General features: G+C 39.6%; 87 protein-coding genes and 5 long non-coding RNA genes across 157 annotated transcripts; 44 read left to right on the forward strand and 48 right to left on the reverse strand.

Annotated features, from left to right (window-relative positions):
• The first annotated feature begins 24,460 nt into the window (after positions 1-24,460).
• On the forward strand, positions 24,461-25,128 carry Obp99d (Odorant-binding protein 99d). Its single transcript, XM_002055847.4, has one exon. It carries the CDS (start codon positions 24,498-24,500, stop codon positions 24,906-24,908), a length of 411 nt encoding a protein of 136 aa, XP_002055883.2. The 5' UTR covers positions 24,461-24,497; the 3' UTR covers positions 24,909-25,128.
• Obp99b (Odorant-binding protein 99b) lies at positions 24,901-25,509 on the reverse strand. Its single transcript, XM_002055848.4, has one exon. It carries the CDS (start codon positions 25,472-25,474, stop codon positions 24,986-24,988), a length of 489 nt encoding a protein of 162 aa, XP_002055884.1. The 5' UTR covers positions 25,475-25,509; the 3' UTR covers positions 24,901-24,985.
• A 2,781-nt stretch (positions 25,510-28,290) lies between these two features.
• Positions 28,291-32,391, forward strand: LOC6632217 (uncharacterized). The gene is made up of 3 exons (XM_002055849.4): positions 28,291-28,707; positions 31,334-31,609; positions 31,672-32,391. The coding sequence occupies exons 1-3, from the start codon at positions 28,693-28,695 to the stop codon at positions 32,248-32,250; spliced, it is 870 nt and encodes a 289-aa protein (XP_002055885.1). The 5' UTR covers positions 28,291-28,692; the 3' UTR covers positions 32,251-32,391.
• Positions 32,392-32,545: 154 nt separating this feature from the next.
• Positions 32,546-33,006, forward strand: LOC6632218 (uncharacterized). Its single transcript, XM_002055850.4, has 2 exons — positions 32,546-32,629; positions 32,689-33,006. The coding sequence occupies exons 1-2, from the start codon at positions 32,581-32,583 to the stop codon at positions 32,904-32,906; spliced, it is 267 nt and encodes an 88-aa protein (XP_002055886.1). The 5' UTR covers positions 32,546-32,580; the 3' UTR covers positions 32,907-33,006.
• Positions 33,007-33,272: 266 nt separating this feature from the next.
• On the forward strand, positions 33,273-34,262 carry Pcd (pterin-4a-carbinolamine dehydratase). Of its 2 annotated transcripts, XM_032432872.2 has the most exons (3): positions 33,273-33,496; positions 33,554-33,707; positions 33,912-34,262. In XM_032432872.2, the coding sequence occupies exons 1-3, from the start codon at positions 33,342-33,344 to the stop codon at positions 34,209-34,211; spliced, it is 609 nt and encodes a 202-aa protein (XP_032288763.1). In that variant the 5' UTR covers positions 33,273-33,341; the 3' UTR covers positions 34,212-34,262. The 2 variants fall into 2 exon arrangements, with proteins under 2 accessions (XP_032288763.1, XP_002055887.3); XM_002055851.4 differs by lacking the exon at positions 33,273-33,496 and having other exon boundaries at positions 33,551-33,707.
• On the reverse strand, positions 34,215-35,069 carry Naa40 (N-alpha-acetyltransferase 40). Its single transcript, XM_002055852.4, has 2 exons — positions 34,582-35,069; positions 34,215-34,525 (listed from the first exon to the last, which is right to left on the reverse strand). Exons 1-2 carry the CDS (start codon positions 34,956-34,958, stop codon positions 34,288-34,290), a joined length of 615 nt encoding a protein of 204 aa, XP_002055888.1. The 5' UTR covers positions 34,959-35,069; the 3' UTR covers positions 34,215-34,287.
• Positions 35,070-35,081: 12 nt separating this feature from the next.
• Positions 35,082-47,349, reverse strand: LOC6632223 (dehydrogenase/reductase SDR family protein 7-like). Of its 2 annotated transcripts, XM_070206797.1 has the most exons (6): positions 46,979-47,349; positions 46,775-46,918; positions 46,501-46,717; positions 46,193-46,438; positions 45,899-46,129; positions 35,082-35,100 (listed from the first exon to the last, which is right to left on the reverse strand). In XM_070206797.1, the coding sequence occupies exons 1-5, from the start codon at positions 47,207-47,209 to the stop codon at positions 45,918-45,920; spliced, it is 1,050 nt and encodes a 349-aa protein (XP_070062898.1). In that variant the 5' UTR covers positions 47,210-47,349; the 3' UTR covers positions 35,082-35,100; positions 45,899-45,917. The 2 variants fall into 2 exon arrangements, with proteins under 2 accessions (XP_070062898.1, XP_002055891.2); XM_002055855.4 differs by lacking the exon at positions 35,082-35,100 and having other exon boundaries at positions 45,627-46,129.
• LOC6632221 (uncharacterized) lies at positions 35,108-35,722 on the forward strand. 2 transcript variants are annotated; one of them, XM_002055853.4, is made up of 2 exons: positions 35,108-35,221; positions 35,310-35,722. In XM_002055853.4, the coding sequence occupies exon 2, from the start codon at positions 35,354-35,356 to the stop codon at positions 35,711-35,713; it is 360 nt and encodes a 119-aa protein (XP_002055889.1). In that variant the 5' UTR covers positions 35,108-35,221; positions 35,310-35,353; the 3' UTR covers positions 35,714-35,722. The 2 variants fall into 2 exon arrangements, with proteins under 2 accessions (XP_002055889.1, XP_015025982.1); XM_015170496.3 differs by having other exon boundaries at positions 35,109-35,221; positions 35,307-35,722.
• Positions 35,834-45,037, forward strand: Kul (Kuzbanian-like). Of its 4 annotated transcripts, XM_002055854.4 has the most exons (10): positions 35,834-35,950; positions 36,891-36,987; positions 37,093-37,185; positions 37,246-37,438; positions 37,510-37,906; positions 37,972-38,899; positions 38,972-39,225; positions 39,294-40,012; positions 40,068-40,233; positions 40,815-45,037. In XM_002055854.4, the coding sequence occupies exons 3-10, from the start codon at positions 37,104-37,106 to the stop codon at positions 42,681-42,683; spliced, it is 4,608 nt and encodes a 1,535-aa protein (XP_002055890.2). In that variant the 5' UTR covers positions 35,834-35,950; positions 36,891-36,987; positions 37,093-37,103; the 3' UTR covers positions 42,684-45,037. The 4 variants fall into 4 exon arrangements, with proteins under 4 accessions (XP_002055890.2, XP_032288760.2, XP_032288759.1 ...); XM_032432869.2 differs by lacking the exon at positions 40,815-45,037 and adding an exon at positions 40,578-40,704 and having other exon boundaries at positions 36,891-37,185; XM_032432868.2 differs by lacking the exon at positions 35,834-35,950 and adding an exon at positions 36,344-36,507 and having other exon boundaries at positions 36,891-37,185.
• Positions 47,350-47,432: 83 nt separating the features above from the next.
• On the forward strand, positions 47,433-48,446 carry CIA30 (complex I intermediate-associated protein 30). Its single transcript, XM_002055856.4, has 2 exons — positions 47,433-47,900; positions 47,961-48,446. The coding sequence occupies exons 1-2, from the start codon at positions 47,433-47,435 to the stop codon at positions 48,375-48,377; spliced, it is 885 nt and encodes a 294-aa protein (XP_002055892.1). The 3' UTR covers positions 48,378-48,446.
• Positions 48,447-49,404: 958 nt separating this feature from the next.
• On the forward strand, positions 49,405-50,943 carry Gnpnat (glucosamine 6-phosphate N-acetyltransferase). The gene is made up of 6 exons (XM_032432871.2): positions 49,405-49,561; positions 49,633-49,843; positions 49,901-50,028; positions 50,092-50,153; positions 50,213-50,426; positions 50,836-50,943. The coding sequence occupies exons 1-6, from the start codon at positions 49,547-49,549 to the stop codon at positions 50,875-50,877; spliced, it is 672 nt and encodes a 223-aa protein (XP_032288762.1). The 5' UTR covers positions 49,405-49,546; the 3' UTR covers positions 50,878-50,943.
• Wdr24 (WD repeat domain 24) lies at positions 50,550-53,981 on the reverse strand. 2 transcript variants are annotated; one of them, XM_002055858.4, is made up of 9 exons: positions 53,846-53,981; positions 53,150-53,789; positions 52,745-53,077; positions 52,603-52,684; positions 52,380-52,544; positions 51,787-52,251; positions 51,533-51,718; positions 50,963-51,468; positions 50,550-50,903 (listed from the first exon to the last, which is right to left on the reverse strand). In XM_002055858.4, the coding sequence occupies exons 1-8, from the start codon at positions 53,967-53,969 to the stop codon at positions 51,112-51,114; spliced, it is 2,352 nt and encodes a 783-aa protein (XP_002055894.1). In that variant the 5' UTR covers positions 53,970-53,981; the 3' UTR covers positions 50,550-50,903; positions 50,963-51,111. The 2 variants fall into 2 exon arrangements, with proteins under 2 accessions (XP_002055894.1, XP_015025927.1); XM_015170441.3 differs by having other exon boundaries at positions 52,603-52,687.
• Positions 53,982-54,312: 331 nt separating this feature from the next.
• IntS11 (integrator complex subunit 11) lies at positions 54,313-56,473 on the forward strand. Its single transcript, XM_002055859.4, has 3 exons — positions 54,313-54,610; positions 54,675-55,649; positions 55,708-56,473. Exons 1-3 carry the CDS (start codon positions 54,397-54,399, stop codon positions 56,310-56,312), a joined length of 1,794 nt encoding a protein of 597 aa, XP_002055895.1. The 5' UTR covers positions 54,313-54,396; the 3' UTR covers positions 56,313-56,473.
• Positions 56,474-56,582: 109 nt separating this feature from the next.
• Positions 56,583-57,646, reverse strand: ATPsyngamma (ATP synthase, gamma subunit). Its single transcript, XM_002055860.4, has one exon. It carries the CDS (start codon positions 57,644-57,646, stop codon positions 56,753-56,755), a length of 894 nt encoding a protein of 297 aa, XP_002055896.1. The 3' UTR covers positions 56,583-56,752.
• Positions 57,647-57,960: 314 nt separating this feature from the next.
• Positions 57,961-62,094, forward strand: yata (N-terminal kinase-like protein yata). Its single transcript, XM_015170497.3, has 10 exons — positions 57,961-58,390; positions 58,473-59,020; positions 59,079-59,302; positions 59,361-59,766; positions 59,827-60,469; positions 60,525-60,689; positions 60,745-60,890; positions 60,944-61,072; positions 61,141-61,543; positions 61,603-62,094. Exons 2-10 carry the CDS (start codon positions 58,640-58,642, stop codon positions 61,728-61,730), a joined length of 2,625 nt encoding a protein of 874 aa, XP_015025983.1. The 5' UTR covers positions 57,961-58,390; positions 58,473-58,639; the 3' UTR covers positions 61,731-62,094.
• Positions 62,095-77,362: 15,268 nt separating this feature from the next.
• LOC138910904 (transcription factor kayak, isoforms D/sro-like) lies at positions 77,363-88,284 on the forward strand. The gene is made up of 3 exons (XM_070207007.1): positions 77,363-77,998; positions 79,129-80,080; positions 86,932-88,284. The coding sequence occupies exons 2-3, from the start codon at positions 79,421-79,423 to the stop codon at positions 87,025-87,027; spliced, it is 756 nt and encodes a 251-aa protein (XP_070063108.1). The 5' UTR covers positions 77,363-77,998; positions 79,129-79,420; the 3' UTR covers positions 87,028-88,284.
• fig (fos intronic gene) lies at positions 84,185-85,588 on the reverse strand. Its single transcript, XM_002055863.4, has one exon. The coding sequence runs from the start codon at positions 85,361-85,363 to the stop codon at positions 84,323-84,325; it is 1,041 nt and encodes a 346-aa protein (XP_002055899.2). The 5' UTR covers positions 85,364-85,588; the 3' UTR covers positions 84,185-84,322.
• A 267-nt stretch (positions 88,285-88,551) lies between the features above and the next one.
• On the forward strand, positions 88,552-107,607 carry LOC6632814 (transcription factor kayak). 2 transcript variants are annotated; one of them, XM_002055865.4, is made up of 3 exons: positions 88,552-88,894; positions 104,979-105,357; positions 105,426-107,607. In XM_002055865.4, the coding sequence occupies exons 1-3, from the start codon at positions 88,817-88,819 to the stop codon at positions 106,682-106,684; spliced, it is 1,716 nt and encodes a 571-aa protein (XP_002055901.2). In that variant the 5' UTR covers positions 88,552-88,816; the 3' UTR covers positions 106,685-107,607. The 2 variants fall into 2 exon arrangements, with proteins under 2 accessions (XP_002055901.2, XP_032289443.1); XM_032433552.2 differs by lacking the exon at positions 88,552-88,894 and adding an exon at positions 102,596-104,047.
• A 1,661-nt stretch (positions 107,608-109,268) lies between these two features.
• On the forward strand, positions 109,269-110,515 carry sro (SDR family oxidoreductase shroud). The gene is made up of 2 exons (XM_002055866.4): positions 109,269-109,441; positions 109,514-110,515. The coding sequence occupies exons 1-2, from the start codon at positions 109,323-109,325 to the stop codon at positions 110,388-110,390; spliced, it is 996 nt and encodes a 331-aa protein (XP_002055902.1). The 5' UTR covers positions 109,269-109,322; the 3' UTR covers positions 110,391-110,515.
• Positions 110,399-114,164, reverse strand: Rnb (R and B). Its single transcript, XM_002055867.3, has 7 exons — positions 113,820-114,164; positions 113,166-113,756; positions 112,772-113,110; positions 112,508-112,714; positions 111,893-112,443; positions 111,756-111,831; positions 110,399-111,555 (listed from the first exon to the last, which is right to left on the reverse strand). Exons 1-7 carry the CDS (start codon positions 114,072-114,074, stop codon positions 110,599-110,601), a joined length of 2,976 nt encoding a protein of 991 aa, XP_002055903.1. The 5' UTR covers positions 114,075-114,164; the 3' UTR covers positions 110,399-110,598.
• A 222-nt stretch (positions 114,165-114,386) lies between these two features.
• Positions 114,387-116,158, forward strand: ATP6AP2 (ATPase H(+)-transporting accessory protein 2). The gene is made up of 3 exons (XM_002055868.4): positions 114,387-114,544; positions 114,790-115,142; positions 115,207-116,158. The coding sequence occupies exons 1-3, from the start codon at positions 114,496-114,498 to the stop codon at positions 115,768-115,770; spliced, it is 966 nt and encodes a 321-aa protein (XP_002055904.2). The 5' UTR covers positions 114,387-114,495; the 3' UTR covers positions 115,771-116,158.
• On the reverse strand, positions 115,697-118,420 carry sage (salivary gland-expressed bHLH). Its single transcript, XM_002055869.4, has 2 exons — positions 117,133-118,420; positions 115,697-117,066 (listed from the first exon to the last, which is right to left on the reverse strand). The coding sequence occupies exons 1-2, from the start codon at positions 117,792-117,794 to the stop codon at positions 116,802-116,804; spliced, it is 927 nt and encodes a 308-aa protein (XP_002055905.1). The 5' UTR covers positions 117,795-118,420; the 3' UTR covers positions 115,697-116,801.
• Positions 118,421-118,648: 228 nt separating this feature from the next.
• On the forward strand, positions 118,649-120,122 carry LOC138910905 (uncharacterized). 2 transcript variants are annotated; one of them, XR_011416100.1, is made up of 3 exons: positions 118,649-118,969; positions 119,201-119,307; positions 119,380-120,122. It is a non-coding gene; the product is annotated as an uncharacterized lncRNA (long non-coding RNA). The 2 variants fall into 2 exon arrangements; XR_011416099.1 differs by having other exon boundaries at positions 118,653-118,965.
• On the reverse strand, positions 118,978-120,797 carry TrpRS (Tryptophanyl-tRNA synthetase). Its single transcript, XM_002055870.4, has 4 exons — positions 120,493-120,797; positions 119,983-120,394; positions 119,347-119,926; positions 118,978-119,287 (listed from the first exon to the last, which is right to left on the reverse strand). Exons 1-4 carry the CDS (start codon positions 120,686-120,688, stop codon positions 119,183-119,185), a joined length of 1,293 nt encoding a protein of 430 aa, XP_002055906.1. The 5' UTR covers positions 120,689-120,797; the 3' UTR covers positions 118,978-119,182.
• A 324-nt stretch (positions 120,798-121,121) lies between these two features.
• Positions 121,122-124,382, forward strand: Vps16A (vacuolar protein sorting 16). Its single transcript, XM_002055871.4, has 9 exons — positions 121,122-121,261; positions 121,343-121,532; positions 121,587-121,857; positions 121,920-122,608; positions 122,673-122,800; positions 122,858-123,006; positions 123,068-123,351; positions 123,409-124,004; positions 124,064-124,382. The coding sequence occupies exons 1-9, from the start codon at positions 121,206-121,208 to the stop codon at positions 124,209-124,211; spliced, it is 2,511 nt and encodes an 836-aa protein (XP_002055907.1). The 5' UTR covers positions 121,122-121,205; the 3' UTR covers positions 124,212-124,382.
• Positions 124,383-125,671: 1,289 nt separating this feature from the next.
• On the reverse strand, positions 125,672-136,431 carry LOC6632823 (putative uncharacterized protein DDB_G0282129). 2 transcript variants are annotated; one of them, XM_032433592.2, is made up of 8 exons: positions 136,094-136,114; positions 135,888-136,007; positions 135,277-135,793; positions 130,570-130,833; positions 130,401-130,509; positions 130,195-130,332; positions 129,601-130,118; positions 125,672-127,595 (listed from the first exon to the last, which is right to left on the reverse strand). In XM_032433592.2, exons 3-8 carry the CDS (start codon positions 135,374-135,376, stop codon positions 127,132-127,134), a joined length of 1,593 nt encoding a protein of 530 aa, XP_032289483.1. In that variant the 5' UTR covers positions 135,377-135,793; positions 135,888-136,007; positions 136,094-136,114; the 3' UTR covers positions 125,672-127,131. The 2 variants fall into 2 exon arrangements, with proteins under 2 accessions (XP_032289483.1, XP_032289482.1); XM_032433591.2 differs by lacking the exon at positions 125,672-127,595 and having other exon boundaries at positions 127,998-130,118; positions 136,094-136,431.
• A 298-nt stretch (positions 136,432-136,729) lies between these two features.
• Positions 136,730-139,786, forward strand: ATPsynC (ATP synthase, subunit C). Its single transcript, XM_015170499.3, has 4 exons — positions 136,730-136,858; positions 137,497-137,600; positions 138,288-138,492; positions 139,194-139,786. The coding sequence occupies exons 2-4, from the start codon at positions 137,553-137,555 to the stop codon at positions 139,355-139,357; spliced, it is 417 nt and encodes a 138-aa protein (XP_015025985.1). The 5' UTR covers positions 136,730-136,858; positions 137,497-137,552; the 3' UTR covers positions 139,358-139,786.
• Positions 139,787-140,504: 718 nt separating this feature from the next.
• LOC6632826 (G patch domain-containing protein 4) lies at positions 140,505-141,599 on the forward strand. Its single transcript, XM_002055876.4, has one exon. It carries the CDS (start codon positions 140,538-140,540, stop codon positions 141,519-141,521), a length of 984 nt encoding a protein of 327 aa, XP_002055912.1. The 5' UTR covers positions 140,505-140,537; the 3' UTR covers positions 141,522-141,599.
• LOC6632827 (probable rRNA-processing protein EBP2 homolog) lies at positions 141,519-142,766 on the reverse strand. Its single transcript, XM_002055877.4, has 3 exons — positions 142,613-142,766; positions 142,469-142,552; positions 141,519-142,411 (listed from the first exon to the last, which is right to left on the reverse strand). Exons 1-3 carry the CDS (start codon positions 142,676-142,678, stop codon positions 141,638-141,640), a joined length of 924 nt encoding a protein of 307 aa, XP_002055913.1. The 5' UTR covers positions 142,679-142,766; the 3' UTR covers positions 141,519-141,637.
• Positions 142,767-143,098: 332 nt separating this feature from the next.
• On the forward strand, positions 143,099-145,424 carry Zwilch (zwilch kinetochore protein). The gene is made up of 5 exons (XM_002055878.4): positions 143,099-144,212; positions 144,278-144,351; positions 144,409-144,907; positions 144,964-145,218; positions 145,280-145,424. The coding sequence occupies exons 1-5, from the start codon at positions 143,174-143,176 to the stop codon at positions 145,345-145,347; spliced, it is 1,935 nt and encodes a 644-aa protein (XP_002055914.1). The 5' UTR covers positions 143,099-143,173; the 3' UTR covers positions 145,348-145,424.
• A 149-nt stretch (positions 145,425-145,573) lies between these two features.
• chp (leucine rich repeat containing G protein-coupled receptor chaoptin) lies at positions 145,574-153,295 on the forward strand. 2 transcript variants are annotated; one of them, XM_002055879.4, is made up of 15 exons: positions 145,574-146,080; positions 147,293-147,529; positions 147,588-148,301; positions 148,357-148,532; positions 148,730-148,864; positions 148,958-149,177; positions 149,235-149,844; positions 149,902-150,032; positions 150,312-150,568; positions 150,629-150,770; positions 150,838-151,196; positions 151,261-151,684; positions 152,048-152,289; positions 152,351-152,537; positions 152,728-153,295. In XM_002055879.4, exons 1-15 carry the CDS (start codon positions 146,078-146,080, stop codon positions 152,827-152,829), a joined length of 3,939 nt encoding a protein of 1,312 aa, XP_002055915.3. In that variant the 5' UTR covers positions 145,574-146,077; the 3' UTR covers positions 152,830-153,295. The 2 variants fall into 2 exon arrangements, with proteins under 2 accessions (XP_002055915.3, XP_032289481.1); XM_032433590.2 differs by having other exon boundaries at positions 145,580-146,080; positions 148,949-149,177.
• Positions 153,296-154,108: 813 nt separating this feature from the next.
• Positions 154,109-162,294, reverse strand: LOC6632830 (probable 2-oxoadipate dehydrogenase complex component E1 homolog). Its single transcript, XM_002055880.4, has 12 exons — positions 162,054-162,294; positions 158,969-159,098; positions 158,662-158,833; positions 158,323-158,542; positions 157,419-157,580; positions 157,258-157,331; positions 156,423-157,190; positions 155,934-156,351; positions 155,552-155,875; positions 154,888-155,076; positions 154,704-154,789; positions 154,109-154,620 (listed from the first exon to the last, which is right to left on the reverse strand). The coding sequence occupies exons 1-12, from the start codon at positions 162,184-162,186 to the stop codon at positions 154,516-154,518; spliced, it is 2,781 nt and encodes a 926-aa protein (XP_002055916.1). The 5' UTR covers positions 162,187-162,294; the 3' UTR covers positions 154,109-154,515.
• A 1,347-nt stretch (positions 162,295-163,641) lies between these two features.
• On the forward strand, positions 163,642-189,162 carry mesh (sushi domain containing 2 mesh). Of its 3 annotated transcripts, XM_002055881.4 has the most exons (16): positions 163,643-163,743; positions 164,115-164,654; positions 168,793-169,028; positions 169,103-169,290; positions 177,684-177,861; positions 178,440-178,577; positions 179,835-180,003; positions 180,073-180,667; positions 183,325-183,447; positions 183,629-183,787; positions 184,068-184,812; positions 184,916-185,334; positions 185,400-185,587; positions 185,680-185,922; positions 185,992-186,042; positions 186,121-187,018. In XM_002055881.4, the coding sequence occupies exons 2-16, from the start codon at positions 164,201-164,203 to the stop codon at positions 186,618-186,620; spliced, it is 4,386 nt and encodes a 1,461-aa protein (XP_002055917.3). In that variant the 5' UTR covers positions 163,643-163,743; positions 164,115-164,200; the 3' UTR covers positions 186,621-187,018. The 3 variants fall into 3 exon arrangements, with proteins under 3 accessions (XP_070063815.1, XP_002055917.3, XP_032289792.1); XM_032433901.2 differs by having other exon boundaries at positions 185,680-186,042; XM_070207714.1 differs by lacking the exons at positions 185,680-185,922; positions 185,992-186,042; positions 186,121-187,018 and adding an exon at positions 188,836-189,162 and having other exon boundaries at positions 163,642-163,743.
• bnk (bottleneck) lies at positions 165,532-166,616 on the reverse strand. Its single transcript, XM_002055882.4, has one exon. The coding sequence runs from the start codon at positions 166,588-166,590 to the stop codon at positions 165,700-165,702; it is 891 nt and encodes a 296-aa protein (XP_002055918.1). The 5' UTR covers positions 166,591-166,616; the 3' UTR covers positions 165,532-165,699.
• A 12,742-nt stretch (positions 189,163-201,904) lies between the features above and the next one.
• On the reverse strand, positions 201,905-261,615 carry Gycbeta100B (guanylate cyclase soluble subunit beta-1-like). 3 transcript variants are annotated; one of them, XM_070207717.1, is made up of 17 exons: positions 261,420-261,615; positions 258,884-259,045; positions 256,852-256,925; positions 239,716-239,816; positions 239,485-239,603; positions 238,365-238,514; positions 237,955-238,270; positions 237,267-237,521; positions 237,057-237,168; positions 236,798-236,963; positions 236,389-236,471; positions 235,289-235,459; positions 235,021-235,092; positions 233,983-234,148; positions 233,566-233,703; positions 228,808-228,965; positions 201,905-202,525 (listed from the first exon to the last, which is right to left on the reverse strand). In XM_070207717.1, the coding sequence occupies exons 2-17, from the start codon at positions 258,884-258,886 to the stop codon at positions 202,183-202,185; spliced, it is 2,427 nt and encodes an 808-aa protein (XP_070063818.1). In that variant the 5' UTR covers positions 258,887-259,045; positions 261,420-261,615; the 3' UTR covers positions 201,905-202,182. The 3 variants fall into 3 exon arrangements, with proteins under 3 accessions (XP_070063818.1, XP_070063817.1, XP_070063816.1); XM_070207716.1 differs by having other exon boundaries at positions 261,414-261,615; XM_070207715.1 differs by having other exon boundaries at positions 261,143-261,615.
• On the forward strand, positions 205,803-228,814 carry stops (SOCS domain-containing protein stops). Its single transcript, XM_002055885.4, has 9 exons — positions 205,803-205,879; positions 206,498-206,890; positions 207,902-208,001; positions 209,177-209,286; positions 209,343-209,446; positions 213,917-214,012; positions 223,801-223,957; positions 224,272-224,390; positions 228,352-228,814. The coding sequence occupies exons 1-9, from the start codon at positions 205,856-205,858 to the stop codon at positions 228,782-228,784; spliced, it is 1,536 nt and encodes a 511-aa protein (XP_002055921.2). The 5' UTR covers positions 205,803-205,855; the 3' UTR covers positions 228,785-228,814.
• LOC138911002 (uncharacterized) lies at positions 215,191-221,621 on the reverse strand. Its single transcript, XM_070207713.1, has 2 exons — positions 216,101-221,621; positions 215,191-216,040 (listed from the first exon to the last, which is right to left on the reverse strand). The coding sequence occupies exons 1-2, from the start codon at positions 220,887-220,889 to the stop codon at positions 215,589-215,591; spliced, it is 5,241 nt and encodes a 1,746-aa protein (XP_070063814.1). The 5' UTR covers positions 220,890-221,621; the 3' UTR covers positions 215,191-215,588.
• Positions 261,616-265,443: 3,828 nt separating the features above from the next.
• LOC6632920 (adhesion G-protein coupled receptor G6) lies at positions 265,444-268,351 on the forward strand. Its single transcript, XM_002055887.4, has 2 exons — positions 265,444-266,737; positions 266,798-268,351. Exons 1-2 carry the CDS (start codon positions 265,555-265,557, stop codon positions 267,937-267,939), a joined length of 2,325 nt encoding a protein of 774 aa, XP_002055923.2. The 5' UTR covers positions 265,444-265,554; the 3' UTR covers positions 267,940-268,351.
• A 1,402-nt stretch (positions 268,352-269,753) lies between these two features.
• Positions 269,754-270,653, reverse strand: LOC6632921 (uncharacterized). The gene is made up of 2 exons (XM_002055888.4): positions 270,501-270,653; positions 269,754-270,439 (listed from the first exon to the last, which is right to left on the reverse strand). The coding sequence occupies exons 1-2, from the start codon at positions 270,519-270,521 to the stop codon at positions 270,032-270,034; spliced, it is 429 nt and encodes a 142-aa protein (XP_002055924.1). The 5' UTR covers positions 270,522-270,653; the 3' UTR covers positions 269,754-270,031.
• A 20,615-nt stretch (positions 270,654-291,268) lies between these two features.
• On the reverse strand, positions 291,269-294,122 carry Mayo (mayo). The gene is made up of 2 exons (XM_002055889.4): positions 292,782-294,122; positions 291,269-292,726 (listed from the first exon to the last, which is right to left on the reverse strand). The coding sequence occupies exons 1-2, from the start codon at positions 294,031-294,033 to the stop codon at positions 291,537-291,539; spliced, it is 2,442 nt and encodes an 813-aa protein (XP_002055925.1). The 5' UTR covers positions 294,034-294,122; the 3' UTR covers positions 291,269-291,536.
• A 19,528-nt stretch (positions 294,123-313,650) lies between these two features.
• LOC6632923 (probable peptidoglycan muropeptide transporter SLC46) lies at positions 313,651-317,389 on the forward strand. 3 transcript variants are annotated; one of them, XM_015170501.3, is made up of 11 exons: positions 313,651-313,911; positions 314,025-314,169; positions 314,223-314,332; positions 314,397-314,547; positions 314,606-314,789; positions 315,008-315,690; positions 315,744-315,880; positions 316,129-316,318; positions 316,375-316,422; positions 317,095-317,203; positions 317,261-317,389. In XM_015170501.3, exons 2-11 carry the CDS (start codon positions 314,043-314,045, stop codon positions 317,316-317,318), a joined length of 1,797 nt encoding a protein of 598 aa, XP_015025987.1. In that variant the 5' UTR covers positions 313,651-313,911; positions 314,025-314,042; the 3' UTR covers positions 317,319-317,389. The 3 variants fall into 3 exon arrangements, with proteins under 3 accessions (XP_015025987.1, XP_002055926.1, XP_070063335.1); XM_002055890.4 differs by having other exon boundaries at positions 313,651-314,169; XM_070207234.1 differs by lacking the exons at positions 313,651-313,911; positions 314,025-314,169 and having other exon boundaries at positions 314,259-314,332; positions 314,389-314,547.
• Positions 317,390-318,005: 616 nt separating this feature from the next.
• LOC116650323 (uncharacterized) lies at positions 318,006-319,886 on the reverse strand. The gene is made up of 3 exons (XM_070207617.1): positions 319,221-319,886; positions 318,738-319,157; positions 318,006-318,536 (listed from the first exon to the last, which is right to left on the reverse strand). The coding sequence occupies exons 1-3, from the start codon at positions 319,884-319,886 to the stop codon at positions 318,006-318,008; spliced, it is 1,617 nt and encodes a 538-aa protein (XP_070063718.1).
• Positions 319,887-320,434: 548 nt separating this feature from the next.
• LOC26531200 (uncharacterized) lies at positions 320,435-322,601 on the reverse strand. The gene is made up of 2 exons (XM_015170792.3): positions 321,735-322,601; positions 320,435-321,665 (listed from the first exon to the last, which is right to left on the reverse strand). The coding sequence occupies exons 1-2, from the start codon at positions 322,068-322,070 to the stop codon at positions 320,517-320,519; spliced, it is 1,485 nt and encodes a 494-aa protein (XP_015026278.2). The 5' UTR covers positions 322,071-322,601; the 3' UTR covers positions 320,435-320,516.
• A 2,296-nt stretch (positions 322,602-324,897) lies between these two features.
• Positions 324,898-332,531, forward strand: LOC6632876 (putative uncharacterized protein DDB_G0282133). The gene is made up of 5 exons (XM_002055892.4): positions 324,898-325,293; positions 330,449-330,904; positions 330,984-331,071; positions 331,140-331,411; positions 332,005-332,531. The coding sequence occupies exons 1-4, from the start codon at positions 325,164-325,166 to the stop codon at positions 331,333-331,335; spliced, it is 870 nt and encodes a 289-aa protein (XP_002055928.1). The 5' UTR covers positions 324,898-325,163; the 3' UTR covers positions 331,336-331,411; positions 332,005-332,531.
• A 9,953-nt stretch (positions 332,532-342,484) lies between these two features.
• Sox100B lies at positions 342,485-367,136 on the reverse strand. The gene is made up of 3 exons (XM_032433616.2): positions 366,767-367,136; positions 345,265-345,411; positions 342,485-344,689 (listed from the first exon to the last, which is right to left on the reverse strand). Exons 1-3 carry the CDS (start codon positions 366,952-366,954, stop codon positions 343,375-343,377), a joined length of 1,650 nt encoding a protein of 549 aa, XP_032289507.1. The 5' UTR covers positions 366,955-367,136; the 3' UTR covers positions 342,485-343,374.
• Positions 367,137-371,192: 4,056 nt separating this feature from the next.
• On the forward strand, positions 371,193-378,998 carry dco (discs overgrown). 15 transcript variants are annotated; one of them, XM_015170504.3, is made up of 6 exons: positions 371,193-371,344; positions 372,216-372,301; positions 372,786-373,029; positions 374,756-374,930; positions 375,058-376,495; positions 377,064-378,998. In XM_015170504.3, the coding sequence occupies exons 5-6, from the start codon at positions 375,182-375,184 to the stop codon at positions 377,151-377,153; spliced, it is 1,404 nt and encodes a 467-aa protein (XP_015025990.1). In that variant the 5' UTR covers positions 371,193-371,344; positions 372,216-372,301; positions 372,786-373,029; positions 374,756-374,930; positions 375,058-375,181; the 3' UTR covers positions 377,154-378,998. The 15 variants fall into 15 exon arrangements, with proteins under 15 accessions (XP_015025990.1, XP_032289764.1, XP_015025992.1 ...); XM_032433873.2 differs by having other exon boundaries at positions 374,759-374,930; XM_070206778.1 differs by lacking the exon at positions 371,193-371,344 and adding an exon at positions 371,546-372,051.
• Positions 378,999-380,523: 1,525 nt separating this feature from the next.
• Positions 380,524-381,753, forward strand: Chchd3 (Coiled-coil-helix-coiled-coil-helix domain containing 3). Its single transcript, XM_002055895.4, has 3 exons — positions 380,524-380,628; positions 380,727-380,889; positions 381,040-381,753. The coding sequence occupies exons 2-3, from the start codon at positions 380,769-380,771 to the stop codon at positions 381,579-381,581; spliced, it is 663 nt and encodes a 220-aa protein (XP_002055931.1). The 5' UTR covers positions 380,524-380,628; positions 380,727-380,768; the 3' UTR covers positions 381,582-381,753.
• A 989-nt stretch (positions 381,754-382,742) lies between these two features.
• On the reverse strand, positions 382,743-388,108 carry Alp4 (Alkaline phosphatase 4). The gene is made up of 3 exons (XM_002055896.4): positions 387,715-388,108; positions 384,821-385,062; positions 382,743-384,238 (listed from the first exon to the last, which is right to left on the reverse strand). Exons 1-3 carry the CDS (start codon positions 387,905-387,907, stop codon positions 382,877-382,879), a joined length of 1,797 nt encoding a protein of 598 aa, XP_002055932.2. The 5' UTR covers positions 387,908-388,108; the 3' UTR covers positions 382,743-382,876.
• Positions 388,109-392,095: 3,987 nt separating this feature from the next.
• Positions 392,096-401,190, reverse strand: CanA1 (Calcineurin A1). Of its 5 annotated transcripts, none has more exons than XM_002055897.4 (13): positions 401,069-401,189; positions 400,093-400,539; positions 397,254-397,585; positions 397,058-397,169; positions 396,568-396,713; positions 396,263-396,480; positions 395,422-395,515; positions 395,051-395,176; positions 394,893-394,974; positions 393,881-393,955; positions 393,571-393,655; positions 393,413-393,510; positions 392,096-392,702 (listed from the first exon to the last, which is right to left on the reverse strand). In XM_002055897.4, the coding sequence occupies exons 2-13, from the start codon at positions 400,310-400,312 to the stop codon at positions 392,398-392,400; spliced, it is 1,893 nt and encodes a 630-aa protein (XP_002055933.2). In that variant the 5' UTR covers positions 400,313-400,539; positions 401,069-401,189; the 3' UTR covers positions 392,096-392,397. The 5 variants fall into 5 exon arrangements, 4 of the variants coding, with proteins under 4 accessions (XP_002055933.2, XP_070063216.1, XP_070063215.1 ...); XM_070207115.1 differs by having other exon boundaries at positions 400,093-400,520; positions 401,069-401,155; XM_070207114.1 differs by having other exon boundaries at positions 400,093-400,532; positions 401,069-401,155.
• Positions 401,191-433,443: 32,253 nt separating this feature from the next.
• 5-HT7 (5-hydroxytryptamine receptor 7) lies at positions 433,444-505,833 on the forward strand. The gene is made up of 4 exons (XM_015170508.3): positions 433,444-434,832; positions 457,493-457,543; positions 489,265-489,318; positions 496,400-505,833. Exon 4 carries the CDS (start codon positions 497,242-497,244, stop codon positions 498,961-498,963), a length of 1,722 nt encoding a protein of 573 aa, XP_015025994.1. The 5' UTR covers positions 433,444-434,832; positions 457,493-457,543; positions 489,265-489,318; positions 496,400-497,241; the 3' UTR covers positions 498,964-505,833.
• Positions 473,390-474,202, forward strand: LOC6632882 (coiled-coil-helix-coiled-coil-helix domain-containing protein 10, mitochondrial). The gene has a single exon (XM_002055898.4). The coding sequence runs from the start codon at positions 473,532-473,534 to the stop codon at positions 474,006-474,008; it is 477 nt and encodes a 158-aa protein (XP_002055934.1). The 5' UTR covers positions 473,390-473,531; the 3' UTR covers positions 474,009-474,202.
• A 7,134-nt stretch (positions 505,834-512,967) lies between the features above and the next one.
• On the forward strand, positions 512,968-514,107 carry Ctr1C (Copper transporter 1C). Its single transcript, XM_002055900.4, has one exon. The coding sequence runs from the start codon at positions 513,230-513,232 to the stop codon at positions 513,935-513,937; it is 708 nt and encodes a 235-aa protein (XP_002055936.1). The 5' UTR covers positions 512,968-513,229; the 3' UTR covers positions 513,938-514,107.
• A 1,613-nt stretch (positions 514,108-515,720) lies between these two features.
• LOC6633020 (uncharacterized) lies at positions 515,721-518,174 on the reverse strand. The gene is made up of 2 exons (XM_002055901.4): positions 518,157-518,174; positions 515,721-518,085 (listed from the first exon to the last, which is right to left on the reverse strand). The coding sequence occupies exon 2, from the start codon at positions 518,030-518,032 to the stop codon at positions 515,780-515,782; it is 2,253 nt and encodes a 750-aa protein (XP_002055937.1). The 5' UTR covers positions 518,033-518,085; positions 518,157-518,174; the 3' UTR covers positions 515,721-515,779.
• Positions 518,175-531,920: 13,746 nt separating this feature from the next.
• On the forward strand, positions 531,921-534,126 carry LOC138910920 (uncharacterized). Of its 4 annotated transcripts, XM_070207085.1 has the most exons (3): positions 531,921-532,825; positions 532,892-533,445; positions 533,523-534,126. In XM_070207085.1, the coding sequence occupies exons 1-3, from the start codon at positions 532,193-532,195 to the stop codon at positions 533,626-533,628; spliced, it is 1,293 nt and encodes a 430-aa protein (XP_070063186.1). In that variant the 5' UTR covers positions 531,921-532,192; the 3' UTR covers positions 533,629-534,126. The 4 variants fall into 4 exon arrangements, with proteins under 4 accessions (XP_070063186.1, XP_070063187.1, XP_070063185.1 ...); XM_070207086.1 differs by having other exon boundaries at positions 531,921-533,467; XM_070207084.1 differs by having other exon boundaries at positions 531,921-533,467; positions 533,535-534,126.
• Positions 534,127-536,635: 2,509 nt separating this feature from the next.
• Positions 536,636-538,107, reverse strand: LOC116650359 (uncharacterized). Of its 2 annotated transcripts, XR_004303327.2 has the most exons (3): positions 537,909-538,088; positions 537,715-537,852; positions 536,636-537,658 (listed from the first exon to the last, which is right to left on the reverse strand). It is a non-coding gene; the product is annotated as an uncharacterized lncRNA (long non-coding RNA). The 2 variants fall into 2 exon arrangements; XR_011416130.1 differs by having other exon boundaries at positions 537,715-538,107.
• Positions 538,108-544,200: 6,093 nt separating this feature from the next.
• Positions 544,201-572,168, forward strand: kibra (WW and C2 domain containing protein kibra). The gene is made up of 9 exons (XM_002055902.4): positions 544,201-545,219; positions 566,212-566,513; positions 567,262-568,939; positions 569,006-569,186; positions 569,255-569,654; positions 569,725-570,036; positions 570,103-570,223; positions 570,280-570,489; positions 570,552-572,168. The coding sequence occupies exons 1-9, from the start codon at positions 544,990-544,992 to the stop codon at positions 570,946-570,948; spliced, it is 3,831 nt and encodes a 1,276-aa protein (XP_002055938.1). The 5' UTR covers positions 544,201-544,989; the 3' UTR covers positions 570,949-572,168.
• A 525-nt stretch (positions 572,169-572,693) lies between these two features.
• Positions 572,694-591,624, reverse strand: LOC6633022 (putative mediator of RNA polymerase II transcription subunit 12). Of its 2 annotated transcripts, none has more exons than XM_070206723.1 (5): positions 591,315-591,624; positions 591,120-591,180; positions 574,465-575,637; positions 573,213-574,401; positions 572,694-573,113 (listed from the first exon to the last, which is right to left on the reverse strand). In XM_070206723.1, the coding sequence occupies exons 2-5, from the start codon at positions 591,126-591,128 to the stop codon at positions 573,052-573,054; spliced, it is 2,433 nt and encodes an 810-aa protein (XP_070062824.1). In that variant the 5' UTR covers positions 591,129-591,180; positions 591,315-591,624; the 3' UTR covers positions 572,694-573,051. The 2 variants fall into 2 exon arrangements, with proteins under 2 accessions (XP_070062824.1, XP_070062825.1); XM_070206724.1 differs by having other exon boundaries at positions 591,255-591,624.
• LOC138910926 (uncharacterized) lies at positions 580,628-586,002 on the reverse strand. Of its 2 annotated transcripts, none has more exons than XM_070207120.1 (2): positions 584,476-586,002; positions 580,628-584,398 (listed from the first exon to the last, which is right to left on the reverse strand). In XM_070207120.1, the coding sequence occupies exons 1-2, from the start codon at positions 585,726-585,728 to the stop codon at positions 584,293-584,295; spliced, it is 1,359 nt and encodes a 452-aa protein (XP_070063221.1). In that variant the 5' UTR covers positions 585,729-586,002; the 3' UTR covers positions 580,628-584,292. The 2 variants fall into 2 exon arrangements, with proteins under 2 accessions (XP_070063221.1, XP_070063222.1); XM_070207121.1 differs by having other exon boundaries at positions 584,454-586,001.
• A 4,353-nt stretch (positions 591,625-595,977) lies between the features above and the next one.
• On the reverse strand, positions 595,978-599,085 carry LOC6633023 (uncharacterized). Of its 2 annotated transcripts, XM_015170438.3 has the most exons (4): positions 598,933-599,085; positions 598,694-598,862; positions 597,539-597,835; positions 595,978-597,466 (listed from the first exon to the last, which is right to left on the reverse strand). In XM_015170438.3, exons 3-4 carry the CDS (start codon positions 597,666-597,668, stop codon positions 597,030-597,032), a joined length of 567 nt encoding a protein of 188 aa, XP_015025924.1. In that variant the 5' UTR covers positions 597,669-597,835; positions 598,694-598,862; positions 598,933-599,085; the 3' UTR covers positions 595,978-597,029. The 2 variants fall into 2 exon arrangements, with proteins under 2 accessions (XP_015025924.1, XP_070063488.1); XM_070207387.1 differs by having other exon boundaries at positions 598,694-598,997.
• A 3,274-nt stretch (positions 599,086-602,359) lies between these two features.
• trp (transient receptor potential) lies at positions 602,360-607,602 on the forward strand. Its single transcript, XM_002055905.4, has 14 exons — positions 602,360-602,684; positions 602,741-602,984; positions 603,041-603,183; positions 603,239-603,440; positions 603,562-603,738; positions 603,801-604,035; positions 604,096-604,394; positions 604,686-605,053; positions 605,113-605,470; positions 605,665-605,884; positions 605,964-606,129; positions 606,191-606,351; positions 606,408-606,559; positions 606,622-607,602. Exons 1-14 carry the CDS (start codon positions 602,545-602,547, stop codon positions 607,489-607,491), a joined length of 3,735 nt encoding a protein of 1,244 aa, XP_002055941.1. The 5' UTR covers positions 602,360-602,544; the 3' UTR covers positions 607,492-607,602.
• A 512-nt stretch (positions 607,603-608,114) lies between these two features.
• On the forward strand, positions 608,115-609,381 carry Capa (cardio acceleratory peptide capability). The gene is made up of 3 exons (XM_002055906.4): positions 608,115-608,260; positions 608,600-608,764; positions 608,822-609,381. The coding sequence occupies exons 1-3, from the start codon at positions 608,182-608,184 to the stop codon at positions 609,040-609,042; spliced, it is 465 nt and encodes a 154-aa protein (XP_002055942.1). The 5' UTR covers positions 608,115-608,181; the 3' UTR covers positions 609,043-609,381.
• Positions 609,382-610,672: 1,291 nt separating this feature from the next.
• LOC6633026 (uncharacterized) lies at positions 610,673-616,578 on the reverse strand. Of its 3 annotated transcripts, none has more exons than XM_070207349.1 (9): positions 616,256-616,578; positions 614,604-614,791; positions 614,335-614,543; positions 613,735-614,274; positions 613,496-613,653; positions 612,871-613,072; positions 611,678-612,807; positions 611,190-611,394; positions 610,673-611,127 (listed from the first exon to the last, which is right to left on the reverse strand). In XM_070207349.1, exons 1-9 carry the CDS (start codon positions 616,368-616,370, stop codon positions 610,791-610,793), a joined length of 3,084 nt encoding a protein of 1,027 aa, XP_070063450.1. In that variant the 5' UTR covers positions 616,371-616,578; the 3' UTR covers positions 610,673-610,790. The 3 variants fall into 3 exon arrangements, with proteins under 3 accessions (XP_070063450.1, XP_032289674.1, XP_070063448.1); XM_032433783.2 differs by having other exon boundaries at positions 613,717-614,274; XM_070207347.1 differs by having other exon boundaries at positions 613,496-613,656; positions 613,717-614,274.
• Positions 616,579-618,538: 1,960 nt separating this feature from the next.
• Positions 618,539-619,387, reverse strand: LOC6633027 (endocuticle structural glycoprotein SgAbd-9). Its single transcript, XM_002055908.4, has 3 exons — positions 619,266-619,387; positions 618,890-619,017; positions 618,539-618,825 (listed from the first exon to the last, which is right to left on the reverse strand). Exons 1-3 carry the CDS (start codon positions 619,281-619,283, stop codon positions 618,600-618,602), a joined length of 372 nt encoding a protein of 123 aa, XP_002055944.1. The 5' UTR covers positions 619,284-619,387; the 3' UTR covers positions 618,539-618,599.
• A 126-nt stretch (positions 619,388-619,513) lies between these two features.
• LOC6633028 (larval cuticle protein 65Ab1) lies at positions 619,514-620,686 on the reverse strand. The gene is made up of 3 exons (XM_002055909.4): positions 620,472-620,686; positions 620,289-620,416; positions 619,514-620,224 (listed from the first exon to the last, which is right to left on the reverse strand). Exons 1-3 carry the CDS (start codon positions 620,532-620,534, stop codon positions 619,999-620,001), a joined length of 417 nt encoding a protein of 138 aa, XP_002055945.2. The 5' UTR covers positions 620,535-620,686; the 3' UTR covers positions 619,514-619,998.
• Positions 620,687-622,492: 1,806 nt separating this feature from the next.
• Positions 622,493-623,068, forward strand: LOC6633057 (uncharacterized). The gene is made up of 2 exons (XM_002055910.1): positions 622,493-622,715; positions 622,773-623,068. The coding sequence occupies exons 1-2, from the start codon at positions 622,493-622,495 to the stop codon at positions 623,066-623,068; spliced, it is 519 nt and encodes a 172-aa protein (XP_002055946.1).
• Positions 623,069-623,116: 48 nt separating this feature from the next.
• On the reverse strand, positions 623,117-673,412 carry LOC6633058 (AAC-rich mRNA clone AAC11 protein). Of its 5 annotated transcripts, none has more exons than XM_032433810.2 (4): positions 673,248-673,411; positions 669,369-671,969; positions 644,504-645,011; positions 623,117-624,369 (listed from the first exon to the last, which is right to left on the reverse strand). In XM_032433810.2, exons 2-4 carry the CDS (start codon positions 671,108-671,110, stop codon positions 623,941-623,943), a joined length of 2,679 nt encoding a protein of 892 aa, XP_032289701.1. In that variant the 5' UTR covers positions 671,111-671,969; positions 673,248-673,411; the 3' UTR covers positions 623,117-623,940. The 5 variants fall into 5 exon arrangements, with proteins under 5 accessions (XP_032289701.1, XP_032289703.1, XP_032289702.1 ...); XM_032433812.1 differs by lacking the exons at positions 669,369-671,969; positions 673,248-673,411 and adding exons at positions 645,113-645,671; positions 651,250-651,304; XM_032433811.1 differs by lacking the exons at positions 669,369-671,969; positions 673,248-673,411 and adding exons at positions 645,104-645,671; positions 651,250-651,304.
• Positions 673,413-675,729: 2,317 nt separating this feature from the next.
• LOC6633060 (WD repeat-containing protein 44) lies at positions 675,730-683,479 on the reverse strand. 4 transcript variants are annotated; one of them, XM_002055913.4, is made up of 10 exons: positions 683,075-683,478; positions 682,753-682,984; positions 680,996-681,085; positions 680,696-680,834; positions 679,801-680,623; positions 679,541-679,741; positions 678,271-678,994; positions 677,388-678,206; positions 677,187-677,315; positions 675,730-676,643 (listed from the first exon to the last, which is right to left on the reverse strand). In XM_002055913.4, exons 1-10 carry the CDS (start codon positions 683,158-683,160, stop codon positions 676,488-676,490), a joined length of 3,399 nt encoding a protein of 1,132 aa, XP_002055949.2. In that variant the 5' UTR covers positions 683,161-683,478; the 3' UTR covers positions 675,730-676,487. The 4 variants fall into 4 exon arrangements, with proteins under 4 accessions (XP_002055949.2, XP_032289698.1, XP_032289699.1 ...); XM_032433807.2 differs by having other exon boundaries at positions 679,532-679,741; XM_032433808.2 differs by lacking the exon at positions 680,996-681,085 and having other exon boundaries at positions 679,532-679,741; positions 683,075-683,479.
• A 97-nt stretch (positions 683,480-683,576) lies between these two features.
• On the forward strand, positions 683,577-685,523 carry PolA2 (DNA polymerase alpha subunit B). Its single transcript, XM_002055915.4, has one exon. It carries the CDS (start codon positions 683,691-683,693, stop codon positions 685,491-685,493), a length of 1,803 nt encoding a protein of 600 aa, XP_002055951.1. The 5' UTR covers positions 683,577-683,690; the 3' UTR covers positions 685,494-685,523.
• Positions 685,524-686,032: 509 nt separating this feature from the next.
• Positions 686,033-689,428, reverse strand: LOC6633063 (uncharacterized). 3 transcript variants are annotated; one of them, XM_015170436.3, is made up of 6 exons: positions 689,224-689,428; positions 687,612-687,733; positions 687,402-687,539; positions 687,091-687,269; positions 686,909-687,031; positions 686,033-686,847 (listed from the first exon to the last, which is right to left on the reverse strand). In XM_015170436.3, exons 2-6 carry the CDS (start codon positions 687,615-687,617, stop codon positions 686,358-686,360), a joined length of 936 nt encoding a protein of 311 aa, XP_015025922.1. In that variant the 5' UTR covers positions 687,618-687,733; positions 689,224-689,428; the 3' UTR covers positions 686,033-686,357. The 3 variants fall into 3 exon arrangements, with proteins under 3 accessions (XP_015025922.1, XP_015025921.1, XP_002055952.1); XM_015170435.3 differs by having other exon boundaries at positions 689,384-689,402; XM_002055916.4 differs by lacking the exon at positions 689,224-689,428 and adding an exon at positions 688,783-688,904.
• An 831-nt stretch (positions 689,429-690,259) lies between these two features.
• On the reverse strand, positions 690,260-691,191 carry LOC6633064 (filamin-A). Its single transcript, XM_002055917.4, has 2 exons — positions 690,732-691,191; positions 690,260-690,671 (listed from the first exon to the last, which is right to left on the reverse strand). Exons 1-2 carry the CDS (start codon positions 691,189-691,191, stop codon positions 690,373-690,375), a joined length of 759 nt encoding a protein of 252 aa, XP_002055953.1. The 3' UTR covers positions 690,260-690,372.
• A 1,150-nt stretch (positions 691,192-692,341) lies between these two features.
• Positions 692,342-695,963, reverse strand: TTLL6B (Tubulin tyrosine ligase-like 6B). Its single transcript, XM_002055918.4, has 6 exons — positions 695,434-695,963; positions 695,083-695,379; positions 694,802-694,955; positions 694,114-694,748; positions 693,542-694,052; positions 692,342-692,813 (listed from the first exon to the last, which is right to left on the reverse strand). The coding sequence occupies exons 1-6, from the start codon at positions 695,874-695,876 to the stop codon at positions 692,703-692,705; spliced, it is 2,151 nt and encodes a 716-aa protein (XP_002055954.1). The 5' UTR covers positions 695,877-695,963; the 3' UTR covers positions 692,342-692,702.
• A 283-nt stretch (positions 695,964-696,246) lies between these two features.
• Positions 696,247-698,126, reverse strand: pll (serine/threonine-protein kinase pelle). The gene is made up of 3 exons (XM_002055919.4): positions 697,654-698,126; positions 696,958-697,593; positions 696,247-696,897 (listed from the first exon to the last, which is right to left on the reverse strand). Exons 1-3 carry the CDS (start codon positions 697,944-697,946, stop codon positions 696,369-696,371), a joined length of 1,458 nt encoding a protein of 485 aa, XP_002055955.1. The 5' UTR covers positions 697,947-698,126; the 3' UTR covers positions 696,247-696,368.
• A 223-nt stretch (positions 698,127-698,349) lies between these two features.
• Trax (Translin associated factor X) lies at positions 698,350-699,473 on the reverse strand. Its single transcript, XM_002055920.4, has 2 exons — positions 698,690-699,473; positions 698,350-698,624 (listed from the first exon to the last, which is right to left on the reverse strand). Exons 1-2 carry the CDS (start codon positions 699,385-699,387, stop codon positions 698,444-698,446), a joined length of 879 nt encoding a protein of 292 aa, XP_002055956.1. The 5' UTR covers positions 699,388-699,473; the 3' UTR covers positions 698,350-698,443.
• A 228-nt stretch (positions 699,474-699,701) lies between these two features.
• On the forward strand, positions 699,702-702,174 carry Cog2 (conserved oligomeric Golgi complex subunit 2). Its single transcript, XM_002055921.4, has 4 exons — positions 699,702-699,888; positions 699,947-701,017; positions 701,076-701,761; positions 701,823-702,174. The coding sequence occupies exons 1-4, from the start codon at positions 699,802-699,804 to the stop codon at positions 702,106-702,108; spliced, it is 2,130 nt and encodes a 709-aa protein (XP_002055957.1). The 5' UTR covers positions 699,702-699,801; the 3' UTR covers positions 702,109-702,174.
• Hibch (3-hydroxyisobutyryl-CoA hydrolase) lies at positions 702,134-704,197 on the reverse strand. 2 transcript variants are annotated; one of them, XM_002055922.4, is made up of 4 exons: positions 704,010-704,197; positions 703,053-703,946; positions 702,544-702,815; positions 702,134-702,310 (listed from the first exon to the last, which is right to left on the reverse strand). In XM_002055922.4, the coding sequence occupies exons 1-4, from the start codon at positions 704,010-704,012 to the stop codon at positions 702,304-702,306; spliced, it is 1,176 nt and encodes a 391-aa protein (XP_002055958.2). In that variant the 5' UTR covers positions 704,013-704,197; the 3' UTR covers positions 702,134-702,303. The 2 variants fall into 2 exon arrangements, with proteins under 2 accessions (XP_002055958.2, XP_015025920.1); XM_015170434.3 differs by having other exon boundaries at positions 702,134-702,815.
• A 260-nt stretch (positions 704,198-704,457) lies between these two features.
• Atg4b (Autophagy-related 4b) lies at positions 704,458-707,122 on the forward strand. Of its 2 annotated transcripts, XM_015170509.3 has the most exons (6): positions 704,458-704,667; positions 704,838-705,801; positions 705,858-706,053; positions 706,112-706,188; positions 706,247-706,728; positions 706,792-707,122. In XM_015170509.3, the coding sequence occupies exons 1-6, from the start codon at positions 704,665-704,667 to the stop codon at positions 707,089-707,091; spliced, it is 2,022 nt and encodes a 673-aa protein (XP_015025995.1). In that variant the 5' UTR covers positions 704,458-704,664; the 3' UTR covers positions 707,092-707,122. The 2 variants fall into 2 exon arrangements, with proteins under 2 accessions (XP_015025995.1, XP_002055959.3); XM_002055923.4 differs by lacking the exon at positions 704,458-704,667 and having other exon boundaries at positions 704,805-705,801.
• An 84-nt stretch (positions 707,123-707,206) lies between these two features.
• Tmtc4 (Transmembrane O-mannosyltransferase targeting cadherins 4) lies at positions 707,207-710,958 on the reverse strand. The gene is made up of 2 exons (XM_032433814.2): positions 710,866-710,958; positions 707,207-710,764 (listed from the first exon to the last, which is right to left on the reverse strand). Exon 2 carries the CDS (start codon positions 710,584-710,586, stop codon positions 708,460-708,462), a length of 2,127 nt encoding a protein of 708 aa, XP_032289705.1. The 5' UTR covers positions 710,587-710,764; positions 710,866-710,958; the 3' UTR covers positions 707,207-708,459.
• Positions 710,959-711,022: 64 nt separating this feature from the next.
• On the forward strand, positions 711,023-711,680 carry Trs33 (trafficking protein particle complex subunit Trs33). The gene is made up of 2 exons (XM_002055925.4): positions 711,023-711,163; positions 711,224-711,680. The coding sequence occupies exons 1-2, from the start codon at positions 711,095-711,097 to the stop codon at positions 711,614-711,616; spliced, it is 462 nt and encodes a 153-aa protein (XP_002055961.1). The 5' UTR covers positions 711,023-711,094; the 3' UTR covers positions 711,617-711,680.
• LOC26530677 (uncharacterized) lies at positions 711,154-712,388 on the reverse strand. Its single transcript, XM_015170769.3, has one exon. It carries the CDS (start codon positions 712,386-712,388, stop codon positions 711,681-711,683), a length of 708 nt encoding a protein of 235 aa, XP_015026255.1. The 3' UTR covers positions 711,154-711,680.
• Positions 712,389-712,756: 368 nt separating this feature from the next.
• Positions 712,757-714,376, reverse strand: LOC6633084 (zinc finger protein 2). Its single transcript, XM_002055926.4, has 2 exons — positions 713,925-714,376; positions 712,757-713,861 (listed from the first exon to the last, which is right to left on the reverse strand). Exons 1-2 carry the CDS (start codon positions 714,270-714,272, stop codon positions 712,854-712,856), a joined length of 1,356 nt encoding a protein of 451 aa, XP_002055962.2. The 5' UTR covers positions 714,273-714,376; the 3' UTR covers positions 712,757-712,853.
• Positions 714,377-714,457: 81 nt separating this feature from the next.
• On the reverse strand, positions 714,458-716,371 carry LOC6633085 (NF-kappa-B-repressing factor). The gene is made up of 5 exons (XM_002055927.4): positions 715,832-716,371; positions 715,329-715,699; positions 715,074-715,270; positions 714,854-715,015; positions 714,458-714,794 (listed from the first exon to the last, which is right to left on the reverse strand). The coding sequence occupies exons 1-5, from the start codon at positions 716,235-716,237 to the stop codon at positions 714,572-714,574; spliced, it is 1,359 nt and encodes a 452-aa protein (XP_002055963.2). The 5' UTR covers positions 716,238-716,371; the 3' UTR covers positions 714,458-714,571.
• Positions 716,372-716,395: 24 nt separating this feature from the next.
• Surf4 (Surfeit locus protein 4) lies at positions 716,396-719,634 on the forward strand. 2 transcript variants are annotated; one of them, XM_015170510.3, is made up of 5 exons: positions 716,396-716,678; positions 718,140-718,403; positions 718,489-718,899; positions 718,959-719,068; positions 719,125-719,634. In XM_015170510.3, the coding sequence occupies exons 1-4, from the start codon at positions 716,628-716,630 to the stop codon at positions 719,043-719,045; spliced, it is 813 nt and encodes a 270-aa protein (XP_015025996.1). In that variant the 5' UTR covers positions 716,396-716,627; the 3' UTR covers positions 719,046-719,068; positions 719,125-719,634. The 2 variants fall into 2 exon arrangements, with proteins under 2 accessions (XP_015025996.1, XP_002055964.1); XM_002055928.4 differs by having other exon boundaries at positions 718,959-719,634.
• An 89-nt stretch (positions 719,635-719,723) lies between these two features.
• On the forward strand, positions 719,724-720,927 carry Boh1 (Buddy of Hmr 1). Its single transcript, XM_002055929.4, has 2 exons — positions 719,724-719,829; positions 719,903-720,927. The coding sequence occupies exons 1-2, from the start codon at positions 719,809-719,811 to the stop codon at positions 720,851-720,853; spliced, it is 972 nt and encodes a 323-aa protein (XP_002055965.1). The 5' UTR covers positions 719,724-719,808; the 3' UTR covers positions 720,854-720,927.
• mRpS22 (mitochondrial ribosomal protein S22) lies at positions 720,865-722,190 on the reverse strand. Its single transcript, XM_002055930.3, has one exon. It carries the CDS (start codon positions 722,113-722,115, stop codon positions 720,925-720,927), a length of 1,191 nt encoding a protein of 396 aa, XP_002055966.1. The 5' UTR covers positions 722,116-722,190; the 3' UTR covers positions 720,865-720,924.
• A 101-nt stretch (positions 722,191-722,291) lies between these two features.
• LOC6633179 (uncharacterized) lies at positions 722,292-725,188 on the forward strand. The gene is made up of 5 exons (XM_002055931.4): positions 722,292-722,676; positions 722,741-723,014; positions 723,075-723,197; positions 723,258-723,419; positions 723,485-725,188. Exons 1-5 carry the CDS (start codon positions 722,411-722,413, stop codon positions 724,922-724,924), a joined length of 2,265 nt encoding a protein of 754 aa, XP_002055967.1. The 5' UTR covers positions 722,292-722,410; the 3' UTR covers positions 724,925-725,188.
• A 174-nt stretch (positions 725,189-725,362) lies between these two features.
• On the reverse strand, positions 725,363-727,092 carry mil (milkah). The gene is made up of 6 exons (XM_002055932.4): positions 726,898-727,092; positions 726,673-726,833; positions 726,291-726,414; positions 726,005-726,233; positions 725,637-725,716; positions 725,363-725,575 (listed from the first exon to the last, which is right to left on the reverse strand). Exons 1-6 carry the CDS (start codon positions 726,973-726,975, stop codon positions 725,381-725,383), a joined length of 867 nt encoding a protein of 288 aa, XP_002055968.1. The 5' UTR covers positions 726,976-727,092; the 3' UTR covers positions 725,363-725,380.
• A 10,554-nt stretch (positions 727,093-737,646) lies between these two features.
• On the forward strand, positions 737,647-974,854 carry LOC6633184 (lachesin). Of its 6 annotated transcripts, none has more exons than XM_015170512.3 (13): positions 737,647-738,532; positions 771,259-771,311; positions 829,019-829,636; positions 869,541-869,654; positions 877,717-877,917; positions 885,751-885,891; positions 886,282-886,413; positions 886,993-887,090; positions 896,031-896,260; positions 899,706-900,071; positions 900,806-900,864; positions 908,769-908,813; positions 909,616-912,223. In XM_015170512.3, the coding sequence occupies exons 3-13, from the start codon at positions 829,486-829,488 to the stop codon at positions 909,732-909,734; spliced, it is 1,656 nt and encodes a 551-aa protein (XP_015025998.1). In that variant the 5' UTR covers positions 737,647-738,532; positions 771,259-771,311; positions 829,019-829,485; the 3' UTR covers positions 909,735-912,223. The 6 variants fall into 6 exon arrangements, with proteins under 6 accessions (XP_015025998.1, XP_070063072.1, XP_070063073.1 ...); XM_032433610.2 differs by lacking the exon at positions 737,647-738,532 and adding an exon at positions 768,360-768,380; XM_070206971.1 differs by lacking the exons at positions 908,769-908,813; positions 909,616-912,223 and adding an exon at positions 974,718-974,854.
• Positions 780,200-781,080, forward strand: LOC6633181 (uncharacterized). 2 transcript variants are annotated; one of them, XM_015170511.3, is made up of 4 exons: positions 780,200-780,313; positions 780,376-780,555; positions 780,619-780,769; positions 780,875-781,080. In XM_015170511.3, the coding sequence occupies exons 1-4, from the start codon at positions 780,263-780,265 to the stop codon at positions 780,883-780,885; spliced, it is 393 nt and encodes a 130-aa protein (XP_015025997.1). In that variant the 5' UTR covers positions 780,200-780,262; the 3' UTR covers positions 780,886-781,080. The 2 variants fall into 2 exon arrangements, with proteins under 2 accessions (XP_015025997.1, XP_002055969.1); XM_002055933.4 differs by having other exon boundaries at positions 780,201-780,313; positions 780,619-780,812.
• LOC26530552 (uncharacterized) lies at positions 923,495-924,262 on the reverse strand. Its single transcript, XR_001449936.3, has 3 exons — positions 924,110-924,262; positions 923,874-924,041; positions 923,495-923,800 (listed from the first exon to the last, which is right to left on the reverse strand). It is a non-coding gene; the product is annotated as an uncharacterized lncRNA (long non-coding RNA).
• Ets98B (DNA-binding protein Ets98B) lies at positions 945,697-962,774 on the reverse strand. Of its 3 annotated transcripts, none has more exons than XM_032433670.2 (5): positions 950,886-950,926; positions 949,783-950,593; positions 949,515-949,675; positions 947,586-947,736; positions 945,697-947,523 (listed from the first exon to the last, which is right to left on the reverse strand). In XM_032433670.2, exons 2-5 carry the CDS (start codon positions 950,591-950,593, stop codon positions 947,138-947,140), a joined length of 1,509 nt encoding a protein of 502 aa, XP_032289561.1. In that variant the 5' UTR covers positions 950,886-950,926; the 3' UTR covers positions 945,697-947,137. The 3 variants fall into 3 exon arrangements, with proteins under 3 accessions (XP_032289561.1, XP_002055973.2, XP_032289562.1); XM_002055937.4 differs by lacking the exon at positions 950,886-950,926 and adding an exon at positions 962,103-962,774 and having other exon boundaries at positions 945,698-947,523; XM_032433671.2 differs by lacking the exon at positions 950,886-950,926 and adding an exon at positions 950,810-950,850 and having other exon boundaries at positions 945,698-947,523.
• Positions 953,942-960,097, reverse strand: LOC116650304 (uncharacterized). Of its 2 annotated transcripts, XR_011416184.1 has the most exons (3): positions 958,459-960,081; positions 954,153-958,385; positions 953,942-954,069 (listed from the first exon to the last, which is right to left on the reverse strand). It is a non-coding gene; the product is annotated as an uncharacterized lncRNA (long non-coding RNA). The 2 variants fall into 2 exon arrangements; XR_004303283.2 differs by having other exon boundaries at positions 953,942-958,385; positions 958,459-960,097.
• LOC116650315 (uncharacterized) lies at positions 968,470-969,811 on the reverse strand. The gene is made up of 3 exons (XR_004303291.2): positions 969,388-969,811; positions 969,019-969,086; positions 968,470-968,965 (listed from the first exon to the last, which is right to left on the reverse strand). It is a non-coding gene; the product is annotated as an uncharacterized lncRNA (long non-coding RNA).
• Positions 974,855-975,175: the final 321 nt, after the last annotated feature.

Genomic DNA, 975,175 nt, shown 5'->3' on the forward strand with positions numbered 1-975,175 from the left:
CATTCGTTTTTATTTCTATCTCTCTTTCTTTTTTTACCCCCCCTTGTTTTTACAAGGCAAACATTAAAGACACACAGGCGGCATGGTTTTGGGATTGGGTAACCCAATCTGCGGCTTGTCAAGCAATGGGTCATAAGGCTACATGGCAACTAATTTGGCAGGTTCCCCAGCCCCCAATACGGGTTTTTTTTTTTTTTTGGGTTTTTTGTTTTGTTTTTCCAGCACACCGACAGACAGTCAGCTAAACTAGAGAAAAAAAACATGAAAAGACAACAAATGCCATTTCAAGTAGCAAACGTGTAAAGTAGGTGGCCCAGACCTTTTGCCGCAATAAGAGACACCGCCAGAGGCGCACAGTGGTGCCAGCTTCTTGTGCATTAGTTGAAAATGTGTCAGCAGATACAATATTTCTATAGTTCAGCTGCTGGGCTTTTCAATTTGACTCACACTTCAATTCATGCGTATTTGATTAACTTCGGTGCTTATAGTCCGATCTCTATTTTATTAAATATGGCACGCAATTGTTTGAAAATACAAAAGCGCAAGACTTAACGAATGATTCAATTTGAGTAAGAAAAGAGGAAGTTATCCAAAAAGTGAATTATTCTCAATATGAGTATGCTATAGGAGAACCTACTTAACAAGTTTGGAATCTCTTGCAAGCTCTTGCAATCTTCGAGTTATGATAAGAAAAATTATATTTTAAAGTTGATATTTATAGTTTTTATTAAAGTGACAGAATTTATCGAGAAGATTAATGAGCCTCTTCTGCGTATGTTATCCTTAAATATATATTGAAAGTTTCAAATATATACATTGGCCGGGCCAACTTAGCTCATAATTTTTGTTCTTTAATAGGTTGCGAAACAAACTGTCAACTGAAGCTATCATCTGATGCTGGAGTAAAGACTGTAATGGAGAAAGTTAACACTCCAAAAAATTCATTGCATACGCATTTATTATAAACTGTTTATTATACATTATTATTATTCACTGAGCCCATTCAAAGGGTGTTATGGTTTCGTCCAAATGTATGTAAAAGGCAGAAGAAAGCATCTCCGACTTCATAAAGTATATATATTCTCGGCCAGCATCAGTAGTCGAGTCGATCTGTAATGCGTCCGTCTGTCAGTCTGTCAGAAGATTTAAAATTTTGCACGTAGGTCCTTCTAGTGTTTGTTTCCGATAGTCGATAACCTGGCCGTTTCCAGGCAATCGATAAGAATCGATATAGAAATCATATTTTTTTAGCCAATGGCTAGAGTCACTAAATTCGACATGTAGCTATTAACTAGTAGATTACTAGTATAGTGGGTATGTGTAGATCAATTATTTTTCATTTTATGGCCTTCCACCTCCTCCATAGCGCGAGCAACATTTGGTGTTGGCAGAAGAAGGTTTGGGTTATCCTCTAGTCAGGCAACCCCAACATTGGCTTTTTGCTTCCAATTTCCATAATTTGAAATGTGCTAGCCTCTACAGGCGTCATGCGAGTCTGTGACCACTGTGCGACGTCACTGAGGCTAGTTCCGTCAGCTAATAAGCAGAGAGTCCATAGTAGAGACCTGGGCCGCCTGTTGAGCAACTGGCACGATGAGAAATCAATTTTGATGCCGCCCAAGCAGACAACAGACAATGATATGGCCCAACAGGCCATCGGAAAGCAACCACAGATATGGTGCCCATATATGATTTAATACAGTAGCTGGGCTAATGGCAGTTCTCCTGCTGCTGTTCTTTGATGCACTCAGTCCCAGTTTTGTTTACACAAAATATTCATAATTTACATATTGTGGTTTTGCCTCTGTGTGTTTGTGTGTGATGTCTTTCAAATGATTTTTAACATTTGCTTTCTTATTTTGAGGTGGGATATAATCATTTATTCTTTTCATCCCAGCCGATGCCTCGCTCTGGGGCAACAATATGCTTGTACCACTAATAATTTCCGGTAGGCAACTGTACCTCAAGTACAATTTTGATTTTATTGTAGGTACTTATGCTAAATGCGCGGAGCAGGGGTGGGTTTTTTGTTTGTTTTTTTTTTTGTTTTTATTTTTTAGTTGTAATTCTCCTTAGCTCATTGTGTGCCCATCAAGGTCCTCATCGGTCGCTCGTCAAAGTCCTTCGCTGCTGTGATTTTTGAACTCTACACAAAAGTCACGTGTTGTCTCTGCGGTTGACATTGCACGAGCGCGCGCGAGTGGGATTTGGAAGAGGCGAGGGCGGGCGTGTTTTCAGGATAAGTGCGATAAATATCTAAATGCAACGCTTTGCGGGGCGTTTATGTTTATCCAACAGTCTAAATCGAAGTGTGTGTGTGTGTGTTAATTGACAACAAATCGTGGCTCGAGTGCTTTGTGCAGGACACGTGAGACAAATGTGCACTGTGTTAATTGGCACGCGCTCGGCAAGGACATGCAAATTTCAACTGTCAGATGTGATAGTGAGGCAAATGATAAACAAATTGGATTTATGAAAAGCCTTCAAATAATCACATAATAATAAAAAAGTAAGAGGTTCTTGTCATGAGCTCCCGACTAGGGGATACCCTGAACCCTCTTCCTTCAACATCAAATGCATATATATATTTTATTTTAGAAGCTATATGTCAAGTTTGGTGACTCTAGCTCTTATTATTAACCAAATAATAAAATGCTTGAAAACGGAGTAAGTTATCGATTATCGGAAATAAACTCGATCTGCGCGGGAACTAGGAGCACCTACATCTAAAATTTCAAGTCTCTAGCTCTTATAGGTTCTGAGATCCTTGCGTTCATACATACGGACGGACGGACGGACAGACAGACGGTCATGGCTAGATCGACTCGGCTTTTGATGCTGATCAAGAATATATATACTTTATGGGATTGGAGATGCTTCCTGTGCCTGTTTCATGCATTTAGATTTCGCACAAAAACAATATACCCTTATACCCATTTTTAATGGGTTCAAGCTATAAAAATTATCCTTTAGTAGAGTCATATAGAAAAGAACTTCATTTGCTGGATCACATTCAAACACAAATGTTTTCTCAATTTCAAATTATAATCAATAAAAAAATTATCTATTAGAGTATGTTTTTATATTTTTTGTATTTTGTTTAATTAGGGAAAAATTTGAAAAACAATGTTTTTTAGTGCACGTCATATGGGTTTCTCCGTATAATGTATGATAAAACATCACTTGGCTTTTTTATTACAATATTTGTAGAAATAAAAGAACATTCTTAACATACATTATCACTTGCACATCAAGAAAAGAAACACCTTCAACGGATTAGATTATTATATTACTCTTAACAAAAATAAAACAGAAGTTTAAGACTTAATTCAAACATTTGTATCAAAGGAAAGAAGAACTTGGTTCACTCCTCGGAATCCTTTTTATATAAGTTCAATTTATGATTCTTAACAAATAGATTCTGCTCAAAGGAGTGTTAGTTTATGAACCGAATTTTAATTCAAGCTCCAAATATAATATAAACTTTTTATTTGTGTCATATTACGCTCAACTTTTCTATCAACCATGATTCTTACTCAATAATATTTTCATATAATCTTAAGAATATTTAAGATTGAATTTCCGATGCGATCTTATGATCTATCAATGGGGTTTGTAAATAGTAACAGATCAAGGGAATAGTTGTAGAGTAGAACATTCTCCTTTTCACTTAAAGAGTAAATCACAAAGAGATTGCCTTTGCTCAAGTAGCAATTCGTTTTGGTTTTAAAGGAAACTTGGCAAATTAAAAGCCAAGTACTTAACATGCCACACTTGCCCGCAACCCTCTACCCCAAACACACACAAGTTCGCGGAGAAACGAAGAAAAAACTGTTTAACACTAAGGAAAAAACAAGGGAAATAATATTACAACAATATACAAAAGAGCGCACTATTGGACACTTGATAATACAAAGGCAATAACAAAAGGCGTGTAAAACGAAATATACAAAATACAATATGCAAAATAAATGCTCAAATAATAAAAAAAAATAAAAAAACAATAAAAAATAAACGAAAATAATAATAAAGAGCGGAACGCGCACAAAAATGGCAACGTAACTCAAGAGCTACTCCAAAAAAAGCAGCGAGCGAAAGAACAAAGGAGCAGCCGGGGGAATGTCGGTGGCAGGCTCACAGAGAGGAGTGTCAGAGCGAGAGAGAGAGCGAGAGCGAGTGAGAGGAAGACACGGAGCTTGGCTGAGAGCGAGAGGGAGCGAACGATTACAATGCTGTGGAGAGCAACAAACAAAGTTCGAGGAAATAAAGCAAAAAGGAAAGAAAGTACATTTTATAAAAGCAATATTAAAATAAATTGCAAGCCACCGAACCGGTCCATAAAAATAGTCAAACGAAGGCGGCGACAAACTAACCGAAAGCAAGCAGCCAGAAAGAGACGGGCATACGCACTGAGCTGGCCACTGAAGGAGTGTGAGTGAGCGCGAGCGAGTCACTGATAAAGCTTAAGTGGATAGAAATAAAATATATAAAATAAACATGCCAGAATGTGTGTATCACAAATGCTCGACTAGACGATACCCAGCAGCAATATATAACAATCTAGACCCACATTATATTACTGTTAAGCCAGCAATCGTTGGGGAGTGTCTGCCCATTGAAGGGGCAAAAGGTGTGGCACGATTTATATGTATTTGATATAAAATGACCTGTAGAATTTGTATTGTATTTTATATTATTATTATTAGCTGCATTAACTTATAAATAATATAGTTGAATCATTGATATAACATGTATTATAGTGTTCTGGTATTATAAAGCACGCTAAATCAATTACATTCAATTAGACTCAAATAACATAATAATTAAAAGATGAAAAGCTAGATTTTTAGTTTTCCATAAAAATCTTAATTTTTACATAACTTGGGTATATAATTGCCAATTGTATTTAGATAAACGCTAAGCTCATTCATATATAACTCATGTTGGGTTGTTATTTGTGTTTGGAACAAGAAATTAAATAACCAAATGAAATTTGATATTATATAATCTGAAATACAATACAATACAAGCTGTCTTAGCCGACTTACAGACAGTACGATAATAGTGTATTCTTGATGTCATCGTCTGCTGATTGCTTGACCCAGCCTTATGCTCTTCTGTCAATTGAACGTGTACAGGGTATGCAAACAATGCAAGAAATACATTTTATAGCGCAGCTTTTGTATGGGACCTGAATCGGTAGCATGATCAGCCCCTGTGACCAGGCCCGCCCTTGCCTGATTGCATGCCGCCCCCCCCCCCCTCCTCCCCCACTCCTTCCGCCCAGCAGCCACAATTGACAGGAGCACAAAATGCGAAGAGAACGAGGCAAAGAGGAAAAAAAGAAAGGATTCTCGCTGTCAGTTGTCCTTTGTGCGCTTTGTTGATCGAGTAGTTTTTGTTTTTGTTTTTGCCTCAAAGGAAATAAATGTATGCGCATTGTATTCAATATATGTATATGTGTGTGTATATACGGATATGTATGTGTTCAATTGTATATATAATTTATATATACATATACTTTTTTTTCTATAAACGCAGCTACAAATAAAGTTTTAATCAAAATGTAGTTGAGTGTTGAAGGGTTGTTCGGCAGCCCTTCAAGCGCCTCTGTGTGTGTGTGTGTGTGTGTGTGAGTGTGTGAGTGAATTGTTTCTGTCAATCAGCAGCGCCTTTTGTTGCCGCTGAAGGATACAACATGATATTGATTTCGAGTTGCGGCAAATACAATGGCTGCGCACAGCATTCCGCGGGGCAACCAATGAGAAAAGTTTCAAAGACACGAGTGCGGCGCACATGCACACACACACACACACACACGCATAAAAGCTCATGTGGCAGACACACACACACACATTCACACATCTGTCATTCCTGCTTCTTGCATAGTTTCATAATTACAAACTGCAATGGCGCAGGACACACAAAGTCCAGTGGCACACCGAGCTCTGACCACTTGGCATTGCAACGCCCTCTGCCACACACACACACACACTCACACACTCACACAACACACACACACCTAACCCTGCTTTATTTGCCTTAAAGTTTTCGCCTTGTGTGCGGCATGCGACTTGCACTGTTTGCTTCCGTTCCACTCGCAGCTGGTGGCAAATTTCATTTAAATGTGGTTGAGCGCTTGTTGGCATTGCACGCCAACGGGTGGTTCAGTGTGAGTGAGACCCCTGCCCCAGCACACCATCCCACCGCTTACTCCCCCCCTCTTCCGTGGCCAGTCTTCCAGCCCGCTGCTAAAACTCAATTAAAACGGCATTTAAATCATGCAAATTTTCAACTTTTGCTCACAAAACGTTGCCATGAAATTCTTTTCGACCCCCCGCTGCAGAGACATTCTGCAAGTTCTTGGCTTCACATTCACTTGGAATTGTTAATAATTTGTCAGGACACATTTGTCAAGGGGCTGTTACCCCTCCTACTCATTTTTTCGTTGCCGCATCGAATTGAGACAAAGGCATCGATTTAGTCCAGCTTATTCTATTCTTTTCGTTTTTAGCTTTTTCCGGTTATGTCTGCAATTTACTCACATTTTTATTCAAATTTTGTTTAATGTACAAACTGCTGTAGCAAAAAGAAATCTCTCTCCCCAATATCCTCCACCAAAAGCAAAAAAAATGGAATCGAAAAAGTATTTTAATATCGAAATTCAGCCGAAAAATTTTAAGATTTAAGTGCAACGCATACGGTTTGCATTTTCCAAAGATACCGATTAAGGAATACCCTGCAAAGCAGTAAAAACTTTTTAAGTACGTCTCGTATAGTCTATCCAACTGTCCAAATGTACTCCTTGGACTCGGGACTTGTAAGTGCTGGAAATACTTTTTTTAATACTTCTTCTTCTGATCTCAGAGACTACAAGGGCTGAGTTTGCCAATTTGATGTATAAATAGGTATACATAAACGTAAATACAAAGTTTTTCTTTAAGCCATATTGCAAAATCCTTATGTGATGAAGGTGCACGCTACGACGGGGCTTAGGGAAATTCCTCTGGCAGGTATTGACAAATTGGCGGAAGTTTGTACATTTTTTGTTTACCATCGGATTGATTCAGACTTATTTCGCTGCTCTTGGATGGAAAATGTAGTTCGAAGACCTAATTATAGAAAGTTTATTTTTCATGTTATAATTTCGCATCACAAGACTAACAGGAGCGTAGACCGTTGATGCCATTATTTTGTTCATTTTACGATGGACTCGATTATAAAGATGGCTGGTGTAAATTTACATTTACAAGGGGATTTTACAAATTATTGAATAATCAAATAATTGAATGTTCAAATTTGTAGAGCTCCTTCGGCAAGTTCAGCCAACCCTTTAATACCCCTTAGATACAGATATCATCTTCAAAAAAAATAAGAATAAAAAAAGGCAAGCGCTATCATCGAGCACATTAACGACTTTATATGAAGACGGCAACTATGCCGCAGTCACATTTGCATATTTATGTAGATTTCTTCATTTTTTTTTTCGGTTATATTCTACGCCGGAGCATTAGCATTACTGCAAAGGATAATGCGCGAACGGAAGCGCTCCCCAACCGTCTGACATGGCCCCTTAACTTGTGGCTGATGCGTTGTGGCAGTAAGCGATTTGGCATTTTTTTGCGCCCAACTGTGCGCATGTGTGTGTATTTGTTTGAGTGTGTGTGTGACTGTATCTGTGTGAGCGTGTGTGCTGCTGTGTGCATGCGTGTGCTTAAGAGCCTCGTTAACAAAGTTATTTTGTCTTTTATAACTCGACTATTCTGTTCGAGCTGTCAAACATAATTTGCCATGTGCCAAACGATTATATCAAAATATATACAAATGACATACATCGATTTGCCTGACGTCATGCGGCTTGACATACATATACACATAGTTGCCTGCCATTCCTTTTTTGCGTGTACACGTACATCCCATATCATGTTCCGGCCAAAACGTGCCGGCATTCGTGGCGTATGCGCAATATTAATAGTTAGTTCGCAGCGAACATGGCAAATTTTTGGCTTGTCATTCTGTTGCCAGCCTGCAAAACGCTATGGTAGAGACAATATATAAAGATATATATTTCATATATGTTATGGGCCACGCACAATTAATCTATTGTCGCTGGGATTAATTGAATTACCCTGCCCCGGGCAAATCCTACGCACCACAAATATCAATTACAACTGCAATTAGAGCGCACAATGCTGTAGGAAGTACCAAGTGTTCCACTTCGCATTTTAATTGAATTACAATTTCAGAAATTCAATAAAAACCAACCAGATTCCTTGGAAGAATATTTCGTAAATTATTGGGTGCAGGATGCACGGAAATTTTAGACGCCGCGCAGGCGCAGAAATCCAGCATGGAATATACCCTGCCATGGGGAAGGGGGCAGGCAGGCAGGGATAGGGGGGAATCGTACAACAACTTTTTAACACATTCGCACAATGGGCACAATGAATGCGAGTAGTTGGCCTTTGTGCTCACACAAAACGGGCCACTCGCGTGTGCATTGTTGTATATAATACTATATGGCAAGCATATCCATTGCCCCCGCAACCCCGCGGTTGGGCATATTGAAATTGCGCACATAATGCCCAAACAATTGGCAGTTTATGTGTAAAGTATACATATACAATACATAAGTTTATATATTCAAGTGATTCGCGTCGTTTGCCATTGTGCGCTCTTTGATTTCACTTTAAATCACGGGCGCAGTCGCAGTCGCTGTCGCAGTCGCAGTCGCAGGCGACGTCAGAATGGCGGACGCAACAGCTTTTGCCCCGGCAAAGCCCACTTAATTCCAGGAAATTTAGCCTTTAAATGCTGCACATAATTGTACCCTCGAGTTGTGGCCACTTGGCATTGTCAAGAGACTCCGAAACGCAGCCACACCGCAGGAAAAGACGTTTCTTTTTTTTTTTCAATTTTTGTTACCATATGAGGATTACTTCTGAACAAAATTAACTGCACGTATTTAACGGCCATGAATGTGGTTAATATGCTTGGTAAATTTACAAATATGGATTTAGTAAAACTATTTTATATAATTACCTACAAGCTGTGCGCATAGCTCTAACCGAAGCTGCGATCGTGTTGGGATTGAGACGAAACCGAAAAAGATTTTAAGCATGCAATATTTTTGTGTCTTACAGAAATGTATATTCAAAATGGCTGCCGGGCCCCTAAACTCGATTCTTTTCAACTAATTCAAATCATAGCGTTTAGTATCTTTGTAAAAATGTTTCTATTTGTATGTACATTTTCAATGTATGCAAAGTATGTGTCCAAAGAAAATATTGATTAACTATCTTGAGTTTCGGTGTGTGATTCTTGTTTCCACGCCCGTGAGCCTAGGCTTTGTTTCAGGATATGTATTTCAATGCTATTTTTTAAGTCGAAATCCTACTGAACATTTGACCTCCCGTCTTTTTGGTTCAGGTATCGTTTAGGTTGCTTGACTAACTTGCCTCGATATATAAATTAATAAAACTACCAAAAATTGTCGCAAATTTCGCTTATGGCGGAAACAAACTCGTTGCCTTAAGAAGCATAGGAAAAATAGTTATGGCCGAGTATGGTTAATATATTTTGAAAAACAAAAAGTTGTTTTTACAAGAACCTCATTTTTGAATGATTGTTCCTGTGGCAGCTATATGACTAGTGGGTCGCTCTATTCGGTTCAGACATATGCACCGGGTATAACAGAAAGAAGGACGTATATCCTTAATACTGACTCGTTCGCATAGAAAGAGACGGGCGGGCAGACGGAAAGACGAACCTAGCTATATTGACTCGGCTGTTGATCCTGATTAAGAATATATATATACTTTATGGTGTCGGAGACTGCTCCTTCTATGCGTTACACATTTCGCAGTATATTTAGAATACCCTCTGGAAGGGTATTATGCTATTTAATCAAATATACCCCATTAACAAGATCTCATAAATATTCACTTTCCACAGCTAACATTTTCGACCCTATCAAAAATATTGAAGCTTTGTCACAATTTCATTCATCAATTTCGACAAACCCCAAAATAAAATATCACAAGATAATTTTCAATTTTGCAATGAAATGTCAACAGCCCCCCCCGTCTGCCCTCAACTCAACCAATAACCAGCCTCCCTCCCCCTCGTGGACCACTTCAGCATAATTCAAAATGCCAGCAAAACATATTCTTGAGGCCAGCAAATGGGGGGAGACTCACAAACTTTGCGGACTGTGTGTGCAAAAGTATTTCAAGCGCAAATATCACACTTTGACATTGTCTGTGGGTCGGTCCCGGGTCCCTGAGGCCGGGGCCGGGGCCGGGGGTCAGGGTGCGCTTGGGGGTTGCGGTTGGGCCTGTCCTAGGCACAATTACCGTGCCATATATTGCCAATAAACATCGCGCCTCAAACCCACAACGCCCCCTTGTTTGGACGCAGCGCCGCGGGTGCAAAAACACTTTGTAATACATATTTAGCCAGGCAAGGTGAAGAGATGCGTAGACCATGGACGTAGAGGAGGGCAGAAGCGTTGCCTGCGGGTATTAGGTTGGATCTGTGGCAACAACTCGCGTGTCAAAAGGCAAGCTCAAAATGGGGGTGACTGGGCGCCGGCTGCTTGGTGACGACTGTTGACTGGTGACTGGCGACTGGTGGCTTGTGGGTGGTCGATTTGGGGGTGGGTGGGTGTATTGGTTGGCTGACTGGTTAGGCCATGTCTGTGGCTGACATTCCGCAAAACAGCAAAATACAACAAATTTCATTTGATCTGTGCGCTCGCCCAGCAAAATTTCGTCACGCAAAGTGTGTAAATAAGTTCATTATATGTGCATACATCAAATTTGATTGAGCCCCCGCCCATGAGCCTGGGCCAGGTGTGCCGCCAGTTGCAATTGGTAATTAAAATCGATGGTGATTTTGAAAAGGTAACAAGAATTTAATTCAATTGGTTTGCCAAACACAAATCAAATTTGGGAAAAAATGAAAAATCCCAACTCGTGCCCTCAAGCGGACACAAAATTTGTACAATGCGTATCCTTTATTGTGTGCTTATGCACGACTGGCAAGGATAACTGTCTGTGCCCGGGCCTGGGCAAGACAAATGGGGGTGCAAATCGTTTACACACACACAAGCACACACACACAGCCGGCACACTCATCACTGACCCAAACCCCGACTCGAGCTGTAACGGATGCATTTAATTTATTATTAGAATTATTTATGACAAACGTCGACGTCGGAGGTTTGGGTTGATAAAAAAGCCGTTATTGTTAAGTTTATTAGAGCGAACCAGCAGCAGCAATCCCACAAAAGGGGTGCCACAGTGGTTGGCATCGGCATTACACAGATGGTCACCAAGTCCACAATTGGACTTCGTACGGATTTGAAGTTGTTTTTTCGAGTATTGAACCTAATTCCTGATGGATGAGCTTACAGTGGGTGACAACAAATTAGGAAAACATTCATTTAATTTCAGAAATATGCATTTAATTTAATGTAATTCCTTTTTAATTTGATTTGTAAACTTGCATATAAAAAGATCTGCTTGTGGCTTAAACTGGGATCCGCGTTTGCGGTTGCCGTCTTACTCCAGTGAATTTTTGATTCTTCATCTACCTTCTTTAATTATTCGTACAACTGTGCTTGGTGGAACATGTATTCATGAGTTAAATCGGTTCATCTAGGTTGACCAGCCAAATAAACTTCTTTGTCCCTACTAGACGTAATTAAACCCCTTAACTAACTGTGCCTTGCACTCGTTCAGGGTCCTCTGTGATGATTATACCATCTCTTATAGAGTATACTGCTCCGAGTCTTCTGATTCTCGAACTTGCATAGAAAACACTTATTGTTCCACTGCCTAACATATTTTTAATATTTTTACTTTATTTATAATTTTTCCCAATATATTTTACACAATACATTTTTGAGTACAATTTATGCAAGCGGCTCCACTGTGGCAAGCGCATAAAGTTTCAAAGTTTGAACGGGTCGACAGCAGAAAAATGAGAAGCAGAGCAAAAATGCAGATAGAAGTCAAATGGAACTGGCACAAAAATGATCAAAAACAGCAAAAACGCATAATTCATGCATCAGCAACATGGCAAGTCCCAATGGCAAAGGACACTTGAAATAAATTGCAGTGCCCAAGCAAACAGGACAACTGACCACAATCCGAGCACAATAACAACTAGGATAGTCACAGCAACAACAACAACAACAACAACAACAACATCCACAACGGGTCAACGCACACACTTGAGCAGATAAAAGGATAACAATTGAGTAGATTTAAAATATTTTTGTAACTTGCCCAAAAAAAAAAAAACGAAACGAAACGAAACGAGACGAAAATTTGTTTTCAATACGAAAGTGAAATATGTTTTGGTGACATTAAGCCGTCGGTATCAGGATTAGAGGCAGCCGCCAGCCAGGACAATGGCCTAGTCCTGCGCTTCGCTAGCCGCTTTATGTGCGGCACGTGCTCATCATTTGCCAGCCCGTTGCGATTTCTCGCTTACACTTTTTTTATAATACCTTTGGTCATAGAATGTGCAAGGCAACGCATTTTTGGAAAACGGCTGGATCGAAAGACTTTATCATATATGGATATTGCTACTCGAATGAATGGAGGAAAATTGTCTTCTTATATGGAAAATTATGTTTTTAATCGAGCTTATATATCTTTAATCTATCCTCCTTCCTATGTTTGCAAAATCGGACCACGATATTAAATAGCTGCCATTGGAACGATCCGTCGCAAATTAAGTTTGCGAAATCATGTTTCTTTTTCTAGATATCTTAGCACAACTTGGCATTTATTAGTTTCAATATGTTCCTGAAAATTCGGTTGATAAATGATATATTTTTATGTACAATTCTCTACTATATTATATAAATCTCCATAAGAAACAATCGATCGAAAATAAAGTTTTTATATAGAAGCATTTCCAAGCCCCACAAGAGTATTTCGACTTCGGTGTTGTAGGGAACACATTTAATTTCTCTCTTTTTTAATAAGTAGCAAATTTATTTTAAACATGTGAAAATGTTGTTATCCCTGCACAGAGGGGCGAGGTTTGGAGGGCGGTTGCAGCAAAGGACGTCAATCGCATGCGAGTAAAAATTTTTAATTTGTCATTTGTTGATGTGCTTGGATCCCTCTCCCTTCCTCCCTCTCTCTCTCTCTCCCTCTCTCTCTATCTCTCTCTGTCTCTCTCTGAAGCTGACATATGCCAGCATTTGAACTGCAAGGGATTAGCGTCGTGCTGATTGTCACCTTCAAATTGAACGTCACAATTGACGAAGCCAGAATCAAGCAAGGAGCAAGTTTCTGTTCGGCTACAAACTCAAACCCAAACCCCAAGACATATTTATGCAAATTTTTCTCATTACGTTGTCGCCGGCTGCATTGTGTATTCGCTGCTGTCTTGTTGCTGTTGCTGTCTTGTTTAATTCAAAGTTATTTTCCAAGTGAAATTTAATTAAATTAAATATTCAGCACACGCTTCAGCGAAGTGCGGCCTTTCGCCTCGCTGAACATGGCTAACACTTTGCCACCTTTTGCACCCAATTTTATATCATTTTAATTAATACATATTTATGCACAAAAACCTTGCAATTTTTACACGTTTGTCGCCCAAATCAACCAATTTTTGCCAAGGCAAGCTCTAATTAAATTTTAATATTGATCAGCAGCAGCAAGTAAAATATAGAAATTCCTTGAGACAAAGTTATTCCAATAATAACTTTTTTTCGCACACAAATGCAAATGAAAAATAAATCTAGAGAAGAGAGGAAGGCAGTTTCCGAATTGAAATAAATATTCTTGTTTAATTTTGACGTGATTTTGATAGAACATTTAAAATAAAATCATAAATTTAAATGTAAGATACAAACTATATCAGACTTGAAATGCCCTCAAGCATTAAAATCATTTTAGTATTAACAAATTGACAATTGAATGAACATACACTCTGAATCTGGGATCTTTAGATGTACAAATTTTTATTAATTTTGGCCTGACATTTGACAGAAAAATAACCAGCTCGGAGTCTGCTTCGAGATAGCTTTGTATCTCTATATATAAAACTATTTGTCCTGACTGACTGACTTATTGACATATGTAATTGTTTTCGACATCTACAAGATTTTTTTTCAACAACTAACTAAACACTTATAAGGCCAATACCGTTTGCTCTAAAAATTTGCAAAATTAGAATTTCAAAAAATGCAAAATATATATAAAGTGGAACAACGCGCGATAAGTTGTTTAATTTTTAAGTAGAGCGGCGCATGGAGAGAGGCTCATAGCTCACAAAGCTGGAACTTGTACAAGTGAATGTTCCTTTTGTAATTTGTTGAAATATGAAGGCGAAGAAGTTTCTTGATAAAATTTGCCGCTTAACTTTATCAAGGAAAAACTTGAGCGCCTGTGAGCCACGATTAGAGCACCTACCAAAAGTGCCAGCTGCGGTGCAAAAGAAACCACAGAGCCACAAAATCGCAGGGTCAGAGTGGATAAGAGAGAACGAGAGAGAGAGAGAGAGTGGGAGGGGAGGGAGAGAGAAGGCGCCACAAAGCGTTTTTCAGTTTGCGCAGCAATTATGTTGCACAAAGAAAATTTTGGTTTATTTGGCATAAGGCAGATCTTTTCTTTTTTGAATACAAATTACAAAGCACACGCCGCTGCACACAAACAAACCAGGTGGCGGAGGGGCGGGAGGCAGGGGGCAGCCAGGTAAGAAGTCAGCCATTTTGTTTATGCGCTGCGCACAAAGGAAAGCAACAGCAGCAATTACAACAGCAACTACAATGAAAGCCGCCGTTAGTCAAGAGGCGCCAAGAGGAAAAGCCCAAAGCGGCATAGCCACAGGCTAAGGGGCTTATCGGGGCGGGGCGCGGTGACTGAAGTACTACCGTTCGTTTTTAGTGCAAAAATAATTGTGCTAAAATCGCAAAAGGTATTTTCTTTTTGCACCTACAGCTTCACAAAGGTAACACGCACACAATGCCCGCCAAGGCTTGAGGTGCTCAACTTTTACTCTACGAAAATTTGCCTGCTTGCCGCAAAATGCGGCACGCAATGTGTGTGGCATGTTTAAGCCAGAGAATTGCAATTTAATTGCAGTTAAATTGCAAACGATTTGGCAAACATCAGCAGAATAAACACGCACACTATAGAGAAATCAAAAGAAAAAGAAAACCAAATAAAAGAAAGCAGGCAGAGAGAAGGGCACAACCTATGACCTGAACTGCTGGCTGGTCGGCTGGCTGTTTCGCAGGCCGCTCGCTCGAGTGGAAGAAAAGGTTCGAGCAATGTATCTAAAGGATACGCAAGTGCATCTGTTTGTGTATGTGCTTGTGTGATTGTGATTGTGATTGCGATTGTGGGAAGGTTGAGCAGGTTGCACTCGAAACGCTGCTTCAGATACGAGTTTATGTCTATCTCATTATTTGTTTGCCATTTCAGAGCCAACAACGCATGAGAATGTCCTGGGGCCGCAGTTAGTGCTAGACGAATAAACGCAAATAAATAAATAGTAAAAGTGATCTACTCAGAAGTGCTCGACTAAGAGATACGCTGCAGAGAGCGCAACAACGTCTAAACATACTTCAGACTCTGCAAAATATATTATTCAATAGCTTCTGTTTCTTCGAAGGTATACAACAAATGGAATAAGTATAAAACCGTGCCAACCCTTTAGGACTTACATTCGCCAAGAAACATCAAAAACTACTGAGCCAAGTATCAATACTTTTTTGTAAATCGAATAACTTATCGAAAACAAAACACAAAGTTCTCCCCTCGTTTATGTAGCAAAGTCTTCAGCTCTTTTAACCTCAGAGACAACATTAAAGAGATAAATATCGGTATTTTTATTCATTTTCGGATAAATGAACGTAGTTATCGATGAAAAGAACAAAAACTCTATATAGCCTCTTAACAACGAGGCTAGGTATCGATATTTATCGATTTTTTGTAAATCGAAGAATTAATTAAAGAAAGGAGTCAAATTAGTTAGCGTATCATTTGGCAGAACTTAAACTCCATATTTAGTGTCTCCAGCTTTTGTAACCTTTGATATCGATCTATATCGATTTTTAATCATCGACAAAGATGTAAATTTAATCAAATGCATATTTGATAAACAAAAAGCTGCACTTCTAATTTACGCTTATTATCTCCCAGGTAGATGGACAGACAGACTTTCCTAAGGGTCTTCTGTTACTGATCAGAATATATAAATATACGGGTACTTATTAAATATATATATGCCCATTTCATGCATTTGCAAAGACAAGTATATACCCATTCATAAACATTTTCAATGAATGCAGGGTATAAAATAAAAATAAAAATGCATATCAAAATTGAATTGATAAACGCAGCGAGACAATTTAAAGATTCTCAATACGCTCAAGTGCCCATTATTATTGCTGGCCACAATTGTGTCTGTGGATCAGCGAGATAAGTATCTATTAGCATTGAGTGGGCTAATTGCAGCAGGAATAACAGCCTACAGCCTGTAGTCTGTAGTCTGTAGTTCTCAGCTTTAATCTGAAACCCTTCCCTAGGCCAGCTGGCAGATGTGGGCCTGAGGGCAGCCGCTGTTCCTTGCCGCTGTCATCACCTTGGTTATTTAATTTGGTTATTGTATTCATTGACACAAAAGCCAGGCCTGCTGTGCTCGGCAATATGTGTGTGTGTGTGTGTGTGTGTTTTATTTCGCCCTGCCAACTGCCAGAGGCCAACAGCACAAAAAACAATATGATCCCCACAAAAATATTTAGCCAAAGCTGTGCGCCAGCAATATGTTTTAGTCGAGTTTATGAATAAAATTACACCGGATTTGCAGGCACTGGCAGCAGGTCAAGAGGCGAGGTGAGGCGCGGGGGTCAGGGGCATGCGGCAGGCAGGCACATATCAACGCCAGCGAAGGATAATAAGCGTATCCACTTAGTGGTTGCCAGGAGGAGAGTGCCAAAACACGCGGTCAAATGCAAGCAAACAATGGACATGGGTGTGGGTGGGCGCAGATTGGTGTGTGTGTGTGTGTGTGTGTGTGTGTGCTGGGTGTGCGCCAAAAATCCTTTGGCTGTAATCAAGCGTAAAATAGTACAATGAATATATCTACAATATATTTATAACAATGGCCAAAACTGGCAGCAACCAGGTCGCGGCATGGGCAAAGCTGCCGATTGTCAGTTGGCAAACAAAAGGATTTTCCAGCACACGTAGGTTAATGAGTTCTACGGATAACACAGAGACAGAGACAGTGAATGAGAGTAAGCTGCAGATCGAGCGAGAGAGAGAGAGACAAAGAGAAAGAAACAGAGAGAGAGAGAGAGAGAGGGAGAGGGAGACGAGCTACGGCATGTATGTCTTGCCAACTGTCGGACCAATGCCAATGGTTCGGGTCGGTCGGGTGGCTCGGGTTGTGGGCCACACATTACGTACATGCAAAACATAAAAGTAACAAGAAGCAGGACAGGAAATAACAGGAATGCAACGAGTATGCGTGAATTGACTGCCAACGAAGAGGGTTGCCTAGAAACTTTTACATATATGTAAGGAACATAGTGTTAGTAACAAATGCCGGGCCTGGTCAAGATTTCTTGATAAACTTTTGGATCGATCGCAGCTATGTTACATAGTGGTTCCATCCGATCCGAAAGACGGACTTATGTAAAGACTAGTGCGTATAGAGAGGCGGTCAGACAGATGCGGCTATATCAACTGGGCTTTTGATGCTTATTTAGAATTCATATTAACCTTAAGGGTTCTGAAACAGCTCCTTCTATGCGTTACACATTCCGTGACACAGATATAAGATCCTCTACAAGGGTTTGATATAATTATTCACTTAAAAACTAAACTCGCAAAAAGTTAAGCTTGTACTTTACATTTTGCCAGAGTTTCCACGTCTCTTCACTGGTTTCAAGCTTAAACTCGTTGCGAATTATAAATCGTTCAGTGCGACGCAAATACAGGTAAAGTATATCACCTCATGAGCGCTTGCGCAGTTAGCTTGGTTAAATTTGCAGGGACATGTTTGTGTCCTGCTAGTAGAAACCAAATCAAATAGAGTTTAGAAATAGAAAATGCTTGCAATCAAAAGTAAAAAAAAGATACATCCATTCACCCTCAAGAGGGCCAGAAATGTGCCCAAAGAATGTAAGATAAATTTCGGGAAAGTACATTTCGTTTGAGACATCTCCGGCCCCATAAAGTACATATATTCCAGTAAATCCGTCTGCCCCTCATATAGCTGTCATAGGCATGATCGGTCTTTTCTGCTTACCTTGACAACACCCTGCATTTATTAGTTTAACTATGCGGCTTACATATGAGCCAAATCCTATCAAGATTGTACTTCTTTATAAAACTATATAGGAAGAATCGATGAAACAGTGAGTTTTTCTATTGTAAAATATTCTGTATTTAAATATATTTTCATCAGACTAAGCATTAACGAGCTTCAATATTATTGCACAAGGGTATACCAGCTTTGATGTGCCGAAGACTTTCCTACTACTCTTTTTTCTCATTTTATTATACTTTTTCTCAGTACTTGATGCAAGGATCACAATATTTATTTTGAGTGCATTTGTTTTTAAGTATTCCTTTTTGTTTCAGTGTACTTTCTTAATATTTAGCTAACGCTTAAAGCACAAACTGTTTAGCCAACCCACACGCAGCCAAAATGTCAATAAGTTGCAGACAGAATTTAGCTATCTCGCTCGGTGCCACGCCCAAAAGCAACAAACTGCTGCCCAAGTTTTGTGTCTTGTCTCTCTGGCTGTGCACTTGACATTGCGCATACGCCGTGTGGGTTAACGGGTGTGAGTGCATGTGTATATATGTGTGTGGGTGTGTGTGTGTGTGTGGGTGTGTGTGTGCGACCAGCAGTAATTGTTGCCTTTGTTTATAGAGAGATCTATAGCTAAAGATAGCAGCTAGATGCACAGATAACTATTTGTATTTGTATAAAGACTTTATTAACTCCTTTCGACCGTTAAGCGCTTTGATCTTAAAGACTTCAAGATACCCGTTTGACCTCATGCTAATTGCCGAGCGCTAATGAGCTGTGGCTGCCAACTGCCATTCGCGGCAACTAAGCGCAATTAATTAACAGAGCCCACATTCTGCGGCCGAATGAGAATAGAAAAAATTATATAAAATGTAGGCACTTCAGAGGGTCAGGCAGAGTCGGAGCGAGAGTTGGCCAAAGAAATGCAGCTTAATGCTAAATTAATTCCAATTACCACGTTGCCCGCTGCAGTCAGCAGCCAGCAGCCGGACAAGTGGACACTCGAGCCAAGCCAAGCCAAAGACCAAGCCACCCAAAGCCCACCCAAACCGCATCCTTACCAACCGCACCACAGACCTTAGTAATTTAGCCACGCTAATGCGCGGACTGTGGTCAACAAAAGCCGCCGCACGCGCCGCGTTACTTCCCACCGCCCAACCGCACCACCCTGCACTGGAGGGTGCTGGTGCGAGTCCTGTTCCAACTTCTGCGTCCTTTTGTGCAATGTTTTAATGTGAATTATTTGATATACTCATTTATTTCTTTATTTCTTTATTTTTAATTTTTTTATGGACCGCAGTTGTTTGGCTTTGTGCCTGTTCGAAAGATTCGCTAATTAATAATTAATTAAGCTTACAAATTGCCATGCACACGAAGGGCTGTGTGAGGCGGCCAACGATTCGAGTAAATACATAAGAATGTGCGGGTCAAGATACCCTCTAAACACAAAACGGTGCTCATAATTGAAAAGTACGCAAGATAAGAGTGTTGGAAAACGAGCTTTTTTATCACATAATCAAATAATGGGGTATTAAAAAAGCTCTCAGATGCGCTTATTTCTAGACAGCACTAATTTAGAGGTATAATCAAAAAAAAAGAGTATTGATTAACGATATTTATCGATATTATAATAGGACATTTATCGAATTATGGAGAAAATTATCGAATATCTGAAAAAAAGCTTGATCAAAGTATGACTTTTGGGATCAAATATTCAAACAAATGGGTAAACATTGATTGTTATCGTTTTGAAGAAGGGTTAGTGGGAAGGAGGCAGAAGTCGAAAAGTGTTGTCAAACTCCCAAGCACAAAATCTCAAAAAAATGATTAAAAAGTAAGTAGCTAAATGGGGGCAATAATTCTTGAATTATTAAATTTGAAATGCTTATAAAAAAAGTGTTGTCAAAACTTAAGACAAGCTTAATCGAAGTATGGCATATGTGAACGGCATTCCAAATTTGAGCACTCTAGCTTTTATAGTCTCAGAGTTCTTATAACTAGCCAGCTATTGAAGCTGATCAAAAACATGCGACTTTGAGAAAGATATTTTCTTTTTTTCTTTCACTTTATTATACTCTACCTATACTGGGTTTTCTAATGGGTATAGGGCATTAAGAAAGAAACGAACTTTCCACTTTAGAAAGTATTCCAAGTTTCTAGCATTTTGCAGCACTTCTTTTGCTGCCAGTTGCTGTGTGCAAAAGTTTTTTCAACTTTGCCGGGAGCAAAACTTTTGGCACAATGTGTCGTCGTTGCTTTACGCTGGCCACGCCCACTTGCAAAGGAAACGGGGGCAAGGCAGGGTTTGAGCATTGAGAGCGGTTACGGAAAAAGTTTTTACTGTCGCATTTGTTGGCAACGCAACTTGGCGCACTAAAATGCAGACACACGCGCCGCTGCACACGAACATGGCCGAGTGGAGCGAGATACTGGCAAAGATTTCCCGCTGCTTTAAACAAAATGAAATAGAAAAAAAAAAATGAAAAAGCCGCACGTGTGCACCACCCAACCACCCAACCACCCAACCAGCAGCCAGCACTTGGCTCCATTCAAAATAGAGCTGACCTTACGGCTGGCCCCTGGCCAAAACATGTGCAAAAATTCAAGTGGATGCCGTAAATTGTGAAATTTTGTATACTGTAAACTGTGTATTTTCTGAATATGCTGAAAAGCGCAAAACATTTTTTATTTAATTGCTGTGTGTGTGTGAGCGTGTGTGTGTGCGCGTTTTATTCAAGTCGAAAAGTGGTTCCATGCATCCGTTGGCCACCCAATTGAGTTTCAAAGTTGCAATTAGAGCAGCTTCAATGGGCGTCAGCCACTGACCCATTGGGGCGTGGCTCGGACACAGGAGGGGAGAGGGGGGGGTGTCCATACAATGGAAACAGTTCAGACTGAACCCCATGCCGCCCCCTTTGGCCACCTGAGAACAGAAACAATGCGCATCAAAAGAAACAACTCGCAGACCATTTAACTCCAAAGCGAATGTTTTATAGCGCAATCAAATGCAAAGTGAGTGAAATTATAAAATAACAGAGAGAGAAAATTAATAGAAGAGAATAAAAGGAAGAACGAGAAAGTGAGATGAGAGAGGGTTGGAGCGAGAGAGGGACAGCATAAAGCAGAACTTGACTGAAAATAATTTATATAGACATTAATAAAGACTTCAAAAGTGTTTAAACTAAACCGATTCGAGAAGGAAACCGAGCAACCGATATGCTAATATGATGTTAGGTCTGGTATACGAATAATAGCGGCAAACCCGTTTTGAATTTAAGATGAACTAGTTCAAATCCAACAGAGCGATTAGATAACAAACAAAACAAGTAAGAGTTTCTAGTCGGGGATACCCTGAACCCTCTTCCTTCAACATCAAATGCATATATATATTTTATTTTAGAAGCTATATGTCAAGTTTGGTGACTCTAGCTCTTATTATTTACCAAAATTGCCCAAAAAACAGGATATCGGTATCGATTTTTATCGAGCGCGGGAACTAAGAGCACCTACATCTAAAATTTCAAGTCTCTAGCTCTTATAGGTTCTGATATCCTTGCGTTCATACATACGGACGGAGGGATAGACAGACGGACATGGCTAGATCAACTCGGCTTTTGATGCTAATCAAGAATGCTTCCTTTCGCACAAATACAATATGCCCTTATACTCATTTTTAATGGGTTCAGGATATAAAAAGGAGCTTGAAAGAGGGAACAGTATAAAGCTGAAATAAAGTTTGGAACATTATCTAAAGCCAAACGACTTAAAAGCCAGAAGAGTAATAAGAAAGCTAAAGATGCAGTATTACAATCAAGGCGAACCAGTTCATCACAAAAGAGAGGCTTAATAAGTACTACGGTTGGGAGCTGTATAGGGCTTAGCCCTTAGGGCTTAGCCCTTTAAAATTTTAACTCTCTTTAACAGAGAGGACAGCTGAAATGATGAGAGAAGCAGTATGGCTAAAAGCAAAACGATTTATTAGCATTTTCTGAAAATGGTTTGAATGCTCTTTGATATTTTAGCCAGATAAGTAAGCAGATAAGTTGGCCAGTTAACTATTTATTTATTGTTTACCATATTATTAATGTTTAATAAATAGTGCATTGTGTTCTTCTAATACTGAACAATACTGTTCTGCATAATCAAGTAGTCCTGATATAGGTATCGCTCCTTGTTCTAGTTCCTCTAGTTCTTTGAACAATGTCAAAAGTTAAAACAATTTTTGTTGAGTTTTACGAAAAGACGAAGCGAACCCAAAAACCAAAGCTCGTCTGCCCAAATGCAAATGAAAAACTCAAATTGAATTCAGTTTTGCCTTTGACTATTATGTGCACGCCTAACCCCCTATAGAAAGCCCTCCCCCCCCTTCTACCCACCGTTCAATCGACGAAAAGTGTCAAGTGTTTATCGATGGGAAGCAGGCGTCCAATGGAAACGCCAGCAGGAACACGGGTGAGAAGGTGGCTGTGTATATGGTTGACGACAACGTCGATGATTTCTTTACACGACATTTAATTGAGAAATAATTGAATAGGTCGTGTGAAGTGTTTGTTTGGCGTTTAGCGGGTCTTACGTAGCGCCCGGTTCGGTAAGCCCGTCGCAATGAAATTAGCTTTGTCAAACGCGGCTGACATATGCACGGGTTGAGGTTGAATGGCGCGGAAAGATCTATTGCAGCGTGAAAACGACACAGCGAGTTGTTAATGAAGTAGTCACAGTCAACGGAGAAAGTCACCTATGCACTAAGCATCAACGCCCCTCGCCCACCCCTTCTACCACAACGTCCTTTAACCCAGCTCAGCACACAAAAAGAAATCCATGCGCAGCAGTCAAAGGCCAAAGAAACAAGTAGGAGTACTCCTGTCGGGAGTGCACGCCTAGCAGATACGCTGAGCTGCCGACAAAATTATTCTAGCTTTTCTTTTAAAGATACCAAATCGCAGGACTCTACCTAATTTTTTCCATTGAAGAGGAATCCCTAATCAAAGTTGACTATAAAAGAAGCTGGATACCTCATCGGGTGTATCCAGCCAATATAATCTTTCAACTATGCCTTAAAAAACAAATCTATAAATCGATATTTATCGCTATTATCGAAAAAATATGATTAGCTCGGACGAATCTTACTTGATCGATACATTTGACAACTTTTTGTCAGAGTTTCTTTCCTATGCCCAAATGTATTATACCCTCTGCAATTTCCAATTTATCAATAGGCACAGGGTATAAAAAAGATGTAGGAATTCACGTCTGATTGCAATGCACTCGGCACTTGGCTTAAACCACGAATTGCGCAATCAGCCACAAGCTTATAATTGCAGTTGCAATTTAGACTACTTATTGTAATTGGGGGAAACGGTAAAAGGGGTATGATGGGTATGAAAGCGTTTAGGAAGAGCAAAAACATTTAGATATTTGCAACAGAAAGATGGTGTCGCCGTTAAGGATGAAGGGAAAAGAGAATAAGCAGAAACTCATCAACATGAACAGCTGGTTCAGAATGAGGTAGAGCAGAAATGTTGCGATTGTTTGTTGTCGTAAGACTTACAATTGAGCTCTTAGCTTAGTTGAAAACCCTATTAAATACAGCTTCGGGCCAGTTAATAATAAGCTACGGCAAATAAACTTTGTGCGCGACTTAAATTCAGCTGCCGCAAAACAAAACAACGAATTAAAAATATAAAGCTTTGTCAACAAAAACAAAAGACTATGACTCCCGCACAGCCCGGCTTAAGCAAGAGAACTGTAGCGGAAAGTAACCGACTAGGAGATACACTGTTTGCTATGGCAAACATTTTTACAAATGCTCGGAGAAAAATTTTGCTTCAGCAATAAATATACGATCTTCGTATATCAAAGCCCAAAGCTCTACCTTTAATAATGGGCGTTCTTTTTTTCAGACAAGTCCTGACCTGTTACATGCACTTCCACGAAACTAATATGCCCGTTCCCTAAACATCTTCAATAGGATCAGGGTATAAAGAGTGCGATTTGCCCGAGCCGGGCTTGGATCTGGGCCTGTCCCATTACGTGCGAGGGACAGCAATTAGAATCGTGTCGAGTCGAATTCCACGAATTCTAGGTTAATGTCAATGCCAAAGCACTAATCGGAACTGGTTTTGCCTAGAGCGGGCTCATTCTATATAAATAAGAGATGCGTGTCGGCGCACATTGTGCTCCATTTTCCAAGTGGATGACAGTGAATGATAATGGAACAGTTGAAGCTGCATTTGCTGTGCTGCCTGCTAATCGGAGTTATGTGGACTGTCAGCGCAGACGGCACGTCCAATTGGCAGCTGCCTACAGTGGAGGCAGTGCAGCACAGTCTGCAAAGCTGCCAGGCGCAAGCAGCTGGCGAGGCGGCAAACACGCTGAGATGCCTGGCCAAGCAGCTGGGTCTGTGGTCGGACATCGATGGCTTCAAGGCCAAACGCATAGCCTACATGTTTGCGGAGCACCAACAGATGGAGGAGCTAATCGTGGTCATCGACTACTGCAACAATAGAGAGCAACGCAAGCAGCAGCCGGCACAGTGGGCCTATGCGGCCTACAAGTGTGCGACAGCAGGCAGATTTGGCCGATGGGTCGAGGAATACATGAATAATATCAAATAAAAAGAAAATGATTTTATTCAGTGTGCGCGAATTTATTTTGGATATTTTTCCAAGTGTTCTTCTGTTGGACTCAGCTCTTAGGCCTTGACACTGTGCTGGACCAGCTGCAGATTGGAGTGCATGAAGCAGATGCCGCCGCGATAAGCCCAGGTGCAGGCATCGCTGCCCTGCGTATTGTTGTCCGCACAGGCCACAATCTTGTGATGGGTCTCATCCGTATGATCCACATGAGCACCGCCAGACAGCTGCTCATGGATCTTGTGGACATCGAAGCCATGGGTGGCATCAAAGAAACCAAACTGCTCGAAGACGCACTTCAAGTAGCAGCGACTCTTCTCCTCGTCCGCAAATTGCCATTTAATAAACTTGGCCACATCCTCTTCGGTGGCGTGCACCTGTTCGGCGCACAAATGACGATATTTGACCAGATCCTCATGCGTCTTTACCACATAGCCAGTGACATGATGAGCATGATCATCGCCATGGTCTTCATGGCCATGATGATGATGCTCATGCTCATCGGCCAGAGACAGAGTCAAGCTCAGCAACAGTATGAAAAATTTCATGTTTGAATTTAGTTAGACGGATTGCAACTGCAATTTTTTGCTGTGCTTGCATTTCTTTTTATAGCTAACTGGGCTCGGGCGATCACCTTCTAAGGTCGCCGGCAACAAATGTGATTGACTGGCTGCATTGATTGTCTTATCGATGGGCTAAAGGTGCTAAAAAGTAATTGTCAAGGTTCAAAGTGACCAAAAACACACCTGATAATGACACATACAGACATCTCTATTCCGGTCTAGCAATAAATTTCAATGAAATACTAATTATATTTTCATTGTAAATCGTTTAAACATATAAGAATATATTGGGACAGCCTGTGAGGCCATCTGTTAGTAAATTCATATTGGCGCCATCTAGCGATATATTTATTCGAATTAGATTTAATCCAATACGAATCAAATAAACTGAAAATACCTGCTATAGCACCATCTGTTAGCAATGTTATGTTGGCGCCCTCTAACAATAAAGCTAGTGTAACAAGGCGGCATCTGGCAGTAATATAATGTTAACGGATTCTAGCGGTAGAGCTAATCGAACAGGACGCCGACTACAATTTAATGCTTTTTAGCAATATATATTAGAGTAATAAGAGCCAATAATATTCAAAGTTCAAATAGAAAACACAACCTGTGGCGCTATCTATTAAGAATATACGGTTCTTAGTTTTAAAATCAAACTCAAAGAGAAATCCTTACCGCCATCTGTCAGTCATATGTATTAGCGCCACCTAGCGACTGAGCGCTGTAATGCTTTGGCAAGTGCCGCAAAGCTGCTTGCTTTGCACAGCGTACAAAACGTATTTTAGTATTTTAAACGTTAAAAGTTTCAAACTTTCAAATTTGAAAACTGTGAAAGCTCGCTTATGCGAACATCTATGGTTGCAGTTGCATGTCTGCCGCCAAAAGAGATTTGCGTATTAAAAATATAAAAGTGGAAAAATAAGAAGAAAATTGCAAATGATTATTTTCCTAATTCTTGTACACTGTAATAGAGTAAAAGTTAAGTCCACAATTGGTCAAAAAATGTTGATAGATTTCTAGGACTTGCACGATTTATGTTAATTAACAGCTTTTTCAGTTTGCATCTACAGCTTCTTTCTCGGTAGAAAGCACTGCACACAGATAATTTGTAGTATTTATTTGGCTGGTCGATGATAACAGACACCTGGCACACAAACAACAAAAACAACAACATCATCTAATGAACTGTTACCTGCCAGATCAGGCTGCCACGGAAAGTTCAAAGACTCATTATGCCAATCAAACGGACGGCAAACGTAAAAAGGGAAAGCGAAAGTTCATGCAATAAAGAAAACGCAACAGGAGGCAAGCAACAACAACAACAACAACAACAACAACAACTGCAACACACGACTAACAACAATAAATTAACAGCAAACAAGAAATCTACAAATTGTTGATTGACCCCAAGAGCTGTCGGCATCTCCAGTCGCGTGTGCGTGGGTGGGTGGGATATACGCGCAGCTGACAGACCGACACTTATCACCTTTGCCAGTGAACGTGACTACCACAATGCCAGCCAGCTAGAAGAAATGATAGACTAAATGACACCCTATAATAAAAAACATAATTATATGAGCATAATTACTTAAACAGCTCGAAATTGATGAGCATGCATAGTTTGAACAAACACTTGCTCCAAAACAGCACACCCTACTTCGTAGCACGCACAGCTGCAGGGTATATTAATCATGCTAGCAAAGAGCAGTTGGGGCGAAGCTGTGGGGGCAATTTAATAGCTGTTTTTGGTACAAAGTGTGAGGCGTGCGGTAACTTGTAAACAACAAAGACAACAACAACAAACAACAACAACAACAACGTCAACAAAGCAAACAAAATGCCAGTTCTTAGCCATTGTAATGATGAAAGTGAAACTATTTTTGTTAAGCTCATTTGTTATGGGCTAGAATAGGGGGCGTGACCTGTCCGAGAGCCGATCAATAGCTTGTCCCCAGACCAGTCTCTCGCACTCATTATTCTAGACTTTCGCTCAGTTAACTGCATCCAATTGATTGCGATGCCAAAGCAATTAAATCAAAGCTAATGAAAAGCCAACAAAAGGCAGCAGAGAGCATGCGCAGCGAAGCGCACAACAAACTTTTAATACCCTACTAAATCAGAGATACAAAAAGCTAGTGAAATACTTTAAGAAAGGAAAGAAAAAACTGTGAAGAATATGATGCTTGGGTAATACAAATAAAATTAAAAATACATTTATATATATATAGAAGAGATATAGAAGACAGTATTTGCTCTACAAAATAAAATATTATGATTTAAAAATATGGAAATTTTAATAGAAATATATGCAGATACTCTTAATTTAAAAAAGTAACGTCCCTTTATGTATATTATATGTTATATTATTAAGAGCATGTTGACATTTTTTAGTGAATACTTTTTAATACAAATTAAAGTTGATTTGTTGTAACACATGTCAAGATAATAAAATGAATATAGCCAAAGGATATACGATCCATTTTAAAACAAGAATCCCCTTCGTACGAGTCTGACACAGAAGAGAAAAGAGAATTTCGAATAATTTTCTTTACGATATGCAGCTTAAGGATACGTCCTGCTGTGCATGGCAAACCGCATAAGTGAGCTGTCATAACCCAAAGCTGGATGCCCGTAACTAGGCCAAATTCGCAAAGAAGTTCCTGCAGCGAGCCGCCGTTAAGCGCCCATTTGCGCCAGCGGCAGCGACTGCGCAGCAGCATTTGACGTCGACGTCGCTGCCGCCGTTGAAGGTATAAAAGGTAGAAGACCGCCCAGTGCTCGCTCAAAATCCAATAAGAAACGCGCGTGCGCAGCCGCCGCCAGTGATTCCATGCTAAAGAGCTGAGCCCCGTTATAGTCTGTTGTGTCCGTGGTGTCCGTGGCAAATCGTTGCATTTAGTTTTTGCATATGCAATTTATTGCAATATAATTTATAGCAACTTGTTTTTCTCAAAGTCACAACGTGCGACGTCGCGTCGGCAGCACAAATTGCGCATTTTAAAAGTTAAAATAAATAAAAAATAAAAAAAAAAGCAACTGTCAAGAAAAAAAAAAAAACAAAAACAAAAAGAAAACCCCGAGTGCAGTTGACGATTTATGTGTTAATTTTTTGGACATTTCTTGAGGCTTCCTGCAAGGCGAATAAGCCCAGAACACAACTTTTGCATACCAAAAAGGCAAAAAGGCAAAAATCAGAGACAATGCACAACTTAAAGGTAAATGTTGACCGATTCGATCATACGCATGGGGCATACGTACTCCCATATTTGTTATAGATTCCACGCTCCACATGATTTTAGTTTTTTTTCTTCTTTTTTCTTTTTGTATATTATTTTGTGGCTCAACACTTTCACTTTTTGTGCCAGGATTAAGGTTACATTAGTGTCCATTTTATTGCCTTTGAACTGGTCTCCGATCTTTTAGCCATGACTCTGAGTGTGTGGCAGCTGTGGCCAGCTCTGGGGGCTGACTCAGCGTCTAACATGCAAAACTGGCAATGCAAGCTGGCTAAAATAAGCGAATGAGAGCGCATAGGTGGACCAACCACAAATTGTAAATCATTCATAAGTCAAAAGCAAAAACAAAACCATCAGAACACAAAGAACACCCAATTACTTAGCGTAATTCATTAGTAAATGTATTTAAATCTACCGACTACACTTTAAGCCAAAACAATAAAAACAGCTGCAAAGCAATAAATTATTTCTGAGATACATCTAAATTCTTGTATGTAATTAAATAAGTACTATGTTCTGGCCAGACAATCTTATGCTCTCCAGTGCTGATCTAACCTTATACTCTCCAGTTCTGATCCCTTGCAAGCCAAGTCTTTCAGGCAACTGAAAGACGAGCTTCGGAATTACAGGCCAGTAGCTGGATATGCTTAGTCTTAGCCAAGGCTCAAAGAAATTTGTGTCAAATTAAGATTAATACAAGTCCTAAACATTTGAGACCCTTAAGAAATAATCAATGACAATGACAAATTTCCCCTTTAAGTGTTTAAGTTAAATAAAAGACGGGATAAAAAACTAGAATATCGTAGTAGCTAACAAGCGCTTGTACAATTCTTTCTAAAGTCAACAGCAAAATAAACACAAGATTTAAATTTTCTTTGACCTACAGATTCGCCTTAAAATGCGACCTTTGCTTCATTTCCTGCTGTAGTAAATAGATGATCTAGCTTGTAAGTTTCCAGGAGTAGAATTTGTTTAATGCTCACTAGACCTTTAGGAGGGCCCCTAGGTTGGTCTGATCAAGGCCTCATCTAAAATAAAAGCAATTTGTTTACCAATAAGAAAGAACAACCTCAAATCAAACGAGTTGTACGAGGAATTTATCGAATCGTTTCATCATACCAATTTAAAGAAAAGTTCAATAAAAGAGACAGACTTCATTATAGATCAAAGATCAGCATAGCTTAGCAGCATTTCTACTTTGTGAAGTTTCTCAGTTTTCCCAATGCTCACTTTGGCACACCCACATCATAAAAAGCCGATAATCAGCTATTGGAGTCTAAGCTTTTGAGCCTAACACAGAGCCAGGGCCAAGAGCGTGTGATCTTCAAAGACGAACCGCAGCAACTTGTGCAGCAGCTAACGCTCACGTTGTTGTCTTTGTTGTAGTTGTGGTTGTTTGAAAACACGCTACAAAACTCTGACTTTTGGCACTTAGCATGGCCCAATTACGAGCATTGAAGTGCACTTACTTACTTCATCATGATGATCATGATCATTATGACGGCGATCAACATTATGATCAGCTCATGATCGGCACGAGCTGTGCAATTGTTGCTTTGCGCCGTCGTCTGTTGATTCAATTTCAAACAATTGGATTCCATTTCATAGCCGCATGAAAAGCCAAAAAGGAAAAGCGTTGAAAATTGGTCTCTGATCTTTCAATTGCTACGTTTTTTTTTTTTTGGAAAGCACCCATACATATACACAGTTACAATTCTTCTGCACAGATGCAGATAATGCACGGCAAGCAATCACGAGTCGCTGCGTGGGTGGAGAATGTGTTTTGTTGTCCATGGCCATAGCCAAAGGAAAGTCAAAGTGAAATGCTTGGAAAGCAAAGCCAATTACCAGCTTCAACTGCAAAAGTGGGGGAAGCCCAGCATAAATGTCTTTGGGTAATCTGAGCGCAGCCGGCGCGGTTTACAATTCAGAGTGTGGGGCGTGCAAATGCAAAGATCAAGATCAACGGAAACTCGGTCACAGATCATACTTCCAGTGTGGTGTGTGCTTGTGTATTCGTCACTTACAACTTCATGGGCTAGCGCATTTCCATGCCAAGTGGTCAACTCGTTTAACCGGACCTATGACAAAGCTGCCTAAGGAAAGGCTCAAAATTCCAATGCTCTAGCCCATGTCGATCGCTCGCTGGCCGTCCGGTTTGATCGGCTTCCATAGTAATCCAATTAAAGGAACAATCTACATTTCAATTCAAAACTAATGAACTGTAGTTAATTCACAACAATGGCTAACACACATGTCTATAGATTGTTGTTGTTGTTGTTTGAGCACGTTTTGAATGCAATACTTGCTTAGAGATCGAAGCGAATCGATCTCCCAATCGAAACTCTACTCTGGCATTTGAAAGTCATGTGCGCTGACGTCGAACTTGTGGTCTTCCATATAGCTTCGGCTTCCTTGTCCGTAGTTCCCAAACTTCCGTCAAAGTTTTTCGGCCAACACACCGCACAATTGTGGCCCAATGTAAACAATTTTTTGATTGATGATCGCCATGGCAATCAATTAAACAGCGTTAAATGGTCTTGGTGACAAATCATGGACTCGCTATTGATGCATATCTTAACCAAATCTCCTATTTCACTTATAGTCCAGTCTGCCGCTGCTGCTATTGCTTTTGGCCTTGTCGCTGTGCATAAGCTCCTGCCATGGTGGCCGACGTCTGCGCAAGAAGCCGAAGGTCTACAATGCACTCATCACCACGGACGACAATTTGACCTCGAGTCGCGCCTATCCGGTCATTCAACCCACCATACACGAGCCAGGCTATGCGCCATTTGGGCCCTATAACCCATTCGGCTTCTACAGTCCGCCGTTGGTAAGATTCGGACAGCCACTGGTGCCGGGTCTGCCGCCCAATGAGCGGGTGAGTTCCATGATAACTACTGGCCACAGCTATCAATAGTTATTAATGTTTACTCCACCCAGCTGCCGTACCCACTGCCCACAGCGCCGCAATATCCGCCCGTCTATACATCCTTTGATCCCAACCAGCCCAGCATTGTGCCGGCGGAACAGCCGCCACAACCGCAACCACAACCTGAGCTGGCGCCACAAACTCCAGCCCAGCCAGATGAGACAGAGCCCAAGGAGCTAAAGACCAAGGAGCAGCTGCCGCTGCCACTCAACGAACGGGGACTGCCGCCTGTTTTAATACCACTTTCATCTCAATTTAATGGACAACCCATGCATCTGCCGCCCTATCCATATCACCAGTATCCGCTGATCTATGACCAGGCGGGCTATGTGCAACAGCGCGAGAACTTTTTGCCGCCCTACGATTACTATCCCAGCCAGGGCTATCCAACGCGCCGTCCTCCAGCTGCTGCGCTGCCAATGCAAGCGGCTGAGCCGGAGGTGCAGCCCTTGCCACTGGATAGTCTCGATGCCACGCCCAGTTTTGATGATATCAAAAATGGTTCGGAGAACAAAAATAGCGATGTGCCCGATGTACCGCCGCCACCAATACCTTCCGGTCCAAAGCGCCCTAGACCAAAGGATAATTGAGGCGAGATTTTTGGCGCCGGCCCCTAACAAAATATACGCGTATTTATTACCATTTTCTTTAAGCATTTCGATTTGATGTATTTGTACGTTGTCGTTTAATAATATAATTAAATAAGCTTAGTAAGTGTTCATCAAAGATAATAAATAAATGAATAAAAAAAAAAAGTCCGCGGTGAATGAACTTGGACCATTGGGAAATGGCATAGCCGAGCTGTGGACTGCTTTCTCTGAGCTAGACCCCCGGGATTTTGATTATCTGAACAATGTGGGCCTATAAATGCAGCGCTAACAGCAGGCTATGGCACAGTTTGCAGCGAGAACCTTTGCAAAATGAAGCTGACGTTTCTCTTGCTTTTGTGCTGTTGCCTTTTCAGTTTGGGTAAGTCGACTATCTTCAATTTTATGATTAAGGGTATTTAAGAATCGTCTTCCCACTAGCCTATGGCACTGATATTGTCGCCACCAAGCCGCCATTTGTGCGCAGTCGTTATAGTCTACGATGGCGTAAGACAACCACTGCCATTCCAGAGACCACAACGGGTCGTGCCGTAGAGCTTGCTACCTCGACGGAGCATCCCAAGGTGGGCACCTCAACGGCCAGTCCCGATTATGACTACTATGGCAATGGCGAGGCTGAGAACATGGTGCATAAATAGCCTGCGTTATCCGGTTGACAATTGCAGCATATTTTTTTCATTTCAACAATATGTTATTATTTCCGAATAACAAAATAAATTATAAATATTCAAATTTAAATTCAAATTTCTTTTGTACTTCCAAGTAACTGTCACTGATAGAAGAGGAAGCAGTTAACAGTGCTCGTTAACTGATGTGAAAATGTTTGTGTTAAGCTAGATACGTAGCTTACAGGTTTTGCTTGGCAACACAAATTTTATCAAATATTTCAGTGACAGTGTGCCCATATTCCATTTAATTTACTTTTTTTTACCCATCAGCTGTAAGCGTTTAAAATTCTAGCGGTCACACTGCTATCAGCTGTGCTCTTTCGTTTCTAGCAAAATTGTAAATACTCAACCGGAGTCGTGAGCAGCGTACCTAACAGAATACAATTGGCAAACCAGTTATTTAGAATGTTATTAACAAATAAATGTGCGCACAATATGCGAGGTTTACAAACTCTTGCAAGCCTGCTTAATAAACGAAACAACTATTGCTGGTTAACGACTGCAGCAACAAAAAAATTAAGCGCGAGCCATTGGAGCGAAGGGGAGCGACGATTGTGTTGGTGAGTACAAGCTGCGATTTATGCCAAGATTTGAGAAGCTTTGATTGTGCGCAGCAGCAGCAGCAGCAACAGATATGAGAGTTCAGTTCTGTACACGACAGCAACGAGAGAAGCAGCAGCAGCGGCAGCAACTGGTGTTGGCTATTCGAGATTTTTCAGCAAACAACAACCAGTCACAGCAACCGCAAGTGCAAAAAAACCCAAAATGGTGGTAAGTGAATATCTGGTTCAATACAAACCAATTACCAAATACTGTAACAGCCCAATTCTAAAAAGCAATATCGGGGCTTTAACACGCTTATCGCTCGGGGCCACGCGAGGTCAGCAATTGGCCCCCAAGGGCAGCGAAAGCCGCAGCCACAGTCACACAATTTAACTAAATACTTGTTGCTTGAACAAATATACCCGTACACAGGCCAAGCTGACTGAACAAGAGCGCGCCGAGAAGCTGCAGCCACTGTTGGATGCAGGATGGTGCTTGGTTGAGGGACGCGATGCCATATACAAGGAATTTCTGTTTAAGGACTTCAATCAGGCTTTTAGCTTTATGACTGGTGTTGCTCTGCTGGCTGAGAAAATGAATCATCACCCTGAATGGTTCAACGTCTACAACAAATTACAGGTCACCCTGAGCACCCACGATGTTGGCGGCCTGAGCAGCCAGGATATACGCATGGCCACGTACCTGGAGACACAGGCTAAGCTTTTGCACTAAAACTTAAAACTAATTGATTAAATATATTCCGTTTGTATCGCATTTAAATAATTTGTTGTTAATAGGAAATCAAAAATTAGCCCAGCATGGACTTACTTAGTATCTGATAGTCCGCCTCTTGCAAAATATCTGGTGAGGTTTCATCCTTAGCATAGCCGAGCGCTTTGAAGAACTTTAATGAATTCTCATTATTATTTAAAACAGTGAGCATAAGCTTTTCCAGCTGCCAAATCTTGGCGCACGACTCAAGCGTTTCCATCATGAACTTGCCGAGACCCTTGCGCTGATATTCTGGTGCAATTTGTATTTCGTAGCTACAAATTAAGAGCGTCTATTAATTAAAAACGTGTTGCAAACTTCATATATTTACCAATATAACACACAGTCACCATCGTCCATGTCGAAGCGGAACATTGTGTAGGCCACGGGTTGCTTTTGTTGATTCTGGGCCACCAGGAAACGAGCCCAGTTCTTATTAAGCTCCGATTGTTTTATTTTTGGCTGCCAGCCCATTTTCAGATGTTTGTAAAATGGGCCCACATTCTGTTCAGCCAGCTTAAATGTCCATTTGAGAGTCTTGGCATCCATATCGGCCTTGGCGCGGCAATATAGTTTGAACTCCTCGCCAGAACTGGACTTGTAGCTATCGTAAATTCCTGGCAGTCTATCAAGTGGATTTTTTTCACGTGCCACTGCCTCTATTAATTTGTGCTTTGCAGCAGAGCTAAGTTCGTCCCGATTTGTCATTATTAAATATTAAACACAATTATTTTTGCTTTATATATTTATTCTAAGAGAGCGTGTGTTGCACTAAAAAGCGGGAAGGTAGTGTTGCATATCACTCAAAATGCAGCCCTGGAAATGGCAAACTATATCACACTGAAAATCTCTAAAAAAAAAAATAAAAAGTAAACAACGCAATCAGTTGGGTTATTTTCTATAATATTTCAGAATTAAAGGCTGCCAAAACAAAATAATATAAAAGTCGATTAAACAGAGGGATCTTACAGGTAAATACTGGTCAATAGAGAAATGTCTATTTTTGTACTGTGCAGCTATATCAATATTATGCTGACGTTATCATTCGCTTTTCAGCAGCCTAAACGAAACATACATATCTACTGTATAGAAACCTACACACAATGTTTAAAAAATCAAAGCCCAAAGTGGAACCACCACCCACAGCGCCAACACTAGACGAAATGCTTGCAGATATTGAAACATTCGAAATTTCCCAGCCTGCTGGCAACAACGTCAGTAGCAGCGCAGCTCTGGAACACGCACTGCTTACAGAACCCGAAAATTTGACTCTGGAAACATGGTGGCAAGTTTTTGACGAATATGATCACAAAGTGAAGAAACTAGCAGCAATGGAAGGTACACTGGATGCACAACGGGAAAAACTGTTAGCCTGTAAACTTAAGCTGGAAAAGAATGCCAAAAATCTGCGCGAGGGTATACAGAAGCAACAGACATTAATAAAGGAGGTGGTTGATTGTTGACATGAACAAGTGCTCGATAGTTTTAATTCACACAAATAGCAGTTTCATATATCGATAACCGATCCCATTACAATTGTTGACACACACATACGCAACTCATGTTATCGAGTATGTTGGTAGACAGCGCTCAGAAAGTATCGATACTTGTTACCTGCAGCCGTTTTTTATGTGGGGAGAAATAAAATAAATGTTTTTAAATTATTTGCAATAAAATGCAAGTGTTTGTTTAAATAAGAAGTGAGTGTCTTTAATAGAAAATACCATCGTACTAAGATGCGGATAATATAAGATACCAACATTTATTTTGGGCTGATGAATAAGCCAGGGAACAGGTTTAGGCCAGAAAAACTTGGCTGGCTTACCATTTACGCCACAGCGTTAATGGCAATACAACAGCGAGCGGAGGTCGATTGTTTTGCGTGTGTGTGCTTGTGTTTGTATATGTGTTTGCTTGTGTAGTTGTTTTAATATTTTGCCTATGAGTTAGCCAAATCCAATTACCAAAACGAAAAAGTGCAACAATTGTGTGCAAAAAAAAATAACCCCCTGCTTTGGCTTATTAAACTTAACGCTATGTATTTTATTTCGGGCACTAGCAACAACAGTAAGAAAATATTTACACACTCTCAGCTAATAAAATGCGCACAGCAAAGGATTATTTTCCAATTAAACGGTTGTGAATAGCGCAAAGGAATGCGATTCATTAAATAACCCAGTAGAAATGCGTCCGAAAAAAAAAACAAGCAAATAACAGTAATTTTCACGGGCACACACAAAACAGGCGCAACGTACATGTATGTATGTGATGTTTATGTTTGTATGCGTATGTGTGTGTGTGTGTGTGTGTGTGTGCGAACAAAGTGCTAATGAGATGCTGATGCTCTGCTTCCTCTTGCCAGCAGTTTGTTGCTTTTGCCATTTATGCAAAATATATAAACGTAAATTTTGAACAAAAGATGTACATACAAATTTTATTGTTTTGATCTGTTGCGAATTTCGCCAGCTAACGAACTCGCTGCAAAAGGTGAAAGCAAGATTTTTTTTTATTATTTTATTATTTGCTCAAGTTGATGCTGTGTAATATTGTGTTTGTATGAGGTCGTATTTATAAAAGTGCACTCTCTTTGTGAGCTGTTGAGGCTACCGTTATTGCAATAAGTCTCGATATTCTTTGCAGCTACGCGTGAGATGTCACATGCTATTTGTGTTGCGACTGTAACGGATTTTCCCACTTTGGCAATTCTTATTGGCAAACCAACAACTGCTGCAATAATGTAAGAAACGGGGTACTAACAAAGGTCAATCGAAGCCAGCAAACGCAGCCTAGAACTAGTTAGGTTTCCACACACAGACATACTAACACACATCTACACACACAGTTACAGCAAGCATGGGCTGGCTGCTGGCGCTCCTGGCGTTGCTCTTGGCCATCAGCGAGCTGCTAGCAATCCCAACACCACTCAAGCTACCAGGTAAGCTCCAAATTAGACTTTCTCCAGTTTCTGTTTACCTAATCTCCCCTTTGTGCTTAGGCTACACACACAAACTGACGCCATACATTAAGCACTGGGAGGCGGCGAACTTTGATCGCGCCGTGCTGCAGGCCGCGCAGCTACGCCACTTGGAACAGGCACGCGCACGTCGAAAACGGCAAGTTGAGCCCTCAAGTGGCTCACCTGTGGGACTAGCGCACACAATACGCCTGAATTTCTCTGCACATGACAGGTGCGTGCGTGGGCTGCAAGTCGAGTTCAACTGCAACACAACTTTTTACACTCACCAAATTTTGCTTACAGAGACTTTCTGCTGGTGCTGCGTCAGCAGCCAAATTCGGTGTTTGCGCATGACGTGGAAATCGAGAATACACTGGGACCCATCGATTACGATGTCTCACGCATTTACACAGGCAGCCTGGAGGACGATGAGGCTGCCCATGTGCAGGCGATACTCACAAGTGATAATCTGCTGGATGGCACCATTGAGACGCAAGCGGAGCACTATTATATAGAGCCAGCGCAGCGTTATTCACAGCAGCTCGCGGAGAGTGGCGTGCACAGCATAGTCTATAAGTTAAGCGATGTAAATATGCAGCACCAAAACTCATTTGCCACCGGCCTGTCCTCGCAGGCGCCCCTAAAGACACATTGCGCTAGTGAACGACTGAGACGCAAGCGCTGGCTGCCTGAGGAGGAGGTAAGTAGGCACTTCTAACAAGGATATATGATTTTTTCATTTTTTTTTTTTTTTGCAAACCTCAGCACGTCACAGTTCCAACTTATAACCGCAATCCGCCGCTGCCGCTGGATCTGGAGGTGCCCTACAATGATGACTTTCGTGTACTAGCCTCTGAGGAGGATCGCAGCGAGGAGGAAACTAGAAAAACCATAACAACAACAACCATGCGCAGTACAGAAAGTTTTCTGGCCACGCTGACCAAACCCACTCCCAATCGAAACATACTTGTAAATAACTATAATCCCTCCAATGTTGGCGACACCAGTCGAAGCTACAACAGCAATACCAACAGCAATAACAATAACAACGTGCGCAAACTGTACACAAAACATAAAAACATCATCGTTAGCACCTATAATCGGCCCATAGAGCCGGAGTTCGGTACACCCTATGAGGAGCCGAATGCCAATAATAGCAACAATCTGCCAAATAACTTTTTCAATGCCAATTGGACAACGCTCTCAATGAATAACAACGATCGACCGAGCCACAAGACCCACGTGGAGATCATTACCAAGAACGGCGCGACCAAGAAACCTAACATCATTGTGAATAACTACAATCCGGAGATAATTTTTGCACCCAATCCACATAACCCCAGTTTCAATAGCATGTTAATGACGAATCTTTTAAGTGGACGAGGCGATGACATCCACAACTCCCCACGCCTGCTGTACGATCGCAAGACCACATGCATGCTTTATTTGCAGGCAGATCACACGTTCTTCCAAAAGATGGGCAGCGATGAGGCATCTATTGAGGCCATCACGCGCCACGTGCAACGGGCTAATTCCATTTACCGTAATACGGATTTCAATAACGATGGAAAACCCGACAATATTACGTTTATGATCAAGCGCATTAAGGTGCACAATATGAATGCTATGAAGGATCCTAGCTATAGGTTTCCTGGCAACTATGGTGTGGAAAAATTCTTGGAATTATTTTCAGGTAAGCGTAGAGAAATCAACTTAGTTTCTTAAGAATCTCTAACTAAAATATTGTTTCATCCTTGCTCCACAGAGGAGGATTATGATGCCTTCTGTCTGGCCTACATGTTCACCTATCGCGACTTTGAGATGGGCACACTAGGTCTGGCTTGGACAGGTGATCTAAAGAATGCGGGTGGCGTTTGCGAAAAGAACGGACACTATCGTGGCTCCCTCAAGTCCTTAAACACAGGCATTGTCACGCTTCTGAATTATGGCAAACATGTGCCGCCCGCCGTTTCACATGTAACTCTGGCCCACGAGATTGGACACAATTTTGGCTCGCCGGTAAACAAATCTGAAATCTATCCATTAACATATGTAACCAGCTAATTCGCTTAATTCCCCAACGCCAGCACGATCCGGAGCAGTGCACGCCAGGCGGCGAGGATGGTAATTTTATAATGTTCGCCCGCGCCACTTCGGGCGATAAGAAGAATAACAATAAATTCAGCGCTTGCTCCCTGAAGTCGATTGAGCCCGTGCTGAATGCCAAGGCGCGTTCCATGAAGGGCTGCTTCACAGAACCACAGTCATCCATTTGCGGCAACGGCGTCGTTGAGCCCGGCGAGCAATGCGACTGTGGCTGGGAGGAGGATTGCAAGGACTCGTGCTGTTTTCCCATGTCCCGGCAACCGCATCTAGATGAAACGCCCTGTACACTGACGCCGCATGCGCGTTGTAGTCCATCTCAAGGACCCTGCTGCACCACCGATTGCAAGGTGAAATTTGGCGATAAGTGTCGCGATGATAATGGCTGCCGGGATCCCTCTTTCTGCGATGGTCGCGTGCCCCAGTGCCCCCCTTCGGTGAACAAACCCAACAAGACCATTTGCAATAAGGAGTTTGTGTGCTATATGGGCGACTGCACGGGAAGCATTTGTTTGGCCTACGGGCTGGAGTCGTGCCAATGCATACCTGGTCCGCAGGATGATCGCATCAAGTCCTGCGAGCTTTGCTGCAAACTGCCTGGAGAGGATAATCCTTGCCGCAGTTCATTTGAGTGGAACGAGGCGCCGTTCGATGTGCCCGACATGTACTCCAAGCCGGGCACACCCTGCAATGACTACAATGGGTACTTATGGCATTTAACCAATTTAAAAGTTGTCTAAAATTATATCATCTTACAGCTACTGCGATGTCTTTCAAAAATGTCGCGAGGTGGATCCGTCTGGTCCATTGGCCACATTACGCAAGTTGTTGCTATCTGAGGAGAGCATTGCCACCTTCAAGAAATGGGTGCAGCATCATTGGTACACGGTGGCTCTGGCCGCCGTTGGCGTATTTTTGTTGCTGGTATGTGAAGGGAACATGAAACTAGTTTTATCTAAAAGCCAGTTTTTACCATCTAAAATTTTAATTTGTTCAAATTCCTCATCGTTAGATGGTAAAAATTGTTGTTTTTGGACTCTCAAACTTATTATAATGATACCCTTGCAGGGGTTTTTAAAATAGGGAAGCAGGTTATAAACTGTCTTAATGAAACTGGTTCGAACCATAACATAGGAATCATCAATATTCAATTCATTTCAATTTATAGTTTCATATCGTAATTTTTTACATATCTGCAAGGGTATTTAATCTTTGGAACTCCAAAGTTAATTGTTATTTATTGTTGTAATCAAATGTTGTTTGACAAGTTAATGCGTGTGGTCACAAGTATGCTGAGGGATCAGTATGAGGCCAAGGCGCAGGCCGTGGGCGAGGGTGAGCCCAGTAACTAACCCGAAATTGTTCCCAGTAAGCTCAGACCATTGGCCATTGTTTGAAAAAGCTAATTTAAAGCACATTTAGGCTTGAATTCATGCATTTATGTCCAAATGTCCACCAGATCTTAGCTTCCACATTTCTAATAATTTCCTTTGTTCTATCTGTAGATCCTGAGCACAAAGCTACTGGCGAAACGCTCGAATCTGAAGCTTAAGTCTGTGACCATCATACACAGTGCCACCACTGAAACGGTGCGTCTGCCGGAGAACAACAATGGCGTTATTGTGCACACGGCTGTGCGGACCAAGGTGCCGTTCAAGAAAAAGGTCCGGGGCGAGCGCAGTAAAAAGTCTGGAGCCGGCTTGGCTATAGGAGCGGCAACAGCAGCAGGAATACGCAGCAGTGTCGTAACCAAAGGCGGCGGCAATGTGGAGCCAAAGAAAGCAAGCCGAATGCAAGCGTTGACTAAAAAGAAGCTGAAAGCAAATGCTACTGAGGAGGAGCCGACCAAGAAGTCCAAAAAGATGGGCAAGCACATGAAGGAAATCATTGACTATTCGCACCGCAACAACAATGTAGGCGCCGGCGATGATGCCTCAAATCTATCAACAAGCAACAATCACAGTAATACCTTTGGTAAGGTGCAAAAGTGGCTGTTGGAATCACCTATTGTGGCACAGCCGCTGTCGCACATGGAGCATAGCTCACGTGTTCGCAAGGTGATGAGCAAGTCGCAATCAACACCCGAACGACTGGTGCAGAAAACGCCTCAAAAAACTAAGTCCATGGGCAATCTATCAAATGAGAAAGTCAAGCTTCAGGTCGTCTACAAGCCACCCTTCAAGTTCTCGCTGCGACTGTCCAAGAAGCCCAAGGTGAAGACGCACGTGGTGGGCGTAAGCGCTGGCGCGCGTCCAAAGCGTGCACAGAAGGCCAACAACAACAACAACAATCGCTCCAATGGACAGGCGGCCACGACATCCAAGGGCCCGTATACAGAGCGGACCAAACGCACCGCCTTGCTGCTGTGCAACGAAGCGGAGGACGATAATCAAATACTGACGCTCAACGAGCCAAACTATGAGACTCTAAAGCTGCCCACGCGCAGCTCTGAGCACTGCTATGAGAATGTAGAGCTGCCAGGCGGCAGTGCAAGCGCTGAAGCCGGAGTCACATCCACAACCAAACCAGGTAGCAACAGCAGCAGTAGCGGCAATAGCAAATTAGCACCCAACTCCAATCGCGGCAGCTTGGAGCCTGCACCTGTCGCTCCAACGCAGCGCAGCTCTTATCGCCGCTCCAACTCGCTGTCCGCACATAATCCGTTTGCGGTGGCGCCGCGTCGTAGTAGCAGCAGCAGCAAAGCGGGCAAGCATGAGGCGCAGCCCGCCGGCGGCTCTATAAATCTAACGCGTAACTTTGGCAGCACTCAAAATCTGATCAATCTCAGTCAGAATATGGCCAAGTCCAAGAAACGCAGCAGTCTTAATCTGAAAGCAAGTGCAGCCAAAAACGGCAAAGATCCGCCTACAGCAACAGCTACAGTAGTAACAGCGGCAGCACCATCCCAACGTCGCTCCTCTTCCAATGCGAATCTGCGCAGAAATAGCAGCACCTCCAATGCGACGTCGCAGATAGCGCCGGTGCCGCCAACACGGAACACGCGTAACAGCTTCAGCAATATTCCACGAGCCAGCCTTAATGGCCAGAGTAGCGCCTCCGCAGCTGCAGGGGCGACGGCGACGTCAACGACGGCGCCCAGCTTCTCGCGACAGTCCTCTACCAGCACAACGACAACGACGTCCAGTGGTGGATCACCGCCACTGCCGCTGCCCCTGCAGCAGTCTGCCTCCACAAGCGCCATGGTCAGCCAGCGGCAAGTGACGCAGCCGGTGCGACGCAGTCTTCACAATTTCCGAGCACGCGCCTCCAATGGGACAGCTGTAACAGCTGCACCAACAACAGCAACGCTGGACAACGAGCTGCCATCGGATCTAGAGGTGGTTGTCTCCGACATTGAGAATCTGGTTAGCTAAGAGCAGCACTGTTCGTATACATTTCAAAGCAACCAAGTGAAAGTGATAAGTCCTAAAGTTAGTTATACAAATTGTCGCATAGGTTTACATGCATATATATATATCAACTTAGATTTGTATATATATATATATATATACATACATACATATATGTACTTTACACTGCCTTAAACTTGCCGTTTCTGCTGAATATGTGAATGCCACGCCCGCACACAACGAAACACCCCACACCCGAAACGACCACAAAAACCACATTATTGAAAAGAAAGTATAATTATCTTCGGATTGCCGAAGCTCAAACACCCTTGCAGGCATATGAGAGAGTGCAATACTTATATATTTCTAAGCATAGCCACACGGCAGTTAGGGTCGTCTTAAAATCTGTCTCATTGGATACCTATAGGTTTTCTTAATATGAGCATAGTAAAGGTTGTAATTGCCAAGATTGGTATGTATATACTACAATAAAACAATACGACCGATGCTTACTATAGACCTATATAGTAGTCCTATATAGTTCAAGCTTAGATAGCTCCTATGACGCCTCTATTATACAGTTGTCCGATTTGGCACGTGGCAAAAAGATGTATCCAAATTTTCCCAAGATAGCTTTTAAATTAAGAGAAAAGTTTGTATAGAAACAGACAGGAAGGCTTAATGAAGCTCTTTGCTGATACTGATCAGGAATATATACATATTTAATACAGTCTTCTATAGATTACACATTTCGTGACAAAATATTATGGTCCCTTCTGCAAGGGTGTTTTTCAAATCGCTAACAACGCTAGTGCTTACGGCTCCACTCCCACATACATATTCACTCACCCACAACTCGACCCCATAAAATGCTCACCCACCCAACACACCCAACACCACCGCCACCGCCGAAGCCCGATGCACTCACCGCACATTGTACCTTTTACATACTAATTAACTGTATTTACTGTTGTATTGTATTCGTGATCTATAAACTATAACTTGTAACTGTACTGTTTTGTCTATACCTATGTGAATTGTGTTAAGTTGTCGAACTACGATCGTGTTATATGTGACTTCCATTTTAAAAACTGTCTTAAGTTTGAAGAATACAAGATCAGCTTAAGCAAAAACTATTTTTGTAATGAAAGAAAAGTAAATACAATAGACCGATCAATAGCTAGTCTATCTATCACATCTATCACATGCCAACGAAATTCGATCGCTGTTATTGTATAGATTCCTACATAGTATTATGTTATATGTACAACTGATATCTTATTTTTATCATATTCTTAACGCTTCAAAACAACGACCACTGTCATCTATAAACTTCGACACACAGAACAACAATACAAGGTGCTATTTTAGTAAGGATTGTAAACAAAAAAAAAAAAAAACACACAAAAAGTGAAAAACTAACCTACAAAATTTTTAAAATACTCTTATAAATATTTTCCAAGAAGATCAAAAATGATTATAAGATTTGTAGTTGAGATAACAGTGTAGCCAAGTGGGGTTAGCCAGGGGAAGTTGCAAATAATATACACACATACAATTATATTAGTAACAAATATAACCAACGATAACTGTCAATAAATCAAAAGTAAAATGCATCGAAACGTAACATAGGATAAAATAGTCGCAACAGAATCAAACAAAGATCTTTAAGCAGTTTAGAAAACCCGCTCCACACTCCCGCAGTCACACCCAAACACACACACACACACACACAAACGCCTGCGCCATTCTTAGTAGAGTAGTGTATATAAGAAATCAAGTCGAAAGATAAATAGTTTTTATATGCAACAATAACAAATTAGAGAGCAATGAAGAACAAACACCTAAACGATATTCATACTATAGTCACGTAGCGTATCAGATCACAAAATAAAGCAAACGGCTTGCAAAAATTAAAGAAAATCCCCATTCCGCTAATAACTAGAGATCTTTAGTATAAGCTAATTGGATTAATCCCTAGTTATATAGTAGCATATATGTATGTAAGCAATGTGTTGGAAAATTGGCATATTTTGAATTGTGCATAGTTCTTATTTGTGAATTTGCATTTGTATGGCTGGGTACAATACTTAAAGACGGGGCGGGCCGTGCAATGAGCACTTGGGTATATTTTTATTAAATATACAACGCATATATAGATAGACATAAGCACAGCTCAAATGATCGACCCAAAAAAAGAGAGTTAACGTAAACGCGTAGGCATGTTATTAAGCAGAAAAGTAAAACGAAAAACAAGAACAAAAAAAGTACGCGACAATCGCTTTGAAATGCTTATTAAACACAACTAAAATGAATGAAAAATCGAAATTTAGTTTTAAGTTTGTCTTAAAAATAAAAAAACAAAAAGCTTGAGCGAATACCTATTGATAACTATTTAAATATGAAACTATACAAGGCGCAGATTCTTTTTTTTTTTTTATCAAAGTATCGGCAATATCATAAATTTTACCAAAAAAAAAAATATATAAAAAAAAAAACAAGAAAAAATGGCCAATGTTTATGTACTGTACATAATAACAAATGCAAAGAATTATTATCTAAGCTGAAAGTATTTTGAGCGTGAAAGAAAAAAGACTATTTAGCGCGAAAGGAACCATTTTTGTGTATTGTACATAAGAAATTTATTGATTTTAAACTATATATAATAATTTAGTCGTAAAACTGCAAAACGATTTTGAAATCTGTGTGTGTACCTCAATTGTAATTATTTTTGTTCGTGTATTTTACTTTGATAAGATATTGCACGCTCTAAACTGATTTGATAACCGACTATTTTTTTATAATTTAGCTAAATGAAATATTTCCAACCCCTCGCAGAGAACCGTACCCCGTAGTTAAATAAAGAAAGTTTTAAATGTTGTCAAAGAACGTATCAAGTATGAAAAGTATTTCTGTCGTCAATTAATAACTCGTAAATCGAAAGCCGAAAAGCAAAAACAGGCATAATTTAAGTACAATAATTCATAAATATTTTTTAAGTTGCAAACAGAGAGAGAGAGAGAGAGAGAGAGCGATTGTGTGACTCTTATGTTGTACTTAACATTAATGGTATGAATACAGTAATTATTTAATTTATTTTAAAACATTATCATTACCAAGATTATGCGAAATGTAACTAACTTTTTAACACTGCACACGCATTGCAATATTTTTATAATTTCCTCATTTTAAGCAAAATTTAAATAACAATAAAAAAAAAAAACAAAACTAAAACTTACACGAAAGCAACATATTTGTTCAATTGGCTTTTTTCTCCGCCTTTTCCAATTTTAAGGCACGTTTAGCCATGATCCAAAAATAGACGGATGGTAAGAAATGACGCAAATAGTAGGCGATCTTTGCCTGAAGATCGCTGACAATAATGTCGGGTTCCTTACGCATGATGCATTGTAAAATGAGCTCGGCCAACTTATCGGGCGACATGCCCTTGGCCGTAGTTTCATCCATTTCTGGTGAAAGAAAAGAAACACATGACTAGCTGATAATTGCATGTGAATAATATTTTTACTGACTGCCGTAGCTGCTGCCTGCTCCAGTCAAGGCGTTCATCGAGAGCTGTGTGCGTATGTAGCCAGGACTGACGCAGGAGACATACATCTTTTTATTGGCCACCTCAGCACGGAGAGAATCGGCGAACGCCTGCAGTGCATGCTTAGAGGCCGAATAGGCTGCACGTTGGGGTATCGCAAACTTTCCTTGCACAGAGCTAATGAAGCATATATGACCACTTTGACGTTTTACCATTGACGGCAAAAGCGCTGAGTGGATACAGATAACAGTTAGGTCATAAACTACATCGCAAATTGTGCATTGAGCAAACCTTTTGTCAACGCCACAGTTCCAAAGTAATTAACAAGCATGACCTTAAGATCGACATCGACAGATGTTGAGGCAACATCGGCACGCACGCTGATGCCCCCATTGTTAATCAGGATATCAACTTGGTTGTACACCGCCAAGGCGCGACTAACGAAATCTGGTATAGAGTTTAGTTCGGCCAGATCCAAGGGCAGAACAGTGGGCGGATATGCGGGATCCTGAAAGCAGCTATATATAATAAACAACGTTTTTATGGAGAACGTGTGTACTCTTACCACGTCTAACGCCAGTAGATCCGACTTTACGCGTTCCAGCTCCTGGACTCGACGAGCAGCCAAGATTACCTTACAGCCTGCTCTATAGAAGACATGTGCAAGGGACTCGCCCAGGCCAGAGCTGGCGCCCGTTATCAGAACAACCTAGAGGGTATAACCAAGTTATAATAAAGCAGTTCATAAATTTACTTAGGCTTTTTTAACCTTGCCGGGCAGCTGGTTGCGGTATTTCTGGGCGCGAAAACGTTGCCACAAGTTGATTATGGCCAGAGGCAATGCTATTGGCATTAAAATGCTACCAAGCACCCAGTAAAGTACATTCCAATCACTGCTGGGTGCGCATTTTTCTACTTCATGTAACTTCATAATAAACTCCTTCTTGCAGCACGAAGAACTTTGCACTATTGCAAACAGAAAATACAAAACAAATGCCATTCACATTTGCGGCTTGTATTGTTGTTGTAACAGCCATGCACAGCTCATATTCGTAAAATGCCATTCACACTGGAAGCTGGTTATTTCTTGTGAAGAGCATTTCGCGTGTTACCGTAACAATGTGAGTGTCAGAATGCACAGCTGATATTTGTTACGTTGAGTTTTTTGGTGGCCCGCCTCCAAATAATAATTGTTATTTTATTCTAAAAAAAAATATGTTAAAATGCAAAGCCTGTTAAGACAAAGTCATCGTCTAAGTTGCTGCCTACCGTCAGCACAAATTCACACCACAGCCGTGCATCGCACTTTTTGGGAGCGAGAAAAGAAATCAGGCTACAAAACAAAACTGCCGGAGCCCTCGAAAAAGCAGCTCATAATAGATGGATTACGAGATTTAAAAAAAGAGATCAAACTGTGGCGCCAGGAAGTTAAGGAACAGCTGGAAAGCGATCCCATACTGGTATTCCGACCCGGTGAAACGGACATTGTATTCGATTTCAAAGCGCCGGACGTACTCGATAAGTGGACGGTGACAACAGATGCAGATCATGGAGAGGGCAGAAGCAGCGCCACATTAGAGTTAAGCGCAGCGGGCGCGGGACTTTTTCACGGCGAGGTAAACTCGCAACACACCAAGGATGGCATTATCAAACGCACCGGCTATGCAAATATACGCACTAAGCGTGTACGGGTTAGTAATGCATAACAAAGCACAAGATTCGATTTTAATTATATATCTTTTGCATACCAGAAATCATTCAAGCGCGAAGCCACCTACGACTGGACGCAGTACAACATGCTGGTAATGAAGGTGCGAGGCGACGGACGCAGCTATCTTATTAATTTGCACACAGAGGGCTATTTTGATCTGATGTGGAACGATATCTATCACTATGTGCTTTATACACGCGGCGGACCGCACTGGCAAATAGCCAAAATACCCTTCTCAAAGTTCTTTCTATCATCAAAGGGTCGCGTACAGGATCGTCAGAGTGCCATACAGTTAAATTGTGTAACGCATTTTGGGTTCTCTGTGGCAGCCAAAAAGGGCATGGATGGGCCTTTCGGCTTGGAAATCGATTATGTAGGATTAGAGTATGATCCCAGCCATCGTGAAGAATTTGCCTACGAAATGTACAAAACACCCAAGTATATTGTAGCTACATAAAGAACAAATGTTCGTTAGTTGTAGAGTAGCAATACGAGCGATTTCAAAATAAATGCACGTTTGTTTTAACTGTTAGTTCTCTCTCTCTCTCGCTCGTTTTTGGTCTGCTCTCTTGAATCAGCTGTTCAAATGTTTACCATTGCTCAGCGCTCAGGGTCAGTGGTTTTTGTTGTCTGTTGAAATATACAACTGGTACTGCAATTCGCAATACGCTTTTACATTTCGAAATGCTATGCTATTGCATTACAGCCAATTAGAGCCGCGCGAGCAGCAGTGCTCGCAGTTTTCTTTCGCTCTGCTTCGCTCTTTTTAAATGCCGCCTCAGTCTCACTCTAACTCTTGTTCCTAATAGTTGTTGATAAAAACAGCGGAAAAAACTTCCGCATTGCGTGGGAGCTGTTCTAGTTTTTACCATTTATCATAAGTAAATATTTGATAAAAAAAAATGGTGAGTATTTTTAGCATTTGTGAGAAACTGCCAGTAAGAAGAAGCGTGAAGCCAGCAACAGCCGACAATGTGACCGTGTAGCGGACATTCACTCACCAGGCCAGCCCGGTGGGTGCGACCTTGAAAGGGGTTTGCTAATATAATCCTGTTCGTAGCAAAACAACAAATACAATCCCAAATCAATAACAACTTAGAACGGGTGTGCACAGGGTGCCGCACTTTAAAAACGCTTACAGACATTGTTATAACAGATGTGCCGATATAGCAGTCCGACATTAAGATTTTGCTCGTATTTTAGAGGTAGAGAAAAAGTTGTAAATGTCAAGTTCCATAAAGTTAAACTGAACTTTTTACATATGATTCCCATTGGAAGCTATAAATATTACATATAATGCAAAATACAAATATAGCTCCCACTGCAAATTTTGTCCCCCTTCTTGGCGCATTACATGCTATAGAGAATATACCCTGTACACGTGTATTTAAAAGACTACGCATTTTACCGGTTTGCGGTGACGTTTAGAAAACATGTTACCAAAGCATACAAAAAAACCAGTCCAGCAGCCAACGAAAGCGATAGCGCTGCATGAAACCAGTTACCATTCCTGTTAGCGATTTCAGTTGGTCGAACGCTTAGCTGTTGTCTGTGCTCTGACTGCGCCGCATTCTGGCTGTCAACCTTATCAACTGCTGACGTTGGCCTTTTTCGTAGACTTCGAAAATGGTGCAATATACGGTAGAAAATAATCAAATGCAATTAAATCCAACATGCTAGTTAATGCTCTCCTATTAACGTACTGATTGCAGCAGGAAACGTATCTCTACGATCCGAGCGTGTTGCTCAAGCTCGACTTTCATCGCAGCCCAGCCAAATTTCAGCCCTTCATCTCTGCTGCCAATCCAGGTGAAACGTGGCTGCAGGTGCGTCCGCTGAAGGATACGGACTATGATCGCGGATTTCTGCAGCTGCTGTCACAGCTTACGCATGTGGGCAATGTAACACGCACACAATTTCTGAGTATGCATCAATCCGTATAGATAGTGTATAGATGCTTATGATTCTCTCAATTTGCAGCACGCTTCTCGCAGATGAAGGCCAGCGGCGATTACTATGTGACAGTCATTGAGGATACGCGCAAGGGCGAGATTATTGGTGCTGCCTCGCTCATCATTGAGCGCAAGTTTATACACAATTGCTCAGTGGTAGGTTAAGGATTAATATACGTTGTCCATTAGATCAACAACTCATATCACTCATGCTTGCAGCGCGGTCGCCTAGAGGATGTGGTGGTCAATGACACCTATCGCGGCAAGCAGCTGGGCAAGCTGTAAGTTGGCCAGCACTACAAAAATATTTGTCCTTAATCTATTTGATATTTCACAACAGAATTGTGGTCACCGTGTCGCTGCTGGCCGAGCAACTGGGCTGCTATAAAATGTCGCTCGACTGCAAGGATAAACTTATCAAGTTCTATGAAACGTTGGGCTATGTGCTTGTACCCGGCAACTCCAATTCCATGACCATACGCTACGATGAGGATGCGTCGGCGTTGAAACGTAACACCACCTCCACGGCTGTCACTGGCGATGCCTGCCAAACAGTGAGCCTAGATTTTGCCTCTTGACAATTAGCCGCCAACGCTGCTCCAAAATCCAAGCTTTAGATCATCCAATCTATCTAAAGCAACTGCGCGAGGCGCAATGTAAAACCAATAACAAATGGATTTTTCGCTAAACAACAACCATTTGTTGCATTTATTAAAAAACAAAAACTGTTGCAAAAACATTTCATTGCGCTTGGCGCATGGATTTTTGGACAGCGCTGGCAGGCGGTGGTGTCTTTGTGGTGCGCTCCATAAAGACATACAATTAGTTAGTATATTTGGCTAAGGCAACCAGCATTTGGTTGTGCTCTATGTTTTTAATTCTTACAGAACTCACAATTTTATAACTTTTTCTCTCCCTTCTGCTACTGAATGTGCGGCGGCACGCCCATTTTAAATATGTAAGGTTGTTGTTATAATGCCCTTCAAGAGCACGTTCATCAAGTAGACATAATTTTCTAAAAATATAAATATCTGAAATATATACATATAAAGTAATTAAGAATTAACAATACCAACAAGATTTTATTTACAGTTTCTTTTTGAATGGTTGAGGGCGCATGTGCTTCTCGTATTTTTATATTCCCAAAACAAATGTTTTTCTAATTTTGGCATCACATTTGGACTCGCTGCCAGTCCAGTTGCTATCAGTTTAGGCATAAGCGTAGGGCTCCTCTGGGTGTCAGGAGAACGCACATAAATGACCACATTTTGGACATTTAGAGTGCTTTGCAAAGTATTGCTGCAAATGCTCGATATGGCCGCCATGGGAGCAGCCCTGACACCACGCATAGACGCCACGCACAATCAGACCACAAACACAGCACTTGGCTGACTGCATGGACTTGCATTTGTCACAGTACCAGCCCACATTGCCGCCCAACGGTCGACCACATTCACCGCAATTGGTGTGCATAACCGTCGAGTGTTGATTTAATTGGCGCACAGAGCGCACCCAGGCACGATTGATCACCTCACAGGCCTCATTCCACAGCTCATAACGATGCAGCTGATCCACATAGGTATGAAACCAGTGTTCCTATTGCGAAAGAATCAAACGTGAATTATTATTCCGAATTCGGATGCCTTATAAAGACACATACCACCACGGCATCCTCAATGGGCAGCATCTGGCGCGCCTCGCCCATAACAATGAGTATAGTCAAAGCGGTTTGCACATCGCCCACATCATTCTGCAGCATTAGCGCATCTGCCACAAATTGATGTGGCTCCCACATGGGTATGGGCGGCACATGACTGACCTTCAATATACTGGGCACATGAGGTGGCTAAAAAATGTGTTGAAAATATATATTTTATAAGTTAATATTTCTATGTAACAAATCGTCCGACTCACTGGCGACTTTTCATGTTCCGTTGCCTTCAGATCTAGCTGTGGTCGGGCCGCTTGCACATCATGATGCAGCGCCGTATCCGGAAATGCCACCGCTTTTGTTACGTCCGCGGGTCCCACATAAATGAACCCGTTGCGCAATAGCTCAAAGTTATCAAACGTAATCTCGCTAATGATTTGCGTCTCGGAGAGTATCACCGAACTAGTTGGCGGTGGATGTTGTTTTCCACCGCCGCCAAGCTCATCGCCATCCTCACTAGCCTCGGCTGCTTCATGCTGAGTCTCTTGACTATTCCCATTCAGTTCCTGACCCTGCTCGTGTGGCTGGCTCCAATCGCTAGCTACTTGTGTGGCACGACGCGAGCTCATGGGATTTTTTTGGTTGGAGAACGAGGAGCGATGCTCGAAGGGCGGCTCAAAGTGTGTAGTGCCGTAGAAAAGCTTGATGAAGTTCCACAGGGTGGTGGCCTGATGAAAAAAATGTGCATTAATATAAAAGTAGCTATTTTATACCCTTGCGGAGGTATTATATAATTCAATTATCTCTAAATTAAGAATTGTAGCAAAGAGTTTTTAATGTTCGGCACTCTTATTACATTATGTTTTCCGTATTTCCTGGAGACATCCGCATTGTGTTCGCACAGTTCGGCCAACTTCTTGCCGCTGAGCTGCAACTCCCGAGCGCAGCCAATGAAGACCTCGTGCACGCGCAGCTCCGTGGTAGTGTCGTGCGCGGGAAATTCAGTGCCTGAGGCCATGTTCTGTGAATTTTTAAGATGAAGCTATAAATGTTTAATTATTTATTTTATTTCGGACTACCGTATTCTTGAGCATAAACATGTACATCTTGGAATGGTCCAAATGAAATTGCATATTGCCAGGAACATTCGATTTGCGGCGACTTCTACGGGATTAGATTCATGAGCAGGCTATTGAAACTACAGATAACTTGATGACTTACATAAAGTTGGTGCTTTTAGTATTGGATACACCACTTGTCTTTGCCGTATATTCCTTAATTTTGTTGGCAAAGGATATATCTCCATGCCTGCCCAAGCTGGCACCCTGCGCATTCGCTTTCAGGGCCGGCCGCGTGGCATCCTTAAATGCATGCTTATAAAGCCTGGAATCCTTACTAGTGGAAAGCAAACAATGTGAATCGCTTCCCTGCCACGCAATGTCTGTGGTGACGTTCGTATGCTCATTGAAGGAGGCAAAGGGTATAAAGGGGCGACGTATATCCCACACATGCACGCTATAGTCTACGACCAGGGCACAGCTAGCTATGTGATAACTGCCGATAAGGATGAGAGTGGATTTGTCCCTTCAAAATAAATATATAAAATTCTTAATATCAATGACTTACGTGCGCTCTGGTCGCCATTTGACGCGACCAACAACAGCTATCGTATGAATGGTGTACTCTAAGCTGGCTCGTCCATCCATGTTCCACACCTTTATCTGCTTATCCCGGCTGCCAGTGGCCAACCAATTGCGTGTGGGATGCCAATCGCAGGTATAGATGGGTCCGCTGTGTGCCGTGAACTGTACCATGCATTTGTCCCACTTGCGCATATCCCAGAGCTGAACGGTGCCATTCTCCGACACGGCGGAAAACACACTTGGCGAGTGAGGTGAGAACTTGAGATCGCGCACAGATTCCGAGTTGCTAAAGTATGTGTTCACAGATGTATCGGAGCGTATGTCAAAGCACTTGATGGTGCCATCCTGTGAGCCGGAGATCAGTATATTTGGCTCCGTACTGTGAAATGTAACTGTGTGAGCAGTGCGCTCGTGCTCATGGTAGACCAGCAACTGCTTTTGTCGGCCAAACTTGGACAGATCCCAAACAGACACAACGCCATTTGTGGCAGCCGTGGCCAGTATATTGCTATCCAATGTACTCCACGCAACATCATTAGAAGAATAGCTCAGATTTTGGTTCTTACCACGCATATTGCACACCTCCGTGAAGCCATCGCTCTCTATCTCATAGACCTTAAGCACTGGAAGGAAATATTTGGATCATTTCGCATCTCAAGAGTGTGAGAGCTCTGCTTACAGCTACGCCCGGCAACTGCAATCTGATTATGATCCTTGTTTAAGGCCAGGGCATTGGCATGCCCCTCCGAGCAGATACGTAGCGATACTGTGGAAGGATCTGCATCCTCTGACGTATCCGGCATTGTGCTATAATTTAAAATCGTTTATGAAACGCGAACTCTATTTTGGCCTCTATCGCAAACAATAACATTGAAATTAACATTAGTATAAGCATAGCTGCACTGTTATTAACAGAGCTAATAACATAACTTTGCAATAAAGTAGCTTTTATAATTCGGCAAAGCCCATATTAAATATGCTGCTTACATTAAAAATTAAAAATAATTCAAATACCTATTACCTTATATTATACTATACTATTATTGTTATGAGACTTTAAACAAATCAGCTTATCACTTAGCTCCTCATCGAACGAATGCTCCACCGATGTATTTAAAATCTTCAGCAACAATGGCAACTCTGTGTTATCATCAATCGACAAAAACAGATGGCTGCTGGCTTTGACGAAATTATTGTTCCATTAACATTTTTAAAACACACACATATCAAATGCCGGATATTAAAATAACACCACTGGGAGCCGGTCAGGATGTGGGCCGCAGCTGTCTGTTACTGTCGATGGGTGGGAAAAACATAATGCTCGACTGTGGCATGCACATGGGCTACAACGATGAAAGACGCTTTCCGGATTTCTCGTACATTGTGCCGGAAGGACCCATTACGAGCCACATTGATTGTGTCATCATATCGCACTTTCATCTGGGTGAGTATCAAATAATAACCGTCAAATACCTAATGGCCTTCTGATTACCGCCATATATGTGTAGATCACTGCGGCGCTCTGCCGTATATGTCGGAGATAGTGGGCTATACGGGGCCCATATACATGACTCATCCGACCAAGGCTATAGCACCCATTCTGCTCGAGGATATGCGAAAGGTGGCCGTTGAACGGAAAGGCGAGTCAAATTTCTTTACCACACAAATGATCAAGGATTGCATGAAGAAGGTTATACCAGTAACACTGCACCAGAGCATGATGGTGGACACAGATCTAGAGATCAAGGCCTACTATGCGGGCCATGTACTGGGCGCTGCAATGTTTTGGATCAAGGTTGGCTCACAGAGTGTTGTATACACCGGTGATTATAATATGACACCGGATCGGCATTTAGGAGCGGCCTGGATTGACAAATGCCGGCCAGATTTGCTCATAACAGAGAGCACGTACGCGACAACAATACGAGATTCGAAGCGCTGCAGAGAACGAGATTTCCTAAAGAAAGTCCACGAATGTGTTTCAAAAGGTGGAAAAGTTCTGATACCCGTATTTGCACTGGGGCGAGCGCAGGAGCTTTGCATATTGTTGGAAACATATTGGGAACGCATGAACCTCAAGTATCCGATATACTTTGCACTGGGTCTGACCGAAAAGGCGAACACCTACTATAAAATGTTTATAACCTGGACAAATCAGAAAATCCGCAAGACGTTCGTGCATCGCAACATGTTCGATTTTAAACACATAAAACCATTCGATAAGGCTTATATAGACAATCCAGGTGCGATGGTTGTATTTGCCACACCTGGCATGCTGCACGCCGGACTCTCGCTGCAAATCTTCAAGAAATGGGCGCCCAACGAGAACAATATGGTAATAATGCCCGGCTATTGTGTCCAGGGCACGGTGGGTAACAAAATTCTGGGTGGTGCCAAAAAAGTCGAATTCGAGAACCGTCAGGTCGTCGAGGTCAAAATGGCCGTTGAGTACATGAGCTTTTCAGCGCATGCCGATGCCAAGGGTAATAAATTACATAAGTTGCCCAAAAGTCATAATTCAAAAACTTATATTCATTTCAGGCATTATGCAGCTCATCCAGAACTGTGAGCCAAAGCACGTAATGCTTGTGCACGGCGAGGCGGAGAAAATGAAATTCCTGCGCGCCAAAATACGAGATGAGTTCAATTTGGAAACATACATGCCAGCCAATGGTGAAACCTGTGTGATTTCCACTCCCGTCAAAATACCCGTAGATGCCTCCATTTCATTACTGAAAGCTGAGGCTCGTTCCTATAATGCCCAGCCGCCAGATCCAAAGCGCCGACGTCTCATACATGGCGTCCTCGTGATGAAGGACAATCGCATTATGCTCCAAAATCTGACGGATGCACTCAAAGAGATTGGCATCAATCGGCATGTCATGCGTTTCACGTCAAAGGTAAAAATGGATGATCCGGGGCCAAAGTTGCGAACCAGCGAAAAGCTCAAAGCGCTGTTGGAAGAGAAGCTGACCGGTTGGACGGTGACAATGCAGGAGAGCGGCATCATAACCGTTGAGAGCGTAGAAATCAATGTGGAAGAGGACGAAAAGGATCCCAAACAAAAGACTATACTGATCACCTGGACTAACCAAGATGAAGATATTGGCGCCTATATACTAAATGTGCTGCAGAATATGTGTTAGCGCCACAAAGAATAATTCAGGAAAGCAACAGCGGCCAGTTTCGACATGGCCTTAACGTGTCCGGCACGATTCCATAGATGTTAAGTAAAAAGTTTTGATTGTAATTCTGGTTTTTTGAAGACATACTAAAATACATTTCTCAACTATTTTCCAAACAATAATCAAGCGCAGTGGTCGGTGCCTGATTTCCGAAAGATAATCGAATTCTGTTTGCCATATTTTGGGTCTAATATCGAAATGGACCACTCGCGGTATGGAAAGTTAAATGTATTCGTTCCACGCTATTTATTTCGGTTTTATCTCAGATAATTATGTTTTAAATCATTTAATACGCAGCTTCTGGCGTCTTCGAATCGTAATCTTTTATAATTAGGCTTGGATGAAATCGTTGAGGCTAAAGCTGCGACTCGAACTGGAGTGTGTGTGTTCGAGGACACTGCTTATGAAAGCGCAGCGGCACCGGAGATGATTTCAATCAGCTCGCGTGTGATGACAGCCTGTCGGGTGCGGTTGAATGTGAGAGTCAGTTTCTCAATCATCTCACCAGCGTTCTTCGAGGCGTTGTCCATGGCAGTCATACGGGACGATTGCTCAGAGCAAGCGCCCTCCTTCATGGTGTAGAAGATGAGCGAGGCTAGTGAGAACTCAAGATAGCTCTTGATGACATCGCTATCAAGCGAATCGTAAACGGCCAGCTTCTCCGACTTCTCCACAGTGGCGCCACTGTAGATGGGCAATGAGGTGCACTGGTAAGAGACCACAGACTTGAATCTGTTGTACACAATCTTGCCCTCGGTGTACTCGTAGCCAGTCGACAAAACTTCATGCGCAATCTTGGAGGCATCCAGGAAGGTGGGTGGCAGACGGCCCACTTCGTTGGCCACCATTATGATGTTCTTGCCATACAGACGAGACAGAATGGCACGCGACTTGTCGCCAACGCAGAACACCATGGTGTTCGAACTCTCCTTTTGCAGTTCACCACGGATTGTACGCGCAACACCGGTGTGCACGGCACCGCAGAGACCACGATCCGATGTCACGGCAATCAGGAGCTTCTTGGGCTCAGCGGCGGCATCAGCCTGGATTTCGGTTTTCTCAAAGAATTGTTGAGCACCAACACCGTAGGGACGCGCTGCCTTTAAATCACGCTCGGCACGGGAGTATTTGGCCGCGGACACCATCTTCATTGATTGCGTAATTTTTTGGATGTTCTTCACGGATTTGAGGCGCATCGAAATATGCTTCAATGTGGCCATGCCACGTTGCTGCTGGGCCACAATGGTGGCTTCAACAGCCAATGGCAGCAAAAGCGCAGTACGTTGCATCATCATCCTGTGAGCTGTTGAAGTTCCTGCACAAGAAATTAGCACAAAATATGTATGAACGTACAGCGAAAATTCACCTGCGTGAAGTTGGCAGCGAGACGAATGTTATAACACAGGGCAGTGTTGCCAGATTAGACAACTGTCAAGTGGGCACTGTGAATGTTAGAAATCGCTGGGAATGGCAAGCGGCTAGTACTTGAATTAATTAATCAAAATTTCAAACACACCGTTCTTTCTTGTAGTTATAATTATATTTTCTTTAAGTTTATGAATATATATTTGTTTTAATCGGTACATGGAAATTAATTGGTCAATCGATTGCATATATGAAGTCAGCTGCTTAACTATTCGATTGTGCACCCCTAGTTCGCGTGTCATCACTAAAGCAACCAAAAGCAAGAGGAAGCAAAAAGCTGACGTACTCGGGAAAAGTTTAGAATTAATTAAGCAATATAATACTTATTAGGCAAAACGCTGTAGTTTATAATGTAACATAGTGCAACAACAAACGCGTTAGTCTTTAATCTTGCATTAAGCCCAATAACCAAACGATTGTAAAAAAGTATGTTGGAAAATTGTTGCTGCTGTGCATAGGAAACCGAACAACAGAAAGTAGAAGAGCAAGTGTGTTGACCAGCCAAATTGTTGATGAAATTCATATATATGTAGATAATACTTAAGTCTTAATATACGACACCCTAACAGCTGGCACACAACAAAAGGAATACAATAAATGCAAACGGCTGAAAAGTACGTAGCAGGCAGTGGTAGTGGTGGTGTTTGTGGTGGTGTACACGCATTAACGTTAACATCTCTCTATCTCTCTTGGCAGCGCCTCTCTTCTACTGCCTTAAACAATAGTCAACACAGCAACACAGACAGCAACAGCTGTGTGTGTGCGCGCGTGTGTGTACGTGCGTGTGCGGGTGTGTGTGTGTGTGTTGTCGCATTTTGTGTGTGTCCGGACGTAACAAAATATTGAGCCGTCGAGCAAAACACATGATGTGGTCGTTCTTTTCGCGCGACTCCTCCAAAGACTTTCCATATGACATTGGCGAACCCGTTGCTGGCTTTGACAATTATTCCATATGGACACTGCACAAGGCCAAGCGCAAGGGCACCCTCGAGGAGGTCTCTGTCTTTGTCTATGACATACGTAGCGGCTCCGATACGAAATGTGAGCTGGCCAAGGCGGCGCTGAAACGCCTCAAAACGTTGCGTCATCCGAGCATACTACAATATCTGGACTCACTGGAAACGGATAAAATGCTTTATGTGGCCACGGAGGCGGTGGATCCGCTGGGCACATATTTCACCAAGCTAGCCACAGACAATGTACAGAAAGGCCTCTATCTAGCCTGGGGCATATTTCAAATCACGGCAAGCCAATTAAAGTCCCTATTATTATAAGCATATATAATTCATTTCTTTATTACAGCGTGCTCTCTCCTTTCTCAATAACGATGGTAATTTGCGGCACAACAATGTTTCCGCTTGGTCGGTCTTTGTCAATGCCTCCGGCGAATGGAAGTTAGGCAGCCTGGAGTATGTCGCTGCCGCTGATGGTAATCCCTTGCCGCCTGTGAAAATACCCGTGACGCTGGAGGTATACGATGCGCCGGAGAAGAATGATCAGAGCAAGCTCAAGGCAGCCACCAAGTGGTATACACTGCATACACTTTACACATCCCTTCATAACCCATAATTTCTCTTTCCTCAGTTCCGTGGACATGTGGGGCCTCGGTTGTCTCGTTTGGGAAGCCTTTAACGGAGTGTTAAAGCAGCGCTCCAATCTCAAGGATATTGAACACATACCCAAATCGTTGCAATCGCTTTATTGTGAGCTGGTTGGCGCATCGCCTTCGAATCGACCCAATCCGGCGGATATTATTACGCGTTGTCGTAAACCAGGCGGCTTCTTTAAGAATGATTTGGTGGACACGCTGCTCTTTCTCGAAGAAATCCAGATTAAAGACAAGGCGGAAAAGAACCGTTTCTTTAGCGGCCTGACCACGCATCTGGAGAACTTTCCGGATAATGTTTGTAAACACAAAATACTTCCACAGCTGATAACCGCTTACGAATATGGAGATGCTGGCTCTGCGGTGTTGGCGCCCATGTTTAAGGTGCATTATCGTATATAAAACTTTGTTTAAGCCCAAACTAACATTTACTTTTAAACTTAGCTGGGCAAACTGTTGGATGAGCAGGAGTATCAGAAGCGCATTGTGCCCTGCGTGGTAAAGCTCTTTGCTTCGACGGATCGCGTGACCCGTTCACGTCTGTTGCAGCAATTGGATTTATTTATTGCACACCTGCAGCCACCGGTGGTCAATGATCAGATATTTCCACAAGTGGCGCATGGCTTCCTGGACACAAATGCCACAATACGCGAGCAGACGGTCAAGTCCATTATTCATTTGGCGCCCAAGCTGAACTACAACAATCTCAATGTAGAGGTGCTGCGACATTTTGCGCGTTTACAGGCGCGCGATGATCAGGGCGGCATACGCACCAATACAACAGTATGCTTGGGCAAGATTGCGCCACATCTGCATCCGCAGGTGCGTCAGCGTGTCCTTGTCTCGGCCTTTATACGTGCCATGCGTGATCCGTTTCCGCCGGCTCGTGTTGCTGGCGTACTCGCGCTCGCAGCCACACAGCAATATTTTTTGCTTAGTGAGGTGGCCAATCGTGTCTTACCATCCTTGTGTTCGCTGACTGTTGATCCAGAAAAAACAGTGCGCGATCCGGCCTTTAAAACAATACGCGGTTTTCTGGGAAAGCTGGAGAAGGTGTCCGAAGATCCCAGTCTGCGCGAGACAATGGGTAGGCTGGGAATGCGTAATAAATTGAAATGAAAATCTATAGTTTTCCATTACAGAAGCGGATGTTCATACCGCCACGCCTTCGATCGGTAATGCGGCTGCCACCTGGGCGGGCTGGGCAGTCACAGCCGTTACAGCCAAGTTCTATCGCAGTCAAAGCGATTCATCCAGACCCAGACCGCCTTTGACAGGTCGCAATCTATCAAAGCCAGCTTCGTTGGGTAAGTTTTAAGTTATATAGAAGCGGAAAAAATGTTATGTATTAATTTCTTACAGAGCAACCCTCGAGCAGCAGCCTGTCGACCACTACCAGTAGCGTTACCTCTATGACCTCCTTGGAGCATGAAAGTAACGATACGTCCGCCTCTGCCTCCGACTATGGCAACAACGATTGGGACAATGAAAACTGGGGTGAAATGGATGTAAGCTTGATATTCAAATACAAAACAGTAGTTGTATTATGTATATATTGTAGACCTCCCAGGATCCCAGCAGTCCGCTGGCAGCCAGCTCCAACAATGGTCAAATAGTGGCTGCCAATGCCCTGAGCGAAGTTCGCGACGGCTGGGACAATGAGGAATGGGGCAGTCTGGAAGAGGATCCGGTAAGCCAAAAAAAAAAAAAAAACACCGATCAGTCAGAGATAAACTCATTTTAACACGCCCTGCATAGTGCGAGGAAGAGGAGCAAGCGGAGCAGGAGCAACAGCAGCAACAGCTGGCTAGACAATCGATATCCTCAACGACATCGTCCAGCCAGCAACAGCAGCGACCTCTGCTGCCGCATCAGCACCAACAGCAACTGCAGCAGCATGAGCTGAATGATCTTATCGAGCCGCTGGCTAAACTGAATTCACACATCACCTTATCGCCATCGCGACAACAGCTGCGACCAAAGGAGCTGGCTAATCTATCGAGCAGCGCCAACACCTCACCGACAACGCCGGGCGCTTTCACCAATTGCAATAACATAAGTTCGCCAACGTCACATTTGAATAATTCGACGCATAATGCCAATTGGAACAGCGATTCCTGGGCCGATGGTGAATTTGAGCCCTTTGATGAGCCGGGCTTAGGTGGGTTTGTATTATGATAAACAGCACTACTCTTAACCCATCTCATATCTTTACTGTAGGCAACAGCAAACTGGATGAGGCGCGTAGAAAGCGCGAGGAGAAGAAGTTGCAACGTCAGCGTGAACTGGAGTCGCGAAGAGCGCAACGCGCCACGGGCCCATTAAAATTGGGCGCTAAAAAGCTTTAAAAGGATTTACAGAAGAAAAACAAAAACAGCAAAAGTGCTTGCAATTTCTGGCATTGTATATTTAATAGCTTTTATTCGCAACAAAAAAAGCCTAAAGTGTATGCATGTATATTTGTATAACTCTGTGTGTATGTGCGTCTCTCTATGTGTGTGCGAGTGTTTGTGTGTGTGCGAGTGTGCATTGAATGCCAGCTCGTCGAATAAATCTCCATTTCGATTTTTTGCCCCTAGGCGCAATTAAAATTCATACTTATATACAATTTGCACGATATTATTTAAGCATTTGTCTAAAACGTCGTTAATCTAATACATAAATGTAACACACTCCTAACTAAACGAAAACTAAACAAAAAGCAAAAACCAACCGCTAGCTAGTTAATTATTTCCAATTTATACTGCATTAAGCTAATAACTAAAGGATGTAAGAGAAAGAAAGTTTGAGGAATGATATATGTGTAGGTTCATTCAAATACTTGAACGATTTAAATGTACAACTTGAATAGATTTTAATGTATTTTCGAAATTTGTCAAGATTTGAGCCAGCAAGCAGTTCAACCCTTCATGTATTTGAGTCTAATTAAATCAAAATTTCTTTCTATAACTCTAAATGTCATAACTCCGCCTCTTCCAAATCCGTATGGTGTGCTTGTGTGTGTAAGTGTGTGTGTGTGCATGAGTGTGCAAATGATCCTTTAATTACTCGCTAAGTCATTTTCAGAATTAAAAACAATAAGAAACACAAAAACAAAACGAAACGAAACGATATTAGTATTCCAGATTTTGACTTTTTAGGAGCGCTGTAAAACCATATTTTGCTGTACGCATGCAGCAGAACTAAAAACAATTGTGAATTTTAATAAATATATATATATATATATATATTGTATTTTTATATAGTACCTAAACACAATAAAAAAATGAAGAAAAAAATATAACTGCAAGCAATTATGAAACGAAATAATTTGTAAGCTTTTTCATATAACAATTTATACGTAGTAAAAAGTGCACCTGTTATTGCCTATGTTGCTATATAGGAACAATTTACCAAAAACAAAAAAAAAACAAAAAACAACAACAACCCAAATTCAAGCAAAGACATCGTCTTTTTTTTTGGTAAATATTTTTAAATGTGAATTTTCCCACTAACAGCACCAAGCGCAAGCCATTTTTTGCATGTCAAACTTACATTAAAGAAAAAATAAAATACCTTACCTTACCTTATATATATATATAAAAGCCTGTATATACATCACATATATATATATATACATAACATATACGCCGATTTTTTCCAATACCTCAATATCAGTGTACAATTTTTCCATATATATTTTTTAAATACCCAAAAAAAAAAAAAATTCAACCAATAACCAGAAATGAAAAACTTAAATCATGAAAATAATAATGAAAAAATGTTGAATTTTGTATAACATACAGAAAATCTGATTGTTGTCGCCGCCTCATCAGTTGTATATTGCAATTTAACTAGCAAAAATGAAAGAAAAAAAAAACAGAAACGTATTGCTAATTAGTTCTAGACACCGAGTATTTGTGGCATTCATTTTAAATAATATTACTAGGAAATACAATTTTCGAGCAACATAAAAATTAGTGAATGAAATTTATTAACAAAAAACCAAAGAAAAAAAAACCAAAACAGAAACAACAAAAACAAAGAACGAAAAACTAACAAAACATGAAAATTCATTGTTTAGACAAATTTTTAAGACTGCAAAGAAATTCATTGAAAGTGGTAATGATAAAGTAAAAAAAAAAAAAAACAAAAAGAAAACAAAACAAAATTAACATTATTTAGTACTAATCATCAGTAAAAATAAATTTTGAAACATTTAACACATAAATAATGGCTGTTTTTGTAATTATTATTATTTAATAGATAATGTTTTTAAAATAAAGAAACTGTTCAAAGGTTAGGCTAATGTTGCTTTTCTAGGTTAGATTAGAATCTATTTTCTAGGTTAACTTACAGTCAATTTTCTAGGTTAGCTTAGAAATGATTTTCTATATTAGTTTAGAGTCAGCTTTCTAGTTGTCTCCCTAGGTTAGGATAGAATCGATTTTCTAGGTTAGGTAAGAGTCTATTTTCTAGGCAGGTTAGAATCGATTTTATTGGTTAGGCTAGTTTTGATTTTCTAGGTTAGGTTAAAATCGATTTTCTAGGTTAGGTTACAGTCAGTTTTTTAGGTTATGTTTGAGTAGTTTTCTAGTCGTTTTCGAGGTTAGGTTAGAGTAGATTTTCAAGGATAGAGCTTAGCCAGATTTCTAGGCTCGGTAATATTTTATTTAGGTGATTTGGAAATATATTAGAAGAGTTTGATTATTATGCGAGATATTGATTGGAATTTATTTTTCGATCTATAGTCTAGCGAGTAGAGCCGAAAAATTGAGAATATTCGCTAAATGAAAATAGAAAAAGTCTGCGCTTGAGCCGGAACAGCTTCAATATGTGCTTTGGGAAAATTCCGTAAAAGTTTTGCGCCGTTTTTAGGATCCAGGCATAAGCTGTTCTTATCTGGTAAATACATTGAAATGGGCTTACCCACGACTCAACAAAGTTCTGGAATGCGTTTCTTAATGGGTTTTTATATTTTCTATATATATATACTATATAGTAAATTGGTATGTGGCTTTGCCAGAATCAAGTGTGTTTTGTTTTTGTTTTCTTTCGTTTTTTTTTTTTTTTTTTTTTTTGGATTGGCACTTCAGTATAGTCTTTTGTTCAGACACGCCTCAATACAAATGGTCCGGCAATTCTGGAAATTGGTTTAACAACTGTTTCGCATTGTTTGCTAATTGCAACAATTAAACCAATGGCATTAACCGCTTGGTGTATTGTATTTAAATGTCTGCTTGGACAGCTGTTTTGTTAGAGCCTCAAGGACTACAAAGATAGAGCTAAAGAAGTGCTCCATAGATCACCCAGCTTGCTTCAAGATATTATCGGCATGTTCAAATGCAATTAACAAGACTAACATGTGTTTCTTAATTCCAACTAAAATTAATTACGTTTTTTTTTGTGTGTTCTTCGAATTGATCAATAAGCACGCATATTCCCATCTGGCATCCACTTCTATAAAACTGCTTTCAAATTAATCAAGCATAAAAAATAAAATCCAAGCATTTTCTGAATTGAGATTTCATTTAAAATCTAGCAAAATATCTAAAGCATACTTTTTGGGCACCTGCCGAGACTGGAAACTAACGTAGCTTCGTGCAGAACCCTTATATCACAAAATATTACCACACATCAGGCTGTAGAAAATTTAAGCCCGATCATAAGGGCGACTAGTAACTATTTTGATTCCAGATTAAGTTTATAGTCCATGTGATTCATGCAAATATGTGAGCTGGAGAGTAAAACACAAAAACGCTAGTCGGAAGTGCCCGATTAGGGGATACCCTGAACCTTCTTCTGCCAACACCAAATGTAGCTGCGAGGGAGAGGCGGTGGTTATGAAATTAAAGATACATGATCATGATGATACATGATACATGATCACTCTATTCTAGAAGAACTCTACCCATTAAAGCATACAAAATTGGTCAAAAACAGGATTTTGATATCGATATTTATCGATTGTTTGGGAATGGGGCAAGTCATTGGATCTACGTTCTAAATTTCATGTATCTAGTTCTGAGATCCTTGTGCTCAAAAAAACGAACGGACAGGCAGACGAACAAGTCTTGATCGATTCGTCTATTGATCAAGAGCATATATACTTAATAAGGTCCTTCCGTCTGTTACATAAATTTCTCCTCAACAAGCTACGAATCACCCAAATATACTCTTTCATTTCATCTTATGCATGAAATTAAGTCCGAATTTTCAAAAATTTAATAATTTAATTTATCAAAGTAAATTAGGTAAAGTAAGTTTGGGGAGCTGAGCTGTGAGGTTCCCAAGAGGGAATCTGTAAGCCCAGCTTGATTTTGTCAGGAAGAGGCGAGGAATGTTCACAATAATATATAAAGTGTGTTCCGAAATGCCAACTTTCACTTGGATATATCCCAATATTTCTGTTTTTTTTTACACATTTTTGAATCGACACAGATTATTATTATTATAAACTGAAGACCGATAATATGGGCAATTGGCAAGTGCCGTGTCCGCGGCTGAAGAGCGTCTACATAGAAACGAGTTTATTTCAATTATTACAGATCGTTTCACGCCGTCACGCCATTCGGTGGAGGCGCTCCACTTACTTATTTATAGGTACGACCAGGCCAAGCCGCAAACTGTGCTAATTTGATTGGCTGCATTTCTCACGCGCTCGTTTCGGCTGCACTTGAATTTGTTGGAGCTGCCCTTGCCATGAGTCAATCACTCACCAGCTAGCCGCACCGCGTTGCTCTTACTTGTGCGCGCAACAACAAGTTGCAGTTGGTAGACGACTAGCAAATACCCTGTGCCTGGTTGTAGCAAAAGCGGATAGCGGCTGTGCCTCTTCCTCATGTCGCGAAACCATTCTAAATGAGTTCTCAAATAAATTCTCGGCTTGCACTCCAAGCTTTTCTAACATTTTTAGGGTTTAAAGCAGCCTTCAATAACTGTGTGTATATACCAAACATTAAGGCTGTGGTCCATTGTCGAATATCTAAATTCTTAATCTAAGTAAATTCTTGAAGATGTCAAGCTTAACAATTGCGTTCTTTTTGCATATTTTCGTTAAACATCTCACAAATTAAATCTTATTGATATGCAATGTTTTAAAATCGATATTTATCGATATTGCAGTTCACAATAGTCAAGGTATAGGCGGATAGCTACAAACCAATTAAGCTAACAAACAAATAAACTTGAAATCGATATTTATCGATTATGATAAAAATCGATTCGACTATGCCTGCTTCTCCTGGTTGCTTACATTTGCACAATACCAATATACCCCAACTTAACCATTTACAATGGGTACAATGGAGCATGGAAATAGTTTCATTTAGCGAAAAAAAAAACCGAAATGTCTTTGGAGTGTATTTTTAGTTGCTGAAGTCATTGCAATCTCTGTTGTCGCTTTGTTAGGGGAAGTGCGACGGTGGAGCGGGGGAGGGGGGTGGGGAGGGTGTTGTGAGTTTGGTTGACAAGCAACAACAACAACAGCGGCAACAACAACATTTGCAATAATCACAGCATTAACAACAAATGCAGCAGAATGCATTACTCATACGCCCTGCCTAACCAGAGATCGCGTGTCTAATGTGTGCGCACCCCGCACCCTGCGCCGCCAGCTTGTCGCAATTGTAATCGTATAATTAAATGTTGGATCGTGATAAAGCTGTGCAAATATTGAGATCATTATGCTAATGCCTCAACCTAGCTGTCAGCCGCCCTCCAGCGACGGCATCTTGGCCAAATCAAATGCCACCCATTTTGCGCTTATTAAACTTGATATATTATTGTTTTTGTATTTTTTATAATTGCTGTTGTTTTATTGTTTTTTGTCACCGATGCGGCCAATTTGGCACGCAGGTGTGCGACAACAACAACAACAACAACAAGTAATAGATCTACTAAATGCACAACATTCATAAAATTCACATAATTTTCTCGCTTTAAGCGTGCGCAAAATGCATTTAATGTTTATTGTTGTTGTTGTTGTTGTTGTCGCAGCAACAATTGCAGATTTATGACAAAAACTCTAAAATACCCTGTAACAATAGCTAAGGACGCTTAAGTATGCTAGGGGACGATTGCAAACTAAATCATTCCGGTTTCAAAATCATAAAAAGAAAAACAATAATTTTTCAGAAAATTTATGTGGATGAAACTCTTTGAAAAATACTATAATAAATATAGTATTAAATATAGTATATAAAAAAAATACATAAAAAGTCGAATTTTTTCCACTTGCCGTTTTAATAAACTTTTTTCAAACATTTAAAGCTCACATTGAAGCTATGTGATACAAATTTATTTAAAACTAAAGTCAATAGACAACTATTGGTCTTTCTTATGCCCATTCCAGTATATACCTTTATTCATTTCGTATTAAAAACCTTAAGGCTCGAATTAAAGCTTTCTAGTAACATTTTTTTATAGCCATCATCAAGAAATACCTAAGGTGTTTTCCTATATCCGTAACAGTACCTACCCATATTTATTTCTTATTCAAAAGCTTAAAGCTCACATCAAAGCTCGCCCAAAAAAACTTTTATTTTCAAGCAAAAACGCTTTGTGTTCGAATTCGAGGCTAGTGATTGGCTTAAAGCTCACATTAAAGATATCTAATAAATGTTTATTCAACCTAAACGCCGCCAAGCACCTATTGTCTTTTCCCATATCCGTTACGGCAACTTCCCTTCCTTATTTAATGCTCAAAAACTTAAAGCTCGCGCGAGAGTTCGGGATTGTCGTTGGATGAACGAAAGTCTGAGCCAAAATCCATAGTAAGTATATAAAGGGTATCGCTTAGTCGCGCATTCTAGATGACTTTTCTTTATCGTTTTTGAGTTTAACTTTAGCGTCAACGTCTCGCATTCAATTCAATCAAAGCGCAACGTGCCGCTGCCTTTGGCTTAAGATTTGTTTTCGGCATCTTTTGTTGTTTTTGTTATTTTTGTTGTTGTAGCAAAATTGTTGAAAATTTCAAATTAGCTGCAGTTCACATTGTTTAATGTTTTTAATGTTCGTGTTTTACGTTTTGTGTTTGTTTTTCTTTATGTTTTTTTTTTTTGTTTTTTTTTTTTTGGGAGCGGTTCCTTAACATTTTCCAATCTTTTTGCTGCTGTTGTTAATTTCAGTTTTGTCGTTTAAGATTTGTGAATTTATTTACTTGGCTTTTGATGCTTTTGCTGACCTTGGAAATTGCTTTTGTTTTTATTGTTTTAATTGTTTTAGTACATTGTAATCTACACCTATGCCTAATAGGCAGGTAGTTCTATTTATCTACACATATATTATTTTTACGTTGTTTTCGAGATAAATGTTCAGGTCGCAAGTATATGTAATTATGTATTAAATTGTGAAATTTCCCTGATATAATGCGTAGCCATGCATCGTCGAAATATTATAAGTCTTTATAGAATAGAATTTACATTAATAAACATAACTTAAACTTAGTTTCAATTCTTCATGATTAGACATGTAATTTATTGATTAAGGCTTACATGCAGGCTGTCAAATCAGAAGATCTTAAATTATTATGTTTATTTTAGGGTTTTTATTTGTTGGAAATGCGTTTAGAGATCTAGTCGAAAAGCATCTGGCACTAAAAGCCAGAGTATTTAGTTTACAATGAACCCGAAACTCATTTAATTATATAATTTTCAGTTATTTACTCTACCTGCTGCCTAAGTTTTTCTTTAAAAGGCAACAACATTTTTTGAGTCCACTCTTGAGCTTTTGGAAAAACAGCTCAGCTGAAAAGAAATCTAAGCCCCGACCCGGCAAAGTCCAACGGCCGTTTGAATGACCTCAAGCTAACCTAACATCACAGCTTAACAGCCCTGAGACATGTTAACAAAGTTCTGTTAACTTTTTATTCGGCAAAGGGTAACATGTAATGCAGTTGTGCAAATGTATTTAACAGGCAGAAGGCAACAACTCCGACCCCTTATACATGTTCCTTTGTCTGTCCGTCAGTCCGTATGTATGTATATATGTAACGTCGATTTCAGAACCTATAATAGCTAGGACTGAAAATTTGAACCCAGGTAGGTCTTCCTAATGCTCACGCACTATGCGTTTGCTTCAGATAATCGATAACTTGCTCCGTTTCCAAGCAATCGATCGATTCTAGATCTTAAGAAGTTGATTTACCAAACTTGTCATTTCGCTTCTCAATACAGATCATTTAGCTTCAAGATAAGAGGTTCGAGCACATTTGAGGGTCCGTTTTTTATACCCTTGCAGCGAATCTATAGAGTCGATATAGCCATGTCCGTCTGTCTGCGAACAAGTCTCTCAGTTTTATGCAAATTTTGCATACGTGCCTCTTTCTTTTGCACGCAGCACGGCTGTCGGTACCGGCTGGATCGGAAAACTATATCTTTTAGCTGCCATAGGAATGATCGGTCGAAAATAAGGTTCTTGTATGAAAAACTGTTTGTTGTTTAAGATATCTTAACTATACCCTGTGGCTCTTAGATACGGGCCAAACATAATGAGCATTATGAAAAGCTTGGGCCTGTAAGGGTATTAAGTCTTCGGTGTGCCGAAGATATCATTCTTTCACATGTTTCATGTTTTTAGTTTTATTTAAGAAAAACTAAAACTTAATTAAAATATGTCTAACAAGGGAAAATGGACGGAGCGATCGAAGGAATGATGCAGCTGAAGTTAATTCTTCAGCAAATTAAAAGTTATTATCAGTTCTTGTTAATGCGACTATTCTAATAATATATTTATTTATCTCTTGCACTAGTTTTTGTTGAGCTCTATATATTATTATCAGCAAAGAAATGAAACTGATTCGTCATCTGTACATATATGTATAATGCCTACTAGATTATATATGTTTTATTAGCATACGCATTTATCCATCTGCTTGAATTACTTTGAAGCATGTCTCATCGAGGGTTTTCCCCAATAGCTCAATAGAGCAGAAGACATGTGCGGAGCATACTTATGATTTAGGCTGGGTACAAAAGTAGTTTCCGTTTTGCTTGTACAAATATGCATATGTATAATACATGTGTGTGTGTGTGTGTGTGTGTGTGTGTGTGTGGTTGGGGCTACAATAAAAAGCACACACACTTTTGCCGCTAAATGGACAAACCCCCAAAGCAAATAAGCTATATATAAATACGTGTGTACACACTTGTGTATACCTATATGTAAATAAAAAGTTTCAACCGTAATACCGCACAATGGGCCCAGCTACGTTTAGCACTCCCATCCTCCCCCGCCGCCCCCCTTTCAGTGCGCCCCCGTTCTTGACCAGAAAACAGCTTGAGCTTAAATAGAAAAGCCGCGCAAAATGCAAACCGCAACAGATAAGCTCCACAAATGCGTGTGTAGCGTATGATAATAAAGCCAACAGCGCGAGCCGAGGTCCCAAATTAGAGCTGGCCCGCTTGGTCGTGATTTCGTTCGTGACACGAAAGTCCATAATTAAGCGCAATGTGCTTAGAATATGAATGAAAAATTATAAAATTTATTTTACAAAAATCGCAAACAGATTGAGCTAGTCGAAATAATATTAACTTAACTCTAACGCTGCTGACTCTTAAACTGTAAGCCGTGGTCAGATAATATATCAATTAATCATTAGTATTTTATTTTCCCAATTGGTACATATCTGGAAGATATATTCTATATTTTATATGTCTGAATTACAATATAATTAAAATATGAAAATTCAACATTTTTAAAAATTCATTAATATTGTGCCTTTATATCGTAATAACTTTTTGATAGGAGGAAATTTGTGATCTTTTCCACTTTTTATGAGTGTCATTACTTGATGCAACCAGAGCTATATAAGCAATTATATTGTTCCGACTACTGTTGACATATCGTAAAGATAAATGTGATATACATTCTCTTTTGAGGTCTTGTGCATTTGGGACTAGAAACTATTTATCTATTAATGAATGGAAGGCGAAAATTGCAAAAAGTAAATAAAATAATTGTAAATATATACATAATATTGCAGATAATGCGTGTGTCGTGTTAGTCTGATCACAAAACATCAGACACGCGCCCATCTCTAGGCGAGGGTTTAACAAAGCCTCAGCGCTGGAGTCTCCACAGGCGATGACTCATGCAACGGCGACGCGTGGACATTGAGACGTTTGCACCAAGTGTGCCCCACGACGACTTGTGGCACGAGCGGCCCAATATTTACAACTGGCGGCTGCATGCAACAGTTTTTCAGCCGATGAATGAAAATGTGGAGCCTACTGCGGGACATGGAGGAGTCAGCTGGGCCAGCTGAATACAGGCGCAATTAGAGCGCCTGCAAACTGGTTTTGTGGCCAAGTTGTGCGGGGCTTGGCTGGGCGCACACGTGCAACATTTTATTGCAGTTGGCATTGCCAGGCGCTGCATAAAGTTCATGCCACATGCCGCCGCCGCAGCCACCCGCAGCCGAGACACGAGCCTGCGCGTGTAACTGGGTCAATTACAGGCTGCCATTGTCGCGCGACTTATAAGGCGAGATACATAAATACGTACACACACACACACACACACACACACGTGCATATCCATTTGTGTATGTGTGTGTGTGTCCGTTTTTGTGTCTGCCAAAATTGTGAAATAATAAATTCAATTTCACAAATATATGTTTAAAAGAAACTACGCAAACCAGAAGCAGCAACAGCCGCAGCAGCAACAACAGTTAATAAGTAAGAGTGCTCCGGTCGAGCATGCCCGACTTCGATATGCCCTGCACGCAACATATATATTTTCCACTATAACATATTCCTGCATAACATACGTATTTGGTATGTGTATACATATGTAATAATATATCTTTTTAGCCAATGAGGTGTCTCATTACAATATTTAAGATATGCTTAGCAAAGATTGTATAGAGCGAGAATACTTGGTGTCTCTTTATAATAGATATAGATACATACAATAAATATGCCAAGCATCGATATATATATCGATTTTGTAGCACAGCGAGAGTCAGTTTTCATATTATAAGTTTATCTATAAGGTTTCTTTTTATTATTTCCAAAACATACTCAATATGAGCATATACAGATTTTTGGTTCTATCATTAATTTATTAAACATTCTTTAATTTGTTATACAATATCCAGATTATGTTGAACAAGAACATATATACATACATATATCTGAGACATACACGTGAACAACAGCAATATACCCGTTTGCTCACACATAACCCCTGTGTACAGAGTATACAAAACGCGTTCAAAATTGATTGTGAAATTCTAGGAACTGTTGTCGCCAACTGCGCTGCCAGCGTCGCTGCCGGCGTCGCTGCCTGCTGCTGTGCCAGCGTTGCGGTAGTTAAATTTTACGCTACATTTGGGTAACCGCATCAACAACAACACAGCTGTGTGTTCGCTAAAATAAGCTGAAACGATCTGCGTATTCGCCCATTCCCCTCGCCCCCCGTTTTCGGCCACTTCTCATCAACGACTTGTCCTGCGCCTGCGCCGCCTCCTTCCAGGGCCGGCTTAACGTTTGTTGTTGTTGTTGTTGTTGTTGTTGTTATGGCGACAGCAACTGCGACGAAATTTTTATTTATGTGCAAACGCTCTTTGTATACTCTTACGTGTTGTCTAACAACTATGACGTTAAGCTTAGACAGCAATGCCCAGAGATTTGTTTTGCAAGCCAAGTTCTATTTATTTAATTGGTTCTTAAGAATAAGTTAGATAGATAGAAATTGATTTGCGGATATCATTTAAATTCTTAGAATATTAGTATGTCCAGACAAATAACATATATAAATTTAGGGCTTATTCCAAATAATTTCCAAACTTTCAATTACTATTTTTTGAGGAAGAGTATAAAAAATTCTGCCGGCAAGTTTAAAGTATAAATTTGAGTTTTATTTTGTTGTTTTATGTTTTTTCTTATTTATTTATGTTTTCACTCCATTTTTAAGGTGTGTGCAGGTTTTAATTTTTAATTTGGAAGTGCTTTATCTGCTGTCAGACCCGACTGGGTCTCTGTCTCTCCCTCCCCCTATCTCTTTCGCTCTCTATCTTTTTCGCTTTTATTCCCTGTTTCAGTCCATGGCAAAGCCTTTCTTCATCCAAAATATACATTTGTGAATTAATTTGTTTTTTGCTTAATTTACATGTATCAAGATCGTTAAAAACGAAATAAGACCAAATTACAATCGAGCAATGAAATCAGTTTAGTTTTATATCTAGATATTTTCTGGGTCACAATATTTAAAAGCCAAACATATATTTAAGAATATTTTATTACAACATGCAAAGTTTTCTCCATTCTTTATTTCAAAAAAATTTCCCTAAAAAATCGAATAAAAAAATATAGTTTTAAAGCGAATCTAACAAAATACTGCACAAAATGCATGATATTTATCCAAACATTTTCGAATAATCCAATTAATTATTTAAATTAATTAATTAAATTAATATAGAAAATGCATAAAATCGAAACATAGACGATTTTGGATCTAAAAGAGCTACTCCCAAAAGTATACTATATAAGGATGTGAAATTAAATTTTTGAAATGAAAATGGGAACAATTTGAAAATTCTTAAATTAAAATGTATACTGTAACTTTTAGCATAAGTCTTATGTATAACGATTTCTTTGATTGAATTCAAACGAGTTCTATTTAAATATCATCTGCTCATAATATATTTGCATTTGTGTACACAACTCCCGGCTTCGATTCGGCTTTTCTTATTTTGGGATCAGCCCGGTTTTCGGGGGTCTCTGTGTCTGTCTCCGAGTGTCTCTGTCAGCGTCGATTAATTACCCAAGGCCCGGGAGTTGCCGCTTTGCTGATTTCAGATTTAGCTTTACGAGCCTTTTGCGCTTGACAAGTCCGAATTGAAATATGCCTCTGATTCGGAATCGGCGACGGACACTTTCGCGCGGAGGGCATAAAAATACCAGAGCCAGAGCTCGGCTTGTTTTTATAGTTTTCTTTTTTTTATATTTCTGTATTTATACCCTAACAAAGGGTATTATAGCTTTGTCGTAGCACTTAGATAGATTTCTTGCCAAAAAAAAAAATCTCACAGTTTTAAAGCTAGTTTCATTAGACTTTGTATGTATATGTATATATTTCTATGTATATATGTATATCTATATATAAAAAAATTTATGTAAATGTTTTTTTTTTTTTTTTTATTTTTATTTTTTTATGTACGTTTACTAAATATCTTCTATAATAATTTTGTTAGTGTATTTAAGCTTCGGCATACCTTGCATTCTGTTCTTCCTTATGCGGTTTTTTTTTGTTCTTTTTTTTTTGGGCAAAAGGCATTTTGTGTTTTGCTTTGTTTAACTGGCTGATTGGAGTTTTTTGAAGAGCCTCAGATTCACACAAGTCCGCGAAAAGTTAAAAGATTTTCAAATGCTGTAGCAGAATTCAATTTGCGGGGTTATATGTACATACATACATACATACATAGGTGTGTATTTATATACACGCGCATATATACCAATTACTGTGTATGTGTGTATACTAGCTGATTTGTAGACCTAGGTCCGGTAGCACAACAAAAAGAGCGCGCGAGAGTGAGAGTGGGTGAGTGTGAGCGAGAGAGACAGAGAGAAAGAGAGAGAGAGAGAGTGATAGCAAAGTGAGTTGCGCATACTAAATTGACAGCGACATTGGCGACTACACTGACGCTGGCGTCGACGTCAACGTCGCACGCTTAATGTAGGTTAGAAATCGAAACGAAAACTAAGCAGAGCGGCTGCTCTGCCATGAGTCATGGTCACGTATACGTATACCAGTTCCGTACTCTACACGGTTTTGTAGAAATGCCCGAAAGACGTCACGCTGCTGTTGTTGTTGTTGTTGTTGCGATAAGGATGTCGAACACGTCATTCCCATGACGGTTGCAGGTCTATGCCTGTCGGCTGTAGAGTTCAATGTACAGGGCTGTGTCGCATGTATGAATGTGTGTGTGCGCGTATATGGAGGGGGGGCGACAAACCTGTTGCCGAAACCCAACAAGAAAACTATAATAAAAAGCTGCGACGCAGTTAAATGGCAACAACAAAGCAGAAATCACGCTGCGATCATAAAAACAAAACGTGCTAATAAAAATAAAAACAAAGAGACAACAACACAACATTAAGGAAACTCTCTAGAAACAACTGTACTTAAAGGAAATGTCTCTAAGTGTCTGCGCTGCAATGGAATGTCAATAACTTGTGCAGAGTGTGGAGAGCAACGGCGAAATGGGGCCAAGGCAAACGACAGCAAAAACAGCGACATGACCACGACCTCTCTCTTCCTCTTGCCGAAAGTAGTAGTGGCGCGCGTTTAAAAACGCCCGCGGCGACTTCTGTTCTTTTGCCGCCAATTGCGTGTTTGGGCTTTTTGTTTTGGTTCTGCACATTCGTCAATTATATATGTACGTGTGCTTATGTGTGTGTGTGTGTCTGTGTGTGTGGTCGCAGTAAAAGGAAAAAGCTTTTGCTTTCCTTGTGCACGATGATCGCGTCATTTCAAATAACAATTTTGTTACAGGCGTTTTTGAACGCACGAGTTTGCGCTGAGTTCAGTGTACCCGTTACCTTTAGTAGCGCGTGCGCGTTTGTCTGTGTTTCATCTTTTTGTATATGTGTATGTGCGTGTGTGTGTGTGTGTGTGTGCAAGCACAACAAATACAGATCGTACATCAAAAATGCGTTTAAATCTCGCAACGTCAATGGAAATAAATGCATTATGTATGTATGTATGTACATTATTTGTGAACCGCGACCGCTCCCTTTGCCAAAAGGAAGAAAATAAAGCAAGCGAGAACAGCGAAAACGATTTGTTGTCGCCGCCGCTCCCTTCTCGCCGATCCATTAATAAACCGAAATGCTGCATCCGCCTTTGTTGTTGTTGTTTTTGGCTTGCACGCATTATAAAAATGTCATTAACATGTCAACGGGTTGCAAAGTTCGCAATGTGCTTTTTTTGGTGCGAACTTGATATACTCTGAAAAAATATTGCGATAAATCTGATGGAGAATTAGCGATATGATGATATGTATATGTATGTAAGCATGTATGTATTGTATATTTGGCTACATCTATAGAGAAAATGAGGCGAATTCACGCAAGCATTTCCGATTCATAGAAGCAGTTGTTGTTGTTGTGGCGCATGCAAAAGTCCAGCGACAACAGCGGCGAATATTTAAAGGCCAGCCAAAAATTTAAAACAAAAACAACAAAAACTGAGCAGCGAAGGCGTCGGCAGCGACGCGACGCGACGAAGTCAATGATCGCCTCGCCGCCGCTGCTGCTGCTGTTGCTGTCATAATTAAACGCGACAAATACAAATACAATTTGAAGAAAAGAAAAAAGAGCCGCCGTCGCCGACGTCGTCGCCAGGCCAGCGCCAGCCATAAACACAACAACAACGAGAGACACAACAATAAATTCTTCAATTAACATTTTGTGCCAGGTAAAAAGAGGGAGCGAGAGCGGGCGGCATGGCGAAAATTACTGCGCGCGTGTGTGTGTGAGAGAGCAGGCATGCAAATAAAGAGAACTCGCAGATAGAGAGAGCGAGAGAGAGTGAGCGTGCCAGGATCATTTGCATTGAGGCGGCGCAAGGTGTCGTTAAACTGATTAAAATGCATTTGCATACACACACACACACACACATACACACGTAACGAATATAAGTGTAGATGTGTGCGCAACAAGAACAAAGTTGATCTTGTTGTTGCTTAAAAAGTGGGCACGTCGCGCATATTTTAGCATGTTATTGTTGTGCTTGCATAGATTCCGTAACGGCAGAAAACAAAAAATAAATAAATTTCAGCTCTTAACAGGGCGCTCGCACTTGTTGTTGCTGCTGCTGCTGCTGCTGCTGTTCTACATATTGTTTTTGTAGTTGGAGCTACAGCCGCGTGCCAGGCAGCGTTAGTCATAGGTAACGCCGGCGTCGGCGTCGGCGTCGACGTCAGCGTCTGCGTCGAGCGGCATGCAGGCTAAGTAGCCAAGAAGACGACAACGCGTTGTGAGTGATCTATGAGCCAGCAAAGCGAACGGAACGAAACGAAACGAAACGGTGCGCAGCAGCAAAGGGTCTTTCCCCAACCACCCGCCTACCCAATAAACCAATACGCAAATCGCGCGGCCAATTGGCAAATTGGCGCCACGAAAGGTGTTTGCAACATTTTGCTGGACATTGACGCGAGCGACCACCAAACGCGATTAGTCACAACAACAATTTGTTTGTTTGTTGTTGTTGTTGTTGGTGTTGGTGTTGTCTTATAGGTCTGTGCATTTTTGACAATTTTTCGCTCGCGTTTTTAGCCTGGCAGCGCAGTTTAAGCCCAGAACCCGGCCAGAGCAGAGCAGAGCCCAAAAGGCAGCCCGAATACACGAAACACGAAACGCGGCGAACTGAAACGATCGCGAGCCGACAACAAACCCGAAGCTAACATTCGTGGTCTCGCCGTCTTCGTCACAGTCGCTGTCTGTGTCCGTGTCTCGTTCGCTGTGCAAGCGAATGTGTGTGTGTGTGTGTGTGTGAGCGCTGTTTTGCCTGCTGAGCGCAGGTTTATCAAAATTCGATTTTCATTTTGTGCTTTAATACAATTTGTGCCTTGCTGCCGTGTGGAAGTGGCAGGAGATGCTAACGCATAGCAAAAAAAAACAAAAGAATAGAAGTAAAAATCTAAGTCGGAAAACAAGCAAAACGAGTGCAAGACGTGCGGCAATAAAAATAAAATCAACCAAAAGTGGAAACTTATTAAAAATAATAAACAAACTGCGTCTGCGTTTTGCCTGCTGCCTGCTGCCGCCAGCCTGAACGCCTGTTGTGCGTGCGTGTGTGTGTGTGTGAGTGTGAGTGTGTTTATAGCAAAGAATCACGTAATTTAATCCGTGCGCGCAGCGGAGGAGTCGTAAAAAGCAAATAAAAACACAAGCGTAGCAATTGAACAGCTTATGTTATCCCTAACCCCCTCGCAGCTCGAACAGCTCCTCCACATATGCTGTTAGTTGCAGTTGCAGTTGCTTCGCCTGTCGCTTGTTTGTTTGGTGTTTGTTTACGCGCCGTTTACCGCTACTCGTTTATGTTACCGTTACCACTTGCCTGACACGTGTGCGCCAGCGAGCAGGCACCGAACGGGGGCGGCGAGGCGTGGCACATAATATGCAAATCGTTCAGCAAAACCAAACGAAAAAAATGACACAAGTGTAAAATATAAAGAAACATGAAAAGATAAAAAAAAAAACAAGGCAAAAGTAAAAACAAAATAACGGACTGAATAAAAATTAATTTACATATTGCGCGCACAACTAAAAAGTTCAGATACACACACACAACATACATACATATATATGTAATTATATTTATATATGTATGCAAACAAACATATACATATAAAGTGTAGTGTAATAATAAGCGGGAGTCAAGTGAAAAGTTGAGTCACCACGACAAAACTTTTTTTTATATGTATATATTTATATTATTTATTTTTCGCTCTTCTCTGTGCAATATGCAAATAATTAATACAAGTTATTAACTAAAACATTTTAAAGTGTTTCAAAAGCTTAAAAGAAATATATAAAAAATTTCAAAAGCGGAAAAGTTAAAACTCATGTAATGTGAAAAATAAAAAACAAAATTGTATTTTTTTACAATAAAAACAAATCAAATTAATCAAATCAATTACCTTAAATTAACAATATTTCCAAAAATTGCATTATTAAAAGAAATTTATTTCGAGTTCGGGAATTTTCCTTAAGATTTCAGTATATAGCAAAATAAAAACCCTTTCGAATTTTCTTTCAGATAAAAGATACTCAAAAGGCCATTAAATATATAGAACAAATTCCATAATCCAAAAACTGACCAAAAATAGCATAAAAATTATATAAATAAAAAATAATTAAAAAAAAAAGGAATTGTTGATAAAAAAAAAAGAATTGAATATGCAAGAAAAGCACACAACAAGCTGAAAGCAGCTCACACAAAGATAAACTCAACCAAAAAAAGAACAAAACAATATAAAAAAAAAAAAGAAAAAATCACACACTTAAAAAAAAAACCTTGTGATAAACGCTGATAATTTGTTGTGTTGTTGATGATTGCCTTAAAAGCCATCAAAATGCAACACAACGGCGGCAGCAACAGCAATCTGCAGCAGCAACAACTGCAGATGCTGCACCAACAACAACAACAACAACAGCAGCATCAGCAACATCAGCAGCAACACAATTTGCGCGATAATTATGCTGTTTGGGCCAACAGCAGCAGCAGCAGCAACAGCAACAACAACAACAGCAGCAGCAGCAACAATGCGTTGCAATTGCAGCAACAACAACAGCAACGCGCTGCCATGTGGATTGCAGAAAACAATAAACAGCAGCAACAGCGCCACAGCAACAGCAACAGCAACAACAACAACAATATGACAACAGTCAATTATAATCAGCACTTGATGCAGCAGCCGCAGCAACAACAACAACAACAGCAGCAACAATACATGCAACAGGCTTACATCAGCTACACGCAACAGCAGCAACAACTAACACCAGCAACAACGGCGCCTGTCAGCAGCTGCTACTATGCAACACTGGATGTGTATCCACAACAACAACAGCAACAACAACAGCAGCAACAACAGCAGTTCGCGACGCCCGCGCAGCGCCTCATGCAGGAGCAGCAGGCGCAACGCGCACATCTCAAATACGGGCGTCTGGATCAACGGCAACAACAACAACAACAACAACAACAATGTCAAGTAAGTAAATGAACTGTGCAAAATTTAATAGAAAACAACAAGTTTGAAAAATTATATAATATTTATTTAAATTTGATTTAAATTTCGAAAACGAATCAAATTCTTAACTTAACCAAATCAGTTGCTCATAAAAATGATCTCCTCTATATATTTCTTAAATAATAGCCTGAAGTCAGGGTTGGGGCAAGTCAGATTCGAGGCACGGATTCGTGCGCTTGCAGCCCTGACTAGAACTTGGGTTGATTTGAGTAAAAACCTTCTTGACTTGCTTAGTAAACCAACAAAAAAAAATAAACAAATAATAAAAATAAATAAAAACTAACGAGAAAATTGACTTAAAAATAAAATGAAAATAATTAAATTAAAATAAGCCTGAAGTTAAAATATTTAACAAATTGCTAAATAAACTTCCATTTCTAATTTTGATGCCGCTCGAAGCGAGTCAAATAATTTTTACCTATATGAAATTATGAAAGAAAGTGAGAGTAAAATCATAAATATTAGAAGAGCGTGACGGAATGATCCTTTGTTGTTATTGTATAAAGCGATTGTTTGTTTATTTTTTAATCAAAAATATCAAACATTTTTAATACAACACGGATAGCTCAAGTGCCAAGTCTGGCTGGGTCATCAGGCCTTGTCGTTGACAACGGGATCAAAACCGGTCACGTGGTAAACGTCGGGAAACCCCGGGGCGTCGCCTCTGTCGTAGTTGGGGAAAGTCCTTAAACGATTTTCTCTTGAGCCGCCTGACTACACACCTCCCCACGAGGTCTCTGTCGGTGCAGGCGTTCGTCGTCCCGGTTGGCGAATGCTACGACATGCTCGCCATACGAAGGTCTTTGTGCAAGGCAGCTCCAGTCATCGGAAGTGTCTGAATCCGTCTTCGATTTGTCCAAGAGGCAATGCCCCAGAGCTGGTTGGCCAGTTGGCCTAAGCCTCTTGTCCAGTACAATTCCAAGGTACTTGTCGCATCTGCCTAGATGAAGGGGCAGGAGCAGGAGGCTTGCCACGCCTCAGAGTATAGTTGAGCGCCTGGCGCTTCGAGTCATCCGACTTGGTGTTTCACCTGCGTGCCCAGCTCTCAATAAGGTGAATGTATTCCTGGTACCTGCAGAGAATTATTGTTAATTATTTGTTAATTACGGCAATAACGCATATCTTTGGTGTCTGAAATTTGGGACTTCGTTTCAAATCGCCAGGCTACAAATGCTTAAGTTGTTGTCAAAGTGAATTCGAGATGAGAGAGAGAGAGGAGAGAGAGAGAGAGAGAGAGAGAGAGAGAGAGAGAGGGGAGTGAAACAGTGATATAGTCTACTAATTTGTGTTGCGTATACGCGGCGTTGACATCCTCAGCTTTGTCCATGGAAATTGATTTCTTATACCCTGTAAATGTATTTCTCTGTTTAAGAAGGAGCTGCAAACGATACATATATTATTGATCATGAGCTGAGTCTATATCCATTTGTCAAATTTGGGATACTATCATAAGCTGAATACATTGATGAATTTTCGAGATCGATAAATATTGATTTGCTGATAGCATTTATTCAAGCTTAACTTAAAAGAATATAAAGGATTGATTATTTTACTTGGAATGGGTTTCACAGATTTTTCTTATGAGAGTCCACATAGAAGTTAGAAGTTAGTCAAAAGTGAGATATACTCAAATTGAAGCTGGGGAAGGGAGAAGAAAGAAGAAGGCTGCAGCTGTCCATAGACGCATATGCTTTATAACGTATGTTATACCAATGTACAGGGTATTCAGCAGTCTGTCATTCAAGTGTATTATTTTATTTTTGTTGCTGTGTAAATGAATAAATTTGTATTTCGTTTGAGGCAAATTATGTCATGTTATATTTTGAACTAGCGCAGGGAAAGCCAAGGAAAATTTGAAGGCAAATGTCAAATGTTGCGTGTTTTCACTTTCGATTTTCATCGACAATAACAAAACTTGCCGGCCGTTGCTCGATTTTATTTATTTATTTTCTCTGTTTCTTTCTTTTTTGTGGGTGGCTTATGAAATTCCACGAAACAATTTGGGGAACTTGGCTTGGTTTGTTGAACTCTGTCAAAGGTTGAGCCTGGTGCAAGGTGCAAGGTGTTGGGAGTAGGGCCACGGGATGGCGTGTGGGCCAGGCTGCTGACTAACTGTAATTGAGTTGTTCACATTTTTGGCCAATTCGATGCGCATTTGGCAGCGGAAATTGCAAGTGCGGCCAAACGGTTCAAGAAATTGAGGCCAGCGGCACATCTGGCTGCTCTGCTGGATAAAAGTGCAACAGCAGTGAAAGATTTACACGCCTCACTGGCAATGCCAGCTCAAAGTGTTGTTGTTGCTGCTGCTGTGTCTGCTGTGGCTCGTGTGGGGATTATTTTGTGACGCGTCATGGCGCCGAATTCCAAGAAAGAGGCGCAGCATTCCGCGCTGCCAGCAACCACTTCGAGAAGTGCGAAAAATGCCAAGGCACAAAGATAAGTTAAAGGCGAAATAAAAACGCAACAGCTAGAAGTGCACTAGTTGTGACTGCCCAGCTAACAGATACCCTGTAGCTTCTTGCTCAAAATAATAAATTAGAATATGCCAAAAAATCAATATTCAAGATAGAAAATTTGATCGTAAACCTGCGGATAATGCCTTAAAATTGTAGCTGACAATCGATTCTTACTTATTGATAAATTTGATATACGCAGCTCTGCGGGACATGCTTAAAAATGTTTGCTGAGAATTTGGAATTTTTGGTTGTTCTTCTTAAAATGTATGTATTGGTTGTTCTTCTGTAAAATGAGCTATCGATAATTGGGTTTAAAATTATATATTTTTCTATGTATAAATGTTAAATTGACACTTTTACAGTCTCTTCTTCGGCGTGTCACATGCTTTAGCCGCAAATCAATATGCTCTTATAGCATTCACCAATTTGCAGGGTATTTCTTAGTAAAGAAATCAAGAAACCATCGCTGGTGCATGACGTGGACCGTTCGGCGATGTGACTGCTCCTTGCTTTGAGCACATGTTGTTCTTGTTGTTGTTTCTTCCTTTTCTCTTTTTGCTTTTGCTTAAAATATGCTGGGGATTTCCAACGGTTGCCACTCTCTTGCGCTTGCAGCAGCGCTCTCGCTCTCAGAGCTCAATTTGACGCGCTCTTTCACTCAAGCTCGCTTGCGTTCGTCAAACTCTCTCTCTCTCTCTCTCCCTCTGTCTCTCTCTCGCTCGTACTTTGAGCGCTTTTTGGCCAAGTGCGAAACTTGTTTCGAAGTCAAGTTTTAGCGCAGCGCCTGCGGCTGCTGCCTGCTCCTACGCCAGCTACCCCGCACTGCCCCCACTGCTTGTAGGGGCGGGAGGAGGTTAAGTAAGCGCATGAATTCTGGCTAAATTGCGTATGAGTCATCAGCGTAGTGTGGCGTGGCGTGTCGTAGTTGTAGCCACATTCGTTTCATTCATTTAATGCTATGCCTTTTTTCTTCTTCTTCTTTTAGCCGTATGAATGAATTTCTGTGCTGTTATCGCAGCTACTTAAAGTTGACTTTTTTTTTTTTTGCCATTATTATTGTTGTTGATAGGCCCTCAAATATTTGCATTGGCAACAACAGTCATGCATACCTCAACACTCATCGCATGCTCTATATAAGAAAGTTAAAAAACTGCATGTCATTTCGCAAAATGATTTTTGCTCTTAAGAGACAGCAGCTGCTCTGGTTCTCCACAGATTTGCAGAGTAAAGACTTTGACTATAGAGACGCATTAAACTCAGTATCTATTGTAAGTAGGCCTATAAAATTTGATATGTGAACTCTCATAAGAAATTGTTTTGAAATTTAGAACTAATCAAACCGCAGTCGGTCGTGCAGCAAAAGTATCTTTGTCTTTATAAACTCATTAAACTTTGGATATATGAAAACTGGATGTTAAGAGTTTTGTATGTTGGCTTTTTATAAATATATATGTAATCAGAGAAATAAGTAAAGATAGAAATTAATTAGCATATATAAAAAAAAAACAAGTTAAAGGCAACTGAACTGAAGCTATGCAACTTGGTTTTTGAGTTCTTAAATGAAAATTGTTTGTATTGAATTAAAAGTCGTAGCTGGCAATCAGCAAAATGAGCTTAGTAAACATTTTAATTACATCTGGTCATTTATTAATATTAAGTTAATTGCCGAAAAGAACAGAAATTTGTTACGTTGAATTTAGTAAACATAAAAGTTCTGGTTATCATGCTTGCGGCGCATCCGCTTCGTTTATAGTTTATCGGGCACCTCGAGACTGGCTAGAATGACAGTAATGTCATCGGGCTTGCCGCCAATGCCATAGTCCACATTGTTGGCCCTGGCCTTGAGCGCGAAGGGGGACTGAAAAGTGGGGCTCACTGATAGGGTCTTGGCCAGATCCACCAAACGATTGGCGGCCTGCTGCAGATACTCGGCACGAGTCTCGCCCTGCAGCGCTCGCAACTGATTGATCAGCATGCTCTCGGGCACATTGTCGAAGAGGCCGTCCGTGGCCAGCAGTACAAGATCGCCCGGCTGTAGTGGCAAATGTGTGGAGACCGCCTGTTCGGGCGAATCCCGGAGCACACAATCCATAGCCGGATGCGGCGGCACTGTTAGCTGATACGGCGTATTGAAGCAATGGAGCTGCTCATCGGAGCGATGCAGCACTCGGCCATTGCGCAGCACCAGAAATCCGCTGTCGCCCAGATTGGCCGAGTGAAGAGTGCAGTCGGGCCGGTGCAAGGTCACCAAGCAGGCGGTGCTGCTGCCGCATACATTACATGGCCGCTTATTTTTCAGCCTGTCGTAGCTATCGATGAGTAGCTGGCGCGGATTGAGACCATCGTATTCGGCCTGTTCGGCGAACTCGGAACAATGGCTCATCAGCTCTCGGGCAAAGACTCCTGCGTCTATGCCCAATTTACGCCAGCCGCCCACGCCATCGGCCACGCCCATTGTCTCAGCCTTTGGCGTGCTGCTGACAAACCAGCTATCCTCACCATAGCGGTTATCACCGATCAAACGCAACTGCAGATCGGTAAGCGGTTCCTTGGAGCTACCCTGTATGGCCTTGATCAGGCGGGGTACACCCTTTGCGCTCGCTGTGGAGCTCAGCAGGCGACACTGGGCGAATGCACAGTTCAGCACATGCGAGGTGCGATTGGAAAGGGTACGCACCGTAAAGAACATTCTATAATTTTGGGGGCGAAATTTTATAAGCAAAAAAGAGTGTTTTTCGAATCGAATTTCAAACAGGAACTTGGAATTTCGAGTTTTCGAATCTGGCATAAAATAGTTTAACAGCTATCCATCGGGCATTACGATCTGAACTTGATTCGACTTAGATCCTCAATTATTATTCGGCCATTGGTTAGGTTCTAGGCTCAGTCAAAACGAAAGTTTCTACACAGCGCGAAAAGTTGAACAAAAATTTCTTAAAATCATAAACGAAACTGGATTTTAAATTGAAACATTGAAGCTCAACTTAGAAATGAACAGTAGGCAAATATAAATAGAAGTGCACAGAATTTCGGAACAAGTAATTTTTTTTATTTACTTGAAAAGAGCATAAACAATCTCAATACAAATTCCGAACTGGGTCTCTGACAGTTGGCAAAAAAATAGGTCGAAGTATGTAAATGTATACTAAGAAATACTTGATATGCATTTTAATTTTATATATCAAGTTCTGCATTAAATTAACAATTGCAATCAATCAATCATGATTAACCTGTTCATTATCGTAACTGTTGGACTCTCAAGTTCCTTAGGTTCCATAAGTGTAACAAAGAAAATGTTTACAAGCCCAACACGTAGACAGCTTAGTCCTCAGACCTTATCAACAGGTTCTATAGTTTCTAGATTTATAATCGCACAATAAATTTAGATATTTCATTTGTTGTTCTACTGAATAATTGGCTCATTCAATAGCGTCGGCAATGCCTTCCCGGTAATGCCATTTTGCGTAATCTTATCTTCTGGGTATGCGCTGGGCCTACGACACAGTGTCAATACCTTTGGCACCTTTTCCTTTGTTTTTCATTGAGTTTCTCTATAAATCATCAGCGGAAGTGAATAGCGTATCCGTAGCGTTGCGCTTATCGCGAATGGCCTATCAGGAAGGTGGAACAGGTAAACAAATGGGTAAATGGCCAATTTATTTATAAACTCCTGATGTAAACTGTTCCAGAAATCAGCGCGCAGCTTATCAATTATATCAGGTGCGATACGAAAGATTCGCCAGAAGTTTTGCATTATTCATGTGCGGCCCTTGAGCCCAAATTTCCGGCTCTGACAATTTGTTTGGCAATCAGATATGTAAAGGATTTATCAAAAACATGCGATTATATATATACTATACACTTCCGACTTTCGTATTCGCCTTTCATGGGCGACGCTTATCACGCTTGGCGGAATTGTGGCGATGACGTTAGATGCTTGGTTTTAGCTACTGATTCCTGGAACTTGCCAGGGCTCTCGATGCCGGGCTTTTATAAATAATCGCATGGCACAAATGGGGGCAGTACACGTAACTCCCAGCGGGACCCGCATTTACAATTGCGGTACAGTTGCTACCGCATACTTTTCAGGATTGCGATTTCCATGTCTATTTTCGTTATGCAGTTCGGCCCTCAGCTCTACCGATGCGGGTGGATTGCGATAAAGTGAAGAAAAAAAAAAATATTTATATTTAACATATGTAAATTATAATCGGGTCCAAGAAATTACAAGGCGACTCGAACCAATCGCAGGCTTCGCATTAATCACGGTCCTATTTTAGATCGATATATTATTTCTGTACACTCATCAATTTACTTCTACCTTCACTGAAATTTCTCTTCTATTTATCTTTGCAGGTAAGTAAATCCAAGGGTTACTGCAAATCAATTACCGCAAATGCCTTGTGTCACATGGCCCAGTTCCAGTTCCAATTACATGGTCGCAATCGTTAAGCCCCCTTTCCCTGCTCGGATACCCCTTCCTCATATACGCCCTCCTTGCGTCAGGTTCATGTAAGTGCCTTTGATACTCTCAATGTAAACAAGGTCAGTGCGGCCTTTTGTATACCCTAAACACACACAAATTTATAAAGTGTACGCAAATATTAAGGAATTTTCGTTTTTAGGTCATATTTTAAAGCGTCGAATAACTTTAAGGTTAACCTAAATTGAGATTGCACTAAAAACGGCCATGCTCTTAAGACTGTTATACAAACTGTTATATTGTAAGCAGTAACGGAGCTAGAGTTATCATATGCTCGAAATTGTTATATAAGCGAAAAAGAAGAAAACTGTTATAATATGGTCTCAAAGCTGTTACACAATTGATTATTTATTGTCACTGTTATACAGTTAAAACTGTAGAGGAGAATCTGATATGCCATTGGTACTGTTAGTGAACTCTCCTATGGTTTTATTTTTTGGTCATATTTTATTATACAAACTGTTATACATTTAGCACCAGTGCATGCACGCACTACAGGGTATTTCGTAGTCTAGCATTAAGTTGCGACATTTTTGCTAGTTTTCCACTGTGCATGAAATTAGAAACAGAACACGTACAGTCGCATGCCCCATCGATATTTGTGTGTAAAAGCTGACATATCGTTGATAAAGTCCAAAGCTACAGTAAACAAACACCTGCCTGCCACACACCTGTAAGCAATGGGGTGGATACCGCAACATAAAACACAAAGCTAATCGAAGCGAATCAAACAGAAGCAAAACATACGAGCGACCCATTTTGGAAGCGCAGCAGATGATAAGGCCAAGTCCGAGAACGACTATGGCGGGCCACAAAGCCTGGCCATTGTGTGTGTGTGTGTGTATGTGTGTGTTGGGTACTTTACCTACATTTGTCTTTAAATATAGTTGCTTATGTCATAACCAAATTGTCTGGCGATAAGATAAAGGCTGGTCGGCAAGAAGCTGCTCAGCGAAACGTAGCCAAGAAAATTTGGGGTGTGGGCCACGTGAGCAGCGCTGCCAAAATGCAAGGCAAATGACAAACTGGGGCTAAACCCAACAGATGCACACACACACGCAAAAATGCTCACATGCGTATGCATGTGTGCGAGCCATGTTAAGCAGTGTACAAAAAAAAAAAAGCTTCAGACGCTGCGCTCAGGAAATGCCAATCGGCTGCACAAAAAAAAAACTTTAAACTCACTCAAAAACGTTCAATGCGGCGCGCAGTCTCTCTCTCTCTCTCTCCCGCTCTCTCGAGCGCTGTGGAATGCGATAAGCGCTCAAAAGCCGTTGGCGCTGCCAGCTGGCGTATAAAAGTCGTCGGCGCAACGATGACGCATTTAGTTGAAACCCGTTGGCCGTGCGAAACGCTTCGGCAAGTGCAAAATAGAGAATTTCACAACAAAGAAAAAAAAAAACTACTAAGCTAAACGCGAAAAATTTGTGTAAACATTTTTGAACATATTTTGTAAATAATACACACACGGCATGTTCGGGCGAGTGCGCGACTAATTCGCGAAAAAAAAAAACTGACAACAAGATATAAATTTGCAGCAGAGACAATAAAGCTACAGATACAGATACATTGTTAAGTGCGCGCTAGATACAAATATTCAAACAACAAGAACATCAACAACAATAAATACAAAATACAAATTTCGCCAGAAATTTGCATTCGTCATCGGCACAGACGACAACGTCGCCTGTTGCGCCTCATAAAGGCAATTGCTATCTAACCGATATCATAGAGAATATAGACATATATCCAACAAACATGACGCTGGATAACTACAATATCTTTGGCGATGAATATCCACTGTTCAACATGCCGTTGTCGCCTTTGCCCAAAGTGGTAAGCATTGGTTGCAAAAACAAAACAAAAAAAAAAAAAAAAAAAAAACAATCTCTAGACCCCAACTACAAGTTTAATAAACAGTTGTTTTGCTTATCAATCAAGTTGCAGTGGGTTGAGGGAGGCCTGAAATTTCCAGAAGTCTCGGCCAGTTGTCGTTTTGCCTTTTGCTTAAAAAACATTTATGTAAATACCATATATGAATCTATATATATATACATGTATATATATACAACATTGCATTAGCCTTATCGTCGCAAATAATATTCTTGGAAATTTGTCGTCGTATACCCTTTGATTTTATTTATTTTTCTTATTTTTATTTTTATTTTTTTTTGCGCCCCCATTATGTATCGTATTTTGTGTGATTTGCTGTTTTGCGATTGAATTTGTTTGTTTAATGATTAAATGGCAGGGTGTCGCCTTATCAGCGCAACGATTTCTATTCATTTGTTTTTTTTTCTGCGATAATAATAATTATTATTGAGTGTGGCAAGTGTAGAAATACTAGTTTTGTAGGCGTCGACCCACCTAAAATCCAGCATTTTGCGTCGCTGATAAACCACAAATATTTCAAATATTTGTACAGTTCTGACGACCTTGTTAGCGCTTCGTTAATATAGGGGGCCAAACTTATGTTTAGCAATTGTAAACCGATTTCGATAAAAAAAAAATATAATCGTTCTTTGACTAAATCTAAGCACTATTTGTTTCGATATTTGAAGTAAGTGCGGCCTCTTAAATTCTTTAACGTTTCTAAATTTGTATAAAGATTTTCTAATTTGTTTAATAATTTGTTTGATAAATTAAAATTTATCATATTACTTGTTTATTTTTTTTTTTAATATTGTCTACTTTTAATTTGACACCATTTTTTTATCGAGATATTATATTATTAGCTTGAGTTTTTTTCTGAGATGATAAATCAATACTAAAAATTAATATTTATCTGTTTGTCTCGAGCTCAATTATTTTATGCGTTATTCTATAAATATTAATATTTATTTGTTGGCTGGCTCGAGGTCCGTGTTTGTTAAAACAAACAATGAAAAACAATTTTATTCAATTCTCTTCCGATATATTTCGGTTGCACATCGGCAAACCGTCTTCAGGGCACTAACACCAAGATACAAAAAACAATTAACAATTATAATACAATAAATTAAACATTATTTCGAACATTTTACATACATTATTTTACACGTCTGCGCTTTTTGACGTGGAGATTGTTACTGAGGTTGTTTGACTGTTTAAGAGGTGTCTGTACAAGTGAGCGCAATTTTCTGTGTCTGTCTTGTAGTTTAGTCGTTTGTAGGTTGGTGTGTTAATTATGTGTAGCATTTCCAATGTGTGTCGCTTGTTATAGTGTTGTTCTTGTTGTAAGATTGTTGTTTCATCAAAATTTGGTGTGTGGTTGCTTCTTATACAATGGGTCATAAGTGCTGTTTTCTGTATATTATTTTGATGTCTTAGTTTGAAGTCCGATTTATGTTGACTAATCCTTGTTTTTAGCTTCGATTTTGTTGTACCTATGTAGACACTATTGCACTTGTTGTTGTTATCCCCGCCACATGGTATTTGGTAAACGACGTTGCTTTTTTCGATCATCGGGATTTTCGACTTTATCTTGTTGAAGAATTTTTGTAATGTATTCGTCGGTTTGTGTGCTACTTTTATATCTTGTTTGTTATAACAGTCTGAGTTTGTGAGGCGTTCTGATAGTCGTGGTACATATATTAGTGATTTGTATATTTTAGCAGGTTCTGTTGGCTTTTTTCTTTCGATTTGTCGTCTTTTTAATAATGTTTTGATTATATTTGGGGGGAAGTCATTTTTGGTCAAAAGTTCTTTGATTTCATGTTCAATTTCTTTGTGGTATATTGTGTCCGATATTTTCATCATTCTATTCATACAGCCTAGTGCTGTATTGATTATCATACTCTTTGGGTGGTTTGAATTGAAGTTGAGTATTCGTCCGGAGGCTATGGGTTTCCTATACCACTTTATTTTGAGTGTGTTGTCCATTCTGCTTACAATAGAGTCTAAAAATGGTAATTTCCCGTCCTTTTCTAATTCCATTGTAAATTTTATCTGTTTGTGGAAGGAATTCAATTCTTTTAGAATATTTTCCACGTCTGTTTTGTTCGTTATGGCAAAAAGGTCATCTACATATTTGGTCAAGAGTCTTGGTTTTATTTTTAATTTATCTGTAATCTTGTCCAACAGTTCCTCCATTAATATATCTGCGATTACTGGGGAAGCCGGTGATCCCATCGAAAGAAAAAAGCCAACAGAACCTGCTAAAATATACAAATCACTAATATATGTACCACGACTATCAGAACGCCTCACAAACTCAGACTGTTATAACAAACAAGATATAAAAGTAGCACACAAACCGACGAATACATTACAAAAATTCTTCAACAAGATAAAGTCGAAAATCCCGATGATCGAAAAAAGCAACGTCGTTTACCAAATACCATGTGGCGGGGATAACAACAACAAGTGCAATAGTGTCTACATAGGTACAACAAAATCGAAGCTAAAAACAAGGATTAGTCAACATAAATCGGACTTCAAACTAAGACATCAAAATAATATACAGAAAACAGCACTTATGACCCATTGTATAAGAAGCAACCACACACCAAATTTTGATGAAACAACAATCTTACAACAAGAACAACACTATAACAAGCGACACACATTGGAAATGCTACACATAATTAACACACCAACCTACAAACGACTAAACTACAAGACAGACACAGAAAATTGCGCTCACTTGTACAGACACCTCTTAAACAGTCAAACAACCTCAGTAACAATCTCCACGTCAAAAAGCGCAGACGTGTAAAATAATGTATGTAAAATGTTCGAAATAATGTTTAATTTATTGTATTATAATTGTTAATTGTTTTTTGTATCTTGGTGTTAGTGCCCTGAAGACGGTTTGCCGATGTGCAACCGAAATATATCGGAAGAGAATTGAATAAAATTGTTTTTCATTGTTTGTTTTAACAAACACGGACCTCGAGCCAGCCAACAAATAAATATTGAAATATGGAAAGGTCGCCAGAGCCATCAATATAAATATTAATATATATTTTGAATTGTCAGACAAGCATTCAATTCATGGACAAAATTAATTTATTTTTGTGTTTCGCAAACTTTTACATAGATTATTTTCCATTGATTTTCTCACACTTCTGCTTGTATGAAATTGATTTATAATACGTTTTTTGTTTTCTTAACAATGCTTAAGCGATTTATATTGCAGTTTTGAACAATTTTCTACGAACAATTTGTTTGTTTTTGTTTCTCGACGCATATTTAACTTATATACACATAATTGCTAAGGGAATTATATTACATGGAAAACTATTCGCCACCCTCTTAAAAGCCGAAACAAAAAAAAAAAATCACGTTGCCAACTCATGAGCAGCTATAAAAAGCAGTTTGTCCGTTAATTTATTTACCTTTTTGCAGTTTTTTTCTTTTTGGTTTTTTTTTTATTATTATTTTTTTTTTTGCATATTACGTCCATTGCATTTCACAGTCCAGTGATCGGGCGTCTGGCCGCGGCGCCGCTTGACGATATCGCAAACACGTGCGATTTTCGTGGCAATTTATCAAAGTTTGGTTGCCAACTAATTCGGGGCTTATACTTGGTATATATATATATGCATAAATATAGCCCAATCACCCTGCTGTCGCACGGACATGGCACAGGGTTCAATGCTCAGCCTGGTCTGGGCTTAAATGCGCGTAGAAAGCGAATTGGAATTGGCAGCCGTCGCATGCATGACCCCTCAACTGGCACTAACTGGCCCAAAAGGCATTCGCGTGACACTTGATACTCGCCACAAGCTCGCTTTCATAATGCATTCGCACATAAGCAGGGTCATGCTGGTATATTTATATGTATACAACTACTTCTCAAATATATATATGTATATAATTTTTGCCACAATTGGGGCGGTTCAAAGTAACATGCTTCAAGTCAAACACTTGCGACTTCTGACATATGCGACTTAAGCTCTCAAATTGTTTAATTAAAGGCGCTTAAGTACAAATGCACTGAGAAAAACATTCGACTAAATCAACAAAAAGCTTGTAATAATGCTAAAACGTTAAATTTGACAACATAATTCATTTAGCTGTTAAGTTCGAATTCAATAGCAGAGCTTACACTAAACACTAAACCATTAAATTAAACAACCTATTATCGATAACTTTCATAAGCGCTTAACCAACACTGGCTGGGCTATCATTATTATTATTGCGATAGACTGAAAGCGAAGTTTTTTACATATTTTTTCATGGAATATTCAAAAAGTATTTTGGTAATTGCAACTTTGCTTTTAAGATCGGAAAACCCCTTAATAATGAAATAATATTTGTTTCGTAAACAATTTGTGGCATACATGTTTTCCTCAATGTGATGTTTTTCGCTGAGTGTAGACCGTCTTCACAGTGTGCGAGGGAGTTACAAGGGCAGACTTCATCACTCATTTAAGTAGATGCACGTTGAAAACTCTTTCAATGAAACGAAACAAAATGAGTGTGTGCGTGTGTGTGTGTGTGCTCCCCCACAAAATGAGGGGGCAACGAGTCGAGGCGGATGGCAACAAAGAGACCAAAGACAATTTCAACTTTCTTTGGCACAAAATTTTTGAGCAAAACAAAAATAAAAAGCACTTTTAATTAACTGAATATGGCAAAAGTGCACAATGTGTGGAGGAGGGTTGGGGGCTATTCATTCGATTGTTTTCTTATGAATTTGTAAGATTTATTTATTTTGTTGGAGGGGGCACGGGACGGGCACTTTACGAGTAGTTTTCATTGGTGGCTGTGTGGGCGTCTTTGACAGTTCGTGGGCCCGATAGTAAGAAAGCGCACTTGACAAATACGTGACAGCCGGTGTCAAAAAAGTCAAAAAAAAAAAATATATAATACAAATAACTACCCATACATAATGTGCTGTTAACCAGGCTGAGCTGCGTGCAGAGCTTAAGATATATAGAGCAAATGGATTGTAAATATTTAAAAAACATTTTATACACTGTAAAATGAGAGATAATTTGTTTAAATGCGGCCTTTAGGTGAATAAGGTGAATATAAATAATTGTCAGATAGATAGAGTATTATTTATATATATCATATATAGATATTCTATACACTGTAAAATGAAAAGTATTTTGGTGAATTGCGGCAATTACATAGATATAGGTAACTATCAGATCAATATAGATATAGATATTATTATATAGGTATTATGTCTTTATAATATTAGTTGAGAACACAAATTTAAGTTCTCTTGAGCATTTAATTTATCTCACGCCGCATTTAACTATTTTTGCTTATAATTCGCAACTAGTTCTAGCACAGCTTGAGTGCAGCTGTTGCCCTGTTGCCAACTGTAGAAATGATTTCATTTTGTGGCTAACACAAGAAAGTAGGCGATTAACTGGCCAATTGTATATGTGTTTTTCTATATGTGCCTGTGTGTGTGTGTGTGTGTGCTTTTTTTTTATTATTTTCTGGCCATTAAATTGCGGCCCAGTTAATTGCAGCGTGAAGTTGAACATTGGACTAGCTCATTGAATTGCAATTCAATTTTGCGCTAATGCTTTATGTACATTTATATTTGTTTAGATGTGCAGCTTATAAAGTCTGCAAGCATTACATTGGCTACTAATTTGATCTGTCATTTACTTTTAGAGCGCAGTTGGCAACGTTCAGGACATTGGGCACATGTGTGTCCACCATCATTTCCGACCCTTTCATTTCGTTTGTAATTTGAAGCAGCAGTCAAGTGACCAGCAAGAACTACTAACAACATCAGCAACAACAGCAACAACAGCGACAACTTACCGCAAATGCACATTTTCCTTTGAGTTTTTTCTTTTTGATTTGGCCGGCGTCGCATTGTCCTTCTTGGAATTGGCCCAGCCTTTGGCTGGCGAAACGTTTGGTCTGAAAAGTGAAAACAACTTTTACTACTTAGTCTGACTGCTGACTGCCAACTGTCTGCCGAGCTAGACCCTCCTACTCGCCCTACTACCCAGTGCCCCTATCACGCTTTATTTGCCCTTGTGCAGCGTCGCCTGCATTTGCTACGTGTTGTCCTTGCGTCCTGTGTCCGCGGCGCCTCGCCGACGCGTCGTTTATTTGCCATTTCCTCGAGCTGGCAAACTTTGCCATAAATATCCCGAACTCCCCCAAAAGGCAAGCTTGTTGTTGCCGTTTTTTTTTTTTTTTTTTTATTATTATTTTCCATTGTTGTTGCTGTTGCTTTGGGTGATTGTTTTTGTAGTCGTGTCGCGACAAAATGCATTTAAATAAATTATTCCTAGACCAATGTCGCGTCATTTTATTAGCCGCTTTTCTCTACTGCGGGTATTTCCCCATTTGCCGACTGTCCTTTCTCTCTCTCTCTCTGTCTGTCCCTGTGCATGTTTTACTTTACAAATTTAATTACAAGTTAATGACACTTGAACCAGAGTGCAAACCCAATTGGCAGCCAGCAAGAGTTCCACTGAATGCTATCTATCTAAATATGAATTGACTTTATCAATGCCCACAATTGTTTGCTTATCTAAAGTCTGGGTTTTATTAAACTTTACTTTTTTTTTATCAGTTTGTGTGAATTTCTCATGAATTGCAATGAGTTCAAGTGTTACGACACTCAATGCAATGAAATTAAATAGAAAATACCAAAGACAAACAAAAAACCCTCCTTATCCATGTTGGCAATAGAGACAGAGTCTACCATTATTGTTTGCAGACCCAAGAAACTCGGCAACTATTGGTTTATAGTTCATGAAATCTGTTCCTAAGTATAAAAAATAACCTGCAATCAATCAGTCAATGCAGACATAAGCGAAATTTTGGTGAGAAACTCGGGATTCATTAGAAGTTACAGTGGAAAATTGTTGAAATATTTCAATACTCACAATAATATTTCAAATAATTACAGTAAAATACTTTGGATTCTTAAAAAAATAACTTCAATTTCACTTTCGTTTTATATTTCCATTATTCGTCTCTTAAAGTTTCCAGAAGTTCGACTTGCAGATCATAGATCATTTAGGCTAATTCACATTCCGTCTAGACTTGAGGCCTAAAGAAGATTCAAAGCAGAAAGCAGCAAAGTCTAAATCTAATAAGCAGTATTCTTTAGAGCGATCTGTTTAATCGCAGAGAAGTTTGTTAACAAAAAAAAGTAGATACTTGAAATCAAGCAACTATTATCATAAATTTATTGCTGATATTTCGTATGTTATATTCGAGTACAGTCACGACAATTAGAGAACATTTTTGTGTTATCGCAAGCACATCGCACACCTTTGGCAAACATTGATGTGAGCGTTTGTGTGTGTGTGTGAGCATAATAATACAATACAAGTATATTCATTAGGTGGGTTCAATGCACTGCTTAAAGTTAAACAAAACGACAGAACAGAAATATTTTTGTTCAGCAACACATGTAAATTTGTCAAATGAGTTGTTGTCGCTGTCGTTGTCGTTGTTGTTGTTGTTGTCGCTGACACGCCCCGTGCAGCCCCATGGCACAGGCCAAACAAAAGTCTGATTAATTTGACACTGAACTTAAAAGCCTGGCACGAAAGGAATCGCAATCGGATACCACACAAAAAAAAAAAAAAAAAAAGAAGAGAACTGAAACCCCCTTCGAGCTGAAATTTATGTAGCTGCGACCCTCGCCAGTTTCTCGCATTGACATTTTTTTGGGTGTTTGCTGCACTTTTTGGCAAATTTTTGAATTATGACTGTCCAAAAATAAAAAATAATACAGCAACAACAAAAATGTTTAATTCAATTTTCGCCAGCAGACGGACGCCGCAAAGCGCAGCAGTTCGCGTGGGCGTTCCAAAAATGGACAAACCATCAAGTGATTTTTTAATGGCAGTCGCTTGTTTTGCACAAATAATCATATATAGTACAGACACACACACACACACACACACACACACATACACACACTATGGTATGGTATATCTGGCATATGGTCAAGCGGCGTTTGCGTGCCCGAAAAAGGCCGGCAAAAAAAAAAAAAAAAAAAAACGAAAACTTGGAAGGCAACCGGCCGGGCGTTGACTCTGGGCGCGGAAGCGAGACCGGGCGCGGGAACGGGCAGCGGGAACGGGCGGCTGGCAGCGCTGGCTTGGGCTGGGCTTATCGAAAACAGCACAGGCACTCAGAGCTGCCCACTCCAGACAATTTCACTACGGCATTGCGGTCACGTTCTCCTTTCCAAACGAACGCAGAAAATACAAAAACAACAACAAAGCTCACAAAACGAATTTTAAAAGAAGAGAAGTACAATACATTTTGTTTCGCTTCTCCCTTTTTATTAATTGTTTTATTCGCAGAAAAATTGTTGCTTATGCAAAAACAGAAGTGCACAGAAAATATTATTTTAAATTATGCATGCGCTTATCGCAAAGGGAAGTGCAAACTGTACACACTCACACACACACACACACACACGCGCACATGCACTTGACAACTCTGGCCGGACTGCGCTGGCCTACTAACAGCGCACTTGAACTTGTCAACTCTATCGCTGACATTGCAACAACTTTGACTGCAGTCACGACAACAAAAACAACAACAAATAAAAACAATGCCTATTTGCACTTGAGCGCCTTTTTATTTGTATTTTGTATCGCTTTGTGGCAACTCTTTTTGCCAATTAGAAATCAAAAATTGTTGTTATTGCAAATAATGCGCATTTCTAATAAGCCGCTCGCTCGCTCTGTCGGCGAGCCTTTGTTTTAACCTTCGTCAGCCAATTGGCAGTATCTAAATGCATCTATACACAATTTAAGTTAGCGAGCCGCTTAATTTATACAATTGCACATAGAAATAAATAAATAATAGGCATTAAAAAACAACGCCACATGGCTAAAATAAGCGTTGATTTAAAGCCGAAGCTAGTTAAGTTACTCCAGACTAATAAGTTTCGACTTACAAATACCCTAGACATGGGCCTAATAAGTTTATATAACTCATTTAACAAAGTGAAATATCTGCAGCATTTTTAACTCAAAGTTCTTGAATAGTTTGAATTGTGGTAATTTTATTTCATAAAATTTATGTCAGTTACATACACTTAACATAGCCTTAACAGCGACCTAACAGTCTGGCGTTAACAGCTATGATATAACAGATCTACAAAATCTGCTAAGTCAAAGCTCGCAAAGTTGAAATTTAACAAAAAACAATTGCATTTGTCTGCCAAATTGTAATGCTCTCGCTTGTTATTTGATTTGGATTCCACTTATAAAAATTTAACATTTCCTTAACAGCGGCCTAACAGTCTGTCTGCTAATCTTCGCTATTTGCTTAACAGCTGTGACTTGTGCTCGCCACTTTTGATATAAGCAAATGAAATTGTCATCGTTTTGTGGCTGGCAAGTTGTTTGTATTCCGTTTGTATTTTGCCTTATTGCGTCATTGTCTGGCTAAAATTGGCTTAAAAATAACTCAACACGTCAGCTACTACAGAGCAACAGCAGCAGCAACAACAACAACAACAACAACAATAACAACACTTGAAGCGATGCCGTCGTTTTCTTGTGCTTTTCGCCTTCTTAACCCTCACTTCGCCGCGTATTTGTCAAATATAAACACAAACACAGTGCGAATTCGTTTAAAGTGAACTAATTAATTTCAAGGGCATCGCAACTTTCGCCTGCCAAACACACAAATCACACAGTTTTTATAATTTTATATTAATAAATAAATGTTAAATTACATTTATATAAAATATTCATATTTGTTAATGAATTCATTTGCGGTGTTTACGCGCAGCAGTGATTACTGTAGCTGCGCCCGCGCTACGTTTAGTTGAGCTACATTTGCTTATCAAATTTTTTACTATCCTACTTTGCAGTCGCTGCATTAGTCAGCATATAAAAAATACTATGCTCTGCTTAAAGATACCCTGCAGCCACTTAAACATCAATCTGTCCAATAAGAGATCAAGAGGTTTACCAAGATGCATAAGGAAAAAATCTAACGTGAAGAGTAACACAAAGAAGCGAAAAGCATAGTGTGAAGCGTATCGAGAAGGAAGCAAAAAACTAACGAAAACTTAAACGAAAACTAAGCAATAAACCAAGCGAGAAGCCTTACTAAAAGTCAAGTGAAAAGTCTTCCGATAAGTCTAGCGCGAAGAGTTACGAGTATTATAAGGAGTAGAGGAAAGAATAGCGAGAATAGTAACTAGAAGTAAAACAAAAAGCCTAACGAAAAGACAAGTGAAAAGTCTGCCGATAAATTGTGAAGAAGTGTGACGAGAAGAGCAGCAGGAACTCCAACGAGTAGAATAGCGAGAAGCGTAATGAGAAGTTTTGCAAGAAGCGAAGCAGCAATTCTTTTCGTAATAGAAAGTGAAAAGTCTTTCGATAGGTCTAGATCAACTATCGCGAGAAGCTGCGAGAAGCAGGAAGCGTAAGAGAAGTCCACCGAGAAGCTTAGCGCAAGAAAGAGTGTCGTAAGGGTATAAAGAAGCATTTAAGAAGCGCAGCAAATGTAAACCGATTGCTCTTTTCAACTTATATCTTAATTTTCTCATATGGCTTCTCATTTTGTTGCGCTTCTCACTGCCAAACTGACAGCAAGTCCTTTCATTAGCCGATTACTCGATTAGCCAATTTAACATGGGACTCGCTGCGCATGCTTTTGCTGGCTCTCCAGAGCGTAAAAGCAGTAATACGCCCTGCTCCGGCTAGCTATTGGAGGGTATTTTCGACGTCAGCTTTTTTTCATGCCCGCCTCTTGCTCGGCGAGCGCAATTGACCCCTTCGACCTGAACTTTGGGGCTGGTTGTGATAAGACTAGTTGCTCGCTGCGTCAAACGAGCTCGTTTCAATTTAGACAATTACGATAACGCGCGACGAGAGCTATATACTATATACTATATATTATTATATATTTTTAATTCAACTAAATTGGCTGATTCATCTGCAAATGGGTTCTGCGAAAAGCATCTGCGCTCATTTAATTTTCAATTTATTTGTGCCCTTTATGCAATTCCCCCTCAAAAACAAATGAGATTCCACTTTGGAAAGTGGGTTAAAACGAGAGTCGCAAATGTTTAAAAATTTATGCAAACAAAAACCACAAAAAAGCGGTTAACTTCAAAAGCTTAAGTCAACAAATACACAAAGAATAAATTTGATTGTTGCCCAGCAAATAACGAGTTGAAGGAAATGCAAAGCGATAAGTCAAAGGATCAACGCCCCACGATAATATTTATAAAAAAAAAGCAGATAAACATTAACAAATTTCACTGCGCCCCAAAATCAAAGCAAACAACAACAATAAAAATCATGCGAAGTGCGCCACAGTTGTTTTCAGTGTTGAGCAACGCAATTTGCTCGTCGGGAGTGCCCGACTATGGAATACCCTGAACCTTCTTTTACAAACCTCCCTCTATCAAATGCAGCTGGCGCAAGGATGGGCGGGTGGCTATAAAATGAAAGATATTTGATCTATATATATTATTCTATAAGCCAAATGGTAAATTTAATGTCCATTGTCAACTAGTTGCCGATTATCGTAAGAAAGCTCATACTGCGAACTGGCACTGCGAGGAGCTATCTTCTAAATTGTAAAAGTCTAGCTCTTATATATTTAGGCAACTTTGCGTTCATACGGCCGAACTCAACTATTGATGCAGATCAAAAATATGTGTAATTTATGGTGTCGGGGCTGTTACATATATTTGCACAAATACATCATGCCCTTTTAAGACATTTTCACAGGGGCTCAAGGTGTAAAAATATGCCATTTGGCAACTGTTCGTACGCAGCTCTTGAAATACAATAATTGTTATTGTTTATTGCCAGCGACAAGACACCTGCTCCCAGCCAATCTGACGGCACACGCACTTGCATTTCTTTCTTGTACTATTTGTTGTTTGTTTCTTCTTCTGGGAACTGTGACAGCTCTTGTTGCTATTTATACAAAATATATACATAAGCCATAACTCTTGCTAAATGCTCCCGGCTGACAGCCTGAAAGAGGCGTATTGATGTTATATTAGCTGATTATTTCTGACAGCACAAGCGTTTAGGCACATGTCTTTGCATGGAAATTAGAGTTGCCGTATGGCTTAAAAAAAAAAAGTGTTGCAAAGTAGCGCATCGCAGAGTTGCCACGACTAGCCGCTGTCAATTTATGTGAATACAATATTTTAATATAACATAGGGATTGTAAACAATTTGTTAAATTACTTTTTATTTTTTATAATTTTTAAAGTTTTATTTTTCCATAATTTGGGGGCTGCTTTCTTTACAAGCCAAAAATGTTATCAAACGCGCTGGCAACAGAACTTTATTTATGTTGTATAGTGTATGGCAATAGAATAAGCCGCTTTCTAACTTTAGAGACTGGGACTTAAATAGTGTGCAGGCTGCTCAAGTTAGTGCAGATACCTTTTATAGCATACAAATTATTGCTATAAATAAGCACAAATGAAATTCGCTAGAAATCAAACTAGCTGAACAAATGTTTATGGCTAAACTTATGGCAGCAACTGTTGCCGTTGGCGTGGGCTGTTGCTGTTGCTGCCTCTTCTTGCTGCTGCTGCTGCTGCTGCTGCTGTTGTTGTTGTTGTTGTTGTTGTTGTGTGGGCTGCTGCCTTAATTAAGAGCAGGCAGCGCGCGCACATTTCAAAATTTATTCGATTTGCTTAGCTGCTAAACGCTATTATTGTTGTTGTTGTTGTTGTTGTTGTTGTTGTTGCTGCTGTTGTTGTCATCGTCTAATTTACTCAGAAACACACTCAGGAGAACAACAACGCGCACACACACACACTCTCTCTGCGTGTGTATGCATTTGTATCTGAATCTCAAAGAATCGTTTCTGCCAATTTCAATTTCTTTCGCTCAGTCGCAAACGAACAACGAACCATCGAAGTTTCGAATTTTGAAATTAAGTAAAAACATTTGCTGCTGATCGCCCGAAAATAAAAACGAAATACAAATAAAACGAAAAAGAAAAGGAAAATTTTGAAAGCAAACGGAAAAACGAAAATTGCAAAGAATATAACAAAATAAATAAAATAGAAATAAAAATCAAATTGTGCTCCTTAATTGTTGTTGTCTTTTTTTCTCGCAGCCGCGTGCAATTGCCAAACGAATTTCGAAACAACGAATGAAATTAACTTAAAGAGCAGGAATTAAGCTAAGCGAAAAGAGAAATAATATAAAAATAAAAAAAGAAAAAGAAAAACACACGACGAAGATTTTTCGCTGCACGCCGCGTGCTGAAATACACATACAGTTTTTATTTATATATGTATATATATATGTATATATAAAAAAAGAAATAAAGTTTATTTAGAGGCGTGGCCCGAGTTAAGTTAATTAAACATAAATTTATGCGTGTGCAAATTGCGAGGCCCTAAGCATATATATATATATATATATATATATATATATAAAAGAAAGAGCGCAACGAAATACATATACAAATGTACACAATACATATATAGTACATGCACATGCCAAGCTATATACATATAGATATATATGTATATATATAGAGAGCTGAGCGCACAACAACAACATAATTATATAACACGCGCAATTTGGTTGCAATTAAAAACAGTTTTCTTGCCGCAGGCGGGCGTGTTTTTTTCTTGTTGTTAATTATAATTGTCACGATTATTGCAATTGTTTAAAATATATATATATGTATATATAAATATTTAAAATTTGATTTGTTAAAACGTTGTCAACACGTGCCTGTTTGTTGTTTTCATAATTTAATTTATTATGTTTGCATTGGCCAAGCTGCACGCACATTTCGAACAGTTGCGAAATTGGCAAACGCTGCTGGCGGCGCGTCTGAAGCCGCCGGAAAGCGGGTAAGAAGCAGCAGCAACGCAGCAACAATAACAACGAATCTGAAGTCCAAAACGAACGAACAAATAAATGATAAACGAAAGGCAAACGCAAAAGCCAAAAACGCGAAACGAACGAACCTAATTTTGGCGCCCCAAAACTCAAGAGCAACAACAACTACGACAACAACAACAACAACAACAACAACTATTTAATGATCAGCAAAAGCAACATTACAATTTTTAGCTTTTCCAAGAAAAGTTTGCTGTAAATATTTAATTTAACATTAATTTTCTTTAACACGCTGTTGTTAATACTCAAGTTAAGAATATCTAGCATATTGATTATATACACATAATTGTTGTTCATATATATTGTTTTACGCCAAAACGAATATTTGTAAAGCTAGTCAAAAAAAAATTACGAACTTTGCGTATACGTAATATTTGCTCACTGCGTATACTCAATAATTATTAAGCTACACACACACACACACACACACACTAGTCTATAAGCTACGCGCGTTATGATGAAAAATCTCAATGGTAGAACGCATAATGCGTGCTACCAGCCCTACTATCAGCAACAGTTGCAGCTGCAGCAGCAGCATCAGCAACAACAGCAACTGCAACAGCAACAACAGCTGTTGCAGCAGCAGCAACAATTGCAGCTGCCTTATGCGGCGCCATACAACCAGCTGCAGCAGCAGCAGTATACTCAACAGCAGTACTATCAACAACAGCTGCAACAGCAACAACAACAACAACAGCAGCAGCAGCAGCAATTGTTACGTCAGCAACAGCCCACGCTGTCGGTCTACCAGCAACAACAACATGCAAAGCAATCATATGGCCATAACAACAGCAACAACAACGCCAACATGACACAGACTGCACGCAGCAACATGCAAACAGCATCAATTGCTACTGTGAGTGCGAACGGCAACAACAGCAGCAGCAGCAGCAGCAACGCCAACGCCGCGAACAGTGCGACAGCCGCAATGGCCGCCATGTGCCAAATGCAAAGCTTTTTAAGCCAGCAGCAACAACAACAACAACAACAGCAGCAGCAGCAGCAGCAGCAACAACAACAACAATACCACAACAATTGTGCGCATATTAATTATAATCAGCAACAGCAGCAGCAGCAACAACAACTGCAACAGCAACAGTTGTCCACAGCAGCAACAACAAATGGCGATAAATTAGCATTGGATAATGCCAGCGAAATTGCAAATTTTTTGGCCAGTGAGCTTTTTATGCAGCAGGTACGATAGCTCAATAACAGGCGATAAGTTATCGATCATCACCAACGAATGGGCTCAGCATATCGAAACTTTTGTGCTCAGCGCAGTAACTGTACTAGATCTTTATATCAGTGTGACCAAAAGTACGTTGTTTACATATACGGTCACACTGCACAGCACGGTTTTTATATGATGACAACCGATCATCAATTTTCGTTATTTGACATACATATTCGGCTATCGATTTATCGATTGTTGTTATTCACTTTTGTTTCAAACTATGAACATAAGATAATTCTGAAGAAAAGGGGCTTACATGTTTGCATTGGTCATAAAAGCGTTGTCATTAGTTTTGCTTACTTCTAATATTTTGTATGTAAAGCTTATCGATAAATATCGATACTTATTTAACATGTTTATCTCTTTTAATAAGCAACAATATTTATATTTCGTCTCTTCTTCAACGTGTTTATTTTTGTGCCTGAGAATGCATTTTATGAATTGCAAGGATATTTTTGAAACTAAACAATATCGATAGCTTTCACCTAACTGTTTTCTATTCTTAAATAGAATTGGCGTCTGTATTTTATCTTCTTTAAAATTTATATTATTTAATTTGAAACTTTGTCGTCATTTGCAATTAGAATCAGGTTGATTGAGCTGTTCCGTCTTATATATTGGATGCTTGTTAAGTTGGCTGCGGCTGGCCATTTTAGGGAGGCGTAAGGCAACTTCTCTAATTCTAAATATCGATATCTATTTTATATCGAAAATGTTTTTGTAAGGTCGTTAAGTTGGCTGCGCCCCAGCATTTCAATGAATCCTAATGTGACTTTCATTTGAGAACTCATCTTTTATTTCTATTGAGAAATTGCCTGCTGAAATTATGTTTAGTTTTAAATACTAGAGTGTTAAATACTTATTGAAATATATCATTCTGTGTTTCTTGCAGCTCGTTACATTTGATGGCATGCAGAGTGCACCGACGCTGACAACGCCGACGTTGACGCCGACTACGCTGCGCACCATTGAGGAGACCATCTATGAGCTGACCACGGAGCCGCAAATTGTGCCCTTTCAGGCGGGCTTTAAGCCACCGCCGCTGACATCGCTGGGCGCCATAACGAACAACAATACAGTCACGCCCACAACGGCGGCGGCAGCGGCAGCTGCCACATTGGCGGTGGTGAATGCGAATCCGATCAATGCGAATCCGCAATTCGATTTGCTCGGCCTGAATTGCAACAGTGTGCGCGGCAGCGATACGGAGGACTCCAACGGTTCCTGGAACGATGGCCAGCTGAACGATGACCAAAGCACAACCGATACTTGTGAGTAATTATTGCTGCAGCAGCCAGATTGTGTCCTCTTACTGATTCCCAACTTTCGACAATTGCAGCTAGTGCCGCGACAGACAGCACCTCGTATCAGAATGGTGGCCACATGCTGGGCAATGGCTCCAATGGTGGTGTCAACAACTTCACCGTCGCTCTGGCGGCGGTCAACAATGCTGGACGCGCCTCTGGCCAGGCTGGCGGCAACTCAACTACCTCAAACAGTGGAACTCCGGCGCGTCGCGGCGGCGGACGTCGACCTAACAAGGCGGCCAACATGTCCCCGGAGGAGGAGGAGAAACGTCGCATACGACGTGAACGCAACAAGCTAGCGGCGGCGCGCTGTCGCAAGCGACGCGTCGATCAGACAAACGAGCTGACCGAGGAGGTCGATGCGCTGATTAAGAAGGGGGAGGACATGAAGAAGGAGATTGAGAATTTGAATGCGACCAAAAACCAGCTGGAATATGTCCTACAGGCGCATCGGCCCACCTGTCAGAAGGTGCGCAATGATCTGCTCAGTGTGGTCACATGTAATGGATTGATTGCACCGACCACGTTGCTCAGCGCCGGCAGCTGCACGGGCACAGGCAGCCAACATAGCAACAACAACAACAACAACAGCAGCAATAACAATAACAGCAACAGCAGCAACAATAACAATAACAACAGCAACAGCAATGACAGCAGCAGCGGCGGCACCATCACCGGTTTCGATGCCACACTCAATTCCACGGGGCGCAGCAATTCACCGCTGGATCTCAAGCCGGTGCTCACCGATGAGCAGCTGCTGCAGCACATCAAGAACGAACCGCAGGATGTTGGCCTCGATTCGAGCTCATCATTGGACCAGGATGGTCCGCCGCCGGCCAAACGTTGCTTTGCGCTGCCCAACATTGCCGCGCTGACCGCATCCCTGACGACACCGACCGACCCCGGTTCCTGTTCACTGAACACGCCCATAACTAGCACGGCGCCAAATATATTTGCCAATTTTGGCGGTGACCTCAACAGTCCCACATTGAATGCACTGAACAAGCTGCCCAAGGCGCGTCCCAATACGCTCAATGTCCAACAGTTGCAGCGTCCGTTTGTTGTCCAGCAATTGGGCAACGATGGCAACAAGGCGCCACCCACACAGATACAGGGCGTGCCGATACAGACACCATCGACGGGCACCTTCAATTTTGATTCGCTAATGGATGGCGGCACTGGTCTGACGCCCGTATCCGGGCCCCTGGTGCCCACCTGCTCGTCCCAGAACAAGCATCCGCTGGAACTGCCAACGCCCACAAGTGAGCCGTCCAAGCTGGTTAGCTTATAACCAGTGTAGGGTGCGTGGCGGTGGCGCGCGTCGCTAACAAAGTCAAACATTACATTTAGTTTTTAATCTGTAAACAAGCAGCATGCACCATGCAGCATGCAGCGTGCGGCATGCAACAATTTATGCATACAGATTTACGTTTACATAGCGAACGCTAATTTAGATTTATACACAATGTTTTCTCTACTTTTGTAACGTTAATTTTTGTAATTTGTAAACACGGATTTGTTGTCCGGCACCTGCCACGCCCAGTCGTGCGACGGTCTGGTGTGGCGGGCAGGCGGCTGGGCTAGAGAGTCGAGCCGGCGTAAAAGTTCTGCTACTTTATTTAATAATTGTAATTGTTTTCCCTGTTAAATGTGTAACTGCTTTTGTATTATTATCTTTATTACGTTTAATTTATCATTTGCTGTATCAATTATTAATTACTCTATATATATATATATGCTATATGATATATATATATATATCTACTTGTATTTTTGTGCAATTTTTTAAACCATTTTTTCATTTGCGTGTGTTTTCAAAAAATATACATATATATAGAAATATTTATAACAAATAATGCCTAAACATTTGCAGAAATGTTAAAAATGATTTAAGTAAAGAATTGTAGCACGTCGAGAGTGTGAAAGAAACGGATGAGATGTTGTAAATGATGGATGCGTTGTGATATTTATTATTAACAAGTTAAACAAAACAAAAATAAATTAAATTAAATGATAAACGAAACTTAAACAGAGCGTGTAATGAAAGGAACTAAGCCGGTTTTAAAATTGTACATTTAAAAAAAACAATAAATTAAATATTTCAAAATACACAAAACAAAAAAAAAAACTAAATACGTTGCCTTGATAAAGAGAAAATAGGGAAAGAGAATAAATAAATGATATAATAGTTTCAAAATGAGAGAAAAATGAGAATTTGAATAACTATACTTATACTATTTACTATTTAAGGCGCATAAAACAAAGAGAAAAAAAACAACAAAAAAAATCAAGAAAAAACCCAAATATATTTTTACTAAACGCAAAATGCGCTCTATTTTCAAATACAATTTATAAGAAATGACAAACAAAACGCAAAGCAATTATTTAATATGTAATTATGTGTATTATGCAATAAAAAAAACTATATACATATATATATATATATAAATGATGATGATGATACAACAAAACGAGCAAAGCAAATCAGGCAAAAATATTTGATATAGCCTTACGGTTTAATACGAGTAATTCCTTTGTCCTCGAAAAGTATATGAAAAACAAGCCCCTTTTTGCTTATGCAACAAATTTTAGGATCATAAAAATGCGCAAAATTTCTTAAATTCAAATTCACAAAATTGTAAACAGATATGAATTAAATGCACTTTCCAAATGGGGTAAAACAACCAAAATTGTGTAAGAGAAATAAAAATATAATACAGAACAACCTAAAAGCCCAATTTCATTCAATTTAGAGATCGATTAGCGCTTCAAGATCAGGGCACAGTTCTACCAGGCCACAGTCGGAACGGATGTGTGTGAAACGATATTGAAATCGCATAAAATTACAAAATCGCTGGCTCAGCTGGCGTTTAGATATGACAGGTAAATTAGGCTGAACCTTAAAAGTAAGTAATGTTTATAAAAAAAACTAATCTGATCTGATTTGGATTGAATTTATAGCTTGAAACAATATCAAAACTTTTTCTGGTCTAACTATTATGAAACGCGACTCTTGGACAGACGAACAGGGCTCAAATTATATATATCTTTCTCAGTAGATTGAGAATATTTAACATTATGGGATCTTACACTTTATATTTAAACAATTTTTTGCACTAAAGCTCTAGCATCTTTTGCAAGTTTATACGAGTAAAAGAATCTGTAGACTACTACGCTCAATTTTTTATATTCTCTTGCGTTTAGCCAAATTTCAAACTATTCTTGTGGTAGCTTAGATATATCATGTTCCCAGACGACCAACTCCTTAATAAAAGTTTCAAGCTGAAAAGGAAACAATGTCAAGATTATAGCTCGCCTGTTCCAGTATATATATATATATATATTTATACCTTGCTTCCATGCCAAAAACAATTTCTTGATAAAAGGTAAACATTTTCATATAGAGTACAGAGTACATAAAATAATATACGTATGTATACAATTTTTTTTGGCACCAGCCTAACACGCAGGTAAGACTCAAAAGGTGCGCGTCGCAAGCAGGCGGATCTAAGTGTGTATGTATGTGTATTGGAACACACGCACACACAAACAAATGTATACCTAAGCAGACGGCATAATGCCTGCAGATAATGCCTATATACACATATACACTCAAACAAACGTATATCCAAACATTAAAAAATTCCCATAAAAATCAAAAATATTCTAAATTTCGGATCGAATTTAAATTTTTAAACAACTTTTTTTTCAATTTAGAAAACTAAATTAATTAAGAAATATATTCATATCACAGTAATTTTCTTTAAAATGTAAGGGAGCATTTTTTTAAAGTGTACACAAGTGCACATATAGGTATATATGTATGTATGTATGTATAAGATGATTTAAAATTTCGGGTTCGCTTTGCATGTTATTTTTTATTTATTATTTTTTTGGGAGTGCGTTTCAGTTCATCGAGATCCTCTGACATGGGCAGCTGTAATCAACTGCTGCGCGCCTTGAAACGCACTCTGGGCCTGGGACGGCGTCAGCTGAGCGTGGGCCAGCGGCAAGTGGTGCTGGTGACGGGCTGTGATTCGGGCTTGGGGTAAGCAAACGTGGCATTATCAACAACTGAATATATACAAAAAAAAATATATACATTTACTTATCCGAGCAGGCACTCCCTGGCCGTCTACTGTTACCAGGCGCTCCACATGACGGTCATCTCCTGCTGCCACAATCTGGAATCGCAGGGCGCACAGCTGCTGCAGCAGATGAGCTGTGCGACTGAGCAGGAACGTATGCACACCTGGCAACTGGATTTGCTGCAGCCCGCCTCCATTGATCAGGTGCACGGCAAGCTGGGCGTGCTTTTGGCCGGCACGGATTACCAGTTAATGGCGCTGGTCAACAATGCGGGCGTCATGTGCTTTGGTGAATTTGAGTGGCAGCTGCCGGAGCAAATTGAGCAGCAGATCAATTGCAATCTGCTGGGCACCATGCGTCTGACCAGGCAGCTGTTGCCGCTGCTGCGCCAGCATCGCGCACGCATTATCAACGTGACCAGCCACTGTGGCTTCCAGGCGCTGCCTGCCCTGGCGCCCTATGCCGCCTCCAAAGCAGCGCTTCGGGTGTGGAACGATGCGCTGCGCATTGAGCTGCAGCCATATGGCATGGAGGTGGTCAACTTTGTGCCCGGTTCCTTTGTGCTGGACAGCAACATAGCCGCACGCCAGCAACAGCAGGCACAGCAAATGCTGCAGGCATTCAACGCCGAGCAATTGCAACATTATGGACGCTATTTTAGAGCATTCAATGAGTATCTGAGCATACTGGGTGGTTTCAAGAAACCCAATCAGCTGCAGGATGCAGCACTGCTTGACAAGTTCAGGGATGCGCTGACCAATGCACAGCCCGAAACGATATACATACACGAACCGTGGCGCTATAGAATCTATCGTTGGCTCTTTAAGCTTAGTCCGGCGCCGCTGACGGATTGGTTGGTGCTCAAGTTTTGTGCCATGCCCAGCTTTGAATCCACGCGGTGCAATTAAATTCTACATTTTACTATAGTATGCAGTTTATTATGATTACCATTATTGTAGTGCAGTGATATAAACTTGGCCTGGGGTTTTTAAATACATTGTGTTTGGATTTGGCACAAGCACACACACACACACACACACGCACACGCAACATACACACAGGGAGACACACATAATCACATATACAGTTGGCAGATTGGGCAGGGAACTAAATTAGCTAATAGCCAGTGCTGCGGCATCTCTCGTAGACCGCATCGTTGAGCAGCTGAAACCATTCGCTGGCATAAACCGAATCCTCGGCGGCACGAAACAGCTGCAACTTATCCTGTGCCGGCAGCGAGGCGCATAAATAATAGCTAATCGCCGTCTCTGTGAGTTCCGCGTGGTAGTTCTTCAAAGCCCACTCCAGCAAACGTTGGCAATTGTGCGCGTCGAGAAATTGTATCAAACGCTCATGCAGGAGCGCCTCCAACTCGGGTATTATGTATACGCGCGACATTTCGAAGGCTTGCAGCAGGGCGCCATAGTCCGGCATGGTCGGATGTCGGGCATGGCAACCAATCAGGTGAAGGAAGTAACGTAATCCATTGGCCGTATAATCGCGGAGTTGTATCTCGCCGTCGTGGCCCTCGCGAAAGTTGCTGTTAAGCATCTTGTTGAAGACCTCGCTGGTATCACAGAGTAGCTGCTTGTTAAAGCCAATGGTGAGCGTTGCCACCTCTCCAGCTGAATCCTTCCCAGCATCCTCAGCATCATCGTGATCGCCGGGTACCAGAAAACGCATGTCACAATGTTCATGCAATGGCGCAGTCGACGCGTTCAATTGGGCACAACAGACGTTCGTATTCGCATCCGGCTGTTCTGACTCGGGCAGCACAATGCCCAGTGTAAAGCGAGACATGGCCGTAACCGCATCCGCCGCCTCATCCGCATACAAATTGTCGCTCTTTTTGCGCAACAGCAAGTCGAAGAGCAGAGTCAATGCATTGCCATCATATAAGAACTGATAGAGCAGCCGATGGCTTTTGATGATGTACGCCACGGAAATAGCGGCACGTTGTTGTGCATTTAAATCCGCATCGCTACGCAGCAGACGCACCAGCTCCTCCTTACCGTAGTTGGATTCACCCACATTAGTAAGCGTCTCCAGGAAGGCAAAGCCATCCTTGCGCATCTGGAATTAAACACGTGAATATGAGAAGCAAGATCGAAGAATTAGCTTCGGGATTCCGAAGATTAATTAAGCTCGCATATCTTGCAGCTATATGATAAAGTGATCGGATATTTCTTTTTTTTTTGCATTGTCTGATAATATTATAATAAGGACTGTTTCCTTCTATACGTTTGAGAAGTTCGAAATTTATAGACTCATACCTCTTCCACTTTGGTCAGCTGATAAAGCTGGTGCACAACGCCATGCTTGATGATCTGGGCAAAGAACTGGCTTTCACTGTTTTAAGTAGAAGATTAATGTCGCATTCAACATATATAAGCGGGAGCACACAACTTACAGCAATATATTGGTGAGCGCATTGGCAAAATTATTATTGGCGCCAAAAAGATTAATAGCGCGTATGAGAGTATCCAGCGTTTCTGGCTTTCCCAACTCCGGCCGCTTGTTAATCATCAGGGTAATGCGGTAAATTAAATTCTCAATGACATCAATAGTGTCGCCCGCCTGATTGCGCAGCTGTGCCAGCTTGGGCGGCACATCGGAGCTCAGCTCTTCCAGATCTTCCTTGTCGGACAGGGTATCGTCAATAGTTTCGGTACCCTCGTCAATGAGCTTAAGTATGTCCATGACATTGGCGGGCTGCGCACGATTCGTGGCTATGCGAGATTCGCGTGTATCCGTATTAGTATTGCTAGCCTTGCTATCATCCTCATCGTCATCATCATCGCTGCAGGCTGGTGAATAGTTCTCATCATCATCATTAGCAAAGAGATTCGAACAAACGGGCGACATGCTGCGCGAACTGCACGGGCTGGTGGTGTTATATGATCGCGGCGAGCTGCTAGGCGATTCAAAGTCCGAATTAATTGACTCTTGGGTTTTAGAGAACTGTCATAGAATTGAATAAGCTTATTAGTGATCGAATATAGGTAAAACATATATATAGAAATACCTTGCTCAGAGTTTCAGGCGTGGCGGGATCAGTCAATTTGCGCTTCTTGCCGCCCTGAATACGTTCCTCGCGGCGTCGCCTGTGATGCTCCTCATCGCTGGTCAGATAATCATTTAGTTCACGCACCAGCATCGGCACCAGGCCCTCATACAGCAACAGCTCCATACTCAGATTGTCATATTGAAAGTTGTTCAGAATGTGAAATAACTAAAAAAATAATGTAACTCTGTAACTCTGTTTCAAATTTGTAAGGCATCAACTTACAGATGAGCGTTCGCTCTGTGAATGCGACTCTCGGATCATGGCCACCAGTTTGCGCAGAGCTCCACAGCGTCGTATTTTGGAACGGCTACAAGCATCGGCCGATAGCGTTGATATAATATTCACACAATGTCGGCACTCGCTCTCCGATAGCGGCTTGGCCATATTGACTGCCATAAGCAGCTCACAGGCGGCCACAATCGAATCCGCCGTGCTGAGCATATAAAAAGCGCACGGATCCTTGCAAAAGTTAGATAGTATCTTCAGTGCCGATGCGCGCTGCTCGCTATCCTCCTTGACAAAGTATACTATGGGTGCCAGGGAAGTGTTTCGCGAGAGTAGCTTTAAAAGAAAAGATTTTAACATATGTGATCCTTTGTGTTGCCTCAATACGCACCTCCCAGGCTCTCATGCCAATCTGCTGCGCAGAGAGTAGCATGAGGCATTTCAAGATCTCATAGGCAAGCTCAATGGCATCATGCTCCTTAGGCAGGATGTATTCGCAGTTTCGCGTTGTGTTCTTTAGCATTTGATAGTCAAAGATATCGCTGCGTACGCCTTCCAGATTGCGTGCCACCTCCTCGAAATACTTTTCACGATGCTGATTGCGCTTGAGGCCAATCAATGTGGACACTTCAATGTCCTGTGTTGATGCCTTGGGCAGCTCGTTGTTTTTCATGACCGCCACAAAGATACGCATCAGCTGTAGCAATCCGTTTGAGACCAAAAAGTGTTTATAGAACTGACTGCTGACCAACAGAAAACGACAGACGCGAAAGGCCATTATGCTGGTTTGGACCGCGCTTGTAGACTCGATGATATGGCAAATGGCAGGCGCTATGGCGCTATAGTGTACAATTAGAAACGACGAAGCCTTCTTGCTCTTGGCCAGATTGCCTAGCATTCGGCAGGCGCGACATTGGATCAATGAATTGGGTATGGTTTTCAATATAGTTATTAACGGGGCAATGACCTTACACTCTACAGCCTGTTATGGGAATCAAGAAGGCGATTTATAGAACTATCTCATAATATATATTGGCCAACTCACCTCTATGCAAGCCTGATCATCCGTACAGCAATTGCCCAATATGCTCAAAACCACTTCCATTATCTTCTCATTGAGTTTGCTAATGAGGCGAACCATTACCGGAACACCCCCAGCAGTTCGAAACAACACAATTCCATCTTTATCTTTGACCACATCTGTGCGTAGTTTTACTAGGCATTTGTATATAACAGTTTTGTCCGTTGAGGTTTTGAGGACACCCAACATGCCCTCCACCTGTTCCAAGGACCATAACATTTTAAAAACTAAACAAAAATGTGCGTTTTTTACACACTTTTTTGTTGATTTTGCAAAAACAAACGCAAAAACACGACAAAAAACGTGTGACCGTCGGTATCAAGCTGGAAAATACCAAAAAGGCATTTCAAAAATATCCCAGAAAATATCAATAGAAACTGATTTTTTATGTAGATTTAAATATTAAAGTATACAAAAGGCGAGACAAGTGCAACAAATTTGATGCAAGCCAATACAGTATTCAAATACATTCGTCCCGTTGTGACGTCACATAATTGATAACACGAATAACAGCCCTGTCCATTAGCGATGGACTTCTATCGATAGCCGCCACTTCTACTATCCATCACATGACAGTCAGAGCGTAGTAGGTTTTTCTCTGTGCAGTTGTTCGTCATATGATTAAAAGGCTGGCAGAAAAATGAAAATGTTGCAAAACGTCGTCATTTTTTCGCTATTTATTGCAGCAAGTAAGTTATTCAATATAATTATTGTGTGCAGAAAGTTTTGCCACTGTACGTTGTGCTTGAATTGTGTGAAATATAAAACTCAAACTCGCATCGATTCTCCCCCAACAAGGGTGGTGGTTGATGGGGAGCTCTTTTTTCCAACTGCTGCTGCTTGCGCAGAATCTGTGCAAAATTTTAAGTGTTTAACTACATTAAGTAGTATAGTGGGATCTTTATAAATAATAACAATATTAATTAACTTTCAGTTCATGCCGCTGGCGAGTTCACCGTATTAAACAGCCCAAAGGCGATAAGCTTCAAGGGCAATGATCCACTGAACAGTCGCTATGTCGGCGATGTTTTGTATGCTGCCATGGGCAATGCTGTCGTTGGCGACAGTGACTGGAGCGGCCTGACCATTAACGATCCCTTCAACCTGGCCAAGGGCGTAATCGCCGTGCATGTGGAGGGTCTTAGCCATGTGACGTCGGCAGGCAATGCCAAGTCCTACGAGCTGGTCGGATCCCATACTGGACAATCACTGAATGCATTGGCCGCCGAGTTGGAGGCAGCCAATGAGCCAGTCTGCGATATTAACTTTGACCAGTACGACGAGGGCGTAAGTTGCTTTTGTCTAATGTGTCCAAACCTAGCTTAATCCATCAAATCTCATTTTCCTAAAGGTGCAAGCGTTCAAGGCCTGTTTTGGTGAATTTGAGTCGCCCGCTGCCAAGCCCACCAAGCACCTGAATCCCACGTTGCACAATGCTGATAAACAGTTCCTGCAGGAAATTGGCTTCATTAATTCCGCTTCCGAGAACTTGGCGGAGATGCTCAAGCCCTCGAATGTATTGATCATTCGCCTGTCGGTCGATGGCATTGCTAAGGCGCATGGAGAGAAATCCGTTGCTGTAGATGAAGCCAACAAGCTGATCTCTGCTGCCATTGGTCGTCTTCTAGCTGCCGCCCAAAAGTCCAGCGACTCGGTGCTCTTTGTGCTATCCACAGACAAGGATGCCAACTCACGCTCAAAGCGTGACACTCTCCAAGCCGATGATACAAACCCCTTCAACTTGGCCGAATACTACAACGAAGACTATCCCGTAATTTTCAATATTATCCTATGGTTCATGGTTATCTTCGGCCTGTCGCTGCTGGCCATCTGCTATGCCATTGGAGCTATGGATCCCGGCAGGGACTCCATCATTTACCGCATGACCTCCACACGAATGAAGAAGGACAACTAAACACGTGATAGAAAAACCGCACAAATCGCTTGTTATCTCGCCTCATTTATGTTGAGCCAGCGAAGAGCTCCAGCTCCAAAACAAAATCCTGTTCTAAATTCAATTCATTAGCGGACAAATTGTGTGTATGCGTGTGTGAGCAGTGTGTAGTTGGCTTTGTGTTAACCACAAGCTATACGTATAAATAAGTATTAAAAACTTATTACTTTTAAATGCAGTTCAGTTATTCCATTATCAACTATAATAATTTGTTATATCTTTTGTGTTTTGTTGTACTTTTTAGGTTAAACAGTCGAAACAGTCATTTCTTTATTCAAACTTATGTAAATTATCAGCCGTAAAATGTTAATAATGTACCGTTAAATAAATATAACCTAAAAAGTCCAAAGTAACCGCTTTAAATGAATTTAATTATGATTTTTTTAAGGACTTGAGACACATCCGGTAATCAAATCATTTTTTGGCTTTATTTTAAAGTAAATTATTTCCAAAAATGTATAAAAAAAGAAATCACATAACATTTTTCTGAGGCTGGCTTTCGAAACTAATGCATTCTATAGTAATATAATTTATTTGTGCAGCTTTTTAGAATCCTATTCTAGATAATTGGGTTTGTTGATCCTTTCTTTAACACTATTCTGGTGGAGAAAATCATAAGCAACGTTAATGTTAATTGAAAGTGTTCCTGATCAAAGAAATGCTGAACCCATTTATATGTATTTTTTATTGATCTTTAATTGTTTGTTTTGTTTTTTTTTTTCTAAAAATCAAAGGTTTGTGAACTTAGCTTAAGATTACAATAGCCAAGCTGAACAAATAATACGGATACCCCCAATGTTGACAGGTCGCCCGTTGCATTTAGGTTTATCGAGAATAAAATTTATTTTGTCTTATACTGGAAAAACAGGTAAGATTATCCATAGTACACTGGTATGCGATATCTACAAAACCAAAAAAGGTTCGTCTATGAAAACTTTGAAATCCGAAACATTCTTTGGCAATTGCACATTGATCCTGCTGATCTACGAACACTACGTGTTCCAATGATCCTTGGAATTGGTTTCATAGTTGGGTGAACTGCTGCTGCCCCCGCTCCAAGTGCAACCATTTTGAGAGGACGTAGCCGCCGAGGCGCTGTTCTCATATTCGTAGCTGGCGGAGTGATTGTGGTGCTGGCCCTGGGCATCATACTGCAGGGAGCGGCTGCTGCACTTGAAGGAAACCAATTCCGTTTCGGGCAGAACATGATTTTCGCGCAGCATGGCCTGCAGATGATTAATATAGTTGATGGCGATGCTGTGTGTGTATGTGTAAGTTTTTTAAATATTTCCATAATATTTCTAACAATAATTGCCAACTCACCGCAGACTTTCGATTTTGGAGTACTTCTTGCCATTGGGCTTCGATATGGGCAGCTTGGAGCGCAGCAGATCAAAGGCTTTATTCATATCGCGCATGCGCGTACGCTCCCGATCACAGGCCGTGCGCCTATAGTCCTTCTCCATTTGCAAGGCCTTTTCGCGCCATGCCGGATTCTGTTCCTTGGCGATCTCCACTTCCACGGCACCGCCGCTTCCGCCACCGCTATAGGTCATATATGTGGGCGGTGGCACAGCGACCAGTTCACTGCGTTTGGGTTCAACAACGGGCGCACAGCCACCATGCCACATGGACACCGTCTGTGGTATGCTGATGCTGTACGCCGCGCTGCCCATACCGGGCGCTATCAGGCTGAGATTGTGCTGAGGATGCGGCTGCTTATCATAGCCGGATGAGAATGTGGGCGAATAGTTGAGGCTGTGCGCATGTGGGGCCGTATAGGTGAGCAGTCCGCCTCCATCCGGTGCTAGTGTATAGTTAAGACTCGCTATCGCCGCCGCCGCCGGCTGTGCGGCGCCCAGCTCAAGCAGCACCGGCTGCTCCGTGGACTCTGCATCGATACTGTATGCGCTGGGCAATGACACGGGCGTGGGTATTAGTGCTGGTGGATCGTCCGCGGCAGCGCTCAGCAATTGATCACTCATCACGCGTAAGCCGATTGCCGTTTGACGTCCGCTGGCGACAACCTGCGTCTGGCCAATGATCCCCACTTTCGATTTTTTATTCCGTATCGGGATTGTTTTTTCTTATATGTGTGTGTACATACATACATATGTAGTTGAGTTGGTCGCTGGAAGAGTTTTCAATAGAAAATCGTTTTTCCTTCGGAGCTGGCACAGCTGAGTGAATCCATCAGCTATTCATCATTGGAGCTGGTGCTCATGGCGTCAGCTAGTTGATAAAACTCTACAATTGCCGGCGATGACAAGTGCGTTTAGTACGTGTGTCAATAAAAACAAGGATCGTGATCGGGATCGTGTGTCGGCTTTTCCTTTTGTATACCTGCCTTGCAGCAGCACCAGCAACAACAATAGCACAGGTCGTTGCGGCTTAATTTCCTTCTATTGTCAGCGACAGTTGAAGATGAGCGCGTGTGCAATGTTGGAGTCGCGTTTGGCTTATGGGCAGCTGCCTTTTGGATCGCTGTCGTCGTCGTTGTCGTCGTCTCGATCGTCGCCACAACTTCAGTTTGAGTTCAGTTTTTCTTTGCAGCAGCATTCTTCGTATGCGATACACAAGCGCGCACCGTCAAACTCTGTATATAGGCTGGGCTATAGGTGTATATATATTTTCGACGCGTGTAAACACAAGTGTTTTGGGTTAATTAAAAAAAAAAAAAAAAAAATAGGAGCCCATATATACATACCTTTATGTACGTCAAATACATACATGTGTATGTATCAATAGGAAAGAGTTTGATATATGAACATATTTATATATATATATGTATATATAATAACTATATTAGTTGCAGGCGCATAGTAGGCCCGGAGACGTCATAGGCTTCAGATACACCCAACTCAGAGCTTGTAGCTGCATTCATTTTTCGCTTTATTAATATTGCATTATTATGCCCGAAACAGAAATTGAATGCGTTCAATAACTCTCAGATTACACACGGAAATTATTACATTTTTGCGCAGCTACAAGTTAAAATACTATATTATTTTAGCTGCTTAACCAGATGCTTGCCCGGTATCAGCAAGTATATAAGTTGAGCTTCCGAGTAGCCCATTTAGATTCGAAGTGTCGGCCCGATCGCCAACTCCCCCATTTGGAGTCCGAAGTTTTACGGCTATTTTACAACTAGTTAAAGTGGGTCGGTCGTTGCGTTTGAAAAATTCTAGCCGTTTATTGTTTGTTGTTTGCATTTTGTTTTTATGTGTGCTTATAAAAATAATAACACAAAATTTTGCTTGGCTTAGTAAATAAATAGCGAGCGCAACGTGAGGCTTCTGAGTGCAACAAGCTTACAGCTGTGGCAAACAAAAATCAATATAAATACATTTATTTGTGTATATTAATGCTACTTCTAACTGCCAAATTTCAGCGATCTGATCTCAAAGTATTTGTCCAGCACCTCGTCCGTAACCAACTTGCGTGCTGCCTGATGCTGCTCCACAATGGGCGTGACAGTCTGGCGGGGGGAAAAAATATGTAAGTTAGTAAATACAAGTATCATTTTTAACAGCTTACCTCAATGGCCAGCTTTTTAATCTCGCCGGTTAGCATTTCACCCTTGCCGTAGGCCACGCGCACCTCCTCCAGCTTGTCATCATCTTCGAGGAAAAACTTTAACAGCTGATAGGCCACATCGATTTCGGGTATGCCGCCCAGTTGACGATGCTCCTCCACCGTGGTGCGCCCACCCGAAAATGCATATTTATTGATTTTGTTCTTAATCTGCTTGGGCGTGTCAGTAAGAAAGACGGCAGAGTTTTGCTCGCTGGCCGACATTTTCGTTTTAGCCCCCTGCAACGCCGGAAAGAAGCTGGAGTGAATGAGCGCACACTTGGGAAAGCCGAGGCGCGGCGCCACATCACGTGTCATTCGGAAATATGGATCTTGATCGATGGCGCAGGGTATAAGACAGTGCACCTTCTTATTGCCAAAGATAAAGGGAAATGTGCTTGACAACGCCGGCGCTGCCTGAGCGGCGGGAAACCCGATTTTACCAATAATATCCGAGTCACCGAAACCAAATATGCCTTTCACCTGATTAAAGGTGACGCACTTTTGGATGCGAATTATGTTCTGGTACAAAGCAGGACATTTGCTGAAATTTCATAGATTAATTATATGATAAGTTGACGATTCTACAACTCTAATTACCCCATAAACTCCAAATTATTAAATATGAATGTTTTGTTCAAGTCAAAGCCCATTGCGACAATATCCTTGGCATTCTCCCGAGCCAATTTGATAGCCTCCTCGATTTTCAGATCTTTCCACAGGGTCTTCTCATCATCAGTCAGCTGAATGATCAATGGTACATTGAACGTTTCCTGCAGCCATTTGGTCATAATGAAAGGCACCAAGTGGCCCATATGCAAGGACCCAGAGCTCGGTCCACGACCCGTATACAAATAGAATGGTTTGCCCTGCTCATGTAGTGTAAGAATTGTGTGTAGATCGCGATGTGAAAAGAATATGCCGCGTCTAATGAAGTGATGAGCTGGCTTTCCTGTGATTTTTTCGAACCGTGCGATAAGTTCCGCATCGATTTTACTTGAGCCAAAGCGCTCTGCAACGTGTCAACCAAAATACACATGTGTATTTATTTATATACAGATAATTTCTAAGATGTGCAAATTTAAATGGCCATCAAATGGTATTGCATACTTATTAGCTTGTCGTAGTCGATGCCTGCATCGTTGCTGCTAGCCACATTCCATGGATCCACAACATCGTCCGCGTTTGTTGTTGTTGTCTCTGCACCAACTGCGTCCGTTGCCGTTTCAACAGCCTCTGCGTCTGATTTGCCATTCAAGGTGAGTGCCTCGACACCCTCAACAACCGTTTGCTTTGTGTCCGTCATTTGTTAATAAATTAATAATTTTTTAAGTCGTGTTAAGCGTTTTTTTGTAGCAAATAATACTGGCTGTCGAAATTGGCCTTTCACATGTGTAAGAGCCAGCGCTCAAGCATGCATTGGGGGCTCATACACGATACGTTTGACCGTACAGCCGTTTGTAACGATAGCTGTACCGATAGCTAGCCGAAAACATCGCCTAGTATCACTAACCAAACAACATATGTTGTGCTAGTTGGTTGGTGCTAGTATGAACAACTAAAAAATAGGCAAATAGTCATACGCCTTAAAACGATACGAATAATATTAATTTTAAATTTTCAGTAAGTTATATTGTATTTTAGCCAGTTTTAGAACCCTGCGCTGTTGAATTTTCTGTGATAAGAGTGACTCGTGACTTATTATAAGTAACAGTTACATAAATATTTTTATTCTCTAGCAAGAACAACAAGTGCAGCAAATGGAAAATGCACAACGTTTGTTTATTATTAATTTAAATTAATTGTTAAATAAATCTGTAATCATGCCGATAATGTACAATACGGGTGAGTGGTTCAATGTGCAGCCGGACTACTACAGGTAATTGTCGAAACAATCATCAAATTATGCTTTTCACCGAAGCAAATATTTTGTGTATACCTTGCACCCGAACGCCCACAGAAAAGTCGAGCTAGCAACACCAGACTGGCCAATCGATTTGGACTTGGAGTACATGCAAGTTGTGGCTGCCCCGTATGGAGGTCCTTTGGCTGCCATACGCGATGCAACCAAGTTGGTGCCCGTCAAAGGTACTTCCAGGCCGATGATTAGGATTTTTGATACCGCCGGCAATGAGATGGGTCACATATCAGTAAGCATCTAGAAAGTAGTGGGCAACGATTGGATGTTAATTATATAGTTACAGTGGAGCCATGGAAAGCTTATCTCAATGGGCTGGTCTGACACCGAAGAGCTTATATGCGTGCTGGAAAATGCCAAGGTCATTGTCTACGATATGTTTGGCAACGAAAAGGAATCGTATAGCATCGGCGGCGAGGCAAGCGTCATTAAGATTGTAGAGGCTAAGGTCTTTCAGTCCGCAGCAGGCACTGGGGTGGCCGTTATGACAACTTCCGGTCGCATCTTCCTCAAGCAGAACAGCAGTAAAACGGAGCGAAAGCTGCCTGATATACCAAGTTAGAGAATCGATTAGTTCTTAACCGAAGCCCTTTCCTTATGAGTGTGCTTTTTTTTATAGATTCCAATACGAATTGCTCATGCTGGGAGATTGTGACCGAGGGTCGCAATAGCTACTGTCTGCTGGGTCGCGACCGCGAGGTCATCAAACTTTTGCATGGCCAGACAGTGGGCACCGTAATCGCCAATTTGTTTGAGAAACCACACGATCGTATCATAAAGATATCCGTTTCGTACAACCACCAGCACCTGGCGCTGTACACTAACACAGGCCTGCTCTGGCTGGGCAGTGTCGATATGCGACAGAAGTACTGCGAGTTCGATACGGGCCGCAAGGATATGCCATTGCAAATTGAATGGATTATGAATACCCACAATGCCGACGCAGATGCTGTCGTTATTTCCTATCCCTCATATCTGCTGATTGTCAATCGGAATGCGGACAGAAGTGAATTTCCCTATGATCCCGTCATGTTTCTGGTCGCCGAAATGGATGGTGTGCGTATTATAACCCAAAGCTCACATGAAATGATTCAACGTTTACCGAAATGTGTGGAGAATATCTTTGCTGTTAATAGCCAATTGCCGGCCAGTTATTTATTCGAGGCACAGAAGAAATTTGAGGAAAAATCCTACAAATCCGATCAGTATCTAAGCCTGTGCCGATCAGACATTGAGTTAGCTGTCAACGAGTGCATCGAGGCTGCAGCATATGAGTTCTGTCCCGAAACGCAGAAGAGCCTCATGAAAGTAAATTAAAAAAATTCTTTTAATTAAACTTGTTACAAACTAATTTTTCAATATGACATTACAGGCAGCTTACTTTGGCAAGGCATTCATACCGTCTCATAATCCGGAAGAGTATATGCGCATCTTAAGAATATTGAGAGTTTTAAATACACTGCGTCACGATAAAATCGCCATGCCGCTTACTTATATACAGTAAACTATTATGTAATAATTTATTGAAATTTGGAATACTAAAGCGCATTTTTGCAGGTTCTCTCATCTTAATCCCGATGTCATTTTGAGTCGTCTAGTCTTTCGCAAGCACTATGCTGTGGCCATACAAGTGGCTAAGCATCTGAAGTTGCCCGAATCTTGGATATTAGAACATTGGGCCTATCATCAAGTTATGCATGATCAGAGTAAGCCAGTCAAATCTACTCGCCCATTCTACAATTGCTGATGGATACCCACTATTTACAGATGATAATGAGGTGGCACGCAAGATTACGGAGAAATTCAAGAATCCCTCTATTGAAGGCATTTCCTTTTGCAATATAGCGGAGAAGGCGCATCAAAATGGACGCGATGAGCTGGCTATTAAGCTGCTTGAGCTAGAGCCTCGTGCTTCATTGCAGGTCCCACTGCTTCTTAAGATGGGCAAATTTGAGCGTGCTGTGGCCAGTGCTACACAATCTGGAGATACGGAGCTGGTCACTTTTGTGCTGCTCGAAATCAAGAAGAAAATGATGCTGTCTAATTTTCATGTAAATATTACGAATTTCGTATAGTTTATAACGCTATCTCATCCGTACAATTTGCAGATGGTGATTAGACAATATCCCTTGGCTCTAAATATGTACAAGAACATTATGATGCAGTCCAGTCGCACCGCACTCTACGATATCTACAACACCGAGGACGATTACAAGTCCATTGCCGAATATAATTTTAAAAATGCTATTGAAAGCAAAGATCTTGAATCGAATCTGTCGATTATTGGCAACAGCTACGCACAGGGCAAATGCACCGTGGAGGCAAAACTGTGCGACGACACTTCACGCATGCTGAAGCTTCAGAAGACGTTGTTTAACAAGCATAATGGTGCCGTCGCTTTGAACGGACTGTCAATACATGACACAATGTTGCAGCTGCTGAATTTGGGCGAGTTGAAAGAGGTGGAAAAAATCAAGACCGAATTCAATGTACCCGATCGCAGATTCTGGTGGTTACGCATACTTTCTCTGGCCCAGAAGCTTAACTGGGTGGAGCTGGAAAATTTCTCGAAGAGAAAGAAGAGTCCCATTGGATATGAGCCCTTTGTTGAGGTTTGTCTGCAGCAGGAAAATACGCGAGAGGCTCGAAAATATATTTTACGCTGCCCGGACAAGCGCAAGGTGTACTGGTACATGCGAGCCAGGTTAGTTGTGGATTTCTATATGCTCGAAAGATTTTTATATTAAACTTCTCAATTTGCAGCTTGTACGAGGAGGCCATCGATTGCGCTTTTGAGCAACGGGATTTGCATAGCCTGTATGAGCTACAGACAAAGATGCAGTTGCTTAGAGATCAGGCGCTGCTCGAAAAGATTTGTAATTTCATAGCCATTCTTCAGGCAAGACATTGAACTAAACATTCCATAAATAATATATATGTCTATTTATTATATTAATTATTATTGTTCCATTAAATGTTGCGTGTTGCAAACTTCAGACTAAGCTAATGCTGAAGAACATATGATAACATATTCAAATGATACTCAAATATTTAACCAAATAAATTGTTGCTTTTAATTGAATATTCTTGTGAACATGGAATATCTATCATATATGTATTGCAGCGTAAAGCTATTCCAAATGCCAGGAGATTGACGCGGAGTTCGCACTTATTGGGAAAGTAACATACGCTATTTGTTGCCTACACTTAATCTATTTCAACCGAAAACGAAAAGAATGTTGCATTTTTTACAAGGACATTTTTTATTGTACATATATAGATATATATGTATGTAATTATGTATGTTTTATGTATATGTATAATAGATCACATAAAGCAAAAAGAGAATATTTTACTACTTTATTTTATTTTATTTTTTTTTGTGGATGATAATGTTAATGATGATGTCGTTTTTATGATGTAGTAAGGTTACTTGATATTAAAACCCGTCATATTTCAGGTTCCTACAACTTTAGTCCTTGTTACAATATAAGTTGATTTTTGATGGTTACACACACATACGCTTCAAATATTTTTCTACATGTACATAATTACGAGTTTTAGTAAATTACAGTACATTTAATATATATATATACATATATATATATATATGTATGTATGTATATAGTATAGTACATAGTCGTATGTATATAGGTAGAGTATGAATACACTAACTATTCATGTAGCTTGCATTTTTTTGTTGTTTTATTTTTTTCTTCATATAATTTATTATGTGTTGTATGGTTTATATTTTTCGTTAATTATAATATATATTAAATATATTTACGAACATAACAGCAGTCTTATATAAGATGAAATACATTAAAATATAGAAATAGGTATATATTTAATTTATTGTTTTCATTAGAAGGTTTGAGTTGGTTTCCAAAGTTTATTTGTTTTGCCTATTTCTATTTTGTAGCGCAAAAAGGTTTTTGTACACGCCTACAGATCGCACAGATAGAAAACTTTTTTTGAGTGCAGGATGTATTCCGACTCTGTATACCATAGCGGAAGGACGAATGTGTCTCTTAATAACTTAATTGATTGTATTAAAATCGATCTGCAAGGGTATGTTAGCTTCGGCAAGCCGAAGCATAGCTTTTTACGTTGTTTTCATTTGATTTCTTGATATAAAAGTTGATAGCTAAACTATATCGGCCGGTTAAAGCCGCATAAGCGTGTGGTCTTAAAGATAATTTATATACGTTCAGGGAGGGGGCACATTTATTATTATTTAGTAGTGTTTGTAGTCTAATTTAAGACGCTGGGCGTCTGCAAATGCGCATCAAAATTTGTTGTTTGGCGGTTGGCGGCTTTAGGTATACTAATTATTTATTAATATTATGTATATATATATATATATAATTATTTTCATATGTTTGTATAAGGTAGTGTATATATTAAAAATGTCAATTAATTTGTTCTGTTTCGTATCATGTTTTTTTTTTCTTTTCTTTCAATTTTATGCATTATTCGTACATAAGGAACCCAATTACATTTTTTTTATTGTTGGGGGCGACTAACGCGACCATATTTTGTTGTTTTGTTATGTTTTGAATAATTTCTAATTATTAATGTTAATTTTGTATGCATGCATAAAATACTTTGAATATGACTCACATCATAGAAATAGAACATACGGCTATACATATATATATATATATATAGAGATATATAATTATAAAATTTATTACATTTAAGGACGATCGTAAATTTGAATTAAGACAAGCATTAGATCAATTTCATAATCGTACAGACACACACAGAGACACGCACATGAATAGAGAACATATATAAATTAAATGTACACACATATAACTACAAATATATATATATATATATATATATATAATTTATATCATATAATACTATAACTACCATAGAGTTATTGTGGACTCTAAACGGAAACAGTTGAAGCTTTTAAGCTTCTCTTCTATTATGCTTCTTTTTTGTTGTATTCCTTCAGTTTCAATCATTTGTTTTTATTTTTTTATTTTTATATATTATTTGTAATTTGTAGCTAGCTATTTTCTTTGCTTGCATATTCGATACAATTTTTATTTTATTTTTTTTTTACTTTACACGAAGTTTTTGGCAAATTTAACTTCGTGCCTAACGAAAAATTTAGCTAATGTGCAGAAAACGATTTTGTGTGTTTCTGTTGTCAATTTGATGAATTTTTTGTATGAAAATTATATAAACCAACTATTACGTGCTAACCGAAATCGTTTGCAATCTTACATAATATAGTTTCTAGCCGCAGTAGTTGGTAAATAATTTCTAGATGTGCATGTAAATCAAAAAATTTAATTTAACTACAATAATGACTAGTTGAAGAAACAACTTCAAAAATTTATTCACTAAATTGTATGGTTAATTTTTAAATGGGGTTTTGCTTTTGTTTTCTTGTTTTTTTTTTTTTTTTAATTCTCTAATGCAGTGTTGAGAGAGAGGTTTTATATATATGTATTTATGTTTTTGTTTTTGTTCCTGCCAATCGTTATTTTTTAGACTTGGTTAAAGTTTGTGAAATGTGAAAAACTATTTGATTGTTTTCTTTTTTACATTTGTATAGAAAATTAATGTGTGTTTTCTTTGTGTTTGTTTTAAATATTATTGAACGGCTTGAAAACTTGCGTATTTGCTCTCCTAATGCTCTCCTCTCTGCCTAATCCTCTACTGCCTTATTGATAAATCCTCTTGCTCTCCTCAGACATAAAACTACTTCATCACAGCCAACTCTCTATATATGCGGTCCGATCTGTGCCCAAATTTGAACTGAACTGATCTGATCCGATCTTATCTCATCTCATCTCACACACACACACTCAATTGATTGTTTTCTTGTAGAGATTTTGATGTATATGCTCGTTCTGCAGCGCGCACATTTGGCCCACAGCAACAGCGCTAAGCATGTTGCCAGCGGTGGGATTGCCGCTGCCGCTGCCGCTGCCATTACCAACTGTGCCAATCGTTGCTGCCTCTGCCCCAATGCCAGCAGCCGTTGCGGACAGTTGGTCGCCATTGGACGCTGCACCAGATGCGTTACGGCTGGCGCGAAAATTCGACAGGAATTTCTCTTTAAAACCCAGGGAATACTTGTGCTCAATGAAGGTGTACGAGATTTGCATGGGCGTGGTCGCTGACGACGACGTTTTGCTTGTTGCTGCTGTAGCGTTTGCTGCTGTGGGCCGATTGTACTTGGCTGTTGCAGTTGCGGCTGTTGCAAGTTGCTTGCTGCTGTCGCTGCTGCTGTTGCTGTTGTTGTTGTGTGAGCAGGAGTAAGAGGTTTCTGCAATAGGTAGAGAGAAAAGGAAAAGAAGTAACGAAATCATAAAATAAAAACCAAAAGGCAACCAAATATTAAAAAAAAAAAAAAACCAACAGAAACATAATTTGTGTAAAACTTGCGAGATGATAAAAACAAAAACATATTATTGCACCAAGGTGGAAAGTATTGAAATGTGTGTTAACTTAAAAATATACACGAGAGGTCTGTGGGCAAAATGTTAAGCTAAATGCTTATTGATTAGCTAGATCTATATGTGTATATTAAAATATGTGTGTTACTATATGAAATTCATTTTGCTAGAGCTTAAACATAAATAATACTTTTGTTTTGCAGTTCTATATCATATAATACACATACATTTAGTCTGGGTCTGACAATAAAAGTGTTTGTTAGCTTGGAAAATAAATTCAAATCATTTGCAGTTTATTACAATTGAGTTGCGTGTTGTTTGCAATTGTTTCGTCTATATATTGTGTAACTTAGTCTAAATTAAATAAGGTGGAGATCAGCCGTTAATCGCTAACTTAAAATGTTGTATACAAAATCATATTGCACAATCTATACGATTCGCGTTTCCATAATACATAATACAAATATTTAAGAGACAACTTATACATGCTCTGGTCTAAAGTAAGCCAAAAATTAAAAAGCAGTCTACAAAATGTTTTTCCAATGGGTTTTGGTGAGTGACAACGCCCCCATTCCCCGCCTTTAACTCACTCAAGCGAGTGAAAATGGGGGCGTAACTTAAAGTTATAATAACTAAGAATTGAGTACATTAACTAAGCAGTGTGAACAAAGTTGTTCCTTTACAGTGTATTGTTAGAATGTTTACTGTTTTTTCTTCCTTTTTTTTTTTTTTTTTTTGTAAATGTTTTCCTTTTTTTTGTTCGTATACAAGAAGCGGCGCTTGCTTTTTAGTTTGGTAAAGCAGGCGCCCCCTCTAGCGCGCACTGGCGGCGCATCAGTAGTTTCTTGAGTATAGGCTACGTTTCGCTGTTGACAACGCCGGCGCCAACAACTTCAATGGCCGCCAGCGTGATGGTGCCCGTAGTGACAGCCGCTGCAATGGACGAGGGCATATCCTTGCCATCAACTGTGCCAGTGACAGCATTTGAGTTCAAGCTGCTGTTATTCGTTAAAGTTAACGCATCGCTAGCAACAGTTGCCGCCTCATCCGTATCCATCGGCTCGACGCTGGAAGCACTTGTTGCTGTTGCTGTGGCTACTGCTGTTGTCGACAGGCTGTTGACCATGACATGCTTTTGTTTTAAAACAGCAGCTGAGCTCTTGTGCAGCTGTTGTTGTTGTTGTTGCTGCTGCTGTTGCTGCTGTTGTTGTTGGGGTGGTGTGGGTGAGCTGCTCTTGCTGCTGCTGCTGCCAATGCTGCTGGTGGGACTGATGGGCAGCACATGTTGCTGTTGCTGTTGTTGCTGCTGTGGCGGCGACTGTATTAAATGTGTGTTAATCGTGTTTGGCTCCTGCAGCAGCAATATATTTGTCTTGGGCAACTTCTGTTGTTGCTGCTGTAGCATGTTGGTCGAAAGCGTTGCCACCAGAGCCTGCTGTTGTTGTTGCTGCTGTTGGCTGCCGGCCGTCGTGGTGAAAGTCAAGGTTTGTGTGTTCTTGGTGGGTGAGGTGGCCGGCGTTAGTATGCCTAGGTTAACCAAATTGGGCAGCGTGATTTTTGTGGGCGTGTTGCTGCTGGCAACGGCAGCTGTTGCCACGTTTGTCGCATTGCTGCCGTTTGCCTTGGAGATGTTGCTGTCAACCAATTTATGCTGCTGTGCAATATCCACGCCGTTGGCCACGTTGGTGGCTAACTTGAGTATTTTGTTAGCCGCTGCATTGGCAGCTATTAAATTGCTAACGGACTTTGTATTGCTGTTGTTGCCGCCAGCAACAGCGGCAACATTATTGTTGTTGTTGTTGTTGTGGTTGTTGTTGTTGGCTTTAATGGATACTAAACCGAGTGTGCTGCGCATTAAACTGTTGTTGCTGTTACCTGTTGCTGTTGTTGTTGTTGCTGTGGCGCTTTGCGACAGTGTGCTGACGCTCATTTGCTGCTGCTGCTGCTGCTGTTGTTGCTGCTGCGGCAGTGCTTGTTGCTGCTGCTGTGGCAAATTTGTGACAGTCACAATGTTACCATTGCTAAGCTGCTGCAACATGTTGGTGGCAGTGGCAGCATTACTAGACAAGCTATTGCTGCCCAAGCTGACAGCGCCGTGACAGCTGGTGCTAGTGCTGCTCGACATGTTGCTGCTGGAGGGACTCAGCGAGCCCAGCGACTGCGATGGTGAATTGCTGCGCTGCAACAGGCCGACATTGTTGCTGCCAGCATTGTTGCTACCGGCCAGGCTGCTGCTGTTGCTGCTGTTATTGTTCTCCGGTTTGCATCTAATCACATTTTCAGCGGTTAAAACGCTCTCCGGCTGTGTATTGTGGGTGAGCAGTGCATGGTTTTTCAGGCCTTGCGCCGTTTTATAGCTCTTGCCGCAGTGGCATTTGTAGCCCTTACGCACTCTGTGGAATTCGTATATGGGAATGGGCAAATGAGTTTTGTGTGCTTATTGTTGCTAACTTGTTTTTGGTCGCTAACCTGCCGTCCTTTTTGTGGCCGTTCTTCGAATGGTATTTAATGCCATTGACGTTCTTGTAACGCTTCTTACAGCCGGGTACGGGACATGCAAAAGGTTTTTCATTTCCAGGCGTGCCATTGCTGCCGCCACCGGAATGCCTGTAAATGTATAGCACTCATACGTTAGGTTTCGATCACATATTATTAATTTTTAATTTCCAACTCACCTGCTACCATAACGCATAATAAATTCCGAGCTGAACTCCTCGGTGGTCCAAGAATCATTGCTATCCTCCGATTCGGTGACAACCATTTCATCTTCGTCCATTTCGCTGCCTACAGAAGTGTACGTTGTTTAGGACAGTCACATATTTAAATTGAAGCGTGGGGTCTTACCTGTGGGCGTGTTGCTGCGATTTGACGATGACATGCTATAGCTATGATGCTTAATGGCCAGCTTTCGCTTGAGCTCTGCGTTGCCCGCATTGCCGCTGCTGCTGGTGTTGCTCGCGCTGTTGTTATTGTTGCTGCTGGTGGTGTTGGACAAAAAAGTGGAAGGTTCCTTGCGTGCATCATCTGAGATGAAGCGCAGCACATAGCTCAGCGGCAGAGACGGGGGCGGTGCCAGCTCCTTTTGCTCGACCACCTTAGGATCATAGTCTACAGAGGGGGAGCGAGGAAATACCATTAGCATGCTTTATATGCCTATATATATATATATATGTATTTATAATCCAATTTGGAACCCAATACGGGTGCACACAAATAACCTGCATACAAAAATCATTTCGAAATGCCATCAATTATAAATGTTGTTTTTTTCTTTCTGAGTTTGCTTTAATATACGGTTTAATTATACATTAAAACAAGTTCAATCACTTTGTAACACAGAGACGGGCGCTTGGTCAAGTTTTTTTTTTGAAGCGCAACACAAAGCTTATTTGTGGGTTGTTTAACAATTTAAAGATGATAATATTGAGTTTTTTCTTTATAAAAAGTTTAGATTTTTTGAACGTTGCTGATTTTCACGACACGCTCTCATCTCTAACATTACAGTCCGGAGAGGATGTAAGGGTAAGGGGCACGCACCAGAACCCAGCACTGGTTAAAATAACATGAATAAATAAATGTGAACGCATGTAATATTTTGTACCGACTGTCCTACTGCGCTCACGATGCGGCTGCTGACGCATTTTTATGGGGGTCTTGTGATTATGCACACATACATTATTGTTGTGCATAGGGGTGTGTGTGCAGAGCGGTGTGTGGGGCTTCACAGCCGAGCACATGTGTGTGACTATCTTATCGTGCGAACAGACGACAAGCATAAGCTCAAAGTCTGCTCAATCAGCCAGTGCATAACAGCGGCGCACAGGTGATTGGTTCACTATTCGTGTGAGTGTGTGTGTGTGCGTAACCTAACCTCCACGACAGCGTACATGAAATTACTATTTATTAAAAGCAGCCAATCACATTCGCTCTTTGCACTCGAGACACCCTGCACAGAAAATGCAATCGATTGGCGTGCAACAGGTAATCGAAATATGCTCCCCATCGTTTGCCCCCACGCCCTCCCACGCATTTACCACACACACGACGATAACACAAATTGAGTCGATAGCAATGCAATCATTGCTCGCTCGCGTTTGCCAACAAATATGAAACATATGCGACAAATTGGAAAATATATCAAAACATATGTCCGCATATAATGTAAATGGGTATGCGTATGTGCCTGTGGACTGTATTAATTAGTGTGCGTTATCAGTTGCTATTACTAAAATTATGACTACGTGCCCTGCAATTGGTGACACATTCGCAACGGACAACACACGTACCGCAAATAGAAATTTTAAATTGTCACTTAACAATTTATTGTTAAAACTTATTGTTTTTCAGCTGATGAAATCAAGGGTATGCCCCTGCTTTCGTCTACAAGCACCACCCACAAACGCATAAACGGCGTCATTTGTTGCGCTCAAATCAGTTAACAATCTTTTTTTTTTCGAATTTATTATTGTTATTGTTTTTTGCTTTTTGCTATTGTTGATAACCTTAGGCAATCGTCTAGCGGTTCTTGTTTCTCTCTCACATGCCTTGCGCTAGATGCCAACTATTCAGCTGGCAATTTGTTTATCAAATTTTCGAACACTGAACAAGTAACAGCGCATTTGTTTTTAAACAAATTTGATCTAGCTATACATACACACACAAACACATACGTATAAATATGCATCTGTATGCCGCTACAATACATTCGCATTTTAAAAACAAAATAAACATAAACAACAACGCTGCGTTATTATTCCTGTTATTCTTATTGCTTTTGCGTTGTCATCTGAGTCATTCACTTATTGCAGAATTCTTATTATTTTTATTTAGCAGATAATAATTATACACACACATACACATATCAATATGCATATATATGTACAGATGTTGTGTATTTATTTTTTTGGGCGTGCAAAGTTTTCCAGTGCACATATCGAAATTTGATAAAAAGTGCCCAAAATGTCGTTGACTGGAATAAAAAACAGAATAATGACAATCAATTGCATTAACATTCCAGACCGGCTTGGAACATGTAGAAGTATTGCAAAATATGTAACGGCATATTGCATTTCACAGCGGCACATGTTATCGATAAAATTACAGGGCGCGTGTGCCGCATCGTATTTATGTAAGCATGTTAGTGTGCTTGTCTGTGTGTGTGTGTGTGTGTGTGTGTGTCTGCACAACAGGTGCCTGGCAACTGTGCAAAGGACAAACTTGAAGGTCTTGCGGCAGCGTTGCCATAACAGCAAAAGGAACTTGCGAAAAAAATCAAATTGCCTGCCAACTCCCGTCAAGCTAAAAGAGCGCATGTATGTATTGATGGTGCGATGCGATAAGCGCGAGACAAACGTCCAACTGGGCCAAGCAAATACATATGTATATAAATATGTATATACATACATATGCATTATTGACGTAAATAGGTAAACATCTAAAGTCCTTCGAGCTGTTATCTTTCTCAAAGCTTATGGGCACATAGCATATAGATATATACATGTACATGTATGTGTAGCGTCTCTTGTTGCCAAGGGCGATGCGTGGGCGAGAACCCATTAGCCTTACCAACTTTATGTAATGCTAGCGGGCGCCCATCAACGCGCCATTTGCTGTTGACCGTTATCACAGCAGCAGCAGCAGCAGCAGCCGCATTCGCAGCAGCAACAACAGACAGCTGCTAACTTTTAGCCGTAATAATCACCCCTACATAGAGATGGGCGCGTGTAGTCTTTCCTATTCATTAAGCATATTATTTTTAAATATTTTAAATTTGTTTTTTTCATATATTAGCAAATTAATTAATTTATTTGCGTGTTACCATGAACACGTCGTGTTGAGTTGTGCGTGTTCCTGTCACGAAAGCACGATACGCGCCCATCTCTTATTTACGCACATACCGTGCATATGAAAGTATATACAAATATAAATGAAGCACAAATATACATAAGTGTGCTGGAACAGCCCCGCCACTCGCACCACCACCATAAATAACACCCCTGCGCGCACTTAACGCGCACAACCCCCTTTCCCAAAGACACCCATCGCCACACCATTGTAGCCAAGTGGCAACACTGAGCTTAATTTTATTGATTTTCCACCCCCTTGCATACACGCACAAACAAACTGACGAGGCTGCTGCTTAAGTACCTGATCTAAAATTGGACATTTTTGTTTTGAAACCCCGGCTACCTAAGTTGTGCCGCTGTTTTGTTGCTTTTCCAACACTGACATTCACCCTCCTCTATGAAAGACGTCTTTGGTTCACGTTACAGTGAAAGCTTTCTTGAGCGGACATCCAAGTAAAAATAAATAGATGATGCTTTTACAAATTTTTGGTTGTTTCAAACTATTAAAATACTTAATAAAAACAAATGTTTGAAAATTATTCTATCTAGCAGTTGTTTGGAACAAACAACTGTTCCATTAGAGGACAATTCACTGTAGTGAAATGCACGTAATCGGAGATGGGTGTATAGACCACAGCATTGACAAGAATTGATTACGCATTCCGTGTGTGGGTGCAATTGGAGCAGAGCTTTCGTAGCTGTTTGACGTTGAGATGCTTGGGCTGAGCAGGTGTTGGCACCTGCAAGAGACGCGCTCAATTCCCAAGACCAAGCCAGAGACAGGTCAAACACAAAAACACACGCACACAAAACATAAACGAGAAAAGGCGCTCACTTGCCCTTGCCGGCTGGGGTACAGATGCTGCTGCTGCTACGCTGGCGGGTTACACATACAGACACACATGCACACAAACACACACTTAAGCCAGCACATATGCAGTGTTGTTGTTTAATGGATCACCGGCTTTTTGCTTGCTTTCGTTGTTTTTGCTTGCCACGCAATTGCGTTCTCGCTCGCACTTGTATAGTTGGCCAATCTAAAGCAAGCATATACATACATATATGTATGTGAGTTTGTAACTGTGTAGAATGAATGCTGTACATGCCACGAATGGACGTTTATATGCATGTGTATGTGTGTGTGAGCGGCACAGGTAATTCAGCTTGGCTTGCCGCCTATTGTGAATGCGCTTGCTTGTCTCAATTGAAGGCGACGACGCGTACGCATTAAAACGTGCGTGCGTATTTAAGGCCTGGCCATATTGATTTTCCATGGCACACTTTGATATTATTGCACAGCAGAAATATATTTGCCAGCATTAACAAAACAATGTATGTGTTTTTCTGCTAAAATTGATTTCAGGGCTGGGCACTAAAAACGAACGAAAACAATATTTTATTTATGTACCGAAACACTGCAACGGGCATGCATTCGCACGTACACTCTCACAAATATACCTACTATTCATTCAGTATATGCACTCACACACACACACACACACTCACACGTACCAAAAGAATATGTATATACTATGTACATATAAATAAATTAAATAAACAAAACACAGATTGCCGACGACGTCGGCGGCGTCACTGACAGCGACGAGCCGCCCCGTGCATCACGCGACTAATTAATGTTGTTTGTCATCGGTATTTTGAAACACTTGCACTATATCACACAAATTTTTGTTTTTCAAATACTTGCCTATGTGTGTTCCCTCGATGTGTGATATTAAGTCGCCTAGACTTGGAAAAGTTTTAAAACAGCCATTGAATTTGCAGATGTTGATCAGAAACACGGCCATATCACTCGACGTACGACTGTGACTGCGCGTTATGTAAGTGTCACTGCTTGTTTAATGTTATGTTTCTGGCATCCAAGAACTTAACAGGCGGCTATACTGTTACTAACAGTTAAGATTGTTCAAACGAATACTGTGGGTTATGGTAAATATCGCATTCAGTTAACTATCGATATATATAATATATTCGATAGCAGCCAAAACAATTTCGCGGCGTTGTTGCAATTAAATTATCCAATCAATTAATTCCAGCAAAAATGCAATATGCAGCGTTTATCGAATTTGATTTATATTATTGATGATCCAGTCAAATGAATTGTGAAACTTTTGGTCGATTAGTATGTATTTGTGTGTATCCTCCCTGGCCGTACGCACACACACATACACACTTATGCAAAATCGCTGTTATGCAATTGAGGGCTGCAATGATACACAAAATGAAATATGAATACCTAAATATGGTATTTATGCGAGGCGTATTATTAAAAGCATTATGGTTGCTTTCATTACTTACAGCATCCTGTTTCAATTATGCTGGATTTAAAGTAGCTCAAATTATAACATAATCAAGACTACGTGACGACACCACGACGCGTGGCTGTATGCGGACCAGGGCTGGATACACATTCGATATCTAATCGATTAGGAGTCAACGAGTGGTAAGTGTTTTTACCAGGCAGGTTTGTTGTTTTTAGCAAAATAAGCTATGAAATTAATTACCTTTTTTATTTAATACACAAAATCCAAAAATTGAATCACCACTTTTTAAATTTACGCGCGCAAATTTTTCAATCGAAGATATGATATGCTCAGCTTGCTTGGATTGGATGCACCACTGTTTGTAGGATTGTGTTGACATTCAGATTTGTCATATTGGTTGCAAGTCAACAATTCTGAAATAATCTTGTTGATCCAAATTAAGTACTTTAATAATTTATAAACGAAAAGCGTAATTTCAGGGCTGATAAGAAACACCGGTATCAACTTCCAAGTTTATTTCCAATTCACCACAGAGCAGGCTTGCATTTGTAGTCGAAGCATTCTATCGCAAATAATCAGAAAATATTTAAGGTAAATATAAAAAATTTACCTTGAACCTCAACGGAACCGTGCATGGAAATGAAATCAAACGTAGAACATTTTAATATTCTTAACTTGGAAAACTGCATATATGTTATGTATGTATGTATTATGTTTCAAAATATATGGTAAATGGCAAATTGGTGTCATCTGCTGATAACCTATTATAAATTAATTAATATAATGAGTAAACCCTTAAGGTAATTTTTAAGCTTTTTCTTATTTAATGGTAACACCTCTATTTGGGTTAGCAAATATACATGTTGGTATCGATAGGTGCTCATGCGCCCGTGACTTTCCAGATGCCTTTCCAATTCACCACGGCCAAGAATTGCATGGCGACTGTAGGGTAAAGTAAAATTTCGCGTTCAATACGGTTCCACTGTTGTTAAGGGTTTGTTCGAAGTGAGTTGGACGGTAATCTTACGCTAAAAATTGAAAATGTGGAGCACCCCTGCATCGCCCGCCGCCATGCCTTCTGCTGCTGGTTAAATAATCAGTGTCGAATGAAAATGCTTGAAAATGTTTTTTAATGCACAATTCTGCTTGCAATTTAATGTGAAAAACTGTGAACAATATACAGATGAGTGAAAATAATATTTTTTCAAACGTGTTCAGTGTCGCCATCTTGCGGCACATACACACACATTCAGACAAGATGTCACACGGACGTACGAAGAGAACTGTCAGTGTGTTTTGTGTGCCGTAGTGTGGAGTGTAAATTTGTTGCGTCACTAGAAAAGTTCAACTGTTGAAGGAAATCAATGTTAGTTTAAGTAGATCCAGTGAAATGTAATTAGAATTAATTAATTACAAATGAATAGTGCGTCTATTTCTCTTGAGAACTGTGGCATTTCGAGTGGATATATAAATTTTTTCACATTACGTAACCAACAGCAACTTGCAGGCGGGCAGCGGCATTTGCAGCAGCGATTCGCAACAACTATGCATATATATATATATATATATATATATATATATATATATATATATATAAATAAATCTATATATTTACAAGACATCTACATCTATATCTTTTGCAGAGCTCCGTGCGCTTGCTTCAATTTTGTGCGAAACGCCAATTACAATTCAACTAAAAATGTTCGTGTCGACAGTCTCTCGCATTGCCCCTGTTGCCAGGACCGTGGTAAGTACAAAATGGGTAAAGTTTTTCAGTGAGATAAAAAGTTATGTGTGCTAATGTTGCTATTAATTACATAATTTTCTATAGCCGCATCGATTTTCATTGCTTGTTAAAAAAAAATTCGATGCTGCTACTGTGTGGTGACTTCGAATTCCAATGGAAAACACATACAGTTACATAAGTTGAATGTGGGAATTGAGGTTATGTGCAATTTATGGGTGCAACTATTTAATCCATGCTAACTAACTAATTTAAACAATTTAAAGTGATTTTCTATTTAATCTAATCAGATTTGACATAAATTCTTGGCGATTTAAATACTGTGTAGGAGTTGTATAACCAGTTACATTAACGTTGTTACTGCTTGTAGTTGAGGTTAGAACCGGTGAAAGCTTTCCAAGCAATTTTCTATATGCAGCATGAATTAATTATCAACTAGAAACAAAATTCAAATAAATGAGCAGCATTAATTATTGATTATTGCCGCCTTCTAAAATGTCAACAAAAGCTATAGCCAAATGGCTAAAATCCAAATTGCTTAACTCATTGCATAACTTGGCAATGGCAACGCGCAAAGCCTATAACAATAACAACAACACTTTTTTTTATCTCACATGAAAAGCAAACGAAGCACTAACGTGTGTGTTTAATTATATAATTAAACCATTTTTTATGTATATATTTTTACAGCTCCTCGCCAACTCCAAGCAATACTTGCGACCATTGAGCAGCGCCGTTATCAGCCAGAGCCAAACTTTGGCCGCTCAGAACACAACCCCCGTAGCATTACTGCCACAGATCAGGTCATTCCAGACCTCGCCAGTCACGCGTGACATTGATTCGGCTGCCAAATTCATTGGTGCTGGTGCTGCAACAGTCGGTGTCGCTGGTTCCGGTTCGTATTGGTTACCAATTGTTAAGCGTCTTGTCTGATACATTAGCATCTTACCATGATTCAATTTGTCCAATCCTGCCCAGCGGCTATATTCATCGCTTCAGTCAGTTACAATCTAGCATCTGGGGCACACACAACGAGTATCTGATTACTCTTTTTACAACGCCCCGGGAAGGTCTGAGATATGGTCAAAGCTCCCTTGTTGCTGTAACAACATACAAAAGCCGAGAGGTGATTGTGTGTCGCGGAGCTTCATTTTCTAGCCGGAAACTTGTGTAATCACAAGGCGAAAGTACCAGAAATGCTGCAGTATGGCTGTTGCCGCACCGCTTGCCGTTTGCCGCCGGCCATGTTGCATTGAAAACTTTCGTGACCAGCAATTTAAGTGCGATGTGCTTGCTGCAAACCTTGCCTGAGGTGCGCAGAACTCAATTCAGACTAATCTGTGACTGACTGGCCCAATAAAAGAGATGAGAAATGCCAACAGGCAGAGTTGGATTTTGATTCAAATCCAAATCGCTTTGTGCATATAACTCTATATAGAGCTATATGCCTATCATCCGTCGGCAATTGCCGATGCGACTTCAATATATATCAATTTGCTGTACGAATTAATTAATCTATTTTGTCTCTTTTTCTCAACATTTTTCTCGTATATATATGTGCGCTTGCTACTATGACAATGACAACCAATACAACAGGTGCTGGTATCGGAACAGTATTCGGTTCCCTCATCATTGGTTATGCCAGAAACCCATCGTTGAAACAGCAGCTGTTCTCCTATGCCATTTTGGGTTTCGCCCTGTCTGAGGCTATGGGTCTGTTCTGTCTTATGATGGCCTTCCTGCTGCTGTTCGCCTTCTAAGCGCCGCTCTACTCGTCCTTAGTTTTTCGTGCAATTGTTTGCAGTGTGTGTGTGCGTGGGCGATATTGGGATTGGATATTCCTATCTCGATGGCAAACCGCATTCTAACGGCAATCAGCGGCAGCGAGAAAGCAACGTATAGAAGAAACACATAACAACCAACAACCAACGTTCGTTTTTCGATTATTATTGATAAATGATTGATAGCCAACAACATCTTGTACTATCTAATTATAAAATAACAACAACAACCACATAATATATGTAATTTTGTTTTTAAAAAACATTCGAAACTGTAGTAGTCGCCTAAAAAAAAAAGCCTAGCAAAACATCATCGCGCAGAAAGAACACACTTTTATTTAAGTTGAAACCAAGAAGAAAAAAAAAGAAACAATACACTGCTAATAAAAAAGAAAACATTGGAAAAAAGATCAGTTAAAGAGACAAACAGAACGAAGACACGATTTAAACGAAAAGTTGAGATTGAAATTGTAAACATTAAAATTAAATTTTAATCAACGCAAGCTTCAAATTCACACAGCATTAGCCCCACACACAGAAAACGACACTTGCATCTCCGCTGCGCCTTTTCCATACAGCGAGAAGGTTGAGCCAGCTACCCAGCTCTCTCTCTCTCCCCCAATTGCCTTGACAAGAACATCCGTTGAGGTGGCGTGGGCAGCACGTGCAACTTTCTTGTTCCTCAATTGAGATCCTGAGTGTTGGCGAAGGCGTGGTGTGGTTACTTTCGTGTCGTTGTTAATTTTGAATTTATGTGGCGCGTACTGATAACGTTTCTTTAAGTTTATTGTATTTAGAACTTGTTTTTCTTTTTGTTTAAACATTTATTAATTGCCACTTAATCATTGTCATATAGTCGAATAAAGTGGGGTTTGTTCTATTGGCTAGAACAACAAAAAAATAGGTATTTGAACGATTGTGAAATAAAGGAAAAATGAATGCGTTAAAGAACTAAGAATTGTATTTTTGATTATTTTATAGTGCTAAAATAAGCAACTTCTTTTGCAAGAGTCGTACACCCTAAGATTCTACATTTGAATTTTGGCGCTTAAAGTGCATCCCTGTCCAGTCGCAAAAGCAACCCTGTGCCCACGCTGCTAACGGCTATCGATAATTTTGAAATATGTAAACGATAACTAATTAGAAATCACATTATTCAATGGATTTTGCTAAGAAAATATTAGGTAAATACGGCTGGAAAGAGGGCGATGGTTTGGGAAAGCACAATAATGGAATTGCGGCGCCACTGAAAGCCAGCTTAAAATTTGACAATGCGGGCCTGGGCGTTGATCGTGCCACAGAATTCAATGATCACTGGTGGGAGCGCTGCTTCAACGAGGCAGCATCCAACGTGAACGTGCAAGTGGAGCAGAATGGCCATGTGAGTACAGCACGCAAAGCTGGTGTAGATGCGGTGGAAATCTCTACCAAAGGGTATTCAGCACGCAAACTGAAAAGGGCCAAGGATCATCAAAGCAAGTCCGATGGTGGCGCCGTTTATGAGCACTTTCTCAAATCTGCCATGCTTACCCAAGACGGAGGCGAAGTGGCCAACGCAGAACGCATTAAAACGGAAGACATTGCTGTTACCAAAGTTCATGTGCTAACAGATGAGGAGCTATTCCAGGCGTGCGGCGGACGCACAGCACACAAGGGAGCGCGCCACGGACTCAAACTGAGCGGCAAACTGGCGCGCTTGGAGCAACAGGAGCGCGAGATGCTTGCCAAGCTGCAGGGTAAAAATAGTGCACTTCAAGGGGCTGCCGCTGCAGAGGTCGATGAATCAATCAAAATTAAAAAGAAGAAACGTAAGGACAAAGGTGTGGCATACGATAACGCTGCGCCTGAGAATGTTCCCGCTAAAATTCAGAGTGAGATGGAACCACAAGGGCTGAGTTCACCTAAAGAGTCTGCTTCCGAAAAGGTTGACAAAACAGTCAAAATTAAAAAGAAGCGCACGAAGGACAAATGCCTGGATTCTGATGAATTGGCGTCTGAGAATGTCAACCAACGATTGGATACTGAACTAGAGCTGGAACCAGCAGCAAAATCCAAAAAGCGCCAGTCGGAAATTGCCAGCACTGAAATAGAGCCGCCTGTCAAGCCGAAAAAAAAGAAAAAGAAGCACAAACAAGTGGAATAGCGTAAATAATAGCTTTTAATGTACATACAAAATGTATTTAGGTATAATAAATCTAACGGAGCCATTTTTTAAAATCTAGTTTTGGGTCAACTTATCATAAGCTAGACGATACTCGTTCACTTTCTGCCCTTTGCCTTCATGCGCCTGGATTTGCCCAGCCGCTTGTTGACAGAGGCGCCAGCTTTGACGCCGCGCTGGCGACGTGTCGACTTTTCCGACTCAAGTCCAGCTGCAGAGGACTTTGTGTTGCGTTTCAGACCCTTCTTTTTGCCACCAAACCCGAACCTTTTGTTGCGTTGCTTGCGTTTATCCGCCGACTGCTTTTGCTTGGATTCCAGCGCCTTGGCATCCTCCAGGAAGTCCAGGTTCTTTAGTTTGCCCTTGCGGAACTTTTTCAGCTTATCGAGCATCTCCTTCTTTTCGGCCTCGCGCTGCACCTTGGTTTTCTTGGCTAGCATTTTGCCCATTTTACGCTGTTCGCGTATCTGTTTAATGCGTTCTGATTTGGCCTGTCCCTGCTGTTTGGCCATTAGATTGGCGCGCACCTTTTGCATATGCTCGTCGGACTTGGCCATTTCAGCAAAATAATCATCGGGACGACGTGTCTTGATGCCAAGCTCCTGCAGTCGCTGGATTCCTTCAATCACAGCGCTCTGTGCCTGGCGATGAAAGAGCATTTCGCGCTTAAAATCATTCAGCACCGGATCCTCTTCGGGGCGCACATAGGGTATTTTGGCATTTCCTTTAAATTGATTGGCACGCTTCTGTTCGTGCTTCTCTAGCTGCACAGCCAGCTCGGGTGCCAAAGGCGCTAGACTGTTGACCATGTCCAGGCGCTCCAGCCATGGCAGTTCGAGGCGTATGGCATGTGTTTTGGCTAATAGTTTAGTCTGTAAATCGCAGCAAATATTAGAACAATGAATCTAATTAATTGAAATTTTGCTTACAATATCATTAACTTTATCGCGCTGTCCGCTGAATTCCACATTGAGGCCAGGTTTTAGTTCGCCACGCTCAAAAGCCGCTTGCAGCTGTAAAAAAAAGTTGATTCTCAGTGTGTACAAAATTGTTTAATTGTTTTATTTATATACCTCAGCATCAGAATTGTCGTCGGAATCGTATTCTGAGCCACTGTCTTGTAATTCAAAGTCGGACATGTTTAAAAATTATATTTCCAGAGCAAGACTAAATAAAAACAAAGTCAACACGTGCAAGCCGTGAAAATTGGTATCGATAATATTTAAAGCAACAGGGTGACGCGCGCTGCTAGACTATGTAGCAGTTAGCTTTTGTCTTGCAGCGTATGGTCCGATAGTTTCAATACAACACTGAAATAAACTGCGCGCACTGTTATGACGCTCAACTTAAAAATAAAAGCATCTGTTAAATTCAAACTAAGCACCTATTTATGGTGTTTTGATTTAATATAACGCGCTGTTCATAAAATAATTTTGCTTTAAAGCATATTACCAGCAGAATGAATGAAAGCATAGTCTTGATTAACAAAGTAGCGGCACTTTTCCAATGACTTTTTAATAGTCACTGTTAATAACAGTTCCGCAAAATGTTAAAATTTTGGATGCCATTTTTTTGTGCTTAGGGCGGCATTCGACTCTTATTTTTGCTCAATTTTATTTATTTGTTTGTACATTATGTCCGTTAACCTTGCGAATATTTACGCTGAGCTATTACGTAAATATGGTGATAATTATACCATCACATATAGTGCGCCGCCTAGTTATTTGACCAGATTGGTGGGCGCGCGCGAGTCAACAAATAAAATTGTTTTCTTCTACAAGGAAGATCGCAGAGGCGGCACCGCAACAACCACGCCCACCAAGCTTCTATTGAAATCGGAGCGTGGAAAAACTAATACGGACATGGATCTAACTGGGAGCCCACTGAAAGACGATTGTGTAGTGGACGCCATTGGCGATATCTCCTTGGAGCTCCGGATTGTCAACAGGAATCCCTGGAGGCAGGATGAGGAGTATCATCGCGGCGAGCTGGCCGATAAGGCGCGTGCCATTATCTGCACCGAGGCGTTTCAGCAAGGCGATGGCTTGGGCTCCGTTTGGTTTTTGTGCGATGGCAGCGACTTCGGCCACACGCTGCTGCTGCAATACGAATTTAATAAAACACACTTCTCGCGCGGCATAGTCAGCTATGCAGGCGTTATGCCATCCTACATGGTGACATCTCAGTCGCTGGTTCGACAACATGGCATGGCTGCAGCCGCACAGCTGGAGACATACATTGAGAACTGCTATCAGGTGAATCATCACATGACGCTGTGCTGCAGTTGGTCCACACCGGCGCCGCTACCGCTGCTCATCGATCTGAGTGGTTGCAATGTACTACTAAATCAATCGTTTCGCGTCGGCGATTGTGGCCCACTGACGGAAGACTTCATGAATCAGCTGCGCATTTTGGCTTACATACGTGAGGACATCGTTAGCTATCACAAGGACGAGCGGGCGGGCGTTCATCGCGACCCGGTGTACCGTTGCGGCAGTGGTATTGATATGGACGAGCTACGTGAATCCATAAACAAAACTATGACAGAGGTTTCTGGCTTCACGGATGTCTTTACGGACAATCACGCTGAGTATGACATTGAGGAGGTGGTGCAGCGCGCTAAGCAACGGAAGCTTACGGATTTAACCGATCAGTTGTGGGAGTTGCTCAAATGTATGTGTATCTATAGATCCTGCCCCACATGACTAAATGATTTATATTTTTTTGCTGTCTCATAGGTTGCTCTTCCTTTAAGGATCTGAAAATAGCCTTCAACATGCTCTTTCAATGCGCTGTGCGCTGTAATATTGTGGTGGGTGTATAGCAAGCATAATCATTGCGAACCAACTGGTAATTCTCTTATTTATAGAACGCGCCCACCAATAAAAATCGACTGGCTGAAATCATCTCGAATCTGGCCAACAGTCGCTTGGCCATGCCTTGTCTCAGCGGCGCAGAGCCTTTGGAATTGCTGTTGGAGATCGGTTTGGAAAAGGTTTACAAGGACTATGAGTTCATCTTTACGGAAAGCAAAGTATGCAGCACCAGTTTGTTAAAGAGCAGCAGCGAGTCAACGAATGCAAATTTAAATGATGGCTCCACAACGAATGATCTATCAAAGCTGCGCAAATCGCTGCACAATGCAGTGCGTGCTGATACCCCAGGTGGTGGCATGCGCAAGACCCTGCTGCACCATAGCGCTGGCAGTAAGCAACCGGGCGCCAAGTATCAAAATGGTGACGTGCCTGGTTTTAAGAATAGCAACTTTGACGAGCAGGACAGCGTGTTGAAGGTATCCAAGCTATTTCAAATACACTGCACGCTCGAGCATCTGCTGATGATACACATTCACTTAAACTTACCCAATGGTTTGTTGATTTATGAAGTTATGTCTATTATTATTACTCACATTTATATTTCACAGTTTACGCCGACGTCTGCACTCAACTGTTGAATAAGCAGCCACGCATGGTGGAGAGTATCGATGATAACTTAAGCGATGTGGTGGACATACAGCTGTCAGCGCATTATGTACGCGAGCATTTGGATGGCAAGGAGCCGCACTCACGCCAAATAACCATGAGGTCGCACAGCACATTTGGGGAACACACAACCACGTTTTACTTTAATCTGGAGAACATTTGTCCGCCTGAGCTGGCGCAGTGCTTTCAGTGCGATGGTTAGTTGCTGTGGAATCGCTTTCTTTAATGCATATTAACGAAATATTGGTCATATTACAGACAAGGAGCTGGTCAAGGAGCGAACCTATCACTGCTGGCTGTACCGCAAGATTCGCACACTTAAATGAGCATGTGCCTGTGGAATTGCTTATATTAATATTAAAACATTATGTGCGGAATTAATTTATAAATATTTGTTCACCAATTGTCGCTTAAGTTCTTACAACCTGCTTAGCGCACGGCCCGAAATCATGTCGTGTGAATTCATACAAGTTTTAATCCAGGCAGTGCAGCATTCAATTGCCTTGGTTAGCGCAAGGCTTTGAATCTTTTCTTTATCCAAATGTTCATAGTACACACCTTGCGTTCACACGATTCGCGTGTGTTTTGCTTGGCATATTCTAAACGAAAGGGCAAGCACGGCAAGGAAATGAGCATTTCCAATCAGGCGTAAAGTAATGCTATAAATCGGCCCAGGCGTGTGCCCAATGGCTGACCAGCTCTTGGGCTGGCGCCATTGAGAATAGCCACCACCCCCCAAAATGTTACAATCCAATTAGTGTCGTGCGCCACTTATCACCTGGTTGTCGTCAAATGCGCAACCCGATTGATTTTCATGTCTCAGACGTGCGTGGAACGCGCTGCGGTTCGGACGTGTTTCTGTTTGTTTGCGAGTGCAAAAACGGAATAAACATAAAGACAAACAGGCTTAAAAAAAGAGACGCACATCCTGTGCCTGGCAGACATAAAAATAAGTTATCATTTACTAATACAATTAAAAAAGGAAGCCTACTGTTTAAATTAAATTAAAATTATTCTAAATGCCAATTATCTTGTACGAATAATCCAATTAACAAAATGGTGTGTATTTGACAAGCGCGACAATATATAGAAAAAAATGGAAAGGAGGAGAACGATCTTTGAGCAGCCGCAGATTTTATACCCTTGCTGATATATGCAAAATTTGGAATATATTTTTTTACATTCACTTAAAATAAATTGTTTTAATTTATTTTAATAGCTTGAAACACAACGAGAAAGAAGGGCTATCTTCGGCACGCCGAAGATTTAATGTCCTTGCAGAGTGAACCTTTTCTTTACGCCAAGTTTGGTCAATATATCAAAGTTTTCTCCGATCCAGCCGGTTCCGACATTAGTACTGCGTATGCAAGGTTTTATTTACGATACCTTTAAAACTGAGAGACTATTTCGCATTGAAACAGACAGACATACTTAGCTATATCGACGCGGCTGTTAATACTGATCAATACCATATATACTTAATGGGGTCGGCGATGTCTCCATCTATGCGTTACACATTTCGAGACCCAATTTTAATATCCAGTGCAAGAGTAAAAAACTGTGTTTTATTAAAAGCTTAATGTTTGACCGATTGCTCCTATAGTAACTATATGATATAGCAATCATAATGTAGTCACATGTTAGGCGCAAATTTATTTGCCATATGATATATTTAAAATCAAAAAAAAAAAAAAAATCAAAAGTTACAATAATAATAAAATATTGCTTTTATGTTAGGAGTATGAAAAGGCTATCAATTAGAGAATTCTTAAAAAAGGTTATTTTATAGGAAAACAGTTTTTAGCCGATAGTTTTAATGGCAGCTATATGATACGTGTTCTCAACCGAGTGCCTCTAAAACCTATCTAAAGACAAACAAATGGCTTTAAGAGCTCAGCCTTTATCCTGCTTGGGTATATATAATTGTATAGGTACAATTTCGTGACAAGCCGTTAACATGCTCTGCATAGTTAAGCCTTTCCAAGGAATATCTCATTTAAAAAAGGGAAAAAGGACATTCAATACACTGCGCGCTAGCCTTAAAAGTGCAAGCCATTGGCTGTTGGCAAGGGTTGAATTTTACAAGTGACCACAAAAGAATAAAGGAAGAAAAAGATAAGCACGTGAAGCCCCACAGGGCCCAAAGACTTTTGGACTTCCTTGAATATGCGAATGTTGATTCGCAATAATAATACTTGAGTTGACAGTTGGCAGTCCCTCAAGTACTACGCCTAACGTGACTCCTTTTGCACCGCCTTCTCTTTTTTTTAGGGTCTCGAGTTCTTCTTTAAATTTGGCTATGCGTTTCTCACCATAACGCTTATCATAATGATCTGGATGTCCTTGGCGCGTGCCTCGCTGTTCAGTCGAGAGATGGAGGAGACCCGCTATCCGCCTTGCACATACAACGTGATGTGCACATGCTCCAAATCGTCCACAGATTTGGGCATTGTGCATTGCAAGAATGTGCCTTTTCCAGCACTGCCGCGCATGGTCAACCAATCTAAGGTAGGTGGCCAAACTTGCTAGCGAATGTTTGCAGACGTTGGACTAATCTCTCGACCAGGTTTTCATGCTGCACATGGAGAACACGGGCTTGCGCGAGATCGAGCCCTATTTTCTACAGTCCACGGGCATGTATCGGCTAAAGATTTCGGGCAATCATCTAACCGAGATACCAGATGATGCCTTTACCGGGTTGGAGCGCTCATTGTGGGAGCTCATATTGCCGCAAAACGATCTGGTCGAGATACCCTCCAAGTCATTACGTCATCTGCAAAAGCTGCGCATTCTGGATCTATCAGATAATCATATAACGACTATACATCACGATTCGTTTCGTGGCCTCGAGGAATCGCTGCAGACTCTGATTCTGGGCGAGAATTGCATTTCCATGCTCATGACGCATAGCTTCTCGGGCTTGCTAAATCTGGAGACACTAGATCTGAGCGGGAATAGTCTGTTTGAGATCGATCCGAATGTGTTTGTGGATGGCATGCCTAGGCTGACGCGTTTGTTGCTCACGGATAATATTCTGTCGGAGATACCCTACGATGCACTGGGTCCGCTAAAGAGTCTGCGCACTTTGGATATATCACACAATGTCATTTGGTCGCTGAGTGGAAATGAAACATATGATATTAAGGCTAGCACCAAACTGAATTTGGATAACCTACACTTGGAGTATAATCACATAGAAGTGCTGCCACCGAACTCCTTCAAGTATTTTGATACAGTCAATCGAACCTTTTTTGATGGAAATCCCATACATACTCTTAAGGTGGGTGCTTCAAGTTGGTCAAATCGTGTTGCATCTCAAACTCTTTACTTTACAGGACGATGCCTTCAAGCCAGCTCGCATACGTGAGATCTATATGCGATATTGTGGACTGACCAATATTTCCCCGGTGGCCTTTGATAGCCTGGTGAATAGCTTACAAATTTTGGATCTGTCTGGCAACAATTTGACCAAGCTGCATCACAAGCTCTTCAATAATTTCGATGTTTTGAAGTGAGTTGGTTGAAAAAAAGGCCACAACCTAATCCGATTGTCAGCACCCTACAATGTGGGGCTTCGTCGATGTGGGCTAAGTGTGTGACCTGCTTTCGCAGAACGTGACGAATATAGAAACGAGACAATAGAGCAATAAGCAGCTATAATAACCCAAACCAATTCACCCTTTTTCCACGTTTACCCCCCATTTACAGGGTCATTAGCATGCGTGACAATAAGATCAAAATCCCGAAGCCCACGGAAACATTTAATGCCATGCACTATACGCTGCTCAAGCTGGATCTCAGCGGTGATCGGAATGATCCAACCAATTTACAAACTTTACGCAAGTAAGTGACCCCAGCACAATAGAGCTCCTGCTCCCCACACACCCCTTTACCCGAGCAAATCGTTTTGTATTTATTTTCAAAAAGTATGACCAGAATGCGGAACATGCGCTCGCTATCCATATCGCGCATGGGCACCACATCTGTGGGTCCCGAAGACTTTAAGGACTTTGGCGTCGAACTGGAGGATCTGCAGATCACACGTGCCAGCCTCTCGGGCATACAGTCGCATGCCTTTAAGCATGTACGCGGTCTGAAGCGATTGGATTTCAGCGAGAATGGAATTTCGAACATTGAGAATGATGCATTCCATGAAGTAGGAGTATCTAAGCTGTCAGGTTTAAACAGTTTTAAATGGGATTTCTCTTTCTAGATTGGCCACTCCCTCATTTCACTAAAGATGGCGCATGGTTATTCCGGCAGCGCCTTGCCTGCCGAGGCTCTTCGACATTTGACCTCCCTACAGGAGCTGGACTTCAGCAACAATCATATTAGCAGCATGAGCGATACGAGCTTCCATTTCTTGAAAAATCTTCGTTTGCTGGAGCTGCATGACAATCGCATTGAACAGGTGCTCAAGGGCACCTTCCAGGGCGATATACACTCAAAGTTGGAGGAGATCTCGCTGCGCTTCAATCATCTTACATCCATTTCTCAGCACACATTCTTTGACTTGGAGGCGCTGCGCAAACTCCAGCTGGATGACAATAAAATTGACAAGGTGGAGCGACGCGCTTTTATGAACCTGGATGAGCTGGAGTACCTGAGCCTGCGCGGCAACAAGCTCAACAATTTGGCTGAGGAGTCCTTTCAAAACCTGCCCAAGCTGGAGATTCTGGACATGGCCTTCAACCAGCTGCCCAATTTCAATTTTGACTACTTCGATCAAGTGGGCACTTTATCTAACCTTAATGTTAATGTTAGCCACAATCAGATTAAGCAGCTAATGTCCAACTCCTCCTGGAGTGGCCGCAATGAGCATGGTAAGATGTTCTAGACATATCCGTGAGATTGATCATTTTTACTCTTTCTGCTTTTAGGCGGCATCTACCACTCGAACATCAAGATATTGGATTTATCGCACAATAACATTTCCATCATTTATCCCGGCTACTTCCGACCCGCTGAGATTTCACTGACACACTTGCATCTGGGCTATAACTCGCTTATGGTTGGTATTTGCCTAGCTACAGATCTATATGTCATATATCCATATAGATTAAACTGATTATACTGATGGACTGACGGACTGCTGGAAGTCAACGGCACAGCTCCAACAGTAAAGTCTTACAAATTTTTGCTGAATTTGAGACTTTCCTCTTGCGGTCTTTTCCCTCCATTTTTCTTGATCTTTTTCCAAATGGAAGTTTAGCTGACAGTCAGACAGAATAAACTCTTTTCTCTAGATAGCACATTATGATATTATTTATTGTTATATACAATTTTCTAGAACACCACTCGTGATGTGTTTGGGAATATGCCGCATTTGCAATGGCTGGATCTTAGCTACAATTGGATACACGAACTGGACTTTGATGCCTTTAAGAATACCAAACAATTGCAATTGGTCTATTTTGATCACAACTATTTGACTGATATACCACAGGATATTTTTAAGCCCGTGCAGAGCCTGCGTATTGTGGACTTCTCCCACAATAAGCTGCGCGGCTTGCCCGATAATTTGTTCTATAATGGCGGCATGGAAAAGTGAGTAATTCGTTAATTAACTTGAAAGTTTACCAAAGGTTTACCTCTTTTTATTTACAGGTTGGATGTCTCGCACAATATGCTCTTAAAGATACCATCTTCCTCGTTGTCCAGTTTGGCTGCTCTGACCCTGTGCGAGCTGCATTTATCCAACAATTTCATCTCCACAATACACAGCATGGATTTGTCGAATAAGTTTAGGGTTAGTTGCTTATTTTAACTTCTATTTGGACATTATGATTAGAGCTTTACCTTTTTGTATCTTTCAGTCTTTACGTTACTTGGACATTTCCTACAACTATTTGCTGCGCATCGATGACGCCGTCTTTGCCACCATGCCGAAACTGGCGGTTCTGGATCTCTCACATAATCGGGATCTCAAGGTTATGGATAAATCGTTTATGGGCCTGGAGAATTCATTAATAAAGCTCGGCCTGGAGAATGTCTCGCTAAGCACCGTGCCTGAAATACGCCTCAAGTATCTGCGTGAATTCCGTTTGGGCTACAATGAGCTTCCCTCCATACCACAGGAACTGGCGAATAATATGACTAATCTACGTATGCTGGATCTATCAAATAACGACTTGACCAATGTGCCACTGATGACCCAGTCTCTGCCACATTTGCGGTGAGTCAGTCAACACTTGCACTTGCAGTTCAGCTTATCTGACTTATGCAGCTGTATCTTATAGTCGGCTGATGCTGTCCGGTAACCCGATTACCTCGCTAAACAATAACAGCTTCGATGGCGTCAATGAGGATCTGGAAATGTTGGATATATCCAATTTCCGTTTGCATTATTTTGAGTATGGTTGCCTTGATTCGCTGCCACATCTGCGCTCCCTCAAGCTGACCGCCTACTCGCACCTGGATCACTTCAATATACCCCATTTGCTGCGACATCATCACAACATACGCGAACTGTGGATTGAGGCACCGCAGCCATTTACGCGCATCGTCAAGAAGGGCTCGGGACCCACGCAAGAAATGCAAACCGTGCAAATGGGCATGCCAACGGACCTGCTGCGTGAGATGGAGGGACATCTGCCCTCCAAACTGACCAACATAACGTTCAGTGGACCACAATTCACGAATCTTAACGATCATATACTGCGGGTGAGTCGTTCACAACTTTAACACACTTACTTCATTTCCTGCAGAGCGACAGGAAATACATTATGTAGGACCTCTGCTGCTCCTATAAAGTATAAACATACACAAATTTTGTATCAGTGTTGTCCGTCTCTCTTTTTCTCTCTGTCATATAGCTGCTCATATTTTTAGGCAAAATGAATTTATGTATGAAAAACTTTTCTATTTTCAAGTTTAGTGAACAGCTAAGAGTTTCACTATTCTCCTCATATAGGGCATTTGATAACAAGTGTGTAGAAGGACATTCTTTCTAAATGTCCTGGGCAAACTTAGACACTAAAAGCTTTATAGAAACATTTTTTAAGCCTCACTTTATTATCTGAACAGGGCATGCGCTCCCCTTACCTCTATATGCAACTGTTCAATACATCGCTGCAAGCCTTGCCCCCCAACTTCTTCAAGCATATGGGACGTGTTAGGAATATTTCCTTGGATATACGCTATAACAATCACAACTTGAAGAAAATACCAAATCCGAATACGGGCCAGGTGCCTTATCTGCCGAATAGTGTTTTTCTAACAGATCTCAAGATGTCACATACGGATCTTAACTGCGATTGCGACTTGGGGTTTGTTTATGACTGCGGGCTCTATATGAATATACTCTAAGTATCCGCTTGCTTTTCTTAGCTGGGTGGAGTTCTGGCAGCGTAAGCGACGTCAATATATATGCTCATCGCAGACCTGGACCGATACGGTTTTCCGCACCTTCATGAATTCGCCGTGCCAGGTGTACGGACGCCACAATTGTGACGATCATGACGATGATCTGCGCGAGACGCGTTGTGATAACAAAGGCGGACAGCAGCTACTTGAGGTAAGTTATGTGGATAACCTAAAGGTGATTGAACGACTGATGGACTGATTGATGACCGATGTGCTGTCCAAGCCGTGTGAAAAACGAAAGCGCGGTTTTTTAGAAAAAAATTCAATTGGCTCTAAGCTCATTTTCAAAGATGTGTTTCATCATAGCCAATGTACATTTATTCACGCTATTATTTTTACAGGCTCTGAAGTTCGATCTGGAATGCGGTTGGGATAATGCCAATTGCAGGGAAACTGCCATCGTTATAATTTCTGTTTGCTTGGCATTTGTGTTCTGGATGTGACTTCTGTACTTTGCAAATAAGACGTCCACCGACTTTTACGATATTCTAGAGCAAATCTATGGCAGGCAGGTCATATAGGTTTTGCGAAACTGAACATCTAGAAATTAAGCGTGATGAGAGACTTTTTCCTAAAAACCTGGTTTTTATGTTCTTTCAAATCCAATTCTGAATTCCTTTAAACCAATCTTTAGAGTCCTTGGTAACGCCTTATATGTAGCTAACCTCAACTCGCCCATACACACCTCTGCACTCCATTTCTGTGGCACTCATCTCAATTTATGGTAGATATTATTATATACACGTTATTTAATTTTTTTCTATATAATCCAGCTATATACTTAATCCTCCGATTTATTACTAACATAGAAATACTTAAGTTAGGTCACTTCGCTGCTTAAACAATTCCAATTGAAAGTCTGTAAAATGTTTCATAAACATAATAAATATTTACGGTAGGTTAAATGGGCTTCTATTAGTTTTTTTTTTTGATTTTCTATTTCGTTTGCTGTGCCTGTCATCTGCATAAAACCTTGTACTCTATTATGAGGTCAACAACAACAAATAATTTACACAAATGGCGGTACAGCAACAACAACAACACAGCATCAACAACAACAACAACAACAACAGCAGAAACAACAAGAAGAAACAATTAAAAACTTTTGCGCAAAGTTTCAACCTGGTTTTTTTTTAAACGATAAATTATTATATAATGCCACATTGCACTTTCTGGTACCGCCTTTTAAGGCATGGCACTTATTTTGTAATACCCTGTAATCAATAAAAAGTAACAGGAATAAGAGGATATCTACATAATCGAAAAACCGGGTCAATCGAGGCCCTGGATTGGACAACGCCAGAATATATAAAACTTGCCAATCTGACTGAGTCTTAAAGCAGGACTGAACAAATTTAGTAAATTTGCTCAATAACTTGTAAAATATAGAAAAAATTGATGGGTTGATAGAATTTTACTTTACCCTATTGAAATACGCCAGAACCAGGGTATATTATTTATGAACGTTTTTCTAAGCAAAATTATCTGAAATGTGAAAAAGCAAATTTTTTTAGAAACTATTAAAACAGGTAAATAGTCTGTGAAAATAATTGTGCTTATTGTTGTTAAATGTTCAAATAATAAAAATAAATAATAAAAACATAAACAAGTGGTGTTTTTATTATTATATTTATTTTTATTATTTTTTGTAAGAGAAGTTTTTATCTTTTATTTTTTTGTATCATTTTGATTTTTTACATTTTGACTATTACAAGAGTAAGAATTGCTCATAAATTAAAATTTATACAGCATCGAGGATTTAATACGTTTATATAAGTTATTTAGTTACTTTACAATTTGCACAATGATAGAAACTAGTTAAGTGTGGGCATAGCTTGGCTAGAACTGCGCAGCTCTCAGCGTGTGTAGCTGTTTATTTGTGTACATATAACCCAAAGGTATGAGAGTGGAAACGTGCTAAGGTTGTTTTGCAGGGGGCTAGAGGATATTCCCAAGTCAATCACTCACAGATAAGAGCATTTCGATTTGTTTTTTTTTTTTTGGTTGTTGTTGTTCTTTATTTATTTTTGGCAGTTTTATTGAGCTAAAGTACTTTCTGATATATGGACGGGCGCGGGTGAGGTGTCCGGCAAAGTGGTGGAGCCATGTCCGGCAGCGACGGCATCGCACTAAAGTTCAAATGGGGCAGCAACAATCTCATCAACTTCCCGTTTATGCACTTTGCCAATGCCCGTGGCTGGGGTGGGCGCCTCACAGCGGCCGCAATAGTGGAGCTGTGGGTTTTTTTTTATGGGGTAGGTTGAGTATGTCTGGTTGGGTGTGTTTGTGTGAGTGAGTGTGTTCGGATGTGGCTTACCTGCTTGCCAATTAAATTTTCAAAGCGTGGCCGCACAAATGTCCAGGCGCCCATGTTGCGATGCTCCTCCTGACTCCAGACGAAACCTGGGCGAGGGTTTTGGTAAAGAGAGTGGAAATGAGAGGCGTGGGGTCAGTTACAGGGTTACAAATTTATTGCCTGAAAGTTTGGGTTAGGAACTTACTCTGCACATTGCCATATTGCGCCAGCTGTGCCTGCAGTTCCTGGACCGGGAAGGGACTGAGGGACTCCAGGCGCACAATGGCCGTGTCCTGGACCTGACGATTAGCTCGTTCCTCGACCAGGTTGTAGTAGTGTTTGCCGCTGCAGATGATGACCTTGCGCACCTGTTCCGGCTGCACTGTGCTGTCACCTGGGGAATTAGAGAAGTCGGCTTGGGTCAGCTTGAGGAAGGCAGCCATTAAAAAAAAACAGGAGTGCTTTAGCTGAGAGTGGCCGAGTAGCAGATACCCTGTACCCAGTGTCGAGATGGCTTCACAAATACCTGAACTGCCGTCTATACTAACAGCCCTTTGATATACATTATGGAAAACATGTTCTTGACTTACTTCGGTATATATTGTCCGGCCTATGGTATATGATTTGAAATTGTAAGTGAATACCTGAGCCCAACGGCAATAGGGCTATAGAAGGAACTACTTTCCAAATACCAACTTTCTAGCTCTTATAGACTCTAAGAATGAGGGGTTTATAAGACCACGATGTTTATAAGACGGACATGGCTACATTAACTCGGCTATTACCTCTGAACAATAATTAATATATTCCTACTGGCTCTCCTTTCTTACACATCTTTAATGGGTACGTGGTGTAAGAAGAATACCCACCTAAAACATTGTGGAACAGCGTGCCCGGCTGGAAGTCTTCATGGGTGGAGGTGGCTGCTGGCAGACGCAACAGCGTCTTGGGCGCCACCACTACCAAGGGCTTGCGGAAATTTCTCGCCAGCTGGCGACGCAGCACATGGTAGTATTGGGCTGGCGTTGTGGGATTCACCACATGCACATTTACGCTGTCGCCATCGGGCGCTGTTTCCTTGGAATCGCTGAGCTGCAAATACCGCTCAATGCGGCAGGAGCTGTGCTCAGAGGCGGCGCCATCGTAGCCATGTGGCAGCAGCATGACCAAGGCATTCGATTCCATCCATTTACCTATGTTAGAAACGATTAGCCAAGTTCTTGGCAGCTTATGGAACTGAACTGAACTTACTCTCGCCCGAGACAATAAACGCATCGATCATGATTTGGGCGCCATTGGCAAAGTCCCCGAATTGCGCCTCCCAAATAATGAGGTTCTGGGGATTGTCTATGGCCATGCCGTACTCAAAGCCAAGCACTGCCTCCTCGGAGAGTATGCTGTGTGCCAGCTCCAGTTTGCCGCCGTTGCCGCCCTCTAAGTGGTTGAGCGGCACGTACATCTCGTTCGTCTGCTGATCCACCAGCATGGCATGACGATGTGAGAAAGTTCCACGTCCCACATCCTCGCCACTGATGCGAACATTGTGGCCCTGGTACATGAGGCTGCCAATGGCCAAGGCTTCCGCCGTGGCCCAGTCTATTTTGGCACCAGCCTCCAGTTTCTTGAGTCTGCCTTGGACAAACGTTTTCAGCAGATGTGGATGAATGTTCTGGAAAAATTTACATATATATATATATACTAAGTCTGTAATCTAAAATCGTGTTGCTTGTCTCTACTTACAAAGTCCGCGGGATATGCAACGCTCTGCTGGCCAATCCAGTGCAGTAGGCCATAGTCCAAGCCAGTGTCCCAGTAGGTGAGCTCATTGGCGGGCGCCAGCTTCAGACCCGCCCACTGCTGCTCAAAGTAGCTTGCAGGCGGCTGATAACTGGGCGCCAAAGCCAACTCCTCATTGAGATAGGCTATATAATTCTCTCGCAATTGGCTAGACTGCTCCGCGCTAAGCACACCCTGCCTGGCCAACTCAGCTGCATAGAGGTCCGGCACAGATTGACGCTGGTGAACAATTTGATAGACCAGCGGATTGGTAAAGGTGGGATCATCCAGTTCATTGTGACCCCAGCGCCGATAGCAGTTCAGATCAATAAAGATGTCCTTGTGAAATTCACGCTGATAGCGAAAGGCAAGATTGGTAATGCGCGCCAAAGCCTCTGGATCATCGCCATTGACATGGAAGACTGGCGCCTGTATAGATTTGGCCAGATCGGAGGCATACTCTGTCGAGCGTCCACGTTCGCCAGGCGTTGTAAATCCCACTTGGTTGTTGACAATGAGATGCAGGCTGCCGCCCACCTCAAAATGGGGAACATAGGCCATGTGCAGGCATTCCTGATTAATGCCCTGGCCGGCAAAGGCGGCATCACCATGGAGTATCACATTGAGCACATGCTGACCAAAAGGCTGGGCGCTGGATTCGGTGCTAAAGGCGCCATCGCCGCGACTCTGCTGCTTGGAGCGCGTCTTACCCATGGCCACAGGATTAGCTGCCTGAAATGAGGCAGTCGCCAGGAGTAATGTTTTGCAGCTAATTTGGAATTGAAGTGTCAGGACTCACCTCCAAATGCGAGGGATTGCGAACCATGCTAAAGTTGATGCTCTTGCCAAGCACTTGCAGCTGCTCGGAAACATCTGCGCAAGATGTGGGTTTGATTAAATTACGCATACGCTGCGTGTGCCCCAAGCAGACAGACCCCCACTAATAAAACTTTCACTTACGGAAGTGACTTATGACGTCCGACATGGCCTCAATGTCGTCGGCAAACTCCGATGCGCCGCTGAGTTTGCGAAAAACTTTTGCCGGCCTCATGTTCAGCAGCGCTGCCTGCAGCGGGGTCCGTCCTCGGTGGGGCATGGCCAGCACCACATGCTCAATGTTTGCTGTTCTCATCATTGTAGTTGTTGTCATCGTAGGTGAAACAAAGTTTTGGGAGAAAATCAGATTAGGGTTAAAGCAAGCGTGCGCCGATAGTTTGGCGTCAAGTTTGGCTTCTCACGAAGTTAGGGAACGGAATTGAGGATGTGGACGTATACAATCATATAACGCACACACTTATAGAAATTTTGAAACTGGTTTTATAGTTAGCTATAGATTAGTTGATATAGTTGTATATTTAAATATATTAGGCATATTATTAAGGCTACAAATCGGCTTTAAACCAAAAAATTCCAAAAACTGAAAGCGACTTCAAATTTGGTTTAAATAATCGTTGTCTGGGTCGATAAGTCAATATCTTGAAATCGATCAAAATCGATACCAACAATCCGATCCTTTTTTAAATTCAAGATGAATATGTATATTGAAGTTCCTGAAGATTTTTCAGTTTGATAGTTACACTCATTTGGATGCATACTTAACAAGATACTGAGCACTTGTGAATCTAGCTCTTATTATTTGCCAGTAATGCTGAACCAATCGATGGTCACTTTTTATCGCTTAACGATAAACTCGTCACATTTTATAAAACCAATATGCCTTTTTACCCAATTTAAAAACATGAACCACCAGGTATTAGTATTTTCCTTAAATTTAAAAACCGCTTAAAAATAACACAAAGACCCACACCCACGTTTAGCTCTGGACACATTTGACTGGGCTGCGTGTCGCTTGAACCCAACTGACCTTGAACGCTGTCGCGCAGTAGCTGCCAAAAGAATGCCAACATGGATTCGGCGCCCTCGCCGCTGTATCGCTTGACCGTCGGAAATTTGAGGGCCATGAAGTTATCCCACGCCTGTGACTTAATTAGCAACTCGGCGATTTCGAGGCGCTCCGTCGACTGCAGCTGGCGTTCGTACAAAGATTCAAAGTTCTGGGCCAGCCATTCGCGCTCCTCGGTGTTCTGTGTCGGACAGATAGAGTATGGTCATCCCAGGTTATTATTTTATTTTTTTTTGTTTTTTTTTTTTTTTTTGGTAGCTGTCTCAGCTGTTTTATGTATGAATTATATGGAGTGCTTACCTCAACGTAGGCGAACTCGGCGCTGGCGGCGTTGCTGCAGTAAACGTCGCGGAGCAGCTGCTCCAATTGGGCAACGTTCTGGGCAGATGTGGGAGCACTCAAGAGGCCAGCGGTGCGCACCGTTTGCTGTGTCTGCAGTCCATAAAATGCGGGATTTAATTCCTGCAATTCGCTGTGAGAGGACACAATACAAGGGCAGAAGCAAGCGGCATATAAATTATATGTAACTTATGGTAGGCTGTGTGCGTGCGTGTGTGTGTGTGTGTGTGTGTGGTAGGAACTTGGTTTAACTTCTCACATTATTTACCTTTGGCTGCTGGACGCTTTGATGCTGATGGGATTTACCGATGCCAATTTGTGTCCATGCTGGCGAAAGGCCTCCACCCAGCGATAGACATTGCCCTGTGCATTCCTTGCCTGCCTCACCTCCTCGGCAACTGAAAGACACATGCGTAAACAATATAAATTTTCATTCACAGTTATAAATTATTAAAAATGAGAGAAATATATACGTATGTATATGTGTGCATTGGCACCATTCTGCGGCCTTTTTGAATTTATTGGCTTTTTATTTTTATGGCATATATATTTGGGCTTAGGTTCAATGCGCGGTTTCTGCTAAGCGGGGCATATCGCTTTTCCGATGCCTTTTAAGCTCTTCTATTAATATTTATTTCTTATATATAATTCTATGATTTTTTTTGTATACTTCTATGGAGCTGGACTTGACTCCTTTTGCTTTACATTATTACTCTTCGATCAAATTCCCAAATAGAAAACGCAATTTGTTATTCTTTAACGTTTTGATGTACCTAAAATGTTCTATTAAATTCGAACTTACTTCCAATGTTCAATCTGATTGCTTATATTACAGACAGCCTTTAAAGAGCATTTAAAATTCGGTGTTTCACCGAATAAATATTTGTTTTGTAGCCACATACAAGTGAGATATGGCACTGGATGTTTTCTTATGAGGTTCCCTTTTTATGGTGTTTTTTTATTTTTGGGCTAAGCCGTTGATAGCTCGTTGCCGCTTAGGTGTTTATGTGCTAAAATGTTATCCTGCTCAAAGGATGTGTATCTGTGTGTGCGTGCCTCCCAAGTCGATTACGAGGTCCTATGCGCAGGCACAAGGGATCATTCACAGTTGAGCGCCGACTTCCTTGGAAATGCATTAAAGCTTAATTTGCTTCAAAAGTGTATGCAATTCGTTGACAATATATATTTACTTTTTTTATTTTTGTTGGTAATAAATCAATTTAGTGTGGCAGGACATGCATGTCCTGCTGCTGCTTTGTGGGTGGAAAGAAGAGCACACAATGAATGATGAATGATATTTGTGGCGAAAATATTTTTCCTCTTGGGCGTGTAAATATTATTGAACCAGCGAGCAAAGGATAATGGCGTCCTGACAGTTATATATGGAATATATACAGCGCTGGACAATACAAAAGTGCAAGCCAGTCCTTCATCCCCCAAGGGACACGGGCGTGCGAAGCTTGGGCAGAATGTGAAGGAAATCAAAAGAGTCGCCAATTGCGAAGCTGCCATTTTGATTGGGCTTTGTCAACTCAATTAAAAGGCAGAGCTCGCTGTGCCCTGCTGATGTCACACAATAAACTGGAATCAAGTCAACAAAAAATTGAGTCTTCTTGTCGAAAGTCTGGCAGGTCCGCTGGACAAGTCCTCAAAGAAAGCTGGCCAACAAAATTCCAGTTGAGTTCAGTCAAAGGCGCACCATAGTTATTGTTGGAGCCACCATTTGGTGTAGTTGTAATCTTTGCACGTACACTCGGAGAAAATACCAAGTAGGTGGAGCTCAAATCATGGTTTTTAATTAGTATCAAACAAATTTAATGACTGGAAATAACCGGGAATATCTACATACATATATGGAAATAGCCTCAAAACGAAGAAAATGGCCATAAAGATATATGAACTTAATGCTGTCAGAGATGTGTGCTATGAATTGCATATTTCAAATAAATAATACACTCTAAAAAACTGAAATTATTGATGAAGAAAATATTCTTAAAATTTTGAGATCAAATGGAATGTGTATACATGCTATTGGGAATTGGAAATTCATTTATCTGTGTGCAATGCTAGTCTGTTTTTCTTTCATACTACATACTTTACCTCTATCTCTTTCGCCCTCTTTCTCTCTCCCTCTCGCTTTGCATGTTAATAAGAACTGACGTACCTCGTGTTGATTAGCCGCACGCCCCCAGCTGCTCCTTTGTTCAGTTCGACTCTGTCAATTGTGAGGCTAGCTAAGTCCTGGCCCTGATTCCAATTCGCAATTTTTGGGCCTCTGTTTGCACGACTTTGTTATTTTCCTGTGCACACACACTGTGTGTGTGAGCGTGCGTGTCGGTGTGTATGTGTGTCTGTGTGTTGTTTTGCTGGGCACGGTATCGTTTTAATTTGTGCAGCTTTTGCACCTGAAAATCGGTTCGCCCATGGTCCAGCTATCAGCCAAGGACAAACATTGGCAAATTCATGGAAAAACTCGGAAAAATCAACTGGAAAGCCGCTTACATATTAGTTTTCCATTGAAAAATTTATGCCTTAGAAGAAACAATTTGAATATCGAATATTCGGGACTCTTCGCAAATCAGAGCTCTTATTTTCTTTCTATCTATGATTCAAGTTTTCTGCTAAAGTTTAACACCCATTTTCCAACGTAACGTTCCATTTGTTAGGTTCTTATGTGGAGCATTTTTTCATATCGAAAATTGAACTTAGGAACCATTGACCTCACATTTTACACACTTTACGTTACAGAACTTCAAAAATGAGTTAGAATGCAATCGGGTGAGAAATAAATAGTTTCATGCAACAGTTTTTCACATAGCTTAAAAGCAGACTTTAAAAAAAAAAAAAACAAAAAACAAACTGAATAAACTTGCAACAGGTTGCTGCACACATGTTCGCTGTGCGTGTGTTTGAAGCGACATCTGCAAGCGGCCAACAAGTATGAGTTGGACAGCGGCTTTTGTATTCAGTTTGTCCACAGAAATTCGCTTTCTTGTTGTTGGTGATTGCTGTTGTTATTGTTGTTGGAGAAGGGTTTGCGGCTACACTCAAAAACGCATCAATAAACAGCCAAGAATGGCAACAACAACAACAACAACAACAACATTGTGTGCGACGATTTACAGCACTTGCCACAACAATATTTCAATACATTTTATTTGGCTTTAAACGTTGCACGACTTATCAAATGTGTTTTTGCTAAAAATGATTGTTATCTCAGCAGCTGGAAGTTTTCTATGGCCAGATTATAATGGAAGTCGCAGCAATCTTTCAGCTGGGTACTGATTACACGACTAAAATTCACTTTCAGGTACAAGCGCATAAATCGTACTATATTATAATTCAAATAATACCTTCGTAGACGCGCTTAGCGACCGGTCGATAGCCCCATACGCCCTGCTTGCTGTGATAGTTGCGTTGTGGGCGTGCCTGTGCGCCCAGCACGCTGATCAATTTTCTTTCCGCGCTCGCAAAGTGTCGCAGCATTTTATTAATTTGTTATTAGTTTGTTATTTTTTGTTTTGCTTGGGATATTCCAGCAGCTGATTCCCGTTGCCAACCGCAGCCGTTCGCGTTCGACCCAGAACTGAAAATCATTCTGTTTGCTTGCTGGCGGCCGGACCCCCTTGGTTAGTTCTGTTGATAAGCACTAAATGATCAGCAAACTGTCTAGAGGCAAACGATCCGTTTCGCTCTCTTTTAGTCTCTCTCCTTCAGTCTCTCAATCACATGGTCTTTATAATGTCTGAACTGGAATTGTTTCCCTCTATTTTTGTTTTGCTTTTTTCCATCTGATTTAAGCATATACACTGCGGTCTGTGCTCTCGCCTTTAGAAATTCGTGCATTTCGTTGCATACTTTGGGCAGCATATTTATTCCAACTCTGAGATTTGACAAAAATTTAGCGATTTTCATGTTTGATGTTATTTTGCTTTTTTTTTTTACAACTTTTCCAAAACTTAGCCAATTTTTATTTGTTTTTCATTCAATGATTTTTTATTTCTTCTTTAAATGTTAATTTAATTTTGTTTATATTGAGTAAAAAACCTATTTTTAATGTTCTCTGTAAAATATCTTTTGCAACTTTTACCGTTTACTTTTAATTTAGAATTCATATAATATAGCAACTTTTATTGCTTAGCTCAAGGGATTATCTAAAACGGAATTCAGATAAATAAATGTATATATCAAAAGGCATCCCAATGTTTACAAAAATGTTGATATCCGTTTACCATATGTGTTATTATTTTGTGCTTGATATTAATTCAAAAAATATGTTTTGCTTAAAATAAAAATTTCTTCAAACTTTCGAGCTAAATTGGCTTAAAATATTTAGTACATTAATTTGGCAATTAAAGTTGATTGATTTTTTAGGATAAAATATTTTTGAATATGAATGTTTAAACAATTATGTTAATTAATTGTAACCATTTTTGCACAACCAGGCAATGAAATAGGGAAAATATTTATGAGATTTTCATCCACTGTTGAAATAAAGTACTTTAAATAAAGTTGCCGCTGATTTCATTCATAAATTGAAAGCGTTAGCGGAAATGCCGACTTTTAGCTACATAATGGCTCATTGTCTATAATTATATTAGGGGGCTACGGCTAGGCCGAGGATGGCCCGAAAGAATGATGATTAACTGTAATGGAAATGAATCACAAATCGTTATATGGCTAAAGTCAACAATAGCTGAGGACAACTGATAAGGGCAGAGAGTGTGAGAGAGAGTTTGGTGATTGGGAGAGCATTTAATAAACATAAGGCATTTGGAAACTGGGCAGCTTGCACAATAACCGAACGCAATTCGACTTGGCCAACAGAATGTGGAGCGCCGAAAAGCAGAAGAATGCGTTATCAGTGCTTGGCTTTGCCTGATAAGATAAGCACTATAGAGCATAAAAGATAACGGGGCCCAACATTTCACAATCGAAAAACGGTGACAGGTGTAGCCAGTCGACAGGTTTTGGCAACGCCCCGACTTCAGTCTTAACTGAGCGTGGCGCTTCAACGAACGTACTTATTTAGCTGTTCATAAGGTTGGTAGTGTTGGAAAGTGTGCTTTGCATAATATGGGCTAATTTGCTCCATAAAATCATTTCGATGATATCATCAAGTGAAAAACTAACAACGCCCAAGTGAAAAACTGCAAGAACCAATCAAAATATATAATTATTAGTTTAAAACGTAATTATTTAAAAAACTTTGGTAGTGCTGCAAAGTGCTTTAAGAAATATATGTGGCTATTAAGCACAAGACAACACTGATGATGTCATCAAGTGAAAAATCCATTATTTAAAAAACAATTTGCAAGTGAAAAAATAGCTCTTTAGGAAAATTTGTAAATTAAATAATTATTAGTGAAAATAATTTTTTGCATTTCTGCTTTTGTGTGCACTTCTTCTTCCAGTACGAAAACGAAACGAAAAACGAATCGAGAGACCCGACAAAAAAGAAGAAAATTAGCAAAAGGTGTTGCGCAGCGATTGTGAGAAAATGCGCTTCAAACTGTTTGTAGTGTGTGCGCTAGCCTGCGGCTTTATGGCCTATGTGTTGGCCAACGAGAATATCTCCACGGAAGTGGAAGATCAAATTATAAACACTGTCCCCGCGAACAAAGCGAACAAAATTGCCCAGGCAGCCGAATTTGTGGAAATTGTCGACCAGCCAAAAAAGGCAACGCCATCGTCGCCATCTCCGCCAGCTGCTGCCGCTTCCGACAAAAAGGTGCAAAAAGCGCCCGCAGTTACGCCCAAGCCCTCACCCACAACCAGCGCGGGCAAACTGGTGCCCGTTGTCCATGTGGCTCCCCTGGCCGCCTCCAGTCGCGGCACCGATGACATTCTCACCGTGTCTGGCCTTAAGCCGCAGCCCAAATCAGGCGCACTAGTCATGCCCTTCGACTACCTGGGCGAGCTCTACGATTTGGATTCCAGTGGCTACAATTGGGGTAAGTGTTGGTTAGCTGCCATTGCTGCTGATTCAGTTCATATTACTCATACGTCGCGTTAAACATTGTGCTAGCTATCTTATCAGCAAGCATTCGGCTTGCCCGCCTACCAATATTTGCTCGATAGCTTGTGTGCGACTCAAAGCCCCATCCGTGAACACAGGTGTCTCTCTTTTTGGGTGGCCGGTTAGAGCTCGTAACCCTCATACTATACGAGAAGCCGATAAGATATGGTCCAAGTTGCGCTCACAGTATTGGCCATAAAAACGATTGTTTTGCCTTGGCTTTCCAAACAAAACAAGTTACTGGAAATATAAATATAGAGGGAGAGAGAGAGAGAGAGAGGGGGAGGATTGAGAGGAAGGGAGAGAGAGCAAAAGGAAGGAATAGAGAGAGAGATGGAGAGAGAGAGGTAGGCAGAGTTATATATACTCATGAATAGGTGTGTTACTTTATAGTCAGGTCTCATTGTATAGTTCCAAGGGGTGATTCAGTTTACAATAACTCTGATATCTTGTAATCGGAACTGATATCATTAAAATGCACTGTTTGTATATTAATTAGTCACATGCGGTTACACATTGTGATTAAATTTGTTATATACAACACTTATTCTTCCTTTACCTATTCAGAGCTGGTGCTATGAGAGCTACTCTACAAGTTTTCTACTATACTCTACTTTTCCAATATATTAACCTATTTTCTGTACAAAAAAATTCTCTATTTCTATTATATTCTTTCTGGTCATTTCTATGAAGAAATCATATATTTATCATATAGATAACGATTATTTGATTACTTGTAGATAAATTGCAGGGTCTAGAGACATAATTTTCACTTTTTCCAAAAGAATCGACATCTTAATTTTTTTTTTGGTTTTCGTTTTTATTTATTCAAAATCTTACAATTTTATAAATTTATATGCTTATGCTTATGTTGAACAGTTAAAAGTAGTATATCCTTGGGAGCTTGCACTAGATTAAACCATCGACCGCATGGCTGTGGGTTGTGGTTGTTAATGTGGGCGTGGCGTCAATTGCATTCCTTATGCACTCATCGAGATGCGCTGCTCGTATTCGGCAATGCGTAACCGCACAGGCACCACCAGACTAAGGTCCTCCATCATGGCATGGCGCTGTGGTCGCAGCGTTACATTCGAATTCTGTCGAGCGATTGTGGCACGGGATTTCTCCATGGAGGGTTTGCGGCGCAGCGAGCTCTTGCGTTGCGCTTGGCTATTGCTGGCCGCTGTGGGCGGCTTGGCAAACTGATGTTGCGCTGCAATATAGCCGGGCGTAGGGCTGGGTGTGTTGCTTAAGCGCTTGGGCTTTGGCGGTGGCACTGGCCCATTGCTGCCACCCATGGTGGCCATGCCCTGTGGTCGGCTAGAGCGCAGCAGCGAAATGAAGCGATTGTTGTTTGCGTTTTGGTTGCGGGCAGATTCATAGGTATTGGTTAGCTTATTGAAGAAGTTGATTTTGTCGCTGACGCTGCGCGTTACCTCAACAGCAGCGGGCTGCTCCTGGCTGCCACAAAATGTGGCATTGCAATCCTCTGCCAGCTGCTGCGTAAAACGCTGCTGCATCTCTTCATTTGAGCCATTGTTCCGCTTGGACATTTCCAGCACCTTCTCACGCAATTCCATGGACCAGCGCTTCTGTGATCGATGCAGCTGTGGACGCAGCGCCTGCAACGACTGCGATTTGTTGTCCACCTCTGACGAGTTGAGGGTGAGGGCCATCTCACTAGTGTAGCGGGGCGTGGCAGGAGGCTGCTTGGCCGCTGGCAGTGGAGTGGATGTAATCGTTGGCATCTGCTGCTGTTCATCATCGATGTCCATTTCCAGCTCGCTGAAACTGGACGCTGTGTTGAGCTGCGGCATCTCGGCGGGCAGCTTGTAATTGTAGAACTGAAAGTTGAACGTGCTGATGCTCATTGCATGTGAAGTGTTGTGAACTGAATGTGCCGCACTTGACAGCGTCGCACACTTATATATGCCACACACTTTGCCACGAGTCGTGGCTACCTGCCACAGCAGCAGCTGTTTGCCTGCTTTAGGTAGTTTGTCAATGTGGTTGGCCTAAAAAGTTGCCTAGCTTTGCGACACACACACACAGATAATTGCAGAGAACTAGATTTGCTTTGCTGCACACATTCCAGGAAATTTAGGGCAAAAAACTGCTATATTTACCTTGAATTGCGATCTGCGTAGCACGCGAATTTTGCGTATTTTCCGCGCGCTGGGCAGAACAATAATAAATCAAGCACTAATCCACCCCATTCGTACCTGGCCCAGCAGCAGCTCAGCGTTAGGTTGCTACCCAAAAAGGATTAGCGGCTGCCAGAAAAACATTTTATGGCCTGTCAACTCGACACTGATTCATAAATAGATTAAAAACTGATCCATTCTGCGACAGCTGCGTTGTGAACACCTCGAACCGAAAAAATAGGTGAAAAGTGCAATCTGGTCGAAGCTTAGGTAACTGCCAGCCGACTATTAATTGAAGCCACGACTGTCATCAACAATTATCAGGCATTATACCGTACTTATATGTCATTATTGAAATGCACTTAATACTTGTCGCCTGTCAGCGCAGAGTAGAGCTTAATCGATGGAAAAATTGCTGGAACAATTGATGCTTCATTGCAAATTGATGCATTAATTGGCCACTGAATGGTTCTACTTTACAACGGGAATCTTATTATAAGGCGGACTAATGAAATATTGAACTTGCAATTAAAACGGATTTGCCGAAAAAGAATTTCAATTGTTAAAATGATAGGGTGCACGATGGGTAGAGCGAAGAGTTTTAATATTAGCAAAATAACAAATGAAGAAATATGCAATTAAATGTTGAACAGAGAAACAGAAAGGATTTGTCGGAAAATCAGCGAATGTAGAGCGAGGAGTTTTAATATTATCAATAGACAAATATAAATTTAAATATTTGGTATGAAATTAAAATTAAAATATTATAGCCCAAACATTTTTTATAGTTGTTTTTTTTAGTCCCGTCTTCTTAGTGTTGTTTATAATCAGATATTGACAATATTAGAATCTGGTGACCATTGGAGCTTCATTGATTTATTTTTGTTTCATAACTATCCTTAACTTATTATAACAAATATAATTATAAGTATTCTATATAGAAAAAATAGTTTCAGCTGAAAAGCCCGCAATTCAATAGAGATTACCCAAGTAAGCACAGTATAAATAGGCCAAGGAAATGTGAAAGCCGCAGACAGGCTGCACAATAGAGCCGCTGCTTAAATATCTGCTCTGCTGACATGCCAGACTAAGGTCTATGGCTTTTTGTGGTTGCTTTGTGTCCCCTAGAGATCATCAGCATAGCACTTAGTCGGCTTAAATTGCCTTACAAAGACAACGCCAAGAGCGGCTCAAGCAAAAAGAAATTAGAAAGAAAAATGTCTAGAACGATGGTAAAAGCAAGGATAAATAGTACAATCAGCTGTGTAATACTCTATCATTTTAAAAATAATCAATATCTCGAAAACTCAGGCCTATTTATGGCTTGATCTTCAGTAGATTCACTTTATAGGTAAGATAATCTAACGCATGGATGCATGAGCATATATGCCAGTTATCTAACTACCGTAGACGGATAGCAAATATATGAACTAATATACCCTTTTTAATTGCTGAACGAGTGAAGAGAGTAAAAGAAATAAGAGGGAAACACGAGAAACTGTAGCTGGCGAGTTGGGAAAACTGAAATGAATATTAACTGTGACCTTTAATGGCTAAGTGCAGGGTACGAGGCAGCAATTTTGTAAGTGAGTCAGCAGGAAGCGGCAAGAAGCTGAAGATAGGCACGTGGCAAGTGGCAAGAGGCATGTGGCAAAGCAGCCGTGGTGAAGATTGCAATGCAATTGCAAAGTTTTTAAGTTTATGTGCGGCGCACTGCATGCACCCGGCCTAAATTGAAAAGTGCTGCAGGGCAGCTCTGTAAGTCCGGGTAGGAGGGGAGCCGATTACGGCTCTTGCGGAATTGAATACGTAATCTCCCAGGATTAGCTGGTGAAATGTAAAATTATTATAATACCAGCTTCAGACTTGACTTAAACACTTATGCATACATATATATACGTATACTTTTTTCCTCATCATGTGCTGTAGATCCCAACAATAATGTGGCGCCACCGGACACGCCCTCAACGGCTGCTGGCGGCTATACCATCACCAGCGCCCGTCTCGCCGAGCTGCGTAGCAATTTCATGTACTGGTTCTTCGACAAGGACAATTATGGGGGACGCGGCGATTATCAGTTTGATATACACGCCTCCATGACGCAGCTGCACAAGAATCTTAACTTCCAGATGCCCTTCTACGGGTTTCGCTTCAATTATACGCGGGTAAATCCACGCTTTTGCTTAGCCAAAAATTTGGTCAAATGATATAATTAATATTTTTCTATTCCCATATTTAGCTCTCGCTCAACGGCTACTTGGAGTTCTCCGATCCGCCCGAATATCTGACTTATCCCTTGGTCTTTCCTATTAAGGACTGGCCCAATAAGCGTGATCCTTCTTTTATGGGCATCTTCTTCAGCAAGTGCCGCGTGGGTCGCATTTATCCCTCGGACCTGGACCAGCGCACGCCTGGCGTCTACTTCCGGTTAGTTCCACTTTCTTTTTTGCCTATTTGTTATTATTATTGCATTTCTTAAACACATTTTTGTAGTTTTCATTGGAATTTGCCCATTGAAAATTATTTTAATGCCAACAGGCACACATGCACGTATTGTAATGCTACGGCTATTATATTATTATATGCTCTGTTAACGAACAAAAAGGGCATATTGATTATGCGCAAGCTTTGACCTAGCGCAAAACAGACATTTTCCATTGTATCTACGTCAATAACTATAAACTCGGCTCTTATCATTCATCCGATCGCCGTGTATTTATCTACTAGAGAGTAAAAGTACAACATGTTTGGAAACATAGTGTATACGATTGGATATTCTAAGAACAGAGAATCTTAGAGTCGAGTGCTGTTGATAGTCTTATAAAAAATTGAAATAAGACTCAAGATGTGATGGCAAATAAGAGCTCATAACTATTAATACTCTTTCAATTGGTATCAAACTAAGAGTAGAGTATCTAGCAGTCGTGTATTCCCACATTCCCTTGACTTGAATTAAATACACATTGTGCGGCTCTTTTGTAAATGCTCGCTGTCCATTTCCGCTTGTACATTGTGTGTGTGTGTGTGTGTGTTTTGCATTCATATTGTATATGTGCATAAACTCATTCGTATTCAGATTCTCATTTGAATTCCGCGCTGTTATTGTTTCTGACTAGTTACTGTCATTTATTGCCACAGAATTTTTGCATTGTTTGCACAGTAGCTGCTACCTGTTCCATGGTCCGGTGTGCTGAATGTGCGCCATGCTCTGTCGCTATCTAGCCGCCATTTATTACCCACTGAGCTGTCAGTGTTGCTGATTTCAGCATTCATTTCAAAATGGCGTCGAAACAGGCAACTTTCAGTGTTGGTCAGTTCACCTAAAACATAGCTAAATACAGCTAAGTCGGCAATCAGATGCTACGATGAGTGGAGTGACTGTACAAATCATATACTGGAAGTTAAGATAAATTGAAAATCGTCTTAAATATTTTGATGTACTGCCTTGCACGATTCTCGCTTCTTTTGAAGAATTCGAAAAATGCAGATACCGTATAACTATGCAAATATGAAGCACATTACTCCGACAATCAACCTTACATTGACTACGACTCACTTTTCATCGTTTATCGCTTTGAGCTTTATTTAGACATTTCGAGATTTTATGCTAACCGGTTTCTTTAAAATGTTCGTTAATTTTTAATTCCTTGGATTTCTTATAATAACGCTACATTACAGAAATTTTAAACATAGCAACAACCTAACAGAAAAGATGTGTGTTTTTCAAGTCTGGGAATGTTTGTTGAACTGGTTTGCTTCACTTCTTCGTTTATTTCTTTCCTCGCCTTTTGCATTGCTTCTCGCTTTGTTGCTTTGCTCTTTCCGTTTTTTTAACTTTACTTCCGCTTTAACCTCTTTTGAATCGCTGCACTGCATTGGACTCTCGCTTGGTTTCTTTTTTCGCTGCTCGCCTCGCTTCTCTACTTAAGATTCGCTTGAGCTCTGACTTCTTAAATGCCTTTTGCAACACATATTTACTTTAGGTTTTCTCTTTACGCACTCGTTTGCCTTTTCCAAGCACTCTCAATTCTAGCCACAGTTGGCTTTAAGAGTTAGCTGAATTGGCAGCACTCTTGCCATCTGATCCCAGCTCGTGCCCATCACGTACGAAACAATTTCGTAATGTCGCCATGGGGTTTTTGCTAATGCTCGGTTCAGTGCTGCATTTCTGATGGGCCCGAAATCAGAGCAGCAGCTGCATGCCAATGAATCAGTATATTGGATATCCGTTGTGCCAGCTCTTTTCCCGCATTCCACATATTTTGTTCAAACTAATTTCAGAATAGGTAATTTATTTGTGAGTGTACATTATTATTTATTCGTTAACAGTTTCAACAGTCGAGTCTATAATGTCACGTCTTTCGATACGTCTATCTGTTTCTATGCAAACCAATCTGTCATTTTAAGGCATTGCATTATTGCATTGGTCAGTCATCGGATAGCACTACCTTATCATAAAGCTGTCATAGGATAGTTGGGAACGTGCTTTTTATTTCTTGAAATATCTTTATTAAATATAAGACATCTTAAATGTACGAGTCCTTACATATGAGCAAAATTAGTATCGAACAGAAATTCGTTTTTCTTTGAAGAAATGTTTTCTTTTTTAATCTCGACTAAGCTCAGCTTCACAACTCTGCTTGCAGAGCATTTAAGCTTCGGCTTGTCAAAGCTTGCCGTTCATGTTGGTTGTATGTGTGGTTGTTTGAAAAGTTTTCAACATTTTCTGTTGCTGTTTATGCAAATTAATTCTATAGCAGTTCCCGCCCACCACAAATATTCCTTCAACTTTGTGAGTTGCTAGCTTTGGATTGTAATTACCGGAAATATTACTGGCAAATATAACGTATTAATTAGCCGCCCTGTTGTCAACTGTTCAAATCCACTCACAGTCCGGGCTATGCATATATTACGAGAGGCTGCTTCTCACATATAGAATTTAAGGCCACACAAATACCACTATGTGGCTCTTAATTTATGATCGTCTCGCTCTAGATTGTTTGGGCATGTTAAACTTTCATATGCTCGTAACTAGCAGACAAAAAATGCGAATTAAAAAATAGCACATAGAGCGCATAAATAACATCAAAATTGCTGAGAGCGAGAACAAAACGGAACAAGCAATGAATGCATCTGTGTACTATAGGGTTATTCAGAGACTTTAATAAACATTTTTTAATGAAACTGATAGTTAAATGAACAGTTATTTATTATTCCTTGGATGGTTCTGATAACATAATGCCAAATAAGTATTATCAATATCGGTGTAGCGATAGTTATGTTTGTAAAATTATCAGCTATATCGATAAATTTGTTATTGGTAATTGGTATTGCGATAGGCAGGCAGCTTTATTATCAGTTTTCTTATCGATAATCATAGCACTTGACATATCGATCAATTTATTGGCAATTCATCAGCTTCCATTCATTAAAATTTATTGCTTCATTTCTTATATCTATTCAATTGCTGATGTAACTTGGAAATCGCAAATTGTATATTGTATCTCTTCATAAATACTTTTTGCTAATGCGCCCATCTCTAGCTGACATTTTTCCCACTGTTCCAACCTGTGGACCTAAGTTACTCACAGATGGGTTTGACTGTACTTGGGTCAGTTGACAAATTGGTGCGACAAAGCAATTAACGGGCTGTAAAGCGCATTTGTTGAGAGCAATTTAGTTAAAAAAACAAACACAGATACACACATACACACATCCACACACTGGGAAATAAGAGTGCGACAATGCGACTTTGACAATGGCCATGGCACAGGGAGTGCATTTCCATTTTCATTTACATTTTCACTTTCGTAGCTCTCAGTCAGCAGTGGGCAATATGTCAAAGTAGCATTGCCAATGTTCGAGTGCTGGCTTATGGTGTAGTTTTTGGCGGGCTGCGGAGTTCGCTTTGCACTCTGACATTTAATTGTCTTGGAAAAATGCCGGACAGAACTTTAATGTGTGGGCGACCGTTCGTTGGAATTTAATTTAAATAACTTTGCACAAAAGCTGATGCTAAAGCAGCAGCCGTTGCTCTAAGGGATGCTGTGTAAATTCCACTTGCCTAACAGCTTTCAATCCCACAGACACATACACACATGCAGACAGCCAACCATCCGCATTAAGAGGCGACTATCAATTTAATTATACGCTTATATAGTTAACACTGCGCTCGGGATTAGCTCAAGTGCTAAACGGTGCGGTAGGTAGAGGAGTGGGGGCAATAAGGAAACTCTGCTGGCAGCTGCATTACGCATACGCCACGTAATTCGCTTATTCATTCGAAACTTTATTTTTCCCGTTCCTGCAATGTATTCCCACTGTTGTTTCTCAAGCACTTGCAGCTTGACCATTAAATTCGTAGTGAGCACAGGTTTAATTACACACTAACACAAACACACACATACTCACACACAATCACACACACACAAATTGTTGGCAGCGTAAATAAAACAACAATAAAGTAAAGTGGACTTCAGACGGGCGAAGTCTTAATACCCTACCAAACATATGAATTAAATTTACCTTTATTATATGAATAATTAATTTATGATGATATTGTAACGGATATTACCCGGCATTGTCCCGCTTAGGTTTATTTTTGAAATTTAGCCAGAACTCTTCTACTCACTGCTGATTTACTAAGACGTCTGCATTTCATTTTAATTAGAAAAGAAAAAAAAACAAGCAAACATGTTTCCAAACGAGAAACTAAAAATATTTTGCATTCAGAAGTTCCATTCACATTTGCTTTAAGCTTAACTACCCGCCGATAAGGGTATTAATGGGGCCTCTGTTAGTAAAACTTTTCTCAAAAGTGTTTGTGAAGCGTTCAAGTATGTAAATCTGCAGCGCTGAGCGTTTAATTGTTGTTTGCCAAGGGCAACAACAAACGTGGCCGTTGCCACAATTAAAACATTATGTCAATGGGCGGGGCTACGATTTTATTTTTTCCCTCTGCTATTGTTGTATTTCGTAACCAGGCAACTTGTAGGAAATTCTTTGTAATATTTTATTGATGCTTTCGTGTTTGATTTGAATATTTTTAGACTACGTTTAAGTAGTTGCTCAAAATGGCGCTTACACTCAAGTTGATCAACTTTTGGTCAATCTGCATTTACATTTACTCTGTTGGTCTATTTTGTTGAAATGTTTCCATTTATAAGACCCGGAGCTCTGGGCCAAAAGTCGAAGGATACGCTCCTGCAGCTTGCATGCAATTTTCGCCATTTTCGCCATTTTCTTTAAGTGCGGCCATTGTTTCACTTTCATTTACACACACACACACACACAGAAAGAAAGAGAGAGATGAAATTGGGCCAAAAGCAAACGAAAAGTCAGACAGAGATGTCGACGAGAATGTTGAGCAGGGTTGGGAATTGAAGAGGAGAGCCATGGTGGGTGGTGGGGCTTTGCTTCATGCAGAACTATGGAAAAGGCATTTTAACCCAAAATGCAGACAAAACTGTGGCGGCGGCGGCGCCCGAATGTATGCAATAAAGTACATAATGGCGCAGTTCAAGAACTGGCACGCCAAATGCCAGTGGCAGGGGGCAGGACAGGACGCGGAGACGTAGGTGGGCTTGCCTGTAAGAGACGCTGACGACTGGCAAAACGAGCAGCGCGACGCGCTCTTCTCATGGTATATAGGAGCCTGGGCAAATTTCCATTACTATTGTTATACACAGTCGCTGTCTGTGTGGGTTTTTAGCTTTTTGGCTTACTTACACGTGCAGCTCGTTTGCTTTGGCCGCTGCGCGCGCACTTTTAGGCTATGTGACAATTTTCTGCCTTAAACCATCTTTGTTTTCTATTTTGGCTTGAATGTCAATTGCAGACATTTAAAGTTTCATGGCACAAGCGACAGCTGGCATGGGTAAGGGTAGGGCAGTCGTGGCGGACGCCATAAATGATAAACTATGCCAGTGCATGTGCATCCGCGTCTGTGTATGCGTGTGTTTGCAGTTGTCTCTGTGCGGTCTGAGGTTTCTACTGTGCGGCCTTTTGGCCTTTCCCCATTTTTTATGTGTATGCCCTATATATAAAATTGTCATGAAGGGTATCTAATATGCTGCAAGTTAAGTAAGGATGGATGGATAATGGAAGTTGCCTTTTTGAGATGCATACTTTATTATAAATAAAGTGCAACTAACACTTTCCATTTTTAATTTTTACTTAAAGCTGAAAAAATCTTTAAATTCAATGGATCCAAGGAAATTAATTTAAGGAATCTGAGGAAATTTTATTGCAATCGTGTGATATGATAAGGGAATCTATAGTACATTGCTTTACAAGGTCCCTCACAATTTTATTTATCGACTCATTTGTGTAAAATTCAAAGAATACAAACGTATTTGAAGGTTCCCTTCTGAAATCTCTCAGAAATTTAACTTCTATTTTGATTGAATTAAAAAAATATTTTTCGAATGCTTCATTTTATGGATATAGAGAAATAACTGCATTTAGAACACGATTAACTATGCTCATAAAATTGTAAAAATTTGGAAAGAAATATGATTTTCTGTTATCATAATTATGTTTAGGTAGGGCAGCTGCAACCTGAATATGCCTGCTTTTGAAAGAGAAACTCTTGGATTATCAAAGATAGATTTATGTTTTATTTGTTCCAAAAACACTTTTGGGTATTTTTTTGTCGGGCTTGCCATTTAAGTGGAACATGGCTTCTATTTTTACATGCTGGCAATTTTTGCGGCTGCCGTTGGCCACTTTTTTTTTTTGGCCTGTTGGTAGCTGGTTGCGCTAACAATGTGGACAGCATGTGTTTTCAGTCAGTTGAGGCCAAAATGCAATTTATTTTCGATTGCCAGCTGCTGTCAGTTATAATTTACGAGCGTCATAATTGCGTCATGTATGCGCGTGTGTGTCTGTGTCTGTGGCAGCAAATGGCCAAAAATGCGCTGCATAATACATATATAGTGTAATAGGATATATGTTAATAGGATGCATATGATGTGCATTTATTGAAATTTTAGAAATTATTTGCTCTTGTTTTGTGTTGTGAACGCGTCGAAGTGTTAATAAATAAATGTTTCGTATACGCCCCATGTGACGCTCAGCTGCACGCATGATGAATGTATGTTCATTCATGAATCTACTCCAATAAAAAAAATACAGTTTTGTTTTGTATTTGCAGCTTATGCGCTGCATATTCAGCATTCAAACTCGTGCCGAGCTGCTGCTGTTATTTGCTTTAGTTTTAACCGAGGGTATGCGGCACGGAAATCAATAAATTGTTGTTGCTTTTGTTGTTTGCTGTTGCCTGAATACAAATATCTGAAACATTCATCAATGCTGGTGCTACACATGCACAAATATTTCGCTTCGTTTGCCATAAATATTTTCAATTTCATTTAATTGCAATGCACCCCGTTTATCAGGTTTTTACTTTGTCTAGCAACAAAATGCCAACAAAATAACAGCAAATTAAAACAAAATACGCATCAAAATGTGTATCATGCATTGATAGAACTATATATTGAGCTGGAAATATAACAAATATTTTATGAAACAATTAAGCTTGGGAGCGGGCTACAAACAGTCGATATTTAATAGTATACCCTTGCACAAAATAATTATACTCTTTTTACCCAATTTTAATTAGGTCAAGGTATAATTATTTTTGGCATTCTGGGAGGAATATGTGAACTACGGCTGTGAGGGTAGCCTTAAAAGTTAATATACATAGCGATTGTTCACTGCGGGCAATAGTTTAAAGTTGACGTCTGTATTTCAAAGACTCGGCAGGGTTAACTTTTAAGAGGAGATTAAAGTAAAGTAAATATTGATATTAATTAATCGCTTTCTTCATTTTTTCTACTACTTTTTCAACTCTCCGAACATGCTTTTTACAGAGCCTTATACTTATTATAAAAAAAATAAATACAAAAAAAATTATAATTTAATAATACCCTGCTTATGTGTTCAATTTTATAGGAGAAAAACGTTTTTACATTCTGTTTGTTTTCTTTTGACATTTTTCCATAAATCTGGTATATAATTTCGTAATTTCGTAATGAAACATAAGATATTTTGGTTTCAAACAACTTTTGATCAAGCAACAATTATATATTAAAAATATAAAATTCCTTTTATATTATTTGCTAGATTAACTATTTCTAGAACTGCCCACGCTATAAGTTTTGCACAGTTGGAATTTTTCTATTGATAAACATTTCTATTTCAATACATTTTAATTGCTTGCCAAATATAAGATATCAAGGCTAAAGCAATTAGAATGCAATTTGCTTGCAATCGTAACCTCTTTAAATAGCGACAAATGCGAAAATCTATAAAGGGATTTGATTGCTACTGCTTCGGCAAAAGATTCCCATCAACTTTTTGTTACGCAATTTTGTAGCACTTTTAAATGCATGCTAAAACCGAAAATCTTGCATATGGGGAAAAAATAAAGGCGAAATCCTACTTCGTGCGGCATGTGTAATGAATAATTAAGGAAAATAAATCATACGCCATGTTGCCGCTGTCAGCATCAATGTGGGCAGCGAGTTGTAAGTGCGCACAACGGCCATAAAACACGTAAAAATACATTAAAAATTGTATTATAATATGGCCAATATGCCTTAAAAATTCGTCTTATGCGCACAGCCGTGTGCTGATTTATATGCCAAGCATCAAATCCATTTATCTTCACACCGTCAGGCCTGCCAAACCAAATATCCAAATTCAGTTGCCCAACTCCCTCCCTCCAAAGTAAATGCCCTGGCCTCGTGATTTGATTTTGCAATTTCCACATGTTGGTTTAAGATTTAACTAACAAATATATATACAAATACTTGCAGTGTGGTACGTGATCTGATGGGACGCACGGACCGCTTCGGCGTCGAGGTGCGTGAGCGCACCATGTGGGATATACGCACAGGTGTTGTCGGTGCTGATACTTTTGTGCCGAAGCACGTGGTGATCGCCACCTGGAAAAACGTGTCATTTGCCGGTGGCATTGACAATTCGCTTTTTACGGTAAGTTTTAGTTTTTAAGAACAAGTTTAAATGAAGAAAAATAACTGCTCATATAAGCTACTTAGATTCAAAATTTTATAAATAAGCACACTCGCGACGTTTTTATTTGAATTTCTCAGAAATGTTTTTTTTAAGCCGGTTAAAACTAAGCAAGTCTCAAGATATTTATATAGATTTATAGTTCCAAAACCTTAATTGTTGCTTTTATTTACTAAATTGAAATATCAACTCAACTCGTTTTCGATTTCGGTGTCAGTTTATTCTAAGGTTCACTTAAACTTACACTTTTTGGAGGTAGTTTAAAGGCAGTTAATCTCATATCTTCAATAACTGATAGCTGCAATAAACTGTTCTCAATTTCATATTCTTTCTAATATTCCACGTGTCTAAACAAACATAAATTTTATAGGTTCTTTTATAATTGATTAAACTCAATGCAACAGTTTTATATAGCATTCTTTTTGGGGCAAGACAAGAGAGATTTGAGTGACAGGAAATGGTAGAGGGACCTAGATATATATTATTATAATTCTAAGCTCTTTACTGATATTTTCTTTACCTTTTATCACCCACTGCAGACAAACACTTTCCAAATGGTCCTGGCCACCGATGAGGTCTATACTTATGCCATCTTCAACTATGCGGTTCTTAATTGGCTCTCCCACACCGAAGCGGGCGGTGATACGACGAAGGGCGAGGGCGGTGTGCCTGCATTTGTAAGTCTCTTTGAAATTTCTCTTTTCATATAGTTTTCAAACTTTACAACTTTCTGCGTGTTTTGGCTGCAGCGCGTACACGTTTTGGTCGCACTTAATTAAACATTTTGCACAATGGGAAATTCACTGACGTTTTCATACACAGCCATGCACACATATATATACACACATATACATTCGCACACACATAGTTCACGAGCTACAAACAGCGCAATTTTCATTAATGGCTGCCAAGCAACGGTAAAGTTTTCATTACGCTTCAGTTCTAAGTTCCTCAGCTGCTGTTATTGATTCAATTTTTTTTTTGAAACTGAATATTAACTATATCAAGTATTTCTGTATATAGTACAATATGAATACACACGCTTTTTCTTCATGTGTGGGCGTGCGTGGATGTGTGCGGGTGCGCAAAGGTAATTGTAAGCGCAATCGTGTTACTAAATACAAATCAATTATCAATAGCTCTATTCAATTCAAGCACACTCTGCTTGTTATAATTATTGCACACATGATACCCTATCCAAATGGCATATAGTTTTCGGAATGCGACTTGAAAGAACAAAATTAAAATTAATGAAAGCCTAAAGGCTAGCACAATAATTTATCTGAGCACACCCCTTACAGACGTATCAGAGGTATCAGATGAACGATATATTTATACAATACAAATCTTCTTTAGACAAAACAAAAAAAGCTATAAAATAATTAATCAAATTTTTTTTAATACAAAAAGCAATTTTATGTTAAAGTAAGTCGGTTCACGAAAGTACTGAACTAAGAGACTAAAAATAGACGGACAGATCGACTCAACAATATAGTTCCACATTTCATGACAGAATCTTAACTTCTCTGCCAAGGAAAAATGCTTTCATATAACATACAAAATCGAGATATATTAGAGTTGTAAGTTTTGATACAATATATTTTAGGTTTTCAATATTTGTATATAGGGCATAGCGTATTCGTAGTTTTAGAACTTTATACGCTTTGTTGTTGTTGCGTGCTTGGGCTATTGTTGACTGTAACTAACAAATTATAATTAAACGCACATTGCGAACTTTGTCTGCATAATGGCCAACAAGTTGTTGGCCAAATTGATTCACGCGCTGATGGTTTTTGGTCAAAAGTTACATAGTTGCCAACTTGTTGTGCACAGTGAAATTAATTACAATTAAATAATGTAGTTTTGTCTGATATAGTACTTATAATGAATGTGGCATCATAAATATATCGATTTGGCTTGTCTAATTTGTGCAGGTTGGTTTCAATGCTGGCAACGGCACACAGGCCTATGAATACAAGCCATACAGCCAGAATATGGTGATACGCGACTTGGCCAATCGGGGCTGGGGCAACGGTTTCCCTGGACGACATATTTTCCGCATCGATGAACAGATTTTAATTGGCTCCTGCAACAAGGATATTGGTGCGTATAATTTGCTGATTGCTTTCACTGATTTTGGTCCACTCTAATTACACATTTGTCCCCTTGCAGATGCTGCTTTGTTGCCGCTTACCTTTGCACCGGAGTCGGGCAACATGCTGGGCGGTCAGGTGGTAAACATAACTGGACCCTGCTTCGATCCGAGCATACGTGTGACCTGTCATTTCGATACGGAATCTGTGCTGGGCACCTATGTGGATCGGAATCGTGTCATATGCGTGCAGCCATTCCTCAAGGCCGAGGGCTATATACGCTTCCAGATCTCAGTGGGCACACAGCGCTTCAAGTGGCGCGGCAAGTACTTTGTGGAGACACCGGCGGCGGCCACCGAGAAGATTTTCTTTGCCACCGATGATGTGCACAAGCGTAATCCCAGCGAGATACGCATCACCTGGAATGCCTTCAATTTGACTTCCAATCTGAATGCCAATGTCATGATCTCGCTGTGGGGCTATCGCGAGACGAAAATTGAGCCACAGCTTGAGTATATCGATGTGATTGAGGCCAGCTACACCAATACGGGCAGCTATGTTATCACGCCCTCCAACTACCTTACCCGCCACAACATCAACAATGACATGCAGTTTGGCTTTCTGCAGATCAATCTCACCCAGCCGGAACAGTACTCTAATTTGGCGCTCAGTCCGTAAGTATTTCACTAAATGAAATTACCTGTCATCGGTAGAAGAAATCACTCGTTGTTGTTCCTGTGCAATTCGCACAAAATTTAGGCAATTAAAAGTTAAATGTCGGTTAAAATTATACAAACAGCTAAAATTGCCACCACAGACGGGTTTCGATCTCCAAACTTCGTAACCATTGTGTCTATTCAAAAGAGCCTTGCACTGAATGCATGAGTCAGAGTTTTTTTTTTGTTCTAAATAAAATAGAGTAGAATATTTAATAAAACACAATGGAAATGGAATTGTTTGAACTCGGTCGAACTGCATCCTTGATTTAAAGTGCCCGCTCCTCCTGCTCATACGCCCTGTGGTTCTCTTGGGCCACGGTTTATTATGTTTTAATTGACTTCAGTTGAGTCAGCTGCGCTCTGGCGCCGACCATCCACCCTACCCGAGCTGCCTCTAGTTCCGCTCTTATATTTTTATTCAATTTGCAACAGCAATTTTCAAAGTGCTGCCTGCAACTACACAGCACATTTGCTGTTGCTGCCGCTGTTGCTGCTGTTCCCGGCGCCTCGGGGACCAATCAGTTAGCATTGGCTTTCGCCCAGTTGGCCGTAGATGGCTTATTATGACACTCTGTAATTAGGAGCGACGGCTAATCAATAGCTAAGGGAAATGTGCTTTCGATGGCCACAACCAGCAGCCACTTGACTGAAATTGTTGCCCTTTCCGCGCGCGCTTTACTCATTTGCATAGCTTGTCCGCTCATAAAATCCTTTTCCTATTTGTATGCCCTGTAAACATACAATTAATATGACACTTGGGTCATTTTGGACTTCATCTAAATTAAAGTAGGCTTAAATGTTGTATTTAAATTGTGGAATTATGCCGCAGTTCTAGCCACGTTGTTTTACACAGAATGCTAAAATTTTGTATGCCCTTAGTTTTCAGATTTCAATAAAGAACATATATTTTCGGCAAATATCTTGACTATCTGATTATCAATTTCAAAACTTTCCGTCTATTTTCTTATACTTATATATTTTATATATATTTCTTACGAAGGCGTGAAGGTACCATTTTTTCTTCATATATCTTCTGTTATAAAAATATATTATTATTATTACAAATAATCCATTTTTATTTTATTAAAAGACATTTTATTCATACAAAGGCTTTAGGAATTTATATAAAATATCTTACATTTTTTCTATATATTTTATTTATTAGTTATAATGAGTATGACCCCTGTCTAAGGCAGTATAAATTATCCCAAAATTGCACCCTTGCTGTTTTTTGGAGAGAACCTTCATAACAATCTCATGTATAGTAGACTCGATTGCAATATTAAATACAGGGTATTTCTTAATCCTGCACTCTGAAGTACAGCTTCCAGACTTATTCGTGCATTACGCTTTTGTAATTATTTTGCACTTAAGCTTGAAGTATTTGCAGCAGTTAAAAGCTCATAAACTTAAGTGACGATGAAATTCTTAAAAGTGTTTGAGTTACTCGCACTGCAAGTGAATTATAGAGAATAATAGAAATAGACTCTTAAAATACCTTAAAACATATTGATGGATTACACTTGAGCAGGTACTGCCGTTAGCGCCATAGTAAATTCAATATGTTTGCTTAGGTTTTTCTTTAAAAGCCTGTTTAAATTCTGGTATGCGAATGTTAGCGAAATCGGCAGCTGAGTTGCCCGCTGGGGTTTTTTTTTAAATTCCCATATCAATTCCCATTATGATTCTGTTATGAAACGTGTAACACACAGAAGGAAACATCTTCGACTCTATACAGTATCTATATGCTTGAACAGTATAAATATACGAGTGTATATACCCATCTATCCGTTTATCTGAGTCCGTGCAAACTAGTTAGTCAGTCGTCATGAAAACTTTTTATATGTTTCTTTTGTAGACAGTAGATATATCGGAATTTTATGAGAGCCCTATATAATGTAGCACAGAAATGTTTGGTCGACATTAAGTTCTAGAATGATACAATATTTTCTTTTGCAAATATCTTGACTAAATTTCTCAGTTCCGAGATTGTTTTTGCTTCCTTTATAATCTTGGTATAAGAAACTAGTATATAATATATAGAAATTATAGTGCAAAAAAACTTTTTTATTTATTCGAATATTCCGATTAAATTTGGCCTTCGAATCCTCTTTCCTGCTAGGATATTTAGTCTTCGGCTTGCCAAAATTAAACGTTCTTTCTTATTTTTGTTGGTTTTTTCCCACTCTTGTGCTTGAGCGCTTTGGTTTATGATACCTTTGGGTGTCATTATTTTGCGCTACAGTTTCCACGGGGCACGTGGCAGCAGCCCATATATCATTTCATGTTGGATGTGTGCGTATGTGCGTGTGTATTTAATTTATATTTGAAGAGCAGCACGCGCGACTCTAAATTCGAGCTTGTCGCATAACCCATCAATTGCAAACTTGTCAATGTGATGGCTGCTAATGCCATTCTCTTGTCCAGCTCGATGGACGTGGCTGAGTCAATAATTGGCATATCGGCATGCACTTTAATTGCAATTAGCCGATGTGGCAATTTCCAGTTTGGTTGGCAATGCCTGATGTGGCCAACCTGACATATGCGTACTGTGACATGCAATATGCGTAGCTCTCGACTAATGCAAAGCTGCCTTTGTTTAATCCATATAGCATTCTCTGGTCACGACCGATACCATTGGCCTGGTACATGGCACCGCAGTGGGAGCAGAAGCATGGCAAACGTTGGCCCCGTGCTCTATGCGATAATTGGATACGCGCAGACCGATTTCTCAGGTAAGTCGAAAGCTTTAAACAATGGCAGACTCTCCAGTTACCAGTTTTCATCTGGCTGCGCCTGCATTTACATTTTCTGCTAATTAAAAGCTGGCAAATGTCAAGGGAACACCGCGCTTTTAATTAGACACAGCTCTGGCCAGGCCAAATAATCAAAATAATACAAAAATTTGTAATTCAGAAACTTTGCTGCCGACCTGCCGTTGTGCCCCTGCACCCTGGAGCAGGCGGTGCTCGACTTGGGCCGTTTCCGACCGGATCGGGAGTGTGACAAGGACTCGAATCCCAGCTGTTTGCGTCATCGTGGCGCCATCCATTGTGTGGTTAGCGGTACACCAGTGTAAGTCAACCTAATTATTTCAACCTATTATTTCATATAGTATATGTTATTGAATTAGTTCCAAGTTTAAAGATAGATACTGAGTATCATCTAGTCGCATACCTTTCTCCCTTGCTTCCATTTATTCTTTTTGTTAAATTTATTGCTTTACTCTACTTACACTTTGTGCTTATACCCTGAATGAGTAAAATGGGTATAAGGTTTTGTGCAAATATAACCTTTAACTCAGACTTATCTTATATGATATGATATTCATGTGTTTGCTTCGTCCTCTCTATAGTGCCCAGGGAGCTGAGCAGCAGTGCTGTTATGATCGCTATGGTTTCCTGATGCTGACCTATGATCAGATGTGGGGCTCCCGTCCACGTCGTATTCACAATTTAGGCAAGATGCCCTGGAACGAGGCCAGCAAGGTGCCATCCCTGTCGATGTGGTTCCATGATATGCGTCCTTTCTACTCCTGCTGCTACTGGCAGGAGGAGCAGGCCGTTGGCTGCGAAACCTATCGCTTCGAGCGTCGCCCTTCGCAGGATTGTGTGGCCTACCAGGCGCCCGGCATCGCTGGCGTTTTTGGCGATCCACATTTGATAACGTTCGATGGCAGCGCTTATACCTTCAATGGCCTCGGCGAATTCGTGCTGGCGCGCAGCACAGATCAGAGCGAACGCTTTGAGGTTCAGGGTCGCTTCCAGCAGCTGCCGCCCAATTATTATGGACAGGTGATGGCCACACAGCTGACGGCGCTGGCCATGCGCGGCAATACGACAACCACGATTGAGGTGCGTCTGCGTCCGCTGCATGCGCGCTGGCGCTATCGCCTGGACGTGCTGGCCGATGGACGTAAGGTGTACTTCGATCGGGAGAGCTTGAAATTCCAGCACTTTGACGGTGTCACTGTCTACACTCCCACATATCTTCTGAACCAGTCGCAGGTGGTGGTGCAATTCGATGCGGGCATTGGCGTGGAGGTGGTGGAAAATGAGGGCTTTATGACGGGTCGCGTGTTCCTGCCTTGGAAGTTTATTGTAAGTTTTAACATGAAGTCGTTTTTGGGTCAAGTGTCACCTAGCTGCTGTTTTACGAAGACTTTATTTACGAGCGAGCTAAACTTCTCTGGCTTTTCTGCAGAATAAAACTGCCGGTTTGTTTGGCAACTGGAGCTTTAATCCGCTGGACGACTTTACACTGCCCAACGGACAGGTGGCCTCGATTAATCTCAACGATATGCGCAGCCTGTACAACAATTTTGGCCTCAAATGGATGCTCACGGATCGCGATGTGCCCAATGTGGGCGCTGCGCTGTTTACACGCGAATTTGGACGTATGGCCAGCTACTATTCGAATGCCACATTCCAGCCGAACTTTGTGATGGATCCCGCTGACTTCCTGCCAAGCAATCGAAGCTACGATCTCGAGCGTGCCGAGGAACTGTGCGGCGAGTGCTCGCAGTGTCAATATGATTATGCCATGACCCTTAATCGAGATCTGGCGCATTTTACCAAGAACTATTATGACAGTCTGGTCAACATGCAGGCGGAGAATGCCAAGTGAGTAATTGGTTTTTTTTTTACATTCATCGAACAGCAGCTAATCCTTGGCTGCGTCCTTGCAGGCGAGTTGTCTCTTGCGGCGTGCTGCAAACACCGCGCTTTGGCCGTAAGCTCAGCTTTGACTTTATGCCCGGCGCCAAGGTGGCCTTTGAATGCAATGAGGGCTTCATTCTGGTCGGTGATCAACGACGCGAGTGTTTGTCGAATGGCCTGTGGAATCTGCCCGAATATGGTTATACGGAGTGTCTGCGTAAGTTGTGAATCCTTTTGAACCATATACCATATAAGATATCAATTCCCATTTCCTTCGACCACCTGCTGACCTTATTGTACCTCGTACAGGTGAGGTGTATTACACGCGTCGTGTCGCTTTCATTGCAATTGGCATTATCATACTGGTAATAGTCCCATTGATGCTGTGCATCGTTTGCGGCGTCTATCGCTATCGTCAGAAGCAGCTGAAGGAGGATCCACACTGGCAGATGACATTGCCACGCTCCCGTGCCGGGTCCACGCGCAATTTGCGCACTTTGAACTATGATCCCGAGGACGATAGCGATACAGATGCGAGCACGCTGAAAAAAAGTAGGTCCTACGATAAAGTATATCGCACGAACGAACCATTACCGGGCAAACCGCAAATTGATTTTCCAGCTAAGAAATGGGATCTGGATATGCAGGACGAGGATGTGACCTCATCGGAAGGTAGTGATAATAGAACTAGCACAAAACTAGCCAAGGATATTTCCTACATTAATCCAATTAACGTTGCCCACGCAACAGGTGAGAAACCCAAGCAGACCGGCCGTCGCTCCCTGCGCTCCGCCTCCGGCACCGAACTGGATCAGCACGATGGCACACCCATCGATGATGGCCATCGTCACGATGCCGAGGACGAAGATGATGATTTCGATGAGGCCGATGTCCATACGGGTCAACTGCATCCGGCTGGCTATCATCAACCGCTCTCGCCCGAGGAGGCTGACCAGCTGCATCAGCAGCAATATAGTCCCACGTTTAGCGGCGTGGATAGTCGCACCAGCGGAGCCAGCTCCATTAACTATACGCCCCAGTCTGCAGCTCAGAATCGCTTTGGGGGCGTGCCTGTGCTGCCCAATAACACGCAATACTACAATCGGCCGCCGTCGGGCGTGCCGGCAGCAACGGCCACGCCCCTGCGTGTTGCGCCCACCGGGCCACTGACGCAGGACAGCGGGCTGCCCTCCCCGCCGCCTTTAGCCACATCGCCAACGCCGTCAGTGCAGAAGTCCACAGAGGTGTAGGACTGCAACACACGAACACAGGCATACGAACATACCAACACACACACACACACAACACACACACATTCGCCTGACCTGCACAGGCTATAAAGTTCAAATTTTGTAAAACTAATTTCATTTATCGCACATATACCTAATATATCTTATAATTATTATTGTATAACTTTGTTAAACTCTGCTAATTGACCCACCTGTTGTTCATTTTGTCAACCCATGACCATTTTTTTTTGCAAATACCTCCTATTACTAAACAATTTACTCGTACTATAGAAATAGCCCAGTCCACATATTATTATTTAAATATATTTTTATATTTCATTTGTATTTTTACCAAATCCATGAATACCGCTCTTCGCATTATCACGGCTAAAACTAGTTAACAATTTGTTTGTCAATTGTAAAGTTTTTCATCATTTTATTAATAAATTACCTTGTTAATAATCATATATGCTTAATCTTTATATACTAAACACATTTTAACAACTTTCAGCGTGCTCGGATAATGCCAATTGTTACATGAAAGTTGACACTTCGTTTAAATTTTGTTTTTTTTTTTTTAAATATATTTTTAAAGTTTTGCTAGTTCGGATAAAATACCTGCATTAAAGTTAGCCAGCGAAGGTCTGTCAATTTTCTGTAATAATTTGCATAACGAGCGACGCTAAATTGCATTCCCCATTTACACTATTGAACAAATCTAAATGTGTTCAACAAAATTTTGTTTTAATTGCGTTTAATTATCAAATTTTTTAATTAAATATTTTTACTGAGTTATTCGAGCCTATTCTTTTGATATTCAAAATTCATCCGGTTAAAGGAAAGACAAATTGTTATAGCTGCTTGATAGTTCGATTAATTTATTAAGTTTTTCAATAATATTTTGAAAATTGAAAAGCAATTGAATGTACTCTTGAGAAATATGCGGTGTCTTAACTAAAATGTCTGTCTTCTTAATATTTCTATTTTATTTTTTTCTTTTAATACAAATTTCTAATAATTAAATTTTAACTAAAATATTTCTATTGTATCCTTTATTGGTGAAAATGCAGGATTAGATTGGAATCAAAAAGATATATTTGGCTCAATTTCCCTGAAAAAAAAAACTTTGCGAAAATTTAGAAAGACCTATTTAAAATATCTTTCGGTAGTCCTGTTCCGAATGAGTTCAGAAAGGTGCATTATTGAAGAATCTGTTTTTATGCATCTTAGATATACCTATATCAATATTTTCTAAGGACTCTGTATGTGACTTTAGTAGATTCCTGAACCGTACAAGTCTAAAATATAAATCGATCAAACCCCTGCTTTGATTTACTTATTTTATAAATAACATAATTACAAGAAATTTTAATAATGACAAAAACCTTAAGCATAATATAATAATAATAATAAAAATAATATTTTTTGAGTCTCAATTAAGGTTAGGGTTTCGAATCCATCGTTGAAGAATTAATATCAATTATTCTTTTTTTGTTATTGGCTGTTGTAAATTAACATTAGTAAGTGAACTAGTACATTAGGCATGGTTAGTGCATGTCTGTAGAATTTCAGCTTTACAATAGCAGCCAGTGTGTTTTAAATATAAGATACATATTCATCATTGAGAAAAAAAAGATGCTGACTCTAAACGATTTAAAATTTTGCTGCATAGTGCAATGTGCATTTGCAGTGCATAGAAATTGCTTCGAAATTTATAACGAAGCAATAAGGCCAGAGCCAAAGACATTAATCTTGAGCCAACTGTCACGTGCTCTGGTGCCCGCCCTGGACGAAGCCATGACACGCCCCATTCGCAGCATACATACACACAAAAACACACACATACCTACCAACACCGAAACTCCAACACCGCAATTGCCACGCCCACTAGCAAATGTATTGTGTGCATTACGCTGTTGTCAATCAATCTTGAGCAAATTGATGGACAAGTTGCCGTTACTTATCTATGCGTATGGGTGTGAGTCGGTTTCTGTCTGTGTGTGTGCGTGTGTTGCCTGTCATGGGTGTGGATCACTCGCAGAATGACAGTTGCGCTCAAAAGTAGGCAACTAGTTTGAATGACTCGGAATACAAATGAATGCGGCTGAATGCTTGATTAATTTATGAAATATATTATTGTTTTTGTGTTCTTGCCAAAATGGTCAAAACACATTTTGATCATTTTTATTCAATTTTCGTTCCATGACAACTGCACCTTTTGCTCACATTTTTACAGGTCACGAGGAGCATGCGGCACGTGTGGCAAGCATCTCCTTGGGCATGGTCCTCCTGATTGTCATACCCACATTGCTGTTGCTCGTCTGTGGGGCAAATTATTGGATACGTGAACGAATTGCTAGGGAGGAGGCCGAGGCAGCCGCCGCATTGCTGCCGAAACGCCCCAAGCGACCGCCGCTGGGTAATGGAAATGGGATTGTGAACGGGAGCGGGAACAGGAACGGGAACGCAAATGAGAATGTGAATGGGAACGAGGAGATTTGATTAGCACGTTAATGAGCCATATAATACAAATCGTGTGATGGGATTTATCTCTGTAGTTGTGTCAGCTGCAAACTGGATTTATAAATTGATATTTAAGATTTATGAATTAAGTAAACGTTCAGTATTTATTCTTAGTTCACTTTTTAATGTGATAAAAACTAACAATTTAAATATATATTAAAATAAATAGATTGAGTAAGGAAACTTTATTTTGAATTACTTGCTATTTGATTAAGTGAATAATTTATTTTAGCTGCTTAAGCTTTGGAAACCAGTTTTCAATTTGAATCCATTGTAGTATTCATTCGCGATACTTGTGCTTTGATCTTGCTTCCAAACTAAGTTCGCCCGAATTTTTATACCCTGAACCCATTAAAAATAGGTATAAGGCTATATTGTATTTTTTCAAAGTCCAAACGTATGTAACAGGCAGAAGGAAGCATCTCCGACCCCATAAAGTATATATATTCTTGATCAGCATCAATAGCCGAGTCGATCTAGCCATATCCTTCTGTATGTCCGTCCGAAAAAATCGATATGGATATCCTGTTTTTTGAGCAATTTTGGTAAATAACAACAGCTAGAGTCCCCAAACTTGACATATAGCTTCTAAAATAGAATATATATGTGCATTTGATGTGAGTGCTCAGGGATCCCCTAGTCGGGAGCTCCCGACTAAAACCTCTTACTTGTTTGTTTGTTCCCTTGTACTGTTTCAGTTCAGCGTTAGATTCATGAGAAGCTTAGCTTGGACATATTTATGAGCTTTTCAACATATTCCAGCTATGAGATATCAACAAAAAAAATAAAACAATTTTACGTTCAGGGTTCAATTAGATATTTTATTTATGTATAGTTTCTGGTTACATATATATGTAGGTATATATTTTATATTGTAAGGTTTAACATATTTAACATTTACACATTACATAGAGCAAGACAGAGTCAGACAGAACGAGAGATTAACTTGGGACAGTGATTTTATTTCATCTTTACTTCCTAATTTACAATAATTATATTTCTTCAACTTTCATATGATCTCCCAATCGGGTCCCAAACTCTATATAAAACACTTGCAACAAACGAACAGCTCTATTCAATCTATAGTCCACATAATTTTTGTTTCTTACAGTTCTACCTTTCAGCCGAACAGTTAAGTATTTGATAGATGCATTTTTCATATCTTTTTCTTGTATATAATTATTTATATAGTTTTCCATAGGTGTGATTATACTGTTGCTAATATTTGATATCGTGTGATTATAATGCTTCGGGCTTATAGTTGGATTACTCTTTCATACTTTCAAATGTGATGGCTTAAGATCTATAAAGCTATTTTCAGTTTTAGGTATAGTACTCGTAGAGATTTTTCTTCATAACACATAAATATGTATTTTGCCAATAGATTTATTAAATGTACATCGAATTTCACAAGCAATATAGTTAGTATTATATTTATTTTACGGTTTTTGTTGAGTTGATTTTTATTTGCTCTGGGATTTACAATCAATTTCATTGTATGTTTGGTATTTTGGTACATATTTAGCATTTCTTTGATATTTGTTGTTGGTTATCATATTATTTTATTGTAAAAGATTTCCTCTTTGGTGCATTTAAGTTTGCTAAACTTTTTCTGTTTCTGGTCAAAAGCCCTGTAGAAGTTGTGCAATGCTGTTCTGTGAATTGTGAAATCGATTCAGCGTTAAGTAACCCCCGTCTATATCATCTAATATTCTAGTGCGTCTCTCTAGGTGCTTTTTTGTATACTTAAATATGTATGTATATGTAATTTGCTTAATCAAAGTCAAAAAACATTTGTGGATTAGAATATTTGCCTTACATGTTTTCCTCATAGATATTTTTACAGTTCTTCTTCTTTATATGAGTGGCTTTTGAAAGAAATTTCTTTTTTGTATAGTTAGTTAAATATGTATGAAAAGTTTCTACATAAATTACATCTATAGTACAAAGCACAAAAAGTTCAGCCTAAGAAACCATCACAAAGTAGAAAAATAAATATTAAATCGCATCTCGTTTTATACACACTCAAGAAGCCTCGACGAATACAAATATTTAAATCATTTCTCATTTTTATACAGTTGAAACATGCACACACACACACACACACACATATATATTATATATATTTATTTTTCATTAATTACTAATTACAACGTACGAGTAGTTATATTTAGCTTGGATTCCCTTGAATTTCCGATTCCTGGAAAAAGAGAACAGAAAGAAAGATATATAAAATGCTAATAAAGTGAATTTATCTAAAAAATCAAAATTTTATTTTGTGTACAAATGGAAAGTCCATAAAGTTTTTAGATCCGCCATAAATGCGGTTGAATATAAAATCAAAGCTCAAAGACAACAACTCCGATTGTTGACTTTTGTTTTTCATTTTTTTTTTTTTTTATTTTTATTTTTGTGCTCATTAAAAATGTGTTGAGTGGGAAAAGATAAAAATGTGCTTTGCTTGTAACAATAAGCCAAAGGCATGGCCAAGGCTAGGCTGAGCCAATAGACGTATTTATGCAGTGAACCCAGTTATTAGAAGAGCTGGAGTCCAAAAATGTAGTATTTTACCTTATTTTGTTTGAATAATTTCCCCCGATCGAAGAAATAAATATACGAGAAATTTACCATTCTTTTTTTGTCGCTATTTTAGGTTTGATAACAGGTCATCTGCTAGTCAAGCATGTATATTTTTTAGGTATTGCCTTTTTTGTTGCTTTCCAAGCGCTTACAATTCAATTTTAACCCTTTACGGCCAATTACGCTGCCAGCCGAGTCAGGCCAGGCCCGGCGCGGCCAGGTCACGCCTAACCGAGCCGGGCTACCAGTGTCAATGTCAAAGTTGAAACCTGACCGCAACGTGCCAACCTTTGGTTGTATGCCTCGTTGTTTATGCCAACTGTGTGCGGCAGGATAGGCCAAAAACAAACTACAAAGGCGCAAAACAACTTTTGATTGCCAAAAAAAAAAAACAGTCCAAACGCGGCATATACCGTTATCTTTATTTGCGTCTGTTCCAGCGTCAGCAATATAAAATTAAAAATTGCAATCACGTAATATTTCACTACGCACAGTAACGACAGCTCAAAGGTCTGCCAAGAGCGCGATTATTTATAAAGTTAGCTGAAGTCTTTTATAGGGTTTTATCATTCCCTTCCTGGGCTCTCTCGTGGCTAGAAGGAATAGGGGTAAATATCAAGAGGTGTTGTTATCTTATGTGACACGGAATTCTCATAAAACCTTCTGCGTACCTTTCCTAGTATCAATTAAAAAATTAAAAACTTCTCTGCGAGTCGGTTTACGGTTCCAACCAACTCCCTGCTCTAAGGTTCGGTTCGTGGTTCAATAATTAGTTTGTTATATGTTAACAAAGCTGGTCAAAGTTAAGGGTCCGCTTTTACATGGGTTCGAACCGGTTCGGTTCAAAACGAAACATATTCTACATATTCTAAAAAAAAGCCCAATGGATTAATATTTATAAGTATATTTGAGGTATGAGGTACACTTTTGGGCACACTGGCAAAAAGAGTAAGTTCTGTAGGTTGTAATAGAATTATTTAGAAAGATTTTTATTTAGTGTGAATTGTACAGAATATTCAAACAAATGCCATTTGCTTGTTTTGTAAAGAGACAGCACTGTGCAACCGCATATTGTTATTTAACTGTCAATTCTTTTAAACATTTGGCAACGCGAAAATATAAAATATTGTTAAAATATAAGACAAGGAAATTAACAAAGTTTTATGTTCGAGTCCCATTGGGTTAAGCAACGTCAACTCCAAATAAATTCAATATAACGTAAAAAACCTTTTAGTGTCTAGATATTTAGAGAAAAATGTTGGAAAATACTTAAATGCTTAAATGCAGCAACAGCATGACAATTGCTGGGATTGAAATTCGAAGGCGATTTGGGGGCGGGTACCAAGTGGCTCTGAGTGCTGATCGTAATTGCACATGCATGTAAATGGTAAGCCGTTGACAGGCGCACACACAATCACACCCAGACAGAGAGTGACACGCTAAGCAATTTAACAATTTTACAGACAATTAAACAACAACATGCTGCTCTCCGGTCCTGGTTCGGGGTCCTTGCGGACGGCATGTGTCCTTGGGGCCGAACTGTCATTCAATTGACTGGCCCGCTCTCCACTTGGCTTAAACGTACTTGCATCTACGGCTTGGCCCGCACATAAACTATCGATTAGTTGAATGGGCAAAAATAGCAGCCAAGTGGCTTGTGGCACTTCGGGGCGGACACAGCTGGCAAGTCGCTCTAGCTCAGCCCCGTTTCAGATGCTACACTGTATAACAAATTGAATTAAAATTGTAAATATCAGAACAAACACGCTCGCGCGAACTTTATGCGGCCCACAAATCAAATGCACGAGCCGAGCCCCTGTGACTGCATGCCAAATGTTGCGCATACGCTCCGTTGGCCGCCCAAAAGTGCTGAACTGGTCTGCCAAAGCCGTAAGCTGCTGTGCATGTTTTGCAAAAATGTGGCGTTAAAAGGATAACAAAGGCTGCCCTCTATGTTGCCGTTGCTGTTGATATTGATGTTAACTTTGGGGGCGTATTGCTTTATTTTTCACAGTTTTACAATTTTTCGTTTGTCTCTTTGCTTTTGAATTTTTTTTTTTTGCTGGTGTTCTCGATTTGTGGCCCTGAAACAAAAGCCAGAGCATAGAGATAATACATTTATTTTAAATCAATAATTTTTTTTTGCAATGTGATATTGGAAATTGCTTTGGATGGTTTACGCTTGAGAATAGAATGAAATGAAATATAATAGAATGGAATATAGTTGTACGGGTGGTTAAGCCTGTGTAGCTGTTGCTTTTGTGTTCTTCTGTTAGCAAATAATAAATATAACAAATAAGCTGTGTTACTCGGCGTTGCTCTGCGTAGACTGACAAACGAAAATTATCCACTAAAAATTGGTAGATTGATGTGGTGCATATACATAAGGTACATAGGGTAGACTCTTGGTCAACACGTCGAACTGATTCAACCCAGCCAAGTCCATTTATCCGTCCGTCCTTTTTGTACTTGGCTTTATTAGTTACTAGCCAAAATAACGAACATGTTGTTTAGCATAGCATGGTTCGAGAATTATAAGCGCAAAATACACCAAGCTTGTGTGCCCCCGTTTACACGAATTAATAATGCTTAACTTTTTCGATACCGCAACACATTTTCCAAAAAGTTTGAAAAGTTTGCTTGTAAAATTCAAACCTTGTGCTTTGGTATATGCGCACTTTGGCAAGCCGTATTTTAACCTTGAACATTATATAAATATCGGATTATAAACAACTCTGTTAATTAAGAATGCAGTTCCCATACAGTGTGAGCAAAAGAAAAAAGAAGCTTAACCGCCGCAAAAAGTATTCAGCAAGCGACGTGCGTATTTATGCATGTGTAGAAGAGGAAGTTAGAAGTAAGCGCAGCTGGGCTTGGGTTCTGTCTGTGGGCAATGCTAATTAGCGCACGTATACTTTTTTTTTATATTTATTTAAAAGAAAGCCTTTATGCTTTTGTTTTATACATTTGAAGTTCATTTAAAGAAATCATCAAGTCGTCATTTGACAAATTTATTAGTTTTTTTTTTTTGGCATTCAATACAACAAATTTTCAAATAAAATATGTATTAATTCTGGGGAAATTCTCTACAGTCACAAGGGGTCTATAGCATGCTTTCGTTGGCTTCTTCTTGAACGATAAATGAGTGTGAATTCCTCTCTTAGCTGCTTTGTTCAGATGAAATATATTATTTCCAGTTTTAATTAAAATTTTAACAAACGAAAATGTGTTTGATTGCCAGTTGTTGACTTGCGTAAAGGGGAAGTCTCTTTGTCTTGGCCTCTTTTGTGTATTATATTTCAGAATAAGAAATATTTTAATATTTATTAAAATTTATTTAAGGTGAGACTGACATTCGCTCAACTGAACATTGGCGACTCTAAGCACTGAGGATATTTCAGGCAAAGGTCATTGAAATTAGTATTACTCAAAAGTAATATCGATATATCCATGATGGCTTAATATGATCTACATTTAAACAGTCAAATTGTATTGGAATGATCGTTGATGCTGGTTCAAACCCTTGACTTTTGTTATATGAGCCTTAGTAGCCAGAGGTCTGATTGATTGCTGATTGGATTTCAAACTGACATTTTAGTGTAGTTACCTTAAAACATCTTACCTTAACATCTAAACGGACCGAAATTTATTACCAAACATGTCTCATATGTGTTTTACACATTTTTTGGATATGCAAACCTCACGTGTGGAAAATGGTAGCCAATCAATATTCATTTCATTCAAGCATATTTTCACTTACGCAAACTTTTGTTTTATTTTTTTTTTTATTTTAGCGAGCAATGGAAATAAATGAAAAATAATGTATGCAAAGTCGAGCTCTTTTTTTAAGTGCCATTTCGTTTTTTACAGTGTATAGCTGGAAAGCACACCACAAGCTGGCGTAACAAATGCAAAACGCATCGAAGTTCAATTAAATATGCTAAGCTTGAACCAAATTGATTTGTTATAGGCAACATTTGGAAGCATTTCGAGTTGGCTTCACTTGCAACGACTAGCAGCAGCTGTGGCTGCAGCAAATTGTGTGGCTGTTGCAGGGGCAAAGACAGAGGCAGAGACTGCGGCCTGGCAATGTATGCAAATGAAAGGCGTCTGTTTGCCAACGCAGACAACTGACTGTCTGTCTGTCTATCTGAGGGGAGTATGGGAAGGGCTAGATGGGGCTCTTAGTTAATGTTGTTGTTAAATTGTGCATTGGTTGTGTGTGCGGGTGTGCGTGTGTTTGTGTCTGCGGGCGTTTCAACTTTAATTGAAATTAGTGCCGAGTTTTCGATTAAGTCCTGACTCGCATGTTTGAACAGGTTCAGTTTGCTGGGGAGTTGGGTGGCAGGCTGGTTGAACAAATGTTAGGTTATGTCTGCGTAAACCCTATGTTGACTGTGACCAAATTTGAGTTGCGTCAAGTTGACAATCACTTTGGGAACTTAACTTTGATGTACTTTTTACACAAGGTCGGTTCCGAGGCAAACAATTTAATGGAGCTGGGAAAAGAGTGCGGCCACTTTATGGACACAACTACTATATACATCTGGCAGGTATCATTTATTAATGCCGTAGATGAGACCATAAAACTTTTGGTTCTGCATGCTGCAAGTGGCAATAATCAAATAGCAAAAGTTTTCGCAAACTAACCGCAAGGCGCAAACTTAGCTGGAACCCTATGCGGCTATCATGGGGTTGGCAGCAGTCTCAGTAAGACCCCAGCTGCCTATTTTAACTTTTATTTGCCCAAGGTAAGCAAAAGGGTAAATGTTTGAAAAGGCTAAATAAAAAACAGAAGAGTACTTTTTTGGCATGCCGAAGCTTAAATGATCTTAAAGGCATACGACCTTACAACAATTTATTTAACTTATTTCGATTTATCAATTTCGACCGGTTCTTTCTATAAAGCTATACTATATAGTAGTGCGATGTTGCTAAGATTTAGCTTAAAAGTTGTTTATACAATATTTATGTTTTGTAGACGTCTTCTATGCGTAACACATTTCACGACAGGCTTCTAATACTCACTTCAAGGGTATACAAATAATTCAATCTAAAAAGTCACTTAAGCCCTTGGCCCTTACGAGCATTTCAATGAGTGCCAACGTGTCAGTTGTTTCTATTTAAATGCGCAACACATGTCGCAGAAGTTTGTCGCCTCTTGCAACCCTTTCATTTTTTCTTTTTTTTGTGGAGCACTCACTAATTTTGCATTACACACACGGCGTATACGTAATTTTTGCCTGACTGACACATAAGTTGTCACGCCTGAATGTCTGCCGCACCGGATGCAGCACCCGGGCACACATTATCATCATTGACATAGTCGTTGTCATCAGCATTAACGTTAGACATATTATTATCTGACTCTACTTTTTTGCCTTGTAATTTATGTTTTTTGCTCCCTAACGTTTTTTAATACCCGTCATAAGTGATTTGCCTGGGAGGATCATATTAGCTATGTGAAGTGGTTTGAAATGCTTGGGAAGAGACACAACCGATTACATAATATTTATTGCTAAGAAATATGAGATAAAAGGGATATAAGTTAAAGGGCGCATCAAATTGGGGCTTAGCTTAATTGAATTGGGGTAATGGACTTTTTTTCGAAAAAGAACTTAGAAATATTTCAAAATTTAGTAGCATGTAAAGTAAGTAGCGGGAATACCACTGCCTTGCCCGTGCCACCAGTAAAATAAATTCTCTCAAGGATCTTTGATAATGTTTTTGAAGCCGATCGAATGGTAAGGAATAAACTTTCATACAACCCTTTTTCGCTGATTAACCACTGTTGTGGGTGCAATTTTCCAAATAGCTGAAATACGTATTCATTAAGTCATCGAGCTTTATATCGAGCTTTAAAAAGGGTTTGGTGCAAATCGGACAAAAATCAAAAGTTCAGCAAAAAAGTCTTTGAATCGCAATTTTTACCGATTAAGCTTCGTTTTCGCGAAAAGTGTAAGGCACGTTTCAAATGATTTATCATACAGATCCTTGGAAATGAATTTCCAATTCCAATCCCAATTCCATCAAGGAGAATGTATGAGAATTGAGAAAGAGTTTATGTTCTATAATTTGTATAAATTTATTTACATTATTGTTATTTTTTATCAGCATATTAAGATTTTTTAGAATTTATCAATATTCCGTAATTATAGAGTCCTAGAAGAAGCTTTCATAAATTTTATTTGAATCAAATTTATTTTTCCATTTACCGACAAACCGCTCTGATTATTTTTAGATGCTCGATTAATAGCTCCAATAAAAATAATAATAATAATAAATAAAGTCTGGAACGTGGCTAAAGCTTAAAAGGTATTCCAAATCAGCTTTTTATCTGCAAGAGCATTTAAGCTTCGGCATGCCTAAAATAAATATTACCTATTTTATTCCCTCTTTCCCCCTGGCCTACTGACTTAAACGCACAACTAGCAGCAGCGGCAGCAGCAGTAGCTTTGCCTCTGACATTTTGTCGTCGGCGGCTCATCGCAATCATAATTTCCATCTTTATGAATTTTTAATGAGAAAAGCCGAACTCGAACTGGAAGAAAAAGCATTAACAGCAGCAGCAAGAGCAGAAGAAGAAGCCTGTCACTTGCAATTTCAACTAAATTTTGTATGAGGCTCAAACGCAATGGCCTTGAAAAAGGACAGGATGCGACGGCCAGGCTCAGGCTGAGGCTCAGGGTCGAGGCCCAGCCCCAGGATCAGAGTCAGTCGAGAGATGATGTTGTATTTAGTTAGGCAAATATTTATTTGATTGGTTTCGGGATTCGCATTTGTGTGTATTTGAAATGTAAGCAGCGCGAACAGAAAACCAAATTGTGCGAGAAAAAAGCACGAGAAAAAGAAATAACAAAAGGCAGTATATAAGTATAATATATATTGATGGATGCGAATTGGTGCGGAAATCCAAAGAAATCTACAAGCAGGCATCAAATGATAAATGAGTGTGGCACGATTGCAAGTGGCCCAAAGCGGCACAGGCAGGCCTAATTAAGGGCTCATTAAAGTTGCATTTCGCAGCTGGTCAAAGCGGCCTTTGAATGAATGCATGAGCGTTGAATTAGTGAATGCAATCCCTTAAATTAATTATGGCTGCAAAAGTTAATTAAAGGGCCAAACGTGGCATAAGCAAAGCACTCAGCTTTGTCTTCAATATGGAATCGAAATATAACTTGAAGAGCTTCAAATTTTAAAGAGGATACAACAAAATGAACGCCAAGACTGGCGACCTGCGGCAACATCCTGCTCAAATAAGCCGGATGTGAAGTATAAATAAAAGCTAAATAGAAGAAATGAAGAACATTTTTTAGAGAGCAGCCAGGCAGCAGCTGCTGGGTTAAGGGTTGGCTGTGGGGGCAACCGGATGCTTAGAGCAGACAGTGTGACGAAAGTATTGCTGGCATCTTTTTTTTCCATTTTATTTATTTCTACTTTTCTTTTTTAACTAAAGCCAACGAAGCATATTTAATATGGTTTCCTGTTGGACAGTCAAGATTATTTATTCCGTGTTTCCAAAAAGGGAATTGGGTGTATATTAGATTATGCAAGTTTTTTTTGCGACACCATAAAGGAAAGCCGAAACGTATTTGGAAACTGGTTATATGCAGCTTTTGTTATAGTTATTTTTATTTAATAAAGATCTTTGTGAAGACGCTCTACAAGATATAAGCAATCAGGCTTTTACATCTTTTTGATAAGAATATCGATCGTTAAACACTTTTTTTTCTTCTAATGAACCATATTTAATTATATTTTCAATTCGTTTTTTTCTCTGGAAAAAGATCGGCATGGGTAAATTATAATGTTTGAACATTTCAATGGTAAAATTTAAGCCTTGTTTGAGCAAAAGACGACCTATACCTTTTTCAATTAAGGCTTTCACCCAATCCCGCCGTCGCTTTTTTAAGCCACAAGACTTTTTCCAGGTATTTAGTATTGTTATTTAAGTGTCAACAGAGCAACTCGTAGTCGAAAACATTTATTCTTAAGCCACCCCAATTCTGTGCTCCTAAGACCTTAATTTCAATCTCTTGTGCTGCCTGCATTCGTTATGAATGCAAATGAGCTGCTGACCGTAACAGAAATGTGATTTATATAAATTATGAGAAATGTGCTTAAGAAACATTTCGTTTACCCTTTTTAATTATTATTTGCAGGCAAAAGAAATGTTATAAATAAGGCAGAAGCAAGAGAATTGCGATAACTAATCAATGCTAATCCATTTCTAACGAGGCATCGTTAGGGACACACACACCCGCACACACCCACACACGCACACACACTTGTATGGCATCATCATCAAAATGCCTTTCTACTTGCAAGTCATGAAATTGCATTGTTGTTGTTCTTGTTGTTGTTGTTGTTGCTGTTATTGTTATTGTTATTGTTGGCATTTAACGATAATGTGCGCATATCGAGGCCATAAACAGACATTGAGAGCCAATATAAAATGGTCCGCCCACAATGCACAGCCCAGAGACACTTTCCAAAACAAATCTGTATGCAAGTCTACAAGCAGCTCTCGACATATTTGTTTCTCTAGCCTTATTTGTATCTGTATCTGTATTTGTATCTGTGTTTGCGCCTGGGTCGGCTCGTGGGCGTTTAATGCGATTCGCTTTGCCTCAATGTCATATACATTAACAAAGTTTTCGGGCTGAAGATAGACTTGAGTTATATCTGGCGAGGGTCGCTGTATAATTGTTAGCAATACGTATTTTCTCTGTGGCAAATTTTCAACATTAAAAATGTGCTGTTATTGACGCTATTATGTTAAGCATATGTTGAGCGTATGTTAAGGCCCTGTTAAAGATTGTGGCCGTGCAGTTATACTTTCTTGATATCAACATTTTACGTTAGGCATATGTTAAGCAGCTGTTAACGATCCTATCCCATTTTTTTTTTAAGCAATTATTAAACGGATGTTAATGATCGTGCAGCCAATTTTTAGAGTAAGTCCTTTGTTTCTACATACTCTTTAAAAGTTATCTAGACGAAAAATAGTTCTCAATATGGTATCGGAACTTCTGAAACTACCAAGGCTTCTTACAAAAAAGAATTTAATGTTAAATTTTGATGTCAGATATAAACAGGTAAAAGCTTACTTAACAGACTCAAGGACCTTATATACTTCTAAAGGCGTGAAGCCCAACTACCTTAAGTAGTTGTGTGTGTAAGTTATTTCTCTCTTGATTATATGATATAGTGGTAATACCTTTTTTATGCAATAATGTTTTCCTGCCATTTGTAGTTCTTAGCAAATTAAATTTTTCAAGTAATAGCGATTGAAATACTAGAGGCAATAGGAAAATTATTTCTTGAAAAAACATTTTAGGATTTCTTATATTAAAGTAAAATTTTAAGGCATTATTTTTAAGCTGCCCTCGCCAATTTTCATATATTTGCTGTTTGTTCCATGGCATCCTTTCTGCTACTGCGGTTGTTTGTTTATGCCAAATATTTGATATGAAAATATGTGTTAAATTCCAAAGCTGGTGCTCTTTCTTCCCAGCGCCCAGAAAGGCCCGTTTTGTTGTGGTTCTGTTATACCTATCTGTGTATATACATATATATATATATGTTATAAAGATATATAGCAGGAGGCTGGCCAAACTTTTATAAACAAAAGCAAACAATTCGCTTGGCGCTGTTGACAATCCTTTGGCAGCCCCGCAAATGTTAGAGACGAGACTTGGGCTTGGGCTCAAGCTCGGCGTCTGCTGAAGTGCAGATATATATATGTTTAAATGTTTGCCATATTATGGCTTTTATATTGAGTTGTTTTGGACTTATCTAGTTTACTGCACAAGCAGCGAGGCTTTTGGGCAAACAGCATGAAAACTTGTACAGGATATGTGCGCTTGCTTTTATGGCCCGACAGCAAATCGTGTTTGGTTGAGTTTGCAGCGATAACACTTTAACAAATGGCGAACGTCTATGGGTGGGGCATAAAAATGATACATAATGCTAATTTTGTATAGCAGAGACATGGTTTTGATTTATGCAGTACAAATAAGCCTTGTAAATATGCCCATAAATTACGTATACGCAGCGTAATCGCTGAAGAAATGTAAATCATTTGTAAACTAACTTGTGTGGGCGTGTCCCATAGACACTAACTCCATTTTCTCTCTCCCTCTCTCTTACTCTAGCCTCTTTTGTGTGGTTACAGCAGTAAGAGCATTAACATAAATTACCTTGCACAACGATCCAGCGATGCCTGATGCCAACTTCTTCGGCCGCAATGTGGCAGCAGCAGCAGCAGTCACACACACACACACACACGCCCTTACACACGCAGATGCAGACAAGGATGCGAGCCAAGACAGCACAAATACATTGAAATGAAGTGGTTAAGTGGCCAAGTCACACACACACACACACACACACACGCAATCAGTTAGATAGTCGCTTGGCTGCTGAAGTCAAGGAGTTGCACGTAGATTTACAGTATATTTGCATCCTTTTGCATATCCTATGCATCTGAGGGCGCCACAGGACCCGTTGCGGCTGCTCCCCCACCACTGCCACCGCCACCGCCGCCACCACCACCGCCGGTACTGCCGCTCGCCGAGGATGTACGTGAGACACTGGCATGTCCCATGCCCATGACCAGCCGTTGCGTTGTGGCCGTTGGCGTTGTGGGCTGCAGCTGCGGCGAGTCGAGGCTGCCATTGCCGCTGCTGCTGGCATTTAGTGCGCTGGTGGCACGTGTCAGGAACCAGCAGTCCATCGGCGTCGGCTTGCCTTTCATGATGACCGGGCCGCGGTACTCCAGATTAAATGAATCATCCTCGTTGATCTCCTGGCACAGCAGCCTGAAAAAAGGGAAAAACATACAAAATACAAAATCAGCAATCAAAAGTTTGGTCTACATAGTCGTCTTGCTTCAAGTGTATCATTAAAGGACAGTCGCGTGCAGCTGCCTCGACAGTGCTTGGCAGAGATTTGAATTACTACCACTTCACATTCGCAGCGGATGCGCCCCAGAGATAAAGACGGAGCCCACAATTGACGGCAATTTATTGCAAGCACTTGGCTAATGTATGTCAACATATAGACGCACATACATACGTATACGTGCACCCGGGCAGCTTCTCAAGTGCTAGCCTTGGTTCGTAGATGATGGTAAATGATTTCGGAAGCATTGCATTTTCGACCGCAGCCCAAAAATAGTTTCTATCCTTGGCTGAAAATTCAAATGTTATATGGCTCTACTAGTCTGTGCCCGACTAGTAGATACCCTGAACCTAGTGTCGTGCTGCCTTTGCATCTTCCTCGCTTTGCCTAACGCTTTGGTATTCATTCATTCATGAATAACTTCTGTATTTATGCTTCGATATTAATGTTATTTTCCAATATTTATGAAATCTTGACACACAATTGAAAAGTTGAATGGCAGAAAGCAAAATATTGTGCATATGCGAGACTATGTCAACCAAATCTTGGGCCTCTATCTCTTATAAGCTCCGATATAGTTTAGAGACACAGTATTTCAATAACGCTTTTAAATTTGTATATCGATTTCTATGAAACAATTTCTTGGGTGTGTTTTTGATTAATATTAACCGGATTTCTTTTAACGTCTCTTAGTTTGACGCGTTTCCAAATACTAAGATGGATGGACATCAACATCGACTCAGTTTGTCGAGAGTCTTCTTCTTCTGTCTGTTGCACATATATGAAGATATTGTAAAAGTACCATTTTCAATAGACGAGTCTAATTAGGTGTAGAAAAAATTGTTTTGTTCCATATAAAAACAATTTGAATGGAATCAATTATTAATAAGCTTCATTCCAAGACAAATTGATTTCAATTTCTTAATGAAGCCAATAACTTTAAGAATTTAATTTTATTATTATTATTATTTTTTTTGTATTGTATCGCACTAAACATTACATTATATATTATATTGCACCGGCGGCTCACCATTTATTCTTATAATTGTAATTTTTGCTCACATTTTCAATTGCTTTGCATGCATTATAGTTATTTCCTGTCATTAATTTATGCAGATTTTTGCATTGTGTGTTTTTCCATTGAATTTATCACCCTATTTTCCATTTTCACCCCATTTTATTTTATATTTTTCTGAACAGAGCATAATATTAAATTTGTCTGGCTGCGTACGTGGCGCATGCTGCGGTCGCATTTCCGTTTCCGTTTCGTGCAGCCACAACATTTTATATAAATACGCTAGACAACAAGTGCACGCGTGTGTGTCTGTGTGTGAGTCAGTGTAGGGGTGCATTGCATCATGTACTTGATTATAGTGCTCAATAACTGATTGCATACACATTTAATTCAATTTATTTGGCAGTTTTTCACAGCTCGCCACTCGGTTTGCGTTTCGGCCACAAATTCAATGGACCGCCCTTTAAATTAATGAAGCATTCGTTTGGGGAAATCGCATTAAAATCGCAGGTAATATTTATGACTTTTACGTATTTTAATGAAGTGCACTTAATGATGCACATTGCACTCAGGCAAGAAGACGTTAAGCTCTTACCATTCGTGTACCCTTTACACATAAAATATCTGCTATGGGACATAATTAAGATATGCAAAGCTGCTACCAGTCTTAATGTATGTTAGAGACCAACAAACGATGGCATTCAGTCCATCTTTATAAGCTGATCGTACTGGAAGAGACTTTAAGAACTAGGTTAAATATTAAAAATCTTTTTACAAATTTGAAAATTGGGGTCAAAGAATCTTTTGAACCAAAATGTGTATTCATGGAACTAATTGGAGCGATTGGCTTATACTGTAAGCCAAACTATAATAGTTAACTGAATAATTTATATAATTTTTCTTTTAAATTTCCTCTTTTTATACAATTAACTACATCATGTTTAAACTGTGTACAAATTACAGAGTATATTGGAGTCTTCAAGTCGCGCATTTTTGTTCGTTTCTGCTTATTCAACTGATTAAAGGGCACCATCCACATAAAATGGGACAATCAACCACTCCGTCTTGTTCTGGCCCAAGTGAATGGGTTTAATTAATGTCTTCATTAAAATACACATTTGCACAGTGGGTAATTTTCAGAGTAAATATTATATATCTATATGTAAATACAACGCGAGCAATATGAATATTTAAGCTCCGTAATTGATATGCAAGCGTTATAGATACAGAAAAGCAAAAATAAATACTCGAATGGATGGTAAATATTTTCATATTCTTTTATGTTTAATTGCATATAATGGCCTCTCTCATATCGCTCTTGAATTATTTTCAAGACCCGCAATTCAATTATCATATGCAAATAAATAAAAGTGTGTTAAAAATTATAAAAAAATTATTAAAATGCAACGGAACTAAAGGAATTCTGTTTATAAATTATACACAACAGCTGATTTTATTTAGCACTTAAATTAATTAAAATATCTATCTATCTATCCCCAATCTAATTCACATGTGCAAATAAAAACAAAATTGAAGTAGAAAGTAAGTGAAAAAATTCTTGAAGGTTCTATAAAAGTTTAAATAAGATTGGTATTCATCGATTTGTACAAAAGATTTTCCCTTTTCGGGGCATTTTTATGTATCTATTTAATTCATCTGTGGATCAGATTTTTTTTCAATTTTTGCTGAGTTTTTGAAGTTAAGCCCCATGTGCTTTATCTGTTATTTTTTGTCATATCCCATTTTTAAAAGCCATTTATTATTTCCTTTTAATTCCATTTTTTAGCAATGAATTAGTTCGAAATGATTTTTTTTTAATTTTTACTTGTATTGTATTCATTCGATCAATAGGTATACATAAGTTTAAGCCTTATATTACATAAATATTAAAAATTATTAAATAATTTCGAACTACACTCGTAATAAAGTAAATTGTTGCTTAAAGCAAATATCAGAACGGACAGAGGCAGTGAGCAAGAGAGTGAGAGAGAGAGGTACAGAGTTCTAGAGTGTGTGAGAGACCAGTTTCTAATGGTGGGTTGCCAAGAAGAGAGCCGAATAGACTCATTGAGTGGGAGAAAGGTAAGAACAGCTGAGCGTTAGGCCTGAAATTTTACATATATTGTTTGGGGCAGCTATTCAGTTGCTTAACGGCGTTTGAACAGCGCGAATTATTGTATTGTTTGGCGCGTTCGTTCGATAATGCCTTAAAGAAGCGAGTTTTTGATACCGAATGCTACGAAGCTGCATAAGACATGTAATTTTAAGTACTATTTAAAAACTGTTCAAATTCAATTGTTAAGCACGACAAGCACAGGTACCTGTTTGCTGGCCATAAAATATTTAAGAGAACACCTAGTCGGCATTTGTAAACAATGTGATATGATAACAAGTATTAGAACTAATCGAATATGCAATTTGACTTAGTTGAATGCACGCGGATTTCCATGAATTGATTAAATGTAAATACAGCACATACTACAAATACATACATACAGTGCGAATAGTTTGTTTGTTTACAATTTTGCTTTTGTTTTTACCGTATTGTTTTTGTTTGTGTGCGTATTGTTGCCAACACGAAAAAAATCAATATGGAGAGCGCACATAGAGAGAGAGAGAGAAAGAGAGTGAGAACGCGTGCTCGCTCACATTCGCCCGCACTCTCTCTCTCTCTCTCTCTAACTGTGCTGCTCACCCTCTGTCTGTTCGCATGTGAAGTTTACCTTCCTTGTTATTTGCTTCCGTGTGCCGAACTTTGTTTAACGTATTTTTGTCTATTCAAAATTGGTTTTATTTGAATGTGAATTTCTTCTTGAATTAAATACTAATTTATTGTTGTTTTTGTTGTTATTTATCTGCCAACATGTTGTTGCAGTGGTTGTTGGCATTGCAGCAGCTCGTAAGTCAATTAAAACGGCAACTGGCTTCGGTTTGGCTGCTGTCATTGCCGCAATACTTGTACGGCTTCCGGCCATTGGTCGGGCCACGGGCGGCGACAAGCCGAGCCAGTCACCAGCGCTGCGGCAAGGCGCCGAGACGCCAACTGGTCATGGACTACATCTTCGAGTGCTTCTTCAATGACACCTTTGAGCGTATCACGCGGAACGGACTGCAGGATAGACAGTCGCGTCGCGATGTCCTCGATCACCTGAGCGCCATCATCAAGGGCTGCTCTGTGGGCCAGAATGTACAGACCGAAGAGGTCGCCAGCATGGCGGTCATTGAAGCTTTGCGTTTCCATCGACTGGCCAAGCAGGGCAACGGCAATGTGAGATTTACGTTTTACGATTTACATATTTTCATCATGGCTTTTGAGTTATTTTTGTTAATTTTCATTCAATACTTTGGGTTAGTTTGTGTGCAGCGAACTATAAAATATTTGCTTTTCGCATAATATGAGAAAAGCTGCCGCAACTGCCTGACTTTCTTGCGTCTTATGGGAGAATAATAATAAAGGTTTTCCATAAATTTATGAGTAGGGATGCTCAACGACTAAAGCGATTAAATTGATATTCTCTGAAGCATAAGGGTTTTGCGTGTTTCCATCAAGTTTGATCAAGATATCTTATGAAAAAAATGAATTCATATAGAGAACTTATCCGAGCTCTCTTTGTCACCTATTTAATATAGCTGTCCGATCTGGTCGACTATGACAATATAGACCTGACTATTTCGACTCTTCCGTCGGTAATAATCAAGAATATAGATCTGCATGGATTTTTTGGAACTAGTTTTGAACACATTCCGTAAGGGTATGCAATGTATCGAAAATAAGCCGACTTAAATATATATTTTAAAATATTTACTAAATAATTATCATTTCAAAAGCCTAATCAATCTGTTATTTACCTTGTTATCGATAAGACCCAAGCGATAATATCAGTGCTGTAAAGTAAGGTGCGCTCATCTCTATGCATCGCTTTTTGAACGGTATTTTATTAAATTTCTTTCTTATCCATCTAAAGCATTGAAAATCTATAAATTTGGCTCTAAATATAATCTATTTAGCCCATAATGAATAATCAATCATGTGATTTTGGGAGCGGGATTTGTATACACATGAATTTATGTACTTTTAAGTCCACAGACACACACACACCCATTTGAGATTAATGTTTAGCTTTTAAGTCCTGCATAATACCAAAGCAATTTGTAGCATATGCGTTTGGTCAAAATGGTTGGCATTTAATTTAAATTTAAATGCGTTTTATGCAAAATCTTTTCATTTTAAACATATGTATATATTTTTATAGAGGGAGTGTAAACGTGTCTCTTGCAGGTCTGCCTCATGGGAAAATATCACAACATTTTGTATATTGCTTTGCGCACCTGTTGGGATTGGGGTGTGCGCGATTCCGAGGTGGTTGTTCAACTGTTGGGTAAGTCAAAGGCACAAACTTAATAATTTAATACACCGACATATGTGTGTGTGAGTGTGAGTGTGTGTGGTGTGCTCTTGGGCATGGCCTTTTGTCTCGCATATTTTAATGAATTTTATGGCATCGCATCAGATTATAACCCTGCTTATATAAGCAAACGAATCTCTTTTAATCACGTGTTTGCCCTAATTGCTAGCTGAAATTACGTTAAGTTGAGGCGAAGGTGTTGCTAATGCGGCTGCTGTTGCTTGTTGCTTGTTGCTCTGTTCGTTGCTTGTTGCATCGTAAAACTTGTAAAGTGCCTTAAAGTGTTGCAGGCTATTTGGGCCATGCCTCTAGAGGCTGCGTTTGTGTGTGTGTGTTGGGTGTTGGCTCTAATTAAAATGCTGCGTAAAACTTGACAGCACGAAGACGAACGGAATTAATGGTATGCCAAAGCTTCAATGCTAAGTGTGTGTGTGTGTATGGTGCGTGTACATGTGTGTGTGTGTGTGTGTGCTGGAACCTCGTGTGTGCCTTGGCCAGCATTACAGCTTGCGTTGTTTAATATACCCTGCACCCATTAATTAGGCATAATGCTTTTATGCGAATGTATGTAATGTCTGTAAAATGTATTTGAGTGCCATATTTAAGCTTAACAAATATCTGTATATAAAGAAGGATGAAATTCCCCTTGTAGCATGTGTGTTTGTGTGCGTATGTTTTTAGAATAACAGCTCGATAGAGGGCATCTGCCAGTCGGGCACGCTCGGCTCGAGCACACCTACATGTTTTTTGTGTATAACGCGTGCAGTTTTACGCTTGCAACAGCAGCCAAAATGCTGTCAGCAGCCCTTCCACCCCGCTGCCCAGCGGCAGCCTGCTCTTAGCCCAGTTAACTAGAGACCTGCGCTTGCTTTTACAAACAATTTCAGTGTTTTTTTTGTTCTTTTTTTGGCTGCTGACATTTCAGCAAGCTTCCGTTTTCCGTTAGCTGCTGCTGTGACTTCATTTTGTGGCAGCCGCCGCACGCAGCATGCATGCTTCCAAAAAAAAAAAAAAAAACAAAATAGAAGGGAAAGCAGGCAACAAGTGCAGATGCGTAATTGGCTCTGTTTGCGGGGCTCCTTTGTTGGAGCTGCTCCTTGTGGAGTTTATGCTGTAATTGCCTCTCTCTCTCTCTCTATGCTCCACAGTGGCCATTTTCGAGTGCGAGAAGACATTCGAGCGCATTTTTTTGGGCGCACTATTTGGGCCACATGCACCGCACTTTATAGCCGGCTGGCGCAGCGATTTTCAGGATCAGGTAAGCCATATATATGCTGCATATATAGTATATACCATTTCCTTTTCGCCTGACAGCATGAAAATGTGCGCGCCATGGTATATTTTCTGAAGCATGCAACACGCAGGCAACTAATGCTGCCCGTGTGGATACCGCGTTTCGAGCAGGAGCGCCAGCTGAGGTGAGTTGACAGTGCGCCGAATTTACGGCTGCCCAGCAAAAGAAAAAGATGAAGGAAACAACTATTGGCAGTGGGCTGTAACCAACTGCACAATACGCTGCACACAGTGTAAAATCAGCTTAAATCAGTTAAAGAAGTAAAATCTCCAAGTTTCAAGCAATGGCCTTCCAATTTTCTAGGCGTGGCTAGATTTTCAGAGAACATCTGCTGTCAAAGACATAGGTTTCCATGGTTTGCACGCCCCTTAAGCGCCCACTAGGGCTTCTCATTTACTTAGTTATTTTTCAAGCTTAAACTTGGCAGCTCGGATCTCACGCCTAGCGCGACGAGCCAGTATACTCCTCTTATACACTTGCACATGGTATGAGAAACATTTTTGTAGCCATGCTCTAAATGCCGCAAGTGCTCGTAGAATGACTTTTCAAGTTGACAATGACAACAATATTTTGTTGCTTGTTATTTTACGTGTACTCGCATGTTATTTCTGTTCGGCTCGAAAGCCAGCGGCTGCTAAAAACTGTTTTCAAGTCTTGCATGCCAAACTTTTGGCAAGATGCGCCAACCTGCGCTATTTGGTCTAATTGGAAAACAACCCATAAGCCTACAGTCATGTATTCCGGTTAATAGGAAGCCGCTATAAACAATTATTCTTATTATAAATGACTATTGAAAGTTTTATAAGTACTATAGAACTTTTCCAAAATGTAAAGAGGCATCTATTTTTAAGCCTTCGCTATTTTGAGTTGCCTATTTCTAAGGCGTTTTAAGAAAGTCGCTTTTGTTTTGAGCAGCGCAAGAGAAATATATTTAACATGTGTAACGCATCTTCATAGCTATATCCGTCTGTCTGTCTGAACGCAAGGATATCAAAACCTTTAAGAGCTAGAGACATGAAGTTTGGAAAGTAGGTCCTCCTAGTGCCCGCACAGTACGCGTTTGTTTCCGATAATCGATTACCAATTAATCGATGTCGAAATCGTGTTTTTTTTCTAACAGCTTTGATAAATAATAACATCTAGAGGCACAAAACTTTTTTAGCTATTCCCACCACATAGCTAAAAATCAAGTAAAAATACCAATTTGTGTTTCATTTAAGCCACAATTTGAATGTAATTTCTACTACTGCAAATTTCATCTAGATCGGCTTAGAGACACAGAAATAATTAATGAAAAGACTAGAACCTCTTACTTGTTTTCTTCTGAAGTTTCTGCATTTTTGTTCACATTTACATGGGCAGTTGGCAGCTTTTGGTTTTTTGTTACCGCTTGAAATTAAACAATTTCTCATTTGATAACAATTGTTTTATAGCCAGTTTTAATTATTCACAAGAATATTATATATATGAATTAAAATTTAAGAGAAGTTAAGCCAAATGTTGCTATGGGATTTTCATTGCGATTTTACGAAAACTTAGGTTTTAGAACAACTTTTTGGTGCCAAAAGAAAATCGACTGCGACTTTGGGTAAATTAATTTGGTGCACGAATTAATACATCATTTTGGTATGCGGAAATTGGTGAAAAAAGACTTGGGAAATTGAGGAAAATTTAATAAATAAATCTGTCTTGCAAGTTGAACAAAAAGCGGCGCCTGTTGCTGCTGTTCTGTTGGGAAATTCGGAGTGAAAAAAACAGAGAAAATTACAAATAAAAGGATTTTAATTAAATTAATACATGCTGCATTGTTTGGGCGCAGTGCGTGTTTGTCAGCCATAATTGAGTAAAAGATGGCGACATTTTACAAGCACAAGCACAGCATACACTCACACACCCACACGCACGCACAAACACACACACACACACACACATTTGAACAATGGCCGCTGCGGCTTTCAATCTCAGACGCTTGTCGGGGCTGGGCTGCTGTTGGTGTCATGTATAATTAAGATTTTCACTTCTAACATGAGCTCAGACTCGTTCTTGCTGGCAGACTCGTTCTTGTACAAGTTTTCTTTTTTAGCTACCACAGATTTATGAACCTGTGTGTGTGTTCGCGTATGTGTATGTTTCTGCTGCGATAAGCTGCAAACCAACTGGCAGCTATGTAAACCTTTGTTATTTTGGCTTTGTTTGCCAGCACTCCGAAGGATTAAAGTCAAAAATGCGTGTAATAAGCGCACATAGCCAACACTCAAGCGCAGAGATACACACACATACATACACAAGACAAGTTGTCTGGCAAACATTAGGGCAACATTTACGATGCCCTTTCGTTGAAGCTTAAACAGTGTCTGCAGCCAAACGCCAACTCAAATGAATAAGCATTAATAGGTGGCTGTATGTGTGTATATATTTATATTTATTTATATGTGTGTGTATGCGTGCATGCTTAAAAGTAAATGCAAGCAATGTAACAATAAGCGTGCCTGTTGGGTGTTGCCAAAGTTGCACAAATCAACGCCGCAAACTAACACAAAATGTTATATGGGATGTATAGAATATATATCTAGAAACATACATAAATATAGCATGAAATATTTTATGCGTATAAAATACATATATTATATGTATTAATAGCAGCTGTTAATCAAACGCATTGTTGCCCCATAGAATTGTAAGAATAGGTATTTATAATCAGAGCTTAAAGTCAAACATATATCGGAAACTGTTTGATTTGCATGCTTACAGCTAAATTTTATGCCACAACAAATATGCTTTATTTGATAAATATATTATGAAGCACTTTCTCTTTATAGGCAGTAGACTGAGTCTACGGAAAGCAGTCTCACTGAAATCCCTTCTGACCATATTGAGCAAGTAGGAAAAGATAATCATCTGATTCTGTGAACAAGATGTCGGCTCACTGCTTGAGAGTCCAAAGCTATCTTAACTTATTTTTAACTTCGACAACAAATTGTCAGTTAAACATTTTATGGAACATATGACACGAAAAGTTTGCAAGCGTAGTTTTTAGCGGAGAAGAGACGCAAGAGTATGAGGAAAAAACTTGTTAAGTGAATTTTCACAAATCCATAACGTTATGGATAAATGTAATAATAGATAACACAATGGATTAATTATTCAATAACTAAACTTTATCGATAACACAATCGTTAACATAATCAATTAAATAAACGATTGCACAGTTTCATTTGTCAAAATTAAAATATTCTTAAATCTCAGTTTAAATGTTTCTGGCAAAATTCCACTTTGCACTTCAAAAATTCAAATTCTTGGCTACTTCTTAAATTGTGCTTACTGGCAGCAGCTTTTCTTGAGTAATTTCAGATCTTTACATGCATTTTATTTTGGTTTCATAAACTTGCTATAGGCCAACAATTTCTGAGATCTAAACTAGACTTTGTCAATTTCTGTCTAGCTGTAAATAAATTTGCACAGGACTTTACAGCTCAGGCTGTGTGGAATGGTAAATTAGCAACTGTTCAACATTGCTACGTGTGTATGTGAGCGTGTGTGTGTGTCTGCATATGTGTAAGTGTATCATCTGCATGTGCGCTGCCGTTGCCTTATTGTGTTTTAGGCTCTTATATGCCCAATTTTATGCGCACACATAAACGCCATTTACACACGCACACAGACGTGTGTGTATGGCTGAGTGTGTGTGTGTGTGTGTGTGTGTGTGTATGTCATTGTATCGCATGTGCCACAAAGCGCTTCAAGTGCATACCCTGAACATGATAATGGCTCAATGGAGCTAAACGCCTTCTAACAACGCTGCGTATACGCAGTATTAAAGCTCTGCTGTCCAGGACAGGTTCATGGCAAGTTCCAATTATCACAGTCGAAGATTAAATACCCTAAAATTATTAATCAGGTTTGTCTAATATTCATATATAAAAGCTGCGATAGTGAAAAGCATTTGCTTATATGTTGGGAACCAAGCTCATAATTGTAAGGTTTGACTACAATATTTTTAAAATTTTAAACATTTGTCCTTGATTCTCGATTTAAAGAAACAGAAACAGAAACATTTGATTCCCCATCTTTCGGATGTCAAACATTATTTGAGTTTTTGTACGAGCAACTATGCACTTTTTAAGTAAATAAATTGCAATTCTATATCAATTTTGAGCTATTGTTCTGTTCTGACCTACTTTGACATGTGAACCAGCAGCAATAAGCAGGATACGTTCAAAACCTGACCGACGTAGACTTGGTGCTGTCTTCCTACAATGCGTCGCACATTTCTTGACAAACTTCCAATACCCTCTGTCAGGGTATAAAAAAAAAACAGAACAGAAAAAATGCCCTACGTGTGACAATGGACAGCAACAGGCACAAGCGAGCTGCTTAATTGCATTGGAGCAGCTTCCAGGGAGTTGCCGAAACCAACTGCCCTCAGTCTAATGTAGTCAAGCCATTTGGTTGGCTGTTAAGGACTTTGCGGGGCTCTGAATAGTGTCTGGCCTAAAAGCAACAACTTTTTTACTTACATTTACGTGGAATTATGTGCTAACCCACTTAGCCAGTGTCATTGTCAGCCAAGTATTTAACTATACGTTTTTTGCAGATTCATTGATGTGCCCATCGAGTCCTGTGGACGATCCTCGCCGCTACGCATTGCGCTGCAGGCAAATGCGCCCGAGCTGCTGCTCATACTGCTCAGGTAAGTGTTGGGGGATGGCTAATAGGGTTAGCCTTGCAGTGCGGTACTTCAATTAGCGCAAACAATATGCATAGCGCTGCGGCACTTGGCGGTGGCAACGACGTCCGCCCTAATGTATGCAACATAAAACTCTATGCGGCGCTTAGCATAATCAAGTGGTACAACTGACAATGACACGCAGCACACCCCACCCCGCCCGCCGCACCCTTGACAGGCGTCACGCCTTCAAAAGCGCCTCTTCTGCGCGAAGCAAATATTAACATTAAATATGAAAGTCGCTGCCATAGCGAATTTGCATGACAAGGCGACGCGACACGACGCGAGGCGTCTCCATAGTGTCTCATGGCCAGCCCCAGCCAAGAAGCCTGCCACAAACTTACGAGCGTGCACTCAACGGCAGCAGCAACAACAACAGCAACTGCATTGAAATATTCATAAAATTTATATGTAAGCGCTTGCAGTTTCAACTAGTTCTCAGCCAGCTCAGACGCCGTCCTTGGTACTGGTTCTGGGCATTTGTATACCCTTGCAGAGAGTACATCATACAGCTGCCAGAGGCACGATCGGTCGAAAATAATATTGTGAACAAACAATAGAAACAACCGGTTGAATGATAAGTTATTGCATCGGAAACCTTTCTGCTATTCAAGACTTCTGGCCGCATCTGAGCAATTATCAGCTCAATTCCCCTATTCACATACTGAAAAAGACGTGAGCCATACGTCTGCAAGGGTACTTAAACTTCGGCTTGCCGCAGTTGGTCGTCTTGTTTTATATGTTGTTTTTGGGTTCTGGTTGCTGCCTTTGCGGTTGGCAATTTATTGTTTTTTAACTCGATATTGCCTGATGTGCATTTCCTATACATTGTTGCCTTGTTGTTCTCGTTGCTGTTGTGCCACGCCTCATTGCTTGTGTAGTCTTTGGCGCGGGCTCTTTCAATTTTTGATGCAGCGCCAAAAAGTATGCTTTGCATTAAAATGTGCATGTTGATTGCCAGCCAAGAAGCGTAGAGCGCAGAAACCCAAGCGATTGCAATCAAATCAGAACTAGCACAAGATATTACAATTTATGCCCTATGGCACGAAATTCAAATGCTGCCAGCAATCGCCATAAAATATTTGAAGTTGCCAGTTGAAAACGAAGCGATAAAAGCTGTAATAGTATTTGTGTAGTTGCAAGCTTTTTTGCAACCAATTAATTCTAACTGCTTGTGCAGCGAAATTCAAACACTTAGATTAGTTTTCAAATGGATTTATTTGCCGCGCAGGGCACTTATTAGAATTTATAAGTTTTAAATTGTTGCTTGGCAGCCAACTCGAATTAGTTGTGCCTAGGTTGCGATCAAAACGAAAGACTGACTGGTTATAACAATATGTAAAGCGAATCGAAACGAAACTCCAATAAGACGCTCGCCGGTTAGAGCGAAGGGCAGCAATGCAAGCAAAGCAATTCAGAAGGAGAGTGGACAGCAGCTTACAAAGAGCGCGCAAAAAAACTATTTGCTCTTAGGCTGTAATTATGATTGTTATTTTCTGCTGTTGGATGATGTCCGCAGCCGTCGGTGTTATCTCTGCTGTTACTTGACCAAACATTCTCCCCCCGTTGGAAGGCAAGGGCTTTCAACATCATCCTGTTTGGGCAGCAAACACAGCTTTCGTACAGCTCTACGTATGACTCCAGTCGCAGTTTGAAGCACAGCAACTCTGGATACCCCATCAGATCCAGAGATCAGCTCTTGCACTCTGGCGAGTGGCCACTTCAGCGGCGGTAGATTCTCATCCTTTACAAGGACAACATCGTTAATGGAGAGTCCAGGCTGAGGAGTGCGCCATTTGGAGCGCTGTTGAAGAAGCGTCAAATACTCTTCGCGCCAACGGGCCCAGAATACTTGTTGGAGATATGTGACGCGCTGAAAATAATTAAGCCGATTGAAGTTAAGCTGCCTTAGATCGGGCTCAATGTATGATGAAGATGGCGCTGTACCCAGGAAGTGTGCGGGTGTCAAGACGTCAAGATCACCTGGATGCTCTGAAAGTGGAAGTAATGGTCGAGAATTAATAATTGCCGTGATGTGGCAGACGAGCGTACGCAGCGAATCGAAATCCAAAATGGAAGAGCAAACAGATCGATAAAAGTGGTGCTTAGCAGTCTTCACAGCGGCTTCCCATAGTCCACCAAAGTGCGGAGAGCGAGGAGGGATGAACAACCATTCAATTGATTCGGTTAGGCAAAACTCGTTAACGGCCTTGACATGCTCGTCTCTCAGGAACAGGCGGTTCAGATCTGCTAGTTCGTTCTTGGCACCTACGAAGTTTGTCGCATTGTCAGACCAGATCCTTGAAGGTCGAGAGCGAGTCAGGATGAAACGTTTTAGGGCGTTTAGAAACGATGTTGTGGACAAGTCCTTTACAAGCTCTAAGTGCACCGCCTTTGTAGCGAAGCATATGAACAGACTGATATAGCATTTCACTGGTGGCCTGTTGCGCACTTCGTTCTTGTAGTAAAATGGTCCACAGTAATCAACGCCAGTGACCATAAAGGGATACGATGTATTAAGACGATCAGCTGGTAGGTCTGCCATTATATGCTCGGCCAATCGTGGCTTGGCACGAAAACAGATTATGCATTTGGCAACAATACTGGAGACTGTTTTTCGACCGCCAATGGGCCAGTACTGGAGCCGAATCGAAGACAATAAAGCGCGAGGTCCAGCGTGTAAGTTTCGTTTATGAAAGTAAACTATGATTGCTCGCGTCACAGGATGCTGACGGGGCAATATAATCGGATGTCGCGCTGAGAAGTCCAACGACGAGTTTTTCAGCCGTCCACCGATGCGAAGTAGGCCGAAGTCGTCAAGGAATGGTGCAAGAGAGGCCATTGAGCTAGACGGTTTGACATGCCTTCCTTCCTTCAATGCCTTGTAGTCATCGCTGAGAGTAGCCATTTGCACTGACCGCAGCAACCAATGTGTGCCATGATGCAAGTGGTCAACGGTTAGTTCAGCTCCTCGGATTCGATTTACAAATTTGTAAACATAAGCAAAGACCCGCTGCAGCTTGGAAAACGAATTGATGAACTTGCAACCAATCGAGAGATCCGGTTGCGCTGCAGTTCCGAGGAGTACCTTGTGTCGAAGTTCTGGTAAGGATTCGACAGGTACACAGGAGGCAGGCCACTCTTCCTTTCCCTTACTGAGAAAACTCGGACCATGGGCCCATAATGGAGACCGGAAGAGCTCACTAGGCAGCGCTCCTCGTGAAATTATATCCGCCGGGTTTAATTCGGTGGGAATATGATGCCATTCCATTCCAGTGGTGAGCTCTTGGATGGCTGCGACTCGGTTGGCAACGAAAACATTGAATTTCGAAGCATCATTGCGAATCCAAGCCAAAGTCACGGCAGAGTCTGACCAACAGTAATACCGACAGTCGAACACTTTCATTTGGCATATTTCGCTGAGAAGTTGAGCCAGTAATGCAGCTCCGCAGAGTTCCAGCTTTGGTACCGTGATGGTTTTCACAGGCGCGACACGCGATTTGGAGCATAAGAGACGCACGCTGGTGTTGCCATTGCACTTTGAGACTGTATAGACGCATGCTCCATAAGCGCTTAGGCTGGCATCACAAAATCCGTGAATCTCCACTGTACTGTCTGATGAGAGTGCTCGACGGGGATACTGGAATTGCTGAGTATACTCAAAATCAGCGCAGAAGTTGACCCAGGCTGTGCTTAAGTGTACGGGCAGGCTCTCATCCCAGTCCAGCTTTTCTCTCCAGAGATCCTGCATAAAAATTTTCGATTTTGTTATTACGGGACCAACAAGACCAAGGGGGTCGTAAAAGCGAGCAATTGCGGAGAGTATTGACCGTTTTGTCAGTCTGGAGGGCAACCTCAGTGGAGAGAAGGAGAAAAGGAAACAGTCTGAAGCGGGATCCCAAACGAGGCCTAACGTTTTCGTGATGTCACTGCCATCGTCAAACTTAAGCAGCGTTTCTCTATCCTCTTCCGGTATGTTTTGGAGTACAGATGTGTCGCTAGAACACCATTTGCGCAGCCTAAAGTTCCCCTTGGCGAGTAGTCCAGATGTTTGTTTCAATATCTCAATTGCTTCTTGAACACAGCTACCACCAGAAATGAGGTCATCCACGTAGAAATCTCTTTTAACAATGTCAGAGCCAATAGGGAAAGTTTTCTGCTCATCCATGGCCAGTTGGTGCATAGCTCGCACTGAGAGAAACGATGCTGGTTTTGTGCCGTAGGTGACGGTGTCTAATTTGTAAATCTGTATCTTCTGATGCTGAGACTCACGCCACAAGATACATTGAAAATAACTGTCTGCGGGTTCGACTCGTACGCATCGATACATTTTGCATATATCGCCTGTCAGGGCGACTGCAAATGTACGAAACCGCATCAGTATCGAAAACAGCTTCGGTTGGATGGTAGGACCTGCCATCAGTGCATCATTCAGCGAGTGTCCAGAGGTAGTAACTGCTGAGCCATCAAACACGACCCTTAGCTTGGTTGTAGTGCTATCCTCCTTCAGCACGCAGTGATGTGGCAGGTAGTACTTGCATTGGCCCAGTGCAGCTGAGGTAACAAGTGACATGTGACCCAAGTCAAGATACTCCTTGATAAATGCTGCATACTGGGGTTTCAATAGTGGATTACGGTCTAGTTTTCTTTCTAAGTTCAGGAATCGACGAACCGCCTGTTGATAGGAGTCACCCAGCGGATACATGCCTAGACGTAGCGGTAAACGAACTGAATAGTCGCCAGTCGACAGACGTTTAAAATTGGCCTGAAAGTGTGCCTCACAGTCGCGTTCCTCCTTGTTTGGTAAGGACTCAGGGTCGGTGCAGCATTCCAATTCCCAAAAACGACGGATTAATTCATCAATCTGTGTATTAGGCTGCAGATGCGAGTCAACCAGCAGATCTGGATTCTCCATTGATCTCATGGCCATGAATGATGATTTTCCAGCATGTGAGGCACCTCCCGTAGCCACCCAACCAAGGCGAGTCTTTTGCAATATCGGCAGTCCAGCAGCTAGTTTAATCTGGCCGACGCATAGCAGATCGAAGAACAGACTGGCTCCAATCAACATGTCGATTTGCTGAGATTTAAAGAATTCAGGATCAGCTAGTTGTATATTTGATGGAATGTTCCATGATGCAGGGTCAAGAGTGAAGCCAGGCTGATTATCGGTGATGGATGGTGCAATCAAGGCCGGGATGCATGTGGAGTACTCCGACACTCGAGATTTGACATTGATGTTGACCGAAAACCCATCGGACGCAAATGCTGCATCACCAATGCCAGAGACGATTGCTGTTGACTTGAATTTGCGCAGCTGGAGCTGATGAGCAAGACGAGAGGTGATGATGTGCAACTGCGACCCAGAGTCGAGCAACGCACGGCAAGGCACCAAGGAGCCAGCGCGATTTTTCACGTTGATGACGGCAGTGGCAAGCAGGACCACATCGTGCTTGAGATGCTGGGCGGTAGTGAGAGGCGAAGATAAAAGTGCCGCCAAGGTGTTTTGGGATGACGAATAAGTTTCGGTATCTTGAGCATTGTTTGGGCTAGAAGCAGCGATGTGACTGCTTGTGTTGCCAAGATGCAACAAGCTATGATGTTTGCTTCCACAAACTCTGCAAGCGCTGGAGCCGCAGACTCTCAGCTGATGTCCCCTTTGCAGGCAGTTTAGGCACAGCGCAAGCCGCTTGGCTTCGTGAAGGCGCAGCAAGGGCGATAAATTTGCGAATTGCAAACATTTATAAATAGAGTGGCCTGCGACTTCACAAAACACACAAGCACTCGTTCCATTCCTAGTCACTACAAACGTTCTTCTACTACTGTTGTTCTGGCCCACCTGGGAGCTAGGCGTGTACATTGCCGTAGCGTGATCCGCATTTTCCAGCCTTTGGCAACGCCTCTCTATGAAGGTTGTAAACCGCTCGCATGATGGTATGACGTCCAACGGCGCATCATCCTCCCAGCTAGCCTGCGTAACGCTATCTAGTTTTTGCAGCAACGTATGTACTATGACGCAACCGGCGATCTGTTCCACACTGCCCATCGATTTTAAAGCACGTAGATGAGAGTTGAGCTTATCTGAAAATTCGCGCAGCTGTGCAGTCGCGCCCTTGTCCACCTTTCTCAAACCCAAAATTTCAGAGATGTGTGCCTGAAAAATAAGACGCTTGTTATTAAAACGCTTATCAAGCAGTTCTAAAGCGGCAGCATAATTTGCGTTTGAAATTTCCAATGAGCGAATTGTATCCAGCGCTGTTCCTTTAAGGCATGACCGTAGATGCTGGAGTTTTTCAATGTTGGTCAAATACGGATCCTTGTCAATGACCGTGGTGAACAGGTTCGAGAAATCGGCCCATTCTGTGTAGCCTCCACTAAACTCCGGCAATTTAAGTTGAGGCAATCGAGAGTGGTTTGGAACAACGAAGGTAGAACGCGAGTCATCGGCTGCGGCTGAATTGAAGGTGGAACAATGCGGAATCTGCTGAACCTTGCTTCGATTTCCGCGCTCGCGTTGAAGGGACAGCCGTAGCTGCCTAATAGTTGACTCAAAACTTGTCTGAAGATCCTCATCAACGCTGGCATGATCCACCTCCAACAAACCATCACAGACTATCTCAAATTTCGCCTGCAAGTCAGATGCCATGCTTATGTAATCTTGCAGCTCGTAGTCATCAACATCGCGAAGTCGAGCGGGATCAAGTTCCGAGGACAATCTATTGAGTCGATCAGTTAAATTCTTGATCTTTATTTTAAAAACAGCAGCCTGGGTTCCAACCGCCACTTGACTAGCTGATGTCGCCTCATCATTTCCATTTGCACTTGCACCTTCATCAAACATTATGAATGTAGCGCACAACAAGGTTCACACAGCCGAACTACAATACAAGTCTGATCGCGCAAGTGTTCGTTCGAGCGAGATAGCGTATAGCGGGTTATAGCGCGCAACGATTAGCGGGGATTTGCTACGGCGTTTATGTATAACAACCAACTGTATGCAGATGCGCAAGCAAACGGCTCACCACACAGCTTTGCCCGAACTGATAACTGTCCGTTGACACGACAAGAACGAAGTACAAGAAAAAATAGAAAAAATGAAAGAAAGAAAAATCACGTCGGGGTCACCAAAATGTGTAGTTGCAAGCTTTTTTGCAACCAATTAATTCTAACTGCTTGTGCAGCGAAATTCAAACACTTAGATTAGTTTTCAAATGGATTTATTTGCCGCGCAGGGCACTTATTAGAATTTATAAGTTTTAAATTGTTGCTTGGCAGCCAACTCGAATTAGTTGTGCCTAGGTTGCGATCAAAACGAAAGACTGACTGGTTATAACAATATGTAAAGCGAATCGAAACGAAACTCCAATAAGACGCTCGCCGGTTAGAGCGAAGGGCAGCAATGCAAGCAAAGCAATTCAGAAGGAGAGTGGACAGCAGCTTACAAAGAGCGCGCAAAAAAACTATTTGCTCTTAGGCTGTAATTATGATTGTTATTTTCTGCTGTTGGATGATGTCCGCAGCCGTCGGTGTTATCTCTGCTGTTACTTGACCAAACAGTATTCTCTCAATTGCACATTCAATTCAACTAGACATTTTCAGAGCTAACATTTGAGTACAGACATAAATAAAATGTCCTGGATCTTTGGTATGTATCACATTCTTGGAGTTTAAATTGTCTAAACGCATCATGCATATGCATATTTTCCCAATTACATAGTTACATAACATTCAATTCACATGCAAAATATCGTTTAGAGTTGGATGTGTGTAAACGAATCACCAAATGATGAATGAATATGAATGAAAATAAATTCATTGTTTCGTTAGAACATACTTTACTTTGGTTAAGCAATTTGTAATATTGTAGCCTTATTCAATAAAATTATGCTATTTACACCAAATTATATATATTTAGTCCCCGTCAAGCTTACAAATATAATTTTCGACCAATTGAGTATGTTTCGAATAAATCTAATTTCCTGTGCTTGTTGAAGATTTATTTCAAGCGTTCCTAATAGAAACATAATTATTTCGATGTTTGGATTTAATTTCTCCTTTTCATATCTCTTAATGCTCCATCGCATTGTTGTATATATAATATTCTAGGTCATAAGTACATAAATAGTTTGCGCAATATATTATCAGTCTGTAGTCAAGGTAAAATTCAAGTCAGCTGTCTCAATTGCGATGGCAGGGATTGATAGGAGTGTGGGAAAATTGAAATGAGGGTTGAGTACTTCCCATTAAGTCGCCCATTGAGCTAAGTAGTTTTCTGTTGTTGTTATTGTTGTTATTGTTGTTGTTGTTGTTGCTGCTGTTGCTGTTGTTGCATCGTAGCCTTGTTACCTCTGATTTTCAATTCTCGATTGATTTCGCTGCTGATGCAGCTATAAATTGTGAATTGCTATTGCTTGCGCTCTTCATTTGTGTTTTGCTTTACGCTTTGTTACTTTTTATTTTAAATTGGCCATAAAATATGCAAATTACCGCAATTGTAGAGAATTTTTCCACGCACTTTTCCTCATATACTCATATATATTTATGTATGCGTGTGTTTATCTGTAGTAAATTATGCCAAAGACATATTGTGACTGATACAAAAATTGCGCATTCATACACTCAGAAAAAAGAGCAGAAAATGTTCTATATAAATATAGCTCATATGTTAAAAGGGTGGTAAGATTCTTGACACGTGTGCCACATATTTGAATAGCTGAACTGTTTTTATTTAAAAACTCAAATTTCGATTAATATTCCTCTGGTAGCTATTTACTTTTTAGATTTACTATATGGAAAACTGGGGTCAAGTCAGCTGAGAAATACCAAGAGAAAAAAAAAAACCTAAAGGACTCAGCTGTTAAGAATAAACAATAATTCATATTAAGTTTTTGAGGGTTAGTTTTTTTCCTAGCAAGAGTAATAACCTATTTATGATACATTTAAAAGGGCGAAAGAGTATGATGTTAATACATACTAATTGTTCAATTATTATTAATATTATATTTTGGATAATTTTTGATGTTTAATATATTCATTAATATTTTTTATTATTTTTACTTGATAATGAAGCAAATGATGTTTGACTCATCTTCAGCACAAACAAGCGTAAAATAAGCGTAAACAATTTGCATTCGAGCTTTCGTTCAGTGCTTATATAAATTGTTAAATATAAATGACGAAGCTTATCTGAGCGAAATGCAAATTGAAAAGTAGAAGAAGCGAATGAGACATTTTGAAAAACATTTTCAATTTAAAATGTGACAATGCTGATGCGGTTCAGCGTACAACATTTGCCATTCGCTGCGAGCTGCCATTGCCGCATGCCACATTTGCACTTCATTTGCAATTTACCACAGTGTGAGTGCGCTTGTGTGTGGGTGTGTGCTGGCGTGCGTGTGAGTGTGAGTGCGAGTGTGTGCACATGACACCGCGTCGACAACATGACCGCGAACCGTGTTCTGTTCATTATTTCATTTGTGCATACTGTTTATCAGCACTTCAAACATTTATTACCAGTTACCTTGCATCGCGACGGGCTGGTGCGGTCACCGGTTCGAATCCTCTACAAGCATACTTGAGCTGAACGTCGTCTACAAATTACAGTTAACCGCAGAGCATTTGCCCACCTCTTTGGCCCGACCGCAAGCTAACCAACTACGTGCCCCAGCTGCTGGCTACTGGCTACTGGCTACCGGCTGCTGGCAGCTCGTTGCACGTAGCCAAATTCGTGACAGCTTCTCATTTCATTTCAGATATGGGGCCGCACCGCAGCCACCCGATGGAGGCACCTCCGTGATAATTGCGCTGCTCGACAAACTCATCGAGAATGGACGCAATTACAGTTACGAACTGGTTCTCTGTCTCAAGATACTCCTGCGGAATGTGTCCATGATCGAAATGCCTTTTAAGGTGAGTCTCAAAGCACGAAAGTGAAATTTAAGTATGCGTTCCCAAATACAATTTCTCCTCTATTTCGCCAAGTATCTTAAAATAATATGATGTAGCATTTTTAACATTTATCATTATTAAACTAGGTTAAAGGCGAATTTAAGTCGAAAATGTTTATGAGAACATGTGCCTTTTATCCATTTGCCTGCTTGACAGAGCAAAATCGTACCAACTTCACATGCGGGGCACGAACTGTCTGTCTTTATCAGCTTGCCCAATTCCTATCCTTTTAACTTTTTGCTCACTTTTAAGCTTCCCCTCTCTACTCTTTTCAGCCCATAGTGTATGCGTCACGTCGTGAAATGTTTTTCGAGCGCTATGGACGACTCCTAATGGACAAAATCATTGGCAAGGAACAGGTCTATGGCGTGCCCACACTGCGACACTTGTGCCGGTAATTATCAACTGAGAACTGAAAGCGAACTTTGCTATCGGCTGTGCCCGCCACTGTCCACTCGTCTTTGAAGTTCTGGCTCCTCGGCTCCGTGAAAGGATGATGGTCTGACAGCTAAAGCACATGGCTACTGTTGGTTGGCAACCAAGTGAAACTTTCTTTCTTATTCAATTACTTTGGCTTAGATTTTGCTGCTACTGCTGCTTCTGCTACCTCAACGTTACCCTGACTTTCGACGGTTCTCACAGTTTGCCGCGATAAGCCCGGAAAATTTAATAAGCACAAAAGTCGAAGAAGCGATTCTCCACGGCCCGACTGGGCCTGTCTGATTGATAGACAGTTTGACAAAGCATTTTGTTGACGCTTCTGTTGCGCCTGCCAACTGTATTGTTTCTTATCTCCTGATATTGGGTATAATGGTTTTTCGCAAGCGTTGGTAACACCCAGAAGGAAATATCTCCGACGCCTTAAAGTATATAATTTCATCTAGCCTATTCCTCTGTCCAGCTACCTGCTTGTTCGTCCGTCTGTCTATGTATACCCTTTAATCTCAGAAACTTTAAAAGCTTCATACTTTAAAATTTGCAATATATGTATACGCAGGACGAGCTTGTCAATTTTGAGAGTTTATTTGTTTTTGGCATAAGTAGAGAATTTTAGTATAGTTCATTTTTGTGCTTAGACATATTTGGCTGTCCTATCTATGCCCTGAACATTAGGACAAGTTTCAAGAACTTGCTTGTATGCGTGTGTGTGTGCACGTATAAAACGTGTGTGCTGTGTGTTTCTATGTATCAAAGGAAGCTGCTGTGTACAGGGTATTTACTAGTCGAGCACTCACTTCTGAAGTTTTTTTCTTTGGCCAATGCCGTTGCTTCTTTTGTGATGTGGCTTGCCGGAAACTCGCTTGCCTTTTGTCTATTATGTCAATCTCTTGGCCTTATCGGGCTCTCGACTTTGTCGCATTTTGGGCAAAGTTGCGTTTAGGCCAACTAGCTAACAGCTGTTGGCCAAATTTAATTGAATTTCGTGCAAATTTGATTAGTACTCAGCATTTAATCGATAAGCTGTCAAGCTATTTACTAATTTAATAAGTTGGCAAAAAAGTTAGGTGTGGCCTGACGTCCGCACTCAGATCGGATTTCAGTGCGGATTGTGGCAAGAGGCACACTTTGACCCCAACTTATGTTATTTGCTTCACATGTTTGATATTTGTCAACTCACGTGTCACATAAAAATCCAACGACTTTGCCCCACACAAGCCACGTGTTCTTGTGTGTGCTTATGATACCCAGTAACAAGTGTTTGATACAAGCAGGCATTTCCCTGTGTTCAATACAAGTCTATCGGTTTCAATATCCGGGTATATATTCGTGTGCTGTATGAAGAAAATTACTCAGTAAGTCAACTATGAATTGACGGTTATTATTCGAGTTTTCTTGGGGATTTCCAAAGATTAATTAGTCACTCATTTTAACAACGTTATCCGCAGCTTAAAGTACAGATGAATCCTCTTTTAATCTTTAGCTAGAATATAATATAATTTTCCCACTGTTTTCACAGCTGTATATGATTTTTTTTGGTTTTGGCAGATGTGTATGATATAAATTTTGGGTATTTACTTTTTAAATCTAGCCAGAACATGAATTGAAAGTGCAAAGACCAAACCTGACCACAGCCTACTTTTGCTCGGCTTAGTATTTCTCTACAAATTTCAGCTATACCTTTCCAACACATTTTCTACATTATTGATATTAATTTTTCCCTTTGATATATTTTAAATAGAGTTTAAACTATGTTTATTGCGGGGTATCTTCTGATTAAGCAAACTCTACTAAAATATTTGCGTTATTTTTATCTGCTTGGTATTTACCAGTTTGCCAATGTGATTTTCCTAGGTGAATGTTTGTGCAGTGCAACCGCGCACTTGCATATCGAATGACCGCATGTGTATATATTTTCTTAAAAAATATATATGGAGGTTTATATATTATTTATATATTTATTTATTTTATGCGCATATTGCATATTGCGCAGTTGTCGTAGCATTTGCCAGTCAGATTTCAATTGCTGTGGCTGCTGCTCCCGCTTGGCTCTTGATTTATGCAATTTTCTTTAACATTTCGCTTTCATGTAAAATTTATTTTGCTTTGAAAGGCAAGCGCTTTTCAATTTGAGGCTCATTAATGTCACTCAGGCGAACCCATGCGCTGCCACAAAGCGCATTCAAGTCTTAGTCTACATGTTGCGCATACGCCGCGTATACGCTTTTTTAATACCCTTGCACAGGGTCTTATTTTAGCAGAGCCTACGAAGCAGCTCGGTCTATTCCTATGCAATGGAATCTCTCAGTAGAAAACAAATCCCTCAGAAATAACAAGGTTCGCTGTCTGTCAGCAAGAGTATTTAACATTCGCTGTCTCGCACACAGTCGTGTTCTCTTTTCTTCTATGATCGCTTAGTAGCTGGCGCTTTGGGACGCGCCTGCATTCATTGGTGGCGCCTCGTAAAGTGGTCAAAAGAAGAGGCGCACATAATTTGCAGCCCTCAATAATGTTGACAACGCAAATTAACGGCTACATAAAAAGTTGCTCCCAGTTGGCTGCGGCGGACAGCTTATGCGACAGATTAGCATATTTTAAAGCTGATGTCGCGTTTTATGGAGTCCATTTTTTGCGTTCAAGTTTTCTGAATATAACACACAGAAATTCACAATTGCCTCTCGTGTGCGCACTTTTACACACACATACAAACACACATGCGAGTATTAGCAAGTTTGCTCTGTGGCCTTCGCGAAAGCAGATTTCACTATGCCTTAAAAAGACGCTTGATTGCGCGCGAATCAAGTGGGGAAAGTGAAAAAGTGTACGGAATAAGAAAAGAACGAAGAAAAATCTACACACAATTTCCGGTACTTGAACTTCTTCTCTCGTCCGCTTTGCACGCTGTATCCTAAGGCAAAAAGAGTATATTCGTTAAAAGTAGAATGTGCCTGTCTCTCTATATTTGTCAAAGATATATTTTTTTTGTTAACATATGCAATATGCAAGGTTGTTACAAAAAACTTGGCATAAATGCCGTTCGAGAAAATGATAAATATTTGTTCGTAACGCCCTGTAAAAAAGGCCCTTCTGTAGTATATTCAGATAAAAAACATTCCATTAGCTACTGCTCGATGCTTACGAAACCAAATTTGAAATATATATTCTTATTTAACGTGCTTTTTGATCTCTCTCCATATTTCTCACGCTCCTCATAATATCGATTAATATCGATTTTGAGACTTAGTTTTCTATGCAAAATGTGAGAGGAATGTATGCTAATCTTGACATATTGGTTCTCGTATAGCATATACATATACATAACTTATTTTTTAAGGTGGAGCCTTGCACTTTTGTATATCTACACTCAAGAACACCCAGAGCAGAGAACCAGCGTGTGTGTGTGTGTTTTTATTGGGTATGTGTGTGTGTAAAGAAGGTAACTAGAAGGCTTGTGAAGTCAGCTTCTCGCTGGCTGCAGGGCATCTCCTAGTCGGGCACTACCAATTGGGCATATTGTTTCCGTTTTTGCCGAATGCCACAAAAAAATCGCATAAGCAAAGTTGTGCAAAAGTAAAGTTTATAAAAATTTTCTTACAACAAAAGTTTTAAGCACATGAACTTTGCTGAGCTTAGCTCAGTTTTGTTGTTGTTGCTGTTGTGATTCTCTACTTTTTTCTATATCAGCTTATTATGTGAAACTTAAATTAATTTATGAAATAGCTGCTAAAGATTGACAGGCAGTGGGTTGAGCTGCAAAAGGCAAAAGTGTAACTTGCTAAAAGCTGGTAGTTTCACGAGGATTTTCTGGTAATATATTTAACAAATTTAGCTGAAAGATAGTTTCTGAGCCCAAAGTAAAACACAAATATTTGTAATATTATAACCAAATTCTTTCTCTTTCCCCTCTGCTCGCTCAGTTGTCGTGTTCGGGATATACTGCGAGAACATAATCAACTGCCGAACGGCATCGATACGCTGCGCCTGCCCAAGCGACTGCAGCGCTACATAGACCTCACCGAGGAGCTGGAGGGAACGGAGCTGCAGCACCAGCAACCACAGCCGCTGCCCGAGAAGCCAATGCAGCGGCTGACAAGCGCCATGCAGCGACTGGACACCATCAGCAGCAGCGGCGCAGAGAGCGAGGATGAGAGTGAGAATCATGTGCAGCTTCTGGAGGCAGTAACCGATGCTGAGAAGGCAGCTGTCGCCGCCTTTATGGCCACTGGCGATGGCGCCATCACCGACGAGGCCAAACAAGCGGCCGTTGCCGCCTATGTGGCGGCCAACGAAGCCGGCCAAGCCCCGCAGAGTCCTCCCCACCCGCCTCGCCCACCCTCCCCAATAAGCTAACTATAAAGTTATGTTACACTCACCGATAGGTCTCCTCGCTAATGTTTATGCGACCGGGCACGCCGGTGGTTTCGGTGCGACTCGTCAGGTTGACGGTGTTGCCAAAGAGGCAATAGCGGGGCACACGATTCCCGATGACGCCGGTGACCACCTCGCCCGAATGGATGCCAATGGTGATTTGCTGTGTTGGCGTTGAAAAAAATAAAAATATTTAAGACATTATATATAGGACAAGCGAAGCTCTTTATTTTCTAATTGATTTACTGAATAAAATGTAACTTAACACCCAGCCAAAAAGCATGTGCCACGCGCAGATTACCAAGTCCAACACTTCATTGTGCTAATAAAGTTTCAGCGCAAAAAATAAAAGGAAAAAACAAAAAAGATGAGTAAAACCCTCAGCAAAAGCCAACAAAAATGGCTCAAGTTCTGCACGAAAATGTTCCAAGTTGCAAGTTCCAAGCCAAACCAAGAAAAAGTTGCCACAATTACTTTGAAAAAGTTGCACTTGCTACTGCCTTTGCCTCTGCTAGTGCTACTGCTGCTGCTGCGGTGGGCAAAACTTTGCTTTAATTAAATTTAAAACGAAATGAGCTGCGGCTGCGGCAAAGTACCAAAAACCAAAAACCCAAAAAGCAAAAGGCGACAATTCTCCGTAGGTGACGTTGCCAAAAATGGTCAGGAATGTGTAGGTGAGCAAGTAGGGCAGCATGTGTGCTTGGCTAGAGTTTCAAAGACTAACGTTTGAAAGCTACAATTGCAATAACAATGCATTGGACTGGATTTTTGGACTAGGAGTTACCCTTTACCTTATAGCTTCTTGATAGGCTTTCAAGCATATAAATGTTTTAAGCTATCGGAAATAAACCTCATGGTTTAGGTAAGATGTCTTACTGTGCTCCTTGTAGTTCACAAAATAGGAAATGATAAACCCCCATCCAACTTAAGAGTTTGATATAAGTATATGTGCAAAAAGTATCGGCAATAAGCAACCCCTTTACCCTCTAATGATTATCTACAGGGTATTAAAATAACATTACGCTGCAGTAATTACGTGTCTTAGTTTAGCCAATAGAACATGAGAGGTCACACAAGAGTGCAATGTGGGAAAAACTGTCGAAAACTTTACTCCATTCATTTGGACAGCATTGAAAAGCGAGGCCAAGCTTTTATATTTGTATTTTTAGTCCCGAACTGCAACTAGGTTGCATCCAGAAACTGAGTGGTAACTGAATCAAATCAATGCCTGGCAGACCATGTGGCAGCAAAATGCAATTTTGATAAGTGAGTTTAGCACGAAAGTGAAGTTGTTATAGTCTCCTCCTCTGCCTTTCGCTTCACTTTTCTATATCTCTCAAAATAAGTGTAAGAGTTTAGCAACAGTTGAATATTGGAAATTTTTTTCATTTATTAGCGCAGATAGTTGCATAGAAAATGATTTATCTCCAAAAAAATATTACAAACTTATCATTTAAATTAAGCGTCTTCTGTTGTCCTTTTTCATGGCATGAAAGAAGTAGCCATGTCCTTTTCTTTCCTATCTGATAGACGCAATTCTTGCACATTTTTGTAGGGTATGTTTAGAATATGCAAGTGTACATTTTTTTTTATCAATTGTAGCAATATTTATTGATTTCAAGCAGCTAGCAAACGAAAAGAAAACTTTTGGCTGGCGAAATAGCGTTGCATAATTGGCTTCATAAAATGTTTGAGCGGCGGTTGGGGGCTCTGCCTGGCATAGTATTGTGTTTCATTTTCATTGTTTTTGCAGTGCCGTTTTCCGTTTCCTTTATTTTTGTTCTCATTCTGTTTGTTATCGGCAGCTAATGAAGCGCGAAATAGCAGAGCAACATGGCCCAGAACGCTGTGGGCTTTGTTAATTGCATTTGGAACTATCTATCAAGTTGGCTCGTTGCCTGTCGGAAGGCAAACGAGTTCTGTCTGGCTGTCGTTAGAAGTTCGATTTTTTTTGGGTCTTTCTCCTATTTAGTTTGTTTTTTTTTTGATTGCCCTTGGCAGTCAGTCGTGCGAATCTGCAGGCTGCACATGCATCAAAGTCGACATGCAGCACCAGCAACAGCAGCCCCAACGTTGGTCAGCTGCTGAGCAGTACGAACCTGGTTACGTGCATCCGGCTACATAACCAAAAGCAATCACTCAAAATATGAGAAATAGTGTGGCAACCGCAGTAGTTTACTGCAGTCGTGGCATGCAACTTGAGTGCGAGATGGATGGGCATGGCTTAAGGCACAGTCAACGCCCGAAGGTGGGCGTTTTAGGGTCTTGGAAAGGGATATTTCTAGCACAAGCAACTTTTACAATAAGACCAAGCGACATGAGCTGAGCATTCGAGCAAGACTCCCAGCCCCATTCACTGTGCCTGCTTGTGTATGCAGTTATGGCATGTTGCGTGCACATACATACATGCTGCAAGTTACTGTGACAAGCCACAAGCATTGTCCACACGTACGACAATGCTGACGTCGGCGCCGGCGCCGCTGCTGTTACCGCTTGGCTGCTGTAATTGTGAAGGATGCCATCAAGTGGGCATCCCCTTGTCCTGTGTGTGCCTGCGTACAAGTATATATGTATATCCCTATATACATAGCTGTCGCATATTTTAAGCTCAAGCACTAAAAGCAAGTGTTTAAGCCCACAAAAAAAGTTGGAAACCAAAAGAAAAAACTGTTTTCCTTTCTTGGCCGCAGATTAAATACCCTTTCAGATTTACGGGCGATGCGTCATGTGCCCTTAATGCTTGGAAGTGTTTTCTTTTATACAAAAAGTTCCTATGGGAGCTACATGAAATAATCATTCCAGCTTGAATATATTTTACTAATACAAGAGTAGCAAAGTAAAGTTGAGTTGGATCTAAATATCTTGACAGGAAATTATGCTTTTCAAAGTATATATCGAAGAATTTTGTCAACAGAAGCTATATAATATAGTCATCAGATCCGGTTGACGCCAACCTATGCATTGGTTGTACTAAAATCAAGAAAGATCGTCGATGATTAACTACTCTTAGACTATTTCTTAGAAATGCTTTGTAGCTTAGCTTTACTGATTTAACTGATTCTTCCTATAGAATATGTATAAAATAGTACTCAAATTTAATACATTTTGCAGATAAGCTAGGAGAATTGTGGGGCATGTAATTGCCAAACTTCATCAAGAAGTTTCGAAAAATAAAAAATACAAGAACTTAATTTCGTATCGATAATAACTATGTGTATATGATCTAGTGGACCGATTCATCTAATTCCATAGTAATAATAAAAAAAATAAAAATGTATATCAAAACTGATCAGAGATGTCGCTAATGCCATTTTAATTTCATGCCACAATTTAAATAGACTTCGCAAAGGCAGGCCACAGCTCGACAGTCGACGGTCAAGTGGAAAAGGCTGCCAAGGTCTTTGGGAAGAGGCCTGGAGAGAAATGGGGATGGGACTGGGCTGACGGACCGACCACGTCACACAACTTGATGGCTGTCCTTTGACATGGTGTCATCAATTTGGAATTAATTCTAGCAATTTACACAATTTGCCACAACTTTTGCGCCAGCAACTTTTGCAGCATATCAGCTTTAGTTTTTTTTTTGTTTGTCTATTTTTTTGCACGCTTGTTAATATTTTACGTGCTTCTCATAAGGCAATCGGTGTGTCTGTTCTCCATTGATATTTTTGCACCATTGAAACGTTGTTGCCGCGCCGCTGCTTTAATGCAATCAGCAACAAATTGCGCGCAGCTTATTCAAGTTGCAAGTTCAGACGAATGCACAACACAAGTGTGTGGGAGGGGGGGGGGGGGGGGGGGGGCACTTTCGAATGCGTTCAGTGCGCACAATTAGAAGGCAGGCAGATGACTGCGCCCCTGCCACAAAATGCCTCCCGCAGCACTTGAAAACTTGCTTCAAGCATTCATTTCATACTGTCGCGCCTCTGGCGCAGACCAAGTGTGCAACAGACAGCGAAACTTGCAACAGCCGTACAAATAATACAAATTTGTGCAACATTTTCACAAAACTTGTTTGCATAAATTAAAAATAAGTAAGTTCTTAACGATTTTTTTTTTCTTTTTAATTTAGTTATTTTCACAAATTCGATTTTAACGAGCTTAACTGAATGAAAATTAAATCACAAGCAAGTTGATAAATTGTTACGATTTGAAATCTTGTAAACGTATTATATTTCGAACGTTTCAAGCAAAGGTTGAAATAAATGATGTAGTACTTAATAATTCATTTAAGTATTGTATCACGTTTAATTGGATAAACGATTAATTTGTTTAGAAGCAAAATAAAGTAAAGAAGAAAGCATTTCCCAACACATAATTATATGCTGAATAAGTACCATGAGCTGATTTTGATATCTGATAACAATTAGATAATTGAAACTTTTAATAGATGTGCTCCGTTTGGCATTAACAGAGGGAGTACATGACGTTTCTTGGACATACTGGGAGGTTATTAAAAAAAATCTATAAATATTGATTTACAGACACCATTTTTAGGCACAATTCGAAAATAATATGTGCTAGACACACAAAACTTGGTATCAGGGTCTTGGTTGCTCTCCCTGTTAAAAACTCATTTTCAAAACATTTTGGGGTTTACCGACTTTTGAAAATTGATTACAGAGTGGACTAGAAACTCTGAATTATTAAATTTATCATGAATTCAAAGTGAGGTATGCGAGAATGTTTGACACGCCGTGGTATCTCCCAGTCGGACACTTCCAAATAAAGTCTCTTGCTTATCTAAGTTTCTGTTCACTTACCACCGGATTGGAGCCCATTTTGACATTCTTAGCCATATCCATCATATCCAAAGCGACGCGCGCCATGCACTTGGCGTGATCCTCACAATGATCTGGCAGACCCGAGACGGCCATATACTTATCGCCCACAGTTTCCACCTGGAAATGACACAAAACACGTGTGTGAGTATATTAAAAATTGGCATTCATCCGGCTGTCAGACAAATTGACAGCTGACCTAAAAGCGGTTCTGCAAATTGTTTGACCCGGTTGAGCTAAGCTACATTTCGTGGCCGAGCGGAAAATTGTAATTAAGTGTCAGGTTGATGCGTTCGTTTTGACAGCCATTAGTGGCGCATCGAGGTAAGAGCATACAGTGAGTGTTCGTTAAAAAAATAAACATACGTTTATATATATTTATTTATGAAAAACACTTACTTTGTAGACATTCAGGTTGCGCTTGGAGTCGGTGAGCGCATCAAAGACGGTGTAGAGCTCGTTAAGCATTTTTACAATTTTCATGGCACCCTCGGGATCCGTGTTGGCTGCACAATATTGCCCGAAGCCCACAATGCCAGAGAACATCAGCGTTACGGAGTCATAGCTGTCAAAATATATATGTGCATTAAATAAATTGCGCAAATAGCTTAATGTTTGTGGCCATTGGGCGGGCACTGGGGACAAGTGTTGGGTACGTAACTTCTTGAGTCTTGTATCCATCTAACCAATTTCGTGTCTTAGACCTGAAGAATAATCTGAACACGTGCTACCAAATATCAACTAGTTTGCACGATTATCAAGTTAATGTGATTAAGCGAGACTATTTAAAATTAAACACGAATACACATAGATACACGTAACTTTGGCAGACGGAAACTGGTGTTGGTGCATGAATAGACTAATTCAATTTCGTATTAACTAGCTTGCGCAATCAACAAGAGTAGGCATGACCTTGATTTAACACGACTTAGCAGAACGCATACAATAAATGTATTTACGGTTTTTAGGAGCCAGCTGTGACGTGGCGTGTTAATTTATTAGATGTCGTGTCTAAAAATTGAAGGCTTGTGTGATTCGTGTTCACAAATATCACAATCAACAACACAAATAACGACTTACTAGATTAAACCCGACTAAGAACGAATTTACAAATTGTTCCATAAATACACATGATGTTACGCACGTTAATATTATTAATCACGATTTCAACTGAATTGAAATGAAATTTATGTTTGGTCTTTAAAGATTCGATTTTAAAGATTTCGTGTGTAATCAAACACAATTTTACATGAGCTATTACGAATTGGCATGATTATAAGCAATGATATTTCCGCTGTTTTAAAATATTCAACAAATGTGAACAGCTCATTAAATCCGAGTCATGTCCTTTTGACAAGCGTCGTGTCGAGCAGCAAAACTTCGACACGACCACAGTTCCAGTTTGTATTAGGCATCGGGGTTAGGGCTATAGCTTACCGTTTCGGAGGCACTGGACGCTGATGTCGTAGCTCATTTGCCACAGATTTGGGCAGCACCGAGTAGAGCAGCCTAACCAGGAGCGAGAGCAGCAGCAGGGGAGGCAACAATGGATAAACAAATAGAAAGAAAATGTTCGAGTAATTTTAATTTCGCGCCTGAAAGCATGCAACGATTTACGTGCTTGTTTGTTTGTTTTTTTTTTTCTTGTCGTGCGCTCACTCTAATGTGTTTCTATTTTTGTTACGCTTTACATCATTTTTCTTACCTGTCCGTTTTCTGCTTCTCACTCTCCAGATCGCGAAACGTTTGCTGTAGCTTATCCGTCAGCATTTCCAGATTTTTGGTCAGCTTGTATTCCGCCTCGAATTTCTCAGAAAGCAGCACCAAATCTCTGGCCGCATCGTGCAGCGGCACATCCGAAATGTAGAGTCCCTTCCTACAAGCAAAAGAAAAACGTCGTGTGTGAGTCGAATCGAAAAAAAAATGACGCGCATTTTATTTAACTTAAGTCTGTTTGGCTTTAGCTTGGCTTCAGCCGGAGCGCTAGCAAATAAAATAAAATATGTACCCGCCAGCAGTAAAGCTGTAGGGTGAGCTTTGAGTGTGCGCGCGTGTGCAAGTGTGTGTGTGCGTAGGGGGTCTTGCGTCAGGTGTAGCAATACATATTTACTGTCACCAATAAATTTTAGCTGGATATTTGCCATTTCTTTCAATATAAATGCACAAACAACAGGCCATAAACTGTCAGCGGCTGCTCTATAAATCAACATTTGGAAAATCAATTGCAAATTGAAATACTTTAAGAATTTTTAATTCGACCGAGATAAGGGATATTTTAAGTACACAAAACTCCGTTTGATTAACTGGAAAATATGGACATTCAAAAGCAAGGCACGTTCCATTTGAACTATGTTGTAAGGTTAAGAAGCAGCAGGTCATGAAAACGCTGCTACCATAATCAGTAATTGTAATGTATTAAGTAAACAAGTGTCTGTTAGTTTAACTTTAAATTGTCCAAAAAAAATTACGCACATTTCTTTTTCACTGAACTGGAAGGCCTTGTAATAGCAAGATATGAACTTTTTGTTGTTAATTTCAGTATTTTGTATGCTTTAAGTAAACAAATTTTTTTGTGTTTATGTCTGCAAAATATCGGCATTCAAAATTTGGATATCTTTTCAGATGGAAGTCATGAAATAGACGCTACTTAAATCAGCATGTTTTTTTGAGATTTTATTTGGTATAGGTTTTTTTTGCGCCTATCTTACATTCAACTATTTTCTGATATTTTATAAAAGGTAGTTTTAAGAAAAATCTATTAATGCGACTGTTTTCTTTTAAATATATAACTTATTATTTACTCACTTGGTTAGATCATCCAAATTCATGACGCTCGGATAGCACTGAAACAATATGCGATCTGTTTCTGGTATATACATCATTTGGCCCTAGAATATGGACAAGAAAAAAGCTGAGCAAAGTAGACGGCAAACATAACACACACACATACATATAATTATCTTAAAAAATACGTTTATGCAACATTTTGTGGCCAGCCGCATTAAATTTAATGCAATACAATTTCAGTTTGAATTTCAATGGCGGCGGCTGTGCTTAAGCGGCCATTTTGTGTATTCATTTCATTTTCTTGTGCTGTTGTTGTACTTGTGTGTGTGCTTATGACCGCATTTTGAAATCAATGCGGTTGATTGCAGACCAGAGCGTGGGGAGTGGGGCACAAACTGTTGTAGCGCCAAACCGAAACAAGACTTACCTTCAGTCTCAGAAAGCGCTGCTCGAGCCGGCTACTCATGGCGCCCTGCCTCGTCTGGAGCACATAGATGGTGTTTATGTGCGACAAAATGTTTTCAAATGTGAGCTGCAGGTGTGGTCTAATGGCCTCCACCACCTCTATCAGCGAACAGTTCTCCTCGGCCACTCTACGGCAACGGGAGAAAGGACATTTATAATGGCTAGTCGCAAATAAGACGGTACCAAACATTGGCCTGCGGTTTTTTGCACCCGTAACTCACCTGGGTATAACGCGGGATACGGCTTTGCCGGCCTGTACGATTTTCATTTGTCTATCGAACATCAGGTGGAAGGGGAACACCTTACAGAAAGTCGCTGGCGAGATGAGTGGAGCTGCAGGGGAGGATTGATGGCATGGCAAATGGGTTTCAAGCGTTTAGTCTGGCAATTAGCCAAGCGAATGGGAAAGTGCTTTTAAAGCTTTTAGTTACCTTCACAGAGAAACTCCATATCATCGCTGGCTGCCGGGTCATCCTTCTTGGCATCCACTTGCGATTTGGCGGCCACATTGATTTCACGTATCAGAAACTGTACATGGTCATAGCGTTCGATGTCATCGCTCTTGTTCTTCAGCAGGCGCAGGCACTTCTGCTCCTTGTCGCCGTCGCAGTCGAAGCTATCCTGCACAAGTGGCCCACATGGCGCGCCGCCTGTGGCCTTCGATGTGGCCGGCAACTGCTCGCCAGCTGTGGATTGGGTCATTACAATTGAAGATTAATCGCAATGGCAAAGAAGAGGTTTGCTATGTAGGGGCAACAAAAGTTCAAATAGAGCTGGGCACAAGTCGTGTTTTTTAATCGTGACACGAATATCGTGAGTATAGTCTGCCTGTAATTCAAAGCTCGTGCCTATTTGTCCATTTCTAATACCTAATGACACATTAAATCCCAATGCCCAATTGGGTACGGTTGGTAATAGGATATTTCAAACATAAGCCAGCGGCTTGCTTTGCTTTCAAATGTTTTCTGCTGACTATCGCAATAATGTTATTAACAGGATATTATCAGGCAATCGTATAGTTGCAGCAGCATATTGACCGGTCTAGTCATTAGACCCGCTGATAATAGGGCATAGAATGAGCCTAGAGCAAATTTGTTGGCCTGAATTTTGTTAGCTTACCCGGCTCGCTGGCAATTTGCTGACCATCGTTGTTGTTGTTGATGTTGTTGCTGCTGTTGTTGATGCCATTGTTGTTGTTGGCATTGTGATTGTTATTGTGCTCGGCAGTGCCTGCAACTTGAACTGGTGCAGTCGCTCCAGCAGCAGCAGCCGCATCACTTGCTGTGGCATCCGATCCGCCAGCCGTCGTCTCAGTTTCCAATTGTTGCTGTTCGCGTGCCAGGGCGCGTTCCTTCTCGGTCGCATCGATGGGCTCACCTTTGCGCTTCACGATGTCAATTTCCACCTCGACACCGTGCAGCTTCGATGCAACGGCCTGTGAAAGATAAGCGGGGTCAGCAGCAGCAGCAGTGTGGTTGGGATAGGAGCGAATGTTAACTTCTGGTTAGGTGAGTGACCACAGCGTTTACCTTGACTATGCCGATGACAATGTGCTCCAGCCCGGGCCGTTCCGAGTAATAATGCAGCAGCAGTTCGCCATCCTTTTCCGTGCAACGAAACGAGGGCGCTCGCATGCCCGGATAAAGGGTGCCCAAATGGTCATGCAGTGCGTCCAGATTCTGGTTTGTTGTTGTTGTTGTTGTTGATTTTCACATATATTTTCAATGAAAATTCAGCAAAAATTCAATTTCATTTTTCATTATGATTAAGGAATGGGGCTCAGATGGATGACGATGACGATGTCGATCAGAATGTGCACGTTGATGGTGTGGTGAAAAGTGTGGAAAATTGAAAATAAATCGAATGTGAGTGCAACAAAAGGCCATGCCAGGCCGCATGGGCACATGAGCGTGTGAGCGTGTCTGTAAGACTGTGCTTGTGTGCGTGTGTGTGTGTGTGCACTGAAGCAAAAGAATGCTTATCAATGCGACTGGATGCGAGCAGCAACTCGATGGCAACATAAAAAATGACTCGGTGCAAAATTGGCATTGGCAAATGCGCTGAGATGCAAGGTGAGTCAAGTTGTGTCGTGGTGAGGGGAGGCCAGCCGAGGTGAGGCTTTCGTATGAGACGCTGTGTGATGCATGTGAAATGAGCGTAAAATGCGAAATGTGTTTTAATTAAACGTGGGTAAGCGCTTATACAGTCGAACTACGCAATAACGAAACGAGCGATTCCTATCAATGTCTCATCTACTGGAATCCTGTCGATATATTATATTTATAATTTTGCAAAGACCAAGAGATCTTCGGCTTTTCCTAATTCGAATTGTAGGTTGATATAGACAAGGCGTATTTCAGCTCTTTACGTCGGCAGCTTACGTGCTGGCTTTGCTAGCTATTTTACCTAAAAAAATAATTAACTATATTAAGAATGTTTTCGGCTGCTTAAAAGTTAGTAAAGCTAGCTCGTAAGCTGCCGACGTTAACGTGAGTTGAACGTGAATCAGACGAAACTATTGAAAAGCATAAATATCGAGTGCTTAAACATTTCGTCTTTAAGAAATGGAATACCCCAATTCTGTTGTAAAATATATTTGTTTCTTATAGGCGAGTTCGACTGTGGTTTCAGCTATTTGCCACATTTTACCTGTAGAAAGTCACGCGGCGTTGCGCCCAGCACTTGAAGTATTTTATCATAGCCCGAATCCTGACAGAACTCAAAGAATGTCTTGCCAAACAGTTCCAATATGTCATCGGCAGGTATCTCTGTACGAGGATATATATATGTATACTTATATGTATATGTTTCGGTTCGTTTGTTATGGGACACAACTACAGTAAACCAGTTGAAGTGCTTTGTTTCTCGTCAGTTACTTACTGAGTATCTCAACAGCTGCTCCAATTAGATTGTATGTTATTTCGTCATCGTAAATTTGACGCACCAGAAATTGTCCCTCCATGCTGACCATGGCCTTTTTTCTGCACGTTGTTGTTGTTATTGTATTTGTAGGGACGGTGGAGTGTGCAGGAGGGGGAGATTGCAGCCAGCGTCACCGACAATCCGAAAGATGAAGAGCGCGAGCAGCAATAAGAAGAACAAGCAGAAGCAGAAAATACATACATTAATTTTAATTAAATTGCCTTTGTGCTTGTATTTATATGCGAGTGTGTGTGTGTCTGTGTCAGAGAGAGCGTGTGCTTGTTTATGTGTACTTTGCCCTGAAGCAGCCATAAAGCCAACTGACGCGCATATGGCACTGGCATTTATAACCGACCCGAAAGCGGTATCCAAAATCTTTAGCCAGCGTTCAGCTTCTTGTAAATGTATGTAATTTTTGTTTTCAATTTCCGCTGCCTGTTAAATTTTGCAAATTAAGATATTTTGACAGAATAAATTTAATAAAATATAATACTATTGAAGGCTGTTAAAAATTATGTCAACTTTTATCTTAACTAAATCATGTTTTTGTATTCACAATATATTTTTAAAGTATAGTACACTTTATATTGAACAGAAAGGCACGAACCAGAGCCTCTTTTCACGTATGTGAAAGAAGCTGGTTGAGAAGCTGAACCCAAGAAGGAGGAACAATTTCTTTAGGCCGTGCACCCATTATAAAAATATATAGAATGCTGTTTTTTTTAAATCTTTTTATCTTATGAAAGCGGCTCAACATTGAGATGCTTAGCAATTTATAGGAATTAATTATTACAGCTTACAGCTTATGCTTATATGCTTACAAACTAACTAAAACGAATTATTGTCACCAAAATGAATTTAAGGCTTTAAATTCAAACAATATTTTAAGCATCTTTTACATTTCATTTCACATTTTATGTGACATTTCGAATAAAGAAACAAATAATTAAAATAATCTGAAAAACTTTTATACAACTTCGAGTGTGTTTAAAGCAGCTTTGGTAAATGTTAATTCCCTAGCGGAACTTGAGTCGCATTTGCATTGAATAACAATGCGAAAGAGCGGCAAAATCAAATGGAATTCCCTTTTGTTGTTGTTGATGTCGTTTTTTTTTCTCGATGTGAACATTGTGCAAATCGACTTTATTATTTAATAGAACTTGTGGCAAGCTGTTGCCAAAACAAATTGAATACAACGTGCCAGACACAGTGCATAGCTGTATAGCAGAAACAAAGAAGCAAAAACGAAGAACAGTTGCACCCGACTGCACAATACACTGTACAGAGTGTAATTTCTGCTTGAATGAGTCCAATGGACTATACCTAATTATTATCTATAAGTCCTACAATCGTGACAAAACTGGATTTATATGATTATCCGAGAGCTATTGTACATTGCAGAAAACCAATATACTCTGTTTCACTTTGTGAATAGTGTATTAAAAACAGCGAACATCGCAGAAAAGAAACAGAAATCACATGGAAAAAAAGTAATAGAAAAGTAGATATTGTACGTGGGAAAGTTTTTCCATTTTCTTGCACCCTGGCCCCCTTTCTACCTGGCCTAACTTTTGATATTCCCGCAGCAGCAGCGCAAAACAGCTGCTGATTTGTGACGAGGGCAGGCCCGGACAGAGGCAGGGCGGCAGACTGTCAACGAGGGCGGCGGCAACACTTCATTTGTTGCTCATTCGAAATGAATTGTTGTTGCAACAAAAGCAGCTGTCAAATTGCAACTGGCGAATCATATCAACAGCTGTCGCTACAATGCAATATAAACATTTGCGTGGCAGTTAAAATAATTTTCTTGGCGGTCTATTTGGGCCAACTGGAGCATAAGAACTAGACGTGGGTGATACAAATTTATTTTTAATTTCCGGGTAACATCGGAGACGGGGCCACAGCTGCTGCTGGTGCACTTTCCGCTACTCAGTTAAAAGAATAACTTTTCGTTTCATTTAGAAGAGTGCACATTACGGATGATTATTGTACACTGTGAATATCGTACACAAAATAAAGCCCAGTAGGGCGAAAAAACTGACTGTTTATTTTTTAAAGAATACAAAAATGAATGCTCGTGCAAGCATTTTCCTTAAACATCTGATATACTTATATTTTATTTTCAGTTTAAATGTAACTACTTGTAAAGTTTGGACTGAAATATGCTAAAATTAAACTCTTGACCATAACCTTAGATGTGCTTGTTTTAGAAATAAGAAAACAGCTGAAGGCTGCCTCTGGCATAAATTCGCCTCGAGACTCACTTTGTGTGCAGCCTAATGGATTTCTTGGAAGGAATGGCTCTAGGCACGCGCGTTTAAATTGTGAGATAGAAATTTAAGGCGTATATTTAATTAAAAGCGCACATTTTGGGGCTAGCCCCAAGAGACGATTCACCAGTCTACGCCGCGTATGATTGATTTTCATTGATTTAAATTGTGTGTGTGCGCGTGTCTGTGTGCGTATGTGTGTGAGTGAGCGCGTGTTTGTGGCACCTTTAGATCGACAACTTAATTGAAAAAGTTAATGTGTGCGTGCGCGTAACAAAGCGACACACAAAGTTGCCCAATTGCAATTTTTGTTATACTTCTGCCACGCTCTCATTATCGAATCAAATTTGCGATAAATGTGTTAAGTAAAGAGAAGGTTTTTCATGTGTTGTGCCAAAAAGTAAACATTAATTTTCAACATTTAAGCTAATTTATGCTGTACAAATTAATTACACGCCACGCAATTTATCACCTTGTTATTTCCAGCTACTCTTGACATTAAGTATACGCCATGTAAGCGGAGCGTAACAAATGCAATACGACATTTAGTAGCTCTGCTGCGCTGGCTTCGCTTGCTGCTTAGCTGCTTGGCTGCTGTCTTTTAGCTGCTTACAAATTCAATTTCCGCTCTGTCCTGGCGCGAGCTTTTCCTAACGCTTTTCGCGCTCATTTGAATATTGTGCGGGTGCGGGTGGGCAGGTTGGCTCCACTAAGTGCTTTAATCTGGAAAATGGCGTTGGCCGGCAAATAATATGCAAACATTTGGCGGCTAAATAGCTGCCAGCCAATGGACTGGCCATAATGTTATGTTGTTTTTGCTATTGCGGCTGTCGAGAGCTATGCCTGCAGGCTTTGCCAAGTTGCACGTGAATTGGTTGCCAAATATGCCAATAATTTTCAGTGCACGGCCATTTGGCAATTAGATATTTGCAGTCCGGGCCAGGCTCGAGGTAGCTGGATTTTGTTTTTGACGCGCTTGCGTCTAAATATTATTGTTTAATATGCCACAAGGCAAACACGCACACGTACACCGACGCATACTCACATGACCACTTAGTGATTTTATGCGACTCGTACACGCAGCTGTGTAATATATGTGTGCGTGCTTGTGTGTGTATGTGCACACGCTCTCCCTCTCAATTTGATGGCGAGCCACTAAATCGCTTTATTATGAACTACTTGTTGGCTTTTGGCTGCTTCAGCTTTCAACTTTAAGTTGGCTTACAAAGTTTTAGCCCAAGTCGACCGCAATTGATAACAAATCAATTTGCTAATTTGATTCGCCGTTTGTGGCTTTAAACGCCCCTCTCGACGCCAACAAGCAGCCGCAACGCCCACCCCATGCACAAATGGCGAATTTTTAATGAGCTTGCGCTGCTTTGTAGATTTAATACTATAATAGCATTAAATTACGAGTTGCTTCTGCCTTCATCCATCCAGCTTTGGCTTTGGCTTATGAACTCTGGCCCACGCCCATGACAGTTACTACAAACTTGCAAGGCTCTGTAGGCGGTTCAAAACTAAAGGCGCGCGTGTGTGTCATGCGCATCCGTAGTTACACACACATACATACAGAATATAACTAGCGCATTGTTTGGGCACTTAGCGTGGCTCCTCTGCACAGCTAAATATAAAATACATTCAGATTGTCTCTGGGCTACAGCTTATGTGGGCTACTTTGGTTTTATAGTTTCATATGCAACACGAGCATAAATATCTCAATCTCTATTAAATGTCACAGCTCTTTTTAATTCAAGTCAATTGATAACTTTGCTAAGTTAGCTGCAGCAAATAAAAATACAAACACTTAACGAATTCGGGTTGAATTGAATTATAGGGTAGATAATTATAAAAATAATAATAATAATAAAAGTACAAATAAGAATATTCCTTAGAATAATAATTATAAACAAAACATATCCCATAATTCCCATATATAATTTCAATAGAATCGTATGTTCTATTTAAAGAGAGTATTTCAAATTCCTCCAAGCTCGAGTGCAGCTCTACTGCTGATTTTCGAAGTGGCAGCTGCAGCAGCGACCACCAACAACGCATGGCAGTGGCTGCAGCAAAGAAACGGAAACGAAATAAGGTTAAAAGCCACTTAAGACTTGTGCAAGTTAATGTGGCACATAACTCAAGTGAGTCACATGTTTTATTGTGGCACAAATAGAAAACCAGAAACAACGTGAAAACAGCATACACATACTCACACACACTCGCACACTCAGCAAGTGCTAAGTTGGACCATGGCCAGGGACACACCAGGCATTAGCATTGGTAATAGGAAGAGCATCCTTGTTGCCTGAAGGGACACAACCCAAGATTGGAAAACAAAGTTTAAGAGCCTGGTAATACACAAGCTGCGTAAACTGTTAAGCGTTAAGCACTGCCCACATATAAAACGATCTGGCAAATTAACATTGAAACTGCAGTCGGCGCTGAGGTTGAGCTGCAGATTCCTTTTATTTATATACCCTGTGATGTTAAAAATATAAGGAGTATTTAAATAAGATAAAAGATAAATAAAATAAGAGATAAATAGAAAGAGGGAGAGAGACAAGAGTCAAAACTGGGACTATAGATGCTGAATTAATATAGATTAAAGTTTTCATTAGTTCAAAATATTTATCACTTTTTGACTCTAACAGACAACATAATATAAAATCACTATACTAAATACCTTACTATATTGTATTGTATAGTAATGTTATTCGTATCCGCCTTAATCTGCGGCGCCGTATATGTACATTAAGCTCTCTTGATAGCGCATTGGGATGTATAAATGCCATGTATCCTTTAGGGCCAACATTGATCCTTTCTCTTAAAGAAATTTCTCAAATTGCCAAGAATGTGATCAATCAGGTATACAAGGTGTGCTCAAAAACAAAGCGCCAATTCGAGCCCAAAAGCGAACCTGCAATCATGTTTCTTCGTATGCACAGGGTAATTTCAAGTCGATAGTTCGAAATAGAAACATTCTTGTTGATTGTTATATGTATTTATGTGACTTGGGCGCTGTAATTCTCGAGGCGTGTTATTCAAAACATGGCAGCGGGAAAGTGGGGCACAGCCGGTCAGCCTTGCAGTTGCACGTACTCTGTGAACGTTGTGAAACAGCGTTTACTTCAGCTACTCTCTACCCTCTAGTCTCGTATGCGATTAGCGTTGAAATGCTGCAGAGCCAACCACACACAGACGTGATGAACGTTGTTAATGGCAAAGGAGGAGGCCAGGAGGCAGCTTGGGCGCCAACTGAGTCTCAACTTAACCCTCATCATCAGCAGCAACATGCTCATCATTGCGAATGTCATTGTCATACCCATTGGCATTGTGATTGCGATTAGCCGAGCCAAGTCAATTTAGTAGCGGCTTACCATTTTTACTGTCGCTAAGCCGCCACGGCCATGGGGCGTATGATTAACCTTTAACGCAGCTTCAAGCGTGGCAGCAGCAACAGCAGCAGCAGCAGCCCGGCCTAATCTCTCGCATAGAAAGTAAAGCAAGCACCTTCCTGGTCAGTCAAATTAATGAATTCCACTTTTATTCTGCGCTGCGGTCAGCTCATTAATAACTGTCCACATGCGTGGCAAAGGCGACTTTGTCACAGACTTTCACTCCCATTTACCTCCGGGCAAATCGAAATTTACTTGGCCCATTTGTTATGGCTGGCACTTTGTGGTCTTTCGCTCATCGATTGAGTTTCGCCCGGCTTGTCTTGTATTTTGCCCGACATTTTCTCTGTCTTGTTTTTTTTTTCTCTTGGCCTGGCCCAAAATCTTATCTACGCGCACACTGTGACATCTCGAAATTAGGACATCATTAGCAACTGTCGATAGGCGCTGATAAATGCGGCACACGGCCTTTACCAGAGTCCTGGCGCTGTCCGCCTGCGGCATGGCCTGGCAGCCCACTAAATGGTGACTGGACCAAATGATGGGCATAGCGTGGAGTTCCTAATTTACTTGTGTTTTAAAGCTGACTCAATGTGTGTGCCTTACTCGTAAGTAATGGATTCATCCTTGTTATCCATTTATTAAAAAACTTTGTATATTTTTTTTTATTTATCTGCTAAAATTTATCTGCTAGACTTCTTTTAATGTCCATAAAATCAATTCAATAAATGGCAAATAGAGAAATGCTGAGCATGCGGAACTAGAAGTTCTGTTTGGGTCTGTTGTAGTTATTGTACACTGCTTGCAACAGAAAACTTTCAAAGGAACAAGTGATAAACTAACGAATATCCTGCAATTAACTCAAAATCAAAGTGTATGTATTCCAAAAACTATAATGTGCTTAAAATATTTCGTTCGTTCGTTTGTTGCAGCCAACGCATTTGGGGGGAATTGGCTGAATGATATGATATGATATAGCTGCCATAGAGAAGATCGCGAGATATATAAAAAGGAATTGCAAGTCTGTGCTGCAAATCTTTGGAAACCCAAGGCTGTACGTAACCTTGGCTTATATAGATGAAAACAAGTTTGTTTATTTCAATGGGTACAGTGTGTAATATTGTAATAATGCGGGCAAAGGCGTTTGATTTAATGATGCCCGACGGGCAAAGGGACAATCCAAGGAATCCAAATTTCGAAGTGACGCAAGCAAGGCAGCTGCAACAAAATCAAAAACAACAACAAAAAACAAAATGTCGTAAATTGACAGTGGCACAAGGCAACACTTCCGGTCTGGCATGCCACTGCAGTTTACAAGTTTACAGTTGCAATGTCGCCGCAGGCAGTTGAATATGTGCTCCCCTTGTTGTCTTTGTATTTGTGAGTATGTGTGTGTGTGTGTGTGAGGCGGATGCAAACACTCGCCGACATGTACGCGTTGTTGTATGCAAATCAAGGAAAAAATTTCTTCGCAATGCTTCACAGTGCCGTTGGTCAATGTCATCGATTTGCATGATGACATCAGACGCAGGGGGTGAAGAAGTGGCGCGGGATAAGCAAAATTTTCTGGCAGACAAAGAGGCGTAGCTTTGATCTGAGCTGAACCTAAAGCAGTTGCAACAACTGGAGCACAGCTGCAGTTTCGATTGCGATTGCGATTGCTGCCAGGAGGCAGCTGCCACAGATTGTTGCGCGTAAGGCAGCAGCAAATTGATGTGTCCGCTGTTGCAGGCACTTGAATAAATTTAATGGCATTCAATGCTTTCTAAATTGCATGTTCGAGTATGAAAACGGACTATCTAGGCGATTTCCGCGCGATTTCGGTTGAATTTAAAGAGAGCAAAAAATAAAATAAAAGTTGATAAGTTGCGCTTCGTTGACTCGCTGCACAATTGCCATATAAATTGCATTTAAGTGTTGCCGAGCATCCCAAAGGGACTCTAGCGCGACTACACAAACGCACACCCGCAGCCAGCTGTTACACAATTCTTAAATGCAATAAATAAGAATTTTCCACTGATGCATTTATACGCCAAATACGTGGGTCACCCCTCCTGGGTACGCCCCCACAAACTTGCTGTGCAGTTGACCATACAATGAAAAAGAACGTAATTTTATAGCCCATCCACACTGCCGAAACTCGGTGCGCACAGGGCGTATGATTAATACGATAGGCATTGCGCATACACCCCATCCGCCCAGCGAACAAGCAAACCAGCATATTTAACTTATTTAATTAATATTTGTTGTCTGCCCGCAGGGGCCATGGTTTCAGAAGCTGGCCAGCGATGGGTGGGGTGGCGGCCGCCCCCTTCGTCCCAAACATTTTTGTTTGCCGTGTATCCAGTTATTAATAAGAATTAATGAAGCTTTGTGCGGTCTTAAGTTTTGGCACGAAAGTCGATAAATTTATAATTAGCATTTGGTGTGAAATGAGTTGGAAATAAGTTAAAAACAGCCTACAAAAGCTTTGCTCCAGAAATCCATCAAAAAGCGCACAGGCTTAAGGCTGTGTAAGTTTTGACTTTTATAATACCTTAGAACCTTCCGCGCCGGAATGCCCATAACGCGCCTTTTATACTGTCCTAACTGAGCTGCGTGTGCTTAACTAATTCATACTTATAATCAAATGAAAGAGTGCATTAAAAGAAAATATATTTAACAGCATATAAATACATTTTTCAATTATTATATTATACAGTGTATAAATATGATTCTATTAGTTCATAAATGTATGCCTAGTGAACTGATTCATCAACCTGTATAGACTGGTTTTGTATTGAGTTTCGCGTTAAAAACAGATCAATAACCCCTTGTAGGTAAAAATAAATCAATTGAATCGTTGAGCAAGTGTGATCAAACTAAACTATTGCAATAATTTTAATTTTACAAGGGCGATATCTACTTTAATATCGATGGACTAGTTATTACGATAAATATATAATCATTATTATTATTAAAATTATTAATATTTATTTTATTATTATTATTATTATTATTATTATTATTATTATTATTATTATTGCTTTTTTAACTATTCGTATTACTTTCGCTATTCATAATGCCTTAACCGTTATTTGGACAACTGTACCTATAACTTTCAATTAAATTTTGTTTATTTCTCCGATTTGGTGTTAATGGAGCTGACAAACAATACAAATGCCTTTAATAAACAATTCTGCTATTATTTGACTTGGATTAATGCACTCGATTTGAGTTGATCACACGAAGGGGCAACCGGTGTCGGGTAAGCCATTGAGAAGCTATAATAGGCAATGTTATGAGTCGCCCTAGTAGACTTGAGTCGCCATTTTCGCATTACGTATGCGCCGCGTGGCCAAGTTTTGAGCACACGCACGCAATGCGACGCATAATTCATAAAGCGATAAAAGTGCTGCACATAAACGCGAACTTACAAGCATAAATTGGGGCGTGGCTGAACCAGGTGGGCCAATACGCTGAATATGAAGCAATCAAACGAACAATAAATGAAGCAACCAAAAGGAAGTTGAGAAGTCGCCGCGAAAAGCCTTCCAGCCAAGGAAATGCAATCAATGCGGAAAGTAATCTCGGCGATAAGTGCGAAAACGTGTCAAATGGAGAGGCAGTTACAGCAGGAACAGGTGCGGCGCCGTAGGGGTCCCTAGTCAATATACATAGAGCTCTGAAAATATTATTGGATGCGTTCAGCTGTCAGAAACAATCGGCGACAGCTGGAAAGAAGATATGAAAATATGACAAACACAAAGGCAAAGAGTTGAAAACAAACTAGCTAAATTTTACAATACCCGCAACTGTGGAAAGGGTTGACTGCTTGTTATTCTTTCGGGTGTTATTGGTATACCCTGTAGCTTGCAAAGGACTTACAAAAAAGCATTAACAAGTGCACGAGTAAATATTGACATGCGCGCATGCGCCATTTTTTTAATAGTTTAAAATAGAGCAACATTTTCAATATTTTTATAATACAACAGGTACTTCAACAGACTGCTCGCCAGATTCATTACGATATATATTCCGATTTCAGGGGCGGGGGTCATTGTTTCATTAAAAACTGTTGTGCCCTTATAAGATTTTGGATTGGTAACACTTTGTTCAACACAGTTTACAAATGAAATAAACTTGTTTTGTGAAGTATATAATTAAAGAATGAAAAAAGACACACATTGGAACATTTTGTTTACTTGAAAATATGTAATTCAGACGTTTCAGTTGTAAAACATCTTTTCTTCGAATAAGTATTGACTATTTGATTTTTGTTTTCAGAATTTTTAGTATTCAAAAAATTTCTTTGAATAAAAATTATGTTTTAAGAATAAAAACTGTTGAGTTTTGATGATTTTTTAAGCACTAAAATTATGCAGATGTTTTTTTTTCTTTTTTCTTGCATATGTCTAATACTTTGTAGAAGAGCACATATATTTAAAACAGGGCAACAAATCGTCTACCACTCATGTCTAAAGCTTTCTAACTCGTTTGCTGGGCTTAACTTTTCATGTTGTTGTTGTTGTTTATTTGTGTAGGTTAACGACACGCACAAATATCACACACACACACACACACCCGCATACATTTAAGCATATATTTTACTCACATCGCACACCGCTGCCAACTCTTCTGTTATATTTAAAACTAGAAGAATTTTTTCAGCAAAACGAAACGGCTTTTTGACTGGGATTGAAACTTGAGACGCGCCAACGCACATTTGTTGGCGCATTAGCACACACACACACGCAAGCACACCCTCAACTCGTTACATGCCTGAGAAATGCCATTTCCGACACTCACACAGACAAACACTTGAAGAGCGACTCGAATTTCCATAATGTCTGCTATGAAAATGCGATCGATTTTCGTGTGGCAAAATGAAAAAGAAAACACCACATAATGCTGCGGGCGTATGTCTATATGCGTTTGTGCGTGTGTGGGTGTGCTGGTATGAATATCTAAAGAGTAGCAGGACCCACAAATGGTTGGCTAAAATAAAGCTCTGTAATATAAAGCTTGGACATGGGGCACGAAGCTAAAACCAGCGACTAATGGCTTCAAAAAGTAAAAAAAAATATAAATAAAATTGTTGTGCGCGGTTTTTTAAGCGGCACTTAGCAAACGGCTTTTGAATTAACATGAGTGTAGAAATGCGTATTTAATGGCAGCCAAAGGATTCAATTGTGTGTCTGTGTGTGTGTGTAGTCAAATAAAATCTGCGCCTAGTTGAGAATGACGGGGCGTGACAAGACGACGTGGCTCAGTTACCCCGTTTTGCCAGCTGCACAAGAAAATGAAGATTGATGATGCTTTAAGACTTGTCAGCAGCTGCTCTTAAAGTTAATAAGTCGCAAAAATGATTTTTTCCCTTATATACCCTAGAATAGGGCATTGTAATTATATACAAAAATATGTATATGAAACGCAGGGAAGAAGTCATCCCAGAGGTTATAGAAAATATATGTATATTTGATCAGGAGGTCGACAGCCCAGTCAATATGGTTGAAATATCCGTCTGTACATGTGCTAAACATAGCGTCGTTTAACTTCTTAGACTTTTAGAGATATCTTAAACAAATGTTTCCATCTGCTCCTTGCATAATTGTCAAACCTTACCAATATCTGAGTACTATGCTAGATTTCCATAGAAAGAATCGGTCAAATTCGGTTCCATATCATTCCTAAGTTCTATATCATATAATCCTGCTTATTATATGATACTTTTTGAAACATTTGGTTAGAAGCAAATCGTTCGCATAAAATTTCTTCTAAATCACATGACTGCAAGGGTATTCAAGCTTCGACTTGTAAGTGGTCATTAATTTTTTCTTGTTCTTTTTTCGGGTAAAATTTTCTGAAAAATTTGCATTTAATATGATGCCCCCCTCACTCACGCACACACACACACGCGCACCGTACCACTGGGCGTATGTGCAATAAGTGAAGCGTAGCGCAAATGTGTCGCTGGCAAAGCGAGGCGTGTAGCTAATCCAATGCCTTGTCAATATATCAAATTTTCCATGCCACTAGCTGCGACCCGAATGCTAACAAAGCGCTGATGACATGGCCAGGTCACAGAATTATGGCCCGGCTTGTTTGGGCTCCGATGCAAATTCTAACGCAATTGCAGACCGATAAAGACAATGTTCCCAGCTGCTAAAACGACCCAGATTCGCCCGTTTACTGCTAAAATAACAGTTTACTAAAATTAAAAATAGATTTTCTTTTACTTGTTCCTAGAAGCACTTGAACTTTTATAAGTTTCAGTCACAAATTGCAGCTATTTATGAACTCAACCAAATCCGAACTATATTTAGCTTTGTGAAATTGAGTTGAAAGCGTTTCGAAGCAAGCAGCGCACACAATGTGAGCATAATCAATCCCGGCGCAGTTACCCGCATGGCAGTTGGCTCTGCGGTCCAGCAAATGACCAAAGGCTTGTTTGGGGTGGAATGCGGGCATGGCAGTGGTGCCCATTAGCAGTGAATTTTTGGCAGTAAGCAGAGCAGCTCAGCTGAGCGAACATATTCACAGACTTACGCGCAAGCCAGTTGACTGACATACATAGACAAACAGACTGGCGGGCGGACAGACGGGCTGTGGGTGCCTGTGTTTTTTGGGCCTTGAGGCTTTGTAGCCATGCGAACACATGCAGCATGGCCTTATTGTTGTCGTGTGTGTGTGTGTAAAACATTTTATAGGCAAATCGATTTTTGTCTAAAGTGCCACAAACACGCACAACAGCAACAGCAGCAGCAGCAGCAGCAACGATAACAATAACAAGGACTTTTGCAACAATAACAATAAAGCGACATTGCGACAGCATAAAAAAGAGATGTTGCGGGTGGCAGCTGCGGGGGGTCAACTACATTTCCGGTCTGTGTATTAGCACAACAACTGCCACGCTGACCGTGGCCAACTGTGCATGTGTGCCTGCGTGCATGTGTGTGTGTGTGTGTTTGTGTCACGAGCGTTAATGTCAAGCGCTACGGCCTCAGTCGCAGTCACAGCCGCTGTGCATTGGGCACGAGCCGCTACTCAATCCTTGCGATTCTTGTGCCACATCAAAGTCAAAGTCAAGCCACAAGGCTAGAGTAAAAAGTCCGAGCAGTTTAGTGGCGAGTGCACGACTAGAAGATTCCCTTCTCCGAATAACATACAAGTCACCCAGTTTTATTTTCGCAATGATTTTCTTATATTTTATAAGGATTACCAAATTTTTACTTTACGAGAACTTTCTTGCTAAAACTTTTTTCTTTAGATCACATAGTATATACTCAATATTTGTCGATATATATTATGTATAATGTATGTGTATAATAGTGCTATTGGCTATGATAAACGAAAAGATATTTTCCATGCTTTAACCTCTGAAATCTCTAGAAGACACGCTAGAAAATCTCAATTCGCCATCCTGATAACAAAAACACACATACATATAAAAGTATATACTCTAGGCTGTAAAATCAATCTTCTCAAAAGGCTGGGAAAATGATTTTTAAACAACAACAAAACAAACGTTTTCCGCCAATTTACCACTGTTGCCAGTGGAATTTCCAAATTCATTGAAATAATGAGTACGACATTATTATTATTTTCTTATTACGAGCTTTGAAAATAAGTTTTATGCATATCGGACACAACTTAAAATTCAACAAAAAAATCATTAACATTCACTTTTCTCCGAAGGAGCTTAGATTTTGCGAAAAGTGAAAAGTTTTGCTGCTTAGCTCCTACGGTTTGGGATGTGCGTTGATCACCAATCAGTTGGTCAGTCAGGGCAAGTATTTACAATGGGTGCAGGGTATAAAAGCAAAAACAATAGCAAAATTCAAGCTCATATTTCCAAGCAGTTAAATCTGATTTCACTTTAAGCTTAATCTTCTGCTTGTTCTTCTATGCTTGGCAAATTAATGAAGCTCATTTGCAGATTGATGTGTTGCAATTATGCGGCAACAACAACAACAACAGCAATAACGATTAGAAGAAGAAGCAGCCCATAAAGCACTTAGCGCACAGATTCTGATTAAGTGCGGGCGTGCACGAGCGCCGGCTAAAATAGCCACGGTGTCTGGCTTTAAAGCTAAATAAAGCAGCTGTCAGCTTTAAAAGCAATCATCAACAAGAGGCCAAGTGACAGAAAAAGTCAGAGAGAGCGAGAGAGAAAGAGAAAGTGAGTGAAAGGAATAGAGAGGAAGAGAGACAGCTATAAACATTCATTCATTTGCGGTCAGTAGTGCGTCAATCAAGGCAAATGCCATTGCCATTCATATTGAAGGCTCAGACATAGACAGACAGACAGACAGACAGAATGACAGACAGAGAGGGGCACACAGGGGCAGACACAGACACAGTCACAGACAGACGTTATAGCGCGCACGCACGTATGCGCTGCTCCTTGTATCCTGTCAATGGTATACGCCTTTGGTCCTGTTTTCTTTTTAATGAACGCTTTGACAATGCCTTCGAGTGCAACTAAACGAGAGGCAAACGAGGACGACAACTCTTGTCTGCGACTGTTTTTTTTTTAGAGATGCGAATGTGTCACGACGTAGCTGCAAGGCATAAGATGCAAACACACATTTAATATTCGACGCGACTATTCTAATATTTTAATTTGTATTCAATTAAATTAAGGTTTTTTATAGCTTTTTACAACATATGCATGTGTCTACATCGTATATGGTCGCGCTTAGTCGTGCTTTCCTATATATTTTCTCAATACGAGTACGCATCAAATCACAATTATTAACTCGAAACATAAATTACAACTTCGCTTTAATTCACGTACATCATACAACAAATAAATACATAGGTAAATACGAAATACGAGGAGATGCAATAGCAAATTTTTATTAACATGAAATATATCGTCTTAGGTCGTGCACCTTTGTTCAAAGTGATCAAGTCCGGCCTAATAAAAATTAGATAAAAATGAGCGCAACGTTTTCGGTTGTATTTTCGTGTTGATTTTATAAGCATACATTACACGAACGCTCACAAAATGGTATCTCTTGTCAGCATAGCGCAGTATTTTATTTATTTTATTTATTTTACTTTATGGTGTTTGCGTTTTACATTTGTCAATTTATGCACGATTCCCTTTTGTTAAGCACGTCTTTTTTTTCGAGCTAGTTTTTACGTTAACTTCACTCGAACACAGACAATAGTTGACATTTTTAACAGTGCGTTGAAAAAAAGAGGCATCAGCAGGCACGACACAGTTTATAACGCTTTTTGCAACATCTTTCAATCTAAAGAAAACACGACACGTGCCCAGCTCCAATTGCAATTGCATGAGTATGTGTGTTGACTTAAGTGTGGGCGAACGTCAATGCCAATGCCTGGTCGCCTCAAGTGGCAGTATAATGAGTGTGGCTCTTGCCACTTCCAGCTGCCGCACTGACTGCCGCACTGACTGCCACAATGACTGCTGCTGCTGTTGCTGTTGCACTGATTGCCCACTGCCAATGCCAGCTGGCTGCAATGTAATTAAAGTCAAGTCATTGGCAGCCTCAATGGCAGCAGCAGCCGCTTAGGCTAGGGTCAAGTTGAGCGCATTTTTCTCGAATGCTGCGACCAGCCGCAATAAATGAGAAAAGTTGCCGTTTGCTTGTTTGTTTATTTGCTGCCTTTCATGTAGATAATTAAAAGGGGTTGCTGTACAAGTTAATGCTGCGACTGTTTTGGCAGCTGACTTGCGGTTCGGCAATCAAAAATCATAAATCTTGCTCAATTAGCTAAAGCAGCAACTGACGTCATGCACGAACGGTTGACTGGTTACCGCAGAACCCACAAGAATGGAAAGGACTAGCTAGAGAAATTAGCGCATGACTCAGGCAAGGGCAACGGCAAGGGCGAAGTCAAAGGCAGCCTCAAAAAGGAGCAAACACAGAGCTACAAACGGGCGCTTAGCAAATACACACGCAATATCAATAACTTAATTAAGATAAATGCGAATTGTATTTGGTTATAGACACACACGCACACACGCTCATTCAGCCCATTCATAAACACAGTAGGCTGTTGGGCGCTTTGGTATTGTATTTGCCGGATATCCGTTAATTCTTGCGCTGCATTCGAGCTTAGCTCAGCTCGAGACCCACAAATCGTTGTTAACATTAATGCGACGCGTGTTTAGCTTTGTTTATGTGCCTCTGACAACAAACACACAAACACACACAGTGTACACACACAGACACACGCATACGCATTCAATTAATTTATATACTCATGTGCACGTTTCGCCCATGTGAAAAATGTATAATTAGTTAATTGCTCCTCGTGTTGGCAGACAATTGAGCATAAATTTATGTTTATTTTAGTTATTAATTAAATGCGCCACATTCTTCATTTGTTCATTTCATCTAAAACTGTAACCGTTACCAGTAACCCGAGGCATAGCTCGGCAGTTGGATAGTAGATAAACATATACAAATGCCGCAACTGTTGTGCATACTTCCGGCAATTAGCCAAGGACCTGTGCATGTGCGTGTGCTTGTGTGTTTGTTTGAGTGCGTGCTTGGGTATGTTAAGGACATTAAATCAGGGACTGTGAGGTGTCGTTTAAACACATTGTTATCTATTACAGTGTGCTGATTAGATTTACTTTCCAGATAGCAGTCAGGTAGATAATAATTATAAGTATTAATTTTTTTCTATTATTGTTATTATTATTATTGTAATTATAGTTATTATTATTACCTTTTTTTGTGGATTAAGAATTTAAACCTTGAAAAAATAAATCTAAAATGTTTTTATTTCAGCTTAAAGGATATCAATATTTCTTTTAATCCCAGCTTCCCCCTTATAGTTAATCGATTCGATGTTTATTTAATTCAAGCTTCCTACTAATTCCAGCTTCGCCCTTCTAGTTAACCGATTTCTTCTAATCCCAGCTTCTTCCTTCTAGTGAATCGATTCAATGCAAATACACAATGTATGAAACTCCCTGTGGTACGTCTTCAAAAAGATATCTCCAACTCTCATATTCTTAATAATTTCATTTCAGATTGAGGCAAGCAGGAGTCAAGTGCGGAAAGTGCTTTCTTGATTAAGTTTGTTTCTGTTGTACATCTTCAGTTTAATCACCGCAGCTCTATTCATTGTAGCTAATAGCTACTGACATTTGCATCATAATCTTAATAGAAGCTCGCACTTTTCTGCCTAAACTAATAAACTTGTGCGTAATTCATTATGCTAATCAAAACTTTCAGTTGCCATTGTATCCAAGCACAAATGATGTGCAATGAAAAATGTTTGATCCCATTTTCTGGGCAAGTAGCTTAACCGTATTTCTGGCAGACACGCAATAAAAGTCGCACATTAATTTCTGAAAATATACCAAGTTCTGCCTTAGCACGACCGTACTTTTCGCATTAGGCGCCTCTAATGAGTTTTCCGAGCTGTTGCTTTGTTATGTTGTTGGCGGTACTTACTTGATCTTCTCCCATATTTCCTCGTCGAAATATTTAAGCACCAGCAACTCCAAAGCGTAGTTAACAAAGCCATACTGCAAATAAAAATAATAATAGAAATAGATGAAAAACAGTGTTTTAGTTTATGGGCACGAAAGGGCGGTTCATTATATTATTGCGCAGCAATATATTTATGCTAAATATATGATGCATATTCGAGTAGAGTATTATTATCATTGTCTGGTTTTCATTTATCTCAATTTAACTGGTGAGTGGCCAAACGCGGCGGCCCTTCAGAAATTACAGACATTTTTATGGGCACTCAAAATGAATTCATAAAAGTGCGAGCAAAATTGAATGTCGGCAACATTTTAATTACATTTGCAGGCCAAATAAGTGATAATAAAATGGAGTCCAGCTAACACTCAACCAAAAAAATAAAAATAATAAATAGCTAAGGAAAACGAAAAAGTCGTTTAAGCTCATTTTTTTTAAGGGGCCAGCTCGTTGTGAAAAATGTGAAATCAATAAGGATTGCGCATTTCATTTCTTTTAAATGTATCCCATAAGCAATCAATTTGATTTGTTATGCGAAATCAAGCACAGGCGCACACACATACACATAGACACACGCTGACACACGTAAGTAGAAACATGCCCATAGAGCACTTCAAGATGGCGCACAATCAATCGCTTCCGCCGGAAGTAATGTAAAGCAAGCAAGGAAAATACTTCAAATATATTTACATACATTACGCATACGTCTAGTGGCCCCCACCCAGCTCATGAGTTGCCTGATGAAGATGTATCTAACCGATATTTGATGTTTATTGTGTTTGTTGCGCATATATTGAAATGTTGCAGCAACAACAAAGCAATAGCAACAACAATAATATCAAACCTAAGCCAAACAAACAACAACTTGAGCCATGCAGCTGATGGAAACGTTCTTATACGTGGGCCCCAGCTCTGCGTAATTTGAAAATAGAATGGAAAAACATGCGAAGAAATGCGAAAATCGCTATCATTAAAAGTGAACGCTGCTGATATGCGTGCGCGTGTGTGGCTGTGTGTGCGTGTGTGTGTGCTGTGTGGCTGTGTGTGCGACATGTCAACACGGGAACTTTGTTTGCCTTGTCATTGAGTTGATTCGCATAGCAAGTTGAGTTCTATCATTGTCCTTGGCATTTAATTTGCCCTGCCTTTAAGATTTTTAAAGACTGTTTATTTTCGATGTTAAATATCTGAATTATATACATATATCGCTTTATCAGCATACACGAGTTATGTTTATGAAATAATTCAACTACATTCAAATCAAAATGCATAATAAAAGCAAACTCGGACCGCAGAGTTCGAAATCTAAATTAAATGCTTTTCAAACAACACTTTACTGATTATCTTTGCTTTCCTCTATCTTCATTCAGATTTATAAAATAGTGTGTCCTGGCAAATTGCCTGACCGAATGGAGGTCAAACCAAACCCAACTCCAGCTGCAAAGTTCCATTTAGATATGTTTTGTAGTTTTTTGTTATTATTCACACCGATAAAAAGCAATAATAATAAATTTACAAAGGAAACAGACAAATTAAAAATGAGTAAATGTTAATTAATATATATGTTATGAAATAATTAAATATATGCCTTTGTTATCCTGCTGCTAAATTCAAAGATTGTGGGTTTCATTTAATTTGCTTGTGCTGTTTGGAAAAGTAAAAAGAAATTTATCAGATCCATCAAAATATTATTTTAGATCAATCATTGTCATGAATATATTAATATTTATGCATCCGCTCAACTATCTCAACATGTTTTGTTCGGCCCGAACAATTTTCTATTCATTTCATTTTCATTTCTACATTTTTTTGTTAAAGCATTTGCAATTTTTGACATGAAAATTTAATTTGTCTTTTCAAGTCGAGCCATCAATTACTTATTCGCATAAACTGATGACATGCTATTTGACTTAGTTTTGGGTCTACACAACAAGGAATTAAATATATATTCAATTTAGATACTTATCCACTCTGAATACAGAATACACCAACTTACCATTTTAGCAGCCTGTGTGGTTATATTTTTGAAATGCAAAAATATTTGCTGGCGTTTTAATTCACTTGCACAAATATGTTGATCAAATGCGATTCATAACGTATTCAATATTTAATTGCAACGCATTTGAGTGAAACATTGTTTGTATGTTTGTCTAAAGATCTGCTCAATAAATATATTTTTCGAGCGAATATGTCAAAGAAATGTATTTTAGGAGCACAAAAGTTATTCGTAAACTTTAAGGTTTGCTGTAGGGCGCTCAGCTGTCACGAGTTTAGCACCAGAAATGCCACAAAGGACATGAATATTTCATGAATTTCTACATTGAAATCGGCTTAACAATGTTTTCAGCTCCGCATTTGGTTCCGTTTCGTTTCGTATTCGCTTTTAAATTTTGTTGGCCTTTGCTTTTATTTTTATTCGCCTGGTGGAGCTACTGGCCAGCCCCCTTGCATATGTTTAGGGACCACGCCTCGCTGTTTTTTGAAAGGACGAAATGCTAATCAAATATTCGAATGAGTGCAAGTGAGCTCTCAAGGAGCTCAGCTCGTAGCATTTCCCGACAACAGTTCCTACAGCAGTTGTTGTGCCATTTGCTGGCGGCTTATTGCAGCTGTTATTGCATAGTTGCATGCCACATGCAACACGTGCAACAGCCAAAGGCGCACACAGCCAACACAACTGGGTCACAACAAAGGCATGCAAGGAGCAGCCAAAATGGCAACAGCAATCGGCCCAAAGGATACAGAAGGCTGCTTAATTACACATACGCACACACATACACAAAGACGAATGAATATGTGTGTGTTAGCGAGTTTGTGTGTGGCAAGTCAAGCGTAGCACCAAATTTATGCGCGGCGCCGAGTGTGCGGCAATTAAGGCGTCGACCATTTTGAAGTCAGCAGCGCTGCAAAATGAACACTTTGGGGCATGCAACTATGCAGGATCGTTGCCATAAAGCAATAAGAAGAAGAAGCATTACTGCAGGTTTGACTGAATGAAAGGATATGCCCAGTTTGCCAAGTCAACTTTAAGACTAATGCCACTTGGGGCGGCCACAAAGTTGGAACAAGTTTTTTAAAGCTCAAAGTAAAATATCGATTTTTATCTTGTGTGTCTTTACATGTTTGTGTGTGTGTTTATGTGCCATTAGCAAGCTCGTTAAGGTGCACGCCCCTGCTATATATATATATATATATATATATCTTATATATTTATATATGTGCATACAATCTGTAGTTATTACAGCTTTATATAGAGCAGCGTCTCATTGTTTAACTTTTGCTTCTGGCCCTGCGTCACATTTGTCGCTTATCGCTGTCAACCTTTGGCTCAGTTGTTTGCTTTTAGCCGATTTGCTAACTGATTTCGGTTCTTATTGCATATTAATCAGATGAATTTAGCGCGGCAAATGAGGTCGCACTTCACCTGACAGTCAACCCCCAGACTAACAGGCAACACCATAGATCCATAGCTGCTTGCCACCCGGCTCGAGTGGCTTCCAATTCAGCGAATTTTAATTACGTGCAACATTTGACATTTTGGTAAATAGGAGGCGCCTTGGCAGCGGCAAAGTGTGAATAGGGTTCGAGTGGCATTGAGTGCTGTCAACTGTTTGTTGTGGCTTAAGCAATGGCAATTTTAAACGGGCTGGGGGCCTGCTTTATAAACGTTTTGTCAACCAAGTGCTGCACGAAAGTGCCAAGCACGCGAGTGTTATTCAACTGTAATAACTAAATGATATTTTTGCTCGTTATTTGCGCACAAATTGTCTGTCAATTTGGCACTAAACGTACAATAACTGAGTAAATGATGAGCTGGTCATTAGGCGGCCCGAAACTCATTTCATAATGAGCCAAAACCGGGGGCCAGTTGAATTGGGCAATTGTATGTTCAACTGGGCGCACATTTATCAAAACTAATGGACGTTTTACTATCCATGCAGACAAAAAGAAACAACGACAACAATAACTCGCAACAACTGTCCACAAATTGCCGCGGGCACGCAAAGCCAAATGTCTAATAAACTTTGACATATTGAGGCAAATATTTCTATACGTTTTGTTTCAACATTTCGTCCACTTGTGCTATTGTAATTTTGTTGTGAATACCAAAAACAAAAACCAAGAAAAAAACGCTAACATAAATTGTAGCACGGCTCTTGCCGCCCCTCCCAGTGGGTTGATAGAGACAATAGCGACCGAAATACGCACACCGAAATAAATTAGAGCCCTCAAAAGTATGCTTTAATATTCGTACAAGCCTGCGTTGCGCATACGTCGCATTGGCTGAGTCCTCTGGCGGGTTTCCTTATTATTTCATACTATTTTGATACATTTTTTTTGGCTTTTATTATTTAGCGCCCGACGCTGTTTGCCTTATTTATTTTTAAATATATATTTTAATCACTACGCGCCTTTGTTTTACTTTTGGCTAGTGATTTATTTGTATTGTATTTTAGATTTGACTTTCAATTCAGTTCCTTGACACGCACACATACACAATCAAAGACACTCAAAAACACACTCACACTCACAACTTTCACGTTCGTCTGTTTTTTGATAAGCGAAGCGCGCGCGAGCCTACTTTGAGTAGACTTTTGGTCAGAATGTGCGAGCGCAATGCTTAAACAGTTCGCTTGTAGCAGCCATCGACGACTGAGCAGACGCCGCTTGATGCTTGTTGTATTAAAGGACAAAGCAGCCAAGCGCTAGGACACTTGTGCGCTTTTCCCAAACTGCCACTGGCTCGCTAGCTGTGTCAGTTCCTGTCGCCTGCCAGCCGCTTGCCAGTTTGCCAGACTCACGCTCAGCTGTTGGCTAAAAAGCTGCCAAAAGCTCTCTTGCGCGCGCTCTCTATTATGTTAGCTGCAGCTACTGGCATACAGATGGCGCTATTGACACTTAAGCTGAAATCTTTATAAGACGAACATGATTTTATTTAACATGCTCATATCCTTAATTAGTATAATAGGCGTTGCTTCAGATTGTCTTAATATTGTCAAAATATTTAATTTTTTCTTACAATTAAGCAACACCAATTCATGATCGCATTTCAAATAACATATAAAATTAACCTGATCAATTTCGTTTTAAACATGCATCAATCGTTTGCCATCAAAAGTTTTATTGCACACTTTTTCAAATATGGCACAGAATAATTTAATAAAATGCTTTGCGATGTTTGTTACTACGTTTTTCACTCGGCATGATATAATTATATGGATATATTACTTTTAAGGCAGTCGCAAGAGCCTCAATGTAAAAGATACATTATAATCTGTGAGGTTCTAGGAAGCTTCTTAGAAAAAGCTATCAAATAGCTGTTGAACTGACCCACTGACTACGAAGAAAATCAAACTTCAAAACTCATAGTACATGGTTACATTAATGAGAGAGTATCTGTCAGTCACAAGCTGGGCGCCTTTCGCATTTTTATTTTTACTTGTTTTAATTTAGCTTTTATTTAACCCACGCTGAAAGGCTGCAAGTGCAGCCGCAGCGACCACAACAAAAGTCAGTTGCGATGTCTGATAAATGTCGGCATAAAGCCAACGGCAGAGCTGCCACTGACGGACGGACTATGGCGTTGACACTGATGGAACGAGCCTTGAATAGAGAGAACTGAAGCCAGGTATAGCCGGGGCATTAGCGCCCGCGGCATGCAGCAGACAATTCGAATCAAAGTCGAAAGTCGCGGCTACAAATCAAATACCCTTACTCGGCTGGTCCTACAAGAGAAAACAAAGTAGGCGATGCTTAAAAAGGCACAAAGTCACAAATTAAGAACACTCAAGCATGAAACTTCTGTCATAGAACTCACGCAACAGCTATCATACCCTACAAGTGTGCGGAAAGTGCTTAGGTAAAAAGCTGCTGGCTATTGTACGAATGAAATGGTGCGTTAGGTTTTTTCTAATCAAGTGCAGGCCGCAAAGATGCTAATCTGTGTGACGTTTAATTAACAAGCAAGAAGCTAGCGAGGAAGTTACGCTGCGAACCAAATAGTCCCTCAATTGCAGTGTAACACAAACACACACGCACACAAGCTCTCTGACAATAATGGTTTCTGACTGCGTGCCCAGCCCTTTAGAGGTTGCGCATAGAAACAAAGGACAAGTGCAGCAAGGATAATCACATCACACTTGAGTAAATAAATTCCTGAAGTGGAACCAACCAAGCATCCAGGGCACTTCACAGAGCCAAAAACTTGTAGCCAGCTGTCTAAGCGGGATGCACAGCCTAATGCTAAGGGCCAGCTAACGCCCACTCCTCGCTCCACTCCTGGTTATCAATGATATTGTTTGCCACACACAAAGGTATTATTGGGCTATGAGGCGTATAGCTGGAGTAAAATGAAAGGGAGAGAATAAAAGGATTAGGATGCATTTCAATGCAGTCCGAGTTAATGACGAACGAAGAAGCAACTGTTTATCTTATAGGGACAATGTATAGTATTAAAAAACCCTCGCATGACTAGGCATTTACTTCACCCTTTTTACACCATTAATTCAATATTTAACCAGCAGTCTGGCCAGCGGCGCAAAACGCAAATAAATTATTGATGCACAATCATATTCTTATGATTTTATTTATTTGCATTTCGACACTAATTTTTCTTCGTTCCAGTTATTTGCGCTTCAGCAGTTTTATTGCATTTGAATGCACATCTTTGCACATTTCGCTTTTTGTTTTTGCACAAATATTTGAATATTCTGCAAAATTGCACAGTCCAGTTGCAGGTATGGATCACAACAGCACAATGGACAGGACTGACTGCTTCCTGCAGTTGACCAAAATATGCGACATCTCAAATATGCAACTTGCTGCAAAGTGGCCAAAGGCAATTGTAAACCAACAAGTACAACAGCAGCAATCAAATGTATCATGAGTTTGCATTAGTTGCTGTACCAGCTTGTAAGATGGTTTAATGAGGATGACATAAAGAAAATACATTTCTTTGGGAGTGACTAGTGAAGTCAACATGTGAGAGTTGTCAGAAAAATGTATTTTAAAATTTAACTGTCTGAAATGATTGAGAATTTATATAATTTTCAGTTAAAAATAATTAATGATTAATTATTCACCGAATCGGTAAAAACGTTGAAGACGGAGTCATTCGCATAAATAGGCCTCAAATTAATCTAATCATAATTGGAAGATGGCGATTTTGTAATTGTGCTTTTCGGTTGAATAATTTCCAGCCCAAAATGTAGATGTACCATTACAATTTTGAAGATTGGACAAACCAAAGCTTGAATCTGAATTAAAAAAAATATAGAAAAAAAGATTGTGAACCCTTATTCCAAGGAGGGAGCCGTTTCAGCCCTAATATACCATACTTTAATGTATAATATATAGTCAATATTACAATTTTTTTTTTTAATCGATCAGTACTTTCAGTTCTCTACCAAGGGAAAGACCAAAAAATAAGCTACAGTAACAATGTTTTGTTGTTTATATGGTGTTTCGAAGAGCTATTTACATTGATAATTCCAAGAAAGTCGATTGAGATTGTAAGGTATTTAAAATTTGTTACCTTTGGAGGCACCTCTCTGGGATGAGATTAGCACGGAGCCTGGCGACCGCGTACAGATGCCACAGCAGGTCGTCCGTGTAGCAGCTGCTGAGAATGCTGATCTGATCTCCAATTGTGGTCCATTAATTAAATTCTAGTATTTAAAAAGTAACACGAATAAAATATCAGCTAGTTGGCACACTCGAAAACCAGACAGCGCACATGTTTCGATCAAAAACAAAACAAAATAAAAATAAAATTAAATTAATTACGAGTGCTCTTATCGGGAACGGTCGACTAGGCAATACCCTAAGCCGACCGACAAACATATTATGTCATTCGACTCCAAATATATGCACAAAACAACACACACACACAAAACTTTACTTTGTTTAAAACTTTAGAAATGCAGAATGAAATAACCGAGGGATGTGGCTAGCTCGACACAGTTCGTCGTACTGATCAAAGAGAAATACACTCGTTGGTGTTGAAGATAACTCCTCCCTATTACCACTTTTACACATAACCAAAATACCCTTTTTACCATTCAGTGGGTGCAGGGTAGAACAATAAATAAATAAAACCCTAACTGTACGATTTTTAGCTGACCTAACAGCTGCCGCATTGCTCCAATCTCGAGAGGCTTTCGAAAATATCAAGATGTTGTCGACAGTCTTCGAATCGCTGCTTATTATTCAATACGACAGACTGAACAATTGCTGCAATGCTATTTGTTTGAAGAGAGCGGATAGAACAGAAGAGGGGGCTGCAAATGTGTATTGCTTTGACGTGAAGCAGCTACCGATCGAACTTGAACTTGTGTTTTTCTTGGAAGAGTCAGCAGAAATCTCAAGTCGAAACTAATGAGAAAAATGTGGCAAATGTGCTTATAGCATACATTCATATATTTATATATTTATTTATTTATTTATGTATGTATTTATGAATGAACAAGTGAGTAATTACGTAATGCGGATAAGCGCATCTTGGCTACAAATTTATTACCTTTAATACCTCAAGTCGTGATGGGCTCTAAAGCCGAGACAACGCGACAGTCGAGCGCGGTGCTAGCTAAGGCAACAACGCGTCGGATTAACGGCTTAACTTAGCTTAAATTATGTGCCACGTTGAGCAGTGTAATTAACCAGTGGAAAATGCTTTGGCAATTTTGTCTACTCTGCGGGCTGTGGACCAGCCAGGCACATGTGCGATTTACTCCAAGCACAAACTGGAGCAGCGTGCAACAGTACCCACCGCAACAATGGCAGGCCAGGAACTATAGTAGAGTGAAAGTAGCTAGCAAAGAACAAAACATGAAGCTGCAGCCCGTGGCCCTGTGTGAGGCACAGGATTTCCAGCACAACTACGAAGTGCTGGCTGCTGATGGCCAGTCTATCTTTGAGCCACATTTGAATCATTTTGAATGCACAAGAGCTGGCGAATGGGCCACCATGCGCGATCTCTGCTTGGATGAGTATGGTCTGCCCTGGCGGCGACTATGCAACGCCACAGCCCAGTGGCAGCCACTCAATCGGCTCAATTGCCGCGCCGGCAACCAGTTGAGCCGGGAGCTCTACCAGCTGGGCACCGAGCTGCTCGTTGGGGACAGCAGCAACCGCAGCAAACCGGTTCCATTGAACCGGCTGCAATATTTATTGAGCCAGGCAAATGACCAGTTGACACCGGTTGATGTCTACAGCACGACGCGTATAATTACCAAGCTCCTGGAGCAGCAGCCAAGAAGCGCAGCAATGGGCGCAGATTTGGTCAGCATTTGCCAACAGATTATGTCTGGCGATGCGCAGGTACTGCGCCTGTCCGCTCAGTTGAATGCAACCAACTCGCTTCTGAGTCAATTTGAGGAATACATGGATGCACTGCCGCAAGAGCTGGTGCCCAGCCACAGCTGTGGTCGGGCAGCCAGTGAAGCCTTGGTATCGACTGACAAAGGCGTGGAAACACTCAACTATGCGCACTTGGGCGTGCAGGCACTGATGAGCAACAATCTGAGCGTATTTTATGTGAACCCGACATGTGCAAACATCACAGGGATTGCCATTTATTCATCAGCAGCTGAAGATCGGCAGGCATCTGGCAGCGGCTTTTGGTATCGCTTTCTTTATAAAAATAAGAACCTGGAGCAGCTGAGAGGTGAGACAAATCTGGAGACGGCCACCTACGTGCCGGAGCAGCTGTGGCGTCAGCTGAAAGAGCGCGGCGCCTCCTACGTCATACTCAAGGTCTACGCCCATGCCGGACTCTTTGTGGAGGCGGCCGAGCAGCGCAGTGGGCGACCACACAGTAAAGTACTTTCCATATCCATACCCGGACTTGAAGGTGAGTTGAACTTAGCACCAGCTCAGCTTTGGCTAGGCTTAAAATCTTTCATCCATGCAGGAGTTGGCTTACCGTCGCCTTTGCCCTTCTTGTTGCCAAGGGGCAAGACTTTTGGCGAAGGCACCCACTGCGGCTATTGGAACTATAAGAACTGGCTAAGTGATGGCGTCACCACCTGCAGCGGCAACGGCGCGGAGGAACTCAACGTGCTCTGCCAGGCACAACATTTGACGCAGTTTTCGTTTCTGATTGGTGGCAGCCACGCCCAACTGCAGCTGGAAAATGTTCAACTACAGCTGGACGTGAGCCATGAGCAGTTGCTGGACATAATCAGCTATGTGGGCTGCGGCCTATCGCTGTTTGGACTATTGTGCATCTTTTTAACCGCGGCGCTGGTCAAGAAATGGCGCACTCAGGCCTCTACCAAGGTGCTGCTGCATCTTTGTCTGGCGCTTGCCCTGCAGCTGCTGCTCTTTGTCTATCTCAGCGGTGGCGAGGACTGGTTGACTCTGGAGCGGAACTGGCACCGCTGCTTAATTTTGGGCGCTGCGCTGCAATACTCTGTGCTGGTAATCTTCAGCTGGATGCTGATCATAGCCTTCCTGCAGTTCCAGCGTTATGTTACGGTTATAGGCGTGGCCCGCCCCAATCATTATATACTCATATCAGCACTGATTGCCTGGACTCTGCCTCTGCTGCCCACCCTTTCGGTTGTGCTGCTCGACGCCAAGTCATTTAAGCCATCGGCGCATCAGTTGAAACACCATGCGACTTTCTGTTATCCCTCCGGCTATGGCCTGGCCCTGGGCGTGGTTCTGCCCATAGCCTTGGTCACCATCGCCAATGCGTTCATGATGATATGCATAATTTACAGCATACAGCGTGCGCTGAATCCTCGACGCAAGCTAATTGTCCAGCAGCTGCGCCTGTCTGTGCTGCTGTTCTTTTTGCTGGGCCTCACATGGATCTTTGGTCTGTGCAGCTACTTGCATCTGAGCATTGTATTCTCATATCTGTTTTGCCTCACGGCCACGTTTCAGGGCTTTGTTCTCTTTGTGTATTTTGTGCTTTTGAATAAGACGAATCGAAACGCCTGGCTGAATCTGATGAGTCCCAAACAGTTTAGGTTAAAAGTGCCGAAAACGGAACAACAATCGATGACCACGTCATCAAGCAACAATTCCAGAAGAATGCAATCCTAACTAAATTTAATCCATGTAATCCATTTATGCGAGTACATAATAAGCACAGGTACAATCAACGTGGCTGCTAATATGCTGACATTGCTATTAGCTACAGCAAATAACATGTGGAAATTTTTCCAACAAACTTTAACAGACGTGAGCCCTACTTATACCAGCTTGCCATTTTTGCCCTTTAACAAAATATGCTTATAAAATATGCAACTCAAGATACTAACAAGCAAACGAACCTTTACAGTTTATTTTAGGCACATCACATAATACCATAATAAATTATAATGATAATTAATACCGTATAAATATCTGCTTAAAATGTATCAAATCTACCAAGTTAGCAGATACCTGGATTCACCCAACTATACGACATAATCAATAAAAATTAAATATGGATTCAAATTCAATTGTATTCATTATTAATTGCCCTCAGCTGCTGCAACTGCAACTGTTTCATACATTCTCAATCGATATTGAAATATTTCTAGTTTCGAACATTCAGCTTTAACCAAACTAATCTACTTTCCAGAAATTTATCAAATGTTTGATAATAAAAACTAACGATAGCTTTAAGTTCAATATTTTATCAATGTCACACAACCAGCAATAAGGTTTGACAGCCACCTTTTGTTACACCGTGTTCACAAACCCATTTCCTATCAGCTTAACCGTTTCAGCTGTGAGTCAAACCGGTTTGCTGTTTGAGCAGCTCTAGGCTACTGCATGAGTAAGCCATAAAAATAAAACTGTATTTGACCTTCCCATTACAGAATAGCTAAACATTATTTAAAACCTTTTTAAATAGCTATGCTTTTATTAAAACACAAATTATTAACTGTGATGATAAAAAAATTGATAAAGGATGTGTTAATAAAAACATTCAAATCAAATAAAAATTCGCATAGCATATATAAATAAGAAATATGTCAAAAAATCTCAGCAATTGTTAAAAATTGATATAATTATGAGAGAACGAGTTTGATGTGCGGTACAGCAAAAATTTAATTATGTATATTTAAAAATTTTATATGCTTAAACGTTGTGAATCATGTGATGAAACAATCCCAATAAGAATAGAGCGGTTTAGGTGTGTCAGCCAAATGTTAAATGTCCATCTAGAAATGTGTTTGGCCATTATGAATATGTAATTAAAAGATGATTTCAAAGCAGCACCGCTTAATCTGATTAAATTCTATAGCTTTGAGCTAAAGGGCATTCAAATTGTTGCTGACACTTTAATCCCAACTACGGTTGCCTAACGGCTCTTGACCTTATACATATATCAATTTATTGCAATTCTGTGTTGGGATTGTTTTTGCCGCCTGTCCGGTTGTTGTTGTTGTTTTGGTGCGTTTTAATTTATAGCTTCTAAATTATGTAAATCATATGACAAACTTAATTTTGGTGAATGTATTTTTTGTGTATTCAACATAACATAGTTAGCGACCATTACGAGCGGTGCGTATTTTTTGTTATATTTTATACCCTTCCAGAGACTATTATAAAGTTTGTTATGAAAAGAGTAACGCATGGATAAAGACATAACAGCTAAGTCTGGACAAGCTACTCCCTCAGTTCTTCTTTCTGTTGCAGTTAGTAAATATGCCGAATCAGTGCACTATATAATATAGTTGTATGATCCAAGAATTAAAGTGGATATCTTCACGAAACTCAGCAAAGACGAGCTACACAATTCTATTCACCTGTCCACAAGGGTATTTAAACTTCGATGTGCTGAATGTAGCCATTTATTTTTGTTTTAGTTTTCCTTATCTCATTCGGCCATTTGGAGGCTGAAATTAAAAAGGTATAACTCTCAGTTATGCTTTTTTCCGACTTGTATTTGTAGGCACAAATTAGTTTGGGCTTAAATTAGAATACGGAATGCTTAGAGACTATGCTTGATGGTATTTAAATATAACGTTAAATTATATAACAACCAGTAGGATTATAACAAATTAACCTCATTTACTGGTTGCCACTGGCTGCTTATCAAGAACGGCATTCCACATGCCGCTGCCTCGAACTAATTTGAATAACAGACGATGCCGACGCCAACGCCGATGCCGGCGTCAATCAGCGAGCGCGTCATCTCACATCAGCGTCGAATCCGCAACAGCTTGAGCGGTATGTAAGAAGTTCCGGGTGCCACATCCTTGCCGTCAGGCAGGAAATTCATTGCATAGTTCTTGGGTGTTGGCGTATTTGGTGGCACCCCATAGTCCAAGCTCTGCTGTGTGGCAGCGACAGCGGGCTGCCGTTGCAATGATTGCAGCTGCACTTCCGGCTTAGCCTGCCACAGCAGCAAACGCTGCCTGTCCGCCAGCTGGAAACGCTGCAGGTGACCCTGTATGATGCGACGCAACGCCGCCATGGTGCTCACACTGGGCGCCTTATAATAATACGCCTGGCCCTGCGGCTGAACCTGTGGCAGCGACTGCTGCTGCATCTGGCGCGGCAAGTAGCCTAGATTGGCGGCGCATGCGACCCCCAGCACCGCTATCAGCTGCAAGATAAATTACAGTCCACATACAAATTGACAAATTGTTTGCCCGTTGACGACTTACACAGAGGCACGTTTTGTACATAATTTACACACACGACTGACCGTTTTTTGTGATTCACGCCAATACTCGATACTCGCTACTGAGTACTCGATGCTCGATACACACTCGCTCGCCAACTCGTTCGTTTAACAGCCACTGGACAACTGAATCCCAAATTTTCGGCTATGGCAAATCATCTCGTTTCAAGTTCACGGGCCGCCGCAAATGCATTTACATAATTTTCTAAACTGGCCAGTGCTAAGCACGATACCAACCATCTCCATCTCAACTATATCTCTATATCTGTTTCTGTCTAGAGTTGTTGTTCAGCTAGTGGCTGTCGCTTTATTTTTAAAAGTTAATTCTTTTTCTAGCGCTGCCAACGGAGCACGTGATTTATGCAAATATTCATCTCATGATCAGATTTTTGTTTTTTTGGTAGTTTTTTTTTTGCGCGCGCGTCCACTTTAACTTTAACCTGATCTGGTTTTGCCTTCATTTGATTTTTATAGCTTATACTCATCCAAAACTGTAGCGAAAAGAGTATATCTAAGTTGTGTCAATCCTATAAGGGTATTTTCAATTTGTTACCTTCAATTCTGCGAGACTCTTAAAATCTGCGGAGAAAAAGATTGAACTGTAGGTTCTTGTACCCTAATTAGCTGTTAGTAATAACTTCTTTACTTTTCTTTAATTTTGACAATAAGACTAATCTGTATTTTGCCTTTGCACTTGACCTATTTTGTACAGGGTATATTAAATTCTAACAGCTGCCTCTTACTTATGTTTATTTACTTGCCTGGCTTTATCAATCGAGTTGAGTCGATCAGCAGTGCGCGTAACCAACAAACTCGCAGCCCACGGAGATAAAACAAAGAGAAACCTACACAATCTCCACAATTTCTCAGCTGCGATTGGCAAGATAATCTGGAGGTTCTGTTTAAGCCCAGTCTTACACGTGAATCTCTTGGCGGGCTTAGACAGAGAGGCGACTTTTTGGATGTTCACGCCATTATAATTATGCAAATAACTCATAATATATCAACATTCATCATTTTTTTGACACCGCGTCTTTATGGACTGCATGTACATATTCATTTTTCAGTCATTTTCATTAACATAATATTCAGTTGCTTTCAAAAGACGTCTTGAGCTTAGCACTCCCTTTATAATCATACAAAGACATCTGTAGTTTTATATTGATTTTTAATCGCTGCCCCTTTATATTAACCCAAACAAAACGACCATTCGATGACTGATTTTAGAATTCGTTTAGCTGTCTGTCTGTGTTAAAGTTTTCAGATTTGTTTGCTTGACAACTTAACTGAAATATATTGTATTGTCCGTATTTAGCCATTTTTGGTTATAACTTGTTCAATTTGCTATTCATATGCCGAACAACAGTCAATGTATATTTATGCGTTACTAAAATGCCTGCTTAGCTATAACAGATTGAATTACTTTTAAAGTAGGCTAGTTTAACCGATCAATTAGCATGCTGAAATTTGATATTTATTCCTCTTTATGTCGTTTTAACAATGTCCGAAATATATGTGTTTGTTATATAATTCAATTGATAAATCTATCAGCATTTGAGAATCTTAATTTGTTGTAGAAATTAACTTAGTGATCAAAATACAAAATACGAGAAACCTGAAAATCTTAGTGTAATTAATTTATTATGCCACTATGAAATATTGAAGCACAACGATTTCTAAGATCACAAGACTCATGTACTATTTCATTCAAATATTTAAATTTGTTTTTGTTTTCTTCAACAAAAATATAATATTTTTTTGAGACTTCAAAGATTTTTTCAATATTGCTTATTGTTCTATTCCCAACAAAACTCTATTTTAGGGACTTGCTTTTAAAATTTCCTTGCAGTTAAATGTTATTTATAGTTGCGTTTTGTTATTCTTATTGAATCAATACAGAAGGTCAAATTTAACTTTTCAGTTTACACTCTATGTAAATATGAATTTCTGTTTGTGTAATCGGATTGTAGCATTCAATTTACATTTATTGGGTTTTCACACATCAAGCAATGCAATTATCTAATGGAATTTCTCGGAATTTTTAGCAGCCCATCATCAACCCCCCCACAAGCCCAACCTAGTTGGAAGCTGTTGTAGCAATCGGTGATTGCGGCAAAACCAAACTGCGTCTGTCTGCGCAGGGCTTCTCTCCGCTGCTGCCCCATTCAAATCATTATCATTTGTATGCGAGTGTATGGGTCGATGGGTGGCGGGAAAGGGCAAGTCGACTATCGCTGACGCAGCATCAGCATAAGGTGTTGAGAGTAGATGTTGAAAATCAGTTGGAAAACCGAAACGGAAACGGAAATGATGCGCTACGTTAGCGCCAGGCATGGCACTTAATTAAAGCACTGCATTGGAATTGGAATTGATTTAAGCGGCAGCATTACGTAATTAGAATTTACCATTCTATCCAGATCAGCTTGATTGCATTAACATTTCGATTTATATGCAAAACTGCGCGCTGCTTGTTCAAAGTGTTATGAGAACGTTTAAGCTCGCTTAATTACTATGTAAATTATTTGTGCAATGTGTGTTAGTGGATGCCCCATATTGATGACGACTCCTTCTCTGCAAGCGTACAGCATTAACTCAGGCAAATGTCATATATATTTCATATGGTACGCAGAAGGCGCATCATAATCATCGTAAAGTTGAGGTTGACTACCCACAATGCCATTTACATACCCTGTACTTTTCAAAATGAGTCGCAATGGATTTTCTCTTATGGTCCATAATGTATGTATATACTTGATGTGTATCAACAGACAAGTTGATAAACCCAAACTATACTTATGAAATATTTTCAATAGCGATCCAAAAATGGTTTGAACTAGTTACATACACAATTTTAAACTCTTATAAATTGTTTTAATTCTTCTTAAGCAGTATTTTATACAAACCTTAATGCTGAATACAGGGTATCTGCTTGCCATTTACCCTAGAGTTATCTTTTATTTTTTCTGCTCTCGCTTGTCCAGCTGGCTTTGAAAGACAATTTCTCAACCTTCCAAATGGACTGGCTGACTGTTATGTAATAAGTTTGATGGGCTTTTGAACTAAACCCAATTGAGGAGAGGCATTTCATTTTGTACGGATTTGATAAAAATGACGAGGGCGTTAAGCAAGATATGTAGCATGTACTAGCAAAAAGGATGTGAAGGTCCAAGCGAGCGGTAACAAATTTAGTTATGTCTGACAGGCTACAGGCAGTTGCAGTTGCCACGCTCATATTTTATGCATGACCAGCTCCATCTCTGGCTCAAGCTGGGCTGGGCGAATTGCTTTCCAATTGACTAAACGCAGCGCTCGGCCAAGCATTCACTCACGTGCGGACGGGTCGAACGAACAGCGGCCAACCGTTTGGGCGCGGTCAAGTGGCCATTTGCTGGGCGCGCCAAGACGCCAATGGCGTCAAACGGCGCCATGAACTGCCAGTTATCGGGGGCTGATCAAATGGATGAACGATTTTTATGTTGCAATGGCACGAATTCCGCGCCAGAAAACGAAAAAACGGAAAAAGTTTCCAAAACGACATAACTCCGCGCGGTATGATGGATAATAGCTCCGCGGGTAGATATGACGTTCCAAAACGACATAGCTCCGCGCGGTATGATGGATAATAGCTCCGCGTGGAGATATGACGTTCCAAAACGACATAACTCCCTCCGCTCGGATGGAAATAGCTCCGCGGGGAGATATGACGTTCCAAAACGACATAACTCCGCGCGGTATGATGAGTAATAGCTTCGCGGGGAGATATGACGTTCCAAAACGACATAACTCCGCGCGGTATGATGGATAATAGCTCCGCGGGGAGATATGACGTTCCAAAACGACATAACTCCGCGCGGTATGATGGATAATAGCTCCGCGAGGAGATATGACGTTCCAAAACGACATAGCTCCGCGCGGTATGATGGATAATAGCTCCGCCGGAAGATATGACGTTCCAAAACGACATAACTCCCTCCGCTCGGATGGAAATAGCTCCGCGGGGAGATATGACGTTCCAAAACGACATAACTCCGCGCGGTATGATGAGTAATAGCTTCGCGGGGAGATATGACGTTCCAAAACGACATAACTCCGCGCGGTATGATGAGTAATAGCTTCGCGGGGAGATATGACGTTCCAAAACGACATAGCTCCGCGCGGTATGATGGATAATAGCTCCGCCGGAAGATATGACGTTCCAAAACGACATAACTCCGCGCGGTATGATGAGTAATAGCTTCGCGGGGAGATATGACGTTCCAAAACGACATAACTCCGCGCGGTATGATGAGTAATAGCTTCGCGGGGAGATATGACGTTCCAAAACGACATAACTCCGCGCGGTATGATGGATAATAGCTCCGCGGGGAGATATGACGTTCCAAAACGACATAGCTCCGCGCGGTATGATGAATAATAGCTCCGCCGGAAGGTATGACGTTCCAAAACGACATAGCTGCGCGCGGTATGATGGGTAATAGCTCCGCGGGGAGATGTGACGTTCCAAAACGACATAACTCCGCGCGGTATGATGGATAATAGCTCTGCGGGGAGATATAACGTTTCAAAACGACATAACTCCGCGCGGTATGATGGGTAATAGCTCCGCGGGGAGATATGACGTTCCAAAACGACATAACTCCCTCCGCTCGGATGGAAATAGCTCCGCGGGGAGATATGACGTTCCAAAACGACATAACTCCGCGTGGTATGATGGGTAATAGCTCCGCGGGGAGATATGACGTTCCAAAACGACATAACTCCGCGTGGTATGATGGGTAATAGCTCCGTGGGGAGATATGACGTTCCAAAACGACATAACTCCAGGCGGTATGATGGGTAATAGCTCTGCGGGGAGATATAACGTTTCAAAACGACATAACTCTGCGCGGTATGATGAGTAATAGCTTCGCGGGGAGATATGACGTTCCAAAACGACATAACTCCGCGCGGTATGATGGATAATAGCTCCGCGGGGAGATATGACGTTCCAAAACGACATAGCTCCGCGCGGTATGATGGATAATAGCTCCGCCGGAAGGTATGACGTTCCAAAACGACATAGCTGCGCGCGGTATGATGGGTAATAGCTCCGCGGGGAGATATGACGTTCCAAAACGACATAACTCCCTCCGCTCGGATGGAAATAGCTCCGCGGGGAGATATGACGTTCCAAAACGACATAACTCCGCGCGGTATGATGGATAATAGCTCCGCGAGGAGATATGACGTTCCAAAACGACATAGCTCCGCGCGGTATGATGGATAATAGCTCCGCCGGAAGATATGACGTTCCAAAACGACATAACTCCCTCCGCTCGGATGGAAATAGCTCCGCGGGGAGATATGACGTTCCAAAACGACATAACTCCGCGCGGTATGATGGATAATAGCTCCGCGAGGAGATATGACGTTCCAAAACGACATAGCTCCGCGCGGTATGATGGATAATAGCTCCGCCGGAAGATATGACGTTCCAAAACGACATAACTCCCTCCGCTCGGATGGAAATAGCTCCGCGGGGAGATATGACGTTCCAAAACGACATAACTCCGCGCGGTATGATGAGTAATAGCTTCGCGGGGAGATATGACGTTCCAAAACGACATAACTCCGCGCGGTATGATGAGTAATAGCTTCGCGGGGAGATATGACGTTCCAAAACGACATAGCTCCGCGCGGTATGATGGATAATAGCTCCGCCGGAAGATATGACGTTCCAAAACGACATAACTCCGCGCGGTATGATGAGTAATAGCTTCGCGGGGAGATATGACGTTCCAAAACGACATAACTCCGCGCGGTATGATGAGTAATAGCTTCGCGGGGAGATATGACGTTCCAAAACGACATAACTCCGCGCGGTATGATGGATAATAGCTCCGCGGGGAGATATGACGTTCCAAAACGACATAGCTCCGCGCGGTATGATGAATAATAGCTCCGCCGGAAGGTATGACGTTCCAAAACGACATAGCTGCGCGCGGTATGATGGGTAATAGCTCCGCGGGGAGATGTGACGTTCCAAAACGACATAACTCCGCGCGGTATGATGGATAATAGCTCTGCGGGGAGATATAACGTTTCAAAACGACATAACTCCGCGCGGTATGATGGGTAATAGCTCCGCGGGGAGATATGACGTTCCAAAACGACATAACTCCCTCCGCTCGGATGGAAATACCTCCGCGGGGAGATATGACGTTCCAAAACGACATAACTCCGCGTGGTATGATGGGTAATAGCTCCGCGGGGAGATATGACGTTCCAAAACGACATAACTCCGCGTGGTATGATGGGTAATAGCTCCGTGGGGAGATATGACGTTCCAAAACGACATAACTCCAGGCGGTATGATGGGTAATAGCTCTGCGGGGAGATATAACGTTTCAAAACGACATAACTCTGCGCGGTATGATGAGTAATAGCTTCGCGGGGAGATATGACGTTCCAAAACGACATAACTCCGCGCGGTATGATGGATAATAGCTCCGCGGGGAGATATGACGTTCCAAAACGACATAGCTCCGCGCGGTATGATGGATAATAGCTCCGCCGGAAGGTATGACGTTCCAAAACGACATAGCTGCGCGCGGTATGATGGGTAATAGCTCCGCGGGGAGATATGACGTTCCAAAACGACATAACTCCCTCCGCTCGGATGGAAATAGCTCCGCGGGGAGATATGACGTTCCAAAACGACATAACTCCCCCCGCTCGGATGGAAATAGCTCCGCGGGGAGATATGACGTTCCAAAACGACATAACTCCGCGCGGTATGATGGATAATAGCTCCGCGAGGAGATATGACGTTCCAAAACGACATAACTCCGCGCGGTATGATGGGTAATAGCTCCGCATGGAGAAATAACGTTTCAAAACGACATAACTCCGCGCGGTATGATGAGTAATAGCTTCGCGGGGAGATATGACGTTCCTAAACGACATAACTCCGCGCGGTATGATGGATAATAGCTCCGCGGGGAGATATGACGTTGCAAAACGACATAACTCCGCGCGGTATGATGGATAATAGCTCCGCGGGGAGATATGACGTTCCAAAACGACATAACTCCAGGCGGTATGATGGGTAATAGCTCCGCATGGAGAAATAACGTTTCAAAACGACATAACTCCGCGCGGTATGATGAGTAATAGCTTCGCGGGGAGATATGACGTTCCTAAACGACATAACTCCGCGCGGTATGATGGATAATAGCTCCGCGGGGAGATATGACGTTGCAAAACGACATAACTCCGCGCGGTATGCTGGATAATAGCTCCGCCGGAAGATATGACGTTCCAAAACGACATAGCTGCGCGCGGTATGATGGGTGCTAGCTCCGCGGGGAGATATGACGTTCCTTAACGACATAACTCCGCGCGGTATGATGGGTAAAAGCTGCGCGGGGAGATATGACGTTCCAAAACGACATAACTCCCTCCGCTCGGATGGAAATAGCTCCGCGGGGAGATATGACGTTCCTAAACGACATAACTCCGCGCGGTATGACGGGTAATAGCTCCGCGGGGAGATATGACGTTCCAAAACGACATAACTCCAGGCGGTATGATGGGTAATAGCTCCGCATGGAGAAATAACGTTTCAAAACGACATAACTCCGCGCGGTATGATGAGTAATAGCTTCGCGGGGAGATATGACGTTCCAAAACGACATAGCTCCGCGCGGTATGATGGATAATAGCTCCGCGGGGAGATATGACGTTGCAAAACGACATAACTCCGCGCGGTATGATGGATAATAGCTCCGCGGGGAGATATGACGTTCCAAAACGACATAACTCCAGGCGGTATGATGGGTAATAGCTCCGCGGGGAGAAATAACGTTTCAAAACGACATAACTCCGCGCGGTATGATGAGTAATAGCTTCGCGGGGAGATATGACGTTCCAAAACGACATAGCTCCGCGCGGTATGATGGATAATAGCTCCGCGGGGAGATATGACGTTGCAAAACGACATAACTCCGCGCGGTATGATGGATAATAGCTCCGCGGGGAGATATGACGTTCCAAACCGACACAACTCCGCGTGGTGTAATGGGTAATAGCTCCGCGGGGAGATATGACGTTTTAAAACGACATAACTCCCTCCGCTCGGATGGAAATAGCTCCGCGGGGAGATATGACGTTCCAAAACGACATAACTCCGCGCGGTATGATGGGTAATAGCTCCGCGGGAAGATATGACGTTGCAAAACGACATAACTCCGCGCGGTATGATGGATAATAGCTCCGCGGGGAGATATGACGTTCCAAAACGACATAACTCCAGGCGGTATGATGGGTAATAGCTCCGCGGGGAGAAATAACGTTTCAAAACGACATAACTCCGCGCGGTATGATGAGTAATAGCTTCGCGGGGAGATATGACGTTCCAAAACGACATAGCTCCGCGCGGTATGATGGATAATAGCTCCGCGGGGAGATATGACGTTGCAAAACGACATAACTCTGCGCGGTATGATGGATAATAGCTCCGCGGGGAGATATGACGTTCCAAACCGACACAACTCCGCGCGGTATGATGGAAATAGCTCCGCGGGGAGATATGACGTTCCAAAACGACATAACTCCGCGTGTTGTGATGGGTAATAGCTCCGCGGGGAGATATGACGTTCCAAAACGACATAACTCCAGGCGGTATGATGGGTAATAGCTCCGCGGGGAGATATGACGTTCCAAAACGACATAACTCCGCGCGGTATGATGGATAATAGCTCCGCGGGGAGATATGACGTTCCAAACCGACACAACTCCGCGTGGTATGATGGGTAATAGCTCCGCGGGGAGATATGACGTTCCAAAACGACATAACTCCCTCCGCTCGGATGGAAATAGCTCCGCGGGGAGATATGACGTTCCAAAACGACATAGCTCCGCGCGGTATGATGGATAATAGCTCCGCGGGGAGATATGACGTTCCTAAACGACATAACTCCGCGCGGTATGACGGGTAATAGCTCCGCGGGGAGATATGACGTCCCAAAACGACATAACTCCAGGCGGTATGATGGGTAATAGTTCTGCGGGGAGATATAACGTTTCAAAACGACATATATCCGCGCGGTATGATGGGTAATAGCTCCGCGGGGAGATATAACGTTCCAAAACGACATAACTCCAGGCGGTATGATGGGTAATAGCTCCGCGGGGAGATATAACGTTGCAAAACGACATAACTCTGCGCGGTATGATGGATAATAGCTCCGCGGGGAGATATGACGTTCCAAACCGACACAACTCCGCGCGGTATGATGGAAATAGCTCCGCGGGGAGATATGACGTTCCAAAACGACATAACTCCCTCCGCTCGGATGGAAATAGCTCCGCGGGGAGATATGACGTTCCAAAACGACATAACTCCGCGTGGTATGATGGATAATAGCTCCGCGGGGAGATATGACGTTCCAAAACGACATAACTCCGCGTGTTGTGATGGGTAATAGCTCCGCGGGGAGATATGAGGTTCCAAAACGACATAACTCCACGCGGTATGTATGATGGGTAATAGCTCCGCGGAGAGATATGACGTTCCAAAACGACATAACTCCAGGCGGTATGATGGGTAATAGCTCCGCGGGGAGATATGACGTTCCAAAACGACATAACTCCGCGCGGTATGATGGATAATAGCTCCGCGGGGAGATATGACGTTCCAAACCGCCACAACTCCGCGTGGTGTGATGGGTAATAGCTCCGCGGGGAGATATGACGTTTCAAAACGACATAACTCCCTCCGCTCGGATGGAAATAGCTCCGCGGGGAGATATGACGTTCCAACACGACATAACTCCGCGCGGTATGATGGGTAATAGCTCCGCGGGGAGATTTGACGTTCCAAAACGACATAGCTCTGCGCGGTATGATGGATAATAGCTCCGCGGGGAGATATGACGTTCCAAAACGACATAGCTCCGCGCGGTATGATGGATAATAGCTCCGCGGGGAGATATGACGTTCCTAAACGACATAACTCCGCGCGGTATGACGGGTAATAGCTCCGCGGGGAGATATGACGTTCCAAAACGACATAGCTCCGCGCGGTATGATGGATAATAGCTCCGCGGGGAGAAATAACGTTTCAAAACGACATAACTCCGCGCGGTATGATGAGTAATAGCTTCGCGGGGAGATATGACGTTCCAAAACGACATAGCTCCGCGCGGTATGATGGATAATAGCTCCGCGGGGAGATATGACGTTGCAAAACGACATAACTCCGCGCGGTATGATGGATAATAGCTCCGCGGGGAGATATGACGTTCCAAACCGACACAACTCCGCGTGGTGTGATGGGTAAAAGCTCCGCGGGGAGATATGACGTTCCAAGCCGACACAACTCCGCGCGGTATGATGGGTAATAGCTCCGCGGGGAGATATGACGTTTCAAAACGACATAACTCCCTCCGCTCGGATGGAAATAGCTCCGCGGGGAGATATGACGTTCCAAAACGACATAACTCCGCGCGGTATGATGGGTAATAGCTCCGCGGGGAGATATGACGTTCCAAAACGACATAGCTCCGCGCGGTATGATGGATAATAGCTCCGCGGGGAGATATGACGTTCCAAAACGACATAGCTCCGCGCGGTAGGATGGATAATAGCTCCGCGGGGAGATATGACGTTCCAAAACGACATAGCTCCGCGCGGTATGATGGATAATAGCTCCGCGGGGAGATATGACGTTCCTAAACGACATAACTCCGCGCGGTATGACGGGTAATAGCTCCGCGGGGAGATATGACGTTCCAAAACGACATAGCTCCAGGCGGTATGATGGGTAATAGCTCCGCGGGGAGAAATAACGTTTCAAAACGACATAACTTCGCGCGGTATGATGAGTAATAGCTTCGCGGGGAGATATGACGTTCCAAAACGACATAGCTCCGCGCGGTATGATGGATAATAGCTCCGCGGGGAGAAATAACGTTTCAAAACGACATAACTCCGCGCGGTATGATGAGTAATAGCTTCGCGGGGAGATATGACTTTCCAAAACGACATAACTCCGCGCGGTATGATGGATAATAGCTCCGCGGGGAGATATGACGTTGCAAAACGACATAACTCCGCGCGGTATGATGGATAATAGTTCCGCGGGGAGATATGACGTTGCAAAACGACATAACTCCGCGCGGTATGATGGATAATAGCTCCGCGGGGAGATATGACGTTCCAAAACGACATAGCTCCGCGCGGTATGATGGATAATAGCTCCGCGGGGAGAAATAACGTTTCAAAACGACATAACTCCGCGCGGTATGATGAGTAATAGCTTCGCGGGGAGATATGACGTTCCAAAACGACATAGCTCCGCGCGGTATGATGGATAATAGCTCCGCGGGGAGATATGACGTTGCAAAACGACATAACTCCGCGCGGTATGATGGATAATAGCTCCGCGGGGAGATATGACGTTTCAAAACGACATAACTCCCTCCGCTCGGATGGAAATAATAGCTCCGCGGGGACATAGCTCCGCGGGTAGATATGACGTTCCAAAACGACATAACTCCGCGCGGTATGATGGGTAATAGCTCCGCGGGGAGATATGACGTTCCAAAACGACATAGCTCCGCGCGGTATGATGGATAATAGCTCCGCGGGGAGAAATAACGTTTCAAAACGACATAACTCCGCGCGGTATGATGAGTAATAGCTACGCGGGGAGATATGACGATCCAAAACGACATAACTCCAGGCGGTATGATGGGTAATAGCTCTGCGGGGAGATATGACGTTCCAAAACGACATAGCTCCGCGCGGTATGATGGATAATAGCTCCGCGGGGAGATATGACGTTCCAAAACGACATAGCTCCGCGCGGTATGATGGATAATAGCTCCGCGGGGAGATATGACGTTCCTAAACGACATAACTCCGCGCGGTATGACGGGTAATAGCTCCGCGGGGAGATATGACGTTCCAAAACGACATAACTCCAGGCGGTATGATGGGTAATAGCTCTGCGGGGAGATATAACGTTTCAAAACGACATATATCCGCGCGGTATGATGGGTAATAGCTCCGCGGGGAGATATAACGTTCCAAAACGACATAACTCCAGGCGGTATGATGGGTAATAGCTCCGCGGGGAGATATAACCTTTCAAAACGACATAACTCCGCGCGGTATGATGGATAATAGCTCCGCGGGGAGATATGACGTTGCAAAACGACATAACTCTGCGCGGTATGATGGATAATAGCTCCGCGGGGAGATATGACGTTTCAAACCGACACAACTCCGCGCGGTATGATGGAAATAGCTCCGCGGGGAGATATGACGTTCCAAAACGACATAACTCCCTCCGCTCGGATGGAAATAGCTCCGCGGGGAGATATGACGTTGCAAAACGACATAACTCCGCGCGGTATGATGGATAATACCTCCGCGGGGAGATATGACGTTCCAAACCGACACAACTCCGCGCGGTATGATGGGTAATAGGTCCGCGGGGGGGGATATGACGTTCCAAAACGACATAACTCCACGCGGTATGTATGGTGGGTAATAGCTCCGCGGAGAGATATGACGTTTTAAAACGACATAACTCCAGGCGGTATGATGGGTAATAGCTCCGCGGGGAGATATGACGTTCCAAAACGACATAACTCCAGGCGGTATGATGGGTAATAGCTCCGCGGGGAGATATGACGGTTCAAAACGACATAACTCCGCGCGGTATGATGAGTAATAGCTTCGCGGGGAGATATGACGCTGCAAAACGACATAACTCCGCGCGGTGTGATGGATAATAGCTCCGCGGGGAGATATGACGTTCCAAACCGACACAACTCCGCGCGGTATGATGGGTAATAGCTCCGCGGGGAGATATGACGTTCCAAAACGACATAACTCCACGCGGTATGTATGATGGGTAATAGCTCCGCGGAGAGATATGACGTTTTAAAACGACATAACTCCAGGCGGTATGATGGGTAATAGCTCCGCGGGGAGATATGACGTTCCAAAACGACATAACTCCAGGCGGTATGATGGGTAATAGCTCCGCGGGGAGATATGACGGTTCAAAACGACATAACTCCGCGCGGTATGATGAGTAATAGCTTCGCGGGGAGATATGACGCTGCAAAACGACATAACTCCGCGCGGTGTGATGGATAATAGCTCCGCGGGGAGATATGACGTTCCAAACCGACACAACTCCGCGCGGTATGATGGGTAATAGCTCCGCGGGGAGATATGACGTTCCAAAACGACATAACTCCAGGCGGTATGATGGGTAATAGCTCCGCGGGGAGATATGACGTTCCAAAACGTCATGGAACAAAAACAAATATACTGACATTTATTATTTTTATCAATTTATTATTTGTACGCATGACTTATTGTTTGAAAGTACCAGTCACGATTAAAGTCTATTTAAAATTGAAAATTTAAATTCCCTTAGTATTTAAGTAACGTTTATTTTAGTAGTAGTTGTAGTAAAATGTACATTTCAATAAGATTTTATTGAGTCTCATATTTTAGGATTTTTAAATATGAAATAAAATTTCAATAAAATAAAATATTATTTTTCGTCACACACTCGCATTCATCTTATGGAATACATATAGTAACATACCTGTAATGCATTAGCACAATTTACAACTTAACGATAATTGGTGTAAGTGACCTTTTCAGTATAAGTACTAATAGTAAGCTGTCAAGCAGGAGGCTTCACTGGGTTAGTTTTTAAAATTTATAATATCTAACTAGTGCAGTGGGATAGCGACGTGACATTATCAATGGCTTCTGGCAACAGTTCCCAAGTATCTATTGATTATACGAAGCATAAATGTTCAATCAATAAGAGCAGTTAGACTAAAAAAGAATAAAAACCTCCCGATCATCAGCATTAAAAGCGCCTGGTCCCGCTTTGTCAGTTTTTACTCTTTGGTAATTGCAAAGCATAAAGCATTACAAAAAAAAAAAAAACAATAATAGCACAGTGCCCTTTTAATGGGCTGCACCCTGTTACACCTGTTGTAGAGGCCAATGTTTTATTTTATTTTAATAATAAATGTATACTTTAGATAATTTTATCTAATGATCTAAAATATCGTATACAGTTGCAAACAATTTAAAAATAATTTAAAATATTTAAAAATACTGTTTTATGTGTGTGTTTTATTTCTGCAGCCTAAAAGCTCTATAGTTCCCACCGTATGAATTTAATACAATAAGCTTTAGATTTTAATGCAATATTTTTGCAATAGTAAACCGCTTTACGGTCTACTGTCCAACATGTCAATCGATAAAGTGACAAAATACTTTGTGCAAGAGCAAAAAATGCGCCTTATGCCGCAGATTTACCATTGACGTGACGACTTGTGCATAATTAATGATGCTCGCTGACAGAGTCAGGTGTGACTCTCAGGTAAGCCACGTCACTCATCAGCAGCACAAGCAGAGCTTAAGCCGCACTCTTAACAATTTCATTTTATTTGAAATTGTCATTGTCTGGCGTATTGCTAGAGTCCCGTTTCGTGAAGTCCACTCATAAGTATGCATATTTAATAAGGTTGATGCGTTTTGTGCAAGACATATATATGCAGATATACATATTAATATGTATTTCTGTGGCTGTGCCAGCATCCGTGTATAAATATGTATAGTCTATGTGCTGATATATGCAAATGTTGTTCACTCATTTTGACGCAGCTCCCAAGGGCCACGTTAATGCGGCATTTGTTGCCGCGGGCTAAAAGCACTCAGTTGGCTTTTAGCGACTCCTGACTGTCGGGTTATGCATAAATACATGAAATATGCAAATCCCGATGCAGGTTGCTTCAACGGCAATAACCTGCTCCCTATATACTATATCAAGTCCCTCATGTATTTTTCTAGCTATTCCCTTTCCTTTTTTTGTTTATTTTTCGCCCTTTTTTTTTGCAAACTTGCAGTTGGAATAAAACTCAGTACCCCGAAAAAAATTTCCCAAGTTGATGGCGCTCTTGTGTATTTGGTTTCTGTTTTAGTTTTCTCCGAACTTGTCCAGTTGAAATTGCAAAACTTTTGCTCCAGCTCGTATAATAAACTTCTTTGGTGTATATGCTTGTGTGTGCGAATCTGTTTTTGTGTGTGTGCCTGTTGCCAGCTGCGCACACCTGAACCGCTTTAAGCTCTGCTCCATTATCTTGAAAATGTCAGCATATGAATAAGTAAACATTGAAAATGAAAACAATGCGCCTTTACGCACCTTACAGTACAAATTCGCCTTTGTTCACTTAAAGAATCAAAACAATTAAAAAGAGCTACTATCACACCAATTATTGTGCACTCTAAAGATGTTCCGTTTAATTCTATGTGATTTGTTACAAAACTATACTTTAATATTGTCTACAGTCAAGATTTAGCAGAATATTAAAGTCAGTTTTATCTCACCTATCAAAATACTTGGCATGCAAAACAAATGAAAAAGAATTCTTATGATTGTTATAAAACATAAAAAATAAAAAATATAAATATATGTATATACTCAATCATAACTAAATTTTAAGAAAATATATTTTTCTTTAAATGCTGAAGTAAATTGAAAATTGATGAAAATGCCAACAAACTTGCACATCAATTCAGTTTTAAGAAAGTTATGAAAACTTAAAATCCTGACTTGATATATATTTGGTTTGATGTATATATAAACCACCCCAATATCTAATTGCGACTACGAAAAGAACATTTAAAATCCTTAATCGACAATTATATGTAAATTAACTAGGGTTTCCTTTTTTCTGTTACCAAATATAAATCATCTTGTCAAAAGTTAAATCCAGGGTATTTGATTGGTTTCCTCCGGCGCGTTTCTCAGATTTTGCTTGCAAACGTGAAACATTGCTGGAATGCCAATTATCTTGTTAGCATTTGAGCAGAACGCTATTTCTAGCTAAATCAAGCAAATACCTTATTATAGAGCTTAAAGCCAATTTATGTTTGAAAGCAATCGCAAAATGAAATTTAATTCATATGTAAAATCAAATTTAACTCACATTATTTATTTGCATCAATTGTTTGACAGTTTGAACTGCTTTGAATGCTGCCTATGCCAAATGCCACGTCATTATCAAACTAACCAGCTTAAATATAGACATCATTAAATCTGAATTGTCACGGACTGGGGCGAACTCAATCTGGTTGTCGTAATTTCCACAGTGGCGCATAAAAGTATGCTGCATAAGCGAGTCGGCAAGCTCGAGTGTAATCAAATTAATATTATGCGCGTACTTCAGCAAATAACTGTAATATGCTCTCTATGGCTCACTCGAAATTATAATACTCATGAAGTAGTCCGCTTTGAATGGTGCGGACAGACAACCGGACGGATAGGCAGACAAAAGCATGGGGTGGGCGAGTAGCTTGTTTTGTTGGGCATTGCTCTTGTTTTTGTAATAAGCAAGTATTTATCTCGCGTTGAAAACCTCATCAGGCTTAAGCACTGCGCTTAATTACCCGCAGCGCCAGAGTCCTTGAGCAGACGTCTGCCTGACTGATGTGTGCGTGTGTCTATGCGTGTGTGTGTGTACTTGCATGTGCGCGCGTGTGCTTGCCCCATATTACTTCATTTACCTACACATATGTCATCTGATGTCGTGGCTGCTGCCGTTTTACGAGTCCCACTCAAATGAAAGACACCACAGAAACCACAAATTACACGTGGCTGGGCCGTCTAGAATTAAGTTGAAAGGATATTCTTGAATGTGTCCAAAGAAAACGTAGAAATAAATTGAATAAATTATATAATAAAAACCGCAACGCTTAAAGCTTTGAATTGAAATTTGGTTAAATTAAAGTTGTTTAAATAAATAAATTAATTATAATTGTATATATTCTTAAATTAATTTTGTATTTTTATACCCGTGTAGAGGTATAATAATATTGTCATGAAATATTTGGGGCAACCAGTCTTTCAGTTTTAAGGGTATCATCCTAAAACTTCGCATATGTCTATCCTTCTTCTGCATGCAATGCATATGTCGGAACGGAACTACCAAATAGCCTGAACTTAACAGGCGTTACAAATTATTACTTATACATTTATAATTTATGAATTGGCAACGTCATAAAGTCTTCATGCTATGCTTAAAAAGGCATATCGCAAAATTGTTTTCAATCGATATTATAAAAGTCGAACCTCGTGCTGAGTATAGTACAGGAAAATAAAAAGGGTAAATTTCACGCATTCACGCAACGGTTAGACGCACGTGGCTATATCGATAAAGCTGGTCAAAGATCGCAGAATGAATGCATGTATCTGCACGATATATACTTTGTCCCATGCTTTTTCAAATACAAGCAGAAAGCTGAAAGAAAGGTGAGATGCGACCCCGTTGCCATATCCCTCGCTTTTATTAGATGCACGCTCCTTTAGTTGTCCCCAACATATTTAGAGTACTCAAGCATTGTCCAACCAGTAAGACTGCACTCGATAGGCGCGCTAGTTGGCTGCTTAGCTGTCTGAGAAGATGGCAATATTTAGGTTAAATCTACTTTACTTTCACGTTCTGCACAGTTAAGTTTAGTTTCTTATGGCATATGCTCATTGAACTACAATCTTAGCACAACATCTTCCTTATCTGCATGCGAATACATAAATAGGACATAAGCTTTACAATATTAAGCAGCACACGTGCATGTCACCCATTAATAGTACATGTTTATTTTTGGGAATAGCATTGCGTGTGTTGACGCTGACCTTTGGGCTGGCAGCTGTGCAAATAGGTGTCGCACGCGCCATTTGCGGCGATTAAAAGAGTCCCACGTCTATTTTTAGCTGAACTTGGTTCATTGCGTTTTTCAAGCCCAAACTCTCTGAAAATATTCGAAAGGTGGCTGCTGCCATCTGTCAGCACGTGTGGGTGTTAAATAAATATTTTTACGCGAATTTCTGCTGTTGACCTTAAGCATGAATCTTGCTAGCCATTTATTTTGACTGGGCCTTAGCTTGTTTTTTAATTAATTCAACATCTGCTGGCAAGCACCTTGTCTGCATTACGAGCTGCTTTAATGGCGCTTTTATGAATACGAATCTGTGAGCATATTAAAAGCGCGTCTAAAGCAATTTATGGCGATGCTAGAAGGACGATTAGATCTCAGTGCCAGGCTACAATTTGTGCAGCCACGACATACGCATATACAAACCAGAGACGATAAAGCTGTTCTCTAACCTTTGAATTGAGAGGCGGCTCAAGATGCTAAGCCCTATTCGAGCTGTTTCCTGATTTCGTTATTTGAGGCTCGCACTTCCGCTTGAGGTCCGCACAAAAGCGTTTGTCGACGCACACTGTTGGCCGTTGGCCTTCGCCACCAGCCGGCCAACGTTACGTATACGTAACGCGTTACGTTTAACGTATGGAAATGCAGGCGGGGCATCCGGACTGTCGAGAGAGCTACGCGCTTGCGTATTTTGGCATCTTAATAAATGCTCTCTCTTTGGCCAACTCTCTTAAGTGCGCTCTTTGCATAACATTTGAAATTGTAATCAGTTGATTTTGATAGCAACAGCAGGTGAAAGGCCAATCTTACGGCCAAGTGGCACATTTTCATGCGTGAGCGGGCATACCTCAGCTCCAAGCTGCAATTAAGATGGTCTGTGCCCCCGAGAGGGGTCCAGAGGCCGAAACATGAGCAGCTAGACAAAATGCTGCACATGAATGTAAAATAATTGGAAGCGTGTAATCTTAGCGGGCCCGTATTCAAATTTCAAATACGCAAATGAACTCGACCTGAACTTAAATTCCAGCATTGAAAGGCGAGCATGCATATTAAATTGGTCTAGATTTTATGGCATGCAACTATAATCAATTTGCTTGGCCTGCCATAAAAACAGGTATCAGCCGAATAATTTATATTAATTGCCCAATTAAGCAGACGCACGAGGCTTGCCATCAAATACACTGCCGTAAAAGTCAATCAAAGTGTTGGCCAGAAAGAAACATATAAATTGCACAATTAGCAAAATTAATGCGAACCGGACTCGTCGCAACCTGAGCGCAAAAGGCAAATCAAAATTTGGGGCACAACATAAAAATGGGGCATGTCGTCAAAATAACTCATACTCAACGTTCGCCATCAAAATGAAATGTAATTAGATGACAGTAAATTGGCTCGGTACAGTTTGAAAAGTTTGTTGTTTGTTGTTTGTTGCTATGTGAGCAAATTAAATTTGTTTAGCCTGCAATTCATTTGCCGAGTCGTTGACTTTTAATGCACACAACGAAGACATTGTTTTGTTGTTGACTTGTTGCCAATTTCTGCTTGACTTGGCTCCGATATTGCCTCAGTACCACCGTCGGGTTTCTTGACATTTGTTGACTCAAGAAAATGCTTTTAATAATTATCTCAGCTTACACATGACTAGAGAAGACCCGTTTTGGGTTTTTGATCTCCACCAACTGGCCATTCGAACACAAAGGATTAAAAGCGCACATTTCGTGCATTGCGCATACGCCGCATGTACACGCACTTGAGCGCTGTGGGCACTTATCATAACTAAAAGTTTGGCCAAATTGCATCAACTTTGCTTTTCATGTCACTGTTGTACACTGGATGCACACTCTTGCCACACACCAACAATAAATGAGAAACGGGAGCAAAGTGTCAAATTTTTGTGGCACACTAAAAAACCGCTACAGCTGTTTATGCTAGGCATCTCTCAGTTTCTCTCTTTACTTTACATAAATAAGAAGAGAGAAGCAGATAATAAGCAAGCGAGAGATCCGTGGCTTAAATTAAGTAGCCAACTGTATATCAAAGGAAGCACCACAATTTTTTCAATTTTGATTACATATACCCTTATTATAACAATCCTATGATCTCCTTCCGTGCAACGCATAAGTGCCTTGAAGAACTGTAACACATAGCCGCCATAAGCTAGAATATGTTAAAAAATGTTTGTTTACCTAACCATTTTAATATAACTCCAATTTGTTTAAATTTCAAATGGAGCTGTTTCACATTTATGTTTATTGAATTAAAAAGCAAACTTTTACTGTGTAAGCTGCCTGCTGCTGAGCGTTGCCGCCTCCTTTCGAGCAGCAATACTCACGCTGACTATCAATCAGCTTCGAGCGCTACATTTATCACAAAGCTAATCAAAGAGAAAGCATTCTGAACTTCAGCAACACACCAACCCCACACACGCTAGTTCTTTTTCTTAGATACAAGCGAATAAATGCTGTGCTGATTATATGAACCTCATAAATATTGAAAGACACATTCAAGAGCTTCTTCCATTATTAATTAATTTTGTTGCATAAAAGGCTTTCTGGCATACAATTTCAGTGTTAGCTTTGCGCGTCCATCTTTGTTTGCCAAAGCACTACTACCCAAGGCTTGTGATTAGCCGCATCGAACAGAAGATGCTTTTTGTCTTACTTTGATACTTGCTGCCGCTATTTCATAATATCTATATTCATCGGTATTAGTATAGGGGTAAAAATTCTGATCCCATCAAGTCAGTGTGTTCTTATAACTATAATATTCTTATAACTATTCCTTATCTGGGCATCGGCATTTGTCTCTGCAAATTTCTTTGCTGTTTTGATCCAAAGTTTGGCTTTTAAGTTTTCTATTCTTGTGTATTCAATACTTAGGTTGACATTCGTTCTGTTATGCATTAATAAATTAATAATAAGATATAGATATATATGGTATAAGAAGGTTCGTGCATGTGTCAGTTCAGCGCTAGGTTCGGTACATCTATTAATTGAATACTTCTGAGAAAAGTACTTTCACTTGGCTTTATTAAATCTATCCAAAAATCATAAGCAGTCTGCCGCCCTTTGTCATTTCACTTTTAGTCTATCAATTTTAAGAGGTAGTCATAGTGTTAGTCACCCATTCTATAAGCTTATGTATATTGTCAACGCTCTTACACATTTCTAAGGTCTCGGGTAATGATTAATAAAATAATATTTAATGAGTGATAATAAAATACTTCTAAAATACTTCTAATAAAACTTTGTTCGCTTATTAATTTAAAGCCATCTGCTTTCTAATGCTCAGATCTGGCCGAGTAGTTGGTTGAGGAGGTGGTCATCGACTGCAGTTCTGTCGTGCGTTTCTTCACATCCATTTTCATCTTTGTTGGCCAAAGTAGTCCTATCCAAGCCCTTCGATTCACCTCATCGAGCAGCACAAAATAGACGAAGAGCACGAATCCCTGAAGCGTGGCCGTAAGACAGAAGAGATAGGAGAAGGCCACGCCCGCTTGCAAGAAGGCAAAGATGCCAAAGATCCAGGATAGACCCAACAGGAAGAAGAGCAGCACAGAGAGACGAATCTGTTTGCTGACCAATTTACGCTCCGCCCGCTGAATGCTCTGACTAAGCGAATGGGAGATGCTGTAGAACACATAGACAAAGATCACCAAGTTGGCAACAGTAATGAGCGTGACAGGGAGGACGACGCCAAAGATGAGCCCGTAGCCAGAGGGATAACATATGCCCGTGTCCATGGCCAGTTGTTCTGTTGTGGGCAGATACGATTCCGGATCAATGCAGGCCACCAGCAAGGTGGGCAGCAGAGGCAAAGACCAGGCAACAAGAGCCGCTTTGAGGATGTAGTGCCTCGGCCGCTCGATGCCAATCACCGTCACATAGCGCTGGAACTGGAGGAAAGCAATTATCAGCATCCAGCAGAATAATGCCAGAATGGAGTACTGCAAAGCAGCGCCCAGGAGTACGCAGCGGGTGTTATCCCCCTGGACAACCAGCTGCTCCGAAATGTCGTCCGTGTTGATGAACACGAACAGCACCATTTGTAGCATCATTGCCATGCAAAGATGCAGCAGCACCTTCGTGGAAGCCTGACTGCGCCAGCTCTTGAACAGCGCCGCGGTCAAAAATATGCCCAGCACGCCAAACAGCGACAAGCAGCAGCCAACAATGGATATGATGTCTAGCACGCGCTCATTGATTGGGGTCACCAGCACCTCCTCGCCCAGGTCATTGCTGCGATAGCTGCCGCCCAACAGATACGAGAACTGGGTCAGATGTCGCGTTTGGCAGACGATAACCGGATCCCGTAGCATATCCGTTCCAGTGCTGGTTGTGATGCCGTCGCTCAGCCAGGTCCGATAGTTCCAATAGCCACAGCCACTGCCCGTCGATACGGCCAGCGCATCTGGTTGCCGATGATTCTCGTTGTGCAGCAGAAAGGGAAGTAATTGCGGCAAGGCCTTACCTAGAAGAAGATAATTGTATCGATATCTTATCGATTAACCGGTTAATGAATTTACCCTCAAATCCGGGTATGCTTATCGATAGCACTTTGCTGCGGGGTCGCCGACTGCGCTTCTGAGTGGCCTCCACAAAGAGACCGTCATGAGCATAGACCTTGAGTATCAGATAAGAAGCGCCACTTTGGCTTAGCTGCCGCCACAGCTGCTCCGGCACATAGGTGGCCGTCTCCAGATTTGTCTCCCTTCTCAGCTGCTCCAGATTCTCGTTTGCATATAGAAAGCGATACCAAAAGCCACTGCCAGATAAATGACGGTTCGGAGCTTCTGACGAATAAATGGCGACTCCAGTGATATTATCACAAGCGGGATTCACGTAAAGTACACTAAGATTGCTGCTTATTAGGGCATGAACACCAATATTCGCCTTGCTCAACACTTCCACGCCATTTGCAGCTGAGTCACTTGCCTCACTGGCCGCATGAACAACAACTTTGCCGCAACTCTCCCTGGGTACGAGCTGCTGCGGCAGTGCATCCATATAATCCTCGAAGCTGTTTAGCAACGAGTTGGTTGCGTTCAGTTGTGCCGATAGCTGCAATACATTCGCATCGCTAGACATGATTTCTCGACAAATGCTGATCAAATCCCCGCTCAGTGCCGCATCCTTCTCCTGCTCCATAAGCTCAACGAACACTTGACCTGCAACATGGACGTCGGCTGGCAGCAATGTTCTATCCTCCTGCCTAAACATATCTCTCATTAGGGCCGTAGTGTGACGACGCTCTTGGGCGTTGTTGGTGCGCCGTCTGCCTTCTAGAAGGTCATCATGGAGACTGTTGAGCTCCACTGTGATCGAGCGCTCTCTAAAACGTCGCATGCACACAACAGGTGCCCACTTATCAATGGGCTCCCACTGAGCGCGCATACCCTTAACTTGGCATTTTCGCGTCACGGGTAAACCATTCCGGAGCAGGCAGATATCATGCAGAGTGGCTGCCTCGCCAATCCTGGCCCGTTTCCAGGTGTTGTTATGTGGACTCTGATCGTGATTGCGTGTGATGTAGTCGTGGAGAAACACTTCCGGTTCACAGTGCAGCGCATTGCAATAGGCCAGACCCGTGATGTCCGCTCTGAATAGTTTTTCCACGCAACGCTCTACCGTACTATTGCGCCACTCCAACCTGCATAGCTGCTGTTCCTTTGGGCAATTATCCGGCGCATCGTCGTTGTCGTCGCTCTCGGCACTCTCGTTGGCTCTGCCTGCTGAGATCGCAATTGCCAACAACGTCGCGGCCAAAAGAAAATTCATAACTTATGAGTCAGCCACGTTTGGAATTAGAGGTCGGAGTAAATGTGTTGGTCACGCGTCCGTCTCTCTGCGAATATCGCGTTGGACTGTTAAGCGGAGTCACTCATTCGGCTGCGGATCACTTTTATTTTTTCTTATCAATAGTAAATTGCCGGGCGATCGCTTATCGAACTTTTTGTTGTGCTCACTCTCGAATGCTCACGAACATAACTAATTCCACAAATATCTCTGTTACTCGTTCTATTTGCGACCGATAACGCTCGGTGCGAACTTCAAAACGTATTCGACATTGCTTGTTTGATTTGTCATTAGCACCGAACCGCAAATTTAGACGGCATAATACACGAAATAATCACGTATGTTAGCTAGGGGTATTTCTATATGACGTAAAAGGTTGTTTAAGTTTAATCAAGCAATTTATTGTACACACATCAAACATTAAAACTATGACCCAGTTTTATTAATACTTTGATAAATATAGTTCATTCATTCATTTATACTATTTCAATCCATTAGGGCCGAAAAAGAAACTTTGAAATATTCCATTATATTATAGCTTCAAATTCAAAACCACACAAATTATCGCTTTGAGCCAAGCCCCAAATTCTGGATAAGATTAACTTTCGTAATTAATGTTTATTAAACGTGACTCATAGCATTACCCAAAACCTCTAGTTTTGCATGTATATATTTACATAATATATATAATATTTACATAATTTAACAAGTTTTTTTTTTTGTGGCTAGAAACATCATTTTCGAAGGTTTATATGAAAATTCCTTCGAGACGTGTTTTACACTTTTCGCAAAATCATCGCTTTATCGGTGGAAATTTCGTTTCAACGATTTTTTTGGTGAATTTTTAGCTGTATTCGATTTGCATCAAACGTATTATTTTCAGCGATCTGGAGAATTTTACAAGCAACAGTGGTAAAATGACGTAAACCGCTTGTATTAAAGTTGTTTGTTTATCGACTGCTCAGTTTGAAAATCATTTTCAAGGCTTGATTTTACAACATACGGGCAAGGGCGGGTTATACCTGATCGTATAAATATATAAATATACAGGAAAGTTAGTCTTATGAGAGTCTAAATATGATATATATATATGTCGGTTTTTTATTATAAAAAATATTAAAACAAAAGATTAAAGATGAATATATAATAGATAAAACAGTTTGACTCATGAGAGTCTAAGAATATAATATGCGAAATGAAAAAATAAATAACTTAACTTATTTTATTATTCAGGTACATTTACTTTATCTGTAACTGAAATTTATAACATGATCGTTAGCATTTTGTTAAATTAATTTTTGCATTTCGTGTGACAAGAAAATCCACTAGTTGGCATACAGGGCATGCTTAGGCTTAATTTTGTAGACGGACTCGAACACACGCTTGATAATCTTTATAGCTTCGTTTCCTGTCACGTTTTGCTCGAGGACATAAAAGCTGCGCGGGCCTGCAGCATTTTCTATTTGCGGAACTTGTTTGACTTGTTGACACGTTTTCAATTATCAGACGAATTCATATACTATCTACCATATAGAATAATATATTCCGAGTATGAATTTGATTAAGTTGCACACAATGCTCACACACTTAGTCCTGACGCCCACACAAACACACACACAAACACACACAAACACTCACAAACATACATAAGCACGCATATATAAATATATGTGTCCTGGCTTTCAATCAAAAGTGTCACATTCACATCTCGACATTTTTACTTTCTCTTTATTGCTTTATTGCTGACGCAGAGAAAGGTGCCTCGTGACAGACGTGCAGAAATAAATTACACAGTTTTGAGGCTTCAGCCACTAAAAATATGCATGGGAATGCCAAAGGTACTTAATATTTATAATAAAAAAAACCTAATATATTATTATGTATTAAAATTACAAGAGCCAAGCACAACTTTCGGGTAAATCATATTGAGAGCACAATTCATTTAAGCACAATTAAATTTAAATAAATATAATCTTAGTCTTAATAATTAAAAAGGGTTACTCACTAGCGTAATTTATTTACGAAGAGTACAAATAAATTGTAGTTATAATTATTTATTATTAAGCAGTTGCCTTGAATATACAATGAAAATTGTGAAATAATAAATCAATGCGAAGCGACCAGGCAAATGCCAATTAGTGGGCAGCAAGAATAGACGAAAATTCAGATTGCAAAGCCATCGAGTAAACAAACTTTGGTTGCGCCTCTAGATAAATAAGAGGGGCCAAGCACCGAGCCATTCGTGGATTTTGGGGGTACAAAGCAACCGACAACCAGTTGGCGAGCTAGAAGCACTCTCTGCTCATTTGAGCTGCTCAAACAAGTTAACGCCATGCGGCCAAGAAAATCACTCAACAAACCTCCGGCAGCTACAAGTTTGCGTGAGGTTGTGGGTGAGTGGGGGAGGTAGAGTTGATGGTGTTTGGACGACGGCCAAAGAAAGTAATACATTTTCCAGTGGCCTTAAACCACACAACCACAACGACAACGCAGACAACGACGACAACGTCGACATTGCTGCATTGTTGCAATGTGCCGTCTGCCAGAGTCTTGACAAGGTTAAAAGCTTTGCTAGATACCTCGGGGTAAATGTGATTAGGGTTGACTTTCACTGCGTAACTCTAGAAGTACGACCAGCCGTTATATTATACAACAAAAACAGCAAAGCGAGGGATGGAATCCAGACGAGGTGCCGCTGCCTAAAGTCGGCTAAGATTTAACTGTCATTGCCAGGCAATGATCCATATCGATATTTAAGCACATTTGAACGAATCGCAAACACAGCTAAATGCTTTATATTAAGTATACACACGCATACACACACACACACCCTCAAATACACAACCATAATATTTGCTCAATAAAAATTGGAAAAGTTGCGTTGACTTTTCAAGCATTTAAATTGCGCGTCAGCCATTAAGATGTTATAGGCTTGTGCGCAAAATGGAGAAATATGCATGAGTGTGTGCTTTTATTGAACAAAGCATGACAAAACAACACATATGCACGCAACCACACATACATACACCTGTTAGGACAAAATCTCTTCAGCCTGCTGGGCGCTGACATTCTTCAATTTGCTTGTAACCTATTTAACCGCTGTTTGCCTGATTTCGCTGGAAACCACACGTCACCAACCACACTTTTCATTTTCCCGCCCACGCCTACGTCTGCGTCTGCACCCCACCCTGCGGCAGACTTAAATTGAATTCTTTTACTAGCAACGTTTCTTTTTTCATCACTTTTTTTAAGACAACAGGTTGCTAGAATTTAATGAAATTAGGCACACGGTCATGTTCTTAGCAATAGTATCAGCTGCTTGCACAAATTTGATACATATGTTGGGCAAAAGTGTTGGGCAAAAGTAAGCAGCTCAGACAGCATTTACGCATATCTACGCATTTAAAATGTTTTCTCTTTTATCATCGAATTTCGTTGCACATGAGGATTGACCTGATGCTTAACTGAGCTCATGTTTCATTGAATATAATTTGTTTGAATTAAGCTGGGTTGCTGGATGTTAACAAGTAGGATTGACAACCCAGCCCAAAGGCGAAACATAATTCCCATTTCTGTGATCTGCAGCCATGATCTTAATATCTCTTTCTCTTGCTCCCCCTCCCTCTCGCTCATACTCTCTGTCTCTTTGTTTTGCGTAAAAGAATTCTTTTTCAAGCGCTTGCTTTTAAACTCATGCAAACGCACAGCAACTCAGACGGCTTCAGCTGGTATATCTAATTGGATTTTTGTTGACTGAAAGGCACCCTGTATATACAACGGATTATGTTCATATGGGCTGATACAATTTTTAGCTGCTTTAATTTAACACAGTTCGGCTGGCTACAGACATTATTTACGCACACGCAACGCGAACTTTGACACAGCAGCCGCAACAGGGTTAGCAGCAGGCGCCATAGGTGGCACCAAGGAGAAAGCACACATGTGGCCAGTCAGCTTGAGTGTGTATGTGTGTGTGTTTCGTTTGGTAGAGTTGAGCCAACTTTATACAGTTTAATTAAATTAAAGCGTCTGTCGTCTCTGGCTCCTGCCAACGACAGCATCTAATTTCATTTGAAAACGAAGGCCTGGCCCAGAAGTTGGCTCAGTTAGTGACATATGGTGCTGTTTGCATAAACTCTTAACTGGATTAGCTTCTATGTAATAAGTGCAGCCACAACGTTTGCATAGTCTTTTGACTGCCAGCTTTGATTTATGAGCTGCTCAACTTGCATATAATTCCAAATTTCATTCATGTTCTTTATTTCAGCACACTCCTTATTCTGTTGCTTTGAAGTAAAATAATACGTGTTATCCTTGAAATATAATTAATCATCAGAAAGAAAAACTTTTCAATTACAAATTCGTTGGCTTCATTTTCCTATCATTTTCCGCTAAGTGGGAAACAAAGCTTTTAAGAGACAAAAACTTGCCGACAGGGGGAGAGAAAAGCTGGCAAACGCTCATTAAATGCATAAGCAACATTTCTAATAAAAAAGCACTCAGTCTTAAACAGTAAATTCCACTTAAATATGCTGCAGTTGACGGTTGATAAGTCTAATCCTTATCAGTGGTATAGGGCGGAGTTGACTTTCAAATGGCTATATAAAAGTCAGCCTTCGGCAACCTTCAAGCTGTGGATTAACTTTGATGACTGCACATGCATTTTGTAGCTTGTCTAACGACGGCAAAATAGGTAAAACGAGCGACTAAAGATTCAAACGTGCGGTCACGTACACAGTTTTACAACTTGATGAGCCTACAAAGCACAAATCCTCGGACAACCCCAGCTCGAAGCACAGTGCTTCCTGGAATTGAGCGAAATATTCACTTTAAAAAAATATAAAATATAACTAGATATATAGATAAAAAAAAGAAAAAGATAAGTTGGGAATAGGTTGAGCCTTATTTAGAAATACAGTTGTTATTCATATAAAGGAAATAGACTCAGATTAAGTAAGTTAACATAAGCATTCTTGTTGACAAATAAAATTAACTTAATTTAAGAGTTCTTTCATAGGCAGTTACTACTGCACATCTCTATTTGTCCCTTTTTGGCCTACGTGATGCTGCTTTATGATGTTGTTCTTTTGCTGGCTCTACATGTTTGTTTGCATATGTTCTTCTTCTGCTTGGTATACATGTCGTATGCTTAATGTCACAGCATGCAGTATGCAACATACAAAAACCAATAACGCGACCATATAATGGCTCTTTTATCACTGCAGATGGCCAATTAAATATCAATGATGCGTTATAAATTAAATTAAGCATACGCCCTGCTGGTTGCCAGAGCATTTTTGAATTTTCAATTGTCATTTATCACAGCACGAAAGGCAATCGCAGCGGCCGTCGGCAATATGTGGCAAAAGGCAAGCACTTAATTGGCTCAAATACGAAAAGGGTTGCATGATGTTAAAATACCGAAGAGTTTTCGGGCTTCAAATTATTGCTTAACGGTTGAAAGAAGGCAAAGGAAAACCTTTCAACAGATCCTTATACCCTAATTAATAGCCCATGCTAATAGCTGAATAGTCTGCCTTTTATTTGATAAGCGACATTGCTGCTTCTGACTCAGTGCTGCTTTTATATTTTATTTACTTATGTATAGTAAGGATTCTTATGTATCCGTAGGCATTTTTAAACGTTAAAGTAACTTTCGTATGTTAAAAACAAATATATATGATTGTATATCACAAATAATTTTGTAATTTAGAGGCATTTTTGTAACTTAAAACACTTTTGTATCTTAGCAATGCTCCCGCATCCATCATATGTGGTTGTATCCTTCGTATATATTTTTGTATCTGTAAGATACCAGTTTAGATACTTATTTACCTTACCTTATGTGAAAGATAGTTTTTAATAAAGCCTGAAGACCCAACCAGGCTTGGCGAAATATCACCTAAGCCAATTGTGTTGTATGCTATTTTTAATTCAATATAATAAACGGATACAAAAAAAAGAAAGATACTTTGTCACTTAAAAATTCCTTTTTACCTTATTTATTTTTTTATGACTTAAAGATACTATTTAAGCTTATAGCTACTTTTGAACTTCATAGTTGCATTTCAATGTTACACTTAATATTTTTTTTCTTCTGCTTAAAAGTAAATTGCAGGAAGTTCCCGATTACTGGTTTACTCCGTGCAGTCGCATTATCCAAGGCCTAACTGACACCCGAAGTTTAAATTAATTTTTACAAGTCCCTGAGCAGATATGAAAAGATTAGGAGCCCAATATAATTTAAAACAAATGTTGAAGACTTTTATGCTATATATTTTTAAGAGCGCGCCGTATGCTCTTTTCGAACTTTGACTGCAGCAAACATCAAAGACCATCAAATGGCAGCAACAAGCAGCTGATGCATTTTTTATGTTCGAACATTACAAGCACATTTCATGTTGTGCGTGTGTGTATATGCATGTGTGCGAGCGGCTATTACCACTTATTTGCTTTGAATTTTACGAGCATTTAAATACAATGTAAATGAAACGAAGAATGAGCTGAAAGCAAAACCAGAAGCAAAGAGAATACTGGTGCGCAGGAGGAAACAGCTGAGAAAGAGGTTTAGGGTGCAGATTTAATGTAACAAACGTTGATTTAACAGATATATAATGCTCTCTTCATTAGTTGCAAGTACCAAGCCAGCTTCCTGACACCATGACTAATTAGAGCGCGCGTATAACTATGCTAATTAGTCAGGCTGCAATCCGCTGGAAACTTTCAGAATGAAAGGCGCTGTGCGCTCACCTCTGGCAACAAAATTTGTAATTAAATTAAATACAACTAACTCCCCACCACATCACCATATGGGGCGTGGCACAGCTCGTGCGAGCACTCATTATGCCAAATTGGCCACTTTTATTGGCCAGTTGTGTCCAGATGTCCAAATGAATGCCACAATGAGCCGCAACAAGGCATGAGAGCATGAGAGATTGGGAGATTGTTAACATGCCACTCACAGCAATTACTTAATAAAAATGTAGTACTATTTGCAAATTTATTGCAGCATACAATGTACACATGGGTTCATGGGTCAATATGGCAAACATGGCAAAACACACATACACACATCACACACAGTGGAACCCGCATCAGCTTATTCTGCACGTAGCACGCATAGCTTGCCCAGGGCAAAGTTTTCCATATTAAAGCAGCAAATAGAATTTATATGGCATGTGCAACAGCAGCCGCAGCCATAATAACAACAACAACAGGACTGCCACAGGGGCATCGCCCATGACCATGAAAATGATTTACAAAGTTAGTTGCAGATTTTACGGAGTGCACCAAAATAAATGAATATGTACAAAATAAATAAGCTAAGAGCCTGAAAAGTTTTCCATAGAAACCAAATTAAAAATAAATATCAGGTCATATTTAAATCACATAACTTGAATATTTGCTCAGATTAAAATATATTTCATAAACCTTAATTAAACCTTTGATTATTCAAACCAATCAAAAGTCAAAGATATAATATGCATATACTCTTATATTTGAATAATACATTTTTAAACATTATTAAAGCCCTTACATATGCTATATACTATGCCAAATACCAGCATAAACTGAAATATAACGACTTTGCTTGGTTCATTTCGTATGCTAATGGCAACTGGCATGAAGTATTTTTCTTTGGCAGGCAGCACTTGCAAATGTCAATCCTTTTTATCCACTGTATAGAACACATTCCGAAATGTACAACAGTTGGTTCATTAATTTTTGAGAACTGTTTTCGTCTGTTCTTGGCTTCAGCGCGAAGCTTGTAGGACCATACCTAAAAACGCAGCCAAAATCACAAAATTCCTTGGCATTCGACTTGGCTAACATATGCTGCAGATGGCTGCGCTCCAGTCAACTACTTGGCAGACACTTTTTGTTTTACTTTTATACTCTGTAAAGCTAGAATTGGCTGCATTTAACATGTGTAGTTGTGCATGAATAAATCCTTGTTCTTACCTCACTATTGCTTACTAGTCCAAAACGAGCAATATAATTGGTTACAGGGTATCTTCTGATCGAGATATTCCAATTTTCTAGATTGAATCTAAGCTCCACCATTTGCAACTTTTCCATTAAATTTTCAAAAGATTCGGACTAACTGAAACCTGAATATAGGGTATGTTCTGGTCTGGTCTTCTGTTCTTCTAACTTTTGACAGCTTACAGGGTAATTTCTAGTCTTAACTAGCAGCCATATAAATATACTTGGACTGCAATTAACTCAGAACAGGCTGCATCTCATCTTTAAGTCAAGTTAACAAGGTACTTTCAGCGTATTCTCTAGTCTGAACAATTATATTTTATTCAAACGATTTGGATTAGAGAGCATCCTGTAGTCGAGTTTTCTAATATTTTCAATCTTACTTGTTTTTATGCTATTTGTGTACTTAATTTGTGCATATTATGTATACGCCGTGCATGCCAATCTCTCTGCTTTTTTCTCTCTCTCACTTTCTCCATCTTCCCTCCTTTTCTCTTTTTTCTATTTTCCCTTTCGTTTCTTTCTATATATTGTTTCCATTTTGTCTGCCTGTAGCTGAAAACAAAAACCGCAAAAACTTGAACTTAAATTTTTTGTGCTCTGCCCTTGTGGCTGTAGTAGTCAAACATTTTTCAGGCAGCTCCAGCTGACGTTCCGCTGTTGGGTGCAGGGCGGCAGAAACGCGGGGCGTTCATTTCAGTTCAGTTGTTTGCTAATTTAACTGCATGCCACAGCAGCGAGTAAATATTGATTTTGTTGTCAGCTGTGCAAAAATGGAAGTAAAACAAGGCTGGGGTCTGAGTTGTGGTTTGAGCAGATGAATTAAGCCGCAGGCGAAGCACCTTCATCTGCAATTGCTCAGATAAATTCTGGCTAGCCACATGACGGATGGGGATTTGCGGCAGTCCAAGCTGAACAATGTAAAACCAATTCGCTTCCATTTGTGCTATGCGTCACTTGCATGCCACGCCCACACATATCATATACACACGCACAGCAAAATTGAGCTCTGCTGACACTGCGAATGACAGGACAATACAAAAGACGCAATATGCAATACGCATATACAATGCAGGTGGTTTTCGCTCGAAACCAAAACGGAAATGAAAACGGAAACGTTGAAAACTCAAACTGATTGCATTCTGCACCCACACACACACACACACACACACACACACACACACACACACACACACACACAGTCTGAAAAGCCGCTGAGCTTGGATTGCATACGTGATCCGAATAACTGGTTTTGCCTCGCCCATCGGGCTGAAACTGCCTTTAATTGCAGATAAACACTTTATAGCGCCAAGGAAGTCTCCAATCTCTGTCTTACTGCAGACAAATTTATTTTTATACAAATAAAAAAACTAACGTTAAACGCAATTGTCACAGGTCACGAAAACGTTTGCTCAGCTGTTTGGTCAATACTCAATTACCACACCTGCCACACCCAAAGCCTGCCTCGCCAAGCCAGACACAGGCCAAAGGTTAAACTGCACAAATCTGTCACCTCACGCTGACGGCTGCCTTTTGGCATTTTATTTTACTTTTTATTTGCACTCGTTTTGTGCGTCTTTTATTTATTTCTGGGCCGGGGCAAACATTAAATGTTGCGTGAAAAGCGCGTGAAAAGCAAATGAATGGCAGAAAAAATTAACTTGGGAAAAATGTTTTCTCTGCATTCGCTTTGACAACATCATTTGCACATCTCACTGAGCCGCATCAATAATTCAGTCGATAATTTAATATATCCTGTAAACAGTCGGTCTACAGCAACGGGCATATTAACTTGGTCCATATTTTGATCTTCATAAAGTGTATTCGATGTATTTATTTTTGGTTGACTTTTTAATGGGTCTTTTCCAGTGACGAATAGAGCTATAGTCCCTTGGATGCCCTGTTCAAAATAGACGTGCTTACAGAGTATCTACAATCCGAATACTCTCTACTATATCAATCTTATTTCTCGTTTTTCGTCTTTGCTTTTGCCTGATTCGGCAGAAAATTGGCTTTTAATGTTATATATCAACTTTTTTGCTTTTCCTGAAAACCTGAATAAATCAACAATTTGTTGACCAACTAGCGAAAAATTCCAATTAATTTGGAAATATTACTGTGCATTTTTTACTAGTTGCGCAAATAGATTTTTTATGCTACAAATACTTAGTAATATGCATATTCTTAGTTATGTAGGTAGTTTCAATTAACACCCTAAATTTTAAGAATTATAAGAAAAATAGATCTAAAAAGAATATTGTAAACACCTAATTTAACGAGATATATAGATACTTTATTGTAAGCTACACAGAACGATGGTTAGCTAACGCCTAAGCACACACTTCCCAACTCTGCTGTAAGCACAACAGATGCCTATCAATTCGACTGGCTACAATAAAAATGACCAAGGACATTTCACATAAAGTACTTGCCGGTAAAAGCATTCGATAGTTAAAATTTATGCAGACGGAATTTCAAGCCAGGAATTTTTACATTTTATTGAAAGTTTCGCTTATGCCTGTGACATCCACTTGACAGCTATTTGGTTACACATACGATTTGTTCGATTCGAAAATCGGGCAGTTGTCGCCCTTTTAAACTGTCAACGGTAACATTACCGAAATTCAAGGCCAGCACATTCCACTAAATAGCGCGGCGAATAGCATTGATTACAGGTCAGTTCCCCAGCTGCAAATTAAACTCTAGCTGAAAAGCGCATGTTACGTGTTTAGCATCTGAAATGCAGACGATTACCCAGTTCAATTGAAATACCGTAAAATGGCAGAGGGGTTCGTATTGAAGTAAATGAGCCGCAAAGCGAAACAACAGAATATCTAATTATGACGATTACTGGCCAGTCGTTGCCAAGGAGTAAAATTTACTAGACAAGCGACGAGAGGGCCTGTACGATGTTTCTCTAATAAGACAAGAGCACGAAAAACAAATGTAGCAGCATATATATGCCAGAGCCGTCATATCTATCGGGCTTAAATTTTTCATATTACTTATTAACTGAAATAATTTGCTATAAATATTTAAATTATTATTTTAAGCCCAGTATATGACTTAATAAAAATGCCAATACTTATTTATCGGCCGATTTCCTGATTTTTGTTCGACGCTCAGAGTCTTATGCCACGAATGCTTTGACATTTGACACTTGGCATATATTTAAACGTTCTAGCCGACTGATATTTTACACGACACAAGCTCCATTTTGACCTACTTTCATATCGAATTTTATTTAACTAAAGTCGATGGTTCTATACAAATTTCAGCTTCCGAGCCCTCACTGTTTAGGCTTTGCTTTGATCAACAAGCAGACATTCAATCAATATATTTCGATTGGAATGAATGTGACTAACCAAGGTCTGAGTTCATGAATATGTAAGGCCGGGCTCACGAAACGAACCGAACATTGCCACCCACCACGAACCATTGACAATTTGTAAAGAATCGCTTTGGGCTGTTTTCTTTTTTTTTTTGCATATTTAGATTTTCAATACTATTCAAAGCCGATTTTTTTTAACACAAGCTGTCGTGCTTTACATGTCAAGACAATTATCGAAATCTATGCCAGCTCCCTGTCACAGTCAAATCCACGTAATTTACTTTAATGACACACATTTTCAATTACTCGGAGTGCCACACAAAGACCACAAGCAAATTATCTGAGCCTTACTTAGCTTATAAACAAAGCGAAAGACCCTGCGTAATGGTTTAAAATCGAAATGGTGATAAATGCTTTTGCGGCAGCATAGACATAGAATTACATAGTCGTTTCTCAAAAACAAAAGGCTGCTGCTACAAATACCTGAAGTGTCAGAGCAATAAACAGCCATACCGCTCCCCCTCTGCCCGCCCTTACCAGCCCACTAAGCGACCGAGTCTTTGTTCAATTTGATATTGGCATTTTGTAGGACTCCTTTGTTCTAGCTTTATGCTGACTTTGGAGCTCACATAGGTCATTTTATTGTCGCTGGCAAATCTGTGTGTGCCGTGCATATACATATATTATGCTAATGCTAAAAGGCACCAAATGGGCTCCTGCGACCAGGCAAAAGGCTTATTTATTTATTTACATATCAGTGTATATAACATGAGGATGACATGGTCTAATAAAGAAATATTCTTAACTACGTTCTCCGTACGCATCTTTTAATATGCAGCAGCAGAGTTGAAAGTTCAAGCGGATTGGGACCATATTTGTGGGTCCCGTTACAGCACATATGGATATAGATATATTTCAAAAGAAAGTCAACCTTTTTGGCTCTTGCCATTTATTTCGCAATGATTAGGGCCAAAGTTAAAGACTTGAGCCTTTGTATAAAATTGCGCATCTGGTTTGACAGGCGAGTGAGACAAATTGAAACCCACCCAACTCCTCGGCTTGTTAGTGGCCGTTTGATAACAAAGCAGGATGTCGGGATAAGCCTGGGCACAGTTTGTCATTTAAAATGCAAAAAAGAATTTCTATTGAATTACTCGAACAGTGCCCGCAGCCAGTATGTTGATATTTCGACAAAATACGCATTATTCGGTTCAGTTGCAATTAAGTCAAGTGTACAGAGCATGCTCCAAACGATAGCAACAACCCCTCGGAATCCCCCAAAAAAAGTTGCAGTTAAACGGGCTCGACTAGCAGATACCCTGTAACTAGTTGTGAAAAACTTTAAATCGTAGCTGACTTGAAGCCCTGGGACAGAAGCCTATCGTAGGTGTCAAAATTATGTTTGATTCAATTGCTCAATAATTTTTTTATTTTAACTTTAAAATATGAACTAAGGCAGTCAACTTAAGACTAAAATATTAAAAGTTTCCTGATTTTTAGATTCTATCACAATATTGGGGTGCCCTTTCTGATCCGATTTAAAGCCATAGGGTATTAAAACAACACTGAACCACACATAGAGTTGTCCATCAAATCAATCGATATGCGTAGTTCGTCCACTTGATACATCCACTTCACAGTTTAAATTAATTGATTTTGCCCCACACATGCTCACACATACACTCGCACACAGTCATGTGTTTCAATTGCAATCAATCTAAAAATTGGAGAACTAAAAAGTTTGCATTCTGAGACACAGCAGCCAGAGGAGCAGACGCACTGGCCAAAAGCAAAGAGCGCAAAATGCATTTTGAGTGCTTCCATTTCCCTCGGGCACCAGCAATTGATGCAATAAATTCTATTGACATTGACTCTTGTTGCAAGTGCACACAGTTTGCAACTGCCGTGAGCACCTGCTAGAAAGCAGCAGTCAATGAAAAACTTTAAGATGTCTGGCCTTTTAAGGTGCCTTTTAAGGGCGAGTTTCAAAGAGGTGAATTGGATTTGATTAAAGTTAGCTTAGTTTTAAATGGCACTAAAAATTAATCTTACTAGCTGATGGCTGATGCCCTTGCGGCGACTACAATAGCCATCTATTTTCCCTTGCAAACTGCACTTGCGGCTGAGCTCTTAAGCCGCTTACAAGGAGCGAAAAATCTTAGCATACTTTTCAGCGCGCACAATTTTAAGCTTTTTTCATACCGTTGGGCTCCGCAACGAGTGCCCGTGTGTGAGGACCTCAACTGTTTTTGCGCTTTTTACAAAAAGTAATAAAAATAATATACATTACGAAGACAAATAAAAATAATATTATATGTATGGGGCTTTTGTCTAGGAACTTTGCACTCCAAGTAAAATCCAAAAAAATTGCGCTGCAGAATAATAACAATAACGACACGCATACTCCCACACCGGCCGCAATGTCAGCCCTAGCCCCCGCCGAAAACCGTGCGCACTACGTTGTTTAGGTGCAGCATGCTAGCTAAAAGTAAGAGTTCCCCCAGGGATAAGGTGTAAGCATTCGTTTTCCCAGATATATTGAACGTGCGTCCACAGCATGAACTCATAAATATGTATTGATTTTCCATTCGCCAATTTCTTTTCATCTTACAGCACACATACGCGAGCACACACACACACACACACACACACACACACGCATTGTAAGTGCTTTCACGTGCTGGGCCAACAGTCCGTAGCATGTGAAATTGAACGCTGCGTGAAATGGCAGACAATGGAAAATGCGACAGAATTATGATTATGAAAACTTTTTAAGCAGCAAAAACAACAACAAAAAATAAAAATAAACAAAAAAGAATACCCGCAGCAAATTGCTCCCATATGTAAATGCAAAATAAATACGTGAGACTTACCGCAATTTGTGACGCATTGCCGAGTCAGTGAACTGTATCAATGTTATTTGTAAGAGATTTATACGATTTCTTGTCAGCGATCTCTTGCTGTTTTTCCGTGGCCCCCCATAAATAGCAAATTGCAACGGAACATGCAAGCCAAATTGCAGAGGCTTAGGTGCAACAAAGCTGCAGCCGGCAGAAACCGACTGCGCAATGCTCTGTTCGTAGTGTAGTAGGAGCTTGAGTCAGTCGCAAGGATTAGTCTTGAGTATAGAGTAACAATGGCTCTTTTTTACTGATTGATTGTTTCTATTTGAACCAAATATAATAGTAAATTTAGTTGTGTTAGGAATCAAATTTAAAAAGAATTTGCAGGCATAAAATCTTAATTGATGAGTTTCAAGATAACAGGAGATCCGTTCATTTTAAAGCTTTAAACTAACTTTGTCTTATGCAGATATTCATATATATATATATGTCAGAGCGCGATTAATAGGATTTTATGTATATACAGGAACAGCTTACGCCAAAACACAATGTAGATTCTTAATATAAGAACTTAAGTTTCGCTGATAACGACAGTTTATTCATTAAATTATAATATAATTTCCATAACAAATATTTACATATAGGAAACCAAACCACATATGGTACTTTGTGCACATTTGATAGAATGTGCGTTATCAAAGCAAGACGTGTCTGCAAAACGACTTCATTAATTTAATATTCCGCGAAACAAACATTCATTTGTATACATACATATGTATAAATTGTCCTCATTCTATTATATTCGCTTACATATTATTCTACTAAATTGATACGAGTTGTGCGTGCACGCGTATGTGCAACTGGCCAAATATGTGAAAGCGCTCGTAACAAATTGGTTAAATGTGTGGAAATTTGTCAAGCTTGCAAAACAAGCTTCGCAAACTGCTGCAGACTCCTCTAGAAATAATACATAGAAAACTGTTTGTTCTAGCCGACTGACTGACTGATCAAGCTGAATTTTGGGTCTAAAGGAGGGGTCTAAAGGGGTTTTGTAAAATTTGACTTGTAAGTGGAGTCAAACATTGTGATTCAAACTCAGCAGCCATTAGCATAAGGTTAATATATATAAGCTTAATTTTGCTACAGTAAAGAAAAGATCTTTAGCTTTAATAAACATCGATTAAGAGCGAGATGATCAACATGAATTAATATAAGATTTCTAATTTTTAACTACAATTTCAGATGCATATTTTTGTGAACATAATTAAATAAGTGTATGAATATGTAAAAGTATGCGGTTAATGGGTTATATGTCTTTTACTTAGCACATGGCACCATACTCATCTTAAATTGTATAAAATTAAATGGATTCAAGCCTTAAAAAGTTATGGCTTAGTTATAGCCACAAAGGTCGAAACTCGATAAATTTAAATACGGCTGCATTGTACATTTTGATAAGTGTGTAACCAATCGTCTATTTACTATCTGATTACAGTTTCTATGATACTCAATAAATGAAGCACATGCCGACTCTCGGCTAACACCAATGCAATTAAAAGTGCACAAAACAAAAGCTGGCCGCAAAATGCAGCTGTCAATTCGGGGCTGTCAGTTGTGGGGCTTATTTCGGGCCGCAAAACGCGGCCCAGTTCAACAATTAGCGGTCTTTCCAATGCGGACACAGGCGAAAACCCAACCCGCAAACTAGAGCCAATTAAAAAAGCGGCCATTGATTCGTAGGTTGGTTTTGCGCACTGAATTGAAATTTGTAATTTCATAAAAGCGGAGCAGCTGCAGCGGCTTAAAAGGGATTAAAAACTTTCCCGGTCGCTAATGCCCATTACCTAATTGCAAAGTACTCGGCGAAAACCCTCTTCAAAAAGCAACTCTTAATTGTTTTTAATTTGCGCAAAGACAATGGCAAATTAAGATTCACAACGGCGGGCCCATAAACAGGTTTAATTATTAAAAATCTACCTTGAAGAGTATATTCACAAAAGCTAACTTTTCATAGAATTGATGTCAGAATTAATTTGCTTTTAAAACTGTGAAATCAAAATTAAACAGTTTGCGTATTTACCTCATATGTCAACAAAATGCGGCTAAACACAAAGTATGGAATAATTTTAGATCTCCTAAGTCTATCTGATACTATGCTAGGCTGCATAGCAAAATTCGAAGACCTATTTTCTTGAATGGAGATCATTTTTAAGCGCATCGTATATATAAAAATATGAGTATATAAAAAAAATCGTAAAATTCTTAGCTAATTCAATTGTTTCATTAAAACTTTGAAAAAATATGTGACAGGGTTTGAACCAACAAATGGGCAAGACCTGTGAATGATAGGGGGGGCTGATACCCACACCTGAAGGCACAAAATTACTTCGCAGCCCTCATCCTCTTTATTTTTATAGCTCTAACAGCCTTATCTGCATAATAAATCGTCAGCTTTGCCATAAAAATTAAAGAAAAACTACAAATGGGACTCGCAACGTCTTATTTAAAACACGCAACTGGAACTCGAGCTGAGCAAGGGTATTCGTATTTTAACTATTCAGCAGGTGGACAGCTATTAGTTGAACAATTCTTTGCCACTTTTTGGGCCTGTGTCCCTTTTAGCCATTTCATTCCGTAATAATTAAGGCCAACCAAGACGAGTTTAGGCACGTACTGAGCTTAAGAAATTGCTTTTTTCGACCGTTTTTTTCGACACTTGACTCGACGTCGTCCTTGTCCTTTTATTACTTTTATTTTATACCCTAATCCCATGGACAGTGGTTGAAAAGGGTATAAAGGTTTTGTGCACATATATGTAACAGCCAAAAAGAGCCATCTTCATATATAAGGATAAGTTTAAAGTATATATGCTCTTAGTCAGCATAGAAAATCGAGTCGATTCGCCTTGTCCGTTTGTGCACCTATTTAATTGGGTCCGTTTCGAAAAGGAATAGAGGCAAGCCTAATAAAATATTGTTATCGCCATCTCCTACAATTTGTATTTAATTATTATTATATTGAATTAGCATATTTCGAAAATATTTAGAGCTAGATGAACGCAACAACGAGTTGCTTAGTTCCTATATGGAATACACAGCTTCAAAATATATCACTTTTTGGATCCGTTTCTGACAAAGTAAAAGATATTTAAGCCACTCCTATAAGGAACACCATAAAACTCGCTGTCCTCACATTTATTCAGCCTTATTTTGCATTTTGACATTTTATGACCTCTACTAATAAAATCTTATATCCCAAGCAGCCAGTCGCAACTGATAATTGCCTTTGGGATTATAATCCAATCTTCACCAATTGAAGGCTCTTGACGTTCAATTATTTTTACACTGGGAACAGTGTATTGCAGAGTCGTTTGTAACCGACTGCAGCGTTCTGCTATGATATTTTTGAGCGAATTTCTCCTGCCATTTCGACTGTTTTCTGTTACAAAAGCCGTGGACAAAACGTTGGTATTTGGCTCAAAACATGCGCCTTAGATGTTGCATGTTGCGCAACAACAAGAGGGATGTCAGACAATGGTTGCATGAACTTGTTTCACATCTGAAACACATTTTTGTTGCTTAAACACCGAGCAGAGCACTTTTAAAGGCTCAACTTGACGCTGGCCCCATTTGTTAGGCGGACTTACAATAGAGAAAAGTGGCGGAAAACTTTACAATTAGCTTTTCAACAATTTGGGGCAGCATACATAGCGTATGCGTAATACGCATACAGGCATAACTCACTAACTACGGGACCTGGCAATTAATTTAGTTATGCGCCGCCGTAGATACCGCACAAGCAACGCCAAAATATTTTTATTTAGGCCACAAAATCCAAAACCCAAAACCCAAACCCACGAAACTTAAGAAAATAATTACAAAATTATTTTGGTTAACAATTTTAGCCGCAGCACAAGTGCAAATTAAAGCAGCTGGAAAAAGAGCCCTTAAAATCTGTATGCATATTTTATACCCTGCCCAGCCCCGCTCGCTAGGCTAGGGCGTCGCAGCTGCGGTTGCCGCTACTTTGGAATGTGTCGAGCTGAAAACCAACAAAACAAAAATAGTAAAAAACAAAAAGAAAAAGCTTGAAAGCTGGCATCATGCTGGCCAAAGTATGCGCGGGTAGATTGTTTAATATTTCGCATTTATGGCTAATGTAACAGAATAAAATTATAAAATCGTATTTCCATTGCTTCTTTTTCTTGCTTGGGTTTCTTTTCGCTGCTGGAAACAATACATAAATGACTTCTCGGAAAACTTTCAGCTGCTCCAACCCTGCTGCTCAGCTGCATTCCAATAAAACACGAACTTCGGAGAGATGATATTTGCAGCATATTCTTAAGTGAAATTTAAATAAAATAAAAGCATATGTTCGCAAACATTTTCTGGGAATACCTCTTTTATGTATAGCTAGCTTAGAATTATATATATATTATCCCCTAAACAATTAAATTATATGCTAAACAGTAAGTGATTAAGACAGTTAATCACGATTACTAACTTTATACCTTGTCTTTATACAGCAACTAAAAGCTTAGACAAGCTGGAATATTATATAAACATATAGGTAAACAATAAAAGTTGATATTACTGTCTTGAGTTTGCCAAAGTTGAAATACCCTTGGGATATAAAACTCCATGATATAAAGCTCCACTTTCCACGCCCACTTTCAACTCCACTTACTAATCCCAATAAGATACAGCTCCTAGTATTATTGTAATTTATATTATTTTTTTAAAAGTGTATTATAATAATTTTAGAGTCAAGAATAACAATAATAATTGTACTATTATATAATTATTATATAATATTATATAATATAATACATTATATATAATAATTTCAATCTTATATATTATAATTTCAATATAATTTTAAAAGTAGCAAAATATCCATCCTATTTTGAGACTATTTAATTTCCTGACATTTTATCAAAATATCCTGAAAGGCAGAAACGTTTTTTAGTCAAGAGCTTTGATATGTGTACTTTAGGAAACTTTACCTGTATGTATAATATAGAAGAATAAAGATAGACGAACAACTCATTGATCAGGTTATGTATTCTTTGAATACAATTTGAATACTCTTTGCCATTACAGTTAATTTATTCCAACTTGAAAGCAGCTAGAATAACGATGTGCCCATAAAATCTAATACAAATTTATCAGCAATAGTTGATTCACGTGTTTCCTACACTCAAATTGCAGTTATTTTCGCATTGCTTAAGCAATTAGAAATATAAATAAATCGTTCTGCTCGTCGTAATACTATATAATTCAGATTCTAAATATTTGATTATTTTCATTATTTAAGCTATCATGACAAACAATTTCCATTACACTGCATCGTGTGCGAGTTTGGCTGTTCACCTGCCTCTGAATAAAAGTTCCCCCATAAATGATATAAAACCAGTTTCAGTTTATATATAGTAGCACCGATTTACCGGTAGCAGCTCATTTCGTATACTCAGCTTGATCGAGCTTGTTGACGATCCAAATACGGAGCCGGTTTCGTGTCGCCTCAGTGAATTATTTCGAGGGCCGTTTTCGGAAATGGAATACGTTTAACAAGCGTAGCGAGCCCAATAATTATAGAAACCAATTAAATTAATACATACATTTGATTTATATTATAACTGAAAACTCAAAATAAAAATTGATTTAATTATTTTGCAGATGAGTGCAAAAATTAGTCAAGGTTAAAAAACAAAGATTTTAAATAATTTTGTGATGAAATAAAATAACAAATTTTTAGCAATTGTTTATTACTGGAATTGAAATAAAATTAACGCAAATATAATTCCCTTAAAGTGCTTTGCCTAAAAATCAATGGTTGAGAAAGTGTCTATATCAACGGCAGTCGATAAGCTGAAAAGTTTGCCATGGCGAGAACTATTCTACATGTTTTATATAGAGCCAGTTGTATTTATGCTCATATTTTCGCATCTGCTGTCGGGTAAGCATTCACTTTTAAATAGGAATTGCATAAAACAGTATCGAATATTGCAGGCACTGTAATGCGTAATCAGATTATATATCAGACATGCCGGGTAATATTTCATTACAATGAGACCGACTGCAGGCAGCTGGATGACAAAGATGCCAGCCATGAAGTTCATGTATGTGCATTCCAAGTAATGATACAATGCGTGAGAAATTATTTAAATGTCATTAGGTTTCCAGGCCATTGAAACGGAGATTCAATCATATGTGGCAGACATGTTTCTCATCCGGACCTTAATGGAGAGCATTGTGCCAGCCGTTTGTGGCCTATTTATTGGCTCCTGGTCGGATCATTATGGACGCAAGCCATTGCTGGTGGTCTCAATGATTGGTAGGCAAGGCTCAAGCGAAAGTCCTATCAACCTTTAAGTCCTTTAATGTTCTTGCAGGTTTCTCTGGCTCTGCGTTAATAAATACCTTAATATGTGCGCTATCCAGCAGTCGGGACATAAATCCCTGGTGGTATACGATGGCTGCAGTGCCGCACTCCCTGCTGGGCGGCATGTGTGTATTTTCTGTGGCCGCCTTTTGTTTTCTATCGGATATTACAGATATTAGAACCAGACCCTACAGGTGGGTATGAGCTCTGCACTCAGAGAAAAAGGATGGGTATTTTGTACCTAAGAAAAGTACAAATATTGCCAAAGCTTTTAGCTTATTTCAAGTGATTTTACTTTGTATCTAATTATTACAATGATGAGTTATACACAACTAAAGAGTATTGATAAAAGTAACAGAATTTTTCTAAGTATACCCTATGAAGTATTATACCTTTTCTTTTCGCCCTATAGAATGATTGCCATAGAGTTTCTGATGTTTATAGCTATCAGCAGTGGCTCCTTGTTGTCCAGTTATGTGTATGAAGCCACCAGTGCATCTATAACCCAGAGCATCTCAGCGGCCATTGTCGTATTGGCCACATTATTTATTATATGCTGTGTGCCAGAGAGTTTGCACATACGCCTGGAGAAGGATGCGGCAGAGAGTGCCGAAAGAACCGAAAAACCCGAAAAGGATGTGCCCCTTTCAGCATGCGATATGCAACTAAATACTGTGTCCATTGATTGTCCAAACGATGTTATAGATGACGAAAAAAAAGAGCACGACAAACAGATAGTTCCTATAACCATAGATACAAGGCCAAAAGCCGCAACAGACACCAAAAATATAAGTTTATTTGGACTCAAAATAAATGATGACAAGCAAGAGCGTTCGACAAATGTGCTTTACACATCCGAAAAACATTTGGACGAAAGGAACGAGACTAAGCAGCTCGATTCTGTAACCAATGAAGCGAAGCAGCAGCAGCAACAGAATGAGCCGGAGGCTGCCACAGATGCCAATAACATGGGTCTTTTCAGCTTGACCCACATCAAAGATATGTTCAGAACCTGCTGCAAGCCACGTGACAATCACGCACGCGAAATCATTTGGCTGGTGACCTTGGCCATGTTTATGGCCATGTTTGTTGTGGGTAAGTGCTATTATATGAATCAACGTGTTCATATCTAATTGCCTTCCATTTAGATGGTGCTATGACAGTCATGTATTTGTTTGTGCGCCAAAAATTCCACTGGTCCGTGCGGGAGTTCACCTTATTTGAAACTATCAGCCAAATGGTGCCCATGGTGGGCGCTCTCATTGGTATTCTTTTGCTGCGCAAGGTATGTTAAAAAGCTTGTGTAACTTGTTAGACTCTTGTAGAGGATATTATAATTTCATCACGAAATGTATAGGAGCATATGGGCATTCCAAACTGACCAATAGCGAACTTCACCGGTCGCCTAAGGCGGAATATTATATGTCTCCTATGACAACAATCTGTTTTTTTTTTTAATCTGCAGCGTGAAAATATTATTTTTTTTCCTACAAGCTAATTTTATTTACATTCATTTTATTTAAAAATTTTTAGGTTTTTGGTCTTTCTGTGGTCACCTTGGCTCTGCTCTCCCTGTTCTCGGAAATATTAAGCAATCTAACCAGAGGTTGTGCTTCTTTTCCTTGGCATATGTATTTATCAGTGGCTTTTGGGATATTTCGTTCCATTGGCGGGCCCATGTGCCGCACTATTGTCTCGAATATAGTGCCCGCCTCTGACTTGGGCAAGTATATAAACCCTTATAGATATATACCTCAAATAACATAAATTTACTTACAGGTAAAATTTTCTCCATCAAGAATGTTTTTCAATCCTTTGCGCCTTTCGGTATGTGCCTTACCTAAAAGTTTTGTCTTCAGTTTATTACACCCTTAACGCATTAAAAATGGGCAATAGGGGTATTTGTACAAATGTATGTAACAGCCATAAAAAAGCGTCTCTGTCCCCATAAAGTAAATATATTCTTTATCAGCATCAATAGCCGAGTCGGTCTAGCTATGTCTGTCTGTCCCTCCGTCCGCAAGAATCTCTGAACGTATTAAAACTAGAGACTTGAAATTTTGAATATAGTTTCAGGTAATCGATGAAAATCGTTATCGAAATTCTTTTTTTTTAGGCAAATCTCGTAAGTTATAAGAGATAGAATCACCAAAGTTGACTGCTTCCAGAATCAATCAAGAAAATACGCCTTTTTGTGTTGCCATCTTCATTCATTGTCTTGGCCAAACGCGGCATATATTAGTGATACTTGCGTTTCTTAGATAAGGTCAAAGCATGAAAAGGTTGGGTCAGGCATGGGTATTATATCTTTGGCATGCCTAAGATAGCGCTTCATTCTCATTATTACTGCTAAAGCAAAGGAGCGTTTAGCGCGATCTGCGTTTGGTGTTGGTAGAAGAGGGTTAAGGGTATCCACTAGTTGGTAACTCCCGACAAGAGCCTCTTACTTGATTTTACTTTATTATATATCTAATTTACAATATTTTCATTTTTTATCAGTCGCCGCACCGCTCTATACATTAATCTATCAGCACTCGTTGTCTGTTTTTCCGGGCCTTTTCAATTTTCTTAGCGCCGCGCTCTTTTTGGTGGCTTTTGTTGCAATCTGGTAAGTCACAATTTTAAAGTGACTTAACTTAAACTTATTAATTTTACTTGATTCCAGTTTCGTCTGGCGTTTTAAATATATGCACAAGCAACACTATGCCGAGCTATTAAAGTAAACATTCGACTAACTATAGCTGTAAATAAACTTAAACTGTTCTGAGGCTTTTATTAAAAATAAATGTGAATGAGCAAAACTGTTTTATAAAAGAATTCATTTTCGATATGTATGCTTAAAATTATATATGGTAAGCTGAACAGTCTCTAAGTACGGCGTGTTTAAAAAGGCACCAAATATGTTTTATCTTTCCCTGTGCCCAGCACAATATATGGGTATTGATAAACCTATTTGTATGGCAAATCGCAAGGCTCCACCGATTCATCAATCCTATAATTTCTAGTCGAATAAGGACCACGTATTCAAAAACTGAAATATTCCTAATCTGTTCATACTATACGAGAGCCACGCAAGAAAATCCACGCCCCATCCGACGAGCTTCATTACCAAGAGCAAGAAGTGAACGACCCCCGAAATGCTCTATACACTAGTAGGTTTCCTTAGCCAGTGGCACGTCTAACTCAACGGCCGTACAAGAAACAGGGGCTGGGCAAATGCAACACCCACACTACAATTTTCAATCTCTTTGCCTTTGAAGACTTTGATATCCACGTGCTCATACTGAAAGACACACTGATGGACAAAATAATTTAAGAATATATATTAGTTAATCACTTTTAATTGCCGTGCAAGACTTATTAAGCGTTTAAAGCTGACAATATTAATGATTTAAATACATAACTTATCCCTAAAACCTTATGTTTATATTGCGTAGACTGTTGCGACTATGGTTCCAGCGATAGTAGACCAACTCAAGCAAAAATACCGCCAGACTCGTCGATATACCACATGCGAACAATATAAAGCCCTTCTCAAAGAAATTTATGGGCAATGGATATCGGATGGGCGGCTCGTAAGGAGCCTCACTAATAATTCCAGTCTCCTGCGCCTTACGCAGACCCAGTTGCATCAGCTTTCTAGGCAGACCCGTTTCACGTATTTGTGTCACGAAGTATTTTAAAACTCTTGCGTAGGATAGGTCCAAACGCAGATGAAACCTCAAATAACGCTGAACGCCGCACAACTTATTGGGGCCCAGTTGCAGTTTGGGCTGGAGCAGCCGCCGCTGGATGAACTCCATTAGCAGCCATTTGTGTGATTGCATCACATAGGCGTAGCTGTCGTTCAGGGCTTGAACATGCTTATCCCTTGTCTCCTTATCAACAACTACAAGCCGTTCACTAAGAGCCGATGGTATGTCATCGAAAAGACTGTCCATCTGCTCGGGAAAAACCATGATAGTTAGTCCACTGGCCAAAAATGTTTCGGCATCAACAATTTCAGGCCGTGGAAAACCTGCGATAAAAGCCGTCGTCAAGGCGCTTACCAAAAGGCTGTTGAGCAAAAGATTATAGATACTCGTTGAAATATTCATAAACTTATCTGCCAAGGACATGCGGCGAAATAACCTGCTGCTTACAGATTGTCCCATGGCGAGCAGAAAAATCCTATATACCAGCACACCAAATGGCAAGCGTGGATTTGCTATTCGCTTAATCACACCTTGTACGATGGTGTAAAATACAAAGAACAGAATTAATGAATTGTTACCGTTGTAGGTTAACGTAAACTCCCGTATAGAAAACACATTATGGGGCAAGATCAGGCAGGTGCGTGTTGCCAATACTATCGGACTATACGATGCAAAACTCAAGTCCGTCACCAGATTCGCGCCAATATCAACAATTCGACCTCCCTTATGACCTTTGGCGATTGCATTCGTATAATTGCGAAATGACAACGGCATAATGTCCATAGTTCCGTTGACATGGCGCATGAATTCATCCAACAGAATACCAAGATGACCGCCAAGGGCAACAGTGCCGTCCTTGCTTTTGTACTGTCAAAAAAAAAAATTGTTTTCGGAGAGTAACAGCATAAAATTCTGTCTATCGGCACTTACAAAAAATGTATCTGGCAAATTCTGGTAAACGGCAACTACGGATCGGTATTGTCCCATATCAGCGAACTTATAATGAGCCCGTTGTTCCTCTTGGCTTACGGTCAAATTAGTTAGTCTGTATATCTTCATTTCTCTTTTCATTTCATATGACCAGATTTCAAACGTGCTTTTGTACTTATGAAGAAGTATAATATTGTAAAACTGTCTATTCCAGCACCAGGTAAAGAAGACTTCCAAGTGACCAAGAGAGGGCATTAGATTCCTTTTCAACTTGTACACAAATATAGTCATAATTGTCTTCAGACTTCTCAAGGTTTCATCCACCGTACTCAGCGTAGAATCATGCATGCCATTAAAAAAAATTATCGCTAGATTTCGATCATTGATGATATTTCGAAGCAGCCCAATTTCGGTACCAGCCACAATAACAGGTCGCTCGAAGGTTTCCATTAGACGTTGCTGCAGCGAAACGGATGTTCCATATTCGTTTGCCTGTTCCTTATTATCAGCGTATGTGATAAAGTTCTTGAATATTCCCAATCTGTCCACTTGTGAGATGATTGCAAAAAATTGGTTTTGATATTCATCTTCCACTACGGTCTTTATTTGGCCAATCACCAGGGCCGGAATGCAGCACCACCAGCAACAGAGGCTAACACACCTCATGGCTGTAGTTTATCGACTGTTTTGCTATAAAAAGGAGTTGCCCATTTTAAAGCTCTGCAATCCTTGTTGGACACAGTTATTAGACACCATTACGTTTGGCTTTTTATTTTACCCCACTGTGCCATTCAATGTTATTATACATCAAGTTTTATTGCCAATGAAACTGGCTCTCGAAATAAAACTGCAATCATTAATGCAGCTTAATAGATAAATAAACAATATTACTTCCTATTTGTATTTCTGAAGTGGATATGAAGTAAGAAAAAGGACCCTGTATTCTTTTCGACTCATCGTTCCATTGTCGGGTATAAAATATACTGGCCCGATAGTATCCCCAACAAAAAGACAAACCCATGCAAAGACGATAACTTTAAAACTGAGAGACTAGTTCGCATAGAAACAGACAGACCGACATGGCTATATCATCAGCTGTTAATGATATTCTATAATGTGGTAGGAAATTTCTCTTTCTATATGGTCCACATATCATGGTAACATTACGATACTCTCTACAAAGTCCTACTATAATCGAAAATTCTTGTTGGGTGCTAAAGGTGGGCGAGGTTTATTAAGGGCTTGGAAACGTAACATAAAAAATATATTCGACTGCATAATCTATCAAAATTACGTTTAAACTATGATTACAGTATTACGTGTCCTACAATACGCGTACAGGCACTCCAGCACCAAAGTTATCAGACTCAGAAACAAGCTGAAGCTGTAGAAAATAAAAGCTTCTCCATAGAATTTTATTTGCAGCGGCTGCCGGATGAGCGGATCGTAGGGTGCCTGACTTAGCATGCCGGCCGCCTCCGCCTGACGAAGTCCTAGTTGCGTCCACTTTTTACTAGTTAACCCCGCCTCGTGTGCTTGCATTGTAAATTGTTTCAGAGCACGCCCGAAGCACAGACCCGAACGCATATGAAACGTCAAATACCGTTGAGCACTGCACAACGCTTGTGGACCCAATCGCAGCTTGGGTTTGCGCAGGCGCCTCTGGATGAACTCCAATATTATCCATTTGTGTGTTTCCATGACATACGCATAGCTGTTGTTCAAGGAGTAAACATGACGATCCCTGGCACTCTCGTCCTCAACGATCAAACGATTACTTAACGCATGCGGTATATAGTCGAAGAGGCTCTGCAGCTGCTCGGGAAATACCATAATACGCAGTCCACTGGCCAAAAACGTTTTAGTGTCCAGAATTTCGGGTTTGCGCAAACCTGTAATTAGAGCCGTAGCCAGGGCGCTGCCAAAAAGGCTCATAACCAAAAGATTGTAGATATGCGTAAAGACCTCCATTAACTTCTCTGGGAGGCCCAGGCGACGGAATGTACGGCCTGGTATGGATTGTCCCGCAGCGAGTCGTAAACAACTAAACAGGCTCGCACCTAGAGATAAGTGTGGATTCGATATGCGCTTAATCACGACATACACAACAGTGGATAATACAATAAATGCTAATAGGGAATAGTTCTTGTCGAACGATAATGGATAGACTTCCAGAGCAATCCAACTATCGTAGGGCAACACCAAGCAGGTTTGTGTCACCCTCAACACCGGACTCTGCGGAGATACACTGAAGTTGGATAGCATGTTTGCGCCGATATCAATGCATCTATCTTGCGTACAGTCTTGTGGAACTTTCTTCATATATTCATCATATGATAGTGGCAAAATGTTCATGGAGCCGTTTATGTGGTGAATAAATGACTTTAAAAGGAGGCCAGTATCACCGCCAAGGCGCATAAGGGTGCCATTCTTTGAAGAATTGTACTGTAAATTAAAAGTAAAATGATTTAATTAAGATGTAAATGAATTATAGCACACAAATTAATCATTTACCACAAATGCATCTGGCAAACTCTGAAAAACAGCAACCAAAGATCTGTACTGTCCCATTTCTCCCTGCTTGCATAATTTCTGACTTATCGCCTTGCCTATAGACTTTACCGAAAACTGGAATATTTTCATTCTCAATTTAATTTCAAATGACCAAATCTCGTACTCGTTGTTTCGCTTCAAGACGAGCATCACATTATCGAAATTTGTATTAGAGCACCAGTGAAAGAAGGCCTCGATTAAAATAGTTGTCGAAGCCAAAATTCCATCCGTTTTGTACACAAATATGATCCACATTGATTGAAGCCCGTTCAATGTTTTTTGCGCCACGCTAAGCATAGGATCTTGAATGCCGTTAAAAAATATCACCGCCAGATTTTCTGAATTTATGATATTGTGAAGTAGCCAGCCACAATCACCGGACGCTCAAATGTTACCATTAGAGATTGCTGCAACGCTGAAGCCACTGCAAATCTTTTGCCCAGCTTCTGATTATCAAAGTATGTGATGAAATTCCTGATTGTTACCAATCGATCGACTTCTGAAATAATCGAAAGAACTATCCCATTTTCCTCTTCGGTTTCAACTATGCCCATTATTTGGCCAACCACCAGGGTCGGAATGCAGCACCACCAGCAACAGAGGCTGACACACCTCATGGTTGTAGTTTCTCGACTATTTTACTATCCGACGAAGTTGCCAATTTTAGAGCTCTGCACTTCTTGTTTGCGCAATTATTAGGCACTATTACATTGGGGCTATAACTTTACCCCATTGCGGTATTACATTTGATTATACACTAGCAAATAGCCCGTGACGTGAAATAACAAATGTAAGACCCTAAATTACCTTGACAGTATGAGCAGGGATAAAGTTAATAACAATGCCAACATAGCTCACTAATTCTATACTTTTATTAAAGCATGAAAATTATTGTTCTGTTAATTCATGGGAATCACATAGTAAGGCGATTTGTAAAAATACATACAAATATTTCTGCCCGCCAATTGCATTAGTTGATGCGTTAAATAAATTATATAACAACATCTTTGCACTCCATTTCCGCTTGTCAATTTAGATGCCAACTTTATCTTCGAGCTTACCTGTCAATTCATTTACTTACGGAATATGCCAGCACTTTCTGTATGTTTGTAGTTGTTATAATAATACATAATTTATATGACAAAACTTGGGACAGCATAACACAAAGTTCAATCTACATTTGCTATCGATTACAATTCGTTTGACTCGTTTGACGTTGGCACGTACTCAATGAATATTTGATATGCCCAAATGCCGAAAAGTTCTACGTTTGCAATTCGTGGCAATTTTAATTGATAATTGCCATATTAATATTTAATGAGTACATATTTTATGCGCCATACGATTGGCATATGACCAAATGCTGTCCGACATGTGCAAATGATAGAATTTAAGTAAATAAGCTAATTGGGAAAAACGCATTGCAGACAGAATTTGAGAGCGATAATCTTTTACAAAAATGTCAAATAAATATTCAGAAAATATTTGCAATTTACAAATGTATTAACTGGCATAACCAAAATATAATCAATAATAAGAATAATAATAATAAAGAATAATCAACGAAATATAAATAATTTAACTGAAGGACATAGGATTTATATTTTATAGTATATAGCTAAGCTGCTACAACATGTTGTTGCAACATCCCAAAGACAAATATATTTTGTTCTATAAGAGGGTAACTTAAGATTTGGCTTACAGCCTAATATCATAATCATAATTCTTTTGACTTAATTTATTAAAATACTAGTCCTGCTTAGCTAATATTAAATCTGATATTAGACTGTCTACTGGCTTTCGGTCATCTGCAAAGAAAAGCATCAATGTTTAGATGGATGATTTATGATATAAGTTGTTATCTCTTATTGTAGCAGTAGTAAAATCAGATTCATCCAAGCCGGAGGTGTAAGCTCAACAAGGTTAGTTCCGTATAACTGATTTCCTACACACAAGCCGAGGCTTTGATTTGGGTCTTCTTGCTAACAAGCAACAACAATTTTCTAATAATGGAAAAATGAACCAAGCTTTCTTAATTTTTGTATACTATTTCGAGAGCCTACATAATAAATTTTATATATCTAGCTCTTGTAAATGCCAAGCCTTGCTTAAAAATCATGTCTCAAAATCTATATTTAACGATACAATGAAAATTGAATGCATATTGACCTACTACAGAAAGATTTTTTCGGTACACTTTATTATTCTGATCAGAAATATGAACACCTTATGGAATCGACGATGATTTCTTCCGTCAGTTTAATAGATTTTTATTTTTAAGTTCACACACGTCACCTACTCCCTGCCATCCATCATTTTGGCATATCAAGTTGCACCGTTTGCTGTTTGGTCGTGAATAAACAAACAAAATCGCGTAGCTCAAACTATGAGTAAAAGTTGTTCGAGCGCAATGGTAGCTTCTAGGCATTGCTTTTGTAATTTGTCGTGTGGCACTAAAGTCGCAAACGCTTAACGCTTTTCAGAGCGCAAGTAAAGGCGACAATTTACGGGGCATGAACCCTGGACTTGCACTTGGTCTTGGTCTCGCTCTTGAACCCAATGGCATGTATGTTCGTGTAAGCGCTAAAGTTTTCTCCTGCTGCATGTGCTGCCTGCAGTTAAGTTTTACGAGACATGGGCGAGGCACGCCATATGCGTGCAGCAAACTTTAAATGCCATTGACAATAGTGTCCGGGTGGCTTCCGGTCCCTGATTGATGGTCAGTTTAATGTGCATACAGCTGGGCTGGAAAGCGCCCATTAACCCAAATGTTAAATGCATCTAGGCGTTTATGTGCCTTTAAGGCTAAGCAGTTTTGAAGACCGAAAGTGTTTCAACTTGCAATTGTTGACCAAGGTCAAGTTCAGCATTTAGCATACTCTTGGCGACGTCTGCAGCAAGTAGCGGAAGTGGCAACGTTGGCAGTAAATGAACAGTTGGCAAATCGCTTAAGCTTACGCTTACGTTACGTAGCGTAACGTTCCGTCAAACGTACGGGTCGACAGGCTCGCTCTCGCCATGAGGCTCTCTCCCTCTGGCACTCTCTTACTTCAGTTGTACGCTCTCGCCTGCTGTCGTCTATAAAAAGGCAACGCCAATGCCATAGTCAGTCAGTTAGCTGCAGACAACGCGACGTCACGGAACAGCTGCCAGCGCCATTTTGGGCTAAGCTTTTATATACTCCTCGAACGTATGCGTTCGCGTCGCCGTCTCTCACTCGCTTATTTGCTCGCGCTCGCTGTCGTTGCGTCTCATTTGTTCGCGCTTATCGGCAGTCGCTTTAAAATGCCGTCGCTGCGCTTCGCTTAGTTCATAGCATACTTTTTAGTGCAACATATCAGACAAGAATAGCAACAGCAGCTGCTACTTGCAACAGCAACAACTGAAAACATGTTTTGGATCTTACGTCGCACAGGCGCCGCCAATTTTTTCAACTCCCTCAACAACAATTGCAGCTTCAGCAAGGGCAACGGCAATGGTGGCGCCGGCGGCAATGGCAACCACAGCAACAGCACCCAGGGTAAGTTGCACGATCCAGGTAGCAATTATATGATTAGATTTCGGTAACAAGGGCTCTAATTGATTGGACTGCCTAATTAGTGTAACATGACTCAGCTGCCGATATGCTCAGCTCAACGCTCATGCTTGTAATCAAAGAAAAAAGCTGTGAGCCGTCCGGTTGCCGCATCTTGAATTCGCTAAACAAAAACTATATTGAAACGGATACGGGTTCAAATGCTAAGCGAGTTCAAAACCCAGGATGGATGTAGTATTTAGCCACGGAGCATAGTTAGCCAGTGCTATAAAGTTTCGTCTATAGCTAGATAATAATATTAATAATATAAAAATAATAATAATAATAAAATTCATTATCATAATATAATAATAATAATCTGATGCGACTGACTCAGACACATTTAATGTCTGTAAGAAAAGACAAGACTGACAGTCAGGCAGACAGATTTAGTAGGGTCGGTGCTGTCTACGACAATACAATATTTGCCATGCGCCAAACCTTAAACCGGATTAGCTTACTTAAGAACAGTGGAGCCCCAACCTGAACCATATGTGTATATACTTAAATATGTTCATACAAAATTATAATTTTTAATAAATCAAATTCTTTTAAAAATTCTCAAGCAAGAGATGTTAGGAATTCAAACGAAAGATGTTAACAACTGCACTCGCGAGCTGAAATTTAAAAAATTGGTTCAAGCCGTGAACCGAACCAACTTATTTTTGTTAGCTTACAATCTTAAAAGAACATGTTTAACTTAAAACAATTTGTATCCTCGTTCGACAAAGCAAAGTTCAAAATACCTGAATGTTTGAATGACACATTTATTGCTTATAAATCTCACGCTGTTTTTCAACAGGCTCGAAGATAAAGCCTACTTATTTTACCGACTTATTTTTCCATTAAAACTAAAGCGTAAATACAACAAAGCAAATCTAATCTGAGGTTGAAGCATAAGCTTGAACTCATAATACCTCGCACGTAACAAAACAAGTTAATTAAAATTCCCCCAATGACTTGAGAAGCACATAATAATATTCGCTAACATATGTGTGCATGCGTGTGTGTGTGGGTGTGTGTATTGTACTTAAGTACACACTTGTACCTATTGTTTGCACAAAATCTTCTGGCTCTCTGGCCATGTCGATGCCTGATGGAAAAATGCGAGTCCGTTCAGGCAAAGCAAATACGAGCCACAAAAACTCTCCTAATAATAAGCCCGTCCTTATGGTTTTACTTACACATGTGTTTGAGTGTGTGTGTGTGTGTGCATGAATTGTGAGGTAGTTGGCGTGTCACAAACGTGCCACGGATATGACTGTCGAAAAAAACACTTCAGGCATTTTTCCAAGATGCCTTTGTCTAAGCGCTAAGCCTCGCGCCATCCCAAACGCCCATAGCTCGTGATAAGGCGAGAAGTGATAGGAAGCCCGGAACGGAAACTCTGGATACGTAGATAACTTTAGATAACAATTTCAAATAGATGTGTAAAAAGAAAGAAGCGGAAGCTCTAGATAAATATTAATAACTTTTTGTTAGTAAAAATAATATGCACATACCATACACAAAAATCGAAATTATATTTATTTATATAGTTTCTAAACTTCAGTCAAGTTTCTAGATATTTTTCATTTTAATTATGAATAAATCTATTTGAATTTTAGTTTGATTTAAAATAATCAAATTAAGAGTCTTTTATAATTTCAATAATAGTTTTATATATATGAATTGTAATCGCACTTCAATTATATGAAAACTATTATTTAATATTATAATTTTAAGCACTTTATCTATATGCACAACTTAAAAAAAATTCGCATTATATAAATTGTGAGCTTGGTAGAATAATTTGAGCTGTGCATTTATCTATTCAATATGATATTCTCTTTGCATGTTAATGTTACAATTTATATGCAAATTAAAACAAAATAATAATTTATTGTTTGTTTTTACGTTTTCCGCATTCGTAATAATGCTTTAAAATTTACGTATTAATATAAGTATATCACTTTATTAAACCTTTTTAAATTACTTATTAGCTTATGCAAGTAAATATATTAAATAAATTGCGTCACCTATAAATAAACATTTTCAATTCAATTGCATATTTGTCAAGCAGAAACAGTATTTTTGCCAGAATAACATCTTAATCAAATATTTATTTATTTATTATATTTATGTGTTGTTAAATTTAAAATTGAAAACCCACTCGAATACTTGTTGTTGTATGCGAATATTGACTTATTCAACAATATTTGGGTTTATGGATGAAAATTCTGCTGCCCATTACTGAAAAAAAAAAGATTACAAATATATTTTATTTATTGCGCATTATTTCAGCCAAATGAACAACATATGTTTAACACACACACAAGCACACACAGGTCATTTATTATGCAAATGCTGGCAAACATATGTCAGCGGCATTAACCGATAATTATGACAACCATTTGTCATTGATATAAATGCCCGCCATATTCCCATTTGTACAGACATATTCGTAATGCATTCAATTTACGGCAATTGTTCAACAACAAAAGCAATTATACGCACATTTATGCCATTTATGTGTGTGCGTGTGTGTGTTTGAGCCAATTAGTACTGCGACACGCACAAAAACTTGGCAATTTTTGAAGGCCATACGACTTCTTGTTTTTATTGGCAGCTAATTTGGCAAACTTTGCCTGCAGACACCATTAGCAGAACACCATGTGAGCGGGATTGTGGATGGCGGGTGGCCCGAAGGGAATCTACTACAATCATAAATTATGTTGCAGCAGCGTTTTATTCGTATACCCTGTAACTTATGATGGGCAAGAAAGTCTCTTGAATAAAAGTAAGCAATTATTGTTTATTACTTATAAATTATTATGTTAATTATTATTATTTTTATAATTTTTTTTATTTTAATTCATTAAATTAAAATTGCATTATATCTTCAGGCAAAGCATTTTATGTATGTGCTCTATGGGGTATTTCGCAGTCAGTCCAAACGGTTCGTTAGGCGCATTTTATCTTGCTTTGCTTTTTTTGGATAATTCAAATATTTCACACAGGCGAGCAAATGATTGGGCGTTTATCGGGTGTATTAATAAAGCCGCCAGCCAAAGTTCTGGCCATGATTTATGTTTCGGTAACCCAAAAAGCTGTCAGCCGCCGGCTCATCATTTGTATCCATTTTCTGTTATAATGCGAAAGTTTCTACATACGCTTCATATTCGATTTATTTTAGATCATATGAGGCGGGAGCCGGGAGCTTTAAGGGCAACTATTTGCGTTATATTTCCATTTCACTTTTTCGATCGCTCCCTTTCTCCCGCCGCCACTTCCTTAGTTGCTTCCATTTGTGTCATAAATTTCAATCTGCGCGTAGCAAAAGGCCAGCGGCAACTGTCGCCATCACACATGCTACATAGCGTTAAATGCTTTCTCGCAAAACTTGTTGGTGCATACTTTTTAGCGCTCTGCTCACACAACGGCACACTCACACACACACACGCACACACACTCTCGAGCAATAAAAATAAGTTTTATTTGGCTTCATAGGCGAACGCGCGCTTTCACAGCTCCTCAAACAATTTTTGAATTTTTTAGCCACCCAGCTTACAGTATGTTAGCATGCGTGTGCGAGTATTGGTGTTTGCATGTCACGCTTTTTAATATTCATGCTCGCCTTTATTTACTTTATTTCGCTTTGCTAGCACAACCAAATTCTAGCAATAACAATTTGACATTTTACTTTTTCCATCGACTTCAATGAAGACTTCATTCACTCGAACTTAACTTAATCTACATATAATCACACATGCTTTCATTTATTACGGCTTAATTTCCATTTGCTAAATATATATTAAGCATATCTAAGAAAAATTACGATCTCTTTTAAATTGAACGTAGCAAAAATGTCACGGAAATCTCTAGAGAATGTGAATTCGATTGGATCCTGTTTCGGTCTAAAGCTCAAGAGATTTCATATTCAATTCACAACTTAAATAAACTTCTAATATGTGATAATGCTTAAAATATTAAAACTAAATAAAATTATTCAAACAAATAATATCGATTCACATAAATAGTCAGTCTGGGGCTTATTTATCTTAGGTTTCGGCCAATTTTAATTTAAGGTTCGAACCTTGCTCGGCTTTAGCTCATTGGCAACCTTGGTTTTATATAGTATACCTCAAGTTTACCTTAAAATTTTGAACCAGGACCGCAAACCGATCTGTCAATGAGCTCTCAAAAGCCAGTTTTCTAAATAAATGTATGCTAGGGAGCGCCATAAATATAGGTCATAAATAAAAGCTTTGTATAATTTTATAGGCAGGCTAGTATTTATTGGAAGCCTCAGTCAGCGCGCACACACACACACACAGACAAGTACACACACACATTCCGACAATGGGCACAATAAATCTCATTTTATCACTTCACCGCTCGAGGACAGGCAGAAAAACTTTTGTGCTGCCCTAGGACACAGGACACGGGACACCAGACAGAAACCTGAGCTGAGTCAAAGATCGAAACAAAGCCCGCAGGCAACACAAAGACGCACATAAATTGTCAGCTGCAGTGAAAAGAAATAAGACATTTTTTAATTTCGATGTGGCAAAAATAAAGTTTTTGTCGAGCCAAGCAGGATGGTAGGACGCATGTGTTCGAGCGGGGGCGTGTCAGGGCGTGGCTGTGCAAAGGCGCCAAAATGTATTACACAAATTTTCTGATACTAACGAAATGCTATTCTTATCGTCCTTACTTTGCTCGGTATATCCCTGAAGAGGGTGATATAATATTGGCAACAAATGTAAATAAGAAAATGTCAGCGACCACATAAAGTTATATATTCCTGATCGGTATCAACAGCCGAACCACTATTTTTATATAGCCACCAATGAAATTTCATTGACACTTACTAGTTCAACTGTGCTCCAGACTTACTATTCATATAGCTTACAAAATCATATAGCTTTAAATAAAGAAACGATGGAAATAGAAGTTTTTGAATTGAACCCTTTTTGTTTTTCAACATATCCAAGTTTAGCGTTTACAAAATGACATCAATTCACCCTGCTAAGCTAATGACTACAAGAGTATTTAGTGTTCGGCGTGCTGAAAATGAACCTAACAGCCTTTTGTTATTATTGTTGTTTTTGCACATCAGACAAATATGTGAAGAGGCCGCCACGCAAAGCTTACGGCAGGCTGAGCGCAGAGGCGGACGATACCGTGTCACTGGGCCATAAAATCGATGATCCATTCGATGAGCTAGACGACTTTGAAATGCTGGCACCTGGTGCCGCCAGCAGCAGCAGCAATGGCAATAACCATAACCACAACGGCAACGGCAACAACAACACGAACAGCAACAACATCAATGGCCATGAGGAGGCCAATGGCAATGAGAAGGGCCTGCAGCTATTGCCATGTACGAATGCCGATTGCCAGGGAAACTTTGTGGTGGAGAGCGCTTTATGTGAGCTTGGCCTGTGCCAGGCCAAAGGCAAATCATCAAAGGATCTGTCAACTTCTGCCATGTCCGCATCCAGTAAACAGATTAACGAAAGCACAATAAGCCGCCTCCACGCACTGGCCATGGCCGACGATGATGACGACTATGGTGAGTGTCCCAAATTTTGGCGATTTCACTGTTTGAGGTACTTATTAGAATAATCTGCGGGCGGGCTTTCAACTTACAGATGAATCGCTAACCTGCAATGTGTGTGATCGCTCCTTCCATTGCCATCGGCAACTGGCCTCGCATCAGCAAAAGAAGCGACACTTTGGGTAATAAACGGTGCCCGCATTTACCAGCAGCCTCATCGAACATAACCATTCTTGTTTTGTTGTTCCAGCTGCAGCGGTTGCGATAGCTTGTTCCCCTCGCTGATGCTGCTGGAGCACCACAAAGAGGAGTTCGAACATTGGAGCGACGATGAAATGGGGCGTCGCGTCTGCTGTCGTCGCAATCGCTGCGACGATGACTACTTCACGGACACCGACTCCTATATAAGCGATGCGGAGAGCGAGGATCTCGAAAGGTTGTTGTAAACATCCTAACAGCAGCAGGTGCAACCCACTGATGAGTGGCACAGCTGTTGCTATCGTTAGAAAAATGCGTGTGATGGTGCGTATTTACTAACATTTTTCACATTTTATTTTTATTATATTTTGCACACGAACAGCCATAACTTGGAACGAAGTATAAACGTTTTAGAATGTGGTGTCGACTGTATTTGCGATTTCCGAGCTAGCACGTCTTACTAAGACTGAACACGAAATATCGTTACGAAAAACAACTGAACACGAGTGCACACAACTAAGCATGGCTTATCACGACCACGCATGAAATTTCACGACTGAAATCAACTTAACAAGACTAAGCACGACTTACTTCACACGCCTGAACATCACAGAGCAGTGCTGATAACCAGTACCCAACTTAGCTGAATACGCCTTATAATGATTAATCACGACTTAGCACGAGCTATCACTACTGAACACAACTAGCCACAATTAAGTACATCTTAACAAGACTATTTTTTACTGTTCAAGTATGAACAAATGTTAAATAAGAAATAGACTTGCGTGTTTTGTGAATATATGTTACTCTCATGCCTGAGGTTAAATCTTTATCGCCTGAAATTCCTAAAGGATTTGCATTACCAAAACAAAAATAAATACTTTAAAACGAAACGAATTTCTTTTGTTGTATTGCAGTCAAAGGCAAAGCCTTTGGGAGCTGGCGTTGTGCGGCGTCGATTGTAAGGACTAAAAGCTGGGTTAAGAGCGCACCAGAAATGGCCGTGAGTATTGCGAGCAAATGTGGCCGATAATGAAAATAAATTAAAGCAGCTGACAAACGGAGTCCGCGAACAATGAGAAATGTGCCGGCAACCTCTGCAGCAGAAATTGGCAAACAAGTCGAATAAATTCTTTTCGAAACAGCATATTGTATTATTTTAAGAGTTTAACTGCAGACCTTAAGCAAATGGTCTTAAAACAAATATGTACATGATATATATATATATATATTTATGTATATGGTATGTATATCGAACAGGTAGTTGCTTGTATGCAGTGTGTTAAGATACATTTAAAAGCCCCCAAATAATGAAATCATATCATATAATGCATATGTGTCTACAAAACTGAAACTATTTATGTGCGAGTACATATGTGCATGTGTATAATATATATATAAAAAAAAAAGAAACAAACATGTATTTTTAAAAATCCCAAATAAATATGTGTAAATCGTAAAACCGAACCGCTTTTCAATTGCTATTTCTAGATTCATTAAAATGCGACGCAATTAAAGGCAAATTATAAATGCGGAGAATTCATATTTAAATTATGTTCTGCGCTGAAAAGTATGCTACGAAAAAGACGCCCGCCTAAATCAATACACAAAAGAGACACAATCAACAAGAAGAAGTGGAAGAAAATAAAGAGCATAGCAAATACTGAAGCGCCCTGCGGACATTTGTTAAATTATTCAACGGGGCGAACTGAGAGACAACTGTCCCCATCATTAAAAACTTGATTGACTTCATAAACTTATTGGTGAAGGGGACAGTTGTGGGGTAGTTCGAAATCGCTCTGAAAACTTTTTGTCACTTAAGGCTATTTCGCTATGCAAAGAAAAACTCACAAAATGAAAACGACTTGAAATGTGCGTAAAGTACGTTTCAGAGGTCACTTGAGACGTGACATTGCGCATTACGTTAAAGGATAATTATAGAACTTGATTATTAAGCCGTAAGAGCTAGGAAGCTGCAATTTTCACTGTGGTAAATTATCGGCAAACGGTTGCATGAAAGTTTGTTTTCTTACCACCCGGGCGGGATGAATAAGTAATATCCAAAATTTTAAGCACACATCTCTCCCCGGGCAAGGTCACTAGCTATGTATTCTATATTTTAAATACTATCAATTTTTAATATTTGAAAGGAACAAGCAAAACTACAGAACGCATAAATATATTTATTGGCTTTTTATCAAATTATATAAATATATACCATTTCGTGCTTATCCTGTTGTTGTCAACTCGGCAAAGGTCAATTTTAAACAATCGGATGAAAAATAAGCAAAATATTTTCTTAGTATTTTATTTCGTGTTTATACTATATATATGCAAACAAATTTCTTGTGTACGATTCGCAATGAGAGAGCATCCGTTTTCAGACGGGATTAAATGAAGCCTTTGTTCTGTTCCCTAGGAACCAAAGGACTGGCATTCGGTTCACGTAATTCATTTCCTGATTGCACAAAGGCACTGGCGACAGCCTTTTTGATTGATGCATGTAAAGTCCCTTTTAGCTGGCATGCAAATTGGCCAACGCATGAGCTGCCCGGCCTTCCCACTCGGCCCCCACTCGGAACACAAGCCATATGCGTCAGCCCAACCAAGTGTCCTGCTGCGGACAGCTCATTTGACAATTTGATAGATGCAGGGGCATAAAACACACTGCGAGTAACCAACCGGACAGGCAAAAAGACACGCGCAGCGATGTAGGGGCGACAGGGGCGAAATACATTCCCAGGACATTAAATTTTGATATGATTTTATTACGGCACTCGTAAAGGCAAACATTTTATGCGTACATCATACGCCCTGTTAGCCAGGCGACTATTTACCATTTACCATACACATAAAACCAAAAGAGCAGTCATTGGACAACCGGACGACGGTGAATTGTTTATGCGGCCACGCATCAAAAGCCGCTTTCAAAAAGCAATTCAAATGCAAATTTACATAAGCCATTAAATTTTTTGTCCATTGTGCTGCCCGTGGTCCTCTCGTCCTCGTGTTGGCCAACAGATGTTTGCCACACAGCCACAGCCTGCGCTGAGACGTTCCTCAGCTCTTCTCGTGGCAACATCCGAGTGACGCAGAGCGGCAGGTATTCTTATGATGAGGCTTGTTGCTTTTGTACTGCTGGGTAGCTCGTCCCGGACTCTTAAGCCCAACCCCTTTCAACACCAGTTTTGTAAAGATTACGGTCTTTGAATTAAGTGTTTCTATATTTTCTCTTTTAAATGCAAAGAAAAGGAATAGAATTTATATTATATTCTGTTGTAAAATATGTGACATATTACGTTCTTGAATACACTTAAATTAAATATAATTTCTCCATAATTTTGATCGGAAGTGACACAAAAAGGGGGAAAATATAAGATTTGGTTATGCACCATAGATAATTGAATTACAAGATAATTATAGATAATTGAACTATAGGAAATAGATTAATTCAAATGAGTTTTTCTCGTACTAAGGAGTTTGAATTCCTGAAAAAAAAAAAAAATTAAATTAAATACCATAATTATGAACTGTAACATTTTTTCTTCATTTTTATATTATTATTTTCTTTCCAATAGACTAACAATATTAATTTATGAATATGAATTAAATAAATATTAAATATATATGAGTTTTGTATTGTATTGTATTTGAGTTTTGTATTTTGCAAAAAAATTATGATTAATGAACTTTATGAAAAAACAAACAATATTAAAGGAAAAAAAATTGGACATCTTTACTTAATTTGTACACAGAATTATTAAATTTCGATTTGATTTTGGAACCTATAACTTGCGCGTCTTGTGCTTTAATAGATACAAAGACACCTCACAAAGAAACAAAATGAGATTAAAGTGTCTTTTGAACTAAATATTTTTTTGAACTTAATGTTTTTTCTTTATATATATTTCATGAGCACACTGTTGCGGCAATATATCTGTACCAAAACGCTTAAATAACTTTGTCCTCTCGTCAATTTTAAGGTGCCACAGGGCTGACAACTGGCTGTGGCTGCCACGTACGAGTAAAACCCATATTAAAATCGCACAAAGACTCATAAAGTCTGCTTGACAGGCAGACAGAAGCCGGCCGGGCGAATGGCGCGAAAGATATTGCATTATTAAAATGCAGGTGAGGTTAACGTAGAAAGTATGCGGCACAAATGCCAAAAGCCCGCTGACATGCTGCATGGCATTTAGGCCAATTTATTGGCCAAATTGGGGATGCCGCAAGAAGCTGCAGTCCAAACCACGTTCCGTTAGTGGCAAGTGATGCCACTGCCATTAGCTAATTAAGCGCTCAAGCTTTCTCAGCGCCGACACAAAAAAAGGAACTAAAAACGCAGACAAATGCCTTGCAAGGCAAAGAAAAACATGAGAAAAAAAACCAAGAAAAACTATGTACATAAAAATGCAAAACATCTTACACTTAACACTTGGCTCGTGTTGAGTGTATATTAAAAATGCATTGTGCAACAATTTAATAAAGTTTGGCCCAGCTTCAAGTTTACTTTACGCAAAGTTTTTGGCTTCTTGTTGGCTGCGCTTGTCGGAAATAGCTAAGAATTTGATTTTTCGAATAAATTGGCTGCTTAACTTTGTGAACTTCACTTAAAAATAGTTGCATTGCGTGTACTAAGTGAGTGCTGTATAATAACCGTATCAAAGCTATTGAAAAATAAGTATGAAAAAAGTTTAACATGTAGGAAAACAACTTTCATGTTGCATGAACACAGCCAAAATTAAATAGGCTCATATATTTAACTTAATTTCGTAAGTTTTTCTTGTATGCCTCATTGCATAGCCCACCTTAACAGAGTTATCACCCTAGCATACTTTGGCCTAACGTTAACCAACACTGCTGTCTATTAGTTCGTCTTTTGTCTTGTTTTGTAGTTAACATTCAGATAAAAGCTATGCAAATGCTAAGAACTAGCTTCAAAATAAAATTTGAAAGCAATCACTGTGGCTAATCTAAGGAAACATTATAGATAAGGCCTAATCTTATTTTTAGCATTTACCAACACATCAAAATAAACAGTCTTGTTTGGGTTTTTTAAAATATATGTATTTCTTAAAATTAAGTTGTCTCCTTTCATTGATTGCTCTGCCCGCCATATAATTGAAGCAAATGCTGTGCAAATCAATTTGCAATTTAGACCTGCTCTGAAATTCATTAAAATATTTGTATGTACATAATTAAACATTCTTTTAAGAACACTTGACGGCACTCTGATATATTACGAGTGTTTTGTATATATTTAATTTGCGTTTTAATTAAATTTTCAGCGCCCGAAGCCACAACGAGTTAATTATAAAACTGCTGACACTTGTCAACGCCGTTGTGTCAAGACAAACCACAGACTATTATGTTTATAAATGGGATTATTCTAGAAAAGATGAGTGCCAGCAGAATTCACAGTTCTCAGTAAAAATAATTGCATATGAATTACAGAATGAGAAACAGCCTGAGGCTAGCAGAATGATGGCCAACAAAGGGTAATGCAAAGGCTGATTATGTTCGCACAGCTGCTGCTGACAAGCCTTCAGTCAATCTCGCTGCGTAGGCTTTACGGGTGTATCATACGATTTCGCATCATTGCCTGTTTTGTTAACCAACTAACTGGGTAACTGAGTTACTGACAAGCTGTTCCCTGGGCTTTTGCATAGCCATTTTCTAAATATTAACATTGTCATGTTAGCAATGGTATACCCTGCAATTGTGTGCTCAAAGGGGTATTTATTTAGGTGTAGCTAAAGCTAACTTAATTTAAGTGTAGGCGGCTTATAAGAAACATATAAAACAAAATGGCAGGGCAATCCACTAGTCAGTAGAGTTTAACTTGAAGATTATCCTTGCCCAACGCCAAGCTGTCCTTACAAACTATTTAAATAGAGCTATTATGCTTCTTTTTGGCTTAGCGCAAGGGTTCAGCATCTAAAAATGTGTTTTTAATTTTGAATGAGGAGTGAATCCCAAAAATTAAATATTCTGATTAACCATATTTGCTGCTTCGAACTCCTTTAATGTCCAATTTATGCTTAAAACAGCATACATCTAAATCGATATTTATCGATATTATAGAAATGAAAGGAGATATCGACTTAATGTGATAAGCTCGCATTGCTTATGGCTTGCAAGAATATATATTTTAAATCTTTCAAGCCTTTGTAGTTTCCGATTACACAGACAGACAAAGGAACAAACCGACGGACATGGCTATATCGATCACGCACATTTGCATGCAAACCAAACACAGTGTTTTTAGCAGTTCCAAGGTATTTTATAGTACATACTACTTCGCTTTCGCTGTTACTCGTGACTGTCAAATGCAAACGTGCTTCAAAGTTGAGTCCCAGTTAAGCACAGTTGGATGAGGAGGCAGAGGCCATTACTGGCAAAAGTTACTCAATGTTCATTGATGAGCACAAGCACACACACACACATACATGCACAAGCACAGTAACGGCCACACACCCACACACGTAAAGAGTTGTGCGTGCTTTGGCGTAGTTGCTGGATAATTGAAAACATGCTGGAAAAGAAGCTGCAAAATGTCGGTCGGGAAAATCGCTTGCAACCTGCAGTTGACCAAAATGAAGTGCAGCAAAATGGAAAATTAAACCTAATGAAGGCTTTGCAAGTGATAGGCTTGCCCAGCCATGTCAATATATTTTTGTAACTAGGTTTTTCTTACAAACAAACTTTGCAGATGTTTTACGTTAATTTTGATGCTTTATTTTTAATTTGTATTTAAAGTAAGTTGTATAATTTATTTCTTGATTTGTATATATATTATATATTGAACGGGCTTAAATAAATATTTTGAATAAATCTTGTCAGGCTTTAAAATGCATTAAATATTATTTTCTTAGAAAAGCCATTTATCATCAGCTAAATTCACAATAATGTCATTGTTATTTAAAAGCTACCTTGAAGCCTTTGCCGCTTGCCTGCTCTCTGTTTATCTCATTTTGTGTTTTTTCATGATTAATTACAAATAATTTATATATTTCACTAATTAATTTGACATTTACGCGCTGTTTGTTCAGCTGACAACTGGGCCCAGCTGAAGGACACACGCGCACACACACACACAATGTCCGTGCCGCATAGTGAAAATGTGATTTTTCCGGTTACGCCTTGCTGTGGTTGCTTTTACCTCGCATGCATGCATTATTTTCCAATATGTAATTTCCTTCATCAAGGTAAACATTTTAATTAGCACACACTAATTAAAATTTCATCAGCCTGTAAAAAAACAATCATAGTTCCGATGAAATTTGTAGTTTGATTAACGTGCAATTTGTTTCATGCTAAAATTAATACACGAGTAATAATATGGAACATGTTAAAGATATAGTTAAGCAACTTGGCACACGTACATATATTTCAATTGTCACAGCCTTCGATTATTAAACACTAGTTGAAACTGTTCTGTGTATTGGATATCTGCACTCAACCGTTTTTTTTTTTACCTATTTTGCATGCTCGTGGCACTTCACTAAGCGACAGCTTCGCACATTCTGTCATATTGTGTGGCATTTGCCGCATGACAGCAAAAATTATTGACAAATAATATCAATTTGAGCCATGGCAAACCAGCCACAGACAGTATTTTATGATATGAGTCTGGATAAGCTCCATGGTTTGACGCTGACTGATGCTGATGGATGACAGTCGTAAGTTGACTAAGCTGCCAATCACCTAGCCATAAGACATTTACAGCATGTCTATCGAATTTTATATTAAATATGCAAGTGTTTCTCTAAGTATACACCATAAGCTTGTCCCATAAATATATATATATATACATATATACACATTTTTGTTGTTGTAATTTTAAGGTTCTTCTTACACAACTTTTATGACACTGCCTACGCAACTTGGTTTTTTTTTTTTTTTTTTTTGATGGTTGGTGCAAGATTAATATGATAGAAGACTGTGCATATGCTTGACGCTCAGTGTAGCATCAGCATGATAAACGCTGATGGGCGCTCATAAATTAGAACAGTTTTTCTTTTATTTAAAATTATTATTTAATGCACAAGCAGGTTACTTTAAATACGAAATGTGTTCACTCTAAAAATTTAAATACATCCGCCCTAGAGTATGCTGCAAACATTTTGCTCAATAGAAATTTCAAATATTTTCAGAGAAAGATTTTGTTGCCACTCTGACATGTAATTATGTAACTTTATTACACATTTTCCACTCATTATTACGTAATGAGCTCCGAATAGGGCCCGCTGTTGGCTCTGCAGGCATATTAAATATCATCCGGGTAGCTGCCTAAAATTGAACCGAAATTTAAATTGCGAATTTCAGCTGCTGCCTTGCCATTTGCTGTTTCTTTACTTTTTTCATAAATATCATTGGCTCGCCGTTTCCTTTTTCAGTTATATTAAAAAATGTTTATATATGTGCGTCTGAATTCTGGACTGCGCTTTGAGGTTCCAATCGAGAGCTCCCGACTAGGGGATACCCTGAAACCTCTTCTTCCAACATCAAATGCATATATATATTCTATTTTAGAAGCTATATGTCAAGTTTAATGACTCTAGCTCTAATTATTTATCAAAATTGCCCAGAAAAAAGGATATCGATATCGAATTGTATCGATTGCTTGGAAACGGAGTAAGTTATCGATTATCGGAAACAAACTCGATCTGCGCAGGCACTAGGAGCACGTACATCTTCAAGTCTCTACCTATTATAGTTTCTGAGATCCTTGCGTTCATACATACGGACAGGCGGACGGACGGACAGACGGACACGGCTAGATCGACTCGGCTATTGATGCTGATCAAGAATATATATACTTTATGGGATCGGAGATGCTTCCTTCTGCCTGTTACATACATTTGGATTTTGCACAAATACAATATACCTCTATACCCATATTTAATGGATTCAGGGTATAAAAATATATGTAACTTTATACGAATCACGAAAACTAGAGAACTATTTTTGATCATATTTTGATCGTATTTGCTTATTTACATTTATTGAACAGTCTTATCACAAAAACAGAATTTATGTAACGTACGTATTTACTTTATATTATTCTAATACAATTATCAATTTTTTGTCTGGCTCCGATTGCTGAAACGAATAAATATAAATTAAAAGGTCATTTTTCTTGCCTTTTTTAAAACACTGTTTTGGTTTATTAATGTGTCTATGCACACTCAAGAAAGGGTATACGAGAGCCAAGTTAAAGTTTAAATTTGGTCGAGACGTCGCTGTTGTGGCTTTTACATAACACTTAACTTTTCTCGCCTTATATTTTATTCAAATGTTTTTGCCGCAGATAAGTTGCTGCTGCTTGAGTGCCTGACGTTTCCCACTTGGCTGCCGTGAAAATTTGAAAGAAAAGCGAAAGCCGAGACAGAGAAAGACAGAGAGAGAGGGAGAGTGATGGAGGAGAGGAGGACAGACAGGAAGGTCTAACTAGACCGGAATGTTCAATTATCAAAGGCATCTCAACGCGCCGTCATTGGCCAAGAAAACGACTTGACAAGCAGCCCGCCTGTCCGGCAGCCGCCACTTCACGCTACTTCCAATGGAATTTGGAATTTCATGCTCCGCTATTTATGGGTCAACGAGAACGCGCAGCGCATTAAGTGTGCAGCTCCAAGTCAGCTCAATGACCATTAGGCGAATCTGCTAGTCCCAATTTGAATATATTTTCTCTTTATTTTTTTTTTCCCTGGGCAGGTGACCAGCCCAAGCTGCCGGTCAGTCTAATGAGCGGCTTAAATTCGCAGCGAGTTTTAAGTGAATTTAAACAAGTTCGGACCCTGGTTTGAAGTCAGCAATTAATTGAGTTACAAAAGCACAAGGCACACAAAATTTCATTACGCATACGACCCGGTGTTGCATGACCAGCAGAACAATAAGACGGCAAAGCGATGGCTGTAGCAACTGAAAGCCCGGCAAAGTTTGCCGTAAACGTCATTAGTTTTAATAACATTTACACAAAAGCACGAGCACACACACACACACACACACCTTACACACACACACAAAGGCTCGTTGTTGCTTGTGTTTTTGTCAGGGCATAAATTAATCCAAGCAAATCATTTGCCGCCTCGTGCCGCACTTTAATTGAGATTTAACGCCTTCTAATTGCAGCGAATAAATTGAAATATATATAAATATATGTAAATTATATAAATCAGCAGCAAGTCTTGCGGCTTATTCACATAGTCCTTAAATATGTAGCCAATTATTTGAAGGCTCTCAAATCATTTGAATAAATACTGTGAATAAATAAACAAGTGCCCGGAAATGTGTTAATTTGGCTTAGCGAACACTTTTGGCCAATTTTTGTGTATTTTCAACTTTCTAAATGTGCACAAGCATATTTATTTTTTAAATATACAATTTGTATACACTTGCCAAAAAAAAAGGCATCTTTCACTTTATATTATATATATTTTAACATATTGTAAATTTACTTTTTCAGAGAATAGTTAACACTCCTGAAGTCTTACATATATGTTGAAGGAATGCATAATGCTCAAGGAATGCTGTCCATGAGGAATATCAATTTGATCGTTTCTTCTTAAGGAACAGCTATTTTTAGCCTGTGAAATTGCATTGGATGTAAGCCTAGCCGATGTTAATCTAGCCGACCCCTCTTAGACGGGTCACAGAGTGAATGTGCATGCTTTTCCCATAATACAATATTATTATTAGGGAATTCAAGCTTCGGCATCTCTATTCAAACAGTTCATTTTGTGATTCGTTCAGTTTTACCTTCGGCCATTTTGTGTTATGGCCATTTTACCATTGGTTCGGTACGGTTTGGTCTGCTAATTCTCATTTTCATTTGTTTTCTCGCCCTGTTTGCGCTTCAATTAACAACAACTTGTTACATGCGCAAATTGCACTAAACTCTGAGTGTACAAACATAAATAACAAAAACAAATAAATAAATAAACATGGCTAAATGAAAAAAATGTAAATATATTAGCATACATACACACACATATATATATATGTATGTATGTACGTATGTATATATGCCAACATCGCGGTTGAGCTGCTGCAAAGCTGCGTAAGGTTTCCATTTTTGTTAGGCTGTGCAAAATGAAGAAACTGAAATATATAAACAGGTAAAAGGCCCATTTGGTGGGCGGGTGTTAATTTCATAGGAATTTTGAATTTATGAAACTTACAGGTGCTGTTGTGGGCACACGCACATACACAGACACGCATACGAGTTGTGTGTCTGGGAAAATATGAATACGTTGAAATTAAACAAAAAAAGGCCAGCTAAAAATGTAGTTTAAATTATTTGAAAAATATTGAATATTTTTGTATTTAATATAATTTAAATTGAAAGATATTTACATTTTATTAAAATATATTTTAAATAGGTTACCCACATTTATATACATGCAATAGCTCTTTATAATTTATATTAAATATCAATAAATATAACTAATTTTTTTATATTATTAATTGTATTAAAAAATATAACTAGGGCTCCATGACGTATGCGCAATAAACATGTTGCAATTAAATGCATATTCTTTCAATAAAAAGGAAACTTTTTGATACTATTTTCTTTTCTTTGAAATTTCTAGAGTGCTAAAACAGTTTAATTAATAAACTAACTAATTTATGTTGATAACGCTTAAGATCAGCCAACTATTGTGCTAAAAACGAATGCCCATTCGACTCACAATACGAAACAAGCATATTTCTGAATTGACGAATGAATAATAAAATATTTATGCGCATTGTCCAAATGTGAACTTAAATGAAAGCCAAGCAATCAATTCAATGATAATAATAATATTAATAATAATATTAATAATAATAATAATAATAGTAATAATAATAATAATGATAATAATAATAAGCTTGCCGCTCAACCCCCAATTTGGCTAGCGAAAATGGTAGCCAATACCATTTGTATTTCAATATCGCCCTCTCTCGCCCAACTATCATATCTTCGAACGCATTTTCCGTGGCACAATGCATACAATTTGCAAGTTGAATATTCGTAAATTTCTATATGAATATCGAGCATCGTTTGTGCAGCACCATAAGTGGCTAGTTGAAGCATTTGAATAGCTGCATCTATCGACTTGGCCATAAACGAAAATCGCAGCGATTATCTTAAATTGCACAACATGGACAAGTGAATCCACAGACAACGTCAGGACACCCTAACCTCAATATTGCCACAGACAATAAACCAATAAACGAAAGCCATGTACTGAGCCATAAAGGTCAGCCAGCAGCAGCCGAGTGTCCACAAATTAAGTAGCTTAGGGATTCACATAAGTGCCCCAAAGATGATGTTGCTGCGACAGCTGCTGCTGCTGCTGCTCATGTTGCTGATGGGAATGTAGCTCCTGCTGATGCTGCTGCTGTTGTTGTGGGGAGTCCGGCACGGCTGGCGGATAGTGTGGATAGCCAGCTGAGCCATTCTGTGCCTGCGTCGTGTAGCTCATGTGCTCGTAGTAAGCGCTGGGCGAGGCCAGGCACTCAACCGGCTGGGAACTGGCGCTGGAGCAGGCCGAGGACAGCGAGGCGGATGAGTTGAGCGGCGGCGAGTGTGCGGCAGCGGCCACTGCGCCGGCGGGCACATGCTGTTGCGTTAGTGGCAGCATTTGATCCATAAGATACTGGTCGATTTCCTTGGGATCAATGTCGACAGCCGCCGCCGCCGGCTTGCTCAAGTAATTTAGCGCTCCATTGGCGTGTGACGATGCTGCAGCAGCAGCAGCAGCTGCAGCAGCTGTAAAATTGCCATTTGCAGTTGCGGCTCCATTGTAGCCATTGTAGCTGCTGTAGCTGGCACGCTGGGCATATCCATAGCCGTTCATGTTCTCTAGAAAATCCAACTCCTGCACGGAAGCGCCCACACCCACGCCCACGCCTACACCATTTTGGCCACCATTGTAGTTGAGCTCACCCAGCGCTATGTACTCCCGGCCTGCGTCGAGCAGCACGCCGTAGTCATTGCTGCCGGGAATTGTCGCGCTGCTCGGCTCGCTCAGCTGGCGCAGCAGCAAGCTGGAATTGTGCAGCATGCCAGTTGGCTGCTTGGCAACGCCTGTATATGGCGTGGCAGGTGGTGTTAGCGATGAAAGAGAACTGGCCGTCGAGCAGGGCGAGTCCAGCATTCCGCGTTCCGTTTCGCTGCCCAAAGCCAGACCCTGCTCCAGCAGGCTGGCCGCGCAGGCGCTGTTCAGCGACTTCATGAACGCCTCATTGCTGAAGACATCAGGACTGGAGCTGCTGTGGGTGGTGCTATTGGTGGTGCTATTGTTAGGTCCTAGGCTGCCGCCAACACTGCTCGAGGAATTGTTATGCGCTTTACCGGAGCGACGCTGGGAGGCATGGCTAGTGGAACTGCGTCGCGCAGTTGAAGTGGTTGCTGCTGATGTTGCTGCGGTCGTTGCTGTTGCTGGCGTGGCAGCAACTGTTGCTGCGGTCATTGTTGCCTCAGCTTGTGGCATGATGCGCGCCTTTTTGCGCCGCGGCTGATATTTATAGTCGGGATGCTCCTGCTTGTGCGTCATGCGCAGCTTCTCCGCAAATTCCATGAATGGCTTCTTATCGCTATCCTTCAGATTTCTGCGAAGCAAAAAACAGAGAAGGGTTGAGCAAGGGGCACAGAGAGGGGAATATCGAACGCGCAATCAGCGCTTAAATTTATGGCCACTTCAGTCAAATGTTCGCTTATTTATTGGTCTACAAATTGGTCGCCAAGTGACAAGCGGTGCGGCCTTCCAATTAACTCTCAAGGCGGATGCTTTGGCGCAGCCTCTTATCAGCGCATTCCCGAGATTTTCAAACTCTTATCGCGAGCCCGCTGAACTGTGAAATTTTAATTTCAAAACCGTTTTTATTACAAACAATATGAAGACGACGCCGAAGCGGCGACTTTTTGTATCATATATATGAAAAATGTCAACTTTTATGTCAGCTGAATTGCGAATCGGAAAACTGTGAGGCCATACACTTGGCTACCTAAGGAATGGCAACTATGTTGATATGAAAATGGGTTCAGCTTTTATCGAACACAAAGAGTAATTCGAGAATTGGAAGAGTATTTGGTTGAGTATTTGGAATAAACTCTGTCCTTTTGCCTTTAGATAAATGAAGATTATTAATTGTAGCGCTTGTGCACTGACAAATTGTCTACTCACTTCCACAGTTTGCCCAGGGATTTGCTCAGCTCGGAGTTTTGCAGGTGCGGATATTGTTTGGACATGACGCGACGTGCTGCCTGGGCCCAGACCATGAACGCATTCATGGGACGCTTGATGTGCTCCTTTTTGCGATCGGAGGGTGCTCTGCAATATATAGAAGGGCAAACAAAATGAGATGAGTTTACGTGTAGGATTTTGTTTTTGCTAGTGCCAACGCCTTACGGCATTCACTTGACATTAATTACACCAGCAACGAGCAGAAACAAAAATGGCACCGCGCAAAGTGTTTCCTGTCAGCGGCCGCCGTTGGCATTGAGAAATTCGCGAATTATGTCAAACTGAAAATTGCAATTAAAACTTTTATTTGTCCGAAGCAAGAAACAGAAGCTGCGCCCGAGGCTAACAAACTTCTAGATTGCAGCCAGAACTTTATTTAGCCCGAAATAAAAAACAAGAAAATCAACAGCATCAAAAGAAACCACAGAATTGCAATGTCTGCAAGTGGCTGCTTCAGCCATTTCAACGACAGCGAATAAGAGTGCTCTAGTCGGCAACACCTGACTAGCAGACACCCTGTACCCAGCGCACAGCTGCTATTACACTCTCCTCCTTAGATACATACGCACACAGAACACAACAACGCACGCATACACACAAGCCTTCTAATTCCCCTAACCACATAATTTACGAATTTCTTGCAGAACTTTTGTGTTCATTGCCCGATTCTTATAATATTAACAGGGCATAGACGTAGCATTCTAACGTATGGATTTTGCCTAGGAAAAAAGTACTTTTCTACAATTTTTTGGTGGAAACAGAGTTAGGCATTGAACGATTGAAATATTCTTAATTTGTGTGTGCCTTAAGAGAGTCTACATACTATCTCTACATACAAGTAATCAATGTGTGTCTCTGAAATCAAAGCAGTTACCCTGCACTTAAGTGTGGACGCTAAATAGGAATATATATACTTATTGGGATCGAAAATTGATTCTTCTGTCTGTTACATACATTAACCTGTCTTACATTTTTCAGTGGAATAGGGCACAAGAAACTTCCATAGAAATGCAGTGTATACATTATAAATACTTGCAATTTGATACTTTTTAAATAGGCTTAGGGCACACAACTTTTCGATGAAAATAAATTATATATATGTATATGGCAAAAAATATTTGTAAATTGATTTAAATAGAAAGTGGTTTGACAGAAATTATTTGTTATTTTTATTATTTGTGCATATCTTGAATCGAAATTTATTGAAAATTTAAAACATATGCACAAAGGAAAATAAATTGCCATGGAATTTATTGCAGCACACGAAATGAGCAATTGGTTTTCGTATCTCCTGTTGGCATACATGACCTACATCGATTGTACAAGAAACTAAAATTTCATGTCCTCGCATGTCACAGTTAAGTTAAGATATATAAGGCTTACCACACACTCACATATACACGCACACTCTCTTGCTATCGCTATAAGTGGTTTTCCCAAATTCAAATAAAGTTGACGAGGCGTATGATAACTTCAAGGCCGTAAGAGTGCACAGGAAAAATGGGTACAAAGCCTAACTCACTTTTACTAAGCCAGGCACACATACACATGCACAAAAATATACTTATACTTATTATACCCTAACAAAAGATAATTTTATAAAAAATCAGTATGTCTTTAGCAAGAGCTTTGATAAGTTTTCTTTAATGTAATGTATTTTAATGTATTTTTTTGTTTCAAAATTTCTTTATTTATAATAAGATATCTGCCAGTCGGGCATACACAAGGGGGGGCAGCCTCATTGTGATTTAGCATGTTGGGGGAAAAAATAAAATAAATAAGCTCTCAGACACAAATTCAATCAAAGGCATGGGCATGGCAGATGGGCGTTAGATAAAGGTTGCCTCTATGCGGATTACTTATATACGCTCGTTTCATGTATATTGAATTATTTATCCTAAATAAACATAAGCCGGCAACAGATTTTACTAGCTGAGGCAATGAATTTCGATTGTCCTTGGGCACAGGTAGGTATATGTGTGTGTGTGTGTGTGGTTGACGTGTGTGTGTGGTTGACGTGTGTGTGTGCTGTAACTACACAGGTGTCAATTTGTGCCTAACAGCGTTTCTTGCCTGTTACCGTGCTTGGTTCAGCAAAATTGACTTTAATCAAAGCAATTCAATAGCTAAACAGAGCCCCAACTAGAAATTTAGCCAAAAAATAGACTTAACCAAGTGGTAAATAAACATTTATTTAGTAATAGAAAGTTGGCAACATTTCCGCCTACTTATGAAAGTGTTTACACGAAGTAAAGTTTCTGATTTCTGTAGCTAGTTAAGAAAAACAAAGCCCTTTAATTGGACTTTAGATATTGATTTATTTTGAATAGATACTGAGCTTTGATTTGACACGGTAATATTTATTTAAGCATTTATTTAAGCTTGGAATATACAAAATGTATCTCATCCCACATTTTTGAATAAATCACATTAAATAGGCGCAAATCAGCTTGAATGATTAATCACGTTTCGTTTAGATTTATCATATTGTAACTATGGTATATATAGATTTATATATATATATATCCTACACAGACAAACCCACAACCAACTCATGCATGAGAGTCGTCTATTTAAATACGACCTTGCTGCAGTTTATCCCCACCTTACCTTTGTCTTAAGCTTAAATGCATTTAATCATTTGCATTTGATTTCGTGTCTCTCAAGTTACGCACAATTTGCGCATACAAAATACCAGAAGCTTGCCGAATGGCAATTAATTAAATTCTAGGCCTTTACCTGAATACACATTTGCGGGACCTTGAAATCAGAAATTGTCAAAATTGACAAAAAGCTTTTAGCTCAAGTCTTGAGTGAATAGCATTAAATGTTGTTCGTGAAAATAGTTAATGCATAAATTTATCAAATTGTAAGAAAAGTCTGAGCTGAAGTTAAATGTATGCTTATAGTTTATATAAGTAAACTACTTTTTTAAGAGATTATCTATTAAATACTAAATTGAAAACAGCGCAAGTAACAAGTAAAAGCGCTTCCTTCCATACTTACACAAAACACACACACACAAAACCTCTTGCTGCGGCTTAGCTTCTTTCCTTAACCTCACGCTTTGGAAACTTTAACTTCGATTCGATCTTTATACAAATTTCGGTGTAAAAATACGGCATCCGATACCAAAGCCAAGGAAAATAACCAACAAAAAAAAAAGGTTGTAAAAATGTTGAAGAAATGCATAAAAAGATTCCACTAAGTGTTATATTCTAGGTCAGAGTACGCAACTAAATTGAATATATCTAGCCATTATAAGATGCAAGCTATGATGATATAATATCACTTGTTATCAATTTCATGGAAGCTTCTAGCCTTTAGCTCTTATAGAAAACGATTTCATACATACGGCCATTCTATGGGAACAATTGAAGGAACGTGAATAGAACGACTCGGCTGCAGAGGAATATATATAACTTATGGGTTCATAAAAGAAGGCATCTTCTGTCTATTGCATACATTTGCGCAAAAGCATTATACCCTTTTTACCGCAGTTCAATGGTTTTTGATTTATCTGAATTCAATTCAATTATCGGATTATAAAATAAATTCCACTAATTGTTCTCATCAATTACGTTTAATGAGCCAAGTCAATGACGTCTCTTACAGACTCGGATTCTAAGGCAGGTGGTTTCCCTTTTTCTACACAATTACTATTGTTATTATTGTGTATTTAATTGTGGGAGCATGCACTTTGGATTGTGCGAGAGTACATCGACTTGACTTGGGAGACCTGTTTTGTAAGACGTTAAAGTTCGAATGAAAAATATACTTCTTTTTTGGATAAGAAATTTAAGTGGAATATTTTTAGCATGTATAGGACACAATAGCATGGAGCTTAGCTAACAATTTGTAATAGAATATTCATATCATTTTGTAGAAGACATTCGAATCTTTTCACAAGGTGTGCCATTCACAGAAAACGACGTCCCCAATACCATAAAATATATTCTCTATTTTTAATGGAAAACTTGTTAAACTCTCTTAGCAATCGAGAGCTGTAGTCAAAAACATTTGATGGGCAATAATTGATGGACAAAAATTGATGGACAATAAAACTATAGCACAGCTGTGGCAAACTTTCTGAAAGGGTATTGAATCTTCGGCGCGCCAAAAAGATAGCTGCCTTTTTCGTGCTATTAAATATTCAAATATAAATATTTGATATTCTTTCAATATGCTCAAAATCAGCTACAAATTGACTTTGTTGTTTACTTCAAAAATAATGTCTGTTACAGAGGTGCAGCGCAAGAGCATGCATGTGTGCGTGTGTGTGTGTGTGAGTTTGTACATATGTCAGCATGTGTATGTGCCTGTGTGTGTTTAGGGTAGTGCACATCCTCTCTGCCATGCTGCTCCGCACTGCCTGGGCTTAATTACAACAACCCGAGCTCGAGTTGGAGCTTATTAAGCGATTAAAAACGCGCAGACCGGAGGCCAAATGGCGGTTCGGTTGGACAACTAGTTGCAAGTGGCAAGTGGCAAGTGGCAAGTTGCAAGCGGGAAGCTGCTTATCTGCTGTTGGTATCGTCGCGGCCCCCAACCCGTCAAAAATGACGCACAGCAAGTGTATGTATGTATGTGTATGTGTGTGTATAGTGAGCTCTCACGCTTGACAGCACGCTAATCAGAATCAAGTGATGTTCGTTTTGCAGCAAACGTTGCACAACGCCAGTTCCGAGCACTTGGCAACTCGAGCACGTCTTCATTATTTTGTTGTTGCTGTTGTCTTTATTGTTGTTGCATTTGGAGATGCGCAAATCTCATTAAGTGATATCTTCAAGTGGCCGTTCGCTGCGCGTCCTATATGAAAAATGTGCATTTTTATATTCTGAACCCATTCAATATGATTTAAAAGGGTATAATGCATTTAAGCAAATGTATGTAACAGGCGGAAGGAAGCAACTTACACTATATAATATATATATGCTTGATCAGGACGATGATAGCTTTAAAAAAAATATGTATGTAGGAGTTGGAAACAGAACTAGGAGTGGTCGAACTTACAATCAGTTAAATTAAACAGGCGAGTATAATGTTGGCATTATACTCATTTGGTAATATAAAATCACTTATCATATGCAACCCTGCTATGGATATTTAATCAACGATAGATTTATCGATAAAAATACAAGAAGGAGAAGCTTAGTTGTAAGCTAGAAGAGTCAATGAAAAGATGTGTTCGCTGTTGCTCGTTGTCTTTGAAATACATGTCGGAAAATGTACAATAATCATAAGTTTACGCTTGTTCACCAATTTCTCTAAATAAAATAATATGAACATAAAGAACTCAAGTGCTTGTGAAGGCCATCGAATGGTCATCCCTACAAATTTGGTGTCAGAAGTGGGATAGACAGAAATTGTGAAATTCGTAAATTGATTAACGAGTACAAACGTATGCAAGACTATTAATCGGAGCATAAAACGAAGCGGGTGCATGAAAATTCATTAAAATTCGTATGCCCTGGAAAAAATGGAAAAAGTCAAGAATCGTCTAGGATTAATGGCGACAGCGGCGAAGTATGCCTAGAGAGCTCTAGTAAGAGCGAGACAAACAGTCGTGTATTGCGTGACAGTGGTCGATAAGCGCAAGCGAGAAGGCGATGTTTTAAATTCTGCGTAGCAAAGGCTGGATAGCGCAAAATTTTCACTTCGTGATGAAATAAGAAGTTGCAGATCAAAGAGGCGAAGAGCGAAGAGCGCGGAATCTTTCAATAAAAGAGCGTGTGACTGGAACGTGCTTCAACACGACAACGATGATCACAGGGTGTATCAAGTTACAGATCAACAACAGAGTATGTTATTTCGTCATTATATGAAAATAATTAACTAGTTGTTGAGTAAAGAGTGTTAAATCAGTAAAAAATTTTCAAAGAATCAAATTATAACAAAGAAGAAATTAAGTGTAAGCAAACACAAAGTGAAAGTATAAGTTAAGACAGACGAATATAATAATTTAATAATTTCTAAAGTTGCTGAAAAAAAAAAACTAAAATTTGATTCATAAGAGTTTAATTACTTATACCATTAAGTTAAGTACATTGAATTGTTTATTTGTAAGATTCAATTTTAAGCATTGTGAAAAGCGAGCAACGACGATAACAAAATGAACAGAGACGAAATTTTGGCGTTAAGAGTTAACGAATTAAAAGAAAAGTTATCGGCACTTAGTTTGGTAACAACAGGTAGAAAGCAAACTTTGCAAGACCGACTTTTAGAATATTATGGGTTGCAGGTTGACGATAATGAATCTGAGTATGACGATGCTGGGTCGGCTCATACCCGTCAAAGCTCACCAATGCAGATAGTCCGAACAACGTTTACATTACGCGACATTGAAGATTCACTCTCGCAATTCAATGGGTCAAATCAACCAGCTGTTGAAAAATGGATTCATGAATTTGAAGATAACGCTTTGGCAGTGCAGTGGAACGACCTTCAGAAATTTATTTACTCAAAGCAATTACTAAAAGGTGCAGCAAAATTATTCGTGCGCAGTCAGCATGGAATTTCAGATTGGATATCTTTAAAGCAAGCGCTATTGGAAGAATTTGGGACGGTAGTTTCATCAATAGACGTCCACCGCATGTTGCGGAATAGGCGTAAGCGTCAAGGTGAAGATTATATAGAATATCTGTATAGCCTTATGGAAATTGGCGGACCTCTTAACCTGGATGACTCAAGCCTGATAGAATATTTTATTGAGGGAATACCTGACTCGAGGAGTAACAAAAGTAATCTGTATCAGGCCAAGACTCTGCAGCAACTAAAAGAACAAATCAAGGTATATGAGAAAATCCGTAGTAGTCGCCCTCAAGCGTCTAATACGGGTAGGATGCATAACGATACCGAAGAAAAGAAACCTGACTTGAATAAAGAACGAATTAAGAAATGTTTCAAATGCGGCGATCCATCACATCTAGCCAGAGAATGTAGACAGCCAATAAAATGTTACAAGTGTGCTCAACCAGGGCATAAGGCAGCTAACTGTTCAGGATCGCGTGCAGTGGAGAAGAAAGAAGGCCAAAATGCGAACACGATGATAAACAAGGCCAACAGTAGTGGAAAATGCATTTTTAAGGAGTTGTCTTGTAAGAACATATGCTTCTCTGCATTAATCGATACAGGCTGTGACCTCTGTCTGATACGCGATGATATCCTTAAAGAGCTAGGAAAAGTTGAACTGAATAATGAAAAACAGTGTCTTGTTGGTATCTGTAATAGTGAGCTAAATACACTGGGAAGCTTTGTCACTCAAGTCGAAGTTGATGGTATCTTACTGGATATAACCTTTCATGTTACGAGCAGAGACGACATCCAATACTCAGCTGTAATAGGAAACAGCGTATTGAAGCAAGCGGACTTAATAGTATCGGAAAATTTCGTAGAATTTCGACCCAAAGTGAAGGACAATGCAAACGAGAGAGTAATTGACAAGACATCAACAATAACAGAAGATACCGTCGAAAATAAGAAGCCAGACATAGAGCTTTTACAAGAATTCAAAGATGTATGTTTTTTTGCAGAAAATCAGGAGGCTGAGATCGATCTACATCACTTAGAAAAACCTGTTGCAGACGCAGTTCAAGCAATAATTAAAAACTATTCACCTGAAATGAAGAAGAAATGTCCAATTGAAATGAAAATTTTGTTAAATGATGAGCGTCCAGTTTTCGAACGCCCAAGGCGCATATCACATGCGGACAAGTCTATTGTCGATTCGCAAATCAAAACTTGGCTAGAAGAAAAGATCATACAGCCAAGTACATCGGAGTATGCATCTCCTGTTGTCCTCGTTCCGAAAAAAGATGGTACCAAAAGATTGTGCTGTGACTACAGGCGTTTAAACGAAAAGATCGCGAGGGACAATTTTCCAATGCCCTTAATAGACGATGTGATTGAGAGATTGCAGGGCCAAAGTGTGTTTACTACACTTGATCTCGCAAACGGATTTTTTCATGTTCCAATTGAGCCAAATTCGAGAAAATTTACATCATTTGTAACAAGTGCAGGGCAATATGAATTCCTGTTCGTCCCTTTTGGAATATCGAACTCCCCAGCTGTATTTTCCAGATTCATTCATGCAATTCTTGTAGATCTGGTACAGGATGGTACAGTCGTAACTTATATGGATGATCTTATAATTCCCTCCAAGGATATAGATGAAGGTATCCAAAAGTTAAAGCGCGTACTGGACAGAGCAGCAGAGTTTAACTTGCGTATTAAGTGGAGCAAGTGCCAGTTTCTCATGAAGGAAGTTGACTTTTTAGGGTACGTTATACAGGGAGGCACAATAAGACCATCTGCAAGAAAAACCCAGGCAGTTCAAAATTTTCCTATACCGCATGACCGAAAGAGTTTGCAGCGTTTTCTCGGATTAACATCGTACTTTAGGCGCTTTGTAGAAGACTATGCGCTGATAGCCAAACCGCTCTCCGATTTGTTACGGAAAGACGTGCAATTTAAAGTTGATGAAGAACAACTAGTCGCATTCAGGCAATTAAAATCAGCATTAGTTAGTACTCCAGTATTGCGATTATATAATCCGAAAGCCAAGACTGAAGTGCATACGGACGCCTCAATGAATGGTTATGGTGGTGTACTCTTGCAAAAAGACTCGGACGATCAATTGTTGCATCCAATTCAATATTTAAGTCGGAAAACAAAACCCTCAGAAGAGAAGTATCATTCTTATGAGCTTGAGGTGCTGGCTATAGTCGAGGCCTTGAAAAAGTGGCGCGTTTACTTACTTGGCATAAAATTTAAGATTGTGACCGACTGTAACGCTTTCGCTTTGACCATGAAAAAACGTGGAGATATTCCATTGAGAGTCTCGCGTTGGGCACTCTTCCTTCAAGATTTTGACTACAGTATTGAGCATCGAAATGGCAGCAAAATGAGGCATGTTGATGCTTTAAGCCGCGTATCCTGTCTTATGCTTGAAGACTCACTGCAGCACAGATTGCAGCAAGCACAAGCGAGAGATGATTGGGTCCGAGCGGTGCTAACTGTTTTGGATTGTAGCACATACGAAGATTTTTATGTTAGGCATGGTATTTTATACAAGGATCCCATCAAGGAACTTATAGTAGTACCATCGCTGATGGAAGACGAAATCATAAGAATTGCACACAAGCAAGGGCATTTCTCGGCGAAACGAACTCAAGAAGCAATCGAGAAGACATTCTATATTCCGCAGCTATCGTCAAAAGTGCCAAAAATTGTAAAAAGTTGCGTAGAATGCATAATATCTGAGAGCAAATCAGGCAAGAAAGAAGGGTTTTTGGCACCAATTGACAAAGAAGACAAGCCCTTAGGCACGTACCATGTGGATCATGTCGGTCCAATAGAACAGACAAGTAAAAACTATAACTATATTCTAGTGATAGTCGATGCGTTTTCAAAATTTGTTTGGCTCTATCCAACAAAAAATACCACCGCAGAAGGAGTTGTAGATCGACTAAGACGGCAGGCAGCAGTGTTTGGAAATCCTAAGCGCATAATATCAGATAGGGGTGCAGCTTTCGTTTCAAACCTGTTCAAGGAGTACTGTGAAACAGAAGGTATACAGCATCTTACGATAGCTACAGGAGTTCCAAGAGGAAACGGCCAGGTAGAACGTATACACAAAATCGTAATACCAATGTTGTCTAAACTATGTCGTGAAAATCCTTGTAGCTGGTATAAGCATATTGATATCGTTCAACAAACAATCAACAGTACGCCGCCAAGAAGCACTAAAGTTTCACCGTTTAGATTGTTGACTGGTGTGGAGATGAAACTTAAAAGAATATCGGACTTGCAAGAACTATTAGAAGAAGCTGCTATAGAGGAGCTAAGTAACGAAAGAGAAGAAGTTCGTAAAGAAGCGCGGCAAAATATAGCAAAAATACAGCAGGAAAACCGAAAATCTTTTAATAAACATCGCAAAAAAGAGTCCAATTATAAAATAAACGAACTTGTAGCCATTAAGAGAACACAGTATGGTACTGGTTTAAAATTGAAACCTAAATTCTTTGGTCCATATAAAATAGTAAAGATTCAAAACCATGGTAGATATGACGTAGAAAAGGTAGGCGACCACGAAGGTCCAGGGAAAACTACAACTGTAGCAGAATACATGAAAAAATGGGAGCCAAATGCTAATTTAACAGAAGAGTCGTCATTCGGGTCGAATGAAGAGTCAGGATGGCCGAGTGTAGGAGTTGGAAACAGAACTAGGAGTGGTCGAACTTACAATCAGTTAAATTAAACAGGCGAGTATAATGTTGGCATTATACTCATTTGGTAATATAAAATCACTTATCATATGCAACCCTGCTATGGATATTTAATCAACGATAGATTTATCGATAAAAATACAAGAAGGAGAAGCTTAGTTGTAAGCTAGAAGAGTCAATGAAAAGATGTGTTCGCTGTTGCTCGTTGTCTTTGAAATACATGTCGGAAAATGTACAATAATCATAAGTTTACGCTTGTTCACCAATTTCTCTAAATAAAATAATATGAACATAAAGAACTCAAGTGCTTGTGAAGGCCATCGAATGGTCATCCCTACATGTATATTATCGTTTACTTTCGATAACTGCAGCCATTTTCATATTATCGAAAAATATCGATTTTGAGAGAAAGTTGTTCGACTGCACAGGTGAAGGTTAAGAACATTTTACTCTTCAGATACTCACTTCCATTACCCCCTAAATTAAAAATACGCCATTTATTAGGGTAAAGTTAATGCCTGCAATTTCGAGATAGGTTGGATACAAATCCGGAGATATTGATGTATGCAAAGAGAAAAGGTAGCACAGGCGTGAAGTGTTTGTAATGTAGGCAGGGTATCTTCTAGTCGAGCACTTCAAACTAACGCTCTCTTACATTTTTGTTGCATTTTGCATATGCCAAAGTTGTTGTTGTTGCCGTTGCTGTTGCTACATCTTTTATCAGCAATGGTCCATTTGGCGCTTTTGTTATTAAACACACACACGCACACACACACATACATAAAAAATAAAAAATTATTCATCAGGCCCAAATATTTACAAGCGGGTTGTAAACACAAAAATTTTTACAAATTTTTTCCCATTTTTAGTTTGTAGGCGCCTGTAAAAATGTCGACTACAAATGCAGCCAATTAGCAAGCGGCAAAACGACTCACAGCGATTTTCACAAGTTCACAAATATATGAAATATATATATATATACACATATATGTATCTAACAGATACAAATGCGTGTAAACAAATTGCAGTTGACGGCGACGGCAACTGCAGCCGCGCTTGTGTTTGTTTTGGACAGGCGCTGCTCATCAATTTCCCACGCAGTCGACGCCGCTTTTTTACGACACTTTTTGTTGCTGTTGGAATATTTCACACTGCTTTTTTTTTTGGCCGCATTCAAATGCCCAACGGATGCTGTTGCCCCCGCGCCGCCCCGTTAGTTATTTGCTCTTTTTTATTTCGCTCGAAAAGAGCCGAAATAACAAAATAAAGTTGGTCAAACATTGCGGGCCCACTGATAAGCCGATAAGGCAACAGTTGCCCAGTTGCTGCTCCCCGTTCCCTCTGCCCATAACACACACACACACGCGCACACACGAGCAGCTACCGTGAGAGTTGCATGCGAGATGTGCACTTGGAGTTTGCTCAGCTTTTGTTATGACAGCGGCAACTACAGCAACAACAAACACAACAACAACACACACAACAACAAAAGTGACAACCGCAACCGCTTTCAAGGCCCTTTGTTATTGTTGTTGTTGTTTGTCATATGGAAGTGGGCTCGCATTGCTATTGACATTGAATGGCATTCTGAGAATAATGTCATCTTCTTGGGGCAGGTTGCGGAAGAAATTGCAGGCGCAACAGCTGCAGAAGCCACAGCCACTAAAAAATTCCTAAGAAATACTCAAAACAATCATTGAACCAGAAACTAAAATTTCATCAAGTTTTTCCTTTGAAATAACACGCCTAAATAGAATTCAATTGCAATGCCATCAAATTTCACGGAATACAAATAAACTTTAACAAAATAAAATTTAATAAATATTAATAAAAATAAACAATAATAATAATGATTATAATTATAAATATTAAAGCTCATGCATTACCATCTTATATAAATACAAATTGTATTAAAAAATGTTTTTTGCAAGCCAATCGAACTTTAACTAACCGTTGTGCTCTGCTCTCGAAATGATTTGAATGCCATACAATTTTACAAGTATTCAAATTTGAAAAATTTATATTGTTTCGCTTAAATGAAAACTGATATAGATGTCGTTAATATTTCAGGAAAATGTTGTTTACAGACTCAACAATTCCTATAAAATAATTAAATGTGAATATTTACAGTGCACATTCGCCACAAATAATTTGTTCACATTCTCATTCCATTTGCCAGAACTATAAAGCCAACAATCAACAAAATAAAAATATATGAAACATTCAGAAAAACATTGTTTTATTAATCTTGGACTTTATATTGCTATAAAACTGATGTTGAGGCTCAACAGATTTTATGGGCATAACCCTGTGTTGCCCGGAAAATAAAATTATTTGCGTGGATTTTGCGAATTATGTAAAACGTTTTCAATAAGATTTTTTAAAATCCGTTTAAAGTGAAAACCTTGCTCATGCAACATGTGATGAGGAGTAGGGGAATTTGTGAAAATTAATTAAAGGGCTTTCAAAATTAGTTTAAAACCTATTGGATCCTTACTTTTCATACAATAATATTCCACACAACGTTTAAAGACTCTGGACTCATGCTTATAATTTCCCGAATTTCCCACAATGTAACTACATTAAAATGTTCAGCTCCCTAGCTCTTGCGATCTGAACTGAGCTCTTATCGCCAGTCATTCAACATATTTTTAATTTAAAGATACATTTTATAGATATATATATTTTTATATTTTCTTAAGTTTGTTAATGCAAAAAGTTCCCAACACTGAAAAAGATACTTAACAATACTTTCATAAAATTAAAAAATAAATAGTTTAGTCAACATTTGTTTTAATATGAAGAAAATACTGGTCTTAAATTAATATTAGACCAGGAGCACTTAACTGGAATTAAAATTTCGTCAGCGCTTTAAAATTGAAAAGTACTTTCTTCGAGCTGCATTTTTTTTCATTCGTTTTTTCTTTGTGTTTATAAACTGACAAGCGAACCTTGAACTTTCCATATCATTAACTTGGCATCCAATATTTTCAGCCTTATACGTAATTCCAAGAGCTTTTACTTTTCATATGAAGCGCCCCGCCAGAACCCCCACCCACCAATGGGCAACCCTCTTCGCCGGCACTTGATACGCACTTCAGGGCCCGCTTTTTCGCTGCTTGTTTTTCAATTTCCAAGTCAATTTATTTTTACAGCCAGTCGTCGTCGTCGCCGCACACTCGAGCCTCAGCGAGAGGAGCCCAAGAGGATGGCATCAGGCCATCAGTGACCAGGGCAAGCATAGAGCACAGTTTTGGGCGTGCTCAGGGGTAGGGACAAGGCGATTTGGTTGGGAGGGGCCGAACGAAGGTTAAGCACTCTCGGTCTGCCACTCGCAACCACGGAATGAAGAGCGACACTTAAAGTGCCCGGGCTCAGACCGAAACCCAAGCAAACTTGTTAAATGCTCTTCTTGTTGCTGTTGTTGCTGCTATTGCTGCTGTTGTTGCTTCAATCATTTAAAGGAGTACATAGAATCGATGATAGGCGATATGGCTTGATATGTCTCTGACATTGCTTTTTGCCGTTCAAAATGTCGCCTGCAGCAGCAACAACACTAGACAACAGCAAAAGCATTTGAATTGGAAACGTTTTGAAAGTCTACAAAATATGCTGCTACTCCTAGAACACATTTGCTATTGTCCTGGCTCTAACAGTCGGACCGTAGCATATTTTGTATCTATAATGTAATAGGCTAGGCACTATGTAATAGGCGTGGTCTAACTTCCTTCCATAAGATATACGCTCGTCTTCCAACATTTCTTTTCATTCAATACTTAAAACGTAAGCCGAACTATAAGCCTACTGAAACTCTGTTTGACATATTTTTTAATTTAATACTTGATTTTAGATTTAGTTGAAACTTAAACCTTTGCCCCACTCTTTGAGAAAAATGCATTCTTGGTAAACTTCGGTGCTTATAGTCCTATCCAGATAATATTTAAAAGCAAAATTCAACTCTTGAAACCATTTTGTGGGGGTGTCTAAGAAATTAAATATTCTGGTGCTAGGTACACCAGAGAGTCAAGAGTTTAAAGTGAGAAATTGGAGAAAGCCTATAAAAATCGATTGTCTATATTAATGAATTTCGTTAAATGAATTTGTAGGATAGTGTAACATACATACATATACATGTGTTGGATAGTCAATAGGTCGGAAATGGCTTAAATTAAACTTTGCTTTGGCGCCTGAAACGCTTGGACCCTGGCTGGGGTTGGGTTAACAACCATCAAGAGCACAAGTTGAGCAGCACATGTCCGTGTCATATGAAGCTACGACGTGGCCAATATGTGATGTTGTCCCTTAACCGCACGCCCACACACACACACACATACAAACACACGCGCACTCTGCACTTTGCCCTTACCAATTGTCGATTTGTTTGGATCTGAGGACTTTTCCCTGCGAACGCAAATCTTATGCCTCACCAAATAGGCGTCCCCACTTAAATGCATATATTTTTTTGTTAAACATATTATGAAATGCTAAAAAGCAAAAAAATATAAATAAAAAAAAATATATATATATATTTATATGTAGAAGTGTAAAAAGAGCCGCTTGTCAAGTCGATATTCCACTTCATTTCCGGCTGTGTGGCAGCTGGCTTTAACTTCAAATCCTGACAATCCCTGTGCCTGTCCCTATATATATATAAAAGTGTATGTGCGCTATAGCACAACGTTTATTGCCTGATTCCAGGCATTGTCACGCACCTGTGCCTGGTCTCCGTATCTGGTACCTGGCCATAAAACCGCCAACACAGCCGCTGGCGGCCATTTTGGCAGGCGACCCACGCGGCGAATAAAAACCAAACATGACAAAGTGGTTGGGCTGGCAGAGGGTGTATATGTGTGAGGATGTGTTTGTGTGTATGTGTGTGTAGCGGTAGGTGTTTGGGAGACGTTTTGTAAATTTACTGCGACTTGCAAACAATTTGGGCACCTGCTAAGCTGCCAAAACTGCAAAGCTGGCACACTGGGGAACTGTGGCTGCCAGCGGTTCGCATGGCCAGGGTCCACTTTTTAACAAGGGTTCGGGGAGGGTTATGCAAAATCTAGTCAGACACGACGCAGGGGCTCCAAACTTTGGGCTGTCTGTTGCGGTTATGAGCACCGCAGCGAAGCTGAGCAGACAACCACAGACACCTAGAGCAACAATAGCCAGAAAATCAATATTTGTCTTGTAAGCCGCACGTGTTTCTTGGTCTAAAGTTCTTGTTCTTATTGTTGTTGCACAAATAGCCGCAGAGAGCGAGAGGAGGCAGGCAGCTGTAGGTGTATACCAGCGCCTTGTCAGCTTCACCAGGAGCAAATACACACTGAACTGAACACGGATCTTAGCACCTTCTACTACCAATTTCATCCAAAACTAAATAATTATCGGCTTTTCATTCGATGTTTATCAGCCTTAAATGAAACCTTGAAGTGCATAAAAAACAATCGAACCAAGCCAAATTTATTAACAATAATTTGTGTTGATCAAAAGAAACTTAGGAGCTTGAAAAAGGTTTCAAATATTATAATTGGATACCTCACCTTATTTTTAGCAGCATTAACTCAGGCATTCGTATAAGCTCCTAAAATTACATTAAGATCGGACTTTGAATACCGAAGTTAATCAAGAATAGTTTTTCCATATACAAAGTGGGACGTGACTTTAGAAAGAGAAGATCAAATGTTTGTTTCGTCAGCTCAGCGCTCTGTTCAGGGTATCTTCCAGTCGAGCACTTCCGACTAGAAGACACTTGTTTTATAAATATAATTTATTTCTAAAGCATCGACACGTTTATTTTCATTCGATCAAAATTCATATTTGCGCACATTCAAATTAGTAGAACGAAATTCCACGACCATAAAATATATATTGCCTAAGCCTAAAAGCTGCTTTGTTGAGAAAAAGAGATATCCTACTACTTAATATACATAAATAAACAAAGCGAATGTTATTTTTATAAGCTATAAATCGATTTTTTTTTTTAATAAACAAATGTGACGCACCAAATTTTAAACCAGCAACTGCGCTCAGAGATGTGGTAAACCAAGAGTCTAACCTAAAGGCAAGGCTATAACTAGGACTCTGAGAGAAACTAAAGCTCTTCTTTTTGCGTATAAATATCTTTATATATCCGATATATTAGATACACTTCATTTGTGTTTACGAATTCTTCTTTGTTTTGCATTCGCTAACGTTTACAGGCAGCACATTTCAAAACACAAAGCACTTGCGCTTACTCTCTCGCGAGCGCAATTGAGTTTTCAATTCTGCTTTGAGTCGCATTCTTAAACTTTCTCACAGCAACAGCTATTTTCCATTTCAACTATATTCTCGTACTATATTGGTACGAGAATCTCAGCAACATGTTAAATGGAGTTTGTGTCAATGTTGTGTGGTTTGATTTGTGTGCTGTTGGACGTGTTGTTCGCGCCCAGTTTTAGCTCTCGCACACACAAAATAACACATAAGCACACACACACACACACACACGCACAGTCAGTGCTGAGTCTCGAATATTGGTTTAGGCAAGATCCAAATGTTGTGCATGTAAATTGACTGGGCGACTAAGCGCACCCCAAAAAACTTAGTCCATGCCCGATGATATCAGTGCTGGCATGCACCCCACCTGGTGGGTAGTTGCTTTGATAACCAGCGAAGTCAGATAAGCAATAAATTATTTATAACATCGTTCCCGAAGCATATCCGAAATCGCCAACTTGCGTCTTATCTAATCGCCGTGTAAATACTTAGAGGAGCGCATTAAAAATATATATACAAGAAGTAAGAAGTAAAGCTATTCCCTCAAAAGGGGCTCAAATGTGAGTAGCTACAAATGGGGTGTATGGGGTGATATGCGAAGTGCTATACATATATAAATATATATGTATCTGTGTATATTAAAAGACACGGAAAGCGACAATAAAGTTATGCATGCAAAGACTGGGTGCTGGCAGGGGCGGGTCTGGCCAAATTGCGCCTTGATAAACGCAAGCGCCAATCGAGGAGCTCTTCAAGTGGTTGTCGCGCTTGCTGTTACTATTTTATTATCATTTTTTAACAATTTTATGCGCTCATTTTATTTTCTTGATGATTCATGCGCAAATTGAACAAATATTTTGGACACACGAATTTGCGGTTTTCGCTTTGTAGGTTATAAAAGTCGCGGTGAAGCATCTGAAGCTTTCGGGCGGCAAAGATCACATCTGAGTTTTTTAATTACGATATCATTTATTTTACCTGTTTGTCGTTTTATAGCAGTTGCATGTCAGGTTTTAGTCGAACGGAATTAAATCTTCTATTATTTTGTAATACAAAAATATGATTCTAAGTTTTCAAGATAATGGAATGAAAATCTTGTAGCTAGAACCTTTTCGTTCAACTTTGTAATGGAATGAAAGTCTTCTATAAGAATATTTGTCGAAAAGCCCACAGTCTAGCATACATTTTAGGTTCGTTGATAAGTGAATCGAATCAACTAGTGAAGAGAGAAGACACTGGTTCAATTTTTACCATGTTTAAAAATGGGTAATAAGACTACAATGCTATTTTTGCAAATGTATAGAAGAGAAGAAAACATCTGTGACCATAAAATATATATTCTTGGTCAGCATCAATAGCCGAGACGATCTTGCCATTTTCGTCCGTATGAACGCATCGATCTTAGAACCTACCTATAAGAGCCTGCAGAAATGCAATTTTGAACGTAGATCCTCTTACTTATATATGTAACTATTATATAACTTTCCCCATTCCTACGCAATCGATAAAAATCGATATCGACATTCTGTTTTTAAGAAAAATCTCTTTGGATAGTCACCGAATTTAACATATAACTTCCAGAATAGCATAAATATATCAAGTATCTTTCATTTTAGAGCTAAGATCGTAGATACTTAAGCTTTGGGATAAGAAATGCCAAGCCTTTCTAGAGTTCCATACTTAGTCATCGATTGAGGGGAATATTTTTATTTATACACAAAGTCAATTAAGATTTCCGAGAAACATTTTCGAATCTTTAAGTATTTGTACAAAAATTAAACTAAAGTAAATATTCAATATAATATATAATAATAATTTACCGCCGGATGCACTATTTAAATAAATGAAAGGCAAGGCAGTTACGCATGTGCCCCCGACCCCGCTCCCGACCTAACCTAGGCTAGTTGTAGCCATTTTAAAGCGAATTAAAGCAACAAAAATAAACTTGCGCATAAAGCGCTAGATAAACAATGTCTAGTGTGTGCAAACGTGTGTGAGATTGGGGCAGGCAAGGGTTGCTCTAGGATTAGGTGACTGGGGGCTGGGGGTGCTAGGCGCAGATAAAGGAAATAGAGTGCCCACCTAATCGCCGTGTCCTTGTGCAAACACACACGTGTTCTTGACAGCGATTGCGCTTTTGCAAGAATAAACACAACACGCTGAACGCGCGTAGCTGATAAGCAAGCAAAATCACAGTGGACACACGTTAGGGCGAACTGCCTATAAATACTTTTCAATGCGAAATCTCTGCTTTCTATAGATCGATCATACTGTTGCTGTTGCTTTATTTTAATGAAAAGCTGAGGATTCTCGAAAAGTTTTTGGATCTTAGATACAGTATCAGAAGCTTTTAAAGCAAAAACCGACAATTTTGAGCATTAACTGTAATCCCAACAAATCAACCCCACGTTTAAAGAAAATAAATATTTGACAACATATTCTAAAGGATTAAAAAAAAATAAAAACAAGCATAAGTCTTAAAAAAAATAAAAAATATAAAAAACATAAGTAAATAAATAAGTAATAAAATACATATAGATTTGAAAGAATATATAAACATTAAATAAAAAGAAAAAAAAAAACTAAACATAAGAATAGGCATAAAAACTATTATAAAAAAAATAACCAATTTCATAAAATTATAAAAAAAAAAAAACCAAAAAAGGATTAATAATAAATGCTAAGATACATATAATAAATAGAGAATATACAAATTTAAATATATGTATAAAAATCAATCATACAACAATTCGCAAAAAAAATGTATGACAAAAAAAAAAAAAAAACAAATTAAATAGAAAAAATAAGAATAATATAATATAGTTTAATATGTAAATAAAATTTCCTAAAAGTAAAAGAACAATGCGCAAAATATAAAAATAATTGATCATAAATCAATAAAATATATATGAAGCATATGCATGAGCAGTTTTCTTTTCCACCACTCTACACTTGTCTGATTTAATGTTATCCGCATTAGCGAGTGTCTACTGTGCCAGCTAATCATGTGGGCCAAACGCTAAGCAAATACTTGAGAAACTGCTGCTGCTGTGGGCTGCTGTGGCTGACCGTTACAAGGATCACAGGGATCAGGGAGAGGCCGCCGCCAGGTCTTTCTCACGGATTTGCTGTGGCGCCAACTTGTTGACAACGCGGGGGCAGCCAACAACGTTGCACTTGCCACTTGCCACATTTGCGACACAGCGCCCAAGTGACAACGTTGTCTGTCTCGTATGTTATTTTCATTGGATTTGGTTCCACACACGCACACACACACACACACACACACACGTCTACACCTGCAGCCCCACACAGGCCCAAGGCGCAGAGCCATGCCCCACACCGTGCCCTACCGCCCACCACCACCCCCATCCTCTTGTCGTCTGGCCAGCTTGTTAGCAGTTAACATCTTTATGCTAAAAACATATTTATTCGCTTTTTATGCCTGAATTGATTTGTCGTCTTCATTTTGAACGTGTTTCGCCGCACATTTATTGTGCCTGAAGTCGACAATATAGATATATAGATATAGATATATGCATATAGATATATATACATATATATAGACGAGCTACTACTATGCGTTAAAACGTGTAAATTCAGTTCTCATATTTACATATGCGAACGTATTCCCAAACGTTTCGTTTCTGCTGCTGCTTCTTTAACCTTTTTTTTTTCTTTGCGGCTCGCCGAGTTTGTTTATTCGTTTAAAAAAAAAAAATAAAAAAAGAACAAGAACAACAACCGCAAGCACATAAAATTGTGCTAATCAGCGGTGCGAAGAGCGCCACGCTTAGTCATTCATAAATACGTTGACTCCGGGCTAACTCTGTGAGGATTACCCCTGCGGATATCCAGGAAATCCTTAGTACGCTTTGTTTAAGCATTTTGCACTTGACGTTTCGCTTTTAATATGCGAAATTTATAATTGTGCAGATATCCTTAGATTTCTTGCTTGTACGCCTAAAAAGTTTATCCAACATATGTTTTTTATACACTTGTGTAGGGTATTTTAAGTTTGTCATAAACTGAGCCACGCATAGAAGGACCCCATTAGGTATATCTATTCTAGATTTTGGATGTCTACATAGGTCCGTCTTTCTGTTGCAGGCAGTAAATATGTCGACTCAGACCGGTTCGAAAAGTACGCTCTAGTATGAACAACGTTTTTCTTAACATCTTGACCAAACTCGGCAGTTAAGTTTCATTATACTACCTATATATAAGCGAAATCGTATCAATATCGGACCACTTTATCATATAGCTGCCATAGTTGTATGATAAACTTTTTTGTTTTTCAAGAAATCTAGACCAAACGAACTTTCCTATTCTCGTAAGGGTATTAAATGTTCGACGTTCCTCTTCCTTACTCTTTTTTTTTAATACTCTATGGTGATTTTAAATATTTCTCTTAGCAATAATTAAAAAATTTCTCAAATATTTTCCTTGATTTAACTATTCGAAATGCGCAAAAGATTTGCTTAAATACTTTTGCTACATTATAAGAATTAAAGTTTCAAGTCAATATCTGTAATTCATTTAAAAATATCTATAAATAATTCAAAGATAGCTCGAAGAACTATTTCTAAATATTGAATTTAATTTATATTCCCCAAAGATTATCCCAGCTATGCAACAAGCCGCCAGTCTTTAGAGTTCTAAGACTCTTTGAAGATTCTTAAAGATGAAGTGGAAATAATCAACTTTAAAAATTAAAGTGTTCAATTATTAATAAAAACCCTTTGAGGGTCTTTTGAGTGTCCTCCATTTAAAATCCATATTTAAAACTAATCACAAGGTCTTAACTTGTGTAACCTAGACAGCCCCATCCAATCTACAGGCCTTTACTGCTAATTAATGAATAATAAAAATTGAATTAAAGGCAGGTATCTAAATTACATGGATTGTCCAGATATTAGGCAGAATTTTCCGTTTTGCCCAGCTGACGTTTACGTTGAACTTACTTGGCGGATGCCTGCACCAGATTCCAGTCATAACCCTCCAGCACCTTCATCACCGCGCTGGTGATGCGCTCGTCCTCCTTGCGACCACCCTGGCCGGCGGCGCGCTTTTGCTCCGCCTTCAGTGCATAGTTGGCCAGGACTAGGGTCTCCACGGGCTTGGCGCGCTCCGCATTTGAATTGGCGCTCATAGTTTGACCGACGGCTGTTCGGCTCAATGCTCAGTCAAAGTCAGATACAGCTGCGGCTTGAGATACAGTTTCAGTTCGAGATACAGATACAGATAGATGTTACTGGCACAGATACAGATACACGGGCACCAAGGAACACTGAAAACACCCACACAGCTGGCGAGGCGACGCGACGCGGCAGACAAGCTAACTGCGACTGATCTGCGCCTGCCACCGGCGGCTGGCACTCGGCTCGGCTTGTCGGCGACGAGCGATCGGGTGAGATAAGCTCAAGACGCCGTTGGTTGGACGCTCGGTTGCTCGGCTCGGCTCGTCAGCCTGTCCAACTGTCCCACTGTCCCTCTATCTGCTCCGTCTCGAACTGGAGCTGACGATCCGCGGCGGGGGCGCGCACATAAAAATCGCGGTACGCGTGTAAACATTAACATGTTCATGTGAAATTAGGTGGCCCCAGCAACGATCCTAAAGCGGGGCCAAAGGGGACGATCGAGTGACAGTTGAAAGAAACCAGAGAAAGAAATAGACGGAACGAGGGTGAAAGAGCGCGAACGCGAGTGTGGGGCAGAGAAAATACTTATACAGCAACAGAAACAGAACCGAACAGAAATTAGTACGCACTTTACAACCACATGTGGATTTATGACACCTCGACGGAGCGGACAGAGCGGACGGAGCGGAGGCGACATCTGAAGTTGAAGAACTGGATGGCCACTTGTTGCAGCTGTATTTGATGGGCCAGCGATAAGATTGCCGAAGGCGCAGTCAAGGTGCTTGTTAAAGGATCGTTGGAAGGGATAAAGAGTGCTCCAAAGGGGCAAAGACGGGTAGCTAATGTGCTATCATCCCTTGAATAAGTATTTAGGAAGTGTTTAGTGAAAATATTAATTATCTTATTAGCGATAATACCAAGCGTCAGTTCGTCAACTATTTTATCGATTAGTTCGTCAATCATATCGTCAATGAAACAGTCAACAAGTCAGTCAAGCTGTTCGCCAATCAGTCTTTCAACCAAGCAATCAATCAATCGTTTCGTCAATTAGTCAATCAATGATATAATCACTAATATAGTCCATCAGTCAGTCCATCAATGAGTTCATCAATCAGTTCCTCAAACTCAGCTCAAACTCAGTCAAGCTGTGAGCCGATCAGTCAGTCAAGTAGTCTACGAATCGGTCAAGCAGCTAGTCAGTCTATTAGTGAATCTATGAGGAAGTCAATCAGTCAGTTAATTAATCAATCAATCAGTCATTAAATCAATCAGCCAATCGCTTAATCAATGACTTAGCCAATCAATCAGTTCGTCAAACTGTTAATTAGCCAGTCAATCAGTCTACCAATCAATCAATGAGTTATTCAATCATATAGTCATCACAATCAGCAAGCCGATCGGTGATTACATCAATCAGTTGTCAAGCATTCAGTCCTTTAGTCCATCAGTCAAGCTGTAAGTGAATCAGTCAGTAAAGCAACAATTACTCAATCAATAAGTCAGTCCCAACCGTTCGCCAATCAGTCAATCAATCGATCAATCAATACACGTGCGCAAATTAAAAAATGTCAAGACTGTAAAAATGATACAAAGTTATTAGTTCAAAACACAACTCGCGCTAGTTAGGCATGTGTTTTTATGGGCGTTTAAAGATTGACAGAGTTAAGCATTTTGTCAGAATTGGCAGATGATAATAGCTTTAGGCCAGGGGATTACGCTGCACGCATTCTTCAGAAATATTCGTTGGCTCGTCCAGTTTTCAAATAAATCTCAAAGTCTCGGCCATAGAATAGGAGATCGTAAAAAACGCCAAAAATTTCAACGTGAGGAATAGCTGTGTCGAAACTAGACGCTATTCATTTCATGGCCATAAAAAGAATCGATGCGTATTTATGTTGGGCTTTTATTTATTATTGTTTTTTTTTTTTCAAATTCTCCTGTTTTTTAACTGGATGCGACTTTTACTCGGCATTTCTTCAACCCAAGGCTTGCTGGGTTTTTTTTTTTTTACAACTTTATAATTTTTACAACTCAATTAACTTTTTTTTACTCAAACGCCGCCGGCAAACAAATAAAAAAAAAAAAACGCCGAAATGACCAAAAATTTAAACAATAAAACACGAAAATGCATAAACGAAATCATAAATACCTACTAGATACGATCGAGAGGCAGCCAAAGGCGATCCAAGACGTTCGCCAGATGAGCGTTTTATGCGATAAAAAACAAATAACAAAAATACAAAATAAAAACAAAACTGAAGTGTCATAAAGGGCATCAAAATGGAAATAATACTCGCGCACACACACACACACACACACGCGCGCGCTGTGGAAAATTGAATCGTGTCTAGCAGCTTAAAGGCCGCAGCTAACAAGTGGCCCCCAGCCTCAGGCCCGCTGCCACGCCCCCCGCGACAGTTAGTAGTTGCTCGGCGGCAAACTTCAAAAGCCGCCGACTTTGTTGATAAACAAAACGCGCACTGCAAAAATATGCAAAAAAAAAAAAAATGAACACAAAAAAAATGTGAAACTAAAAATGAAATGAAAAATCGAATTAATTAAAATTAATATTTTTTTATTTTTTGCGTTTTATAGAAAAAGCCAAAAGGCAAAATGAAAATTGTTTTTTTGCTGATTTTGTCAACGGCTTCTTCTTAATCTTCGGCGCTGCCTTTTTTTTTTTAATCAAACTGGAGCAGCGCCAAAAGGTCGCGGAAAAATGCAGCCGAGGCAGCGGCAGCGACAGCGACAGCAGCAGCGGATGCGACGACCGCTTGACAATTTTGCGACTTGGCATGAAATCAAATTATTTGATCTAAGCCGCCGCCAGGGGAGCTCGATAGGGGTGAGGGGCAGCATAAGCCGCTGCTTTGCGACTAAACGAAACCAAATGGTGCGTTCGCCGAATGGCGACGGCGACGGCGACGTCGCAGTCGCTGGCGCTGAAGTTTGCTGCGCCAATGTTAGAAATTGCAGCCCCGCAGCCGCCTTCTCTTACGCGCACTCCTCCGCTCTCGCTCTGCCCCGCAAGGCTCGCCAACAGCCGCGCGACATATGTTGCGGAAATATTTTGCGAACGAAGCGTCAGGAAATACTTAGCCTAATGCACCCATCTCGCTCGGGCACACATCTCATTTACATGCGAACAACAGGCAAGGCAAAAACAAAAAGCACAAAGCAATAACAAAACGTTCGACGCTCCGGCATTTTGTTTTATTATTTCACACCTGATGCTCGTTCGTGTTTTGACGTTCGTTTGACCATCGGCACAAACTCGGGCTGCCATTCGCCAGATCGCTAATTGCCTCGTCGTATAGCTTGTGCGTGTGTGTGTGTGTGTTTAATGTAACTATATAAGCGTGTGTGCGCTTGTGAGATTGTGTGTGTTGCTTAGCGCAGATCGCAACCGCTTTTTGTTTTGCTTTGTTTTCCTCAACCAATCGGCAGAGCTGGGGCGTGTGTTCCGTTAATTAATTATATATATATGATAAAGGCTGCCACCCTTTGCAAATATAACAGATATTCAAGATATTCAAATAACTTATAACGGACTGGCTTTCATTGAAAATTATCATATATCTTTAAGAATAATAATTAATTAATTAACTTTTTTAAATTATTAGTATAAAGAAATATCTGTAGCACAAATTAAGTCGTATTTGTCTACACAATTTTCCCGTCCTTAATTGTGTCCGTATATATGTATGTGTGAAAGTATCTACGTCAGTTAGTTATAAATGCATTTAGATGATTTCATGACATCTGGTGTGTGTATTGGCTAATGTTAGCACTCGAAAACTAACTGCTACGAAAGTGAACAAATCTATGAAACGTCGTCATTTTCGACCAACCGCCACATTTTACCGACCAGGGCCGTTAAATTTTCCATGCTGAACTTCACAATTTCCACAATTTGAAGCCAATAAAATTAACAAAACGCTCGTTTATACTCCCTATGACAGCATTCAAACCTCTCAATTCTGCCAATTATTATTTACATGAATAGCGAAACTTAATAAGCTTATATGGCCTACTAATAACGCTGTTTTAACAAGCTGTTAGAATTCGGGGTCCGTGGTGCTTAGATTTTCTGTGGCTACTTTTCATTATAAAAGCTGGCTATAATTAATGTACATATCACACAGTAATATTCATTTCCTAAAAGATATATTTAAAAAAACACGCATTTATTAATATCGTCACAAAATGGCTCACGGTTTGATTCAGTGGTGGAACCAGTAGTTCCGCAACTGTTCAAATGGTTCTCAAATGGAACTTCTGGCTGAGCCTGTTGTTGGTGTTGTTGCCGTTCCCAAGATATATTCTAGCAAATAATTTATAAAAGAAATTCAACCATTTATGTAAAATTGCAAAGAAATACAATAAAAATAAGCGCAAAATGTAAGTTGGTGTTGGATTTGTACAAATATGCAACGTGCGCGTGCTAAATTGTGAAAATTGTGCGTAACAAAAAGCCAAAGAGACTTCTGCGGCCACAGTGCCCCTAGTGGTGGCTACTTTTTTTCGTCTCGCTTTATGTGTGCTTCGTTGTCGTATACGTATAGACTTGTTGGCATGCTTGTGTTGGTGTGAAAACGCTGAAACAGTCAGGCTAGCAACGTGCTCGCTGTAGAGCCAACAATAGTGCAAGCGAGACAACCCTACAGCAGCATACGTGCATACGTGCGTCCGTGTGTGTGTCTGTGTGTGTGCGTGTGTGTGTATGAGTGCCAGGGCAAACGACTCGCTTGTATTTTTTCGTGTGTCGCCTTCGTCGTCTCCGTTAAAGTTTTTCTTTGCCTCAACGCAATCTTAACAAATTTTTAAACGTATTGTGTTTGTTTTAAACGGTTCTCATTGTCTTTATTGCCAAACATTTGCCTAAAGCCAGCGCGCTGCTAGTACTTATCTAAAGCGCCAGACGTGCGTGCCCGTACACTCGAACAAAGCGCGGCTGAGAAAAAAAAATAAAAAAAAGAAACCGAAAATCATTAAACAATACATAATTGCAAAAAAAAAAAAAAGAAAAATTGCCAAACGGCCACTATGGCCCTGGCTTGAGCCGTTAAGAAATGCATAAAACGAATTGTGTCCAATATTGCGTAAATGTGAGTGTATGTGTGTGTCTCTCTTGAAAACAAAAACAAAGAAAGTTGAAATGATTTTGCTGCCTTGTTTCCACTTATCATGACGTCGTCGTCGTCTCGAGTGTTGTTGTTGTTGTTGTTGCTCTTGTGAAATTGAAATCCAATTAAACGCAGTGCATTTTCAGCTGGCAATTTAAGCAAAAGTCAAGTGCAAGCAGCAGCAGCAGCAGCGGAGCAGTCTGGCCACACTGTGACTCCCAAATCCGCCAAGGTAGGAATCAAAAATAACTTCTCACCTCTCTCACTCGCACACAGACAGACCAGAGCCAGACAGTTAGCCGTTATAATAGTTCGGGTTGAAAAAAAAAAAAGAAAAAAAAACAACAACAAAATACAAAATACAAAAACAAAACGTATGCAGTTAAACCTTAGGTCGCCTCGTCCTCGGCAGCGAGGCCATTGACTGCAGCAGCGGAGTCAACGTTGTCGCCTTTAAAATTAATTGCATAGATTGTTTTATTAGCATGCTCCTCTTTTTTTTTCGTGAGTTGCTGACGCTTATTGGGCTGCTGTTTATACAACTGTTTGTGCCTGCTGCTTCTTCTTTCCTACGTAACCGTTGGTTGTTGCCTTTGTGGTGGTGGCGCTTGTATTCAGCGGAAGTCTTATTTGGCGCCCGCCAACGCAACGTGCCGCCGATTTGCAATTGTAATAAGGCCCCAGCAAATTAACATAGTATACTTATATACATACAGATATACATACATACATACATTTGAGTGGCATGTCTGCCGGAACTAGCAGCAAGAACAGGAACAGCAATAAGAAGCCGTCGCACTGCACTCCCACCACGATCAGCTGTTGCTCTCACAAGCACACACAACACAACAAACACCCACACATATACACACACTTAGAGCGAGTGAGAGCCTGCGACCATCTCACTTGCGCACCTGTCAAACGCAGGCAGCAACATAACTAGAACGTGCATTTAAAAAGGTAACAAAAAAGAACGGTAAACGTTACTTTTTTTTTTTTTTTTGTAAACGAAACTGACGACAGCGACATGAGCGGAGTGCTAATAAATCAGTGTAGGCAAAGAAAGCAAACAACAATTACAAGCACATATATTTATATATTTGTATGTGTGTGTGTGTGTGTGTGTGTGCGTGCATTTATAAAGCTTGACCAGTTTTGAGGTTAGAATCGGCCCAGCTTCACAGGTCAAACACACACAAACCCACACGCATACATATGTATGCATAGATAAAATCGTGTTGTTGTAGGTGCGTGTTGGACAACATCAAAAGAAAGCGCAGCAAATAGTGAGAGAAGCAGACAGAATGTAGATAACTAACTGCAAGGCAAGCGACAGCAGCCATTAAAATAGGCACAATAATAATTGTTTACTATTTGAAGAAAGCAAAACTAACAACAAGCGAAACAAAATTTTGTCATTTATTTTGTTAGCCAGCTAGAGAAAATGTTGGTTCCACTGTTGCTGTGCGCCTTTTGCCCAACTGCTTAAGATTTGTCTGTTTGCTGGGGCGCGACTCCATTTTTAATGTACATGTGTGCGTGCGAGTGTGTGCGTGTGTGTGTGTGTGTGTGTGCTTTTCACCATTGAAAGTGTCATTTAAATGGCATTTTTGTCTGTTTGTTGCTTCTTTTCTACCTACTGTTCATCTCTAATTGTTTACCTACACACACAAACACACTCACGGTTGTCTTTATGGTATCTCTGGTGACAGCAGGTTATTGTTAGGGTTTTTTTTTTGTGCTTCTCTTTTTAACCGCCTTGCAACTTTTGCGCTGATTCATCGCTTAATATTAATGCCGTCATGTGCGATGCGCTGTGTTTGTTATTTTTAGATATGTGCATACATATGTATTTACGCAGAATTGGCGCCGTAGAAATCCCGCTGATAAGATGTCAGGACGTTCAAGTCGCTGTGTTCTAGTTCTTTGTTCACATTTGTTTTTATTGATTTTAAGCTATTTATATAGTAAAGCACCGATCGAGTTCAGTCATTAGCTCAATATCTGTAAAAGATATAGTGAATTACGTGATTTATCCAACCCGCATGTGACGTCAATAAAATAATAACAATATCTGTAAGGGAAGTACACGAGCAGATATTCTAATAATAATCCAAATCCAATATGCTCGCTTAAAACTGTGCGAACAGTGTGCTACAGTCTTCGATTTTGGTTATACTGTTATACGCGGGGGTGCCACACTGTGAAGTTTCGCTTATGCCGAAAACTGCAGTGCTTTGCATTTACAGTTATCTTTGTGTTTGTGTTGCGAGACGTGAGTGACGCTCAGTTTCGTTTTGTATTCTTATCTAATTGAAACATCACACGTCGCCAGCTCACGCCGCCCGCTATCAGCCTTTTCTTTTATACACACACACACACATATACATATATATATATTTTGTTTTGCATTTTGTTGTGAGATTTACAGCTGCAGCTCAATCGATAGCTGTCACACATTTATCGATGACAGCAAAGCTGTTCACATATTCAATTATTTTGAATTATATATATAGAAAAAAAAAAACAAATAATTTGTAAATATATTTTGGAAATATATTTATTTTATATGTACGTTCTTGTGCGCGCGTGTGTGTGTGTGTGTGTGTGTGTGCGTCACTTTATCTAACTGTAATAACAACAACAGAAACGAAATGCTTAAGAAAGTTCTTTCCTTATTTTGCAGCAGCCGCAGCGCCCGCGCCTTGCTGGAAACGCCGACAACGCCTGAGCGCGCGCCTTAAATACGAAAAACAAAACACAACAGAGATAAGAGAGAAGAAGCAGCAGCAGTAGCAGCAGTAGCAACAGGAACGAGAGTGCAAGTTGTTTATTGCAAACGGACAAAAGGACAGCGCAAGGTTTTTATACAAATACATACATATGTATATTAATATAAGTATTGCTCATTGTGGATATACATATATCATAAATGAGTGAATTTCCAATGTGCAATTTTTTGTATTAAACCAATTTTCTTTTACACAGGCAACGTTGTGCGAGGCCATACGCACACGCACACGCGCACGCAAACATATTGACACACACATAGATTTATATACATATACATATATATATATATATATATATATATATAAGGACAGACACAAATATGGAACTGCGCGTTGGGAACAAATATCGGCTGGGCCGCAAAATTGGCTCCGGCTCGTTCGGCGACATCTATTTGGGCACAACAATCAATACGGGCGAGGAGGTGGCCATCAAATTGGAATGCATACGCACCAAACATCCACAGCTGCACATCGAATCGAAATTTTATAAGACAATGCAGGGCGGCATTGGTATACCCCGGATTATTTGGTGCGGCAGCGAGGGTGATTACAATGTGATGGTGATGGAGCTGCTTGGACCATCGCTGGAGGATCTGTTCAATTTTTGTTCGCGCCGCTTCTCATTGAAAACCGTGCTGCTGCTGGCGGATCAAATGATATCGCGCATCGATTATATACACTCGCGCGATTTCATACATCGCGACATCAAGCCGGACAACTTTCTGATGGGTCTCGGCAAGAAGGGCAATCTGGTGTACATAATTGATTTTGGTTTGGCCAAAAAGTTCCGGGACGCACGCTCCTTAAAGCACATAGCATATCGGGAAAACAAAAATCTGACAGGCACCGCACGCTACGCCTCGATCAATACACATCTGGGCATTGAGCAGTCGCGACGTGACGATCTGGAATCGCTTGGGTATGTGCTCATGTACTTCAACTTGGGCGCCTTGCCCTGGCAGGGACTGAAGGCGGCCAATAAGCGACAGAAATACGAGCGCATATCCGAAAAGAAACTATCCACATCGATTGTTGTTCTCTGCAAGGGCTTCCCCAGCGAATTTGTCAATTATCTGAATTTCTGCCGACAGATGCACTTTGACCAGCGTCCCGATTACTGCCATTTGCGTAAATTGTTCCGCAATCTATTCCATCGCCTTGGCTTCACCTATGACTATGTGTTCGACTGGAATTTGCTCAAGTTTGGCGGACCGCGCAATCCGCAGGCCATCCAGCAGGCGCAGGATGGCACCGATGGCCAAGGCCAGGGCCAGGATGCCGCAGCGGCAGCAGTGGCCGCCGCCGCCGCCGCCAACCATCAGCAGCAACAGCACAAGGTTAACACAGCAATGGCCACTGCCGGTGGCAGCACACAACAGATGTTGAGCAGCAATTCGGCTGCTGGACAAACGCTTGCCATGCTCGGCGGCGGCGGCATTGTCGGCGCCGGCGGCGGCGGCGGCGGTGGCAATGGCGGTGCTGGTGCGCAGCTAATTGGCAACGGTGGACTCAATATGGATGACTCAATGGCCGCCACAAATTCATCGCGACAGCCCTACGATACGCCCGAGCGACGTCCATCGATACGGATGCGCCAGGGTGGCGGCCTGCAGGCTGGCGGTGTTGTGGGTGATGTACGAAATGCTAAATAATATTTTATTGTTTAGAATGTTGTGCGACGATGCGAATTAAGCGCTGGACACACACACACACACACACACTCACACACACACACGTCCACACAGAGAACACGTACATACAGCAGATGCAGCCACACATACACACATTTAGTATATTACGCTCCATATGTATAAATATATACATATATATCTGTGTGTATATATATATATATATATTTGATGTACGCATACATAACATGTTATATGTATAGAACAGTCAGCGACCTGGTCGCTGGCAACGTGTTGCAGTAACACACACACACACAGACACACACGCACGCATACAAGCATACCCAAGCACACACACACACACACACGCAACGAGAAACAAACAGCTGCGCTTTCCTTTTGTACATTTTTGTTTGTTTTTATTATTTTTTTTTCGCTTAAATATTTGCGTTTTGCTTTGATGCTTTTTCTAATGATGATGATGATGATGATTACTATTATTATTATTATTATTATTAGTATTGTGTGGCAACGCTTATGATTAACATATGCTAAGTTTAACTTATAATTTTAGTTGATAAACAATTGCAAGTCGGCCGCAAAAAGGCGAAAGTATGCACTACTTTTAGCATCAGCTCCATCTGCAAGATACCGTTATTCGTAAACTGTAAAAGCAAAGAGACAGGATGACAAAATTGATAGGACGAAAGAGAGACAGAGAAAGAGAGAGAGAGAGAGTGTGTGTGAGACAGTGGGCGAAAGAGGGCGAGAGAGCAAGCAAGCGTGGCTCTTTAAGAAGATAACAATACGAAATAACACACTCGCACACAAAGCTCTGCACTAACACACACACACACACATGCATACACACATACATACACACACACTCACTCACTGCCTCTCTTATCCACTCGCTAGCTACTTCTGTGTGTTTTGCATTTACACTGTTGTGCGGGAACAGGATAAACAAAATATTTGGTTAAATGCATTTTTTTTTCTTCTGTTTGATTTTGTGCTCTGTGCTAACTATAAAACAACATCAGCAACAACAACAGCGACAACAGCGACAACAAATAAGAAACTTATCAACAGACTCAACTGAACAAAGGGCATACAATTTATATTAAATGAAGGGCATATAATCTAATATTTAAATATTAACAAATATTTTGAATATAAGTTGTAAGCTTGAGAGTGTAAAGGAAACAAACAAAGGACACAATATTCGCCAGTGTCCCTAACTTTTAGTCTAGAAACTTAGCATTAATCTAAACATATATATATATATATATATATGAATATATATATACAACAAATGCATATAACTAACAATTCGTAAAACAAACAAAAAGTAAGCAAAAACAAAAATGATAAGCAGAAATGAACGCGTTTTGTGCACCCCAACCACCCACATTATTAAATTTAAGTGTACAATTCATGATGAAAACATTTTGAAAGCAGCCTAGCAAGTAATTTCCCCCTTTCCCCTGCCCCGAAACCCGCGTAGCTTTAAGCAACTCTCTAATTTGTAAAGCCTCGATGTTAAACAACAGGAATTCATAATCTATAAATCTATTAATAATTCAATAACCCATTTTTGTTCTCTTTTGTTTATCATCTTTAATATAATATATGTATGTGTTCAATATTATTTGCGAGCTCTGTTTCAGTGTATTTCTCAGTAATCTAACTAAATGAAGAAAGAAACGGCAAAAATCGTGTAACTAATAACTTAATACAAATCATAATTACCCACACACACACACACACACACACACATACACACACTATATAAAAAATATGTACTTTGCATTATATATATATATATATATATTATATATTTTCAATTAGTTTGTAAAGTCGTTAAGGGGCGTGAGCTGCGAGCACGCATTAAAATTATAACGCTAGCTAATAAATTGTAGCTATAATATGAAATTTGTTTATAAGTAATACCAAACCAATAAAACAAAATAAAAACAAATGAGTAAACGCGAAAAATAACTACAATTCGAATTCTGCCCAAGTCAAGATTATGAATTATGAACATTAATGCAAGAGATAAGAACGTGCAACAACAACAAAACAAAAGTTTATCTTATGAAACGTATATGAAACACGTAAACATTAAAAATATATATGAAAAAAGAAAACAAAAACAAATCTTATGTAAAACTTTACACAACGCGCCAATATGCCGTTTATATATAGCAGTAAAAGAGATCAGAAATAAATGATTATATAAAATACGATAAATGTTTAAAGGCAGGCGAATAAAAGTGAAAAGTAACATCCGAATGTTAAATAAAAAAATGCATTACGTGATATTTCTTACAGTTTGTTTCATTTGTTTTCTTTCGTTTAGACCTTCATTTCGAGATACTTTTCATTTGCTTTCTTCTTAATTGGATCGGAAACTCGAGATTATCGCCGAGAACCTCTTTCGACTCCGGACACGCACGCCTTGTAACTTGACCAAAAACAAAAACTGACAAAAAAAAAAAAACAAAAACATATAAAGATTAGTTCTCATATAACACGATTACACAACTTAGGAACGGAACAGTCCCCTAGATAGAGTCTAATCCGCTGCGGAACCTTGGAACTAGTTCGCGAACGCAAATTAACTGAGTGTACATATGAAATTATTCGAATAACAAATAACCTTGTGTGATTTTCCTTCTAACTAGCGATTTATTAACAAACTAACAAACATGATAAAACAAATTAAACTATGAAATGAGAACAAAACTATATATATATATATATATATATATATATATATATATACATTAAATACGCTAACTGTATGACAAGTCCATACGCCATAAGGAAACAAAATACATATATATAGAACTCGTAACAAATTATAAACGAAAAGTAACAGAAAATTTTGAGCATTTTGTAAAATTTAATGTATTTGTATATTGAGAATAGAATTTTTGATCTAATTATTAGCACGCAAATCGAATATGTTAGTTACATAAACCCTATGTATATGCGATAACATTGAATATTAACAAACCACCAACAGTGATATGAGATACAAAAACAAAACAAAAAAAAAAAAACCCAAGATAAAGTTCATAATATTAATCGTACATGAATTAAACAAAAGTGTGTAAAAGCTAATGTCATAAATGGGATATCGTCAAAACTGAACGCGCAAGTCACATAAACATGAACAATAACAAAACTATGAAATACAACTAGAACAGCAACAAATTTCCATAATTCTTATAGATGTATATTATTACAACAATTACTATTGCAAATGTCTCAAGCTAGAATATTCAGCAGGCACATACCATATGTATGTATGTATGCGCGCATATCTAGTATTTCATTAGCCGAAACATACACACACACACACACACACACACATACACACACACACAAACAGTTCGATAGAATTTTAACACATTTGAACAAAGAACTCATAAAATATAATAAATTTAATAATAACACTGCGAAATTAGAAGCGAAAAGGGTAAATGAATAAATAATTAATAAGTAATCCGTAAAATTAACAAATTGCAACAACATTAGATACACTAAAAGGAGCGAATGTCATTTACTCGTAATTGTATGTAATTAATTGTCGACAAAAAAAAAAACAACAAAGAAAACAAGAAAAATGCTAAAATGAATAAATTATGATTTTGAAAACATAATAACTGGAATCTTATTTTAATTGCGTAGCTAGTTTATATTTCATTCATTCATAACAGTTTTTTTTTTTTGATAATATATTTGATTTTCTTAGGAGCCAATGTCACATTGGCGAAATAACGGAAATGCACATTTAAGTGTGGCCAGACACCATGCTCTCGGGGACAGCGACTGATACATTGAATGCATGCGATATTTTCTTCCAATAGGTGGTCAAGGCAAACGTGAGATAATCTGTTTGTGTACTTACATTGTATATACTAAATGTAATTAAAGCATTATGTTATTTATATTATCATAGTTTGATTTGAAATAAATATGTAGGCACAGCTCGTGAATCGACAGCGACAGTTGCATAAATATCGCGCATCTCTAGATGCGCAATTGCCTTGTATTGTCCATCTCAATTGTCATACATCGCTCTCTAACGCTCATCTCTAGTAGCCCAACACAAGTTTGCAAACGAAAAGGTAAAGTGATTTTAATTTGGAATTCAGTTAAAAGAATAAGCGATAGCTATATATATAAACAAAAGCACACGTTCTTAACATTATCCGCCGTCACGCAGGCGACACTACATAAGAGAGAGGTTCCTATTAGCTGCAACAACATGGGCGCAAAGCAGTCGCGTGAGCCACGTTCCGTTTCAATGGAAAATCCAACTCCTGCCGGCGTCCTCGACATATCCGACGATGTGGTGAAGCGTCTGAAGCAGGGTATCACACAGCAGGGTAAAGTATATAGTCGGACAAGTAATTGTAATTGCGCTGCCAAAGATGAGAAATCGTCGCGGCCAAGTGTTATGCAACAATTGTCAAATGACCATTTATTTATATATAAATTAAATATGTTAATTGACACAAATTTCTTATGGTTTGCAGCTCGCGAAAATGCAGCCGCTGCGGAGCTGTCAAAGCCAGCGCCAAAACCACAGGAGCCGGCCAAAAAAGCGCCCGTCAAAGACGCCTCCCCGCCATCAACGGTTCTTTACCAGAGCGCCACGCCCATTTATGTGCAGGGCGGCGGTCACACAATCAGCGCCGCTGATGTGCAGCGGCAAATGAATCAGGAACTGGTGAAGAACGATGAGCTGTGGCGGCAGCGCTTGACAAAGCTGGAAGAGAATCTAAAGAAGACGAATACCATCATGGAATCGGAGTATGCGAATGCTGTGGAGGGTGTGCACAAGCGTTTCGTGAGCACCGCAGCGGCGCACAAAACGCCGCTATGCCAGGACCTAAAGGCACAGCTGCTTGCCTGCTATCGTGCCCATCCCGGCGAGACACTCAAGTGCATTGAAGAAGTAGCCCAGTTTAAGCAGTGCGTCGATATGCATCGCATCAAGAAACTGGATAGCGAACCCGAAGCGCCCAAGGCGTCAGCTGCCGGCAAGGCGGCCGTGCCGGTTGCCAAAGCTGGTTAAAGGACTTGTTTGCCCTGTTTAACAACGTTTCCTTCTTGTTTGTTTGCTTCTGCGTCTACCACAAAAAGCCTTCAAATGATCTGTTTAAACGAGGGAGCATTCTATTAAACGCGAGGTGTCATTGTAAACGATAGTAAATTAATTTAATATATAACAAAGGTGCGTTTGTTAATTGCCTATCAGCATATCGTGAATTCGGCAAGGATTTCAAAGGAAGCTTACCCTATATAGAAGTACACGCGTTCAGGATAAAGAGGTAAGTGGGTATGTGACATTGGCTTATATTTTTACCTATTGAGATCCTTTCTGAGCACACACATAGTCGGTATTGTTCAGATTGGATTACTATAACGATGCATATTGATTATATTTCATAAAAACTATTTAAGATAACTTAGTGAATTTAATCTGAACCTTGTTTTGATCAGGTATATATACAATACTATTAATTCACTACTAATTAAGTTAATTACTGACTGACTGATTGGGTAACTGATTGACTGAGTGATTAACTAGTTGTTGGACCGATTCTCAGGCAGAACGACTGACTTGTTAGCTGGTAAAATGACTGACTCATCAACTGATTGACTGACTGACTGACGATCAGTCAGATCGATTCACTGACTGATTGAGTAACTGAAATAGTAACTGACTGACTGATTGATTGACTAACTGATAAGCGATCAAAGCACGGCTCAAAACATAAAATCTAGGAAGTTGACAATGTCCAGGTTAGTTACATATGGTGATGTATGGGAGGGAAGTGACTGGAATAGGATTTTTGAAGCATTTTCTTGTTTAGTTTTTAAAAAAGATTTCAATTACATCAATGAAGATTTATGTAGAGAATATGTAATGTTGGAAAACAGAAAAATCAAAACTTTTTTTACATAGGCATACTTCTCAGGAAAAAGTCGGGTAATACTTGCTAGAAATTTAATAATATGCTTCCTCTGGGAAAGCAATTGGCCCTGTATTAATATACAACGTTTATCATATTTGTATCAAATGTGGTAGGGCCTCCAAGAACTTTAGTTAGTTATTACAGGATAACTTTCAGTCGATCATCATCAATTCGAGTATTTTAAATGGTCCTTTTCTGTAATTGAGTGCACAGTTTTTTTTTTTTATTTAACTAATTAACTTTAATCGCTTCTGCTTTTATGTTAATCAAGTTAACTACAAAACCGTAAATACTATATAGTAAAAGACACACACACACACACACTAACAAAGTGCAAACACATGCAGTTACGTGTGTGCATATATGACATATGTAAGGAATACGTAAAGAATTAAAGCAGATGCGCGATCAGCCAAGCGGCCAGCAGCGGAAGCAGCGAGAGTCTCAGAGCGGCGGCGCTGCTTTCGGCCTTGTTGCTGCCAGCTGTCGACAGATGGCGCTTGCAGGAATCATCAAAATTCTTGGCGGGACCCATGCAGCCGGCATAGCTCATAACGTAGGCCAAATAGTTTTGCTCGAAGACGCCGCGCACCAGACTAGAACCGGGGCCGCTGGCAAAGACAATCACATCCTCGCCGCCATGCGTTTCATCCTTGAGCGCCAGCGTGGCCATGTGGCGATAGGTGGGGGATTCGGTCTGCTCCTTGGTGTACAGCTTGAGTGGCATCCACACATTGGAGCTGTTTGCCGGCTTTGTTTCATTCGCCAAATGGTCGAAGTAGCCGGGTCCATTGGCATACGTTATGGTCTCATATACCATGGGATCCTTAGGCTTGTGTGAATTGGCGGCGCCCAAAATATCAGCGCCGCGTTCCGGATAACCATTGAAGGTGACCGAATGCGAATGATCCGCTGTGACCAGAATGAGCGTCTCCTCCGAATCGGTCATCTTTAGAGCCGCTTGCACGGCCAGATCCAGTTCGTAGACCTCGTGCAGGGCAGCACGTGCATAATTCTGATGATGACCCTGATCAATGCGTCCGCCCTCCACGAGTAGCACATAGCCCGGCGACTGCTTGCCACGCTCCAGCACACCGATGGCCGTCTCGGTCATCTCCTTCAACGATGGTTCGCCCTGTTCGCGTGCTATGGAGTAGGTGATGTGATTGTTCCGAAACAAGCCCATCAAATGATCCACCTCCTCCACATCCACCTTCATCAGCTGTTCGCGTGTGTACACCAGCGCTGCGTCGGCACTGTCGTTGGCGTGCCGCTGCAGCCACTCCTTGGCCAGATTGCGCTCATCGTTACGCTTGCAGATGGTTTCGGTGCCGCCCTCGAATTGGACGGTCTGCACCTCGCTCTCGTTGAAAGCGCCCATGGGCGATAGGCCACCACCTAGCACCACGTTTAGCCTGTTGCCAGGCGCATTCTCAACCAGCTGGCGTGCAATGTCCGCATGTATGCCAATGGACTCCTGTGGCACCTCCGTGTCGCACTCCCAGTCCCGATGATAGACACGCGCAAAGGTGGCTGCGGGCGTGGCGTGCGTAATGCGTGTGGTGGTCACCACGCCAGTGCGTTTGCCTTCACGCTGTGCCCAGTCCATGATGGAGTCGAGTCGACCCTGGCTGGCGTTCAACTTGGAGCGTGTGGTGTCCATGCCAATGGCGCCATAGTCGCTCTTGACACCCGTGAATATGGCTGTAGCTGTGCCCGCCGAGTCCGGCACCTGTTTATCCACATTGTAGGTCTGTCAAAGGCAAGGAGATTGATTTCATCTAAGAACAGTTTAAACTAACTAACTGATTGATTGACAGACTAATTGAGTTACTGATTGATTGACTATCTGATTGACTGCTATTATGGCCGTTTGATTGATAGAGATCCAAAATTTCTGACAGATTGATTGATTTACTAATTGATTGATTAACTTGACTGACTGACTGATTAATTAATTGATTTTGTGACAAATTGATGATCGAACAACAAATTGATTGACTTACTGATGTACTGGTTGACAGCCGGTCAGCTGGTTGACTGACTATTGACTATTTTATTGACTGGCCGGCTGATTGATTGCTTGACAGACAGAATAATTGACCGATTGACTAGCTGTTTAACTATCAAAAGACAGACTGTTTTCACTGACTGATTGATTCTTTGACTTATTGACTAAATGTGTAATTGATTGATTGATTGAATTGAAAGCTTAGCGGAAAGTTTTTGATTTAGGCTCATTTAAAAAATCGGATTAAAAAATACAATTTGCCTTTCTAGAGGGAAATAATACTTTCTAATCTATATGATCTATGATCATCTAATTATAACATACCTTGGCCAGGCCCGTGTGGGGGAACTCATCAAAGGACAGCATTTCCTCCTCGCCATGTCCATGCTTTAGGTACTGGCCCTTGTAGATGCGTCCGGCACTGATCGTGGACAAGCCCATGCCATCGCCAATAAAGATGATAATGTTCTTGGCCTTGTGCTGATATGAGTTTTCCTTGGCGCGCTTTGCCTTTTCTATTATTTTACCCAGCTGCTTAAGGCCCACTCGCCGCCAGAATGTTGCATCTGTAATTGGAAATGAATTAGGCACGATCAGAGCTTGAGCTACCTCACTAATTCGTGACATGTCTGAGTCGTCTGTCGCTTTTGAATTATTTCTGGTGAGACCCACTTGACACTCGCTCGTACTGCCGATCATATCTGGTAACAGCCGCTGCGACTAATTAGATTTAGATTTATTTTGCCAGACGGACAACGCAAATATCTGAAAGTCGCTCGTTCTGTACACAAGGCCCATTAGAAACGTTTCAACAATTCTACAGTTCGGATGTGGCTATGTAATTCCCCCTCTAATATTTTTGCAATGCAACTATTCTATTTCTAGATGGGGATTTTACAGATATACGACTTTCCAAGTGTTCAACTCGTTTTTTTTATATTTAGAAATTTGCATTTTCATCGCAGTACCCACATATTTAATGGTATATTAATAGTATTTTTTTAAATCAATAATAATACCCTGCACAGATGCAGATGTGTTAAAGGGCCATCCTAATAAAGTTGAGCACATTTGCATACTACACTTTTGATACCAAGAGCCTATATTTGTTCTTGATTGCATCAATAAACTGGAAGATAAATACGTCTAGCGTGTTTTTTAAAATGAATTGTTTTTAATTACTTAAGATTCAGAACATCTATAGCTACAAATACTGCTGTGTGTATATGAGGCAGATTCATATTCTGAAAATTGCATTAAAAAATTTATACAGGGTATCTATAGCGTCTGCCTGCAGGCCAACGTACAGTCTCACACTTCCTATATTTATATAAATATATATATATTTGCCGATTATAACTCTTCTGGTTTAGTATGCAGTCGGCGATGTTTGCAAACACCAACCCCCTCACGCCCACGCCCATGCCTATGGCCAGACCCCCGCGGAGCGGCACTGACGCACGTTACAGTTAAACTGCGTTGACAGACTGTTAATTTGAATTGTCAATGAAATCGAAAATGGACAATTAGAGGCTTTTGCCGCGCGTATGATTGGAGGCATAATTAGCACTATTAATGTTGGAATTAGATATTGCCAGCAGTGGCAGAGTTTAACACCTGTGAGTAACTGTTAAGAAGTGCTCTAACTAATTGCTGTTTGTACAATTCAATTGGGCAATGTTTGCCATTTGGTTAACACGAACCTGTTGAATCTGTTTATATCTTAATTAAAAATTGTTGTCGACAATTGAAGCGAGATCAACTCGATTCGACTATGTTGTAGAGCTTTTAAATTCCATTATAATTGGAATATCTGGGTATTTCCAAAGGAGAGAGAAATTGCGCGAATATTTTGTTCAATTTCTTTTGTAAGATATTCTTTTATTCTTAATATTGTTTATCTGTGGCTTGATGTATATTGACATTAGCTTAAATATGATTCTAAACTGTCGTGTAGCTGAATTAAAGAGGTTTATTTTTTTTTTTTTTTTGGTATGTGACTAAAAACTGAAGCGTGTATCCGCAGCTATTTCAGCTGTATCAACAATCATTCAATTAGAATTTTTTTGTTATGTTTTTGGATAATTTGAGTTTTGAACCTGACACCAAGACTTGAAATAAAGTTTGACCTTGAAATAATATGGCAGGCATATCAATTATGTATGTATTATATGCTTACATATTTTTCTATTTTCCAGTCAAATAATTTGACGTGTTATATGAGTTTGTTAACCTGGAGATATTGTGGCTTTTTTTTGTATTTCTTATACTGTTATATGCTAAATTTCGGAATAGGTTTTTAAATAATATGAGTTTAGCGACATAAAAGCTATTATTTATATAATATACATATATTTTTATATTTGTTCAACTCTTTCACAAAATGAAAGGGGTATATTGGTTTTGTGCAAAGCCCGTCCATTTGTCTGACGCTTAAGATTTCGTTATTATCAAATAATCTTTATTTTTCTTATTACCGATGATCTTTTCGGAGATCTTGTAAGAATTTATCTGCCAATCTATCTCTCTAACCAGGTTCTAAGAATCTATAACTCTTTACATATGCAAAAGTCTATTTTAAGGTCCTTTACTGAAACGATTTTAATGTCTGTTGCACACATAATTCAAATTTTTGAACGCATAATCAAATATCTTCTTTCGAAGCTGCACTTAACACGGGGTATTTCTTTGACGAAATATTAGATAGGGCAGCATTTTAATTGCACTTAAATACAGATAAATATTAATTGACAATAATAAAAAAAAAATAATTTTTTGTTTAAATTGCTGCGCTTTTTGTTTAAGATAATCAACAAAATTGTAAATAAAATAAAAGTATAACTATTATATATATTATATATATAATACTTATATAACTTTTTTCTTTACCCATTTTTCATCCATTTTGTGCAATTGCACAATTGAGTTGTTTTGTAAGCCTAGCCTTTAAATATTGATAGATAAATTTAATATAGTAAAAACTATATTGTATATATATATCTGTTATTTGTTTTACACTCTTGGCAATATTTATTGTCATCTATTTTTTTTTTTGTGTTTCTGTAGCTGTTGCATAATTCAACTGGAGCCGCCCGAGTTGAACTAACACGTAGTAATAAAACGCTTGAACGCGCCATTCGTTCGGCTAGTTCTCTAAGTTGTGCAATATTCGCAATGTTTTTTTTTTTTTTATATAAGAGACAAATTGGCAAACGCACCTTCCAAAACGCTCTCCTTGTCCGCCACCAGCCTGAACTCTGGTCCAATGCCGCTGTCGCTGTCGCTGTCGCTGCCGCTGCCGCTGCCGCTGCCCGCGGTGCTCAGGGTTTGTATCACGGGCGGCGGCTGCACTGTGGCCGCCCAAGTGCCTGCTGCACAGACAGCGGCGAGTATCAGGAGTACAGAATGCATCTTACAGACTTAATTGAGTCAAGCTTGGGCTATGTGTATGTACAATATGTATTATTTATATCACAGTTGCGTTCAGATTCTAGCTGGCCATTAAGACTGTAGATCAGTTAAACGTAAAACGTAGTATTATTATTTTCAATTTGAAATTTTTTGAGCACGGACTTTAAAACGAGCTCGCGACTAGGTCACAATTAGCGGATTTGCAGCGACTGACGTCTCGGCATGCCCTGAAGCGCCGTTATATGGCGGTACGATAGGCCATGATCATCGGCTGTGCACGAAGCGGGCCGCACGACGATGACGACGACGACGATGTCTAGAACCGGGGGCATTACGAGAATTTTTATTTTTTTTTCACTTCTTTTTACTTTACATGCAAAATGTTTGCGTACATTTCGAATTGCAGCACAGATAAACCCATTAAAAAACAACTTGTCGTCTGTTGCTCTCACGTGCAATAAAGTTGACGTTTGGGCTCTTTATGATATTGACGATCGGCTGTTTACGACCACGGGCTAACAGCATGTGTCAATACGTTGAATTACGGCTTAAATGGCACGTGAATCGGTTGTTGTAGGCGGCTGCCCTCAGACTGATGTCCGCTGCTTATCTGAGCTCAACGACAGCTCTCGCCAGATATCGTATCTCAAGCGTGTTGCAGATGAATTTCTAGAATTGATAAAAGATTTCCAAGAGCATATGCGTATTGTTTGCATTATCCGAAAAAATAGTACAAGCAAAAGTGACTAGCAGCGGTATGAAGAAGATTAAATACTCTGGTTGGGTAAGCTTTTATTTGAATTATTATATTTAACTGATTGTTCCTATACGGTCTGGTAGATATGTGAGAAATTTGAAGATATCTTAAAATAGAGCTTACACTGTTTAACCGATTCTTCCTAGATAAAGATATAGATATAGACATAGATATAGATATAGATATAGATATAGATATAGATATAGATATAGATATAGATATAGATATAGATATAGATATAGATATAGATATAGATATAGATATAGATATAGATATAGATATAGATATAGATATAGATATAGATATAGATATAGATATAGATATAGATATAGATATAGATATAGATATAGATATAGATATAGATATAGATATAGATATAGATATAGATATAGATATAGATATAGATATAGATATAGATATAGATATAGATATAGATATAGATATAGATATAGATATAGATATAGATATAGATATAGATATAGATATAGATATAGATATAGATATAGATATAGATATAGATATAGATATAGATATAGATATAGATATAGATATAGCTATAGATATAGATATAGATATAGATATAGATATAGATATAGATATAGATATAGATATAGATATAGATCTAGATATAGATATAGATATAGATATAGATATAGATATAGATATAGATATAGATATAGATATAGATATAGATATAGATATAGATATAGATATAGATATAGATCTAGATATAGATTAGATATAGATATAGATATAGATATAGATATAGATATAGATATAGATATAGATATAGATATAGATATAGATATAGATATAGATATAGATATAGATATAGATATATAGATATAGATATAGATATAGATATAGATATAGATATAGATATAGATATAGATATCTATATAGATATAGATGGATAGATACAGGCGGATAGAAGGACAGAGGGAAATGGTTATATCGACTTTTGGCTCAACCATATACATATATGCGTTTCATGTTACTTTGGGAAGTTGTATGACCCTTTAAAAGGGTACATCAAATTGGGCAATGTTTTGTTTGTCTTTGGTTTATTTGTGATGTCTGGCCAGGTCCCGGCCTCACACAACCTCGATCAATGTCACATAGGCGCCAGCATTCAGCAGCTCTATGACTTTGCCTTCTATCTGAACAATAGAATACTTATAATATCATATTGCATGTGGGCCTCTGACTATCTTTAGCATCTTTGTAAAATTGGATCTATTGTCAGGTTTGCAAGCTCGACACTTTGCACTAATCAGGCGCGGAATCTAAGATTTGTCTCCAAGCGCACAGTCACGAATTGTAACGCTTGTGCAACTCTTTGCTGCAAAAATGTTAGTTCCAGACATCCACATTAATAAATCGCTCATTTGTCACACTCTGACGTTAGTAAAGAGTTCCTTGGGCTCTTGTTATGCACAAACTAAAGAAATTCTTTCAGTCTTATTAAAATCTTCGGAACTCAACAGTTCATATATGCGTAAAACGTCATAAATATCAACTTGTTGCTTATAAACAAACATTTTGATTATTTTTAGTTTTTCGGGAGTTTTTTGAAAGATATGTACACGTGCACAGGCAGTCTGAAGGTTAAACTTATCCCACACTTACTGCGATCTAATATTGTACTTGTACTTAAGAAATTGCTTAGTTCTTTGCGTAGTCTATGAGAGCTGTTGAATAATTTTGCAATTTACGCAATGGATTGGTCTCTAGTTAAACTGTAGCTATAAATAATTATGTTTATGGTTAAACTCAATTATTCTCAAGTATGTTTTCTTAGTTTAATTGTGTATTTATACTTTATTTATACTTTTTTTCGGTAAGGAATATCTCAAATGAAAATGGGGCTTTTCCATGAATTCATCATTGTGTGTAAACTGTCGCCTGTCTCCAAGTAGGTTTTAATACTGCAGATTTCTTAAACAGACAAAAGAGTGTGACCGCATATCGCAAATAAATGCATCTGGAAACATCAAAAGCTAAAAAAATTAGGCAAACATTTCTCTTATGATGATTTGTGGTTATGCTTAGAATATAACTTCTTAATATTCATCTTACTTCTCATATAATGAATAACATAAAATAAAATATAAATTATATCAGTGAGATTTTTCAAATAACTGATCTTTAAATAGTTAGTTAGTTAGTTTTTTTAGAGTATACTTTATTGAATTATTTAAAAACCAAACAACTCTTTGAACTAATAATAACTAATTAATGTATTAGTTGCATTATTAATTTATACTTTGCCTTTTAATATAGTTGTTAACAATGAAGTGTCAACCATTTTTTAAGATTAACAGCTACAGATAAATAGTTTCAAACATGACAACTAGTTGCATTAACAAGCCAAGTGTTATTATTTAATAAATAATAATGTGAATTAGTAATGAAATTATTTGTAACTTCAATTCATTTGTGCGATTTTTTAAAAACTAAAAAATATTATATTTGATTATTGATATTGACTATTATAATTTACTATATGAAATATTAATTAAACAAATTGTTCTGCACTAGGTCAAGTTTCGGCAGGGTGTACTGTAGTGTGCCCAAGCGTTTAGTTCACTTTTCTTTATCTGTGTAACTGCGCTTTGATTGCGCACGTTTTTAACGGGCACTGTAAAAATCGTAAAGAGTGTAAAGAACAGGTGGAATAAGAATGCAAGCAAGAAGAATAGAAACAAAAAAAAAACAGCTTCAATGCTAAATGACGTTAAGTAATGATTGCTTTGATGATTGTCGTTTGCTCTTGGTTAATTATTACAGTGCATTGTTTTATGATTTGCTTTCAGGGTTGTTGTTGCTGTTTTTTTTGTTATTTTATTTTGTTGATCTGCCACGCTTGACTTGAGCTGCTGCAGCTAACTGTTAAGCTGACAACTGTATTTGGCATTGGATTGCCCCCAACATCCACCCACACAACTCCCAACAATGCACAGTTTAAATAGCGATCAGAATGTGGTGTCTATCCGACTAGGAGATACCCTGCATCTAGGTGCCGGTACAAACATACACATAAACTCACACGCACGGCAATTGCTGCAGCTGTACTTCCTCTTCTTTTGGTCTGACACTATATACATGTAATTCCTTCAAGCCGAAGACGGTTTTCAAAACACAGTTACAGTTATCTACATACCAAGTTTGATAAATCTAGATTGTGTAATCTTCGAGTTATGTTTAAATAACCATATGCCAAAATCTATATTAATCAGTATGAATATGGGAGAAGTTGTAAAAAAAAGATTCGTTCTTGGAATCAGTATATATTTCAATTTAATATATCTAGCTCTTGTAATTTTACGTCTATCTTTTTTAGCCACTTTCAATGAGTTAAGTGTAAAATATCACTCTGGTTGTGGCCCTGCCCCTTTTTGGGGTTGCTTGTCTTGCAGTCTGTGTAAATATTTTTTGCGATATTTACTGTCAGATTTATTATTTATTCATGTCACGTATACATTTTTTGCCATGTGCGTTGAGTGTTGGGTAGTTCGTTCTAAAAATATAGAAATTCCATAAAAAATGTTTAGGGTAACAGTTTTGTGTATAAAAATCTCAACAAAACATATACAAATTTACAGAAAATATAATTAAGGTAATGGACTAGGAGTACAGAACACAGAAAAATAAAAATCAAATCAATTTAACTAAGCTGTAATCTAACTAAAATCGTTTCAATGACTCAACAATTTTCAGCAGTTCCGGCTGATTATGAGAATCTCTTCGATGTGTAACCGCTGCGCACGTTGCTGGTGGTTGCCGATCTAACGGTAGTTCGGCTTGTTTTTGTCAGGGTGGCATCACTGCTGCTGCTGCTGATATTGTTGTCCTTGGTTGTTGTGTTGTTGTTGTTGTTATTGCTAGTGGTGGTGCTGCTCCTGAGGGCTGAGATGCTGCTGCTGCTGGCGCTCATCATAATCGGACGACGCGGCGGCATTCGCTCATTGACTGCATCCAAACCCTTCGCCTCGGCAAAGGAGTGAATGTGTGAGGCTGCGGTCAGTCCTTGTAGAGCTATTGAAAAGGGGATAAAATTGTGGCTTAATAGCTTTATAGCTGTCGACAATTATATTGATAAACCAAGCTGTAAATGCTTTTCATAATAATTGTAATTCTTTCCCTTTATAACACGTTTGAACTAGAATTCCAAGTTTTTTTAAAATCATGTTCCATGTTCTATGTTCTATAATGTTCTATGTTCTATGTTCTATGTTCTATGTTCTATGTTCTATGTTCTATGTTCTATGTTCTATGTTCTATGTTCTGCTATGTTCTATGTTCTATGTTCTATGTTCTATGTTCTATGTTCTATGTTCTATGTTCTATGTTCTATGTTCTATGTTCTATGTTCTATGTTCTATGTTCTATGTTCTATGTTCTATGTTCTATGTTCTATGTTCTATGTTCTATGTTCTATGTTCTATGTTCTATGTTCTATGTTCTATGTTCTATGTTCTATGTTCTATGTTCTATGTTCTATGTTCTATGTTCTATGTTCTATGTTCTATGTTCTATGTTCTATGTTCTATGTTCTATGTTTTATGATCTATATTTTATTTGGTATGTTTTATTTCTTTTGTTATATTTGATATATTCTATTTTCAATGATCCTTTCCTAATCGGTGTTCCTTATCATATATTTTCTTAAAATATTCCATTACCTGTCTGATACGATACTCTATGTTTTGTGCTCTTAAATGCTCTTAAAACTGTTTAAAGCTTACCCTCTTTGAGTGAATCACGTCCACCAGAAAGCGCGCCCATTGGTAACGCGCCCGTGGGCGTGAGGCCCTTTAGTTGCAGCACGCTCTCCGACTCTTCCCTGCAAGGTGTACGACAGTTTAAATGCTTAGGTTGTAAATGCTTAGGAAAAGGTTCTCACCTGAGAACGGAAAATACACGTGACATTTTGCCAATGGCGCGTATTTTGTTGCGGATTATCTCCTTGCGCAGTGCCGACATGGAAGCTGCGAATTTGTAAGGCTCAATTAATTGGGAAATTATCATAAGAAATATCATCTTATTATCTATACATATATACATATATATATATATATATATATATGTTTGAACAGCAAGGCAACTCTGGTGCGAATAATGTTTAGGCAAAGCTTGGCGCCAAAGCTGATCAAAGCTGTGCAAAGCTCTCGTTAAGCTCTCAGTCGCAGCGGCGGTTTCAACACGGAGCTTACCTGGCTTATTGGGCGTATTATTGTTATTGTTATTATTCACGGTCGCCGGCACGAGCACAATTTTCTTGCGCAGCTCTGTATGTATTCCCCACCACGCCACCCGTCACCACCAGATGCCAGTAAGGGGCGTGTTTTGAGTGGGTGATTGATTGTGTTTTGTTGTATTTGTTGTTGTTGTTCAGTTTGTTATTACATATTTTGTGTACAGATAAATTTTGAAAATATTTTATATTAATATTAGACTGGTAGTTCTTTTGTGTTTTCTTATACACCTGTATAAGGGGTTTGTGTTTTGGTTGGGAATACGTAACGTTTTAATTGGTATATCTGCGACGTCTTGTCTTTATCTTATTTTTTTTTTGGCGGTGCAGACAATATATTATAAAAATTTGATTCCAAATATATGATAGCTCCATAGGAATAGATGGAACAGTTAGAATAGTTGGTTAGTTGGAAAAGTTGGTCTAGATGTATTACAAACTTTTTCTTAGCTGGGAATTTTTATAAAGAAGTTGATAAAAATAACATATCTTATGGCTTATTAACGTCGTCCAACATGTATCTAAAACTAGAAACTGAATTTACCAAGCTTTATAAAATTAAGACATTTTTGAATTTCGTTTTCTTGGGCTGTTTCAGCCAGGTTTTATGACTTTTGTTTCTATATTTCAAGGGGTAACAGATATCACAAATGTGTGTTTCAGAAAAGAGTCATGCCCAGTGAGAAGTGCCTGAATGCCTCATGCGTATTTGCAGTATAAGATTTCGTTTTTTATTCTTAATCCACGTGAACTTTAAATGTGTTTGTTTCATTAAAAAAGACAATAGTTTGTAGTTTGCCTCGTTTATGAAAGGGTATTTACACAGCGGCCCGCCGAAAATTGCTTTCTTTTAAACTATTGTTGCGCATACGACATTTATACATATACACTTATTCACATACATATATACACAGAAACACCCAGCTTATACAAGTTGAATTGTTACATTATATATATGTATATATGCATACCTTCCTCCAGCTCATCATCGGGACCCGCGACGAGCTCGTCATCCGAACAAATGTTGAGCACATTCACCAGCATTTCCGTGACCTATGGAAGTATGCTTGGAATGAAATTAATGTTTCTTGGCTTAGTTTAGGTTGTGGGGGCCTGGTCTGGGGCTCACCTTCTCGCCGACAAAGGGCAGGGACCAGGTGAAGACATCCATAAAGTTAGGCAGCCAGTAGGGATGCGGTGAGCAATTGAATTGTCTTATGTTCATCACGTTGTTCTCGTACTTGAGCACAGCTGCCTTTTGTCAAATGTTGACGATGCGTTTTGACAAAAAATTTAGTGAAAATATGAAAATGAAAACAGAAAAAGCCAAACAATATTTACGATGGGCCAGAAGATATACAAATACGATATAACAAGCGCAGCGCTATGCAGCAAAAGATTTTTGTGTAAATTTAAAAATAGCCAAAGGCAAGCGAACAAATTCAATATTCAATATACAAATGCTGCTAAATAAAGTTCATCGTATTGGCCAAGTCATACCTTGTTGTTGTAAACATCCAAATAGTTTGGCGCCGAGAAGATGGTGATCAGCGATGGAAAGCCGGTTACTTGATTCTTGCGATACATGCGATAGCTGCAAGCGAGAGAGTATGTGCGGGAACAAATTAGACAGGAAGATATCAAGGCTACAAACTAAGTTTGAATTGAACTTCTACTTTTTATTTACCACAGAAAGAACCTTAAAATAAGATGTTTTTCAATATTTGATTTTATTCAATCGTAATCAACCGAATCGTAAGTCAAAGCCTGACTGCAAAACAGGCTTAAATTGAATTCCAATTTATTTAGCATTCAGAAATTTTGGGGCGGACTTAACTTTTTATCTCCAAAACTTTTTTTTTTAATATTTTTTCTTTCTATAATTATGGTTTGCAGTACTTTGATTATAAAAAAATATAAATAATATTATATTAAAAAATAGGAAAGAATAAAAATAATTGGACATAACAAGATTTAGAATTAAATTCAATTGATCTGTCTTAAATTGTTAATAATGTGAGCATAAAAGTTGAAAACAATATCTGGATAATATTGGATACAGGAAACGAATCTTAAGGTAAAGCCTTGATCATGGCTGCAAAACTATTTTACCCTGAATTCAGTCGCCTAAAATGATTGAATCTAAGCCCTAACCAAATCAATTGATAAGATAAGGCACAAGCCGATAATTAAGGAGATGCATTGTGTTGACCCCAAGCACCGAACTTTTCTCTTGAAGTTGGAACCGAACCCTCCAAAATGAAGTTAAGGATCAACTAGAACCTTGGTCTATATTTTTTAAAATTTATTTTGTGGACTTACAGCTATAAGTGAAACTTACCCCGCATCCTGTGCCTCGTGCGCACGCACTATGGATAGAAGATTGTTCTTCTGTAGAAACTCACAGCAGGCTGAGTAGCTGAAGAAATAGGAACAGCCACGTACCGAGTTGTGCGAGAAGAACTCGTTGGTTTTCTCATTACCAAAATCCTCCAACGGATCGGACCATAGCAGATCACACATGGGCCCATAGGCGGGCGGCTCCCTGAAGCGATTCAGCTGCGGCGCACAACGAGACCAAAACAAAAATTTTGACAGACGATTGTAAACATTTCAGCTGAGACATTCGACTGCCAAATTTATTACCGTCTTGATGTCGTCGAGTGTGAAAATCTCTGGCGATAGTCCGCCGTGTATGCAGAGAAATTGCTGGTTGAGCAGCGCGGCGAGGGGCAGGCAGTCAAACGCTTCCATGCACGCATCGTAAATACTTTCCGAATATTTGATTATGCCTGCAACAAGAGGGGGAAACTGAATATGGCAACCGCAAAAGGTGGTCAAGATTTATTCATTTGCTGCGGCTTTTATAATGACATTAATAACATGCAATCGCACTGTAAATTTGTGAGTTTCAATAGGATCTCATAAATCTTAAAAAAAATTAAAGGGGTAAATAGAGTTGAAAAATTTTATTGCTTTAAAGTTATGCCTATTAGTTTAATTTATTGCTGGGTTGTTGAAGGTTAAGGTCGACTACGGTGATCATTCCTGTTTTATCTTCGCCATATTATTATTCTCTTTCTAAATTACTCAAAGCGAATTCCACATATTTCTTAGATTTTCCAATACTACTTACACTCCTGCTTAAAGGTGAAATATTCCGTTAGATGCCGGCATTCGTGATTGCCGCGCAGCAAAGTCAGCGTGTCCGGATAGTTGATCTTCAGGGACCATAGATAGAGCACACACTAGGTGGTTGGTATAGGAGGGTTGTATAAATTCTTTAACACATCTTTTAAAGACTTCGAACTCGCTGCAGTTCACTCACATACCTCTATGCTAAAGTAGCCCCTGTCCACGTAATCACCCAGGAAGAGATAACGTGTGGTCGCCGGCGGTCCGCCCACCTCGAAGAGCTTGACCAGATCGAAGAATTGGCCATGTATGTCGCCGCAGACGGTAATGGGTGCCTCAACGTCGATCATGTTCTTCTCCTCGCGCAACAGGGCGGCGCCCTCGTTGATGATGCGCAGGGCGACGCATTCCTCGACGCGGCCCTCGAGCTGAAAATGCTGACGCAGTGCATCGAAATTCGGTTTGCCCGACTTGGGATCGTCGTATACCTCGGACATGGTCAGTTTGTGTGTAGGCGGCAGGGGCACATCTAAATAGCAGAAGCGATTGAATAAATTAGTTTATATAGACATTGCGTATACGCAATGTGCAACGTCTGGGCCAAATTGTAGTCAGTCTCTGTGCTTGTGTGTGCGTATGTGCGTGTGTGCATGTGGGTTAACGAGCTGCAGCAACTTATCGCCAATATTTGGCTTGGCTGCGCGGCCAGATTTACGAGTCTCGCACATCTGCCCCCAACTGTGGCATGTGGCCAGGGTAAAATGCACATGCATTTTCTACGCTAATTACGAACATTTTGAATGAGTGAATATAAAAGTCGAAAATTGATTGGCACATACAAAAACAAACATACGCAACACACACACACATACATTCTCAGATAGTCATTATCTTTGCCGAATGTTCAAATTTTCGCGCAATATGCCAATAAAATAGCAATATATCCTATAAAGCAGATGCTCCTCATAATGACTGCTTAAATATAATTTAATTTTTATTTATTCACCCATATAACATGTTTTCATACACAAAGCAAACTTAATGATTGCATAAAAATCATAAACTCAATATTAATGAATACTCTGCTTGAAATTGGGTCAAGGTTATGAGATATGTATATAGAAATCTACTTGATTCTCATCCAAATAAAAAAATTCTAAAGTTCGCTCAAGATCTTACAGCTCATTCTTAAAAAAAAGCTGATATATGATATACTTGATTTTAGGTTAAATAGTTAACTGGGTAATAGGTTAATCTAAGTAGGAAAATATAGTTGTAAGTAGTAAGTGACAACATATATGGGAAGCTACGAGTTTGGCAACATTCATAAAAAAAAAAACATAAGATTAGTTCAGTTTGGAAGAAAAGCTTTGCAACAGTGCTGTAATTGTGTTGAAATTAAGGGGCAAATTTTGGTTGAAGGGCAATTTTTGACTAGTCTTTTCAGTTACAGTATCAATTCCTAGGCTCATAGGCTCTGTGATCAAGCTTTCTGCTAAGTATATATAAGAGAATCTAATTGGTATTAAAAGTCAAGCAAGGGTCTCGACTTCGTTTTTTCTTAAATCTAGCGTTTGTTTTTTTACCAATACTGAAGATTGTTAGACAATGCTTAAATTTATGTTCGCACAACTTGAATTCAATCTTAGTAAGAAAGATAACTCATGTTTCAGATGAAATCTTCATGTTTAAGCATTAGAAAGAAGTTTTATATCAGGTTTTAATATAATCTTCTATGCTATATTTGGTGATCCCAAGAGCTGATTTTTTACATATCTTAAAATAATAAAATACATTTTTATATATATATTTTTATTTATTTTTATATATTTTTATATGTCAAACACATGACTGTTTTACTATCAACTGCAAGCTCGTCCCACTCATGATTTTTAAATCAAATTTCTGTGAAATATTGGTAGCTAGAAGTTCCATAAAACCAAACTGAAATATTTAACAACCATAATTATTGAGTTGCACCATCAGATTGATAAAAGATCGGGATAGGAAGTAATTTTAGACTGATTAAAACACAAAAAGAAGGGTTTTTTTGTAGATTATACCAAGGAACCGAACGTTCAGGCTAATCTATGAGCTTTAAAATATGTTTCTTACAGACATAGGCAATGAAGTGCATTATCAGGCTGAAGTCTTTAAATATGTTTCTGTTAGACACTATCATCTTGGGCTTAAGATCCCCAAAGTGTATTTCTTCTATTTTTATACATTATTCATTAACCATGTAAACTGTATTATACCTAAGGCAAAAACAGTTTTTAAAATTTAAAAGCAAAACAAAGCTTGGTGTCGATTACTGCATTTATCATATCTAGAAGATAAAAGAGTCCCTTCAGCACGCGTTAACTCTTATATGTCGAGCCGATCTTTACGATACCATTTGCCATTTTCTGTGGGGACTCATAGAACTCCTTGTCTTAATTGCATTTCGAAGAATTTTTTTTTTTTTTAAACTAATTAATTTTACAATTGCTTTAAGTTTCAGTTTATTATTATTTAATTAAAGATAACCTGGAAGTTACCAGTATTGGTAGGTAAATAAACAAGTTTGAACTCGGAAGCATTTCATAAGTTTCTGCGAGACATTGGCTGACTTAAGATCTTTAAGATATTTATACACTAATATTGTTAACAAACTTTACCATAAGGCAGATTTTAGATTCGTAATTTCTTAAAGTGTGTTTCTTTTAGACTTTTAGAATCGTAATAATAGGTTTCCTTCAAGCTTTCGCTGACTTAAGTTCTTTAAAATATGTTTAATATGGAGATTATCATCTTTAAATTAAGATGACCAAATTGTGGTTCCTATAGAAGTAGATGATATATAATTTACTATGAATCATTATAAAAAGTTTTTTCTCGAAGTCTTTAAGATATATTAATGTTGGTAATGGACTGTGCAATTGGGCAGAATTAAGATCAGCTAATCTGTAAGATCATATAGGTGCGTTTCTGATTTCTCGGAATTATTGTAATAAGTTCCCAAAAATATGTATAAGCATTAGCAGTGAAATGTACCATCGACAATGCGCTCCTTGGTCTTTGTATATTGCATTTTCTGTTTGCTACCGCTCCTCGTTGTTGTTTCTGATGTTGTTGTCGCAGATGTGTTGGACGACTTTGTTGTTGCTGTTGCTGTTGATTTCGTTGTTGATGATTTGGTTGTTGCTTTGTCCGTGCTACCACTTTTGGCCAGCGACGATTTTCTCGTCAGCGAACTTCGCGTCGTTGTGGACATTTTGTTGGCCTATTTGGTTATTAGGCTTTTGTGTTTATTAACTTTTTTAATGTGTGTATTTTGGTTTCCTCTTTTTTTTCACACCGAATATTCACAAATTTAATTGATTTTTTTGATTTCACTTTCTTGAAGCTCAATTTTTTGCTTTATTTTGTGTTTTATTATTATGTTTTTTTATGAGACGAAATTTTGTTTGTGTTTTTTAGTGCTAAAAAAGTTACTGAGCGCTAAAAATTTAAAAATTTATTTGCCTTTGGCTGAGACACAAGCACAACAGACACACACAATAACACATACACCCTCATAAGTACAAGCACACACATTTAAATATACACAAACAAACATGTGGGTTAGTATATATATATACTGGGCAATAAATAAAATTTGTTGTTATTTGGTGTGTATATTTTTTATTTATTTATTTATAGCCAGGCACTATCTATACTTATACAGATAGCTACTCGACAATGTGTATTAAGATACATTCATAGTAGAATATAAATGGCTGGCAATTAATATATCAATTTTGTGCAATTATTCACAAAATTTATTAACTTTCGCCCAAATACTTTTGCATTGAACACTTGGCACAGGGCTACTTAGCAACTGAGGCGTATAAACGCGCGACACTGCATGCTAAAAAAAAAACGACGGAACGCACAGAAATATGTATGAAAACACAATTATCATAAATGAATATATAAATATATAGTATATACTATATAGTATATATATGTTTTGTGGTTTTGGTCACACTTTTGCTGATAATCCTTGTGGATACTATTTGAGGCGTTCGCGTACTGGCATTTCCACCAAGTTGGCGCGTCGTGATTTCCCTCGATACTGAACAAAACGAATTTCGAAGAAAAATTTTCGCGAAAAGTCAGCAGGCAACGAATTGCTATACAACATCAAAGACACATTAAAAACAACGATCAACTCATCGACAAACGGCGAACGGCCGCTCGGCTCTGTCTCTGCCTCAGTCGCTGCCGCTGCCCTTGACTGCGTTGCCTCTAAATAAAAATATGCTGAGAATTCTCTCAAATCTCTCTTTGGCAGCATTTTCAACTGTCTGTTTATTGGGTTAATGTGACACACAAGAGAGCTGGGCGCTGCGTTTCGAAAAAAAAAAAAAATATAATTGCTGGCCTCCATAAACAAAAGCACCTCCGATCCTCCAAACAACATCCGCTGCAAACAATCCACACACACTCTCAATGTTTTTCAACTTGACCGTGAGTCGCTGTGAGACGTCGTCGTCCTCTGTCTGTCTGCCCCGTCCAATTGTCCGGCTGTCCGTGATTTTAATATGAGTATGTGTGTGTGTTTGTGTGCACTCGGGCCAGAAATTGGGCGCCAATAGGTGGGTGTCGCTATAATTATACCATAGTCTTGACTTTGTGCGCGCCTCGTGCAAAAAAAATATATATATATATATATATCCTAAATACATACACACACATTTTATCTGCTGCTGCTTCTAGTTGATCTTTTGGAATATGCTACTTAATTGCTCGCCGGGTTAAAAGAAAGAAAGACGTGTTGAGATAGTCTAATATCATTATAATACTATTCTCTGGCTGCATTTCTCCTGGGTACTATTAAAGTCAATCCACATGACGAAAAATTTACAGAACGAAAATATTTATAATTTTTCTTCTTCCGTTTACATTTTGCCGTATTTAAATATTTATATAAACATGAAAAGCTTTCAATAATGTATTAGTATAACAAAATTCAAAACCGTTGTTGTTTTTTTTTTAATAGCTCCGAAGAATAACAAAAAAAAAAGGTTTTTCATTTTGAAACGAATCAGAGTTGGGTTATTCCATATAATTATTTTTTATATTAAAAAATTAGACTTTTTTAAAATATGAATAATATTGAAATTGATAATTACTTAAATTGAAATTTAAAGAATATATCATAAGTTATATGATATCAAATTTTAAAAAATTATATTATTTTATAAATAAATTATTGGGTCATATATGCAAATATTAGAAACGCGATATAAATATCTTATTCAAAAAAAAAAAATAATAATTGGGAATAAGTATATTAAAAATATGCTAAAAATATTTATTGATAGATATTCAATTTCTTAATCTAGTTAATTACTCTCTAAGCCTTGCTAGAACAGAAATCAGATAGAAATAAAGATGTACACAAAAAAATATAAACAAGAAAACAACTTTAAGCCTAGGGTATTTCAACGTCTGCATTATTTGATGTTTAGTTTTAGGAACAATTTCATGCAACTTTTATAAACAGCGACAGCATAAGCTGAGAAAGCGTGGCGATGTTTGAATAATAATTTTTTGTTGTTGTCGCAGTCAGACAACAACTATTTTTTGTTGGTGTTGACAGTTCTTGATGGTCAATTAATATGTGTTTATCTTAAACGAATTTCTTTCTCGCCAGCTACGAAATGTGCTGACAACGAGAGCAACTGGCACCTGCGAAGGAATCAATGGCAACTAGAGTGTGGTTAGCATTTGTGATAATGGATTTTAAGGGTCTTAGCATCCATAACAATATAACCGAAACAAAGGCAAGTCACACGACCGACGTGATATTTTACTATATAATATATAGATATTTGTATAGAAACGGAAAAGCTCCAAAGAGTGCAACGATATTTTTAAAAAATGTTTATTTTTGCCTATTTCTATTTTCTTGTGTATTGGTTTTTGTTTGGCACTGTCTACGGCTTTGTCTACACATCTGCACTTATTATGATTCGTTGTATTGTATTGGCAGAGTTGAGGGGCTTTTGTTGGATAGCTTTGGCAAGGTTCACGTTTTATATACTTATTTATAAGTATTTATTTTTATAGCCACAAAAACGTTGCCAGCATTTCTTAAACGCAATTAGAAGAAGGGGCACCCAATGTCGTTGTTCTTCTCGATGTTGCTGTTGTTTTTGTTGTTGTTGTTATTGTCGGCTGGGCACTGACCATTCGATTGGTCAACGCGGCGCACTTGAAGAATCATTTTGAAGTCATCTGCATGTGATTAATTTGAACACGCGCTAAATTGATTAGGAAAATGTTTTGTTTGGTCGGCTGCCATTTAGCTGTAGTATTCAACGATTGACCGTTTTGTTTATAATTATGTATATACATATATGTACACTCTATATGGGTCCCTGAGGCTGCTAATTATACCGTGAAAAGGATTAAAATCGGTATAATGATTTTGAAACATTGTAGTTTCTCCGACACCATATAAAAATATCGCAGACCTAGAGACTTGATATTTCGAACAAAGGTTTGTTTTAAATAATGATGAAATAAATAATCATTATGAAATAATAATAACTTTATTGTGCTCTTCTGAGAGCTCATATTTGTAATGTAGTCTCTTGAAGAGCACACACAAGTCCAGAATATTTCACTTTTTGAATGTCTAACCCATTCTTCTTAAAAATTTAAATAATGAATTTATGGTGAAATAACACTGGGCTTTGATATTTACTAAAATTTGGATGTTATATTTTTGTCTTGAATATTTCATAAAAATCGAATTAACTCTGTAGTTAATTAGGAACGTATTTCCCGCAGTATGCGGAATGCATGCGTTTGTATCAGAAGAATTTGGCTTGGGTACAGGGTATTTGCTGGTCGGATACTTCCGATTAGGGCACACTTACTTGTTTTGTTGCCTAATTTTGTGCAAAAATGTTGCGAAAATATTTCGATGTAGCGTTGAGTCAAGTCGCTCGCATATCAAAGTTGACACTTGTACAATCATTTCAGCACATGTTTTGCATTTCAATTTGAATTTCAATTTGTATATTTGTGTTATTTTTAAACGCGTACAATGTGCAGAGCGTACGCTCTGCCACTAAAATATAGTACTTATTTATAATACAATGTTTTTTACGGTTCGGTTCTGCTTCCTGGCCTATAAACAAAACACAAGCAGCGCCAACAGCAAGAAAAATAGAAAATAGAACAACAAAATATTGACATGTAGCAAAAACAATTCATTCATTGTTTGAATTTGTTTTTGTGGTTTGTTTTCATTCTTTTTTCCCCTAGTTTATTTTGGCATACGAACCACGTTGAACATTTGTTTAGTTTTATGTTGAATTATGCGCACATTTCAGTTGGCAATTTGCAGGCAATGCTGTTCAATTACAAAGGGCATTTATTTTAACAAACAACATTTTACATATCGATTGATTGTTTAAAATTAATTAACTGCTAATTACATAAATATATGTGTTAAAATTTAGTAATTTCTGTGTAAATATGTTTAAAGTTAGTGAAAGCTTTTAGCTGTGCTTAGCGTGGGCAGCAACCGCTTTGGTGAGCTTTCTGTTAACTTAGCTGCAATGCACGATTACGCTCTGTTAGCTTTACATTGTATCGTAATAGAGCGCGGCTTGCCTACTTTATTTCTTTTTAGACCCTAAAGCCATTGAAAATGGGTAAAAAGGGTATAATGTATTTGTCCCTCTGTCTGGCTGTTTGTCCGTCTGCCCGTCTGCAAGAATTTCTGTATACATATATACACACACATTCATACGCGTTTGCTTCGAATTCTATTAACAGCAATTGCAATTGCGATTGTATTGTTTTCCGTGCTGCTATGTTATTCCGGTTTTTTCTTATTAAGACTCAATTGTGTGGCTGTTTAGTAGAGGCGGTTGAAACTAGTGCGGTATATTACGAGCTCGAGATTCATCGAGGAGAGACACTGTTTTTGAAATTTATTTGTATTACTGCTGAAGCAAACCAACGCGTAGAGCGTGCTGCATTTGTGTTGGTAGGTGAGAGTTCAGGGTATTTCTTAGTCGGAAGCTCCCGACTAGAGCCTCTTACTGTTATTTTTTTTATTGCGAACGCCATTTTATAAATTGATAAACTGTAGAGTTATCATTGTTTATGTATCTTTGGGCCATGTGTATCGAGCTCTTGACCTGCTATCATTGTTTTCCCTGCCAAACAGTTTTCTTATGCCTTTTGTTTGTTTGGGCACACAAAAACAAAGCGACTAAAAAACTTTAGATACGAAAGAAAGCTACGAAAAATTATGTCGAATTGATTTATTGACTTAGTTATTTAGGCCCCCATAGACAGGACTCGATGTTGTTGTTTTTGTTTTTACTGACGGACCTGGCATGTGCTGGTCGGCGAAAAACCTTTTTATTTTTCCTCTCATTTTCCTTTGGTTTCACTCTTGTCATTTGGCAGCTATAACATAGACCCAAGAGCCCAGTGCAAATATTTAGTTTTCATTTATGCGTTTTTCTTTTGAATGTTTTTCCCTTGTTTGGGTCCATTTGAGTTTAACTCGATTTGCACTGCGGGTAAAGAAACATACAAAAAGAAAAATGCTACTAATTGAAAATTATCCAAGCCCATAATGTTTATTAGCGGTATCTAAAGTGAACTTAAGGATTTGCCGGGTCAGCATTTAGAAAGTGATGTTGGCTTTTTTTTAATGTTTGCTTTGGTGCTTAGATAGTATATTTGTGAACTAAGATATAATAATGAACTTTAAAGTGCTTTTACAGCTTTCTGCTACAATTATTTTACTGGCATATTTGGGTTAAAACTGTCGGTTAGTATTGTAAAATACTAGATAGGTTATGTTAGCTTAAGACGCATTAAGCCATATTTCTCCTGTTCTTATACTAGATTGTTCTCAGATCAATATCATAGAACATGTTTGGAGCTTTCTGCTTTTTTTTTGTTATTTGCTATATTACTTAAGCAAATTTTCTCTATATTATCATAAAAATCAGCTTTACAACAGTCAAAAGTAAAAATTCCGCCTTAATTGGATGAGCATAAATTTATAATATCTTGTCAAAATTCATAAATGCTCCCCGTTAATTTTTGTATATGATTATGTTAGCTATAATCAGGCAATTACTTTATTGATTTGCACATTATGCACAATCATTAACTGACCAATTCAGTAAATGACTATGCCGATGGCTCGATTTTCACTTTCCCAATTTGTTTTTTTTTTTTTGTTGAAATTCATTATGCACTGCACGTTGCCACATTAATTGACTCATCCACGATTCATTGGGCAGCATCCACCGAACCGTTTGCCCCCTTCAGGCGCTGCAACCGTTTTGGATATCTTTCTGCTAGATTTGATTTATATGGGCTGCAAATTGGCGCTCCGCTATCGACGCACGTAAATGATTTTCATTTTCCAATCATAACAACATGCGTGCCTGCACTGCCAATCAACTCACCGCTGGCTGATGATAGGCGCCGCAGCTCGCACCTCATCTCCCGACCAACCAGCTAGCCCATTTATTCACCTGGCTTCAACCCATAACAAAATTGCGGCTATCGTACTTTTCTATACTCCTTTTTATAGAGGGTAGAGGGTACTAGTATTCTGTGACGAAATGTGCAACAACTGAGTCGATATAGCCATGTTCGTCTGTCTCTCACTCTTAATGATGTCAATATAATATAGCCGCCATAAGAAATTTTAGTCAAATAGAAAGTTCTTCCTCGAACAACTATGGGTTTTTTCAATAGGACCACGAAGTTCAAAATTATCCTGATAAATCTGCGAAGTCGTAAGTCATATCTTAACAAGTGTATTCAATTTTCGGCGTGCCCAATATAGTTGTTATTTCTTGTTTTTATTGCAATCAAGAAAATTGAATTAACATATTGGGCACGTGGGCGAAATTATGTGGGCAAAAGTGAGCAGGCAAATAAGCTGACAGGATATGGCAGGATGTTGATTGTTTTCATAGTTGCTGTTGCTGTTGTTATTGTTGTTCTTTTGTTGTCGCTTAAATTGTGCAGCAGCTGGGCCCATCCCTTCAATTATTTATGGCCGCATGCGCGACTTGTTTGCCTTTGTTAATGACGAGGCGAAAGTAAAAAGCGCAAAGTTCCAACAATTGGCAACTGCAGCACAGAATTGCAACTGCAGCAGCCGTTCGCAAAAAAAGTTAATTAAAAGTGCAATCAAGCAAGGACAAGGACCAGCACCAGGACGACGTCAACGACGACGACGACGACGACGACGACATTTTGCCTGCAACGACAAAAAGGCCATTCGAGGGTGAACTTCAAAAACGGTTTCCGTCCCCTACCCATGCCACGCCCACATGCCATACGTATCAAAACTGGTTTGCTGTACGTTATAAGCCTTAGCACAAATACAAGCACAGGCGCACACATGCACACGCACACATACAAGCCCACGTAAATTGCTGCAATTATAGGCGTCATAAATTATCAACGTCGACGGCGATTGGCAGGGCAGCAGGAAAAGGGGGGCGGATGGTGAAGGGGGCTGGCGGCAGACGCTTGTAAGATGTGCTGGGAAAATGCATTTAATTGATTTCCTTGGCTGCCGCTTTTCGCCATCTTTTTTCTGTCTTTTGTTCCGGCTTCCCACAGCGATAGGTATTTTTCCTCATTTTCCTTTCGTTTACCATCATCGTCATTTTTTTTTGCGTGTAAATCCAACATTGATTATTGTCTTTGAATATTTTTCAAAGTGTTACCCAGCGGAGCCTGAAGGCCATTTTAATTTCCAGCTAAAATAATATAATTAAAAATTCTCCAACTATATTTTTGAACTTCTTTCTTTTTGTTCCTTTCGCATAGTTGACATTGATTGAGCCTCTTTTCAACAGCGTTAAACACAAGCAGGACTCTATTTAATGACTGCAACAGATTTCATTTCTTGACAACTTATTAATTAACTCATTAATTGGGCTGTCCCTTGCAGGTTTGTGTTGATATTCTTAAGTTTTTGAAGTTAAATTCGGATCTTCGTAACTTGTAGAAGGTGATATGTTTTATGGTGTTAGATTCTTAATTATCTAACATGTAGAAGATATTATCTTTATTTATATTATTGTGTGTGGAGAGATTTATAAATTCGTTTAAGTATTTGATTTCATGTATCGTGGTATATTCAAAATCAAAATATAAATTTATTAATTTAAATGTTTATTTATATTATTAGTTAACTTTTGTTTTATATTCATTTGAGTCATTTCATTTTTTATGGAATTAACTCATTTTGTTGGCAACTCTAATTGTAGATTTGTTAAATTGTACTATTCAATTAGCTATCGACAACGTTAAGTTCCATATTTTCTGATAGCAATGTCATCAGTTAAAGTTTGATTGACAATCCTTTTTGCGGCCATGTGATAATATTAATTGTTTGCTGGCTTGTCGTGCAGCTGTCAGCAATCGAATTAATTTCATGTTAAAGTTTTTTGGTGCTTGATTTATTGCATTGCTAATTACCACTGTTCATGTCAGGCTTGATTGGTCCTCAATTATTGCTTGTGGTCTTTCATAAATAGGTGCGGAACCATTTGACACCAAAATGTTCACAGCAACGACAGCTCGAAGTGCCACAAGATGTTCGCATTAGCGAAAATTCTGTTCAAGCGTGCCCACCCACAAGCGGCAATATTGGGTAATTAGAAACTTTCACCTCGGGCCATTTGACAGTCCCTGCGCAAAGTATACACACAGACAGCCCCTTTTCAGGCTCACATCTGGGAGCATGGCCTTTGACGTGGCCACTCGAAACATTTTGAGGGCGTGTGCATTGAGCGGTTTTAAAATTTTGATTTAATTTCACCGCCGGCTGGTTCATGCCGCTTTACTCCCAGCAGCCAATTAAAAATAACTTAACAGCGCGTTATATAAATTTAATTTCATGTTCTTCACTCTCGTAAATTTAATCACAACGTTGCCTTTGCTCTGGTACAATCCCCGTACATCCTGCATCCATTTCTATTAGCTGGCAAATCATATTTATTTATTAATTGTAATTACATCTGGAATGGAATATCTGGGTGTTGCAGCTTGACAGCGAGCAATAGATACATTTACTTGGTATGTTTCGACAGGGCTTCTTCTCTCTTTTTCTTTTTTGTAGTCCTCTTCCTTTTTCCTCTTCCAGTAGTTTCCCTGGCTACTTGCAATTGTATTATTGTTGTCGTGGTATGAGCAATCGCTTGGGCTAAAATGGCAGCGCAGCTTAAATGGTAGCTACAATTTCTAGCCGAACTTGAACGTGCCATAAGTGTGCGGGCTTCAGATACTCTTATTTTTGTTAAAATGTTCTCATTTTTTATCAGAATTGACATGCGCTTGGCTGTTCATGGGATTCGAGCCGAAACGCATGCCCAGATTACAATCCATATTATAAATAATATATCAGAATAGAAAATTAATATTTATATTTTTCTTAAATAGCCGTAATAAAGTGAACTTGAAATAAATTTGTATTATCTTATAATTTTATACGCTTCCATTCGTAATCTGTATTTTTTTATATTTGACTGTTATTTGTATCTTTTTATCAGCTTTTTTGATCTTAGACTTGTATCTTTGAATTATCTTTTAGTGTCTTACATCAAGTATATTAAATTATACTACATACTTGTGTAATAAGTTCATTTTTACTTTGCTTCCTCTTAACCTTTTCTTAACTTTTTTATTTCATGTAAAGGAAATATTATTTAGGCTAAGGCCTAAGTCGTTCCTTAAGTAATTTGAAATTCTCTTTTAAATTACAATATTAATAATATGAAATAATACCAAAAGCATTTACTGTTTTAATCTTTTTAGTTATTCGCTGCTTCTGATAAACAATAGATCATGTTTTAAAAATATTTTTCTTATCTAAGGGACTAGCTTCTTATTTATTATTTAGCCTTCTACTAATATTGAACTCAATCTGATAACTTTTAATATAAACTTATAAACAAATACATCTTCATTAATTAAATAACATTTGATAGAGTATCACGACTTCGTTGTAATGCAATTAGAAATTCATTATATTTTTCCAATTTCGCTTTGGCATACTTAAGTTTATCTGTGTGAACGAGTTGTGTGCAGCTGTATGTGTGTGTGCCTGTGTGTGTTTGTGTGCTGTGCACTCAAGTAACAGCTGCAGATGAAAATTGCAAATGAAACTCAACTTGGCTTTGGCTTGAAGTGTTGGGCAAGCAGTTGGCCAACAGTGTTGCCAACAGTCGCTTCAAAAATGTAACTGACAATATAGGAGCACAAAAAGGAAAGGAATATCCTCTTTTGGCCCAGTTTCATTTTATCTAAAATATACCCTGTTATTTTGTGGGTTCGTGACCTCTCAAGTAAAACGCTTTTCTATGTTCCTTTATACTTTTTCAATAGTTAAAAATAGATTAAAATAGTTTACAAAAAATCTGTTTGAAAAACCCATTTTAACCACAAAATTTCAACAGTGTCTAGCTAAATATGTACAATTGGCTAGAAACTAGCTTCATTGCCAACACTGGCAAGTGCTGCTATTTGGTTTTGCTTTGGCATTTCCTTCGGTCAGGTCTGGTCATGAGGTCCTCTGGTCCGTGCACAAATCAACATTAAGTGCATGTAACTCATGTAACTGGGCAGCGACGGGGACGGCGCCTGCCCGCCACCCAAAAGTGTGGCACATGCAAGTGTCAAAGTTGCATGTTATTGCATCAACATTATTTGCTCTTTTCTCAACTTCCACTCTAGCTCTAGTGCCATCTCTATCCTTATCCGTTTGGTATAAGCTTCAGACCTTATATCTATTTTCAGCTCAATCCCTAGCTTGTGTTTGGGTCTGTGCTATAAAAGTGTCAAACTTGAGCTGCGTCAGAGTGTGTGAGTTTGTGTGTGTGTTCGCTTGTGCTTGCGGTAGATGCGTATTTTGTTATCATGCAAAAACAGTATCCTGCAATTTACACTGATTAATTGCATTTCAAATGCTTTGGCCTTGCATCTGGCAGCTGTTCGGCGAGGGTGGCTGGCGTTGTTAGGCGTTTGCCGGGGGGCGGGTATAACTTTCGGTTTTTGTGGCTGCACCGCAGAGTGCAAACAAGCAAATTCATTAGCAAAAGGCTGAAATACAAAAACGAATTATCGAATGGGTTGCGCCCCCACCAAAAAAAAAAAAACAGTTGCTGAAGTGGAGTCCGTTTCTAGCTGAAATTGTTGGTGAACTTTTTCAATTTCGTATGCGTTTGACCACCTACGTTCAAAGTGCACACACATAACCCACATTCCAAGTGGGGCAGCTTGCGCTAGATGGGAGTGGGGGCTGTGGGCTCTGATAAAGTGTAACTTTTGCCACTGCTGAACCAACACATTGAAACAATTTTATGCGCCATGCGTGCCCTGGCTACATGAAAAGCAAATCGAAGATGAAGTAGCTACCCATCCAGCCGGGGGTCTGGCGGTGGCACAAACAGTTCGGGTCACGCCAGAAGTTAAGCACCGGCCACAACGAGCCCCAATAACAGGGGAAAAAAAGTTGAGCGTGAAAAGTTTGGGGCACTCTTCACTCGAGCTTCAACTAACACAAAAGTCAATTGGCGCAATCTCTGGCACCATCTACATTAAAGTAGGAGGGTGTAGGGAGTTGGGATGAGCGCACAGTCATTGGAAGCCTGATTTTATAGACATTGTAAGTAGATCACAACTTTCAAATTAAAACACAAACTTGCCTTGTAAATCAAGCAGTTGATGCTTAAACTACTTGCAAATTATACAAAAATTTGACTCAACCGATTGGGCATTTGGAAATGAGGATAATGCAATTTGGGCGCTAAGTTACAACTGTTGTATGGATAGCCACGCTTAATTTACTTATTCTTAAGTTCTTGAGTTAATATTAATATTTTGAGTAATTGATTTCTTCAAATTAAAAAAAAAAAGGTTACAAAGGGTATATTGTAATTGTGCAAAATGTAAATGTATGTATACAGGCAAAAGGAAGCACCTGCGAGCCCATAAAATTATATATTCTTTATCAGATTCAACAGTCGAGTCGATCTAGCCATGTCCGTCTGACCGTCTGTCCGTATGTATAACCGCAGCTTAATAATTAATTAATATTAATCGAATTTAACTATTTGAGTTTCACTAAGCTCTTACACATAACTCTCTGTTATTTCAGTAATTTTTTTTTCCATTTTGTTTTTCCTAAATTCTTCTTATTGAAACATTTTTCCTGGTTCATCAGTGTTCGCCATTTCGAATTGCTCTATTTGCTGATCAAGATGATTGCAAAATCATCATTACGGTTTTTCCCTTGAGCTGAAGCAGCTCGTCTATATGAATATATATAGTCTGATAACCTACTCGCTTTAGTGTTTGTGTATGCTTGTGTGTGTGTGTCTGAGGCAAGTAAACTTAATGCTCTACACCTTTTCCATGTGCCACATCCTACACTTTTGATGGGAAAAGTTTAATAGCTTTCGACAATAAAACTTCAACTATTATGTAACAAAGCAGCAACATTTGCCCCTCGATCGGCTCTAGACTCTCGGCTACGAGAAGGCACACGGCACGAGTGCCATAAGCATTGCTGGAGTGCAGGCGCAATTGGAGGCAGACCTAGAACCCAATCCAGTTCACCAATGTGGACTTTATTGGCAGTCACAGAGGCTATACAGCTAGTTGGCATTAGACAAGCAGCCGAAGCAGCAGGCAGCAGGAAACATTGAAGGCCACCTGAGGCACAGCGGCCCGTGGCAGTGTCCCTACTGGGGTGGAGTCAACTTCTCGACTCCGGCTTCCCTCCCCTTGAGCCTTGCATAGCCTAAGGGTTTTTTGGGATTTTATTGCGCGCCGGCTCATTGCCTTCCAATATTAAATTTCAGCTTAGCTGCTGCTGGGTTAAGTTCAACGAGCTAGTGTGTGTGTGTGTGATTGTGTGTTCGAGTGTATGTATGTGTGTGTGTGTGTGTGATTGTGTGTTCGAGTGTGTGTGTGTGTATTACTGCCTGTTTATCTGACTTTGCATCTGGTTATGTTTATTTTGCGCCTTTTTCGATGACTCTATTTGCCCATAATATTGAACGCCCCCTTGCATATAATTAAATTTTTGCGCATGTTTATTAAAATTGTTTGTCCAAACTTTCGAGCTTGAAGTGAGAAATATACGAAATACTCGCAGTGCTTCAGACACACGTCTCTTAATGAAAAAATTGCTTAAAATTAAAAAGAAGTAAAAAACAAAAAGTAGAGATAGTCAAAAGAAAACTTTCACCCCAACTTCACTGAAGTTGCCACTTCTTTTTTTTTTGTATTTTTCGCGCTTTTCTGCGCATTAAAATACTTTTGCGTTACTTTTTGCCTTGACGCAAGAATTTACAATGCGAAAGGCAGAAAATTCAAGTTGATTATAATTGTAAATTGTTGAAAAACTGTTATTCCCTAGTGTTTTCTCCATATTCATTCGCTTTAATTTGAACAACTTTTGTATTCAGTTATGCGGAATTCATGTAATAATCAAATTTATTGTGTTTTACTTAATAATTTCTTATTATGCATTCGATATCTGAGCTTCAATTAATATTTATGAGCTGCGTTGAATACAATTTAAAAAGACTTTAAATATTGTATTGACTGTAAATCTTGGTGTATTTTTTTGGCATAGGTTACATATTAAATTCCGTATAGAAATTATGCATGAAAATAATCAAGAATTAATTGAATAACAAATTTGATTTAAGTTATAGAACATTAACAAGAAAGTTTATTTTGAATATGTGTATTTTTTGAAGATGAAAAACTGAATAAAAAACGAAAGCCTACTCAATTTAAGGGAATGGAAAAATTATACATATACATAAGTGAAGAAGGAAGAACAAATAAAAGAAGAACAAATGAAATTCATAATTTTAATTCACAGCTTTATTTGATTTTCATTTAATATTTATGTATAAATATAATATGGACTACACGGGGGTGATAAAGGTCACAGAAACAAGATTAGATTAGAATAATCTATCAATGAAAAATTCTTTAAATTCCCCACATACTTTACAGAGTTTCACGAGTCCAGAAAGATTCGGTTTTAATAAGCCGAGTTAAGGTCATTCTAACTTTCTTAAGAATACTTAAATTGGAATAACTAAAGCTGTCTATCGCTAGGGGTCTACATGAACCAAGAAACAGGTTCACTTTTTATATATTATCCATTTTGAAATATTTGATTCTCAAAATGGACGGCAAACGCTATAAGTTTAAGAAACTCTTTCTTAAGGGGAGTTGGCGTATATTTAATAAGAGGCGACAAGTAAAATCTATAGCTGAAAGCCAGGTGAAATGGAATGCGGGAACGGACAAGATTAACAATTTTTATGGCCTGCGGCGTGTCATTGTTGCGCCCCTCGCTTTTGTTTGTGCTTTTGAAGGGATTGGGTGGAGTGGTAAAGGGGATGGGGGTGGGGAAGTTGGAGTCATTTCAATTTTGCTGTCACTTTGAGTTGAGCATTGTTCCTGACATCAAATATGCAGCAAACGTAGCGCAAACGCTCGGCAAGCAGCCAGAAAAATCACACAAAAGCACTGCAGCAGTAGCAGCAGCTGAAGGAGCAGCGGCAGTAGCAGTAAGAACAGTCAGCAGCAGTGGGAGTCATCCGGATATATCCTTTTAACCCGTTTAAGTTATCCATGGCTCACAGCTGTCACAGTCTAGCAATTTGGTGCCTTTGTCTTTGCCAGCCCGTAGCCGAGCCCGGCTCAAGCCGAAGGTCATTTGCTGTGGGACGTGCAAGCACACACACATGGGTTAAAGGCCAGACACACATACATTCACAAGCACACACAAACACACACACACACACACACACACATTGCTGTAAAATTTATTGTTTCCCAATATATGCAAAATTTTTGGCTGCTTCTACACTGCGCCCCAATGCAAATGTATTGCGGTTGCCGCAATTGAATATACCATTGTATGTGTGTGTGCTTGTGTGTGCTGTTGTCGCTGTTGTATTTGTTGCCGCATTTGTTGCCTGATCGTTTGTCAGTCACTGGGGAAATTTCAGTTGTGTTGTTCGCACAAACAGACAAACAGCCAAACAGTCGAACAGTCGCCCAGCTTCTCTGTGCTTGCGACACGTGTGTTGTGTGTCGAATGCTGATGTCAGTGGATACTGTTTGCCGCAATGCCACTCCCAACAATGACAAGCATATTCAAAACGAACTGCCCCAATATATACATACACACACAATAATGTGTTGGGCCACAGCATTCCGGACAGGGGTGAGGGTAAACTTTACACATTTGCCGCTTTATTTATAGCGTTTGCATACGAAACTCAGCATGCGAATGCTCCTTTGATTTCAGCCACGTTTATGCGGACAGAATATCATGATAACGTTAACATAAATTATATTAAATATATAGTTAAGTAGCAGCTATAGCAGTATCAATTTCTCTAAAGACTGTTGCCGAGGTGCTGTCGAAATACATCGTAGAAGAAATATTCAATAAAATTCTTTCAACTTTTTATTTTAATAAAATAAACCTAGATCTGAACCGAGTCAGATAAAATTATATAATTCGAAATCTAATTATTAACATTGTTAACAATTAATTATTACACTTGTAAGCTTATTTCTATTCAAAATTTAATTCAAAATTTTATTCTTAATACCGAAAAATAAATAACCTGGCATAAATATAGCTGATGCGATATATTTTCCAAAATCTATTTCAGGCTAATTGTTCTTAATTCTAATATATGCCATAGTTGAAAACATTTTGCTCATATTATGTTTAATATGATTGTAGTTGCTTAGTGGATAAGATATCTTTGGTACTGATTAGTTCTATGGTTATTTTTTCAATGATCTAGTAATTCCGAATTCAGGTGAACCTCGCCTATACCAACATAATAATATTTTATAAAGATATGTTATAGAAATTGAAAAATTTGTTCATACAGTAACATACTTTTTCTGTCGCTGGTTATTGGTATATGATATAGTGATATGATCAGTTCTACAAAGATATATGTATTCTCATTCAGAAAAAGCAAATGTTAAGATATATTTTTCATCAAGGTTGTTTCTCCTTTTTAAACACAAATAGATAGATAGATAGTAGTTAGTTTAGTGTCGGGTCAAATTATAGATGAAAGCTTCTTTGTAAGATTTAATTCGCGTATTGATAACTTGGCATATATATTTACGAATATCCGGCAAAGCCAAGCTAGCAGTTGACATTTCTTCCAATATCTAAAATTTTATATTAAATTATATTTGTCTTATGATATTAGATTACATATTGCACGTCGACATGCACAAGTGAGGGTATACATAAGTATATTCTTAAAATAAATGTATAGTTAAATGCTATATAGCGAGAATATTTTTCTATACAAACAACTCAGTTAGTTATGATTTCTCCAGTTATCACGAAAAGTGTGCGCGTGTCAACAAACTTGATTTCAAGTGAATTTGTGCTATCTTTTTTTTTAACACAACGAGTCGAAATTTGTTTTGTGCCATTCTCGTGGCATTGGCAATGGGAATGTGCAGAATGTGCAATGCAGCAGCAGAGGGTATGATGCTGAATGAGGTTGAATGATGGCGAATGATGGGGAATGATGGGGAACCTGATATGATTAGAGACGAATGAAATTACTTTTGCTTTGTTGTTGACTCTCCTTTTAACTGTGCTATGCTGTGCAGTGTGTGCTATGCTGTTAGTGTTACTTTTATTTTCTTGCTCGTTTTTATTTTGGCTCGATAAAGTGGCGAACGTTTTATGTAAATGGCAATGAAATGCCAGCAAATGCTTTAATGGCCATTGACACGGCGCGTGTGTCTCGTATTGGCTTACTAATTGTTGGGCAGAAGGACACAAGCTGCCGGTCTGGCGCAGTCACAGTGCAGATTTGTTAATAAAACGCAAGAAGATATGTAAAAAGCGTCGACACACAGAAGATTAAATACTCTTCAAGCCGATATATAGAAGTCCTATTTAATAAGCAATATTTGCTTAAGATACCATGAACTTAATTTTCCGGCTGATCCAGACATTTTTTTGCTTTCCACTATTGCTAAAGTTATGGACGATGGGCTTAAAACTGAGAGACTAGTTTGCATGGCAACCATAAGAATTTTATTTGTCGACTCGCCTGTTGTTAAAGATTAAGTGTGTTACACAATTCGTAACAAACTGGTAATACCCTCTACATGGGTCTACGAAAAGAATAGAGCATGGAATACGAGACATGTCAGACAGACAAAAAGTAAGCTTTTGTCTTGAGCAATATTTAAAGCATTTTGCCAGAAAATGTCAAAGCCCCGGCAGGAAAATTGAAATCCAATTTATTTGCGGGCCATTGTAAGCTGGTCAAAGGGCTCAATTTCCATGTGGGCTGTGTGCGTGTGCGTGTGTGATTGAGTGTGTGTGTTACTGCAGCTGTGTCTTGTGCTTTCAATAGCTGGTTCGGTTTATTTTAAATTTGACTGTCCTTTGAGACTGCACTTTATTTTACGCTTTGCCAATTACAATTTGGTTGCCAGCTTTCAATTTGGGCCAATGCCTTTGTCCGTTGTCTATTGTTTAATTTAAACGCTGCACATTGAAAAGTTAAAATCTTCTAGACATTATCTGACCAATTTTATTATTGTTAGCGCACATTTCACTAAGCGGCTTAAATGAATTTGCCAACACTTTGAGCACGTCTGCTGTCCCGATCCCACCCAAAAATGAAAACAAATTTCAAACTATGTATTTACTTATGGCATCAGAGGCCATTGTTGTTTGTTAGCCCTGCCTTGACAAAGAAATAAGATGACACAAATTTCTGATTGTTTACAAATTTTGGACAGTCATGTAGTCCTTCTGGCTCCTGGCCCCATGCTGGCCCTAACCTGGTCCTGGAGTCAGGCCTCAGTCTGACTACGGAAGCGCAAAACTTAATCCAAACTTTGCATAAAAGGCATGTGGCTGGGATTTATATCCCTAGCATATAGGTTTTTGTCCTATTTGGGTAAACTTTGCCCTGAGCTTAGTTTTTTTTTTTTTTGCTCTCGTTGCTTTCGAACAAAAACGCCAACATGAAAGCAAAGATTTAGTGCGTGCCGGCATGAACTTGGCTTGTGCTCAGACAGCATTGTTGCAACTGGCACAGATTTGGGCCATGATATTTTGCCAAAGCCAAACAAAGCATCACAACTTGGGCTAAATAGTAAAGCCAGCGCCAAAAGAGTTGGCTCTGAAACTGCAATCAAAGGCTTTATCAAAGTTAAGACTTCTAAAATCATATTATAGTGTACTTGATACATTTAAATTATAAAAGTGAAAGGATTAAAACTCAGTTAGGACCTGCTTTCTAAAGCTAAAAACTAGCTTGACGACATGATTCCCTTAACTGCATTGAAACTGTATTTTTAATTGAATATTGATAGGCTAAATCATCAGAGATCAAGCTGCAAACATGGTTAGCAAATCTTTATGTGAAAGGTTAACATAGACTGTTAGAAGATTAAATGAACTTATGCTAAGTGTGTCTGGGAAAAGCTCAATCAAATATCAATTTGGATTTAATTGCAAATTGAATGCGGCCCCAAAAAGTAGGCAACACATTTTCCGTTTTTGCCGTTGCCAACAAAAACTCATGCGAAAACGCAATCAACGCAGCCATTTTCACACCTACGTTTATGACATTGATTGCCAGCACGCACAAGGAACACACACATACACACATGTGTGTGCGTGTGTATGCTTGAAGTGTGTGCGCCCAATAAACCCAAAAAGGGATTAATTAAATAATTTATATGTGCTTTTGCTTAGTCGTAAGTTGATTAAGCAGTGCTGCCGAAGACACACGCACACACACACAAACACATATACTCCACACACATCCATTGAAAAGCGCATTAAACGTGCGTCTGACAGCCTCCATCCGCCCACTACCCTTCCGCTGTATCACTGAATGCCTTTTATGGCGGCCCTGGCACAAATTGTTTAGCTCTTAATGATAGACAAACGTTGACGCTTCGGCTTTTGACAGCCACAACAAAGCGTGCCACACAGCGGTGTGAGGCAAGGTGCTTAGTGGAAACACTTGAGAGCCGCTGACAGCGCTTTAGCTGTCTGCTGCTACCTGCCACCTGCTACCGCATGCTGCTGCCTGTTGCCAGGCAGCAGACGTAACGTTGCACGCTTGATTTGTGGCAATAACACGTGCCAATTAGCTGATCCCAAACACCTGGCCAGTATTTGCAGCCAATTCGTGGCCCGATTTTGTATTAATTGCAATTTCTAGTCGACATTTGGCCAAGTGTTAAATTTAAATTAAATGCTTCTAATTAGCAACCATCGAAATTTTAAATTATTTCAATGTGCCTGTCACGTTTTCTCTCGCTGCTGCATTCCCAGCCAAGCTAATTGCTCTTCAATTCATGCGGTCCTCTAACGCAGTCAACAGTGTCAACTACATCAATTAACAGGTCATTTGCCGCTCTCTGGGTGGCAAATTGATATCGAATTGGCTCTGTGAACTCTTTAAATATGCCAAGAGGGTAAGTGCTTCAAAAACCTTAAGACTAATTGATATAATTTTGTTTTACGTTGAGCAAGTTTCCTCAAAAGCGTAATGTCTTTAAATTTGGTATCTATTACATTATTTATATATAATAAAATGTATTTATTTATTTATGTAGCAAGCGCATGTGGACGTTTGTTTCTTAGCAAAATAAACTTAACTTATCATCATTTTGTAGGTTTATTTCATCATAAACTTGTTTCAGTTTTTTATGTAAACAAAACTGCACGAAAATCTTATAGGGCAACAATGGCATGTAGAGCAATGTAAGAGTTTTTGTCTCTTAAAATATACATTTGGTTTTGTGCATTTATTGATATTTTTTGAGCATACGTAACAGAATGCTAAATTTGTGATCATTTTAAATGTATAAAGTATAAAGTATTTGCTCGTCGATCAGTGTGAGCTGAGCTTGTTGTGCCTTTATTTTCGTTAAATTGCTTAAATATGGGGTTAATGTAATTTAAATCAATTGCACAGCTGTTGCTGCTTTGGAAGCGCTTGCCACACTTGAATTACCTAATTGAGAGCTGTGCTCAGCTATAATGATTAAAAATAGTCAGTGAAGTGGATACGTAACAAGCGCGACAATGTGGCTCGTCGTTGATAAGTGCGACAAGCGGATATCCGGTGGCCGTTCAATGAAACTAGATGACGTAAAAGAAGCAGCAGCAGTTAAACAATAACATTGCAATACAAATACAATATGTGTGTAAATGGAAATGACAAAACACGTTTTGAAATTTGATGCAGCCACCGTGTTTCTTGCTCTCGCATTTTCCAACCCGTTTCTCTTCCGGCAAACAAGTATCCGCCCGATGGCAACATTGTTTTTAATATCCGCTAAAATTGTTGTTTATACAATGTCTGTTCGAATGAGCTGCATAGTTGGCAACAGGCTCCCAACCGCTGCCCTCCTGATACTGTTTGTTGTTGCCAAGTAGTTGTGGCTTTGGGGCTTGTGGCAACTTTCGCTGCTGCTGTTGCAGCGCTTGCTATTTGGTAGCTGTTTCGTTTGCTTAGTTGCCATAAAGCAAATTGTTGTTTATTACCCGGCTCGAGCAGCGGCAGCTGATTGTAACTTAAAACATTGCATTTGTCCCTGTCTGACGATTACAATTTTGCATATGCCATTTACCAGCAGCTGCATTTACTACCTCAGGTAGCAAGCTACATATTTTTTGTGGGCGAATTGTAAGATGAGCCAAAAGCATTTGTTGCCTGGCATCATAAAACATACAATTTATACGAAGTGTATTTTCTTTCTTCTTAAAGCTGGCAATTAATTCCGTTTATTGACTGTAGGTTTAGGGATTGTTTAAACAATTATTTCTCAATTCTCATTTTCTTTTTATTTGTTAAAAGTATTTATTATTTTTCCCTAAGCTGACTAAACTGAAATATATTGGAAAAAATAGATAATTAAATTATTATTGCTAACTTTTTTGCTATTTTTACTAAGAAGCATCTATAACTATTTTTGTTATGAATTTATAACGAAACTGTAATTTAAGAACTTGTCGCAAAGATAATTTGTTTAATTATAAAGCGAACCAAGAATGGGCTCAATTCAAATCCAAAATCATTTTATTTAAATTATTATTTTATGTATGATATATTATGTTACCTTAAGATGTGCTTGAATATGTTTTAAACAACATAAAATTCAGCTCATACCGACCGTACACTTAAGTCAAGCCACATAGCTCAAGCAATTAAAAGATAATAAGCTGAACAAATTTATAGAAAAATAAACAAAATGCAGCGACTGCATAAATTATAACTTTGAAAATGCTCTTTAATGCATTTTTAAGGTCAACCAACCGCATAACTAGCAGTTTGTACAAGTCTGTTCGCATTTGTGCCATTTCGAAGTCTGACTTCTGCCCAGCTCTGTGCGCTAAGTCTTCACTCGCTTCTTGTGCCATGTCGACCCTGAACAAGTTCCCTGAACAGCTGTTAGTTGTGAAACTTTTGATTTTCGGGCTTAGCTTTTACGCATTTCCTATTCCATACTGTTGAGTGCGGCTGCTGGTTTACTGTTGGAAAAACTCGACAGAGATTTATATGCACGTTCTTCGTTCGGTAATTGAGTATAATGTGGCATTAATTATTTACAGTTGTTTTCAATTCAAAAGCAACGCCAGCAGCGTGAGTGGCACAACTACTACAAACAAAAGTTATAAATACTTTGAAGATTAATTAGAAGGCTGCCGCATTAATCGGGCGGCCAATTGGAGCTCTCCACCCACAATAGGACAGTTGCGCGGGGGGGGGGGGGGGGGGGGGGTGTTGCGTGAAAGGGTGAGCCGCTCCGACAGCTGACTTTCAAGCTGGGAAAAGTTTTCTTGCTAGTGAGGTGATTTTTCACAGCTATCAGAGGTGGTGTTGGGGATGTCCTACAATTGTTATAATGAAATAATTTTATAAAATTTTCATGACCTTAAGAGTTTTACACTTGCTTCTTATTAAAAATCAATCAATATTTTATGGAATGTTGCATAGGCTTGCCAGCTTATAAACATTCGTTTTTAAATATAGTGCCTTTTTAATGTTTTCTTACAGTTGAGATAAATATACACACTGTTGTTTTTTCTATATCTACTCATCTTAGCATTTACATTCAGGCTACCATCAAATATTTGCTGTCAAAAAAAAGAGTCAAAAAATGTAGGTAAGATTGATTTACTCTGAGTTGGGTTAGAAAACTGGGTCTGCCTATATGAAGAGCTTGTAAAAATAAATTGTATAAAATTTAAGTATTAAATTTGCAATTACGAGAATATAAAATATTCTCATTAGAACTGTTACATGCTATGAAAACAATTTAAAAAAAATTTACTTACTTACTCTTCTGAGACTGAGCACAGAGCACTTGCTGGTTATGCACACGCCGCAGTAGCTTCCTTTTATTTTTAAAGGAAGGCCTTGTCATGTTTTTTTTAGTAAAACGAAAAGGGATACATTAGAATACTTTCAAATGTAATTTACATATGCTGGCAACTCATTTGGGCCATTTTGTTAACTGGTATTAAGCTGGAAATATTTTACAGCCAACATCTATATTTGCGAAAGCAACGGCAAAAGTAAATAAAGCAAAGGCTAAGGCAGAGGCAACAGGCCAAAGCTTCTGGCAATTTATGCAAAGTCAGCAAAAACTAAACGAACTGCCCAAACTGTCCGGCACAGAGGCCTCGGTGTGTATACTTAATTAACGAGAAGTTTCTACATGTGTACAAAAACTCAAATTGGGGCTCACAGAAAAAAAGATGTTGCAAATATTTAATTAGGTTGAGCTGAGAGCTGGACTTCATATTTCGTCAGTAGATTTCAAGCGAACTTATTGAATACGTCTTTGTCAAATATTGAAATAGTACATTCAAATGCAATTTGTACATATCTGCTAGCGGTTCGCTTTGTTTGCATTGGCAACATCCTTGCTGAATACAAAAGCGCAATGCATAAACACACACACACACATACATACATATACACATATATATACAGGGGCAACTTGTCTGTAAAAGCAGCATACAATTGATTTCACTTGCGACGCCCCTGGGCAAATACTACTTGTGCCGGCCACAAAGTAATCAAATTTTACAGCCAGCCCAGGCAAACAAAGACTTAAAAGGAGCTTACTTCCTGTCCTGCTTGTCACTTGTCAGCCCTAAAGGGCTTGACTATAAGTGTTTCTCTATCTCTCGATATTTGCCTAGGCAACAGTACGTATGGGCAATATTGATTTACAACGTATTTGTATGCAAATATAAACACGGCATTTTAATGCCATTCAACATGCTCCACTTTATTGCTGAACTATAGAAAATTTATTTGAATTTCTGTGCCACGTTCGGTTGCAATTTTTAATTACGGACAGCATCCTGTGAGTTACCCTAATTAATATTGATTACGAGCCGCATTTTTACTGCGTCTCGCCTCTTCTCTCCTGCATTTTAATGCACTTTCACATTTTTTGCAGTTCCTCTTTGATCATTCAATATGCATGCTAATGCATTTTATGAAGATTAATTACAAACGACACGGCCAGATAGGAGAAGCTTCATAGATTTTATAGCCAGCGAGAATGTTTGGCCATATATGAAACAAACGGAATAATCTATAATGTAAAAATCCATTTGTTTCTCTAATTAAAATGGCTAATTGCTTATTAAAAGTCCCTTCCCAGGTTTGAAGCATCCACAATTTTGCAATTTAGCTTTAACCCAGTTTTAGGTGCCAATTTCAGTTAAAATTTACTACAATTTATCAAACGTAACATACCCTGAGCCATACTGAATGCATTTCATGACATTAAAGTTCCATAACATTGGCATAACCAAACCATGATATTTCGAATTTTGTTTGTTTTTATACCCTTGTCCAAAGTATTATGATTGTGTCATAAAATGTGTTACGCATAGAAGGGGACAACGTCGAGCCCATAAAGGATGTATCCCTAAGTATACAACTGTTTGTCCTGACTGACTGACTGACTGATTGACTAACTGATTTGTGATCAACGCATAGGATGACGTTTGGCCCCCAAATTAATTTCAAAGGATATACTTAAAAAATCATTTGACACGTGTTTCACTTATTTCGTTAAATCAAAACTCCTTCGATGGAAAGGGCATTTCAAAGTTTTTTTTGGTGAATTTAAAGTTTTGTTTTGGGAAATTCCACTCGCAACAATGGTATATTGGCGGAACACGTTTGAATGTAAGTTTGTTTACCGTTCGATCAGTTGCAAAATCATTTTCAAAGATATTTGAGAACATTGATTTTATACCCGCTAGTATTATTTTTATTTGGTTGTTACAAAATATTGCTACAAAACATGTTTTAAACTATATTTCATTTCTCCTCAATTACTTTTTGTATAAATGAACTTGTGCTCAAGAAAACTAATAACTTAGTTATGCTTAGGCTCATATTTGTCTATGCACTTTTGGTAATAAATTTGATTAAAAAATCGTGCCGTTTTCCAATTGCTTGGCATTTATTTTATTTGGATAATATATTTCTGCTGGCCATCCTTGGAATTGTCTAATAAATTGAATATTGAGCTCAACTATGTGAACTTGGACAACACTTTAATATTTTTCCAAAAATACGTCTGTATTTATATATGTGTCCATGTGCGTGTGCGTGTCAGTATGTGTGTGTATCTGTGCCGTGTTCTGACATCATGTGGCCAATTGGCCAATGACTCATTTTTCATGAGCAGCTCCTTTTGAATGGCAGCCCATTTGGCTTTCGGGCTTCTTTTTTTTTCGTCCAATGTTCGATATTTGAAAGGAAAATCATGTAGACGCAGCGTGTATTCTTAGCCGGTCATTTGTTCAAATAACGTATATGACATGTAGCTCGTTGGTCAATTCCATAAAATGCCCGACTCTTTGCATAGCCAGTTTTTGGGGCATACCGAGCATCATTGAACAGATTGAGCACTGCCGACTGCTGTAGTTAAACGAATAGCACGACATTTGCCACAGGATGCAGGAATATTGGGAAACAATTTGCATTTGTTGCCCTGGCTAGCGTCAGGCTAATTAACCTGCTCATTAAAGCTGTAACTTTGCCAACTCAGCATGACATGATGTGACACAACCGAAATGCTTGTTTGACTTTGCTTTTGGCTGATCGAAAATTACCAAAAACATTGCCAAGCTTGGCTACAGGGCATTTTGGCCATAAATGTAAGCCATGCCAGGTGTGGTTATTTTATGTGTACGTGTTGTTGTTTTTTATGCCCTGTAATTTTATGCGATGAGCTATGTGTACCTTATATTTAAGCTCAAGGCATGATTGTGTAGCTTAATTTCAATACCCTGTAAATAAAAATCGCATATAAAATGCTAAGGTGACTAAGGGGCGCTTAACAAATAATTGTAAAACGTTTGAAGCTATTTAGGTAACACTTTTTTCAGAACAGGGTATCTGCTGACATTTATCTGGTATAATATTTCATCTGCATTTACTTATCTCTTTAAGTGCTGCATTCTGATGAAAATTTGTAACCTTTTATATGCGAATTTTCTCTGCACATTTTTGAAGCTGAGCAGAAAAAGTTAAAGCATACTTTTTGGCTGCGCTGAAAAAACGTTGCTCTTAAATGGCATCAATTGATGCCATTTCGATTTGCCGGCCGAGTTTTCGATGAGACGCCAGCAAGAAGTAAACCAATTTCATAATATTTGCTGGAATTTCGCCTGCTCGTTTTATGGGCTGTCATTATGGGGTGTTCTTGTTGTGTTTGTAGGCGGTGTAGTTGTTGTTTTTGTTGTTGCTGTTGCTTTTGCTGTGGCTATTGATGCGTGAAAATTCAATCACTATACGGCTGTTGGTGCTGCTGCTGCGGTCGCTGCTTTGAGGGCGGCTGCAATTTGTGTTTTCTTTTGCTGTTTAGTTACAGTTTTTTATAGCTTGAATATGTATTTTGCATACACTATGCCCACAAATCGGTTGATTAGGCTATTTTGACTACTTGTCAAACCTTGCTGCATAGGCTTGGGAAAAGTAGCAAAGGGCAGGCTTAGCTGTGTTTTTAATGTAAAAGAAGCGGGAATATGTATGTTACCTACACTATGGCTACTATTTGGTGGACTAGGGTATATGTCATAGGTGCATAGCCTTTAGAAAAGTCGTATAAATGTACATATATCTTTACGTGGTTATCGTTCTTTCCCAAAGTTAGAGCATTGCAAGGTCGTTTATTTGGCCAGCTTCTGAACATCATTTCTATTGGCCCTTGGTTCACTTTGAGAGCGATTTACGTCAGTTCTACTCAGATGGTAAATTGCGCTACAAAGCAGGGCGTATTAATTATGTTGTCGGGCAGGTCACGCGACAGTTTTAAAAAGTTCAACAAGTTTTTCATGAAGAGAGCAGAGAAAGACTGTATTGGACTAGCCGAACAATATGTTAGAAATATATAGTTTTTTGTGCTTGTGCACATTTGACTTATGATTTTGCAGGGCATCTAATAGTTCGGTGTGTCGAGATCACATTATTTTTTTCTGCTTATTATATTTGTACTAGTGTCGCAATTTTCTGCATTCCAGCCAGTGGCCATTGCGGTTATGAATGTTTTTTATTCAATTTGCGCATATTTCTGTTTTCCTTTTTTTTTGTATTTATTTTATTTCGCCTTGACGACTGCGTGGGCGGGCACGGTGCACGCCCACAGCTGGGTTGGGGCTATTCCATTTTGTGGAATTTAAGACCGTAAATTAACTTATTCAGAATTCAAGCAGCGGCTAACTAGATACGTGGCAACAGCCGTGTGCCACAATCGGTGGCAGCACTCCGTTGCGGCTTCAACTTTAACTCAACTTCAAAGTTTTTTTTTATGGCTGCCGTATGAACGAGCTTTGGGCGGGGTGCAAGATGCGTCGTGCGTAAAGCGCGTAAAAGCAGGCATTCAAATTCAAAGCCATTTTATCTGTGAGAGCCGTACACTCTGCACACACTCAAAACTCCTGACAGCTAAATGCCTCAGCTCTGGGCTTGTCCTAGCGTTGGGCGCACAAATGCGCAACGCTTGGCTACCTGGCGGCAGCCTCATCCCACTCTTATGCAGTCTTTGTGCGGCGGCACCTGCTTTAATTGTCTTCACTTTACAGCCGCTGCTCATATGAGAGTGTGTGTGTGCGTTAATACGATTTAACATTTGGCACTTTTAACTTATTTTTTATGCGCGCTATTTATGCAATTTCTACATTTTCATTCATCGCCGACCTTTTTTGTATGCTAAATGCGCATTTGGCATTTGCATTTCGCACTTCGTATATTGTATTTCTCACTGTCTCTTCTTTTTGATATCATTCTCTGTAACCAAAGTTAGCTAGGATATATTGGCTTTGCGCAATGCCCGCTTGTATTTAAAAGTGCGTTTGTCGTGGCGAGAGACTTACGGCTTAGAATAAGAGTTTGCTGGCTTATTTTTAACTTCTAAGGTATACGGCTTAAAAGAATCATAAGCTATAATAAAATTAGAATAAGATACATCATTATAGTTCTTTATCATTTGCTTAACTATAATTACACCGTAAACAGGGTATGGCCGAGCCGAGACATTCCAAATGGAAATCTTTGGTTTTTTTTTTTTTTTGTATTGGCAACTGTCACACTTGCTTTGCATACTTTTCAGCATTAACACACGGCGCATGCTTTTGGCATTACGCATACGCAGCGTTGTCGTTACCTTTCCATTTTGGCCTCGCGTCGCATTTGTTTAATTGAATTGACGTGAGTTGACACATTTGCCAGCTACTCTTGACTTGAATTGCTTGAATTGAAGGTGCGCGGAAACCAAACCAAAGCAGAGCTTACCTTTGATCTGGCACTGGCAGCGCTGTCAGTCAACTGTCCGTCCGTCCGTTCTGTCCGTACTGTTTTCGCTGCATGTTTTTCCTTATCAATTTGCAACAATCAAAGTCAGCAAAACATTTCAGCACTTATTCTGGGCGGGGGCATTGCGTGAAATTTAATCAAATAAATTAGCTATAAACTTTTATTTTGACGCTGTCACCCAGCGGCACGAGGCGTCACACGGCGTTTACGCAATGTGTTTTTATTGCCGCCAGCCTCTGGGCTGGTTTTATAGGACTTCTTTCTACTTATTTTGATTCGCTGCTACGCATCAATTAACATTGACAGCTTGACTGCAGGAAAGAACCCTAAAAGCGAAAGAGCATGGTCTAAAAAATAAAACTAAATAAAAGCAAGCGAAAGAATAACAAATCAAAATAAAGGCATACCACGCTTTAGAGCTTGTTTCAATTCAATTAGGCTCGATTTTCTCGGTCATTCGGTGAAGACTATTTCTATGCGGATTTGCTATTTAATGCATACGTGTGTGTGGTTGTGTGTGTGTTAAACACATTTTCCGGACACCCAATTAAACAGTCGCCTTTCTCTTAACCAATGTGGATGGCAAAAGTTAATTAAAATTTTGTTTTGCTTTACTTTTTGGCTTAGGCAGCTGGCTGCTGTGCTAGTCAAAAACTTTAGTTTGTTTAGACTACTATTATGCTTAATCCTTATTGAGCTTTAATTTATTGCGCCTTCTTAATAAAAAGGTTTCTATTTCGTGCTGCTCTATTGACAGTAGCTTAAAAGCCACAGCAGCTGTTCCAACAAGTTTCAATTGCGGCTTTTCAAATCAATAGACAGGCCACTTGACAGCCAGCTATCAAAGTCCCTTTGACTGCTGGCAAATGCCATCTAGAGATGAGCGCGTGATGGGAATGGAAATATACACTTTAAACACCCAAACAAATTTCAGTTTGTTGTACGTTGTTAAAGCATACGAAATTAAAAAGGTCAACTTCCTGATCTTACCAATATTTCTTTCTTGCATCGTAACATATGCGCAAATCGCCAGACGCACCCAACTCTGGCTTCAAGGACATACTAACCTTTACCAAGAAATAATCTGTCTGTCAAATTTTCATCGGTTATTTTAACAATTTGGCAACTTATCAATGCGGAATTTATTTAAACTACCTCAACAAGCAAAATATTTTGGGTATTTTAAGAACAGCGAAACTAACATGTGAAAATATGCAAAAAAGGCTTTTCATATTTCTTATATACACATACAAATGAACAGCAAATAAAACGAAAACAGCAAGAAGATGCGAAGGAAATCTACAAACGGCAAATGTTGCCCGCAAAAGTAGGCAACGGATTTTTAAACTTCTGACCCACACAATTTATATGCATAAAAAGGTGTGGGTGAGGGGCCTGTTGGGAATGTATTGTATACACCCCGTTTTTGCCAAACGTATTTTAGTCAAATAAAAAAAAAAAGAAACTAGTAAGAGCGTCGGCTGGAAGCGACTAGGCAATACTCTGTTCACATAAAAAGATAGAAAGAAATCGATCGCAAAAGAGTTTTCGCATTTGTAGTTCTCGGACTCCAAACCCAAAGCACTGACGTTAAAACTGTAACTTGGGTGATAATTTAAGCATTTCTATAGTTCAATATACTTTTCTTTTCATCTTTTGAACAGAGTATCGAAATTGAATAATGCGAGAATGTGAAATGCGATTTTTACGGTTTTCTTTATTTTTCCTTGCGGTCGCCCTTTTGATCGGCTTAGACTCTGGACACCGTGGAAAAATGTGCGCTCAAAGGGCATAAATCATTGTGAATTTATCATAAATCAAATTCAATTTTGTGTATAGCTGCCATTGGCACGCCCACGCCCACGCCCACGCCCACGTCCACATTCAGGCTGTTGTCGTTGCTCTGTGTATTTGCTTAATACATAAATATTTTGTTTATTTATGATTGTTTCCAGTTGACTTGGGCAACAGTTTTGTCTTTGCATCGTGCGCCAATTGACATGCCTCTCGACCATTTTTCTCTGCATTTCTTTCAATTTCCTATGACAAACAACAAATACTTGAATTTCCTGCGGCGCATAGTTCCTAAAACATCTGCTTAAAAAAGGACATAAAAGGGTAAAAGAAATTGAAACGTTGTTTGCTGTAAAATATATAATGGATGTCTTTAAGCTGGGCAAGATGTTGAGATTAAAACTTTCACCTTGTTAACTGTCCTGAACTGAGCCTTGATCAGCATTTGCTATTTTATATAGATAAACATAAATAAAGTTAGGCGCAAATAAGCTTAACTAAAATTAATAACATACTTTACAGATTTGTCCTGTTTTACTATTTCTGACATCTCGCTACTCGTAAAATCAAGTACGCATTCCAGTAACTACTATATGCGTATAATCGCTTATTTTCTCATGCGCCATCACAAGTTACGTGCAAATTGCCTATTGACCATGATGTTCAGTGGGGAGCTTGTGGGGCCCGGGGCGGGGCGTTGGTGTCACTATTTGATGGCCCTTGGTAAGCACTCACACACACACACGCACACACACACACACACACGCACACGCACACACACACACACAGACACAATATGTCATTTTCGCTATTGGCCATTTCCATTTCTATTTCCATTGCCCCCAACCGAACAGACAACCTTCTGACATCATAAAAAAAAGTTTTATGCGTCGTGCGTTCGCCTCGCTGTGCATTTCGGTTCGCCGTATCTGCTAATTGAATCGCCGCTCCGAGCGACTCGTAAAAACTACAAGTGCTGCAGTATGAATCCTAAATATGTCCACCAGTTTTTGATATATGTAGATGCCATTCATTGGCTTCTGCTGCAGCTTTGCACGTATCATGACTGCAAGCATTGAACAATTATATTAGTGGCGTGGTGCGCAGTTCGAGCTCGGGCCGAGGCCTTCAGGCTTGGTGTTTGCGCAAATGTTTTTTGAGGCATTAAGCCCTGTTTTCGCTCTGTAACACAGTTAACAGTTCTTGCAATTAAAAATTAAGAAATGTCGGCTTTTTTAATTAAAAGTTTGCATATTTTATTTTATTCATTTAATTGTTAATAATTGTTTAATCTTATACTTTGAATAATAAAATAAAGTTGCGGTTTTGATAAACGTTAACAGGTAAGAGGGTTTTAGTCGGGAGTGTCCCACTAGGGGATGGCCTAAAGCTTCTTCTAAGAACACCAAATGCAGCTGATGACGGTAACTATAGAATGAAAGAAACTTCTTCTGTATATAATATTTTACTTGTCAAATTTGGCGATGCTAGCGATTAAAGGCAGAATTTTGATATAGATTCTTATCGATTGCTTAGAAACGGAGCTTATTATCTATTATCGGAAACGAACTCATACTGCCTGGACAGTAGGCAGAGCTACTTACAATTACAAGTAGCTCCTATATGCTCTGAGATCCTTGCTTTCATACATACGAACGGAATTTCAAACGCAACATGATCAGATCGGCTTGGCTTTGCACGCTGATCGAGATCGATATATATATTTTATGGGCTCGCACATGCTTTCTTCTGTCAGACTTTTATTTATTTGTAAGCTTTCACTGTAGCCAACATATAGTTGTTGTTTAATTTTTTGTTGTCCACTTCAGTATTCACACTTTCGCTGCAATTCTTACTTTCCTTTTAATCGAAAGGAAATAAAAAGGAGAACTTACATGAAATTTGTTGTTTATCTTTTAATAGCATTCAAATTGGAATATTAACCTGAGTGTATTTAACCAAACCTTTGCACACTGACTGACAACAAGTTAAACTTTTTTGGCAGGCACTGGCCGACTAAAAGATACGCTATACCAAGTTTATGTTCAATACATATATGTTTAAGAAATAACTGAAGAAATAGTGATAAGAAGATAAATCCCAGTCTGTTGCTTTACTAAGATATATAAAAAATATTTTACAATTCTTTTAAAAAGGCACACCTGTCAGTAGAGTATAGGCGGCTGGCTATGTGTTTGGCTGCTCTCTTCGTTTTCTTGTGCATGTTTTTATTTGTGGCACTTTCATTGAACACGAAGCTGCATTAAAAAAACATATTTTATCGCACCAAGTGCTCTTGTTTCCAGTCGCTGTGGCGGTTGTTGTTGTTTTTCATCTTATTTTTTTCTGAAAATAAACATGTGTGCTATATTGCATGTACACATATATGTGTACTGCATGTGTCTGGTCATTCTGTCGGTTGTTTTATGAATGTATTTTTGATCTTCTTCTATTCAATGAATTTTTTTTTTTAATGAATGAACAACATTTTTCCGTTGGCCTTTTATTATTTTTTACTATTGCAGCTGGACGTAGGGTTGCGGGGCGTTCGCATATGAGTTTTTATTAGTTGCTGTTTGCCAATTGATTGGAAATATTTCTTTTCATGTTTTTTTTCGTTCACCCCTCCATTTGAAAAGCCGCAAATAAAAACAAAGAAAAATGCTTAATAAATACACCCTACCGTACACCCTACCGTACACATTACCGTACAGCATACCATACAGGAATGCGCTGCCAGTGCTCTTCAAGTGCTCTTGAGCGATGGCATATGAATTGCCCCATTGTTTAGATAATAATAATTCCACGCATTTTATTTGAGTATGGAGCGTGTGTTTAGCAAAAAGATTTATGTATGAGCTTTTGCCCTCTGACAGCTGATGTTTAGCTTATAAATCTTTAATTTATTTTGTTTTGATTATCGGTTATTATTATGCTCAAATCCGTATGAGATATGAAACAATTTTGAAAGCCAAAATATTTTGGCAATTCTTTAATAATTAAATAGAGAAAGTTTTCTTTATGTTTTCTATCAAAACAATGTTCTCATGTTACGAATATTTAAAGAGAAATTATTCGGCTTTGTTAAGAGTTATGAAACTAATCCGTATATGTTTACGTAAACAAACTTGAGAAAAGTTTTATTAATAAAGTGTTTTAAGAATCTGAAAAAACCTTTTCTAAGTGTCAAAAATGATTGTTTACGATTACAATTGACACTTCGACATTTAGATTACAATGAATAAAATCCTATATTCGGCTTAACTGTTGCACTTTCGCCTTTCGTTGGATGCTATAATTATTAAGCATTCGCTTGATGAATTTTTAATCTAGTGCTTGATTTAAACACCTGCGTGATATTAAGTCAAAATAGTACTCTGTTAGCGTACTTTTTTTTTCTTAGCCTAGCACTGTTAACTATTTAACTTAACAGAATTGGCTTGCGCTCTCTTCCTGTAACAGCAGTCAGCGCAGCGCTTACATGCTTGCGCGCCATGTTTAATTTGCCTAGACTAGCGTTAAAACTAAATAAAATTATTGAGTAAAATATCATTTAAAAAGTCTTAATTTTTGCTGTTAAATTAAAAATGAATTTAATTTATAAAATTTAATATGTTCAAAAGTTTTTACTTTCATTTCAGCTTTGCGTTGGGCTTCTCGCATGCGATAATATGCCAAATTGGCGCTCCGGGCACACAGCTCAGCTGAATAGCAGAACAGAACGAGAGAGTGAAAAATTACGAAGCTTGCGCTCACACAACTTAACAGTACAGTAGTTGTGGGTGCCCGAACGACCCACTGACACACTGATACTGTTACACAGACGGTAATGCTTGTGAATTGGACGGCTGATAACAGCGCGCAATTGTATGAGTGAGAGCGGGAGAGCCACCAGCCGCTGTTAACGCTATGCAGCTATTGCTGGAGCAACGACGGCCGCTGCTGCTGCTGTTGCTGTTACGCAGACACAGGTACGAAGCGTGCTGGCGCCTCTGCTACAACCCATCTTTGCTGCTTGGCTGCTGCTCGCTTGCTGTTGGCTGCCGACGCCGCTGTTGCTTGCTATCTGCCGCTGCCGCAGCCGCTGCTCGTTCCGTTGCTCGGCGTTCGCGTATGTTCCGAATTTACAGTTAAACTTTCAACGTGCGCGCATCAAGGCAGCGACAAGTGTTTAGGCGGACGGGAACAACGACGTCCGCAATTTTCACGCGTTGTGTTTTCAAATATTTTGGGGCTGCGCGTAACGGTCAGCGAAAAGGCGAAACTAAAGAGCAAAGAAAAAAAAAAGATAAATAAATAAAATAAATACTAAAAACAACAACAAGAGAAAAAGCCGCTGCTAAGTGTGTGAGAATTTAAATTGTTGCATTAAATAAATAAATGTGAAAATAAAAACAAAACGAGAATTAAAAACGGAAAAAACGGAAATTATTGAAACAAAAACAATTTAGCTGTCTACAAAAATACAAAAAAAAGAAAAAAAATAGTGTGTGCTAAAAAGCAAAGTATAATAGTTGTTGTTGGTGCGCGTATAAATTTCAAAATGTTTGAAAAATATTCGATGAAAAAGTGCTCCAAGCAAATTGAACAGCATGAAGAAGAAAAAACTGAGCGAAATATTTTGAAAATTATATTCTTGGCAGTGCTCTACATTTCGGTTAAGCTACATTAATTGAAAACATTAGAAAAGAAACTGAAAATAATATTATATTATGTAAATAACGGATACTGAGTGACATATATTAATAATACTGAATAGTCGCGCGTGAAAATCAGCTGACTTAAAAGATTACAGTTGGATTTTTGTGTTTTTAGTTTTTCCAGTGTTTTCTTCGGTCTTTATTATTTGTGCGTTAAGCGCAGCGCGACATTTGGCACCTGTTCAGCAAGTTTTTGAAAAGCGTTTAAAAAATCATTTCAAGCTATTTATGCAAACGAGTGAAACCCACAGAGAGGGAGAGAGAGAGAAAGAGAAAGAGCGAGAGAGGGGCAGGAGGTGTAACTAAGCAGCCGTTGACCTAATGTAAGTTGTTTTCTGTTGCTTTGTATGCTTCTTATTAGATTAAGATTTGCTTGTTTAGCACTTAAGCGTTTATACTTATATATATTTATATTTTTTTACATCTATTTTTTAAGAACTGACTGCGCTCGTTATCGCTGTTCAAGCGCATAAACAAATTGTTTGACAACTTAAGATCTGAATGTGCTGACACTCGGAAAATGTCAACACCTCTTTTGCTTATCTGGCAGCGAAAGAAACTTTAATTATATATGTGAAAAGCACTTGATATAGGCTGTTCAATAATGACGCAGGTCTTGCAGTTAACCAGTCAACTTTTAAGTCTAAATCGGCTGGCAAGTATCTGTGAGATACAATTGCAATTTCTATGCAGCATCAACAGGTACTTGGAATTGTGCTGCATTTCCGATAAAACAGTTTATAAAATGAATCAACTGTGCTATGCACAGCATTTTCTTGCTGCACTGGCAACGGTTCACTTGCCCCAACAAGTGCAGCAGCAGCTACTTATGTATCTTTGAAGTTGCAAAAACATTTAAGCAGGCATGTGGCGGTGTGCGTTTGTGTAAATTTACACTTAACTGCAAAACAAAAAACTTAATTGCCCGAAAAACCAAATAAAGCTCAACACGGCGGCAACTGCGTCGCACTCACGCCTGCTTGTCTATCTATCGGACCGACTGACTGACTGAGGCACGACCAAGTGTTGTCGTTCTGAAATAATGCCAGCAACAATAACAGCTCAGGCCTTGAACATGAAATGTGAAAAGAACGTTGCCAAGAGATGTAGCAACAATTCCTGTGAGCACTTACACTAATTGCAGCTGATGTGAAGATTATTGAAGCCAGGGGCGTCTGTCAGCTGGCATTGAACCCTTTTTCTTATACCCTGGCCAAGAGCTAGTGGCTTGAAATTTGAATATATATATTTATTATCCTATGCCATGTTTAGGATATGTACCGTAACCGCGTCCAATTTCAAAATATATTGATAAGTATCGAAGACTCTTAGAGCTATATACATTAAGCTTGGTAGATAGGTTCTTGTATGGTTTACATTGCTTAAGAAAACTTTACTTTTTGGATAGCTACCACTTAAAGCTAGAACCACGAATTTTGGAATCTATGCACAATTGCATGTCACATTTATGCATTGAAAATTTCACAAGAATCGGACAACAAACACTGAAGCTTTTTAAGGTTGTGTGATGAAGAAGCACATTAGTGTATTTTTCTGTATATAAACGAAAAATATTCAAATGTCAAATGCATCAGAGCGATGCAAGGCTTAGGGTATCTCTAAGTTTGATATGCCCGTCTAGAGCCTTCTCACTTCTTGTTTATGGGCGTAAGTGTGTGCTGACTGTGTGTGTGTGTTGGTTTTATAAGGCACGACATTTGCTGCAGTACCTCTTAAAATACCACAAAATGGACATTTTTGGTAAGCCATATCTTCTAAATCAGATTTATTAGACTTCATTGACATATACTGACTATAGGTCTTTATATCCATCTGATTGCTCTATCGAGCTTAAGGCAATCTTGACAAAGTTGTAGAATCGTGAATTGTTACAAAAATATATTCGAAATCATTTGAATACCTTTTGTAACAATTGTTTTGTCTTGCCTTTTCTTTGTCTTTTATTTTCATGCGTTAAGATAAAAATGATTTGAAGCCTAGAAATAAGCTGGAATACACTTGAAAAATCATTAAAATTAAAGAAAAATACTGCTCGTGGAATGCTTTTAATAAATGATAAGGAATTTGCAAATGAAAATTAAATATATGTTATGAGATTTCAATTTATCTGCGGACATATTTCATTGCTCTAATGGAATTTTGCAGCAGCGCCATGTGATATCATGTGTCATGGAATCAATTGTTTTCACAAAACCCCTGTGAATGGCAGCTGCTATGGGAACCGGCTGGTTGTTGGCTTGCCCTTTTGAAATTGTAAATTGAGCGCAAGCATAAAACACATGAGCGACCAAAGGTATGAGGACAGCGGGGCGTATGCGTAATAAAGTTGACAGACAGCACAGACACATGCACACACGCACACTCACTCACACACACACACGCTTTAGTGTCGTATTGTTTCGCTTTGTGCAACGATTTTATGGCCATCTACTACCCGTCCGGACGACACCTTCTGCCTTGCTTAGAAGGCCTGCTGTTTAAGAAGAATCCGAAAAGAAAGACAATATAAAACAAAGGCACAAAGTGTGACGGTAAATTGAAGCGTGGCCCCGTAACATTGTTTGGCCATGTTGGCTGTTGTGTTTGTTTTGGCCAAATATTACTTATACGCCACGGCGGCCGTACGAGCGGGCGACCAGGCGTTTGCCAGCTTAACATTTGCCAAATGAAACGAAGGCAACTAAGCCACTGAAAAGCTCCTAATTAATTAACAATTAATCACAGAAAAGCCGCCGCGCAAAAAGATAGCGAAATCGCTTGAAATTCTCAACTCTTCAACTGGCAACCGGCTATTTAAAAGGTCACATACCTTTATACATGCTCACACGGGTCTTCGCATATTCATACGCATAGCTCAAGCTTCTGCTCGTGCGCTCACTCATTGCCATTGTCAATGTCCAGACGCTTGCCGCGCCTGCCGGCCAAGGCGCTTATCATAATGACCGAAATGCTCTAATCGGGGGCAATTAACGTGACCAAATTTAATTTCCGTCCAGGTCGCTATCAACGACTGCGACGACGACGTCGACATTGACTGCGGCGCCGGCAGCAAACGTGTCGCTATATTATTTACAAAATATCATTTGCTTGCAACGGCCTCTAATGCCATTGGAAATCTATCATGTAAGCCACTGCTTGGTCTTTTAATACTCTGTTCGATAAAGTCTAAGAGAGTTTATTGGTTTTGCCACATGTTTGTAGAGGTCATAAAGCTGAATATATGTATGTAAGCGAGATTTTTCGCGACAGAGAATATTTTATGAGAAAATCAAAAGCTGAAGCTATATTGTACAATTTTCGTTAGTATAGATATATATATATCGATTATATATCAAAATGGAAATAATATATATGCAAACCGAAGTGCCATATAGAAGTTCTGAATGTTTTAAAAATATCGGATTATTATGTTGGGGGCTGGAATAGGTGAATATTTGTTTTAGTGCGACGCTCGTTAAAGGGTATCTGGTAGTCGGACACTTCCAGCCAGCAAGCTCTAGCTTGTTTTTTTCCGTGTGCTTTGTCATTTGCGGCTAGCTTTTTGTGTTTACTCGCGCGCAAAGGTAAATGAGCGAACCACCCAAACACTCAACCAGCAAACCACCCAACCACCCACACGACTGTGATTAGCTGTCTGGCAGGTAACCGCGCCTCAGCTCCTGCCGCTTTATGTTTCAGTCTTTAAACTTGTGGCATCTGTGTGTCCGCTGTCCCGGTCGGTTCGCGCCCCCATTTGAATGGGCGTCTTGGGCACAATTTAGCTATGCGTAGAAATAACAGTAAATATGTAACGCAACGGGAGAGCAAATTACTTATGTTAATTAGTTGGCGCTGCTAATGAGATATCGCACAGATCCCAAAATGATTGCCTGCAGTCATAACCTTAATTTAAAGTCCAGCCAAGTTCTCGTTATACATATTTTTTGAGTCATAGTTGCAGCCTGTAATATATTCCAAGCTGTAAGCTGGTTCAAGTCCGGAATTTCAATTAATTTCTTACCATGAACCGAACCTTAAATCAAACCAATTAGTAAAAAAAATATCCAAACCGAAACATATTTTAAAGGCAAAATTAAGAATTTATTAAATATGATACTATACACCATGTGGAAAGCCAGACACTCAAGCCGATCTACAAGACTGGTCGTTGGTTTGTTTAGGCTTTGCATCCCTGCTGTAAACATAATTCAATGTTGCAATGTCCCTTCTACATAGATTCTGTTTGCTGGCATCTGTTTGCTGTGCTGCTAATGAGCTACATGGCAACGTGTACTTTAATTATCATCAATTAATACGCATAATTCCATGTTCGGATTGCATTGGATGTGCTTTGTAAATTTATATTTAACACCGACTGCATTTCAAGCAACTGACAGTTGATGCTGCAAACAATTAAGTTAGAATTAATTTAATTAAATGTGCATATGATATTCTTTGACAGCGGAAAATAAATAGATTTTTTTCAGATATGAAACTTAGTATTGTAAAATCATGCATTTAGCTCTGGCACATGTCTAATTCTTGCACTTGCCACATTCAAATATTAGTTAGTTAAGGGCTAATAATAATGAGCATTCATGGAGCTGCAATGAACTAATGTGGAGTTGGGATAATAGAATGTTAATGGAAGTTAATTAGATGGAAAAGGACAATTGTTTGAGACTAAGGATAATTGTTTGAAATACGCATACAAATATATTCTCAGCAATTAGATATCACTTTTGCTATCTGCTTTTTATACCATACATTAACAAAATAGGTGTACAATGGGCATAGAGCAGTTGTTATTGTTTTACATCATAAAGTATACTGATTGGTGATCAGCTTCAAGAGCAGACTTGCTTTATTCTTGTAGGTGTCAATCTGTCTGTATGAATAAATCGAGCTCAGAGCAATCTGAATATATTCACTTATGAGTTTATTAGCCAGCTAACATTAAGCTATTCGATAGCTCAACCTTATTAGAAGTCGATTTCCAAGCCGGAATTTTTGTCAAAAATTAATCGATATCTCAGCCTTAGAAGAAATTGATTTCCAGTTTGGTTTTATTTTTTAAAGTAAATTAATAAAAAAAACCTTATCAGAAATCAATTTGCAGGCAGGTTTATTTTTTGTAAAGTTATAACTCAACTTTACAGGCCAGACAGGGTTTTCCAGAGCTAAAAGAAGTCAGCTGTCGAATTTAATAATAATAAGAACATTTAATAAGTATTAATATTTATATTAAAAATTAACAATTTGTTATGAAACTGTTAACAGTTCATTAAATATACATGCATACCTATTAATCGGTTGACATAAGCGATGAGGTGGCTTTAGATACTGGTCAATCTGATAAATTGGCTTAATCGTCTGTGAAATTCAAAATTATTTAAAATGTTTTCAAATAAAACAGTTGAATTTTTGTAACAATTTAATGCATGGCAGTCACATGCATTTAAATGTTTGTTTAAGACGACAAATAATTAAATTTTAATTGGCTTTATAAAGTTTCCATAGTTATTAAAAATTGTATACACGTATTTATTAACAGAAAGACAGATGAAAACAATCTCATTGGAATAAAATTAACTTGATTGGGTTAAGCCGCAGGGCGTGGCTGGTGGCTTAACCACTGCCCCAATTGGCGAGCTGATTAAGAATGACTTTGAGGCTGGGGCAGGCAGCAGTTTTTGCATACAGTAAACGCGCAGCTTAATTGAAAATGCGTAATTGCTATTTATAATTTAATATTGACATAATGAGACGCTCAACGAAAAAAAAAAAAACTTTTCATGCATTTAATAAAAAACTAATTAACCGCGCACTGGCAGCTTTTTTATGTACGCAACATTTTCCATTGATTAATTCAAATTGCAGCGCTTCATACCAAGGCACTTCGGCCGTGGGCATAATAAACTCCGGCGTGCATAATATATCTTAATTTTGTGCATAATTAATGCCAGCCATTAAGCTTCATTTTGTTCGCCTAGCTTGGGTAGGGGGCGACAACTCTGGCTCCTTGGCTAACTTTTTGGCCTAAAGACAGCGGCCGCAATGGGCATAATTAAAACGCTGCACGAACACACACACGCACACATGCAGAGAAATGACAACAAGGACACGTAAACACTCCACTTAACATGCTGCGATATACCATTTGATCCTGCTATCAATCGCAAAAACCCGAGCTGTGCGCCAGTTCGCACATTGCGTATACGCAGCATGGTTTGTGAGTGCTCGCTCAAATTGCGTATACGCAGCGTGCGCGCGTCTGGCAACAATTTGTCACACACTCGCTCGCGAACCCACATACACTCACATTATTGATGGCCTGCCGCAATTTTGAAATCCACCACTGGCAACAGGCTATTGCCAACTGGCAGCAGCAGCAACGGCAGCAGCAGCATCTCCAGAATTGCCAATTACGTCTCGCCAGTGTATTAAAATGCCATAATTGCAAATTTAAGCGCTTGTTCTCTGCGGTCGTTCTGACAGCGGCTGCTGCTCATCATCAGTCTCTCGCCTGACAGAGTTGTTCATCTTCCGCTGTTGTGGTTGACGACTGGGCCAGCTACCGCCTCTTAACTTGCACATTTGTTGCGAAGAGTTAAGTGTTTGACCAAAGTTTTTCGGCATGCCATGCTGCGCAATCAGCTTTAAAAGTTCCGCCTCTTGAGCTGCTGCTTCTTGCATGTGACGGCAGCTCCTGACCCTAGGCTATGGTCAGTTGGGGCCAAACTTCCAGTCAGTTCGTCGAATTGTGGGCCCAAAATTTAGAATCAATTAGATTACATTACCTGTAATTAAAGCCATCAATTGAAACTCGAACTTGTACTGATTTGGTTGCTCAAAACTATTGTCAGTTGACGACAGTCATATTAATTGTACTCAAAGCTATTCCTGTAATTAACTTGATTACTATTTTAAATACCTGTCAATTTCTAGATTTCTCTTTTAAACAGCTTATCAATGTGCAGCCGTTTGATGCTTTATTTCCAAGGGATGTACTTTAAATGTTGTGTAAAAAAATTGTATGATATACAAACTTTTTAGGTTTATATAGATATATATTTATGTAAAAGGAAGACAAGCTGAGTTCAGCAGACATTTATTTTAACGTTTAAAAAACAATCCTTGGGGTAAGTGAATTTTAGGTAGGTGTCATAGAGTTATTCTATATATACGACTTGTTTCTAGCGCGATCTAAATTGGTAATGATTCCAGTTCCATATTCCATCCATTTTGCGGCAGATGTTGAATAGGATTAAGTATATATTCATATTCATTTCCGCAATCATGTACAGATCCTTGATCCACTGTTGATTGTCCGCACCAACAGTTTTCCAATACACACATATTATATTTCAGAATTTATTTCGAGATATTTGTTTTTTCCCCACAATACATCTTGAGCGCGTAAATAACTATTTTTTTTAGCTTAAATACTGTGAAATATATGCTATTCGGCTATTTGCCACAGCCATAAACAAAACACTAAACAGCTTAAAATTATGAATAGAGTTCCGGCATCTCGGACTATATGCCGACAGCAGACACATTTGCCTGTATTCCGCTCACATTAACTAACCGACAGAGCAGCCATACGACGTGGTCAAGTGTTTTGGCTTTTCATTAATTAAATTGCAAATTGGTAGAACACAAGCTTAACTTGGGCACTGCTGTGGGGACGGACTCTTGGCTATGTTTTGATTAGGCATTAGCACAGACCAAAACCGAACCAAAACATGTCGGAATTAAGTGCTCTGTTATTCCTGACTGCAGTTATCTATATACAACCCGCGCTCTGCCAGTCGCTGTTGCTGCCTTGAATGACTTGGCCAAGTCTCAAGGGTGCATTATATATGTGGCCTATAAGTGTGTGGGTGTGCGTGCTCGTGTATGTGTCTGCCTTTTAATGTACGCCTCACTGCTTGAGTGGCCATACATTGTATGCTCCCAGGTGTGTGAGAGTGTGCTTGGGTGTGCTATCGTCTGCGTGTGTTAGTGTGTATGTTGCTCTGCTCCTGCTTGCCATTAATCAAAGCGAATGTCTGGCCAGACAGCTGCGAGTGGCGCTACTTCACTTTACTCGCTAATTGCATATATACCCAGAGGGCGGGACCCCAACTAATTGTACACATCTTTCAACTGATTGTATAATTGCCGGCCTACTGCAAAAGTTGCCGCGCGCCTGATAATTGAAATGCAATCAGTTTTAGTTATTATTTTAACTAGTAGCTAGTCAATGTTTTTGACACACACCAGCTATAATTTCATTTGAATAAATAGTCAAAAACTGTTTAAACCTTATATTAAGTTTTTTTTTTGCGAGCGTATACAAGTTAGAAAGGAATTAAAGTGGCATTTCTTACTCTACTATACATTTTCTCAATTAGCATTAACAGATGTGTCTTCATAGGCTTGTGTGTGTGTGTGTGTGCTTGCTAAGAGTAAAGTAGTCTACAAAGTTTAAATATTACTTAATTAAAATTTTAGCAACAGCGTACTGCTTAAATATTTAGTAGAAATAAGAAAAATCAGCCAGCAGTAAGGTTTTTTTTGACGAAATGTTTTGCTTTTTTTTTACCTTGAACCGAATCTAACTAAAGGTACATGTTTAACCTGAGTTAAATCATATTTTTCAAAACCAAATAATATATTTGAAAAGTGTACTATTGAAAATTGAAATAAAATTCAGTGGATTCAAATGTACGTGACAGATTAGTCCATAAAGCAAACGACGAAACATTTTTGTTGGTCTTTAGCAACACTTTTTTGTATTCGCCATAGTGACGAAATGTTTTTTGGATCCATATCTTGCTGTTCAGTGTTTTAGCTCCTTATATAAACCCCTTTCCGACTTAGCGAGGTTTCGTCTTATTCAAGCATCATTAAAGTTATGATTGATAGATTCTAATTTCCTATATCAACTCGCTTGCAATTGCTGGCAGCTTTGCAAATACTCATTAATAGTATTTATTGAAACGTAAACAACGCACTAATCAAACGCAGCAAGCAATTAAAAGCTCTACCGTTATTATTATGATTAGCCATAATTGTTATTATTCTACAGCTGCTGACCACTTGTGTATACCGAATGCCCCCTGGCGGAGATCAGAGCTCGTAATAATCGAGAGCTGGCCATTAGGGGCAAACAATTGTGGCACGAAAACAATTGCAACTGCCGCCGTTGCCGTTGCCGTTGCCGTTGCCGTTGCATTTGCATCTTCCGTCTGGCATTGACATTGGCCATGCAATTTGCATATGAACTCAAAATTCGAACACGAATTCGACAATAATAATTAAGTGCGCAGTTCGAGTTCCATTAGACAGTGAGCGGTGTGGGACATTTTGAGCACGGCATTACTTGGAGCCCACGTGAATTAGTTTTATACGGCTTTGGGCTCACGGTTCGTATGCGTTATCCACTCTTGAATGCAGTGCATTTAATTAAGGGCAGCTCTACAAAACCAGTCACATGCAAACTAAGCTTTGTCTATATGTTGGCCAATGAATTTTAAAGCTCTAGCCAGAGAACTACAAATCCAGAGCGTAGTGCCTTGGTTGGGCATTTAATCGATTTGCTGCAGCTTAAATTACGCAGCTAAAAGGTTTCGGTTTCACTCTCGCAGTTTGAGCTACTTTGCCGAGCTGAGAAAAACTTTGAACTTCCTTAAATTGATATTTTTTATAAGCTCTTAAGCTTTTGTCAACTTGTTTACTGTTGATTTTAACTTTTCTTGTTTTTTTTTTAGTTTTTCTGTCCGCTAGCTTAGCATTTCCATTGTGTACGCTGCCACAAATGGATTTGTATATAAGTATATTCGCACTTTAATATTTTTTCAAATTCCACTTGTCAGTCCCTGAGGAGTCTCTAATAACGGAGCACCTGCTGTCCTGCTGTGGTATATAGCTAAAGGTCTTGAGTGGCATTAGAAGTATAGTATTTTGAAAGCTTGCATAGGTTTGTTAATCATATATTCAGCTCTTGTAAAAGGAACGAGTTTTTGTATGGATAAGTTTTGTGTTTTTTCAAGATATCTTAATCAAACTTGGCCAATGACGAGATGTACTTTTCTTGACACAAATTCAAATTTGTAAAATAGATATCAGCAGGCATATTTAAAGAAGGCTTAATACTTGGTATTATTTTTATTTTTATTATAATTATTATTATTATTATTATAATTATTATTATTATTATTATTATTATTATTATTATTATTATTATTATTATTATTATTATTATTATTATTATTATTATTATTATTATTATTATTATTATTATTATTATTATTATTATTATTATTATTATTATTATTATTATTATTATAATAATTATTAATTTTTTTTTTTTACGAGTCTTGTTCTCTTTGTTCACTAGAATATCTTTGTTTAAGCAGTATATTTTTCATTTGACTTTTTTATTTATTAAATATTTCAATATATTTATCGCTTTCGTATCGTCTGAAACAAAATTGATTGCATCGGTTGTTTTGTTACCTTCTGAATGACTGAATCATTTAAACTTATTCATTGAGTTGCCGCCTTAAACACACATTTGGCCATCTCATATATTTGCCAGTGTAAATAAATTAAATTCAAATCTAAATTGATATTACCAAGCGGCCATATCATAGTATATATATACACACACGCACACATACACACATTTTTTTATCAGTTGCCTCGGCGCCGTTTGCCGGTCAACGTTGTGCGCACTCTGGGCGTAGGGGGTGTGGACGCGGGGGTGTTTTTGCGACTTTTATCACTGGTTAATTACGTTACTGATAAGCTGATTTCACTTTTGCTTTCGTTACGGCTGGCCGCTGCCTCATATTAGAAGTTAACGATTTCTTTTCGGTTTACTTGGGGTTTTTTTCTAGTTTTTTTATTGTGTGGCTCTTGAAGTACCACGGCTGAGATTTAGTTAATAAAAATTAATAGCCATGTGATTTGTTTGGCCTTTAGTGGCAGAAGAAAACACATTTTACGAGCAGCGGCTATCTGGGCTGTAAATTGATGTGTTATCCCACACTGGACTGGCATATAAATATACATATGCTTATAAATATGTGTATGTATATTGGCGGGTGTCAAAGTCCGCCATGCTGCACACGATTACGAATGGCATTTCAGAATGTTTTGCCTAATTATTTCTTTGACGCTTAAATTACGTATTTATTGCTGGCGAACAGCAGTGCGTATACGTAATGTTAATATTGCCTGCCGCAGTACGCGGTAACAGCGCCAAGGCAAGCACAAACGCATAAAAGTCATTGACACGGCAACAAACAAAATAATAAATTAATAAAGGAAAAAAAGCGTAAATGAAATAAATATTTATTTGTTGCTGCTATTATTTTTTTGGGCTCATATTGCCAAATAGGTTCAATTGTGCGTGCGGTCTGAAGGATCCAATGTAAGTAAATCGTATATTCACCTTTGCAGGATCCAGAGTATGTAAAGCGTATATTCACTTTTACTGACCTAGACGTATATTTTCTATATATTTTTTAGATAATTCAGACTATCGCTAGCCGCTGCTGATAAATGTGTTGCCTTTTTATAAGTATTTGCTGGCTCAAGGCCGCCCTTCGCTCGCCGCTTATAGATAGCCACATTGCGCAGCAATAGATCAATCAATTAAATAGCCAACAATTTTAAAAGATTTCTATTTTTAGGTATTTTTAGCATATTTTATTTGTACACTCATGCACTTGTCAAATGCAGCTGTCAAATCTTATCAGGATGTTTTTGTACAATTGATAATCTCTAAAGACAGTCGCTTTAACACTTTGGGAATTTTCCAAAATCAAAAAACAATCTGCCTGATGCTAATTTTGGGCGCGGTTTCACTTATTGACTTAATGTACAAATATTGGCTTATGCTACGCTTTATGATGCAACAATAAAGGTAGAATATTTATTTATTAAATAACAATTGCTACTGTTGCTTTAATGTTTATTATATCTAATATCTCATTTATTAGATTTATGATACCCCCCAACAATAAAAAAATGTTATTAAAATGGCCATACAATGCATATTCCAATAAGCAGATTTCTACTTTAACTATAAAAGTTATGGTATTTGGCCTGGTTAATCAACTGCTCTTAGGAACGAAAAGTGTGCACGTTTGTGCATTTGCTTACACATTTAATAAGACTTTAGATTTATGAATATCTTTTAGTACAAACAACATATCACATTTAGTGGTCTCAGTGTTAGCTAAAGTTTAATTGTTCTGATTGTATCGCCAGTTATAAATAGTCTGATTATGTGAAAAATGTATGTACGTGTGTGTGTGTGTTTAATTTCCCAATTAGTTTAGGCGGCAAAACAATGACAAATATTTTTGCTAGTTATTTTTAAACAATAACTGTCGAGATAGCCAGAACTATGTGTGAACATTTGTTATCCATGCGATAATATGATATAATATGCTTATATGTATTTGGCAATAAATAAAATGTTTCTGCATCCAAGCATGATAGATGAATTACACAAGTGACAAATCTAATTATATTTAGATTACGGATTAATAAACGAGTATTAATTAAAACAAGTATATCAAAATAATTGTTATCACTTGAGCAATTATTTTTATTATGATTTTTGGTAAAATCTTGGCTTGTCAAATTTTGGAAAATCTGGTTTTTTGTTCTGTTGTTTGATAAAGGTCTTTATTGCATATATGCTAATTATATAATAAATAATACAAATTTTTTAGTTTACCTTAAAAAGAAATTACTTAAACAATATGTTAAGGGTTTAAGTTGACACTTTATTTGTCGGCCTCGAATTTTCTTACTATTTTTATTACTAGAATAACTAAATAAAAAAACTGTAAGTATTTTCTTTTCATTATGCACACTTTTATTTAGTTTCAAAAGTTTCTATTTTCTTTAATGTGGGCAAAAATATTTGAGCCTCTTTATACGGCATTTGTCTTATTTAAAACTATTTTAATTGGACTTTGCGCCACTGACACAAAATTGCGAGTGACGGCTGCAGTGGCACCTCCAGCAACGCGACGCAGCTGGAGATGCACTTGTGGGCAGTGCAAATACCACCAAGTAAACACCCTCATGCACACACACACATGCTGAGCAGCATGCCTGCAAATGTTTTGGGCGCCACCAACGCCTGTCACATAAATCTCATAGCGAATTTAGTATCACATTTGCATTTGGGTGCGTGTGTGTGTTTGTGGGTGTGTGTGTGGGGGGGTTTTTGGTGTGTCGCACCACTGCGCTAACCCCCTGAGCTGCTCAAGCATAAAACCGCTGGCACTGGCGCCCCGTGGCATGCGATAAATTCGCCCTTATATTTTTTGCAGCACCATTTGTCCTCGACCTTGTTAAATAGCACGCGTTGCGTTTTGGCATCGATTAGGAAACTAAACAACAATTTACCAAGTTCCAATTTTTTGCCTTGGATTCTATTTATGGTTGCTGTGCGGGTGGCGAGTCCTTAAGGGGTGCAACTGCAACGCCTAAGCATATCCCTACGCGGCACGCAACTCGCTTGGTATGAAAGGTCCTTTCAATTTCTTTTTAACCTTGCCGCTTGAACTTAACATTCCTTGGCAGCAACGCAGCCTTCAATGAAATCACCGTTTAGTGCTGCCTATTTTTTGTAGTTTTTTTCGTAGTTGTTTAGCTGGCTTGCATTTTAATGGTCTTTATTGATTTTTAGTCTTTGTCCCACGCTGCCGGAGCACGTTGCAGGCCATCACGCCGAAGCGCTGTGACCCCCGCGTAAGTCCTGGGGGCCATTACCTCACAAGCTGCCTGCCTGCTCGCTTGTTATGAGCAGTTCACATCAATTGGCGCGTGCTAATGGCTCCAGACCATGGCATATCCACCTGGCCAGCTGCAGGATGTGTGTTTCGCTTCTGCTGACATTTAACCTGGCGGCATCTTTGGCCTCCTCCATTTCAGCAGCGCCGATCTAAGCTCGCAACATTTCACATTCTATTTCAAATAGCGCGCAGTTTTCTGTTCACTTCAATTTGCTGCTCCTGGAAAAAATGCAGTCTCTAATTACAACAGAGTTAAAAAATGCACCACCTTTCAATTGAGCAAATGAATGTTTGTTGAGTTCATTTAAAGGTCGTTTTTCCACTTATCCACATTTAAAACAAACTACTTTGTAGAGCAAATTTCGCATTAAGAGGTACAATTAATGCTAAGGGTTTGTGGATTTTCTATACTTATATACAATATGATAAGTCCTTAACTAATTCTTGTGAAAACTTCATCGTCATATGCCATGACAGCTCTATAAAATATGTATTTGTAGCCTAATCTAAAATCAGATGGCATGGCCTTACTTGGCAACATAATAAATTTGAATATAAACTTTTTTTTTATAACTTTCTTGCTCCGCATGTCATGACAAAACATAAATAATCAGATATATTGCTATTGGCCTTGTGGTAGGTTGGCCGATCTCATAAAGATATGCCTGAATTGTAAAAAATGCTTTAAATATAAACGAGAAACATGATATATATTTTTTAATTAAAACTATATTGTTTTTTATCATACAGTTTCTTGTCACTTATTGAGAATATGCATATAATTCTACATTTTAAATTTCAGTATAAATATATTACAAATTTAAAATTTATTATTATTTTTATTTTAATTATTAAATAATAACTTTTATTTATATTATGATTATGAATATAAATTTATCTTTATTTTATTACTATAATTTTATTTATTATTTGCTATAAGAATGTTTATTATTAATATTAGTATGACTCGAATACTCATTCTTCCTATTATTATTTATATTAATATTAATCTTGCTTTAATTATTATTACTATAGTTTTTACTTACAAGACCCTCTCATTGCATACCGTAATGTACGTAAGTACTGGGTATATAGCAGCCTAATATTTTGTAAATTATTTTGCTTACCTTTCCTCGGTCGGATTCTTCTTTTTTTGGTGTGCCACATTTTTATTATGCCTGGGTTGAGCCTTTTTTTCGCTTCCGGTGTGCACGCCTCCACGCTTATCAGCGCATTTTCAGTTCTTGTTCTTGGGCTGCTCAACGTGTCTCAGACTGTGACTAAGGCTAAGACTGGTTCTGGTTCTGTATGAGTCTCAGGACTTTGTATGTGCTTCTCCATTTTATGTTGTTGTTGTTTATTTGCCAGTGTTTAGCATGTCATGCGCTTGTTTGTTTTGTGTTTCCTTCCGTTTTCAATTTCTTGTTCGCTCGCTGACGTACTTTGTATTTTCTTGCCATTTTTTTATATTTTACTTTTATGCTTGCACATTATGTGCATATACTACATGTGACACTTTTTTGTACCATGTTTTCTGTGCAAGCCAGCATACACGAAAACCTCAACCCATATGAGACGTGTTGCGGGTTACTGTTAAGCAAGCCAGCTATCTGACTGGGTGGCTGTATGGCTGGGACTTTAGTTGCTAGCCAAGTCTTGCAGCTCTTTTATGTGTGCCAAGGCTTTGTCTTTTGTTTTTTCTTCCAATTACTTTTCACTAGCACAAGAAATTAATTTCTTAGTGATGTCCATTGTTGGAGCTATTTGTCAAATTGCAGCAGCGGCCACTGCAACACATCTGGCTCGAATGTGGCTTTAAAATTCAAGAGCTAACCCCATGCACCCCAACATTAGGCTTGATTTAATGCCTTTGTTTATTTGTGGTACATTTGTTATGCCAAGGCTTAATTGAAATCTAATTTAATTTATGACCATAATACATATACGGTCAGCAATTCACAAAAGCTCAGTTTCAATACAAATATTTGCTCACATATATTTGATATATGTATAAACACATATGTGATATAAATTGGGTATTTTAATTGAAATGCCTAAGCGCGATGTCTACTTAAAGACCGAGAAGCTCAGTCAAGTTAGCACCAGTCACGCGGAAGTAACATGCAATCATTAAGTCATACGCATTAAATACATTAATTTAATGATTTTCCATATACGAGCAAATATGCTTAACATACACAAACAAGTTCACACACACACGCATACACACTCACACACTTAAGGGCCAGTCCAGCCCGTGCTCATCGTTGTACTTTCTTGTGTATGTCTTCGGTGACTTCCGCTTTGTTTGCGCTATGCCGGCCCAGATCCTATCAATAAAAGATATGCATGGGAGCTGCTTGGCTGGTGCCAGACAGGGGCAAGAACCCAGAGCAAAGCAGAGTCCCATAACGCCACACAGCACAACAAATTCATAATAATTGAAACGACCATCATAAACAGAACTCACACTGAGTATCGCCTGCCCGCAGCAAATAGAAATGTTTGCGTGATTTCCTTCTGAAAAAAAAAAATCACCAGCATAAATACCGAAATGCATGTAGATATTTTACAACAATTGGTTTTCATTACATGCCCATCATTGAAACAAATATGTTGTATATTACGCAGTATAAAGTTTTATTCAAATATATGCGTCCCAATCGAATCATAATTTACCTCAATAAATACGATATTGTAATTGAAATATATATTAAATTATAATAAAGAAAATAATGCGCAAAAAATCTACCTCGGGAAATTTCAGATTCTCTTTACGCTTGATGCAACTTCAATTACGTATTTCTATATGCTAATGTGGGCCCTTTATTCCTCGTTGGTAATCGCACTTATTTCTTATAAGTAGCTCTAGTCACTTGTACTCGTTTCGGTACTCCTTTTACTCATTAGTTATGACTGGTATCCGTGAAATTTTTAAGAGCTTGAGAGTACTCGTTGCCTCTTGCTCATTTTCATTTTCATTTGAGAATTCACTGGTATATGTTAGTTAAGAATACTTGGTGAAAACAGTCCAAGTTTTTATATACCTTGCATTACATTAAAACTCTTTATAGTTCCTAATATCTCCGCATGCATATACTTAGAATATTGCCTGTTTCATTCACTCGGTTTCTTTCAACTGTTGTTATCACGTGGTTATCTCAAGTGGGATAGCTGCTGCTGTGGGCCAAGTGATGTGATTGACGCAACCACATGCGGCATCATATTGTGTCATCTGTGGCAAAGGACAGCGGACGGCTCCCTAATGGACCATTGACAATTATAAGGCTACTAAATCCTGTCACCAGGATATGAAATGAGGAGGGCAAGAAAAACAAATACGAGATTGTCATGTGCACAAATCGGATACGTAAAGCATAGTTAAAGTTGTCTAGCTCCAGCACGCACTCGGTTGGGTGGGTGTGGCTGTGTGTGTGTGTGGTGAGGGAGGGAGGGGGGGGGGGGTTGTGTGGGTGCGGGAAATACCAGGGGTTGTGGAAAATACCGACAGTTGAGGCTATCACGATTGCATATTATTCAATTAAAATCGCACTATTACGAGTATTAAACTCGTTGGGACAACTGTCAGACACACGCACACGCAATCAATGTCAACACACTGGCACCCACACCCGAACACACACACACACATACACAAGCAGACGCAGCTGAAATCCGTGTGTACATATATTCACTGTGGCACACATTGAATGAATATGTATGTCGCTCGTCCTTGGCTAGGACATTAAAACTTGGCAGCCGTAGCCACCGCCCTAGCCGTAGCTATTGTAAGACACACATAAATGTCAGCTACAAGATTTGATAGCTCCGGGTTAAGACTAAGCACTATGCGTATGCGTGTCAAAGCTCTAGGCGAGGGGGCGTCTGTGACTGTGTATGTTTATGTAGTTAAGTGTAGAAACAGTTAGTTGCCTGGCATCTGCTTGGCCTGTGCCCAACTCTGTCCCCTTGCAAAGCATGCTACAAAATGTTCTGGAGCTAAGCCAACGATGAAAATTGTTCCCAATTACGAAACTCGAAACTAAACATTTATTATATACTTGGGTAAGGTCATTATTTTAAATAAGTATTCTTAACTTGACTTTACGTATTTTCAATACTTTTAATTAAAAACAAAGTTGTGTCCACCGATGAAATGTTCGCTTGCTTGTCTGGATGTATATCTACCTGAAGGATTTCTGAGAGTCTACTCACATTCTACTTAATTAAATTGGGTATTAAGGTTCTCAAACTTATATCCGGTTACTATTAAGCTCCATAATAAAAATAAAAATTATGTAAAAAAATTTTTCTTTATTTAATAAGTTCATGATTTTTTAAGGGTTATATTAACATATTGTACTCTTAAAGATTTTATTGTGATTGTCTGAACATCTAATAAGGTAAACAAGAATCCAATAAAAATTTAAAATTGGATGTGGTTAAAAAACACGTGAGTGTTCCGTTAAAAGGTGGGAGAAGATCGGATAGTATTCTAGATAAATAACATTTGCATTCAGGGTATGCCTTAGTCGTGCCATCTTAAACAAAACCCTGTTCAACATGGATTCGTAAAGAATCGGTCAACTACGACCAATCTGCTTGAGTTTACTTCCTTGGTAAATGATGCTTTCCTTTCGAAAATGCAAACTGATGTCATTTACACTGACTTCAGTAAGGCGTTTGACTCTGTGCACCATGACATCTTACTTTTTAAACTTGACCGAATAGGTTTCCCTCTGTCCCTTTTACTTTGGATTAATTCTTATTTAAAAGGTAGGACCCAAAGAGTAATACTGAGGTTGACTACCTCTAAAAGGGTTCACGTTACTTCTGGTGTTCCTCAAGGTAGTCATCTTGGACCTTTACTCTTTACACTTTTTATAAATGATCTTCCTTCTGTTATATCACATGCCCGTGTACTCATGTATGCGGACGATGTCAAACTTTTTCTATCATACACTAACCCCCTACATCATTCTCGTCTACAAGACGATTTGAACGCTATGCAACTTTGGTGTTCGGCCAATCAATTGCATCTAAATTGTTCAAAGTGTATGTTTATGACTTTTAATCGTACTACACCTTATCTTGTTAGTTATACAATCGACAATATCCCTTTGCAACGTATACTAACAGTTAAGGATCTTGGCGTTATTTTTGATTCTAAACTCTGTTTCAATCTTCATATAGATACCATTGTTAATGAGGCAAAAGGTGTACTTGGATTCATTAAACGATGGTCTAAAGAGTTTAACGATCCTTTTATAACAAAACTTCTGTACATCTCTCTTGTTCGCCCTATCCTTGAATACTGCTCTTGCATCTGGTCTCCACAGTATATCAACAGCCAGGATCGTATTGAATCTGTTCAGAAGCAATTTCTGCTTTTTGCCTTACGAGGTTTAAATTGGGACCCTAATCTTCGGTTGCCGTCCTACTCCAGCAGACTGCTTCTTCTCAACCTTCCGTCGTTAATCAACCGTAGGACAATTCTCGGTGTTGTCCTTCTACATAAGTTGATTATTGGCGACATTGATTCTCCTTTTCTGCTAGGGCGTCTTCAATTCTCTGTTCCGGCTAGACCAACCAGAAATTATCGCCCCTTATTACTATCTACGTGCACAACAGATTACGCTATGCACAATTCTTTTCGCGTGCTATGTAAAAATTATAATAGTTTGCATCACGTTTTCTCTACCGAACTGTCTCTACCCCTAATAAAATCGTTGCTTTCAGGATACCTTCGGGAAGTCGCTGACCATTCCCAGCTATGAGCAGGGGCATAGCTAGCCGGACAGGCTGAAAAATTTTCCCCCACCGTGTCGGTGATTTCCCAATACTTTTCTCTTTGTCCTATCCACTTAACACTCTTTATCTAACTTACATTGCTTTACTTTATTAACAATTTTCTTACTTTCTTTTTTCCTATTTATTGTATTTTCTTTATTAATTTAGCAAATTAAGATTATTTTTAATTTCACTTGAGATCACTTTTTTCCTACTTACAACCTTCTGCTTAGATGTAGGCTCTAATAGCGTCACTGACAAAATTAGCTGTGAAAAGGGGCACAGCTGGCCGGACTGGCAAATAAAACACCTCCATCGGTCGGTGATGCTATTTAGAAAATTGTATCCTTTAACTAGGCTTTTAGAATATACTTATATTGTACAACCTTTTGAATAATGAGGAAGACACTCGTTTTGTCGACCATTAATAAATAAATAAATAAAAAAAAATAAATAAAAAAAACATTTTGACCTGCCTAAAAATAAGTTCAACACAGTTTTCTCCCATTTGTGCAGCGCACGGTAGAAAGCAGCTGGGTAGCGTCCTGTGGTCGGACGGCAGATACAAATTAGGCACTGTGCAACAAGAACACGAAACATGATTGCCACAGAGTGTACTTTGAATACTTGTAGCTACCCCATGCCGCCACAATTGGCAATGCTTTAAGTGGATCGCATATGCTGGCAATTTTGCTGCCCCCGAAATGAGCTTTTGCATAGAATGTGAGGCTGCTGCTGCTGCTGCAGCTGTGCCCCATTGGGGCTAAGTGGCGCCCAGTCAAGGTGTCAGCACTTTGCTCAGCTAGCCCCAAACATAATGCCTGCTGAGTTCTGATATTCCATATAGGGCTTTCGTGCTCAAGCCAAGTTGTCCTTCGCTTCAAATTTTATGGCTTAAACTGTTGGAAATTTTGCCGGTTCGAGCGTTAGCTGCTGTTGTTGTGTTTGTATCTGCTGCTTAGCTCTCGTTTTCATTATTTTTGTTTTTACAGACCTGAATGTCTGTGTCGCGTGTGTCCTGTAATCGATATTCCTGCGGCGCTCCTTGCCGTGCTGCGTGTCTCTTTACTGTTTATTGGCTACACATTGACCATCTACCGGCAAATTCAATATCTTTTATTTGCACAATTTTCCAGCTGCGCGCTACCACCTGCACCTGTCTCCCCTGGTTGCCTTAGTGCTGGCTCCATTTAAAGTTACGTAATGTTTGCATTAATGTTTTTTCAATAGTTGTTGACTGTGTACCCAACTCCCTCGCCCTGTCCTGTCGACCCTCTCTGAACCACACACACGCATAGCAGCCGCTCTTTTATACACATTTTGTAGTTGGGCAGTGTGAAAAATCCAGCTTAACAGTACATTTACTTAAGAATTTATGTGTTTATAAAGAGAACGTGCTTGTGCTTGTGGCCTGCAAGCATCTGAATGCTCTGCCATTGGAGTGCTGAGTCCGTTACTGGAATGCGTACAATGCGATTAGAACTTCCATATATTATTCAATTTGTTCACAAAACAACTGAAATGCGCTGGCATATCCCAAAAAGATCAGAGTTATAAGCTGAAATGCTATGTTAGTGCAATGTAAATGCATGCTGAACATTTGTTTATTGCAAATACTTTACTTTTAGCTTAAGCCACAAGCGACTGTTGTTTTTTACATTAGCTCATGTCAATTAAGCATTAGATAATAGTCAGTCTCAAAGAACTGTAGAGTTTTTCAACACTGATTTTAGTATAAATTTAAACTGAATTAAAATTTAATGTTTAAATATTTAAGTTGTTTTAACCATTGATTTTGCTATATATCTATTTGAATCTTGACATTGCACACAAAATATATGTTCTCAAATATCTATTATCGGTATTCATTTTCATGACGCTGTGCAACATTTGTTATAGCGACTATTATCTACTCGCATTCGTCCGTGCCATCAATTATTGAAAATACGCGTTGCAATGTTAGCCCCCTCCTCCTTAGGAACCATTTAATTTGCACTTTTTGTGCGCTAAACTCATTGATGTAGGGCGACGGCGGCTGTACGGAGGTGAGCACACACTCGAGTGGGGGCCATGCAATTTATGCGAAATCACGTATTCCATGACATATAAAAAAACTATAAATAATGCAGCAGCCGAAATGCATTTGGGATTGTTAGTGGGTGGCTGTGTGGCTGCGAGCTCGCAATTGTGTGCATGCGTGTGTGTGGGTGTGTGTCAGTTAAGATGCATTGCACATGCTGTGAAAAGTAAAATACATATATTAAAATAAAAAATCCAATTTGATGTAGAGACTTGCACAGCTTTTCATGCTGGTGCAAAGACATTTCTTTGGTCATGTCCAGTTATCGAAGGGTGTTTGTAGCTGCTGGGTGATACAGTGTGTGGGTGTGTAAATCTATTTTCTGCGGCTCAATGTCATTGACTGCTGTCACTCCAGGCACACTTCATATAGATACACACCCACACAAAACCGCACACACACCCATTTACACTTAGACCCATTACTAAGGCCTGTGCTAATCTTTTTTATGCTTCGCTCCACCCCTATCCGCAAGCCTCTGGCCCAGACTTACGAGTTACTCGAGTTACTGGTTGCTCGACATTGGGTTACCGAGATTCAATAAAAGATATTTTTGAATTGCTGCCAACGTCAACGGCAACGGCTGTGGGGCACGAATATCTGTTTGATACTTCAATTTTATTTAACATTTTTGGCTTGGCTGGCAGCTGAGCTGGGCTGAGTGGCACTTCGCTCAGAGTTTATTAGGTTCATCAAATGCTGTCAGCAGTCAACATATGCGACTTTATTTGGGTCGTTCCCATAGCAACCAAGTGGCCCACGCCCATCAAGTGGCCTATAGTTATCCTTAAAGAACAGCAGATAATATCTTCCATATTGTTGCTTTGACCTTACCACCGAATGCTTAAATGCTAGTTCGGATATATCATCAGTGCCTTAGACTTTTTCGTGCTTAATCCTGTTTTAAATAATCAAATAAATTTTCAATAGCTACCAAAACAGAAAAATTTGTTTTAATAAAATTCATGAAAACTTTTTGAATCTTTGAATTTGAAGATAGATTAAGCATTTGTCGAACATTTAAATTGACATGACAAGCTGATTAGTTCATCAGAAAAAAATTTAAATAAATATTTTGTACAGATAAACTTAATAATCCAAAATTGCAATCAATGAAATATACAAATATTTAAAGGAGGTTAATTTACATAACCCTTATATATTAGTTTCAATTTATTTTTACTGGGTTTTACCTGAAGGAAATTTATAATCGTATCGAAATAATGCTATTTCAATTTAATACCATAAAAAATCCATTTCAATTTAACTCTTATACTATATTCTTTTGTGTCCTCTTTGCAGTCCGTTAAAACTGAACTCAACTCAAGCAGAAGGCCACTTCAGGACCTAGGGGTAAGTGTACGATTTTTGGCTATGAATTATTTGATGCTCATGTTTGATATTCACATTTGAGAGATTTCTAAAAATTCAACTGTGTAGAAATTTGAATCTAGATTTGGCGATAAAAATGCGCATTAAGCTGTCTGGAAGAGATAACTTCATATGAATTTATTGACATTTGTGTCCTGACTGCTGGTCAGTTCTCTGGGGCTCCATTTGGGCTCCTCTTTCATATACATACATATCCCTTATATATTTATACATTACTTTTTTGCTCTGGGCCAAGTGGGCGTGCAGTCAGGCATGAAAAGGCCAACATCCGCTGCGGCTAATGTGCTGTCATTTGTATGGTGAGGGTGGAGGGAATTGTGTTGACTGGATTTGGGTACCTTTGTAGCATGAAAAGAAAATACATAAATAAATGAGCTACGTGCAAGGGATTTGCAATCGATTGTCAGTATTTTCTTTTGTCATAATCAATCCTGTGCCAATGATTTATGCAAACAAGTTATGGACTTTCAACGGGACAGGCAATAGTCAAAAAGAAAAGAAAAAAGAAAACCGTGTTGAATTTTAATCAAAGTCAGAGCGGCCTGAATTGCGCTTAAAACCCTGTGGTTGTGCCTCATAAAGTTGTTTATTCATTTGGTTTTATACCCTACGTAGCAAAAGGGTATCATGAGATTGTACAGATAGTGATAAATATAAAATAAATTAGCAATTGACAAGTCGATCTTTCTAGATCCACTATCCACTTAAATTTATTCAAATTATATATAGTAAATATTTCTATTCATTATTTTCTTTCGATCATATGCCTTACAAGGTTTTTATTTTTTTTTTTAATTTGACTAAGATAGATTTCCAAATTAAGGGCATGTATATTTTATGTAATTTGCGCTGAAAACAGGATAGCTTTCCATTCAGCATTCTAGAGCAAAATACGTCTAGTTTTTATTATTATTATGTTTTTGTTGCCTTTTTTACCGCTGTCTTTGCTGTGGTCAGACGTCGTTTTTTGGTTAATTATTCAAACCGAAGCGAGTGCTGCGGGTTGCCCAGCGGTTGCGGTTACTGCAGCGCAACCAGAGGGAGGGTGGGCATGCAGGGTGCCAGTAAGCGACAGCATTTAAATGGCTCACAGCATGTGGCACGACGCTTTCGTGTAACGCTTCATGTGCTCGGAAATTGCATAAAACCGAGTGAATGTGAAAAAAGTGTTGCTCGCTTTTCAGCGTCGAGCTGCTTGTCAACAGGTTCGTTGAGCTAAGAGTTACGATTCAGGCTGGGTATAAGGCTTGGTCAGTTCGTTCTGCGATTGGGGCTTGTTTACTTTAAATCTTCATGCTAGGCCATTTCTCATTGTTTGTGTATGTGTGTGTGTGTGTGTATGTATGTATGTGGCGTATCCTGTGGCTGTTTACAAAGGTGTCTGTCATTCAGACGTTCACTGGTCAGGCGTCTGCAGCCCGCAATAGACAAGCTATTCACATCCTGTGACCACATCCTGTCGCCGGCAGCTCGCCTGTTTGCCTGCCGACCGGCGCTTGCTGCCTGCCGCCTGACTGTCAAACGTACTTTACAGCCTTAGCTTTACAGCTCGCTCTTTGCACCCACTGGGCCCTTTAGTGGGAGTTCCTGGGTTCCATTGTTCGCTCATGACGCGCCTCAGCATTCATATGACTGCTCATGCCCGGCTCTCAGCCAAGAGGCATTTTGACGCCAGGACGAAGCCGTGTCAGCCGTCCAAGCTGGCTAACGAAGCATAAACTAAGCGCTCCTTTAATGTTACTGCAAGTGTCTGAGTATGGGCTTGTATGTGTGTGTGTTTGTGTGTGTGTGTGTGTGTGCTGGAGTGTGTGTGTGCGCCAGTTCACAAGAAATCAAGCGTAATGAAGCCCAGTAGCAGCACAAGCCGCACTTATTCAGCAAAATTGCAAAGCTGGCACAAGTTCATGTTTATGCTCTCATTCTCAGGCTTTGGCCATACCTCTGTCTCTTCTGCTCGTTGTTATTGTTATTGTGTTCATAGAACACTCGAGCAGATGATAATAGATACGCATGTACTGGTTGATGGAACGCGTTGCTTGGCCCGTCCACAGCTCTTGAGACTTGCCGATTGGGTGCTTCAAAATGGGTAAATGAGCTTCGCTAAGTAATCCACTCGATGTCCAATTAGCGCCCTTAGAGTCCCTATAAAGCGCCTTTGTACACTTTTATTAGCAAAGGCATTCAAGTGTTGGCTTTAATAGATTTTCCGTTTCTAATTGATTTTTGAATTAACTGATAAAGTGCCAAGAAAGGGTAAGGCAGCTCACTAAAGCGTCAGGCGAATATCAAAATAAAAGGAGATATAGGCAAAATTAGTTAAATAGACTTTTAAAGAAGTGAGTTGATTTACTTTAACGCAATTAACGCAAAATGAATGTGTGAAGTTCTTAAATATCTAGTTCGAGGTCATCCCTTATATGAAGATTCAGTCGGATTTTAAACAAAGAAAAGTGTACGAATGTGAGGGCAGAAATGCCACAGACTCTAGTGATATATGAAGGGTGAACAACTCTTATTGATAAATATCTTTTGTACATCATTATTTATTAATAAATGTGCTGATATATATTCTTAATTTATATATTCAGTTCAAATTTAATAAATAAAATGTCCAAATAGAAATTTAATTGATTATTATTAATCAGTATATATAAAAGAGTTTATTCCTTTGGAATGACTGGCTGATTGATGATTAATGCACAGCCCAAACGGTAAGGGCTAAGAAGTTGCAATTCGAATAAACTAACAGGAGGTCTCCAGTTCAGTTATACAAAACTTTGAAAAAATAATAAGAAGTAATGAAATAAGGAACCAAATACCCTTGTACTTTAAACAGGTACCACAAATTTTGAACATAATTAAAAAATTAAAGCTTTAAACATGAAAACTTACAATTTGCACCACTTGGTGTTTGAATTGGGTATAAAATCATGAGCTTGAATAATTGCTTCAAAAATAATTTGTAGTTGCTGCTATAGTTGCCGCTGAGATTCTGTTCTAATGAGTCAGCTGTGCGAAGATATTTTTTAGAAAATAATACCTAATACGAAGAGCTTTATATAAATATAAGAATACCACATGACTCTCAACATTTGGTATTTTTCACCCTTGTATTAACGCTACTAACAATGTTTACATATGCCTTGAATAAATTACACACGTGAATCATTAAATAAAAGTACCGCAGGGCGTATGCGTATCATTATTATTATTATTGTTATGTGCATTATTGCGGCAGAGCATTAACATCAACAACAACGACATAAAAAACCATAGCATTAAAAATCAACGTCTAATTGCCATAAAATAATAAAAACAACAATCATTTGAAGCGCCTGTATGAACAACTTTACCTTTAGGAACAACAGAGCCAGAACAAGAAGAAGAAAAGAAACTCAGAGCAGAAACAACAGTGAAATCAAAGGCAAAACACAAAATGGCTGCAGGAAATGATGTGACGTGACGCGCGGCTTTTGTTTATATTGGCTGCTGCTGCTGCTTCTTCTTTTTCAACTGCTGCTGCCCCTTGCTGTCCGCAATAACGACAACCACAATAACAATATGAACAGCCCTAATAGCAATAACAACATAACTTTTACAACAAATATCAACAAAGGTAGCCAGGTGGAAGAGGGGCATAGGAGAGGGACGCCGCAGTCACAGCGTCATTGAAATTGTCTTCGTTTATTATTATTCCACAAACAACAGAACTTGCCACGGTTCAACTTGAGTCGCTGCGCCTCGTTTCAACCTTTGCCATTTGGCTCTGCTTTTGTTTGTTTTACAGTGCGTTTTCAAAGCGTGCACCCAATGCAAATGGGTAATGGGGTATAATAGTTTTGTGCAAATCTATGAAAGGTATATTGTATTTGTGCAAAATCCAAATGTATGTAACAGACCCCACAAAGTATATATATTCGTCCGTCTTTCCGTATGTATGAACGCAAGGATCTCAGAACCTATAAGAGCTAGAGAATACAATTTTATATGTAGATGCTTCTAGTGCCTGCTCAGATCGAGTTTGTTTCCGATAATCGATAACTTACTCCGTTTCCAAGCAATCGATAATTCTGGGCAATTTTGGTAAATAATAAGAGCTGGAGTCACCAAACTTAATATATAGCTTCTAAAATAGAATATATATTTGCATTTGATGTTGGAAGAAGTGGGTTCAGGGTATCCCCTAGTCGGGAGCTCCCGAATAGAACCTCTTACTTGTTTGATATTACCATGCTTCTAATATTAGAAATCCTATTTGAAAAAGTAGATTCTCGCACTTTGACAAAACACACCATTTTTTGATATATAATTAAAATGTAATAAATATAGTGTGGGGTAAAGGAAACAGAAGCTTTTTAAAATATATCAAAGAAGCCCCAAGCTCAAGCCCTGAGCCCAGAGCTGATCTGCTTTTACAAATATTCAAACTTTTTTTGTCCTATATATATTTATATATAAAGGGTATCTTCTAGTCGAACACTTCCGACTAGAGGTCTCTCACTAGATGCTTATGAAGTCTTACAACGTGGTGCTTCTGGCACGTTCTCAAATTGTTGCCTACAGCCTCCGCTTCCGCTTGCTGTCTATATAGAGTTTGTCCTGTGACTGACTGCTTATTAAAACTGAGCTCGAGGCAGTTTAAATATCTATACGACGTGCTTTATAGTAAAGTGTAGCCTTCTTTAGAAACCCACATATATATGCAAATTCAGGTAGAACGTAACTTGCGATAGGAGCGAATAACAATAAGTGTAGTCGTAAATTTCAAAATACATAAAATCATAGTTCAGATAAAGAATTATTTTAAAGCTCTTATTATAATAATATGCTATACGGTCTATTATAGTTAGTATGTTAAAGCTTGAGATTTAAGGGAAGCTACAAAAACAGTATATATATAGTATAGTATATATATATATAGTATGGTCACATTCGAGTTGCATTAAAGATATCTTCAACAAAACTACCATCTAAAGGTTTGCTTTTCTACATAATTGCGTTTTCAGGCTTTGCAATAAATTTGTTTAAATTAATCATTGTGATTAAATTATGATAGCTGTGTTCCACTCCAGTATTCCTCTGCGGCTACACTTTCTTGTTTAGTTTTCAATTAATGACCTGTATTAAACCACTTTAATTGTTCATATTTTTCGGTATCTGACTTTACTACTATTATAATCCTCTGACTAATTTGATTTGTATTCAACGTGTTAGATTATGAGTCAAGCAGCTCTATGACCTCAGCTCTATAATCTCAAGCATTGGGCTTATCATAATAATAATTCTTATCAGCTGAGTGCACATTAAGCCGAATGGTTAACAAAATATAATCACGCTGTTTGATTTCTATTTGAAACTTTTTGTGATTTTCGATGAGCTCACTTAAGTTAAGCTGTGGGAAAATAATACCAAAACAAAGACATAAATATTTATACGCTTTCGAACGGCCTTAAAGTAAATGCTAACAACGCTTAACTAGCCTCTCAGATCTCTTAGAAAGTCCGTGGTCAAGTGTCTTTTGAGTACGTTCTATATTGGCACACATTTTGATGCTTTTGTTGCATTCTGCTTGTGGGCATTAGCTTAACAAGTAGACAGCTTAAATTGAATGCTTTTTGCACATTATCCATCCACCCACACATACAGCCACACACACCTGTTTAAAAGGAAAACCGCATTTGTTTTTTTGGGTCATTTTCAAAGCACTCGACGGTTTCGAGTGATTTTAATATGTACTCGAAATAAATTTGTGAAATTTCGTGTGTGCGCGACACTTTTTGTGCGTTATCAAAGCGATTGGAAAACAATTACACTTCTGACATTAATGGAGCATGCTCTTGACGCCGGCAGCAACAATACCAAGCTAAAACGCTTAAAGCAAGAGTGCACTACTAACTTATACCCTATAGCTGAGTCTGCACATACTTATCATATATGTGCTCTTCCTGTCGCTCACTGTTAAAATTATTTTAATTTTGTACAGACTGAAACATCTCAGAAATAAATTTATATATATTTTTGATTAGTATCAACAGCCATTCCGTCTGTCCGTCTGTCTCTTTCTGGGCAAGCTTGTCTCTCAGCTTGAAAGAAATTTAGCTCGTCTATCTTTTGCATGTGGTACTTATATCGGAGTTGGTCGGATCTGACCATTATATCGTAAGTCTGCCAAAGGAAAATCGATTGAAAAGTTCTTGTAGTATTACTATTCGTCTCATGTAATAATATAATCCTAATAAATAATCCTTTAGACATCGAACTACTATATCAATAAGTTGGAAGACTTGGTCAAAAATGGAATTTATTAATGGAAAGTTGTATATTTCGTAAAATATCTTGGCCAAACTCAATATTTGCAAGCTTCACTATATTCGTATATATATTTGTCCGTATGTCATTTTCGTCAAAATTTTTCTTCCTTTCATGTTTAAATAACATTGGTTCTTATTTTCGAAAATCAACTGATTTTCATTCAGATGACATATTTACTAGCTTCTTTTTCCATGGTTCAAGATTGTTTGCTTACTAAAGAGTTAGCCAGCGTATGATACATTTTTATATTGTTTCATGTAGCTACAGGGTATACACCTATCACACATATCATCGTTTTTATGCATAAACTTTTGCACTTTTTTTTCACACACACGCACACACAGAAGGGAGGCATAGTCGCATCTGCTCTTGGCAGCCGCGTAAAACTTTCATTTGTTTACACGGCACTCTGCCTGCTGCCCGGATAACCACATCAAAAATAACAAAACAAAAAAAAAACATACCACAAAAAATGTTTAAATTGATTTTCAAAAATTTTTAAATAAACAAAAACTCTGTACAGCGATTGTATTTACTTAGCGTGCAGAAAAATTTACATTTATTTTATTTTTTTATTTTTCAATTTGAATTTTGCTTTTATGGCAACCGACTTAAAGCTGTTCGCCAGGCGTTGCCGAGTGTTTAAGGGGCGATGCGCAGGCTAATGGTCGGCTTTATTAACATGATTGCCACGCCCACACAGCATCAGAATAGTGTGTGTGTGTGTATATGTTTGAGAGAAGGAAGCTTATCAATGAATCACTAAAGCATGTGATTGATGATTGAATGCGATGAGTGTGTATGTAGGTGTATGTGGAGGCAAGTAAGCATATATTTAGCCGAGTATCTGCGTTTGCATTTGTGTGCATGTGCGTGGATGTGTGGCACTCTTCAAATGTGGCTTCCGTGGCAGGGATTAGGCGCCAGCCGCCTGCCTAAAAGGCTGACAGCAGCCATATGCATGAGTGTATGAGTGTATGTGTGTGGCTGTCCTCTCATCAGCTGGCAGAAGACAGATTAAAAGTGAAGAGCTTGCAAAAATGCTGCCTGCATAAGGCTCAAGTTTGCGTCACAAATACACTATACCCTAAACAAAGTGGGGTTCATCAGCTGTGCCGTTTTGTTAACTTATGTATTATATCGAATATTATATGCACATACCCATGTCATTCATTGGATGAATGCATATAATTAAAGGGCACAAACTAATTACAAGTATTATTATCTTTATAAACTAATACCTGTTCCTACCCTATAAGTCTTTTTTTTAATTTATTGCTTTGATTTAGCTAGATGACACAAAATTGATATGAATTCTCATCGTAAACGCTTAAAATATCAAAACATTAAATGGATTGTAATTCCCGTTAACAAGAGAATTTCCGCTTCGTTGGCTTCATTTATCCTTGCTGCTGTTGTTGTTTGTTGTACCTGTTTGCTAAACAGGCAGCGGCAGGCATCATCAGCAGCAGCTGTTTCACAGAACCCTCCACTCCAACCCAGTTCTCTGTGCCGCAGCATTTCCCCTTGCCTGGCATAGACCAAAATGTTTACACATACGCGCGATTTTCTTTTAACAATTCATCAATTGCGCTAAGCGGGCGCAAAAAACTTTGACACTCGACGTGTGTGTTTGTTTGGCTGTGTGTGTCTGCTATAAGGTGTGTGTGCCGGGAGGGGCTGTAGTGGGGTTGGAATTGTGTAGTAGGGTGTTGAAGGCATGTGCAAAGTTTGACAACGTCAACAAGCCCTGATTCCCGCACCTAGCAATGGCATATCAATCATCGACAAAACTGCGTGAGTGTTGCCCACAGTTTCCCCAGCCATTTTGTGTGGGTATGTGTGTGTGTTAGCTTTAAAATATATATTTTACTTAACGCTTTTGTTCAAGCAACATTGAACGCTAAATACAATAACTCAAATTGATTTTGCAGCTCACACACACATATTATTTGCATGCCTCAATGGGCATTATTCATATGTCAGTTCGGTTGGGGTGGGCAGCGTTTCGTTGGTAGGGAGATGGCAATTAGTTAAAGTTCTTGAGAAGTACAAAATATGCTTGTCAATATGTCTTCCTGACTACTTCCTGCTAAGAAATCAACACAGCAAGAGATCATCAACATTATTTTTGATATAATATAAATATAAATAATGATTTGCGATTACAGATCCGCATTTTCGATCAAATAGCGTTTGACTTTGCAAAGGCGTGCCGTGAGCTCGAAACCGATAATTAACCAAAAAGTGAAGTTAATTTTTTCGCGGGATTTCCTCAGTTGCAGGTGGAATTTTCGAAATCGCTGAAACACGCATTTATCAAGTTCTTATGTAAAAAAAACCTAAAAAGCTTAAAGCTACACCAATAAATCCTTAAATCTTACTTTCTATCCAGGTAGCTTTTGTTTTTTGAAATATGTGAAACATGTCTCAAATGATTTTTTATACAGATACTTGCAAATTAATTGACCTCCATTTCCACTAAGGAGCAATGGATTTTTCGAAAAGTGTGAAACACCGGTCAAAATTTTTTGTACAAAAATCTTTGAAAGTCAGTTTGACGTCGATCGAATGGTAAGGTATGGTATGTGCAAAACCCTAGCAATATCGGACTACTATATTATGTAGCTGTCATAGGAATAATCGGTCGAAAATTAAGTTTTTTATGGAAAACTTTTGTTTTGTTTTTCAAGATATCTTGACCACACTCCTCGGCTTGCCTACAAAAGCCCTTCTTTCTCGTTTTTGTTGCATATCATGTGTATGGAATGTGACACTTTCACATGAAAGTTAAAATGAAAATTTTATTTAAACACGTTTTTAAGCATCGAACTGCAGTAAACATGGTATTAAATTAAAAAAAATATATATAATATAAACGCTAAATACATTGTTTTAAATATTAGCAAGGGCCATAAACAATGTTTGTTTTGTTTTTGTACATATCACGTATACGTCATGTGGCGCGCATTTATATGCAGCCCCCTTCCAAAAAAGAACCCCACATGCAAATTATTTAATTGATAAACAATATAACACGAAATTCGTTAATTTAATTAGGTGTCGCAAACACATTTTGTAGGCTTTGCGTGGGCATTTAGCCTCGAGCACTTTGCGCCTGAATAAGCCGATTGTAAATTTTCATGTATTTACCAATCGGACAGAACAGGGCAGGTGCAGCAAACAGTCGATAGGCTAAGGGCTTATGGATTTATATATTTATGAAAATTAATTAAGTAGACACCAGCAGCTTTTTATCTGCTACGAGCTAAACATCTATCAGAATAATAAAATAATATTGAAAAATCCAGGACCATAGATTAAATTGATGTAAAGTGATGCTAATTTAAGTTAAAGTGTCAGGTAGCCGAGATTTATATAGTGCCGCGGTGTGCAATAAATTTGCTCCAGTTGAGTGGGTAATCCAAACGCGAGCTGTGAAGTGTTTTAGCTAGGTCTATTGCGAATTCTTGTCAGCTTGCATAGGCAAGCACAGAGTGTACATGATTTATTTTCATTGGAAACTTTGTCTTAAACAGTGGACGTAAAACTTTTACGCACACCTTATAAAGCAGCTGGAAAAACTGATGGAAGAATCAGCAAAGTAGCAAACTCAGCGCAAAAATTTTAATCTGAACATTACAAAGTTTTGCGAAATGAGAAAAAAGAGACAACGGCTGCTCCTGCTGCTGTTCCTGCTGGTTGTCCGCCTGCACTTATCCTTTCGTCGCCTCTTTCGAAAATGCAGTCATTAATTTGCAGCTTACAACAGCAGCCGCAGTAGTAGCCAGCGCTGTCGCCTTCGAGGCGTGGCCAGCGCGTTATATATGCAAAAAATGTAAATATAATTAAGACGCCGCCGTAATGGCCAACCTTAAGCTTAAAAAATGAGTCGGCCTGAAGCTCTGCCCGTCATCTAACATTGCCTCGGGCCATTTTTTATGCCTGCCCGCTAACTCCCCCTCTCCCGCGAAATTTAATTTGTTTGCGCCGGCTCGGTGACAGTTACTTTGCCGCTACAACAAACTCAGCTAGCCGCCCCACAGCTCCAAATGGTATTTTGCCATTGCATTGGCACGCGATCATTAGTCAAGGCAACTGCTACAGCAGTGGCAGTAACAGTACCATTAGCAGCATTGAGGAGGAAACGTAGCTGCAATCGCAGCTACAGCTTCGCCTGTCACTTGATGGAAACTCAGCGTGGCAAATGAAATCGCCACCTGCCAACCGTTGCCCAATGGGTCGCAGTAGTTACAACATTTTGCTGCAACTGCTTTTGGAATGCACCTTCTGAATAATACAGAAGCTTTTGTCAAGGCTTTCAACAAATGCTTTTGTCAGCTTAAATCGGAAAAAGTAAACGATGAAGCACACATCAATTATTAATTGCAATTAAATTGCTATTTGCGGTTTTATTTTATATTGTTTTGTTAGACAACAAACATTACCAATTAACTATAATAACTATAACAATATAAAAATAAGGATTATTCATAAGAGACATATTTAAATATAAATAAACCGATATATTTAAAATAGTAAAAACATTTTTTGTATCCGCATTATATTGTGTTCAGACCATGCGGGCTCTTTGTGGCACATATGTCAGTTCATGCCTTACTTAGTGCCACAGGTACTCTCCGACCTTGTGCGACCTAATTTTTTGTTTCGAATCATAGACATTACATTTCCAGATATTTCCCAATAGTATCAAGTTACATATACGTATCGATTTTGTGAAAGCCGTGAAACACCTTACAACTGATATTTATAAATTAAAATATAAGAGCTAAGCACCTCTCTCCAGTTCGAACTTCTTTGAAAATGATTTGAAAATCGAATGGTAAGCAAAGCAAGTTTTTCACAATTCTCATTTCAGTTAGTCTGGACAAACAGTCCTTTACACAGAGTCATACATTTTTGAAAATAAAAACATGAATAAAGAATGCTAAGCTCACAACATTATTATCATAATTTTCGGGAAATGCTTTCAACTTTCACTTTGAAGTTAAAAATGTAAAATATTAATTATGCAACATGTAAAAGTGCCTTTGACAATTTTCGCAAAAGTGTGGCCAAGCATTTCACGTAGCTAACATTATAATGCATTTAATTTAATACTCTTTACTCCATCACAGGAAAGGTACTTTTTTAGTGTGCTGGTTGCGTGTTTTGTCATGGCGTTGGCAAATTAAAAGTTTTCCCTATTCTACTTTATAGTCCCGATTAACTGAGTTTTATATATAAATTAGTTGCTCGAGTGGCAGTTTGCTAATTAGACAGGTAAAAGTTTCAGTCAGGACGAACTTCTAGCCAAAGCAAAGCAAAATTCAGCTGCAAGGCAAAGTGTTTTGCTTGTTCAACTGCCAGCTACTCTGGCAGGGAGTCTGACTGTTGGCTACTCCCACGTTATCGTAATCCCACTCGTTTTCTATTATATTATTCCCGCATTGTACTCGTGCCAGCGACATAATTATGTGCCGCCAATTTGCATTGCTTACAATACAATCGCCAGAAAAGGCCATAACAATTCACAAAGCACAAAGCAACGGCAATGGCGATGTCGGGAATAGCTCACTAAATGACTAGTAGCTTGGTGAATACATAATACTCTAGCCACAAGATATTATTAAAATAAATTGAAGATATTAATTATTAATTGAGGACACATCTGATTTATTTTAAAATATTGATAATGCTTCAATTTTAGGCTTAAAGATTTTATGATCTACTTTTAATGGGTTAAGGGTTCTCAATTTGTATGTGTGTATTTTTATATTATATTATATTATATATTTTACATATTATATTTTAATTTTTATCCAGGTAGAGTTTAAATTAGTCAAGTTTTTTTGCTCCAATCTCTTATCATTGTCTACCCTTCATGTGTAATGGTTGGAGTTTACATATCTTTTACACTCCTCTGAGCCAGTAAGAGTATTTAAATCCGCTAGAATAAAATATATATTTTCTGAACTTGGCTATATTAAAATGATATAGCAAGATATAAATTTGTCACAACCCAGAAACAATATAAAATTGGTCTTCCACAAGCGTTACACAGCGTATGATAATATTCAAATAGCCTTCCAACAGCAAAGGTATAGAAAAGATATTGTGCAGCAGTTATTTCAACACCTTTGTGGGACACATACACACACACACACACACTACCCACACTCACCACAATGGCTTTGGCCAATGACCAACGGTTGCCGCTTCGCGGGGCCAAGCGGCTAGTGGCAGGTGGCACGGCACGTTGCACGTAGGTGCCAGAGTGGCATGCAAAACAAACCGAAGCAAACGCCGACGCTACATTTACAAAGGCCATAGATAAAAATCTAAAGATAACGGCAAATTGCTGTGCTACAAAATCGTTAACTGTAATTTACCGCATTTCAAATGCGGCCCAGTATTCTTCTTCCTTAGAGCCAGCGCAATTCCTTCGCCTGCAAACGGTTATGAATGCAGTCGGTCGACCCGGCCGCAATGTAAATTTAATTGCGATTTTTTACTCCCTTACCTATGTTTCCCTCCCTATCTATCTCTTTGTCCCCCTCTCTCTACCTCTATGTGCCTCTCTCCTTTTCTTTTCGCCCTTTAGACATATTTACAATTACAGCAACCGCAAACATGGCACAAATTGCGCACATACAATAAATGAGGCACGGAATTATGCATTATGTTGTGCCACGGAAGTGTTCACAGATTGGCCAATTGTCTAAAGCCAACACTTGACACTAATTTACAGGGTATATTTGGTATGTATGCAAAGTTATCGTTATCTCGCAACCGCATTTAGAGGCTAAATAGCTCGTTGTTTTTTTGTGAGCCACTTAATATTAAGCGTACGCCGAGTCGTTCAGCCTGCAAATACTTTGCATCCATAACCTTACTTGGCGCTTGGCTCAGCTGATATGCATCTGAGGTGGGCATTTTGCTGCTATGTAAAAGTGTGAAATTTTAATTGAAATTCTTCCATTTGCTGGCGTAACACACGCACACACACGTACATACCCATGGCAACGGCTTGTTGCAAATTAGGATATGTTCAAGTGGTTGTCAAAAGTTTAAATGTGTCAAGAGCAGCGCTTCGAAAACTCTGTAAATTATAGAAACTAAAAGTAGCTAGAAAAAAACACATTTGACAATTTGCTCTTTAAGCATATATACATATATTGAGATAAAATTACCAACAGGTGTTTTAGGAAATTATCTTTTACAAAGCTGGAAATTTGTTGTACCATGTTTTTACATTCATGACCTTCAGTTTCTCTGTAATTTTTCTTAAAAAATGAATAGCGTTTCACAGTTTTCGCAGCAAACCCTAGTGTACACGTGAAAAGGGCTCAATATTAGAGAAAAGTGATAGATATAGTTCGAAGACAACTGCTTGATCTGAAAAAAAAGCCAAATAAAACATGACCATTAATTATGTAATGTCAATTTTGGAGAGATAGAAGAAATATATTTAGTTTAAAACTTAATGTTCTGCTATGGAGCAATACAAAAAAGTTAACATGAGCATTAAAAGCGTATACCATATATATATTTATTTATCTTTATATATTGGCTATATCTGGGCTATAAGCAATAAACACAACTTAAAAGCAATATCAATGGCTAATGCTCTTATTTATTATACACCAGCAAATCTCGGTGTGTTTATAGTCAGTTGTATTTTGCGATTCTTTTTATCGCATCAATTGTCTATGCAAAACAACAAAGCAGTCCCAAGTATTCATCATACGCCGCGTGGGCCTGGGCCAAATAAAAACACTGTAAATTAACGTATGTACGAGTTCTATTTTGCATTTTGCGTCCATTCGAGCACACTTAAGGCATCTACTCTATCTGAAGTCTATCCATCTTGGGATCGGGTCGGGCAGCCGCATTTGAAAAGTGTTTCGCCGCGGTTATTGATGTTGATTGATTTATAAACATTTCAACGCCGCAGACGGGGCAAATTAAGTTGTAGCCAAAACAATAAACAAAATGAAATTAGCATTTCGCTATGTTAGCTAGGCCGGTGCTGCTGCTGGTGTGGTTGTCGAAGACGTTGTTGTTGTTGCTGTCACAGGCACTCATAAGACAAGCAGCAGACAGCAGCAACGGGAGCTATAATTCCCTTCAATATTCATAACACACAGAGACTGAAAATTGTGATCGCCCACCCGCTGGTTAGCTTGGTCACAACGAGTGACTACTGTGCTCATCTTGAGGTAGGGTGGGGCCCAGCATCAATCAAGCGGCGCTTGCAGACACTGGCCCCCCAGTTGACGGTTCTTCAAATTTTAATGAAATATTCTGTTTGCCGCATGTGCTCATATGTCACTGCCTGCCCCTGCCCTAGCCACAAGGAATTGCTGCCACTGTTGCTTTATGTAGCTGCCACATAAGCAACGTTCAAATTTAAATTATACTTTACATTCTTGGTTAACAGCTTGGCTAATTTCAGTCATGTATTTTCATTTCTTGTGAAGCCGAAAACGAAAACCAAATCAAATTAGAAGGTTCGAAAAAAAGCGCTTTTGCATGTTGCGCTGTAATTAAAGCATTTCCGCTGCAATTCAACATGCGGCTAAATTTCCGAGAATGAATTTGGCAGCACCTTCACGAGGGTATATCCGACTCGACAATGCCCTACTCAAGGCGCTAAACGCACTTCCGTTGTAGTAAGAGAAAGTGTAAATGAGTAAGTGAAAACTCCCGAAAATCAAACTACAGTCAAACTGCGCTATAGTCACAGAAAAAAGGTAAATTTGGATATGTCACAGCTTGTCATAGGGAATACATACTCCTTAGCTAATTGAACTAATTTGCTTTGGTTAACATGAGGCGTCTGGGGTATAGTCAATTGCCGGTTACAAATAGCTCACGTGCTCGAATGCCTTATTGAATTTTATTTTAAACGAAACGATGGGGAATTTTTTTCACATTATATCCCTTTACTTTTTGCCGACAAATTCATTATTGCGTCGTTGTGTGCTCATAATTAGCGCTTAAAATGAAAATAAAATGAAACTAGAAGCAACGCTTCAACACACCGAAGATTGAATACTCTTAGCATGAAAATTTGAGAGAGTTGAGAAGTCCATCATTAAAGAGCTTGGTAAGGACATTAACGGATGATGCTCATCAAGAATATATACATATACACATATTATTGTTAGATATCGTGACAAAGTCTAAATACCCTCGAAAGGGGCATAAAAAAGCATGAATTTCATTCTGTAAAAGCTGCTGCTGCTGCAGCTGCAGTTAGTGACCGCCAGGTGGCTCTCGGGGTCGTGCACATTGGCAATTAACCAGTTAGGGCCTTTGGACCCAGTTGCTGCCCTGCCATTGCTATATAAATTAAATGGCTGGCTAAAAAGCTGACAAAGGCCAAATGCCGAGTCCTTGGGGAAATTTAAACACACACACCCACATACATTTGTTCACATGTGTTAGTGAATTTAAAATCAGCTTAGTTGCCGTTGGCTTTAAATTCAATTTGTGCTACAGTCGAAAGTTTGCCTACATAAAAATATATTCAAAATTATCTCTAAGATCGGCACATAACAGAAACAAAATTTGCTCAGATTTTTATCTGCTTGCCCAGATACATACTTCATAATTCTCAGCTTGGACTAAGATGCCGCGTCAACGCTCAGGTAGTGCCACGCCCAAGTCTTCAGCCAGAAGCAGCAGCAGTCGCAGCGGTTTCACGCCGTTCACTGGCGGCTCTAACAGCAGAAATCTGCCTGCTGTCCAGCCCAAAAAGGAGACCAAACCGGATCCAGCACCAGCTCCTGCTGCAGCTCCTAGCTCCGGGCGTTCTACAAGCGATGTGATGAAGGATATGGCAGCCACGGCGGCTGGTGTAGCCGTTGGCTCTGCCGTGGGTCATGCTGTGGGTGCTGGAATAACTGGTGCATTTAGTGGACGTGGCCAGGCGGCAACTGAGCAGCCGGCGGCAGAGAGCAAACCACGCAGCGAACTGGTGGAGGAGGGTCCTTGTGCGGCCGAGATCCGCCAGTTCCTCAAGTGCAGCGAGGAGAACAGCGATCTGACCGTCTGTCAGGACTTTAATGAGGCTATGAAAAAATGTCGCCAACGCTACAATATTTAAGTTTTTGAATGCCATGGACAATTGATAGAGAGGGATTGAAAGAGAGGGGGAGATTAGGAAGATTCGCTTTAAATAATTCTAAATTTTGCAAATATTTCAAGGTTGCCAATCAATTAAACAATTTTTTGGGGTTTTAAAAAAAATTTGTTTGTATTCTAAATATGAGGTTCTATAAAGGGGACAAAAAAAATGGATTTTATTATGTTTTACTTTTGCATCCTTGAAAAAAATGTTGTTCCTTTAATTACAGCTTCGGGCATTATCAAAATTGTATTTTGTGGAAGCCAACGGTTGCCAATTAAAATATTTTATGTGTCGCACACGCATTGCCCTTTTCACTGTCACGCTCTGCTGCTGCCCCCTACAAACCCCACGACAGTTCACAACCAGCTCAATTTATTTTTAACACTCTTCAACTGACTGCTGCATATCCTTGAAACCCTTTGTTTTGCCTTCACATGCGCATTCAGATCTGTGCTCTGGTATTTATACCCTATGCATGGGGTATTATCAGTTCTTTATCAATTATTCTTAATTGTTATATATTTTTTAGTTATAGGTAGAATAGTCTCAAATTAAATGTTCATTTAAACTTCGGCATGCCGAAGGGTTGGATATGTTTTTGAATATATATAAAAACTGCATGCTTTTTCTATAAAATGCATGCTTTTTCTATAAAATACAAAAAAACGCTTAATAAATTAATCATGTAGTTGAGAACTTTTTTCTGAGATAAAAAAAAAAACAATTAGATTTCAAAATTGCACAATTGTTGGCTTTACACTATTAATAGTTCTGATAGGATATTAAAACCTCGGTTAGCCGAAATATATATTTTTTCTTTTGTGTTCATTTTTTGTTGTTGTCATTTTCAGTTAATTGTGATTTTGTTTACTGGCAACCCCGGCGCTCATCTCTGGGCCTTGGCTGGGCTTCTGTTTGTGTTGTTATTTGGTCTCCGCTTTGGTGCATATTTACTTAAATTTTGTTTATTTTGTTTTTCTAACGATTTTCGCGTTCGACGCGCTTTTCATAGCCCGTTTCTTTTTTTTCGTTTTGTTCTTCAACGGAGCAAAACTTTTTCATTAGGACTTTTTTTTTTGTTTTTTCTGGGTGTTTTTTTATCTGCTTGGCTTGCGCGTAATTAAGCCCGTGAAATGTTTTGGCAGCGCCGTCAAGCGTTCTCTTCGTCTACTCTCTACCCAGAGACTATACCCTTTTTAATTTTGAGCACATTTTCGCGTACGCCTAAGAAGTGCAGGAGCGGACAATGTGGGTGGGAATCGCTTAAGCATGTATTTGCCTGTTGCCCTAAACGCTTTGTCTGCCCTAATGAAAACAAATTTAATTTTTGGCAACAGCCACATCAGCGACAACGACAACATCAACAGCAGCGCAGCTAATAAATATTTATTATGTTCTCAACAAATCCCCAGCTTGTTTCTGCTCCCTGATTTAGATGAGTCAGGGACAGGCATTGCACCTGCCACCGTGCGGCTGCCCCAGAACTGGGTGGGTTTTTTATGTGTGTGTGTGTGTTAGTGTGGATTAACCAGTCAGGCATTTGATATTGCCAGAACATAATTAAGAAACACACCGCAGATTTATAAATAATTCATCAATCGAATACTATGTTTACTCATGTGCGAAATATCCTTTTTTATTCAATTTAATATGTTCATCCATTTATCGACAAATATACATAAATGTAAATAAAAATCATTCTACAATTAAAGCTTTTAATTTTTAGCCTGTTTAAAATTCACAACAATATACTCAAACCATTTTTCATAATAATAAATTCTCTTCAACTGCTTTTAAAAGTCTCAAAATAATGAAGCTAATGAAACCGAGATTGTATTGACATAAAAGTTAACCGATAAGCCATGAACCAACATCTGATATATCACATTAAATACCAAACGCCAAAAGATTCTTTCACAACTTTAAATCAATTTATGCTCCATAAATCCCACAGGAGAGCTCCCAGCACTTCAGTTGCAATAATTCCATTGGGATCTGTCGTTAATAGCCTTGAAAGGACGATGGCAACGATATCAGTTGAGTTGTTGGCCGAACATTTTCCACGCGTTGTCCGTGGATATGAAAAAGAAATAAATGCACTGCTGGCAACTGGCAACACACTGAAAAATAACACCGAAAAGTTTTGAGGAAAAGAACATAAAAAATGCCAAAAAAAAGTAACATAAAAAAAGGCAGGCAATCGGGCGCGAACTTTTTTTTGTGCGGGGTGTGAAATACGATATGGCAAACACGGCGCAATCAAAGGACGATGCGCTGTGTGTCCATTCTTTTTATTTTTTTCAATAGCAGCAAGTGATGGGCGTGGTTGTTGAGCAAACAAAGACAAAGGCGCTGCAGGCTATCAGAATGAGGTGCTGAATTGTCTTTGCCAGAAAAGCTTTAAACTGAAATTCACTTATTTTTGAAAGTCAGATACAATTTCTCATATTGAGTTATTTTTTGGTAAATTTCGGGCGGTTCTCGTTCGGCATTTTTATTTGATGTGGTCTGTGGTGCACTTAATAATCAATCAGTCGTGAATATGCTAATGAAAATCAAATCAAATCAAATCCAATAAATTTCCAAGTGTGCTGCCAATCGACGCGTGCACTGCAATAAATTGCAACAAAATTGTGTAACCAAATTGGTTGAATGGCCAATAAGTGCATTTGACAGTGCTGGCGGATATAGTGTATTTGTGTATGTGTATGTGTATGTGTGTATGTTTATGTATGTGTATGTGTGCGTGTGCTAGGGCGTGTCAGCTTGACATTTTAGTCAAGCTACAAATTTATGTGCGGCAAACTTTGTCAGAGCGCCGACAGCGGAAACGGAAATGCATTTCCGAAAACCGGAACTGTTCTTGGAATACGAATTGCAAATGGCAAGGTCTTGACAGAGTTGCCAAACCAAAAAAGGAAAAAAAATTACAAATTATTACAGAAATCTTGACCGTCTTCACCATTTAAAGACCGTCCACAACTAAGCTAGCCAGACTCCTGAGGGAATGGGGGACATAGAGCTCAAAGGGGAGCTAAAGATATTGCATGGTTGGGGGTACTAAATATGTGCATATGTATGTGAAAGTGCTAGGCGAAGAAAACTGCCAGACATTTTAAAATATTTGTAGCTTTTAGTCGATTAGTCATTTTGTCTGTCATGCAGAACATAGGGTAAAAAGCAAAATTAAAATGTACATGAATATGAAAATTTGTATAACAATTTGACATTGTTGACCACAGCCGCAATTGTTGCGGCTGAGGCGACAAAGAGTAAAGTTAAATATTCAATAAATAATATAAATGCTCGCAATTTTTTGTTCAAAATATTAGTTGTTATTGGGTCTGTGACCCAACAAATACGCTCTGCCATGCCTCTAATCCAAAATGTATATTAATTAGTTACCAACACGCATACGCAGTGTTAGCCTAGTTACTTGAGCTAGTTCATTTCACTACGAAATGAAGCGTCTTAATTAAAAACAAGTGTAAACTAAACTTAGCAGCCACGAAACCCCCATAACAGTCATAACATGCATACCTCCCCAACTGTGCTCACAATAATTTGCATATTAATTAAACCTTTTGGCCAAGAGCAAAAGCAACAGCAAACAAAAACAGGCAAGAGGCAAGCCCAAAGGCTAAAAGGTCAAATACCAGATGTAGTCCCACCGAACCACAAGCATTAGCTGACCAACACACAAACATACACACGAACTGCCAATGAGACACCTCATTAGATTTTCGTAGTATACTTTTGGGAGCGACCAAAACAATGCAACTTGAGGTTGAGCCACGCCACGTGGCAGAGCAGAAAACTCAGAAAAAAATAAAACAAACTTTTTCGTCGCCTCATAAAGCAGCCTTTGAGCTCATAAAATTTTCAATAGAAATTTTGTGGCCAAACAATTTGCCGTCAACATTGTCGTGGGGTCCTGAAATTTATCCGTGTCACTTAAATATCAATTTAATTTCCATAATAGGGCCCCAAAGTCAGCCACACACAAACACACTAACTCACTCGCACACAGAAAAGGCGAACCAATTTATTGTTATCGGCCAAGTGACAGCGCGCATTCTCCAGGGATTTGGCTTGTGATTGACACTTGCCTAAGAATAGCAGAAACCCATTTGGCACACTCACCCAGCTGTCCTCGTGGGCTGTGCGGATAAGTTTATCGCTTTAGATCAAATATTGTAAAAGTAGTCGAGTAAATTTGGATCCGAGAACCACGAGCAATCAAATCGGAGAAGACTTGTGCTAAGTGCAACTATTGTTAATTTTATTTGTCCAGCACTTGCCCCATGAAAGTTGGAACCAAAGTGCTGCTAAAACAAACCAAACACTAAACAAAGAGAGTACAGAAACACTTTATCAAAGCACCGAATTGTGAACTACTCTAATAATAAGCAATATCTGAAAATTTTACTGCGAGTGGTTCATGATATTTTGCTGACAACATATTTTATTATTTTTAACTCTTTGGCTTACCTTCAAAAAATAAAAATATATATTTGATTTAATTCAGCAGCCGAGTTTCATAAGTTGCACTCAAGAGATTTGTAATGCACCAAACCACCACCAAACCAATGAAATCATTATATCAGTGCACGACTATATTATAAAGTTGACTAGAGACAATCGGCAAAATATCCAAGCACTGTATGAAATTACAGCTTGTTGTAATATAAGACACATCCATGTTATGTCTTTCAGGGTATTAAATGTTACACGCTCCAAAAACAAACACAATTTCTTGCTATTTTTGTCAGCTCTGCTAATAGTAATAAAACCTTTGCCAAGTGTATAAATATAAATGGCGTGCACATTTATATAGATGTGAAATAGTGTGGCAACAACGACAGGAACTAAATCCAAGCGTCCATATATATACTTATTCTTATACAAACATGAATAAACTATATGCGCGAGTGTTTGCAAACAAATGACAATAAAAGCGAACTTAAAAGTCCATTAAAAATGCTTCAGCGACATTTTGCAATTGGCGAGCCACGTCGAGTGAGTCACGTCTCTTCCATCTCCCCTGAACCCGACTGGCAGTCATTTGAGCCAGAGCCGTGCCGCACACTGTTGCTGCGGTCGTCGCATCATCAGAGTCACTGACAATAAAGAAAAATCTGTATATATGACGCATTAGTCACACGGCAGCAGACAGGAGCTTTCCCCACCAACATCAGTAGCAACATTTGCTGTTGCTGTTGACCGGTTTCCACGGCCTGCTCTAATGGCATTTCTGATGGGCTGCGGTCGCATTTGACGATGATGGCGATTTTGATTGGCGATTCGCTGGCTGGCCCTTGCATGGATTAGTTCCCAGTTACCACAACTTTTTGTTGTTTACACAACAGAGATAATGGATAGAGGGGGAAAGAGAGGGTTGGGGAAAAACAGCAGTCAAAGTGCAAAGTGTGTGTGTGTGTCTATATTGACAACTTTTTTGCCATGGGCATGCTCGAACAACTAAATAAAAATATAAGCGAAATAAAGCCGAAACGCAATGAAATGAAACGGAATGGAACACAGGGTTAGAACCTTGCGCTTCATGTTAAGCCCTTAGAAAAACTTTCTGACTAACTAGTGACGTGACATAATTTGTGCTAATGCCAAATGAGTTTCAGTCAACACGTGTGTCTTCTTTCTCTACCTCTCTCTGTCTTTTTCCATCTGTGTGTGCATACACTAGGCTGCAAGGGTGCAAGCGCGGCAAAGTTCTTGCATATATCATTTATGTTACATCCGAACAGCATAGTAGCTGAAAAAAAAGCACACATTTGAATTGTAAATTGCTGCCAGAGCTAAAACGTTTTACTTGTTGTACAGTGTTTCATCAGGTGTTTCAATTAGAGAGCTTTGCTACCCACTTCCGCACAAGCAGCTGAGCAAATTACCCAGGCAAACGTGCAACTCACAGATGCAGTTACATTTGCAGCTACAGATGCAGATAGAGATATATGTGCAGCCACCGATACAGATACGGATACATTTGTAGTTGCAGCTTGTTGCGGTTTATGCTATGAGCAGCGGAAATTGTGTGAGTAGATCAGCAATTTGGACAAAAAGTACTGCAGAGATTCAAGTTGCTGTTTTGTATTTCTTTTAAAAGCGGGTCTGTTCAATTGGGCTAAAGTGAACTGTATTTATGCTGGCATTGTTTTGACCAAGCTGAACGCTGAGTGCGCTGGTTAGTTAGCCAAGCGGTTTGCGAGCGGTGGGTTCACTTGATGCTTGAGCAATGTGCACAAAACGCGGCTCCACTCGACCAAGGACCAAATGCAACCTCAGCTAATTGGCACTTGAGTGCAAATATACTAGCTGAATTGGACTCGTTCAGTTTTTGTTGCTGTTGTTAGCTGTGGCCAAGAGAGCGAAAGATGCTGCTCAGCGAACGGATTTATTTGGCTTGCCACTCTATAACTAACAATTGGTATTTCGGTAGTCCCATGCTGCAGCTGTTACTATTTCAAGTGCCGAGCTGCTACTGTAGCACTCCTCGCTCAGCCTTTGGCTGCCACGCCTTGCTGCCCGCTGTCAATAGATTGGCGGCTGCTATGTCAGCGCCCGTCGGCAGCAGTTTCTCTTGTAGCCGCCAACGTGGCGAATACGCATTACAAATTTGTGTTTGCTCAATATTTCATGGTGATTTCGCTCGATCCACTTTTTTTGTGGGCAACAATGTGCACTTACTCAAGTGCCGCGTCGTAAAACTTTTATAAATTGCAACGTCATTGCGTTGGAAATACGACGGATTTGTGCGAAACTTTGCTTAGTACAACGGAATTCACATCTCACAGTCGCAACAACAACAACTAGTTGAAGGTAAAGTATAGGCAAGCTACTCGCAACTTTCTCATGCTGCAACAAACTTTCATTCAAAAACACGACGAGACGGCGACATAGGGACACACACGCACTCACTTACCTACACACACACACACACACACACACCTATACACGCTTAGACCGCTGTTGTTGTTCTGGCTGCGGCTTTTACCATTGGTGGAACGCACAAAACTTTTTAATTAAATTCCCGCACCAGCAGCAGCAGCCGCACTTGAGTTGTTTTTTTATGAGTCCACTTGAGGCCAGTTGCAAAAATTCTTTAGTTGACAAGTTTGCATAAAGTTATAAAAGACTATTTTTAGGTTGTTAAGAGTTGTTGTCCAATTAGCCGCACTGCGTCCAATTTGGCTATGCACCTTGTTGAGCCCCAATTTAATGGCCAGGCATATGTATGTGTGTGTATAAAAACAGAACGCACTGGAAAACATTTCTATCGTTTCTTACAAATACACCCCTTAAAGTATTCAGAACCTTCTTGAATATGTTTTTAGCTTTTCTTTGCTCATGAACATGATGAATTACCTAGAAATAATTGAAGATACAAATATTTTATGGTATTATCGATTAGTTTTATAGTTAATAAATATATTATTTTCTTATTTATTTTCCAGTAGAAATTAGTGTTTAATCTTAAGTCATATCTTCTGTCGCAGTGCTATAACGAGCGAGCGCACGATTTGCAACTAACTCTGTCAAATAAATTAAATGGGCATCATATAGTATATTGGTCCATGTGATGGTAACATACTGATTGACTAATAGCTGCACTCAAAAGTTAGTATGTGATTTTATTATACATATTTAATGCCAACTGCACATCTAATTATGAAACATTTTTCACTCAACCCTATTCCAAAAAGAAAAACACATATATTTTTTTTTTAACAAATAAGTGATTGCTGGTAATTATTATAATATTAGTTACAGTTAAGTCATAATTATAATATAATATATATCGGAATATTCTACACTACTGTAAGAATCTGCGAGTCGGAATGATGACGCGATGAAATTGCCTACTTAAGGGGGAAAAAGGTTCGCATATTTTATCTGTACTATGCAAGAAATCAACTGTTGCTGCGATTTTTTGTTGTTTGCTTTTAATGCAAATTTCAGACTCGTGACCATTGGCCCCTCAGCATTCGTCAGCGGCAGCAACAGGCAGGCAGCGCAGTTCAAAGGCAAAAGCAACAGGTGACTATTTGCACTAGGGCCCCCGGCTGTGTTCCTGCCAATGCCAATGCTGGTGCAGCTGCAGCTCGCAGAAGCTTTACTAGGACCAGGCGACCGAGTGGCTTCTGGCATCCTTTCAGCTAAAAGCTTGCGCTACTTCTTCCATTTTTTGTGGTGCACATTTTGCCGGGGCTGACGAGCCAAGGAAAACGCTTGCAGCGGGCGTGTCAGAGTTTGTGGGCGGCATGGAAATAGGTAAAATCAATTAAAAAGGCAAATGCAGAAGTGAAACTAATAGCGTTAAGGAGCAGAATATCTTTATAGAAGCCAGTGCAGCGTTATAATTAGAGGAAAATATGTAAATATTTTGTATTTCATTTTATCTCATCACTGAATAATGAATCAGCAAACAAGAGAGATGGGTTATTTTAGGCATGCCGAAGATTAAATATCCTTGTAGAGAAACGGCTTGCATATATGCGAGGTGATTTATGAAGCTCGTCATTGGTGACTTTCATATCTTGAGAGAAAATATTTCATACTAAGAAACATAATATAGTACTTAGATTTTCACAAGAATTTGCATGTAGGTAGATTAAGATATCTGCATCTTAATAAAGGGAGTGTAACGAAATTAATTAACGCTGAGTTTGGTTAGGATATAGTGAAGAATGAACAGCAACAAAATCTATTCTATCTATATTTATGAACTGTCTGCAACAGGAAGAATAATCTTTGCCAAGATTCTAACTATGCGAACCAAGCTTACATAATAGAAGACATTCGTTAATGGAATATATATAATATATGCCGAGATCTCACATTATGTGATTGATAGTACCCTTTGCAAGGGTATACTCAAAAACATCTGGTGTTTTTTTTGGTTCGCAAAGTGGCTGCTGGTTTATTTATAGCAGCGACGACCTCATGACTAGTCGAAAAGTTATTTGGATTTGGAAGAGCATAACCCAAAGTGCCTTAATGGCAATGGACAAGGCATCAAACTTTCCAAGCTTTTCCGGAAAATTGCGTGACCCCACAAATGACATTTGCACCTGTCGCCAATTGTTCTATTTTCGCCCTTTTGTCTGCGTGTTCAGACCACGTCATATGAACATCAATGAATAACACACGTACTCTGGCCTAAAGGCCAAATGTTTATTTAGAAAGCAAAAATACAAAATTGTCTTTCATGTTGCTGGTGATTTACCTTGCATTAGATTTAACTTTAGCTTTGTTGTGCCGATTAAAACATGTGCCCAACTAGTTGAAATTCATTTCGAGAAAATAAATAATAAAGAGAGTTGTAGCCTTTTGAAGTATTTCAGTGACCAAGTTAATAATTATTGCATACGGAAACGGAGAAGTTCAATACATTTACTGGATCAATTTTTAAGCAAATCCAGCCGACTTCTATCACACTAGAGACAAGCTTGGAATTGAATTGGAATTAAATTTTGTTGCATAGTGTTACTATAAATATATTACTTAAGATGTAGTTAATTTAGTTATATCTGCGCAAACAAAATATATGCGTACAATCTGTATGCTCATATTTGAACAGACACTCGAATAATTAAATAACCAAGTAGATATCAATTTGACTTGCAAGTGTATATATTCTTCGGCACAAACGAAATAATTTCAGTTACTCTTTTACACATTTTTTGCAAATTTGTAGACTGGAGGGGCATTTTTTGCTAGATTAATTTTTCTTTTAAAACTTTTCACCTTTTTGTTTTCCGCTCTACATTTAGAATGGATTTTTGGTTTTTTGTCATGGCACACAGTAAAGTTTTTTGGAGGAACACAACGCCACATGTTAAAAATCCAAATTCAATTTAAACATCACATTTGCGCGTCATACAAAATCATAATTTTTCTCAAATCTCACTTCCAGAATGCGTGTGTGCCCGTGTGTAAATGTGTGTGTGTGTGTTAAGTTGTCTGATATTCAATGCAAGAAACGTGTCTGTTAGCTTTCGGGAAATTTGGCAAATGTTAGACAGCTTGTCAGAGTGCCAACGTGAGGCATTGTGTGAATGTAAAAGCGAATCTTATGAATGAAAAGAAAAACTCGTAATACTCAAAGGGTGAACCGAATTGCATCAAGCCTTAACATTCGACAGCTGTCATTGATTGTATACCTTTTGAGTGCAGCAAATTGTCACGTTTCTATAGAGTTAGCACCCCGAATAGGTCAATCTGTATAACAAACTCTATAACAAATTGACAATTGATGTTTGACTTTTTTACCGAATATTTCGTATTTCGGCTTATTGTAAAAGAGTTTTAAGTTGCGCATTTTAAACGGAAAACCCCTCCACAACAAAAGTAGCAAAGTCGGTAGATTCTTTAACCAATTTGTTCTCAATGTTATTATTTCACGCTCTTCGCTACCAATTGATCACATTTCTATCTGCTTGGCTTAACTGCATGTCTCAAATATCAATCAAAAAGCAATATTTACATTTTTTACTTAGCCACGCTGGCAAAAGGAAATTTGTCGTTAAAAAATATAAAAGACGCTCTCGCGTTGCCAAAGCAATAAAACAAAACGAAATAAATCAAGGAAAACACATAGAAAGTCAAACAGTGGGGAGTGCTCCACTTGTTAATATTCTGCACAACTAAAGCGTTTACGAAAACGCTATAAATTTAATATTTAGTTAGTCTCTGATATTTTTAATAAATTTAAAGGACAATCGAAAGAGCAAAAAGCTTGACCTTAATTGCATCAATGTAAAAGATCTGTTCGGTTAAAGGCTAGGAGTCTGACAACCACTTTCGATGATACGTGAAAATCTACATTAAAATATATACAGTATTTACCAAAAAAAAATCAGTTTAAGAAACTGGTACAATTACAATATGCCTTATGAATATATTTATATTTGTACAGAGTAGACAAGATGCCAATGCAAGTGTGATATAAAACGAAAACGTTCGAAAACTAGAGGGATATACGATTGGAAGCGACCTTGGAAGCGCTTGTTGGAGCTATGGTCGCCAGCTTAGAAGGAATTAAACAAATATTTATCAAAGAGCTGAGCGAGACGTGCTTCAGCTGAACAAAAGCAATGCCAACATGGCCGGCGCCAAAGCAAAGTGGCCGGAAAACATCAAGAGAAAGCCAGAAATATGAGACAGCGACTTGAATGAAAAGAAAGAGAAGCGGACACGGTGGCAGGCACCAAGACGGAGATGGAAAAGGAAACTAAGAACTGAACTGCAGCGTCATGAAAGCCGTACAGAACTAAGAACAGTGACGCTGTCAAGTTTGCCAAAGCCGTGATGTCAAGATGAATGGACGCAACGAGCAGGCTCCAACCAACGATTGTGTGAGGAAAGTAAATGGTTGATGCGTGACACCAAAGTTTAAGCCAACTTTATGCTAATTAGCAGCTGCTAACGAGTCTGATGCGAACAACTCTACAGCCAGAGCCGGGCGAGGCCAGTATTCTAATGCCACGCACATGCAGACCGGAGGACCTCTTGTCCTGCACACAGTCTCTCCAAGCTGCAAAAGTGTGGGCTTTGCGACACATCTGGGGAAGACTTACGTATGCCACACCCGCAAACACACATACACACACAGTGGCAGCCATTTTTTCAGTCATCTTTTTTACCCGTTTCTGCCAACTTTTGTGCAGTCTCATTCGCAGTGTTGGTGTCGACTGCATTTCGCATTTGGAGGTGGCGCAGCTGTTTGTTGGCTTAGCAACAAGAGCGCATTGTTGACATCTGAATTTTATAATATATATTTATATATATGTGTATATATATATAAATGTATATATTGTGCTTTATATAGCTTTTTGGCTTGCTTTATGCGAAATTGCATTGAAATGCCCGAATAACACGACTATAAATGTGGCCATTGTGCAGCCAGCTCGACTCGGCTGCGACTTGCAGCATCCCTGCCGAACAATGTGCGCCCATAAATTACCTAAATTGAAAACCATTCTGTTGGCACCATTTTGGTAAAGTTTTCTCTGTACACTTGCCCACATAGATTCCGCCACTTAAAAAAAAACGTCGACACGCGCCACACTTTTATATTCATTACGATTCATACAGAACGTCAGTTTAATAATACACTGCAATCATGCAGTTCTATAAAAGGGTTGGTTGACTATGACAATAAATAACCAGGAAATATGAATGGAAATATCTATGTGAAATTAGAAAATAAACTAATTAACAATAATTACAAAAAGTTACCTAATTTTGACAGAGACAATTCATAAAAATTAAAATTATAATTATAATAACTATAATAATATATTTCATTCAAAATATTTGACTAAAAATTCATATTTCGCTTGTTTTATGCTCAATTTAATCAGGTCTTATTTAAATATTGTTTTTTATATTTTTCTCATCTTTTCCCTTAGTTGGCGGCTCAGCATAAAACCGTTTTCGAAACGAAAAGTTCAAGAAATGAATATAATATTCGGTTTTCGCTACGGCTGGGTGCATTTTATGCAACTACATAAATCTTGTATATATATTTTCAAATTCAAATAAAATAAATTAAATAATAAGACAGGCAATTTGAGTGTATTTTGAAATTCATTGAAAGTTTGCCTTTGTTCACTGTTATTCCCAGTTTTTTTCGCAACGCTTTCCGTTCGCAGCGCGCATAAATATGCAATAGAAACTTTTCTCACGTTTTTGATTGCATTTTTTGTGCAGCGTCATAAATATTTAATGTATACTTTAACCGGCAACAAGAACAGCAACAACAGCAGTGGCAGTGGAAGCGGAAGTGACTGCAATGACTGTGGCAGATTCTTTAGCTGTAGATCTTTGATTACTCATCTATATAATATTTTGCGAAAGTCATCTTTATTGCATTTCGATTAAAGTGTAAACAAAAATGGCAAAGCAACAGCTTGTCTCATTAAATTGATGTCCTGACTTAAGCCAGAACTACACTCGAATCGATACAATTTAACATCTAGCAGGCTGTGGTAATGTTTAACTCTCTACAGCAATTGAGAACAACCCGCAGAACCGTGTGATGTGGGTCTGTTATAGGAATTGATGGCATCAGTAGTAAGATGATTGCACTCTGGTTGTACGTTGACCAAAAAAGCCACTGGATGCACTTAATTAACTTAATTAAAAATCTTTGTGTCTCTGGCAGCAGCTTGGCAGCAAATACTCAAATACTCACCAGCAGCATCATCGTCATTATAATGCCGTGTGTCGCGGTTGAGATGAGTTGAGGCACCGCAAAGCGAGTCACTTCCAGCTGAGCTCATATACGAGTGAGTACTATGTGCGAAATAAGCGAATCCTGGCTGTAGTTGGCACTGCTGTTGCTACCAGTCATAACGCTCATATTGCATGCAGTCGCCGTTTCATACGAAGCGTAAACTCAATTAAAAACAGTCGAGTAGTTGGCGACGCGCACTGCACTGCACCACAGTCGCAGTCGCACCCACACGCTCGCAGTCACAGACGCAGACTCCTGATGACAGAGCTTGATTATCCTTATCGCGCCTCGGCCTGGGTCCGTTACACATCCTGCCACAAGCTTGCTGCTGCTTGTAAAATGCTTTTGTGTATTTTATTTTCTATTCCATTTTCTAACTTAATACCAGCAAATTTGTTATTTTTTTACCAGCGGCTTTTCCATTTGCTGCGGCTTGGAGCCTTTTCATTTTAATGCTTACCTCATAGAGAGTCCATTAAGATTATATTTTATGCATTTCTTGTGTGCCACTTCAAACTTGCATTTTAATGGCGTTTCACGTAATTAGCTGTATAAATACTTTATATATTGTGGAAATTATATACCCAGCAAGACTACTGGGTATTCAATATCTACATGTTTATTTCTGACTTTTAATGTTTCAGCTGATAGCCATTCATTATTATATAATTATTATAAAATCAAGATGAGGGCTATTTGCAGCCTTTCTACAGGGTACGGTTTAGTTTATTTGATAATTTAAAATTTAATAATATTAATAACAATAAAATTACTTAATATTCTTATATTTTATGCCATTCTTAACAGATGTAGGATATTGTCAGTGTGACTTCAGGGTAGCCCATTGTCGGGCACTCTGTAAAGTTAATTAGGTATATAAATTGTTGGGTTAGTATAAGCACATGTAAATCGTCGATTGGTTAACAATGTTGTTGGCAGTAAATGGAAGTAGAGTCAGGAGTCGGGGAGATCAACTGCTGCAATGTTACACCCTTCGTTTTTCACGTCAAGCAACAATTATCGGTTAGATGTTGAAAACCAGTGTAAATTGAGAGATTGTTTATTGGCGTGTTTGTAATGCGACCGAATGAAACATGTTGATGTTGCTGCTGACAGTTGTAGCTGCTATTGTTGTTGTTGGTGCTGTTGATGACAGTGCGTCAAGAATTTTTGTTGTGAATGCAGCGCGCCATGAGATTCTCAATCATCGCAAAGCAGTCCTCGCAGCAGCAGCACCTCCTTTTGAAAAGGGTTGCCTGCTTCTATGCATTTATCCTGTGCCTACATAGTCTCAAATGCGGCTAAGCGTGACGTTGACGAAGCGCATGCAACAGCTCAACTTGTTAGACGACATCGAATGGAAAGGTGGCTCGTTTGGAATGCGAGGGGAAGGCTGTGCGGCACAGTGGGTGATGACATGGCGGTTTGACGTTGTTGCAGTTGCTGTTGTTCCTGGCAAATTTGTTGCTGACAATTTCGTGTTAGCGCTGCTCATGTTGTGGTTGCACATGCAGAGTACATGTGCATCTATGTGTGTGTGTGTTTGTGTGTTTTCTAGTCGATAAATTTTCAATTTTGCAACTTACACAACTTATGCCACATGTGCATGTGTGTGTTTCTGTGTGTCTTGCCTTTAACGTTTCCGCATTTTAGCCGCACTTCAGCACAGCACACCATGCCGCATGATTGATGCCGTCTACAGAGTCTCTGCCCGTCTGCACACACACCCTGACGGCAGACAACTTATTATGTTGATATAACAAATACAGAATCCTCGCTGGTTACCATACAGACAAGTGTGGCGTGCGAGAGAGATGGAGGAAGATAAACTGAGCTTCAGCTAAAAAGTGAATGCGAGGCTTTACGCTAAATTATACTCTTAACAAGCACGTGTGTTTATCATTAACGGAGTGTGTGTTTATGTATGCTGTGGGTTTTTCTGCTTTAATTATATTATTTACTCTTTTATTTCAGCTGTCTCAACATTGAATAGCCGTACAGGAACAGCAAGGCAAGGCTAAATAACAGGTGGGTTGAAGCTGTTCAAGATTTCATTTAAAGTGTTTTGCACAGAACCTATTTATATTTAAGAATTAATTCAGCTTAGCCTGAGGTAGGACTAAATATTTAATAGTTAATATATAAATGCATTTAACAATTAAGTTACTGTTACATATAGAAACAGTTTACACGTCAAATGACATGCAGCGAATCACCCTTAATTGAAACAAACTCGTGCTTCATTTCAAAGTGTTTATTTTTAAATTTTTGAATCATATAAGCTTTGACAATTACATTTAAGAGTTATATCAAAAATTATGAAGTGTTTTCAATTTATTTGAACTGCAACAAGAGCCAAACAATTCAATTAACACTGCGAATTTTACTTGGCAGCCACATAAAATGGTTTATGACTCACTCTCTGACCAGCATTTTACTGGGGACATTCATTGCCTCCCTCTGCCTTCCTCCCACTCTCTTGAAATTCCCCAAAGTTTATTGAGGCGAAAATTGTTTGCAACAAAATAGAGAATGCTCTATCTGTGCACCAGCAGCAGCAGCATAAGATATTGCATCTGTGCAGCAGCAGCAGAAGATATTGCATTGTATACGAAAAGTTGAAGCAGCTTAGTTTTGAGTTAAGTTCGTGACATGGGTCTCTCAGGGAAACAAAAAGCACAAGAATATGATAGATTTTGGCAGGAACGCTTAAGAAAATACACTCATATATATCTAACCCATTCCGATAAAATTAATAGCTAATCATCATTTTGATGTAAAAGTCATTAACTAATTGCTAGAAAAATATTTGAATTGTGAGACTTTTAGCTTTCAAAAAAGTTTCAATAGCCCGAATTTCGCTTCGTTTGCTTGAATGATGTCACCAAGCAAATATCTAAAATAAAAATAAATATCACTGAAGGCCGTATTCTTTATATATATCATGAATGGTATCTCGCAGACTTGACTTTTGAAAAGCTCACATTTATGCCTTCGGACTTTGGCCAAGAAACAAACATAAATTCTCTATAAAAAGGACAAATGAAAATGAATAAAAAAAATCATCATCGTAGTCGCGATTTTCTTTTAGGCTTTTCCATAAGTCGCCGCCATAAATAATCACATAAAACAACAACATACAAAACATGTTGGCATTGAATGCCGCTTCTGGTCCTGCTTCTGCTTATGTTCCTGCTTTACTAACAAAGGGAAACCCAAATGACTATACATAAATACCTTTTTTTGTGGAACAGGAAGCATCCAAGCTGTACCCGCAATTTATGTAAAATTTAATGCTTTATAACGACATACGCACACACACACGGGCACACACATAAACTTTGAATACATATGCAAATCATATCACTCATATACGCCTACACGATGCGACTCGATTCGACGGTATGCAAAGCATTATCAAACATGAAACATGAAACACCAATGAAAATGTCAGGCAAGAAACAAACACAGCAACAAAGATAACAGTAAAGATAAGCAATTTCCCCGTTTTCAAATGTTTTCACCGTTAGGCGCCATCTCTACACATGTTTTGTGCACAAATTTTATTATGCACACAAAACTCAAACACACATGCAAACACAGGCGCACGGCCCACCGACACAGGCAAACACACACAAAATGCTCGCATATGTCACTGTGTAGGCATTTTATGCCGGAATTTGTTTTACACTGCATTACAAGACTGCGTAACAAAATGGTACATTTTATTTTTAAGTCTGAAAAATTTTTATATTTTATTTATAAAAGTAAAGATCATGTTGAGTTCGATTAGCATTAGAGAGTATAGGTACAGGCGTTAAACAAAAATAAACCAAATTTTAAAATTGAGATATTTTGCTTTAAATAATCAAAGAGAAAATATAAAATGTCAAGTATTATCTGATGAGGGTTTTAGTTTTGAATTTTGCTATTCTTATGTATTAATACTTAGTTTGGCCTTGTCCATTTAAATAAATACATTTTTTGGAAGTAAAAATATATAGTTTTTATGTGACTTAACATTCTCCTACTCCTTATGTACTCTAAACTTCGATTTAAATCCCAAGATTTCTGCCTTGTCGTGTACTGATACCTTGCCTTCATAAAAATAATTATTCCTTAATTATTGACATAATTTTAACTCGTTTCATAGTAGCTTGTTGCCTGGTGTAAGTGAGTTGGCATTAATATATGATTCAAAATAAACGCATTCATTATTTACAGGCAAGCAAAATAAGAAAAAAAAATAAACCAGCAGCTGCTTGACACATAAACATCAAGTGCGCAACACGCCACACACCAACAAAAAAAAAAAATAAATAAAAAAAAAAAAATATATATATATATATATATATATATATATATATACATATGAAAAATGTAAGAAAAAAATATTTGACGTCTGTTCATCCAGAGACGCGTCGTGTGGCAACCCCAAATGAAAAGGGCGCCAACGTCGACAGCGGCAATTTAAAATTGCTGGCTTTTTAACTCGCATCCATTTACAGCAATTTTCCGTGTTACCCCCATGCCCCAATCGGGGGCCCTGTGACGTGTCAGATTGAAATTACATCAGGCACTTGGCGAATAGCAAATTGGCAAGAATGCTTGTAAGGATAACGCATTACATAAATAAGCAACAAGCCAAGAAAAATTGAAAAAAGGTTGCAGACATGTTAAAGAAATCAAATTTAATGACTCAATAATTGAAATGCGCGCACGAGCATAAAAAATTTTCCTTCAATCACGCGCGTTGCGTATACGCCGCGTTAACTCAGTCATAGATTTCTGAGATGTCTAGCCTTAGCTGTCTTCTAAGAGTGACTGTGTTGGCCACTCTAATTGACCAGTCCGCACTCTAGGCTCCCACATAACTTGGCAACTTGAAGCATCCTTTAGTCGCTGTGTGCTCTTATCTATTGTTGCCGCTGCGGCGCATGTTCGCCCACTTATTTCATGCATTTTGCACTGCAGCCACAAATCCGCGCGGACTTAAAAAGCTTTTTTCAACAAAAAGTAGTTTAATGCACATGGATGATGGTGCTGGAGGGGGGTTTATCTCAGCATTCTTTAGCAGCCACGATGCCGGGGCGTCCGAAGGGTGCTGCAAGCCGCAACAGACCATGAAGCCACATAAACCCACTGAGGCAAACCAATCCAAAGAAACTGCAATGCTTTCTCCTTCGACTTTCAAGAATGCCATCTGTGGGTTTTTTTTTTTGGTTGCTGAAGCTACTGCATTTTTTAAATGAACACGTTGTTGTTTTTGTTGAAACAATTGTTTGGCATATCGGCGAAAAATTAAGTTTACGCTCGTTGATTTTAAATGCATCTGACGGGCGGACAGCCTTAGATACGTTCAGCTTATTTAAACAGCACAAAGCAAATTTCCAAGAAATTACCAGCATCAGCAGACATATTAAAAAAGGATATTCCCATAAAGACAATTGTAGCAATTGACGGGGATTATAGCAGAGAATGGCAAGAATGGTATTTACTCAGATGCGAACAATTGGGAGAAAAGCTGGATATAAGTCGTGTATATGGAAACAACCGTGTTTGAAGAGTTCGCTTTGAATAATTTAAGAATAAACTAGGTCTCACTAATATAAGATAGATCCTTATTCTCAGCTTATATATTCGGGGCACCATAATTTTCGGGCATTCAAAATGTTGTCAATTGTTTTTTAAATGTAATAATTATTGTTTTAATCAGTTTCTGTATTATCTTGAAATAGAAAAAACTAATTTTATGTTACAAAACGGCTTTATTTAATACAAAATATGGATTGTTCCAAAATTGAAGTTAACAAAAATTATATTTTATTTAAATTATCAGGCAAACTTGAGAAAAGTTATTTTCTAATCAAGAAAATGTCATAGTTTTATTTCTATATTTTATTTTAATTTATTTTTGACTATTTATATCGTCCAGCTAAGAGGTTTCGTCTTAAGCTTTTGGGATTAAAACAAATATATCTCAAATATTACTTATAATATACAAGTTGCAAAAGCCTTAAACTGTAAATTCAAAAGTTTTCGGCCATGTTCTTCTTTGAGCACTGTGTGTGTTGCTTAATGAAAGTTTAAGCCTACTTTTTGCACTTGGCTGCAACAAATTGTTAACAAACCAATAACAGAACTCCTACATTTCCTTCTATCTTTTGCCTGCCAAACAGCCGCAACTGCAAATCGTGGACTAAAACTATACTTATTTAGCAACATTTATCCCTCCAAACCAGCACCATTTCCACTGCGCATTAGTCTACTGCGTGTTTCCCAGCAGTTTCCCGAAAACCCTGCAGACAGACAAACAGAAAAGTTTCGAAGCGACTGTGGCTGGCCCCAAGACGGTGCCACATCGTTGGTTGGCTTTAGTGCAAAACCAAGGAAACTGCTAAATATTTGAAAAGTTCTGCAGAGCTGAACTGAGGTTCCTGCAAAAACGTCAACTAGTGTAAAACTTGCGGTAAATTGCTCAGGGCGTGGTCGCAAAGCCAAATATTGCCAGGTACATGTAAAAGCGACAGCCAAATAAGTACACGCTTAAAACAAAAAATCGCTTATACGCCACGTTGACAGCACACACAACGTGTAGCCAAATTATTTATAAGCAGCTGGCGGCTTAGAAGCTTTTTAATATGAATAGCGGAATATCCGGGGTGGGTATAAAGATGATATAATCGTTGGCAACAATAATTGGGTGCACGCCTGGCTTTTCGGCAAACTGAGAGACGTATAATTAAATTCAATTATTTATGTCCCTGTCAGAGCCGACGCAGATACCAAAATGCGAATCAACATTTGGGACATCAGGATTTACGAGCTGTCCACAAATGCTTAAAGCGGCTTACAGTTTGTTTGTTTGTTGACCAAATAATTGCGCCATTTTCTGGCCTGCCAACTGACTGTCACTCGTCTGTCCCCAGCAACTCCGCCGACTCGCGTGCCTCTTCTCAGCTGCCCAGCTGCCCATTTGCCAGTTGATTAGCATAATCAACCAGCAAAATTAGTCAAGCACATTCACATACTCGTATGCAAAATAGTTCTATACACACACACACACTCAAACAAACGTATATCCAGCTGAAAATTCAGCTCTTCATATAAATTACAAACTCAATTTGCAGCACATGCCTCATCAGTCATGTGCAAAGCGAATTGCTGGAATAATCTCAAATATGAAAAACTCATCAAAAAATAATAATAATAAACAGCACAAAATAATTGCACGTAAAGCCCAAATAAGTAAATAGATATATTTGTGTACATTTTATTATCATATCAAAACACACACGAACCGTTTTCAATTTGTGCCAATTTTCCTGCAAAGCTTTTTAGTCGTTGCCCACAAATAAATTGAAAAAAAAAGAAGAAAACAACATGTGTATACACTATGCGAGTCGGTTGTGCTTGTTTTAAGTACAAAATAAATATTTGAATTCACAATCCGATTTAAAGGACTCAAATTCAAAATAAATCCAAGAGACTGATCAAAGTAATTTAATTAAACCAATACAACAGTTTCTTTCAGTTACTAAAATATTTAATTATATTTAATTTTTCTAGCTTAAAGGTCTAGCAAATAATAATATAATGAAGCGTGTGCGCTCTTTGTAGTTATTTTTAGTGAGGGTGAATTCTGAATATTCATTTAAATAAATATTTGTACGGTTTAATTAAAATTTGCGCTGGGCGTTTTTCCGCTTAATTTTCTCCGCATTTAAACTCAAATCGCTTGCTTTTTGATTTGCGAATATTTTTGCGCAACTTTTGGCACATTTAATTTCAATTGGAAGTGCTTCAAACTAATGTCTATTTTAAATTCCTGCCATGTCTGAAAGGACATGCTCAGGTGAGTTGAGAGTCGCGTCGTGGCAGTGCGGAGCAGCTGCAGCTGTGACAATGTCTGGCCGTCTAGACGTGCTTCTGAGCGTCATCATGTGGCTCGATTGCCATTTTTTGGTCGACTTCAATAAATTTCAAGAGGCACGTGAGGCCAAATGCGGTTGCCACAATTGTTGGCAGCGCTCGCCACATTTTGTACAAAATGTAATGGAATTCAATTAAGAGCGAAATATATAAATTTTATTTTGGCTCGCGGTTTTCGATTCGGCCGTTGACCACAAAAACAACCAGTGCCAAAAAAAAAAGAAATGCCAAACGGAAGCTGCAAGCCAACAACAAGGCTGCCATTTTTGCTAGCTATTGTTTATTTGTTACGCACATTCAAGTGCTGAGAATGGAGGGTGTGGGCGTGTCTGTAGGCCATTGGAACGGGCAACGCAAACAATTTAATAATGGAAAGAAGTATGAAAATGTATACAAAAGGACGCAAACAGCAAGTGCGGTCGCCGCCTTCTGCTTCCCTCGCTTTATATGGGTTACATCAGGAGGATGGAATGATGTTCAGCATGCTGATGAAGCAGATGATGATGATAATCATGATGTTGATGTAGGAAAACACAACTACGCTTAGCCTGCGGGTTAGGAAACTCATGCGGCTCTAAAGTTTTTTTATTTTCTTATAATTTCTTCAAAATTGTAACAACTGCGACCTGACATGTGCGCAGAGGTGAGGTGTATAAAGAACTTGTGTGAGACAAAGAAAACTTTGAAAGCCTTTAAAGCTTACACAAATATATTCTTAAAGATTTGTTTCATAAATAAAAAAATATAGTTTAAAAAATATCGATTTAATGGAGGTTAATTTTGAGTGATTAGTTATTTAAATGATAACATTTTTGCAAAAGTTGTTTATTTATTGTAAAACTGTAATATATTTATTAAGTTTAATTAGTAGCTTTATAGATAAATATTATTAAATTGTTACGTAATTAGGAAACCACTTAATGATTGTATAAATCAAAATGATAAAAAATGATTTTTAAAAGAAGTTGAATGGAATTAACGGTATCGAAAAGTATTATAATTATGATATTAAATTGTATTTTGTAAGTATATTGATAAAATTCCCATATAAAACGTATGTATAAATAATGTGTATTTATACTTGAATTATGCAATTAAATTATCTTAAATCATTTAACACGTCTAAGACTAACTTGATCAAGTTTTGTAATCTTAGTTGTTGGTTCTTTACTTACAGCAACGCACAATCAGAGCAGAGCAAGGCGGTTTCAAGAAACATCCCAACGGATTCAACAGATATTTAACTACCTATATGTATTGGCCTATATAGCTATGAAAATACGCAGAAAAAATACTGATTAAACTTATACTACAGCATCACTAACGACCAGCAGAAGCCGTGAGCACAAAATATTTATTAAGCTGACCGCAAATAGCGCTTTATTAAGCATACGCTACGTTAGCCAGCAGCCGGGGCAGGGAAGCGGACGGACAAGCGCACATCAAATTAGTAATCAAGCATCACAAAAGCAACGCCGAGGGGCACGCTGTATACGGTTCACGGCGTAAGCCTAAGCTCACCCGGGGTCTGCTGCCTGGCAGCTCAATGCGAGGCAGACGAAACTAATAAGACGACGACTTTATTTTTATTGAAATTATGATTAATGACAAGAATATTGTACGACGGCGAAGTGGAATCAGCGCGAATTAAGGGCGAAAGCCCATGACTATGATGATGATGACAATGATGTTCATTAAGTTAATGATAATGCTGCGGCCAGGGCGCGATTTCTGACGCGTATGTCAAGCCATCTACAACACCGCCATGGAGCAGTCATCGCAGTTAACGATGAACTTAATCAAAGACAGTTTAATGGGTGTCAATACCGTTGTCGCTGTTGATTGCCAGCGTGTAAACAACTACAACTATAACAACTATAACAACAACAACAACAACAGAAATTAAACAAAACTATAGCTCATACGACGCGTTGTACAACGGAATAACTAACTACTTTAAAAGCAAGTGAAAGTGAAAGCACGAAAAAAGGTATTTCGGTTTAATTTTTTGAAAATTTGATGGCTTCGCCTGGGCAGCATTGTGCCGCAGCAGACGCCGCCCGAAGAAGACGCCATCAGCAACCACAGCAGAGCGACAATATTAGCAAGAACATCAACAGCAACAAACTGATATCCATAGCCACACTGACGCTGCTGATACTCTGCTTGAGCAGCTGCATTGCCTACGCAGCCGCAGCAGCGGCAACAACCACGGAACAGCCAGCGACTCGGAGCAGCAGTAGCGGCAGCAGCACGGACATCGGTAACCTGGGCGAGGATTTCAATAGCAGCAGCGCCTTTTTGGGCGCTATTGCAGCTGCTGCTGCCGGCTCGGTGAACAGCAGCCCCATTGCCATTGTCAGCTATCAGGGAATTACGAGCCGCACACCAAATGGCAGCAGCAGCACGCTGGTGTCCATGTCCGATACGCCGCTGCTGCTAGATGATCTGGCCGCGGGTGAGGAGTTTGAGCTGCCGCCACTGCAGTCGGTCATTGTGAGCATTATCCTACTAATTGTTATATTGGGCACCGTGGTGGGCAATGTTCTCGTCTGCATTGCCGTTTGCATGGTGCGCAAGCTTCGGCGACCCTGCAATTATCTGCTCGTATCTTTGGCGTTATCTGATCTCTGTGTGGCTCTGCTCGTCATGCCCATGGCCCTGCTCTATGAGGTGCTGGAGCGCTGGAGCTTTGGCACGCTGCTTTGCGACATTTGGGTATCGTTCGATGTGCTTTGCTGCACCGCCTCCATACTGAATCTGTGCGCCATCTCCGTGGATCGCTATCTGGCGATTACCAAGCCCCTCGAGTATGGTGTGAAGCGCACGCCACGTCGCATGATGCTCTGTGTGGGCATCGTTTGGCTGGCGGCCGCCTGCATCTCGTTGCCCCCATTGCTGATACTGGGAAACGAGCACGAGGATGAGGATGGCCAGCCCATATGCACGGTGTGCCAGAACTTTGCATATCAGATCTATGCAACTCTGGGCTCCTTCTACATACCCCTCTCCGTCATGCTCTTTGTGTACTATCAGATCTTCAGAGCCGCACGACGCATTGTTTTGGAAGAGAAGCGCGCCCAGACGCATCTGCAGCAGGCAATGAATGGCACCGGCTCACCGCAGACGGCCACAGCACCCGTATTGGGCCACACGGAACTGGGCAGTGGCAATGGCACTGGTCATGGACACCGGCACAGCAGCGTGGGCAACACCTCGCTCACCTACTCCACCTGCGGCGGCTTGAGTACCAGTGGCGGCGGCGGCGGTGGGGGCGGCGGCATTGTGGGCATTCCTCATGGCCATCATGGTAGCGGTGGCGGCGTGAGCGGTTCCACTGGTCTGCTAGGGTCGCCGCATCATAAGAAGCTGCGCTTTCAGCTGGCCAAGGAGAAAAAGGCGTCCACGACACTGGGCATCATTATGTCCGCTTTTACTATATGCTGGCTGCCATTCTTCATACTGGCGCTGATCCGGCCGTTTGAGACGATGCATGTGCCAGCGTCGCTCTCCTCGCTCTTTCTCTGGCTGGGATATGCCAACTCGCTCCTAAATCCGATTATCTACGCTACTCTGAATCGTGATTTTCGCAAGCCCTTCCAGGAGATACTCTACTTCCGGTGCTCCAGCCTGAACACGATGATGCGAGAGAATTACTATCAAGATCAGTATGGTGAGCCGCCCTCACAGCGGGTCATGCTGGGCGATGAGCGACATGGAGCGCGCGAGAGCTTCCTGTGAAGTCAATGGATCCCTGTATACTTGGCTCCTTAAATTTATATAAATGTTAATGTATGTATATGTGTTGTTCTCTATACGGATAGGCCAAAACTAACTAGTGTCTACAGCTTGGTTTCCCCTTCCACACAAATACACACACACCCGCCCCCACACACACACACACTGAAACACACACATACATATATTCTATGTATGAGTGTAACTGTTTACCTATGAGTATTTTTTGTATGTAGTAGTGATGCATAACGCAAACCCCAAAGTACGATATATGATAAACGATAAATCATAAATGATAACTGATAAATGCTACTTGTAGATGGCTCTTTTAAATGTAACTGATCGTTGTAGTTTTTAAATGTAACGCTAAGCAATTAAGTGGGCTAAAAGCAACAACCACACACCACATACACCCACCCAACCATTCACAACCAAAGCAACAATTGCACACGGACACATAACATAGCTGTAAATCTATCGATGTTAGCGATGTCTGCTTCTAGAGTTCTCACACTGAAAAACTAAATTATAAATCATAAATGTAGTTGATAATGTCTTGGGCATTGCTTGATAAGTCTATTGATAAAAATCGAAGCCATCGATAGTTTTGCAGCGGAAAGACATATAAACACTCACATAACAAGACGGTTGTACCACTGTTAACCCAGAACAGGTTTTCACACAGTTCCTTCTTATGTTGTTATTTCCAAAATGAAAAGACGATTACAATCACAATCGATATCGAATCTATTGAGCCCACAGCGAGCGTAGTTTATTTGCGATACTCAAAACTGAGCCAAAAATTAAATTAAATTAAACTCACTTAAGATATTGTATCAGCTATTTAAAATTAAACATACGACACGAGTTATATAACAGTATATAGTATACCATATCGTCAATCATGACAAAGTGTGGTCTTTTAACTGTCGAACTGTAAATAGGAAAGCGCTTTACCAAAGAGTAAACTATATTTAAATATATGTATTTGCATATATGTGTGCTACTCCCAACTGTCTCATAACGTATATTTGTTATGCTCGTGTAGGTAAAGCTCAATACTAAATCGTATTTAAGTGTATGTATTTATTAAATACTTTCTGCATTAATTTTTTATAATATTAATTCTGTTTGTTTTTTTTTTGTGTATTTGTATAAAAGTCACGCCTCTCTGTGATACCAAACATTAAGCATTAACTTTATTGTTTAGATCAACTGCATTATAATATTAAATACTTATAATACTAACTAATAACTGCTAGTATATACGAGTACGACCTACACATATAGATACTATATGCTATATATATAAATATATGTAGGAGTTGGAAACAGAACTAGGAGTGGTCGAACTTACAATCAGTTAAATTAAACAGGCGAGTATAATGTTGGCATTATACTCATTTGGTAATATAAAATCACTTATCATATGCAACCCTGCTATGGATATTTAATCAACGATAGATTTATCGATAAAAATACAAGAAGGAGAAGCTCAGTTGTAAGCTAGAAGAGTCAATGAAAAGATGTGTTCGCTGTTGCTCGTTGTCTTTGAAATACATGTCGGAAAATGTACAATAATCATAAGTTTACGCTTGTTCACCAATTTCTCTAAATAAAATAATATGAACATAAAGAACTCAAGTGCTTGTGAAGGCCATCGAATGGTCATCCCTACAAATTTGGTGTCAGAAGTGGGATAGACAGAAATTGTGAAATTCGTAAATTGATTAACGAGTACAAACGTATGCAAGACTATTAATCGGAGCATAAAACGAAGCGGGTGCATGAAAATTCATTAAAATTCGTATGCCCTGGAAAAAATGGAAAAAGTCAAGAATCGTCTAGGATTAATGGCGACAGCGGCGAAGTATGCCTAGAGAGCTCTAGTAAGAGCGAGACAAACAGTCGTGTATTGCGTGACAGTGGTCGATAAGCGCAAGCGAGAAGGCGATGTTTTAAATTCTGCGTAGCAAAGGCTGGATAGCGCAAAATTTTCACTTCGTGATGAAATAAGAAGTTGCAGATCAAAGAGGCGAAGAGCGAAGAGCGCGGAATCTTTCAATAAAAGAGCGTGTGACTGGAACGTGCTTCAACACGACAACGATGATCACAGGGTGTATCAAGTTACAGATCAACAACAGAGTATGTTATTTCGTCATTATATGAAAATAATTAACTAGTTGTTGAGTAAAGAGTGTTAAATCAGTAAAAAATTTTCAAAGAATCAAATTATAACAAAGAAGAAATTAAGTGTAAGCAAACACAAAGTGAAAGTATAAGTTAAGACAGACGAATATAATAATTTAATAATTTCTAAAGTTGCTGAAAAAAAAAACTAAAATTTGATTCATAAGAGTTTAATTACTTATACCATTAAGTTAAGTACATTGAATTGTTTATTTGTAAGATTCAATTTTAAGCATTGTGAAAAGCGAGCAACGACGATAACAAAATGAACAGAGACGAAATTTTGGCGTTAAGAGTTAACGAATTAAAAGAAAAGTTATCGGCACTTAGTTTGGTAACAACAGGTAGAAAGCAAACTTTGCAAGACCGACTTTTAGAATATTATGGGTTGCAGGTTGACGATAATGAATCTGAGTATGACGATGCTGGGTCGGCTCATACCCGTCAAAGCTCACCAATGCAGATAGTCCGAACAACGTTTACATTACGCGACATTGAAGATTCACTCTCGCAATTCAATGGGTCAAATCAACCAGCTGTTGAAAAATGGATTCATGAATTTGAAGATAACGCTTTGGCAGTGCAGTGGAACGACCTTCAGAAATTTATTTACTCAAAGCAATTACTAAAAGGTGCAGCAAAATTATTCGTGCGCAGTCAGCATGGAATTTCAGATTGGATATCTTTAAAGCAAGCGCTATTGGAAGAATTTGGGACGGTAGTTTCATCAATAGACGTCCACCGCATGTTGCGGAATAGGCGTAAGCGTCAAGGTGAAGATTATATAGAATATCTGTATAGCCTTATGGAAATTGGCGGACCTCTTAACCTGGATGACTCAAGCCTGATAGAATATTTTATTGAGGGAATACCTGACTCGAGGAGTAACAAAAGTAATCTGTATCAGGCCAAGACTCTGCAGCAACTAAAAGAACAAATCAAGGTATATGAGAAAATCCGTAGTAGTCGCCCTCAAGCGTCTAATACGGGTAGGATGCATAACGATACCGAAGAAAAGAAACCTGACTTGAATAAAGAACGAATTAAGAAATGTTTCAAATGCGGCGATCCATCACATCTAGCCAGAGAATGTAGACAGCCAATAAAATGTTACAAGTGTGCTCAACCAGGGCATAAGGCAGCTAACTGTTCAGGATCGCGTGCAGTGGAGAAGAAAGAAGGCCAAAATGCGAACACGATGATAAACAAGGCCAACAGTAGTGGAAAATGCATTTTTAAGGAGTTGTCTTGTAAGAACATATGCTTCTCTGCATTAATCGATACAGGCTGTGACCTCTGTCTGATACGCGATGATATCCTTAAAGAGCTAGGAAAAGTTGAACTGAATAATGAAAAACAGTGTCTTGTTGGTATCTGTAATAGTGAGCTAAATACACTGGGAAGCTTTGTCACTCAAGTCGAAGTTGATGGTATCTTACTGGATATAACCTTTCATGTTACGAGCAGAGACGACATCCAATACTCAGCTGTAATAGGAAACAGCGTATTGAAGCAAGCGGACTTAATAGTATCGGAAAATTTCGTAGAATTTCGACCCAAAGTGAAGGACAATGCAAACGAGAGAGTAATTGACAAGACATCAACAATAACAGAAGATACTGTCGAAAATAAGAAGCCAGACATAGAGCTTTTACAAGAATTCAAAGATGTATGTTTTTTTGCAGAAAATCAGGAGGCTGAGATCGATCTACATCACTTAGAAAAACCTGTTGCAGACGCAGTTCAAGCAATAATTAAAAACTATTCACCTGAAATGAAGAAGAAATGTCCAATTGAAATGAAAATTTTGTTAAATGATGAGCGTCCAGTTTTCGAACGCCCAAGGCGCATATCACATGCGGACAAGTCTATTGTCGATTCGCAAATCAAAACTTGGCTAGAAGAAAAGATCATACAGCCAAGTACATCGGAGTATGCATCTCCTGTTGTCCTCGTTCCGAAAAAAGATGGTACCAAAAGATTGTGCTGTGACTACAGGCGTTTAAACGAAAAGATCGCGAGGGACAATTTTCCAATGCCCTTAATAGACGATGTGATTGAGAGATTGCAGGGCCAAAGTGTGTTTACTACACTTGATCTCGCAAACGGATTTTTTCATGTTCCAATTGAGCCAAATTCGAGAAAATTTACATCATTTGTAACAAGTGCAGGGCAATATGAATTCCTGTTCGTCCCTTTTGGAATATCGAACTCCCCAGCTGTATTTTCCAGATTCATTCATGCAATTCTTGTAGATCTGGTACAGGATGGTACAGTCGTAACTTATATGGATGATCTTATAATTCCCTCCAAGGATATAGATGAAGGTATCCAAAAGTTAAAGCGCGTACTGGACAGAGCAGCAGAGTTTAACTTGCGTATTAAGTGGAGCAAGTGCCAGTTTCTCATGAAGGAAGTTGACTTTTTAGGGTACGTTATACAGGGAGGCACAATAAGACCATCTGCAAGAAAAACCCAGGCAGTTCAAAATTTTCCTATACCGCATGACCGAAAGAGTTTGCAGCGTTTTCTCGGATTAACATCGTACTTTAGGCGCTTTGTAGAAGACTATGCGCTGATAGCCAAACCGCTCTCCGATTTGTTACGGAAAGACGTGCAATTTAAAGTTGATGAAGAACAACTAGTCGCATTCAGGCAATTAAAATCAGCATTAGTTAGTACTCCAGTATTGCGATTATATAATCCGAAAGCCAAGACTGAAGTGCATACGGACGCCTCAATGAATGGTTATGGTGGTGTACTCTTGCAAAAAGACTCGGACGATCAATTGTTGCATCCAATTCAATATTTAAGTCGGAAAACAAAACCCTCAGAAGAGAAGTATCATTCTTATGAGCTTGAGGTGCTGGCTATAGTCGAGGCCTTGAAAAAGTGGCGCGTTTACTTACTTGGCATAAAATTTAAGATTGTGACCGACTGTAACGCTTTCGCTTTGACCATGAAAAAACGTGGAGATATTCCATTGAGAGTCTCGCGTTGGGCACTCTTCCTTCAAGATTTTGACTACAGTATTGAGCATCGAAATGGCAGCAAAATGAGGCATGTTGATGCTTTAAGCCGCGTATCCTGTCTTATGCTTGAAGACTCACTGCAGCACAGATTGCAGCAAGCACAAGCGAGAGATGATTGGGTCCGAGCGGTGCTAACTGTTTTGGATTGTAGCACATACGAAGATTTTTATGTTAGGCATGGTATTTTATACAAGGATCCCATCAAGGAACTTATAGTAGTACCATCGCTGATGGAAGACGAAATCATAAGAATTGCACACAAGCAAGGGCATTTCTCAGCGAAACGAACTCAAGAAGCAATCGAGAAGACATTCTATATTCCGCAGCTATCGTCAAAAGTGCCAAAAATTGTAAAAAGTTGCGTAGAATGCATAATATCTGAGAGCAAATCAGGCAAGAAAGAAGGGTTTTTGGCACCAATTGACAAAGAAGACAAGCCCTTAGGCACGTACCATGTGGATCATGTCGGTCCAATAGAACAGACAAGTAAAAACTATAACTATATTCTAGTGATAGTCGATGCGTTTTCAAAATTTGTTTGGCTCTATCCAACAAAAAATACCACCGCAGAAGGAGTTGTAGATCGACTAAGACGGCAGGCAGCAGTGTTTGGAAATCCTAAGCGCATAATATCAGATAGGGGTGCAGCTTTCGTTTCAAACCTGTTCAAGGAGTACTGTGAAACAGAAGGTATACAGCATCTTACGATAGCTACAGGAGTTCCAAGAGGAAACGGCCAGGTAGAACGTATACACAAAATCGTAATACCAATGTTGTCTAAACTATGTCGTGAAAATCCTTGTAGCTGGTATAAGCATATTGATATCGTTCAACAAACAATCAACAGTACGCCGCCAAGAAGCACTAAAGTTTCACCGTTTAGATTGTTGACTGGTGTGGAGATGAAACTTAAAAGAATATCGGACTTGCAAGAACTATTAGAAGAAGCTGCTATAGAGGAGCTAAGTAACGAAAGAGAAGAAGTTCGTAAAGAAGCGCGGCAAAATATAGCAAAAATACAGCAGGAAAACCGAAAATCTTTTAATAAACATCGCAAAAAAGAGTCCAATTATAAAATAAACGAACTTGTAGCCATTAAGAGAACACAGTATGGTACTGGTTTAAAATTGAAACCTAAATTCTTTGGTCCATATAAAATAGTAAAGATTCAAAACCATGGTAGATATGACGTAGAAAAGGTAGGCGACCACGAAGGTCCAGGGAAAACTACAACTGTAGCAGAATACATGAAAAAATGGGAGCCAAATGCTAATTTAACAGAAGAGTCGTCATTCGGGTCGAATGAAGAGTCAGGATGGCCGAGTGTAGGAGTTGGAAACAGAACTAGGAGTGGTCGAACTTACAATCAGTTAAATTAAACAGGCGAGTATAATGTTGGCATTATACTCATTTGGTAATATAAAATCACTTATCATATGCAACCCTGCTATGGATATTTAATCAACGATAGATTTATCGATAAAAATACAAGAAGGAGAAGCTCAGTTGTAAGCTAGAAGAGTCAATGAAAAGATGTGTTCGCTGTTGCTCGTTGTCTTTGAAATACATGTCGGAAAATGTACAATAATCATAAGTTTACGCTTGTTCACCAATTTCTCTAAATAAAATAATATGAACATAAAGAACTCAAGTGCTTGTGAAGGCCATCGAATGGTCATCCCTACATATATATACAAATATCTAGTCTGGTTAAGTCTTTTCGGTGTGCGTGTTTTTATTGTACGTATGTCTACGTTAAGCATATGATATTCAAACAAAAATTGATTTACATATGTGTAATGTATGTGTAATTTAATGTTGATGAAATGGAGGATAAGAAAAATACAAAATTATCAAAAAAAAATATTCCTCCACAAACAAAGAAGTACACAAATAAACACACAAACACATCCTAAATACAATGAAAAGAGCATGAGAAACTAAGCGCATCTAATGCTATGCAACATAGAACTAAAGTTCAGTAAAGAATTGAGAAAAAAGTTTAAAAATAAATAATAAAACTATATGAAACTCTTTCGAGTAAAGCTTAAAAAACTGTTACACTGCATTTGAATTTTGTTTTCCACAGCTGCAACTGAAAAAAATATACACGAAATAAAAAGCAAAATAAATACATTAAAAATACATAAAAAGTGAGAAAAATTAAACCATTAAATTAAAGGCAACCATATAAATGTAATTCCAACAGAGTTTGTTATTTATTTATTTTGGCATGTGCAACAAATAAGCTGCATATAATTTATAACTTTTCTAAACTTTTCCAACTTGCATGCAAATTGTGCATTAGCGGGCAAAATATGTAGTTGTATTACAAGCTAACAGAATATTGCGGAGAATATTCAAAGTTAGTTCGACGAACTAATTAACCCTAAATTAGTAAACTTTTCTGGTATTTAGCCACTTATCTACCTATCCAAAATAGGTGAAGGCGATCAGAAAATTAAAGACGCAAAGCAAATAGAATGAGCTCAAACTTTTTTCATTTGCTAAACGCCATTTTATTTAAGGTTTTGTTTTATGATTTTTTTATGATTTATGAAATATGATTATGGTTTAGCAAAATTTTCGCTTAGCTGTAAGGTATGTACTAGCTGCAGCAATGTTAATAGATTTTTTAGTTTTTAAGGGAGAGCTCAAGACCGATAAAATTATCTAATTGTATTGTTGTTTTTTTTAGTTATTTTATTCAATATCTTTAACAAACAATGTAGTTCATACTAAGCGCTCTCGATATATTTTACATTTCATTAATTTTAATATTTTTTATTATTCTAGCGGCTATTGTCTGGCCTTGAACATGGATGGTTTCGTGCTAAAATTTGTAGATTTCACCTTTCCACTATCCATCTTGATCTTCAATTCAATTTAAAAATATGATTTAAGTGCATCGCATAAAGAACCAAAGCAGTGTTGGAACGACTATAAGGAGTAAACTTTCGTTAATTAAACATTTGACCCGCACTACCCGCCCAAGAACGTATCAAAGAAATTCTCTCAAAGATCTTTGAAAATTATATCGAAGCCGATCGGATGATATGTGGGTAAAATTTTCCAAATTCCTGAAGCACGTATTCATTCATTCATGCAAATCGGATAAACTTCATACAAGCGTTTTTGGCAACTTTTGTACAACGCCAACCTTCATCATATAAGGTAACTACAGTAAAAATTTCAACTTCCTAGCTCTTACGGTATGGGCTGGGCGTTAATCACCAATCAGTCAGTCAGTCCTGACATACAGTTGTTAATATAGACATTCTTGTATTACTTAGTTGTTTTGCCAAGAATCGGCCAAGTGCGTTGTCCACAACATGACAGCTATGGTTTATACATACACGCCTACTCTATTTCTCAACATGAGTGTGTATATTAATAATGATATCAGAAAGACATTTTTTGAAGCATTCAACAACTTGTGACCAAATTGAAATACCCTTATCTAGAGTATGACATTGCACAAGCTGAATGCAACATTTTATGCTAAATGCTAAAAAATGTGGAATGCAGATTACGTAATGCAGCAGATGCCATGTGTCAGGAACAGTGCTGCAAAATGTCAACTAAATGCACAGCTTAGCGGGCTGTGAGGTCTTACAAAAAAATGGGAAATATATATATATATATATATATACATATGTGTATATACCATATACATCTATATATTTATGCAGTGCTTATTTGTTAGTCAGGCTGACAAGTTGAGCAACCGTGTGAAATGCGCGGAAACGGAAGTAAAACCAAGCGAAACACGGTGAAAAATATCAAACAGAAAATGGCAAAAAGCATGAAAACAACAACAAACAGCAGCTGGGTCGGTCATGCAAATGCATGTACCTTCGTTTTTGTGTATATTAAAGTCAGTGTATGTGCAAAATTTGAGACATACTTTTAGTTAGATAAAAACTAAAGCAGCAGAAGGACCTGCCACTTGGCTGGCCATCGAGTGAGTGTATTCCTATGTGTGTGTGTGTGTTCTGGGCGTGCATTACGCCGTAGGTGGAGCCGCACTCTAAAAGGGTATGACAATGACAAAGTGATCTTCCGGCGCCAACGACTAGCTGCCGACTGTTGTTGCTGCTGGTTGCTGATAAATGATGATTTTACGCCCGCTCGTTGCCCAGCCCCAGCCATGTTACAATGCCACTTTATGAGCTACGCCGCCTGCCAGACCAAATGGCGGCGATGCCAAGGACAAGCAGCGCAACGCAGCGCGGCGCATCCCGCAACCCGCACCCTGCATCAGACTCATCATTCCATGGCGTATGTGTGTTATTTTTGCTCTGTTCCCTGTTTTTCGGCGACTTCACCCTGCAGCTAAGCGGATTTTATATTCAAATAGCAGTGCGCGGGGCTATTCACAAAAAAAAAAGAGCAAGCGATGAAAAAAAATGAGCTGACGATTGCAGCGAAATTACCGTTGCTGCTGTTTCTATCGTATCGTATCGTAAGCAGTAAAGTCTGCAGTTTTATGAGCACTTGAGAGATTTTTTTTATTATTTTGCTTCTTTTTTTTTGACACTAATGCGACGTTTATGAAACATTCGCAGCAGCGATTCATTGTCAAATGCTTGCAAAAAGAGAGTAAAAGGGAGAAAGCGAGTGAGAGAAATGAAAAACAGTTTGGCAATTTGGAAAAATACGCTTATGAAAATGTCTGCAATTGTCAGCGTTCCCCAAGGAGGACACAAAGTGCTAACAACTATTGAACCATAAATCAGTAGAAACGTTCAGAAATGCTTGGAATATAAAAAATACACTCACTCACAGAAAAGCTACGGCTGTAGGCAAACTGCCAGAGCACTCAAGCAAAATAAAAAAAAAATTAGAAAAACAATACGAGAGCCAAGTAAGAATGGAGCAGTCAATATAGCTCGATAAAGATATACCCTGGCCTAATGCTAAGATTTTTCATTAGTCATTCATTTAAATACTAAAGTTATTAGAAGATTTTTCAATAGCAAATTAAGCACATTTATTATAAATTCGTGTTTTAATTAGTTTAATGGATTGTTTTATTGAGCACGGCTTAGCTCAACTTTTCATGTTCACGTTTAAGCAACGTGTTTAAGTATACCGTAACCCATATATTGAATTAACTAATGCTGGCTCAGACAGTAACTGAGCTCAATGAGCTCATGCAACCGAATTGGGGCACCAGCCTAATAGTTAATAGACAGAGAGGCGCTGCCTTCTACCCACAAATGATTTCTATGGACTTAGGGTATAGAAGGTCCACCGTCACGTAACAAACGCCCAATTGAGCTAAATGTTAGACAAATTGCATTCAAGTTGTAGTCCTTTCGAAGGTCATATGTGCCAAATTGGTTACCAACAGAACAGGGGGGTCATGAAAGTGACTGATAATATATTCGATAATCGATTGTGTATTGCAACTGTCAACTGTGTTAAATTATTTCGAACAAATTGGGAGCGCTTTGAAGTAAAATTACCTATAACGAGATGAGCTCGAATTTCAGGATTAAAGCTGGTACTACTTCCGCCCTCCACCCATTCCCACAATTCCATATATATTTGGGGTCAAAGCTCTCACGTTTCATCTTAAATTCAATAAATATAAGAGCAGCAATTTACTTAGGTCAACTGCCATTTTATGAATACAAATATATATATATATATATATATATATATATATATATATATATATATATATATATATATATATATATATATATGAAGATAGGTTTTAAATCAATTACTATTTTTATTTGTCGGGACATGTGATAGGGTATTACAGTAAGCCTGCTGTACTTGGTAGGTTTTTCTTAAACAAAATGAATTTTGTACCATATTATACTGAAGGAAAGCAAAGCAAAGCTATTTTTAAATCTCATTTTATTCAACTTTAATTTATTGCATATACTCTACAATTATTATTTATTATTTGAGAGCTGCTCTTTGATATACTACAGTATTTCTAGCTAAGAGCTGTTTATAATTACAAGCTCTACTCCAATTAGTCGAGCTGGGTAGACTTTAATGGTAATCCCAAAATATTCTGAAATGAAACGTTGGCATTTGCACATGTAACTAAATATTCTGTATACGTAGCGCGTGCCACAACAATGCCACAAAATGTATGCAACGTCAAATGAAAAGCTGAGTAATAGAAACATGTTTGCACACAAATACACTCACATATACACGCACACACACATTCAATATATTCAAAAACAAATTATGTAAAATATTTAAAGTGCCGAAAACTTTATTTCAACTGCGTCAGAAATCTGTGGTAGCTACCTGCCACAACCCGCTCGCCGCGCGCCTGTCAAAATATTTCATTTAATGCGCTGTCAACCCACGGGGCTTGCGTCACCCCAAAGTAAAGAGGAACAAAAAAAAACAGTGAAATATCTGAGAATTTGTACCAAATTAAGTTGATTAAATGGACTTAGCAGCGCGATTACACGCAAGCCTGCATGAGAGCAGCCTGAAGAAGCGGAGCGCTAGGTGGGCGGGCTGTGAAACGCTATGCGTGTTGTCTGGGCCTGCGAGTATTCTTTTCATGGACAAAATCCCAACAGAGAGACAAGAGAAAAAAAAAAAGGAAAAATGGAAAGAAAATAACATATTTTTCATTTCATTCCCTTCATATCGCTCTAGCCATTGGCAGGCGGACGGCCAAGTGAGCAACGAGCCAAAACTTTTACCATTGAAATCTCTGTCCCATGGGAGCGTTGGGCCTTAGAGCCATTAAATGGCGCATGATTAACGCTTTGCTTTACAAGACAATTGATAAAGAATAGAACAGCAGCTGCCTAACCAACGAAGAAGAAGCAGAGGAAGATACTTTAATCCGCCGGCTCAGCCGGGAGTCGAAAACAAAAGTCAATGCAGCTCTCAAAATGCTTGACTCTAAGGCAAACTAACTTTCTAATGAAGCTTGTAACAGATAGCGAGATAAATGTTTGCTCGTAAATCTATATGAACTACAATCTGTTGTACCAGAAAAACAAAATTTTTATAGCTACAACTATATCAATATATATATATATATATATATATATATATATAAAGATATATAAAGCTGTTTGTACTGACTGCCCGGTTGATTAATGGACCACATGAGCTAGGAATCTCAATTTAGTACAGTATTAACCTTCGATGACGTAAGTGAACATTAACACTTTGATATTGTTCTGCCTTAAGGTTGGATTTTTTGAGGAAAATCAATGTGTACTATGGTCCATTTTCCTTCGATCGGCTGCGGGCTTAGTTAAAGATATCTTTGTGAAAATTTTTTGGAGTCGTGTTTCAAAGTTTTCACAAGGTAACAGAAAACCTAGAATTTAATTTATAATTAATAGGCAGTAAACAAGTAAGGCATGTCTATGCAATTATGCAAGAACTTGATTGATAATAAAAATTCTTAAAACTGGGATAAAATCATAGGGTATATACAAAGCATATAATCTTTGCATCATGTCCATTAGTGTAATAAAATTATTTTAAAAATAGTGTAAGAGTGTTTTAAGTTCCGCTATATAAAAGCTGCGCCTTCTATTTCACTTGACAATTAAGCGGTGGCGGAAACGGAAACTCTCGAGCAGCCATGGAAAAAGAGCATTTAATGCAGCGTTTACATTGTTTTTGCGCCCTCGTTGTTGCCTTTTCCCGTTGTTCATTTTGTTGGTGGCGGCTTTGGCATTGTTTTTAGCCAGCTCACAAAATATGCTGCGGCTTTCGTTCTGCCTCTCATTCTCTATAGTTCTTTCTTTGTGCTGCTGCAAGCGTGTAGAATGATTAATGTGGCCCGGCACAAAACAGAGGCATTAATGGGCGGTCAGTGGAATGCGCTCCAGTCGGGCGGCTTCCATTCCAGCTACATTTTTTACGTGCTGACTTTGCGCCGGACCGCGAGGACTTCAAAAACTCTAGCAAATTGCGGCACTTAGCGTGTACGCCCCAAAAATGTATGAGATGCCTGCACGTTCAGTGCAACAATCAGCGAAACGGAGACACAAAAATTAATGCAAGCAGAGAGAGGGAGAGAGAAGAGAGTGTACAACACGGCGTATGATTAATCTGTTGTATTACACAATCTAATGGGCAGCTCGTGCAGCACTTGAAGTGAGCTGTCAGTGACGCAGCTCAAGCTGTAGCCGAGGCAACTTGGCCAACTTAATTTAAAGGCTACCAGCTCCAGTTGCTGGCTTAAATCTTTATTAATATGCATGGAGCAATAGCTCGTCCTGTTCGTCAGCGAGCACCATGAAAAATGGTTGCCATTAGGGCCAGCAAATTTGCTGCCTTGTAGCAGCAGCAGCAGCAACAACGGCAACTGCATTGATTTTGCAGCTCGTGGCTGCGGCTGTGGCTGCGTCTGCGAACACAAATTTACCCCAACCACATTCCATTTATGTTAATGATTTGGGCATTGCGAGCCGCATTAGAATTTCATGTTGCCAGCAAATTGAGGCGCATCTCCGTGAATGAGCAACCATAAATTGCGCCCTGATTGACACGACTCGATTTGGTTGCCCCGAAATGAGCTTGAATGTTATGATAAATGAATACCCAAGCCTGATATTTGCCAATGGTATGTCCCAAGATCGTCTAGTCTGAAATTATAAAACTATGCGCAGTTTGCAAGCCGTGTGCTTATAAGACATGAAGACATCTGTGACCCCATAAGACATATTTATTTTGAATCAGCATCAATGAATTTTTAATCTCAGAGTTCTATAATTCAGTAGTTTCTTGAGGTTTATAGTAAGCAGATCAATTTTCTATTCAAATATTAATATCATCTCTGTTATCCAAATTCGTAAGCAACAGACTAAAACCGCATTTTGATTTGATTATTGACTGATTATAGTCTAAATTCAAAATTACCTTTTTTGATTAAAAAAATTGGTTCAGTTCAGGCGAAACACTCCCAGACAATAGGAAATCAAAAATATTTATATAAAAAAAAACTTCCCAACACTGTCACTAGAAATACGAAATGTTTAAGTAAGTCTGTTGAGCATTTATTAGGCTGGCCTCGGACGTTACCACACAGCATGGATTTGCGTTATAATGTGGGCCGAGTGCAGACCGCATTTACACGCGAATCACGGCACCATCATCAACACAACCACCATCAGGGGCCAGGAAGCCCGGGATCTGGATCAGCAGCAGAAGCAGGACATGCCGAAACGGTGGAAACAAGGAACGCCCAAGGATGTGGACATGGGGGTCACGGCGGCTCGATGATCTTCCATTGTAGCGACAGGGAGACGATACTTTTCAAGTTCTGGACCACAGATTCCACGACATCGATTGTGCTCTCCTGCCTGGTCGTCTTTATTATGGCCATTCTATACGAGGCGCTGAAATGTTATCGGGAATGGCTGAAAAAGTGCAACAAGAAGCGTCTGGAGGGCGGTGAAAATCGTCCCCGCTCAATATTGACACAATTAAGCAGCATACCTTCGACACCCATTTCCGAGGCGGCTTTATCAATGGCCGAGCAGTTTCCACCTCCTCTGCCGGTCGCAGCGCCAACGGCACCGGAAAATTCGCGTGCCGGCCCTGCAGCGCCCTGGCTATCACCAATGCATTGGTATCAAACGTTGTTGCATATGATCCAGGTGACAATTTCATTTCTGTTGATGCTCATCTTTATGACCTTCAACGTCTGGCTCTGCATAGCCGTTGTCCTCGGCGCCGGAGTCGGCTATTATATATTTTTCGCGCGCAGCGAGAATGTTTCCGATCACTGCAATTAAGCTAACACTCTGTTCACCTTTCCTGTGCTTCCCATGTGCCCCTCTTTGTGTTGTCTGTGCTTTGTGCTAATGTATTTTTCTAATTAAACCTAGTTATAAAAATATCAGAACAAAAGTGGCTGCCAGCCGCCCAGCCTAATTGTTCATTTTTATGGCTAATAAAACAATGACTGCATCTACCAAAAGATAAAAGCAACAGTAAAAACAACATCTGCAAATTGGACAAAAAGTCTGCCCTAGCGGCCAAACGGGCGTATACGCAATCTAAGGTAAATAGAAGGACGCGGCACTAAACGACACCGGCCATTTCCTGCTATCCTGCTAATTACATAAGTAGAGCTCGAGCAGCATCTGTTTCTCTGCTCTGGCAGTGGCAGTGTATAGTCGAATTCGTTCAATTTATAAGCGCATTATCTTTGTTTTTGTGCGGTGTATCTTTAGCTTTATGGCCGTTTTACGAGCACGCCCACATACATACATAAGTAGAAAGTGGATCTGTTTGTGTCTGCCGTTTTCATAATGCCGCAATTATGAGGGTGATAAACCTTTGGCCTGGTTTACCTGCGCGCTTTCAGTGGCCATTTATCGGCGTTGGCCAACATTCAATTAATATTTTAATAAGCTGCCTTTATGCCAGTTGCCATGCGGATAACGCAATTTGGCTTTAATACGCCATGTTGCACATGAAAGCATCATCGAGTGCAATCCCCGCAACAATCGCAGTCGGAACGCAACTCAAACTGAGCCAAGCCGAATTCAGCTTTAATTATTTAAACACATGTAGACTCGTACTTATATGACGGCGTGTGTGTGCGTGCAGGCCGTAAAACTTGACCCATGCAGCTGGCCGTGCAGTGCCCAGAGCCAAAACGGAAGCGGAAATGCGTTCATGCATAGCAATTTGACTCGTCATCGAGGACGGCTGACGGACATTGTTCTTATCGAGCCACACTAATGAGCCTACACATACGCATACAGCTCTCTAAGACGATTATGAACCATTGCGATAATGAATTATGACTGTTTACTGAATGCGAAACATGACTGTTTTGCGAGAGCGTAGTTAACTGTATCCGCAGGCTGAGCTTGTAAGTTAATTATGTTCCATTTAAGGATGAAAATGCCTTGCCTAACGTGAATATGGTCTAACTTGCGTTAACTTTAACTTTTTAACAAACAAAAAATACGTCGCTTAGACTGCGTTTTCTTTATAAATCCCTCGAATGAGTAATTAGGAAAACTATTAAATATTTTTTGCTTTCCATTAGATCGCCCTCAAACTCGATTTCAAGTATCTTTGCAAAAACAATTCAATGTACAAAAGGTCAGGGTCAAGTTTGATCTACCTTAGCCCCAAATTTTAATACCTGGACTAAAGACATCGATTCCAACTTTTGTTTTATTGGACTCCAAACTCATTTTTAAAGATAGTAACTTAAAACATGCACGGGCGGCAAATGAACAGAAAATTAAGCAATATTTAAGTCCAGCTGTTAGGAACTCATAACCCATGGAACTAGACATCAAAATTGCATAAAAATCAGACTGCAATAACTGAAGATATTAAGAAACGCATTTTCTCATAGGATGGATTTAAGGAAAGATGAAGCGGAAAATGGGCAGTTAGCAGCGTGCATGTTTTTGTGCATGCATGTATACTCTCTAGCCGTGCAGTCCGGAAATAAAAAAAATAAAATATGAATATCAAGTTCGAATCATGGTTAAGTTAAGTCAAACAGTGGGCGTATGGCATTTATATATTACCATGTAAATAATAATGTCGTCAGTTTATTTTGTGCTTTATTTGGGTTTAAATACAATAACAAATTATATTATTTTGTTTCACATTTTAGTCCTGCCCCGATTAATAATTGGCGTGGTATTACAGAACTGCACATCGTTCAAGTGGGCGGGCATGTAGGCGTAATATGTGGCACTAGTTTGTGTACTTTGGTGGGTATCCATGGCCGCATGAAACACTCGGCCCATCTCTAAGAAGGATACCACAAAATGTTTTGTATATTGGTCCCAAAATTTTTTCATATTAGGACGATTCGCATTATGCGCTACAAAGCCCCCGGCTGTAACCTTGGACTTCAATGGCTCTCGGTTTGGAGTCCGCACAATGCCATGGGCCAAGATAGCTACTAGATTATCCATGAGGTGTTTGGCCTCATTGAAGCTACGCTTGCGGTCCGCTTGGCTGTAACGTTTACCATAGCGTGCACAGATCCATTCGAGAAGCATTGGTACGCAATGCACATCCGGCAGGGTAGGCAGTACGAACCGTCGATCCTGGGCCACGCGCTGCAGCCCTATGCGCAGCATATCCTTCATGAGCACATGATCATCCGCATCGAAGAAATCTCTACCAAAGTTAATGCGCTTTCCCGGCTCACTGACTTCTGTTTCGGCCTGCGACTTCGCGTATATGTCCTGAAATAGGTCGGTGCCCTCCTTGAAGATGCGCTTGGCTGTGCGATTCACAAGAGTATCTATTGAGCCACACTTACGACCATTTAACACCGCATTCAGGTAGTTCGCATCATTGTCCAGAGCTTTGATAAACTCTACCTTCAGTCGCAACTCCTGGTCGTCCAGCAATCGGTCCTGGTAGGGTGCAAAGAGCTTCTGATAGTCGAACCTGTAGGGCCGAGCATCCGGGCCCAGCTCAAAGTAATTGCTCTGACTGGTACACTGACATGGAGAAGGCTCCTGGGTCTGAGCCCTGTCCTCCTCCATGTTAGTGTCACCCAGTTGCAGGCTGGATCTTTCGCTCTGCCTGGGATCTTGCTTCTCCGGCAATCTTGCATCTCCGTCGTAAACTCGAAAGCTTTGCTCATTTTGACGCTTCTTTAATCCAACTTTCTTCGGGCTGTTGTCTCGGCAGTTGTGCGGCAAGGTTACACCGCTGTCGGACATATTGAAACCTACAACTGTATCACCAAGCCCACAGGAGGTGTCATCCATCCAATCGGCTTCGTTGTTGCCAAGGTATATGAAGCCTGGATCATTCGGATCTTCAATTAGCCCCTTTCTATTCGAGCCAACGTGCGCTTTCATGGCCATTTCATGGAACTGCGCCCGATACCGTTCCGTCATGCGATCCAGTTCGTTCAGTGTGCGCTGGCGGGTGAGCTCTCGCTGCTGGTGGTCAATATTTAGGAATTGTTCGTAACGCTGCTTTTTAATCCTCTCCAGATTTGAGTGCAGCGACTGCTCCATTTTCCCGATCAGCTTGTGCTGCAAGTTCATGGGTTTCAACTGTCTCTGACCCGACTGGGACGAGGGCAGGTTGGACAGAATCTGGTCAATCTCATTATAAAGCACAGATCTGGCAATGCGTTCACCATCGCTGCGGTTCAAGTCACCAAACCAACGTGACGTGATGGTGTAACGTACCAAATCCGGTTGCACAGTGGGAAACCGAGCCGGTCGTTTCGATGCATGGGCTATCAAGCGCTGCTGGCGGGGATTGGGCAGCACCGGCTGCTGAAAATAGGGTAACTTGTGGACTGATTTTGGATGAGGCTGCTGCGGCAACAGCTCCTTGGACTGTTTCTTCATGGACTTAATTCTCTGACTGTTTTTAAGTCTGAAACGACGGTCCGCGGCCTGGGCACGTTTCTGTCGCACTGCCGCCGAGTCATGCGGCAGTGGCAGCACACGGTCCAGCTCGTGAAGCGTCGGAAATAGATCTAGCCAAAATATGGCGGACATAATGATTTGCTCGTTGAACTGATATATGACCTTTTGATTCTCCGACTTGTAGAACATTTCCATGAGGAACCACAGAAAGGCCACATCGTTGCCCCGGCTCATCATCAAGAGTAGACGTAGGCCCCTCCTAGGCGGCCGCGGATATACGCCCAAGTGGCACAGCTGATGATGTGCCCGATGGGCGCTACCCTGCAAAATATCGTCGCCCAAGGCGCGCTTCAACCCATGTGCAGCAGCCAACTGGTTATCGGAGAGTCCACGATACCACAACGGCTGCAGGCTTCTTTTCATAGCGTTCTGTCCGATGCGATCACGTATAAGTCGATGAATATGCAGCACTTGCTGCATAGTTTGCGCATCGTCCGTTAACCCCATTTCGCTTGGATGCCAATTCAATATCACTCAATCAGTTAAACCTTTAAAGGAATCTAATTCAAAACACAGAATTTTAAAGTGCTGTCACAATTGATCAAAATGAAATAACAAACTGTATACGAACCAGGTCGGATCTTATTGGCAATGGCCTGCAGCAGCAATTCCAAAGAAGAGCACTAAATCAGGTATGTGTTATGTGTTAAGAATCTATTTAAGATATCCATTTCTATTTCAATATACTCATGACTAGATATGTCTAGGATTTCGTATGGTCGAAGGGTCTACCTTCTAAATTTAATGCTTAATTAGGAATAACTATATTTGTTTGAAAAGAGACATACATACTTGGTGGAAGATGAAATACCCTTAAATATAGTCAACTGTAGCTATAAGAAATATGAGTCCAACATAGCTTAAGTTTTGGGCATATGAGAGGAGCACCATTAAGCACGATATTTTCATTTTGTATTCTTCCTCAAAGTGTGCTTCATCTTCTTCTTACGAGGGCTTAATATCTTTCAATTGGTCCTTGTGCCATATTCGCAAACGTTTTTCCCATACCATTATTTATGTTTTCAGTTAAGAAAATCGAAATAAAGATGCCCACAAGAAAGGTAAAAGTTGTTATGGAACCCAACTCAAAGTAAGGCCCAACCAACAAATATTTTTAGACTCTACTCTTTTAATGGGCCTCTGCTTCTTGTGTGTGTGCGCGTGTGTCTGAGTGTGTCTGCTTGCTCTAGTATTTGTGACAATTTACTGGTGCTTTGCAGCCCGCAGAAGTACACCATTAATTTATTAGCAAACCAAATAGGCGACAACAATCAGGACTCAGACTCAGCAATTTGTTTGCAGGACACGCGCAGGACACACGTGTCGCCCCCGATATGTGTATATACGTATGTGTGTGTGTACAGCTTTGTTTTGTCAGGAACTGCCTGTGGTTATTTCTGGGCTGCTTGAGATTTGGTGCGTTGCTTTTGGGTCGAGAGCGTGAGTTTACAATTATCTGGGCTTAAAACGAGGACCAATAGCTAGCCAATAATTTATGACTTTCTATATTCTGCTGTCAATTAAATGCTTTGGAAAATGACAGCATTACCATTCGCAAATATCACGAGTAGCCCCATCAGGCGGCCCGAATGATTTATGCACCGCGTGGCTGACAGTTTTTGGACAACATTCATATATATCTGCGTATAGCCCGGCTCCACCCGCATCCTATTTTGTTCTCCTGTAGTCTGTGTGTGAAGTGCTTTTGCTAGTTTCCGTTTTCCCGTCACTTTCTGCCTACGCACGACACGTGGCCAACGCCTGAAGAGCTGCTTATGTTAATGACCCGAGCCCAAGCCCGTACCCCAACTCCAATCCGCATCTCCATCCGAGTCTGGACCCGGCTTATAGCCCACGCTCTACTAATGGGACAATTGGCATGTGTTTCTGCCCATTTTCATGTGTTTTGCCTTTGCCGGTGACGCGGCGCCGGGTGTGAGATCTTAATAATAGATACGCCCGTTCGCATTGTCAGGTAAACTTTATCGCAGTCAACATATATTAAGGAAATTCAAGTGGAACACAGCCTTTTCTGTGCGGCACGCTTCAGGCATGTTTAATTTTTTGTGCTTCGTCCCCTAAAGTTTTTGCAGCTTTTCTGTATGATGTGTGGCCAGGAGCGTCAGTTCAGTTTTACTGCAGTTTTTACATCCTTTTATCGGTTATTAATGTCATGCCATAAAAATGAGCAAAATATAAAAACAAATCAACCTGGTTTTGTTTGTCGAACTTCGGTTGACGATAAAAACAAAGAATCCAGCTTATGGATACGCAAATACACTAACGAACCTTGCTCACAATTGGCGTATTAATTAAATTCTATATATTTTATCTTTTAGTTTGTTGATAAAGTCGGTCTATTAATGCTAAGCGTATATGAAGTATAGAATGAGTATTTATTCATTTTAAAAATTTTTTTTTTACTGCTAGAGACAATTTCAATGACATAAAAAGTGCTAACAAATATTTTCAAATGTTGAATAGCAGAGACTCTAACCAACTGAAATAATTAAATACTTATTATGTTTTTTTTTTTTTTATTGTGTTTAAAATTAGTCTCTTAAAATGTATATTTATTAACTAGCAATGACAACCCTCAATGACACTAAAAGTTCTGCAAACTTGTTTTATCTTTTGAAAGCAGCGCTTTGAAAATTTGCCTAACAAATTCTTATTTAATACAAATTTGTTTCTAGTAGAGTCGAAGCTAGAGATTGAGCCAGCATATGCTCAGTTTTGAAATTATATTCCAATTCGAAAATCTTATAGTATGTGAAAACAATAATCTAATTTAATATTATTTAATTTGTATGAAAATCAAATTTTAGGCCCATATTTACATATCAATCATATCAACTACAATTAATTGTTACATCAAGCATTTATTTTTGTCTTGTAAATTTATTTTAATATTAATATGAATTTGTATACCTTTCCTGATTTATATATGTACATTTCTTACAATTTTAATTTTTCCTCTAAAGCTAAAGCACTTTCCAACTGATTAGTTTTTCCCATACTTATACCAGCTTCAAAGGCCCTTCATCTCTTTCACTCTAAGGCACGATTGAAGTGCTGCCAACTCTTATTTTAATCGCATACGAGTGCTTTACACTTACGAGCTAAACTGTTAAGCTCTTTTCAGTGCTGACAACTCTTAAAACCGAAATGTTAAAATGTTGCCACCGCTCTGCAATTCTGAGTGTGCTCTTATAACAAAGTGAAGCACATCACTTTTTGCGCAATTTTAATTAAAAATACCAGCGGTAAAAAAGTGTTTGGAAATGAACATCATATCATATATTGTTTTTTAATGCCTGACCGCACAGACGAATGCGACGGGGCTGAAAGGCACCAGCAATGAACATAAATATATATGACCAAGGTGGAAGGCGAAAGTGACTCACGGTCTGACTGATGGACAGATCTGTCCACCTACTTACTTGGGTCACCCTGTGCCGCAGTTACTAAACTGCTCTGATGAACTCTTGTTGTTGTTGTAGTTTTTGGTGTGCTTCAGTTATCCTGTCTGGTAGTTTGCGCCTGAACGCCTCCGTTTGTTTTCCTTAACGATTCGCGCTCCACTGACTCAGCAACATTGAAGCATTCAAAAGCCGAGTGCGCGTTCCTTTTGATAGCTAGAATAGGTTATGGTTTATGGTTTACCCATAGGCGCTGGCTGTCTGGATTTGCATTGACTTTTGGGCCAACTAAATATGGGAAATGCCGCAATCCAAGCTTATGCAAAAACAGCGCCTTGTGCCAAGGCGTTTTCATCAGCGTTTTTATAGCACCACGTGCGACCATGCAGCGAGCCCGGATTATAAAATACACGTATCTATAAGCACTTTGAGCTGGGCCAACAGTTGAGCCTGCAACTGTTGCTTGACAATTTAAACACACGCACACGCACCCACACACTTATACTAAAAGTAAAATCATGTTGCCATTTCCAGAACCACGTTCCATATTGTTTAGCTGCATCTTTCGTTCATACCTTTACCCCTTGGCGAAATTTAACGAGCTCCTAACTTTATGTTTGCTTGTCATGTACACATTTTGTTTTTATTGGAGACCCACCAACTCGTTGCCTCCCACAAGCCCGAATGCCTTGTTTAAGTGAAACATTTTTTAAAGCCAGCTTGGAGGCGTGCTCGCTGCGCACAGACACACGCGCCATTCAACAGTTTTCGGTTAACGCTAATGCAAAAAAAAATTAAAGAAAAAATATAGCACTACAAAAACAAAAAACATCCGAAATTTTGGTGAATTTTAACAAAAAAATAAAAGAACAAAAAAAGAAAACTTACTCTATACTTATTCATATCAGCTTTATTGTTATAATTATGTCAGTATTAATCAATTTTATTTAAATTTCCATAAATCTTTTAAATTCAGACTAATATCTTTTTATAATATACAATGGTATACATAATATAGACTGGACTGGAACTACGTGAAAAGTTAAAAATCTGGCCGACTTCCATTTTTGATTACATTAATGTCATCTGATGAACTTCTTTTCTGATTAGAGGAACGGATATCCTCATGTCAACTGATCCAATTTTCATTAATGCATACTGCACACGGATGTGTTTGTTGCATTTACTACATTATAAAGCCCATATTAGATTATTAAAAATACCTTATGGTATGTTTACGCACTATGTTTACGCATCGCTCAAAGGTTTTATACTCTTTGTAAGTGTGCACGACAAAAAACACACCAAATATGAATGAGTAATAAGATTGAGATGTTATATATACCATATCCTAAGCCTTGTCAAGCTAATAATAGAAACCCCTAATGGAATCAGCGGAGTCTCTTGCCATGTGTTTCATTTCTCGAGACATAGTTATTGTACTCTTTGTTAGCGTATGGAAAGAACTCCCCAAATACGAATGCGAAAAGGACTGACATGTGCTCTCGAGTTTGCCATTTGTCGTTGTTGTTGTAGTTGTTGTTTTTGTTGACATTGTTTGGTTGGTTGGTTGTTGGCTAAGTACGAGTTTGAGGGGGTCTCCTCGGGCAAATGCAAAAGCCAAATCGAAAGTAAACTTTTTAGCTTGGCTTCTGCTGTTGGGTGAACGCCATTTGCTTATAAATTTAATTTGTCTTAGGCAAAAAGTCTGTCGACTTGTGTTTTGCTTTTGACTTGCGAAGCTCAACATACATTTTTTGCCTAAAATTTATTCTGCATATTTAGTTAATCCGCCAGGTCTGGCAGGAGCCAACTGATAAACTAAGAATTTAAGCGCGCACAGCTAAAGACTATGGCAAAAACCAATTAAAGTCTTTAACACACGCGAATTGCAAGCACTAATTCAGGCGTGGGATGAAATACGTGCTCATAGATGAGAAGCGTATGGAAGTTAAGCGACGTTAATCAAATATTCTCTAGAAATTTGCAAGCAATCTGAGTGTTCACAAGCTAACAAATTGCGGCCAAACAATAATTTGATATATGTATGTAAATACTTACAAGCGAGCTCGTGTAGGCGTGAGACATACATATATGTCTGTAGATGAGTGCAGCTGTGTGAGCACAATGTATGAGTATATTAAACTTACTTTCCACATACCCTCTCCCCCACACTCCTCCCCTTTTCTGTTGCTCCGTCGTTCTGAAGCGTGGGTTTTGTGACTTGCTATTTTATGCGTTATTGAATTTCACTTAACAGCAACTGCGCCCAACTATGCGTGTTTTGGTGTGTGTGTGTGTTAGATTGTGCTTGTGTGGGTGTGTGTTTTGCCCTACTCTTGAGTGCCCAGCACTGTAAAATGCCACTTGAGTTAAGCACAGAGCTTTGGCTGTTTTGTGGCTTAGTTTTTTTTGCTGGCGTCGTTCCTTGTCATTTTTCATACCCTGTAACAAATAGACAAGGAACTTTTATTGCATGTATTTTAAAAGAGTTCTCACTTTCTCTTCCCTCCACTCGCACTTGTGTTAACCTAAGTGATAAATTGTTATTAAATTTTATAACTTTTTGCTATTCTCTTCATTTATTAAAAATTTCAATTATTGAAGCATACTTTTCGGCAAATCTCGCGCTAAAACAGAGCATTGCTGGGTAGTTGACTGCTTCACCGTTTTCGTTTAGCTTTTCGTGCAAAAAGTTATGAACAAATATTTTTGCGCATGTTGCAGAAAAAAAATAAAAAAAAACAAATGTGAAGCATGGCAAATAAAGTTGCCAATCAAAATGTTTCGAGGTGAGAAATAAGCCAAAGTGCTATGAACCTGAACATTTGAATACTTTTTAGTGTTGACTTATCTGTTTTTGTTTTGAACTCTATATACGGAAGCAAAATGTTGCTGTGGAAGTACAAAATTCAACCATTATTCAACATAGCTTTTGAGCAATCGGTTTCAGAATAGTGTGCTGTGCCTTGCCCTGAAATGTTCGCTTAAAAAAGGCACCGTTAGTGCCCATTTTTTAAAAGTATCCAAGTCAACTAGAAGCAAGTTTTATAATTGATTGCATGCGATAGAAACTAATTTTCTATGGAACTTAAGTTGCACAGAGGCGCTATTTATTTGCCTTACCTTTGGTCAGTAAATTGACGGGGAAGTTTGCATTGCAGCTGTGAAAGAAATAGACACAACAACAGCAAAAGAAACAATTGAGGCCCGTGCCTCTAGAGATTTCACTTCCATCAGAGCACACCATTTGCCATCTATTTGCGCGCGGTGTACCCAACAACAAGTTGCAATTGCAGCACCCACACAACAACAAGATGGCGGCAAATCGCATCAGCTCGCAGCAACACGCAACACGCAACACGCAGCACGCACAAAAAGCATACGCAATGTTGGGCCGCATTGACAGCCGCTACTAAGTGACACCACCGGGCCAAAGGGCAACAATTGCCGAGCTAACTGTCTATCACCTTGCCTGCGCACACACACGCACATACTCATCTAATAAAGACTCATACACACACACACACATGCCAGCACATCGAACCTGCGCCAAAAGTTATGCCACATACGCGGCCGGCAGCGACACAAGCTGCGCACTAACTGAAATTAAACATGAAAAATGCAGCAGCTGGCAGCAGGCAGCAGGCAGCAGTTACACTTGTTGTTGCTGCTACTGTGGCAGCTGCACTGCCAATTGGCAGCCTGCAACGGCAACTCGCCGAAAACAACTAAACATGCTTAAGGGGTGGGGGACGCAGCTCTGCACTCAACGGCGCAGGTGAAATTCTGAAATATGCAACGAGCCAAATTTGAAATGCAAACAAAGCTGAAACATTCAACACGCCCCGCAATGGATGCGAGTCCTGGCAATTCGCCACGGGGCGTGGCCTGGCCAGGTGTTCCCGGAATCAGCAGCTAGCCCTAATATTTTTAATCCACATTTGAAGCTGTGCTGGCACTGCGCCAAATATAACAACATGAAATTTAAAAACTTGCGCTGGCTTAGAAATTGAGATTTTTGTTTTAGTTGATGAGTTGTAGATTTTCATTAGTTCAAAATCTATCAACAACGCAGCAGTTTATCAAAGGTCTACACATTCGGATTGAGCCAAAAAATTAATCAAGCTAGTTCGAGTCCATGAGCTGCTGCCAACCCATCTGTGAAATGTATACGTGCCCTCTGCAAATGCGCAAATTTTTGCGAAATAAATGCTTAGGGTTACATATTCAATTCAAATTTTTTCGAATAGTGTTGTTCGAGATGGCTAAATTTGCTCTACACCCAAGTTGCAGTACTTGGCACCTAGTTGAGACTGGGTCAAACCCAATAGTTTGTATTAAAACCAAAATATTATTAAAATAAAAAAATTGCTTGCATTTGGTTTGGCTGTTTTTTAGCAACTCATTTGGCTTAAGTTTGGCTACGCACTTAAAATACATTTAAGCTCTGCTCTCAACCCAGTCTGGGTTAAAAGCAGCTTACGGCATAGGAGAGCACACTGTTCCCAGCTTAAAGAATAATTATGAAAGTGAAATATGTGTTCCTCTGAAAAAAGCAGCAGTTCGAGTGAAAAAAAGAAACATTACAAATGTCAGATATATATGTTAAGTAGTTACCCATTTTTAATATCACCAAAATATTTACCTATTCGATTGTTTGAATATTTTTGTGATGCGTTTAAGAAAAAGCATCCGTGCTTAAAATTCTATTCAAATTTTTTTAAAATAAACTTTATATAATCAAGTATTGTTTTCTATGAACTCTATTGATAAATTTTCCATTTTTCTGCGCACATAAATATGCTATAAAAAACACAATTTGTGAAGGCAGCTGTAATCTTTGAGAAATTGCATTGGAAACGAATTACAGAACCTGACGCTCGGCGACTTAACGAAATCCATTTGCATAGAAGGCAGTCCTAAAAAGAGCTACAGAAACGCTGTGCAAGATTAAATTTAGCGGGCGTAACATTCAAGGATTTCGGACACAATGGATGCATGCAGCTTAACCAGCTGGCAGCAGGCAACTGGCAACTGGCAACTGGCAACTGGCAACAGGCAGCAGGTGTACGAGTACCAGATACGACTAACTCCTTCAATTCAATGTCTGTGTGCTGATGCGCACTTAATAACCACAAAATGCACATTAATGCCCTTTCTATCCATGCTACCCACCACACATATACCTTGACCGTAAGTGTGTGTGTGTGTGTGCGCTTTTGTTACATTTCCGCTGGCCACATTGTTGCATTTGACTCGCTTAATCTGGCCAGTTGTGCGTCCACATTATTGCATTTGTTGTTGTCGACGAATTACCATTATAAATTTGGTTGAAAGTTGCATTAAGCGTCGTGTGAGGGTCATTCAAGTGGCTCATTAGTGGCAACAGCGTCAAGTGGGTCACTTAATTAACTCCAAGGGATCGTTATTGTTGCAGCTGCTAAACTACCGAGCGCATTATATTTCAGGGAATTACATGATATTATCTTAGTCGGTAAATGGTTAAAGTAATGTGGCAAAATGCAAATGGAATTGCGCCATTCGACAGACCATGACTAGCTGATGCCCTAGATAATAAATTCTGTTTAGAAAAGAATGCGGAAATTATTCGACTTACAAATATGCCGTTTGAAATGAAGTCTAAGGCGATGTATTCCATTTATTTCGAGAAACACATTTTTCAAAAAATTCCTAAATTTTTAAAAATGTAGAAAAAATTGTCTAAACAGCAGAAAGCTTTTCTTAATATATGTAAACGTTTTCTAAAACACAAAAATTTGTTCTAATATACAGATTTATATCAATATCATTAACAATATATCAATATCCTTACTAAATGCTGAACGCTGCTCTGTGCTTTTCCTTCTCAGTTCTTCTTCAATTGCCCAATTGCTTCTTCTTAAATAATTCATACATTGCTTATTCGATTCATCAATGCAATATTATTTATGGTACGGCTAACATATATCTAAGTAGTTGATGGAGTTTTTATACCGTTTTTATACCTTTTAATAAATTCATGGTACTTTCTAATTGCATGTTGCTCAACTTTTAATACCCTTTTTGTACCCTTTTTAGTAAAAAGTAAATGGTATAAAAAAATGTGGTGTAGCAGCTGTCATAAACGCTGTCAAAGCGCAAACAGCTCGAATGTCACTAAAAACTAAAAACTTACAACTCCATGCAACTGACGAAGGAAGCATAAAAAGTGGACCAGCTGCTGCTGCCAGAAACTAAAAACAAAATTAGAAAGTAAATGGAAACTCGAATGTAAGCTGTGCAACAATGTACAACGGAAGTTGGAGCTAAGCACGGAAAAAAGCTACTTTATATATATAGCAAGAGACAGAAATAGACAGAGTGCGAGTGGTGGAGGGTTAAGAGATAGAGCATCAGCATGCAAACGTGAAATCAAATATAAAAATATAGAGCATCAGCATGCAAACGTGAAATCAAATATAAAAAAATAAAAAAAACCAAGAGGAAGAGTTGAAAAATGCACAACTTTGTGATATATGATGTACTTATAAAACCCACCTCAAAGTGTAAGAGTAAATGCTAGTATCAACAGACAAAATAAAAGCAACTATGCAAAAGGTGGCAACATCAAAAGGCCAAATGATTTTGTGGCAACCACAAGCCGCATGCACTCATGCCCAGGCAGGAATGCAAAAAATGAAGAGCAAAAAATGGTTGAAGGCAACATGCCAGCAGTTGACGGAATGCAGCCTGGATGCAGCCAAAGGGCCAAAGCGACAAAGCTTCAAAGAGCCTGGGAATTGCTAAGGTAGCACTCACACACACGTACACACATACATGAGCGCTTGTGTGTTTCTGGAACAGAAGCACACAATTGCAAACAGCGCTCGGGAATTGAGAATAGGCCTGAGCTGGCGGTAATTGAAACAGGAACTGGTTAAGGCTTTGACGCTAGTGAAATCTTTCTTGAGAGCCTCTTGAATAAGCTGGCATCAGCCGTTTGACGACAATTAACGCAGCATGCACACACAACGCACTTGGGTGACAGTTAGCACACGTTGCGTATACGTCATGTTGAGCTTTAAGTTTTCGCATGGACAGGCATTAATTTCTTGTTGCTCGCTTACAAATGCTGTTGCTTAATGCATTTCGTTTCAAGTTATTTCGGGCTGTTGCAAAAATAATTTAACACATTCGCAAGACTTCTGTGACACGCTGTGGCAAAGTGGCCCACGCCACAACAATAAAAGCAACAATGTGGCGCACAATGAAATGTCCCCACTCACACACACACACAGACAGAATCACAGTGGTACGTGAGATGGGCACAACAAAAGTGGGCAAGCTGAGAGCATGTTGACCGCCTCCACAGTTGCCCAAGTGTAAACAAGTTTGTGTGGCACGGGCGCAGTAGCTGCTCCTGCCATTCATCTTTGCTACTTCCCATTTGCCCCCAGCTCTCTTATTTGATTTGCTTTGTCGACGTTGCTTGAAATCCCAGCTAAATCGAAAGTAGCTGCTTCCACACATAAAAGGACACATGTCCTTTGGCAAAACGCTTCGCTTTTAAAAGCATTTGTCTGCCAGCTCCATCAACAGCAAAACTAAAAAAAAAAAAACAAACGAAACAAATCTCAAGTTAATTTACAAGAAAACATAAAGAACATTTGTTTTGCTTTTAATTCTACTTCAGCTTCCAAATGGTCAGATTTCTTAATGGCATAAATGCGCAAATCCGAATTGTGCTGACAAACTGTGAAGCTTAAAATGTACTTGTGATAATAAACTTTAGTATTTCAACTGATTCTCTGGATATTATTGTTATTTAGCAAAGACCTTTTTATTTATTTCCCATTTGCATAAAACAACATTAAAGAACGCCTGTCTTTGTCACACCGGAGCTGGAATACGCTTATAGCACATATAACTTATGGTTTTTTATATATGTGAAGAGCATAGTTAAGCTAATTATTGCTGGCCTGTGTCAAAATCTTTGAGAAGCATCAAATTTGTCTATAATACGTCCGATTTTTCTTATGTCAGTTTTGTGGCATAATCACCGAGATCTTAAGGTTGTACTTGTATATAAGGGACAAGGTTGAGATCACAATGGCGAAGTTTAGTTAACATCTCTTGAAAACATAATAGTTTCGAATACCCTCATTTGATGTTGGGCCGATCATCTCTATGGCAGCTATTTGATATAATGCTTTTGGAACTGAAAGTCCAGCCTTCGGCTTTTGGTGCGAATCAAGAATACATACACATATACTTTCTATCTCCCTATATGCATTTAATGCTACAATTATAAAACCTTCTACGATTCTAAGATTGTGACATTCAAAAGTTGTAGTACTGGGAAGAAAACACACGTAGTTATACTCTTTACATGATGAACTCATTGAAAATAGGTAAAAAGGGAATAGTGTATTTGTAACAAACAAGAGAAAGCATCTCCGACCCCATAAAGTATATATTCTTAATCATCGATAGCCGAGTTGATCTAGCCATGTCCATCTATCTGTCCGTCTGTCCGTCCGCCTTTCCGTACGTATAGACGCAAAGATCTCGAAACCTATAAGGGCTGGACATATTTAAATTTTAGTCAGGGGTCCTTCTGGTGCCCGCGCAGAACGAGTTTGTTTTTGATATTCGATAACTTGCCCTTTTCCAAGTAATCGATCAAAATCGATGTAGAAATCCTGTTTTTTTTAGCATAGTTATTAAATAATAAGCGCTAGAGTCACCAAACTTGATATATATATATATCAAATATCTTTAATTTTATAGGTAGACGTGCCCGCTACAAAATCTTAGCTATAAATCAAGTAAACAATCAAATTTATGCTGCCCACCAATTTAAGTCACAATTTAAATGAAATGACTTTTTAAGTATTTACAAATTCTATAGCTCAATAAGATCTACTGTTGAAAATAACGTGTTTCGGGCATCTAGCGCAAATTGCAAGAATTTCTGTGTACAAATACGCACACACATTTAAACGCGTCTTTTTTGAACTCTATCCACAGCATTACAATTGCGTTTGTATTGTTTTCTGTGCTGCTATTTTACTCCGTTTTTTCTTATTAATACTCAAGTAGTGTGGTCTGTTGCGCATTGGAACCCTACCGAGGGAACTATTTTTTTTTTAAATTCATTTTTATTACTACGAAATCAAATGAGCGCGTAGGAATAAGAGTGTTCAGGGTATCCCCTAGTCGGGAGCTTCCGACTAGACCCTCTTACTTGTTTATTATTTAAGTTATCAATAACATACCGAGAATTAATTAATTTACCACTAGTTCGAGCATCTATCGAAGTTTGGCTTGAAACTTCTTGAGAATATTTCCTTTCCCTTTCCTTTTCCTTTTCCCCGAACTAAAAGCGTAATAATTTAATATCTACAGCATACAATCCAACAGATAAGCCAGCCAATAAACTAAACTTTTGTACAGTGTATCTGCAAGTCGAGCGGCCCTAACCAAAACATTCTTATTAAATAATGACTTATTCAGTGCAACAATTTGCAATTATGCAATTGTTCAATGAAATCGACAGCACAGCATACACATTGATTAAGAGCCAAGTATTTATTGATTATTGAACTGGTCTGTAAAATGCGAGGACACTGCCAGAGAGAGCTGAAGTCCTGTGGCTTGCAATCCAGTTAACCAGTTGAGCAAACTGACAGCTGCAGCCAGAAAAAGCTAAAACAAACAAAGAAACAAACGCCGTTTGCCAGCTGAATACCAAATGAAGCCAAGTGCAGGTGAGAATGCGAGAAGTGGACGGGGGGTAGCTGCTGTATAAACGTAAATGTCCGAGTATGTGTGTGTGTGTGTGTGTGTGTGTATTGTTGCTATGGTGCTGGACAGTTAATGCCACCAATTCAATGGATCGCATCAAGTGCTCTACCTGCTGCTGCTCTGGCTTAATGCTTTGAGAGGACCAACAAAACAAAAGACCAGACGCTTAAAAATTGCTATAAATGCGGAAGTGCGCGCTTTGCCACAAACTTTTGCCACATACCAGCACGCACACACATACAGACACACACACACACACACACACACTCATGCTTGCAAAAGTTTTGGCTTTTAAATGGCTTTTACTTTTTTGCCGTATGGCTCCCAGTGGCATCATAAAAGACAAAGGTAAATCGAAGTAGAAACAAGCACAACAACAACAACAACAACGGGAGTAATAAAAACAACAACAGAAGCTCCCACAGTTATAAAACATTAAAATGCATGCCTTGATGTGGAGAAGTAAGCGTCATAAGAGCCTGGTCTCAGCTGCTGCTGCTGTGCAGCGCGACTTACAGGAAAGCAGCTCGAAGAAGTCCTTTTATATTGATAGTAAACAGGACCAACTTTTCTAACCAAATTGTTATTAATTGAGCTTTATAGTTTTTCGAACTGTTCATTAGACAATGTGTCCCACGTTGGTGTTTCAAACAGCATTAAGATACATACATATCTAAACGAATAAAAGATACAAAGAGTAGCAAGTAACTGGGTTTTGGGAGAGAGTGTTCGACTGCAGGTTACCCTGCGCTATATATATATATGCAATTTCTTATATTGTGCTTCTTTGTAAGTTGGCATTTTGATGCGAGTCTATTCCAGAAGTCAGGTCAATATTAAATTAAAATCTTATGGTGAGTGAGGTATATAAAATACTAAAAAATTAAGAAAATTTAGATGCGAGTACATTTTTTACGAAGGTCTCTAGTTTTCAAAGCCTCTGATGGACATGGACTGCAGCACATTAATTAGCTCGCAGATGCCTTGCCCAGCCTGTCCCATTCCTTTACAAAACTTTTTTTCGTCACCTTTTACTGGGTATGAAAAAGATATTGTTGGCATCTGCATTTCTTTTTGGGCTGGCAACTTTCAGCTTGATTTAATCCGAAATTCCAGGTACTATTGTAATAGGATAAGAGCATCATTGGTAACCCTAGCCAGGGTATTATAGTGTCACTATCTATGTTAATTATAACAGTACGATAAGTAAATATCGATAAAGAAAAGCGGCTGCAGAGAAGAAGTGGAAGGCAGTCTCTCTACAGTACTAGCAGTAAGAAGACGTGTTGTTAAAAATAAAAAGGCAACCCGAACATAAGTTAAATCAACGAAGAAAATCATACTATTACAATATCAGAAGTGGGATTGACTCAGAAAAAAAAAAAAACACAACAAAATGGAAAATATAAATATAAATGACGTGTCAATAGCGACATTGAAAAGTTGGTTGGCATTACTAAATTTGCCAACAGAGGGTACCAAAACTGAGCTGATGGCGAGATTAAATAAGGTACCAGTGGACATCCGAGACGATGCTGCAAAGGAACTTGAAGTTCAACGTAACAAGGAACAGACAATTGAGGCTCAAAATGAGTTGCAAAACATAATGCAACAACAGCGTGACGAAATAGCAAATGGCGCCGAGATGCTGAAATTGATGCGTCTCGAAATTGAAGCGTCTCGAAAATTCCTAGAAGAATTTCAAGTAACGGTGAACCGCAACTCGCACATCGGCGGGAGCGACGGGGGAGAGCAAGAAAGTGAAGTCGGCGATTTATTGCAGCTAGAGGATGGTCACACTGAAGAAAGACCACGGTCGACGGATGGCAACGCTGGTGCAGCTGATTACACTGGAACGGATGGCAACGCTGGTGCAGCTGATCACGCTGATGCAGCGGGCAACGCTGGGGCAGCTGGAAGGATCGACGAAAGTGGCAACGCTGTCGGAGGCAACTTAAATAATTGCATCCAAACTGGAGCGATGATGTTAGCCAAGGAAATTTTATTAGAATTTACTGGAGAAAGTGAGGTGCGTAAATGGGTAATGCAATTCTTCAATGTGGCCAAGATCTACAGACTAAATGATATGCAACAGCACTTGCTTTGTATAAGCAAATTGAAAGGCGGTGCTTTGAAGTGGTTGCATGCAGACCCTATGCGCATCATTGCTCCGATTGACGAGATGCTAAATCAATTGGTTTTGGCCTTCGGGGGAGGATTTTCGAAGTCGGAACTACGACAGAAGTTCGAGGATCGGGTTTGGAAACCAGATGAGGTGTTCGCCACATATTTTAGCGAAAAAAGCATATTGGCACAGGACATCAACATTGATGTAGAGGAGTTAATGGAGGGTATTATTCGAGGCATACCTTGCGAAAACTTGCGCACTCAAGCTAGTATGCATTGCTTTACCAATCCGGCTCAAATTTTACGTGCGTTTGCAGCTATAAAGTTGCCAATTAAACGGGTACGAAACCATGTAGTGAAACAAACTGCACAGGAAGCACAGGCGGACAAACAACAACGTTGCTACAATTGCAATGTTAAGGGCCATTGGGCCAAAGATTGTTTAAAGCCCAAACGGGAGGCAGGATCTTGCTATGCGTGCGGCTCAAAGGATCATTTAATAGCAGGATGTCCAAATAAAAAGTATGATATGGAAAACAAATATGTAAGATACTTAAGAATTCATTTTAGTAACTCATTTAACAAATCAATAATTGCAGAATGCCTTATAGACTCTGGCAGCCCTATTTCATTTTTAAAGGAAAAGTTTGTGCCATTAAAAGTAAAGCGTATGCCAGATGCAAATTCGTATGTAGGTTTAAATGAAAGTAAATTGAAAAATTTTGGAAAAATTTTATGTTTTATGAAGAAAAAGTTAATAAATGTTTATTTTAATGTTATAATTGTGGCAAATGAGTCTATGAGGTATGACGCTGTGCTTGGTAGAGATTTTATGGATTCTTTTGGTTTAAATATTGATTTAAGAACATTAAAAATTGTGAACGGGCATAAAGTTGATCACCAGAATAATGGTAAAAATGATATCATAGCTACAAGCTACAAAGAAAAACAAAAAAAAGTGGACGATGAAGATATCAAACACGAGCAAAATGAAACTATATTGTTAAATGATAAAATCGTTAATAAGGAAATAGTCAGTAATGAAACTGTTAGTGATGAATTAGTTAGTGAGAAAATTGTTAGTCCGGAAACGCTTGGTGATAAAGTTGGTAGTGATGAGATAGTTAGAAATAAAATAATTAGTGGTGAAATAGTTAGAAATGAAGTGATTGGGATCGAAACTGTTAGTGATGAGATAGTTAGTTATGGAGAGCTTAAGCTCGAACCTGATAGTGAAGAAGTTGTTAGTGATGAAATTATCTATAATCAAACCGGGATTGAAAAAGTGATTATAGAAGATATAGGAAACAGTGCAGTTAAAATTAATAATCATGTTAATGAAGCGCCAGTGAATAGCGAAATCATGGGAGTGTTAGAAGAGAATTTTGAGAAGGATATCTTAACAATAAGTTGGGAAGATTCTAACAAAAGAGAAAATATATATATTTTAAGTGAAGATATTGATTACAGCACAAAGTGTGAATTTGAAAATTTATTTGAAAATACTTATGTAAAAGCGAAAAGGCCAAATCAGCCAAAATTAAGACATGAGTTAAGCATAAGATTAGAAAACGACAAAGTATTTAATTGTACACCTAGGCGGTTATCTTATATGGAAAAAGAAAAGTTGCAAGAATTATTAGACGACTATTTAAAAGATGGAATCATTAGGCCAAGTTGTTCAGAGTATGCATCACCTATAGTACTAGTGAAGAAAAAAACTGGAGACATGAGGTTATGTATTGATTTTAGAAGACTGAACAAAATTATATGTAGAGACAACTACCCGCTACCATTGATCGACGATTTATTAGACAGACTATGCGGAAAAACAGTATTTTCAAAGTTGGATCTAAAAAACGGGTATTTTCATGTTTTTGTTAATGAGCAATCTATTAAATACACTTCATTTGTTACCCCTTTAGGACAATATGAATTTCTTAGGATGCCCATGGGTTTAAAAACTGCGCCACATGTATTTCAAAGATTTGTTAATAACATATTTTGTGATATGATAAAAGATAATAAGGTAATTGTTTACATGGATGATATTATGATAGCAAGTACAAACATAAAGGAACACATGGAGACCTTAAAGGAAGTGTTTATAAGACTGGTGCAAAACAAATTAGAGTTGAAATTAGATAAGTGTGAATTTTTTAAAAGCAGCGTTAAATATTTAGGATTTGTGGTGGATAGTAAAGGCGTTAGGGCTGATGAAAAAGGGTTAGAAGCGGTTAAATCCTTTCCAATACCAAACAAAATTCAGGGAGTACAAAGTTTCCTAGGGTTATGCTCCTACTTCAGGAGGTTCATTTTAAACTTTTCTATATTAGCTAAACCCTTATATGATTTATTGAAAAAAGATAAGAAATTCAAGTTTGGAGAAGAGGAGTTTAAGTGTTTTAATATGTTAAAAGATAAATTGTTAGAGGCGCCAGTACTATCAATATATAATTACAAAGAAGAAATAGAACTACATTGTGATGCCAGCGCAGTGGGATTTGGGGCTGTTTTATTTCAAAAAAAAGAAGATAGGAAATTACACCCGATTTTTTATTTTTCTAAAAGAACAACCGAAGTAGAGTCTAAATATCATAGTTTTGAGTTAGAAACGCTAGCCATCATTTACGCATTACGCAGATTTCGTATATATCTACAGGGAAAACGATTTAAAATAATGACAGATTGCAACTCTTTAACTTTAACGCTTAACAAAATAGATTTAAATCCGAGAATTGCTAGATGGGCGTTAGAACTACAAAATTACGATTTTGAGTTAGTGCATAGATCGGGCAAGCAAATGCAACATGTGGATGCGTTAAGCAGATGTTATGAGGACATTTTAGTTATTGAATCCAATAGTTTTGAGGACAATTTAGTTATTTGCCAAAGCAAAGATGACAAACTGGTAGATATTAGAAAGATGTTAGAAAAAGAAGAGCACAAGCTATTCGAAATGAGAAATGGGGTCATTTACAGAAAAACAAATGATGGCAGATTAGTTTTTTATGTACCAAAGGATATGGAAGAACATGTACTTTACAAATATCATGATGAGTTGGGACATGCTGGGAGAGATAAGATGATCGATGCCATTGGAAAGAGTTACTGGTTCCCATATATTAAGGAAAAAGCAATAAAGCATATAGGGAATTGTTTAAAATGCATTGCCTTCGCCCCCAAGACGGGTAAGAGTGAAGGACTATTACATAGCATACCGAAAGGAAACAAACCGTGGGAGATGATCCATATAGACCATTATGGACCAATTAATGCAGGAAGGGCTAATAAATATATATTGGCGGTGGTTGACGGATTTTCAAAATTTGTTAGACTATATACAGCAAAGACAACAAGTACGAAAGAAGCGATTAAGGCATTAAAAGATTATTTCAGAGCGTATAGTAGACCTAAGTTCATTGTATCGGACAGAGGGAGTTGTTTTACTGCAAAAGAGTTTGATGAATTTTTAAAAAATGAGGGAGTAACGCATATTAAAATAGCAACGGGTTGTCCGCAAGCAAATGGTCAGGTGGAAAGGTTGAATAGGGACTTGGGTCCGATGATGGCAAAAATGGCGGAGCCAGAAAATGGTTTACATTGGGATGTTATTATAGAAAATGTTGAATATGCAATAAACAACACACAACACAAAAGCATAAAGAAATTTCCAAGCGAAATGTTATTCGGATTACAACAGAAAGGAAAAGTTGTTGATGAATTAAAAGAAAAATTAGAAGAGTTTACACAGGTGAACACGTGTGATAAAAGAAATTTAGAAAATATAAGAAAGAGTGGAGAAATATATCAAAAAGAAGCTCAAATCAGAAATGAAGAGCGGATTAATAAAAAGAAGAAAGTATCAGTAGAATATAAAATAGGTGACTATGTCATGGTAAAAAATTTTGATAGCACACCAGGAGTTTCAAAAAAGTTAATACCAAGATATAAAGGGCCTTATAGTATAGAAAAGATTTTAAAAAATGATAGATACTTGTTAAAGGATGTAGAAGGCTTTCAATTATCTCGCAACCCGTACGTTGGTATCTGGAATAGCCAAAACTTTAAGCATTGGATGCGAAAATAGGCAATAAGCATTAGTTATAAAGATAGATACACATATAAAAGACAGAGATCGGGAGCTCTCTTTGTCAGGATGGCCGAGTTGTAATAGGATAAGAGCATCATTGGTAACCCTAGCCAGGGTATTATAGTGTCACTATCTATGTTAATTATAACAGTACGATAAGTAAATATCGATAAAGAAAAGCGGCTGCAGAGAAGAAGTGGAAGGCAGTCTCTCTACAGTACTAGCAGTAAGAAGACGTGTTGTTAAAAATAAAAAGGCAACCCGAACATAAGTTAAATCAACGAAGAAAATCATACTATTACACTATTTAGCCCAAAAGCTCATCAAACAGTTTGTTGAATTGGGAGCGTTGCGTGTTTTTGTTTGGGTTTTGAGCCAGCGGCCATCTTTGGGCGCTTTGTGATGTTCAACAATGGACGCAGGTCACAAAAGCCGAGAGCTCTCTATATTAACCAGATGAAGGTTATTTCATTTGCTTTTAATTTAGTCCTGGCTGAAGAAAAGGCCGACAGCCAAGCTGACAGACCAGCTCAGCAAGTCCGCCCACAAACAACCAATCAGTAGCTGAGATCCTGGGTTCTGGGTCCTGAGTCCTGGGCAACCTGTTGCTGTTGCAGGTAATCCTTTTTGATTTCTTAAGCCCTGCTCACGCACACACGCTCAGCAACTAATTTTTTAATATAACAATACGCACATACACACGCATACCCAAATTGTATTTTGTATAGGCACTGTTAAGGCATCTCTTAAGCAGCCAACTCCAATTCAAATTCTGCACAACTCATTAGCTCAAATGCGTACACAATGGAACAATGACAGCCACTGCCTGGACGAACCTAAGGAGTTGTCTTTAATTAGGCGCAGTAAAACCAACTTCTAGGATATTCGGCACCTTGTGCTCAGATATTACGAAATGTGTTTGCAGTACGAATGCAAACTGTATTTAACCAGCTTCAAATCGAGGCATCAATTTAGGCCTTTAATCTATGTGGCGAAAATGTGACTCAACTATCAAATTCAGACAAATTTATAGATTTTGTAAATATAAGTGAGTAAATACATGTGTAGCTCGATGTTTTATCGACTATGACTATCGAGAACCTGGACTCAATCGTTGATGGAAACAAGGGAGAAGGGAAAAAAAAACTGTGTAAAATACATACCTGTGAGACTATTAAAAAAAAAGAAGAAGAATAAACGTAGCTTGTGTGTTTGTGTCTAAAAATAAAGTAGAGTATTTCTGACGGCAAGTGGAAACTGTCTTTAGGTTAATCTCCTCATGGGGCACGCCCCACCGGGCACTTCTACTTGTTGATGGCATGAACAGTTCGTGATAGTTCAGCATAATCCCTGGCATCTGCTTGCTACCAATCTTTGTTCGCAATTTCGTTATTCGTGGCATTAGAAGACACAAAGTACAGCAAAGAGTATAATGTGGCAAGCATTACGTAACCGATTCTTATTCGTTCGCATTGGAGCACATCGAATCGATGAGGCATGGATCAACCGATTGAGTTGGCGCTGGCCCATCATCATTCAAAGCCCGCGCATTTGTGTTTTTTTTTTTTTTTTTTGGAGTGCCAAACAGTGTCGATAATCAATCAGTGGCCATGTGCTCATTTCAGCCGCATTCATTTGCAGTATTCGCCCCGAGGCAGAGACTTGTTAAATTGCCGCGTGGCTGCCAATAAACCTCTTGAATGGCAAACGGCTCCGACCTGATTACGTCTTCACGTTTTTTCCAGACTTTTACTGCATTTTCAAAGCCTTTCTACGAAAAGAGTTCCCAATAAGCTCTACCCTACCTCAAAAAAGTGAACTGACTTTTGTGTTTTTCAAAAATTCTAAAATATGTTTAAGCTTTGGTCACGGCTTGTCTGGGTATATCTGGGTCTCCTGCATAGATTCGACTCGGACGATGTAAACATAATTAAGTATTATATATATATAGATTAAATACACTTTCGGCATAACAATGTTGCAGCCACACAAGCGAACAGGACACAAAGTTGCCGCAACAAACAAACTCTAACAAGTCGGCACTTGAGATAATAACTTGGCTGCAGGATTCTGTGACCTACGGGAGAGTGCAATCAGTGGACATACAGTGTTGCACATCTCGGAGAGCATGCGGGCCCATAAAACATTTTAGCGAAATGTGCACACGGCCAAGTGGAGAAAGAAATTGGCTACTTAATGCAGGCCAAAAGCAGGCGTGGAACTCCTGCAAAGGGAAGGCAAATATTTCGAGTGCTGGCAGCCCGAATTTATTATGATTATTTGCGAATAATAAATTGCAAGAAGCAGTGACTACAGCTAACTGTGACTGTGACTACAACTGTGACTGCAAGTGTGGGCGTAAGTGTATTAGAGAACTTAAGTGCAAAAAGGATTCGCACAGCTTGTCATCCTTTGTCGGCATTCGCATGACCTGTTAAGCCACCAAGGACCAATATCAGTGTTCCAGGAGCAGCAGCAACAGCAGGAATGACTTCACAGCACAAAACAGGTAAGAGCGCTCGGGTCTACCCGACTAGTAGATACCCAGTACAAGCATTTATTGTCGGATCTTTAGGATGTCTGCAGGGTATAAATATTGCTTCCGAATGTGTGCCAAATGCCAGAGCACAAGGCACACGACAATTTTTGGGAAAAGTGGAGTGTGTTATTATAGAAAAGATATACTTAACTTATAATCTCTGTAGAATACATTTCATAGATAGCGACAGCCGGACAACAATACATGAAACGTTCCTTCTCTAGAGAAGCCACCTTTCGATTGTTCCACACACTTGCACAAGAATCATTATACCCTCTTTTATCCTCTAACAATGGGTATGGAACAACGGCAAAAACTAAATTTGTGCCAAACGAACATTGTTTATAAATATCTGCATATCAAGTATATATATAAATATATAAATATATATGTATATTGGCCTGTGTGTGTGTGTGTGTGTGTGTGGCTACAGCATTTTTATACCCCGTACTCAGTCGCAAAGCGGCTCATAACAAAGTGGGGCATCTCACTAGCTATAAAGTATTTATATATGTGAAGAGTCAAGTCCTTTCAGCCAAGTGCCTTCATGCAGATCCCTTGGTGGTGCCTCGGTCCTTCTGGGAACTGGGGCGATTTGAGAGCCAGAGTCCACAATTGTGGCATGTGCGCTCTCATCTAGCCAAAATTTAGGCTAATGGATACCCTGCCTTGTATAAGGTAAGGCAATATGTGGAATTTTATTTATTTATGGATTAAATAAGCTGATTATCTCTGAGTCAGGGTATAGGCTAGTCGTTGACCTCTGCACACCAGCACTCTTATTCAATTTGAAGGATTTATGATGAAGATGCTTTTAAAATGTTCCGACTGCGTTGTGTTGCGGTGCGGTGCGTTGGGTCTGTCGATGTCACCTTGGATTCGGGACAAGGCTTTACTTGTCTCTCTTTTTTTGTTGTTGTTATATTCTGTTTTTGAGGTAAGGGCAAGGGCCACTCGACTCTAGCCGCAAGAGCCGAAATGGAAACTGCGCCGAAATCTAATTTGTTGCGCTCGCCAATGCTACCAGAGAGGTGCCTGGGTACATGACGCATGGGACACTGCAGTCTCAGGGGCGTGTCATGGGGCATGGCCGAAGCCAAAATGGGTTTTAGTGAACGATTTGTGGCCGGGACGAGCCCAAAGCCAAAGCCAGCGCTAGATTTGGGCCTGCAGCAAATGGAAACCAACTGGTATCGACTGTCGCAATCCCAGACTTGCCCACCCTTGAACCTTACCACCCCCAACCCCCTACAAACCACACGACACGCTCAAATCTACACCCAAAAAAATTAATTGCCTAGAACAGTGCGAAATTGGCTTAAATTGAATTCGAGTCCAGGCCAAACAAGACTCTACTTCGGTTTAAATATTCTGTGGTTTTATGCTCCGTTGAATATAATCCAATTAGCCTTGCCCCATTCTGTTCTGCTCTTAAAATGTACGTACAAGTTGGAAAATGGAAATATTATCTCTAAATATCTTGGACAACATAATATTTTGCCACATCAAAATCTACTCAGCGACCGATCGTTCCTGTATAATATATGAGCTGGATGCCAATCAGATTTTAGATATAGGAAGCATCGTGATACTTATAAATGGCGAGTTTGGCTAAAATATCTTGAGAATCAAAAAAGCTCTTCAAGCTAAAACTAGGAGACTAGCTCGCATAGAAAAAGATAGACGGATATACTATATCCCGATATAGCCTAATATAAATTATAATACAAGGCTAAAAATGTAATATCGAGAGCGAGAGCGAGAAGTTTTCCATTCAAGTCACACTTTTTAGTAAATGTTTTCATCTTGTTGGGCATTCTTTTCTTCGAGTGTAGAGGACCTTCCGCTTACGGTACGTTGCTTCAGTCGAAGTTGATGGTCCGACAGTTGCAGTTGTTGTTGTTGTTGTTGTTGTTGTTGATACGTTTGTTGGTATTTGGGCAAGCGGATTATGACCCTGATCTGGTCAGGTGCCGTCCCGTCGGACTCAAGTTTCACTTTACCAACTGCATGCCACCGTACCTACCCTCCCCCCCTCCCCCCCCCCCACTCCTCACCAAGCTGCATCCCATGCTGCATGTGTGTTTGCCAACTTTCCGGTTACTCTTGTTATTGGTTTACGGGTCGCATGTGCCCGTCGCCTGCTTGTGTCATTAATTTCAGTTGCTATTTTTTTTTCGTTTTTCCTTTTGCATTTCTCCCATGAAGAGAAAGTTGCTCTGCCCGACGAACGCTTATCGTAGCATAGCTTTTAGCTGAGCGCACGTTCGCCCACCTGCTGCTGGCACCCTGCAACTGCACCGTGTTTGAGGTTGATAATGTTGGTTGAAAAGTTGTTGGGATTGTGACAGACGCATAAATTAAAGCTCTGGCTTAATTGCATACGCGCAGGCATTTAATTATGATTTATGCACACCTTTGACCGATCGCATACCCTTTGCTAAGCATAGATTTATCCCTTTATCATAGGCTTATTATCCGATTCGGGATCACAGCATTCACAATCTATTCCAGTTCCTGCCTCAATACAGTGGTCGCTCGCGAATTGCAACTTTATATAACTTAAGGCACTTTTTTGACATGAATTTCATTTCATACGTGGGTGCAGCACACAAAGCCAATATACACCTTATACACTGTGAACAGAGTATCGAATTAGATATTATAGAGTATACATTGAGAGATGGGTTTTTGTTGATCAACTAATCTAAGATAAGCACATCAAAATATCTGCACATTTATTGAAATAATTTCTTTTCTATTTTCATTCTTATATCTCTTGTTTCTAATTCTCGATATTTCTGAATCTACTCTTATCACCAAAATATAAATCAACTCTTTTAGTGGGTATTATGATTTTGTCATGAAATGTGTAACGCATAGACATCTCTAATCCCAGTCCAGATCGGCAATAACAGACGAGTTAAGTCGAGTGATAAAGCCAAGTCTCGCCGACTGTCTCTCAGCATTTGGGCTATCGTCCAGGAACTTTGCAGCCAGTAGATATATATATATTGGAACCGGCCGGATCGAGCCAATATATCGTATAGCTGGCAATGAAACTAGCGGTCGAAAGTCAGGTTCATGTGCAGGTTTTACTGTACTATATCATCTGGGAATGAAGGAATATTCGTGTATGTGTAAAAATTACGTATTCCAAGATATTTATATCAAAACTGAGCTTCACTATGCTCAGATTACTGCAAGACCGCAAAGCAAGTGTCTACAAGGGCATTCATTCTTCGGTGTTGGAAAACTTTGATTAGGCTTTATTAGCTGCAACGATCTAGCCTAGACAAACACAGCTTTAATTATTTTGAATATTTTTAAAATTATATTAAAAATAGAGTATGCTGCGTTAAAATCTTCCTTTGCAAGTTGTTGTTTTTGTTTTTCATATTATCCGCTTCATCTTCTTCTTCCGAATGATTTAGCAGACCGCAAAAATCGTAACAAGCGACCTTTGTGTCTGTTTGTGTGTGTGTGTGTGTGTGTGTGTGTGGGCGTGTCCCCTTTGGCAGCTCCACCTTGTGCCTTATCTGATTAAAACGGCTCAGGCGCAGCGAAAGCGACGACAGCGCAAAGTGAAAGTGGCGATAGGTGGCAAATGAATGCGAGCGAAGGAGCAAGTGAGAGTGGGCTGGAGTGAGAGAGAGAGAGAGAGAGAGCGCGAAAGAGAAGTAGAGAGTGGCAGACTTGTGTTTGGCGTAAATGGGAAAATGTTGAACTTGTCTTCGGTCGGAATTGTGCTCGAAAGTTTGTAAGTAACACACATACACACACATTTATACACCCACATGTGTGTGTATGTGTGTGTGTGTGAGCACATTAAAAGGTGCGCTGTTGTGAAAACTAATTAACATTTCATTAAAAACAGTGTTGCAAAGTGCAGTTGCCCCTAATAAGATGAAATAATAACAAAGTCTGCGACTGGCATAACAACAAATGCGCGAAACAAAGAAAGGTTCATAAAATTTTTCAAAGTGAAGAACAAAGTTGTCTTCATTATTCATTGTCATATTCTCTAATATTTCAGCTTGTTATTGTTTAACTCGTTTTGTTCTGTTGGCTTTTGTTGCTGCTGTAGCGCCCCTTTCACTGTCTACAGGGTATCCATAAGTCATAGCAAATTCTATCACCAATTTAAATTAATGATTCACATATAGCTGGCGTTGCCACAAGATATGAACACTGCATTATGTAATTGGCGCTACCAAGTGTTCGTTTCTGTTTCTTTGCGCAACTCTACAGTACTCCACACTTAACGAGTGCTCCTCACTTAACGCGAGTCTAAATATAACGATAGCAACTCAACGAAAACCTTGCTCCACACATAACAGTATTGCTCCACACGCCAACGGCAGCTGCGATGAAATTCGGCAAACAGCGCTTTAACTATTAATGTATTCATTTGTTTATTTCACAGTTATATTAGTAAGTTCATTTTGTTTGCCTTTGCCTTTTATACGACGCAAGTATGCGGTCCCTTAAGTGGGATCTGTTTGGTAACAGTGCCAATATGTGCTATTGCAGCAAGGCACTAATTTATTTGAACATAATGTTAGTTTAACATGGCTCTGTTAGGCTAATTGCTGTTAAAGTGTTCCCATCCACAATGTTGGGTAACATAAATTTTGTTATTGTAGAATGTGTTGTTGAAGTGTGCGGTTGGTTCTGCGGTCGCCTAAATAGTATATCAGTTTAAATGCAAGAAATAATCGAAACTAGGCGCATTGTTAAGAAAATGATGTGTCCGTAATAAGTTATTATAAGAAACCCAAGCAATAATATACTCGTCAAACGTTTTAATTGATATTTATCGGTACGGTTGCTGCCGCGTTTCAAACTCGAAAAATAAACAAACGCTGGATTATTTTTTAATTAATTTTAATTACTAGCATTACTAGCAAACAAGTAAAAACAACATTTCGATTGCAGTCAGTTTTGTGTGACTTGTGAATGAAGAAGAAGCAGCAGCAGCAACAACAACAACAACAACAACAACAGCAGCAGCAGCAGCATCGACAACTATACATACAACAACAAAGTGATCGTATGGCGCGTCGTGCGCGAGAGTTTTTGTCTGCGTTTGTGTGACTTGTGTGTGCGTACGCGGGCTAGTGTGTGTGTGTGTGTGTGTGTGTGTGCTGGAATGGAATGCAGCTATGAAAAAAAAGTAAATAAATAATTGAGAGCGCGCGCCCGCGCCTTGCTAGCTGCCTCTCTCTCTCTCTCTCTCTACCATTCGCTGAGCGAACTACGCTCGCTTATCGTGCATCGCGTCCGTGGAAGTATGTTGTTGTATATATGTAGTACATTGCACAAGGCAAAGTAATACAAATAGCATAAACAAGAGAAACCGAAAAGCCAAAATAAAAAGAGAAGAAAAAAACGCGCGCCAAGTGACAGACAAGTTTTTTTTTTTTGTGCCAAAATGTCGAATCAACAGCAGCAGCAACAGCAGCAGCAGCAGCCGCGACAGCATCCACAACCACATCCACATCATCATCATCATCATCTGCATCATCATCATCAACAGCAGCCTGGACAGCACAGCGAATTCCCCCTGCCGGAGGGCTGGGACATTGCCAGGGATTTTGACGGCAAGACCTACTACATAGATCATATCAACAAAAAGACCACATGGCTGGATCCCAGAGATCGGTAAGAATTCCATCAGAATAATATATATACATACATACACGCAAACACACACACACACATGTATATGTATGTAGTTTATAGAGACGTCTTGTCAAGGAAGCCTTTTAAAACAAAACAAAAAAAACCCATATAAATTCAAGCTCCAACCGGAAAGAAAAGGTGCGTTGCGCATCTGCCAGCGCATGTGTGTGCGTGCGTATTTGCGTGTGTGTGAGTGTGTGTGTGTGTGCATTGGAATGCGGCAAGAAGTCAGAGGCACCGCGGCAGCTGCAACCGCAACAGCAAGCAGACTACAATAAAAGCGAAATAAATTACATATTTTAACAGGGCGAACGAAAAAAAATCAACTCAGAAACAAAAAGAAATAAGTTTGAGCATGTAAACATTCCAATGCGATGATTAAGACTCCAAGTATAACTGAACTCAACTGAAGCAACGGCAACAAACAAAAACTGAAATGTAAAACAAAAAATAAAAAAAAAAAACAGGCAAAAAAAATGTACAGCAAGGCGAACGGCACAGCGAGCGACGGCGACAGCACAGACAACAAGGCGCGGCGGCAGGGGCTGGGCAGTGAAGGGGGCACCGGGGCGTGGGGCCAAGCTGAGAGAGAGCAAAAGTTAAATAAAGCTCACCGAATGATCCGCAAAAAAAAAAAAGAAAAAAAAACGACGTAAAACAAAATAAAAGGCAAGCAAAACTAAAAATCCCTCATACGTAATGTGTAGAGTTGTGTGTGTAGAGTGTATGTCACACGCACACATACAAACTGAACCACAGTGAGGGAGAGAGACAGAGAGAGCAAGAGAGAGAGAGAGAGCGTGTGTGCGCTGCAATAGGCACAGTTGTCTGATCGCATGGTGTGTAGAATGGAGAAGTGGAGTGGCGGGGTGCGGCGCTGCTAGCGACGTTCACATCAGGCCATAGATACATTTTAGTTGGCCCCATGAGCATTTAGCCATTTGCCGTTTCGCCTCGACGTTCGCTCACATTTTTTTGCTGTGCCCTCTCTCCAGCTGGTGCTCTCGCTCTCGCTCTCCCGCTCGCTTGCTTTGCTATCTTTTTACCATAAACAATTGCAAATGTATGTAGGAATTTTGCAGTTTCGAAATAATTGATTTCTCAAATTCTTTTGCTCTATGCATGTGTATGTGTGCGTGTGTGTGTGTGTCTGTGTGTGTGTCTGACCGTGTGTCTGTAGCTGTGCTTCACGCTTTCAATTAACACAAACATTCCCTTTGTTTGTTTCAAATCGCATGGACATTGTTCAAAATGTTTCACTGAATTAAACAAACCGAAAGCGTTGTGGAATTTTTGTTTTCGCTGTTTTGTTGCTATACGTTTTTGCTTGAGAAATGAAATGAAACATCTGCGCATTTGTTAGGGTTATGCATCAGCTCGATATATTCACATACACACAGATACATATACATTAATACATATATAAACATGTGCCAAGTGGAAAATGGCCAAGATTTCATTTGGAATAAGAACGAGATTAGCTGATGAGTATGTGGCGCGATTTCCAGTGGCAAAAGTCCTTGAAAATACCAAATTTCTGTGCCAACGGGATATTTCATTCCCTCACTTCTCCATTTAATGGATCTTTATTATCCAGTAAAACTGACCACAAAACGAACGTTATATTTTCCCCACAAAAATTCCCCCCAACAAATATGTGTGTGGTTCCATCAAGTATTTATTGTATGCTTTTTTTTTTTGCTTTCATTTATTGGCATTTTGCACGTTTCGCATATTTTTGCCACAATTACAGTATGTCAATAAAGTGTTTTTACTAACAAAAAAAAACTAATTTTTTGGGTTTAGTTGAAAATAAATGTACCTAAAAGTGAGAATTTTTTTTCAATTATAATTTATTTCGATTCTATATTTCTCCTAGAACTTAATGGCAAAAAGAATTGTTAAATAACATTACCCAAACATTTTATAAAATTAAAAAACTAAAAACATTCACATTTTATGCTGTCAATAAAGTGTTTTTACAGCTACGGTAAATTGTTTTGCCGTTCTCTTTTGGGTGATCCCGTTAGATTTGGGCCCATGCGTTTTGGCTTCTCTTGTGTCTTCGACTTTTCTTGTCATTTTCTATTGCAATTTATAACGTTTTGCTTTAATTTTATGAAAAATAAAATGCCAGGAAAAAGAACAACTTTTGAAGTCGCTCAGCTGGTGTATTATAACCATCAGATGGGACGTCAAGTCTCGGAACTGGCTGATATGTTTAATTTATCAAAAGCAACGATATACAACATATTAAACAGAGCCAATAAGGAAGATAGGCTAGAGGCAAAGCCAGTATGTGGTCGACCCTGCAAAATTTCTGACAGAGATAAGCGAAAAATTCTGAGAAAAATTGAGAAAAATCCACAAATTTCGCTTAGGGATATTGCTCAGGAGTTCAAGGAAGAAAGTGGTGTTGATGTGTCACATGAAACTGTCCGAAAATTACTGAATTCCAATGACTACACATCACGAGTTGCCAGGAAAAAACCTCTACTATCGGCGGCGAATATTTTGAAGCGGCTATCGTTCGCTCAAGTCCATGTAAATAGTTCGAACGATTTTTGGAGTAACGTCATATTCTGTGACGAAAGCAAGATGATGCTATTCTACAACGATGGGCCATCCAGAGTCTGGAGAAAGCCACTAACAGCGTTGGAAAACCGCAATATTATTCCAACCGTTAAATTCGGAAAACTATCAGTGATGGTGTGGGGGTGTATTTCGAGCAAGGGTGTAGGAGATTTGACCTTCATTGAGAATACCATGGATGCTAGACAATATCTGAGCATTTTACAGACACATCTCGTCAGTAGTGCACAGAAATTTGGATTCTATGAGGACAATAAGCCAATTTTTAAATTTTACCAGGACAATGACCCGAAGCATAAAGCTCATATGGTAAGAGTTTGGCTGTTGTACAACTGTGGAAAGGTGTTAGACACTCCACCACAAAGTCCAGATATGAATCCAATAGAAAATGTGTGGTCATATTTGAAAAAAAAAGTCGCAAAGCGGAGTCCAAAATCAAAAACTGATTTAAAAGCTGCTGTACTGGAAGAATGGCAGAAGATTCCAGAAACATACATACAAAACCTTATTGTTTCAATGAAACGGCGATTGCAGGCTGTATGTGACGCTAATGGCAGCCACACAAAGTATTAAAAAAAAATATTCCTGTTTTTTTAACATTGTTATTTAGTAATAAAGTTTCGTGTAAAAACACTTTATTGACAGCATAAAATTTGAATGTTTTTAGTTTTTTAATTTTATAAAATGTTTGGGTAATGTTATTTAACAATTCTTTTTGCCATTAAGTTCTAGGAAAAATATAGAATCGAAATAAATTAGAATTGAAAAAAAATTCTCACTTTTAGGTACATTTATTTTCAACTAAACCCAAAAAATTAGTTTTTTTTCGTTAGTCAAAACACTTTATTGACATACTGTATATCGTCCCATCTTGCGCTATCTCTCTCTCTCTCTCTCTCTCTCGCTCTCTATGGCTGTGTCCGCCGTCTTTCTAACACACACTAGTGCTATCTCGCTCTGCCGGCATACGAGCTGTTATTGAATTTTAAAAATTGCTGCCGGTAGCGCGCAAAAATTCCAATAAGCCATAAATAAATTTATACCATGAGGCGAAGCGAGCCAGGCCTCGGGGCCCATTCGGGGCGAACAGAAATCCCAGCACGGCGATAAGCAAGCCCGAACTGGGGATACCTTTGAAAATATGTAGGCACCTGGATGAATATTGAGTAGATATTTCGATCGATCAATCAATTCAATTTACAAATTATTGTATTTTTGATTTTAGTTTTGTCAAATGTGACCAAGTCCAACTGACAAATACGAGCGTCTAGAGAAAAATGATGTTATGTGTAAATTATGTATATGAAGATCTTTTTTAGGTGTTACCAACATTTCAGCCAAGTCGATTAACTCTAACTTAGTGTATTGAAATACTTGTGTATTTCACTTGTCTGTACAACTTTTCAACGGGCGTTTTTTTTTTAGTTTTGTTTTTTTCTTTTTCTTTAATTCGTTTTTTTTTTTTTTTTTCATTTTTTTATAAACAAAAAGTCAAAGACGCCTGCGTCAGCGTCGCTGTTGGCCATGCTAATAACGTTTTTGGCCAGTTTCGGCCAATTGTTTGCCCCAACCCAGCGGCACAGTGGAATTTTTTCCTACATACATATATATATTTCGAATGAACTGTAAAGCATGGATCTTGCTTCGTCTTTTTGGTTCGTCTGGTGACAGTCTGTCGACAGTTTCATCGATCATTGTGAAAACATAGAAATAGAAAACATTAACAAACTATGAAACTTCAAAAGCTGCCATCATCAGTCATCCATATGAGCCCATGGATCAGCTTTTAGCCTAGCTGAAATCTGTTGATTGAGGGTTTACATATTATCAGGGGATCCATTGTAACAGCAGTCAATACAACAACCCCAACAACACGGCTACCGGTTATGATAGTCGATTCGAATTCGGATTCGGATTCGAGCTCGAACTCGTTTGTTTTACATAAAAATCGTTATTGACTACGCCGCCAAAATGGGCCTAGCGAAAGCGGCCGCTGGTTAACTATGATAAAAGTCGAACGCAGTGGCGCCAGCGGCCAGCGGTCATTTGTTTAAGGGGTGTGAAGAGAGGAGGGTTGGGTAAGGGGGGGGGGGGCAATGCAGCAGAGCTAACGTCAATTATCTGACCGATATGCGTATCTGTATCTCAAATGGAGCGTTCTAATTCTTGGCGCAACGTTGGCAATTGCATAAAAACCGCTAAATGCCACAGCTATGTGTGTGTGTGTGCGAGTGTGCGAGTGTGTGTGGAGCATGCGTGCCATTATGCATTAGACGTGGCGATTTTTTTACAACTTTTTTTCTTGCCAGAGCAGAAACAGTAAAATTTGCATAAAATTCAATTTGGTTGCTGCAAAAGATGCCAGAGCCAATTCACACACACACACGAGCAGTGCGAGAGAAAGAGAGCTAGAGAGAGAGAGAGGGAGAGGGAGGAAGAGAGAAACATGCAGGCAATGCAACTTGGAAAGCTGCAAAACGGCATTTTTCATTTAATAAATTGCACAAGGCAATTGCAACAACAACAACAACAACAACAGCAATTGCAACAACAGAGTCAAGAAAAAAGTAAAACTTTCTGTTGCAAACACCGAAAGAGAAATACCCTTGAATGCATTCTCAAAAGGTTTAATTTTTAATAATTCTTTTCATATTAATTATTTAAATTGTGCTTGTATTTATTATTATTTTATTTATTTAAAAATCTGCGCGATTATACCCTATACATGCCTTTTATATGAAATGTGAATTGAAGTTTTGTTAAGCTCCAATTTTGCAGTTGCATTTCACGGGGCTTCACTGTACAGTTGCTGATACACAGCAGCAGCAGCAGCGGCAGCGGCAGCCCGCATTGCATTTGTGCAACAAGTATTTCCACTTAACAACAACAACAACAACAACAAGAAGAAAAAGCTGCTGTTGCAGTTGCAGTTGTTGTTGCTGCTGTTGCTGTTGCCTGCCCTCGTCCAAGCCGTGATTACAATTTGATTACGCGCATGAATGCAACGCGCGACGTCGCCAGCAGCAGGAGGAGCAGCAACAGCAACAACATTTTCTAGTTTGCAGCGGCCTAAAGCGTCAAAAAATATTTTCTTTGCACTTGCAATGTGCAACGTGCAACGTGCAACGGGCAGCGACATGCCCCATGCCACATGCATGGATAGAAGATACATAATGTAGCTGGCAGATACATAAGTGCGCTGCTAGTCGCGCTGCATGTTTTGCCCATTTTAGCGGCTGTCTTTTTTTTTGTCTTCTTTCGCTTCCAGTTGCAAGTTGCAAGCTGCAAGTTGCCAGTTGCAAGCTGCGAACTGCCAACAAGCCAACTGCGATCTGTGTTTTCGATCTGTGAGTTTTTCCTGTCAACTCTCTCGCACTTGTTGCTGACTACCGACTTGCCCCATCCCACCCCGTCTGGCTCTCCTGCCCCCTCGCAGCGTCCTCCTTATCCTCACTTGTGGCAATCAACACTTGTGATTTTTATCAGGCATAATGATTTCCTTTTCAACATGTGCTAATTAAGAGCCGCTCGCCGTGGCATTACCCTTGAAAAGCAGCTCCGTTCCCAGCTGAAAGCAAATATTGCTGCCTGATCGCTTCGATCTCTTTACAGTGGGCACTAGCAGTATTCTAGCCATATCGATTTATAATAATTCAGCTGTCATTCCCGCAGCTGGCCAATTTTTCACTCGCCTCGCACTGCAAAACTGCAAACGTGAGCAGAAAATTAAGTTGCCCCTTTTTGCAGGGGCCATGGGTCCCGTCTCCTCAAGCTAAGGCTCCAACGGAGGCGCTGTCTCCTGAGCCGGAGTCTGATTCGGACTCTGTCTCTGTGTTTCTAGCTGTGGCTGTGGATTGGATTTCGAGCTGTTTAAACTGCGCGTTCCGCAGGCGATTCTCTACCAACTTATGCCCTCGCACAGGGTATTAGAGGTGCGTCATGAGGTTTATAGCGATAAGGAGGAGAATGCATCTAGGATTTAATATAAAGATCTGTATTTGAGCAGCAGGCAACAGTTGAACAGATCGAACCAGCATATAATATAGCTTTCGCTCGAAATAGAAATATTTTATAAGGGTATTTCAACTTCGGCATTCCTTATATAACTGCTCCTTGCTTTTTATTTATTTATTTTCTTTTTTGCATTCGTCGACATTTTGGGCCTTGCCATGTGCTGAGCTGGGCTCTTGAGTGATCGTGATATATGCGTTTGTATGCCCGCAGCTTGGCCTGCAAAGGTAGCAATTTTCCATGCATGCAATGAAATGAAAAATAATAAAGCAAAGAAACCAAGCAACAACAACAAAAGAGGGGCAAAAAAAAAAAAACTCAAGTGAAATGAAACGAAACATGCGCAGGAATGTGCATACTCAAGATAAATTGCTGTGAGATACTTTTGCATTGTTTATGCCTGTTGCAGTTGCTATGGCATTTTTGTTGTTGTTGTTGTTGTTGTTTGTTTTCCAAGCGGAAGGAGACAGACAGACCCAAAATATATGTAACCAGAGACTTAAAATATATGCAGGCATATAGGCATATGCCCGAGCATTTCCTGATATTGAAGCACATTGAGGGTATTAACTGGCACAGCATAAGATAAGATTTTCTTTAAAAATATTATAAAATTCCTTAAATAATTTAAAATGAATTCTTTACCAGAGAGAGCAATTACTATTTCAATATTTCTTTTAACTTGATCTAATGTTCCTATCTGTGCAGCGAGCCTATCTCCTTGAGCCAAACCCAAATCCAAAACCCAAGTCACATACCTTACCATAACATACCAAGCCACAATTGGCATGTGCGCCATGTGTTGCAGATCTGCTTGGCATGCCATTGCCTTAGTTTGGCGAAGGTGGAGATGGAGGTGGGGTGGGATCGGGTGCGCTGCGCATTCCAATCGCTGGCAATTAATTGCCCTAATCAGGCGCTGCCGTTCGCTGTAATCAGCTGTTGCCAGAGTCCAAGCCCGAAGCTCACTTTATGAGATGCGATCACCAAAGAGCCGGGCAATGCCGCAGTCAGCAGCTGAAATGGAGACGAAAATGGAGCTGCAGCTGGAGAGGAGGAAGTGCAGGCAACAACAGCTTAAAGACATTCCAAAAGATACAGTCTGCATGCTGCTCAGCTCAGCTCAGCTCAGCTACCCTCGTCTCCTCTGCTCCATCACGTTTATCTCGTTGTGTTTCTTTTGTTGGACGCACGAATCTTTTGTATTATTTTTTCAGTAGCACTTTCCGAATGCCATTTGAGTGCGCGTAACATATTCTTAAGTTCGTATCTGGGCGAGACTGGAGAATGAAGTGTAGGCTTATGGCTCTGCGCACGCGTTTACGTATTCGTATTCGTATTCGTATTTGTATTCGTATTTGTATCTGTATCTTGTGGATGCATGCAGCGCATGCTGCATAATTAACATGACGGTGGCGAAGGCGGAGGCGGAGCAGACGCAGCAGCAGCTTCAGGCAGAACTCTGCCACAATGTATCTGCTGCTGTAACTGTGTATCTGTCTGATGCTGCTACTCAATAAAAAAATGCATGAAATTAACAGAAGAGGAAGAAAACACGCGCTGTGGAATTTTTCATGCTGCTTTCTGTGCTCATGCTTTGTTGTCGAATTTATGGCCTAATGAAGTGATAAGGCAAAACCAGACAGAGGTCGTCTCTCGCCTGCATTCCTCGAATGCCCCAAAAAGCTATAGCTGTATTTTGTATCTGTATCTGTATCTGTAGCAGCAGTTGAATCTTTGGCTTTGCCCAATCCGCTGTCAAAATGTTTAGCACAGCGAAGCATAATTCATTTTGTGCGCGATCTGCTGCTTGTTCTTTCTTTTGCAGCTTTCAGCTTCCTCTCTGCTTCTTCTTTTCGGTTGCATTCCACAGATACTTGAGCTGGAATTTATTGGTTTGTAGGTCAGCATCAACGCGCAACACTTTCAGCCCCAAAACAGCGCCAACTGGTCATGTTATTTTTTTGTATTTTTGGTGCAAAGTTGAGAAAAGTGCAATCACATTTGAACGTTGCATAGAATACGCGACGTGCTGCAGTCAACGACAGCGACAACGACGACAGCACACACACACACACACATGCATGTAGAGAACATATATAGACAGAAAGATACATGCGGCATCAGCTAGCTATAGCTGCAGTTACAGATACTTGCACTCAAGTGCAGCACATAGAATGCCATGCCATGTCTAGTGTACGGGCTGGAAGAGACGGCTGGGGCGGGGGGGCCTAGCTGCATGCATGAAATGGCCAACAAACCGGCTCCGGTTCTCTCTGCTGGCAGCCGCGTCTTAGAAGACAGCAGCATAAAAACGAATATAAAAAGAAAAAGAAATAAAAAAAAAAATGTTGATTAAACTGCTTAAATGCGCAAAGCTGACATTCATGTCAAAGCAACTCCGCGGCTTGTCCCCCTCCCCCCTCTCTCTATCTATCTCTGTCTGTCTGACTATCTCCCCCGTATACCGCTGCCAGTTGCAACTCGTGTGCAGCTTGCTAAATACAAACATACAAAGGCTGCATACATACATAAATAAGAACTAAAAAGCTGGGCGTAGCGTAGTATGGCAGCAGAAATAGTAGTAAGTTGGCATTTAAGGCAATGCGCGCATTGCTTCAATAAATGCATCCACACACACGCGCGCACACACACATACAGGCGCACAAATTGCATTCAATTGGTGCCGCGCTTGCTGCGAGTTCACTGCAACTTTGAAATATTTTACAACAGCAACAACAACAACAACAACAGTTCAACAGTTGCTGCCGTTGTTGTTGTTGTTGTTGCCTCTTTGCTCTCCGTTTGCGTCTTTAACGCCATGCCGTGTGCCCGCTCCCACTGCTAGCCGCTCGCTTAAATACCCTGCACTCAAAGGCTGACAATGGGCCATATAGTTGCTGCACATTGTAAGATGTGTAAACAAATACTGCCAATAATAATATAATACTTAATATAAATTGTTTAAAATACTCTCTCCACATGCTGAACTTCAATATTAACCACAGTAAATATGTTTATGTACGTAGTCAAACAATTAATTATTTTTTATTCGTTATTCTTTATTGTTTAAGTCAACACCTATTTGCAGGGTATGCTAGCTATTCAGTATCCCCTAAAGTGTACTGCATTCTTGCTTGTTTTGCCTTCCGCGCTCCTTCGCACACTCGTTCGTTGCCGCTCTCTTCGTTGGTGCCGCTGTTGTTGTTGCTGCTGTTGTTGTTGTCGTCGTTTCATAGCGTAAATAGCAAAGTTGCTCGTACAATTTTAGAAGAACTTGTCAAAACCGCATTCCTGAGCCGCTGCCGCTGCGCAGTCGGCGCGACGTAGTTGCTGCTGGCGTGCGCGTGTGTGTGTTTGTGTGTTTCAGTAACTGTGTGAGTTGCTTTGCTGGAGGGAACAGCAACAGTCGCTGCTGCTGCTGCTGCTGCTGCAACTGCAACGAGTTATAGTTATTTATGTATGTTTGTGCGTTTGTTTATTTGTTTGCTTTGGAGTAAATGATCGCGTACACACGCACACACACACACACACATAACCCTACATGTGGACACATGTGTATGTAACTATGTGTTTGCAGCGAGTACATCTGCTGCTGATTAGAAATATTTTGTCTCATTTGTCGTGCATTTTTGCTCGTTGAACAACAACAACTATGCCCAACAAAAGCTGCAGCATGCATAGCTCAATTAGCTGCTTGAATGTATATCGAAAATGTAAGATACATTCAAATGTCATTAAGACTACACATCTTTTCCTAAATGTATTACTTCCATTTGAATTGTGTGTTGTTCTAATAGATACTTCAACATGTATCTGATAATTGTACGCAGACCCCATGGAGTGTCTATTGTAATTTTAATTTTCAAGCGTTTTGTAGAATGTATCTGAATGTATCTCTTATATTGCAACTAAAATTACATAAATATTTCTTAGATTCTTGCTGTGGGGCTGTTGCCATGTGATCTCTAGTTCAAGCTCTGCCTAGCCTTATCGCTGCTGTATCAAACTCATCTACTTTTAATAAGATATTCGTATTCAGCTGGAGAACGCTAAAATATGTATTCAAATCAATTGGTTCTGGCCACATAACAACTAGTTTGTTGTAAATTCCTTAAAATGTCACGAGCGTTGACCATAAAATTGGAAATCTTCCACGTTCTCCGCCGCCTGTCTATATATATATATATATATTCTTTTCAATATTTGCTGTTGTTTATCTTTAGCAAACATTGAAAACAATAATCTTGTAATTTTCTTTTCGGGAGGAATTTTTATTGCGGCCACATTCATGTATGTATATTTATATAGAAAAAATATTAGAATATTAGAGAAGAATGCGTCGAGCTTAGCTGCCGAAAGCGGTCGCAAGGCAAAAGCAACATGAGGGCTATCAAAATGCATGCATAATTTATTTATTTATGACCTGGCGTTAAAAATAACAGCGCACAAATATTTTTGCATGCAACAACAATAACAACAACAATAACAAATACAGCAAAACTTAAACAAAAACATTTTTCGTTATTTATAAACAAAAGACACGAAAAAAAAAAACACAAAAATAACAACAACCACATTGAAAACAAAAGCAGCAAATAACAGAAATGTTAATTGGCCCATTTGACATGCGGCATTTTTCTTCTTTTTATTTTTTTCTGGTCAGCAGCTTTCATTCTTGTTGGCATTTTTTTGTAGTTGTCGAAAAGTATTTTCAAGCCCATTGTATTGTTGTTGTGGTTGTAGCTCGTTGGCATGTAAAGCAAAAATAAAATATGTTTATATACTATACGCATATGTGAGCCGAAATTAATGAATAAATTTTTGAAATAATTTTGGCCGTGATGCGAATTGCCAAACTGTCTACAAAGTGTGCGCACACAATATCACAGAAAAATACCCCCCAAAAAAAAAATGAAATAAAATAAAATAAAATAATTGGTTAAATTTTGTTGTTGTTGATTTCTTCTTCTTTTTTTTCGCTTTCTCGCTGAGAATTTCCAAACAGATCAACGTCTATAAATAAATTCAATATTCTATGCACATGCGGGCGAATTTTGTGCTCTTCATTTCGCAAACGGGGGTATTTTCTAAATTTTATGCACTTGTGAGCGTATTTACGAACAATATATCAAATTGTCTAGCTGCAGAAATGTGGAAATATATATTTGTTAAATATTTCTTATTGGCAGCTGTAAATTATGAAATCGCATTTAGCTAACAGACATTTTTAAATGCGAAAACAAGTTCAACATAAAAAAAAAAATAAATAAACGAATCCCAAATTGTGCATATTTTCAGATGGCAAATGCAAAAAAATTGTATTTAATACGATTCCAAAGAAATATTTATTCGCTTCCTTTTGGAATTTTACAATGAAATTGCAAAGAAATTATAATTTTTTCCCCATTTTATTATTTTTTTTTTGTCAGACGTTACCCATGGCCGGATTCCCAGCAAGAAAATAAGTTAAATAAACTAAGACTTGCTTCCAGCTAACTCACAGCTTGTGTGTGTGTGTGTGTGTGTGTGTGTGTGTGTGTGAATATAGTGCTCTCCTCCCCAGTTATACGCTCGACCTTATGCGAGGAATGCGCCCCCAGCTCAACTTAAAGCGTTCGTCATATTTACAATGCAACTTCCCCTTTTGCGGCGCACTCGCGCATTATTACGAGCACATTCTATCAGATACAAGCAGCAGATACAGCTACAGCTACAGATACAGATACAAGTCTATATAGTATATAACAAATTTCTGCTGTCGACTGCTGTCTGAGACTTTGACGTCGCGTCGTCGTCGTCATTTCGCGTTTCGCATTCGCATTCACGTTTCTCAGTTGGATTTTTCGCCTTATTATTATTTCAATATGCGATATATATATATATGTATATATACATACATATATGCACATGTGTATGATATGTTTGTAAGCTTGTATACATATGTATATATATAAGTATCTACATACGTATGTGCACATGCGCGCTGCTGCTCAGCTACTCGACTGCTCAACTGCTCAACTGCTCGGCTGCTCGCTTGGCTCACAGTCGCTTGGCTGCTCTGGTATGTGAAGGTCGCAACAGTTGTTTTGTTAATGACAGAGTACAACAACGACAACGACGACGACGTCGACGACGACAACGATGATGGCTATGGTAATGGCAATAGTTATGCTGATGGGAACTATAGACCTTATAGTATAGAGCTAGAAGCGGGCTGGCCCACGATCACATCAACGAGACTGCATATCATTTAGTATCAAGTATCTATTGGGTCGAAATGTATCTTAAGCAAAGAGAATATCGCGCTAACTGGACATAACAGAAGTATCTTTCTCAAAAAAAGATTACACTTACTCCATGCAAACTAAACTACGGACTCTGAAATGCAAGTAGCAGGCGAATTCAGGCGAACGATCGCACTACCCAAAGTTGATAGGTTGCTTATCATTATGTACAATTCTATATTACCGTTAAATGTATCTGGAGATACATAACACGACTATAGAGCTATAGAACAGATATTAAATATGTAGATTAATGTAAGCCAAAGATCGCAGCAAATACTATTGGACAAATTTATCTACAGCCTGCACATAATTTTTACAAAAACATCTTTTACCTCTTAATGTATCTGGAGACTTGTTAGCTAGTGGCAACCATTTGCAGCTACTTCAAGAATTCCGGGAATCGGCTAATGCCAGCGAAAATAAACTGCACAGGTGGACACTTTGCAGGCCAAGATGTTTAAAGCAAACTTTGCACTTGTTTGTTGTCTTTTTTTTATTTGCTCTTGACGTTGTCAAGGTTTCTTTATAGAGCAGCTAAATGTTCATATGTGTATAGTATTTAGCAGGAATTTTGTGTGAAATATTTGGGCATGTGTGTGTTTGTGCCTTGGCATGTTCCATGTGGGCGTCTCGAACGACACGAAAATGTTTCCGAGTTGTCGTGTCGAATTTAAAGCTTTATAATGCGCATACCTCGAATTTTTGTTGACGTACCGAATACCGTATGCATATTTCCCAAAAGCGAGCAACAACATCAGCAGTTTGTATGAAGAAGCATTTCAAAAGCAATTTCGTATGCTTGTTACAGTGAAATATTGGCAAATACCTACATCCTCTGAGAAATGGTCGTCCATATTAGCATATGCATGGGGGCATTCACGTACTTACATATGTACATATACATACATATACAAGTGTACATGTGAATCCAAAGACGTCAAAGCGCTCATCGATCAATGGCACAGCGAATGACGATCAGAATGTTCACCTTGTCTATTGGCCCGCATAACTTGGTAGCTGTCCACGACAAGCAATACCCTGTACATAAATAATGAAAAGGTTGAATTGACATTAGGCTTCATTCTAGCATAAGACTTTCTGATTGTATTTACCACTTGCAACACTACCATATTTTTTCTATTTTATCTTTTTGTCGAGGGTTGACTTTTATCTGAAGTTTTCATGTTTTTAATAAACAATACTCCCTCTTAAGAGTGCTAATAGATCCAGGGTATTTCGGCCACAGGCAGCCTCAGATTTCATTGGCATTTTCTGGGTAATTCACCATATATCTTATTTTTGCTATTTCTGCCATTTGCTGTGCAAGTTTTTGGAATTTCGAACAGTGCCTGCTGAAAGTAAACAAACGCTTTTCCGAATCTAAACCAAAATCACAAAAACAATAACAAAAGAAAAGAAAACGAAATAATGCCCGTCAACAAGTCATAAAATATCATAAATTTCAATTTAAGTTTATTTTGCTTTGCTCTTGCCATGAGCCACAAAAAGGGAGTGGGGCGAGTTGAATTCTTGCCCCAAGTAGGCGCTTTTGTTGTTCCGCACATATGTTTGTTTGCTGTGTGTGTGTGTGTGTGGCTGTGTATAAATTCTATGAATTTTTTAATAGTTAATTTGTATGCAGTTGGCATTGCGCATTGCGCAAAAATTTATTTCAATTGTTCACTTTGGAATTTATGGTAGACATTTTGTGATTTCGAAATGAGCGCTAAATGCGCCGAAGACTGCGGCCACAGCAACAAAACTTGGCTATTACCAGCTGTCACTCGTCTGTGGGCCTCTATAAGTGGGTCTTCCATGTAGTTCCCAGCGTCTCTGTGACTAATGTCATCGGCCCACGCTGTTTAAATGGCTCCAAGACTGGCCGATACACTGCCTCTGGTCGAATTATGCTCACACATATTTCTCTGTGCCTCTGCCAGCGCCTCAGCGCTGTAATTGACACCCACTTACGAACTGTAGATATCGGGTCTCTAAAAGAAAGCCACAAAAATATTATAGATATCGCTACCTAACACTCTGTGTTCCTTCCCATATACGTATATGCTTTTTAGAAGATTGTGGAATACCTTAATAGTTGATAAAGTATAGCCAGAAAATGCCTTAGGCTTATCTCCGAGGAGAAGGTCTGTAGACGTATAACACATAAAAAAGCTGAAGAAAAATATAGCTTTGACGCATGCGCAGTTCATTGACTTTGAGGCACTCTGTGAAATAATTAATAAAAAATATGCATAGAGCCGGCTCGTAAAATGCATTTGATAAGCTCCACACCAAATTGCTTGAAGTGCGACGTTTTCGTTTCCGTTTTTATCAGCTCCACCAGCGACCCTCCGCGTTGGAAAATTATAGAAAAGTGCGCCGGAAGGAAGTTAAAGTGTGATAGACAGTCATGAGGCACAGGAAATGCAGTTAATATCTTTTTAATTTGCCACAGCTCGAGGCAACAGCAAGTAAAATGGCTGCAAGCGAGAAATATTTCAATGTGAACGACACTTGAAACAAGCTACAAAAAGTAATCATAGAGCAATACCGGGTTATATTATTTTCCACATTTTTTTTTCTTCTTTTATTTATGATATGCTTACACATCAACACAAAGTCGACAACAACCAGCTGGGCGATAAGATAAAAACGACGTACGACCTTTATAGCTTAATTTGATTAAGCTCTTAAATATTTCTATACGCGTATCTGATAAGCGACCGAGTCAACTGAAACGATCCCAGCCCAACCCAAAGCAAGTCAAGTAACCAGCAGCAAAAACATGTGATAATAATACAAAAAACATTTATTTCTGCTCTAGATTCCATTTCATTTAATTTATGTGTGTCACAGTCTCATTTTATATAATCTCAGTTGATGTTGCTGCAGAAAACTACTCTTTAGAAGTTATGCATAGATATCGAAAGTGCGATCTTAGAAATGTGCTCAGGTTTTAATACACTTAAATCTAGCGAAAGTACAAATAAATTGTACAATTCAACCTTTGTGTAGAAATATTTTAATCAAATCTAATGCTTAATTTAAACGTTTCATTTTTATCTAAAGCTTTAAATTTGAGAATATCGATAAGAGCTCATTCAAAATGATCATCATTAGATATATATTATCTGAAAGCAATTTCATAATCTCAGATCTTGTATCTCAAGCGGACATTTTCTGTTTACGCTATATTCTTACCTATCCGTCGATTTCCGATATTTTCTTAAAACGGCAATTAAATGGAGTAGTAAGTTTTGTTCAAAAATAAGTTACAAAAAGTTTTATTTTTTCCATCTTTGTTTTCCGTGATCTTTTATTCAACTCAGGCACATGATAATTTGGAGTTTCCCATATCAACTTCGCATTCCAAGATTTTGTGGCTGTCATGACATTCCTGTCAATTGTCGAGCAAATGTCCACAAATGACGCACACTTTTCATATATTTGATCTTCTACACAATGAATAATACACTTATCGTGCATTTCAATAGTTATGTTCTAATACGTTGATTTTCCTAGTTATCTTAGCAGGTGACGATCATACGATATTACGTATGCCTAACGACCATAACGTAATATCTTATGCCGTAAACTCAGACAATTGCGTCAACTGTTTTGTTTATATTTACTCGGGGCCCGTACCTATAAATACATGTAGGTATGTCAAGGTGATGTTCGATTGACTGCCTGATAAATTGACTTTAATGTTTATGTAGATATGTGTGTGCTGTGATTTTTGCATAAAAATCTGCTGTTGTAGTTGTTGTTGATGTTGTTCTAATCTTCGAGCTGCGCTGCGGCCAAGTGGGCCATGTGATTGTCGTTTATGTGTACATATATATATATTTATTTATACTTTTATATTAACCGGAAATCGTTGTCTTTGTCGCGTTCCAAGTGTGTGTTTGCGTGTGTACTTTATAGAAGAGCGTATGGTTTATTATCTCAGTTCCGTTAAAAACAAAACAAGCGTAGAAATAGAGTTAACAATTAGAGCAGAACTTGACAGTGACTACGTGATTTGGTTAAGCCCAAGCGACATCCATATAGATGATAGATAACTCGATGCCCCACAAAGAAAAAAAAACTACTCCAAGTCCAATGTTTGTGTTGACCAAAGATGTGTACGAAATTGCTCGAAAACCGGCTTCAACTGTTATTTTTTACCTGTTGCTGTTTTTGTCTGTGATGCCTGATTGAATTTGAATTGGTAAATGATGTTCGGGCCAGGCCGATTGGAAATTCTTTAACTGAATTAATGATCGACTATTAGAACAGATAAAAGAGAATAGAATTTTGTGGCGTCTTTAATATGTTTTCTGTCACAAGGCTGCCGAAAACAAAAGTTTCCACGAGCCGTAAGCTAGACTTGAAAATGCAAAACTTGTATAAAACATTTACATAAAGCCAAAAATAGTCACTTAGAAAATGAATACTATACATATATATATATATATGCAAAGAATCTTCGGAAGAAATACGTTTTATGAGCGGGCCAATTAGCATAAAACGCGTCGTAAACAGTTAAATAATTTTGTTTAAACAAATGTATCTATGCTGCGTGCGTGTATCTGTATCTGTATCTGTATCTGTATCTCTATCTGCATATATGTAGTTGTACATTTTGGTGTGTGCGTGTGTGCATTTCATTTAAGTGCTGCCTAATGACAACATGTTGTTAAAGTTGTTGTTGTCCTCACCATCAATGACCACTTGGCTGGCCAGCCATGCTCAGCCATGCCTCACTGTAGTTGTATAGTTGTTGTTGCTGTCGCTATTGTGACAACGAAATTCATGCTGAAATATTTTGTTGGCCTGAAACTTGTTTTTGTGTACCTATATTTTTTTTCTTTCTGTTGTTGAATAAAGCGCGAATTTATACAACGACGCTCTGCGCCATAAATATTTTGTTTATAATTATTTAATTTATGCAGTTTTCTTGAGCCGAACGCCACGTTTAATGTGGGCTGTGGCAATTTAACCATTCAGTGGTCGCCTGTTAGCCAGTTAGCCAGTTACTTAAGCCAACAACTGTTAAAAGGCCAACGCCAACGGGTCGCTCGTTAGTTCGTTGTCAAGAGGCTTGAGAAGAAGCCCTATTACTTGATGCCAATACATGCAACGCCCCACACACCACGTACCACGCGTCACAATTCATTGATTTTTGATTTGCTCAGGTCTCGCTGAGGTCAAATGTGAATCCAATTCAAGCGCTAATGGAAACCCATCCAAATTTGCATGCACTTCGCCCATTGAAGCTGATTAAATGGCAACTTTTCTTCTTATATTTTTTGTAACATTTTTTTATTGCCAGCTGCGTTTGCCGCACGCTCTGCTGCCACCTGTGCAAACCTCAATTGAGTTTATGAAACAGAAATCGAAATAACTTGCAAACTATTCAAATTTCACAACCAATCGTGTGCACTCGAAGAAAAACGTTTATTCTTAAATTTAGTTTAAATCATAGTTGATTACCAATTTATTGCTGGAATTCACAAACGATGTTTCTATGAAACGAGAACACAAATTACATTGAATAAAATATATAAATACATATATAATCAAATACTCTCTGCTCAGCTGATCAGCAGATGAGTTCCCCAAGCATTCGAATTTAGTTAACAATTCAATATATATCAGTCAATATACATATGTATATTTCTCTATATATATATAGATATATATACTCTTTAGGGCTGTACGTGATATTGATGTCTCAGTTGGACGATCGTTATGTTTATTTGCACAGTTAGCTCGCATGCAAAATAAACAAATGAGCGATCGTAATTCAAGCAGATATCAACTGTGTGCCATTGCCTAACGTGGAAAAGCCAATGAAAATAAATAAATGAAAAAAGAGCTCGTCGCTTTTTTTATTATGAAACCCTCACGCTCCCTTTGCCCCCCTCTCACACTGTTTTCTCTTCCTCTCTGGGTGCTTTGTTGACATCGCTGTCAGGTTCTGTCGATCGCCAGATCGTTTTGTGTGTCAGTCTCAGACTTGGACTCTGTTCCGAGATTGGAACATGTCTTTGGCTACATTTTGTCAGTGTGTTTATGTTTATTTATTTACGGCTGCACTTTTTGCTGTTTGCACAAGCTGCTATATAATCCCCCCTCCATCCGTCTGACCGATTTTTTATTGTATCTAAACAAAGCACTTTTATATGGCACACATTTTGTATGCCATTTGTTCTTTATTTAAACGCAAATCGAACCCTTGTGAAACACATGCAATTTTAATGATTGCTTATCGCCAGAAGCCCACAGCAAATCGGTTTTGCTTTTGCGTCCCTGACCAAGTGCACGTCGTCCCCTTCAGATACGTCACAACTGGCTGCGGCTATTAATGATCAGCTGATCATAAATTAAACAGGCGAATGGAATTCGCTGATTCATTAGAGTAATTTAAATAAATACATATTTCCACACTGATCGACAAACTGAAACTCAGCTTAATTAAAGAATCTCTATTTCAGACTTTGAATTTGAAGATTGTTTAGCTGGGTCGAATGTGCGACACACGATCTGTTGCTTAGTCAGCAAACTATATAGCTACACTCGGAGAAAAACTCTATTCATTATGGCCGAAATATAATTCCACAAGTTTTGTTTTCTTTACTTCTAATTGATTAACAACAATTAAAAATGTCTGCTTGGATTAGGCTTTAAAATGAGTCTAACAACAAATTTGTATTTCTTACGTTTCTGCATTAAGTCTTTTATTAGAGAACTTCTGTATTTAAAAATGTCTGGAGTCGAGAATGTCTTTAAGCACACTTGTACTTGATTTAAATACAAGCTTCTTAGAGTTTTAAATTATTGTAAACTTGTTATGTTCATCAATGCTTCAATTGCTTACATATCTTGATGTGCAAAAATTGTTGCTTCTTTTAAGGCAAAACCCTAGCTGAGATACATTCGCAAACTCACAGATACTTTTGTTTATGGCGCATAATCGCTTAGCTGCAGCTACTGCGTCAAACAAGTTTTATTCTTGGAAAATTCCTATTTAATGCGCAACTGTCGGACTGTTGAGCCCATGTTGTACAACGACTCTACAGATGCTCTATAAACATACACATGTACAACTCGATATGTGTGTGTGTGTGTGTGTGTGTGCGTGTGTGTGGCGCATATGGCGCACATTTTATTATCGCGCGGGGCCGCCTTTTGCGCGCTGCTCTTTAAATGGCCGCGTGAATTCCACAGCAATGATTAATTAACAAATCATATAAATATGCCAGCCTTAAGGAAAACAACAAATATTTTTTTTCAATTGAAGCCCATTATCAGAGTGTATACTACAGCGAATGTGTGTGTGTGTGTGTGTACCTATTGGAGCAATTAATTTATGAAGATTAGTAATTATCATTGGAATGCGAAAATGTTGTTGTCTGCGCTGATATTGAAATTGAATTTCGCAAACAAATACCCGAACAAAAATAAGAAGTAAAAAGCTCAGCCGCAGCGACGACAACAGCCAATGACAATAACAACAACAACAACAACAATAACAACAACGACAACGTCATCGTCATTAGCTCTTTTGCCGCAGCGGGAAAATTGCGACCTCGATAAGATTAGACATATGGCAAAAGCATATGGCATAGGGATGGTAAGGGGTTACGGGCACATTGGATGGCAACAACAAACGCTGCAGTGAGAAGACTTTCCATTAGGCAAGTGCTAATGCTGCATGGTAAATATTTGAGAATCTAAGAAGTGTGTCTGTATATATTTTTTTTGCCCACTTTTACCGAAAAAAAAAAAAAAAATAAAATGCACAAACACAGGAAATACCAGACAAAGTTGTCGCTAATCTTATCGAATGGGCCCAAGAGAAACGCTTCCAATTAGCTGGCGTGGGAACAGAGACAGTAAACAGGTTACGATACATCTAAGATAGGGCTAAAAAAAAACTAAACTAACCAAAATCTGCTCGACGGAAATTCATTAGCGATTTGTTGTCTCTATGCAAACAAGCTGATAAGCTAAATATGCTTGGGTCAAAACCAGATACACGTACCACTGGCTACATGGCTAACCTGCATCTGTTTTGATTCCTCTTGCAGCTACACAAAACCGCAATCTTTTGAGGATTGTGTGGGCGATGAGCTGCCCGTGGGCTGGGAGGAGGCGTACGACTCGAATATTGGACGCTACTATATCAACCACATAGCGCAGAGCACACAGCTGGAGGATCCACGCCAGGAGTGGAAGAGCGTACAGGAGCAAATGCTCAGCGACTACTTGTCCGCGGCACAGGATCAACTGGAGAACAAACGCGAGATGTACGATGTCAAACAGCAGCGTCTCAATCTTGCCCAAGAGGAATACAATCACCTTAACAAACTGGCGGCCAGTCGCAGCAGCTGTAAGTATACACAATACAACATATTTCTCCATAGGCCGACTATCACGAGGGCTAACCGATTTCCTTTTGTTTTTCTTTTTTTTAATGTTTCTGTCAAACGACGGCGATAAGAGATTTCACAATTATTGCTTAATGATAGCCGCATTCTTGTCAGCTTATAAACACCCTCTTTTATTTTTGACATGCGTCCAGATAAGACAGCCTACTTAATCTTCTATCTATTGAATTGATTTCGATGGGAGGTTTAAAAGTAGAGTACTTACCCGATTCTCCCTCAATTTTCATGTACAGCAATTACCAGATAGCCTCCAATTAACTGAACACCATTTGGGGGTGATATCAGGGCATTACAGTTAACTTCTTACACGCTTCTCTCCCTGTACATAATGTGTCCAAATATATATAGAATATGCTCCTCACAAAACAAATCTGTAATAAGTTAAAGAAGAAACCTTAACTGATTAGTTTTTAATCCATTGAAAGACATTAATATAAAAGACTTAGCCGCTTCTCTTATGTCCATCTGTTTGTAATATGCTTTCAACATAAATAATTCTGCTGGAATACTTAACCGCTTCTCTCTTCACCTAAATCTCCTTGTAGTGTGCTCTAGATAGGCCACCTGAGTTGATAGTAGAATAGACTTCGATAATAAACTGATCAGCTTGAAAGATACCGAATAATGTAGAGTATTTTTAAACTATCAACAACCATTACTTACCCGCTTCTCTCTTCCTCCCATTTGCAGTATGCTCGTCGTCTAGCTCTATGAGCCGACACGATCCGGAACTGTTGCGTGCCGATCTGATGCTGGCGCGTGAGCGCGTGCGTCAACTGAAACAGGAGCTGACTCACATTACCAATGATATATCCTACACGGAGCGGGGCATGAACACGCTCTATTCCGTGGGCGAGAAGATCAATGCGCGCAAGAACGGCTGCTACGACATTGCCGAGGTTCAAGCGATACGCGAGGAGATGCTCAAGGTGCACAAGTCCCTTGTCTCCGGCGAGAAGGTGCGCGAGGAACTGATGCGCAGTCTGGTGCAGATCAAGAACGAGCTGAGCCGCCAGCAAATCAATGAGGAGAATGCCGAGCTAATGAGTGCCGCCTCACCCTTTGATCGCGTATGCGTGGCCAGCCAAACGGACCTGTGCGGCGCCGGGGAGCATCTGAATGGCGGAGCACGCTTCGCGGAGATGGCCAAGACGAAGCTACAATATGCAGAGTGGCGCAAGCACATCAAGAAACTGCAACAGCAGCTGGCGGATCATGTGGAGCGCATTGAGCCGGGTCAACTTGAGTCGGACAAGGATCGCATTCTGCTTATACAGGAGAAGGAGAAGCTGCTCAACGACCTAAACAGCATTTCGCTAAAGTCGCGCAGCGCCGAGGAGAAACAGGTCATACAACAGACGCGCCACAAGCTGGAGGAGGATCTGAAGGAGGCGTACGAGGCGACCAACACATGCATAGCGAATCGTCTGCGCTTCCACGAGGAGAAACAACTGTTGCTGGACAAGCTGCAAGAGGCCCTGAAGTCCACCAAACTGCTAGAGGAGCGCCTCAAGTCATTCTCCTCGGAGAGCACCTTCTCCATAAGCAGCGGCAGCAGCCTGGGATCCCTCTCTACTGCGAGCAGTAAGAGCGCGCTCAGCTTTACGGACATTTACATAGATCCCTTTGCCGTGGGCGAATCGCCCATTGATGTGGTGGATCTGCAACGACGCTCGCAGCGCCTATTCCAGCAGCATCAGCGACTGCCACCCGTGCACCCAGCCCTGCAGCAGCAGCAACAGACGCAGCCGTTGGCATCCTCGGAGGTCTCACTGTCGCCGCGCAGTAGCCTCTCAATGGAAACGCCGCCTGCCTCGCCCATGAAATACAATGCGGTTGCCGATCAGCCGCAGGCACAGGCCAAGCTCAAAGAGGAGCCAACATATGCCAATGCGTTGCCCGCTCTGCCCACGATACCCGCGCCGCCCGCCTACGCAGCTCCACCTGCCATCCCGTTGGCATTGGCTGCTGTGCGTGCTCATCCTTATGACCTGGACTCCACAGTGCTGGACTGCATGATGCTAGAGGCAAAACTACAAAAGCTGAACCTCGGCTCACCGCTCAATCTGAACGGTCCGCTATCGCCCATCTCAGAGAAGCCCTCTCTGCTAGATCTGCCACAAGAGATGCTGAGTCGTTCCTCTTCCACCTCGAATACGCGTTCCGTTTCGGCAGCTGTAAGCAATGAGTCTGTTGCCGGTGATTCTGGCGTCTTTGAGGCATCCCGTGCGCACTTGCCGCGTAAGGAACTGGCCCAGGTGCAGATTGGACTGAAATATCTGAAGCAGGAAGGTGTACTTGTCGTGTCTCTAGAGCGTGCCAATAATTTGTCAGCTCTATGGACAGCCACCACGGACAACTCGCAAGTGTAAGTCTGCTCGATCAGATCCTATTCAATGGCCGTTGCTCACATTTCTATCTTCTCCTTTTGCAGTTATTTGCGCGCCGCTTTGCTGCCCAATTCGCTGACCTCCATACGCACCAAGGCGCTAAGTGACTTCCAGAAGCCCGTCTTCAATGACACCTTCGCGGTGCCCATCTCGTTGGACAAGCTGCTGACCAAGAGCCTGCAGGTGACCGTGGTCAGCATGACTGGACAAAAGGAGGAGATAATTGTAAGTCGCAGCTGCTGTGCATTATAAGAGAGTAAGCTCTAATACTTGCTTTGATTTGATTCTTTCAGGGCACTGTGCAGATAAGCATGGCCGAGTTCAATCCGGAAGATTCCACGCTCAAATGGTACAATGTGCTCAGTTCCAAGTTTATACCGAGCTTTGAATCATTGGATTTGCCCTCCACTAGCGCAGCGGCAGCAGCTGCCGCTGTTGCCGCCAGCAACAGCAACAACAATAACAGCAACACCAACAATCGCGAAGAATCCTCGGATGAATCCACAATAACATCATCGCAAACCTCAACGCTAACGCGCAACCAGGCGCCGCCTTTGGAGCTGCAGGCGCAAATAGCCGAGGAGCTGCCCGAACATGTCCGCCACAATGAGCAGCAGTGCAGCGACGATGATGACGACGACGATGAGGAGGAGGATGAACAGCAGCTGGTCGGCACACTCGGCCTGACGCACTGTAAGTAGTCGAACTCTTCGAATAGCACATGAATTTCTAATTTATGCCGAATTTGTAAACCCACCATTAGCTGGTTGCATGCTGGACGCCTACCTGGAGAACATGAAGCAGGAGTATGCCGATAAGGAAACTAACACCGATTGCGCCTTTCCACCAGAAAAGCTACGCAGCCAATCGCAGCTGCTGGACGACAGGCCCGTGAAGCGTTCGCAAACGTTTACGCCCTCGGCGGCAGTCAGCAAGAATCGTTATAATTGTCGGCTCAATCGCAGCGACTCGGACTCGGCCATGCACTTTGGCGTAACGCCACATACCTTCCATCGCGGCGCCGTGGAGCGGCGTTCGCTGCGCTTCCAACCCAAAGCGACCAAGTCAGTTACAAGTAAGTCCAACATAAAACGTCATTCTGGTAACTTGAATCTAACTAAATTATCTATTTGGCTTTTAGAACTGCATCATAATCACATACCACGCACTAGCTTGGACTTGGAGTTGGATCTACAGGCACAGCACAGCAAGCTTTTCTTTCTCAACGATCAAATCTCCAAGCTTCAGAACCTCAAGGAAGTGTAAGTAGTTTGAAATGCACAACGTTCCTCCTGCTTATCTTCTCCATCTCTTGTAGTCTTCAGAAGGCGTGCGATAACAAGGATCCTTTGATTGCGGCCTGGGCCATTGAGAACGAAGAGTTCCAGCGTCTGGTTGCACGTGCCGATCCCGCCAAGTTCCCCGAGGAGCGACTGTTGCAGAAACTGCTGATGAAGACCACCAAAGAAATACACAAGCTACGCAAGACCAAGGTGCCCAAAGGCGCCCCCGATTTGGTCTCCTTTAAGTGAGTTATATTATTTGACCAAAGCGTGTCCAGCTGCTAATCTTGCCCATTGTTTGTTGCAGAGAGAAAATCTCCTTCTTTACACGCAAGGGCATGTCCGTGCCCGAGCTGCCCATCGAATTCATGCATCCCGATGCGGATGCCATCGAGGAAGAGGAAGAGGACGACAATGATGATGAGGAGGACAATGTGGTTGAAACAGCCATTGCCATTAACACGGCTCTGGTGGCCAGCAGCAATAGAAATAAGAATCTCAGTGAGCATCACCATCGATCAACAGACGGCGCATTGTCCAAACTGGCTGCCACCCTCACCCCAGCCATTAACCCAGCCCCTGTTTCTGCACCCATCCCTGTGGCCGTCTCCGTTCCCGTAGCAGCTCCACTGGCCGATGAGGCCAAGCCAGAGCAGCAACGCTACGACTATGTCGTCGACCGCAACTACGGCGTGGAGGTGTAGTTCCCGCTACCTGCTGGACGACGCCCCTTCCCACCTGAGCTGTATAATTTTGTAATTATTTTTATTTTTGGTATTTATTTGCATTAGGCGAAAAGTATTTATATGTGTATAAAAGAGAAACTAGATGAAACTGATGTAACAAATATCTGTGCCTTATAGAAAAAGAGTTGGAGCAGACCAACAGCAGCAGCAACAACAACAACAACAACAGCAACACGAAATATGCAAGAAATGATATAATTATTTGTAACTGCATAGAACTAACTAGCCCTAAATGCATAAATTGTAGTACTAGTATAGACCCATAGTCAGTTTGTACTAATTGACCCTGCCCAATCCCCAAAAAATTAACCCTGTACGAAAAGAGCAAAGCAAATGTCTTACAAACTTGGCCACCCAACCCGCCATCCACCCCTTTAAACGCGCACATTGCACGTTATGATACTGTCAAATTCATATTGAAAACCAACTGTATTCTTAAGACTTGAGCAAATTATACGAATGTAGAGGAATATTTTTATATATATATACATATAGAGACTAGTGATAAATTTTTAATTAGTTTAGTCCAAACACCAACAAAACATATAAAAATTAAAAAATTAAAAAAAAAAATATTTATTATATACATACCCATTACTCAGAAATGGATGAGTGCATACACTACTCCAATCTGTTAGTTTAATTAGCTTGCGTTTTTGTTAAGCTCGAAACGAATTCTACTATTTTTTTTTATAAAAAAAAAACCTATGAAAAAAAAAACAAAAAGTCCATGTACCATATTAGTTAAGCGCTATACGCCGCATAGGCATAGCTAAGACCGCTCCCCAACAAAAGAAAAAAATTAATGTAAAGCGCGCCTGTTGAAATTGTTAAACTATTGCCCCGGAGCTATGAATTTGATGAGAAAATCAAAACAAAACAAACATGAAAATCTAAACTATTAAGTTAAATGTAATTCTAAGTTAGTTTTAGTAACTGCTTTCTCAGCTCTTTGTAAGCTTCGCTGTTGTTTTGTTAACACTAACCGCGCCCCGTCCCCGTTCCTTAAACCAACCGCCCCTTCCCCGCTAGCGAACTCAGTAATATAAATAACGGAAAGAGAGCCCCACATATTTTTTATATATATACGTTAGTAATTTAGCTATAATAAATTATATGAATGAGAACATGTATATTGTAATTGTGCAATAAACAACAACAAAATTCTACTGACATAACTGAAAGAATTGATGAACTTTTGGTTGCTAGTGATTGGATGTCATTTAAAGGTGATTTTATAAATATTATCAAATTTGTTTAAATACAACATTGTCGAAATCCTTAAACAAGCATTAAAATAATGGTTTAATCTGAGTTAAAATGTATCAATATTTTTGGATCATAAATACGAACTGCTTTTATTGGGCAGTCGGAAAGTATGCAATACTTTCCAAATCCAAATTCACATGATGGCGACCAGTCGTTATCCGGTGATAAAATACGGTACTTCAAAAAACACGAGCAGCTCAAAAGTATGCAACATCTTACAAGTTTTAAATTTATATGTTTGCTTCTCCACTCTGAAATTTAATATATCTTGGATCGCTATATTAGGTCCGGTCTTAAAAATATGATAAATAAAAGGATTTTCTTTAAATTGATATTTATTCCAAACAAAGAACACTCAAGCCATACTCTTGGGTCCGCAATCAAAAACTTTTGTTTAATTAATTATTTAAAAACAATTTTATTTTTAAGATCAGTTTCAGTATGTTTGTTGTACTTTATCATAAACTTTATTCACATAAAAATAAATAATTATTACATTTCGATATTCAGCTTTTAGCCAAGCAGAGCTTAAAGACGCCACGGCACATCCTGTTCAAAACTTCCTGTTGCTTCGGTTGTTCCTTGTCGCGCATTCATTATTATAATGCTTATGCTTTAAAGTGCGTATTTACAAAGATGTTGCAAGAAGAACTTAATTAACGGGCAAATATGGAACGGCAGACATCCGGCTGAAGGGATTGTTTGGATTGGTGGTGATATTAGGATGTGCATATATTTTGTTTGGAATGGTGTTGGTTCTGGTGGTGGTGCTGGTGGTGCAGTTGGTGGTGCTCAAAAGGCGCCATTGTAGTGCAGGTTTTGTGATGCAAATTGCGGTATGCCATGGTTGAGAGCTAAAACTTTACTAATTACTTTCAATTCTTCAAGATTTCTTAAACTATTAAACGGACTTAACTGATTGCTAGGTAAATTTAATCTAGAATTTGAATTACCTGAGCTCACGCTGGGCGTGCCTGCTCCTGCTGCTGTTGCTGCTGCTGCTGTCGTTGACTTTGACTGCTGCTGCAACAGTTGCTGTTGCTGTTGCAGATACTGCTGCGCATTTTGCTGCAATTGGCTGCTCAGCTGCGGCGTCAAGTGTTGGCGATAGAAATTTTGATTTTCCAGATTGTTTTGCTGGCTTACAATGGAGGTGGCAAAGGAGTTGCTCGGCTGAATTTCCACATTTTCATTATTTAGCCCAAAGTTCCCGGTGCCCGACTCCTGGCGAAAAAAACGCGCTCGATTCTGCTGCTGCTGTTGCTGTTGCTGTTGCTGCTGTTGCTGTTGCTGCTGATGTTGCTGTTGCTGATAAAGCGCATTGCTTACATAGCTGGGCAGCAGCAACGGTTGCTGCTGCGGCTGTTGCTGCTGCTGAAATTGCTGGTAATTATTTTGGGGTGGTGCTTGCAATAGCGATGCCTCCGCGGGCGCAAAGCTGAACTGATTTGAGGCTTGTAGCTGTAAATGATTGTTGTTGTTGTTGTTGTTGTTTATGTTGCTGTTGGCAATGCTATTGGGATTTTGGTTATTGCTGACAGCATTTTCCGCTGTTTTTTGCAGATTTTGTTGCAAATTTTGGAAAATTTGTTGCACTGCACTCGTTGCCGTTGGCGATTTCTGATAGTTATTGTTGTTGTTGTTGTTGTTGCCGTGCAGGGCAAATTTATGAGCCGCAACGGCATCGCGCAGCGGCAATTGCTGCTCAATTGGATATGTGGGATAGATAATGGTCTTCGTATGTGTGCTGGGTATAAATTCCACCGAAGGTCTGATGGAGTAACCAGGCAGAGGCGGCTGCAGCGTTTGTATTGCCTCCAGTGATGCATGCTGCTGCTGCAACTGTAGCTGCTGCTGCTGCAACTGAAGCTGCTGCTGCTGTTGCTGTTGTTGCTGTTGCTGTTGCTGCTGCTGCTGCTGCAGCGGCTGCAATGTGCTCGATTGCGCAAGCGGCGCAACTTGGTAGCGACTTTGACTCTGCTCCTCCAGGAGCTTCAACTGGCGCAAGATCAGCGCCTGCTGCTGTTGGGCCTGCAGCTTCAGCTGATAGATTTGCTGCTCCAGGGCGCGCTGCCGCTCAATGATGTAGCTATTGACGCTGGGCGGCACGGGTGCTGTAACACTAGGGCTAGCCAGCGGCTCCTTTATGCAGAGAAATAAGCCAAGATTAGTGCGGTGTCATTTGTCATTTGGATGCGAACCTACCTTGATGTAGTTGTTGTTCGAGCTGCTGCCGCTGAGAAAGGCGGGCGTTGTGGAGAAGCCCGCATGGTTGAGACTCGTCTGTGCGGTGCTCGTGCTGGTGGTGCTCGTGGGACTCTGTGTGGTGAGCGGTGCTGCAGGTAGCTCCGATTCCAGAACGTTCAGCTTGGTAATGGTGGGTCCAATGTGTGGCAGTGGCAAAGGCAACTGCGGCTGCTGTTGCTGTTGCTGCAGCTGCAACTGCTGCGGCTGTGGAAAGCTTTGCTCGCCCTGCAGCAGAGGCCGAAACTTTTGCGCCGTGCCCCGCTCATCTAGATCCACTGTGAAGGCGGTTACGAGCGGCGCCGCCTGTATGCGTATATCCTCCTTGTCCACCAGCTCAATGTTCTCGCCATCCTCGTTGTGTGTGGGGCGCGGCGTTGTTGTTGTTGTGGTTGTTGTGGTGCTGGTCGTGCGTCGCCTGGTGGTGCGTGGCCTTGGCGTTGTTGTCGTCGTTGTTGTTGTGGTTGTTGTTGATGTTGATGTTGTTGCCGTCGTTGCCTTTTTCACGTTGCGTATCTCAAACTTGATCTCATTGCTACCATCGTGTGCAATCTCATTGCTGCCCAGCGAGCTGTCCACGCTGCGTGTCAGCTGACGCGAATCTGGACTCGTATCCGCATCCAGCTTGGCATCGATGGAGACCGGCTTGCGGACTGTTGTCTTCTTCCACAGCTTAGAGCGATCGATAAAGGACGAAAGCAACTGCTCCTGGGCATTGCGTTCGTCAAAGGTGGCCGTATAGAACTGCACGGTGGGCACCACAGCATCCGAGGAGCTGGTGCTCTCCTCCAGAATCTCCTCACGCTCCCGTGGCGCGGCCAATGTGGTTATCTCATTGCGCTTCAGCGGCAGCGCACTGATTGACGCCTCCGCCTCCGCCTCCAGCTCGCCTTGCGAAGAGGCCTCTTCCCGCTCCAGTTTGTCTATGGCACGCAGCAGCGCCTGTCGCACCGAGTAGTCCAGCTTCTGTATGGCCTCTCGCGGTATAATCTCATTGCTCTCAGTGCTAACATTCTCAACTTCTGTGGCCGCCTCATCCGCCGCCTGAATGCCATCGGCGGTTGCCAACTGGAGCATGAGCGCGGCGAGCAGCAGTGCCATCAGCAACGCCCAGGGCAGCGTGTTGCAATGTCTCTGTGGATGGGATGAGTCAAAGAGTAAAAAGATTAGCTCCAACAATTATGCTAATTAGCATTGGGGTCTGCAATTGAGGCATTTACTAGATGGCTCAATAAGCTTGGCTAACCTGCCCCCACGTCCCACACTATTATGTTTGGGCCCGGCATGGTGGAGTGCACAGTTCAAGCCTCATTTGAGATAATGGCAATAAATGCAGCCTTGGAGGCGCCGTAAATAGAGCGAGTGTTAAATAATCTTGGAATATTTGAGATCATTAAAAGCAAGTGTAACTCGCAAGCATAATTGCTGCATTACGCAAAATACTATTATTGTTAAACCTATAAGCTAAAATTTCGCATGACAGTTTTCTGTCAGTGTATAATATGTGTCTATCGTCAATCCAAATAAAATATAAATATTTTATTACCATTATTATTAATAGCCTGTCACCCTAGTCCACAGAAGGTATATCTTTCGAAGAACAGGCTTTGTCTGGTTTCTTGGACTCACACGTGGAATAACTCTGCCTAAGGCTCTATGCTTTTATAAATATAAAGGTCATCTCATGTAAAGGTCATTTCGTTTTAAGTGCCAACCTGTATAGTTTTTCGATTATTATTTGTTTCCCTTTTGGAAAACTCTACCCATAATTTGGGGGGCAGCAGCGCTTCAGATGGGGCACGTTCATTGCTGAACCCAAAAATTTAGTTGCAACCTCCAGTCAGATGAGTATTTATATATAAACGTATGTATATAAGCATACGTACAATCTAGCGATGGCTCGCTAATCTGTGCATGTTCATCTTTCCGGCATTTGTAAAGACGGCAAATCATAACGCATTATAGCACGTAACCTGCCGCAGAGATTGTCGAGTCAGAGGTGGTGCAGTGGGGTAAGGGGATGCGGCATGCTGAATGTTGCGTTGCTTTTGCACAATTTGCGATTTTCAACAGCTTGACGATTGATTTCTGGCCCTGGCTTTTGACTGTGGCTCGGAAACGAAACTGTTTGCAAATTGCCTTGCAACGCTTGTTTGGACTCTGCTGAAAGTTTAGACTAATTGTTGCATCAACAAGTGGTGCGCCAATCTACAGCCACAGCAACAGCGATCATTCCAAGCCAAAGCAAACTTATCTGACCACCTGTCGCTCTCTAAGTGGGCCTGGTCTGGTCTGGTCTGGTCCGGCCTGGGTATCGGGTTTGCCGTTCAGCATTTTGGCAATCACGTTTCTGCCACTTGGCACTTGGCTAGTTTTGTTTTTCTTCTGTTTTTAGCCAAATTTTACAATTGTTGGTCGATTTTGGTTGCGCATTGATTTTGTTTTCGGGAGCACTTAAATTATTTAATCAGCAATGCGGAATAAAATTCAAAAATGCGCCCGCCATGCTTAATTTTGGCGATTTAGAAAAGCGCAACTAACCACAAAAATTATGCTAATTTATGGCACTTATATAAACTGAAGAGAAGGGCCGGGGCCAAAGGGGCCAATTTGAAAACCCAAAGTACATAGAAACAAATATACATATAGATATAGATATGAGATAGAATATCTGAAGTAAAGCAAGTTTAATTTTTCGATTTGGAGTGCGAATGTACTCTCTCTCTCTCTCTCAGTCCCTTTCTCTCTCACACACACTCTCCCTCTTTCTTTCTTTTTCTGCCTCTTTCTTTCTATTTCTCTTACCTCTCTCACACTTTCTATCTCTGTCCCTTAGATTTAGATCTTTATCACTTTTCTTTCTATATAGAATTCAGCCTTTTGCACCTCAATAAAGATTTAAATTTCGAAAACCACTTATCCTAACTTAAGTCTCTATATAGATATGAGCCTTTTGATCCTCATTAGAGTCCTGCCAATCATTATCCAAACCAACCTAAACTAGTCTATGGCCCGCGTTCTTCGAACTTATGCCAAAATATTAATTAATCTTTTCTTAGTTTAACAGTTCATCAACAAGTTGTAAGCGAATTGCTGCGGTTGCTTGAATTTGATTTGATTGGATGCAACTTTCTATGGGCATTGTCTGTTGTGTTTTACCTCTTCTCTTTTAAATAGCCGGTCCAGCACTCTTTTACAAGATCAATCAAATTTCAACATGACTCAGCCATTTCCACACAAAAGCGCAATAATGATAATAATTTTTCCGATTTAACTGAAATTTTATTTTGTTTTTTGTTTGGCGCCGCCCCAGCGCAAGGTTAAAGTTCAAGTTCTGCCAAAGGGCAAATATAAAGAGAAAACTCCTTGCTCGACAGCCAATAAACAACTAAAGACGGTACAAAAAAGACAACTGCAACATTTGGTGGGAAATAATTTGCAGTTGAAGAAATATCTAACATTGATTTTGATTTCTTGTTGCACGGCCACAAAATTTATTGCCGACTTTCTGTCTGGTGCCTGAATTGTGTTTTTTCTTTACATATATTTTTCGTAAGGTTTTTTCTTCATTTATATTTTTTGGCTAAATAAAAAGCCACAAAATCAATAGCGTTGTTTGTCCGCCTTACTGCTCATTTGCGTCAATTTCACTATGGAAATCATCGCCGGCCTCAGTTGCGACGGGCGGCTCGTCAATTCGTCAAGTCGTCAAATCGTCAAATCGTCAAATCGCCAGCAGCTTGCTTTGCGGTCGTCTTTCGCGCTAATCAAGTTGCCAGCCTCATACACATGCCTTCGAAAATGGTAATCATCATAAATTGTAATGCCCAAGCCAAGGCACTGGGAAATCTAACGGCTATATTACAAGTCGCAACTAAAACCAGCCAGCTAAAAGCTTAGCTCAATGTACATAAAATACGAAGTTTTTCTGTTTTGTTTTCTTTTATTTTCATTTAGTTTTTCAACATGGAAATAAGCGAAAACTATGAAAATGAAAAGCACTTGAAAAGCCAGGCGGAAGCATAATACTTACAATAAAGTAAAATCTTATGTTTCCTCTTCGTTTAAACAAATCATCATCAGCTATTGAAGGTGAGTTTTCTTTACACTAAACACTAGAAAAACAAAAACACATAAAATAAACTCAAAAAAAAAAGAAAAAACAAAATATTTGTTTGGGTCATAATTTTGTTTTAATTCATGTTATTTTCTCATATTTCCCATGCTTTCCCCGCCGCTGTAGAAAAACACAAATCTTCGCTTTAACTTCATTTTCAGGCATGCAGTAAGAAACTCCAATCGCGTGCAGCTCTAACATCAAGCTAATGCAAAAAATGCCTTATAAATATTTTTTAATTAAGGCTCATCTATAATATTGGGATGCTTAAGTTCCGCAAGAGGCGATGCTCCCCCCATGCGGTAAGGTGTAAAAATGATTTAACAATCGAGCCAACCATATAAATTAGCAATAAATCAATGCACAAAAGCCAAACTGTCTATATTTATTGCTCGTTTTATTGTTTAAAGCGTGGGCTGAAATTGTATTTTTTTTATATTATTTTTCAGCTTTTGTTTATTATTATTTTCTTGTATTTTACGCTGTGAATGAAGCCAACGGTGAGTGAAAAGTACAACACTTACGCAATCATCTTTGGCCAAATTAAAACTTCACTTTCGTTGGCTGCGCGTGTAAAACTGGAAGATCATAAGAAAGACTGAATCACTGCAAGACTTGAAGACTGGGTAACCCAGTTCCATTGATAAATGGCACCTCATATACGTCGCATTGTCCAGTAATTTAAGCTGACAGCCGCCTTTACGCTTTTAAGCCTTTAGGCTCGCTGGGGGAATCTTATGTCTCGCTTTGTGATTAATTTCACGCCCGCTGATCGCCGCTCGACCATCTCGCACTTTGCATTTTGCATTTTTCATACATCTTTTTTTTGTAGTTTTAACAGCTGCATTTTGCATTCTTCATGTTGCATTTGGGCATTGCGATTGCTTAACCAACTGGACACCGTCCAGTGGCATCCACAATCCACGCACTATTAAGCAGCTGCCACCTAGTCATTTGTATTAAGCCTCAAAAAAAAAGAAGATACTCTAAACTTCCTTCCATGCATACACAAAAACCCATATATTCTAAGAGTTGTGATTATTCTTCTAGTAGTCCTACGGTATAAGTAATGCATTCGTGATTAACTTGGGTCTAATAGTCCGATCTTTGTGCAAATTTCATGGCTTACATATGTGATACAAAATTATTCATACACCAAAGCGCACTCATATCTTCCGGAGGGAATGAACAAGGTATCCGAAAGGTATAATCATTTTATTCTGCATAAACTTTATGAAAACCAAATCAAGTTTTATGTAACTAGCTCGTATAATTTTCGATTACTGCTTGAAAGCAAACGAAACTACGGATATAAAAAGTGATAAAAAAGAAAAATATTTTACTTCTTCTGCAATTGGTAGAGGACAATAAACATTTCAAATATTATGTCTCTAGCTTTTGTAGTTTCACATTTTTACAGATATGAAAAGATCAACCCAGTTCGTCAACCTGAACAGGAACATATACCTATACATACTTTATTAGAGTATATTTATATTGCCTGTTACATGCATATAACCCATAACCATGATACCCTTTTACCCATGTACAATGTGTGCGGGGTATAAAAAGAAAACCTGGCCGAAAGTTTCGAGTTGATTTTATCTGGTGAGTAACGCAATCTACCGATGTCTGTGCAAACTTTATGTTTGTTTGCTTATGCTTTATGTAGGCCAGCATAAATATTAATATTTGTTTTGTAAGTCCCCAGCACAGCGATGTCATAAAATGCAGCAATATCATAAATTGCAATGAAATATCATAATATCATTAAGTGGCAATAAAATCTATTTCATGAGGCAGCCAGTTAACGCCCAATCATCCGATTGAATGCCATGCAAAAGAGTAAGAGCGGGTAAAACCTTTTTAAGCACACAGCTTGCCAGTCAAACATCTACAAGCAGCTAAGTTCGAATTGACTGTAAGCTGTATACAGTCCACGTGGTAAACTTGAATGGGATAGTTTGTATAAACATAGTATTGTAATAGTATGATTTTCTTCGTTGATTTAACTTATGTTCGGGTTGCCTTTTTATTTTTAACAACACGTCTTCTTACTGCTAGTACTGTAGAGAGACTGCCTTCCACTTCTTCTCTGCAGCCGCTTTTCTTTATCGATATTTACTTATCGTACTGTTATAATTAACATAGATAGTGACACTATAATACCCTGGCTAGGGTTACCAATGATGCTCTTATCCTATTACAACTCGGCCATCCTGACAAAGAGAGCTCCCGATCTCTGTCTTTTATATGTGTATCTATCTTTATAACTAATGCTTATTGCCTATTTTCGCATCCAATGCTTAAAGTTTTGGCTATTCCAGATACCAACGTACGGGTTGCGAGATAATTGAAAGCCTTCTACATCCTTTAACAAGTATCTATCATTTTTTAAAATCTTTTCTATACTATAAGGCCCTTTATATCTTGGTATTAACTTTTTTGAAACTCCTGGTGTGCTATCAAAATTTTTTACCATGACATAGTCACCTATTTTATATTCTACTGATACTTTCTTCTTTTTATTAATCCGCTCTTCATTTCTGATTTGAGCTTCTTTTTGATATATTTCTCCACTCTTTCTTATATTTTCTAAATTTCTTTTATCACACGTGTTCACCTGTGTAAACTCTTCTAATTTTTCTTTTAATTCATCAACAACTTTTCCTTTCTGTTGTAATCCGAATAACATTTCGCTTGGAAATTTCTTTATGCTTTTGTGTTGTGTGTTGTTTATTGCATATTCAACATTTTCTATAATAACATCCCAATGTAAACCATTTTCTGGCTCCGCCATTTTTGCCATCATCGGACCCAAGTCTCTATTCAACCTTTCCACCTGACCATTTGCTTGCGGACAACCCGTTGCTATTTTAATATGCGTTACTCCCTCATTTTTTAAAAATTCATCAAACTCTTTTGCAGTAAAACAACTCCCTCTGTCCGATACAATGAACTTAGGTCTACTATACGCTCTGAAATAATCTTTTAATGCCTTAATCGCTTCTTTCGTACTTGTTGTCTTTGCTGTATATAGTCTAACAAATTTTGAAAATCCGTCAACCACCGCCAATATATATTTATTAGCCCTTCCTGCATTAATTGGTCCATAATGGTCTATATGGATCATCTCCCACGGTTTGTTTCCTTTCGGTATGCTATGTAATAGTCCTTCACTCTTACCCGTCTTGGGGGCGAAGGCAATGCATTTTAAACAATTCCCTATATGCTTTATTGCTTTTTCCTTAATATATGGGAACCAGTAACTCTTTCCAATGGCATCGATCATCTTATCTCTCCCAGCATGTCCCAACTCATCATGATATTTGTAAAGTACATGTTCTTCCATATCCTTTGGTACATAAAAAACTAATCTGCCATCATTTGTTTTTCTGTAAATGACCCCATTTCTCATTTCGAATAGCTTGTGCTCTTCTTTTTCTAACATCTTTCTAATATCTACCAGTTTGTCATCTTTGCTTTGGCAAATCACTAAATTGTCCTCAAAACTATTGGATTCAATAACTAAAATGTCCTCATAACATCTGCTTAACGCATCCACATGTTGCATTTGCTTGCCCGATCTATGCACTAACTCAAAATCGTAATTTTGTAGTTCTAACGCCCATCTAGCAATTCTCGGATTTAAATCTATTTTGTTAAGCGTTAAAGTTAAAGAGTTGCAATCTGTCATTATTTTAAATCGTTTTCCCTGCAGATATATACGAAATCTGCGTAATGCGTAAATGATGGCTAGCGTTTCTAACTCAAAACTATGATATTTAGACTCTACTTCGGTTGTTCTTTTAGAAAAATAAAAAATCGGGTGTAATTTCCTATCTTCTTTTTTTTGAAATAAAACAGCCCCAAATCCCACTGCGCTGGCATCACAATGTAGTTCTATTTCTTCTTTGTAATTATATATTGATAGTACTGGCGCCTCTAACAATTTATCTTTTAACATATTAAAACACTTAAACTCCTCTTCTCCAAACTTGAATTTCTTATCTTTTTTCAATAAATCATATAAGGGTTTAGCTAATATAGAAAAGTTTAAAATGAACCTCCTGAAGTAGGAGCATAACCCTAGGAAACTTTGTACTCCCTGAATTTTGTTTGGTATTGGAAAGGATTTAACCGCTTCTAACCCTTTTTCATCAGCCCTAACGCCTTTACTATCCACCACAAATCCTAAATATTTAACGCTGCTTTTAAAAAATTCACACTTATCTAATTTCAACTCTAATTTGTTTTGCACCAGTCTTATAAACACTTCCTTTAAGGTCTCCATGTGTTCCTTTATGTTTGTACTTGCTATCATAATATCATCCATGTAAACAATTACCTTATTATCTTTTATCATATCACAAAATATGTTATTAACAAATCTTTGAAATACATGTGGCGCAGTTTTTAAACCCATGGGCATCCTAAGAAATTCATATTGTCCTAAAGGGGTAACAAATGAAGTGTATTTAATAGATTGCTCATTAACAAAAACATGAAAATACCCGTTTTTTAGATCCAACTTTGAAAATACTGTTTTTCCGCATAGTCTGTCTAATAAATCGTCGATCAATGGTAGCGGGTAGTTGTCTCTACATATAATTTTGTTCAGTCTTCTAAAATCAATACATAACCTCATGTCTCCAGTTTTTTTCTTCACTAGTACTATAGGTGATGCATACTCTGAACAACTTGGCCTAATGATTCCATCTTTTAAATAGTCGTCTAATAATTCTTGCAACTTTTCTTTTTCCATATAAGATAACCGCCTAGGTGTACAATTAAATACTTTGTCGTTTTCTAATCTTATGCTTAACTCATGTCTTAATTTTGGCTGATTTGGCCTTTTCGCTTTTACATAAGTATTTTCAAATAAATTTTCAAATTCACACTTTGTGCTGTAATCAATATCTTCACTTAAAATATATATATTTTCTCTTTTGTTAGAATCTTCCCAACTTATTGTTAAGATATCCTTCTCAAAATTCTCTTCTAACACTCCCATGATTTCGCTATTCACTGGCGCTTCATTAACATGATTATTAATTTTAACTGCACTGTTTCCTATATCTTCTATAATCACTTTTTCAATCCCGGTTTGATTATAGATAATTTCATCACTAACAACTTCTTCACTATCAGGTTCGAGCTTAAGCTCTCCATAACTAACTATCTCATCACTAACAGTTTCGATCCCAATCACTTCATTTCTAACTATTTCACCACTAATTATTTTATTTCTAACTATCTCATCACTACCAACTTTATCACCAAGCGTTTCCGGACTAACAATTTTCTCACTAACTAATTCATCACTAACAGTTTCATTACTGACTATTTCCTTATTAACGATTTTATCATTTAACAATATAGTTTCATTTTGCTCGTGTTTGATATCTTCATCGTCCACTTTTTTTTGTTTTTCTTTGTAGCTTGTAGCTATGATATCATTTTTACCATTATTCTGGTGATCAACTTTATGCCCGTTCACAATTTTTAATGTTCTTAAATCAATATTTAAACCAAAAGAATCCATAAAATCTCTACCAAGCACAGCGTCATACCTCATAGACTCATTTGCCACAATTATCACATTAAAATAAACATTTATTAACTTTTTCTTCATAAAACATAAAATTTTTCCAAAATTTTTCAATTTACTTTCATTTAAACCTACATACGAATTTGCATCTGGCATACGCTTTACTTTTAATGGCACAAACTTTTCCTTTAAAAATGAAATAGGGCTGCCAGAGTCTATAAGGCATTCTGCAATTATTGATTTGTTAAATGAGTTACTAAAATGAATTCTTAAGTATCTTACATATTTGTTTTCCATATCATACTTTTTATTTGGACATCCTGCTATTAAATGATCCTTTGAGCCGCACGCATAGCAAGATCCTGCCTCCCGTTTGGGCTTTAAACAATCTTTGGCCCAATGGCCCTTAACATTGCAATTGTAGCAACGTTGTTGTTTGTCCGCCTGTGCTTCCTGTGCAGTTTGTTTCACTACATGGTTTCGTACCCGTTTAATTGGCAACTTTATAGCTGCAAACGCACGTAAAATTTGAGCCGGATTGGTAAAGCAATGCATACTAGCTTGAGTGCGCAAGTTTTCGCAAGGTATGCCTCGAATAATACCCTCCATTAACTCCTCTACATCAATGTTGATGTCCTGTGCCAATATGCTTTTTTCGCTAAAATATGTGGCGAACACCTCATCTGGTTTCCAAACCCGATCCTCGAACTTCTGTCGTAGTTCCGACTTCGAAAATCCTCCCCCGAAGGCCAAAACCAATTGATTTAGTATCTCGTCAATCGGAGCAATGATGCGCATAGGGTCTGCATGCAACCACTTCAAAGCACCGCCTTTCAATTTGCTTATACAAAGCAAGTGCTGTTGCATATCATTTAGTCTGTAGATCTTGGCCACATTGAAGAATTGCATTACCCATTTACGCACCTCACTTTCTCCAGTAAATTCTAATAAAATTTCCTTGGCTAACATCATCGCTCCAGTTTGGATGCAATTATTTAAGTTGCCTCCGACAGCGTTGCCACTTTCGTCGATCCTTCCAGCTGCCCCAGCGTTGCCCGCTGCACCAGCGTGATCAGCTGCACCAGCGTTGCCATCCGTTCCAGTGTAATCAGCTGCACCAGCGTTGCCATCCGTCGACCGTGGTCTTTCTTCAGTGTGACCATCCTCTAGCTGCAATAAATCGCCGACTTCACTTTCTTGCTCTCCCCCGTCGCTCCCGCCGATGTGCGAGTTGCGGTTCACCGTTACTTGAAATTCTTCTAGGAATTTTCGAGACGCTTCAATTTCGAGACGCATCAATTTCAGCATCTCGGCGCCATTTGCTATTTCGTCACGCTGTTGTTGCATTATGTTTTGCAACTCATTTTGAGCCTCAATTGTCTGTTCCTTGTTACGTTGAACTTCAAGTTCCTTTGCAGCATCGTCTCGGATATCCACTGGTACCTTATTTAATCTCGCCATCAGCTCAGTTTTGGTACCCTCTGTTGGCAAATTTAGTAATGCCAACCAACTTTTCAATGTCGCTATTGACACGTCATTTATATTTATATTTTCCATTTTGTTGTGTTTTTTTTTTTCTGAGTCAATCCCACTTCTGATATTGTAATAGTATGATTTTCTTCGTTGATTTAACTTATGTTCGGGTTGCCTTTTTATTTTTAACAACACGTCTTCTTACTGCTAGTACTGTAGAGAGACTGCCTTCCACTTCTTCTCTGCAGCCGCTTTTCTTTATCGATATTTACTTATCGTACTGTTATAATTAACATAGATAGTGACACTATAATACCCTGGCTAGGGTTACCAATGATGCTCTTATCCTATTACAGTATTTATAGAAGTTCTTGTATTTGTCGTAAATGAAAATATTTCAGTTTGTTTATAAGCCTGATCTCACATGAATAAAATAATATTTGCTAAATAAAACAATCTCAAGAAATATATTTAAATTCGTTAGCCAGCTGTTGGCATTAGATAGATGATAGTTCGATGAAAACTTCAATTTAATAGTTCCACTTATACATTTTATATTTCTCAACGTATAATCTATAATAAAATCTTTACAAATATTTGAGCATGATATTAATATTTTAGTTTAGTTAAAAATACCATTTGGCACAACTCCAATAAATTAAATAATATCAGGGGGCTAGAACGTGCTTTGCGAGGCGGGTTTGGTAACCAATTGATTGATAACCATGTGATTGTTGTGTAGCTTTAACCTGCTCTAATTTAATTCGCTGAGCCTTACAGAATCAAGAACAGAATGTCTTTCCAAAAAAATAAAGTCTTTCTCAAAAAATTTGTAAACTTCTGCTGGTTTTCTAAATAAATCTCTCGTAAGAACATTATTTAGTTAACTCTGTTTTATAATACAATATACATATGTTTTTTAATATTTTTATAAGGGCATTCAAGCTTCTGTATACAGTCCATTTGCCTAAATTTTCTCTGCTGCGGTTGCCCAATGAATTTGTTACAGTATTTTATGAGCTTTTAACTGTCTTTGTTGCTACCATGTTTTGTCGTCGAACCAAAGCGCAGTCCCATAAAATGCCATGTAATTGTTGTGCGTGTGTGTGTGTATGTTTGTGCACCTGTCCAGCCGTATCTATAACAAACCGAATACATTTGCATAATTTCACACTAAAAAACCAAATCTGAGCTGAGGCGCCCTTCCAAGTGGTTCGTTCCTCTTGTGGGTCTGTCAAATGATTTTGGGATTGTCGTTGGAATTGGGCCTAAAATGATTGTCATGTTTTGACACGCCAGCGAGCTTTTGATTGGCATGCGTGTGTCTCTTTCTGTGTGTCTGTGTGTGTAAGTGCCCGTCTATTGGCCAATAGGTTTATGGATATTGAATTCATTCAGAGTCTGATATTCATTGCTTGTTACAATTCATTTAATATCCATTTGCATATTTATGTGCATTTAATTGGGTTTTGGTTTCGTTTCAACTCGTTTAGCTATGGCCACAAATATCGACGATACGCAGATCATTTTGCCACTCTGCAGCCATTGTCTTTATGCTAAGCATGGGCTGTGAACAAGTCTGGTCTTTGTTAATTGGCCAGAGGTCAAGTTTCGCAGATGGGGCCGATAACGAGCTGAAGTTCAAGTTGAACCTTGTCACATTTGACATGTTTTGTTGATCAAATTGAATATGAATGATAACAACAGATTAGATAATGGCTTAAACAGATTTGCTCAATCATTATGGTAGGCCCAATTCAAGCTTGGATCAACTATGAACATCCAAAGCTCAGCGATTGGCCAAGCCAATATCTTATTTATATACAAAATATATATAAGGTAGTATATTCACATAGCATTTCATAATAAAACTAATAATAATACGAAATTACCAATGGACGCGTATTACAATAAATTTACAAAAAGTGAAAAACAAACACACAAAAACAGTTGTTTAGTTGTTGTTTTTGACTGTTTATTTTCTTTTTGTTTTTGGTTTTTTATTTTATTTTTTTTTTGCGGGCGCATTCGCGTAATGTTCGCCCATTGTTTGCGCGTCTTCGAGCAGCAGTTGGATGAGTTGCTTGATCAGACTAGAGAGCAGAGGAAGGCGAAGGCAAAATCTTTTCTTTCTCGTTTCTTTCTGCTGATGCTGCTGTTGTTGTTTTTTATTTTTTGCTGTTTGCATCTAATGGCACGTTGAGGTAAAAATGCAATGTCAATGGCACTCGGCACTCGGCAGTCAGCGGCACTAGGCACATGGGCAATTTCGGTTTCACTTTTATCGACGCCCGAGCATCTGGCTTTTAGGAAGATGAAGATGATCGACTCGCCGTCGCCATCGCCATCGCCGTCGTCGTCGCAGTCGCCTTTGTCATTTGCCCAACTCAAGTGGTAACTGTTTTGTTGTTATTGCTGATGCTTGGGCTGCTGCGTTTCCATCTGCGACTTTGGCTGTGGCTGCTGCCGCTTTGTTTTGCTCATATTGTTGCATTATTTTTATGTATTATGTAAAATCGCTTACACTGTGTGTGCAGCGTCGTGTGCCACTTAGGCTAGGAGAGGGGAACTTGGACTGCTGTTGACCTTTCAGCACAATAATAATAATAATAATAGCGCGTCAAGTCATCAAAGTGTTTAACGTAATATGGAAAGGGTCATACCGAAAAACAAAAGACTTAGGCAACGAACTTGCCATTAAATCCTCCACAAAAGAAACTTTGTATTGCGTGCTTACAATTATGCACACTACTCAATTCAGATTTATTTACGCGCAATGTCAAATACCTTTCAACAATTGATGCCAGACGTATGTAGCTGCAGCTCCACATGGATATGGATATGATTCCATGCGGCGCAGCTTAAAGTCAGGTGTCGGTGTCCGTCTCGGTGCTGCATGTCTCTGATTTATGTGCTTGACGTGGTGTTGGCAAAGCAAACCTTTTTAGCATGGTAAATTGTTATTTTGACAGTTGCACAATATCGTGCATTGCCTGTGGATGGATACAGATCTATAGACACGATACTCTTACTTATCGCAGCAGGCGAACTGACTGTGCGGGCGTTTTGGAGCTCATGAATTGAATACCTTGTGAATGAAGCGATCGTGAGTATGTGTTGCGCTTTTACTTTTATTTAATTATAATAAAACAACACTTTTCTATACCCTATAGACATGTAATGGCTGATAAGGAATATGCAACGGTAGGTAATTAAAATCTCTCATATTGATTTTCTGCTTAGGCAGTGGAGTCGAACTGGGCTTAGCTGCTTTATATATTTCTATAGATCTTTTCTATATATTTATAACTTAAATTTATAATATTATAAAAAGAAAATAAAGTGAAAAATAAAAGGATAGGTAAATTCCTATTTCTTGTGAAATGTGATGAAAACAAATTAACAATTTCTGCTTAAAATGCTCAACATGAGATACTATCGTATTTCTTTGTCTCTTCTCCATATCTTATGATGATATTCCCCGTAGCATTACACACCCTTATGAAGCAGTATTTGTAAAGGTATTTTCGCATTGAAATGCTTATTGCTTGTTTACGTATTATTTAAGGTCTTGCGGCGAGAAAAGCGTGGACAGTACATGATTTATGTGGCAGCTTGCTAATTTTGGCTGTGGTGAAATCAGCAGCTTGGCAAAGAAGAAGACACAGACACATAATCAATTTTAAGCATTGTCAAACTGCAATTATGCAATGGCGAAAAGTGAAATTTTATTGCATGTCAACAACAGGCGACAGATGCACACATCTTGCTCGTTTTGGGACGTCTTCACTGATGACTCGCCTGGCTGACTGGCTGCCTGGTCAGCGTCCAGTTGAGAGCCCAGTGCCAACTCTCAACTTTGCAACAGGTCGCTCGCAGCAGCAGCAGCAGCAACTTTTTGTATATTATATTTATTTTATTTTTTTTTGTAGTTGGTTGCATAAGTCGAAATCGGATATGCCAGGGTGTGCGTTTATGAATTGCTTGGCATTGGCTGCGGAATTGTGGCTTGGCGTTTTTGAACGTGGTTCATGAAAGAACCAGTAAACCGTTCATTTGCTAAAAACCTGATCGAGGAGCACACGACTCAATTGAGTTAATCCGAACAAAACTGCCGCTTAACAATACAGCAACCACATATATCATCTATTTCCATTTGCGCCAAATGCAATATTTGCTTTCGGTCCAAATAGCCCTGAGATTAAGTGGTATCTTTTACGTTTTATGATCGAAATGCGTTTCAAGTATCTACCTTAAGTTAAGATTAATCTGTAAATCAAATGAGCTCCACATAACACATATTAAATTGTTTTATTGCCCTGGTGGGCATCGCTTCAAAATTGAATCATAAAATGGCATTAAAAAGCCATTACACAAATGACTTGGCATGCAAATCAAATGACTTTCCATAATTTGATCTGACTAAAAGAGAAAAAAAAGGCAATAAGTGTATATGCATATTGCATACATATATAAGTATATATGTGAACATTCGTTGATCGATTCGCTTTGCCAATCAAAACTCCCACACTCTGCGCGGTGACTGTCAAAGTGCCAAATTTTGGCGTTGCTGACTATTCGATTTTGCTAATTGATGATCGTACGCGTGTGTCTGTCTTCTATAATTTAATTAACAGTCAGCACATAGACACGCCCCTTCTCGGACAATTATACAACTTTCTACTGGTTTTTAATAGCTCATCATGAAACTTTCTATAGGACAGCCAAGTACAATTGAGGATCACTTGAGTTGAAGTTAGGCTTATTGATCATGTTAAGCTAACTGACGATTATATTAGATGAAAATTTAATTTTATGAAAGGCTTACAAATTTATAGAGTCTGGATCTTATGATAGGTTGAGAATCGTTGAGATCGTTCGGGAGCACAAAAAACTTGGGTCAAGTAGGCAAGTATGTGAAGGCTTAAGAGAAATCTTGTCAAATCAGAAAATTGTTCTTCTTAGAGATTACATTGAAGAATTTGCGAGCAATAAGATAATTTATTAAAAGGAATTGGTCGCAATCCGAACTCAGCAGACAACAATTGCACATTGCAAAGTTCAGATATAACTAACTGTTTAGTTTTATATTTTTGATCACTGAAAGAGAGTTCAACGCCAACCGAAAGCAGCTGATGATTTATTGCAATTTTGGCTAGTAATGGAAAAGAAAAAGAAAACCCACAATCCGAAGCAATGGATAATTCTTGATGATATTAAAAAAAGAACTAGATCATTGATTACTAACGCACTTGATCTTTCAGAGGATAATCTTCATACAACCCAGTAGGTTTAAAATACTCGACTATAGGAAAATAGAGGCGCTCATAGAACTATCTAGATGCAAGAATCATTTCATAATCGAGGTATACAGCAATCAAAGAGCTCATATAATTGACCAGATTCATTATAGCTATCGAAGTGTTCATAAAACTATCCAGATGCACGTGTCACTAAATTATCGTAAATACTTACCACATGCATATTATTCGCTAAAAATTAATTTTGGGTAATCCGAGCTGTTGCCAGACGTTTCCTGTATCAATCGAAGCAAATTAAACGCGAATTAGTTGTTAACTCTTTGTTTGGACTCTTTGTTGTTGGACGCACAAGGTTTCTTATAGTTGTATTTTTTATGGTCTGAGATATTCAATCATTTCATTTGTTTACCGCTTATAACGAGTGTTGCCTGTTGCACTCTAATTTTTGGAGTGTTAATTTAGTTTAATTGCAAAACTTCGAATCGTTTTCCTCGAATTAGCGAACAGTTCACACCGAGGGCAACAACAACCGGTCGATAGATTGATTGTTAGCCGTTTGTATTGGGTTTTCTTATTGTATTTTAATTCTTTATTTTTTTTTTCGATTTAATTCCTATTTATTTATTTTTGTTTTGTTTTGGTGGTTTCTAGGGGGAGTAGCTGATTGCGGCTGGCCGCTAGCAAACAACAACTGAACCGTCTGAACGCTCGCTGCAAACTGAAACTGAAGCGCAAGCGTTCAATTTTTAGGTTTCCCTCGCCTGCCCCAGCAGACCAAGCTGAAGCTGAAGATGCTGCCGCAATGTTGCTAGCGTCGACGGCTGCTGCGACGGCGACGTTGACGGCGACTGCGACTGCGACGGCGATGTCAGCATCATTGTTGCCAACTGTTGATCATGGCTAAGACTGTGTCTGTTGACTGGCAGCCCAATGAATGAAAGCTGCCTTCGCTATTTGTTGTTGTTGTTTTTTCTGTTATTGTTTGTTCGCTTGCAATAAAAGTGGCCCTTATGGGCTTTTTGAACTTGCAACGGTTGCAAATAAAGTCTACGCTCTGTCTACATGATGCAATCATAAACGAGTCATTCTACACATAAGCTGAACTGTTATTTAATTAAGCTTTTCGCTTGGGTCTTACGCATGTCGCATTTTCGACAGCTTGGCAGACGTCGCATCATTGGCCACTTTCCAATTCGAATCGGCTGTGGCTCTGTTTTATGACGACGCTTTGAAGTTATTTAACCGCATTCGGTCGCATCTTCGCGTGGCAACAGCAACTGGTTTTGGCCAAGCTAACATCCTTGCCTGCAGCGTTGGCTAAATCTTAATGAGCCGCACTCAGAGCTACAGAGCCAAGAGGCCAGCGGGAACACGCGCCACATTTCAAACTTGCCCAGGCCTTAACCGCGGCTGTAGCTTCCGCCAAATTTTCTGGCCATTTCGCGGTAAAAATTTCTCTCAAATTAGCGCCATTTGCGCATGCAAATTAGCTCAGCTCTTCTCTACGCACTATCCGCACAGCTGATTTCCGTTTTGCTTAGCCATTTCCTCTAAGCTCTGTCGTATTGACCAACATTTGAACAAATGTGCAACTAAAGTCTGCAAATTGCCCATGTGTGTATTTGCATGAACTTTTTGTTTACCTTGCTGAACTATTGGCCGCACTTCAACTGTTGGCCACGTCTGCGTCTGGGTGTTGCTTTACCTGCACTACCTTGCACTTTTAAGTCTATTTTAAAGTGTATTACCTATGGAAACGGAGTAAGTTATCGATTATCGGAAACAAACTCCATCTGCGCGGGAACTAGGAGCACCTACATCTAAAATTTCAAGTCTATAGCTCTTATATGTTCTGAGATCCTTGCGTTCATACATACGGATGGACGGACAGACGGACGGACAGACGGAAATGGCTAGATCGATGGATTATGCACAAATACAATATACCCTTATACACATTTTTAATAGGTTCAGGGTGTACAAATTATGTGAACTTGTCATGAATTGTTTTCAAATGCCACAAATGGAAAATAAAATCCAATTGCAAGCGACTACTCCTCTAATAAGATCAGATAATGCCTATGACCTCCAGTGCGTTACAAAATTGGTAACAAATCACGAATACCGCACGAGTTGAGTTTTTAGCAAGCGACGAGCTGTGAAGTTTTTGACTGCGCAGCTTTTTCGCTGTCGGCCCCCGGCAGGCAGAGGCAGTGAAAAGCGCGGCTGTGTGGCATGACAACTTGCCACATGGCCAAGAGACAACAGTTGGAGTCGGCACAGGCGCAGGCACAGTCACAGCCACATCATTTAGTGCATATTATTATTCGTATTTGCGGAACGTATTGTAAGGCGCAGCCTGCGCCCAAAGAAAACCAAATTTCGATCTCGAGCCATAGCACACTATACCATATACCATGCCGTGCCACGGCTTGCCATAGCTTACCATATAGCCTATGACTCGAAAACCTGCTTTCTTCGTCGTGACTTTTGATATTTGAGTGGAGTCGCATCGCCTTGTGCGCTTTTGAACCCGTTTGCACCCTTTTCGGTTTACCGCCTTATCGCATATGTATCGTATATGCGTTTCTCTGCTTGGCCTCAAAGAAACAAATTTTCAATTTGACTTTTGGCCAAAAAGTGCCTGGCAACCTGGCAGCCAACTAGGCAGGCTTTTGGCATTTTGTGCATTGAGCAAATTTTGATAGGGGCCCAAAGCCAGCAAGTGGCAAAGCCTGTCCAGAATCACCTGGTCGCAGCGCCAGCTGCACACGATTCCGAAATAAACTCCGGGCTGAACGTGAGCCACATTTTTGACTACTTTTTTTGAAAACTACTGGAAATTGAAAATGCCAGCTACCATGAGGACCCATTGGCTTTGGGTAATTTCTTAATGAAGTCTTGTGGTTGCTGTTTTGATACATTTTGAAGGAGCCAGCACATACCCTCACTGTGGCTATTATAGCTAACTAATGAAAAGTGTAAAACGTCATGTTAAACTACCCATTATTATTTATTTTATAACTAAGATTTTGTTCGAAATGAAATTCAAATGAGCTGCGAATATATTTTAGTCTACAATACATAACAATATAAAAAGCTGTTTAAGAGATATGACATTTTTTATACCCTGTACCAATGGAAAAAGTAATTTTTAAATTGAATTTCCTTGCATTATTTTTGATTTTCAGACCCATTTTTGTGTGCAAGTCTCTAAACACAAAATATTATAAATATCTTTTGGTAGAAATAGCTTAATATTATTTATTTTTTTGGGATATCTTTTTCAGTTTCATAAAAATTTTGAAAAATATAATATAATCATCTTAAATACCAGCATTTAAGTGCCGTAAAAATGTAAATGTTCGCAAGAAATTTTCGGGAATAAACTTGTTGTGATTATGATTTGCAAATATGTTAATGGCAATTCGTAGCTGGGCTTGGATTAAAAAAACGTCTCAATCCGCAATTCAGCGAAATGTTGTAAGACTTTAATTGATCTTCGCTAATTTTACAACATAGTTTATGCCACTTGGCACACCTTTTATCAACAACTCATAACTACTGTTTGGGTGGGGTGTTCCCCCTGTCTGATAGACACGTGTCTCAACTCAACTGTGAGATTTGAGGGATTCGTGTCTCTATTATGACATGCGCCTGTCAAAATGCCTCAGTCAATCCCTCAGTCAAATATGCAGCCAATCGGCTTTTATATTTATTAGTGGCAAATTAAATGAACGATCAACTTGGAGATGTCTATATAAATAGCACAAAATAATTGAGAAATTTGTTAAAAAATATGATATGCTGGTTCATATTCGATCGGTTAAAAAAAAGAGGCAAAATAATCGTTGGTAAGACAAAGGCCTTTGTGTGCGGCGCGTATAAAATAAACATGTCAATAAGAGCAGCAGGCAATAATTTGAAATGCAAATATAGAAATGAAATAGCAAGGGATTCATTGGTCCAATCGTTTAAGGTGTGAAATATAGATGGCACTGCTGAGAGAGGAGGGGGAAGCACACACACAACACACACGCACAACATTTGCCAACGCATTTTGGTCTCATTTGCATTTTCGCTTTGGATTTGGGGCTTAAGTTTGGAGGTCATCGTCATCATCTTCTTCGCATAGACATATCTGATACGGATCTTCAGTTATGGATTGGTAGCTATCGCATGTTTCGGGCTAGCTTTTAGTTTCATACGGTTACGTCCATTCCAGATTATACGAAATGGGTTTTTAAATAAGCTAAATCAATCATTTGGCAGCCGGTTAATTGTGCGCCACGCTGTGGTCACACCCGCAAAAGGCAGCTTCAGTTTGACTTTTGATACCCCCACATTGTCTTCTTGTTAGGCTACTGACATGCTGGGCATTAATAGGCAGCGCCGCTTTGTTCCATCATATCATTCCATTCCATCAGGCCTAGACATTTGTCTTCAGTACACTGTCATTTCTCAAAGAGGCCTCGGCTCGCTTTGATTTCTTTTTACTCAAAGTGATGCCGGAGAAACTTGCTCTTTGATTAAACATCTGTGATTGATACAGTAATGCAATATATATGTACGATAAGTCAATATGCGGATTTCCAAGCCCTGCAATTAAATTGTAGCTGCTGAAACTGACACTTTCATTTGAGATACATGAAAAGTATCAATAAAGCCTTTGAGATATCTTAAACATTTCTTCCCCCAATCCTTCATTACAGATTTCAATTTAGCATAACTGTGATACAGCTGAACTTATATTAATTGTGGTCATGGCTTGGCCTCTAGATTAATTTTGCACTTAAATTAGACTCAAATAAATAAATTAGGCTTTAGGAAAAAATTTTCATTTAAAGCTACTTGAGACATAGCATAAATGTTTGAAGTCTTTGGATCAGGATTATAAAATATCATTCAAAAATCAAGTTTTAATGATGATGACTATTAAGTGATATTAAAGAAAGCACATTATAGCCAATCAATTTGGGATGATTGTGCAATAAAAACATTCAATTTCAGCTAATCGCATGGACGGACGGTTATATTTTTAATAACTATGCAATAAATGAATATACCTCTTTCTGTTTGGGCGCGGAGTATAACAATTATGCTTTATTTTTTCAAATAACTGCCGACTAAATTAAATTAGAATAAGCTATGAATAGTTATGTAAGATAACTTTCTACGCAGACTACTTAATTAGAATTTCGTTATGGTTTTATATTTATTTCACACCAATAAAACACGCAATCAATAATGATGTGATTTTGCGGGCAACACTCATAAACAACAAAATGCCAAGTGGAAACCATTAATTATGAATGTGTTTGGGGCCAGTTAGCCCAGCCCAGCCCAGCCCTGCCCCGAAACTGACCTGTTTGATTTTTATGTAACAAAGTGTCGATACAACTAATAATATCATAAATCTTGTCCAATAATTTCTTTTTTTAATTTCTTGTGTTGCATCAACTCTGCGCACTTTGCTTTACATATTTCAAAAAACAAAACTTCAAAAAACCAAAAATAAAAAATTAATTTGGTTAAGTTGTGCGCTTTGCTGTTCCTCAGGTGATTAGCTCTCCCGTGCACACCCACAGCACAGCATCCAATTGCTGACGCCGGAGGCGCTACAGAACGCCCACCTGCGCTGACTGCGTGTGAAAACTTGAAGACCCAAAAAAACAAAAGCTTTCAGCTTTAGTTTACGTTTCCTTCATATACACCTATATATATAAATACAGCAATATATTTATGTTAAGCCGATCTATTGTTGTGCTAGCTCATCATTTGTCAAACGAGTCGCAACTAATGGACAAGGTTGCTCGGCTCAGACTTGGCTGACAGTTTATTTTCAACACATATTAATATGGTTTGACTTTATTTGCTTTGAAAATACAATATGAAAACTGTCTACGCGCACACACACAAATACACAAGCTCATAAATATATATGTATATATATATATATATACATATATATATATATATATATATATATAAAATTCATAGAAATCTTTGCGCTACATTATTTAAAATAATTTCTGTCTGTTACAGAATATAATTTATATTTAAAACTAAAAACACATTAACGACTGCGACAGTTTAACGCTTACTTCCATTATGTCCATTGGGCTTAAAGCTGACTGTTGGCCAGATGATTATCGATTACCACCTGAATAATCCGCATGCAATCCCGCTGCCTGGCTATGGTATTATCAATTAGCTGTTCTATAAACTGACTGGCTTTAATGTTCGTGTTCGGCGGTATGTCCTGCGTGCAGCTGATGTATTTGTTGAAGATTTCCGTGTTCAAGGATGTAGCCAAATATATTTCGCTCTCGTCCTGCTGCAGCAGCTTGTTCAGCACCTGGGCGGCGGCCAGCAGTTGGTCCTTGTTCTTCTGATAGGCGCGCAGTTCCTGTAAATTGCCATAATCCACGCTATTCAGCTGCACATACCTGTCGCCTTCGCCGTCGCCTCCGCCACCATCGTCAAGCTTGATTGCCTTTTTTGTGAGCAGCTGACGTATGTAATATTTACGTTCCGTCACGAAATTGCCGAGCAAATAGCCTGCGAACCAAACAAACGATTCATTAGCATGTCCCACAGCATATTCCCCACAACCCCCTCGGCTTTGCACACCTGAGATGAGCATGAAGAAGCCAATGGTGAGCAGAAGTGAGGCGCAGGTGCGTTTTGTCACATATTCGCGATATTCGCGCGAGCTGCTGTTGGCCCTCACAGCCGTCTCATAGCTGAGCACCTGATGCATTCTGAGCTTCTTAGTTGCGCCTGGCTTATCAGATTTCTATGGTCTTCTTTCGTATTTAGTTGCGAGACACTTTTTGAATTTATTGAGCTAGTTTATGGCATCGCTTGTTGTGGAACATTTTGTTGTATGGATTGTACTCTATTTTAAGTCAAAGTTCAGCTTGGCATCTATCATAGACAACAAAAAATATTTTTATAGGGCATATTTATTTATAATACAGCTCGTATAACACAAACAAAATCTGACATTTATAAGTTCATAAATATTTACGATACATTTATATAATTATTATAACGCTAAATATCTCTGCTTTTACGATAATGCAAAATTAATGCTTGATATGGTAAATGCACATCCATTAGTCAAGACCGCAGTCAGAGTAAAAGCAATTTATTTTAAATTTACATATTTCGGGTTTGGCTGTCCCAAAGGCATATTCATTGAATCTCCCATCGTTTTAGTTATTAATATAAATTCTTGCAAAATACAAAATGAAAAATTGTTCAGTCGCATACTTCACAGCCGTAAAATGAAATTCCAATCGCTCGATAGAAATTTAGTTGAATAAATGCGGAAAATCGCAATGTTAGTTGCGTTAGGGGCACCCACGCAATCGCGAATATTTGCAAACAACAAGTAAGAGGTGGATCAGACAATAAATAACAACACGTATTTTTTTTTAACTTATGGAGAAAAAAGAGATTTTCCTATGTGTTTGTATACGTTCGTGTAACAAGGTAAATTTGTGGATAGCCTGGCGTATACGTAACTATTGAAATAATATCTTGAAAAGGAGCATTTTCCTAAAAGATAAATTTTAGAAATATACTTCGCTTGTAAATAACCTTATTTATTATTTTTTACAATAATAACATTTTTTAGAAAACAGAAGAAATAATAGAATCTGTTTCTCTGAAAGGACAGTCAATGAACTCTGCCAGGGAAAAACAAAAACATATTTACAGCATAATATGCACATTGGCGTATCCTTTGAGCTGCAATCGGCCAGAGGCACTTTCACTCACCCAGCTTTGGAAACAAACAGGACTCCTCGCCTCCGTTCCGAATCTGTAAGCTGAAATTGTTGCCACTGAAATGTTTTATATTTTTTTTCTGTTTGTACTTTATAGCTCGATGCTCCCCTAGATATAAAGTGTGTATGCTTATATACAGAGTTGTGTAATGTTGTTTACACTTCAGTAACGACAAAAAAACAGAATAGAAAACTAGAAATTATATATATGTTTATCCGGCAACAGTTTACCGGCGCGCGTTATCCTTGCGGTGTGGTAGGTCCGTTCGCCTGGCCACCAAGTTGTGCACTGAGCGCCTGCCACAGACTGACGTCGGCTTTAATAGCCGGGCGACAATTGGTGGTGAATTTCCCTCGTGCTGTTCCTGTATGTGGGTGGCCAATGGGCGTGCATTTTCTTTCCTTTCTGTTCCCTTATTTCTTCGTTTAGGTCAAGTTGAGATGCGGCTATTTACGTGCAAGTTCTTCATGCGAAGGAAGAATGGCAACAATAAATTCATGATTAACGGGCATTTTAACTTTAACCGGAGCCGCTTTGAAGTCGTATTGTTTTTCAAACAGCTCGATAGAGTCTACATTAGTTTTACACGTACTTTCGTAGTGTTAATCTCGTTGTTTGTTCTCTTTAAAAAACTGAACACCTGGGTCTATTGTTCCATACACATGCACCTTCTTCAAGAATATCACATGCAACTTGACCGCAATGCAAAATGTTTGAGGGTGAAAGGGGTATTGATTTACGGTTTTTGCTTTGATGTTATTTGCATGCCGCTTATTCCAGGTTCGTAAAGCATCTGAGCGTACTAAAAAACCAAGTTAATTGTATGTAAAGAACTTACTAAGCTTAATCTATTTTTTAATTGTAAAATTCGCATATATATTGCTAAATTGGACTATATTTATTTGTTTCTGCATAAAAGCCATATTAAATTTCCTTACTGCAAGGTTGACTCCTTGGTATAAAAGAATATTTGTTTAACTACATTATTTTTGGAAAAATATTTTAAACAAATTTAAATTTCCAGCATTTTTCTAGAATAAGTTTTTGGCATATTATAGTAACTGGCGAAGTTAACGTAAGCAACAATATCAGCAAACCAATAATCGAGAAGAGTTTTCATTTTCTAGAATACTTTTTTATTGAGTATTTCTAAGTTATAATCCGAATACAATTCCTATTTGATTTAAAAGCACACTCGAACACAGCTGTTCTGGAATTGTTGTATCTCAAGTATTCCTGTTTTAATTGTGGTCTCTTCTATTTAAGTCAGTCGCTTTGGTCTTTTGCTAAAAGGTACAAGTTCACCTAAGTTGACAATGCATATTTATTTCATTTTTATTTTATTTCAAATATTTACCTGCATCTTCTGCAGAAAAAAATGAAATTTGTCAAGCAAAAGTTCACCCCGCTTCCAAAGTTGTAAGCATACTGTAATTGTTGTTGTTGTTGCTGTTGCTTTTGGCTCTAAAGTCAGTGAAAGTGCAACTTGTGCTAACAAGCAGCAAAACGTCCTCTGGTTCTGAAGGGCTGAAAGATACATTTCGCTCGTTTAGAAGTGCCTGCTGAAGCGAAAGCCTTGCTGTCAACGCGCAGGAGAAGCCATCTAGCAGGGGGTGGCGTGTGTGTGCTCGTGGTCTTCTGGAGGCCAATGTTTCATTAAGTGTAACGGCTTTTACCACGCTCTATGCGCACTGCACACGCAAATGGCCACCTAAGGGGAAACTGGATACAAGTGAGGACTACTTGTATAAGAGTTAAGCATTTTCAAGCGCTCGCGTTATATTTTCAAGGCACAGCAGCAGTGGGAACTAGTTCATAGGAAAGTTTAATGATAATGACATGAACTTTTGGAATTAGTGCACTTTCAGAAGGTATTACTAGAATCGAACTATACCTTCTTTCTTGATTTTCTTGATACAATATAGTTAATCTATATTTGTAAGCAGTTCCTGTGTTTGTATAAATGATTGAGAATTCAATTCACACGTTGGTTACAATCACTAATACGACCTATTCACAATCCACTCATTCACATTCGCTACTTTAATTTCGAAATTCCATTTGCAGCACACAGAGAAATGTCAGCGAAGTGCATTGCACTCTGCAAGTTGCAATGCGCTACGTGCACCTTGCACTCTCCACAACTTAAACACGTACGACGCCATTTGTGCTTGCCACCCACTGTGGCAACCTGTGCCAGGTCCATGTCAAAGGAGCTTCTCTCCCGCGGATTTTCGAGCACTCGCACATCCCATTGCCAGGCAGCGCATTAATTTACAAGTGCATTGACATAGAAACACGCACTGAGAACGCACAAAAGTAGGCAGCGCGAAATGCAGTCAAGTATTTGCCCCATACAACCGGAGAGACAGTTGTTGCTTTTGTATGCGGTATCCGTCAGTGATATGTCATCTATTTAAAAAATTTATCAAAACTTTTATTAATTAACTTTTTCAATTGGAATATACCAAATATTATTTTATTTAAAGGTTTCTTATGAATGCAACTTGTTGCTGCGCTTATTTATAGTTAACTCAACTTAATTATTGCTATGCCAATTTCTCTTGGAAATGTATTTTATGGCAATCTTAAGAATGTTCATATTACTTTACAACTCTCTCTCCCTTTCTCTCTTTGTTAAGAGCAAAGTTTGAAGCTTTTAAGTTTCATGCTTATAAATATGCTTTAAAGTGTAATAAAAGCTTTGTATGAAGCTTTTGCATAGCTAACTGTTATACATAAAGGTAGCAAAGTCACATACATTTGCAGCTTCACAGGTGTGGTAGACTAAGCGTATAAATCTATTTAATTACACACCTAATTCTGTTTCCAATTTTCGATTCTAGCAAAAAAAAATTTTGTGGTCACTTACCCAATCTTATATTTATAAGAGAAGTCTATTCTTATTATAAATGCCTAAAAAGTAAACTTACAAATTGTAATAAATTATTTTCCGATTAATGAAGTTAAAAATTGAGTCCCTAAGAATATTCAGAAATATTTCACTTAAAATCAGCTTAAAAGATATCAATGCCTTTATCATAAATAAAAGTATTAAATAGAATAACATGTTTATTTTATCTTGTGTAATTATTTTTGTCCGTGAAGTCTTAAAACAATCTATTCAATTGTTGTTTTAGATTTTTGTTTAATATTTAAATGTATATTACTTATATATAAATGATCAATTTAGGGCCCGGTAGACTTTAATATAAAAAGACAATGAAATCATATAATCGTTAATTAAACTGAAACATGTTTTTGTTCCCTAAGTTATTTTTGTTATCATCGATTACCAGATTGTATATGTAACTGCCTGGGCATAACACATTTTAGTAAACGAGTGCTGCCCTGCCCGTTTTCTAGGGCTTCTCAAATCGAAAATCGAACATAATTTATGTCTCACATTCTGCATTTGTTTCCTTGCATTTTTCACGTGCGTCGCTTCTTAGCCCGTTGAGGTGGGAGCAAATGCAAAATGTTCGGAATGTTTTTTCATTTTTTTCTCTGCTTTAGCAATCAGAGAGCTGAAGTCAATTGGCGATTATCATAGGGCCCTGAGGGGGCCCATTGACTTGTTTTGCATACACATTGACCGAGTTTTAGCCCAACGCTAATGTAATTAGCGGCATATACCACGCTGTACTGGCCCATTGCGGGCAGTCCAACGCGGCTAATTGGAGGCACAACATCGTGCAGCACAAAGGGATACGTCCGAGGCCCCTCATAAATAAAAAGGATTAAGCCAGGATAGTTCGTTTTGTGTTAACTGAAAATGTGAAGTGTTTGGCAACTCTGCTTGTTTTGATTGAATTCGATATTGTGTTAACAAAGGCCGCGCCATGACGGAAACAGATGCCGAAAAGGCGGCTGGCTCCCGCCTGGATTACGATCTGATGATGGCCGAGGAGTATATACTCAGCGATGTGGAAAAGAACTTCATTCTGGCCTGCGAGCGTGGTGATTTACCAGGTGTCAAAAAGTTAGTATTTCTCTGTGTTGTCCTGGCAGCCTAATAGCAACACATGTGCTTCGTAGAATTCTTGAGGAATATGCCCAAACACCATCCGATAAGTTTAACATCAACTGCACGGACCCCATGAATCGCTCCGCACTGATTTCAGCCATTGAGAATGAGAATTTTGATCTAATGGTAATATTGCTTGAGAATAATATTGAGGTGGGCGATGCTCTTTTGCATGCCATATCCGAGGAGTATGTGGAGGCTGTCGAAGAGCTCCTGCAGTGGGAGGAGAGCAATCACAAGGAGGGACAACCCTATGTGAGTAATGCGTCCACACTCTGATCAGCCATAACTTAGTGCTTCCTTCGGAACAGAGCTGGGAATCGGTGGATCGCTCCAAATCTACATTCACTACGGACATAACGCCGCTGATTCTGGCTGCACATCGCAACAATTACGAGATACTCAAGATCCTGTTGGATCGCGGTGCAACGCTGCCTATGCCTCACGATGTCAAGTGAGTGGACAGCACATTGCAATTGGGGCTTCATATAAAATATCTGCTTTTGTAGGTGCGGCTGTGATGAGTGCGTGACCTCGCAGACCTCCGACTCCCTGCGTCACTCACAGTCGCGTATAAATGCTTATCGTGCCCTCTCGGCTAGCTCGCTGATAGCTTTGAGCTCACGTGATCCTGTGCTCACCGCGTTTCAATTGTCCTGGGAACTGAAGCGGTTGCAAGCCATGGAATCGGAGTTTCGTGCGGAATATACGGTAGGACTGAATGACTGACTAATTGATTGTATGATTGACCCAGTAAATTGTACACAAAAAGCGTAAAAATTTTTAAAAATGTTTCATATAAACTAATATACATGCCTTTTGCTCGGATCAGGAAATGCGTCAAGCGGTGCAGGACTTTGTGACGGCACTTCTGGACCACGCACGCACTTCCATGGAGCTGGAGGTGATGCTTAATTTTAATCACGAACCATCGCAAGCAATTTGGGGTCCTGGCCAGCGGCAGACTCTGGATCGCCTGAAACTGGCGATACGGTACAAGCAAAAGACGGTAAGGATATCGCTAATGTCCTTTAAATTACTTATACCACTTAATAATTATATTTTCGACAGTTTGTGGCACATCCTAATGTCCAACAATTGCTAGCAGCCATTTGGTATGAGGGCTTACCTGGTTTTCGACGTAAACAAGCCTCCCAGCAGCTCATGGAAGTAATCAAGCTGGGCTGTAGTTTTCCTATCTATAGCTTGAAGTATATCCTGGCGCCGGACTCGGAGGGTGCCAAATTCATGCGCAAGCCGTTCGTTAAGTTCATCACACACTCCTGCTCCTACATGTTTTTCTTGAGTGAGTTACGGATATATCCATGGCTTATCAGCTGCTTTCCTAAACATTTTTTGTCTTTAGTGCTTTTGGGCGCTGCTTCGTTGCGCGTGGTGCAAATTACTTTCGAGCTGTTGGCTTTTCCCTGGATGTTGACCATGTTGGAGGATTGGCGGAAACACGAACGCGGCTCGCTGCCTGGACCTATTGAACTGGCTATTATCATGTATATAGCGGCGCTTATTCTCGAGGAGCTCAAGAGTCTTTATTCCGATGGCTTATTTGAGTATATCATGGATCTGTGGAACATTGTGGATTATATATCGAATATGTTTTATGTCACTTGGATACTTTGTAGAGCTACCGCTTGGATCATAGTGCATGTAAGCTGAGGCTACGAAACAGAAAATGGATATATTTACAATATCTTGTCGATTAAAAATCGATAATTTATCGAACCCGGTCGATATATTATCGATAAATTATTGATTACGCAGCGAATACTTGTCAATTATCTGGTGGTTAACCATTAATTTTTGTCGTGGTTTAATCGTTTTGTTTTTGACTATGTTTCGTTTTCATAAAAATAACATATTGATAACTTGTCGATTACTTCCTAAATGCTTATCAATTTACTGTCGACTATGAACAGAGTCTATATTACTTCTTTTCAGCGCGATTTGTGGTTCAGAGGCATTGATCCCTACTTTCCGCGTGAGCATTGGCATCCCTTTGATCCCATGTTGCTATCCGAGGGTGCCTTTGCTGCGGGCATGGTCTTCTCCTATTTGAAGCTGGTGCATATATTCTCGATTAATCCGCATTTGGGACCGCTGCAAGTGTCACTGGGCCGCATGATTATCGATATTATAAAATTTTTCTTTATCTATACCTTGGTTTTGTTTGCCTTTGGCTGTGGCTTAAACCAGCTGCTCTGGTACTATGCGGAACTGGAGAAGAACAAGTGTTATCACTTGCATCCTGATGTGGCGGACTTTGATGACCAGGAAAAGGCCTGCACCATCTGGCGGCGATTCTCCAAGTAAGTTCAAACAGGTAAAAAACCTGCTAGAGAAAGCACTGAGGAATATCAATTTGCAGTTTGTTTGAGACCTCGCAGTCGTTATTCTGGGCGTCCTTTGGTCTTGTGGATCTCGTTTCCTTTGATTTGGCTGGCATCAAGAGTTTCACACGCTTCTGGGCGCTGCTGATGTTCGGCTCATACTCGGTTATCAATATTATTGTGTTGCTCAACATGCTGATTGCCATGATGTCTAATTCGTATCAAATCATTTCGGAGCGTGCCGATACCGAGTGGAAGTTTGCCCGGTCTCAGCTGTGGATGAGCTACTTTGAGGATGGTGGCACCATACCACCGCCCTTTAATTTGTGCCCCAACATGAAAATGTTGCGCAAGACACTTGGACGCAAGCGACCTTCTCGCACCAAGAGCTTCATGGTAGGTGGCAACCCCGAAAACATTATGTGCTCCAGCCTAACCCTAGCCCATGGACTCCGCAATCAAGACAAATCCTTTGGCAAATAATTTTCAATAAAGCTCCTGTGGCTTTTGCTGCGTCAATGCAAATGCGCTTAGCACTTATGTTACTGACTCCCTCCCTCCCATCTCTCATCCCACATCCCATCACCTAGCGAAAGTCCATGGAGAAGGCGCAGACGCTGCATGACAAAGTGATGAAGCTGCTGGTGCGTCGCTATGTGACCGCTGAGCAGCGGCGTCGTGACGATTACGGCATCACCGAGGATGATATCATTGAGGTGCGGCAGGATATTAGTTCACTACGCTTTGAGCTCCTGGAGATTTTCACCAATAACAGCTGGGAAGTGCCGGACATTGAGAAAAAGACACAAGGTAATAGCACTGCCTTTGACACAACATGTTGCTAAGCCACCCACCACTCAATCCCAATCAATCTCCCATTCCCTGACAGCTGCCGCGCGCACCACCAAAGGCAAAGTAATGGAACGTCGCATTATGAAGGACTTCCAGATTGGCTTTGTGGAGAACCTGAAGCAGGAAATGGACGAGAGTGCGAACGGACTCGACATCTTCTCCTCACTGGCCAAGGTCATAGGCAGAAAGAAGACCCAAAAGGGGTAGGCACATTCGCTTCTTGATAGGTTTTAATGCTTAGCCAGTATTGCTTTTAATTCCCAGCGATAAGGACTGGAATGCCATTGCCAGAAAGAACACGTTTACTGCGAATCCCATTGGCTCCAAGCGCTTCTCCATGCAGCGTCACAGCCAGCGCAGCCTGAGGCGCAAGATAATTGAGCAGGCAAACGAGGGTCTACAGATGGATCAGAGCCAGTTGATAGGTGGGTAAAAGTAACAATTAAGCTGATTTGAAGCTGATGTCTCTCCTCATGCGCAGAATTCAATCCCAATCTGGGCGAAGTGACGCGTGCCACTCGCGTAGCCTATGTGAAGTTTATGCGAAAGAAGATGGCGGCTGATGAGGTTTCTGTGGGTGAAGCTGATGAAATCACTAAGGGCGATGATGAGAAGAAACCAGACGCAAATGGCGTAAGTAGAATCTACTCGGCAATCACAAATAGCTTGTAGTTTACTTAACGATGGACTTTCAGTCCAGAAAATCGGCAAGTAGCGCCGGCGGAGGTGCCTCCATCTTGGCAGCGGCCGCACGCGCATCCGTCAAGAATGTGGATGAGAAAGGCAACGGCGTGGACAACAAGGATAATAAAAAAGCAGATGACAAGAAACCCGCTAATGGCAAGAAACCTAATGGCGATAATAAGCCCGATGCTAAGCCCCAAGCACCTGCTGCTGGCGTAAAACCAGGCGAACAGAAGCCCGTGGTGCCAGCCACTAAGCCACCAACTGCTGCCAGTGGCGCTAAGCCCAATGAACAGCCGAAGTCTGGAAGCGATGCAGCCAAGCCCAATGCACCGGCACCACCAGCAAAGCCCGCTGATGTTAAGCCTGCGGCGCCTAAGCCAAATGAAACCGCAAAGCCGGAAGCGGTGGCCAAGAAGGAGGAAGCAACCAAAAGCGAAGCGGCAAAGCCAACAGCGCCTGCTGGAACAGCTACCAAAAGTGCAGCGCCTTCGGCGCCCGCGGATTCCACGCCGGACACCAATACAAAAGCTGCAGCGACAACCACTACGCCCAGCGGCACTAAGGCGGCCAATGAGACCAGCGGCGGAGCCACGCCGGCCGGCAAGTCCGATGATAAGAAAAACGGACAGGATCAGAAGGCCGATGACAAGAAGGAAAAGGATCCGAATGGCAAGCCGGGCGATTCGAAGCCCACAGCGGCAGCTGGAGACAAGCCGAGCGAAGACAAAAAACCCGACGCTAAGAAACCAGAGGACGATAAGAAACCCGCTCCGGCACCACTCAAGCCAGCCATGAAGGTGGGCCAAAGTAGCGCCGCGGCGGGCGGCGAACGCGGCAAATCCACCGTCACAGGCCGCATGATCTCCGGTTGGCTGTAGAAGCAAAGCCAAAAGATAATTTTTCAATAAAATTTTCGTTGATTTCCCTAGCCGAACTAAGTACTTAAAATGTGTGTGAACAAATAAACGAAATTTAAACTAAAAACAAAATATACCCTGGCCTCCATTTTCAGACTGAAAAGATTACAGACTTTTCATGTATACTCGTGTATAGAAGTGTTGAATTAAATGTTACGGTATTTGCCCACGCTCTTCTCGCAATGCCTAAGAACCGACCTCCTTAAAAAAAAAAAAAACGGCACGATGGCAATTTTACAAAAGTCGCAGCTTGAGAGCCTACTTTAAAATAATACCCCTACATTCCATTCAAGCTCTTTTTTAGCACAATTTTTAAACCTTTTGCGCCTTACCAACAAATTTCGCAATTGCCGGTTGCTCGCAAAGCCATGCATATCCCTCACAAACTTTTGCGTCAGCCATTGGCAACAAGTGTTCGGCTTAGCAACATTTCCCAGTCCACAGGTGGTTGGTTGCTAGAGACACACCCACACACACACAATAAGTTTACGAAAGTCGCAGCTATTGTTCCCACACGCCGCATTGCCTGCCTTGGGATATAAAAGGACGAGAGTTTCATGCAGCATCAAGCATTATATCTGTGAGCGTCAAGAAGTAAACATCAAGCGAACATCTAAGAGATATAATACATTTTAAATTTAAAGTTGAGAAATGAAGTCGTTTCTGGGACTACTCAATATTGCCTACACCATTTTATTGCTTGTCTTGCTGACCAAATTCAGTGCTGCAGGTGAGTCCAAGAATGGAAATGATTTAATACATTGAGTGACCAATTAATATAGCTCAACTCAAGCCTTGTCTAGCAGGGTGTTAATCCATGGGCAATAAATCTCTGCGCCGCTGCCAGGACTACTGAGACAGTCCTCAGGCCATTTCAATTTGTTTTCATTAAGGGCTAGGCTAGGCAGCAAGTGAGACTTCAGTACAATACATATAGAGTCGGGTGCAATTCATTAAAGTTTTATTTGAAGCACTTTTAAGTTTAGAGGAGCAATATTTATAAAAATCATAGCAACTATATGGTATATAAGGCGTATTTCTCAAACTGTTCTTACTTTTCTAATCAAAGTGGAGCATGATAAGATTCGTCGTGGTGCCAACATGGGTCTCTATACGTTTCCACGCGTCGGACGCAGCGATCCGAGCCTGGTGAACAGCCTGCACGATGACAACGACGCGGTTGCCTATGAGACCCTCTACGGATTTGGTGATGCCTCCGCTGAAGATTTTGAAGGTGCGTAAAAATTCAGTTGATTTGAATTTTTATGTAAATCTATTTAATCGCCTATAGAGTATCAAAAGCGCGCCAGTTTGGTTCCATTTCCTCGTGTGGGACGCAGCGATTCTGAACTGAGAAAATGGGCCCATTTGCTGGCACTACAGCAGGCACTGGACAAACGCACCGGACCCAGCGCCTCGTCTGGCATGTGGTTTGGACCACGTCTGGGCAAGCGTAGCATCAATGTCAAGGACTATCCGGCTGATACAAAAGGACAAAAGGAATTGTTCTAAATGATAAAGAAGGCAAAGGCACCCGAAGGAAACCACAAAACGCTCGAAAAGGCTTTCCAATATATTTATTATGAATCTACAAATTTTAGTACACTATTTACGACCACTTGAACCACTTGATTATAGCTTGAAAGAGATCAACATTGCAACGGAATAATATAATGGGTATATAATAAACAAGTAAATATAGCATATATAAATGGGCTGGTGAGGGCATACTATGTCGGTGTAAGTCTTTTAAATGTAATTTTTAAAAATCCCGAAACGCTTCACAAATGTAAATACACTATATTTGTTTATAAAGGCGATTTTAATAAAATAATAAACAAGTAAAATGACTTTAAGGGAATTCCCTGACATCGGCGGCAAGCTGCCGGCACAAAAATGCTTCCTTTCTTCTGTAGCTGCAGAAGGTTTTTTAGGTAAAAAGTAAAGCCACTTGCATTATTCCAAAAAGACATCACAACCATGCCGAACCTTCAGCTATAACAATTATCTTATTATTATTATTAAATTTGGCTTAAAAAGGGAGGTGATGTTCTGTCTTTTATATGCTATAGCCTAGATACCGAAGTTTATCGACATTTTGGAAATTGGATATTCAAATAAAATGAGAAAATAAAACGAGAAAATATATTTCGAATGTCAAGTCTCCCCATTTTGTAGTTTCATATAGACAAACGAAAAGCTTCCAATATCCAATATCAATCCAAGTAGAATATATTAAAATTAATATTGTATGGTAACTAATATTATTAGATTTCCAGAGTCAGTTGCACTAGCAATGAAACTCTGTATAATAAAATGTACTGGAATTCCCGACGTAATGGAGCGTAATATCTATGCAAACAAGGAATGCAGAACTTTGCACACATGACTACCATAGCAATCGCGGTTTTAATGTATTGGTCAGGAATACCGTAAATTTTGTGATATGGGTCAGTGCAGATCTCTGATTGCTCTTTACCAGAGTTGGCCAACTACTATTGCGGTAAGTTGTAATAGACACTTTTGGTATTTATCTTTTCTCTTTCCGATAACAAAATTTATATTCACAGTATAAAACAACCGACGGAAATGTTTTATTACTTTCTGCACTTAAATAAATCTAGCATAGCTTGATCACGTTTACACAAAAACAGTTTATGCTTCAAATGTTAGACATAAGTTCAGTTCCCGCTTTTGGAAAATTATAATCTAGCCGTAGTATCGAACTTCAAGTATTAAGTTAGATTTTATAGAAATATTTAAATTAACAATCAAAAAATAGAGTCAACTGTTTACTCATATGTAAGTCTTGTGGTTAGAATCTTGTTTATTGACATTTTGGACGCGCAGTTCCGACGTTTCATATAAATAAAAACAAATATACTTGATAATAATGAGTTTAAAAGTGGTCAGATAGTAATCAAAGAAGTTGAAAATTTTTCGGAAAAATTCCCATAGTTGAGGGTGGAATTTCAAAAATCACCGAAGCACGTGTTCAATAAGGTTTTATGTGGGCTTTGAAAGTAAGTTTTGAAGCCAGTCAGACAAAACTTAAACCTTCCTCATAAAAATCGTTGAATCTCATTTTACACCACAGATTGTAATTAATCATTTTTGCACCCTGTATTTTAAATTAGGAATATTCAAGTTTTGTGATATTTTATTGTAATGAAATAGAAAAGAGTTTACGTTTATCAGCGTATTACGTTATTAAATAAAACGAAGAGCACTCTCGTTATTCTTTATTGGTTCTGGTTTGTTTAATCCTTCTGCTGCTTGAACTTGCGCAGTTCGCTTTGAATGGCCTCGATAAGTGGCGCGGCCGAAGGCGCCGATGCCTTACGCTCACGTCCCGGCGTATTTGCTGTGGAGCTGGAGGTGATAAGTGCGCCCCGGGAAATCTCCAAAATAGTTTCGGGCCGCAGAAAGGGACCAGCGCTCAGTGGCCGCACCAGCGGTGAGTGGGAACCGTGCAGACTGCTGCCCCAAGCGCTGTAGGTGGGCGATGGCGGCTGCGTGGACTGGGCCGATTTTGGCGTCTTCTCCGGCTGTGCAGTGGCCGGCCGATCCGCAGTGTTATATGCTTTTGGGGGATTGCTGTAAGGGATAGATAAAACGCTGGGTATGCAGTTATCAAGTTTGAAGGCACCGACACATACCTGGGCAGGCCGGCGGAAGAGCCGCGATGCTCGCGTTTTGTGGTACGTCGCTTGTTGGTAAAATCACGCGAGGGCAGTGGCATGGGCAGATCATCCTGGCTGGCGTACATCTGCATGGCGCCCTCCAATAAACCCTCATAGTGGTTGCGTATGGCGGAAGCATCGTGCATGGGACTGGGGCTAAAGTCAGCATAGCTCCGGGCCTCTGCGGAAGATGTTTGGAGGAAGTTCAGTTGAGTTCAGTTGGGTTCAGTTGAATTGCAAGTGAACTTTTTTGTTTATATATATATATATATATTTTTGGGTTCTATGGTCTCTAACTGGGTTAACTAATTACAGTTGTGTGCAGGCAACAACAACAAGAATAACAACAACTAGGACTACAGTTGCCAGTTAGTAGCGTGTCTGTGCCCCAATTTGCACATCATGATCATCATCATCAACTTCATGATCAACATCATCACCATCATTGTGTCCACCCGCCTCACCCTGGTTGTCAGCGCTGCTGCTGAGACGTTTCTTGTGCCGCTCCCAGACGACGGGTCCCACACAACCCGGATCTGGATTATCACTGTGCGAAGCGGAACGCACATTCCGTACTGGAGGTGGAGCCTTCGGGCTGGGAAAACTGGCAATGGTCGCAATGGTGCTATCCCTGCTCCCAAGGGATTTGTGTGACTTCAGGGATCTGGTGGAGTTCTGTTGTGGCGGTGCTGCTCCGGATTGCGGTGCCACAGCATTCACATTGTCGTAATAGGTGACAAAAACGGGATCCAGCACGCGATTCAGTGGTTCGGGCAGTGTGCTCTTGGGAAAGGCGCGTACAGAGGCCATGGACAGAAAGGAACCCACACTGGCCGTATCTGAAGACTTCTCTGATGGTTGTACGCCGCGTGAACGTATCATCTCCCTGTTGATGGCTTGTGGGGAGCCGACGGTATCATCCTCCGGGTACTCCTTATCCGTAAAGATAGTTTGCTGTTGCAGCAGCTTATTGCGATGGTAATTGTTGTGCGGATTGTAAGCCTCATTGCGTTGAAAGTTCTCATAGCTGCGACGCGTGGCAGCCGGCGAGTTACCCTCCTCCGTGGAAGAGTTGCTTTGACCCAACGAGCCCTGAACCGGACTGGTTTCCAGCGACCCAACACGATTCTCATTTAGATAGCGACGCTTCGACTTGTGGCGCGACTTGTCGCCCTTCTTCTCCGATACCACCGAGGCATATATGGTATCCTCGAGTCCTCCCTCAGCACGATCATACTGATGCCGCCGTCGCTTGTGCCCGTCAAATAGGCGTGACGCCTTGTCGTCCAATATACGCTGCACATCGGCACTGGGCGGGTTAATGGGACAATAAACCGAAGAGTCGGAGGTATTATCCGTTGAGGAAATGGAATCACGCCGTGTACGCGTGTGTGCCTCAGCTGGCGGTGCCGGAAAACTGATGCGTGGCTCTCGCTCGTACGAAAAATTTTGCACGCCCACATCCCGAGTCCGTGTGGTGCTCTGATCACCGGGATTAGGAGCAGAGCCACCCGCAGCGCTGTCCAGCAAAGTACCACGCGAACTGGGTCGCATGGACTGACCCTCTGATAAAAGCTCGTTGCGCGAGGAGGTTCTGTGAAGTTGATAGGAGAACATTAGACTTTAATTAACGACTCCTTTGATTCTATGAACTTACCTATTTACCGCACTTAGCTCACGCTGGCGAGCACGTGTGCGTCCCAGCAACAGGATGGCCACCAATAGCAGCATCAAGAGCAGAATGGCCACAGAGCTAATGACCACCAGCACCACATTGTTCTTCACAGAGTTGAAAAAGCCTGCCTGTCCGCTACGTGGCACCGGCGCCAAGGCTGTAGCCGTGGGCTCCCTAATATAAGCTGTGAAACGGAAGAGTTTTCATAAAATGTGTAAGGCATCAAAAAGAATGCTTTATGAACTCATCATATGTAAATATATAGAGTGTGACTACGTCTTCTATTTAATCTACTCTCTCATTTACAATTCTTGAGATAGCTGGGATGGAATATTTGGAAATTGACCAATATATGATTTTTTCTCTCGGGCTCCATCACACGTTTATTTGTCGTGCTTTTGAGGAATCGCCCGATGCCATCGCTAAGCCTGATCAACTACTTTTGGCACTTTTATATAAGTGCCAATAGCTTTCCCATTGATAAGAGATACTTTAACAGATTGGATAGCGCTTCAAACATATGAAGTACATTTCATCAAAATCACACTTCTATTTGGAAGGGTATTTAGAATTCGACACGCCGAAGCTAACTGTTTTTTGGACTTACGTTCAGATTTCATATATATGGCCTTGCCCAGCGTGCTAGCTGCCTCCGCCTCGCTAACCAGTTCCATGTCCTTAGCAGCCGTGGTGGCCAAAACTGGTCGCCCATTCACAAGGACTGTATAGATGAGTTCCGTTTGATTGGCTACAGGTCGCTCATTGCTGCTGGGATTAGAGATGCAGGTAAGTATAAGTAGGTATAGTTAATTGGGCTGTTGGTCCTACAATTTAAGGTTAACATACGCATCGGAGTCAGCCACATTGCTAGCCGAGCTGTTCCACTTAAGCAGCTCCGATTCGCTGACTTGCGTGATGTTGTGTATAACAACCCGCACTCGGTCCTCCCTATAGAGTGACTGTTGTTGCCGTTGTTGTTGTTGCTGCTCCTCCTGCTGTTGTTGACTTAACAACGCCTCGCGCATTTCCTGCAACTTCTCCGACTTGCCATTCTGCTGTATTAACTCCCAGGGGATAAGCGTAACATATGCGCTGTAGTCCATGGACTCTGTCGCTATGGTTGCCACCGTGGAGCTGCTCAGCGGCGACTCACTTGACTCTGCTGAGTCAGCGACTGCCCATTCGGGCTCCGCACCCGCCGCCCACACAGTTTTGATTTGATGCGTTGTATCCACCTGCATATCGAATATTTCGACATCATCGCCCGGCCATGTGGTGGTCGTAGTGCTTATATCTGGCCCCGGCTGGCGGCGCTCACGTGATGATTCTATAGAAACGCCCGCAATTTGTTGTGCTCCATTTATGCCCAGGTGGCGTGTCTGCTGTCTGTATGTCAGCCCAGTTGGAAGTTACGGCAAATCTAAATGTAAACATTTCCATACTCACCTAGTAAAAGCCAACCGATATAGACGCGCCAGCTTCTCCTCCAGCATGGGGTTATCCCTGGACGTGTAGAAACCAGACATGACAGTCAGTAGCCAATAGCGACGATCCGTTGAGGAGTAATTCAGCGGCGGCATACCAGGTGCACCCAAATCCCAATTGCCGCCACCATCATCAGGCCTGCAGTCCAGACAAATCGGTATCTCGATTTCCTAAAAACAACAAACAGTTAAGTTAACTATAGATGTTAGTTATATCTGGATCAGACTAACATTGTTGCCATCCACGTAGACGGTGGCCACCACGGTTTCCGTCTTGACTATGACATCCTTGCCCTTGCTGATGCCTGTGTGCACCTTCTTCAGATAGTCGGGCGGCCCGTCGCCTGAGCCCGTCCAGAAGAAATCCTCCAAATGCACCTCATCCTTGATTTCCGGATAGTTATCATCTAAATCATCATCTGCATATATACATTTATTTTTAAGTTGTTTATTTGCGAACTGGTGGCTTGTTATTTGGTAGTTTCTTGAACTTTGAGAACGTTTCTATAGCAACTTACTGGCTTGCAAAAAAACTTTATAGACAGTTGTGAGCTAACTTACGAGAAGCAGGTAGGTGGATATATCATACGAACAGTTGTATTAAGGCTGTCCAGAGGGAGTTCAGATTATGCTATATAAGTGAGTGCTCATTTATTTCGAAAAGATTTTACTTTATGAAACATTTAGAGTTTGCATTTTACTCAATTAATAAATTAATTAGATATAAATATCAATTTCGAAAAATATTTATTACCAGTTAAATGATATACGATTAAATTGGCTTACAGTTCTTTTTTCAGCTATTAAATTTTACAATTGAAAATAGCCAATCGAATCAAAGAAAATCCTTCTTAATAAAAAAAAATATTAATTTCGCTTAGAAACCTGGCATTTATGCATCAGACGCGATTTATTGTAAATAAAAGACAGAGAATTTTACAAAAAATGTAAATCATATATGTATATTATAATATATTCTTCCAAACACTTCAATATAGTAAAAGAAGTAAGCATATAAGAATAGATATTAAGGACATGCAGACAACAAACACAACAGAGTATGTAAGCCATGTAGCACTCAGACAAATTCCCAGTTTGTCGTTCAATTTATCGACAAATCATTAAAACTGGTTACCTACCCAACGAAATCCACTTTGGGCTGAGTTGGAATGGTAGCCCATTCGCTACCATTATGTTTATGTATCTTATTTTAATGCCGCATTTCCAAGTTTGTTTGATCAATTGCAAGCAAATGCAACAGCAACAGTTGCTGCTCAAGTTATGCTACGTGCAACCAACCTCCACCACTAGCTCCTCTCCTAAGGCTGCTTGTATAGGCCTGGCTATGCTTTAAAGCAGGCCAGGCATAATTATGATGGTTTGGCCTCAATGATGATGACCGCGCACTAACAGCAACAATGCCCGGTTAGACAACAGTAATAAATTTATCGATTAGCACTTGCTGCGGGGGCATGCCACCGAAATTATTTGTGGCAGAGTTGACCGATTTGTGTGCGTGTCGGCGGCGCAATTAACTTTAACGCATATTTGTGCACCTGTTTGTGCAGCTGCTTGGGATTTGCCAGCAATTGTTTTTTTTTTTTATGCAATTACTCATAAATTATATTGATTGTCCTACATTTTGGCTAGCTGTCGATTTTTACGTGATTTTAGTGTTTTTTTTTTTTTTTTGGGCAATTTTTTTTGGGCACTGACGCATGAAGCCAAAGGTCATATTACTTGTGGCAGCAACACCAGCTACCAGCTACAGTTGAAGGGTCAGTTCAAGCCGCGACCACAGCCGAAAATATTTACACCCAAACATATTGCTGGACAATCTGAACAATACAAATAATTTCACTTTGGCTTGTTGCTCAACTTACCGTGACTTAATTGTATCAGAGCCTGTCCAACTGCCTCAACCCCGCGCCCCTTGCACTTGTTCAAAATGACCAGAAACAATAAAATTGACACACAACGCGTCAGTTTTGCTTTCATTTCCACTGTTTGGTTTTTTTTTTTTTTTATCCAAATAGTTAACAACTTTTACCACAATTGCACATTCTTTTAACTATTTTATTTATGAATATTTTTAAAACCATCTTTAGTATTCCAAATATTGCACCAAAAGCATTTCATATAAAATTTAGTTTATGCGTCGCGTTCTCGCATCGTTGACAGTTGTCCGGGAACTGAGCGTTACGTTCTAATCCAAACTTAGGGGCGCACTCTGGCTCTGCCCTGGTGGTTGTTTGTTTTGTTATTGTTGCTGGCGTTATGTGTGGTACAGGTACAGTGCGTACACTTAGCGAATTTTCGATTTTTAATTGATAGTACGCGTACAGTTACGAATAGTTTAGTTGTAAATAACACTACTATAATTTACAATTTATAATAACATTTTAGTTTAAGAAATTTTAAATCTTCATTGTTGTATATGATTGTTTTCATTCATATTGCTTTTCATACAACACATTCAAAATTCATTTTTTTTTTTTCATGTTTTGGTTTGTGGAACTTAAAGACATGTTATTTTATTTTCCGTAAATATCGTTTTATAAGAATATATATTTTTCAGAGAATATAGCACTTCATTTGAAATCTTTTTAATAAAGCAAAGTTGTAGGTAGATATACATACTTCTATGCTCAATATTATCAGTACATTTTTACAATGACACATTTAATTTTGCACAGTGTATCTTGCACCATTGTCGATTGTTTGTTTGGGTACTCACAGCTTGCGTCTCGCGGCTCTCTGTTTGGGCCGCTTTGTGTCTGGTCAGTTACCTGTGGCAACAATCCAACAAGCCAATTGCGCGCCAAGCCAAGTCGCAGCTAATAAACAATTCAGAGCTTTCAATTTTGAACGCTTTTTTTTAGCGATTTACACACAAAATGCCGCTTTTTTGGCATTATTCTAGCCTCATTGTTTTGTTTTTAAGCTTTTTTTCAACTCGATTTCAATTTATGACAAGTTTTGATCTCGTGTTGCCAAGCTCTATTGAAATAACGTACTACTTTTGAATACCCACAAGCTTTGCTGTTAACACAACAACGGCTCTAAGGAAAGCTGTTAATGCAGACACACAATTGCTCATTGCTATAAAACGCAGTAACAAGTCTTGGTCAGTTTTACAGCGACCAAAATTTGTAGACGTGAATTCCGGATTTAGGCTTAGCTAAAAAATCCCCGAAGCGGCTCAAGGTGAAGAGCCACGCGTTAAATATTAAATTCCAAACATGAAATTATGATTTTTAATGGTTCAAATTAATCACCATAATTAAATCAATTTAACACAAACCAAAGTTATGTCGAATTTTTGGATAATTAAATTAAGTTACGATTTACGAGCTCATTAAATCGATTATGAGGTTGGAAAGAGCTGAACTTACTTTTTAATGTATTTTTTTAAGAATATTAAAAATTTTATTTACTTAGATATTACTTACAATAATTATCTAAGAAGTGAGCAATGAGGAAGCTGTCGAGTAGCAAGTAATTTGCTTAGATTTCACCAAAGAATAGTTAAGTACTTTATGTATAAATCTACAACAATGTCTAATTTTATAAAATACTCATTATTTTCTCAACATTATTTATCGTGTCCATGACCTTAACTTAGCTTAACTTTTATGCTAAAACTTGTGATTACACTCTTGTCTCCTAATAGAATTTATTTAGACATGCTAATTAACAATTGAAAATGAACGTGAACGCTTAAAACTGCATTAGCTTCAATTCGATTCGTGTGCACAACTAATCTGTCATCTTGCAAAAAGGCTTGCCTCATAATTAGCGTGACTAATAATTAATAAAAGCTCTCATGATTCCCAAAGTTGTTAATTAGCATGAAAATTATGCATAGATCTGACGCCAGTAGAATCTGTCAATTCAGTAATGCCTGAAATGATTCATGGTCAAGTTAATGCTATATTTGAGGATTTCTGTTAAATGAACATCGAACTTTGTAAGCTGCAAGAATGTTAAAGGTCAAACTATATTACGCAATTATATAAATACACAAACTTGTCTATCCAGATGACCGCTTGATAATGAAACATCTAAACTTGATCTTGGCCAAAGACCATACTGAATTTACCACCAAGGTTTCAAACCAGTTTCGACATGCAAACATATTATCAGCAATAATAAATACATATATATTTTACTCTGTTATTATCACTTTGTTGTTTTTTTACTAAATATTCTAAAAATTACAATTTCTTAGCCTGCGGCAGATTTCAGTGCGCCGGGGCTCAGTTTGCGATTCTTGATCTGATAGCGAGTCTTGTAACCATCCTTATCGGCAGTATACATGGTAATAGTATCTGTATCTGTTTTCTCATCGTAGGTGGAGTAGGTACCCATAACAACCAGCTGCTCCTCGGGTGTGCCCGGATTCATAATAACACCAATTTCCTCGCGGGAACTACCATTAGGATCCTTCAAGCTGTTGATATAGAAGTTGGTCAGTTAGGTACTGAATGGAATTGAATCCGAATCGATGGACTTACTCAAAGCGGTAACCCTCCTTGGTGGGCACCTGGTTGTAATATTCCGTCATGATGGTGGGGAAAATATAGTCAAGGAAACCAGCAGAGCAGCTGGCTGCCATAACAGCCACCAAAGCAGTAACAAATATCTATAAGATACATTTATAAACAGAATAAAATATGCACTTGATAGAGTAATTATAGCTAATCGCTTGTCCAGTTCAACAGCACCTGCAGTCAGCCGCAGTAGCGCTTAACATTTTAATTGCAAGCATTCGAAACGGATTGTGAATAGTTTGAATGCCATTCAAATGCAAGTAGTCAGCATCAATCGGCAGTCAGCAATCTCCACCCTTGCCTTGGCTGGCGATGGCCTTTGGGCCTTTCGACTACTCACCAATTTCGCAGCTGTCATGTTGATGCGAGCTGAAGTTCCCAAACGAGACTGAGATGGAATTGTGCGGCGATCCAACACCAGAGATCTGCAAAGAATATTTAAGCGAGGCGTCGACGGCGTCCACCATATGATGCGCCGTATATGTAATAGTTTGCCTCTATTTTCTATTATTTATTTTTTGCTTTTTAATTCGCTGTTGCTACTATTAGCTCAAACCGGTCCCCCATACAGACGCAGCGCCAATGCTAGCCGGCATCTATGCAAACCCAACCAAAAGGTCTTACGTTTTGTTTTCTTTCGGTTCGGTCAGCGTGCCTACATTGTAGTTAAGCACATTAATTAATGATCAATGGGCTGACAACTTTAAGACGTGCCATTTACGTGGGTGGTATGACAAATAATGATCCCCAGCTGTCATCTTTGTGCAGGGGAATACCGTCAAAGAGTTGTTATCACAGACACAATTGCTAAATGCCAATAGCTGTCATAAATTTCGGCCTTAACAATACAACATTCACATTTTAATGCTCAAAATTCCGACACTTGTTCATCCCAAAATGTGTGTTGTTTTCAATCTCTTATAAATTAATTCGCCAGTTCCCAGCAAGTTTCAGCATTAATAATTGTATAATTTGCTATATTTTTGATTTCTGAATTCATTTCGCCCACTTCAAGATTTGGCATCCAATAATTGTAGACTTTAATGTATTTTTTTTTTATTTTTAAATTAATTTTAGCCAGCCAAAGATTTGAGATTTCCCCCGCTCAATTTACGATTCTTGATCTGATAGCGAGTCTTGTAACCATCCTTATCGGCAGTATACATGGTAATAGTATCTGTATCAGTTTTCTCATCGTAGGTGGAGTAGGTACCCATCACAACCAGCTGCTCCTCGGGTGTGCCCGGATTCATAATAACACCAATTTCCTCGCGTGAGCTTCCATTGGGATCATTCAAGCTATTGAGATGAAAGTTGGTCAGTTAGGAACTGAATGGAATTGAATCAGAATAAATGGACTTACTTAAAGCGGTAACCCTCCTTAGTGGGCACCTGGGAGTAATACTCAGACATGAGAGTGGGAAAAACGTAATCCAAGAAACCAGCAGAGCAGCTGGCTGCCATGACTGCCACCAGGGCAACAAAAAGTATCTACAAATATACACATAAATTAGATACATTCTTAATTTCAAATTGCTATATTTACCATTTTTGGAGTTGTCATGTTGATGCGAGCTGCACTTCTAAAACTAGACTGAATAGCAATCATTTTGCAACCAAACAGCAAAGATCTGCAAAGAATATTTAAGCAAGTCGTCGACAACTTTTAATAACCGATGCGTCGTATACGTAATCTTCTCACTTTCAAATTCGTTGCTTATACGCATATTAATTATCACTGGTTTGGCATCTCGTTGCATGTTTTTAGGTGGGTGGCACGATAAATTTTAAATGGCGAGAGGATATCTGTGCCCTTTTTATTTTACTATCTAACATTTTTTAATTTGAATTTTCCTATTTACGAAATTACTCTTTTTGGGAAAAATGTTACATAAATAAAATGTAAAGAATTAAAATAATTATTTTCCATAAATTGCATAAAATAAATGTGTAGGTAAACATTTGTTTATATTTTTGTCTACCTTTAGAAAAAAAACCCAGTTCAGAATAAACGAAATGTCAACCGGAAACTTTTGGAGTTGCCCTCGCAAATACCTTAGAGGATTAACGAATTTGCTTGGATTGTGCCCGGCACGTTGCAAATTGGAATCGCTTTATGTTTGATGCATGTTTTAGTTATATTCCTGATCTTATTTGGAATATTGATTGAATTTGAATAAATCATATAAAAATTGATAAACATATACTCTCGCTTTTTTCGGCTAATTCATGGCCATGAGAAATTTATTGTGTCCGCTTCTACTAACCAGTTTCATATGACATATACAAATTTAATTAATATGGTCTAGCATTTCGGCCACTTGCTATTTCTGTGCGAGACTTGTTCAGGTTGGCCTTGCCATTCTATCTCTATTGCCACTAGCAAAAAGAAGAATTTAAAAACGACAAATGTTGTCATGAAAAACTTTTACAGATATGAACTTGTAAAGGAATCGGGGAACTACGCCATGAATCATTAACATTAGAATTGAATTGATCCTATGACGAAAATTGGTGACTGTCGGAACGCAAAAGTAAAATAAAAAACAAGAGATATTCGGGAGTTCACGTCTAGGGGATACCCGAACCCTCTATTTCAGCTCGCACTACGAGCACGATAGGCCCTCGAACCCGTACCGGCCGCAATACTTTCCACCACGTTTAGCCATAGCACCAAATTATTCGCTGAGAAAAAAACGAAATAAACCAGGAACACATACACATGAAAATGTACATACACAAAAGCAAATGCAATGCTGCTGATAGAAATTATGGTATCGGCGATGCTACAGTAAAGGGTTATTTGCACTTTGATTCCTGGAAAAAACGTTGAATAATGTTTAATTATTCATATTTTTAATTTCTCAGTATGCGCTTGACATGTATATAGTATACGTGAATCAACAATACTTAGTTGGCACCTTTAATGTGCGACAAAAAAAATGATTAGAAATTGAATCTATTGAATTTAGGAAAAATGGGAAATAAGTTCTAATATGTTCTCTTGCTAATATAGTCACCGATATCAAAACATTCTTGACAAATAAATAGAAATATCAATCGAGATAAATATCACATTTTTAAGATCATATATTCAGCTATACATAGATAGATGCAATCTATCTATTTGTTAATATTTATATATCTAGAGTCAATATTAATTTTTAATTTTATTGTTTGCCCTTCAAAGTATGCAACACGTGTACAAGGCTCTGAAACAAAGGCGAATTTAATTGCATACTTTGGGGATCAATAAGTGTGGAATGTCCTAACATATTGATGCCTACTCTTAGGCCAATGAATATTACGACAAAAAATTGCTATGAAAATTCGCTTGATTACCCTTGAACCTGTGTACGCCCATGGAAATTAAATGAACCGTTCTGTTAATTATATTTAATAACCAAAACTTAAATGACTTTCTATTAAATTTAAGTGAAACTCTTAATTTTTTGCGTGCAAATTCCCTAAACAAAAGTAAACACTTTTTGATTAATTCAGTCAGTTTTATGGCACGCGTTGTGATCACTTTATCCAGTTTCAAATAAATCCGACAATATTTCAGCTATGGTAAATGCAATCTTGAGCCTAGCCAAGCAATGGCACCTGCTGGCTTTGGGGTTGGGCATTTGGCTTTACCTGGTCGGCGTCGGCGTTGTGCAGGCCGCCAGTGCTTCCAGTGAAGATCAGGATATGATATCCTTTCCAGCGCAGTGCAAATGCTCATTGAGCATGAGCTGCAACTGTTGCCAGGGCGCAGTTATTAAGTCCATGGATGTGAACAAGACGCGTATGTTTGGGCCACAAAACAACAATTAAGCCAACTAATTAAACAATTTTCTCCAAGTTTGCATGACATTTAAAATTAATATACTCAAGGCCTCGGTGGATGTGACTATTACGCTGGACAACAATGAAGTGTCCAAGTTTACTCTCGATTCGAAGACCACGCCTAGTATTTGTGTGCCCGTGCTATCACAAATAACGCCCATGGCGATATGCCTAAAGATGAGCAGCAAACTGTCGGGCCTGACGAGCCTCAATATGTGCCCAAGTTTTTATAGCAGCTTTTCAGAAAACCAACTGATGGCCTTTGATTTTCCCTGCCTCAAACTGGGCACGGATGGCATAAGTATTGCCTAGAGATCGTGCCAACTATCAGGATTTGCATAAATTCATTGAGTTTAACAATTCGTTTTTAGATTCTTTATTTTCGCAGACATATTGCTTGGTGTTGCAGCAGCAGTAAGAAAGCCTAAGATAGTTTTAGCGCAGGATTTGTTTAGTGACAGGCTCTATATACAAGTAGTGCAGTTCCTAACTTAAATCTACAGCAACTTTTTATGCTTCGTTTTTTATTTTCCGGTATATATATTTATAAAGTTAAATTGTGGTTCTGCTGTGAGCGGGTGCTGTTTCAAATATTGCGTTAAATTTGAAAGAATATAGTTATTTTAAATCGTAAAACAAAAAATATATATTTATATATTTATATCAAAAACAATAAAGTTGTAGGTGAAACCAGTAAAAGAAAACCCAAAAAGTAGCCCTCAATTATGTTGTAGAGCTTGGGCCAACAGAAGAAAATTAAAAAGAAAAAAACGCACACACTCAAATTACAATAAACTTACAACTGAAGATCACACAAAGGACTGCTAAACTTAATGGCTATGCGGCTTAGGATTAATTAAATTGCGCTCTTAACGCTAAGCTATAGTGTATATATGTATGATTATCCCTTATCGATTAACGTTTGTCGCTGATCGTTTATCGTTTATCGCTTGTGTAAACTATTCTAGGGATGGTGCATGCCACAAAACAAACATTCGTTAACCGACTTCACAATGCCCTTGCCAAGTGCTGCTCCAGTTAATTTTAAGTCCAGCTGCAGCTACAGCTCCAGCTTAATTGGTGCCCAATGTGGACGTCGACGTCGTCGGCGGCGGCGGCACATCGCTCACAATCGCCTTGCACATGACCATCCTGACTCCGGCTAGGAAGTCGGTTAGGTAACATCATGTGGGTCGTGGCGGTGCCGCCGCCTTGCGTGCGGTGCACATAAGTGCGACAGGCGGCGGTGGCGGTGGGGCGCTGCGCATTCGTGGCAACGGCTTCAGATCGCCCCGCGGCTGCAGCTGCTGCTTCTGCTGCTGCTTTGGCTGCGTCGTTATGACCTTTGGTATGGTGCCCAGACGCTTCGCCTTGGCCTGCATGACATGTTCCGCATCGGCGCCGCCTTCGGAGCTAACCGAATCATAGGATGAGGGCGTCGGTGAATGCCTGCGATTGCCCATCTCATCCAGTTCGGCATCGTCATCATCATCAACATCGCCATCATCATCCTCGTCCTCCTGCTCTTCGATCATCGTGCGAAACTCCTGTATAGAGTCGTTTAGCGCCCACAATTGTGACAGCAGTGAGAGATCCAATTGACGCAGTCCATACTAAAAGAGAAGCAAAAGAGGAAATTAGTCAAACGCCGCTTGCCACACAAATAAATAAAATTAATATGCAACATGTACAAGTTCTTGACGTGGCCACCAACGCGCCGCAGCGCACGCTGCAACTTTCAAAAAGCCAAGGCAAACCAATACATATAAAGCGTAAGCCAAGACTTGACTAACTGAACGGCTGACTGACTGACTGACTGCCTACCTGCCTGTTGTTGTAGCGCTTTGCATTGGCATTGATTGACAGCGCCACACAGGCAACTGAAACTGACGCCGACTGTCTATCGCGGGACACACCCACAAGTCCATAGAAAGGTTTGCCATTTGGCTTTTATAGATGCGATGTAGAATCTTGAGTCAATTTGGAACGCTACGACTTCCTTGTGAAGTTTGGCGCCAAACGCACAAAATAAATATTGTCAAAAGTAAAAGAATTACAAATGGTTAAGAATCAACCATACACAATACTCTTTTCTCAAGCTGATCGTAACTCTTATCTAGATAAGTTATGATTCACAGAACACGGATTCATAATAGCTGTGGTTAATATTTTATAAATAAATACGGTCTGACGAAAGCAATTCCATATAAAAATTATATGTCAGCATATGTTTAAAGTTATAATTTTCACTTTAAGTTACAGAATATGGAAAACTATTTACAAATTTCGCTTAGTTGGCATATTAATATTAGATTTTACACTTGTGATCGATAGTTATTGCAGGTTTATAATCTAATGTTTGATTATTATCAATAGGTAGTCGTTATGCTATCCGATGGATAGATATCGCAAATATAACAGAATATTATCAAAATTTGAATTGTTACCTACATCTCTTAGCTATAAGATTTTAGGTACTCCGCTCTATTGGCAGCTAATTAGTAATTCTAAATTATTTATGCAATTTTTCATCACATATTCAAAGTGTATTTCTAGGTATGATTCTATTCATATAACATCTTATATACCAATCTATACAATCTGCATTTATTATCATATATTACATATTCGCCGCATTTTATTTATTTTCTTTTATTATATATGCACTACTTGAAACTATATTTTTATTAAAAATTCAAAGAGTATCTCAGCGTACATAGATAGTATAGTGGCCAAACTCGCTATCGATATCTTTTGAATTTTCCATTCTATTTTTTTCGCATTTCGCTTTAAGATATATTTATGCCATGACAGCGTTCATCAATCTGCCGGCTGCTATCACGGCCTGACATTTAACAGTTCAGCGGCCCATCAAGAAGACATGCTGTGCTGTGGTGTGGTGTGGTGTGGTCCGGACTGGGTGGTTGGGTTGCGGTGCAGAAGAGGGCGTATCTTAACCTAGCGGTACGTTGTTGTGCGTATGCAAGCCACATTTATGGCATTAAGTAACTTGACAAGAGTTCGCGGCGCGTTTGATAGCCCCAGACAGTTGGCGTTAACCCAAACAGCAGCCGGCTGCAGCCAGCTCTAACCATATTGGCCAGCCACGTATATGCATATTGCCTTGGCCTGCAAATGTGGGCTTGAGCTGTAGCTGTAGCTGTAGCTGGGGCTTGAGTTTGAGTTTGAGCCGGGCTGACAACAAGACGCTTGTGGTCAAAATGAAAGTTCCCCTGTCGCTGTCGAGTAGGAAGGAAAAATCTCATTTGTCAATTAATATCGCCGCATAATATCTCGCGCGAGCGCAAAAAATATATATATAAATATAAATAAAAAGAAAAGCAGCACAACTTTCTGCATCGCTGCCACCATCGCGGCTTTAAACAAATCCGCTCAAAGCCTGCAAATGCACCTCCCCCCATAAGCTCGAACCACACAATCCAAACCAACCAACTCCCACTCTAAAGTGGGCTGCTAATACGCTAGACGCCAACAAGATCGGCCAGATGAGGGGGCTGCTGTTGTCTGCGGCTGCATCTTTGGCCATCTGATAGCTGTGAACTGAAGCTGCTGCAGCTGCCAAATAGCCAACTCTTTTGGCCTGTCACACGGCCTGTAATCCTGACACATCCAAGGCTATTGACACAACTACCCCAAATGGATATCAAACCCCCAAACAGAGAAAGCTGCGGAATGTTTTTCACTAAACATTTCGCAGATAAAAACTATTATGTTTTATGTTGATTTATAAATCAATTTTAGGCATTGAGGTGTTTTACACCTTATTCATCGTTAATATTCTAAAGAAAAACTTGAAAAAAAAATATATAAAAACATATTTTTGGGCAATATATAATGTGGCCAGAGGCAGGCAGTCGGAAAGCCAATCGGTGGGACATGAACCCGGCCGTTCAGGAATGAACACAAAATATTAAATATTATTGGTATACGTAGAGTATCTACCCATCTACCTGAGGATCAATGAGTTAAAAGGGAGGAAATTTAGGCAAAGCACAGAAACTTAATAAGATGGCTAAGGCTAATAAAAAATCAAAAAGCTTTTACACTGAAATAAGCTTCAGTTCAAAAATTAGCAACTACTTTGCTGGGTATAGCAACTACGTAGCTCATAGCATCAATTGCTGATTTTGGTATCTTGACAAGCGCCCTAATGCGGGTCAGTCGCATGCATTAGCACAGTTCCAATTGGCACACACACCCATACACACCCACATGCACACACTTGTGCCTTATATATGTTAATTAGCGCTTAATTGGGTTTAAGCCCTGATGCGACAAGTGCAGCAGGTTTTGCAATTGCTCGAGCCACAGCTGCAATAACCACCATCAAGAAACTGGCACAGTTTACACGCCCACCCGAGATATATATATATATACATCTATACACCTATTATATATATTCGCATACAGCCGTTGGTATATGCCCATTTCCGCAATACTTGCCGGCCCACAAAGAATCACAATATCCATAGGCAAATACGCAAATGAAGCGGGCAAGCGAATGAAATATTGAAAAAGTTACCTCGTCTCAAGCCAATGGAATTTTGCATATTGTAGCCGAGTATTAAATCTGTTTGCGGAAGACAAACACAGACGCCGCCGCCTTTGTCCAAGTTTTGTGGCTTCGCAGCGTTATATGAATTATTGGAAAATCGCAACCGCAATAAGAACAACTAACTGAAGAAGAAGCGCCACAAGTTCTGTGTTATAGAAGTCCAAGTCCAACTTTGTTTTGAACTTTGTGGTCACAGGGCGTATGCGCAATATACGCAATACGCCTTGCATATATAAGTTTCACGGAGATGCGACCAAGCACTCATCCGCTGCATTCATCAGCCACTCATCAACAACTCATAAACTACTCACTTCAATGTCAGTGAGGCATTGCGATGCATCATTTTGTAATTAACCAAAAACACTCGGCAACTGGTTTTGTTTACAATTTTACTTAATTAGCAAACACTTTGCCTGACCTTCAAGCATATGATGACAAGCGCAGCCAACACAAAAGATACAAAGCGCTGTTGACCAACACTGGACAGACTCTTAAGAGCAACTGCTTAAAAGATCGGATAGATGATAATAAATCTAATCTAAATTAGATTTATCACTTATTTCTGTATCAATATGAATTTGGTCTGTTTTTTGTCAACATATTTTTTATACCCTTACAATTTGTTAAATGATAAATTTAAAATAAATAACAAATACATAAATTTCGTTATACTAAAAATGCACACCGTATGCAAATAAACACTTTGTTCAAAGTGTTACTTCAAAGCAATGAATAATAGATTTAAAGTACATTCGATCTGTGCTTAGATTATTGCCTTATCAAGCGCAATCAACGGCAGATTTCGTTTTTTTATTTCTATTTAATTTGAATTCAAAGTGCAATTTTTTTTTTTTGTTCAAGATTTAGAAATGTGACCTTCATAGTTTTGCATGCAAATATATAGACGTGACCAAGATGGGAATTGTTTAATTTAAAATTGCAAAATAGTGCCAGTGAAAAACTGGCAATACAAAATCAAAGAACCAATTAGAGAAGTTAGGAGCCAATAAACATAAGAATAGATATTATACGAGCAGTAAAAACTATTCAACTCATAAAATCGAATTGAAAACTTTTAAAAGAAATGTCATGTCTCAGCAATGATTTAGCTTGTTGTGTATCTTTTTAACTATTGTCGAGGCATGTGTCATGGTTATTTATATACATCCATAAAGTCATATATAAGTGAGCTCCATGAGCTTCAGAGATGTAAATTGCAAGTCATATAACGCAGACAACAGCAAACACTTGGCGGCCACAAATTTTGCATTAATGAGTTTTTAAAAGCGTTTGTTCTTAACGTTTTTTTTTTTTTGTTCATTCTTTATCCAGCCGGGGGGCAGGCGGTAGGCAGCACGCGGCTGTAATCAGCGTGTGTTGGAGAGTGTAATTAAGCCCAACTTATGGCGACATTAGCCAAAGCTACATAAGAACCAACTTTCGCTGCAAGTGGCTCGTAAATTACCACCGATAAGGGAAAATTGTTGTTGAAAATTTAATTAGCCTTAAGCGCATTGCGTTTAAAAATAGTTGTAAAAAAATATTAAAAATAAAACAAAGGCAAAGGGAAGTATTTTGTTATGCACATTAGTTGTGTAGTAGTACGTAATAAAAGGCGACGACGCGACAGAAGCCCTTAAAGTACGTGTATCTCATGGATGCAAACGCCATAAAATAGTGAGCACACGGCGCAACATGCGGCACCAAAGTTCCTGTTGTTCTTGTTATTGTTGCATGTTGCATTATGCATGTGTGTCTGCAGCTTGCGCCTGCATCTATCTTTAGCTAGCGGCAGCGCGATATAGTTCGAGAGAGGGATACGCGAGCGGGCAGCAGGTTTTGCCTTGGGGCGTCGGCAGCACTTCAAACATTTGTGCGTTGTTCTTGCAGCGTGAACTTTGGTGACCGCCGCCGAGAATGCGCTGCAAATGCGGAAGCGCCTCCCCAGAGATAAGCCTTGGCCAAAAATGAAAATTGTTTTGTTTTTTCTTGGCGATTTTGTAACAGTTTCGGTCAGCAGCTGTTGACATACCCTTTATTCAATTGTAATTCGCAAAACGAAAGGCTTGGCAGCTCGAAGCATCAACAGGCAATTGAGTAGCTATATGTATGTCTATATGAATGTGTTAAGCGCAAAAAGTTCAGCCTCGATATTTGTATTTATTCAAATTAACGAAAAGTTTTCGAGTATCCCCGATATCGTTCGTACTTGAATATGCTTTTTTGACAAAATATCGGTGATTATAAAGCACCTAATTGGGTTATATGAACTCTCATATGGCATACACAAAAAAGGTGTGCATGTTTACATATAAAAAAAAAAAAACTTCTCTATGCTTACAATTTTACAAACATTTCAATCAAATCGTAAAGCATTGAAAATTTCAATAAAAGCAAGTAATTAAAAAAATATTTCTTTTAAATGTTTACAGGGTATCTGCTAGTCGTGCACACACGCGTTAACACACGCTTTACTACTCTTGTTATTGTTGCTTTAACTTAATTTAGCCAACTTTTGTTGTTGCTGTTGTCGAACGACAACAACATTTTGGCATTTGCATTTGCCAACCGATGACAATGCACCAGTCACGCCTTTCAACTTAAGCGCCAACTGCACAGATACAAAGATACGGAGATATATGTGTATGTATGTAATATATATAGTATATAGAGATATGTGTTTATGTAGCTGCCAAGACGTTGGCGACATTTTGACGTGCCCAGAACATTGTCAACACTGGAATTTTTGCACTTACATTCGCTCAGCTCCATGTCGCCTCCCTGCCGCCCTTTGGGCATATTTAGAAATGTCGCTTGTTTATTGCCCGTTCCCCAACTGTATCGCATTTTGACGCCTTCCAAAAGCCCTACACTCCTTTTGGAGCACAATTCGGCACGTACAATACGATAAAATGTCAACGATATATATTTCGATATCACAGAGTCAATAGACCGTTCATCTAACGGGCTTATAAGCTCATCGCGTATATATATATGGCCAATATGTTGATTTCTTTATGGGTGCCACGAGCCGACGTGTTGGCATGTCCAAACCAAACTCAAATCCAATTGAATCGCATCTTTTTGCAATCAGTTTGCTTCTGGTTCAATTTATATGCAAAACGCCAAGCGTCGAGTTAACAGTTGAGCAGCTGACTTCTAGGCCTTTGTCGGTCGTCCATGAGGCGCCACGATACGATATGTGTATCGTATTATATAACTACGATAGGGGCATATTTATTGGGACGTTATGTTAGCAAGAAACACCTAATGCAACAACGAATTAGAACATGAGAAAGATAAGACATGAGCACCTAATATGATGACTCAGGAGTTCGCAGGCAAAAGAAAGTATCTTGCATATATTTTTGTATTTTGAAAGCAATATATTTTGGACCCGCCAGCAGAATACCATTTCTCCCTTAATTATACGAAATATTTGACCAGAAATTAGATTTTAGATCAGATGTTCGCAGATTAAAATATTTTTGACCCCATGTTTCAAATCAGGATTGGGCCTTATATTGCAATTTGAATATGCGGGAATATAGATTTTTCTGATCGGCCATGAAAGCGAGCCGAAAAGCTAAATTACCTGAGAAGAAATCGACAGTATTTACCATTTTCAATATGCTGAAATTGGATAAGAACTGTTCTTAATTTCTGAACTTATCGAAGAAAAAAAGGCATGGGTCAAGTAAATTATTCAGAACTTAAAGTATGTAGATGATATATATAATAAATAACTAGATTTTCAATACAACTTGCAAAACTTTCGGAATAGGTCAAGTATTTGGAAAAGTTATTGAAACGGTAATTTCGTTTTGATTTGCTTTTAAACCAGTTTCACTTTTTCTGAGTATGCAATTTATGCATATTTTACAAATCTTAAATACCGACATTTGTATTGTCCGGTCACCTATTAGCAAATGAATTAACACACTTCCATCTCTAGGCGCAAACGATTTGGAATTGCGTCGCCTAGTGGCATTAAGACACACATCTGAACGTTGCAAGCATCTCCAACTAGTTTCCCTGGCACACACGCAGCTGCCACAAACAGCATCAAACCGGCAACATAAAAGTTGGCCGGTCAAAACGGTAGCCAAAAACTGCTTCAAAGCCATAAATAAAACGGTTTGTACAACTTTGTTTTATTTTTGTGTGTGTGTGTGTGTTTTTTTTTTTTTTGTTTTATTTATTTAGTTTTTGTTTTTATTTTTGTTTTCTGTCTGCAATGCAAAATTACGCAACATTTTGTGCCTGATTCCGCACTGATTGATAAGCCAAACAAACAAACAAAACGAGCAAAAGCAACAACGACAACAACAACAACAACATATTCCAGACCCGAAAACGAGGTGAAGTAATTTCTATGGTCGACTCTGCGCTGCTGTTTTAGGAGCTGTTTTTAGGGGCTGCAGCAGCCGTTGCAGTTGCAGTTGCAGCATATGCAGCAGCAGCAGGGGCCGCTTCTCGTCGCGCAGCTCATTAAAATATCAGTCTGGCCCAAAAGGTGTTGATTGTTTTCCAGCAGTAAACAGTTTCTTTATTTTTAAAGAGTGCGAACATTTCGGAACCAGCAGATCGTTATAAAGATCATTAAAGGTGCTGTTTAGGAAGGTAATAAACTATTGGCAACAAGCTCTAATCAAGTAAGGCATATATGTGACAAGAAGTGAGAGAAAAGCTGGCAATGGCTTGCAACCAAGAGATCTTATGCTCCCAAGGGCTACATAAAATATTTAAGAAGAACATGTTCCCCGAAACAAGCAATAAATATTAAAAAATGCATATCACAAAATGCGCATTTGTCACATAAAGCGACCATGAAGAAATTGTGTAATTTTATGTCTTATTTCATACATATGCTCATAAACATGGTTGCTCATGTTTACAGGCAAAAGTCGCATTTGTTCCACAAAGTGACCCTGGAGGTTGAACATGAATAACATGGGCGATTTTTATTTTCAAATGTCAAAATACGGTGTTTTAAATTAAAAAATTAATTTATTTGTGCAGTGTTTTAGCTTTTGCTCTTTACTCTATGGTCACTTTTTGCGATAAAGGTAATTCTGAAATTGTAAAAATATGTTATGAAAAACTAGATCTTCATGGTCAGTTTTTTGGCATGATAGAATAGTGTGAAGGAGAGAAGTCAGTTCATCAGTTTTTGCTACATCCCCACTTTAATGGTAACTTGACGGGACATGCGATGCACATATAAAATTCCATATTTTTTTTCGACATTTGCTGTTTCTTTTTTAAAGTCAATTGGTAAAACATTTGCGATTCTAGCGAACATTATTTTAAGCCAAAGTTATTTTGGAGGACCATGAAAATTGGTTAAGCATTTACGACTTTTGTGAATCTTAAACTAAAGTTACTCTGGAGGATCATGAAAATTCAATAAGGAATAAAATCTCCGACTTAAGCGATTACATATTAAAAAGTTATCTTTATTTGAGTCGCATACGTCTGGCCACATGACCGTGAAGGACAAGTTGCAAGTTGCTGTACGTAATGAAATGAACGGTAAATAGTACTTAAGATAAAATGCGGTATTGCGTTCACAATCGAATGGTCCGTTTAAAAAGAGAAAGACCAGTCGAGTGTTGGCACTAACCACAATAAATATCTAATATCTGAACATATTTGTCACTTGGTGATTTATCTAATGTTGCGCAGTATTGCATATTGCATATTGCAGCTGCCTTTGGGGCAACCGTAAATTGTTCAATGCTGCAACAGATTTTAGCTACGGTTGTACCGTATCCCCTACCCGCCAATTGCTGGCTGCTTGGCCCTGGGCAAATTAAGTGAGGTGCTGTGGGTATGTTAATCTGTGGAGGCGACTTGTCGCTATGTTTGGGGCTTGTAAGCCCCCATCGTGTAAGCTTTTGTTGTTGTTGTTTGTTATTGTAGTTGTTGCATGCCCCCATTTGGCATTTGCCATTTTCTAATTGCACAAATGCGCCCCAGAAGCGCAAATGCGACCCAAACTAACAATCGCTGAAAAAGGCAGCGGGAGGAGGTTGGATTTGGAGAAGATTGCCAAGATTAAGGAGGCATCGCTGCCTGCATCGACTGCGTTGCATGTGAGCGCTAATTTTTGTAATTTGTGTGCAACTGTCAACGCAAGCCAAAGCCACAGGCTGGATAGTCTGTGGATAAAGCTGGAACTGCAGCTGGGGCATGCGCCCCAGCGGCAGGGAACATATGGTTAACAGGGAGGGGGCAAGTCGAACTTTCACTTGGAAGTTAATGACAACAACTGGATGCACAGCGCGCATATGCAGCCACCTCCTGATCGAATGAAGTTTGACTTTATTTTGATTGCAAGCGCAGCGAATGTTTATTTGTTTGTTTGGTTGAACTGAGCCACATGCGCATAGCCACGCTTAACTGCTCCCCAAACACACCCTCACACCCGAATTTGTAGCATCGTGTCCACTTTGCATGTCATGCGGCTGTTTGGCTCTTTGTGCATTTGTCAGCCGCCCCAATGCACAATTGCCATCAATTTTTATTAATTTTTTATGCGAGTTTTACGTGCTGCGACGCTTTCATCTCGATGCGCTATCACAAATCGCTTAAGATCCACATATATACATATATAACATTAAATATATTCATTTTTTATGGCGTTTATTCAATGAATACTGTATATATGTTTGTAACAAGCATCTACAGGGAATTATTAAAAAAAGGTTCTGGACAAACTACAACTTTGTTCAGATTCTCGTATAACATATACAGATCACATATATTTTCGCTTATGGAATATGGATCCTAAATATACAAGTATGTTTATGGCCTGTGACAGTGACACACCTCGTTGCTGCAATTGTCCAAAATATTAAATTCTCCCGCCAGCAGCAGATAATTTGCATATTATAAGCTTATTGCGCCATGAGCATTATTGCGTTATGTGCATCACATATATTTACAATATATATTAGTATAAATTCCCCCAACGGAACTCGGCTTCAGTGACTCGCACATAATTAGCCACGCAGCCGTGTCCGTGTTCGTCTAAGCCCTTGAGTGCGCGGTGCGGGTGTGCGGCTAGCCGGTGGTCTGCTCTGTTAACTGGGCTATTGTCTACTCAGTTTTCAATTAGCCAACCTCAACCTTCGCGCTGCGCCATTCTTTCGCCCAATATTGTGTGTGTGTTTTTTGTGTACTTGCAAGCAAGGCTTAAACTTTAAACACAAAACTCAAAGGCCAAAGAATCGGCGGCATTGCTGACATTTAGCCAGAAAATAAAAAGCATTTGATGGCAAATCTGGGCAATACAATAAATAACATTTAAAGAAATAAATGTACGAAATAACCATTGCAAATCGCAGCAGGTTGTCGAGTTATTGTTTACACAGTGCTGCACTTAAAACTAAAATATCGCGCATAAATATTGGCCATAAGCCAGAGGCGTAGCCACTAAAAGGGGATAAACAAATTAAAGCGCGTTGAGTGTTGGCAATGGAATGTGCTGAAAGTACGAATATCAGTTTCATACACAGTACTGATAAATTATACGGGGTGAAAGTAAGTAGAGTAACTGCAGAAAAAAATAATAAAAACTTTGGTGTTAACTGCAGTAAATATATTAAAAAAATTATATGTATTGTATATGTACGTACATCGAAAATGTAAGCAGGAATTCTTTTATTATAAAAAAAACGCTAGTATTTTAGAAATTCTTGTTCCTTTATATTCCAGAAGAAATCTGCCAACAAATTTTTTTCAACTTTTTTGTTCAATTGAAACAACAATGTGTTTTGAAATACATTTGTTTATGCTTTTATCTTTATGCGTAGTTTAAATGTTATAAACTTTCTGCATGACCTATTTTTGATCAAACTAAAAATATTTTTCTTGCGAAGTTTCCTTAAAAACATATTCAGAATATATAAATATTCATGAAAAATAAATACTTAAAGAGTATTTTATGTTATCAATAGAACACCGCAGATTTGTATTTAAATATATTTATATATATATATTACTGGGCTGAACTAATTTTTTCTATTACTTTATTTTCCTATTTATTATTATTTCTTTAACAATCTCACTATTTCCTAACATTAGTTGCTGTTGAGTACAGAAATACTTCACACATCTGCTATATTACCGTGAAGGGATTTAATCTTTGGAACTGCGAAGATAACTGTTTTCATTTTTCTTATTGCATCAAGAAGCATTACCAATTGTTAAAGGTTACAAAATTCTGCAAACAATTCGCTTCTTTGCTGTAAACAAATCCTACAGAACTGAAGCTGTCGACGCCATTGTCGAAAAATTATTGTAGCGTTTCGAATGGCGTTCAAATAAAATGAAAATCATGTTTAAATTGTTTATTTGTTTACTTTTTTACGCTCGTCTTCAGAGCGAATTTCAAAAGTGAATTTCACAGTTAGCTGCGCACAAGCAGAAGTTGGCTAAGTTGCGAGGCATTAGCCAGAAATGACGAATAAAGACAACAACAATAACAACAAGAAAAGCAATAACAACGGCAATGATAATGATGATAATTATGATGATGGTATGTAAGCCAAAAGATATCAACCAACTTTAGCTGTAACCTGTTTCCTGGCCAACATTTTTTTGGCTGTTGCCACAATTAGCGTCGCCTCCAACGCGTCGCAATAATTATGGACAGACTTATTGAGCGTATAAAAATACAAAAATGATATAATAACAATCCAGTGACAATTTTCTTAAAGCACATCTCACTCTTTCTCTCTCTGTCTTTGTATCAGTTGCTCTCTCTTTCTATCAATTTACAGCAGACTTTCGCTTTCAGCCGTCAAGCACTTCCTGTGTGAAAGGGCAAGGAATGCACGCACGCAAATTCTACACCCAAGTGTAAGAGTATATAACTTCGTGTGTGTGTCTGAGTGTTTGTGTGTGCTGTTTTTCTCTGAAAGTCTGGCTAATTTTGTGCTGCACTGCAAGAACTTTCCCATTTGGCCAGCCAATTCCTCATTCCCTGCAGGGCATTTACATTAATCCGCTTTATTTATAGACGTGAAAACTTCTGCAGTTTATTTTTGCAGGTGCCCGGCTGCCAGTCTGCCAACTGGGCGCCCGCATAGATCATTAGTGGAAGTCATGACAGGCGCTACAGAAGGAAAAACAACAACAACAACAACAAAAGCAGTTGGGTAAAAGCTGAGTCAATCTCTCGGCAACCTGGAAGAGCCACCCGCTGTGGCCATGTGGCAAGCGGCTCCCACTTCGTTGCGGACGTTGCCAATGTCCAATGTCAGTGCGCCAAATCATTTCGTTATTAATTATGCATGCTGCCCGCCACCATCTTTACCCCACCACTACAGACATAATAAAAGTAGGGGAGCTGGACACAAGCCCCTGTGATATAATCGCAACCGGACTTGAACCGCGACTGACATTGGTTCCATTCGCTGATTTTTGCATGATGCATGCAAAGGTTGCCAGGTGTGAAGAGGGCGGCCTAGGGGGAACTCAGTTATGGGTTACGTTGACCCCAGGGCAGAAGAATCGCAGCGGCAGTGAGTAACCGCCACCGGATGGTAAATTTTCGAAAGAAAGGTCCACAACAAGTACTCGAATGACGGCATCGTTAAATGAAGACCCGAACCGTAGAAACAGAAGTTAAAGAAGCCGCGGATAGGGTAAGTCATAAGCGGAAAACAGGAAAGCAAACAACGGAAGCAACAACATAAAAAAATAATACAACAAAACATATAAATAATTACCGCCTCTTCTATAAATAAACGGAAAAATTCTATAATGATCGCTTCGCCAGATACTATAAAATACTTGATGGGCCAAAATTAGATAGAAAATAAAGTTTTTTGATTGGAAACTGAAATTAGATAACTTTTATTTTGATGGTTTTTATTTTATTAGAATTATTCAAGCTTAATATATATACTATATTATATGAAAACAAAAAGCAATAACCGGCGGTGCCTACGTGACATATTTAATTATGAGCAAGTGACAAGTAAAGAGAACATTTCTTTAGAAGATCCAGCCTCAAAGCTGATCAGTCCGAAACTTTTCTGATGCACCAAAATTCGAACAGGGCAAATTAAGGAAAACTCTTTAAAATTTGTACAAAATAATATAAAATAATAATAGATATGGATATGGAGTTATAAAGCTCTTTAGTTAATGATTGTTTAAAAGCCAACGCACGTGGCTCTTGTGGAATCGAGTAAAGCCCTATGGCGCGCTAGAACTTTAGCTTTGTTCATTTTGATTACATCAAAAAAAATCATAAAGATATAAAAAAATTTAAACACATAACAGTCTCTAAGCATCATTCTGAACAACAAACTTTACGAGGAGCTCGGCTTATCTCGCAATTATACGGGGCTTGATGAGGATATGTCCATAGATCACAAGAGATCAACTTTTACATAGCTCATTAGCTTGTGTTCGCTTCATAGTTTAGTTTCTTATACACAAGATCTTGCCGAAAGGTTCAATAAACTACAAAAAAAAACGGCGACTGTGATGTTTCAAGTGTGACCAGCATTAAACAAATTTGCAACGCATTCAAATGAATCTTTTATGCGGAGCTTGTAGAATGAATGTGTTTTTGTGGTATTTCGTTTAGCTTTTGCTTGTGGCTTGTGCCACATAATATGAAACAAACGCAGAAGCTTGTGAAGACTTGGCTAACAGAGAGAAAATCAAGTGCAGCATAAAATGGAATGGAAAGACTCTCTTCGGCAAGTCGAAGATTAAATGCCCTTGCAGATATATGCTTAGACCTCTTTTTATCTACGAATACGCTTTCGCAGATATGTTAGAAGAATAATAAAGATTGCAATTACTGACCAAATTATTTTTCCAAAAATTGTACCTACAATGATATGCTTAAGTTTAGTTTTTTCCAAAAAACGAAATTTTTACCGACTGTTCCTATAGAAGATATATAAGATTTACCTCATGTGAAAACAGCATGGGTACTCTATGATGTCCGAGATTTATTTTCTATGCGCTACAAATTTCATAAAAAGAAACTACAATAACCTCTAGCAGGGTAAAAAAAAAAGAAGAAAATAAATGAGAGAACGGCCACCGGCCAATGCGTTCAAGGCCATCTTATGGAAAGCCATAAAAAGTCATTTCATGCCTTGATGCATTTCTTCTCACTAACTTGGCCCTGCTGCTGCTGCGGCTGCTGCTGGGTTGTCTTGGCGGTTAGCTTGCGGCTAATGTGGCAGCTGGCAGCTGCTTTTTTTGCTGTTCATAAATTTAATTTGCCAGCTATAAGCCAAGGCAAGAAAATTAGTTGGCTCAATTTGCTGACTCTTGCTCCGGCTTTGGCCTAATGGCTGCGCATGCGTTGATTAGTTTAACTCCTGATTTTCTTCTATTGTTACCTCGCTGGCTGCTTGGCTGGTATATGTTTTATACGTTTTCTTGCACTATAAAAAAGATTTTATTACTTAATCTACATCGGTGCACACTCACACATACACACTTTAAGGCGACAACAAAGGCCTTACAATTGAGCGTAATTTGGCTTGGATAATTGTAATTGACGAGACTTTGGATGCGCTGCTCATTAATATGGAATGCATGTGGTTTTCTAAAAGCGCAGCACTCCCATCTCAACTGCCCAGAAATATGCGAAGGCCAACGGGGAAAGCTGTCTACAGCTACAAAATACTTGACAGCTTCGAGATGAGCAGATATGCAAGACAGCTTCTACATGTAAGTGGCTTAGGCCTAGAAATCAATCGGAGCTCGAACAAAAAAAGAAATATATATACAAAATGAAAGGAAAATTAAGTTGTGGCCCAAGGAAGCAGAAGATCAGCCCCAACATAGCAATTACAATTGACGAGCATCTAGTTTAGCAGCTCAATCAATTTGCATGCCAAGTTTTTGAGAGATCAGTAGTCACTCTCTGCCCCTCCATCGCCCTAAAGATTTCTCCCTATATCTCTCTCTTACTTTTTCTCTATATTCTACATATTTCATATTTTTCCGTTTTTCTTTCTGTGTCTAAGCCCCCTTTCACTCTCTAAATATTCGCTTAGAATTCTCAACAGGCTTAAGCTTGAAACAGGAACAGAGATCGAAACATTTTTCAATTGTAAGCCTAGAAAAATTCAGTATTTGCCATAACTCACAATCAAAATGTTGTTATTACCGTAAATATAGCAATTTATCATTTGTAGCCAATTGACATAAATTGAAGTTTGCATAATATAATTGCGTTTATGGCATATTTGAAAGCTGATCTAATATTATAAACGGCCATACTGACCTTCAGCCAACTGTTTACTTTCAGTTTTTTATAATTGAACCGAATGAACATAAACGACAGATTGCAAAAATTATAATAAGAAAAAACCTAGAAATAAATGCGTCCACATATGTGCGGTTACGCGTGTGTATGTCGATTCAAAAGAGTATCAATTTCTTTGGTTTTTATCGTTGCCGCCTGCTAAGCAATTGAACAATTGAAAGCAAAAGCGGCCAACTAACATAATTGCAGCACACACTGCAAAATGTGTCTGTGTGTGTTTCTGTGTGTGCTACACACCCACCAACAGCTCACAGCTTGAATCGTTAATCATTCAACCGCAACATTTGCAAAAAACAAAGGAAAACTAACCCAGGCCCAAAGTCCGTAAACCCGCAAGCCCCAGCCCCACAGACTCGAGGCCCGGCGACAGGCCGCGCGTAATTGTAAACGAGTACATTTAAATGTTTATCCATTGGTACTAACTAACGCTAAAAGCTTAACGACTTAAATACTACACTATAAATTGAAATTTTAAATTTCAAAAATTGCCATAATCTTCATATAATATACAAGCACTTATACTTGTATAAATATATATATTTAAAAATGTTTTAAAAATAAGTTTTTAATGCACATAATAAATACTTTAATAAGTTACTTTCCATTTAATAATATATACAGGAACCTATTCGAAATTTTTGTTTCTCTTGGGTTCACCAAAATATATGATCAATTATTTCCCGTAATTTTAATACTTTTTTAAGTTAAGTTTTAAGTTTATTAAAACTTTTAAAATAATATCCATATATTTGCAATATTTCTAACATAAATTGAGATTTATATTCGCCGAATTATCCACCTATGTATGAGCTTAATGATATGTTGCATTTTACGTAAATAAATGCATAGTATATCATTTTTTTGCAGTGTATACATAATGGTTGGGCAAAAACAATGACCAATTACTGTGTCATTGGGCGCGCGTTGGCGTTGTCCGGCATTTTGGCTTTAACTACGAGCCGACTTTGAACGCGTGAAATTAGTTGAAACAACAACAGCAACAACAACAAGAATAATAACAATAATAATGGTAACAACGGCAAGTGAAGCGTAATTGGTAACAAGACACATAGCACCGTTTGTAATTTAATTGTAACAGGCAACAGATATACGGAGAGGGGCAAGGTAAACTGCAGCCCAGCCCACCAGATGTCGCCTGACCCAAAAAAATAAATAAATAAATAAAAAGAGTCGCAGAATTATTGCACAATTGGCATGCAAATTGGCAAATGGCTTAAATGTTTCACGTACTTAGTTGCCACAGAATTGGAGCCCAAAGCGGAGCACACAATAGGCCACAAAATAAAAAATGCAGGTCGGGAGTGCTTGGCTAGAGGATACCCTGAACCAGTGCTCCAAATGATGCATAGGAGATGTTTTCAAGATTATCCTTCGGTATTTATAGTCCGATCTGTAATCAATTTTTAGAGGTTGTACATGGAAGAAGTGACGGAAAGTATTTGAAAAATTAAATGTTCCTTATATGTGAATGTACATATTTATTATATATTTAGCTCTTATAAGCTCAGAGTTATTATAATATCTAACGATATTAAACAAATGGGAAGAAATATTGAAATTAAACTTAATAAATTCAAAATAAAATTAATAAATTTCAAGACTCCTGCTTATGTTGCATCCGGGATTGACGCGCTCAAAACAGAACAGACAGATGAACATGGCTAATCGACCCAGTTTGTCATCCTGCTTATGAAAACAATACGCCCTTTTACCCATTTTTAATGGGTTCAGGGTATAAAATGGCCAAAAAAAAAGACCAAAATCGGTGGTAACAAATAGTTTAGATGTATTATTTTGGAGGGGGGCACCAAATACGAGCCGAAACGTGGCCGCGCCTAGTCAACCGGCAGCAGTCGCAGCACAATTGTAATTTCTGTTTTAGTTTTACACCTACGCCTAGGTGTACATTAAACAGGTTCTTTGTAAAAGGTCGCCTAAGCACAGGCATAAAATGTGAAAGGTTTTGGCTAGAGCTTTAGACTTTAGACCCGGCTAAAAGCGGCAGACGGCAATTGGCAAGCCTCAAGCCTCTCAGCTGTGCCAAAATGTGTGTGTGTAACCCACAAAGCCCAATCGGATTGCAATTAAAAACAAGTCGCAGTTGCGTTACAAATTGTTAAATTATTGCGCAAGTGCAGACAAATTTTAATTTATTTAATTGCAGCAAAAGAAAAAAAAAACATTTCAAACAAAAACCAAAATTAAATTACAAATCAACTGTCAACTGAATAACAACAAAAACAACGCTGATGTTGATGTTGATGTGTAAAGTTGGATGCCGCAGAGGCTTGGTCAAGTGCACAACATCAGCAGCGCTTGGCTCAGACTTTGTGGGCCTGGCCAAGAGACCAATAGACAAGTCAGGTGGCTGCCGTCTCAAAACGTGTCACAATTCACATGCGAATGCCATGTGCAGTTCGTGATCAGCGTGATCAGAGCTCAAAACTGGCCAAATACCTTAAGTCTCTGGCATGTGAGAAACCTCAAATCATTCGAATCCGCATCGTAAACGGATATCAGTGGAAGTTTACAAATACAGATACAAATTCCCATGAGCTTCTGTGACCTGTTAATTTACACATGTTCTATAAAATATATTAAATTTTAATTGGAACTGTAATTAGCATATTTATTTTAAACGGCCTTCGTCCGATGTTAAGCTAGAATCTTGACACATTTCTGAGATGAATTAAGGTAAACCAAATATAGTCTAAGGATGTTCTCAATATTACTTTTTAGTGTTACCTTGAAATCAAATCTAATTAATCAACAAGAAACTTGCTTCAAAAGAAATCTATGGCAGAGAACACTTCAAAAGACATATTTTTGAAATTTTAAGCTGGGCTGCGAACATAGTTCGAAACAAATCTGGATTCTAGTTTAACTGACTTTTCATGTCAATATTCGCTAAGATTAGTCTTTACCAACCTTGTCCGGATAGAGATTTGGTTCATAGCGAATAAAAAGGCGGCTTTGGGAACAGATTCGATTCAAAAACAGTTTGCACCCTTGGCCTACACTTAAATTATTTTGAAATATTGGAATATAATAATTAACAAACCATATTATATTATTAAGAGACAAAACGATTTAAAGCTTAAAAACGTTACACTCTTTTCAATATCTCACACAACTTTCATTAGATTTCTTCTACCTGTTCTTAAATGTTTTCTCATTTTACTCACTTTATATTAAAAGTCTGTTTAGAGGGTATTTGCGCATCGTGTTGTTTACATCAACTGCTGCACGCTTAAATTCCCATTTTGTTGTTGATGCATCGCAATTATAAATGTGACTTAAAGCGACATTTGCTCATCAATGCCCCTTGCCCCACGCGTCTGCTGCTGATGCCCCAAGACATGATGTCAAATGAATACATTATTTCAAGAGCCCAACGATAAAATGAGCGTTGCGTCTGCGCTTTCAACTTTGACAGAGTGTCTGGCTAAATGCCAGCTAGCCCCGCCAAACTCCAACCATAAACAAAGAGCTAGTCAACTTTAAAGCCAAAGGCTGCCCCGTGGCTTTGGGGCAGCTTGCTCATTCGCCATTTCTCTACTTCTCTCTCTCTATCTGTCTTTCTATCTCTTTGAACTGGTAAGATAATTGCTTTGCCAATTCGACTTAATGAATAAAAGCCGCATTTGCATTTCGCTTTGTTGACCCAACTTGCTGGCCATTTGCCCGCTTTATGACCATTTATAAATCAGCTTAGTCCCAAGCGCGACAATGTCAAAGTTTAGAGTTTAAACATGGCTGATTATATTTAATGCTCTGAAATATTCATGAACTTTTGAACTAACCAAACAAAACCGAAAGTTATCGCGACATGGTCTACACTTTCTTTTCGCTGTTATAGAAATGCGCGCAGCTGCATTCAAAGCTGATCACGTGCAAAAAGAATAATAATATATAAATATATCCACCTATATATTCCCTCCACATAACATCATCAGTCAAGCTCCAGTCAGCGTTGTAGAAAGTTGCGCCCAAAATGCAATTTTTTCTGTTAATGCTCAGACAAAAATATGAAAAATTAACTAACAAAAAGATACCGAGCATGAGTACTCGAAGTTGCACTCACACATCCATATGAAAAATGTGCATCCGAAATCTGAAGAATTTTCAAACAGTGAAATCTGAAATTGCTTTTTTTTTTGGAATGCATGTGCTGACAGGCTGGCACACACACACACACACAGAAGCAAACAAATACGAAAAAGTCAAATCGAAAACATTTCCGTTCGCTTCATTCATTTTCACTTTGATTGTAACAGAATTTGGCTTAGCTTAGCTTTATTTCGTTTGTAAATGACGCTCCCTGAAACCACAATATAATCAAAAGAAGAGTAGCCATAAATCACTTTACAGCTGGTCGAAATACATATACCCTAACCATGAGTTACATGAATAATTACTCTATCAAATTCATAGAATTGTGTTGAAGCTTGGTTGCAGCAAAGTGCATCTGTTCGACAATTGACATACTCTTTCAAAGTAACCATAAGAAGTAAAGCTGCATCAGTTCCGTATAACATACATATAACTTCTCTTCACTTTCTTTATCGTTATAATCCAGTAATGAAAAATTCTAATCTCATGTGCAGCTTAGGGATCGAAGCCGTAGAAGACAAAACATTATTTTGTTTAGCTTTCATGTTACTATAATTATAATGAAAATGTTCAAATGTATCTATCTATATACCAAATTTCATTAAGATATAATTGGTTTACGAGTAGTTAAAAGTGGGCCATTGCCTGACTAAATCAAGTCGCGTTCCCTCTAAAGTTAGAGTATATTTATATGGGTATAACTGATGGGCAATCGACTCACCATTTCCTTGCGCAGCGTCGCTATCTGCGCGTCCAAAGTGCTGCCCGTTACATTGATTTTAGCAGGTGTGCTTGGCGTTGTTGTTGTTGCTGTAGTTGTTGTTGTGGCTGTTGCATTTGTTGCTGTTGTTGCTGTTGCTGTTGTTGATGTATTTTCATTTTCATTTGCATTGAAAGTCTTTGCTGTTGGTGTTGTTGTTGCTGTTGCAGACTCTGCTGTAGCCGTCGCTGATTTATCGTTTGCATTATCTTTGCTGCTGTCTTTAGATGCCTGCTTATCGGTGCTCAAGTTGTTGTTGTTGCTTTTGTTGTTATCACTAACTATTTGGCCTGCTAATTTGTTGCCGCTGTCGTTCTCCTTGTTGTCGTTGTTGTTGTTGTTGTTGTTGTTGTTGTTAAGCTCCTGCTGCACCTCCACATCGCTCAATAAGCCCGAATCGGAGCCGAGCAGCTTGTTGAATCCACTCAAAGATTTCGGCAATGGCGGCAAGCCGCTTATTGACATTCCGCTGTGGATGGAAGAAGAAGAAATGCAAATTAATGGAAATATATTCAAGTGGCTTTGATTACAAAACGTAGTCTATTGCTGATCCTGGCATACCTCGCATACCTCTTGCCACCCAAATAGCCATAGCCTTGCCAATAACTAATAACGTGCCCATCATCAATAAGTTCATCATGATCGGCTTTATCATGATAACAATCATCATCATCATTGTTATAACTATCCTTATCACTATGCCCATGCCCCAGCAAATCATTTAAGACCAGCGGCAACAGGCCATGGTCATTGTCAATATCATCATCGTCGTTGTAGTCGCTGCATGTGGTGGGCGTTTGGCCACGCCCCGCGCCTGCGCCCATACCCGAACACCACTCCTCCTCCACGTTGTCGTCGTCGTCATGCGCGTCTATGGCAAAGAGTCCATCTTGAAATCTTTGATACCATCTGGCCACATACTGCGCAGTCGGCGCAAATGGCCCAAACGCGCTGCGGCATTCGTCGAGTATCTGGTCGGGATTGAGGCGCCGGCGGAAGCCAAACAAGATGCACTGCTGCAGCTCGACGGGCGTTGGAGCCGGTATCGGCGACAAAAACAGCTCGTCCAGATCTTCGGACATACGTATTGCAGTTGTTAGCTTGCGTTTGAAACGACTTAAGACATTAGCTGTGAATTGACAGTGTGCGATATAAAAGATAACGATAAACATATTTTTTTCGACACAGAGAGCGAGAGAGAGTGAGAGAGCGTACGAGTGAGAGCGAGTGAGTGTGAAAAACTGAGAATTGAAGTGCTTTGAGGTAGTTTTCAAAACACAACAACATGTAACAGAGAAGCAACAAAATTAACAACAACACGCACACAAGCAAATAAGCAACAATGCTCTAGTCGAATGGCCCGACCAGCAGATACCCTATATGTACAATGTGCAACACGAAAACACACACACCGCAAGCTAAAGACATTAGACTTTAAAGACATTAACATGTGTTTATATACCGCAAATTAAGCCTCGAGGGCTTAAAGGACATCTCAGACAAACAGACATCGATTTAACTCGTATTTCTCATCAAGAATACATACTCTATATGCGTGGATTCGCAGCTTGCCTATACCCTCTATTAACCGATTTCGAGATGTACAGGGTATAAACAGAGCAACGAAAAAGTGAAGTGTTAGCAAAATGAGAAAAAAAATGTAAAATTAGCAACCAAGTAGCGCATTCGAATTTGAGCTCTAGCTTTAGCTGCGGCTGATCTTTCGCCGGGGCATTTATTCAAACGATAAGCTGACAACAATGACATTTCAATCTCTGTTATTAGCTACAAGAGCAGAGTCTGTTATATTTATATACACATACACCATATAATATATATATATATATATTTATATATATATGGTTATAGGCTCAAGTGTTTCGAGTTAGGCAACCAGACACTCGGCTTAGAAACCAGTAACCAAGGCCAGCAGCTATTCGCTGAAGTAAAACTGCCACTGGCACAGCTAACCAATCTGGAACCAGTGCGGACAATATGCCAGTTTTTGGCTGGATTTTTAGCGGCTGATACCGGCATAAGATATTTTGGACTGTTCAAGCCCAAAAGGCTTCACAATTAGAGACAAATTGACAAAGGTATTTGGAGCTAGTTTTAGCCGACTTAATAGGAATGTTGAAATTGGCCCAGAAATTAAGAAATATACTACTTGCAACTATTTATTTAATAGTAATAAATTTATATATATATACAAATAATTTTACTATCGGAAATATAAATAGCTGCTTATTGGGTACAAAATGCTGTCATTAAAATCTTTAGCTATTTTCAAGCTAAAAACTGCCAACACAAGAGAACTTTCGGAACTCATTTTGCGTTAGCTCAAAACTTTAGATGGATTTTTGTTTACATTTTATTTTTTTTTTGCCACACTAGCAATAAATGCTTTCATAACAGCTCTTAAGTTCGGCATTGTATTGAAAATATTTTGATAATTATTATTATTATAATAATACCACAGCCGGCACTTAAAATCCATATATCATTGCAGAATGCCAGTTTGAGACTTAACGCTTCACTGTCGCCAGTCACATTGGCGAACAGAATGCCAACAAACGAGTCCAAAACAAGTTGCATCAAAGGCCACAAAAGTCAGTCATAGATACAGATACAAAAGTAGCTAAGCTTATGAGAACCATTTGCCAATGCGAGCCGCGTGCGGTTTGAGATACTTTAATTGTTGCCATGCAGCACACAGCTCGCAGCTCGCAGATCGCAGCTGACCCAATTGCTGGGCAAATGGTTAAATCGGAGTTGTGTATATAGCATTTAAAGGCGATTTAACTCTCAGGCAGATAATATGCTGCCGTTTAACGGTAATCGCCGAACATAACTTGCATAGATCAGCTGCAAATTGGGCGCTACCAAAAGCCGCACTTAAAGATTTAGACAATACGATTACCCCATTGCAGATCCACATGGCAATCATTTTTCGCCCGTTTTACCAGATTTATCGGTCACGGCGTGGCTTAAGATATTATTTACTGCGGTTGCACGAAACAAACTAACCGAACGCTTGGCTGCATCTCTTGTTGGCCAAGTTAAGACGTAGACGCAGTGACAGTGCCGGACGGCGTAGTCCAGACAAATGCATTATGTATTTAACTTGGCTAATTGCTTGACTTTTGCTGCGCGCTCTGTGTAATCAGTAAGCAGAAGCTAGGCTTTGCCAATCGCTAATTTGTGTGAACATCAGCAGCAGACAGCAGCAGAGTATCTTTATTTGCGAAAGATATTTTTTGTAGCTCGCCGCAGTTTCTTGGCCAGTTGAATGCCCGATTTCACCTCAAATACGCCACAACAATCCAAGCTCTCACTATATTTCAAAAATTGTAATAATAAAACCAAAGAATTCTGCAATACAGGAAGCAATAATCGCAAATAAGTTGAGAGCTTTTAGCTGCGTGCCTTGGTAACATAATTGCCATGCCATGTATATTTATTTTGATAGCATATTCTCGCTCGCAGATACTCTTAAATTTTAAGCTAGACAAGTATCTATATATTTTTTAATATGTATATTTTTATGAACAGCTGCCAAAAGCGGACATTGCTATCCAACTACAAAAAAAAAAAAAAAATAACAACCTCAAGCGACGCGACGGCCGCAGACCTTTTTTTGCAACTCTTCGCCATTAACTCGAATAACAATCACCAAAACGCAAAAAAAAATTAAGTGCAATATACATATTTAGCACGTTCGAAGCATTTAAAAGACAAAGTTATAAACAATAAAAAACAGGCAAAACACAACGTTTTCTTATGGGCACAAAAAATTAAAAATGAATTTAACAAAAAACCACAAACAAAATTATAGCCAAGTTTATTAAGCGTTTACTCTTCTGTTAGCGATGCACTTAAATCTGATTGATCATCGTGATATGAGCTATAAATATATTATAAGCAGTACCAAAGATACCAATTTAGTACCAATTGGTCTACAACTGCATTGTCAACAAATATTACAGTTGATTAATTAAAGATGATTTTTGCATCAATTGATTTATAATCGATTACCTTTTGTGATGACACTTACGTTAATTTAGATCTGACGTATCTTGTGAAATTTATTATTTTAATAATAAACTCAAATCAGAAATGCATTTATTATTATACTAAGTAGCTTTTACAAAAAATAATTTAAACTTACATATTCACGGCGATTGATCGATAAAATTAATCGATTGTACATTAACTGTTGCTAAGTATGCTAATTTGTTTAGATGCACTCAAATTGACGTTAATCCAGCTCGCATAAAGCCTAACGAAATGGAGTCTGTACATGATAGATAAAAGGTAAGCATGCTACACGCATGACATTACGATAACAAAATGGAGCAGGAAAGCTAAAATTATTTTCCTGATTTACAGCTTTACTCGCAGCACCAACTTGTCAGCTAATTGGTTAAGATATACATTTTAACGAGTGCATATATATATATATATGTATATATATATATATATATATGTTTGGTATTCCTGCCCTACTCTGCTTGTTTAGCAAAAAAACAAAAACAACCTGCTGTGTGGCGCACGGCATGAGCTGTAAACAATATGCAGTTAATTTGGCAGCTGACTGGCGCCGTCATTTCCACAACGTGCACCTGAAATTTCACCTGTTTTAGTGTGCACAGATAATTATGGTAAAAGGCAATTTGCAGAAAAATTTGCATTTGCTCTTAAACAGCGAAATGTCAGCAAAACCAACAGCATGCAAGTCTTCAGTACACTGTTATTAATTAAGCCTAAATTGGAAAAATATGCTTAAATGCAGAGCATAGTTTGTATGTTGTTGTTGTTATTTATGTCTCGTCCAACTGGCTGATTACTTCATATTCATATGGCAAGTTCATTAGCCCCCCAATACCTAATGACACGAGGGTCTTACCAGACGAGTCTCATACTATTTAAGCGAGTATTAAAATTGATTTATTTATGGTCTGATCAGTTAATCAGCTCTATATGGCAATTGGCGGTTTCTGAATGAAGATTTCTGATTTTGATAGCAACTGGTGGCAGCCACTTTTTTATGGCAACGGTGACGCCTTTTTGCAGTTGGCCGACCTACGCTCTACAAATTTCTAAATATTTTAATTAATTAGCTCAGGCATACAAAAATGGCTTAAACAAAACTGAACCGGACTCTGGTATGGCCTGAACTGTCTGATTGAAGCCAGTTTTGCGTGGGCGTTTAAACACGAGTATTACGATATAACATGTGTGAAGAAGAAAGTAAGTATATAGAGAATCATCATGGATTACGTCATAATATAAAAAAAATACGGCTGTCAGCCCATGTCTACAAGCTTTATAAGAATTGAAATCGTTTCCTCAGTAGTTTTATATCTTTAAGAATTTTGACTTAATAGGGAATATTTATAAGATATGAAATAAGCTTCCAGTTGTTTAATACTTTGAATGGTATAAGTAGAATAAAATATATGGAGCTTTGTTTAAGTAGAAGCAGAAGTTTTTTCGATATATCTTAAGATTCTTGAGATCTTTTCAAAATCCATACATATGCTACCAATATTCAAATATAAATAAACATTATTTAGATTAAGAACATCCGCAGATAGTAAAATTTCTCTAAAACAGTTGCTTAAATAACAAAGTACATTATAAAGCCACTCTTTAAGTTCTTAATACAAATAAAAATTGTCAAAAGTAAACAAAAAAGAAAGTTTATAATTATGAGAAATGCACTAAGAATGTAGCTCTAGTGCTAGTTCGTATAATAACGACAATAATTGAGATCTTTAAGCAGTTATTACGATGACCTCTATATATATTTTCTGTCTTATTCCAAATACCTAGTGGACACTAGTTGGGTAGAAGGCTATAAGTTTTACAACTACTCTTTTATTTCTCACCGAACCGCTTTAGCTTAGTATAGATTTCAAAGACTATTTAACCGATTTCTGAACAAAAAAGAAAAGAAATAATGAGAAGAGCACTTAAAATCAACTGCTTTATTTTCAACAGCTAATAAAAATGATAACAAGAACAGAATAAATGTCTCTATTTTCTCCCACAAATATGATATGACACTTGGATCGCTGTAAATGGAGTTAAGGCAAAGCAAAGCCATAAAGCTCAGGCACAAATGCTCACAACATAGAACTACATATGTAAGATTTCCACGTGCAGGCAGTACGCTTAAGGTCAGCACAAATAACTTTTGCTATATATACATGAGTATTATATATATATATAGACATTTCTTGAGGTATAAGCACATTCTAAAATAAACGTATACACGATTATATATACACATATATGTAAGTAGGCATAGCTTTGAATGTTGTTTGAATACAGTTTTGTTATTAATTAACAAGGAAAAACACATTTTCTTTTCCAAAAATTAAACGACGACTATATAATTTATACAGATCTTTATTCGGAACTCGAACTCGCACCGAACGTTTTGGCTCAGTTCTTTAGCCGCATTTGCGAAGCATAGCAACATTTTAATGATATTTTTCGATATCTTTTTTTTTTCATATACAACACAATTATTTTTAATTGTTATGCAGCCTCGTTTTGTTTTTAGAACGCACACAGAACACACAGAGCACACACAACAACAACAACAAGAACAAGAACAAGAACAACAACAAAAACAATAACAAATGCTGCGTAAATATTTTGATCGCGCCGTGTTCTGAGGCTTTTTGACGCGTACTCACTAATTATAATTTGTAAAAACAATATGGGAATTATAAACATATAATTTGCTTTTTTATTGTAATGCCGCTTTTGGATTTGGTCTGTTTTATTTATTTTTTTTGTTTTTTTTGACTGAGAATATATTGGTTCGCTTTGATAGCGCTGAGAAATTCGCGTGCTACTAAAAGTCAAACGTTGGCGACTTTTTGCCACGTCGAATATCTCCCGAGTCATTCTCTCGCGCCGAGCGGAAGAGATACGAAAAAGATACTAAAGGCGCACAGCTCTATCTATCAGATGCATATATGTATATTTAGTTAAATGTGAATGTAGATGCAGAGCACTGCTGAAAGAGCTGAGAAAATTAGAAAATCCAAGACAAAGATAAAAATATATAAGAAATGCGTGTATTGATTTAATAAAAATAAAATAACAAACAGGGTGTGTCGCCCGATACATCTAACAGATAAGCAAAATAAAACTAAACATAAAAGAATCCCAAAGTAAACGCTGTGTTTGATTGAGCATCTAAAGGGTTGGAAAATCATTAACGTAAAAAAAATCAATAAGGCGTGATGAGATTATGCTAGTTTAAAATAGTTTTTGGGGAGAGCATCAACTCTAGTGAATACATATTACAGATAATATGGAGATACATTTTTTGATGTCATCTATTTAGTTGATTGCTCTCAAATGAAATAAGTTACATTTATTGAAAAGAAATGAAGTGTCAGAAGAACTTAAGTTCTTGAATCCAGACTATTTTTTTTTTATATATCTGTTACTGTTACTTTTTCTAAGTATTTGTAATTTAATTAAGGAATTTTTTGGGAACAACAAAAAGTTTTGTTATAAGAACTTTGTACACTGGATCAAGAAGTTTCGAAGCTCGCGCATATGTTAATTATTTGTAGTATTTTTATTTCAGTATAGTTTGGCTGATCCGTAACTATAGTTCTATGACCTGACCACCCTGTACCGATTGTCGACAGCCGCTACTGCATCTATTTATAGATATAATAACAAATATAACACGTTGTTTCTCTATGTAGTACATCATATTTATGCCTCCGCCTACTCTTCGCTCACTGAGCGAAAGGGTAAAACCTCACAGAACAACAACAACAACACATGCGACGACACTGGAGCAAAAAAATAAATCGGGCACAACGCAATGCTCATTCAACAAAAAATTTGTTAAACATGTTGATGACGATGACGAGGAGGTGGATGCCATCAAATTTGTTTAGCTCCCCGACAGCGTCGACAAACAGACCAAATAAAATGTACAAAAAAAAAAAGAAACAAAAAAAGAAAAATAATAAATACATACCAGACCATAACCCTTGCCCCGTGTGCGGGAAGCAAAACGAATTGGGAGCGCGTTGTCGCATTTTTTAAAAATAAACTCGGAAAAGCGGCGCACGCACCGCCCAGAGACACGGCGAGTGTTGCACCACACAGCGGCGCATCACCGAAATAGTGCAGGCAATCGCGCAGGTGGTAAATGGGAGCATGAACGGGATGCGCTGCGACTCAAAAGAATGCAACAGCGACAATAACAACAACAACAACAACAACAACAGCAGCAACAACGGCGCCATTTTGCTGGCAACGTTGTCATAAATCTTGAAATGCCTTTTCAGCCAGTGGCAATTCGAGTCGGTTCGGGGCGATTTCTCGCCAAACCAAGCTACGTGATCATAATATCAATAGTTGACCCAGAAATAAAAACGTTTATGAAATTGGCTTAATAAAGGTTTAAGCTTCTTTTTTTTGTCCATCATATCAAATGGGCTCGCAGTTCATTGTCTGATTAAACCAAAGAACGACGTATTCTTTGAGATTTGTGCAAAGAGAGAGAACCAGAGATTCAAGATGAAAACAGCTTGTTCAGGTTCACAGTGCTAATAAGGTCACCGTGAACGGGCATTAAGCATAATTTATATGACCCAAAACATCGAATTCAAAATAAAATTTCGAAAATGATTACTAAGCGCACATAGAAACTAATTAGTTTGCGACTTGGAAATACACCACACACAGCTAGGAAGTGCGTGCAAGTTTATATCTATAATCCGAGCTTTAAACCATTTTCAGGAAATATGGTATACAAAGCACAATGACGTACCCTTACAAATGAGGTATTTCCATTTTTGGGGCGATATCCCTTATCCACATACTATACGAGAACCAACTGACCGATCTAGACTTTATATAAGTACTTTATAGAATTGCAGATGCATGACTTTATTAAGTATTTTCAACCGATTTCATTGTGTAAATCAGATCATAATAGCTGCTGCTGCACAAAGAATATTAACTATAAAAGACTCTTCAGTACGAAAGCTCAGAGCTCAACTTGGCCGCTGCGTGAGTAAAGTGTGTAACAAATCCCACAATGGCTCTCAAATCTTTCAATGCCAGCTAGTTGCAGGGGGTCTGGGAAAAGGGGCGCTGTCTAATGGGCCATAATTGAACCATTGTATTCTAAGAGATAGCAGCTGAAGCGCTAATTAACTGAGAAGTCGCCTAAAAAATTGTTGTCAGGTAATTTGGGTAAAACCTTGCACATAACAAAAGCCAAATGACGAGTGCGTTAAATGGTAAATAACCAGCAAAATAAAAAAAAAACAGTTCTCTTTAGAGTGACGAAAATCAAATACCCTTGCACAGAAGTATTACATCAAAAACTTTTTTTTTGGATATTTGTGCCTGTTCAGTTCAGTCAAGATATTTAAAGAAACTGAAAAATGTTCCAGGCCATAATTTGATACTCAGTCGATTCTTTAATTGAAGCAAAATAATACGGCTGTTCGATGTTTAGATTTGCCTAGTTTAATGTTTTCAAAATCAACGACTGGTCCCTTGACAGCTTTATTATATATTTATCCAATCGCGTCGATTCCAAAATATATTTATATATATATACATGAAAGATTCGCTTGCACTTACACAGCTAAAGCTATAACTATGCGGCCTTTGATACATATTAAGAATATAGTATATACTTAATGCCGACAGAGACTTCTCCTTCAATAGGTTACGCATATCGTGATAAAATTAAAATACCCAATACTAGTGTATAAACAATCAAAAAATCGCAAAAACAATAACTAAAACATTTAACGAGCTACGCTCAGAAAGAGGGTCAAGCTCAGTTGTATGTGTTTTGACTGAAATTGAATGCGCTTTCATAGCCATAAATGAAATGCTATCAGTGGATTTATATGCAGGGCCTCTCACGTACAACGCCCCCACCTTTCTATACACTCATTTCATATCACATTCGCTTTCATTTCAATGATACGCAAAATCGCCGTGTACTGGGGTATATGGCCTAGGTTTCTGGGCTGGTTTCTGGGCCAATTTTGTATAGAGTTGATTTCTAAGCTGGCTTCGTCTCATTTGTGAAATCTCTAAATAAACAGCTCACAGTAATCAGATGCAAATAAGCCAAGAGGAAGAGGAGAGAATAAGCAGTTGGCTTGGTTAACCAAATACGAACAAATTTCGTTTAGTCCGGTGACCTGCGTTCCACACGATTCGTTTCGGGTTTCTCTTTCGAGTCCAACGAAAAGCGAAATTTGATTTCGGTTTTCTGATTAGTAGAACTAACCGAAAAAAAAAACAACAGCTACTACAACAAAAAGCCAAACAAACATCGAGAAATGTGGCCAACACCTTTGCGAATAGCAGGGCGGGGGGGTTTTCTTAATTTATGCAGCTTGTCATCGCTGGCTTTTAACGTTGGGTCGATGGGTTTTTGGTTTTTTGGGCTAGAAACTACCTGGTTTTTTTTTGACTAGACAAAAGCGAAAGTCGTCTGGGTAATATATCAAATATGCTTGGTAAATTATTTACGTATATTATGCACAACGAAAATACCACAACTAAAAGGTAAAATATAAAATTTATTTTAAAAATTCAAAACGAAAAGCAGCAATCGCTGAATGCAAAAAAAAGCTAGCTATTATTGTGTCAACCCATTCATAATGCAAGCTAATACCCATATTGTTTATATATTGGCTTTATATCAAGTATATATTTATATTATACATTTGTTGAATACCAAAAATGTATGCGTTAACAAATGGGATATGTGACAATTATATATATTTTCAAGGGAAATCAAGTTAATACCTTGGTATTAAATACATTTTGGTGTCTACCAGAGCAGTATAAAAGCAAGTATTTTTGTAAACCCTTTTAAATTTATTTAAATACACATTTTATACTTTAACTCAAGTACAGAACAAAAACATATTGATGGGATCAATGCCATGTCTTTGGGTTCGGCTCTACAACTCATTGGTTTTTTTTTTTTTTTTGGTTTAAAGAATCTCACGATCAGGACAAACAGCTTTATATACGAGACTTTGAGACCTTGTCCCTGACGCAACATAGACTTCTTGACTTCAAATCAATATTGCAAAAGCTCGCCAAGTTGTTTTCGAGCCTTATTGCCAAATCTGAAGTGCTTAAATCATCGCTATAGTTTGGCAGCGCATATTTAGCTAATAACGAGCGATTTCTAAGCCAAGTGAAATGCCGCAACACCAAGAGCTAGACAAAAGTCAAAGCTCTTGGCCAGTCAGTGTGGCCGAATGGAGCAGGAAACTTGAGCAATGCGCGCACTTGACTGCTTAGTTTCGTTTTGTATCAATAAGATACAAATCAGCAACAGCAGCTGCTGCCGTTGCTGCTATTTTGGGGTAATACACAGCAAACTCATAAAGTTCAATTGAACCAAAAGCACTTGAGCTAAATTTAAAAAAAAAAATCAAAATAAAACGAAAGAAAGAAAAGAAACAAAGCAAAAGGTGAGACAAGTGCGCAAAGATACAAAACATTATTTAAGATACAGATAGATAGATAGGCAATCGTTAGCCGGGTTCAGCTAGGAATTGGCCAGCCAGATTCGAGCTAACAAAAACCGGCTAGCAAGTGGAGTAGCTCGCTCTCAAGCCGGAATCCAAGCCTGTCCAGAGCTGTATACGAAAATTCAAAAATTTGAAATTTAAATTCAAATTTGTAGCGCAAAACTGTGAGCTCAAGTGCATTAAGTGGCGAATTGCTTCCGGTAGCTGCGACTTGTGACTACAGCGAGTCCAATGGGCCAACACACACACACACACACATACACACTTGTGACCAAGTGGTGCTGCGGTGGTGCTCTCTGCTCGTCACAAGTTTGCGTCGCATTTCGTAAGCGGCTTCAGTTTTCTGACAATTTTCTTTTCGCTTCATTTTTGGGCAGCCAAACACACAGCTAATGCTATAAATTAACGCAACAGCACAACAAACAACAACAACTACAACTACAACTGCAAAATAAAAACACAAATTGTACCGTCATGTGGGTTTATATAAGGCAGGCCAACCAGCCAGTCGGCCAGGCAGTCAGTTAGACAGTCGGGGCTACCTACGCGCATGTGCGTCCAGATCCACATCCACATCCAAGTCCACTTCCAGGTCGCCCCAGACACGGGTACCCGCTCACATAGTTGGCCAATTTTTCCGCATCTGCGACAGCTGCTGCTGTTGTTTTGTTTCTTAGCTTTCAGTTTTTACAAATTTACAGTTTTTATTTCGTTGTTTTTCTCACGTCGATGAGTTTGCATAAAATTTGCAAAGTTCAGCTGAAAAATCGCTTAATTATCTAATGCCAGGCTATATAGTAGAAAATGGCCAAAACAAAAAATTAATTATACGCTTGTCCACATCAATTTAAAGTGCGTTTGTTTTCGCACTGTGGGAACGGGAAACGAATCGATTGAAAAGGTTAACGAGAGAATAGATAGAAAGGAATCGGTATGGTCAAACAAAACTCCAGCTGCCTTAAGTAACTCTCAAAAACAAAGAACAATCAAATTGAGCCGACATTTAAACAATCAGAAATTAAGAGTGCCAAAAGTTATGGAAAAGTGGGGAAGATAGAAGAATAGAAAAAAAATAATGGAAGATAGATCAATAATGACCCAAATTAAAGCCTACGTTAGAAACTAGAAAAGAAAAGGCTATGCATTTTTGTTGTTTTTTTTTTTTTTCAACAAATATAAATATTGAGAGTTTCTTCCAAATATAAGCCGGCGACTTCCCTCTAAGTCTGTAAGCCCACGCTCCCAGTTTATTTAGTTTATGTAAGAATCTAAGACTTATAATCTAACTTATAGACGTGTAAGTTGTGTACTTTTATCGTTGTTAAATCTCAGAAACAACCTGCAACTTATAAGGTTTCAAAACAAAAGTTGTGACAGAAAAATAAAGAATAGAACAATAAAACATAATATAAAATCGATTATTAATGACCTGAATTATAGCTTAAGTTCAGAAAGAACTTTTATATAAGCATAAGTTTTAGAAAGAAAGTTAAATTCAAATTTTCAAAAGAACTTATGTAGTTTTCAGAAATAAATTATTTCAATACTTGTAGCCATTATATTTGGTTAATGATGTTATTGAAAATAAATAGATGTATCAAAATACATGTGTCTAAAAAGAACATGGACTCTCTGGTGAATTGCTTGAGAATCTAAATAAACTCGCTTGGATTATAGTTCTTTAATTTTTGTATACAGATCAGAAGATATTATTTAATATTTAAAAAAAAAAAAAAGTAAAAACAGAAAATTTCACCAAACAAAAATAAACTAAAAAAAACATATTTCCTTTTAAAAGCCCAAACTTTGTAATATTCTGTACAAACAACCCAAAAGAATAGCTCAGTTTTAAAAGCGTTAAAAACTCGTATAGAAAGTTGCAGCGGTATTACACTTGACCCAAAGCTAATACAAAGCCAAATATTTGTACAGCTGGAAAATGCTGCATAGAACAGGCCCCCAAACAAAGAGGCAAAGTACCGTTACGCGCTGAAATCTTGAAGAATCTGAAACTTTATTGTGTGCGTGTGTGTGTTGCGACGGCTCACACATAATTCTCTACCACAGTAAGATTCCCTACCCAGGCCCATAAAACAGATCAGCAACTGTCACTGTAAGCACTCTCAGCTGGAAGTTACAATCAGTTACAGTAAAGTGTCAGATGCTTAGCAATTATGATGATTATGAGGAACTTACATTTCACATAGAACAGCAGACGAGAAACTGTCTGACTGACTGACTGACTGACTGACTAACTGACTAGCTGACTAACTGACTGAATGAACCGACTTTTAGACGACATAACCCATAACCGTAACCAGACTTAAGAGTTGAACACTGCGCGCACTTTGTGCTACTTATTTCGAGCTGTCTCTTTATACCCTTGCTAAGGGTGCTTTTATTTTGTCACGAAATGTGTAACTCATGAAAGAAGAGATATCGTGGCCATGAAAATAATATGATCTTCAGCAGGGTCAAGTCGAGTCGATATTGACTTGACACATGTCTTTATTGTTGATGCGAAAAATATATATTTCGGAGTCGATCCGGCCACTAGCACTTATCGATTTTATAGCACTTATGTGTGCTAAGGGTATTTAAGCTTCGGCAATCTGTTGGTGATAGTTTTCTCCTGTTGGCCGTTGTTTTTTTGGGCTTTTCGGCACGTTCAACCTGCATTTCTGTCACATCATCTAAAACTATTTTGGTAGCTGAAACAGACAGAGGGCCAGCACTTGTCAGCCAGACAGTACGTCAAAAAGTCCGTCAGTCAATCCGGCAGTCGGTCCGACAGTTGTTCAGGTTAGAGTCGCTTTGCCATACTTTAACGGTTCTCACACTCTCGGGCAAACGAATCTGGCGTGTGTATCTTTGGCAGCGAGTGGCACTCATCATAATTACAACGCCGCCACAGCAACAATTGACTGACTGACTGAATGAATGACTGAATGACAGCCACATGAGGCACAGGCACTGGCAAACGTCTAAAAGTTGGACTTGGCTTCAGCTCGCGCAGTTCCACAGCCTTTCGTAGTGTTCATAATTTATGATTGCTTTGCGTGATTTTACATTTCTGTGTTATTAGTCTAAACTTGGCTTGAATCCATGCTCGTGTCTTTGTGGTTGAAAAAAAAAAGAAATAAAAACACCTACATACGCTCGCACCATGGACCCAACGCAGTCAGCCCACACAGGGCAGACATGGGCGAAGGGGAGTTATGTTTGGCCCGAGAATTGCACGTTGCGGCCAAATTGTATTTGGAATTATGAATGCTGTTGATCATTAAAATCAATTCTGATTCATTAGCTTCAATTGATGGCTTTTGTGTAATGATTCGCACAGTCCACAGTTGATCCTTAGTTCAGGTGCGCAGAGTGTGGGATTTTGAGAAAGCAACAGATCTTAATAGATAGCAAAACCTTGAAGTTTGATTGATGTGGGGTTAAGTCTTTAACAATATGTTTGGAAATTTGTGCATTCAATTGAGTTTTCCAGTACATTTGACTTTTCAAGTTATAAGCATACCAACCAAAAAAAATTGTATCTCTTCAATATTGTAGAAGTTAGTGGAGCCTATAAAGAAGTGAAATAAACTCTATTTGTAACTTCTTATAATTTAGTGGGACAAGCGCTGCGGATCTCTAGAAAAATTTAAAGAATCAATTTATGATATCCTTAAACTCTTTTTTCTGCCTATTTGTTTATATGCTATATTGTCTGGTAGTTCAATGGTACCATGTTACTTCTCTCCCTTCAAAAGAAAAAGTTAGCATCTGTTTGTCATCTTCCTAGCTACGGCTGTGCGTTGGTCCACTCAATCAGTCAGTCAGTCAGCCAGTCAGTCAGGACAAACAGTTTTATATATAGAGACATATATATTTTTTAGTACTCTGCAACTTTATTAGAGGCTTGTCAAGAATATTAAATAGACCATAAAATAACCTGCATAATTTAAAAATTTTAACCGTAGAGGAAAAACTTAAGGTCAGGCTCATCAGCGCTGCAAGAATATTATTATTATGAAATATCAATCACATCCTCACCTTGAAATTAGTTTAATGACTTTAAAAATAAGCTAAAACTACTTAGTTAGTGCGTAAAATATAACACGGCAATTATTTTCAGCATTTCATCAATCAAGAACCCCCTCTACCCAACCCTCAACACACACAGACAACATAAAACAAACAAAATGGAATGAAGTTAAAAATACATAAAAACCGGCCACTGACCAGCTGTCAAATGAAATCTATTTCTTGAACCAAAACATTATTTGTTTTGCTCGTTTGTCAACGTTTTCGTTAAGGAAGCACTCGAAAATTTGATGTTGTTTTAGCTGCACAAATACGAGGCCAGGCTGTTGGTAGGAAGCGGAGAATTTCCGGTTGAAGTGGCATAAGGAAACCCTTGGCTAAGAGACCGCATAATGTTTGGCATAGAAAATGGTTATTGCTACAGTTATGATCTAAGAATTTCCATGTAAATATACCAACCGATATGCAAATGATATATGGGCAAATATAGAGAAACAAATAAACCCAACTGCGACTGCATTTGGCTAGAGGCACATTTCGATTGTTGTTTGTTGTTGTTGCTGTTGCTGTTTGCTGCTGTTTATTGCTGTTGCAATTCCCAGAAAATTATGCTTGGAAATTGAGAGTCTCTGTTCGTTGAGTCGTCGTTGAGGCTGGATTTGGAGTTGGAGTTGCCTTTCGCGTTGTCGACGCTATTACGACACAGTTTTCGTTTCGTTTTTAATAATCATTTGCAAATGTCTATTAGACCGGCCCCTCCCCCAGTCAAAGTTAGGCAGCCCCTCGCTCTAGCAACTGCGCATGCGCAGCGCATTTCAAAGGAAACAAATCGCAAAGGCAAACGAAACTGAAAATGTGCAGCGAGAGTGTACAAAAGAAAAGAAACCAAACTTATGGCTGGAAATGTTTGAAGCATGTAAATTAAGACTTTTAGCTCAAATTGTAGAAAATGGACTGTGGCATGCGCAGGGACGGCGGGGGTGCATGGGTGAGACTTGATTCCTAGTAAATTTGAACATATTTCTTATGATGACGCGCATAGAGCAACGCCCATGTTTGCTTTGAATTATAGTTATCCGCTGAAAAGTAAAAGTTGGAAGAGTCCAAAAAAAAAATGCCTTCGAGCGACTTACACTTTAACTTTGGCAAAGCAAAGTAATAAACAGAAATTTTGAATATTTGTGTCAATGAATCTACAAAATAAAGCTAGACAAAATGCTATCAATCATAAATATCGGGTAAGCTTGGGCAAAGTTATAAAATCTTGCAATAGATAAGAAAAATTGTGCTTGAAATTGGTAAAGTAAACTTGCCTAAATTATTTGATCTTATTTTAGAAAACCTTATCTCATCAATTAATATTAAGTTTAATTATAGTTAATTTTATTGTTATTGTTCCTATTCATTTTATGATTATTATTATTTTCATTATTATTATTATTTGTATTACGTTTTTTAATTTTTTTTTATTATCATTATTAATTTTTTATTACTATCATTATTAGTTTTATTATTATTGTTATTAATGTAATTAATTCATTCCAAAATGTAATCGTAATCGTAATATTCTAAACAATAAAACATAAGTTTCGAAAATGTGTAAGGAGTTAAAAGTCTTCTCTTGAATCAAAATTAAAATTGATTATATCTTTTTAAACTACCAAAATGTAAATGCAGAAGCAGAGAACAGATTGTTGCCAGCTTAAAACGCTTTAGTTACGAGAAAGTTAAAAAAGTTTAGAGTCTGGAAAAAACACTTCAAGCTTGTGAGAGAGTTTCCATTAGAAATTACAAAAGTTATGAAATACTTAGAATCTGATTGGCTCAGTGTGAGCTGCTGAGGTGTTTATGCTGTGTGCGGTGCGGAAATTGGCTGGCAATTCTTGACAACGGACAACTGTTGCTCAGTTATGCAATTAAATTAAAATAAAGTTGCAACAACGACAACAGCAACAATAACAGCAGGCAGCCGGGTGACCGCATTGCAGTTGCTTATGTTGTTGTTGCTGCTGCTGCCGCCTGTTGCGAGTGTTGCAATTGCTTTCGCTTTGATTGAATTTATTTTATAATCCACGATGCCAACTGCTTAGCCAGATGTGTGTGTGTGTGTGTGTGTGTAGTGTATATAACTGCGTTTATGCACAGGCATAAGAAAACTGCATCTGTAAGATGCAATTTACAATTTGCATTTTATCCACAGCGCGAACATAGGAAACGACGCGTCCGACAGCCTCCAGAGACAGATACTCACACACACACACTCACACATGGATATATGGACACATGTGATAAATTATATTATTGGCATAATAATATATTTAAGAGCCATAAGCAGTAAAATCGAGTCGACGCTGTGAGTTGAGAGCTGTGTGATTTAAATTCAGGCATTTCATATTTTCAAATGCGCATTAGCGGCTTCCTTCCAATACGATTGCAATTACAAATGCAAAAAAAAAAAAAACAATAAATAACAAAAATAGAAACTAGTGGGAAAATCGAATAAGAAATACCCTACAAGCTGATCTGAATTAATGCGAAACATAGTAAAGAAAACATTATATTTAATAATTATAATAGTAATAGTAATAATAGCAAAAACAATAATAATAATAATAATAATAATAAAAATAATAATAATAATAATAATAATAATAATAATAATAATAATAATAAAAATCATTTTCTGAATAATAATATTAATCAAACTTATTTTCTTTTGTATATAATAATACAAATAAAAATATTATTTATTAATTTAATTGTTATAATAACAATAATGAAATATAGATATACCAGAGGAAGTTATTGTTAAAAAAGACACGCAAAACATAACAAAAAAATTGTAAGTGCTATTGTGAACTCTTTTCCCACTGTTTGGTGAACAACAAAATACAATTTCTAATAGCGCTCGAAAAAAAGTTATTTGTAATAAATTTAAATAAATTAGAAGAACTATTTTACTATATAATTTGAAAGCAATTAAAATCCAAACTCAATTAAAAAAGATCCGATTCTTCAGAGTTGCTCAACTTTTGGATACCCTTTACACACATTTTGCCTTTAAGGGGTATACAAAAACTATAAAAAAAAACACAACAACAACAAAAACAAAAACCAAAAGGAAAATGGCAAATTGCATTAAATAAATAGAAAACTGTGACTGTTGTTGTTGTTGCTTCTTCTCTCTCACACTCACGAGTCTCTTGGCTATGGATTTGCTTTGCAAATTGGATTATGGTTTATTGTGTTATTGTTAATGTTGCTGTAGTTGCTGTTGTTGCTGCTGCCGTTGTTGCTGTGCCACATCCTCAAACAGCGGCAATAAAAATGTCGGCGCATGCGTCGCTGCCAGAGTCGTGTAATTACAGCGTTGCCAGCGTGTTGCACAGTGGTTGCCACTGAATTTATGCTGCACAACTGGCAACTGGCATCTGGCAATAGGCGGCAGGCGGGCAGCCCCTTTAATTATTTGCACGAATTCGGTTTGTTAATCGCCCATTGACGTGCCGCTTCGATCGGGCATAGACATCTCCATAAATACAAAAACACACGCATTCACATAGAAACAGCTAGATATGCAGTATGCATAGAGATCAAGATACATAAGTAAGTCTGAGTAAAAGTGCAATGAAAGCCACAAAAGGCACACTTCAATTAAAGGGGACGCCACGGCGCGATTGTCGACATCGGATTGCATTGGAGTTAGTTAGATAAACAAAACTGCTCGCCAAATTACAGCATTGTTATCGCAAGCGAGCAAGCGGGCCGAACGAAGGCAGGGGGGAGGAGCTGGAAAAATTTATGATTGAATTGAGTATTTTCACGTTTGTTTTTCTTTAATGGGCAAGTGAAAAGCCGCACAACAACAGCAACGAGAAATGGGCCCATCAATTGCCAAATGAAATGAATTCAAGAAGTTGCCAGTTTAAATGCCAATGACCGACCACGAGTTGCACTTAGCGTGTAGGACCCAAAAAACCGTTTACAATGGGGAAAATGCAAAGTGAAAACTAATGATAGAACAGCTCTAATGTGGCCACAGTCCCAATTACCAATACAAAAAATAGCTGTGCGCTGTTCGAGCATGGGAAGTGCTTTGAACTGTGCAAAAGAAATGAATTTCTTTGTTGTTCTTCACCATCTTTTAATGAAATGTGCACAAATAAATAGCGTACAGTTAAGTTTTGTATGTAATTAAATATTTACATGATATATCTGCACACATTATCCAGTAAATGGTAATATGTATTTTTTATCAGAAGAAGTATTAGTGCTCTAGTCGGAAGTGCAATGCAAGGGATACCCTGAACTTTCTTTTGTGAGAGTAAAGGGGCTCGGGCGAAGCTATATATCACATTTGTTCACTCTTGTCATTAAAACCTATGAAATTTACTCAAAACACAGGATTTCGATATTACATTTTATCGATTGCTTAGAATCGAAGACAGTTATCGGTTATCAGGAGGCTTTCAGTACTGCGCGGGCAGTAGAAGGAACTATGTTAAAAAGTTAACGACTTGATACTCTTCAAATCATTCTAACCTTTTTACCCGTTTTCAATAGGTTCAGGGTATAAAATTGGTAAATGATAAAATACAAATAAGTCTCAATTAGTAAATGTTCACCTATAACTTAAACTTTACGTTTTCTGCTTAAAAATAAATTATCTGATAATACAGCTAACGCTTTTATATAAGTACTTTAAAGAAACTTTGCAGCCATTTAATATCAATAGGATACGAAAAATGAAATTACTTTGTGCCACATTTAACAATTATGGAAATTATAGAAAACAAACCTTTCTATACAAACACAAAAAAAACTCAATTGCCCGCTTTAAGTATATGAAACTGGTTTATTCATCATGCATAAGCTGAATGTTCAGCTTCATTCAGATTGAAAATTACTTTATAACTTTATATGTATATGCATTAAATCATGCTCCCAAAAAAAAAATAAAGAAATACTTCGGGCAGCATATCATTTAATCAAAAGCTCGTTAGTCTGCGCACACAGTTTGCGCTTGAATTTTTAATGGCTTAATCAGTTTCGGTTTTTTTTTTTGTGGGTAGAGCGGGGGAAGCCACAAGGAAATTGCATCGGAAAGCGATACAAAAGAAGCACATCAAGAGTTTTTCCTATATGTGCACATATGAGCATATATACGTTTTTTTTTTTGTGGCCTCTCACAAATTGATTTGCTATGTGAAGACGGATAATTGGTTTTCGAGCTGGCAGCGGGTTACGGGCGACCATAGAAAAGCTTTCACAGACGGTCTGAGGCGCATCTATAAGTAGGTTTTATTAACAAATCAATTGGAGCGCCCTGTTAGCAAACAATTGCCATTTCTTATGCCCGAAGATTACAGATTATAGAGAATTTGAAAAGCAAGAACTTAAAACAAAATATGTGATAGAAAATTGAGCAAAGCTTAAGTCAATTAAATGCCCATAAAATTAATTTTTCTTATATATCTATAAATTACTTGTGTAGTATAAGATAAAAGCAGAAAGCAGAATCAATTTTGAGTTTACAGTTGAAAGCAATACGCATACACTAACCTAAGATTCGGCTTGTTGCTTGTTTAAAGAATTTGGACCTCACATTCTCACATGCCCTTTTAAACATATTACAAACGAAATTAAGTTACTTTAAGATGCAATTTGAATATTTAACAAACGGAAAAATAAAATATAAAGACCAAAAATTAAAACAATTTGTGTGATCGAGTCACAAATAATTAGTTGAGACTTTGAAATCATAATTATATTTTTTATTATCAAAGTTATTATTGGATATAAAATATGCACTGACAACACATCACATTTATACTCCAGACTAGGATTTGGACACGCTTCCTCCTTGATCAGTGGCTCGACTGAGTTCTTCCTTGTGACATATATACATATATTAGAAAAAAAAATCTATTTTGCTTCACATTATTTATTTATTTTTTTTATTACTTTTAACAGATTTGAGCATTAATAATATTATTATATTTTGTTTAGATCAAATGAATGAATATGTGTGAAAAAGGAGAGAGACCCAAAAACATCCAGCAAGCAGAAGTTAAAAAAGTTAACCATAAGCAAATTTATAATAAACCAAATCTTCAACAACACACATCCGTTTATTTAACTCTAAAGACTGAAAATAAAAAATTATCAATAGCTACAAGATTCAAGACGATCGCATAATTAGAGGATACGAATGCAGCATATGTTTTGAGGCATGTGCTAAATTGTTTTTTAGTTTCTTTGTGAGCTCCAATGTGCACAATGTAACAGTTCTATGTGAATGTGATATTACTCATAGGAGAAGTAATAACCCATAGACGCAATTTTGCTTTGAGTGTGCGAATTGATCAGCTGATTCATTGGCATGTTCTATTAAGATTTTCACAGCTTTCTCTAGGTGTCAAGTTTTACGAACATGCTAAAAACTCGATGTAGCATAATTGTCCGTGTGTGTGTGTGTGTGTGTTGACTGGAAAGCAGCTAAATACTATAACATTTGGCTCATTGCGTCGCACGTAAACTGTATGACTAATCAATATAAAGAGCAGGACAGAGACTGAGACAGACTGAGAGACTGACAGAGAAACAGATAGAGACTCTCTGGGAGACGATACGCTTGGGCGAGTTTCACAAGCTTCAATACCCGCATATGAGAGCTTTGCGTATGAGTTTTTACGATCATACGAATTGTATTTGCATTTATATTGAATACTATATGTGCAAGAGTGTATATATATATATATCGTAGTTATGTGTGTGATCGCCAGCCAAATGCCAAACAATGTGAGTCACGATAATCAGCGTTGAGCACACCGCAAACACGTCTCACAATATGCACAGTACTTATAAGCGCGAGGGCAGAATTGGGAATACATATCTTTCTAGTTTCCGAAGTAAACTTTTCGGTATGAATCTAAAATTTAAGATAGTAAGCTTAAGCTATGTATAAGGGAAAATACTTTAATGGCGACGATTTAAAAGCAGACAATATAAATGGAAAGGCTATGCCATAAGCCTAACTATATAAATATATAACTAAGTTTAGTCTAGTTGGAGAAAAAGCAAACTCTGATCACATTTACCAATTATATATTTATTCATTCAATTAACCCCAGGAGCTGCCCTCGTACATTGGCAGAGTTACAGAGTTATATGCGCAGTTATAATAACAACGCTTTGAATATCGCACAGTGGCTGCAAAACGAGTTTCGATTTGTTGAAATAAGCATTTATGAAAAATTAAACACACACAATCCATAAGTAAATAAATGTATGGTTATATAGGAGACATAAGTAGACGCTAACTTGGCAAGTCTGTTGTTGAAAATATTGCAAGATGTTGCAGTTGCTGTTGCAGTTGCTGCTGCAGTTGCCGCAACAGCAATCGAGCGTAATGCGCGCACATGCAACGTGCCACAGCAACAACACCTTTGAAATGGTGTCAGCAATAATTTATCAAAATAAAGAAGCAAAAGTCGGCAGCAAAAAAAAAAAAAACATGAAAAATAGCATAAATAAACCAGGCAAAGCTGTTCAAACCGCATCTAAGTCTGAAAAGAGAACCCGAACCAAACCGAAACGTTGCCAGCAATTTGCATGAGACAAAAGACAATGGGCCACCACACAGATACAACAGACACACATCTGTGTGTGCGTATGTGTGTGTATCTGTAAGATACGAGCTATCTCAAGCGGTCGCCCAGGGCATGTAAAGCGTGTCAGTGCAGCGCAGTGAAACTCGGTGAAATAATTGCGGTAAGCGCATAAATAAAATTACACATGTTGCGAATCTGCAAGCAGGCGCACTGTGGGCGACAGGCACGCCCCTAAGCCCAAGCAGCCCTCCACAGCAGGTAAATGGCAGTCAGAGGCAGGCAACAGTTATTCGTATCTTTGTATCTGTCAGATAGCTGCGCTCTTATCTTATCGTGAGTTCCTGTTGATGGCCCAAGCATATTTATTGATTTTTATTCTACGTTCTGCTTGATAATGCAAGTGGCGAAAAACATTTTTACGACCCCTCACCCCTCAGGCAGGGTCAGAGGTAGTGACTGTGGTGGGAGTAGCTAACGGGTCTGTCAAGCGGTCTGACAGCAGCCGCAACTAATTAAGGAAAATGACGTTGACAATGAGGATTACCCGAGCCAACCCTCTGCACGTGTCCTTTGCCAGAAAGAAAAGGGCAAGGCAAAATGTACAAAGTTCAGGGCACATGTCTCATTGTTTCACTACATTGATCCTGTCAACTGGCATTTTTATGGCATTTGACAGCATTTCCCAGAAACTAATCAATGAAAATGCAGGCAAAACCTTAAACAGAAAACATGCGAGCAATTCGGAGTACTTTAGTTTTGTTTTAAGTTCCTTAAAGGTCACGTATATGCTTAAAATCCACATTTTTTCATAAATAATATTGCTTACAGACTGCGGTAAAGTCACGATGTGAGTTTACATGAAGGCGAAATTATATTGTAAAATTATATCAAACAAAAATGTATATAAATATATGGGTATGGATAATAAATGAGCCGAGCAAAGGTATGTCAGTTATGTAAGCCATTCAAATGGACATCAACAACTGAAAAGTACTAGAAGACATTGACAATTGCTGTATTTGATGCTCAGAATCCTCTGATTAAATGTTTGCAATAAAATTGACTAATATTTGTTGATATTCATTTCTTTGATCACCTTTTTCCCACATCTTAAACTAAATATACTTCTTATCACATTTCTGTCATTCATATCACATGAATAAATGCAATTTCCTGCTAAAATTATATACGGACTTGCTGTAAGCCCGTTGATAAATTTCAATACTGCCCCTCGTTCTCCTGTGCCCTAAGATAATTGTATATAAGAATAAAGATTACTGTGTAATCGCGTGATTCACATACTTTGACTAGTTATGATTGTAATCCAACCGAACCATTCCATTTAATAGCAAGTTTCCAAAAATAAGGCATTAACTAATAATACCTCAAGTATTATACTATACAGCTGATAATATATTCTAGAGAAACATTAATTTGTTCATCTATCATCTATAGACAATGCCTCCCGTTGAAGGCATTTCAAACGTTAAAGTTTATTACAAAAAAAAAAAAAAAAACCTCTTTAAATATAGTTGTTTACATGTGCCCAGCCCATTTTTATAGCTAGTCCGTAAATGCCCAGAAATAATATTGAAATTTCTGACTCACCGCTTGACATTGCGACAGCGTTTCTCGTTCTCGCGTTCGGCCTCCTTGACGCTATCCCAGCTATCGCCTACACCCGAGGAGGACATATCGTCCAGTCGCTCCTCATCCTCCATGCCGGAATCCTCGAGACTGATGTGACAGCTGGTGAGGGTCACCTGTTTGCCATTGTCGCCCACCTCAATCCAATCGGATGTTCGGATGCGCTGCGAGCGCTCTGTGCCATAGGGCGAGGAGTCTGAGGAGCAGCCGGAGGGACAGCGTTTACGTGGCGTTGAGCTGCCATTCAGATTTTCATTGTCCTTTAACGATTTGTTGACGGCATAGGTCAATGTATCCTCCTCATCGCCATCGGCATCCTCCACATTGTCCGCATCCACATCCTCCGTGTCGGCATCCTCAATTGAATTGTAGCGCTGACGCGTCATTGTTTTAGTAGGCGTGTCCTGCGACTGCCACTTGGTGGGCAACTGTTCCAGGGAGCAGGCACGATTGCGCATGGCCGCCAGCTCCGAGATGAGCAGCTCATGAAAAGCTGGCTTCTTTTCCGGCGTATTGCCAGCGCTGACAGATGTCTTGATGGGCTTGGTTTTGGTTTGAGATTGGATTTGGGTTTGGGTTTGGCTGTTGCTGGGGTTTATGTTTATCCGCGTGCAGTTGCCCGCTGCTTGAATGACCTGGCTCAACTGTTGTTGCTCCTGTGCCCTTTCCCGCTCACGTACTCGCTCCATCTGCTGCCGATTGTGCCGCTCCTGCGCCAGCTCCTGCTCCAGCAGCGCCTGATGCTGTATGGCGCGCTCATGCTTGGTTATAATGGTGGTATCTGCCAAAGTCTGCTTCTGAGATTGGCTTATAATGATCTCCGAGAAAAGACGCTCCGCGGCATTCTTTAGGTTATTCTTTAGCTCAACAGTTTTGCCGCCCAGAAAGCTGCCGCCGCTGCCCCCTCCCTGGCTCGCCAGCGGGCCATCCAGCGTGGTCTTGGAGCGCCTAAATATGCTAGTGGCGGGCGTAGCTGGCGGCGCCACAAAAGCGGCCATATCGTCCACATCCAGCGTGGCGACCGGCATTTGAACAATCTTTCGCGGCTTGGGCAGCGGCTGTGTCGTAGGCAGCAAACCCGCCCGCTCATAATCCACCTTACCCAGACTCAAACGCGTGTCCTTGTGTGGCGTCGGACTGCTCTGTGCGCTTAGAGAATTGGCGCGATTCACGCTGATGACGGCCACAACGGACTCCCTTGGCTTAGCTGTGGGCACAGCCGGCGCTTTGCGCAGCTTTAGCGGTGGCTTAGGCGCCGTTGCGGGCGCAGCAACTGTTGCTGTTGTTGTTCTTGTTGTTGTTGTTGATACTGTTGTTGCGGCTGTTGCAGCTGCTGCTGTTGCTGTTGCAGTTGCTGTTGCGCTACCAACTAGCGCCATGGTGGGCGTCTGTGTTTGCGCCTGTTTCTTTTGTAGATTCAGCGAAGGCGACTTGTAGACCAAGGTGCGTCCCACTGCGCTCAGTTGGCTAACAAATGTGGGCTTCTTTTGTATGAGCGGCGGGCAGGGTGTGCCCGCAGCAACTGCTGCCACAGCCCCTGCACCTACCGTAGCTCCTGCTGCTGTTGTTGTCATTGTTGTTGCTGTTGTTGCTGTTGTTTTGGGCCTGGGCGGTACCGGCGGACCGGGCCGCTTAACCGCAAGCGTTGCCTGCATTTCAGTTGCTGCTACTGCTGCTGCTGTTGCTGTTGCTGTTGTTGCCATTTGCGGCAAGTTCTCACGCCTTGTTGTTGTTGGCTCCGCTGCGCAAAACCCGTATTTGTAGGTCACTTTTTATACGCTATGCACAAATGTGAATAGAGGCTATATTGATCAGAGGACCAAGTATGTCCTAATAATGCCAAAGACTGCGTATATAAAATCTTGTATACCTTGACCACGCCTACTAGGGCGACGGTTCAAACGTGGAAACCTGCACACACAATCGAAACGATGAAACCAATAAATTGGACAGTTCAATTTCTGTTGACCTCCTCTTAAGATCGAGTCCAAAATATTTGTTCCTAATTATTTAATCGCGTTTTTGAACGTCACTGATCGGCGCTTACAGTTTTAGAGGCACCAGACGTATATTCTAAAATGGCGCACGTTGAACAGTTTTCAGCTGTTTTTCAACACTGTACACAGGGTATCGCGCAGTCGATGTCTGCCGCTGGCAATGTTCCGACTTGTTTTCTTTTTTTGCACCTTTGCAACTTCTCGACTTGGAAGGCGGCTTTGTATTTTGGTATTGCGATGCGTTTATTTATTTATTTATTATTATTTAGCATAAAACTTGTTTTGCTGCGTTCTTGTTGCTGTTGACGTTGTCGTTGTTGTTGTTGTTGTTGTTGTTGCTGTTAGCATTTTGACTGCAACTGCAACTGCGACGGCTGCTGCGACTGCGGCTGATCTATTTTGAATATAGGCCACGGCGGCGCACTAACGGGCCTAGTTGCTGCTTAAAGTTGTTGTTGTTGTTGATGTTGTTGTATTCTGTTTGGCTTATTGCTTATTGGTTTATTGGCTTATTGAAACTCGTTTGGCTCGCTGTTGTTTTTGTTGTTGTTGCACTTTGAATTCTCTGTGAGTTTTTTTATTTTTTGGTTTTTGAAGTGAAAGGGTTGCGGTTTTAAATATGTTTTTTTTTTGGTCTTACAGTCTTACAGTGATTGCTCAAAAAAGTAGAATTATCCAACACTAAGATTAAAAACTTAACCTCACTAATTTTACAAATTATTGAACATTTAAATTATCTGCTTTACGTGGGGAAATTTTAATGAATTAATATCAAATGTACAAATGCCGGTTCCAGTTTCTGGACGACTGAAATTTTAAAAAATTTCCAATATTCGAGCGATCACTGTACTTCTTATTTAATTTTCATGACTTTTATTTTTAATCATACGCACTATTTTTAATATGACATAATTGTTGTTGCATTTTGAAAGTGTTTTAAGCAATTTTTTCGTTATTTATGTTTGGCTTTTGCACGATTTTTGTGTCTCGTTGCGGGCGTCTAAAATTAAGTTGAATTGTTAGAAAGCTTAATTAAGCCAAAAAGCGCATAAAAAACGATAAAAACCCGAACTACAAATGTGCCCAGAATACATTGTAATTTAATGAAGCTTTTAAGGCGCAGCAAATTTGCGTTGGAAAATACATGAAAACTAACGAAAGATCATTAAAAATCGATTTCAGAATTTGATTTTTCGTTTTCTGCCGTAAAATCGTTACAGGAAAATGCATAAAGCTTTTTAATATGGAAATCTAGCAGCTTGTGTAGTAAATAAAATGAAACAGAATAGTATAAAGAAAACAAAATCATGATTTAGAACAATTCCCAAAAACTGGTTTTAATAAATTAATTAAGTTTTTACAAAAAAAGAGAAAGGGAGTTGTTTGAAGATTCTTCCTCTCTTGCCAAATGTTTATTAATTCAAAGCAAAAAGCCAGAAGAGAACTTGGAACCTCGATAATAGGTCACAAAACGTTAATCGATCTGCGATAAGCAAACAATTGTTGGCCGATAAATAACAAACAATTAGCGTCATATTAAAATATTAGCACACACTCAGACACACACGCACACACATGCACACATGCACACAGAGACGCACAAGCAGCTTGCACTTTGAGCCTTCGCTTGATTGAGCTTATTTTATTTAAATTTTGTTTAATTGAATTAAGTGCTAAGTCGCTGCAAACAGGCTCAAAGAACGTCACCCACACACACACACACAATGTCGTGCGTTCAATGGAACACGTTCGCATACGCACGCAAGCATGGCTATTTTTGACCAAAAATTATTGTTTCAAAAATTGTTATAAATATATATATATATATATGTAAATTAGTTACACTGCATTTGCATTTGTATTGCATTTGTCAAGCACCGAAAAACACACACAAAAAACACCGACACCGAAAACCGACACCGAACACACACACAACATGAGCGACCGAGCGACCGTACGAGCCGTCCGTTTCGACGTTGCGCTTTGCACGAGAGTCAGAAATAAACTGAGAGCATGTAAGAGCTAAGCGCACCTTGCTCAATCTCGGCGCATTGTGTGTTTACATATTTGGCTGTGTGTGTGTGCGTACGTGTGGGTGCGCCAGTGTGTGCACGCCAATGATGTGCGCGTGACAAAAACAATCAGGTTACACGCGCACACGAATGTAACTATAAAACTGTTGTGTAGATAAAAGTAGCATTGCTATTTCTTATATTTATGTAGATTAAGTAAACCTTGCTATTTTCTCTCGTTCAAGCTTGCTTTAGGCATGCCTTCAGTTTGTATATGTACACAAGTAGCTTGCTCACGACACGCGCACGCCAGTGTTAAGTACTCATCTCTATTGAAACATGCTCTGCTTAAGTTGTAAGGTGTTCGCTCTCTTAACACATTGAGCTCGCTGTTAGGACAGGCTGTTAACTAACAGTTTAACAGTTTTTGGCTGCTAAATGTGTTTTCACAAATGTAGAACAAGCAAATTTATTTTTGGAAACTTAAAAGCTTTAATAGATTAGTTAGGGAATGCCGAAAAACTAAAGATTTGTTTGCTACCCAGTGTGTCTAAACAGCTATCCTCTTGAGCTGTTGCTTAAGAGAAACTGCAGCTGTTATTTAACTAACAGCTCTCTTATGTAAAGAGCAACTTGGCACATGGCCAAAAGTGCATTGATTGGCATTTGGAACGGGTCTGTTGAGGGCCGGCGCCGGCGTCTGGCTGCTGTGGTCGGTTGCAACAGCTGTTGTTGCCGCATTGGCACGCCATGCCCCCTCTCCCCACACCCACCTATCCATCAACAACTATATACGTAAATCTTTATTGATTGCATGTTGCAGGAGACGCTAAAAAGAACATAAACGCTAATCGTCTTTCGAGTGACTTTTCTGTCTGACTAAACAATTATTTTAGCCAGCCGAACTCAGGGCTCAAACCCCACAGCTGACAGCAGACAGCAAAAAAATTGCAAAAGCAAGTCGGCCCAGATATATAAAGTAAAGCACGCACACATTTATACGTACATAGATAAAATATGTACTTACATCCAAACTCCACATTACATATAAATCTTGCTCCTTTTTGGGGTTGCTGGGGTCGTTCGTTGTCGCTGCTTGAAATTACCGCTTTTATACCCTGTATTCAATGAAAGTGAGTAAATGGGGAAGCATGGTTTTGTGCAACTGGTTTTTCCGCGCAGAATAAAGCATCTCCTTATAGAACCCAATTTAATCAAGAATAATTTTATCATAATGTAAGAGCCCAAAACACTCGCGATGAAGGTTGAATGAAGCCGATGTTAGGGTATCATTTAGTCGAGCACTCCCGACTGAAACACGCTTACATGTTGTATTTGCCTTTGGTAGGCAACCCGGCCACAGAACCGCCCCAAATAAGACGCCGCCTAGCCGCTAGCCGGCGCTCTTTGTCTGCGCGGGGGAAAACCCCTCAGCCAGGCACTTCAAATGATTTCCATGGCACTCAGGAAGTCGCCTCTTCCGGCCAAAAAAAAAAAAAAAAAATGAAAATCGAAGAGTAGGGAACCCGAGGCCTTCCCATTTTCATTTGCTCGTTTGCCGACACTTTTTGTTGATTTTCTTTTTGTTTCGCTCATTTGGCGCAGCGCATATAAATTCATATATATATACATACATATATATATATATATGTACGTATATATTGTCAGCATTGTTCGGGCTAGTCTGGAGTATTTGTCGCAGTCGGGAATTGGCAAAGCACCAGCTGCAATTACAGTTACCAAGCATGCATAACACAATTGACTAAAAACATTTCATTTTTTAAATCACACACAAAGGATTATCCCTTACACACACACACACACACGCACACACTTGAATGAATGCTTTCGAACGCACCCTTCGGCCATTAGGAAGCCCCAACAATGAAGGTTAAACTTACGCTAAATAGCTGTCGTCGCCAGCCACACTCCCAACAGCCACTTCTAATCCTTCTCCTTTGGGCTGGCGAAGCACTTCAACAACCGCTTCTAATACCGCATGCTGGGGAACGTGCAAAATCAATAGCAAGAAGAAAGCTCACTTTTCTCAGTGAGGCCGAAGCTTAAATACCCTAGGTTAGGATATCTTGATAGTAAATTAAGATTTTCAAAAGTATTTTGAGCAATCGTTCGTTTGTTCTTATGAAATAGGCAGACCGACAGACCTTAGCGATATCGTTTAGGCTATTCGTACTTATCAAGAATGTATATGGTTAATGGATACTACGACGATTTCTTCAATGCGTTACACACTTAGTATAACAAATACCCTTTGCGAGGAGGCCATAACAAAAATTCAAGCGAGAATATTGCTTAAAGTGCACATTGGCACACCCCAAGGGGTTGCACATTTCTTTACTTTACACAAAATATCATATAGTATTAAATAATTACCACAAGCTAATTATCATTATTAGTCATATCAGCGTGTGTGTGTGTATCTGTGTTGTGTGTGCAGGTGTGCGTGTATGTGTGTGTGCGTGTGGCTTTTAAAATAAACACTGCATAATATTAAGAAAAATATACAATTGGCTTAAAGTTGTTTTTTTTTTTTGTTTTTAAATATAACAAGCTATAAAATATCAACTAGTTTACACACAGCTACACACACCTGTACACACACGCACACACAGTTCACACAGAATTGGCATTAGAAAATAATTAACATTAGAAAACACATTTGTTTTGCATAAGATTTTTAAAACACACACACACACACACACTGCTCATATATCCATTAACAATTCACATAATCATAGTAATTATATAGTATATATATGTATATATAAGACATGACGATCTGACGTTCTTAGTTAGCGTTTTAGTTTAAATATACATAAATAAGCGTTAATGCTATTCAATTAATCGGTACAAAATACATACACATTTGTCATAAATACAGTACAATACAAGCAGAATTAAACAAGTACACAAAATAAAACAAGAGTTTTCAACGCTTTTCGCCTTTTTGCATTTACCCCTTACCCCGCCCCGACCCGAACCCGTTAACGTTCCCGTACACCCCCAACCATTTGCCCCAAACGACTAATTGACATATCGGCGACATTCCATTAATCCGCAATGGCCGTGTAGGGCAAACTGCTGTGCTTGGGCTTCGTTTTATTGATGAACACCTTGATGGCGCCATTGAAATCGGCACTGACCAGCACATAGCCACAGCCCTTCTTATGCTGCTCCACCAACGGATCCGGCTGATTGTTGGCCATCTGTGCAAAGGTAAGGGATAGAAAACGAGACGAGTTATTAGGCAATCACAATAGAAAAAGCCAACATGCATAATAGTTTTCTACAGGGTGTTTCAAGCCTGGAGCGAGGTTAGCGAATCGATACTAGGTGGGCTTGCTAGCAGAATTGAATCTTTCGGAATAAATTTTACAATAATGGACAAAAGTAAATACCTTCCTGCTCAAATAAAATAATATATAAAGTTTTTTTTAATCATGCCTCATTCTAATAATAAAAACCATTGCCAACTTATATAATTAACAAATTAACAGATCCTTCTGGCATTTTTAAATTACTACAAACCAACTGAATGGTTAGCTATTTTAAGAAGATTTATGCCATATATGTAACCAATTACAGGATTTCGTAACAAAAGATTAGCTATGTTCATAGCTAATTATTCTGAGACGGACATAAACAGTTGGGGAATGAAAACAGTTTACATTGTAAGCGAAGCAAAAAGATAGATATGTATCTTATAGTACTCTACACACAATGAATATCGCTGGTTTTCCAATATTCACCTTATCATTCGAAATTTCATCCGGATCCGGTTTGATAATGGCCTCCGGATGGGGCGCAAATATGGCACAGGTGACAGTGGCATTATGCGCTTTGATGCCCTCCCAAAAATCGCTGCGATCACGACGAACCTATTTAAAAAAAAACAAAAGAGAGCGAGTTAAAGCAAGTCCAATAGAACACCAAGCACATGCATAGCTTACCGAGCTCAGCTTGGAGTAGTCGTGATTCGTTTTCCAAATGTAGATGCATTGGTTCTCGGAACCGGCTATAATGTATTTGCCATCATGGCTGAACGAGCCCTTAATCTGCGAGGATACGTTCAGGTAGCCCTTATACTTGCACGACAGGTTCAGATCGCGCAGATCGTACAGGCGCACACGACTATCGTTAGAGGTGACCAAAATTTTATCCTCGCCCGGCATGGGCTCAATGCCGCTAATCTTGCGGCCTATGCGATTCTTGCCGCGTGTGGATCGCACATGGATTTGCGTGTGATACTTCAGCTGATCCGTGTTGTAGAAGATGCAGCGTCCATCGTAGCTGCCCACCACAGCGAATTGTCCGTTCTGACAGAAATTGGCAGCTGTGATGAGCTTTGTCTGGCCATCGACCTCGTTCCAGAGCGCCACCTTCTTGTCTGGTATATTCCACAGACGCAGCTTTCCGTCCAAGCTGCCGCTCAAAAAGTAACGATCATCGCGCGGATGAAACGCAATTGCAGTGACGAAATCAATGTGCTGGAAGCAGCAAAGGCATTCCTTTCGTGATATATGCCAGAGGCGCACGGTCTTATCCATGCTGCTGGATAAAATGAAATAGTTCTTGGACCAGCTGACATCGAGCAGATCAGAGGTGTGGCCATTGTATGTGCAAAAGGGTTTCGGCATAAATGGACCCGTGCACTTCTCGGCGGCGGTGGCCATGGCAATGGCCTCCTCAGCGGAATGCTGCGACACCAGCGACTCCTGCGATGGCGTTGGCGAGGATTTTTGATCCGCATTATATTTGTTGCGCATGTCCTGCAAAATGAATTTCTCAGATAGTAGCTAAACGTATGCGATTTAAAGATGTGCTACGACTTACCTGAAAGTAGGGATAGGCATCTTTTAGCACCCAAATCCGCAGCACCTTATCCTGCCCGGCGGTGGCCAACAAGCGTCCACAGGAGCTGAATTTCATGCACCACACGGCGCTTGTGTCCTCGCCGCTCAGATCCTGTACATGTTGCAGTTTGGTGAACTCATAGGGGCCCTTGTTAGAGGAAGATGCCTTGATTTTAATATTCTGTTCAGGATTCATGGCATCCACAATATCGGCCACGTCTTCCTTATGGCGAGCATGCGACACCTCTGACGCAATAGACTTGGCCTTGTCCACCGTTTTGCGCATGGTGCTACCAAAGAATCGTTTAATGCGTGCCGTTTTCTTTTTCAGTCGACTGCCATCCTCCGTTTCTAGCTCCTCCTCATCCGGCTGCTGGCCCTCAATACTAGGCGGTATGCCAATCACACTTTCCTCATCCGATTCCTTTTGTATAACCTCCAGATGCGATGTTAACTTCAGTATATGCAGCGAGAGCGGGTTCCAGCCCTCAGGCACTGGCGGTGAACGCACTTCGGATAAAGGCATATTCTCGCCCGTATCCAAATTCTTGACAGGAACTTGCTCGAGTATCTCGAAGTCAGTCAGCTGCTTGCCCGAATTGGTGCGTGTGCGCACATAAATGTTCATCTGCCTCAAAACATCCTCATCCCCAGCGGACTTACGGCGCTCCTTCTCATTGGTGCCCCTATATAAGGCCGTATAGCTGTGGATTGAGACAGACATAAGTTAAGGCTCTTTGCAAACAGTTTTAGGCAGCTGTCTGAATGAACTTTAGCGATAAGTGACTAGCAATAATTTATAATATAACAAGGAAAATATCTAACTAACTTTAGGCACATTCTCGAAGTCTTGTACATTATGAATAGATCAAAGGGATTGCTGCGAAAAAATATCGAAATATATTTAATAACTTTCACTTAACTTAAACTAAAGTTCATTATCAACGCCTTGCTATTGCTAAGGAATGGGCGAGCTTAAAATCTTGTTGCCTTTTCTATTATCTAATATCTAATGTTCCTATATTGAGTATGCTCTTTAAAAATAATATTCTTATCTCTTTTTCTCCCTTTTTTTGCTATTCAATTTATCTAATGGTAGATATATATGTATACTTTTTACAATTTCTAAACATATCCTTAGGGACTCTTAGGAGTCATAAATAAAAGGTAAATTTTCAGAGACTTACACAAACTAATGCTCGCCCATTCCCTCACTCAATACACACATTTATATATACAACCTTACGTACCGTGTGGCACTGCCCAAGCTATTAGAACCGCTGCCCGCCAGCTTGGGTCGACTAGCACTCTCCATGAGCATTTTCTCGATGCGCTCAATTTCATCCTGCGATGGTCCTTGCGCTTTATTGCTCGCCTCATCGCGCGGCTTAACCACATAGCCGCCTTGTATGGCCTTAAACAGATTTAGACCCTGATTGGGGTCAATTGAACTGCAAGAAAAACGAGTATTAGTCCAAAAAAACTATCTAAATAAGATGTGGCACCTTACCTGACGCGACCCGGCGCAGAGTTGCTCTTGGCCGAGTTCGACGGACTGGGTTTCGAGTAGACGGACGTGACGCTGTTGCCCAACGAATGCGACGGCTTCATCATAATGCTCGCAGTGGACACGGGTCGAACATGACAGGCATGACTCGTGGCGGCTATTTGCGCCAACGATGAGGGAGTCGTGGTCGCCGTTGACGCCGAGGCGGACACAATTGTATTGGTTGAGGAACAGGTCAGCGTATTATTAGACGCCCGAGCGCTGACATCGTTTAGCGAGCTCTCGAACTGCTTGACAATGTCGTCGCGCAGCTGCTGCTGCACATCCCGCACGCTCTGCACGGACCGTGTATCACTGTCGGTATCCTCCGTGTCCGCTGCTGGCAGTCGCATACCCTCGTTCATGTTGAAATGCTCCGAGCTGCTGCTGGAGAATTTGCGTGATTTTTTCTTGCGTCGTGGCGGCGCTATTGGCCCGCTGGATGTAATTGAGTCTGTGGTTTTGGAGTGCGCCAACTTTGTACTGGCTATTACATCCGGCTCCTGCAGAATCTGAGAAGGAATTGCTGTTGCGGTGGCAACGGCAATGACCGTGCCCTGCTTTGCTGCAGTTGCTGTTATTGCCGCGGCAACTGTTGTGGCTGTGGACATGGCCATGGTCGTGGTTATGGGTGGCGGCGTCTGACGCTGTTGCTGTTGTTGTTGTTGCTGTAGCTGCTGCTGCTGCTGCTGTTGATGTTGCTGTTGTTGTTGCTGCTGTTGCTGCTGTTGCAGCTGCTGCTGCTGGGCGTTCATTGAGGCCAGCGATTCACGATCAACGCTGATCGCTGTGTGATTACGAATAAATGTTGTGAAGTGAGTGTATTCAGAATGCTTGCTAAGTGCGTTTTGAAACTCACCTGACGGATCAATACTACCCGCCAAAATGCGACCCACGCGGCCCAATGATGTCATGCTCTGTATACTCATTGTATCGCTCTCAATGACCTTAAACGGATGCGTGGGTCGATTGGTAAAAACGCCGTCCATGGAGCTGTTCTGTGGTCAAATAAACAATATTTAAATTAGCCAACATTTAATTGGGAGACACAACAAAAACCACAGAAAACTCGCTTAAGCTGCGCTTTTCCCATAGATAATATAGATAATAGTTATTAGCTATTGTTGCTACAACTTAATGTGATAAATAGTTTTAGTACCTGAGAATCAGGTGTGAGGGTATTTCCTGGATTATCATCTTCATCATGGTTCATGCATTTACGTAGTTCTTGAAAGCGTTGTCTACCAGACTATACGGCACGATATACATATATTTAATTGATTTTTATTTATATATACATTGTAAATGTATACATATTTGAATTCAAGTTTGTGTTCATATATTCCATGTGTTTAACAATTAATTTATATATAAATATATATATATAAATGTTATTTTATGTTGTTTATATACGAAATGCGCACAAAATATGAAATTAAAGAGCAAATATGTTTACGAGAAATTAACAAATATGTAAATAAATAAAAATTGTTTTATTTTTGAGCGAGTTCAGCTAGGCAAGACGCCTTATTTAGGCTAGCCGCAGCTACAAATGGGTCACAAATTACGTGTATTTATTATAAACATTTGCAGAGCACTCGACGCTGTCAGATAAGAGATAGTATTCTGCCCCCTTATTCTCTAGCCATGACAATTAAATGAAATATGAATGAAAACGTGCTGCGGCGCGTTACAGATATTTTATGGGTCAACTCAATTATCAGAGTAAGAAATATCTATAATAAATAATGAATAAACAAATAGTAAACCTGATAAAAGGCCAAAGCAACAGTTATTATCAGCAATTATTGCGATGGCGACGGCAAACCTTTGATAATTATGGCGCTTAACAGCGCGTTGGCAACAATAAAAATTATTCAATAAAATGAATAATGCAATCTATTTAATTATAATTATTATATAAGTACCTGACGATTGTCAGGGCATAAATTAAATTCATTTACATGTTGTCAGGCGGGTAATAATACAAATTGGTAGACAAAGCAGAAAGTCAACAAATTGAAATGAAAATATTTGTGAAATCAACAAAATGCCTTAATAAATGTTTTATGTTTATGTATATTGAAACGAGGTACGCTACAAACAAAGCTGTGTATAAAACTAATTGTGCTAACTGATTGATGAATGGCCCAAAGCATAAGAGTTGACAGCGTATATTTTCTGACAATCCACTTGCAGGAGTGGAAAATGGATGGTTTGGAACATCCGAACAGCTCCCTAAGTAGCGTGAGTACTGGCACTGAAATATCCAACCAAGAGAGCTTTCAATGTATGCCTTAGCTGATACAATTTTTGCTGATTATGACACAGGTCAAAGCATAATATATATTAGAAATGGCAAAGTCTTCGAGCTGCCCTCGCTTTATCTATATATACCTGACCGACCGCTGATGAGATTCTGCGGCAAACCTTTAACAAAGCGACGCGCTTCAGTGGGGTGCATACATGAATTATAAAAACAAATAAAACCAAATGCGGTGCTTGAGTAATAGAGAAAACCATATGACCAGGCAGACCATATGGGTGACAGGCGGGGAGCTGAACAGACGGAAAGACAAATTAATTTGCTGTTTTGCTTGGATTGTATTTTAGTTTTTTCTTCTGTTTTTGGGTTTTTGGGGAATCGCAGTGAAATCGGCGCATTGAAATTTGCATTGATTTTATATTTTTGCGCATAGTGGGCAGCCCGAGCAGAAAAGGGAAAACGTGAAACGTGCTAAGAATTTCGGATGGCTGGCTATGCAATGGGGGCAACTCTTGGGAGGAATTCGTATGTTAACTGAAAAAAAACACAACAAAACATTTGTACTTTAAGGCATGCAGTCAAATCAAAGCTAAAAATTGAACGCACACACAGACACACGCGCACACACACACAGAGCCACGCCTTCTTACCACGCCCTTTAGTGGTTTGGGCTCCACGAAAATGCCCGCGGCTGCAGCAGCAGCAGCAGCAGCCGCATCCTGTTGCTTAAGGCGCGCGCCTAGACTGTTTGTGGGACTGCGGGTGGCGGGCGTATTGGCGCCAATGGGTGTTGCATCGCTGTCCGAGGATGCTGCCGCATTTACATGCACCGCTGGCTCCGGAAAGATGAATTCCTGTGCGCATTCCGGCGGCAATTTACGACTGCAAAAGAAAACAATGTGCGTGTCATTAGGGTGAGTCACTGTGTTAGGTCAGTGGGAGGGGGGTCGGGGGCTGCTCGGCACCACCTACCAAAGCGTTGAGGCGCGATTGGGTGTTGTGTCTTCGGCGTCGAAAAATTCCTCAGAACTGTCCGAGTCCGTTTCCAGTTTGCTCATTTTGTGTTTTGCTGTGCGTGAATTACCTAACGCGCTTTCCGTTTCGTTTATTTTATGAATATGCAAATTGACCAAATTATGTTTTTTGTGTTGTTTTTGTATTGTTGCTGCAGAGCGACTGGTTCGTGTTGTTGTTGTTGCTTCTGCGGCTCTTAGTTACTGTTGTGAATCATCCTCTGGTGCTGCGTTAGCGCAACAATCAGCTTAATTAACATATTGCACACATTTCGATTTTTATATATATTACTACAAATTTAATAATTGCTAATTTAGTTTTACGCCCGAGAAAAGGTCTGTTCTGTTGCATTGACTATTTTTATGTGTTGTAAAGCGCACTAAAAACCAGAGAGTTTAGTGATGCCACCTAGTTTTGCGCCGTTTATTATCGAAGAAGTAGCTGTGAATGGCAATTGCAATGGCTAGAAGAAGCAGGTTATCGGTTTCCCGCCAAAAATCTTTAAGCGAAAAGTTGTTTACTAAACGCAACTAAAAAAAAATAAGAGTTTATAACTTATACACGGGCTAACGAAATGGACTCTGAACTAAAACACCAATTTGATGAGATGGGCGTTGAGCCCAGCGATGCCGTCTTGGAGAAATGCATAGAACTGGCTCTCACGTACAGCATTCACGATGCCACCGAATTTGTGGAGCAATGGATGGCTTTCAGTTTGTCACATTTGAACGGTGATGATCCGACTCCCGCAAATCTGGGCGAATTCGAGCGAAAGGTGCTACAAGTAAAGCGTGAAAAAGTTGGCACAACGAAGTTAACACATCACACCAAATCCCAACCGTCTGCATTAGAAACCAGTTCTCTGGCTACCTACGGCCTGATTGAAGATGATCCCATGATGGATGATTATGTAGGTGACTCTACGTCCACACAGCCGCACACGCCCAAAGCCCGCAATGAACGTGCTCGAACTTCAATAATGAAGAGTGGCATGGTCTTCAGTCCCGCCAGCTACACACCCCAGTCGGCAAAGAGGACTCCGGCTGCGACTACATCAACCATAACTGGAAAGCCCGGTGACATAGTCGACACATTTGGTCATCCCAAGCTGTTAGCTGGCTGTACATGGCAATCCCAGGTGGAGCAACCCTTGCCCGTAGTCCAGAAGTTGCTCCACAATGATGTACCTTTGACAGTTGCCAATCTAAGGTACATGAACGACCTGCTCTACGACAGATGTGATGACTTGCATGATCGCTTAGTAGATATTGGCCAGGCTCTTGTAGACAAGAAGCTGGGCGCTAAGGGTGCCGCCGAGTGCAGCTGGTATCCACAGGATAGACACACGCTGGACGCACTGCACGTACTGCATGCCGTGGGCATGATACATTCCGATGATGACGGCCCATTGGATGCTCACTCCGCGCTGCTGGCCGTGCTAAATACAGATGAGAAGTGCCTGGCGTTAAACTTTTCGCAAATCAAGTCGGCCAGCATATTTCCGGGTCAGGTTGTGCTGGCTAAAGGTTTCATACCACGTGGAGATACCTTTGTGGTGGAGGAGATTTACACAGATCGCAAGCTGACGCTGCCGCCGCCACTTAAAGTTGATCGCGATGTACAGTTTGTGGTCGCAGCTGGACCGTACACCCACAGTACAGATCTTTTCTATGAACCACTACACGAACTGCTCAAATACCTTAAGGAGCACAGACCGGATGTGCTGCTGCTGACGGGCCCTTTTGTGGACGCCGAGCACAAGCTTGTCGGAGATCTGGCCGAGACCTTTGATTCCTTCTTCGAAAAGATGATTTCTGGCATCATGGACGTGGTGGGCAGCAGCACCACAGTGCTGCTGGTCAGCTGTCAAAAGGATGCAATGGCCCCAGCGGTTTATCCCACGCCATCTCTAGCACTGCGGAAAACATATCCAAATCTGCATATGCTGCCGGATCCCTCGTTGGTTGATCTGGATGGAGTCACGCTGGGCGTCACTTCAACGGATGTGCTGGACCATTTGCTGAGCCATGAATTTGCGGCAAATGCGGGCGAGCGCATGCATCGTGCCATCAATCATCTATTCAATCAGGGCTCCTTCTATCCGATATGCCCGCCGGCGGATGAGAACATGTCCTACGACTCGCAGCTGGCCCAGAAATATGCACAGCTCAAGCAGCTGCCCAATGTGCTCATCCTGCCCAGCGATCAGCGGCACTTTATACGCCTGGTCAACGATTGTCTGGTCATCAATCCGGGTCGCTTGTCGGACAACAAAGGCGGCACCTTTGCCCGCTTTCTGGTCACGCCTACAGCGCCCACAGCCTCATCAAAGCCCAACATGTTTAATAGTGTCGTCTGTCAAGTTCAACGTATTTAAGTTAATAAACGAACCAATTCTGATTCATTATATAGAGGCTATAATTGAAGCATGAAGCATCTATGATCTCTTAAAGTATATGCATATATACATGTCCAAGATGATGTGCCTCAGATTGTAAGATGAAATTGTGATCCGCCGTAGTACTTTTGTCAAAGTCCAGCGGATCGAATCACTATGTCATACAGCACACAGTAAAATCTTAACATTTAACTACATTATCATATGGCTTGTACTGGAAAAATCGGCAAATTTCATTTACAAATAAGGGACTTACGATTACAACTAATACGAAATTACATTTAATGCCTTTTTGTGACAAAGATCATCAAAAATATATCGTACTGTGCCTATTTTGTATTTGTTGTGTTTTTTAAAGCGTTTATTCATTTAGGTTTTTGTCGTTTACAGCTAAAAGTAGGAAATGATTTCTAAACGTATTACATATAATCGTATTGTACTCTCTATACTCTACAAATCATGTGTGGGTGTCTATGTATTTCACCATATCGAACTCAATTCGAAACGTACCGAAATACTTTGACATAAAACTAAAAACTTTATTGTATATTTTAACTATACAAAAAATACTGCATGAAATCGTTTACAATATGATCTAAGCAAAACTGACCGATCTCTCAGTTTGCAGATATATAATTCCTGTTTTATTTTGTTTTAAGTAACTGCGCGCCACATTTGTTTAAGTAAATTCTGGCCGCCGTTTTGATTGCGTCGCCCCCGCCCTGGTCTTGGTTTCGTGGAGCTGCCAACTACGACCGCCACGGCGGCCGTCCAACAACTCCCGCCGGCTGCGCTCCATTCCTAAGCGACCTGCGTTTAGTTGTTGGGCTCCTGCTTGTATTGTTATTGCCGATTATTGACGCCATCGGGATTGTGCAGGCTACCGCCGGGTACACTGCCCATGCTGTGCTCCATATTCTTGACAACAACATAGTTTGTCATGTGATTGATGGCCTCGTCCTGCAGCCGCTCCGGCCAGCGTCTCATATAGGATTTAATAAAGTCAGCGAACGCGTCCACCTTGTCGGGCGTGCTTTTGTGTGTGTCAACAATGTTTTTCACAATGTCCACAAATTTGTCATAATCTTCGTGGGATTTTTTGATTTTATTGTAGTTGGGTACACCGCCATTGGTATTGCCGCCGGGACCGGCACCACTGGCGCCAGCCGCATTTTGCATTTGTTGCTCCATGTTGCTGTCGGCGAGGCGTGCCGAGGCAGCAGCCGCAACAGCTGCCACCGCCGCCGATGAGGCCATAAAATTGTCCACATTGCCGGCATTGGGTGGCGGCTGGGAGTGGTCCATAAAGTGGCGATGCATGCCGTACTCCGATCTGCAAGGATAGCCGATTAATCTTGGCAAACATTTGTGTACACAATAATTATAAGTTATACTTGTAGAACCCCTCCGTGTTGTTGCTGTTAAACTCTTGCTGAGACATTGGATTTTTCCAAACTGGTGACTCGGATGTAGATGGTAAGCTGCTGGCATTCGAGGAGCTCGTCATGCGTTTATCTCTGTGTATAAATTCGAATTAGGCTGGGTTATTAAGGCTCTTATACTTTGCTGTACTCACTTGTAGCCCGTGTGTGCAGCCAAACTCTTAAACACATCATCCACCTGGCTATAGAATTTCCACGTGCTAATGATGCCCGTTGTCTCGAATGTCTTTTGCTCTTGTCTATAACGCTGTGTTAGATTATTTACCTTAAAGTGTACTTCCAGCGCGGTAACGGGTACGCCAAGACCCGTCAACTGAAAAACATAACGAGACAGATTCGAGATTATCAAAAAAACTTTTCAACTTGATCTAATAGTAGATACGGCCATGTCCACGTATATAATGTTAGAATTGAAGGTATCTTAAATATATGTATGTTAACTCACTTGCTTTGCCATAGCCACATAAAGGTGTCCATTTCGTTTGATTGTGCGCAATTCATAGGCGCAAACTTTCCATAGTTTAATTAGCTCTAATACTCCACTATCCTCCCATTGTCGGCGCTTTTTGTTGAATTTTTCATACTGTCCATGGGGCAGGGGAATGTCGGGATTAGAAATATTGCATATATGAACTGATTCACGCTGCATACTTACAGGCATTTCACATGGGTCTCACTCGCCACAAACAGTTGCCCAACAAAATTCGGCTGACAATTGGAGCTAGACATGGAGCGCGCTAATTAATATGGAAACATAATTGCACCTCAGAGCCGCACCTAAAATATTAAGATTAATAATTGTATACATTTATTTACAGACCGAAGTCATCGATAAAGAGGCATGCCATAAGCGATATGAATATATATATATATGAAAATGCATCTGAAGTAGATCTACATAAGGTTCACATTCGGTAGAGATAGTAATATAAAAGTACGGGATTCCAAGAGAAATATAACTATATTAAACTTCAGACACAAATACCTTCGTTGACCTTCCTTCAATCCCCACAATATTCAAAGGAAACCCATAATCGCACATCGTAATCTCAAGATATTATGGGCTATGATGTTTGGAGGATCCGATCTAGTTGCAATATATATTTATGTTTACAATTAATAAATGTGCTATATACCCTATGGATGGCAGAAACACTCGAGTCTCCACATAGTTTAGGCGTTACACAGAAGGAAACACTTAAAGGAAACATTTTAGAAATTATCAAACAATATCCCTAAAAATGTTTATGAATTAGGAAATGGAGTTTCCAGAATTTGTTTCACTGTGGAAATCACAACGCGAGGATATTTTAGGTATAGGGTATTATTTAATTTGGTTCTATTTGGGCAAACTGTCAGTTTGAAGCAATTGCGCACTTTCTTATGGTAACATATGTTTACTTTAAGCGCGCACACCTGGCGGAATCCGCAAACCCCCCCCCCCCCCCGACCACCCCACTAGTCTTTTCACATAAATTATAAAGAATGGTTTCAAGTACTTTACATGTTAATGTAACCATGAAGCTAGCCGATGGATTCATTTGATTTAAAGAGAATAAATCGCAGCACCTGTTTGATTAATAATGATTCAAATACTTTTACGATCCAGTGATAACTCGATGTTTTTATGTATATATGTACATATTTGCATCTGGAAACTTTGCACATTAGAATACAAAAAATCTGGCAGCGCTCTGAATTTGCACACACACACACACATATATATATATGCTCACGGTAAACATGCTCGTAATTAACAGTTTTAGATTATCATTAAGCTGTAAATACACCGGTACATAAACATGCTGGCATACACACACACTCACATGCTATGTTCCATTCAGGTAAACAAAAGACAAAATGCAAGGTGTAAATTGCACGCGCAGCGGGCACGAGACAACAAACACGAAGAAACTAGCGCGACGACGACTCAAGTTGTACTGAAGCGGTATTTCAAGTGTACAAAAGCTGCGGCCAGGGCAAATGAAGATGCTACAACAACAAGAACGACGACGACGACGACGACGTCGACAGCTAAACTGGCGTCGACGTCGCCGCTACATTGGCACTTGCTGGTCCGCAGTTGATGGGGCCCAGCAGCAAAAGCAACAACAGCAACTACATTTTGTTGTTGCCCGTGGGGACAAGAGATGGTAACTTTTCTTGAATACACACACGCGTACAACTACAACAATATTTTTTCCCTTTGCGAGGAATGAAGATACACACACACACACACACACATACACACATGCACAGGTACATACTTTTCCTTCGATTGTGGCAAACGCAATTTTGATGCTCATGAGGCGAGCATGAGCAATAGCGGGCGCGCAAACACAGTTACAATAACAAGCCCAACACAAGCGAACGCAAAACTTAATAATAAGTTAAATAATTAAATTTTAATTATGTTTAAGCACACACACGAAAAACGTAGTTAGCAGCTCAGCTCGAGATATTTACCAACACTAATGATGGCAGAACACGGCACGGCCATAATGATGTTGTGCAAGCGAGACAGCAACAGCGCGCGCAACATGGTGTGAGAGGTGCAGCCAGTGTGTTACGTGTTTTCGGTGCTGCCAATCTGGTTGTACATTGTGCACCAAATTTAAAATAACATTTATGCACATACTTAAATGTGCCTAGTTTATGTTCAAGACTTTAACAATATGCCAATCAGACTTGTATGCTTTTATCAAACATATGGCGTGACCACGCCCACTGCAAGCTTAAATGAGTAATGGTTTTAGCGATGCGCTCTAGCTTGATTTCAGTCATGAGCATGACCATGTAATTTATCTTAAGCGCGCCAGTCGGCGGCAGCAGCAGCAGCTCGTTAAAGCAAGCAACGTAAACGCATTATCATCATCATCAACTGCGACTGTGGCAACCTTTTGTGTGCTCCCCCTCCCTTACCGGCACCAACACAATGATGCGCAACTGCTTTTGTTGTTGCGCACACACACACACGTTCTCATGCGTACGGCGTACGATGGTCATCATCATTAGGTTGGAGCAATACCTCCTCCCCGCTGCACCCTAGCACATAACCTAAATGCGAACGTCATTAGCGTCGGCTAAATAACAAAAAATGATAATGTTGCTGTTTCGTTTGTTGTTGTCGTCGTCATCAGTGTTGGTAATCATCATTAGATTGCACATAGAATGAACTTTGCTCTAGACTACGCCTCCCCTCGCAGGGGGCAACTAGTAGTTGAGCAATTGGCATACTGCACGGCTGCTTAGCAAAATAAAATGAAGCTGCCAGGGATTCGGGCATATCAATTAAAATAAATAAATAATAGTTTCATTTTTATTGTTTATCATTTGATTAGGAAAAAGTATATCTTCTACTTAAGATTCCATGGGGAATATTCTGGGCTCCAAATAGAATTTCTGTTGAGCCACAGCTAGTCGGCGGTGAGGCTAAAAGGTGATCCTGGAATGTGTTGCTCACCCCACTTGGCCACCAGAATGTACTCGCCAGGCTCTCGAACCTGGTATATGACACGGTAAACATGGCGACCCAAGTGCTTAACCAGCACCTCATCGCAAGGTCCTTGGGCTCCCAGTATGCCCACAAAGAGCATATTACTGCCGGCAGCGCTGCCGTCCACAGTGAACTCGTTCCGCTCGAGAAGATTGACATGGGTTAGGCCCAGGCCACGACTATGCACCTTGCTGGCGTCCGACTCGAAAACGGGCACTGCTATACATAAGTGAAGTGCTTAATAAATTGGGAGCATACAAATATTCATTAGCTACTCACTTGACGGACTGCATGTGGCAGGATCAGTGCCATCCTCAGTTGGAGGCACGCCAGCTATGGTGACTATAATGTAGGGCGATTTGGGCAGCGGCACGGAATTGCATTTGATGTGCACCTTATAGAGACCCGCCTGCGGCAGCTGACATTGCACCTGAAAGCGTTCCGGGTCCAATTGGGTCAGCTGCAGTGGCGCTCCATGCTGCCCACTGGGACTCTCGAGACGCCCGCGGCGGTTCTGTGGGATACGCATCTGCCGCGTATTTATAAATAGACGCATCAGATGTTTACTTCCGCATAGGCAACACTCACCCGCATCGGGCGTGCGCTGGTATCGCCCAAAAATACAAACGCTCTCCGGGCTGTTGCCATCGCTGGCATCGCCCAGCCCCTGCACCTGGCCCTGCCCCAGGGCGCCCGCGGCGCTCGTATTCAAGCGAATCTCCTGCGACACTTTAAACATGCCGCCCAGCACTCGAAACGATTTACAAGTTGGCGACCTGGACTAATCGTCTAAATGGATTTTTAAATAATTTCTGTAAATTTTTGTGCGTTCGAAAAACTAATTTTGGATTTACGAGCGATGTCTGTGCCGTGGCTGTTCCTTGACCAGACTGAGGCTCTGCTGAGACTCTGCTCTGCTCTTCCTATCTCTCCGTTTGTCTCTCGTATTTTTCAATACACACTCGAAAATGCTCTTGAGAAACACTCAATATTTTCCATTTACTCGCGGAACCAGCAATAGAAACACGCGCCAAAATGCAAATGTTTATGATGTTTCTTCGTTTGTTTGTTGAATGGATCTGATGGCATATTGCCAAGCGAAAGAATCCAAGTATATATAGTCGAATATATAGAAATGCGATATACAGTTTATTTATTTTATGCGCAGTTGGGTCAATGCTTGGACGGCAAATTTGCAGAGTTTATATTTACGATTGATTTATTATTCATTTAAATTTTACTTTTTGCTCTAAATTTTATATCAATACTTGGGTCCCGGAAAGCAACTTCTTCGTGCAATTTATTACAAAACTACCATTTTCTTAAATTTAAAATTTAACTATGGATAATCATGCTAGATATGGATAATCGATAGGCGATAGACCGATAGGCGATATACCGATAGTCCGATAGGCGGCATTATATACTCTGGCATTATAAATCTGGGGATCTTCAGAAAACGCGCTGTGAATTTGTAATATATGCGTGTATTTCTGTGCAAGTTTACATTTTCGTTGAAGACCTAAGCTTGTCTTCCCAAAATCGATAAATATCGATTTGCAGCAGGAATAACTAAATGTTGAATCTATAAAGATTCTTGCCTAGCAAAAGCTGTTCCAGAACTTGTCGACTTTCGAAAACCTTCCACGCTTCTTAATTTTTTTTTTTTTAAGATATTGTCCTGTATTTATATTTTTACGGATGCCTTAACCCCATCTTTAAGATCCACAGTTTCTTGAGGTAGAATTTTTCAGAACTTAGAGCTCGCACTTGCACTTGATCAAAGTATAGGGATCGCAGTTAGAATTCACACATAGTACCAGGTAAATAATTAGTAAAAATTTGAAATTTTTAATAATAATTTGTTTTGTTGAAATCGAACGTATTTCTTAAGATTCATACTAATTACTGCATACATATATTTCTCGTTGTTTGGCTCTTGTCTCGATGCAGTTAATTAAAATTTATAAAATATAACAAATTCATAACCAAATACTTTACGTACGTATACATACATATACATATACAAATACATATATATATATATACATACATACATAAATATTTTGTTGGACAACTGTTTAATGTTTCAGACCAGAGCCACCTTCCGCAATTACGAAATTGGGATCGATCACATTTCCATCTTCTCTACATATTTTTATTTTCTTTTGTTTTCCATTCGATATATACTATCACCTGTGATCGCTTACATCCTAACAATTCAGCCAACCCTCTCCACGGCCCACGAGCTCATGTGGCGCCCTTTATATCATAACCACATTGCAGATAGTGATACAAGTTTGGGAAGGTCGTGATATCTGTGTTGCTCAAATGGCCATGCTCGAACAGAAGTGCATAGATCTATGGAAGACAAAAAAATATGGAATTCTTTTCAATTAATTAAGTTTAACAAATAACAGCTATGTGACCTGACGGTACCCTATTGATGAGGTTCTAACTTCAGAGTTGGGTTTTTTTCCCACCGAGTGGGAATTGTGCTTAAAACCTTTATCCTTAAGTCAACTGAGCTAATCGCTTCTAAATGTGCTACAGCTATAGCTACAGCTAGGCTCTAGCTCTTTACCAAAATTGCTCAAAAAACAGGATTTCAATATAGATACTTATCGATTAATTGGAAACAGGACAAGTTATCGAAAACCGGAAACAAACTTGATTTCAAGTTTCTAGCTCTTAGAGGTTCTGAGATCCTTGCATTCAGACATACGAACAGACGAACGGATGGACGGACGGACATGGCTAGATCGACTCGAGATTATATCCTTTTTACCCTTTTACATATAACAATTGACCTGATTTTTCCTATATATGTTAAATCTTAAAGCAGTTCGATTTCGATAAAATTATGAACTTATATTGAGGGAAGTTCAGATCTTTGTTTTCTTATATTATATATAGACATATGTATATAGACGCATATATGATAGAGGGATCAGATCTGTCCGACTCTTACACTGCTGCCTACAACAAAATGTATTATATCTGTTGGCTATTGGCCATAATACTGATCAGGAATATATATACTTTATGGTTATGGCAGGAACTAAATATAGATGAAGAACAACTCTTACGTTCTCTGTGATTTTTAGATTCCTGATGGCCTCTGTGCGCATCTGCTGCCAGGTATTACGCAAGCGCTCCTCCGCCTCCGATACGAAACCGGGCGCCCAGTTCTCCTTGAGTCGAAAGAGGTTCAGACGATGCTTCTCGCGCGCCAAACGTGGCTGGATCAAACGTTTGCGCTTGCTGCGAGAGAGCAGCATTTGCTCCTGTTTGGCCTTCTTCTCCTCGATCTGTAGACGCATCTTGCGCGCCAGATCCTCGCGTTTTTTGCTGGCAGCCGTCTCCTGAAAAATGGACACCTGATTTGTCTGCCCAAAGAACTTGCAATAGTAGTTGATGCGGCTGGCATCTGGTGGCGGCATAATACGTCTAAAATTGCCCATATGGCTTTCCTCCCAGGCGATTTGCTGCGCCAGCGAACCGATCTCCGGATCCGGTGATTGCTCCTTGTTTGTCGGGCTGCCTTCCTTCTTGGGCGTTAACTTCGAGGCGCCAGCTACGACACGAGAGCGTTGCACACTGCAATTGCGAAGCTAAAGGTTGCTAGAGTTTTTTATTTTTCCCCAGACAGATTACTCACGTGTCACCCTTGGATTTGAGCAGACGCTGCTTGACACGTTTCCGATCCTCGCGCAGGATTTGCTTCTTATCCGCCAACACGGTGCTGACCAGAGTCAGCGTATCCCTGATGAGCGGCCGCTTCACCTCACGATCCACCTGCTCGTTGGTATGAAAGCTGGGCGAATGATTCACTTCCAATATATAAGGCTTTAGCTTCCAGTCCACCAATATGTCAAAGCCCAGTATCTCAAAGCAAGCCTGTATCGTATCATGGCCCGGAAAGCAGGCATTATAATTATGCTTCAGCACTGGCCACGCGCTCAGCACGGTTTTAATGATGACATCATCCACATTGGACCAGAACTCATTGACATCATAGTTATGCCTGGTCATCCAATTGTTGATGGCGCTCAGCTTCCGTTTGCTGCCGCAGTCATCGTTGTCGCACAGATCGTACTGGGAATTACGTTTGTTCACCGAATAGTTGGTGAGATGCATGTAAAGATCGTTGGCATTGCCCGGAGTGGGCTCCACATACTTGTTGGTTGCGAAACGGGCGAGGCCCTCATTATAGACATACAGCCGCAGCGGATCCACGGAGGTTATCAATGTGTAAACCCGCAAATCAAATTTGTAGCCATCTATGAGAAGCGGCTGGAAAAAAAAGAATGGGAATATGGTTGGACATTAAAGTACCAATTCCTTACTCTATGTATGTAGGTCTGGCAGATGAGACGTTCGTTGGGTCCAATAGTCTTCAGATCGTTTGTCAGCCAAATGCCACGCCCCTGAGCGCCCGAGTCCGGCTTTAAGATGAATGTGCGCTTATGGTTCTGAGCATAGTGCATGGCATCGCCATAACTAAGGGATAGATAGGTCTCAAGTACACTGGCTTGGTTGTTGAAGAATGATTTGAAATTCTGGAGTCGAGTCGGTTGGATTCATAACCGGCTTGCAGCCTTGCACTTAAAAGACATATGAGACTTACTCAGCTGGTAGCATCCAGGTTTTGGGAAAGATTTTGTAATCGTGGGGATACAATTTGAGCATGCGATTTAAATTACGTGAGAGCAGGTCCTTGCGGCAAATTTCGATCATGCCGGGAAAATGATTAATCTGCTGAAAGCGTTTCATATTCTTAAAGAGCTCCACACCGGGAAACGAATCGGACCACAGTATGTTCCACATTTTGCACTCTTTGACCAGCTTAAAACCCAACGACTTGGATATACGGCCAATCATAGCGTAGCGCGAATTGGACACGCAAATTGCGCTCTTGGAATCGCTGCGGATTGTGGGGGTGTGGTTAAGCACGGCCAAAACTGTTCCATAGACTCACCTAATTTTTGGTCTTTCGTCGTGTCGCGGAGAGCTCCCTGGACGTCCCGAACAGGCAACGCGATAGCGCAAACTATTTAAATCTATGAAACCTTCTGTAACCGGTGCCTCATTATCCGAGCCGACGGTCTTCACGGGTCGGAAGCCATGTCCCCCTTTTGAGCGTCCATCTCCCGCCATGAGTGGCCTCTTCTTGCTCGGCTTGTTCTTGCTGGCCAATTTGCGGCGGCGCGGTGAAGTCAACTCTTTGACTGGTGATGCCAGCTGGGACCATTCCAGTTCAACAACTCGATTGCTGCATTTGGACTCGGATAGTGCCATTTCCACGCCACGTATGACTGGGGTGCGTAAGCCCCGTTGCTCTCGATCTTTACGTAGTTTCTCTTTTGAGAAGTTTCGCAGCTCCTGAATTCTTTTGTAAAACTTGGAATTTTTTAAATTCATTGTTTATCAGTCGGAAAAACAAATTGAGCTATCCTGTGTTCTACTTAAAACGAAAATTATTAACAAAATATGTACATCTGTTTTTCTTATTCTGACGCAAGCACAAGTAACTGGATTGACGCTAGATTCAAAACGTTTCGTCACATTTACGAGTGGGATTTCGAAATGGGGCTGCAGCAACCACTTGACTTATAAGGTAGGCACGGCATGTTATATATGGAGGCATTTTAATTTTTGGGTAACATCGATGTTCGAAGGGTTGTATCTAAAAAGTGGAAAACTTTTGATTCGTGTCTTTATCTCTTATAATTTTCGACAGGACACAGGTATCTGTGTTTGATATACATATATAGTCCAGAATTATAGGGTATTTTAAAGTTTTGGTTTTATATATTATTAAGGAGTGTATGTATATAATATTACAATAACAAAAGTCGTGACATACGTGTAAAAAATAAAATATATTGGAATGCTTTTTGCGCTAAACATATATTAAGAGTCGCTGCTGAATGTCTTAAACCTTTTGACCACCTCATCCATAGAGGGTCTGTCCTGTGGATTTGCGGCCGCACACTTGAGACCCACTTCTATGGCACATAGGCATTTATCTAGCTCATCGCCCATGGGCGTGACCAGATGCTTGTCAAAGATCTCCAAGCGATTCTGATGCGATTGCAGGCAGTTGGTTTTGACATACTTAAGCAGATTTTGTTGATCATTTTGGTGCATGCATTCCGCCATTAGGCGGCCTGTGAACACCTCGAGCAGCACAACACCAAAGCTATAGATGTCCACGCCAGTGCTGAGCTTTTTGGAGCTGAGAAACTCTGGCGGCAGATAAATTCTGGTACCAAAGACTTGTCGTACTTCCATAACTGCATCTATTGATTTGGGGCCCTCACGCGCCAAACCAAAGTCGCCGATCTTAGGCTGCAGGCACTGGTCCAGCAGTATATTGGCGGGCTTGATGTCGCCGTGTATTAGTGGCTTGCTGCGCGCCGTGTGCAAAAAGTAGATGCCTCTGTGGAATAATTGATATATGAGATAATAGAAATATGTCAATGGTAATGCTTCTACCTACTTGGCTGTGCCCAGGGCTATGCAGAGGCGCTCCTGCCAGGTCAACGGCGGCAGCGGCTGCTTTGATTTGTGTGCCCTGAGTCTGGAGTCCAGCGAGCCGCCTTTCATTAGCTGATACACCAGGCAAGGCTTCTCCCCGTTGATGCTGTAGCCATAGAGCGCCAGAATATTGTCATGTCTTATGGTATTCAAGTACTTCAACTCATTGTAGCTTTGCTGCAGATGCACTTGAGTCTTGTCGTTGTGTTTGTGAATATAGTTCATTGCCTTTATGGCCACGGCAAGCTGCTTCCATTCGCCTTTAAAGACTTCACCAAAGCCACCGTTACCTAATTTGTTCTCTGGGCGCCAGTTTTGTGTAGCAATCACCAGTTCCTCGTAGTCGATTTCTAGCAGAGATTGGGCGGCGCGTTGTACGCTACTAACTCGTATATCACCCGGAGATTCCAGACTATTGCTATTGCTATCTTCCGTGACACCCGATGAGGAGGCATACGGTGGTCCATTATTAATTTTAGAGCTGCTGTTGGGCGGCGCACGCAGCTCGCTAATATTGGGCGTACTTCGCGGAATATACTTGTGGAATTTTTCGTCAACATAATCTTTAATAATTCGCATAGCATTGTGCAGCTTCATTCTGCAAGACGTAAGAGAGATTAGAGAAAACCTGCCACTAAATGTTGCAGCAGTAGCTCACTTGTGGAATAGCGCAAACAGGCTGTAGACCGTGTGATTGTATTGGCCTCCCCAAATATTGAGGAATTCATTTGAAGGAGAACGCCCGCGTGCACTCAAGTTTTGTATGTGCTGCACATCGTTGGGATAGAGTTTCACAAACGCCGCCAACTGCTGCCACACGTCCAGTGAGTCCAAGTGTTCGCACAGGTGCTGCCGCACAGTCTCTGGCAAAAGTCTTATGGGCATGGAGTTGTCCTCGCGACCCGATCTGGATGGACTGTCGCTAGCCCTGTCTTCTGCTGCCACGTTCATCTTGCAACAACGGCCGTATTTGGCAAAGACTTTGCTGATTCATGCAAGTCTTGACGACACTTACATACATATGCATATGTAGTATGGCAACAAGTGAAATTATTTTAGTAGAATAACTTGTTGCACTGGTAAAATCCCAATCGGAACCGCAATCAACATTACTGGAGTTGCCAGACCCAACGCATTTCACTGCAGATCGGCGAAAGTCGGGTACTCGTTACTTTAGCTGAGTACTTAACGGCAGAGTCACAGTTGCCACACCTCTTAAATATACAAATCCGACACAAAACAACAAAATAGTGGATATATTTATATATATGCAAGTGTAAACTATTTCATTTGAAAAATTGTATTAAGTAGTTTAAAAATCCGAATGAGAGCATGCACGTTTACACATCATAAATGCATTTAACACATTTTAAAATTCATGTTTTTTTATCTCTACATATTTATGAATCATTATATATTTTTTGCTGATTAAAGGCGGATACTATATTTTAATAAAAACCCTCATCGGTATCGTCAGCCGGCTTCTGATCAAAGTTAGCGCATTTTGCCGCCTCGCCACCGCGCACCTTTACATTGTAGCACACATTCTCCGCCTTCAGCATGCTCTGACGCATTGTGGTTATTTTGCGCCACAATTCCCGGGCACGTTGACAGTTCAGACTGATGTAGCTGCAAGTGGAAACAAAAATATATATAAGAATATTTATAAGCAACTTGATACGCAGATGGCATACCCTGTGTAAAACTGCTGCAATGCCTTGCAAGTCTCCATGCAGGTGTCCGTGTCACCGCTGCCCAGCGAGTTGATGCAGCGGCGCATCAGTTCGCCCGTTAAATCCGAAACGCCTAAAATATACTCTGTCGGATCAACAAAAAACTGAAACTTTTGTATGGCCTTGACTTCCGTTTGATCCCCGGATATGGGCAAATTTTCCTCCTTCACGGGCTCTTGGTTAGCCTCAACTTCATACTGCATCACCGACTGCAGGGCAGACCAGTCGGACACCGGCTTAGAGTGCTCGGCGTTGTCCTCGTTGCACAAATACTCCATGTACGTGTATGCTTCTATGAACTCCTGCAGTCCGGGCGAGTAGGCTGCCCGGAATTGATAAACATCTTGATCCCGCAGCTCCAAGGCGATGGCGCGAAAATTAACCTGGATAAGTTTGGTCAAACGCTGCAAAGCTTCCTCCAGCACTTTGGCCTTATTCTCCTCGCGCGCATCAATGGAATGCAAAAAAAATATAATGCGCTTTGATTCGATTGTAATGTCGCGACTCAATTTCAATATGCGCTCATGACGATCGTGTTTGCTGTCCAATTCGCTGGCATAGCTGCGAAAGGCCAGCACAACTGGATTCTGTTCGTCCAGCTGCACCTGGCGCTTGCGTGGTGCATTATTTTTGTTGCGATAGCCTGGATTTTTCGGCATTTTTCAACTTGTTTGTAAATAAAACCGGCAAGAATTTACGACAAGCCAATTTGTAACGCAGAGTTGCCACCCGTTTGTACTTTACTACCAACACGGTTGCCACACAAAAATGTACCGTTTTAAGGAATAACGGTTACGCATTGTATTAAAAGTAAATAAAGTATTTAGCTAAAACAAAAATTATAAAAAACAATTATAAAATTGTCTTGCAGTCCTTTTTTATATCCATTACTTAGTACAGAATTGGGTACAAGTGTACCACAAGTAACAGCTGTCAGCTCAACAGCTGTTAAACAAAATCGTTTTTTATTTATCGACTATCGATTGTCATGCCTGATGAAGCTGCCTGCTGCTGTTCGTTCGTGGCAATTATTTTAAAATTGTCTTAAACTATTTTTGAAGGTGGTACCCGCAATGCATGAGCCTGCAAGGAGGCCGTCCGTATCCGGCGGCACAAGCACTGCCGAAAAGCTTTGCTTTGACAAAAATGAGTTTATGAAGGTATGCGGCCAAATAACATGCCTGGCAAAAAATGTTTGCTTTAGCTTATTTTTTGTAGGAAAATTTCTCCGTGGACGAGTTTTTGCACAAGAATCGAAATGCACCTAGCTTGGAGCAGCTGCGTGATAACCTGGGCCTCTACCTGAAAGGACTGCGCGCTGCCATGATTGATCTGATCAATGAGGACTATGCAGATTTTGTAAATTTGAGTGCCAATCTGGTGGGTCTGGATCACTCTATTAATACCATACAATGCCCGCTGGAGCAAGTCCGCAGTGAAATTGCTGGCATACACAGCCTGATCGAGGATAATGTGGTTGAGCTGCGGGCGCAGCTGGAGGAGAAGCGCCAATTGCGTGAATTTCATCGCAGTTTGCAGAGCCTAAAAAAGGTGTATGAGATCATTGCAAAACTGCAGGAGTTGATTTCCAACAAGCTGAGCGGTGAAGAGCCCGCCCAGGTTGTAGACTTGGAGCGTGCCGCCCTCGACTTAATACAGTTGAAGTTTCACGAAAAGCACTGCGACGCTCAGCTGGGCAATGAGCAGAGGTCTACAATCCAACAGGTTGAGGAGCAAGTGCATCAGCAATTGCGTCGTTTCTTTAACGATTCACTGCAGCAGGCGCGCAACGCGGCCCCAGAGCACTTGGAGCGCTGTCTGCGCATCTACATCACGCTGGATGCATGCGGCCGTGCGGAGCGCGCCTTCCGCGAAGATGTTGTTGCGCCCTATATGGGCAACATCATTGGCGAGCAGCAGCTGCAGAATTCACCACAGGGTCTAGCTGGCATTTATAGCAAGATATTAAACTTCATATCACTGCACATGGCGGATTTGCTGCGGCTAACGCTCTACTCGGACAAACTGTGCGGCTTTAATTTTGTGGTCAACAGCTTCTGGGCAGACGTTGAGATGCGTCTGGAGCTACACATGAATTCGATATTTGCGCCAGGCAATTCGGAGGTGTTCTATGTCAAATACAAATGCACACGCGACTTTCTGGCCAAGATTGAGGAGTTGCTTACGAGCAGCGGCGAACAGGCTGTCGCCTCCTATCGCCAGCACAAGCAAACCAAGAGCTTTCAGGCGCGCTGGAATCTGCCCGTTTACTTTCAAATATGCTTTCAGGTAAGCTAAGGCGAAGGCTTAGCCACAAATGAGTTAATTTTCTATTTTTTAATTGCAGGAAATTGCCGGTCACCTTGAGGCGCAATTGGAGCCCTTGCTTAACGATGACACGCTGCAGGTCCAGCCGGAGTTGGATGCATATCAATTGAAGCCCTTTAACGCCGCCAAACAGGCCCTAACGCGCTGCTGGGCCGAGGGCGTCTATTTGCCTGAGGTGTTTCCGAAATTCTACAAGCTTAACGTGCAAATTATTTTACGCCTCTCGCGCTGGATCACGGATACCATTAATGCCGCCAAGAGCAGCAGCTTCACAAAAGCTTACACCAGGAATCAATTGTTAATTGCTTTGCATACCGACACGCGTAAGCTGGAAGCCTACTTGCCGGAGCTGCAGCAGCTCATCTCGCAATCGGCGCCCCAAACGAAAAATCTGTCCCTATTCAAGAATGTTTTGGGCAAGTCCATAGCTGACTTGGCCGATACACTGGACATGCATTTGATCAGCATACAGGAGACCTTAAAGCAACTGTTAATTACGGAATGCGGCACGGAGAATGTGCGTCAGGTCAACGATTTGCCACGTCTGTACCGTAAGACCAATCGCGATGTGCCCACGCGTTGCTCCAGCTACGTGGAGCAAATGCTGCGGCCACTGAAGGCGTTTGCAGCACAGCACGAGGCGCAGCTGGGCACGCTGGTGGTGGAGCAGATACTGGCAGAGGTTTGCAGCAACATAACCAAGGCGTAAGTAACGTACGCAAGATTCAAAAGTAGCCATTATTCATTTGACTCTCTTTCCAAACAGCTATTATAATGTGGTTAGCGATGTGCTTACCTCTGTGCAGAAAACCGAGGAATCTTTGCGTCGTCTGCGCAATCTTAAAAGCGGCGCCTCGTCTAATGCGCCTGCCAGTGGCAGCATAGCTTCCGTATCGGATGATGATAAGATACGCCTGCAGCTGCGCGTGGATGTGGCCGCCTGGACGCTGGAGCTAAGCAAGCTTAACTTTAAGCCCACGCAAATTGACAAGCTGCTCGAGCTGTCCAGCATGGTGGAGGACAGCATAAAGCCAAAAGAGGGCGCATCGTAGGCGGCTTACAATTAAAAAAAATGTATTTCTAAATATATATACATTCTACAATTTATTTACTGTTAATTGATTGCTACTGTTTCTTTAGGCACAAATAGTGTTTGTTACATAACTGTATATAAAATATATATGTATAAAATATAAATGCATCAAATTTCACGCTCGTTAGAAGGGTAAATACATGTTGGCCATGATTTAGTCGCTGTTTGGAATAGAGATAAAAGAGATTTCAGAGATTTAGCAGGACTCGCTGTAAACATCTTGCAAAAGATATCAGGCAGATAAAAAAATGCATGCTCAACTGAATGGTGATAAAAATTGGAAATGTTAAAGCATTGGCTTTGTAGAATGGTGCAGGATAACAGGAAGACGAAGGATAACTGAAGCAGAAACGAATTTGCGGGCTATAAACTACGCAAACTGCAGCTACATTACAATTTGAGCTCCTCGGTGTCGGGCAGTTTGTTGAAGAACCATTGCAAATGCTCCTCGGTGACCTCGGCTAGCGTGGCTGGTTGCCATTTGGGCTTTTGATCCTTGTCGATGAGGAGTGCGCGAACACCCTCCTTGAAGTCAGCGCGCGGCTCCAAATGGCGCACAGCGAGGCGATATTCCATGATCAAGCATTGGGCCAGCGACATCTGTGCGCCAAGCTCCAGCTGGCGAAAGGTTACCTTCAGGGATGTCGGCGACACTTTGCAAAGGATCTACACATGGTATGTAAATAAATAAATGTGGTATTTTAGTCGCGGTTGCTAATTCAAGTGCTTGTTGTGTGAAAACGTGGCATTAACAACGAGGCGCTAATTAACAAAGATTTATACTCCTTATATAATACTGTTTAAATATTTATGCGCTTTGGGCGCGTGGTATTTTGATTGCCGCAGCCAATTAGCAGTTGGACCGCCCGTCGCTTATCACCTATTTATGTGCTGAATACTGACCTCTAACTGTTTCTTCGCCCAATCGCTGTCATCGTTCTGCAGACTCTCAAGTATTCCCTCTACGGAGCTGGCCGAAAAGTGCTTGTTAATCTGCTCCAGCACGGGCTGTAAGGAGAATGGTTTCTCCGGCTGGCAGTGGAACCTTTGCAGTATGTCAGGCACTTCATCGGCATCCGGGCAGTTGAGCAGTGCTTGTTCCAGTTCGGCTATTTTGCTGCCCTCGCAGTAATGTGTGGCAATGCCCGCATAATAGACATCGGCGCCACGTAATCGATGGCCTGTCAGGCCCAAATACAAGCCAAGTTTTCCCTGGAGGCGTGGCAAGAAATATGAACCGCCCACATCCGGAAACAGTCCAATGGCCGTCTCGGGCATGGCGAACAACGTACGATCGGTAGCCACACGATATTTTCCATGGACGCTGAGTCCAACGCCGCCGCCCATGGTAATGCCATCGATGAGTGCAATGTAGGGTATCTTGTAGTTGCCAATCAATGCATTGGCTGTGTACTCCTCTCGAAAGAAGCTCTTTGATTCATCCGTGGGTCCGGCATCAACCAGCGCACGCACATCGCCGCCCGCACAGAAGGCTTTATCACCAGTACCCTTGATAATCATCAGCGATTTCGACTTTTCACATTTTTTCAGATGCTTGTATATCTTGCGCACCATCTCAAGATTGATGGCATTCAAGGCCTTTGGCCTGTTTATAATGATCATGCCCTTGTTGGATGATTCCGTGGCCAGCACGGAGGATGAGGAGAGGCGCGTGGAGTTTGCCATCGGCATTTTAATTGTTATTTCTGTTGTTCTTGCACCGGCAGCGCAGAGCAGTGGCAATTGGGAATAGGCACGATGACCGAACGTGTAGGCTAACCTTTGAATTGGATTTTGCTGTTGCGCGTTAAGTTAGCATCTAATTGGAAATTTAATTATGTGTTCATTTGCATTATTTACCATTTTGAATTTCCTTTTTATTTTATTTTTACCCCTCCGCACAGCGAGTTGCGCAATAACAAAACAGTCGATTTATACAGTGTTGCCGTACGCAGCGATTTAAGTATAGAATAAATGGAGTTCTTTTTTTCAAATTTTATTTAAAGCAAATTGTATTTCGTAGTTATGCAAACACAGAGTAATTACAAATGCGCTGTATTTATACCAGTTGCAGCATTAAATAGAACGCATCATGTGAATAAACAGATTAAAATAGAGTTGCATCTAATATGCGCCAGGTGGCAACTCTGCACCTGTACAGAACAATGCAAAACGCATATAAAAAGTTTATGCCATGAAACAGCTTGGGATAAGTCTTAACACAATGTTTTCTACGAATATATAATTGTTTGCCATGGGTTTCTTAGAACAGCATAATCTAATGTCTATTATAATTATAATATTGGTTTAGAATATATTTAAATACTATCAACTAATTAAATCGAAAAGTTAATAAACGCAATCAGCTAACTTTTCACTGTTCGTGATTTCATGTGCATAACATAAACGTAAACAGAACTTATCGTGTCTGTGCTGCGCATAAACGTATGAATACGAGTACCAACACGCAGAAAACTAAAGCTTAACTTTATCATTCTCATATTTAAACAAATAAATGGTGAGTAAATATCGGTAATCAGCACCACACGGCAGCAGAATGCTTATGATTCAGTGGTATCAGAGCCAGCAAGTGGCTCACACTGAATTGTCTGTGCCATGCCCTCGTTTTTTAAATTATCTAAAATACGTACAAAGCGCCGTCGCTCATCGGCTTCCAAATCCAAACAGATGAACTATGATGGACTGCTCTCCAAGTTGACCGATGAAAAGCTGGTAATCTACGAGACCAGTGACCAAGGTGCCGCCGCCCTGGTCGAGGGCGACGTTGAGGATGGCGCCATCGAGGAGGAGCAGGCAGCCCCAATACAAACAATACCCCATACAGCCGTAGCTGCCGCTACTGCTGCCACTGCTGTTGCTGCTGCGTCAGCAACTTCAGCACCTGCGACAAGTGCAAACCTATACCCGAAATTGGAAAATGCTGCGACAGCGACACCACAGCGCAAAATATCGACGTCATCACGTTTCATGAATGCCTTTAGTCAGCTTTATGGCGGTAACAGCAATAGCAATAGCAATAGCAACAGCAATAGCAACAACAACGGTGGCGGTCACCCGGAGCTGCATAACGATGATCCGGAGCTGGCGGCGAATCGCACGCCTACCAAGGGCATGGAGTCAAAGCTGGTGGCTATGTGGCACAATGTCAAGTATGGTTGGACGGGCAAGATGCGCCAGACCAGCTTCTCAAAGGAGCAGCCAGTCTGGCTGCTGGGACGCTGCTATCATCGACGGTATACGCCGCCCGTCAGCATGGAAAACTCGACCACGGAGCTGCTCAGCGCTGCTGACACCACGCCAGATAATGCCACTTCGGCGTTTGATAGCATACCAGCGACGGCCACATCCTCCTCCATATATCCCACATTAAATCCGCAGCAAATTGATGAGATTGTGGTGCCCCAAGAGCTGGGCATGGATGCGGCTGAGAATCAAATGGCCGATAGTCCTTGGGAAGAGGGCATTGAGGGTTTTCGTCGTGACTTTTACAGCCGCATCTGGATGACCTATCGCCGTGAATTTCCCATTATGAATGGCTCCAACTATACCTCGGATTGCGGCTGGGGCTGCATGCTGCGCAGCGGTCAAATGCTGCTTGCGCAGGGCCTAATCTGTCACTTTCTGGGTCGCAGTAAGTACACTTCCAACTAGGCATTGATCTCTCCTAATGCCGATTTTTTCATCCAGGCTGGCGATATGATGCGGAATCACAACTCCACTCCACTTATGAAGATAATATGCATAAGAAGATAATCAAGTGGTTTGGCGATAGTTCCTCGAAAAGTAGCCCCTTTTCCATACACGCGCTGGTACGCCTGGGCGAGCAACTAGGCAAGAAGCCAGGCGACTGGTATGGCCCCGCTTCGGTCTCCTATTTATTAAAGTGAGTGCCAATTCTATGTTGTGATGTGTTGCACTCATTAAGTACCTCTTGTCCACAGACACGCCTTAGAGCATGCTGCTCAAGAAAATGCCGATTTTGACAATATAAGCGTATACGTGGCCAAGGATTGCACCAGTAAGCTATATTCTGCTATGTATATATCCTGCATGCACTTTCACATCTGCCTTTACAGTTTACATGCAAGATATTGAGGAGCAGTGCAGCATACCCGAGCCGGCTCCTAAGCCGCACGTGCCTTGGCAGATGACGAGCAAGAAACCGGCTAGCGATGCGCCGAAGCTTGATCAGCCACAGCAGCATTGGAAATCATTGATTGTGTTGATACCGTTGCGTCTAGGCACAGACAAGTTAAATCCTGTTTATGCGCACTGCCTGAAGCTGCTGCTCAGCACAGAGCACTGCCTGGGGATTATTGGCGGCAAGCCCAAGCATTCGCTATACTTTGTGGGTTTTCAGGAGGACAAACTGATCCACCTGGATCCCCATTACTGCCAGGAGATGGTTGATGTTAATCAGGAGACATTCTCTATGCAGTCATTTCACTGCAAATCGCCACGCAAATTGAAATCCAGCAAAATGGATCCCAGCTGCTGCATTGGTTTTTATTGTGCCACCAAAACGGATTTCGATAGCTTTATGGAAAGCGTGCAATTGGTGAGTGGAGCAAGATTTATCCAAAGACTGGTGCAACTATAATATAAGTCATTTCTGCCACAGTATTTGCATCCAATGCGCTGCGCCTCTGGCGCTACCTTGGACAAAACAGCAGCACAATCCCAGCAGCAGCAGCTGCCACAAACGGAGCAAATTGAAATAAATTATCCGCTGTTTACCTTCTCGCGTGGTCGCTGTTTGGATCATGCGCGCGATGAAATGAGCGATTCGCTCTACAAGCCACTCATCAGACAGGTGGCGGCATTGACCCAGGAGCTGGAAGATGGTGCTGCCTCAGCGCAGCTGCATAGTTATGAGAATGATCCGGATGATAGCGAAAGCGAGGAGTTTGTGCTGCTCTAAAGCAGCCTCCAAAAACTATATATATATATAGCTACAAGTCTTGATTGCCCAACAACCCAATGTCCTCTCTAACATATACCCCTCGTTCACAGCCTTGGTTACTGTGCAAACTGTGTTATATTATTTTCATTTCTTTATGATTATTTGTAATTATTATAATTTGTGCTAATTGCTAAGTAACTTGTCTCGCCGTTGCTCGCTGGCCAGCTCGCCTAAAACTAAACATCAGACGTGCATCTCAACAACAAAGACTTTGTTATTATACATTTACAAACACACATACATATGCATATACATATAAATTGCACAGTTGCTTATCATATTATTTTTTTATGCATTGTGATTAGCTTACAATTTGCGACCTTTGTTCAAATTGATTTCATTCGAATTTAAATCATTTTTATTTGGTGCCTTCAGTTTGCCTGTGTTTCGCTCTGATTGTGTGTGTTTGTCAACATTATTCCTATATATAGTTTATGTAATTCTCGGTATTATTATTTTGTAATGCGAATGGAATTGATTCAACAAGTTTTTCGCCTGCTCTCGAAAGTATTTATGTGTAGTCCTTATGTCTTAGATTGTAATTAAATTATGTTTTTCATCTAGTTGTTCGAACATTATTTAGTTTTAATATTAATTGTAAATACCCTTACATACAAAATCAAATAATAAATATATAGCTTAATATTTAGATACAAATTTTACTTAGCTACTTTCAATTAATTCTAATTTAATATCAAAGAGTTAAGATTCAGAGGATCTGATCTATTGATCGAAGTCGTCAGAGAGATCGGTATTATCTATGAGATATGATATGGAGAATTTGTGTGGACGGACGCCAAACAATCGCAAACATTAATAGAAACTTTAAACCACTCTCTTTTTTTTTTGGTTTAGTTTAATGAAAAAAGAAACATTTTTTGTTTGTCCAAGTTGTGTTGTTGTTGATAAGGCAGCCTTGATATCATACAAACAGTTCGAAATATATGACTGATTGGTTTATAAAAACATTCCCGGCTTGACTGGCTTGATGGAGTATTTAATTTATCTATTTTGTGACCCATTCGTAAACGTTTTGCTGACAATTACAAATAGATTTTCGGTAGAGGTGGGTATTCTTTTTTTTCACGGCATTTGTAAACTTTGAGAAGCAAACACATAGAATATAATTATCAGCGATTGTCTGGAAAGTTTGGGACAATAATTAAAGCGAAAGTTAGGAAATATAATATCACGCTTGCACTTTCCATTACGTTTCATACTGTTCTGTCTGTCGCTTTGGTCTTAGATAGAGGAATGTTATGAATTTGGATGCAACTTACGCCAATGACCAGATGTCTACACTTAGATTAGGCAAGAAAGCCTTGCTTACTGTGACTCCTTGTATGTTTCGCGGTTTAAGCGCTTTAAGAGCTTGCCAAGATTTTCCCGTGCCGTTGTCGCACGCAAGGAATTGATGCTAATGGCAGTCTGGTAGCATTCGATGGCTTCTTGCACTTTGTCCCAGCGATGGTAGAGCACACCGAGATTCGTGTGATACAGCATATTCTTTGGATCGAGCTCAATGACGAGCTTATAGAGCGTCTCCGCCTCCAGGTAGTGCCTCATCTTGCCCAGGACATTGGCGCGTATAAATATGATACTCGGTTCGTTGGGTAACTGGACAAGAGCCTGTTCCGAAATGCGCAACGCATCCTCGTACATGGCGCGATTATCGAGCATGGTTAGAATATTGGCCCAGGCCTTGGGCTGCCGTGGATTGACGGCGACCGCATGTTGCCAATGATGCAGTGCTTCGGCATATTGGTGCTGCTCCAAAAACAGATTGCCCATGTTATAGTAGCAGACGGCATAGTCGGAGCGATATTTTAAGGCCTGCCTATAGCTGTCCAGCGCCTGGTCGTACTTCTTTTGTGCCGACTGCACTATGCCCAGATTCATCCAGGCCACCGGAAACGCTGGATAAGCGGTCAATGCGGCGCGTATATACTTCTCAGCTGTCTGTAGCTGTCCATTCTCACGGTACAGATTTCCCAGATTCATGAGCGCCGATTCGTACTCCGGATACAGCTCGACAGCCTTGTGGTAATGGTGGAAAGCCCTGCTGATGTTGCCGGTGTCCGTGGCAAGGCGTGCTATGTTGTAATGCACCTTGGCATTGTTGGGGCACACCTGCAGCGCCGAGCTGAATAGCTGCTCCTCGTTTAGCCACTGTGCAGCGCGCTGCCGCGTCCGCAACATAAACACAGTAAAGAGCAGCATGAGTAGCGCCTGAAGCGCCGCGCGGCAGTAGCTGTTGTTTGCATAGTTCTGGTAACAGTAGAGGAAGCCATATACGGACATCAAGCAGAAGCCCATCGAAGGCACATACAGTGTACGTTCGGCAATCACAAATCCAACGCGTATAATGCCCGAGGCGGGCAGAAACGGAATGATCATCAGTGCCAGGCCCAGCATAAGTCCTGCCAAGCGTCGAAAGTTCATCAAGGAGACGATTATAAAGGAGTAGAATGCAATGACTGCCTGTAGACGCATATCCCAAATGCTGGTAACCAGATTAACGCAGCCCAGCGCCCAGTCGAAGCACAGCCATTGTGGGCATAACATCAGCCAAAAGTTGACCACATACAAGTACTGCTGGGACAGACCGCGCGTGAGCAGCTGCTCGTTATGTGCAATGGGATTGTCGACGGCTTTAAACTCGGGCGCCTCAAAGTTTTGCCACCAGAGACGCAACAGCAGCAGCAACAGCGTACCGCAGAGGTAAAACACGTAGCGCAGTCGACTGGTGATAACCCGCTGCTGCAGCTTCAGCGGCAGCACGTAGGTGCCATTCTGAAAGTAGTCCAACAACACACAGGATATCGGTATAGTTATTGCCGTCTCCTTGAAAAGCATGCCCATAGCCGTGAGCAGCAGGATGAGGCTAACGCTGCTCACGCCCTGTTGCTTGTCCGCGCTGGCCACTGTCAGCAGCAGACAGAGCAGGTGTATCAGGCCGAACATGAGCTCCGCTCTGCCCACTACGCCGGATACTGCCTCCGTGTGCACTGGATGTACGGCAAACAGTGCTGCTGAAATGGTAGCCCAGCGCTCGATGTCTATATCCTCCACATACAGTGACCGCACCAAGCGCCATATGAGCAATGTGTTCACGCAGTGCAGCAGCAGGTTCAAAAACTTCATGTGAGCAGCATTTAAGCCCAGCAAGGCGTATTCGTAATGAAACATGAGCGTTGTCAGCGGCCGAAAGGATTTGTGTGAATCTGCGCTTAACAGCGGCGCACCCCAAAAGTCGTGGCTAAAGATGGCCGTCCAATTGGTGGGCAGCGTATTGACATTTTTGTTTTTAACTATGGCCACAGTGTCATCAAACACAAACTTAGCGCTGCTCAGGCCGCCGTAGCCGTAACAGATTAGGCACAACAGCACTAGGATCGATTGGCAGACCAGGCTGTGCAGTGTTGAGCTTTGCCGCAAATCCAGGCTAACCATGTTACAAACGAATGCACCGCACGCCTCGTTTTCTCTTAATTAATATAATTTTTTTCTAATAGCCATAAAGTTTGTGTACATCAATTTGTCGAGCGGGAGTGTCTACCCACTGTCAGCGGCAAGTAAAGCGCAACTTTGCCATTCACATGTCAACGTCATAGACAGCTGTTGAGTGCGACTAGAATTCATTGAAAATAAACAGGTTTGTGTGCATTATGTCGGAGCAGGCAGAAAAAATCTACTGCCAAATAACAGTTAGTTGTGCTTAAATATTATTACCCTCTTATTGCCTCGTTATTAAACATTGCCGTTTTACAGCATCAGCACGATCTGGCTACCTTGGAGTATATCTGTTCTTAATTTAATTTTTTCATCAATTTGTCGAGTGGGGGTGTGTACCCACTGACAGTGGCAAGCAAAGCGCAACTTTGCCATTCACATGTCAACGTCGCAGTCAGCTGTTGAGTGCGAATAGAATTTATTAAAAATAAACAGCTTTGTGTGCATTATGTCGGAGGAAATCGTTTTTGATTGCCTACATGCAGAAATAGTCAACTACTGCCTCAATAACAGTAAGGTGTGCTTAAGTACAATTCACCTCTTTATTGCCTCGTTATTAAACATTGTCATTTTCCAGGATCAACACGATCTGGCCACCTTGGAGTATATTGGCTTCACAACCGGCTATCGCCTGATTGAGCGACTCACACGCGACGTCACCCGCTTTAAGGACGAACTGGAGACCATGAAATTTATATGCACCGACTTTTGGACACTGATTTACAAGAAACAAGTGGACAATTTACGCACCAATAACCACGGCATGTACGTGGTGCAGGACAAGGCATTCCGTTTTCTTACACGCATCTCACCGGGGGCCAAGCAGCTGGAGCAGGCGCCCAAATTTGTGGCCTTCACCTGTGGATTGGTGCGCGGCGCGCTCAGCAATCTTGGCATCAATAGCACAGTTACCGCGGAGGTGCAGACAATACCCGCCTGCAGGTTTCATATAGAGGTCAATAGAAGTTAGATATATTATTCATAGTATTATAAATAAATAATAAATATAAACAAAATTCATATGTACAGATAAATTAAGACAGTTTCTCGTAGACAGCCACCAAATTCTGTTCAGTCCAGTTGATAACCTGATGTAACGCCCATTGGTCGCCGGGTATTTGCGGCTGCAGAGGATTAGGCTCCGTGTGTATGCCCACTGCGGGCTGTGGGCCTATTAATATTAGCCACTTGCCCTCAAACACACTAAGGTACTCTAAAAATGCGCTGCGATTGTTAAAGTAACAGAAGAGCAGAGCACAAGGCGCAACGCCCGAGCAACAGTCGCTTAAGAAATGGGCAGTCAATTTGGAGCGCGCCTCCTCAATGTAGTTTAGTGGAATAAAGCTGCGCACCGCATACTTGCTGCGCCACCAGTTTGGATCCCTTTCGAGTCCATAAATGCGTAATCCTTGATCGGCAACAGCGCCTACCAGCCACTCGAGCAAGCCACTGCCGCAGCCTATGCTCAGCACATTGCGTATGGCCAGCTCGTTTAGAATTTGATTGAAATTCTTGAGATCCAGTGCCGTGGGCCATACCCACAGCAGCTTACGCTTTAGCTCCCGTTCCAGGGTGTTGCCCAGTTCAAGTAGTTTTCGCCAGTTGGGCTTGGCATCAGCTGCTTCGGTTAGGCAATAAATCGCACACAGCGCCTCGAGTTCCGTTCGATCGTTCCACATATTGAATACTGCTTGGATAATATTATATTTTTGCTCATCATGGGGCGCCCAGACCCTTGGCATTGACGTAGTCCCAACACTTAACTTTGAAGTACCGACGATTGAATACTCTGTCAAACATATTGTTCTGATAGGAGCTATATTAGTCGCATTTCGCTGCAATTTTATAGGCTAGAAGTTGACGAGTTTTGTTAAGGTGTCTCTCTCTCTTATCGTCCCCTTGTCAGCTGTCTTATATGGTGCCTAAAACAAGAGAGCGAATCTTTTTAAAATTTCAACAATATAACATAAAAACTAGACCAACGAACTTGACTATGGTTCTATATGCGCTAAACATTTTGTTACAAATTTATAATACTCTTGAATAGGGCATCATATGGCAAGCGGCCAGCGTTTCATTTAGCTATATATAAATAAGTGTGTCGAGCCGATCTCGTTGTAAGATTCTTTTCGCATGCTTTATGTCAATGAGGCATTTGACATCTTGTTTGGGGTCTAAATGGGCCTTAAACTGTTTACTAATACTATTTAATTGGTATGCTCGTTTTCGTAGGAGTACTTAAAATTCTTGCGCCAATGCCTGAAGTTGGAGCTGCCCTGGCCGGGCACACGTTGATGTTGCGGCTGGGTGTGAAGCGTGACTTGCTGCGCATTAGCCACTGTCTCCGCCTCGTCCATGTCCAGGCCGTTGCTCAGCTCATTGGAGTACTCCTCGTTGTCCAAATCTAATATGATTTTGCGATAAAGTTTCACATTCTCTTTTTGCGTTTTGTCTGGCATCGGCGCTGCATTAGGCGGGGTCTTTTCCGGCTCCAGCTCGGGCTGAGATATGGGCACCATAACTGGCTCTACATTTCCCACACTTTTGATGACGCTGTTGTAGCGCAGATTTTGCACAGATGTCTCTGCTGGAGCTGGCTTGGCCAGATTGCTTGGCTCAGCCTCTATAACTTGAACACCTGTCTCAAACTGTACGCCCGGATGCATGGAGCGCAAATGCCGCAGCATATTGTCCCGCCGATTGACGGTGACCTCGCATTGCATGCAACGGTAGTGCTGCATGGCCGTATGCTGCTTGATATGCCGCGTCAATGCATCCGCATCATTGAAAGTCTTGTTGCACTGGGAGCAGGCATGGCGTGGACGCTTGCTATGGCGTTTCTGATGCAGTCGTAGCGTGGACGAGCGCAGGAAAGTTTTATTACACACGCTGCAGCTGTGCCGTGCGGTGCTCTGCTCATGCTTTAGCTGGTGCTGCTTTAGGTTGGCCTTGGTTAGATAGTGCTTACAGCAGGTAACACATTTGTGGGGCAAGCTGTCGCCGCTGTGCAACGCTGCGTGCACCGTCAGCGCACTTTGGCTGCGGAATAATCTGGGGCAGTTTTGGCAGCTAAATGCAGGCAAATTGTGGGCGCGCATGTGGCGCTGCAAAAGAAGCTGCTGCTTAAAGGGTTTGTTGCAAATGGAGCAGCTGTAGCTGGAATTGTTGCCATGGCTGTTCTGGTGGTACTTCAGATGCGAGCGTGTGGCAAAGCGCTGTAGATAGATAGACAGATAATATTATCAGAGATTAAATTGCTTTTTCGGTCTGCAACTTACGCGTGGACATTGCGTACAGTGGAACTTCTTGAGCTGCTCATTGCCGCAGGCACGATGATAATATTGTTGTGTGCGACTGCGAAAGGACTTGTTGCACACGGTGCAGTGATAGCCCTGTGTAGTGCTGGTTATATGGTTAGCGGTGGTGTGTGCTAGCGCTTTCACTACGGTCACTGGCTGCTCCGGACGATCTGCTTCTGCTTCTGGTAAAGCCCTTGTTATTTTGCACTCGGAACAATCGGATACATCTGCCAGCAAACACAAACGGCATTTGCTGTGGCCACAGCTGTCAGTGACCAGGCGATTCTGTCCAGATGCTTCACAGTTGCAGCGAGGACACTTGCCCATTCTCTCAGCTAACAAGCAAATTGTATCTTTAATTGAAAAAAAAATAGAATAAAACAAACAAAGATGCGCTTTCACAAATGCATCTCTTGTTGCACTATGCTTCTTCTTTGCTGCCATTCAAACAGCTACGCCGCACATGCATTCACTGGGAAACGTAAACAAGAATGTATGCAACTCGTTTGGAATTCAAAGTTATAAAATACTTAAAATGTATTTTTTCTCTCTTTTCAACTTAAATACTATGTGCTGCAAATGCTTTATATATACCAATATACATGAACTGAATGAAATTTGTCAAACTATTCCATTATATTTTCCAAATCCAGCGCGGCCGCATTGCCTGGAAACAGATGCGCCTTCTGCATGGGCACCTGTACAAAATAACGTTCGCAGAACTTGGGGTTGCGTCGGGTGAGCACTTCGCTAAGTATTATATTATAGCTGATTTTCTTAGTTATCAGCAAGCGTCGAGACTCGCCAGTGCCGTAGCTGTTGGAGCGCAGTCCAAATTTGCCGGCAATCCTAAACACACAAAATGACATAAGCTTTCAGTTGCAATTAGTTTAAAGAAATTCGCTTACTGATGAAACGTGGCGCGTTCCTCCTTGGAGAAGGTCGGCTCAAATTGCATGTCGCGCATATCCTCCGAATTGACATAGTTCTCTATAAGCTTACGATAATCGGCTAGATTGCCACGTAGATCGTTGGAGCCCAAGCCCATGCGATTGTTTTTCAACAGGTAACTAAAAATGATTCAGATGTTTAAATGAAGACAGCTAGGCTAAGGCCGGCAATATTTACCCCACGGGCTCTTCGCGTCCCTGCTTTTGGCGGCCCAAGCCACCGCCAGTCCAGCCCATTAAACGCATCATATGATAGCCCTTATTGCTTGCATCCAGCTTGGCGTCGCACAGATTATCAGCCGACTCCTTGGTGACATTTATGTTCACGCCATTTTTGCTTTTCTCAACCTTTATGGTCTCGCGCGCTGCATTCAACTGAGAAAGATTGTTAAATGTTAAGCTACGACAGGCTTATCCTTCGGACATTGCCTACCTTTATGCTATAGCAGTGCGTTTGCAGCAGCAGCACTGCCTGCTTATATGCAGCCAGTTTGGCCGCCTTTGGATTCTCGCCCCTGCCGCTGGCTATGATCTCGTCGTTTATTAGTATATCTGCTGTCTTGGACATATCGTCCGTTTGGGTTTCACTTAGGCGCTCATCGTATTTCATTTTGGCTATGTTGCACGCGTTGCGCAAACAACTGCGTCCGCCGGCCAGATATATAATGAGATTTCCAAAGCGCAGGCCTTCAAATAGATTCAGTGGCTCGCCGCCGCCGAAGCACAGGCGATTTTGGCTGACGCTGGATGTTTGCACTTGTCGCTCCTGCTGTGAATGCGTTGGTCTGTTGGCAGCGGCACGCCCTAGTTGTTTGGAATATGTAATCAGCTTTTGTGGTTTCAGGCTCATATATATTTACGAGTAATATAAAACATTTTCATCCGTCCTTAATTGTACTGTACATATTTAATGCTATTATTTATTGTTCCTTCTACCTTTGGCCCGCTGTTCGGCTGCATCCGATGCGGATACAAATGTGCGCTGCAGGCGTTGCGCACGATTCTTGCGAAACTCCTCCGCAATATCTCTGGACAGCTCTGCCACTAACTGCATGGTTTCCGCTGGATATTTGCAGCCCATGAACTCTATGTTGATGAACGTTTGTGCCAGACACACCAGTCGATCCTCATCAAAGCGATCTTTGTGGGCAAGCATAAAGTCACGGCGCAACTCCCAGTGCTCCTCGCTCTCGTACTCCGTTCTATAAGCTTCCACGTCCCAGTCGGTGGAGAATTCTGCGTTTTGCGCGTTTTTTTTCGCCTTACTCATTTTTATGCGACATTGTTTTGAAGTGCTGGGTTTTTCATCTTCTACCTTTTGTCGCTTAATTACTGTAGCCATTTGCCAGTGTGCTTAACTTAATCTTTAATATATTAAATATTTATATATACTGTATATCTTTATTTATTTATTTATTTTTTTTTCTAAAACAAAAAATATCTGGCACGCTTTGCTGTACTGCACGATAAAAATGTCAATTAATCGCCAGTCTCAGGTAATCGCAAACATATTGTTATCGATAACAATTTACCCATCTGGCTCTCTCTGCCAGCCTTGTGTGCCCGTGTTGTGTGTTTTTTGATTTTTCTGGTTTTTGTTAATTTTAATTTCGTGAACGAAGTGACGATAAACGTTACGAGTGTCTTGAAACTAAACGTGAATGCTGCAAGCTTCGACGTCGTCCTGGAATAACGCATAAACAGCACAGCAGGAGCAGCAGCAGCCGCCAATATGAGCATACCCAACGAATATATTGCAAAAACGGAAGATGTGGCCGAACAGGTAATTCTCTTAGGATCATAAGCTGTGAAAGTTGTAAATTATGTTGCTGCAGCCATTTGGAGACCATTTGCAATTGGTCTAATCAACATATTCCACTGTCCAACTGGAAAAATGTTCGATGTCACCTAAAGTAAAAGCAATAGAAAACTGCCAACGTCATCCAAACGCGGCAAAGTTCGAAGCTCAATTAAAGCACCAGTTTCTGGTAAAGAGTGCTCCAAAGTGGGTTTCTGCTGGCTGAGCTTTGTCCACTATCAATTTCGGTAGCGACATAGGTGAAATGCAGCTGGCAGCTAGGAATTCATATCTAATTGGCAATTGCTGAGAATACGCCATATGCGTTTACGCTCTGGATGTGCATGTGTGCGAGCCTCTGTGTGTGTGCGTGACTGTTAAGTCCATACTAGTGAAAGTGGTGGTGAGAGTGAGCGGCATAAATGTTGCGTCGTCCATCTCGAACTAGGCGAGTTCCGTAATAAGTTTAGGAAAAGAAAATCTGGCAACCCGCTTAAACACTTACACACATATACATGCGATATAATAAGTGAGTGTGTGTGAACGCATGCTTCAATATTCAAATTATGCATTGAGCGATCGCTCGAGCTAGGCATGAAAACCCGTTACACGCCGAAAGAGATACAGAGATAGCGCCTCGTATAAAATATAACGCGGAAGAGCAGCTGAGCGACACGTCATACCCCGCCACTGTCTTGCCAAATCAACAGTGTCTTGTCAAAAAAAGCCACGCTCCAGCATGTTGTAAATTTCTGTGCCCTTATCACAATCAACTTAAGTGGACGCTTCCCTATCGATGTTTCAGTAACATTTAAACTCCCACTCCCATTCACTTATCAAATGCCTTTGCCGGCGTACGCAAATATTTCATACATCTCTGAAAAATACACTAGAAGAAAAGTATACATAATTGTATATGAAAGATTGAATGTGCTTGGAGTGTTAAGGAAAATCAGAGTAAAACAAATTAAATTCAAATTTATGCAAGAAAAAAATATAAATTAATATTTGTTCATAGAAAACCAGTTAACAAACGAGTTAACTCTTATTTGCGTAAAATTCTAATGTAATGCAAAATTTTTGAATATCTAAAATAAAATATTTAGGTCTGAATTTATTCAATAATAGTGTTGTAAAAACTTTTACATTAGACCGAAGGTGTTTTAAATTAATTATTAATATGAAGTGTATTTTTCTTTGGAATAAAGCCCTTTTTTGATACTGCATTTTATCAAAGCATTTCTATGGCTAATAAAGCAGTATTTTTTCTTAGTGTATTGATCAGGCAAAAATGGATTGCTTAGCATAATTTATTTTCCTGTTCGAACCTCGTTTTACAGCACTATCGTAAGCACACACACACATAGACACTCAAGTAAATAGATTATGCTCTCGAAAATCTGTTATCAATTAATTTTGTTTGTATTATTTGTATTCAACTTTTAGGTTATCAAGCGCGGCAAATATGTGCTACCAACTGTTGCACGGCTATGTCTCATTGCCACTTTCTTCGAGGATGGCCTGCGCATGTATTTCCAATGGAACGAACAGCGTGAATACATGGACATGAGCTGGGGCTGCGGCAAGTTTCTGGCCACCGTTTTTGTGCTCACCAATCTGTTTGGGCAACTGGGCGGCTGTGGTATGGTAATGGCTAGATTCAAGGTGGACATTGCGGTCGGTCTGCTATTTTTCATTGTGGTGCTACAGGTGCGAGCAATCGATTATATATTATTTGTGGCTTGTATATGATCATACTCCGTCTCTCTCTTATTTCCTTCTTTTTTTTTTGTAGACAATAGCCTACTCCATACTGTGGGACTTTCAGTTCTTGCTACGAAACTTTGCTCTGATCGGTGCTCTGCTGCTGGTGCTTGCCGAGGCCCGGATCGAGGGACGCAGCTTATTTGCGGGCGTGCCATCTCTGGGCGACAACAAACCCAAGAACTTTATGCAGTTGGCCGGCCGTATACTGTTGGCATTCATGTTCATCACGCTCATCCGTTTCGAGTTAAGCGTGTGGAATATTATTCAGGATATTATTGGATCCACCTTGATGGTACTCGTTGTGCTTGGCTACAAGACAAAGCTGTCAGCGTTAATTCTGGTGGCGCTGCTTACTGCCCTCAATTTGTATCACAATGCCTGGTGGACTATTCCGTCGTACAAACCGCTCAGGGATTTCTTGAAATATGACTTCTTCCAGGTAAGTCTCTTTAGATTAGATACAACATTTTTGTGTGCTTATGTGTATACGTATTACAGACACTGTCCGTCATCGGTGGCTTGCTCATGATTGTATCCTTGGGCCCCGGTGGCGTATCCATGGATGAGCACAAGAAGAAGTGGTAGAGCGTCTAGAAATTCGCTGAAAAGTAAACAAACAAAAACTTGACTTTTATTGCGATTAACTCTTAATGAGAACATTTAGTTAGAATTACCATAAAATGGAACAACAGGAGGAGAACAGCACAACAACACATAAACAGAAAACAAAATATGAGATAATAAACTTGACTTCATTGATAAATTCAAAAGGGACTTCCGCAATATCCAGGCTTTACCTTTACGGCCCACCAATAAACATTCGCGCACGTTCAACGACAAACTATTCGTATACATATAAGACATTTCGTTTTGTACATAAAATACGGCGATTTTATGCCCCAAATGAGAGACATTAACTGATTTTATATTCATTATATTCTGTCCACGCATATATTTTGCAGTCTTTTTTATTTTTACCTTGTACGCCCTCAATTTATAAGTTGTAATATTTTTTGTGTTTGCGTTTGTTGTTTGATAAGAAGTTCGGATTATGATAATGGTGTATAAAATATGATGATGATTGTACCAATTGACGATGATTTGTTTCTTTCGTTTATAAGCAAAAGTGTACTAGAATTAAATTGTAACGTTTTAATAAACAACTAAAATTACATATTGATTGAATAACTTTTGAAAAACGCGCCAAATCATTTAGCTCTTTTCTGTTTTTCTTTTTTTCTTATCGATTGTTGCTGATGACCAGGGCTGGGTAATAATAGTTACAGCAGGCTTTGAATGCCGCTTATCGATTTCGTTATCGACAGCTGTTAATAATTTCAGCGGCAAGATGCAACATATCCAAGCAAAGGTGTTTATTTTCATATTCAATTGATTTTTAAATAAGATTTGCTCACTGTTGCATGTATATTTTGGTCGCGTAGGTAACGCCCATAGTTGTGCCTGTTTACGAGTTGCCCGAGTACGTCTGCGTTGAAACCTGCTGCATCACACAGCAGTTTGCCAAGGAGCACAATATTACGGGGATTTCAAAAATTAGCAAAAATATTGCGGCTCTGTGTGCGTTTGATAATTATAAACCGGCACCGAAAGAGCAACTAACCATGCCCACAACAGAGAGCGTTAAGCAGGACAACAGCGTGCCCTGTCGCATGCGAGAAATCCAAACGGAGAATATATCCACAGCAGATGTGGGCATACAATGCAAGCGGGACGATGACGATGACGAAGCGTGGATTGAGCCGCAGCCGTCGACAGGTCCGGATGAAGAAAGCATGAAGCAGGAGAGAAAATTTCTATCTTATGTTAGTCAACACACCAGCATGTTTCCCAATGGCATGCTCGAGTGCCTAATCTGCGGCGAGGTGGCCAACTATCTGCTGGAGCATCAGCGGCACATGGCGATGCACTATGGACCGCGTGCCCTATGCTTCAGCTGCGGCAAACTGATCAAACATCGGCATTTGATTGGCCAGCATGGCTACAGTTGCACGGCGCGTCCCCATGCCCGCAGCCGACCACAGATCCATATGCAATGCCCCCATCTGCACTGCAGCTTTATGGTCGTCTCAAAGCAACAGCTGCGGCGGCATCTGAAAAGGCATCTGAACGTTAAAGCCCATCACTGCCTGCTGTGCCGCAAAAGCTTTAGCTCATTCGCACAGTTTCTGGTGCATCGCATGCTGGTCTCCGCCTGCAGCAGAGCTAAACACATATACTTGGACAAGTGTGCGCGCCGGGCGCATGTCAAAGCCCAGATATATCGTTGCACCATTTGTCTGAAGCGTTTCAATAATGCGTTTCGCTGTGTTCTCCACAAGCGCCGCTGCATCCTGCAGCATCACAAGCGTCTGCGCTGGCTCCTAACGCAATGATTAACCAAAAATTTGCCTAAATTGTATTTTATTTTTAGTGCATAACAATATTAATAAAAAGATATGCGCTTTTATGACGCTTGTACGCCGTGCGCCTTCTTTAAGCCCTGATACAGCTGCAGCTTCTCCAGGTTAACCTCCTTGAGCGTCTGCACGGCCAGCTCCAGTTGCACCTTCTTCAGCGCATGCTTGCTGCCAATATACTGTTCAATGAACTTCAGGCTGATCTCATCGGCGGCGAAATCCTGCTCCGTTTTGCCAATGGCCGTTTGGATTTCATGCTCAATGGCATTTTCCGCTGGCTTTTTCAAGCAGCTGAGCAGCTCGGCAAGCGCCCGTTGAGCGGGAGTTGGCTTCAGTGCCTCCAACTGGCTGAGAATTGGCTTATAGTCCACGGGCACTTGGTGTATCTTGTAGCTGAGCGAAATTAGCTCAACAGCATTGTGAAGATAATCCCGGCGTATCATGTCGTAGAGCAGATCGTCAATGCAGCGGTGCCAGGCGTAGAAGAACGCCATCGGTCCAAAGTGGCGGGTGGAGCGCAGCAAATCGAATTCTTTCGATTCATTTAGATGTGCAAATACTTTGGCCGAAAAGTTATGGAACTCAGCCTCATAGGGCTCATATTGCACTGTGAGGCGATCCAGCACGAACTCATATTTGTGTTCATCCAAACAACGCTGCAGCAGATCATCGTGGGTGAACATGCGCGGGGTATAGGATCGGCGGCCCTCCAATGGAAAATACAATTGATTCATGCGTTTCCGAGTTTCCAATGGGGCATAGGCCAGGGTTCCGTCCGCATCTCGCACCACAATTTTGCGTTCCGAATTACGCAGACCAAACGTGATGTCTGTGAAAACGTATTTGGTGTCGGCAAAATCCTTTAGCGCCGGATCCTTGGATATAATGTGCTCAGTGTCCTGCTTGATCTGAACAACCGGCGGCATTTGCAGTAATTTCTTTGCCTTTTCAATGGTTTGCAAAAACTCCTTTTCTAGTTGTGCGGTGGTCATGAATTTTGTCTCTGTACTGTTGTCTGGTACGGTGCGCTTTCGGAAAACCTTCTCCAGCTGCAGTTGCGTCATGGACTGAAGCAGGCGCTGCGTTTCGGCATCGGTGAACAGCGGTTGGGGATCTTTATCGTATTGGAAGCTGGCATTCTTTTGAGCCGCATCAGCCATGGAGCGTCGCGTTTGCTCCACACCCAGCTGGAGTCTTTGCTGGCCATTCAGTTTGCGTAGCTGCCTCAAAATTAACATTTTTATTTCAATAAACCTGCAAAGAGCCAAAGCCAAAACACACGAGCAAATAACCTGCGCTGCTAGCAGTGCTGTAAAGCGTCATATCGATGCCACTATGCAACACTATCAACTGTCGATGAATTCAACTATCGTGCGGCGTAACAACAGCTGTTTGTGTGTCCCTGGGAATGGCAAATGAAAAATACTTTTGGCAGGTTTGACGTTTTTTTTAGCTGCCGTTTTTTTTTTATTTCGGCAAAAAGTTGAGTTTTTTCCAAGAAAAAAAAATTTGGCTTGCCGCGCATTAAGCAATATGAATAGTGTACATAACGCTTTTGTTGCGGCGCAAAAGCGACGCTTGTCCGAATGCGAGCTAAAGCAAACGGACGCGCCCCTGCCGCTGCAGGAGCAACCGGAGCCGAAGCAGCGCAGAACAGAGCTGCAGGAGCAGCAGCAGGACGAGAAGCAGCAGCAAGAGGATAAGCAGCCACAAAAGTATCATCTGCTCAGCTTCTGCAATGAATTGCTCTATGAGATATTTAAGTATCTGGACTCGGCTTCCATAATGGCGGTGATGCAGTAAGTGGGGTTCTCCCTTTACAAAACGACAACAAATGAACTTAATCTTCTTTGTCTTGGCTAGTTGCTCGCCGCGCTTTGAGACTTTGCTTTTGGATCATCGCTTCTGGCACAATATTGATCTCAGCAATGCGCCGCTCCCGTTGGGTATATTGGAGGAGATACTGGGACGTGCCACAGAGAAGACGCACACCATCAAAATCTGTGGGCCGCCCTCATCGCAGCATGTTGCTGGCGAGTTTAAGCAGTTCACATGCACCCTAACCTCGGTGTTTCCCAAGGTGGCCACACAGTTGAAGGTCCTGGAGCTGCAGGGCGTCAGCCTGGACTTTGAATATGTGGGTAGCTGTGTAAATTGTTCATATTATATATAATATTTAACCTGTTGTCTTATACAGATACATATATCGGAATTTCCATCGTCACTGAAGCGTTTATCGCTTAAGGATTGCAGCGTAAAGGTTGGAGATCATATCAAGAGCATATTTCATACAATAGAAAAGCAATTGGTTGACTTGGAGGTAGTTGTGGGCGACCAATTGGAATCAGGCTTTATTAATATGCCTTTTTATATCTAACAGGACCTGAGCATTGAGGATAACAATTGGTTTGAGCCATACTACATCATGGCTCTCTCGAAGCTGCCCTCGCTGCGCCGACTCAGCCTAAAGGGCTGTCAAATGATGTGCAAATTTGTGCCCTACGGCAGCATGGCGGCACGCTTTGGCTTTCAAAAGTTGGAGGTTTGCTATGAGCTATATATAGTGTTTATATAAAGTCCTAAAACCTTACGTATTACCTTGAACAGGTGCTCGATTTGCGTCTGACGCCCATTAACAACTCGGATCTGCAATGCTTTAGCGCCATTGAGGGGCTCAGGGAACTGCTGCTGGAGTCGCCACCGTTTCTGCCACCGGAGCCAAGTTTGCCAGCAAGAGCAACCAATGGAAATGTCAATCCTGGCAGCGAAGAACCCAATTCTCCAGTCCCAGATTCACTCAAAATGCTAAATGATGATGAGCCATCGACGTCGCGCGCGGCCATGGAGCATTTACGTGCCTGCAAAATAGCCCAGAGTCAAGAGTCGACAACCGATGCTCCAAAGCCAGCTAGCGATACATTTACCTCGGATAATTGCAACCTTAGAAGGGAAGCGGACGATGCCAAGCGTTCCAACAGCACACCAAAACGCAGTGGCGGCTGTGCTTCGTCAGGGTCCGATGACGAGGACACATCATCGACTTCAGCGTCCTCCTCCGATAAATCAGATAGTGCGGCAGCGCACAGCAATGAGCATAGCTCCGATGCGGATGGCAATGGGGGCATACAGTCACCGCTTGTGGTTATCGCGCTTCCCAGTGTGGCGCGCGAGCAGTCGCCAGCGCCCGCAGAGAACGCCGAAAATCCTGAGCCGGCCGAACATGCAGCTGCAACAGAGCCAGGAACTCCGCGAGCCTACATCTATGTACAGGAAGGTGCACCTGCTGATGCCCAGCGACCAGCAATGGCTTCTTTTTTGCAGCAGATGGTGGATCAGATACATACACTTCGCGGCAATCAGCCGGCGCACAGTCGTTTTTTGCCGCGTCGCGATCAGGTCATCTATATGAATCCGCAGGCCATGGCCGAGCCATTGCTGGTCATGCAATCGCGACGTCATCGCACGCATCCACGCGGAAACTTTGAACAGGTTGTGCATCATCCGATGTTCTGGAACATGCTGGATCCGCTGGACAGGGACTATGCACGTCGTCAGCGCAGATGCCAACCGGTTAGTCCGCTACCGCCGCAGGGATATGTCTCGGATCGGGCCATTTATAGTTTTGGTCGCGCCGCCAATCCTGTACAGCCAGAAGTTGTTTGGATACGCAACTCGAATCGTTCGCCAAACAATCGGCTCGAACGCATTCAGCTACGCAATTATCCGCACATCACAAACTATACGCTGGAGCATCTGCTGCAGTGCTCACCAAATCTGGTCTATATCGATGTAAGTGGCACAAGCATAACGCTCCTGGGCTTGCGCAACTTTAAGAAGCTGAAGCCAAACTGTGAGGTGATTGCAACGCATTTAACAATGGGTGAGCAGCCGGAACAGACAGAGACTGAAGAGGTCGTTATATCGAAGCCAGAAACGGAGGAACTAGCAGCCGACGTGAATCTCAGCACTGACAATGATGAGCAGCAGCCGAATCAGCTTGAACCCGAACATCAGCCCCAATCACACGCCCAACCCGACGAGTCTTAGATTTTGTATCTATGCATGATAAAGACCCACCCTTATTCCTGTAATCCTTTTGAATGTTCCATGCTTGATGGCGCCTTGATCGGCCAACGGCATCGCCATTTGGGTAGCTATATGTGTCTGTGGCACCTGCTGCTCTGGCGCTGAGTTATTTAGTATTATGTTTGGAACATATATATTTACATATATATATATATGGTCGCTTAACCGAATGTATAAACCTACTTGTTAAGCAATTAAACGATAAACCATTTTGGAATTGACAAACTGATGAAATGTTTATTTGGTAGCCGTGAAAGTGGAAAAAACAATTGTTCAGTTTCGCTTTCTGAAACGCAATTAGGAAACTTCGTTTGAAAACGTCGGTGGAAAATTTGTGGAAACTCAATTCTCAGTTAACTAGTGTTTAAAAATTTCTTTTTTTTTTTTTTGATGGGTGGGGGGGGGGGGGGCGTTGGTTTACTTGTCGTTTTCATTGTTGGAAGATTCCTCCTCCTCCTCAACATCTGAGTCGTCCTCGCTATCCTCAGTCTCGGTGTCCGAAGCATCTGTGCTCTGGCAATCGGCTATTTCACCAGTAAAGAATATCACGGCTTTTGGTATGACGCGCTCCTTTAAATAGAAGCCCAGCTCAAAGTCGTTCTGAAGTATAGCCTGACGATATGATAATTAATAGTAAATATCTTAACTTCTAATTCGAGCAAATGCAGCTTACGTTTATGTCACAAAAGTTGGGATCTTCGGGATCATCCGGCAGAGTGGGTGGCGTAAAGAAATCAAAGAATGACGGTTGATCTGCAGTAAAAACAAGATGGAATAGTTATATTGCAGACTCATAGCAAATGGAGCTATTTCTGAACTAGTAAGGCTCTCAAATGCCGAGCTTTCACAAGATATCTTGACTGTTTCCCAGAGAGAGCTATATGGGCTAAACTAGTACTCCGATAAATTTGAGGATACCTTAAGAAATCAGTTTGGCTATATAGACTCGACAGAAGGTAAGCAAATAGGAATGGAAAATTTGCATATATAGCTAGAAATATATTACCCTCGCGCTGCAAGAATGTATCCAAGAAAACTAACCATTTTTCTCACGCTCCAAGGACTGTTTCCAATCGATGTGACAACCCTCGCATTTCACAATCTCTGCGCCGTCATAGGACAAAGGATCCTCCGTATCGGGCACACAGTTTAATATATAGGTCTTTGTGAGTACACGATTCTTGAAATAATCGTTTTTCTCAAAAGTAAATTCAATTACAAACTTGACGGTGTCATCGTTATAATGCTTGGTTCGTATATCGCACAGGTGCTACCAAGTAGAGAAATCTTAAATTTCCATGTTCATATTGGATTTTGAAAAACTTACCGATAATATTTTCTCATCCTCCTTGCCAATGAATTCGGTGTAGGAGGCTTTAAGCACCTTTAGCCAAAAGTTGGCCACATTCTCACTGGAAGTGGCATCGCCATGATTTTGTTTCTTGAACTCACTGAGAAATTACAAATTTTATTATTATCAGGCCTGGAAAATGGCTTTTGGGCGAACCGGTTCGATCAAAACCAAAACAAATTGAACCGATTCATTTGCCTTGGCTCAAAATACTTTGGTTTTATTCTTAAAAATTGCGCGATGAATCAAAGTTCAAACTGAATCTTTGAGCTGGACTAAAGATTGGTTCGAGCCGCAGCGCGGAATATTTGTTTTGGTTTTCAGCCATAATATTTTCTATATATAGATCAATGCTTACTCAAGTATCTTTTTGCGCTTGTCAAATATCTCGTTATGTTTTTGCTCGTAAATTTTTTCCATATTGTAAATTTCACGCTGCATCTTGACATCCAGATTAATGGTATCCAGATATAGCTGCTTTAGTTCACCAATAATTTTCTTTTCATCCTCTGTAAATTCCTGAAAAAAAGCCAAAACATTATCATATGTTATGCATCCAGCCAGGCTAGGGAAATTTTCTCACATTCTTTTCGGTTTTAACGATCTGCTGCGGTACATTGACCTTTAGCTTGGTGGTATTACGGGAGCGTAGTGGTTCCATATTAGTCTAAGTAATTTGTTTAGATGTTTATCAAATAAATGTTGGCACGAATTTTCGTTTATTATTAAAAATTTTTACAATATTCTATATCTGACGGGAATGTATTGTGAGCTGTTCTAGCACAAATGATTTTATAATGTGTCCTCAAAGTTCTGACAACCAAGTTGACACAAAAATCATCGCTCACTGAACATGTTTTGTTTAGTTTAAAACTTAAATTATATTTTGGTGTATTATTAACATATTTTGAAATCAAAACAATGTTTTTCAAACTTTTAGCATATCTATATTATATCAAGATTAGGCACTGCCAACTTTATAAGTTATATAGATGTTATATCGATATCGATAAATATCGATCGCGGAAAAATTAGGAGCATCAACAGTCGAGTCGAGCATCCATATCTTTATATCCGTTCGTTCGTCTGTCTGTATTATCGCATCAATCAAAGAGACTGAGAGATCTGGACATGTAGGTGTACCACATGACGTTAAATCGATCGAGTTACTTTCATCGATCGAGTTACTTTGAGATCGATAAATATGGATATATGAAAGACAGAGACGCAGCTAAAATTAGTTTCAACTTATCGATATCTGACCGAATTTGATTAGTTGCCAGCTTTTTCAGCCTATTTCGGAGATAATTCTTGAGACGCCAGTCTTGGCCTATAATATCGAGTACAGTATCGAGACTAAATAGCATACTAGAGTGATAAAGTCTTCATATATGATATATAGATTCACTTGAATGTCATGGAACACTTTATCTAAGAACATCTAATAGTGATTCTGTTAATATTCTCAAAATAAATATATATTTTTTATATTTCTTTAAGAATTCTTTGGTTCAAGAATGAGTGAACTCTGTTTCCCCACTATTTTCCCATGTTTTAAACAAAGAAATTTTATTTTTTTGTATTGTATATGTTCATGAAAAGCATTTAAGCACGCCTTGAAAGCATTAAAGAAACCCTTTACCATGCTCTGTATTTCTTGAAGTTTTTTTTTTTGTTTTTTACTCAGAGGTTCCCCTTTTTTCCGGCGTATATTTTAGCGCCTATTAAAATGCTGGCCATGTTTATTGGCAATTTAACGCACATTTAATTTTTGGTTTTTTAAACTTTTCATTTGGCATGCAATTAACTGCCAGCGGCCCGGTTTGTCTTACTTTTGCAGGCCATCATTCGAGGGGGTGGGAGGTGGCGGGGGAGGCGTAATGTGGATGGATTTTCTTGTATGCAAATCACGTGCTGCTGTTGTTCAAGGGTTCTGAAAGCTGGTAACATTTACGAGTTTGTTAAATGAGCCGCACAGTAGAAGGCAGCCAGCTGCCACAGTTGGCAGCTGCCTCATGAGGCAAGTTTAATAATGTGACAGGCTTAGCGCCATATGCCAGGGCCAGGGAAAAGTTGTGGAAACGCCGCTTCGTCGCGTATACAAACATTTCAAAATGAAATTATGAGTGGGCAGCGCACTGGACACAAAAAGTGTAAACAAATTTGGCCAAGCGGAAACCGAGGCAGACACACACACACACACACATACCGTGTGTGCATGTGTGTGTGTGTGTGTGCGTGTGTGTGTTTGCTAACAAATACATATGGAATAACATGTACGCATGTCCGGCGCCTGGGCGCGGTCGGAACCAGCCCAGCGGACACTGCGGACAGCGTCAAGAGTTCGTCACATTTGATATTATTAAATTTTTTCTAAATACCTTGGGGAAATTAAAAAAGAAATCATAAAGCAAATACAACAAGAAAGCACGATTATCTTTGGCACGCCGAAGCATAAATACTCTAGCCGACAAATGGCCACAGGGTTTGGCAGATAAGTAAGGGAAATCGTTAAGCCGAACTTAGTTGGGAATTCTAAAAATACAAGATCGTTTTTCTATAAATAAACATTTTTCGACTGATTATATGAGTCCTACGGTAGTCCATTGTAGACAATATATTTTAAAATATTACAAATATTTCAAACGATCGTTTTTAAAATGTTGAAATAATATTTGGTTTTAATTTTTAGAGGTGCGAGATCAAAACAAGTAAGAGGTTCTAGTCCGGGGCTCCCGACTAGGGGCTACCCTGAACCCTCTTCTTCCTACATCAAATGCATATATATTTTCTATTTTAGAATCTATATGTCAAGTTTGGGGACTCTAGCTCTTATTATTTACCAAAATTGCCCTGAAAACAGGATATCGATATCGATATTTATCGATTGCTTGGAAACGGAGTAAGTTATCGACTATCGGAAACAAACTCGATCTGCGCAGGCACTAGGAGCACCTACATCAAGTCTCTAGCTCTTATAGGTTCTGAGATCCTTGCGTTCATACAATTTACCCTTATACCCATTTTTAATAGGTTCAGGGTATAAAAAAATATATATTTACATGTATCGAATATGCCCAGTTAAATCGAAGGAAATGGGTTTTATTTTGAACCAAACTAATTTTGGAAAAATATGGTTTGTTTAAGGTTCGGTTCATAGAAAAAATTGAAGCAATTCCGGGTTTGAACCACTTTAGTTCAAATCTGCTGCGTGGGTTATTATAGCATCAAAACTGAGAGACCGCAAGAAAATGTATTAAAACCCAAAAAGTCACAACTTGAATGCCTAAGGCCAAATTAAGAACTTCAAATCTGACAAATGCTTTCTTTCCTTAAGGCAATAGAAAGTCTTAAATCCAGTCCATGTCGACTTCAAAAGTCGAAACATTATTTTTCACATATATACGACATGCAAATAGGCTACGATTACCTAAAATGTAGCCAAAGTGGATACCCAAAATAATATTATTCGTATTTCTTTATTATAAACAAATATTTTCAAATAAATATAGAGAGAGAGAGACTGACAGATGGATCTGGCAAAAGGATTTATTATCAGCTTTATGGCGTCGACGTCGGCGTAGTCCGTCTCTTTGTGTTACGCACTCTATTGGCAAATTATAATACCCTTTGGAAGGGTATAAAAAGCTGTTGTCGTTGACATGAATGGATGATGACCGGCCGCAATGAGAGTATGTACTTAAAGCCTGGCTTTTTAAAGCTGCGCCCCAGTTTGGGCCTGATTTTCAATTAACATTTTCGGGGCACTCAATTAGCAGGTGCATAAGTAATATGACATCGTCAGCGCGTCAACATAGTTTGAATTTAATTAAAACGAAAATTAGTGAAAATCCAAAGAGCCAGAGCAACAGTTACATGGCTGGGGATTAGAGCTGGGCAACGGGAGAAAAGTGCATGTCTGCAGAAAATCGAATCAGCCGCTCAGCCTGGGCCAGGGCCAACTTGTGTGCGCAGAGGTTGGAGCATGAGCGGGTGTTACGGAAAGATGGAGGTGATTTCAAGCAAAAGGTAGCTGGCAGCAATCTTCTATGCCAAAAATGTACAACAAAAGCATAAGACGAAGTGCAGCATTTGATGATGAAACGACGTGTTAATTAAGGTCATAATAATTCAACCTAAATTGAAAACTTGCCCCGGCAATGCCTGTGTGTCAGCTTGAGGGTGTGCAACGTTCCACACCTGCACTGGCTATGCCACTGGCTGTGGCTGTGGCTGTGGCAGTGGCAGTGGCACTGGCAGTGGCAGCATCTATCGTCCAACAGTTTTGCCGTACAGTTGCCCCAGCTTTCAGCTAAGCTGATTGCAACAAATTATTTTGCACCTTGGCTGAACTTTCCTTACGCTGGCGTTGATAAACGAATTTTGTTAGTTTACTTTTGCTTATTTTAATGCTAAGGGTGCACGGCTCCACGCTGTGGCATCCACACGGCCATTCTCGGTGCTGCATCGTGGCATCTGATGTGGTCCAGTTGCTCGCTGCCTCTCTGTCTTCCCGCCCCTCCGTCTCGCCGTCTCTCCGTCTCTCCGTCTGTCTGTCTGTCGACTTGGGCATTGCTGTTCTTGGATTTTGCATACATCGCTTGGCTTACTGTATCTTACAAGCTGCAGCTGTTGTTGTGTCTGCCCAGAGAGAGTTAGATACGTGAGCAGGAGAGATTTGAGGGTATAAGTATTTCGCTTACTGTTTAATTACCTTATGGTGTATATAAGCATCAATCCTCTAATAACTAATAATGTTCTTTATTTTAACTTACTTTGAGTTCTTACTTTCTCGAATCAAGCTCTAATCTCAAGGCTGTCTCGTCTAATCAAGCGAGCATAGCTTGTCTATCTCAGTAATCAGTTTTGTTTAAATGACGATCTTTTTTCATTTTTACTTCCCAGCTGCAGTTTTTGATTAATCTCTATCCTCAATCTCTTAAATAAGTATCCGAGGGTTGGCATGTTGTATAGATAAATAACCTTTATCCATTACTAAAATTATATTTTTTAGTGGATTTTACGCAAAATGTGACACACCCAAAGTCAAAATAAATTTGAATAAAGGTCTTGAACCTTTTTTTGATGTTGATCGAATTAAAACGCGATTTCATGCAAACGTTTTTCACGGTTTTTTCACACTTGCGGGTGGAATTTACTTTGCTTAACCTGCACTTGCTTAACATAAGCTAACTATAGTCAAATTTCAGCTCAATCAGTCGATCAGTCAGGAAAAACAGATTATTTTTAAAACATGGTATTAAATTATATATATAGGCTATTCAGTTAGCCAGGGCCAACATTTCACATATGTGGATATATGAAAGAGTATACCAGATTTAGCCTAAAACTTGGCATTATTTCATATATATATATACTTATATATATATATATTTTGTGTATTTTTTTTTCTAGTGAAGCTGTCCGTAGTTGTTGAAATTTTTGAAAGTTGCTTTCGGACTTGGCTAAAGTGGCGAATTGTGTTGACTATTAAATGTTATGAGTTAAGAAAAGCGCAATATTGTGTAGTACTTAAAACTTGCATAATATCTTGGACTCATTTGCATATCCAAGAATTGGCTTAGTCGGTCATTGCTCAAAGAGAACTGGCGGTGGCAGCAGCAGCTTTCGAGATTGTTCATAATTATATCCCGCACATACAGCATAAGTACAGGCTGTGTATATGTGTGTGTGTGTGTGTGTGTGTGTGCAGGTATGTATGTACCTGGTACTCTAATTCGAACGCTATTCATATCCGTGCACTCACACACACACACACGCGAAAAGGCGCACACAGCGTTATCCTTGCCAGCCGCAGGTTAGGTTCTGCCGCGCTTCCTTTCTACATGCGAACGAGAGCTACATGAAAAGTTTTTACTAATTTACATTCATTACACACATTTGCAATAAAACTAGGAGCCCAACTCGACTCAATACACACACCCATACACACTCACCCACACACACACACACACACACACACGTACACACACACATGCAGAGAGTGAGAAGTGCTACATACAACTACATTGACATTTTACATGCTTCATTAGCGTGTAAGCGCGGTAATAATGAAATTTCCTTATGGCTGCATTTTCAACTTCATATATGGGTTCCCTACGATCCGTGGCTAAGTCGGGCTCCGGCTAGGGCTTGGGCTTGGGTTTGGGTTTGGGTTTCGTTTCGGGTTGCTGCTGCATGCTATATTGATGCAAAGTTTTGCGCCAGTTGCAAAAACTTGAGGCGTTGTTCCACGTAGCTAACCACAATTTATGTTGCTTGTGGCAAGCAAATATAACTATAACAACAACAACAACAGCAAGTAATTGGTCGTGCTCAACTAGCAGTTACCCTGCAATTTGACGCAACGTAGCTGCACTCAGTAAGACACACGCCGCAGGCAGTTCATTTTCTTTGTTAAGAAGTTAGTGTTGCCCGACTCTCAAATACCCTAAGCTTAGCGTGGATCACTTGGGAAGAAGCTTTCAATATTAACTGTTCAGCTTTTATATAATGAAAGATACCTGACCTGTATGATACTATTTTAGATAGTTATCGATAACCGATAACAAATTGTAGGATCTACGTGCTACTTCAAGTATATAGCCCTTATAGGTTTCTTTCTATAGATATTTCATACATACATTGATCAAGAATATATATGCTTTATGGGGTTGGTCTCAGTGTTACATACATTTGCACAAAACCAATATACCCTTTGTACACAATTTCAATGGGTTAATGTATTCTGTATCTCATGGGCTCCCAGATGTTCCCTTCTGGCTGTTCCATACATTTGTTTGTATGCCAATAAAAGGATTTCACCCATGTTCAGTTGATTGATAGCATAAAAACGAGTCCCAAACTGTGAATGTTTCTTTCTAAAATAACTTTTATGTTTATTGTGCGTACGATACGCAAGATGTTTGACTTAAAATAGACAGTCAGATAGTCTAGTCATCGAACTCGCGCCTGGTTAAAATCTTTATAATATACTAAAGAAATCAATGCTAAAAAACAAAATTTGAACGAATTCACGAAAAGACATGAGTTGCTTTCCAGTTTAAATTAAGCTCGACTAGCGCTGAACAAGAATATAATTTTGTTTTTTGGTTTAAACTAATTATCAACAATGTTGTCATAAACGATATTTATCGATTTCAAAGTATGCTAGTGCAGTCGATATTTATCGATTTGCAGTAAACATGATTAGCGTATGCTTTCAGTAAAGTACATTCGCTGGCTTCTACAATTTTTAAAGTACGCTCAAAAAACGCAGTTGCTAATCGATAATTATCGATAATTTGGTAATTTCTTTGAACTATGCTTAATAGACGCATGGATGTGGATACTAAAAATCGAATTTAGTTACTGATTAAGATAATATGTAATTTAATATATGTTCATTCGAGTTATGACTTTTACAAATGCCTGCACAAGTACATAATACCCCTGCCTTAAGCCTAACCTAATGGGCACTGGGTAAACCAACAACAAGATTCAAATGCTGCTGTTACTGCTACTGCTACTGCTGTGGATTTAAGGTGCATCTACTTGAAATTTCCGCTGAGAGCTGATTGGATCTGATCAACTTCAAAGGCGGCTGACAATCGAAACGCTCGAGACGACAATCAAATGGGCAAACAAAGCGACACACATAAACATAAAGAGAGCACAACACAAGCACACACACACAGGCACACGCAGAGTCAGTCAAAAAATGAGCAGCGGAAATGATGGCGCAGCAGGCGGAAACGAAGCGTTGGAGGCAACCGGCTGATGGCAAAAGGCTGCTGTTCACTTCTCGCCTGCTGTGCCGAAGAAATTAAAATTGCATTACGAAACGAGGCGGAGACGGAGACGGATCTGCAGTCTAACCGTGTGTGTGTGTGTGTGTGTGTGTGTATGTGTGTGTGTGTGTGTGCGGCATAAATACTTCAATATTTGTGCACATTTGAAGCTGCTTAGGAGCGCCCATGGGCCAGGACTCTGCCTTTGGCTCTGGCATGATGGCATGCTGGCATGTCGTCCAGCCAGGAAATAGTTTAATTAAAATACCTTAGCATAGTCATTAGGTACATTACATTTTCGTAAAGGTATTCAAAACGGTTGTTTCATTGGGTTGCCGTTGCTGACCATTTTCATTGTTTTTCCATGCAAATTTTGTGCTTGAGCCAAAGCCAAACAATAGACGCGCATTAAAAAAAATGGAATGAAGTCCACAAATGGCAAAAGCAAAAGCAAAAGTTAAAGAGCGACCAGCGAAGAGCCTTTAAATCGAGGCCACGGCACAAAAGACCAACAACAACAACAACATGGACCGCATTGGCACATAAGACATGCAAATTTCACAACACGCCCCATGGATGATGTTGTTAAGCGTCGGTCCTTAACCAAATAATAAAAAAAAAAAAAATACAAAACAAAACAAAACAAAAAAAAACGAATATAACAACAAGCACATAAAAAGTAAATGCAAATAGCCGTTCGCTATGTCAAATATGAGACAAGAAATAATATTGGACTTAGAAGAAGCTTAAATATACTCTTTGGAGTTTCTAAATGTAAGATAGATATAGTATATAATATAGTATATAATATATTAGTAAGCGCTTTGACAATATCTGCGTTTATTATTATTGCTTATTATTTTTTTATTTTTATAGTTGTTCAATTCCTCAGACAATTGTTCATAAGTATTTAAGCCTTATGGATTTTTTATTATTATTATATTTTGTTTATTTATTGAATTTTCGTTCAGATTGAAATGTAAAGGAACTAATTATCTACTTTCTATCAGAGTATGTGTATTATCCTCTCTATATCTGACTCTCTCCCCTTATATATACCTCTATGCATACAACTTTTTGTTCTGATTCTATGACTTATCTACTGACTCCTGATTCGTGATCAACGCACAGTCCATGCCGTGGGAACTGGGAAGTTGAAATTTTCACTTTTCATTTTAAGACGGGGTTACGGGAAATTACTCATAAAATTAAAAATTAATCACATCTTATGCTAAGTAAGAAGTTCTCATTTTAAGAAATTAAAAAGGACATTTTTTTTAATACTCAGTCCTGAATTTAAAAAAAGTTGTACTTCTATTAAGAGTGTATTGTGCTTATTTCATGAGTGATCATTTTTGTATTGAGTATAAGTACTTTATAATTGCAATCATTTTATTTTATTTATGTATATTTAGCAAGGTAATTTACTTAAAATTTGAAGATCTACAACGCCTTCCGCACGTGACACAGCTTACAGCATATTTAAAGGACCCAAGGCAAGTGTATTTAAAAAATACACAACGCAGAGAGTCCAAACAGAGCAACAAAGAAAAAAAAGGCATGAAAAATAAAAACAAAGCGAAAAAAGTCGAACAATAAGATTAACATGAAAACAATCATGACAATCAGTAACCGCAAATGTCAAATTAAATTATCAATAAATTTACACGAAGACAACCGTGCTGAGCACTTTCGAAAGCGTAGAAAAACAATTTCCCCTGGCCACCATCCGTACAACCAACACGCCTTCGTTCGGGAACTGTCCGCACGGACGCAAATTTGTCGTTTGGCGGCGGGAACAAGCAATATCAAGTATTCGAACCGTGCGCCCGTCACGACCGGGCGGCGTCTGCAGCACATAATGAAATCATTTGCAAAATGAAAACACCAACAAGAAGCAGCAACAACACACACACTCAGACACACTCACATATAGTTAAAATGCTTTGCCTCGACAAAGCATCGTCCACTTGAGGACATTGTCCATCAGTGAAACTTTGCACACCATTGAATTGAAGGCGCTGGAGAAACGCGGAGCAACTGGGAGGGGGTGAGAGATTTAGAAGGGCACACTTGCAAATCATAAAACAACAGAGGAGAAGAAAATGTTTTTTAAATCTTCATAAATATTCATTATGAGAGGCAGGGCGCCTGGCAAATAGTTTGAGGGCAGCTGCGAATATTCCATTGCTTCAATTGTGACCATTGGACTGTGGCCAGACTGGTGGGTTTCTCTCTCTCTCTCTCTCTCTCTCTGTGTGTGTGTGTGGACAGTCGCTAAATTTAATTTACAGATGGCTCTCTACATGAAGTTGCCAGCAAAACAAAATAACAATAAAGTGGCCCGCAAGAATAACAAAAGCAACAACCGCACCAACAAAGCGTAACATGAAAAGAAAATGATTATAAAATAGAAATATTTATTTTGAGTGTGAGGTGGGTTGGGCCGGAAACGGAAGTGTCCAACGGCCTTGAAGTTGCTGCGGCTGTCACGTTGTTCAATGATCGGCGCTGAGTAAATTTCCCTTAAGTTGAGGGGAAATTTAACTGGACAAGCGATTGCTCTTAAAATGGGAAATTTTTCAAAGCAATAGTGGGACTTTTCATGCAGTGGACATTTAATACTTAGCTTAGCGTAATAATCTAATAAATATATTTAAAATATTTGAGTATCTTTAAGAAAATCCTTCTTAATTTTGACAATTATCATATTTGCATTTTAAGCTATTAAGAATTGCTTTTAGGTTTTGGGCCTTGTTTATGGCAACAATATTAAATAAAATTAAGGCTTAAACGTAGTTCCAAATAACATTGGCAAATGTTTTTTAATAAAATATTTTCTTGTGTTTTAATATATGAGACTTATTAATAGACAAATTCATATTTAGTATATGCTTTAAAAGTTATTCGATGGGATTTTTGAATTAATGGATAAAGTTCTGAATAAAAAAGGTTAATTTTATTTCTTATTAATGATTTATGCAAATTAGAGGTCTTTTCTTTTTTTTATATTATTGTTTTTGGAAGGCGAGAATTCCGTCTTTTATTATTTTAATGGGGTTTCGGGCTATATTACTGATTTAATATTAATTATTATTGTTCTGTTTGATATTTTTTTATACTCTAATGTACTATTAATGTATTATTATATAAATAAATAAATAAATAAAATTCAATTATTTCTAGCAGAAATTTTACTTCAGCAGCTGTTGCGTACATTACCCCTTTTGAGTTCCACAATATCCACACCAAAACATCCCCTACTGTGTGGGAAATTCTCTCTTTGTGGTACGCATTTGCTTCTAACGGTATGCCAAACGAAAAGAGCAAACGAAATGGCAGCATCGTAATGGCAATTACATTGGGTTAGTCTCACAGAGTTCGCGGTTCGTGTTAACAAACCAACCAAACCCACCCACCCCCCGCACACGCACAGCAACTCAGCCAATGCAGTCTACTTCGTGTGCTTGTCGCTCGTGATAACTGTTGATTCAACGAGTGGTTGCCGAAGACACTGGCCCATTCGTTCGCAACGAGGACGCAACGCAGTCTTCAACCAAACGCGTAACGAGACGGTACTCTGCAACGCCAGTTCAAATTGTACGCAACGGGACATTTACAGTTATTTTTGAACGATAAGCAAGCAACAATTTAACATACGAAAATAATTTTGTGCAGCGTCCCAAAACTAAACCGTGTCTAGTTTTGAAGTGTGTCAAACATATTAAGTTTGTAATTAATTAAAACGTTGTGTGGCTGCCACTTGAAGGTGCCAAATGCGTTTCGTTGATTTCGGGCAACGCAGCTGCTGATTCAAAATTCGCCTCTCACAACTGCTCTCGGCTCCAGTTGCCGCTCCGGCTTCGCTCTCAATTTGCGGCCAGTTTTAGTGACATAGAAATTTTGTGAAAATCGTGTAACTTGTATTTGGCCCATGTCACAAGCTTCACACACACTGGGGCACAACAGTTCACTAACGTTGGCGCCAGTCGCGGATTTAGGACGCAGCTTCAAATTGCCGCAAAAATAAAACAATTCTTAACAAATAAAACGAAATTAATAAAAACAAATAAATAAAATATATTTAAAGAAATTGAAATAAAGAGATTTAAACTGTGCTACATACTCCACTCTTAAAATCGAATTGGAATCGCGTGTGTGTGCAAGTGCGTGTGTGCCGCGTTGCGTGTGTGTGCGTGCTGCGCTTGCCGCTGTGTGTGTGTGTATATATATATGTATAAGTACTTTGCTAACTTGTAGTGCGTGGCGGCGCCAAAGCGAAAATTTCCATAATTATTGGCAAAGCCAACAGCAGAAACTGAAACTGCATTTCGGCTCACAAGTTGGGCCCTGTCAACAGCTCAAAACTTGGCCAAAAACAACAGCAACAAATAACAATAACAACAACCTGCGTATGCTATACAATAGGTAAGTGCGCCCGTCAGTCACCTGTTGATGGCCTTTCCATTGAATATCCATACATACATATGTATATCTATTTTGGAACATTCAAAGAATGACACACTTTCGTGCGTTGAGATACTTTGAGTTTGCATTGATGCATGTAACAGTTGAAAGTGTTGTGTAATTGATATTATGAATTGTGTGTGTGTGTTGAAAAACGGCTCGAACTAGGTTCAGTTTGCATTATTTTAAGGCAAAACAATATTTCATGTTTATGGAAACAATTTCAATATTAATAAAAATATTTAAATTGGCCAACAAATAAAAGTAGAATCTTCATTGGGTTCAAAGTAATTATCCCTGAACCCATTAAAAATGGGTATAAAGATATATTGTATTTTTGCAAAATCGATATCTATATATATTCTATATTCTTGATCAGCACCAATAGCCGAGTCGATCTAGCCATGTCCGTCTGTCTGTCTGTCCGTCTGTCCGTATGTATGAACGCAAGGATCTCAGATAATCGATAACTTACTCCGTTTCCAAGTAATCGATAAATATCGATATCGATATCCTGTTTTTTTTTGGCAATTTTGGTAAATAATAAGAGCTAGAGTCCCCAAACTTGACATATAGCTTCTTAAATAAAATATATATATATGCATTTGATGTTGGAAGGAGAGGCTTCAGGGTATCCACTAGTCGGGAGCGGCCGACTAGAACCTCTACAAAATCTTTAAAAGTGTTGCAAAAAGTATTTGTATTTATGCTAAAACTTTGCAATGTTCTGCTTTAAAACATTTTGCAGCTTTGCTGTCTACTTTTTCAGCTCAGTAAAAATTGAGTTTTGCTGTTATTTACTTTAAAGCTTAGGATAATAAATAAGCTTAAAAACTTCAAATAAAATCCACGGAGCAGAAAAACCAGCTTTCTTTTTATAGTTATTATTTGCGTGTAAAATTAATTAATATAATGCCAAGCCCAAACATTCCAGCCAGGACAATGGGCTGACAGGCTTCTAGATGAACTCAATTTAAATGGAATGTTCAAATTCATGTGACCCATATAAGGAATGAATGTACCCAATCTACGTGTTGACATTTAATTATATGTCGAAACAAGTTTTGCATATGTAATTAATTTCGATACTATCTGAAAAGATATTGTTTTTGGAACAAGGTCGGAAGTCCAAGCTTATCATTAAATATATAAACTATTGAAAAATATGCATGATACAAATATTTTAAATCATCCTGCACATATTCGAAATATTTTTCCATGCCTATCTCGATTTATAAAATAAAGCTTACACGGAGTTTTATGTATTTATATTGCTCAAATATTAACAATTAAATTGTATTTAAAATTGACCCTTTGTTTCATTCGGCAACATAATAATAAGTAGGGTGTACAATTTTCGGTGCATTAAGCACATGATTGTTTTTCCGCCATTTCATGAAGCTTTTCGCAATTTTGTTGTGTGTGTGTGTGTTTTTTTATTATTGTTTTTTTTTGTGCACATTAAATGCATGAATTGCAATCATTCAGCTGCATAATTAATATGAAATAAAACTCTGAGATTTGCACAATCACTTTAACTTGTTTCACGGATTGTTTTTATATACATTTTTTTTTGTCTCAACAATTAATTAAAAATAGATATGCATTTTTCGCATTATTTTCACATTTTTTTTCTGTTGCCAATAAAGTTTTGCCGAGCAGCTTTTCCGGTAAATTGAAAAGCGACGCTGCGTAAAAAACTTTATTTTTGAATAAATATATATTGTTATATTTATATACATGTTAGCACAAAAGTTAAAAAAGACATTGTATTTGAATAAATTTCTGATTTCATAAATTTGAAAACTCTTCAAAACAATATTCAATGTCAAGAGCATATCAATATTAAAAATTCATTTGATTTTTTTTATTTTTTTGTAAATGATTTATTATTTTTTATGGGCCGCATCATTTAGCAATCAATCACAAACAATAAGAGTGCATGGCTCGGGTGTGCTCAACTAGGAAATACTCTCAACCTTCTTCTGCCAATGCAATGCTGCTCCGTGGGAAGGGGTAGCGGGAGATGTTAGCCTTTTAATATTCCGAAAGCTAAGTGTCAAATTTGGTGATTCTAGGCAACAAAACCAAAGAGATTTGCTCAATAAATAGAACTTCGATATTGATTAAATCGACTATTTGAGCACAGGGCAAGTTTTCTATTCTCGGAAGCAAAATCTTACTGCGTGGGCCCTAGGAGAAACATTATTTAAAAATTCAAGTCTCCAGCTCTTAAAGGTTCTGAGATCTTTCATTCAAACGAACGGACAAACGGACAGATGGAGGGACGGACAAACAGACGGATATGGCTAGATCGACTCGGCTATTGGTGCTAATCAATAATATATATGCTTTCTACTTTATACCATTATACCCTCTATACGCATTTTCAATGGGGTATAAGCACACATGAAGTTCAGAGGGGGCTCTACACTAGGCTGGCATGTTTGACGGCTATATGTCTTGGAGAAAATCTGTTGGTTCAGTTGGTGCCTGATATCTATTTATAATCTATATATATTTATGATATCTCAACTTAACTCATTTCAAGTTTTAAAAACGTTCTTACATTTTAACTTAATATCTAGCTTCTGTACTTAATTCAATTCTATTAAGTCATTTGTCGAGCTGTGGGAACTATATTCACTTTGCATTCCAGAAAACAGAAACTCACATTGCACTTGGCATCTTTTTATAGCCTTCTTAATGAGTCCAATTTACTTTCAGCAACTGTTTATAATAATTGGCTACATTTACGACAATAATATTGTCCCAAGCATATAATCGCACATACACGATAATTTCACTAATTGAAATGATGCCGCAGTAGCAAAACTTATGGGTCGGACTCTCGAGTTGTCAAGTCTGTTAAGTACTCAATTACTGCTTGGGAAAATATGCAATTCAGTTGAATATAAATGTTTTGTTTTCATTTTTCTTTTTGTTAACAGTGTGCGTTTCTCACAACCCAATTGAAAATGGGTAAAATGAATAAAATGGTTTTGTGAAAATTTGTAAAACAGGCAGAAGAAAGCATCTCCGTCCCTAAAATGCATATATATTCTTTGTTTGTCTATCCGTTCGTATGAACTCTTCGATCTGAGAACCTTTAAAAGCTAGACTCTTGGAATTTGAAACGATAAACGATAACAAGCCCAATTTTCAAGCAATCGATAAAAATTGAGATCGAAATACTGCTTTTTAGGGTTTCAGACCTTGAGTCATCAAATTTGATAGATAGCTTCTAGAATATTGAATACAGATAAAGTATCTTTAAGGTTTTTGGTTATTATTTTATTACTATATTTAATTCCTGAAAAGATAATAAACCTAAAAGAATAAACACCGAGGGAAATGACGAAAGCATTTAACATAACGTAGGGCTAAAGAAAGAAGAAAGAGAAAATGAAGCCGCTGCATAAACTGTGAAGTGAGCTGTGGGCGTGTCTGTGTATGTGCTTATAGGTGTGTGTGTATGTGTGAGTGTGTGTGTGTGTGTGTGTGTGAAGTTTGTATAAAAGGAGCAGTGACAACTCAGGGTATCCCCAATCGCTTACGCACGAACATTTTTAATTAATTGGTAAAATACTTACAAGAAAAATTTAGATTTTCTTAAAGACAAAGCCTCATCTCTCCCAATCTAAAATGAAACAACTCGATTATGTTTAGATTTGAGCCATGTTAACGCTTGGAACTCAACTCTTAAAAAGTAGTTGCTGGCTCAGATCGATTTTGCTGGAGAGATTCGCAAACAAAAATCTTAACTACCAACATTTACCCTACCAACATATAGAAGAAATCTTAATAGTTTATAATTAGTTAGCTATCAGCGCGTAAAATTATAAATAGGCGGGAATAAATCTGTTTGTGGGTCGAGTAAATAAAATAAATCAAGCCAAAAAGCGCAGTCCAAACGACGAGACCAAATGATTATTTGTAGCTGTCTCTCTCTCTCTCTCTATCTCTCTCTCTCGCTTTCTCTCTCTGTCGCTCTATGCATTTTGCTGTGGCAGTTGCATTATAAATGGTGACACACACTGCAGCCTTTAATTTCCGCTTAAATGCTGCGGTCGTCCGATTTTCCAAAATGAAAGTCACGTCGATAAATAAACATTGCAGCGCCCAACGCTGATTAAGCGGGCGTGGCAGAGCTGGCTAAGAGAAACGCATCTATATAATATGCACTTGCCACATGCATATGCCGCATATGCAGCAATCACATGCTATAACAGTTGCAATCATTTATATTTTATTGAGCCAAATAGCGCTCAGCATGCAGAGCCTTCATTAGTTGGCCTAAAGTCAATATGAGCATTCAAATGCGTGCGAGTGTATTCACATGTTGCACTCATGGCACTCACTTTATTAAACTGCAACTCGAAGCCGTCTGTGTGAGTGTGCTTGTGTGTTTCTGTGTGTGTGTGTGTGTGTGTGTGTGTGTGTGTGTGTGTGTGTGTGTATACGCGACTGTGGCTAATTGTTTTAAAGCATTCAAACATGAATTTTGCTAATTAAACATGGCCGCAAATGATTTTCTGCAAAATAATGACAAAATGTAAATAATTGCAGCTAACTGGCAAATGCGGCCAACGTCCAAATGGCCAACACACACAACCAAACTTGCAAGCATACACACACACACACACACTCACACACACACAGGCACACAGACAACAGCCAACTATTTGCCTTGCCCATTGCAATCGACAATAAGTGCTGCAACAATAGAACGTCCACACCAAATGATCGACCCATAGTTGTCCTTTAATTAAATTTTGGTTTACAGCAAACTAATTTTGCCTTTTATACTTTCCATATATATATATATATTACTATATTTGGTCCAAAGACCAACTAAATAGAATAACTGAACAAGTTCAAAAGTAATCATAACAGATGTCAGTTAGCTTTAATTTTAACTGGAAATGATTTAATAAAAAATGAATAAAAGTTGATTAAGTGGCTAAGGCATACAAATTTATATAATATAATTTAAATATATATATAAAGTATTTATATATATTCTTGATAAACAGCCCAGTCCATGCGAGGAAGTCTTTTAGTTTTCATGCTATCTGCATCAAAATTTGCAAGCGGCCTTATGTCAAATATTTGTCAAATTAAGCAGATCGAACTTTTCCATATATATGTTAAATTAGAGTAAATGTGGCTGCCAAAAGAGATATTGGTCTTAAATTGACTTTACAAATAAAAAATCATTTAGGTTCCCTAAGCTGTATCTTGTTTCAATCTTGTTTATTTAGGGCTTGAAAGTTAGCTCCAAGGGAAATTTAACTGTAAGAACTCTTTTATACTTATAAGCCTTGAGAGAGACTTATCGCATGGTGGGGATTCTTTCAAAAGCTTCAAGTATTTATTTTATTTGCATTAGTTTCCTATTTTGATTTTATTTAAGTTTTGCAGCAATTCGGATGAAAAACACCAGATTCGTTTATTCTTTCATCTGAATCGTATTTTTAAATTAAATTATTATTGTTTTCCTTAAATTAAAATTACAGCTAATAAGCATTTGTCGCCAGCTGATTCCAGGGTATTTGGGGTATTTGAATTTGAACATTTGGCCATTAGCAATTGCCGAAATTTGTGCATAATGCGCGTTGCCAGGCAATTAATAAGCGTTTGGCATAACAAAAGCAAATGGACGCAATGGTTAATTGCAATTTAACATTCGGCGTTAATTATAACTAATTCATCAGAAATGTGCGTAAAGGCCAGTTGGCGCTTTCCGTAAAGTATTCAAGCCATTTTCATCGATGGCCATTATTAAGGAGCGTATAATTGAGCATGTGTGTGTGTGTGTGTGTGTGTGAGTGTACAATACTTTTATAAGTAACTGTTAAACATTGCCATAGCAATTCACGTGGACGCGTGCACTTTTTACTTCCACAGCCCATTTTTATTTCAGAGTCTCACACTCTCTCGTTCTCTCTTTCTCCCCCTACTCTATTTCTCTCTCTCTCTCTAGACTTTTTCTAGCCACTCGGCAGTTTCTTATCGGAGCTTTTCTTTTCGGCTATTGACTAATTAAAAAACCGGTAGAACTCGGGGCTAGATGGCATAATAAGCAACTGCTGCTGCTTCTTCAGTTTTTCTTTTGCTACTGTTTACTTCTTTTACTAAAATATAAAAGGAAAACATACGAAAAGCGTAGAAACAACGGAGAGGGAGCGAGAGAGAAAATCGCAGAGCTCAAGAAAATTTTTACTTGTATTTTTCAAATGACCCAATAAATTTGCTCTCATTATGACGCCGAGCCACGAACGCTTTCTTTGCGGCCAGCTGAAAAAGCAAAGTGGACCCTCCTTCTCAGCAGAAAGTAAAATAAATGTTTCTCAAATCGTAGTGCAAATAAAACCCATCGCACAACACACCACCCAACCGGGCGGCGCCACCTTCTCGTAACTGCCAGGTAATTGCGCTAAGCGCCATTGAGAGCAGGCTAGCGCATAATGAGCGTGAAAATACTTATGTAGTGCAAATATGAAAACCTCCTTCAGGGCTATGCCGGAAAAATGGAGGAAAAAAAGAGGAATAAACAAAGAAAATCTTGATTTGCGCCCCGTTGGCTTTCTTAACTACGTGTGCGCTCTATGAATGAGCTGAATATGCATAGTAATTTCTAATGGGCATGTATTTTGATCCGTTTTTGAAGTAATTGTTGAAGAATGGTTCCTTTGTGGGTTAACTTATTTAATGATAAACTATATCTACTCGCATAAAATTGTGCTTAACCTCTAGACTTGAATGTATTCCTCTTGGCGTTGTCAAGCCAGGACAAACTCTGATATTAATATATTTGATTTGCTGGACAAACTTTATAAAGAAGATTTTATTGATATTTTAATTTATGGGTTTCGACAGCGGCTTAAAATATTCAAATTAAAAGCATTCTAGGTAAACAGTTTTGCCTTACATGAACATTTTTTTTATATATTTTTAAATCTATTTATTTAAATATGTATTTCTGTAACTGTACTAATATTAGAATGTAAATAAGTTGAAAATGAATGTGTATACAGTATGAAAATAGTAAATAAGTTTGTAATAGGCTTTAGAATGTTAAGATGATAGAGTTTAGAAATAGTGATGGGAAATCGCCGACCCGGTGGCGAAAATTTATAGACTGTCCGGAAATGTTCAATGAGCGGCCGAAGATATATAGATGTTACTTTATCTTTTTTAATATTCTCTTATTAGTGAAATGTACAAATTGAAATTACTTAATTGATTTGCTTAAAACATTGCTAGAGTCATCTCAGCTTTATTTCGATTAAAAAGATCAATTTTATATATTATTTTTCGCTTGCAAGAAACTGTTGTTTCGCTTTCTTTTTTTTTAAATTCGCGCTGATTTGGTCTATTGATTCCATGGCTGGACTCCAGGCCCAGTTGTAAAATACTAAAGTGCAAATGCAAATTTGCGTTGTGTGCATGTGTACGTGTGTGTGTGTGTGTGTGTGCGTGTGCGGCCAGCCACTAACATTGCCAGGGCCAAAATCTATGCTGAGCCGCTTAATTATGTCTAATTAGGCGTACCAGTTGCAGTTGCACACGCACACACACCTGCACACTCGCGCCCACGCACACCCACTGCAAAAGGAGCTCATCCTTCTGCATGCGTACGTGCTGCACTTTGGTTGCCCCTCTCTCTCTCTCTAACTGGCTATTTCACCCTCTCTCTCTGCCTCTGTTTAGTCATTCAAGTGGCGCACATTTTGAATAATTAATTTGTGCCCTGCTAATTTACACGCTGGTTCACTGGCTTTTTGGTTAGAATTTCGGCCGAGAGGCTTTCACTTGCAATTGGGGCCATGGCAGCTGCAGCTGCTCAAACTCCTCTTAATGCTGCGCCCCTTGCCTCCTTTTGCTGCATGTTATTTGATTATTTTGTCGTTGCAATTCTCGCTCTGTGTGTGCGTGTGTGTGCTTGTGGTATGGTCTGGCATATTTATGACACTCGTAATTAAATTTAATTGTTGCACTTTTGGAGCACGAGCTCACAGCGGCTCGTTAGGCTGCGGCCGGGACGATATAACTTCAGCCTGCCCACTATGTCCTCATGCTGCCGCCTGCCGCCTGCCGCCTGCCGCCTGCCGCAGGTCGCCCCTGCACGCAAGAACCTGGCAAGCTCTGCTATGGAACCATTTGTGCTTTGGATACCCTGCAAATGAAAAATTGGGGACTGTGGCTAAACAGGCAGCAGGACTCTTCATCTTAACGAATTATATTTTTGTTTTTTTAAACAATTTTTATCGAAGTCTTTTAAAAATAGATTATAATCAAGATGTTGTTGATGATGATCTATATTTACCTATTGTGACTGACTGACTGACCGTGCGATTGACTGGCTGGATTTATTGAATGATTGATTGACTGACTAACTTACTGATTGACCTACTGATTGGCTCACTGATGATATTCTGATTAAATGCCCGGATGAATGATTGATTGACTGCGTAAGTAACTGGCTGATTGACTGACCGATTGATTATACTGGTTGACTTATCAGTTGATTGACCAATTGATTGACTGACTTATTGACTGACTGAATGATTGACTAACTTATTGATTGACGAATTGACTGACTGAATGACTATGTGTTTTATTGACGATTGATTGTCTGGCTGCTGATTGACTATTACTGACTGGAACTTGGAAATTAAATTTTCTACTGAAATTTCTTCTTGTCAATTTATGCCAACTCAGCTTCTTCTTCATACGGCCAGCTTTAACAATTTTTGGAGTGCTGTTCAAAATATGAAAGAAAAAAAAAGAAAGAAAAGAAAGTCGAAAGAAAAACGCAAGTTGTATAGAAATAATTTTTTTTGTTACATTGAATTAAATTTTTTATTTATACAGGATAACTGCAAATTTCAAGAAAAACACCAAAGTTGTATTTTTTGAAACATTAATTAAAAGGCATCTTCTAGTCGTGCATGCTCTCATTAACACTGCCTCGCACTTGTGTTTGGCTTTTGTTTTTAGTTTAGCTGTCGCCGTTTTCGTCGCCATTATAATATGGCTTACTCCACTTTCTGGTTGCGTGCCGCTTTTGATATGATAAGCCTTTTTTTTTGTTCCTCCCCCAAGACCGCGCGCATCTACAACGCATGCAGAGCCCCTTTAATTGTAATGCTAAACGCTAAATCATAGCCTCACGTGTACTACGTAATTAGCTTAAGTTGTAAGCCCCTGTTATAGAATTTCACTCGTCTCATTACGATGGTGTCCATGGCTAATGACCGCACACACATAAACACACGCATACACAGACGCACGCGCGTGTGCAAATGTATGCATGTGTGGGTGTGCGTAAATCTGTGTGAATATGCAAATATTTGTTTTAAGATTCACATGCTAAATTATTTGGTTCTGTGCACTGACATATTTCATTTAAATATATTTTTTATTACCCTTAAATAGTTTCTTACCCCTTTATTTAGTATACTGACAGATTAAATATCCAAATATTTGCAACAATTAATTATTTGTCCAAACAAAATATAAAGTGTGTGTGTAAACGCGCAAATAAGCTTATTTTTTTTAAATTAAATTTAAGTGAATACTTGTATTGCTTTTGTTTGTCTATTAAGTTGTGATTAAATAAAATAACCAATTTTTTGTTTAGTTTTTCACACATTGTGTCAATGAGAGTTTTATAATTTAACTAGTTGTTAAAAAGAATTGACGAGTTGGGTCAAGATATTCTGAAATACACAAAAATCAATATTAAATTATAATTTGATTGAAATGTTGCTTCAAGAGCTATTTGGTGTTATTATGCTATATGATTTGATGACATGCTTCGATATTAATCGAACGATGCCATCGAACGCAATCTCTGTTTAATAAAAGTCGGAGATCAGGGAGATCAGGGAGATCAGAGATCTTTATCCAAACGCGGTCCCCAAGCTCTTGGCTGACCCCTTTACGGAGAAGCGCCACTAAATGTTGTACCTATCGAGGCGAATCATCGAAGCACCTTACAGTATTAGGCCATTCCGTTAATCCCCTTCATTGTCAATATCCCACCGTTGTGAATACCTCTGTATTTATGTAAAGATTGATAACTTAAATTTGATGCAATAATGTTGACAAGGTTGGGGCATGCTCGTTGGTGTTAAGCATATTTTTTTTAAAAAAATCTAGCTAATTAGGCTTATCCCTTTTATAATAACAGCTACTTGCTTTTAGTGAAAACTAAATACAAAATTAGTTTTCTACTTTTCCGCATAGAGAGAAAATCATGAATAATTTTATTGGAATTTGGGCATGAATTATTAAGCAAACTGTTTGGCTCTCTATGTTCGAGTAAATTTCATTTATGTTGAGCAATTGAAAAAATTGAGTTTCATTTTTCACATTTGATTGCCAGAGGTATTTATAATTTTATTTGGCAGCAGAGTTGTTTATTTGCTTGGTTTAAATAATTGAAGGCACTCGAAATGTGTTTTATTAATTTCAATAAATAAATTGGGCAACTAGTTAGTATTACGTATACATATTTCATCGTTCACACACGCCGACAATAAATATTTGATGATATAGTTGAGCAGCAATCGGAAAATCAAAAAACATGGCCCACAAAGGCCAACAAATAAAACTGGCAACACTTTCGCTCCACCTGCAACCAAATTATGTGGCATGAAGCAGACATAAAAAGCAGGTGGAAAAAAAAAACACCAAAAACAAAAAGTGAAATGAAAAGTGAAAGAAAGTGGCACCAGGCGTCTTTTGGCGGTATCCTTGACTTTCCTTACTTTCCTACTTGACGTTTTAAAGACTCTGTGAGCTACCCTCCGTCGCCCAAGATGGTAATGAAAACACGCGTCCTTTTATGCACCTCACTTTAATGGGGAAAGCGCGCGGGCGTTGTGCCAGAAATGTTTGTCATGCCATCGTAAACCGTTGTTGTTGTTTTTATTATTCTACCCTGTAGCCTTCAAGCTGTCGAATAGGCTATACTAAACTTTTGCTAGTGTATGTAAATGCAAATGCAGCAAATGCTGCGATAGTCGACATAGGGTTGAAATGTTTCTGTCTCCAAATATGTCTGTATGAAAACAAGTAAATCATGAATGAGAATCCAAATAAAATGTTTAGAGTTAGGGTTTGTGGTGTAGTTAGTGGTTCAAACTTTCCGTTAGAGTGGGTATGCTTTCGGAGAATAGTTTATTCTCTCAAAGCATAAGTAAGTTCCTTTGCCTGTCAACTTGATTGTTACATTCCAGATATTGTTATGAAGATTAGTTTACTTATAAATTTAAGAAGCTAGAGGATGAGAGATTCTCACTGCTTTAAACTAAGCGAATTTAATTGCTAGAAATACTAAAACAATACACAACATAATATTATGAAAATAAATGTGTATCGTAGAAATACAATTCTATATTAAACATGTCTTTATTTAAATGCTCTATTCTTTATATATAGCTCATTTTCTCATATTGATTAATTCAATAAAAATAAACATATATATATAGGCTTTGCTTCGAGGGTATTTGCTCGTCGAGCGTTTTTGTTAGAGTGCGCTTAACTTTCATTGTTGTTATTGCTGTTTTCGTTGTCGTTGCCACTGTTGCCTTCTATTTTGCGCCGACAAAACTTTTTGAGTAAATGTCTTTGTCAGCAGGTGTAGCCCATGCAGGTGGCAGGGCTGCTTTCCTGCTCAGCACCCAGCTGTCCCTCTCCCCTTTCTGCTTGCCTGCTATCCTGTTTGGGCTGTCTGTTGTCCTGGCTTGCCTTTTGCAGTTTCATTACCCTGAAAAGAGATTTTTATTTAAAGTTGTTTGTGAACAACCAAAAAAAAAGAAATAAATAAATAACAAAAAAAAAAAAAAAATTCCATGTAGCATTTATGCGGTCTTTTACTATGTTATTGTTGTTGTTGTTGCTGCTGTTGCGGCTGCTTTTAATGCTAAAAGTTTTACGCCCCTTTGGCTGGTGACCTGTGCGAGGCAGCGCTTGGAATTATTTAAGTAGGTTTTCGTATTTTTGCCGAATTATTCCATGCATTCGTAAAATACGCTGTTTAGACGAAAAATGTTTGGCCGGGACATTGATGTCCTTTGTCTTACCCATGCTCTACAGTTTTCCTGCAGACACAGCACAAAATTTAGCACTCAATTACGACTCCGACGATAAGTCGGAGCCGGGGCCAAGGCCAAAAGCCAGGCAGGCCAGCTAGCTAGCAGCTGTAACATTAATGAAATGAGCCTCATTAAAATGCAACGAAATGTCACTTATCTCAAATTGAAATTGAGGCACAAAACAATCTCAAAACGCACTGCGAGAGCCAATTACAGCAGTCGATTCGACACGGCGTAAATTTGCAGATAAACATCACTGTATAAATATATATGTATATATCTGCAACAACAATGTGTTATATTAGAGTGCAAGCTTGTTAACGGCCAAAGATTGTTCATACACAAAGATCTGCTGGCATTCAAATGTGCTACACTGCGTCCAATCAGTTTGTGTATGTACTTATATATATGTGGGTCAGTCCCGCTTGCATAATGTAACAAAAGCATTCTAGTGAATGCTGTGTAGGTGAATTGTGTAGACTTGGAGCTGTTTGCGTGCCGTGTTCTTAATCGTGACTAAGGCACACAGAAGCTTAACACGTGTCGTTCTTGTTAGCATGAGATGTTTTTGCGAGGATTTACAATCAATTCTCACATCTGATCTATTAAAAAAGTCAACCGATATGACACAATTAAAGACAACTTGAGAAGACATGACTTAATTAAACAAGGCTTATCATGATTTATTACAGCTTCACACGTAAATAAACACGATTCAGGCATAAGTTGCTGAACTTTACAAGACTAAATAAAATGAACCATGAGATAAGGCGAAACGCATTAGCACATTCAGATTCAGTTTTCAAAACTTCAAACTCGATAAAGCACGACATAAGGCAAAGTTAAGGATAACTTTAAGAAATCATCTCACGACAAACAAGACTAAGCTTAACCTAGTTAGACTTAAACTGACACGACACAACTTAGTACTTGATTAAACATGAAAGAACAGAATTTAATGCGTTATAAATAATCACGACTTAACTTATAAAATATATAAATATTCAATTTATACAAATTTGAAAACCAAAACCGTATACTGTAAAAACGCCGTGTCGTGTCCACAATTTGTATGCGTGTTCGTGTAGTGTCATGCTGACTAATTTCGATACTTGTCCATCTCTATATTAGGGTGGGCAAGTTAAGCCATATTAAATGGCGAACACACAACAAGAAGACCAAGCGATACAAGTAATGGCAATGGGAATACTCCTGCTGCCGAAAAACGTGCATCATCCTGGGTGGAGGCGTCATGAGGAGCAGCAGGCACTTCAGGCCGCCTGCCTTGGCTCCAACTTTTGGTTAACTGCAAAACATAAGCCGGTCACAGCAGCATTCATGAAAAGCGATAAAAATGGTCCCGGGCATTGTGCGTTGTAGCCTTCAGTGCCATATTGTCCAGAGTCGCATCCTGTGTGCTCCACCAGGCTCCTCTCGTGCACCAACTGGTCCTTTTGTCTGGCTGTACGCAAAGTGAGGAAAAATTGTGGGAAATTACATTTCGAGCTATGTGCCTAGGCTTAAGGACTGCGAGGGGGCGAGGATGGATGCGGGGCAAGTTGTGCTGAAATCCAGACTTAGCCTATTAGCATTCATATTAAAACGAAAGTGGAGCCATATTGCGTACACGCCATGGCACAATGTACCAAGTACGTACAATGCGGCGTATACGCAATGCCATTCAATGTGTTGCCTATGTGTGTGTGTGTTTGTGGGTGTGTGTGCGTGTGTGCGTATGGTGCGTTGAGTCCTTGTCCTCGTCTCAGGCAAACAATCTGCTGTTTTTTTTCCCATTGGCAGCACTCGCTAGCACTTGGGCAGATTTAAGGATTAACGTGCACGGCCCAATAACGAGCAGCAACGACAACAACAACAACAAATGCCATAAGTCCTGGCTACTTTTTGATTTGACTGGACCAATGCTTGAAGCTTGTTTTGTTCGGTATGGGGACTGGACCGCAGTTAATTCCTTTTTGAGTAATACGCGTGTCCTTGCCAGAGAGAAAAGACGAAATTGCATTCGCTTCGTCGTTTGCTTTTATTTTTATGCCCACATCCCTCGTCAAGGTCTCCCCGACAACCGACCCGGCTTAGCAGCTATGTTTATTAAAAGCCATAACTTGCTGCGGGCCCACAAATTAATTAGATGTTAGGATATGCAGAGACTATATACACAAACAGATGTCTATATATATATATACATACAATTTTATGTGCCTGAATTCACAAAAAGATGTCCTGTTGTCAATCGAGCATGCGAACAAATGTTTTTTGTTTTGGGTGCCTTGTTTGAAGCATTAACAAACAAGCCGCAAAATAGACGAGCAAAATGGTTAGCGCAAGGGTGTTGCGGGTTGCGGCTAAACTGCGCAAACGTTTGTCCTTTAATCGAATGAATGAAAGCGCACGCTAATGTCCAGCTCGTACAGGTAACTACAGCAACGGCAACGAAAAGTACGACGACTTCCATAGAAGGCACTCGACTAGGACATGCTCTGCACCTCCAAACCAGGGATAGATAGGCATAAAGTGAAATTTTCTCAATCTGTTCAGCAGACGATATTTCTCGATTTTGTTAGGCGGTGTAAGTAATGCATAGTTTTAAATAAATGTACCTTGTGTGCGTTTAAAACTTTTAGTTTCGGTGTCTCTTTAGTTCACAATCAATGCTGAAATATGGCTAAAAAATTGTGGGTAGAAATCGATAGTAATCGATGTTATGAAAATAACGAAAGGTTATCTATAATTTCCAATAAAATTGACTTCTGTTTTGATTTCCAATATTCACTAAGATAAACGCAAACCTTAGTGGAAATCACGAAGTGAAAATTCCAGTTAAGGCAGGAAATTGGGTAGAGCTATCGATAAATAGTAATTAAGGTTATCCTTTGCATGGCTTAGGCGAAATAACGAGTCGAATAAACTGCGTTAAGTGATAAAGTATCTGGGGCTGGAAATCGATATTTATTGACTTTGTTGTCATCGTGGGAAGTAATCGATAAGTAATTTGCTCAAGTCCATTTTTGTTGTCTCTGTCTTATAAGGAATATATATTGTGTGCACAATTCTAATGTACCCTTTCTTTTTAACCAGTTTTCAATGAGTACAGGGTACAAACAGCGGGGGCAACAACAATGCCAGCTGTGCCCCATCTCTCGAACTGTTTTTGTTTGCGTGTTTGGTAGGTGTTGGCGTTTATGTGGCTTTGTCAATGCCACTGACGCCGCAGCATGTAATGCCACACAGATCCCCAGGCACTTAAGGGCACTTTAGACGTGTGCTAAACACACACACATACACACACTCGCTGCACACACCCAGACAGAGGCAGGCGCTGGCATAGACAGGCCTTGGTCAGTTCGGGCTGCCCATTACACTGTATAACGTGCTTATCTGTGCGATTCACGTGTTGTTGTTGCTGTTGTCGTTGTTCGGGGCGAAACTAAATAATGCGCTTAATAGTGCAGCCCACCTTCAACAACAACACCAACAACAACAACAACAACGCTAGCAGTGACAACAACATTTCCAGCGCGTTTTTGCCATTTGCTGTGCTTTGTCTTGGCCATTAAGCAAAAAGGCAGCAACAGCAGCAGCACAGACAAGTCACGTGTTGCCATGGCTGTTGGACATGGCCTGGCCAACACGTTGCTCGATTAGCATATCAATACAAATACACACACACACACATAGAAACGCACACACGCGCACAGGCACACCCACGCGAGTGTCACTTCATTATGCTGCGCATCGAGCGACACATTGCGCACACGCCATGCTGCACGCCAGCCTCAAGTGTTGTGCGTAACTTAATGAAATGAGCGGATTGAATAGTTTGCCTTTACAGGCTCAATACACACACACACACACACACACACACTTGTGTATTATTATATTAGAGTTTCCTTTTGCATTTTATGCCATTGTTAGGCGCGCCATCAGGCAACACATGCTGCCATTTGCAACAGCGAAATATCAAATTACGACGGTTGTGCGTGTGCGCGTGTGTGTGTTTGGCACACTTTTATTGCTCCACTTGCTGCGCCACACCTTGTCTGTCTCGCTCGCCCTTCTACTTACATTCCTCCTCTACCTCTCTTTGTGTGTGCGTGTATGTGTAAACTACTTAATGGTGTGTAAATTTGCCACGCGCTTGCCGCCTGGCGCTCGGTTTCAATTTTGCGGCTAAAGAGAAAAATTAATTTTGTTGTTGCCCCTATTTTTCAGCTCTTTGGCTCTTTGCGCAGCCAGTTTACAATTTCATTTGTAAACACTGCAAAATGCTCCACAGAGCGTATACGTTATGGCTGTGCGCAATTATACAGAAAACAAGAAGCGCACACAAATTTAATAAACCAAAAACCGTATCAAGGCAGCGGCTAACCAGCAACAACAACACACACTTAAAACATACGCAAACACACAGACACACACACACACTCGCACACACACAGCACAGAAAACAAAAGCAGCCAACATCAGAGTGTTGCAGTGCTCAAGAGCGAGATAGTTTGGGCGTGACAGAGACAGTTAGTCTCTAGCTGCTTAGTTAGTTAGTCAATGTGAAAACTGTCAGTATTTTTGGCTTCGCAGCAAGCTTCATTACACTGATCAACACACAAACATTGTGTGTGGTTATCATCTATTGACTATTTAACCGCATGTGAGCAGCACAGAAAACTAAACAACAAGGATTCGGGCTCCGTCTCAAGGCAGCTCCATGCCTGTTGTCATGTCTTAGCTTTAGCTGTAAATTTTATAATATAAATTGTTATTTATAACAGAATAATAGTAATGGCAATAATAGTCATTGTCTTTCGCTTCGATGCATTGCAATGACTTTTCACAGCCATTTGCTTCGAATCTTAGCTCGTCGCATTTTCCAATTTTAAATAAAACAACGATCTCTGCATTAATTTATTGATAAAAATAAGTTAGTCTAATATATTTATATATATTTTCAAATAATATAGAAAAAATAGAAAATAGTTCGCGATTTTTGCAAATTTCAAACAAGATCCTAATCAAATAATATTAAAACACCATAAAAAGGTTTCTGTCTGAACTGCTTTTGATTACTGCTTCGGTTTAAAGTTCAATTAGTTGATAAAGATTGTGGTACGAAAATAATGGAGTTATTTTTTAAAATAAATATAGGCCATTGGAACCTAAATCCTAATTTGAATGTCCTGAACCCATTAAAAAGGTTATGAGTGTTATAAAAATTTTGCGAAAATCTTTGTAAAAGGCAGATGAAAGCAACACGATAAGCCATGGTCGTATGTCTGTCCGTATGTCTGTCCACATAAGTTTGAGAATTTATATATGAAATATATATAGTATCGCTTGGCACATGCAGGACGGGCCTAACATTTCCTCCCATATTTATAATAGCGATAATTATCAATGTTGAGAAATGGCACATTTGCCATAACTTAAAGATTGAGTTTAAGTTTGTTTTGTTGTTCTCGTATAATATATACAGATTAGTAATATTTCATATTTGGGGTATCTTCCGTTCAAAAAATATATAAAACTTTATTCTCAAAAACTCTACTACCCTTCTACACTACTATTAGGCGAACACCCTTTTTTGGTTGTTCGTTTTCTGCCGAATCACTAAGTATCAAGCAAAATTCACTCAACCCTATTAGGCGGCAGGGCTCAGGGTATATTTAAGTCCGTCACATCCAAAGGGACAATCTTTCCAATAGACCTTCTAGATGATAAAAGGTGAGAAAGCTACTCGAAATATATGAGTAAAATATTTATTGAAAGCTAAATTAATAAAAATACCTTAAGCAAGAAAGGATATTTTATGCATAGTAAGATTTTTATTTATTTTTGATAATTTTCTAAATGATATTTAAAAGAAAACAGACTTTTGTAAACTATAAGAAAACTTGTTAAGTAGTGTTATTAGCTTAGATTGAATTGGTTCAGTGGCTAAATGGTAATTTGGTAAATTGGTAAATGGTCAAATTGAATTCAGTGCTCGGAATATCTTGGCCAGGGCCTGGTAGGCACACATAACGAGAGCCAACAGGTCTGTCTGACTGATGCAATAACAATGCAAGATATGCTCAAAGCCGCAACTGGGTCTTGAATTGAACGAAATGTGGGCAAAATCCCAAATGAAAACCAAAACCCCTAATCGAAGCTGAGCCTCCACACAAAATTTGTGTGTGTTTGCTGGATTGTCGGAGGCCAAATAAATTTTCCATTAGTGGAGTTGGAAAATGTTGACGCCATTTTCGTGACGCGTCGCATAAACAATGCAGCTGCCAGTTAGCCAAGTTAGCACTGAGTGACATTCAAGCCGTTGGCAAAGTGTAACACGAGTAACGAGAATTTACAATGGGCGCACACATAATAAAATTGCCGCACATTGACAAGGAATCGCCTGCACCTGGCTGCTGCTCATCCAATTGCAACAGCGTGTGTGTGGCTGGTGGAAGGGGAGAAGGGGAAATTGAAAATGCCGAATGCGAATTGCCGACTGCTGCCTGCAGCTGGCTTCTTGTATTGACTATAAATTTTCACTTACAATTGCAGCGAAACTGCTGCGAAATCTTCGGCATTGTCAATGCACTGGCTCACTCGACGTATACATAATATGCTATATATGTGTGTATATAAATACATGTGCATGTATATGCATGTGTGTGTGTGTGTGTGTGTGTACAAATAAAATGGTAAAGGCAAAGGCTAAAGGGTTAAGAACCAAAAGGAGCATTGCCTGCCGGGGCTACATTTTAAATGCCAACATAAATTTCAGCCAGTGTGTGTACAGTTCGTGTGTGTGTGTGTGTGTGTGTGTGTGTACCAGGACACTGCAGGCAATCGTTTATAATCAGAAAACCAGAAAATTTCATGTAGTTGGCTGGCCAACGAGAAAGAAAAAAAGTGGCCACGGCTCTACGTATACCTCACACTCAATCCAACATATTACCCCACATATCTCTTTCTCTCTCTCTTGCTCTTTCTTCCTTTCCTTGTCTGCCGCTGTATGTTTTGTGTTCCAGCTAAAAATCTTTGAACTATGAAAAATTGATATTAGCTAAAAATACTTTTAGTCCTTGAGCTTGCACTGTGTGCGTAATGTGTGTGCGGCATATGTGTGCTGTGCACCCTAAACCAAAGCTGGCAACCCTTGTTTCCTTGTGTGTGTTCGTCCCAGTTCCGTTCTGTTTTGCCCGGGCGCCCCCAAGTGGAGTGTGTGTGTGTGCATGTATGTGTGCACAATGATTAGGACTGAATGCCTCTGACCATAGTGACATCGTACACATTGTACAATTTACTTCGACTGTGATTCGCCTTCTTTTTTTTATTATTATTTTATTTTGTTATTTTCTATATTTTTTTTTTGTTTTTATTTGGCCCCCCGCCTGGGGACTGCTTCATTCCGTGCGTCCTTTTGGGGCATATTCCATGCTTACATTGTCTGCGTTTTATTTAATAAAGCAATTTACGCTTGACTAACATAAGTTATTGTTCAAACGCACTTATTTTTCACAGAGCCACAACTGGGCGACATAGATAATTTTGTGGTTTTTGGTGGTTCACATTTACACCCACAACCCCCCGCAGCCAATTGGGACGGCTACTTTTATAAGCATGTCTCTGTGTGCCTGTGTGTGTTTGAGGACATGTGTTTGCTTTTGCCACTTGTTACAAATTGTTGAAATTAATTTACATAATAAAAAATGAATTAGTTGTAAGTACTTGTAGTTGCTTTTCTTACATCCAGCATTGTGATACAGTCATCGTATTCTGATGGTGTCCATTTCTCATGCTGAGTGGCTTATAAGCTGTCAGGCTGGCCATGATTAATTGAGATGAATTGAAGGCCGGTTGATACAATGACAATGTTGATACAATGTACAAGTAGCCATGGCAGACAATACACATATGGAAATGATAGGCATATGTTTTATCCAAAGGGTTTGCTCGTTTACTGGCCATGTGATTGGGGTCAATTCTGTCTTGTAGCACATTTGTAGTTGTTTTACGGTTACCTTTTTCAATATTTCTGTTTCTTCTCGGTGTTTGTTTTTGTAAGTGTTTCAGTGACATAATTGAAACAGATTTCCCTTTCTTTTCCTTACATTAAATCTTTTTCTTTATATATGTTTCTATTTTGCTTACGCGTTTCTTTTTTCATTTCTTTCTCTTACTCTTTCTGTTTTCTTCTATTGCGTGCTGTATAAATCTTCTCTTCTGTCAATCTTTATGTTTCGTGCAATTATGTTCTCCATCTGTCAATCTACCTATTTCGTCTGATTATGCTCTCTCCCTCTCTCTCTCTCTCTCGCTTTCTACTACTTTCGCTCTTTATAGCCCCTTTTAAAGTAGCTCTATTATTTTATCTTTATTTTTTCTTTCTAGATACTGTTCTTTTTTAACTTAATTTCCTTTTCCTCCCTTCCTCTTCGCCACACTCTCGGTTTCTGTCCCTCTCTCTACTGCTGTGTTTGATTCTCTCTAATTCGCTTTCTTCCTCTCTCACTCTATCACCTCTCTCTCAATCTTCCTCTTTTTTTTTACAAGTCTCTCCCGCTTTTTTTTCTCCCTCTCTCTCTCCCACTCAATGGCATTGGTTCTTACGCGAGCTATTCTTCTTTGTTTGCTCTTCGTAAACGTGTCCCTGGCAGCATCACTCTCTAATCATCTCAGAAGGTTTCAGTTTTCAAGCGAACTGCATATTATAAACCGATTTACCTGAGTTTTCTCTACTTTCTGTAGATAGCTGACAGTGTTTAAAAATCACGTAGCGCCAATCAAGTCAATTAGTTGTGTGCCTCGAACATGCGACGGTGTAGTTTGAGGCAACGCTATCAGCCGCAGCTGCCAAACTGCTCAGGACTCGGATTCGGATGCCCCGGTGTCAAGCCGTTGTGCCGTACGTCTACCCCCAGCCACAGCCGTTGCCCCAGCCGTCATCACCGCAGGCAACGCTTGCACCTTTCTGCATTACAAATGAACGTTGCAAACATTTTTTTCTTACGCTTAGCGCTGCGCCACATTTTCTGTGCCCTTTGCGGTAGCTATTTTTTAGATGTGCCATTTTTTTGCTTTTGCACAAAACTGTTTTTATTTTCTTTTGTGCTGAAGCGCACATCCGCAACAGTAACGCCTGCAGCTCTACACGGCTGAGCTGCTGTCTGCTGATGTTCCTCTTCCTGTGGCACTGCCGCGCTGCCCGCACCGCTTGCCCCATGCTGCTGTTTTATGCGTTTTGCCAAACTGTCAATCAATAGAATTGTGTGGTTTTTTGCGCTGCGTGTGTGCGAGAGGCCTGTGCGGAAGGCGTGGCATAGACATGTGGCAAATGTGTTTGTGTGTGCGTGAGCTTATTGTAGGCGGCGCGGTGCGAGGGCGTGGCCACGTGCAACGTCAAAGTTAACGTGCATCACGTGGCGTGCGCCTAAAGTGCCGCAATGTTATTTTTCGCTTTGTGACTGCGCTTTGCCGTGGTAACATTTGCATGTCGCAACGAAAAAAAGCTTTTACAAAAAACAAGAGTGCTTTCTTTGAGAGAGCTAGACTAGCAAATGCCCTGTAATAGGGATACGATGTGTCGTCAAAATACTATTACCAATAGGAAGATTTGAATTCTTAGATAATATAAATATTTACGTTATTGTTATGCTAACTAGGTTTTTGAGTTCAAAGATTCTTTTAAAAAGTATGCCTATTCCATATATTCGAATAAGAATAAAATTGTCTTAAATTGGAATTGGCTTTGGAAAAAATGTGATGAAAATTGTAAGTTTTTATCTGAATAATTTTACTGCTATTTGCGAATACAATTTTTCTTACTAAGAGGCTTCTTCCTACTTTCAATGCTGTTAGCCGGTAATTACTTGAACCAGCTTGACTTCCCTCTTTCCATGAACCAAACCGGAAAGAGGGAAGAATATGCTGAACTGAAAAATATTTATTTAAAAAATGGCTAGGCTCGAAACAACATTTAATTAATATTTGAAAATTTGATTTTAATCTATTTTAACAAATACAAGTAAATTAAGAATATGTACAAAAATCTTCTTTAGAAGTTTCAGAAATAATTATGAACCTGGTAAAAGTTGGTTCAGGGTTCACGAATCCAACCTCAAAGTGTTCCATAGGTTGGAATTGTGAGTCGAACCATTGAAAATTTGTGTTTGTGTGCTCGCAGCCATGACTATGATACCCTGTAGCAAATTGTAAGTTACAGGGCATTCAAAAATGGAAAAACGCGTTGCCAACAAGTGTCGTTGATGTATGGGCACGTCGGTTGGTCCACATTGGAGTCAGCGCAAAATATTTTGGCAATAATTTAAAACGTTGCGCTTCGGCCGGTACCCAATTGTGGTCAACAGCCGACGAAAAGCCATGCAAAGTGAAAATGCTGCCGTTTCTCTTTTTGTCCCCTTGCGCATTTCTTTTGCTCGTTAGCGAAGACCTAAAAAAGAAATGGAAACAGAAAAAGCACACTGATGCGGGCAAAAAAACGTAAGTGAACGCGTTTTGCATGTGCCTCAGATTTAGTTGGTCTCCTGCGCTCCATTGTCGTCCTTGACGTGGTCAGGGTGGGGCAACGAAATCAATACATCTCTCCTAGCTACGCCTTGCCATCCAGACTTTGGTAGCAGGCGACTAACGGAAGTAGACTGTCTGCTTGCTTAGGCATGCAATGCAGCTCAGACACACACACACACACACACACACACACACTCATACACTTACTCACACATGTGTGTGTGTAAAGCCATGATTATGTCTAATAGATGTCCAAGTCAATCGATGTTCAAACACTTGACACTCGAGCTCTTGCCTTTTGGACGTGCCAAAGTCAAGTGTTGCTCGCTTTATCCAAACTTTTACCGAAATTGTTAAAAGTAGCTTAAAAAAGAGTTTGAGCAGCTGGGCTGGATTCTTTTTTTTTTATGTACTCGCATAACAAATGAGCTCCACAATATTTGGACTTAATTATATATTTAGCAAAATTAATGAGCTGAAACAGTGAAAGGCACTAAAAAAACATCATTTGCGACAATCAAAATGATAAAGTACCTATGATAGGAAAGAAAAAAAAAAACAAGCACAAAAACAAAAATAAATAAATGAAAGAAAGTAGCGCTTGATTTTCGAAGTGCCGAAGCTTTAATACACTTGCTAGCATGGATTTTGCTTACGATTTTTTATGTTATTATGATGAAGTCCAATGTAAATAAGATTTTTTGTTCAAGTAGGATTAATTTCTAAGCCCTCCTTTATTATATCATGGCAAAGATATAATGGGAGACAAACAAGTTTTTTGATTGATGGTTCCTTCAACAGCTATTTAATATACCTATCTATTGTAAAGAATATATAACCTATTTATATGAAAATGAGCTTGGGAAGAATCTCTTGTAAATATGAACAAAGTTTCTGAAAATAGTTTTGATATATAGGATATTTTAGTTAGATGTTCAGAATCATAATAAAGCTTCTTTATATCAAGTTATATATTTTTGATATGCAACTTCGAACTAAGTATATACAGATTATTTATATGTATCATTCAGAACATAAACTACTTGTTTATCAAAAAAAAAAAAAAAATTAAATAAATATTGATAAATAAAATATATCCAATGAGATTTATATTCCTAGACAAATTTATACTACACTTTGCTAGGGTATTAAAATGAGAGAGAATGGCGCGGCTTTGGGCAATAAACACACAAAATGCTGGACGCGGCCGGCTAAGAAATATGACCGTTGCGTCGCTTAAAACAATTTAAAGTGAACAAGTGTGCGTGTGTGTGATTGTGTCAGGATGTGTGTGTGTGTGTAAGCAGATTTTTTGGTGCGCATCTTAAAAATACGCTGCCCGCCTGCCTGCTCGCCAGTCAGACCGCCAGCTTGCCTGCAGCAATAATAACAATAACGCCCTGGGGAGTGATTAAAATATAATAAATTTAAGCTGAAAAACGAAGAAAGGCGGCAGCAGCACAAGCCGTAAGAGATTAAGTGCTACCGACAGCATAAAACCGCACATGGAAACGCCGCTGCTTCGCCCCCGCAACTGCCCGCACATTTGTGCCCCACCCCAACCGGCCAGACACATGGTGGCGTTCACTCTGCTCTGGTCCGGCTGCGGCCCAAAAGTGTGAACATAATTTAACATGCAGCCGTTTGGCTCTGGATTTGAATATACGGCCCAACAATGTAGACAATGCTCAAGTTTTTGGCCAAGAGAATTCGAGTGTTTTAAAGCCGAATGCGAATTTGATTTGCGGCATTTTAATTTATGAACTGTTTGGCAAAAGAGACGCCACATCAAGCTGCCAAACATATCCTGTAACACACACACACACACACGTTTATACAAAACCGTACCAAATCCAACCACCAACCACTGCCTGAGTCGCAGCTGTCGGAGTTGCTTTTGTCCTGAATGCCAAATCAAGCAGCTGCCTCATCTTTTTTTATACTCGTTCACAGAATGTCAAAAGAATATATTGGTTGTGTATGATTCCCAACTTTTTTCCACTCTTTTCGTGGCCAAGCTCTTCAAGCTTGGTATATACATTTGAAAATATCCGATTCAGACAAGGCCAAGCTTACTTGGCCCCTTTGAGGACTTCCTCTCAGGATTAAAACAAAATGTTTTTTGGTACGCACATTTCAGACCAACCGCAAAAATCTATATCTTTCACAGTTTCCACAGAGAGTAAGACCTACAGAGGAGCTTCTCTCAAGATCCATATGTCAACGGAAATTTGGTAGCCTGTTTGAAACATTAGATGCATTGTGAAAGGGTATAACGCAGTCAGTTAAGCCCGGCTACAATGTTTTTTCTTCCTTTTTTTTAGGCCTTACTGTATTTTAATTTTTTTTTTTTTTCTGGGAGCATATTTGAACCTCTGCTCATCTAGATGGTGGCTCTGGGCTTTTTATACTCTGCATTTTTGTTATGTTGCTGTTGTATCTGTATCTATGTGTGGTGTTCGCATATGGAGGGGGCGTTTCTCGGGTTATCAGCGGTGGCATAAATCTTTTATCTACCAGCCGCAGCTGGTGCTCCCCTGGAGTTTGCTGTATTCCTTGCTTAATGAATACGCACAAAGTTGCTAATGAAGCAACCAGTCGATGTTGGGGCTCATATGTATTTATGCCCGGCATATGAATTCATAAGGTACATTCTGGGAAAGTGCATAACTGTTGTGGCTTATGAGTATGCATAAGCGACAGATTGAATAATTACACCCTTGGGAGGGCGCATAATAACTTTGTACTTGCCACAAAAGATTGCAAGGAACAGGCCAAGGCCAAATGAGTTTCAAGTATGGTATAAGAATAATTTAAGTATTAATAAAATATAAACAGGCGTAGAATTATCTCTGCTGAAGGTGTTGTTAGACATAAGATTGTCTTATACACTAATTTGAACGTAATATTCTTCTAACCTCTATTACTATAGTTCATAAAGCTATCAGATTGGATAATAATGTTTCAGTAACGGTTGTATATCAGGTATAAAGGAAGTAAGAAGTGGAAGAGATTTATATTAATATATTAATCTATAATTCAAGTGTCCTTACATTGTGTTTATCAAACGATTAGTCAATGCTGCAATCCAACAACCAATCAATCAATTAATTTGTTGACGCACGTTATTCATCAATAAACTATTAATCACACATCATTCATTAAAAGTTTGGTGAATTAATAAATTTAAATTTATTATAAATTATTTATTAACCTAAGTATGAAGTCGCCGTTGCCATCAATCAATCGTCAAGCACACGTCAATCCCTAAGAGATTGATGGACATTAATACAGTAATACATCTTTTGGTCAACTTATCAAGCATGCCTTAAGCCATTTATTGATCAATCACCAATCCATCAATCCATTTTAGCAAGATCATCAGAAATGTTCCTATCAATATGCTGATAGATTTTTGATTGCCTATTAATGGTTGATTCAGTCACAAAACACAAGTATTGTCGCCTAGCGGTGACTCGACTTGATGGGCTACAAAAATGATTGAAGTCAACATCCTGCAGTTTAGTCAAATGGCTCTCAAAGTGAAAAGCTCTTGCCAAACTTTCAACTTAATTAAGAACTATGCGGCTTGAAAAGTTGCGGCTTATGCAACCAACTCAATTGCAATTGTTTGGGGTAGGTAAATTGATTTTGACCCTCTTTTTTTTTTGCTGCTTTCAAGCGTTGCACTTAATGCGACCAGAAGGTAGCCAAACAAGAAAAAATCAGCGCTGGTGGGTTCAAATGCTTATGGCGGAGCTAACGCCATGGTCGTTACCAGGTCGGGACGTTGCAGGCCAGCGCGAACGGGTCGGCAAATGGTAAATAACGATAAATAGGAAAAAGTTGGTCTGAAAATTGCTTGGCCAAAGGCAAAGTCAATGATGTTTGGGCCACTTCACTGCAGTAGTGGCAACAACAACAGCAGTAACAACAACAACAACAACAACAACAGCAACAACAATCACAAGAAAAGTCAAGTCTTGCGGCAGTTGCGTGCTTAAAGCGTAAAATTGTTTGTTATAAAATTCAATTGCTCCTGTGGCTCTTGTTGTTCTTGCTATTGTTGTTGCCTTAATGCGCCAGTGCAATGGTCTAGAAAGCAGCAGAAAAAAACAAACTTAGACGAAAAATCGGGAAAATGCCAAGAAAGTTTAGCTTCAAAGTCGAGTTGGTTCTTTTGTCTTACGCCGAGATTGTGTGCTGCAACGAGTTGCGCTATCAGTTTCGGGTTCCTTGGCCGGAGGCAATGCCTCCAAACCCTAACCAGCACATGCAAATTGGCGCTGGCCATCGTGACACGAGCAGGCACGATAATTACACACTGACCAATGTTGTAAATGCATATACACATTGTTTCCATCAACAGCTCTGATATACTTTTCTTCCAGAGCTACATTATGTAGTACATTAGTTTTGTGCCTATGTCGGACTAGTTCTCAATTCATCTGTCAATGCTTAATTCATTCACTAAAAAAAGTTTTATTTATTGAATGAGAACCATTTTCTTACTTACAGTAAGAAACACGGGCACAGCTCGGTCCTTAGAGATATAAACTCATAGATTCAATTCATACACTGATATTTCCACTAAAAGGCTATAAATCAAAAAATCTCTTGTTAGTTTAAGGGGACTTAGGTATCCTTTAACTGTGTATGCTATACGCGTAACTACAGGCCAACTTTTGTGTAAATTTCATAACTTTCGAGTAATTCTTGCCAAACCATAATTAAAAACCGATATCTATCGATATTAGGCAAATAACGAGAGATATCGCGAGAGATTATAAGCTTGTTCTGCGTATGGTATAGGAAAATATATATTTTAAATTTACAATCAGTCGCCTTTATAGTATATTATAAGTATACAGTGAAAACAGTCTAACAGCGACTGCGAGCTAACTGTCCGCCTAAGAAAAAGAAAGGGTATGATCTAGTTCAACCAAGGAGGCTGTCCGCCTTATGGAGGTATCTGTTCGCAGATTTACATTATATACTTTATGGAGTCCTGCTTCCATGTACATCTCACATTCCTTTGCTAAATAAATTACGAACTTTTTTATTCTTTTTCATTGGTTTCAGGTCTTTATAATAGCACAGGAAATCCAACGCCCTGCGATAGGCAACCCTTTTTGCTTAAACTTTAGATATATATATATATATATATACAAGCTAAAATGCGTAAATATGTCTATATTTGCCTTTGCATTGCAATTTCGCTAGTTAGTGAAATATGAATGGTATGCATTACCTGCCCATTATATTATATAAGCAGCGAGTGTCTTAAGGGTAACACAGTTGTCAGGTGAACTCTCAGGTATTAGCTTTTATGAAGCGCCATCATTTTCCAAGCGTTGTCATGACGGAGGGCCAAACAGCAGGAATTGTGCGTGGATGGGCAACCTGTTGCCGGGGCCACATTTATAGATCGTGCTTGACGTCGTTTCACAACAAATTGCGCATATCAAATTTACGAAAATGTCTGTGTGAAGGCTTGACAAACTAATAGAATTTGTTGCCTGACTGCCTGCCAGCCAGACATGTCGGTTGTCCCGCGAATGTGTTGCGCGCAAAAGTGTTCCGTAATGTGCCGCACTCCTCTCTCCAACCATCCAAATCGTAGGCGTTGTCATAGGACTCCTTCGAAACTTAACTTGCCAGTTGCCAGCTGCCAGCTGGGTATAATGCCGCAATTTCGCGCTTTATACGCGGTTTGCGTGACACACACTCAGCCTAATACCCGTACAAACGCATGAGCATGTGTGTGAGTATGTGCATGATGAGTGTGCCTATATGCCTACACTCAGAGAAAAAAAAAAAATGCCGTCTTAAATTGTGTTTTGAGACCAAGTTTACGCACTTTTTAAAATATAAATTATATAAATAACGTTTGTGATCAAACTTGATTTCTGTTAAGTTTTACAGAAAAACATGCTTGAATGAAGAACAAAATGCTTACGAAAAATGTTTTATACTTGAATACAATTTGCTATTCCCGCAATTCAAGATAAAACGTGTATGATTTTTATTTCGGCAGAATATATTGTAGATAAGTACTATACGAATGCTTATTGGAAAAAGACTGTGTTTTAGTAAAAATAGAAAATAATTAATATATGTTAAACAAATTATCAGTCAAACCAGTTTTATGCTTTCAAGAAAGCTCCACATATATGAGAAGTACTATGTGTGAGTCTTGGAAAAAAGAATGCGAATACTTTAAATAAAAGTAAAAAATGCTTAGAATTAGTAAAGAGTTTGCTTAGATAATCAAATCTCGTCAGTAAATGTAACAAAAAATACTTAGCTAAGCAAATTTCGTAAATAAAAGTACTTGGCATAAGAATTTGATGATAAGGCGAAGGAACTTTCAGCTTGTGCGAATGTTGGCAACATTTGTAACTGATTTATGTGGCAAATTCTTAAACTTTTTTTACCCAGTGTATTGTCATAAACATGACTACGACTGGAATTTACATATTTGCGGCATTAGAGTGGCAATATTAATGATTTTTATAGTATAATAATCCGTTATCACACCGTAGTTCACTCACTCATGAGCATAGATATGGCTAATTCATTTGTTTTGCTGTTTTGCTGTTGATGCCTCCGGTCACTCTCTATCTCTTTCCCTCTCTCTTTTACATTTGCTGCCTCGCTCTAGGCCAGACAGCGCCATTTGCATATGTATTTTGAATTTTGATTGAGTTGTTGCACATAATTTATGACCGCAATTTCAGTCCAGTGAAGCATTTTGTTTTTGCTCTGTGTGTGTGATATTTTGTTATAGATTTTCATTAGAGTAAACATTAATAAACATTTTGTTCTCTCTGATTTGTTGTGTTGCATTATGCAAATTAGTGTCGCGCATAAATTGCTAAAATTATTATCCAGTCTGCTTCCTTAATTAAATGACAAAACACACCAAAATTTAAGCCAAAACAAAGGCAACAAAACAAAAACCAAAAAAACAAAAAAAAAGTTGTGGCATTTTCAGCTATTGCGTTGCCATAAACAGAATTAATGACCGGGTTCTAATTTGTGACTTAAATGAGTTTTGTCAGCAAAGGGAATTTATTACAAAAAAATCTATAAATTAACATATTTTCATTTTAGAATGGACACCAATAATGTTCACAATATTTAATGTTAACGAGTTTTTGGATATTACAAAGGTATTATTAAAATATTATTGTAATTGGAAAATATGCTTACACATAATATATTTATTATTGTTTCGATTTTCTTTCTCTAGTTTAAACATTCTTAAAATAATCAAGCTTAAGTCGATTTTAATGCTATCTGGCTTTACGAGATGGAACTTTCATTTATTTTTTGCTTTATATATGAAAGTAACATATTGAAAAAAATATTCTTTTTCGATCTATTTAATTAATAACAGTTTTAAAATTAACGCGTTCTTTAGTACGAAAATGTAATAAATATATTTGGATTAGGTACAAAAAGCTTATCTATATTAAGGAAGCTAGTACACGTACTAAGTAAAACCGTTGGTAATTAACCGTAACCATCAGCCCATGCAATCATATTATACCAAGGTTTGCCTCTGCCACAGTTTATCCAATCAGTTGGCCAAGCTAATTGCTATAATCCGGTCTTTGTTAGCCCAGATCTGGGCCAGCTACAAACTATGGTGTTTTTGTGGGTGAATGAATTGCACCAAAATGAAAATGTTTGCGTGCAAGAAATCTGCTCCAATTAGGAGAGCACTCACCTGCATTGCTGCTGAGTGGAGTTCTACGGCATTGTCAGAGACATTTCAGTGTATTTTGAAGCCTATTGAAATTAACTTTCTTTTATGTCGATAATTGCTCTAGTCTACGGCTTTTTGTCTATGGAAATGCCATTTATAAATTTAATAATTTGCATTCAGCATAAAATGCCGTCGGCCGACAGAATTTTCATTTGATTTTTGGCATTTTGCAAATATTGTGGCTTATATTGTAAAGCATTCGAGGAAGGGTGGGAAATTCCGCTTTTGTATGCCCTGTAAATGTGTGAATAGGGTAGCTGTTTAAAAATTTTTGTTATATTCAGATTGTTAGTAGTCACGTCTAGGGAACGTTTTATTCATTCAATTTTATTGCAATTTTTTTTTGACTGTTGGATTTCTTATTTAACTTTACATAATAGGGGAATGAATCTTATATCGAGGACACCTTTAGTCTTCCATACCAGTTTTGAAGACTGAAAGCTTAAAAGTATATAACAAGTCCTTTTTTGTATGCTTTGTGAAATATCTTTCTCTTGATCACACTTTTCCGAAGAGCAGTAAAAGCTGTTTAGTGATATTTTTTTAAATTTGTTCTTTTTAGAGGATATCTACTAGTTCAGGCACACTGTTCCGGCAACACAATCAATTCTGTTTGATTCGTTCCATATTTGTCTATTAAACTGTATATTTGCATACCATGTAATATTAAGTTCTATAGTAAATAAAGTTCTAGAGTATGTTGCATGCGCAAATGCGGCTTACGGGGGAATTTGGTATGTAGATTTTGGCTCACTATTAGACGATATATACAAATATATATATAAATATTTAACTACTATTTTCTGTAGTAATTTCCTGATTTTTGGAATTTGTCTACTTTTCCAACCCATATCACAATCCTGACAAAAATCTCGTTATATGTACAAAACATATAGAAGATACATTCAGTCAATGATAGCTTACTAATATTTCTTAAATTGGAGAGTCTAGTCTCTCTACCACACATTATTCCCCGGTTTAATTCATACTTTATTTACCTATTTAGCTGCGCGTGATTATACCATAATATTTTATGCTTTTAATCAAAATCTCAGCGCCACGATGATAAATGTTCTGGCACCCACGTCTGGCCCATCCGCAAGGCTGGGGGCAAATATTCATAATTCAATGTTTAAACCACAATTCATGTTCGTCTTTTTTTTCTGTTTGGTTGCTTGCTGCCAGTTTTGCTTTTTGCCGCTTGCTGCTATTCATATTAAAATTGGTGGTGGCTGGTTGCAACAGCAGCTGCGGGTTGCATCAGCTTACCTGGGGTAAACCTGAAAAACGCTTTTGCATTTTCATAAATTTTTCGGCTTTACCCACTGAAATCGACTCCCACACACCGCAAACCCGCAAGCCCTACGCTCCCATTTTGTCTGAGCATAACCAACTGCATAATTTAGCCTCTGTTGCACTCGACCCATGCCTTGAGTTTTATTTCATACACAGCCGTCTGTGGACTACACCATGCCGCTTGGCGCTTTCCACCTGCCACAGCCGTTTGCAGTGCATGGCCCGTGCTTCATTTTGGAAGTGTTCTGTTGCTGGGTGTTGCCCAACCCGTTTATGCAATAAAATTGAAATTAATTTTTAGTGATTGCGGATGCGGTTCAATGTTGCTACCACGCCCACCCAGCCGTTAACCAGCGCATAATTTTCGAACGCCTACTGTTGGTCAGCGGCGGTTTGACACCGCATATGGTTAAGGCCACAATTGAATTGTAAATTCTTTCGGCCATCATATGGTTAAAAAAAATACTCGTGTATTTATTTCATGCACTTTAAGAAAATAACGGAAGAATTTGTTGCGTAAACAAGTAAAAATTTATTGAAAAATCCGGCTAAAATTACAGAGAAGGAAATTCTGATTTTAGATACTTGTTTCGTGTAACTAACTTCTTTTAATACAAAAATGGATTTAAGCAATTCGGTCTTTATTAATAATACAAAACGATTTACTATTATACAAAGTTTGCAAATACTATTTATTTCTTAATTTAATTAAGGTAAAGACGTCCTAATTTAAATTCAAGTTTCAAAACTGTTATATTTTATAATTCTTTTCACAGTACCTAAACACGGAATTCTATTTGAACTTTCATTAAGCATGTTTTAAGAATATAAAAAGTTTTAATTTATATTAAGCTCAATACTCTTTCTCATTCCGTTTCTCTCGACGTTTAACAACTTTGATATATTTTCTTTAATACTGCCTGCAAAGTATTGCATTATCATTGTGATTAATACAAATATGTTTTGAACTCTTCCATTTTTAGGTCAGCTCACAAAACATGCAATAACCATTGATGTCGCTTTGATGAAAATACAGGTAATTAAATTTTCCTTTCCACCTATTGGCATTGGGCTGATCGAAAATTGACTCACAACACAAATAATTTTAAATCATCCGATAGCTGTATTAATTACAATTCGGTGTCATCAAGTGCTTTATTAATGCGACAGCTGACAGCGAAGGATGTGTGTGCAGGTGTGAGTCCTTAAGAGCCTTTCGCTATGTTGACATTATTTTAGTGCACGTATCGCTCATCGATTTGTTGACAGCTTACAAGAAAATATAATTTAGAGCACTGATTGACAAACTAATTGAGCAATGGACTCGTCACCGTTGAATTATTAAAATATAATATACAATTTGGCATTAAATCTCAGGTTTTAACTAGCAGATAACCTTCAAAGATAATTGATTGGCACTCTAATGGAGTCAGGGACATAGCTGTGTGTAATTATATACGGAATTATTTATAAGCTGCTCTCTGTTCAAGTACAACTATAATTATAGACTTTTTATGGTCACTAACATCCAATTTTATAAATATTAAAAAGTAAAAGGCTTGCAAACCATTTGGTACTCAAGCTTTAACTTGTTGGGAAAGACAGAAAAGTGGGCAAAATTAAAGTCACTTTTAGCATGGGCTATGATCTAACTATATTAGTGGAAAAGCTTCGCCCATTTTCATACATAAATGTATACATAGAGGCAATAATAACAAGTGGACAAGTGTTTTATTCTGAATAATGGATAAGAACATAATAAAGCTGGTATGGGGTTAATTAAGTTGAGATCTTTGGACAGACAAAAAAGTCATTTATATTAGTGATTAATTATGAGCTATTCTTCCAAGGTTCAGTGTTAATAAATGTATTTATATATCATTCGCTCCTTCATAAGATATCACTCAAATATTTGGCGCATTATGAATGTCGCAGGACTGATATATCCCATGACAGTTCTATACGATCCACTCTGACAAACATACAAAGCTGTGAAAATTATTTTAAAAGCTTTTTGTCTGTATCAAAATTCGAAAACGGCATCTTATAATTTAATTAGGCTTCTTTATACGATAAATTAAATTATGTCCGAAAATAAATTTGTGTAGGCCCACTTAAAGTCAGTTATGGTAATCGTCATCGTAATCGTTATCGCCTGGCAGCTTAGCCTCAATCATTTAGCAATTAACTCAATTACCCACAGCCAGAAAAGTTGACCACAAACGTCTTTCGGTTATACAAGTATCTGTCAGAGAGCAGGCAAAATGTTGGCCTGAGACATATTTACACTGGGCCAATACTAGTGTCAAGGACTGTAGATAGGTGCGTCTGTCGCTCAGCAAAGGGTTACTCTACAGATCAAATAAATTTGAACAAAAGTGTCGTTTATCCGGGAAAAGGTTGGGTTGGGTTGGGTTGGGTTGGGTTGGGTTGGGTTAGGGCAGGCATTTGGCTCTCTTCAATTAGTCGCAGCTGCTGTAGTCTTGCCAATGCTTGAACTTTGACCAAATTGAAATTTCCTTTAGCTGCTTTCTGCTGCTGGTGCTGTTAGCCCTTCTGCTTCTTTTGTCATCCTGGCTAATTGAAACGTTTATAATAAAACTTAATTGTGTTTGTTTGCTATAGAATATCTTCGTCTTCTTCTGGTTGTTTCAAACGTAGTTCAACTTTTCACTACATTGTCACGTAGCCACAAAACACATTTTCGTTTATGTTTGTTGACAGTTGCAAAAATTGACAATGCAAATATTTGACTAGCTAAATGCAGTTGGCTTAGGCTTCATTCGATTTCAATATTTGACAAGGCAAGTGCTTTGACACTCATTAAACAGCCATTTACGAGTGCTTAAATCTATGTCAGCTAACATACTTATATTTATATGGAAAACCATTGAACTATTAAAACAACAATCTATACAACAATTTATTGAAACAATCAAAAACTAATTAGATGCAAATATAATTAATCTTCGGACTTAATTAATCAATTATAAGTTCATATATTTATATATATAGAAGCATTGCTAAAATAAGTACTTAGGGTATTCACGACTTGCAAGCTATCTTAACCAATTTCGCGTTGTTGTATGTTAAAATAGTGAATTTTTTGTAAAACATTACTGGTCGCACTTTTCTGATTATTTGCAAAGCCTTCAAAATATTTTGTGATACAGCTTGAGATGCCTTTATCTTATACGAAGACACAGTATGTTTACAAATATTGCTATATAACAAGATTTTAAAATGGCTTTAATCCACATGAATTTCAGCACGAAACTCTTTAAAAAATGTGCTATTATTATTATTAATAATATTACTTTTATTCCTTATGCATCTATTATAATTATTTTTAATATTATTATTATAATTATTATTATCTATTATTATTATTATTATATTATTGTTATTATTGTTAAAATTATTTCTATATTTTTTATTATATTGCCTTCCAGCCTCGGATTAGATACTTGAGCTTCACTTACAGAGATCTGCAACAGCTATGAAAATAATTATGTATAAGCTAAAATTAATCAATCTATTATTAAAACAATTTTAAGCTTCATTGAAAAAATATACAGGCTATGTTTAGAAAACAAACCTAGGCTGAAATATCTGAAGTCTTGGGTTTTGGAGCGAACTTAAGAGGGCGACATTGCTTCGAATCGTAAATGGAACCATATACATTATTTCATTAATTCAGGACTTAACTGCTTTTTCTTAATTTTCATTTGCTTAATGGTATAATTTCTATAGATACCTCGTTTATTGTAATTCTTATAAAAGTACTGAGCACAACTTTAATGTCAGTTGCAATTTTGTTAGCTGTTTTGTTTGAGAGTTTTCCTCACAGTTTTCGGTGGTCCTTTTACTAGCCCTCTCACTCTCCCTCTTTCTCTCCACGTTTCTCTTATTTATGCCTTTCTTTCTCTCTCTCTCTCTCTCTTTCTTTCTCTCCGTCTCGTTTTTCACACTGTTAAAAAATGTAGTTGTATTTATGCCTTTACCTTTTTACTCATGCTTCCTCCCGCTCTTGTTACTGCTCTTGTAGTTTTGCACTTGATTTACTTGACTGCTGCAATGTTTTTATTAGTTGTAAAATATTTGCAGGATTCGCTTCTTTGCCTTTGCATTTCCGCTGCCATATTGTTGCTTTGTTTCCTGCTGCTGCTCCTCCAGCCTCAACAAGCGTCTTTTGCTGCTGCTCTTTGTCTGTTTCCATTTCATTGGCAATTTTCATTTGCCCGTTTGGCGCGCAATTAGCTCATATATTTTTTACTTTTTCATGTTTTTTTTTTATTTATTTTTTATTTATTTAATGTGTTTTATTCTTTCGGGGCAGTTAGTTCCGTTTGTTTGTATTGCTCCTGTTCTTGCGTTGCTAATTAAGCACAACATTTGCCCATTAATCAAATTACTTATTTTTTTTTTGTTGCCACTGTTGCTGTGGCCGTTTAACGAGGAACTTGCTTAAACGCTTTTCCTGCGCATATACCTCGTCATTTTTTGGCCGCTTCAGACGTACCGACCTACTCATGCGCTGTCTCATGCACTTAATTAAAAGATTACTTCTGAAAACTTTGAGGCACAGAACTTAACGTCAACAGCGAACAGCTAACAGCTAACAGCTAACAGAGCTGAGCGCTGTTTGCCCAAAAACTTTAAACAAATAACAGGAAATTGCCAAAGTAAACACATTTAGACACAAACAAACACACATACACCAACACGCGCTGTGTGTAGACAATTTGAAAAATGTGTAACTTTAATTTAGATGCACTTGTACTCCATTCAACAAGGTTGCACTTTAAAGCTGACACTAAGCCTCTCCCCCTCCAACCAATACTTGCGCATTCTGCACTCTGCTACACAGCTCAGCATTTCATATAGTACGTGTTACGCATACGATGCAACTTTTGCCCACTTGACAAATAGCTGGAAAAAGAAAAAGTTGCATCATCGGAAAGTTGCATAGTTAAGGATGCCCCGCAAACATAGCACTCTATAATATGCTCCGTGTTTTCTATAAGGGTATTCACGAGAGTAGCTCATAATGTTTTTGATTTTCAATATATGCTCTGCTCTTTTATTTTGATTGGACTAATTACTCAGGGAGCCTTGTTTACAAGACTCAAAAATGTTTTCTACAATAGAAAAATAATGCGCGTTGTCTATATAAATATTTCCTATAAAATTATTAAGTCTTGGTATATATTATATATTTTTTTAGTTTATAATATTAAGGCAATATGTGTCTATTCTCAGTTAATCAGCCCTTGGATCAAGTATGGCTTTTAAGCAAAAGTTAAATTAAGCTTCTCTTTTTTCAATTAGTTAATATGTATTTTAAATGAAATATTTTAACATTTGGCCAAACTACTTAGCTACTTTGTCTGGGTATGTCCAAAAATACCCGATACTTTTTTTGCAGCTTATTAATTGGGCAGCCCGCGCCGCAGTCGCTAATTGCCAGCACATACAAATATGCCTTCAACTGCTGTTAATTTTTGCCTCTTCTATTTATATATTTATTTTTTTTATGGCGTCGCTCGTAAACCAGCTAACAAAGTTTAATTTCACGTTAATAATGTTATTTGTTCTAATATAATTTTTATGTGCTTTATGCGACAAAGTTTGAAGTTGGCTGTTGCATCCACACAGAGCACAAACATTAATGGTATATATATACCATACACATAAATATATATTTGCATATTTGTTTTTATAAAAAATTGTATAAAAAAATATTTTTTGACGCGTTTGGTGGTTTTTGTTGCTTGTTAGGAGCGAACTTTGTGCTCAAAGGCCAAACACACATGTATTTCATTACCAAGTTGTTGTGTATATGCTTGTATGTGAGTGTGTGGGTGTGGCTGTTTATCTGTGTTCGTTCCACAGATTTAATTGGTTTTTGAAAAAGTTCAACAAGCCATGCTAATTAGTTGCATGTTGCTTTGCCTTTGATTGTGTGCTGCATACTTAGCCCGTCAGGTGGTACGGTGTGCCGTGTATGGAGTTTTTGGCGAGTTACTTAATTTCAATCCTATAAACAGTTAAAAAATATATATATGTATGTATTTCATATAAATGAAAATGAGTACGTACAATAAACTTTAAACTTGGAACATATATTCTGGTTTCTATATAAAATTTGTTTTGTTGTAGTGTTGTTTGGCTGCTGCTAGCAAAACAACAATTTTGCATAATACCCTGTGCAAAAAGTTTAGTTTGATGTATTGGCTATGATTAATATGCGTTATCGAAGAGAAGGACTTGAAGACTCCAAGCTTGTGTTGTCCTGTTTCAAATATGGTGCGAATAGCAAGAATTTATATATTTGCAGCTAAATTTATTAAATATGCATGAAGATGATCCTTGACCTACACTCAATAATGATCTTCTCGCACAAGCCAATTGATTGTAAAATCATTCCCAAGGACACAGTTTTAAGTCACCGACTCGGGATTACAGTCAGGTTTTGAGTCAAATGAGTTGGTCAACAAATCAGCTCAACCTAAATGTGGTTTGGTTTTAAAAGAATTAGATTATGCATAAGATATATATATATATATTTTTTCTTCTTTACGTTTTTCTCTTCAAGAATAAATAAATAAGAAACAAACAATTTTCTAAAAAACTTAATTTCAATCAAAAAATGTACAAGATACAGTTGGCACCGAACTTGTACACATACATAATTCCAGCCAATCTTATATGTTTATTACACCTGTCTATGCATTCGCCATGGCATTAAGCAAATGTAACAGAGCCGTAGTTGATAGAACAAGCTCAACAAAGGAAATATTTTAATCATTTTCTGAAACGTAACAAGATACTACTAAATAATCAAATATATAAATCAAAAATTGCTTTTGCTCGCTTCCCCGGAATACACACTTTAATACCTAAGTTTTTTGTTTTTACACTGTAAACTGAGTTCTACGGACTTAGTTGCACTCGACTGCAATTTTCCTCTATTGGTATTTATGTTAACTATTTTACGACTTTGGCTTGCATCAAGTAATCGCAGCGTGTGACAGAAATAAATGCCAACTACGTCACATGCAAATGTTGCTATTTTGGCAGCTGTTTCTGTGGGTGTGGCACTCGAGGGGGTGTGTGTGCGGGGGGTGACTGTATTGCCAACTGTTATGTAACGCATTTATTGTGTAATGTGCAAAAAATTGGGCTCGCGCGTTTGCCCAAGTTGCCATCTCAACTGCAAAATAATTAAATTCCAGCGGCAAAGTTTATGCCGAGACTTTTGCCTTGCGCAAATGCCCTTGCAATTGCATGCAAAATGCTCGACTGAATGTGTGCGGGTGTGTTTTGTGTGTTTTGTGTGTGTGTGTGTTGCAGAAAGTTATGCACCCAGCTTATTGCTACCCTCCCGCTGTGCATTTGGTTGTTGTTGTTATTGTTGTTTATTGCGTTCATCTGTTGTTGTTTGCTTTCTTACGGCTTGTCAGTGGCTCAGTGGCTCAGTGGTGCAGTGGTGCAGTGCTGGGAATTATATCGTTTGGCTTGTTGTTGTCATTGGCTTTGTTGCAGTTTTCTTTCACATACCGGAAGGAAATGAGCAAAAATGACAAAGTTAACGGATGCGCACAAAACACAGTACACAGACTCATGTACACACAAAGCCACACACACACACACGCACACACATGCACAGAGCATGATGTCCTGCGTGTATGCCCAATGCCCTGGCACAGGATATGTGTGCGGAAAGCACAAAATTTTACATGTATTTGATTTATGTGCGCTCTCAACTCTCAAGCAACACCAATGTGACCTGTCAGTGTGTTTGTGTGTGTGGTGGTTTGTGAAGTTCCAATACATTCACGCACACACACTCGCACACACACATACAACTACACTTGTGTCGTGCATATTTCAGCACTTTTGCGGAGCAAATGTCCTGGCAAGTAAGCAAATCATAGCCTACATTTCCGTTGTTGTTTTAACAAGCCAAATGCGACTCCCTTTTTTGTTATTTTTTGATGCATTTGCTAAGGGCATTACAATTTTGTCATAAAATTTGTAACGTTGAGGAGTAGACGCCGCTGAGTACACTGAGTATATATATTCTTGTTCAGGATCGGCAGCTTGGTCAGTCTGCTTTTTATATGTGACCTAGTCGCTTCTCATGAGGTCCATCGTGCTGTTGTAAGCAGTTCATTTATCGAAATCGGCCAGAGCTTTGTATAGGAGTAATGGGTCGAATACTAGTAACATTTTTTTTCATATTTAATCTATTTTAAAAGATATCTTGATCAAACATAACAATTGCGAGCTTCACTAGCCTTCTTATTTGTTTACAAACCCCTGCCTTATCAAATCTTCTATATTATAATGCTGTCATAGAAGGAATAGACAGGGAGAGAGGGTATTTGAATTGCGGCAATTTGTTGCAAATTGTATTTTCTTGTTTTTTCCTTAAGTTTTTGTTTTGTCAGTTTCTTTTATTCCACTTTGGATGCGCCTGAGAATGCACATACTTTTCCACAGCTCTGCTGCATATAAGCCTGTAAAAGTTTCTGCTTGAAATTTCCCATAAATTTTCCAAGTCTCTTACAATAAAACCCGTTCACTCGTTTGCTATATCAAGCGGCCGCACATAAAATTGTCGTGACTTTAAATTTAGGCCATTTCTAGTCTTTAAATAAAAATCGATTCCGTCTAAGCATTGTCTATTTAATGAGTCAAGAGTCCGGCTGTCATCAAACCGTACCCAAGAATCCATACAGTATATCGGACCGAGCAGGCAATATAAGCTGCTAGCTGGGTTTTGTGACGGGTTGGGCTTGAACTTGGGGTTGGGGCTGATTGAAGTTATGTTTTGGCCTTTTTGCTTTTCATTGTTTTGTTTTGCCTTCGTTTTGAAATTTCATTTATCAGCGCCATAAAACGTTACTTACCATGGCCCCGAGGCCCCTGACCTCTCCCCAGACAGCACAGAAAATAACATTCCCGACGACTACAAACTGGGCCCATTGCCATCCCGTGTCAACAGGCAATTATTATAAAAGCCTGCGGACTGAGTACGCAGGGTTCGGCTGGGCACAACTGTTGCCCAGCCCCGTCCTGGGCACTGTGTTGGAGGCGCCAGGTATGGGCCACCGTCTACAATTACGAGTATGCTAAATGCCAGGCGACTGAAAAATGTGGCTTTAAATTGCATGAAATCATCGCATCGCATTCCGCAACTAATGAAATTAGCGATATGACTTGTCCCTTGCTTCCCAACTCTACACACACTAACGAGGTCAATCCGGGGGCACTCTGCAATAAAAATGTCACCAAGTGAACCTTTTTTAGCCAGCACCCGGGGGCAATACTGTTGCTGTCCTATGTTTTGTATACCCATTAAAAGTGGGCAAACTTAAGGGCATAATAATGCTTTGCATATGTAATAATGTATATACATATACATATTCTTTATCTGGACGTCGAGGTAAATCGATCTATTTATTTTGTGTTATCTGTTCGTTTGACAGATCACCTCTATTTCGAAAATTCGAAAAGCTGCAGACTAAAAATTTGCAGTAAATTTATATTTAAGGGAAATTCGAAGATTATTAGTGCCAGAGACATTAAATTTTGGTATTTAAATTCTTCCAAAGTAAAAAAAAACTTTTTATAATTTCACAATTTGAAAATATCCTTCCGATCCTTCGGACAATTGATAAAGACAAATTTTCGGAAGTATGGACTTTTTTATAGCATATCAAAACTCTGAAAACTTGATCATATTGATATTCTCCAAAGTTTCGGTCCGGGAAAGGGGAAGCACAGCCGCTGCATGAGGTGTGAACTTTGAGCCGTGGTTGTGTGCGTGCGTGCTATTATTTTGTAGAAGATTGCGCTGCTCGTGTCTTTCGCCGCTAGCTGCAGAGTATTCCTAAGTTAGTCCCACCCGACTGGAGCACTTTAACATGTCGTCGCAATAGTTTTGCCTTTCGTGTCAACGACAACAAAATTCTCGGTATGACTTTTCCTGTTCGTTGCTTCAATTGGATTTTTTTGTTTATCTCGGCGGTAAGTTTGTCTCAAATATTGTGGAACATTCAAATATATTTCTGCTATATTTATTCAAACAGATTTTGGAATTGGTTGCTATATATTATCTGATTGAGCTGCTTTACTCGCACTGTGTGCGTGGTGGCGAGTATGGGTTATCGGTGTGGTTCTTTATATATTTTCTACCAGCGATTGCCGCTCATACAATTTTATTTGTCTTTTTTCGACTGTTCTGTCGCACTGTCGGCCTGGATCCCGTTGTGCGTATTTTGCTGTGAATTTACCATGACCAACATACATTAACAACCGAATGCACTTTACAGGCAATTGTATTCAATCTGACCAGCGGCGTCATATTGATTATTGCCACGCTTATCGAGCTCATCGCGATGAGCGATCATTGCGGCAATGAGTTTGGCAATTTGTTCTACATCTCTGGTAGCTGTGGACTGATTGCGGGCATATTCCATCTAGGTAATGGCATCATGTGCCTCATATTCATTCCACCGGAGGAGGCGTATGTATTTTACAAATGTATCATTTCCCGCTAAACACTTGCAACTTGTTTCCCTCCGTTAGGCGTTACATAAAGTCCTCGAGAAAGTCAAAAAAGAACCTATCGTAACTTCCTGAGAGTCGAATATATTGTAACTGGACGAAATCGAGATAATATAAATTATGCCTGTTTAAATTAACCGGCTTGGGAAGGGCAGTGTGGTTCTCAAGGTCTCAAAAACAAGATTTTCTGATTTTTAAAAATAAAAATAACTTGCAAGAGTTCCAAACATTTTGTACGTAGAACTTTGTAAATGTTTTTTAATTAAAAAATTGACTAAAATCTAACATTTGATCATGCAATTAGGTGTTGTCTTTTTATTTTTGATGTAAAATATCTAAAAAAAATTCTTGTCTTAGATCCTCCAAAAAATTATTGAAGAAGTTACGCTATAAATTTTTAATTTAGCTCCTACGGTGCTTTGGGTGATTCGTTAATCACTCATATATGTAATTTGTTAACCAGTAAGTAAATTTGTCTATCGATTTATGAGTCATCTGTTTGTCAACTAGCTAGTCAAGCTATCAATTATTTGCTTAGTCAATTAGTCTGTCAGTCAGTCTGTCAGTCAATCAGTTAATTAGTAATTCTGTCGAGCAGTGTGTCAGTTGGTAAATCAGGACAGTTTATTTAATATTTTAAATATATAATATTAATTTGTGTTAAAGTCAGTCAGTCAGTCAATCATTCTGTCTGTCAGTCATTTAGTCTATTAGTCCGTCAGTTAGTCAGTCATTCCATCTTTCTGTCAGTCACTCATTACTGTTTCTTTAATATTTTTTGTATGTCAAATATTTGTTGCCTTTTTTGTCATCTACCTTTCAAATTTGCCTCTCCGTTTATATAATATATATGATTGTTGCTTACCCATCGGATTATCTTTTTTATAGTACAATATAAGTATTTGTACAATAGCAAAAGCTAATTTCAATGTGCATTTAAGACCTAGCCACCAACTTGTCTTTGTTTGATGTTTTCATCTCGTGTTGCTTGTTGGAACCTTTATCCTTGAAATAGTTACTGCGCACATTTTAATGGGTTTGCATAGTAAAAGTTGTGCCACTTAAAGTGATTAAACTAAAGTTGAGCAGTTTGATTAAATTTTCTCTATTTATGTTTTTCGTTTATTTTATTCATGAGTAACCGCAAATATTTTTGTACACTACTTCATTTCGCTTGCAGCTTTAGAATTCCACTTAAATATTTCAGTCGAACCCTTTTGTTCCACTTTATTGAACTGTTTAGAAAAGCGGCTGGGCTTCAACGGTATGTGCGGGTGGCCCCTGTTATTGTTATTTGTTATTGCTGGACGTCTAGCCAGGGGCAATAATCAATATTTTGTATTTTGGCGACCTTTGCGTGTTACTTAATGGCTCGAATGCCAAAAACTAACCAACAACTACTGTCGACAGCTCAGCTGAATTGAGCAGAACTTAATCAAACTCAACTGAACTGCACTAAATCGAATCGTACTGAGCTGAAGTGTTGTGGAAAGTTCTAATCGAATATCATTTACTCAGCTGGCAATCAATGAATTGCTTTTCGCCAATCATCATTGGGTGAAAAGAGTCTTATGGACTTAACTGAGTGTGCGTCATAATTGTTTGGTATTTTCATTAAATTGTCAGCTGATATTAGATTTCTAGCTGTGCAGTACAGTGGAGACACAAACATAGAAATTGAATAAATTATTCATAAAAGAGCCATCCACAATAATGAAATAATAATAATAATATAAAATAACTCTAATAAATATTATAATGATAATATTTGTATTTCTAACAATAATATAATATTTAAACTTATAATAAATTATTGTATCATTGATTTGATTTGTAAACAATGTATTTCATAATTTTTGCTTCTTACACTTCCTTGGGCAACATATATTTTTGCCTTACATTGTCTTGTCAATGTCCACTGTACGCTAAATGTGTGACTATGGTACGTCTCCTGTGTATATCCTTGGTGCGTCAAGTCGTCACGCTAAAAGACAGCCCTTTCAATCAATCGCAAGATTGACAATCATGCGATTCAATTCTAAAACACACGCGCATATTCATAAGCATAAAAGATTTCCGTGCAATGTTCTGCTTCTAGCTGGCAATCAAATAGACAATCGCATACTCTGAAAAACAGACTGAACAGACTGACAGACTGCCAGACTGCCAGTCATATACACATAGATATACTCATACTGACAGTCACTAATACATGCAATCAGATGCGAGCGAATCAAATGAATGCGAATGAGTCAAACAGCACATGCTGCAACTGGTAAATGTAAATCTGATGCCAGCAATTGTTGTTGCTGTTGTTTTTGTTGTTGATGTTGCTGTCAGTCAATTGGCGTTGCTGATGATGAATGCAAACAGGCTGCTGCCATACACTTTTCCAATGCTAGTTCATCTAGTGGCTGGTTTGATTTTATCTTGTTTTCTGTGTGTGGCTTTTCTACATTTCTCAGTTTGATGACTTGACATGCGATGCCATTAAAGCACATAAATATTAAATCGTAACTAACGAGTATTGCCTACACAAATGTGACTAGTTGCGTGTTTGATGTATCGTGCTTTCTCACGTGACACGAATATGTACAGCCTACAGCCGAGGAATTTTCAAATATTCGCCCAACAGTCCAAAAGTATATATGTACATTTTTATACCCTGAACCCATTAAAAATGGGTATAAGGGTATATTATATTTGTGCATTTGATGTTGGAAGAGGGTTCAGGGTATACCCTAATCGGGAGCTCCCGACTGGAACCTCTTACTTGTTTTTTCTTATTGCGTGACATTTTTAATTAATGAATGAACATAATACGGTACTTATAAATGAGCAAAACAATATTTTGTCAATGTCCGAATATACTTATTAAATTAAATTGGATATCCGAAGATTTGTTTTAACGAAAAATTATTATATTACAGTTTTTCTAGTGAATTTGTTATTGTTCGGGTTTCAAATTTTCCAAAAAGTTGTGCGCTTATCTGTGTTTGTTTTTTCCAATTTAACAGTGTTGGAAAATGTGTCAATACAGTTAGTAAGTTCAGACGTTGGAAAACCTAAATTCTTAGGCGAGGTGATACGAGAAACGAAATAAAATATATGACAAATATATTCGTTAAATTAATTAAACTGAATAATTAAATTTTTGTTTTCTATGCGTGATTTTTTATCAAATACAATTTGCATTTTATTATTTATTCAAAATAAGTGTGTACCAAGCATTTTTCAACACTTGGCAATACGCTACTTTTATCAACATCACAGCACGCGCCCATCTCTAGCCGTATTGTTAATGAGAAAGTTTTTGTGTTATGACCTTTTTGGACACTTAATTAAATACTTGTACGCTTGATTAACTGGGCTATTTCTGATTTGGGCACTTGGTCTAATTAGTGCCAGTGCGATGCCATAAATTTGATAGCAGGCACTTGCCGCAAGGAAACAGAAAGCCCAGACAGAAGCTAGCAGCAACATGCGTCATTTGTCAAAATGTGTGCACTGCATGCAAATGGCAACAAAAGCAGCAGCAGCAGCAGCAACAGTAGCAACACCAAAAGCAACAGCAGCAGCAACAACAGCAATGCCCGTAAACAAATGTAAAAATATTTGGCACTTAAAGTGCTGCCAGACAAATACGACAAACGTTGAAGAGTCATTTACAAGAAGTGCAACAGTAATAGCAACAAAAACAACAACAATAGCAACAGCAACAGCAACAGTAGCAACTGCAACAGTTGCAGCAGCAACTGTTGTTGAGGGGTCTGAGCAAGTCAAGCGCATGGGTGAAAAATGGCAAATAATGCCGGCAAACAGAGCAGACAGCGTACGTCATCGGCGCAAACAAAGCACATGATGATGATGATGAGTGGGCGTTAAAGAAGTTCAGTTCGTTAGAGGCGGGGCAGCGGGAAACAGTGAAAGAAATAGCGCGAGAGATAAACGCAGACGGCGACGGCGACGACTGCAGCTGCCCGTCAAAGAGTCAGTCAGAGCGCACAGTGAGTGCATTCAGTTGGACAACGAAGCAGAGTGTAGACGCGCGTTGGCGTTGACGACAATTGCACAATTCATAATAGGCAACATGACACTAACAAACACACGACCAACAAACGCATCCACACACACACACACACTTACACTGCAAGTGTTAGGTATTTAGTGTGTGCTTGTGTGTGCCTTGGCATTTTGCAAGCACAGACTGTGCTGCATACTTCCAGGCCTTAGCCATCCTGCTATTCTTCTCTGACTGACTGACTGTCTGGCTGTCTGTCAGTGTGTCACTCACAAACTTCACTTTGTTTATTTTCCAACACTGGCTCTAATGTGCGTTTACTGCTGCTGCTGCTGATTGCGAATTGTTTGCAACAAAATGAAAGAGCATTTGCCCAGTAGCCACCCACGCCCACCCTTTGTAGCCGTAAATTACTTAGGGTAATAAGCATTATGCGCAGTCTGCGCGTCAGTTTGTGGCCAACGTCAGTGTCAAATTAGTTTGGCGCTTTTGACCATGGTTTGCTTTTTTGACCCCTTTGGTTGGCCTTGATGCCACACATTTGATTAAAATGCCACGTTTGTTGAATTAACACAAGGATGCTCTAGCTAAGAGTGTTATTTTAAAATAATTACCCGTAACTGGTTAAAAGGCGAGCTTGTTTTACCTTCCTAATTTTACAGCGTGCATTCTAATGACAGCTTTCTGATATAGTGGCCCGTATCGGCATACATACTGTCTATACCATTAGCAACATTTCATGACGAATGCTTTAAAACTGACGAAAAAGTAAGGGCAAAATCTTGGCTGATGAAACTGATCAAGAATTTAGTAATAGTTTTTCTGTTATTCAAATTCTTGCTTGTTGCTTGGACAGCGCGATAAACTAAGCGTCGGCGTACAGAGTACAATGTTTGGGGACCATGCCCCATGCACACATATTACTTTTGCAAATCCATATTCTAACTGGAACTTTTTTGATTTACTTTTATTGACATTTACCAGGCACATCTTATGTTCATTTTAGCTAGTTGAGAAATGTTTTAACCCTTTTTTTAAGCCTTTTCTAATGCTATAGATATGCAGGGTAAGTCAATGGCAATATATTGTCAACTTTCGATTGACTGACTTTAGCTTTGATGTGTGCAGCATTAACAACTGCGCGGAGTGAGAAAACCAATGAGCCACAGTCGAAAAATAAGAAACAAAAAACAAAATCAAATAGCAAAAAAACAAACAAAGCCAAGGCACAAAGTATGCGATCAAGTGTTACTAATGCACAAAAGTGACTCAAAGAGTTAATATAAGTAGGCTTATATAAGTAGCTTTCTGGGTGCGTGCAAGTGTGTGTGTGTGTGCGTGTGTGCTTGTTAATGCATATAAAGTAATTTGGGCATGCCGCAGCCCAGCCCACATCCCGAAAAATTATGTTAAACAAATAATTAAAATGGTGGCATTGCGTATACGCCATGTGCTTTAATGGCTGAAAATTAGTGCACTAAACTTAACATGAAATTGGTAGCGCAAGTGTGTAGAGGGGTGTATGAGTGAGTGATGGGCTGATGGGGTGAGCACTGTTTATATTTGTGCTGGCTTGTAATGTAGTCCTACAAGTGACCAGCCGCTGCTTGGCAGCAGGCATTAAAAAGGGCAATAAAAAGCTCGTAAAAGCTATACAAAAATGGAAATAAAACAGACGAACAGCAGCAGCAACAACTCAAATATTAGCTTAAATGCAATAGACATAAAATTACTCGTGCCAACAACAATAAACTAGAACGAATAAAACAGATTTTCTGCTAGTAAAGCAATAAAAAAGAAATCGACTGCCAGTTGCTGGACTTTTACTGGATCACAGTACAACAGCAAAAAAAAAAAAAAAAAAAAACAACAGTAACTCTCACCTAAGCCAAATTGAACCAAAATGAGTTTTTAATTCGATTTAAGCAAAGGAAAGTTTTTTGACAAACGAATGTTGCACGTGTAGCCCATAAGAGACAGACTTCTTATGGCCCCATCAGCTAAATTCTATTAAAATATGTCAAGGCAAATTTTTCACTGTGCTGTGAGTGTGTGCGTGGTGTGTGTTTGTCCGACCCGGTCACGAACATGCACTGAAATATGACCAGCAGATGAAAAAAAATGATATTTGCCCTGTCAAGTGGCCCTCTGCGAAAACTCCTTAGATACACAGAGTTCAGTTTTCAGTTTACAGCTTTCATTTTTCGTTCGTCGGTTTCGGTTCGTTCTGTTCTGTTTGAGTTCTTGAGCTTATCAGCTTGGCGCTGGCTCAAAAGCCGAACGTTGCCCAAACCGACCAAATATGAAATTCAATTTTGGCCAAGAGCAAATTTTTAGAAAAGAAACAAAAAGACTTTTGCCAGCGGGTATATCCTGCCAGTGTGTTACTCTGCTTACAGTTTTAAACTAACTAGCTAATTATTCTAAAAATGTGAATTTGAGAATATAATCGAGCCAGTTGCTGAAAAAAATGTTAAGAAATTAAAAAATAAAAAGCGAATGTGACAAATCGGAATGCCTTGGTGATATCTGAGCAGTCATAATAAGTATATAGATATGCATAGCACCGGCTTGATATACCCTAGTTGGCCACGGTGAACAGTGTGTAATAAAGGACTGATGCGACGACAGGCAAAATGAGCTAAGAACCTGTGGGGCGGGGCACACTAAGGCGGTTGGGGTGCAAATTTTTTGGCAGCACCAGCAGCATCGCGTGAGTCGCTGCTTGTTTATGCCACAAGTGCCACTTATTGTGGCTTGCCGTCTAACATTTCCACCCAAAACTTGAAGTTTTGCCATTGCCTGGCACGAGCCACTGCCAGCAGAGCCTGCTCCATGTCTCGGGTCTATGGTCTATCCTCCTATGTATGTTGTTATGCGTAAAAAGTTTAGTTTACAAAATGGTTCCTGGCTGCTGGGAGCTGTTTCTACTATAAAGTCTGAAATTGAGGCGGCGTCAGTTGTGACGTTAATGTTGTTCGTGATGCGGCACAGGATGGTTCGTGATGATGATGATGTTCGTGATGTTGATAAATATAATGATGATGATGTTTTAGTATGAGACGTGTGCGTGGACAGTCTGAAGTTTGTTTTGGCCCAAATGAAATATGAGAGAGCCGCTTAATTAAATTTGAGTTCATTTATAAAACAGGTTTTGAGGCATAATAAAAATTATGTTTTCAGTTGGAGATGGGCACGTGATTGTCCTCTTGTTCAATAGATCACGATACATATCGTATATGTTGTTTGCAAGCAGTTGCTTTTCAGCTTTAAAGTATGTAAAAGGCTTATTGTGTTGTTTCCACATAATTAATATCATTATTATTGTATCGTTATTTTGAACTATGGCAGTCTAAATTAACTGTTGTGGTCCTTTCTTTGTGCTTCTCAAGCTTTAAACATGTTGCAGCCATAACATATCAAGCCCTTGGCCGCATATGTTTTGTGTTGAAAAGTGTCCTTTTGTTTTCGGGCGCACATGTTTCCATTAAATGTAGTCCTTCAGTCAACAAGGATGCGGGCGCCAGGACTATGCGCCTGATTGCAGCCGATAAAGTTTTGTAATTGTTTCATTTCCGGGACTTAAATTGCAAATATGAGTCTCAACTAAATTATGCTGAATGGGCGCAAGCGCCACACATACATACACACCCAATTGCTGTACCTAGAAGTATCTGCTGCCTGAACGGGATATTTATCCTTTTTGGTGTGGAGCAGTGTGCCACACAGTAGATTTAACCTAATTAAGAATGTTCAGCAGGACACAATGTTTCGAATACAAATGAAACGCCGGGGCGTGGCCATGGCATAGAAAGAAGGTTGCCACCGAGGGGGTTGCAGCAAGGGTAGCAGAAGCAGCATCCTGACAGGCAGCGCAAAATGAATGAGCTGCCAAGCAAATCTGCTGTCATGTTTTTGTTGCTGTACGCAAAAGGTTCACAGCATTCGCTGGCTGCGGGGGTTACACGAGTTTGCCTGTTGTTCCTGCTGCTACTGCTGCTGGCAAGACGAATGTTAATTCTATTTAAACATATACACACACACACACAGATATAGACACTCAAAGAAAAAAGTGATTCAAATTTATAATTTGGCTTGGATAACACCTCATGTAGTTTTCTATTTATAATTTCTGGAAGATTCTTATGTGAAGTCAAAACAATTTTCAAGAATTTTCTTCATGTTCTGAATGTTGTATACGAAATGATTGATTATAAATATATTATATAAAAAGAAATGGGTAATGATTTTGAGTTTAGAATATTTCGGAAACAATATACATTATTACTAAAACTAAGAATACAAATCTAAGAATACATGTTCTCAGCTTAAGTTTTGTTAAACGTTTGTTTCTCTGAGTGCACTTAGAATAGCAAGCTGCTGCCTTTTGGGTCTCAAAGTCACAAAAATTGTCAACGTTTTCATATTAATTCAAACAAATGTTACTAATGTTTTTATTGTATTTGTTGCTGTTGCTGTTGCTGCTGGGCGCTTGTTGAATATTTTATCGTTTGACTTGGCGCCTGGGCAACATTTGGCTGTGTAATTTGCACAGAAATCCTTTTTCGTCATTTGCCAAACAGTCTTTGGACTGTCTGCCCTTTGGGACCCAACAGGTACAGTTGTTGCTGCTCGTTACATAGCTGGAAAATTCTGTTTGGAAATGAACGCATTACAATTGCAATTTATTTATAATATTATTGTCGCTGGTAAACATTTATGCAATTGCAAAAATGTTCAGTACACTCATTAACAAAATGACAACAACTGTCCACTGTAAATATTATCATTATTGTTTTTCTTTTTGTTTGGTTTTCTTTTTGTCTTTCACATTTTTTTTTTTTTTGGTTTTGTCGTTGTCGCACCTGCGTTCGCGTGCGAAAGTTTTTCACTGGGACACGTTGACAATTGTTGTTTCAGCTTTATTTTCTTTGTTCTTGTTTTTTTTTTTTCCATATTATTTTGCATTTTATTTTCCTTACTTATTTTCTGCAAGCAACATTTACTTAAACAGCGCCAACAATTTGCACACTATTGTCGTTCTGGGCTGGCCTTTATAGGATTTTCCCCCCACATACAAAAATATCTTCTATCTGCAGCTGTATGAATTTAAATGGTTTTACGACTCCGTCGAGTGCGAATTGTGTTCGTCCTGTTGCTCGATAACCCACTCGAATAAGGCTCGCATTGTTTTGAACGTGAAAATGTCTGCTGTCGCTACTGAAATGGAAAATTAAGGCACTTCTGTGGAAAATACATTAAATATTACTATTTAAAGGGTTAGATATATAAGTGGGCGTACTTGACATTCCTGTGCATGAAACATAGGATTGCCATAAATGTATATACCTAAAAGTGGCAAAGAGAAAAATTAAAAACAATTAAAGTTTTGATTTAGTATATTTCGTTGTCGTTGAGGAAAAATTTTGTTTCCAGTTTAAATTTTGAAAAATCCTGCTTTAGTAATCACGATCGAAGCGTAAGCTTCTATAAAAGGTAGACTTTCTAGCCCGTAGCATTTAGCCTGTGCCTTGATCATCATCCGCTTGTCAATTAGCTAGTCAGAAGATATTCTCATATATTCCATCCATGGCTCTCGCAGTCTACTGCTTTTATATCAAACATTTTGCTTTGCAACATTTTTGAACAGGCTCCAGAACATGAATCTGTGCCACATGACTGCCTGCCTTATATATATGGAGGACATTCAGGACTGAGCCTTCAGTTCAATGAAATCCAATTAGCTTTTTGTGCGCTTATCAACGCGGTAACAGTTCGCTCCAGGAGCATAGAGAGAGGGGGAGGGAGCACAACAAGCTGAATTGCCGAAATACTAGCTGACATTTGATTGTCTTGCCCCAAAAGCGTTTTATTCCCATTCTTGTTGTGTTTGTTGTTTTTTATTTTGTGTGATTCTGGTAGTTCCTTGCCAACTGGCCAACACGTGATGAACTGGGCTAAAAAAAAAAAAAAAAAAAATGACAACAACATATAAGCCCGTTTCGGGTTCGAGAGGCCACTCGAAATGTAAACGTGTCTGTCAGTCGGAGCTCAAAAAAGAAAACCAGAAAAAAAAACTTCTGCTATCATGCTCAGTTTACAGACGAATGTGTCTTCTGTGTTTGTTGTGTGTGTGTGTGTGCTTATTCATTGTTTATGTGCTGGCCTATCAGTGTGGCCATATCTGTAACTGTATGCGACTGGCAGTGTGGCCAGACCAGCTGCATCCTGTTGCGTATCTCTTACGCTTCGTTTATTTAATTTTGCGCATATTTTTTACATAACAACCCGCCAGTCTTTTTTATATGTGTGTCGGCGTGTGTTGGTGTGTATTTTTTATACACGCCGTTTGTTGTGTTTGGCAATCCGCTTTCCATTGCTTGCTGCAGGGCAAAAGTGAAACGCGTCGAACAATTTGATTAACCCACCCAGCAGCTGGGCGCCCCAAAAAAGCTTGAAAATTATTTGAAAGCGAATTTTAATTAATGCGACCCGCTTACCTACCCTACCCCCACTCTATACCCTTGCATAACACTCTGCCAGCTCCTAGCAAACAGACAGTCGACCGCATTAACAACAACAACAACCGTATTTGGTCAGAGACGGCGACGCGACGAACGGCGATGACAGCGTCGGTTTCCAGCACCGAAACACGGTGTAAATCCCTTTATCAAATTAATGAGCTCATTAAAATTCGTTTAGCAATTACAGTTTTAACAATTTCCGACCAAGCACTGAAAATCATGCTGAGCAAGCAGCGCATTTCGCACAGGTGGATGGTCGGTGGTTCGAAGTCTTGTTACAGCTGTTCAGCTACATCGCCCCCCTACTCCCACCTAGCGTGTGGCAAGCCGCACGTGGCATTAGTGTCGCCCGAGACTCTATGTAATATTCATAAAAATCATACTTAAATGCAGCAAGCACCCGGTTTGTTGGATTGCCGGTTTCGTGGATTCCTGCGATTGTTAATAGCCAAATCGTGTGGCCAGAAAATAAGTGCGCATAAAAAGAAATGCTTTAAAAGTAATAATAATTGCGTTTAGGCTTGTTGCCACACACAATCTTTCGGGGCCCAGTGCGCTGCTCAATCGCGAGTGAAACAATAAAAAAAAAAGAACGAAAAACAAAAAAGGAAAAACCAAATAGCAATCTAATAATTTATGATGGCATCCATTAAAGGAGCTCTACCCAAGGCAGGCGAAATGGAAACCTCTGCCATTCGAAAAAGTATTGAAAGGTCGTTAGGTTGGGCAGGAGGTTTTGGGGGAGAAGGTGCGCCTCACATTGATGTGGAGTGCAATAAAAATATTATTATTTCATTTTATTTATTGCGCTTTTTTTCAAAATTTATGATGTGCGCACATTTTGATACATTCTTAAATGTGATACCCTCCAGTTCTTTTTGTTGTTGTATATCTACATTTTGTTGCCTTTTTAATTTTCATAAAATGCCTAAAACACAATGGCTGCTGCCACATTAACAAAACTGATTAATATGTGCCCAAAAATGTGCTTTGTCATACGCTTGACAAGGGTACATCGATTGTGTCACAAAGTATGAGGGGCAGAAAGACTCAAAGAGGAGCCTGTTTCATACACTACAATTTAAATAGTACGAAATATTCGAGCTGATCAGCCACAGTTGCCTCAGGCTGTATAAAATCTGGTTTAAATGTAGCATAGGCCCTCATCAAATGTTATTTCAATTGCGTGAAGCGCATTTTCCAATCATAATCAAATCAGACCAATATCCAATATGGCAATATGTATAGGGACAAGTCCAGCTATGAGCTTGATGTACAAAAACACAATTTTTTTCATATGATCAATAATAAACTATGACTGATTTATATTCCTTTCCAACAGTTGAACATTGAACAAATCACTTCTTTTTTAATTACCAATTAATAAATTGATTTTAGAAAGTCGGCAATTGCTTCATTTTTTTAAGTTGTAACCAAAATTGGTTCTTTTAGTCTTAGCTAAATTGTTTTATATAATTCTATATTTCATTTAATATATCTTAATATTAAGGCACACTAACTACACTAATTAAAATCAAGAAACCTGTGGCTTATATTTCAGTTGAAATTTGTAGCAAGTTTTATAAGTTCCTCTGCGGTATTGTTTGTATTCTAGGAAATTAAAAGTGAATTGTGCAAAAACACATTAATTTCTACAGCGCTTGACAAGCTTGTGCTTAAGATCAGCTGACTATATCTGCTGGCAGGGCATTAAGTCTCAGGTTGTGTTTTTGATACACAATCGCAAACAGAGGACTAGCAAACACACCCACACACACAGCTGAGTCACAGAAGCCATAACTGACAAATTTATATTTTATTTGACATCCGGCTTAATGTCGAAATATTTCGCTTTACAGTTTATAGGGAGCTGCTCCTTTGTACATGAGTGTGTGTGTTAGGATATGCCATTCATTGTGCTGGCCGCCTTACGGCTTGAATGCTATTGATTTCTTTTGCCATTGTCCTTTTGGCTGTGGCTGCCTGCCGTTACGCTTCCATTTTGGCCTTTAACTGCGCGCGTTTTTTTTGTATTATTTTGCCATTTATTGTACATTATGCAGGCGACTAATATTGACATTATCTGCCGCTTCCTTTTCAGCCTTGCGCAAATCCCTTTTAACGCCGATTCTCTGAGTCGTTAAATCTGGCCAAAACGACGCCGCGTGCTGTATTCAAATGCTTAAAGCCAAAGCACGGCTGCTTTTAGGGCCAACAAGAAAAAACCGCCGCATAACGTAAGTCGAATGGCTATACACTTTCTGACCGGCTTTACGCTTTGCGAGAGGTTACATGCAACAATATTGAGCCCAAGTGTTCTGGGGTCAAGGGTTGCGTTCGGCCCCCATTTTATTCGCCTGCCCTTGCCTAGCTGCAATTTATGTTATTTGTCCAATGTTCTGACATATGGGCAGGCGTTTTGCATGCTCATTTTTCTTGCCAAACCCACGGCTGTTGACCTGGCCCATACATCAGTCGTGAGCTGGACAAGCTCTTAGCCTATGTATGCGCACATGGGTTCATGTATGTGTGCGTGTGTGTGTGTATGTGTGTCTACGCAGATTACAGTCGGGACATGGCGTTGATGTCAAAAATACTGCGTTATTTGTTTAGCTGCTACCGCTCAACTTGGTCACAGCTACACTGAAAAAATCCTGTTTAAAGACGAATTTATAAAAGTAAAAAAAATTGTAAGCAATATTTTGACTTCCATTAGGAAAATTACAATCTTTTTTTAAGTGGGTCCAATTTTAAGAAAGGCTCGAAATTTTCTTATCCAAAATCTTTAATTTTAAATTTCTTAACATAAGAAACATTATAAAACCCTAATTTTCTTGATCTTGGGCTTTAATGCATAACTTCATTAAGAAATTTTGATATCAATAACTTTTACGCCTATTTTAGGCATACAGATTCTTAGCAGCAGCTCCATATTTCTTTCTATAATTGTGAATATATTGCTTCAAGTATAAAAATGTTTATATTTTTTTTTTTTTTAATATAGAACTTAATTTCATAATCTTGTTTTAATTTAAGCATATATATTCTTGTGAATTATCAAAGTCCTTTTTTGGAACGTTTTTAATTTTAGTCCTAGTGTTTTTCAACACCGTTTTTTCTTTGAGTGCATCAACTGGGCTCGGCGTTCGGTTAACTGGATTCTGTATGCTGTTTGTTGGGATTCGGGCTGTTGGCATGACTATGCATTTCATTTGATATGACGGCCGTACTAACACACTCGCGTGCACACACACACACACACGCACAGACAATGATGTATTACAGGGGCCCAAAGGTGACTTTCATTTTATTTGCCGCTGCAGTTTGCCTGGTGTCAGACTTATCTATGCAGAAAATTGAATTTCATATGGGAGACGCAGTATGATACGATATGGTGAGATTTGTGCGTAGCATGTTCTATTGTCAGTTTTCGCAATAATAATGCATTGTCACGTGTTGTGTGCACGCAGTCGCTAGCCACCTCTCACTTTCCACAACGCCCCTGGCCAGCCCACAAATTGATTGTATAGATTTAATATTAAGGATTAGAAATCAACGCATCTGGGCATATATATTGTTCCCTTTCTGTTCGGTTTTTCGTTTTTTTTTTGGCTCAGCTGTGTGGGCGTGTACCAAGGGGTGTGCCGGGTTGCGTATGGGTGTGTGTGCGAGATATAACCTTTCCCATTGTCCTCGTTTATCTCGCAACTTATATCACAATTTGTTGTCCAAACGATTATTCAATCTTTCACTTTTCAATTGCATTTTCTTCAATTTTCTTTGCTATTTTCAACTTTAACGCTTGTAGCTTCAATTGCACCCAAAGGATGCGTACTTAGGCCCTTCCATGTAGCTATATATATATATATATATGGCATAAAGACGGCATATATTTTCTTAGGTTTATTTTGTTTTATGTTGTGTCTCTTGAACTCTTTACAAGCGGAAGGCGGATTCTGAAGGGGCGCACGACTAGCGCCGCAAAAAGGCAATTTTCGTAGTTGCATCTTTTATATTAGACAACTCGCACACACATGCAAACATATACACACATACAGTCACAGTCAACCGCTTCGATGTTCAACAAAATTGAATTTTTAAAAAATTGTCCTGGCTCAGGAGGCAGCCGGAAATATGAAAGCCCCTGCTGCGGCGCTAGCCCGCACATTTCCCCCCCTGTCATTTCATCCAGCATGGCACTGCAATACGCTCCACTACGCTTTGCTTCAACATAAACACACTCACTTACACGCATACACACACACACGCATACAGTTTATTTGGCTGCAGCACATCATCAACATCTTCTTTTCGGCAACGTACAAAATCGATGCACGCTGCAAGTGTCTCTGCCTTATACCCTTTAAAAAAATCGAAAGAAAGTGATAGATTTTGCAGCATGTACATTGTGCAATCTTTTAATTTGAATATTTTCCATATAGTAAAATTTTTAATTAGCTTAGCGAACTCCGGGTTTAATCCATTATACATTTTGATTAAATAAATTGGAGCTCAAGCTAGCTAATTTAATACTTTACAATTGTTATTATTATCATTATTATTTTTATTTGTCATCATTCTTATTATTATTATTATTATTAACAATAATTTATTATTATTATCAATATTACTATTATTATTATATATATTATAACGATTATTATAAGTATTATTAAATTAATCTTTGTTGTTATTATTATTATTATCATTATAATTATTTTTCTTAATTTTTATCCTGATCATTAATAGTTGGATTATTATTAATTATCATTATTATTAGTTTTAACATTTTTTTATTACTATTATATTCCCATTTTTATTTTATTTCTATTATATCTATTTTAATATTTTTATTTATATCATATTACTTAATATATTTTAGTATAAGTAAAAAGTAAAGACTATAGACATATTCTGGGAGCTTAACTTTTGCCCAAGACCATAATTTCTTCGCCTGGTATTTGATACGCATTTCGTCGTTTTTCAATTGTCTAAACATTTATTTGAGGATTAGGTTTCTTTTCAAGTAATCCCAGATTTTGCAAAACAATAGTAGTAATAAATATATTACTTTTCATTTATATTATAAATGGCGTTATTTACACATAGTTTACTTACAGGATACATCAAACCTACTATTTTTCAAATTGTGCTAGTTTTTTGGGCATTTGCAAGTCGAGCATGCTCAATAGCAGCATTTAAAATTGTTTTTCCTTTTTGCTGTTTTTCATTTTATTTATTTTTTTTTTTACTTTTTTTTCTGTTGGGTTTAGTTGCACTTCATTGCATTTGCTGTAAGCAGAGTGGAAAGCACATATATTTATATATATATATGTGTGTGTGTGTGTTTTGCTTGGATTCAGTTGGATTTTGTTTAATTCGTTGTCAGAAATGCGGGGCCATTGTGTGTCTGTCTCTGTCTGTCTAACTGTCTGCAGCTGTTGCTGTTGCATTAGACTTCGCCTCTAATATCTGTTGCAATTTGTTAACCGAGTATATTTTGTTATATTCAGTTTTCGTTCTTTATGTTTTGTATTTCGTTTTTTACGAGTGCATTTTTTCAATTTTTTTTTACATGTTTTATGCTCTTTTGTTGCATATTTCATTTGGCGCCTTTTAGTTATTGCCATTGTTGCTGCTGCTGCCGTTGCTTTTACAATTGTTTTTGGCACTCTGTAAAATATGCAACATATTTTGCATGTTGATTTTTTTTTCACTTTGCGTGGAAAAGCGGCAACAAAAGCGCTAATAAAAAATAAATTGCACATGCGGGTGGGCATAGCGCAAACACAACACATACACGCACTCAAACACATACGTACACACAAATACACATACAAACACACACGCACATACACCAAGCACAATAAAGCAAATAAAAAAGAAATAAATAAAAGTTGCAATTACAGTTGCTGACACTTCAAGCATGTGGTATTTAACAGTGTTATGGTATATATCGAATATGTATCTTAATAGATATAAATATATAAAAAAGTTTTTACACGAAAACAATTATTTAACCTGATGACTCATCAACATTTATAAGCTAGAAAACTCCTTGTGAAATTCCAGATCGATTCGTAAATTTAATGGGAAATTTTGGCATGAACCTATATTTTTATTTGTTCCATTTTTAAGTTTACTGTTATTAAAGAAAAGACTTAAACCAAACATTTACGATTATCATAAAAAATTAACAAATATATAAACCAATGCGAGAGTTAGATTTGACATAAATCGCAGTCCCGACCTTGGGCACTCCTAAATCACTTTTCAAATCGGACAATTGCATTTAAGTTCTATGCAGACATTTCTTAAAAAATAAGAATCGTAAAGCAACAAGCCCGCGAATTGTTTCATAATGTTTTATATTGTTAAGGGAAATTAGGGAAATTTGTAAGCGCACTTTATAAGTGGTAAAACATAGTTTAATTTGAGGTCTGCGTAACTCAGCTTTGCAGCATTTAACTTTAAGCCAAGGGCTGCCATACCAGCATTAACTCAATTATGCAATAGGTTCCGTTTCATTAAATCTGCTTGCCCCACATGCAACGTATGGCAAACACACACATTCACATATGCCCCAGGGCTAAGGCACTTAATCGCTTAAAGTTGTTCAACAAAAGCGGCAGACTTGTGCCTGGCAGCCAGCCGGCAACAACAGCAACAACAACTGCCTGTTAAGTGCTAGTCGGCCTCTAAGTACGCACACTTCTATATATATACACATACACACACACACACATATATATAGTGACATATCCATAGTCGCACCCACCCTTTAACATAACTTAGCACATAAGCATAAGCACAATTATAAACATTTCTAATATTGTAAACAAAGAGCCTGGTGATAACATCGACATTGGTCAAGATCAAACTGTCCCCCTTTTGGTAGACATAAACAATTCACCCTAAATATCACGCCACTGTCAATGTTCCCATCAGAGTACTATCCCACGCATAATTGCTGACGCAGCTCAAACTTCACTCAATTTTGACTCAAACTCTCTCAAAGCGAAGTTTGCTAAGCGACCGCAACAGTTAGATAAATCAGTTCATATTCGGGAAGCAAATCTGAATGTACTCAACAAAAGTAGCCGTTAAGTGAAAATAATAAATTGAAATATATTTTTTTATAGTAACCTAACGTGTAAAACTTAATTGGCGCAGCCGGTAGGATACGTCGGGAAAAATTAAAGATCGCTAAAGGATAATTAATTCCCAGATCTAACGCACAATCGCGACCGAAAGTGTTGTCGGAGTGTAATAAAAATTTTCTCGAATACGTATCCGCACAAGAACCTTCGGGTCATTAGTAGCTTAATAATATTGACCCTTTGGGCAATAAAGCTACTACAGTTAATAACGACTGGCTTTGCATATCGTTTGATCCCTGCAATACGTTATTACTGAGTCTTTTTAAGACACACACACAAAAAAAAAAAAACATTTAACCAATAATCCATCACAAACTTTAACCTAAAATAAAAGTGCAAAATCAAAGAACAATAAAGTTCAAACCTACAAACTCAAAACTATTCAAAAAAAAGTGTATTACACCAAGATGACAATGGAATTATCAGAACAACACCTCAACCAGGCCCTTTCACAACTTAGACAGGTGCCAAGCTTTGACGGATCAACGGATCAACTAAACGCCTTCATTAAAAGGATAGATTACATCCTACACCTGTATCCAACCCGAGATGTTAGACAACATAGCATCTTATACGGAGCCATCGAATTGCAAGTCACAGGAGATGCTCAGAGAATATCACAAAGGACAGCAGCCAACACTTGGCAGGAGCTGAGAAACGCATTGATTGAAGAATACAAAGTGCAGACACCATTTGAAGAACTCCTTCGACGCTTATACAACACGAATTACCAAGGAAACGTCCGTAAGTTCATCGAGGAGCTCGAGAATAAATCTTTTGTTATATTAAATAAGTTAGCACTAGAAAATATACCTAGCAATACAACCCTTTATACAAATGCTATGAATAACACAATCAAAGATGTTATTACAAAAAAATTACCAGATAGGCTTTTCATGATGTTAGCCAGACACGACATTACGTCGACACAAAAACTAAAGCAAGTAGCTCAAAGAGAGGGATTATATGAAAATAGCTTTACTGAAAAACCTAAAAATAATAATGTTCAGGGAAATCCAAATAACAATCGTAGGAACATGGGAAATTATCAGCAAAATGCTAACCCAACCACCATTTCAAGTGGCTATTCCAACACGAATCAGAGTTATCACGCACAAAATAAACAGCATAATAAGTCCGAAGACAATCAGAAAGCTCACCACGAGTTCCAACAGAAATTAAGTCAAGGTAGATACCAAAATCCCTTAAACTACCAAAATCAGTCCCATTCACGCTTGAATGCACCAAACCCTCCGACTAAACGTCAAAGAGATAGTAACAGTGGGCAGATGAAAATGGATACATCCGAAAATTTTCATCAGCAAGCCTCGGAACAAACAGAAGAAATCCATTCATAAAATTGATTATGAATGACGAAGTTCTAAAATGTGTCATCGACACAGGTTCAACCATAAATCTAATGAAAACAAACCGCTTAAATTTTCCAGTTTACAACGAAACATTAAAGGTTCACACCATAAATGGTGTTATTGAATTAAAACAAAGTATACGATTAGGAGCAAGCAAAATTTGTCCGAGCAAACAAAAATTCTATATTCACGACTTCTCAGAGCATTATGATGTTCTGATTGGGAGAGAATACCTTGAGGCATGTCAAGCAAAAATAGACTATGCACAAGGATCCGTAACCTTAGGAGAATTTAACTTTTGTTTTAGATATAATGACGAAGAGGTCGAAGAGGACATGACCGCACAAGAGTGCCTTGATCCACCCTCAACAGAGGACAGACCATTTAACTTCGCTATTAATAATGAATTAATAGAAAACAATGAGTTTAGGCTAGAGCACCTAAACTCAGAAGAAAAAGAAAAAATAAAAAAAGTTTTACATGAATTTCGTGATATCCAGTACCATGAAGGTGACAATTTGACTTTCACTAGTACAATTAAACACAAAATTCTAACGAAACATGAGGACCCAATTTACAAGCGTCCATACAAATATCCTCAAATATACGATGAGGAAGTAAATAAACAAATAAGCGATATGATAAAACAAAATATCATACGTAAATCCAAATCCCCTTACTGCTCACCAGTAATAATCGTTCCAAAGAAAAACGATGCATCTGGAAAGCAAAAGTTCCGGTTAGTCATAGATTACCGCAATCTCAATGAACTAACTATTAATGATAAATACCCTATCCCGATCATGGATGAAATATTAGACAAACTTGGAAAATGTCAATATTTCACAACCATTGATCTAGCCAAAGGCTTCCACCAAATCCAAATGGATCCTGGTTCAATACCCAAGACCGCATTTTCGACTAAACATGGCCATTACGAGTACACTCGCATGCCATTTGGTCTTAAGAATGCACCTGCAACGTTCCAACGTTGTATGAACAATCTCTTAGAAGATTTAATTTTTAAAGATTGTCTGGTCTACTTAGACGACATTATTATTTTTTCCACTTCATTGGAGGAACACATTTTGTCGCTACAAAAGGTATTTAAGAAGCTTAGAGAAGCTAACTTAAAACTACAGTTGGATAAATGCGAGTTTATGAGAAAAGAAACTGAATTTCTCGGTCACATCATCACAACTGAGGGTATAAAACCAAATCCCAACAAGATACAAGCAATTGTCAAATTCCCAATTCCAAAAACCCCAAAAGAAATTAAATCATTTCTAGGATTATGTGGTTTCTATAGGAAATTTATACCAAATTTCGCTAATATAGTAAAACCATTAACACTTAAATTAAAAAAAGGAGCAAAAATCAATATAAAAGACAGAGACTACGAACTAGCGTTTGAAAAGCTAAAAGTACTCATAACATCCGACCCAATTTTAATATACCCTAACTTCGAAAAACCATTTTCATTAACTACAGACGCGAGTAATATGGCAATAGGGGCCGTCCTTTCGCAAGAGCATAAGCCTATATGCTATGCAAGTAGAACTCTCAACGAGCATGAGTTAAATTATTCAACGATTGAAAAAGAATTATTAGCAATCGTTTGGGCCACTAAATACTTTAGGTCCTATCTCTTTGGTCGACAATTTCAAATCCTTAGTGATCACAGACCACTCGTCTGGTTAAATAATATGAAAGAACCTAACATGAAATTACAAAGGTGGAAGATCAAGCTAAATGAGTTTGATTTCCAAATTAAATACGTCCCAGGAAAAGAAAATTATGTGGCAGATGCTCTGTCCAGAATTCAATTAAACGAAAACTTCTTAGGCGAAGATACAATTAGCACAAGAGCAACAATACATAGTGCTCAAGAAGACAACAGTAACCATTTACAAATCACAGAAAGACCACTTAATTATTATAATCGACAAATAGAATTTGAAAAAGGAACCGAGAACGAAACAAAAGTTACGAATTACTTTCACAAAACCAACATAAAAATTACGTACAAAGACATGACTAATACGCATGCCAAAGAATTAATAACAGAATACTTATGCACAAAGAAAAGTGTGCTATACTTCCACAACGAAGCAGATTTTCCAATTTTTCAAGAAGCCTACTTAGAAATAATAAGTCCGAATAATTCAACAAAGGCAATGAAAACTAGTACAAAATTAATAGACCTTCAAACATACGCAGAATTCAAAGAATTAATATTAAAAAAGCACAAAGAATTATTACATCCAGGAATTGAAAAAACTATCAATTGGTTCAAAGAAACCCACTATTTCCCAGATTATCAAAATCTAATTCAAAATCTAATAAATGAATGTGAGATTTGCAACATCGCAAAAACAGAACACAGAGATACAAAATTAACTTTCGAAATAACTCCGGAAATCGCTAATATCCGAGAAAAATATGTAATGGATTTTTACATAGTAGGAGATAAACAATTTTTATCTTGCATTGATATCTATTCAAAATTTGCATCATTAATAGAAATAAAAAGTAGAGACTGGCTAGAAACCAAACGAGCTATATTACAAGTGTTCAACCAAATGGGTAAACCCATCGAAATAAAGGCAGACAAAGACTCAGCTTTTATGTGCACAGCTTTACAATTATGGCTAAAATCAGAAGCAGTAAATATTAATATAACCACTAGTAAAAATGGTATATCCGACGTAGAACGATTTCATAAGACAGTTAACGAAAAACTAAGAATCATTAACAGCGACTCAGACGTCGAAAATAAACTTACAAAATTTGAAACTATACTCTACACGTACAATCATAAAACAAAGCACAAAACGACTAACAGAACACCAGCGGACATATTCATATATGCAGGTACACCAGAGTATGACACTCAAGCTAATAAAGAAAAACTAATAAATAATCTCAACAAAAAACGAACAAATTATGAAATTGACACTAGATACAAACACTCACCGTTAGTTAAATCAAAGACGACAACCCCGTTCAAGAAAACAGGAGAACTAAGACAAATCGACGACAAACATTTTGAGGAAACTAACAGAGGCAGGAAAATAACACATTACAAAACCAAATTCAAAAAGAAAAAGAAGACTAATCAAAGCAAATATAACAATTACAGGTCAACAACAGACAGCGATCAAAACATACAAGCACCAGCTTAAATTAATTATTATAATATTACTATCAATAACTGTAAACTATATAAATGCACAGAGTATTGAAATTAATCCTATCAAAGCCCATAACGGATATCTCATATTTAAAACAGGAACCATAGACATTCCGACAGATTACGAATTCCACTGTTTAACGGTTAATATAACAAAAACCGAAGAAACTTTTAACAATTTAATTGAACAAAGTAAAGAATTCAATAACCTTATACAAATCGAATACCTAGTAGAAAAATTAAACAGAGAAATAAACGGCTTAAAAATAGCCAAACGCAGCAAAAGAGGTTTAGTTAACATAGTAGGAACAGCATATAAATACTTATTTGGAACATTAGATCAAGAAGACAAAGCAGAAATTGAACAAAAAATAAGCAACTTAGCAGAAAACAGCGTTCAGGTTAACGAATTAAATTACATAATAGAAGCTATAAACAAAGGAATAGAAATCATGAACGAACTAGATCAAGAGAAACAAAAAGGAAAGAAATTAGATATCCTTATATTTAACTTACAACACTTTACAGAATATATAGAAGACATTGAGATGGGAATGCAGCTCACAAGATTAGGAATTTTTAACCCAAAATTACTAAAACATGACTATTTGTTGCATGTTAATTCTGAGAAATTGTTGAATACAAAAACTTCCACTTGGTTTAAATCAGATACAAACGAAATACTGATAATATCCCATATTCCTCGAGAAATAATAAAAAGCCCGGTATTCGAAATAATTCCATACCCGGATGAAAATAATAATATTTTGACAGAAATAGCTCATGAAAAATATTTTACCCAAGATAAAAAAGTTTATAGCAGAGAAACAAAAAAATTAATTAATAATGAATGTTTAACAGGAATTTTAAACCAAATAACATCAGAATGTAGTTATACTAAAATTTTGCAAAATTTTCAAATCAACTACATAGAACCAAATATAATTTTAACTTGGAATTTACCAAAAACTATATTAAACCATAATTGTATAAATAACGAAATAACAATAGAAGGAAACAATATAATAAAAATCTTTAATTGTTCATTGCAAATTAATGAAATTTCAATTTCAAACAATATGTTAGATTATACTCAAAGCATTTACGTAAGCAATGATGTTATAAAATTAGAACCACTTTCGTTTGTACAAACGAAACAAATTATAAATGCACATACAAAATTTAACAATGTATTCCAGATAATTACAATAACCATATTTGTAATCATATTAATAAGTTTAACACTGTATTTGACATATAAGTTCAAAAGCATACCTAAGAAATTAATTATAAAATATAAAAAACCCAAAGTAGAAGAAACACCTACAATAATAGGAGATATACCAATTGTAAAAGAAGAAAATGTTACACTATATCCAAACTTAAACACCTGAGGACAGGCACTTTTCTAATGGTTGGGGGAGTGACATATCCATAGTCGCACCCACCCTTTAACATAACTTAGCACATAAGCATAAGCACAATTATAAACATTTCTAATATTGTAAACAAAGAGCCTGGTGATAACATCGACATTGGTCAAGATCAAACTGTCCCCCTTTTGGTAGACATAAACAATTCACCCTAAATATCACGCCACTGTCAATGTTCCCATCAGAGTACTATCCCACGCATAATTGCTGACGCAGCTCAAACTTCACTCAATTTTGACTCAAACTCTCTCAAAGCGAAGTTTGCTAAGCGACCGCAACAGTTAGATAAATCAGTTCATATTCGGGAAGCAAATCTGAATGTACTCAACAAAAGTAGCCGTTAAGTGAAAATAATAAATTGAAATATATTTTTTTATAGTAACCTAACGTGTAAAACTTAATTATATATATATATATATATATATATATATATATATATATATATATATAAGCGTGTGCCTCTTGCAGTGCCATGTGCTGCAAATGCAAATGGCCGTAAAATTTTAATTGAGCCTCTGCCCTCAAAAGTAGGCAATGCCTTTTTATATTGCTGCGAACAACAGCAGCAACAGCAACCTTGAAATCGCTATTGCCGCAAACTCAATAGCAATCCAACAACAGCTAAAAGTGCAAATCAATCAATGTGTGGTTGTGTGCACACACACACACGCACACATATGCATATTGAGTGTGCCTGTTGTTGTCGTACTTTTTTGTTGTTATTGTTGCCGTGTGGAATAAGTGTCGCCACTTGGCTTGTTTGTTGTTGTTGTAGTTACTGTTGATGTTGTTATTGGTTTTGCAGCTGCTGTTGCTGCTGTTATTGTTGTTATTTCTGTTAGTGCTGCTGTTGATGATGCTTTTGTTGCATTTGGTGCTGCCGCAGTTGCTGCTGCTGCTGTTCATGCTTCTTCTGTGGCATTGCTAAAACTAGTGTGCATCAATTATTTATATTCAATTTGTTGCATCGATTAGACCACTCACTGGCATTCATAACACAAAAGTGAGCGTGTCTCTGGCACAAAAGTAAATGAATGAATGACTTTATGAATGACAGTGAATGCTAGTATGCTGCAGCTCTTTTGTTGCCAATGCCATTGATTGCCGCTGTTCTGCAAATATTTGCGTTCGATACAAAATAAAAAAGGTGATAGAGAAATGTTGTTCAGTTTCTGTCGCCTCGGCTCAGCTACATTATTTCTATATTTTTTGCATAAACGCAATTTTGTTGCACCCAAACCAATGTCGCCTTCTGACCGCCTTGCTCATGTTTGTGCGTGGGAGGTGTGGCCTGTGTCTTTGTTCTTGTTTGCCACATCCTTGTCAGCTTCACGCGTGAGCAGCCACTCGTGTTGTTGTCAAGATATTGCAGCAGCTCTCTCGCATAATCGCTGCGAAATTGCATTTTGCGGTTTAAGTGTCGCTTGATATGCCACCAGTGCAACATATACTTATAATATATGCTATATAAAATGTTGCATACAAATGATATATATATACGTTAGCGTAGATGCTTTTTTTTGTGGAGCTTGCGCCACGCCGCAGATTGAATAACCTTGTAGACATATGGCTTTGAAGGGATTTTTTACAACAACTTTAATTTCAGCCGATTGGTGGATTTTGATATATTGGAAAAAAGAAAATATTCATACAAGAATTTATTTATCATCTGATCGTTTTTTGTGACATTTATTTGAGAACATTGGCATACATGTATGGAGCATATTGAAACTTTTAAAGGCCGGTTTTTGTCCAATTTTAATGAAAAGCATCTTTTTGTACAAGAATATTATTTTAGGCCGTTGAATCATGTGTGATCTATATAATGCTCAGCCATAATAATATTCATATCAACAATTTTTAATATAATCGTTTGAGCTCATGTAATTAATTTTGTATACCTTCATTGGAGAGTAAAAAAAAAAAAACAATTTAATTGCGTGTTTTTACTTACCAGACACGAAATCCGATAACAAAATACACAAAATAATCTCTTCAAGGATAATAATAAAAAATTGAAAATATGTGAATAGATAAAAAATGTGTTCATTAAATATGATATTATTCGTCGAATGCGCATCTGCTCACAGAGCTAAAAAAAAAAAACAACAACAAAATACAATGGCATTTGTGATTGTTTTTTTACTGTCGTAAATATCTGGCAAAAAAATGTGGTGGAAAATGTATCAGACGTGGTTATACTTGAGTGTGTATAGTCATTTTGGTAGATTTTCCAGAAGTTATTTAAGAAAACATGTTTTAGCTGTTTTCGAATTTGTAGTAGATAGCGCAAGAATTTTTGTAAACATGTACACATACATTCATGCGCGTCTTCTATGAATTCTATCAATATCAGCATTGCAATTGCTACTGTATTGTTTTCTGTGCTTTTATTATAGTTATAATTAATTTTAATTACCGTGTTATTTCTATAGGATGCTGGCTTTAAAGCTTATTTTATTCCATATTCAGCCAATTTAAGGTTGGGTCTAATCACAGCTTATTTCTGTGTTGTGTTTCATTTTACACTATGGCGATCTACGTGGCTTGATTGGAGTTACCTTGGTTATATTCTTGGCGCCTTATTTGCTGGAGTTCGTACTAGCAAAGGCTCTGGCTACATTTACTGCATTTGCTATCTTAAGGCCTGTCTCGGCATTGCATTCAATTTGGTCTTGGTATTAAGTTTTCAAGCTGCAGCTTGAAACTTGATAAATAAATTACTTGCCAGCCTGACAGACAGCGGGCAGAGTGGAACGGAGCGTTTCGTGAGGGGATCTGGTTGTGGAGCTGGCGGGCAGACGGACATCAGCAGCAGCAGCATCCTTCGCACTTGCACTTTACACTATTCTTAGAATTATTGCAGTCAATTGAAGCTGTGGACGGGAAAAGGGATTGCTAGGTGGAAGTGGATCGGCTGGATAAAAATTGCTACTTGTAGTTTTTATACGCTTACAAAGGGTATGATAAATATGTGGCAAATTCTGTGAACTCAAGAAACATCTTTAAAGACTAAATCATATATATTCATTATCAGACGAAGTTAGAGACCTAGTCTGTCTCAATTCCAAATTATTTGATTACCTTACTATCTCGCTGCCGTGTTTATTTTTTTTAAGACAAATTTTGTAGCTTACCAAGATATCTCAAAATTTCTAACCATACACGAATCTCTCAATGCCTTTCCCGGAAAATACTTATGAACATTCGATACATAATTCATATAGCTTGCGTATGAACAAACGCTCGAAAACTTATGGGTTCTAGAAATTGATCGTAATAAAAATGTCCGGTATTGATCACATAAGCTATGGCTTGATAAGGGTATTAGATTGTCGGCAGCTCACAACCATTTTATTTCATTCCATTTCCTTCTATTGCAAGTGCCCGGAGCTTTAGAAAATATTTGTATTCCTTAGCAACGGCGTAAATATTGAGTCTAAAAGTCGTTTGTGCCACATTGCAAAACGTAGTCTGGTCGAGGCCAGCGGCTCATTTGGATTGGGCCCCAAAGTTGTTGGCCGTCAATTGAGCCGCTTTGCAGGATTTAAGTTCAGGTCTTGGGCATTAGCATGACGCCGCGTTCAACCGTTTGGCTGACTTTGACGGACGGCGGCAGCTAATGCTCTAGCTGGTAGCCAAGCTGTGAGTTCGTGCAACAGTTTTATTGATTTTGTGCTTGGGATTGATTTGGTGCCATAATTCAAGGCAACGCGCTTTAGCTAAAATGTGCGAACTGACTTTCAATCAATTTAACGCATAATTCCTGATGGATTTAATCGTAATTGATGATTGATTACGGCTTGAAACTTTGCCCGCTTTTCTCTTGAGAATAACAGAACATAGTCGAGCAAGTGCGTGTGGGTGTTTGTGTACGTGTGTGCGTGCGTGTGTGCGTGGATCTGCCACTGCCCTGGCGCCGCTCCACTCCTTGAAACAAATTGCCGTTTGCCTGCGGCACACACATACACTTTTGGCGGCCATTTAGTCGTAATATTATGTAATTTATTTTCGCTTTGCTTAATCGAACTTAACTCTGACCATCCAACAGCTACCTGGGGCATGTTTCACCTGGCCGCCCTTAAACGTTGGTCTTTTCATTATGGCCGCCACATAAATCAATGTCGGATTCGCGGTATCCGCGCTGCTGGTTGATATGCCTGATGTGCATCCATTGCCGAGATCCTGGACAGCGGTTGACATCAAAGCTGCACTCGATTTTAATTAAATGTATGACATGCCATGCCCCCTTACCCTGTCCCTGCCCCTTCCCACACGCGCTTTTGCCCTGTGCCGGCTTTGACGGCGCCATTTTCAATTGCTATGCAATTTCTTAATGCTTCCCTTATTTTATTTTTTTGTCGCTTAGATCGTTGTCCCCAGGATGTAAATAAAATGCAGAGCTCTGCCATTTGCTGTGAATGCGAAAGCATTTTATGTAACTTACCGAGCATTTTCGGCCTTTGAAGCGGCCAGCATGGCCAGCACTTGTCGAGGTTTCAACCATGCCCTGCTGTCAATGGGGTATTACACAGTTTGACATGCATCTTGTAACGGGTTGTGACTAGGCTGCATTTGAGATGCCAGCAGGCAGGAAATATCGATAGAAATATCGATAGAAATTCTTAAGCCTTCAATCAAGTTTAAATATTTATGTGTACAATTCCTAAACTCGAAGTGGTATTTTATTAAATATTAAAATAAAATGATGATGACAGAAAATGTTTTTTGTTGCAAATTAACTTTTATCTATAAAACGGTGGTGCTTAGGCTCAACTTTGACAAATACAAATAAATCAAATAAAATTTAGCAAAATTGTGAGGGTATCATAGGTTCGTTTGGTGTCATAACCGTTTTCTTGCTCGTTTTTCTTTATTTTTTGTTTGTATTTCATTTTTTTATTTTTGTTGTTGTATAATTTTAAGCTTTTGCCGGCTTTTGTGTGCATTTTCTACAGAGTCTGTTAAAATCAATGTGAGCTGCGTCGAGGCAGTCGCCTTAGCTACCCCTACGGTTGTCGGGAGAGCGAAACCTGCCCACCTACCTCCAACTCTAGCCTCAGTCGTTCTGTACACTCTGTTGCCCAGCTGCTGTCTGTTTGTGATTTCGCAAAGTGCGGTGATGTCCTGTTTGTTGCAAGAACATTTTATTTAAACACATGCACGTAAATATATATACCCACATAAATAAACACGCATACCTTTATATATATATTTGTATATATGTAACTGGCTGGTGTCAGGTAAACCGTAACGGTTTAAATCTGCTTGTTCAAGCGGCTACCAGCTCTCTGGCGTTGCCCTAGTCTCTTTGGCTTGATATTTGCCTGTGCCAGCCTGCGCAGATAGCTTCCATTTGGCATAAAAAGGACTCGTTTTGTATAAAAAACAACATGAACAACAACGAACATCGTGTTAAAAACAGTTTTATGCACTGCCAGAATAAACTGAAATAAAATAAATGTACTGTCTGCCTGTCCGATTGTCTGTCTGACTGGTTGGTTGGTTGGCTGGTTGGCTGCTTGGCTTGTTGGCTGAATGGAAAACGCAAAAGTGCCCACGCTTCAATGCGTGTCTCTCGTCAACTGTCGTTGGTAGCCAAAAAACATGCCTTAAAAAGTGATTTTTACACGCGCACATAAAAAGAATAAATGCAGAGAGTGCCCCCAGTCGACACTTTCACATAGACAACTCCTAACTTTGCTGGCCATCCTAAAGTACACACAAAAGAAGCGAAACTATTTTTATGCCTCGATAGAAAAGCGGCAGCAGCATTTACCGTTCAGTTCGGTGAATGTACAGCTATTCGATTTGTTTTACACTGGGGAAAATAGTTGAAATTAGTGCTAATAAATTGCATTAGTATCAAAATGATCCTAACATATTTTTGTCTGACGTGTGAGGAGAATATTTACTAAATATTTTATTTGGATTATAAAATTTATACATGATCATGACGTATTTCAATACCAATATTAAGTAACAATTGTGTTTTCATAATTATATAGTTCACTTTATATTTATCTTAAATAATATTAATTCAATAATTGATTCATCGATTTTTATATTGCTATTTTTATTATAATCCAAGCCTATGGCTCTAAAGTATATAATGTCGTGCTTAAATCGCACTGGCTGTAATGGCTTTCAACTTTCCGGGGAGTAGAACCAGCAACCCCTCTTTGCAATTTTTTAAATGTGAAGATGACTTAGAATACTTTTCTTAAGATAGCAGAAAAAGGAAGTTGTTATTCATTTGTATTATTCTTAGTTATAGTTTGATATATAATTCAAATTTGTAAAAATTTATTATATTTATCCTATCACTCGGGACTCGAGCCTTGAACCATTTCTTTTTTACCGACCATTCTCTTCTAAATTTTAATATAAACTAGACTTTAAGCCAAACCTTCTTATCTAATCTTATTTATATTTTTCAGTTTTGCTTAGTCTAATTTATATAGAACACATGTTTTTCAGCAGTGTATCTTATTCCGTTTTCCTGGCTTGCAATTTTCATCTTTGGCAAAACGTTTGAGTTAATGAATTGAAGCTGTTTGCCCTGGCTGAGGCTTATCCTTTTTTGTGCCTTTCAAGTTTATCTTTATGTTAGCTAACTGTCAGCAGTTGAAGTTGATTGAAATTTTGTTTTTTTTTTTTTTGTATTAATTGATTGATTGAGTTGAAGTGCTCACTGAGTGGTCGTATGTGTGCGTGTGTCTGTATATTCATCCATTGCCGCTGTAGGCCAAAATGTTAAAAACTAATCAAAATGCAGCGCAGCTTAATTGAAAGCGGCAACTGGCAAATATTGCTGCGGTTGAGCCTAAAAAAGTTCGATGCGCGTTACTCGTTATTTGGCCTACCTGTGGGAATTCTCGCAATTACGCTAAAAGCAATTGAAAAAATATAATGGAAGGAGTAGTAGAAAAATAAAACGCGCAGGCAGGCCAAAAAAAAAGAGAAAAAGAAAAACAAATACCAAGTCAGTCTGTCTTCACTTAACCACAAAGAGCGGAACAGTCAGCCAGACACATACACGCAGATACTTAACCAAACAAAGGGTATGCCATCGCAAAATCCCCCAAAGAAAAAAAAAAAAAAAATATATATATATATATATATATATATATAGATATTTAGTATGAACCATCAAAGGCTTGTGAGGGCTTCGAACATTTAAGTGCAAATAATATGCTAGCATTTAGGTGTATCTCATAGTTTTAAATAGAGTGCTTTGATTTCTAAGAGTTTGTCTTTAACATTTTTTTTAAATGTTTTTCGGTTCACCTTTTATTTTGCCTTACTTTTTTTTTTACTTTAAGTAAATAAGTTTCCAATTAATTCTTTGTTAATAAAAACGCATTGTGTACAGGGTATCTTATTAGCGTGATATCTTTGTTACAATTTTTTTTTGTATTTGCTTTTCGCATTCTCTAAGCCCATCTAAGATTATTACCATAAGTACCAACAAAAACTGCCTGACTCAGATATAGGGTCTCTCGTAGTCGTTCATGTTGTATTCATTTGCTTTTCAATTTTCTGTTTTTGACTTGTATATTTACTTTAAACACTAAGCAAAGACGATCGCCTTGCGTACGAGGTATCTCATAGTTGTTTATTGTATTTGATACCTAATATTTTCTCCATTTTTTAGGGTCTGTCTGAGAGTGTTCCACAATCAACTTAAGCTAAGATTACACAAGTGGCGATGCTAAGCTCAGGGAAAATGTGTGCCAGAGTCACTGAAAGCAGCGCAAAGGTGCAAGCCACAGCGTCTGCAATCCCTCCTTTGGCAGAGCATTCGGCTGTCAACGGCTGTTTGTCGTGGGAGAGATGTGGCAAAAAGAGGCGTAGTTACTTTGCTATTTGTATTTAAAATGGGATTTACCAGGGGTTTTCGCACTTTGCACACTTTGCACTTAGCGCGCTTTTAATTTGATTTAATGTGTCTACGCGCGCCGCATCAGCGACTATTTGCCGTCTGCCTCGCACCTCTCTCGCTCTTTTTCTCTTTATTTGAGTTTTTTTTATAGTGTTTCTACATGTGTTGGCTGTCTGGGGCGTTGTGTGTGCTTTACGTAAAATGTAATAAACGTGTTGCCCGCGCTTAGTCCATTTGTGTGAATTACATTATTCGAGCGCTCAAAAGTAGGCAACACTTTTCCCCAGCGGCAACTTGTGACCAAAACTATGCGCTTGTACTATTGTTTGTTGTTAATGTAAGCCAGTTGCCTTATTTCTGACTTACTCCAGTTTCACTTGGCCAAAACGTTAAATACTTGTTTTGCTTTTCATATTAAATATAAGCCGTTGAGCTGTGCCTTCATTGAAAATGGTTTTAAAAGGATGGACTTTTATATTAAATATGTATATATTCTTGTTCTGTATTCTTTGACGGCTCAAGTTAGCCATGACCGTTTGCCCATCTGTTTGTGTTCGTTGATATAAAAGCTTATTAAAGCGAAAGACTTCGAATTTAAAGATCATTTCATTCCCATTACCGAAATCGATCACAACCTATAATTTTTTGGAGCATGTCGCGCCGCTTTAAAAAAAAACTCAAATCAAATTTTCTTTGTATTTGGGTATTTTAATATTATATTTAAATAAATAAATTAGTAATATAAAGATGGAAAGATAAGAATTTAAGCAACTAAGAAGATTTCGAGAATAAACAGATATTTTTGGCATGCCAAAATGAAAAACTGAATTGATACGGTTTTGTAAATATAATTAATAAATAAACTATAAAAACTAGAAAAATAGTGTAGCCTTGTTGCTGAGCATAGTCAAGTACTGAAGACAGCAGCAAACTTTCGCAGAGTTTTCTAAGTAATTAATTTGCATAGAAATAGGAAGGAATTGCCATATTGAACAAGCTGTTGATACTGATCAGGAATATATCCACACTTTATGTGGCAGGGGATGCTTTTTGATTTCTGCATATTTGCTATTGTATAGTAGAGTGTTCAGTAGTTCGGTTATTTCTTATGTTCGGATAGCTCGAGACTGTGCTTGGGGTATATTCTAGTCGTGCTTATTTGACAGCTGTTGTTGTTGCTGTGGTTGTTTTGTGCGACTTGGTTTGTGCTTAATGCTAATTTTGTCTTATCCTTATTTGGGGTCTGCCTGCCAATGGGGCACATCAAAGCCGGCAACATTTGGGCCGGCGGCAACACTTTGAACTTGCGCCTTCTTGTCTGGGGCCCGTCTTTGCTTTTGGCTTAACCGCAATTCAAACAGATTTCTTGTTGATGTTGATGTTGTCTTCCACAAATTTGTGTAAATCAATTGTATGCGTAGTTTAAGCAATTAATTTATTCGAATTTAAATTGAATTCCCGTGCATTTTATTTGACTTTTCCGTTGCCCGACTTTAATAAGGTGAATGGTTTGAAATAATGTGGCCTTAGACATTCGTAAGTGCGAAGTAAGCCTTGCGAAGACAAAGAAAAACTGTGCGCAATTTTTGAATTAAGTAATGAGTTAATGGCCACTGCAACTGTAAGGATGCGGGAAAGGCCTGAGAGCGTTTCGCCGAAATGCTCTTGAAAGTGAGCTAAATTCCGAGACATTGTTTTCTTAGACACCATGGCCACAGAAAATAAATAAAAGCATTGGGCTGCCCTAAAGTCTTGTTATATTATCAGAACCTAAGTAGCCAATGAGATGGGCAGTTGGGAGAAGTTCCCTAAAATACTGCTAAAAAGGTAAAGTTGATTTACCTCAAGAATTGGTCAACAAATATTTAAATGTAGCTTATAATATTTGTAAATGTGTGGATAGTGAAAAATAAAATAATTGAGGAAGTAAATAAAATAATAATAATATGAGAATAATATAAAATTAATATGCAACATCAGTAAGAAACAAGTTTTTATACAAGATATATGTAATATAAATGTGCGTGAAAGTGGACACCTTTTCTTTTAAATTTAGAACTTTGGGGAAATTGCCAAGCTTAGCCAGGGTAAAAATGAAAATAAATTGGGAAAGTCTGTTTTATATATGTAGGTGTAAGCAGGTCAGTTATCTTAAAGGAAAAGCAAGGTGCATGATTAGTATTTTTTAAGGAATCGCCACAGACGTATACAAATAGGAGTGTGTGTGTGTGTGTATGAAAGAGAGAGAGAGAGAGAGAGTGAGAGAGAGAGAGAGAGAGAGAGAGAGAGAGAGAGAGAGGGCGAGAGGGAGGCAGTGAAAGACTTTAAAACAGAAAGAGAGACGAACATCTTCCGCAAACTTGTTGCTATCGGGCCGACAGTAAAGGGGTGGTTGTTTATTATTTATCCAAAAATGAATAAGTATCTTAAAGCTGTTTTTCTTATTACGTATTCAAAAATAAATGCACACATTGCCTAAGCTCTAAATGTTTTTGCTGCTCGAACATGACCTTTGTTTGACATTTAGTTACACAGGCTCAAATACCTTATTATTTTAAATATCTACCTCCCAAAAGCGACCCATGATAGTCAATTAGAATATTTAAGGATATCTATTAGCATATTAAATATTAATGAGTACAATACTAGGTAGCTGCTAGAGCCATAACTGTCAAATTATCGGAATTGAATTAAATATTGTAAAATGTCATTAGGGCGGCCCCAAAAAGAGGGTAAAATATGTTTTAAAATTATAAAAAGACGAGCTCCTCTTCAAGTCGTCTGGTTCAGTTAAGTCTAAGCTGAATAAATTATTAGTATTTATTTTCATTAGTATTTATTTCCAGCTGAACGAAAAATATTAAATAAATAAATTAAGCATTATTATTTCCTATGATTGAAAAATTATTTTCACGGCAACATGTTCGATGCACTTAGACAGCTTTGAGCCACTTAACAGAAAGTATAGAAACACTCTTGTCTAAATGCCAGCATTAAACCAGAATAAAAATAGAAACTCGATATACAATATAATCCATGGGTTCGGCATAGGGCTCCTCAAATGCTAAAACAATAACAATATATCATTTAAACGACTTGGCTATATGGTACTTAATCGATTTTCGAGCATATTGTGCCTCATGAATTTGTAGTTTAGGTGGACATTCACATTTGGTGCGCAGCTCATTAGCTAGTAGAAACATGTTGTCGGTGCTTGAGCGGGTGTCCAGCCCCAATAAGTAGGCAATTGCTCTACACACTCGTAAACGCTTTGCAGCATGATTAATATGCTTGCGCAGCATATGTAGGCTTCAATGCATGTGTGTGAGTGTGTGTGCAGCCCATATACTTGTGCAGCCCATGCAGACATTGCGAGTCTGTCTGCGAGTTAATTTATAGACTTATCAACACTTAATCACCGGAAAAATGGCATGGCGCTTGTGTGTATGTGTGTGTGTGTAAAATTGCACAGAGTATTACGAAATATATATGTAATATACTATATTGTATAGGAACCAAAGAACAGTGCCACGCATGTTGATTACAGCGACAGAGCCAGGCAGAGTGAGTGAGTGTGTGGTAGAGAGGCTTAATAGTTGTTAGTTAGTTGTGCGTGCGGCTTTGCCACTTCTTCTACTTCGTGTGTCTCTCGCACTGCGGCGCAACATATTTGCCGTAATTTATACTTTATAGCCTACCAAGATATGAAAAGTCACACAGCAAATACACACGCACACCCACACACACACTCACCCATATACACATATAGCACGCGCATTATGGCTGAGGCCATATTTTTTCCAGCGACCGTTCAACATCTTGACTTTTATGCCATTTGCTGCGGTTGCCAAGCTAACTGTGGTCAGACATGTTGCTGTTGTTGTTGTTTTTTTTTTGTTGATATTTATGTGTGCATATAAATAACATGGCTTCTGCATGCGGGTTTATATTATTAGATTTACGTTGATGCTGCTCTATAAACATGCTGCCGCACATGCCAAATGCCGAAATATTTAAATATCTCTGCCAGAAAGAGTTGACTGCCTAATTGAGGCCACGTTCCGCAGCACCGACCTTCAATTCTGATGATGTTAAAATAAAATGAAAAGAAATGAAAAAAATTGGTCATAACACGCGCTCGCCATAAAGTGGCCCGCCCAAGTCTAACAATTGGCCGGGACAATTGCAGACGATTTACTAGCCGCATCAATTTCTTAGCTTTGCCATCTATCTATATAGATATATTTATCCCCCATTGTCTTTGTCTGGCAATTCCACATGCGCTCAATCTGTGGCATGGCTACAAGAAGTATGTTTGATGATTCCAAACACACACACTCCCGCACACATCAAGACTTTTACTTTGCCTATCTGTTTGCCTCAGTTTCTTTGCCTAATGATTGCAACAACGTGACGCATGAGCATTTGTATACCCTTTATAAGATTTAGAATGGTGGGGTGTTGGTTTCATGGAAAAAAATGAATTCAAAGGTATAAATGTAAATTGTGTAAATATACTTGATGAAATTGCATTAAGACGAAAAGCTGCGTTTCTTACAGCAATGGTTCATATATATTTGTTTGGATGCTAACCGATCCAAGTAAAAAAACTAAACTTACTGGGAATGGTAACTTCCAATATACTCAGATATCATATTCAAATAAAATGTTGTTTGTTGTTCAATTAAATATTGCCTATACATATATACGTACTAGAAACTGCTTATATATTTTTGAAAGCAGTTTTCATCCATTCACATAAGACGCGAATATATATTTTAATTTCATACATATCGCCAAAAGCAGTGGATTTGCCAAGATGTACGGAAACACAGTACAAACTCTCTATTCTGATTTTGGAAGAGTCTTCACTACTATAAGTTCGAAGCTATTTAGAAGAAAAGCAAAAATGCTTCAAGTAATCGCTCTTCACTGATTTCACACCATTGCGAGAGGAATGCACAGTGAATCAGTCAGTCAATCAGTAAATCAATCATTCAGTCAACTAGTCAGGCCAACAAGTTATATATATATATGTATATATCTCTAAAGCTAAGAAAAGGATTATATATTTCTATATAGATTAGGATTTTTTTAAAAACAGGGTATAACCGCGTCGAGCCAATTTTGTTTCTATTTGTTTTTTCTCTTTTTATTTTTGCCTAGGCACAATATTGTTTGTGTGTTGCACTTGTGCTGATCCTAATGGTTGGCCTTTTGGCAAACATGTGTGCGCGTGTATGCGAATGGGTGTGTATGCTTGTGCGTGTGTGTGTGTCTAAGTGCGTGCGCGTGTGTGTCCTATGGCAGCTTGATGAAGTATTGTTTATGAATCATAAACTGATTTGCTTAGCCGTAAAGGCGCGTCTGGCACTTGCCAATTGTGTTGACGTGCTTTGCATGCCAGCCGCACAGCCGTTCGGTTATTGAATTTCGTGGGCCGTCGGTCGTCTTATTGAATTTCGGTCCACCGAAAACAACACGCAACATTTTGACGCCAACTAATATGTGCGCTAATTGCTTTAAGCCCGACACAAACCCGAAAATGGCCGCAAAAAGTAACCCACGCATGTGGCACTTCACTGTAGGCAACGCTTTCAAAAGCGCCATTAAAAATTGATTTATTTTTAATTATCAGTGACGTGCCGCAAAATAATAAATATACGTGGAAATTTATTGCAACGTCAACGAGCGACAAACCAGAAATGGGCCCAAACAAACGCGTCCGAGCGCAAAAATTCCTTTTGCTTGCGTGCGTGGGCAGGCACCCCTATACATATGATTCCAGCTTAGTATATTGAGAGCATGCCATACACTGAGAAAAACCTCCGTTGTTCCTTCAATTCTAAATTTAATGTAAAACTATGTGTGTGTGAAGCAATGAAATTCCATCTAATTATTCGTAATTAAGAAAATTCTATACGTACACTTTTAATTAAAAACTTGACATGAAAACGATTACCTTTAAAAAATATGGAATTCAAAGTAAGCAGCACAATGAGGACAATTTTACAACATTTTATTTTATACAATAATAATAATTATGTCAATATTAAAAAGGTTATGTTCTTAATGGCTTTGTATATTCTTTAAAATCTCGCTACACTACTTTTTCGCTCAGTGTATACAACTGTATGCATATTGCCAGCATGTTTTGCTTGTTGGAAAATATTTATAATAAAACCATAGTCATACGCACACTCGCACACTCGCGAACTATTTGGCGGCATATTTAATAGACGCTTTGCTAATTTTAATGGGTCGACAACATAATTTTGTTGGCTTTGTTTTTAGTTGTTTTTGTCGTCGTTGTTGCTGTTGTTATTGCTGACTGTTGTTGCAGCTGTCGTTAGCAGCAAAAATCTGCACAAAAATGCATTCAAAAATTTTATTATCATAGCTGTTGTCGCGGCTGTCAGTTGCCAACATCGAGACGCCATGACGCCCATCATCGTGTGTTGGCCAACAAGCAATTTTACTAATTTATTAACTAAACCAAACAATTGTAACGGCAGCACGCAAATATTTGACCAAACCTCCCCCCTCAATGAAGTAATATACAAATCAGGCGAAAATATATGTACGTAGTGTGAGTGTTCCACAAAATGCTTTCGCCCTAATTATGTTGGAAAATAAATCGGCAAATATTAACTAAAATTTGTGGAAATATAATTTTACACTTGACACAGAAAATGTGCTCTTTAATGCACACGCACACATATTATATATATAATTTTATAGACCACACACCCCTGTTCTATGTTTTTTGCGGCTGGACGCATTTAATGAATTTTTCATGTCATCGTCCGTTGGTTCCGGAATTGTACGGCAGCAGTTTTAAATAATTCAATTCTCAACTTTGCTTACCGCATTTCCATTCAAATCAATTTTTGATACACCAGTTTTTCCTTTTTACATAGCATTTTTTTCTATATGTGCGCCGCAATTTGAAATTGGCGCAAATGTATGCAATTTCTGGGTACAGCAACGAAATTGTTGAAAAATTATGTATCGCATTTAATTTTGGCTTTCATATTCTCATCCGCTCAAATATGTGGAATAATAATTTATTTACAGGCTTTTTCAATGTGTGGCTGAATGGCGTCGTAATTGATACGCTAAACTGCTAACGTTGATTATTACATTTACATGGAAATGCATAAATGAATTGCATGCACAAATATCAAATAAAATACGTAGGAATGCGCTCGCAAAGGGTGTTTGACGACAAAATACCCTGTAGTCAAGTGCAGAGTGTCCAAATTCTTGTCTAATGACGCTTGTTCCAGCTCAAATTACCCGGTGCATATGATCGACAATGTGTTGTAGTTTATTTTGGGATTGCTATTAATACAAATTTATTCACCACGAAAGGTGCCTCCCAAACCGTCATGATTGTAGCTCTTCAACATTTCAAGTTCAGATTGGGCAATTGTTTTGAGCAAAGGGTATACAATTGTATAAAGAATAATTTGTGAATTCAAAGGATATTGTATTTTATATTTTGAATACTCTGATTTAATATTAACAATATGCACTAATTTTTGATGGCTTTATTTCATATTATGGAATAATATTTTTTATTATTTACGTTTTATGGCTTTGGCCGAATATAATGTGTGTTAAAATCTTTGCAAATGTAATTCAACATTTTTTGGATATTTTGTAATTTATGAGAAGTTTTCACATAAAATGCAAAAATCTCGGCAACAACAACGACAACAATACGTGCCAAGGCAGAAAAAAGGTAATTAGAATTCATGACACGTGCTATGAAATATCACACATACGCAGTGTGTGTTGCGTGGCGAGTATAGCTAAAGGCAGGCAAAGTCACAGCTACCTAAATGTGTGCCAAGTTGATTTACGATTTTCAGATATATATATATATATATGTTTTTACACATACACACACACACACAGAGGAAAAGCAGCAGCAGTGGCAAGTAATTTATGACAATGCGCTAGCCGCAAAAACTTGGTTGCTGCAATCAAAGCCAAATGGCTAAGGCCAAGCCAGAAATCCCATATAAATGTCAAGAATCTAACGATAGATGCCTCAGGCAGCGGCAGTTGCATTAGTTCTGCTGCTGCTGCCGCCGTTGCTGATGCTGCTACTCTCAAGATGGCAACAGTTGCTGTTGCATTAGCTGTTGCTGCTGCTAAACAACCCACAGCTCCAATGAGGCAGCCAGCAAAAGTGGCGCATGGCTGTTGTTGTTGTTGTTGTGTGGTGAAAATTTATGCAGCTTTTTCATGTTTTACTCTGTTTGTGTGTGTGTGTGAGTGTCGCTTGGTTGTGCCGTGGCTTTTAATGGCGTGAAGTCAACGGCGCGTAAAACAGTCATGAGGCATCTTAATAAATTACTTTGGGGATTTTGGTGCACAATTTTTAATATTGCTCGCGCCACGCCAATGTTTACAGCCCAGCCGCGCCAGACGACGTCATGGCTGATGTACAGCCACACACACACACACACACACACACACACACACAGAGAGAGATATGCATATAGTGCATAGGTTGCTGCCGCAGGTCGTGTGGGTGCACGACAGTTGCTTGACATTTCGAATTTAATGAAATTTATGCAATTTTTCTTATTTGCCAAATGCACTTCAGTCGCGTCGCAGTCAACGTCAGCAGCGATGCGGCAAAGTACAAAGCAATGCATCAAACGGGTGGCATATGGTATGTGTGTCTGTGTGTGTTGGATGTATTGGTGTGGGTGTGTGAATATTGCACGGCTTCAGTTTGACTACTTAAATATATAGACAGTTATATATGACAAATGCATAAACTCAATCTACAAAGCTCAAGCTGATAGCTTATCAGCAACTGTTTTTCAAGACAATCTTGAAGGTAAATCTAATGTTAATATATAAACAACTTTATAAGCAGACATATATAATATTCTTTGCAAGGTCTTAGATATTTATCTCTATACATAAAATTGTTTATCCTGACTGACTGCTTGGTGATCAACACCCAGTACATACTGCAAGAGCTAGGAAGTTGAAATGTTCAATATATTTACCTAATGAGACGTAGGTGCACGCTAAGTATCTCGTCTCGGGATATACTACCCGCAAGCCCGATCGGACTTAACTTTTCCAATTCATTTAAGAGGGGTATCGCACTTATTGGAAAATCCTTTCCCCTTTGGGTGTCGTTTCGCCATCAAATTAATTTTGAATGATTCTACATAAAAAATCATTTGAGGCTTGTGTTGTTTAAATAATAGTTGAATACTTTGGTGCTTTTGACTTTTCTAAAAACATTTAAATATTCTACCGAAGAGTTTGCGAGCAATTTTGTTTTTAAATTAAGAAGCTATAAATTTCGGACTTTATAAATATTTAATTTAAATTTGGGCGATTTCCCACTTGGATAATTAATTTAATATTTAAAATTGTATATTCATTTACAGTATATCTCAAGCTCAATAAAATAATGAGAAATATTCAAAATGTTGTATATTTCGAGTGAAAGGTTTTAAGCAAATATTTTAGCATTTATTTATTTGCTGCCAGCAAAGTCTCGTGTTAAATCTTTACGATTTGTACCTCAGATATTGCATAGATCAAAAGCATGTTGTTACTTGTTCTCTGTCAACATATTATATTTTCAGAGGACCAAAAAAAAGCAAATAAAAGAAAAGTTTTCGTTTTATTCAACAAAACGTTGTTTCAGTCTGAATGATAACTGTTATTTATTTTATTTTTTTTTTTTTTGCCTGTAAACATTTTGAAAAAATGATTGAATTTTGGCCTAAAATTTTACATATATGTATTTTATTAAATTTTCGCATTTCTTTTGTTTGCATCCATTTGACGAGCACCTTTCTGAGTTTATTAAATAAGTTCTGAGCGTTGAGAGTTTGTTTTATTTCAACAACTTTGGCGAATCTCTGACAGGCGGGGGAGAGGTAGGCCGAACTGAAAAAGTTTGCCGGTAGCTGAAAATTTAAAGCCAAGTAAAAGTTAAGGTGTGGGAGAGAAAGAAAGCAGTAGAGAGAGAGAGGGAGAGCGAGAGAGATAGAAGTAGGAAGAAATAAGGTGAGGAGTTGAAGGAGAGAATTGCTGAGAACTTGTTGCTCAAGCCATGGACTCGAGGTCTAAAGAGTTTGCTGGGGTCGTGCCTAATGATGATTATTTCTAGTCCATGCCCATTAAGAGCAACTCCTTTGTTGTCATCCCTATCCTCCTGCCCGCACATCCACGCCCAGCACCACCAGGGACAACATTACGTTTTCATTGTTGGGCAGCCAAGCGCAATGGCTTTGGCTTTGGCTTTGGCTTTCGCTTTGGCCGGCTCTGTTTTTCCTGGCTTATGCTTTCAACGGATTTTGGCCAACGGCTGGCCGCAGAGAATGCTGAGAAATGTCGTCGTGGTGTCATTTGGCATCGACATATAAAAAAATTGCAGCTTACTTCAGGGCAAGGACAACAGCAGCAGCAGAAGCAACAACAACAACAACAACAACAGCCTCAACGGCTAATGCGCTCGTAGCTGCTAAAGACTTGCCAGCCAAGTTAATGAAACCAATAAATTAATTTTAATGATTGCACACACAGATACTCGGACACTCATACCCACACAAAGCTGCACAGAATACACTCGGAGAAAAAAAATCGTTAGAAACAATGAAAGCTCTGGTAAAGTAAGACTCTCTTTAAGTTGGTCAAATATCCCTTTTCTGCCCACATTCTTATTGACATAATTCCAAATTTGGAAAAAAGAATAGAATTTAGAATAAGAAATGGATGAGAAACGGATAATACTTTTTTAAAGGATTTGCATGAACCGATTGCCTTTATCAATGTAAGCGCTGAATGTCTTCAATTTACGTTCAGATTTGATACTTTTAAGATGAATGTTTTTGATTAAGTAGAATATTTTGGCTAGTACTCTCGAATAACGGGATTGTAGAATGGAATCTTCAAATACATGCTTTTCTTAGAATTACTGTTCACTGTTACTGTTCAGAAGATAAGAGATTCTGGCAAACTACCTGGTTATTTCTCTTAGTGTGCGGTGGCAGGCGGCCGAATGTGAGGTGAGCGTGCACTTGCGCTGCGTCAGCTAGTGTCCTTTTTGGCGCTGCCTCCTTTCTGAGGGCGTGCCACTTGCCATAAGTAATTGACAAAATCTTAATTAGTGCTTGGCATGTCCATTGAATGGCTTCCCGTTAGTTGTCGAGTTTAATTAGCTATCGCCGCTGTCACTGCTGTCGATGCTGCTGCTGCAGCAGCTGCTGTTTCAATTTAATCAAATTAAAAATGCCCAAAAGCGTATTCTTCCTTTTGTCCTTCTGTCTGTTACAATAGTTAATTGTGCATATTCAAGGACAAGCACTTGGATTAAATCAATTTTTTAATAACTAAGATACAGGCCAATTAAGTTAGCTCTGTGTGGGTGTAAATGGATGAGTGTCAGTGTCGATTTAATCAATTGTACTCAGTGTAAGCGCAGACTATGTATGCGTGCGTGTGTGTTTGTGTGTGTGAGTGTGTGCGTGCTTGCATAGAAAATAAACTGCTTGCTCTGAAATTTTCCACTTGCACTTGCCAACTGCCACTTGAGGCTATAAACTGTGAAGAGCTCTTTCGGCTGCAGCTGCTACGACTGAGGCAGCTGCCCCATTGAGTGTCCTTGAAAGAGACTATAACTGGCTGCTCTGTATGTGTGTGTGTGTGTGCGTGTGTGCGTATGTGTGCATAGCGTTTATCTAGTCAGCCAGTTGCCTACTTGCCTGCAGCTAGAAAAACGGTGAATAATTCAACTCAAACCAAGATGTAGAAATTTATTGGACCAGCTTAAGTTCTATGCTATACGCAGAGCTTTTAATTTGCGGCACTTGATAAGCCTAAAACTACAGCTTTTAATTATTAAGACAAGTTGGGTGCGGTTATCTCTGAGTTGGTATTAAGTCGAGCTGGTCTCAAAACGGATTACCAATTTTCTGCACAGTTGTGTCTGCGAAGTTGAGCACATTAATTTTAATTATTCGTTAGAAAATTAAAAAAAAAAAATGAGATTCCAAACCGGGTTCATTAAAGTCTTACTCGTCATATAGCTTCTTTATGAGAACCTACTTTTCGATCGATCGTTTCTATCGGAGTAATATGATTTAATGGTTCGATCCGGACGGATCCGGAATATGTACCTATGCAATCTGAGAGACTAGTTGATGTAGAATACATATAGTTTTGAGACCGGTGACTTTTCCTTCTAAGTGTTACACCTATCATGACGAAATCAGAATACTCTTTACAAGAGCAAAAAAAGTTCAGCACAACTTCAATCAATGTTAAGTTTCAATAAATGAGCCACAAATCACTGAGAAAGTATGCCGAGACAGTCTTGACAGACAATCCTGGCTACATCAACCTGTCTATTCATACTGATCAGAAATATATACACTTTGTGGTCTCTGTAATGTCGCCTTCTATGCTTTTATCATTTTTAACTGAAATATTAAATGCCCTTTGCTGGGTTTTACTGAGTTCTGCTCTACCATTTTGCGGTAAGTCTTTCCGGCCTTTAAGTTCCTTGTTGTCAAAGTGTCAAAGTAAGCTCGCTCAGAGCAAAGGGCTTAAATTAAATTAATTGACGAACACTTGTAAAGTAAATTAAAATTGCCCGACTCAGTCGCTGACTGACTGACTGACTGAACGGCTGGCTGGCTGACTGTATGTGCTGCTGTTGCTGCTTCTTCTTCATTTGGCTGTTGGCGTCGTTAAAGAGATTACAAAGGGTCAAAGGGTTAGCTGCGATTGCTCATAATTGCCTGACGCCTGCGGCCAGCCCGAATTTTCTTTTTCCATTGATGCTTTTTTCTTCTTGTGTGTGTGTGCTATACAAACACCATACACACACACACGCGCACCACACAGCTGACATTTGCTTGTCAAACTAATTAAATTTTTGGCTGGCCAGCAGCAAGAGCCAAATTGGCGCCTGGAATTGGTAATTACCAGGGCTGAAGTGCAACTCAAACACGTAAAAGAAAACAAGGCAGAAACGAGAAACCGACTCCAAAACGGACCGTGGTCCGCAGTTGATGCTGCATCAACTCCTGCTGCTGCTACTGCTGCTGCTGCCGCTGCAATTAGCCAACAGTCGCACTGACAATCAAGCAAAAGGCAAACGGCGCCAAGCGACTGACAACGCGTGCATGTCCTTTGTGTCCTTAGCTATAGAGTGTGGGTGTTGCGGGTGCTGCTGCCTAATTACTTGTAAGTTGGCGAATTTGTGGCAAGGCGTTTGTCCTCCAGCAACCAAATTCAATTTGGCCCCACACTGCGGTCAGTTGGGCAACAGTTGCAGCCATATCCATGTCCCACGCCCAACGCCCAGCGCCCACCTTCCACGCCCATTTTCATGTCTGCCGGATGCTGACATCGCGCACATGCACATCCGTATCCGGTTTCCTGTAGCGACAACGATAACGACGCCTTCTTGATTGCCAGCGCGTAATTATTTTTTAAGCACTTTGTCTCCCTGCAAAATTAGACTTAACTAAGCCAATTTTTTGGCGTTCCATTTTTTTTTATTCGTTGTTCGCTATACCCTCTATCCATAGAAATATTGGAAAAAGTATATTATAAAGTTGTGAAAATATGTGTTATTCAATTGAACGGATAGTAGTTATTATGAAGCATACATATCTCATTTGAAGCAAGGCTGAAATAATTTTAGCATAGGTTATTACTGGCTGTTGTCTAGGATATCCCATCTAATTGAATTCATTGATCTCTAAGAACTTAGGAGGTAGAGTAAGAAAGATTGCTACGTGAGTTCCTGTATGCCAAATACTAATTAAAATAAAGACCCATTTGGGATATTTCGCCCTATTAGCCTGATATTGAAGAATACTGAATAATTAAATTATCGTAATATTCTATGAATAATTCTATAATATTCTATGAACATAAGAAATGTGTCAAATTTTTTGTAGATAAATATTTATCATATTTAAAATACTTATTCTCTTATATCGGTCTATACATTTGTTTTGATTCCGAAGGCTCTTATGAACTAGAATATTAAAGATTGTTATGTGTGTTCTCATATGTCTGAGTCTGATTAAATATGACTTCAGATGTGGCTGCTTATTTAATTATAGGGTATATACTAGTGTAGCAACTGCGACTATGCATTTTGAGCTGCCTTTTTTTTTTTGTCAGTTTGTGTGGATTGTGGCAAAATTTGACTAGCGGACCACGAATGCCCTGGGTCACACACACACACACACGCACACACACATCCTATTTGTTGGTGCTGTCGGCTCTCTTGGTTTCCATTTTTTGTGCTTCTTCCTTTTTTTTTTTGGGTTTTGTTTGGCTGCTTTGTCCAATTAGTAACAGTTTGGGTTACGATTTCATTTCTTTTATTGTGCCTCGTTATCCTTTTTATTTTGCCAGCGCTGGCTGCCGCCTGCTGCCAGTGCGCAAATTTGATATCCTTGTTATGGCAAATTGTTGTATGTACTCGTACAATTATTTTCGCTGCCGTCTCGTGTCGCTGGGGTATTGCGTGTGCCGTAACCCGCTCCAGCAGTCTTTCTCTATCTCAGATCTGCCTCTCTTTCTCTCTCTCTCATTGTTTCTCTCTCTCGCTCTTTGTCTCTGTGGCAATCGAATTGTATTTATGTTTATTTATGCTGTTTGAAAAAAAACGTCGCTGCACTCAACGCTGCTGGCTCCTAGCGTCCTTGTTCATTGTCCTGGCGTTCAATATTGTCGCCCCTTCGATTATTTATGATGCTCGCTTGCAGCTCGCGCCGCACTCCCAGCGGGCCTGTGGCCAAGTTTTAGTAGTCATCGTTTGCCCAGTAATAAATTTATGCTTTTTTATTTCCTCCTGTCATAATTTTACCCTCAAATAAACACACACACTTACACACACATGCGCTTATATAAAGTGCTTGGGCATTTTTCTTCGCCTCGTGCAGCATTTTCTTTGTGGCTCCTCCTAAGCACCGAATGCTGTCTAAAAATTTTTCCAATTGATAAATTATTTTATGGCAAATACACAAATTTTCTCATACGCATGTGCTGTGTGTGTGTGCGTGTGTGTGTGTGTGCGTGTGTGTGCGTGTGCGGTTTCTCTTGTTGTTGTGGTTTGGTTTCCGATTTTCCCTTTGGGTTGCCTCCCATATTTTAAGACTCTTTGGTCTTCGCTTATTTTCCTTGCACATAAAAAAACTCTGCATGGGCTTATGTGAATATGTGTACATAAGTAATATCCCTGTGTATTCTTGCATATTTCCGTCCATATCCTTTGGGCCGGTCCTTGTCATTGGCACGAGCTGCTCAGCCGCTCAACACACACTCGACTCCTGCTGCACAGCTCAAACACATAAAATCAATCATATTTGCTGGATATTTTCTTGTTTATTTTTTTTTCTCAGTTTTTCTTTTGCCGTTTTTTCTCTGCCTCTCATTTTGTTCGCCCCCAACTTGTCTTTATCGTTGTGTTTTTTTTTTTTTGTTTACTTGCGTCCCAATTTGTTGCTTCGTTTGTCTTTTCTTTGAGTTTTAGTTTCCTTTTTTTTTTTTGTTAGCGCCTCAAGCTTTACTTCCAACGACAGCTTTAACAACTAGCTCGAGATTAATGTGACGATATAGCATATAGGGTATCTGGCAGTCGTTCCTGTGCTTGTTTGTGCAAAATCTAACAAATTCGAATCAATTTGTAAAGCATTTAAGTTCTTTGCTATGCGTAGACCTTTAAAAATATGCAACATTAATTTTAATAGAATTGTTTATGGATGGAAGGGGGGCTAGTATATGAAATGTGGGTGTGGCTGGGCGCATGCTGGCTAGCAAATGATGCGCAGTTAGTTTATTTTTTTGTGTGTGTCATGCATGCAGAACTGCCATGTCATATTAAATGTAGAGGCAGCCGGCAAAAAAACATAGAGAATGGAAAAAAAAAAAACAAGAAAATGCAGAGCAAATCCGAGCGAAAAGCCGCGCCAAATCAAAGCCAACAATATTTTTCAGGATTATTTCAGTTGGCTTGCCGTTGACTGCACAAGCAGAAAGAGATAGTTAGAGAAAAAGTGAAAAAGAGAGATTGGTGAGGGGGGGGGGGGGGGGAGTGGGGAGAGAGAGAGACAAGCTGGGCCATGCTTTGGTGACACACCAAAAATGTTGTGTTCCCAAACATTTTCTGTTAATTTGGCAGCGTGAGCTGTGTTTTTTTTTGGCCCGGCATCGTTTAGATTTTTTTACGCTTTACTTGAGTTTTATTCGTGATACAAAAAAGCAACAAAATAAAAATCAAAAACAGTATAGAAAATACTATAAACTGCAGCACCCCTCGCCAAACGCCGCTGCAGATATGCAAAACGCAGCGCGCACATAAATTTTAGGGTTTGCTCTACGCTTATTTGCATAGGAATTATGTATTTGGGCACAACGGCTTAGCAGCATTACACAACACACAAATTCACATACAAATACACACTCACACACACACACACACATATATACTCACAGCACACGGCTGTGGACATTGTGGTTATGTGGAAAAACTAACGCATATATTGTTTTTGCTTCTATTTTGCAGCTATAAATTTGAAACGCCCCAGGAAAATGCATTGCAGCAGAACAAGCAATTAAAATAGAGACCGAAACCAAAGCGGAGACTAAGGCTGAGGCTGCGATTGCAACAAGGAGTTCTTCTGCGAACGAGTCCTGCCCTGAGTGTCGACTGTTTGGTCTCGCCCTGTGCTAAAAACCTATTTTGAATAATTAAAATTCAGTAAGTGTTGCTGCTGCTGCTGCTGCTGCAACTTTTGCAACAATCTGCAGGCGTCTGTAACAAACACAGCAACAACAAGAACAACAATGATATAATTAATTCAATGCACCTGAATACTCAAGCTTACACACGAAACTCCTTCAAATCCAATTGAGTGCAACAGCCGCAAGTGCACAGCCACAAAAACAGCAGTTAGAACAACTGCAACAACAACAACCACAGCAAGAACCACAGCTACAACAACAAGTAAGTTTACCCAAGCCAGCTGTAAAATGGCGGCACACCGGTCAATGGCAACAATTAGCCAATGCAAGGACAAGCGAAGACATATCCGCAGAAGGACACAACTAACCGAGTTCCTGCGCCGCACACTGCCCATTGTCATCATCGTCATGCTGATGCTAACACAGCACTGGGAAAGCGGTAAGTGGTAGAGCGGTACCTTAAGTTATCCAGCTTTCAAAAACAATCACATATGCTCAGCGAAGAGCAGTCAGCTTACCCGAAATGCCAGCACACAGCTTAGAGCTGAGCGCGTGTCGTGTCGTGACTCTGCGTTCTTGATTACCTCCGGTGCCTATAGTCCGATCCTTATGTCTTTATGTTGGGACACCATCACATACAAAAGTATGTGTATGCCCAAGTGCAGGGCTTTTCCAATGAAAATGGGGCTTTACTCAGCTGGCCAAAAATTGAAATATTGGTATATATATAAGTGTGTAACATATGAATAGCTACATATCAAGATTAGTGTCAATAGATCTTAATATATCCAAGCTATGTTTCAAAGCGAAAGTATAAAATTCAATTAGTGGAAAGGGGTGAAAATTCGAACGCAATGAAATCAATTTCGCATACTCTACGTGAATAAATGTTTCAAATAGCAAGTCTCTAGATGAGTGCATTAATTCAGACAGAGTCGTCCCCTCTCTGCACGTTAACCACAAGATCAGATCAGACCAAATCGATTTGAAATTTCTGAAATCTGAAATTTCACTTTATTTCTTTTCTGTTTGTCAAAATATACCAATCCAACCATGTTAAATCAGAACTTTGTTTAGCTTTAAAGCAAGTTACTAAGGAAATTTATACTTTTGTATAAGTTTTTAACTTATTTAAGGGGGCTTATTTATGGATTGTTTATGATGTTGTCCACTCCAAGAACAGGTCGAGTCGAAAAGTAACACATTATGATATTACTTTCTCAATAAGCAAAGCAGAAGGAGATAGCGAGATTATCTTCTGCATTACAAAGCTTCAAATGTGCGACAATATCTTCTTGCGACAAAAACCAGAAATATGTTCTTAGCCTTATTTTGACTTTGAGAGTCGCGTGCGTGTTTAAAATTTGCTCGTAAAAAGCATCCACTCTTTTCCATCTCAGGTATCCCAGTTCTCAAGTCAACCGGCATAAAGTTGAGCTGGAGATGGGCAACCGCTAAGCCATTCAATTGGCAGTTCTACAAATTGTGCTGGGCACTGGATAGCCTTGGCAATATCCTTGTTGAATTAATCTCACTCGGGCAGATAAATATTTCAAAAGCGAAACTTAAGCAATTAATTTCGCTAATTGCTTTTCTTCGCAACGTTTTTGTTTCGTGTTGCGGCGGCGATGGAGTGGCTGGAGCAGGGTAGGCGGGGGATCTGGCTGGTCGTTGAGTTTTGCATTCAAATGCATTTCAAGGACTCAACTTTGGCGCCGCACAAAACTCAATCTGACATTTATGCGAATGTCCACGGTATCAAATAAGAGTAATGACATTGCAGCTGCCCTTAAGACGAGCCACAGGACGACGACTGAGAAGGAAACCCAGGGCCGCAAACGAAGGATCGTCTTGGGAGCTGTTGCCCGGCTACACAGACAGTGCAATGTCCTTTTGGCTACTCAAACATTCCAGTGGCTATTAGTATTCATATCTTGACTGAACTTAACTGAAAGCTTAAACTGCTGCCAGCCTCGGCGTGCAGTAGGGCTAACGTGGAAGGCGGTGGGAATTGAATGGAAGGGTGCGAGGAGAGGACGTTTTTAAGACCCTCTGCGCGCGTTTTGCATGCATTTTCATTTTGTGCTAGAATTGCTGAAAAAGATGCAATTAAATATTAGGACAAGGGGTGTCAAGCTGCGCATGGAATATTCGAGTCCTTTTTTGCTATCCTCTCTGTCTTTTTCTTTCTCTCTGCCTCTTTGTATCTCTCTCTCTGTCTCTTGCCCCCTGCTTCTTCTCTATTCCTTGCGGTTGCAGCTGCTGTCAGTGGCAAAGAACGCATTATTAATTTATTTTTCCCCAACTTGCAAGATGAATAAGCAAAGAGCAAAAATTTTCCACGACTGACTACGCTTTTACTCTCCAGCAAAATTTTCTATTTAAATGTCGCTATGCAGACCCCCACCCCGCCCTTCCAAATGCCCGTGGTTCCTTCAATTTCGCTGCTGCCAAGTCATTTTGCATGCAGTTCTGCTTTGACCAAGTTAACTGAAGTCGACGTGCTTCGACATGGCCCAAAAACGGTTCCTCAATCTGCTGTCCATCAGTTGGCTTCGATCGTGTGATGGCTGTGCGCGCTGTCTCTCTCAGTCGTGGCAGCAGCACCGCAAGGAAATAAAATCCAAAAGTGAATAATGAACCGCAAATAACTTTACTTTGTGTTGCCAAGTTTGCACAGCCAACCATCCAGCGCTACCCAGCAAGACCCAGCAGCACCCAGCTGCACTCATCAGCAATTCCACCACCCACCCATCAGCTAGCGGCCATCCGCCATTCGAATTGCATCCGTTTCTAACCAAATCCAACTTGCCGCCTCTCGTGCAGTTGTTTCAATTGCTGCGGGACGTTTGTCTGTGCTATCAGCCAGCAGCAGCAGCGACAGCAGCAGCAGCGACAGCAGCAACAGCAGCAGCAACAGCAACAACAGCAACAGTTGCAACAGAAGTTGTTTCAGTGTCGGTAACAATTATTTCGGTTTGTAGCTAGTTGAGTTGAGTTGAATTTGGTTTGGTTTTTAGTTGGATTCTTTTTTTTTATATTTTGTGAATACCCTTGAATCGGCTACTTACATTTTTGTAAGTTGCGCATTGCAGCATAATTATATATAATGATGATCTTTATCAATAGCTTTATGTGTTAGTCTCCCAGTTTTAAATCTTATTCGATGAACTATGCCGATATATATGCATTTAAAGATATATTAAACTAGCCCAGCCATATATATATATATAAATATCATAAACTTTTCACATTCTGAATCAACATTATAGGACCAATCGGCGTGTAGTAAAAATACTACCTAGTATAAATTAACATATGTTGCTTATATGCTAGGGTATTCAATGTTTAGCACTCTAAAAGATAACTATTCCAAACTTTTGCTGTTTCTTCGAATATTTGCATTTCCGACTGCAGCTCCCAGTAGTCTTTGACCACACTCCAACACCAGGCACCATCCAGCACTTGAAGCTCATCATTTGGTCTGCTGATGAAGTGCAAATCGTTTTATGAATATCAGCTGAAAGAGCGCTGCGAACCGAGTGTATTTTATTTAAATATTTGTGTCACAAATCGCACGCGTTGGTTTATCTGTGCATTCGCTGAGCTTTTGGGGCTGTCTAAACCCCAACTAATCAAGTTGACATAGGTTTACCTGCGAGCTACCTGGCAAAACTTTGACAAAACTTTCGATTTTCGAAAACTTTAGCTAGCTGTCCCAGATAAGAGTTCAATGGAACTGAAATTTATTAACTGCTTTGCCAGCACATGCAAATAAATCAGCAAAAAAGAACACAACACAAAAGTAAAAAACAAAATACATTTAAAATAAAAATGATAAACCGAAAACTTTTGAGGAAGGCGTGTTTGAGCAAGGACTGAGATAAGCCAAGTCAACCGTTAAAGTTACGCCCTCAAAAAAACCTCAAGGATATTGACATGTGACTAAAATGCCAACAAATGTAAATGCAAAAAGCCTTCGAACGCAGGGGGAACTTCAAGAGTTGGCACACACTTTCATATACAGGGTATTTGCAGTGTATATATAGCTTATGGGGTGTGAGCTGCTATACCCTTTAAGTCTTATCGCTTTCCAAGAATTATTGAGTGTGAATGTGTTTGCGGGGTATTTAACGTATTTGGCATAATGCAATATGCATCAGAAAGCTTACATTTTAAATAATTTACGGTATATTTTGATTAGGCGAAGCTTATTAACCACTCTGCTTATTGTAAGACTGATTAAACTGTAAGTAAATTTAAATTTAAAGGTACGCAACAAAAAACAGCTATGTATTTTAGACGCTGCAAGCCCGCGAAACTTGTTATTTCTAAACGATATTTAACAAGGACTTTAAGAGTATCTGCTTTAGATATGTAAGTGTATTTACAGTTTCTTGAAGTACTTTGACTATGGGCGATCTTATATGTCTTTAAGTTGATTTGGCAGTCTTAACAGGGTATCTTTTGGCTAAAGCTAGCTCCTGATTCGTATATAGCATGCATTTATCAGCATTTCCCAATGATAAGCGTTATTGTCAAAATGCTTAAAGGGTATCATTAGGTCCATCATGCATGTGTATTCATGTATAACAAGCGATAGGCATTCAATTTAATACTTCTTAAGCATTACCACGCGTTTATACGACTTTCTAAATCTTTACCTTAGCTAATCTAAGTCTTGTCGTAGGTCTGCCTACAGGGTATTATTAAGTCGCTTACTGTGTGCAGCATTGCAGGCACTTGTTGTAGGTGCGGCTGTGTCAAGTATTTGCACTTGCGCTAAGCAAAATTTACGCGCATTTGTTTGTACGACTCCAGAGAATTGCTCGGCGGCGTTTCGTGTTCAAGTGAAAATCGATGAGCTGTAAGTGCGTGTGTGTATGCGCGTGTATGTGTGCGTGTGTGTATGCGTGGGCATGTGTGTGAAGTGTGCGTTACGCTATTGCCATTGTTGTTTGGCCACAATGTTTTCTTTTTTCCGCATCGCATGGCTTTTTATTGCTTTTCTCTTGCTTTTTATACCCTGAACTCATTGAAGATCGTTAAGAAGGGTATCATGTTTTTGTGGAAGTATATGTAACACGCAGAAGGAAACATCTCTGGCCTCACGCTGGAAAATTCTTTATCAGCATTAATCCAGCCGAGTCAAACTAACGATATCCGTTTGTGTAAACGCGTCGATCTTGGGGTGCAACATATATGACCCGAACATTTCAGATAGTTCGCAATTTAAGCACCGACGCGTGAAGCACAGTCACAGTGTAATTTGCGCAGCAAGTGGCGAGAGTGTATGGGTGTTTCTGTGTGTGTGTTTAGAAGTTAGTTGAAATATATGTATGGGCTGCTCGGCAGTGTGCTCAGGGTATCTACTAGTTGTGTGCTCCCGACACTTACTTGTTTTTTTGCCGCTGCTGCTGGGGCTGTCGGTTTCTGGTGTCATGAGTAAACGAGCAGCATTTGAGCAAATAAACTAGACCTGGCAACACACACACACACACACACACAGCTCTACAGACGCGGGCGCACAACAACAATGGCTATAGGAAAATCTTAAGCTCTTGGCATCCTGCGGTTTGCCTGCTACGTTGCCAACAAAACTCTCTCAACATCCTTGCCTCAACGTCATCAACTCCGGTTGTCCTGCCACGAACGCTACTACTAACTGCTGCCACCTACTGCCACCTACTGGCAGATTTGTGGGACTTCAATCATTATGGGCTGCCGTCTGCCACTTCAGAAAACTGCACACAAAAATCTTCAACTTTATCTCGTCAATAACTTGAAGAGCGGCCCTCCAGCCTCAGCTCTTCAGACACCCAGCGGCAACTTCTATACTGCCAACTCAACTCATGCTCGCTGCCACGCCCATAGCCTCTGTTGTCGCTTATTGATAAAAATTTGCCGCTTTACATATTTTAGTCTTGTGTGTGTGTGTGTGTTTTTTTTGGCACGTGCTGTGGTTGCATGTGGCAAAATGTTTGCAAATGATTATTTTATTGACAATTAAAAGATGAGCATAAAATAAAGCCACACACAAATCTACTAAAGGAGTGTGGCGGGAGTGGATGGGTTTCTGCAATTTGACACGCTGTAAGGAGTAAAATTTTTATTGCCATGAATGTAAGGACTTGACATTAGTCGCTTCTGTCATCCGTTTTGATGCCTGGTTCCTGAATTCTGCCAGCAATTCAAGTTTATTGCCGCACTTGGCACCAGACAATGCTCTAGCTCATGTCTCTTGGCTTAGCTCTCTCTTGCTCTGTCTCTCTCTCGGTCTCTGTCAGTAGCTCTATCCCTTTGCATTTGGGAGGTCTCGGAATAGGACAAAAAAATTAAGTGCAGAGAAGAAAATTCATGTGTTATTTGCAGCTTGGTGAAAGCTGCTTTGCGGCTGCCTGGCAACGCCAGAGACCCTTGCTAAGTAGTCCTTTTTGGTACTTGGCACTGACCACAGCTTTGATGTGCCCATTCAAGTTGCTCGTTTCTCGTCCCACTCCTGCCTCCAGGTCGCTGGCAAATCCTTTCATCTTTAATGACGAGCTACGTCCATCAAGTTCGTTGATTAGATTGATGGACACTTTAATTCCCAACGTCGGTTTCGTTATCTTTGTTTTTCCAATGTTCTCATAGATCATTTAATGGGCATTAAAACTGGAAATTTATCGATTACAATCCTTATCAGATTTATCGACTTTTCAGTGCTCACATTTAACACATCGCCAAAACGTTGGGTGATTTCTGTTAATGGGATCTGTGATTCGGTGGTCAAATGTGATTTGCTTGTGGTCAGCAGCTTGAAGCTGCGCACATTTCAATTGAGTTGTTGTGGGCAATATGTTGAACTTCCAGACCATGCAGAGAGTATCCAAATGGTGTCATTGAATATGTAATGCAAGTAGCTAACTCTTACACGATAAAGGATATATACTTCAGATTGATCAGTTTCTTTCTATTCAATAAAGAGGTGTTCATCGATAAAACAAGCCTTATTAATTTTGAGCTTAGATAAAATAAAATATTACAATCGATGGACTTGAAATCTAACAGCAAACATTTCCATTAGTTACTCAAACCTCTTTTAGCTTGATATTTCTTCCGGTACTTTTTGACACCTTCTTCAAAAATCATTAAAGCTCTTCGCTTCATCCATACTAGCTCTAGATCTAGCTGTATCTAGTTAATCGTTTGTTTTCCTGATTTTCTCTATTGTGTTTCCCAAATCTATTTAATCACTAAAATGGCGCGTCTTTTTTTGTTTGACTCATATCATTGAGTAAAATGAGTTTAGTTTAGTTCAATGCGCCTTTGATTGCATAATTTAAGGCCACAAATGGAAAAATTGTGTTAGCCCGATTAACGTGCTTTGGGCTAAGGCAACGCTCTGACTGTTAACTGGGCTAATTGCATTTAAAGTCATCAGCAGTTGCAAAAGAACCAAAACCATATTTAGTTTTGTGAACAGAGGCTACACAAACAAGTTGCTAATAAAATAAAGTGACTCTCAGACCCATTTGGTCGTCTGGCGGACTGACAGACAAACTGGTAGATAGAGGGGCAGGCAGACAGACAGAGATACAGACAGACTGCAGGCACTTCATTAGAATTTTTGTGCGTCGAGGCACTTTCATTTTGTTTGGCCGCTTCAAAAGGCCATTTCATTACGAGCCGTAGCTTTTGGCTTCAATGCGGCCCTAACTAAGTAACTGAAACGACTCTTAATGCTGGGCCAAAGGCATCGTAATTTTCATTTGCAGCGTATTAGCATTGGATTTGTCAGCTCTTCAGTGTGCGTCGACTAGCCAGCCGAAATTGAAATGCAACAACAAAAACAACCATAACGAGAAACAACAAACGACTGCAACAGTTTTGTGGCCAATTTCGTATACCTTGTACACATTGAAAATTACTAAAACAGGGTATATTATGTGTGTGCAATCGTATGCAAAAGTCGAGAACACCAGTCCAATTTTATTAGGTATATATATTCTTGATTTGAACCAGCGACTTTCTGCTAGCTAGTTTAAGAATTTAAGAATTAGCCACCTTTTAAGTTGTCATATAGGCTGAGACCCCAATTTTCCTTTAGTTGCACATCAAATTACTTGGAGCCGCGTCTCTCTTTTAACTGAAAAGAAATCATTCTTTATAATACAGGATATTTTATAGTCGAGTGCATGTTTTATTCTAGTTTTTGTTGTTGTTTTCGCTTTACCCTGATTTTTCAGTGCGCTCTCAACTCGTACATAAAATATGAAAATTTCTCACACAAAAGACTTTGTTTAGTGCAGGTCGAGCTGCGGCTGCCGGACCCACTTACCAATGGGACCCACTGCATCTGTGGTGCAAAGATTGGGCGGTGTGTGGGTATTGTGGGTGAAAGGGGCGTACGCCGGCATGGTGCCAAAGGATGTTAAAATATTTTTGCAGCTTTATCTTTATACATTTGTCGAGACGGGGCGAGCCGAGATGAGCTGTGCGGAAGATGGCTTGTCGTAAAGCAACGTCGGGATTTAGCTGACACTGAGAACTGCTCGGCTACCGGCTAGCTGGCTGGCTAGGAAGCTGCCCCATTGGGCAAGCAAAAAGATTACCTTCAGTTTTGTAACCTGAGCTCGAAGGTGTGGCCCCTGGGATGTGGCCATTTTGCGGGCAACCCCAAAGTTTGCAGCTGAAAGCAGCCCGGGTGACTGCAAGACGGCCGGATAGGAGCACCTTGATCGGGTAGCTCTTTTTGTGCCCCTGGCAGGTAGCACACACAAATGCTGCAAATTAATTTTAATGCATGTGTCAATCGGGGTGCATGCAACAGGAGCAGCAACAGCAGCAATACGTAAATCAAAGCATAAACTGGCTGCTAAGGGGAGTTGCTGCTTATCGGCGTTTAATCTCTTTATGATAAAATGTTTATTTTCGGCGACAGCAGCAAAACCACTTGGCTCAACCACTCAGCCAGACGGCCGCCTGTTTGTGGCTGCAATAAATTGCCAATGCCAAAGTATTGCGTGCTCGCTAACACTTGTCACACGTTGCCTGCCACTCGCCGTTTGGTCGCCGTTCGCAGCTCGCCACTCAGAAGTTTCGCATTGCCGTATGAAAGATAAATTCGCTGATAAGAACTTTTGGGCTGAAAAGCGGATTGTGTGTACAGGCTAATTTAAGTTCAACGCCAGCTGTCGCACAATGGCCGTAAACGAGGAGGGCGGGGCCCAGCAGCTAGAAGCCGGCAGCTAAAGAAGTGCTCGCATACAGCTGCTGTTGTTAAGGCGCGGCGACTTTATTATTATTATCCTCGGCGCAAAAGTGGCAATGGACCAAGGACATGGACTCGCACATAGATACTGGGCCGCGTGGGCTGAGATGGGCGTGGCCTCCACTGGCAGTCCAGCTGCTTCATTTCATATTCAGGAGCTCTTTTATTTCTGCGTTACAATTTCCGTGCAACTTTATAAAAAAGCAAGCAATCATTTGGGTTTTCTTTTGATATTTATGGATAGATTTGTTTGTAGGGTTTCACCGAAATGCGAAGATTTGTAAATAGATCCGGACGCCATGGTGGGCTTGCAAGACCTCGAATTGATCTAAAAAGTGTAAATAATCTCACTTATTTACATAAAGGAACTTATGTTAGAGCCTACGGCAAGTCCATTTATACAATAACCTAATTATTGGGTTTCTTTCACCTGTTTAAATATATGCTTACAATTTTTAATTTTGATAATTATCAGGCTAATTGATATATATTAAATAATTTAAGGACCTGTGGCTAGGCGAACCATCAACATGCATTATACGTCCTTTTAATCAAACTTTCACTTTATTGAGTTTCTCATATCAATCTTTCACTAGACTAAATAAATCTGTAGAACCTAATGCTAATGTCATGTTTTTTACTAAAACTTAAAATGCAGTATTTTGTAACACCCTGTAGCTCTTAAATAACCAAGCGGGTAAAAAAACTTGTAACAGCGGGTGGAGTAGTTCTCTGAACTTTTATTACAAACTAACATTGTAATAACATTATAATAACAGGTAACTCAGTGCAATTAACATCGTATCTACTAGTCGTTCAGTCTTTGAATTATGAATTTCGGCTTTTTGGTTGGCTCACTTTGTTGGAAAAGTTGCGTTAAACAAAAGACGAGTGCAAAGTTTTTGGGTGCTGTTCGCCAATCTCCCGCGCTAATCGCCCGCTTTTCGGCTGACGGCCTCATCAGTAGCTCATCAACGTAGGCGTCTAAATTTTCGACTTTTTTTCTGCTGTCTCATTTTTTCTGTTGTTGTTTTTTTTGTGCGTTTTTGTCACCATAAATGACTTTAAAAATGCCTAACAAAGTTTTTAAATTACTTCTTGAGTGGGCAAAAGCGTCGAAAATGAAATTACTTATTTTTGTCGGCGTCCAACCGAGTATACCCCACCTCGACTGCTGCTGCCTTTCCATCTTCTCCTCCTCTTTAGACCAACTGCAGCTGTCGCCTTTCGGTGCGTTGTCAGCGCTGCTAAAGTTTTAGTCTCGGCTTATTAACATTGAAAGCTCATTATTAGTTTTTTTCGGGCGTCTGCCTGGCGTTTTTCTTAACTTGTCTTTAACTCGTTCATAAAAGTTTTGCTAAAAATTTCCATTGCATTAAGACGACGCGCAGGTGGCCATTTTCCAATATCAAATGAAGTGAAGAGAAGGGCGCGTTGCATGTTTAATGAGACATCTTCGGGTAAATAAGGAGCAGTCAGGGGGTTGATGCGAACCCAACTGGTTCAAACGAGAAACTATAAGTTCAATTTGATTACGGACCAAGCCTTGAGTCGGATGAGTCACCCGCAGAATACAAGAACCTTAATGTGAACCTTAACATAAATTAGGTTAATAGATACAATAATTTATGAAAATTTTTTATAAATAGATACAATTTTTTATTATCAGTTCAGCAAGACCAAATACAATTTATGTTCCAACTTGCTTTCAAACGTTTTTTTTTTTTTGTATTAAAATTGATTAATTTACAGCTTATATGCTGTTGATGTAAAACGACATTTCTTATTTATTATGTTAAAAATAGTTTTAAAATAGTTTTTTTTTGTTTCAAAATAGTTTCACATATAAGTTACTTAGAGCTTGATCTTAACCCGAAATTGGCGTTAACCAACTTTGGGTAGATTAATGCAATGGCTGTGGCCCAGACGACTTATGCTTTGGGAGATAAGAACAAAGACATAAATGTCTTCTTCAAGCGATGAACCAAACAACTTTTGAAAAACATTGAGAGTCCAGTAAGAAATAAATTATAATAACGGAACAGCATGCTTTGGCTAGGACTGTTTTTTGAGCAAGTGGCTTGGTTCCAGGTTCGGTTCATATAGAAAAATGATTTGGGTTTGCGAGCTGGGTGCTTAGCATATTTCTTTAAAGGCTCGGTTATTAAACCTTAACTTATAAATACATGCAACAAATAATGATTCCAAAAAAAATACCAGCTCAAACACAGTTTCCCGATCGGAAAATTTAGACTTGGCATTAATTCGAACCGAGAAACCTAGTGTTTGGCCTTGCTTGAGTGCTTGGTTGCAGGATCAAGGTTTTGTCACTGCAAGATTTATCGCAAGGTATTTATTTATGTGCTGCCTGTCGTGAACTCAAACACGCGACACCCTCTTAACCCGTGTTTAGCTTAGCAATTTGTTGCTGCAAATATTTGCCAACTGACACAGCATGCAATTGGGTGACAATTGCAGCCGGCTCGAGTGGTGGTGCTTGGGATGGGTCAACCCACCATATGGGCGCACACTTAATGATATTGACATTAAGTGCTGTCGCTGTAGCAACCCCTAAGCCAAAATCTACCCAGCTGCGTAGGTGAGAGCTGTGTGGCAGGACTTATGAGGCATGATATATACGCATCGATTGTAAACTCGGCTCAAAGCTATTGTCACTGTCAGCGGGATTGTTGTTGTTCCTGTTCCTGTTTGTGATTCTGTTGTTGCTGTTGTGTAACGAACTCCGGGAACGGCTCCGTCTCGCACTCGATGGGCCTAATGAACCATAACGCTTTATCGCCGTTTTGCCATTACCCAAGTTCCCGTCTATGTCTGTCTAAGTGTGCGATTGGGATTTAATTTGATTGCTTCAATGCCTGCCAAGTGAATGTGTGTGCGACTGTGTGAGTGTGTGTAAGTGTGGTATTAGCTTGTGATTTACTGTATTATTTAGTCTTACTTTGTTTTACCGCTTATTACTTTACGGCGCGTTCTTTTTGTATTGTGTACATATATGTGTGTTTGTTTGAGTGTGTGCTTTGTCATCGCAGACCAACCCCCGCCTCTCTGTTCGCGTCCACCCGGGCGTTGACATAAAAGAAAACTCACACGAAATCCTTTCTGCATTGATTGATAAAGTACCTTATGTGAGGATTACGGCGACATTGATTTACTACGCTTTGAGGATTTACTTTTTTCGCTCCCTTCCTTTTTTATTGCCATTTTTCGTACTTTCTTTTTGCGTGTGTGTGGATTTTGTGCAGCTGCTGTTAATTTTGCTGCCGTGCCAACTAATTGCGAGTGAAAACTGCAACAGACCTGTGCAACTTCTCATTAACTGCTGCGGCCAGTTGCGGGCAGCTGTGTGGAGAGCTGCGATGCAAGTTGTGACTAGAGGTGGAATTTGGTACCGGAGAGGTCACGAACAGACAGAATATAAAAGCACACGTTAGGACAGAAATTTAATAGATCAAAGACAACAAAAGTTTAAGTTTACCACTTTATTATTTACCATGAGCCGAAGCTTAAATTATAACTTAGGCTGTACAGATTGGAAAGAAGAAAGCATTTTGAGAATATTAAAAAAAAAAAAATTATTGATTAGGATTTGATTTGATTTGTTATAGCAAAAATCTCGAATAAAAAGATTAGAAAGATCTCCAATAGTTATAAAGTTTCTCAATAGGAAGTATTATTTGGGAATATTTCCATTTATTAATACCTTGACGCCATTCTCCCAAAAATTATATTACACTTTTACACTTTGATAGACAGTTGTGTGTACCTTCGAAAGCCCTTCAAACTATATTTAGATCGGACTTTCAAGGCCGAAGATAGTCTAGAATGCATTTACAGTATTGTGTGGCAAATGGAAGATGAAGGACAGCTTCTTTAGCCTGCGGCGTGTGCAGCTTGAATGTCTATAGAGAGAGCTTGCTTTGGGTGCAGAGGATCGCCAAGTCGGTTCCTTGCTGGCAACACTGAACACGAAAACGTCGTGCTGGGTCGTGACCTTCACAGACCCTGGACACGCGTTCCACTCTAATTGGGAAGCTGTTGGCAGCTATTTGGAGTTCATTGAGCTTCGTGGCTTATGAAAAGTATTTAAAAAGTGGCGTAACGGCAGCCCCGAGGGCGAAAGGTGTTGAATTACATTTGAAAACTTTTAACTTTTGGTTGAGCTCAAAAAATGTTGCCAGCATTTTGTGTAGCCAATTGTGTAACCAGCTTTGGTTTGGCTTTGACTCTGTTGTGCTTGGCTGGGCTTTGTTGCACTAGCTGCTGCGGTAGATGTTGCTGCTACTGTTGCTGCTGCTCGTGTGGCTCTGGTTATGTCAATTAACGCCCAAGTTGTAAACAAATTTCGCCAAGTTGCCACCGCGTTGCGCATTGCACTCATAAATTGCACTTAGTCAAAGTTTTGTGAGCCCAGTTGTATGGATAGTGGTCCGGGTTCGGGGTTGGCTTGAATGAAGGCCAAGTTTCTTGCAGTGAAAGTCGGAAATGCTATTAGCAGTAGTTGCACTAAACAGGCAGCTGCTGTTTACTTAACGCGCCGTGATTAATTGCCCAAGCGAGAGCAGCTGCCCTCAGAGCAAATTGGTTTGGACTTCATAATAAAGAGGCGGCTGCCTCTGAACTCTGACCTTATGTTGAAGCGGCACATAATGTGCTTGCGGCATGAATTATGAAGATGTAATCAGCGTACAGGACGAGTGGCTTTCTGCCATAAGCCAGCCAGCTTTGGAACTCAATTCTTATTTGTATTAGCTTTGGGCTCAATTCCTATTTGTGCCACAAATCTGTGCAATTAACTTGACAAGTCCTTTTGCCAATATACTGTGCCAATAAACGGGCACAAAAACTTTGACACGATTTCAAGTTTCGTAGCGGATTTTAAAATTGGCTAGGTTTTGTGGCAGCGACAGGGGCAGCTAGATTATGTACCAAATAATACTTATGAACTTATTATCTTGTTTGTGCTTTATGCCACGCCCTCCGAGCGCCCACTCTGACCCAGCAGCGACCTCAAGCAGCTGCTGTTTAGCATGCACAGCATGCGGCATGCGGCATGCGGCACGAGGCAACTTTCCATGCACGGGGAATAGAAATTTAGAAGCATAACTTGGCGCAGTGTTTTGGCTCGATATTGGTCTTGGGTTTGTTGCTCGATTTTGTTGTTGCCGCTGCCACCGCTGCTGCTGCTTGTTGCCATTGTTGCCACATGCCACTTGCCGTTTGCCGCTTACCATTGTTGGCAACTTCAATGTTGATTCTGTGTGGCATAAACTCTGTAAATAAATTTCAACAAAATTGTGTAACAATACGCCAAAACAGGCCTCGGGGGTGAATGCGACCGTTTACTTTTTTTTATTTTTATTTTGGCCAATGGACCCAAGTAGCTAAAAACAAATACTACTCGGAACTTGACATGGCCATAAAAATAACAAAAATAAGAAAGCAAGTATATTTACAGCACGCCGAAGATTTAATACCCTTGTAGACATATGCCTTACGGTTTCGCCGCGTATTTGTTGGGCCTGATGAAAATTTGATGGAACACAGAATATTCTGTCATACTAAAACTAACTCTTCGACCGATCGTTCTTATGGCAGCTATATGATACAGTGGTTCCCACAGCCTGCAACAGAGAGAATAGTTTCCATAACATATATACACTTTGTGGAGTCTCTTTCTGTACGTTACACATTTCATGATTAAATTATAGTAATCGCTACAAGGTATTGAAAACGAGAGTATATTTATGTGGTGTGTGACGTGTAAGATATAACCTTGTATACCCTTTAAAAGGAATTGTGTTGTTTATTGTTATGCCCAAGTATAAATTTGTTTTCAATAAAAGTAGTTTGCAGTTCGATTATTTTAATAGGAGTTATAAATCAGGAGCGAATTAACGCTCATAGTTGTTGTTATTCACTTCCCCAAGAGAATAAGAAAAGATCACTCGGTTTCATCTCGGGACAAAGATTTGGAATACGATTGGGTCTTTGCTTAGGAATATCTGTTAGATACGCCATTTGTCAGGTTTTGCATTAAGCTGGACATGAGCTAAAAGGAGGCGACAATGTTTCTTCGTGTTCCGCATTCCAGAAACTATTGTAAGCCGATTTGGTAAGATTCTATAAAATCCGTCAGACTCTGTTTAAAAATTCTTAAAAAAGGTTTTTTCAATGTTTTTTGTGGCAGAGAGACTTACTTGCAATTTTCCGAAGATTTGTATCGACGCGTCTGATCAAAAATTATTGTATATTACTTATATATTACTTATCCTTATACGTTAGACTAGACAGTCGCTACACAAATAAAATAAATTGACAATACCTTATGGTAGGGTATAAAAACCGCCAATGGAAAGAAATTAGGTTTCTGCGCTAAACAAATATTTGAGCGCAAAGTTGAAGCGGTCTTCAGTTTTTAAAGACATTTCTGATGGTTGGTTGGGGCCCCGCAGGCTGGTTGCTTAAGAAATTATAAAAGAGCCGCTGGTAATTGTGCGTTGAAAGATCTGAAACGCTTTGCGCTCGCTCTCTCCCTCTCTCCCCATTTCGCGGCCCTCTCACTTGCACCCTGCTCCAAATCCAATAAGCCAACAACAGTTTTCTTAAGTAATTTGCTACCCCTTTTGCAGCGCCACCTGCCCCCTAGTCTAGCCCAGCGTTCGTCGGGCTGTTGCTCTGCATTGTTACGGCGTTTAGTCTGGTAAATGGCAAACAATGTTGCCCCATTGTGTAGCAAGCGGGGTGAGTGAGTGAGTAGTAAGAGGTGGGACGGGGGTTATAGCTCGCAGCAACATGCTCGGGATAGTTGCGTCAAGTATTTTGTAGCTTTTGTTTGGCTTACAGGCTGGCGGCGAATTTGCCTTTGGCCGGCTGGCTATTGTTACCACGCCCCACTTAACCGCAGCTCTTACGCCCAGCAGCAGCAATAGTAGCAAAAGCAGCACTAGCAGCCGCGGCAACAGCAGCTTTTTCAGTTTAATTTCAAGTGAATCAATCAAACGTCTGCTGCAATATCAAAATTTTAATTAGTAAAGCAGCAGCAACTAGTCGAGCTTGTTTTTCGCCTGGGCCCATTAACAATTAGCCGGCCATTAGGAAAATTATTTGTTTCATTTTCAGTATTTTGTTTTTTCATTTCTTCATTCGCTTCTTTTTTTTTTTTTGTTTATCAAGCTGCTGCTGCTTTCAATTTAAAATAGCAAAACAGCGAAATGCATATAAAAGTTAAGAGCCTGAGCCAAGGCTACAAATTGTTTTCAGTTATCTCGTGAGGGGGACTCTGGCTCGACTTTGGCTTTTATTATTGCTTTTTTATTGCGTATTAATTTTGCGTGCTTAATTTGCCGACGCTCTGTGTGTGGCAAGCAACGCTGTGGTGGGTGGTGGCCGTAGCCATGCCCCATTTGCTGCTGCTGCTGCTGCTGCCGCTGCTGTTGTTGGTTTCCGGTGCGAAGGGTTTTCGCTTGTAATTGACGCTGTTGTTGCTACTGCTGGTGCTGCTGTTGTCGCTGCTCATTTTAATGGCAAGAAATTGAATTTTAATTAGTAACGAGGAATCTGTTACGCATCAGTTTGTATTTAATTTAATTTCTTAATTAAAATGCGCGGGCATGTCGGCATAAAACCCAATGACTGGCCAAGCCCAACCGAACCAGCCAGCCAACGACTCTCGTCTTTAACATCATCAAAGGCGCAAGAATCCAAAAAAAAAAAACTGACAAAAATAATATGAAAGCCAGCATAAAAAACTTGCGTGCTGAAGCTTAAACACCCTTACGGACATATGTATTCACAAAAATTACGGCTATTAGATGAAACATAACATAAGAAATACTCTCAACTAACTTTTTCTTTTGCTAATCCCAATCTTATTTATGCTTGTTTTAGCAGCTTTGCGTAAAATTTTATATTATATGTTAATATTCTGAGCCCAAGTTGTTGAGTTGATACTTTTGCAGAAATATTAAATGGGCAGCTTTTCACTTCACTTCCGTTCTTAATTCGAAAGTAATCTCTTTGTAAGTAGTTCATTTTTCAGCACCAAAAAACAATCCTGTTTCTTGCTGGATCTATTATAATATTAGAGAGTATAAAAGTTTATCTGCAAAATTTGGTTTAAATTTTAAGAAATCAATGAAGAAAATTCTCCAATTAGTAACCATAGTTCGTATACCAACTATATGTTATAATGTGCCAACTCAATGTAGACCATTGATTTACAAATTTTCTTAGCTTTGCCAAGTTTCTATACGCTCTATTAACATGGCTGCAGCCATAAATTCAGAATATTTATAGGTTGCAAATATCGGGCGACAGATGTATTTTAATGTGTTACACATTTCTTGACAGAACTTAAGTACCCAGTGCCCGGGCTTTGCCCTAAAGGAAATACCAGAAATATGGGCTAAACATATTTTTATTTAGAGGTATGTGGGCCTGGCCTAAGCTTTAATCAGGTGGTCAACTGTGCGACCTGTCCACGGTTTGGCTATTTGAGCAGACGTCAGTTTTGGGCTTAGCATTTGGCATATTATGCTTCTTTTTCGTGCTGTTGTTGTTTATGTTGATTGAATTGCGGCAAATATCAATGGGGATAAGCAGGGCACGTGGCACAAGGAGAATGATGTAGCCAAGAAGAACTGCCCGGCGGATTTCTCTGAAAATGTACCTCAAACTTGTCGCTTGGCAACAATTTTGTCTTTAACTTTTTCTGTTGCCACTTTTTGAGGCAGAGATTTTTTTTGCTCGCGATTTATGCAAGAGAGGAAAGTGCAGTCAGCGTTACCATATCGCAGCCAAACTCAAGTGCCTTGTGTGTGTCTGTGTATGTGTCGCGAGTCCTTGGCGCGTCCTGTGAACAGCAGCTGGGAGGGTAACAAAAAGGGACATGCATAATACAAGTGCCTTAGTGTCTGCCACAGCACATTTCTTTATGCGGTGCACATAAATTGCATTATTTATATAGCGTTTATGTGGCAAACCTTCCAACCTCTTTACACCCCCTGCCCAGCCAACCAACTGTCTGTGACAGCTGAACACATTTTTGGCCAATTCAGCGGTTGAATTTTTCGAAAGAACTTAGAGCAAGTTTTCTACGCAAATGCAGTTTAATTAAGTCGGCAAGTCAAAATCGGGTTTACTCTAGCAGCTCAACGTATAGCGTTTGGCAGCAAAAAGTGTGTGTGTGGCACGGTGTCATGGCTGTTGCACCATGGGAAATTTGCGTCGTTTTTTATGGATAAATTTAAATTAAAGGTGTTTTACGATTTAACGTTTCTGAATGCATTCGAAACATGTCAAGCTGTAAAGTTACATGCGAACAATGTTAACATTACACAGCAGCTGTTAAGATAACAGCTCAGCTTTTTCTTATGGTACATTTCAATCATATTTCAAAATATAAAATATATATAAAATAAAATATATATGACTAATATTTAATAATAAAACAAATAATAAAAAAATGAGTACAACCATATAAGTGAGCCCTTAATTTTGAAAGTGGTATAAGTCATATTTTCCTTGATTTGAGATATTTAGAGTTTTGCATTTTAAAGGTTTAAAAACATAAGAAGCCCAACAAACAAGTATTTATTATGATTGTGAAATATTAAACCATTTCACAACTTCATTTGAAGATTAAACTGCTTGCAATTTTAATGATATTGCAAAGCAGGGAAAACCAGCAATATGAGTAAACTTAAAGTTCATGCTAACTGCATTGCACACTGCTGGTAGTCCTAACTATATTGGGATCTCTAAGTGATTGACCAAAAAAAAGTTCGACTGATCTTTCAGTTATTAAAGTGTGACGCAAAAACTGTTCAAATTTTCCATAGTGCACTGCCATAGAGTAGGCCACTCATTTTTTATGGGTTTTTTGGGCCTGTGATGCAGCAGTGTGCTGCAGTTACAGTTTTGTGACGCCAACTTTGTTTGCCAAACTTTTTATTGGCACATATCCTGCAGTGCTGTTGCTGCTGCTGCCTGTTTGTGTTGCCGGTTTGTTGGTTGTTGGCTGTGCCGTGTTTTGAGCCAACAAACTAGGCTAAAATTAAAATGTGCATTGTTTTGCGTCCAGTGCGCGCTCACGAAGAGTTTTCAAAACAGCATTTGCATATTATGTGAGTGTGTGCGTGTGTGTGTGCGTGTGTGTTTAAAGCCGCTTGAGCACTTTATGCAACCACTTGCTGTCAACGAGCCAGCCAGTCAGCCAGCCAGCTAGGCAGCTGCTGGCCTGATTGTTCGTGCCAGCAAAAACATCCTTGCACGCATCAAAGGTCAGAGCAACGGATCGATACGGCAGGCTGAGCTTAGTCGGCTCTCTAGCTTGTGCGCAATTTGTGCGCACATTAGTCGCGTACTGTGTTGCCTGAATTATACTCTTGAGCATCATTTAACAGGGAAAACAATAAATTAAATTATCCGGACCTACAACAAATTTGGCTTTTCCTTGGCACAGCTTTTGGCATTTTGGTTTTGCTTTTGCCTTTTCCGGCTTTTTGGCCTGGCCCTAGCCGTTAAACTCATAAGTAAGATCTACACACTTGATAAGCGTTTGAACTCCGCATCCGAGTCGAATTTCTAAAACACTAACTCACACATACAGACACGTATTTGCCACACACGCACACGCACGAACACGTATATAGCCACACACATGTCTATATATATATATATACATATATCCGGCAGAATATCCGCTTTATTTCGACTGCCAACGTATTCCAATTCATTTGTTTTCGATGTGCCTTTTAACTGTGCGCCGCACACTCTCACACCCTCATACACACATATCCGCACACCCACACACACGCTGCCAAACAACAGCCACTTGGCATATAAAGCAGCCCGGACTATTTGCTGTGGCCCCGGCATCAAAAATTTATAACATCGATTATTTCCTTTTCCACACTAAATACTAATAAATTAAATTGTTTTTATTTCTCAATAAATTTTTATTATTCTGCTACTTTTATACATCATTTCGCTTTTGCTATCGTACTAGGTGTCGATTTAATGGCAGCCAGACGAGCCCCCCCTTCCCTTATTTACACTCCAAAACCCCTGCACCGACACCAGCACAGTTATCCCTCGTCCCGTGCTGCTGCTCGCTCAGCGTTCGGGCTTAAGGTCAATTTTTGATTTCCGTTTTCGAATTGCTCAACGCACACGCATCCGTTTCCGACAGCGATTACACCACTTGTTGTGTGTGTTTGTAAATGTGTGTGTGTGTGTGAGGCTGTTTCTGTGTATCTGTGCGCCGCCATTTTGATTTGTTTTTCGTGCTTCATTTGATTCGAGTTGGCTCCTGCGTAGTTTCAGACGCTCGTTTAATGAGTTGACGCTTTGAATATGAAAAGTTTTCGCTTTCGGCTCAATTTATAGCAGCCCTTTCCCCTAACATGCCGCTTCCCCCTCTTTTTTGCTGTATATACCCCACAGTTTTAGTCTGATTGCTAATTTGTACTTTACGCAGTCGACCCACGAGCGCTTTTCCGGTTTTACTACTCCAAACGCACTGCCAGAGTTTTCCGAGCAGTTTTTGTTGTTTTTGTTGCAGCTGCTGTTGTTGTTGCTGTTGCCAAATGGCCGTAAGTGATTCATTTTGCTGCTTGGCCACTATTTAGGCTCCTGTTGATGATTTTTTGTGCTTTTTTGGCAGCGCCCTTTTGCACGTAGGTCATCAGCAAATAATAAACATAAACAGTTTATTGTCGGGCGCTGCCCAATAAAAGCGAAAAGCGCCTCATAAAATTACGCACTCAAGTGCAGAGCATAAAATACGCATTCTTCCTCAGGCATCTGCACACTCGCTTCCACCTTCTGCCATCCGTTGCCAGCTACTGCTCTTTCAGTTGACCGGTGCTTAACTTTGAATTGCTGACACCAATTGAGAACAGTCTCTGCGCTGCCGTTCAACTGCCTTTCAATTGCAGGGTATTTTTCGTCAAGATTAGCATAAATCGAAGACAGTAAGAAAGTCGCTCGGCTTTTATACACCAACTATTTTTTGCAACGCTTTGCAACAACATTTTTACGCCATTTACACAGCGAAGTGTGCATAAAATTGACGCTTATGCACAAGTTGACAGCCTGCCGCCATCCCTAGCCCTCGTGGCATGCCTCTGCAGACCTGGCTTAAAAAGTCGTAAACATGCACAACTAACAGATTTATTTATATGCGGCATAAAAATGCACAGCAGCAAAAACAACAATAACAACAACTACGACAATAACAATAACAACAACAACAAGAACACAAAAGGCAACGAAACTCGCGCGTATAATAAAATTGGCTGTGAAAGTGTTTCCAGGACACAAGGATAAAAACGTAATCCTCGTTCTGCTACCCAAATGACGAAAGAAACGAACGAGCAGCAAGGCGTGCCAGGACATGTGCACCCAATACACAAAAAAAAATATATATATATATAAAATTGACATTCGGCCACCGAAGATTAAATACCCTTGCATATGTACATATAAATGACTTGCGATATGCTCTTAAGCTAAGCGAGACACATATCAATATTGATTGATTGTGATACAGGGTGACTGTTCCTATAAAAGCTTATCAATAAATGAATGAAATTATTTGATGTAAACAACGTTTAATATAAAACATATTTCAAGATAAATTGTTAAAGTGATATATGATGTGGGTGTACAATCTGGTAAGATTATTACTGAACACAGTGTAGCGTATAACTAGATAGATTTAGTTCGATTAGCAAAATAGACTCCCATTTAGAAATTAAAATTCTTTAATAAAAGTTTCCAGAAGACTTATACATAAGACTCCATGAGACATGATGCAGCCAACTGTTTCATGACAAGTTTCAACCAAGTGCGGTTCTTGATACAGATAAATGCATATACTTCATGATAATTGTCTCTGCGCGTTGCACATATCCTTACACATTTTAATTGTCCAATGTAAGGGTATATAAATCCCGTTTGCTCGTTGCTCGTTGTCGCTCGCTGTCAAAATCTTAAACAGACTTAAAAAGCATAAAAGCCAGCGACAGCGAACGAAGTGAAACCGCTTGGCAGCAGTTTAAAGCCAGCTAAAGATTGCCAACACCCAACCCCAACACACTCCCAACCACCCAGCACACACACCCCTAGCTCCTTGGCGTTGCTTAGCTTAATGGTGACAAGTGTCAAAACAGCGCGCATATGCCCCCCTGCCCACCTCTCTGCCGTTACACGTACAGCAGCAGTAGCCGAGGAGCTGGCAACAACCCTTGTTTTCAATTCTCGTGCGACAGCAGCACCCCTGCACCTAACTCCCCACACCCCACCATCTACTTGCCTTGTTGCCACATTGGGTAAATCGCTTCAAATCGCACATTTCAATCTTTTTAACGAACTTTATCGATATTCCCAAATAGGCACCCGCCACGCAATATGCTAATGAGACAATGTCCTGGCCCTTACCCCAACACTTTGTGCCGTGTTATTGTTAATGGCTTTTTGCATGTGCTGAAATACAAGTGCCGCAAATATATATATATATGGAATTTACATATATGTATATAAAAATATATATGTACATGAAAAGCATAGATCATCTCGGCGCGCGCATAAACTATGAAATATCATGAAATTTATATGTCGCATGTTGATTTTTCATGTTGCTCCTGTAAACACGCACACATGACGTTCGTTCTATGTCCTTGTGCAACTAAATTTTTTACTAGCGCAAATTTACGGCTGCAAGCAAACAATTCGCTAAATGAATTTTCCAAAAAAATAAAATAAAAATAATTCCGGCGAAAAATAAAAACGAAAATAAAACAGAAACCACATGCTGCATGCACTTACAAATAAACAAAAGAAACTGTTTGTTTACATAGAATAATGGACGGCTAGTTACCCTGTATTTTAAAGTCATGAATTTGAATTATTTTATTTTAATATTATTTATTTGCGTAAATAATTATATAAATTTATTATTTTATTTGCGTGTTTTTTTTTTTTAATTCAAATATTAACCTGTGTTAAATAATAATATTTTTTTTGTTGTTATATATAAAGTTGTCATATCTTGACATATATTTACCCAAAATGTGTAAATTGAAACTAGGGCTTCCTCAGCAATAGGACTTCCTTCCCTTTTGTCAGCAGTTTTCGCGAGCTTCTCTAAATATCAAATAAAACGAAATTGTATTTATAGATCGGTATCTTTATTTTGATTTTGTAAAAGTCGCCTTGATTGTTTTTTCGCTTTAAGCACATAAGCTTTATATTGGCCTGTCACTATCCCAGGCCATTTGAACTAGTTTAATGACTGCAGGGTATTAAAATATGTGCCAGCTGCTATTGTAATTTATGCATATTTTTTACAAATTATTCTTGGGACTCGCTAGAAATTGAAGCAAAATAACTTTCTGTACGCATTAAATAATAAGAGCTCTATAAAAAAATATATGACATATAATATTTGCTTTAAAAACGATTCCTCGGGGGCAAATGAAAATATTGGAACTACATGGAAAAATAGCACATGCCACAAATTGATTGAGCATCACTACAGGTTCGAGCGGTTGCGGGATGCCCGCTCTCTCCATTAGCTGCAGCTGCAAGCTACCTGCCAACCATTAAATCAGCAGGAGTAACAGCAGCAGAAGCAACTGTTGTTGGCCATCATCTTGGCCATAATACTAAGCGTCATTACCATTGCCAGCCAACCATATCCATATCCATATATAGACCATACGATTTGCCCAGTTTGTGCCCAGGGCTTGGCTTCTGCGGCTGGCTGAGTGCCGTCGCGTCCTGTGTCCCAAGTCCTGCGTCATGCGTCCTCGTCATTCGTTTTGTGGACAACTAATGAGACTTTGCTGTTACGGCGCGTGCACAGAGACGCGTTGGGGCGGTGCGGTGCGGTTAGTTTCCTTGTAATTGCCATATGTGGTAATGGCCGTAATTGGTTTTCCTTTTTGAGATTTAGTGACTTTTGTATTGGCCGCTGTTGCACAGGCATGTGCGTCGCGTGATGGGCACTGGCAGGCCGAGGGGTGGCCTTATATGCTTTTGATGAAATCTTGGCGAACGACTTAAATGTCATTTTACAGCATACACCGAATACGTTTTAGGCATTAGCTAACAGGCAAACGCTAACAAGCGCCCAAGTCGCAAATTCTAACACGTGACTTCGTGTCATTTTCAGCATTTAATGTAGCTCTAGAGCCGGTGTTGCGCAGTGCCAAAACAGTTGCCAGCAGCCAGAAGCCATTTGAACCTGTCTGCGAAAAATTGACAAAAATAAAAAATAAATATGTATTTAATATTAATATGTTGGCATGTATTGTGAGGCTCGTGAGCTTCTTAACAGCTTAAGAGCTTAAACAATGCTGATCAGCTTTAATTAAACACTTTTTTTTTTAAATTGTTTTGCATAAATAGTAAAGGCGCTCTGTAAGCGGTTATATTAATTAAATTATTTTAATTTATTAGGCAGCACATTCCTTAATACGATTAGCGTATGTAAATGTAAAACATTAATGCAAAATGCAGTCAACTTTTAGCTATGCCTTTTTAAAAACACACACAAGTACTTACACAAAAAAGCGACCCGCGTAATTCGCTCGTGACGCCTTCAAGCGGAAGCGAAAGTATTTGCATGCGCGCTCAAAAGTATGCAACAAAAAATAAAGCGCAACAAAAAATGCCACCCAAAACGGCAACCATATTTTTTGTTTGTTTGTTTGTTTGCGGCTGCCTCCAATTTGTTGAAGCGTCAAGTTTTGGCAGTTTTATGTAATTTAAATTTTAGTTCACTTTACACAGCGTATGTTCTCGGCAAGATTATATTAATTGGCAACGTCCGAATATTCCAGCCCCAAATTAAATGCTTGAATTATGCCACACTTTGCACACAACTTTTAGTCAGAAAATTAAATTATTATCAAGGCACACGCACACGCACACACACACACATAATGCCATATTGAGCGAGTTTTCGAAAGCTTTACTGACTGCAATTTTGTTGAATTTTGAGGGCAAACCATGTGCTTGAAATACCCGAGTGTGCCCTTGTAGTCGTTGGACCATTGTCGTCGCTTAGGCGAAACCTAATAAAATCCTATAGAATTAATTTAATTTTCAATTTTTGCCGGCCAAAGTCAAGTGCACGACTACGTGCCTTCACACAAGTATTTTTGTCTTGACTCTTAAAGCAATACACCATCACGGCGAGAAACCAAACAGGCATATTCATTAGGATGTGGAAATTTTACAACATTCCCCAAAGTCGGAATAGAAAATACTTTGCAGCTAAAATTAGTTTGAGATCCTTGGAATAAGTATTAGCATGAGCAAAACATTACAATTTATTTTAATATGATAAGAAATGTATAAACTTAAACTTTCTGAAAATGATTTCTTAAAACGTTTAGAAAATTATAAATTTATCGTTTATTTATAGTTTATATTTTAATAATTAGTATGTCGATTGAGAAGCAGATCAGTGCAAGTTTAAAGCGAGGTTCACTTCGGTTTCTGTTGGACTAAAGATTTGAAATTTGGTATATAAACAATTGAGAACACCTTCGAATTAAAACAGAACGATAACATTTATCATGTCGATTAATATCATGTATATAAGTTTCATTTATTCAAAGGACTAATTGCTTGTAGTTTTTCATGGCAAACTTTCTGCCTAAGCTATGAAGCTCAACGGCTAGAGTATAGCCGCAACTTTGCGAATAATTTGCTGTGGCACACAGAAAGCTTTGGGCGCTTGGCAAAAACAGAGGCATGCATAGATAATACATATACATATGTATGCAATCTAGAACCGCCCCCCGGCCAACAACATTGCCAGCGCCCACGATTTTCAACAGCCATAGAGACATGTGTATGGATAAAAGCGTTGTTGTCGTCTGGTTGGTTTGGTTTCATATAGTCGGGACCTACAGCCCGGTATGAGATGGTTAGGTTTTGGTTATGGGGCCTGTGTCTGAGCTGGCGTGCGGGCACAGCGTAAAAGCAAATTGAAAATTTAACCTCAGGTTAAAAGCGTTAGCGACAGTTGAGTTAAACAGCATTAAGGCCGTGTTAAGCTGTCTGTGGCACACACTCACACAGGCTCAAAAACACACATGCCTGAGATTTAGCTGAAAGTCACGCCTTCGACAAATGGCAACGCCCACATGCGATTTGGTTTTGTCGCCGCCTGGCGGCTGTGAATTTGCTTAGCAATTGTTTTTGCTGCTGTTGTTGTTTAGCTTTTTGCTAGACGCCGTCTGCTTAAATGTTAAAATCGTGTAGTTCATTACAAAAAGGACAGAGAAAGTGGGCGGGCTGCTTTTTCCTGGGCGCTCGGGCGTTGTGCGTTGGGGTTTGGGCGTTGGGCGTTGGGCAGAGGACACGAGACAAAATACGCTATAAATTTTGAACAGCCATCAAGATGATTACTTCCTGCCATGTAGCGCAAACATAAAAATAAGTTGCAGCTCTAAAAGACGCACGCAAAATAAACAGCAACAACAACAGAAGCAACAATAATAACAACAACAACCACTACGAAGTATGGCTGTAAAAGTGGCTCATATCCTGGCACGCATCCGGCAGCCAGAACGCATATAGGTCGGAGACTCCAGCTGAAATTATCACATAAATCAGGCAACAACAACAACAGCAACAACATCGACCGGCAACAGGCAACAGCAAAAGAAAAACAATGAGCTGTCAGGCGCAGCGCATGGTCGCTGGAGAAGGAGCTGTGGGGACTTTCCATGGGCGGGGGCGCGTGTGTTGGCGGCAAGGCCAACTTACAAAAGAACAGCATTAAAACTTTTACAATCGCGTAATGAGAATCTGCTTTAAAAACTTGCGACAGCGACAGCCGCCAACAACTGCAGCCATAACAGAGATTCAGAGCAACAATAACAACAACAACAACAACAACAACAAAAGCAGTAACAACAACAACAACAACAACAACAACAACAACAACAACAACAGTAGCTGCATCTGAAACAGCTTCAGTATCTGCGAGAGCTGAAACTTAATTGACGCTAAAAATATACAAACTAACGCACGTATTACGTTGCAATTAAGCTTGGCGGCCATGCCCATGCCTACTTGCAACGTGCAACTTGCAACAAACTTACGTAGCACGTAACGCCACCTGCTTGCAGCTGTAACACAGATAAACTTGAATGCCCAGGCAATGCTCGCAGCCATTTGTTGTTGTTGCCACCGTCCGCTTGTATACCCATTGTGGGCGTGGCCAGTTTAGAATACATTTCACTTGGCTGTCTGCATAAATGTGATAATTAAATGCAAAATATTTGATATTATTTTCTAGGCTTATGCAAATAAAGTTTTAAGCAGTCGGGCTAGAAGATAATGAAAAGTGCAGACGCTACTGCTGCTGCTGCTGCTTTTCCTAATGGTATTTGCATACATTTCCGGGCCAGCAAAAACAAAGTTTCACAGTTTGGTGCTGACAAAGTTAACAGTTAAACAGTTGATAAAAAGTATTTCGTAAGTAGCTAAAAAAGAATTCTACTCGTTCACAAAGTCAAATCTAGAGCCAAAAGTGCCGAAAACAAAGCATCTGAAGCATCAATAAAAATCACACTCTTGAGCAGCTTTGTAGCGATAAATTCAAAGTGCCAATTCTATGCTTTAATCCCAGGGACATACTCGTAATGTTCGCCTGATGACGACGTGATTTCATGCAAAGCATGTAGCCAAAGTCCTATCAGGCCCAAGAGCTGTAAACAATTGCCTGGGTCATCTAAAGAACAGCGCCCAACAGGACATACATACCAAAAAGGGCAACAGCAGCATCGGCATAACAAATCTCACCTTATACTAACTTCGACTAGCTCAACTGCAAGATACCACGTAAAGATAGTTTAAAAGAAAATTCATGCTCTGTTAATTGGAAAGTAAATTACAATTTAAGAGACAAATTTCTGGTTAATTTCTGGCATTAAAAATGCCGTTTGCTCAATTTGAGTGTGTTCAACGATGAAGTTTTTATCTTAATAAATATATTGCTTATCTTCATCGCAAATGTAGTATGTCTAGCCCTTATAGTCTCTGAAATCGACAGTTTTATATATACTCCATGATCCGTTATGATAATTTAGTTTGAGAAAATCAAGAATTTATGCTTAGAAAGACTTTTGTTTTATAATTTTAAGTATTTATTGCATCGTTATTTATTATTTATTTTTCTGATATAATAAATCTTATAACAATAGAATATTTTTAAAAACTACTTATTTTTATTAATTAATTTCTTATAATAAGCCGCTATAATCTCTGGTATCAATTGGACAGTGTTTATTGTAAGCATAAACACAATTAAGGTGCACTGAAACTCGGGGGCTTTTAAATACATAGAACCAAATTTCGTATACAAAGCAGTAAAATCTTAAAGATCAGTCAAACTTAGTCTTGTCGATAACGCAATAGCTGTAAGACTTTGCGATGTACATATGAAAATATCTAACATAAGTGTAAAACAATTTCTGTTTTTAATTTGTATTGAAAAAAGTAAAGGCGATATAAATGCACTGCAAAATACTCGAACCCAACCCATATAGTCTACCAGTTCGGGGAGACAAGGAAGTTAGCCTAGATGGTATCGTCTGGCAATAATGTTCGAACGCTTATATAAATATTAGACACAGCGTAGTCGTCTCTTACCCGTTACATAACTTTAAACAACATTTAAATACCCTTTCGCAGGCCATTCAACAGGGCATTAAAAAAGTACCTAAGCCTTCAGCTGAAACAAAAAACGTGGCTCAATAAAATCAAACAACAAACGTGATGCCAAGTTGCTGAGTGTAGCCTTTGCGTATGCTAAGAGCCAGCAGAACCCGGCATACAGTCAGGATCCTGATCCCTGGTGAGAGTGCGGGAATCAATTGTGTGTTGACATTTTTATCAGTTTCAGCCCTTAAATGTGGGACGCCTGCAACACGCATAGGCATGTCGTAAGCTTAAATTTTAATAGAAAGAAATCAGTGCCAAGGCGGCCATCACAGAATGTTGACCCTTTTTTTTTTGCTGTTCCTGCTGCTGGAATGTGAGCCCGGGGCAAGGTGCTTGGTGCCAAATTAAATATGTAAATAACGACTGTTGCAGCTATTGCTATTGTTTTTGTGCTGTGGCGTGTATTGCCATTTGAGGGAATGTCAATGTGCGGCACCTGCGCGGTTTGTGTATATTTTGGGCGAGAGGGAGGCACGCCCTTAAGCCAGCTTTCGAGCTTGCATTTAATTATGCAACCCAAAAACCAAGCACTTACTTAATTACAACCTCCGACTGTCTATGAAAAAAGAAACATACAGCCTACACTTGTGCGAATACTTTTGGTGTCTACTGTGAATGGTATCAATTAAAATTACCAATAAACTCACACAGAGAGCGTATTACCATGACAACTTTAATGAGATGGCACTGTGCGCGCGTGTGTGTGTGTTTGTGTGCGTATGTGTGGGATAAGGGTATTAATGTCAAAGGCAAGCACTGAAAGGTCTTTGGCAGCATTTTCAGCGAGTTGAGTTAAGCGCCGTCGATTGTTGCCGCTGTTGCGGCTGCCGTTAACTTAATAGTAAACAATTACAGCACACACCGAAACACACCCACACACCGACACACACACACGCACACATATTCGCACAACCACCCGCACAAATGCAGACAGATATAGTGGTAGAGTGAAAGATGCGACAGCCGCGGGGTATTGCGGCTTCCGCTGCTGCCTCAGTTGCAGACATTACCATTTTCACATGACTGTGTGTGTGCGCGTGTGTGTGGGTGCGCTAGTATGTGTGTGTGTGTGTGCTTGTGTTGTCCTTGTAACACTTAAAATTTAACACCAAGGCTGTTTGTTTGCTTATCTGACTCTGCATCTCATCTCATCGCCCACAGCGCAAGCACCACACAACATATTTCTAGTTGCCCACACTCTTAGCTCGGTCTCACCTTTCCATCTCTATCTCCCTCTCTCTCTCTTTCTCTCGCTTTCTCTAATGTCTGGCGAATTTGTAATTTTTTGTGCTCTTTTTTTTTCTACCTTTTGTCATGTCACATTACAAGGTTAATTTCAGCTTAATGTCAGCAGGTGCCGTAGTTATGTGGCCACTTGAATACCAGACTGAGTATTACAATTTCACAGTTCAGAATGTGATGTTTTTTTCCACTTACTCTTTCTCTCTCTCTCTCTACTGTCACATTTTTCATGAAATTTCATTTTCTTCTCGAAACTTGTTCATTCGTTTAAGCAATTAATAGTTCCTCCCAACATGAACTATGCAAAATGCTATTGCAAAAGCAGCAACGCGTTATGCTTGCGTATCGATATAAATATTTATTTTTGCTATTTAATCTCTCGTTAAAACTATTTGGGAAATAATTGGATTTTTTAGCAAAGTTTTAATATTTACTAAAATTTATACGTTTTACATTCAGCTTCGGGCTGCTCACGAGAAATTATTAATTGATAACAGAAATTAAAGATTTCAGCTGGTTCAATTTTCAAGCCCTCAACCACAGCGCGGCTGTAGGCAATGGTCAAGTTGGCTGCCTTGAGGCTATGGCATAAAAACTCTGCTATACGAGAGTTGCCTTTGAACCTTTAACATTGAAAATGCGGGTATTTTTTTTTCAATATTTGTCATTAATTAATTTAAACATGCATTTGAGCTTAGTAAAGTTTTTTTCTTGGCCTCCTTAATTTAATTGGGGTTTATTATTTGCATCAATCAAATAATTGGCCGCCCTTTTGGCAAAATTTTAAGAACAAGTATACCACACTTTTTTAAAGGTTTTTTTTTTTTTTTTTTGACGGTTAAGAAGTATTTATAATTTTAAAGAACGCCCATCTTAACTATATTTAGAGATATTCAAATTTCTTGAGATTTACTTTTTACGACACTTGAATTTCTATGTATGCATTAACTTACATTTACTGAGCTAACTATCTTGTTGACAAATTGGTGCTTCTTTAATTAATTTCTGTTTTTGTAGAGCTCTCGCAAATACACTTATTGCTTATTAATTTTGTAGTTTATATAAATGTTTTCAGTGCGAATTGTAATCAATAAACGAACAACCGACAGCACAAGACAGCAAGACCAGCTGTACAATACAACAATGCATGGCCATGTGCATGTGCGTGTGTGTGCGTGTGGCAGCAAAATAAGTGTTGTTTAGCATGCAATAGTTGTGTTGGCCTAATGCAACACGTAACACACAGTTTGTACGCAATTTCGGTTTCGATAAACGGATTTATTTGCCTCTTGTGCGTTTTTCACACTTGATGCACGCCTAGTTACAACAATGCCACTGACCACTCTTAGCGTTAGGCGATGAATGTTTGTGGTGGAAGGAGGCAGTGAAATATTCCTCGTGGCTGGCAGTTCGATATGTGTGGCAACTTCATATGTAGGTTAACCTATGCTCGCCCGCCCGCCAGCGGCATTCAACTGCACACAAAGCCGCCTAATTAACATGCTACATAACGCACTTGCCACTGGCATTGCCTTTATCTATCCTCCATTTCCCTCCCATTTTCGTATCATCCACGCTTCCATACTTGGGCATGGTTATCTGTCATTGGTAAAGCATGGCCTTTGCCCTCAGTCAAACATGTTTTGGACACTGCAGACATTTCGCTTGAAAACTGGGCCACAACCGACGGGTTTTCCCGCCCGGCTGCACTCAGCCCCTTTGTGCGGCCAGGCCTTCGACGAGCTGCTAAAAAGTGCAAGCTATTTTTTTTTCTGTATTTTGCCTTTTACCTCGCTTTCGTTGCTTGGAAATTTGCATACACGCATTTTTCCCGTATGCAATGGGAACTGCGCCGGAAAATTGTGTGTGCCTGGAGTCCAAGCTGCAGCATTTATGCAGCAGTTGCCAACAATTTTTCTAGATTTTTTCTACAACATTTATTTTGCAATTCCCCAGACGAGCACACAAAAAGAGTAAGAGGGAGAATACGAGTGAGAGAGAGAGAGAGAGAGAAATAGTGTAAGTGTAATGGAAATTTCCTTGGCCTCGCAAATTAGTTTGTTGTTAAATTTTTTAACCTGATTTTCCGTTTTCGCACTCAGAGCCGGCACAAATTGTGTAAAGAACATTTGACGCTGGCTGCTAAAAAAAGAAATTTCATTTGACACGCGCAAATATTTAATCTCCACACAGCCGGAGACAGAGTTGTGCAGCGAAATATTTTACTTATACATATATTTTATTTATATACATATATATATTTTTTTTTGTTGGGCAGATCTCTGACTGCTTTTGCATAAATTATCAACGAGAGATTTTTATCATTTTGTTAGGCGAATTCAATTTCGCTTTTTATCGCATGCAATTTACATGCTGCTGTCCATTCTGACATCATGATTGATGCCGCATGCTGGCGACACTCAATTATCGTCAATCACTGGACAGCGTTTTGTTGTTGCTGCTACCGAACTCGCGCTCACTCTGCCTCTCTCCCACCCTGTCTCTCCCTCTCTATTTCCTCTCTCTCTCTCTCTCTCTCTCTGTCTCTTTCCCCATTTTCTATTCTCTTACTTGCTGAATCTGTTTTTAGATGCTGACTTGCAGGAATTGTCGACGCAAATATAAAAAGTGCGCACATTACTCATACGCACCGTCGCACCTATCCAAAAATGAGACCCTACCAATGCAGCACAGCTAACTGGCACAGCCCAACAAATTTTTGTTCAGTTTTATGGCTCAATTGTTCAAAGCAAAAGTGAAATAAATATAAATCTGACAAGAAGTTTGCAAGCGACTAAGCAATACTATGTTTCTAGACTAATTTGTTTCGTTCAAGTTTTATGTTTCAATGTTTATTATATGCTGTTCAGCTTAACCAAATTTATTCGCTTTCATTCTTTGAACAAAGTATAGAAGATGATAAACGTGGTGCAATACAGATTTAAAGCCTTATTGCGCCCCAATTTTGGTACAGTTTTGTTGACGGCCTTTCTCCTTTTCCACCTTTATGCCAGGCGACTTGTTTGTTTGTTTTTATGTATCGCAAAATTGAAATCATTGCCGTCATTTGGTAACCATTATGTATGATATATGCGCTAATCAGATATGCAGGCGCACACACACAGTCACAAACACGCAGACACACCCAAGTGAATAAAAATGTCACCAAAAAAAAAAAGAAAAAAAACAGCAACAACAATCAGAATACAAAAAAAAAAAATAATATAAAAATATACAACAAAAAAATAAAATTTATATACAAGGCGCTGCACAAAAGGCTGGAAAAAGGAAACTAAAATCGCTGCCTAAAAGCACTTCAGGCGTGTGCTCACATATGCACACACCCACAACACGCATATAGCTTTGTAGAACACAAAAAAAGGGCGCACTCGAGCATTTGCCGCTTCGTGTTGTATGCAACACATACGCTAAGTAGCTGGCGGTTGGGAGGTTGGGTGGCTGGGTGGTTGAGGCCATGACGCGTGATCCTGTGCAAAAGGTTGCCAGGCAATTGAGTGTGAAAAATGTTGTAGGCGTGAGTCGGTACGGGTAGCAGGCGGCAGGCGGCAGGCAGCAGGAAGTCGCGTCCGCGTTCATAAGTATCGCGCCTAAAGTCAGCCGACATAACCTTTAGCTAATGCACGAGCAGGCAGTCAAATGGCGTGGCCAGGCAATGTATAATGTGGGCCGCGTTAGGAGCTGGAGTTTCGGGGCAAATATGTCCTGACAGCATATGAGCCGGGTCAAAGGGCAAAGCCAAGGCGACGGAGACGGTGATGGCGACGACAAGTCAATAAATATGCTCTGAGATATTCATGTGCTCTGGCCGTCGGGTCTGACATTGGGCTGGGCGGCAGTGGGCGTAGTCTTGGGTAACTGTCCAAAACTCAATCAGATGGCGACAGTTAAGGGCTACTGGCCCGGCCATATACCGCGTACTCCGCACGGGCATTGGCATTGATTTGTTTAGCACGTCTCTAGACAAACAAAGAAAACTTTGCGTCTCACTTATTTGGGGCTGCCTGTAATACGCTTTTGATTTGCACCGAATTCCATTTTTCACAATTTAATGCGCATCTCGGTACGTGCTGTCGACGCTTGGAGTCTACGGCATGCTGGGACGTGCTTGTTGTTCAGGCACAGGCAGCTTACAGGACACATACACACATCCGTACACACACTCTCACATCTATCATTACATTTGTCACGTGAGGGACAACGTGATTTCATTTTCCTGTCGCCATAAAGGTGACACATTGCAATCGTCTGTGTGTGTTTGTGTATTGCCTGGCCATTTCCTCGTTTCGAATGTGTGTGTCTGTGACGCTTGTTTGGCCTGCTCATCAGTGCGTATGCGTAACATGTTACACCAAAGTCAGGGCTCAAAAAGAACAAAGAAAACAGAAAAATATATTTAAAAATGCAACTTTTACCAGGCCTATCCCGTGCAGAATACTTTGCATTTCATTTTTATAGCCTAATTTGCAATAACTTTTTAAGCTGTGTTTCAGTGAAAGATTGATTACTAAGAAAGGGCATGGTCAATTTATTTTCACTAAGAAATTTGCAAATGAGCTTGAAGTCGATCGCATGCGACACAAAAACTTGACACGAAAACGTCTGTCACTAATTTTGCACACTTGCATGTATGAGGGCTTACTTTAATTACTTTTCATTGCAGCATCCAAGCTCTTTCGGTACGGTCTGTGCTTTACTTATCACTCAGTCATTTAATCAATCAGTCATTCGTTCAATCAGTCAAGCCCTTAGTAAGCTAATGAGTCAGTCAATCACAAAGTCAGTTAATGAGTCACACAGTCAGTCACAGAGTCAGTCAGTTCATCCATCAGGCAATTAGTATAGAGTAAATTAGTATACGTGTGAACTCTATCTGTGCAATTTGAGCGAAAGGCAAAAGCGCAGACCAAAAACTTTTATTGATTTTCAGATTTACAGTTTTGCAGATTTTCACATTTTCCAAGTACAAGCGGAAAACACGCTGTTCAAAGCCGCAGCCGAAGCAGCAGCTGGCAAACAAATTTCCGACAGCTGCTGGCCGACAATTTTCGACATAACTTTAGATTTTATGGGCCACATGTGAGGTATGTGTTAAGGGCGCGGACTACAAGTCAGCTAACTATCAATTTGTTTGTCGTTGTTGTCGTTGTTGCCGGTCGAGCAGTGAAATTAGCGATTCGCTGGTTACCAAAACGCCAGCTCGTCCCAACCCTGTCTCTGGTCGCCTCGCGACCCACCTGGCATTTGCGAAGGGTAAGCATATAAAACACCTTAGAGCGGTCCCATATTGTTGTAGTTGTTGTTGTTGCAGTTGGAATGGCGTTGTCTACGGCTCGACAGGTTGCAAGTTGCAAGTTGCAAGTTGCGAATCGCTGGTCTGAAGCACTACACCTCATGAATATTTCACTTGCAATCACATTGTTTTCCCGCTAACTTTTAAGATTGTTTTAGCATGTGGCGGAAATGGGCGTGGGCGTGGCATTGTCGGTTGCGGCGGTCGCCGTCGCTGCCGCTGCTGCTTCCACACGTAAAGTTGCAATAACCAACTTTGGCTTTCACTCAATTTCGCTAGCCGGAAAAGCAGTTTGAAAGCATGCACACCTTTGTGTGTGTGTGTGTGTGTGTGTGTGTGTGTGTGTGTGTGCGTGTGCTCTATAGGTAATCCTTGATTCCGCTGCATTTGGTGGCTCATTTTCCTGTCGTTCGGCACGCTTCCATCGCCTGCTTTAATACTTGATGCAGTTTTGGTATTCGTTTTTTTTTTTTGTGTGCCCGAATTATGGGAGATTTATGCTGCCGTCTAGAGCATGGCCAATGCCCAAGCCAACTAGTCAAGAAGTAGCTAAAGAGTGGGACAGCAACAGCTGGAGAGAGCGAGTGAGAGAGATAAGTGGCCACTCAAAGGAAATTACGTGTTGGTTTTGCAAGTGGCATGAGATAAACTTCCATAGCGTTTTTTTTCGCTCTCGCTCTCTCAATTTTCTCTATTTTCTTCTTGCGTTTGTTTTTCGTAGCATACTTTTTTGGGCCGTTACTTTGGTCGCCGCCAGCGCGTCTTTTGCAAATGTGCGTGGATTAAAGTTTGCCATGCTTTTAGTTAGCTCTGCAGCTTCTTCGTTTTTCAACTATTTTTTATTTTCTTCAGTCGGTGCGGTGTTTAATGAAAATTTTGTGCTGCCTCGCAGCTCTCCAGCTCACCCTAAAAATAAAAATAAACTGCCCCATTCCCAGTGCGCCACAAGGCAAATTTTCGCCCAGCGGTGCTTCAGTGTATTTGAGCTTCGTTCGCGTTCGCTTTCCCGTTTTATGGGGCACACACAGCAGGCGGCAGGTGCCACCACTGTGTCGAACTTGCAGCTGCAACTGCAATTGCAACCATTTTCATATTTTATGTACTTTGCGTGCTTAAAAATGTTTCAATTTCTCCACTTTTCACTCTGTGGCGCACGTTTCGGGTGAAAAGGTGCCACTGCCTTCACCGCCGCCGCCCACTTTTGCCATTTCAATTTCATGAAGGTCAGCGGGCAGGGCAAACCAAATAACTGCCGAGCTGCATGTAAAAAAAACTTGCTTGATAATTTTCTACTCAAATTGAATATTTGTAAATGTGTGTATGTATGTGTGCGTGTGTAAGCCAAACTTTTCTTATTCTCTGCAAATAACTTTAATGGAAAAACTTTGAATATCAAACCGCAAAAAAACAAAAAAACCTTGTCCACTACCAGTTCCAGTCACAGTCCCCGTCCAACCCAGGCGGGCACTCGAATTGAAAATTAAAATTGAATAGTTGCTCCACACAGCAAAACAACCACCTGGTCAACGAGTTTGGCAACAAGCCCCAAAACAATTCAAAATTATAAAGTAAACTTAATTTGTGATTCGTATTTCCATATACTTATATAAAAATTCCACAGTACTGGGATGCTCCTTCTGCTCGGAACATTCAATTACCAATTAATAGGAGCAGGCACATCCTGAAGAAAAGTTGCGAAAGATAATTAATGCTTTATGCTATCAAATAATTAGAAATAAAAACAAATAATGATTTAATACAGAAAATAAACCGCGATCAAATGTCCTTAAGTCTCGGCCAGTTGGGGCTCAGCACTTGAAACTCTACGCGTAAAAATATTATAGAAAATACATTTGTCTAATTAATTCAAAGAAGACCATCAATTTTTAAAATTTCTTCCGTTTTCACAAAGGGACTTGAGCTCAAATTCTTGGTATATATTGGAGGTATATTCTCCAGAAAATATAAATAGATGCCATACAAAAATTTGTTACGACTGTGTAATTTATTGGGTCTCAAATTGAATTGAATTCTAAAAAATAGGATATATTTCTTCTAAAATATAAAAAAAAAAAATAGTATGTCGAAATATTCATAAATATTCGTATCAGAATAAATTAAAATAATTTTATATTAATTATAATAACCATTTAAGTTGGTTCAGCTGTGTTAAGTTAATGGCGTTCAATATTTGAAAATGGTATTTATTGCAGACGCAAGACTTGGCAAATCATCAGCAGACAGTCGATTAGTCAGACAGTCATATCGAAAAATCCTTATGCCAGACGTTGGCAAGAAATGCTCAGAAACCTTTTTCTCTTTCTCATGACTTTGTTATAGAGCAGGAATAAAAGAACCGTAGCTGAAGTCCTTGTGCGGCGGTCCAATTAGCGAGTGTCTGTTGTAGGAGGACACGTTTGTATGTTGCTTCTGCATCTTTGGCGTATATCAGTGCCCAAGTGACAGAAAGTCATTTGGGTTATTAGCAGTCGAGTGTCGCAAAGGAGCCGAGAGACACATAGAAAGAAAGAGATAGAGCAAGATGCCGAGGGGTATGGCCGGAAACCCTTCTAATACGAACTTCAAAAGGAAAATGCCATAAGAAATAAGTTTCTTCAGCTGACATTATTTCGTTATTATCCGCATCAAGGATTCGATTGACAGGCAGGCACAGTCAGAGGCACAGGCACGTGCTGCCATCGCCTTTATCCTTGCGAAAACATTGTCTGGGGGCACAGCAGCAGGCAACAGCCAGCAGGAGGCGCCAGGACAACAACTGACAGCCGAACCGAGGCGCAGCACAGATACAAAAGAAATTATATTTACTGCTGGCCAGGAGGCAACGAACGAAAACAAAGCACACACACATACACAAATAGGCAAGTGGCAAGTGGGGCTGACGGGGCAGTACTGCTTGGCGAAATCAAATAAAATGCCGGAAACATGGCATCGAGGGCCCAAGTGGTGCCAAGTCATGTCAGGGGCCTCTGATACCGTTGAGCCTTGGCGACTTTTGCTTACCTATTTTTTTTTTCTTTTTTGATTTTTTTTTTTTTTTTGGTCGCCGCACGCATTCACGCACTCACCCACTCACTATTCACAGTATTCACGAATGTTTTCGCAGCAGATAAATACAACATTTGACACTTCATTATTGTGCCCGCAGCGTAATCGAATCAATTCCAGCTCTACTTCCAAGCCAGCCCAACCCACGTGCCTCGTCTTGTCATGGTGTCAAAAGTGCTTGACCATTCGTCGTCCTTGGTCTTGGGGTTCGTGGCCCAAGGCTCAAGCCAGCTTGGCCTGTTGACACATTCGCTTAAACGTATTAAATTGTTTGCCATCGCTATTGTTGTTGCTGCTGCTTTTGGCCAACAAGCAAAGCCTGGCATTTTATTTATACGCACTTTCGTTGTCCTTGTTGCTGTCTGCTACACGAGAGAACCTGATGCCTGATGCCCGATGGTTGATGGTTTTTTCTTTTATGTTTGTTTGTTTGCGTGCGGAAGTGCGACCAGTCCGCTCACTTTTTTCTTTCATTCCTTTTTAATACATTTTTGCACTGTCACACTTAAAGTAATCGATTACAGTATGGGTCCACTAACCGGATATGTTCGTTTCCGCTACAAATGTTGCTAGCGCCACATAATTGCGCGCCAGCTCCAGCTGTTTTGTATTGTAATTGTGACCTAATTACCCTATGATAACAAGACATTGAGGTCAATTGCGCCGTACTCTGTATATGGTTTCAAAATTGACGTAACAAATATTTGTATTCTAAGACTGTAATAATAAATCAATAACTTCCAGGCGGTAAAAATTGATTTTGTTTATTGAAAGAAGTACACCTAGACGTGGTTTAATGAAATCTATGGCTTGATCTGATGTTCAGATGTATATGTAAATTTTATGGAGGCTTTGATAGGAAAAAATTGTATTACCTGAACCTTTCCTTTTTAAGTCCCGAGTTGTACTCAATTGCAATTGCAACCCAATTCCTAGCTCAAAGATGGAGAGGTTCTCTTCACAAACCAAACCTTGAGGGGAAGAACATTTGTTTAAGCTGTCTTAAACTTTTATCTGAGTTGAAGATACACGCGGATATTTTTAAGTGTTCAAATCATTAGCTCTTCAATTACCCAAAAGCAAAATATGCCTACTTTGTGAACAGTGCATAGCCATCTTAGAGTTTGCATATTTCATTAGCTGTAAAGTAAACTTACCAAGCTTCATATAGTTATATGTGCACTTAATCCCATAAAACTCAGCAATTGAATTAATGCAAGTCCCTTGTAAAGCTGACATTGCGAAAGTTTTAATATTTAAGTGCATTTTAACACTTTGGTAGCTCAAGTACTTTCACACACACACGCACATGTACTTGCATATTGACATTTAAAATTGATTGGCAAATCAACAGCAAATGCACTAAATTATTTGTAAAGCTTTGCCAGGATATATGTGCATAAGGCTTGTCCGAAAGCAATTTGACAACTTTCATTAGCTGTGCATAATAGAGTGCACTTTATGAACTTTGCGACATTTGACAAATTTTCTCCAAAATGCCCTAAACCAATTAGCCACACACACACGCACACGGACACACGGACACACGATCTAGATGATAGATGCTGTTGGCCATAAGCCCAATAGTGCGTGACGTGTGCTCGTTGGGCTAATAATATTTGCAGTAATTTAGTTTATAGTTTCAGGCATTTCATATTTCGTATTGCGTATATTACATTTGAATTCCTTTCGCTTTTACAGCCAGCGCCCAGAGTCTGATGGCCAAGCATGAGCCCATGTTCATATCACGTTCGGAGACATTCAAATTCATAGCCGGAGATATTATAGTGCTGCCCTGTGAGGTGGCCAATACGGGTGAGTAGCCTAAATAAGTGTATGTGAATGTGTGTTTGTTGAGAATGAGTGTGAGTGCGAGTCTCTCTGTGGGTATTCTTAACTCAGTTGTCATTCAATTGCTGCGGTCTACATACTTGGGACATATGTGCATAATTAACCCTACACCATGTGATGCTGCCTTTCGGCTGACCGCAACTATGCATTAATCCACTCTGTCCAGCCTAAAATAAAAAGGATGAGCACTTGACGAGCAGCTGTCTAAGATGCGGCCTGAACACGTTTTTGTTTTCGGTTACGGTTTCGGTTTTGGGATCCACCCAAATGTTGCTTGCGCTGCTGGCATGTGCCAAGCACGTTTTTCAATTTAAATGCGGTCGTGTGTTGAGATTATTTGTACATAACAAGGATTTAGCGTCAGGACATTTATTCACATACATATACACAAATAACTATATAGCAAACCAGTCAGGTTGCGGCTGGGCGCTGTTGTCGTCGCAGTCGTCTGGACATCTTGGCCAAGTTTGTATACAAAATGCTACATAAAAACTTGGGTCCAAACACTTGGCATATATTATTCGTATGTGCAGACTTATGTGGGCGACTGTCCTGGTCTACAAATACACTGAGCAAAAATAGACAAGCATTTGGAACTTTAAACAAGCACAGTCAAGGACAATGTTAGTTGTCGAGAGAGAATTCCTTAAACAAATTCTTAGTGAACCAATTTAGTTTTTTTTTTACCGAAACTCCAAAAAACATTTATAAAACTATTCCATAATAATTTGAGTCCTTATAAAATAATGATTGTCCTTGTGAAAAATCTTTTTACTTATTTTGCCAGCATTCAGATTAATTTGTGCCTGTGATAATTCAAGTTTCTTAATCCAAAATCGAACGACAATACTTTTTAATATTTCATTATACAAAAATATAAAAAATATACAACACACAAGTAAATATTAAAAACAAAAACATCAACTTCTGTTGCAAATTTGTAGCTCGTATTTTAAGTACGTTTATTCTTGGAATAAGTAGTTTTTTCCTTATCCAAGCAAAGATCAATTTCGAATGTGGCAGCGGCAAAATCTACAATTACTTTTTGATATGCATTTTTCTGAGTGTATATTAGTATATGTGTGTATGTAAGTTTTGTGGTCATATCAACGGTTTATTAGAACCAGCATACAGAACAAAGAACATGGCATTTTCTTTGGCATATCTCATGCACTTCATTGCCCCAACGAAAGAAAATGAAGGAGTAGTAGAAAAGAAAAGAAGCGGAAGCAGGACAATGGCAACAACAACACAAACAACAACAACAATAACAACGTGGACAATGCATAGAACATTCTTGCAGAGCAGGGTATTAGAGCCACAGGCATTTGGGTAATGATAAAAAGCGAACACAGCAAGAGCAAAAGCTCAAAATGCGAAAGCAGAAGAAAAAATAAAAATAAAAAAAAGTATATAGAAGCAACGTAACCAGGTTTCCACAGCGCTATCTAATGGCATTCTATGCTAATAAAGTGCCACCATACGACAGTTTAATTAGAAACATTTCTCAAGCCTGAGCTCAACTCCAGCTGCTAAGTGCAATAATTAAAATCAAAACCGTGACGTCTTTGGGCCGTGTTCATAAGGCGCACTTTATGGATATTTAAAAAAGAAATATGTTAAGACAGGCAGCTGCTGCCGTTCTCTCATTTTTCTTGAGCTGCTTTTTATGTGTTAACCATAAAGCTAAAAACGTAATTGATAGAATTCTTAAAAACGCACTCAATCCTGCTGTTGCTGTCCCTCAACTTGCTTCAGTCCCCACCCCCACCCATTCTGCTTTCCACTCAGTATTTGTATTCGTCGCGATGATGAGCTAAATACAAAATTTATGCACATCTTCATTTTATTTTATGACGAAAGCCCATAAAATTCGAAAATCACATGAAAATGAGCCAAAATGATGAGTTTCTCTGGTGCTGTCTTGCTCTCTCTCTCTCTCTCTCTCTCTCTCTCTCTCTCTCGCACTCTGGCCTTCTCTTTCTTTTGTGCGACTGCTCATTTGCATATTATATGAAAATTCCTTTAAATACTTATTGCGGTGCTTCGCACTTTTACAAAAGTAATCTTATGTCTTGGCAAATAAGAAATATAAGCACATCTTAATATACGCACACACACGCATGCACACACTCAACACACACGCACGCACAACCAAAGCTCTCAAGTACCTGTGCAAGAGCCTGTCTAAATAAACATTGAAGCATTTCATCATTATTATGTTATCTTGTTATTTGCATTTCGTTCTTTTCTTTTTTCTTGCATATGTGCAAGGCTATTCGAGTTGCACGCTATGATAGTCTGTCTTCTGCCCTTACCTCTTCACCATTATGCCCCCACGCGCTCTATTAGAACCTATGCGTTGCTGCCTTTGTTGATATGCCAGTCGGCACTTGCGCCTGGGGCTATGCAACATAAAAGTAATTCCGCTAACACAAACACACGCAAGGACCTTGCTTTCTAGCAGCTGTACATAGCCACGCAGGCTATACCCTGTACTCAGAAAATTTTATGAAAAAAGACAAAATTAGTTTAAATTGATATAATCACTTAAGGCTTTGATTTATTTCATAATAACTAAATACATCACAGATTTTAGAATGATTATTATTTATTTTGTACTTACATATTACGTACTATTTATCTTCTGCTTTGTAAATGAAGAGTACGACGAGGCATAAGCAATCAAAACGCGTAAGGATGTGAAACATTATTGCTTTCAAATCAAAAAATCCCTAAAGGTATAGATTTTTAGATATAAAAGCAAATATGTTGAACAAATGAAAGTAAAGTAAAAAATCTGAATTTAAATTTAATCAAAGCTTATCCAAGCAAGGCTGGCTTATGCTTAAGCCTTAACTCCATAACTCAAATAATTCCATAAGAATACAAAAACAGGCATTGGAGTTGTTTAACTAAATTCCCTAATTACTCCATCAAATTTTGTTTTCAAGAGTTTCTGAATTTGCTAACAGATGGTAAAGATGATAAAGTTGTTTCTTGCGGCACACATTTGTTTAAGCAAATTTCTTGTTGTTGTTTATTTAATAATTATTTCTTCTAACAAATTTAAAAAGTACTCACACATTTACTTAAAGGCTTATAATCAACTTGTCTTTCGCACAGACACATGCACACACGCTCAATTCCTTAGGTATATTTGAATATTTGCGCTCTCATCAAATATATCAAATATAAATGGCAAGTGCTGCTGTTGAAAGGCTTGTCAAGTGCGTGGTAGAAGCTTTGTGTGTGTGGCTATTTTATGAATACCCTGTTTTTTTTTTGTAAATGTTTAAGAAGGGCTGCTGCACTAAGTATTTAACTTTTCCAATTAGTTTAAATATATTTATTTCATTTTTAAACATATGATAAATATATACATACAAATATAACGTTTTAATTTTTGATGCATAAATATTTATTTTGTAGTGTATTAACCAAAGTAAAAAAGTTAAAGTTATTACCTGAAATTATTATTTTAAATAACATTAACTTTGTTTGAGACATCATTCTGTGCTTGAAGCGGCCTGTTTAAACACTGTTTGTTTAATTTTTAAAAATATAATTTTTATTTCGTTATAAGCAACTTTCAAGTTTGGCTCACTACGTAAAACATTTTTATTTATTATTACATTTTTAAAAATATAACTATTAATTTTAATAAACGCATGTTTTAGAATATATCTCTTTCTCTACGACGCATTGATGGTATACATAAAATTCATAGCGTAGGTATAGGGTATCTGCCACTTAATCAACTTAAACTAGAGCATTCTTAAATAATTTCCAGTTAATTCTATGTGTGCGTGCTTGTGTGTTGTTATTAAAACATAAAAGCAGAGAAATTCTTAACCCTTTTGAAAATGTCAGGAACTCAAAAACTTTGTTTTGTAGCTCTCAAATAATTTGCTATTATTAATGGATAGCCAGCAAAACAAACGTATACATCTAAATCTGAAAATGCAATACGGATCGGTTTTGGTTTAATTTTCATTTGTTATTTTGCCGAGTGGATTCAAATAATTAATTGTTTTTCAAGCTGTTGTGTAACCAAAGGCCGGTGCTTAACTTGTCAGCACGCATAAGACTTTTTCCTGTTGATGGTTTTAGCCGCAACAATGGCAAAACAACTGGAACAGCAACAGCAACAGCAGCAGTGGCAGCAAAAAGTGGCAACTGGCAAACTCGAATGCAATAAAATGCAAAAAGGCACAAAAACCTCAGTTACGGCGACCACAGAGAAAACGCTCATTACGCTTTGATGGAGCGCCAGAGCCGGAGCTGGAGCTGGAGCTGGAACTGTAGCTAGAGGCGAGGCCGGAGTCGCGGTCGGATTCGGTGCCGCAGCGCTCGAAACTATTACAGAGCAACGGAAATGGAATCGTGCCGCAAAAGTTGAAGTTGTTCAAACAGCAGGACAGCAGCTTTATATAGGTAGTCGGGGCAGCAACAAAGTTTCAATATTAATGCCATTTACAGTTCTAATTTCGCTTTTTACGTACGCGCACAACACTTAACACAAACACACACACACACACACTGGCAACACACACAAGAGTTGTGCAAGAAGTTGCAGAATAATGCCATATTGAGGCAACTGCCTGGCACGCCCTCTGCCCTTGTGTGTGTGTATGGCTGTGTGTGTGTATGTGTACTTGGGTCGGCTTAGCCGCAACATCGTTTATCTTCGGGGGTCATCATCTTATAATATTGGCCTTTCCGACATGCAATAAATTGCGCTCTGGCAAACAACATGTCGGTTGGCATCTCTCTTTCTCTCTTTCTCTAACTATGTTTTGCTCGGCCAGCTCCTTGTTGCAAGTGGCACATGCCTTGTGCCTTGGCTTAACGGCAAATTGCGCATACGCACCGTGTGGCTAGTGCAAACAAACAGAGCTCGACAACAAAAGCGAATGTCGACCATATTTGAATAGCCTCTGTGTGCGCCTCTGTCTGTCTGTCTGTCTCAGTCTGAAGTGTAGAAAACTAAAATTTCGCTCTGGCTCTAAATAAGGCACGAGCACACACAAACACACACATACAAACAGCACACTGAACATGCGGCTGGCCATGGCCAACAATTTGTCCAGTTCCAGTAGGAGGCAAAACGCAAGGCCCTGTTCATGTGAGGCTAACATACAAAAGCCGAAATGCTTTTACTCTGTTTCCGCCTTAACAGATAGCCTCAGCCAGCAGAGTAGTCACTCAGCAAGTGTGTGTGTGTGTGTGTGTGTGTGTGTATGAGTGTTTCTCTTTAGTTTAGAACACTTAAACCGGAAATTGAGGCGTTTTGTGTTTTGCTTGTTTTAGTTGGATTGTTGTTATTTTAGTTAACAATTTATTTAGTTACAGCCAGCACAGTCACACACTCGCACATACACTCACACACACACACACACACACACTCGCATATACTTTTACAATTTATATGATCTCCTAAATTATTTGTGTTGCATGCATTGTTCAAGTGCCTGGCCACACTTTAAACGCCACTGCAAGAGCACACAGAATATCAGAACACCCCATACTCCCTCAAAATGACAGCTGCTCATCTCTAAGTTTTATTAATTTCCTGCTCTGACTATCAAATCTCGTAGCCAAGAGCAACCGACCTGTGGTTTCATATGCTTAACTATTATAATGAAAATTCGTTCTTTTAATATGCCACAACCCCGTTGAGCATTTCGACCCGTTATGCTAAAAAATAATCCTGGTTAGCAAAGGCGAGAAATTTAAGTTTATATTTACTTAAATTTAATGTCTGGTTTTTCTTTACTATAATAGCCTATGCTTAATTTATCAGCAATAATTTGATTGTAATAGGCATATTGAAATTTTTGAGAAATGTTGCCAAAGATGCTAAATAAAGCTAAGCGATATTGTGGAGTCCTCTTTATTATCTAATTAAATAATGTGAAGCTTTCGCCTGAATAATTTTTTAAAATATAAGCTTGAGAATTGAGTATAAAAATGCATTTTAAATTTTTTACTTATTCCTGTCGGACTTCGAATAGAAACTCGTCTTATTATGTAAAATTATAGTAAACAATTTCATAGTATTTTAGGGTATTTTTGTAGACCGCTGGAGCTGAATCCACCGACTGCATTATAAAGACCAAGTGCTGACTGCCATTGCCTGGCTGCCTTTAAGTAACTGGCAGACCAAAAGAAGACAGGCTTACACACACACACATACATCCACACCCCCTGCCCCTCAGCCAGACCACGAATTATGTTTTCCGCTCTAAAGGCAGCTGCTTGGGTTTCTCCTTCGTTTGCAGTTGCAGCTCCATGTTCGTAGTGCACGCCAACGACAGCAGGTGGCGCTAGTTTATTTATTTGCATGTGCGAATGTGAGTGTGAATCAGTTTGTGTTTGCGTGTGTGTGTGAGTGTTGCACAACACACTATACGCTTGCCTGCTGTGCCGACAGACTTGCCTGGTTGCCCTACAGCCCTTCTTCTCTACCTCTGGCTTGTTGATGTTGTTGAACTCATTGCAAATAAATACGCTTTTTGAATGCGCATGTAAATGACTTCATAAGCATTTTATTACCACCAAGTTTCACGGAGTCTATGCACACACAGGCACTCAGACACACACACACACACACTCACGCGGATAGACACATTTGTGTGCGTTGAAATCAATTTTTCCTTCATATTTCTCGCACTCTCTATATCTATTTCTCACAGTCTGTACCCTGGAATAGGCCGTCAATAATGAGCGGTGAAGCTTTAATTTTCAACACGCTTTTTGTCCCAGAAGAATACTCGAAATACTTGGCTGAAATACTCGATACCCGAGCGTATCGAAATTGTTGTTTTAATTTTTAATGAGCGCCATTCGCGGAAGTCATACATCATTAGTAGCAAATCCGGACAACTTCAATTTCAATATGTGGGCGCACAGCCGGAGCGCCCCCAATGACTGCCTCATACACCGTGTTACAGCGGCACGTGATGCTCAGTGCGAACAGACAACGCACAACATTCAACACATAAATTGAACAAGCGGAAAATTATACGGGAGTCCTCGACTGCTGATACCCTGTAATCAGCAACGACTTTATTCTATAGATACAAACATCATTCTGATCATTTATTTAGGCAGCGGCTCAGCTTCTACTTTGTTTACTCTCATCGTGTGAAAGATGAATTCTTCAATAACTGATCTGTTTTATGTGCGATCGGTATAAAATTATCTAGGCCTAAATATGCTGTTCATGTAAATTAATGTATGGAAAGTTTCATTTGTCTTACCTATAAAATAACATAAATTTCAAATTAATTATCTTTCTTTATATAATGTGCAAGATATGCACGAGCACCCGGGACTACACAAGTTTCTGTCAAACACAAGATCGTATTACTTCTTTTCCCTATTACAATTTTGTGCACATTTGTGCAGAATAGCAGTGTATCCTTTTTGCCCTTTTATAATGGGCTTAGGGTATAAAAAAGAATCACAATTAATGAGTTCGATGAATGCGCCATGGAGTATGTCTGTCTGACTTGCTGTCTGTCTGTCTGTGCTTACATCCTGTCTCTTTCTGCTTGCTTTCAGCCTGTTGAAAGCCGCTTTTCATGCCCTTTTCCCTTTCCGTTTGGCATATCGAGTGCCTGGCATATGATTGCAAATGCCGCACATTAGCGGATATCAAGTGGGTGTTATTGAGTGTATGTGTCGCCATACAACAGCCCCTGTCACTCCCTTCCCCACACACGTAACCCCTCTGTATGTGTGTGGTCTGATGTTGTGCGCGAGTCCATGCCAAATTGAATTTCTAGCCTTTTAGATCTTTTGAAATGCCTTGTAATTGAGTCATTTGAATTCTGACTTTTCAATTTATATTGCGAGTGTACTACAGTGGGCGTGTGTATGTGTGTGTGCGTGATTGAACTTAATTTAAGTGATTGCCCTCTCGCATTTACCAATTAACTTGAAGCAGACAAGACGCAATTATAGCTCACGCTCAAACTGATTTTTTTATATGTTTTTATTTAACTTGTATTCATTGCAGAACCCTATGTGGTTGCCTGGAAACGTGGCATTGCCATTTTAACCGCCGGCTCTGTAAAGGTGACGCCCGATCCGCGCGTCCGTTTAGTGAGCGGATTCAATCTACAGATACGTGACGCTGTGCCCCAGGATGCTGGCGATTATATATGCCAAATTGCCACGATGGAACCGCGGGAAATAACACACACCGTCGAAATACTGGGTGAGTGGTCCAAAAACCAACCAATTGCAATTTGCACTTGTGCTCATATTTTTGAGCGAAAAATATGCATATTCTTCTTTAATTATTATGCTTGTTGACGGCATTCAATTTTTTTTATAGAGTGTGAGCAGAGTATGTTTTTGATCAGTAGCAATATCAAAAGCCGAGTCGATTTAGCCATGTATTGCTACCCGGCTCTCAGTTTACAGACTGATACTATGTCATATTCTGGAGCTATTATCTAATCTTTACAAACCAGGATAATCGTATCAGTACCCCCACCAGTATATCATATAGCTCACTAAAAAATCGGCGGAGAAAAAGAGAGAGAGAATTATATAATTTTTTGCATACGTAAAAAAAGCTCTATATGGGTATTTAATCTCTGGTGTGCCAAAGATAGCTGTTCCTTCAGGGGGTATTCTTATTGTGTCTCTGACCTCATAAAGTATATATATTCATGGTCGCCCGTCAGTATGTGTCTATGCGAACTGTCTCTCAGTTTTCATTCATTATGAAACTCTGCAGAAGTTCCCCTTTCCTTTTACACACAGAGTCGGTACCGCTTGGATCGGACCATTATATCATAAAGCTGCCATCGATCGAAATATATTTTTTGCATAAGAAACTTAATTGTTTGCCAAAACATCTTGACCTGCATTTACAAGTTTCACTATGCTCCCTACATAGTGGTAAATCTTATTAACGTCGGACAACTAAATCATATAGCTCCCATTGGAACAATCAGTCGAAATGTGGGTTCTTGTATGAACAATTTTTTGTTTCTTGACAAAACTCGGCATGCTCCTCTCTTATATGGAACATCCTATCAACATCGGACTCCTAAATCATATAGCTGCCATAGGAACGATTGGTTAAAAATGAGAACCATTTTCATTATGATATGGTTGTGTCTGCAAGGGTATTAAAACTTCGGCGTGTCGAAGATAGCCCTTCTTTCTCGATTTCATTGTTATGCAAATTATTTGAGAGTTTGAATTTTGCGATAGTTCCTTTGCTTTCGTTTTTTATGGCCAAATTTATGCGGCTCGCTCTCACAAATCACTTGGGTCCATTGTGCTAGGCTACATCATTTGGACATGTATGTGTGTGTGGCTCAAATTAACATATCCTTAGATCCTTCCGACTGGCCCACTCAAATATGCTAAGCAGCTGAGCTGCAATTTGGCGGCTTTATGGCCACAGATTCAATAGGGATTCTTTTAGGGCCAGCGGAAAAATCAAAACTAATCTGCCATTTGCCCGCCCGCACCGTTGCAGCAAGCATCAGATCTAACAGACTTCAGATTCCCTTTACTGGCTGTCGATGCAAATTTCAGGGAATATTCCCCACTACACACCACTTCGCCCTCTTTCTATGTCTGTCTCTGCTCCAGGCTCTTAACTACTTCCTGTCCCGACAACGCATTTTGTGCCTAACAAGCGTGCGTTTCTCTCTGTTCTGCTCAGCTCTATTCTGTTCAGGTCTGCTCTTTAGTCTGCCCTTTGCTCTGCTCGCATCTTGTTGCTGCCTTTGTCTACTTCCTGGTCCTGCCCTTATCCTTATTCCTGGTCTACCCTGCTGTTCCTGCTTTGTGGTGGAGCGTCTTCTAATCAGCAATGATGAATAATTTGCATATATTTTCCCCCACAATTACAATGTTGCCTTTTTATTTGCATACGCCACGCCCCTCACTGGCTCTGCTTCAGGCACTGTTAACACTTTTCCTGACTTGGGGAGGGTGTGCGTATGTCTGTGTGTGCAGCGCATGCAGATTGCGATAGAATTCCCAAAATCTCCAAAGTGTAGCTTCGCCTCGGCTCAACTGGAAGCTCAGCGCCTGGTGCCTATGCGTTCTGCTTGGCAAATAGTTGACTGCAGTTGTTATCATTAAAGATGTCCTGAAGCGTGTGTGCAAATACTTTAAAAACCTTACACTCCACTTTGCTGGCCTATAAAAAATGTATATTTATTTGAGCAGCAGCAAAAAATCGACGCACACAACTTTTTTCATTTGTCATTGAAACTTGGTCCTGGCTGAGAGCTGATCCTGCCGCTGCTGCTGCTGATGGGGCTGGCTGGCATTGCCACAAACAAACATTAAACAATGACTGGCTATAGCTGCTCAATGACTGGCCCGGCTGGCATGGGGAGAGGCGACCGTCGACAACGACAACAAAAAAAGTCGATTATTGAAAAGTTTTGTTTATTTTATGTGTTTATTATGCGCTCCGTTTGCCAAATAATGATCATGGCCAGAAATATTTCGTTTATTGAACTTTAGCAGCGCACGTAAATTGTTGCCCCGCCGTGCCACCACCACAACCACACACCCACAAAAAAAGCCAACCCCCTACTTTGGTGGGCTCTAGTGTTTTTGGTACCAATTCCCGCATTGTTGTCAAAGGAGAAACAAGCAAAATAATGCGCTGTCGAAGTTTTTATAGGCTCAGCAGCAGACACCCCAGAATACCGAACTCCCCCGTCCCCCTCACACCACACACTCAATATGTGCGCGAATATAAATTTCATAAAGTTTGGCCCGCTCTGGCATTTTGGCTCGCCAGCTTTTACGAGCGTAAATTACTTTCAGTTTGGCCTCCACACTAAAGATGAAAAAATAATGTGCACCCGGCAAACTTTTGCACTTGTCCTTACTGCCGGGCAGCGGCCTGAACTGCTGCGCACTTACAAAGACATTAGCCGAACGATGGGCCCCAAAGCTGGCCAAGTGTAGCGGACCACAATAAACAGCAATGCCCGAAGCCAACGGCTCCAAACTTTGCCAGTTGACAAATCTTTTAATGCAGCCAACAAAAAAAAAAAAACAGAAAATGATGCCCAAAATCGGAATAACTGGCAGCTAGTAGACATTTATTTACACTGTGTCACATGCTTGGTTGCAAGCATGTGTGACATGCCGCACAATTTTTATGCTAAGGTGCTGAGGCTAGTTATAGTTGATCGAACTGCAACTCGTAGCAGACTAAGCATTCGAAATTTGAAGATTGAAAAGTTGAGGAACAGTAATACTGTTGCAATTGTTCTGATTTCACACTAATTTAATTCAAATTAAATGTGAATGCTTACGGAATAATAATCACAAAGAAAATAGCTGCCTGCTGTGCTGAGTTCTTTGAGGTTCAAATTAATTGTTCCATTTTGAATATTGCTTTGATGGTTTTCCGATTTCTTAAAGTGTTCTGGCTATAAGGATAACAGCAAATGAATATCGATCATGATAAAATATTTAAACAGATATAAATTTCCAAAGTAAAAACTATTTTTAATAAATACTTTGGTTAAATGGGCAGTTTAAATAAAAAAATTCGTTTATGCTTCCAAATCTGTTTGGAAACAGTTAAGTGGAAGTCAATATATTATTTTATTTAGAAACATTGATCCCAAATCGATATATTTGAAACAAAGTTGAACATCTATAGTTAACACCTTTTGCTTAGCATTTGTCTCTCGAGATTTCATATCCACTATTTAAGAGTTCCAAAAGAAAGATATAAGAAATATATATATAGTAAGATTGCGCAAACAGGCATTTATTATACTTTATGGTATGGGAGATACCTCATGTTGGCTATTGCATGCATTGGCAAAACTTTTTCAAACTCCGTTTTAACCAATTTCAATAGTTAGGTCTAGGTCGAACCCATATCCCTCTCTGGCATTTTATAGGCTAATTGCATTAAAAAATCGAAGCCCACTGTGCCAGGATCTTTGCTGCAAAATCAACTGCAATTTGTGGCTTTAAGGCTTTGACATTTCTGGATTTAATGCGCGTTTGCTGTTGACATTATTCAAATGATGGCTTGCGTTTAATAAAACCCAATTTTGACCATTGACATGTGTCAGCCCAATGTCCATTAGCCTACCCGGACGCAGCGACTTGCTACTGCCAACCGCTTGCCACCCACTCGTGACCAATGTCTGACCACAGAACATTAAGTTATGTGGCCGTCGTGCGGTCAGCTCTTGTGGTCATTTTGTCATTTTTATTGTGAACATTGATGAACGCATGTAATGACGTAATGAGTTAATGGCGTCATTGTTACAACTGTTACCTTAATTTACGGCTGCAGCGGGCAAGCGTGCGACTTAATGCCACATGTTTAGGGGCGGGGCTTTAAAAGGGCGTTCTGCCAGCTAGCTCCGTAAGCCGCTTAAAGTCTCGAACATGCGCCTAATTAGAGCCACGATCGACGGCCTCAACAATCGCTGGGCTTTTCGATTGGAAAGCATGATTATTATCAATCTGGACGGAGAATAAAGCCACACGATTGAAAATTATATGGCCAATATGGCAAATACAATTGTCCGAAAAACCACATACACACAGACACACAGGCAAACGTATGTAAAGGGGCGTGGCACTATAGACAACCAGGCAGCATTTAATTATGTGCAGCAGCCCAAACAACAACAGCAACAGAATTAATAATAATAGTTGTGCAGTACAATAACAATGGAGACAAGGACGCAAAGAGATAGATAGAGAGGGAGAGAAAGAGAAAGAGGCGCCCAATTGCATGCATGCAAAACAATATGCAATAAAGAAGAGATTCGGGTGAGGAAGAGAAGAAGAGAGGCAGGAGAGACGGACGGCGCAAGTGTTTGGCCAACTTTCTTTGGATACTTGAGACAAATTACCAACACAATGGCAAGTAAATTGCAAGGATATGCCAAAGGGATATATGCAAGGATATGCAAGGATATTGCCTGGCACACAAAATGGCCAGGATGCTTGTCCAAAGTGAACCAACAATTAAACGGCCTGGCAAAATACCATTCGCAAGCACTAGGGATACCGTTTAAGTTTTAGCACTCAACTTTGCCAACTAACTATGGATTTAAATTACTTAGCAGAGAGAAGCTCAAGCCACGCTCCATGCCCTCAGTCTAATCGAACTGTGCAACTTTTAAAGCCACAAAACCAAACGTTGAAGTTGCTGCTAGCGAAATAAGGCTTAAAATCAATATGCACACTTAGAAAAATAACGACAGCCTTCTACTCAATTCAGAACATTAAAATTTACTAAATCTCGGACTATATAATCATCATCGGGCGTTAAACTGCCTGAGTCAGCGAGTCAGATAGCAGGCTGGATGTAGCTGTAGATATTAATGAAGCGTATAAAAGTTGTTCTTTTTTTTTAATTTTTGAAGAACTTTTCGTGCCCTGAAGTTACTAAATACTAGGCCCAAATATGAAATATGACTTAATAAAATGTTGCTGTGGAAATTGAGGTTTACGCGTTTAATCATATTTACATATTTTGTTCCTTAGCCGAGATTTTTTGTTTGTTTTTGTATTAAATTAGCCGTTTTATGAGATCAAAGATGATTTTTGCTTGAGAGCGAATATAATTGAAATACTTTTTACACTCTAAAATTACTAATTATACTGAATTCTATATAATGTTTATCCAACTATATATCTATCAATCTATCTAAGTAAGAATAATTTGTCTTAAGAGCTTGGCTTCATACCTGAAAAGGTGAGCTCGAACAAGCTGTGATATTTAATACTTTCATTGGGAGCGTTTAGAGCAGCGATTAATTTTTTGAATATATGTCGTTTAGTTAAAGTATATTTAATCTTAAAATATTTAATTTTAAAATAAAAATGTGTTTAAAAGAACGGCCATATTCTCTGTGTGTATATTGTGTGTACAATTTGTAAGTATGTAATTGTGAGCTTGTAAATGTCCGCAAGTTGCCTCAAAAGCTGCTGCTGCAGCAGCGGATATTGTGGCTACTGCGGCATCGTTTGCCATGAAAGAGCTCGCTTATTAAAATTGTTGACTACCAGCCCTAGCCCCAGTTCCAATCCCAATCCCAGTCGCAGTTTCAGTACCAGTACCAGCCACTTGCCCTCCACCCACACCCGCCCACTGTCAGGCAGCGATTGGCATCGCATTAGTCGTCATCTGCATGACATTACATGCCGCAATCCACGTATTACATGCCACACACACGCAAGCACACACGCACGCACATACATAGAGAAGTCGAAATGAACTGCTCTGTAAGTCGTCAACTGCCTTACAGTTATGACCATGGTATCCGGGGCATTGAAACGAGTGCTCATATTATTTATTGAATTCAATATGCGACTTCAGCCCGCTGACGGCTGTCGGGCATAAAGTCTCACCAAAGCGTGAAATTATTGAAAATATATCTATCTATGTACATCCACAGTAAGAATGCCCCCTGGCTGGCGCACATACACATACAAGTGCAGCTAAAGATAGCAATAGAGCTATAGATAGAGAAACTGTTAGACACAGCGCGTCCTTTGGTCCTGTGCAGAACAAACAGACAACGACTTTATTGTGAGCTGCAGCTTCAGTCCCTGGGCGGCATGTCCTTTTCATTTTTATTTGCCTTCATCTAGTCTTGTTTTACTCTTTTATTTTATTTTTTGAGGTTTAGTTTTGGATGTGCGCCATGGTGCCATGATTTATTATAGTCGCATGCAGATTTGCCAGCATATCATTTTGCTATATATATATATATATGTATATATAAATATATATAAATATACTAATATATTTGTATATATCTGAGTTCTATATATCTGCAACTCTTTCTGCGGCCTTAATAATCAATTTTAATTTTCTTTCAAATGCAAATATGCAACTCTCGCATTGCGTTGCCTTCCTGTTGTCTCGGCTTCTTTCTATTTATTTTGGCCAAAGCAATGGCATCTGTCTATTATATTGCAAATTCGTTGCCAGAAATTGCATCAATCAAATGCATTTTGTCACAAATTTGGTTGAAAAACTCTCTCGAATTGAATTCATATGTAAGGCGTTCTATGCAAAACCGAATTAGCAAAATAAAATAAAATTAAAGTCACGTGTGTTGAGTGAGCGACTAGCTCATACCCCGTACTCGCTTACGGCAGCTTTTTAGCTGACTTTGTTAGCCTGAATTATTTATCAAATCCTCATTATAAAGAAAATGTCTGCTTGAATTCGTTTTGTACTTATTAATAAAACTTTTTTAGATTAAAAGCTTATCTAGTGCTCTTCCAAGCTTTAAAATTAAGGCAGAAAAAAACAAAATTGTGAGCTAAGCTATAAACAATAATATATACAACATTCGAAGGTCATTTGCCTGTTATACACCCTTGCACAACCTAATGCCACACTATTTGCTCATGCGCATAATTACAGGGCATCAAATGAAATGTACAAAACTGAGAATCAGATTAAATCCACAGCCTAACTTTCGTCCCCAACACAAGTAGCTGCTTGCAGCCAAAATATTAGAATGCCTTAAAAACAGGCCCGCAGGCGTGGTCCTTGCGCATGTATTTGAATGCGATGCCACCAAGCCGACATGGTCGTAATTTTTCTGAACAGTTGTAAAATAATTTTGGCCACAAATATAAATAAATTCGGGGCTGAAATTAAATAAAATGGACCAGCCAACAATTGGCAGCCGCTCCAGTCGCAGTCTCAGCCTCAGTCTCAACCTCATTCTCATTGACATTCACATTCTGGGAATGTGGCTCGTTCCACATGCGTAACCGCCATTTTGCACTCATTCAATTTGCATTTGTGCGCATATTTATTCAAATTGTTTGTCGTCCTTGGTCCTTGATCCTTGGCCAGGGCAGCTGGGCTTTGCATATATTTTAGCTCTATGTAGAACTGGACGCTGGGCAGTCATTGTTTTTAGCCGAAAGCAGATACTACCTCGACTACTGGCCATTTCTAATGTGTTTTTCCATTCACTTTCTGCCCGTCTCTGTTTTGTTTTGTGCTGTTTTTTTTTTCTATATTTATTTTTTGACTGTGTCCTTTTTGCAGTACCACCGAGGATTCATCACATTAGCACCGGCGGACATTTGCAAGTCAAAAAAGGTTCATCAGTGCGCATTGAGTGCTCGGCCTCTGGTAATCCAACGCCAAATGTGACTTGGAGCCGCAAAAATAATATTTTGCCCAACGGTAAGATTTTGCATAAGTAGGCCAAGCGAACGAACATACCAAAAAATAAAGAAGTTCCCAACCAGCCATCAACTGGTCAGCTATCCAACGGGCGGCGCAAATTAAAATTATCAAATATAACAAAAAAAAAAAAAAAAAAAGGAAATGTGCAAAAGTAAATGAATATAAAAACTTAAACAATTTCCATAAAAATAAAAAGCCAATGAAATTATTTGGAACGCATTGCCAACGCCCCGACGTCCTGCCGCCGCGCCTCTTCTTTTATTATTAAATACAATCCCAGTCTGGCTGGTTGGTTGGTTGGTCTTTCCTTGTAATTGGCTCTGTCATTTCTTCGATGGCCACATTGTATTGACTCCTGGTCTTATGTTTCCTTTTTGATATTTACAGGCGAGGAGAAACTACACTCGCACGTCCTGTCAATCGAAAATGTGGATCGTCATAAGGGCGGCGTCTACATATGCACCGCCAACAATGGCGTCGGCCAGCCCGCATCCAGCCAGGTCGTGCTGCACGTCTTATGTAAGTAACAGTCACATCCTGCCAAAGTCCTTCTGTGTCTTCTTCTCTTTCTCTCCCACTCCGCGTGTGCGAGTGTGTGTAAATGGTCCGTGTGCGCCTGAAAGCGAAACAAATTAATTTGACTTCAGTTGCCGCAACACCAATTGCTAGACACTTCAATTTATTTTGAAAACTGATTTCAATGGTTATTGGCCGCGCTGAAAACTACTTAGACATGCGCCTTTGGCAATTGCCATTTACACACACCGTACGGTGAAGACCAACCAGCAACTACTTCGGCTTGCAATTATGGGAAGTGCCGTGTCGGACCGACATTTATTTAAAAATTTATATGCAATTTCGATGAAAGTCTGTGGCAAAGGTTATTCCATACAATTTTCCAGCGCTGCCAACAACTAATTATATAGGGCAGCAGAACGCCGCAGACCTCCTCCGGAGATGTGCCATTGATTTTTGCCTTTGTTTTATTTTATACGTTTTCTTCTTCTTGCTTTACGTTTGCTTTCTATGTTATTCACTAATTTCCTTAATATTCTCCGAGACATAACAAAAAAATATGCTTATATATACCCCTTACAGATCCGCCAGAAATCTCCGTGGAGCGTCCCGTTGTCTTCTCCGGCGAGGGGCACGAGGCGATGCTGGTCTGCATCGTGCATGGCGAAACACAGCCTGAGGTATGTTTTAATTAAATTTGCCGCATAAATTTTCATTTACGCGCTGGCGCTCACTTGGACATAAAACAGCAGAATCTACCACAAAATCCATTAATATATACACACACACACACACACACACACATGCGCATACATATACTACATTTGCAGGCACTGTTGCCAGCTCAAGAACAATCGAGGCAATGCCGAAAATTGGAAGATAAATTCATATGTACCATTCTTTTTGGGGCTTAAATGCTCTAATCATCTTTGGCAACAATTGCATCTCAATTTGGCAGCAAAGCGTGCGCAGTTCGTACTCAAAAGTATATCAAAAACAATTCCAATCATCTGACGCGACATTAATTAAAAGTCTGCAAACGGCAAATTGAAGTGCTGCACAAAGCATAATTTTATCCAAACATGGAACGAATACCTCACACAAAGCAGCTGCATAAGCTAACAAAGAGCGTTAATCAAAAAATTACTAATATAAAAGCTCTTTGGCATGTCGAACTTTAAATACCCTTAACTCTAAAATATTTGCATGAGTCTTTGAAATCTTACAAAATGGATGCAACTGTACGATTATTCACTTGATGGGACTTTGCTTGGTCAATTTGTGTTTTCTATTTCTGGCTATACTCATGCTAATCACATCACATGTTATGATAGTTTTCTCCTACGAGCTTTTAGGTCGCGACTTGGCCAGAAAGTCCCTTTACATAAATATATTTTTTCCGTCTGACATACTCATTTTTTGGCATAATCTTTGAATTTTGCGATATTTTAATACAAAAATTTAATTTATATAAATCACACATTATATATATTAAAAACTTTCTATAAATAAACTATCGAATATTGCACGGCCTTGACCGTGCAACGTTTTGTGCAACAAATTTTAAATAATTCATGAAAATGAGTTTGACGTCGATCGGATAGTAAACAAAACAGTTCCATTAAATTTTCCACACATGCGGATTGAATTTCCCGAAAGCCCCTCTTAACGTTCACATGCATCACATAATGTAACTACAAGGAAAATTACAACTTCCTCGGTCTTACGGTATGGGTTGTACGTTTATCACCAATCCGTCAGTCAGTCTGCCAAGACAAACAGTTTCATATAAAGAGATATTTCTCAATACATAATTAATGCGTATTTTTATGCCTGGCATATTTTGTCAAAGAGAATTATTATACCCATTAAAAGAGTATTATAAACTGAAAGAATATGGATATGCTTAAACGCACACATATATATGGGCATAACATTTTTTTGCTGCTGGGCAATTTTTTATTATAGAGAAGTATTTATTTTTGTGCTTTGTGCCTTTGCCGACATTTAAATTAATACGCTTGGCTATAATTCAAAGTAAAATTGCGGAAGTTGCCAAAGCGGAAGTGTGAAGCGGCGAACAGCCAAAAAGGGAGCAGTAGCCAGACCAGAGCAGAGCAGGGCAAAAAAATGCTTTCAAAAAGCTGAAACAGACAGGCAGTGAGAAAGAGAGAAAGAGTGAGTGTGTGAGTATGTTTGTGTGTGTGTGTGCGTGCTTGTGTTGTAATGTGTGAGACCGAGAGAGCGCTAAATAATGACTAGAGACCGCAAATGTCAATGCTTAAAATTATACAGCGTCGGTTCGCTTCAGTTTGCTCGGACACTGAGTGACTCCGCAACCTCTTGCAGGCGCCCCTTACCATTCACCTAAGACCCCCCGCTGGTTCTACGAATTTTTGGGGCGTTACATTACGTTTTTATGCTATTTAATTTTTCACATTTTTTGTGTGCTCGTTTTGTGGCCGCAGAAGAGTTGACTCTGTACTTTCCCAGAAAAAGCGCCAACTACTTATTTACTTTTTTTTTTATTTTTGTTTTATTTTTGCTTCGTTCTCTCTTTGCCACAACTCGTTGCAGTTGAGTTCTACAGCTCTTTGTTTGTGCTGCTGGACACATTTCATTATACGACAAGTTGCACGCCTTACGCCTGCCTCACATTCTACATGCCAAAGGGGGTGGGCGGAGCGATTGCTTGCAGATGGGCATGGCATTTGTAGTCTTTGAGAATGGCATTTCCTCATGCAATTTTTACCAGCAGCCCTTCGATAGCCGCACCCCCTCGCATTGCCCACTTGTCATTTGCTGTTTTATGACTCTAGTTGAATGTATACAATTTAACGCTTCGTTCCCGCTGCCTGTTCATGCCACACGGCAGGCAGCACGCTAACGAGCCTTGCAACTTGCAACAGCTCACAGCGTGTGCCTGCCTTACAAATTTGTATATTTCCAGTAGCCAACCAACGAAAGTTTCTGCCCTCCGCTGTTGATAAACTGTGTTGCAACACTGCCCTGCAGCAATACAAATCCCTTGTACAAGACGTATCAAAAAGTTGTGGTTGTATCTGCCTCAGCCGGAGAAGGCATATGCGAATTAATCAGGCATATGTGTGTGTATATAAATATTCTTGAACATCATCAAAAGCCTTCTGTAATGGTAAATGTGTGTGTCTTAAGCAGTTTAAGGAGCCGAAAAAATGGTATATATAAAAATGTGTGTAAACCCTAATTAGACGACAGCTGAGGATACTTTATTTTCTTAAAATATGTGCAACGCGTTGAAGTTACAGCAATTATATGGTGTACATGAGCTTTATTTGTATTTGAATATAATGTTTCTTATGTTTCTTATGTTTCTAATTAAATTAGTCAGCTTTCATGGTATTAATATCGGAACGTTGCTCAGTAATTTCGAGCTTCATTGTGCTTTAAAGACATGAGCAACATCTTATTTGTATCGAACTTACCTATTAGAAAGGCTGCTAAAAAGTGTCTGAAAGAAAACTAAAGAGAGAGTTAACATCTGCTATTAGTATGCAGTCCTTATCATACGTGTATTATCTTCAATATAAAAAAAGTAATTGCAATGCAAACAAAATATGCAGTATAAGTATGTTGTACGCACAATAGACGTATAATACGTACAGCAAGCTGAAGCGTCAGGTTTTCAATGTATGTACACTTATGTACAATAAATTAAAGACATGAAATGTTAGATAAATAGCATGCTTGGCTTTTCTATTGGACAACAGGGGGTAACTTGCCAATGAAATACCTTTCATTTTTTTTCTCGGGTTTCTTAATTAATTATTTCACATGCTGATTGCAAAGCAGCATATATTAAATTAATTTATATGTCAAAGGTGGCAATTTCACAATAATATTTAGGAATTTTGCCGTAATTATCAAAAGAAATAATATGCATTTCAAGCACTGCGAAGTACTTTTGTTATTACAATTGTGGTTAATAAAGGACTCAAATAGCTACGTATTATTGACTTATGAAATACTTTGGTTGATTAAATCACAAATTAATTACAAAGAGTGCAGTTACATTGAACAATTATTAGGAAATGTGACAATTGGCAGGCCTTATAAATTGATGAATTGCCGACTTGTTGAGTTATTTGCGGAAGTCCATTGATAGTGATTGATATTATGCAGCACGTTGGCTGTGCTGCAGGTTGGCGTGGCATGTGCATCACAGAATGTTGCGGCATGACGCATTTTTAATTATGCTTTGACAATGGCTGCCCGCAATAATAAGCCAAATGACGCAAGTTGTAGAAAATCCGCCAGCTCTCTGAGGGTTATTAATTATTAAGCATGCATTAAAAGGGCCTGCAGATACACACTTACACGCACACACACCCGCGCACCTGTCTGGCGTGTGTGGCATTCACACGGATTTACATGTGTGCATATTTGCATATTAATTAGGAACTGCGGCATATGGTCTGGCATATTCATAATCCATTGATAGATATTGTTGATTTGTTGCATAATGAATACCATAAACAGGCACTACACCACAAACATTCACCGCCCCCTGTGGCGCGCCAGCAATGACAGCCGGCCGGCTGCAGACGGGCAACAGACAACGGGCAACGGGCAACGGGCCACGGGCAACGGGCTGCAACATTGTCATTAGAGCAATTGTCATTAACATGAGCGACAGCAATGAGACAACATCATTATCAACGTCAGCGAGAGAGGCATTGTTGTTGTTGCTGTTGTCAGCGTCATCGATGTCATTGATGTCGATGTCAGGCGCATTAAACATGCAGCAGCATTTGACAGAGCTATCAACAGCTAACAACATTAATGGGTGTTGCCTGTACAGGAGATCCTTCTCCCTCCCTCCCCTCTTCAATCATCAGCCCATACACGCACACAGCACCCAGCTAGAGGCCATGCAGCTTAATGCGCTGTCATCGCTGGGTTCCGGCCATGTTCGTTGTCATTGCTTTTAATTATTTTGCAAATTAATTTCCAAATTGGTAATTTTCTTCACATTTGCACACACACATACACACTTTTCTAGTGAGCCGCCACTTGCCAACGACAGGCCTAATGAGTTTTTATGTTGTGAGTAGCATCAACTGACGCTGTAATTGACTACAAGTTGGCCTATTTGCAAACAGACGCCCCTGGCGTATGCTCACTCGTTTATTGTCATGCGAAATTGGACGTATTTACAGAGTTGATGTCTGGTACTTAATTACCCTGATTTTATTAGCCTTAACTAAGCATTAAATTTCGTTCAGTTTGAAATCAATTTCAAATTTGATTTACTCAAAGTTCATAGATTTAGGATCGTAGCACTATTCTGAGGCTTTAGTAACTTCAACGCTATTTAGACTCGTATAGAAGTTTACTCTCCTTTGACGAACCAGTTTCTACCTCGATAGGAAAAATTGTTTTGGCAAAATGAATAGAGAAATCAAGGAGTCATTCAACTAGTTAGTCGATCAGTAAATTAGTCAGTCAGTCAGCGAAATAAACTAGTGAAATAATCAATGATCATCAATCAGTCACTCGATCAATTGTCAGTCTGATAGTTAATTGGTCAATTAAACAGTCAGTAAGTGTAATAAACGGACAATAATTCAGTTAATCAAACAACCAACAACAACCTGTGACTGACGACTCAATTACTGGGTCGTTAGGCTGGTGCATTGATCGTCAATTTATCAATCAGTCTATCTGAAAGTACTCTATCAGTCTGTGGATAGTTATTCAGTTCAGCAAACAGTCAATCCGTTCGTCAATCAGTTGGTGGGTAATTTGGTCAACCAGTCAGTCAGTTAGTAAGTCAGAAAATGAATACAACAGTTTTTTCATATAACAGTGTGTCAATCATTCATTTTATTTTATCAGTAAGTAGGTGCTCATCAATTAATCAATCGAAATTGAATATTTTATAATATAATATATTTTAAGAACTTAGTTTTCCTTACGAATATCCTACAAAATGAATACCTTGCAATATTAAATTGAATAATTAAACTTTTAATTACCTTTCCAGCTGATGGCATAATTATTTAATGTTATTCAGCTTCATCGGCGTATTTAATGATTCGCATTATAATTTATTTACTATTCTTGTAATTACGTTCATAAATATAATATTATTTATGTTTTATTATCCATGCGATTGGTAATGATGTTGACGTACTGAATTAATGTTGAATTTGGCTCTGAAGAGTCACTCTTGAAGTTAAATGAAGCGAATACTTCACTCGCTGCGCTCATTTGATTTTTAATTAGAGTCTCTGCACTTGGCCAGAGCTGAAGGGCGCGTAATTATTGTTTGGATAATGCGGAAATTGACAAACATGTCGTATGATTTGAGTTCAATTATCAATTTCTGACGTGTTATTAATTACGACAAATTATTTATTACACAATTTCCATAGGAGTTCTCTAATTCAATCGGAGAAATGGAGTAGGTAGTAGTTGTTGGAGTGGTGACAACAGGCAACTGGCGGCGACTCAAGTCAATCGCTTGCCATTAGTAGCAACACTTGCTACACGCACACACGCATGCACGCACATACACACACACACACTATGCGCAATACATCCAAAAGTATGGATGTGCGTGATGGCGGCCTACGTTGCGTATACGTAATTATTTTCTTTATGTTTGACGGACAGGCTGAGAGTCGCACTGACTGCGGACTGGAGGGCAGTAGTCGACACGCAGCTGCGCCTCGCACATGCACACACACACAGACACACGCGCACCTAACAACACTTTTCCGTTAACAATTTCCGCCTTGCCACCCAAGTGGGTCTTTGCAACATTGAGTGTCAGCCAGTCAAAGGCAAAGTCCCAGCTGCTTCACAAGGAAGCACGCAAATTTTCTTCGGCTCCTCTTTTGGGGCGGCTGATTAGTGTTGATTGGCATTTCTCGCTTTGCTGCTCATCAATGCTAATTTTTTTGTGTGCTTCGAATTTGTTGGGCTGCCACAAAGTTGTTGTTGCTGTGGTTGTTGTTGTTGTGCAAGAAAAGCAGTTTGCAAATGAAGCGCAAATGCAAAAGATTGATTGACGCAACATTTTGCGTTGGTGTTGGATAATGATGAAGTGCTCGGCATTGTGCCAATCAATCGCCCGTCTACGATTACTATAACATAGAATTACAATCAATGAGCACAATTTAATAAAGCAAAGTAATTAATGCGCTTAGCCAAACCAAAGGTGGCCAAGCAAACCCACGCACACCCAAAAATATGAAACACAATCATTTTTTTGTGTTTTTTTGTTTTTGGCAATTTTGTGCCATGTCAACACTTACGGCTCGTTACGCACGGCTGAGCGACAGGGCCCGTAGCCAGATGCGGAACATGATGCTGATGATGTTGGCCATGGCTGATGAGCGCGGCTTAAATAAAGGGAAAAGCGTAAAATCAACAACAGCTACAGCAACAGCTACAACGAGGCCAAACAAAAGGCATGGAAAACGCAAACATCAACATTTTGCACAAATAATAACAAACATTTATGGCATGACGGCATAACTGTAACTACACACGTACAGCGCAGTATCAGTGTGTGTATGCATGTGTGTGTGCGAGTGTGTGTGAGTATGTGCCTGATATATATGACAACACATGTGCAACGTTGACAGCCATTTTAATGGAATATGCGCCAAAACAGCGCCAAACCCGAATGGTCAAAGAGACAAGCAGCAAATGTGTTTGCCACATGGTTGGACAGCAAATATATAATCCCAGGCAGATTACAAAAACTCTATATATATATATATATTTATATTCAAAAACAAGTCAGACATAAGCCCAAATGATATCCATTTATGGCTATTTGTAATATGCTTATATTTAATATAATTTGCCCAGTGATTATCATTGATGAAAGGGCTACACGAGCTATCGCTGGAACCTTGCTTCCAAAACCGTAAGAGCAGAGCCGAGTTTAAACCTCGTTCTTCCCAACCACTAATTTAGAAATAAGCAATTTTAATTTGTTTTTAGGTTCAATTTTATTTTGTTCTTTATATTTTTTTTGCCTTGGGGTATATAACTTAATTAAACAAACATTTATCTGTATCTATAGCTGCCTTAAGTTATCAAATTTACGTATTCCTTTTTGTTGACTCACATTACTTATCTTAGCCACTGTAGAAGATTTTGGCTTTCTGTATTTGCTGTACACTTTCATTTGTTTTATATATAAAGATATCTGCTTATTCTCTTTTTGGAATGTATATTCGTGCGGATGGCTCTTGTTGTTTTGTTTATTTTTTTGGGAGCTTCTTTTTTGTATGTGAGTCATGCGTGGAACACCTGCTGCTACCCGTTTTCTGTGTTAATTCGTGCGTTGTGCCCTGGCGCGGTATCTATCCGTCGGATGCCTCTCTGAGGCCTGTCAAAGCTGCCGGTACAACGCACATGTGAACAAACAGCAACCGGCTAGCGGCAACCAGCAACCAGCAGAGTCGGCAAATTTCACAGGGTCTAAAGCACGATTCGTTGCCAAAACACGCACAAGGATCCCCCTGCCCTGTCTTTGCCCAACGCGCCTGCTCTATCTGGAGCCTGTCAGACAAGCGCCACAATACTAGTTAGTCCTGGGCTATGGCTCTGTGTTTGCACAGGATATGAGCGTACTTGACATACGAATAAGGCTCTTGAAATGAATATTCTTCAGTTGTCAAAATATTCCCAAAAATTAAGAAGCTAGCAAACAGAAGCACAACTCCGAGCTTATATTTATTTTGGGGCACAGTCGATACAATTTTACCATACAATTTATTGAATTATTGAAATATATAGAATGCTAGGGAACTGTTTATGTGATTGTTTCTTTTGACTAGGCTAGCGCGTACTAAAAATATACAATACTTAATAAATAGTTAATAGTAAAGGAAACAAAAGGCTCTTAGAATGAGTTTTTTTTTCCAATTTAATGGAATTAGTGGAAATGTTGAAAATTTGAAGTCTGTACACTAGGCGTGCCGTCCTAATCAAGAATATATATCCTTTATGAGGTCGGACACAATTGCACAAAGCCATTTAACCATAAAAATAATCATAATAATAATTGAAAAATAATAAAATATAATAATGAAAATAAAATAAATTGAATTTAGAAGTACATAAAAGTTTATTTGACAAATTGTTAAGCGCTTAAACATAATCAATTGGTGAAGCTTATGTAAAGTTTTAAAATCCGTTGAAAGCATTTATATATGAGGTATATTTGCTTGCCAATTTAGTGATATCGACTGAAAAACTAGGATTACCCGGACTGAAGCGCATAAAATTCAATGTTCAACTATTTGAGCTGAAGTTAAGTCCGTGCAAATGGCTGCAACGCGATATATGTGAGAGAATTTGCTGCAAATCACTTGAAATTTTTCGCACCTCGCAGCTGACAGCTCATGCTACGCTATATATATACACACACACACATGCATATATATATATATATATATATACAGAGTCAGTGAGACGCCAATTTACAGCTACTCAGACACTCTGACACTCATTGGGTTCGCTTTTCGGTGTGGAGAGTTGTTTGTGCGATTGCTTCTTGTTAGTGTTCGTTTTCGTGCTTGCCCGCTGCGATTGACCAAGTTTTCAATTATTTACAGGTAATTTGGTTCAAAGACACCATGCAATTGGACACCACCGAGCGGCACATCATGGAGAATCGCGGCTCACGTCACACGCTGATTATACGCAAAGTGCATCCGCAGGACTTTGGCAATTACTCTTGCGTGGCTGAGAATCAGCTTGGCAAGTCACGCAAAACTCTGCAGCTAAGCGGAAAACCGAATGTTGCCGTTTTTAATTCACCGGCAATCAGTCAATACAAGGACAGGTAAGTCTTCACAGTCCACCACAAATGTTCCGCCTGCCGTTCAATTGCCAGACAGACAGGCAGCCGGTCGTAGCAGACACGTGCCCGTCCACGTGACTACGTGCCACATACACACTCGCACACTAGCAAAATTTGAGGAGAGCTTGACTTCAGTTGAGTTGAGTTAACTTCAGTTCAATTGAGTTCAATCGCCCACGCAGTAAGCTGAGCGCCTAATTAGCGCAGCAGAGTGCTCAGATTTACGCGGCGTACACGTTACAGGTCATTAAGTATACGCCAGCGAGCGGCACATTGAAAAAATTGTGTTGCGTAAAAATACCAAATATCAGTTTTTCAGACAGTTCAGCATACAGAGACAGCGGCTTTATTAGATTCATTTCGTTGAATGACACAAAAACTGTGGGTATAGTCGGACAACTGGTCGTATACGTAACAAATAAAACTTTTAATTGGATTAGCTGTCATCAGAAGCATACAGAGCCAGACAGACGCACACACACACACATGTCTATGAGGACAAGCAGCCAAGCGACAAACAAGCTCACATCTCACTGTCACACACACACATAGACGTAAGTACGGCACAGTCAGACACGGCGACTGACAAAGACATAGACAAGCATTCCGATAGCTTTAGACCTACCAAGCTGCCAGCGATTGGCATTGGCACCTTTCAATAATTCAACTTGAATTAAGTTCAATAAACTAGAAAAAATACACATATATATACATTTAAACATATATGTATATATATATATATACATGCAAAGATATTGCCATTGAAAATGTGCGAAATTGAAAATGCTTAGAAAAAAAGGTCGAGCACATCAAATAACTTGCACATAATATGAAATACCAAAGCCAATTTATGAAACTATAGTGCCTGCTCGCAAATTGTTAGCTAAGAAATATGCAAGATTTTCTGAAATGAGGAAACCTATTTTTATGCAGTTTCGCAGCATATTCCTTTGCATTGAAAATGTTCATATATTTTGTTATGCAATTTGCATGTCATAAACTTTAACTTAAATACATAAAGTTACTTTTTAGAAACACAGGGGATTTGTTTTCTTGCATGCAAATATATTGAAATGTTAGGAAGAAATCAAAGTGTTTCCTGAAAGCAAATATCCAAGGCTCCAGAAATTTGAACTAATTTACAATATCCATATTTTAATTATTTCCCGTATACAAATTTTATCAAAGAAAAGCAACCGTCTTATTATACCCTGAACCCATTAAAAATGGGTATAAGGGTATATTGAATTTGTGCAAAATCCAAATGTATGTAACAGGCAGAAGGAAGCATCTCCGACCCCATATATATATTCTTAATCAGCACCAATAGCCGAGTTGATCTAGCCATGTCCGTCTGTCTGTCCGTCCGTCCGTCCGTATGTATGAACGCAAGGATCTCAGAACCTGTTCCCGCGCAGATCGAGTATGTTTCCGATAATCGATAAATTACTCCGTTTCCAAGCAATCGATAAAAACCGATATCGATATCCTGTTTTTTGGGCAATTTTGGTAAATAATAAGAGCTAGAGTCACCAAACATGACATATAGCTTCTAAAATAGATAATATATATGCATTTGATGTTGGAAGAAGAGGGTTCAGGGTATCGACCTAGTCGGGAGCTCCCCACTAGGACCTCTCACTTGTTATTTGTTTACTAGTTCTTCGAGTGAAATTTAAAATAATAAATATTTTTATATAATAATTTATTCTTAGTTAAATAGAATATAAATAACTTAAATAAATTACTACGAACTTTTTAAGAAGAAATTTGATTTTTCTAGAAATGAAAAACCAAATTTCGAAATTGCGGGCATAAATTAAATATCTTAAACTTTCAATTTCAACTTTCAAGTTCCAAATTAAATTACTATAATATTAAATATCATTAGCTACGCAAATGATGTTTGTTTTTAAAGACCGCCAACTGTAATTCTATTATGGCCTAGCCTAGCATTGCGTTGCGCATACGCCGCGCATAACAAAGTTTTACTAGACAAATGCGAACATTGGCATTGGCAATGGGGCCCTTAGAGAGAATAGCAATGTTTTTTTTTTTTTTTTGGAGGGGAGATACTGAATGGGATTCGGTTTGTCAACACGACGCTGATTTCATTTTGGTGCCTGCGCCGGAAACTGCTGCCGGCAATTAAGGCCGGCAAATTGTTGGCCCGTGGAGTCAGACACGGTAGTGAGGGGGCGAGCACAGTCGGCGCCTGGCGCCAGTCGCTGCCTCTTCAATTGTTCATAATCATTTTTATTGCCTTCCTTACTTTGATGCTATATGCGAAAAGTTGCTCTGATTGGCGTTTTATGTTTTTATTGTGCGCAGGACTTCAGGTTATTAGTTCATATGGTTCAATAAGCATGCAAAAAAGAAGAAGAAAACACACACAACCCGCAGAAAAAAAGTAAATATATAAAAATAAAATTACGTACATTGAAGCCAAAATATATGCCAAACACAAGCAAAGTTACAAGCACAAATGGCAGCCGCTTTGGTATTTGGATAAGTTCGCTTGTTTATGGCCTTTAACTCGTCCTCCTCCCTGCTCGCAAAGTCGGATCCCTCCGCGCGCGCCCAACTGATTAGCATTCAAATTGTGTGCCGAGTTTATCGCAAAGCAATGAACTAGCGCCTTTGTAATGTGAATGCGCAGGGGAATGAGAATGCGAAGGGGAATGTGTATTGGTTATGGCACAAGGACAACAAGGACGAAACGCTTGCTTGTAATTAGTTGTTTACTTGAACGCTGCCTGAATAGTTTCGCCTCTCGATTACCGCCATAAATACAGCCGAAGCCTGACGGCAATTGTTGTTTTTGTTGCTGTTGCTGTTGCTGTATATATAAACGCGTTTGTTAATGAGCCGTTCGATTAAAGCTGAAGACAAATGGTAGGCAACTTAAAGCTGAGGCCAATGGCCAAAACTGCATTTGGCTGTGTGCGGCCAGTGTCTGGCAGTGGGCGTGGCATATTGTTAGCTTTTCGGTTGAACGAACGAAACGCATTGTGCTATGAGCGAAGGACAAACAAAGGGCCAATAACAAAAGTAGAGAGTGGAGCAACAACAGCTACAACAGGGACGTCAGCAACAACAACAACAACTTTATGTGCGGTATCTTAACCCCAGCCATTGTCAGCATTGATTATGTTTCTGTTGTCGCAGCAATTGTTGTTGTTGTTGCTGCTGCTGCTGCTGCTGTGGATGTTGATGTTGCGTGCTGCCCGCCTGACTGCAGCAACATGGCTTCATATCAAATTTAACAATTACCTATTGATTGAGTTCGCCTTAAAAATAAATCTGGCGTCAACTGTTGCACGCAACCAGCAACTAACTAGCTCACCCACGCTTTCTCTCTCTCTCTCTCTCTCTCTCTCTCTCTATCTCCCTCTCTTTGCTGCTGCTGCTGATGCAATATGTGTAGATACAACATCTCGTGGGCGGTCGACTCGCATTCACCCATCGAGGAGTACAAGTTGTCCTTCCGCAAGCTGCCACAAGGACATGAGGTCGTTGACAATGCCATTGACTCGCAATCCTCGTCGTCATCATCCTCATCCTCCTCCTCCTCGTCGTCCTCGTCTTATGGCACTGCCAGCCACAATCATCGCATTGGCAGCAACTTGGCCAACTATGGCGGCTATGGCAATCTGATGCGCTGGGGCCACAACGATTGGCGCGATGTGGTGCTGCCAGCCGTTCCACTGTCACACCACTATGCGCAGGGCATGAGCTACATGGTACGCGGACTGGATCCAGATCAGCAGTATGAGGCCACAGTGCAGTCCCGGTAAGTAGCACAACTTAAATAAGCAATCTCTAAAGTGAATGCCGGCTCGCAATGAGACATGAAAGTATATCTCTGGGCTTCCCAATATAACATACGCTTGCAAATATATTGCAGATTTGAGGCTTGTTTGTTTGCTTTGCAACACACTGCTGCTTTCATTTATTTGAATTTCATTCTGTGTATTTTAGATATAGCTGAGCTTGGTTAAATAATCGAAGAAAGATAAACCAAAAAAGTCGAATAATTTAATTCCCAGAAACATGTATATTATGATAGACAATTTTTGATTTTTCCAATAAACCTCTTATATTATTGTAGTCCGAAGCATGTAATTGAATGACCAAACACATTTAAGAAAATGTTTCCATTCAAAAACTTTGTTTTTACCGATATTGTAGAACCATTTGAATAGGATTTTTCGCATAACTCTTGAAAACCAAATTTATTCAAGATTCCTTTTAGAACAAAAAAGTTATATATACAAAAGCTTATGTATTAGCCCAATTCAGCCAATTCTGATTTATATGCTGCTTTCAACAGCAAAGAGACAGATGGGCAAAAAGTCAAGGGAAGATAGACACTGACTACAATATAAAATCCAATAGTTTTTCAGTTTGATTCGCTAGCGTGCAATACACATGTTGCATAGTTGCATATAAGTGCCGCACAATTAATTGTGGCAGCTGCAGCAACAACAACGTTAATGCGTGTTAAATTTATTTGTTCGTTCACAGCAATCGCTATGGATGGAGCGACTTGACTAACAGCTTCTACTTTTCAACATCGTCAAATGGTAAGTGCTGCCCGCTTTATAATTGTATACATTATATACATATATATCTCGATATAGTACATAAAGCATATAAATATGCCATAAATATGTATAGCATATCAAATTTTAAGCCTGGCGCATGCCTGCTGCTCTGTGTGTGTGTTTAATAAGCTGTTCACACACACACGCACACACAGGCATGCTTATGCATGCGCCTGGCGCTTATGCTACACTTTTTTATTGTTATTTTCAAGCTTCTGTTGTGATATTTTTTGTTTTTTGCTGACTGCATGCATAATAATTTGGTATTAAGTGCTACTCCCAATGATAATCCAGAAAAATCACAGTGCAGCGTCATGAAAATCGCGTTACACGTCAGCGCAACATCCCCCGTACAGCCCAGCCTGCTCTTCAACAACTACAAAAATAATTTGTTGAAAATTAACGCGTTTAAATCTGTATATATAAAAAATAAATTGTTGTAAGACATGAACAATTAATTGCTGCATTAATTCTCGCGCACACTCATGAATATAATTTTCCGCACATATATTAAGCATACGCACTGTAGTCTTTCGCCACAATTGATCGACTAATTGCAAAGGCCGGCACATTGCTAGTTTGACTTTGCATAATGAGCGTGAAAAATCAAATAAGTACATATACGCACACACACACGCGCACAGCAATGGAAAGCACTAATTGGATGCGCGCGCACATACACGCACACACACACACACACACACATTTCTTAAGAGTTGTCGTTGCGGTTATAAATAAACAAAGATGCAGGGCGTCGATTGGGTTTTGCGTTGGGCAGACAGGCAGCAGGTGGCAGGTGGCATGCCGGTGGATCGCATTTAAATGCGCAAACGAAAACCATTTATATGCAAAACTATTGTTGCATTGCATACTGAATGAATGGCGCATTGGCAGAGCATGAAGCAGCCAGGCAGCCAGGCAGCGCGGCGGCAAGTCGCATAAAATGTAGCGCGCGCGCTTGGCTAACCGTTTTACCCCATGCAAATGACGCATATTTACCCGTGCTCTGGAGCCACTGGCATCAGCAGCGGCAGAAACGGCAGCTACCCCCCAATCTACCAGCTACATCTTTTGACTGCGAAATGCATGCAAATGCGAACGCAGCGCCTGGTATTCAATGCCGCCGACTGGCAAACAAACGAATAAATATGCAGACAGGCCAAGAGAAATGCGCAATAAACACGCACACACACAGACAGAGAGGAAAAGAGAGAGAGAGAGAGAGGGATAGAGGGATAGAGAGAGAGAGAGAGTAAGAGGAGCGAGGCGAGAAGCGAGTCAGAGACTGCCAGAGAGGGAGGACAAAGCGATACGTTGAAATTAAATCAAGGAAAACGTGCATGCCACACACTCAACCCGACACACACACAGCTGCAGTATCGATGTCACTTGTGCAAAACGTCTTTCGCTTTTGACAGGTGCGCACATACACAGACAACCAACTGCAAACGACTTCATTACGCGCTATTGTAAGGCGCATAGTTCTTGCAACTGCTGCATTGCAACGCAGCGTTTTGTGGCAAGTCATTGGCGTGCATTGTACTAATGGAAATGACTTCATTATATTTTCGAAACGTAAACAATTTACGCAATTAGCGGCAGGACATGCAATGCAGCAGCGGCAACAGCAGCAGCAACGCCTGCCACCTGGCAATCGTGGCAAGCGCCAACTAATGAGCCCAGAGTGTCATAACTACAGCAACAACCGCAACAACAACCACTGGCAGAGCGGTTATGACCACAATGTCAACAACAATGGCAACCATTGCCGACAACAACAACAGCTAAGCACAACAAGCACACTCGAGCCAACTGAAGCAAGGACTTGCACGCGCGCATAACACACACTCACACACACTTACACGCATACACAAACAGATATTAGCAGTTCATTTACCTGGACGACGTGCTCTGCAAGTCGACCAGCTTGGACAACAGCAGCTAAGGGCCACAGCAGCAGCAATTGCTCCCGTTTTTACTGCTCCTGGTGCTGCTACAGCTGCCCCAACTCGTAGCACTTTGGCTGGCCATGCCACTAAAAGAAAACGCCAATTGAGTGCCGTTGCAGACACAACACAAAAAAAAAAAAACAACGACAACAACCAACGCTCACATATGCGCTCGTGTGGAGTCACAAACATATTTACATACTATCTATGCTAGAATGCATACGTGTGTGTGTGTGAATACTCGTTGGGTGGGAGTGAGGCAATTACGAATTACATTTTTGCAAGCCAAAATAGAATGGCGGTGCTACAGGTCAACACTTTGACTAAGTCAATTGACAGCAACAAGTCAAGCGAGAGGGGAATAGGAGAATTCTCACATTTTCATAGTTGTTCCCAAATTGGAGAAGAGCGATATTGTGCTCTGTCCTATGGAATCTTAAGACTTGGATATATATATTGCACGATATGGATATATATATTGCACGAGTCTAGATATTTTCAAAAAGCGCGCTAGACATTTTATTGTCCTGTAAAAGTTAGATTTTACTATAATTATTTTAATGAATATTATATTTTTATTTAATCTCATTTTATTCCCTTTTTGTATACGAATTTTTAAAATGTTTTCAAAAGTAATCCGTATATCCAACCTTCACAAATTAAATTGGGAACACTTTAAGATCTTATCTCAGATCACAAGCTCTTGGCAGAAATGCATAAAATTCATTTTAAAGCCTATAGATCAGGCCCGAATAAAAACACATTTACCTTATATTAAAGGCAAATACCATTTGTGATACATTTAATCCATATAATATTATTATTTTACTTTTATTTAAAATATAGTACTGTGTGAGTTTTATTTTCAATATTTGCTTCTCAATGTCAGCATAGTTGGCTAACTAATTTAACAGAAAATATCTCGGATATCCCTCAGCATAGTTCCACAATTTAAGTGTACAATATTTTGAAATGTGTCAATTGATGTCCTTCGAGACCGATTGAAAACGCACGCATATATATGACTATGACTATTATGGGAGCCCATAGGGCATATTCAGTTCGATTTTTCGCAGACACGTTGGCAGCATTCAGCACGCCCTTTAAGGGCTTTTAATTTTTATCACACTTTTTTAATGTACTCGCCGAGCTGGACTATTTTCATGGCTGTAACTGTTGTTGTTGTCGTTGCTGTTCTTGTTGTTATTATTGTTGTTGTTACTGTCATCATTTTGCTGCGCAGCGCATAAAAGATACAGCAATTGAGTCGACTGAGGTATGCAACTATTTACGCACACACACACACACACATACACGTAGTTAACGTTAGATACTCACGCTTAGCCTGGCTTAGCTATTCCTCTGTGCGTGTGTGTGTCGTAGGGTCCGACTGGGCTGTGTATTGGAGTGGGGTCAACACTCCCAACAGCACATGGAGACATAAAAAATAATGCATTTTGTGCACGCGAAAAAATACTCGACATAAAGCAAAAAAAAAAAAATAATAGAGAGAAGGCAAAAGAAAAAAGCGAAGTTAAATAAAATTACAACATAAAGTAAGGCAACGAGTGTTGTGTGCGCCAGTGTGTGTCAGTGTGTGTCAGTGTGTGTCAGTGTGTAGACAAGCGATAGGCGGGTGGGCGTGGTACCAAGCAGCTAGCGAATACCAGAAGAAATATCCAAAAATGAAAGACTCGTTGAAAGTTGCGTAAAACTTGCTGAAACTGCCAACTGAGGACCAGTCAGCAATAGCTAAAGCAATGGCAATAGCAATACCAGCTACAGCAACAACAATAACAACAACATCACCAACAACAACAACAACATCAGCAACAGGGCGACGCATTCAAAGGATGACAAAGTGGACCCTTATACTAGGATGAGGACGCGACTGTCGTCTGCTCAGCGCAGCTCAAACTTTCAATTTACTTGTCCAATGTCTTGCTATCTCTGTTACTCCACTGTCAAACCCCCCTTCCCTGCCCGCTACAACCCCGCCCTATCATATTGCTGTTGCCTGTGTGTTTGTGTGTGTGTGCGTTGGAAGCTTTTGTGTTGCCGCTGGGAATGCTTTAGCAAAGGTCTCAAACAACTGCAGCTACAACGTTTTTTTTTCAGCTTGCAAGTTGCAAAGTTTGCCAAGGCGCACACACACACACACACACACACACAGCGTAATAAGCACAGGCCAGAGCAACAAAAAAAAATCTATATAAAAATGTACATATATAAAATATATTATGTATATACGCGCGCCGTTGCAAGTTGTGTAATGCGAATGCTCAACGTGAATGTTATGCTTATGTAAAGTGCTGCTTCCACAATGCTACAAGAGCGGGAGGTCTGGGTGTGTGAAAAGACAGGGTCGAGGGGTGACGCGGTGCTGTTGCTAAAGTTTGCCGCAAGTGCTGTGTGAATGTACAAAATAGATGAAACTGCATTATTATTATAAGTATCACAAACACACACGCACACACCCAGACAAGCACACAAACGAGCACGCGCGCGCATACACAGCTGGGACAAGCTTTAAGCTCGGCTTTAAGTGGCCGTTAGCTCAGATCCTCGCTTGACCACAAGTCAACTAGAATATTGCTGCTGCCACAAATAAAAAATTACAACAACAGTTGCTAACCAGCAGCCTGCCACAAAGCACTGGAAATCCAGCGCCCCAAAAAACGTGGGCAATCGCCGTACCGCAAACAATTGCAGAAACTATTCGAGCTGAATTCGTGTACATATGAGTTTGTGTGTGGCTGCAATGTAGGCAAATCTAGGTCTGGAACTCGCGACAGACCGCACCACTTGCCACCGACTTTACTCAACAGCTACACCAACAATTATATATTATTGAGTAAAAAACGAATAAAAATAGCAGCACGGAAAACAATACAATCGCAATTGGAATGCTGTTGATAGAATTCGAAGCAGAAGCGCATGAATGTGTGTGTGTTCATGTACACAAAAACTCGTGGAATTTGCGCTTGCTGCTGCTAACACGTGTGCAGCCAAAACACACAAAAAGTCAATTGTATTTAAAATATGGCTTAAATTGGTGGGCAATACAGGTTGGGTTATTAACATGATTTATAACTCTGCGGTGGTAACGGAAAGGTGGCGATAGCTATAAAATGAGCAGCAACATATAAGGTTTGCTTACTCCAGGTCTTATTATTTACCCAATTTGCTCAAAAGACAAGTTTTCGATATCGATTTTTATCGATTACTTGACAACGGGATAAGCTATCGAATACCGGGAACGAACTCGATATGCGCAGGCGCAAGGAGAACCTACAGTAAAATTTCAAGTCTCTAGCTCTTACAGGCTCTAAGATCTTAGCGTACGTACATACGAATGGACTAACGGACCGACATTAATATTTATTAAATTGCTTACAAATGAATTGCTTGGAAAAGAGCTTGCCCACCTAAACTTTGAACTCCCTGTACCAGCACGGAGAGGCTGTTGTTGTTGTTGCTGTTGTTGATGTTGTTGTTTCTGCGGCAAATGCAAAAGCGTAGCCGCGCACTCACTTACCTACACGACCAGCCCCCTCCTCGCTCTTTCACCATCAGCAGAACTACCTCTCGAAAAAACAGAAACAAATCGTAAAAAAAAAAAATGGTGAGCGCTTAAAAATCGGATTTAGCTGATGCACCTATCAGCATACAACTGTAAATATGGGTGTGTGTATGTGTGTATTTGTCGCCGGACCGCAATGCTATTACGTGAATAGTGCATTCGTCCGGCGCCGGGTGGAGCAGTTCGAGCACAAAAACCTATTTCACAACCCAAGCGAACCGATGCTGGGGCAGGTGCTGAAATGCGGCCAGTGCGGTGAATGCAACGTTGCAACGTGGGGCGTCCAGTGACGCTTGTTTAGCGAATCGCGAAACCTGCAACGTGCAACGTGCAACGTGTAACGCAAAACTGGAAATCACAAGTGACGTTATGGTTTTGTGCCACCAAACCGCAGGCAATAAAAGACGCAATGACAGTCGATGGCAGTGACAGAACCAGCAGCCGCGGCCACATTAGCTCCACTGGACACACACATACACGTACCTTACACACTCGCACACTCACGTGTGTCTGTTTTCATTACAAAAATTGTTAGCATTTCGCTGGCGCCGCAATTGACAATTTGCCCATAGTTTATGTGTAGGGTATGCGAATTTATATGGTAATTCGATGTGTTGCCCATTTTTCCAAGTCGCTTTATGTGGCTGCCACTAAATGGAAGGGGGCAGCAATGAATTCAGGGCGTGGCACAGTTGAATTTACAGCAATGGGCAACAGCATTTCTAAATTGAACGTGTCATGTTTTGAGGCGCTGGCAGCACAGATGCCTCAATAGATTAGCTGTCCTGTTAGCTAGCACATGTGCAACATGCAACATGCCGCACACACACACACAAAGACACACAGACAGCTTGCAACATCCGCTGTCCGGCACACTGTCCGTTGTTGGGTGTCTATTAAAAGTGTCAGCAAATGACTTGAACATGTGCGCCGCAGCAAATGAGAACACGTCAAGGATGTCAGTGGCTGCCGGTGCTAAGGCCAGACTCCTGCCGCCCGGCTTTACACTGCAGCTCGATGCCAGGGACGCTTCTGACAGCCACATTCAATTCGTTGTAGCTGCTGCATGAGATTTGTATGTTTTAGATAATGTCGAACCAGTCGGGCCCGACGACCGGTGAGGCACATCAAATATGAATAAGTTTTGAGCGCCCATCCCAGAGATAGCTCTATTTGACAGCTGTCGTGTAACAGTTTTGCAATAAGCACGCACACAGACATACGTATAGTATATATATACATGCGTAGTTACACTATGGGACAAATTGAAATATTTGCCTTTATTTCAATTATTGTTTCAGAGGCTAAGAGGCTGCCCAGGTTGTTGGGGCTGAAATCTATTTTCAATCCGAACCGGTTTGAATAGCTCAAACGCGCCCACTAAAATTGAACCGCTTCATACCCTCTTAGCCCTCTTAGGCTGTTATATAGCTTTCGGCTGAACCGGTTCGAAACTGAACTAACTGCTAAGCGAACCTTTCACAAAATGATTCAAATGGAAACACGAACCGAAACATATATTTTCAAACCAGTAAAAGTAAACTGTTATAAGTTGCCAGACGAACCAAACCGAATCGCAGGCAACGTAACCGTAAAAAGAACCAATGTGAATGTTTCTTTCTTTTTTTTTTTGTGCTAAGAAAAGGATTTGCAGTCATATCTTAAACCAGTGAGTGACCTTTTGCCTGCAGTACCTTGCTTATTGCCCACTGTGCATTGGCTGCCAACTGGAGCTGAACCGGCTCAGAGTTTCATTATAAACCAGCAGTCGGACTGGGCATGGCTCAGCGTTGCCTTGGCTATTGAGCGCGTTCATTTAACCTGGCCAGCCTCCTGCTGTGCGCTGCCTGCGCTCGACTTTATCGCTTGGTTTCTTTCACTTCTGCGCGGCTGAGCAGCCAATGCGCCAGCAATTGCAATTGCCATCGAAGCTGAAGCCTAGCCGGCGGACGAATCAGAGATGATTCTGGGCCTGGCTTTAATGGCGAAATGTTCATTTGTCATTATTGACAGATGTCGCACGTTTGCCATTTTAATTGGCGGCTCAAACAAAGTCCATATAGTCTACTCTCCCGCTGCCCCGCCGTCCCACCGTCCTTGGCTCCTTTCATGCAATCGCGCCTGGGCGGGCAAAGTAAACTTCTTCTTTTTTTTTTACCCAGACTGTCCAATGCAGTCAAAAGCGTTAATGATTTATTTGCAGCCATGGCTTTGAGTTTAAAGTCCGCTCGCTTTCGCTTTTTTTTTTTTTGGTTTTTCTTGATTTCTTGGACAAGCACAACTATCGCTACTATCGCAACTATCGTTCTACTTTTCCAATATGACTGATCTCACACACATGTCAATTGCAGATGTGCTTGTCGATTTGTCCACATTCTTAAATCACGGTCAGTCAGGTTAGTTTTCGCCTTGCCTATCTCTACTTAACTTTTTCTCACTCATTCTTTCTTTCTCTCTCTCTGTCTCTAACTTTCTCTCAATCTCTCTCTCTCTCTCTCTCTGCTTATCTTTTGCTCTAACTTGCGCTCGCTATTTTTCTCTGTTTTTCTGATTTGCATGTTTATATCTGCATGTTTTTTGTTTGATATGCATTCTCTTCATAAAACACACAATATTTGCGATAAGCCCACAGCTTCTAAAAAGTAAATAAATATATAAGTCTCAATAAAATAGCAAATATATATATATAAGTATATATATATATATATGTATATGCATATATGAGTGTATGTGTGAATGCCGTTTACCAAGCATTTTGTGGCAACAATTTAATTCTTTTTTTCTGTTCAATTTGCAAGGCTTTGACAGTAAAAAAAAGTACAAAAAATAATAAAAAAAAGCGCTTTAAAAGGATAACACTCATTTTTCGTTGCGCATGTGTTTGTGTGCGTGTTCGTGCGTTTTGTGTGTGTTTGCATTATTTTTAAAAGCCCATTGGCTACATTTGAAATGTTGCAACCTGCATGAGTCATGCCATTTCTTTTATAGCTGCAATATTGAAAATATATACGCCCCCACACACACTCACACACACGTGCGTACAATTTGATAGAGATAACTGCATATACGAAGTAATGATTGAATTTGCTTTGTCCATGGACTTATTGAAATCTATTTTTGGATGCGCTCAAACTATAAACGATGGCAGCAATTAAATGCAAATCGATTTATGTTATTTACGAACATTTTCAATTGCAGATAACGAGATGCGGGATCTGAGTGTTACCTTCTATGGCAGCGGTGCGGTCAATCGACAGAAACTGAGTCTGGTCACACTGAGCGGCGTTACGCTAATGCTTAAACTAATCATGGCTTAGACCCAACGCGTTAGTTTTAATTGGATTTAAGTAACGAATTTCACCGCCAATAGCATATACAAATTGAACGAGTTTTTGGTTTGTTTTGGAATACTTACTTAACGACAACCGAACGGGCAGTAATTGTGCCACATCAAAGAAAAAAGAAAGGGAGTAAAAAGAAACAGCTCTAGTTGTAACTAGCTTAAGACATGCAACATTTTCTCAAACTCAACTCAACTCAACTCTCAATTTTGAAAATTCTCAGAACATTTCAAACATTAAACGAACAACAAAGTAATAACTAAAGGCAAGAAATGGAACCATATAAGTATATATACATATACTACGATACAATCAATGTAATAGCGTAAGCAACTGTGCATACAACATATGCATACACTCACACTCACAAACACATACACACACATTTAAATACATGGATACATACAATATCTCAACATTTCAGCACTCGAAACTCCAGTGTACATAGATTTTATTGCATACTTTTAGGTGTAGGCAAAAAACTGCACTAAAGAAACAAATGAGAGAAAGAAAAAGCGTTAGGAAGCTAAATGATATATGATATAAAGATACAGTACAACAAAAAGATACATGCCTATACAGCCACACACACCCATACACATACACACACACACACACACACACACACACACACACACACACACACAAACACACAAAAACACACAAAAACACACAGTCATATACAAATAGTGGTATTTAAAATAATAGCATTGCTTGAGTGTGTGCGTATCTTGTATCTAGTATCAAGTATCTTGTATCTAGCATTTAGTATATTGTATGTGTTAATTAAATTAACATGCCAGTGCTTAGCCAATTATTCGTACTCAAACAAAATGCATACAAATAAAGTATAAAAAGTGAAATGAATGTGTATTTATTTGCGCATATTTAGATGGAATACCAATAAGTTTGTATTTCAATTCCAATATGATAAAGCAAGTCGCTGTTTTTTCTAGCTTTTTGCTATTTTGATGTCTTTAGAATTAAGTAGCATAAATAACAGCAGATAAATTAATAAGCTTTGATTTCTACATGTAAATTACATAAATACACGCACACACACAAACACACACCCAACATAAATACACAAACACACACAGTCTTTAAATTAATGCTTTGTATTGCATAAGTGTAAATAATTAGAATTGATATCGAGCAGAGCAGCTTAAATGGCCAAGTAGCAATCCAATTGAGCAGCGGCAAAGTGCTACCTGCATCGTACGGATAAATATACAAATATTAATTATACAAATAAATATATATTAGCAAATTTATTCCGTAACGCATTCGACTTGAACACAGTAAACAGGGTGCGGCCCAGGTTGTTTTTCTTCCAATTTTCTAACATTGTTTTCTTTTGTATATAAGCTGCACCAAGATAATTCCCATTATATAATTACTCTATATATATATACATATATAAATCGCACACACAAAATGTTGCAAAAGGCACCGTTTGTTCGCAGCACCCTGTATTATAATTTCTAGAAAATTTTGAAAGCTAGGCAAAATATTTCATCTAGTCAAATGCAGTAAGTAAATCATAAGAATACAAATCATAATAAAATTTAAAGCAGCTGTTGCTTAAAATAAAAAATATATAAAAAAAAAAAAACAAACAGAAACTTATATGTAAACACGCCAGTCTATTTATAAATAAAAATAAATAAACAATTTACTCAAAACAGCTTTTAATTAATTACAGTCATTTGCCCGAGCAAACGGCTGCACATAAAAAAATAAATAAAACAACAAACGGAAACAGAAAAGAAAAAGAAAATACTTAAATGGTATTAAAAAATTGTATGTTTAATTCAAACTCATGGCCAAATGCAGAAACGGCAAGGCGAACGTATTTATAATTGTATTAAAATAGTGCGTCACACATACATATGTATATGCATATATATGTATATTTGGTATATAGATTACTATATTCACATAAGTGACATTAAAATATTCAAACAAAGACACTTTTCGCCATTAAATAAAATATATGTATGTGTATGCGATTTCGTTTAAATAAAACTGCCCAGGCCCCACCTTACCCCATCCCGCCCCATTCCCACCCACTCCAATTGCTTAGAATCCAATATTGATATAATGATCTTCTAGTATGTATATGTAAATGTGTGTTTGTATGCGTAATTTAATATATATATATATATATATACATATATATATACTTAAATAATTGTATTCAGTTAAAGAAAAAACCAATAGCAAAACGACAAAAAAAAATTGTGTACCATTTTTCTTTTCGATTAATAGATTCTTAGATCCACAGATCTACAGTTATGTGCGATGAGTAAATATAACCCACAACAACTACAAAAAAAAACCAAAAAAACAAGAGACATTTTCTGCATTCAATGTATATGTGACTAGATACGTACTCATATGTATATGTAATATGTATATTTGATTATTTTGTAAACATTTTTCAAACAACAACTACATATAAATAAAGTCTATATGAACATATAAATGTAGATGACAGCCCTTTTTAATCTGAAGAACGGGCATACACAACATATATATTTTACCCTTTAAGCAATGCATTGTGAATGGGTAATAGGGTATAATGGTTTCTGGCACATGTATGTAATGTATGTATGTTACAAAATCGATATCAATATGTTTTTCAACAAATCTTATGTTTTAAGAGCTGGAGTCACCAAATTTACCATTATTATTATTATTATTATTATTTTATATATAATTTAATTTAAGTTGTTAATTTTTATACATTTGCCTTAACCCTACTCTCAATCTAAATAAGCTAAGGTATGGTGTTACTCAATTATTATATCATGATCAGCAAAGAGATACGGCGATAAAAAGAGATTGCGACTCATACAAAAAGTATTCAGGTTTTTTACTTGCTGCAGCTGAAGTAAAGCCGTAGAGAGCTCGACAGAATGCACCTCTGTTTCTTTATGGTAACTTCAATTTCTATAGCATTCATGTTGAGGGGCGCAAAGTCTGACAATCAGGCAGTGCGAGATGAAAACTTACTTTCTTTTATGTACACAAAATCTTTAGTGGATGGCTCAACTTGTTTGTGCCATGCTCCGCAACAGGCGTGTAGAAATTTAAGTGAGAGCCGAGTTAAGCCAGGGCTAGACCCAGGCGTTATGGTAAAGGGGAAATGGAAAAGTTTGCATGCTGAAATCTTGTATGCTGCGCTGAGTAGTCGGGTGGCGGGCTGGCGTGTCAACTGATGGGCAAGGGTACAGAGGGCCAGGCATAACTTTAAATGGAAAATTTGACAGGGGTGTATTTGGGATGTCAGCTGTTGACAATGGACAGGCTAGATGCCAGACAGGTGTAATATTTACATAACATATACGCACACACACACACACACACACAGTTGGCACACACAAACTATAACTCTGGCAGTTAAAATTGAAAAGTTGGTCGAACAAGTTGAAAATATCAAAATAAAACATACGGCACAAAATCTACAAATGGCCTTAACAAATTCTGTTGGCATAATATTATTGCCGTGCTAATTTGAGTCCAACGCCTGACGGGTTGCAGTTTGCCCGGCTGCTCAGTTGCCCTGCTGCAAGGTGCAAATGGCATAAAATAGCTGCTGCTCCAAAAAGTAGGCAACCCGAAACATACAACAAGTTGCACCTGAACCCAAAAGCCTACGTGCCGCAGCGTGAACTGAAAGCGAATACGAGCATGGAATGCAAAAACATGGCGACGTCATGTTACAGCCTTATGTGTGTGTATGTGCGTGTGTGTGTGTGTGCGTGCATGTGTACACCTCATTTCCGAGCATTGTTTTTTGGGCCAGGCAGCTGGCGTTGGTCTTGTTGTTGGCTGCAGCTGTGCTGTTTTTGCGTTATGAGCTACTTGTTGTCCCCACGCGCTGCCAAACACAGAAATACACACACATACAGGCAGTGCATGTGTGTGTGCGGCATAAAGTCCTTTTGCCGCTTCTAATGCATTATGGCAACACGAACGCCACTCGACTGCTTGTGTGCGTGTGCGTGTGCGTGTTTGTGTATAGCACAGTCTAAAATATCACTGGCTGCATTGCACAACAAACACACACACGCACACACATCCGCGACGTCTGCGTGTGTGTGACCACTACATAAATATTTGCATATAAAATTTATTATGCTAAAAATAAGCCAAGATTTAAAAGAGAGGCGAAATAAGGCCAACTTTGGAGCTGCATAATAAAACCAGACGCAACCCAGCAACAAATGTCATGACAACCCTCAGCCAAGCTCCCTAAGCCAACCCCCTCAGCCCGCCAAGCAACCTGACATATCAGCCACATTCACACCTCGTCGACTGAAGCCTATTTATGTGACACGCCAGTCGAGGTTGTCGTCGTCTTCCTTGCAATTTAAGACCCTTTGTGAGCCGGAAGTGGGTCACATATGCACCCAAGCCGCAGCTGCAGCTCTAGGCCAAGACAAAGACCACGCCTGCCAGTAATTAGGAACGCGACGATAAATCCCCCCTCTTCCCACTACAGCGCCATACACTCTCCCTACCTTTGCATCCATTCCGAATGGGCACAACATTTGTGCTACTCGAGTGCCTTCACTCGGCTCGTATGTTTGTGCTCATATTTCTGTGGTTCGCGCAATTTCTGCATAAATGAACTTAAACTTAAAGCGGCTTTGAGACACAATCCTTGCCAGCTGCCAGCTTGTTAAGTGTTCAGGCTAAGACGCTCGTAATGCGTTTATCGAGAGCACAAAATATTTGCATGCTTTTAGGCGCACGACCACAAAAAATAGAAAGCGACAAATCCAAAGCAAGAGCTGAGCTTGCCAAGCCAAAATAATATATTTAAAAACAAATAAAGAAAAGAAGCCAAAGAATGTGTTCTCGCGGGTATAAAATGAATACTCTCAAAGATATTTGATTATGAGCTTGAAACCTTTCGGACGGTAAACAAAAAACTATCAAACAATCGTTTTCCACCAATTAATAACTGTTGCGGGTGAAATTTCCCATATCGTTGAAACACGTATTTATTAAGTTCTTATATACAGCTGTGAAAATAAGTTTGAAGCAAATTGGACAAGACTTAAAACTTCACCAACAAAATCTTTGAAGTGCACTTTCCACCGAGGCAGCTTTGATTTTGCGACAATTGTGAAACACGTTTCAGGTGATTTATTATACCCTGAACCCATTAAAAATGGGTATAAGGGTATATTGTATTTGTGCAAAATCAAAATGTATGTAACAGGCAGAAGGAAGCATCTTCGACCACATAAAGTACATATATTCGTGATCAGCATCAATAGCCGAGTCGATCTAGCCATGTCCGTCTGTCTGTCCGTCCGTCCGTCCGTCCGTCTGTCCGTATGTATGAACGCAAGGATCTCAGAACATATGAGCTATAGACTTGAAATGTAGGTGCTCCTAGTGCCTGCGCAGATTGAATTTTTTTCCGATAATCGATAAATTACTTCGTTTCCAAGCAACCGATAAAAATCGATATCGATATCCTGTTTTTTGGGCAATTTCGGTAAATAATAAGAGCTAGAGTCACCAAACCTTCACACCCCGTCAATTAATTCAAACAAACACCTTTAAAAAAGAGTGCGAGGATGATCGGATGATAAACAAAAAGTTTCATACAAACGTTTTTCACGAATTTTCCACACATGCGAGTGAAATTTCCCTAAACCCTGTCTTTACGAACATGGTGATTTTTTTTCTGAATGAGGTACCACGCCCTTAAAAGGTGGCAGTCTTTGCAGATCTGACTTTCTATTTTCGAGAAAAATTTTAAAAGAATATTTTCGAATATTTTGAATTTCAATCCGTGGTCCGAAGAAGTTATATTTATCAGTATTTGGACTTCATTGTAGCAAATGAAATCCTTCATAGAGCTTAAAATATGTTCATCAATTACGCGCTTTACAATGCTCATTAGGATAGCATCACAATGCGTAAGAATAGATGGAAATTCTACGCAATTGATCATAATAGAAAAAACCAGGCGTTGCTTGCGTAAATGTTAAGTTGCGATTTTCATCGCTTTAAATTGTGCTAACGAAAGACTTAATCTTGGAGTATATAAGAGCTCAAGAGTTTTCCACTGCGGCTTGCACATGGTGGGCGGGTCTTCCTCATAATATGCCAGCTAGCTTAATCCATTTTACAAGCGAGCAACAGCAGCAGGCAGAAAGCCGCTCAGTGGGGGGTACCGGCAGTCTTGACTGCCTGCCACTTCCGCAACCCCCACCCTTTGCTGACAAACAACCAATGCGCGTAACAAGTGCTACTCGAGCTGCGGCAACAGTCAGAGGGACAGGCGGGGGCGAAAGGACAATGTAGGCAAAAGCCGCTCAATGGGCTGCCAGCGCAGCGCCCATTTATACTCGTATGTCGCATTTCTTTTGTCCTGTGTCCTTTGTCGTTTGTCGCTTGCCGTTTCTTAGTAGCCCCTTTAATTCATAATGCATGCCACGGCTGTTAAGGATGTGCCAGGCTCAAGTGTACTGCCAACGGCAACTGCTCACTAGACTGGCCAACACACGCTTTAAACGGGCCAACTGACAGCTGTTGCCAACCGCTTCTGACAGCAACTCCCGACAAACTGATAAACGTCCAGCTGTGTCCATGATCCACGTCATGCAGCTCAATAATTGTTGTTTAGCTTGATTGAATTCTCGTTCCCATACTCTTTATAAGTATGTTCAAATATTTCATTAGTGAATTTCCATGCGCTTTTGTCTGCTTTTTAGTTGAATGCTAGAACGTTAATCAAACCATGTAATTAAGCTGATTAACCAAAACTCAAAGCAAGTCCACCGCAGACGAATGCAGAGTGGACATCAAAAGGCAACTTGCATTAATGCTGTTTGTATACTCTGCTCCCAACGGAGTCCAGGCGGGGTTTGCCAGTGCCTGTGGCAAGTTTAATGCATGCAACTATCAAAACAGTTTTGGATAAGTGTTTAATGTGTGCTGTCACGCCCACAGACGCCCCTCCGCATACTCATTTAATTTAATATGTCAAATACTAAATCTTGCTGAAACGAACCATCTCTCTTGATAATCCAGCTATGCTTTCTGTATTTCTATCCAGAGCATCTGATTTTCAATTGTTCTCATTCGAATGTATATTTTATGAGTTTTCGATACAACAACTCAGTTTTCAGCGAATTGTCTTGAGTTTGCTTATATATAAGGAACATAGTAAAACGAAAGAATGGAAACTTTGGTGAAGATCCATTGAGAAACAAAATATATTATTATGCAAAAATAATAGTAATTTGTGAGTGACTATTTATATGACAGCTATGAGATGTAGGGCATATATATGATCCAATCTGACCGATAACCAACAAAGAACAAGAACATCCGGCACATAAGCAATAAGCAAATGTGGCATCCGGAAGGGTATCGTTATTACAGAGTATACAAATCTTCTTTGTTCTAACTTGCTTTTTACCTACAGTAAGTTGCAAGAGCTGCCCTTTAAATGACGTTGCCAATTATTTATAATGTTGTTGTTGTTTCTGTTGTCTTGGCTTAGGCAAGTGGCATGTGGTTTCATTTTACCTATTGTTTGCTTTTAAAATTGGAGCAACGTTACGTATACGTAATAACATTTATAAATACGCCTAACAACAGGCGCCTGGGCCAACGTGCACACATAGCCGCATACATATGTATAAACGTATTGATGTGCAGCTAATGCGACCCCTGAGAATGAACAGGCAGCAGTCGATGGGAGCGGGAGTGGGAGCCGCAGCACTAGGATTCGAGCCAGGAGCCAGCGGCGCTAACGAGCGGTGCCTTGGAGAGGCCAGCGCTCGTCTGCAATTGTTGCCAAAGCTGAATGCCAAAGCAAATAGCAGCAGAGGGATATAGCTCGGGGTCGGGAGCGGAAACGTTGCATGCGGCAAGGATCTGGGCAGCTGAAACTAAATGGAAATGCACAGAAAAAAAAAAAAAAAATGTTAAAAAAAAGAAAATGTTGCTGCAGCAACAACACTGAAACGAAACAGCAGCCAAATCACAAAATCCGATTTGCATGGATTTGTCGGTTTTCTTTTGTTGTCGTTGGATCCTTGCTCGCTGCCGCCGCCAATGTTGTTGCTATTATCCTGCAAACTATTCATATTGTTGTTGTTGTTGTTGTTGTTGTTATTGTTGCTGCTGTTGACTTTGTTATTTTTTCTTAATGTCAGCTCAATAAAAAGTGCTGCCATCGTTTTCTATTCTCCGCTTTGGTTTGTATTTTTTACCCAGTTCTCATTGACTATACGCCCAAATGGGGTATGCGAATTTCGGGCGTAAATATGTGTCTGTCCTACCTTTTAAAATGTACTCCACATGATGAGGAGGACGTACCGTTACAAGTTCAATTTTCCGGTAAATATTCATATAGCAAGGACAAAAACAAATTACAATTTGTTTTTTGCATAGTTCTCATATTTTCTTTAAATGTGGATGTTAGGATAATTTATTAATATAGGTGTTGAGACAAACTAAAAATAAATATCGTTATTAAGACCATCGATTAATAACGGCATTAACACAATCGACATAGCTTGATTTAAAATCAATCAATAAGTATAAATTTTAAGACAATATATGCGCCTATTTTGGATCTTAGAAAAGCTAAAGCCACAAAATTTGGCATAAGTTTTCCTATGGCTTACATAATTCAGAAAAAAATTGCATAGAGTGTGGCTAGTGAAAAGAAGAAGTTTAAAGTCAGTTTATGTGTATTTATTTGTAGGGAAAAGTGCAACTGCTTGTTTTGGCAACGCGAAGCCGGATACGGGGTATCCATGAGTCGCGCACATCACCGCTATATATTCTTTGTATTACTTTTATTCTTCAATTGTTTGTGTGTTGTTGTTTTTGCGAAATTCTGTTTTCCCTGTTCATTCATTCGACGGTTAGGTTTGCGCACCTCACACTAGCTTCCGCCTCCCGCGCCACTCCCGAAGCCAACTGTCCCGCTGGGCACTCGGCTCTGTTGCTACAGAATTTTTCAGTGATTTTACATGTAAGCATCCTTGCGAGTTGTGGCATGTCCGCAATTGAAGCAGCTCCGGACTGCCCTGGACATGTCGTCCATGTGTGTTTTATTTATTTATTTTTTTTTATAGGATATGTTTTCCTGTTTGATTTTTTAAATCAGTCTGTCTGCTGACCCCGAGCACTCAAGGCAGCGTCAACGAAGTTGTCATTTTCGACTGCTACATGCCACATGCCACATGCCACATGCCACACACCATAAATCGCCCACTCTGTGCTCCATTTGCCAATTGTTCGATTTGAATGCACATTGTTGCGCATTTTTCGCTAAACTCTCCAGTGTTTCTCGAGAGTGTGTGTGAATGTGTACGGGTGTGTGCGCAACAAGAGTTTCTCTTGTACAATAACGTAATCTACATAATTCTATTTTCAGTTTGATTTCTCTCATGTTTCTCCATGTCAACATATCCCACAACGTTTTGCTGCCCGTTTCTTGTGGCCAGCATTTGACTTGATACACCTCGTTCCCGCACCGCCCATTACTTACGACCCGCCCCCATTTTGGCTACACAACTCGCTATCGTTGCTGTGCTTGTTCTGCCCGCCGGTTACTCACTGCACTTGTTGCTTGTTATCATTGCCGCCAAGTGCCAGCCACAGCATAGCCACAACTTGTGCACCCCCACACACACGCACCTACAGCCGAAAACAAGTGAGTGTCAGCTAGTGGCGTGTGTGCGACTGAGTGATACCCTCTACACAGCTGAGAGTTGCTGGAAAATGTTCTTAACCCGCAACTTAGCCAGTGGCTGTGCTTCGTCTTTTCCAATCGACCTACTTTATGGAATAGTTATGCTAATCAAACTCTTATGTTAATTTTCCAATTGTTTTGCAACTTTCGGGGCTTAAAGCTAAAACGTATATGCGTGCGCATACCAAAGCCCAAAATTTTGTAGTGTCCCCAATATGGGAGATCTAAAGGAAGTATCAAGTAAAAATATATATTATTATTATTAGTCGGGATGACAAGATTCAATTTATTCGAACCTATATTCAGAGCGTGCAATCTCAGGATTTTCAAACATCAAAGATTTGCTCAACGTAGTTTCGGTATAAAATTGATATTTCTCGATTCTTATAAAATAGGACATGATATGCCATACGGAAATTCTGAAAAGACGAAAAACCGGACATGGGTATATCGACTGATCTAGAATTTATATTATTTATGTTGCATATGACTTTATAACCCTCTGTGTTAGCCACTTCCAATGCATACAGGGTACAAGAGCCCTGCGTTCACGTTCACCTTAGCATATGTTTGCCTTCCGGCTGCTGGCAGTGCCTGGTACAGAGCCTGCGCTCGAGCACCGTCAGTTTTTGGGTGCCCCTTTTCCAATGAGTTAATGCATGTGTTTTGATTGCTTCAGCTGCTTTGTGTAGCTGGCAATGGGGTTACCATCTGGTCATGGTCTCCGGCTGTGGGTGTTGGCTCCATGCTGTGGGCTTTGTCAGCTGGCAATCCCATTATTATGCACAGTGCTCGCATTATGGCCAACACTGGAATGCTGCTACGGCTCTGCTCTGCTCGGGTCTACTAACAATGCTCGTTTAGCAGCAGGACCAACACGATAACGTTACCATAATCCATCATAAGTTCAGTCGCCCTTTGCTGATTCACAACTCCCACACTAAAAGAAAATAAAAACCAAAGTGCTCCCCAAATTTTGGAAAATTGCAATAAAATTACAAATATATTCAGTTTAAAAATTGTTTCACAATAATAATTATTATTATATTACGTAATGAATTTGAGACCTGGATCTAACTAAAACCAAAAAATTCGTATAGAAATGATGAGTAGATTAACGAACCGCAACAATTATAATCTTCCTCACGACAACAATTTTTCCAATTACAAATATTTTACTCAGAAAATGTTTCTTATATTAAAAATAAATTCTTATTTTCAGCTGTTTTTATATTTTTAATATCAAATTTTTTCAATTTTCAACAAAGTTCTTACTTTTCAGACATATTTCAGAAAAATTTAAAATAATTTATAGATTTTTTAAATAGGGAAAATTACTTGAAACCAATTTTAAACTATTTTTTTTTCTGAGTGTACTAACTGCCCAGTTCTGGCTGGGCTTTTGTTTACAGCTCAGCGAATTTGTATGGGTGTGTGTGTGTGTGTGAGTGTGTGACTGTAAGCCAATTGTTGAATGAAAATCCATTTCATTTTAACATGTTGGCCACAATTAGTGCACATCCAGCAGCGCTTACTTAGCAATGCTGCCTCTCTCCACACTCGTCCACTGCCTGCCCTCAGGTCATTCAGCCAACTGGCCCGACTGCCGGCCTGCCTCTGAATGCCTGTCAAGCACTTCTTGGGTTTGGTTTTTCCTCGCAGGACATGCATGCAACAACGTTGTTGTCGTCCAGGACGTTGTCCTTGCCGTTGTTGTTGTTCTTGTTGTTGCTGTTGTTGTTGTTGTTGTTGTTGTTGTTGTTGTCGTGGCCTGGCTTGTCCGTATCTGAACGCTGTCAGGCAGCTGCCAGCTGAAGTGGCATTAAGATCCCTCCGCCTCGCTGCCGGACTTGGGTTCCTTTAGATTATTGCCGTCGCACAGGATTTGCTGCCGTTAAGCGCACTTGGCTTTAATTTGCCTGCATTCCGGCCAACTCCAAGTTGGAGTCCACTCGAACTTCAGCCTGCAAATGGCTCAATTTAGCGGCTATCAAAAATTGTCGACTTCGCCATCAAAATGTCCACCGAAAAAAAATGTAAACAAAGTGCAACAATTTTCTAATTACACAGTGTGTGTGTGCATGTGTGTGTATGTGTGTGTGCGTGTGCCGTAGCGATGCACGCAAGCAAAGGCGAGGCGCCCCCTTGCTTCCCGCTTTGGCCGACGAACAGCAGCGCAAAACTGGCGCATTAAATTAATTAAAAAATAAATAAAGAAAATGCAAGAAGTAAATAAAAAGAGAAATCGTTTCTGTTGGCTTCAATCGACTGAAAAATACTCTATTCCCAGTTTTATGGCAGACGTTGGAAGCGAGACCATTCACTATTATTATCAGTATTATTGACTTTGCGGATCTGAGACTATAAGAACAAAGCTATGGTTGTTAAGCTATAAATTTGAAGGTCTAAGTGCTAAGCCTTTAAAATTGTGAAAGATATAGATTTTCACAGTTAGCCAGTCAATTTGTGGGCGTGGCCAACCATTGTCTGATATGTATATTTAAGTATTTAATATTTGTTATATAAGTATTTAGTATGTTATTTTAAGGAAAGTGCAGCACACCAATATACTCTTTTTCCACTTAATGAAAAAGGTACAAAGAGTGCTTGGGCGTGTAGATGCTAGGCGACAGGGGCGTGGCATGGCCAAAAACTGCAAATTAAGAAAATGCGGCACACGACATAATCGAATAAACAGTAACCCCAACGAGCTGCCAGGGCTAAAGGGGTTGAGTGCTGGTCGCGTTGCACAGTGCAATTGCATGCAACTGCAAATTGAAACGATGTCAGAGCGTGCCACGCCAAGCGGCAAGCGCCGCTGCCGGTTTCCCGCCGCCCGCTCCACTTCGGCCTCGGCAGGCACGTGAGGTCAGGTCGCTCGTTCATTAATCAAAACAATTAACGAGGCCGCATTTGGGCGACGTTTCCGTTTTTTGTGAAGTGCCCGCACGTAGAAGCCCGCCGGGCGAAATAAAGAAAAAAGAAATTGGAAATGAAAATAATGAGGCGACTTATTAAGCCAGCGCAGGCACCAACACACTGAGCGCTGTGGCTGCATCTGTAGTCGAAGCTGTGATATATCAATGGAGTGTCATAACAATAAGCAATTTGTCAAGCACATTGACCACATCCAGTCCGGATGAGGCGATGCGTCGCCACGCGGTGCCACTTATAGCAGGAAAACATAAATTTTGGGCCAAGAAAACGAAAGGGGCGGCTGCATGGGTTGCATGTGGCATGCTTGTGGCACATGCCAAGCGTAAAGCGCACCCACGACGTGCATTTGGCCAACCATTGGAGGTATCCAGCTGTCGCGTGGAGGCGCCTCCTGGCGCCCGCCTGACTGCGCATGAGTAATGGCCCGCTCTGTCAGTCCTGCATTTTGCCAGAAAATTACAGCTAGGCTATGAAAGGATGACGCAAACAATGAGCTGCTTTGATTTTACGCACAATAAAATAATGCACACCCACACCCATGAGTGCCAAGTCCCATTGCCACACGCTTAGCTCACGTATTTCATTCCCACATCAATCTGCATATTAAATTCCTCATACAACTAGGCAACAGATTGACTGCTGACAATCGAAAGAATCCAACTTCTGCACCCCCAACCCACCCCCCACGCCACACTAAAATCGATTCAAATTCACATGTTTAACTCGATATGCTATTGTTCCATGGGGATTCATTTATTTATTAAACTTTTAACGTCGCGCTATTAAGCTTATTTTCATCTAGTAAAATCTAGAGAAATCATGCTACACATTTCCATCTCAAACCCATCGTACATAATGCTGCCTTTATCGATGATAATTGATGATTGATTAACCGATTGTAAATAAATTGCCAAAAGCTTTGAAAATTTTTTAAAAACTACAAAACTCTAGATCTCAGAGTTAAAAGGGTTCAAGTTAGTCTGTGCAATCGGCCATAAATATTTTAATGAAAACTAAAATAAAACGGATTTCACTCTTTTCTTGCAATTTACTCTCTGGGTGGAAGACTGCTTTAAGCTAAAACAAATGACTTTTAATTGAACAATTAATATAAAATAAATTTAATTAAAAGAAAAAGTTTTGGTTCTGGAAACGTTGGGCTTTGCCCAAAAATTTATGGGCGCCGTAAATAAAAAACATTTCCGCTGAACTTGATATGTGCCGTATTTCCGGATCTGATTCCGCAGCTGTCCCTTAATTCAGCCTCGTTCAGATTTCAGCCGATAATCAAAGAGAGCATATGGAGCCCTACTGTGCAACTGCATTGTTGTCCTTGTCCCGTTGTCCCTCCCCATGTCCGCTTCGTTTATGCAACAATTAAAATTCGCAATGAGCGTGATTGTAAATTAAAAAGATTAAAAAAATATACATACGAGACATGTGTGCGCGGTTTTTTTTTGTTTCCCTCTTGACTGCAACAGTCTCACGAATTTTCAGGTGAAGGTGCATGACAGACTAAAAGATACTCCCAAAGCATTTGAATTCGCCTTTGCCCTTTGCCTATCTCTTTAATTGTAACTTATCAAGTCAGTCCTTATATTCTACAAGTGAGTTAGAGAAAGAGCTGAACTTTAAGATAAACTGTACCTTAGACTATCTTCAAACCAACCTTGCTGTTCATTGTCGTTTATAACCGTTTTTATATCTCCTCGAACTTACAAGTTAGGTTCAGTCGAACTCTCAGCAAGTGCTTTCTTGATATTCCGGGTTCGGGATTTTTTTATGCCAACTGACAGGTCTTGCGTTGATTACATTGATAGCTCAGATGTTCAGTCTATTTGATTAGCTTTCCGTCTCGTACAAGCCATACAGACAATATACCCAACGGATAAACTGGCAATGGCATCTCATGAAATATGCAGAGAATTTTATTTATGATTTCCGTTGATAAATGTGCACAGCCCCAACTCGCAGCGAGCTATTTAAAAAACAAACAAGAACAAGTAAAAAATCCTGCAGCCGAACATGCTCGACTACAACATACCCTATACCCCTGCCAGTAGCATCAGTTTAAACAGTTTAAGTCTTTCAAGCTACTTTATGTAAAACAGTTCTTCGTATAATGGAAGCCTCCGTTAAGACTATCGTATACCCCATCTTAACCCTTCATCTTTACAGGGTATAGAAAAAAAAACAACCAAATCTTATCGAAAATATGCAACACGCCAGCCAGCTTTTCCGCTTTGGGGCTATATGCCTATCCGAATTGACCCCGCAGCAGATGTTGCTGCTGTTGCATGCCGTTGCTGCTGTTGCAGCCTTGACACCTGCCGCTAAAAGCAAACTTTGCAATTAACTGCAGCAGCCAATGGCAACTTTGTCGACAAGGGGCACTCTTAGGCTGCCCTTGTTGCAGATCCTTTAAGTTTAATTATTTTTCAAAAATGCGAAATACGAAAATTGCATTTGGACGCAGCGCCGTCTCCTATTTTATTTACACAGCGCCATCCAATCTCGGCTAGCTGCCTTGTAAATCAGTCAGTCCACAGTGAAGTGCCGTGCGCCAGTTGCAGGAGAGCTTCTCACGGGGGTGAGTCGCGTGCCTGGCAAGGTGAGCTGCTGCTGTTGCCCCTGCTTCGGCTCCAACTCCGTCTCCGACTTGGCCAGCATATTTGTTTTGTTGTAAATCACCAGCAGCAAGGACGTAAATGTTGCCCGTTGCCGGTCCTCGGTTACCGGTTGCCGCTTGCCACTGCAGCACCACTGCACCGCTGCACCACTACATATGCCACTTTACACCCAACGTAAACACGATTTTCATTTGTATTGCATGGCGAGTGGTTGATGGCGGGAGTTGAGTCCGCTTGCCTTATTTATGCACGCCCGGGCACGCCCACATCGACCGCCTTCTGCTGCTACTGCGGGCCAGCGCACGCGGATTGCTTTAGCTATTCATACCCTGTACACATTGGAATGATATACGTAAACGTAAGTAGCTTATGCGAATTTATTCATTCAGATCAGACTCAATCTGAACTAAGCTATAGCAAAATTTCTCCAATTTTCCTGAATTCGATAAGCATCGATTTGCAGCTACGGCTTTAGGTACATATTTAGGAGATTGTAAGGTTTGGATGGAATTATCTGGAAATATCATAATGATCAGACTTTAAGTTTAGAAGTTATTGAAGAATAAATAATTTAATAATATGCAGATGTAAGGTGAAGTATGTGCCTGGCAACGTGTGTGTATGTGAATGTATGTGAGCCTGTGTATTATTGTAAGTATGTATAGCAGCACATGCATGCTAATATGGCAGCAAGAAGCAGCTTACAGGGTATTTAATAATCGTTCATCTTTGAACTGAGGCTTGTTGCTCGTTTCCTCTGCTGTTGCCATATTTTTATTTTGTTTTGGCTGCTGTTGCTGTTTAACAAAGCGCATAAATTCGCTTGCAACTGTGTCCTCGGGGGCTGCACACTGACCTACCACCACCACCCACAAGCCCCTTGCCCAGCCACCAGCCCCCTTTTTGTTGCTCTCCTACAGTTCCACGCAACCTCGCTGAAAGTGTTCGTTTCGGCTTGCTGCGCTTCTCTCATCTGCCTTTCGACTGTTTCGTTTGTTTTGCCCCTGCCCCTATTTCCACCCGTTTTCCACTTTTTCTCTCAATTTGTTGTTTTTGTTTTTTTTTTTTTTCTTTTTGTTTGTTTGTTTGCGAGCTGGTCAAAACGATTTTGCCTTGGCTCCCTAGGCTACCCCTTCACAATTCCTTCCCCCTCCCCGCGCCAGCTGTAAGCATATGCAAAATGTTATATTTTGCGCCCTTATCTGGGCAGCTAGCGACAGGCAACTGCCTCCCGCTGACCCCCTCATTCCGGCAGCAATCCACCGCCCTGGTAAATATAATAAAAAGTAACGCTTGCAACTTAATCTCTGACAGCTCGTTACCCGTTTGCATGAGCACAATATTCATGAGCTGCTAAGCTCAAGTTACACTCACTTGGCTGCCACAGCGCCTTGCCCCCTGGTCGCTGACCCCCATCCATCCACCCACCCCTTCCTTGATTTACCTTTCCAATTGTTTCACCTGACGCTTTAAAAAAAAAAAGAATTTATTTATGCATTTTTACAATATTGCAGCTTTTGTTCGTAACTTTGGCATTTCGATTGAATTACCAACTGCTCACAAGCCACTGTGTGTGTGCGTGTCTGTGTGTGTGTGTGTGTGTGTGTGTGTATGTGTGTGTGTGTGTGTGTGACATGGCATATTATATAATTACGAATGCTGACCGCGCCAAGGGCTCAAATGTGGCCGATAAGCGAACTTCCAGTTAAGTCCTGGACGCGCACAGCGCTGATAAGCAGCTGCCACACACGCACAACCACGCACACACACACACACACACAGTGGCACACACAATTAGCAGCGACTAATGCCCACAGAGCACAGTGGCACACAGACATTAAGCATTCATTGGTCAGTTGGGACCACTCGCATTGTTGTTTGCGGCCAGCAGCTGCGTGCTGCCAAAACCAAATGAGCAATTGACTTGCTGCCACGCCCAGCAGACGCCCACCCAGGCACACACACACCCGAACAGAGACACCGCAGTCGCCGCATTATCTTTGCGTTTTAATGTGTCGCTTTATAAATAAATTGCGTTTGCACATAAATTATGCATTTTAATTTACATTTATTTACACAATTTTCAAGTCGATCCGCAACGCAGCTCATTTTCCATTTCCCCATTTTCCCGCCAATTGATTTATTGTTGCTTTTGCATGCAGCGCCGCGCCCCGCTTACCCAGCCCCACGACATTAAATAATTGTCCATTTATATGATTTAATTTGTGGCCAAAGGCAGCCAGGCGGCAAAACTGTGCCACGAGCATTGACTAATTGCAAAATACTTGGCCGACAGGACTACCGACGCATCCTGCCACCCAAACCTGCTCCAAGCATGAACCCTTCTCACATTATTGAGGTTAGTAGGCTACCAGGGGCTCCAGCCGGAAATCAACCAAAACCAAAGTCACACACACACGTGCATTCACATACGCATACACAGAGTCGCAGCATTCGTTGGGTCAACCAATATGCAACAAGGACGCACGTTGGGGTTCTGCAAGAGGCTTTGTGGGGGGGAGGGCGCTTGTCATACGGTTATATAAATAGATGATGAATGTGTGACCACACTGGCATATCCGTAGCTCTTGCTGTTTGTATATTTATACAGCTTAACCGACACGTGTATGTGAGTCCGTGTGTGTGGGTGTTCGTGTTGGTTAAGCATTATAAATTATGTCAAATTTAATTTGAAATCCTGCTGAAATTGTCACATATTTGGTTTCAATTTATCCTATACTTTAGACTATAAGCTGCATTTAGCAGCAGCCGCTTGAGCTTAAGTCCTTGCCAGAGCAAAGGACTCGATGTAATTGCAGTTGTTGACTATGCGAGACAGCGCAACTTTATTTGGGATAAGCTTTCCAATTCAAACTATGTTTCTGATACAAATTGCCACTTAAGAATTGGTGTGTTTAGTTCGTAACCAATATATATATTTAATAATGATTGTTGTAATTAGAAAATAGGCTACATTTATTTAGACCAGTCGAGACTCTTTTAAAATATTGAAGATAATAAAAGTTGAAATGAAAAATTTAAAAGAAAATAATATAACCCATTCTTGCATCGAAATTAGCAAATAATGTGTGAAGTAAGCAACAAAAAGCATATTTTTAGAAAATCAATTTCCAAAATAGAATCAATCAAGCGGCTTATATATATCATAAATATGGTATATACCATCTCATTTTTGTGTATATATCATTTAATTTTTGATATGCTATAGTTGCAACGAGTTTTAGGTACGAACGAATGTTAAAAGTTAAACTTGGTTGTTCCTTTTGTACCAAATCAACGCACAAAGAATTTGTAATTTTAATATTTTTTCTTGGCCGAATTGAATCTTCCAAAATCACAATATGGCAAATCTGCCCAGGCAAATGTCAGGCATTACTTGGCAATCTCTTGGGCTGTAAAACATCATAACATAAAAGACAATACTCGTATACCCTGTAATGACGAACTATTAACACAAATATAGTCCTATTTCGATGATCAATTTCAGCGATAGTCGAAGAGTTATTAATGTAACTCAGCTATATATCTGAATATATAATTTAAAAAATAACAGATTCTTGCAATCATAGCGGAATCCATGTAATTCGTAATTGTTTTTCAGCGCATTTGCCCAGCAGCCGTGGAACTTGGTCAACATGTCCAGATTGTAGGCAAAGCATTTAAGGAGCGTTTAGCGCTGGATCTTCGATGAGATTGCAACTTATTGTGGACGCCCAATTGAGCAGCATGTGGTGAACGAAGGGTATTTGTGGCGGTGGGGGGGGTCAAGAAAATGTTGCTGAAATGAAGCGAACTCAAGTACGTCGCAGCTGACGAAAGGCGATCCAAGTAAATGCCCAGAGAAGACTGCTGCAAAATTACTTACGAGTATAAGTAGAAAGTTGTACAAGTTTTTGCTCTTTCATTCTCTTCCTCTTATTTCATATTTTATTTTTTTATTTGTTTATTTTTTTTTTTATATATATATATATTGCTGCGGCTGCTGCACATGTAAGACATTTTGAGCTATGACAGCAGAGGCAAAAGTCGTTAAAACTTTATGAAAGTCAAACAGAAGAGCGTGCAAGGACGAAAAATAATAAAAAAAAAGCAAAAAAAAAAATGATGAAAATAACTAAGGGCAACGAAACGTGGCGGCTGAACCGGCGGATGCGCTGGTCAACTGCCATAACTACCATCCACTTGCAACTTATCCAACTATCCACCCTGATTATGTTTCCATACCCTAACGAAGAGTATAAGCATTGAGCTATGGACTGACTGACTGACTGACTGACTGACTGACTGACTGACTGACTGACTGAATGGCTGATTGACTGATTGACTGACTGACTGATTGTAAGGATTCTGAATCTTGACCTTTAGTTATTATCCTTTTTCTGTTCTAAGAAGTAATTTATTCCAATTTTTTTAACCGAAAGTTAACATATTCATTTTATTCGAATAAAACTAGTGCTAAATTCTTATTCAATGATATGTAATAATATTTCATTTACCGAATTGGAAATATCCATCCCTTAGCTTGGAACAGAAATAAAAACTGTTATTTTGTGTAGTTCTGATTTTTGAACTCATTCCAAATCTTGTGTAGGACTTAAATATTAAATATCCATAAAGGGTATTGCATATTCGACACTGTGTTGGCCATTTTTTGTTCTCAATTTTTTTTTCTGCCGTTTTTATATATGTTGTTGTGCACTGTCTTTGGTTGCTTTCGTTTGTTGTGCATTATTTGGTTTTTGCTTTGCATTTTGCAATTTTTTATATAGCGCCATAAATGCTGCCAATGGCGGACAACCGGGACGTCCCGCACCCGCCAGCTTTGTGGCACCACCAAACCACTTGCCGGGCCACATCACATGTTCCATCTTGGGCTGGCACGCCTGTCAAGCGCTTTTTCCGCTTGCAAAATGATTTGATGGCTGCGCATCCGCTCCAAGCAGAGGAGCATCGGGAGCTGGTTCCGCACTGTTTGCGCTATGCCCTGATGCCCCGCCCGGCATAACATAATCTTTCATATTGTGCGCCCTGTGCGATGACATTTTTTGCATTATGCGACAGTTGCGGGAGTCATGGATAAAACAGTTCGAGTCCTAATCCGGCCCCAAGCCCAGGCGCAGGCACAACGTTATCAATTTGCGCTGTGAAGTTTTGTATTTAACTTTGGACTTTCCACTTTTCTTTTCGCTGGTCACCTGCCGGGCATTTGGGCTCGATGCGCCCCCGTAACGCCCCATTTTAATTTTAACTGTCAAAGCCGAGCGTTGAAATCATAAATTTTATTAAGCGCAACCAGGCGGCCATTTTGGAAATTGACCCAACTTCAGGACCTCTCCGCACTCAGTTCTATTAGCGCAGTTTAATAAAAAAGTTTCAGACGTCGCTTAAGTGCGTCCTGCGCCCGAGTGGGTGAGCGCAGAAAGATAGAGACAGGCAGACAGCAGGAAAGTAAAGAATGAGTGAGGGAAGGGAGTGCAGAAAGCAGAGTGGTTGCGGTTAATATACAAGCATACATATATATGGTTATATAGGTGAGTATAAATATGCTTGCTAAACTTTTTTAATGCTCTGCCAGTGAAGCCGCATTTTTATGATGTGCTTTCTTCTCAGTTTTTTTTTTTTATGCCCTTACAAAGGGCATCATAATCTTGTCGTGATATGTGTAACACATTCAATGCGACATTTTTGAGCCCATAAAGTATCTAAGTATATTCATGATTACTATTAGCGATGTCTGGCAGTCTGTTTTTTCTCCTCAAAAACAATTTGGATTTAACTGATTTATTATATAAAAATATATTTGAAAAACTTTAAAGCCTTCGATAATGCGCTGCTGATAGTTTTGTTGTTTTATGTGTGCTTTGGTAATTTCAATATTAATCATATTTTTAAATAATTCTTTTGAATATAGTAAGAAATGTAAGGAGTCTAGGCTTGAAACCAAATCGGAATGCAGAGATTTCAAGAACAGATTGGCCGAATCGAATCGTAAGACGAAGCATTAGAACAGGGGAATTGGGGCAGGCTGTTCGCCTGGTTCTATGCAAACTAGTCGCTCAGTTCACTGACAAGGACCCAGATTTTCTATAAACATATTAGTTTCTATATAGATTTTTATAAAAGACACAGAGAACTGTTGAAAATTAAATTTTCCACTACAAAATATCAAAGTAACTTATCATATAAGTAGCTACTATACCGACAATCGGTCGGTTAAAGCCTTCTCAGCTTTATGTCACTTACGTTTGTGTTTCTCTGGAGATCGGACGTGAAAATTGCAGTCTCGTGTGTGTGTGCGCGTTAGTGCACCGCTGGCAGCAGGCATAAACCAAGAAAGTGACATTGACACTGTATAAAGCCCGCCCCAGGGCAATCCATACAAATCCCGCTTATAGTGGGTAAACTATACGCAACTGCTGCCTCTGGCAGCCGGAGTGTTATACAAATTAACAATATTTTAACAAAAAAAAATTACCGCGTGCAGTGCGTGAGAACAAGTTCTTGCAAAACTTAAGCTGCGCTCAGCTGATCGCAACTCAAGTGCGTGTGTGTGTGCGCGAGTGCAGCAAAGCTTTCGCGAGAGAGCTTTCAGCTTGCAGCTGCACTGATAGTGCTGGCAAAACAGTCACTGCAGTGACAGTGCTGACACTAAAGTCACAATTTGTGATCAATCACTTGTTACAAAAATACGGGTTATTTTTGTAATTAAGTGTAAAAAACTTGTTTTGTTTTTATTTTTTATTCTTTTTTCTCCCTGTGGGGAAAAAATTATAACAAAGTAAAGAACAATGGCTACAAACAACCGACCCCAAAACAACGAAGAAATTCATTCGCCAATCTACCCGCTGCCGAACAGCTCAATAATATCCCCTACAAATATAGCCGCTAATGTCGATCGCCTCGACGGAAGCAGGCCACTGGAAGATTTTTACCAATATTACAACAACGTGCTCGCCAGTAGTGCAAACCGGAACGGCGCCTCCACCTCGCTGTCAGCCGGTACCCAGCAATGCTCGACTTGGCAACCGCAACAGCACGGCACTGTCAGCACAACGACAGCAACAACCACCACAACCACAGCGTCATCCAGCAGCGGCTGCAGGACATCTGCCTCAACAGGCACAAGCCGCGCCGCTTTAGAGCCCATCGGGACCCGCCCCAAAGCCGCCAATCCGACCTTGCAGTCCACCCCTTATGGCACCCAGGCAGCTGGTTCTTGTGTCACAAACCCCCCTCTGCCTCCCATAAAGAACGCAGGTGCTACGCTAGCCTTCGAAGAGCCACTGGTAGATTGGCAAACGGTTTCCGCAAAAAAACGGCGTGGGACTACATTATTATCCGAAGGCGTAAAAAAAGGGAAGCAACTAAATAACCGCAACACCAGCCGCGCTGGAGCTAAGCCCGCAACTCCCAGTACCGCTTCGGCAATTAGCAACAGATATGCCTCCCTTGAGCCTCAGGAAGACGCCTCTGTAATCGATGACGGCGAGATGGACACTGCCGACGAAGCGCCTCCAGTCACAGACCAACAACAATCAGCGAAAAAGATCTCCAAACCCAGGCCGATAACAGTCCCTGGAGTCAGCGATATTGTCGCAATGGAGCGAACCATAGATCAGGCAGTGGGCGCAGACGCCTATGAATTCAAGGTCTCTCCCTCTGGCTATCTAAGAATTTACGCCAAAGATGCCGACACCCACAGAGCAATTGTCCGCAAGCTCACTGAAGTGAGAGTGCAATTTACCCACTTCTGCCTAAAGGAAGACAGACCATACCGCGTTGTGGTTAAAAATCTGGCCGCTTCCACTCCCAGAAGCCAGATTGAAGCTGCCTTTACATCGCACGGCCATATTGTGACGAACCTTTACAACCCGGGCGCCAGACAGCCAACAAGTGATGCAGACTCCACCAACGACTTTCCAAGTCGCAACTTCTGGTTTGTCGATCTCAAGCAGTCTCTTAACAACAGGGAAGCGCTGCGGCTCAACAAGGTTGGCCGCCAACGGGTCACTATTGAGCTTCCGAGGAAGAACAATAGTATAAGGCAGTGTTTCCGCTGCTTCGAGTTCGACCACACCAAAAACTACTGTCTCAAACAGCCCAAGTGTGGTAGGTGCGGTCAGTCCCATTGGACAAACTCCGAGCAGTGCCAGGCCAAAACAGTGGCAGACCTGCGATGCTCCAACTGCGAGGGAAACCATGCTGCTTCCTATAAAGGATGCAAAAGCTATCAGGTGAGACTAAATGCCAGGCAGCCGGCCATCAATGTCTCCCCTCCTACACGATATAGCCATCCTCAAAATACACGAAGAACCACTCAGCAGTTCGTACCTTCCCGAATTGTGCAACAGGGCCTGTCGTATGCTGATGCGCTACGGCCAGGCCATCATGTACAAGTCCGCCAACCCCCAGCGCGCACTCTTCAGCCCACCGTCAATCCAATGCAGCTCCAACAACCACTGCAAGGACCTCAGGAGCAAGACGCTTCCCTTGGAGGCATCCTTCAAAACCTCCAGCAGTCCATTGCAGCACTGAATGCCGCAGTTGCAACCATTCTGGTTAGCATTAAAGAGCTAAAGGATGCGCAAGGTTCCCCGCAGCTTAGATTCCCAAAAAGCCGCAAATAATGGCTACCCAGTTACGTCTCGGATCGTGGAACGCTCGTGGCATCCTCCAAAATGCTAACGAGCTCAAGCTTTTTCTGAAAAAGCATGATGTAGACATCATGCTCATCTCAGAAACACATCTGCACACAAACTTGTACCTAACAATGGAGGGGTACGTCTGCTACCGTGCGGATCACCCTACAGGACGAGCCAGAGGTGGTGCTGTAGTGCTGGCAAAGCAGGATTTAGCACACTACCATCTACACACAGTGACCTCCAGCGACACACAGCTGGCTGCTATCATGGTGGAGACTCCCTTGGGCGAAATCCTCGTTGCGGCAGCATACCTACCACCAAACATCCCCTGGAACCGAGCGGAATTTGATTCCCTGTTTGGCCAGCTTGGCCCCAAATTCATCGTTGGAGGCGACTTCAACGCTAAGCACAGACTGTGGGGAAACTACAGAGCTGACAGCAGAGGCACTGCGCTCCATGAGGCGCTCACTCCCTGCTCAGCCCAGGTACTGGCCACCGGTAGACCTACCCACTTTCCGTACAACCGGCAAAGTACGCCTTCCTGTATCGACTTTTTTATATTCAAGGGCATCCCCAACAGCGTACTATCGGTTCGCGAAGAGTATGATCTATCTTCCGACCATCTGCCACTCCTCACAACGATCAACACGGCTGCACAAAGGATCCCAAAAAAGCGCAGGCTTGTCCTCCCTGGGTCGAACATCCAACGATTTAAGGCCGAACTAAATAGCTTGATCAACCTAAACACGCAGATTCTGTCAGTTGAGGACGTCGACGCTGCAGTACAAACCCTGTTGGACCAAGTACATGCCGCAGCCGCCAACGCTGCGCCCGCACATATCTACTCAGCCCCTACAAGCCAGCGGCCAAGGACGTTTTCCCCCATATTGGAAGGTCTTCTCGCCCTAAAAAAGCGACTGAGGAGGGAGTATGTCCGTACCCAGGACCCCACGATTGACAGGATCTATCGTCGTATTGCTAACAGGGTCAGGAAGGAGCTGATTATCTCGAAAAGAAATGCCACAGACACCATGCTGGAGGAAGCAACGGCAGACGAGAGCTCCAAATTCGCGCTGTGGAAACTTAGCAGTCGATACAAGCGGCAAGCTGCGCCAAAGTTCCCCGTTCGACTTCCCGATGACACCTGGGCCAGATCACCAATGGACAGAGCCGAAGCCTTTGCCTGCAACTTGGAGGAGCGCTTCAAGCCGTTTGAGACCGCATCGCATGGAAGGATACAGCGAGTCGCGCAAATCCTGGAGGCGCCACTCCAAATGTCACTCCCTGTATCGCCAATCACCTTCCAAGAAGTAGAGCAGGAGATGAAGAGATTAAAAAGCAGCAAAGCCCCTGGGGAAGATCGGTTGGACAACCAGACAATCAAGCTACTGCCATACAAGGCGGTGCTTTTTCTCGTCGCCATTTTTAATGCAGCTCTTCGGCTAGGTTACTTTCCAGTGGCTTGGAAGAAGGCACATATAATCATGTTGCACAAGAGCGGAAAGCCCCCTAATCAACTGGGATCCTATCGCCCCATCAGCCTCCTGCCTGCCTTTGGTAAGATTCTGGAAAGGTGCATCCTCAGAAGGGTCCTGGATACCCCGGAAATAAAACGCTTGATCCCGAAGTTCCAGTTTGGGTTTCGACTCAAACACGGTACCCCTGAGCAACTACATCGGGTCACAAATTATATTTTGGACGGCTTTCACAGGAAAGAGTATGTGGTGGCAGCATACCTCGACATCCAAGAAGCCTTCGACCGGGTGTGGCACGCAGGACTCCTCTCCAAGATAAAGGACAAATTGAATCCGCAGCTATTTAGCACCATTGCGAGCTTCCTAACTGAGAGAACCTTTCAAGTGGTGCAGGATGGAGTAGCCTCTCAAACCAAACGCATAAAAGCGGGCGTTCCACAAGGCAGCGTCTTGGGTCCCACGCTATATAGCCTGTTTACACATGACATGCCCACAGCAAATGCAAGCAGACGGAATGATCGGCAGGACCTTCTGGTGGCCACGTTTGCTGACGACACGGCAATCCTTGCAAAAAACAAATGTGTGTACGTGGCAACTGACCTCTTGCAGGAATACCTCAAGCGATTTGAAAACTGGGCTTGTAGATGGAACATCGCAGTGAACCCTGGAAAGTGCGCCACGGTTACCCACACTCTACGCAAGGACTCATGCCCCGGACTTTTTCTTCATGGTGAGCTTCTAGAGCAATATCGTCAACACAAGTACCTAGGTGTCACTCTCGACAGACGACTTACATTTAGTAAGCACGTCTCTGCAGTAACGAGCAACATCAAATCTAAGATAAGGCGAATGAGCTGGCTCCTCAACTCCAAAAACAAACTCTCGCTCCGAAACAAGGTCCTAATCTACAAGGTAATCCTTGCCCCAGTGTGGCGTTACGGGCTTCAAGTTTACGGTATAGCTGCAAAAACACACCTGAACAAAATTCGCATCATTCAGGCCAAAACCCTGCGCAAAATAACTGGAGCCGAATGGTATATTCGCACACGCGACATCGCCAAGGACCTCAAGGTTCCAATGGTGGGCGACGTAGTCAACAGGCAAGCAGCGAGCTACTCAACAAAGCTCCACAACCATCCAAACATCCTGGCGAGGAGCCTGCTAAGGAGGCGAAGAAGAAGGCGACTGAAGAGGACCTACCCAACCGACCTAATCGATCGTTATGTATAGGTGACAAGCTTCGTTAATTACACCAAAATATGTTTCTGTAATCTGTTAACCTAATTGTATAACTAATTGTAAAACCACAATCATCGCTAAGCTAAGTTATTATGTCACTCTGATAAAAGTTGCTAACATAGAGTAACAGGATACCAGATTTCTTAATAAACAAAATATAAAAAAAAAAAAAAAAAAAAAAAAAAATGTCTGCAAGGATATTTCAACTTCGGCACAATAAGCAGGATGTTTAATTTTGTTCTTTCAGTTTTTTGGGGCTTTTGGTCTTGAGTTGCTGATGGGGATGCCTGCTGCTTCTAATAAAGTCATCATAACAACTTCATCATTATTGGCGCATAAAACAAAATTTATTTATGTTCGGCTCTTATGCATTAAGCAAGCAAAAGTACAAAGTAAAAGACAAAATAAATGCTTTTATTTGCTGCCAGTTGCCAAAAACTGGCCGCCCTTTATCGGAGGGCAAGCAATCTACAAGTGAGCACCCACTACCTTGTCCAGGCATTGCCAACCCATACACTATGTGGACAAGGGAGGGCTTATATTTTATGCGTTTACGCATTTAATGAACTATGATGAGGGTTCGTGAATCAAGAGAATCGAACGTTCCCTTGGCAGCCAAAAATCGTTACCCTTTTTTTATTTTGCCCGATTTTTATTGAACTTTTTTATTAACTTGCGCAATTTATTATCGAGTCGGGTTCGGGAGCGGCCTATCATAATTTTTAAATATATTTAAAATATTTCAACAGCTTTTTGGCAGGTTTTTCTTTTTGCTGAAGCTTTTGCTTTACTTATGCATATTTTATTAAACGAGCTACACATATGTAGCTGCAGGTGGGCGGGGGTAGACAGGTGTGAAGCTGCTGTCAAATAAATTGCGAAACGAAATTCCAGCAACAACAACAACAAGAACAACAACAGCAGCAGCAGCAGCAACTGGAACAACTGAAACAACAGCTAGAAAAACGCCCCCCAACAAGACAAACTTAACTAACTGGAAAATTTCTTATTGTGATTGCGTTTGTCATTGCATTAGTTTACAACTCTGCACACAGGTACCCACTGACACGCCCACCTACATACACACCCACACACACACATATGTCAGGGCAAGTTTTGTGCCATTGTTCACAGCGCGCGAACATCTGAAAATCTGAAAATCTAAGTTATGAAAATCTGTGCGAGAATGGTTGCAGTTTTTCCTCTACCTGCCTCTCCTTTCTCTCTCTTTCTCTCACACTCTCTCGTTGCCCTCCCGCTAAAGCGCATTGAACTGTGCAAATTGCGAGCAATTTAATTTTTACTTCCTTTATTTCAAGTTTTTTTCTCTCTCTTATTTCATTTAAGAAATCGGCCACGCCCCTTTTCACGCCCTGCCCGCTGCAGGGCTTACGCGCGCGTGAAACTTTGCGTAATACCAAAAAGTGCTCACAGCACATTTCCGAGCTCAAACTTTATATTAGAGTTGAAGTGCCACAAACACACCCGCGCGCACACACACACGCTCGCACACACACACGCTCGCACACACACGCACTGATAGTAAGTAGAAAAGTGTAAGTACGTGGCTTGGCTCCCCTTTGGCTTCGAGCTCAGTTGCATTGGCCTCAGTCGCGTTATTTATGAGTTGCTTATGCTATAAGGAACTGCAGCCAGTCGCAGCAACTGCAGCAGTAATAGCAGCAGCAGCAGCAGTAACTACAGCAGGAGCACAAAGCATTGACAATGCTTAAAACCAAGCAAAGTCCTGCTCGATTCCATTCAAGCCAGCGAGTCGTCGTCCTTTGGGCAAAGTTCGTGCAACTCTCAACTCGCCAGCGTGCAAGTCTCTCCAGCTCTTTTCCACGCCCTGCCGTCGGTTGTGCAGCGATTTTTGCGTATTTTCATGTAATTTGAAAAATATCCCGTAAGCAGTTGCAGCTCCCAGACGCACGCAGCGCATTATAAAAATAACTGCGACAATTGGTTTTCCAGCTCGAGCAGAACAATCCCTCTACCCACCCTTTCGGCGTGCAGCCGCCACAGCCACCTGCACAAATACACATGTATTGTTTGTGTCTTTGCTACAACTTTTACTTCAACCTCCTTTATGCTCTGTAGCATCGCTCATTTTTATACCCATTACGTGAAAGGGGTATATTGCTGGAGGAGGCACCTATGATCCCACAAATTGTATTTATACTTCCAAGACGCTTTTTTCTAGCCATAAGAGTCAATACGCCACAAAAAGATCAAGTTTCCAAAAGCTTATATGGTTTTTTTTATCGAAAAGTGGATAAGCATCGGTTTTAAGCCATGGCTTTAAACCATCACCAACTTGCAATTCACAGAGATAAGATTAGTACTAAGTACCATCCCATATATTACCCCGTTCACCCGACAGCATGAACAGCCGATGTATATGTATGTCATTTGTATGACTGCCTAAGCAAGTCGATTTCAGAGTTATTTTAAGCCAATCGTATTCAAATCGCCCTTTTTTCGATATTTATCAATTTTAATCTATTTTTGACATAGATTAACTGAGCATACCTACGAGTTTTTTAAAGCTTAGCATTCAGAGTGTGTATCAAAGATATATTTTTTAATGAAAAACGATAAATGCCGATGTAATGCCAAAGTTTACTCAGAATATCTACGAGATCATAGAGCTTAGGTTACCAAATTTAATATATTATTTAATATGATCTTGTATGGTATAAACAGAGAAGAGTTATTAAACAAGGTACAGGGTATCTTACAATTTGGCACATAAGCACTCTTACTTATTTAGTGTGGAGCTATGCTCACACGCATTTTTGCGTTTTCCGCAAATTAATACACTTGCCACTTGCATTTAAATAGCTGGCAACATTTTTTTAATGATTTCTGCCCCTACATCTGCCCACCCAATTGTGGCGCAACCCTTTTCAGCCATAGCAGCTCTTTTATTATTGTTTGCGCTTGCCCGCAGGATGCGCCAATTTAATTGCATGATTTCAGATTTATTATTAATGCAACTAGTTTCCAGCTTGCAACCAGTGGCAAGTTGTTGTTAATTTGTTGTTATTGTTGTTGCGTTGCGCTTGCCTTTGTTTCTGCTTTCCACATTAACGGGGCAAGCACAAAGCGTTTGTCAAATCTCGCATTGGCTGCGAACAAGTCAATAAAAATAATAATAAAAAATAATTTTGCAAATTGCGCGCACTTAATGAGTTTCATGTGTGTACATTATGCTTTTTTTTTAATTAATGCCAAAGCCACACACACATACAAGCAGATGGTGTTTACTCTAAAATAATAAATGGTATTTAGTATTATTATGAGCTGACTTTAAGAAAAGGTTTTCATAAGCGAAACTGAACTTTGATTTTACTAATTAGTAGCTTTGGGGAATCTTTGCTTTTTGATTAACAAAGAAACGCAGTAAGAGAAAGGAGGAATGCCAGAGCGTATATCAAGTGCACTTCGAGAATATTTTTGGAAAACAGTGTCCCTAGCTCAGCATTGATTTCTGCTATTCAACTGGTGGAGTTGAAGTTCGATGCCCATAATAGAACGAAAATGTTATTTGAAGTTTAAGCCAGCACAGTTCAAATCCGAATTGCTATTATGGGTGATATTTTCTGACTGGCTACCACGTAAGTGTTTCACTTTCTGAATTGATCAATTCTCGACAAATGAAATCCCGATAAGGAAAGTCTACCTTATCGGCCACAGAAACAGTAGGGTGTTCCAGCTTCTGCTTGAGCTGCCCCATTCCATTTCCCAAGGTGCGTTGTTGGGCAAAGGTTGCAAAATCAAAACTAATTTAATCATGTTAATATAATTACAAAAATTAAGCCGTTATCATTACACACACGCACACACCGAGCGACTGTGGGGCGGGGTAGATGAAGACAGGTGCGAACACCTGCCAGCTACAAGCGCAGAGCAAAACGACCCAAATTATTTTTAATTCCCCACAGGATAAGCGCACACGAAATGAGCCTGAGACGCAGGAATACAGCGGCGCAGCCTCAGCACCGACTGCTCCCACTTCCGCATCAGGCCTTGAAAAGCCGCCAAGCCCCCGTCCAAGCACCTGCCTCCTGCTGCTGCAATTTATTCCAAACGCCCAGCAACGTGTCGCGTGCTGCGCATATTAACAAAATGATTATGAAATTCATAATTACAGCGCAGAGTTGATGTGATGTGTGTGTCTGTATGTATGTGTCTGTGTGTGCCGGGCCCATTGTGTATTGTAAAATGCGTCAACACATTTGCCAGCCGACGCCCACGACACACAGCTGGCCCCTGCCCCCTGTTTACAGTTCCCAGCGGAGCGTATTCCGTTTGGTTTGGCAGCTTTGAGGCGGACTTTGGGCCACATGGCGTATACGCAATTTTCAATGCTGCTCAAATATTTGACGCTTACGGCACGTGATTAAATTAAATGCGCTGCCAAGCATTGCGACACAACTAATTAAAAACGCCCAACAATGCGGCATAGACGACGCCCACTGCCTCTTAATCCACACCTCATCTCCACCCACGAGCCATGACCATTAAATCGATGCGAATTTTTCGTGCCAAATCCTAATCAAATTTCAGGCCAATGACCAATTGAACTCTTCATGTTGGTGGGTGTGTGCTTGTGCATGTGCATATGCGTGTGTGTTTGTGTGCTTTAAACTCCCCTTGGATTAAACCGCATAATGCGGTTATTGTCTCTGGCATTTGCCACATATGTACACACAATATACATGTGCGCACAATCGTATGTAGCATATATATCCCGTATATGCTCGTTTGGGGCTTAGATACTTTATCCAATAAATTGCAATCGAGTTGATGCGCATTACGCGCTGTTAACCTGTGTCGAGGGGGCCTTTTGGCCCCAAAATCAAACGCACTTAACTAAATGCTGCCTGCGCTCAAAAGTAGGCAACAAAACAAAACTGACTGGAAAAATGATCGAGGAATAAAAACTGAACTAAAGGCAAATTGTTCCAAAAAAAAAAAGGGCGTCGCTCCCTTTGCGGCGGTCGCAAAGCTCGTATATATTTTAAGTTAATTGAAAAGCGGTAAAAAGTAAAAGAAAAAAATGATGAAACTCTGATAAAACGACGAATAAATACCCTTGCACACATTATACCTAAATCTTCTTTTTATATTTACATAAGCATTAACATTAACATTTATTTTTATATTTATGTTCGTTTTTATATAATCATTTATTTATTTATCACAAATGATATGAAAAAATCTTTATAACTGATAGCAGAGCATCAGAAAAGGTTTGACTTTTGGGCTTAGGTTTCAGTTTTGAGTTTCGGCTTAGGACGTTGTCCTTGCGGTTGGGTTGCTCTTTTCTTGGATGATATTTTGGATTGTGCGTATATTTTCGCAGCGCAGGGGCTGGTGAACTTGTTGAATGGCATGTGTGCATTGGTGTGTTAGCTTGTGTGAGCATGTGTTTGTGTGTATATATTGTGTGGGGTTGAGATTGCAGGCGCTGGCTATGCAATGCGCTTAAGCCTCATTTATTTTTCATGACTTGGCTAGCAAAAATTGTAATTTCATTACCAGCAAACAGGCAGCTGGACGGACAGACAGACAGAGAGTCAGACAGACAGTTGAGTAGATCAGGTGGGGCAGCAGGAAAAAAGAAAAAAAGATTTGAAACACACTTGAAAAATGGAGTAGCCAGGCGTAGCCAACACATCCTGAGTCGAGTCCTGTGGCTGCCGCCTGGCAGCCAACAACAATTTTATGAATTTTTAAAATTGTTGCTGCTTTAGAGGCTGGCGCGCTGATTTCGCAGTCATGGGCCGAGCTGCTGGACGTGTGGAGTCCAAGTAGACCCAAATGTTCGGTCACTTGTTACCTATTTTACGTGGCCACAAAACGGCGGCCGGCTCCGCTCTGTGAGTGTGTGTGTGTGTGTCTGTAGAGAAAGAGCGTCCGTGGCCAGGGTACTTAAGTTAAATGGCATATACTTGCCCGGGTCTTACCTGCAGCTGGGCGTGGCTTGTCGGCCGGTCGACATCAATTTAAATTGAATTTTCACTTACCACATTTTGGTATGCCGCGCAGCTGGCCAGCAATTTGTAGCCCGAATTAGTCTAATGTAAAATTTAAGCCAACTTGGCTGCCCAAAATGTTGGAAAATCTTAATTGATTAGGCGCCACATTTAATTAGCAAGCGAATATGAAAGCGGTACAACCAAGTGGCCGGAGCACATAAGAGCACATTCATCTGTTATATGCGTGAAGGGTGGGGTGGGAATGGGGTGGCTGGATGCTTCATATCACCAATTATGCTAATTAAAAGGCAGCACCAACAGCAACAAAGCGACAAAAGGTAAAAAGTCCATCAATGCGCGCAAAATGCGAGGCTATTTTTAAGTCCAACAAATTGGCTGGCAAAAGGCAAGCAAAGGATGAGTGTGGACGGGGAAGAAGGGTCGTGCAGACGGGTAACCAAGGCTTAGCACCAAAGGCAACTAAAAAAGGACGACTGCGTGGACAAGCCAAGCGTAATTATCAGAATTTGACAGCATCAAGAAGAAAAACAATAAGCAGGAGCATGTCGAAGATAAAATACCCTACCTTCAATCAATATATTTCCCAAGAGCTATATATCCTCACTAGCATTGGATTACTTTATACAATTGTATTTCTATATATAAACGAAAAGCACTTGATTTCTGAGATAAGATTGCGATCTCTATGTGTTAGGTGAGTTTCAGATAGCTATTTCAAAACTTGGTCAAGATAGCTTGAAAAACAAATTAAATTTCTCTGATACGAATAATTCGACATGTCCACTGACTGCCACAAAAATACGAATCTTAAAAAAAACATTATTAAATATAGCTTTAAATAACAATATAGCTCAGATACATCAAGAATATGTATACTTAATGATAAGTCAACTAAAATATGCAACAAATTGAGTCATACAATTGTAATACCCATTGTAAAGGCATTTGGGCCCTGCCTGCAATTGACAAATTAACATGAGAATTGGATTTTCAGGGGTTGCGGGTGTTCCGCTAAAGTCGCATCTTAACGAACCTGTTGATGAGTCTCAAAATACAATATTCAAATTCGGTCAGACTATAAGGTGGGCTTGGCCTTGCATTGTCTGCTTAACGCTAGCTGCACTAATTCAATTAAATATTTGTCTTTGTAGTTTACGCCCCAAGCCCCAAAAATAAAAAGCAAAGGGAGAGAGATAAAAGCCAAACGAGCGTATGACAAAGACAAGGAACAAGCACAAAGACAAAGGCAAAGCCTGCTAGTCTAAGGATAAACAGAAGCGTCCTGCCAGCCAGCCAGCTAGCCAGTCAGCCCGTCTGTAAGCTTTAATGCAAATATTGTATAGGTCTAGCCCCTCCCGAAAAAAAAAGTGAGAGAGCAGATGACGGGCGGCACGTGGATGTGGTTAGGGGTTCCTGGTGCTGGGCAGCAGGGCGAGAACCGGGCGTGATCGTGAACGGTTGTGCAGCAAGCAATAAATTTATTGCTTTTGGGAATTTTCCACTTGATGGCATTTAATGCGATTTAGTATTTAAATGAAGCAGCCCACGGGCAACGACAACGGCACAGATACAGATACAGACAGATTCCCGGGCATCCGCATCCGCAGCCGCATTCGCATCAGGACAACAAAGACGATAAACTCAGTGGAGCGCATTAAAATAATCTTAGTCAAGGCCGGGCATATGCATGCATATCTCTGTCCCAAAATATTTACCAAACTTAAGCCTCATCATGTTAAGCCATGTCCGCTGTAATAAGCAGCATACCATTTTGTGCAAGTCGGATCAAACTCTGTTCAATCCTTATGCATTTGCATGCTACACATACATATACATATGCGACCCCATGTATTTATTCAGTTTCCTTTTGCCATTCAGTGGCCACGCCCACTATCTATCGCCGCCCTCACCCCAAGCTTGTGTATCGAAGCGTTGTTAGCGCAAATAGCATTGAAAATAGTTGATTGAAAATGCGCTCCCTGCATGAAAATCGTCTCTGCAAACGGTCACACACGAGTGCAATGCCCCTCACTGACTGACAAGGCAATCTAAAAAGCTTTTTACAGCACGTGAACTGGCACGAGGGCTGCCACAAAAGTTGACCGAATGTCTGCAAATCAGAATCAAGGGCCAACAGCTTTATTTTTGTAGTAAGGTGACATTTATTAGAACTTTCTTAAAAGTTATTATTGGATTTAATGAAGCAAACAGAATTGCTTGTAAGCTAATTACCAAAAGAACGCAAATTTAGTATTTAATAATATGCTTAGTTCACGTTATTAAGCATCGTCTCTGTAAATAATATGTTTAATTTAATTAAACATTTGTATTTCAAACAAAAAGTAGAAAATGTGACTTAGGACCGTCTAAAATCTTTGCTTATACGTCTGCTGACAACCCTGTATATTCTCAGTAAGCTGATGCAATTAGCTGCAAATTATCTTTAGAATATTAACAATCAAAACTCATAACATTCTAACAGTTAAAAAAATCTAAAGATATGTTTTATAACCGCGATGTGACAGCTTTGTTTGGAAACGCAATTTGTGTGGAGTCAGAACTGTAAATGCCTATGCAGCTTCAGCAATTGTTCATGGGCCTATTCACAGTCAGTTGATGTAAAAACTCCTAAAAATAACACGAAAATATAAGATATCCATTTTTTTTTTACCTGCAATAAAACCGCTTAAACTCCATCAATGTTATTTCTGTGCAAACAAAAATCTCAAAGTTGTGTTTGGCAAATCTGATTTTACAACACTATTGAAATGCCCTCGAATTTAAGTACATGTTCGATTCCAAAAAACTTTTCGATTTAAAACGCGCTTTACAAGCACTTTAAAGGTTATTTGTATTCATTTACAGTGCAAATCCCTATAAAACCCTGTACAGGGTATATTAAGTGGAGTGGGTTTATGAAACAAGCCTCTAAAACTTAGATTCTCAGATCCAGATACACAGGTCCGGGAGGCGGACAAACAGACGGACATGGCTAGATCGACTCGGCTATTGGTGCTGATCAAGAATTTATATACTTTATGGGTTCGGAGATTCTTCCTTCTGCCTGTTACATACGTTTGGATTTTGCACAAATACAATTTACCCTTATACCCATTTTTAATGGGTTCAGGGTATAAAACACAAATGTAAATTACAAAAATATTTATCATCCATTTAGAGACCAATAAAAAGGTCAGAAACTCTCTACCCAAACTTCATTGCTTAGTAATTTAATTTAGTCGTGTGTTTTTTGCTGTGATTTTTATTACGAGAATAGTTATTTGAGCATGACAATATGTTAGTTAAATAAATAAATAAATAGTTTTGCATACCATCAACATGCAAACAATAATAAAAATTAATATAATAATTATATAAAAAATTAAACGTAAGTCGTGTGCATAATAAAACGCAAAAGCGCTCAAACAATATCATTATTATTTTGCCTATATCTACGTATCTATAACTATGCAAATTTTGCATTTACATACTATATATATGTATGTATCTGTGTGTTTGATTTAAATGTGATAAAAATTACAAAAACAAATAAGCCAAGCTGCAAGTTACGCAAATTGCAAATGCAAATTGCACAATCAAAAAACATAAATAATTATACGCACAACAATTGACTTTTGTTTAAAAATTAACCAAAAATAAATAATACAATTAACTAGCTGACAGGCACACACACACACGCACACTTGCGTACTAATTAAACCGACACCAGTTAAGCAAAAATAAATACAAATTAATTGAAATTGCGAAAAAGTGCCAAAAAACAAATAAAATGCGTTCGAAAATTTTTTAACTTTTCGTTTGAAGAGAAGAGAAAAAATTTTCAAGAATTTAACAATTAAATAGAGCACATAAATTGCGCTTTATAGCTAAACATACAAAAGTTATTCATATTCATATTCATATTCACATTTATATTCGTTACAAATTGTTTTGCTTGTTTTGTTGTTCATAGAACTTACTTTTGATATATCATAGATATATGGTTCCTAAAATTACCGCAACACCTTCAGTTGTTGCCGCTTGCAGCGTTTGCTGCCACATGCCGCACACGGCCGCGCCCATTGAGTGCCACGTGCTGTTACCACTGGTCTTATGTGTGTCGACTATGCCACATGCCAGCAACAACAGTTGCAACAAATTGGACTCGGGCTACGGGCAGCGGAACAGGAGCAAACGCTGGTGCAGTCAACATTTGAATAAAGATGTCGCCGGTAAGTCAAACATATGCAGTTAGCTGCCACGCCCACATGCAATATATAAAAACTTGATTGATTGATTGATTAAGTAAAACTTAAAGCCGCCGACAGGGCGAACTTACCTTCGCCTGCTGCCATTGGCTTGAGCCTAAACAACTAAAGTCGAACTCAAGTCGAGTCTTTGAACTAAAGTCGAACTAATGCACGAACTTACCTTCGTGCCTAAACTGTGCTAGATAGATATATGTTTATATATATATATATATAAAGGTATATATATATAAATGGAATGTGAGTATTTAGATATATGTACAAGCACTAAGACTCGCTAGTCGCTGAGGCTAGCCGAGCATAGTGTCAGGGCAAAACTTGGTTGTGTGGTTGGTGGGTGGCGTTTTGGGCTTCTTACGACTACCAAAAAAATAAATAGACTTAGAACTAGTCAAACGGAACTGTTGCCGAAATTCACTGATGATACGGCTGACAGAACTGATAGACCAGACGCTGCGAACGCTCCGTCTTCTTCATGATGCCCTTCTTATAGTATTGCCGTATCGAGCGCGAGAGCTTGTCATAGTTCATGGCCGGTCGATTCTTGCGCCTGCCCCACAACTTGGCTACGCGCACCGAATCCTCGATCTTGAAGATGCCCTTGCTGCGATCTATCCAGCGTATGGCTGTGCCGTTAACTTGCGGTGCGGCAAGCAGCTCCTTGAGGAACTGCCATAGATGAATGTGGGAGCTGCCACCGTTGCGTGCGCCGCCCGTGCGCTTGGTGGACGTTGTTGTTGCCGTGGGCGTGGCTGTAAGCACAGCTGGCGCCGCAGTCATGTCCTCCATGTCCTCATCATCTATGAATGTTCAGAGAAACTTTAGAATATATATCGAACTAAGAATCTCTCACACTACACACCTTCGCTCTCCTCGTGCTCCACATTTGGCGCCTGATAGCCCGCTGCTGTTGTTGCTGTGGACCAAAGCGGCGCGGTGTCCATTTGATTGCCCAGCTGATCGGCATAGGCCATCTTCCATATCTCCAACTGTGCGTGCAATGTGCTGCCGCTCTAAAAGAAAGCGAACCACACATAGATAAATATCAATTGAGCCCAATGTAAATCTCGCATAAATCTCTATCACTCTCTCTCTCTCTCCCGAACTCAGCAATCTAGACGGCACATCAATTCAAATTCTAACTGCTAACTGCTCTCATAAATTATGCGTTCCCAGCGCGTTGTCTGCAGTTGCAGCAACTACAACAGCAACAACAACACAGCAAGTGGCTGAACAGCAAAAACAACAACCATTGCGACTTACTTTCACCTTGCAATGTCGTTGCTGGTCGTTGGCTCAATTCAAGTGCCGTCGTCGTCGTCCCCACTGTCATCTGAGCTGTGTCTGTAGCTTAAGCTGGGGCTGTGCACAGTGGAGCAAATACTGCGACTTCGAAATGCAAATACACGTATAAGACCTTTCCACACCTCTTTACATTCCTGATTGGTTATTTGATATAATCTGATATATCATTCCATGTTGTTTACTTAAGAAAAAAACAATAAGAATCCAAGTCTCTCAATTCGATCTGAAAAAGGTGTATGGCAACATTTATTGTCTACTTTAAGTCCCTGTTAGTTTTCTGGATTGACGCGCTCATATAGAATGTGAGACGGAGCGATAAATCATGGCTAGATCGACTCAGCTCATCTTGCTGATAATTTATACATTTATATTTTGGAGTCGGAAATGTATTTTTTCTGCTTGTTACATACATTAGTTCAAAAAGTTTCACCCAGCCTTCACTGCGGCAATCACTTTTAGTTTATATTTTTGCTCAGACTTCTATATTTTCTCCTACACATATCAATATGAAAAATATGGTATATGGATTTATAAAAAAAAACTTACCGATTAACTTTACTAATCACTTTGTGTTACTTTTGCTATATTTTTCATAAATACCCCCTTTTTAACTTGGTAATAAAAAATTCCAATTTTCTTACACATTATCAAAAACTGTTTAATTTGTCCCACTGTGCCTTGACTGCTACGCTGTGTCGACCGAGACTGCGGTTCGTAATCAACCAAGTGCCGTGCAGTTTCACCAAACAACCTTCACACATTCTTTCACCTTTACAGCCATGACCACGGTTACTAATTTCGTGTGCGGGACTGCTCTCGCATTTCGGTTTCGGTTCGGTTCGGTTCGGTTTTAGTCGCGTTCGTTTCTTCAGTCTTTTGTTTTCATTTAGCTGCACTCAGCAACAGCAGCAACAACAACCACAACATTTCACCCACTGTGGCTGATGGCAAATGTAATCATTTTTATATTTTTGGCAAAGTGTTGACGGGGACTTGACTTGGCTCTCGAGGAGCGCATTTAGAGTAGTTTTTGGCTGCCGCCAGTTTTGTTTTTTATTTATCATTTTTATTTTATTTTTTTGCCTAATTGTTGGCAACAGGTTTGCTTTCCGATTTGGTGTCGGGCCTGGGCCATGACGTCAACGGCAAGTTACGAAACTTGTTTTTTGTTTTGCTTTTTATATATTTTGTTTTGCTTTTGTTGTTGTTTTTTGCCTCTCTCTCATTTCTCACCTTAGAGCTGAGTTAGTTCGTACGCGAAATTCAATTCAATTCAATCGCATTGATTGGTATTTTTGTATTTTTCTGTGTGGCTTCGTTTTGCTTGCTGGCTTTTGCTTTTGCCATTTGCATTGTCCACCGCTCTTGTATTATGCTTATTAGCTACCCCGCTTCGATTTTGTAATACACTCATTGTATATTTGGGTTGGGTAAGTCATATTGATCGAGTGGAGCATGGTTAAGGGGAGAGTATGGGGGGGCTTACCTCGGGCAGACGACGCGTGAATTCCTCCTCGCTGAGTAATACAAGCGCGGCGCCGTCTTCGCTGAACTGCAACTCCAAATTGGCAGCCGGCGGCAGCTTGAACTGTGCCAAGGTGGATCGTAGCCAGGCGTGCACCTGGGCGGCTGTCCAGGCATTTGGATCTGTCGGACAAGAAATTACAATTAGTCACAGTTCACTGTGAGTGTGTGTGTTTGTCTCTGTCTGTGTGTGCGTGTGTGTGCGTGTGCGTGCGTTTATCTGTGCTCACCCTGCGATATTTGCAGCTTCGCGCATATGGCGTCCGCCTCACGCTTGGCATGCTCCAGCGCCAGCGATATGACCGGCTCAAAGTCACCGCGCACCTCAGCTAACCCGCCAATAAAGGACTCCAGCGCCAAGGGCTTGAGATTGTGCTTGCGCTGGAATGTTGTGTCCTCCAGACACTCGCGCAGCACCTGATGATTCGGCTTAATGTCCAACAGTTGCTGCTGCTGCTGTTGCTGCTGTTGCTGCTGGAGAAGCGTATTCAAATCTATGAAGCTCTCCACGTCGGCATCCAGCGGCTCCGCTTTAATGCTGCTGCTGTCGCTGCAGGCAGAGCGCGGCGAGGGCGTCTCACAATTCGATTCGGGCGGCGAGGGTGGCAATATATGTAGCTCCTGCTTAATGCTACTGGCATCCAGCGAGGGACACGGACTGCTCAGGCAGTCGTAGCTGCCGTTGTACTTGCCGTAGGCAAACGAGGCAAATTCCGACTGCTGCGGACTGGACTGTGGTGAGGGGTAGGCGCTATGCGGATATGCGGGCGGGGGCGGCGGGATCAGCTGTTGGCCAGAGCTGGCATATGCAGCAGTCACCGTTGGCAGCTCCTGTATATCGCTGGCACACTCCCAGGCAGCCTCGATCTTGATCTGCGGCGCGTTGTACTGATAAACTGTGGTAGGTATGCCGGCGTCTTCCGGCAGCAGCGACAAATCAAAGTTATCTGCATAGGCGTAGGCCGCATAGGTGTCCGTCTGGCCCTGGCCCTGGAACTGTTCTGCGGCAAGCTTGAACTGGCTGCTACAGCTGTGCGGCATCTGCAAGGCAAACAATCACTTTAATTAGTTATGGCGCCACATTCCAATGAACTGCTAATTGGGCCTCAGCCTCTAAAGGCTTTAATCAAAAATTAAATTGCTCAAATTGAGCCACTGTTTAATTAGCACGTTTCAAGTCAAGTTTAAAGTTTATTCAAATTTTTTCTTTTACTCTTTTTGCCTGCCTTTCTAATTTGTAAACTGGCTGGCACCTACCTGCCCTAAATGTGGCAAATTTTTTTTTTTGCTTTTATTTTATTTTTTATTTTCGATTTGTTTTCTTAATGTTAACCTTAAGTTTCCAAAGCGTTTCACAGCGCTCTTCCGACAACAGCAAAATTTGTACTAAGCTTTAAATCGCATCGATTTTCACATTTATCAAGTCAAAGCCGAGTCGAGCCGAAGCGACCCATGGACTGTGACTCCAGCTCATACTGTGACGTCACAACAAAACTAAATGCAAAAAAAACCCAAATGAGGCACAGCTCTCAGCTTCAACCGGGGTAGCTGACTGCTTATAGGGGGGGGTGTACAGGCATTTGATCTTAAACTAATAACAACAATGAGAGCCGTGTGCTTTTTTTTATTATATGAGCCGCAAACAATGACGCGGGATCCAAATCAAAAGTGTTTTGCGATATGCCCCCTCACAAGGTGAATTACTTTTATAGATTTTAAGATCGAAGCATGTATATTCCCTTTATCAATTTTTTTAGTTTTAATTATCTTTCATTAGACAGGCAGACAAATATCAATGTTTAACATCTGGCTTATAAGATATATGTACTCTAGTAGTTGAATTTTATTCTAGAGTAACAAAAATGTCTCACTGTTAGCTTCGCCTACCTTGGCCCAAATTGACAAAATCAAATTAATTGGCAATATAAGGTGGCTAAGACTAACCACTCGACATCTGATTAGAGGGCATTTACAGTCTAACAGTTAATAGTACAAAAAATACCCAGGGTATCTTCAGGTCAAACACATTTCGACATGAGTACAGGGTGCGCGTTAGTAAAACACCAGTGACTATGTACTTGTAATCAAAATACAGGGTGTCCACTTGTCAATCAGCTTAGGCTAGTCCATTCACAGGCTGTTCACTAGGTAAGCACTTTGTAGCCCAGTACAGGGAGATGTAAGACATTGGAACGGGCTATCTCAATATAAAATACTTCAGATAAGTAAAGGGTGTTAGGGTGTCTGTTAGACAATTACTCGAAACGGGGTCATTCGCACTTTAAGCCAGTACAGGGTGTCTATCAACGTTGGTCTACGAACGAAAGATTTCAGAGCAGGGTATTCACAAATCAAAAACTCACAAACACATCAAAATACAGATGGAAAATTTGGAACTAATTAGTTTTTATAGTAACGTCTATTTATCATAACAAATTTAGATACAGGGTGCTCTTCATATGAGCACTTTACAATAGTCATTTCACAGGGCATCTTCTAGATTTGCACTGTAGACGCGATAATTCTAGCTTGTTATATATGCTCCATATACTTTATGTATTCATTATATACTATATACACACGATTCCTACCTGTGTTAATTGCTGGTACTGCAATAAATATAAATTGTTCGCTTTCTGTGCAGCTGCGTTTGCTGCGGCTTTTAATTTAGTTTTTTTCTTTTTTTATCATCTACGATTTTTGCCTCTGAGTGAATGCTGAATGCTGGTAAACTGGTTTTTCATTAAGCTCACAGCAGTGGCCCGTGCTCCAGGCGGGTGGCACAGGGTGTACAAGGTGGGGAGGAGAGCGGACGCATGGGTCTGTGTGTGTGTGTTGTGCGCTTATTATTAATTTAACAGCTCATTCTGGATTTTCCGATTTGCAGTTTCAGCTCAGAGCCAAAGAGTTCAACGCCGAGAGCTATTCTTGGGTTTGTTAGGCGGCGGGTTGGGGGTTGGGGGCGTGACTAGTTATTGCCGTGCAATTTCAATGGCCAATACAATATGGACATAGCTTCAATATATTTTTTTCTTTTTAGCCAGTCACGATGTTAATACAATTTTTATGTTTTAATTGTTGGCGCACAGGGCGTATGAGTGACTTTCTGTGTTAGCTTTTCTCGTCTGACTGTTAATTGCCAGCGCTAAAACTTAGTTTAAACATTGCGTAGTTGCTGCTATTAGAAAAATTTGTGCTTTTTTGTTACTATCCTAGGCCCAAAAGGGTGCTTTCCCCGGCTCTCAATGGCCGCCACAGAATAGCCTAGAGACTGGAGAGCACACAAACTGGCCAAGTGATTCAACAGGCTCGAGGCGCAGCTGCTACTACTGCTGCTGCTAGCAGTGAGCAGTAAGCAGTAAGTGACTCAAGTGACTCAATAAAAAACCCATTAAATCTGTTAAGAGTGCTAAACAAAGTGCATTTGGGCTACGGCGAGGTAACCGAGGAGCGTATGTCAACCAATTGCTGCTATTTATAGTCCATAAACACTCAGCCCCTTGCTTAGCCTGCTTGCAACATTTTTATGGCCCAAAGCAATTCTTTCTTCTTAACTGATGTCATAAATTATACAAAAAACACATACACACATATATGAAAAGTCCTTAATTGGTTATTTAACAATACAAAGACTGCAAATGAAATAAATTTAATTAAATTAAAACAAATTCTTTCTTTGTACTTATTGTCATAAATTATTCACAAATAAATCGAGAAATTCCTTATTGGTTATTTAAAAAAAAAAATAAAATAAAATATTATCATCCGACAGCTCAATACTCTGTTCCGTTCAAAATTTCGGAAGTTAAAGTTTCGAACAAAATATACTGTCCCAAAAACATAATTTGATTAAAAGCAATTCAATAGCACAAGAGTAGAACAGAGGCTTTGTTTGTGACAGAGTAATTTTATTGGCTTGTTGACTCTAAAACTGTAAATTAAGGGCAATAGCTTTTAAATTGTGAGCTATATCATTTTGTGGGCGAGTAAGCGTTAAATATATTACTAGCTTGATCTTTAAAAAAGCTCATCTGATATATGTCCACATCACTTATTCCCATGCACCTATATATATAGAGCTTGATATTATATGCATACACATATATGTTTATTAAAATGCACAAAAATATATCTCTATATATAAAACTGTTTGACCTGACCGAATGACTGACAGACTGTTTAGCGATCAACGCACAACCCGAACCGTAAGAGCTATTAAGCTGAAATTTTGACTGTAGTAAAGACGAGGGAAATTCCAGGGAAAATGGCGAGAAACCATGTATAACCATTATTTTGCTTACCATCCACAAAACTCAATTTTCAAAGATATTTTTTTAAATTCATTTCATGGGTGTTTCACACTATTCGAAAAATGCATTATTCCTCAAATTCATTTCCCATAAACTTTAATATATAATTCTTAGGACACACCGTTATATATATATATATATTTACACACAATTCTATAATAAAATTCTGGAGTCTGCTCACGCCACAGGCGGACAACTCTTGTCCCACTGTGAAAAGAAAAAGAAATAATTTCTGTATTTTTTTGCAATAAATATGTCGATTAATTCAAGTTATGTCCATTATCCATTACCGATCGAGACAATGCCCACATCCTCAGAGCGTAGGTAACTTGTATCTTGTGGCAATTAGATCATTTGGGTTATTCCGTTTCACATTTCCTGCTGGCATCGCATTGAGCAAACAAACTTCGTATATATATTTTTTAATTAAATCTTTCAGTATAACAACAACAACAACAATGCGGCTCTAACAAGCTCAAGTTCTGTCGGAGTTTCCAATAGCCTACAAATACGTAATTTCATTACAATGTGTGGTGCAAACAAAAGCCTTTTTTGTGCCGCATTTAGCCAATTGGCCAATTGGACAGCCGGACAGACAACAACAACTGGAACCATAATTCATTGGCAGCTCTGACATGAGACGGCTGTCAATAAAGCTATCAGTTCAGATTTAAATAAAGCCATACACACATACACATACACATATGGATGCATAGGTGTGTGTATGTGTGTGTGCTTGTATTTAATGGCATATCACCCACAATAAACGTCACAAATTGGTAATTTGAAAAATAATATGATATGCTTGTTCTCGTTGCCTGCCGCTGTTCCTGTTTTTAAATAAAGAGAAACAAAAGCAAAGCGCCAACAAATTGTATACAGCCAACGGCTTGGGTGTCAAAGTTGGCACAACAATGGACCAAAATGAAAAAAGGCAAGTGAGAATATTGCAGTTGGGTGTAAGCGACTGCCTAACACTCGTTCACAGTTTAAGAACCACTCAAAAGAAACAGCAAAGAAACCAACTTATATCAGTTTTGTGATATGCCACGCCCCTATATTAGAGGAGCTTGTCTGTTGTATTTGTTAAGATTTAACTACTTCGGCTCTACAACCATGGAGAATAAAAATGTTCGTGATATACTTGTTAAATGGCAAGTTTAACCAATCCATAGTGGATGTGGTTAACTATTTTAAACAATAAATGTTACAGAATTCCAAGTTCAAATCTCCAGATTTAAAAGCGCCGACAGCAAGGCATTCCAAACAAAAAAACCAATATACTCCTGCCCAGTTTGTGAGCGAGTAACAAATAAAAAAACGTATACAAGTTCACAATTATTTTAACCGCAACGGCAATTGATCTGGGTATGGGAATTGAACTGACACAATGGCCGTCAGGTAGTTGTTTTGTAAACGCCCAGTTATATTTTTAGAAAAACCACAATATTTAATAGATCCATTTAAATGACAGGTCTATTTTTATGGCCATTTACAAAAATACCAAAATAACAGAAGAACAAAAGTACAAAAATAAAACGTTATATACGAATTCGTGAAGTGTAATTACCTTCGATGCGATAGATCAATTAATTTTGTTAGATTAAAACGCCAAGCGTGTGCATATTTAATAAATAGCTAGCCTTTTAAAGGGGCTTCCCTTGTCTAACTAATGCTACTTAACGTAATTCAATATTGTCCATATAGTCCAGTGAGTAATAAGTATAAGTATTATTGATCTACAATAAGGGGCTTAAACGTTTTTTTTTTAATATATAAGCTTTATCAGTTTACTCGTTAAATAAAATAAAAGTCTCAGCTTAAAAGCTGTTATATAATAATATTTAAAACTAAGCTAAGAATCTTTAATACAAGAAAAACCTGCCTCACCAGCTGTTAATCCATCTATATGATGTGCTTCAGTACTCTACAACAGGGGTTGCTGCTAGTCAAGCAGAAAACTATTTATTTTTTTTCAATTACTTAAAAAAAGTCGAGAAAAGCACTTACTAACCAAATACACTCGTTCTATTATATCACAATATGATGCTTATACTGATGAGCGGAAGCTGAAATATTTATCTTAAAAAATATGCTTTCAGTTCAATGCTTCAGTTAGCTGATAAAAATCTTAAAGCATTCGACAAAATCTAACAAAACAAGAATGAAATCATAATTGAGTCATGTCAGCACACACATAAACACACAAGCACACACACTTTGTGTGTAAATTTTTTACAAAAGAATACATGAAAATGTAAATAATGAAGAAGCAGCGTAGTCCACAAATTCAGAGCATATCTCGAGTTGGTACGAAGCAAAACAATTCGCATACGACACGTCAACCGGTAGCAAAAAAATTGTTGATTACATTTTATGTTACTTTAAAAGCTACGAAAAATGTATATACATATACAAATATATATATAAATGCCTTTGGAAATTATCAACAATCATAATATTGAGCAATAATAAATTGAAAATATGTTGGGCTCAGGCAGCAGAAACAAGTTTAAACAATTTGTCTGTACTTTTTGGCCGTAAAGCAAAAACAATAAAATATCAAAATTCATTAGAACAATTCCGAGACGAAGAATGTGGCATGTGTGTGTGTGTGCGTTTGTGTGTGTTTGTGTATGTTTGTGTGTGTGTGTTAGCCCAAAAATCAAATCAAGTTTACGTTTGCTGAACGTTTGCTTTAAGCAGCGACAAAAGCTTTAATAAAGCAACGATCAGATAAAAACTTGCGGCCCAAAGAACCCGCCAAAAGCGAAAACTGAAAACTCAAACAGGCCGCTAGCTTTTATAGACAGTTTTTTATTGAATATACCCTTTTAGAAGGTATACTAATTTTGTCATAAAATGTGTAACGCCTGCAAGAAGTCAATGATGCCTTTAGATATATAATATATATGCTCTTACAATTTTCATTTCAAAAGTCAGCCACATTTCCACAAGAGTATTCAAACTGCGACACGACGAAATTAGGCATTCTTATTTATTTTTTGCTTCTCAACGTAATAACAAATAAAATGGACAATGCCTAAGGCAAGCGCACGATCTATTTAAATAAATTAAGCGCGGCTTTACGCGAGGCGCGCCCAGGCCTGGAACAAAGAAACCAACTGACAGCCTTGACGCGAATGTATGTGTTTGTGTGTGTATGTGTGAAAAAAGGTTGCCCCCATCTAGCCACCAATTGCCCCCACAAAGTGAAGGGTAGCCGCTTGCAATTGCAGCAGCCTTGAGCGCTACTTAGCTGCCATGACCAAGTTGATGTTGATGTTGAATTATGGCCAAGTGTTATTTAAATTAATTTATATTTTTATATGCACATGTATTTGTGTTTGTATATCTTTTGAACTAAATAAAACAAACTATGCAAATGCAGCAGCAGACTCAGGTGTTCAGGTGACGGACCGGCGACAATTGTCGGTTAATCTGTTCTAATCGCATTATGACTGCAGCAGAAAGACAGAAAGAGCCCCATGTTACTAAGTTACGGGCCGCGCTAGAGCGTTGTCAACAAGTCAAGAGTTGAGAGGCACGAGCATTAGTTCACAAATCCACATAGATACACAGCCAGATACACGTACTCACAGATAGACGTACTCACAGATACTCGCCGTTTTCGCAGACACTTGTATGCGTGGGCTAAGCTGTCACAGCGACAAGACTTATTTCTGTTTATTTTTACAACGCTCGTTAATTATTTTTTTCTTCTTTTTTTTTGCATTTATTTGAATTTATATTTTTTTTGTTTTGCTTTTGAATAGATCACAGTTCGTGACGGCGCAGTTTTGAGTTCTGAGTCTTTGGACTTGTCGTTTGCATTGCATTTAATTGTCGACATTTCATGCAACAACAAATAGATTGCAAGGTGAAATACTTGTGACACGGCACTAACAGTTCCAAGCTAACTTAGTCTTATAGTCAAATGATCAGAGATTAGATTATGCCACTCCAATATGCTATCGTGTCTCCATTTGAGCTTCTCTTGGCTCTGCGCTATGCAAACGATTCAATGCAAATGTAGAACTGTAGCAGTTGCAAATATGCCAAGTGTTCCGGGTTATTGAAAAGGTTATAACCTTTTCATGTTCACTCTGTAAGTAGAGCTTTTAGTTACCAGAGTTGTCCAGTAATTAGCATAAGCATTTTTTTTTAAATTTATTTTTGATTTATTTTTATTGATCGATTTAAATTAAACGCATACCACAACATACATTCATTTATCCATTTGCCCACTTGTCCACCAAATCAAAGAAAAATTAAAATTAATATAACACATAAATAAAATGTATTGTGAAGCCGAATATCGTAATATATCTGAGCACACTATATATGACAATGATTTTTCATGACTTTACGGTATTTTAAAGTATAGATAGCCTCGCACATTTCTGTAATTTCTGGTTAGCAATGTTGATGCGGAATTTTTCCAAAAGTTCTGATTTCCTGAGCCTTCTGTTTACTATTAATTAGCCAATTCTCGAAGTTTTCTATAAATCAATTCTTCCTTGCTAATAAGAAAAATCAAAAGAAAATATTGAATAGAGCATACTCGCATACAGATATTCGAGGCATTATACATACATGCATACGATGATTTATTTACACTGATATACGTCAATGCACAAATATAATAAATATACGTATATTCATATTTACATACGCGTTTCATAATTGTATTAATCAGAAGAATACAGTCCTTCAAAATCGGAGCTTTTGCAACCATGCCCTTGGTGCGAATACACAAAAGATTCCCAATACTGTTATCAATGTAATGCCCAAAATTAAGAAACATAAACAAGTTTTACTTAATTTTGAATTTCGGTCATACGGTCTGTGTCTATCTGATCTATCTATACGATCCTCACTCCGCATGCTGTTGCTACCTCCAAATTGCGAAATCTATACCAGATTTTTGAATACTTAAAATTTTGTACAAAATAGAAATTCTAATTAAAATATAGAGCAAATGCTACTAAGGCAATTCGTTCGTTCAGCCCTATGCTCCAAATAATTTGTCGGATGCTCCACGTAATCACGTTTGCCCATCTGCCTGCGAACAATCCAAGAACCTAGGTAATCATTCCAACTCTGAAAGACTCTATCTGTTAAGACATGGGCTTTGCGTTGTTCATCAATCAGATTAGATTCTTCTATACATACACTCACAAGATCAGACACACGCTAACTAAATTCAACAGACTTTATGCGTGTATGTGTATGTGTTTTTTTTCCTTAGCCCTCGACCCAGAACAACTTCGGAGTTTGTTGTCCGATCTTTATGAAAATGTCAATCAAATATATGGAAATACTAAAGTTCAACATGTCTTATGAGTATTTAAATAAAGCTATTTACAAATAATATTTTATAGAGCTTTCTACTTAAACCAAACCTCTTGCTCATTAGGATAATTACCTCTGTTGGAGCACGAATACATTGCAAAATGTAGTTTAATTTAGATGCAAGCTCTAGAACTCTCCATTTGGCAGCCATTAAACATTCCCAAAGCTATTTAGACAACCCCAGATAGTGCTCAAAGCCAGCTCAGACAGCGCACAGCAGAGCGCAATGTAACCGCAGGCATACACACATACACACAACCAGACACACAACAACACCCACAGCGTGGGATACTCATATCTGAAGTGCCCAGCCCAATGTCTAGGCACTGAACTCTATCAGACTCTTGGCCCGATGATGGCTAATGGCTGATGGCTGATGTCTTCTGGTGCTGCTCATTATGCAATGCACGCATTGACAATTATTCTGTGGAAAAGACATTGCGCCAGCTCAGCCAATTCAGTTAACTCAGGTAACTCATTTCAATTTGCATAAGAGTCAGGCGACATTTACGCGAATTGCGAATGCTTGCAACGCACAACAAAAGCCAACAATTATCAATACACTCAGAAAAAGAGGATGTCCTTCATGCTAGTAAGAGTAAGTTGCACAACTTTTGATTCTTAAAATTTACAGAACATTTCACTCTTAAATATTCTTAATTTAACTCATAGCGATTTTTCTTTAAAAGTTGTTTGTAAATATTACTTAACTATAAAGACGAAATACCTATTACAAGAATTCGCATTTGCTTGAAATAATTAAAAAACGTTCTTAATGCCAGCATAACAAAACAAACCTAAAAACTCCTCAACGAACATACAAATATTCTTAGAATGTGTATATTATTGGTTTTTTGTACATACACATTCACAGATTAAAATGATATATATTTTATAATTCAATTAAATTTTAAATATTCTATAATCAAGCATGTTCATTCATTTAAGATTCTCAGATTGGGAAAGATATTGTCCTTAGAATTTGCATAATTCAAAAAGTTCTTTAACATTCTACAATTAAATTCGAATTTTCAGATTTAAAAATAATAAGAATATGCATTATTTAAAAGTCTTAAATACTCTGCATTTAAATGCAGATACTATTGATTCTAAAATTGTCCCTAAGTTTACAAAATTAAGAAAAATTTGAGTTTTCCAGAAGAATTTAATTAGTTAAAATAAGTATAAAAGTTGGCAAACGGAAGGTAAACATATTTTAAAAATGTTTACACTTCATAATTTTTAAAATGTCTCTTTTGACTTAGTTTTTTTCCACGTATGTACTTAGCTTAAATGCAAATTGCATGATTTTCTCTCAGTGTACCGCACATAAGTAATAACAACAATTCGCATTGTGGTTAGCCATTGCAAGTGGTGCGCGCGGCCACACCCCAAAAATGCCAGAGCCAAGCCAAAGCTGATTACATTGTGTAATGAGTTTGATTGATTTTCAACTATTATTAGAAAACCGTGGCCAAATGGCTAAAGGGCCAACAAAGTCGAGTCTCTAGTCGGAGTTCGAGTCTGAGTCCAGGTTCGAGTGCGAGTCCGAGTCGCAGCGACGTTGGCCAATTGATGAATTCTGATGGAAAAGTTAGCTACTTGAAATATTTATGTCATGTCAGTTTTTCTTCAGCTTTTCTATTTCTGCTTTTTATTTCGACTTCTTTTGGTTTTCGCTCGCTGCGAAAGCGGCAAATGCGCTTGCATTTTTAATTGTTGCGCCGCAGTATTTATTTTATTATGTCCATAAATATAATGAGGCATTCGGAGAGTGTCGACTGTGGTCGACCACTCGAAATGCACATTTCTAAAACAACGTTGTCCGGCGGTTGGAAAACGCAAGAAGGCCAACAAGCGACGACAACGACGACGTACAAAATCGCAGCAGACACATTTCCATCAAATCAATCAAAAATGGCAAATACAAGTTTTTTTTTCCTATTCGCTGTTGTTGTTGTTGTTGTGGCAGACGTCAAAGTCTTGCGTATATAGCTTATATAGAGCTTAAGTAGGTCCAACAAAACTATCTGCCGCTGCGCGATGTGCGTCTGTCTGTCAAATGATGATGCTGCTGTTGCTGCTGCAGCATTGGAATGCACTTTCCGAGTGAAATGCCAGCTTGACATTGTTGCAGCTAGTTGGTGTTGCTGTTGTTGCTGTTGCTGTTATTGTTGCCTTGCCATAGTTGACAATCATTTAGAATCACTTCTTGCAAAATGAAAGCATCTTTTGAAAGTTGCTGCCAGCGTTTGATGCCTTCACATAGCTGCTGCTGTTGCTGTTGTTGTAATTAAAACGAAATACCATAAGACAAATGGAAAATGTAACTGGCAAGTGTAGCAGCAACAACAGCAACAAGCATATGCTAGACAATGCGACGCAGTACAGACTCTCACCTAGTGACACTCATTTGTGCCTGCTGTCAGAGCTACAGCACACCTACTTAGTATAGCCACACACACTAGCACACACACACACACAAATGTGTGTCTCTGTGTGTTGGTACTTTTGCTAATTAAAAGTCATATGATGGCTGTTTGTGGCGCCTCAACGTTAATAAGCAACGCATATGGCTGCCAAAAACATTATCAGCCGCCATATGCTTCAGGGTAATTGCGCAAATAATTTGAGCATATATACACAAAACAGCACACGAAAAGATGCAAATACAAACCCAAAAACACACACACACACACACTCGCACACATTTTGCTCGTTTCAGTGTTGATAAGCGCAAGTGAATAGGTTATCAGCTGTCAAAGCCAAGAAGCGCTTACTATATTCAAATAGCACCCACTAACAGCTAGACTTTACACACAAACAACTGTAGATACTTTTGTATCTGTATCTATTTATATATTACGGTTGCTAGTTACACTCACCTCGCCAGCGCTTGTCATGTACAGCATTTTCTCATACTCCATTTTTTGCATCAAAATTTTTCAGCGCTAATCAGAACTGTGAGAAATAGTATGCTTGTTTATTGTATCTTTTGGAATGTATCTCGGTGTTTGTATCTGTGATGTGTGCGTGCAAAATTCAACGTTTGCTGCGAAAGTCTAACACTGTCTCACTCTGTCACTCGCCGCTGCACACGCTCTCTCTCTCTGTCTATCTTTCACTTGAGTGATTTGATTTTTTCTTATTTTCAAATTTTAACTCGTTTTTTTTTATTATTTGTTGTTGCCAAGAGCTGTGCTCGAAATTTGTATATAAATAGTTATTTTGTTTGTAGGTATTATTTGTTCTGTTGTAGATTTTTTGTTTTTATTTTTACTAGCTGCATATTTTATAATTATTATTTTATTTTTATGCGTTGGTTTTGCCTTGAGGCGAGTTTATTGTGTTTCACAGCATTTTATTGTTAAAATTTCCACTTGCAAACTTGTTGCTCTCTTTCACACACAGGCGCACACATTCTTTTGCTCGTTCTCTCTTGCTCACACGCTCTCTCTCTCTTTTTCTCTCTATCACACTCTTTCTTTCTCTTGCGCTTTTTTGTTTCGTCCGCTGTGAACCGTTCACAAAGTCTTCACGCTCATTTCTGTGCGCTGCGTTCATGCCGATCGCGCTGCTTACCTCATGCGCTGCGAGCTTTTGAGCCACTAACCGGTTTGAAAGCTCTCGGTTGTAGCTTTGCCTTTGTGTGTTTTCAAGCTACACGCAAAAGCTTTTCAAATCGATCAGCCATCTCAGGCATGCAATTGTTGGTAACGCTTTAAATAATAACAACAGCAATGCCAAAGCTTAAAGCCGGCACCCGCCCATACACTTAGAGAAAAGCGCCATGCGAAATGATAGCCTGGTCTGGATCGAAGTACTGTTAACTTCGTTATTGTATATACCAAAATTAAGATGAGTCTTACTCGCTTTAAAATAAAAAATTGTGGTTGTAAAGGGAACAACATTTTTATTAACTTAATTTAAATTTAATATTGATGTTTAAAAGGGAAAATATTTTAAAATAATTAAGTCAAATAATATATATAAGAATTTGCTTACTTGGAATAAGCCTAAAGGCTTTTCAATTGCTAGGATTGAGGACTGTTGTCCCAGAAAGTTCCCGAATATACATTCTTGTTTATAGGTCCAACTTGGTTAAACTTTTGTGGGCTTAGTATGGTTAAGCTTGTAAAGTTTGGGAATGAGCAGTCAAAATTTGAGCTTGGATTTTAATGTTAATGATTTGAATTGTGTGTCGCGAATTGGTGGTTGTTTTCTCTAAGTGTAGAGGCATGTGATGTGCCAGTCATTCGGCAGTCACTTCGTTTTTCGTTTGCGGCGCCTCGCCGCGAGGCTGTCAGGCCGCAAGACTCTCTGTCAGCGAGAACTTGCTTCTGTTGGAAGCTGCATGTGTGTGTGAGTGTGTGGGTATGTGTGTGTGCTGCTGCATTATCGTTTCCGCTTCCGCTGCATGAGACTCAAAGACAACGCCAGCGGGTTGGCGGAAACAGCAAAACACAATTTGGAAAATCTCTTGACATTTATATTTCATTGCACAATGACAATTTTGCAATTTTTGACAAGTCATAAAAAGCACATGACTACTACTGCAATGATGACAGTCACAACTTTAGCTCCAGCTGCAGCGACAACTCCAACTCCAACTCCAATTCGGATGCAGTTGGAAACTTTTGCTGCCCTCTGGCCTCACCGCCGGACAATGACTTCAGTGCCGTCTGCAGGACATCTACATCAAAAGGGAATTACGCTGCCCGAATCTGCTGTCATTAAATTTTTAAGCTGTTTTTCAGTCTTGTCGCGCAACGGCTCTGGCTAGATATTTGCCAAGCATACCCAACGCTAGCAGCACCAGCAGCAGCAGGACCAACAGCAGCGCAAGGACATCCAGCGAACGGTAGCTAACGAAACTGAAATAAATACATTAATAATATTGGGCTACTTTCAACACTTCTTAAATTCAATACAGAATTTCCAAAAACTCTTGAATACCTAATAAATAAGAACGAAGTCATACTTAATTCACAAACATAACTTTTACGACAAGCGTTGATTTGTTTAACAAAGACTCAACTAAAGACCTAAAATCTAGAACAGAAACCATAACAAACCTAAAATGCCATCAACTATAAAAATCTGTTTCGTTTTGGAAGAGTAAATAAACTTAAATAATTGCCAACAGACTTGAATATAGAAATACATTTTTTTTGTACAATAAAATTAAGTCCCCCTTGTAAAATTATTAACACTTATAATCGATCAAAGTAATATTTTAAGAATATTCACTTTACTTTAACTTTCAGTGCATTACACATTTTATTGCAAAATAAAAGGCATTTAAATATAATTTATTTTAATGCTGTATTTATTTGAAATGTTTGTAAATTAGCAACGAGGAATAAAGATTGCTATAAGTGTGCCGGGGTACAAGTTTTTTTTTTAGAAGAACATCCCAAGTCGTATTTTGGAAAATTCTTTAATTTCAAAAAGAATATGGAGACTAAATTTTCAATTTCTGCAAAGTTCATTTTTGTAATTTTTAAGTACCTCATTTGCCTGGATGGATGCTGCATATGATTTGCGCCCTTGCGCCTGATGACATACTTCTTCTAGTAGAGAGACTGCCGCAAGGCAAGCCAGCTTGTCTGGCAGGAGAGCGCGTCGACGTCCGTAAGAGAGGCGAATTAACAAGGAAATGTGCTTCGATTAAAATGGGAACTTGAATACCTGACAGCATGCCGATAGCAATCATTATGCAGGACATCGTATATGGCGCAATAAAGCGCCTCCTCGTCAAGCTGGGCCAGCTCCAGTTGCCTGGCATAGCAATCGTGTTGGGCCTGGGCGGCATTGGCAGCGTAGTCGCAGAACACGGGCATCAGCATCAGGAGCAGCACATCATGAAAAACAGCCTCGTGTTGGCTGAGGAGACCGCCGTGTGTAATGAATAGCTGGAGCCGCCGATGGCCAAGTATATCCTGCTGAGACAGCCAATCGCGTACGCGGACATTGGCCGGCAGGTTGGGCAGCTGCTCGGTGGCATTGCCCGCCCACGTCCAAAGCACGTGATGATGCGGCAGACGCGTAAAGACCGCGACAAACAGTTGGCACAGCGCCGCCGGCAGCCGTTCCGAGCGCACCGAGAAGCCCATCGATAGGTAAATGACGCTGGCCGGCGCCGCGGCCATAAACTCAAGCCAGCTCGGCATCCAGCTGGCCGAGATTGACAGCGGAACGGCAGTGCTAGCAGGCCACCCCGGCCACATTGGGCAAACGGGCGCTGGGATGGCGCACATTGGGGTATCCATTTTATAAAATGAAGGACACCTCCATAGCCAACACATAGGGATGTGGCACATCCAGGCCAGATGCTGGCGCAGCAGGCGATGCACACGCTGCATGCAGACCTGAAAAACGGAAACGGCTTAGACAAGCCTACACACTGGCACTTGCACACACACACACACTGTCCGACAGGCACTGGCCACTAAGCATCATTTAATCAGGCTGATGCATGATAAATCAGGAGCCAATCATGGTCAGGTGAGCCCCGGCAATGCTCGTTGGCACTTGACGTGTCAGCTACACAGTAAACAATTTCCCTTTAGACTCAAAAATTGGTCAAACATTTAACACAGAAGAAAACACTGCTCAAAAATATATAAAATTAGGGCGCACACCATTCTTAACAAATAGTCACGTAATAATTTATTGGGTGATAATTTAAAAATTACGCTGTTAAACATTTTTCTATCATATCAGATTCATAACAGAATGACAATTGGAATCGTACCTGGAGGGATTCTGTTGCTGTTTGTTTGCCCACCGGTCGTTCTTAAACTAAGCTATCAAAGCTAACTAAATATCTTACTTATAAGGAAGCGAGCGAGCTTCGAAATTAAGAGAGTATAAATGGTAAATGCGGTAAATGCATAAAATTCTCATCCGCAGTTTAATTATATTTACATGTGGGTTAAAAAGGTTTTCAAAGCAAGTTTGCTTTACGATTAATTCGATTTGAATCGGATTTACCGAAAATAGATAGGTCAAGACATATTGGATAGCAAAATTGTTTTGCGATTACTGATAAAAAACTACATGATAGTAATCAGTAGATAGATAATAAGGTAGATAGTAATAGTTAGATTTTGGTCATTTATTTTAAAATTCAAACAATCAATCAAAGTGTATCGTAGTGTTCCGATGCGGTCAGCTCCGGCGTATATGCACAGATGGACAAATTTTGATCAAGACAATATATAGGAGATGTCAGTCGTTACACATTTCATGACAAAATTATAGAACCCTAGCCAGAGGGAATACTCTAATATAAAACATTGAGTTAAGCAAGTCCTAATTTCAAAATTTCTTAAAGTATCATAGGTTTTAATATTTATTTTAAATCGAATTAAACTGGAAATAAGGTAAAACAAAATTACAAATATTTACAAACTTTAAAGAGTTGAAAATTAAATTATTGGTAACAATTTTTACTGTGTACGCACGCATCAGACATACAGAAAATTGGTCTTAAATCAAGGCAAGGATTAATGCGTTTGCTAGACGCTTTCATACCACAGGGGCACAGTTGAATAGAGAGAAAGGGCGGGTGTGTGTGTGTGTGTGTGTGATGGCAGAGAAGTGGAAAACCAATAGGCTGTCTTTATAGACTCGGACGGACGGATACTCACCCAGTGCAGCAAATCGGCAATAACATGAGTTAAACAATTTGCCACACGCTGCAAGTAGTGCATGGGCAGCGTCCATGAGGCAAAGACATGAGGCGTGACGGCATACGCATCCGGATTGCCGGCCAACGAGACGCTTCCGGTGTAGAAGGCCACCGTATTGATGTAGATGAATGCCGTTACATTTAAGCGATGCACAATGCCCAGCGCGCATTCCGGAAATGCCCCATCCACAATCGCCAACTGGTATTGGGTGTGTCCTGCTGCTGCATGCCGCAGTAGACGCTGTGTGGCAGGATCGCTGAGCAAACTGTTGCACGCCTGTCCGGCCATTGAGTAATAAACGTCAGCCGCAAGCATATCCTTCTGATGGCTGTGCGTGTATGCATCTGAGTGTGTGTGTGTGTGTGAGTGTGTGTGTGTGAGTGTGTATGTGTTTGTTAACTCCACTTTGATGTGGCGCTCGGCAGTTACCTCAATTGGATATTGCATCGCATCGCCCATTGAGAGAAGGGCGTGCCCAGCATAGCGTGCGTCCACCAAATCCCAATCCGTATAGTTTCGTATATATTGAACGAGTCGGCACGGTGTCACTTCAAGCAGCCCATCCACATGGAAATCCGCTTGAAAGCCATTCACAAACGTAATCCGATGGCCACTGCGGGGATTAGCAATAGCACTACACACTATGTACACTGCACTACAAAACAGAGCAAGCCCCGCCACCCCACCTAAAATTCCATCCGGCTGTAAAAGGGACACTCTCACCGCTTGATAAGCGCTCGTCCCAATGCCCCGAAGGGTATTTTGTACGATTTCGTGCCGTCCATGGTAATCATCAGAATGTTTGAGCCGCTGCCCGAGCAAATCGTCAATGGCAGCATCCACAGACAGGACCACGACAGCCAGGACATTGCCCAGGACATGGTCGATGCTCACGCAACAGCTGCCCAATGCCCAATGAGCCGGCATCGAGTGTTATTTTTCAAATAAATAAAAATGTTAATTTTAAATTTTCTCGTTGCAAGGTACCCCACCCCCCGTAAATATCCCCCTTGCGTGACTGAAAATTACAGTTATTCGTTGTACGTGTTTAATTATTTTTAAATCACACGCAAAGCGACTGCCAGCGTGGACTCAGCTCTGGATTATTTTGGTAGCCCAGTCACGTGCCAATTGCCAGCTATTTTAACGGACTCTGCGCTCGACGCATCCCCAACCTAGAGACTCCTAAAACTGCCCACTTAAAGCGCTATTTCCGTGGCGGCCCGCTTTATTAAACAGTCTCCACCCCGCTCTCAGCAGGCCCCCTCATACCACTGCGACTAAATTATAAATAACAACTAAAATTAATGTAGCTCTTAAGAGTAACTGCGACCAGTTGTTAAATCACATTAAGCCTCCTTCGACATAATTACTATATATATTTTATATACTATTTATGACCGAAAGTTTAAATATAAACATAGGAATTTATATTTTTATTTAAAGTTTCCTCTTCAGTAGTTACATCACTTTCATATACCGTCTTACAAGTAATTGGTTTATAAATAACGAAGTACAACAGAAACTTAGCGATTGGTGGGTCGGGCTCAAGTATAAACATATTATTAGTAAGAGTCAATTTTTAGGTTACTAGTTTTACATTTTACACGCAGAAAAAACTAATTTATGAGAATCGTAAAGAAAGGCGATAACAAACGATTATAAATCAATGAAACATTAGTGACAGAAAAGAGATGAACAAAAGCGGAAGAGGGCAAAAATGGGATGAGATTCAATGATATAGAAATGATATAGAAAGAGAGAAAAAGAAAATGATATGAAATAGAAAAGAGGTATAGAGAACTGAGAAAAAGGCAAAAACATGTGGTGAAAGAAAGACAGACTGACAGTAAAGTAGAGTGAGAGAGGGAGAGAGTGTAAGAAAGAGGCAGCTTAGTGATATTAAGAGCTCAGCCAAAGAATGAGAGTGACAGAAAGAAAGAATTTGAAACGCGAGTGTCAGGTAGAAAAAGAAAAAAGAATAACCATCAAATTGCTGCATACATTAGATCATGAATATCGCATAGAATGGCGACTCACAGCTCAACACCCTGAAAAAGAAAAATGCATAAATTAAAAATAATTTAAAATAAGTCGATATTACCTTGAGCCAAAATGAATTAGCATTTGATTTTAATTATTGGAATAAAATCTCTTTGGATTTTCATTCACCTGAAACCAGAAAAAAAAACAAACAGTCTTCAATTTTACTCTAGTCCAGTCCCTTGCCATTTGAAATATGTTTAAAAAATTAAAAAAAAAGAATATAACTACGCACAAAAATATCCTTGTTCAAAATGTCGTGTTTTCTATGACACATATACCCATTGAATAAGGTACTCAATGAATAATAAATAAAGCATATAATAATTTTTTGAATGCGCCGCATTCATTTATGCTGTTTGTAGAGCTGAACATAAACATAGAAGCTTGCCTCAAGAGCAGTCAATAAGTAAAAGGTCGCAGGACTCACAGCACACACACGCGCGCTTATTGTTGATTTAAGCCACAATTTATATTGAAGTGAAAAGCAAAAAGACGTGCGTTGGCTTCAACGTTGTCGCTGCATTTGACTTTATGCAAATTATGAATTCCGGCCAGCGTATCCAATGCGTGTGTCCTGTCCGATAGTATCCTTTCCTGTCCCGTTCTGTTCTGTCTTTTCCGGTGCTGGGAACAACAAAAGTTGATTAATTTGTTGCAATACTTTGTTTTTGCTATTTGTGTTTTCAGGCAGTTGTCGCTATCAAAACTCTTTGAAAAGTTATTTTTGTATTATAATTGTTGTTGCTGCTGTTGCTGGCATTTATTAATTAAAACGATGACAAAAAGGTCGTCAGGCAAATTAAATATTATTTTGTTTATTTGCACAGCACAAAAGTCCAGAATATGTAAATTTCCCCGCCTACTTTGGGTCTAAATGCAGCAATGGGAAATTGGAAAAACTCCCTTAGTCAACTAAAATGCGTCCCTTGAAGCTGTTTCTCAATTATCTCTAACATCGTCATTGGTTGGAGAATTCAAAAGTAATATATTATTATTCTTATTCTTAATATTAATATTGAGAACTTATGCATACACATATATTTATAGATATATACAATAATTCAGTTTGAAAGCTTTTTTGGCACCTATTCCAAAGATTTCAAAGAGACTTTCAATGCATACTGAATAAAGACGGGGTTTCAGGAAATATTACACGCATGGGCGGAAAAGTCGCGAAAAACCTTTGTATGGGACTTTTTTGTTTACCATCCGATCGGTCTTAAACTCATTTTAAAAGATCTTTGTTCAAATTCATTATAGGGTTGATGCACACTTTAAAAAAAAAAAGGCATTGCTCCTTGGTTGAAATGGAGATCAAAGATTTCCAGGGTGACATTTTGCCCTCAAATTCATTTCCAAAGATCTACATAAAAAATCATATGAGGCGTGTTTCTCACTTTTCGTAGAAACCTAATGCGACTCAAAGATTATTTGCGCTAAGTTATAAGTTTAAGTTTTGCGAAGCTCCACATAAAAATACATGTTTCAGCGATTTGGGAAATTCCACGTTCAACAATTGTTAAATTGGCGGAAAACGTTTGTATTAAAGTTTGTCCGATCAGTTTCAAAATAATTTTCAAAGCTTCTTTAGAAAATTTATTTTGTACGTGTCGCGGGCAATTCCGGGTTATGCCCTCTTGTTATAAGTAAAATAAAACTAAAACCTTATTCCTCATTAGAAATAGATTATTTCTTAGTATGATTAACAAAGATTCAAACATCATTTACATTATTTTAATCATTATCATTTGCAATATCATTATCATTGTAATTATCACTTCCACGGTCACTATCACTATCACTTTCATTACCATTATCAATATCATACTTATTATCATTATCATTATCATTAGGATTATCAATATCAATATCATTTTCATTATCATTATCATTACTATATTGTTTTATATAATATTATTAATATTAAAATTATAAAAACTACAAACTATCAAATTGATAATAAATGCAGATACAAATACAAAGATTAAAATAAAGCTATTATAACTTAATTGGGATACACAAAAACAAGTTGAGCATATGCCGTACTCTGTGCGTGAAAGGACAACGTGCGCCATTGAAGGATTACGAATATGCAGTGTGTGTCCTCAATGGAATCATAAGAGTTTGAAGCACTGGAGCATGGGTGCAACGAGCTTGGCAAGCGGGGAGCTCTGATGACGTCAATGAGGAGCACTTGACATAAAACGTAATAATGTAGAGCTCATTTGTCCCCAGGCTCAAGTGCAAGCCATCGAAAAAGGCTTACAGCAAAGATATATATATAAAGAGTGAGTGTGTGCGTGTGTGTCTGTTGCAGGTGGATGACTCTTGGAATGGATGGTTATTGCCAGCGATAAACATGATGAGCATTTTGTATATACATAATGTTGCAAAGAATCAATTGAATTATGGCACACAACGAGTGGGACAACGCCAGCTGAGGAGCGGAACAGAATGAGGGGGCGGGCGCGGGTAGACGTTGCCAAGACAATTGAGCAGCAAATTGTGTAGCTCGACAAATGCCCAAAACGGAATGGCAAATATGGATGACTGCCCCGACTGCCGAGCGAGACGAGAGCTGGCCCAAAACTCCTTGCCAATGCAAGTGACAAAATCTTATTGAACGATTTTTTTATATACCCTTGCGAAGGATATTATAAATTCGTTGGGAAGCGCATTATACTTAGAAAGCGGTATTTTATAATATACCCTGTTCCTTTAATAAGATAGCTATGATAGCTTTATTAATATTATGATGCTATAAAATTTACAAATAATAATAATGATAATGATAATAATAGTAATAATGTGCAAGAGTATTCTAACTTTGACTATCCAACTCTTTCTATATTTTGTTCAGCTCGTCCTGGCATTGGCTTTATCATTGCACAACGTGCTCTTCCCTCTGTTTCTTTTTGCCTCCTGCCGCTTGGTCTATTTGCATTGCTACACGGCAACGCGCTTCATTGGCTCTGCCCAAAAGGAACAAAAAATCCTATGCACAATGCGAGCATTTTAAATCCTTTGTGCACTTACTCAATTGTCCTTGCGCAATATTTGTTTGATGCCAGGCTATCAAATGCCTGATGCGATTATCAAAATAAGTGCATGCCTGATTGCACCTCTTTGCAGGGTCCTTTGCCGACTTAAAGTCGAAGCGCTTGGCGCTGATTAACGACTGTAGCAGCAACAGCAGCAGCAACGGGATGTGAATTTCCTTTGGCCACAGTCAATTAAAGCAGCGCCCGCTGGCAAATAAAATGAAATCTAAATAAATAGCCAAAGTAGCTGCGCCAAATGAAACTAATACAAAAGAGTGTGTGGCACGCACGCAAGGGAATTGCGGAAACTTCAGCTGTTGTTGGGGCTGCTCCCGCTGCAACTGCAGCTGCCGCTGGAGCACTCCATGTCATTGCACGCGTTATCCTTCAAGTGAACCAGCAAGGAGCCAAGCAGCAGCAGCTGCATGCGCATAAGAAAATTAAATAGAACAAGAAAGAGAATGGCTATTGCCGGCACGCCGATATCTGAATACGCTTGAAGAAGTGTGTCAAAGTAATACTTACAACAAATCAGGCTTTGACCAATTTCGCCTATATTACCTATATGGTACAAGATATTCTGAATAATAGAAAAGTTTTTCAAAAACTCAAAATCTTCCTACTGGATTAGTAGTTCCATTTTGATGGTTTATCAAACAAGGAATTTCACACGATTATTGCCATTGCAGCTTTAACGTAGCGAACCAATGCAAAGTTCTATGACGATAGGTTTCAAACTGACGGTTCGCATCAAAACAGACAGACAAAAATCGCTAAATAATAATAAATGAAATTGATCTGGGCTCGGAGATGTTTTCTTCTAGAGTAACATATTTCGACTTAATATGAGAATACCCTCTGCAAGTGTATACGAAAAATGGTGCGCAGACAAGTTTTGCTAGTGTGTAAGGGTGAGCGTGTGGCATTGTTGCATCGAAGGTCCTTGCAAAGGCAAAGGGACATTGCTCTGCGCATTGAACTATGGCTAAGCAGTTGCCCACGCGAAGGACTCTGGCTGCCTTGGCGCCTCTCCATTCGAGGCGCTTGTCCGTTATGGCAAATGACAAATGCGCCGCCGTTGTTGCACTTATAATTAGAATATGCAAATGTTGTCAGTGGCATGCAGCTAGTGGCTGCCACATATTTATATCGCATATATTTATGCAGCCGCGCGACTCCATTTCGTCTCCGCAACGCGCGCTTATTTTATTGCCACAGTTCGCATAATTTGCATGTAAACGCGCCATTTTTCTTGAAACTACTGCAACTTTTGTTGTTTTTATTGTTGTTGTTGCCGCTGTTGCAGTGGCAGTTGTTGTTGCCCCGTTTTAATTATTTTGTTTGTTGCCAGCGCGCTTTTTATGCAAATGCTTTCACATCAATTTTCAAGTCTCATTACCAGAGTAAGTTGCCAGTTGCCAGTTGCCGCCCCAAGATTGTAATTGAGTTTGCCAAACTATTTTGACGCTCAATTGATTGCGCATACGCAGCGTTGGCTGCCATAAATATTATGAGTACCCTGTGCTCATTAAATATGCCCAAGCGGGTACCATCAAACTTTACATACATTATGTAACTAAGCAGCAACATCTTAGAGCCTTTAAAGTAAATACATCAATTTTGTCAGATACGTAAGTCTATCAGAGAACACCGTTTACAACTAGTTCTAGTTCACTTATCATTCCATAAGAATTAAGCTCTGAAAATACAGATCAATATAAATTAATCTGTGCCAAGCGCCTTGAGGTAGAAATATAGTTCATTTAAATCAATTTATTTCGTGTTTAAGCTAGCTCAGAAGTTTGTATTTTCTGAAATTAAGTACAAAATATCACAAGCCTGATATTTCTAACTTAAGGTGCAAATCTGCTTTACTGAAGCAAAACAAAAAACGTAGCTTTTAGCAAAAACGGATAATTTCTGATGATTTCAAAATACTTCTTCAAAGAACTATACAATCTCCTAATCCACAGGCAGAAAATATCGAGATAAAATAAAGGATTTGTTCTGTTACAATTACTGCCTGACATTGGCTACTAATGCTTTAATTGTGAACAAAATATAAAATTTGATTAAAGATTACGTTAATAGATTTTTAGCAAGACCTAAGTCTACGAATGTGGAGAACCAGATTTACAAGCCAATCGCCACGCACCACTGATAAAACTTAATACTCCTTTTACCCATTTTTAATGGTTTCAGATTATAAAAATGTTTGTTTAAAATGAGAACAAAATCAACGACAATATTTCTGTATTTTCCAATAATTAATACTGTGGAGAACCAGCCGTGCACTGAATTAGCGACGATGTTTTTGATTTTCCCAATACTCAAAAGCCATGATACCCTTTCAACTTTTATGGCTTAAAAACAAGTGACTTAGTTGATTGCATCGTTAGCCGAATCAGCGATAATTTTTGGGTTTTGCATTAGTGAATAATTTAGCGAACTAGTCTGTTAAAGTAGTTACAGGGTAACTGCCAGTCGAGTTGTGGTTTATGCAAGTTGTTTTTTATATTTTGTAAATAATAAAAACTTGACACTTCACACGCATTTGAGTGGGCAAATACTGTCAGTGTGTGTGGGAATATAAATCAAATTACGAAGTGCACATGGAAATTAACTTTTCATATTAATTGCAATTTAATTAATTAACTAAAATACAAGCATGTTTTCAATGTGTTACTTTTTTTCTGGCTATGTTTTTATGGTTCAGCTGAAAGGCCAAAGTCGTTAAGGAAACGCAGTGACAAGAGAGAAGTAAGCAAACAAACAAAAAAAATATTAAGAAAAAGCAAGAGCCGGACTCATCTTGAAAGCTGGGGATAAAGATGCGGCCGGATGGACGAGGCGGCCAACACCTTTGCTGAACGTGCACAGCCAGTGGTACGTGAACGTAAATTACAATTAATTACATTTTAATGACGCTTGTTTAATTCAGCGTTTACAATTACATACACAATTATGGCGGCAGCCAAGGAGGGCTAGCGAGCGAGCAGGACAACGCGAACTGCTGCCTCATTACGGGCAGCCGAGGACGCGCTGCACTTGCAGCTGGGCAGCCAGCCCGCGGCGTAGATATTTTTATGCACTTGCCACCCCAAAATGGCTTTAACAAATTTCAGCTCGCTTTTATGCTTGGCCTCGACGCTATATTAATGGCCCAGGCAACTT

The sequence above is a fragment of the Drosophila virilis genome, chromosome 2, assembly GCF_030788295.1.
Source record: "Drosophila virilis strain 15010-1051.87 chromosome 2, Dvir_AGI_RSII-ME, whole genome shotgun sequence".
Taxonomy (NCBI): Eukaryota; Metazoa; Arthropoda; class Insecta; order Diptera; family Drosophilidae; genus Drosophila; species Drosophila virilis.

Excerpts from the sequence above, each read along its gene's own strand:
- Obp99d (XM_002055847.4), top strand. The coding sequence starts at position 24,498 with ATGATAATGGAACAGTTGAAGCTGCATTTGCTGTGCTGCCTGCTAATC.
- Obp99b (XM_002055848.4), bottom strand. The coding sequence starts at position 25,474 with ATGAAATTTTTCATACTGTTGCTGAGCTTGACTCTGTCTCTGGCCGAT.
- LOC6632217 (XM_002055849.4), top strand. Across the intron at positions 31,610-31,671 it reads GTCTGCCGCCCAATGAGCGG|CTGCCGTACCCACTGCCCAC; the intron begins GTGAGTTCCATG and ends TACTCCACCCAG.
- LOC6632218 (XM_002055850.4), top strand. The coding sequence starts at position 32,581 with ATGAAGCTGACGTTTCTCTTGCTTTTGTGCTGTTGCCTTTTCAGTTTG. Across the intron at positions 32,630-32,688 it reads CTGTTGCCTTTTCAGTTTGG|CCTATGGCACTGATATTGTC; the intron begins GTAAGTCGACTA and ends TCTTCCCACTAG.
- Pcd (XM_032432872.2), top strand. The coding sequence starts at position 33,342 with ATGTTATTAACAAATAAATGTGCGCACAATATGCGAGGTTTACAAACT. Across the intron at positions 33,497-33,553 it reads GGGGAGCGACGATTGTGTTG|CAGCAGCAGCAACAGATATG; the intron begins GTGAGTACAAGC and ends TGTGCGCAGCAG. Across the intron at positions 33,708-33,911 it reads CAAAAAAACCCAAAATGGTG|GCCAAGCTGACTGAACAAGA; the intron begins GTAAGTGAATAT and ends ACCCGTACACAG.
- Naa40 (XM_002055852.4), bottom strand. The coding sequence starts at position 34,958 with ATGACAAATCGGGACGAACTTAGCTCTGCTGCAAAGCACAAATTAATA. Across the intron at positions 34,526-34,581 it reads GGTGACTGTGTGTTATATTG|CTACGAAATACAAATTGCAC; the intron begins GTAAATATATGA and ends CTTAATTTGTAG.
- LOC6632221 (XM_002055853.4), top strand. The coding sequence starts at position 35,354 with ATGTTTAAAAAATCAAAGCCCAAAGTGGAACCACCACCCACAGCGCCA.
- Kul (XM_002055854.4), top strand. The coding sequence starts at position 37,104 with ATGGGCTGGCTGCTGGCGCTCCTGGCGTTGCTCTTGGCCATCAGCGAG. Across the intron at positions 40,013-40,067 it reads CCCTGCAATGACTACAATGG|CTACTGCGATGTCTTTCAAA; the intron begins GTACTTATGGCA and ends ATCATCTTACAG. Across the intron at positions 40,234-40,814 it reads TTGGCGTATTTTTGTTGCTG|ATCCTGAGCACAAAGCTACT; the intron begins GTATGTGAAGGG and ends TTCTATCTGTAG.
- LOC6632223 (XM_070206797.1), bottom strand. The coding sequence starts at position 47,209 with ATGGCATTTGTTTTGTATTTTCTGTTTGCAATAGTGCAAAGTTCTTCG. Across the intron at positions 46,439-46,500 it reads AACTGTGGCGTTGACAAAAG|CGCTTTTGCCGTCAATGGTA; the intron begins GTTTGCTCAATG and ends GTATCCACTCAG. Across the intron at positions 46,130-46,192 it reads AGCAGGCAGCAGCTACGGCA|AAATGGATGAAACTACGGCC; the intron begins GTCAGTAAAAAT and ends TTCTTTCACCAG.
- CIA30 (XM_002055856.4), top strand. The coding sequence starts at position 47,433 with ATGCAAAGCCTGTTAAGACAAAGTCATCGTCTAAGTTGCTGCCTACCG. Across the intron at positions 47,901-47,960 it reads TACGCACTAAGCGTGTACGG|AAATCATTCAAGCGCGAAGC; the intron begins GTTAGTAATGCA and ends TTTGCATACCAG.
- Gnpnat (XM_032432871.2), top strand. Across the intron at positions 50,154-50,212 it reads GGCAAGCAGCTGGGCAAGCT|AATTGTGGTCACCGTGTCGC; the intron begins GTAAGTTGGCCA and ends ATTTCACAACAG. Across the intron at positions 50,427-50,835 it reads CTGGCGATGCCTGCCAAACA|GTTGTTGTTATAATGCCCTT; the intron begins GTGAGCCTAGAT and ends TAAATATGTAAG.
- Wdr24 (XM_015170441.3), bottom strand. The coding sequence starts at position 53,969 with ATGCCGGATACGTCAGAGGATGCAGATCCTTCCACAGTATCGCTACGT. Across the intron at positions 53,790-53,845 it reads TGCAGTTGCCGGGCGTAGCT|TGCTTAAGGTCTATGAGATA; the intron begins GTAAGCAGAGCT and ends ATTTCCTTCCAG. Across the intron at positions 51,719-51,786 it reads CGGAACATGAAAAGTCGCCA|CCACCTCATGTGCCCAGTAT; the intron begins GTGAGTCGGACG and ends CACATTTTTTAG.
- IntS11 (XM_002055859.4), top strand. The coding sequence starts at position 54,397 with ATGCCGGATATTAAAATAACACCACTGGGAGCCGGTCAGGATGTGGGC. Across the intron at positions 54,611-54,674 it reads CATATCGCACTTTCATCTGG|ATCACTGCGGCGCTCTGCCG; the intron begins GTGAGTATCAAA and ends ATATATGTGTAG. Across the intron at positions 55,650-55,707 it reads AGCGCATGCCGATGCCAAGG|GCATTATGCAGCTCATCCAG; the intron begins GTAATAAATTAC and ends TATTCATTTCAG.
- ATPsyngamma (XM_002055860.4), bottom strand. The coding sequence starts at position 57,646 with ATGATGATGCAACGTACTGCGCTTTTGCTGCCATTGGCTGTTGAAGCC.
- yata (XM_015170497.3), top strand. The coding sequence starts at position 58,640 with ATGATGTGGTCGTTCTTTTCGCGCGACTCCTCCAAAGACTTTCCATAT. Across the intron at positions 59,767-59,826 it reads TGTTGGCGCCCATGTTTAAG|CTGGGCAAACTGTTGGATGA; the intron begins GTGCATTATCGT and ends TTTTAAACTTAG. Across the intron at positions 61,544-61,602 it reads CTTTGATGAGCCGGGCTTAG|GCAACAGCAAACTGGATGAG; the intron begins GTGGGTTTGTAT and ends TCTTTACTGTAG.
- LOC138910904 (XM_070207007.1), top strand. The coding sequence starts at position 79,421 with ATGATTGCCTTAAAAGCCATCAAAATGCAACACAACGGCGGCAGCAAC. Across the intron at positions 80,081-86,931 it reads AACAACAACAACAATGTCAA|GTAAGTAAATCCAAGGGTTA; the intron begins GTAAGTAAATGA and ends TTATCTTTGCAG.
- fig (XM_002055863.4), bottom strand. The coding sequence starts at position 85,363 with ATGCCAGATTCGAAAACTCGAAATTCCAAGTTCCTGTTTGAAATTCGA.
- LOC6632814 (XM_032433552.2), top strand. The coding sequence starts at position 103,307 with ATGATGAAAAATCTCAATGGTAGAACGCATAATGCGTGCTACCAGCCC. Across the intron at positions 104,048-104,978 it reads GTGAGCTTTTTATGCAGCAG|CTCGTTACATTTGATGGCAT; the intron begins GTACGATAGCTC and ends TGTTTCTTGCAG. Across the intron at positions 105,358-105,425 it reads CCAAAGCACAACCGATACTT|CTAGTGCCGCGACAGACAGC; the intron begins GTGAGTAATTAT and ends CGACAATTGCAG.
- sro (XM_002055866.4), top strand. The coding sequence starts at position 109,323 with ATGGGCAGCTGTAATCAACTGCTGCGCGCCTTGAAACGCACTCTGGGC. Across the intron at positions 109,442-109,513 it reads GGCTGTGATTCGGGCTTGGG|GCACTCCCTGGCCGTCTACT; the intron begins GTAAGCAAACGT and ends TTATCCGAGCAG.
- Rnb (XM_002055867.3), bottom strand. The coding sequence starts at position 114,074 with ATGTTATGGTCCTTGGAACAGGTGGAGGGCATGTTGGGTGTCCTCAAA. Across the intron at positions 113,757-113,819 it reads ATGATCAGGCTTGCATAGAG|GCTGTAGAGTGTAAGGTCAT; the intron begins GTGAGTTGGCCA and ends TTCCCATAACAG. Across the intron at positions 112,444-112,507 it reads CGCCTGAAACTCTGAGCAAG|TTCTCTAAAACCCAAGAGTC; the intron begins GTATTTCTATAT and ends ATTCTATGACAG.
- ATP6AP2 (XM_002055868.4), top strand. The coding sequence starts at position 114,496 with ATGAAAATGTTGCAAAACGTCGTCATTTTTTCGCTATTTATTGCAGCA. Across the intron at positions 114,545-114,789 it reads TTCGCTATTTATTGCAGCAA|TTCATGCCGCTGGCGAGTTC; the intron begins GTAAGTTATTCA and ends ATTAACTTTCAG. Across the intron at positions 115,143-115,206 it reads TTGACCAGTACGACGAGGGC|GTGCAAGCGTTCAAGGCCTG; the intron begins GTAAGTTGCTTT and ends ATTTTCCTAAAG.
- sage (XM_002055869.4), bottom strand. The coding sequence starts at position 117,794 with ATGAGTGATCAATTGCTGAGCGCTGCCGCGGACGATCCACCAGCACTA. Across the intron at positions 117,067-117,132 it reads TCCAAAATCGAAAGTCTGCG|CATCGCCATCAACTATATTA; the intron begins GTGAGTTGGCAA and ends ATACACACACAG.
- TrpRS (XM_002055870.4), bottom strand. The coding sequence starts at position 120,688 with ATGACGGACACAAAGCAAACGGTTGTTGAGGGTGTCGAGGCACTCACC. Across the intron at positions 120,395-120,492 it reads CGACTACGACAAGCTAATAA|AGCGCTTTGGCTCAAGTAAA; the intron begins GTATGCAATACC and ends GACACGTTGCAG. Across the intron at positions 119,288-119,346 it reads TTAAAAAGCTGGCCATTGAG|ACTGTCACGCCCATTGTGGA; the intron begins GTAAGCTGTTAA and ends TCCCCCCGCCAG.
- Vps16A (XM_002055871.4), top strand. The coding sequence starts at position 121,206 with ATGCCGATAATGTACAATACGGGTGAGTGGTTCAATGTGCAGCCGGAC. Across the intron at positions 123,352-123,408 it reads TGATGCTGTCTAATTTTCAT|ATGGTGATTAGACAATATCC; the intron begins GTAAATATTACG and ends TACAATTTGCAG. Across the intron at positions 124,005-124,063 it reads TACTGGTACATGCGAGCCAG|CTTGTACGAGGAGGCCATCG; the intron begins GTTAGTTGTGGA and ends CTCAATTTGCAG.
- LOC6632823 (XM_032433591.2), bottom strand. The coding sequence starts at position 135,376 with ATGGCCGTGTTTCTGATCAACATCTGCAAATTCAATGGCTGTTTTAAA. Across the intron at positions 130,510-130,569 it reads TCGCAGCAACACGCCCACAG|GCAGCGAAATGGACGAAGAT; the intron begins GTAAGACCCCAC and ends ACACTTCTGTAG. Across the intron at positions 130,333-130,400 it reads ATTATGCGTTATGGTAGCAG|GCATTCCGGTGGCGGCAGCA; the intron begins GTGAGTTGGAAA and ends ATACATTTACAG.
- ATPsynC (XM_015170499.3), top strand. The coding sequence starts at position 137,553 with ATGTTCGTGTCGACAGTCTCTCGCATTGCCCCTGTTGCCAGGACCGTG. Across the intron at positions 137,601-138,287 it reads CCCCTGTTGCCAGGACCGTG|CTCCTCGCCAACTCCAAGCA; the intron begins GTAAGTACAAAA and ends ATATTTTTACAG. Across the intron at positions 138,493-139,193 it reads AGTCGGTGTCGCTGGTTCCG|GTGCTGGTATCGGAACAGTA; the intron begins GTTCGTATTGGT and ends CCAATACAACAG.
- LOC6632826 (XM_002055876.4), top strand. The coding sequence starts at position 140,538 with ATGGATTTTGCTAAGAAAATATTAGGTAAATACGGCTGGAAAGAGGGC.
- LOC6632827 (XM_002055877.4), bottom strand. The coding sequence starts at position 142,678 with ATGTCCGACTTTGAATTACAAGACAGTGGCTCAGAATACGATTCCGAC. Across the intron at positions 142,553-142,612 it reads ACGACAATTCTGATGCTGAG|CTGCAAGCGGCTTTTGAGCG; the intron begins GTATATAAATAA and ends TTTTTTTTACAG. Across the intron at positions 142,412-142,468 it reads GCGATAAAGTTAATGATATT|ACTAAACTATTAGCCAAAAC; the intron begins GTAAGCAAAATT and ends TGCGATTTACAG.
- Zwilch (XM_002055878.4), top strand. The coding sequence starts at position 143,174 with ATGTCCGTTAACCTTGCGAATATTTACGCTGAGCTATTACGTAAATAT. Across the intron at positions 144,352-144,408 it reads CTGTGCGCTGTAATATTGTG|AACGCGCCCACCAATAAAAA; the intron begins GTGGGTGTATAG and ends TCTTATTTATAG. Across the intron at positions 144,908-144,963 it reads TCACTTAAACTTACCCAATG|TTTACGCCGACGTCTGCACT; the intron begins GTTTGTTGATTT and ends TATATTTCACAG.
- chp (XM_032433590.2), top strand. Across the intron at positions 149,845-149,901 it reads GAGTGGCCGCAATGAGCATG|GCGGCATCTACCACTCGAAC; the intron begins GTAAGATGTTCT and ends TTCTGCTTTTAG. Across the intron at positions 150,771-150,837 it reads ATTTGTCGAATAAGTTTAGG|TCTTTACGTTACTTGGACAT; the intron begins GTTAGTTGCTTA and ends TGTATCTTTCAG.
- LOC6632830 (XM_002055880.4), bottom strand. The coding sequence starts at position 162,186 with ATGCTGCGACACTTTGCGAGCGCGGAAAGAAAATTGATCAGCGTGCTG. Across the intron at positions 156,352-156,422 it reads TTGCATATCCCGCGGACTTT|AACATTCATCCACATCTGCT; the intron begins GTAAGTAGAGAC and ends AAATTTTTCCAG. Across the intron at positions 155,077-155,551 it reads GCTGTTCCACAATGTTTTAG|GTGACAGCACAGTGCAGCCG; the intron begins GTGGGTATTCTT and ends CTAATTCCCCAG.
- mesh (XM_032433901.2), top strand. The coding sequence starts at position 164,201 with ATGCGCTTCAAACTGTTTGTAGTGTGTGCGCTAGCCTGCGGCTTTATG. Across the intron at positions 169,029-169,102 it reads TTCGCTTCAATTATACGCGG|CTCTCGCTCAACGGCTACTT; the intron begins GTAAATCCACGC and ends TCCCATATTTAG. Across the intron at positions 177,862-178,439 it reads TTGACAATTCGCTTTTTACG|ACAAACACTTTCCAAATGGT; the intron begins GTAAGTTTTAGT and ends CACCCACTGCAG.
- bnk (XM_002055882.4), bottom strand. The coding sequence starts at position 166,590 with ATGAGCATCAGCACGTTCAACTTTCAGTTCTACAATTACAAGCTGCCC.
- stops (XM_002055885.4), top strand. The coding sequence starts at position 205,856 with ATGCTACGAAGCTGCATAAGACAT. Across the intron at positions 205,880-206,497 it reads TACGAAGCTGCATAAGACAT|TGGTTGTTGGCATTGCAGCA; the intron begins GTAATTTTAAGT and ends ATGTTGTTGCAG. Across the intron at positions 206,891-207,901 it reads CCAAGCAGGGCAACGGCAAT|GTCTGCCTCATGGGAAAATA; the intron begins GTGAGATTTACG and ends TGTCTCTTGCAG.
- LOC138911002 (XM_070207713.1), bottom strand. The coding sequence starts at position 220,889 with ATGTTTGATGAAGGTGCAAGTGCAAATGGAAATGATGAGGCGACATCA. Across the intron at positions 216,041-216,100 it reads TTTGGATTTCGATTCGCTGC|AGCATCCAGGTGATCTTGAC; the intron begins GTACGCTCGTCT and ends TTCCACTTTCAG.
- Gycbeta100B (XM_070207717.1), bottom strand. Across the intron at positions 237,522-237,954 it reads GCAAATTGCCAGCGAGCCGG|CTGGCGAGCAGTTGCCGGCC; the intron begins GTAAGCTAACAA and ends CCCAATCCACAG. Across the intron at positions 233,704-233,982 it reads GCAACCTGAATGTCTACAAA|GTGGAAACTGTGGGCGATAA; the intron begins GTAAGTGTTTTT and ends TGTCATTTCCAG.
- LOC6632920 (XM_002055887.4), top strand. The coding sequence starts at position 265,555 with ATGCTTTGGCAATTTTGTCTACTCTGCGGGCTGTGGACCAGCCAGGCA. Across the intron at positions 266,738-266,797 it reads ATCCATACCCGGACTTGAAG|GAGTTGGCTTACCGTCGCCT; the intron begins GTGAGTTGAACT and ends TCATCCATGCAG.
- LOC6632921 (XM_002055888.4), bottom strand. The coding sequence starts at position 270,521 with ATGTACAAAACGTGCCTCTGT. Across the intron at positions 270,440-270,500 it reads TGTACAAAACGTGCCTCTGT|CTGATAGCGGTGCTGGGGGT; the intron begins GTAAGTCGTCAA and ends TTTATCTTGCAG.
- Mayo (XM_002055889.4), bottom strand. The coding sequence starts at position 294,033 with ATGAATTTTCTTTTGGCCGCGACGTTGTTGGCAATTGCGATCTCAGCA. Across the intron at positions 292,727-292,781 it reads AAGCATACCCGGATTTGAGG|GTAAGGCCTTGCCGCAATTA; the intron begins GTAAATTCATTA and ends ATCTTCTTCTAG.
- LOC6632923 (XM_002055890.4), top strand. The coding sequence starts at position 314,043 with ATGGTTGAGAAAGTGTCTATATCAACGGCAGTCGATAAGCTGAAAAGT. Across the intron at positions 316,423-317,094 it reads TCAATCCTTTGCGCCTTTCG|TCGCCGCACCGCTCTATACA; the intron begins GTATGTGCCTTA and ends ATTTTTTATCAG. Across the intron at positions 317,204-317,260 it reads GTGGCTTTTGTTGCAATCTG|TTTCGTCTGGCGTTTTAAAT; the intron begins GTAAGTCACAAT and ends ACTTGATTCCAG.
- LOC116650323 (XM_070207617.1), bottom strand. The coding sequence starts at position 319,886 with ATGAGGTGTGTTAGCCTCTGTTGCTGGTGGTGCTGCATTCCGGCCCTG. Across the intron at positions 319,158-319,220 it reads ATTTGCCAGATACATTTTTT|TACAAAAGCAAGGACGGCAC; the intron begins GTAAGTGCCGAT and ends TTTTTTTGACAG. Across the intron at positions 318,537-318,737 it reads TGCTCGCCATGGGACAATCT|ATGGACAGTCTTTTCGATGA; the intron begins GTAAGCAGCAGG and ends TTTCCCGAGCAG.
- LOC26531200 (XM_015170792.3), bottom strand. The coding sequence starts at position 322,070 with ATGCTTAGCGTGGCGCAAAAAACATTGAACGGGCTTCAATCAATGTGG. Across the intron at positions 321,666-321,734 it reads GTTTGCCAGATGCATTTGTG|TACAATTCTTCAAAGAATGG; the intron begins GTAAATGATTAA and ends TTTAATTTACAG.
- LOC6632876 (XM_002055892.4), top strand. The coding sequence starts at position 325,164 with ATGTTTTGGATCTTACGTCGCACAGGCGCCGCCAATTTTTTCAACTCC. Across the intron at positions 325,294-330,448 it reads CCACAGCAACAGCACCCAGG|ACAAATATGTGAAGAGGCCG; the intron begins GTAAGTTGCACG and ends TTTGCACATCAG. Across the intron at positions 330,905-330,983 it reads CGACGATGATGACGACTATG|ATGAATCGCTAACCTGCAAT; the intron begins GTGAGTGTCCCA and ends TTCAACTTACAG.
- Sox100B (XM_032433616.2), bottom strand. The coding sequence starts at position 366,954 with ATGAGCGCCAATTCAAATGCGGAGCGCGCCAAGCCCGTGGAGACCCTA. Across the intron at positions 345,412-366,766 it reads CTGGTGCAGGCATCCGCCAA|AGCACCCTCCGATCGCAAAA; the intron begins GTAAGTTCAACG and ends TATATATTGCAG. Across the intron at positions 344,690-345,264 it reads TCCCTGGGCAAACTGTGGAA|AAATCTGAAGGATAGCGATA; the intron begins GTGAGTAGACAA and ends TTTGCTTCGCAG.
- dco (XM_015170504.3), top strand. The coding sequence starts at position 375,182 with ATGGAACTGCGCGTTGGGAACAAATATCGGCTGGGCCGCAAAATTGGC. Across the intron at positions 376,496-377,063 it reads CTGGCGGTGTTGTGGGTGAT|TTGATAAACAATTGCAAGTC; the intron begins GTACGAAATGCT and ends TTATAATTTTAG.
- Chchd3 (XM_002055895.4), top strand. The coding sequence starts at position 380,769 with ATGGGCGCAAAGCAGTCGCGTGAGCCACGTTCCGTTTCAATGGAAAAT. Across the intron at positions 380,890-381,039 it reads GCAGGGTATCACACAGCAGG|CTCGCGAAAATGCAGCCGCT; the intron begins GTAAAGTATATA and ends TATGGTTTGCAG.
- Alp4 (XM_002055896.4), bottom strand. The coding sequence starts at position 387,907 with ATGCATTCTGTACTCCTGATACTCGCCGCTGTCTGTGCAGCAGGCACT. Across the intron at positions 385,063-387,714 it reads CAAGGAGAGCGTTTTGGAAG|ATGCAACATTCTGGCGGCGA; the intron begins GTGCGTTTGCCA and ends TTCCAATTACAG. Across the intron at positions 384,239-384,820 it reads CCCACACGGGCCTGGCCAAG|ACCTACAATGTGGATAAACA; the intron begins GTATGTTATAAT and ends TGCCTTTGACAG.
- CanA1 (XM_002055897.4), bottom strand. The coding sequence starts at position 400,312 with ATGTCCACAACGACGCGAAGTTCGCTGACGAGAAAATCGTCGCTGGCC. Across the intron at positions 396,481-396,567 it reads CACTCGACGACATCAAGACG|CTGAATCGCTTCAGGGAGCC; the intron begins GTAATAAATTTG and ends TGTGCGCCGCAG. Across the intron at positions 393,956-394,892 it reads CGATGATGAGCTGGAGGAAG|AGCTGCGCAAGAAAATTGTG; the intron begins GTATGCATATAT and ends GAATACATACAG.
- LOC6632882 (XM_002055898.4), top strand. The coding sequence starts at position 473,532 with ATGCCGCGTCAACGCTCAGGTAGTGCCACGCCCAAGTCTTCAGCCAGA.
- 5-HT7 (XM_015170508.3), top strand. The coding sequence starts at position 497,242 with ATGGCTTCGCCTGGGCAGCATTGTGCCGCAGCAGACGCCGCCCGAAGA.
- Ctr1C (XM_002055900.4), top strand. The coding sequence starts at position 513,230 with ATGGATTTGCGTTATAATGTGGGCCGAGTGCAGACCGCATTTACACGC.
- LOC6633020 (XM_002055901.4), bottom strand. The coding sequence starts at position 518,032 with ATGGGGTTAACGGACGATGCGCAAACTATGCAGCAAGTGCTGCATATT.
- LOC138910920 (XM_070207083.1), top strand. The coding sequence starts at position 532,193 with ATGGAAAATATAAATATAAATGACGTGTCAATAGCGACATTGAAAAGT. Across the intron at positions 533,446-533,522 it reads GCAGGATGTCCAAATAAAAA|AATGCCTTATAGACTCTGGC; the intron begins GTATGATATGGA and ends CAATAATTGCAG.
- kibra (XM_002055902.4), top strand. The coding sequence starts at position 544,990 with ATGTCGAATCAACAGCAGCAGCAACAGCAGCAGCAGCAGCCGCGACAG. Across the intron at positions 566,514-567,261 it reads GGCGGCCAGTCGCAGCAGCT|TATGCTCGTCGTCTAGCTCT; the intron begins GTAAGTATACAC and ends TCCCATTTGCAG. Across the intron at positions 568,940-569,005 it reads ACCACGGACAACTCGCAAGT|TTATTTGCGCGCCGCTTTGC; the intron begins GTAAGTCTGCTC and ends CTCCTTTTGCAG.
- LOC138910926 (XM_070207120.1), bottom strand. The coding sequence starts at position 585,728 with ATGGAAAATATAAATATAAATGACGTGTCAATAGCGACATTGAAAAGT. Across the intron at positions 584,399-584,475 it reads GCAGGATGTCCAAATAAAAA|AATGCCTTATAGACTCTGGC; the intron begins GTATGATATGGA and ends CAATAATTGCAG.
- LOC6633022 (XM_070206723.1), bottom strand. Across the intron at positions 574,402-574,464 it reads CGAACAACAACTACATCAAG|GAGCCGCTGGCTAGCCCTAG; the intron begins GTAGGTTCGCAT and ends CTCTGCATAAAG. Across the intron at positions 573,114-573,212 it reads CACGCCCAGCGTGAGCTCAG|CTCTCAACCATGGCATACCG; the intron begins GTAATTCAAATT and ends GTAAAGTTTTAG.
- LOC6633023 (XM_015170438.3), bottom strand. The coding sequence starts at position 597,668 with ATGCATCAGGTGCTCAGCTATGAGACGGCTGTGAGGGCCAACAGCAGC. Across the intron at positions 597,467-597,538 it reads CTTCTTCATGCTCATCTCAG|GCTATTTGCTCGGCAATTTC; the intron begins GTGTGCAAAGCC and ends TTTGGTTCGCAG.
- trp (XM_002055905.4), top strand. The coding sequence starts at position 602,545 with ATGACGGAAACAGATGCCGAAAAGGCGGCTGGCTCCCGCCTGGATTAC. Across the intron at positions 605,471-605,664 it reads CTCGCACCAAGAGCTTCATG|CGAAAGTCCATGGAGAAGGC; the intron begins GTAGGTGGCAAC and ends CCCATCACCTAG. Across the intron at positions 606,560-606,621 it reads AGAAACCAGACGCAAATGGC|TCCAGAAAATCGGCAAGTAG; the intron begins GTAAGTAGAATC and ends ATGGACTTTCAG.
- Capa (XM_002055906.4), top strand. The coding sequence starts at position 608,182 with ATGAAGTCGTTTCTGGGACTACTCAATATTGCCTACACCATTTTATTG. Across the intron at positions 608,261-608,599 it reads GACCAAATTCAGTGCTGCAG|TGGAGCATGATAAGATTCGT; the intron begins GTGAGTCCAAGA and ends TTCTAATCAAAG. Across the intron at positions 608,765-608,821 it reads CTCCGCTGAAGATTTTGAAG|AGTATCAAAAGCGCGCCAGT; the intron begins GTGCGTAAAAAT and ends AATCGCCTATAG.
- LOC6633026 (XM_070207347.1), bottom strand. The coding sequence starts at position 616,370 with ATGAAAGCAAAACTGACGCGTTGTGTGTCAATTTTATTGTTTCTGGTC. Across the intron at positions 612,808-612,870 it reads GAGCTAAGTGCGGTAAATAG|AACCTCCTCGCGCAACGAGC; the intron begins GTAAGTTCATAG and ends TCAACTTCACAG. Across the intron at positions 611,395-611,677 it reads CAGCAGCGCTGACAACCAGG|AGGCCCGGAGCTATGCTGAC; the intron begins GTGAGGCGGGTG and ends CATCTTCCGCAG.
- LOC6633027 (XM_002055908.4), bottom strand. Across the intron at positions 618,826-618,889 it reads AAGGAGGGTTACCGCTTTGA|CTTGAAGGATCCTAATGGTA; the intron begins GTAAGTCCATCG and ends CTATATCAACAG.
- LOC6633028 (XM_002055909.4), bottom strand. The coding sequence starts at position 620,534 with ATGATTGCTATTCAGTCTAGTTTTAGAAGTGCAGCTCGCATCAACATG. Across the intron at positions 620,417-620,471 it reads ACATGACAACTCCAAAAATG|ATACTTTTTGTTGCCCTGGT; the intron begins GTAAATATAGCA and ends GTATATTTGTAG. Across the intron at positions 620,225-620,288 it reads AAGGAGGGTTACCGCTTTAA|CTTGAATGATCCCAATGGAA; the intron begins GTAAGTCCATTT and ends TCATCTCAATAG.
- LOC6633057 (XM_002055910.1), top strand. The coding sequence starts at position 622,493 with ATGGTAAATGCAATCTTGAGCCTAGCCAAGCAATGGCACCTGCTGGCT. Across the intron at positions 622,716-622,772 it reads CATGGATGTGAACAAGACGC|TTTGCATGACATTTAAAATT; the intron begins GTATGTTTGGGC and ends ATTTTCTCCAAG.
- LOC6633058 (XM_032433810.2), bottom strand. The coding sequence starts at position 671,110 with ATGGCAACAACAGCAACAGCAACAGCAGCAGCAGTAGCAGCAACTGAA. Across the intron at positions 645,012-669,368 it reads CGCTGTCGCAATGTCAAGCG|CGGAATGTCAATAAGCGGCT; the intron begins GTGAGTCAGAAA and ends TTCCATCCACAG. Across the intron at positions 624,370-644,503 it reads CGACGCTGCGCAAGGAAATG|TATGGACTGCGTCAATTGGA; the intron begins GTGAGTCGATTG and ends CTTCTCTTTTAG.
- LOC6633060 (XM_032433807.2), bottom strand. The coding sequence starts at position 683,160 with ATGAGCAAACTGGAAACGGACTCGGACAGTTCTGAGGAATTTTTCGAC. Across the intron at positions 678,207-678,270 it reads ATGCCTATCCCTACTTTCAG|GACATGCGCAACAAATATAA; the intron begins GTAAGTCGTAGC and ends TTCATTTTGCAG. Across the intron at positions 676,644-677,186 it reads ATGAAATTTCGAATGATAAG|ATGGCCAACAATCAGCCGGA; the intron begins GTGAATATTGGA and ends ACCTTTGCACAG.
- PolA2 (XM_002055915.4), top strand. The coding sequence starts at position 683,691 with ATGGACTCTGAACTAAAACACCAATTTGATGAGATGGGCGTTGAGCCC.
- LOC6633063 (XM_015170436.3), bottom strand. Across the intron at positions 687,032-687,090 it reads GCTGCACACACGGGCTACAA|AGATAAACGCATGACGAGCT; the intron begins GTGAGTACAGCA and ends ATTTATACACAG. Across the intron at positions 686,848-686,908 it reads AACACGGAGGGGTTCTACAA|ATCGGAGTACGGCATGCATC; the intron begins GTATAACTTATA and ends CTATCCTTGCAG.
- LOC6633064 (XM_002055917.4), bottom strand. The coding sequence starts at position 691,191 with ATGTTTAAAGTGTCGCAGGAGATTCGCTTGAATACGAGCGCCGCGGGC. Across the intron at positions 690,672-690,731 it reads TGCCACATGCAGTCCGTCAA|CAGTGCCCGTTTTCGAGTCG; the intron begins GTGAGTAGCTAA and ends ACTTATGTATAG.
- TTLL6B (XM_002055918.4), bottom strand. The coding sequence starts at position 695,876 with ATGAATTTAAAAAATTCCAAGTTTTACAAAAGAATTCAGGAGCTGCGA. Across the intron at positions 694,053-694,113 it reads CTCAAATCCAAGGGTGACAC|TGTGCAACGCTCTCGTGTCG; the intron begins GTGAGTAATCTG and ends TCGCAATTGCAG. Across the intron at positions 692,814-693,541 it reads ATCTAAAAATCACAGAGAAC|ATCTATGCACTTCTGTTCGA; the intron begins GTAAGAGTTGTT and ends TGTCTTCCATAG.
- pll (XM_002055919.4), bottom strand. The coding sequence starts at position 697,946 with ATGAACGTGGCAGCAGAAGACAGGGCTAGCGACAGTCCATCCAGATCG. Across the intron at positions 697,594-697,653 it reads CTGTTTGCGCTATTCCACAA|AATGAAGCTGCACAATGCTA; the intron begins GTGAGCTACTGC and ends TACGTCTTGCAG. Across the intron at positions 696,898-696,957 it reads ATAGCCCTGGGCACAGCCAA|AGGCATCTACTTTTTGCACA; the intron begins GTAGGTAGAAGC and ends ATTATTCCACAG.
- Trax (XM_002055920.4), bottom strand. The coding sequence starts at position 699,387 with ATGCCGAAAAATCCAGGCTATCGCAACAAAAATAATGCACCACGCAAG. Across the intron at positions 698,625-698,689 it reads TTGCAGCAGTTTTACACAGG|CTACATCAGTCTGAACTGTC; the intron begins GTATGCCATCTG and ends TTCCACTTGCAG.
- Cog2 (XM_002055921.4), top strand. The coding sequence starts at position 699,802 with ATGCATGAGCCTGCAAGGAGGCCGTCCGTATCCGGCGGCACAAGCACT. Across the intron at positions 699,889-699,946 it reads ACAAAAATGAGTTTATGAAG|GAAAATTTCTCCGTGGACGA; the intron begins GTATGCGGCCAA and ends TATTTTTTGTAG. Across the intron at positions 701,762-701,822 it reads TGCAGCAACATAACCAAGGC|CTATTATAATGTGGTTAGCG; the intron begins GTAAGTAACGTA and ends CTTTCCAAACAG.
- Hibch (XM_002055922.4), bottom strand. Across the intron at positions 702,816-703,052 it reads GGGCGAAGAAACAGTTAGAG|ATCCTTTGCAAAGTGTCGCC; the intron begins GTCAGTATTCAG and ends TACCATGTGTAG.
- Atg4b (XM_015170509.3), top strand. Across the intron at positions 706,054-706,111 it reads TCGGTCTCCTATTTATTAAA|ACACGCCTTAGAGCATGCTG; the intron begins GTGAGTGCCAAT and ends TCTTGTCCACAG. Across the intron at positions 706,189-706,246 it reads CGTGGCCAAGGATTGCACCA|TTTACATGCAAGATATTGAG; the intron begins GTAAGCTATATT and ends CTGCCTTTACAG.
- Tmtc4 (XM_032433814.2), bottom strand. The coding sequence starts at position 710,586 with ATGGTTAGCCTGGATTTGCGGCAAAGCTCAACACTGCACAGCCTGGTC.
- Trs33 (XM_002055925.4), top strand. The coding sequence starts at position 711,095 with ATGTCGGAGGAAATCGTTTTTGATTGCCTACATGCAGAAATAGTCAAC. Across the intron at positions 711,164-711,223 it reads ACTGCCTCAATAACAGTAAG|GATCAACACGATCTGGCCAC; the intron begins GTGTGCTTAAGT and ends GTCATTTTCCAG.
- LOC26530677 (XM_015170769.3), bottom strand. The coding sequence starts at position 712,388 with ATGCCAAGGGTCTGGGCGCCCCATGATGAGCAAAAATATAATATTATC.
- LOC6633084 (XM_002055926.4), bottom strand. The coding sequence starts at position 714,272 with ATGGGCAAGTGTCCTCGCTGCAACTGTGAAGCATCTGGACAGAATCGC. Across the intron at positions 713,862-713,924 it reads ACTGTACGCAATGTCCACGC|CGCTTTGCCACACGCTCGCA; the intron begins GTAAGTTGCAGA and ends ATCTATCTACAG.
- LOC6633085 (XM_002055927.4), bottom strand. The coding sequence starts at position 716,237 with ATGGCTACAGTAATTAAGCGACAAAAGGTAGAAGATGAAAAACCCAGC. Across the intron at positions 715,700-715,831 it reads AGCCGAACAGCGGGCCAAAG|GGCGTGCCGCTGCCAACAGA; the intron begins GTAGAAGGAACA and ends CCAAACAACTAG. Across the intron at positions 715,016-715,073 it reads GGACGCGAAGAGCCCGTGGG|TTACCTGTTGAAAAACAATC; the intron begins GTAAATATTGCC and ends AATCATTTTTAG.
- Surf4 (XM_002055928.4), top strand. The coding sequence starts at position 716,628 with ATGAGCATACCCAACGAATATATTGCAAAAACGGAAGATGTGGCCGAA. Across the intron at positions 716,679-718,139 it reads CGGAAGATGTGGCCGAACAG|GTTATCAAGCGCGGCAAATA; the intron begins GTAATTCTCTTA and ends TTCAACTTTTAG. Across the intron at positions 718,404-718,488 it reads TTTTCATTGTGGTGCTACAG|ACAATAGCCTACTCCATACT; the intron begins GTGCGAGCAATC and ends TTTTTTTTGTAG.
- Boh1 (XM_002055929.4), top strand. The coding sequence starts at position 719,809 with ATGCAACATATCCAAGCAAAG. Across the intron at positions 719,830-719,902 it reads TGCAACATATCCAAGCAAAG|GTAACGCCCATAGTTGTGCC; the intron begins GTGTTTATTTTC and ends TTGGTCGCGTAG.
- mRpS22 (XM_002055930.3), bottom strand. The coding sequence starts at position 722,115 with ATGTTAATTTTGAGGCAGCTACGCAAACTGAATGGCCAGCAAAGACTC.
- LOC6633179 (XM_002055931.4), top strand. The coding sequence starts at position 722,411 with ATGAATAGTGTACATAACGCTTTTGTTGCGGCGCAAAAGCGACGCTTG. Across the intron at positions 722,677-722,740 it reads TCCATAATGGCGGTGATGCA|TTGCTCGCCGCGCTTTGAGA; the intron begins GTAAGTGGGGTT and ends TGTCTTGGCTAG. Across the intron at positions 723,015-723,074 it reads TCAGCCTGGACTTTGAATAT|ATACATATATCGGAATTTCC; the intron begins GTGGGTAGCTGT and ends TGTCTTATACAG.
- mil (XM_002055932.4), bottom strand. The coding sequence starts at position 726,975 with ATGGAACCACTACGCTCCCGTAATACCACCAAGCTAAAGGTCAATGTA. Across the intron at positions 726,234-726,290 it reads AGGATGAGAAAATATTATCG|CACCTGTGCGATATACGAAC; the intron begins GTAAGTTTTTCA and ends TCTACTTGGTAG. Across the intron at positions 725,576-725,636 it reads CCAACTTTTGTGACATAAAC|GCTATACTTCAGAACGACTT; the intron begins GTAAGCTGCATT and ends TCATATCGTCAG.
- LOC6633181 (XM_002055933.4), top strand. The coding sequence starts at position 780,263 with ATGACTTTTCCTGTTCGTTGCTTCAATTGGATTTTTTTGTTTATCTCG. Across the intron at positions 780,556-780,618 it reads CTGTCGGCCTGGATCCCGTT|GCAATTGTATTCAATCTGAC; the intron begins GTGCGTATTTTG and ends TGCACTTTACAG. Across the intron at positions 780,813-780,874 it reads TTCATTCCACCGGAGGAGGC|GCGTTACATAAAGTCCTCGA; the intron begins GTATGTATTTTA and ends TCCCTCCGTTAG.
- LOC6633184 (XM_015170512.3), top strand. The coding sequence starts at position 829,486 with ATGGCGGCACACCGGTCAATGGCAACAATTAGCCAATGCAAGGACAAG. Across the intron at positions 829,637-869,540 it reads AACACAGCACTGGGAAAGCG|CCAGCGCCCAGAGTCTGATG; the intron begins GTAAGTGGTAGA and ends TCGCTTTTACAG. Across the intron at positions 886,414-886,992 it reads GGTCGTGCTGCACGTCTTAT|ATCCGCCAGAAATCTCCGTG; the intron begins GTAAGTAACAGT and ends TACCCCTTACAG.
- Ets98B (XM_002055937.4), bottom strand. The coding sequence starts at position 962,153 with ATGCAAAAAATGGAGTATGAGAAAATGCTGTACATGACAAGCGCTGGC. Across the intron at positions 950,594-962,102 it reads ACATGACAAGCGCTGGCGAG|ATGCCGCACAGCTGTAGCAG; the intron begins GTGAGTGTAACT and ends TTTGCCTTGCAG. Across the intron at positions 947,524-947,585 it reads GGAGCACGAGGAGAGCGAAG|ATGATGAGGACATGGAGGAC; the intron begins GTGTGTAGTGTG and ends GAACATTCATAG.